This window comes from Leptodactylus fuscus, chromosome 5 (assembly GCF_031893055.1).
Source record: "Leptodactylus fuscus isolate aLepFus1 chromosome 5, aLepFus1.hap2, whole genome shotgun sequence".
NCBI classification, from domain to species: Eukaryota; Metazoa; Chordata; class Amphibia; order Anura; family Leptodactylidae; genus Leptodactylus; species Leptodactylus fuscus.
The window spans coordinates 134,102,173-135,255,605 of NC_134269.1; the positions used below are offsets into that span (position 1 = coordinate 134,102,173).

Consider the following 1,153,433-nt stretch of genomic DNA (forward strand, 5'->3'; position numbering starts at 1 on the left):
AAATTTGTGGAAAAAAGGGTGCAACCGCCCGCGTCAGCATGGGCAGAATACACTATACAGTTCTAGGAGGAAGGTCCAGAGCCCAGGAGCATCTGATATTCCCCAGAGCATTGACAGTCAAATCAGTAGAACCAGGTCATAGTGTAGGCTTCAGTTGTGCCATGCAGGAAAGAGGTGAGATTTTCCATACGCATGATCTCATTGACCTTCAAAATAAGTTTTTGACCTTTAATTATCTATTTCTACATAATCCTTGCACATATAGTAAAAAAAACATATTACAAAACACATTGGGGGAGATTTAATAAGTAAATTGTACTAGAATTCAGGAGAAATTTGCCCCAAAAACTAAGATGCCTTATGCCATATTTATCATGCGCTTTAGATGCTTTTCTGACTTGAAAAAAAGAGGGCTACTTTTCAAAGGAAAGGAGCATGACTCATCAAAAATTGGAATAGTAAAAGTTCCACCACTGTACATCAAAAATTTAACAAACCTTTTGGCCAATTTCTCTACCATAATATAAGTCAACTAAAGGGAGTTGTAAAGTTAGACTACGTAGTCTAATAATGCAGCAGATTTATCTCTAGCATCAGACACTAGATAAATCTGGCATATCATTAGACTGAATCTGAAACTTGGTCATCACAAGTATCCATTAATATACAAGCACACAGAATTTAAAGCAGTGTATATAGGCAATACTAGTACTTAGGCTTCAAGGGGTTTTGCCATTGTAGACATTTATCTCCTAAGATAGGGGATAAATCTGAGATAGTGGGACCCCCCTCCCCTCATGATATAGAGAACGGGGCTGAAGAATCCCCCATACATGTTCTGAATGATGTGCGCGCCAATGTGCTTGCATGACCAGTACTCCATTCACTTTTTTTTTTTTAAATGTAGATTGTGAGCCCCACATAGAGCTCACAATGTACATTTTTTCCCTATCAGTATGTCTTTGGAATATCGGATGGAAATCCATGCAAACACGAGGAGAACATACAAACTCCTTGCAGATGGTTTTTTGCCCTTGGAAGGATTTGAACCTAGGAACTCCAGCGCTGCAAGGCTGCAGTGCTAACCACTGAGCCACCGTGTGGCCCCTACTCCATTCACTTTTATGGGGCTTCCGGAGGGCTCCTGTTCCCCAATTGTTGGGGGTTCTATAGGTCAGACCCACAGCATTCTGACACTTTAAGTCAAACCACAAGTGGTCATATTGGAAAGTTTGCACAGTACAGTATGTATATGTATATGTTCATATATATGTACATATATATATATATATATATATATATATATTTATTTTTATATATATATATATATATATATATATATATATATATATATATAGCAACATCTAACAAAAGTTTTTATTTGCAGGGCTTTTTACAGTGTGGTTTGGTTCTACCTAGTTTGGCTGTTTGGTTGTGCTGCACTGCTTTATTCTGATGTTTGGCTTAAAACTAGAAAACAGCTTGTCTCCTGATTTTGGCTCTGACATTACCTCCTGCACTTGCTATTGGTCTGGACTTCTGTCCTGATTCATTTTAAGTTTATTGTAGGTTCTGGTTTAACTACTAATTGTGGAGCTTTTATTTCTTGAACCAGTTTCTGTGGTGACAACTTAAACCTCTAAATTCAGCACAAGTCTATCTGACTTCACAGCTGGTCCTGGTGAAGGTGTTTGAGTGTCGGGAATCTATTTCCCAGCACTGTATAGGATTTAAACAGCCAGTTCTACTGTTCTCTGTTGTCAGCCAAATCCTGTATTTTCTGATATTTGGTCTAGAGAGTTGTCACATTGCCCTGAGTAACATGGCAAGAGCTGGGCAGGGCATGTGCCATTCTTTCCAGAGGAACAAAAGGTTCAATACACCTAAGATTATAAGATGTGCTCAGCAGCAGCAGGTCCTGCTGACTGTAGAAAAACACAATGCTGGGAAGTATTATGGTATTGAAAGCACCTGTATTGGATTGTTTACTCCTGCAAATTATTACAATAGTATTGAAAACTCAATGCATTGATTTGTGGCAGGTTGATACTTTTGGTTTACAGTACTAAAAGGAAAAATAAAACATTATAAATAATGTTACAATACATTTCATATTAGATGTAAGTCAATGCCAGATTTATCTAAGGTCATTGGTGCATGTTTGAACAATATACCTTGGAGACTATATAATGAAAATATAGGTAAAAAGTTGCATTGTTTTCAAAATATTTTAAGTTTCTGTAAAGTCTTACAGTATACATTATTTATCATTAGTAAAAAAAATAAAGCAAAAATACATCTAATATAGGTACAAATGTGGTGGGAAACATAGTGATAAACTGTAGTGATAACAACAATTTACTACAATTTATATTTTGAATATGTGTCCACAAACCATCCTGTGGTATATCTAGTTTGTATTTCCTCTTACACATTGGAAGAGTTTCGCATTGGCCTGTGAAGTTACACCTAAATATCTTATCTTTTGTATCAAAATAAACAAAACCTAACAGTACTCAGAAACCAAAAAATGTGTTGTTGTAATTTTATAAATGTATTTTCTTTTTTATCAAGATTGTAAGCAGATTTTATAATAATATCACTGCTTCATTATTCTATAGTTCAGGGGTACTCAACTACACGCAGTAAAGGTCCATCATCAGATGAAGTTGCGAGTAGAACAGTAGCTGAACATGTCTGATATTTACTGTAATATTTTGGATGACAAGACAGATATGACTATAAACTGTACTCCAGGTTTAGGGAAGAAAACACTTCATTCACTCTGCTGGAATTGTAAAACGCAGCATGTTTGACACCTATGTTTCCATAGTTGCCAGAAACACCGGGGGAAATTTATCAATCCCTCTACTCTAGTTTTTTGGCATAAAGGGATGATATTCTGGTACAATATTTGGTGCAAAGCCTTTTCAATGTGCACTATAACCCCCATTCTAGACTTTGCCCACCAATTTGTGCAAATATGGGTAGAGCAGGGCAGTGATGCCCACCGACATATTTATTATAACTCATGGTATACTTCTGGCATGACTTATAATAGAAATCTATACCAATTCATAACTGACATAGGTTTCCATTCTGGTGCACGAGTGTGTGGCTGATTTGTGAAGTGTCCGAAGCCTCTTAATAAATCAGCCATGCCCTTTGCCTATCGAAGCCTTTATTAAGACTGGCAAATGAAACAGTCTTTCTTAATCTGCCCCACTGTGTTTCCCCTGTCATCAGTGTTGATATGCACTGTGTACAAACATCAAACATGTATTATCATGTTATTATCGACACCCTGATGGATACCTTAGTTATATGAAATGCATAGGGTCTCAGATGTAGCTAGGACATCTCCGTACAACAGTAGGCTCTTAAAGGCTAAATTCACATCTGCATTGGATCCTCCGTACGAGACTGCGCACATTGCGCTCAAACTTGGCAGAGAAAAAAGTCCTTCTCTTTGCTGGTTTCATTCTTATAGTTTATGTGATTTTCAAGTGGTTACGGTTTCCATCTTTATGGCTCCATGTGGACCTGAAGAACAGAAATCTAAAGTCTAGTGTGAAACTAGCACAATTAACTCCTTGGTGACATTTTATGCCTGGGGAGTGTGGTGCATTGCTCTGAGTTAGGGGTGCTATATTATATAAAGATGCATTATATTATAGAATCTTCTGCTCCATCTACTGGCTCACCCCCTTCTATAAATGCAGTATTTGAGGTGAGTGTAGCTATTGATATATATATATATATATATATATATATTTTACTACACTTGAGGAGACACTTATAATTTTGAGCTTTCAATAAGAATAACTTTTTACACATTAGTCCCTTTTTGATACAGGGAAGTGGTTTGCACCTATTAGATACGATGATGTTAGCTTTGGTTTCCTAGAATTGTAAAAGGAAAATGTATCAATTCAAAAGTGCCTTAGAGTTTACTGTGATATGGTAATGGCCTGGCTTCCTACAGCTCAATTACCATCACTTGTATAAATTTTCTCAAAGAAACCCAAAACACTAAAAAAAATTATTTGCAACTGCAAATTGTAGTAACATAAGTAGATATAATTTATATAGTGTAAATGCAATTCATTAAACAAAAATATCAGTTTTGGATAATAGACCCTTTATCTTATAAAGATACTTTTCGATAAAGGGCTCTTGAACTGGATTGCATTTAGATAGCAAAGAAAACAAAGAGATCTTTCAAGTTACGAACCTGTAATTACCGATTATTCAAACATCTTTAGATCTGTAGATCCTGCACATTTATAGAATAAATTATTGGCATTAAATCTGATGACCAGGCAGGCCAAGGTAGTGCTGCAATCTGTGGATATATATTCTTTGAAAACTCTTGCTGTGTGGTAGGTTTTCATTATCCTGCTGAAAAATACAAGTTAAAAGTTCTGCCATAATAGGTAACACATTTGGCCACAAGAAATCCTGCAGACATCACTGAACTATCTTGCATACTACTATTGAGGCTGACCGTCTGTGATATGTGATGGCTCCCCAGATCATCACACCAGCAGTTGGTACAGTTTGTCATACCACAGCAAAGGCAGGACTGAGGTGCTCTCTATCAGATCTCCGTACTCAAACTTGGCCATTGCTGGAGCTGAAACAGAACCTGGATTCTTTGCTGAAGAGAATATGGTTACAGCCTACAGCAGTCCAAATTTCTAGCTCACAGTACCACTGCAAACAGAGGTGACAGTAGCTTCTGTCAATGGCAGTACATGTAATGCACACTGTGACACCAAATTCCTTCTGCTAACCACATGGAAATAGTTTGGGCAGAGTCAGGGGTGTGAAAAGAAAGTGTCAAAGGGTTCCAGTGGCGTACAAATAACTGTGGGAGCTGTTAGTACTTAGTGGAGAGATGAATCAAAAAATCTGCTCTACTGGTGGTCCAATTCTGTTTGCTGTGTGTGTCCTCATGTAACCACTGGTCCCAACACCTCCTAGAAGCTAGGTCAGAATAGTTTAGATGGCAGGCAAATCATTCAAATGACCATTCTCCTTCTCTCTCAGTCCAATAAGGCACCCCCTCTCAAAATATGTGAATTGGGCAAAATGCTTTTGAGAGTGTCGAAGTCACATGACTAGCAGTCATCAATCTCTCATCAAGAGGTATATTGCTCAAAAGTAGCCTCTGAGAGCCTTTTTATAGGGCAGTGAGGAAGTATTTTATGCCCTCTTTTGGCAATATCCAGTTTCCAATCAGACCACACCAATAATCATTTATACATCTGGCTGCTGAAATTATATATATATATATATATATATATATATATATATATATATATATATATATATAAAAATTGTATATATAAAATCGGAAATGAGCAAACTAGTTCAAATTGAACCGAGTTCATTATGCATTTTCCAAAAATTTCAGGTTTTGGGTTCACCACCCACAAAATCGCTATTATATTCTAGAGTCTCTTCAGACCCCAGAGACCCAGGGGGTGCATAAACATAACAAATACCATCTTGTGTTGGTCTCTGTCCTCTTTAGGCCTCTTCCAGCCTCCTGAATGATCACTGATGAGCATCAGTGGGTATCATTGAATGCACCAATGTCATGATGCTTGATAGATTGCCAATGGAGATAACGACAAATGCATGAACTTGTTAGAAAACCAGCCATCATTTCCTTATTGTGGCTGGTTTATCTCCTTATGCTTGTAGTTTCCTTCCCTGATAACCTGTCCACAATAAGAAGATCATGACTGGGTTTCTGAAAAGTGCTAGACTAGAGAAAGATCCTGTCTTCATGGTCATATCCATTCAGGGGCATAGATCTAGGGGGTATAGAGGTAGCAAATGCCTCTTGACAGCATAGGAAAAAGACATCAATATTTTAGACATCACATGGTAGTTGAGGACTTCATTACATACTTTGCATTGGGGTCCAGGTGCTTCAGTTTATATCTGTATCCATTGGCAGTCGATCAAGACAACAGGTTACCACCACTAAGATGATTAGTGAAAATCTTTTAAAGACTGTATAATTTTTAATTACTTAGATATAAAAAAAAAGTTTTACTTTTAATTGTCTACAAATTTGAATATGGTTATGTTTATAGAAAAAACCCTTTAACCCCTTCCCGACATTCGCCGTAATAGTACGGCACTGCCGGGAAGGGCTTCCCGCAAACCGCCGTACTATTACTGCGGATGCATGGTGCGCACACAGAAACTGTGTGCGCACCATGCGCTGCGGGTGTCAGCCGTATGTTACGGCTGACAATGCTCCGTAACAACCGCGGTCGGAACCGGGTCCGATCGCGGGTGTTAACCCCTGATATGCCGGCGGTCAACATCAGCACCTCCGGGGTTTCGTTCTAAAATGGTGCCGATCGGCACCCCCCGCGCCGGTTTCAGGGGGTGCCGGTGTTCGTAGGGGGCAGCCCGGGGTCTGATCAGTGACCCCGGGTCTGCCCCATCACTTACCTCCTTCACGCACCTGGTTGATCCTGCCGTAAATAAAGCTGTCAGTCTGTGCGTCTACACAGGCTGACAGCTTCCTATACTCTGCAATACACATGTAACACGTGTTTCCCTTACAAAATGTTCAATAAAAAGTAATCAAATGGTCAGATGAAAACCAAAATGTTACCAATAAAAAGAAGAGGTTTTCCCACAAAAAATAAGCCCTCAACCAGCTCTGTCTAGCGAAAAATAAAAATGTTATGCCTTTCAGAAGATGGCGATGCAAAAATTATTGATTTTTTTCCCTAAATTGAATTTTATTCTGCACAAATAGCAAAGCATTAAAAAATAATATAAATGAGGTATCGCCGTAACCGTACCGACCCGCAGAATAAAGGTAACATGTTACTTATGCTGTACGCTGCACGGGAAAAAAAAAAAAAATGCTAAAAAGCAATGCCAGAATTGATGTTTCCTTTTACATCCCACCCAGAAAGAGTTAATAAAATGTAGACAATAAGTTACAGGGCCCAAAATGGTGGCATTGAAAAGCACATCTAATACCGCACACCAAGCCCTCATATAGCCACATTGCCAGAAGATAAAAATAAAAATCTAGCTTGTACAATGTGAAGACAAAAACCCTAAAAGTCGCCAAATCATTAGGACATAAGTGGCTGCGACTAGAAGGAAATGTATAAGCTGTGCGAGCGTTTTCAGGGGACACCCCAGATTTAGAGCTTATGAGAGATAATACACCAGCGCTGATCCCCCAGAATGCCCCTCTTCCCCGTCCGTGTCATAGGAGCTACTGGGAAAATAGAATGGGATTTGGTGTACCCAATTTACTCCGCACAGCTTACACATTCACTTCGGGGTCACTTTCTAGAGGTTTCCACTGTTTGACACCTCAAGGTCTTTGTAAATGCGACATGGTGCCTGAAACTGATCACAGCCAGATTTGCCCTCTAAAAGCTCCTTGGCGCGCCTTCCCTCCTGCGTCTCGCTGTGCGTCCATATATTAGTTTACACCCACAAGTGGGGTACTATGGTAGTCGGGAGAACTTGCCTAACAAATTGTGGGATGTGTTTTCTCCTTTAACCCCTTGTGAATGTGCAAATTCTAGGGCTAAACGAAAATATTAGTAAAATAAATTCAAATTTGAAAATTTCACCTTCATTTTGTATTAATTCCTGTTAAGTACTTATACGGTTAAACTACTAGGTATATGTTGTTTTGGTTTATTTAAGGGGTGCAGTTTTGAAAATGGGGTGATTTATGGGGTGCTTTAATACAAGGGTCTTTCAAAACTAACTGGATTAGTCCCTTTAAAAAATGGGTTTTGGAAATTTCTTGAAAATTTTGAATATTGTTGTTTCACTTGTAAACCTTATAATGTCCGTAAAAATTAAAAGGGCGCCTAAAGTTTGATGCCGACATAAAGCAGAGATCTGAGACATGAGATTTATGATATAATTTTGGCGGTCTGACTATCTGTATGTAATGCACATCATTTCAAACTTTATAAAATGCATATTTTTCAAAATTTCCACCAAATTTCCAATTTTTTCATAATTAAACACAAAACATATCAACCAAAATTTACCACTAACATGAAGTACAATGTGTTACGATCGAGCTTGATCAGGAAGTCAAAAAGTGCCATTGGCGGGAAGGGGTTAAGAATGCTCTCGAAATTCAATATAACCAGTCACATCCTTGTATGATAACAGCTACAGTTCACATTAGTTAAAACAATATGCCTGTACTATTTGGTCCAGTTATAGAAATCTCTGGTATATATATATATATATATATATATATATATATATATATATATATTTATTTATAAATGTTACATTTTTTGCTTCTTTCCACAGAAACAACCTACATTAGTCTTTACTATTTATAGTTACTGTGTAATCTCAGTGATCATTACATTATTCTCCATAAGACACATGGAATTAAAGTCTGAACTGGCAGAGTGCACATAGACAGGTGATAGGAAAATTGAAACTATAGGGAATAAAGGTTAAACGTTGCATGTAAACAGGCGATAAGACTGTCTAGAGCTGTCAGGCATTTTTACCACATAGAAACAGTGATGCATGCCTAATGATATTTATCTACTGTGAAGTATGTTTCAAGCTTATTTTGAGAGATATGCACTTACCTATGGAACACTTAAAATATTAACTGTGTGGTTACTTGTTGCTAGGAGTCCAACACGATAGAAAACAGGAAATTACGGTACCCTTTCATTAGGTTGTTATTTTGGCACTTGAAATTGCATGAGAAGGGGTAGGCACTTTCAAGACTTAACAATCATCAGTCTAATAGCAAAAAACCAAGGTTTCCATGAAATTAGCCCTACACGGCATGTTCACACTTTGGAACATAGGCTACTACAAGTCCTATTAGATAAAGGGACTAATGGGAATGATGATCACCGTACTGTGCTGTGAAATATGGTGGTATACGTATATGTAACAAAAATAAATAAGATTTCTAGAGAAGCCGTTGCACTATATTCTTTTCTAGTGTTACTAGTGTTACTTTGTAAAATAGTAAATACAATATAATTATTTTACTTGAAAAGCAACATTGCAAATATATAATGTGTACATGTGTGGAAGGGGAAAATAGGCTGTCTTTGTTTAATATGATTCTCCGTGGATGTTTGATGCATAGATCTCTGTAATCAAACTCACATTCATACAAGAGAGCACAAGAACAGCAAGTTGGGCCTATAGTGTATATATTGCACAGTGTGAGGACTATATACAGTGCATTTTATTAGTTAATTCATATTTATTGAAAAGGGTATGACACTTACTGAGGAAATCTTTAAAATGCCATAAACATAAGTACTGATGTAGAAAAACTTTAATTCTTACAGAATCTCAGTGCAAGGCCTTTTTTCACATGTACTTTAATGGGATATTCGTATCTCAAGGATCCTATCAATATTGCTAGCTTACGTAAATTCAAGAGTTTCCCTTAATGCATTGCTTTAGTCCTCCTTTACCTGGTCTGTAGAGAAAAGAAAGCTCTGAGTAATACAAACAATAAGTAGAAGCATACGACTACACAACACTTCAAATTTCTTCTAATTTCATATTCCTAATTTCATACAGGAGATGCATTCACCTCCAGGAGGAACTGTCTGGTGACATCAGAATGATGCAAACCAGAGATAGAGGAAGAAGTTTCATTAAGGACTTGAAAAGCAATTTCAGCCTGCAGTGGCCAATCTTTGGCATTCTCTCTTTTTCTGGTGAGATCTGAGTGCACAAGAAGCATGAAGAACTGTGAATTCACAATAATAACTGCTGAGAAAAGAGTAGCTTGGCAACCATGGCTATAATGGACTACAAACTCCATTCACAATTTATTTCCAGCTTCCTGGACTTTGTAATATTTAACAATACCATTAGGAAGTATAATTTGTCCTGCAAAAAAAACACCACAAGCCCTCATATGGCTTTGTAAATGGAAAAAAAAATAAAAAGCTATGGCTTTTCAAGTACACAGAGTAAAAAACATACCGTAAATGCAAAATGGAAAATTGGTGCTGTGGGACAGGGTTAATGGGAGGTTTCCTGTTAGGCTGGTTGCAGATGAATGTGTGCTACTGGCCAGCCGTGAATTAAATACACGGGGGACACGCAGATGTCTCCCGTGTGCTGTTCAAGCACTGGCCATGCTTACGCAGCCCCTTTCATTAAATGAATCGGAGCCATGGAAGCAATGGCCACAACACAGGACAAGAATACGACCTGTTCTATATTTTGCAGCCCTGACTGTCGGCCGGCACACGTGACCGTGTAATTCATGGCCATGTGTATGGGCCCATAGAAATGAATAGGTCAGTGTGCTATCCGTGAAATACACAGATAGCACACTTAACATGGCCTTAGAGAGTGGAGCCGCTCAGAATGTGCACCTCTTGTTATGGTGGATCAAGCCATCATTTGCAACGCCATGTACTCAATGGCCTTAGCTTCATCAGTTGTCTATCAGTTATCCTGGGACCTAGGTTAATAAACAATTCATTTTGGCGGATGGGTTTTTAAAGGGGTTGCCACTAATGAGATAAAATAATCTGTAGCTCACACAGAGTACTTAACTCACAAGTATTCATGCTCAAGTCCAGTTGCCTGCAGCTTAGGAAGAATTCTAGATATGTGGTTTACCACTTCCTTTCAGAGAGAATCTAGGAGATGATAAAACGCACATGCAATATGAAATAAAGGTATCTTTATTGAAGTTTTTTTTACATATATAGTATACAACATTGATCTTATCTAAGATAAAACAACCCCCCCACAAAAAAAAATAAAATAGTTAATGTACTGTAAAGGACAATAAATTACAGATGTGGCATCATGATGTCTGAAGAGCTACTGTACAAAAACATACTTCTTGCCTGTGAACAACTATTGTGAGACATTTTTTGCCCTTAAAGAGGACCTTTCATCAGATTGGGCACAGACAGTTCTATATACTGCTGGAAAGCTGACAGTGCGCTGAATTCAGCTCACTGTCGGTTTTCCCGATTTGTGCCCCGGGTAAAGAGCTATCGGTCCCGGTACCGTAGCGCTTTACAGTCAGAAGGGCGTTTATTACAGTCTGTCAGGAACGTCCTTCTCCACAGCAGCGCCTATAGTGCTGTACTGTGAGACTGGGGAGGAACGCCCCCTCCCTCTGTTCACAGAACTCGTCCATAGACAAGTATTATCAGGAGGGGAGGGGGGCGTTCCTCCCTGCTCACACTGTACAGCGCTATAGGCGCTGCTGTGGAGAAGGACGTTCCTGACAGACTGTCAGGAACGCCCTTCTGACTGTAAAGAGCTACGGTACCAGGACCGATAGCTCTTTACCCAGGGCACAGATCGGGAAAGCCGACAGTGAGCTGAACTCAGCGCACTGTCGGCTTTCAAGCAGTATATACAGTAGAACTACCTGTGCCCAAACCATGAAAGGTCCTCTTTAGGGCCTATTCACACGGAGTAAACGCGGCACGCAATGTGCCGCATTTCCGGGACGATAGCGCCGTGATTTTGACGGTGCATGTTTGCGGTCACGTTAGCGCCGTGTAAACGCACGTTAACGCGGTGTTAACGCGACCGCAAACATGCACCGTCAAAATCGCGGCGCTAACGTCCCGCAAACGCGGCACATTGCGTGCCGCTTTTACTCCGTGTGAACAAGCCCTTTAGCAGTCTGACTGACAAATTTAGTTTTGGTGGCTGCTGTCTATCATAATGCTTAGTGCCCACTGTTACATTTTATGGAGAAGATGCAGTGGTATAGGGGAACCTTTCAAGGTTTGGCCTAGGCTTCTAACTGTATGAAAATGTTTTGTCAAGTTCCTTTGCTGTTCCAGCATGACTGCTGCACTGTGTACAAAGTGAGACCTTATTATATATATATATATATATATATATATATATATATATATATATATATATATATATATATATATTCTGTGAGATCCACACTTTTAGGCCACTTTCTGCATTCCACTCTGGTCCAAAAGTGTCTGGGACTCTCTCTTAAATCTTCAGTGCCTGACCTCATAGATGCTTTTTTGACAGAGAGGGCACAAATTCTCATAGCAATGCTCCAAATCTTGTAAAGAGCCTTCTTAGACAAATGAAGGCATTATATCTGCAATGAGGGTCCAACTCTATGTTAACATCTGTGATATTAGAATGGCATGTCCAACAAACTCACAGAGGTAGAATGGTTAGATACACGGCTGCTTTAAACACAGGGCCAATGATGCAATTGTACCAGAGTAGCAGGTACCCCCTTGGGACAGCGGGACAGGCCTGAATTTGCTGTCTGGTTGTCCAGAGCAGTGGATCTGGACTGACTCAACTTATTAGCATCCTCCGATAAGTTGAAGACAGTGGTGGAGTAGTGAGCTGTTCGTTCCCTATTTCATCATTCAGACCCTGCCTCTGCTCTTCATGTCTTGTTACTCCTTGAAGACTCCAGGACCATAGACAGGAGTGAGCAGAGAAACAGGGAAAGATGAGTATTAAGTTTTTTTTTCCTTTGATTTATACAGTGGGGGCAACTGAAAGAGGACAAGAAACTGTGGAGGCAACTTGAAGGCAGACATGAAAATTTGAGGGCAACTGGAGGAAATATTTGACAGTGGGGCCATGGGGGGTTGGGATAGACAGTCTCAGTTTATCATTCAGCATTAGTTTTATAAATCTGGTACATCACCCCTAAATGTACCTAAAATACATAATGAATGCAGTAAAAGGCAGGTATGCCAGATTTTTTGTTGTTGTTGCATATTATGCTGGAATTCTGACTCATTTAATAGTCTGTACAGAAAGAGGAGCAAAATCTGTGGCACGATAAGTGCACCATAGTAGTGACACGTGATAAGCCACACCTCTATACTCATTCATCCCATGCCCTATTCACCTCACCCATTCCCTTTGTGCCCCTACAAAGTAAAAGTGTTCTCCTTTGTGTAACACACAGTGATAAAACCTCCTGTGTCCCACCCACAGTATAACGCTTGTTTAGTGCCATACAATGACCCCTTAGTCTATCCACACAATATAATGTCCACTTAGCACCAAAACATGACTTACTATGATGCACGAGTTTCTTTCACATGGCTGTGGTCAGTCCTAAAAATACATCCTACACATGTATAGGAACATAGTTGTGTGAATAAGCTTTTAGAATGCTGTCTGGATCTATTTATTTATGTGAAAAGAGGAAGTTACTGGCTCGGAGCTCTAGAGGGCAAACTGATTGCATCTGCCAGACTGCTATATTGTGCACAGTGCTGCTATATTTTGTTATACAGTGGTTTCCAAATCTATACAGCAGTGATTACCAAACTTTCTTAAGATGGGACTCACTTTTGGACGAGAATTTTGCTGGGGACCCACAGTAGCCCCAGACAGTATAATATGCTCCACAGTTTTGTTGTGTTATATATGTTCTCATTACTATATTGCTGATGCATATTTCTGGTATTGTTCCCTACCAGTCTTGGGATGTCCAAAATTGTTTCTCCTTTCCCTGGCTCATTACCTAACTACTGTTTTACCATTTATTTACTTATTGTTCTTTTTTTCTCTATTGTTGTAGACAAAACTTTAGTAAAAATTACAGTTATTAATAAAAAAAATATGCTCCATAGTGGTCTCAGACATTATAATGCTCCACAGTTGCCCCAAAGCAGTATAATGCTCCACAGTGTCCCCACACACTATAATACTCCACAGTAGCCCCATACAGTATAATATTTCCCAGTGGGCCCTACAAAGTATATTTCTCCACAGATATAATGGCTTGGGCCACTTCATTAATAGATGACGGGCAAACCTCACAAGATTTGTTTTAACGAACATTTGTAAGGTTTTCCCCCCTTCCCCCAGGTTTGTTACAGTGAAATAAGTGGAGGCCCAGGGGAAATGAGGGAAAATAACATACATTCATACTCACCTTGATTCAGTGGGTGTTCTCTTGTCATCCAGCTATATCCTGCTGGCACCTAGCGTCATCTTCAGGTCTTTTGTGATGACATACGCCCGGGGGTCACGTGCGGAGCTTTGATGCGATGACACACTGACGTCATAGCACTGGGTAAATGCATCATAGCCAAGAAAAAGCCTCATCACTAACCCCTAGACCAGATGACTTCACAAGAGCCTTGAAAAGAATGCCAGAGCATCGCCAGATGTGCAGGAGAAATGAGTATAAGTGTTATTTTTACTGACCTCCCCTGGGCCCACTGCTGTAGGCTGTGCAGCACTGTTCTATTGATATGGTGGCCAATCTTTATCTTTCGCTATATTGAGACTGTTACAGAGCACTACACAAACTATATACCACTGATCGTTCGCAACCCCCTGGGAGTCTTCACACAACCCAACAGGGTGTTGCGACCCACAACTTGGGAACTACTGCTATAAAGGGATAATGCAAACAGTGGTGTCCGTGATGTATGTCCAGAGTACCTATTTGTTTTGGTCAAGAAAAATATTCACAGAATAGGAATAATGCTCTCTCCATGCTCCTGTATTGTGTTTCTATTCCTCTGTCTCCATGCTCTTTAGTTCTGTCTTTATTTCCTCTCCCTCAGTCTCCAATCTCATGCTCTTCTCCTTTATTGTATTGTTCATCCATCCCCTTCTACACCACACAATGCAATAAAAGTTGTATTGTGCCAGTCACTGTTAGTATTATTTCTGTTAGTATATTTTGTGTACTGTATGTAAATCCCAAATTGTAAAGCACCATGGAAATAAAGGTGCTATATAATAAACAATACTAATAATAAATAAACAATAATAATCTTCATATACACTGTCTAGCAATTATCATAATATCATGTATTAGTATTACAAAATATATCACAAGACCTTCACTGTATAAGCTGGAAAGCATACAAGTTTACAAAATTTACACTTTCTTATTTTTAAGTTTAAATGTAAACATATATGTACACCAAGCTAAACAAATATCTTATTAGGGTACCGTGGGCCCCAAGCTATTCAGAAAGTGCAGCCAGCCCCTGCCAAAGATACATGTGACTGAATAATGTACTACAGCAGCCCCAACAAAGTTTATTGTCTCAAAGCAACCCCTTCAGGGCTCCGATGCAGATCCCTGTCCTCTTCAGATCCCTTCTGGCCTCCTGAATGATGTTAATCACAAGCCTCAGTGGTCACATGGGGCACAATGGCATGATGACCCCAGTGTTTCCCAATTGATTGCCAAGGGCCAATCATTGTCTTCAGCAGTCTCCAATGTTAATCAAAAGGCTGGAAGAGGCTTAGAGTTGGTTCACACTAGCGCTTGTATTCCGTCCTCCAGGAGTCGGCATGGAGACATCCCTGAACGGAATGCAATCGCAAGCGCTGTGCAGTTAAGCACACGGAGCCCATAGACTATAATGGACGTTGTGTGCTTGCCGCACACTGCCCGCACAAATGAATTGTGTGGGCAGTGCACAGCAAGCACACCGAGCCCATTATAGTCTATGGGCTCCGTGTGCTTAACTGCACTTCGCTTGCATTAGCGTTGGTATTCCATTCGGGGCAGACTCCTTGCGGACGAAATACAAGAGCTAGTGTGAACCAACCCTTAAAGTAAACCTCTACAAACTTTCTGTGCAAAGCGCTGTGATGTGTTCCCATGGCGGCTTTTCCCGTAGTTCACTTTTGCTGTAAGACGCTACATGGGGCTTTAGCCTGAGGCCCCATGTTGCGGAAACGCACTTTTTTTTTTTTTTGCAGATTTTACTGCTTTTTTTTTTAGCCAAAACCAGGAGTGGATTGAGCAGAAGGTAGAAGTATAAGAGATTCCTATATACTTGTTATTCCTTTTGTACCCATTCGTGGCTATGGCTCAAAAAAAGCTGCGTTTCTGCTAACATGGCTCCTCATAGAGTGGGGTGACATTCATAGAAGAGGTGAATACAGCAGGTACAGGTAGAAGCCCTTCCTTTACATTGGACTTCACTATTGACTTTGGCTTAGACAGAGTGTGTGAGTGCAGCCCTGATTCCCACCATTCGCACAGCACACAATAACAGCTCGTTTCCGTCCCATAGCCCTGTCAGGCTCCGCCCCTGTAGTGACAGCACAAGTCCGACTGTCAGCTCCTGCCCACCGTGCACATGGTGGTGTAAGACAGCCTGGCCCCGGGACACAGGAAGACAGGCAGGTAATGTCACGTCTCTGCCTAGGGGCTGAGTTCACAGTGAAATAAACACTGCCATGTTGAGGCAGCCTGCTCTATACACATTGCTGCGCAGGCTGCCGCCACTCCACTCTATCCCCCTCCTACTTAGGCTATAGTAGGGATGGTCTGTAACATTCTCTATGTGTACACAGCGGTGACACGTGACTACACAGCCCTCCTTTCATCTAATACTGCAGACGGCTCTTTGTAGACGGTCCCTAAAGCAGTGTATTAGCTGCGTGTAATCTAGACCCTACTGATAGACTGCAGCAGTGACAGGAGGGGAGGGGACAAGTGCGGAGAGAAAGACATGCAGAGGGAGGTTATAGAGTAGTTAGTGGACCCCTGTATGATGTTCATGCAATGCATAGGAAGAGTGCAATGAAGATAGCAATGGGTTAATACAATGTGTATGAAGTGACCTGTGCTTACAATGCAGAATAGGAAGAGTGCAGTGCTATTAGGAAAGCCATGTGTGGGGTTTAAAGGTTAATATGTTATCTACAGAAAGCTTACAATGATGTTAGGTTAGGTTTACACTAGTGTTAGCATATTGTTCTGTCCATTGGAGGATCACAGCAAGAGATAGGACACATATGGAGTCCGACGGACTCCACTGACTATAAGGGTCCATTCACACAGAGGAATTCGATGTGGAATTTTCCATGCTGAAAAAAAGCCTCCCATTGATTTCAATGGGTTCTGCTAGATTTTTTTTTCAACACTAGCGGAAAATTCCACACCAAATTCCTCACCATTTTCCTCTGTGTGAATGGACTCTAATGGGATCCGTTGGCTACCTGTTCTTTTAAACTGAGAAATTTGGTGATTTTGGACGCTCACTAAGACAGAGTCTCCAATGAAGATGTGAACATAGCATTATAAGAGCCAGCTGTAGCCATGTACAGTCATGGCCAAAAGTTTTGAGAATGACACAAATATTATATTTTCACATGATCTGCTGCCCTCTGGTTTTTATGTGTGTTTGTCAGATGTTTTTATCACATAAAGAAATATAATTGCAATCATATTATGAGTAACAAAAGCTTATATTGACAGTTAGAATGAGTTAATGCAGCAAGTCAATATTTGCAGTGTTGACCCTTCTTCAGGACCTCTGCAATTCTCCCTGGCATGCTCTCAATCAACTTCTGGACCAAATCCTGACTGATAGCAGTCCATTCTTGCACAATCAATGCTTGCATTTTGTCAGAATTTGTAGGTTTTTGTTTTCCCACCCGTCTCTTGATGATTGACCACAAGTTCTCAATGGGATTAAGATCTGGGGAGTTTCCAGGCCATGGACCCAAAATCTCCATGTTTTGTTCCCTGAGCCATTTAGTTATCACCTTTGCTTTATGGCAAGGTGCTCCATCATGCTGGAAAAGGCATTGTTGATCGCCAAACTGATCTTGGAGCAGTTTATGTGTCCATATATTTAGGTGGGTAGGTGATTTAACAGATTATTCAGATTAATATTATATAGACAGTAAGATAACTTCTAGGTACAGAGGCAGCCAGACCAATAGGACCTTGTGAACATTGCTGCAGGGATACCAAACAAAAATAATCTTATTGCTGCTTGAGACCTGCTTCCAAGAAGGCCCTGGTTCAAGGTAAGGGGCACTTAACAGGTTACTGAGTGGATTTACAGGACAGGAATAGTATGAGGCAAAGACTAGGAAGCAAGTTAGTGCTGAAACAAAACAGTGTTGATTGAGTTATAGGAATTTGTGAATAGGGACTGTTGTACACAGTGATGTCATAGTCATACTTGACATCTCTATTGGAATGTCTGCGTGTCTTCTGAAAAAGAGGAAGGACCTCCTGGACTCCCAGAAGAGTAGGCACTTCTTCTGTGCCCACTCTTTTTACTGTATGTGCCAGCCATGTCCTGAAAAAAGTGAGTGGCTAGCACATTGCCCATGTCACAAAAAGGGGTGTGGAATAAAAAAAAAACCCAAAACAAACAAACATTCTAAAAAAACAAGTATGTCACTCCTTGAAACTAGGTGGGGGCCAGTGATTTAATAATGGAGTGATGTTGCACAAAGTGTGGTCATTGTATAGGGATAATTTACACAGTTACGTTGTTACACTACTGGAATAATGTACCCAATGATGTCATGGTACAGGAATAATGCACATGGTGTTGAGAAAGTTACAGGATCCATACAAAGCTAGACTCTGTGACTGTAGTAAATCTCTCTCCTTATTTATTATATTGACATATATGAAGTTTATAAAAGGCCACTTTTATGTGAGTATGCTATATGTATTTTTCAGACCGATCATAACAGAAGCAAAGAAACACATTATTTCTGCCTCATTCACACTTGTATATTTGACAAGAAGGCAGCATTTCATCCGAAACGCCGAGAAGAAAATGTATATGTCTTTTTGTTCTAGTTTTTGTTGCTTTACATCCATATTCTGATTTTGGCTTACAAATATTGATGCAAAATACTGACTATAATACTGTTATGTGAATCAGACCAATATAGTTTTGACAATTTAATAACATGTTCTTATGACATTGCAGTTATATCAATAGATTAGACTAGTACGGCTTAGGTTTATACTTCATTCTCTTTTTTGTTTAGATGATGGCACAGTACTTTGGAAGGAAATCTATTCGAGCATTTGTAAGCGGATTTTTTGTGGCAGTGCCAGTCACTGTGACCTTTCTTGATCGTGTTGCTTGCATAGCAAGAGTGGAAGGTGTTTCAATGCAGGTAAGTTTCTTTCTTTATTTATATGTACAGATGTAGCGGAGTTAACCCAAACTTTTGTTTTTTTTGTTGTATTCTGTGATAAGATATCACATTGCATCAGTTTAACCAATTGCAGAAGTTCGTTTTAAATTTTGTACATTAAAGGGATTCTACCACTAAAGCAACATTTTTTCTAATTACCACGTTGGAATAGCCTTAAGAAAGGTTATTTGTCTCTTAGACGTGGTCTCCGCGGCGCCGTTCCTTAGAAATACCGGTTTTAACCGGTATGCAAATGAGTTTTCCACAGCAATGAGGGCGGGCCCCAGCGCTCAAATGGCGATGGGAGCATCCCCACTGCTGCCCGAGAGCTCACTCCAGCGCCGCCTCCATCTTCAGCTGCAACCCCGCCTCTTCTGTCTTCCGTCTCGGTCCAACTTCCGACGCCTGCGCAGTACGCTCCTGTATTGAACTACAAGAGCAAGAGCGGCCTCCCAAAAATGGCCTTGGAAGGCTGCTCTTGCTCTTGTAATTCAATACAGGCGTGTACTACGCAGGCGTCGGAAGTTGGACCAACAGAAGAAGACAGAAAAGGTGGGGTTGCAGCTGAAGATGGAAGCGGCGCTGGAGTGAGCTCTAGGGGCAGCAGTGGGGATGCTCCCATCGCTGTTTGAGCGCTGGCGCCCGCCCTCATTGCTGCGGAAAACTCATTAGCATACCGGTAAAAAACGGTATTTCTAAGGAACAGGGCGGCGTTCCTTGGGAAAGAAATGAGCTAAATAGTCACAATGGAGTTCACAGCCATTACTCCCAGTATTAGTGTGCATAGGTAAAGTCTGCCGGGTGCAGACAGATAAACATGTATGCAAGAAAAAAAGGTATACCCAGCATGTCTTGTATTATTGATAAAACTTACCTTTTAATAGTAAAAGTAAATTTCCATAAAATCTTTAAAAATAGTGAGACGAGCATATTCACCAAAAAAGAGTTTCACAAGGACATACCACACCGACGATACCAACACATCGACTGACGCTTTTCGGGGCAACACCCCTTACTCATAGCCATACCTTTTTTTTCTTGCATACAAAGAAATGAGCTGGTCAATCCAGTATAAGATGAGCTTGAGTAAGGGGGTACCATTAGGAAAATCAGGTTTAGTACCACAGGCCCATGCAGAGTTTGGTATAGTGTGCCAGAGAAGGAAAGTGTGGGTGAGTGTGAGGCTGCGAACGGTCTTCGACAGAGGTCACCCGAAAGTTGCTATCTTGCCCTAGCATGGCGAATAAGCTAGGTCACAGGACTCTTCAAGCAAAGGAATAGAACTTCTGAGGGTCTGAGGAAAACTCTAGTCTGAGTGAGGCTTGTGAGATAGACAAACTGACAGCCATTGCTGTATATTTGTTAATGTTCTAAAGATAATGTGTACCATTACAAATGTTACTCATTGTGTTCCTGGGCATTGAAGCGTTAAATTGTTCACACCATTGAAACAGACACTGCTCTTGTCATTGGAGCTAAGAGACATTAATTGCAATTCACTGTAGTTAATGCTGGCCTCTACACAGACAAGGACAGCATTGGGTATCCCAGGGAAACTACATGCAGGTGATGGAGACTCCCTCCCCACAGGGGCGTCACTGAAAACTGTGGATCTAATAGTACAAGTTGCTTCCTGTTGTGTTAATTGCACATTTTGCCTTTACCCTGTATGATTTTGAATACATTTCAATAAATACTCACATAAAGCAGCGGGCTGTTAATATTGTTTATGACCACTGTAAATGTAGATTATTTTTAACATTTTGGGCTGTGAAAGTTGCAAACAGGAAGCTTGATAGCCTTCTACTGCTTCTTCATTTTCAGATCCTCAGTTGTATAGAAGAGCCAATGGCTGATTAGTGCAAGGGCAATGACCTGGGAGTGTTTGGCTGGGTTTATAAGTTGGAAACATATTGCAGGAAAACTCTGCTCAGATTGCAGCTATAATAATGCTGTTATTTAGACTGGCGTGGTTTTCATATTGGCTGTAGTTAAGCCTGCATGGTTATGCCGATGAACATTTACCGTACGGCCAATAATAATGAAACTACTTTTAGCTGCAGTGAATATAAGTACCGGGTCAATCTATATAGCACTTTGGCTGCAGTGCCTCTGCAAAGTGTAAGGCCTGCCTTTACATTTAAAATCATTTTCAGGAACTGGTTATATTTGCATTGGACTAAAGAGAACATATTATCACCCTAGACATGTCTGTTATAGTAAACTCTTGTATTCGACATAATATAACAATTCTGAATAATCTTTATGTAGAACCATTTCTCTGTTATTCCTCCATGCGTAAAGCGACAACTAGGTGTTACCATTTGGGGGTATCTGTCTCCACATTCTGACACTGTCCAAACAAATTTGGCGGTGCCTGATTGTGTAGGGGCATGTCCTTTTGACAGGTGGAATGGTAACACCCAGTTGTCATTTCTTGAACATTGAGAATACAGGTTTTAGACTACCATTTTCCTCCAGTGGCAATATAGGCAATAATGGTTTATCCTGATGGACATCAGCACAGTGTAAGTAAATGAAATGAGTTGAATATCTAGTAATGCATTTCTTTGGCCACCATTCTGATGCAGTAGGACAGAAGAGGAGCAGAGGAGAACTAGGGTTATTGTATTTCTACTTATTATTTTAGAGCTTCCTCATGGGAGACTTCTGACTGTCCAGCCAATTAATTAGGTTCTGAAACCTTATAGAATACACTATTAGATCAAAGGGTGGACAAATGTTAATTCTTTTCCACTATGAGCAAACAAGTTGCATTAAAAGATGTATGAGGTGTCTGTGGATGCCCTCTCCCTCAGTCAGCAAATTGGGCTTTAGATGGTTGTCTGGTGTATAAAACTCATTTTGATATACATTATTACGGCAGTTTATGGAAATAGAGTTGAGTACTGCATTTGGATCCTCTATCAATTAGCTGGTCCTTAAAAATGCATGTCAATCACACCTCATGTTTCCTCATGGGTACTATAACTCCAATCACGCTCAGGAAGGGTAACTACAAACAAGATGTGCCTGGGGTGAATACTGACACTACTATCAGTTACCCTGAGGCCACCCAGCATTATACCAAAGACAAAAAAATGGGCAAGTGCAGATAAAGGTTGGCAAATATTGCAAAAATGAAGGGCACATAAGACCAGTTGGCCTCTCACCTTTGGTTGTGAGGATGTCACAACAACAATTTCGTGTGTTCGTTGGTCAAAGGCAAGAGTGGCAGCAGTTACCACTTATGACACTGGGGGGGCCGGGCAAACACAGGTAAATTGGAGCCAGGATGGGTTCAAATCATGGACCATACTCACTGGTCAGGAACCGAAGAAACAGATGAAGATAATCACTAAACCTTTTATTGATGTAACCGCGCTGTACAAAACAGGAAGAGAACTGGAGGAGTTGGTCAAGTCTTTAGCCACTGTGACTTATGCATTATGATGTACATATCTATTTCATTGTAAAGGATGCCATGTGTCAATGGCTGAGATCACAGAATACTCTGATCACAGATGTTTAACTCATAAAGGTGTTATTTGCCTTTAAAAATGCCTATTTGTGTAAGAGCACCCTAATAATGACACACGGTCCCACATTTCACCCTAAAATATATTTCTACTTGTAGCTTTCCGTCACTTTTCCATTCTATAGAAATGAATGTTTTTCTTTGCATGCAATGTCTTTTTATACCAGTGAAACTAAGGAGGAAGAATTAAAAAAAAGGTTAATTGGTAGAGATCAGAGAATCCTTACATGTGAAACCGATTAAATTTATGCTAGCTAGAAGAAGCAAGCCCAGCAGATTACTCCAAACACACTCTTGTATATCGGAGTGATTTATGTGGAACACTTGAAAGATGGTGGTTGGAGGGGAGAGGGAGAGGAGCACACCCAGCGTGTTGCCTTTTATTGATATGCAGTATACGACCATGGGGCACTCAATAGTCTTAACTTCAAGCTAGCTCTGTGTGATCCCAGAAAGTTTGATTTCTAATAAACCTCTTAGACTGCCAGCAGTGTTGTGCTCTCATTACCGAGCCTCTCGCTGTGTTTGAAATTAAAAGTTCTGTCAAAAAGGACAGGACATTCTTAAATATGTAACTACATCTTGTTCCAGGACTTCTGTAGTGCCGGAAAACGCTAACTTTATTAGTGTCCACTGATAGTTTTGCAGAAGATCTTAAAACACGTCGTCCCTTTTGGTTTGTGCTGACTTGATTGTTTTGGCACTGCTATGAATTATCTTTTTCTGTGTGTACGTTTCTCCGCAAGTCCATGTCATCCGCAAATCAGCAGGGAGCAAACAAGCAGAATAACTGCAGTCATTTTTATGCTGCAATAGAAGAAACCTGTTATTTCAAAATGTCACTTCTTATTCTCAATCTCAAATATGCATGCTATCTCTTGAGATACCCGCTAACAAGATGGTATTAGCAAGGCACCAAACGTTTATTTCAGAATAATAAGCAAAATAGCATCAACTGTGATACTGGAGTGTTATTTTTCTAGTAAATATATCCATGTTTTGTTGATATGGTTGATGCTCATTAACTATTATGATCGGAAAAGGAGAAGTGGTAAATCTGACAGTGCAGATGTTTCACAGCTCAGGCTCATTGATGCTGTTACTGTATTATTGGTAATACCTTGACGTTATTTGCTTTTTTTTCTTTTTTTTTTTTGTCTGTGTGGCAAAGCAAATCTGTATAGTATGCCTCTCTTATGCTCGTATGCTTACAAACGGTTCAACTATAATATATTTGTCTAAAATTCTGTTACAAAAAATGCAAACTATTGCTTTCGAGTCCGGTGTATTGATAAGAAGAGCGCCAGCCTAACTCTTGCTGCCTTACTTGTACTTTAGTGACAACAACTGTTATTTGAACTATTATTAAATTTGTTTATTAATAACATAGAAGATGGGATTAATAGCACTGTCTATGTAGTATAGTTGAGTCTTGTGTAGTATAAATTGCATTGCAATGTATTTTCTTACTTTTTTCTTACTTATATAACACCATCATATTCCGCAGTACTTTACAGAGAAATTGTAAACACTGCCCAAGTAGGGCTCACAATCTAAAATTCCTATCTGTATGTCTTTTGAGAGTGGGAAGAAATTCATACAAACACTGGGAAAACATACAGACTCCTTGCAGCTGTTGTCCTTGGCTGGATTCAAACCCAGCACTCCAGCACTGCAAGGCTACAGAAGACACCAAATGCCTTTGAAAACCCATTGAAAGAGTTCTGTGGCACATCCTGTGCCACAGTGGTGTTACCATGTTGGTGGCTGTCACAGAATTCGGTCAAAAAAACAGCTAGCCGCGACTGGATGCCGGTGCACTATATGCGCTGCAGCGGCATCCAGTCGCAGCATTCCGCTCTGGATTAGGCCCAGATGAATGGGCCTAGTTGGGAGGGAGTGTTGTGATGCGGATGTCCGCGGCTGGTTCAGCCACGGAATCTGCCTGAAGAAATGGTATGTCGCCTCTTCTTTCTGTGAGCGGGAACAAACCGCTCTCGGAAAAAGGAAATGACTGGCTCCCATTGATTTCAATGGGAGGCGATTTTTTTTTTTTTTTTTTTTTTTTTTTTTAAAGCCAAATTTTGACATGGATTCTGTATCAAAATCCTGACCAAAAAAAAAACCATGAGAACTCGGCCTTATGTTGACCTTTACTACATCTGTATCTATTTTTTCAACTGCACGAACTATACAACATTTTTCCATATGAATCTAACAAAAAAAAAAAAATGGTGGCATGTTCAGCTGCATGAATGTAGCGGAAAATAGCCTAGCACTATACAGACTAATGACTAAGATATTCACAAAGTGCCTACGGATTTGGAGTACACCACTGCGAGGACTCCGAAGTCTCTGTATAATTTTTAGGCTGTATTCATACTTTACATTTGTGCTGCAATTTTAAAAAACATTACAATGAAGTATTATGAATACATACATTTATATGTATGTGAAACATCCCAAATTATAGAAAGCTGCTGCAATAATGGCACACTTAAATACAGCGCGAAGATTTTTGTCTGTTTTTGGTACAATTCATGTTCTTTACTATGAGTGGTTCATAATGATTATTGCACTTAGTTATTTTGTGTTTAATGTTTGCAATGAATGTAAGATCATTTTATAGAATTTTCCTATTAAAAAGGGTTTTTAGCGTCCAAAAAACTCAATTACCCATGCTTATTTTGGCATGTCATGTACATTCTAGTTGTAGTAAAGAAATGGCATCAAAATCGAGGATCTCATCTAAGTTATTCAATTCATCTGACTTTTGAATCTTACCATATAATTTCAGCTAGAAGTGTGCCGCTGTTTTGTAGTGCACAATAAATTACAGTGCAGTCTCCTTAGATCTGCGGCTAATGTGTTCTTTCCTTCAGTTCACTTTATGTGATGTTCTCTTTTTGTCTGTGAAAAATTATCTCAGGATGGTCAATTCAAGAGCAAATGTAAAGCTTTATGGTTTTCCATTTGGAAATAATAGGCCATCTTGTGAAGTTATAATTGTGACTTTTACATCTGACCACATCGTAACCATGATGTCCTTGCCTCTATGTGGGTATTGAAATTATGAAGGTTTTGTATTTGAAGAGAGTCCATCAAGTCCAAAATGCATCCCAAACCAATATTCATGCCATGTAGGGGTCTTTAGTAGGTAGAGAATACCGTTGTGGCCAGGAAGGTTAGAAATCAGCCTACAAGTGCATCAGGGATAGGCCAATTTGCAAGACTGGCTACAGACAGTCACGAGACAGGTAGCGGCTGAAAATATAATTTATGGGCTGTGATTCCGGAGGAAAGTGAGAGCTGTCTTTTAGCTGTCTGTAGGAAAATCTGGCAAATAAGGCCTGCCGCTGGTATACTTGCAGGTGGATTTGCGTGTCCATGACAAGATGATGATGATCTCTACATTGCTTTACCAGTTTGTGGCCACAAAGGTATGCATCTGCTTCTATTAAAGGCCCCTACATAGCACTATTATTTTTGGAAACGTTTTGGACCTGGCAGACTCCATTTACAATGTTATGATGACTAGTTGTAATTGCTGATCTATATTTTTAGCTTCTTCTGTAACGTGCTTATGGATTACTGAATGCCACAGTGGAAATATCCAATGGTACTGTGTTGGCCAAAAGTATTGGCACCCCTGCAATTCTGTCAGATAATACTCATTTTCTTCCAGAAAATGATTGCAATCACATTCTTTGGTATTATTATGCTCTTAATTTAATTTGTCCTCAATGGAAAACCACAAAAAGAATTGTCAAAAAGACAAATTGGATATAATTCCACAGCAAACATAAAAAAGGGGGTGGACAAAAGTATTGGCACTGTTTGAAAAATCATGTGATGCTTCTCTAATTTGTGTAATTAACAGCACCTGTTACTAACCTGAGGCACCTAACAGGTGGTGGCAATAACTAAATCACACTTGCAGCCAGTTGAAATGGATTAAAGTTGACTCAACCTCTGTCCTGTGTCCTTGTTTGTACCACATTGAGCATGGAGAAAAGAAAGAAGACCAAAGAACTGTCTGAGGACTTGAGAAGCAAAATTGTGAGGAAGCATGAGCAATCTCGAGGCTACAAGTCCATCTCCAAAGACCTGAATGTTCCTGTGTCTACCGTGCGCAGTGTCATCAAGAAGTTTAAAGCCCATGGCACTGTGGCTAACCTCCCTAGATGTGGATGGAAAAGAAAAATTGATGAGAGATTTCAACAAAAGATTGTGCGGATGGTGGATAAAGAACCTCGACTAACATCCAAACAAGTTCAAGCTGCCCTGCAGTCCAAGGGTACAACAGTGTCAACCCGTAATATCCGTCAGCGTCTGAATGAAAAGGGACTGTATGGTAGGATACCCAGGAAGACCCCAGTTCTTACCCAGAGACATAAAAAAGCCAGGCTGGAGTTTGCCAAAACTTGCCTGAGAAAGCCAAAAACGTTTTGGAAGAATGTTCTCTGGTCAGATGAGACAAAATTAGAGCTTTTTGGGAAAAGACATCAACATAGAGTTTACAGGAAAAAAAAGCGACCTTTAAAGAAAAGAACATGGTCCCTACAGTCAAACATGGCGGAGGTTCCCTGATGTTTTGGGGTTGCTTTGCTGCCTCTGGCACTGGACTGCTTGACTGTGTGCATGGCATTATGAAGTCTGAAGACTACCAACAAATTTTGCAGCATAATGTAGGGCCCAGTGTGAGAAAGCTGGGTCTCCCTCAGAGGTCATGGGTCTTCCAGCAGGACAATGACCCAAAACACACTTCAAAAAGCACTAGAAAATGGTTTGAGAGAAAGCACTGGAGACTTCTAAAGTGGCCAGCAATGAGTCCAGACCTGAATCCCATAGAACACCTGTGGAGAGATCTCTTGATGGCAGTTTGGAGAAGGCCCCCTTCAAATCTCAGGGACCTGGAGCAGTTTGCCAAAGAAGAATGGTCTAAAATTCCAGCAGAGCATTGTAAGAAACTCGATGATTACCGGAAGCGGTTGTTCGCAGTTATTTTGTCTAAAGGTTGTGCTGCCAAGTATTAGGCTGAGGGGGCCAATACTTTTGTCTGGCCCATTTTTGGAGTTTTGTGTAAAATGATCACTGATTTGACTTTTTTTTTCATTCTCTTTTGTGTTTTTTCATTGCAAGCAAAATAAATGAAGATATTAATACCAAAGAGTTTGTGCTTGCAATCATTTTCTGGAAGAACACGAGTATTATCTGACAGAATTACAGGGGTGCTAATACCTTTGGCCAACACTGTATTAAAATTACATTAGAGAAGAAAAGACATGAAAATGTAAACCCAGTCATAAACTCATGCTAATACAGTGTTCTTTTAGCATACGTTTATGACTAGGTTTACATTTTTGCTGGCCTTTCTGTTTTTATGTTCTATTTTAGGAAAAGTGAAGAAAATTGTTTTTCTAAAAAACTGAGCTGAATCTATCACAGATGCAAGTTATGCTACGTATCATTTTGCAGGACAAAATAGCAAAAGTACTCTGTACAACTTAGTGATTTTTAACTAAATGCCAATACAGAAGAGGCCTTAGCTTTCTGTAACAGAAACCAAAATATCAACACAGCCCTGCAGATGGATAGGTTGGGGGTCATCTGAATCAATGCTTTCCCCTTGTAAATTACTTGCTTCTCGTCCTACCCGCTCTATCATGCCCTCTACGTTTTTGTACTCTTGATTTATAGAAAAATGGAAACATTGGCTGGCCTGAAATTGTATATGTCTGTTCATTGCTTGTTCAGTATACAGTGAATATAGTCTGTCACTGTACTGTGAATGTACTAAGATCAGCAGACACAGCGAAATGGTATGCCCACCCTTAGCTCACATCTGTATTTGGTAAAACGTTCGGGGAGTCCGCTTGGGAACCCCCTCCCGAACGGACTACTGAATGCTTTTGCATGCAGTGTGCAGTGAAAGCACACGGACCACATATAATGGGGTCTGTGTGCTTGCCGCAAGCTGCGTGCACAAATCATACGGACAGGAAAGTAGATTGTGAAGTAATTTCCTGTCCGTATGTTCCCTGTGGAGATCATGTGGCAAGCATGCGGACCCCATTATAGTCTATGGGCATCCATATGCATATGCAAACGCTGTGCAGTGAAAACATTTGGAGGTCCGTTCAAGGGTCCCCCCCCTCCCCCGAACGGATTACCGATGCAGATGTGAACGAGGCCTTAGTCTAACATGACAATAAAGCACTATGGGGTATTTTTAAATAATTATTTTAATTCAATATTTTTTCCATTTGTGTTGTAATTTTCCTCAAATAATGCTTACACTTTATTAGACATAGTTATGAACAAAATGCACCAAAATGTAGAATTTGTTTTGAGAAGCTTGATGCTAATTTTTCAGTAGAAAGAAACAGAAAAGTCAAGGCTCTCACTAATTTCTAGTGCACTTTATTTTCTCAATAGAATACTCCTGACGATCAAGCAAATAACGTGCGCAATACTGTGTGTGAGTGCTGTGACTTTTCTTTAATGGACTATGTATTGACTGTTATACAGAACACCACAAAGATAAACCACTCCATAATGGTCTTAAAATGAATCTTGAAAGTTAACTATTAAATCTGAAGAATTTCATTCACACAAGTGGTTTATCTTTTTCCTAATAACAGCTAAAAAGCAAACATTATTTTTTTTTATTTTTACTTTTTTAATCTATATATTTGAATTGAGACCTGAATGGCAATAGTTATAAATCTGTCTAATTTAAAAATGGCATTCATAAAATGAGGCAGTAAAAGTAGACACTTATGCCCCTGTGTTTAATGTTCTCAAATGATCGAGAAATATTTTAGCTTTTTTTTTTTTTTTTTTTTTTTTTACTTCCTGCCTTCCAAAAGCCATAACTTTTTTATTTTTTCATTTGCAGAGCCACATGAGGGCTTGTTTTCTGCATGACAAATTGTGCTTTAGATTTGTAAATCTATGTAATTTACTGAAAGGCTGGAAAAAAATTCAGATTGCGCTGGAATTACAGGTTTTGTTTTTATGGCATTCACTGAGTGCGTTACCTTTATTCTGTGGGTCAGTATAATAATGTCAATAACAAATTGATATAGTTTTTGTAATGTTTTAATACCTTTAATAAAATTCCAAACTTTCAAATAAAATTGTATGCATCACTACCTTTTTTTTTAACTTGTTTTATTATCTCCCCAAGGGGCTATAACCTGCAAACATTAGATCAGTTATGCCACAGATTGCAGTACAACAGTATTGCAGTCTATGGTAAGATTAATATTGAACTCTGGAAGGTGTAGGAGCCTTTAAAAGGCTTATCGGGCAGGAGCTGTTTGGTGACTGGCAATGAAAGTGAAATGTGAAATGTCTGATCATGGTCCCTGCTATGTAAAACCGCAGAGAACGGGCGACTATGACACATGCTAATACCCGTTCCTGCACATTTATAAATCTTCTGATGTAGAATCCTTATAGGGCTAAGAAAATGGCCACTTGCAATACTGTGTAAGCTGCCATGTTCTTGTGGCCAGCAGGCATGCGCAGTCAGCTTTGCCCTAGGCCCGAGGTCTAGAAGTTTGAAGCCAGCGCTGGAAGAAGACGCGAAGAGAGGCCGTTCCAGAAGAAGATGGAGGCAGCACTGGAGAGTTCTCTCGCAGCAATGGCGACGCCCCCAGTCCTGCGAGAGAACTCATTTGCATACCGACAAAAACTGGGATTTATACCGAACGACGGCCCGGAGAAGACATGTAAAGGTTGGAGAAGAATAGCCTTTCTTAAGGCTATTCCAATCGTGGTACCCAGAAAAAAAAATTATTTTAATGATAGAATCCCTTTAAAACAAATATTAGATGAGTTTCCAACTTTCCTGGTTCTGTGTGACTTACAATATGGTTCGACACATTTCAGAGTATGGCATTTTTGGTGGCACAATTATTGCTACAGACTGTCACCAAAAAAGCAAAAACTGTAATGGGATATTAAAAATGCAAATGTAAACAAAGTAATAAAAAAAAAAACTATTTTCTTTCAAAAAATTATAAAATCTATTACATGTGTACAAAGAAGTTATTAAATGCATACTATGACACGGTGGATTCTCGTGTGAGTTGCTGTGCATTGGAGCTTTTCCATGTGGAATCTATAGCAGTTAAGGAACGCGCTATGTATTTTAAATATGCAGTGTTTTCTTTATTAGGATAATGATTTATCTGGAGTATTTTAATTGGTTACAAAAATACTTTCTTCACATGCGTTGTTGGTGAAATGTCATCATGCATGTCATGGCTGAGGAGCAATGTACGGAGTCTAATGAAGTGAAACAATTGAATACATCATACATTGTATTTCACACAATAAGAGCAGTAGTTCAATGACAAGAGAAAATAGTTCCACAGTCTGGTTCTTATATTACAAATTGAGTAAAAAGGAATCCTATGGCCCATGTAGTAGAGTGCAGCAAAATAATTATGCGCAAATGACTGTAGTAGAAGTGCATCTTGTTTTTTTTCCGCAGCGTTTTTCATTGCAATCTTGTAAAGTTTTTCTCTTTAGACTTTCTACATCTAAATGGGAGACGCCAGCATTTCCGTAGGTCTAATTAAAAATGCTTTTCTGCTACAGATTGTTTTCTGCAATGTATGGATGGCAGAGATTTTTGCCACAGTGTTTCAAGAATTCGAAGCGGAATTTTTCCGCTTCACCAAATTCTTTGTTAAATTCCGCACCTGTTAGACAGAATTTTTCACCTCCCATTTACTTCAGTGGGAGTTATCAGGCAGAATCCACTTATAGATTGGGCATAACGCTTATTTTTTAAACTAAAAAAATCAGCCTCTGATGCCCATTGACATCAATGGATTTTGGCTTCAAGCAGAATCTGGAGCCGATTTTGAGGCAGAATCCACCTGAAATTCAATGTAAAATTCCATCGGATGAGCATATTCTTATATTGGACAAAAAAAAATATCACAATTATAAGCTTGCAATAGCACCCCTGTTGTTTAAATTATATAGGCCTGTGTGTCATGAACACCCAGTACAGTACTGTACAGCTTCTGCGGTATCCTCATAGAAGCAGGGATGTTCTTTATGCGGAGTATAGGTTTTCCTTTTACTTCTCAGAGAACTTAGCATGGGCAGCAGCATTTCTAACAGTAATAGGTAGACCCCTGTTACAGGCTCTAAGCAGTGAGGGAAAAGCAATAAGATCAGCCCCACACCTCTCCACTCTGTTCTGCTGCTCCTACCAGTCTTTCAGAATGGAGCAGCATGGAGTGGTGAGGTGCCCCATCTAATCAAACTTTTAGACCAATACATTTTGAAAAACAACCGATGCTAATGTGAAATAGGTACAGAGAATGATCCACCCCACAAAATGTTAATGTTAATAAGTGTCAGAATAGAATACAGGTCCAGTAATATGACACTAGAGTGGGACCATCTATCTCAGAAGAGTGTCTCTGGTAGGACACTTATTGTAGTGCACCTGAGGGGCAATACGGTGGCTTAGTGGTTCTCATTGCATTTTTTTTTTTTTTTTTTGACCCTTCTCTTGACGTTTTGGCAGAACCGTTCTCATTGCATTCTTGCAGCGCCAGAGTCCTGGGTTCAAACCCTGCCAAGGACAAAACATCTGCAAGGAGTTTGTACGTTCTCCCCGTGTTTGCGTGGATTTCCTCCCATATTCCAAAAGAGATAATGATAGGGAAAAATGTACATTGTGAGCCCTATATGGGGCTCACAATTTACATTACAAAAAAACCCCAAAAAACTTATTGTTGTGCACCTCAGATAACGAGAAGAAGGGAGGTCCTAATCTCCATGTCTGATGCTTGTCCCTTATTATTGCAGGTACAGTGATTATTACTGCAGTCATGTTATGTTGTCATATTGTATTGCTCAGTATATGTTGATGCAGTCACTGACGTAAGGAATGACTGAGAACTTGATGATAACTACGGTACTAGATAGTGTGAAAGGACACTTATTGTAGTGCACCTAAGACAAAAGGAAGGGAGGTCCTAATTTCCATGTTTGATGCATGTCACTTATTATTGCAGATGAATGTTAATAAAGAATAACCCCCCCCCCACCCAACCACACCTGTGTCAACTCATTAGGTGTGCAACACTAATACAAGAAGATTATTGAGATAATGTTCAAATAATTTAATTTTTATAATTAAGATAGTTTTCAATCAAAAAAAAGTGTCCATACAATACAGCATATAATACATATGAAATGCTGGAAAGGCATGGCACAGTAACAAGGGGTGCCATTGTTGAAGAAAACATTAAATAAGTGTGAATATTAGAGATGAACGAACAGTGAAATGTTTGAAATTCGATTCGAGTAGCCGCTCAATACTCGACTGTTCGATCGAACATCGAACCCCATTATAGTCTATGGGGAATAAATACTCGTTTAGGGGGAAACCACTATTCGACTCAGGAGGGTCACCAAGTCCACTATGACACCCCAGGAAATGATGCCAACACCCTGGAATGCAACGGGGACAGCAGGGGAAGCATGCCTGGGGGCATCTAACATACCCAAGTCACTGTGTTACGTCGGGATCCCTGTCAGCTTGTGATATGCACAAGCTGACTTTTTCCCATAGGAATGCATTGACCAGCGTTGATTGGCCGAATGCCATACAGAGTACAGCATTCGGCCAATCAACGCTTGTTCTGCCGGAGGCTCATCTGTGAGGAGGCAGAGTCTAAGATCGGACCAGAATGGAGACTGCTGTGGACCGATCTTAGACTCCTCCTCCTCCAGCAGAACCAGCGTTGATTGGCCGAATGCTGTACTCTGTATGGCATTCGGCCAATCAACGCTAGTCAATGCATTCCTATGCATTCCTATGCCGAGATGTGACCTGTTCATATAAATTGAAAGTTACCTGAATTAGCCAGCCAATTACTTTTTCCGTTTTTTTTTTCTTGATGCCTCCGTTGTCGTAGTTCCTGTCCCACCTCCCCTGCGCAGTTATTGGTGCAAAAAAAGCGCCAGGGAAGGTGGGAGGGGAATCAAATTTTTAGTGAGTTTGCCACCTGGTGTTCGACTGGAATCGAACATCTCGAACAGCCTGATATCCGATCGAACATGTACTCGATCGAACGCTGTTTGCTCATCTCTAGTGAATTAGTTAAATTAGGTAAGAGAAAGGACAAGGAAGTACAGTAGGAGCAAGAGTAGACATAGGGAGGTGGGTGAAAGGGCATCTCATGGAAACCCAGAAACTCAATTCCTCCTCAGGACCTCATCAGTTTATAGAAGTATTTGAATATCAACAACTATAAGATAGCAGTGAGAGATCGGGTGTAGCTTGATCTGAAAAACTATAGTTAGATAATTGAGATATTTATGCAAGATACAGTCCTTTACAAAGGTATCTGCAGTTTATATTCAGTATACATATGTCAATTGTATTGAAGGCACAGCCCCTTTCAGGCCAGGGCCCCATGTGGTGTAAACAACACAGTTGGGCCGTGGCTTCAAGCAAATCCCATCCACACATTGCAGAAAAATGCACGCATCAAAAATTCTGTGATTTCCAAAACCATTGCAGTTTCGGATATTGCAGCATGTCAATTATACCTACAGTAGCACTGGCAGGGTTCCTATAGGTATAATGGAAGCAGAAAGACTTTCTGTGAAAAGCTTTGTGGGGAAAAACTATGATGCGCTTCTCAAATCATAACCGAACTGTTCAGTACTTCTGTATAATTGCCTCAATGCTGCTGCTTCTGAAGATGTTCTATAAGGAGACAGGCTAGTAGAATTTCTTCTGTGTGTGCTGTTATTAGAGGTGGGGCATGCTGAATGTCAAAACTAATGATAAATTGAGTCATATATAGAGATGAGCGAACACTATTCGGAACAGCCGTTTCGAATAGCACGCTCCCATAGAAATGAATGGAAGCAGCATGCAGACTTTGCCGGTGGCCGGTCGCTTAACCCTGAGTGCTGGCTACGTCCATTCATTTCTATGGGAGCGTGCTATTCGAAACGGCTGTTTTGAATAATGTTCGCATATATATATATATATATATATATATATATATATATATATATATATATATAATATTAGTGTGCAGTCACCTGATAGACAGGGAAACTTTAACTTGAACAATGAATGTAGAAAAATGCATTAAATGTGGTTTTATACATCATGAGTCTGGGAGATAAGAATATATAGTATAACATTTTCTACGGGTTTATACCGAAAAGTAATGGAAATATTTATCTGTTTATTTGCCCCTCCCCCCTTTGATTTACTTTAGGCTAAATGACTGCATTTATCTTTTCAAGTTTTATAGTCCCTGCTGTATACTTTATATTAAAACCAATGTACTTCTTCCACTTTTACGCTCAGTGAAGTCTCTTGTCTGCAACATATACTTGTTCTTCCATCTTTTATATGTACAATAGATTGAAAGAGGGAGAACAGGCACAAGGGAAATATTTTTTACATAAAGCTGTCTTCTTTCATTCTCAGCCTTCCTTGAATCCTGGTGGGAGATATGAATCAGATGTAGTGCTCTTAAACCGTTGGAGCATCCGGAATTATGAAGTTCAGCGAGGGGACATTGTCTCTCTAGTGTAAGTGGACACTTCAGTTTGGTTTTGATCATTGTTTACTGATAAATATAAATATGACAAGTGCTGATACTAGTAACATTCCTAGTTACTATTATATGTAATGGAATCTGTTGTTAGAACTAAGAATATTTGGATATTGAATTTGTTGCATGGATTTGATGAATGAGTGTTGACTTTTTAGTACATCTCATCTTATTGTTTTATTTGAACCTCACTGGTTGTTGCATACTGTATGGAGTACATTGGTTTGATGCTTGTTCTTAGACATTGATTGTTCTTTTTTGACAGTGCAACCTTAGAAGCAATGAAGCTGAATTTTCTTTCTGCCGTTTTGTGGTCTAGGGTCAGAGCCAAAAGATGGCACTGTTTCACAAATAATAATGAGACTTAATTAAAGTGGAAATGTTAGTCAATAGAAGACTGTCAAACCGCGAGCATGTGTCTGAGAGACACATGGTTATTTGTGCTGTAAGGGATTCTGACTCCTAGTCTTCGAGCACCAATATCACTTATAGCATTTTAACCTCTCCTACCAGTGCGTCTATTCATATATGTTCTTTGCATCTACTTGCTGATTTTCAATTGGATCACATATGTCTGCTTCTTTCCTCCTCTGAAATTGTAAATCTGACAGACCTTGTAGTTAGACAGGAGTTAAAGAGCAGAGATTGTGATTTTATCGCACAATAGCATTTCCATTAATGTATTAGTACATGATTAATTGTCTTCTGCTGTCCACATATCTTGTGGATCTCACATCCTGTTGTCAAAATCCGAGTGTAACTTGTGTTCTACAACCTGGATGATCCTCCGGAGTCCTCATTACTCTTTTGTCTTTAGCCTTACAAGGTTATGTTACACTTAGCTTGTGATGGAGGATATGCTCACCCACCTGGAATAGGTCACAAGATTCATGCTGCTGCAGTGTTATTCTTCTCCGTCATGTAGCCAAGGAACACAGTAAAGATTACTTTACATTGTAAAGAATAATAATACCGGTGGCAGAATAAATTATATCTGGATTACAGGGGCCAGACCAGTAGCCATCCTGTTGCTAAGGTTACTTTAATAGTGTAATAAATATTTTTAGAGCTATTTTTCTTGATTCTTTCACTTTTATAGCTAAAGCTTCCACTTTCACTGTGTTCCTTTAATTAAAATAACTGGACATAGTCATCCTGAAACATGAACTGTAGGTAGCACAAAGGTGGAGGCGGTAATTGTGTAAAATGTCTGTATATTCTATACTATTAATATTAACCATCGCTGGAAATAAAGGGCCAAATTCTAAGAAACAACTCATACTCTATTCCTCCTTCACCACATTTCACAGTAGACATTTTGCATTCCGGCAGGTAGCAGTCTGGTATCTACCAAACCCAAATTCATCCATCAAACCAGCAGATAGTGAGCATGAGTTATCTCTGCTTTTATGCACCTGTTGGACCATATAAACCCATCTGATAAGGTTCTAGACAAACTGTTCTGGTGCTGATGTCTCTTCTAGAGATAGTTTGGAACTCTGCAGTGAGTGACATAAAAGCATAGGCATAAGTAGCAATAATACATCTAAAGGCTGTTAAATAGAGATGAGCGAACAGTGAAATATTCGATATTCAATATTCGTTTTGAGTAGAGCCTCAATATTCGACTACTCGATTGAATATCAAATCCCATTTTGTCTATTGGAAAAAATGCACGATTCAGGGGAAACCACTATTTGACTAAAGGAGAGTCACCAAGTCCACGAATAGCAGGAAGAGAGTGTTTAGGAGGAGCGCTGTGCAGTTAAAGCGCACGGATTCCATTATAGTCTATGGGGTTCGTGCACTTTGCGCTGATAAAAAGTGAGCTTCCTCATAATAGCAAGCTGCCAGCTCTCCCGACTAGCAAAGACGAGCCTGCGGCAAATCAACACTGGTTCTGCAACAGGCTCGTCCTTGCTAGTCGGGAGAGCTGCCAGCTTGCTGTTACAAGGGAGCTGACTTTTTTGTCATAGGAATGCATTGACCAGCGTTGATTGACCAGTGTACAGCATTCGGCCAATCAACGCTGGCTCTGCCGGAGGCTCGTCTGTGAGGAGGCGGAGTCTAAGATCGGACCACAATGGAGACTACTGTGGTTCTGAATCAACGCTGGTTCTGAATCAAATATTTACTGCGAATAGCTAATAGTATTTGATCGAGTATGAATATTTTGAATACCGTAGTATTTGATCGAATACCTACTCGCTCATCTCTACTGTTAAACACTTAGAATTTTTTTGTGTATTTTCTTTTGCATATTTTATACAAGAGAGTATTACATCACTCTGGCAGGTAATAACTTGACCAAAGAATACTACATGCGTCCAAGTCAACCTCACAAGGATAGGAGTCAACACAGCTCCATCACATCACCCCTTAGTTTGAACTGGTATATATTGATTAATTTTTCAGATTCTTTGCTTTGGTCATCTTGTCCGAAACTTCACAGTAACCTTGTCATGTTTAAATTTGTAGTCAATAAAAATGTAAATGTTGTTGCAAATATAAATAATAAAACAATTTAGCAGACTTTACTCTGACCATCTTAGTGGTGACAATGTGGTCTACATGCACTTTCTATGATCTGTGACTTGTGAGAATCTCGGTCTTGAATACCTTATTACAATCAGGTTATCTGACAGGGTCACACCATGCATGAGAAGGCAACCTGGCCACATTATGAAAATCATGGCTGGGCTTCTGACCTTAGAAAATTCTTACATTTATGGTCCTATGCATTGGCAAGCTTTTAAGTCACCATCAAGTTGATTAGACAAAATCTTTAATACTCTGCAATTTTTAAAAATTATCTATATGTTTAATATTTACATTTTATTTGCCTACACATTTATGTATAGCTATGTTCATGGAAAACCCCTTTACGTTACATGTCCTACAATTTCTAATTCCTTCCTTAGGGCTAGTTTACACATAGTTTTTTGGTCTGGATTTTGACGTGGGAAGTCAGAATCTGGACCAAAATGTGCCTGCCGCAACTGTCACTCCGACAGTCACATCTTCCAGCTCCAGATTAGGCCGAAATTAATGGACCTAGTCTGGAGGAATTGTCTTGACGCGGATGCTGCGACGGTCTCCGCCACGGAATCCACGTCAAGATAGGGCAGGTTGCTTCTTTTTCCACGAACGGTAAAAGGAAATGACCGGCTCCTATTGATTTCAATGGGAAGCGTTATTTTTTAACCGGATTCTGACGCGGATTCCGCATCAAAATCCGGCCCAAATAGCCCCGTGTGAACTAGCCCTTACTTTCTTTTCTCCTGCATTTTTATTAGTTGCAGATTTATGGGATGTTAACAACCTACTATTATCAAGCTTATATTCCAAATAAAGGTAGAAATAGTAAGTAATGCTTATTTTCTTATGTTGTAACGTGGTCTGCATTTGCCGCATTTTCCTAACTACTTGGGCAAACCCTTTAAGGATTTACTCAGCACCCAGTTTCACTAAACATTGGGAAACAGACCTAATAAAATATTTGCAAAGATTATTTTATGTTCGTAAGCCAGAGCCAAGAGATGATACGGGAAAGCAGCCCCTGCCCATCAATGTAATACATTATAGTGACCAATTAATACTGCTACTATTATTATTACTACTACAGTATAACCGCTAGTGGTTTCAGAAACTGCCGCTGTCAGCTTTTTGCTGGATTGGCTTTTCCATAGGGATTGTCATAAGACAACTCTTTTAATCCCTTATTTTTGGAATGTATTGAAAAGGCAGCTGTGTCACATAAGAGCTGTTCTGGTAATTGTATAGAAATGTGATCAAGCACCTGATCTGACACCTGTAAAATTGTGATACTCGCGAAACTGTGGAAAATTTTATTAGGAAATTATGTAATAAATCATCTCTGCAGTATTTAAAATAAACTTCTTAAAGGAAGTTTACCATGAACTGCAATATCAAACAGTAACTTCATTATAGGGAATGTTATGCTGAACATAACTTATCTTCTAGAACTTCATCATGTGGCAGCGAGTTCCATAGTATTACTGCTCTTACTGTAAAGAATCCCCACCTATCCTGAACGTAAAACCTTTTTTCCTCTAGATTGTAGTTAGATCATCCCTAAGACATCTTTTTCCTGCAAAAAAACATATTTTGTGTTTATATTCTAATCCACCCGGGTCATCCTTCTCTGGTCATGTTCTAGTTCAGCTATGTATTTCCTAGATACAGGTGTCTAATATTCTGCACAGTATTCCAATGGTGTCTGACCAGTGAATTGTTTGGAGACAACTGTGTCCTTGTTTTAAGCATCTATTCCTCTCTTGATGCATGACATGATTTTATTTGCCCTGGCATCCGCTCTTAGTTAAAGAGGACTTTTCATCAGATTGGGCCCAGGCAGTTCTATATACTGCTGGAAAGCTGACAGTGCACTGAATTCAGCGCACTATCGGCTTTCCCGATCTGTGCCCTGGGTAAAGCGCTATAGGTCCCGGTACCATAGGGCTTTACAGTCAGAAGGGCGTTTCTGACACTTAGCCAGGGACATATAGACTCCCGTGTAAAAATAAGATTCCCATTGACTTCAATGACGTTGCATTTTCTGGTGCGTTTTTTTTAAATGTGTAAAAAAAAAAAAAGTCATTGAAGTCAATGGGAGTCTTATTTTTACACGTGTATTGTGCCAAAATGAGCGCACATTTACTCTGTGTGAATAGACCCTTAAGCTGCAAAACTCAGCCTAAGTGAGGTCTGGTCCACATCTGTGTTCGTTATTCCTTTCAGGGAGTCTGATTGAGGAAGGGGGAAGGGGGGGCAGATAGAAAACCTATTTGCATAAAAAAGTGGTTCCCTAAGGAAATCCACCAACACCATAGACTATAATGGGGTCTGTGTGGTTTCCACACAAAAAATGCGGAGAGAGAAAAATGCTGCTTGCAGGACTTTTCTCTCTGCTTATTTCATGCAAATAGGGGAGCGGAATGGCCTGAACGCAGATGGGAATGTGCTTATTTTTTTTTTTTTTATCAACTATTATCGGGAAAGGTCATAAATATATGATCAATAAGAGGCCAACACCCCAGCCCCGTGCTGTGTACTGGACGGGCACTGGAAGCAGGACCTGAGACTAGGCAATAAAAAAAAATAAATAAAAAAAAAGCCTATACAACCCCTTCAAGCATTTAATATAGTTTGTTTTTGCTTTGTTAACAACATTGAATTGTAAATAATAAAGTATAAATTGATCAATAAATAATAGCTTGCTTTATTGTGACAGGAGATTCGTGTTGTGTCTGTAATGATACAAGTGGAGGATTTTTAAAGCACATCTCATTATTTCTTTACAATGGCTCATAAATTTGCATAAAAAGAATTTGCAGTGGCTTTGTCCTAGTATTTTTTTTTCAACTAGTTGTAAGATTATAATGTAGTCAGCTGATACATACATTTAATAGACGTTTTTGTCTATTCATAAATTGTAATGTAAATTTAGTATTTGGAGTTTATCAAGCACAATAATAGGTAAGGCTTATGGAGAACAATGACACACATGGTTATGTCACATTATTTCCATGACCTGTTCTGAATGTATACAATAGGTTCACCTTTTATACGACATTGGAAAACTGAAAAGGGTACAAATTGTCTGTTCCTGTTAATATACTACAGTGTTTTGTATAAAAAAAGAAATTATGGTGCACATTCTCTCATAACTCTATTATATATATATTGCTCTCCCTGAATGTTTCTCAATAAATTGTCAATTGAAATTCCTCTTCAAATTCCACCATCAGCTGTGTATCCACCTGACTTCTGCACAACACAACTGATGATCCCAACCCCATTTATAAGGCAAGAAATCCCACTTACTAAACCTGACAGGGCACACCTGTGAAGTGAAAACCATTTCCGGTGACTACCTCTTGAAGCTCATCAAGAGAATTCCAAGAATGTGCAAAGCAGTAATCAAAGCAAAAGGTGGCTACTTTGAAGAAACTAGATTATAAGACATATTTTCATTTGTTTCACACTTTTTGTTCCACATGTGTTAATTCATAGCTTTGATGCCTTCAGTGTGAATCTACAATTTTCATAGTCATGAAAATACAGAAAACTCTTTGAATGAGGTGTGTCCAAACGTTTGGTCTGTACTGTATATATGGCATATCCACAGGATATGTCTGATAAATTTGGTGCTACCTTTGATACCAGTTTATTAGGTGAGCCCTGACTGCCATATCCATATGTGAATAAATAGAAAAGTGGCAGCACGTGTAATCATTGCTGTCATTCATCTCTATGACTGTTAGGGTCTGTTCATACAGAATTTTTTGCAGGAAGATTTTGACGCGGATTCCACCTCTGGAAAAACGTCTCCCATTCATTTCAATGGAAGTCACTAGCAGTTTTTTTCCTCTAGCGTTTTTTTCAGCTAGCAGAAAAAAAAAGCGACATGACCTACCTTTAGGTAGATTCTGCCTGAAAAAACCCATTGAAGTCAATGGAAGGCGGAAAAAATGTGATGTGGTTTTTTGATGTGGCTTTTGCAAAAAACACTTTAAAAACCACTAGCGTTTTTTTTGAAGAGAAGTTTTGAAGTCCATACAGTATGTTGGAGAAAAAATAAAGAAATGTGATGAAAAATGTGTCAAAAAGACTTGACAAACTGCATCATGTAAAAAACTGCGTCAAAACAAGTTTCCTAATTCCTGAAGCACATTTTTTCATGGTGCAAAAAAGTCTTTGTTAACATACTCTTTGCCAACAAGTGTGCTTGGCTATTTTCTTGACTCCAATAGAAGTGAACGTAGACATGCACACATGCACAGCCCCTCTCCATTCGTTCTCTGCCTAGGTGTAATGGCCAGCAGTAATCTCACAGATGGGATTGGTATCAAAGGCCTCTGTTATGAAGACAGTTGTGGGTTGTACAGGTGGGACTCACATCTCTAACATGTTTAGAGAATATCCTGTGGATACCCCTTTAAGAAAGTCCAATATTTTTTCTAAAGCTGATTATAAACTTGTAAAGATGTAGCTACAATTTGGTAAAGGTTCTGACTTCTAATGCATATGGCCTACTTTAACTTGCAATGTGTAACACGTAGTGACCTTACTTCTTCAAATACAACTTTTATTACTTCTGTCTATCATTTATATGCCTTTTAATTTTGTAAGTTTCTGAAAGACTTTTCTGCGTTCGTATCAAGTAACAGTAACATTTTCAACTTTCGCGTTCTTATCTTTCGTGGCGCTTTGAACAACTTTATCTAAGGACTTACATTGGTGAAGTAGTAGATTGCTATCTTGTCTGGTTTAGACGGATTCTGGTCTGACTAGCTATTTACAACTAACCTTTCAAGTGGAAATGATTTAATGCTATGACAAAGAGTTGAAAAATATTATGTTGGTTATCTACATGAGAGATTTAATCATTGCCCTATACTTTCTATTCTTTGTTCCGTTTATTAAGAGTTGCTACTATTTTTTTTTTTTTTGTCTGCTGGACGATCTTTTTGACTTTTTTGAAAGTGGTATTGTAACAGAAAATGAAAATCTCCTTACAGGTAAAAAAAATTAGACATTTTTGAAGAGTCTACAATTGGGTTCTTTAATCCCTTCCCAACATCTGCTGTAATAGTGGCAGATATATTTATATATAGCATTTGTTCAGACCTGGTGGCAATGTCTGCAATTGAAGACAGTCTGATTGTGGACATTTAAAGGGGTTGTCCCATCACAAGGATCCTATCTATACTGCTTGTTAATGTGGATGTAAGACTTTTCCTAAATACACTGCTTCAGCAAAACTGCTTTGTTTGTCCACCATCTTACGGAAGAAAGGGCCGCAAAATAGGACAGGAATAGGACCTATTCTATATTTTGCGGTCTGGACTGTTGGTCCACACTTGTGACCATGTAATTCATGGTCATGTGCACGGGCCCATAGAAATAAATGGATCAGTGTGCTATCCATGAAATTCCTAATCCGCCTGTCTAATAGTGCTGACAATCACCCAATGAACAAGTGTTTGCTGATTGGCTGATTTTAGTAGGAAAAGCCACTGTCCATTAGCACATCTCTCTGTGTAGTAAGGGTCAAGCTACCAATGGTCAAATATAGTTTATTCTGGGGGAACAATGGCTTTACTTGTCATTCCTTCTGGATGGGCTCTACATCAGCGTATACAGTCAGGCCATAGCAGAAGGAGTGCCATGATCTATCATGTGAAACATATCATTTGTCACTTTTATAATCTTTCTATTACCATTTGGTTTTGATCATTAGCTATGAGCCTTGTCTCTGAAGATGGATACTTTGAGCTCTCAGGTTCACCATATTCTAGAAGAACAAAATTATCAAATTATAGCTTCTATAATAGTATACTTTGTGTCAACCTATTGCATGTGGAGTATATTGTGCAGATTCTGTTTTTTTTTTTTCCTCAATACAAGTCAGTGGTAACCAGATACAACACAATAGGCATACTGTTGCACCCTGGTTTAAAGGTACTTTTTTCCCAATCTTGTTTAGTATGTAAAAACATGGTGCAACAGGTCATAGACCTTAAAGGGGTATTCCCATAACTCTTGTTCTGCAGCCTGCAGGGCTCTATGCTCTCTTCACTTCCTGGATTTCTCAGCACAGTGGTGGGCGGGGTTTCACTTGCTCTGCTATCTGCTATGTTTGCAGTCAGTAATGAGGCATTGGTTGTAAATGCATTACCACAGTATAAAGCTGATGTGGAAACTGATGTAGCAGAGCTGGATTTGAGTCAGCTTGCATTACATACAGAGGTAACGGACTCCTTATCTCAGCCCTTATCAGCCAAATTCAGTTAAACCAGCTGATAAGTTGAAAAGCTGAAGATAGACAGCACAGTAATCACGGAGCTCTTACCTCCCCCCTCCCCTATCTGAGGAGCTCTGTTGCTTGTCAGCCCCTCCCTCCCCCCCTGAGAGCAGGCAGCTACATCATTTGGGAAATGAGCAGATAAGCCCAGTGGCCATAGAAACACAGTGTCAACAATGAAGTGAATAAATTATGATAGCAACCAAACAAAGCTGTTTTGATAAAGCAATGTATTTAGGAAAAGTCCTAAATCCACATAAACTAGCAGTATAGATAGGATGCTTTTCGTGGGACAACCCCTTTAAGGGGCATATTTAATAACATACGGTTATGCAGTACATATAGCTGAAGATGCACTGGTGCACGAGTACTGCTACCTGCCATGCTCCACGTGTACTTGTTTTGGGTGCAAATGAAGCGTGTCATCTACTGTTCACCCATATGTGGTTACTGTGGCTGGGCTGTAGCATGTACATACATCATAAGAATTGTTTGCATTCTTTTCTCACACGCTAATATTGATGACTGCCACAATTTCCCTTATAATTCTGCACTCATGTAATTGTCACCGTTTTATAGCTGTGTGTGAAGAGGGGGCTCATTTACTAACTGTACTACTCTAATAGATTAGTAGGACTCTGTATATAGTAAAGCCTCTTTTATGGGTTTGTGACCTGTACCTTTAAAAAGTATTCTTTTCTTTGATAAATAGTGTTCTGTCTTTTTTTTATATACCACACTAGTAGCTTAGGAGCTTTGATAAATGTCCCCCAGGGCTTCTGAGCTTTAGAAGGTATTTTATGACAGAAACTGTGAAAAGCTCAAACCTGTCCAGGAAAAAGCATCCTAATTGTTGGGCATGGCTTTTGCTCCTTACTTTAACATCCCGTTTTTAGGTCAGACCTCTGAAGCGTGTATGAAAGAGGTGATTAGATAGATGTTCCAAGGTATATGAGCTAAACACATGGCTGCATTGACTTTGTGGGAAGACGAAGGATCAGCTTAGGTCTCAACTCTTAAATCCTACAGGACAACTGTCTGCATTTGTTTTTTTTTTTTATCTTTAGTAGAGTAAACATGAGCTATATGAATCAATTTTACAGATTTTTCAAGAACTTTAGTGAAGTTCTTCTTTAGCATTGTGCCAGTTGTTTCCTAATTTGTTATAAGATTCAGTATTGTTGTCATTTGAGGATCAGCTTTATTGTTGTTATTACTATTTTTTTTATTTTATTTATGTTCTATACATAATGTTGCCTTTCCACTGAGTATGGATTCTTATGGGATCACTGCAGCGGTGAACATTTGTATATGGTAAGAATTACAGAAGTATGCTAATAAGATCCACACGTTCTACCGATCGCTTCAGTGCCCAAGGCTATGTACAGCTGTGTTTTTTTCTTTTACTTTTAACTCATCAGTATATTGACCATGTTCATATGTAATGTGACTGATGACCTTCAGTAGACCTACAATATGAAAGAGACTATATTATATTGCTCCACTTTTTCATGCTAATAAGATCTAACACCTGTCACAAAAAATCATGTTTATCTTCAGAAAAACATTGTGCTACAGTCATTTGGATAACTGCCTTGCTAGATCAGAAATTTGTACAATGAGATTCAATATGAATACTAAATGACCCCAACAACTGAGTCAGTTTGGCACCAGGCACAATCTTACACAGTCTTAGGCTGGGGCACCACGTTGCGGAAATGCAGCTTTTTTTGTTGTAGATTTTGCTGCGGCTACAGAAGGAATGGGAAATCTATAGGACATTTTTATACTTCTGCCTTCTGCTCAATCCACTCCTGGGTTTGGCTTAAAAATCAACAGCAAAATCTGCAACAAAAAAAGCTGCATTTCCGCAACGTGGGGCCTTAGTCTAAAACTCCAAAAGGAATTGCCATTGAGATTAAAAATATGTGGTCAAGTTTAGGTTCGGGCTCTCATTTGGCTCCTTTATGTAACAATGTACTTATATTTTGTCTTACTCTGCTAACTAGCAGAAAGAGAATAGTTTTATAACTCGGAAAAAAAAAGTCTTCACTCCATAGATGCTAAAGATAGTTTCTGTAAAATGAACAAGCCAAAGCAAAGCTCAGTAAACAAATGGCTATGCAGGAAAAAAATCAATAGTGCATGGACAGAAAATCATTAGGCGTCCTAATAAAGTTCATGATGAAACTTTATGCATGCCGCTGGAAAGGTCATGTGCTGACTGCATTAGCTCTGATGACATATTTCTCGGCTGTGCTGCAAATACACTGGATGAGAAGTAAGATGTAAAACTGTGGAAACGCACCACTTGCAAATAATGGTGTCTGTCATGGCAACTTCTCCACGGGCTATGCCTAATAACAAGTCTTCTATTGCTCCTCTCGCTCCCTTCGTAAGTTTGGTCTAAATTTCTGTGAACTGTCGTAGCATGAAAATGCTATGCCTCTGCTCTAATTCTAAAAAGCTGGTTTAGACATTTCTGATTATCTACCTAATAAGTCATGTTAAACTCTGTGCATGGAATATAGGGAATCAGAAAATGTCTTGCTTCATTGCCTAGCAGCTTTTTTCAGGGCTACAGCAGAGGAAGGCAAAGCGTTTCATACATTTCCTATTGATCTAAAGATAGACTAGATTAGAGGTTATCTCTAATACCCTTGAACACCCTTTGCTGTCAGATTTTTACATTGATAGCTAGCATTATCTTGCCGCTTGAATACGGCTGTGTTCCAGAATATTCTACTTCAACATTAATTATACATTTTCAAAATGTTCTGAGATATGGTTTAGGAAATTTAGAAAATGAAAGGCTAAAACAAACAACTATCCATGTAAATTAAAGGGGTTGTCCCACAATTAAATATTAATTTACTCTGGTAGAGCAACCAAAACATAAGTTTTCAGTTGGATTTATATAAAGGAAAATTGCTGCTGTGCCTAGTTATTGTTGGTGCGTAGTTATTATGGCTCTACCTGCTGTTCATTTCATTCCTTTTTAAGGCTAGCTGCACATGAATGTTTCACCCATGAAACTTGGTCCGAGTGTTAGCGAGATTTCCCGGCTTGAACTTCATACTAGGAGTGGGACTTACAGTACAGTTGTGTATGATGCTAGGAGAACCTGCCTCCCAGTGACATACTGTCCAATATTGTAATTGGTACGGGACAGTATGTTTCTGAGAGGCAGGGACTCTTACCATCAAAGGTAACTAGGATACTAGGAGTCCTGCTCTAAGCATGAAGTTAAAGACAGTAAATCTGGCTAACACATGAACTTAGTTTCACTGGTGAAACTCAGCCATATGCAGCCTGTTAGGAGTATTTTGTGTCGTGGGTATTGGTGCACACCTTCTGACTTGCTCGCACGCACTGTTGGTAGGCAGCTTGATTTCCTGGTTCATTAGTCTGTCCTCCCATTTGCACCTGGGAGGAGTGGTCTCTACTCTGTATATAAACCCATGCCTCCCATGGTTCTGTGCTGAGTGTCGCTTTTACAGAGCTAGGCCTTAGCAGGAGGAGTAGGTGGTTATCTTGGATAGAGGAAGTTCCGTGGTTGGTTTTTGGGAGGTTTTGGGTGAACAAGTTGGTTTGTGTGTTTTCCCTTCTGTGTTCACCAATCCTCCCTCCGTGTATAATTGACTGTGTGAGTGAATTGCCTTATCCTTTGATTTCTACTCAGTTTCCCTGTGTTTGTTTCCTAGTGTACGGTTCCTTCCCATATTGGTTTGGGGAATTCCTTTCCTACATGTTTCCTGTGTGCTGCTTGTGTTGTTAGTCAGCGCACACCCTTGTCAGTCCCTGTCAGTAGCAGCTTCACTTGTTCGTTAGGGGTGACCCCCTTTAGTCTCCAGTCCCTAGAGATCTTATAGGGCATTCCTTCTCCCACTTCCCTCTAGGCCTACGGTGTCAGTGAGAGAGGAGCTGTCGGGGTCAGGTTTAGCCTGAGAACAGCCGACCTACACCCGTGAGGCAGGGACCGGGTTAGCTAGTGGGAGTAGTGCAGGGCGAGATTCCCTACTGCAATCCCTTAGCCCCGTTGCAGCTACCTGGACTGACATAACACAGCCAGCCTAACATGTTCACTGAATGGGTTCAATTCTGGAAGAAGCATGGCTAATACCAGGAATCACCTGACAACAATGTAGAAGAGGACCCTGTTCCAAGTCTTCCATCTATTCATTTAAAACCCGATTGTTTTTCTAATATCTCTTTAGTATTTTTGATTGTAACTTATTTCCATAAAGTGGTGTATGACAGCTTTAACATATATATGCTCTAGTCATATGTAGAGAATGATTCCTACAAGGAGAAATGTATAGGTGGGGTGGGGAGTATGTGAATTTGTGAAGGATTATGACTTGCTCTGTGTAGTTCAGTTTTATCATATTGTTTTCCAGAGTACCTATTGTGGGCAAGTTAGCTCAGTAGAAGCAGTGGTGAGGACCCAGACAGTGAAGATGGGGCACAAAATATGCAGCAAACTGTAAAATAAATACCATATATACTCGAGTAAAAGCCAAATTTTTCAGCACAGTTTTTGTGCTGAAAAGAAACCCCTCGGCTTATACTCGAGTCAAGCAAAAAAAAGTAGAAAATGACCGTGAAACACATACACATTAGGTATCCCTGTGTCTGAAAGTGCCCGTTCTACTGAATATAGGGTATCTGCACTGCTCCTTTTCCGTCGGGAAGGGGTTAATAGGAGCACTGCAGATACCCTGTATTCAGCCAGGCTGAATTCCAAGTGGGGTAAAAAACCCAGTCCTCAAGCTCAGAGAAGGGGCAGACAGACAACCAAAACACCCCCTCCCCTTCCCCAGCACCCAGCATCTACTGCACCCAAAAACTCTGGCCATTTTAATTTTTGAAATTTTCCAGTAGCTTCTGCATTTTCCCTCCTCCTCCTTATGCTCGAGTTTTCCCAGTTTTTTGTGGTAAAATTAGGGGCCTCGGCTTCTATTCGTGTCGGCTTATACTCAAATATATACGGTAAATCTTGACTTTAGGCACAAAATGAGCAGAATAAAATACATTCTTAACTTCAGGCAAAAACAAAATAAAAAAAACCTGCTCATCTGAGCAACTAAACAGAATTGATAACCTAACTATACGTGTGGCTTACTTCTAGCCACACGAACAAAACAGGTGCAGTATAGTCTCACTGGACTCGGCGTTACAGGACAGAACCATACACCTCCTTCTACCTCATGGAACTGCATTGGAATGCAGGAGCTGCAGCCTTTTCTGGCCCAGTAATGATCCAAGGATCTACACCAGGGCTGAAGGCTACTCCAGATCCGCAATGGACCACACATGTCAGAAACCTGATACATCTGGACTCCAGCACTCTACCTGTCACCTTCTCACACTATACAAAGACAATATATATAGCAAAACAAACAAATAACAAATTTTACATTTGTTTCGCTTGCTAAATAAAGGAATGCCTTCCTAAATATTTTACCCCAGGTTAGAGTAAAAAATTGAATCCAACATCCTGTAACCAAAGATCACAAAATCTGCATTTAATCCTCTCTGAAACTAATCTTTGTAAGGTATCATAACATGTAGAAAAAAAACCCTAATTTAGCTGGATCACAGGAAACTGCGCCGTCCAAGTATCACCTATAATCTGTAAACCTGGATTAGACCTCATAGAACAATAGACTATATAACTAAATATACAAATACCTTTGAGAATTTATTAGCCCATATGATCAGGAAAGCTCCTCCCAGAACAGAAATTTCCCAGCTTGAAGAAGTTGTAGTACAGAAAGGAAATCCTCACCCCCCCACCCCCCTTTGTTTTACCAAAAAAATCCTTTGGCAGAAGAATGATAATTATTTAAATAATAATTATTCTTCAATAGTTAAAAATAAAATGAATTTAAACACATTGTTAATTTTCTCAAAGTGACCCAAAGCATTTGTATTAACTTTATAAGTCAAAATTTTACTATAGGGCAGCTTGCTAAAATAACCAGCATCTAACAATTGAAATATCGAATACAAAGGTGTCCCACCAAACAACATATTGTCAATGACTTTTCCCAGTAATATAGTTGCCACATTTCAGAAGCCAAGAAATATAATTTGAGATATCGTCATATTGTTTGACATTAAGTTGTTTAGTATTGTAAACCCAATCTAATTGCTTCATCAATAAAATTAATTATCAAATCCAATGTATAGTGTCTGTTATTCTTCATGCTAACACTATATCCATCTAAAACTTTGCCTCTTCAGTTTATAATATACATTATTAACACATTGCATTATTATTGTTACAATATGCTTACATTATACAGTGTTATTGATTATCAGTGTATTGTAGTGTAATATAGCACACACATTAACACATAGTATGTTAATTGATCCTGTGACACAAACATAATACAATAATGGACAATAAACATGTCGCTATCGTTACAATTAGCATGAGAGTAGAGTATGTAAACTCATTACTTCCTTGTTTCTTAATTGATTCTCCCCTCTGTCTTTTTTTTTTTTTTTCCTGGTGCTTGATCTTGTGCTGAGATGTAAAAGAAACTCAGTAGGATCAGTAACTTAGAGGCTTTTCACACAGTGACTAACAGGTTCAACCCTCTGTGTGAGACTTGAGCACTTAATAATGTTTGGGTACATCATAAAAGATCAGTGGTGTATCAGTATATATCATTCATTGGCAGAGAAGTGAATGCTTTCATGCCAAACACACACGATGGTAGCCAGAATATCTGGCTTAAAGAGGACCTTTTAGGTCCTCAGGCACATGTGGTGTAATGCACCGCTAGATAGCCGACAGTGTGCTGAATTCAGTGCAGTGTTGGCTTTCCCGTTATGTGCCCCTGGTGACGAGCTATCGGTTCCATTACCATAGCTCTTCAGTGTCAGAAGGGCGTTTCTGACAGTCTGTGAGGAACGTCCCTCCTGACACTAGAGTCCATAGCCTTGTACTGTCAGAGGGGACGTTCCTTATCACCCAGTGATAACACTGAGGAATTTCACTTCATGAAGACAGCTGAGCATCAAGACTGGGCTGTGCTGGGAGGACACCAAAGCATTGGGAACAGGTAAGTATAATTTTTTATTTTATTTTCACCTCTCCTGGTCTATTTAAAAAAAAAAAAAAACAACTTTTGCCTGGACAATCTCTTTAAGGCAGGTACCCTCAACCGTCTGCAGCTGAGGAGTTATCTCATCGTGGATTACCACATATATATATATATATATATATATATATATATATATATATATTGTGTGTGTGTATATGTATATATATATATATATATATATATATATATGTATTTTCCTCTATCAGTATGTCTTTTGGAATGTGGGAGGAAACCCACACAAACACGGGGAGAACATACATCTCCTTGAAGATATTTCCCTTGGCAGGATTTGAGCCCAAGACTCCATCGCTGCAAGGCCACCATGCTGCCTGTTTTTTTATATTTAGTGGAGAAGCTCTGGTTCTAAAAGTCATTTTCCTTTTAGTACATCTTTGTCTGCCTATGCACCAGGAGCTGAAATCTATGCTATGCTATGCTATGATCCGGCGTAGATTAGATATTACTTGCACCAATTTGTGGTAAAAAATTATAGCAAATCTGTTGTTTCATTGGAAGCACCGCCTCCTCCCACTAATCCCCATCCATGCTGTGAATTATAAGTTGCACAGAAAAGGCACACATTGCTCAATAAGTTTTCCCCACAGTATAAAATGATAAACTTCTGACACTAGAGAGAATCTAGGAGCTTACTGCAAATCATTTCATTGGACATATTTATAGTAAAGTATATAATAAGCATCTGGGCTGTAAGGAACTTATCATTTACAGCGTACCTCCAATTCTAAAAAAAAATCTGAAATGAATACTACAAATGAATATAAGAAACTTTGTAATAAAACTTATTTAAGAAATCTATTTCCTTCTCTATTTATCAAGCTGAGTTACTTTTTACATATTAATATATGGAGAGGGGAGGGGAGGAGGAGACCACTGGAAAACACAAAGAAATAACTGCAGATGGTGCACTCTACTATTCTGTGAGTCAAGTTAGGAAACGTTCACTGCACAGAATTAGGTAAGAAATCATATTAACAGCATCCTCTTCTTACTCCTCTTTCCATAGACTTCTATTTGTAAGCTGAGCTATACTGTCTCTGTAGCTTCACACTTTCAGAAACAGTGTAACTAAATGTACTACATATTTCCATAACTCTTATTCTCCTCTATGGAGAGCCATGTGCAAGAAACAGGAGTCTGCACTGCTGAACGGTGCCTCTGTTCCATATTAAAGAGAGATTTTAATATACAAGCAATACTTCTTGAGAAAAAGCCTTTGTTGTAGTATAGCCCAATACATCTTAATGCTTGTAATTATGTTGCTGCTTAAGTTTTTCACTAGAATGGAGCTGTTACGATCCTTTGCAGAGATGTTTTTTGGACTCTACTGTGTAGTGTAAGACTCTACAGCTGCCCCTTCTTACTCAGGATCATTGGGGGTCCCAGTAGTTGGACCCCTACATATCAAAGTACATATAAGTCATACATTTCGGTAATTGACATCCCATTTAATATTATGTGTTTACAAATAAAAACATAACATTTTATTTCTTATTTTTCTTTATTGATAGCTTCGCTCCTAAAGATTATGTTTTGGATTTGCCGTTTTTGTTTGTATAATATGAATGGAGTTAGTTTTTTGGTGCAGATTATCTGCTACATGCGAACTTGGCCCAATGATTTTGCCACCTAAACTAGGTGTTTTTACTGTATTTTGTTTACTTTGTGTATGATGCTTCAGAAAGCCTGGCATTATCTTGTACGTGAACTGTGAAAAGGTAAAAAAGAATGTTTTCTTTTGTACCCTTTTAGTTTCATCCTACCTTAAAGGTATGGCTAGCTGGGTAGTGTGTATAATGGTATTCTGTTATCAATACCAAGAATAGATTCCTTCTAGACAATTGTGCAACGTCTCCCTTTTGTAATTATATTACCTTCAATTGTATTAGGAGATTACTGAGTAATTGGAAGATGCACCGTGTCTTGTCGTAAAGCCTAATTTGGAACATACATCAAAAGTAAAATGAAATTGGATTAACTAGTTTGAAAGGTTTTTTGCACATATTTAGCTGTTGAAAAGTGATTGTTGGTTCTTCAGAGTTGTTTTAAGATTAGACAAAAGAGGATTTTATAAATAGCCAGAATGTCCCACAATAACTGAGTACAAGTTACCCACCTTAACCTAATAGTATGTCATAGACTGGGGGCAATTTGCCTTCTACTTGGTTACTACTGAATTATTTTTCATGCATACAGTTACACTGTACAACAGGTGGATATACAACCCTACTTCTAGTGCAACTGCCATGATCACAAAAAATGCAAATTTCACAAATTGAAGGAGTTTTCCTGGAACTATAATAGTGAACTCCACTTCCCCCTTTCAAGAAGTGACATCACATTGAGGCTGGAAGAGGGTATAGCTAACTCAAAATTGCGATTAATAAGGCATTTTACCTCCGTTATGAATAATGGTGATTTTTTTAGGCCCTTTTCATGTGTGATTATATGTTGTTGTGAGATTCATCTCACAAGGTTCCCCCAGCAGTTTCATGTGGACCGAACAAGTAAGAACCTGAACTGCTATTATATTCTGGGGTCTCTTTAGAGGCCCGCTTTTATGTGGGAAAACATAAAAAAAACAATGTATCTCACCTCCCGTGGGCTCTGGTCCTGATCTTCAGAACGTCGTATTTGGTCACGTGACCTGCTGTCTAATCACAGACCTCATTGGCCCCTGATGTTATTTAGGAGCCCAGAAGAAATAATTTATGTAATGGAACTTGTATAAAATAAAAACACTTCTTTTAGTTAGTATCTCTATAACAACACGCACATTGGCTGTCTATGGGTCAAAGGGCTTTTTCAGGCTTTAATAAATGTATAAACTATTCCAGTAACAATGACATGCTTATCTATTGTGTCTACAACTGCTCGCATGCCAACAGTTCTATGACTCACTAAAATGTATTTAGCTGCAGTGGGTAAGGGTGGGTTTACATCTGCATTGTTTAATCCATTCATCTGTTATGTTGTAGGATCAGAAGAATAGATTAAATAAGAAAGATGTATCTGCTTAATGATGGACAACAATGGATCCCAAGGACTTAAAAGGGATCAATTGGGTATCCATTGTTAAATGTCTTGCTCGTAGGACTTTTTCATCTGTGATTTTAGACAGACTCTTTGCGTCGGGGGCTCTGAATGGAACATCCAACACAGGTGGGAATGAAGTCTTAGGCTGAGTTCACATGGAGTTTTTTGGTCAGGATTTTGAGGCCGAATTTGCCTCAAAATCCTGGCAAAAAAACTGCTCCCATTTGTTCCGGCTCTCGGAAAAAAAGAATGGACATGCTCATTCTTCAGACCGATTCACCTCGCGAATCGGCCTGAAGACACACCCTCCTCTGGACTAGGCCCATTCATTGGGCCTAATCCGGAGCGGAGTGCGCGACTGGATGCCAGGGCACTGCATCGGCATCAAGTCGCAGCTACCCGGTTTTTGGTCCGGATACTGAAACGGCCTCCGCCTCAGTTTGTGGACCAAAAAACCCCGTGTACACTCAGCCATATGCTCCAACACTTGACTGTCTCGGACTGAATCGGTGACATCACGTAGGGCTCGTTCACATCTGTGCCCAGTCTCTGTTCTGCAGGTTTCCGTTTTCTGCACAAAACAGAGGCAGGATACGGAAACCTGCTGGACTCTTTCAAGCCCATTCATTTGAATGGGTTTGAAAGCTGTCCGGCCATGAGCGGCGGTGAGTGTTTTATGCTCTCCGCCGCGAAACCGTTTTTTAAAATCTGGACACAGAGTAGGACATGCAGTACTCTGTGTCCGGATTAAAAAAAACGGTTTCGCGGCGGAGAGCATAAAACGCTCACCACCGCTCACGGCCGGACCTGGTCTGTGGTTTCCGTCTTCTTGCATGCAGAAGACGGAAACCACAGAACAGAGACCCGAACGCAGGTGTGAACCTAGCTTAAGACGCTTTTCACACTGTGTTGTGCAATGCCTGACTAAGGGAATTCATCATCCATAGGCACCCATTTAAAAAAAAAAAAAAGTGTAGTACTCGGTATTATTTTTACTATTACTATATGCCTCTGCATGGAATTTCACAGTCTGCTGCACTATTCCATACAGGAAGGCACTGTATTCCTGACACGTACTGCCTGAACACTTTTGGCATCCCACAGTAAAATGGGAGCCTGTGGGTATATTTAACATTTACTCAGAGAGAATTACTGGCACATTTGGCAAACGTGCAGGGGGAATGCAGTGTGAAAGGAGCCTTAGGTTAATGCTCCTACCTATGTGGGTCACAAAGGAGTCATTGTTTATTTGTCAATGTAATATATTTAGGGTAAACAGAGCCCAAGAATATGTTCAGATCATATGTGCGTAGACTTATTATCCCAGCCTGAGCTGAATATGATGGTTGTTTGATACCCATATGTCGAGTTGGCCACCTCTGCTTAAAATATTTAGTTTAACTTAGATTTTATGTTTTCATTCTGTGAAATTAGGTCACTGAGTTAAAACCTATTCATTCAACCGTTGTTCCTTTGGCCAGACCTCTGAAATGTCACTTATTTGGGTCACTGGACTCTGAGCAGCAGTAAATGTCATACCAACAAAAGGTGTTTTTCCCTATAATAAAGCTGTCATTTAATGCTTATGCAGCTTCTATATCCTTGTAAATGCTGATGAATTAAGTGAATCACTGTGATTTCTTCCCAGAGAACAGAGCTGATTGCACATAAAGTGTATTGTCGTGATTACAAGTTCATTCTCTTAAAATATGCCTAGAAAAATAAAAGCAAGTCAAAATGTCTCTCTTTAGCACATGTTTATGCCTACTATATATCTTTTCATTCCTCAGTTCAGCATTGGGTACTGGTGATCATCTTCCCTATAGAAATGGGTAACAAAGGTGAATGATAGGTCAGCGCCGTGTGCCCTCCTTCAGGGGGCCTTGCGTTTATTAAATGCATTTTCATCCTTATATTAAACTTTCTCTTGCTATGTCGTGTAGACAAATAGAGTATTTTATTTAGTAACGCAGGGCTTTTTATCAGTATATGAGGAAGGTCAATACCTAATGCATGAATGTTACAATGCTATGGGTAGAAACATAATGCTATATCCCATATTTCTGCCCAAGAGAAATATGCATAGCATTTAAATAAAATCAATGTTCTGGCAGCGCATATTGATATCTTTTTATACAGTACATTTATGATGTGCAGTGAATTATATCTCATGTCTATGTTCACCGAAAATGTAATGTTTTTCTGTTTTGGTTCTGTAAAACAGACAACTTCAACATCCTATTAGCTGGGGTACAGTGAGGTGGCCTAAGGAGATACAGTATATGTGTATATATACATGTATGTTTGTGTATATATGCGTGGAGTTGAATGCTTACAATCCTGCTTAGTAATGAAAGGAGCCGAGGAAGTACGGCCTGTGCACAGGCGGCACATGGGGGACATCTGCATGTCTTAGCCTTAAGCCCCACGGGATGATATGCTGCGCTAAATCGCTGCGAGAAAAACCGCGGTAGGAACGCATCGCGGTTCTTCCTGCAGCGCTTTAAACAGAAAGTTCACTGAGTTTTCCTCCGCAGACTTTTAAAAAAATTTTTTATGTAGATTGTGAGCCCCACATAGGGTTCAATGTACATTTTTACCTATTAGAACATACAAACTCCTTGCAGAGGGTTTTTTTGCCCTTGGCGGGATTCGAGCCCAGGACTCCAGCCGTGTGGCCCCCTCCTCCGCAGACTTTCTGTTTCCATTATATCTACGGGAAAGCCACTGGCGTTTCTCTCTCTCTCTCTATATATATATATGTATATATACTGTATTTGACATGCTGCGATTTTCAAAACCGTGCCAGTTTTGGAAATCACAGCATGTCCACACTGCCATTTGCACTGCTAAGTGCGCATGGGATTCACATGAAACCCATCCACTTTGCAGATACTGTAAAATGCCATGATTTATCCTTCGGCGGGAACGCAGCGTTTCCAGCCAGTGCGGCCCTGCCCTGGAGCAGATAGTCTTACCATAGGCAAGTTTGTGATATTAAACAACTGGTCCATAAGGATATGCAGGTGGTTTATTGTACCAAAACCTCTTTGTAGGTTCTCTTTAAATGTACTACTGGTAGTTTTGGTATCTGCATGATACAAATCCTGAATACAGCAGTCTGTCTTAAGCTTATGTGTATGTTATTTCTATGTGTAAACTGTAAAATAATGATGTAAGGTGGAGTATGAATGTCTCACCAGAGAATAATATTATTGGGCTCTGTATTTTCCATGTTTCTTAGTTTCTTTATTTATTTTTGCTTTTTGTTCTTTTTTAAACTGGTAATGCCCCGCTTCCCTCTGAGACAGACCCTTTATATTTCTTTTTTTCTAGGTTAAAGGATACATTTTAAGAGGCTAAAGTTATCTCCATTATTCTCTGTGTTAAATAATGCTGTGCACTGCCACCATCAACCTATTGTTACTGTTAACCGCCAAGGATCAGATTAATATCAATTTGAAGAAAGATCTGAAAGATCCTTTGTTTGCTGTTACAAAGCCCAAATACTCTTGATAGATTCTGAACTTCCCCCCCGTTACCTGCCCACAAATACTGTGCATAAGAAACTCATATCACTGTAGGTCACTGAATTCATTTTTAAAATGCCAATTGACATTATTTCTCTGGGGAGTCGTAGACTGCAGTCTAGCCCAGTACAAATGTGGAAATTCAGCGCCATGGAAAAAGAATCTCATTTGCAGTACAGAGACAGTCTGACATGAATTGGGTTTGCCGTTTACAGCATTTAAATCCTGCTAAATGGTAATAGCAGACTGAACGGAGTTGCAGTGTCCCTGTCTGCTCGCTGGAAAGAAAGCAATTGAGGATTCCTTGCTTTGTTCTGACACAACTGTTCCTGATTATTGGCCATTCATCTGGTTTGCATAAATGAAGCTGAAGTTGAAGTACTGATAATTATCACCGCAGTTTATTTCTCTCTGATCCAAGACACTGTGGAAGGATCAATGTGGTCATTCAATCTTGAGAATTTAGTGTGCGGGTGTAATAGTGTTCATTATACTTTTTCTTCTCTTTGCATACTGTGTAAACGCCTGATAAAATGTTAAATTGAAACCTGGAGGAATATTTTTTTTTTTTTTTTTTTTTTTTTTACAATTTCCTACATTGACATACCTTATAAAAAGTATACTTTTACAGTAATAAAAATACTGAAACTGTGAATAAGGCCACAGACAGCAGGATGTGGATAAACTGCTTTGGCTTTGGGCTACTCCCACAGGCGTATCTAAGTAGCTTTCCTGGTTTTCATCCTTGACCCACCACATGGGCATCTGATCTTCACTGTGGGGAGGTTATCAGGTCGCTACTCCTCTTAGACATTCCAGTAAATCCTCAGTTAACCCTTTAAACTTGCAATTTACTGTCACACTTCACTGTTTCTCAATGTGTTTCCTCTTCAGCAATAATGGCAATCATCATAAGATTAACTTTATAGCCAGTGGTAACATTCAATACCAATGTTTACACCACCATAATTCTTCTACAAGCTGTACATTCGCTTCATCACATGTGTTTCCTTTATCTTTGTAATTCCCAGATACTGAGAGAGTCCTATACTTGTGTCTGATGAGAATAGCATCCCCACTGGTATCCTAATGGTATCCTTAGGCCTTGTTCACATCTGCGTCGGTAATCTGTTCGGGGGAGTCTACATGGGGACCCCCCACCCTGAACAGAATACCGAACGCATTGGCAAGCGGTGTGCAGTGAAAGCATATGGACCTCATAGACTATAATGGGGTCCGTGTGCTTTCCACACAGTCTCCACACAAGTCATGCGGACAGGAGAGTAGATTGTGAACTACTTTTCTGTCCGCATGTTCCATGCGGAAAGCACATGGACCCCATTCAGGGGGTTCCCCATGCAGACTCCCCCGAAGGGATTACCGACACAGATATGAACAAGGCCTAACTGATATGGGAGTCCACATTATAATGATGGATATATCTGCTGTACATATGAATGTCACAAACAGGAACACTCTTTCGTGCTCACATATGGGTAATCATATAATCACAATTTTTTTTTATTTTTTAAATAGCTGGATGGATAAAGTCTATCACAAAGCATATTGTACATAGACAACAGTGAATCGAATGTAACTGTGCTGTGATGACTACTAATATGGACAAAAGCATGGGAACATTAAAGGGATTCTATCATTAAAATCACATTTTTTCTCGATCACATATAGGAATATTCAACTCAATGGGTAATTTAACTAAAATCCAGTTTCTGGCAAAAATGTGTGATTAAAACTTCCAAACTTTATTAGAAAAATTTAAAAAGACACAGACATATAGTGATGAAATAGTGGTCTGCTATTCACCCTATTAATTTTTTTGCCCCTATCTTCGTATATATATATAGAGACCTCTCTCTATATATATACGAAGATAGGGGCAAAAAAATTAATAGGGTGAATAGCAGACCACTATTTCATCACTATATGTCTGTGTCTTTTTAAATTTTTCTAATAAAGTTTGGAAGTTTTAATCACACATTTTTGCCAGAAACTGGATTCACATATAGGAATAGCCTTAAGAAAGCTATTCTTCTCCTACCTTTAGATGTTTTCTTCGCGCTGCCGTTCGGTAGAAATCGCGTTTTTTTGTCTGTATGCAAATGAGTTCTCTCGCAGCAGTGGGGGCGGTCCCCAGCGCTCAAACAGCACTGGGGGCGTCCCCAATGCTGCGAGAGTACTCTCCAGCACCACCTCCATCTTCTTCAGAAACTGCGCGTCTTCTTCTGGAGCTGAGTTCAAACTTCTACGTATGTGCAGTCGGCTCTGCCCTGGGAGATTCTATTCATTACTATTGTGGCTGCTCATAGACCCCCCCCCCCCCCTCGAGTATAAGCCGAGGGGGGCTTTTTCAGCACAAAAACTGTGCTGAAAATTTCAGCTTATACTTGAGTATATACGGTAACTATAATGGGATACAGATATACAGTAATTGAAAAAATGCATTTGGTAGAGGAGGTTGCCCATGGCTCCTACCATGTATTTCAACTGATATAGTGTCCTGCAACAAAACCAATACAGTTGAATGAGGATGTGTTTGAAGAGCTCCCCACACCAGCTACAACACTGGATGTCATTGTATGATTATAGGACTGTAATAACATCACAGGATGTTACTAAGCCTTTGAAAGACTGCATGTACAGTACTATGAAATATTCAGAAAAGTTGGTTATCTATGTGAGTAAAACATTGTTCTACTGCAATCACTTCAGCATTGATAAATTGATATTATGCAAAGTTGATTTTATATCCTAACATTTTTAAGCCATTCTCCTTCAAAATGTGCTGATGAAATCTTAAGATAAGTGGTTCTTGCTCACTGATCAGTATTCTATGTGTGCATATGGTGCTGCTAAATCAAGGTTTACAATATGTAGATGCTGAATACAATTATTTTAACACATTAGCTAAGCAATAATGCTGTGTTAAAGGAGGATATAACTGTATGTCAAAAACAGAAACATGTAAATGTTTCTCTCCATAAAGATACAGATTTGCATCACCATACTATCACAAATGTACAAAATTGATATTAAATAAGTAAAAGGCATACTGAGTTTGTGATGTGTACTTTGCAGTTCTGTTCATCGTTTTACTTTATCTCAAGAATTTATTCTAAACTATGCAGTAAACTGAAGAATATGCATGGTTTGTAAAGCAAGGTATTGGAATATTTATTTTGGGGGATTTTTCTACAGATCTGTTCGGAGTTTTATTGATTACAAATGTATGGTTGAACAATATCTCATGATTTAATTCGATTTTTGCCTTTTATATATGTGTTTCAGTAAGGTGTTTTAGACAGTGTGTTTATGCATACTTAATATACAGTGATCAGCGATAACAAACATCTTGTGATGGTGGCACCTTTTCGGTCGAGGTAAAATTTGCAGCAAAAAAGTGCCAGTTCTTGAAGTTGATATGTTGAAAGCAGGAGATATAAGCAAATATAAGGATCTAAGTAGCTTTGACACTGATCAGAAGACTAGAGAACCTATAGAAAATAGCTTATCTTATGGGGTATTCTTGGCATGCATGCACCTGCAAGCAATGGTCTTGGGAACAACAAGTTAACCAGCATCAGGGATGTCTTCTCAAGGCATAGGGAGCCAAGGGTAAGCTTTCTTTACTGATCCCACAGTCAAGTTAATGCTGGCGATAGCAAAACCCAAAGGTGCACTGCAGCTTGCTGCATATGAAATTTTGTGACTATGTAGTACACAACATTAGGCAGGGTATTTTTAAGGGGCGTTAGCCAGTTTCTAAAAAATAAATACAGCAATTAAATAAAAACAATAAAATGCTATAGACCTTTAATTTCACCCAACCCACTGCTGATGTCTCACTTGGTCCCGCAGGTCTTGTCTACAGGCAGCCAGCACATGCTGATCAGCTACCTACTTACTAGCTTCATGGCTAACTGGCCTCAGCTACACACTTTCTAGCCTCATGGCTCACTGTTATGAGTGATTTATGTATATAATGTGGAAAGTTTTTTTAAATGATCTATGTCTGTTGTTTGGTGTTAAAAAAAAAAAAAAAAAAAAATGGTTCCCACAATATTTGCGTTAAAATTTGCTGCTTTTTTTCACTTTGTTTACCACTTTTGAAAAGTAGTACCAGAACAATGGAAAACTGAAACTGTATCCGCTGGACGATAAAGTTGGACTCAGCGCTTTTTCATCCAGCTATTTTTGACAGTTACTTGGACAGAGTCTGCTATGCATAGACTCAGATGCAGATGTAAATCCAACGTTAGAAAGAGTATGGGAACTAGTAGCATAGGAGGGTCATGAAATTGGTGGTGTGAGATTGAAGTGATATTTCCAGGACAGTTTCTACAGTTCTATGGAAGACCTTAGACACCAATTTTTAGGTCTCAGTCAATGATCTTAACTTACTGTTTCTCTGGAGCAGTTGATTGAGTTGCTGGATATACTGAATTGCAAAGTCTAAGGGATCTTCTTATTCATTATCCTTGATCCTTGTCAGAAGGTATAAAATATGCAAAGCAGATTCACAGGTCTTGCTCACCATAATAGTCACCTGTTGGCTGAGGTTTTACTGCTAGTAATGTCTGTACCATTTTCCTGGTGGTACGCCTGTACCAGATTAGAGCCTTAGTGGCTGGCCCAATCAACTTATAGCTTATACTTCCTCTTCTCAGGCAGTGACATCAATTCTTTCATATGAAGGGGACTGAGCTGTAGCATGGCCATGTGTCCAATGGAGGTAATGTTACTGACTGAGAAGAGGAAACTGAGAGTAAGCAGCTTGGTTGTCTAATTCTGTTTAACCCCTTTGATGGAGTAGAAACCCTACCAGATATTCCTGAGCTGCAGAGATAAAATTCCAATGAACTACAATATTTCTTCAAAAATCTTCATAATACATAATATATCTGCTGTATTATACCTTTCTGCAAAAAATAGAAATGACCCATACACCTCCCTACATTTCCTCCCTCATCTCTGTCTACCGCCCAACCCGTGTTCTTCGCTCACTCAATGACCTAACACTTACATCCTCTATTATCAGAACCTCCCACGCTCGTATACAAGACTTCTCCCGAGCTGCACCACTTCTCTGGAATGCTCTACCCCGGACAATCAGATTAACTCCCAATTTCTACAGTTTCAAACGCAAACTAAAGATGCATCTTTTCAGACAGGCCTATCACAATTCCTAATGCAAACCCTTCCGTTCTTGATGCTTTTTCAGCCTAACATATTTGTCCATGCTCTATCCACATGTTAAAGGACACTACTAGTGACGGCCCATAAAGCTTTGTTTGTGTAATGGCTGCAACCTGTATTACAAAATTGTCTGAACACTGTATAAGCAATGCCGCCCTTCCTACCTCTTGTGTCATCCCCTCTACCTCATAGATTGTAAGCTCTTGTGAGCAGGGCCCTCAGTCCCATTGTGTGAAATGACGTTCTTTGTTTTGTATCTGTCTGTATCTGAACCCTACAAATTGTACAGTGCTGCGGAATATGTTGGCGCTATATAAATAAAATTTATTATTATTATATTATTATTACACTTTTTTACTTTATAATGCAAGCCTGTGGAATCAAAGGAGACACTTGAGTGGACAAACTATGGGAGTAAGCTGTGGTGTACCTTGACTTGACTTGACTTGTACTGTCTGGGAGAGCATACTGTCCTACTCAGGGAACTAGCCCTATGTAAAAAATTAAATACATCTTGGTAACTGTACTTACAGAGGCAATACTTCAAGAGATGAAAATTTTAAGAGTTCACAGATAGAATAGTAACAAGACAAAAATATTCCTATCCTGGCATGTTCTTTCCTAGAAAGTCTTATAATTGTGTGTTATGTACTGTAATAAGTGATATAGTGCTGTATAAAGAGATAATTACCACAGCCGCAACGTTCGCGCTTACGGTATTCTTACATAGTACTTGTACTCAGTGCAGCAGAACATGTTGTTCGTCCAATGCCCAGGAAACATAATTCTTGCTTTTCTCTTGAAGAATGTTTTCATGTAATCCAATATGTTTGCAAATAATGACCTTTCTGTAAAATTGTGGAAAAATGTTTCCGACCTCTGACTGACAAATTATTGAGCGTGCATCATTACATTATGTATGTTGATTGTGTCAGGTTTTCTGATCTGAAAGAGCTTAATACTGCAGAATATTTATACTTCAAGGGTGAAGGTAACATTAATTATGCCATTTTCCTAATGACCATGAGGTTAATGGCCCACCAGAGGAGCTGAACAAAGCTGTGGCAGCACTTTACAGATAATGACTTTTCTGAGAGGAATATCTTTTTTATAACCTGCCTATGTGTAATAGGTCAGACTTGAATTCTTATGTTTATACAGTGTTGGCCAAAAGTATTGGCACCCCTGCAATTCTGTCAGATAATACTAATTTTCTTCCAGAAAATGATTGCAATCACAAATTCTTTGGTATTATCTTCATTTATTTTGTCTTCAATGGAAAACCACAAAAAGAATTGTCAAAAAGCCAAATTGGATATAATTCCACACCAAACATAAAAAATGGGGTGGACAAAAGTATTGGCACTGTTTGAAAAATCATGTGATGCTTCTCTAATTTGTTTAATTAACAGCACTGTATGGTAGGATACCCAGGAAGACCCCACTTCTTACCCAGAGACATAAAAATGCCAGGCTGGAGTTTGCCAAAACTTACCTGAGAAAGCCAAAAATGTTTTGGAAGAATGTTCTCTGGTCAGATGAGACAAAAGTAGAGCTTTTTGGGAAAAGGCATCAACATAGAGTTTACACGAAAAAAAAAAAGCCTTCAAAGAAAAGAACACGGTCCCTAAGTCAAACATGGCGGAGGTTCCCTGATGTTTTGGGGTTGCTTTGCTGCCTATGGCACTGGACTGCTTGACCGTGTGCATGGCATTATGAAGTCTGAAGACTACCAACACATTTTGCAGCATAATGTAGGGCTCAGTGTGAGAAAGCTGGGTCTCCCTCAGAGGTCATGGGTCTTCCAGCAGGACAATGACCCAAAACACACTTCAAAAAGCACTAGAAACTGGTTTGAGAGAAAGCACTGGAGACTTCTAAAGTGGCCAGCAATGAGTCCAGACCTGAATCCCATAGAACACCTGTGGGGGAGAGATCTGTTGATGGCAGTTTGGAGAAGGCACCCTTCACATCTCAGGGACCTGGAGCAGTTTGCCAAAGAAGAATGGTCTAAAATTCCAGCAGAGCATTGTAAGAAACTCATTGATGGTTACCGGAAGCAGTTGTTCGCAGTTATTTTGTCTAAAGGTTGTGCTACCAAGTATTAGGCTGAGGGGGCCAATACTTTTGTCCGGTCCATTTTTGGAGTTTTGTGTCAAATGATCAATAATTTGACTTTTTTTCATTCTCTTTTGTGTTTTTTCATTGCAAGCAGTGGCGTAACTACCACCATAGCAGCAGAGGCAGCTGCCACAGGGCCCGAGACATCAGGGGCCCGGTGACAGCTGCTACCGCTGCTATCATTATTCTCGGAGGTCTTTTCGGACCCCTGAGTATAATGATCGGGGCCCCCTGTTGGTGGAATACTTTCCACCAACAGGGGGCCCCGAAGCTGCAGCAATGGCTGACACACAGGAGCTGCAGGTCTGGCTCCTCTCAGCGCTTCAGGACGCTCCCCCTCTCTCCCCCCTCCCTTTCTCTGCCTGTCCTCTGCCCACCAATGAGAGGGCTGAGGAGAGCCCAGGAGGCGGGGCTTATCCCTGCCGAGCTGCACACAAGGGAAGAAGAAGAAGCTGCTCCAGAAAAATGAAACTAAAGATACACAGATACATACTGGGGTTACTATACTTATTAATATCAGGCATTTGGGGTGATTACTTTTGTTTTAGTAACTCCATGTGCCTCATATTAATAGCAGTTAACCCTATCATGTCCCTCACATTAACCCCTGTGTGCCTCACCATAAGAGTTACTAATATGTGAGACATATGGGGGTAATAATAATGAAGATACTTTATTATTACCTCCATGTCTCTCACATATCATTAACTCTTATGTGAGGTACACAAGGGTTAATGTGAGGGACATGATGGGGTTAACTGCTATTAATATGAGGCCTATGGAGTTACTAAATTGTAATGCACATGACCAGATTTTTTATCCACAATTGTCCTGGTATAGCGGTCAGCGGGTGACGTGACAGTATTTAGTCCTGTAGGGGCCACTATGGGACATAATACTGTGTGCAGTGGCCACTATGGGGGATAATACTGTGTGCAGGGGCCACTATGGGACATAATACTGTGTGCAGTGGCCACTATGGGACATAATACTGTGTGCAGGGGCCACTATGGGGGATAATACTGTGTGCAGGGGCCACTATGGGACATAATACTGTGTGCAGGGGCCACTATGGAGGATAATACTGTGTGCAGGGGCCACTATGGGACATAATACTGTGTGCAGGGGCCACTATGGGACATAATACTGTGTGCAGGGGCCACTATGGGGGATAATACTGTGTGCAGGGGCCACTATGGGGGATAATACTGTGTGCAGGGGCCACTATGGAGGATAATACTGTGTGCAGGGGCCACTATGGAGGATAATACTGTGTTCAGGAGCCACTATGGGACATAATACTGTGTGCAGGGGCCACTATGGGGCATAATACTGTGTGCAGGGGACACTATGGGGCATAGTACTGTGTGCAGGGGCCACTATTGGTCATAATAGAGCGCAAAGGAATGCGTAGGAGGGACTCGGTCGAGATCTTCGGTGTCAGGGGGGCCCCATGTCAAAAGTTTGCCACGGGGCCCCGCCATTCCTAGTTATGCCACTGATTGCAAGCAAAATAAATGAAGATATTAATACCAAAGAGTTTGTGCTTGCAATCATTTTCTGGAAGAAAATGAGTATTATCTGACAGAATTGCAGGGGTGCCAATGCTTTTGGCCAACACTGTATGTGCTAGTCTTGCCCTCAGCCAATAGTATTGAACTATATACTTTATACTTGTGTGTTTGTCAGTGACCTAATTTATAAAAACAAACATGACAGTCATGTGTGGTCAGATACACGTCAGGAAGGTTGTGCTTGTGCCCAGCAGTTCATATTAAAGGGGTTGTACACAGACGCCTTAAAGAGGACCTTTCACCATATCTGGGCACATGCAGTGTTATATAGTGCCGGAAAGCTGACAGTGCGCTGAATTCAGCGCACTGTCGGCTTTCCCGATCTGTGCCCGGTGTGAAGAGCTTACGGCCCGGTACCGTAGCTCTTCTATGGTCAGAAGGGCGTTTCTGACCATTAGCCAGAGACGTCTTTCTGCCTCGCGGCGCCTATCACGCTGTGCTGTGGAGCGGGGAGGAACGCCCCCTCCCTCTCCTGATAATGCTCGTCTACGGACAAGCTGTGTGAGCAGAGGGAGGGGGACGTTCCTCCCCGCTCCACAGCACAGCGTGATAGGCGCCGCGAGGCAGAAGGACGTCTCTGGCTAACTGTTAGAAACGCCCTTCTGACCATAGAGCACTACGGTACCGGACCGTAAGCTCTTCACACCGGGCACAGATCAGGAAAGCTGATAGTGTGCTGAACTCAGCGCACTGTCAGCTTTCCGGCAGTATATAACACTGCCTGTGCCCAGATATGGTGAAAGGTCCTCTTTAAAGTACAGGGTACACAGGGATGTTTAAATACATTGGTGGACCTAATGCAAAGGTTTCCTACATCATCACCACTCCACTAAAACACGTACGCCTCAGGGAATTATTCTGTTTTAAACTGAGGGGTTTTGTGGTTTAGGGCTTACCATAGCCCTGAAGTCTTCCCCATGCACATGGTAGTGATGTAAACATGGCATCGTGTCTCTAATACTGTGCATATACACAAATTCCATGGGTTCCCAAGATAGCAAAGCTTTTAACATAGGTGTCGTAGCTGAGGTAACTGCTGCCATTTGGGATCCCCATGTGAGTTCAGGTTGATGCACCACAGACAGGACACTTACAGGAGCAGCACACAGTGGAATAAAAGCCTCTTTTAAGTGCTAATAATAAAATCCTAGCAAAAGGTGTGTTTAGCCACCTCTCCAGCACTGTCAGCAGTTCTGCATGTTTAAAAGTGCTGATAGATTCCATGTCAGTCTTCTTGTCAGAAGATGTCATGATAAAAGGAGTTTTCTCTGAATCGACTGTGACATTCCCAGGAGCCAAAGCATATGCAACACAAGGAGCAACATAGCAACACAAAATAAGAAAAAATACAAGACAACCTTTGAAACACACGAGTGCTGATTATGACTTTGGCGTTTCTCCAAGGTAAAGGATAATGCCGGATGTGGTATTCTTTGTTATCTATTAAATGGGGTTTCCAAGTGATGGCCCGTTCTGTATATAGATATATGTATGGCTTCAGTAAGGGTGCATTCACACTGAGTAAACGCTAGCTTATTCTGAACGTAAAACACGTTCAGAATAAGCGGCGTCTAAAGCAGCTCCATTCATTTCTATGGGAGCGGGGATACGAGCGCTCCCCATAGAAATGAATGGGCTGCTTCTTTCACTCCGTGCAGTCCCATTGAAGTGAATGGGGAGTGCCGGCGTGTACGCTCCGGCATGAGCAGAGCTTGCCGTATACGCCGGCACTCCCCATTCACTTCAATGGGACTGCACGGAGTGAAAGAAGCAGCCCATTCATTTCTATGGGGAGCGCTCGTATCCCCGCTCCCATAGAAATGAATGGAGCTGCTTTAGACGCCGCTTATTCTGAACGTGTTTTACGTTCAGAATAAGCTAGCGTTTACTCAGTGTGAATTCACCCTAATAAGTGATATGGTTTCACGAACTAGTACAATACAAAATTGGAAAACAGTTTAACTGCTTATAAAAATTTGAATAAAAGTTATCAAAACCTCACACATTCCCCAAAAGGATATAACCAAAAAGTACAACTGGCCCCATGAAGAAAGACATTAGGAAATCTTTTTTTTCCTCCAGCACAGTGTATGGACCTTGAAAAAACCGCTAGCGTTTTTTCCACGCGATTTTTCTGAATTCCACGTGGAAAAACTAGTGGAACCCATAGAACTCTATAGGGAGGCATTTTTTCCACGTGGATTCTGACAATGATTCAGCGCCAAAATCTTCGCCAAACAACCCTGTGTGAATGGACCCTGAGGATTTCAGCGCTGAAAATTCAGTGCCAAATAAAGCGCCATTTTCCTCCGTGTGAATGGATCTTGTGGGTCCATTCACATGCAGGGAAATGATGCGGAATTTGGTGTGGAATTTCAGCGCTGAAAAAAAAGCTTCCCTTTGACTTCAATGGCTTCCTTTTTCTGCTGGGAGGCTTTTTTTTCAGCGCTGAAATTCCACACCAAATTCCTCACCATTTTCCTCCGTGTGAATGCACCCTAAGACTAAAGCCCCACGCTGCAGGAAAAACCACAGTAGAAATGTGTCATGGCTTTGCCCACAGCACTTTTCATAGAAAGTCTGTCGAGGTTTCCTCTGCAAACTCTCTACTTCAATTATACCAGAGTTTCCGTAGGTGTAATTGACATGAAGCAATTTCCAAAACTTTGGGGCCCCAGCCTTAAACCAATCAATACACATAAATAGGGAAAAAAAGTGTCCATAAAAATAAGTATGATAGAAAAAACTCACATCCCTTGCTGTAGATCCAGATTAAATAAAAGTTGGATTTTAAAGATACAAGGTTGCGGGACTCCATCGTCAAAATATTAAACCAATAAAGCCTTGAACTAAAAAATACTGAATTTTTCTGCCCCGTGGAAACCCAATTTAAAAAAAAAAAAAAAAAGTATATTTGTGGCCTGTAGTGCCATATCGCAGCACAGTTTTTTTTCGGTTGTTTTAAAAAATCTGACCTTTAGTATGCCCATTACATTGGAGCGCTACATTGGAGCGCCACATTAGGATTTAGATCACTCTTCCTGATGATTTATTCCTTTTAAAAATGTGCTGCTTCTAACCATCTCACCTTATATAACATTTTCTTGACCTGCTTTATTTAGAGCTCTCCTCCAGCAGTAATAGAACCTTTAATCTAAATCTATGTGACAGTGTACAGATCAGTGACGCAATATTCTTCAGGAACACTGAATTGGATAACATGACAAGTTGTCACAATGACACAAAGTTGTTGCAAAACCTATTTTTTGCCAGAATGAGCAATAAGGCAATGATGCCTCCAAATCTGTAATGAGGAGTTGTGATTAAGTCTGCTGGCTTGTGCACACCTTTAGCCCTGCTGCAGTTTGGTGACTTTTTTTTTTTTTTTTTTAATATATATCTAGAAACAAGAATTGTGTTGTCTAAAGTTGAAACCTATGAGCTGGACAAGAATTTAAAGGGATTGTTCGCCTGAATAATTATTATTTTTTTATAATAATGAATTCATAGAATAGAATAACCATTCGTCACCTAACTACTGTTATTCTTTTGCCATCAGGTCCCTGCTTCTATTTACTACCAGGCCTGTAATATCATTAAATAAAGATGGCCACCATTCTGGCCAGTGATTGACTGAATGGTAGAGGGACTGGGAAGTACAGAGTAACTCTTTACAAGCTAAACAGTGAGTTGTGTTGGCACATATGCACAGCTTACATAGGTGTGTATCGTTCTTTTCAGTCTGTGATCTGTGTAAGGCTACATGCACATGACCGTGTGCAGTCTACGGGTCAATAAATACTGAATGGATAACACACAGTTTGCTATCCATATTTCATCCTTGATTTTTACTGATCCCTACACTGAAAATGAATTGACTTAGCCACAAGTAAGGACAGGTATAGAACCTGCTTTATATTTTGCAGCTGTTCATTTCGGCCCAAACACACAGTCGCAAAAACTACAGCTGTGTGTACGGGCCCATTGAAATGTATGGGTCTGTACATTTATCCTAATTGCAGTTAAAAAGTGTGGTCGTGTGTAAGAAGCCCAATACAGTACCCTCAACCCTCATTAGAGGGGTAACATTCTCCTGCCCATTTCTTGTTTTCTGTAAGTAAAAAAAAAAAAAGTTGAAAAAAAATTCATTCCTGGATCTTCTGGTAGAGTAGATACGACATGTTGATATCAACACGGGTCATGTTAAAAGCCCCCATAAATAGTAGATGGGGATTCGCTTATATTTATGTAATGTGTATAGGCAGGTTTATTTAAAGGGTGGCTAAAGATAGGTCATTAAATAGGTTGTCAAAATAAATATTTCTAAAATAAGTCAGGGGAGGTGAAAACAAAATAAAAAATCATACTCGCCTGTGTCCACTGCTCTGGTGTCCTCCAGCGCGGTCCAGTCCTGCTGTTCCAGTGTCTTCTCAAAGTGAAACTGCTCACCAGCTGTGCCATCCTAGATCTCTTCCGCTGAATCTCTGACTGCTGATTGGCCTCAGCGGTGGTGTGGTGGGGTGGGGAAGACTACAAAGGACTGGAAGAACCGAACTGCGCTGGGAGGCAGCAGAGTAACGGGGAAAGGTGTGTATGGTTTTTCTTTTGTTTGTCTTATCACCACCCCTGGCCGATTTAAAAAACATTTATTTCCCTGGACAGCCCCTTTAATATCTGATTGGTAATAGTCATCTGGCACACCAACTGATAATTGTTCTCCACTGCCTAGTGATGGAAACAGATGGAGCTTATAGCATCAGTATAAAATGCCTAGAAAATCCCTTTACACTGAACCCCCATATTGCAGAAACACAGATTTTTTTGCTGCATTTTTTGGAGCCAAAGTGAGGAGTGGATTGAGTAGAAGGGATAGATATAAGAGCTTCTTATACTGTATATTTCCCATTCCTCTTGTAGCGGTTCTTGGCTATGGCTCAAAAAACACAGCAAAATCTGCAACATGGGGCCTTAGCCTTAAAAGGGTTGTCCAGGCAAAAAGTTTAAGTTTAAGTTTTAAATCGAGCAGAGGCAGTGAAAAAAAAAATCATACTCTCCTTTCCATGGTGCTCTGGTGTCTCTCAGCGCGGTCTGGAGTTTTCGACATGTGGTCCCAGCCACATATGACTGCTGAGACCAATCAGCAGCCTCACCGAAGGCTGTGATGTTACTACCTGTGACATCCCGGGTCTCTTCCAGCAGTCATGTGACCGCTGAGGCCAATCAGCGGCTTCAGCAGAACTCAGCAATGGTCCCGGCGAAGTTGCCGATATCCCAATTCGCTGGAAATCCAGATACGTGTGAAATTTTTGAGCTGTCTGTGGAAACTGTCCTATGGTTGAGTAACTTCCTTTTGATTTTATACGTTTTATTTGTCTGGAAGGACACTGAAGCACCGTGGACAAGTGAGTATGATTTTTATGGTTTTACCGTCCCAGTTGTCCAGACATTTAAAAAAATGCCTGAATGCTTTAAGGAGCGTCTTCCTTTTGTATGCTACTACAATAAGGCAAATGGTAAAGAAACAGTGGAAGCTAAAACCAGGGTTTGTCCAGTGAAAATTATTTGTAAAACCACTCAACAGAATAGTGTACAGAAATAACAGCTTTCCGCACTGATCTCATGCTATTTCTGTCCAGACAATGCCGGTCCCTGGTCACCACTTCCTATTAGTGTGATGATGTCATGGGACAGAGACATGACCCCTGCAGCCGTTCAATGGCTGTAGAGACAGAATGCTGAAAGCCACTTTAGGGTAATTTCACAGGTTCCAGACCAAAAAACGGGTAGCCGTGTCTGAACACCAGTGCACTGCATCGGCATCCAGTCGCGCACATCTAGTGGGCCTAGTCTGAAGGGAGCGTCTTCAGGCGGATTTTTTTTTATTTATAGGAGGTTAGCCAGGCAGTATGAAGCTAGGGTTCTGACTTAAATGATTTAGGGCCTAGAAATATGGCATGGTTATTTCCTCCTTTCTATATCCTCTAAGCATAGTTTTTGCAATATACATCCAGGTGTGAATTTAATACTCTTGTATTTTAATGGTTCTGAAATAGTGTCATCTCCCCTGAGAAAATTTTGCAGCCTGCACGGTATATAAAATGTACGTATTGCTTGCACTTATGTGCAATAATATAATGGTAACAAATGAACAAAGGAAATGTGATAAAAGATAACAAACGGAACCTGTTGGATGAAACTGAGGCATTATGTGCACTTTTGGGTAGAGGAAGATAACATCAGAGGTGAGTAATATTTTCTGCTAACTCTACTATCACCGTGTAAAAGTACATGTTTTTGTTCTGTGGACGTGTTCTTTAAAGCACATAGATAATAGATTGTGGTTTCCATGTATGTCATTACATTTTGATCTGTAAAGGCTCCTTAAAACTTTTTTTTTTTCTTTTAAACATGAAGGATCTGTAAAGTCACCTAACGTCTCTTCAATAGAATTTGTGAAGTTACCTAATGTGTCTGTGCTAGACAATGTTGGAAAGTATAGTATTGGAGTAATGGGTATTAGATTTATGGCAATGGTATGCTAATTAATGGATTTCTTTAGATCATATTATAGAGTAGGAGGAGCCAAATAGTAATGGAGTCCAGTGGGCGGTCTTAATAGTCAATTCCAGATTTCCACTATGAATGTGCATACAGATAATCCCTATATGAACACCCACTGGACTCCATTGCTCATTCTACGCATAGGAATAACAAAGAAATAAATGGCTAAATGACAGGTTACACTGAGTCTTTTCCCATACAACCATATATCAATCTGCTCAGCCTGGTATATAACATACTGCCTACAGATTACATTTTCATGTTGGCAGGTTCCTTTTATACTGTAATAATGTAAGTCTTAAAATTGTATGACACCCATGAAGTAAACCAATATGAAACGGTTACATTTATTCTCATTAAAGTAGAAGTGGAGGCCCAGCTGTCAAAGTCAATGCAGTTTATACAATCATCGGTATATAGTACTTAAAGAACTATGACATATTGTTGTATACATCCTAGCATTTCCATTACTGAAAATCTGTGGAATTCTAATATGATACATACGCCTCTGAGTCTCAGCTATGAGTCTGACAAATATCATATTATTGAACTCCTTGTCTTTTTTCACTAAATATAAGGCTGTGTCTTCTCCAACTATGCTCAAAACAGTGCTGTACACACTATGGTATATGAAGTCGGAAGCTGCAAACTCCTTTGAGCTTTGTATTTGTTTGCCATATAATTGTAGTGTAAAGTTAGAAAAAAAATTGCTCTCTTCCAAAAACATCATCACTCCTTTCCTGTGTTAAAGTGTGGTATTAGAGATCAGACCCATTCATTTTATTCTTCATTATCAGATAGTCAATGATGGTGTGATGGAGTTAATGAACGAAAGCATCCATGTTTGTCTAATCTTATGCAACTCATGATGTTTAGTAGTATTAAATCCCTTGCAGTCCCATAGATTTTGATTCTACATTCTCAACTGCTAGAATAATACAGAACTAAAAGAAAGAAAGTTCTAGGTATCTGGTGCTCCAAAAAAGGAGTCCCCAAGTAATCAAACATTCTATAGTATATATATATATATATATATATATATATATATATATATATATATGTATATATATATATATATATATATATAGTATTTTTGTTGCAGTTATCTAAGGTTAGGGCCATATGTTGCTGAAAAGCTGCTGTTTTTGTTTCAGATTTAGGAGCGTTTTCTTTTGTACCCATTGCCAAGAGTGGCTTTAACAGGAATAGGAAACATAAAGGAAGCTCTTCTACTTGTCCCTCATGTTATATTCACTCCTGGCTTAAAGGGGTTGCCAGGGTAATCATAAAACCCTACACTAATCTAAACATTCTCCCCCTCCTACTTTCTAAATTACATTATTAATTTAGAAAGCTGCTCTTGTTTAAACTGGGGGCAACTAGAGGGGGACGGTCAGGACCTGAGTTGTTTGTAAAATTATTGTGTATTTTCTGGTGGTGTTTGACTGGGGATTTGAGCCGGTATTCTGTGACTCTCTAGTTATTCTTTTTTAGCACTGACGCTAGGTTCACACCTGCGTTCGGGTCTCCGTTCTCAGCTTTCCGTCTTCTGCATTCAAGAAGACGGAAAACACAGACCGGGTCCAGCCGTGAGCGGTGGTGAGCGTTTTATGCTCTCCGCCGCGAAACCGGTTTTTAAAATCCGGACACAGAGTACTGCATGTCCAACTCTGTGTCTGGATTAAAAAAAAACGGTTTTGCGGCGGAGAGCATAAAACGCTCACCGCTGCTCATGGCCAGACATCTTTCAAACCCATTCAAATGAATGGGTTTGAAAGAGTTCTGCATGTTTCTGTCTCCTGCCTCTGTTTTGTGCAGGAAACGGAAACCTGCAGAACGGACACCTGGGCGCAGATGTGAACGAGCCCTGAGCTGCTCAGTTAGATGTTGAGTATCTGCCTCAGTGTATATTCGAGCTGGCTTGGTGTCTCTGTAGATGTGAGCCTCAGGTGTTTGACATTGTCATCAACCTATCAAGTAGTTCCGGGGTCTGTAAAAGGCTGACTCTGGATTCAGTCCTCGCCGGTTTTTGTTGTTACCAACTAGGATTCTTGGCTCAGTTAAGGAGGAGTGTGTTGTGGAAGTTGCACAGTTTCAGGAATTGATTTGGAAGTGGTGTGAGTTTTGTCTTGTGTGAGAGTCTGTTTTACCCTCAACATTTCTGCTCAACTCCTGTCCTGCATTTTCTGGCTCCCTGTCACTGTTTTGGTATTAGTGAGTTTTTGTTTTAGGGCTTCAGGTTTATTTTGCCCCTGTCTTGTGATACATTTTCCTCACTACTCCACTTTTCCTCTCCTCAAACTTCTGTTGTGTGTTTATGGTTGTGCTGCGCCTGTTAGTTCTCCAGCACATGCCTTCCTAGTTGTTACTGTTTGCACCTATTCTTTCGTTAGGGGTGACCACCTCTAGTATCCCAGTCCCTAGCCTCTTTCAGCTCTTATTCCACCTTTCTGAGAGGTCTCCACATTTAGAGAGCTAGTAGTTGTCAGGGCCAAGCTTAGCTTGGGTACAGCTGACCAACACCCTCAGGCATGGCCTAGTCAGTCATCGTAGCGCCAGGGACAGCCTTCCTCTCCCATTTCCTTAGAGGTGCTAGCAGCATTCGGTATCGTGGTTGCTTGGACATTTACACAACCGTGACAGGGACATTAATGTCCCCCTCCAGCTGCCCCTATAGTTTAATGTCCCTCTCCAACTGCTGGGGGACATTAAACTATGGAGCAGCTGGAGGGGGACATTAAACTGAGGATCTGGAGGGGTACATTAAACTATGGAGCAGCTGGAGAGTGATGTTAAACTATGGCTGTATATAATATTAGGGTGACTGTAGGAGCATTATACTGTGTGGGGAGCTCAAACAGAAATGAATGGGAATAGGCGGAGTCAATTTAGAAGCGAGTGGAGCTAAATTTGCCATGCGCCACAAATTTTATCCCTCTTTGAGAGGTATGTTCATTTTGTATAACTACTATTACAATTTTTTATATTGTAGAATTGTTCACAAATCAATTATTATAGATTACTCACACTCCTGAAATACACCTAGCAGTTTGTGCCAATATGTATTTTATTGAGACGTTATGTAATGTTGTTTTCTCTTATGAAAACAGCATATTGAAAAGATTCAGCTCACTTTTGCTTAAAAGGCCAATTTTCAAGTTATGATGTTGCTATTTTTGATGTTTCACAATTGCTTACAAATTAATTTTTATAGATTACGCATACTTCTGAAAGTCCCCTAGCAGTTCATTGCAGCTTATGTGGCACCAATGTGCATTGTATTGAGGCATAATATATACTGCTAATATGTTGAAGATACATTTTTTATAATAATTGCCAATGTGAGTATTGTTTTCTACCAATAGCCTCATACAATGCATTTTGATTATATGCTTACCTGAGAGTAAAATAAAACTGAGATTTTAACTATGGATGGAAAATTATTTATTTTATTTGAAAGCAATGAAAGAAAGAAATTGCATTTCAGAACCGATATGTTTTGGTGTGACTGCTGTCAAGATATGACTTGATAGTAAGAGAATTAATTGTGCATTTTCTTAAGGATAAAAAAAAAAAAAAAGAAATATCTGAAAAACTCCAAACTTATTAACGAGATTGAAAAGAATCAGGCTGCGGCGCCAATCGACCATATCATTCTTACAGGGAGCTGTGCATCTCCAAACTGTTTTTGTGTATTATATTTTCTATGCTCACACAGCCCTTATATACTGTGCTCAATGAGAAAAATGAACTTTATTAAATCACTGTCCACCTGTTGTTTTGGTTACCCCAAAACAGTTTTTGTTCTAAGGCTGAGTTCACATGGGGTATTTTGGTCAGGATTTTGAGGCCGTATCTGCCCCAAAATCCTGACCAAAAATCAATGGGAGCCGGTCAGGTCTTTGTTCCAGGAGCCGTTTGTTCTAGCTCCTGGAAAAAAGAATGGACAAGCTCATTCTTTAGGCCGATTCCGCTCGTGAATCCACCTGAAGACAAACCCTCCTCCAGACTAGGCCCATTCATTGGGCCTAATCCGGAGCGGAGTGTGCGACTGAATGCCAATGCACTGCAACGGCATCCAGTCATGGCTACCCGATTTTTGATCCGGATACTGAGGCGGCCTCCGCCTCATTTTCTGGACCAGAAAAAACCCTGTGTGCACTCAGCCTATAGGGTCGTGTCAAAGATTTCTGCATTTCACCTTAATCATCCTATTATATTTACCTATACTTTCTAAGTAACACTTTTTGTTGCAGATTTTAATGCTATGTTAGTGCAGATTTTATCCATAGCCAAAGATTGGCTTCAACAGAAATGGGAATAATAAAGGATACACTTATACTTCTCCCTCATGTTAAATTCCTGACTTTGGCTCAAAAATGTCAAAATCTTCATCACAAAAAGCTGCTAAGCACAAAAAGCAGATAAACCCATAATATTCTTCTCCCACTATTATCTCTAGGTCAAGTTCAAGTACCACCATCAGGGCTCCAGGGACTGCTGTTGTAACAGTATACTCATCTGCTCTCCATTGCTAATGCAGACAGTATTGGTCTTCTGATGAAGCCCTTATCCTTCATACATTGGCTAACTTTATAGGAATAATGGACTCTATACAGGAGAATGTTCCCTTCACCCTCTTACTCTACAAACAGAGCATGGGAGGGACACATTAATGAATGCCATCTACTGTGGAAAGGACGTCTAATGTTTAAGGGGCGGATTGCTCATTTCATGTTTGAGTGCATAAATAGAGGGCTCTGTCTCCCACTATTGGAGTGCTACAGGGATTCGTGAATGCTTATCCGACATTTCATTCTGTTACCGAGTTATACGCATAAACATTTTAGTGGTATTTTAATAAAAATTACATTTTGTTTTGATATTATTTCCCCATTTATGCCTGGGAAATAGTGTATGTCTATAGAGAGTGGTATGCTTCGGCAATATACATCTAAAAATACTCTCACTGACAGTGTGTAGAGCGCTGTGTGAAAAAAGGCTAACTCAGTCAAGGCCTAGTGCTTAGAAGCTATATGCTTTGTCTGGAAATTTATGCAGCTACAATATATATATATATATATATATATATATATACATCTCATGAACTCTACAGTAGCAACTTAAGCCAAATGTTAGAAATGTGTTTTTTTACATGAGTAATGATTTGGTTTGTGGCAATCACTGAGTATCCAGGGGTTTATCATGGTACCAACTATCTATTACAGTTCTTGGTAGGTCATTTGTGATTTGTGCAGTGGTTGTGCTATTCTCCCTCGCCTATTTTGTTTGCAACTCTGTGTAATATCTTTGACCACTGAGCTCAGTTCAGTGACCTAAGGTTGTTTTTTTTTTTTTTAACCCATCAATAGGAAATATAAAGGAAGCTATTAGGCCCCGTTCACACTGGACAAGAGGTGGCGGATTTTGACGTAGAATCAACATCATAATCCGCCTCTTCACAATGATGGTCTATATAGACCGATAGTGTTCTTTTTTCCACTAGCAGCATTTTCCGGTGGTCTGCTACACAGTGCTCCGTATCGTAAGTTTCATAACAGAAGAAACCAATTTTATCAGAAACAGTGGGAAGAAGTTTAGAATGGAAGGTAGGAGTAGCATAGGCTTTTAAAGGCTATTCCAACGCGCCATTAGTTAAAAATGTGTTTTTCTACGATAGGCTCCCTTTAAGGGTACAGCCTCATGTTGCAGAAATGCAGAGTTATTTGTTGCAGATTGTGCCTTAAACTAAGGCCCCATGTTGTGAAAACACTGAGGTTTTTGTTCATTGTAACATCTGGGGGGAAAAAAGGCACAAATGCCTCAAAAATAAATCACAAGGCAGAAAAAGACCACAAAAAGCACAGTTTACACCAAAAAAGCGCAAGTTGCTTAATAATTCTGTCCCAGTGAGTTGTATGCAATCCTGTGGTTGTAACTGTCAATCAATAATTAAATTCAATTAGTAGCGCTACAAACAGTTGCAGTGTTGTCCTGGCCTTATACTTATAGAAAGCTTTGAAACTCTTGAGAACCTCGTCCAAGGGTCCCTGGTAACCTCAAATTCTACAGTATTCATTTCTATATTAATGTTGATAATAATATCTGCCTTGTCGTAGTTTAGCGGAAACCTGGTGAACTAATTGAATTACTGTTCACAGTATTGGCAGAAGTAAATATATATGTAGTTACAATAATTCTAGGTGATGCCTCAGTGAGACAGGTTAATGCAGTTGACACTATTTTGGAATATAAAAGCACTTTGAAGACAAGTTTGTTGGTGTTAATGTGACAATTAGCCATGCTCTAGGTTTTCACAAATTAGCACGTCCTTAAGTGTGTTAATGGTCATCGTCATCTGTTTCAGCTGATTTACTCACATAATCTTTCCCAAACTGATTATGTTTTTCAGGCACTTCAATGAGTTGTTGCTTAATTCAACTGACTATGCAATATTAGGGGATATTCACATTTGACAGATTTGCAAGAGGCACATTAGAGAGTTTTTCATTGATGGTGGAGAAGCAGGTTATGGAGGTAGAGCGTTGAACAGTAAAGTGGTTATGGAGATTTATGCTGAAATTTTCTTTGGTGTCAATTTTGTTTTTGATATAAGATGCAAAGTTTTAAAGTGAGACAAGTAGTGTTGGGAAGGAGACTGGGGAAAAGAGAAGAGAATTAAATAGCAGATTGGGGTTGTGAGACAGGGAAGATATAAGGGTGGAGAAGTAGACCTCTTGTACAGAGCGGAGCACGTTCTTGAAGTTGAAAACTGCTTGTTTGTAACTGATGAAGTCTTCCTTGGAGTGGCTTTTCTTCCAGCGATGTTCTGCCATCCTTGTAGCTGTCTCATTATTTTTATTTTTATTTTTTTATCAGGAGCATATGCTAGTGTTGCCTCTTGATTGGTCAAGCTCTGATGAGTGAGTGAAGGATCACGGAGTCGAGGTCTGAAGTAGTGGTTGTTCTATATAAAGCAGCAGTTGCATCTTTGTCCTGAAGTGGCAGAAAGTGGTAGAAGATTAGTCAGAGTGTGTGTGTGTGTGTGTGTGTGTGTGTGTGTTAATGCGACTGAGGATCCTATGAGGTTTTGTTAGTTTCTGGATTGGGGAGGCCGTGGAAGAGGAAATACATGAGAATGTAGGAAAGTTGTGATGGGAGAGGTTGGATGGAGAACAGAGCAAGGTGAATATGAGGTCCAGTGTGTGTCCTTCTTTGTAAATGTCAGAGGATGACCACTGTGAGATGCCAAAGGAGGTGGTGAGAGGTAGGAGTTTGGAGGCAGATGGATGGCTTGTGTCAATGGGCATGTTGAAATTTCCCATGATGATAGTTGAAAGGATGTGCATGAGGCAGGTGGTGAAGTAGTGGTAGGTCCTGGTAGTTGGTAGATGAGGTTGGAGATTGAGTAGATGTGATTAGAATACTGTCAACTAAACATGTGAGGGATCTAGTTGTATGATGAGTCTGCCAGAATGTGATTTTCTGTTTCCAATATATCTCCTCCCTGGCTATTATTGTAGACCATTCTCTGTGTTGTCTAAATGGCCTTATAAGATAAGATAAGATAATCCTTTAATAGTCCCACAGTGGGGAAATTTCAGTATGTTTCAGCTGCATAGTAATACAGATACATGGTAATACACAGTAAATATTGCAGAAGTAGTAGACACACATATGCTGAGAAAGATATACTAGGAGTCCATAGCAGCTTAGGAACAGAGAAGAAAGAAGGAGGACATTCATAATCATTAGTTCTCTGTGCGGAGTGATCTTCGCTTGGTCTGATGTAGATTATACAGCCTGGTCGCGGTTGGAAGGAAGGACCTGCGATAGCGCTCCTTCTCACACTTGGGGTGAAGCAGACGGTCACTTACAGTGCTGCCAAGTCCCATCAGGGTCCCATACATGGGGTGGGATTTGTTCTCCCGCATGGAGGTCACCACAGACAGTATCCTTCTGTCACCCACCACCTGTACTGGGTCCAAGGGGCTCCCCAGGACAGAGCTGGCCCTCCTGATCAGCCTGTCAAGTCTATTTCTGTCCCTGGTTGATATACTGCTCCCCCAGCAGGCTACACCGAAAAAGATGGCTGAGGCAACCACAGAGCATATATAGCATATGGATGCAATTGTCTAAGCAGGACAAATCCTTTATGCTGGCTATAGATATGAGATAAATCTCTGAAAAAAGGGACTTCAACTGATTGGTCTTGGTTGTCCCCCATTTGTTGTTATTTTTTTTTTTTTTTGCATACATTTATACAATAACCACATGCAGTCTGTTAAAATTTTATATCCAGAGCTGGATCTTTATCGATCGGTACTTGGCCAACCTTCAATTTATCATCTGGCCAATTTATCAGTTGTTCTTACATTATAAAATACTGTTTGATATTTTTGGGTTTTCCTCCTTTCTATGGCAGTGTGTAATAGAAGTGAATGGATTTTACTATTCACTGCAATATATTAGTATTGCAGTGAAAAGTATGAGCGTTCAGACCCCCTAGGGTTCAAGGTCCCTAAGGGGTCTGATCATAAAAGTAAAAGAAAAAAGTTTTTAAAAGTATAAAAAAAACACAAAAAAATATAAAAGTTCAGATTTCCACCCTTTCCCTTGATCTCATAAAATAAAAAAAACAATAATAAATACTTTAGCTATCCTCGTGCTCCAAAATATCCAAACTATTAAAATATAAAAATATTGAGAGCTGGAATCTGATTGGTTGATATAATTTCTGCACTTTTCCCTTGCAGTGATTTTTTTATGCTTTCATAGTGTAATCTGTAATATTTGCTTTGTGAAGCCTTCTTAATCTTTCTTTACACTTCAGCCTTCTCAAACCTTTCTTTGTGAAGTTTCTACTCTTAGGGCTATACAAGGAGCAGAGGAATATCTAGGAGCTTGTTGCAATCCTGTCCTCTATTATAGCTGGAGTTTGCATTTAGAAAATGAATGCTTTGGCCGTATCAGCTTGCGATAATAAAGCACAGGTGGAACACCGCAATAAATGTCCTTATGTATATGTAATAACAGTAAAAAAATAAAAAGTAGCAGAAGCGCAGCCATAAAAGATTAAACATGCGAGATTTTGAAATGGACATACTTCAGCACTATATAAAAACGAAGGGTAGAATGATTACAACAATATTAATTTTATAACTAGCTTTTTTCCCTAAGCTAACTTGGCAGAAAAATTAACCAATGGCTTAGTGTTTCCTGCCAGCTGGTAAAGCTAAAGTATTTTTACACTTCAACTTTTAGAGCTTTGTAATATTGGGTGGATTATAACCATTTTATGCTGAAATAAAGGCTGACTTACACATAACTCACTTATGAAATGACTGCAGAGCTTTGTTAGGGATGCAGACATTTTCTATTAAATCGAAACTGATCTAAGCAGTTATTGTGAATAGCTTGTGCAGCACAATATACAAAAGTATTCACACCCCTTGAACTTTTTTTCACATTTTGTCACCTTGCAACCACAAAATTCAATGTATTTTATTTAGATTTTAAGTGCTAGACCAACACAAAGTAGCAGATAATTATGAATAATTGTGTTATTCAGAATTATAATGAAATAAAAATCTGAAGCGTGTGACGTGCAAAAGTATTCAGCCCCCTTAGCCACACCACAGCAATCTCTGAGGGTGACATACTATTGGGTGTAGTAGTGAATGATGACTTTCTATCTGCCATACAGTACTGCACCTTTTAAACAGATCTCAAGATCTTACCATATAGTGAAATAGCTGAGAGCTAGCCAGTAGATCCCTTTATACACTGTCTACCAATAAGTATTTGGACACCTGCGGTAGAATAGAAAAACAACATTTATTCCTATTCAATAGTTGGCAGAACCCAGCAGATGCTTCCTTATGGATGGTAACACAATACTCCGGGATGGCTGTTCACACTCCTGGTGTATGTGATCCAACGGTTGGGTGCGGTTTCTCTGGCCAGCACCCATCGGTCTCTAGTATCTCCCAGTTTCGGGGGTCTGCCAACTCAGGGCACATTCCACCATTCACCTTCCACTTCATAATCACATAGGCCACTGTCGATTTCTGCTCACAGTGCTCGTTCATAGACGAGTATTATCAGGAGAGGGAGGGGGCGTTCCTCTCCGCTAACACTGTACAGCGCGATAGGCGCTGCTGTGGAGAAGGACGTTTCTGACTGACTGTCAGGTACACCCTTCTGACTGTGAAGAGTTACGGTACCGGCACTGATAGATCTTTACCCGGGGCACAGATCGGGAAAGCCGACAGTGCACTGAATTCAGCGCACTGTCGGCTTTCCAGCAGTATATAGAACTGCCTGTGCCCCAACCCATGAAAGGTCCTCTTTTAAGGATCGAACATTTCTGTGGTACCCCACATGCCAATGCCGTTTCCTACACGATATTTAGTGGTAGTAGGCCTGACACCGCAGATATCTTCATTTGCATGGGTGTCCAAATACTTATTGGTAGACAGTGTATAGTCTCCAGCTTGTTATAAACCCCATAGCCATATGGGAGGAGTGCTGGTAACAAAGCAAGACAAAATGCCATTATATGGGAACTCTGAGGTTCCAATGGCTAAAACCCCAACAGTTGTTAGAACTAGTGGGATCCTTCAGCTTGTTTTCCCTATTACAGCAATGCCCTTGCCATAGCATTACTTGCTGTAGTGGGAAAACCTATTATGTCTAGTTTTACCATTTATATATAATTTATATAAATATGTGATGTGTACCTCTGGGCACTAAAAAATGTAATATGTGACAGCACTTTTTCTATATAATTTATTTAAGGATTGTGTTTCCATTTAGTAAAATTGCTGCTGGATAACTTGTAACTTGAAATGTATAAAAATGGGTGAGTTCTATTTCGTAGGCAGAGATATCCTCCTGGGGCGTCTGGCTGTAACCTCTTAGCCAAGACTATAGTGCATATTCCACAAGTTATTTCAGGGTTTTCCTTTAAGTAGTATTACACTTACACTGAAGCATTCATTATAGTCTTAAGATGCAGTTTAATGTTCTGCTTGTGGTTACTGGAAAACTTTACACCTCATAATGTTTTATATTTGACAGAGAATATCTTTAAGGCTAAGCCTCCACATAGCAGAAATGTAGAGTTTTTCGCCTTTGCAAAAATTCTGCAGAAAAAAAAAATTCCCATTGATTCAGGATTCTCAGAAGCTGCTGCATAAAAAATAGAGCTGGAAGCAGACGAGTGCATTCTCTGTATGGTGCCAGCCAGGTTACTGCAAACCATCTTCTATTTGCATGAATTGACCCTACAGTAACTTCAGTGACTCAGTTACTACATGAAGATATCAGAGCTGTCTGCTTTCTGCTCCATCAGCTGATAAGTGGAGGTGCTGGGTGTTGGACCCCAACTCATCTAATGTTCTTGAGTCCGCTTTTTTTATGCAGATTAGGTTTCCGTTTGGGGGTCCCCAGGTGGATTTCCCAAACGGAAGCCCATGCACAGATTTGAAGCGGGCCTAATGAATCATGACCTATCTTTAGGCCCGCTTCACATCTGTGCATGGGCTTTCATTTGGGAAATCTGCCTGGGGACCCCCCAAATGGAAATCTAATCTGCATAAAAAAGCGGATACCTAAGAAAACCCACGGACCAAATAGACTGAAATGGGATCTGTGTGATTTCTGCTCAAAAAATGCTGCTTGCAGAACTTTTCTCTCTGCATTTTTCATGTGGAGAGGGAAACAGAATGTCCTTAATGTAGATGAGAATCAGGCCTTAGCCTGGAAAACACTTCTTTTCTTATGTTTACGTTTTGAAAATTCATCTCCTTGTTTGTGCTTCATTTCTCCTTTTTGGGGGAAATTTTAAACGTGTTATTTCTCTTAGTTTTGTACCTGTTTTAAAGTCACAGTTGCTTCCTCCTAATGACTGCAGATTTTACTTTGTGTAACATGAAGTTGCTAGCATTGCTATAACACTTCCAAGAACATGTTTACTTGACAGCAATTTTACTGTTCACTGTCTTAGCTTCCATGAAACAAAATAATTGTCTTGTTTGTCTTCCTGTAGAGCAAATATTACAGCTAATATTGCAGCATTTGCTGCCGTGCTAATCTCCTAAGAAAAGACATGCATAAACACGTCGGGCATGCAAGCTGTGGCATACTCTGCCCTCCAACTGGCCTGTGCACACATCTGCCAATGACCTGCACACATTGGAGGTTCATGAGTAAGGGTTCACTCTGGAAAAAGGTGTGCCTGTATGTCTCCACTATACAGCATGTGCAGGGAGTATTGATAAGTCTGGTATAAAGTAAATGTGTACTAAGAGCAACTCTAAAGTCACAAATTTGGATGCAAATGAAGATCCACCTGAGCATCATTCTTTTCCCAAGAATTTGCACTAAAAAAAACTGGGGTAAATCCATTCATTAAGCTATTGTACTGTATATAGCAGGGTATATTAAAGGGGTTGTCCAGGATAAACTAAGAATTAACCCCTAAACTTACCCCCCCAACTTCTATTTTACTTCAATTTAAAAAAAAAAAAAAAAAAAAATCTATAATTACCCATGTGACCGGTCCAGGGACACTTTCTGATCCAGTGACATTCCTTTTCACCCCTTTCTGGAACGGAACATCACTATTACTCTTCTTCCCCCCCAATCCCCATCAATACTTACCAAGCCTTCCTGTGTCTGGGAATGTTGCCTCCCCTCTTCTTCTCTTCTAGTAGTGGGAGGAAAAAGTTAGCTAGGGAGACGGGGGGAGAATGGGAGGGGCTAGTAATGGATGTGATTGATAGGCTAGTGAGACGGGAGGGTGGGAGTGGCTATTAACGGGTGGGATCGATGGACTAGGAAAACAGGGAAGGGGAGTGTAATGGCGTGAGAGGAGGGGGGCTGAGTACGAAGGAACTAGTGTAGAAACTACACAGGAAAGCTGCACAGCAGGAAGCTAACATCATGTAAACAAACATAGAGGACAAACTCAGATAATGCAGCAGCCAGAGACACCCAGAAATCACTTCAAAAACTGCTAAAGGTATATGGGTGTACCGCATTCACAAGCGGTGAGGAGTGAAAGCTCAAGACTATAATGGGGTCCATGTGCTTTCCGCGCGGTGGCCGCACTAGTCATGCGGACAGGAAAGTAGATCATAAAGTATTTTTTGTCTGCATATTCCATACGGACACAGAGCGGAAAGCACACTGACCCCATAATAGTCTATAGAATCCGTGTGCTTTCATAAATTCACCGCTTGCCAATTTGTTCAGTATTCTGTTTGGGGGGGGGGGGGGTCCCCATGCGGACTCCCCGAACAGATTACCGAATGCAGATGTGAACTAGGCCTAAGTTCCTCTTAAGTGAAAACCGTTTTCCCCATAGTACTGATAGTGCTGTTTGCACCAGCTACAGTCCCTTTATAACTATATAGCAACATATCTCCATCAACACTGCCCACAATACCCATTTTTTCCATTCTGCATCCCTGAGTAAGGGACTGTAGGACCTGAAAATTGCTAGTGAGGACCTTCTTGCACTGGTTAGTTTAGGGCAGAAAGAACATCACTGCCATCAAAAGACTCACTTCATTCTCAGAACTATAAAGATGTAGCTGCTTTATGTCTTTCTGTGCCACCAAACTACACATAAGCATTGCCAATGGTTGCTTATTGCATGACAGATCAAATTCTAACTAGAGCTTGTGGACGCTTGCTTTAGATTGACACCTTTTGTAATAAAACAACATTTATATGATAATATGGTAAGGAATTAAGCTTTGATACACTGCAATTTAGCTCACGAGATTGGAACAAAACTTCATAAGGGTCCAGTCACACGGAGGAAAATGGTGAGGAATTTGGTGTGGAATCTGCTAACAGATAAAGGAACTCATTGAAGTCAATGGGAGGCTTTTTTTCAGCGCTGAAATTCCACACCAAATTCCTCAACATTTTCCTCTGTGTGAATGCACCATAAGGGTATGTTCACACATTAAAAACTTTAAAACGGACTGATGCACATACTGATTATATACTGACACCTTTTTATGCTGATACCAACCGCTGTCCCTCCCCTAAAGGAGAGATAAGGGGATTAAAAGTAGCAATTGTAAACAGAGTAGAGATAAGGACATATAATAAATGTCCTTATCTCATATAATAAATGTCCTTATCTCATATAATAAATGTCTTATCTCAACTCTGTTTACACTTTTCTATTTTTAATCCCTTTATCTGTCCTCTATGAGAGTGTTTGCTATCAGCATAAAAAGGTGTCAGTATACAATCAGTATGTGCATCAGTCCGTTTTAAAGTCTCAAACTGAATTCAAACGGACTGATGGCATACTGATGTGTGAACATAACCTAAGTAACAGACAATATGCTATATTGTCCACGTAATACCTATCACAACCTAGCCTCCCTCGTAGTTTCAAAGGAAGTCTATATATATACATTATGAGCAGTGCGGAGAGGATGTGTGTATTTGGTCACCTTACAGTGCTAAACAAGGAAGACGGCTTGGTAGCTGCTTGCAACTCTGAAAGTAAGTATATATTCTTATACACACGTGTAAGATTATAGATCTTTATTAGGATTGGAAAGGGAGTTGATCTTTTTTCTAACCTTTTTTGTATTACAGTAAGTAACATGGATGCTGTAGAAAATCAAACAACAGCAATATATGAATATTCTGAGACCTCATTCTACTCTGTCAAACATATGGACACAATGGATTCTGTTTTTAAGCCCACACTATACTGCATTGTATTTTCTTTTGGACTTGTTGGAAACGCCTTGGTGTTGTGGGTATTAATATGCTACAAAAGGATGAACTCTTTGACTGACATTTATCTTCTCAACATGGCAATTTCGGACTTGATGTTCATATTTTCACTACCATTTGTGGTGTATCAGCTCCTCGATGAATGGGTGTTTGGTGAAGTCATGTGCAAAATATTAGCTGCAATGTATTACATTGGCTTTTTTAGTGGCATATTCTTCATAACCGTCCTGAGTATAGACCGGTATCTTGCCATTGTCCACGTAGTAGTATCGCTCAAGTTTAGAACTATGAAACTGGGATTGATAGTTACATTTGTCGTATGGACTTGCTCTTTGCTGTTGTCTGCAACAAATTTTATATTTCACAGAGCAGAGACAGAAAATGGCTTCACGGACTGTACACCGTCTTATCCAGAAGGCCAAAAGAAACTTTGGACACTCCTGTCCTACTTCCAGGTCAATATCTTTGGTTTAATTATTCCTCTGGTCATTTTAGTTTTCTGTTATTCGCAGATTATAAGGAACTTGCATAACAGCAGGAGTATGAGGAAGAAATATGCAGTGAAACTAATCTTTATACTGGTTCTGGTGTTCTTTGTATTTTGGGCTCCCTTTAACATAGTCATCTTTTTGAGAATATGTAATACCTTAATGGCACTTGGTGATTCCAGTTATGACGATAACTTAAACACAGCAATGGAAATCTGTCACACCATATCTTTCCTACATTGCTGCTTAAATCCTATCATTTACACTTTTGCTGGAGACAATTTTAAGAAGCATCTTTTCCGCATGTTCAATAAACTGTTAAAATGCTTAGGCATACATATAAAATGTGGATCCATTGAAAACAGTGTTGATCGGTCATCTATTACAGGAAGAAGTTCACGCTCTATCTCTTCAGATGTTATTGTTTGATCTTATCATTAGAAAGTGCTGATGACTTTAGACACAAAAAATCTGTGTCATTAAAATAATTAGATGAGCAAATATCATACTCTTTAATATAAAGCACAGTTTACTGTACATTATAACCTATATTTGATGGAGAAAGGGTAGTCCTATAGGATATGTCATAAATTCCTGATATATAGGGTCCCACCTTTACCCGTTGTGTGTACTCAATTTGATGGTGTGAAGTAGTTGCCAGCAGCCATTTTTACTAGAGATGAGTGAGTAGTTAAATACTCAATATTCAATATTTGTTTCGAGTAGCCCCTCAATATTCGACTACTTGAATCGAATATCGAATCCTATTATACTGTATGGGGGAAAAATGCTCGTTTCAGGGGTAGGCGACATTCAATCAAACTGAACTTACCAAGTCCACCAGTGAGGGTCGGGCTGGATCCTCCAAGAAGTCTTCTCCACGCAGCGTCCCCGCGTCGTCATCCGGCAATGAATTCACTCTGCTAGGCATTGGGCCTGGGCAGAGCAGCCATTTTCTTGTAGCGTGGGCATGCGCAGTTGGCTCTGCCCAGGCCCGATACCTAGCAGAGTGAATTCAGAGCCGGAAAACGCCGCGGGGATGCAGCAAGGAGAAGACTTCTAAAGGTAGGAGAAGAGCCAGAGTTGATTGGCCGACTGTATAGCATTCGGCCAGTCAACGCTGTTTCCGCATCGTATTTTTCCATTCGAATAGCGAGTGGTACTCGATGAGTATTTTGAATACCGTAGTATTTGATCGAATACCTACTCGATCGAATACTATTCGCTCATCTCTATTTTTTACCATTGAAATCACGTGGCACACTTGCTAAGTTCTTCACTCTTCTTCCTCGTGATACCCTTTTAATAAGGATGTCTCATTTTCTAGTTCAAGAAAATAAAACTTCTTGCCAGTAGTCAAATACTTTTTGTGCCAGAGGACTTATATAACTTATGTAACACCTCAGAATCTCATTCTCACAATGTGTAGATAATTCCATGCAAGTTGCCCCCATTACCCCCATGTTTGATAAACATAATGCTCTACCTAATGGGCTTATGCCATGAAAAAATATTTATCCTCTATTCATAGAATACAGGATAAATTGCTGATCGTGGGGTTCTGACCACTTAGACCCCACTAATCCTGAGAATGCGGTGTATTTTAGCTCTGTTGTAAATGTAGCCATTTACTTCAATTGGAGTGCTGGAGATAGCCAGCATTTGTCTACCTCGAGTGGTCCGATTGAGGAGTGCATCGGAATCCACCAAGGATGTGCCTTTGTTCACCCTAGCTACTTTCACAACAGGGGTAAAAAACTTCCGTTCTCAATTTATCTTCTATCCTATAAATATTGGATGTCATTTTTTGTGATATAACACCATTCATTTTATTTGATATCTTTTGTTTTGATATTCTTAAATTGCATAAAAAAATAAATAAATTGTGAAACCTTACTTACAATGACATTTTGAAAAGGGATTTTCTGATGGTTACAACTAGATCATAGTCATATGACATAATTGTTTGAACAGAGGAAAGCCCCTTTCCATGCAAAGAATTTACAGAGAATTTTGTTGGCATTATAGATTTAGCACTTCCTTACATCTAATAAAATTTGCAATTATCATTTTCCTCTCTTCACTTTTTATCTCTCATTCTTTAAATTTTCTTCATTAATCTGTGGGGAATTTGGTTGTATCATTTCAATAACCCTCAGAAAATGGAAGTGTGCACAAGAGACTTACTAATACTGTCTAATCTAGACAGTTCTAAAATGCACTAGATTTATCACAGTGGCTGATGCTAGAAGTTAAATCTTGTGCATTTGTAGCCTTCCCAATCGAAGTGTACACCAACACTTTTTCGGCTTAATTTATACCAAAAATGTCATCATTTTAGTACATTTTTGGCACACAATGAGACCTATTAAGCCATTCCCACTAAGCTACATCTCTTTCCTGGTAAGGTCTCATTCACATCTGTGTCGGTAAAATGTTCGGGGAGTCCGTATGGGAACCCCAACGAACAGACTACCGAACTCATTGGCAAGCGGTGTGCACTGAAAACACAAGGACCCCATAGGCTATAATGGGGTCCGTGTGCTTTCCACAGGTCTCCGTATGAGTCATGTGGACAGGAAAGTAGATCGTAAAGTATGTTTTTCATTGATATTTGATTGGAGTTATAGGTTTTGTTAGTATCAATGTTTTTCATTGATAGTTGGTTGGAGTTTGAACTATTTTTCTGTCTGCATGTTCCGTGCGCACACCACACGGAAAGCACACAGCCACCATTATAGTCTATGAGGTCCGTGTGCTTTCACTGTGCACCGCTTGCCAATGCGTTTGGTAGTCCGTTGGGGGGTCCCATGCAGACTGCCCCGAACAGATTACTGATGGAGATGTGAACGAGGACTGAGCCAAGCCCCATTGTCTACTGAAGTACAAAAAGTGTCTTAAACATTTAAAATTTCTCTGTATATAGTGTAAAGTAATAGTAATAACTATTAAAATGGACCCTTTAGGCTACAAGCAAAGGACAGTGAAAAAACAGGCATTAAAAATGGATGAAAATGTCAGTTTTTAATGAGTTTTCCATCACTGTGTAACATATTTATATCAGTTTTTAGCATCTGTTTTATATCACTTTTGCATCCATTATCAATGATAAAAGGATGCTCCTAACCTACTCATCTTTTAGTAATGTTAATTAAAAACTGACGTATGTTCCCATTGACTCCCATTGTTCTAAAAATGAACATGTAACCAATGTTAAAATAATGTCATGGTACCCTACAGCCCCTTCGTTCCAGCACTTCTGCTAAGCTTGATAATATCCTCTTGTACTATTCCATTTGTTCTTAGCTCACTGGCCCCAGTAGTCACATGCCCTTTGTGTAGAGGTCACTGCTGAGGCTAGTGACAAGCAGAGTGTCAATAGAGAAAACGGAAATTTTTATAAAATGTTACAACGTGATGTAAAGCATGTATACCATTTTTTGGCATAAATAAAGCTAGTATTGCGGCATATGTTTTAATGAAATTTGCCCCATTGGGGTTATACTTTAAGATGTTGTGCCTCCTTTCTTTATTTTCAAATACTTTCTTTGAATTGACAATATTAGAGACATCCAGATTCTTCCTACATCCTCTGTATAGACAGTTCGGCAGGGTGTGTGTGCTGCAGTACATGGACTTTTCATCAAATCTCTCACCCCTTTATGATAGTTAAAGAGGATCTGTCACCTGTCATATTTGTATTCTTTGTGAAATACCGTTTTGATCTTTTCTTCCAACTCTGCATTGTGCCAATCCTCTGGTAATCCTCCTAGAAATTTATGAATAAATTGACAGTTGTATGTCCGCACATGCTGACACTGTCCAAAAGCACGTGTGTATTTATGCATTTTAGGAGGAAAACCAAGGAAATGCTACAATAAAGTTATAAGCAAGGATGCTGCTGAATTATTTCATATTCATGGTTTCATAGAAAATGCATCATTTGAGTAGTGATGACGGGTCCAATTGAAATGACGTAGTTGTCCCTTCTTCTGTCTGCCAAGGAAAGGTGAAAAGTGAACTGCAGTATACCAGAAATGTTAGTGACCAAATTTAAAAAAAAAAAAAAAAAAAAAAAAAAGGTTAGCAAAAAAGATAGGCTTCAGTGGAGCAGTGCTGTGGTTATATTTTGTATGGTATGTGAGCAGTAGTGCCCTGGAACAGCTGATCTGCAGGGGCTCAGATTCCTGCAGATCTAATCATGATGACCTAACCTAAGGACAGGCTATCAATAATACAAAGGTGGATAATATAACCCTTGCCCCCTGAGGTTCTGTTTATTACCTTTGTGGAGGGCAACTGTGGATGTCAGAACTTTTGTTCCTCTGCCTTCCTGGCTGATGCTCTTGAGGATATGATTAACTTCAGTCTATTTAATGGCAGCTTGAGTAGATGGGAATTGGTTACATCGATGAGCCATGGAGCAACTGCAGGGGAACAAGAGTTCCAGCCTCTCCAGTTGCCCTCTACAAAGGTGATAGTAGATGGGCTCTGAGGAACCAGGGTCTATAGAAGTAATAAAACTTATCCAAATGTACAGGTAAACTTTATTATTCCACATACAGTATAGGCATCATGTAGTTAGTGGCAGTCAAATAGCGCTGACAGAAAAACTGTGGCGGAAACACAACATATTTTTTCTTGCAGTGCTTTTCACAGATAGTCCTCAGTTTTCCTCCGCAAGCATTTCTGCTGTAGATTATTTCTGCAATGTGTGGATGGGAGCCAGAACCCCATCCACTTTGCAGGTACTGTAAAACACCACGTCTACATGAGGCCCAGGCCTAAAGGAGTTTTCTTTTTTCAGTGTTTTATCTGCTCTTCTCTTCTCATCTCCACCTCCTAGTTTCAGTGATAAGTTGGTGAATAGACAGTCTATTTGATGTATCTTTCAGTCCAGCAGCTCACAAGATTCGCAATATACAACAATGTATATTGTTATCTCTGGATTTACATACAGAGTTAACAAGGACACTGTCCAATCATTGTTGCAATACTTATCAGGGCTCAGCAGCTGAGAGCAATTTGCAGAGCTGACATGCTGCACTAAGAGATGGCAATCACAGTGAAGAAAAACAGGAACTGATGTCACTATTTCAGCCAGTGCTGCTAGATATAAGGAGGAGTCTGATATCTAGGCAATAAGCTGTAAAAACTGAGGCCACTTATTCAACTATATCTGACAATTAAACAAAATAAATAAGTCAATGCTTTGGTTAAAACACTTCAGCTAGCTTATGTTAGAAGTTTAAATATGATCCTGAAAATTGAAACCCCTTTAATTCACACATTAAAAACCTGATAATTCTAACATTGCATTTGCTATGTATTTAAAATGTTTCTAAAAAAGCCTTTCCAGCAATGAAAAATTTAAGATGCAAAAATCACTTGGGCTTACAAATAAAAATGTTCTAGTGACTGAACCTGCACATCTCTAGATTTGCTAAAAACAATTTATAGTTGCTTCTAGTTACTATAGCTCTTAAACACCTCTGTTGTTAAGGGGTTAAATAGTAGGTACACGTTTATTGTCCCTGATGTGAATCATGCATTAATGTGGGTACTAAACCCTTATCTGAATGCACCAGGCAGTCAGGAATCTCAGCTCCACTCTTTGCCTATAGGGCAAATATCCTGCTTAGCAACCTTTCTCTCATCTCTCATTGAAAGCGTAATAATTATTCGCTAGCAGCTAACTCAGCGTTTTATTTCTCCCGCAATAACATATGGAAACCGTGATAAGATTTAAGGGTAAAGGTCAGCTTATTAAGAAGGATAAACAAATAATTTTTATGCCTTTTAATAAATTGATATATCTGTCATTGCCTACTGATCCTAACATTCGTACCACACATTATTCTCTTTCATATGGTAGTCAGTACAAATTATAAGTATTATATTTTAGAGCTAAAGTGTATGATCCTCATTATTTATTTTCATACATTTAGAAATATTTCAGATTTTAACCTTGGGCAAAATTCAATAAGATTTATGACTGTGACGTTGATAAGACTGTCAACAAGACTATGGATCACCTTAACTAATTACTCCTGGTTTAGCACGGTATCTGCAAATGAAGACTGTATTTATCTTGGCATAAAATTTGACAATTTTTAGGTGAATTGCATTATTAAAATTATTAGTGAATTTTGTATCAATTTAGTGTTAGAATTTCTTAATATTATTGGCTAGAGTTCCTATTTGGGCACCAAGATATTTTCAGTGCCATGTCATCTCTTCCAGTTATATTTTCTCATTAAACGGCTAAAAACAAAGCCCAGAAAAAAAAAAAACATATTAGCACCCCTGGATCTCTCAATGTCTTATCATGACAAGGAGGAAGATCAATGCACTGCTTAAATGCCACACTGATGACTTCTGCTTGCACACTCCCATGAATCAAGATAGGATGGATTCCCTAGTCCATTGCCAGATCTTCTTAAAAAGACTCCCACTTGACTTCACAGCCTTACTTGTGCCATATGGAAATGGCAACAGACCGAAAGAATGGCGGGTCCTGCGTTTCATAAGGACACTTGACACCTGAAACTCTTTCCTTACCACATAGTCTGGGGATGGGAGGGGGACATGCTCAGATTCAGATGCAGGTATACAGAATCTTTCTCTCTTGCAATAACTCCTTCTTAAAGAAGTCCTGCTAAATAAATGGAGAGTAAGTAAAGTTATTATTGTGTGTATTTATAACCTTTGCAATGTTGTATGAAGTACCTAATGTGTGAAGTTAACTCTGAGAACAAAACAGAACCTCTTGAATCAATGACTTCTAGATGTCCCTCTACAATGCACTCAAAGACATTTTTCCCAGTATACAGACATTCAGAGGGGTGCATCATTGGAGTGAGAAAAACAGGATGGTTGTTTAACAAATTGGCCACCATCTGTTCTGACCTAGCTAAAAGTTGTTGGGAGCAGGGGATACATGAGGATACACAGCGAACAGGTTCCAACAAACTACAGTAGAGTGGATTGCTTGTTCAGATCCTACAGTTCCTTGTCACCATTCATGTAGCGCCGTCATTACACACCCCTGCCTCTGCCTAAAGTATTTCCAGGCACTAAGGGTGAGTTCACACGGAGTAAACGCGCCACGCAATGCGGCGCGTTTACAGGGCGTGTACGCTGCGTTTTTTAGCGTTGCGCGCAAACGCCACGTTAACGCCGCGTACACGCATATACATGTCTTACAGTAGTCATATCCATGCCATTCAGTGACAAATAAAAAGATCTGATGAAGGGGTAGAGTATCCAGTGTGGCTCTATACCCTGAAACACGTCATCTATTCCTAATAAACCAATCACAATTCTTGAATTAAGAATCACTGACTATTATTGCGTAACCTGAGTGAGCGCGTTGACTGACCAGCCACATTGGGACAACCCAATACCTACCAGTTTAGCCAGTCGACTTGATGTCGTCCTTGGTCAATGCTACCATCCATACTCAGCATATTCTGGTGCAACTATATGCACCTGTGACACTTACCTATCTATTAAACGCCAAGCAAGACCTTGGAGAAGCGCGGTCACCCTTGCCTATATTTTATTACTCTGCCACTAATCATATCCAGAGCTGTATTCACATGTCATACACTAGTCACATCCAAAGCAACATATACATGTCTTACACAAGTCACATCCAGAGCTGTATTCACAGGCCTTGCACGAGTCATATCCATAGTGACATTTCCTTGACATGTCTTACCCTAGTCTCATCCAGAGCTGGATTCACATGTCATACATTAGTCACATGCAGAGCAGCATTTACATATCTCGCACTAGTCACATCCAGAGCAGCATTTACATATCTTACACTAGTCACATTTAGAGCTGCAGTCAGATATGTTACACTAATCACATGTAGAGAAGCATTAATTTATCTTATACTAATCATATCCAGAGTTGTATTAACATACACAGACACACATACACAAACACACACATATACACACACACAGACACACTCTTCACCCTGCATCTCACAACCCCCTCCCCCTCATCTCACAACCCCCTCCCCCTCAGTACCTTAGACAACACATCTGTCCTTCTCTTCCAGCATTGCACGGGATACTAAGACACACCTACCTAGTCACGTGATGTCTGATGTAACACAAGGTCCTTCAGATTACACTAGTATAAGCTTTCTCCCGATCACCCCCGGCTCTTATCCCAGTTCCAACCTTGTATCTGTTATAACAGCCGTGGGGATGATTGGGGAAAGCATGTTAATAAGTAAAACACCTCAGGGCAGAGCAGGACATGGGGGAAGCTGTGTGGGACAGGAGCTTAAAATCGTGAATGTCCTGCGGAAATCGGGACGGCTGGGCGGTATGTAGTAGTAGTATTCCAGTGAGCCCAGCTTCTGCTTCACGAGCCATGTGACATCAAGTTAATTGGTCATAAGGCTTGTAGCTCAATCACATTCAAGTTAATGGGGCTGAACTGCAATACCAATATATAATATATAGTGCTTAGTAAGTAATGAAGAGACCACATTGCTTGTCCAAATTTTACAGTCTGATATTGCTGACCAGTTCAAAAGGATTAGTGTTAGAGTTGAGTGAGTACTGTTCGGATCAGCTGATCCGAACAGCACGCACGCATTGAAATCAATGCACGCAGCCGGCACGCGGCGGGTTAAGCGGCCGGCTGCCGTCAAACCGGAAGCACCAGGTGCTTCCATTCATTTCAACGCGTGCGTGCTGTTCGGATCGGCTGATCCGAACAGTACTCGCTCAACTCTATTAGTAATAGTAAACAATATTTTAGTCCCAGAAGACCCCTTAAAGCTCTCGTAACATCGGTATCCTCCATATTTCCTACAGTTCACCTACATTCCTTACAGTATTTTTGAATTCTGCTCATAACCCAGAATAGACCTTGCTATACTGTAGGTTTCAGAAAAGCATTTCATGTTATAACAGGAACTCTTTTGGTCCCATGCAAGTTTTTATTGGATTATGGTATCTCCATTGTTTTGTATAAAATCAGATATGTAGCTTTTGAGATATTGGCTATAACCTTTCTGGGATTATTGGACAGGACTTTTGCCATATGAAATAAAATGATTCTGTCTCCCTTCACAATCACATGGGAGAAAAAATAGGAGACGAAAAAGCAGATCATAATGTATCTGTCAAACATACCATAATGGACCATGAAAGAACATAATGCATCTGCCATAATCATCATAGGTCCTGTAAAAAAAGAAGCCAAAGTGAACAGACGTTTGAAGGTTAGATATGGCCATTATAGGGTTTATCCAATGTTTTAAAAGGGAATTAAGTGCATGGGACAACTGTGCAGCATCCAGAACAGCCACCTTATAAGTAAGGTACTGAGTACTAACTGTGCTGACACCCAATATAAAAAACACAGAGGCTACAGCCCCTTCAGACAGCAGGTCCGTGGGAGTACCAAGAGCCCAGCAACCATAGATCTAAAATTGATGCCTATCTTAAGGATAGTTGCATAATCATTTTAACCCACAGACAACGATGTAAAGACATTTCTCCTCTAATGCCGGTTCACTATAAGGCTGCTCTCACACTACGTTTTTGCTTTAGTTAAACATATCATTTTTTAAACATTAAAAATACCTGATGTGTTGAGCTGATATGTAAGCTACACAGCAAGCAAAAATATGAGCCAAGACGTGCACAATAATGTTAAATAGAGGGCACGTGTAATGCAACAGATAATTCAACACAAAAAGCACAGATGCAAATAAAACTTAACATTTAATAATTATACATTAAAACCATGCTCTTAGACATATATGTAATAAAAATGTATATCAACAAATCTCCTCCCAAAGAGGGATATATAGTGGTCACAGTCACCTTTTTAGTGCTACACAAAGCACCATATCACTATATCATGGAGATGTTGCCAGTAGAGATGAGCGAACACTAAAATGTTCGAGGTTCGAAATTCGAATCGAACAGCCGCTCACTGTTCGTGTGTTCGAACGGGTTTCGAACCCCATTATAGTCTATGGGGAACATATACTCGTTAAGGGGGAAACCCAAATCCGTGTCTGGAGGGTCACCAAGTCCACTATGACACGACAGGAAATGATACCAACACCCTGGAATGACACTGGGACAGCAGGGGAAGCATGTCTGGGGGCATCTAACACACCAAAGACCCTCTATTACCCCAACATCACAGCCTAACAACTACACACTTTACACACTCAATACCACCTCTCTGACAGTAGGAAAACACCTTGAAACATGTGTATTTGGCACTTGCAGTGAGGAGAGCTTGTCACCAGCAGTGAATTTGGCCCTTGTAGTAAGTTGAGGTTGGCACCAACATTTGTTTTGAAAATCAGGGTGGATTGAGCCTCTAACCAGCAGAGTTTGGGCAAATTCATGGTGGAGGGAGCCTCTAAAAACCCCAGTTTGGACCAATTCATGGTGGAGGGAGCCTCTAAAAACCCCAGTTTGGACCAATTCATGGTGGAGGGAGCCTCTAAAAAACCCAGTTTGGACCAATTCATGGTGGAGGGAGCCTCTAAATAGCCCAGTTTGGACCAATTCATGGTGGAGGGAGCCTCTAAACAGCCCAGTTTGGGCAAATTCATGGTGGAGGGAGCCTCTAAAAACCCCCGTTTGGACCAATTCATGGTGGAGGGAGCCTCTAAACAGCCCAGTTTGGGCAAATTCATGGTGGAGGGAGCCTCTAAACAGCCCAGTTTGGACCAATTCATGGTGGAGGGAGCCTCTAAAAACCCCAGTTTGGACCAATTCATGGTGGAGGGAGCCTCTAAAAAACCCAGTTTGGACCAATTCATGGTGGAGGGAGCCTCTAAACAGCCCAGTTTGGGCAAATTCATGGTGGAGGGAGCCTCTAAAAACCCCAGTTTGGACCAATTCATGGTGGAGGGAGCCTCTAAAAACCCCAGTTTGGACCAATTCATGGTGGAGGGAGCCTCTAAAAACCCCAGTTTGGACCAATTCATGGTGGAGGGAGCCTCTAAAAAACCCAGTTTGGACCAATTCATGGTGGAGGGAGCCTCTAACCAGCCCAGTTTGGACCAATTCATGGTGGAGGGAGCCTCTAAAAACCCCAGTTTGGACCAATTCATGGTGGAGGGAGCCTCTAAACAGCCCAGTTTGGACCAATTCATGGTGGAGGGAGCCTCTAAAAACCCCAATTTGGACCAATTCATGGTGGAGGGAGCCTCTAACCAGCCCAGTTTGGACCAATTCATGGTGGAGGGAGCCTCTAACCAGCCCAGTTTGGGCAAATTCATGGTGGAGGGAGCCTCTAAAAACCCCAATTTGGACCAATTCATGGTGGAGGGAGCCTCTAAACAGCCCAGTTTGGGCAAATTCATGGTGGAGGGAGCCTCTAAAAACCCCAGTTTGGACCAATTCATGGTGGAGGGAGCCTCTAAAAAACCCAGTTTGGACCAATTCATGGTGGAGGGAGCCTCTAACCAGCCCAGTTTGTACCAATTCATGGTGGAGGGAGCCTCTAAAAACCCCAGTTTGGACCAATTCATGGTGGAGGGAGCCTCTAAACAGCCCAGTTTGGACCAATTCATGGTGGAGGGAGCCTCTAAAAACCCCAATTTGGACCAATTCATGGTGGAGGGAGCCTCTAACCAGCCCAGTTTGGACCAATTCATGGTGGAGGGAGCCTCTAACCAGCCCAGTTTGGGCAAATTCATGGTGGAGGGAGCCTCTAAAAACCCCAATTTGGACCAATTCATGGTGGAGGGAGCCTCTAAACAGCCCAGTTTGGGCAAATTCATGGTGGAGGGAGCCTCTAAAAACCCCAATTTGGACCAATTCATGGTGGAGGGAGCCTCTAACCAGCCCAGTTTGGACCAATTCATGGTGGAGGGAGCCTCTAACCAGCCCAGTTTGGGCAAATTCATGGTGGAGGGAGCCTCTAAAAACCCCAATTTGGACCAATTCATGGTGGAGGGAGCCTCTAAACAGCCCAGTTTGGGCAAATTCATGGTGGAGGGAGCCTCTAAAAACCCCAGTTTGGACCAATTCATGGTGGAGGGAGCCTCTAAAAACCCCAGTTTGGACCAATTCATGGTGGAGGGAGCCTCTAAACAGCCCAGTTTGGACCAATTCATGGTGGAGGGAGCCTCTAAACAGCCCAGTTTGGGCAAATTCATGGTGGAGGGAGCCTCTAAAAACCCCAGTTTGGACCAATTCATGGTGGAGGGAGCCTCTAACCAGCCCAGTTTGGGCAAATTCATGGTGGAGGGAGCCTCTAACCAGCAGAGTTGTGGGAAAGCAGGGTGGAGGGAGCCTCTAACCAGCAGAGTTGGTGGAAATCAGGGTGGAGGGAGCCTCTAACCAGCAGAGTTGGGGGAAATCATGTTGGAGGGAGCCTAGTATTAGCAGAATTGTGCAACGCTTATGGTGGATGAGTATGAGGATGCGGAGGAATTGGAGAGGTTGAGTACAGACATGGAGTTTCATGTTGGGGTGCTTTACACAGGTGGGCACAAAAATGAAGGCTCTATCCAGTGGTGGTTCATTTTTATCAAAGTGAGCCGGTCGGCACTCTCAGCTGACAGACGGGTGCGCTTGTCAGTGATGATGCCACCAGCTGCACTGAACACCCTCTCAGATAGGACGCTGGCGGCAGGACAGGACAGCACCTCCAAGGCATATAGGGCAAGTTCAAGCCACAGGTCCAACTTCGACACCCAATACGTGTAGGGCGCAGAGGGGTCGGAGAGGACAGGGCTGTGGTCGGAAAGGTATTCCCGCAACATGCGCCTATACTTCTCACGCCTGGTGACACTAGGACCCTCCGTGGCGGCACTTTGGCGAGGGGGTGCCATCAAGGTGTCCCAGACCTTAGACAGTGTGCCCCTCGTTTGTGTGGACCGGTGAGAACTTGGTCGCCTACTGGAGGAACTGTCCTCCCTGCCGCCAACGTCACATGCTGGAAACATCTCCATCATATTCTGCACCAATTGCCTGTGGCAAGCATTGATGCGATTGGCCCTCCCCTCTACCGGAATAAAAGACGAGATGTTGTTTTTATACCGGGGGTCAAGGATAGCAAAGATCCAGTACTGGTTGTCCTCCATGATTTTGACAATACGCTTGTCGGTTGTAAAGCACCCCAACATGAACTCAGCCATGTCTGCCACAGTGTTAGTTGGCATGACTCCTCTGGCCCCACCGGAAAGTTCAATCTCCATTTCCTCCTCATCCTCCATGTCTACCCATCCGCGCTGCAACAATGGGACGATTCGAAGTTGCCCGGAAGCCTCCTGTATCACCATCACATCATCGGACAACTCTTCTTCCTCCTCCTCCTCCTCCATTAAACGCGATGAAGCGGACAGATGTGTGGACCTACTCTCCAGCTGTGACGGATCGGATGCTATCCCTGACTCCTCTGTGTGATCTGAGTTATCCCTGATGTCAATCAGGGATTCTCTCAGAACACACAAGAGCGGGATTGTAAGGCTCACCATCGCATCCTCAGAGCTCACCCTCCTTGTGGACTCCTCAAACACCCGTAGGATGTCACAAAGGTCTCTCATCCATGGCCACTCATGGATGAGAAACTGAGGCAGCTGACTTTGTGGCACCCTAGGGTTTTGTAGCTGGTATTCCATCTAAGGTCTCTGCTGCTCAACCACTCTATTCAACATCTGAAACGTTGAGTTCCAGCGTGTGGGGACGTCGCACAAAAGCCGGTGTTGTGGCACATGCAGGCGTTGCTGGAGAGATTTTAAGCTAGCAGCGGCTACTGTCGACTTGCGAAAGTGGGCGCACATGCGCCGCACTTTCACCAGTAGCTCTGGAACATTGGGGTAGCTCTTTAGGAAACGTTGCACCACTAGGTTGAAGACGTGGGTCAGGCATGGAACATGTTGGAGTCCAGCAAGCTCCAGAGCTGCTACCAGGTTCCGGCCGTTATCACAAACGACCATGCCTGGGCCCAGGTGCAGCGGCTCAAACCATATTGCCGTCTCATCGAGGAGGGCATCCCTCACCTCGGAGGCAGTGTGCTGTCTGTCCCCCAAGCTGATCAGCTTCAGCACAGCCTGCTGACGTCTACCAACGCCAGTGCTGCAACGTTTCCAACTCGTAGCTGGGGTCAATCTAACAGCGGAGGAGGAGGCGGAGGCGGTGGCGGAGGAGGAGGCGGTAGAGGAGGAGGAGGAGGGGGGTGTTCTTCTCGTGTCCCTGCCAGGAATGTTAGGCGGGGAGACGAGGTACACCGGGCCAGTTTGGGAAGCAGTCCCAGCCTCAACTACATTCACCCAGTGTGCCGTCAGTGAAATGTAGCGTCCCTGTCCGCATGCACTTGTCCACGCGTCGGTGGTCAAGTGGACCTTTGTGCAAAGCGCGGAACTAAGGGCCCGCCTGATGTTGAGTGACACGTGCTGGTGCAAGGCGGGGACGGCACACCGGGAGAAGTAGTGACGGCTAGGGACGGCATAGCGAGGTGCCGCAGTTGCCATCAGGTCCAGGAAGGCGGGAGTTTCAACAAGCCGGAACGCCAACATCTCCTGGGCCAGCAGTTTAGCGATGTTGGCGTTCAAGGCTTGCGCGTGTGGGTGGTTAGCAGTGTATTTCTGCCGCCGCTCCAATGTCTGAGAGATGGTGGGTTGTTGTAAAGAAGCGCCTGATGGTGCCTTTGATGGTGCAGGAGAAGGAGATAAGACAGGAACAGGGGAGGATGAGGGAGAAGTCAACAAAGTGGCGGAGGCAGATGAAGTGGTGTCCTGGCTCGTCCTCTGGAGTGCATCGCCAGCACAGTCAGCAGTGGCAGTGGCAGAGGCAGAGGCAGTGGCAGAGGCAGTGGCAGTGGCGTGAACGGCAGGCGGCCTTTGTCCTGCCGTTGCTGCCTGCCACTGATTCCAGTGCTTGGATTCCAAATGACGGCGCATTGAAGTGGTGGACAGGTTGCGCTTCTCAGAGCCCCTAATCAATTTCGAGAGGCAAATTGTGCAGACAACACTATATCTGTCCTCGGCGCATTCCTTGAAAAAACTCCACACCTTCGAGAAACGTGCCCTCGAGGTGGGAGTTTTTCGGGGCTGGGTACGAACTGGAACATCTTGGGAGATTCCGGGTGTGGCCTGGCTTCGCCTAAGCTGCTGACCTCTGCCTCTGCCTCTAGCTACCCTTTTTGGTGCTGCACTTGCCTCAACATCCACACTACTTTCCCCGCTTGACATCCCCCCTGTCCAGGTCGGGTCAGTGTCCTCATCATCCACCACTTCCTCTTCCAACTCCTGTCTCATCTCCTCCTCCCGCACAATGCGCCGGTCAACTGGATGCCCTGACGGCAACTGCGTCACATCATCGTCGATGAGGGTGGGTTGCTGGTCATCCACCACCAAATCGAACGGAGATGGAGGAGACTCTAGTGTTTGAGCATCTGGACACAGATGCTCCTCTGTTAGGTTCGTGGAATCGTGACGTGGAGAGGCAGGTTGAGGGACAATGAAAGGAGCGGAGAACAGCTCTGGGGAGCAGGGACAGTTGGGGTTATTGTTCTGTGAAGCTTGGGAATTTTGGGAGGAAGGAGGACAAGACTGTTGGGTAATAGGAGGAGAGGAGGCAGAGTCTGACTGGCTGCTGGACAATGTGCTGTAAGCGTTCTCTGACAGCCATTGCAAGACCTGTTCCTGGTTCTCGGGCCTACTAAGGTTTGTACCCTGCAGTTTAGTTAATGTGGCAAGCAACCCTGGCACTGTGGAGTGGCGCAATGCTTGCTGCCCCACAGGAGTAGGCACGGGACGCCCTGTGGCTTCACTGCTACCTTGCTCCCCAGAACCATTCCCCCGACCTCGCCCACGGCCTCGTCCACGTCCCTTTCCGGGAGCCTTGCGCATTTTGAATTCCCAGTTAGAAATTGGCACTATATACCAGTAGCAAAAATTGTGGGTGCACGTAACCCCAATATATTCTTTGAATTCCCAGTCAGACAATGGCACTATATACCAGTAGCAAGAAATGAGGGTATTTATAACCCCAATATATTCTTTGAATTACCAGTCAGAAACTGGCACTATATGGCAGTAGCAAGAAATGAGGGTATTTATAACCCCAATATATTCTTTGAATTCCCAGTCAGACAATGGCACTGTATACCAGTAGTAAAAATTGTGGGTGCACGTAACCCCAATATATTCTTTGAATTCCCAGTCAGAAACTGGCACTATATGGCAGTAGCAAGAAATGAGGGTATTTATAACCCCAATATATTCTTTGAATTCCCAGTCAGACAATGGCACTGTATACCAGTAGTAAAAATTGTGGGTGCACGTAACCCCAATATATTCTTTGAATTACCAGTCAGAAACTGGCACTATATGGCAGTAGCAAGAAATGAGGGTATTTGTAACCCCAATATATTCTTTGAATTCCCAGTCAGAAACTGGCACTGTATACCAGTAGTAAAAATTGTGGGTGCACGTAACCCCAATATATTCTTTGAATTACCAGTCAGAAACTGGCACTATATACCAGTAGCAAGAAATGAGGGTATTTATAACCCCAATATATTCTTTGAATTCCCAGTCAGACAATGGCACTGTATACCAGTAGTAAAAATTGTGGGTGCACGTAACCCCAATATATTCTTTGAATTACCAGTCAGAAACTGGCACTATATGGCAGTAGCAAGAAATGAGGGTATTTGTAACCCCAATATATTCTTTGAATTCCCAGTCAGAAACTGGCACTGTATACCAGTAGTAAAAATTGTGGGTGCACGTAACCCCAATATATTCTTTGAATTACCAGTCAGAAACTGGCACTATATGGCAGTAGCAAGAAATGAGGGTATTTGTAACCCCAATATATTCTTTGAATTCCCAGTCAAACAATGGCACTATATACCAGTAGCAAGAAATGAGGGTATTTATAACCCCAATATATTCTTTGAATTCCCAGTCAGAAACTGGCACTATATGGCAGTAGCAAGAAATGAGGGTATTTATAACCCCAATATATTCTTTGAATTCCCAGTCAGACAATGGCACTGTATACCAGTAGTAAAAAATTGTGGGTGCACGTAACCCCAATATATTCTTTGAATTACCAGTCAGAAACTGGCACTATATGGCAGTAGCAAGAAATGAGGGTATTTGTAACCCCAATATATTCTTTGAATTCCCAGTCAGAAACTGGCACTGTATACCAGTAGTAAAAATTGTGGGTGCACGTAACCCCAATATATTCTTTGAATTCCCAGTCAGACAATGGCACTATATACCAGTAGCAAGAAATGAGGGTATTTATAACCCCAATATATTCTTTGAATTACCAGTCAGAAACTGGCACTATATGGCAGTAGCAAGAAATGAGGGTATTTATAACCCCAATATATTCTTTGAATTCCCAGTCAGAAACTGGCACTGTATACCAGTAGTAAAAATTGTGGGTGCACGTAACCCCAATATATTCTTTGAATTCCCAGTCAGACAATGGCACTATATGGCAGTAGCAAAAATAGTGGGTGTATATAGCCCCAATTCTATTGCTAGGGGACTTGCAGGGTATTTCTGGGGTGAAGGTGGGGGGGCACACCGTTGGAACGGGTATCGGGGGTATATATCGGGTATACGGGAATACACTGACAGTGTATTCCATTCAGGATCCTGGGAAAGCTGGGTTGCGGCGATTGAGCCCGTCAGTGCCACGTTACACTGACAAGCTTCTCCCTGGAATTTAGCTCTTACAAGAGCTGTTGTGGTTGTCTTCTCCTTCCTATCCTAGCCTGTCCCTGCCTACCCAGAATCTAAGCCCTAGCTAGCTGGACGGAAACCTCCGTCCTCGGTGAATTGCAAGCTCAGAATGACGCGAACCTGGGCGGCGCTGTTCTTTTAAATTAGAGGTCACATGTTTTCGGCAGCCAATGGGTTTTGCCTACTTTTCTCAACGTCACCGGTGTCGTAGTTCCTGTCCCACCTACCCTGCGCTGTTATTGGAGCAAAAAAGGCGCCAGGGAAGGTGGGAGGGGAATCGAGTAATGGCGCACTTTACCACGCGGTGTTCGATTCGATTCGAACATGCCGAACAGCCTAATATCCGATCGAACATGAGGGAGCATGTTATCACAAACGACCATGCCTGGGCCCAGGTGCAGCGGCTCAAACCATATTGCCGTCTCATCGAGGAGGGCATCCCTCACCTCGGAGGCAGTGTGCTGTCTGTCCCCCAAGCTGATCAGCTTCAGCACAGCCTGCTGACGTCTACCAACGCCAGTGCTGCAACGTTTCCAACTCGTAGCTGGGGTCAATCTAACAGCGGAGGAGGAGGCGGTGGCGGAGGAGGAGGCGGTAGAGGAGGAGGAGGAGGGGGGTGTTCTTCTCGTGTCCCTGCCAGGAATGTTAGGCGGGGAGACGAGGTACACCGGGCCAGTTTGGGAAGCAGTCCCAGCCTCAACTACATTCACCCAGTGTGCCGTCAGTGAAATGTAGCGTCCCTGTCCGCATGCACTTGTCCACGCGTCGGTGGTCAAGTGGACCTTTGTGCAAAGCGCGGAACTAAGGGCCCGCCTGATGTTGAGTGACACGTGCTGGTGCAAGGCGGGGACGGCACACCAGGAGAAGTAGTGACGGCTAGGGACGGCATAGCGAGGTGCCGCAGTTGCCATCAGGTCCAGGAAGGCGGGAGTTTCAACAAGCCGGAACGCCAACATCTCCTGGGCCAGCAGTTTAGCGATGTTGGCGTTCAAGGCTTGCGCGTGTGGGTGGTTAGCAGTGTATTTCTGCCGCCGCTCCAATGTCTGAGAGATGGTGGGTTGTTGTAAAGAAGCGCCTGATGGTGCCTTTGATGGTGCAGGAGAAGGAGATAAGACAGGAACAGGGGAGGATGAGGGAGAAGTCAACAAAGTGGCGGAGGCAGATGAAGTGGTGTCCTGGCTCGTCCTCTGGAGTGCATCGCCAGCACAGTCAGCAGTGGCAGTGGCAGAGGCAGTGGCAGAGGCAGTGGCAGTGGCGTGAACGGCAGGCGGCCTTTGTCCTGCCGTTGCTGCCTGCCACTGATTCCAGTGCTTGGATTCCAAATGACGGCGCATTGAAGTGGTGGACAGGTTGCGCTTCTCAGAGCCCCTAATCAATTTCGAGAGGCAAATTGTGCAGACAACACTATATCTGTCCTCGGCGCATTTCTTGAAAAAACTCCACACCTTCGAGAAACGTGCCCTCGAGGTGGGAGTTTTTCGGGGCTGGGTACGAACTGGAACATCTTGGGAGATTCCGGGTGTGGCCTGGCTTCGCCTAAGCTGCTGACCTCTGCCTCTGCCTCTAGCTACCCTTTTTGGTGCTGCACTTGCCTCAACATCCACACTACTTTCCCCGCTTGACATCCCCCCTGTCCAGGTCGGGTCAGTGTCCTCATCATCCACCACTTCCTCTTCCAACTCCTGTCTCATCTCCTCCTCCCACACAATGCGCCGGTCAACTGGATGCCCTGACGGCAACTGCGTCACATCATCGTCGATGAGGGTGGGTTGCTGGTCATCCACCACCAAATCGAACGGAGATGGAGGAGACTCTAGTGTTTGAGCATCTGGACACAGATGCTCCTCTGTTAGGTTCGTAGAATCGTGACGTGGAGAGGCAGGTTGAGGGACAATGAAAGGAGCGGAGAACAGCTCTGGGGAGCAGGGACAGTTGGGGTTATTGTTCTGTGAAGCTTGGGAATTTTGGGAGGAAGGAGGACAAGACTGTTGGGTAATAGGAGGAGAGGAGGCAGAGTCTGACTGGCTGCTGGACAATGTGCTGTAAGCGTTCTCTGACAGCCATTGCAAGACCTGTTCCTGGTTCTCGGGCCTACTAAGGTTTGTACCCTGCAGTTTAGTTAATGTGGCAAGCAACCCTGGCACTGTGGAGTGGCGCAATGCTTGCTGCCCCACAGGAGTAGGCACGGGACGCCCTGTGGCTTCACTGCTACCTTGCTCCCCAGAACCATTCCCCCGACCTCGCCCACGGCCTCGTCCACGTCCCTTTCCGGGAGCCTTGCGCATTTTGAATTCCCAGTTAGAAATTGGCACTATATACCAGTAGCAAAAATTGTGGGTGCACGTAACCCCAATATATTCTTTGAATTCCCAGTCAGACAATGGCACTATATACCAGTAGCAAGAAATGAGGGTATTTATAACCCCAATATATTCTTTGAATTACCAGTCAGAAACTGGCACTATATGGCAGTAGCAAGAAATGAGGGTATTTATAACCCCAATATATTCTTTGAATTCCCAGTCAGACAATGGCACTGTATACCAGTAGTAAAAATTGTGGGTGCACGTAACCCCAATATATTCTTTGAATTCCCAGTCAGAAACTGGCACTATATGGCAGTAGCAAGAAATGAGGGTATTTATAACCCCAATATATTCTTTGAATTCCCAGTCAGACAATGGCACTGTATACCAGTAGTAAAAATTGTGGGTGCACGTAACCCCAATATATTCTTTGAATTACCAGTCAGAAACTGGCACTATATGGCAGTAGCAAGAAATGAGGGTATTTGTAACCCCAATATATTCTTTGAATTCCCAGTCAGAAACTGGCACTGTATACCAGTAGTAAAAATTGTGGGTGCACGTAACCCCAATATATTCTTTGAATTACCAGTCAGAAACTGGCACTATATACCAGTAGCAAGAAATGAGGGTATTTATAACCCCAATATATTCTTTGAATTCCCAGTCAGAAACTGGCACTATATGGCAGTAGCAAGAAATGAGGGTATTTATAACCCCAATATATTCTTTGAATTCCCAGTCAGACAATGGCACTGTATACCAGTAGTAAAAATTGTGGGTGCACGTAACCCCAATATATTCTTTGAATTACCAGTCAGAAACTGGCACTATATGGCAGTAGCAAGAAATGAGGGTATTTGTAACCCCAATATATTCTTTGAATTCCCAGTCAGAAACTGGCACTGTATACCAGTAGTAAAAATTGTGGGTGCACGTAACCCCAATATATTCTTTGAATTACCAGTCAGAAACTGGCACTATATGGCAGTAGCAAGAAATGAGGGTATTTGTAACCCCAATATATTCTTTGAATTCCCAGTCAGAAACTGGCACTGTATACCAGTAGTAAAAATTGTGGGTGCACGTAACCCCAATATATTCTTTGAATTACCAGTCAGAAACTGGCACTATATGGCAGTAGCAAGAAATGAGGGTATTTGTAACCCCAATATATTCTTTGAATTCCCAGTCAAACAATGGCACTATATACCAGTAGCAAGAAATGAGGGTATTTATAACCCCAGTATATTCTTTGAATTCCCAGTCAGACAATGGCACTGTATACCAGTAGTAAAAATTGTGGGTGCACGTAACCCCAATATATTCTTTGAATTACCAGTCAGAAACTGGCACTATATGGCAGTAGCAAGAAATGAGGGTATTTGTAACCCCAATATATTCTTTGAATTCCCAGTCAGAAACTGGCACTGTATACCAGTAGTAAAAATTGTGGGTGCACGTAACCCCAATATATTCTTTGAATTCCCAGTCAGACAATGGCACTATATACCAGTAGCAAGAAATGAGGGTATTTATAACCCCAATATATTCTTTGAATTACCAGTCAGAAACTGGCACTATATGGCAGTAGCAAGAAATGAGGGTATTTATAACCCCAATATATTCTTTGAATTCCCAGTCAGAAACTGGCACTGTATACCAGTAGTAAAAATTGTGGGTGCACGTAACCCCAATATATTCTTTGAATTCCCAGTCAGACAATGGCACTATATGGCAGTAGCAAAAATAGTGGGTGTATATAGCCCCAATTCTATTGCTAGGGGACTTGCAGGGTATTTCTGGGGTGAAGGTGGGGGGGCACACCGTTGGAACGGGTATCGGGGGTATATATCGGGTATACGGGAATACACTGACAGTGTATTCCATTCAGGATCCTGGGAAAGCTGGGTTGCGGCGATTGAGCCCGTCAGTGCCACGTTACACTGACAAGCTTCTCCCTGGAATTTAGCTCTTACAAGAGCTGTTGTGGTTGTTTTCTCCTTCCTATCCTAGCCTGTCCCTGCCTACCCAGAATCTAAGCCCTAGCTAGCTGGACGGAAACCTCCGTCCTCGGTGAATTGCAAGCTCAGAATGACGCGAACCTGGGCGGCGCTGTTCTTTTAAATTAGAGGTCACATGTTTTCGGCAGCCAATGGGTTTTGCCTACTTTTCTCAACGTCACCGGTGTCGTAGTTCCTGTCCCACCTACCCTGCGCTGTTATTGGAGCAAAAAAGGCGCCAGGGAAGGTGGGAGGGGAATCGAGTAATGGCGCACTTTACCACGCGGTGTTCGATTCGATTCGAACATGCCGAACAGCCTAATATCCGATCGAACATGAGTTCGATAGAACACTGTTCGCTCATCTCTAGTTGCCAGCACAAGATCTGTTCCCACACCATAACGGGTGTCAACTGTAATAGTTGGGATCATAGATAAGTACATCTCTTGGCTCCCTATATACTATAGACCGTAGTAATAATGATCTAAGTAGTTAGATGGGGGAGGGACCTCCTCTGTCGCCCCATAGATGTGAGCTGTTTATTCCAAGCACATATATGACTAATAATTAATAGTGCTTCAGTACATAATTTCCTCTAGAACTGACACTTCCTACCAGTGACTTAATACTTGGCAGGATTGTTATGAACTACAGACACAAATATTAACGCCTAATTATATATAAGATTTTAACTGTATTTGTAGCTAAAAAAGCTAATTAGTGTAATTACAAATAAATTTAGTAAATGAAAGTTTGTATGTTGTCATAATCTGCTAGGCTGATAGTGGTGGGACAGGAAGCAACACTTCTATAGCATTGATAAAAACCATGGTTAAACCACGTAAAATTGCTTGGCTGTCATACCAGTTTTTAGTATTTTTTAGTTTTAAACAGAGAGCCGAATATATCTAGTTACGAAATACATTTTCTATAACCAGAATATAGTTTGCCTTTAACTCGAAATAGAGCTAACACCAAGGGAAATCTTAGAACATAACTTTAATTCAACCATCTAAAAAGGCCTCCATATATAGTCAAATAATCAAATAAAGAGATTAAAGAGAATCTGTCGCCAAGTAGAAAAAGCTAAATAGCCTGCATCACTTGATTCTCACTGGGCTCCTGCTTTGGTGTTTTCCCTTTTTCAAATCTGTTCAAAAGATATGGACCTAGAAAGTTATAACTCTGATACTCCAAGTGGGCAGTAACCCTTTGCAAGGAGAACTTTTCCCTCCGCCAGTTTCGGTATAAAACAGGTAGAACCCCGTTGGACCCCATTATAGCCTATAGGGTGTGCTGTTTTCCACTTTTTCAGATTCTCTAACTTTCCGGTTGCATGCAGACCCGAACAACAGGGAGTGTGAACTTAGAAGAAATTTAGTATCCCCAGAATTGTAACAACCCATAGAATTCTGAATACTGCACAATGACCATTGTGAAATCAAAGTCCGTAAGAAAGTTGCACAAATGCAGTTTTTCTCTAATTCCATCCCATTCTGAATTTTTTTTCCAGCTTCCCAGTACAAAAATTAAATGTTACCAGTATTATTATTAGTACAATTGGTCCTGCAAATATTAAGTGCTGATATAGTTTTGTGAACAGAATAAAAAAAAAATTATGGCCTTTGGCATGTGGCAGTGAAAAGTGAAAATTGACAAATGCCTGTGGCGGTAAGAGGTTAAAAACACATATCAAAGATGGCCCACCCCATAGCAGGTTACACTACTTACCAATGTGAGAGTCCTTGACTGCATTTGAAAGAGAGAGCATTCCTGTGGCAGTTAAGGATACATGTGTGTACTGGTTATACACTTGAAAGAGGGGTACTCCCCGAAACGCTGACTGAATGCGTCGTGTGTAAGGAATTCCAGTAAAGTGCATGTTGATTCAACGTCCCTGGAGTAGCGCAGTGTCCTTCCCATCCATTCTCAATATTTCCTGGTCGTGTCTCCCTGAGGGGGTGCCGGATGTTTCTACTGCTGCTGGTGCCTCCAGTATTACAAGTCATCAGGCTGTCAACAACTTTTTACCACTTTAGTGACAGCAGAGAATGGCTCGGTACAACCAATTATTGTGTTATCTTGACTGCACTTTGAGCCGCTTATCATTAGTTAAAGAGGACCTTTCACCACTTTTGGGCACATGCAGTGTTATATACTGCTGGAAAGCTGACAGTGCGCTGAATTCAGCGCACTGTCGGCTTTCCCGATCTGGGCCCGGTGTGAAGAGCTTACGGTGCCGGTACCGTAGTGCTCTATGGTCAGAAGGGCGTTTCTGACCATTAGCCAGAGACGTCCTTCTGCCTCGCGGCGCCTATCGCGCTGTGCTGTGGAGCGGGGAGGAACGCCCCCTCCCTCTGCTCACACAGCTCGTCCATAGACGAGTATTATCAGGAGAGGGAGGGGGGAGTTCCTCCCCGCTCCACAGCACAGCGTGATTGGCGCCGCGAGGCAGAAGGACGTTCCTGGCTAACTGTCAGAAACGCCCTTCTGACCATAGAGCACTACGGTACCGGCACCGTAAGCTCTTTACACCGGGCACAGATCGGGAAAGCCGACAGTGTGCTGAATTCAGCGCACTGTCAGCTTTCCAGCAGTATATAACACTGCATGTGCCCAAAAGTGGTGAAAGGTCCTCTTTAAGTCCTTGGCTGAGTTTAGGATATTCCTCCTTTGCAGGAGTTTTCAAGACTAGATCTCTACTTTTCATTATACAAACCATGACATATACCTCTTCATATTTCTCTGAACCTGAACATCCCCTTAAAGTTTTGCAAATAAAGCAGTTTCTACAGTCATTTCAAGGAAACAGTATCTGCAGTGTTAAGGCAGCGTGATAACATGGAAGAGAAAGGAGCATCAAATGTAATGACCATGACTAATATTTGTGTATTCATCTCAATAATATGCGCCATCAAATTACCTGTTTTGAGGAGTTGATTGGCTGGTTTGGGAATCCTATACATACCTGGCAACCATGACTGACCTTTCGCAGGCAGAGACTTATTGATCCCTGTACTGGCATGTGACTTGCATATATTTACCTTATCAGTTATTTTGTCTTTGAATAACAAACTTTCTTCCTCTCCTCTGTAAACTTTATGTGTAAATGTAAACATGTGCTGACTACAAGACGAGGATCTCAGGAGAGAAGAAAATACGGCACTCTGGAGCGATTATAAATGATAGGGTTTATTGAGACAACGCAGCTTTCATAAATTTGCAGTGCAACATTTTTGGGTAATACCCTTCATCAAGCACGTGGTTTTTGTCGGGATGTGGCTAGCTTTAAGGTGTCATGAATGGGTTTGAAATATTCCCAAAAAATATGTAGTCTACTAATGGAAGACATGCAAGGCCTCTACTCTAGTAATGGTTGGACCTGACCATGTTTGTTTGTTCACTTACTTTACCCAAATTGGCTTGAAACAGAGATCTATATTTACATTGTTTATACAGAACTTTTTATTCTCTTGGAGTACCCAGTATCATCTCATTTGTTGGACTAAAATGCCCTAGCAGTGTTCATTGAACAACTCTACACACCTTGTTAAGGGTCCATTCACCCAGAGGAAAATGTTGAGGAATTTGGTGTGGAATTTCAGCGCTGAAAGTGCTAGCAGAAAAAGGAACCCATTGAAGTCAATAGGAGGCTTTTTTTTCAGCACTGAAATTCCACACCAAATTCCTCCCCATTTTCCTCCATGTGAATGGACCCTTACAGTACTGTGTAACATTCCTAACAGGTACTATCCTGCTTAGTTTTTGTGTTTCGTGCTTTTAAAATCATATCTCTATTCTACCATTTTTGTATCTTATTTTTTTATGTGTATTTGTACTCAAAAAATTAATAGAGAGAATGTCTAAAAAAATAAACAGCAATTCGGCACAAGGTTAATTTGCTTCTTGTAAGATGTTCAGGGACCTCAAGTTCTTGGAATATAATACTGATTGAGAATGATGCGAAATTGTGTTAGTTTATCAAGTTTACTCAATTTAGGCAAATTTGTCATTGTTACTGTGATGTTAGAAGATAATAGGTAATAAGCTAATCTTTTACATTAAGACATATTTATGGCTTGCTCTTAGAGTTGGAAGCACACCTTGTTGATTCTTTGTGAAGTAAAGTAATATTTTTTTTGTCATTTAATTCAGCTGACTTTGTTTCCTGAAGGTAATAGAATTAGATTTTCCTGAGGCAGAGAATAATTGTGTTAGCAATTTCCTATGTGGTAAGTATTTCAGCAGTAATTCACTTTCAGAAAAGCACTTGCTGTACCAGAGGAGTTCTTAGGGGGCAAAGCGCTCACTATCCCATCATTATGCATTAGTACCCAATTCATCACCAAAGTGCTGATCATAATGAGCTATTTGGAATTCTTCATGACTAGTTCTAATATTTCCATACGTTGGGTAGCACAAATGTCATTTACATTGCTCCATAGAAATTAAAACTGCTTCTTCATAACCTTATGCGTTTGTCTGAAATTCTAAGAAGGTCATCTAGGATTGCTCAAGTTGCCCTATAGAATACATACAAGTACTTTTATAAGGCAAGCTGTGTATAGGGCACTTTACAGGTGATCTAGTAATACTTTAGTAGTATATGTCTAAAAGTGTCACTCAGAGCTTCCAGATACAACCGTCAGTGCACACATTTTTTTTTTTTTTTGCGCTGATTTTGCCACTGAATGCGCCTCAAAATCAGCCTCCAAAAAAGCCTCCTAATAGAGTTCCATTGGGAAGCTTTTTTTGGAGGCTGATTTTGAGGTGGATTCAGCGGCAAAATCAGCGCCAAAAAACTCTTACCCTTACCCTTAATTGTGTAATGTCTTTTTTTCTGGATTATTCTATGTACACAAAGTACATGTATTTGTCTATTAGGGTATTGCCTGCTGTATTAGGGTTTATGTGTCCATATTACAGACTCCCAAACAAATAAATACCCTAGCAAAAGTCAGACAGGCATATGTATAGTGTATATATGTGTATGAATATATGAAATCTATAGTGCAGTAGATTGTGTTCATCTGGCTGCCAGACTGTAGTACTTGTGTGTATCTGGAACCAAACTGAAGAAACATTGCAGATCTAGAGCAAAGTATAATTTAAATAAAGCGTATCTGTATGCAAGATGGCCTTCGCCTTAGCTAGACCCCATGCTTGATTGGAATAAAGATTTAGAGGAGTATGGTAAGTGCCGCAGCCTTCTGTTTTATTACAAGTGTGGATCATCTATTGTGTGGCTGTTATCCCTCCTGAGAGCTGCGGACTGGAGTAGTCTATGGGCCGTGATTCGTGATCATGAAGTCTGTGGATACTGCCAGTCGTGAACATTTCTTTTGCTATTGGAGTATAAGTTGGAATCTGTTTGGGTAGAGCAAGTCTTATGAATAAACTACTTTAATGAATATTAATATGAGCAATGAGGCTCCGGTTAATGATATACACTCTGCTGCTATTATAGCAGGTCGATTGGATGTGGAACAGTTTTTGCACAATGTAATTTGCAGGATGAAATTGCAAGTGATTGAGACTAAGTCCCTTGAGAAAAGGATCATGACTCTGAAAAAAGGTTAAACTAATCTGGACAGTTAATTCATTGCTTTTGTATAAGGACAGTATACATATGCTGCATGGTTTGCAAATATTCAAAGAAATGGCTCAATTTCAAAAAGATACTACAGTTTTTGTAGAGTGGAAAGATCTACAGTATATGTATAGAAGGTGCTGGTATTGTGTGGTGCGCACAAGTACAGGAAGAGCTATTTAAAGCTAAGAGTGAATTGAAAACAAAGTCTTATATAGGAAGCTGGTAGGCAAAAAGATTATTCTGGTCAAAGCAGACCTTGAAGACAGGAAGCTGTTCATACTTAAGTTCTTACATGATAGATGTTTTGAAGCTAAGCTTGTGTTTGATTGGAACCCAAGAAAAGTAAGGTATGGAAGTCCTTTTGGGAATCAAGTGTCTCAGGATTGTTGGACTGATTTCATGCCTGACCCAAGTTATATTAAATACAACTGGACTACATATGGACACTCACCAGCTATGTGTCTTATACAGGTGAAACCTCTTTAGGCATAAGACACAAAGGGGCTTTCAGATTTAGGAAAATGAAAAAAATCTTTCACCTGGCATAAATAGAAAAAAATACGATGTTCTGCAGTTGCTGCAAAAGTGAATCCCATCCACACATTGTGGAAAAATATGCACAGCAGACATGCTGCAATTTCCAAAACCATTGTGGTTTTGGAAATTGCAGCATGTCAATTATACACACGGAAATGCCATTGGTTTCCTTATAGGTATAATGGAAGCAGAAACTCGCTGCTACTGTGGTTTTCCGACAGCACTTTTTTGCTGCGGCCCACTACATGGGGGCCTAAAGAACTGCTTTCAGAATTTAATAGGATTGCCATGTAAAGTAATTAAATCAAATACACTTCTCATAGGTTAGAATACAATATTTTTATAATAACAGACATATAAAGACTTATGCTTTTGAATTTTTGGAATAAAAAGTATTTACCCTCTGTCCATAAAATAAAGGATTAATACCTGATCTGAGGGGTGGTTATTCCAAAATGGAGTAGTCATCTCCCTCATCTCCCCTCTGTTATGCATTTATCCTAACTGCAGCCAAAGTGAATGCAGGTGGTGGTGTACGGGACTTCTATTCACGCCAATGGACGCAAGCACTCAGCCCTCTCCGCCACTCCCATTGTAATGAATGAGAGCACCGTCCACCACCAGTCACACTTACATTCAGGCTATAGTCAGGCTGAATGTGTAGCAGAGGGAAGGACCTCCAGTACTTGCCTTGTGGCATAACATCTTTAATCCAAGGCTTGGAAATTTTAATTGCATTAAAACAATGGGGTACATTTAGACATGTATTTATTATAATCATGATGAAGCACCTCAACAATTCATGTATGGGTTGGAAAAAATGGCTGGTCTTCAGAGTTGAGAAGATTTGTCAGTGTGGTGGTGTTTTTAGTGTTTTTAGCCTGTGACGTTGCTTTTGTCAAATGCTGCGTTTGGGAAAAATACAGGTGTCTTTCTTTTCTTTTCTTATCAATTGCTTTGAAATATTATAAGAAAATGTTCACCCCTTGACATTTTTTTTGTTCTTTCAACCATTGTACTGCAAGAGATTTTTTCAAAGAGGGTCATTTCTTACCATATCTTGAAACAGGACATAAGGAAGGACAATGTCCTCTATAATTGCACGCTGTTCTCTCCATAACTACAAATATATGAATATGTTACTGCTCATTGTTTATTGCTTTGCACCCCTATTAAAAAAGCTCCACAATTTCCACTAAGAATGCCAGAGTCTTTAGTGTGCCAACTTTTATCCATTGGTAAGGTTATAGAGTCCACTGTACTTCATCCACATTATGTGATGTGTTGACGTCTTACAACTGCCAAGCAATTGTTCTGATATTCTTTACAGAGGCATCCAATCCTGTCGAGCTATATCGCAATTGTATACTTGGATCATCAACAAAAACCAGAAGTTCATCTTGTCCTTGTGTAGTTGTGTGTAATACCAATGGAAAATACTTATAGATGTTGCAGTGTTCAGCCTGTATTCTTCTCATCTAATTAATTTACAGAAAAATTCCTTTCTATTTGTTCGTTAACAGTATTTGGAATAAATGTAATTAGGGATACTAATTTCTTTGTTTGTGAGAGACACTATAGCAACTTGCTTATTCACACAAATTTTATTTACCAGTTCTTGTATAGCTGGCAAGTTTAGCAAGAGCTATTTGACTGGTAGCAGACTGAATGTCTTACAGAATATGTGGAAAATGCAAATGAGAATGGCTGTGAGAATGCTAAGAGATCTCGACTCCTTGTAAACATTTATTCTTTGTAAAAAGGCAGGCAGGAATCAGCAACAACTTCACATCTTTTGAGACTTTGTCAGCACTAATTCTAGGGGTATTGGCATACATAAAACTTGTAATCTGCTTGTTTACTCAACTCTTTCTTTCTTTGCCAAAATATAGTCACATTTTCTAAAGTTAGTATAGAAGGAAAGTGGTATGAAGTAGTTACACCAATAAAATGAGCTTTCTAGGCTAATTAGTTGATGACCCATCTTTAGGATAGGTTATCAATTGAAGATTGGCAGGGGTCATACCCAGACCCCTGCTCCTTTATAGGACTGCAACCTTCATAAGAGCACTGCAGGCCCTTCACACAAAACCAACAGCCCCATGCAATTTATAGTGGCTGTGTTTGGTATTGCATCTCAGCCTCATTCACTTGAAAGGGACTGAGCGGTTAACAAACTGATGAACATAACATCACATGGCCTGTGAAGCAGAAGCAGTGCTAATGGAGTGTCGCTGCTCCTCCAAACCGCTGATCTGTTATCACTTCAGAAATAGAGCTGAAAGTATCTTCAAACCTGACTAAGACTGTTAAGACAAAATGTTATCAACAATTGGAACTGTGATGTTATTCTGAAAACCTAGTAAAACTGCTTGAGATCATTTAAAAGACCTGTTTAAGTGCTGGTGCTTTATATGCAATGTGCTCACAGTGTGATGGGACCGACCATGCACCTAGGGGTGATACATGTATGCCGACAATTTTAGCAGATTGTCTAGTAACTACTGAATGTACTCAGCCTTTGTCCTCTGGTTGTTTTCACTAGTAGATAAAAATTAATTGTGCCGGAAAGAGAATTAAAATGGGTAAGAAACTAAGAATGGAAAAATGTAACTGCATTGTTCCAGAAACAGCACAACATCTGTTCATTGGTTGTGTCTGAAATTACATCGCGCACTAACGTAACTAAAATTAATTTCCAACATGATCCCAATTCATATATTCATATGGATTCTTATATATGGTATGATAGTGTCTGTGGAGCAAATACTATACATTGCAGTAACTGGCTGACAACAGAGAGTAGTAAAGCTAGCTGTTTAAAACTTGCACAATGCTGATAGGGAGATGCCAGGTTCCCGAATGCCTTCCCTGGTGTCAGCTACAAAGCCTGGTGTCAGCTACAAAGCTTTATCACTAAAGAAACCAGTATAGGAATTAAAGTAACAAGCCAAAGGTAAAAATAGGAAAGTCCAGCATAAACGATCAGGATATGGAAGCTTCACTAAGTACAACCAAATAGCAGGCACCTGGAAGAGCAGGAACAGGGTTTAGCCTTTTGTAATTGGATCAGCCTAGGGGAGGTCTGAAGACTGCAGAAACTTCACAGGTTAGCCTTGTAACCTTAAAGCAACAGCAGCTAAACTTAGATTCCTGACTATATGTGTGTATACATATTTCCTGAATATCTACAAAAATATGTATACTTTTGCAACCATTTTGTATTCCTCCAGTGTGATTTGAAATGAAGAACACTTGACTAAAACCAGGTTGCACATCTCTCCTCTTGCCTGAAAAATCCTTTAGACAAATTGCTGAATTCCAGCTTCATTAATAAGCAATGCAGAGACCCTTAGAGTGATGATTTGGCCCAACTAGGTTAGAGCTACATATATTGCGTGGTAAAAACTTACACCGGAGTTGTGACAGAAAATGCAATGTATCTCTATGGAGTCACATTGCCATATGCAACATCATGCACGTATTTGGATTTTGGTCGTAAGACACAGGCAACTATTTCACCATAGACTTCAATGGAAGTTGCATATAACTCACATTTGACATGTTTGTGCTACAGTAAGTTGAAGACAAGTTGTTCAACTGTTTTAGTCATGTGACTTCTGTACAGCTTTATGTCAGCACGTAGCCCTAGCCTTACTGGACCTTCCTCTCACAGATGAAAAAATCTCCATAGTTTCTTAACACGGTGGTTATAGAGATGTCCATCACTTAGTATAGAGGCACTCCATGAAAGAAGACAGCGTGCCTCTCATTGCTCTTGCCGTAGTATTCAGCCACTCTTTCAAATCCAAATCATATGACGGCAGGATCGGACTACATGTAGGGTTTATATGTAGTCTACCCATGGAGTCAGATATATCCTATAAAAATAAGGATTTTTAGTCTAGACTTCATTTAAGGATTGTTACAAGAGTGCAAAGATAGAAGCTAGCACAGGATTAGAAATGACAGCTTTCAGTTGGAAGAGTCGCTCTTCTTCAGTGTAGAGCCAGCTATCCTATGGAGGAACGCATCTGGTTGTTCAGCTTTCAGATTATCATAATGTACAGAGAGGTCTGAAAAACAGGACGCAATCTTGGAACTGTACCAAAAAAGCCTTTACTGTCATCATAGAGAACTGAAAACCAGCTATTGCAAAGTTATTTGAGCTTTCACCATAATTTATTTGCTTCAGTTGTTTGGTATTTCATGGGCCAATTACTATTCAATCAGTCTTCCTACAATAATATGGAATAGTGTTTTTACTTTAATGGCTTGTACTTCTTTAGATAACAAAGTACTAATGCCTATTATTGCACAATTAGCAGCGCATTCTGGAATATTATTATATTCATTGTTCTTTATGTTCTTTCGCTGAATGCTAATAATACCGTAGAAGAAAATTGTACTGCATTATTAGTTACATTTCATACCTAGAATATTTCTTTCTTTTGTCCATTTAGGTTACTACAGCACAATTAAACCTGCTGCATGCTAGTTTAGCATTCAGTGAAATCCGCGGGGAGGCATGTGAAGTTGTATAATAGCATGCTACTTTTCAATGACAAGGCAGTTTATGTTGCAATCTACATTTTTATCTTCAAATCAAACACGTTACAGTCTTATTTGCTTTGATAATATGAAAAACGAGAGAAACAATTATGATATTTGCTTAAAAATTGTATCCTAATCTTGGTGAAAAATAAAAGTCAAAACAAGACGCGAACAGCAAAGCTGAATTTATGATTAAAAAGAATTTTTGAATACGGCAGGGTTATGTTTAAGGTCACAAAATGCGATGTGTTTTTCATCTTTCTTGTTTTGTGTTTTTCTTTATTTTAATTGCTAATATAGAATATGTAGTCAAACTATGAAGGTTTTTTTTTTCTTTGCTGTTTTTGAGATTGGAAATAACTCCTGAAATAATCTATGATGACATCATGATTACATTTACTGTGATTCTGCATATTAAAAAAACACAAAATTCGCATTTAGGCACTATAGAAGGATATAGTCACATGTTTTTTGAAATTGTAGCTGCTGCAGTATACATTAAGGCCAGGGCACATGTTGTGAACAAAAAAATAAATAAATGATGCAAAAAATACAATTCATTCAGCAAAACACAAGCCTCCATATGGCTATGTTGATGGAAAAATCCAAATATTTTTCCCCATAAATCTTCCTTCCATTTAGCAATATTGCTAAAATATATAAAAAGAATTATATAAATATGAAACCCCATGTTTCAATATCTGTGTTTTACAGTACCTAAAAAGTGGATGGAATTCTACCTAATCCCAATCCACACATTGCAGGAAAGAAATCTATTGTAGAAATTCTGTGATTTTGTAAATCGCAGCATGTCAATGATGCCTACTGTGGTAAAGTGTATGGTAAAATCGTGGATGGGGTGTATATCTCACCTGGATTCCTCAGCCATGCAAGATAGCGGAAATCCAGAAGGATAAATGCTGCTCTATCCAGGGCTGCACCTCTAATGAGGCAAGGTGAGGCAGCTGCCTCAGGTGGCACTTTTGGAAAGGTCCTATAACTCTAACTGTTATCTTTCCTTTATGTGCCCCGGGGCAAGCGATATTGGTGCGGTTACCGATATCTCTTCACTGTCAGAAGGGTGTTTCTGGCAATATAGCTGGGCTGTGAGGAACCCTCCTACCTGACAGTACTTGTCCAAAGCCCTGTGCTGTCAGAGTGGGTGATCCTTACCACCCAACATATTAATTGCAATTGCATTAATACTGAAGACTTTATAATACTTACAGCCTCTCCACCTTCTATCTAGTAGTTGATCTTACTACTGTAAACCCCACCAATCACTAGTGAAGTGACATGGAGCTAGGATATTGCTGACTAACTTTGTCTTATGTGGACTTAGTCTTATTGTTGTTGAGCAGGCAATCATATGGTTTCTATCAGAAGCAAATCAGCAAATGATAAGGTTGTACATTATTTTCCTAATTTAAAAGATTTTACTCTTTGAACAATCACTTCCAGAAACAGGAACTACTGTATTTGTCACCAAAATTAGTAAGAAATATTATTGGTTGATTTAAGAAGAAAAAAAATGGGTAGAAATAGAGGAAGCATATATTGCATCGTGTTTCAGATCTGTTTTCTCAATCCAAGGTAATAAAAAATTTTTTTATTAAATATTTGTAAACACATTGATGTTCTGAGTTCATAAAAACAAAAGCAAATGAAAACTCATTACGTACTTTATATTCTAAAATGTTTCTCTATTTCTGACTGTCCCTACAATCTCTACTTATAAGAAGAGTTAATTAACAATAAACTAATCAGAAAATGTCCCCTTTCTGGAACCCCCATTTATAATCAGCAAATGTGTAGTTTCCCTGCCATACCACCCCACATAAAATGCAATGTTACACTGTGTGCCCACCTGGCTCAGTGGACTGTTATTTTAATGTTGGACAAGCCAGATCCAAATCATGCATTCTTTGTTGGTGCTCTTTAATCTAGCCAACAGATAAGTGTCCTGAACAAAGGACTTTGCTGTTAACTCAGAATTCTCTAACAGGGTGTACCAAAAAGGACAAGAAAAGCTCATCAGGTAGCTCTTTAATACACAGACATATACACTGAATGACCACTGCATTAGAGACATATGTCTCATGACTGGAGTTTCTTTGCATGGAAATTCATCACATCACCCTGAAATACAACATAACATCAAATGAGCAGGTTTTCCATTCATTTTTGTGGGAATCCACATTAGTAGGTAGGTGCTAGACTAACTGCAGTCTGTATTTCAAAGACTGCCAACCTTGTGGGATTTACTCGATAATAATTTGATCAAGGAAAATCTCCAAGGTAGTGGAATCCTGTAGACTTAACAGTTAATCACTGAAAGGAATCATTCAGGCGAATAAGTGGTGCAGAAACAATAAAATTGCAGAAAGAGCCTGTTTTTTCAATTAAAGGGGTTTTCCTATCTCTTCTCACTTCATCCATTCTTCCACAAGCTGGTGGGTAGGCGTTTACTGTTTGATAAATAGGTCACTATGAAGAAACTCACTAGATATAGACATTGCCTTTACCATGAGAGAATATTTATTATCATTACTAAAAATCTAATATAAATGCAGTTGTTATGTGCACAGTAAATGTATATTACATTACACAGGTTTGGAAAGAAAAACAAACTTACATGCTGCAGAGGGGAGAACACAGAGATAACAAACACTGTCCAAGCTTTTTTCAAAAAAATGCCATTAGATGAATTGATAGTCCTGTAGGCAGATTGGTGCTTAACAGCAAGAGAACTCAGTCCTTCCCCCCAGAGAGCAGTGACTCCTCCTCCTTTCTGTCTTATAAGATATAGGCCAGGAACCAAGAAAACAATATATAAACAATAAGAGGATTAATCTCACATATTAGGCAAATGTAGCAGCATTGCTAAGCAATGTATTTAGGGAAAGTCTTAAATTTACATAAACTAGCAGTATAGATAAGATCCTTGAGATGGGAAATGGTAAATAGAAAGGCAAAGTGGGTAAAAGAGTGGAAAATTTAATCAGTCAATTTTTTCCCACTGCTCAGTGGTCAGCTGAATCCAGATTTCTGTTGCATCATCCTCCTGGGAGAGTCACAATTTGGCACAAGCAGCATGAACAAACTCTTCCTTTCAAGGGTTAAAAATTTACGAACTGTAATGCTGTCCGGTGGAATGACCTTTTTGGTACACCCTGGGTCCTTTGACACCTGTGGGTGACGTATACACATGCCAAAATCAAGTGCTGTGATTCCGAAAGTCAAAGGAGATCCAATGGTCATTTAGTATGTATACATGTATAATTTAGTAGAGACCTGATAAAAAATGGGACCATTGCACGAACAATCTAGATTTTGAAACCCTTCTACTAAATACTTTACATAGTGATGATTGTAAAATATTCTAGACAATCACTATAAGACTGGAAAATTTACAAAAAAAAATGCTCTTGAGATGTAATGTAAATGATCATATTTTGAGCTCATATTTAGCCAGGCAATTACAATTAGCCCAAGGGTCTTTTCATCCAAAAATGGTATTATCTGATTAATAATTAAAGAAGTTGCATAGTAATGTGCACATCATGCAGGAATTCTGTTCTCTGCTGTATTTACAGTAAGGCTTATTAAAATAATTACTGTACTTTCAATCACATAATGTAAGTAATGGAACGATGAACTTTATTATGTGTAGTCTATGGATTACATAACAGACATATTGTTGTTTCATTAAAATAAATACAGGAATAAATAAAATAGAACACAAAAAAAACAACATATTAACAATCTGGGATCTAAATTGCCAATATGGTATTTAAAGGGATTCTATCATTAGTATTCCCTTTTTTTAAAAAAAAACAAAACTATGTACACATAAGAATAGCCTTAAGAAAGGCATTCTGAAGATCATTTATGAATGACTGGATTGAAATAAAATTTAGAGACGTATGCCAATTTGTTTAAGGTAGTAAAACTGCTAAAAGCCAAAGTTTGTCATTAGAATTATTCTTTATAAATTCATTTTGAGTCTGTAATAAATATTTTCTATTGGTTTAGCTCTGTGTAGATTCAGTATGTTTGAGCAGGATGTTACCCTAGGTTCACGCTAGCTGTCGGGTTTCCGTTCTTTGGGTCTGCTTGGGGACCCGAAAAAAAGGAAACCAGGTCGACTTAAAAAGCGTTAACCCACCCAATGAATCCTCCAGGTTTCCACCTGAAAAATGCAGAGAGAACTTTTCTATCCACATTTTTCAAGGAATCCCCAAACGTAGAGCGAGCGCTGGTGTGAACCTAGTCTTAGACATTCATTGTTGGGTAGAGATGAGCGAATAGTATTCAAAACTATAGTATCGAATACCTTGCTCCATAGGAATGAATGGGAGCGGCCGGCGCCGGCTGCCGGCGGTTAACTCCTTGCTGTTCTCCCACTCCCATTCATTCCTATGGGAGCGAGGTATTCAAAACTATGTTTAACATATGTTTCGAATAAACGGGTCAGAGCTTGTAGTGAGGAATCTCATGCATTTCTGGAATCTCATAGACAAATGGAATGGGAATGAGGACATGAGTTAGATGTAGAACTACAGGTAAGGGTCAGTTCACATTAGCGTATGTATTCCATCCGGTTAGAGTCCGCATGGAGACTCCCTGGACGGAATACAATCGCAATTGCAAGCGCTGTGCTGTAAAAACACACGGACCCCATAGACTATAATGGGGTCAATGAGCATGCTGTGCACTGCTGTTGGTAGTCTTGTTGGTATAGAGTTTGCAGGACTTCTGAGTGATTAAAGATAGCAGAATTATTAGTAGATAGCGCTTGCCCTTTTGGCACTGTGCTTACTAAAAAGAAACCTCACAATTCAAAATGGAACTTTCAGAGGGGGAAATTGTTGAAATTGTGTCATACCGCTATATTTGTGGTCAGAAATGCTTTTACTTACAGCAAATACACATCCAGGACTGCTTATTCTAAGAATTCACCTGGACTAATATGTAAACTCAATAATTGGTTATTTGCAACCATTATAAAGGAACCTTGCTTTGTCAGTCACATCCTATTTCCTTTTCTTGTTAGAAATTTTGAAACCTTACTGCTTGCCATGACTGACTGGAATAAAATCAATAATGATTTAAGTATTTATAAATTTATTAGAGATTATTGGAAATAACTATGGTGTTGTAACGGCAGTGTAGTCATTTTATATCACCAGATGCTTTGGCAGGCAATATCACTCATTTTACATTGATTCACGTATGTGTATTTAGAGCAGCTGAACTTACACAAGAGTTTATCATTTGGTTTGTTCATTTCATAAATCTGTTATTTTCTAACTACATTTTACACATTTAAACTCCCGAATTCATTGGGATCACCTGGCCGTTCATCTCTTGGTTTTATATCCAAGATCTAGTTCTAGTAACAGCTGTTTGACAATTAAGCCTGTCTTAGATACTTTACAAAAAGGTTAAGATCAGATGATAAAGTGACTTGCACTTTCCTTTGTCATTAGGGTGTACTTTTTAACCAACGAACATATGGACAGCGCTGCAAACTGGAAGCGAATATAGGGTGGCAGCAATAATTAGTGCTCCACAAGATGCTCATTCAACTGAATCGAGGCTAAATAGCCATTCATTAAAAACTTGTCTTTCACATTATAGCCGAAATATATGAAATCACTGGGGATAATATTAAATTAATTGCCATCATTTAACTGGTGTCTTGAGAGTAATGTCAAATACTATGGACATGTTATTTGCCCTTTCATTTCTTTTTTTTTTTTCTTTTAACAATTACGTTTTTTTTCTTCTTTAACAATTTGATGGTTTGGATGATTTTCACTTTTTGTCAGTTTTTTTCTGTTGACTTCTATGGTAATAATAAATCAAGTACAAGTTTATTAACGAGAACAAAATAACTAAATTAAGTAATTAAGGCTGTCCTTTTCATCTTCCCTCCTCAAAACCTTACCGTTGAATATCCAATCACATCTTTTATAAATAAGATGTTGGAATCTCTTAATATTTCTCTTTCTTCTTGATAACCGCAGTGATCTACTTATTTTGATCTATTAATACTGTTTTAGTATGTTGACTATCTTAGGGGGCTTTCACACTACCGTTGGTGACCGTCAGTAGTGTCCATAGCTATTATCCATTATAAGATTTTAGCAATGGACACTAGCTGAACCGTCAAAAATCCATTAAAATTTCCATTCATTTCAGTGGTATTTTAATTTGTGTCTGTTAGTGTCTGTCTGTGTCCATTTACACCCAATCCATCAGAAGTAAATTTTTTCCAGCAGACAAAAAAAATCCCACATGCACGACTTTTCTGTCCGTTTGAAAAAAACGGACAGCAAGTGTCCGTTACTTTTTTAACATTGAAATCTATGGGAAACAGACTTATAACGGACAGTAAAGTCAGACAGTTAAACGGACAGTTCACACTAGCGTCGGTGTCCGATGCTAATGTCCGCGCAAAAGGATGTAGGATTTAGCTGTCCGCTTGAAAAATCGGACATCTTTGTAAATGGACACTTAAGGACAGACATGGACAGTAAAGGACACTACATGATGTCCCATTTAATATAATGCAAATTGTAACGGACACAGCTAGTGTCCAATGCTAATGTCCGCGCAAGATTTTGCGCGGACATTAGCATTGGGCACTGGCTATCGGACACCGACGCTAGTGTGAACGTCCCCTAACTGATAGCCATTAGTTACTGTCTGTTATTTTGTGTCCATTTTCTTTCTGTGCATGCTCAGATTGCAGAAACAAAAAAGAGAAAAAACGGACAGTATAAAAATGCACACTAATTGACAGTAACTGATGCTAGATGACACTAACTGATGCTAGTGTGTCAGTTTTTTTAATTGATCCATTAAATGGATCAGTTAAAAAAAACAATAAAAAAAAAACGGACACATTAACATCAATTAGTGTCATTTAATGTATGGTATGATAGGTGTCCGTTTTTTTTTTTTTTTAATGGACACTTTCATAATGGAATTCAACGGTTGTCTGAGACCTGCCTAAGTTTTAATGGAAAGGGAAACTTTCCATAAGAACAGTTCTGCTTTACTGTATATTACAATGTAATTTTTGATTAAAAAAAAACCACTCATGAGTCAGATCTATTAAATGCATTGAGAAAACACCCTGAAAACAATGTCAGATGATTTTTTATGTCCATATTTTGACCTAAATCAGAGTAAGCACTATTTTCTTATTGTACGTGGCAAATGTTCAACAAAGGTGGTAAATGTCTTTTTAACTTCTAGATCTTGCTTGATCATGTAAACTATTGATTTAAAATTCGGTGGATGAATAAAGAAGAAAGAAATTAAAGGGATATTCCGGTCTTCAGTGTCATATTTCAACTTTTGTCGTTTTCCAGATATGCCTTGTTATGCCTTCTCAGAGTTAACAGCTCATTGTCTAGGTTTTAGACCAGTTATCTGTATATAGTTACATAGTAGATGAGGTTGGATGAAGACCTCAGTCCATCCTGTAACCCTACAGTCCCCTACAGTGTTGATCCAGAAGTAGGAAAAATCCCATGAGGCTCATGCCAATTGCCAAGATTCCTTCCCAACTCCAGTTTGGCAGTCAGTATAAAAACCCTGGATCAACATGTCCTTAAAATCGCAGTCTCTGATCTCTGCCACCTACATTTTATTCTCTTTCTCTGCAATGTGCTTTCATTTGCTGTACCCTGATAAAAGTTTGTCTTGATCAGAGCTTTTGTTATCTGTAGATGTATATCCAGAGATAACTGCGCAATTTAGAACAAGCATGGAGTAGATGCTGGCCTTAGCTGAAACCCAAGAAGTGGAGGAGAGAGGAGACAGGAGGGCAGGTCAAGGGAACATTTAAACAAAACCTATAAATAGATGAAATACAATACATTGTTGTAATAAAAATGATGAATCTCAACAAGCTTGAAAACATATAACATCTAATTGTCTCAACAACTTCTCAAATAACACAATAACTACCATGTAAAATTCCGCCTACAAAGCTACCTGCCTCAAAGTACGTGTTTGAGAAAAAGACAGCTTATACCTGCATCGGGATAAAAGGTGACCAGTATTTAATTTTTACTTAAAAACTTGGCACATACTTTAAAAAAAGGATAGCTAGCACAATATAAAGTAGTCCGTCCTGTGATTTGTGATACTTTGTACACTTTTGAATAGCATTGCTGGAATGAATGTGACCTTCATCCAGTCCTCGGCTCTTGTGCAGTAGATTGCCGTTGGCTGTCTGCTCTCCATGGCCGGTGAGTGATCATTGATGGACATTGCAGCTGTGTATAGTGTCTGATGAGTTGTGGTAATCAAAGCAAAATATTCACAAATTGAAAACTCTTGAACTTTTTTATAGACTACTTTCAAAGTCTGAGCCCTTTGATAAATAAAAGCCAAAGAAGTATCAAAGAAGTAAAATTCCATTGGGATTAATTTTCCATGATCTAGCTGATAATATATTTAAACCAAAAATTTTTTCTTCACACAAGCCAGCAAATATCTTTTAGTGTATAGATAGATGTTTTCTAGTTTATATAGTCATCTGTGAATTTGCTTTACTGTTCTCTAGGCAATAGTTTATGTAATGGACTTTTATAACGTGGCCATAATTTTGGAACAGAAACTTTTATATCTGTCATCTTAAAATATTTGCAGCTGACTGCTCTTCCATTTGAGTACCTAATGCAATAAATCTATTATCAACTGTTACTAATGCATTCAAGCAATCACTTACTGTATCAGGAACTCCTCTACCTCTATCCTATTTATGAGAAAACTGCCACTGTCATAAGACAGTGACCCTATTAGAGTTCAGGGGGTTTGTATTACTCAGAATCCTTCTTAAAAGCAGTGCAGATGTCTTTTCAGGAAAAGCGCTGTGTAGAGGCTATCCTTCACTTGAGAAGTTGACACCTACTAAATAGCCCCTCAACAATGTAATACAGGTACTCTGCTCCTGGTGTTTAAACCATTTAGAAATATGGATATGTCTTATAGCAGCCCTACATTAGAATCAGGCCTAATGGTGACACTGAAAGACAACTTCTATAACAATCAAGAGACAAATTTTATGAAAAATGGATGAAAAAAATAAAGCTAAACTTAACCTCCCCCAATAAATAAATAAATCAATAAGTAAATGAATAAATAAAATAGAGTTCTGATGTAATCCATTAACCAGGCCTTGTCATACATAAACAAATATAAATATTGTTACCAAAATAATAAAAAAAATTCAAAGCATAGCAAAGATATAAAAATCACAGAAAAAAAAAGGAAAATAGCTGTAACCAATTTATGCATAAAATGATTTAAAAAAAAATCTGTTGAATTGGTATTTCACATCATAGTAATGTCCTTTATTGATAAAATGTAAATTATTTTATTGAAGTATATTTGCACATTTTTTGCTTTTTATAAGTTTGCTAATTGAAATTGTTATATGTTGCAATTATTACATGTTTGTCCCGTACTGTGTTTTCCCTCGTGGACAACTCCTGTTAATAATCTTATTCCTGTACACTTTTCAATACACAATCCATGGCATAGTTGAATTTACCAATTTTGTTAAGGTAGGATATGTTGTCAGACTTGGTGAACTCTGCTTAAGCAGTGTTCCGTCAAATCATGCTTGCAAGTCCCGACTAGGGCTAAACTTTCAGACAGAGCCAAGTAGTGCTGCTCCACTCTTTCTGTAACTCTCATAGAAGTAAATGGGAACTATGGAAACAGCGTAGCACAGCTGGGCTACATAGTTTTTGTAGCTCTAGTTATTGAAACAGCATGTCTAAATGTTCTACCATTTACCTTTATGAGAGATATGGAAACCCTGTAGAGTAGTACTGCTTGCCTGTTTCTGTAAGTTCCGCCCTGATGACTGAGACTTGTGCGTGGTTGTTCTCATTTCGGAAACAATTTGCTAATATGGTAATAACCCTATAAAGAACTGTGTTTGAACTCTACTGTAAGAGTTAATTACTTTTCTTGTCCTCCTCAAGTTTAAACAAATATCATAGCCACATTTGCTGTTTGGCAGGTTGAGATCACCAGGAGACATCTTACGTTCAGAGAAAGTTCTTAGAAGTTTAACAATGGCAATGAAATCCTTAATCAGCTTCATGGTTATTGATAGTAATTATCTTTTCTTCAGGTGCTGTGAGGCTTCTAGCATCCTTCTGAGGCTTGTAATGCTTTCTACCAGTAACTTTATTGACTAATTAAAATTTCTACTATTTAATATTGCATTACAATATAAACTCTTTATGCCATTTTAAAACTCCACTAAGCTCACACTTCAGTGAATTTAACACATTCTCACATTGCAGTGACAAAGAATGACTACATCGTTGGGCTAAAAAAACATGAAGACACGTTTTCATTAGCAAAGCTTGATTTAATTATAGTCAATGATTAAAACTACCTATTTATATGTAATTCATGACATTCGTAAAACCAAATTGTACATTGCGCTTATTTTAAGTAGGACCAGTAAATGGTTTACCGTTTTCTCACTTTTGTAGCCGTTTCAGTGTTCTATCAAGAGCTGTTGGGTAAGCAAGGCAATATAATCTGTACAGCCTTATGTCAGACCTACAGCTGTTTAACCTTAAGCTGAGGTTGGTTAGAATTTGTGCACTGCCCTGTATCAGCCATACTATTGCGTTTTCATTGGTATTGGTAGTGTACCATTGGGTTTAAATGTTTCTGTGATTTTTGATGTCCTAGACCTAGTAAGTTAGTCATACCAATGAGCATAGAGCAAAATGGATGGTATATGCCTTGACCTCAGATCATTTTAGTGAGCTTGAGGAAACAAGTCAGTCCCTGTATCTTTAGAAGAAGAGAGTGAAGATTAACTGGAAAATTTTGGTTACGCTGACCTAGGCCTGTCAGCTACAAGTCAGGACAAGTTTCGGTATTGCCGTCAAGATGGAAATGAGCTGACTGTTATGCTCACTTTTTTAATACCTGCATGCATGACAGAGACCGTCAGAGGAATTTTTGGATGGAACTCATAGCTACAACTAAAATTTATGAGCCTTAGGCCAGGTTTCAAAACTCTTAGGAATCTGCACCCTCCAGCTTGGGCAGTTGTTTTAGTGGAAGAGCAAAGAGCACACTTTTTGAGGACACAGCCAGAATGAGAGAAACACTGACTGACCCCAGATGAAAACTCCTCCAAGCCTTAGTTCCAGCCTACAGGTATTGAAAATTATTCCTCAATTTTTTATGAAAGATTGTTGTTTCTACTGCCCACTTACCTTGTCGACAGTTTTAGTAAAACCAAGAGTTATGAGCAACACATTTCTTAATTTTCTCCTGGATTTTCAATCCTGTACCAATATCAAAAGCATCCCACCCACTGCCAGGCAGAAGATTTACTAAAGAGAATTCCCTAAAGAATCCATTACCACCAACATCCACTTCATAGGTTCCCTCTTCACCATTGTAGAAGCCTTTGTGGAGTAATGGAGGTTTAATGGAACCTACTAGAACAGTGGTCTCCAACCTTTTTTGCACCAGGGACCGGCTTCAAGCAAGACCATTTTTCTATGGCTCTGCAGAGCGGGGAGGGGGTCATATGGGGTGGGATTATAGGAGGGCTCCACCATGTGGGCGGGAAGGCTATCAGCTTGGATGCTCTGTGGGGCAAGCGGGCGTGACACGAGCATCTGAGCGGACATGGTGAATCGCTAGACACCGAGTCTGGATACTTTGTGCTAGGCCACGTTGCTATGGTAACGTGTAAACTATTGGGTAGAGCGGCATCCTTAGCAGCTAAAGGACACCGCAACACCCGATAGTTTACACACCATAGTAACATGGCCTAGTGCAAAGTATCCTGCTAAGATTGAGGCCAGCCCACCATACGAACCGCCAAAAAATCCCAATGGCCTGGTCCTGGTCCATGGATCGGTGGTTGGGGACCCCTGTACTAGAGACACTTTGACCCCAACCATGACCAATGACTACTTCCATCCTACATTCCTCCACTAGGATGCTGCAGTATTTTATGTAAATGATGTCAATTATGTAAAATTTGATTACTGATAAGTTGCATAAAACAATGGAAAGGGGTAATTGTTACATAGTGTGTGGCATAGCCTACTATTAATGTATCAGAGACAAACGTAATAACAGGCATTAATACAGCACGGTTAGTAAATTTCTTACAAAAAAAGGACAGAAGATAAAAAAATGTACTGCTCTCTAATATATACAATGAATTTTAGGTCATGATCTAAAAGTGAAATTGCAAAATCAAAACAGAAAAACATAAATCCTCTTCCTGAAGCCTGTGACCTGATGAAACTTTGGCTTTAATTTAAGCTCTATTTTTGTCATTTGGTTTTCAAAATAGTTTTTCAATCACCACTTTTTACTATGTTTTTTTTTTTTTTTTTTTTACTAAATTGTGCGTTGAGTCAGCCTCTCCTCCTACAGGATAAAAGCTCTGTGTAGTCAATAGACATTTCTCTCCATTTTATCACTATTTCTTTGTCCACCACTCTATTATTTGTGGAACTATTTTTTTTGTTTATTTTTGTTGTCATAAATTTAGTTGGCAATATTGTATTCCCAGATCTGTAATTGCCAGGTAGACATAGCACAACCTTTGGTCTTACAATTTAAAGGCCAAAGCAATATCTTTGATGGAATTACAGCTTTATTATGCTTGTGTGGAAATGCTTTAGGACCTATATTACATTTAAATTTTTAATGCCGTGCTGTCAAGATGGATTCAACTGACACATGAGTTTATTGTTGAGTCTTTCTAGCATAAACTCTGCTCTACCATTCTATCATCAGTGCAAATGTGCATTTGTTTAAGCATACATAAAATAAAGTGCATCTTTGCTGGTTCTCTCATAACCATATTGTTGTGGGGAAGTTAGCTCAGTAGAAGCAGTGGTGCCGACTCAAACAGTCAAGACAGGAACACAAAATATGCAGCAAACTGCTTGATTTAGAAAAAAAAAAAAGGATAATAAATAAACCTTGACTTCAGGCATAAACAAAATAAAAAAACCTGCTTGTCTGAGCAACTAACTAAACAAAACTGATAACCTAACTAAATGTGTGGCTTTCTTCCAGCCACATGAACAACACAAGCACAATATTGTCTGACCAGACTCAAGGTTACAGGACAGAACCATACAAATCCTTTCACTTCATGGACCTGCACTGCAATGCAGGAGCTGCAGGCTTTTCTGGTCCAGTAATGAGCCCAGGATCTACACCCGGGCTGAGGCCTACTCTAGATCCACCCTGGACCACACATATGTCAGAAACCTGGGGCTGATATATCTGGACTGCAGCATTCTGCCTGTCACCACCTCACATTGTGAACTATTTTTATCATCTTAATATTTATGCTACTGAGTACTTGAGAGTTTTACAGCTTGTCCTTTTATATTGGATCCAATTTAAAAAGTATCTAAAGTATGACATATAGTGATATCCAAAATATAGAAATGTACGTCACTCCATTGTACTGACAATTCACAAGTAGGGTCTCAACCCCATACAAATAGTCTATACAAACTCGGCACTCCTAGGATACTTGATAATATGCAGATTTATTAAATGATACAGGGGTAGCAATCCAAAATCAATGTAATATTTCAGTCTGTATTTACAACAGACCGTCATCAGATGTGTTTTGCACCAGTATAGAGTACTTCAGAAAATAATGCCATGTAAAGGCCTGTCCGGTCTGTCAGGGGTATGGACTGCAGGAGCTTAGATAGTGAGATCCCCACTGGTCTCTTGATCAAATGGACACAAGCACTATGAACCTCTGATTAGGATCTGCTTTATCTAATAGCCCATACATTGCCTGTTCCACCTCTCCAAGGAGCCTTGAGCAATTTCAATCACAGATAAAGGAGCACAGCCTTCAAATTCTGTCACAAAGTCACAATTGCCTATTTTTTATTAGTATTGACAAGGGATTATAATATTTATTATAGTATTGATATTTTTTTTGCTTTTCAGACCTAATTTTTAAGTAGTCTGTGTTAGTGTGATTCTATGGCATGTACAATAGATCAAGTTTACCAAAAAGTGTATGCATTGCTTCTAATGACAGCCTTGGTAGACTATATCACTGAAAAAAGGACATCATACAAAAACATATCACTGAAAAAACGCTATACCCTTGCCTGATATCATATGAAACCTGGCTCTAACAGGATGCATGCAGGTCTGTGCCCACGCCCTTTCTCAGTATATGATAGAATTTGCACAGGTGCAAAATTCTACTAAAAAATCCACTTGTACACCTACTATCCATGAAAAGACTGGATGCCAGCACTTCTAATGTACATAAATGAAAATTATACATGGCACTGTCACATGATAATGTGAGGTGTACATCACACAACCTATTACTCACGCCCATGCTGTTACATTAGGCAGGCTGTCCAGTACCCACACACATGCACCCTACTAGTACCAGCACCCTTCAAAGGTAACAGGGCCTAGCTGCATCTGGCAAAAAAGGTTGAATAACCTTAGAATATAGTACTGTATATAAATATTTTGGACAAAATACACAAGCTTGCAAACCAACATCAAGGTTCCACACGCATTGTGAGTTTCTAGCTAAAAATCAAGAAGTTATCACTGAAAAAGGACATCATATAAAGGCTTAAAACTGAAAAGAGGCCACACTTAGGCCTCATTCATATCTGCATCGGTAATCCGATCAGGGGAGTCCGCACGGGGACCCCCTTGAACGGAATACCGAACGCATTGGCAAGCGGTGTTTAGTGAAAGCACACGGACCCCATTGACTATAATGGGGTCCGTGTGCTTTCCGCATGAGTCATGCGGATGGAAAAGTAGATAGTGAACTACTTTTCTGTCCGCATGTTCCATGCGGAGATCTGGTGGCAAGCACGTGGACCCCATTATAGTCTATGAGAGCTGTGTGCTTTCACTGCACGCCGCTTGCCAATGCGTTCAGTAGTCTCTTCAGGGGGGTCCCCATGTGGACTCCCCCAAACGGATTACTGATGCAGATCTGATCGAGCCCTTACCAGATACCAGATAAAGCATGGCTCTGTGCATTATGTGTGCATTATGCAGTATATGGTAGAAGCACCTGTGCTGTTTCTATGTATCCTGCATGGGTCCTCCTGCACAGAGCCATGTCTCATCTAGTATCAGGTAAGTGTGGCCCTTGTTCAGTGATACCTTTGTAGAAAATGTCCCAAAATAACAGGACTTTAAATGATCCTTTTTTACTAATTCATTACCCTTGGTAAGTGGCAACTTTAATGGGAAATGAAGCTGGTGACATGTGCTGTGTCTTAATATTGGAAACGAAAAGTATATCATCTTATTCCCTCATTGTTATGCACTGCAACAATAATGATATGGCTCCTTTTGCGAGATACAGACTTATCTTTTCTTTGTTGAATTAAGAATTGGATGATGAGGGACCTATGCTCACTTCATAACTGGCTTCATTTTTCACTTAAATGATATTTTCAATTAATGTGCATTCTGTGCCAATATCTTTATTACTAGAATGATAGATGAGGCCTTTGCATTATGCAGTGAAAAAAATGATTGCATGTTTGACTTAATCATTTTATAATATTATTTAGCTTGTATTTTATACAATAAATAATGATGTATTACAACAAAAATGAGTTTTATTATACCCTGTGCTAATGGTCAATCGGAGCATTAAAAATATTAATTGTAATTCAGTCTAAAATAATTTCATGCTGTGCATTGTAATTCTAGTCACACTCAGTATAAGCCTATGAAGACATGACAGAGTTAATGTAGTATTTCAGAGATGCCAAAGGTGGGATGTAGTTAGTAATTGAAGTTTGTATGTCAAGGTATAAGAAGCTTACAATATTTAATATTCTAACCTAAAGGGCCACACGTATTTGGGGCAAGGAGATTATCAGCTGCTAAAAATGAATTCAATCTTTTCGATTGTTCCGTTAGTATTTCTTAAATTCTAGATTTGTTGAAGAGCAGTGTGTCTGTGTGCAGCACTGGCAATGGAAACCGTACATTGTAACCACATTAAGTTGTGTTTATAATTCTGTAGCATCATTAAAATGTCTAAATTAAAGTAATTATTCATGTATTCACTATATATATATATATATATATATATATATATATATATATATATATATAAAAATATATATATATATTTGCTACATATAAAAGAAAGCTATATACCATATATACTTGAGTATAAGCTGACTTTTTCAGCACAATTTTCATGCTGAAAAAGCTCCCCACGGCTTATACTCGAGTCAGGGTCCACGGAGCACAGGGACCTGCAAGGACCTGCATAAATTAAACAAAGGGGGAGGTCATTTATTGCTACTGTTCTGTGATTGGCTTGTCATGTAGGTGACGTGATTGTGATGTCTTGAAAGGTCCTGTAGAAAATAGAATGTAACATCTGCAGACAAATGAGTGGCCAGGATTCATTGTGTCTTATAGAAGATGTTTGTTGTATGGAGGAGAGGAAGCTACAGTAAAGTGAAACACACAGGTACCTGCTGGGGTTACTATTCCTAGTAATGTCAGGCATTTGGGGTTATTAATTTAGTTTCAGTAACTCCATGTGCCTCACATTAACAGCAGTTAACCCTATCATGTGCCTCATATTAACCCCTGTGTGCCCCATATAAGGGTTACTAATATGTGAGACACATGGGGGTACTAATAAAGGATCTTAATTATGAAGATGCCTAATTATTACCTCCATATGTCCCACATATCAGTAACTCTTATGTGAGGCACACAGGGGGTTAATGTGAGGGACATGATGGGGTTAACTGCTATTACTGAGGCACATGGATTTTCTAAGCTGTAATGCACATGGCCAGACTTTTTTATTTGCAATGGTGGATTCCCCCCCCCCCCCCGGCTTATACTCGAGTCAATAAGTTTTCTCAGTTTTTTGTGGTAAAATTAGGGGCCTCGGCTTATATTCAGGTCAGCTTATACTCGAGTATATACAGTATATTGTCTTCATAAGATTTGTAGGCTTATACTGTATGTTCCCATTTTTTTGCTGTCTGCACTTTTGACAAAGTAGGACAATTCTCTAGTAATTTTTTTTCTATGAGTGTGACTTAGCGGAAACAAAAATGTCACTGAAGTTGGTGGGGGCAAGGATGATAACTTACCTAAATAAGTAACAATCACAGTAATGAGAATTACTCTTTTATAGCTCCATCTAACATTCTGTATGGTTGTTTACAGTTAGTAAACCATCAAACAAATCAAATGAATTATTATTAAGAGAAGTGTTATCTTCTATTGTAATTCGGTATGTGATATAAAAGAAAACCTTTACAGAATTGGCACGTGTAGGGTTATTATTTGGCTTGGTGGCCAGAATAAAAAGCAAAGAATATAGTACTTAAAAATAAATAAATAAATAAATAATAAATAGTGACATGAAAAGTTAATAATAAAAATTCTTATAAACATGTGTAATGTGTTTGCATTGTTATACATTTTTTAAATGAGTTTTCGATATCTTTCTTATATGGAATACCTTATCACAATATTGCCTATTATTTTAATCAAGTTTATATTTTAACTATATTGTTAAATATTTTTTGATCATGTGTTAACGTTCCATGTTATCTATATTTAAAAACAAAAGGACTAGAAATCCTTCAATTCCTGCTTTTGCAACTTGGATACCTAAAATAATCTGACACTTCCTATTTTGGGGGATAGACCACAGACCATAGGCACTTTAGACTGAAGACGATTCCTTCAGGTCTATTGGAGAATAATCTAGGAATGCTTTCTGACCTGTGCAAAAGTCATTGTGCAGAGAGGGGAAGAGATTCTGTAAGCTGTGATCAGCAGTATACTGATACGTGAGGTGACTGCTGCAAAGAAATCTCCAACTGAACAGAATATTATTTGGCTTATTGATTAGCGTCAGAGCTGCAAAAATTTTGTGATTTTTTTTAAAAGTAAATGAGATAATAGTAAGGGATATAAAAAACCCCTCAAACAATTCTTTAAAAACATGTTTAAATAAAACTTGATTTTCTGGCTACAATTTTCTTCCACACAAGTAATAATAATAATATTAATGTGTTATCCTTAAGGTGCCCTTACATGGTGTAGCCAGTGGCATCCGGCATTTCCTAATTGCCAGGGCACACCTGTACTTGCTATTTGCTGCATCGGTGACTACACAGGTGAAGCTAGAAGTCACATTCAATTACCGCTAATTCTTGGGCTGCACCTGTACTTGCTATTGCTTCAAGTGGAACGTATCGGCATGATCCAGCAATCAGCTCATGCTTGATGCAGTCATATAAGGGCACCCTTAAGTACTAATAATTGGGTACTTAGATGCTGCATTGATTGTTATAATATTGGTTCAATCAACACATTTCTTGATTCACTAACAATGTAAAAGATCTGATTGACATGAGTGTTCAACTTAGTTTTAATAGAAATATTAAAAGGGTTTTCTGGGCAAAAAATGTTTGTTTTTTTAAATGTCTGTTAGTGCTACTAATGGGTTAATAAATGCACCCATATACCTTTTAGCATGTTTTGAGTGATTTCTGGGTTGGTCTTGAAGCTGCTGGTATCTCCTGCTTTTAAATGCTCATCTCCCTGCAAACTTCCTCACTAGCCCCTCTCATCTTACTCCGCTCTCCTTCCTTACTTCCCGCCTACCATACACTCCCTCCCTGTCTCTCTAGCTGTCCCGTCCTCCCCTACCTACTCAGCCCAACCCTTAACCCATATTATATACTTACCCTCCACGTTTCTTCCTGTGAGATGGCCCTTCCGCACTGATTCAGTCATCTCTTCCAGCGATGACCCACCTCTACTGCGTATGCGTGGCTACCCAATAGAGGTGAATGGGGGAACGAATCATAACCGGATAATCAGAAAATGTCACTGGGGTGGTCATGTGACCGCCACAGGGATATGGGTAGCTATCCATTTCTGATAAATTATGTTATTTAGAAAGTAGGAGCGTGGAGGGTATTTGCAGTGGAGTAACTAGGAATGGTGGGGCCCTGTGGTGAACTTTTGACATGGCCCCCTCCGACAAACGCCAAAGACCCTGACCGACCGATTTCCCCCCTCCCCCCGTATTCCTGCACGCACTATTATGCCCCATAGTGGCCCCTGTACACAATATTATGCCCCATAGTGGCCCCTACACACACAGTAAGATGCCCCATAGTGTCCCCTGCACAAACTGTATGATGCTCCATAGTGGCCCCTACACACAATATTATGCCCCTTAGTGACCCTGTACACAGTATTATGCCCCATTGTGGTCACCCATGTACAATTATTATACTCGGAGGGGGGGGTCTTTTCAGACCATTGAGTGTAATAATCGGAGACCCAGGGGAAATGGAAACATAAAAAAACACTGTTACTTACCTATCCATGGCTCTGCTGCACTCCCTGCTGATGTCTTCCATCTTCGATGATGTATGGGATGTCACTTGACCCGGGGCCTGTGTCACAACGCATTAGGATGCAGGCCACGGTCATGTGACGTCAGGGACCTCACACAAGTAAGCCTGTCTGGAGCCTGGAAAGGTAAGTAAATAGGGCCTGTTACCGGCCCTTAGTTATGCCCCTGGGTGTTTGGACTATTATAAGGATATCTAGTTATCTGGACAACCCCTTTAAGTAATTTTCTCTCCAAACATATCCCTGATTTCCAGCATCTACAGCGAGTACAATACTCAAGCTCCTGAAATAAACAACCTTATCCGTATCTGCTGTATTGTCCTCAATCAATACATAAAGTATGGATGTTTGGTTTTGGTGTAAGGCCAGGATTCATGCTAGTTCCACAGGATCAATGTTGTATTCTTTCATGTCATGAAAAGTTACAGGGTCAGCTTCTGTAATGGAAGGACTGGATATTACTTTCCCTTTCATTCCAGTGGTTGGACCATCATGATCAATAGTGTGCACCTCAAAGTTCTTTCAGTTACATGTCTTTTCTTTCATGTACTTCAGCAGAAACTACCAACATTGCCCATAATGCTTAATTTAACATCACAATTCTTTTTATGCATTTTTTGTCAAGATGTTTCTTCCCTTTAGCACCGACTGTGCACTCACTCAGACTCCTGAGAGCCTCTTTGTCCAAATATCGTTCAGAAAGATGTAATATTTCCAGTTCTGTTTGCTTTCCACTGCCTTTTCCCCCATGGATATGCAGGAAGTGATGAGGTTTATTTGATAAAGCTTTGATGGCGTCCCACTAGGATTTAAAAACCCATACTTTATTTTTAGCAGTGCTGGAGATATTTCGGAAAAAAATCCTTCCAGCACTTAATACTTAAAACAGTTCATGGATATAGTTAATATTCAGTGCATTTCCAAGAATAAAAATTCATTTTCCAAATACACAATTAAATTTATTTTCAGGTTCTTGCTTAGATTTTACGTTGTTCCTTTATAAAGAGAAAATTCATGTTTACAGAAAAGCTTCAATGGCGTACAAACTAGACTCAATACGAAGAGCAGACGTGTATGACCCTCTGCTAAAACGGTAATTTGCCAAACTGTCTCTGTTTAGACACCTGTTCTGAAAATATGTCATTAGGCACCAGTTCAGACATATTTACATATCCACATGGGATGGTGATGTTAAAATAGCAGACTATAGTCCAGTCACACCTGTTTACTGTTAGCAGTGTGGATGGATGGCTAACATAATTGATGGGCTAAACACATAAATGCATGGAGCAGGATTTTATATGTGCCAACTATTATATTGAATATGGCAAATGAATGCTGATATGCCAGCCTGAAAACAAGTGCTAGGACGGAATTCATGAGATTAAAGATATGTTATGTAACAATATATATTTGAACAAATTATATTATGTGCCCTTTTTCTTCTAATCATACGTTTTTGTGCATAGTGTATTTGTGTCGCTTTAGTGCTGATTATCCTTTATTTTATATAACGGAATTAAAATCATCAGAATGTGTATACAGGGCAGATGGCAAAAGTACATGACATCTATATGTATGTGCATACAAACCTAACAACAACCCTGTATATTCATAAAGGATGCTAATAGTGTATATATGTATAGGAGTCTGTGTCACTGGACTGCAAATTGAAATAGGATTAGAAGGTAGTACAGCTATTCACTGATGCGACCAGTCACTTTTATCCTGCAGCACCAGACATATAACCCCTACTGGTATGACACCAGTCTTCTGTCTATTACTTTGTGAAGTTCTGAGAGTCTGATGAAAGTCACACAAGGACTGAATAGATTCAGGGCTTGTTCACACGGGGCAAAACGGGGCCCATTTTGATGCGGAATCTGCCTCAAATTCCGCCCCCTCACAGTAGAGTTCTATGTAGACCGCTAGCATTCTTTTTTCCGCTAGCATTTTTTTTCCGCTAGTGGAAAAAAGAAGCGACATGACCTTTCTTCAGGCGGATTTCACCTCAGGAAATCAATACAAGTCAATGGGAGGCGGAAAAACAGCTAGTGTTTTTGGCAAAAACTACTAGCATTTATTGGCAAAAAATGCCTCAAAAAATGCCAGGTGTTTTTTTTCAAGGTCCATTCACTGTGCTGGAGGAGAAAACCTGAAACAAAAAACGCCTCAAAAACCGCTCAAAAAAATGCTCAAAAACCGCCTCATGTCAAAAAACGCTCCAAAAAAAGCTTCCTAATTCCTGAAGTGGATTTTTTCCTTACCAAATTCCTCAACCACCCTAACACGTGTGAACTAGACTCTATACTCCAAATTGTTCAAACACTTCTGAAGAAATATGTTTACTATTGACACCAGATCAGTGATAAATAAATAAGAAATCTTGACACCATCTTTCACCGTTCAAAGTCTCTATTAATATATGATTGAGAGGTTAGGACACTACTTCTTTTCTCCCTGAAACCAGATTTTGAGTGCCATACCACACACTCCCTTTCGTTCACACTAGTGCCTGCCCGCCATAGCCGCCGGGTGTCTACTGCTTTAAGCAGTAGACAACCGGCTCTAATGCCTCCGATCGGTCCCCGGACCGATCGGAGGCATTAACCCCTCCGGCGCCGCGGTCAAAGGTGCCGGAGGCGCCATTTTCCCGGCGGCGCATGGGCGCCGCCATTTTGGCTGGGATCACCGGCTCCTGGAGCATGCTCCAGGGCTGACGTCCTGTTGCCATGACAGCCGGGAGCCTTGTACAGGCTCCCAGGCTTGTCTGCAAATCCTCTCTTTTGCAGGCTGGTCTATGCAGCCTGCAAAAGAAAGGATGCTTTTTTGCAATGCATTGCAATGCATTAGCATTTTAATGTATTGCATTAGTGATCAGACCCCCTGGGGTTCAACACCTAGGGGGTCTAATAAATGCAAAAAAAAAAAAAAAAAAGTTAAAAAAAATATAAAAAAATATAAAAAGAATTAAAAGTTCAAATCACCCCCCTTTCCCTAGAACACATATAAAAGTACTTAAAAACTGTGAAACATATACATGTTAGGTATCCCCGCGTCCGAAATCGCCCGCTCTACAAATCTATAAAAATATTTTTCCTGTTCGGTAAACGCCGTAGCGGGAAAAATAGTCGAAAGTGCCAAACCGCCATTTTTTCACTGTTTTGATTCTGATAAAAATTTGAATAAAAAGTGATCAAAGCAATAACATTTCCCGAAAATGGTAGAACTAAAAAGTACACCCGGCCCCGCAAAAAAAGACGCCCTATGCATCCCCGTACACTTACGTATAAAAAAGTTACGGCCGTCGGAATATGGCGACTTTTAGAAAAAAAAAATTTCAACACAGTTTTGGAATTTTTTTTAGGGGTCAAAATGTAAATAAAACCATATAAATTTGGTATCCCTGGAACCGTACCAAAACACAGAATATAGGGGACATGTCATTTTGGCTGCACAGTGAACGCCGTAAAACCAAAGCCCGTAAGAAAGTCGCAGAAATGCATTTTTTCTTCAAATCCACCCCATTCTGAATTTTTTTCCTGCTTCCCAGTACATTATATAGAATAATTAATGGTAGCATCATGAAGAAAAATTTGTCCCGCAAAAATTAAGACCTCATATGGCTCTGGGAGCAGAGAAATAAAAAAGTTATGGGGTTTAGAAGGAGGGGAGTCAAAAACGAAAAATGAAAATCAAAAAATGCCATCGGCGGGAAGGGGTTAATATGTGACAATATCCTCCAGGCCTTAACACCTGTAGAATAACCTTGCAAGCTGTTATTTTATCTATGATCTACAAGTGCTCAAAGGTCCTTGTCTCCCAGATTTACTCCCCCTAGGATACATCTCGAGTACAGATTATTTTTATCCAGAACTATAATTTACTTTATCCATATTGAACCTTATTTGCCAAGTGGATGCCCAAACACTCAGTCTCTAATAAATATGTTAAATAACGGAGGACCCAGCACTGAACCCTGGGGTACACCACTTATAACAAAGGACCAGTCTGAGCTGCACTCATTGACCACAACTCTCTGAATATGATCTTTTAACCAGTTTTCATCCAATTATGAACTATATTTTCCAAGTCAATGGACCTGATTTTACCTATTAAACATCTATGAGGTGTCTAATGCCTTTACAAAGTCCAGGAACATTATATCCACAGCCTCCCCAGACTGCCCAGACTGTGTAGCAAGTATGGCTTTTCATGGTAGATGACCTTCAACAAGGAAGAAACACCAAGGTGCTTGCCTGTGCTTTTTTTAGAGACACATAGCTATTGTCTTGTAAAAGGTGATACCTCGAAGTGTACATTTTGTTTTTACAATAGAGTTAATGGTGCACTATAGTCGTCTGCCACTGTATATTTGTGTATTTGCATATGTCAGAGTTATAAATTGGAGGCTTATGTCTATGCAGATTTACAATCTCTTCAACTGTATTTGTCACAAAGATATACAGATATATCAATTCATAGACAATAGATAAATAGATCATGACAGACATAAAATAATACATTTACAGCACTTGCAGGCTAGTGTGAGCATTTCACTTAGTTTGCATGGCACTCATTGAAGAAGACTCCCTGCCTATGCTAATCTGTATTGAGACAGGAAACATTTTCTGCTTTCTACCACATCTTGCCATGGTGACAGCTTCACTATTACACAACACATTTATTTAAACAGTTCCACACATTAGACAAGTGAGTTCAGCAGCCAAGGCCCCTCCCATGCGGAGCCACTGTTATGCTGTCCATACTGTACAGGCAATTTTCCACCCCCATAAATAATAAGAGTGCACTTACATAATTTGTTCAACAAAATGGATGCAAATGCATACGAGCCATGCATTTATGCAGACATTGATATATATATATATATATATATATATATATATATATATATATATATATATAAATTTCTGTCCATTTTATCATTTGTGTGCTATGTTTTTGGTGTCTTTCAAAAACGCAGGCATAAACAAATCCAATTTTTTTTATTATTATTACTACTATTTTTTAAAAAAAATAAAAACATTGATTTCTATTTAAATGGAAAGCCATCTGTTCACATCTGTTGTTTGCATACAATATATATGTGCTAATGGAGTCACAGCTTGACAAACATTACATGCCCCCATCCCCTGGTAAAGTCAGCAGAAACAGTAAGTGCAATGTAAACTAGAGAGTGTTAACTCACCAGCTCACGTTCTTCTCCATGTTTTTTCTGTGTTCAGATCCATACCGGTCCCACTTACTACTCTCTCCTACTCCCTCATGTTTTAGCATATAATGTTTGTTTATAAGGCAGCAGTGATGAAAAGCCCTATTTACAAAGGACTGCTGCTGACATGTTCTACCGAGCCTTTGGCTACAACACTTTCCTATCTATTGCTGCTGTTTGGTAATCCAAGACTGGCAAAGGAACAAGTGAGCATCATTGCTGAAGCGGTAGGGGATCTAACACAATTGTCTATTTTATTACTTTCTTATTCTGCAGCCAGATTGATTTTTATACATAGGCAATCCATTTATTTACAAAATGTTCCTGACACAAGCAGAAGGTCTGTACTCACCCAACTTTTGTTGCCTTCATACACCGTGCTACCCCACCAACAGCAGTCAAAGCACACATGCATTTTTAAAACTTGTGTTTTTTTTTATATAGAATTTTTAATTGTCTGATAGCATCCAACAAGTGCTATTACACAAGTAGTAGGACTAGGCAATTAATCGAAAAAATTGGCAAAATCGAACATCAACTAGGATAACCAACATTGTTCACGTCAGCTATTTTGATTTGGTTATTACAATATTTATAAAGCTTTACCTGCAGTTTTGTTCGGGCTGAACACAGCCAAACTGGAACTGCTATTATACTCTGGGGTACCTTCAGACCCCAGAGTATAATATGTGGAGGCCCAGGGAATGTGATCAAACATATAAAAACAGTGTTACTCACTTCTCCTGGGCTCTGGCTTGCATCAGTCAGAAGTACTGAACACACCAAGGAGTTGCGCTGGAATCCAGGAGAGGTGAGTAACACAGTTTATTATGTTTGATGACTTCAGGTCATGTATGATCAAGGGCAACGCTGCTGGTCCCTGCTGCGTGAAACAGCAGAGACTTGGCTTCAGAGTGGACACCATACATGTGTGTCTGGATGCGTGTAGGGGTAAATACGTAAACAAAATACAGCACTTCAGTCTTTATCATAAGGAACACTGCTCTCATAAGAGTGTAGGGACACTATCAAAAAGGGTATCATCAAGTCTTGCCCGAGATCAGTGCCAATATTTCCTACAGACAATGAATACTGTAGCCTTTACTTCAATTAGTGTCCTTTAGCATACTGTACATATCTAATACTGTTTTCTAAAATTGATGTATATAGTATTTTTACTGACAAGAAAGAGGTATCTTCAGGTTCTAGTAAAAGTTTCTGTACTGTAATGACCTAGAAAGACTTTTTCTTTCTCAATGGCCAGGACAAGTGTAACTTACTGTATAGGGTCACAGCAGTAACATCTCACAGCTTCAATAAGAGGCTTAGATTGATTTTTAGAGAAAAATAGTATTGATGCTTAAGGAAATGTAGAGAATACTTCAGTCATGCCCTTTCCCAACCCCTTGTGGAAATATTTTTTCAACTGTACTGTGTTCCTATGTACTTACTGATACAAGGCATTTTAATATAGGAAAGTTAACATTTTCTGCTGGCACCTCCTTGTGCATTGGGAGTTGAACCTTACTTGAGCTGTAAGAGCAGTCTCCCAGGGCTGAAGGCCCGCTCCCAGTGCACCATCTGCTTCATTTGTATAATACTTAAAAGTTGTTGTTCTTCAAATCTGCAAAACTGACATACATAACAAAGGTATGCTGTTTATCACTCTATTGTGCCCTGTAACACAGTGGTGGCAGATTAATAAACTTCTGGGAGGTTCCCTTTCCATTTCCCTCTTTAGTGTTAGTGTATGCACAATGTAATTTTGATCAGTCCTATTTGATCAGTCCTATGGTATGATAAACTGTCACTATATCTCCACAAAAAATTCAATATGTCAAGCTAATACAATAAACTTAGATTTATAATGTATCAGAATAAAATGCTTTCTCCAACTCTTAGACTTCCCCACTGGCCTTCTCTGCCGAATCTCTTTTGATCTTCTGTCAGTTCACTGAAGTATCAGATTATAAGTGTCCATAGAAAGAGAATCAGAGATGAAGACATGCTGCTGCAGCTAAGTAAGTTTTCTATCTCAACCTAAGAGCTGTATTCCGATCAGTTCAGTTTATTACTGTTTTATAATGTCCTCCAGTGCTTCAGAGTAAGTGTGAGATAGAGTTGGGTAGCAGGATTTCAACTTTTTTATGTGTATGGGAGACATCATAGCAGCTAGTCTCCATCCACTAACTCGGGAAAAACTAAGTTACCCCGCAAGGGGTAAAACCGGTGAAAATGCAGGATAAGTATCATATTATGGCTAGAGACAGCATTATTCATCACGGCAGTTTATCCTAAAAAGTAATTTGAAAATTTAGGTACACTTGAACCTATCATAGTTCAAATGTGTCTGCGGTATATGAATAGGAGGTATTGAGAAGTATAGACTATCGGCTATAGGGCTTCAGGGAATTTGCCTTATTTAACACTGAACAAAAATAAAATGCAGAATGTGATTTCTATACAAGTTGTATCCTCCAATTAAAGAATCTAAATATTATATCTTACTGTGAGAGATAATCATATTTTTGCCTATATGAATTTTTTCAGTATCACTTTTCATTTTCCTGTACTCTCCTTGATGTAAAAATGTCCAATGTGTCTTTTTCTGTCTTACTATCTTTTTTACAGGTCTTGGCAGCTCTTTCCCTTTGGGTTTTCTAATTAGAGTGTATTTTTCACTATGTCTGTGATAACCGATTTGTTCAGCAGATCATCCGTAATAGCTTTCAGAAATGTGTTCATAGCTAAGGACGTCTCGAATGAATGTGCTTTATGATGAAAATACTGTATAATGTGCTCCACCTTAATTATCTATCTTGACATGGTTGCAAGTTGGCTGCTATTGTTTCATATAACTCATTTCAGTTCACATTGCATTTTACCATCATTCCTTATTATTCTAAACTCTTGATCCCAAAAAGATGTTATAATGTTGATAGAGAAGAGAGATTCTTAATCGCTACTCAATGACTCCAAGAAAATATTCCTAATGGAATCTAAATCAGAAATTACACATTTTACCCTTATAAATCTAGTGTTAAATGACACACAGCTTTAAAAACCCACTTTGCAATACTGAAAAAAGGCTTTCTTCGGTATTTGTCAGGACTGCATTTCAGCAAATGCAGAGAATAAAGTGAACAATATATCTCACAAAAGGGATGATTCATTTTATAGATAGATGCATTAATCTGATAGAATTCTACACTTGTAAGGCTGCATTCACACTGTGTTTGAAGTTTACATTTGCCATATTCTTCAGGAAAGCTCTCCATATATATGTCAAATGTATCCAGAGCGTTCCAACCAGGCTGACACAGATTGGTATAGCTTTGTTATAGAATATGTTTATTGAAGATTTACTTTAAAAAATAAAATGGCAATGGGAAAGTTTTCCTACATCTTAAATATTAGCATTATAACACTATAAACATCTCAGGGAATGGAGTCATCCCATGGAGGCTTAGGGAGCGTTCACACTACCGTCGGTGTCTGACAGGTAGTGTCTACTGCTAATGTCCGTTCAAAATCTTGTGCAGACATTAGCAGCGGACACTAGCTGTGTCCATGACATTTTTTTATTGATTTAAATGGACATCGGGTGCGTTCGTTTACAGTCCGTGTCTGTCCTTAACTGTCTGTTCCCAAAGATGTCCGACTTTTCAAGCGGACAGCAAAACCCGACATGTAGGTTTTTGCTGTCCGCTTGAAAAGTCGGGCATCTTTGGGAACGGACAGTTAAGCACAGGCACAGACTGTAAAAGAACGCACCCGATGTCCATTTAAATCAATGAAAAATGTCACGGACACAGCTAGTGTCCGCTGCTAATGTCCGCACAAGATTTTTAACAGACATTAGCAGCGGACACTACCTGTCGGACACCGACGGTAGTGTGAACACCCCCTTACAGAGTATTCCATATGAAGAATGTCCATTCATTGTAAAAGCTTTCCAAAACCATCCCCTTCCCCTTCTAGTGACTGAAGTCAACAAACCTCACAAGGTTACCTAAAGTAGAAGACTCCACCACAACCCCGAATCTTTGGGCAGGACCACAGATGGTGAAATATATCTTCATCATTATGGCCACACTTAGAGCAATCAGTAGGGTAAAGTTGAATAAGGTAACCCCTATAAGGGAATAAGTAGGATGTGTCCCATATAAGAATGGTCATTTCAATGAATCGTACTAAAGGCAAGGTCTTGTTAGCATAATCTTTTACCTGTAGTAATGTCAATTGCATCAAGCTCTGAGAATAGTCTGGTTTGGGAAGTTAAATCCTGTATAGAAGGATAAGTAGCTCTGTGGGGGCCCAAAATATAGTAGTGCTCTTCCGAGTACCCCATCCCAATTTCCAGAGAAGAGTTTGGGTAGTACCCTAGCTACAAAACTATATATCTTCCAGTAAGAGTTAAAGTAGTATGTACTGTGTGATTCAATATTACAATCTTAGTCCAATATTCCACTACTATTGTCAGGATGAACTATATATAGCTTGGAAATATGTAGGGGAGAGAGCTTGAAATGGGAGGAGCTAGCTTTGTCTGGATAGCAAACTGTTGGGTGTGGAAATAAGGTACAGCTGGGCGAAGTCACCATTGCTGTCTGGGTTAGATGGCAAAGACACTGTAATGGTAGTGATATTGACCTTTGCACTGTAAAGTGATTACTTATTCAGTATTAGTATGGTAATATTATTGAGTTACTATGTAGTGGTCAGGAAATGGCAGTATTATTTGAGCATTACAAAGTGCTAACATTGGTTATATTAGTCCTTGTATTGTGTGTTAACTGCATGGAAGTAATATTTAATCCATATATGGTTGTAATATTTGGTCCTTCCTTACCTGTGTAATTTAATAACTATTTATTGATTTTCATGGTGACAGGTTCTCTGTGGGACCTTAGCAGCATTGGTGGGAGTGTTATTGGTACCCCATTCTTAGTTTTGCCACAGCCATATTTAGTTATAAAACTGTCTCGGTTTCCTTACATACAAAAGGTTATGATTATTTTCTCGGCATGGAATTTAGAAGGACCAATTTTATTTTTTTTTCATGACAGGTGAATGGTTAATAAAATTTGTCATAAAATTTAGGATTTGGGCACAAGTGCATATATGTCCTTAAGCAATACCCATATAAATATCTGTCTGCTTTCGGAGATTTTTAACAAGTCTGTCATGAGACATAAAAATTGGGATATTTTGCTCCATGGGTGTAGCTCTATTTACTGTTGTTGCTCTTTTGGATTGGAATTAATGCTTGCTGTTTGGCAGGGAAGAACCCCGCTGAGCTATACTATTGAACTCTGTTTTGCGTCTGCAACTGGTTCGAATGCAACAGCATGGCCTCAAGACACAGCTGAGACTGAGATGGCAGCTTGATTTTATCACTTGTCAGAGGACACTTCACTGAGCGGTTTTACAGTTCCATGAATGTTTGTTTCTTTATGATTTGTTGCAGATCCCAAGGTTTGATTTCTAGCTACCAATGCACTAAGTCTTCCAAAACCCCTTAAACCTTATCTAGCCACAGCTGAGCAAATCTGAAAACGGATTCCAAATATATAAGCTGTAAGAATAGCTTGGCCCATTAATTTTACCATGTTCTGAACCGTCTCTCATATTGTATGGAAAAAGCTGAAAGCATTTTAGTAATTTACGTTATAAAATACATTACTATCTCATGCTGGGAAAATGTACGCTACGAGAAAGACAGGAATGAGTGTTACAATTATTTATGTTCATTTCAAATTATGATTTTCCATAAAATAAAGAATCTTCTTAAAGCTAAGGCTCCATGTTGCGGAGATGCTGCTTTTTTTTTTTTTTTTGTTGTTGTTGTACATTGTGATGTGTGTTTGTTTTTTTTTAGCCAAAGCTAGTATTGGATTGAGCAGAAGACAAAGTTCATGGGTAGTTGCACATGACCGATTCACCTGTGAAACTTGGTTTATGTGTTTGGCCCTGTTCACACGGGGCATGGGACCGTGTATTTTGGTCCTGATTTTGAAGCGGGAAGCCGCGTCAGAATAGGACCAAAATGATACTGTTGCGGCTTCCCGCTCTGGAGTAGTCCCAAATGAATGGGCCTAGTCCGGAGGGTGCTGCTGCGAGGCGGACGCCACGACTGGCTGGATCAGCCACGGAATCTGCCTGAAGAAAGGGTAGCTCACTTCTTTTTTCCACTAGCGGGAACAAACCGCTAGCGGAAAAAAGAACACTAACGGTCTACATAGACCTCTATTGTGAGGGGTGGATTTTGAGGAGGATTCAGCACCAAAATCCGCCACCACCTTGCCCCATGTGAATGAGCCCTTAGTCAGATTTACCACCTTCATCTTCATGCTGGGAGCAGGACTCTTAGTATGACAGTTGTGTATGATGCTAGGAGTCCCTGCCTCCCAGTGACATACTGTCCCATATTGTAATTGGTAAAGGACAGTATATTGCAGGGAGACAGGGACTCCTACCACCAGAGATAACTATACTGCTAGGAGTTCTGCTCCCGGCGTGAAGTTCAAGCTGGTAAATCTGGCTAACACATGGACTGAGTTTCACGGATGCTTGTTTCTTTTAATATGTAGTAGTTTTTCCACTTTTAATTTGGGCTCATATTGGGAGACCCAGACATTCTTCCTGTATTTCCAGTATATACTGTACAGCAGGGTAGGTGCACTTTATAGCCACTGGAACAATTAAGTCAACTAAGTTTAAAGTGTCATATATTATTATAATCTCAAGTAAGCAATTTAGGTTTTGGCGTATGCTTTCACAGTGATACCAGGTTCATGTCCATACTGCAAGACTTCTGGAGATTGTAAGGTATATGCTACTGTGATCTGAATGTAAATATAATACCGTAATCTAAAAGCTATCCAATACTTCTGGAACAGGCATGGCTGCATGCGTCTTCTTTTATTCTTCAGAACTTAGTACCTTTCTCCTTCTGGAAAGACATTATATGCTGAGATCATTTCTACTTAGTGTCCAGTATTACAAAATATTCTTCTCATTGGTATATGTTGTTATCAACTGTCTAAGGGATTGCAGATCCTATATGATAGATTGTTGTGTTTTCTAGTTGGATTTGGAAATGAAGCCGGGACATAGATTGCTGTTTTGAGCTTCCCAGTGTGCTTGCTTTCTTTTAATGCCTGAATGCTGCTCTTGCTTTTATGATTTTGATAGCTGAACTCCTCTGGGGAGCATAACACTGCATTGCTTGTTCATTGGATTTGAGAGGTGTCATTATTTGTCTTGATAGTTTTGAGAATACATACAAGAAAGCGTTTGCCAACAAAGCTGTTTTTTTTTCCTTCTTTTTTTCTGCTGCTGCTTTAGGAAACAGCAGTACTGATCGTGGTGCATTGCTTGTAAAATGTAAAATAAAGGCATATGTGCGGTATAAACTATCACTTACCTACCAATTTTGTAAAGCTAAATAACACACCTTTAGGCCTAGCGCACTTTTTTCTTTCTGTAGATGCAGGAGTAGAGTCTACAGGAAGAAAACTGTTTCCCAAAAGGCATTATACGTAACCGTACTGTGTTGCTTTCAGAGAACCAGCTGTCGGTATAATATAGTAAGCCCAAAAATGAAAGTCTTCTTTTGTTGTTGTCATGATTACCTTTTGATTCTAGTGTTATACATCTAAAATGGGGTTACATTAAGGCGAAGACCCCATACAGAGAATCACTGCAAAAAAATAAACAACGAACGCCGCAAAAAAGACTGCAGTGGAAACGCATCACATTTTTTTCCGCAGCGTTTTTCACAGAAAGTTTTCTGCCTCTATTATATCTGTATGGAAAACGCCAGTATTTCTGTAGGTATAATTGACATAATGCAATTAGCCAGAATCCCATCCACTTAAAGGCCTTGCCTGAGTATGGTTACCTGCTGAGGTTTCCGCTTCAATAGGTGATGTTGATATTCCTTTGAAAAAAACTGAAGGAGAAATTCACATGGATTTTTGATGCAGAATACACACTTTAACCTTTAGTGATCAATTGTTATTACTGAAAAGCAATTAACACAAAACTGAATATTATTAAAAGCTTTAGAGTTTCATTTCTATTTAATAATACAAAGCCTGTATCTCTTAACCTGTAATCCGCTATTAGCTTAAAGGGGTTGTACCAATTTTTTTTTTTAATGTTATTAACTATTAATAAGATCAGATAGAAGATAATTGCCAATCACAATAACAGGAGTCTGGTTTTCCTGAGCAGATGGAGCAGCAGGCTGAACACGGGACAAAGCCGTGCGCTGTACTCTGCTATCTCCCTGATACTCCCATAGAAAATGAATGGAGAGGTAGGGTATATGATTGGACTGTCACTCCATTAGAGCCAAGGGTATCGGACCCACATTCTCAGGATCGGTGGCAGTCATGAAGTTATCCTATAAATAGTGGATGATTTCAAAAGTTGTAGCACCTTTTTAGCAGTGCTTGTTTATAAAAGTGCATCTTATATGACCCCCCTCTTTTTATCCTCTGGTTTATCCTTGAATTTTTATTATTATAATTATTATTATTAATTCAATAATGTAGTATATTTTATAATAATCCTACTAATTAATACTTACCTCAATTGACATCTGTCCTTGTTGGAGAGTTGGGAGGCAGTTAAATACATTAGATATGCGGCCAGTCCTATTGAAATTGGTAGGTTTCTCCAAAAGATATCTAATGTGTATGGCCAGTTTAAGATAACGTTTGCCATTGTGTAGAGGTCACATATAAAGCTTAGGTCTGGGATAATGACTAGAGATGAGCGAACAGTAAAATGTTCGAGGTTCGATATTTGTTTCGAGTAGCCCCTCAATATCCGACTACTCGAATCGAATATCGAACCCTATTATACTCTATGGGGGGAAAATGCTCGTTTCAGGGGTAGGCAACGTTCGATCAAATTACACTTACCTAGTCCACGAGTGAGGGTCAGGCTGGATCCTCCGAGAAGTCTTCTCCTTGCAGCGTCCCCGCGGTATCTTCCGGCTCTGAATTCACTCTGCCAGGCATCGGGCCTGGGCAGAGCCGACTGCATATGCCCACACTACAAGCGGGCATGAGCAGTCGGCTCTGCCCAGGCCCGATGCCTTGCAGAATGAATTCAGAGCTGGAAGATGCCGCGGGGAAGCTGCACGGAGAAGACTTCTAAAGGTAGGTGAAGAACCAGCGTTGATTGGCCAACTGTATAGCATTCTTCCAATCAATGCTGGTTCTGCATCGAACTTTCCATTCGAATAGCGAGTGGTACTCGATCGAGTACGAGTATTTCGAATACCGTAGTATTCGATCGAATACCTACTCGATCGAGTACTACTCGCTCATCTCTAATATTGACCTTACTTATTTTCCTCGTATCGAGTGAGAGTGTGCATTTAATAAGACCTGAAAATGAATGAGTATAATATTAATATTAGAATATAGCTATCTCTCTCTCTCTCTCTCTCTCTCTCTCTCTCTCTCTCTCTCTCTCTCTCTCTCTATATATATATATATATATATATATATATATATATATATATATGTTGTGATAAAGTGTAGGGTAAAGTAGTGGACGGGGTGTATATCTCGTCTGGTTTCCTCAGCTAGGTGAGATAAAAGAAATCCAGAAAGTTGTGTGCTGCTTTAGCAGAACATAGTCTGCTAAGGCTCTTTTTGTAAGATTACATGGGCTGGATTTTTTGGACTGGAAGGCAGGTTGGTAGTGGGAGTGTTCTGGTGCACACCCCTGGTCCACTACGGGTTTGTTCCCTGGTCCCAGGTGCTCACAGGTGAGGCTTCCTGATATGTTATTGGGGAAGGAAGCCTAGATAAAGGAAGGGCTGACAGGAGGAAAACACTCCTGGAACAGCATGTGACATTTTGCTGCTACATTTGCTGATGTGTGTCTCGACCTGCACTAGGTTAGTAAGGTACGCCAAGTGTATAGCTAGAGCCGGACAGGCCTAGGTTATCTTTTGTTTGTTTTTGTTTGCTTGGTGTTTTTTGTGAATAAAACTCCCCTGGATTTTAAACCCACTGCCTTTCTGAACTGTGTCATTGCCATTCTCCAGCCGTGTGAGCTGGACCCCCTACAATATATATATATATATATATATATATATATATATATATATATATATAAGGGTGCATGCACACTACGTAACGCCGGGCGTGTATGAGAGCCGTACACGCCGGCGTTACAGCAGGGCTGCCGAACACTTCCCATTCACTTCAATGGGAGCGCTCGTAAACGCCGCTGTTACGAGCGCTCCCATTGAAGTGAATGGGAAGTGTTCGGCAGCCCTGCTGTAACGCCGGCGTGTACGGCTCTCATACACGCCCGGCGTTACGTAGTGTGCATGCACCCTATATATGTATATATATATATATATATGATTATGAGTATTCATGTACCCTCCAAATAATGAGCCTTGCCCTCAGCACTTACACTGCTACTAAATCTATATATCTGTGAAGCATTTACGTAGAACGGATATGTTCTTAGGAGTATTTACCAACTTTGAGCTAAAGTATTACTGGTCATACTTGATAAAATTCCCACTCTCAGGCTTTGCTATAAGAAAAGTTAGATCCATATAATCAGCTAAAGATATCCAGAGCAATCCCTAAGGTTCATAATGTACACAAGGCTATATTACAACTATGTATTAGATGTATAATGCCTAAGGCTTTACTCAGATGTAGAAGATTTGTTGCTGAAATATCTGTTTCTGTCCCATTTATCTGAATTGGTTGTGCACAAATGCTATAAGAACAATAACATTCAGTTTTATGGAATAGCGTTTTTAGTTACTAAAATTTCTGCCACCCTGTATAAAGTATGTGGGGTCATATTGTACCTACTGATGCCTCAAGTTTCATACAGGAGCATAGGTAAGTAACCTATAACCTTTATTTAAAGTAAAGCCATCATGGCTGGGGACCACACGTAAGTACGATCCTGCTGGTGCTTAAACACAACTGCGCACTGTCCTGGTACCTCTGCTCACGGGAAGACCGCCAACCATTTTCTGTCCTGGTGTTTGATGTGACTTTGTTGCGGCATGAAACAATGGAGTCTACAGGGAGGAGAATGAGGTGTATTGCAGTTCCAGGCTGAGGTTCCTGAGTCAGATATGAGAGCAGGCCTCGGGGTGCAGCCACAGTCGCACACTGCTATTTTCACTGACTTTAACTGATTATAACATCTGTTAACCTGTTCTCTGCCATTTTCTGCAATTGATTAAAGTCATGTAACACCGGCATGCAGAAGCTCTATCTTTGACCCAAATTATCAGTGTCTGAGTAGGGGACAGAACTGCTACACGCCAGTGTTAAATTACTTTAATCTATTATGGCATCTGTTAACCTGTTCTCTGCCGCTGGGGAAGAACAAGGTAACAGATGCTGTAATCGATTAAATGCACTGACTATAATGGTGTGCGCCTTCAGCAGCATCCCCTAGTTGGCCACATTACCATATAACAGGATTTACTATAACAGATTTATCAGGAGAGATGGCAGATCATCTATAAATCCCGGAGTCACCAATGACGGTCCTCCATAATGACTTCAGATGACGGCAAATCATTTCAGATCCTAGACCAGACCAACAAATTAATTCAGACTCTAGGCTACACCCCTAAAGTATAGAAAGAATCAGCATCTCTTTGATTCTTTTTGGTATAAAATGTAACTTTTAATCCATCAACGTATTAAAAAAACAACATACAGAAAGATAGAAAAAAATATAACAAAAAAAGCTAAAAAAAACGCCAACGCGTTTCGGAACTGGAGTTCCTTAGTCATAGCTAGTTATTACTAAGGAACTCCAGTTCCAAAACGCGTTGCCGTTTTTTTCTAGCTTTTTTTGTTATATTTCTTTCTATCTTTCTGTATCTATGATATTTTTATAATACTTTGATGCATTAAAAGTTAAATATTATACCATAAAGAATCGGAGAGATGCTGATCCTTTCTACACTTGTATATTGATGAATATTACACTCCGTTGAGTCCGGAGGTTGTGAATCGTGCACCCCGAAGACAGAAGAACTATGACACGGTGAGCTCCAGTACACCTTCTATAGTTACACCCCTAAAGTAATTCAGATCCAAGGTCTTAAAGCATGGCATAAGCACAATGAAGTAACGTCTCTGATACACATAACAACAGGATGAGTCAATTCAAGTACCCCCTACCAGTAGCCTACTTACAACAAATTATCCTTTTTTATCAGCACCAAAATTGTCAGGTGGACTGCTCTGTGCAGCAAATCATGCATAGTTTATATACAAAGGTAAGGCCAGACATACCACAGATATGTAGAAAAATAACATCTAATGGATATAGAATGTTAAAACAGACATATCACCTATATAAAAGTACAGTCAGGCATATTACACATATATTGGTAAAAGCAGTCATATAGGATGACCTGTATATAAAGGTAAAATGAGACATAGCACATATAAGGAAGGAATGAGGCATATTACAGTTCTACACTCCTCAACACCAGGAAGGATGAGCTATAAAGTTATGTAAATGAAGGAAGTAGTAGGTGGCACTAACATCTGCAAATGACCAGATTTACAAGTATGTGGCGTTGGGGAGGGATATAAAAACCACAACCTGAAAAATCTGATCCGTTGGTACGATTGGATGATTGTGCGATGCCTCTTATTCATTGAAGCGGCAGTTATTGAGACCACATGGGCAATGCCATGAAGAGGCCTGCACAAGTGAATATCACACAGGTCCTACTTCTGGAATTATCGGGATATATGAATGACCAAACAGATTACATATTACGGTTATGACCATCTTATTATACCAGGCAAAGCATATGTACATGGCTGATTGACCACTTTGCTAAATTTTTGAAAGCTGACAGTTGTGCCCATAAAAGATTATTTTCATACTTTCATGCATTGTTTCTGATAGTTCTTATAGTTGTAAAGCATAGAAATCTTGCAGACAACCCATAGGGATTGTCCAGGGTAAGTATTGTGGCGAAGTGGCAGAATCTGTATTTCAATTTCTATCTTTTTTCAACTATGATCTCTGTTTTTCAGTTTTCTTGCACAGTAACAATGGCACACAAATCTTTGGGGGTCACACAGACGTAAATACCAAACATATTAACATTCACAACAATATTCAACATCGCAGCCTCCCAGCACGATGCATCATGAGTATGCATCATTGAAAACCCAAACTGAATATTATGCGATTTAAGACTTTTGGACCTTTTGCTATGCCTTCCAATGTGTTGCACTTTGTCTGGCTGCTTTGAGATGATTGCAAAACCTGAATACTCTGCATTTTTACCTAGATCACTGAGATACTGGCTTTCAATAATTCCCTTGCCTCTAGATCTATGTTATAGGGTAAGGGAAAACTTTAAGGTTTATGATACAGCCTTGAAGCTAAAACCAGGTTATAGGAAAAAAACCAAAACAAAACTTCCATCCAGCCTTTGTAGGTCCTCACTCTTTATGAGCATACCTGAATATGTCAGAAGGGTTTGTGATTTCTGACATCTCAAGCAAAACCTCATCCATAGTGTCAGAATGGTTGGTGCTTTCGAACAAAAACATGTAATTCAAATTTATAAAAAAAAAAAAAAAAAAAAATTAATAAAAAATGTAAAGTGTCCTCATCATTTCTGTCCGCAGACAGCTTAGTTAAGATGCCAATGACAGTTTCAATTTCATTTTCCTTATTATATTCCTACCATTGTCCTATTTCACAGTAATGTGTGATATGTATTGGCTGAGTGTCCTCTAAAGGACTGTCAGGTTTCTTGCATGTTATGCTCGTTTGCGCTGTAGAATATTTTTGCGTGATATAAATAAAGGATTATAAATTACAGAGCTTTCTGTTTATCAAACATCATTGCTTTCATTATATTTTACTTGAAGGGTTGTTCAATCTAGTATAGGACGTCTTACTGATTTTGCTCAGTCGTGAGAAGCGATGAATTAAAGTAAGTGGAATAAAATACAGCTAGAGGGTAGGATAAAAGGAACTGTATTAGATAATGCAACAGGCTATGTATAATTTACTTTACACGTGTGGAGACAGTATTTGAGAATGTTTTGGGCAATATACATTGCAAAAGAACATTAAAGTCAGTGACAGCATGTTGACTTCAGGTATTTCTGAGGTTCAGAGAACAACATGAGGCTGATTGTTGTTTCAAAGACTAATATCTTCATTTTAATCCACCAAAAGCTTAAAGGGATTCTACCATTGAAATGATTTTTTTTTGGCGATCACACGTCGGAATAGCATTTAGAAAGGCTATTCGTCTCTTACCTTTAGACGTGGTCTCCGCTGTGCCATTCCTTAGAAATACCGCTTTGGGGGCGTAACCACTGCTGCTCGAAAACACGATCCAGCGACGCCTCTATCTTCGACTGGTTCCTCCCTTCTTTTGTCGTCTTTCATTGCGTCACCTCCGATGCCTGCGCAGTTGGCTCTGCCAGTGAGACACCAGTAGAGTCGAGTGCGCATGCCGACCGGCGGCCATTTTTGGCTCACTGTCAGAGCCAACTGCGCAGGCATCGTAGGTGATGCTAAGGGAGACGACAAAAGAAGGGGAGGATCCAGTCAAAGATAGAAGTGTCAGTGGAGCGTGTTTTCGAGCAGAGGTGGGGACGCCCCCATCACATTTTCAGTCCTGGGGCCCGCCCCCATCGCTGCAAGAGGACTAATTTGCATACCAGTAAAAATCGGTATTTCTAAGGAACAGAGCAGCGGAGAACACGTCTAAAGGTAAGAGATGAATAGCCTTTCTAAAGGCTATTCCGACGTGTGATCGCCAAAAAAATTCATCTCAATGGTAGAATCCCTTTAATTCTAATTCCCATCTTGACATTTTTTCTTCACCTTGTATCAACCAGGGTTAAAATACACTAAAATATAATGTACACTGTATAATTCACATTTAGCAGCAAGTGTATGTATCCACCTCCATGGATTTTCATTTGGACAAATGACAAGTTTACAAGCCAAGATCATGAACATAATAGCATTGTATTTCAGAAGGGGACAGTGAAAGCTTAATAAATCAGGAGGAGATAAAGTTTCCTTCTTCACTTATTAGGCTTAGTCACTTCTTACACAGAAATCTATGGTGAAGGAAGGGGGTAGCAGGAGACTTCTGGAAAAAACAACAAAGCTACTGCTTCTAAGTTATAATACACTGTAAGTGAGAGCTCTTCTGCCACAGCTATAGCTTCATGATAAGGCTCTACCACTGCACAGAATGAGGCAATAAATCAGTTGGCCTAAATTTTACAAATGTGCTTAAAGCTGGGGCTCCACATGGCATAAAAGTAGCGATTTCTCATGGCGTAATCAACGCGGAAAAAATGGTGGCATTTTACAGTCAGAGCAAAGTGGATGGGATTCTAGAGAATCCCGTGCTCACTTTATGGTACAAACCGCGATTTACAACACTAGTTTGGTTTTGAAAATTGCAGCGTGTCAATTATACCTACGGAAACACCAGCAGTTTTCTTCATAAGTATACTTGAAACAGAAAGTCTGCAGAGGAAATTCTCTGTCGCTGCCCGGAAAAGCAAGACCACCAAACTAGGCCGTCACTCAGGAGGCATACTAATATGGTTCAAGGAGGAGCTTAAAGAACATGTGAAAGCCATTAAACGCGGAGACAACCACATGTGGATAAAAATAAGCAGCTCCATCCTCAACAGCCAACCTGACGTATACCTCTGTGCAGCATACATCCCCCCATCAGAGTCCCCATACCACAACCCAGACCCAGAGGGGACTCTCAAGGACGCTTCATACTAAACTCCCACGTGGGCAACAGCGTGGTGGACTATGCCATTACAGACACAGACATAGATGCTTTCATGGTCACCCCTGAGACACGCCTGTTGGACCACAACCAGATCCTGCTGTACATGAGATCCACTTACAAGCCACCCACACAGCAGCCCCACCAGATTGATCTCTACAATCTGCCACCATCCTTTAAATAGGCCAGCCACTGGACCACCGAATACACCAATGCAGCAACCGACCCGAAATCAAGGAACTGCTCACAAACTTCTATATGAGCTCCTACCGCCTGACCAAAAAGGTTTCACTCGAGCAGTGAAGGACTTCAATAACATCCTTTACACTACAGCAGAACTAGGAGGCCTGAAACAGACAAAGCCCAAGAGTCCTACTAACTAATAGTCTCACAAGTGGTTTGACAGCGACTATGTCATCCTCTAATGGCAGCCTCCAACAAGAAACACAGAGACCCCAACAACAAGGAGGCTAGGGAAGCATACGACAATCTACGCAAGCAATTCAAAGGCATCCTCAGAGAGAAGAAACAGAAGTATCTCTCCCACAAAATGGAGCAACTTGAGGACTCCCTCAAAGACAGCTCATTCTGGGAGACCTGGCACCACATGGGCACAAAACCCAAGAAAAACTCCCTCCGCATCCAAAATGGCAACATCTGGCTCAACTACTTCAGAGACCTCTACAAAAACATTCCTGAAGAAAACCTAACCCCAGAACAGCAACAAATAACCACAAAACTTAGGGATATGGAAAAAGTCATCAAGGACTTCCAGAACCCTCTGGACTCGCCAATCACCATAAATGACATACAGGAAAGAATTGCCCTGATGAAAGGCAAAAAGGCCAGTGGCCCTGACAGCATCCTACCAGAGATGATCAAATACAGCTCTCCAGACATACATACGGCACTGGCAAAACTATTCACCCTCGTCCTCAATACCGGACACTTCTGGAACAAAGACTGGAACAAAGGCCTCATAACCCCCATCTACAAGAATGGGGACCAATATGACCCCCAACAACTACAGAGAGATCTGCGTCAGCAGCACGTTGGGGAAACTGTTCAACAGCATCATCAATAACAGAATCTCCACCTGCCTCACACAACACTGGGTCTTCAGCAAGAGCCAAACAGGGTCCATGCCAAACCATTGCACTACGGACCATATCTACACCCTGTACAGCCTCATAAAGACCCACGTCCACCACACCAGAAGAGGCAAGATATTCGCCTGCTTCGTAGACTTTAAGAAGGTGTTTGACTCAGTATGGCACCCGGGGCTGCTCCTGAAACTCCTAGAGAGTGGAATAGGAGGAAAAGTATGATGTCATCAAGAGCTCCTACACCGGAAACCAATGCAGTGTGAAGGTGAATGAGAAAAGGACAGCATATTTCCAGCAGGCCCGAGGGGGTCAGACAGGGATGTAGCCTGAGCCCAACTCTCTTTACCATCTACATCAATGAACTGGCTACAGCCCTAGAGACCTCACGAACACCAGGCCTCACCCTGAACGACCGTAAGGTGAAGTTCCTGCTATACGCCGACAACCTCCTACTCCTGTCCCCCACCGAGAAAGACCTCCAAGAAAGCCTGTCAGTGCTGGGAAATTTCAGCACCACATGGGCTCTACCCATCAACCAGAAGAAGACCAAAGTCATGGTATTTCAGAAGAAGGGCCACAACAAAGCCCTCACCCCACAATTCACACTGAACGGCTCCACACTGGAAAAAACCAGCAGCTACAGCTACCTGGGGCTGGAGCTCAACCAATCAGGAAACTTCAAAGCACCAATAGAAACCCTGAAAGGAAAAGTCTGCAGAACCTTCTACGCCATCAGAAGACAGCTGTACCACCTCAAACCACCGATGAGGGTCTGGCTGAAGATATTTGACGCAGTCATTGCTCCGATCCTTCTCTATGGCAGTGAGGTTTGGCGCCCAGCCACCTACCCAGACCAGTCAAAGTGGGATTCCAGCCCAACAGAGACCTTCCACCTAGAGTTCTGCAAGTACCTCCTCCATGTCCATCGCAGCACCTCCAACATGGGATGCTGGGCAGAGCTAGGCAGGCTTCCCCTATGGCTCACCATGCAGAAGAGGGCGCTATCATTCTGGACACACATACAGGTCAGCAGCCCTGGCTCTTACCACTACCAAGCCTGGCTGAACCACAGAGCCCTGAGCAAACCCGACACCCTCCAACCAAGCATCAGCCATCTGCCAAGCCAAAACCCCCAACATGCCCTGAACAAGGCTCAAATAAAAGGAGCCATTGAGAGAGACAAAGAGTGGTACATCGAGGAATGAAGAAGCGCAATAACTCCAAGAAACTCAACGTGTACCAGTCAAGGGACTACACCATGGCCATCTACCTGGAGAGAATACCCCACCCCAAACACAGACAGACCCTGAGCCGGTACAGACTGAGCGCCCACAGCCTGGAGATGGAGACAGGATGACACAGGCAGATGCACAAGCCACGGGAGAACAGAATGTGCCAGCACTGTGACAAGTGAGCCCTAGAAGACAAGGCCCACTTCCTGAGAGACAGAGACATTAGCGTCGGTTGTCTACTGCGTAAAACAGTAGACACACGGCGGCTATGGCGGCCGCCTGGCTCCAAGGCGACCGCCATAGTTACACACCCAGCATGCGCCATACTAGTACGGCGGATGTCGGGAAAGGGTTAATGACCATATTGGGAAATCAGAAGAGCTGGCAGTGGGATGGCCTTGATCTACTTGAGACAACAACAATGATGACCTTATTCCATTTTATTTGTAAACTAGCCTCTGCCAATGAATTCGTCTGCGTGTTGTTGGCATCAATGATCCGCCTTAATTCAACAAATTGCTGGTGTCAATGGTTTGCCTGCTCCGGCGTTTCATCAGCTGTCAAGCTGGCCTGCCGCTGAACTCTTTCCTCGCGCTGTGCCTGTGATTGTTCCGGCATCTCTGCAGTTCACTGGAAAGCCATATAATGATCGTGTTGTTGGCATCGATGATCCGCATGCTCCGGCATTTCGGCAGCTCTCAAACTGGCCTGCCACTAAACTTGTTCCTCATACCGCGCATGTGATTGTTCCTGCAATTCAGCAGCTCACTTGGACGCCATATAATGAGTATGTTGTTGGCGTCGATGATCCCCCTTTATCTCCGCTTGAGGAGCTTTTGTCTAACTTGCAATAAATTAGATGCCTGGAGCTGATCAGATAATAGGAAAATGTATGTACACAAAGGACTGAGGGTTAGCTGAGTGTTTACACAGAGAGATAACAGACCTGGGACCTGAGATAATCTGCTGCAAGAGCAGTTTAATGTAGTATGTGAACATAAATTCATAACAGTCGTGACGCCATGTCATTTACCGGGATATGTGTTAATTGAGGTTACAAACTATTTATGTGCCAAATTTCATTCAAATCCGTTCAGCCATTTTTGCGTGATTGAGAAACAAACAAAACATCCAAACACACAAACTTTCACATTTATAATATTAGTAGGATATTCATAATGCACATTTGTAATGCTTACACTAAATTGGCCAACTAGTTTAACTGTCTGCATGGTTATAATACTGTATTATATTTGAGCATTCATTTTGGTGTACTGTACACAGTGATCTCAAAGAATTCCCAAGATGTATGAAACAGTGCGCTATCCCGATACTGATGTATTGAAAATCGGAAATGCATTGTGTTTTTTTCCTGCAGAGCTTTTCACAGAAAGTCCACAGAATTTTCCTCTGCTGTCTTTCTGCTTCAATTATATCTATATGGCAACACCTTCCTTTAGCCTTAATGGTCGTCTGCTTTTGTAGCTATAGTGCAGTTTTACTTGCAAAATTGTCAAGTCATTAACAGTCAATGTGAAAGTGGCATTGAATGGCACACAATACTGTAGTCTAGTAATAAGTGAAGGTTTGTTGTATATAATAAAAACGTTAGAAAGTCTGTTCTGCGCTTTCCTATTCTTAATCACCAGTACACATTTATGGTTTTGATTCTTAAAATGTAATTCAATATAACTTGGCACATTGACAACATGTTCACTAAAAAACAATGCCAGGTACATTTACGTTAATTATACTTGTTTGTCTCCAGGTCAAATTCTATTAACTTTTCTGAACTCCCTTTTCCAAAGCAAAATTGCCTTATGTTTCTCTTGAGGCAGCTTTAGCATATGATAAATGAACCCATGGCATAGACAAGATTTGTTATTAGAAATGGATGTTTTTCTATGCAGTGATTTGCTATGAAATATTTGCCTTGTATTTTGGAGTCAGCTTTGCCATTGATTTGGCCGTCCCTCTCAAATTAACAAACCTGCCACAACAGAACTTTAGAAAATATAGAAATCCTGTTGAAATATTAATTAGGACTCGGATTGCCAGGCATTGTGACACCTCTGAGCTTAATACAAAGAGATCAGCGTGCCCTAAAGAAATCATATAATGTGTAGATGTGAATGCGGGAGCCTATTACTATAGACTTTAGGAGAAATTTGGACTATTTGAAAAGCAATTTTAATTTCTTTTTTTTTATACACATGTATTTTCAGCATCTCGTATTCCAGATATCCCCAAACACAATAACATTTAGGCCCAGGTTTTGGAATCACTGAGTGAGAGACGCGCTGGAGGGATTCTTACACCATTCATATTTGGATTAAAGGATCCTTATTTTTTAATTGTGTATCACTTGAGAAAGGGGATTTTGTTTGACCCCGAAACGCCAGTGTAAGCGTTGTGTTGGTACGTGTCTCCAATAAAGCTTCAGAGTCTTCATCAGTCGGTTGTAGTGCAGTTTTTATTTGGGTAACCCTTCCAATAAGGACACCCAGCCGGTCTATCAGTTGGTATTCTTTCCTCCCCAGTTGGGGTTGATAACTGCTGCTGACAGTCAACCGTCTCTACATTAGGTCAGTTCCCTTGACCAGGACCTACCCTTACGGACCATACCTACCCTTGTATTGATCTGCTCGCTGTACATCTCGCTTTGCAATAGCAGAGGTGTCCCAACCTGGGTGTAAGCCATTCTCAACCGGTCTGTATTTTTTTTTTTTTATCATTGTACAAGTTACTTAAAAACTTACAAACCTTTCTCCGAGCCCGAACACTCTTTTTTTTTTTTTTGTACCCATCAAATATCTTATCCATATCATATCTATAGTGCCCCTCAGGCCCAGCTTAGCACTTGCCTCGTCATAATCACTTGTCAGATTATTTTGACCGATTCCTTCATAAACCCATGCTGATATGGAGGTATGCACTCATTTTACTTGAGGTACTTCAGGATGGCATCTCTTAGAAGATGTTCAAACACAAGTAACACAAGTAGAGATGAGCGAACAGTGTTCTATCGAACACATGTTCGATCGGATATCAGGCTGTTCGATGTGTTCGATTCGAATCGAACATCACGTGGCAAACTCCAAAAAAATTTGATTCCCCTCCCACCTTCCCTGGCGCTTTTTTTGCACCAATAACAGCGCAGGGGAGGTGGGACAGGAACTACGACACCGGAGGCACCAAAAAAAATCGGAAAAAGTCATTGGCTGCCGAAATCAGGTGACCTCCATTTTAGTCGAATAGTGGATTTCAAATCCGGGTCATATGAGAATGTGAACTTTGTGACTAAGAGACAGGGATAGCTGTACAGGCAGGGATAGCTAGGGATAACCTGTATTTAGGTAGGAATGTTATTAAAAATAACTTTTTGGGGCTCTATCGGGTGTGTAATTGTGATTTTTGTGACATAAACTTTTTCCCATAGGAATGCATTGGACAGCGGTGATTGGCCAGAGTACGGAATTTGACCAATCAGCGCTGGCTCTGCTGGAGGAGGCGGAGTCTAAGATCGCTCCACACCAGTCTCCATTCAGGTCCGACCTTAGACTCCGCCTCCTCCGGCAGAGCCAGCGCTGATTGGCCGAAGGCTGGCCAATGCATTCCTATGGGTATGCAGAGACTTAGCAGTGCTGAGCCAGTTCTGCTCAACTACACCGTGTGCCGGTCAGCCCATCTGATATAGCAGAGCCGAGTGTGCATAAGGGTTCTAGTGCACCCTCGGCTCTGCTACATCTGATGTAGCAGAGCCGAGTGCGCACACTCAGCTCTGCTACATCTGATGGGCTGACCGGCACATGGTGTAGTTGAGCAGAACTGGCTCAGCACTGCTAAGTCTCTGCATTCCCATAGGAATGCATTGGCAAGTCTTCGGCCAATCAGCGCTGGCTCTGCCGGAGGAGGCGGAGTCTAAGGTCGGACCTGAATGGAGACTGGTGTCGAGCGATCTTAGACTCCACCTCCTCCAGCAGAGCCAGCGCTGATTGGTCGAATTCCATACTCTGGCCAATCAGCGCTGGCCAATGCATTCTATTAGCCCGATGAAGTAGAGCTAAATGTGTGTGCTTAGCTCAACTACGCCGGTGGAGTAGTTCAGCTAAGCACACACATTCAGCTCTACTTCATCGGGCTAATAGAATGCATTGGCCAATCAGCGCTGGCCAATGCATTCTATTATCGTGAGCTGAGTTTGCACAGGGGTTCCAGTGCACCCTCGGCTCTGCTACATCTGATGTAGCAGAGCCGAGTGTGCATAAGGGTTCTAGTGCACCCTCGGCTCTGCTACATCTGATGTAGCAGAGCCGAGTGTGCACACTCGGCTCTGCTATATCAGATGGGCTGACCGGCACACGGTGTAGTTGAGCAGAACTGGCTCAGCACTGCTAAGTCTCTGCATTCCCATAGGAATGCATTGGCCAGCCTTCGGCCAATCAGCGCTGGCTCTGCCAGAGGAGGCGGAGTCTAAGGTCGGACCTGAATGGAGACTGGTGTGGAGCGATCTTAGACTCCGTCTCCTCCAGCAGAGCCAGCGCTGATTGGTCGAATTCCGTACTCTGGCCAATCAGCGCTGTCCAATGCATTCCTATGGGGAAAAGTTAGCTGAAAATCGCAAGCTGACAGGGATTTCCATGAAATAAAGTGACTTTTATGCTCCCAGACATGCTTCCCCTGCTGTCCCAGTGTCATTCCAGGGTGTTGGTATCATTTCCTGGGGTGTCATAGTGGACTTGGTGACCCTCCAGACACGGATTTGGGTTTCCCCCTTAACGAGTATATGTTCCCCATAGACTATAATGGGGTTCGAAACCCGTTCGAACAGTGAGCGGCTGTTCAAATCGAATTTTGAACCTCGAACATTTTAGTGTTCGCTCATCTCTAAACACAAGGGCTAAAGTTTCCAGAATCCCTTTTTGACCCTTTTTAAAAAGAAACAAAAACAAAACTTGCATGTTTTCTCTACACCAGTCTTGTACCATAGATCCAGTTGTTACAGAATCCTTGAATATTAGAACTCATTATCTGTCTATTAAATAACTTAAAGGGGTTGGCCACTTTCAGACCAATATTGACAAACAAATATACAATAGAAAGATATACAGTTTTCCAATATATTTTCTGTATCAATTCCTCACGGTTTTCTAGATCTCGGCTTGCTGTTATTCATTCTGTTACTTCTAGAGGATAAAAGTCTTACCATGGTCATGTGATTTACGTCCATGGTCATGTGATGAGCACACAGGTGCCACTTGTTATAGTCCCAGCACAGTAATCAGACATCTGCCTGGTAATCAGCTGTGCACCTGTGTGCTCATCACATGACCATGGACGTAAATCACATGACCATGGTCAGAGTTTTATCCTCTAGAAGTAACAGAATGAATGACAGCAAGCTGAAATCTAGAAAACCGGGAGGAATTGATACAGAAAGTATATTGGAAAATTGTATATCTTTTTATTGTACATTTGTTTGTCAATATTGGTCTGAAAGTGGCCAACCCCTTTAATTGTATTAGTATTTGAGGGTGCATAATACTGGGTCCTAGAGATCTGTCTAGTTTAAGTTCTTTAAGAAGGTTCTGCACTTCTTCCTCAGTCAAATAGGTGACAATGAATGTAGAATTTGTTATCATTTTGCATTTCACCCGATATTTGTTTTTCCTTTTTGAAGACGGAGAAGATTTTTTTTTTTTTGCTTTCTTCTCATCACCCTCTGCAATTTCTTTGTAAAGGGCTAAGACTTTCCATTTTTTAAATCAGTATACCTTATCACTAACCTATTTGTATTGTAAGAGAAAACACTGTATTGTAAAAGGCTTTTCTTCACAACTACATTTGATCCTTTGTAACAAATTCCAGTTTGGGATGTGAAGAATAGTACGTCATGCTTTGCTATTTCTACTCATCAAACCAACAGACTCTATGGCAGAACCCACTAGACCACATTATAAATCTGTAGAATAGGTCTGTTGCCGCCAATGTTCATTGTGTGATGGATTTGGCACTACATTATGGTCTTTGCTTATAACAGAAAATATAAGGAGAATATGCATATGGCTGAACTCCTGCTGAAAATAAGGTCTGTTATTTCCACTTTGATAGACACAAAAAATCTTTATATGCCCAAAGCCTCATAGGTCTGGTGAGCAAAAGGTTACAATTTTACTTGCTACACTGTATTTTCAAAAAGGCTGTGGCTTTTTTCGGTATATATATGTTTTATGCTTGATAACGTTTCCTGTACTATAGTCTCTTGCTCTCATGTCAATGCCCCATCTTATTTTTTCTTTGCTAGGTACAAATAAAGCTGGTTATTACCTCTCTTATGTCACATTGGCTGATCTATCTATCTATCTATCTATCTATCTATCTATCTATCTATCTATCATCTATCTATCTATCTATCTATCTATCTATCTATCTATCTATCTATCTATCTATTATATCCAAATAGTTAATACTAAATTTTAATATTGAATTTCACCACTTTCATTGACTGCTTTATGTAAAATTGTTATGTAAAATAGTGAATTATGTTTAATAATGCAAATAACCTGTTACTGGTGACATCTTTAGTTAGAAATTAGGATCAAAGTAACAGACTGTGTGGGATGGTATCGAGCTTTCTTTTTCTAAAGGACTAGCTTTCAGCATGACTGTGGGGTGAGGAATGGGAACATATCTATACACATTGTATCAATGTGACACACATTTCATTAAGTGTGTCCTATTCATTATGAGAAAACAATAGCTATTTTCTGAAAGGAAAAGTAAGTTTATTGAAAGTGAAAAATATGTAACTAAGCAGCAGGTTAAATATATCAATCTTCTTGTAAAAGAAAATTAGTGGCATGTAGATATATAATGTATTTGTCTTTATGCCTTGTGTCTGAACTTGGCTATGTTGGTGTCATGGTTTACATTATTATAAGGGACTCCAATGGATCCTTCTGAATTACGTATTGTGTTTTACTGTAGCTTGTTGTATATAAGTAGAATATAAGTAGGAATAACTTGAGTCTTAGATGTCCATCTAAGAAGTAGGCAAGGGCCTAACTTGAGGGGGTGCAGAGGGTGCAGTTGCATCGGGGCCCACAAGCACTGGCATCAGTATTGAGATTGCAGCTTCCATCTGGCCCATAAGCCAAGGAGACCCACAGATTACCCTAACCATACTAAGGATGATTAAACTCCTTAGCACCCCTAACCATCACTATCAAGAATTCACTATAGGGATGAGGTAGGGCATCCTGGGTATAAGATTGCACTGGGGTCCACAAGACTTTAGTTACGCCACTGATAATAGGGATCTTTTGGACTGATTCATTTTACAGTAATGAAGAATTTTAATGGGGATTCCTGGACAAGTAGTCCCCTGTCCATACACCTTATTAGGTAATCCAAATGTTTTTACAACTTCAACTAAGGGGAACAATGGGACAAACACGTGAGTACCATGAGATATCAAACACATGTCCCTAAAACATAACTTATTAAACCAATAAAAAGTCACCAATTATTACAAATGTTAAAAAGGTAGATACTATGTAGCACCCATGTTTATGGTAAACTCTATACAGAGTGCTAGACCCTTTTGATTGTCAAAATTTGAGGTTTTCCTACCACAATCTCAGTATAATACGTGGACACATGCCTTTTATTAACATTCTTAAAGAAGCACTCTAAGCAAAACCTTTTTTTCTATCCCTGCACCCCTCATCTGATTGTCTGTCATTCTCCAGGCTTCTTTCATGTATATCCCTGTAATTCAGCTTTTCTCTCACTCCTGATCAGACTCCATCTTCACTTTTATATTACTCGATCTCTTTGCTCTGCTATCAATCCCATGATGCCTCACCACAGCATCACATAGACAGCTAGAGGACTGTACTCTTACTGCTGGGGGGCAGTGGAATTATACTTTCTTTACATAGTCTCCCAAATAATCGAAGAGACTAAAAGTATACAGTCAGGGCGGCTGCGCTGTGATGTACTCCAGTATAGCCTTATGGCAGATTTTTCCCCCCACCTTAGACAGCCTATGTCAGGGGTCCTCAAACTTTTTAAACAGTGGGCTGGAGGCAGAGCAGGTCGCACAGACATAGGGAGCAGTGCCCTCCAATAGGTAAAGTGAAGTGCGCTCCATGGCCTGGCCCGAGCTCCCCAGGAGCTTCATTATAAATGCACGCCTGCCGGCGTTGTCGGCGGGGCCAGACAGAAGTGCTTGGCGGGCCGCAGTTTGAGGACCCCTGGCCTATGTTATACAATTCATCCATACAGAAAGACCTGATGCTTGAGATTGTGATCCGCTTGAGAGAACAAAAAGCCATGTTTTTGTCAGGATGGAAGGGGGAATGTTACATTGCCCAAATAGGGAGAAGAAGACCCTGAATTATCAGTCGAAAACAGAATAACTGAGGGTAACACTAGCTGTGTTCTATATATTGGGGGTATAGGTACATAACGAATAACTAAAAAAATTCTGAAGTGCGTCTTTAGTGATTGGCGACATCTGTCATCTGATTGTTTCATTGATTATTTCAGTAACTGATGTTGGAGACATTATTAGTTTTTCTTTACTAAAGCTTGGTAGTAGAGCATCAACCACTGTAGTGGAAATATATGGCCAGCTGTGACTTTCCCCAGCAATTTGCTAGACTGGGGTTTCAATATAATTAGTATAGTTTAATGGGCTAAAATGAATAGTACTGTGTAGTACAATCAACTATACAAAGGATTTACTGTTGGTGTAGGGTATAAAGTTGCAATAAATTATGTACGGGATAGAACTAAACCGATGAAAGCAGATTTCTTACCCTTTCCCGTCCTCCAAAATAAACTTTAGGGGTATAGATGTACATTACCTTCCATCACTATGCTGTTTCAGAAAATCAGTGATTTTCAGGTTGACTGCATTCTAAATAACAATTCCAGTAGAAGGGATCTAAATTACAGTATCCCTCACATTCTGTATTTCATCTTTATGACTAGACCCTATGTTCTTGTATACACAGTAGTAACTAGGCTTTCCTTCACCCTGGGCAAATATTCCATTTGCTGCTTTAGCTGTGCACCAAAGACAAATAGACTTGTTGAGGCCCCTATGGCACCTAATAACTTGGCACATGTTCTAGCTACATTGTTGCCTGTGTAAGTACTGTATAATTTTCCCAAATTACAATAAAAAGATATACAATTTTCCAATATACTTTCTGTATCAATTCCTCACAGTTTTCTAGATTTCGGCTTTCTGTCATTCATTCTGTTACTTCTAGAAGATAAAACTCTGACCATGGTCATGTGATTTACGGTCCATGGTCATGTGATTTACGGTCCATGGTCATGTGATGAGCACACAGGTCTCTCATTACAGTCACAGCACAGTAATTAGACATCTGCCTGGTAATCAGCTGTGCACCTGTGTTCTAATCACATGACCATGGACCGTAAATCACATGACCATGGTCAGAGGTTTATCCACCAGTGGAAACAGAATGAATGACAGCAAGCAGAGATCTAGAAAACCGTGAGGAATTGATACAGAAAGTATATTGGAAAATTGTATATCTTTTTATTGTACATTTGTTTGTCAATATTGGTCTGAATGTGGCAAACCCCTTTAACTTCACTGTTCAACATCTCTACAGACATGAAAGATTATCCATACTCAATTACTCATACTCACTCTGTCTACCAAAAATCCTGGATAAAAATCCTGGATCCTACTTGCAGGACTTTTTTATCTGCCAAAACAAGCACCATAACAGATACACAGTGGACCCCATTATAATGAATGGTATCTGTCTTTGGTGTTCGTCATTAGATAGATTCCTTATATTCTTCTGTTCCTCTAATTTAACAGAAGGACAGGATAGATATCACTGGTGTGAATCAGCCTTACATACATACATATAGGAAGAGGACCAGATTACAAAGAGGATCACCGCGCTCAGTTGATGGATAATAAGAAGACTTTTATTCCGGTAAAAGAAACACAACGCGTTTCGGGCATCAGTGCCCTTTCTCAAGTGTATGTACTCAGCTCAGCTCGACGTGAGTTAAGTACATACACTTGAGAAAGGGCACTGATGCCCGAAACGCGTTGTGTTTCTTTTACCGGAATAAAAGTCTTCTTATTATCCATCAACTGAGCGCGGTGATCCTCTTTGTAATCTGGTCCTCTTCCTATACTCGACTGACACCAAAGGTGGCACAGGATCCTGCAGTCTCACCATCAAGGGCAGAACCCCCCTCTCTAAGTGGTTCAAAAACCCAAACAAATGGTTGTATACACAACCATCTGAGGTAAGAGGCCATCTTACCTTACTATTAATATCTCAAATTCTCGCACAGTGCTTCACCATATGCAGCTCGGTGCTGTTTTTTGTTTTTTGTCTTATTTTTACATACATACATGGCATACCTTGGTGGTATATTACATGACATGAAAGCATTACGAATTGCATCCTAAATCCTACCATTGTTGTCAATACTTGTAAAGGCCTTTGGTACTGATGCCTATAGGAAATTTATATTTTCTTTCCTTAGGCAGATATAGGTTCCCATCTAAGAGAGATGCTTTCTTCACCACCAGCATGTGACTCAATTGACTGTTATAATAGATGCTCCACACCCGTCATCGGGACAGACTATGCAGTTTTGGTCTCTTTGTAGCACACAATATGGAAGTGCTAAGATAATGCTCATCTGAAAGAGGTTAATTAAATACATAATTGAAAATATTTGTACTCTATGTTTCCAATTTAAATCAATGCTTAACTGTAGGAAGGGTTATTGAAAATCATTATTTTTGCTTCCATTGAACAATTTTGCTGTAAGCAGCAGCCTAGCTTTCTGACTGCCAATGGGGTTAGGTAATGAAAACACATATATGCTGAGAGAGCTAATGTTACATTACATGCAATAACATTACCTCACCTAGTTATTGTCTTGGAATACATTTACATTGCCCTGTGGCATCGGGAGAGATTGCATTTATATGATTGTGTTTCAGGATAACCGGTCGATCTGTACTTGTAGTTTTCAATATGCAAATAAGTAAATTCTCTTGTAAAAAGAAATCACGCCTGCTTTGGTGATCATTTGTCTAAATGTATAGAAATGAAATGTTGCGTCTCTCGTGAGGCTGCATTCTCTTCCTGGCTTGCCTGCTTGGAAACTGGATTCATTTATTGTTTAGATGAAATGGAATGACTGCAATTCAGTAAACAAATTGGGACTCTGTTAGCTGTTCTTTGTCATAAATAATCGCCGAGGAGATTGGATTCTCCAGATTTATTGCTGAATTAAATGATCGCTGAGCAATATGCACCTGTCCTTGTCCTCTTCCGTTATTGCTATCTTTATTTCCCAAAAGTTTATAGTTTTCCTCTTTCTTTGCCGCTTTTCTGTTTATATGATCCATGACCCTGCGAGTATAAAAATGGTCTTTATCTGCGTAGGAAAGTTATTTCTTGGTTTGGTTCAGGGCACTTCCTGTGGTCAGGTCAAATGGCTCTCATTTTTCATATTAACACTGACTGATGTCTTTTTAAAAGTTGTTTGCTATATAAATACCTTCACATATTTCAGCAGTTTCTCATAGAGCTCGGGGCTCAGTTCTGTATCCATAGCCCTGACATGTGACTAACAACCACCTCTGTATTTTGCTTCACAGGCACAGAACTGGACTGAGGATGAGAGCAAAGTGCAATGAGAAAATGGGTCTTAAAACCAACATTGGCATGGTTGTAGGGGATGTACTGTAAATGGGAACCTATGTCCCTTGATGCTACATGTCCTGTAGTGCAGATGTCATTTCACAATGGCATCCTTTTTAATTTTGTACCTTTTTATACTTTTAGCTAAACTTCTGTTTAGAAACTCATGTTTCTGCTTTCCTGAGCAATAGTCTGTTTTTTATTCTTAGGTGTTGCTCACCCAACTAAACCTAGGTTTACATTGTTATTAGCAGGTATCCATCTACTGTATGTATCACTTACTCTATATAGAAGAATCGTTCTTTAAGAACCCTTCAAAGGTATTGGGCAGGAATTCTTTATTTATTACCTATCTTTGATCATATTTATTGTCTATCCAATGCCATAAATATGTGATTAGTAAGGGATGAACAACCAGCTCCCAAATCAGCTGTTCTGGGCCGGTCTAATGCCTGTATTATACACAGCATGGAGCCAAAAGCAGCTGTATGGGTCACTAGTATGTGAGTTATTGGGATCTGATACCGGGACCCTGCACAGATTAACTGTTGCAGCATCTTCCAGGTGCTGGATGCCACTAGTGGCCAGGGAGCGTATGCAGTACTGCTCCTATTGAAGTAATAGGAGCAGAGCAGCAGCCCCATCCATTGCATAGTGGTGCTGCTGTGAACTGCAGTGGTGCTCACACGTGCCCCTTCCACTAGCAGCTTGCAGCACCTGGAGGCCATTGTAACAGTTGCTCTGTGTGGGGTCTGGTTGTCAGACCCAGACAGCTTCTTTTATATTGATGAACTATTCTGTGAATGATGTCATTCTGTGAGTAGGTTATCAATATGGATAAACATTTTGGGGCTGGAAAAGGCCTCACATAGCAAATTGCAGCTAAAAAAATAAAAACAGAGCACAGCAAAAATGTACAGCCTTATTTTTCACAGTGTTTTTTCCCCCTATTCTGGATGTAGGGAAACCGCTTATGATTATGCAGCTTAAATAACATGGAATATATTACAAAAATGCAAGCATTTCTTGTGCAGCTCTTTTTTCTACAGAATATGGATAAGACTAACCAGAATCTCATTTGCTTTGCTGGCACTGTAAAATGAAGCGTTTTTTTTTTCCACTGCATTTCCGCATTGTGACGCCTTAGCCTTCAGTAGAATACTAAGTTTTCTCAACTGTGCCAAAAAATTCCCTAACATGTCTGCTCTTCTGTTCTCAATGCACCTGAGCATAGTTTGAGGTAAAATTATCTTCCTTTCATGGCTCCATCCATTGGGGAGGCAGCAATGTAGTCTTGGAATATCAAACCTTACTTCAAAGGGAACACAGTGAGCACAAGAGACAGGAGTTGGTGTTTGAGTGAATGGAAGGAAAGTATGTAGTGTATTTTTACCTCTTTATACAGAAGCCTTTGTGCCTATTAAATGTAAAATAGAATATGCTGTGTATGAATGGGATTTACCTGATTTAGGCTAAGACCCCGTGTAGTGAGCCGCATCCAAAAAGCACTGCGGGGGGAAAAAAAAAGTTGACAAACACATCGTTTTTTTCCGCAACGCTTTTGACAGATACTCCACAAAGATTTCCTCTGAGCACTTTCTGCCCCTACAATACTTATACGAAAAACGCCCGCTTCTCCATAGGTATAATTAACATGCTGTGATTTACAAAAATACTTCAGTTTTTGAAATGGCAGCATTTCCGCTGCGGATATTTTACTGCAATGTGTGGATGGGATGAGCCACTTTGCAGGTACTTTAAATCTCTGCGCCTTCGCAACGTGGGCCATGGCCTTAGAGTCCAAAATATATAAACTACTTATGAGCTTTCTCAGTGCGTGCTATGTCTTATCATAGGGGAATATCACTTAGAGCAATGATACATATGATATCTTTGTAACAGAACATTGTCTACTTACTATAATGTGTGATTTATCAATCAGTAGCTTGGTAATGAGGCAAGTCAAAGCCAGACTAGGTAATGTTAATCATAGTCCCCGTAAAGGCATTCTTCCCTTAATTCTGTCTTCCTGCTGCCCTGCTTCATTGATTGAAGGAACAGAAGCCCATATATCAAGATTCCACCATATTAAGGAGTTAATTAGTAATTTCTTAGTTAACCCTATAGATGAGACAGACTGTGAGCCAACTGTGGCCCTCAAGCATCTAGGTGATTTTATGACAAAATATTCTTAATGTTCACTATACATTTCAATACATTTTATTCGTTTAATTTTACTTTATTAAAAGTTTCCTATTGCATATCTCTACATGCAGTGCAGTCTGATTGATACTATATTTTTTATTACAATTTGTATGTCTTAGGCCCGGTTCTCATCTGCATTTGGGTTTCAGTTTGGGAAGTTCGCTTGGGACCCCCCAAACTGAAACCTATACGCATAAAAAAACGGTTACCTAAGGAAACCTATGAACCCCCTTAAACTATAATGGGGTCCATGTGGTTTCCGCTCGGCTTCTGCATGAAACATGTGGACAGAAAAGTCCTGCAAGCAGGGACCCCATTATAGTCTATGGGGTTTGCGAGTTTCTTTTGGTAACCACTTTTTTATGCATATAGGTTTCCGTTCAGGGTTTCCCCAAGTGGACTCCTAGAATGGAAACCCAAAAGGAAATAGGCCTTAGTTAAATATGTTGGGTCTTTTCATAAGTGCCATGCTTACCAACCAATATAGCCACTAGCTAGCTCCGTTTAAATGAATGGCCATCAATCCGACAGGAATTGCAGTTTTTTCATGTTCTAACAATAAAATAAATCAAGCAATAAATATTTACATCAAAATGGTGCAAAAAAAAAAAAAAAAAAAAATACAATGCATTCAGCTGAACACAAGCATCCATATGGCTATGTTGACAGAATAAATCAAAATATTTTTACCCATAAATCTTTCTTTCATTCAGCAAAACTGTTAAAAGATACAAAAAAAGAATTATATAAGGCTGAATCCCCTCTATACAAAAACACAGCACTGCTGAAGCGGCACTAAATGCTGCATTTTACAAAACCTTCAAAGTGAATGGGATTCTGGCTAATCCCATTCATACATTGCAGAAAAAATTCTGCAGCAGAAAAGCGGCGTTTTGAAAAAAGTGTTTTTGAAAATGGCAGCATGTCAATTATAACTGCTGAAACGCTGCCGTTTTCCTTATAGGTATAACAGGGGAAGAAATTCCGTAGAGGAAAAATATGCAAACTTTCTGTAAAAATGCGCTTCCGCTGCAAGTTTCTGTGAATACATATATTGTGATCTTTCATCTGCAAAGATCATTATGTATAAAATATGCAAACTATTTGGAATTACTATTTTTTTGTTTACCTTCCAACAAGGACCTTCTAATAACTCCCCTTTCCAGCTCCTTTCATCCTTCAGTAGATGCTGCTCCACTGATTCGGCCACAGTGGGAATTTTTTAAGTCGTTCTGTTCCAGAGCAGTTGGTGTTGGTAGTTTCCGCATCTAATATGCTTATTAAGCTCTCTATTGTCAATTAGGAAATTGCTCATAATACATTTAGTGAATATTATACTTATATACCGTATGTATATACATATATGTTTAGAAAGCTATATACGGCAGGTCACCTCTATTTATCATGAGTGCATAATACATCTAATACCACATTGGAAGTTGCTTTGTAGAGACATGTACAATACCAATCAGCAGAACATATTCCCTTTTCATGATCAGCATCATGACTACCTCTCTGTAACCTCTTTTCTAAAGCCAATGCAACTACTTAAAGCTAAGGCCACATAGTAATGTAAAAAGCCATGGATTTTGCTGTGGCATTTTGGCCGTGAAAACATTTGATTTCAATGGAACCCATTGAAGTCAATGAGAGGCTTTTTTTTCAGCGCTGATTCTGATGCAGAGTCCGCGCCAGAATCAGAGCCAACTTCCTCTGTGTGAATGGACCTTTATAAGTATAATTGAAGCAAAAAATCTGCAGAGGAAAACTCTGCAAACTCTTCCAAAAGATGATGTTCCATGATGTGTTGCTGCCACAGTTTTTCCCGCACTGCTTTCTTGCTGTGACGCCACGTGGGGCTTTAGCCTAAAATAGATATAAAGAGGAAAGGGAATAGTTTTTTTGAGAAGATAGGCACATAAGTTTAGTAACCTTTGTTCCTATCATCTATACAGAGCACAAGTCTCTCTAGAAGACTTTGTCAGACAAAGTAGCACAAGTTTTAACTGAGGGTTTTAGTGGACACTAGTGATAGTGGTTTCCGCGCCCAGGCCTCTGACATAAAGGGGATCTGCTTACAAAAAAGAAACAGATTTAATGGGGCTGCCAATTTAAATACATTCCAAATATGACTGTATCTATAACAGTAAAGCAACACTCCAGGAATAAAATAAAAAAGACAATAATATTCGATTATTAAAAATAAAATGTTAAAATAGGCATAAGCACCCTGACTTTAGGTGGTTCATGTACATGACTGGAAAAGAGTATTATCTAGGCACAAGTCCTTTGAGATGTTCTGATCAAAGAAGAAATGTAGAGTACATGAAAGGATGTTGGAGAAGTGTTTGCTCCTATCTGTAAGGCATGAAGGTGGGAAATTTCTTTTCATACAGATTCACAAAGGAGTTATGGATCAGAAAGGTAACCGTTTTATTTTGCAGCATCTTGTCATAGTGTAATCTCATGTTAATATATATATAATACTACTGTTATTGCATACTGCAATGCCAGCATCTCTCAAGCTATAGGCAAATATAAGATTCTTTGAGGAATTCAATGTGAAAGTTTGGAGCTAGTTTAAGCCTGGAGCCCCCGCATTGTGAAAATGAAGTGTTCTGGCCATGGCGGAAAGACTGCATTTTACATTACCTGCAAAGTGGATTGGATTCTGGCTAATCCCATCCACACATCACATATTATTTATACCTACAGGAATACTGCCATTTTCCGTATATGTATAAAAGGGGGAGAAAGTCAGTAGAGGAAAACTACAGAATCTCTGTGAAAAACACTGCAGAAAAAAAACATGATGAGTTTTCACAGTTGTCTTTTCCACAGCTGTTTTTTTGTAGAAATGCTCTAGACCTTGGCCTTAAATGGTTACGCCATGAAGGTGTGATAACTGTGCAATATATTACAGCTCTGTAGATACTGCTGAAAACCAGAGATGATTCAAATTTATTTTGTATATGCATATGCACTTAATAAAAACATCTATTGTAGGGAGATTAGTCTACTAGAAATACATTGTTACTTGCCAGATTACACCTGTCATGGAATTTTCCCACAAACATAACCATATTTAAATTTGCAAACAATTAAAGTTGCAAATGTTTGCAAATATATAATTAACAGTATAGCAGAGCTTTAAAGATTTTGTCTAGACATCTTAGTAGTGATAGTCTTTTATCTCCATTAGTTGTCAATGGATACAACTTATAAATGCTGAAACTTTCTATGGCGCTTTTCAGACACCCAACTATGATTTCCTTAATCCTTACATATAAGCAGGCAAGGACAGTGCATGCATGAGAAGATAACCCGGCCACAATAACAAAAGCATAATTCATGGCTGGGTTTCAGAGCATAGAAAGTTCCTGCTTTCATAGTCCTATCCATTAACAAAAGACTGTTACCACTAAGATGGTTAGAAAATAATCTTATTCATTTAGGAAAATGTTTAAAAATTTATATTTGCAAAAAATGTTTTAACTATGAATTGTCTACAAATTTATATATAGCTATTAAACATGAAAGGAAGCATTAATATACCATAGATAATAGTTACGTCCTCCTGTCAGTGAAAACCACAACTTCCTTTCTCATCAGAGCAAAGTTTGTCGACTCATATAAAGTTAACAAAGCTTTCCTGATAAGGGAGGTGCTTGCAAACACCAAGAGAGTAGATTGTGAGACAAGATAAGGAATAAAAGAGTCTTACTACCAGCAAAAAACGGATTCTTTTAAACTGCTACTTGAGGTGAAATTGTAACTAACCTGAATAGGGTTAATAGGAAGATACTGAACTGCCTTCTGCTTGGCTGCAGTAGAAGGTTAAGATTCACTTCGGAATCAGCAGCAATGCAAACACTACTGTCTGCTGCATAACACAGTAGCAGTTTGGTAGCCAAGCAGAATTGTCCTGAGCCCCTGAGCAGCTTATGGAGGAAAAAACACCCATCACCTATGACATTAAAAGGGTTGTTGGTAGAGATGAGCGAGTACTGTTCGGATCAGCCGATCCGAACAGCACGCTCGCATAGAAATGAATAAACTTAGTTGGCACACGGGGGGTTAAGCGGCCGGCCGCCGTCAAAGCGGAAGTACCAGGTGCATCCATTCACTTCTATGGAGCATGCTGTTCGGATCGGCTGATCCAAACAGTACTCGCTCATCTCTAGTTGTTGGGATAAATCGAAATCTCTACATTAATCTAAACACCCTTCCCCCTTCTACTTTCTAAATAACATAATTAATAAAAAAATGTGTATTTACCCATATCTCTGAGGTGGTCATGTGACCGCCCCAGAGACATTTGCTGGTTATCTGAAACGTCACTGCTACTTCCCCCATTCACTTCATCATACTTACCTTCCAGGATTCTTCGTGCAGGATGGCCCATCCTTCTCTTCTGACTACTGGTGCGCTCTTGTCCCAGCACTGCTCTGTGCTCTGCTGCAGATAATCCACCTCTACTGCGCAGCTCCCACACCTGTGCAGTAGTGTTGGATCATCGACTGTAGTGCACAGAGCAGTGCTGGGACAAGAGCGAGTGCCAGTAGTCAGAAAAGAAGGAAGAAGCCTGGAAGGAAGGAAGAGAAATAAGTATATAATGGGGTTAGGGGTTAGGCTGAGTAGGTTGAGAAAAGCTAGTAGTGCGTGGGATAGCTAGAGAGACAGGGATGGGGTGTTTGGGAGGGAGGGAGAGAGGAAGGGGGGATTGAGGTGAGAAACTAGTGTGGAAGTTACACAGCAGGTAGCTGAACCATGTAAACAAATACACCTTGACCGTCTGGTCTGAATTTAGCCTTAGACCATTTATGGCTTATTCAGGCGACACTGAAAAAATGGACTTCTGATGTCTGTTTTACAAACTCGGTCCCACGTCCCTTTTAATAAATGTTCTATTCACATACCCATTTTTTTAACAGTTGGATTTTCATGGATGTAAAAAAAAACCTGCCATGCTCTATATTTGTCCTTTTCCACAGAAACACTGACCCAGTAGAATCAATAGATCCATATTTAACTGATGTAAAAAGGATCAGTGTCTGTTTTATGTCCAGTAAAAATGGATCAGTGAGTTGGGTCAAAAAAGGTTTCTTGGTGAAAAGAATATTCATCCGTTTTTATTTTTCACTGCAAATTAAAAACTGATGCAAAACAGTTGACATTCAGCCATTGAAAACTGAAACACAAAAGGAAACAGATTCAAAATGGGCATTAACAATGGAAATACTGTATATGTCCATTGTTAACTGCTGTTAGATCTGTCAGAATATCATTGTCCTGTACATAAGGCCTAAGAAGTGAAGTGAATAATATTATCTGATTCCATTGGAACCTATCAAGAAGTATGATCTATTATGTAGTAAGTAAACAGTCAGATCTTGAGGTTGTGTTGGAAGCAGGAAAAATGGACAACCTTCAGAATTGGACTGTTTTTGGCAGTAGCCAAATTGTGTAGGTTTTATGACTCCATGCACTTACAAAATGGCAGCTTTTGTGGGTTGTTCATTTTATGCAGTAGTTACTATCTACAAAAAATTATGACACAAAATTGCCAATACTCATAGAGCATCTCAACTTATTGCATATACGGAACTCATAGATCATCTCAACTTATTGCATATACGGCTATGTACTTACAGACTGGTTAGAGTGCCCAGGCTGACCCCTGTCTGCTACTTAAAACACTTACAATAGGCGTGTGAGTATCAGAAATGGATCCGGGAAGACTGTTGCTCTGTCTGTTGAAGTATAGTTACTTTTACATAACATGTATTTTCCAGTGTGTCCATGCATTACTTACCTGGGAATGAGATGACACCAAAATGGGAGGCAGTGTAATGCTCCAGGCATTGGCCTGCTGGGAAACCTTAGGTCCTGGCGTTATTGTGGATGCTATTTTATATAAGTACCATGTACCTAAACAGTGCTGCAGACTAAGTACTCTACAACCATTTTCCTTCCAATCATGACCTCTGTAGGGTCACAAAATGCTCATTGCCATTCTGCTTAAGAATTTAAGGTGGTTTCCAAATTCTCCTATAATGAATAGAGAAATGCTGAAGGTATGAACCTGTACTGTACATACAGTTTAATTTTATAGTTTCCTAACCTAATGTTTTGTCATGTTTCTGCAGAAATAAGTAAAATATGACGAAGTGTATGTGCCAAGTTATGGAACAGGTAGAATGTAACATTTCTAGCATAAAATTTGCCTTGCTCACATCCCTGTTCTAGTCTCCGACAGTAATCATTTTGTACATCTAGAGTATGTGTGCCAGCGGCATTGTTTCTGGGATGCATCAACCTTTAAAACCCTGTGCCACTCATTGTGTTAGAAAATGTCTTAGATGGCGCAGGCTTAAAAGCTTGTAATTAACTTGATTTTTCGATGCGTGTATTTAAAGTCTCTCTGACACTAGGTAATGTTTTAGTGCTTTAGATATAATTAGAAACTCTTGCTTGGGTGTTATCTTTATTATGTAGAAAGAAAAGGACTGTAGAAGTAAATTGCAATGCAAGGCACCCTACATGTTACATTTATGAAGTAGGGGCTTTGTCTCACCGAGACAAACGAAAAACCATTTATGTCTTGCAGCCAGACTAGCAGGTGAGCACGAAATACATGACTGTCCATGTGAGTCGCATAGACTGTATTTTACAGCTTTACGCCTTAGCTTATAGATATAGGTCCCAACTATTTACCCCAAAAGTCTGTTTGAACAGGAGTTGTTTTGTAAAATGGGTATTTTAATGATAGGCTGTCCAATTGTTGCAAGATATAATATGAAATTTCCAATGTAAAGATTAGTCTTATTGCTAGAGGTAATGCACAGTATTGGACTCTTTTCACATTTGCATTGTTATTTCTATAATAAACCAGAAAGTGCAATGCAGTAACACATTGTTACTTTGTCTGTCATATAGGAAGAACACTTCTGCATGCAGATACACTATATTGAGAAAAGTATTGAGGCATACCTCACAGTCACCAAATTCAGGTGTTTCATTCACTCCTATTGCCACCAGTGTATAAAATCCAGCACCTAGTTTTACAGTCCAGGACATAAATAGAAATCACAAGTCAGAATTCCAAAAACAGAGGTAGGGTAAACAAGGACAGTGGTTGCAGGAATAATGTATTTCCTCTTGATATTTTTAAGTCCATGCATTTAAAAAATAAAAAAGCCCACAAATCCAGTTGACATACAGTAACCCTTTCAGATACTTTTTCCTGCATAGCCTCTCATATTTGACTATATACAGACTTGCTGCTTTTTAATTTGAGGGTTAATGATCTCCAGATAGAGTAGATGGTAAAATCAAATCAAATCAAAAAAGCTTTATTGGCACGTCCGAATAGATATTTGGCATTGCCAAAGCTAGTAGATTGTGTGTGTGTGTGTGTGTGTGTGTGGGAGGGGGGGGGGGGGGTTTGGATTCGGGTGGGTATGGGGGGGGGGGTGGTTTGTGGTATAACAGTCCATGGAGTCTCGTCTTCTTCTTAGTTGGTGACCGCTATATGGGGAGGTGGGGTGGGGCGGGGCGGTTGGTTTGGGGTATAACAGTCCGTGGAGTCTCATCTTCCTCTTCGTTGGTGAGATGGTATGTCTGAAGAACTGGCATGTCCCTCAATAAACAGAGAAAAGGGAAGGATTTATGATACTTGGACTGCCAGACATCAAAGAGATCAGTGTTGTGAGAATTGGGACCCCTTCCCTAGACAGGCCCTATAGTAATTGCCTATCCTGCCTGCATGGTATTGCCTATCCTGCCTGCATACGCCATTGCATGTTATCTGCCTTTACAAATATTAGTGAAAGAATGGCTCGTTCTAAAGAGCTCACTGATCTCCAGTGTAGTACTGTAGCATTGTGTGCCGAGAGTTTCATGGCATGGGTTTCCATGGTCAAGCAGTTGTATGCTAGCCCATTTATCCTCAACCACAATACCAAGAACCCAATGGAGTGATGTAAAGCACACAGACAGTGGTCTTTGGCGTAGTGAAAATGTGTTCTATGGAATGACAAATCACACTTCTGCATCTGGCAATCTGATGGATGAGTCTGGATTTGGTAAATGCTAGTAGACTGTTACCTGCCTAACTGCATTCTAGTAAATATAACGTTTGGTGGAGGAGGGATAATAATATAGGATTATTTTTCAGGGATTGGCCTAAGCCCCTTAGTTCTGGAGTAGGGAAGCCTTAATGTACACCAAGACATTTTTGAAAACTCTTAAGTTTCCAACTTTGTACAAAAAGATTGGGGAATGCTTTTTCTGCCACAGTGCACAAAGCAAGGTCCATAAAGGCATGAGTTTTCTGTGGAAGATCTTAACTCGGTTTTACATAGTCCTGACCTTAATCCCATCCAACACCTTTAGGATGAACTAGAATGGAGATAGTTAGCCAGGCCCTCTTGTCCAACATGTCCTTCTGGATGAATGATCAGAAACATAAACCAACATCTAGAAAGCCTTCCCAAAAGACTGGAAGCTGTTTTAGTAATATGGAGGGGCTCCATATTACTGTCATTGGATTTCAATTGTGACATCATAAAAGCTCCTAAAGATACATGTTCTAATTGTCTTGTCCATATAATGTATGACTCTGTGATGGAGACAACCCAGAAGCTTCCATACCAGCCTTGATGCAGCCTTACATTGGTGGTCTTTCTTATTCTGTAAATAATCATTATTGGTTTAAAGTCATCCCAACCAGAAAATTTAGAAACATTTAGCATTTCAACTAATACTTAATGGTGTATAGTCTTTCTCTTGTAAAATCAGCAATTTTTGCTTGCTTAAAAATATGTAATATAATACAGTATATTCTAATGCAAATTAGGGTCTATTATCTAAGAGGCCGGTAAAACTATGGTTTCTTTGTTTGGTGTTTCTGTGTGCTGTATGGTATGCAATGTTGCCACCCACTTGGCTAATAGACCAAAGTTAGCCTAAACACTAAATAAGATTATTCCTTTGGAACAGATTTGGATAGTCATACAGATATGGCGTCTGTAAAGATAACATGTTGTCAAAGCCTTGTCCCCCCTTATAATGCCCATATGTCTTAAAGGGGTATTCCCATGTCACATACTCATCAGTCTTTACTGCTGTAACATCTTCTTTCTTCCTGGTTTCTTGCATCATTTGGTGGGCGGGGTTTCACATGCAACCTGCAGTTTAGCCCTGCCCCAAATTTGCATGTGGCTCCGCCCACCCATATTGGACTATGAAGTACAGGCAGCAGCAACTCCATTCTGTGTTACATACAGAGACTGCCTGTCTCTGCCATAATGAACACAAATGAGTTAGCTAGCCTGATAACTGGGAGAACAGAAGACAGTTCAGAAATGAATGCAGCTCCTCTCCTCTATCTGATAGCAGGGAACTAGGTCACATGGTGTAGACACAGGAATAGCTAGATACACAGGCTCGCTCCCGTGCACTTAGAACCTCCTCCCTCCCCCCTGAGAGAAGGCAGATACATCACTTGACTTTTGAGCAGATAAGTCAAGGGCTGTGTCAACAATGAATTGAATAAAGTAAGATAGTGGACAAACAAAGCAGCTTTACTAAAGTAGTGTATTTAGGAAAAGTCTTACATCCACATTAACAAGCAGTATAGATAGGATCCTTGTGATGGGACAACCCCTTTAATAAGGCATATTTATATACAATAATGTGTGTGAGTACAAGTTAAATAACAGGCATGACTTGATAGTGATGGAGATGTTATCAGAAATGGCCAACATTTTTTAGTCTATATTAAAATCTAGAATTAGTGATATTTCTACGAGTTTAGCCCCAAAGTAGTATCAATGGTGCATGTCATAAAATGTAAATGTGCTGAGCTAGGGTTACTACAATGAAAGGAATAATGGAAGTTTCTCAAAGCAGGCAATCTTGAATCTAATCTTTGTGCTCCTGGAAGTACCGATTTACAAAAACAATTCTTGGGGAAGTGTTTAGAAAAGCAATTACTAAAGTTAACCTTTAAAAAAAGAATTGGTGTAGAGGAACACTTTACATTTTCTAATGTGAAAAGCACCAGCATCAGCTCTTTTGCCGCGCTTTCATTAATTTGCCCATTACCTAAGTTTTCAGCTGTTAAAGAAAATGGATGTTCTGGAGCTTTCATTGGTGTGTAAGTAGAACAGCCTATCATTTGTTGTTTATTCTATGAATGTGTTTGTACTGAGCAAACAGTCGAAACCACAGAAAAAATAATTGCAATAGGTGATCAACCAACGGAGGCTTTCTTTATATTATCTGAATGTCATTTATGTGAATGGATTGTTACTATATAGGACAACAAACAGTGGATGTCAGCAAAGAGCAGCTCAAGTGTTTCAGATAAAAGTCATTTTTGTGAGTTTATTATAGCTCGGTACAATTGGAAAATAATAGGTATGCTGTAAAGAGTGCTTGGTTTCATCAGGTTCTCTCTTTGCAAGGTGAATTTTCTGTGAGAAAGCCCATAGTGAACTGACAATGCTCCATATTTATGCACATTCATTTTGTGTGGATGGATTTAAAGTGGACCTGTCACCACGCTCATGCTACACGCCAACTGTTTCATTGGCGTTGTGCCCCTGAACAATTTGGTGTTTTTTGTTTTTTTTTATTTCTATCCACCTGTTCAATCTATTATGTAACTATGTATAAACGATATGGCCCCTGAAAGGTTAGATGTACATTATTCTCTAAGAGAGCAGTAAACTTTTTATTTTTTTTCGGAGAACCTTCCGGGGTCATATCTTTTGAATGAGTGGATGGATTAAAAAAGAAATCCAAACTGATCACAGCGGTAATGAAATAATATGTCATGTAGCTTTTTGTACATGGTGACAGGTCCTCTTTTAAGAGACCTTGTCAAGTCACCCAAAAGATAGAATTAAAGAAGGCTTGTGACATGACCGTTTTAGTGAAGATTGTATTCCCCATAATATAAGTGTGGAGCATCTTTTCTTATAATCCTGCGTTGTCCAATTTCTTTGCTATTGATGGTATAATTTGACAACTAGGTACAATCAACTATTGGGAAGAGATTAACTCTAAAAATACCATTATCAAAGTGGACCTGACCTCTGATCCACTGTTTTTGGTTGTCACTTCATCAGATGATTCAGCAGATGTTGGGCCAACTGATATCTCTAACATCGCCTATATTCCCACCAGATTTAAGATTTGCCCCTTATAAACGGTTCCAGATAGGTAACCTGATGTCCACTAGAATTCATACAGCATCCAAATGGTGGACTCAACTCTTCGACTCTTCTGAATATTGGAGGTCATTCGTCGAGTTCACACCATCATGTTGCTTGAAAATATTAATGCCACTATACAGATGCACAATGCATTTTGATAAGGCGTGGTCCCCCTGTATAAATACATGATCCTGGCCTGTCACAATGTCTACAATTCTAACTCTTGGGTTAGGAAAGCCTGATCTTGTATTCCCCCTCAGAGTATGACTTATACCGTTGGAGTCAGTGCTTGCCTGATTGTTCCCATCCCTTCATTTTTTTCTGTTTCAACCCCCCTCCCATACTGTCTTGTTTTTATTTATTTATACTGTTTTCTATCTATATGTTCTAGATTTGACTTTTGTATTTATACTACATATATTCACTTGTAATGTTTGTACACTTTCCACTATTTCAGCTGTAAGGTAGAGTTCATTATTGTGTGAAGTGTATAACCTTATGTGCTACTGTCATCCTTACTTTACATTTGACATCATTTCTTCTACTGTTGTACAATGTTTTTGATCTCTGCTTTCATTTAATAAAATCCTTTGAAACTAAATGCCATTATCAACAATGGTTGTAACATTCAGTGGGTGGATCTCTCATGGATTGTGTCACAGAATGCCTGTAAAGCAGTCAGGCATTGACATTTAACCCGTGGTCCATAGAAGGACTTTATTCCAAAGTCACAAATCAAAATCAATAGGAATAAACTTTTTAACAAAAAATAAACTATATTAAATATTAATTTTATGCTCGGTTCACATCTATGTTCGGGTTTCCATTCGGGAAGTTCGCTTGGGGACCCCCTGAATGGAAACCTATAGACATTAAAAAGTGGTTACCTAAAGGAAACCTGCAGACTCCATAGACTATAATGGGGTCCATGTGGTTTCCGATCGGTTTCCCCACGAAACATGCTGAGAAACAAGTTCTTTTCTCTCCGCCTGTTTCGTGTGGAAACCACACGGACCCCATTATAGTATATGGAGTCTGTGGGTTTCCTTTAGGTAACCACTTTTTAATGCGTATAGGATTCCGTTTGGGGGTCCCCAAGTGAACTTCTCAAACGGAAACCTGAATGCAGCTGTGAACACAGGCCTGAGGACATAATATAAAATGTACATATTTGGTGTCATGATGAATGGGACAAGCTGTATGATACATTTATTGATTGATGAATGCCATCAAAACTGCCGCTGATGTTTTTTTTCTGCTTTGCTACTAAAATAAAAATTAATATAAATGAAATGCTAATTTATATGTACCAAACCATGGCCCCATAATAAAGTATATCTCAACCCACATATTGCAAAGCCTCATACAGCTATGCCAAATGGAAAATAAAAAAAAAAAGTCATGACTGCCAGAATGCTAAAAGGTAAAATGAAATATATGATCATGTCCTCAAGGCCAAAATTAGCCTGATCCTCAAGGGATTCATTTTGGACGAGATTTCTTGAGCATTGAAAATCCGTTCCATATATCTGAAGGGGGTTGTTTCTGCAAACCTCATTTAGATGTAAGGAATAGCCTCAGAAATTTCTGCAATAAATCTTATTTGGATTTAAGAGTACATGAAAGTGGAGTCTGTTTGTGGCACTCGATCTTGTTTCCTTTGGGTGACACTTTGACTGCTCCTTTGTTTTAGTGAAGTTAAACACCTTAAGTCACAGGCTGACCTACTCATGCCGCATAACACTGTGTGCCATAACTAAATACACTCCAGCGGTGTTTTTACTTGCCCAGTTTTTTATGACTTTACATTGTGAATGTCTGTACACCTAGGTTAAGAAGCAGCTTTTCAGAGCACATTTCAAGTCTATATGGACAGATAAATAGTAAGCCTTGTGTTTCTACATGATTACTGGCCACTTACAGTTGTTGAATTTCTCGTGTCGCCGTGCCCTTGGACCTGTTAAGTGGGTCCAGATAATGGCATCATGCAATATAAAAGCAATGATGATGTGTATCATGGTTCATCTGTCATGGTACAGTGACATAAATGGGCATTGCCTAAAGGTACTTTAGTGAAAGCTGACAGAAACAGAGCTTATTGCAGTAATATATGGAGCTTGTGGAAGCATGCAAAGCCATTTTAGTATTAGTTATAAATCTTCTAGACTGCTTTTACTAATAAGACTATTACCTTGTTCTGTACAGTATGCGTTCTCGGATTTTAGATAAACAATAGTTTTACTGTAACATCCGACACAGGCACTATGTGAATGGGGAGAGAAAACTGAATTTATAGGGCTCAGTTTATTAATCTTTGTGTTGTTTATCTTTTTAAGTAATAATGAAATTAATAAAAAGTCATTGCAATGCTCAGCATACTTTGTGTCATCTGTCATGTTGCAGAGATAAGTTTGCCAATTGATACACCCTACTAGGGTTGAGCCCATCTTGAAATTTCAGGATTGTTTTTAAAATCCAATTTCCCATCATTTTCCATTCTATCCTGATCCCAATTCCGATCCCAATGCAAGTCAATGGGACTTTTTTAATAATCGAAGATCGGATTTTAAAAACGATCCTATTCACTAAACAGCATGTAGTACAAAAATTGTTTCAATTTTTGGACTCCACGCTGTGTAGTGATTTTAAAAAATCCCCTCTGGTGTCCGCTTACCTGCACACATCTGCTACCGCTGCTGCTCCCAGTTCTTCTTGGTCCGGCCCGGTCTTGGTCTTTACTTCACAGGCCTTCAGAGCACCGCCACCTCCCTAGGCTAGTGTTAGAGATGATGGGAGTAGGCAGGGCTTGTGGCTTAGGAGAGTGTGGGTGGGGAGATGTGAGTGCATCATTCACATCTCCTCTCCCAGTACCCGCCCACACTCTCCTAAGCCACAAGCCCCACTTTCTCCCAGCATCTCTATAATACTAGTCTAGGGAGGCGGGGGGGGGGGGGGCGCAGGGCATTCTGAAGGCATGTGAAGGAGAGAGGACTGGACCAGAAGAGGGCAGCGGCAGCATTTCTGTGCAGGTAAGTTGAGCGAAGTTCGCGAGTAGATAGATACTACTGTACATTGACTTATCTATTGTAGTAGATAGATAAGTCAATGTACAGTAGTATCTATCTACTTGCGACCTTGCCTCGTCATCCTCATAGCAGCGGAGCACACAGTGAAAACTGTTCAGAATAGGGTGTGCAGTCAGGTTCTCGTAACAGACACATGGACTATTGAAGAACAGAAGTGTGAATAGCCCTATTTTAGAAGATAAACGATCGAGGTAACTCAATATCTGTTGCTCTGATGAAGGGGAATATCTCTCTGAAACACACAGTTTTTATTAAAAAAACATGAACTATATCACACGAGGTGTCATCCTGTTTGTAGTTCACTGACTTCTAGCCCCACTGCATAGGTCCTTCTACTGTCCATTCAAAACTGTATAGCGCATGAATGAGAAAAGTATCTGAACAAAGCATTAAAGGGAGTCTATCACTAGGAAAAATTACATTAATATACTCACAACACCATGTAGGGCTTCTGATACTATTTCCTAATAAGTCTGTTTTATTTTGGACTGCTGAGAATATCTGTGTTTTATAATGATGACAATGAGTTGAAAAGGGCCTTAGGCCTGGTTGACATTTGTGCATAAAAAAGCAGTTACCTTAGCAAACCCGCAGACCCCATAGACTATAATCCATGTAGTGTCCGTTCGGTTTCCGCACAAAAAATTTGAAGAGAAAAGTGATGCTTGCAGGACTTTCTCTCTGCATTATTAGTGCGGAGAGGGGAATGGAATGGCTCAAACACAGATGTGAACTAGGCCTTAGGGGCATTTACTCTGCAGTGTGGGCTTCTGTAAGCGATATAGAATAATCGCCCCTAACTGCCACCTACCTCCGCTCCCTCCCTACAGATTGAATGCTACCTGTCTGGTAAACACAGTACTGACTCATAGACTTGCAATACCCTGCTACACATGATACCCTGCTACACATACCTACATTCTTATGTCATGGTGTTGTTACATGTTATCTCCTGCAACAGCAACATGAAAGCTTTTCCTTATTGTTATGTGAACCCTAAAATACTATATCCATTTACTGTGTGCATTGTACGTTTGACATCAGGTTCAGAAATTAAGGAGTTCGCACCATTTGTACTCCTATAACAATCTTTATTTTTATAGAAAAACTTTCCACAAAATTGTAACATAAGGTCTCCTACACATGACCATAGTTCTGATCCACAATTGCAGATCCAAAGTTATGGATGAAACAATCGACACCTGCGTTTCTATGAGCAGCGTAGAGTAAAGAAATAAATAGGCCATATACATTATCGGAATGGAGGAAATCAATAGACAGTGCTTGACAAGTTCTACATTGTTTATGAAGCATTATCTATCTATCTATCTATCTATCTATCTATCTATCTATCTCCTATCTATCTATCTATCTATCTATCTATCTCTGTATCTGTGTCTAGTTATCTCTCTATTCTATTATGTTGTCCAAAATCTGAATTTTGTTTATGGTGGTTTATGGTTTCCTTGCTAATTTCAGTATTTAGAAGATTAGAAGATGAAGCTGATAAAAAAAACCCCTAATTCTTCCAAATTACTACAAAGAAAAAAATCTGATCAGTGCCCAGGAGAAGAATTAGCTGCGGGGGCCACTACAAAATAGCGCAGTATAGAGCATTAGGGACTGACATTTAATCCGGATAATTGGTTATCACCCAGTGGGCTAAAACAATGCGCGGCATAATTATGACTTAAAAGGAGAGCAAAACTGTGTTAATACTGTGCTTGACTGGGAAACTGCTTGTAAGCCAACACTGCTTTGTGCTTGTACAGTAACACCAGATTTTTACACAAATGCACGGGTAAATGGAGACTTTACAGGTCAATCTTACTATGTCTTATTTGTTGTTTGTTTCACTTATTTTATTGTACATTTATAATGGACTTCTTTCTTTTAAAATTCAATTAGGATTTCTTGAATTTTACAAGTCTGATAATATTGAAGCATGTAAATGTGACTCAAGCAGAGCTGCAGAAGTAGGGAGCATATAGGAAGCTGCAGAAGTAGGGAGCATATAGGAAGCTGCAGAAGTAGGGATGCTTATAGGAAGCTGCAGAAGTAGGGAGCATATAGGGAGCTGCAGAAGTAGGGAGCATATAGGGAGCTGCAGAAGAAATGAGCATATAGGGAGCTGCAGAAGTAGGGAGCTGCAGAAGTAGGGAGCAAAAAGTTTTGGGATAGTTTCCAGCAAGATGTGACAGAAATCTAAATGTGGCCATACATCTGCAATAACTACCATTTAACCGACAACTTTTCCTTCTACCTTACCCATACACATGGATGCTGTGTTTGTCTGAGCATACATGTTAACCCCTTATTTTCCCAACATCTGCCGTCAGGGTACAGTCAGAAGGCACCCAAACATATTAAATGGTTGCAAACTTGTGTAGGCTTCAGCACTGATGATATAAAATTCCAGTGATTATGCCAACTTTGTATTAAGCATTTGGATGACAATGGGCAGGTTCTGCCAGCATTCATCTAATGAGTATCACCATCTTATGTGTTTGTAGTTTGTAAATTCTGCTTGTAACTTTAGCTAAAGGTTTAACACAAGGTGTAGTGTGTAATCTCACTCTGCCAGACCTTTAGGCACTGTTCACATGTAGGATGTCCGAATTCCTCTTCATTTTCTGCTATGTGAATGGCCCCTTAGGTCAGGACCCCGCATTACAAAAACAGCGCAATTTACAGTACCTGCAAAGTGGATGGAATTTTGCCTAATCTTATCCTCACATTGCAGAAAAATATTTGCAATGCAAATGCTGCCATTTCAAAAACCGTTGTTTTTATAAAACGCAGTCTGCCAATTATACCTATGGAAACACTGACATTATCTGTATAGTATAATAGGAACAGAATGCCTGCAGAGGAAAATTTTGCAGACTTTCTGTAAAAAGTGCAGCAGGAAAAAAAAATTCTCCGCAGTCTTTTTCACAACACTTTTTGGCTGCAGCTCGCTACATGGTGCCTTAGGATTAAGGCTGGTCTTACACGACCGTATTGAATGTACGGTCCGCAAGTTGCTGATCGGCAACATAGACTCCGCAGACATCCGTGTCCTGCCGCACTCGCCCATAGAGTTCTATGGGTGAGTCCGTGCAGTGCCGCAATTCACGGCCATTACGGACATGTTCTATAAATTGCGGACCATGGTTGCGGCCCGGCCACACTACGGCTAAAATATGATGGTTTAAGAGGCCGCATTGAGTATAATGTGTCCGCAAATGGACCAGCCTTAAGGGAAAACATTCTCTTCCACCAGTGCTTGGTTATCAGCCTTTGTGTGGAGTTTGACAAATAATTCTAACTAGGTCTTCTGAATGTCACTGACCTGAAACACTGCTGTCAATATAACTGCTGCCTGGCTGGGAACAAGAATCCAGGTACACTCTTAGACTTGAACATACAGTGTTGGCCAAAAGTATTGGCACCCCTGCAATTCTGTCAGATAATACTCATTTTCTTCCAGAAAATGATTGCAATCACAAATTCCTTGGTATTATTATCTTCATTTAATTTGTCTTCAATGGAAAACTACAAAAAGAATTGTCAAAAAGCCAAATTGGATATAATTCCACAGCAAACATAAAAAAGGGGGTGGACAAAAGTATTGGCACTGTTTGAAAAATCATGTGATGCTTCTCTAATTTGTGTAATTAACAGCACCTGTTACTTACCTGAGGCACCTAACAGGTGGTGGCAATAACTAAATCACACTTGCAGCCAGTTGAAATGGATTAAAGTTGACTCAACCTCTGTCCTGTGTCCTTGTGTGTACCACATTGAGCATGGAGAAAAGAAAGAAGACCAAAGAACTGTCTGAGGACTTGAGAAGCAAAATTGTGAGGAAGCATGAGCAATCTCAAGGCTACAAGTCCATCTCCAAAGACCTGAATGTTCTTGTGTCTACCATGTGCAGTGTCATCAACAAGTTTACAGCCCATGGCACTGTGGCTAACCTCCCTAGATGTGGATGGAAAAGAAAAATTGACGAGTGGATGGTGGATAAAGAACCTCGACTAACATCCAAACAAGTTCAAGCTGCCCTGCAGTCCGAGGGTACAACAGTGTCAACCCGTACTATCCGTCAGCGTCTGAATGAAAAAGGACTGTATGGTAGGATACCCAGGAAGACCCCACTTCTTACCCAGAGACATAAAAAAGCCAGGCTGGAGTTTGCCAAAACTTACCTGAGAAAGCCAAAAAAACATTTTGGAAGAATGTTCTCTGGTCAGATGAGACAAAAGTAAAGCATCAACATAGAGTTTACAGGAAAAAAAAAAAAAGGCCTTCAAAGAAAAGAACACGGTCCCTACAGTCAAACAGGTTCCCTGATGTTTTGGGGTTGCTTTGCTGCCTCTGGCACTGGACTGCTTGACCGTGTGCATGGCATTATGAAGTCTGAAGACTACCAACAAATTTTGCAGCGTAATGTAGGGCCCAGTGTGAGAAAGCTGGGTCTCCCTCAGAGGTCATGGGTCTTCCAGCAGGACAATGACCCAAAACACACTTCAAAAAGCACTAGAAAATGGTTTGAGAGAAAGCACTGGAGACTTGTAAAGTGTCCAGCAATGAGTCCAGAGCTGAATCCCATAGAACACCTGTGGAGAGATCTCTTGATGACAGTTTGGAGAAGGCACCCTTCACATCTCAGGGACCTGGAGCAGTTTGCCAAAGAAGAATGGTCTAAAATTCCAGCAGAGCATTGCAAGAAACTCATTGATGGTCACCGGAAGCGGTTGTTTGTAGTTATTTTTTCTAAAGGTTGTGCTACCAAGTATTAGGCTGAAGGTGCCAATACTTTTGTCCGGTCCATTTTTGGAGTTTTGTGTAAAATGATCAATGATTTGACTTTTTTCATTCTCTTTTATGTTTTTTCACTGCAAGCAAAATAAATGAAGATATTAATACCAAAGAGTTTGTGCTTGCAATCATTTTCTGAAAGACAATGAGTATTATCTGACAGAATTGCAGGGGTGCCCATACTTTTGGCCAACACTGTATTAAGTGGTTGAAAACTTGTGTAGGCTCTGGTACTGCTAACATTACATTATAGTCATTATAGCAACTTTGTATTAAAAGCATTTGGATGTGCATAAAGAGGTTCTGCCAACATTCACCTAATGTGTATGGTCGCCTTAGGCTCTATTCACACAGAGTAACGCCAGGCGTCATTTGTGTGTAATTTGTGTGTCTTTTACGGCCGTCATAAAACGTTTACATAGAGTTGTATAGGAAAAGACGTCTGTAATTTACGGCCGTCATTTATGGCCGTCATTACAATTACGGACGTCTTTTCCTATACAACTCTATTTAAACATAGCATGTCATGTTTATATATATATATATATATATATATATATATATATATATATATATATATATATATGTGTGTGTGTATATACATATATATATATATATATATATATATATATATATATATATATATATATATACTAGCTGGTACCCGCGACTTCGTCTGCGGTGATTGTAGAAGTGGGTAAATACAGGCGTGGGTAAGGTTTTCGTACTGTGTATAAGGTATGGGATATAAAATGTAACTGTGTATCTTGTTTTTGCTGTAATTCTGAGAGCACATGAGACTTTTGTGTTGAATGTACTTTGTATTTCAGCTTCTATACGGTGTTGGTATAAACTGTACATAGTGTCTTTGGGACAAAAGTATTTCAGGTTAATATACTTGGATATACGACATTGTATGAGTTGTTATTTTGCGCCAGTACATGTAAGTTTTGGGCACAGGATACTCTTGAGCAAGCAACATAAAGTCTGGCCCTGTGCATGACAGTTTAGTAACTCCATGTGCCTCTTATTAATAGCAATTAACCCCATCATGTCCCTCACATTAACCCCTGTGTAAGAGTTACTGATAGAGATGAGCGAGTACTGTTGGGATCAGCCGATCCGAACAGCACGCTCGCATAGAAATGAATGGACGTAGTCGGAACGCAGGGTGTTAAGCGCGCGCGTCAAGCGGAAGTACCAGGTGCATCCATTCATTTCTATGGAGCGTGGTGTTCGGATCGGCTGATCCCAACAGTACTCGCTCATCTCTAGTTACTGATATGTGAGAGACTTGGAGGTAATAATTAAGTATCTTCATTACTGAGGTCTTTTATTAGTCCCTCCATATGTCTCACATATTAGTAACCTTTATATGGGGCACACAGGGGTTAATATGAGGGACATGATGGGGCTTATTCCTATTAATGTGAGGCACATGGAGTTACTAACACTAAACTAATAACCCCAAATGGCTGACATTAATGAGAATAGGAACTAAAGGAAGGGAGCTGTGTGTTTCTTACTTTCAGTTTGCTAGCAGCTTCGGCAGGAGCTATCACTATAGCAGGCAGAGACTTGAGCGATTAAGCTCCACCCCCTGGGTTTCCTGCACCCCTCTCAAAGGGGAGTGTCCTTATGCCTCAGCTCTAGCAGAGACTTCATTTAACTCTTGCAGGTCCTGTGCTGCTGGTGTGCCAGTGAAATATGGCAGGAGTGCCACTCTTGGCATGTGTGCCAGGGGTTGCTGACCTCTGCTGTAGGGGGTAATATGAATTTTGTGGCTTGCTATGGTCCAAAGTGTGTGAGATTGCAGAGATAGTGATGTGAGTTTGGGTTTTGTGGGGGTCCTGGGAAAAACGTATGTGTGCTATTGTGATGAAAAGTAGCCTATTGCGCAATCGAGTGTAGTGACTATGTTTGTGGAAAATTTCAGCCAAATCGGTGGAGCGGTTTTTGCGTGATTGACCGCCAAACATCCGAACATCCAAAGTCACAAACCCACAAACTCACAAACATTTCACATTTATAATATTAATAGGATATATATATATATATATATATATATATATACTGTATATATATATATAACTTGCTTTATCTTGAATAGCTATTTGCCTACTTATCTTATCTATTTAATCTTTTTTTAGGATGACATTTTGAGGGCATGAGCAATAACTAGATTTCCATAGGATTATAGACTCAAATATATGTTGTTTTACAGTAATCTCAATTTATTATAATTTATGGGACCGCTGTAAGTCATCATTGGGTAACTCCAACAGTAGATTAATCAAATTCTAAAGTCAGGTGTCAGTCAGGAATTTATTTCACAGTCAAGGTTTTGTGTGTTGACTAAGGTATCAGAATTTAGTGCCTTTGGGAGGCATTAGTCTGGCTAAGTATTTGCTCAATATGATATCTGGAAGACTATGTGAAAACTATAAGGTTATAGCCGCAGCGCAGTGAGCCGGGCCAGAAACTGCTGCGGAAAAAAAATGCAGTGGAAAAACACATCACATTTTTTTCTGCAGCACTTTTCACAGCAGAGTTTTCCTGTGCAGACTTTTTGTCCATATTATACCTATATGCATCTTTAAAATCACAGCATTTCTGAATTTTTCTAAAATGCATGGATGGGATTAGCCTGAATTCTATCCAGTTTGCAGGTACTGTAAAACGCAGCATTTTTTGCCGCAGCATTTCTGCTGCAGCCAAATCACTGTATTATCACAATGTGGGGGCCCAAGCCCTTAGGCTAAAGCCCCACATTGCAGAAAAGCTGCTCTTTTTTGCTGCAGATTTTGCTGCGGCTTTTTGAGCCAAACCTAGGAGTGGCTACAAAAGGAATGGGAACTATGAAGGAAGCATTTATAGTTCTCCTTTCTTCTCAACCCACTCCTGTCCTTGGCTCAAAAAAACGCAGCAAAATCTACAACAAAAAAAGCTGCATTTCTGCAACGTGGCACCTTGGCCGTACCGGTTTTGGAAATCACAGCGTGTCCATGCTACAGTTTTAAACGCAAAGTGGACAATGGATTCGCATACTATAAAATTGCTGCATTTGCGGCCTGTGGAGCCCCGGCCTAAAGTGGGAAAGTGTGGCCTTTTGAATATGACAGTTTCCAGTTCCAAGGAAGAATTCCAGAACAGGGTTTACCAGTGTATTGCTAGATGGGCAGATTGTTCTTGATATTCTGAATCCTCTATGATTAACTGAATTCCAACCCTCTACATTTATTCGTTACTAGAGATGAGCGAATCGCGTTTGATCGAGCACATGTTCGATCGGATATCAGGCTGTTCGAGATGTTCGATTCGAGTCGAACACCAGGTGGCAAACTCACTAAACATTCGATTCCCCTCCCACCTTCCCTGGTGCTTTTTTTGCACCAATAACGGCGCAGGGAGGTGGGACAGGAACTACAACAATGTAGGCATCGAAAAAAATGGGAAAAAGTAATTGGCTGGCTAATTCAGGTGACCTCCAATTTATACGAACAGTGGATTTAGTATCCAATTCATATGAGACTGTGAACTATGTGACTGTGAGACAGGGATAGATGTACAGGTGGGGTTAGCTAGGGATTACCTTTACTTAGGTGGTAATGTCACTCACCCAGCTCTTTGGGGCTCTATCTGGTCGGGATCCCTGTCAGTTTGCGATATGTGCGAGCTGACTTTTTCCGATAGGAATGCATTGACCAGCATTGATTGGCCGAATGCCATACAGAGTACAGCATTTGGCCAATCAACTCTGGTTCTGCCGGAGGCTCATCTATGAGGAGGCGGAGTCTAAGTCGGACCAGAATGGAGACTGCTGTGGACCAATCTTAGGCTCCGCCTCCTCCAGCAGAACCAGTGTTGATTGGCCGAATGCTGTACTCTGGCATTCGGCCAATCAACGCTGGTCAACGCTCGCAAGCTGACAGGGATCCCGACATAATACAGTGACTTGGGCATGTTAGATGCCCTCAGACATGCTTCCCCTGCTGTCCCAGTTGCATTTCAGGGTGTTGGCATCATTTCCTGGGGTGTCATAGTGGACTTGGTGACCCTAAGAGACGAATAGTGGTTTCCCCCTAAACGAGTATTTATTCCCCATAGACTATAATGGGGTTCGATCGAACAGTCGAGTATTGAGCGGCTACTCGAATCGAACTTCGAACCTTTCACTGTTCACTCATCTCTATTCATTACCCCACGCCTGTACCCCTATTTGTTTGGTGCAAGAGAATTAGATGTAGATATGTCTGTGTATTTTTCTGCATTTTTCTAACCTGAATTGTTTTTACTACTATTTATGTTTCTATGAACTGAATTCAGGTTTGCCCTACAGTCAGGTTAGTGTTATTGATCCCTAAACAGAAGGTTTATTATTATGTAGGGTCATCACAAGAAGATTCACTCAGCGCCGCCTTATTAGTATTCTTGGTCGTCATAATATTTCCGTCTATGTAACTTCAGCTTCTCTCCCCAGTATGAGTTATGCTGCAGCTGCTGTTGTTTTGAAATGTTAAGTGCCACTGGATGGTACATCGATTGTGATAGAAAAATAAAGAAAATGAACAGAAATATCAAAATTCCAAACGTACAGCCTGCCTATTGCCTGTGAAAGTTTCTCTTTACTTGGGTGACTTTTAAGCGCAGCTTGACATAACTCCTTATCATTCCTGCATACATATTACAGCATATGTTGAAGAGCTGATTTACAGATCTGTTTACAAACAGAATGATAAAGCATTGTTTTAGGAAACACTCCAAGCTTAATATATGTGTGACTTGTAGAACACTATAGACTTGTTTGTTTGAGCAAACCTTGCCTCAAGCTTTACTTGTCTACCCTCAAGCTGCATTTAATATTTATGCCAAACTGAATGCGTTGCTCCAAAAGTCCCAAACTGAGAAGAGTTTGATTGCAACTTTTGATCTCTGTTAGATGTGAAGCTTTTATGTTTACAGTAAAATTCACGGCTTTTGCATTAAAAATAAACTAAGATCAACTAGCTTTCTTAGGTTGGTAGTTACAAGGAGTTATCCAAGAGAGGTTTGCTACATTATAGAACACAATGTGCTCCCCCAGTGTATGAGAACAGATCGGAGGGATATTTTTTTTTCTATATATATAAAATGCATACTGCGAGGTGAAATTTAATTTCATATATTTCCTTGACAGTAATTTGCAAGTAATTAAACTATCTTCCTTCATGACTTATTTTTCTGGTCTCTAAAGATAATTTGTAAGGTCTCCTGACATGTCTGCTTTAGTAACTACTATATTTTTTTAGACTGACTTATATGCTTAAGGTGTAGAGAACAGAAACATTTGAGTAAAATAATTTATATTATTTAAAACTTCTCCGCTGGGAATTAAGAGGTTAAAGACTATGTGAATTAGTGGAGAGTGCATGGGTGCGATTTTGGAACTTATTTTGTTTGGCTGCAGGGTTGTGGCCACCTAATATTTTTTAGTGTTTAGTTGTTTTCAGCAATTTTTAACCCATTTAATGCTTTGCGCCGTACCTTTAAATTGCCCTGACCGTATAGTTAATGCTCAGCGCCATAATAGTACAGCGCTGTAATGACTAAGGCACTAGAGCTGTGCCTGCCAGGACCAGCCTCTGGAGTCAGAAGATACCGTATTTTCGGACTATAAGACGCACCTAGGTTTTAAAGGACGAAAATAGGGTGTGCTGATGAGAGCCTCAGTTATGTATCTTTCTTGGAACTGTATTTTTTTACTTGTTCATATCAGTCCCAGACATACCTTTAGGAATGCTGTGTTTAAGTTGTGTTTACATTGGTGGTTTTATGTGTATACCATGGGAGATTGGCCTTTCTGGCTAGTCAGTTTATTACCACTGGACAACAGATGTCTAGAGAGGGAGAGGGGGCTAGTGACCCTAAGTTCACCCCCAAGAAACACATCTTTCCCAGCACATAGGAAGACATCTTTCTTTCCCAGATTTGTGCAATGTAGGAAGGAGGTGGGGGGTTTCTTGGAGGGGGGAGGTTTGGGTGGGGCATTAGTCATATGCTGAAAGGAATACCTAGATTCTTGGTGACTCATCAAACAGCTGATGCCGGGGGTCCTGGGTATTGGAACCCCACATTTTTTTTAACCTGTTTTTTTTTTTAGCTTTTAATCAGCAAACACCTGGGCATTAATAATAAGGGGTACTATTTAAAGGGGGTACACAGGGAAGTTATTAATTTAAAGATGCCCTTGGGGTATTATTCATTATGTGGGGTTTTATTATATATTTTATAATTAAGGGGAGCAGCAGGATAGGGGCTTTGTGTAGGTGAGGGCAATGTGGGTCAGGTGCCTGGAAAAGTAAGGAGCCAAAGATGTCTGTGCTGCAAACTTTACAAAGACTGGAAGAAGTGGTCATGGCCATCCAGATAAAAGAGACAGGGAATGTGAACGATTTGTCAGAGACATCACCTGTAAGTCACTAAATGTTACTGAACTGTATTCTCCTAAATCATGTGCAGAGCCCTTTGTAGAGCCGCTACATACAACTATACACTCACCGTAGTATTGGTATATTAACATGTCCAAGTAGGGGGCCCGCTTGGAAATGTTCACCCTCTCTGTGCTGAACCCAAAGCTATAACTTCCTGGAAGCTATGGCGACTGTGTTGCAGCAGAGCGGCCGCTATCATCTTTAAGGATCCAGCAACAGCATGGCGGGTACCGGGAGGTTTACAACACTGGGACACTCTTTCAGACTAGGGCTCGCAGCATCGGCCCTCTCCTCCTGCTGCTGGAATCAAAAATGTGTCCAGTTCTGAACCAAGGAAAATAGCCCAGTACTGAAGTAGTTAATTAGTTCTGGCACTCATTCGGCTCTGATGTTGGGGTGAGCCCATAACCAGGATCTTAGTCATCAGTAGAATATAGTAATGGGGTAGACTATAGAACAAATCATCTTCTTAGCGACTACTATACCATAAAGCCCTAATATAGCAAATTCACTCTGCGCAATTATTATGGGAATGGGCAGGAGGATCAGTCACTGCTGAATCCCCCTTACTAGTACTACTGTATAAGATGCAGGGATTTACTTTTACTAAAAAGTAGATCTGTAGTTTGTAAATGATGGAACTTGTATGTTACTTGACATAAGAAAACTTGCACACATTTTCATAGAACTCTGCACTGTGCCATCCCTTTGTTATTCCCTCTGAAATGTAGGAAAAATTGACAACTAGATGCTATCATTTCTCTTGTCAATTAAAGTGTTCCCCTACAGAGTCTGACACTGACTGTGTAGTTATGCACCCCATTGGAAAATTGAAAGGTTGCACCCAGTTGTTAATGTATTCATACATTGCCAGAAGGAATACGAGATGCAGCACAACACAGAGTTCTTAGAAAAATAGACATGTCAGGAGACGTGACAAGTATTCTTTTCTGTTTTTACAGGCAGGGTTAGCTTGGTATGAGATTTATTTCACAGATTTCCATCATGGCTGCTTCTTTTCTTTTTGAGGCAGAAAAAGAAATGACCGCCATCCCTCTGGGAAAGTAAAGGTATGTACGCTTTCCTCTTTAGTTGACAAAATCAGATGGGTAAAGTTCTTGCCTTATTTCAAGGATGCAACAATCCATTCTCCCTCAGCAGAAAACAAAAACTTAGCTAACTTGGACTAAGCGCACAATGCTTTGCAGATGACTAATACTGGAGATGTTCTGAGGTAGTTTGACTTTTTATGGACAAGCAGTAAAAACTTCAGAAAATGTACAGAATTGGTCAGTAACAAGTTATAGGTGCATTGGCTGAATTTGAATCTTGGGATTTGCTCAGGCATGCATTAGGACTGTAGCAAATAGCTTGACGTTAATACATACAATAATTCAGATGTCGATATAAAATCTATTTTAGGTCCCACATAGCGAGCAACAACCAAAAAACTCTGTGGAAAAGACTGTGACGGAAACGCATAGCGTCTTTTTTTCTGCAGCGCTTTTCCCTATTATACCTATATGAAAAAACACCAGCGGCCTACTGGTGGAGTAGCATACCAGCCAGGGACAGAAATAGACTTGACAGGCTGGTTAGAAGGGCCAGCTCTGTCCTGGGGAGCCCCCTGGACCCAGTACAGGTGGTGGGTGACAGAAGGAAACTGTCCGTGGTGAGCTCTATGCTGGAAAACAACTCCCATGCCATGTATGAGACCGTGACAGCACAGGGCAGTACTGTCAGTGACCGACTGCTTCACTCCAAGTGTGAGAAGGAACGTTATCGGAGGTCTTTCCTTCCCGCTGAGGTCAGGCTGTATAATCAACACCAGGTTAAGTGGAGATCATTCCGCACAGAGAACTAAATGACCCTGAGTCCTTCTTTTACTTCTTAGTTGCTGTGACTCCTAGTATCTTTTCTATCTGCTATTCTGAGTTTGTATGTGTCCTTTCTTGTAATATAATACTGTATTATCCATGCTTTTGTAACACACTGAATTTCCCCATGGTGGGACTATTAGGATTATCTTATCTTATCATATCTTAATGCATAAAATGGAGTCTGCAGAAATTTATGCAACAAAAATATAAAATAAAAATAGCTAAACTTTTTTTTTATATAGCACCAACCTATTCTTTAGCACTTTATAAATAATAGGGTTTAAGTATAGACAAAATGAGAAATTACAGTGTAAGAAATCAATTCACACAATAGGAATGAGGGACCTGCTTGTGAGAGCTTACAATCTGTGAGGTGAAGGGGGTGACATAAGAGGTAGCCGGGGCAATATAGAAGCATTGCATTGCATATACAGTTGCCCAGCCATTTTTGTGATAAAGGTTACTTTATTATACGAACATACACTATGTGATCAGAAGTATCCAGACACCCTCAAAACCTACATTTTTCATATTAGGTGCATTGTGCTGCCACCTACTGCCAGGTACTCCATATCAGCGACTTCAGTAGACATTAGACATCGTGAGAGAGCAGAATGGGGCGCTCCGCGGAACTCACGGACTTCGAACGTGGTCAGGTGATTGGGTGCCACACATCACACAGGTCAATGCCAAACGACGCCTCGCTTGGTGTAAGGAGCGTAAACATTGGACAATTGAACAATGGAAAAACCTTATGTGGCGATCCGATGGCAAGGTGTGGGTATGGCGAATGCCCGGTGAATGTCATCTGCCAGCGTGTGTAGTGCCAACAGTAAAATTCGGAGGCAGTGGTGTTATGGTGTGGTCGTGTTTTTCATGGAGGGGGCTTGCACCCCTTGTTGTTTTGCATGGCACAGCAAAGGCCTATCACAGCATAGGCCTACATTGATGTTTTAAACACCTTCTTGCTTCCCACTGTTGAAGAGCAATTCGGGGATGGCGATTGCATCTTTCAACACGATCAAGCACCTGTTCATACTGCACAGCCTGTGGCGGAGTGGTTACATGACAATAACATCTTTGTAATGGACTGGCCTGCACAGAGTCCTGACTTGAATCCTATAGAACACCTTTGGGATGTTTTGGAACGCCAACTTTGTGCCAGGCCTCACCGACCTACATCGATACCTCTCCTTAGTACAGCACTCCGTGAAGAATGGGCTGCCATTCCCCAAGAAACCTTCCAGCACCTGATTGAACGTATGCCTGCGAGAGTGGAAGCTGTCATCAAAGCTAAGGGTGGGCCAACACCATATTGAATTCCAGCATTACCGATGGCGGGCGCCACAAACTTGTAAGTCATTTTCAGCCAGGTGTCCGGATACTTTTGATCATATAGTGTAGCTGTACGAGCCTTCACCAGCCAGTATCCTTTTATGTGCAGGTGGTACCTGGGCATACAGGGTTAAAGTCCATACAGGCATCATGTCCTGTGAGATAATGGGGGGCCCCTCTGATAATAGAGGGAAATATAGATAAACGTGCTGCATATAAATTTACTCTACCCTACTACATGCGCTGAAATCTACACTGATATTTCCCCCATTGAATGCAAATTTAGTTTAGTTAAATCCCCATCACATTCATTGTATTGTTTGTCTCTGGAGAATTTTAGCACATAAACTGCCTGGAAAATCCACAAACACATACGTCACATGTGAACATGGCCTAAGCGTAAGCTTGTTGATAAACTAACAATGAAGAGGAGCCACCTCTGTGAAATTTATAGAGATGTGCTGGCATATCGTTACTGAAGCTTAATTAAAAATCACAGCATGATAGAAGCAACCGGAGAAAAACAAAATCACATCGGAGCTGCACAAGCTTTCAGGATTCTGCTAGCCATCTTCCATTCTTTATGTATAATGGATATATAGATTTAATATAACGTCAGCTTTATCTCTTACACCTTGGTCAATATTTAGGCAGATTTCCTTTTAATCTATAATTACTATTCATTATATTTCACATTTGAGAAAAACATAAGAGAAATACATATTGTTTGTAAAGAATTCCCCACTGAAAGCGCTTTTATTTTTCAGTAAATGACATAGTAGGCATACAGACTGTACCCAAATCACCAAGGCGATGAATGTTTAAAGCATTTTTACATCCAGCTGCCTCTCTTGGTAATTAGATGAGTATAATGGCACTTGCTTAGAGATAGCTAATTACAAAAAATCTATGGCTCCCAAGACTAATTATTTGAGTAATGATAACGTATTAGCCATTTCTAAATTTCAGTCTCAGTGAACCATGCAGCATGCCAACATATAAGCAATATATGTCAAGAAGTGCATAAATTAGAATAAATCAAACACCTTCCCAGAATAAGGCTTTGTAATATCATTTTATTTCAGTCTACGTTCATTTGTGCTTTGTCTTAGCAATTTCAGTATTTCACATAATGAACATGTGGTCACAAAATACAGATTGCCAGCACAGATAAATTTCTACAAAATGAAACTTTCTACATCCTTTTAGTAAAGACGTCATTTAGGCTCATAACAGATTTTGCAATCAATTGTTGAGAATATCATATTCTCTGAATGCCTGTTTGTTTTATTATAGCAAAGAATCATGATTCAGAATGGAATGAACTCACTGCCATAAAGCTTCAGCACATCTGACATGTGGAAAGACCTTGGAAATTCACACACAAAGCAGGAGTTCATATAACCATTTGGCGGTTGCAGATGTCGCCATGGATATCATAAACACTACATAGCCAGATACTCCTTCCAATGCCTCCATCATCTAAGGTGGAAAAGAGGTTCTTCTGGATGTTATTATAGAAGGTGCAAATCCTTTCCATCACTTTGTTAGAAATGGAAAGACTTGACAAAAGAGTTGTAAGATGGGACAACACAGTGGCTCAATGGTTAGCACTGCAGCACTGGAGTCCTGGGTTCAAATCCTGCCAAGGACAACATCTACAAGGAGTTTGTATGTTCTCCCTGTGTTTGCATGGATTTCCTCCCATACTCCCAAAACCATACTGGTAGGGAACAATGTACATTCTTAGCCCTATATGGGTCTCACCATTTACATTTAAAAAGGAAAACAAAAAGTGTTGTAAGATGTAAGAACTTATCAAATTCAATGGTGCAACATATTATACATATGAGATGCATTGTCCTGGAGCAAAAAGCGCTGTGGGGGTAAATATGGCAGAAACACATTACGTTTTTTCCCGCGGCGCTTTTCACATAAAGTCCTGTGCGATGAAATTAAAACAGAGTTGGTTTCCTTTGCTAACTGAAGGTTCCAGAAAATGCACACTGGCCAAAAAAGACCACAACATGCAGAAGCGACATACAGTATAGACAACAATAAAAAGGAACAGATAAAGTCAGCAATACCTGGCCTGAGGGGGAGGGGTACACCTGATAGGAAGATATCCTGTTTTTGGCTCCTGCATGAAGTTGTACTATGATCGTGTCACTACAGATAGTCACTAGGCTTTATATTTAGGTGGCAATGGACTCTCAGTGGGAACACAAAAATAAATCTAAGTGCCCTGCATGAACGTGAAGGAAATGATTATGTTGTGCTTTTAATGCTTTCTATGGTCTCTTTATAATTCTAATTAAAAGTCCATTAGAGGCTTCACCTATTCATGAAGATTCTGTAAGTGATTTTCTGTGGATTATCCCAGTAGGAAAGTGTCATCTGTAAGCAAACCTATATATTTCTGCCTGAAAGGGGTTTTTGAAAGTGAAATTAAGGATGGGTCTCGTTTTTTACAAAATATAATTTGAGATTTTTGGGCTATATTAATAAAACAAACGAGTGCAGCAGCAAAACTTGTCAATTATGTATCAATTATTTTCAGAGCTGTTAGTATTTTTTATTGTTTTTTCTGTGCTCCGTGGACCCTGACTCGAGTATAACCCGAGGGGGGCTTTTTCAGCATGAAAAATGTGCTGAAAAAGTTGGCTTATACTTGAGTATATATGGTATCTTAAATATAAATGACTGAGCCAACGGCTTCATAAACTGGTGGGCATCAAGGGCAAAGATACCCTAAATTATGATTGGGTTAAAGAGGCATAAAGTTTAAGGCTATGTTCAGACAACTGAGGTGCAAAACTGCATTTATTTGGATGGTGGGATCCGTGAAAACGGCCATAAATAGGTCATGACCTATATTATAAAGGTTATATGAATAGCCCCCAGTCACTGACACTGAATTTAATACTGCCGCGTGACATCCGTTAAAAAATGACCGTTAATCACTGTCGTGTGAATGTAGTTTAATATCATTTTGCTCTGACTTATTTAAAATTAAAATAAAAGGAAAAAAATCAATTTCAAGGACATTATTAAAAAACTGTTTAATCACAAATCTGTAGACAAAGTTCTTCTGAAATTGGATATGAGGCAAAGTGGTCTTGGTATTTCTTTTAGAAATATCTGTGAAGTTTAATTTAAACATTAAACACCTAGCATGTACTAGACCTCAATTTTTAGACCTCATTTTGGCAGCATTTAAGTTAGAGCAGAATTTTCCGTAGCTTACGGTAATATGACAGCAGTTTGGTGTCCATTGTCATATGTCTAGTCTTTGACGACAAACAGTGACACTTTGGTTATAGAGTAGTAGCAGTGTGCTGTTAATAGTTGTCTTTGTCATAATAGGGGCAGAAAGTCCACAGAGAAAAACTCTGCAAAATCACAATAGAAAATACTGCAGAAAAATCTGTAATGCATTTTCGGCACAATTTTTTCTGCAGCATTTTTGCTGTTTCTCACTGCTTGGGGTCTTAGTCTAAAGGGGTCCCCTGTGATCATTAAGGGCTCACAGATGACCGTTATTAAATAATTAACAACCAAGGCAGGAGCTTCCTTATGCTGAGTTCACACAGAGTTTTTTGGACCAGATTTTGACGCGGAATCCGCCTCAGAGTCCGACATCAAAAAACACCTCCCATTGACTTCAATGGGATCCTCTCACTTCTTTTTTCCGCTAGCATTTTTTTACCACTCGAGGAAAAAAGAAGTGAGCTGCCCTATCTTGACGTGGATTCCGTGGCTGAATCCTCCGTGGTGTTGGACCTAATCCGGAGAGGAATGCCGCGACTGGATGCCAGTGCACTGCACCGGCATCCAGTTGTGGCTAGCCGTGGGAGGCATTTTTTGGAGGTGGATTTTGAGGCAGTCCAAAAAACTCTGTGTGAACTCAGCATAATAGCACAGCGGATGTCAGGTATTTAAATATGGAGGATGTTCAGGACCTATACAGCCTATATTAGAAGTGCCACAGTTTTGCTGTGTATTAGTATTACAATTTATTGTTACTGATCAAACCCTCTAGGGTTCAATGCCTATGAGTGAAAAATTTTAAAATAATACAAAAGAATTAAAATCTCAACTATCTCTCTTTTCCTAGAATACATATAAAAGTACATAAATAAAGTTAAATATGTGAATTAGGTATTACTGTGTCCTTAAACACCTGGTCTACAAACTTAGAAAAATGTTTTCTTTGTATAGTAAATGGCATAGCAGGGAAAAAAATCAAGAGCCAAACTTCTATTTTTGCCATGTTCTGCCTTGCATAAAAAAATTAATAAAAAGAGATCAAAGTAATAGGCATTCTCTAAAATGGTATAAATCAAAAGTACATTTAGTTCCACCAAAGGATGCCTTGCACATCCCTATACATGGAAATATAGAAAAGTTAGGACAGCGCAACATGGAGATGTGAGGGGATTATCCAGATGATTTCCTGTTTACTGCTTTTATCAGGACATCTACCTTTTAGGCCTCCTTCACACAACCATACTTTAGATCCACGATAGTGGATCAAAGTACGAACATATGCATTTCTAAGGGACTAGACACAAAACCTAATTTTTTGCGACCATGTTTCCATTCCTGTACAAGGAACGCAAATTATGAAGCAGGTCCTATTTTAGCCCACAAATCTTTTTGTGGATCTTAGATTGCTGCTAACATTCGGACACCTCTTTTTTGCGGACAGAAGATCAGTGTTTGAGGACAGTAAAAACCACTATGGTCATGTAAAGGAGTTATAAATGCTGCGATCCATAGGAAAGCTACATCCTGCCTAGTCTGCGGTCACACCTGCATTTCGTGAAAATGTAAGTGTCCGTCCATTTTCTCTCTCCCAATTTCAGGCAGAAACTGGGTGGAACCCATTATAGTCTATAGGAGTCCACAGATACCTGCTTCCGTGGGTAACTGCTTTTTAATCGGACAGGGTTTCCGTTTTCCAGGTCCCCAAGCAAACCTGAAGATCGTAAAACCAAACGCTAGTGTGAACCTAGCTTCAACCATATTTCTGCTTCTTTCACTTAGGATACAGCAGAAGCTGTACTGTTTTATACTAGGTATGCATGAATAGCAGAGCTTTGCTACAATGACATGCAATTAGAAAATTGTGTTATTTCTATTACAATGTTACATTTGAAGGGGCTCTATCATTGGGAAAAGTCATTTTTAACTAAGCACATACTTTCATAGCCTTTAGAAAGGCTATTCCACACATATTTTTTGTATATAAATCGCCTCCGTAGTTTTTGAAGGAGCCCATTTTTATTCATATGCTAATTAGCCTCTTGGCGCACCCCGGAAGTCTCATCGTGCACCCTCTATTATTCTCTCCTTTGTGTGTATGCGAACAGGAAGATGAGTCATCAGCAGCAGCCTGTGCTGTGCACACACATAGGAGAGAATAGCAGAGGGCGTACGATGAGACTTCCAGGGTGCACCAAGAGGCTAATTAGCATATCAATAAAAACGGGTTCATTTAAAAACTACTAAGCTGATTTACATACAAAAGGTATGTGTGGAATAGCCTTTCTAAAGACAATTCAAGTATATACTTAAAGATTACATTTTCCAATAATAGAGCCCCTTTAAATGCATTTTCAGTTACATATTGCTGTATATATTGATGGCACAACTCCTTTAAGCATCACTGTTCAAAATAACTATTTCCTAAATCCACCAAAGATTGCTCTCCTTTGACACTTAGTATAATGCATGTACTATGTGCAGTGAACTCGATGGCTTAGCTCAGATAGGAGGATGTGGTTATTGTTTGGTGCAGGTGATTATTATTATTACGTGCAGACTGTAGGAGGAAGGAGAAGTAACAGCTTAGCATTCATTTTTAAGTGTTTATTACTAAGGTTTTTTTGTGAAAGCCAAATGACTTTGTTTACAGGGAAAAACAATTTGTCTTTCACATGTGCTTTAGCAGTATAGTAACTATGCGTCAGTATGTATAGTTCCTAGCATCTTGTATAATGGTATTTCAGATTGTTTGATTTCTTTTATTTACTTTTTACGTTCTGTTATCAGTACAGCACAATGACTAGTATCGGCCGTGTGCTATTGGACAGGAAGTAACACAAACCTCTGAAAAATATTTTTGCCGCACTGGCAGAAGACAAAACTACAGTACACAGCCATACTGCAGTTATGGTGGAAGGTTCAGATTCCACAACCAGAGTGCTTTTATAAGAAATGTTCAGACTGTAGTACAGATCCAGACTGTTGTTATAGCATAAGGTCCAGACTACATAGGCAAACCCATCATTTACCAGCCCTGTTGCCTACAGATGCTTTGCAATAAACATAGATGTGTATGCATCTTTGCATAATGTAGATTGCAATAAAGCAAGGGAAAAGTACAGATGAAAGAAAGACTATACGCTACTGTTATGGAAGGAGGTCCAAACTGTACAGTCACACTGCGGTTAATGGAGTGGGTTCACAAGGGGATGGTCATGACTAAACAGACAGACTGCTGTTGGTATATCCTAGAGGTACAGAACAGCTATTGTAGGCTACTATATAATTGCTTTATTAATTAAAAACAACATAATTAAACCAACTAGGGCTGGGCAATCATGACCTAAATTGAAATTAAGAATCAAAATTGAGGCATTTTACCATGATTATAATTAATGGCAATTATTTAGTTCACATCACTTTTAAATTCTGAGTATATTTTGGGAGAAGTTAGTGAGATTCATCTTGTGAGGTTTGCCTGCAAATACTCTGGGTTCTTTTCAGAACCAGGAGAATAATATGTGTTGACCTAAAGTCTGAGACTGCAAAAGGAGATAATTTAAAGAGGACCTTTCATGGATCTGTGCCCCGGGTGAAGAGCTATCGGTGCCGGTACCGTAGCCCCTCACAGTCAGAAGGGTGTTTCTGACAGTCTGTCTGGAACATCCTTCTGCACGGCAGCGCCTATAGCGCTGTGCTGTGTGAGCGGGGAGGGACGCCCCCCTCCCCTCCTGATAAATTCAGCGCACTGTTGGCTTTCCAACGGTATATAACACTGCATATGCCCAAATCCATGAAAGGTCCTCTTTAAAGAAATATGCTAAGAAAACAGAAAATGCAAAGCAAACCAAAGTAAAACAACTGCATAGCCAGGGCATCAAAATATATACCAGCATGACTTACGGGGAAATGGTCCTGAAACGTCCACGGCTACATCTTCCTCCAGGGTAAGGGAGCGTTCACACTACCATCGGTGTCTGACAGGTAGTGTCCGCTACTAATGTCCGTGAAAAATCTTGTGCGGACATTAGCATCGGACACTAGCTGTATCCGTGACATTTTGCATTGATTTAAATGGACATCGGGTGCTTTCTTTTACTGTCCGTGGGTGTCCTTAAGTGTCCGTTCCCAAAGATGTCCGACTTTTCAAGCGGACAGCAAAAAACACTCATCATGTGTACTTTGCCTGCCCACATTCAAACTAGAATGCTGGACTATTTTTCTCCTCAATCTGGTTTCTTGATCGGACATTAGCTGATGGTACTCTTATATAATAGTTGGCCATGTTCATAAGAATTGAGTGAGTGGTTTTAGTCCCCCCCCTTTTTTTTTTCTCTCGCTCTCTAATCAGTAGTACTTCCTTAAGACAACCAGGGTGTTTTTGGACTGCACATTCTTTCCCCAACCCAACCTCTGTGATCCCTTCCATCCCTATTCCCTACCCTTTCCCTTCCAACTATTAGGGGTTGACCCAAGCGTTTCAACATTTAATCTTATGAAGGTGGATAGACTCCCCCTGGGTGACAACAAAAAAATTGATATACATGCCCTGCCGTACTCAAATGCTCAAATGTCACTTTTCATACATTCTCTAGGGTAACTTGAACCTCTCTTGGATGACCAGTTACCTGATCTTTGCCTGCTGGAATGTCCTTAAAGGGGTTGGCCACTTTAAGACCAATATTGACAAACAAATGTACAATAAAAAAGATTTACAATGTTCCAATATACTTTCTGCCGCTCGTTATATTCCCGGCATAATAATCAGACATTTGCCTGCTAATCAGCTGTACACCTGTGTGCTCATCACATGACCATGGACCGTAAATCACATGACCATGGTCAGAGTTTTATCCTCTAGGAGTAACAGAACGAATGACAGCAAAAATCTAGAAAACCGTGAGGAATTGGTACAGAAAGTATATTGCAAAATTGTATATCTTTTTATTGTACATGTGTTTATAAATATTTGTCTGAAAGTGGGCAACCCCTTTAATGATGACTCTGGGTCATGTTCCCCTTTAATTCCCTCTTCCTCCAACCAGCTCCCTCCCTTTCCCTCTTGTTACACTTTAGTTGGCTGTGGAAACCCACAAAGCTTAATGTTAAACTTATAAAGTGATTTCATATAAAAAGTAAAAAGCTGTGCAGAGATAGGAGTCCATCAATAATCCCTATGCTGCCTGAGTGTGCACTTCATTTATGGCAAAGTGCACGTCTCATCATAAATCAGATGCAAACTCAAGTAGATCCCTGTTAACTCTACAACAGAAATTGGCTTAATGAAATTAGATTTTCTGGACAGTACTTATATGAAAAAGGCCTAATATAAAAAACAGCAGTAACATACAAACAGAAGAAAACAGGTTGTAGTGGGTTAAAGAAAAGCAATCTTGGAGTGTGGATGATTGGATGAAAGTGATATTCACTGATGTATTGCCAATCTGCATTGGCCACAGAGATGATGCTGGAACTTTTGCCTGGTGCTATTCTAATGAAACAAGTCAGGATGACTGCCTGAACAAAATATTGCTTCTCATTACTGAAGTCATACTGCCATGAAAGCCTGAGCAGAAATAACAAAGTACTTATTAGGGTTTTTTGTTGATGGTTAAGTGAATCCATAGGTGCTTTTGGTTGGTCTGAAAAAATGTCAATCATTAAAATTATTAACTAAACCTAAGAGATATTTCCTAAAATCAGAATGGTCAACTATTAATCATTGCTTTTTCTCATAGATGTAATTATTGTACTTGCTATGAAGTCAAAATGCTTGATAAACAACATCTAAATATGGCAATTCCAAGATTTTTGGCAGGAATTGTGCCAAGGTTCTATACTTCTCTGAAGGCCCCATTACAACATGTCTTTCTTTGGATATAATTACTAGAGATGAGTGAGTAGTACTCGATCGAGTAGGTATTCGATCGAATACTACAGTATTTGAAATACTTGTACTCGATCGAGTACCACTCACTGTTCGAATGTAAAAGTTTGATGCAGAACCAGCATTGATTGGCCGAATGCTATACAGTCCGCCAATCAATGCTGGTTCTTCTCCTACCTTTAGAAGTCTTCTCCGTGCAGCTTCCCTGCGGCGTCTTCCGGCTCTTCATTCACTCTGCCAGGCATCAGGCCTGGGCAGAGCCAACTGCGCATGTCCGCTTGTAGTGCGGGCATGCGCAGTCGGCTCTGCCCAGACCCGATGCCTGGCAGAGTGAATGAAGAGCCGGAAGACGCTGCGGGGACGCTGCAAGGAGAAGACTGCACGGAGGATCCAGCCCGACCCTTACTCGTGGACTTGGTAAGTATAATTTGATCGAACGTTGCCTACCCCTGAAACGAGCATTTTCCCCCCATAGACTATAATGGGGTTCGATATTCGATTCGAGTAGTCGAATATTGAGGGGCTACTCGAAACGAATATCGAACCTCGGACATTTTACTGTTCGCTCATCTCTGATAATTACCATTTTGATTCCACATTGCTGTTCCCTTGTACCAATATAAGATAGTAGGAATGGACATATGGGGTTTAACTGTGATTTGTGCAATATGAAATAAAGAGTACAAATACCTTGAATGGGGTTTTCTCCTCTCTCTCTCACTCTCTCTCTCTCTGTCTCTCTCTCAGCCTTGCCTTCTGTCTCTTCTTCTCACAACCTTTATTTTTCTACCAGCTGGTAATCGGGCTTTGACTGTTTTATGGTCAGGACACTATGGAGTACCTCAGTGGACATAGACATTGTCTTTACCATGTATGATTATTTATTATATGGACTATATGCCATTAAATAATATGCACAATAAATGTATATTACATTACACAGGTTTGGAGAGGAAAAATCTTGCTGCAGAGGAGAGAATGGACTTACAGTAAACTCAACATTATCTTTGTGTTTTTTGCACTGTCCAAACCTTCATCAGAAAACTGCAATTAGCTAAGCTGACTATCCTGACTAGAGAGCAGTGAGAGAACTTAGCCTCCTCAGAGAGCAGTGAGTCATTCTTTCACCTGAGTTACCAGATACAGGATGGGGACCAAGGAAACTATGTGTAAACAATAGGAGGAATAATCTCACATATCAGGCAAACAAAGCACCATTGTTAAAGCAATGTATTTAAGAAAATGCTTGAATTTACATAAACTAGCAGTACAGATAGGATCCTTGAGAAGGGAGTATCACTTTAACCTTTTCAGTAGTACCACATACTAGAGGGATCTCCTATTATCAGGTCTGTTTCCCATGTGTTCATTCTGTACACATAGCCCTGAACACAAATAACTCAGTATTCCTATCTTAGGAATACAAGTGTTATATGTTTGTAAATGGGTCATTTTTGATGCTTTACTAGTATTTATTAAAAGTTATATTTTGAATAGGAACAGATTGCTGCTTGGCATCAGCAACTGGACAAAGATTAGTTAAAGCGCCATATGGCGAAATTTATTAATGGCATTTGGGGCTAATTAAAGTTACTTACAAAACATGTGTATAAGCTATTGCATTTCAGATATTGAAATGTTGTACTGTTCCTTTTTTTTTCTTATTAATCAAGTACAACTCATTTTTATCAGTTACGGTTCAGTGATATTCTTCTGGTGCGGCTATAAACTGCTTGCTTCATGTTCATTTTGCAGCCTAATTTGCAAGAAAAACTGTCTTATTAAGAAAATGAATATCATTTTTGTTCATTTAATTTGGCCAGTACTAGGTAAGTTTATGTTTCATATTGATGTAAATGGCAAAAGTGGCTCTCTTGAGGATATCTTGAGAATGCCATCTTTTAGTTCTGCAATCAAAAGACCCAATGGAGGACTATATTTTACAGAGACAATATAATTAAGAATTGCCCAAACTAAACAAAAATTCAGATGATCAGTTTTCAATTACTGTTAATCCTGTTTGACATTTGTTATTCTGTTACAATTTCACCTTGAAGATTTCTGTGTCAAAGTAATTGAAATGTGGTTTTGGGTAACTGAACAGTAAGGTATTTTGTGACTTACAATCTAAATCCCTGTAAATCAATGTTAGCAAGGTATAAGCTTAGATGATGGTTGGTAAAACTGACCAACTGGGTTGTGGAAGTGACTAAATAAGGTCAAATATTCTTTAGTTCTTGTTCCTTATATGTAATAAAGGACTCCAACATTGCAGGAGTCCTCATCATGGCTGTATGTTACTGTAGTGTAGAATATGTCCAAATCTATTGTCCAAAGCTATTGTTGTGTCCAGTCAGGGGTGTAAAATGAAGATTCTGAGCCTCAATACAAAATATGTAACAAGACTCCTACTTATCATATTCTATCTATGAAACTGGTGTCTTTATATTGCAGACAGGCCTTAGGGCCCCCGAAGATCCTAAGCTCAGTAGCAAAATTGAGAAACTGCACATTTTCGTCCTATATTTTCATGGATATTAAAGAAAAAAATACTAAATTGAAAAATGACCTAAAAATAAACCCTTTGTATCACTGAACACAGACACAGAAATTATTTGAATTACCTGAAAAAAAAAAATCAGTTTTTAAAACAGCATATACCAAAACACTTGAAAGTGTATCCGGCCATGAGCCATAGAAGATAGCCCAGTCATGAAGTGGTAAACCAAGTGCCTACTACCCCCTGTGACACAACACTATGTGTGACCTACACAAAATTACTATAACTGAGAGGGGAAACTATATTTTAAAAATTTCTCACTAGCACTACCACCGAGAGTGGCTCATCCCTGAATTGGTTAAGGAAAATGGGAAAATTGGTGTGTCTTATTGCATATTATTATGTAGGTATGATGTAAAATAGCATGAGGCTAAGACCGTACATAGCAAAAATGCTGCTGAGTGTAGGAATTCAACTAGAAAACAGTGCAGCATTTTCCTTATATAATGGTGTTGCAGCCGAATGGTATGGAGCGTGACCACCATGTAAAACATTTTGTCAGAATCCTATTGTCCGAATCCTGTGTTTTACTAGTCTACCACTAGTGGCTGCTATTCCTATTACTTTGAAATGTTGTTGCACTTCCACTCCTCACCACTGGAGACTGCTGTGTTCATCTTAGAACCTATCTGTACCACTGTGAAGCCTTCTTGTTTTCTGTTTGGGCCTATTTATACCCATGAGGGACTACACACGTTGCTCAAGTATTGTGACTTCTTTCCATTCTCCTGCTCCCAGAGCTGTCTTCCACAGGAATAGCGGCCTCTAGTAGACTAGCAAAATACATGATTCTGACACATTTGTCCTTTTACAAGAAAGTATCTGATTAAAAATGAATGCTTAAAAGAGGAGGTTTTTGAAGTGTATTTAACATTGGGGCGCCTTTGAGTCCTGAGAGGGAGTCTTGTTGAATGGAGCTATAGGCCCCTTGTGTTGGGTTTCTATGAAGCTGCCGAGTCGCTTCCTTCCTGTTTCACTCCTTTTGTGCGAGGGGTCGGGCCTGGGTTGGGGGTGGCGCTGTGGCAGATCTTTGTTTGTTTGGAACCCTTTTCTTTTCCTTAATTTTGTATTGTGTATGCACTCTCCTGATTGTATTGTTTATTTTGTTAATCTTCTTCAATAAAACAAGTTTAAAAAAAAAGAGGACTTTCATGTCCTCATTGATGTGCGGTATTATATACTGTAAGAAGACTGATAGTGTATTCAGATAGTGGAGATGTAGGAATGCCCACTTGACATTGCAAGGCTATGGAAGAGTACAGTCAGGAGGGGGCATTCCTCACAGTCCAGCAATAACACTAGGCTCTAAGGCCCGCATTTCTGACAGTGGGGAGATATGGGTCCCAAAATTAATGGCACCGATATCTACAACACCAGGGTACCTACCACTGTCTTCTATCTAGCGGTAAATAATAACGCACATTGATGAGGACATGAAAGGTCCAATTTAATATACGCCTCCACATTTTTTATAACACTACATACATTGTGTTTTTTGGTAAACATACTCAATATTATGTGAGTGCTCTTTTAAGGTGATGTTTTTTTCCTTTATATATATTTTTTTGGGGGGTGATGTCTTCTGTTTTGCTACCCAGTAATGTCTTCTACAGTATGTCAAACTGTTCATTCGTGTAAGGTTACTGTATATTAGAAACTGTGATTATGAAGAATCAAAGCTGTAAGCTAAAAAGCTAAGTTTCTGCATTGTTGCAGCGAACGTCTGTCGACATGTAGCGCTCCGCTTTTCTCCAGTCTTCCAATAATTACCAGCTCTTTACATGACTCATAAGAGCAGTTCGGTTGCTAATCAGTTTTTTTTTTCACGGACAATAGAACAAAGGAATAACTGAAACAAAATAAGGGCTGTTATATGTGGGCAAAGTATCTCAATATTATAATTCAGAATCTTCCTTTTTTAGACTATGCGATTCTTTTTGACACAAAAATGTTTTGCGCAAATGTAGTGGAGCCGTATCTGACTGGTGAACTATGAGACATCCAAGAGTTAAGCGACAAATTCAACACGGCCTCATCTGTTTATGTGAGAATTTTTCTGACTTTCCAAACAATCACAACCGGGTTACGCACTGCCATCATTTTGCGATAGAAAGCACGCACTGCTTGTAAAATCATATCTATTTGATGCATAAATTCCTTTGCTGAGCGAAGTTTCAATTTCACGTTTCTTGTCACCTTAAACAATGCCATAACTCTATACTAGACCAATGAGAGACAAGACCCTGAAAGCAAGGCTTAAGTTAGAAGGAGCTCCACAATAGACATGTCAAAAAAATTTTGCTGCTTAAAATTCTAAATTCACCAGGAATAAAGGAATTCGTTTCACAAATGTAAATATGAAATGCATTCCTGTTTGGGTGTCAGGATGTCAATAGCAATAAAATTTCACTGTATTTTGTTATTGCACTTTATATCTGTCAATGGCAGCTTTGTAAATGTGTTCTTCTGGCCGCAAAGTATCTATGAAATGAATGGAATATTTATATATAGTATTTGCATTTTGGATTTCTTTCTTATTACCATGCCGCATCAGCTCGTAATTGATATCGCACATGATTATGAAGTATAATTCCTAAATTTCTAAATATGTGTTTGTTTCCCTTGTGCATTTCACAATTGCTAAACCTCTTCTCCTTATGTTGCTATGGAGACTGGTGTAGGAAGTACTGCAGAATTGACTACTGTACAGGTACTGACTCACTACCATGGCTTTAAACACATTACAGTACATCATAAATCAGGAATGCATATGGTTAAGTAGAATTTTGGTGCTGCAGTAAATTCTCCAAATTATGCAAAAGTCTAATAGATATAAAACTACATGTCTGACCGCTGTACCCGTTTGTAAATAGAATTTTTAAGTGATCTAAAATGACAAATTGTGGAAATTTTTGACCCAGGAAGGTAATCTTTTCACTCAAATTATTAAATATGGACCAGGACGTGCACATATAGCATAGGGTCCCATAGTGAAATGTGGTAAGGTGATCATTTTATAAAGTTGATGAAGGATCTAATTATGGATGCAATGTCACTATTTTCTTGTCATACATGCCTACACAATTTTTGCTGCTCAGAGTTTTTATTGCATTGGTTGAGGAGTGAAGTCCAGTTTTGACTGCTAGCTGATGTTCGTGCTTCATGTTATAATTCCATAGGGTAGGCATGCCTAATGAATCTATTCTCCATTTGCTGCTGTTTCATAACCACAGAAGGAAGAATAGTTGTGTCTCATCTTCAAAAATTGCCCTTGGTTAATCCCTTTGAGCAATGCCAAAGAGTGAGGCCTTCCCATAACAGTAAACTGTTTGTGCCCTCAGGTAGCATCTTAAGAGCTGCGGTGGGAGGAAGGAGAGGGGAGGAGCAGCCCCGCAGACTGCACAGAGATGATAATTCATCATTAGAGATGAGCGAACACTAAAATGTTCGAGGTTCGAAATTCGATTCGAACAGCCGCTCAATGTTCGTGTGTTCGAACGGGTTTCGAACCCCATTATAGTCTATGGGGAACAGATACTCGTTAAGGGGGAAACCCAAATCCGTGTCTGGAGGGTCACCAAGTCCACTATGACACCCCAGGAAATGATGCCAACACCTCTGGAATGACACTGGGACAGCAGGGGAAGCATGTCTGGGGGCATCTAACACACCAAAGACCCTCTATTACCCCAACATCACTGCCTAACAACTACACACTTTCCACATTCAAAAAAACCTCTATCAAAGTGGGAAAATACCTGGAAACCTTCTTTACTCCCCAAATGGATGGACACAAACCCCAATTTAAGCTCAACAAACAGTAACAACCACCCCTTTAAATCACGTTCCCCATGACAACCACAAATGGAATAGGCAATGGGAATTCCAAAAGCCCTCACCCTTAACTGTCATTTTGAGTGTGTGTGTGTGTGTGTGTGATGTGGTAAGACCTTCCAAAATTCACTTTTCTAGCCCTTAACATGAGCCCTTCCAAACAAAGTTACATGACCTTAAGCTGAGCTACCAGCAGAGATTGAGGCCCTTGGCATGAGTAGAGCCTTGCACCAGCAGTGTTTTTGGCACTTAGGGTGAGTTGAGCCTTGTACCAGCGTGTGTCCCTTAACATCAGGCGGGCCCTAAGTTCTGCGCTTTGCACAAAAGTTCCACATTAACTAGGCTGAATGGTACAAAGATTAGTAGGCCCGAGAACCAGGAACAGATCTTGCAATGGCTGTCAGATAACGCTTAAAGCACATTGTCCACCAGCCAGTCAGCCTCTACCTCCTCTTACCCAACAGTCTTGTCCTCCTTCCACCCAAAATTCCCAATCTTCCCAGAACAATAACCCCAACTGTCCCTGCTCCCCAGAGCTGTTCTCCCTTCCTTTGACTGTACCGCAACCTGCCCCTCCATTTCGCGATTCCACGGACCTAACAGACGATTATCTGTGTCCAGATGCTCAAACACTAGAGTCTCCTCCATTCCATCTCCGGTCGATTTGGTGGCGGATGACCAGCAACCCACCCTCATCGACGACGATGAGACGCAGTTGCTGTCAGGGCAGCCAGTTGACATGCGCATTGTGCAGGAGGAGGAGGCGAGACAGGAGTTGGAAGAGGAGGTGGTGGACGACGAGGACACCGACCCCACCTGGACAAGGCAGATGTCAAGCTGGGAAAGTAGTGTGGATGTTGAGGCAGGTGCAGCACCAAAAAGGGTAGCTAGAGGCAGAGACATGTCCAGAGGCAGAGGTCAGCTGCTTTGCCGAAGCCAGGCCAGACCCGGAATGTCTGAAGATGTTCCCTTTTGTACCCAGCCCAGAAAAACTCCCCCATCGAGGGCACGTTTCTTGAAGGTGTAGAGTTTTTTCAAGGAATGCGCCGAGGACAGATATAGTGTCGTCTACACAATTTGCCTCTCGAAATCGAGTAGGGGCCCTGAGAAGAGCAACCTGTCCACCACTTCAATGCACCGTCATTTGGAATCCAAGCAATGGAATCAGTGGCAGGCAGCAACGGCAGGACAAACGTCGCCCGCCGTTCATGCCACTGCCTCTGCTCACAGTGCTGGCGATGCACTCCAGAGGACGAGCCAGGACATCACTTCATCTGCCTCCGCCACTTTGTTGACTTCTCCCTCATCCTCCCCTGTTTCTGTCTTATCTCCTTCTCCTGCACCATCAAAGGCACCATCAGGCGCTTCTTTACAACAACCCACCATCTCTCAGACATTGGAGCGCCGGCAGAAATACACCGCTAACCACCCACCCACGCAAGCCTAGAACGCCAACATCGCTAAACTGCTGGCCCAGGAGAGGTTGGCGTTCCGGCTTGTTGAAACTCCCGCCTTCCCACACCTGATGGCAACTGTGGCACCTCACTATGCCGTCCCTAGCCGTCTCAACTTCTCCCGGTGTGGCGTCCCCGCCTTGCACCAGCACGTGTCACTCAACATCAGGTGGGCCCTTAGTTCCGCGCTTTGCTGCAAGGTCCACTTGACCACCGACACTTGGACAAGCGCCTGTGGTCAGGGATGCTGCAGTGCTTATCTTTAATGACAGGCAGGGTGAATGTGGTGGAGTCTGTTCCCCGGGTGCAAACTGGGGTGGCCTATCTCCTCTCCCAGGCCAAAATTCATGGCAGGAGTAGACTGAAACCCTACGACGCTGCAACCTCCACCACAGCTACTAGCGGCAAACGCTAAAACACTGGTGTGGGGAGACGTCAGCAGGCGGTGCTGAAGCTCATCAGCTTGGGGGACAGACAGCACAGTGCCTCCGAGGTCAGGGATGCCATCCTGGCTGAGATGGCATTTTTTTTTCCCTGCTACACCTGGGGCCTGGCATTTTTACGCCTGTGATAATGGCTGGAACCTGGTAGCGGCTCTGGAGCTTGCCAGCCTCCAACACGTTCCATGTTTGGCCCACGTCTAACCTAGTGGTGCAAAGTTTTTTAAAAACATACCCAAATGTACCGAAGCTACTGTTGAAAATGCGGCGCTTGTGCGCCCACTTTTGCAAGTGCACAGGAGTCGCTGCTAGCCTAAAAACACTCTAGCAAGGCCTACATCTGTCCAAACACAGGCTGTTGTCCGTCATTCACACACGCTGAAACCCTACAATACCATATCTTGAGCAGGGTGTGTGAGCTGCACAGACCTTTGATGGAGTTCCATCTACAAAACCCAAGGGTTCCTCAAAGTCAGCAACCAAAGTTTCTGCACCATGAGTTTCCAGGGGTGGCAGAGTTATGGCTAGGGGAAGAGGCATGGATAGGGATGATGTCTAGGGGCAAAAGCAGTGTGGATGTGGAGGCAAGCTAAGCAGGAAAAACTGGGGGTACAAGCTAAGGCATGGACTGGGGTGATGTCTAGGGGCAAAAGCAGTGTGGATGTGGAGGCAAGCTAAGCAGGAAAAACTGGGGGTACAAGCTAAGGCATGGACTGGGGTGATGTCTAGGGGCAAAAGCAGTGTGGATGTGGAGGCAAGCAAAGCAGGGAAAATGGTGGCTAGAGGCAAAGGGATGTCCATAGGCAGCAAGGGCAAAGATGCAAAACTCTCCCGTTTCAAGAATTTTCCTGACTTGTTTCCCCACAAAACATTCCTGGGAGGAGGGCTGAAACACCACCCTCCTCCTCCTCCGCTGTTAGATTGACCCCAGCTACGAGCTGAAAACGCTGCAACACTGGTGTGGGGAGACGTCAGCAGGCTGGGCTGAAGCTCATCAGCTTGGGAGACGGACAGCACATTGCCTCTGAGGTCAGGGATGCCATCCTGGATGAGATGGCAATTTGTTTATCCCCGCTGCCCCTGGGCTCAGTGGGTGAGAGCAAGCGCAGGATAATCGTCGTTTGGCCTGGCGGCCACTGCCTCTTCCACTGTTGACAGGGCTGGCGCTGCAGTCCAGACCAGGAGCCAGGACACCTCCACATCTGCCTCTGACACTTTGGGGAGTTCACCCTTATCCTCACCTTTTCCTGCCATTTCTCCTTTTGCCCGCGCCATCATGCGCCTCTTCCCAGCAACTCCCCATCTCCCAAGCCTTTCATTTCATGCTAAAGTACAGCGCAACCCACCCACATGCCCAAGGCTTCAACGGCCTCATCTCAAGAAATCTGGCCCAGGAGATGTTGGAATCCCGGCTGGGGGACACTCTGCCCTTTTTGGGCAGAGTGTCTACTGCGCCACCGCACTGTGCCGTCCACACCAGCACTTTCCCCCAAACATGAGGCGGTCCCTAAATTCAGCGCTTAGCCCTAAAGTTCCATGTGACCAGTTACGAATGGACAAGTGCATGCGGACAGGGATGCTAACTTTCAATTTGGGCACAGTGGTTGAATGTAGTTGAGGCGTGGACCGGGTCGCAAAATGTGGTGGCCTGACTTGTCTCCCCACACAACATTCCTGGGAGGAGGGCTGAAACACCACCCTCCTCCGCTGTTAAATTGACCCCAGCTACGAGCTGGAAACGCTGCAACACTGGTGTGGGGAGACGTCAGCGGGCCGTGCTGAAGCTCATCAGCTTGGGGGCCAGACAGCACACTGCCTACAAAGTGAGTCATGCCATCCTCGATGAGACGGCAATGTGGTTTTTGCCACTGCACCTGGGCCCAGGCATGTTGTCATGTGTGATAATGGCCGTAACCTGGGATTGGCTCTGTAGCTTGGCAGCCTGCAACATATTCCATGCCTGGGCCACGTTTTTAACTCATTGCTGCTAATCTTTTGAAAAAGGTACCCCAATGTTCCTGAGCTACTGGTGAAAGTGTGGTGCTTGTGCGGATAGTTTTTAAAGTGTATAGTTGCCGCTGCTAGCCTCTATGCACTCCTACAACGCCTGTACCTGCTGGAACAACGGCTGTTGTGCGACGTCTCCACACTGCTGGCACTAAACATATCATGTGTTGAGCAGAGTGTGTGAGCAGCACAGACCTTTGATGTAGTTCCAACTCCAAAACCCTCGGGTTCATCAAAGTCAACTCCCTCAGTTGCTCAACCATGAGTGGCCATGGGTGGCAGACTTATGTGAAATCCCATCCCATCCATTGCACTGGACACGAAACATTAGCATGCGCTCAGCACAACTTCGGATATGGCAGATGCGTTAAGCAGGGTGCAGGGTACAACACAGACCAGGCCCGAGCACCAGGAACAGGTGTTAGAAATACTGCAGCATCTGCCATTTCCTTCCAATTTTGGGGTTTTGGACCCGCCACCGACTTATCTGGACCTAAGTGGGGATCATGAGACACAGTTGCCATCAAGGCAAGCTGTGGTCATGTGCGGTTTGCAGTAAGGGGGCAGTGCGCAATTGGAAGAGGAGTTGGTGGATGACGAGGCCACCGACCCCACATGGACAGGGGTGATGTCTAGGGGCTAAAGCAGTGTAGATGTAGAGGGAAGCTAAATCAACAAAAAACCTGGGTAGAAGCAAAGGCATAAACTGGGGTGATGTTTAGGGGTGAAAGCAGAGTAGATGTGGAGGGAAGCTAAGCAGCAAAAACAGTGGGTAGAAGCAAAGGCATGCAAAACTCTACCCTGTTGGAAGACTTATTCCTAGGTCTGGAACACGTTAATGGCCCCCCTGGACAAATTACTGCCACTCAGGGGCCTAGTGTCACCAGGAGGGACAAGTATAGGCGCATGTTGTGGGAATACCTGGCCGACACCAGCTCTGTCCTCTCCGATCCCTCTGTGCTCTACAGCCTAAACTTATTTTCTCATCTTTTTTTCTGAACTGCACATCTCTTGCCTGCTTCCTTTGGGATCTTAGAAATGGTGGTCCACTTCCACAGATGGTAACTTCAATAGACAGTGTAACGGGAGTAGCTGAGGGATCGCTGTCTTAACCACTTTTTGGCACAAAATTAACTTCCAAAGCCAAATATGGTGCAAGTATATGATGCAAGGACACCTACACACCTATCTCTGACACATTGGGGAGTTCACCCTCATGCGCCCTTTTGGCCTGCACCATCATGCGCCTCTTCCCAGCCACTCCACATTTCCCAAGCTTTTCATTGCAGGCAGAAGTACAATACAACCCACCCCCATGCCCAAGCCTGTAACAGCCTCATCGATAAACTGCTGGCCCTGGAGATGTTGGTGTTTGTTTATGCTTCTGGAGACCCAGGCCTTCCGTCAGCAGATGGCAGCTGGGGCACCTCCCTATGCTGGGCCTAGCCGTTACTACTTCTCTTGGTGTGCTGTCTCTGCCTTGAGCCTGCATGTGTCCCATAACATCAGTCGGGCCCAGAGCTCTGCGCTTTGCTGCAAGGTCCACTTGACCACCGACACATGGACAAGCGCCTGTGGTCAGGGATGCTGCAGTGCTTATCTTTAATGACAGGCAGGGTGAATGTGGTGGAGTCTGTTCCCCGGGTGCAAACTGGGGTGGCCTATCTCCTCTCCCAGGCCAAAATTCATGGCAGGAGTAGACTGAAACCCTACGAAGCTGCAACCTCCACCCCAGCTACTAGCGGAAAACACTGTAACACTGGCATGGGGAGATGTCAGCAGGCCGTGCTTAAACTGATCAGCTTGGGGGACAGACAGCACAGTGCCTCCGAGGTCAGGGATGCCATCCTGGCTGAGATGGCATTTTTTTTTCCCTGCTACACCTGGGGCCTGGCATTTTTGCGCCTGTGATAATGGCTGGAACCTGGTAGCAGATCTGGAGCTTGCCAGACTCAAACACGGTCCACGCATGGCCCACGTTTTCCAACTTGTTGGTGCCATGTTTCTTTGAAACCTACACCATTGTGCCTGATATACAGGTCAAAGTGGGGCCATTTTCGTAAGTGAGAACTAGCCTCTGCTAGGCAGAAAACATTCAGAGCACACTCCTCTCATCTTCGCACCGTTGGCTGGCGGAGGAAGACGAGGGGGTTGGAGTGGCATCTGATGTCCCTATCCCACACGAGGCTAGAGGGTGCACTTCAGTGCATCCCATTGCTTCACCACAAATGGTGTGAAGGGGAGTGGAAAATGGAGGAAATGGAGAGTGACCCTTACAGTTGGGGCCAGCAAAGGCATGCCAAGTAACACACTGGCACACATGGCTGACTTCATCTTGGGTTGCTTTTCAACACATATTTCACATCATGAAGAACAAATAATACTGGATTTTTTCAAGCCTCGAACCCCGGTCTAGGTCTAATGTCTGTTCCTTTCTTATATTAGGGGAGAGGGAAAAAAAATTACTTCAGTGATACGTTTAGCGTACATAGACTGACTATTAATGTGTATCCCACTTAGTGTTGTTAGGGTTACACACCGTCACAACCTGGCTAAAGCTTCTATAGCTGTTAATAAAGTCAACATAACTTTACGGTATCCAAAAAGACAGCTGGTACCGACAGAGAGCAAGACAAATGTCACCCAAAGCTGTGAGCTCTGAACACCCACAGTGACTTTGGCGTCATCATCATTATAAGGGAGCGGGTGGTAATAAATAACTTGGCAGTGCCTAAAACCCAAAAAGCTTATACAACTATATTTACATTAAGATACACAAATGAAACTTTTCAGTAGCATGTCATGAGACAAGCTGATAAGCTCTTCCTTTGTGCAGTGCTATTTGAAAGTTAAACGCTGCCTTTATTTTAATTCTGGAGAAGGTGCAGACATTAGATTTAGAACATGTTGTCTTCATTGTCCAAATCCTCTATATAGGTAACGTGTTTTTCGGGCCGAGCTGTCTGGGAACGAGCTGGTGCAGCACTGACAACCTGGGTGAATATGGCAAGAGCCTGAGATGTAGGGTGAATGAATCCCCAAATTATTTGTGGAATTCCCAGTGAGACAATGGCACTGTATACCAGTAGCAAAAATTGTGGGTGCACGTAACCCCCATATATTCTTTGAATTCCCAGTCAGACAATGGCACTGTATACCAGTAGTAAAAATTGTGGGTGCACATAACCCCCATATATTCTTTGAATTCCCAGTCAGACAATGGCACTGTATACCAGTATTAAAAATTGTGGGTGCACATAACCCCCATATATTCTTTGAATTCCCAGTCAGACAATGGAACTGTATAGCAGTAGCAAAAATTGTGGGTGCACGTAACCCCCATATATTCTTTGAATTCCCAGTCAGACAATGGCACTGTATACCAGTATTAAAAATTGTGGGTGCACATAACCCCCATATATTCTTTGAATTCCCAGTCAGACAATGGCACTGTATACCAGTATTAAAAATTGTGGGTGCACATAACCCCCATATATTCTTTGAATTCCCAGTCAGACAATGGCACTGTATACCAGTATTAAAAATTGTGGGTGCACATAACCCCCATATATTCTTTGAATTCCCAGTCAGACAATGGCACTATATACCAGTAGTAAAAATTGTGGGTGCACATAACCCCCATATATTCTTTGAATTCCCAGTCAGACAATGGCACTGTATACCAGTATTAAAAATTGTGGGTGCACATAACCCCCATATATTCTTTGAATTCCCAGTGAGACAATGGAACTGTATAGCAGTAGCAAAAATTGTGGGTGCACGTAACCCCCATATATTCTTTGAATTCCCAGTCAGACAATGGCACTGTATACCAGTAGTAAAAATTGTGGGTGCACATAACCCCCATATATTCTTTGAATTCCCAGTCAGACAATGGCACTGTATACCAGTAGTAAAAATTGTGGGTGCACATAACCCCCATATATTCTTTGAATTCCCAGTCAGACAATGGCACTATATACCAGTAGTAAAAATTGTGGGTGCACATAACCCCCATATATTCTTTGAATTCCCAGTCAGACAATGGCACTATATACCAGTATTAAAAATTGTGGGTGCACATAACCCCCATATATTCTTTGAATTCCCAGTCAGACAATGGCACTATATACCAGTATTAAAAATTGTGGGTGCACGTAACCCCAATATATTCTTTGAATTCCCAGTCAGACACTGGCACTATATGGCAGTAGCAAGAAATGAGGGTATTTGTATTCCCAATATATTCTTTGAATTCCCAGTCAGACAATGGCACTGTATACCAGTATTAAAAATTGTGGGTGCACATAACCCCCATATATTCTTTGAATTCCCAGTCAGACAATGGAACTGTATAGCAGTAGCAAAAATTGTGGGTGCACGTAACCCCCATATATTCTTTGAATTCCCAGTCAGACAATGGCACTGTATACCAGTAGTAAAAATTGTGGGTGCACATAACCCCAATATATTCTTTGAATTCCCAGTCAGACAATGGCACTGTATACCAGTATTAAAAATTGTGGGTGCACATAACCCCCATATATTCTTTGAATTCCCAGTCAGACAATGGCACTATATACCAGTAGTAAAAATTGTGGGTGCACATAACCCCCATATATTCTTTGAATTCCCAGTCAGACAATGGCACTGTATACCAGTATTAAAAATTGTGGGTGCACATAACCCCCATATATTCTTTGAATTCCCAGTCAGACAATGGCACTATATACCAGTAGTAAAAATTGTGGGTGCACATAACCCCCATATATTCTTTGAATTCCCAGTCAGACAATGGCACTATATACCAATAGTAAAAATTGTGGGTGCACATAACCCCCATATATTCTTTGAATTCCCAGTCAGACAATGGCACTGTATACCAGTATTAAAAATTGTGGGTGCACATAACCCCCATATATTCTTTGAATTCCCAGTCAGACAATGGAACTGTATAGCAGTAGCAAAAATTGTGGGTGCACGTAACCCCCATATATTCTTTGAATTCCCAGTCAGACAATGGCACTGTATACCAGTAGTAAAAATTGTGGGTGCACATAACCCCCATATATTCTTTGAATTCCCAGTCAGACAATGGCACTGTATACCAGTAGTAAAAATTGTGGGTGCACATAACCCCCATATATTCTTTGAATTCCCAGTCAGACAATGGCACTATATACCAGTAGTAAAAATTGTGGGTGCACATAACCCCCATATATTCTTTGAATTCCCAGTCAGACAATGGCACTATATACCAGTATTAAAAATTGTGGGTGCACATAACCCCCATATATTCTTTGAATTCCCAGTCAGACAATGGCACTATATACCAGTATTAAAAATTGTGGGTGCACATAACCCCCATATATTCTTTGAATTCCCAGTCAGACAATGGCACTGTATACCAGTAGTAAAAATAGTGGGTGCACATAACCCCCATATATTCTTTGAATTCCCAGTCAGACAATGGCACTATATACCAGTAGTAAAAATTGTGGGTGCACATAACCCCCATATATTCTTTGAATTCCCAGTCAGACAATGGCACTGTATACCAGTATTAAAAATTGTGGGTGCACATAACCCCCATATATTCTTTGAATTCCCAGTCAGACAATGGCACTGTATACCAGTATTAAAAATTGTGGGTGCACATAACCCCCATATATTCTTTGAATTCCCAGTCAGACAATGGCACTGTATACCAGTATTAAAAATTGTGGGTGCACATAACCCCCATATATTCTTTGAATTCCCAGTCAGACAATGGCACTATATACCAGTAGTAAAAATTGTGGGTGCACATAACCCCCATATATTCTTTGAATTCCCAGTCAGACAATGGCACTGTATACCAGTATTAAAAATTGTGGGTGCACATAACCCCCATATATTCTTTGAATTCCCAGTGAGACAATGGAACTGTATAGCAGTAGCAAAAATTGTGGGTGCACGTAACCCCCATATATTCTTTGAATTCCCAGTCAGACAATGGCACTGTATACCAGTAGTAAAAATTGTGGGTGCACATAACCCCCATATATTCTTTGAATTCCCAGTCAGACAATGGCACTGTATACCAGTAGTAAAAATTGTGGGTGCACATAACCCCCATATATTCTTTGAATTCCCAGTCAGACAATGGCACTATATACCAGTAGTAAAAATTGTGGGTGCACATAACCCCCATATATTCTTTGAATTCCCAGTCAGACAATGGCACTATATACCAGTATTAAAAATTGTGGGTGCACATAACCCCCATATATTCTTTGAATTCCCAGTCAGACAATGGAACTGTATAGCAGTAGCAAAAATTGTGGGTGCACGTAACCCCCATATATTCTTTGAATTCCCAGTCAGACAATGGCACTGTATACCAGTAGTAAAAATTGTGGGTGCACATAACCCCCATATATTCTTTGAATTCCCAGTCAGACAATGGCACTGTATACCAGTATTAAAAATTGTGGGTGCACATAACCCCCATATATTCTTTGAATTCCCAGTCAGACAATGGCACTATATACCAGTATTAAAAATTGTGGGTGCACATAACCCCCATATATTCTTTGAATTCCCAGTCAGACAATGGCACTGTATACCAGTAGTAAAAATTGTGGGTGCACATAACCCCCATATATTCTTTGAATTCCCAGTCAGACAATGGCACTATATACCAGTAGTAAAAATTGTGGGTGCACATAACCCCCATATATTCTTTGAATTCCCAGTCAGACAATGGCACTGTATACCAGTAGTAAAAATTGTGGGTGCACATAACCCCCATATATTCTTTGAATTCCCAGTCAGACAATGGCACTGTATACCAGTATTAAAAATTGTGGGTGCACGTAACCCCCATATATTCTTTGAATTCCCAGTCAGACAATGGCACTATATACCAGTATTAAAAATTGTGGGTGCACATAACCCCCATATATTCTTTGAATTCCCAGTCAGACAATGGCACTGTATACCAGTATTAAAAATTGTGGGTGCACATAACCCCCATATATTCTTTGAATTCCCAGTCAGACAATGGAACTGTATAGCAGTAGCAAAAATTGTGGGTGCACGTAACCCCCATATATTCTTTGAATTCCCAGTCAGACAATGGCACTGTATACCAGTATTAAAAATTGTGGGTGCACATAACCCCCATATATTCTTTGAATTCCCAGTCAGACAATGGCACTGTATACCAGTATTAAAAATTGTGGGTGCACATAACCCCCATATATTCTTTGAATTCCCAGTCAGACAATGGCACTATATACCAGTAGCAAAAATTGTGCGTGTATATAGCCCCAATTCTATTGCTAGGGGACTTGCAGGGTATTTCTGAGGTGAAGGTGGGGGGGCACACCGTTGGAACGGGGATTTGGGGTGTATATATGGGGTATACGGGAATACACTGTCAGTGTGTTCCATTCAGGATCCTGGGAAAGCTGGGTTGCGGCGATTGAGCCCGTCAGTGCCACGTTACACTGACAAGCTTCTCCCTGGAATTGAAGTTATATGTAAGCCCAATATATTCTTTGAATTCCCAGTGAGACAATGGCACTATATGGCAGTAGCAAAAATAGTGGGTGTATATAGCCCCAATCCTATTGCTAGGGGACTTGCAGGGTATTTCTGGGGTGAAGGTGGGGGGGCACACCGTTGGAACGGGTATCGGGGGTATATATCGGGTATACGGGAATACACTGACAGTGTATTCCATTCAGGATCCTGGGAAAGCTGGGTTGCGGCGATTGAGCCCGTCAGTGCCACGTTACACTGACAAGCTTCTCCCTGGAATTTAGCTCTTACAAGAGCTGTTGGTTGTCTTCTCCTTCCTATCTAGCCTGTCCCTGCCTACCCAGAATCTAACCCCTAGCTAACTGGACGGAAACCTCCGTCCCCGGTGAATTGCAAGCTCAGAATGACGCGAAGCTGGGCGGCGCTGTTCTTTTAAATTAGAGGTCACATGTTTTCGGCAGCCAATGGGTTTTGCCTACTTTTTTCAACGTCACCGGTGTCGTAGTTCCTGTCCCACCTACCCTGCGCTGTTATTGGAGCAAAAAAGGCGCCAGGGAAGGTGGGAGGGGAATCGAGTAATGGCGCACTTTACCACGCGGTGTTCGATTCGATTCGAACATGCCGAACAGCCTAATATCCGATCGAACATGAGTTCGATAGAACACTGTTCGCTCATCTCTATTCATCATCATCATCATCAACATCATTCTCATTTGTACAAAATCTGATTGTACAAGAAAGATAATGTAATATCCCCCTGAGCCTTAATAGGGGGGTATTCTTATGTAATACCCCTCTGAACTTAACCAGGAAGTTTATTGGAGAAGTGACCCAGACGTTTACCATTGTACATCGCCAAAAGAGTTGCATCAAACACTTGCATAACATATACACAAAGTCATCAATAAAGTTTACGCCGACCGCCTCTCCAGTGATATCCGTTACTTTCTAAAATGATAGCAATAATGATTATCACTAGAGATGAACGTATAGATTGCTACAATTTTTATAAGGGGATAGAAAATTATATTTTTATGTAAACTCCTATTTAATTTGCATGCAAAAAATTGGCACATTTATGAGATTTTGGCATTTCTTTAACACCCGCCCCTGTAAATATATACATATGTGGTATGTATGAACTCCACATATACATGTGTGGTATGTATGAACTCCTCACATATTGCAGTTTTTTGGAAATACATTTTGTTTGCAGAAAGGGATTGCTAGAGCTGCACTTTAGTGGCAAATTTAAATTTTTGTTCAATTTTTGTTTGCAGTCTGTTTGCTACAAAGTTGCATGAAGGTGGTTGCTAGGTGCAGCATAGATTTCTAACATATTAATGAATAACAGCAAAATCTTGCTTCTCGTCTGTATCAGTGTTTTTGAGAGTACGAGCTCTTGTTGTATTTGATGTCTGCAGTATATATAAATTGTGTACACCTTGATCTTTTATTTTATTTTCATCAAACTGTCAAAGCACTCCGACCGGCTTGTGAAAGAATACAAAAAGTGAGATGAACAGAGAGTAGGCAAAGCTGCTGAAACAGCGAGATGGGAAACCCATTTAAGTGTAGCATGAAGTCTTTAAAGTTCTGTTCATATTGCCTATGATATATAAGCATCGTTTCTACTGGACATATAGCTCCAGAGGCATGCAGCTGTATTCCTATACAGTTGCATACCTCTGTGAAAGACTTCTATTGCAAACACATTATTATAAGCTATTTATTGTCTCTGCTCAGTGTATACAGTTAAAGAACAGACAACATAACCTTAGGCTAGATTCATACATAGTGTTTTTGTGCAGTGTGTTCAATGCCTTTTTCTTTCTGTAGAGACCAGATGTTTGCTGATTATCTTTTTAGTCTTATGGACCTGGTGAAAATTTTCCAATACACAGCATGCTCTAGATGTGGCATTTTTCTATCACAGACCTCTTTTTTTTTTTTGCAAAGATTGCAACTATCCATGTGTCCTGTGTTAGAATGCTTGGAGCTCTCTTATAGCATTCCATATAGAGGACTATTCCTGTGTCATGTGCGCTACTACAAAGTCCTGACTGAACTGTTTATTTACTGCAAGTGTGTTGTAAATATAGATTTTACCTATTGTGTTGGGAAATTGATTCTTACAATAGGTTCACACTAATGTTTGGGTTTCCGTCGTTTGGGTCTGCACAGGGACCCAAAAGACTGAGAGCCTGCTGTCTTCTTATAAAGTACTTACCTGCAGATACCCGCAGACCCCATAGACTATAATGGGGTCCTCTTTTTTTCCACTGGTTCTATACTGAAACTGGCGGTGAGAAAAGTCATCCTTGCAGGAATTTTCTCTCTGCCGACTTTAGGCAGAATCTGCAGTGGAGACTCCAACACGGATGAGAACCTAGCCATAGGGGGCATTCACACTTAGTAAACTGGCACTGATTCTGGCACGATAACTCACGGCAGAATCAGCGCTGATAAAAAGACTCCCATGGATTTCAATGGGTTCCTTCTTCCACGCGGAACACATTGAAATCTATGGGAGGCTTTTTAAATCCATTGATTTCAATGTGTTCCACTCAAAAGACGGAACCTATTGAACTCAATGGGAGTCTTTTTATCAGCACTGATTCTGCCGCAAATTATCGTGCCAGAATCAGCGCCACTTTACTCCGTGTGAATGCCCCCTTAGTAGTAGTGAATATTGTCTTGTTGATTGTTTTAGTTATTTGGTGTGTTAACAGTGTTAGCCTGAGATAGCTGAACCGCATAATCGCTAGTGCAGCAAAGAAGTTTACGGATAGCATATGTTCACACCCAGACAATATCTACTGCATTACTCTTCCCTTACTGAAGAGCCAGCCAGGAAGTGACTTAGGATATGCTGTACTATTCTAGGTACAATTACCATAAAACGTGTAGGGTATGATATTAGATAGTTACTAAAATTCAGCTTTGCTGACTAAATCCGACCTTTGAGTTTGACTGGTATTCAATAAACCGATAAACGGTAATGTGGAAATGATGCACTCGTGATTCCAAATCTACAGGAATAGCCTGTAAGTATACCAATATACAATAAATAAGCCATAGTATAGTATTATAAATAGTAAGGGTGAATTCACACTGAGTAAACGCTAGCTTATTCTGAACGTAAAACACGTTCAGAATAAGCGGCGTCTAAAGCAGCTCCATTCATTTCTATGGGAGCGGGGATACGAGCGCTCCCCATAGAAATGAATGGGCTGCTTCTTTCACTCCGTGCAGTCCCATTGAAGTGAATGGGGAGTGCCGGCGTATACGGCAAGCTCTGCTCATGCCGGAGCGTACACGCCTGCACTCCCCATTCACTTCAATGGGACTGCACGGAGTGAAAGAAGCAGCCCATTCATTTCTATGGGGAGCGCTCGTATCCCCGCTCCCATAGAAATGAATGGAGCTGCTTTAGACGCCGCTTATTCTGAACGTGTTTTACGTTCAGAATAAGCTAGCGTTTACTCAGTGTGAATGCACCCTAACATTGCGTTTTTGTCTTCTTCAGTTATCTACATTAGGAATCTTGAATAGTTCTTAAAATGTTCATCTTCTTACCTTTGTTTTCGACTACCTACGATATTGTAACCTCTAACAAGCTAATGCTTTATGTAACTCATAGTAAAACAGATTGTGTCTTTTCATGGTTCCACTCTGTGAGCCTGAAGAAGGTCATATTTTATGTTACCAATCTACTTTGGAGGCAGGGCAGCCTTTAACCCTTGTGAACTATTGGAGCGGGTAAAGAAGTATAGGCTGTAAAACCTAAAATGGATGGTTAAATTTTATGATGGCAGAAGATTTAGGGTAAATTATTGTTCCATGGTGTAGGATTGGAAAAATAAATGGCTTAAATGTCTTTCAGCCTCTCCCTTTCTCCCCACATAATTATTTCTGATATTATGCTTTAGTAGAACATGGTATGAGTTGCAATGAGCTGTGGTGTATTATCTTATGAATATATTGTCACCTTCATGTACGAGCAGCGGCCGCACCAGTCATTTTTCATTGCTTTGCTTTGTTTGATTTTCTCCATATGCTTGAGGACACAGTTAAAAGGCCTGCAGAGAAAGGTAGATATCAAGATACAAAGGGGAATGTAACCTAGAGGGTTAGGATTCAAGTTACTGGGGAAGAGGAGAAGATTTACTAATACTGTCTTAGGCCTCATTCACGCATCCATGTGAGGGCCATGGACAGCACCCCACCCTGATAAATTGAAAAGCAGATCAACCTTTTTTGGTTTCAATTTCTATATTTTGTATGTCTTTGGGTCCGGTATGTTGTCTGTTTTTTTTCATGGACCCATTGATGTGATGCTTCCACGATACATTAACATCAGTGCAAAATAAAGGATGACTGTATGTAAATTTGAAATGAATGAATACCTATGGGCTCCATGAAAAATGTAGATGTCACATATAAGTGAAATGCGGATTTGTGATTAAGCACAGCCTAAAAATGTACCAGAACATGGGTGGGTGATGCTGAATGATGAATCTGGTGCATCTTTAAATGGTCTAGTCTAAATTTATGTCACCTACTTTACACCAGAATTTTGGTGTAATTCTATCACAATTTGCTGAATCTTAAGACCTATTTCCATTTCCAAGTCATACCATTTCACACTAAACACCAACCCTATGGAGGCCTAGGCAAAAAAGTGTCTAAAATACCCCAATATGGGACTAATAAAGGATTATCTTATCTTATAAATGTGGTGTATAGCATGTGGGCTAGTTATTTTTCACAAATTAGATAATAATTCTGGCATATTTAGTCTATTAAATGCATTCTACCATTAAAATCAATTTTTTTTTCTCGTTGACATGTAGAAATAGCCTTACAAAAGGCTATTCTTCTCCTACCTTTAGATGTCTTCTCCGCGCCACCGTTTAGTATAAATCCCAGTTTTTGTCAATATGCAAATGAGTTCTCTCCCAGCACTGGGGGCGGTCCCCAGTGCTCAAACAGCACTGGGGGCGTCCCCAATGCTGCAAGAGAACTAATTTGCATACCAACGAAAACCGGGATTTATACCGAATGGCAGCGTGGAGAAGACATCTAAAGGTAGGAGAAGAATAGCCTTTCTTAAGGCTATGTCAATGAGAAAAAATTCGATTTTAATGGTAGAATCCCTTTAAATCTAACACGTTTTGAAAAAGTAGGGTACATAGAAGAAGAATGAAGCAGCGCTGAATGTAATGAAATGGAATAGCATTGTGTGCTTGTCTCTGTGTACATGGTACATTTCCAGAACATCCATACTAGTAAACACATTATAGATGTATGAGGAAATGTGTTGCTTCTAATGTGTGAAACACAAATGTGGATGATTTCCTAAATCATGTTGGCTATTTAAAACATTTGCAAAGCTAAAGTAGGTCAATTAAAGATTTAACATATCTGATGTTCTCCCACTCATTTACAGAATTATCCTGCAGGATCTGGCTCTAGGCTGAATGGGAGGGTTAAGATGGGTGCACGGAGCCAGTTGCCAAGTACATAGGGCGTTGTGCTTTGACATTCCATAAAACAGTGATTTTCAGTATGTTCTGCATGGGAACACAAATTGTAGATTTATACAATTATAAATACATACTACATAATACGTTTTATATAATGCCAACATATTCCACAGCACTTTATAAATCATGGTGTTGAAGTATAGACAAAATGAGACATTAAAGAGTAACAAATCAGTTCACGCAATAGGAGTGAGTCCCTTCTCGCAAGAGCTTACAATCTATGTGATAAACATGGGTGACACGAGATAGCAGGGGCCACATAGTGGGTAACATTGCTTATATAGTGGACCAGCCATTTTTCTGATAACAATTATTTTAAGTACATAGATAAATACAGCTGTATGAGCCGTCACCAGCCTGTGTCTTTATATAAATAGGTCCAAAATTACTGGGTATAGACAGGGGTGAACCTTCCCCTTTCGCTGCCCGAGGCGAACGACAGAAAGCCGCCCCCCCCCACCGGGAGGAGGGGGTGTGATGGAGTGTAGGGGGTGGGGCTAAGCGAAGGGGCGGGGCTTAGCAGTGTTCACAGGCACGGAGATGACCTGCTCTCTGCCTGAGCGTGAGGGGAGGCTGCTGGAGCAGCGCTGCTTCAGCGGCCTCCCCAATCCACTGCTCGGTGCTAAGCCAGTCCAGGACAGCTTGTCCTGGACTGGCTTAGGTAAGTAAAAATGCCGCCCTCCCTGGGGCCCTGGCATAGCGCCGCCTGAAGCAGTCGCTTCAGGTCGCCTCATGGGAGGTGCGGCGCTGGGTATAGAAGGTTACAGTCTGATAAGGCATCATGTCCTGTGGAATAAGGGAGAGCATGGACTGAGGATGGTTAATTTCAGGAAGCCTAACTACAGAAGGATTCACATTATGAACTGTAATAGTCCTGTCTAAAGAGATGTGTCTTTTCAGATGTACCTGAAGTTGTAAGTTAATTTGACTGTCCGGGGTAGTGCTTTCCAGAGAAGTGGTGCAACTCAGGAATAGTCTTGGAGGTGGGTTTGGGAGATTCTGATAATAGAGGATGTTAATCTTAGGTCATTTGCTGAACTGAGCGCACAGGCTGGGTGATAGACAGAGATGAGGGAGGAAATGCAGTGACTGGCACAGACCAGAAGCATCAGTGTAGTGTTTAGACTGATAGGTTAGCCTGGCTGTTGCATTCAGAATACATTATATTTTAGTGAGTGGAAGATCAATTACTAGGCAGTTACAGTAGGGGGACTAATAAAATAGTAAAAACAAATTTTCAAAGTATAAAAAATTATTAAAAAAATAAAAAAACAAAAGTGCAAATCATCCCCCTCCCCAGAATACATATAAAAAGGATACACATTGGGTATCCTTGTGTCTGAAAACACCTGTGTTGCAAACTTATAAAAATATTTTTCCTATATGGTGAATGACAGGAAGAAAAAAATCAAAAGTTCCAAACCGTTATATTTTTGTTGTTTTGCCTCTTATAAAAATTTTAATAAAACTTGATCAAAGAATAGACAAAATGTTATAGCTAAAAAGTGCACCTGACCCCACAAAAAAGATGCTTTATACATAGGATATTAAAAAGTTAAAGGTGTCAGAATATGGCAGCTTTGACAATTTTTTGGTGTGCAAACTTTTTTTGTTATGGGGTTAAAATTTAAATAAAACTTAATAAACTTGGTACTCCCAGAATCGTACCAAAATATAGAATACAGGTGACATTTTGGCTGCACAGTGAACACAGTAAAAATGAAGCCCATGAAAAAGGGCGCAAATGCACTTCAACTCCTTTTCCAGCCATTCTGATTTTTTTTTCCCGCTTCCCAGTACATTGTACAGAATAATAAATGGTACCATTAAAAGGAATCATTTGTCCTGCAAACATTAAGCCTTCATATCACTCTGTGAATGGAAAAATAAAAAAGTCATTGGGTTTGGAAGACGGAGGATCAAAAACGAAAATCGAAAAATGTCACCAATGGGAACAGGTACCCATGATGATGGTAGGGATTTCAAAGGATGGAAAGAGGAAAAGCCAAGAAGCAAGGTAGTCCAGGAATTGGTAGGGTAAGCCAGAGTGACTGTAGGTCTTAGCTAAGTGCAGGGAGAGTGGACAGAAAAGTCTGATGACCTGGACCTCAAGGTGGAATGATCTGAAAGGTACACTCCACTTTGCCTGTTGTCAGGCCTAGAAGAATTGGAGAAATTTAGACCACCATGAACGCAGCAGGGGAGTCAGTATCAGACTGCTGAATTTCAGGTTTCACTGAGGGTGAGTAGGGTAAGAGAATTCGTAAGGAATTATTCATTAATATGTTCTAGCTTGTTACACACTGACCAGGTTTTCCAGAGAGCAGGTAAACGGGACAGGAGAAGAATAAGGAGAGGAGATATCATGAATATTAATGAAGTTGAAAGGACTTCTATGTGTGCTGGGAGAGGTAAAATTAATGAAAGAAGGTGGGCCAGGGTTTGGGCAAATGTGTCCATCAGCTAATAGGAGCAAAATAGAAAGAGACAAAAAGTGGTCCAGTGACTATTCTTTTTCACACATCATGATCAATAGTCCTTCAGTAAGCAGTTGTTTTTTTTTCAAAGTAAGTTCTCTGCCCAGCAGCCCTTCCATTTCTGGTTCTGGTCTGGTATTCATGGACATGGTTTGGTCAGTGCCTAGGTGACTGTACTGTACATGCTTCATTCTCTTGTGTGCAGCCTCCAACTCCTGGTTTGACTACGGTACCACAGTGATGGGACTACACAGTTTTCACTGTGCTTGTTCGGCTTAATGTTGAATTCCGTGTGTGCCATCAATGTCCATGGTGGACACAGAAGTCTGTGAACATGGCTGTGCGTGCTCAGTAAAAGGAGCAGCACTTCATTCAGAGCATACTTAAAGCAAAGCAGAGTGCAATAATTCAACCATTTAATCCAGGAACAGGAGCAGTAATCTAGTTTTAGATAAACCTTCTCAATTTTGGGCAAGGGCAGAAGTAATGTTACGGTATATCTCAAAAACAGCACAGCATGATATTTTTGAAGATGTACATTACAAAGTTGTTTAATTCTTAAAAAAGAAGTTTCTTAGGGCATTTATGCTTTAATGAAGATCCCTTTAAATAGTACAATATCAGGGACTTGGTAGAAACAGAAACAGATTTAACAACTGAATAGAATTTTCGAACAACCTGACAGAAGACAATAGCTGAAGGGAGAAATATGCCTTAATGGTAAGTTGTAGTGTATCTGCAATGCAGATTAGAAAATCATTTACATATTTGTTTCCATGTAGTAATGCTTTGCTTCCATGGTGCTTTAAAACAAAGTATACATTAATGCTTGTAGTTCTTCACTATATTGCTTTGTTAGAGCATACATAAAATCCAGCCATGCCATAAAAATACTGCATGAGAAATCAAAACGTGATTAAATGTTTACATGTTCCTGGAAGAGTTTGTAAGTGGTACGTTGATTTCCGTACATGGAGTTTGGATCATATCTACAGTGACAGATAAGCCATCTGGAAACTCTCAAGATATGGGCTTTGCTTTATGTAGCAATCAATAATGCTGATGCAAATGAGCAGAAAGACATTTGCCTCTGCTCCTGCTCAAGAAATATTTTACTACTTGATTAATGAATACAAGCAGCCTAATATCCTTGGTTATATTATATAATTAGGATTGACAATGATATTATATACAGTAGTGGTAGCACCTTACATTACTAGCTTTTACACAACACCACAATCTGTCAATGCAATGATGAAATGTGAGAATTAATGAATAGACATATATTTGTATGTTAAAGAGATTTTCCCCCAGGAATATACAGTAGCCATATTTAAATTTGTAAACAATTAAACATTAAACATTGTTGCAAAAATAGGTAATTAAAAATGTTGCAGTGTTTTAAAGATTTTCTATAACCACCTTAGTGATTGACAGCCTTTTGTCTTGATAGGTTACCAACAGATACAACCACAAATGCATGAATACCCTAGTATGAACCTTAAATCTAGTTCATATAGGAGTATTCCAGGTGGGCACTATTCATACCACTGTAGCACTCCGGAAGTAGTAGGTGCAATGTGATGACATCACCCATATTGCACCTGCCGCTCCCTGAAGCCTCCAAGAGCTGAGAATTCAGAGAGCAGGGGAACGAGGAGAGGTGAGTACTACTGGTTTTTTTTGTTCCAGGAGAGGGACATACTATTGTAGGAGCAACTGCAGGGGACATTAATCTGTGGGGACATCTGGAGAGGGACATTAAACTTGGCACAGCTGGAATGGGACATTAAACTGCAGGCAGATGAAAGTCTATCATTGCCCCCAGCTACTTTTAACTGTTCCCATAGTGCTGTAGTTGCTGTTAGCAGAATAAAAACTTACCTTTCTTAAGTTTCAGAGCCCCAGGGATGTGGAGAAAAAGCACTTTTATTCTTTATTCAAATGAGTGTAATGGAGCAAAGGGCTTTGGGGGAGTTTTCTTAGCAATTACTGAGCAACGCTGCATCATCACTAAATACATAGATAACATAATAGCATAGGATGGAGAAGGGTTTATCATGGAAGGTGCAATAAAGACAGTGTAGTTCCAGAGCATGAATTATACCAGGGAGATTACATATGTGTGGTTTTTATGTACATTATGCAAAGGATGTGTGCGCTCCTTCTGGCACTGTTACTGCAGGTACTAGTGATACTGCAGTACATATCTATGTTCTACTTTCAGTTACTTGCGGGATTCCTCCCAACAAAACCTGCTGTATAGACAAAAGGTGTGCAGCCTAAACCACTACTTTTCTTCCTAAACTTGTGCACTAGCATTGGGAGGAAGGGTGGAGTGAAGGAAACATTGCTGCTGCCATAGAGAAGAATATACTGCTTTTCTAATGTATTTTTTATGCTTTGTAATTATGATATAAGAGAAAAGAAGAGCAAGAACAATCAGGAGATGATGTGAAAAGTCATATAGTGAATTATTTATTTTTTAATGTTTAGATTCTGGGTTTAGTGATCCTTTAAGGTTTAACGTTAAGTCTTTTGACTTGCTACACTATATAGTCTAAGTAAAAAGAAAATAATTATAATATCTTCCATTTTAATAGTTGAAGGTGGAAGTCTGTTCCATTCATAGATGTGCTTTTTCCTTCCACTCAGCATCATTGATTGGATCAGCTAGGCTGAAGCTATGTATCTTATTGATGATTTTGCCATTAGGTGACTATGTGCAAATCATGTATTGATCTATCATAAGGAAGCTTTTCCATCTGTCCACATAACAAATGTATATAAATGGTCATCATGACTACTTGCCTCAAAATCTATGTCTGTGTACTGTACATGAACAGCCTCTTAAATGGAACATTGAAATTGTACTTGAGTGCAATTTAACTCTGTCTATTAAATATAATGTGTAGAATTTTATTTAGAAACAGAACATTAGTTCTTCAAGCTGTAATATTCTATTACATTATCCTGTTACCTTATTATAGCCTGCAACCGAAACGTAGACCCAATGTCGGTAACAAAGTCAACACACAGGGTCACTCTTTGGCATGCAATTAATCAGAAGTTAATTAAGTAAAAAAAAAAGAAAAAGGTATTAAAATTTTAATTAACTAACATCCCTTGAGCATACGATTCTAGTGTTAGGCCATATCCATGTTTTTAAGATGGAAATCTATGTAAAAGTATTGTATTATGTATACTGTGATGTTGTTCTATAGGAAACAGGGGAGATATATCAATAGCGGCAAACTGTATAAATGGTGTATTGGCCTTAGTCTTGCCCTTAAAGTGTATGATGGATTTATCAACATACTTTGTTCAGAAGTCCATTGCAGTGGCCCAACACAAGGGTCTCAAAACTGTGATAGATGAGTTGACACATTGCCAGTCAATCCAGCTGGGAGTGATAAAGGGAATGTTGCCCTCATTAAATGTGTTTTGTAACCATGCCAAACTTATAGGAATTAGTTGGCAGTATTTTAGGGGTCATAATGTATCCCTTTTTTGTGCTGTGAAGGAAAAATTGCATTTACTTTTGGGGCTTTGCACCTTCCCTTGTGTTACCAGAAAACGTTTTCTAAGAATGTAAAACATTTCCATTGTCTCCTAGGATATCAATGTTATGAAGTCCTACAGGTTATGGAGAATTAGTACTGTATACAGGTATATAACTTGAAGGAGCCTTTTAGCATGATTTAGCTTTGCGGAGAACCTTGTAAAGATTACCTCCTGCGGGACGCACTTCTTCCAAGGTGCAGACTATATGTAATTGTTGCAGCAGCTTGCCAGTTAAGTTTATAAAGAAATAGAGAAGAAAATGTAATGCCTAGAGATGGAAACATTCTCTTGTGGAGCACTCTGTCCAACTAGGTTAAAATATAATGAGAACTGGAAAATATGGAAGTTACTTAACTAACAAAGTCTCCAATGACTATAAAAATATAATCTTTATAAATATAATTTTGTAATAAAAGCATAAGGTATATTGATTCTATATATATATTTAACATTTAGTGGGCTATCATTAGGATTTTGTCCTAGATACCTAAAGGAACATAAAATTGCACACTGCAACTATAGAACCTTCTTACCCCTTGACTTAGATTTTGGTTTTCGCTGACTGGCCTTTTGGGGATTAATTCGCTGGATGAGCTGCGATAAGAACTAGGAGGTTTAATGTGAGACACCATCGAAACCTAACCATTTAATCAATGATGACCAAAATTAGGTCAGTCCTTTTGAAGTCAATGGAAGCTGAGCTGTGGCCAATGTACAGGTCATGGAGCCAACTGCTTACAACTCAGTGCTGTGTAAAGTACAGGAGTCAGAAAAGGTCTCGTACAACTGATTTATGGGAAGAGGGGTGTTTGTCCATACCTCACCAATAAGATATTTATGACCTATCCTAAACATAGGCCATAAAAAATTAACAACTTTGACATTGCTAAGATTATTGAAACTGTGAAATATATATCAGGTGAAGCTGAAATATTTAGATAGACTGTAACCACAAAATATCCCAAAGAGAACAGCATTTTTTTAAACATGGCTGACAAATGAAAACCAGAGGGAGCTCCAGTTGTGTGTCTTTTCTTTTGTCATGGCAGTAGTAACAACTCTGGATACAAAGTCTGAATAAAGTAGTCCTTCTCTATCACAGCATGAAATCTCAGCATAATCTCAAACTCTGGCTGAATAACAGCCAACGAGACTGCCACACAAAGCCCACCCCCTCAGTGACTGATGAGCTCCTTGCCAATTTGTTTGTCTGTTACAGTTAAAGGGAGTTTACCACTGTGTTCAAGAATATGTCACAGTGTTAATCATAGTTTTGTTATCTGTTTACTTATGCAGATTTGGAGAAAACAACTTTGAAGTTTTATGCAAAAAAACAAAACATATATATTTTTGAGAAAAAAAGCCACACATAATATATTTTCCAGCCTTTGGAAAAAATAACTGAAATCAATCGTTTACGATAACCATCAACAAGTTTCTTCTATTGTCCTGCTGGATGAACCATGACCTAGGATGCAAACCCAGGTTTCTGATACTGGGTCATAGTTTGCACTGACACTTATGCACCCTGCAGAACAGTTCGAATTGCTTTGGAACTTGATTGGAGCTGCTTAATTATCATCCAGACTATCCTGTGTTCATTTCAACCTTTCTTAAATTATTATTTTCCATCCACATCCAGGCGGTTTAGTTACAGTGATATGGGTTGTAAACTTCTTGATTATGTTGTGCACGTGGACAAAGAAAAATCAAGATCTCTCGAGATGGACTTTTAACCCTGAGATTGCTGATCTCTACCCAATTTTGGTTCTCAAGTGCTCAAAACAGTTCTCTTCTCCTTTTTCTCTTCTGCATGATTATTTCTGCACCTAGAGACACACAATGTAAAGATTGAGTCAACTTCTACCCTTTTTATTTGATTTCAGGTGTGATTTTTAAATTGCCCACACCTGTTACTTGCCACAAGTGAGTTTGAGCGAGCATCAAATTCATGAAACAAAGTCATTTATCCACAATTTTGAAAAGGTTCCAACATTTTTTTCCTACCCATTTTTGGATTTTTGAAATCATGTCCAATTTTTTTTTTCTACATTTTTTGTGTTGTTGCAGTCCACACAAAGGAAATAAACATCTGCATAACAAAACACGTTTAACTGGAATAATTTTTTGGGAGAAATTTCAGGGGTGCCAACACTTACGACGATGACTATATAACAGAAGTATATTGTATATCACTGTAATGTAACTGGTGGTTAGGAGAGGAGGTAGACTCCCTTTAAGTCCTTATTGAATTGGTCAATTCCAGTATGAGTTCTCATGCTTAGATAACACCCAGGCTCAGCACTCCCTCAAGGTATATTCATGTAGGAAGGAACAGTTTATGTAAAAAAGAGCTAGTTACTTGCAGACAAAACAACTCTGTTATAGAGAAACTAAACAAAGACCTGCTAATATACTATATAGTCATTCTCTTTTTCTTCACATTTGCATTGAATACCTTCACTATTACCAAGAGGTGGTGGAGAATACTGCATGGCTACAGGATCAGAAAATATAAATATGGAAACACATAGGTTTGTTATATTTGCATATAATTGCAGGCATATATTTATGTTGGTCAGATTATATGGTCCCTAAAACACTGGAGAGCCTGTGTAAGCGGTATACAATAAATGTTTTGGATGAGCAGAAACTTCTTAGTTTTATTATACACACTACAGTCATTTCCTAGTGTCTATTATATTACATTTAAAGCCATAGCTGAAAAGACACTTGATGGCTTTTTTGCTTTAGAAGTGTAAATAAAGTTCTGCTTCACAAAGTGTCTTAGATTAAACATTTTTAAGAAAGTAAAATTGCACTCTTTGTAAGTAACATCAAGAGACAGTGAAAGCTGCCTGATAGAGACAATGAAAGCTCCCCTGAATGAATGTCCTTGATTTTGTTTGCCAGTCTTTCAAGCAAAGCACTGTGTAATATTGCTGGCCGGTGAGCCTGTCTGAAGGGTAATCCCGTAAATTTATTGCTGTCTGCTGAGGAGGAGTGGTGAGCCGTATTAATTCACTGGTTTTACTGCATTGTTTCCACTACATGATAGGCCAGGACACTTTATACCAAAGCAAACTTTTGTCTTTATTTTAGCTGTAATAATAAAAAAAATACTTAGTAATACAAGAGCCCATTACAAATTATAGACATATTTAGGGTGTAGAGTGGGAGGTTTTTTAAATGGTTTTGCACATATTTTATACCTGTGATTGGATAAAGACACCATTAGAACGTGTCTATTACTTTTCTTGATACAGTCTATTCTAAATCCAAAAGTTGAACAATACAATTTTAAAAAATTTTTTTTTACAATGAACAAACTTCATTAAAGGGGCAGTTCAGTTAAAATGATCTAATTGTAAAATACAGATGAAGCCTTCGCCAAAAAATGTTTGTACATAGCAACAGCCATGTTGGAAAAGAGGACAATATGTGGGTAAATTCTTTGGGTTGCTGACTAAGGGTATTTTCACATGGAGGAAAAGGTAGCGGAAACCTTTTCCACCTTGTGGACATTCCGCGTGGCTAGCCGCGACGGGATGCTGATGCAGCATCGGAATTCCGTTGCGGCATCCCACTCCTGATTATAGCCCGAATGAATGGAACTAAACAGAAGCCCGCCTCGAGCCGCAGATGCCGCAGCTGAATGGGCCACGGAATCCGCAGCAAGATAGGGCATCTCTCTCCTTTTTTCCGCTATTAGCTAGCAGAAAATAAAGCAATCGGCTCACATTGAAGTCAATGGTAGCCATTTTTGCAGACGGATTTTGAGGCGGATTGCAAAAAACATACCCTTAGAAGGGCCACATTACATTGTAGTGGAGAGTGGCCAAACAGCGGGCTACACTAGATGGCTGAGCATCATTTGGAGAACTTTTCTTTAGTCAGCGCATCAGATCATTTTGCATTCCTAAAAGCAAATAAAATGCTAATAATACAAAGTAGAAATATACTATGCAAATGATTCTAGGAGAACATGAATTTCATGTGTTTTTAATTATTTTATTAAGATCAGAGTCCAGTATTTTGGTTCAAGAAACACTAAACTGTAAAGCGGAAAATCTCATCTAGAAGCCTGAAGATGCCATAAATTATTCAGTGTTGCCCTGAATTTACACTATAGCTGTGCTGTAAAATTGAGTTTAATAAAAGTAATACCTTACCATTACATTATATAGCTGAGGCAATCTCCAGCATCTTCAGTACATGTCTTAATGTGCTCTGATGCGGATAAAAGAGATGATATATCTGTCACCCAGCATTGTATGGGTGGCTGTGACCCTTCACATCATTACATCAATACGTAGAGTACATTTCCATCTATTTACCCTCTTTGTCTGTCAGTCAGAACCAGAGGCTCCCGCATACAGTAGCTGTATGTTTTTTTCTAAATGGCAACCAGTGGGGGTAAGAAGACTTAACAAGTTCATCATAGACCTTTTTATAGGCATAGATGCAGTTGACATGTTGCGTTAAGTAATGTGTTGTCTTAATTCAAAAGATTAAAGGAAAACTCTGGGCAAATCTTTAACAATGAGTATAGGGTGGTTACTAGAGTGTGTAACATGACAGGATTGTTATTTCCTTCACTCTAGTCCCTTGTATATTTATTTTCTAGGATGTCTGTGCTATTAAGTTTTTTAGCACCAAAGGCAAAAACAAAATGGCTGCTTCTTCCAGTGGGTCCCTGAATCAAAATGGCTGCTGCCCTCAGTCACTACACAAGTGGGACATGCCTCGCTGTACACTCATTGTCCTACATACGGATTATTTATGTAGGACAATATATGTTATTGTTACTTTGACAAATGTGGGTAGTATACATAATAACCAGGTATTTTACATAACCAATCAAGGTGGTTAATGTGATAAATATTGTATATTTTAAAGAATTAATCACATTGTGCTATTATGAATAATATCCAGCACACTCCGGTTGGTATCATAAATGTCACATGGTGTGCAAGCCTCAACTTGTCTTAGTTGCAGGTGGTCAAGGTTTCAAAAGATGTAACTACAGGGGAAAATGTCTGTCAGGAAAATGTAGCTGCAAGAAGCATGGGTTACTGTGTAATTCCACATGCCATGACAGTTTGCCATGTTGTAACAATTAGAAGATTGTTTAAAACTGTTTTTGATTGAATAAAACATTGTGTCCCTAAATATTGCAATTTACCACCTCAACCAAGATGGTTTTGGGTTGTATGTAAAACAATCAGTTAAAATAATGAATTGAATGCACATTATTACATTAACCACCTTTCCTGGTTATTATGTGTAATACCTGGTTATTATGCATACTAACACATTCATCAAAGTAACAATAGCATATATATTAGCCAGCCTAGGGGTCCATATCATAAACTTGACAGTTGATTTAACAGGCTATGCCATTTATTATTTTAGAAACACTGAAGTAACATCTAGACACAGAGTCAGACAGACCAGGATCTTCCATCCCTAGTCCAACCTTGTCAACATTGCTGTAGGGGCCACAGACACCGATCGGCTTGCTGCTGCCTGAGACCTGCTGCTATGTGAACTAAGAAGCCAAGGAAAGGGCCTGTCAACAGGATACTGAGAGAGTTTGCAGGATAAGAAACAGTCTGAGTGAAGGACTAGGCAAACAAAATCAGTGTGATTGCAGTTTTAGGAATTTGTGAATAGGTGTCAGGTAGTATTTGCATGTATACTAGTTGTACAGTGAGTCAACAGAATGAACTTTATTGGTGGTCCCAGCCACCGCAGTCTGATGCTGCAGAGCACCATGGAAATTTCACCAAAATATAACAATAAATGGCAGTGGCATGCTTAACATTGTCAGCTTGGGCTATCTTCAGACTAGCATTATAGGCTTCATTCTATTCCACCAGATGTGGTCCACTGGATTCCATTGTAGCTTCCACTGGAAGAATAGTGCTGCATGCACTGGTTGGACTGCTGATGGAGGTCCCAAACAGACCTGTTGGCTGTGTGAACAAAGTCTAGTTAGCAATGAAAATATAGCATTTTAACAATATACTGTACTTTATGTGCTCATGAACATTTATACCACTATTCTGTAATATTGCAGTTCTATAATACAATAAAAACTTCTCCAAAAGATCACATCTTTAAGGAAACGGAAATCTAGGACAGACTTTTTCTGAGACAGGCTTTTAGTTCTATCTAGTACAGTACTGTGCATACTAATATCTTATTTCAGAGGACTACCCCTAGTCCAAGTCTCTATCTCTGTAATTCTAGGTGGTTGTCTCAAAGTGGTTTCACTGTATTCACAGATGGCTGCCGCATATGGGCTTGTACTGTATTTACATATTTGAAACAAATCTTATGTTAGCTATGAAGAATGAAGACATTTTACATGTCAATGTATATATTTCTGTAGTGCATTAGTGCCAAGTCATGATACCTGTCCTGGTGATGCGTATACAGAAGGCAGCCAATGTAAGAATTTTTTTTCTTTAACACATGATACAACGTATTTTATCATAAAGCTGAAGATTTTATTGCAATAGATCTTTTTAAAGGAACATTCTTAAAATCTACACAGCCCAGTCTTTGGTTTACATAAGATATATATAATGCTTGGGCTCTATGTTTTTTTTGTAACAGCGAGCTTTGTCCTTGGTTGATATGTTTATGTCAGGGTGAAAGCCGCTCTGACATGGATATCCGTGCGGTTATAAAATAACTGCGGCTAAAAACATTTCCATTTTTAATGGTCATGCGGTTGGTCAGTGAAATGGCAATTCACTGTGCCGCCATTATAGAACATTTTGTGATCTCTAAAAAGGAGAGAGTGGATCTCCTGAACTTGATGCTATGACAAGCAATTTCTTGCAGAGGTTTGATGCTATAGTGTGGCTTTGTGCAGAAATGCCTTAAGTGCTGGCCAGAAATGTAGCTATATATAACTAAATAAATGCATGAAATATCCCAAAGTAAAATACGAATGGGTGTATATATCATAGCTGGGTTGTTTCAGACAGTTCCTGTTCCTATTTTTGTGTTCAAAATAGCTCCACAATTGAATTCTCTGTTGAGCTCTTGTTTCGGGCACTTAGACTATGCAGTGATAGAAAACTGATTGAAAGATTTGACGTAAGGATTAGACATCTTAAAAAACAAGTTTGTACACCATTTCTGAAGCATCTCCAGTTCATCCCGGAGTAACGCTGTCTGTGATACAGGATCTCTGGGGCCGTTCTCTAAATACATCTCTATGGTTACGGATCCAGTATCTACCACGTTCTTTGTAGTGTTAGCAGTAATGTTCTCTTTCCTCTGTGATATGCTATGAATACGTTTCTGTATTAAATCACATTTTTGAGGTCTCCAGTAGAGAGTTTTTTTGTTCGTAGGCTGTGGAAAATTCAAGCTGTTTGTGTTGAGAACGTGTGGCCATCTCAAATAAGAGGAACAGATGGTCTGCAAATGCTGGTAGCTTCAGTACTTGGCTTGGACTACTGTTGCAGAACACCATTTTCACACTTGTGTTATCAGGAGTCTTCCTCGCTGACTGCTAGATGTTAATTGTAAATTGCAATATGTGGCAATTTGTTAGTGACATTTAACCACACCTGCTGTGTAGGCTGAGATTGACAGCTCCTTAAGAAATGAATTGTTCTGCAGTTGTCTCGCTTTATTAGTATACGTGGTATCAATTCATTATCATGTGGAAATGAAGAACGCTGCTTTTCGGTGTCCACCTGTCCTATTTCTCCAGATTCCCACAACTTATGGATACTTAACTGTTGTATTAGCATCATGCAATAGACATAGAGGTGAGGATGTTGGTATATAGCCATATCCCATGCCTGAATTCCTATGAAGCTGTGATTCATGCAGGGACATATTTCTATCATTGTACCGTACATCGGTTAGCCTATGATTGATCAGATTTCAGTATCTTCTTTGTATTATTCATTTCTCATAAACATATAACTTCTGTTGTAACTTATAATTATCAAACTTTTCTTTTACACTATTTTACTACAGTGTCATTTTGAGCATCCATTATGCCTTCACAGTCTAAAATGCTGTACTGTATTTTAACAGGCAAGAATACTGCAGTTTATAGATGTGGCTCATCCTAAAGGAAGGAGAACATAACTCTAAAGACTAAATTTCATTCTGGAATCATAAATGCCTTATGCCATTTTACTGCAAGTGTGAATGATACCTTGCAGCAATCCTTAGTACTTAGACATTTAGCTTTTTTTATATAATAGAGAGATACAATATCACACTATATATTTAGAAATCTTACATTCTTAGAAAGATGTAGGCTAATCTTTAGTTAATGGGAATGTATACCCACAATTTCCTAATATATACCTAGTAACAGAATTGCTACCTGCAAAGACAGCAGGGGTTTGTAAAGCAGCAGGGATATCAATTCCCCTGCTGTTGGTCTAAATCTTCATGAGCTACATGGAGGGATTTTTGTGTGTATACAGGTGTGTTGTCAGTGTTATTTATGTGTAAGTGTATTATTAGTGTAATACTTTTTGCAGTCAACAGAGCTTGCTATATATATATATATATATATATATATATATATATATACTGTAATATTTACAGTATACACCTGTGGAAGAATAGGAAAAACAACATTCATTCAAATTCAATAGTTGGTAGAACTCAGCAGATGTGCTTCCTTACGGATGGTATTGGGTGTGGTTTCTCTTTCTTCCTCTTCGCAATCATATAGGCCACTGCCTATATTTTGGGTAATTCAGTTTTCTTGCTATGTTCCTTAAGGGTCGACCATTTCTGTGGTACCCTACAATTACCCCTTTCTCGAAATTAGACAACTCTGCACTTCATGGCATGCGACTATGCCAATGCACTATTGCCAATGCTGTTTCTTATTTAACGGTGGAAGGCGTGACGTACATCACAACCGAAGATATCTTCATTTGCATGGGCGTCCAAATACTTATTGGTAGACAGTGTATATATACACAAATACATCTTGATACACATGGGCAGGTGCCTAGGGCTACAAGCTTTGAGGGGGAGCACATTTTAACCATTTGTAGCACTGCACTGAATGATTAAGTGACAGTGAAGGGGCAGAGTGTTGCATCTCAGCATGCAGCTAGTATGCGTCCTTATTGGCACATAACTAGATTTCATTGACTAAATGCAAAGCAGAACTGCTGGGCTATTGTATCACACATCAAGCTGAACGATAAGCTGTCACGGTAAAGGCTATGTCTTTATTTGTAAACTGATGATCCCCAACACTGTCTGCATTCATGGATGGTATTTACTATTGTGGTGATGTTACTATGGTGGTTTGTCTTTCTATATCATTGATTTTGTGATGATGTGTCACAGCTATCTTCGTTCAAGTTGTTTTCGGTTTTATGGCATCACAATGCATTATATTCTAAAGTACTTGTATTGTTTCCTTTTATTATGTAATAAATAGTACATGTGAATATAATAAATATTGTAATATATGTCATTAAATAACTTCTTTCTACATTTATTGGACTACATTTCACCTTACCTGTTCACTCAGTCTGATATCACCATCACTCTCTCTGCCCAAACGGAAGTGGAAAGCAGTCTTATAAATTGAGAAACAACATATATATTTAGATATGTTACAAAGATTATTCCTTTATGAAAAGTTGTCTCAGAACGCACAGGGGGCGTCCCCTATGCTGTCCGAAGACTCTCCAGCAAGACTCTCACAAACAAGGCACAAACAAACAAAACGAAAACTTTCTTGGCTGAGAACTAACTAAACATAAGAAACTGCTCCTTGACCATACAGGAGCCTGGCTGCCAGACTCTCGCTCTGGTAGCAACAACAGGTGGCACAGTACTTGCTCTGTAGATTTGGTCTGGACTGGTCAGCTCTGTCAGTGTGGTGCCACAGCTCCTAGCACTTACACACAACCTAATATCAGGTCTTGATTAGTCAGCTGACCTCCCTGGTGTGGGTCTTTACTAGAGATGAGCGAACACTGTTCGGATCAGCCGATCCGAACAGCACGCTCCCATAGAAATGAATGGAAGCACCTGTGACGCCGGCCACCGGCAAAGTCAGCGTCACAGGTGCTTCCATTCATTTCTATGGGAGCGTGCTGTTCGGATCGGCTGATCCGAACAGTGTTCGCTCATCTCTAGTCTTTATCAAACACCCTTTAGCTGCCTGGTTGTAACATACCTGTCTTTCCCACACCACACCCTTCACTTTCTCACAGGGATGAATTCATAATTCAAGCATCACATCTGGTCACCAGTCATGGAAATCAGTTTTCCCTAAAGGTCCTCTCACACTACTTTTCTGTCTGTGTGTCTATATGTGAAAAAATCAGACAACACACAGATAACATATTGACCCATCATAGTCAATAAAAGCTTTTCACACATCTGTTATGGAGGCAGTGAGAAAACAAATTGTGGCATGGACTATTTTCTTTATGTTCTCTAATCTGCTCAGCCATTCAAGTCTGTTGGTCTGGAAAAAAATCATCCATGTGCTGTCCGTTTTTCTTGCTAAAGATGTAGCAGGTCCATCACATGTATACTACCTGGCTTTCTGAGGTACTAAGACAGCGTACAACTTGTCAGCTAACTCCATGGTAAATCGATATTGGTAACACTTCAGTGTTAGGTAAGACTGACATGCACCACCAGTCAATTCAAACAAATAGTTGGCAGCAAGACTTCTTCACAGGCAGGATCTGACACAGATGGCAGTAACGCACTAGGATGTAGAATGTCTGATGTTTCCTAATCCACAAAACAGATAGTTAATGTGAAACCACCCTAAGGCTGGGGACAGACTGAGTGACATTGCCGCTGGTACAAAATTAGTGGAGAGGGTATGCAGCAGACCGTCTTATCTGGACTATCCACTCATGATACTCAAAGGAAAGAGCATTGATGTTAACATTACTCAAAAAATAGTTTGATCATTGTTCCATTGTACAAAAGACGATGCCATGCGAATTATTGCTACAGGTTTTACCAGTGGATGTCGACCCTTGCAACCAAAAGGGTTTAGAAGAACATTCATATATATATATATATATATATATATATATATATATATATATATATATATATATATATAGTATCACATAGATGGACAATCATGGCCGAGTGGATGGGTAGAGGTGGACACATCCATATGTGTTAACATTGCCATTATTAAGAGTATGTTCATAGATGTATTTTTATTGGGATGCATTTTTGTGCATTGGAGTGTCTACTGTTGTGGCTGTTGTGCTCATTGTAAATAAAAAGACAGTTGTTTGTTTTTTAATAGGGAAGACTGTCCTATATAGAATATAGGAATGAGTGTCCTATATGTAGTCCTTGTTAGTGCAATGGGAATTACTGGTTTTATTTTTATTTTGTATTTATATTATTTTAGTAAATAACTTATAACCAAATATTCATTTTTAGTGTTATAGGATTATATGGACTACATATGCTAGCTCATCTATCATACACTGTATGTGTCTGATGAGACAGTATAACATTTAGTTTGTGTACTTTCCAACTTTAAGTACAATCTTTTTTTCTGACTTTGAACCAAATATGTTCCATAGAATTTATATGCAGAGAACATAAAATGAAATTAGAAAATATGTTTCATTCCTACAAGTGATTTGAAACAGAGCAGTGAATAGTTGAGGAAAATCAGTGGTAGGTAATAAGATAATAATTCATGTTTTCCAGACGTAAGCTGTTATTTAGAGAACAATTGATTTTTCCACTTTAAAGAAAATGTAGTGTCACTCTAAAAGTTATGTATTATTCTGCCTAAACATTGTTTGGCTACTTAACAGCCAGTGTATTTTTCATTTTTCCTATCCCCGAGCTACAGTAAGATTTCAAAATTATTTCACAAAGATTGTTTTCTCTTCTGAATAAATTCAGCAATGCTAGTACCTATTGTCCTCTTGGGTTTAGTACCTTCCTCTTTTGAGGTTTTGGAGGGGTGGCATTGGAAATAATGGCAACCCACTCCCTGCCTACTCATTAGTGATTTTTTTTTTTTTTTTTAATGTAGATTGTGAGCCCCACATAGAGCTCACAATGTACTTTTTTTTTTCCCTATCAGTATGTCTTTGGAATATGGGATGGAAATCCATGCAAACACGGGGAGAACATACAAACTCCTTGCAGATGATTTTATGCCCTTGGCGGGATTTGAACACCAGGACTCCAGCGCTGCAAGGCTGCAGTGCTAACCACTGAGCCACCGTGACTCATTAGTGATTTTATACATGTAGTCATTTATTGACCCCAGCTTTATTTGACTTTCAAAGCAATTATGAAACAGGGGCATCCATGCAAGTGAAAACCCACCCCCCATTGGACATTACTGGCAAAACTGACCTGGACAAACTCTTTAAAGCATCTATACTTCTAATATTAATGGCCTGTCCTTGGGATAGGCTGTCAATATTACATCTGTGGAGGTCCATCAACCAGGACACCTCCAGATCAGCTTTTCCAGGACAGTGCAGCTACAGGTAAAATTAACAATTCCAGGAGCCATGTTGTTTGCTTGCTATCCAGGTTGTAGAAATAGGTTTAGGTAGTGTATTACCTGTAGCCTTGCTGTCTTTTACAAGTGATCTGCATGGGTCCTGGAAGTGGGCCCCTAGAAAAAATTCCATTGGTGAACCCTAGACATTCCAGTCTGACATTGGGCCTGATATGTCAAGGGATACCATGCATTCATATGATCACTGGGTCCAAGGGAAGCAGGAACATCTAGGCAGTAAATCCACTTAGCTATAATGCTTGACCTTTAAACACAAGCTGTACTTTTACAATGGGATGGGTTTAAAGCTGCTGACCACATTTACATCTATTAATCAATATCACAATTGGAGTTACAATTCAATTACACAATAAAATATGCATTTCCTATCAATACCTTTAAAGCCACTTTTCTACTTACTAATGGGTCTTCCCCTCACTAAACTCTCCCCTCTACAAACGATTCTGAATGCAGCAGCCAGGCTCATCTATCAGTCTAGACACTACAGCGATGCCTCTGGTCTGTGCCAGTCACTACATTGGCAGCCTATTCATTATAAATACAATATAAAGTTATCGTCCTAATCCACAAGGCTCTCCATAATGCTGCACATCCCTACATTTCCTCCCTCATCTCTGTCTATTGCCCAACCCGTGTTCTCTGTTCACTCAATGACCTAAGACTTACATCCTCTATTATCAGAACCTCTCACACTCGTATACAAGACTTTTCCCAAGTTGCACCACTTCTCTGGAATGCTCTATCCTGGACAATCATATTACAGCTACAGTTTCAAGTGCAAACTAAAGACATATCTTTTCAGACAGGTCTATCACAATTCCTAATGTAAACCCTTCCGTACCGTAATTAGAATCCCTAAAGTGAACCCTCCTCTGTTCAAGCTCTAACATTACCCCACATAATATGATGCTGTTTTAGGCTAACTTGATATGTCCAGGCACCTTCTGCACGTTAAAGGATATGATTAGTGACGGCTCATACAGTTTTATGTTTGTGTAATGACAGTAACCTCCATTACAAAATTGTCTGACCATTGTATAAGCAATGCTACTTCTGATGCCGCCCCTGCTACCTCTTGTGTCACCCCCTCTACCTCATAGATTGTAAGCTCTTGTGAGCAGGGCCCTCAGTCCCATTGTGTGAAGTGACAATTTCTTTGTAATGTATCTTTTTATCTGTACCTTAACCCTACAAATTGTATAGTGCTGAGGAATATGTTGGTGCTATATAAATAAAATGCATTATTATTATTATTATTATTATTATTATTAAGGTACTTTTTGAGTAGCTAATAAAATAGAGTTGCTCCTAAATGTACAGTAAAGGCGGCGACTATGATTGTGTTCTCTGTGGATGGTATTAGTGTCCACAAGGATCTTACCCACTGCAGACCAGTACTTGGGCCCAGACAGACGTGACATGACAAAAGTTGTGGGAATATTGGTTACACGTTACTTAGGACAAATATAGGAGCACTGTTTGTTTTTATCCTGAATACACTTCTATGTATGTCACTGTTCATAAATAGAATATTATTTGCAGAAATATAATCTAACATATAGAGTAGGAATGTTATAGTTGATAGACCTCTGTCTCTAAACTCTATATACATGTTTTTGCTCTGTCAAAGCAAACGTGATCCGGATAATTCCAGAAAATGATATTTTAACATACCAAGAATATGCAAATCCCATATGTTCCATTTTAATAAGCAGACCTTGAGCTTTTCTGTAGGGAATATTATAATTCTCAGCTCTTCGTCTTATCCTTGCATTTTCCTTGGATCGATTAATAGATGCTGAAAATCTGCTGAGATTGTTATTGTTACCTAATGGGTGTGGAATTGCAAAAGACATGAAAGGACTCATCTTTTTGTCATAAATACTGATTTATTAACTTATTCACATTAATCTTTTAAGGTGATTCATTATATTTGATGTAAATAGAATCTGGTAAGTTACCATGGATTTCTATCATTATTATACAGCATAGAAGTTACTTTTGCGAAACAGAATTTCCATTTGGGCTATGGCAATTTGTACTTTTGAATAATATAAGACTGTTAGACTCACATTTGTTCACATTTGTGTCAGAAGCTCTGCTCAGCACCAATATTGGCCATTCTACCAGATAGTAAGGAATATATGTGCTACGTGCTGTACTTCTCTTTCTGTGAAAATGACCGAATTCCAACAGACCCTATAAGGACTCAAATGGATTCAACAAGCACTGTTGGTATTTATCATATGATTGATCCAGTAGAGTATAATGGCTTCTGTATCAAGATGTCAGCAGAGCGTAGTATTTTAGAAGCAGTGAACTGGAGTTTCTACACTATGTGTCTGGTTGTCATTTGTTCTTCTACTATAACTTCGCCTGCTCTCATCACCATATATAATCAACATCACTCCGCACAGAGAACTAAATGATCCTGAAGTCTTTCTTTTCTTTTTAGTTTCTATGAATCCTAGTATCTTTTTCTATCTGCTATTCTGAGCTGGTATGTGTTCTTTTCTTGCAATATGCTGCTGTATTATCCATGCTGCTGTTGTTAGGAGTATTTTGTGTCGTGGGTATTGGTGCACACCTTCTGACTTGCTCGCACGCACTGTTGGTAGGCAGCTTGATTTCCTGGTTCATTAGTCTGTCCTCCCATTTGCACCTGGGAGGAGTGGTCTCTACTCTGTATATAAACCCATGCCTCCCATGGTTCTGTGCTGAGTGTCGCTTTTACAGAGCTAGGCCTTAGCAGGAGGAGTAGGTGGTTATCTTGGATAGAGGAAGTTCCGTGGTTGGTTTTTGGGAGGTTTTGGGTGAACAAGTTGGTTTGTGTGTTTTCCCTTCTGTGTTCACCAATCCTCCCTCCGTGTATAATTGACTGTGTGAGTGAATTGCCTTATCCTTTGATTTCTACTCAGTTTCCCTGTGTTTGTTTCCTAGTGTACGGTTCCTTCCCATATTGGTTTGGGGAATTCCTTTCCTACATGTTTCCTGTGTGCTGCTTGTGTTGTTAGTCAGCGCACACCCTTGTCAGTCCCTGTCAGTAGCAGCTTCACTTGTTCGTTAGGGGTGACCCCCTTTAGTCTCCAGTCCCTAGAGATCTTATAGGGCATTCCTTCTCCCACTTCCCTCTAGGCCTACGGTGTCAGTGAGAGAGGAGCTGTCGGGGTCAGGTTTAGCCTGAGAACAGCCGACCTACACCCGTGAGGCAGGGACCGGGTTAGCTAGTGGGAGTAGTGCAGGGCGAGATTCCCTACTGCAATCCCTTAGCCCCGTTGCAGCTACCTGGACTGACATAACAGTACACTCAGCCGGTAAAAAAAAAAAAAAAAAAAAAAAAAAGGTTCGTTTGCATTATGACGGACCTGAAACAGTTGTACCAGGCGGTGCAGCAGATCTCCACTGAGATGGAGGGGATCAAGCTACGAATGGATGCCATCCAAGCTTCTGGCGTATCTCAAGTACAGCAGTTGGCTCAACACACAGCCTCTCAGGTGGAGGGCATACAGAGGCAGGTGAGTAGCGCCCCTGTGGGTCGGCCTCTGGAGCCAAAAGTCAGCTTACCTGAACCCTTCCGAGGTAAGAGGTCAGATTTTTTCCGATTTCAAAAGGACTGTCTTTTGTATTTCCGGCTACGGCCGTTTTCCTCCGGTTCTGAGGTACAGAGAGTTGGGATTATTATTACTTTATTGAGAGATGATCCCCTCATCTGGGCACATTCGTTACCAGCCGACTCAGCTTGCTTACTAACTGTAGAGGCGTTTTTCTCCACAATGGGGTTACTGTATGACGACCCAGACAGGGTACGCACGGCTGAGTATAACCTACGACGTGTGGTGCAAGGGGATCACGCTATAGAGAAATATTGCACAGAGTTTCGTAGGTGGGCAGCAGAAGTACACTGGAATGACCCCGCTCTACTTAGTCAGTTTGAGACAGGGCTCTCGGACCAGGTTAAAGATCATCTAGTTTCTCACCCTGTTCCTGGAGATCTAGATGAGGCCATGCAGCTGGCAATTAGAGTTGGACGGCGCCTCCGGGAGCGTGGAGACAAGAGTCCTGGGGGGGTTAGCCCTCCTCAATTCTCTGTTTTTGGAGAGGACCCGGGGGACCAACCCATGCAGATTGGGGCCACTGTGCGAAGTGCTAGACCCAAGAGTGAAGGGTCCCGCACAGTACGCTGTTTTGTGTGTGGAGGAATGGGACATTTAGCAAGGGTATGCCCCTCCAGAGAATGGTTCGCCAAGGAGGGTAATAACCCCAGGTCTATTGAGAGTAAGGGGAGAAAACCTACTAAGGAGGGAGGTGTGCATATTTCCTGTACTCAGACTGCCGGGTTGACCCTTGATGGATGGGTAAATGGGCAGAAGTGCCGGATTTTGGTTGATTGTGGTTCGGCAGTCAACCTTATTGACTCAGAGTTTTGCGAGCAACTAAGGGTGAGTCCTTTGGTCTTGAAGTCTCAGATACCGGTGTGGGCTATTGATAAGACCCCTCTACAGCAATCTGTCATCTCCAAACAGGTGGAGGGTCTGGAGTTTATTGTGGGTGGCCACAGGGAAGAGATTGACTTGTTCTTGTTGTCTAAATTACCAGCACAAGTAGTGTTGGGGTGGCCCTGGCTGAAGCAGCATAACCCTATTATCAACTGGGAGACCGAGACAGTAGTTTCTTGGGGGCAGGGGTGTAATGGTCGATGTCTGCCCATATCCGTGATGTCTTTGTCTATAGATAATTTGCCTCAAGAAATATGTGAGTTCAGGGAGGTCTTTGAGGAAAGGGCAGCCAAGACATTACCACCACATCGCACCTATGATTGCTCGATTAAATTTATACCAAATGCTGTGCTACCCAAGACAAGGTTGTACAATCTCACTATTCCGGAGAGGGAGGCGCTCAAAGAGTATATTGAGGGGAGTCTAGAGGTGGGGCATATTCGCCCATCTAAGTCCCCAGTAGCAGTGGGGTTTTTCTTTGTAAAGAAGAAAGATGGAGGGTTGCGCCCTTGTTTGGATTTTAGGGAGATTAATAAAATCACGGTGCGGAATCCCTATCCCATCCCGTTGATCTCGGATCTTTTCAGCCAGATTACGGGAGCTCGCTGGTTTAGTAAAATAGATTTACGTGGGGCGTATAACTTGCTGAGAATCAAGAAGGGGGATGAGTGGAAAACAGCGTTTAACACACCCCTAGGACACTTTGAGAATCTGGTGATGCCTTTCGGTCTAACCAATGCGCCCGCGTTTTTTCAGAATTTTATTAATGATGTACTAAGTGCCATCATAGGGAGGGGGGTTGTGGTCTATCTGGACGATATACTCATTTACACCCCGGATTTGGAGACTCATTGGGAGAGAGTGAGAGAGGTTTTAAATCTCCTGAGGGTTAACCAATTAAGTGCTAAGCTGGAGAAATGTGTGTTCGCGGTCAATAAATTATGTTTCCTTGGCTATATCCTATCGGACAAGGGGTTCGAGATGGATCCTGAGAAGGTCAGGGCAGTCTTGGAGTGGCCGCGACCTGAGAACCTAAAGGCGGTCCAACGGTTCTTGGGATTCTCCAACTATTATCGCCAGTTTATTAAGGGATTTTCTGAGGTTGTGAAACCCATCTCGGACTTGACTAAGAAGGGGGCTGACTGTGCTAAGTGGTCGCCAGAGGCGCTAGCCGCGTTTGAAGAATTGAAGAAGCGATTCTCCTCCGCTCCCATTTTGAGACAGCCGGATGAGAGGTTGGCCTTCCGAGTGGAGGTGGATGCCTCCTCGGTGGGGGTGGGTGCAGTACTTTCTCAGGAGTTCGAGGAGGGTACGCATCCCTGTGCCTTCTTTTCTAAGAAATTCTCTGCCTCTGAACGGAATTATGACATCGGAGATAGAGAACTACTGGCAATAAAACTAGCGTTCGAACATTGGCGTCATTTCCTGGAGGGGGCCAGAAGGCCAGTCCAGGTATTTACCGATCACAAGAATTTGGTTTATCTTGGGTCGGCGAAGAGATTAAATGCACGGCAGGCCAGATGGGCTCTATTTTTTGCGCGGTTCCATTTTACCGTGACTTATGTGCCGGGTTCTAAGAATGTTAAGGCTGATGCTTTATCCCGGTATATGTCGACTGAGGAGGAACGAGAGGCGCCGGCCACTATTCTTGGGGATGGAGTGGTGGTAGCAGTATTGGGCACGAAATTGGAGAAAGCCTTGATCGAAGCGCAACACTCTGCACCTTCCAAGATACCTAGAAACAAGCTGTTTGTCCCAACTACTCTCCGACAAAGTCTACTGAGGGAGTGTCACGAGTCGGTTCTTGCTGGTCACCCGGGGGTTTCAGAGACCATGAGATTGGTGTCTAGGAATTTTTGGTGGCCAGGGTGGAGTAAGGATGTCTTGCAGTTTGTTCAAAATTGTTCGGTCTGTGCAAGAGCCAAGGCGTCGCATACCCGTCCCCACGGTCTTCTACATCCGTTAGAACCTCCTAAGGCACCTTGGACTCATCTGTCTATGGATTTCATCACGGGTCTTCCAGTGTCTAAGGGTTTCACGGTCATTTGGGTAGTCGTTGACCGCTTCACGAAAATGTGCCATTTGATCCCGTTTTCCAGGCTGCCATGTGCCAAGACACTATCAGGGTCATTTATTAAAGAAATTGTAAGGTTGCATGGTCTTCCTGAGGAGATCGTTTCGGACAGGGGTCCGCAATTTGTGGCTAAATTCTGGCGGGCTTTTTGCAGCAGGTTGGGAGTTACACTGTCGTTTTCCTCCGGGTTTCACCCGGAGTCTAACGGGCAAACAGAGAGGAAGAATCAGGATGTGGAACAGTTTTTGAGGTGTTTTGTTCGAGAGAATCAGAATAATTGGGCTGACTTTCTTCCCCTGGCAGAATTTTCCTTAAACAACCATGATTCCAACGCCACAGGTACCACACCTTTTTTTTGCTCCGGTGGTAGACATCCTGTTTTCGGAGTATTTTCTTCCATTTCGTCCCCAGTTCCGGAGGAGGAGCTATTTTCTAAAAAGCTGCAAGGGGTATGGTCCCGTATCCGAGAGAATCTGGTGCGGGCGTCGCACCAGGCTAAGGTCCAGGCGGATAGGAAGAGAGGGGAGTTGCAGTTCTTCCCTGGTGAGATGGTTTGGTTGTCCACCAAGAATATCAGGTTGAAGGTTCCTAGCAAGAAGCTGAGTCCCAGGTTTGTGGGTCCTTTTAAGATCATCAAGATGGTAAATGAAGTGGCGGCGCAGCTGCAACTACCTAAAAGGTGGAAGATAAACCGGGTGTTTCATGTCTCCTTGTTAAAGAAGGCCAAGAAGGGAACATCTCCAGTTAAAGTTCCACCAGTTTCTGAGTCCGGGGAGTATGAGATATCCCGAGTTCTGGATAGCAAATATGTTCGGGGGAAGCTACGGTATCTGGTGGCATGGAAGGGATACGGTCCTGAAGATAATTCTTGGGTTCTGGAGTCGGATATGTCAGCCCCCAGACTCGTGGAGAAATTCCACAAGGAGTTCCCGAAGAAGGATGCTCCTAGAGAATCCGGAGTCTTCTCCTTGAGGGGAGGATCCTGTTAGGAGTATTTTGTGTCGTGGGTATTGGTGCACACCTTCTGACTTGCTCGCACGCACTGTTGGTAGGCAGCTTGATTTCCTGGTTCATTAGTCTGTCCTCCCATTTGCACCTGGGAGGAGTGGTCTCTACTCTGTATATAAACCCATGCCTCCCATGGTTCTGTGCTGAGTGTCGCTTTTACAGAGCTAGGCCTTAGCAGGAGGAGTAGGTGGTTATCTTGGATAGAGGAAGTTCCGTGGTTGGTTTTTGGGAGGTTTTGGGTGAACAAGTTGGTTTGTGTGTTTTCCCTTCTGTGTTCACCAATCCTCCCTCCGTGTATAATTGACTGTGTGAGTGAATTGCCTTATCCTTTGATTTCTACTCAGTTTCCCTGTGTTTGTTTCCTAGTGTACGGTTCCTTCCCATATTGGTTTGGGGAATTCCTTTCCTACATGTTTCCTGTGTGCTGCTTGTGTTGTTAGTCAGCGCACACCCTTGTCAGTCCCTGTCAGTAGCAGCTTCACTTGTTCGTTAGGGGTGACCCCCTTTAGTCTCCAGTCCCTAGAGATCTTATAGGGCATTCCTTCTCCCACTTCCCTCTAGGCCTACGGTGTCAGTGAGAGAGGAGCTGTCGGGGTCAGGTTTAGCCTGAGAACAGCCGACCTACACCCGTGAGGCAGGGACCGGGTTAGCTAGTGGGAGTAGTGCAGGGCGAGATTCCCTACTGCAATCCCTTAGCCCCGTTGCAGCTACCTGGACTGACATAACAGCTGTAACACACTGAATTTCCCCATGGTGAGACTATTAAAGGATTATCTTATCTTATTTTTTATTTTCTGATACAAGAAGTAGCTGCAATATGTCTGCTGCACCATTGTCATCCATATTACTGTAGCTTTCATGAAGCTAATTTCTTTGTCATGCGGTCATCCAGAGGATTTCTTTCCTCCTGTTCTGATCTCTCTGGCGGTTAGTAGCAGTGATAATACCCTTTCCACCCCCATCTTTCTCTGTATTGACATTGTAAATTCACACATCCAGAGAGAAACGTAATGTAAATGTTGGAATTTTGGACAGTGTTCACTCTTTACTGCCTATAATATTAGAATTTTTCACAGTAAACATGGATTTAGTTTAATAGTAACAACAGTGAGTTAAGAAGTATCTGACTTTTCCACTTCCTATTTGGTTTAGCTCAAAGCTAGGACATAACTACATGAAAAGAAAGCCATAGGATTTTTAAGAAAGAAAAGTTTTATTACCGACCCTGAAGAATATTTGTTTATATCTCTGGGAAGACATTTTAATATTTGATTTTCAATGGATGTCTCCAGGTATACTCAATGGAAGAATAAAAGAGAATGCATGTTCTCAGCATGGTAATAATGAAGAAGCATCTTTTCTACTGTTGTTGATATATAGTAAATGACATGCCCCTATGTAATGGTGTTTTGCTCTCAGGATGTCTGTAGTTAATTAGGTATTATTGTGCTGAGAATGTTCTGCTCACAATGTTTGAGGAGTTATGATACAGGGAGAAACAGAAGATAGTGACATTTACTTGTGATTGTGTTTATAGCGGCTTCTGTCTGTTCTTTTTCTTTCAGACTAGTACTTCTATTCTTTAATCTGAAAGTGACCTCAGCATGAGCTTTGTGCACACACCAACAAGTAATTAGGTTTCTGGCACATTTCTTAGGCATAGATTTATGTTTTATTTTTCTTGTGAAGTTCAGGAGTTTATAAACAGCAGTGATTGAGGGATTTAAAGAGGACCTTTCACCTCCTGGGGCACATGTGGTGTAATACACTGCCAGAAAGCTAACAGTGCGTTGAATTCACTGCACTATCGGCTTTCTCATTCTGTGCCCCACGGTGAAGAGTTATCGGTGCTGTTACTATAGCAATTCACTGTCAGAAGGGCGTTTCTGGCAGTTATTCAGGAACGCCCTTCCTCACAGTAGTGTCTATAGCGCTGTACTGTGAGAGGGGGGGGGGAGTTCCTTACTGCCCAGGGATGATGCTGAGCGATGAGGAACACCCCCCCAGTATTCATCTATGGACGAGTAGTATCAGGGTGGGAGGGAGGTGTTCCTCACCATTCTCACAATGTACAGCGCAATAGATGCTACTGTGAGGAAGGACATTCCTGACTGACTATCAGAAATGCCCTTCTGATGGTGAAGAGCTACAGTACCGGCACTGATAGCTCTACACTGGGGGCATAGAGTGTGAAAGCCGATGTATACACCTAGCGGTGTATAAAACCGCATGTGCCCCAGGAGGTGAAAGATCCTCTTTAATGTGTCTCAGTTAAACATGCGATCCTTGATATTTATGCTTCATGAACCCATTGTTAACATCAGTTTCCTTATATTATATATGATATATATATATGTATATATATATATATATATATATATATATATATATATATATATATATATATATATATATATATATACAGATAGCGTTAGCACCCCTGAAATTTTTCCCAAAAATTATTGCAATTACTCATGCTTTGTTATACAAATACTTTGTGTGGATTGGAATAACACAAAAAATAGAGAAATATAAAGTCAAAATTGGACATAATTTCACATAAAACTCCAAAAATGCACTGGACAAAATTGTTGGCAGCTTTTCAAAATTGTGGGTAAGTAACTTTGTTTCAAGCATGTGATACTTCTCCAAACTCACCTGGGGCAAGTAACAGGTGTGGGCAATATAAAAACCATACCCAAAGCTAGAGAAAATGATAGAAGATGACTCAATCTTTGCATTATGTGTCTGTGAGTGTCACACTTAGCATGGAGAACAGAAAGAGGAAATCTGTCTAAGGGCTTGAGAACCAAAATGGTGGAAAAATATCAACAAGATCTCAAGGTTATAAGTCCATCTCCAGAGATCTTGATCTTTTTTCCACAGTGCACAACATAATCAAGAAGTTTACAGCCAATTACACTGTAGCTAATTTCCCTGGAGGTGGACAGAACAGAAAAATTGATGAAAGGTTGCAATGCAGGATAGTCAGGATAATGAATAAGCAGCCCAAATCAAGTTCCAAATAAATTCAAGCTGTCCTGCAGGCTCAGGGTGCATCATCAATACCAACTAGCCAACTATCCATCCACATTTGAATGAAATGAAAGGCTATGGAAGGAGACCCATCAGGACCTCCCTGCTGAGATGTAATAAAGCTAGACTGCAGTTTGCCAAAATGTACGTGAGTAAGCCAAAATCCTTCTGGGAAAATGTCTTGTGGATAGAGGAGACCAAGACAGAGTGTTTTGATAAAGCACATTATTCTATTGTTTACAAAAAACAGAATGAGGTCTACAAAGAAAAGAACACAGTACCAACAGTTAAATATGGTGGAGGTTCAAAGATGTATTGGGGTTGTCTAACTACCTTTGGCACTGGGTGCCTTGACTGTGTGCAAGGCATCATGAAAACAGATGATTACCAAAGAATTTTGGTTCGCAATATAGGACACAGTTTCAGAAAGCTGACTTTGTGTCCTAGGTAATGGGTCTTCCAGCAGGACAATGATCCCAAACATACTTCAGAAAGCACCCAGAAATCGATGAAAAAAAAAAAAAAGCACTGCAGTGTTCAGAAGTGGCCAGCTATGAGTTCAGACCTAAATCCCATTGAACACCTATGGAATGATCTTAAAAATGATGTTGGGAGATGGCACCCTTCAAATATGGCAGACCTATTTGCAAAAGAAAAGTGGTCTACAATTCCAGTTATGAGGTGCAAGAAGCTTGTTGATGCTTATAGGAAGCAATTGAGTTCAGATATTTTTTCCAAGGTGTTTGCAACCAAATATTAAGCTGAGGGTTGCATTACGTTTTACGTGAAATTATATCATTTTTTTTTTTCAGTTTTTTTTGTATTATTCAAGTACACTCAAAGGAAATTAACATGTATATAACAAAAAATGTGTAACTGCTATAATTTTTTAGGAGAAATACTTCATATGCTGGAAAGATTTCAGGGGTGCCAACACTTATGGCCATCGACAGTGAATAACAGTATATGCATATGTAAAATCAATTTTTATCTGGGAAAGCTCTTTTCTGCTAAAGAGTGTTTTGATCATATCAGTATTTGCTATAGATTGTACAATGATTCTTGGACAGTGAAATTGCGAGTGAAAATGTGTGAAAGAACTTGATAGTAGTTACATAGAGTCCTAGGAGACCTCAGAATGTCATACAAAACTTTTCTGGGCAATTGGCTGAATCTGAAATTGAACAAATTTTGAAAAGTTTGTTCTTCTCTATTGAGCTACAAGAAAGTGAGATGTTATACCGGGGTGTATGCCATTTTATTAGAATCCAATTCATACAGTACAGATTTCATAGCAGCATGCACTATTGAGGTCTATTTTATACAGCTATTCTATTTGATGAATATGATACAAAAAATGAATGTACTTATGCACACATTGAATTCCACATTGTGCCGCTGTGTTTCTCACTTCTGCAAAATGAAGATTACTAGTCTTCTGTCAGCCTTGTTAACTGTCAAACACACAAGGTGTGAAAATATCTTGAATGGTAAACAGGATGTGCTACACATAATAGACATTTGTACAGAAATACCATTGGATATTGCAAGAAATTGAACACACACTCTGCAGCATGTGTTTATTTTTAGTCGTAGAATGAGCAAAATACTGTTGATAGTTTTGTTCAAAGTACAATGCTGTTATAATGAAATAATAATTGTGATAATGTTTAAGGTATCCAAGAGTGTTTTAAATTTTTATATTTTTTAAGTTAACAAAACTTTTTAATTGTCCTTAGAATTTATATTTTTTGTTTAGAATGTAGTAGTAGTAGTAGTAGTAGTAGTGGTAGTAGTAGCAGTAGTAGTAATAGTAGCAGTAGTAGCAGTAATAGTAGTAGAAGCAGTAGTAGTAGCAGTATCAGTAGTAGTACCAGTAATAGTAGTAGTAATAGTAGTAGTAGCATCAGTAGTAGTAGCAGTAGTAGTACCAGTAATAGTAGGTAGGAGCAGTAGAAGTAGTAGTAGTACCAGTAATAATAGTAGCAGCAGTAGTAGTAGTAGCAGCAGTAGTAGTAGTAGTACCACCAGTAATAGTAGGTAGGAGCAGTAGAAGTAGTATTAGATCCAGTAATAATAGTAGCAGCAGCAGTAGTAGTAGTAGCAGCAGTAATAGTAGTAGTAGTAGTAGTAGTAGTAGTAGTAGTACCACCAGTAATAGTAGGTAGGAGCAGTAGAAGTAGTAGTAGTACCAGTAATAGTAGTAGCAGTAGTAATACTAGTAATAGTAGGTAGGAGCAGTAGAAGTAGTAGTAGTAGTACAAGTAATAGTAGTAGCAGTAGTAGTACCAGTAATAGTAGTAGTAGTAGTAGCAGTAGTAGTAGCAGTAATAGTGGTATCAGTAGTAGTATCAGTAGTAGTAGTAATAGTAGAAGTAGTAGTAGTGGTTGTAGAAGTAGTATCTGTAGTAGTAGTAATAGCTGTAGTAGTCGCAGTAGTAATAGTTCTAGTAGTAGCAGTAATAGTAGTAGTACTAGTAATTTAGTAGTATATTATTTAGTTCTACATGTTATCAAAACTGGTTAACTAAGACTCTAATCACATTGGCAAGTATTTGATATTTTTGACATATACCTAGAATAATGTACAATATTCACTATTGTTATTCTTGCCAAGAAGCTTTACCAGAGATTGGACATGTTGCATTATGTGGGCAATAGGACTATTCAGTCTTATGACATTAATAACACTGGTCAACAGCCAAAATGTTTCGGGCATCAAACCAGTTGTTCTTAACTAATTTTGGGGTGCTGAGATTGAAATTGATGCTAAAATTTTAAAATTGGCTTTACTTTTCATGATATAGACGTGCATTTTATATTTCTATTTCTATTTGGTTAAGAAAGCCTACCACCTGTATTTTGGCTGCAAAATAGGCAACCAGGAAAAGAGTTGGGCTCCACACATATGCTGTAATACATGTTCTTCAAATCTCAGACAGTGGTTGAACCGAAAGAGACAGTCTATGCCGTTTGCAGTGCCAATGGTCTGGAGAGAGCCATCTGACCATAGTGACAATTGCTACTTCTGTAAGGTGCCTCCAATTGGGAAAGGAATTTCAAAAAGAAAGAAGTGGACTTTACAGTATCCGAATATTCCATCTGCGATACGCCCAGTAGCTCATTCTGAAGAATTGCCAGTTCCAAATGCTCCAGAAACATTCTCGCTCAATTCCACTGACGAGGAAGAAGAAGGAGTTTGTCATGAACCATCTACCTCGTCAGATCCAGACTTTCCTGCATCACTCTCCACTGAACCGCACCTTATATCGCAAAGTGAACTTAACGATCTTGTTAGAGATCTAGACCTGCCCAAGAGTAAGGCCGAGCTCTTAGGTTCCAGACTTCAACAGTGGAATCTGTTGGCAGATGATGTTCGAACTTCTTTCTTTAGGAACCGTCAACAGTCTCTTGTCCAATTCTTCTTCATGGAGGGTGATCTTATTGTATGCAGTAACGTTTGTAGTTTAATGGATGCTCTCAAAATCAGCTATAACCCCGATGAGTGGAGGCTATTTATCGATTCATCAAAGCTAAGTCTTAAAGCTGTCTTACTTCACAATGGCAATGCACTACCATCAGTTCCAATTGGTTATGCTGTTCACATGAAGAAAACCTATAACAACATGAAAGAGCTCTTGAGATGCATAAACTATGATCAACATCTGTGGTGCCTCTGTGGTGACTTGAAGGTGGTAGCGCTAGTGCTTGGTCTACAGGGAGGATACACCAAGTACTGCTGCTTCCTATGTGAGTGGGACAGTCGTGCAAGATCAGAACACTACAAGAAAAGAGACTGGCCACTCAGAAAGTCACTGCAGCCAGGGGCTACAAATGTTATGCATCCAGCACTTGTTCAAGCAGGAAAGATTCTGTTACCTCCTTTACATATCAAGCTTGGTCTTATGAAGAATTTTGTAAAGGCAATGGATAGAAATGAAGAGGCATTCAAATATCTCCTCTGTAAGTTTCCAAGGTTGAGTGAAGCGAAGATAAAAGCAGGAGTCTTTATTGGTCCTCAGATTCGTATGCTTCTTCAAGATGACGAGTTTTACCATTTGCTGCGTGGCAAAGAAAAGACTGCATGGGAAGCATTCAAGTTAGTCGTGGCTAATTTCTTGGGAAACACCAAAGCAAATAATTATGAAGAGTTGGTTGAAAATCTCCTGAAGGCATATAAAAACCTGGGATGTAACATGTCTTTAAAGATTCATTTCTTACACTCTCATCTAGACTTCTTTGCACCAAACTGTGGAGCGGTGAGCGATGAACATGGTGAACGATTTTATCAGGAAATTGCGACTATGGAAAAGAGATATCAGGGTAAATGGAACCCATCAATGCTTGCAGACTACTGCTGGACAATTATCAGAGACAATCCCATATCTGAATACAAGAGACGTGTGTAAAGGAGCCGAATAGCAATTCAATAAGGATCTACGTTCCAAAGTTCAATAAACATACTTCATTTGTAAAAAATTCTTAGATATGACTATAAATTATAGTTGATTTTAGATAGAACTAAGTTTCCTAAGAATATATTTCCAAAATTTTAAAAACAGTAAACTTGCACCTCTATTATTGCAGAAGTAATAAATATGTATCATATTCTATACAATTCACAAAACAGTAAAATGAGAACTCTTCGATATCATAGAAACTAGAGACAATTGACAGTTTTCCTTGTGATATTAGAATTCAGCACATAAAAATCATTAGGGAATGACTCATTTCATTTCAGAAACAAACAACTTTTGAAAATTTGTTGACCAGTGTAATGAAAGTTGTAACAGTATGTGAACTGAGAGGTTTTTGGTAACAATTTGACTTCAGCTTGCATTTCTTAAGATCTTAATTTTTTTAAAAATGGCGTTCATAATGGTTCCTAAAAAAACCATCAACAACAAACAACAAATGTGAGGTACACAGATTCCAACATTTGCACTTGGATGTCAAATTCAATTGTGACTGTAATAATTCCCATTATCCCACTATGTAATATATAATCCAAGGAAAGCCATGTAGTGGGGTCTTCCCCTGGAGCTCTTTTGCTTTACTGACAAATCAAAGGATCTGTAGAGATTAAAGGTCAGAAACTGTTAACTGTATTGTCCACTCAAACACACTAAAGGTTCTTACTAATGGCCAATGAAATCAAACTGAACTTTTAATAAATATTGTTAAAACATCAGTAAATCAGTCTCCTTGGATAGTTTAACAGTCTCATCCTCCATTTATTTCATACAGGAGGGGATAAGACTGAGTTAGGTGGCTGTCTAAAGTCCACAATGGGAACAACGTGATATGTAATTACTGTCCCTGATTTTGGTCCAGCAATATCAGTACACCCTCAGTCCAGTATTTACGCTTATGATTAAAATAGGTATGTGGCCCACATAAAATCCCTTATAACAGCATAGTACTGCAGCCTGAGTGTGTCAGCTGTGTCCCATCAATCTACTCCGCCAACCCATAGATTATAAAGTGGAGGTCGTAATTGCTAGTGGGTTCCCAGACCTATATTGCTAGCTAGCATTCCCTCAACGCATTTCCCTTATCTCATTCATCAGGAGGGGTATAATAGTAAAGCATATCGATAAGCAAGTGATGTGCGGTAAAGACCGCAATTCGCGGGACCATGGTGGTTGGCCCCGCTACGTAGAGATTGTATTGTCCACTCCTAGCAAACATTATATTAGGAAAAGACACTGGAAACCATCATTTTTCCGGCTTGACCCAGGAACTGTAGTAGAAATAGTAGCCCTCAGTCTCAAAGTCCCTTCAAAGAGCACCCTAGGTTTGTGGACATGTATATATTTGGTATCTCCATATTCTTAATAGCTTATATTTAAAAACATCCAATTTATGTAAATCACTGATAAAAATAGCTACAAAAATTTGAGGTACAGGAACGGGGGGTTCCACTTGTAAACCAATAAATATACTTGTAATAAAATGAAACCCTAAAGTATGTATACAAGGCATTATACAGCTATTTGAACGCAAAAATAAAAATACTGTATGATCTGGAATGCCAAGAAAAAAGCAGCCAAAAGGGTCTGGTCACATTTAAAATCTAGTGTAGAGTAAGGGCAGCGACATATTTAGTAAAATTAATAATTTATTCATTCAAACCTCTGCTTTGTATAACTGGGGATAACTTAGTGATTGCATAACTGTTCATACAGTCATAGTTGTCAGAGAAGACAGTAAGTCACATAGTAGCCCTGCCTAGGACTCCTAAGCATAGAGTGAGTGGAGATTTCCTATTGATGAATAAATTACTACTGCTACTGAATTCTTTTTCATGTGACAGGTTCCTTTTCATGCTTGCTAGTCCAGTCATTGTTGACTTCAGTATCGATAGTCTGCAGATAATTATTTCATAACACATATGTAAGTCATCAATGGATTGCGATTATGTCAGCGCTAACAAATTATTCCTATTTACAGGTGATCAAAACATACCATATAAGTAGTTATGCTAGATTCACATGATAATATTGGCATATCATATGTAAACACAGTTTGAGGAAAGTAGTTTGGTAGAAACAGTGGTACGGACCCACACAGTCAAGACAGGGACACAAAAATGTGCAGCAAACTGGTTTATTTACAAAAACAGGAAAAATAAATAAAACCTTCACGTCAGGCACAAAATGAGCAAAACAAAATACAGTCTTAACTTCAGGCAAAAACAAACAAGTTTCTGCTCATCCGAGTGACTAACTAAACAGAAGCCATAACCTAACTATATGTGTGGCTTATTACCAACTGCATGAAAAATACAAGCACACATTGGTCTCCCTGGACTCAGTGTTACAGAACAGACCCAGTCAGTTCCTCTCCTCCTAAGATCTCAGCAGCCTTTTATGCACAGTAATGAGCCTAGGACCCAGACCTGGGCTGAGGCCTACTCAAGACCTGCCCTGGACCACACATATGTCAGGAATCTGGGGATGATATAGCCTGATTCCAGCACTTTACCTTTCACCTTCTCACAACAGGCAGTACCTCTGTACTCCTATACAGCTAGTACCATATAGAATATGTAATATATGATATGCATATACTGAATATATTATATATGTATGTATACACACTCTAGGTTGATGTTACTATATATTTTAGTAAATACTAAAAGTATTTTAGTATTTTTTGTTTATTATTTGTCTATTTTTCCTTGTTTTTATCAAGGTATTTCTTCAGTGTCAAAATATTGTCATCTCGGCACTTTACAATACATCTACCATCACTTTGCCAAAATCACTTGCGAAATTGCTCAGTGACAGACGGCCCTAGGCAGTGTACAGTAGTAGTATTTGAAATAATATATTACTTGAATAGCAAGAATTACTGTTATCTTGTGTCCTCTCTATGTAGTTTATGTACATTTACAAGCAAAAAGATATGTACAGTTACCCAAATACAATAGTAGGGCACTTATTTATTGTTTTTGTCAGTGGGGATATATATTTTTCTATCTGAACAAAATGTTATTGTGATGTCTATTTGTGTGTATGGGAATTAAGGTTGCTGTTGATGGATTCTCACAATACCCATTTGTGGCCTATTCATAGGATATGCCTGACTACTGTGAACTGGACTGATCTCTACGAGGGGGCGAAAGTGGAGCAAGAAAAGCACTGTGCACTTTGTCTTCTGTCAGCTACGCTCAGCTTTTTCCAGGCACTTTCATGGACATCCATTACTGTCAATAGAAAAATCTGAGCAGAGCCATTAGATGTTATGACACATTTCCACTCCTCTAATAATTGGTGGAAGTAAAAGCAACATAACTATAAGGAAATATCACTGAAATTGATTACAATTATGTAGTGCTTTCTTTCGTCAGCCAGTGTTTTCATATTTCATATGAAAAGTAAGTCCTTGCTCTACTTCAATATAATGTAGATTTTTCTTAAAGGGGTATTCCCATGTACATAATCATATCTATATTTGTAGATAATTAAAAGTTAAACATTTTTGCAAATATAAGTAATTAAAAATACTGCAGAGTTTTAAAGATTTTCTCTAACTTTCTTAGTGGTGACAGTCTTTTATCTTGATCGGTTGCCATAGATAAAACCACTAATGCAGAAACTTTCTATGGTCTGGGACTTGTCAGGAACCCAGCTATGATTTTCTTAGTGTACCTGAGTTATCAGGCAGGGGCACTACATGTATCAGAAGATATCCCGGCCACAATAAAGAAATCATGGCTGATTTTCTGACCTTAGAAAGTTCCTGCATTCATGGTCGTATCCACTGACAACCGATCAAGATAACAGACTGCCACCACTAAGAAAGTTAGAGAAAATCTTTAAAACTCTGCAGAATTTTTAATTACTTACATTTGCAAAAATGTTTAACTTTTAATCATCTACAAATTAAAAAATAATTATGGAGATGGGAATACCCCTTTAAACTTACTTTTCTGTCGCTTAGAAAGTTCAGTTCTGATGCTTCATTCTGTCCTGACTATAAGACTTGCTCTATAAATATTGGAATGGAACATCGAAACACGTGTGGACTGCACACTCATGTGCATGAAACATTTGCCTTTGCTCTATATGTCTATAAGATAATTTTTTTAATGTACAGATTCAGCAAAGTTTACTGTGACAGAGTAACATATTAAATACACTGTAACACTGAAATTTAACTTGATGTTTGCAATGGCTTTTGTTGTGTGATGATATATTACTACCATTGTTAAAGGGGTTGTCCAGGCAAAATTGGACAACCCCTTTAACTTTTAAATCAGCCTGGGAACAGTGAAAAAAAAAAAGCATATTCACCTGTCCCTCTTGCTCCGGTGTCTTCCCATCCTCTCCCGATGATTCTTCTTCTTCTGCTCCAGCGGCTTCTCCCAGGTCATTTCTGGAGTTCCGCTGAAGCTGCTGAATGGTGTAAGTAGTCACGTGTGGTCAATCAGCGGCTTCAGTGGATCTCTGCAAGAGACCAGTTCAGCAGATTGACCAGAATGCGCCAGGAGGAGAGCGGAGCATTGGGGACAGGGGAGTATGAATTTAAAAAAAAAAATGTTTTCAATGTCCCCAGCTGATTTAAAGGTTAAAAGGATTGTCCATTTTTGCCAGGACAACCCCTTTTTGTTAAACTTTGCTATCAACATAACCTAAAACACACTTTACCCTCTTCATTGCTACCTTTTCTTAGTGAACCTGCTCTCCGCATATGGTTTACTTTCGAACTTTAATTTCATTAAACAAGCAGATGATAAGCTGTAAGAAAACAACTTTCAGGAGGCCTTATATCACATACAGTCCGTACAGATAAACAAATCACAGCTCCGCAGTACTGAACTTAGTGTACATAGCAGCTCTGGTGTAAGCTGGGTACAATCAGTTCATTATATAATAAAGAATTGGCAAAAACACCTTTAATTAACTTGTTATTCATAGGATTAATAATGTATCCAGCACTCTGCATGAATTGTAAACATGCATCAGAGAAGATAATTATTCTACAATACAGTCATTTAGACCATTTAGAGAATCAAGACACCAGTAATAAGCTGCATATGGCAATAAATAATAAGGCTTGTTTTGTGAATCACATTAGCTTGATTTTAAGTCATTCACTGATTACATAACTTGATTGACCATAAGGTATGACGAGCTATAAATTATGTATTCGTTTTCACTAGCTTATATATCAGTTGGGTTTGCAGTAATGGTATCAAACTGATAATATTTTACCAGCTAGCCTTGTTTTAAGAATACGTTAAACACATTTATAAGAGGGTTGGGTTATGTTTATTTTAATTTTTCATAAAAATGTTTCACTCTGACCATTAAGCCTGCTAAAACACTTGACACTTCTTGTTGGGAATACTATAAACTACTGTATTCAAGTGCATGCTATTAGAAAATAAACTATTGTTTGACTCAATAAATTTACAACCTCACAACTTTTACACAGATACTCCACAAAAAGCCTAACGAAGAAAAAAAAAATACCCCACAAATGTTATTCTCATATATTATCAAAAATATAGTGTATAAATGTGTAAAATTAATACAAAATACAAATCTACACAAAAGATCTGACTGGTAAAGATGGAACAACACAAGGACACAGCAAACGCTCTGGAACCTGATCTAACAAAATACTGTCCGCGCTCAATAATAATAAATACAAAAATTCATTAAAAGCGGTAGTTCATGTAAGTATATATGAATAGATAAATCCTCATATATACATGTGTCCTGATAAACCAATAATCATATAAATAATACCAAAAGGAATTGAAATTCATATAGATGTACCTACAAATGGATAAATTCCCATACATACTCACATGCTTCTAAACCAAAAAAATCTATCCCAATTCCAAGTGATTATCATAAAATGAGTCACCAAAGTTGTCTGCAAAAACGAGTTCAAAGAGCTTTCCATAGGAACTTATCAGATGTCCAGATTAATTGCAGAAGATGAAATCATAGGTTTCTATATCTTCCAATTGTGCTCCAGTTTACGTAGTGTCAGCATATTCAGCACTCCGGTTGACAGTGTTTCCATTTATGATTGAGGCCCATTATCTTTGAGTAGGCACAATATTATAATAAGACAATTGCAATGTTGTCAAAAACATTTGAGAATGATCATTATTTTTGGTATTTAATTCTATTTGGGTTTTCATTGCAAGTGCTGTTTCCTTCACAGACATGATTTTGCAATGCAAACTATTTAACTATGTGTTGCATTGGATAAAGTTCTCGATATCTGTGAGAGTGCAGCCATGCTTGTGTCCAGGCGTGTTTGTGACCGATTCTGTAAGCCCAGTGTTAAACACAGTGTTTAAAGATAAACATGACCTTTACTGTGTTATTAGGTAGAAGAACACAGCTAGAGATCTCTGAAGCACAGCGGCACAGTTATTGACACCTAACATGGAGTAGCTTTCTTCTACAATTTACCTCATTGTCAGAGTGCATTTCCATGCATATAATTAACAATCTCTTATCCATTAAAATAGAAAAAGCAGAGTGCGTTATTTTTTTTAACAATTTCAAAGAGAGAAAGACAATATTTTATCATATCTCTGTGACGTATTTGTTACAAGTGGCGTACTAAGGCAATGTTCGTACTGCTATTGGTGGCTATTGGCAGCTCCCTTTGGTTTGATGGCAAGAATACCTTGACATACTGTGCTATTATTGTCAAATGAAGCGAAGCGCTGCATAGCCAGACGGCACTGGAATCCCTTTTCCTATGGCACAGCTTTTTTCCTTCTGTTATGAATGGAAGCTGCAACACAGGTGGACAGATGTAAAATATACAATATTTGGTGAAATCTGTAATCACGTGTTCAGAGGCCTTAAGAGAAAGGACTCAGCTTTTAATATTAAAAAAAAAAATGGAGATTTATTAAAATTTTCAAGGAAAAATGTATACAGGGAAAACTTGCAGAATAACAGTAATGTCAGTCAATGTCTCTTTTGGTTACGTCATCAGAGAGGCTCATAGTTAAGTTTCTTCATATGGATATCTTGAAGTTCCAGCTTGGTTTGTGCTTGATCATCTTGTTGATGGAACTCTTGTGGGATGGTCTTCTCCAGGAGACAGAGGAGAGATAGCAGGCAGACCCGCCATAGATCCCCCATGGATCACCCAGACATGTGTGTCTGTTACTCATTTATGTTCATGAGAGAGGGTGCTGCCCATCAATCCTAAAGCTTGTTTCTTCTACACAGTCCAGTCACATTTAATGTGACCACCATCTACTTTTGACGTCAACATTAAATAACCAATCGCAGAAGGCACGTGTCATCAGCCATCTGGGTGCACTCATCATTGCGGAAGGCACGATGGATCAATACAAGTATGCATCACCCCTACATACAAATTGTTTTGCCTCAGGATGATGGCATCTACCAGCAGGACAATGCAACGTGTCATAAAGCTCGCAGTGTACGTGCGTGGTTCGAGGAGCACCAAGATGCGTTTACCGCACTCCCTTGGCCAGCAAATTCTCTGGACTTGAACCCAATCGAGAATCTGTGGGACCACCTTGATTGGATTGTTCGTGCCATGGATGCTCAACCGCGTAACCTAGCGCAGCTGGCCATGGCACTAGAGTCGGCATAGCTCATCACAACATCCCCTCTCTTCCTGCACGTCTCGCTGCGGTCTGTTCTGCGAAAGGTGGTTATTCTGGATTTTGACAGATGGTCACATTAATATGACTGGACTGTGTATATTAGGATAACTCTAAAATGGTGTACCCTAACCACACCCATGTACCATAAGTTAGAAGAGTGAAGTCAGCAGACTAGAATGTTAACCCTATATGCCAGAAATATTTAATATCATAATATTTAGCAACAGAGCCTTATAAAAGTAATGTGTTCCCTGTTTTCTTTCATTTTGACACATAACACAATTCGCTCTTCATTGTAATTACTCTATTGCCTATTGTGGGCATTAAAGGAGTTATCGAGTTTCTCAAAAAAACAGAGCAAGATTCACTTTACTGCCCTGTCCAAAAAAGGAGCAAAATACAAACAAGGCAGTACACTTTTTTAGTTACTGTTAAATGAAATAAAAAGTGTAAAAATATTATAGGTCATTTTGTGAAGAGAACTAGCAATTTCCCCCGGCTTTTCTATGTGTTGAAACTTGCACATTTGCAGTGACTGACACCTTACTGGGTCATAATACATTTAGGAGACTGTACTATGCATTCCTAACTTGTACTGTTTGTGGACAGGTTATGAAGCAGAGACATTACATATATAATAAGATAGCCCGACCATAATAAAGAAATCATGACTGAGTTTTGGACAAGTTCCAGACCATAGTAAGTTCCTGCATTAATGCTCATATTTATTGGCAACCTATCAAGACAAATTATTGTTACCGATATGGTTAGAAAAAAATATAAAGCTATGTAAAATTTTGATATTAAAATTTGAAAAAAATTTAACTTTCAATTATCTAAGACTTTAAGTATGGTTATATTTGTGGGTGAACCCTTTAAAAAAATGTGGGGCATTGAAGAAAGTCTTTGGGCAGTACCACATGGTACATAGTTTTCAGTGTAGAAATTAAGAGGGTTTTTCCGCTGCACACATAGCCACAGGATAAGAGATAAGTATCTGATGTCTGGTGGTCCAAGTGTTCCTGTATGCCCGTTGTGAATGGAGCGGTGGTGCACATACTTGCCCAGTGCTTCATTCATTTCTATGAGACATCTGATTGTCTGTCTTTGACAGTTTTATAGGGGCTAATGGAGTAGCAGTTGAACATGCTCACCACCACTCCATTCACACGGTGCACTTGGGGACACTTGCAGACCCTGTTTTGGTGATCACTCTAGTGTCCAAGAGTCAGACCCATATTGATACAACATTTATCCCTTTTCATGTGTATAGGGAATACATGCTATTAATGGATAAACCACTGTAATTGACCTTAATGCTGGATAAAATTAAGACACTGGAAGGAAATTACTAACCCCTGTAGGTCAGTTTTATTTTCTTCTTTTTGTGCCAAAGATGCACCAGATTGTTCCTTTTGCGCCCAACATGGCACTTTTTACAAAAGGAAGTGAAGAACAAGGCTTTCATGGACAGGGATTCCTCAGCCCAACAATTTTACTATAACTGTTACCATAAAGCTGGCATGAATTATGCTAGAATTCCTATGCCAATTGGTAAGTGATGTAGATTTTAGTTCTGGCCGGCCAAAGCCTCTTAATAATTTAGGCGCATTCTTTGGCAGCCCGGCACTTGATTAAGACTGGCGGACAGAACACGAGTTTTAATAAATTCCCCCATTAACTGCATCAATGGACAAGCTATTTTGTCAATGAATAATGTTAGGTAAGGAAGTTGAATGGGTTTTGAGCATCATTTCAGTCCTCTGTACAGTACAGATATTGTTCTACAACCGCCAGTGATAGCATGCTGTCTGCTCCAGCCACTGACTCAGCTGCATGAGATGTTGCTTTTATTTTTATTGCAAATGCAATTACCATCTTAAACACATTTCACAAGAGGAAAAATCAAATCAGGATTTGATGAGGCATTAATTGTAAAATCTCTTTCTTGAGCCAAACAAACAAATGCTTGACCTATGTAAAACATTAAAACAGTCCGAGTGATGCTTGTTTTACATTTCCCTTGTGTAAGAAAAATCATTAAACCATTGAAACGTTGCTTCCATTTGCAAAATATAGGCCAGGATAATGGAGTGAGTTTTGTTGTACTAGGGTTGCCTAAGTGCTCCTTTACAATTTAGCCAGTATTTTTCACCATTATAGCCATTGTAGGTTTTGTACATTTATGCATTAATGCAGAATCACTCTGTTGGACGGTCAAAGTCATTTTGTAGCCTGAGGGGAAAGAGCAAAACACTAGCTCAAACATTTTCAGTATTTCACATTTATCTTCTCCACATATAGCAGGAATCACTTTCCACATTCAATAGTAACACATGGAAACTATAATAAATAGCAGAAGCCACCCAAATATTTCCAGGGTTAGGATTAAAACCATTACAGAGGTAATTCAAGAGGTTGTATTGTAATAACAACCAGTTTATTTTCCTGTTTGAATAAGTATCTATAACTGTTTTGAAAAGTTTTTTGAAAGGGTGTCTTTTTAATGTTAATCCATTTGTACACTATGCAAGCATACTGCAATAAACTAGTACACTCTCTTAACTGGTTCTCTGACACCTTTGGTGCACAACATACCTCCCTCCTCTTGGGTAATCACATTCTATCACATTCACATTCAACTACAGAATTTATTTTGCTGAGACGACATAGGCCCGGTTCACATCTGTGTTCGGTTTTTCGTTCGGGAAGTCCGCTTGTGGACCCCCTGAACGGAAACTTAATCCGCATAAAAAAACGGTTACCTAAGGAAACCTGTGGACTCCATAGACTATAATGGGTCTATGTGGATTCTGCTCTGTTTCCACATGAAAAATGCAGAGAGAAAAGTGCTGCTTGTAGAAGTTTTCTCTCTGCCTATTTCATACAGATAGGGGAATGGAATGGCTCAAATGCAGATGTGAACCTTAACTAGCTAATTTCCTGTTAGGACCCGGTATTCTCTATCTCTGCCTGGTAGGTTTGGGTGTGGAGTGTCAGAACGGTATTCTGCACGTGAACTGTCCGATGCGCAGTAGGGGAATGTTCACACTGGCATGCGGTTCGGCGGCTGCATTCTGGCATGGATTGTGCTATGAGCTGCACTGCTGACCATTACTAGTGTGCCTTAGCCTCGGAAGGGGTTAAGTTTATCTGCTGTGCTGGGCTTCCAGTCAGCTGGTTCTGATATCCAATGGGCCTTCTCTTTACTCCTGCTTTTGGCTATTTATACTCCGCCTTGCGTTTTGTCAGTGCCGGTCTTAAATCTTCAGTGCCTGTGTTCCAGACGTGGTCTGTTTGTCTGAAGCCTGCTATCTCACCTGCATCTGAGCCCTGGCCTTTCAGCTTCCTAGTTGCCTGTTCACATTTTCCTGAACTTCAGCTAAGTATTGAACTTTTATTTCCAAGCATAGTTGTTCCAGATGCAGTGAACCCTAGTCGTTTACTGCTTGGATGTTTGGAATTTTTTGTTAAGTTTTTTGTGTGTGACACTAAGTTCTGTTTTTCCCTATTCCTTTGCGTACTCCAGTATTCCTGTGTTTCACATTTATTTGCTACCCTATACTTTGTGTTCCCTCATATTCACTGTGTCCAGTCGGACCTCTGTGGGGGGGGGGGGGGGCTTTTTCTGTATCTGCTTCTCCTTCATAAATGTGAAGCTAGACAGGGGTGTCTGTTTCACTATTATAGGTGAGCTATTCTCCGGCTGTGTTTGCGCCCACTCAGGAAAGTTTATCAGGCCCACGGCTACTTCTAGTTGTGCAAGGCAGGGTGTAGGAGTATCCACACTAGTATTCCAAATTGCTCATACTTCTGTTTTTTTTTTGTTTTTTTTTTGTATGTTTTTTCTTTAACCTAACTGAGAAGTTATCAGTCAGGGGCCAGTCCACAGTCAGAGATCCCCAGACCATAACATTTCCATAATGCATACAGAAATGTGTACCCTCATCCACTGGCGTAATTGTAAGAACAGTGTATTGGGTGCAGAAGATCCCAACATCGGTTAGGTCATCTAGTGCAAGTCATAACAGGTACTATATGACAGAAATATTGTTTTCTAATGCTAATGCAGTGAATAGTCATTTCCCCACTCTGACTTGCATTATATGAAGTCTACCCCTACCAAAATTGCTTCTAAACTATACACTGTTGTTGGACTAGTTAGTGCCATAGTGAACATATGTTTCTTATATCAAAGTACATTCTTGTTGCTGAGAAAGTCCAGTTTTAATTTATCCTATATATTCAGTACAACCAGGGGCCGGAACACCCTTTTTCATGTGTTCGCTGCACATCGGGACCTACCAATCGTTATGATAGGTTGTGCTAATAAGTAGCAAAACAGGTGAAAACAGCTTTGAGTTACCTAGTGTTAAAGTGACTTCAATTGATGTCTCTTTACTACATCGAGGATGTGCTGAAAGCTAAAAGTGAAAAGAAGATTATTCATAATAATGAGGTTGCCAACAGATTTATTGGGGTTTGCATTGCAAACAATTGTTATTACCATTGAGTTGGAGAACTAATTGGACACCTGCCATTTCATTCATTTATACAGGAGTATACAGCCAAATACTATACACTATCTCTAGCAGTCCTTTACAAACGAAAGAAGAACCAGTGTGTTTACATGACCATTGCTTAAATCAGACTGTAGTGTAAAGGACCCCAAATTCTTGTGATACAACACTAATTCGCAGATAGGTAGTAAATTGCCTTTGTGAGCAAATTTTTTCTGATTGGTTAGAAGGCTATAAAAATATTCAAAAATAAAAAAAGGCTTATGTAGCCCATTTAAGATTACGGAGCTTCCCTCGTAGAGAGAGTCTTATCTAGGACACATATGTCTTTCTGCTTGGGACTACCCCTCCATGAGCCAAATTGGAGAGCTACTTTATAAGAAAGGCCTCTGCACTTTTAGATATGTCCCTTTCCTTTGAATGACTGCCATGTAAGGCAACATTTCCCCAGCAGCTGTCAGACCAGACATGGTTTCCTGGCTATAACAGCTGATTGCCAGGGGCTAGGAAAGCCAGACACGTAGGCTTCCGTTTTGGTGTGACATATTTTTTGTAAAATTGTCCATCTGTATTGGTATGTTCTAAGAACAGCCTTTCATAATTTTATAAATCATTTTTTTGTTTTCATCTACTGTACCATTCGCTTCACTGTTGCTTTCCTGTTCCGTGACAGACAATATGCTGCTTTACAGGAATGAGATTCATATTGCATGAGATTCTGAAATAAATCAGTATAAAATTACATTTGCAGTTTATTTTATAGAAACTGACATAGCGAGAAAATTAGAAAACAGGACACTTAATAAACAGTCATAGTTGTCATAAAATCCCGTAATAATACACTGGCTAATAAATCCATTTTTTCTTTTCACATAAAACAATATGGATATTTACAGCTAGTAGCAGCATGTGCTGATGGCAGTGTACTCTAGACCATCACATCTGTTAAATATTCATGTGGATGAAAGTATAAATATCCTTCCTTTAAATTTTCAGTGTTGGAAGAAAGCAATTTTTCATATTGCAGCGCCTTTGGGTAATTTATGAAACATTTTCTACATTCACCTGCATAAATTCTCAGTGAGGCTTTTGGTAATACTCTATTCTATCGCTACAGGGCTGGCACGCCATGCAATATCCTGAATGCCATGCTTTCTACAGACATGTCCAAGTGTAACTTTTATTACCATTTAGTCTTTTTTTTTGCTTTAGATTATATTGTAGTTACTACTTGTTATATAATTGTACTGAAAAATTAACCACTCATCTGAGCAGGGGCGCATTAATCTTTCGGACAGTAGAGCAATACCAGAGACCAATGGCCAATTGAATATCCTTTACATATAGGACTGTCAAATAAACATAGTTATATTATTTAGTGAGCTCATAACCTATAGTTTTATGGGACCTATTGTGTCGTCTTATGCTTAGACTCAAAACCGTCAGGATGCAGTCTGTTAACTCAGTCCTGAATTAAAATGTTCACACAGAACACCTAGTAATCTCTTTTTTATACATTCTCTAATACTTCATGTAAATTATTCAGTAACCATATGGCCCACACAAGCAGCACATATGCATCCTGTTTATTAGAAATTCTAAAGGAATCCGCCGCCTCCTGTGATGGAGCGTCTATTAGATACTCTTTGTATACAGCATCCGCTGAACAGTGTCCTGATCTATCATTTATTAACATTAATTATAATCATTATTTATATAGCTTGTTGCATGCAACTTAACAGGGTTATCCACTATGGATAAACTCTGCTCGTTAGATGGAGCCCTTAAAAATAAGTTCATCCCATGTGTTCCTTTGTTAGAATCCCTATAATCTGTGGGTAATGTGGCTGAAAGTGTTAAATTACTCTGCAGTGCCAAATGGTGTACACATATTTTTAATTATTAATATACATGTATTGTAATAGCTTTTTGTGCAAATTTTTGCTTTGGTTTGGCTTTTACACCTGGTATGTTTTACACCCCATAGCCAGCTGCAGAAAGTGGTTTAGCAGATCTGTCAGACTGACTTTGTGACAACTCATTCTCCAGCCCGCTCTGACCTCTCCTCAATGATTTGCTCACAGAGAAGCTTATAAGAAATGAAGTATCTCAAAATACTCTACCTTCATTCATATTATATCAAATATACTTTAAAGGGGTTATCCCATTCCAGACACTTCTCACTAATCCACAGGATAGGGAAAATGTCTCATATCACTAGGGGTCCGAGCGTTGCGTCCTCCAGCAATGAGGAGTATGTGGCTGCCGCTACTGCAGTCTCTGGCAGCCCTATAGAACTGAATGGAGTTCTTGATTTCATTCAAAGGGAGGATGCCTGGAGACTTTCTCTTACCCATTTTCCTGAGGGCCAGGAGTTCCAGTGATTGAACCCTTATATATCTGACACATTCCCTATCCTGTGGATAGAGGATAAGTTTCTATAATAGGACAGCCGTGGTGTGACCTCAACAGATGTTACCATATTGAGATTAGAGAATGGCCTTTACCCCACTAGATATGGGCAACAGCCTTACTAAGTGCTTATGTCTTACACTAGGAAAACCATCCAATTTGAACTGGAAGGCACATAACATCCTATTGATGACACAATGAGCAAAATGACTAGATGCAGATCTAGCGCTTAGCAAACTGACTTATGAATAAGGTGACCTAACAGTTTCTAAATAATGTGAAACCCCCCACTGCATGCATTGACAATAACAAAATAACAAACATTGTAAGAGCCCGTGCACACGATGTAACGCATAACTCATTTTGACACATAAACACGTGTCAGAGTCAGCGCTTCAAAACAGAATCCCATTTACTTCAATGGGCTCCGTCTTACGTGCGCTACACAATGAAATCAATGGGAAGCTTTTTAACCCATTGATTTCAATGTGTTACACGCGTTAAACGTAACCCATTGAAGTCAATGGGATTCTGTTTTGAAGCGCTGAATCTGACACTTGTTTACATGTCAGAATAACATTGCTTTTCTCATGGGGACTCAAAATTCAGGTAGTTGTGTAGTAGAGGAGTGAGTGGCTGTGGTACAGGCATTGTACAAAATTGTTTGTACAGGAAGCCAAATTACCTATGAGTATATTTTTGGCATGTTGCAGGAAACCAAAGAGTACCCAGAGGAAACCCATGCAAAAAAAAAAAAAAAAAAGGGAAAACTTACAAGCTCCATGCATATGTCTCCCCTGATCAGATTTGACCCCAGAGCTGCAAAGCAACAGCGCTAACCTCTGAACAACCCTGCTGCAAAAAAATGCTATGATTGGTTAATCTATGCTTTGTGTTTTTATGTTCTATGACCTATGAATGAAGTTTAGATTGGAGCTGGGAATATGGATGCTTAGAAATTGCTTAGAAAAGGACATTAATTCTATGACATGTTCTTTGGTCATCTATCACAAAAACAGCAGGTTCAAAACATGAATAATGGTAAGATTTGATTCCAATGACAATACTGAGGCATATTTAGCAGGGATCGGCCAGATACTTCTTTCAGTTACACATCTGCAGTCAGTATAATGTTTGTTCTTAGTTAACCAGAATGTCCTGGAGCTAAACAGAATTCCCTCTATAAAGGCAGAAACTTAATTCATTAACATTTTAGGTATTTTTAGTATTTTCTTTAGTTGGTTACACTGGGCCAGGAAAGAGACTGCTGACTATTTCTATTTTCTAGAAACAATGGTGGTTAGCATCTGGGAGGTTTGAGTGCCTCAGCGTGAATATGATAAATAGATCCTATAGTACATTGTCTATGTACATTGTGGCAAACTGGGTCAGTCTGTTTTGTATGCAGCAAATGTTTTGGTCTGCATTTATCCTTATAATAATGGGATCACTTTGACATGTCACATAGACTAGACTAGGTCACATTTTTCTCTTGCTGGTATTGCTGCTCTCAGCTATTGTGTTCTGCAAATAAACTATATGCTTAAAGAGGACCTTTTGTGTCCTCAGGCACATGCGGTTTTATATACGCACTGTCGGCTTTTCCATTATGTGCCCCAGGGCAAGAGCTATGGGTGCTGTTACTGATAGCTCTTCATTGTCAGAAGGGCGTCCCTGACAGTCTAACTGGGAACGCCTCTCCTGACAGTACTGAGTGTGGTGCTATACTGTCAGAGGGGACGTTCCTTACCATCCAGCAATGACGCCAAGCGGTGAGGAACGCCCCCAGTACTAATCTATGGATGAGTACTATCAGGTGGAGCATTCTTCACAGCTCAGTGTCATGGCTGGGCGATAAGTAATGCTCTCTCTGACAGTATAGCACTATGGACACTACTGTCAGGAGGGGAGTTCCCAGCTAGACTGTCAGGAACACCCTTCTGACAGTGAAGAGATATTGGTAATGGCACCGAAAGCTCTTGCCCCGGGGCACATAACGGGAAAGACTTTCTAGTGGTATATAAAACCGTATGTGCCTGAGGGCATGAAGTACAGTCAAATATAAGAAAACCTTGTAATATAGTATGAAATGTTTCTTTCTCCACTTATTTGTTTTTCCTTTTTCCACTTGACATCCACTCTAAATTGAATGTAGAATCTGTCTTTATCTCCCAAGATAAATCATCAATAAACCATCAATTTACATTTCCATATAGAAGTCTATGGGGGTGAGTGAGGGATCCTCAAAGAAGCTGGAAAAAAGGGTTCTGGAACAAATTGTACATTCTTTTTCTCACCCAAGTACTTTATTCACATACTGTACTGTACAGTGTTTCTCTATATTGTCCTATATAATGCTGCTTCTTCTTAATATGCTGTCATCATAGCAGACACTATCCTCTCACTAGAAACCACTAGATAATGCATGGTGCAAATCATGAAATACACTAGTGTCATTATATATATATATATATATATATATATATATATATATATATATATATATATATATCTCATAGTAAATAATGCTGGGAAGGCAAGTGTGCCGCGGTTATTATTAGTATTAGGCCTGGTCCCTATAGTGCATGTTCAGTCAGGAGCAACAGCCAGGAACAAGTCTGAAATGAGCTGCGAGTATCAAGCTGCTGCTTTGCACAAGTCTCTGCACACCTTTCAAATTACTATATATGTGGAAAGGGTGAAGGCTGCAAACCAATAAAACCCTGGGTGTTAGAGTGTATATTAGAGAAATGTTTGACTATACATATGTTTAACATGAACGCACATAAATATGCACATGTGGATTTAAGGTCAAAACTATATCACTAGCAGTAAACATTAGGGTAAGAGCCAAATAACACAGTCATATATCCCATATTTCTCTTTTAATATGCCTTGTGACTCAACACCATCGGTCATATTAGAAAGGCAAACAACAGAAGGTTATCTGAGCACAGTAAGCTGGGGGGTTATTTTTTAGAATATTACATTGTTTTGATTGTGAAGATGTGCTACATTTTCACTATTTTATTAGCAGATTTTATCCTCTAGGATTTCATATAGTCTAAGGCATATTCATATTATATTATTACAATTATTCATATTATAGAGATGTTTTCTGAAGGAGGATTTTAGCAAATAATTAAAATCCAATTTAAAATAATGCATGGTTGTCCTATACCATTCATCACGGAGAATGAAGTGGCACTGGTAAACTTATTATATTTTAGAAATATGCACCTCTCAAGAGAACAAAATACCTTCAGGACCATAATTTGTTTTCTTCAGTCAGATAGGGTTATGATGTTATTGTTCCCATATTACACATTGCACTGGGACTTTAAAATCATATCAAGCGTCAGATTTTAAATGTATTTGGAAGTAAAAGAGAGCCATACAAGATACATGAGCACATTCTGCTGACCTATACAGTACCTGCATTGTAATAGGTCATATTTCAGCTCTTTTGTTTGTGACAAATAGCCTAGAATGAAAAGCTCTGTCCGAGGTGCTGAAATATCTTGTGATTGATGATTGTGTCTCGCTGATAAATTCTAATGCCAGTGTATGAACCACAGTGATTTATCAACTATGGTAAAATTGTATTCACAGGAATAGGGCTGCACGCAAAACAATTTAAATGTGTGGCATTTAATATTTGCTACAAATGTTGTTCATTTAGCACAACCAGGGATTGTGCAATAACACATTGGCTAAATATACTTTATGTAGAAATGCGGATGGAAAGCATCTGACATATTTTATACTCCCTTATTATAATACACAGATGTTATTCTTTCACCTTTTATAGCTTTGCCTCTCCAGAGAGACTAATTTTCCAAAGAGTGATAATTGTTTTATTTAGTACAAAATTGTACCATTTCAGCTTTGTACTAGCATCATTTGCTGCCGGCAAAGTCAGCGTCACAGGTGCTTCCATTCATTTCTATGGGTGCGTGCTGTTCGGATCGGCTGATCCGAACAGTGTTCGCTCATCTCTAGTGCTTATGTATCAAGCAGGTCTAGTCTGACCTGCACTTAAAGGGAGTCTGCCCATATTGAACTGTCACCACCATGTTACAGAGCACATTACATGGATAAACAACAAGCCTTTGTTATGTATGTCACTTCTGTAGATTTGGAGAAAACCAACTTTGATGTTTTATGCTAGTGAGGCAGCTGGTGCACTCAAGGCAGCCATTTAGCCCATGGAACCCTGATCTTGCTGCATAAGAAGGATGAGTGATGTCATAGCAGTAGGAGGAACAACTCTAACCGCACAGTGTGGCACAGGCAGAAGATGGTAGGGGTCTGAGAAGCAAAAGCAGCTGATGTCCCGCCCCTAGTCTACTAATTGCCTATTTTTTAATCTACATAACAAGGATATGTTGTTTATTATGGTAATGGTTTCTGTAAAATGGTGGAGGTAGCTTAGCTCACACATGAAAAAAGCCTAGCTGATTTTGTCACTGAATTTTCAGCGTCGCTTTTTTTGGACACTGTTTTTTGCATTGGATGCTGTTTTTGACACTGTTTTTGACGCTTTTTCGGTCGCTGTTTTTTTTTAAGCTTTTTTTTTTGCACTACAAAAAAGTACATGATAAAAAAACGCTAGCAGTTTCAGTCGCTGTTTTTGCCAAAACAGCTGCAAAAATAAGCGACCAAAAACCGCTAGCGGTTTTTTCAGCTCCCCATAGACTCCAATTCATTTTTTCAGGCGTTAAACGCCTGAAGAAAGGTCATGTCACTTCTTTTTCTGCTAGCAAGCTAGCAGAAAAAAAAAAGCTAGCAATTCACACAGGGCTACATTTTATGGAGGCTGATTTGGCCGCATAATCAGCTGTCAAAATCAGCGTCCATGTCCCCGTGTGAACTATGCTTGGTGCAGGTAGTAGACTCTCTTTAACTACGTTATTTGCCATCAAAGCGAAGTGGGGCATTATACAGAAGGGGAAAACTCATGGCACACACATTATGCCTGCCTAGATTTCTATGCAGAGAGGAGCCAGATCAAAGTATAGAGGTTACAGTCTCAAAAATTGGGTCCACCTTGGACAATCCATTGTTAAGAAGCTTTACCTAAGTATGAGCTGATCATGTTTCATGTGGCTGCTGGGATCCTCATTGACCAGCTATAGTCTAGAGTCAAACCCAGTATCAATGATTAAATTCTTCTAAAGGGAAAATGAAGCATTACACAGTTTCCACTAAAAACAATAAGTTGTCCATGTAGCATGAACAACAAACCTACAGAATGGGTACTCCAGAATGAGAAATCTTTTAGGTAGATGCCATTTGTTAGGGTTTGTAGATAAGGACACTTATGTTAATTAAGATTTTTTTTTGCACACTTGTTCTCTGAAGGCAAACATAAATAGAGATATGTCCTCAATATTTAGAAAGGATGTCAGTTTTTTGCTCAATGTTGATGTACCAACTTGTACTATGCCTTTACATTCAGAAGAGCATGGTTGCATAACATTTCATCTTGTTTTTTTTTTTTTTTTTTTTTCTAATAAAAGTAAGATATTTGAATATAAAAGTTTTATATTTCTGTAACTAATCATAAAGCTAATTATAAAGTTTAAAACACATCGCTAAGCAAATCCTAAGGCAAATGTTTTCTTAGAACACAAGCAATTCCAGTTTCCATACTTAAGTAAGGAGAGAGGTATAAGTATTATGAATGGGCAATAACTATAAAAAGGCATTAAAGTTCATGATGTAGCTATGCGCCTTGTGAAGATAAATGGATCTTGTTAATGCTTACTGTTAACTCAATATCTAATTTTAAAAATGCTCTCTATAGGGGTGGAATGTTGCTTGTAGAGATATTCCGCTATTATCATCTGTCTGGATTGCGGCTTTTAATTAGCCATTCCGTCTCAGTAAAAACTGAACTTCTACTTGTATAGCAAAACCCAACATAAACCTTCTACATATAAAGTAATCTAACAGTAAAAGAATTACAGTGATTGATCATACGTGCAATTAATTACTATAGAATACATAATGTCATATAATTTACGACTTGTAATTTCTTTTGTATCTTTGTTTTTTCCCAAAAGGCATTTTTTTCTGTTTATTTAGTGCACTCTTGTAATGTGTTATGCAGGTTACTTAACACCTTCATTTTACTAATCTCAATTATTCACAACATTACTATTGCATACATTTCCTATTCATACCTCTCACTTGGGAGAAGGCAGCGCCAAGTACTTGATGGCAGCAGCCAGCTGAAATGAGTGAAGAATAATTCCAGTAATAATAGTAGCTGCATTTAGGTTGAGTGCCCTGTCCTTCTCTTGCTCATACCCACCCTCAGATAGTCATGTGCCATAAGCTATAATGGTAGAGTATGATCTTTAAATAAATCAAATATCTTTTGAAAAGATGAAAGAGAGGATAATGATATACTAGGGGTCGTCTTCTTCTAAAAAATGCTATTAAAATGATATGATCAGAGATGTACATAGAGAAGTGAGGATCCTTTAGTAAGTGGTCCTCCCTCCTGGTGCTGGGTCACACCATAATACAATTCCCATTCTTTTTAGAAAGATCTTCATGACCCTCTCTGCTGCTTGATCCATCCCTTTGTTTAGTACGGCAGCTATACACTCTGTGCAACCTTGCATAGGTCCAGAATATTTATAGGCAGATTCAATCGTATATACAACATGATAGATACTGGCATATTGAGTCTGGTCGACCACTAGCACTAGCTCCATGGTAGCCCGGCTTCTCCTCCACCATGCAATGCAATTTAATGCTAAAGTACTATGCATTCCTATCTTTATTATTGCCAGTATTGGTGCCAGCATGAACTTATACCCCCATTAACTCCTCTCAACTACACTCATGTGTATACAGTCTTAAACTCTGCAGCTATGCTTTTATACTATTTATTTTTTGACACTTTCCAACATATGTTGTTCATCCACTGCAGAGATGTAAGTAAATTACATGAAGATGTGGCGCACAAACCAGGCAAACTTAACCACTGACTACCAGATATGGATATGGATTGCCCATGTTGTGCTCAGTCATTGCTCTATGATTGTGTATATGAATGCAACTAATTTTTTCAGTAAAGGATGGGAACAGAAGCCTGTAAAAAATAACATACAACCATAATAAAGACCCCTTTAGCATACCTTTGGTGTTATATTTTAGCTGCTATATTTTAGATATAATATTTGTGTGCTATAGCATATGTATTTTAATATTTCAATAAAAAAAATCCTGGATTTTCCCAGCATACAGACATAACGCACTGCTTCGTATAGTCCCAATTCACTGTAGAAAAGATTGCCTATGGCTTATAATTTGCATACTACAGTTCTCATTGTTATTACATCACATATAAGTCCGTATCACATAACAAAATAATCATGGCACAGGTAGTTTTTATTTTAGTCAAAAATGTATTTGTTTTTCCATAAAAAAGATTTACATATTTATCGTCTTTACTACGCTACAGAAATGTCCATTTTGTAACATCACGTGTCAATTCTATTTTGTCACTTGAAAAACTCTTGGCTAAAATGTGTAATACATCACAGAAGAGGAGGTATTGCTCAGTTCAACTACAGTATAATGTAAAAAAATCAAATCAAAGGAAATACGTAAAACAAAAGTTATATATCTGTATTGTACTTGACAAAGGAAGTCATAGTTCTTAATTTTGTCTAGTTTTTATTGGATTAATGACTTGCATGTCTGGCTTGTAAGTATGTTAAGCCTTAGGATACTGTGGCATTATGTTGTCTTTTGTTTCCTACAAAATAGTCTTCCTGCTTTTAGAGGAGCACAACTAGAATCTTGTGCTTTTTTTTATATTCCATGGGTCACATTCTTATAGTGTTGCCTTTATGGCATCATACTAGGTACTTGTATTACTGTAGATTTGACTTCCAGAGACGTGCTATCATTGTCAAGATTCCAGATGCTCAGCAAAGGAGGATAAAGGTCATTGTAAGCAAATGGTGGTGTTTGCAAAAGATTTCCACTGTATTTGTGTTCGGAAAACCGTCTTAAGTATACAGATATGTAGTTAAAAAAGTAAGCCACAGTAATGATCCCAAGCAGACCGCACATGATAATAATCAGAGCTGTTGTCTTGATGGTTTCGTTAGGTCTTCTCATAGTATCTAATCCTTTTGTGGTGACGTTAATGCATTGTTTTTCCACTTGCTGATAGATGGTGGGTACATCTATGCAGATCTTGTATTCAGTCTGAGGACTTAGCCGCGTCAAGTTGTATTGTTTGACATCAGATGGCATTCGGACACTGTGAGCAATGCTAGTGTATTCCGCATTCAGAGATGCAATCCACTGCACGCTAGATTTTAAAAGCTTTGACTGAGAGCTCCAAGACACAAAAACCGAATTACTTTGCACTTCCTTAATATCAATACTAACTGATCCATTGGCATCCTCTGGTAGGAATCCATCTACAGTGATCATGACTGTTTTCAAATCTGCACCAACCAAGTTCTTAGCTACACAAGTATAAAGTCCAGCTTCTAACACACTTATGCTGGTAATTTCTAATGTTCCTTCAGCATGGACATAAAATGGGCCATTAATTGTATTGGGTTGAAGCTTGGAACCCAAAGGTGTGATCCAGTATATGTCTGGCTCTGGTTCAGCCGTAGCTCGGCAATGTAAGGAAATAGAGCTACCAGTACTTATATCCACGTCTGAGGGAAAGCTTTGTGGAGCAATAAGTGGTAAGCATATTTCCATCATTTCCCTGAAATGTATATGTCTAACGTTCTGGCCTTGAAATTCAGGGGGGTCCACACAAAACAATGAGTCGGTTTCCATAAACCGGATTCTTGTTTTGTTCATATTTATCCAGCGGTTCACACAGTCACATCTGATGGGGTTGCTGTGTATTCCTAACTCTTTAAGGTTGGGCAAAGCATCTATAGTGCTTTTATATAGGGCGCTGAGAGAATTGCTGTTGAGCATAAGTGTTTCTAATTTTGGGAGTCTATAGAATGCATTGGGATGAATGTAGGCCAATTTTGGGTTGTTCGTTGCTTCTATTTTTCTCAATTCGGGCAAATTTTCTATGGCAAGACTATCTATTGAAACTAGCTCAGGCATGTTATTAATGCCCAGCTCTTTCAAGTGTAACATATTACTAAAATCTCCTCTTTGTATTCTCTTGATAGGGTTTTTATTTAGATCCAAAAATTTTAGGTTCAGAACCTTCTGAAGAGCAATAGAGGGGACGTTAACAAATCTGTTGTCATAGAATGAAATGCTTTCCAAATTTTCTAGACCTATGAAGGCGTTATCAGATATTTCTGTAAGATTTATCCCTGCTAAAACCAGGCTGCGCAGATTGATAAGAGGCTTAAAGTTCATATCTTCGATTTTGATTATTGGATTTTCACCAATCATGAGAATCTCCAGATGTGGCATTGCTCCAAACCACTGACTGTTAACCACTTGCAATCTGTTTGAGTTAAGGTGAAGTCTCAGCAAATTACCAACCCCCGCAAATGCATTTGGGGAAATTGTGGATATCAAGTTATGATTAATGTAGAGCTCTTGTAAATTTACCAGTCCAGAGAAGCATTCTTCTGTCAGTTCCACTAGTTTATTTTCCTCCAGGTATACAGAAAGTACCTGATGGGCATTTGTGAAATTGATATTGACCATAGAGGACAGATTGTTCTGTGATAAATCCAGACCTGTGAGATTTACTGGAAAATGATCCGCATTTTTAATTTCCTCAATGTTATTAGCCTGTAAAAGTAAGACCTGTGTGTTTGCTGGGAGTCTGTCAGGGATGCTATAAAGATCTAATGCATTGCAATCCACTGTGAAAGCTTCAATATAAATAGATCTCGGTGTAAACCACGGTCGAATTTCACATGTGCACAGCGCTGGACAATCCATCTTTTTTGGCGTAGCTTGTACCAGCGCAGTGATTGTTAGCCCAAATAGCAAGTTTATTCTGAGTTTTATTTCCCTCATTTTTCAGGTTGTAACTCTTGTTTGGCTGTACACAACTGAGTACTTGTTGTTTTATTTTATAAGTATTACTAATATAGTGGTCACTTCATGAACATATAGCTGGCATGAAAGACACAACACAGCAATGTTTCCTTCTCAGGAAGCCAAGTGCAGTCTCGTTTCTCAAATGCTCCACGCATACTGTGAGATTGAAGGTCACGCTATTCTTCATAGACATCAAAAAACCATTGTTGAAATGTGGATTCTGTAGGTGGTCATTGAAGAAGCCATTCACTTATTTCCCCATAGCTTATTAGTAGCTGGAGTAAAAGCAGGGACATCTGAAAGAAAAAAAAATGTAATAATTACTTTAAAAGTACAAATAAATCATACTCATACCAGTAAGAAGGTCTATAATCGAAAAAATTGTATAGTAAAAGCTTCACACAAAGAACTGTCTATACTTAGAGAAGGAATTAAAGAGAAACATGAGAGGAGAACATTGTATTTCAGCTGTTTTTCTTTTCAGACTCTGTTATTATATTATACTTTAGACAACATACAAAGGAGAAAAGGCATAAAAAAAAAAAAAAAATCTTTGCCCATGATAACCAATCACGGAGCAGCTCTCAATTTATAAGAGATGAAACGTGCACTGATATTGGCCAACAAAACAGTTTCAATATATTTTCTCATAGGTTTCTATTTTAACTATTCTATGCATGTCATACTAAATGTGTCTTTAAATATGTTGGTAAATCTCTGACTGTGTCTCTGCTGTTTCACATTACAATTACTGCCTTACAATACAAGTAGGGTCGAGCCGATCTTGAGATTTCAGGATCGTTTTAAAAATCTGATTTTCGATCATTTTCCAGGCGATCCCGATCGTGAAATTTGCTCGATCGCCGATCGGCATCCAATCTTTCCCAATCCCGATTGCTCAATCCTAGTTACTTTATGTTTATGGAGTAGGGTTGAGCCAATCTTGAGATTTCAGGATCGTTTTTAAAATCTGATTTTAGATAATTTTCCAGCCAATCCCGATCGTGAAATTTGCTCGATCGGGATCCGATCTTTCCCAATCGCTCAACCCTAAATACAAGTATTATTTTACAATCTTCATACACTATGCATATGCAAATAATCATATCTCAGAATCAATGCAATTCACTATAAAATGTATGAATATTTTCAAGTTTCCAAATATAACAAAAACACAGCTTTAGGGAATTTGACCTTAATACAGGGGGTTAACTCTCTTGAGACCCTTTGTTAGCCAGATCATGCTAAGGCTATACATGGCTCCCACATTCATAGTCAGCCACTAATTTGGGCCACTCAGCATTCCTAGGTAACAATAGCTTCTGTAACTGACAATTAGCAGATCACCATGGCAACTCGCGTTAGCACTCTGAATATGATGCTATTGGTTTTAAGATATCCCTTCTATTACATTGATGTTATCCAATAACTGGAGTCTTTGCTCATCTATCAAGTACTCTGCTGCTTAAAGAAAGTTTGTAGGTATTCTATGAATTCTATGAAGAACTTGACATGTAAAGTAAATGGTACCGTTTTCACACCTTTTCTTAATATTTTCACTGTCAGCGTATTGCTGTGTGTAATCCATGATTAATGGCAGCCTAAATAAGTCCATTAGAAATAAATGATTACCTTGCACAGTATTTACAGATTTAGCAAGAATTACAGCGTGAGATTGTGCTGCATGCTGCTATAGATTGGAGGCTTTTGCATTGCTTTGCCCATATTTTGTGTATTTTAGCTGCAAACAAGTTACAAGATATTCATCTCAAATCATATCAAGCACTTCCGTCGATTTGTGCTATTTTATGCATATCTCAGTTACTTTACTTGCTTAATCTTTTTCTATTAGTAAATGTATGTTGCAACACAAATCGGTGGTTTAAAGATGGACACCTTTATATGCTCTGTTAGTACATACAGGTATCATAGAAGAACCTCTCCTTCATGCGCCAGAGCCAACATAAAGAAGCTCTATGGACTTTCCATATACAGTACTATATGGTGGACTATGCTTTTAAATGGTGGGCATGTAATATTATATTTCAATTGAGTAGCTAAAACTAATTGCCGGGGTGTCCGAAACAAGATAGGCATTGGTTTGTTAGTATAGCTGGCGTCCTTTAAGGGTAACAGGTTGATATTAACACAATCTTGCCAGTTCATTGTAAAGTTCCTTCTGTTTGTGTGGTGTTGTTCAGTCTGGAATCTGAAGTTGCACCTTTAATAACTTACATGCACAAGTATGCTTATTTCAGCTGGACATGTATGATTTTAATAGGGAGAGTGGAATGAACCACTGCCAGACACCTCTGTTGGCAGGTTATCTCCAGGGAGAAGCAAAGCAATGGGCATAAGAAATGTGATGTGTCTCTGTTCCTTCTTTCTTCCTACATCATCTGTTTGGGGAGAACCAACAAGCCCAATAGACATTAAATAGTTAACTGGTTTTGCTGACTAATATGTATGGAGACCTCAGTGTCATATGTCCAGGTTTATTGAAAGAGTCTCATATACTGAAACAGAGGCAAACATAAATATGTATGTGGTTTCATTTATGAATAGTCCTTAGTTCATAGAGGAAAAGTTAGGAAGAAAATCCAAATAATTCAGAATTACAGCCCAGCATTGTAGCATAGTTTGGTAGTAGAGTTCTTAGGTAGACCTCGTGGTCCTGAATTTTAGAAAAACAGAAAATGGCCATTAATGTTATTGCATTGCTTTGTAAGGCCTTATGACATGTGAATGTTTTGGTGAATAATTTGTGTCATTATGTGTTTGTAAAGCTGGCCATACACATGACTGGATATGTAAATGCTGTGATCATTTGTTCATGAAGTTTAGTCTGCCAAAAGCAGATCAGTAATGCTGAATATTTTAAGCTGGCGGTCAGCCGAAAATATCAGTGTTTGACATGATTGACCTCTTTTGGCCGATCTTCAGCAAATATGCACAGACTCACTCTGCTTTGTTTTGTTGTTTTAAACAACTAAATTTCGCCCCGACCAGGTAGTTTAGTTGTTAGTATTGAAGTTGGAAGTATTTGTGCAAAAGATCCCAACATCAATTGGATGGTCGCATGATGACCACCTTAAGCCAAAACCAAGGGCGCCTAATACACACAGGTAAAATCAAGGCTGTTTTAACACATTGATGGGCCCAGTGCAAAGGTGTCTCAAGTGCCCCCTCCCCATCACCACCCGCTATTATACCCATCTGAAAGCTGCCCAAAACTTGGATTTTATATGGTAGCATTCAATTGGCGAAAATGTGTTATCTGACTGATGGAACTTTTCCGGATTTCAGAAATGTTTTATATGATCATCTCTATTAATAATAATTATTGCTATTATTTACGTGTAACGTATATTGCTAGAGAGGCAGTTGGCGTATTTTACTCTATAAAGATCAGGCATGGACAAGATAGGGGCAGTGTGGAATTTAAACTTTGTGTATATGTTGTGTAACTGTTTGGTGCAATTCTTTTGATGGTGCGACCTGGACAATGGTACACATTTGGGTCCCAGCGTCAAAAACTTCCTAGTTATGTTATGTTCAGAGGGGTATTACATAAGAATATCCTTGTGGTTAGGCTCAGAAGGGTATTACATTGCCCCTCTATGTGACAATCAGAGTGCAAAAGTATAGTATGCTCTGTGATTGATAGGAGAGGGGATAACATGGTCAGAAGTCCTCGCTACCTAACCAATCCTGAGAGATTGGCATTAGTAGCAAGGATATAGTACACATGTACTCTGCTTTAAACATGCCAGCAGTCGGCAGGAAAATAGTTAAAGTCCACCTGCAGTTCAGCTGTCCCCACAATTTAATGTCCCTATCACACAAAAACATGTCCAGGGTCTTCAAGGAGCTGCAGGCACAATGTAAGTGACGTCATCACATCACACCTGCTGCTCCTGGGCAAAAATGGGAAGCAGAGAGCGGACAGCTCCCTGCTTCATTATTGTATGCAACTGGGGCAGCCCGGGACAGCATATGTAGAACTGTTCTGCTGTCCTAATGGGGCCCCTTGCTACCATAGGGCCAGTGCAAGTACACCATTGGCCCTATGGTTAAAGCAGCCCTGGGTAAGGTATAATGGAAAGATTCGGCAATGTAATAGTCTCTGCTGTTTGCTTGCATGCTGCATACAATATGTCAGTTACATACAGTGCATTCATTTTTCTGCATATTATTTTTTTTTTATTCTTTATACAAACATAGAGATCTTGATCTTGAACATATAATATCTACAGTACATAATAAACACACACTCCAGAGAGCAACAGTGATTTTCATTCCCATGTTTTATGGCAGTGATATATCTGTTCCAAAACCAGATGTAGTTGGTTACTTATGATAGAGATAGAGCGCAAATATGGTCATATATCTTCTATAGGTCATTTAACCTCTAGTAGCGCAGCAATAAGGACATGGCTGAGCAAGTAGCCAAGGTTTGGTAACCCCCAACTGCTGAAGGGCTGCAGAGTCAAGCCAAGAGCAAAGGATGAAATCCTTACTTATTTACAGAAAGGTTTCTTCTACATCCTCAAGCACTTGAACGGTGATGAGATGCACTTAGAATAGCTCTTAGAAGGTGACCCGGTATTCTCTTATGCATCTTTGGAGTTATGTATTTGATAAAAGTTTTCTGAACATTGTTGTCTATTGTGTTTGAATAGCAGATATTTTGCAGGCTTGAGTGATCTCCTTTTGGGCTTATAATGTAGCAGAGAAAAAATTGGGTATTTTTTTTTTAATAAATCTGACCAATACCTAGGAAGAATGAGAATTAATCGACTGCATTGATACCTTAGTAAAATGCATTAGCAAGTGCTTATTACATCTTTATCTATCTGCAGTCATACAGTAAATGCAAAAATAATAGCTGTTACTTTGTGCATAGATAGACTAGAGATTACATGATAATTTATTGTAAACTAATATCACTCTGTACCCAGCAACTCCCACACACTTCCTTTGGAGAGGATTAATGCTGGATTGTCATTGTTTAAAAAAAAATCTATTGAAGATTATCTGTAATATTTAACCAGTGATAAGGACTAGAGATGAGCGAACACTAAAATGTTCGAGGTTCGAAATTCGATTCGAACAGCCGCTCACTGTTCGAGTGTTCGAATGGGTTTCGAACCCCATTATAGTCTATGGGGAACATAAACTCGTTAAGGGGGAAACCCAAATTCGTGTCTGGAGGGTCACCAAGTCCACTATGACACCCCAGGAAATGATACCAACACCCTGGAATGACACTGGGACAGCAGGGGAAGCATGTCTGGGGGCATAAAAGTCACTTTATTTCATGGAAATCCCTGTCAGTTTGCGATTTTCGCAAGCTAACTTTTCCCCATAGAAATGCATTGGCCAGTGCTGATTGGCCAGAGTACGGAACTCGACCAATCAGCGCTGGCTCTGCTGGAGGAGGCGGAGTCTAAGATCGCTCCACACCAGTCTCCATTCAGGTCCGACCTTAGACTCCGCCTCCTCCGGCAGAGCCAGCGCTGATTGGCCGAAGGCTGGCCAATGCATTCCTATGCGAATGCAGAGACTTAGCAGTGCTGAGTCAGTTTTGCTCAACTACACACCTCGTAGCAATCTGATGTAGCAGAGCCGAGGGTGCACTAGAACCCCTGTGCAAACTCAGTTCACGCTAATAGAATGCATTGGCCAGCTCTGATTGGCCAATGCATTCTATTAGCCCGATGAAGTAGAGCTGAATGTGTGTGTTAAGCACACACATTCAGCACTGCTTCATCACGCCAATACAATGCATTAGCCAGTGCTGATTGGCCAGAGTACGGAATTCGGCCAATCAGCGCTGGCTCTGCTGGAGGAGGCGGAGTCTAAGGTCGGACCTGAATGGAGACTGGTGTGGAGCGATCTTAGACTCCGCCTCCTCCAGCAGAGCCAGCGCTGATTGGCCGAATTCCGTACTCTGGCCAATCAGCGCTGGCCAATGCATTCTATTAGCCCGATGAAGTAGAGCTGAATGTGTGTGCTAAGCACACACATTCAGCACTGCTTCATCACGCCAATACAATGCATTAGCCAGTGCTGATTGGCCAGAGTACGGAATTCGGCCAATCAGCGCTGGCTCTGCTGGAGGAGGCGGAGTCTAAGGTCGGACCTGAATGGAGACTGGTGTGGAGCGATCTTAGACTCCGCCTCCTCCAGCAGAGCCAGCGCTGATTGGCCGAATTCCGTACTCTGGCCAATCAGCGCTGGCCAATGCATTCTATTAGCCCGATGAAGTAGAGCTGAATGTGTGTGCTTAGCACACACATTCAGCTCTACTTCATCGGGCTAATAGAATGCATTGGCCAATCAGCGCTGGCCAATGCATTCTATTAGCTTGATGAAGCAGAGTGTGCACAAGGGTTCAAGCGCACCCTCGGCTCTGATGTAGCAGAGCCGAGGGTGCACAAGGGTTCAAGTGCACCCTCGGCTCTCCTACATCAGAGCCGAGGGTGCGCTTGAACCCTTGTGCACCCTCGGCTCTGCTACATCAGAGCCGAGGGTGCGCTTGAACCCTTGTACACACTCTGCTTCATGAAGCTAATAGAATGCATTGGCCAGCACTGATTGGCCAGAGTACGGAATTCGGCCAATCAGCGCTGGCCAATGCATCCCTATGGGAAAAAGTTTATCTCACAAAAATCACAATTACACACCCGATAGAGCCCCAAAAAGTTATTTTTAATAACATTCCCCCCTAAATAAAGGTTATCCCTAGCTATCCCTGCCTGTACAGCTATCCCTGTCTCATAGTCACAAAGTTCACATTCTCATATGACCCGGATTTGAAATCCACTATTCGTCTAAAATGGAGGTCACCTGATTTCGGCAGCCAATGACTTTTTCCAATTTTTTTCAATGCCCCCAGTGTCGTAGTTCCTGTCCCACCTCCCCTGCGCTGTTATTGGTGCAAAAAAGGCGCCAGGGAAGGTGGGAGGGGAATCGAATTTTGGCGCACTTTACCACGCGGTGTTCGATTCGATTCGAACATGGCGAACACCCTGATATCCGATCGAACATGTGTTCGATAGAACACTGTTCGCTCATCTCTAATAAGGACTCCTTAGTAAAATTATAATGCTGGACCTGTTATTAACTCCTCTACGGTACAGTTCTCTCATTTTAAACAGTCAGCATTTTTTTTTCTAATTCATTGGAGGGTTTAATATTGTGTTACAATACTGGCCTGTTCAGCACCATTTCCCTTGGCTTGTATTTTCTCCTGACGAATTTTCAGTAAAGAACATATTTAGGATAAAATTATAATAAACACTTATTTTTTGCAGTGTAGGATTTTATCAGTATAGTTATCACTGACATTATCATTGCAAATGTTGTGTTGCTAGATGTAACTACTTATAGTGATGTGGATTTCTGGTGGCAGTCATGGTCATGGTGACTTGCAGTTTGCAATGTGAATACATTCTCTATCATTTGCTGCAATGTGGTAGCTCAAAGACATGGTGTAGTTACAGCTTGTTCCTGAACTAAGAGCATCTTAGGGCATTTGCACACGACCGAGTCACTTCCATGGAAAATGGTCCGCATGTGGGCTATAGTACAGGACTGAACTTGCCCATGTGCATAGGAGTCAATGCATCATAGTCAGTTACTATGCTATAGTCAGTTACATAATGCTACCAGTTCATTACAGTAGCAATTGGGCCGTTCAGGAGCTCATGGCATCATAAGTGACTATGATTCAATGGCTCCTGTGCACACGGCCTATGTCAGTCCGAGTACTACGGCCCACACACTGCTCATTTTCCATGGAAGGTCATATGTACAAGGACTCTTAGATTACGTTTAGGTCATAATACTTGATCAATCATACCCAGTATTACCGTCACATTAAGGCAGTGTGAATGAGGTCTAACACAGATGTTATGTTTATAGGCTATGCACGAATATGAAGTATGGCTTAGGGTTGTTTCAGGCAGGTTTACTCATTTCAATTTGCATCATTTCTTTCAATCCATCACCCTTATATAAAATAACTTAAATTGTCCTTCATCTAGTCCTATCTCTGTGGACCTCAGAAACCATTACCAAAATTTAGAAAAATAAAGATGTCTGTATGGGGGATATATACTATTTTAATAGACTTAGGATAATTTCATGAAAATGTCTGATTAGATAATACCTAAATTACAACCTTTTGCAATATATTACAGACAACTCTTCTACATGAGTAATAGTCCGAGCCTTTTTACATGTTGGCCTAATGCTGTCCAAAAATTGCATTTGCCTTACTTAAAACCTGTCACTTTCACCTCTAGAATTGACTGCCGTACATGTGTGACCTTTCATATTTGAGCATTATCCAAATTGCTTTCTATGCACCATTGCCCATAATACCGTGTCACCATATTTTAATTATTGTCCATGATAAGAAAAAGTAATATTATCTAATGTAACCTGATGTATTTTAGAGACAGAAATACATTTCCATTCTATTACTGCGCTGATAATTGTTGCCTACAGCTAAACATTATGGATAATGAGAACAGTAATACAATAATGGAGCCCTAGTAAGCCACCACTGTATTGAGCAGCTCAGGGTCGCTTAGTATACACGACCTAAATGATGTTTTGTCTGAATGAATGCTGAAAAAATGTCCCATCCATCCTTTCCTTAACATGGATGACATCCAAATCCAATCAGTGTTCCTAATTAATATCCCTGAGGCCTATCAGTTTTGCCGGTACTCTCAAAGAGTTATCCTTTCGGTAAAGTAAGTGTTCAAAATAAAACTTTATTAGAATGAATTAGCAGCGAATATTGTCATCAAATATACTATAGATATAATCTCACTGAAATGTGCACTGATATTTATTATCCTACAAATGAGCGTATGTATTGTCATACTAGAAAAACTATTATAATATAATATTAAATACGAGCTGTCACTGCTCCTGACATGTCTGTATTAGTAAATGGATGATATACCCATGAAATAAAAAAGCTGGTGCATATTGTCCTGTAATGCTGCATTGTGTCATTCCTTTGTTATTCCTCTTGGACATGTATGTAAAAAGTAACATCTTGGTGCTACCATTCTTCTTGTCTAAGGAATATGCCCTTACGTTACATTTATTTCTACATTTTCAGAATGTATTACAGAGGACTACTGTACATTGTTGATACAATTCTATTTCAAGGCTTGTGTCATACAGGTGGTGGCAAAAACTGTCTGATACCAGCCTAAGGCTAAAGCCCCATGTAGTGGGCCACTAGACTCCGCAGTGAAAAAGCATTGTGGTTTTTCCTGCAGCGCTTTTCACTCTGCGGAGTTTCTGCTTCCATTATACCTATAGGGAAACCGCCATAAACCGCCATATCAATATAATTGACATGCTGCGTTTTCCAAAACCTCAGCAGTTTTGGACATCGCAACGTTACTACTGCGCCTATTTTTCCACAAACTGTGGATGGGATTCGCTAGAATGCCATCCTCCTTGCAGTGACTGTAGTGGTCTTTTCTGTGGTGTTTCTGGCACGGCCAAACCAGTGTTTATGCCCCGGCCTAAAGGAGAATTCAGGTCTTTTTTTTTCCCTGATGGCCTAAAATGGTGTCACTGAAGAACAGAGGAGAGAGTTGCAGTACCGTTCTAGTCCATTGCTAGTGGATGGGGCTGTGGTATTTCCAGCACTGCCGTAGCCTGTTCAGTTAGATGATCAGTAGGGTTGCCAGGAGTCAAACCCCTACCAATCTGATTTTGGTAACCCATGCAAGGATAGGATTATGTTAAAAAGTATAGTATTCTACTGGTAGAAATTTACTACTATGATAGTTACCATTGGCCTAAGACTGTATACAGTTTAAGACTGTATAATCTTTATACAACAAAATTGCATTGTAATATTTATTAGCATGTCTTCTCATTGTCATTGCAATTTCTGATCTGCCATCATTTATGTATTTATGTACAGAAATGGTGTTCCCATTTAAGAAGGAGGAAAAGGACTCGGTAATAGACGTACCATATTACTTGGATATATTCACTTAGCTGATTATTTTCAGTCTGTTTTGCATACAAGCAGCATGTTGACGACTGGCGGCACAAAAATAGGTTAATTGGCTTCTTATGAAATTGCCCATGTTGCATGCATGTGTAAGCTCCACTGGGAACTGGGAGTGACATAAATAAAAAATCTGAAAATTCTCTAATATGTTGTTTCTTAATAAATAAAGGAAAATGATAAATGATTTGGTATGCGTACATTTAGTAACAATATGAAATGTGTCCCTTTTAAACCAGTGTATATTTCATTAGTACTCCATTTTAATAGCACTCTAAAATTTTATCTATGCTTAAAATGGAGTCTGTGTTAATATACAGAGCATGAAATACAAAAAAATATTTGTGTATTTAAAGAAAAAAAATACATTTTGAAAACTGCTACCATATATACTTAAATTATAAGGCAGGCCATAAGTAATATGGATCCCTAAAACAGATTCTATATGGTGGCAATATAATTGACTATGTGTTTGTGAAACTGACTTATAAGGCTAAGGCCCCACATTGCGGAACAGCAGCTTTTTTGTTGTTGCAGATTTTGTTGCGCTATTTTGAGCCAGACCCTGGAGATGATTGAGCAGAAGGTAGAAGTATAAGAACTTCCATTATAATTCCCATTCCTTTTGTAGCCATTATTGGCTTTGGTTCAAAAAACTGCAACAAATTCTGCAACAAAAAAGCTGCATTTCCGCAACGTGGGGCCTTAGCCTAAATGTATTCTGATGTGGTTCTGGAAAAAAGGCAAAGGCTCCTTTTGTATAGACTAATGTCTGGAACCAATATAACAATTTGATATAACATGTCCTTAAGCAATGATTCATAGGGATGTTTACACTGCCCTATGCAAATTGTAAGGGTGGGAAACAGTTTTAAAAACTGTCTTTCTTCATATAATCTTCATATTGTTGGCTGGACATGCAGATGTGTGTCAAAGAACTATATAAAAGGAAAGATCAGCCAACAGATAAGTGCTTGTCAGCTCATCACTGGCATATCTACCCCAGATAGGTAACAATTGGGAATGAGCATTCATAAGGACAATAGTTTGCATGATCCATAAGCGCCTTATGTAAAAGTTTAGCCATTTTTTTACTTCCAGTGGAGCATACTAGAAAACCGCCCAAACCTTAATAGACCCCAATTAACCCAAAAGAGGGTTAAAAAGTTTTAACTTGGGTGAATTTCAGTGGGGTTTGTATTTTATTGCCCCATGGAATAGCGCAGGAAGCTAAGCTGTCGCTTTCAGTATACTATTTTTTTTTGCTATCAACACCTATGGATGGAAGCCACTCTTTTCTGGAGAATACATTAAACAGATTGCAATAGCATGGTCTAAAAGCGATTTCTTCTCCTTTGTGATAAATCTTGTTATTGAGCAGATGCAATAAGAATCTCTGAGAATCTCAAATGTCTTTGCTTGTCCTATAATCTTGTGCTCATGCAAATAAGCAGTGACGGTCATGAAGCTCAATGTAAACGGTTTAGGGAGTATAACACCAACCGACAAGTGGTTATCCCCTGTCAAGTGCACAATTCCGTATCTGATTAAATATATCTCGAGCTCATGAGCAAAACCAGGGAGATGCTAAGCATTGTTTTATGTGCATGGTATGTCCTGAAAGTCCTCAGTACATCAAAGATGGCTTTGTTTATCCTCCACAGACAGCACTTGCCTGTGTCCAGTTATCTTATTAAAATGCATCCACATTCTTATATGACGCATACTAATTAATATTTTTTATTCAAAATGGGAAGAAAGTCTAAGTCATTTTGACCCTTCGAGGACTAATTATCCTTATTCCAGGGAACGCTTGGTTTGCCTTAATTAGGTTTGTATCAGTGGTTGTCATTGATGGCTTACGCACTGGTTCACAAGGGGGTGTCACTAATGCTTGAAATGGAAGACATTCAGCGCATGAATAAGCTGTGCATTGTTTCTCGTCACTGGAGCAACAGACAGCTAAGAGCCAAGTCACACTGTGCAAAATGGAGAAAAGAGAGCATCAGTACTTGGCAATCTTTCTCTTTCCACTTCAATAGAAAGCCAGTGATGAAAATAAAATTGCAGCAGCAGCAGCACTGCAGCGAGCCATGCTGGCAATAAGGCAAACAGCTCATTTCATGAGCACCAATTTAGAGGTAGCAAGCATTATCAAAGCACAGATGTTCTTACAAAGGTATCTCGCAAAACCACAAAAAGACATGTTCTCAATTTCTTTTTTTTTCCATCAAAACTGGTTCAGAGGATAACATTGGCAATGGTCAGTGTACAAAGCTACACAGTAAGGTAGATTTGTATGAGAGAGGCCAAACAGCAGCAGTCTGACAGCCAAATAGTAATGAGATGTCTAGTGAATATTGTACACAAACCTTTCACTCGCCATTCCATAAGCAATGGTCAGAATAGTATCTTTCATAGCAGATTAGTCGATAATTCATATACTATACAATATACAGTATAATTTCTGCTACACAGTACACGTCATGAAGGTAATCTGAATAGAATCCAGTCATAGTTAATATGTCACTCATTTCTCAGACAATTTACTCTCAATTAATGGAACATGTAATACTGAACCGAATTGTAATGGACTTTAATAATATTGCTGATTTCTGTCTCAAAAATATTTCTAAAGTTCTTGCCTCTAGATGTCTCCTTTTTCCTAATTTAATGTTCACTCCCTCTTTCAAGGGATGGTATGTGTTTAGATGCCAAAAAGCTCAAAACGGAACACAAGTAGCGAAAGAGGTAGGGGTATGTCTCTGTTCACATAGGAAGTGGAAGGACAGGTCTCTTCACAGCTTCTGTATGTTTATACACACAGCTTCCTGCCTATACATGGCTGCAACTTCTTACAATGAGTATATGGATAGTCTATCTACTTCTGACTAAGTGCTTGTGTAATTGCTGTTGGGATGTTAGTCATAGACAGCAAGCAGCTTTTCTGATTGTGCTAAATTTCTCTTTCTGTGTCAGTGATCTTTTGTAGCTGCATTATATCCTAGTTTTGCAGTCCAGTGTCCCTGGATCTATTCAATTATGTTATGTATGTATTACATATACATAATATTATGTATTATATTATGTTATGTTGTTCAATTATTATTAAATTATGTTCACTTGGGCTTTTAACTATTTGTTTGCTATTTTACAGTTCTTGCTGACAAAAGCACATGTAAAGAACCCGTACTAGTAATAATAGATTGGGAGGCAGCCTCTTTTATACTGTATATAACCCTGGCCTCGCAGCGCAATGCAAAATTGGTTGCAGCCATAATGAGACCATTAGCAGCAAAAAACTGATAGGACAGAGAGCAGATTGCCCAGCACAATCCTGCAAATATTTCAACCTTTAATAAAAACTTAGACGTACTCGATGTTCACTTGCTTTTGTTTCAGTACTGTTCACATATATTTTCCCTGTCTTGAGCTCTCATGTACATTACAATTACATGTAGATGTTAATTTGGACAAGATTGAAATGGCAACCTACAGTAAATGCTGGAAGTTAGCAGTGCAACATATTTAGCATCTAATATGTATACTGTATATTATGTACAGAAGAATCTTGAATTAAAGGGATTAGCATCTTTGGAGTGGAGTCATGTGATGATAAACTGTTATAGACATATCCCTACAATATGTTCTGCCACCCTTTGTACTGCTGAATGTCCCCCAAATTGGACTTTTGCAGATCATACACTGATAGCACTTCCTAAGGACGGACAATCAATCAAAAATCCCTGATGGCCCCTTTAAGGAGTAGCTGAGTTTGAATTATCTGGTCTTCTTTAAGTTACATCCAAATCTGAGAATCCACAATGAATAGCTTTTGTAATGTCTTAGGTTAGGCTCTATCTATAGATCTGAAAATAAACTATTTTTAATACCGCAGTGAATAGGTTTTATTTCCTCCATTTACTTCTTGCTTGATATATGATGTCTAATTGGAAATAGCAATCTTAATTGGTTCTTCCTGCTAGGAAGGTTTTAAGCCAAATATATAGCATGCATTGTTAGACAGGATGTCAGGCCTGGATATTTCATGGCACCCTTTAGTGTAAGTAATGTTGTCTGAAAGCAGACAATGCAGCCATGGATCAATGTGTAATAAGGAACACTATTGTGAACTAGTGATTTTACCCTGGAAGCATTCTGCGTGTTTAGTCATGGCTAAGTACTAGGTTAAGTGGTACACCATTGATAAAGGCAGAAAAAGAAGCAATTTATAATAGTCTGATGACTAAGGAGGAAATAAAATGTCAAAAAAGCACACAGATTATAGGGTTATGACTAATTTTTAGAGAGAAGGATTGTTACAGTGACCCATGGTAGGAGAAAGTCTAATGGTCATGGTCACTGATTCTACTTCTTTCCCCTCCGTGCCTTGGAGGAGAATTTAGAATTTCTTACATATTGCTGCTATATAAACGATATATAAAATGCAGAACAGGCTTTGGAAAGCATATCATTGTAGGATGAAGTTTAAATAATGCAATCCAATGAGGTCCAATAGGAGGTGCTGTACAGGCTACTCTGTGCCGTTTGCTACTCTGCCTTTACCCTATGCAACCACAACAAATGCATAAGGAGCTTCTGTACTTCAGCCTATGGCATCAGGTCATACATACTTAATTGTTCTAGTTCACCTTTGATGCATGTACCATCCTCCCTCTTCATTACATTGTACCTTATAATAGTGTTGTGAGTGAAAAGCACAACTTTTGAGTCTCCTGTGCCTGTGTCCAGGGTAACATACTATAGCTTTAAGCTGAACCTTACACATTTTTGTTGCAGATTTTGCCAGCATTGGATTGAGTAGGAGGGAGAAATATAAGAGCTTCCTATATATTTCCTATACCTTTTGTGGCCATTCTTAATTTTGACTGTAAAAACCGCAACAAAATCTGCCACATAAAGGCCCCGTTCCCACGGAGTAACACACCGCTCATTTAGACAGGTATACAAGTGTCAGAGCGAGGCGCTTCAAAACAAATCCCATTAACTTCAATGGGTGCCGGCTTACGCGCGCTACACATTGAAATCAATGGGAGGCTTTATAAGCCATTGATTTCAATGGTGTAAGATCGGCACCCATTGAAGTTAATGGGATCTGTTTTGAAGCGCCTCGCTCTAACACGTGTATACATGTCTAAATGAATGGCGCGTTTCTCCGTGGGAACAGGGCCAAAAGCTACGTTTCCACAACGTGGGGCCTGAGCCTTAGGAAGCTAGCATTTTTTAATTAGTTTCTCTGCTGTGTGTCTGCATAGTGTTTTTTATTTTTATTTTTTTAAACGTAGATTGTGAGCCCCACATAGAGCTCACAATGTACATTTTTCCCTATCATTATGTCTTTTTTGGAATATGGGATGGAAATCCATGCAAACACGGGGAGAACATACAAACTCCTTGCAGATGGTTTTATGCCCTTGGTGGGATTTGAACACCAGGACTCCAGCGCTGCAAGGCTGCAGTGCTAACCACTGAGCCACCGTTTGGCCCCTGTGTGTCTGCATAGTGTTTAGGGAGAGAAGTTTAGATTCAGCTTAGAGGGTATTTTCATTGTATGTACCTTCCTCCCCCCTTTCCCCAATGCAAACACATCCCAGCTTTATACACTGCTCATATCCATTGTCTTTTGAAGTTTGTGTCAACAGTGAAGTGCCCTCCCCCCTCACCAGGACTGCCTCTCTAATGGAAGTTTACTCTAATTGTGGCCAACCGATGTTATGATAATAAAGTTATTCATTCTGGAAATGAATTGATGTATTTTATGGAATCTGATTGGAGTATTGAGGGTTATTCCAGAAAAAACATTGTAAGAGAAACCTGCTAGTATATTATTAGGGAGTAAATGTATGATGGGTGAATCTGAACCAATGTGCTAATATTTTACTTGCGTTAGGGCTCTTTTCAGACTGCAGAGTATAATAAGTGGAGTTCTAAAGGGGATGCATAAAAAAGCCCAGACCCCAATATTCACACCATAGGGGCTCACCGTGGCATCCGGTCCTCTTTCATGCTGCCTTCAGCCTCTTCCAGTCTTCACAGGCTTCAATGGTGATTCAACACCAGTGAGGTCACCCAGGAGGTCAGAAGAGACTGGTAGATGGCACGAGAGAAGACCATAGGCTGTAGCAGAGCCCTTGAAAAGTGAGTATTAGTGTTTGCTCCAGTGTATTATACTAATTATGATTTTGCATTTTGTGAAAATTGCTGTCAAAGCTGAGAAGTGACTAATTGTTTGTGAACACAATCTTATTATAGTCTCAGAAACTGCTAATATGCTAGTAAATATACATCAGGGTCATCGACCTGAAAATGAAGAGGATATAATTTGTGGCATGACTGCCACAGTTTATTATTTACAAGCCAAAGGGTGTTTGCATTGTCTTTTTGTTATCTCACAACACACTACAAGGGTGTACCTCTTAAAGATGTCCCTGCACTTAAAATTCTTCATATAGTCTTGTTATTTTCTTAATATAAAGCTTTTCTGAATGACAATGAAGAGGTGCATACCATAAAGTATAACCATAGTACGGGAGATGTATTTGGCATTCTAGAATTTATTCTATGCGATAAATGTCATACAGGTTATGTGCACATTCACATATAGCTTTTGTTTTTCCAATACATTTGAAATGAAAAATAAAGCAACTTGTTGATAGATCTTAAAGGGGTTATGTCATTAAACCTATTTATCCTCTATCTATAGGATAGAGGATAAATAACTGAATGGTGGTGAGGGGATATCGTCAACAGCTGTCCTTGGCTGAGAGACTGTACCTAGTAAAATCCCAACATCATTGCAAACAAAGGCCTCTGAGAATGTTGGTATGATGTTAAAGGGAGCGCCCTCTATTGGTTTGCTTGACTGAGACTCTATCTTCCTAATTACATCATGGAAGATAGACTTGCACATTCTCAGTGAGTGCCCTCTATTGGTGTGCATTCTTGAGGCACTGGCTTCCTAATTACATCATGGAAGTCAGATTTGCATATTCTTCCCATGTTCCTTTGCACAGTGGAGCGCTTATGGCTTAATAAGACTCCACACACCTAAATGGTGGTTCTCTCCCTATGGAGTGACGATATCCCCTCAACCCTGCCTAAGCCTCTTACCTCTGCCAGGTCTGTCCTCTCTGCGCCAAGCTGATGAGATGCAAGAACATTGAAACAGCTGTCCTTGGCTGAGAGACTGGACCTGGTAAAATCCCAACATCATTGCAAACAAAGGTCCCTGAGAAGGTTGGCATGATGTTAAAGGGAGCGCTCTCTATTGGTTTGCTTGACTGAGACTCTGTCTTCCTAATTACATCAGACTTGGAAGACAGACTTGCACATTCTCAGTGAGCGCCCTCTATTGGTGTGCATTCTTGAGGCACTGGCTTCCTAATTACATCATGGAAGTCAGATTTGCATATTCTTCCCATGAATGGTGGTGGTCAGACAGCTGAGGATTTGCAATACACAATGTGAATGAGAGAATACAGGGCCAGGAGAGAGTTCAGCTTAGTTTCCTGTTTCTATTACTGAATGAATGTATGAGTTAAAGGTGTTGGCCACTTTAAGAACAATATTGTGTGTATAATAAAAAGTTGTACAATTTTCCAATATACATTCTGTATCAATTCCTCATGGTTTTCTAGATCTCTGCTTGCTGTCATTCATTCTGCTTACTTACAGTGGATAAAAATCAGTCCATGGTCAAGTGGTATACAGTCCATGGTCATGTGAACCTCTTGTATTAGGCTAAATTCACAGTGTATTCAGGGACCACATTTGGTGTATATGTCAGGAAGTAAACCTGAATACATCTATATGGGCCAGATGTATCCTTTGACAATCCATGGCCAGTGTCCTTTTGTCTTTGCCAAGTATTCTATTCAGTAGTAATTTTTTTTAATTTTTTTGTAAAGTATGTGAATGGTAGACCTATATGAATGTCAAAATGTGTTCAAATGTGTATTCCGAACCTAGTGCTTGAGAAGTGTATAGTTATAATACACAACCTTGCTACAAGGCTCTTATAAAAAGAACACATTAACTCAACTTACAGTTGCTACAGGTCTTGTCTTATGAATAAAATGAGAAAAATGTAATGTGCTGTAAATAAATTGGCAGAAAAAAAACACAAAAAGCGCAAAGTGCAAAAGTAGGTCTCATTGAGTTTTTTAACAGATTGTATTATCAACTTTATCTTTTACAATTTCAAGGGTACTTGTTATTGTAAAGCTTTTATCAATGCATAGCACTATTTTATCTGAGCTGCAGGCAAAATGAGGACTTGCTAGACAATATATTTAGAAAATGACCAACTGCAACAAACCATGATAATAGTTGGGACATTTAGATATTTGTCACTATTTTTTTATTTTTTTAAATGTAGATTGTGAGCCCCATATACGGCTCACAATGTACATTTTCCCTATCAGTATGTCTTTGGAGTATGGGAGGAAATCCACACAAACATGGGGAGAACATACAAACTCCTTTCAGATGTTGTTCTTGGCAGGATTTGAACCCAGGACTCCAGCACTACAAGGCTGAAGTGCTACCCACTGAGCCACCGTGCTGCCCCGGCACAATGTTTTTAACCATTTCACCATCCTTATTAGAGCAACATATTTATTATTACAATCATTATTTTACATGCACCCCGTCCCTCATTACTAAAAATATGCTGAAATAGTGCCCTTATGTCCTATGGCTAGTAATCTACCTGAACTGTACTGAAAGCATAGTTGTCTATAAAATAGTATGCAAAAATATGGAAGTGAGAGCCAATGCCATATATATATGTAACTGGGGCATTTAGTGTGTGATGATGGTGTGACCCTTAGTTTTGCTCTATCAATGCTCTCCATATAAATGAAAAGATATGGTTATTTTTGTACAGCGCTTTCATTACATCTTGACTGACACTTACTGTATTTACATGTGACATTCCAGGCTCTTTATAAACACATTTATTTAGGTGTCGAAGATCTGTCATTTTTCATTCAATCATCCTAATAGGACTTTAAAATAGCTCCTTCCTCTATATAAGAGTAGTCATGCTTTGCTAGTTGACAGACATCTGTTCTCTATGAAGGGCATGATCTTGTGTATAGCACTGTATAGCAGGGTTTTATAACCTATGGTTATCACGCAAACGCCCTCAAAGTTTTGTGATGTGAAAAAGTTAAACCTTAAGGATTCTATGTGATATCATGTGAGGACATATGTGTAAATGAGTAAAATTCAGAAGGAAGAGCATGTAACATAGCTTAAGGCTTTCCATTTAGGTATATGAATGTAATGACAGCCTGGTGTTGATATTGCTGACAAGTGATAATTTACAGAGCAGATATTACTCATTAACATTCCCTTTATAGAGAATAAGAAATGAACATTTGAGTCTTGGCAGCATTTTATCTTAGCTGATGTGATTTATGTAGCTTCATAAATTATGCGCTTGTAGAGATACTGTCACTGCTAATTATGAAAAAAACATGATTTGTATTTATTTTTAATTATATGTTTTGCTCAGCTGAGCACTTCATTAATAATATTGCATTTTAAGTTGGTATTGTGCATGTTTAACAAAAGAAATTATGATTAAAAATTGTGTTCTATTGTGTTTTCATATGATTTATTTCTGTATTCATGTCTGTATCACTACTCATGCGCATTGCCTTATTAGACAGTGGTGGGTTTCATCTGTAGGGAGGATAGAGGATGTGTATACGTGTGAGAGGGTTGCATAGCAAAGATTGGAGTCCCTTCTTGTGCCGAATAAACCACCACATTTCTAATGCCCTGGCAAAGGAGAACTTGGTACTTCTACTATCCAGGAATCTTAAAGGGGCTCTATCATTGGGAAAAGTCATTTTTAGCTAAGCACATACTTGCATAGCCATTAGAAAGGCTATTTCACACATACCATTTGTATATAAATTGTCTCAGTAGTTTTTGAATAAGTCAGTTTTTATTCCTATGCTAATTAGCCTTCTCCGTGCACTCCGGAAGTCTGTGTGCACTGTCTGCTCTATATGTATGTACAGCAAAGGCTGCTGTGCTGATGGCTCATCTCTCTTCTCTCACACACATAGAGCAGACAGTGCACAAAGACACTTCCAGGTGCATGAAGAAGGATAATTAGCATATGTATAAAAACTGAATTATTCAAAAACTACTGAGGCAATTTACATACTAAAGGTAGGTGTGAAATAGCCTTTCTAAAGGCTATGCAAGTATGTGCTTAGCTAAAAATTACTTTTCCCAATGATAGAGCCCCTTTAAGATAATTTCCCATGTTACAACTTATTACCTCCAGAGGTGGTCTTACAGGTGTGCAACCTATGCAGTGGCTAAGGGGACATTATCTGTCACCACCGGCCCTTATATTCAGACCACATCATGTCCCTGATCCCACTCTTGTCGCTTCCGTTTAGAAGGTTCACAGCAGCAGCGATATGCTAAGTTCACACCTTTTCATTAGTCTGGTCTGTAAAAAGACAAGAACAATGGACAGTCTGACTACTGCAACAGCAGTAACACTTGGAGCCTGATTGACTCCATTGACTATAATGAAATCCATTGGGTGTCTAACTGAAAGCAGCAGATGTTGCATACATTGCAATAGAGTCTCCAACTGAGACTCCAGCGCCGATACTAACTAAGCCTTCACTGCCACTATGGTTTGTATATTGCTGAAAGGGGTCAATTTTTTAGGTTTTTGATTTGGGTTACAGGTGTTCAGGTAGTGTATAGTAGGTTTTTAATTTATGACTGTCAATGAGTTTCATATATCTGGAATGCCTTATGGTCTCCAATAGGGTAAAAATAATTGTAAATATAGTATGCTAGCAGATCAGGTATTTTTATGTTGTCTCTAATATAGACAGAAGACATAATTGATGCATAAAATGTGAAGCTTTCCTTCAGACTACAAAGCAAATCCAGTGTTAGCACAGTAGCTTCTGCAGTAGTGATGCCCTGCTCTGGTGATATTAAAATGTGACATTCACACAGACTTGCCTGTAGAAATAAATTCAATTCCCTTTTGACATTTGCTTCATTTGGTTTATTTTGTGAGTGTTCAACTTGCTTTTCTTTTTTTTAGTTTTAGCCATCAAGTCAACAATTATTCATTCATTTATTCATCACAGACATTGTGGAGTGATCTTGGGCTCTTCAAAACCAATTTATATCATGCAGTAATTTCTATAACATGTTTAGTCACTTTCTGGAGACATTGCATCAGTTTGTTTGTTTCTAAATGTGTGTTATCGGGAACATTAATCATCTCTCAAAAGCATTGGGACAATTAAGTGCATGTAACAAAGAGAAAAATCATAAATGCCATTTCAATCCATTACCAGAGCCAGGAAAAAGCTCATTTATTATGACAGGGATGGTGTTAAGCTGTAATGTGTGCATTTCTTAAAGACCGAACTTCCTACTTGATTGTCAAGATGTTGATATTTATTAGTATATTAAAACCCAGGCTTGGACTAGTCTATAGGGGAGTAGGTGAATCCCTTGGTGGGCCCCCAGCACAGTACTCTTTTTACTACATATGTATAGGCATTGTTTAGTATCTTAAACTGCCTATGTTTCTGTATAATAAGCTAATAAACTGGGTATATAATGTAACAAATAACCCAGCTTAATATTACAATACTATATACCATTAACATATAGACACAGTGTGAAGAATTTGTCAACACATCTACGACAGTTTTCTGATGTATTATAGATGTATGATAATGCGGCACATCTTTGGCACAAGGCCTTTTTTTTGCTTCAAAGATGTGACATATTCCATATTCTGCACCTCTCTGCCCACATTGCGCAAATACGGACAAAAAACAAAGCAGGCCAGGGTGGGTGGGTGCCTTGGCCTGACAAATTTATTGTATCATACAGAAAATTTACTCTGGCACATGAGCATGCCTATAATTTAAAGAGTCTTCTAAGATTATTGCCTTAAATCTACCCCATTGATTTCACTGTAGAGGCCCCAATCGCTAATCAATTTGCCCTGTTATACATCTTCCTAAATCCTGCCGCAGTCTGAGCACATATAATTGGCAGACAGACCTAAGGGGATCTTAGTTTTATCAATATACAGACAGGCCCCCAGGACAGAAATACTCTGAGGCATGGATTAGGAAGGGAGCGTCTACTGAAAACAAAATAAGCATCAGCACAGTTTTAGGAATAAGGACATGAATCAAGTTGTATTGGCCTACAGCTGTACAGTGGACTCAGCTCACTCTTCTGAGGATTAATCGATAATTGATAAGGGGGTCTTCCTCCTAGACCCGACCACTAACACTGAAACAAAATTTACATACCAAGTGGTATATATAATTAAAAAAAAAATAAAAAAAAAATTCTGTACAGTAAACCCCCAGAATTAATTTTGGGGCCATTTATATGTATATGCTAGGCATGCATGTTAGTTAATGTCTGTTAAACCCACCAACCATGTAATGTGTATGGGGAATTACCAACTCTCCCATAAGGACAAATGTCAGAGGAGTGGAGAATCGGGCTGCCAGATATCATCATGCCTAATCAGTGGCATAACTAGGAATGGCGGGGCCCGTGGTGAACTTTTGACATGCCCCCCCCCCCCCCTGACCGACACCGAAGACCTCAAACGACCCCCTCCTATGCATTCCTGTGTGCTCTATTATGCCCCATAGTGGCCCCTGCACACAGTATTATGCCCCATAGTGGGCCCTGCACACAGTATTATATCCCAGAGTATAATAATCAGGCAGTAGTTACGCCACTGTGTCCAATCCTTTTGTCTCCAAGGAAGATGAGCCACCACTATAGGTATCTGGCAGTGGATGATTCTCCTCTCTCTTCTGAGAAAACATACATACTTAGCAGTACAGAGCATGCATTATACCGGTGGGTCTAGAAAGATAACTGATGGTCAGGCAAGCATGTAGCCGACAGCTATCTAATGTTTACGGCCAACTGTTAGGTTTATCAGCTGTGTAGTTTAATACGGCTTATTGTTCAGATGTTCCAGACAGGAAGTAGACCAGATTTATAGACTTTGTATGTTATGCATAGTGGATCTTTGGAAAGAAACCAAGGATTTTTCAAATAACCTATACGTTACATAAGAGAAGTTCTCCATTCTGCAAAGCGGCAAACAAGAACATGCAGAGATCCTGTTAAGAAAGGGATTATACAAAATGAACAGTTGCTTTAAGCTTTCCACAGCTACGGTAGTACTAGATAATAATCTCCCCCATACTTGTATTCTAGCAAAACTGAAAAATTGACACAAAAACTTTGCTGAGGAAATGATGATTATTCCTTGTGCAAAGAGCAATATTTTTTGTTGAAACTAACGCCCATTTAAATTTCAAGTACTCCCTTATGGTGCACCTTTCCTAGAATGTCTAGTAATAATGTAAGAATATAACTATAAGAATGCAAATCTATTTTCTTAGGGTAAACTATTGAATGGCTATGTAAAGATCTGAAGGCATCTGCTATTGGTTAATGGATTGTTACCCAGGAGTAAAGAAACTTAACAAATCCAATTTATTTGGAAAAGGTTGGAAGAACCAGAATATGAGCTAGAGAATAACAGAAATACATTTCCTTCCTGCAGCCTTTAGCCTTCCTTCTTACATTTGCCAATATGAAGGTAGTAGGTGAAACAGCTATATCTTAAAGCATACTACGGTTTTATCAAGCTGCTGATGCATTTGTCGTTACGTATTGGCAGAAATATCCAGCAGCAAGTGTACATTTGGCACCCGCCATACCTCTACATTTTTTATGTTAAGGCAAAAGAAGAAAGATAAGATAAGGGATACAATGGTGTAAAGGTTTTTCCATGTAAAATCATGGCTATACTGTGGGGCTTTATAATGTGAACACTCGGTAAGCAGAGAGAGCTGCTGTGTACTTAGAAAGTGAAGGCAGAAGCAGTGGTTAAATACCGCACTTCTGCTATACAGATTATATCTAATTTGCCTGATTGGCGGCCATGCAGCGTTAATTAAGATTTACCTTGCCAAAATAGTTTTTGCTAGATTGGTGAAATCAGAAGAGCTGCATTGTCTGCCCACATGCTGGGTTAAGAGATGCTTTATACTCACAGTAAGAACATGTGCCGAGCAAGGACAGGGATGTGGCACATGATAGATTGATTTAATGGAATGGTTTGTCACAGACAAATAGAAGAACATGTGATGTGTGCTCACCATCCGCTCTGAATGCAGGGAGGGATTGTATGTACTCATAGTTTGGTATACATCCTGTTTAGAATACAATATATTTCCAGTTCATGAAAGATGAATATGGTGTCACACTGAAGATGTTCTGCTTAGAGAAATGAAAGATATTCTTCCATGTTGCTGTAATGATACTGAGATTGCATTTGGAAATGCCTATTGCCGAATACCATGGCATAGACCTGCAGTCATTTCTTTTCTCCTATGGAATCCATAGAAAAAAAAATCAATAAAATTCAGATTTAGGAAGAGTTTTTGTTTATGTTGGAAAGATTGGTTTGTGCAGAGAATACATCTAGACGTAGAATATAGTCAGACATGGGAGACTGTCTTGTAGTATATAGTTATATGAAGTAAAGTAAAATAGTTATTGCTTCTATATACCTTATATATTATATTTATTTCTATCTTTCATATGTGGATTCCAATTAGATCTTTGTTATATTGTTAATTATCTTTTTCTGCCCTTAAGCTGGACCAAAGTGAGGTGATATGGCCCACATTTATGACCGGATCTTATGTATCAGGAGGCATACAGATGTGTCATCCTTTATCAGTCCTGATGACTGGACATGTCCAGATATGTGCATCACAATTTGTGCAATATTTCTTAAGACAACATGGCTTTGTGACAAGTTATCACAAAGAGACGTTTGTTATCTTATTTGTGAATATGTCTGGTGGGGGAGACTGAATTGCAGTCTTTGAAAGCTTTTGTTAGCATATCTTGATTTTATGGTAAATCGGTTTTCGGGCAAATTGAAATATTTAGCAAAATTATAGATAAGTTTAGACGCATCTGTTGTACCTTGCTATACCAATAGAGGGTGTATAATGGAAGTTGAATGGTCACTAATTTTATATATCATATACAAGTTACCTTAATTACCTGCCTACTGCCATTCCTGGGGTTGCCTTTCATTCAAGGGAGTGGGCTCCCTAAGAAGAGTACCATGAATAAGGAATGATATGTAAATATCCTCCAAGAGCAGATTCTCCTGGCCATCCAGGGGCAATTTGGCGATGACCAATGCTTTCCTAGCATGACAGAGCACCATTTCACAAAGCAAATGTGACGAGTAGATGGTATGGTAACAAAACATTGAAGCCCATTGAACCCAAGGCCAAGAAATTCCTCAGACTGCAATCCCATTGAGACCCAAATTGTGAAAGATTCCAAGCACTGATTAGTCAACACTGGGTTGCAATCCGTCAGGATTTGGCTTATAACTTGATATCTATACTTTAAATATCAACACTGTAACTATTGATTCTTTACATAAATTTGGTGTATTTGCCATTAAAAGTTTAAAAATGTATGAAATGCTTAGAATTGCACATCTGGAAAAAATAAAATAAAATCAAGAAACATTTCTGAGGGTGTTCATTCTCCATGGCATTCACCATGTGATAAAAAAAATGCGGCCTTTAACACCAATTAATTTGCAATGCATTAGGTTCAAGACTGCTAAGGAGGGGTCTAATAAATGCAGTGAAAAAATAAAGAAAACTTAAAATCACCCCCCCCTTTCCCTAGAACACATATACAAGCTGAAAAACAATGTGAAACACATTCATGAGATATCCATGTGTTTGAAAACACCCGGTCTGCAAAATTTATCAGAAAATTTTCCATACATTGAACGCTATAGTGGGAAAATATATCAAGAGTCAAAACGCTGTTCTCTGTTTCGTCTCTCATAAAAATTTTAAGAAAACTTGATCAAAGCTGTAGACATTCCCCATCATTCCCCATGTCAATGGAGATATAAAAAAGTAATCAGTTTCAGAATATGGTGACTTCAAGAAAATTTTTTGATGGGGAGGTATTTTTAAGGGGTTAAAACATGAATAAAAAAATAAATTTAGTATCCCCGAAATCATAGCAACCCATAGAATACAGGTTTTGTGTCATTTTGACTGCATAGTGAATGCTGTAAAAACAAAGATTGTAAGAAAATCGCACAAACACGGCATTTCTCCAATTCTACCCCATTCTGAATTTTTTCCAGCTTATGAGTACATTGTGCGGAATATTAAATGGTACCATTATGAAGTAAAATTTGTCCTGCAAACATGAAGCCTTCACTTGACATCACATGTGAACGGAAAAATAAAAAAGTGGGGGTTTAGAGGTGGGTAATTGAAAACAAAAACCTAAAATTTAAATATGCTTGCAGAAGGAATGGGTTAAAAATGTGATTTTTCAATTGCTTAACTTTTGATACACATATCTAGTCATGGCCCATCTAAGCATCAATGCAGGGCACGTGTAGTTTTGCAGTTTATAGCACTTGTAGTGTCTTCTAGAGATGAGCGAACAGTAAAATGTTCGAGGTTCGATATTCGTTTCGAGTAGCCCCTCAATATTCGACTACTCGAATCGAATATCGAACCCTATTATAGTCTATGGGGGGCTCGTTTCAGGGGTAGGCAACATTCGATCAAATTATACTTACCAAGTCCACGAGTGAGGGTCGGGCTGGATCCTCCGAGAAGTCTTCTCCCTGCAGCGTCCCCGCGGCATCTTCCGGCTCTGAATTCACTCTGCCAGGCATCGGGCCTGGGCAGAGCCGACTGCGCATGTCTGCTTGTAGTGCGGGCATGTGCAGTCGGCTCTGCCCAGGCCCGATGCCTGGCAGAGTGAATGAAGAGCCGGAAGACGCCGCGGGGAAGCTACACGGAGAAGACTTCTAAAGGTAGGAGAAGAACCAGCGTTGATTGGCCGACTGTATAGCATTCAGCCAATCAATGCTGGTTCTGCACCAAACTTTTACATTCGAATAGCGAGTGGTACTCGATCGAGTACGAGTATTTCGAATACCATAGTATTCGATCGAATACCTACTCGATCGAGTACTACTCACTCATCTCTAGTGTCTTCCTATTATGCTCTGTAAGATGCAGGTTTTAATATGACTGTTACCATGGCAGGTCTGTGAGCCTTAGGGTCCATTCACACAGAGTAAACGCGCGCTTGTTTTGGCACAATACACGTGTAAAAATAAGGGCCAGTTCACACAGAGTAAACACGCATGTATTTTGGCAAAATACACGTGTATTTTGACATGTATTTTGATGTGTTTTTTTTTTACACGTGTAAAAAAATGTTTTTGAAGTCAATGGAGTCTTATTTTCACACGTGCATTTTTTACACGTGTATTTTGCCAAAATACTTGCATGTTTGCTCTGTGAGAATAGGCCCTAAGACTCCCATTGACTTCAATGACATTTTTACACGTGTAAAAAAACACGCCAAAAAATGCATCTCATTTTCTGGCGCTTTTTTTACACGTGTAAAAAATGTAATTGAAGTCAATGAGAGTCTTATTTTTACACGTGTATTCTTTACATGTGTATTGTGCCAAGATGAACGTGCGTTTACTCCGTGTGAATGGACATTTAGATGTTAGTGGTATCAGAAGCGAAAATGCCTGTGATCTGAGTTATTATAGTCCACCATTATAGTCCACCATTTCCTGGACTGTGATCCGGAGTCTAATATTTCTCCTTTTCACTACATGTCAAAACTAACTCTGACCTCACAGATCAACCAATACTACAGTCTAAACAAGAATAGACCTATGAAATAAACAAATCCAACTGCTAAGACTGGGTTCACACCAGCACTAGAACTCTGTTCTGGGATTCGTTCCCCTTTCCACTTGAAAAATGTGGAAAGAAAAGCACTTCAAGTGAAAATATAGCAGTATAATATAGCAGGTAACCACTTTTTAATTAGGTTTCCCAAGCAGATTCCCCCCCCCCTCCCAAACGGAAACCTGACCGCCATTGTGAACCTAGCGATAAACTACTACTGACAATAATTCATTTAAATAAACAATAAACGTAAAATCAATAACTTGACTATAATTCACTAAAGCCTGGACATACTGTTGAGGAAATGATTCAGTTCTGCTGGCAATGGTTATAGGAAGCAATAATATCATTTCATATTATGCAGTGTTTCTCTTTTCATTATTGTAGGATGCTGAAGACAAACAGGGATGCAAATTATTTTGTATTGTATAGCCTTATTACCCATGGAGATAGAATTTTTTTTAACACAGCACACATATTTGGAATAAGTCAGATTTTATTATCATATGTTTTACATACTACAGACCTCACTTTTTAATAGACATCTCAATAGAAGCAACAACATGTAACATATTCCGATTATCCCCTGAAATTCTAGAATTGTGTCTAATGGCTGAGTTGTGTGTGACTTCTAGGCTATGTAGTTCATTGACTGTATAATATAAGCCTGGATATAGATGAGTTTCTGAACATCATTAACAATATATGTTCTGCCATTTTGCAGGAACCTTTTGCTTAAAGGGGTCTTTTTACTAATATCCATAGTCTCTAAAGGACCTTCACTGAACTTGAGAACAGTGGTGCTCGAGTGACCCATGTGAATGGAGCTTTGATGTATATATTTGGCCACCACTCCACTCACTTCCGTGGGACTGGAATCACAATTCTAAAAGTCACAAAGTAGTGAATAAACTGTAAGCAAAGCAAACACACTACTTCTCAATTTTACATGGTGCTCTCTGGGACCCCCATTCTCATAATTGGTGGGGCTTCCTGTGGTCAAACCTCCAGCAATCAAACAAGCATCACTTGTCAGGATAGAAGACAGGGCTAAAGTCATTTTTGCTATTTCACTTGGCAATGGCATCCTGTAATGATTATTTTTTCCAGTAGGTGGACTGTAAAACCCATTAAATAGGGAAGAGAGACATAAAGCAGTACATGTTTATGATAGAGAGAGAGCCATATTAACTCTGCTCCAAATATTCGGAGCTTGGATCCAACTGCTTCATGCTCCCCAAACAGCTGATCTATGCTGTATCCAGCTGTTGCACCCCAACCACCAGATATTTATGACTTATCCTAAGGATAGGTCATAAATAAAAAAAAATTCTGGACAACATCTTTAATGATTTTTATTAGCAAACGGAAACATCAGTATAAATAGAAATACTATTGTTTTGTGCCTAGAACAATACAGCAAAAATTGACTATTTCTATTCAATACTGTCAGCTCACAATATCCCACACTGGGTTCCTAAGTGACAGGAAGATATGCATTGTGTGCCTAGTCTATACCTTGCAGGCAAAATAATCAACAAATCCAAATCAATACTTTACTGCTGTTATCTAATTTCCATGTTTACCATTGTCTAACTTCATAAGACAATGTCTGTAAGATCCTCAGGGTGAATGTAAAGAAAAGGAACAAATGAAAATACCATCCATATACCCCATCAACATAGCTCACTATGGGAACGTGAATTGGAAATCTTGAAACAAGAACCTAGCCCTGAGGCAGACTCTGCAATAACCAGACATCATGTGCCTCTGTGAGTCAAAATGTTGCATCATTGTAAACATTATGGGGACACAATGTAAAAAAGATAAATGAATAGAAAAGTTTTATATATATATATATATATATATATATATATATATATATGGACAATATATATATATATATATATATATATATATATATATATGGACAATATATATATATATATATATATATATATTTTAAACATACATACGATAATACGCCACTAAAACGACCTTATTGCAGGTTCTATACCCACCACCGATGACACCATGAAAAATAAAAATTACCATAACGGAGAGGCTATCCCTACAATAGCAAATACTGAGGTGATCAATTTTGGGGTTTACTGTTTTCCTATGACGAACAGGGGGAAGAGTTGAGAGGTCTGCGCAAATCAGCTAGTGATAGTGGACCGTGTTTTCTCAGCCCTCTGTATGAGCTTATGCATAATCAACTAGGAGGCGTATCCTTAGTGACCAGGCAGCGCTGACACAAAGTTCGTTACACTCGCGCATGTGAGTCAGTGGATACCTTAGAGGTTCCTCCTACGCATGCGCACCTGTGTTGCAATTGAAAGTTTCCATGGCGCATGCGCGGGATTATAGGATTGCGTGAGACCTCTGTGGTGACAGCTGACGATGTATGAATGTCTGACGCGTACGTGCCGGGACCATATGGAATGGGCGTTAGTTCACCCCAGAGTTTGAAGGAGTGCAAGTGGGCGGGATATATGTCCTACTTCGTGCCTTTATAACGGCGTAAAATTTGTATGCAACTTGCCACTGCCATTCACAGACTAGCGTGTGAGGATGTGTTTGTCTGTTGTAAACAAGGGCGTAGTATGGTAAACTGACCTCTCCCCCTCTTTACCTACTGAACTCTGGCACCACTGTGCTGCAGTTTGTATGAATGTATATCCGTAGGAGCTATTTAGCACTTATGATATATGTATGTTGTTTTGTATAGATAGGTCCCCTACACATACCTTGAAACGCGTAGGGACTTATGGGGACGTTTTTTCAGGTACAGTTTGGTACTGCCCTTGTTAGGGCGGGAGTCTTTTTGGGGCAATTAGGGTGAGTCTCCTTAGGGGATAACAGGGATACCTAGGTGACCCACAAGCCCTAGTTGATACTGGATGCGTTAAGACCGATATAATTTATACCGTTTGTTGTCACTTGCTACCAACTGTCCGTTGTAAATCGATGGCTGGTTAGGTAATGGAGAGGGTGTACATCTCATCCATACTACTAAGGTGGGTGAGATGAAAAAACTCCAGAAAGAACGTTTCTCAGCGGATAACTATTGTCTGCTGAGGGTTATTTCAGAGTTCCGGTTACTGGGCTGTATTTTTAGGAATGGCAGATAGGTTGGTAGTGGGACCTGTCATTCCACCCCCCCTCCAGTCCACACTTTGGGGATGTTCCAGCAGCGACTCAGCTGCAGAGAGTCTGCTCATCAAGGGAGGCTTAAGAAGCCAGCTCCAGCAGCAGACTGTGGGCAGATCTTGGCTGGAGAGCCAAAGAAAGACATCATATTTTTGGAGCTGTGTCCTGAGTGATTCAACTGGCTTTTTGATTTCTGTTATTCTAGGTGAGGCAACCTATTCTATGTTTAGTTAAAGCCTAGCCGGGTGGGTATTTATTTTTGTATTGTTTCCTTTTTTTTGCTGCACTATATTTTTGAGTGAAAATAATCTCTAAACTTTGTTTTGGACTAAAGAAACTGGACTTGTGTGTCTACGCCAGCCCACCTAGCAACCCCAGACCCTGACACCATGAATAGGTATTTCGTCCTCACTTTTGATGTTTACACTACTATTGTTCTGAAATTAGTGGTATTTATTAACGTTAAGTTTTATTTATATTGTCATCAGTGCTGTAGATTATACTGAGGTGATCAGACCAAAATCTTTTGCAATTTACTAAACTAATGCAATTTCTCATGAAACCAATTTAACACAATATCACAACATGGTAAAAAGAATGCCTTTAAGGGCTGCAATACACACCTTCTCCCACTCCCCCATAGAGTAGCCATACACAGACACAAATGCTATAGTTAACATATCGCTTTGTGTTAGCTTATCAAGGATCACGCTGCTTTGAGAAAAGGTGCTTGACTTGTGACACCCATCTCTGACATGACCAGCCAAGAGGAAAGATAAGGAAGGGCGTAAGTGGTTTAAAAGCAATATTGCAAGTAATCTCAATGCTCCAGACATGGTCTTCTGTTCATACCTTAGGATAGACACAGGAGCTCTTGAGTCAGACTGATGCAAATTGCATAATTGCTGCATTTGAAAGAATCTTTTTAACACAATTGCCTTTAACCTTCAGTGGGGATAGGCACACTCTCCATAGGGGATAGGTACACTCTACATGGGGCATAGCTACACTCTACATGGGGAGATAGGCACACTCTACATGGGGGATAGGTACACTCTATATGGGAGTATAGGTACACTCTACATGGGGCATAGGTGCACTCTACATGGGGGGTTAGGTACACTCTACATGGGGGGGTTAGGTACACTCTACATGGGGGGATAGGCATACTCTACATGGGGGGATAAATACACTCTACATGGGAGTATAGGTACATTCTACATGGGGGGATAGGCATACTCTACATGGGGGGATAAATACACTCTACATGGGAGTATAGGTACATTCTACATGGGGGGATAGGCATACTCTACATGGGGGGATAAATACACTCTACATGGGAGTATAGGTACATTCTACATGGGGGGATAGGTACACTCTACATGGGAAAATTACTTCTGTCAATACCATCAGGGAAAGCTTTACAGGCATTATCCATAACCAGCTACTGTCAACGCCTTTCTATAATGTCTATAATGAGTAATGGAGGCCATTAGAAGACTGCAGGTCATAAATATAGGAAAATTATTTTCACCTTCTTCCAAGAGAAGTACAAAATCTTCACTTTATGCTGGTCTCTAGACATGATGATTTTATTAGATTTTGCTTTGTCTACCTGGTTTGTTTGTGATCTATCTGAGATAATACAGTTAAAAGTATAGAGTCCTAGTGTAGAAAACTGTAACAAAAGAATATAGTATATTACCTGTCTCCCAATGAGACTCCTGCAGAGTAATTCTTAATAAAAAAGCTTCCAGTTCTGTCCACTGTGGGATATGAGCAGCATGATGGCGTGCACCACTATGGCTCATTAATTACCTTGGCGCGCAAGGTGACAGCTAATCCGGTGTAAGCTCACCATCGTGTCTGTCGATGGTTACATGATTACTATCAACCTGGAGTAAGCAGGATCTGAAGCTTTGATCATGTCCTCCCTACATGTAAAATCTCTCTGTGCAATGTTCTGCAGGCTTCATCTGTACCAAGAAAGATAACAATGTTCTCTCTCATTTACAAAAAGAAATATTCTAATTCTCCTGATTTTGCATGCAAGTTTTAATCTACTTTTGAATAAAACATGTTTCAGCGTCGAGTGGCTACAGACACTTTTGCATATAAAAAGAATAAAAATGCTTTGACTTTTAGTCATTTATTCTCATATTTTAGCACTCAGAGGATATTAGCATTGTTAATGTGACAGGGGTTAATAAGTGTAACTACTTATTTAATGGGACTTATGAAGTGCTATGATATTAAATCACATTTTTCATAAACACTGCTATGTGTTAACTCATGCAAGATAACTTTAAAGAAAGTCACATATTTGGGACTCATTTAGAACTAGCCATCTGTAAAATGAACTGTGAATAATATTTGCCTGCTTACAAAATTAACCTGTACCATCTGTGTCAAGATCTGTTTTTCACATTCCAGAATTGACATACCGCCTCCCATCATTTTGTCTGCATTTTCTATATTTTGATATTGTTTTCTAGATTTGATGAATAATTTATAAACTGATATCTTCCACCTACCCACGGTATCTCTTTTATAACATATCAGCTTAAGCATGAAGTCAATTACAAAGTTAGACACTCGATTCCATGGAAATATAAAAATAAATGTATATTATACCAAGAGCAGCTGAGCCGGATCCCTGGAGTCAGACCATTACTGGTTGCATTAAGGTATTCAGCCTGCTCATTTCTAATTAATTTACATTAGTTCGGCTTGTTAACTGGTCAAACAGGGAAGATGGAAGAAAAGCGCAGGTTGTGTGTTTGGGTGACTTCGTCTTTTCACACCCTAGAAATCTAGATCACGGAGTTTGCTTTATGTTCAATTTTTTTTTTTTTTAGTTTTACCCATTATGTGCAATGGACAATAGCTTAGATGCTGAATCATTGGTAGTGCTGGTGGAGTGGACGTGGACTGATCCTTGATTTATATAAGTGCTATGTCATGGATTATATTTTACTTTTGGATATTCGGATGTTTATTATATAACCTTGTAAAGTTGTAAATGATTCAGCAATGCTAAATGATGTATAAAAAAAGTCAAAGTTTGTTTCTGCTCACCTCTAATGATGAAAGGGTCTCTTCGGGGTGCATGGCCTGCACTTCACTCCAAAAGTGCTGGAAATATATAACATATAGAAAAAATGTGTAGTCTGGCAACTCTTCCGATAATAGATAAAATTTCACTTTTAATAGATATCATAAAAATGACCAAATCATGATAATTGCAAATGAAAGAACACAAAAAGAAAAAAGAAAAACTCCTTGAAAAAGGAACAATGGAGTTCCGAAAAGCATTGGCATTTTTTTTAGGGGTTTTTCTTTTTGTGTTCTTTCATTTGCAATTATCATGATTTGGTCATTTTAATGATATCTATTAAAAGTTAAATTTTATCTACTATCGGAAGAGTTGCCGGACTACACATTTCTTCTATATGTTATATAATGCTAAATGATGCTTTACCTCGAGTTCAATGAGAAGAAATGGTGACTCTGGGGATTGTAGTAGCTTGTATTATGTATCATGTTATATTCTTTTGTAGATGTAGACAATGAAGGGCTATTTATATAATAATTTGGCCTTCTGGTGAACAGAAGAATAGCTTGTCCAAACATCTTGGCAGAGAACAATGAGCTACAGTATCAATTGAGTGTATTATATACTTCATCTGAATACCAATGAAACTATGTGTTTGTCATTCTTACTAGCTATGTATATTAAATGTCTAAGTCTGTGGCTTTGCCTCGGGATCTTTGTGGTTTTGGTCACATTCATCTTATGTAATCGATACACAAAGCACTGGGTTGCAGCAGTGCCAGAGTAAAGCAAACAGCTTATGTAGGGCACAGTTTATCAGCTGGAAATACCTAATATCTAAAATAAACACACAATTATATCAATATAATATTATAGTTATCATCCTTACAGAGGCTGACCGCAGAAGACCTGGGCATCTATACTGCAGGATACACTAGGAGGAGTACTTGGTGCCTGGCCCTTTATGGAGTTGTCATATTCTTGTACTGTATCAGTCTCAGGTGTAAACCTCATTGGGTGAAGGAACAAAGACATGGGAGCCATTTGGGCGTGATGAGTCCCCAACAGATTGGAGGGCGACATTGTTTCTTACTATATTCAGTATGGAACTTTGGAACACTGTTTAATAAGATTTTTTGTGCTGTTTTCTGCACATAAATAGGTTATTCAATAGCAGATCAGTCTCTTGGTTTCTCCTGCAAAAATGAATACTGGAATTATTATAATGAGAATGGAAGGTGACAATTACAAGCAAAGAGAAAGGACTCATATAAATATATCCATATCTGTCTGTCTATGTAAATGAAAGCACTGTTGCTACACAAATATTGTAGGTGCAATACATTAACGTTGCAGTGTGGTACAACTACTTGTTAATACCTACTATCTATCTATCTATCTATCTATCTATCTATCTATCTATCTATCTATCTATCTATCTATCTATCCATCCATCCATCCATCCATCCATCCATCCATCCATCCATCCATCTATCCAACCCTGCTGTTCACCTCTGAAGAGTAATAGTATTAGTTCAAATATTTCATAGATTACTGATAAGAATGAAATCTATAGCCTTGTAAAGAAAATAACAATAAGGAAGCTTAGAAGACAAGCCTGTGGGCATATACTTAGGCATACCCAAGGCTTTATTACTTATCCAGGTGCGCTCTAGTGCTTGCAGGCATATATTTTGGTAAACTTCCTTTCTTTTAACATTGGAGCCTCCGGATATGCTAATGCAGATATCTTAAAGAATAATTCTTAAGGCAAAGTAACCCATGACCTGGTAATGTGGTTGCTGGGACTCTAGTAGAAATAAATTGACCTGTTTGGTCTTCCTCTGTTTATCTATCTCTTCTACAGCAAACATTGTTATGGCTTCTATAGAAAAGAGAACTAATGCTTTATATTATTATATATTAAAGTATGTAGCCAAGTAGTCGCAACAGTTATATGAATGTTTTCCCTTTTTTTTTTTTTTTTTTTTTTAAATTTAGAATGTAGGCCTCTCTTTTAGTGACATTTTACACTAAAATTGCAATATTTCCCTTTTTATGTCACTTATGCCATTCTTTTAAAAAGCTGGAGGAAGTTAGTGGCAGGCCAGGTCACCACGGTCAAACAAATGTATCCTAATTCATGCCAGAAAACCATTGTCAATTATACATAAAATCTATGCTAGATTCTATCTGGTGTACAGTTTGGGGCACAGATGCCAGCTAGGATTACAATAAAGCCATCAGGTAAAAGCAGTTTTAAAATATTCCAAGCACTGTGGTTAGAAAGACAATTGCACAAATAGCAGTAATAGTAATCTATCACATAGTATGTAGTGATTAAATGCATTTTCTTTTCTGCTTAATATATCTTGTTTTGTCATTTGACATTTTACTTGCTCAGCAATGAAGTTCAACAGTTATTGAGGCAAAGCCAATTAAATACTAAATAAAAATGAGAAAAAGCCTTGCGATGCCTTCATTTTTCCCTAAGGCGAAAGATCAGAACTGGACATTGATGGACCCTCCATGGGTTGTGTGAATAGATTTTGGCGGATTGGAAGTTCATAAACTTTAATTGTAAAAGAAAAAAAAAAGTACCAATGTGGTATTTCCTTCATTCGTGAATATCTGTAATAACTGGTGTGGTATTCTAGAACAAGATGCCAGCAGTAATGACATCAATTTTTGATGTCATATTGTAGTTGTCTCTGATGTCTTGAAATGCCATTTATGTGACATACTTTGAAGTGAAAAATCATAAAAGTGATCCATAGGCATCATTGGAGCACTGAAAGGGTCTTATGACCTATTATATGATTTGCTGTATCATAGCTTGATACTATTGGCTTAGTGCTGGGGGAGTAGCATATATCTGCCAGGGATAGAAATAGACCTGACAGGCTTATTTGAAGGGCCAGCTCTGTCCTGGGGAGCTCCCTGGACCCAGTACAGGTGGTGGATGACAGAAAGATACTGTCCATGGTGAGCGCCATGCTGGAGAACAACTACCGTGCTATGTATGAGACCGTGACAGCACAGGGCAGTACAGTCAGTGACCGACTGTTTCACCTCAAGTGTGAGAAGGAACGTTATTGGAGGTCCTTCCTCCCAACCACAGTCAGGCTGTATAATCAACATCAGGCCAAGCGAATATCACTCCGCACAGAGAATTAAATGATCCTGAGTCTTTCTTTTCTTCTAGTTGCTATGACTCCTCCTATCTTTTTCTATCTGCTATGAGCTTGTACTGTATTATCCATGCTGCTATAACACACTGAATTTCCCCATGGTGGGACTATTAAAGGATTATCTTATCTTATCTTTGTGTTAGCTAAATGTACAGTCTTGACAACTATATATAACACTTTAAAGCAATACGCCAACATTTTTTTTATTAGCTATGTCATGGAATTTGCTTCTGTTGAAGTAATCTGTGTCTAGCCCCTGTACTTATGTCTAGTAGATGTATCTTTGTCTATTTCTTTTTTCTGCAAAACTCTTCATAGATAATACTATATACCTGCCAGAACCTGAGTCTTTGAGGATAGTGTTACCACTGGTCCTGAAAGCTGCAACAATGGCTACTGATAACGCTGGGGAAAGTAACGGGTACTTGGAGAGAGGGGAAGAATTGGCAATATGTGATGGATTGTGGCTTATATCGGGCAGATTTTCTGCAAATCAGAGAACGAGCAAGGAATTGTAACAGAATAACTCTTATATGTTCTCATTAGTCATTTCTCACATTAACTGCTCTTAGTACTCTAGACCTATATTATTAGCTAAAGCCTAAGTTCAGAGCCAAGATTCAGAGAGAGACATTCTGCAAATGTACTAGAATTTTAATCCAGCCAGTGCATGTTTATTTTCTGCCTTAATCTTCCTCCATTTACTTACGATTATGTGGAAACATTGAACAATCATTGATGTAAGACACCTCTGCATACACTACACTTCCTCTGGACCTCTTCATTATAGTGTAGGGTCCCTCTAGGAACATATTTTACATATATATATATATATATATATATATATATATATATATATATATATATTTTTTTTTTTATATAATGTTTTTATTGTGTATCTGTGAGATAGCATTCCTTTGTTTTTCTATGATGCCCCACAGTATTGTAAAAACTGACCAAGAACAAACATGCCAATATCTACGTAAAGTGTCCTAAGTAATGTGAATGATATGGTGATTTAGCTCATTGTGGACTATTGACGTTGATTTTTTTCAAGCTAGTATAGAAGAACACAAACTGATAAATTGCATCAATTCCAATCACACAAAATGTGAGGATTTCTGCATTTAGGTACATTTTAAGCATCACTGCCCCTGAATAGCAGCACAGCAAGGTGAGCTTGTACTGTAAGTGGTGAATAGCTTTAACAGATTAGTAGAAAGCCCCAAGGAAAACGTTAATATGCTGTTCCTATTATAAGACATGTTCAAAGCAGCTGTTGTATGCTTGCTCAAGTGCTTTCCTTATGACAGTTTTGTAAAAGGCAAAGTATAAAACCATATAGACATGTAAGTGTAAATTTCTTCCTTGACTATCAAGAAGATACAAGACCTTCCATTGTCCACATAGTAATCTGAATAATACAACTGATAAGAATACTTCTCATTTCATTATATCAATAATTGAATCCAGTGGGAATTTTACTATGGCTTATGGGCCGCTTGAAGGAAGACCGTATCTTTGGGATAATGTGCTGTCTGAATTTATTTTTGCTTTGTCAGGAGTTAATGTCTTGGTTGATTTTGAAATCATCTGCAGAGCCTTGTCTTACAGGTTGACATTATTATATTTGCTCACAAATTGCAGATAATGTGTCTGCAGTGTGGGTAGTGCACCTTGTAATATTGCAGTAGAAAATTATGTAGTTTTGTAGCTGAAAAAGGCTGAGAAATATTACCAGCTGTCATGGTGGGCAGTGTATAAATCCTGCCTTACACTGAGCTAACCACAACATATGACAATGCAGATTGCCATGATATGATATATCATATATATGATATGATTTGGTTAAAATGTATATACCTGTGGTTAAAACTAAATTTGTGACAATTATTTTTATATGCATGAGAGACACTTCTATGAAGTCTTTAGCAAATCTGTGTAGCCAACAAATCATAGACACAGAGTTAATTATTCTGCACCTTCTCAGACAGCCGACCCTGCTCTGCCCTTCCAAGAAGTTCTATAGCGATACAAGCTTTAGACAGGAAGAGGATGTTCCAGGAAACCGCTTCTGATATCTTCCTGTTAGCTGGCACTATAGGAAGGAACACCTTGAGACTGTATTGTAGTTTTGTGCTTTCTTATGAGATGGGCACTTTTAGCACTGCAATGAGCTTGACTCTCTGGGTACTTTTAAGGGTATGAGTATTGTCAGTATGCTTCCGATGCCATAGCTCGAAATATTTTAGAAGGTTTCAAGACTGTTTTCAATGGTGACCTATTGTATGTTCATATGTCAATCCCTCACAGGTTTGTGCCTTTGAAAGCCTTGAAGGCTATTGTCATTGGTAGCGTGATTATCTACAGCATCAATTCCCAACAAGGTGGTGCCTCAGAAACCTACCAGGGGGCCACAACATTTTGATTGGGAAGATGACCGCATGCCTTCATTAAACATTATCAACTTGCTTAAGGGCTTGTCTTTTGGTTATTTGATAGGGTGTCTTAAAGCATGTTTGTTTTTGTCAGGGGTGTCCTGAGTGTGAAAGGTTAGAGAAGTAATGATCTATAGGCAAACATAACCTAAAGCAGAACAGGATATGTGTACCTTAGTGTTTTCACGAAATTCCTTTTTTTTTTTCCAAAAGGTCTATTAACTGTAGCCTGGTGGTATAGTTTACCTACACTGAATGCAAAGTATACTAAAACATAACCCAGTCTGAAAATTCACCAGCAAATCCTAACATACCCATAGACTCAAGTAGGGCAAGATATTGGAGATGTAGAGTTGACATACTGTACATTTCCAACACTACAGTTCCTAAAATTCTGTTCATTGCTCACCCACAGCAGGATATTGAAAGAGAATTTAGAGTGATATACAGTTCTAGAACAAAAGCCATGAGTCACATGAATGTTGAGTAAGAGAATTTCATCTACTGTAGCTGCTATGAATCAGACTCCAGGAACACCAGTACATACTATACATAGAAGCTGCCGCCTCCATCATTCTGATCATACTTGGCTCATCGTCCCACTGCACCTTTTGGTTATTTAATATGACACATTCTAGACTTCCTTTCTGTCCATGTTGTTTTTAGTAACATCATTTAACACGCTGCCCCAGAGGTGCAGTTTAACTGATGGCACTCAACTTATTGATTCAGATCTCTCTCAGAAGAAATGAAAGACAAATACATAATGTTGGGCGGCATGATGGATTCCTGAGAGCACTGCACTGCTTCTTGTGCTGAGCTGAGTAAACAGCTACATACAGACAATTGATTAAAGAAATGGATTTTAATTATGCCAAGCTTAACATGTTTGTCTTGCTCCGAGTTCCTAGGAAACATTTCTGATGTTTTTGACCCATTCTGCAATAGCAGCACAGTCGTCATCCACTAGAGTATGTTAGTGTACAGAATCAGAGTGGTATTGTGCTGATATACTGTAGCTTCTTGACCTACATATCTATGCTCTAGCTTCAAAAGTTATTGCCATTTATGTACTGCTTTCTTGGTACAGTATATATAACCCCCAAATCATAGGCCTAGAGCTTTCTGTAATATCTTGCTTTTGAGGGCAATATCTCCTTTGGTATTATCAGATTGATCCAGTTTCTTATAACAATGGCTTACATCTCACATATATTAATAAAGGTTGTCACCAGTTTGAACATCTTGTTGAAGGTCCTGTTTGGAAGTTATTGTCCATACTATCTGAAAAACAGATTTTAGGACGTTCCTGCAATTCCACTCCATTCTCATTCATGAAAATAATGGTATCATTAGCACAATGTTAATATATATCATATTAAATGTATGGATGTTTTTATTTGTGTTGTATTGGCCATGTATAGGCATTCCTTAGAAGTCACTATAACAGGGTCACCTCAACTCTTGTGACTGAATTGTAGATTCAGTACAATTGGGATAACATACCGAATGTCTTTGGTGCTTCCATGTTCCCTTATAATACCTTGTGATAACCTCAATGACAGAGCATGCTTATTTCTTTTATTATAAACTGCTACTGACCTAGTAATATTTTAATATACAGAAGTATTGGGTTTCAACAGTTTGTGACCCAAAATTCTAGAGCTTGATAATGTACAACCTATTGTACATAAGTAGAGACATCCGAGTGGTTCTATCCCTATACCAATGTCCACTGTGACCACTAACCTTCCATCTGTAGATCTATTTTCTATATCACTTTGCCACGCACAACATACAGTTATCAGTGATAATGTATTTATAGTATATATGTATGTATCTCAAGATGGCCTGCAGTGCTGACTTTATAAATATGAGTTAATATAAAATGTGCTAGCTTTGGTATGCTAAGGTGTTAAGGAACACTGATTGTATAAAAATTGTGAAAAAAAATCCTCATTCCACTGGTATCTTATGTAAAAGTGAAATGTTCTAATAATTGAATTGATTGAAAGGGTTTTTCAGCTTATGTAAAAAATGTAATGGTAGAAATAAATCCAGTATTCACCTCCTCAGTCAGTCACTGTCCTAGGTGCTGATCAGTACACAAGGCACATGACTGCCAGTGATCAGCTCATGTGACGGTACGCTCACCAACCACATGACCAGCTTTGTGCTCATGATGGGGTATTTAAAGGATGATTTTGTCCTTAGTTATCCTATAAACAGTAGCCAGTTTCAGTGTCCTGAAACTGGAAAATTCCTTTAACATCCGGCATTTTTCTGCTGTTTTGCAGCATTTTCTTGAGATGATGCTTATTGTGCAACAGAGTTCTTACGATCTGCCAAAGGTCATTGTGCAAATATCCTAAATATGATGTGAATTAGGTTTAGATGCTACAAGTCAAAAATTACTGCTGCACCTATTTAGGGTAAAATATTCCATGCAACATTGTTCCAAGTCTAGGGAAATTGTTGCTTTTCATCATTTTAGTTGCTTACATAGTTTTTGCTTTTTTTTTTAATTTTGCAAGATATATCATATACAGTGTATGTATAATTCAGTAAACACAAGCCAATTAAAACTGAATACCTAAAAGAACAGGGACAAAGGTGACTGAGAGGGTAGATTGTATAAAATGCATTCTTGCATGTTTACCTACTATTGACCTTTATAGGTCCTCTTTGACCTCCAGGATTAAGAATCTGTACCTAGCAAGAGTAACTGGCAACAAAATGAAGTGCATATTCATGAGAGCTGTAGCTTTGTGCTCAGCTATATGGATTCCTTATAATTGGTTATTTCATTGGAGAGGTACATATGAAATGCAATGTCAACCAATTAGAATATGAAGTGCTTTTCAATTCTAAAATGAGAAGCAGATTCATCAAGGAGAGGGCTTTTGCATCTTGTGGTTGCTAAGATTCTTTTCAGCCTAATTCATTTATACAATCTCTTCTCAGTTTTTCTTATCCATGTCATTACCTAAATTTTCTTCTTCTTGCACAGACAGTAAATAGTAATAATATTTTCTACCAATAGTTTTCATCTGGAGATGTTAACTAGTTATGGCATTTTGGATTGTACTTGGCTATTCAGGTGGTTTCACCCACAGTGCTTTTATGGAAAATGTCATGTTTTGTGCTTTTCTTTCAGTGACATGTTTGTTACCTTTTTTACTTGCACAACATAAGGAAGCTGGATGTTAATATCCATAGTAAAATATATAACACACTACATATAAAGGTTTTTTTTTATGGTGCATTGGTGCTATTTTCTTAGTCTAAAACACAGCACATTTGTTCACATGGTTCTGCTGCATTTATCTTATATGTTTATCTATATGACTTGACACCAAGTAGCTAACACACATATGTACCTATTTGCATGTGTTTTTACATAACCCCCTCCCCCCAGTGTTTGAGTCCTTAAGATGACCATTGGTGATGTGCATGAGGAGGTACCAGAGCTATTGAAACGTACTGTTCATAGTTCCTAGCACGTGTGTGTCTTCATAGACTTCAATACAATTCTTGATGATATCAGTATTGACTGCAGAAATTCCAATTGTGTCTTCATATATTGTCTGGGACATGATAGCACATCAGTGATTTTAGAAGCACAATGTTATGACTTGAATGTAAAATACTCTATATTTATAAGTTGATACTTTTAACAAGCCAAGGGCTAGAATACAGTGAAGTGCCTGACAGCAATGTGTTTGACTTTTCCAATATAATGTAATATTTAAGCATATTATGCTAGGCCAGGTAACTGCATATCATGAATATGAATGCCATATCAAATGCATTGTGTATATATTTGGATAAAAGCAATGGCCCATGACCAGTGTTGTGCTGTAAAATTACCATGTAATGCAATTTTACCAAAGCTGCTGTATCCGGAGGAGGCCTGCAGAGATTATTCTGTCCTTACAAACCACTTTTAATTTGTTGATAAGTTAAATCATTTCCTTGGAGGTAACATATGAGACGGTTGCTCAATTTTCTGCTAAGAGGACCAGTGATACACGGCCAAAGGCTTTCTCCACAGTGCATTATGTTCATGGTCTATGTGGAAAAGCTGGGTTTCATTATTCTTATTTAGCATTCCATGGTTTTCTGGCACATGTCCAGATTCTGATTAAATTGTGCCATCCAATCCAGAGTTAATCAATAAACTAACATATATCACTTGTTAGCTGGCTCTGTCCAGATCTCAGGATACTGAAGGGATTGTCTGAACGTGTTGTTTATGATGTAAACATATATCTAAGCTGTGAGTTGTGATAGGTTTATCTGCTATATCTATGAATGAGGAAACTGGTTGATTGTGTGGACATTATAAATGATAGATAGATAGATAGATAGATAGATAGATAGATAGATAGATAGATAAGCATTCTGTATAGGTGTAGGAGGTGTGTGATATATTTGGACACATACATTGCACACGTAGATATATAGCATAGTAAAACTGCATATGATAATACAATTAGGACTTTATATGCCAAATTCCTAGGTTAAAAAGCTTACTTTGCCCTAAGGGACAAAAATGTGTTTCTTGGCAACTGTGCTTCAAGTTACACCACTCAGGTAATGCACATACTGTAGACATAGAAGACGTTATCACAAAAAGGTGAAATGTCAAACATTGGGTACATTTCTATGGTGGAATTCAGTACAGGAGCTCTGGAAGAAGCAGCGGGAATGGAATGCAGTGATACATTGTTATTGTTTCTTTTAAATATTAATAATAATAATTTAGAATTTTCACTGCCTGGCATCCTGAAGCTTGTTTGTGTAGCTGCTCTCAGAAAAACCCTTTATGATTAAGGGATTAGCTGGAAATTTCATGCATTGGCATATTATTAGCTGCCAGCATCAGCTGCATTGTTAGAGGGCTGTCCATGCACACAGTATGCCTCTGCACGTTGATGGATTTGTAGTACGGTGACTGTGCGTGGGTGACACTTCTTTTTATATATTACATTACTTAGCAAGCTTATGCTAGGAGTAATAACTCTTAATGGCCAGTTATGGAAGCCGGCTCCCAGAGTCCAGCAGCAGGTTGTAGCTGCCTTACATCAGGAGGGGGTTAGAAGAATCATACATACTTTATGGGGTATATGAAAGAAGGCTTCACCAACAAGTCAAGCAAATTCACAGCTAATATGGAAGAATTCCTTAATAGATTAGATGCTGAGAAATAAATCTTAACTACTTCTGGTTTCATGACCAGTAGCTCCAAAATAATAAAGATTAACCCCTTCAAGGCACAACTCATTTGTACAGACAAACATGTCCTCGTCAGGGAATTTGTGCTTGCTGTGAAAGACTAATATGTGGATTTCCTTTCAAATAAAGCATATCTCTAAGCATGCTGCCTCTCCCAAAGGTGCTTGTGACTGGAGGCTCTCGCTTGTCTTGTTAACCTCTCAAGTGCTGAAGGGGAATGCACTGCATCATTTTAAAATCTGTGCTCAGCAACAATACACTTTGTAGCCAACCTTTTTTATACACCTTACCCTATATAATAGACAACCTCAACAAGTCAATCAATATGAAAAATAATAAAAATATTCCGAGATTCCTCGCCATGAGCCTGATAACTGCTTAAGGACTGCTTTGCTTAATATAAGTCATTTTTTTCCTCATTTAACATGCGTCAGTCAGAGCTGCATTAGCAGACCAGATATTCACACTGTCTCTTCAGACTGGCAAGAGGATATGTTTTAAGGGAAGTCATTTACCACAATCCCTAAGATGTAGCCTGGCAGAAATCCAATAGCTCTGTGTGTGATATGCTCATTCAGGCACTGAGATCTCAGCTTTTACATTCTTGAAAACACTGAAAATGCCTAAACAAGGTTTCTCCTATATTGTTCCATGTTCCTATACCCAAAATGAAAAACTAATTGGAATGATTCACCTTGAGGAATTGAGTATGAATGCAAAGACAATTTGGTAGAAATAAATTGTACATACCCTTGATTATTTTCCTACATTTGTGACTCTTTGCAAAGCATCAACATGCCAAGTGCATTCCACAAAGCAACGCTAAACAATATACATCATTTGTAACTTACCCGCCAACAAGACTTTGCATCCTCTTTGTATTCCCCAGCTTTGACCGCAGTGCATGCACACTGAAACCTGGCTCTAAATAGGGGTATTTATAGTTGTCTGCACATATCCTAGAACATGAACAGAGCAGCTCGCTTCTTGCTAAGATCCTTCATAGCTGCCCGTGCTTTGTTTCTCTGTGGCTGATGCTGACAATCCAATACAGAGATGCTGCTTGTATAGACTCTACCCCTTCTCCTCCTTTCTGTGGTGCTGGTGCTTGTGGTTAGTGCTGCATCATTCACCCGATCAGTTGTCACACTGACATGGTGCTGCCTGCTCAGCGATCATTAATAACTGAACACCCTCCACTCCCCAGAGAGGAGCCAATAGCTTCAGAGTGCCAAGATACAGTACTCACAGCTGCTCTAGTCTGGTTGGCTGAAACAACATGCCTATTATATGACATTGCTGCCTAGGTACAAATCCATGAAACCAGCCTTCTCCTCTCCTCTATTTTTAGGCAAAGACCACAGTTTGTTGTTCACATGTTCTTCTAGAAGTATGAGTATTAGTTTACATCATTGTTATTCTTGTGGGTATATACTACCTTCAATTAATTGCAAGTTAAAATGGAACATTAAAAAAAAATTAGATACAATATTATGAGGAACATATGAAAACTAAAAAGAAAGAAGTTGACAAGACCTTTATAGTTCTAGTCCCATATAATTTCTTCCATGCCTACTAAAAAGTTAAAAGGGGTTTTCCAGGACCCCTACTCATTTTTTTTTATACTGATGACCTAAAAGTAGGATAGGCCATCAATATCTGATGGGTGGGAGTCCAACACCCAAACACGGCACCCATCATCTCTTCTGTTTTCTGGTGCCAGAAGCTGTAGCTTTGGACTGAGACAGATGCAGCTCTACTTCTATTCAAGTAATCGGAGGAGAACTGCATTCCCTTGTCGCTGAAATATTCATCCTTGAACTTCAATTTATGCAGTGATATTCTGTATCATTATTCATTTTAAAAGTGTTTCTCTATACCGTCAAATTATGCAACATAGAAATTAAATCACATACACTATTTTAGGAATTCTGCCTTATATGCTGACTTTACGCAAGTATAGGAATTGTCCTCTGGTATTTATTACAAGAGTACAGAAAACTCTTGTTATATACAGTGTATAGGTTTGTTAGTGTATAAATCATTTGCACATGTAACACTAAAACAATATAAAACTATACAATAATATAATACTAAAACAATATGGCCGCTATAACCTTGCCTTGTTCCTGTAACAGCACGTGGCCCGTGGACACATTGTGCTAACATTCTGGTTTGACTTTAGTCCACCTCTAAGGACATTATCTAAGAAGGGTTCAAACACAAGAGTCCAAAGCAGGATACCCAGATACATAGCAGAGGTACATACATAAAAGTAGTCCAGACATCACAGGCAGCAGAAGTACAAAAATAGATCACAGGTAGCAGAGGTCTAAGCATAACAGAATTTCACAAATCACAGGTAGAAGAACTACAAACACAAGGACATGCATCCAAACATAGCAAATGCAAGGACATATGTTCAAACACATAAGATAGAAGGGCATGTGTCCAAACATGGTACACTGAAGGACAGATACATACACACAGACAGGGATACTTAACAGAAGGATAAATACATCCATACGGTCAGGGATATATAACAAAAAGACAAATGCTTCCACAGAATTACAGACATGGCTTCAGTATAAAACAGAAATATACAGTATGAAAAACTGAATACACATATCCAAACAACAGATCATGAAACAGCCAACTGAGCATTGCAAAGCCAGAGGGTGGTTACAAAAACAGATTTTTACATACACAGACAGACAGGGATTGGCAGAATGATGCTTAGCGGGTGAGCACACTATTCCTTCAAGAAACAGGAACACTGACAGAGGAAACCCAGTCGTTGGGTCTACTTGGAAAGATAGTAAACCAGCAAGCACAGATTAGCAGGGTTACATTTCCTATTTGGTTAGCTTTAGTAATGCGTAATGTTGCTATTGAACAGTTATGACCTTTGATCTGTCTAATTGTTATACATCAGTCAATTCAGCTGAAAAAAGTAACAAGGACCACGCAAGCATAAGGTACCACAACAGACTATGTTTGTGGTCAAGGTAGAGATCTCAACATGCACATGACCTGGCTTCTGAAGTTCCAGCACTATACTGTTTGTATTAGCTGTCAGCTGTCTTCCCTTATTCAGCCAGGCATCAATAGACTTAGCTCTGATATATACAAATATTATCTGTGTAATGTTCTTATATGTAAGTACCATTGTGCAGGAGTACGACAGGGGTTTATAACCCATGCTGGCAATGTGAAACTGGTGTGCCTAAGGTCCAACAGTAAAATTCTGGGGGTACATTATGCTACAATATGACATTTATTCTCAAATTCGTAAAATGTTGGCATTTATAAATTTATTTTAGCAATTTTTATATGATGGGGTTCTGTCTTGTCAGTAGCCTGCTGGCTGGCTTTTTCCTTGAACTAGGCCCTCATAGTTAGTGAGCCAGGGATATGTGTTCACAAAGCAGCAGACTTCAGGTGACAGAAAGATGCTGAAAAATGATTGGTTATTGGGGCATCTGCAGTGTACTTGAGAAGATGCGGCCCAGGGTGGAAGGACATTGGTTGACTCTGCACCTAGATGTCATCTGAGCTGCCCAGGTTGTCTATAGTACATAACAATAAACTGGGTAATTCCTGAGTATATGAATGGAGAAAGGGGATTTACCCATTCACCTGTGGGCCATTCCAAGCCTGCAAGCAGGGCATATTCCCCAGGCTACGTTAGTAAGGCTAACTGGGAGGAGGCTTCCATGTTATCAGGTCACCAATGTTAGTTGCCATTATGTTTATTTTCACTAAAAGAAGTATTCTATGTGTCAGGTAACTGCTGAAGGTGATATCCCCAGACATCTGCTTTTTACATCTTTGCTTGTGTGCTTGGTGATGTCCCATCATTGCACCAACCCACTGGAGCCATGAGCAGAGAGTGAACCCACATGGTACATCCTTGTAAAAAGCTGAGCATTGGTGTTCTCAAACCTAATTGCATCACATATCCCTGTCCTGCACCTCATTACACCGCAACCTGGGCAAGTCTGAATATCAACCCCTTGGCAAGAAGCAGTGTGTAGTGTGCTACAAACTATAAACCTCTCCCAAGTTGCTGTGCAACAGAACTACTATAAGTATCAATAGGACTGATATTGTGACCTTGAGTTTGAACCAGTCAGGAAACCCTTGGATCAGCAGATGGAGAACCACTTTCACTTGGAAATCATGTTTAGTTGGTTGTGTTGAAGAATGAAGTGCAAAACTCTGACATTGATCACTTCTATAATAGTCCTGAAAAACAGTCCTTCTGGTATAGAAGTGAAAGAATCTATCTAATAATTATTATCTTCTACATGTTTTTTTTTTTTTATAAAGACTAATGTGGTATTAGGTGAGGTGTCTCAGTACAGGAATAATTCACATAGTGATATAAGAGCACAGATATAATCAACAGTGATGTCATAGTTGAAATATACACAGTGATGTCACTATATAGAGATAGGGTTCACTATGATGTCATAGCAAAGGGATAATGCACATACAAAATGATCAATGTGTACACTGTGACATCACAGCATATGAAGAGACTAATTATAATGATGTCACATAAATATGTAGACATTGGGATGTCCTAGTAAAGTAGTGAAGGCACATTCAATTTTCCGGATCTCCTTCCATGATCCATAGTTATCAATAATTTCAGCCTAGATCTCAGTAGAAATGCCTCCACCTTGGTTGTTGGGTCCCATGGAAGCTGCTATGCCTGCTACCCTTGTGGTTATACCAATGAGTACAGCCTGATGAACTATTCTTGATTCCTAGTGGATCCCATGAATTGTCAGTATGAGTCAATGAAATTCATTAGGATTTATAAATACTAGTGTGTTCACTTAACTTAGCTGGAATTTGATTCAGGATGCCAAATTCTCATGGGACTACTAAATACAATATTGCAACCTTCCAGCAAACCTCCTCACACAATATAAAGCGCAGCACAACCACTGGGTGGTCACACATAGACACACATAGCAGTATACTGTATGCGAAACAATTGTGCTGAAAAATGAATCATCTTTTGACACACAGTTCTGGAAATATCCAGTCAAAGGAAGCCAATGGGATATTGTGAATGCCTTGTATTTTTTAAAAAAGTATTCTGATGACATAGATTCATGACAATCCTGGAAAAATGGAGGTTTCTGAAAACTTCTTTAGGTTAAGACTGCATTTCTGAAACACAGCAGGAAAAGACTGCATTTTACAGTATCAGCAAAGTGAATGAGATTTTATTTAATGTCATCCACACATTACGCGGAAAAAAGCTGCATAAAAGCTTGATTTTCAAAATCACATGAATTTTTGAAAAATGCAGGTTGTTATTTTTATCTGTGGAATCGGAGGTGTTTCCTATATAGATTTAATAGAGGAAGAAAAAAAATTAGAAAAACCCAGCAAAAACTCAAAAATGCTGCAAAAAAGTGACTTGTTTTTTCTGCATTTTTATTCTGCAACATTTTTTAAATTGCGCTCCACTACACGAGACCTTAGCCTTAATGTTCCTCCTATAGTGTTGGCCCAACACTTTTCATGTGCTGTGTTCTGCTAACACTATGCATTTTCCAGTAGGAACAACTCTTTTTTCACAGCTTGCAGTAGACATATTAAACAGTACAGTTTTGTCATCTACAACCACGTATTACAATTAAGATGTAATTCTCACCGCATTACTACTTCTTTTCACCTCTTCACATACAAAGAAGAATGGAGCTGTCATTTATAACAATGAAGCCTAAATGGCTCAGTAGGATTACATGAGGTTATACAGTCACGATGACATCTCTGAATTGTGGCAAATGTCACATGTCAAACAAGCTATGTCTCTAACTAGGAAAGGTCAGATAACTTTTATTTTAAATCTTTTATATTAAATATGTATGTATATATTGTATGGGTCAAGAGAAAAATGTACAATAGTAGAGTAATAGTAGAGTTCTCTGTAGTTTATATTATATAAGACAGGTGTCCCTGATCCTTTGCTCCTTGTGAGCCACATTCAATAAAAATGGAGAAAATCCCTATTTCATGGAGAAACAAAAGAAATTGGGAAGTATGTAAAGAAATATCCCAGTGTTAAGTGGGCACACTAGTATTATAGGTGAAATAATGTTGGCAGTATTGTAAACGTGGATGTTGTGTTGTTATGGGTTATGACCCACGGATCCCGTGGTGAGCTGCACTCTCAGGTGTTCTAGCCTAGTAGAGGTTTATTTGACACTGGTTGGTAACTACTAATATAAGAGAGTGTATACTATTGTAGCAGTAGTGAATGAAAACAAATACATTTTCATTCCTGCGGTACAGTTCCATAGAACATAGTTGCGGAATGCGTGAACATAATTCAGGAAAGGTCTATATTACTAGACCATGTGATAAATGCCTTTATTTTTTTTTTTCCAGTGAGAAATGTCATAACATATGTGTTGCAGACTTTTTGCTTGAGCTAAAATCACAAGAAAGCCTGCCAAGTCAACGTACACTGTAAGACTGCCAAGATGAGCAGCACTGAAAAAGTTACTTTACCGAAGTATTTGGCATTGCTGAGTGCGTGAACAGCTCACATATCACCAGAAGTATCAATGACCTAATGGATTTTACATGCACTTTTCCTCCGTGTGTGTTTGACATAAGTGAGTTAAAAAGCTTTTAACTGTATGCAGCCTAAGGTTAAGGTGTTCCTGCCTGAATCAATGTTTTGCTAAGATAAAAACTGACAAAAGGAATTTGCTTTTTATAAGGCTACTCTTTATGTAACTATGAAGCATTTTCTCTGATTGTTTGCTTGCCTTTGTAAAATACCCCTCCCCCAATTAGACAGGACTCAGTTCGTCTTTCTCTTTGACAATTTATTTTTGTGTTGTGCAGTGGTGTAACTAGGAATGGTGGGGCCCCGTGGCAAACTTTTGACATGGCCCCCCCGCCCCGATGACACCAAAGACCCTGATCGCACACACTATTATGCCCCATAGTGGCTCCTGCATAAAGTATTATTTCCCATAGTGGCCCCTGCACACAGTATTATGCCCCATTGTGGACACGCATGAACAATTATTATACTCTGTGGTCTGAAAAGACCCTAGAGTATGATAATCGGAGACCCAGTCTGAAAACACCCCCAAGTATAACAGCCTATTTAAAAAACAAAAAAACAAAACATGCAGTATAATGTCCCAGGCCCTGTGAAAGTCACTACTGCTCCTACCCCGTTAGTTACACCCCTGGTGTTGTGATGGCATTCATCACATCACCCCACTGCACCAAAAAAAAGTTATAATTCCATATTTTGCCTGAATAATGAAAAAGTTGATTTCCTGGAACAGTCATGTCCTGCCTAAATTACACAAGCTATTGGTAATCCATCAGTAGGGAACAGTTAAACTACATTATAAAGCATAGATGAATAAAACTACTGATACATCCGACCCTTATGGCTGCTAAACATCAATTTTTTGTATTTTCTGTCATATAATGATTTATGATCTCATTTCAGATAAGCAATGTTACCATTAGAGATGAGCGAACACTAAAATGTTCGAGGTTCGAAATTCGATTCGAACAGCCGCTCAATGTTCGTGTGTTCGAACGGGTTTCGAACCCCATTATAGTCTATGGGGAACAGATACTCGTTAAGGGGGAAACCCAAATCCGTGTCTGGAGGGTCACCAAGTCCACTATGACACCCCAGGAAATGATGCCAACACCTCTGGAATGACACTGGGACAGCAGGGGAAGCATGTCTGGGGGCATCTAACACACCAAAGACCCTCTATTACCCCAACATCACAGCCTAACAACTACACACTTTACACACTCAATACCACCTCTCTGACAGTAGGAAAACACCTTGAAACATGTGTATTTGGCACTTGCAGTGAGGAGAGCTTGTCACCAGCAGTGAATTTGGCCCTTGTAGTAAGTTGAGGTTGGCACCAACATTTGTTTTGAAAATCAGGGTGGATTGAGCCTCTAACCAGCAGAGTTTGGGCAAATTCATGGTGGAGGGAGCCTCTAAAAACCCCAGTTTGGACCAATTCATGGTGGAGGGAGACTCTAAAAACCCCAGTTTGGACCAATTCATGGTGGAGGGAGACTCTAAAAACCCCAGTTTGGACCAATTCATGGTGGAGGGAGCCTCTAAAAACCCCAGTTTGGACCAATTCATGGTGGAGGGAGCCTCTAACCAGCCCAGTTTGGACCAATTAATGGTGGAGGGAGCCTCTAAACAGCCAAGTTTTGGGAAATTCATGGTGGAGGGAGCCTCTAACCAGCCCAGTTTGGACCAATTCATGGTGGAGGGAGCCTCTAAACAGCCCAGTTTGGGCAAATTCATGGTGGAGGGAGCCTCTAACCAGCCCAGTTTGGACCAATTAATGGTGGAGGGAGCCTCTAACCAGCCCAGTTTGGACCAATTAATGGTGGAGGGAGCCTCTAACCACCCCAGTTTGGGCAAATTCATGGTGGAGGGAGCCTCTAACCAGCCCAGTTTGGACCAATTAATGGTGGAGGGAGCCTCTAAACAGCCCAGTTTGGGCAAATTCATGGTGGAGGGAGCCTCTAAACAGCCAAGTTTGGACCAATTAATGGTGGAGGGAGCCTCTAAACAGCCCAGTTTGGGCAAATTCATGGTGGAGGGAGCCTCTAAAAAACCCAGTTTGGACCAATTCATGGTGGAGGGAGCCTCTAATTAGCCCAGTTTGGACCAATTAATTGTGGAGGGAGCCTCTAACCAGCCCAGTTTGGACCAATTAATGGTGGAGGGAGCCTCTAAAAAACCCAGTTTGGACCAATTCATGGTGGAGGGAGCCTCTAATTAGCCCAGTTTGGACCAATTAATTGTGGAGGGAGCCTCTAACCAGCCCAGTTTGGACCAATTAATGGTGGAGGGAGCCTCTAACCACCCCAGTTTGGACCAATTCATGGTGGAGGGAGCCTCTAACCACCCCAGTTTGGACCAATTCATGGTGGAGGGAGCCTCTAAACAGCCCAGTTTGGGCAAATTCATGGTGGAGGGAGCCTCTAACCAGCCCAGTTTGGACCAATTAATGGTGGAGGGAGCCTCTAAACAGCCCAGTTTGGGCAAATTCATGGTGGAGGGAGCCTCTAACCAGCCCAGTTTGGACCAATTAATGGTGGAGGGAGCCTCTAAACAGCCAAGTTTTGGGAAATTCATGGTGGAGGGAGCCTCTAACCAGCCCAGTTTGGACCAATTAATGGTGGAGGGAGCCTCTAACCACCCCAGTTTGGGCAAATTCATGGTGGAGGGAGCCTCTAACCAGCCCAGTTTGGACCAATTAATGGTGGAGGGAGCCTCTAAACAGCCCAGTTTGGGCAAATTCATGGTGGAGGGAGCCTCTAAAAAACCCAGTTTGGACCAATTCATGGTGGAGGGAGCCTCTAATTAGCCCAGTTTGGACCAATTAATTGTGGAGGGAGCCTCTAACCAGCCCAGTTTGGGCAAATTCATGGTGGAGGGAGCCTCTAAAAAACCCAGTTTGGACCAATTCATGGTGGAGGGAGCCTCTAATTAGCCCAGTTTGGACCAATTAATTGTGGAGGGAGCCTCTAACCAGCCCAGTTTGGACCAATTAATGGTGGAGGGAGCCTCTAACCACCCCAGTTTGGGCAAATTCATGGTGGAGGGAGCCTCTAACCAGCCCAGTTTGGACCAATTAATGGTGGAGGGAGCCTCTAACCAGCCCAGTTTGGACCAATTAATGGTGGAGGGAGCCTCTAACCACCCCAGTTTGGACCAATTCATGGTGGAGGGAGCCTCTAACCAGCCCAGTTTGGACCAATTCATGGTGGAGGGAGCCTCTAAACAGCCCAGTTTGGGCAAATTCATGGTGGAGGGAGCCTCTAAAAAACCCAGTTTGGACCAATTCATGGTGGAGGGAGCCTCTAATTAGCCCAGTTTGGACCAATTAATTGTGGAGGGAGCCTCTAACCAGCCCAGTTTGGACCAATTAATGGTGGAGGGAGCCTCTAAAAAACCCAGTTTGGACCAATTCATGGTGGAGGGAGCCTCTAAACAGCCCAGTTTGGGCAAATTCATGGTGGAGGGAGCCTCTAACCAGCCCAGTTTGGACCAATTAATGGTGGAGGGAGCCTCTAAACAGCCAAGTTTTGGGAAATTCATGGTGGAGGGAGCCTCTAACCAGCCCAGTTTGGACCAATTAATGGTGGAGGGAGCCTCTAACCAGCCCAGTTTGGACCAATTAATGGTGGAGGGAGCCTCTAACCAGCCCAGTTTGGACCAATTAATGGTGGAGGGAGCCTCTAAACAGCCAAGTTTTGGGAAATTCATGGTGGAGGGAGCCTCTAACCAGCCCAGTTTGGACCAATTCATGGTGGAGGGAGCCTCTAAACAGCCCAGTTTGGGCAAATTCATGGTGGAGGGAGCCTCTAAAAAACCCAGTTTGGACCAATTCATGGTGGAGGGAGCCTCTAATTAGCCCAGTTTGGACCAATTAATTGTGGAGGGAGCCTCTAACCAGCCCAGTTTGGACCAATTAATGGTGGAGGGAGCCTCTAACCACCCCAGTTTGGGCAAATTCATGGTGGAGGGAGCCTCTAACCAGCCCAGTTTGGACCAATTAATGGTGGAGGGAGCCTCTAACCACCCCAGTTTGGACCAATTCATGGTGGAGGGAGCCTCTAACCACCCCAGTTTGGACCAATTCATGGTGGAGGGAGCCTCTAAACAGCCCAGTTTGGGCAAATTCATGGTGGAGGGAGCCTCTAACCAGCCCAGTTTGGACCAATTAATGGTGGAGGGAGCCTCTAAACAGCCCAGTTTGGGCAAATTCATGGTGGAGGGAGCCTCTAACCAGCCCAGTTTGGACCAATTAATGGTGGAGGGAGCCTCTAAACAGCCAAGTTTTGGGAAATTCATGGTGGAGGGAGCCTCTAACCAGCCCAGTTTGGACCAATTAATGGTGGAGGGAGCCTCTAACCACCCCAGTTTGGGCAAATTCATGGTGGAGGGAGCCTCTAACCAGCCCAGTTTGGACCAATTAATGGTGGAGGGAGCCTCTAAACAGCCCAGTTTGGGCAAATTCATGGTGGAGGGAGCCTCTAAACAGCCAAGTTTTGGGAAATTCATGGTGGAGGGAGCCTCTAACCAGCCCAGTTTGGACCAATTCATGGTGGAGGGAGCCTCTAAACAGCCCAGTTTGGGCAAATTCATGGTGGAGGGAGCCTCTAAAAAACCCAGTTTGGACCAATTCATGGTGGAGGGAGCCTCTAAACAGCCCAGTTTGGGCAAATTCATGGTGGAGGGAGCCTCTAACCAGCAGAGTTGGGGGAAATCAGGGTGGAGGGAGCCTAGTATTAGCAGAATTGTGCAACGCTTATGGTGGATGAGTATGAGGATGCGGAGGAATTGGAGAGGTTGAGTACAGACATGGAGTTTCATGTTGGGGTGCTTTACACAGGTGGGCACAAAAATGACGGCTCTACCCAGTGGTGGTTCATTTTTATCAAAGTGAGCCGGTCGGCACTCTCAGCTGACAGACGGGTGCGCTTGTCAGTGATGATGCCACCGGCTGCACTGAACACCCTCTCAGATAGGACGCTGGCGGCAGGACAGGACAGCACCTCCAAGGCATATAGGGCAAGTTCAAGCCACAGGTCCAACTTCGACACCCAATACGTGTAGGGCGCAGAGGGGTCGGAGAGGACAGGGCTGTGGTCGGAAAGGTATTCCCGCAACATGCGCCTATACTTCTCACGCCTGGTGACACTAGGACCCTCCGTGGCGGCACTTTGGCGAGGGGGTGCCATCAAGGTGTCCCAGACCTTAGACAGTGTGCCCCTCGTTTGTGTGGACCGGTGAGAACTTGGTTGCCTACTGGAGGAACTGCCCTCCCTGCCGCCAACGTCACATGCTGGAAACATCTCCATCATATTCTGCACCAATTGCCTGTGGCAAGCATTGATGCGATTGGCCCTCCCCTCTACCGGAATAAAAGACGAGATGTTGTTTTTATACCGGGGGTCAAGGATAGCAAAGATCCAGTACTGGTTGTCCTCCATGATTTTGACAATACGCTTGTCGGTTGTAAAGCACCCCAACATGAACTCAGCCATGTCTGCCACAGTGTTAGTTGGCATGACTCCTCTGGCCCCACCGGAAAGTTCAATCTCCATTTCCTCCTCATCCTCCATGTCTACCCATCCGCGCTGCAACAATGGGACGATTCGAAGTTGCCCGGAAGCCTCCTGTATCACCATCACATCATCGGACAACTCTTCTTCCTCCTCCTCCTCCTCCTCCTCCTCCATTAAACGCAGTGAAGCGGACAGATGTGTGGACCTACTCTCCAGCTGTGACGGATCGGATGCTATCCCTAACTCCTCTGTGTGATCTGAGTTATCCCTGATGTCAATCAGGGATTCTCTCAGAACACACAAGAGCGGGATTGTAAGGCTCACCATCGCATCCTCAGAGCTCACCCTCCTTGTGGACTCCTCAAAGACCCGTAGGATGTCACAAAGGTCTCTCATCCATGGCCACTCATGGATGTGAAACTGAGGCAGCTGACTTTGTGGCACCCTAGGGTTTTGTAGCTGGTATTCCATCAAAGGTCTCTGCTGCTCAACCACTCTATTCAACATCTGAAACGTTGAGTTCCAGCGTGTGGGGACGTCGCACAAAAGCCGGTGTTGTGGCACATGCAGGCGTTGCTGGAGAGATTTTAAGCTAGCAGCGGCTACTGTCGACTTGCGAAAGTGGGCGCACATGCGCCGCACTTTCACCAGTAGCTCTGGAACATTGGGGTAGCTCTTTAGGAAACGTTGCACCACTAGGTTGAAGACGTGGGCCAGGCATGGAACATGTTGGAGTCCGGCAAGCTCCAGAGCTGCTACCAGGTTCCGGCCGTTATCACAAACGACCATGCCTGGGCCCAGGTGCAGCGGCTCAAACCATATTGCCGTCTCATCGAGGAGGGCATCCCTCACCTCGGAGGCAGTGTGCTGTCTGTCCCCCAAGCTGATCAGCTTCAGCACAGCCTGCTGACGTCTACCAACGCCAGTGCTGCAACGTTTCCAACTCGTAGCTGGGGTCAATCTAACAGCGGAGGAGGAGGCGGTGGCGGAGGAGGAGGCGGTGGCGGAGGAGGAGGCGGTAGAGGAGGAGGAGGAGGAGGGGGGTGTTCTTCTCGTGTCCCTGCCAGGAATGTTAGGCGGGGAGACGAGGTACACCGGGCCAGTTTGGGAAGCAGTCCCAGCCTCAACTACATTCACCCAGTGTGCCGTCAGTGAAATGTAGCGTCCCTGTCCGCATGCACTTGTCCACGCGTCGGTGGTCAAGTGGACCTTTGTGCAAAGCGCGGAACTAAGGGCCCGCCTGATGTTGAGTGACACGTGCTGGTGCAAGGCGGGGACGGCACACCGGGAGAAGTAGTGACGGCTAGGGACGGCATAGCGAGGTGCCGCAGTTGCCATCAGGTCCAGGAAGGCGGGAGTTTCAACAAGCCGGAACGCCAACATCTCCTGGGCCAGCAGTTTAGCGATGTTGGCGTTCAAGGCTTGCGCGTGTGGGTGGTTAGCAGTGTATTTCTGCCGCCGCTCCAATGTCTGAGAGATGGTGGGTTGTTGTAAAGAAACGCCTGATGGTGCCTTTGATGGTGCAGGAGAAGGAGATAAGACAGGACCAGGGGAGGATGAGGTAGAAGTCAACAAAGTGGCGGAGGCAGATGAAGTGGTGTCCTGGCTCGTCCTCTGGAGTGCATCGCCAGCACAGTCAGCAGTGGCAGTGGCAGAGGCAGAGGCAGAGGCAGTGGCAGTGGCGTGAACGGCAGTCGGCCTTTGTCCTGCCGTTGCTGCCTGCCACTGATTCCAGTGCTTGGATTCCAAATGACGGCGCATTGAAGTGGTGGACAGGTTGCTCTTCTCAGAGCCCCTAATCAATTTCGAGAGGCAAATTGTGCAGACAACACTATATCTGTCCTCGGCGCATTCCTTGAAAAAACTCCACACCTTCGAGAAACGTGCCCTCGAGGTGGGAGTTTTTCGGGGCTGGGTACGAACTGGAACATCTTGGGAGATTCCGGGTGTGGCCTGGCTTCGCCTAAGCTGCTGACCTCTGCCTCTGCCTCTAGCTACCCTTTTTGGTGCTGCACCTGCCTCAACATCCACACTACTTTCCCCGCTTGACATCCCCCCTGTCCAGGTCGGGTCAGTGTCCTCATCATCCACCACTTCCTCTTCCAACTCCTGTCTCATCTCCTCCTCCCGCACAATGCGCCGGTCAACTGGATGCCCTGACGGCAACTGCGTCACATCATCGTCGATGAGGGTGGGTTGCTGGTCATCCACCACCAAATCGAACGGAGATGGAGGAGACTCTAGTGTTTGAGCATCTGGATACAGATGCTCCTCTGTTAGGTTCGTGGAATCGTGACGTGGAGAGGCAGGTTGAGGGACAATGAAAGGAGCGGAGAACAGCTCTGGGGAGCAGGGACAGTTTGGGTTATTGTTCTGTAAAGCTTCGGAATTTTGGGAGGAAGGAAGACAAGACTGTTGGGTAATAGGAGGAGAGGAGGCAGAGTCTGACTGGCTGCTGGACAATGTGCTGTAAGCGTTCTCTGACAGCCATTGCAAGACCTGTTCCTGGTTCTCGGGCCTACTAAGGTTTGTACCCTGCAGTTTAGTTAATGTGGCAAGCAACCCTGGCACTGTGGAGTGGCGCAATGCTTGCTGCCCCACAGGAGTAGGCACGGGACGCCCTGTGGCTTCACTGCTACCTTGCTCCCCAGAACCATTCCCCCGACCTCGCCCACGGCCTCGTCCACGTCCCTTTCCGGGAGCCTTGCGCATTTTGAATTCCTAGTTAGAAATTGGCACTGTATACCAGTAGTAAAAATTGTGGGTGCACGTAACCCCAATATATTCTTTGAATTCCCAGTCAGAAACTGGCACTATATGGCAGTAGCAAGAAATGAGGGTATTTATAACCCCAATATATTCTTTGAATTCCCAGTCAGACAATGGCACTGTATACCAGTAGTAAAAATTGTGGGTGCACGTAACCCCAATATATTCTTTGAATTCCCAGTCAGAAACTGGCACTATATGGCAGTAGCAAGAAATGAGGGTATTTGTATTCCCAATATACTCTTTGAATTCCCAGTCAGACAATGGCACTGTATACCAGTAGTAAAAATTGTGGGTGCACGTAACCCCAATATATTCTTTGAATTCCCAGTCAGAAACTGGCACTATATGGCAGTAGCAAGAAATGAGGGTATTTGTATTCCCAATATACTCTTTGAATTCCCAGTCAGACAATGGCACTGTATACCAGTAGTAAAAATTGTGGGTGCACGTAACCCCAATATATTCTTTGAATTCCCAGTCAGAAACTGGCACTATATGGCAGTAGCAAGAAATGAGGGTATTTATAACCCCAATATATTCTTTGAATTCCCAGTCAGACAATGGCACTGTATACCAGTAGTAAAAATTGTGGGTGCACGTAACCCCAATATATTCTTTGAATTCCCAGTCAGAAACTGGCACTATATGGCAGTAGCAAGAAATGAGGGTATTTGTATTCCCAATATACTCTTTGAATTCCCAGTCAGACAATGGCACTGTATACCAGTAGTAAAAATTGTGGGTGCACGTAACCCCAATATATTCTTTGAATTCCCAGTCAGAAACTGGCACTATATGGCAGTAGCAAGAAATGAGGGTATTTGTATTCCCAATATACTCTTTGAATTCCCAGTCAGACAATGGCACTGTATACCAGTAGTAAAAATTGTGGGTGCACGTAACCCCAATATATTCTTTGAATTCCCAGTCAGACACTGGCACTATATGGCAGTAGCAAGAAATGAGGGTATTTGTATTCCCAATATACTCTTTGAATTCCCAGTCAGACAATGGCACTGTATACCAGTAGTAAAAATTGTGGGTGCACGTAACCCCAATATATTCTTTGAATTACCAGTCAGAAACTGGCACTATATGGCAGTAGCAAGAAATGAGGGTATTTATAACCCCAATATATTCTTTGAATTCCCAGTCAGACAATGGCACTGTATACCAGTAGTAAAAATTGTGGGTGCACGTAACCCCAATATATTCTTTGAATTCCCAGTCAGAAACTGGCACTATATGGCAGTAGCAAGAAATGAGGGTATTTATAACCCCAATATATTCTTTGAATTCCCAGTCAGACAATGGCACTGTATACCAGTAGTAAAAATTGTGGGTGCACGTAACCCCAATATATTCTTTGAATTCCCAGTCAGAAACTGGCACTATATGGCAGTAGCAAGAAATGAGGGTATTTGTATTCCCAATATACTCTTTGAATTCCCAGTCAGACAATGGCACTGTATACCAGTAGTAAAAATTGTGGGTGCACGTAACCCCAATATATTCTTTGAATTCCCAGTCAGAAACTGGCACTATATGGCAGTAGCAAGAAATGAGGGTATTTGTATTCCCAATATACTCTTTGAATTCCCAGTCAGACAATGGCACTGTATACCAGTAGTAAAAATTGTGGGTGCACGTAACCCCAATATATTCTTTGAATTCCCAGTCAGAAACTGGCACTATATGGCAGTAGCAAGAAATGAGGGTATTTATAACCCCAATATATTCTTTGAATTCCCAGTCAGACAATGGCACTGTATACCAGTAGTAAAAATTGTGGGTGCACGTAACCCCAATATATTCTTTGAATTCCCAGTCAGAAACTGGCACTATATGGCAGTAGCAAGAAATGAGGGTATTTGTATTCCCAATATACTCTTTGAATTCCCAGTCAGACAATGGCACTGTATACCAGTAGTAAAAATTGTGGGTGCACGTAACCCCAATATATTCTTTGAATTCCCAGTCAGACACTGGCACTATATGGCAGTAGCAAGAAATGAGGGTATTTGTATTCCCAATATATTCTTTGAATTCCCAGTCAGACAATGGCACTGTATACCAGTAGTAAAAATTGTGGGTGCACGTAACCCCAATATATTCTTTGAATTACCAGTCAGAAACTGGCACTATATGGCAGTAGCAAGAAATGAGGGTATTTGTATTCCCAATATATTCTTTGAATTCCCAGTCAGACAATGGCACTGTATACCAGTAGTAAAAATTGTGGGTGTATATAGCCCCAATTCTATTGCTAGGGGACTTGCAGGGTATTTCTGGGGTGAAGGTGGGGGGGCACACCGTTGGAACGGGTATCGGGGTATATATCGGGTATACGGGAATACACTGACAGTGTATTCCATTCAGGATCCTGGGAAAGCTGGGTTGCGGCGATTGAGCCCGTCAGTGCCACGTTACACTGACAAGCTTCTCCCTGGAATTTAGCTCTTACAAGAGCTGTTGGTTGTCTTCTCCTTCCTATCCTAGCCTGTCCCTGCCTACCCAGAATCTAAGCCCTAGCTAGCTGGACGGAAACCTCCGTCCTCGGTGAATTGCAAGCTCAGAATGACGCGAAGCTGGGCGTCGCTGTTCTTTTAAATTAGAGGTCACATGTTTTCGGCAGCCAATGGGTTTTGCCTACTTTTTTCAACGTCACCGGTGTCGTAGTTCCTGTCCCACCTACCCAGCGCTGTTATTGGAGCAAAAAAGGCGCCAGGGAAGGTGGGAGGGGAATCGAGTAATGGCGCACTTTACCACGCGGTGTTCGATTCGATTCGAACATGCCGAACAGCCTAATATCCGATCGAACATGAGTTCGATAGAACACTGTTCGCTCATCTCTAGTTACCATACAACCTCAGAAAATAGCATAAAAATGTATATATTTAACCATGTTTAATCTCATGGGTGTCTTTTATGGTCTGTTCACCTCAGTGTCATGGCTTTTATTTATAATCCAGCCATGACGGTTACAAAAGATCTTTTCTAATAGGTCCAAATTAATTGTTATAGATCATATTAACTTATATTGGGGTCAATTGTTTGAAAGTATGCTAAGGAACCACTAAGGAACCACTGCCCAACTTTACCCCTGTGCTCCATGTTGCATGCTTCCAATTTTTAATGTTTGCAAATTAGCTCTCTTTCAATGAAAATGAAAGTTGTGCCTTCTGCAATACTTCAAGGAAGCAATACTTTATAAGTCAATGCCCAACCCTTGAGCTAAAGCCCCAGGTTACAAAAAGATAGAGAAACTCTGCGTTTTATAGTATCTGTAAAGTTAATGAGATTCTGGCTAATCCCATATACACATTGCAGAAAAAAATCAGCTGCAGAAAAGCTCCGTTTTTTGAAAATCTCAGCATGTCAATTATACCTGCAGATACACTGGCATTTTCGCTATAGATACAATAAGCGAAGAAAATCCACTGAGAAAAACATACAAATGAAAAACACTAGAGGAAAAAAATATGATGCATTTAGACTGCACTTTTTTCCGCAGCATTTCGATACATGGGGCCTTAGCCTTAAAGGGGGCCTTTCACCGCCTGCTTCCCTATATGTGCCCTGGGGCAAGGGATATTGGTGCCGTTATAACGGAAATGATCTCCGCCCACTGTCAGAAGGGCTTTCCTGACAGTCTAGTTAGACTGTGAAGGACACCCTTCCCCAACTGTACTTGTCCATTGCCCTATACTATGGAAGAATACTGTGGGTGGGGGCTTCCCTCACAACCCAGATAGACTGTCAGGAAAGCCCTTCTGACAGCGAAGAGTGATTGGTAATGGCACCGATACCTCTTCCCCCAGGGCACATAATGGGAAAGCTGACAGTGCGCTGAATTCAGTGCACTGTTGGCATTCTAGCGGTATATTAAGCTGCATGTTCCCGAGGACATGAAAGATCCTCTTTAAGGGGATCTTGGGACACAACTCTTACCAATCTATTCATTATAACATACACTTCTCACAATAATGATCTCATTGATATATTCTCTTCTGTCTTTGAACAAGTAGGCTTCTAATTCAGTTTATTGATGCTTCTTGTCCTGTGGAAACTACAGCTCTCGCTTCAGTCGTCATCTGTAAAGCACACTGTTTTGCACACAATTTAATGAATCTCTTTTGGCTATAGAGATAGCATAGTGGCTATATTTGCTGAACTACTACTCATAAAGCCTTATTTATTTCAATTAGGGAGATATACTATGGATACTATGTTGACTTGCAGTGTATTGTTCACTCATACTGGCCTAAGTACCATCTGTCTATTGCATCTAATGAACAGACAGGCTTTGTGGTAATTAGGAGGACGGCTATTGTTATGTGGTGCGCTTCCACTGAAACTACATTTGATTATTGGACAGTACAATTGATGTTCATTTGGTTATTCATCAAGGACTAATCCACCCGTATTGACTACTTTAACACCTGGATCCCTTTGATTTATTTACATTTAGTTTTAAAGGTATACTACCACAAAAATCTTTCTAAATAGTCTTTGAAGTGTTAAAGAAATGAAATCATGTTATTATTTTGGGTTTATATCCCCTTTCATTAAAACAGTTCTTTTTTCTCTTGCTTAAATGAATAAATACATTTCAACACCTAGGGCTAGATTCACACTAGCGATCGCTCTACCTTCAGGGATTCCATTCCCAAATCCACTTGAGAAATATGGAGAGTGAAGTCCGTCAGGCAGGACTTTTATCTCTGCATTTTATGGACAGAAACTGAACAGAAACCTTGCAGACCCCATTATAGCCTATGCGGTCCACAGGTTTCCATGGGCAACCACTTTTCTAGTGGACTGGGTTTTCGTTTATCAGGTCCCCAAGTATAGCGCATTTACAGAAACCATGCGCAGGTGTAAACCTAGAGTAACTCATATTTCTGGCATTGGACAACAAGCATATTGGTAAAATGTCACTCAACACTTACGAGCAACTTCCTGCAATAATGCACCAAACTGCAACTGGTTCATGTCTATGTCTACATTCACATTTCATATATTCACCAGAATTTAAATCAGCCATAGATGTGATAAATGTAGATGCCAGTCAACATTCTTATTACTATGTGCACAGGCATTCAAGAGAAGTATACTGAGACAAATACTTATTACACAGAAGCCTATGGATAATGCATGCTACTGTATGCATATACAGTGGCATTCACTAGAGGAAAAAGCTAGAATATCTTCCCAACATATACCTATACCTCCAACACAGTCTGAACAGAGCCTAAGAAACTTTGTGATATGAAGACTAGCAGTTCTGGTGTCTAATGACAGAAAAGTTTGAAAGGAACAGCTCCGTCCAAGGCTCGATAAGGCATACCGAAAGTTTCCAGTACATCAGAAGATCAATATATAAACCTTTTATAAGAGAGTGAACAGCAACTCCATTACAGATACAGACTGTGGTGAATAAAGAACAAGTATGCCACACAATACTTTGAGTACTGTCAAAAGTCAAATCTTGCTGGTAATACAGTAGCTACAAAAGATGAGAAGTCATCTCTAAACTGCTGCTCAGGAAGCAAATGCTATAGGGTAAGACATAGCAGTAGTTTACAGGAGGAAAAAAAGGTTTGTTTACTGAGGACTTTTAAGTTAGTGGGAATTGGTGTCTGGGAGTGCAAATTCAGTACCTTGAGAAAGATCTGGTTGGGGTCTTTGTGTAGAAGGAAGGGTTGTTATTAGAGATGAGCGAGTACTGTTCGGATCAGCCGATCCGAACCGCACGCTCGCATAGAAATGAATGGACGTAGCCAGCACGCGGGGGGTTAAGTGGCCGGCTGCCGTCAAAGCGGAAGTACCAGATGCATCCATTCATTTCTATGGAGCGTGCTGTTCGGATCGGGTGATCCAAACAGTACTCGCTCATCTCTAGTTGTTATGGCACAAACACATTCCATAGCTTTGGAAGTACTACTTGAAATCCATGAGCAAGAAGTGCTGCTGACTGCTGCAGACTTATCGCTAAGGTCACCTAAACTAATGAACATTTGTGGGACATTTTAAGAGTGAGAAAGTACCGCATTTAGTGACATTACAAAATACCCTATAATATATTCCTGAATTGGCTGACTTTAAACATGAGGAATTATATATACGTGTTATACATATATATTTTGATTCCATTCCAGCTAAACTAAATTCTAACATTAAAGTAGAAGTTTGTTGGTTACTAGCAAATCCTTATAAATATTTTATTCTATTGTATCAAATCCTTACATTCATGTAAATATTTACTATATTATATCTATTGTATCAAATCCTTATATCCATGTAAATATTTGATTCTGTTGTACGGCCTTCTTCTATAAATATGTTACTAGATAACCCTTCTTCTTTTGAAGTCATTTGAGGATGGCATTCATTATATTTACATGTAAATTTGATATGTTTTTAGTAGTTTTCATGTTTAGCTATTCCATTCATCTACAAATCCAGATCAAATGTGTTTGTGAAGTATGCTAATTTGTGCCCTATGTTCAGTTTTTGATGTATTAATTGATAATCAAATGTTCAAGAGCGTGTCTGAACTATAGTGTTGTGACAGATATGCTAAGATAGATGACATACAACTATTTTTGTGACTTAGTGACATTAAGCATTGTAAAAACCAAAATCTGACAACTAAAATCAATGTGGTTGACATTCAATGAGCTTTGAAGCGTATGTGTTCATTTAATAATTAGACTATTTATTCTAATCTGAAAGAAGGATGAGGATATTTGCAGCAACTTAAACAGAAATTCCACTGCAGCAAATTTTCCGCTTCAGACTTACAGGCAATTCATCCACTGCGATGTACCATATCAGCAAAGTATTTCTGCCACAATAACCATCCCATTTCATGGCATCCCGATTTTTTTCTAGTGGAAAATCATGAGCGGAGTCATCTCATGGGAACCCAAACTTAGAGATTTCGCAAAAAAATCTGATTCAGTTAAGTCTAATTTTTTAAAGAAGAGAATGGGATGCTGTGGTTTTGGGATTGTTGATGGAAGATCTTATTGGTGCATTAACTTTCTGAACCTCTTTTCTCCATCAGGCATTGTTAAATGAGACAAATGTGTCCTAATTGGGAATTCCTATTGGAATAATGCCAATGTCAATATAGTTCATAACATAGCTTTGGTAACTTCAGCAATGTCTAGCACTAATTAACGAATAAAGGGTAAGCCTAGATGAAATATATTCTTTGGAATCCAATTTCACGTATTAACTTACAAGATATGTGCTTTCTTTAATTATCGTGTTCACACTATGGCGATTAACGCTATGATTTACCGTTGTTCCAATAACCAACAGTATTGTCTAACATGACTACCTTTCTCTTCCCCGTAAATTATAAGATACAAACTGCTGTTTTCCAAGTCCAATTAGCAGCAGTTATTACTACTTGTAGAAAAGCCGTTAGTGTGCTCGGATCAAATGACTAATTAGTTACTTTCCAGGAGCCCAAGAATCATATATGTTAAACTGTCATATATCATAAAGAAATGATTTCCTGCTTCCCTCTAGTGGATTTTTTTTACAGTTAAGAATATTAGAAAAATTGTGTTTTTCTAACATTGAAGCGTCATTATTACAATATGACAGCTGTACTTGTCAAGTCATTAACAACACAATCTTGTGTCTTAATACACAGCAGGGAAGCTTACTGTAGTTTTGTTGCGTGCCTCTAATATAATGAAATTATCTCAGGCAAAAATAATAGTATGTTTTTCATCATCACGTTGTACATTGTTAGATGGTATAGAATGTTTTACGCCCACTCCCAACACATCTAATCTGTTTACAACCAAATAATAAAATGCAAAAACACATTCTGGATATTTATCATAGATTCGGAGAAAACCATGGATATTCTCCACAGTGTATTCTTCTTTGTTCTAAATCAGAGAATTCATCTTTTTTTCAGCAACTGTCTTCTCTCAGGGACCCTTACCAGAAAAGTAATAGGGGTCATTGACCCTACAAATTATTTTTTGGCCTTTGAAGGCCTGATGTATTTGAAAAAAAAAAAAAAAAAAAAAAAAAAAAAGAAAAGCTTGTCCAAAATTTTTTTTAAATAAATCCTTAACCTTTTACATGCTCAGTTGCAAATCTTTCCATTAACTACATTATGTGATACATGAATTAATATCATATTTTTGATTTCACCATCTGGCCTGAAAAATGACAAATTCTGTACATTTTAATTATTTCGCTTACTAAAGATAAAATAAATTACTCCTCATCCCTCATTCCCACTCCTTCTCATCTCCTCCATCCATACACTAGTAATAAACACTTTGAAATTTTGTAAGAAAACAATTCAATTTCTGCTTGTTTTAGAATAGTTCTTTGATCCTAATCCTTAATGCCATGGTACCACATTTCAAAAACATCACAGCAAAAACTGCAATGTTTTACAGTACCAGCAAAGTGGATGAGAAAAATATCTGAAGCGGACATGCTGTGATTTAAAAAACCGTCATATGTTTTATAAATCGCAGCATGTCAATTACAGCTATGGAAACCCTGGCATTTTCTGTATATGTATATTAATTGAAGCATAAAGTCTGCAGAAGAAAACATGGTGGACTTTCTTTAAAAAGCACTGTGGGAAAAACCGTGATGCATCTTAGAATTAACCTTAGAGTATTACCATCTTCATTGTAGCTTAAAAGGATTGTCCGAGATAAAATACAAATTAACCCCTAAACTAAACCCTCTCCCCTAACCTAACTTCTAATTTACTTGTATTAGAAAAACCGCCCCAGGGACACTTTCTGATAATCTGGTGATGTTCCATTTCATCACTTCTGAAATGGAAAGTCACCAGCACTCTCCCCCACCCAACACCATGAATATTTACCAGTCTTCCTGTCCAGGAACGGCTCCTCCCCTCTTCCTCTCCAAGCGCTTGCTGGAGGCTGGAGACTCTACATCTGCGAGATGTGCAGTAGCGATGGCACTCCATCTCTACTGTGCAGACCTCACAGATACTTCAGGTCTGTGCACAGTGTCTACAGCCTGCACATAGTGAAGGAGAAAGGAAGAACTGTTTCTCAGAGCTGTAGATACTTAAGTATGATGCGATGGGGTAGGGTGTCAGCAGTGGGTGAGAGGGTAGGAGAGGTGGATGCTAGTAGTGGGCGGGATAGTTTAGCTAAGGAGACAGGAAGGATGGGGTGTAACAGAGTGGGGGGGCAGTGACAGGGAGGAAGCTGCACCACATAAACAAATGCAGAAGATTACAGGAGCTCCTACAGACACTGATAAATCACGCAAAATGCTGCTAAAAGTATATGGGTGTACCTTTAACCCATTAATAGCAGTAGTAGACCTTTAAAAAAAAAAAAAAAAATTGCCCGGTAAATCCTTTTAATCTAACTGAGGTGTTTTATCCAACATACTGCTTTATCAAGTTTTGGTCCCTTTACCAGATACAGCTTAATATTACACAGAAGTGTTTACAGCTCATTGTATAGGTTACAGGTTACATTGTCTAGGTTCAAACTGATGACTCTCTGCATATTTCTTGATCAGTGCCTTTGAAGTTTACAACAAGCAGGAGCAAGCTGTTAGACTGAGCTGAAAACCAGGAAGAGGAGGGGAGAGGAGACAGGAGGGAAGCTGAAATCCTGAGATGGGGGTGTCTGGTTAGATGATTTAGTATTTAAAAAAAGGCAATTGGTTACTTTATTTAACTACCAAATGCTTTACTTCACTGATCTCCTGATGCTCCAGTTCTCATGCCTTCTGGTTCTGGTGCCTCCACAATGCTTCCTGATCAGTCTTAATATGCAGGAAATGACTGCTCAGACACTGGCTGCATTGAAAACCCACCAGTATTTGGCTGAGCAAACCTTACCTGTGAGTCAAGAAGTACCAGGAAGAAGACATCAGCTGAGATCCAGGAATAGGAGGAGGGTGGATTTTTGTTTCATGGCTGCCACATCTGTATCTGCATGTGTAACCAATAGCTCACATCTAAATCATAAATGTGGATGAAGAGAGCATTTCTTGAGCCTATTGCTGGTTTATTAACATTGCAAACTCTTTTTAGCCTATGATACTCCCAGTATTGTGTCCATCTATACATCCTTGCAGTGGCACCTGTAGTGTTCTATGTTGGCTTTTCAACTGAAATTTAATTTACGGGGCTGCTGGATCAGCCAAATTTAAAGCATCTTTTTGTTAATGTTCCTCTATTCTTGATCATTCAATGGGGTCCCTAGTAGGAGATCTTCACTTATATCCATGTAACCAAAATGGACATACACAAATAGAGAGACTATTTTGTCAGGAGTTAAAACTGAAATTTTGGTTACATTCTGTTAAGTACTGTCAAAAAGTTTATTGCTGCTACGCTGGACTGATCATTAATAGAGATGAGCGAACACTAAAATGTTCGAGGTTCGAAATTCGATTCGAACAGCCGCTCACTGTTCGAGTGTTCGAATGGGTTTCGAACCCCATTATAGTCTATGGGGAACATAAACTCGTTAAGGGGGAAACCCAAATTCGTGTCTGGAGGGTCACCAAGTCCACTATGACACCCCAGGAAATGATACCAACACCCTGGAATGACACTGGGACAGCAGGGGAAGCATGTCTGGGGGCATAAAAGTCACTTTATTTCATGGAAATCCCTGTCAGTTTGCGATTTTCGCAAGCTAACTTTTCCCCATAGAAATGCATTGGCCAGTGCTGATTGGCCAGAGTACGGAACTCGACCAATCAGCGCTGGCTCTGCTGGAGGAGGCGGAGTCTAAGATCGCTCCACACCAGTCTCCATTCAGGTCCGACCTTAGACTCCGCCTCCTCCGGCAGAGCCAGCGCTGATTGGCCGAAGGCTGGCCAATGCATTCCTATGCGAATGCAGACTTAGCAGTGCTGAGTCAGTTTTGCTCAACTACACATCTGATGCACACTCGGCACTGCTACATCAGATGTAGCAATCTGATGTAGCAGAGCCGAGGGTGCACTAGAACCCCTGTGCAAACTCAGTTCACGCTAATAGAATGCATTGGCCAGCGCTGATTGGCCAATGCATTCTATTAGCCCGATGAAGTAGAGCTGAATGTGTGTGCTAAGCACACACATTCAGCACTGCTTCATCACGCCAATACAATGCATTAGCCAGTGCTGATTGGCCAGAGTACGGAATTCGGCCAATCAGCGCTGGCTCTGCTGGAGGAGGCGGAGTCTAAGGTCGGACCTGAATGGAGACTGGTGTGGAGCGATCTTAGACTCCGCCTCCTCCAGCAGAGCCAGCGCTGATTGGCCGAATTCCATACTCTGGCCAATCAGCACTGGCTAATGCATTGTATTGGCGTGATGAAGCAGTGCTGAATGTGTGTGCTTAGCACACACATTCAGCTCTACTTCATCGGGCTAATAGAATGCATTGGCCAGCGCTGATTGGCCGAATTCCGTACTCTGGCCAATCAGTGCTGGCCAATGCATTCTATTAGCTTGATGAAGCAGAGTGTGCACAAGGGTTCAAGCGCACCCTCGGCTCTGATGTAGCAGAGCCGAGGCTGCACAAGGGTTCAAGCGCACCCTCGGCTCTGATGTAGGAGAGCCGAGGGTGCACTTGAACCCTTGTGCACCCTCAGCTCTGCTACATCAGAGCCGAGGGTGCGCTTGAACCCTTGTGCACACTCTGCTTCATCAAGCTAATAGAATGCATTGGCCAGCGCTGATTGGCCAATGTATTCTATTAGCCTGATGAAGTAGAGCTGAATGTGTGTGCTAAGCACACACATTCAGCTCTACTTCATCGGGCTAATAGAATGCATTGGCCAGCGCTGATTGGCCAGAGTACGGAACTCAACCAATCAGCGCTGGCTCTGCTGGAGGAGGCGGAGTCTAAGATCGCTCCACACCAGTCTCCATTCAGGTCCGACCTTAGACTCCGCCTCCTCCAGCAGAGCCAGCGCTGATTGGCCGAATTCCGTACTCTGGCCAATCAGCACTGGCTAATGCATTGTATTGGCGTGATGAAGCAGTTCTGAATGTGTGTGCTTAGCACACACATTCAGCTCTACTTCATCGGGCTAATAGAATGCATTGGCCAATCAGCGCTGGCCAATGCATTCTATTAGCGTGAACTGAGTTTGCACAGGGGTTCTAGTGCACCCTCGGCTCTGCTACATCAGATTGCTACATCTGATGTAGCAGTGCCGAGTGTGCATCAGATGTGTAGTTGAGCAAAACTGACTCAGCACTGCTAAGTCTCTGCATTCGCATAGGAATGCATTGGCCAGCCTTCGGCCAATCAGCGCTGGCTCTGCCGGAGGAGGCGGAGTCTAAGGTCGGACCTGAATGGAGACTGGTGTGGAGCGATCTTAGACTCCGCCTCCTCCAGCAGAGCCAGCGCTGATTGGTCGAGTTCCGTACTCTGGCCAATCAGCGCTGGCCAATGCATTCTATTAGCCCGATGAAGTAGAGCTGAATGTGTGTGCTTAGCACACACATTCAGCTCTACTTCATCAGGCTAATAGAATACATTGGCCAATCAGCGCTGGCCAATGCATTCTATTAGCTTGATGAAGCAGAGTGTGCACAAGGGTTCAAGCGCACCCTCGGCTCTGATGTAGCAGAGCTGAGGGTGCACAAGGGTTCAAGTGCACCCTCGGCTCTCCTACATCAGAGCCGAGGGTGCGCTTGAACCCTTGTGCAGCCTCGGCTCTGCTACATCAGAGCCGAGGGTGCGCTTGAACCCTTGTGCACACTCTGCTTCATCAAGCTAATAGAATGCATTGGCCAGCACTGATTGGCCAGAGTACGGAATTCGGCCAATCAGCGCTGGCCAATGCATCCCTATGGGAAAAAGTTTATCTCACAAAAATCACAATTACACACCCGATAGAGCCCCAAAAAGTTATTTTTAATAACATTCCCCCCTAAATAAAGGTTATCCCTAGCTATCCCTGCCTGTACAGCTATCCCTGTCTCATAGTCACAAAGTTCACATTCTCATATGACCCGGATTTGAAATCCACTATTCGTCTAAAATGAAGGTCACCTGATTTCGGCAGCCAATGACTTTTTCCAATTTTTTTCAATGCCCCCAGTGTCGTAGTTCCTGTCCCACCTCCCCTGCGCTGTTATTGGTGCAAAAAAGGCGCCAGGGAAGGTGGGAGGGGAATCGAATTTTGGCGCACTTTACCACGTGGTGTTCGATTCGATTCGAACATGGCGAACACCCTGATATCCGATCGAACATGTGTTCGATAGAACACTGTTCGCTCATCTCTAATCATTAACATGGCGTTCTATTATGCCTGTCATTTTCATTGCTTTTTCCCCTTCTATTTTACTAGTTTGAATCATCATTCTGTAACAACAGTGTCTAAGGATAAATTTAGTAGTATGAGTTCTGGGCAGCAAGTAATTATTCTATATAATATTTAAACTAAATTCACAATTAGACTAATTAACAATATTTAAAGTGGCTGGAAATTACTGAGACAAAGCCTTAAAAGTGCTGATAAAGCAAGCAATTCTCTGTGGGGATTTATGTTGTTCCTAATGGATACAGTGAAGTTTGAATACAATGTAAGATGCTAATTTCTACTTTATCTTAGCAGTAGTGGTAATTTCATGTATTCAATTCCTTTCTGGAAGTAATTTAGGACAAATGTGTGCAATTTCAACTATCTACTGATGTTTTCTTAAATTATTTTATTCATTTTAACTTTTGTTGAACATCAGCATATACAATTACACTGGGGAACACAATTTTTGTTGACTTAGATCTGATACTTGTTTCAGACTTACTTTTAGCTCTTGGTTCCAAAAATGATCCCCGTTTTTCTCTAGCACATCAAGTTTTTAAGATACAGGATACCCTCCATTTTTCTTACAAAATATACACTTACATGACAATGAAGCAGAAACTAATCTGAATATACTAGAGTTATTTTCTTCCTACAATTGCTATTTATTGCTCAGTTTGGTCCATTGTTTTAGAAGTAGTAAAGTTTTGACTTGGAATGGTGAAACTGCCACAGATGTAACAAAATGCATCAGGGTTGTTGAGGCACTTACGTTAAGATGAAGCCGCAGACATGATCGAATGGAAAGCAAAAAAGTACTTATGTCTATAAAAGAATAAATTCTGTTAACTGCTTGTCTACAAACAAGAACTCACAACAACATTCGGAAAATGATAGCTATCTAGACCAGGGGTGGGCAATTTTCCCATGGGGCCACATTAGAAATTGGAATGGTTTCAGAGGGCTGGACTAATATACTTAAGGTTTCTCGCACACGACCGTGAAAATAGATCCGTGTGTGAGGCCTGCTCTGTTCTATTCTGTGGTAGTAGACTAGAACAGGACACAGGATGTCTGGAGCGCAGGGCACAAAGCCTGCCCATTGCTCCATCACAATCACATTCCCCATTGCAGCCCCCCTACACACACAGTGCAACATTGCAGCCCCCCTACACACAGTGCAACATTGCAGCCCCACTACACACACAGTGCTACATTGCAGCCCCACTACACACACAGTGCTACATTGCAGCCCCACTACACACAGTATACTGCCTATCGCACCCCCGCCCACACAGTATAGTAACCATGGCGCTCCCCACAGCCCGACACTGAGTACTCACCTCTCAGCGTCTTCTCCCAGTCAGTCGGGACAGTTATGACGTCACAAAGTGCGCGGGAGATGGGTGCACAACCTCCCACCACCTTATCGCATGCTTTACCAAATAGCCTAGCGTGGTCACATCAAGATACACTGTAGAGAAAACACTTGACGTGATAGAAGAAAAGTAACTGCAGATTTGAGTTCATCATGTCAATTTCAGTATTAAACAGCTCAAAAATTTAACTCAACAGAATTTTTTTTTTTTTTTTTTTGTTCCTCTGTGTTATCAATATGCAGTATATACAGATATATCCTTCTTTCATTTCCTGTTAGCGGGATACATTTAGCTCCTTACCCCTTATTCACATCTGCATTCGGTATTCCGTTTGGGGTGTCTGTATGGGGACTCCGCGAACGGAATACCGAACACAACTGTAGGCGATGTGCAGTGAAAGCACACAGACCCTATAGACTATAATGGGATACCTGTGCTTGCCGCGCACTGCCCGCATGAATCATGGGGATAGGAAAGTAGATTGTGAACTACATGTTCCCTGTGGAGATCTGGCGGGGAGTCTATGGGGTCCATGTGCTTTCACTGGCACACTGTTTGCCGTTGTGTTTGGTATTCCATTCGGGTGGGGGGGCCTCATGCGGACTCCACCGGATGGAGTACCAATGCTGAAGTGAACGAGGCTTTACTTGGTTTGTTGACTGGATATGCCCCTGCTATGTGTGTCACAGGTGGAATTTGATTTCACCAAGTGAGGTGACATCATAGTAGTGGGGGAATCAGGTCTCACTCAGCAGGGTGATTCAGGCAGGAGAGGGGATGGATCTGAGTGTTATATCTCGAGGAGCTGTGTTGTGCAATGAGTAAGGAGTTACACAGAAAATGCGTAGGAATTTTTAGCTGCTTGAAGCTCGCCTTCAGGCCTTTCTTTCTATTTTGCAATAAAGGATTTTTGGCTTCACTATGGGAGTGCTGGACTTTTCCACTATAGCTGGAGACAGACATATACTGAGTGCACCATCTGCCTCATTTGCATGTTGTTTCAAGCTTATCATTTTCTACACATCTACAAAAGTGACATACATAGCAAAGTCATACTATTGATTACTATAATGCGCCCTGTAACATGGTGGTGGCAGCTGAACATGCCTGGGGGATGTGGTAGACTACCTTCAATTAGAATTTTAGATTTTTTTAATGGTTGAATTACTAGAATGGAAACTGCAGACAACCCCTTATGATATTTGCAGTTTCCTAATCTTATGCCATGAGACATTTCAAAACAGCAGTACTGTGTAATAGCAGAGAAAATCATAGCTACAATTTCTACTCTTCTTCCACTGCTAATAAGGAATAGCTGCCATGTCCTCCCACACACTGTATAATTTGTTAGCAGTTCTTTACCACCTCCTTGTCCTCCTTATCAAGGTATATGGAGACTCATAGTCATGTTAAGGACATTTTCTGCAGAGATGTGTCATAAAAAGAGCCAGATATCTGATTTATCATATAATCACAAACCACATATTGTTCCTTCTGCTGGTTGGTATTCTGGTTAATGAAATGAAAATGCGCACTTGCCGTGTCACATCTTGCTTCTTTTCATTTGAACACAGATTCCTTCATGCCTGCGTTTGCTTTTTAACAATTCCTTTAAATCAACATGTCTTAGCAACACAGGGATGGCGATCTCCTATGTAGCTTTTGAGTAGGCTTACTAGCCATGATCTTCAAACCCATTTTGAGTTTACAAGCTTTTCGGAGCTGCAGGAATTCTCTTAAAGGGATCCACAGTTAATTGGAATCCCTGCTGTGTCATCTGTCAATATCAAACATCTTCAGTTACTTGTCATTTCAATGTGAGGAGTGGAGAACAGAAACAGAGGCAGATGATATTGGACAGATTATTTGGATTGTTTTCATATATTCCAGCGCATCATAAAAAACACTTTCACTGTACAAAGTTATTGATATGAAATAAACATTCTCTAGATTGTCCATAAACCATATTTTTTGGACTAATAGGTGCACTTTTGGGCATGAAAAAACCTTGCTAAAAAGTACCTGCTTCATGTAGTCTGAAGTCCACTTGTTTACTGCTTTGGAGAAAGGCTGATAAAGCGCTGTTCCCAATTAATGAGAGTGTCCCTCACACAATAATATTCACCTTAGTGCCCATTGCACAGTATAATGCTCCATTGTTGCCCCCATACAGTATAATTCTCCTTAGTGCCCCATTAAAATGCTCCAATAGTCCACCTTATGCAGTGTAATCATCCATTAGTTCTCCCTCCACAGTATAATTCTCCTTAATGCCCCCACACAGTGCCTCACACACAATGTAATGCCACATTAGTGCCCCCACATAGTATAATACTCCATAGTGCCCCTCACACAGCATAATGCCATGTTAGTGCCCCTACACAGTATTATACAACATTAGTGTCCCCACACAATATAATGCTAGGTATTGCTTCCATACAGTATAGTGCACCTACATTAGTTCCTCCCATACAGTATAATGCTCCTTAGTGCCCCAAACACAATATTATGTCACATTAATGCCAACACAAAATATAATGGCCATTAGTACCCCCACACAGTATATTGCCTCGTTATGTTATGTGGAGGCACCAATAGGGCACTATGCCATGTGGAGGCCACTATCAGGATTTATGTGTATGTGTGCCTTAGCTACTAGCGAATAATCCCCCTCCTCATCATCCACTTAGTGACATTGACCTCTCTACTCAATTTGACTACCAGTGAAAATTAAAATATTATGAAATATCTTTTCCTAATTTTTCTTGCCAAAACCTGGGGTGCATCTTATAGACAGAAGCGTCTTATCATTTAACACATATAATATTTACAATGCGACCAGTACGTTGTATTTTGTACAGTGCATTCTAGTAGGTATAAGAGAGGCAGAAAGTCCACAAAGAAAAACTCTGTGGACTTTCTGTGAAAAATGATGCTGAAAAAAACAATGAGTTTCCGCTGCAGTCTTTTCCACAGCGTTTTTTTGCAGTGATTTGCTGTGTGGGGCCTTAGCCTTAAGTTGTTAATAGATTTTTTTGCTCATTTCAGCTGCAGAAAGTTATAAGTAACAAGTTCAACTTTGAGTCATCTGTGCAGTGCATTTAAAGAGATTGTGTTACCAGAATATTGTTCTGTTTCTTATGCTGATTCTTACGCAGTCACTTATTATATATCACAGACAACATACAGGATAAAAGTTAACACCTCTATTACCCATCATTGCATCCACTACAATAGATAATATAGTTACATAGTAGATAAAGTTGGATGAAGACATCAGTCCATCAAGTCCAACCTATCACCCAACAATCCCCTACAGCAGGGCCGCCATCAGGAATTTTGGGGCCCCATACAGCCTAAGTGAACACTCCTTTAAAGTGAAAGTCCTACCCCCAAACAGGCTGCTATGCTAGTAGCATAGCGGCCTACATCATTATTAATACAAAGCACACATACCTTTGGAGGTCTTGTGTGCTTTGTAGTTCTCCAGCTAAAAACTTCTATATTATATATTATTGCCCCAGTTCCCTCTCCGCAGTGCCGCACACCCGATGCCCCAACAATCCCCCTGCCACCTTCCGCGCCACGGCAAATTTAGCCCCACCCACCGTTATGTTGACTCCACCCATTCTCATTAATTTTTCATGTGCCCGCACACAGTATAATCCTCCTACAGTCACCCGTTAATTATATGTCCCCCCTCTATATCTCCCCCAGCTTCATATACACCCTTCATCTGCACCCAGTTTCATGTCTCCCACCCAATCTCTGCCCCCAGATTCATGTCCGCCCATCCATTTCTGCCCAAGTTTCATGTTCCCCCCCTCCATCTCTGCCCCCAGTTTCATGTCCCCTCCATCTCTACCCCCAGATTCATGCCCTCCATCTCTGCCCCCATATTCATGTCCCCTCCATCTCTGCCCCCATATTCATGTCCCCTCCATCTCTACCCCCATATTTATGTCCCCTCCATCTCTGCCCCCATATTCATGTCCCTCCATCTCTGCCCCCATATTCATGTCCCTCCATCTCTGCCCCCAGATTCATGTCCGCCCATCCATTTCTGCCCCAGTTTCATGTTCCCCCCCTCCATCTCTGCCCCCAGTTTCATGTCCCCTCCATCTCTACCCCCAGATTCATGCCCTCCATCTCTGCCCCCATATTCATGTCCCCTCCATCTCTGCCCCCATATTCATGTCCCCTCCATCTCTACCCCCATATTCATGTCCCCTCCATCTCTGCCCCCATATTCATGTCCCTCCATCTCTGCCCCCATATTCATGTCCCTCCATCTCTGCCCCCATTGTCATGCCGTCCTCTCCATCTCTGCCCCCATATTCATGTCCAGCAGTAGCAGCGGCGGCGGCGAAGCGAGGAGCTGACACATGTCAGCTCCTCGCTTCAGCTGCATATGTGTCAGGGAGAGAGGTGGCAGCGGTGAAGCGAGGAGCTGACCTGTGTCAGCTCCTTGCTTCAGCCGCGTATGTCTTCGACTCAGATCTGCGTCCTCTGGATGCAGATCTGAGTTGAAATAGGACATACACAATGACTGCTACGGGCGCCAGGGGGCCGGCACACGGTGGCGGGCCAAAACCGGGCCCCCCCATTTTTCAATTTGGCCGGGCCCCTGACGCCAGTACCAGTAGTACTGGCCTATCGGTGGCCCTGCCCTACAGTGTTGATCCAAAAAAAAAAAAAAAATCATGAGGATCATGCCAATTGCCCCATTTCAGGGAAAAAAATTCCTTCCTGATGCAAATCTGGCAGTCACTATAAAACCCTGGATCAACGTGTCCTTAAAATCTAACATGTCATAGCTTATTCTCTCTGCCTTTATGCACAGAGCATGCCTAGAAAACTCTGCCGTAGGCTCCAGTCTATTTCTGGCTTTGACCATGAACTGGCCATAAAGCATATCACTAATTGCTGTAAAGAGAGCTTAGGCAAGATGGCAGCCCCCATAATTATCTATAGAAAATATAATTTTATAAAATCTACAATCAGACCATATAAACAGATTAGAAAAAGGATATACATCACCAGGCTATATAAATGCATTAATTGCCATGTAGTTTGCTGCATGTATACATATGAATAAGTTACTGTGTACCATAGAAGTATCCATTGTCGTGGGGAAACTTTATAAATTGTAATAGCACCTGCAATACATTCAGATATCTTCTGAATCAATCTCATTATATTAGTAAAATTATAAGTCAGCAAATAACTTTCTCTTTTCACTTCAGAAAGAACCAAACTAAGTAAAAGACTCGAGTGTACTGTTTTCTGGAAAAAAAATGACATAAAAATTTACAGAAAAGCATTTAATTAAAGTTAATAAGAAGGATTAAATAAAGCTGTTTTCAAACACTGACAAGCTCTTATGGGATAAAACACACTTTAATTGAAACTATTGTATGAAGAGATTATAATTTCAGAGAGTGCTATGTCTGAAGATGTGCTACAAACTGGAAGGAATAAGAATGTTGTTTTTCACCAAGTTTCTTGTTATTGTTCTTTGTCTGGTTTTGACCTATTTTTCATTTGATGGTTTGTTTAAAAAGAAATGGAATTAATCATACTTTTTATAGGAAAAAGATCAAATATTAAACCAATGGTGTTCTTTACTAATGTAGCACCCAGTGTGGTGCCAAAAGAGAATTAGACAAAAAATATTAAGGTAACTATGCCGCTGCCTGGAGAGCCCCATTATTTCTCAGGAATATTCTGAATATCCACCTCTTTTTTTTTCAAATGATACAACTTTATTGTGTTATCAAATCATGGCAGTAAATGTTACAGTACATTTTATTTTTTATACTTCACTAATCCTCCTCCACCCCTCCCATCCAAACGCATCGAAGCACAGTACCATTAGTGAAGAAATGAACAATAATCACCCCACTCCAGGGTGTGCGACTCCCCAAATTGAACCCAGGTCCTATCAGCATTCCAGAACATTACTACATCCCCTACACCGAACAAGGTCATATCAAAATCATGTCAATCTAAACCCAGATAGTCCACCCACATGCCTCAAATTTTCACAAATTTCTGTGACACTGCACTTCAAAAAAAAATTTTTTTTTCTAACAATATGCTTTAGCTGAGAACAGCTCTGCTTCAAATGGAAGCGACTAAATTTCTGGCATGATAAAGGGGGAGGTGAATCCCTTCCTAGTGTCCTTGTCACCACCTTTGGAGCCTATGGAAAAGAGAACTGAAATGAGACCTCTCACAGAGTTCCATTTTCCATGACTATGGTCCATCAATCCCTCTTTAAGTACCATAAATTTTGCATTACAAATTCACAATACTTTATTATTGGATAGGAGACTATCCACGATATACATCTACCTATGGATACAGTAAATATAAATTGTGGGGTAATATTTTCCATAGAGATAAGAGATTTATTGAGCCTATCCAGACTGACAAGTGCACAGTTACTACAAACTTTGTAAAACCAGTTCAGGCAAACTGTCTTGAATTTCTCTGTGGATTTTTGTGTTTCTCAGAAGTGAGATCCCCACAGTATACCATAATATACTACAATTTCAATAGTGAAAAATATTGCAGTAAAAATTATGACGGTAAAAATTATATGTGTCACAGAAAGTCTGATCGGGGGGAGGGCAACACAGTGGCCCAGTGGTTAGCACTGCAGCCTTACAGCGCTGGAGTCCTGGGTTTGAATCCCGTCAGGAAAAACATCTGCAAGGAGTTTGTATGTTTTCCTCGTGTTTCCGTGGATTTCCTTCCATTCTACAAAGACATACTGATAGGAAAAATAACAAATGTACATTGTGATCCCTATATGGGGCTCACAATCTACATAAAGAAAGAAAAAAAAGAAAATCTGATCTGGAGATCCACATGGTCTTCTCATAGAAGTGCTCTTATGGTGAGGTTTCTCTGCATTTCTAAGGAAATGAATGCTGTTCTTAGCGGTAAAAACAGATTTTTTTCCTAAACTTTATAAAGCCGAGCAATATCCAATAAAGAATAAAATGTAGATTCGTTATGTCTCCCGCAATAGCTTCTAAAAACAAAACTTGTCAAACAGTCTCTCATCTTAGAATGAAACTATTGAAAGTAATTATGTGTTATTGTGTCCATATCTAGTGTTTTTTCTTTGTAAGGATAATTATTTTGACAAAATTACATGAAGTAATGATTTTGCAGCAAATAATCTTCTGTAATTATACTATGTTTTACATTTTCCGAACCCCTTTGTTTAGACAAGACTTTGTAAATGTCTGCACTTTTCTAAATAGTTTTTTGTTATCATTTCCATCAATCGGGATGTGATCTTGTGGCAGGATTCTTGGGTATTTTGGAATAAAAGTGCATGACCAGTATTTCAAAAAACAAAATAAACCACCTTATAGATCTGTAAAGTACATGGCAGGAAGCGCTTACAAAACAACATGTTTTACTCTGTAGTATCCTTTTTGTAAGAACTAACTGAATGTTTTTGTCCTAAATGCATTGCATTTTTCCTTGTAACCCTCATCACACTCTTTTTACGAAACAAATCGTTCCATTATTTGTTATTTTGTGCATTCGGTTTGGTTTAAGTACAGTATGTGTTTATATAAAGTGCTGTCTTTCCTTTAGTTTCTTAGTAGCACTGAAGTCTTTAGAAATGTTCTTAATGCTATATATAGCACAGTCTTCTCCAATCTCAGATTTCTTAAAGGTATATGGCAGCATTATTATGCCATCACCTTTATATGTAGCAAATGTTAACATTGCAAATAAGGTGTTTTCTGCTATATGTAAAAAAAACCACACAAAACAATAGATTTAAATGGAATAGGTTTCAGCAATTTTTTAAAGGAAGTATCTGGTCAGCCATCTAACATCTTCCCGGCTATCGGGTAGTCCCCCTGATCTCTGAGGCCTCATGCAATTGCTGTACTACGCATTTAGGCATGTGTGATATTAATCTGTTAGAAATGTCTGTTGTACTTGAAAGAGAAATGAAATTGTATAAATGCTATTTGTGCATACACTGAGAATACGGTACATTGGTCCTTCCTTATTTGAGGTCTCCTGTTATATTATTTACTTGAGTTGGTAAAACCATTAAAAGAGCTTTCTTTCCTTAATGTTACCAAAGTAGTATTGCTTCTACATACAATGCTTTCAGTCAGTGAACAATCCATTACATAGAAGGCGACCCCGCTCCTAGTAAACCACTCAATCACTGATATCTTAAGTGCCTTGTCAGCTGTACATGTTGGGACTTATAGAGAGAAGTATACTGTAGTGATATGTATTCTTCATAGGTTCTTGTGTTAATGCCAGACTGCCACAGTTCTAAGAAGAATAAGATAAACACTAATGGAGCTGTAGATTTCTCGGAGTAAATAATCTCCTCTGACTACACTGGAATCCACAGATATTGTCTGGTGTGCAGATCTCTCCAAATCTTTGCTGTTATTAGTCCATAAAACAAATTACATCCAGGCAACCGTGTGGGTTTGAAAGAAGGTACTTCTTTCTACTTCATTTAAATTGACTTGCTATATATTAATAATTTTCATTACATATAACTATATTTTAATAGGAACATTGTTGCTAAAAGGGACTTGTGTCTTGTAGTATAAAAACTTTGGGGTCCAGCAATGGTTTAATGCTCAGGGGAGCTCTTGTCCCCATTAGTAAGTAAACTGTATTTCTGCACCGCTCTCTCTCCCTCCCTGTCCCACACTGACCAGTCAGATCAGTGCAAGGCAGGGGTTAGGATAGTTAGCTGGTGGAACACAGTCTGCACGGGGATTATAGCTGCCGGCTGCCCGGACTTCTGCTTCCATATTGAAACTACTCACCTCCTGACCTCTGCCATTTAGTGTTAATGCACTACTATAGTGAAAATATATGTATGTAACAGATTAGTGACAATATATGTATGTAACAGATTAGTAATCTTCCCTAATCCCTGCACAATTTCTGCTACTATAGTAATACATTAATACTAAAGGATACCAGTATGAAGGTAAGTAATTTTTATAGAGCAGTATTTTTTTTTTGTGTGTGGGGAAGGGGGCGGGCACTGATAAGCATTATACTTTGTGGGTGACAGTCAGAACCATTATACTGTAGGGGGCACCGATGCGGAATTACACTGTGTGGGGTGCTAATGCTCCAGTAGTGTCTCCCCCATACAGTAGAATTTTCCTCATTGCCCCCCTCCCCCCCCCCACACACACAGTATAATAGCTAATTTTATTGTTTGGAGGCACTAAAAGGACTATTTTACTATTTTACAATGTGGAGGCCACTAGTATGGATTTGTGTATGTGAACATCAATTTTTAGCAATTATCCCCCTTTATGTTTCCTAGCATCAATCCTTCTACCTCATTTCAACAAAAGGAAGGTTATATAAATAAAATATTTTTTCCTAATTTTTCTTGCCCAAACTTGTGTTGCATATTATATTTAGACATGTGTTATAGTCTGAAAAATAGAGTATATAGTATGTCACCAAAATATTTTATAGTTCTGTAATTTCCATACGGAGCAAATGAATGATCAATGAGAGAGACAGAAAGAGAGAGGTTCTTGTCTGTATGGAAGGACAGAAGGAATGACACAATGCATACAGGAGGAATGACACAATACACAGTACATGCTCATTTTGTCTGAATAATGACACTTACAGTACACATTCACAACTAAAGTAAAGTAAGTTTCCACAAAAATATGTTTTTGTTTTGCAGATCTTTGTTTTCTAAGCATGGTAGTTGTCACCAGGCTAACAAGTACAGGGTGGTTACATCAAGAACAGCTTCTCTCATGGTGGAAATCAGAGAAGCCATATATATTTTTTTCTGTCTCAAAAAATATTAGGGAGCATTCACACTACTGTCATTGTCCAACAGGCAGTATCCGCTGCTAGTGTCCATTCAAAATCTTGCACTAGCTGTGTCCGTGACATTTTTCATTCATTTAAATTGCGATCGGGTGCGTTGTTTTACACTTCGTGCCTGTCCTTAAGTGTCCGTTCCTAAAGATGTCCGACTTTTCAAGCGGACAGCAAAACCCGACATGTAGGTTTTTTTCTGTCCGCTTGAAAAGTCGGACATCTTTAGGAACAGACACTTAAGGACACCCACGGAGTGTAAAACAATGCACCTGATTGCCATTTAAATGAATGAAAAATGTCACGGACACAGCTAATGTCCGCTACTAATGTCCATGCAAGATTTTGAATGGACATTAGCAGCGGACACTGCCTGTCGGACAATGACGGTAGTGTGAACACCCCCCTTAATGGGGTTGGCCAATATTGAGAAACAAATAATATTGTTTGTTTATTAAAAAGTTGTATAATTTTCCAATATACTTTGTATGTCAATTTCTTCACAGTTTTCTAGATCTTTGCTTGCTGTCACTCATTCTGTTTACTCCCATTAGATAAAAATCATCCAATGGTCATGTGATTACTGTGCTGTGACTATAAAATGCTATGCACCTATGTGTCCATCACATGACCATGGACAGGTTTTCTCCACTGGGAGTGAGCAAAATGAAAGAAACCAAGTAGAGATCTAGAAACAGTGATGGCTTGGTACAGAAAGTATACTGGAAATTATACAACTTTTTATTATAGAAACAATAACATTTGTTTCTTAATATTGTTCTGAAAGTGGCCAGCCCCTTTAACCCCTTCCCGACATGCGCCGTAATAGTACGGCGCATGTCGGGTCTGTAACTATGGCGACCGCCCGGGAGCCGGGCGGCCGCCATAGCCACCGGGTGTCTACTGCTTTAAGCAGTAGACAACCGGCTCTAATGCCTCCGATCGGTCCACGAACCGATCGGAGGCATTAACCCCTCCGGCGCCGCGGTCAAAGGCGCCGGAGGCGCCATTTTCCCGGTGGCGCATGGGCGCCGCCATTTTGCCCGGGATCGCCGGCTCCTGGAGCATGCTCCAGGGCCAACGTCCCGTTGCCATGACAGCCGGGAGCCTGTACAGTGCAGGTCTGATCACTAATGCAATGCATTACAATGCTAATGCATTGCAAAAAATCATCCTTTCTTTTGCAGGCTGGTCTATGCAGCCTGAAAAAGAAAGGATGATTTTTTGCAATGCATTGCAATGCATTAGCATTGTAATGCATTGCATTAGTGAGCAGACCCCCTAGGGTTCAACACCCCTAGGGGGTCTAATAAATGCAAAAAATAAATAAAAAAAAAAAAGTAAAAAAAATATAAAAAAATATAAAAAGTATTAAAAGTTCAAATCACCCCCCTTTCCCTAGAACACATATAAAAGTAGTTGAAAACTGTGAAACATATACATGTTAGGTATCCCCGCGTCCGAAATCGCCCGCTCTACAAATTTATAAAAATATTTTTCCTGTTCGGTAAACGCCGTAGCGGGAAAAATAGTCGAAAGTGCCAAACCTCCATTTTTTCACTGTTTTGATTCTGATAAAAATTTGAATAAAAAGTGATCAAAGCAATAACATTTCCCGAAAATGGTAGAACTAAAAAGTACACCCGGCCTCGCAAAAAAAGACGCCCTATGCATCCCCGTACACTTACATATAAAAAAGTTACGGCCGTCGGAATATGGCGACTTTTAGAAAAAAAATTTTTTAACACAGTTTTGGAATTTTTTTTAGGGGTCAAAATGTAAATAAAACCATATAAATTTGGTATCCCTGGAATCGTACCGAAACACAGAATACAGTGGACATGTCATTTTGGCTGCACAGTGAACGCCGTAAAACCAAAGCCCGTAAAAAAGTCACAGAAATGCATTTTTTCTTCAAATCCACCCCATTCTGAATTTTTTTCCTGCTTCCCAGTACATTATATAGAATAATTAATGGTGGCATCATGAAGAAAAATTTGTCCCGCAAAAATTAAGACCACATATGGCTCTGGGAGCGGAGAAATAAAAAAGTTATGGGGTTTAGAAGGAGGGGAGTCAAAAACGAAAAATGAAAATCAAAAAATGCCATCAGCGGGAAGGGGTTAAGGCCTGACCACGTCTCCATGATACCTTTTCTTGTCCCCTCCATCGAGTGTCTGTTCCCATTCCCACTGATATAAAAAACATGAAGGATGCTATCTTCAGCAATGCTTTTCTACTTTTGTAACAGAAAAAAAGTATACATGCAGGACTTTTTCTTCCATTACAAAAGTGAACAGACATGACAGAAGAAAGCGTCCTTCATCTTGTTTACATTAGCGTGAATGGGAACAGACAATGATAGAGGGGCTCCATCTTTGTCCATTAATCTGCAACTGTTAATGTCCACTGATGACGGATGACAGTAACGGATTTTAACAGTAGTATGAACATAGCCTTATCTTTATGTACCATAATTCTGTGTGAATGGCTCTTACTAACAGTATGATGTTTGGCATTATTGGAGAAACCTTTGATTTACTTCACAAACTATATTACTCATCCAGATATCAAAGATATGACTTAACAGAATATTAAAAGAAAAAGCAATGATTGAACCAATAGTACTCGTCTGTCAAGAATATAATAGTTTTACTTTTAATGTCTATTGTGTATTATCACTTTATGCCACGCTGTACATACTAAACGCAGTAGAAATGAAAAGTTCATTTGACATCAATTGGCACAGATTAAATTGTCATACAATGGACATACAGTATGCCCTTTTAAAATTTAGAAGAGTTTTTCTTAGGCCATTTAGTAGTCAGAGACAATGAATGTACCGCAGTGGATGAAGGTGTAGAATCTTTGCACTTGAATGCATTTCTCAGCAGGAAGATGCCCCTCGTGACACAAATCCCATTTTATGTGAGATTGATTTTTCTGTTGAGTTGAGCTAGGTATTCATTGCTTCCAAAAGGTAAAAGAAAATGTTTTATTTAATGGTATATCAAAAATGCATTAGAGATTGTCACATTGTACTGCTTATCATAAGAATGATTTACGTTAGATCAAATTATAGACTCCGTTCATCCATATGGGACGGACTAAAAGCCCCCAGATTCTATTGCATTTATGTATTAAACCAATATTCTACCTAATCACTGCGCATGTGGCAAACTTCATTTACTTAATGTAGGGTGATCTGTAAGATGAAAACGGCATTTAAGATTGGGCAAACAAGTTAAGTAGATTTCAGCAGTATCCTCTATCCTTCATATTGATGAATGCATATCTGGCAGTCCAAAGCTAGAACAAAACTTTTAATAAAGGAATTTTAAAGCTACAGTATTTTGCTTGAAAGACTTTCTTTAATCCTGAAATAAAATTATATGACATTTATTTGATATATAAAAATAATTCTAACAGGTTTTAATGGGCCTATGCTGTGCATGTATTACTGTGACAAGGCTTAAACAAATAAAATGGAGGTCTGCCTCTAGTTGGCTTTCATAGAATTTCTAGCCATTCAAAGAACTGGACCTTACCTTGCCTTACCCATCGTTCACATTTGCGTTTGGTATTCCATTCGGGGAGTCTGCATGGGGACCCCCAAGTGGAATACCGAACACAACTGCAGGTTGTGTGCAGTAAAACACGCAGAACCCATAGACTATAATTGGGTCCATGTGCTTGCCACGCACTGCCTGCTAGAATCATGTGGACAGGAAAGTAGATTGTGAACTACTTTCCTGTCCGCATGATCCCTGCAGAGATCTGGCAGCAAGCACATTATAGTCTATGGGGTCCTTGTGCTTTCACTGGCACAGTGCTTGCAGTTGTGTTTGGTATTCCGTTCAGGGGGTCTCCATGCAGACTCTCCCGGACGGAATTCCAACACAGATGTGAACAAGGCCTTACTTTTTAAGCAACTTATTTCTGTTTCTCCAATTTCAAAACATTTCATTGAAAGTAGTCATAGTGTAACCCTATGATATGACCTCCTTGGAAATATGTAAGTGCTGGTAGAAGGATTCAATAATAGATTTCTTTTAAAATAATTTTCTCATTTTAAATACCATTTTAAAACACAGGTGGTTCGGACAGTGTACATTCATGCTGGATTACTTCAGGAATATAGTAAGCATCAATGCTATTTTTCTCTAAAAGGCATCTAATCCAGCTTTTTCTGCGGTGACTAGCTCCTGGGGTAGGCTATTCCACAGATTCACAGTCCTTAGAGTGAAGAAGCCTTGTCATCTCTGAAGATTAAACCTTTTTTTCTCCAGTTGAAGGGAGTGTACCCTTGTCTTTTGAGAGGATTTTATATGGAACAGCTTTTCCTTTATTTCATAAATGGGCCATTTATATATTTGCATAGCTTTACCATATCTCCTCTTAAATGCCTCTTCACCAGACTAAACAGATGTAACTCCTTTAATCTCTCATTATAACTTACGCCCTCCATGCCCCTTATCAATTTTGTAGCCCTTCATTAAACCTTTTCCAACTTTAGGAAATCCTTTGTATGAACTGTGGCCCAGAACTGACCTGCATAATCCAGATGGGGCCATGTCAATTATTTGTAAAGTAGTAATATTACATCCCTGTCCCTTGAGTTCATACTACTTTTAATACATGACAATATCCTGCTGGTCTTAGAAGCAGCCGATTGACATCGCTGTAAATTAATCTATGATCTACTCGTACACCCATGTGCTTCTTCACCAGTGACTCTCCCAGCTTTACGCCAAAGATAGCTATCCACTGTGCTCTGAATGTCTATGATACTCACATTGAAATGAATACAATGGTGTGCACGCCCTGTCCTCACAATGACTCCTTTTGGAGGATGAAACTAGAAATAAAACTCCCATGTTCTACTGATCAGTGAGGGTCCGAGTGGTCATACTCCCTACTGAGCTGTAGTTTTTCCCATATCCTATGAATAGGGAATAACATTTTAAGATTGAAATACCATTTTAAGTCCATGCTGTAGGAGAGTAAAGTGTGCAGGACCATGGCAGAAATACTGTAAACTTGTGTTATCGGTCCAGAGGTTCTGGCACATTTGTATCTTCTCCAAGATCTATGTGATTATTTTCTTTTCATATATCTGGCACAGTGCTGGGAGCACAGTGATACTGGAATTCTTTGCCAGTCTGAATTGTGTGTGCACTTTACCATTAACCATGTACAAACAAATGTGATAATTACTTAATACAGGATTAGTTTTGAGAGTATAATTAATATAAACTTGTTTAAGAAAACTCAACTGTTTGTTTCTGTTCTGCCACGATTGAAATCTATTGTACCACAAAACTCTGGACTATGTACTGTAGGCATTCACTGGGATAGATCGTAAATGGACAGGACAGGAGACATCAGTGGCTAAATTTGTCATTACTACAGTTATAATTGCTACTTTTCCCCCTAGATTCTATCTATCTATCTATCTATCTATCTATCTATCTATCTATCTATCTATCTATCTATCTATCTGTCATTTCTAGACCAGTGCAAGAAAGTGACTTGGAGAAAAAAAAATGAAAACGCACTTCTATGTTTTCTTAAGATACATCCAGGTGACTCCTGTTTTGTACTATCTGCTGGAAAAGTGAAATCCCAGAAACCTTTGGTGTTATTAATAGCTGAACAGACAGCACAAAGTTATTTGTATTTAAAAGAGGTGTATGAGAAAGGCAGCGAAGAGAAAAATAGTTCCCAGACAGTAGACGTGAAAGGACAATATAGAACTCTAGAACGCATCAGATAAAGCAAGGAGTAAAGAAAAATGCTCACAGTGAGAATTTTATTAACTCATCTATTACTAGAACTCAATGGAATCTTCATTACTTACCCTGCCCTTGCTTATATCTTCTCTTAGCTCAAACATATCTTCAGTGGGGTGACATGATCAGCTCTGAAAAAAAATCTTAAATGTGTAATACTCAGATGTAAATTACAGCCTGCCAAAGATTTTTCTAGCATATTTCGATAAGTTTCCACTAGCATGCCTCCACTATTCATTACTTATCAGGAACAAAGATAATTGTTTAGTATGAAACAATAGTATTTGTTAGACTAATTGGCTAAATGGATGTTAAATAATGTGATATAAATGGCACCATAAAATAGACTACAGGATGGATGTACATATTGTTTGTTTGTTAGTTTAGTTGATGTAAATGTAAATTATTGTTCACATTAGTAGATGGATCAAGTAGGTGTCATTGTGTTTATTTAATGCTTCTAAATAGAAGAAGATGAAAGCTAGTGTTTGACAGAGTTGGACATCCTTGGGACTTTACTAACTGCTTATTGATTGTAAAAGCAAATAAAAACTACTGTTTAAAGGGTATTTTAAAATCACAAGGTCGTGTTATTTATTACCTTATCGACATAGTGTTTACTCTTCCCTTTCAAGAAAGATAAAATGATTACAGTCTAATGCATACAAGTGACACTAATAGATTCTTAAAATATATTAATAATGTATTCAGTAAATATATTTCTGTCTTTTGTGGTCGGGTCGGGTGTTCAGTTCATTCACAGGTTGTTTGGTGTTTAGAATTTTATAGTCTTTCAAGTTTGTATGCTTTGTGTTTGTATTGTTAACATACATACATACATGTGTGTGTGTGTGTGTGTGTGTGTGTGTGTGTATATGTGTATATATATATATATATATATATATATATTAATATCATAAATTGTGTGTAATTTGAAAGGTGTACCATGCTATGAATTTTAGTAAAAGAATATGCAAATTGATTTTCTGATGAGCGACTGATGATGAGCAATAACCCTGAAACTGAGTATGGGTCTCTCTTCCTTTTGAAGACCAGGATTGATCTCTAAGTAGCCATGTTCAAAAAGATGGCACTAGAACAAGTTTTCCTTTTTCAAATACATTAGAGTGATTGTTCCGAAGACACATTTTAAGTAACAAATATATTTTACATATAATGAAATTCCAAAAAATATATATATTTTACACTATGTGACTGTGCACTGCAAAATATATTCTGCAGTGTCCTTAATTATATCTCAAGACAGTACCTGCTGATAGATATTTATTAGGTGTTTTGAACTTCCCCAGTCCAATGCCACCTAACATATTGACACTTTAGACCAGGGGTCCTCAAACTATGCACCCGCAGACCACTTGCGGCCCGCCGAGGACATTTGTCCAGCCCACCACATGTGGTCCATGCGCCGTCACCCGGATTGCTCACTAACAGGGAATCCGGTATATGATTCTGTGTTAGTGAGCTTATGCTGCTTTCAGTTGTATGTGGAAACTTAAAGCTGTCAGTGTAGGCCGCAGTCCGTGCGACTGCAGCCGACACTGACTGCAGAGCGTGACCTCTTCCTCATGCAAGCGCAATGACATGAGTCATCATGCCTGCAGTCTGAAGGAGGAGGACACGCGGCGGCTCTTCATGTGTAAGTATAAGTGTGTGTGTGTAGGTGTGTACTGAACAGCATGTAATACTGTGGGGGGGGGGCATCCTGAGGAGCATATAATACAGTGGGGGGGTGTACTGAGGAGCATATAATACAGTGGGGGGGATGTACTGAGGAGCATATAATACAGTGGGGGGATGTACTGAGGAGCATATAATACTGTGGGGGGCATACTAAGGAACATATAATACAGTGGGGGGTGTACTGAGGAGCATGTAATACTGTGTGTGGGGGGGCATACTAAGGAGCATATAATACTGTCTTGGGGCATACTGAGGAGCATATAATACAGTGTGAGCGGGTGTACTGAGGAGCATATAATACTGTGTGTGTGTGGGGGGTGCTGTCGAGCATATAATACTGTGGGGGGCCTGCTGTGGAGTGTATAATACTGTAGGGGTGCTACTGTGGAGCATATAATCTTAATTTTTTTTTTTAACTATATTTTGGCCCTCCAATGGTTTGAGGGACAGTGAACTGGCCCCCTGTTTGAAAAGTTTGAGGACCCCTGCTTTAGACTTCTTAGTGGGAATTTATCAAACCAAATATGCCAGCAGAGTGGGATTACATTTCCCAATTTCTGGTGCACAACCATTTTTATGTCAAAATTTTGACTTTGCATCTTACACGGCACTTTTTCAAAAGTTTTGGCTTTATATTATAACTTACACCAGAAACAAGCAAATTATAGATACAATAGCATAAGCTTCAAGTGCACAGTACGCAGAAGATGTTCTAATATATTGAGAGGCTCAGCAAATTAGGGTTCATTTCACTCCAGTGGACATTGGATCCTTTTCCCTTCAGAGTGTAAGAAACTGAAAAGTGACAATAGACACATAAATAAATAATACTGCTTTGGCTAGTACTAATACAACGTCATTAGTTCTTGACAGAATTTGGTATTCAATTATCACTTTAAATTATAATCATGTGATATTTCACTTTAACAAGAGCAAGATTCTCCATAGAGATCGAGATTGGCTGACAAATCAGGACCTTGGACAGTTCCCCAAGCAACATTTCATAGAAGGATGTATTTAAAAGGGTCAAATGTTCTTAAATCCATAGCATAGACTCTGGAAATAATAAAAAATTATTGCAGATTTTATATGTGGATTAATGTATATTTTTTTTAATCTAATGGTACAACGTATAAATGGCAGTAAAAATTGATCAAAATAATTATGTAAGATCAATGCACCTCTGTGGTCTAAAGTATAGGAGAAAATTGGTACAACTGAGAAAACTGAACAGATGGCGTATAATTGTACTAACTCAGAGAGAATAGAATTTAGTTTGGCAATACTGTTGTAAGGTCATGCGTAAAATAATGTCAAAATATAAATAATGTAAAAGTAAAATATAATACATTCATGAATGAATAGTATAGACTCATTGGTTTTGTTAGTAAAGGAACCCTATCACCACCACATTTTGATTTAGTATACTTAAGTGCATTGTACTGTCACCAAAACCCCATTTAAACCACTTACACGCTATTGTAGGTGATGGTGACTCAAATGCTATATTACTTGTGTCAGTGCAGTTTTACTGCTGAGAAATGTAACTTTTATTCCAGTCTGTGTTTTTGGGACAGCACTAGGTGGCAACCACAAAAAAGGGTCCTCCTTGACATTTGACCCTGTCCCATTGTAACCAGGGGTGAACCTGCTCCTTTCGCCGCCCGAGGCGAAGTACAGAAATCCGCCCCCCCCCCGCCGGAGGAGGGGGCGGAGCGGGGGCGTGGCTTAGCGGAGTGGGCGTTTCGATTCAAAGGGGGGGGGGGGATTAGCGCCGTTCGCCGGCAGAGAGCAGGCCCGGAGACTGCCTGCGCTCTGCCTGAGCGTGAGGGGAGGCTGCTGGAGCAGCGCTGCTCCAGTGGCCTCCCCAAACCACCGCTCCATGCTATGCCAGTCCAGGACAGCTTGTCCTGGACTGGCTTAGGTTAGCAAAAATGCCGCCCTCCCTGAGGCCCTGGCATAGCGCCGCCTGAAGCGCTCGCTTCAGGTCGCCTCATGGGAGGTGCGGCACTGATTGTAATAAACAGCTAATTTGCATATATGATAAAAGTTTAATTTTGGAGCAACGTGATTTCACTTAGACACAAAAAAAGTATGGATTCTATACCATCAATGCGTATACAACAGCATATAAAGGGCTTAGAAGCTATCATGGTAGTGCTAGACTCCTTTTAAGTGAAGGAAGTGCTAGTAGTATATACTTCATTGATACAGTAGTCATTGTTACCTATTATCTTTCCACAGCAGTAATGGATTGTTTACAGGTCACTAGCCCTCAGCAGACTCTTATTACAACTCTTTATATTCTTACTTTTATCTTTTATGATTACTTGATATACTCTGATTACTTGACCCTTTTTTCTGCCATTAATTCTCATATAATGATAATGAGCTGACAACATTCAATTACATTGTAAGTTGTAAAGTAAGACATTTTAGCCACCAGACAAAACTTCCTTATTTCCAGATTTATATGGATAGATATGGTACAATATAAATTGAAATGTTTCAAACAAAAGAACATGTTTTAATGCTAGTGTCAGAAATATAGGAGCTAGTAAGAAGATAAGAAAGTGGTTATGTGAAAAGAGAAGAGGCTTCTATTAATATTAAAATAAAGAATAGGGAGGAAACCTTTATGGGACACATTAGACACATCAGGGACTAGAGATGGCCGATCCTCATGAGATTCGTATCTTGAATATTCACAAAGGTTTTGTCTCTGAAATTATTTGGTTTGAACCAAAAGTGCCATTTTTATACTCTGGGATCTCTTTAGACCCCACACTACAGTATAATTATTGGATGATCAGGGGAGGTGCAGAAAAATAATAAAGACTCATACTTGTCTTTCTTCATCTCTCCTGGGGTGGCTTGTGGCATCTTGGGATTTTTCTTGGGCATCTTCTAGCCTCTTGGGTGATATCAACAGCCCTGGGCTTGTGTAAAAATGTCATGACATTGCAATGCCCTATGCGACCACAGAGGTCCAATCAAAGGCCTCTTGTGGGTGACAAAAAACAAATATTTTGGATTTGACTGAACTCAAAATTTTTGGAAAATTTGTAACAAACCAGGCTTGTTATGGTCTGTACTGCAAATGTTTTAAGTCACAACATGAGAGAGGATGATAGTGATTATTTACCTTCCTGAATTGTAGATAACACATTCATGATTGTTATCGTTACATTCTATTAAATATAATGGTGCAAAAGCATTAGCAAAAATGGGACAGAGGTAGTTATAGAATATGTGTATGCATGTGTGACCGTCATAGCTACCCAGAATGCTTTAACCCATTAACTGCCATGATCCCCAATTGGGGATCGGGTACTTTAACCCGCCTACGAACGGCATCTATCATTGAGGAATAGAAACAGGACATTCACGTGCTCCAGTAGGATGTCACCTGTGATAGGAAACCTAAACTAATCATGTGCATGCATTGCTTTTCGCACAACACAAGGTCATTTTCATGGTGCACATACCATATTATTGGAAAAAAAATTGGCAGTTAATGGGTTAAATGACTTTACATGGAAATGCCAATATATGTTTTGTATGCTTTTACTATCACATAGGGATTCTAAGGAAATGTATTTATTCATCCAGCTGCAACTGCAAGACACCAAGTAACTTTAAAAATATATTTGGATATACAAATGACTCACATGATGTGTTCTGGAACGGCTTGTATTTTATGGCCATAAAGAGCACTATAGGGTGTGCATATTCAATCACTAGAACAAAAGAAAAGACAGATTCCTTTCATCATTGGTGAGAATTCTAGATTAATGACAACAATCTACAGAGCATAATTCACTGCTCACAGCTGGTCTAAAAGTTCTGCACCGTTACCTTGGAAACCTTAAGCAACACGGAGGCTTCTGCTGAAACAAAGATGTTTTCGCGATTCAATTTACTATTAACTATACTAAAAAGGTGTCAAATGTTGCAGTTAAAGAATTAGAAGGGGAATAGAGTTTAGTAAATGTTTTACCATCATTTTCAAACATTGAACTGTCATATTGTATGGCATTTGCTTTAGAAAGTTGAAGCCTTAACACGTACTTAGTACTCTGTTAGAATATATACCGAATTTCAGGAAATGAGGCGTCTATATTGTTTATTAGTTTCATTCATTTTCAGATTATACACTACATTTATTTTAATATATAGAAGATTAGAACAATTCTTGAGTTACTGTTGTGTATCACTTTGTCATTGCTTTAACCCTTAAGTACTTAACCATGATAGTACTTAAGATTTAAGCAGGTTAAGATAGCTAGAATTGTTAGATAAATGTTGAAAAAGCTTGTTGTGGCTGGCCCACTGTCTCATATGTATGATGGCATACAGAATCTGCCCAATGACAGATAGTGGGGAAAAGAACAGTTGGGCATGTTAGATTTCAATATGTCCAATCCTTCTTTTTTCTAATGGTAGATAAACTTCTACCAGAGGTATCTTCCTTTTGGAACCATGTGCAATGGAGGCTGGCAGCTTGTATCTAAAATGTATGGCCACCTATGGCTAAAATTACTAATTTTGTACCCAAAACAGTGAATTATAAGATGCTTGTTTACCTATTAAGGGAAGTAACTAATTAATAAAGTCATGGATTATAGCAACATTTGCACTGATTCAAGGAGGCAGTCGATCTGTCTCCAATATGAGAGGGGTAAGTGGAGGGGTAGTAGGTGCTATATTAGCTTGTAGACAGATTTACTTTGATTGGTTGGACCAATATTTGAAGTGACCACCCTTGGGTGAAGCCCTAATCTGAACATTGTCCAATCTGTATGGGATTACATGAAGAGACTAAGGTCAAGTCAAAATCCACAAAAGATCTGTGGTAGTTCTCCAAGCTGTTCGGAACAAGCTCTCTGTTAAGTTCCGTCTAAATCTGTGTGAAAGAACACCTAGCAAAATTAATGCTGTTTTGAAGGCAAATGGGAGGTAACATCAAATTTTGGTCTGATTTAGGTTTGGGCTGCACAGCAACATGTCACACAACTGACTGACTGCAATATGAACTTTTTAGAACAATGACTTTACAACAACTTGTGATCTGGAGTTTCTGTGACTGTTGCTTTGCAATCACATGTTGTAATGCAATACTTTAGAAATACATAGAATTTTTGTGTGTATGAGCTTGGTGTGATTTTTTTTTTGTTGTGCATCTAGACATGTTGCCATGTACCCCTGGCCCTATATTTAGTATATAAAATATTTTTTGTATGATAAGATACGTTTAATTACAAGACACAGCTTAGGTTTGCTCAAGAAAAGTTAGGAAAACTATCTTATAGTAATTTAACCAAATGGAGAAGAGGGGTCAATGTCAATAACTAGTATGCTGGGGAAGATATAAGGGTTATTAGCTAGAAGATAAAGGGAGTTTTTCGGCAGGAAAATTGTAATCAAAGGAATCCCAGTACCTTATAGTACACACTTTCCAAATATGCCTTTGCAATTAAGCATTGCAGCTGCATTGTAGAGAAAATTGCTGTTGTTCTTGTAGCCCAGCTTAACCCACCATCCTGTTACTGCTATTCTCCTGGAAGCCCTAGGTAGGAGTAAAGGGAGGTAGTCTATACCACATGGGAAGTCTAGGGAAGATAAGAAATGTCCCAAAAGCCTTTTCACCTAATTTGCATATGACTAAAACAGCAAATTTCTTGCAAATGGATCTGTAATGCTGAATAACAGAGGCATATTTGGAAAGTGTGTAAAGAGTACTACACGGTACTGTCATTACTTTGATTATGATTTTTCTCCTGTCAGGCTATCATGGTGAACCGCAAGACTGCAATATAGGCTGGAATGGAGGTCTATCTTTGAAATCAATGAGTCCTGCTTCTGTCTCAGATGCAGTAATATCTGGAGACTGGTCTGGAAAACATGAAGAGGTCTTGTCTACAGTTTCTAAGTGAAAACAGTGAATTTGTTTCTGCTGTAGAAGGGCAAAACAAAATATGGAAAGATATGTCCACACCGTGTGATCTCCTGTTTGATGAATGATTGTTCTTTGTTATGAAATTAATTCAACAAAATATGGTAACAAAAGCCTTGATATACCATTATGATGCCCTCAACCCCCTACACACATATACTGGGTGACTGCACATTAACAGTGGAATAACTTGCTATGAAACCACCAAACCGTATTTAGAAAAGTTACAAAAAAGTGATCCATATATCTGACCTTGTCCAGCGGATAAGCTAAGATATATAGATAGGATAGGATAAATAGATAAATTCTAGAGATGAACAAATATACTCGACCTAATACCTCCGCCGCATAGCTCCCGGCGCCAGGGAAGGTGGGAGGAGCAGTAAAAATTCGAAGTCCCGGAAGTGTTTATGTACCAGGAGCTATACGGCGGAGGTATTCAAATGAATATATTCGCTCATCTCTAATAAATACCAATATTATAATGAAAATACATTTTATAGATTTTGAATTCTACAGCTAAAAAATAAAAGGTTGGCCTCAAGCTGTTGTGCTATTGAGATACAAAGATGTCAATATTCTTATTAACACATTTAAAGATACAAATGAAGAATGTAATGATCACTTTAAGGCTAAGGCCCCGTCACCTTCTCTGAACTAACAAGCACCTGACAATTTGTCTGGATGTTCTATCAATGAAGCGGTGAATTTTTTACAACCAAAAGTAAGGTTATTTCAAAAGTAACAACCAATAATGGTCAGTTCACAGAGTTTTGGGGCGAGGATTATGCATTAGATAGAGTTCTATTGGGAGGCTTTTTTTGGAGGCTGATTTTGAGGTGGATTCAGTGTCAAAATCCTCACTGAGCTACACTCCCCCCTTCAAACAGTGGATTTCTCAAGAGGGCTCCTTTTCTAATCTCCCACTCCATCTGCTCCCCTGGCTGGACTCAGTTGCCCCTCCTTCTGTTAGCTCCCATCCTACCATTGGACCCATCCTTAGAGTGTGCAGGTTGCTTTTTCAGAAATGCTCCCTCTCTCCCTCTCCATCCCCCCTCTGTCCTGTTCTAGGCAATCCGGCTTTCCCGGCTGGGCTCTCTTCGGGCTCGTTTCGTACCTGGCTTGGTGCAGGTATGCAGAGAGTCCTTCACTTCCGTTCTAATGGTGCATGGCGTTCTCTTGGGGACCTGCATGCGGACCTGGACCTTCCCCCCCCCCCCGCCTTGGCCCTTGGAGAACTCTCTCACTTCCTTTCCTCCTAGCCTGATCTGGTGACTTCGACAGGCCTCTCACGGGTTTTGAGAAGGCCTGTACTGGCAGCGGCCTTCTGCGTCACTCCCTTTCAGAGTTTTACATGTTGTTGGTTTCCCCTTCTCCGGACCACAGGCCCTCCTTTCTGACTAGATTGGAAACTGATCTCAGCCTCTCTTTTTCGGATGCGGACTGTGCTAGGATCTTGGAGCTCACCCACAAGAGCTCCATGGCTTGTAAGTTTCAAGAGGCGGGCTACAAGATCCTCACTAGATGGTACCATATGCCGTCTTTGCTGCACAAGTTCTTCCCATCTACCTCCCTGCTTTGCTGGTGCTGTGGTTCGGAGGAGGGGATTCTCCTTCACGTCTTTTGGAGCTGTTCAGCTCTGCAAGACTTTTGGGATGGTGTCCACTGCTTGACGTCCAAGATCTTTCAGACCTCTCTCCCCAACATGCCGGCCTGTTTCCTGCTCCACCTCTCTGATATATCCCGCCGGACATACTGTCGATCAGCGATACGACACATGATTAATGCTGCCAGAGCCTGTATCCTGGCTCTTTGGAAATCCCCCAATCCTCCTTCTCTTTGCCACTGGCTCCGCAAGGTGGAGGACATTCAATCTATGGAGGACCTCACAGGGTCTCTTCGAGACACACATGAAGCTTTCTTGAGGGCCTGGACTCCGTGGATTCTGTTCCAGGGGTCACAGCAGTACAGGGATATCATGGGCTAGACCCGGTGGCTTGGTTACTGTTCCGGACCTGGGCCCCCCCCTCCCTTCCCCTCTTCTTCTCTCTCTCCCCACCTCCCCCTTTTCTTGCCCCCCTTTGCTTCTTCCCTGCTTCCTCCTCACCTCTGCTGTTTTTTGGCAGAGTCGGTGCCTCTCTTGGACTGCTGTTTACTGAGAGGTCCCGTTCCTGTGTTTGTCATGTTTTGATTTATTGGGCCTTGCTGTTCCTCTGGGCCCTCCTTGTACTGTTATTTCATTATTTGATTGCTGTTGCAATTTGCTGTTCATCCTGTTTGATTTGTGTTTTATAAATAAAGAATTTATTTTTTTTTTAAAAAATCCTCACTGAGCTGACCTTAATTCAACTATGTTACCTGTCACTTTTTTTTTTTTTTTAAAGGCTGGCACAGCTACACAGAAGAACTAAAATATATCTATGTGAATAAAACAAACATAAATGTCAAACTTTGGACACTGCTTTGACTTTGTATTTACTAGTATTCTGATAGCAGTGGCGATGCCATTAGAAATTATAACAATATATTAAAGCTTGACCCAACATGAAACAGTTTACGCAGTATTCAATTAGGGATTGGGTAAATAATTTAAACGTTGTACCTTAGAAGTTTTTTTTAATGTAAATTTAATCAAAGTTTTGATGCGAAAAGATAACCTGCAATTCTGATATATTCAACATTAAAATTTTACAACATTTCAACTGTGCTGTTCCTATTTATGTTTTTTGCTACAAATGTTAGCACGAAAATACTATAATTTTTTTCTGCAGGCAGTGAAGTCCTACTGGAATTACTGTAAAACCCAAATATATATTTAGTTTGCTACTTTCTGGTACTTGCAATGCTTGCTCATAACTTAACTGTTGCGTAGATGGCATGAGTAAGACCTGTCAAAATGTTTATTTTATTACAGACTGTAAGATTTGTTTTCATCTTGTTATGGTGGAAAAGAAATGTTTAAAAGATCTCATAAAAAGGAATCAAAATATGTTTTGGGGAATGACTAAGTAGATGAGTTGAAAAAAGAGTTTTTCTCATAACAATGTGTCTCTCGTGAAGGACATTAAAGCATTTCTTGCTTGCATGAAATAACCGATCAGAATGCTTATATCTGGCAATTGGCCTATTCTTGAGAAAGGTGGAGATCCCAATGGTTGGGCAAACACTGATCAATGTTTTATGACATAACTTATCTTTTCCTAGCTACTATATTATTCTGGTGAAAATATTGATTTAACTGAAGGCTCACCTAGAGTATATAGGGAGACTGAAGTATTAAGATAACCACTAGAAGATTTAGTAAAGCTTAATTCTCACTGACTGTTACTGATTGACAGAGTCGAGTTAACCTTCTGTGTCAGTGTGGTTGGCACATTAAAAAGTCGGTTAAAGTTTGCTACATCTCTAAAAATAAAAAAACAGGGTACTTTTAGCTGTTATTACGGATGGATCTCTCTGGTTGGGCTGGTATAAGCTAATATGCATTGTGGTCAATGAAACTTGAGTAAATATTACTGTAGTGTGCCCTTCAGTAAATATTTCTAAAAATTTGAATTAGCAAATATGCTATACTGCATGAAAGTGTATTCAGATATAGTTACAAAGATGTGCAACTTCTAGAAACACTTATTTATGTGCCTTCCTAACCTTTTCTCTTGGCCTAACATATGCTGAGGTATGGACTGGAGAAGTAAGCTGTTATCATGTTCCTCAGTATGGACATGACTAGTACAGAGTAATCCAAAAAGAATAGTGCAAAACTATAGCCTTGATATTCATAACTGAGAGACTATGACCCAAATATATGAACATTTAAAGACACATACTCTTCCAGTGACATAAACACCAGTGATTTTTAAAGTCCTTCACCCAAATAAAAATTATTTGGTTAGAGCAGATTTACCATATTTATGCTGAATGTTTCACTATACTGTCACAACAGAACATGGTCTTATAAACTCCAATACACAAAATGCTTTTACTTGCTTTGATGTCACTACCTTATGTAACACTTTGTAAGCACTTTTGGCTCTTGCAAAATAAAAACTGGACTGTGATTGGTTGCTATGGGCAGCTAAGCCAGGTTTGCTGTGGCTTTCAGTTAGGCTAGGTTCACACCTGCGCCTGATCTCTGTTTTTGGGTCTGTGCTTTTTTAAGTGGATTAGGTTTACTTTCGTGGGGTCCGCTTGAGAACAGAAACCCGAATGCAGGTATGAATCAAGAGTCACTGCATTATACCACTGATATTACTTTGACTACAGGTTGCTATATTGCATCTGGTACACCCTGTATATTTTGAACCAGTGATCAGTGCACAGGGAGGATGGAAATATCTGAATATTTTTTTGTTTATAAAATATAAAGTTAATTAATTATCGTCTGCATTATTTTTATAGGAAATTTTTTGTAAAAGTTTATCTATCCTAGGAACATAGCTGAAAATATTGGATAAAGACATGAAGTCTAATCTATAATCGTACGTGTTGATTCAGAAGAAAGGTTGGCCTAGATGTAAAGAGATAATGACAAAGATCTCTTCATATATCCTATCATATACTTTTTTAAAATGGAATAACCCCAAGTTTGAGAACCTTTTTTCACCCTAACCCACCCATTCCCTTAAAGAGGTTATCCCACCTCAAAGATCCTATCTATACTAGTAACTTATGTAAAGTGAAGACTTTTCCTAAATATATTGCTTTAGAAATGCTGTTTTGTTTGCCTGCTATGTGAACGTAATACTCCTATTGTTTATACAGCATTACCATAACCACGGACCTGTAAGATAGGATAAGTGACGTCACCCACTCAGTGCGGACAGGGCAATCAGTTCAGCTAATTGCAGTTTGCTGATAAAGCCAAGCCTGTTATCTTTACATGTAAACACAAAGATAACACTGAGTCCATTCTCTACAGGCATGTACATATTATCTGATCTGCATAAGTATTGTGTTACTTCAGTGTCCCATTCAGCCAGCTAGTGGGGGATACAGGAAGTGAGAAGAGACAACAGGCGAACTGCTGAAACAGTGAGATGGGAAAACTCCTTTAATTACCCAATGTCCAACAATATCCATACACTTTTTCAGTAGCTGTTTTACCCAGTGTGTTACTATTAAATACATATTTATAAAACTTGTTTTCTCAGCCCAGGTACATAACTTTACATTTGTTCACATTAGGTATGCTTCAAACATATTTTTGCTCACTTTGAACACTAAAAAGTTTAACATTTAATTAAAAATATAAGATCTAAAATCAGAATAAGAACAGCTGAAATGGAATTACTACAAAAAGACCAAAGGCTACAAGAATAAATCAGGACACGACTGCCAACCTACAAAAGACAAACATGATGTTGGTTGTAACTTCCCTGACACTTGGACTCATAGTCCCAAAGAGGTGTCGATCACGGTCTAATGCTCCAATTACACTCTATAGAAAACTGCAATGCTACTGAGAAGTATTTAAATAGAGGAAGTTTATTATCTGATCAATTTTACCCACAGCAAGTCATTATTTGCTAGGAAAATGTAAATGAGGCCTGTCCAAGTCAGTCCTCATAGGCTATCGGCCTGCCAAAATGTTAGGATGGCTGTAATGAATAGGCAAACTGACAAATTAACTTGGCTGAGCTCTTTATTTTTCACATCAATGTTGAAACACGATCTGCTAACATTCTTTACACTATAGTACAAAATAAAATGGGAAAATTATTGTAAAGCATACTGCTATTATCTCGTACAAGCTGACCTCCAACAAGGATTAAGGATCATGCCACTTTTACGAAAATGTCCAAGTAGTTATTAAATAATGGAAAATCTACAAAGTGCCTCTTTCTAGTTAATATTTTTTGCAATAATACATAGAATATTGTGTGTTGCGATATAATATACTGTATTTAAGACCTTTATAGTGTTTGTAAAATAACAGTTCATTTTATCACTTTTTTAAAGTTGCTTCTGAGGAGGAGTTTTCAGAAAATATCCGAAACAGAACATTTCTCGCCATTGCAGCTACAACATTGCTTCTAGGGGAAAATAATTCTGTAATACAGAACTATACAGAGACATACAGAGTGCCTGAGGCTGTGTAATATGGTGCTGCTGGGATTCGGTATGCCTTTGCATATGCTCCTAAGTGTGAAAGATTATTGGTCAATTGTAGCAGTAAAGCTAGACTGGTGACCTAGCACAGGGATTATAGGAGAGATGTTCTGTAGATATAAGACCAAAGAATCACTGGTATTAAATAAGGCTAGTTAAGAAGGCGATGTGAGTAAAGTATTCAATAATCTGTGGATTTTATAAAGCTTGTATTATTCAGGATAATCACAGTATTTCCTTTTAAGTGTAGCTGTTGTTTCATTTAACTTTTTTTGGATACAGTAAGCAGTCGTGTGTACGTGAGAAGTAACACCACTTCTGGTTATTATATGACTTTATAATTTGCACTATTTGCCAGTTTCCCTATCTGCATGCTGTATCTGTAGTTTTTATTCCTCTGGTAAGTGAAGACTAGCTGCCATTACGTTGCACACTTTGAGCATAGAAAGATTCTACTGTCTTTATCATTAAAGGGATTCTATCATTAAAAAAAACAAGTTTTAAACTAAAAGCACGTAGGAATAGCCTTTACAAGGGTTAATCATTAGAGATGAGTGAGTAGTGTTCGATCGAGTAGGTGTTCGATCGAATACTACGGTATTCGAGATACTCGTACTCGATCGAACACTACTGGCTGTTCGAAGTTTAAGGTTCGATGCAGAACCAGCGTTGATTGGCAGAATGCTATACATTCTGCCAATCAACGCTGGTTCTTCTCTTACCTTTAGAAGTCTTCTCCGTGCAGTGTCCCTGTGGCATCTTCCGGCTGGAATTCACTCTGCCTAGGCAGAGCCGACTGCACATGCACGGGCATGCCCTCGCATGCGCAGTCAGCTCTGCTCAGGCGCCGGGCAGAGCCGGCCGCGCATGCGCAGTCGGCTCTGCCTAGGCCCCGATGCCTAGGCAGAGTGAATTCCAGCTGGAAGAAGACGCGGGGACGCTGCGCCAGGAGAAGACTGCACGGAGGATCCAGCCCAACCGTCACTCGTGGACTTGGTAAGTATAATTTTATCGAATGTTGCCTACCCCTGAAACGAGCATTTCCCCCCCATAAACTATAATGGGGTTCGAAATCCGTTCGAACAGTCGAACAGTGTGTGGCTGTTCGAATCGGATTTCGAACCTCGGACATTTAAGTGTTCGCTCATCTCTATTAATCATCTTTTACTTTTATCTTGAAGGTCCGTGAATTTTTCTTCATTCTTCATTGAGCTCAGAAAGCACAGGGGGCATTCCCCCTGTGCTCTGAGCACAGCATTGTCATCCATTCCTGCGCCGGCTTTCTTCTTCTCCTTCAGCCATTTTTTCCTCCTCTTACAGGAGACCACCATAAAATGGGTGATGGAACAGCTGACTGGGCATGTCTGTCAGCCATTTTTCTTCATTCTTCATTGTACACAGGGAGCATTCGCCCTGTGCTCTGAGCACAGCGTTGTCATCCATTCCAGCAGTGCCTTTCTTCTGCTCCACCGGCCATTCTTCTCCTCTTATTACAGGAGACCACCATAAAATGGCTGATGGAACAATGATGGAATGGCTGATGGAAAGGAGGTGCTAGAATGTGTGTTTTCTGAGCACAATAAAGAATGAAGAAAAGTTCAAAAATGGCAGTCTGGACATTCAAGATAAAGGTAACAGATGAATAGCTTTTATAAAGGCTATTTCTACATTCTTTCAGAGTAAAATGTGTTTTTTTTAAATAATAGAATCCCTTTAAGAAACAGCCATTAAGTCATGCAGAAAACATATACAGAAGTTCCCACCTGTAATGAGGCGAGTAAAGTGTTGTGGTTGTGATAAAATGTTTCTATTCAGCCCTAGTATCCACCTAGGACTGTCTTTTCTTCTCCTATCGTCTGCATTTCCTCCTCAGTCCTTTCCATTCCTTCTCTATAGACTTTCTATAGACATAGAAGTTATGTGAGTCATGTGACCTGCAGTCTATGTTTAGATGGATAGAGCAGTGATTTTCACAATGAAAGGTAATTTAGCAGATGGTGGGGAGCAGGAAAAAGACTGATAAGAGAAGGAAGACCCATTGCTCACTGATATGATAACGTTTTTTACCTTTACTTTTCATTTATTCAAAGTAGGTTGAAAAAAACAGCGCCTATTTATATAAAAATAATGTAAAGATGATTTGTAATGATTAGTCTATATTTACTAGATTGTTTATTGGACTGTGGGAATGCATTATGTAATCTAATACTTTCTGTGTTTCAAAATATCAGCATCAGATTATTAGTATTTAGCACTGTATTGTTCTTTCAGGATTTCAATGATAGTAAGAATTTGTAGAAATGTAAAATTAGCACATAACTAAAGATGGGTTTTTAGATCACTCGGAGGTGCCTCGGTACAGCTTAGACTGTAAACATTCTCACTGACCACCATCTACATGTCACAGTATCCACCATATCTGGTGTGGAGGCTCACGTCTCCATCACTGACAGGCAATGATCAACAGTTCATTTGAATTGACAGACAGCTCCTGCTAAGATATCAGGTACGATGCTGACACAAAATATCACATCAGCAATGTGTTATAAATCATGTTAACGGCTGATGTCTGTATTCACACTTTAGCCAAAGGCCCCACTTTGCAAAAATGAGTGTTTTTTTGTTGTTGTTGCAGATGTTGTGATTCTTTGAGCCAAAGTCTTATATGTCTTGAAAAAGAATAGAACATATAAAGGAAGCTCTTAGATGTTCCCCTTCTTTTAAATTCACTCCTTGCTTTTGCCTAAATTTTTTTAGCAAAATCTGCAACAAATAAAACACTGCCTTATCATTAAGGTCCATTCACTCGGAGTAAAGTGGCGTTGATTTGATTTGATTTGATTCTGGTACGATAACTCGCGTAACAATCAGCGCTGAAAAAAAGACTCCCATTGACTTCAATGGGTTCCGTTTTCCACACAGAACACATTGAAATGAATGGGTTAAGAAGCCACCCATTGATTTCAATGTGTTCCATGTGGAAAACGGAACCCATTGAAGTCAATGGGAGTCTTTTTTTCAGCGCAGATTTTTACGTGAGTTATTGTGTCAGAATCAGCGCCACTTTATTCCATGTAAACGGACCCTTAAAGGGCTAAAAATATTGAGGTCATCATTATCAGATTGGTGAAGGTCCAACATTCTGCAGATCATCTTTTCTCAGCAGCTAATACATAGAGGATGGAGCAGAAGCATACAGCTTTACCTGGGTATTGGCCAGATTAGGTAATGTAGATCAGCTTCCATTCATATGAATGGGACCAAAGCTGTAGTGACTGCTTTCTGCTCTGTAAACAGCTAATTGATGAGGCTGACCACTGTCATACCCCCAAATATCTAATATTAGTGATCTATCTTTAGAATAGGTCATTGAAATTTTTAGTCCGGAAAAAAGCCCTTTAAGTTATCCTTGCTTTGGTTTCAGTGTACCCATCATAATAATAATTCCTTAAATATACCCTTTAGATAAATAAATAGATATATGAGAATAATGACCTTGACATCTAAAACTTACTTTTATTGTATTATATTAAAATGTTTTTTCTTGGTTAAAATTGATTATTTGTATTTGTATCCTAAATATATCCTTGGTTCTATTACAATGATATACAGGTTACATTTTGCAGTTTGTTTAGGAAGAAGTCGTTAGACCGACAGTATATAAATAAAGTGGCTGGGAGAGATAAAATGATCAATGTTAAATATTCTTCTTTATGCTCTCATAAAGAACAATGTGGCAACATCAGTGCTCACTATTTGTTTGAGTCAAAACCATTGTTATTTTAGAATGATCTTCTTTAGTCTATACTATACAAGATTTAGCTCACTCTGAGGCTATATTTATTTGTTAATGCTAATCATGTATCTTTAATACTTCACTTGGGTATGATGAAGTCTAGTAATGTGTTCTACTGAAGCAAGTCTGCCTTTACTGCTTCCATTTATATGATTTGCAGCAATTCTGCAAGTTCCGTAGTATCCATTATGTGAAAAGCCCCAGTAGTTAAACTAACACTGAGGTAAAATGTATGTCGCTCACTTAAAGTGCTTGTCCAGGCTAAAAATGTATTTATTAATTAGACTGTGGAGATGAAAAAAAAAAAAAAAGGAAACCATACTCGCATATCTCCAGTGCTCCAGTGCCTCCCTGCACAGTCCAGTCCTGCAGCTCCATTGTTGTCTTCCAGCTGAAGTATCCGCCACATGTGACAGATGAGGCCAATCAGCGGCCTCAAGAAGGGAAACGGGGCATAACTAAAATAAAAAAACAAGGCCTCTAGCATGCCCACATCACAGGGGACACAACACTATATGTCACTTAGGCTAAGGCCCCACATAGTGAGCTGCAGACGAAAAATGCTGTGGAAAAGACTGTGACGGAAACGCAGCACGTTTTTTTTCCCACAGCGGATTTTTCCTCTGAGAACTTTCTGTCTCTATTATCTATTTCTGTCATTCACAGTTGTGTATGGGTCCATAGAAATGAATGGGTCAGTGTGATATATGGCAAAAACACGGATAGCACACTGACCAGACATATGGTTGTCTGCAAGGGGGCTAAATGACTTGCTGCAATTTACAAAATGCTGCAGATTTTTTTTTCTGCAATGTGTGGATGGAATTAGCCAGAATCCTATCTACTTTGCAGGTATTATAATAGGCAGCATTTCTTGCAAAGTAGGCCCCCCGACCTTAGGCTAGATTCACACTTCCCATACTGTAATTGGTACAGGACAGTATGTCGCTGTGGGTAGAGACTCCTAGCATCATAGATAACTATACTACTAGATGTCCGGCCCCCAGCATGAAGGTCAAGTTGGTAAATTTAGCATATACACAGATCTAGTTTCACAGGTGAAACTTGGTCATGTGAATCTAGCCTTATATAAAAATTACTTTAATAGGGAAGGAAAACTATTTATAAAAAAAATAGTGAACAATGTGAAAGGCAGATTGCACCTTTTTTTTTTTTTTTTTTTTACACTTGATCTACTGGATACATAAAAAAATAAAGATAACATAAAAATTCTGTACTAAACACTGACATTATTGACTTAGCCCTAAGCTGCTAGAGTGATTCCTAATAGAGTACATTAAGAAATGTATCTGTGGAATATATATGGTCGTCCTGTAAAAGCACCTGAATTTGTTACTTATTTTCAACTATATACTTTAGATTCCTAAAAAGATAGACATCATCTGTCTATCTTATGACTCACACTAAACTACCTGAATTGTGTGACCTTATACTCTACATGTACAGCCTAGCATATAGATGTGGTATTCTACACTAAAAAAAACAACAAAAAACACTCTAAAGAGACACGTAGCAACTGAAGAAGTTTGATGATTGCCAGAATTTACAGTGAGAGTCTCCTTCGTATCCTAATTGGATAACCTTGGTCTAACATTCTTATCCCTTATCCCTTCCTGTGTTTCACAATGATATAAATTCTTCTTACTGTAGAAAATATTAAAGATTTTCTGATCTGTTTTTGCTAATGGTTTAATATTATACCAAGCTACAGATGTCATGCTTCTCGTGACAGCAACCTTTGGTCTCTTCCAACCATACAGATGATACTACTTGGTCTCATATACTGTAGATACGTTGCGACACAGCTCATAATGTACACATTTCTGGATGGGGTGTCTTGAGGTGAAGAAGAATTTTCCTGGCCACATGGTGGCTCAGTGGTTAGTACTGCAGCCTTGCAGTGCTGGAGTCCTGGTGTTCAAATCCCGCCAAGGGCAAAAAAGCCTTCTGCAGGGAGTTTGTATGTTCTCCCCGTGTTTGCATGGATTTCCATCCTATATTCCAAAGACATGCTGATAGGGAAAAAATGTACATTATGAGCTCTATGTTGGGCTCACAGTCTACATTTAAAAAAGAAGAGTTTTCCTTCTATGCTTTTATATTTTTATACAGCTCTATTTCCCCTGATTTTTTTAAATTTAAAGAATAACCAGATCACTTACCTTCAGCTTTGTGGCTAGAAGCAGCCAAAGTCGGAGAAACAATTTCTCAACTCGAAATGCTCTATGGCAGTTATGGGTGACATAACTGTGTCAGATAGCATAGAATAGGACAGGAAACGCTGCATCACTAACTGGCTGCTCTGTGGAGTGGAGATGTCAAGCCTCACTTGCTGTTGATACTGAGATTTTGTTGGGCAGTAATCTGCCTCCTGGTGTGCTGCTATATCTACTCATTATGTCTGTAAAGATAGCATTTATGTCTTCTACCAGTTACTATGAAAAAGTACAACATTAAAAATATTCTTTCATGTATGCTTGTTAACAGAAATGGGCAAATCTTAGGTTCACAGGTTATTCAGTCCTTCAAGAGCTGATAAACTTTATTCAGCCATTAGCTAATCTGAGCGAGCAATAAAGTAGTTACCACCTTTAAGTGTTACAATATAACCCACTGACCTTTAATAGGTGAAGTGGCGTCAGCGGTTCTAGCAGTAGAATTCTGTCTGTCAAGGGTATTTTTTTAAGAACTAAAGCAAAGATTATATATATATATATATATATATATATATATATATATATATATATATATATATAGGTTTACTGGCATAATACAAAATAGTAAATGAAAGGTTTTTTTTTCCTCACCAATAATGTTCAATATAGGGTGACTACTAAATGAAGCTACAGTAAGCTTATAACAAGTGGAGACAGAGAGGGCTCATTCTTTGCATTGTAATGGCCAGGGGTAAAAGGAGGTTTTGATCTCGTGATAATACAGTCACAATTAGGGTTGAGCCGATCTTGAAATTTCAGGATCGTTTTTAAAATCCAATTTCTGATCATTTTCCATTCGAACCCGATCCCAATTTCAATCCCAATGCAAGTCAATGGGTTTTTTTTAATTATCGAAGAATGGATTTTAAAAATGATCCTATTCACTACAAAGCATGGAGTCCAATAATTGTTTCAATTTTTGGACTCCACGCTGTGTAGTGATTAAAAAAAAATCCCCCAGCTACTTAGCCCCCTTGGTGTCCGCTTACCTGCACAGATCCACCGCCGCTCCCCATTCTTCTTGATCCGGTCCTCTCTCATTGACATGCCTTCAGAGTATTGTGCACGCCCCCACCTCCCTAGGCTAGTGTTAGAGATGAGGGGAGTAGGTGGGGCTTGTTGTGGCTTAGAAGAGTGTGGGCGGGGAAATGGGAGTGCATCACTCACGTCTCCCCTCCCAGTACCCGCCCACACTCTCCTAAGCCACAAGCCCTGCCTTCTCCCAGCATTTCTAACACTAGTCTAGGGAGGCAGGGGTGCACAGGGCGCTCTGAAGGCATTTGAAGGAGAAAGAAGAGGAACGAGAAGAACGGGGAGCGGTAGCACTTCTGTGCAAGTAAGTTGAGCGATCGGGATTGGAACTCCGTTCCCGATCTTTTTTAGGCGGGATCGGAACCCGATCATGAAATTTACTCGATCGCTGATGCGATCTTTTCCAATCCCGATTGCTCAACCCTAGTCACAATACAACTTTCATATGACAGGGTCAATACCTCAGCCTCCTTCATTTTAGTTGAACTAGACTGACGTTACCATTGGTTTCTATATTTAGCTAAATTGAGCATTGACTAGAACAGCAATAATATGGCCACCTCAAAGTGACTTAAAGGGGTTGGTCACTTTCAAACCAATATTGACAAACACATGTACAATAAAAAGATATACAATTTCCAATATACTTTCTGTATCAATTCCTCATGGTTTTCTAGATTTCGGCTTGCTATCATTCATTCTGTTACTTCTAGTGGATAAAACTCTGACCATGGTCATGTGATTTACGGTCCATGGTCATGTGATGAGTACACAGGTACACAGCTGATTACCAGACAGATGTCTGAATATTGTGCTGTGATTATAACGAGTGGCACCTGTGTGCTCATCACATGACCATGGACCGTAAACCACATGACCATGATCAGACTTTTATTCAGTAGAAGTAACAGAATGAATGACAGCAAGTCGAGATCTAGAAAACCATGAGGAATTGATACAGAAAGTATATTGGAAAATTGTACAACTTTTATTGTACTTTTTTTTTTCAATATTGGTCTGAAAGTGGCCAACCCCTTTAAGACTGGAAGATTGAATCATTTTACATCTTTACAAGAGATAAAATATTGTAGCTGCAGGCAGGGGTGTAACTATAGGGCACAGGCTTAGGGAACCTTCGGCTCTCTAGCTGCTGTGAAATTACAACTCCCAACATGCTCCATTCACTTCCATGGAAGTTCCAAGAACAGCAGAGCAAGTATGCATGCTGGGAGATGTAGTTTTGCAACAGCTGGAGTGCTGATAGGAGGTGCACAGGTAGCAATGGCTATCGTTCCCTAGAGCCTGGTGGGGCCCAATTCCCTCTGCCTGCAGGAGAGTTCCCAGCTTTGCTGTACAGATCATGACAGAATGAAGCAATATACAATATTTAAAAGATAGGTGACTTCATGTTAATACAGCTCTTTTATACTGCTGGAGCTAACACAGCAATACTGCAGAGAGTGATATAGACACGTTTTTGCATGCATCTCTCCTGTCACTACCGGGAAGGTGAATGAGGGGGAGTTTATGTTATCAGTTCCCAGACTGTAATAATCTATTACATTGCTCTGTGAATTGATGTTTATTAAAGCTGCAATAAAGCATTAGAATAGAAAAATACAGGAAAATACAAGAAATGAATGTTTTCAATATTGTGTCCCCAGGGAACCTTAGCAACATGAAAACTAAATCACTAAAACATTTTAAAAACAATCACATTATTTATTATCTATATAGTACAAAAACCAAATACACAAGACTATTTGTGTATTGTGTAATCATTGTATATGCACCTCTCTCTGCATTATTGAAACATAAAGGTTTTAAGAAATCACCAATTCCTTCAGTATGTCTAAAGAATCGGTAGACTATTTACCTTATTAATTATGTTCCTGTTTATTAGGACATAAAATATTAGGAATATGATTTTGTCCCTTGACCATTTGTTACACAAATAATAATTTGGCATTATTTTCCACTAGCCTAGTTAATTGATGATTCTACCGCATAGCTTTAAAGTATTGCTGACAAATAATGCAAAATCATTTAACATATGTCTAGTTGTAATTGATTTTGTAATTTGAGCCTTTGGCTTTTTACAAATATCACCACCCTGCATGCATCAGCTGAAATACGTTTCATCCCCTAAGATATCACAGAATAATTGCAGATTTTCTACCATTATGGATCATAGCTCTGACCAGAAAATCAGTTAATGAAGGTAGAGCTGTAAGGAACTCTAGATTTTTTTTTCTTCACCAGATTGAATTTTTCTTTGTTGGAAATATGATGACTGAAAATTGCATCTGACAAAAATGACATCATGAATTATAAAGGACACAGATTTTATCTCACATCAAGGCAGCTGCATCTGTTACTTTAATATGTCTTTGGAGGGAAACAAAGAAAGATTAATTAATGTACTTATGCAAATTTGACACAATAGAATGACTAGACCTGGCAACATTTGCAAAATTAATTTATTTATTCAATTATAGTCGACTGTCAATAAATTGTATTTTGCCTAAAGTTTAAAGTTATGTTCCTTTGCAAGTTATTTTTAGTATTGCTAAATTAATATGTTATAAAGGTGTAAATCTGTTAAAAGGGTTATATAACAGCTGTAGATGTGCATAAGATGTAGTGCAACCAAATTGTTGCATATCACATGCTATTCTTTAGGCTAAAGCCCCCTCAGGGTGTCCCGCAGCAAAAAAGCGCTGTGGGAAAAACTGCAGCAGTAATGCATTGCAGTTCTTCTCACAGTGCTTTAGACAGAAAGTTTGCAGAGGTTTCAATTATATTTATGGGAAAACCACCGGCGTTTCCATAGGTATAATTGACATGCTGCTATTTCCAAAACCAGTTTTGGAAATCACTGCATGTCCACAGTATGGTTTTTACTGCAAAGTGGGCACAGGATTCAATAGAATTCCATACACTGCTCTGACTGTAAAATGCCGTTATTGTTTCCATGGCATTACCACCATGGGCAAATTGCAGTGTTTAATGCCATGTGGGGCCCCAACACTAATTCCAACTGAAATGGCAACAAAGTATCTAGCTCAGATGATACTATAGGAGTGAGGGGTGTGACCGTTGGCCACGCCCACATTCCGGAGCAGAAGACTGCGAGGACAGGTGAGTGTACCCTTGGTCCAGGGTATAAAGAGGACTGGCTGTGGTGCTCTGCCTTCAGCTGTATCTCAAAGTACCTGCGCCTACCATCAAGGCGTGGGGAAGGTTAGTTATCACTACCACACCGGAGAGCTTTTATACAGGCTAGCTATACACTCTACTATAAGACAGCTATAATAGGAATCATCTGAGCTAGATACTTTGTGGCTGCAAGAATATCTCTGAGTGTAGGCAGGCTAAACAGTGTATTTTGTTAATTGCTACATATGAGGCTGCTCCTCTACTATTATTAGTCAACTGAGGATTCCCTGCAATGGGAGGAAACATGTAGAGACAAAAAACAACACTTTGATATAAAAATACCACTTTGAGGTAGCCGATTTTGAAATCATTTGGCCCCTCACATTGAAGCCTGGGGCATTTTTTTTATTGCCTGTGTCTCTTTGTATTTGTTTTACCAATGCTGAGGGCTCAGGCTTGATTACATTGACCTCACAATGTCCATTGTTTTTTCTGGACACTATAAGATTATGTTTGGGGTAATGGGATTAACCCACTGTGGTCTCCATTTCTATAGCTCCACACAAGAGCAGTTAATTATTTGGCTGGCTGGTATCACCTACAGCATATGTCTAAGACCTGTCATCTGAGGTTATAGCTACTAAAATTTCTAAACACCCTCTGATACATCTTGTAAGAGGCTGTTTCCTTTTGCTCTATAAAATTATATTTTGAGCATTGTTATATATACCTCACAGTTGATGTGATTTTTTGGGTTGCACACAGTTAACTCTGATATGGTGAGGGATAGTCTCCGATATCCTATGGACTAGTTTTATTTAGGGTTTCTAGTGTTGCAGCCATGGTTTAGACTTATCCCTGCATTTAGGATAGGCCTATAATTAATCAGCCATAATAAAAAGTTACATCCAGCTCACCGTATATTCAACGACTACTTCACAAATATGTGTCCAGGAAGCACGGAAGCCTTTTTGGACTTCAAGGCAGCATAGTAAATTCTTCAATCATTAAAATTCCAGCTTCAACCGAATCACGGAAATCCAATTCAATGTGGTATAAAAAACTTCAGCTTTATTTCATCCAAAAGTTTACAAATGGTCACATTCCAGTTTATTACAAAGGCTACGTATTTCGGGATATCATCCCTTCCTCATGGCATGAGGGAGGGATGATATCCCGAAACGCGTAGCCTTTGTAATAAGCTGGAATGTGACCATTTTTAAACTTTTGGATTAAGTAAAGTTGGAGTTTTTTATACCACATTGAATTGGATTTCCGTGATTCGGTTGAAGCTGGAATTTTAATGATTGAAGAATTTGCTATAATTAATCACAATTCACACATTGGGAGGTATATTTTTTATTTCATAATACATATTTAGACCCTGGGTTTTTCATTTTAATGCATATTAATAAAGGATTAGCTTTAAATTGTTGCCATTTCAGTTGGAATTAGTGTTGGAATATTATGTTCCCTTTGGACTATTGTCATGCGGGGCCCCAGCCTTACTATTTACTGCATTTCCTCCCCTTTCACAGAATGAATGTGACACAACAGTATTTTAAAAGTGTGCCCCAAACAAGTATATGTTTACTCACCTTTTTCTCTTTGCCCAACATTTTTCAAGATGGGTGAGAAAATACATGGCATGTTTCATTCAATAACAAATACCAGAGTAGTTACACAAGGGGACTTTACATGAAAAAACATGATTTTGTGATACTCTGTCAGAAGATGACTATCCAGCGCATGCCCAATGTTATACACTAGCCTGGCATGATTCTGCTAAAAATGTTACCAAAGGCATTGAAGCACTTCCTAATGATTACTTGCCTTTTGGCAAATACAATTCTTGTGCATAGCAGGTAAATAAAATGATGTGGACCAGCTTATTTTCATATACATACATTGGGGCATATTTGTAAGAAGCATTTAGTGGCCTGGGTGGAGAACAGTATCTTACAGGTTCCCTTTAAAGGGGTTGTCCCATCACAAGGATCCTATCTATACTGCTTGTTAATGTGAATGTAAGACTTTTCCTAAATGCATTGCTTCAGTAAAGCTGCTTTGTCTGTCCACTATCTTACTTTGTTCAATTTTTTGTGGCCACAGCCCTGACCTAGCTGCTCCTGAGTCAAGTGATGTATCTGCTGCTCTCAGGGGGGAGGGAGGAGGGGCTAAGTGCAGGGAGCGAGCCTGTGTATCTAGCTAATCCTGTGTCTACACCATGTGACCTAGGTCCTGCACTCAGATAGGGGAGAGGAGCTGCTTTCATTTCTTCTGTTCTCCCAGTTATCAGGCTAGCTAATTCAATTGTGTTCATTATGGCAGAGACAGGCAGTCTCTGTATGTAACACAGAATGGAGTTGCTGCTGCCTGTACTTCATAGTCCAATGTGGGTGGGCGGAGCTACACATGAATTTGGGGGCGGAGCTAAACGGCAGGTTGCCTGTGAAACCCCGCCCACCAAATGATGCAAGCAACCAGGAAGAAAGAAGATTTTACAAGAGTGAAGACTGCTGAGTATGTGAGGTGGGAATACCCCTTTAAGTGGTTACTGAAGACACGGTAACACAGTAAACTGGTCATAAACATAATGGCTTCCCAATGTTATATTTGCATTCTTCCTTACCATTTCTCTTGGCTGAATATGTTCAGATACAGTGGGCCACATTTACAAAAAGTTAGACAGCCTTTGAGCCAGAATTTTGCACCAGAATCCATGGCATGGTACTGGTTCGTGGGTAGGTGGTTGCCCAACAGCAGGGATAGGCAACCTTCAGCTCTCCAGCTGTTGCAAAACTGCATTTGAAAATGTCAAAAACATTAAAATACAAAAGTATTCATACTGCATGGTGAATACTGTAACGAGAAAAAAAACAAAAAAACACAATGCCCAAGTCTGTTTTTTGATTACTTCTTCCTCCTAACAATGGAATAGAAAGTACTCAAATGTATATATAACCCTAAAGAACATCAAGAAAAACTACAGCTCTACCTAGAGATAACAAGCCCTTGATGGATATATAAAAAAAGTTATGGGTGTCAGAATAAAGCAACACAAAAAATAGGTTTTAAAAAGTGAATCAGAAAAAGAATTTCATACTATATCTATACTACTTTGCAGACTAAGGTTAAAGTGGACCTGTCACCAAGTACAACATGCTAAACCTACCCAACTGACTGCCTTTGCACCCCTAAATAACTTGCTGGGTTTTTTTTTGTTTTGTTTTGAAATCCAACTGCAGTGAAGTAAGTGGAGCAGCACCTATACAAGGATGCATTGTGGGAGTTACTGAAGGCAAGGAAAGGTCCTATTTAAATAGAGTTGCCATTTTAAATGTCTTGGAAGATTTGACAATAGATAATATTAGACAGTTCTAATAAATATATCTCAGGCTTAAAAAAAAAAGAAGTTTTTCTCCTGACTCTGCACCATTATGTTTTGCCTCACTTTGATATTTAGTTAAACTGACAACTATATAGGAACATGACCTTCAGTGTCTCATTCATGCAGTTGAAATAATAGTAATATTCTGTACCGCATCGAACATCTTATGAAAATCTATGGCAGAGTATTAATATCTCTTTCAGTAGCGGTAAATAAAAGGTTTCCAATTGATTATTTTTCACTTCCTGATCTCTGCAGCAATAAATAATAGTATAAGGCATTAGGGTAACATGCACGGCTTGTATCACTTTAACCCTCTTAGTTTAACTGGTGCCTTGGGGATGAAAAGCCAGATTGTCTAATAACACTGTTTACAGGGAGGACAATGCTCAGCATTACTGCTCTGTATGTGTGTGAGATCATTACTATCACAATGTAGCATTCATTTCCAATAAAGGGGACGTGTTAACCCTTCTGTTACTGCTGCATACCTTATAAAGCCTGATAGACTTGACATACTAATTGTATTGGGCAAAGTTATTCCTCAGAAATGACTTGTGTTTTGATCCTTAGCATTGAAACATATCATTTAGGTTATTGTACTGTGGAATTCAAGCCAAGATCATTGTTACATAACACAATACCTACTTTCCCTTCAAGGGGGAACCATGCCACTGAAATATAACAGATGCCTTTGGTCTTCACCAGGCTTGGACTGGCCAATAGGTGAATCACTTGGTGGGCCTGTCAGGATGGGCCCCAGCACACTCTGGCTTAACATAGTACTCATTGTACTTCATACAGATATCAGTATTCATTGTACAGCCTCTTAACCAAGTTGTATATCAATAGAATAAACTAGGTACATTATTTAAAAACTACCCAATTTATTTTAGTATACTGTACACACTTTGGGTGGCCTACAGGACAACAAGGTGCAGAATCAGACCATCCAATAGCCTTTGTCCCCACGCGCCTTCTTCTCTATCATATTGCTGGGGCCCTGATCACCAGTCATATTGCAGCATCTTTCTGCTGTCTCAGGCCTGCTGCTGTGTGACCATGTATCTCTGGCTCACAGAGCTAAGAAGGCCCCAGTTCAAACCATGGGCTAGGCCGGAAGCTACTACTGAAAAAAAAATTATGTTGATATCATTTTAGGAATTTGCAAACAAATTACAAGCCGTACTGTGGGCCCCAGAATGAGATTTATTGGTGGACCCTAGGCACCCCAGGCCGACATTGTCCTGAACAATTTATCATTCATATTAAAAGCTAATAATGAACTGTCATTTTGTCAGCATGTCCAGACTTTAACCCTGCTGTTCTGTTCGGGTCAATATGACCCGAAATGATTTTTGAGACCCTGCAAATTTTTTTTATGAGGATTTGAAACTAGTGGTTCCTTGACTTCTCATTTATGGAGCTCTACATTTTTTTGTTGTTTTAGTTTGTTTTTTTTTGTTTACTTTTTGCTATACGCTGATTGTTACACTTGTACTGTTCGGGTCAATATGACCTGATAGCATTTTATACAGTTCTACAGGTCTCTGATTATTTCTGACTGCAAAAGTTATGTTTTTTTATGTGTACTTCATCTCGAAACTGGTGGCATTCCAAGGTAGGTGCCCATTCAGAAAATATATACCAAGTAAGCCAGCAAAATATGGCATCAAGATCTGGACACTTTGCGACAGCAAAAGCTCATATGCTCTAAATGTTCAAGTGTATACAGGAAAAGCCCCTGATGAAAGACCTGAAAAAAATCAGGGTATGCGTGTTGTTCTAGATTTGACTCATGGACTAAAAGGACAAAATGTCACATGTGACAACTTTTTTACATCCTATCAACTAGGCCAGATGTTGAAGAAAAAACAACTTACCATGCTAGGTACTATGAGAAAAAACAAACCTGAACTACTGCAAGGTATCCTTAGAAAGAGAGAGGTGTACAGTTCAACTTTTTATTTTTCTGGAAATACAACTGTTGTTTCTTATGTTCCAAAAAAAACCCCAAACAGGTAATTCTCATGAGCACAATGCACCATGACAATGCCGTAAGTGATAGAGAAGACAGAAAGCCTGACATTATTTTGGATTATAATGCCACAAAGGGAGCAGTTGATACTTTAGAGCAAGTAATATCAACATATACATGCAAACGCAAAACCAATCGGTGGCCAATGATTTTATTTTATAACATACTGGACATTTCTGCATACAATGCATTTGTCTTATGGAGAGAAATCGACCCCGATTGGAACCGGAATAAGCTGCATAAAAGAAGATTATTTCTTGAGGAATTGGGAAAATCCCTGGTGAGGCCATATATTGAGAGCAGAAAAGTGACCCCCAGAAGTGATGGAGCAGCAGCCATTGTAAAAAGTGTCCAGCATGCTCAAGAAAGAGACTCCACATCCACGGCCTCCACCAGCACAGCTACCAGCAAAAAAGGTAGAGATGTAGCTTCTGTCCATCTTCCTGTGACAATAAGGGCTAGTTCACACGTGAACTCCCCGCGCAGGTTTTGACACCGAGAAAGACACGGCGAGCCGCGTCTCTCTCTGGTCAAAACCCGCCTGCCGCGACCATCGCGGTTGCGGCTTTCCCCTCTGCTGTCGGCTCAAATAAATGAGCCGACATAGGAGGGTGCTGCCGGGAGCGGAAGCCGCGCAGCTCAACCCCGCGCGGCTTCCGCCTGAAGATAGGGCAGGTCACTTCTTTTTTCCGCAAGCGTGGCGGTCTGCATAGACCACCATTGTAAGGGGAGGTTTTTGACACGAAATCCGCTGTCAAAAACCTCCCCTGGGCTCACGTGTGAACGAGCCCTAAGACTAATCTGACATGTTCTGGATGTTCAAAATATCTGTGTAAAGGACATGTGTCTTATTATTGTGCTCAGTGTAAAAACGCATTCACATGTTCAGTTTTTTCTTTTTTCTTTCTAAAATGGTTGAAGTTTTTATGATTTTTCATTTGTTGATTTATAAAATTTGTTTTCAAAAAGATAAATTTCATGTTTTAGTAATAGTAATGTAAAGCTTCTTTATTATTTGTGTGCAGAATTAGAGATGAGCGAACACTAAAATGTTCGAGGTTCGAAATTCGATTCGAACAGCCGCTCACTGTTCGAGTGTTCGAATGGGTTTCGAACCCCATTATAGTCTATGGGGAACATAAACTCGTTAAGGGGGAAACCCAAATTCGTGTCTGGAGGGTCACCAAGTCCACTATGACACCCCAGGAAATGATACCAACACCCTGGAATGACACTGGGACAGCAGGGGAAGCATGTCTGGGGGCATAAAAGTCACTTTATTTCATGGAAATCCCTGTCAGTTTGCGATTTTCGCAAGCTAACTTTTCCCCATAGAAATGCATTGGCCAGTGCTGATTGGCCAGAGTACGGAACTCGACCAATCAGCGCTGGCTCTGCTGGAGGAGGCGGAGTCTAAGATAGCTCCACACCAGTCTCCATTCAGGTCCGACCTTAGACTCCGCCTCCTCCGGCAGAGCCAGCGCTGATTGGCCGAAGGCTGGCCAATGCATTCCTATGCGAATGCAGACTTAGCAGTGCTGAGTCAGTTTTGCTCAACTACACATCTGATGCACACTCGGCACTGCTACATCAGATGTAGCAATCTGATGTAGCAGAGCCGAGGGTGCACTAGAACCCCTGTGCAAACTCAGTTCACGCTAATAGAATGCATTGGCCAGCGCTGATTGGCCAATGCATTCTATTAGCCCGATGAAGTAGAGCTGAATGTGTGTGCTAAGCACACACATTCAGCACTGCTTCATCAAGCCAATACAATGCATTAGCCAGTGCTGATTGGCCAGAGTACGGAATTCGGCCAATCAGCGCTGGCTCTGCTGGAGGAGGCGGAGTCTAAGATCGCTCCACACCAGTCTCCATTCAGGTCCGACCTTAGACTCCGCCTCCTCCGGCAGAGCCAGCGCTGATTGGCCGAAGGCTGGCCAATGCATTCCTATGCGAATGCAGACTTAGCAGTGCTGAGTCAGTTTTGCTCAACTACACATCTGATGCACACTCGGCACTGCTACATCAGATGTAGCAATCTGATGTAGCAGAGCCGAGGGTGCACTAGAACCCCTGTGCAAACTCAGTTCACGCTAATAGAATGCATTGGCCAGCGCTGATTGGCCAATGCATTCTATTAGCCCGATGAAGTAGAGCTGAATGTGTGTGCTAAGCACACACATTCAGCACTGCTTCATCAAGCCAATACAATGCATTAGCCAGTGCTGATTGGCCAGAGTACGGAATTCGGCCAATCAGCGCTGGCTCTGCTGGAGGAGGCGGAGTCTAAGATCGCTCCACACCAGTCTCCATTCAGGTCCGACCTTAGACTCCGCCTCCTCCGGCAGAGCCAGCGCTGATTGGCCGAAGGCTGGCCAATGCATTCCTATGCGAATGCAGACTTAGCAGTGCTGAGTCAGTTTTGCTCAACTACACATCTGATGCACACTCGGCACTGCTACATCAGATGTAGCAATCTGATGTAGCAGAGCCGAGGGTGCACTAGAACCCCTGTGCAAACTCAGTTCACGCTAATAGAATGCATTGGCCAGCGCTGATTGGCCAATGCATTCTATTAGCCCGATGAAGTAGAGCTGAATGTGTGTGCTAAGCACACACATTCAGCACTGCTTCATCAAGCCAATACAATGCATTAGCCAGTGCTGATTGGCCAGAGTACGGAATTCGGCCAATCAGCGCTGGCCAATGCATTCTATTAGCCCGATGAAGTAGAGCTGAATGTGTGTGCTAAGCACACACATTCAGCACTGCTTCATCAAGCCAATACAATGCATTAGCCAGTGCTGATTGGCCAGAGTACGGAATTCGGCCAATCAGCGCTGGCTCTGCTGGAGGAGGCGGAGTCTAAGGTCGGACCTGAATGGAGACTGGTGTGGAGCGATCTTAGACTCCGCCTCCTCCAGCAGAGCCAGCGCTGATTGGCCGAATTCCGTACTCTGGCCAATCAGCACTGGCTAATGCATTGTATTGGCGTGATGAAGCAGTGCTGAATGTGTGTGCTTAGCACACACATTCAGCTCTACTTCATCGGGCTAATAGAATGCATTGGCCAGCGCTGATTGGCCGAATTCCGTACTCTGGCCAATCAGTGCTGGCCAATGCATTCTATTAGCTTGATGAAGCAGAGTGTGCACAAGGGTTCAAGCGCACCCTCGGCTCTGATGTAGCAGAGCCGAGGCTGCACAAGGGTTCAAGCGCACCCTCGGCTCTGATGTAGGAGAGCCGAGGGTGCACTTGAACCCTTGTGCAGCCTCGGCTCTGCTACATCAGAGCCGAGGGTGCGCTTGAACCCTTGTGCACACTCTGCTTCATCAAGCTAATAGAATGCATTGGCCAGCGCTGATTGGCCAATGTATTCTATTAGCCTGATGAAGTAGAGCTGAATGTGTGTGCTAAGCACACACATTCAGCTCTACTTCATCGGGCTAATAGAATGCATTGGCCAGCGCTGATTGGCCAGAGTACGGAACTCGACCAATCAGCGCTGGCTCTGCTGGAGGAGGCGGAGTCTAAGATCGCTCCACACCAGTCTCCATTCAGGTCCGACCTTAGACTCCGCCTCCTCCAGCAGAGCCAGCGCTGATTGGCCGAATTCCGTACTCTGGCCAATCAGCACTGGCTAATGCATTGTATTGGCGTGATGAAGCAGTGCTGAATGTGTGTGCTTAGCACACACATTCAGCTCTACTTCATCGGGCTAATAGAATGCATTGGCCAATCAGCGCTGGCCAATGCATTCTATTAGCGTGAACTGAGTTTGCACAGGGGTTCTAGTGCACCCTCGGCTCTGCTACATCAGATTGCTACATCTGATGTAGCAGTGCCGAGTGTGCATCAGATGTGTAGTTGAGCAAAACTGACTCAGCACTGCTAAGTCTCTGCATTCGCATAGGAATGCATTGGCCAGCCTTCGGCCAATCAGCGCTGGCTCTGCCGGAGGAGGCGGAGTCTAAGGTCGGACCTGAATGGAGACTGGTGTGGAGCGATCTTAGACTCCGCCTCCTCCAGCAGAGCCAGCGCTGATTGGTCGAGTTCCGTACTCTGGCCAATCAGCGCTGGCCAATGCATTCTATTAGCCCGATGAAGTAGAGCTGAATGTGTGTGCTTAGCACACACATTCAGCTCTACTTCATCAGGCTAATAGAATACATTGGCCAATCAGCGCTGGCCAATGCATTCTATTAGCTTGATGAAGCAGAGTGTGCACAAGGGTTCAAGCGCACCCTCGGCTCTGATGTAGCAGAGCCGAGGCTGCACAAGGGTTCAAGTGCACCCTCGGCTCTCCTACATCAGAGCTGAGGGTGCGCTTGAACCCTTGTGCAGCCTCGGCTCTGCTACATCAGAGCCGAGGGTGCGCTTGAACCCTTGTGCACACTCTGCTTCATCAAGCTAATAGAATGCATTGGCCAGCACTGATTGGCCAGAGTACGGAATTCGGCCAATCAGCGCTGGCCAATGCATCCCTATGGGAAAAAGTTTATCTCACAAAAATCACAATTACACACCCGATAGAGCCCCAAAAAGTTATTTTTAATAACATTCCCCCCTAAATAAAGGTTATCCCTAGCTATCCCTGCCTGTACAGCTATCCCTGTCTCATAGTCACAAAGTTCACATTCTCATATGACCCGGATTTGAAATCCACTATTCGTCTAAAATGGAGGTCACCTGATTTCGGCAGCCAATGACTTTTTCCAATTTTTTTCAATGCCCCCAGTGTCGTAGTTCCTGTCCCACCTCCCCTGCGCTGTTATTGGTGCAAAAAAGGCGCCAGGGAAGGTGGGAGGGGAATCGAATTTTGGCGCACTTTACCACGTGGTGTTCGATTCGATTCGAACATGGCGAACACCCTGATATCCGATCGAACATGTGTTCGATAGAACACTGTTCGCTCATCTCTATGCAGAATGTCTACAATCGAAGATAATTTCAAAAAGCCTGTGTAACCTTTTTATGAAAAAAAATAAAAAAATAAAGTTTGAATTTAAATTTTTCTTTTGTTTATGATCAAACATGTTCACATACAGTATTTCAATGAAAAAAGTATTCAAACAAAACAATTAGAGTAGCTAAAAATAAAGAATTAATAGGTCGGGTCATATTGACCCGGGAACAGTACAAGTGTATAGCAAATGCGAACAGAACAGCAGGGTTAACAAAGTGACCTTTTGCCATCAATGTCCCTTTACAAGAACCAATGTCCATATGACCTGAGCTAACTTTATGGGGGAGAATGGAAAGCCACATTATACTTTCATTTCACAGATTTACTTTCATTTGTATAATCTCTGTGTAATGCAATAGGGAGAGTACAGTGCTACATAAACAGTGCAGCTGCATGTGCAGAGACAACGCCTTGAGAACCAAAATCTATTCTATGTATACTAAAGATAATTGCATTCATCATAAGCACTAGAGATGAGCGAGTACTATTCGAAATGGCCATTTTGAATAGCACGCACCCATAGGAATGAATGGAAGCGGCCGGCACGCAGACTTTGCCGGCGGCCGGCCACTTAACCCCCTGCGTGCCGGCTGTGTCCATTCATTCTTATGGGTGTGTGCTATTCGAAACGGGAGTTTCGAATAGCCCTCGCTCATCTCTAATAAGTACACATGTAACTATAGGAGTTGCAGTGTTGGCATCTCCGATAGGTGTCTTAGAAACCAGAGGGCCCACAGGTCATCCTTATCACACTAAGGCTTGTTAAACTGATCTCTCTTTCTGATTTCTGATTTCATTTGGAGGCTAACAGTCACACTCTTTCCATTGTAAATTTATCGCCCCTGTCCTTTGGTGCCATAAAGTGAGACAGGTATAGATTTATGATACACAGCATTCCACAGATGGCCTTGTTCAATTCTGCCACAAGCTGTTACCTTATCCATCTATCTTGGACTTCCTACTCACAACTGCAATCAGCCTGATGAAGGTAGCTTATGCAGCCGAAACGTGGCTTTGAATATTTGGATTGAAAAATTATTAATAAATTCGCAAGTGCATCATATCTTATTGGAGTGCCAAGTTTTGTGTATATATATCTATATAGTGTGCAACCCTACATGCTGCACCCAGAGGCCAGTGGAGTGATGTGTGTCTTCTAGCAGCACAGCCTTCCACTGTCAGAAAGAGAAAATTAACTCTTTAATGACAAAAATATTAATTGCTCAGCAGCATATAGTAATTAAGGGATTCTGTGGTGGGAGGCTGTGGCTTAAAAGGGGACATGATTACTGTGTCTGGTTACAATGATGGGATTAGAATGATAGGAAGCTTGTGTGCAAACAAATATTCTTGGTGGTCTGGGTCCAGATAGACAAGGGATTGGAAATGTAACATATGTTGCAACTGAGCTTTTATACCAGGGTCCCCTGATCAGAAACCATCTGTTTATATTTCTTTATTGTAGATTTTGGTCCAAGGGCATGGGCATATGATGGTTATCCCTGATATGTTTCTCTGGGCAACACTAATGGGGACTGTTACTGAAAAAAACGTTGTGAATAGAGATGAGCAAACATTAAAATGTTCGAGGTTCGATATTCGTTTCGAGTAGCCCCTCAATATTCGACTACTCGAATCTAATATCGAACCCTATTATAGTCTATGGGGGGAAAATGCTCGTTTCAGGGGTAGGTAACGTTCGATCAAATTATACTTATCAAGTCGACGAGTGAGGGTCGGGCTGGATCCTCCGTGCAGTCTTCTCCTTGCTGAGACCCCGCGGCATCTTCCGGCTATGAATTCACTCTGCCAGGCATTGGGCCTGGGCAGAGCCGACTGCGCATGCCCGCACTACAAGCGGATATGCGCAGTCAGCTTTGCCCAGGCCCGATGCCTGGCAGAGTGAATGGAGAGCCGGAAGACACCGTGGGGAAGCTGCATGGAGAAGAATTCTAAAGGTAGGAGAAGAACCAGCGTTGATTGGCCGACTGTATAGCATTCGTCCAATCAATGCTGGTTCTGCATCGAACTTTTACATTTGAATAGCGAGTGGTACTCGATCGAGTACGAGTATTTCGAATACCATAGTATTCGATCGAATACCTACTCAATCGAGTACTACTCGCTCATCTCTAGTTGTGAAGTGACTGGTTGCAAAATCTATTCTGGGTAAATCAGTTGAGGCCAAATGATTAATAAAAAACATAGTCAAATAATGGCCCAGATCATAACACAAATGTATAATATCTTCTATATGGTACTCTGACTTGTGACTCACTGTGCAAACTGTGCGTGATGCAATGCAAACCTGGTCAACAATGCTACAGAATTCATAAAGGTGGTCTCTATCTACGTCCCTCTGAAATAACTTTCTTAGTCTAAGTTCATATCTGTGATATGAATCCTGTTTTTCTGTTCTATGATAGGAGGATAAAAACGGAATTCAGGCGGTGACATACAGTATCTGTCAAGTGGTCTACACCACCATTACAAAAAGACCTCTTAGTCTTATAATAGGGTTCATCTAGTTAAAAAAAAAAACAAAAAAAAACACAGTTCAAAACATCTTGAAAACATACAACCTTGTATTAGTCTGATCAATCTAATCAATGTGAAAACACATATTTTTTGTCACTGTTTTGAGGGTCTTTGGTCCATAATACACATGCTTTTAACTCTGCTCGTGTCCATTATGCCAAGTCAAATGATAATTCTAGGTTGAAGAATCATAATCTCAATAATGGATAAGTCGAAAACCCTTAATAGCCATGGAACTTGCTGCTTTTATTTTAGTTATCCTCTCCTCTCTGATTATAGAAGGCCACTGCAGTGACAGTCAAATGCATCTTCTTAAATTAAAGGATGCTGAGCCAAGTGCCATTTTTTAATTTTATATTCTGGTGTCCAACAAATTTATATTAGTTCATATCTCACCTAAATATTAATGTATGTCTGGGGAAGGAACTACAGCATATAATATTATAAAATGACCCTCAAGATTGCCATAAAATGCTGGCACATCATCAAGCGATGTGCGTTTGGGTTAGCAATTTTCAAATAATGTTCTAAAGTGGTTCCTGAGCTTGTGACAAGTTCCATCTCATCCTACTTCTAGTGTCTGGCTGGTCTCTACCACTGTGAAATGAATCAGACATCTCCTGACAGAATAAATGTTTCAAAATATCTAATGAAGTTAAACTGCTGCTCAAAGTGTGTAATAATTTACATTTGTGTCTTTCCAGAGAATTCTTTCAACCGTTATAACATTATTTTATATTGCCCTAATATTGCAATTGTCTTTTAAAGTACTGTAGCTGTCATATGCTAATAGTCCACATCATTTCATTCATCCAGGAGATATTAACAATGAAGCTTATGCTACGAGGTAAGCGAGGGGCCACATTATCGCTAGTCTAATGCAGACATTATAATATTGTAACCTGCATTTTCAGGCTTATTTTTCTAAGATAAAATTACTACTTGTGAAGAAGTGTTACATAATAGTTGGGGTATTTCCCTGCAGGGTGATCACAAATAGAATAGATAACATATCCCCTTGTGCTATGTTACTACATGGTGAGATCATATTGAGTTTCAAAAGCTTCTTACTTTTTGATATACCTATCTGGACATGCTAGCCAAAAAGGCCATAAAAGGAAGGACTAGGGATGCACCATCCATAAGGCGAGGTGAACCTCTCACCTTATGTGGCAAGTTCCAGAGGTGCAGGGGGGATGTGTCTGGCACATATCTGTGCGGGGAGAACTGTGCATAGATGCAATGTATACCAGAGTATGCAGGAGCTGCCTGTCCTCAGTGCTGTATATATACGCCCTTTATATAGACAATTCACAATACTGCCCTGCATAGATGCTACACTGTACCAATGCTCTTGTACTTTATTCTAGTTTCAATTCACAGTATCTAGTCTTATTCTATATATTAGTCTTATTCTATGTAGATGGTGCACAGCACCACTTCTCTAGTTCTGTATGTTGGTGTTATTCTCACTATCTCTTCTTATTCTGTATATATGGATACTGCACGGCACCATTTCTCTAGTCCTATAGGCAGTGTGTAATACTCACTACCTGCTCTTGTTCTATATATATATGGATGGTGCACTGTATGTGCTCTTTTGTCTTGTATTCTGGGTGTAATTCTTAGTATCTGCTCTGAATCAGTGTAAGGTGAGGATATCATGTAGGGGGCACCTTTTCACCTTTCACCTCAGGCAGCACAAAGACTAGGTGTAACATCTCTGCCTGTTCGGGCCTCTGCGCCACCCTCTGCTCGCATGCTGCGGCGCAGGAGGCGTGTGCAGTTTGATAATCTGCTTAAAGTTTTTAGTTGCACTGTGTGAACACAACTCTAGTCCTTAATTGGATTTGCACCTCACCCGTCTTCTGCCAAGGTTGCCTCTGTCCATTAAGTGGTTAATCTGGCCTTGCCCTGTTATTGACAGCCTGCCTTCCTGTGAACTCCATGGGCGGGTTCTTCCTCCCTATTTAGCCTTGGTTCCCATTCACACCAGTGCTTGTTATTGCTGTGTGCATACCTGCTCTTGCTGTCTCTGTTTTGCTTATACTATTATACTTGACCTTTGGCTTTCCTCATTGACTATTCTCTTGACTCCGATTTGGCACTGCATCGCTCTCCTGTTACCGAACCCTGGCTAGCTGACCTCCCTTTGTTGTTGTTCGTCTTGTCTGCGTTTTGTGTTTCACGTATTCAGGGAGGGACTGTCCTCGTGGTTGTCGCCTATTACCTAGGATAGGGTCTGGCAATAGGAAGGGAAAGCGGGGGGCTTCAGCTTAGGGCTCACTGTCTCTTGTGCCCCTCCCAGGGTTTAACAGTTCTGGGAATTGCTGTCTTAGCAATTCCCTTACACTAGGTGTAGCCTTGGGAAAGACACATATGTATATTACTTGGGTTTCCCCAAAAATAAGGCTGTCATATTAAATTCTCGTCCTAAATATAGGACATGTCTTATTTTTTGGGGGAGTGTCTTATGGAGCGGGGGACAACCCGCTCCATAAGACATGCAGGAGGTTAGGTGAGGGGAGGGGGAGGTAGGCTACTTACCTTCCCATCTTCATAGCAGCGCTGGGCTTAGCGAGGCTGCCGGCAGTTGCCAGGGAGTCTCACTTTGCCGGCTGAATGCTGTGCACTGTGTTCCATGTGCACAGGAAAGCTACTGGCTGCTGTGGGATGAGCTGGGAGAGCCGACTCCCTGCAGAATATGCACAACGGGCATCTCCCAGCATATCCTACAGCAGCAGGGACAGTGGATACAACCTACGGTAGAGGCAGCAGCTGGCTTTCCTGTGCACACAGAACATTGTGCACAGTGTTCAGCAGGCTGCAATGCTTTTTGGCGGATGCCTTATTTTCGGGGGGGGTGCCTTATATTAGACAATTAAACAGAAACCTTCCCCCCCATGCCTTATTTTCAGGGGATGACCATATTTCCGGGGAAACATGGTAATACACTTTATTAATGGATTTTGGCTCCTTTCTATGAAATCCTTTACTAAAATTCACTGTGTCTTCCTTATTCTTTCCTCTGTTTATCTATTTCCAACAGATATCATCTCACTGTATTTCACTGCAGTATGGGTGGGTGGGCTACTGTATCATGCAGGGAAGCTGAGCCTACAGGGGGGTATTTCAAACAGTTATATCTTGGTTATTATAAAACTTCCAATGGTGACCATGGCTTTATATGAAGAACAAGATTCCTAGTGATGTATATAGCTCCTATATTCTGACTGTGTTTTCAAGTGGTAATATCTGTGGAAATAGGTAGAACTGCATTCTTGGTGACACATGGAAGCTGTGAATCTGATATTTAATATGATACCAGATAACTTTGAGTTGACCCCCCCCCCCTCCATCCTCCGCTTCTCTGTATCATTGTAGAAGCATTAAGAGGATTTGTGTTGGCAAATTAAAAATAGGGTAAAGAATAAATAATGGACAGAAGATGGATGTCTATGCAGGATTTCACAAAAGGAGCTGAAATCAATTAATAAATGATATTAAAAACTACATTAATATCTCAAATGCTGTTAGAAAACCAAAATTTGTTTGAGAGTTTAGGAACACTTTAAATGAAACATTTATTTAGCTTTGTTAGAACTGCTGAAGTTACTTTTGCTAAATGGTGATTGACAGCCTTCTCAGTATGCATGTGCAAGTTAAGAAAGGACCTTTACTAACAAAACTATATTTCAATCTGCCCAGCCTCTTCTGATCTACATCCAGGACTGCATTATCAATGTGAAAGGTTTGCTTTCAAATTCAGCTGACAGATCTGTCTGCATATTCAAGCTGACAATCATGGCATATCAATGGAAAATCTAAATATTTTTGTGGCGTGTCCATAAATGTCAGCTATAAGCCCGTTCAAGTAAGTCAAAGACAGATAGTTAAAGAAGAAACTGGGAAGAGCTTTCCATATATATACTTACCATGAAAATGCATTGTGATCTGTAGGAAGACCTGAGAAGATTGATTATATAGTTTTGTTGCAGACAAATCAGTATTAGGCTAAGGTCTCTCATAGCATAGCGCAGCAATACAAAATGCTGCAGAAAAAAACCACAGTGGAAACGCATCACATTTTTTTCCTCAGCGTTCAGTATGATTTTGCAGAGTTTTCCTTTATGGACTTTCTGCCCCTAGTATACCCTATCATACCTATTATATGTGAAGCTTCAACCTAACTTGTAATTTGTTTCATTATCTATTTGCTCTTTCTACACTTAGAAACAGCCATGGAGTTAGGAGTTGGGAATTTATTAAGACTAGTGTTTCAGATGCCAATTACCAGACTGGTATGAGATGCACCTGAATTAAGAAGCTCTGGACTCTTAATAATTCTGGTGCATTCTCGTGCTAAAAATATATACTATTCAGGAACTGCTGTAGATTTCTGCTTTCTAGTTTGAATTCCAGTAAATTTGTTGGGTTGAGGCATCTTCACCCCTTGGTCTCTGCCCTTTTTCACCCACTTGTGTAAAAGGTGGTAAGCTGGGCACAGAAGAAACAGTATGGTTCATCTTTTGTGCAAAAAAGATGCTCAATGTTTAAACCCTTAAAGAGGACCATTCACCTTCTGGAGCACATGCAGTGTAATACACCGCTAGAAAGCCCATAGTGTGCTGAATTCAGTGCACTATCAGCTTTCATATTCTGTGTCCCCGGTGAAGAGCTATTGGTGCCTGTACCATAGCTCTTCACTGTCAAAAGGGTGTTTCTGAAAGTTAGTCAGGAACACCCTTCCTCACAGTAGCGTCTAATGCGCTGTACTGTGAGAGCGGTTGAGTAACGCCTCCCTCCCCTCCTGATAGTACTCATCCATAGACTAGTCCCGGGGGGCATTCCTCACCACTAGAGATGAGCGAGTACTGTTCGGATCAGCCGATCCAAACAGCACGCTCGCATAGAAATGAATGGACGTAGCCGGCACGCGGGGGGTTAAGCGGCCGGCCGCCGTCAAAGCGGAAGTACCAGGTGCATCCATTCATTTCTATGGAGCTTGCTATTCGGATTGGCTGATCTGAACAGTACTCGCTCATCTCTACTCACCACTCAGTGTCATTGCTGGGCAGTAAAGAAATGCCCTTCAGACAGTGAACGCTATGGTATCGGCACCAATGGCTCTTCATCGGGGGCACAGAACGTGAAACCAATAGTGCGCTGAATTCAGCGGACTGTCAGCTTTTTAGCGGTGTATTACACCACATGTGCCCCAGGAGGTGAAAGGTCCTTTTTAAAGACCAGTCAGTTTCATTTTTGCATATCTGTTTTTTCCTCCCACCATTTTTTTTGGCCATAGAGTCACACGTGGCCTATTGTTTGCAGGCCAAATTGCATCTTGTCATTGTACCATTCAATATCCTGTACCATGTACTGAGAAGCTGTAAAAAAAAATTCAGATTGAAGTGGAATTGGAAAAAAGCCCATTTGCACCAATTTCATATGGGTTTAATTTTTACGGCATTCACTGTGTTCTAAAAATGAAATGATACCTATATTCTGTAGGTGAGTACAAACTTGGCAATACCAAATGTATGTATAATTTGTAATGTTTTGATACCTTTTAAAAAAATTTAAACTGCAAAATAGAAAAAAAAAATTGTCACTATGTTCTGACACCTATAACTTGATCATATTTACAAGTATGGAGCTGGGCATGGAATCTTTTTATGCGGGACAATATGACGTTTTTATTAATACTATTTGGGAAAAGTTCCACTTGTTTGATCACTTCTTATTAAATTTATTTAGGCGGCAAAATGTAAAAAGAAAAATTTGCCATTTGCTTATTTTGATCTTTCTCCCCATTACCTTGATGATGCTCTGCGGTGCCCGTGGTGGCTGTGCACTATAGATGCTGCAATTGTGTTTAACCGTGGCATCTAAAGTGTTAAAAGCGGCAAACGGCGGTGGCACCGATAACAGCTGTTATCGGCAGGTGCTGGCTGTATTATAAAACGGCATTGCTACAAGCCCTCTCCATACATCGCCAGACAACCAAGGATGAAATAGTACGTCCTTGATTGTTAAAAGGGTTAAATCCATCTACACCAGAAAACAGACATAGATGGATTAATACATTTCCTCCAGTATGTCAATCTGCCTAGCTCCTCCTGATCATATGCTGCCTGCATATTACACTGAATTTGCTTGGTAACAGGTTCCATTTAAATATCTTATAATGGCTGCAATGCTACTCTATATAAATTAGTCGGATTATCTCAAGAGATAGAAACTAGGTTCAGTTAATAAGGAATTTGTAACATTAATCTTTTCAGCCTTTTAATAAGTGATAACTACAGTAATTGTGTTACTTTATGAAATGTGTACTTTGGCCCAATTCTTCTAATTAAATATGTGTCTCTGGGATCACTTGTTTGCTTTAATGCATGTAGAAACATAGTTTTGGTAAATATTTCTGTGTTGTAAGACATCATATAATTCTTTTGTAAATGTCAAATGGATTATTTGTGAAGTCGACTTGAGATGCCACAAATCTGATCAACTGGCAACTTTTAAACAAGAAAAATATTACATTGTTTTGTTTGCCAGCGTAAAGTATTTGTGTATTTGAGACCGAATGAGTGGCTATTCTTTATTATTGTTGTAGCGATATTTTTTAGCAATATTTTTATGCCATGTAACGTGAAAATAACCCTAGTTATTATTAGAGATGAGCGAACAGTGTTCTATCGAACACATGTTCGATCGGATATCAGGGTGTTCGCCATGTTCGAATCGAATCGAACACCGCGTGGTAAAGTGCGCCAAAATTCGATTCCCCTCCCACCTTCCCTGGCGCCTTTTTTGCACCAATAACAGCGCAGGGGAGGTGGGACAGGAACTACGACACCGGGGGCATTGAAAAAAATTGGAAAAAGTCATTGGCTGCCGAAATCAGGTGACCTCCATTTTAGACGAATAGTGGATTTCAAATCCGGGTCATATGAGAATGTGAACTTTGTGACTATGAGACAGGGATAGCTGTACAGGCAGGGATAGCTAGGGATAACCTTTATTTAGGGGGGAATGTTATTAAAAATAACTTTTTGGGGCTCTATCGGGTGTGTAATTGTGATTTTTGTGAGATAAACTTTTTCCCATAGGGATGCATTGGCCAGCGCTGATTGGCCGAATTCCGTACTCTGGCCAATCAGCACTGGCTAATGCATTGTATTGGCGTGATGAAGCAGTGCTGAATGTGTGTGCTTAGCACACACATTCAGCTCTACTTCATCGGGCTAATAGAATGCATTGGCCAGCGCTGATTGGCCAGAGTACGGAATTCGGCCAATCAGCGCTGGCTCTGCTGGAGGAGGCGGAGTCTAAGATCGCTCCACACCAGTCTCCATTCAGGTCCGACCTTAGACTCCGCCTCCTCCAGCAGAGCCAGCGCTGATTGGCCGAATTCCGTACTCTGGCCAATCAGCACTGGCTAATGCATTGTATTGACGTGATGAAGCAGTGCTGAATGTGTGTGCTTAACACACACATTCAGCTCTACTTCATCGGGCTAATAGAATGCATTGGCCAATCAGCGCTGGCCAATGCATTCTATTAGCGTGAACTGAGTTTGCACAGGGGTTCTAGTGCACCCTCGGCTCTGCTACATCAGATTGCTACATCTGATGTAGCAGTGCCGAGTGTGCATCAGATGTGTAGTTGAGCAAAACTGACTCAGCACTGCTAAGTCTCTGCATTCGCATAGGAATGCATTGGCCAGCCTTCGGCCAATCAGCGCTGGCTCTGCCGGAGGAGGCGGAGTCTAAGGTCGGACCTGAATGGAGACTGGTGTGGAGCGATCTTAGACTCCGCCTCCTCCAGCAGAGCCAGCGCTGATTGGTCGAGTTCCGTACTCTGGCCAATCAGCACTGGCCAATGCATTTCTATGGGGAAAAGTTAGCTTGCGAAAATCGCAAACTGACAGGGATTTCCATGAAATAAAGTGACTTTTATGCCCCCAGACATGCTTCCCCTGCTGTCCCAGTGTCATTCCAGGGTGTTGGTATCATTTCCTGGGGTGTCATAGTGGACTTGGTGACCCTCCAGACACGAATTTGGGTTTCCCCCTTAACGAGTTTATGTTCCCCATAGACTATAATGGGGTTCGAAACCCATTCGAACACTCGAACAGTGAGCGGCTGTTCGAATCGAATTTCGAACCTCGAACATTTTAGTGTTCGCTCATCTCTAGTTATTATGCCTTTGTAGATAAAACAGATATCAGAAAGGGGGATCTCCTGCATACTATGAAAACAGAAAACTAATAAATATTCCTCAAACACCAAAATTAACTTATCCAAAATTCTTCTTTATTCAATCAATATCCATTATCAGAAGTAATCAATCAGATCATGAAATATAAAGTTGCCGAAAATACAATTAAAAACAATGAAAAAACAATTGTGGACCAATGTGGAGCCCGGGAGTGTCCAAAAATACTATAGTTTTTACATAGACATCACCAAAATAAATCAATCCAATGCTGGCATGTTCAATTGTAATGGCATGAAGTATATCACTCCCCAGAAGCATGGGAAGAATATGCAAATCTGACTTCCATGATGTAATTAGGAAGTCAGTGCCTCAAGTATGCACACCAATAGAGGGTGCTGACTGAGAATGTGCAAGTCTATCTTCCATGATGTAATTAGGAAGACAGAGTCTCAGTCAAGCAAGCCTATAGAGGGCGCTCCCTTTAACAGCATGCCGACCTTCTCAGAGGCCTTTGTTTGCAATGATGTTGGGATTTTACCAGATACAGTCTCTCAGCCAAGGACAGCTGTTGCGATGTACTTGCATCTCATCAGCTTGGCACAGAGATGACTGATCTGGCAGAGGCAGAAGCAGTAATCCATAAATAAAAAATGGCTACTTGTAAAGTCATCTGTTTGCCACATTGTGGTGGTAATCCCTATAATATTAAAGGGGCTCTATCAGCAAAATCATGCTGATAGAGCCCCACATATGCGTGAATAGCCTTTAAAAAGGCTATTCAGGCACCGTAAATGTTATATTAAACTACCCCCCCCCCCATTTTAAAATAAAACCCTAAAAAAGAATGTCATCTACTTAAGCATCGTGCATGCTGGGCGGGCATTCAGGGTCCGCCGTCTTCTTCATCCACGCCTCCTCTTCCTCCGATGTCCTTGGGTCTCGTCCTCCTCCGGCGTTCGTGAACTGACATTGATATAAGAAAATGGCCTGGGCGCATCTCCGGTGTAGCTGAGCTGAGCGCACGGCCAGCACTGCTACATCTCGGCATAGGAATGCATTGACCAGTGTTGATTGGCCGAATGTCATACAGAGTACAGCATTCGGCCAATCAACGCTGGTTATGCCGGAGGAGATGGAGTCTAAGATCGGTCCACAGCAGTCTCCATTCTGGTCCGATCTTAGACTCTGCCTCCTCACAGACGAGCCTCCGGCAGAACAAGCGTTGATTGACCGAATGCTGTACTCTGTATGGCATACGGCCAATCAACGCTGGTCAATGCATTCCTATTGGAAAAAGTCAGCTTGCGCATATCGCAAACTGACAGGGATCCCAATCAGATAGAGCCCCAAAGAGCTGGGTGAGTAACATTCCCACCTAAATAAAGGTAATCCCTAGCTAACCCTGCCTGTACATCTATCCCTGTCTCACAGTCACATAGTTCACAGTCTCATATGAACCGAATATTAAATCCACTGTTCGTATAAATTGGAGGTCACCTGAATTAGCCAGCCAATTACTTTTTCCGATTTTTTTTCGATGCCTCCGTTGTTGTACTTCCTGTCCCACTTCCCCTGTGCAGTTATTGGTGCAAAAAAGTGCCAGGGAAGGTGGGAGGGGAATCAAATTTTTAGTGAGTTTGCCACCTGGTGTTCGACTGGAATCGAACATCTCGAACAGCCTGATATCCAATCGAACATGTACTCGATTGAACGCTGTTCGCTCATCTCTAGTAATGTATGTATGTAGGTGGGCATATTAATATGTACTTTGATGTTGTTTAATTGCTATCATGTCATAATGATTTATATTACATTACAGACAAGAAAAGCAAATATCTATCGTCTGTTTGATAGATTCCACAGATGTATGCTGCAAGATAATAAAATGATGTGTTCAGAGAATGTTATTTCAAGCTTTTATAATGTGTCCTTGAACAGGGACACATACTAATTGTATGCCTATTTAAGCGTATCAAAGAAAGAAAAATAGATATAAAGTGCATGACTTTAAAAGGCATTCTTATTCTCTGCCCACCCCACCCACAAATTCTGCTGCCTGAGCCTTCAGTACTAGACTTCCTCATTATTCTAGTGACCCCGTTATATCATGCAAACATTAACTGCAGCCTTTGTAGCAATTAGAACAGCTAAATTATGTGAGGGCTGATCCAGATTCCTTGGTAAGTTTAAGTCATTTTTTTTCTCAGTTTATAGTTATTATTATAGCAGTTTCAGACTGTTTAAAGCCAAAGGAGGCAATGCATCAACAGTGTCATAAGATGCACCATAATAACATGCATGAGACATTCTTAAAAAACACAGCGCATCCTTAAGAATTCTACTACTCCTGGTAGCCACATTTTTTCTAGGCATTCTATAAAGCCAGTTGCACATGACTATGTGCCAACCAGCTGCTGTGAATGCACGGCATGGACAGCACACTGGAAGCAAGGCTACAAAATTGGACAGGAATAGGACCTGTTCCATATTTTTTGGCCTGGACTGTTGGCCTGCAAATGGTAATCCATGATCATATGTCCCATAGAAATGAATGGGTCAGTGTACTATTGGGGAAAAACCCGGATAGCACACTGACCATTCATATGGTCATCTGCAAGTGTTGGAAAACTCAACTGATCTCCAGTTTGGATAACTATTACAATTTCTCAAACCAATTCAACACAATATCACAACATGCTCACTAAAGCCTTCCAACTGCATGGCCACACATAGACACAAATAGGATAGTTAGTATATCAGTTTGCTGCTTTATGTATGCATAATATGTTTTCACTGTTTTATAATCTTTTATGCTGTGTAATACTGTTTTTTTCCTGGTTATTTGTACTTTGCAGCTGTGTGTTGAAAATGTAGGCATTATGCTGCCATTTCTGTGTAGCTGTGCAAGTGGCTTATGATCTGGGTTTCATGGCATTGAGGAGGAGTATAATGGTCAGTAGGAACCCCCAGACTTTTATCTATTTATCTATTCCGGTGATTAGGGAGGTAGTGTGTGGAAGAACACCTTCAGTTCGTCATGCTAATTAGTGGCAGATAAAGTTAACTGGCAGTCCCATATCATTGGACCCCATGTTTACGTAACCAAGCTTTCCTGAATTTGCGTTCCTGAACTTTCCTGATCTTTCCTGATCTTTCAAATATCTCCACTGCGAAATCATTGTAGAAACTTAGGTATCCATGACTGCGATACCCTACGAGAGGACCTACGAGAGGATTTAGTGTCAAAAGCGCCATCTCCAAGCTAGTGAGCATTGGGTAGAAGCATCTTTTTGTTAACCTTTCAGGACAGCATGTTTCTTTGAGAAAGGATTTGTTAGGGAATTGCTTGTTGAGCAATTTTCCAGTGGCTGCTGCTGAAACCTGGAAGGAAGGGAATGACAGAGACAGTCCTAAACTTGACCCACACAAAAGTAACCCTAACCATTCCAACACAAAATGAGCAGAATCCTGGAGCAGGCAACCATGAGGGAACACACCTCCTGCGCTGTACAATGCGGCCATAGGATTCAGACATAACAGGTTTCTTAACTGTGAAACACATACTGCATCTGGAGGAGGTAAGAGAGAATGAAGATATACTTTTCAAAACTGGTGCTGTAGAAACAAACATTTTTAAAACACATTTTGACAGATATCTACAGAACAGAGTTGACACTAGAAAGAAAGCTTTCCTCCCTCTGTTGGAATGCATTTATGCAGCCTTTTCCCCAGGGAACATTGCCCTAAAGACTATCTAATAGAGATGAGCGAACAGTGTTCTATCGAACACATGTTCGATCGGATATCAGGGTGTTCGCCATGTTCGAATCGAATCGAACACCGCGTGGTAAAGTGCGCCAAAATTCGATTCCCCTCCCACCTTCCCTGGCGCCTTTTTTGCACCAATAACAGCGCAGGGGAGGTGGGACAGGAACTACGACACTGGGGGCATTGAAAAAAATTGGAAAAAGTCATTGGCTGCCGAAATCAGGTGACCTCCATTTTAGACGAATAGTGGATTTCAAATCCGGGTCATATGAGAATGTGAACTTTGTGACTATGAGACAGGGATAGCTGTACAGGCAGGGATAGCTAGGGATAACCTTTATTTAGGGGGGAATGTTATTAAAAATAACTTTTTGGGGCTCTATCGGGTGTGTAATTGTGATTTTTGTGAGATAAACTTTTTCCCATAGGGATGCATTGGCCAGCGCTGATTGGCCGAATTCCATACTCTGGCCAATCAGTGCTGGCCAATGCATTCTATTAGCTTGATGAAGCAGAGTGTGCACAAGGGTTCAAGCGCACCCTCGGCTCTGATGTAGCAGAGCTGAGGCTGCACAAGGGTTCAAGCGCACCCTCGGCTCTGATGTAGGAGAGCCGAGGGTGCACTTGAACCCTTGTGCACCCTCGGCTCTGCTACATCAGAGCCGAGGGTGCGCTTGAACCCTTGTGCACACTCTGCTTCATCAAGCTAATAGAATGCATTGGCCAGCGCTGATTGGCCAATGCATTCTATTAGCCCGATGAAGTAGAGCTGAATGTGTGTGCTAAGCACACACATTCAGCTCTACTTCATCGGGCTAATAGAATGCATTGGCCAGCGCTGATTGGCCAGAGTACGGAATTCGGCCAATCAGCGCTGGCTCTGCTGGAGGAGGCGGAGTCTAAGATCGCTCCACACCAGTCTCCATTCAGGTCCGACCTTAGACTCCGCCTCCTCCAGCAGAGCCAGCGCTGATTGGCCGAATTCCGTACTCTGGCCAATCAGCACTGGCTAATGCATTGTATTGGCGTGATGAAGCAGTGCTGAATGTGTGTGCTTAGCACACACATTCAGCTCTACTTCATCGGGCTAATAGAATGCATTGGCCAGCGCTGATTGGCCAGAGTACGGAATTCGGCCAATCAGCGCTGGCTCTGCTGGAGGAGGCGGAGTCTAAGATCGCTCCACACCAGTCTCCATTCAGGTCCGACCTTAGACTCCGCCTCCTCCAGCAGAGCCAGCGCTGATTGGCCGAATTCCGTACTCTGGCCAATCAGCACTGGCTAATGCATTGTATTGGCGTGATGAAGCAGTGCTGAATGTGTGTGCTTAGCACACACATTCAGCTCTACTTCATCGGGCTAATAGAATGCATTGGCCAGCGCTGATTGGCCAGAGTACGGAATTTGGCCAATCAGCGCTGGCTCTGCTGGAGGAGGCGGAGTCTAAGATCGCTCCACACCAGTCTCCATTCAGGTCCGACCTTAGACTCCGCCTCCTCCAGCAGAGCCAGCGCTGATTGGCCGAATTCCGTACTCTGGCCAATCAGCACTGGCTAATGCATTGTATTGGCGTGATGAAGCAGTGCTGAATGTGTGTGCTTAGCACACACATTCAGCTCTACTTCATCGGGCTAATAGAATGCATTGGCCAGCGCTGATTGGCCAGAGTACGGAATTCGGCCAATCAGCGCTGGCTCTGCTGGAGGAGGCAGAGTCTAAGATCGCTCCACACCAGTCTCCATTCAGGTCCGACCTTAGACTCCGCCTCCTCCAGCAGAGCCAGCGCTGATTGGCCGAATTCCGTACTCTGGCCAATCAGCACTGGCTAATGCATTGTATTGGCGTGATGAAGCAGTGCTGAATGTGTGTGCTTAGCACACACATTCAGCTCTACTTCATCGGGCTAATAGAATGCATTGGCCAGCGCTGATTGGCCAGAGTACGGAATTCGGCCAATCAGCGCTGGCTCTGCTGGAGGAGGCGGAGTCTAAGATCGCTCCACACCAGTCTCCATTCAGGTCCGACCTTAGACTCCGCCTCCTCCAGCAGAGCCAGCGCTGATTGGCCGAATTCCGTACTCTGGCCAATCAGCACTGGCTAATGCATTGTATTGGCGTGATGAAGCAGTGCTGAATGTGTGTGCTTAACACACACATTCAGCTCTACTTCATCGGGCTAATAGAATGCATTGGCCAATCAGCGCTGGCCAATGCATTCTATTAGCGTGAACTGAGTTTGCACAGGGGTTCTAGTGCACCCTCGGCTCTGCTACATCAGATTGCTACATCTGATGTAGCAGTGCCGAGTGTGCATCAGATGTGTAGTTGAGCAAAACTGACTCAGCACTGCTAAGTCTCTGCATTCGCATAGGAATGCATTGGCCAGCCTTCGGCCAATCAGCGCTGGCTCTGCCGAAGGAGGCGGAGTCTAAGGTCGGACCTGAATGGAGACTGGTGTGGAGCGATCTTAGACTCCGCCTCCTCCAGCAGAGCCAGCGCTGATTGGTTGAGTTCCGTACTCTGGCCAATCAGCACTGGCCAATGCATTTCTATGGGGAAAAGTTAGCTTGCGAAAATCGCAAACTGATAGGGATTTCCATGAAATAAAGTGACTTTTATGCCCCCAGACATGCTTCCCCTGCTGTCCCAGTGTCATTCCAGGGTGTTGGTATCATTTCCTGGGGTGTCATAGTGGACTTGGTGACCCTCCAGACACGGATTTGGGTTTCCCCCTTAACGAGTTTATGTTCCCCATAGACTATAATGGGGTTCGAAACCCATTCGAACACTCGAACAGTGAGCGGCTGTTCGAATCAAATTTCGAACCTCGAACATTTTAGTGTTCGCTCATCTCTACTATCTAATGTCTGACTCTATGCAAGAATAATCACTATGTGGAAATACAGGCAGCATATACTGATGAAAAGCAAAACTCTGAAACAATGCTGTCTACATATGGGTGCCTGTGGTTTAGTTGATGACCCATATCATATCTGAAGTCTCTTTAAAGAATCAGTAATTGACTTACAGTGTAGCTACCTACCTCCATTGGAAACCAAGATGGTTTATGTATATGCTTTTCAGGAGTTCAGTCAGTATAAGAAACTTTAAATGCATGTTGCATTATGTTGTGGATGTGGCAAAGTTTATTTGGCACTTAATGAAATAAGGCACAGAATATTAACTCAACTATTTCAATGGCTTTTGTGGCATTCTGTGATAAGATAAGCTGCAGCAATGTATCCGTGTCAAGTGTATGTGCATAACACTTCCATAAGGCTAGCGGATGTCAACAGTTGCAACTGTAGTAGGCATGTTTTACCCTATCTTGCACTAAATGTATCTTGTATTGTGAGTAGGGATGGGAGATTAATCACAAAGTAACCAAAACTGAACATCAACCCTGATAACCAACATGATTTTGTTTGATTTGGTTATTTCAGTTCAGTTATTACATTATTTGTGAGGTTCTACTTGCAGTTTTGTTCAGACTGAAAATGTCTGAATTGGAGCTACTATTTTTATATTCTGGGTTCTTTCCAGAGCCCTGAGTATAATAACTGAATACAACACAGTCGATGGAAAAGGGAATTACAGCCCACTCATGGTTCTCTGTATAATCCAAACACCGCTCCTGCAGAGATCATGCCTTTTCTGGCATCACATGAGGGTTCTATGGACCCAGTGTGCTTTTTACATTTTGCAATGCTTTTTTCTGGATAATTTCTTCATGGTTTCAAATAATTGAAGATTCAGGGAAGGAAAACATAACAAACCATGTTACTCACCTCTCCTGAGCTCCAACATTGTCCCCTACTATCTTTCTTTTTTCTTCTGCCTGATGTCAGAGACAGTGAGACCTGTGATTCAGCCTCAGTGGTTCATGTGGACCATGTGACTGCTGCGTGAACCATGTGACTGCTGAGACCTAATCACAGGCCTAGAAGGGATGAGTAACACTGTTTTTTTTTTATATTATGCATACCTCTCCTGGACCTCTGATCATTATACTCTGGGATCTGAAAATTCCCCAGAGTATAAGAGCAGTTCTAGTTTCACCATGTTCGGTACGAACATTGGGCCTCAGTGGGTCTTGTGGCCCATGTGACTGCTGAGGCCTAATCACAGGCCTGGGAGAGTTCTAGGAGAGGTGAGTAACACTTTTTTATGTGTGCTTACCTCCCCTGGACCTCCAATTGTTATGCTCTCAGAGTATAACATCAGTTCTAGTTTCACCATGTTTGGTCTGACCAAGACCACAAGACGAACCTTGTAAGACTAATCTCATGAGTTTCGTCCAACCCATAATTATACTCTAAAATGGGCATGGTTTAAAAAGAATGTGACCTAAATAATCACCATTCACCTTTCCTTCACCTCCCATATTGAATCACTAACACGTTCATGTCACCTCCACCTAAAAAACATCTCCAGAATTCGCCCTTTCCTTACCAGAGATACATTAAAGAAACGTATTGTCTCTCTGATTCATTCTCGCCTTGACTACTGTAACTCCTTACTAATCGGTCTTCCCTCATCTCTGTCTTCCACCCAACCTGTGCTCTCCGTTCACTCAATGACCTAACACTTACATCCTCTATTATCATAACTTTCCACGCTCATATACAAGACTTCTCCCGACTTGCACCACTCCTCTGAAATGCTCTATCCCGGATAATCAGATTAAGGCTGGTCTTACACGGCCGTAATGTAAGTCCGCAAATGCATTTGCAGACACATTATATTCAATGCGGCCTCTTACACCACCAGATATTTTATCTGTGGTGTGGCAGGCCGCAACTGAGGTCCACAATTTATAGAGCAGGTCCGTAATGGTCTTAATTCACGGCACTGCACGGACTCACCCATAGAACTCTATGGGCGAATGCGGCAGTTCACGGGCGTCTGCGGAGTCTATGTTGCTGATCAGCAACTTGCGGATCGTAAAATCATTATGGCCGTGTAAGACCAGTCTAACTCCCAATTTCTACAGCTTCAAGCTCAAACTAAAGACACATATTTTCTGACAGGCCTATCACAATTCCTAATGTAAACCCTTCCGTACTATAATTAGAATCCCTAAAATTTAACCCTCCTCTGTCCCCGCTCCCATATTACCCCACATGATATGATGCCATATCAGGCTAACTTTATATGTTCAAGCACCATCCACATGTTAAAGGACACCACTAGTGACGGCTCATGAAGTTTTATGTTCGTGTAATGATAGTAACCTCTATTACAAAAGTGTCTGACCTCTGCATAAGCAATGCCGCCCCTGCTACCTCTTGTGTCACCCCCTCTATGTCATAGATTGTAAGCTCTTGCGAGCAGGGCCCTCAGTCCCATTATGTGAGATGACTTTCTTTGTTTCGTATCTTCTTGTCTGTATTTGAACCCTACAAATTGTACAGTGCTGAGGAATATGTTGGCGCTGTATAAATAAAATGTATTATTATTATTATTATTATGATTCAAGTCATAGTTGCCCAGCTCTTTTTGTGAGTCATTGTAATAAATGTTGGTAATTCTTATTACTCCTTGGTCTAGTTTTAGGCCATGTAGATTTAACATTTTTTTGCTCTTAAACTCAAACACTTTAATAATAGGCCAACTCATGGAGACACCACTAAAACTCAGCGTAGAATTCTTGACTTTTGTTCATAACAATTGCCTTTGCAATTTCTCTTTGCTAAATTAGATTTCCGTTTTGAACTTTGTTGATCCTTTTCTTAGCTAAGCGAGGGAATACTTTTCCATATTCATTGTCCAAATCTTCTTTATTTTGTCAGCCATTGAATGACACACACTATTTGCTGTTGAGAAATTATGAGCCCCATGATGACAACAATTCAATTTTCTTATCCACATATCTTGTAGACACATAGCTAATAAATCCCACAGCATCATCTACTTTCACAAAACACAACAAATAGAAGCTAAACATTAAATTGTTTGCTTCAAGATATTAATGTGGATGTGTTTAACTGTTTATGATTTTAATTATTACGTGGTGAAATTAATTGTAATTTTTGAGTAAATAACATAATGCAAAAGAATAGAGAAATAGAGAGAAATCAATGTAAGATGTGTATTTAGAAATTTACTATAAGCGAGCCTTCACACGATGTAACGCTGCGCTCATTCTGATCGTAAAAACACGTTCAGAATGAGCGCGTAAAAAGCAGCTCCCATTGACTTGAATGGGAGCCGACATACGTGCGCTCCCCATTGAAATCAATGGGAGGCTTTTTTCCCTATTGCTTTCAATGTATTACGCGCATCTATGGTGTCCGTGTGGTTTCTTAGCTACCCACTTTTTAACGTGTATAGGTTTCCCTTCGGAGGGTCCGCAAGTGGACTCCCCAAATGGAATACTGAATGCAGATGTTAACTGGGTCTTACTTGGCATCCCATGAAGGTTGATCAGTAGCATAACACGGTACGTTTATTACATGTTTTCTGAATGAAAATAGACTGCTATAAGGTATGGGTGCTATACCTGTAATCCCTTTTAGGGTCCATTTAAATGGAAGAAAATGGTGAGGAATTTGGTGTGGAATTTCAGCGCTGAAAACAAGCCTCCCATTTGCTTTAATGGGTTCTTTTTTCTGCTAACTTTCAGCGTTGAAATTCCACACCAAATCCCTCACCATTTTCCACCGTGTGAAAGAACCCTTAATATTGTAGCTCATGGTCTATTGCAGAGTAAAATGATTTTAGGCACATGAGGAAGTAAGGTGGGGCTAAGATGATTTTGCAACACTTATAGGTTTATATGTTTATATCTTATGTGTCATTAAAATAATTTTTGCATAGCTTCACTAAGCTCCAGCGCTACAGAATATTATAGATAATACATCCTAATATAAATGTACACTGTATCAATGACAGTCACAACTTCATGGCAGTCTTTAAATAGGATCATTGCAGGCCAGATCAAAAGACTTCACATGTAGAGCGTATGTATATTAATAACGTATACACAATAATACATTTTTTCCAAAAGGGAAATAAAAAATCTGCCTAAGTCTGAAAATTATACTGATTAATATCCAGTATCATGCTTAGCGGTTTAGAGCTTTAAATATTAAAGCCTCCAACAGCAGATCATAAAAATAAGCTTACAGCAGCATAGTATAATGATTGCAAAAATGTTAATTAAATTTTTTGTAAAAAAAAAAAATCACTCCAAGAGAACCACTACAAGAGTATTATTAGCAGTAAGTGAAATATGCATTAGCCATTTCAGAGCAAATGATCAGTTCTTGACATTCAGCATCTTTACATTATATATAGTATAGGTTCACTTAGAAATCTTCAATTAGTATGTAAGAAATGTTGCTTTTTACATATTAAACAGGGTGACGGGTCTTTATGGTATGATAGAACACGCTTTTCTAACAACTTGTTTGGCCTCATTGCCTTCTAAAATGAAAAGTATAAAATTGATTTTCCTTCTCCCTTATATGTGCCCTTCTGCTTCAGTAAGCATGCAGATAGCCCTTACTAATATGTGCACCATCTATGAGCATTATAGTGAGTGATGGAAAGTATAGCATCTTATCAAGCACATGTAAGGATATTTTAGTCAAAGCACACCTGCAATGAGATTCATGCCCCGTATAATATACATACCCCTTCAAGGTTGGGCTAGTAGGCAATAAGGGCTGTATATAAGTCTGTAAAATGTTAGCAATCTACAAGTAGAACAAGTAGTCAACAGCGATGACCAAATATGGTCCTTAAAGGGATTCTACCACTAAACCAACATTTTTTTCTAATTACCACGTCGGAATAGCCTTAAGAAAGGCTATTTGTCTCTTACCTTTAGACGTGGTCTCCGTGGCGCCGTTCCTAAGAAATACCGGTTTTAACTGGTATGCAAATGAGTTCTCCGCAGCAATGAGGGTTGGCCCCAGTGTGCAAACAGCGATGGGGGCGTCCCCACTGCTGCCTGAGAGCTCACTACAGCGACGCCTCCATCTTCAGTTGCAACCCCGCCTCTTCCGTCTTCTGTGTCGGTCCAACCTCCGACACCTGCGCAGTACGCTCCTGTATTGAACTACAAGAGCAAGAGCGGCCTCCCAAAAATGGCAGACGGCTGGCCGCAGTACGCTCCTGTATTGAACTACAAGAGCAAGAGCGGCCTCCCAAAAATGGCTGCAGGCTGGCAGCCATTTTTGGGAGGCTGCTCTTGCTCTTGTAGTTCAATACAGGAGTGTACTGCGCAGGCATCGGAGGTTGGACCGAGACGGAAGACAGAAGAGGCAGGGTTTCAGCTGAAGATGGAGGCATCGCTGGAGTGAGCTGGGGCCCTTTAAACTCGGTCAGATAGCAAATTTGAACATGTTTATATGACCCTATATAGTGGTCAATGCAGTCCCTATAGCATGTGCAGACATAAAGAGCTAGTGTGCTTCACTATACTGTATTCTCCACTATAAAAAAAAAAAAAATACTTGTAGGGGAGAATTTCTCTGTAAAATGCCACATATTTGCATGAAAACATATATCACACATAAGTATTGAATGGACTTAGGGACAGCCTATAAGTACTCTATTATGTGCGTAAGGGAAAATATGATCTGTATGAGCGAAGAGCTCTATAGCCACGATAGAGTTCATCACTACTTTTTCACGTGTGAACCGAAAGCCTGGCTTGTATCCTGACGCCATTGTGACTTGAAGGACCATTGGAGACATTCTGCAAGATCCTTAGTGAAAAAAGCAGGTATTTAGACTGGACATAGTTATACTATTATATGTTCTGTTGCAAATGCTGATCTGTCTCTCTAAGAAGCAAAAAGAAAACCTGTGTTCAGCCTAAATGATATCCTTGTTTCTTTCACTGTGTATACAGCAGAAGATATGCATGCTACTATACATCCATGACTAACAGAGCCTCAGTAAATTGACATGCTCAGACCTAGATCATTGTAATGTTGGTTTGAGGAAACAATAGTTTACACAGTTATGCCAAAATACATATATTGAAAGTGAATGAAATGAATGAAAACAGCATTTGTATTCACTTTGGTAATCATTCTGTAATATTAAATGCAGTTTGATGATCAAATGAATATATATAATAAAAACAGATAAAATATAGCTTTTCTATAGTGACTTATGTCTTCTCTTGTTGCATAAATTTATAGGTCGTTACAAAGATGGTCTTGGCATTGGGCTTTCTGATCTTTTTTCCTCTGCTTCCTGTTTTCTCTGTAGGTACAAAGCAAAGCAGGTTTACACAAGATGTGCCCCCTTCATGCAGCAAGGGTACAGTGCCCACTACTACTATACCTACTATGCCAAGCATATTCAACTACTATCACTGCACTAAAGAACACATTACAACATACCTTTGTTATGTCACTTTTTGTAGTTTGAAGAAAAACAACTTTAACCTCCTAGCAGCACTACTCTTACCACTGTCACCATTAGCATCTCTTGCCCATGCCACAATGTGCAGGGAGGGTTGATCCTCACAGTACTATAACATCACCCATCCACATCCTTCTTGTGCAGCAAGAGCAGTGTTCCCAGGGCTAATGACCCCAGTGCACCAACTGGCTCTTTTGAATAGGAATTCAAAGTTGTTTTCCTCCAAATCCAGAAAAGTACATACATACGTTATAAAAGTTATGTTGTTTATCACTGCAATGTGCTCTGGAACATGGTGGCAGCAGATGTATATGCTTGGTATAGGTGGTAGACTCCCTTTAACGTTGGCTCTGACCACCTCTTAGTATTGCAGAGCAGCTTTTTTACATTAATATAATACTTAACTTAGTAGCCCAGAATTACTCGAATAGGATCCAGCGCTTCTATATTGCCTGAGTTATTACTATTCAACATACACAAGGATTTTGAATTGCATTATTCAGCAATAGCTTCCCCAGTGTACTAGATACACTTATGAGAAATAGGGGAAATACACAATTTTGACATCTGAATCAAGTGTTTTCTCAAAAACCTGACACAGTGCTTCATGTTTTTCCACTTACCCCTCTAGTAACACTTTGATAAATGATCTGCCTAGTCTTTCATTTTGGGAGTTGGCCAGATATAACAGTAATAATGTCACGTTGTGAATTGAGGACCATAATTTTGCTCTAAAATGTAGCTGGAGAAATTGTGCAATGGAAATTCTCTAGTAATCATTACATGTAAATTAGCCATAGCTAAGCCTATATCTGAGTCTCATCTCTGGTTATGCAGAGCATTCTATATAAAGAGAGCAAATATTCAGTGAAATGTCTGTATGATCGTTGAAGAATATCATTCTTTTTTTTTAACAACGTTTGAAACTATTTTTACTACTTGAAAAAAACATTGCAATGTTGGTGGAATTCACAAAATGAGCCACGTGTAGTAAAAATAATAAGTTCACAATAGGCCTTTTAATAAGAAAAAAACTGTGAATTAAATATGTCTGTAATATTTTGTAGAATAAGTATTACCATTGAGGTGTGAATGCCCAAATTATTAGGTGCCATTAATATAATGCTTTGCATGTTGACTGTCATGAAATAAGTGGTATATACTTTACAATGACATGTTGCTCACCTCTCTGTTGTGGCTTCCATTCATGCTAGAAAGCACAATAATGAGCCAGATCTGCAACATAGTGTACACCAAAGGTATTTGACGCTGTATAGTGCTGCATACAGTTATAATTTTCTGATAAGTTTCTGATAATTTTTTTCTGATAATTTTTCTAATTTGCTGAAATCTGCATCATGTACTTCTAATTAACGTAAAAAGATGTGAACATAGACTTATACTAAGACCGATTCATGTGCATGTACATTTTGAGGACTCTGCATATACAATGGAAATGGATTTGTAACTCTCCGATCATGCCTGCATCCAGTTTCATCAAAGTTGATAACAATGAATACCATGATAGAACCTTATGGACCCCATGATAAGTCAAAGGATCCCACATTGTAAAGGTCAAACTAAGCCTAACTTTATCTTTTGTGTAAGCTCTATTTTAATATCTTTGACACTATTTTGTGTATACTTACTCTTATGGTAAAAATATAGCAACCACCTACCTCTTTTTCCTGTGTTATCTTCTGCAAGGTCATTGGCTTAAAGACAATCTGTCTGCAATTTGCCTATGGGCTTTAGTAAATACTTGTATTCCATGTGAAATTGTGTGGCATTTATTTTAGAGTTCTGAATTTTACCATTCCTCTGTCAGGGGAGATCCTTTGGTTCACACAAGTCTCTCTGTATCTTCCCCCATTCTCCAATATACATGTGACTTGTGGCCCTCCATTTACAGTATACTCGACTGATAAGATACAATAGACTTTTTTGAAATTAGCTATATCTCAAAAACTGGTAAAAACCCCAAAAACCCTGTACACTTTGTAGTCATAAGTGAAAATAATAAAATTCATTGATTTCAATCAATATTATTTTATTAGAAATGTCTCACCTACATTTGGAATCACTCTTTGATCCTATAACTTGATAAACATGTCCTTGTAAAAACATGAAATGTATTCCAATGTTGTTGTACTGATTGTATCAGGTTTTCTCCTCTAAAGTTTGTAAAGCTAAATTCAGAAGGATGCCAGTAACACAGAACCAAGACATAAGATGATATGGCTGACAGCAGAGTGAAGCCAAAGCATTGTCTGTTCCAATAACAACCCTCAGGATTGTGAGTGTCTGTGTTTGTAAATGGATAAGCACAAAATAGCTCAAAAATGAAATATCTAAAAAGCATATATATATATATATATATATATATATATATATATATATATATTCATTCAGATGACCATTCTTTTATGAGACTTAAAATCATATTATTGCTGTAGTTCACTGATCTATGCAGGATTTTTCCTATAAAAGTGTACATTTAAAGGTTTTTGCATGGCAAAAATATAGATGACTTATTCTAAGGATAGGCTATTAATATTAGATTGTCGAGGTATAACATCAGGAACCCCAATTTAGCAGTGGCCAGACCAGGTTATTGCAGATTGGCTCTCATTCATTTGAATGGGGCATAAGCTGCAGTACCTAAGTACAGCCACTACACAGAGAACAGAGCTGTCTGCTTCCTGCTTCATTCTCTATGTATCAGCTGCTGTGAACAGCTAATCGATGGAGGTGGCGGGTGGCAGATATGATCTTATATTAGTGGCCTATCTTTAGAATAGGTCATTAGTATTAGTAACCTGGAAAATCCTTTAACCATTCCATAGTGTCTCTATATCTGCTGTTTACTAGAGATGAGCGAACAGTAAAATGTTCGATGTTCGATATTCATTTCGAATAGCCACTCAGTATTCGACTATTCGAACAAATATCGAACCCCATTATAGTCTATGGGAGAAAATGCTTTGCTACAGGGGATCCCACCATTCGACTCAGGAGAGTCACCAAGTCCACTATCACACCCCAGGAAATGATGCCAACACCCTGGAAAGCAACTGGGACAGCAGGGGAAGCATGTCTGGGGGCAACAAGTACCTTTATTATGTCGGAATCCCCTCTCAGCTTGCGATATGGCGGAGCAGACTTTTTCCCATAGGAATGCATTGACCAGTGTTGATTGGCCAGTGTACTGCATTCGACCAATCAACGCTGGTTCTGCCTGAGGAGGCGGAGTCTAAAATCGGTCCACAGCAGTTTCCATTCTGGTCTGATTTTAGACTCCGCCTCCTCCGGCAGAACCAGTGTTGATTGGCCGAATGTTATACAATGGCCAATCAACGGTGGTCAATGCATTCCTATGGCAAGATGAAGCAGAGCTAGCCTTGCTACACCCAACCATCTCTCCAACTACTCCTCCTGTCACAGCTCTGCACTACTGCCAACCATCCCTGCAGCTATTCCTCCTGTCACACATATCTCTGGTGTAACAGAGCTCAGCACACACTCAGCTCTGCTACATCTCTACACTCTGTTGTAGAGATGTAGCAGAGCTGAGTGTGTGCTGACCACTGCTACACACGAGATGTGTGTGACAGGAGGAGTAGATGGGGGGATGGTTAGGAGTAGTGCAGATACACCAGAGATGTAGCAGAGCTGACTGATGTTAGCAGTCTGATGCAGCAGAGCTGAGTGTGTTAGTCTGCTACATCAGACTGCTATATCTGCCAGCTCTGCTACATCAGGTTGCGCTCAGCTCAACTCCATAGTAGTTGAGCTGAGTGTGCAGTATCAGATTAACCCCCTCCCCCCACCATTGTCCACTTACCTGCAGCTCCCAGCTTCTCTTCTTGCTCCGGTGCGGTCCTCTGCCCAGTCTTCAGAGCGCCCTGCCCCCCTCTCCTCCAACTAGTATTATAGAGAAGGCGGAGCTTAGGCAAGTGTGGGCGGGTCTCCCTGCCTAGTACCCGCCCACACTCTCCTAAGCCCCACCTTCTCTATAATACTAGTCGGGGAGAGGGGCAGGGCTTAGGAGAGTGTGGGCGGGTACTGGGAGGGGAAATGTGAGTGATGCCACGTCTACTAAGCCCCACCCACTCCCTGCATCTCTACAATACTAGTCTAGGGAGGCAGGGTCCTCTGTCCTCTTCAGAGCACCCTGCGCCCCGCCTCCCTAGACTAGTATTGTAGACATGCAGGGAGTAGGCGGGGCTTAGTGCGGCTGGAGATTTGGGCGGGGAGACGTCAGAAGACTCTGAAGACAAGTGGACAGAGGACTGGACCAAGAAGATCTGGGAGCTGCAGCTATGCAGGTAAGTGGACAAGGGTGGTGGTGGTGGGGTAATCACTACACAGCGTGGGGTCCAACAATTTTTGGACTACATACTGTGTAGTGAATAGGATCATTTTTAAAATCCAATCTCCGAATGATCGGAAATTGGATTTTAAAAACGATCCTGAAATGTCAAGATCGGCTCAACCCCAAGTGCTGGCAATGTAGCAGTGTCCAATGTAGCAGAGCTGGACCTGCTACACACTCAGCGCTGCTGCATCGGATTGCTACATCGGTAGAGCTGAGTGTGTAGCAGGTTCAGCTCTGCTTCATCTCGGCATAGGAATGCATTGACCAGCGTTGACTGGATGAATGCCATACTTCTGTATGGCATTCGGCCAATCAACGCTGGTCAATGCATTCCTATGGGAAAAAGTCAGCTCGCGCATATCGCAAGCTGACAGGGATCCCGACGAGATGGATCCCAAAGAGTTGTGTGAGTAACATTTCCCCCCTAAATAAAGGTAATCCCTAGCTAACCCTGCCTGTAGATCTGTCCCTGTCTCACGGTCACATACTTCACAGTTCCAAATTAGTCAAATGGTAAATCCACCATTCGTCTAAATTGGAGGTTATCTGTTTCCGGCCGCCAATTGCTTTTTCCGATTTTTTTTCACTGCCTACGTTGTCGTAGTTCCTGTCCCACCTCCCCTGTGCCGTTATTGGTGCAAAAATAATGGCAGGGGATACAAATTTTTACTGCGTTTGCGGCCTTGTATTCGATTGTAATCGAATATCCCGAACAGCCTGATATTCGATCGAATCTGTATTCGAGCGAACGGTGTTTGCTCATCTCTACTGCTTATTCTTTTACTATTAAAAATATTATAAACCCTATTCACCTGCTGTACAAAAGGCTTGAAATCCTACGGAACAATGCTTTAGTATCCTTTATGAATATATAACCTACATTGCAAATAAAGAAGTATTTAGATGTAGGATGTAGCTCATTGCAGGATACTCACAGTAATTCTCTTTTGCAGATAGACTTCACCCTAAGAAAATAGAAGAGCCTAGCAAATAGTATGTGGTTATGAATTTTACATGTTGGTACTTACCCTATTATTTTATAACCCAATACAGTTTCACTTTATATTTTGCTGTAGTTTCTAAGGACGGAGATTTCCATGAATCATCTTCAATTGTTTTACATTTATTTCCCTGAGCTAGACAGAACTCACAGTCCTTTTTCTAAGCAGTGTCCCAAAAGTCCTTTTACAGAAAGCCACAGGGAGAATGAAGTCTTATAGATCAAATCCTTTGCAACATCTTTTCAAAATTAACTTTTTTGATCTTCAAATGTTAAATAGATCAAAAAAATGGAAAGAAGTAAGAAATCACTGTGCCGATGTGAGGATGCGTTGCGATCTTGTGCACTCATAGCTGGTTTGATAATGGCAATGTCCCGGCCATTTCAATCATTTGGGAAGCCAGTACGGAATTGCTTCAATCTTAACCCTGAGGAGAGCTGAGGTGGAAATCTTTGAAATACAAATAAGATTTACAATGAATTGCAACCAAACTCTTCTTGCAAGCCAGGAGAATTGTTGTGAATAGTGCAGCAAGAAGCTGCTGACAAGGGGATGATTACAAAGTTATATTTTATAAAGGAGAAAATAGGCCTGCTACATTTATATGATGGAACAATTGGACAACTTTTCCTTTCCTCCAGATTTTCCACTTCTATAGGGTACAGCAGTTTATACATCAGCAAATATTGCTTCTTATAACATATGATGTAGTACATGTCACTATTCAGCTCAAGCTAATACCTTGTAAGATGCTACAAACATTATTGCATACTATATACAGTATCTACTGTATATAATATATACAGCAGTGGAGCGGACCTAACCAGTCAGAGACAGGGACACAAATCTTGCAGAAAAACGGTTCATTTACAAAAACACAGCAAAATAAATAAACCTTGACTCCAGGCTTAAAAATGAGCAAAATAAATTACAACCTTAACTTTGGGAAAACAGTAAGAAACAAAATCCTGCTCGTCTGAGCTACTAACTAAACACTGATAATAAACTAACTATGTGTGTGGCTTACTAACAGCCACACGAACAAATAAACAAGTAAATAATTTTCGCCAGACTCAGAGTGTCAGGATAGACCCAAATGCCTCCTCTCACTTCCTGGATCCGCCCTGAAGTGCAGTTTTTGCAGCCTTTTCTTCCAATTCATTTCAATATAAGGCAGACGCTTCAATTTTCACTAGCGGGAAAATTAAGCAGCTTGCCCTATCTTTGGTTGGATTCTACCCAAAGCTCCCATTGAAGTGAATGGGAGTATGAAATGGTTCTGCAGTCAGCAGATTTTTGTAGGGTATTTTGCATTGCTACCACAAAATCAGCTGTATGACCTAGCCTAACAGGATACTATTTGGAACATTATTACTAATTGGTCATATGGAGGGTACTACTATTAATATGGCCATACCGCTATAGAGTGCAGTATTATAAATGGAAGCATTCTAGAGTAGAATTATTACTACTGAGGCACTGGTGAGGGCTTTATTACTAGAGATGAGCGAACAGTGTTCTATCGAACTCATGTTCGATCGGATATTAGGCTGTTCGGCATGTTCGAATCGAATCGAACACCGCGTGGTAAAGTGCGCCATTACTCGATTCCCCTCCCACCTTCCCTGGCGCCTTTTTTGCTCCAATAACAGCGCTGGGTAGGTGGGACAGGAACTACGACACCGGTGACGTTGAAAAAAGTAGGCAAAACCCATTGGCTGCCGAAAACATGTGACCTCTAATTTAAAAGAACAGCGACGCCCAGCTTCGCGTCATTCTGAGCTTGCAATTCACCGAGGACGGAGGTTTCCGTCCAGCTAGCTAGGGCTTAGATTCTGGGTAGGCAGGGACAGGCTAGGATAGGAAGGAGAAGACAACCAACAGCTCTTGTAAGAGCTAAATTCCAGGGAGAAGCTTGTCAGTGTAACGTGGCACTGACGGGCTCAATCGCCGCAACCCAGCTTTCCCAGGATCCTGAATGGAATACACTGTCAGTGTATTCCCGTATACCCGATATATACCCCGATACCCGTTCCAACGGTGTGCCCCCCCACCTTCACCCCAGAAATACCCTGCAAGTCCCCTAGCAATAGAATTGGGGCTATATACACCCACAATTTTTACTACTGGTATACAGTGCCATTGTCTGACTGGGAATTCAAAGAATATATTGGGAATACAAATACCCTCATTTCTTGCTACTGCCATATAGTGCCAGTTTCTGACTGGTAATTCAAAGAATATATTGGGGTTACGTGCACCCACAATTTTTACTACTGGTATACAGTGCCATTGTCTGACTGGGAATTCAAAGAATATATTGGGAATACAAATACCCTCATTTCTTGCTACTGCCATATAGTGCCAGTTTCTGACTGGGAATTCAAAGAATATATTGGGGTTACGTGCACCCACAATTTTTACTACTGGTATACAGTGCCATTGTCTGACTGGGAATTCAAAGAGTATATTGGGAATACAAATACCCTCATTTCTTGCTACTGCCATATAGTGCCAGTGTCTGACTGGGAATTCAAAGAATATATTGGGGTTACGTGCACCCACAATTTTTACTACTGGTATACAGTGCCATTGTCTGACTGGGAATTCAAAGAGTATATTGGGAATACAAATACCCTCATTTCTTGCTACTGCCATATAGTGCCAGTTTCTGACTGGGAATTCAAAGAATATATTGGGGTTACGTGCACCCACAATTTTTACTACTGGTATACAGTGCCATTGTCTGACTGGGAATTCAAAGAATATATTGGGGTTATAAATACCCTCATTTCTTGCTACTGCCATATAGTGCCAGTTTCTGACTGGGAATTCAAAGAATATATTGGGGTTACGTGCACCCACAATTTTTACTACTGGTATACAGTGCCATTGTCTGACTGGGAATTCAAAGAATATATTGGGGTTATAAATACCCTCATTTCTTGCTACTGCCATATAGTGCCAGTTTCTGACTGGTAATTCAAAGAATATATTGGGGTTACGTGCACCCACAATTTTTACTACTGGTATACAGTGCCATTGTCTGACTGGGAATTCAAAGAGTATATTGGGAATACAAATACCCTCATTTCTTGCTACTGCCATATAGTGCCAGTGTCTGACTGGGAATTCAAAGAATATATTGGGGTTACGTGCACCCACAATTTTTACTACTGGTATACAGTGCCATTGTCTGACTGGGAATTCAAAGAGTATATTGGGAATACAAATACCCTCATTTCTTGCTACTGCCATATAGTGCCAGTTTCTGACTGGGAATTCAAAGAATATATTGGGGTTACGTGCACCCACAATTTTTACTACTGGTATACAGTGCCATTGTCTGACTGGGAATTCAAAGAATATATTGGGGTTATAAATACCCTCATTTCTTGCTACTGCCATATAGTGCCAGTTTCTGACTGGGAATTCAAAGAATATATTGGGGTTACGTGCACCCACAATTTTTACTACTGGTATACAGTGCCATTGTCTGACTGGGAATTCAAAGAATATATTGGGGTTATAAATACCCTCATTTCTTGCTACTGCCATATAGTGCCAGTTTCTGACTGGTAATTCAAAGAATATATTGGGGTTACGTGCACCCACAATTTTTACTACTGGTATACAGTGCCATTGTCTGACTGGGAATTCAAAGAGTATATTGGGAATACAAATACCCTCATTTCTTGCTACTGCCATATAGTGCCAGTGTCTGACTGGGAATTCAAAGAATATATTGGGGTTACGTGCACCCACAATTTTTACTACTGGTATACAGTGCCATTGTCTGACTGGGAATTCAAAGAGTATATTGGGAATACAAATACCCTCATTTCTTGCTACTGCCATATAGTGCCAGTTTCTGACTGGGAATTCAAAGAATATATTGGGGTTACGTGCACCCACAATTTTTACTACTGGTATACAGTGCCATTGTCTGACTGGGAATTCAAAGAATATATTGGGGTTATAAATACCCTCATTTCTTGCTACTGCCATATAGTGCCAGTTTCTGACTGGGAATTCAAAGAATATATTGGGGTTACGTGCACCCACAATTTTTACTACTGGTATACAGTGCCATTGTCTGACTGGGAATTCAAAGAATATATTGGGGTTATAAATACCCTCATTTCTTGCTACTGCCATATAGTGCCAGTTTCTGACTGGTAATTCAAAGAATATATTGGGGTTACGTGCACCCACAATTTTTACTACTGGTATACAGTGCCATTGTCTGACTGGGAATTCAAAGAGTATATTGGGAATACAAATACCCTCATTTCTTGCTACTGCCATATAGTGCCAGTGTCTGACTGGGAATTCAAAGAATATATTGGGGTTACGTGCACCCACAATTTTTACTACTGGTATACAGTGCCATTGTCTGACTGGGAATTCAAAGAGTATATTGGGAATACAAATACCCTCATTTCTTGCTACTGCCATATAGTGCCAGTTTCTGACTGGGAATTCAAAGAATATATTGGGGTTACGTGCACCCACAATTTTTACTACTGGTATACAGTGCCATTGTCTGACTGGGAATTCAAAGAATATATTGGGGTTATAAATACCCTCATTTCTTGCTACTGCCATATAGTGCCAGTTTCTGACTGGGAATTCAAAGAATATATTGGGGTTACGTGCACCCACAATTTTTACTACTGGTATACAGTGCCATTGTCTGACTGGGAATTCAAAGAATATATTGGGGTTATAAATACCCTCATTTCTTGCTACTGCCATATAGTGCCAGTTTCTGACTGGTAATTCAAAGAATATATTGGGGTTACGTGCACCCACAATTTTTACTACTGGTATACAGTGCCATTGTCTGACTGGGAATTCAAAGAGTATATTGGGAATACAAATACCCTCATTTCTTGCTACTGCCATATAGTGCCAGTGTCTGACTGGGAATTCAAAGAATATATTGGGGTTACGTGCACCCACAATTTTTACTACTGGTATACAGTGCCATTGTCTGACTGGGAATTCAAAGAGTATATTGGGAATACAAATACCCTCATTTCTTGCTACTGCCATATAGTGCCAGTTTCTGACTGGGAATTCAAAGAATATATTGGGGTTACGTGCACCCACAATTTTTACTACTGGTATACAGTGCCATTGTCTGACTGGGAATTCAAAGAATATATTGGGGTTATAAATACCCTCATTTCTTGCTACTGCCATATAGTGCCAGTTTCTGACTGGGAATTCAAAGAATATATTGGGGTTACGTGCACCCACAATTTTTACTACTGGTATACAGTGCCATTGTCTGACTGGGAATTCAAAGAATATATTGGGGTTATAAATACCCTCATTTCTTGCTACTGCCATATAGTGCCAGTTTCTGACTGGTAATTCAAAGAATATATTGGGGTTACGTGCACCCACAATTTTTACTACTGGTATACAGTGCCATTGTCTGACTGGGAATTCAAAGAGTATATTGGGAATACAAATACCCTCATTTCTTGCTACTGCCATATAGTGCCAGTGTCTGACTGGGAATTCAAAGAATATATTGGGGTTACGTGCACCCACAATTTTTACTACTGGTATACAGTGCCATTGTCTGACTGGGAATTCAAAGAGTATATTGGGAATACAAATACCCTCATTTCTTGCTACTGCCATATAGTGCCAGTTTCTGACTGGGAATTCAAAGAATATATTGGGGTTACGTGCACCCACAATTTTTACTACTGGTATACAGTGCCATTGTCTGACTGGGAATTCAAAGAGTATATTGGGAATACAAATACCCTCATTTCTTGCTACTGCCATATAGTGCCAGTGTCTGACTGGGAATTCAAAGAATATATTGGGGTTACGTGCACCCACAATTTTTACTACTGGTATACAGTGCCATTGTCTGACTGGGAATTCAAAGAGTATATTGGGAATACAAATACCCTCATTTCTTGCTACTGCCATATAGTGCCAGTTTCTGACTGGGAATTCAAAGAATATATTGGGGTTACGTGCACCCACAATTTTTACTACTGGTATACAGTGCCATTGTCTGACTGGGAATTCAAAGAGTATATTGGGAATACAAATACCCTCATTTCTTGCTACTGCCATATAGTGCCAGTGTCTGACTGGGAATTCAAAGAATATATTGGGGTTACGTGCACCCACAATTTTTACTACTGGTATACAGTGCCATTGTCTGACTGGGAATTCAAAGAGTATATTGGGAATACAAATACCCTCATTTCTTGCTACTGCCATATAGTGCCAGTTTCTGACTGGGAATTCAAAGAATATATTGGGGTTACGTGCACCCACAATTTTTACTACTGGTATACAGTGCCATTGTCTGACTGGGAATTCAAAGAGTATATTGGGAATACAAATACCCTCATTTCTTGCTACTGCCATATAGTGCCAGTGTCTGACTGGGAATTCAAAGAATATATTGGGGTTACGTGCACCCACAATTTTTACTACTGGTATACAGTGCCATTGTCTGACTGGGAATTCAAAGAGTATATTGGGAATACAAATACCCTCATTTCTTGCTACTGCCATATAGTGCCAGTTTCTGACTGGGAATTCAAAGAATATATTGGGGTTACGTGCACCCACAATTTTTACTACTGGTATACAGTGCCATTGTCTGACTGGGAATTCAAAGAGTATATTGGGAATACAAATACCCTCATTTCTTGCTACTGCCATATAGTGCCAGTGTCTGACTGGGAATTCAAAGAATATATTGGGGTTACGTGCACCCACAATTTTTACTACTGGTATACAGTGCCAATTTCTAACTAGGAATTCAAAATGCGCAAGGCTCCCGGAAAGGGACGTGGACGAGGCCGTGGGCGAGGTCGGGGGAATGGTTCTGGGGAGCAAGGTAGCAGTGAAGCCACAGGGCGTCCCGTGCCTACTCCTGTGGGGCAGCAAGCATTGCGCCACTCCACAGTGCCAGGGTTGCTTGCCACATTAACTAAACTGCAGGGTACAAACCTTAGTAGGCCCGAGAACCAGGAACAGGTCTTGCAATGGCTGTCAGAGAACGCTTACAGCACATTGTCCAGCAGCCAGTCAGACTCTGCCTCCTCTCCTCCTATTACCCAACAGTCTTGTCTTCCTTCCTCCCAAAATTCCGAAGCTTTACAGAACAATAACCCAAACTGTCCCTGCTCCCCAGAGCTGTTCTCCGCTCCTTTCATTGTCCCTCAACCTGCCTCTCCACGTCACGATTCCACGAACCTAACAGAGGAGCATCTGTATCCAGATGCTCAAACACTAGAGTCTCCTCCATCTCCGTTCGATTTGGTGGGGGATGACCAGCAACCCACCCTCATCGACGATGATGTGACGCAGTTGCCGTCAGGGCATCCAGTTGACCGGCGCATTGTGCGGGAGGAGGAGATGAGACAGGAGTTGGAAGAGGAAGTGGTGGATGATGAGGACACTGACCCGACCTGGACAGGGGGGATGTCAAGCGGGGAAAGTAGTGTGGATGTTGAGGCAGGTGCAGCACCAAAAAGGGTAGCTAGAGGCAGAGGCAGAGGTCAGCAGCTTAGGCGAAGTCAGGCCACACCCGGAATCTCCCAAGATGTTCCAGTTCGTACCCAGCCCCGAAAAACTCCCACCTCGAGGGCACGTTTCTCGAAGGTGTGGAGTTTTTTCAAGGAATGCGCCGAGGACAGATATAGTGTTGTCTGCACAATTTGCCTCTCGAAATTGATTAGGGGCTCTGAGAAGAGCAACCTGTCCACCACTTCAATGCGCCGTCATTTGGAATCCAAGCACTGGAATCAGTGGCAGGCAGCAACGGCAGGACAAAGGCCGACTGCCGTTCACGCCACTGCCACTGCCTCTGCCTCTGCCTCTGCCACTGCCACTGCTGACTGTGCTGGCGATGCACTCCAGAGGACGAGCCAGGACACCACTTCATCTGCCTCCGCCACTTTGTTGACTTCTACCTCATCCTCCCCTGGTCCTGTCTTATCTCCTTCTCCTGCACCATCAAAGGCACCATCAGGCGTTTCTTTACAACAACCCACTAGAGATGAGCGAACAGTGTTCTATCGAACTCATGTTCGATCGGATATTAGGCTGTTCGGCATGTTCGAATCGAATCGAACACCGCGTGGTAAAGTGCGCCATTACTCGATTCCCCTCCCACCTTCCCTGGCGCCTTTTTTGCTCCAATAACAGCGCTGGGTAGGTGGGACAGGAACTACGACACCGGTGACGTTGAAAAAAGTAGGCAAAACCCATTGGCTGCCGAAAACATGTGACCTCTAATTTAAAAGAACAGCGACGCCCAGCTTCGCGTCATTCTGAGCTTGCAATTCACCGAGGACGGAGGTTTCCGTCCAGCTAGCTAGGGCTTAGATTCTGGGTAGGCAGGGACAGGCTAGGATAGGAAGGAGAAGACAACCAACAGCTCTTGTAAGAGCTAAATTCCAGGGAGAAGCTTGTCAGTGTAACGTGGCACTGACGGGCTCAATCGCCGCAACCCAGCTTTCCCAGGATCCTGAATGGAATACACTGTCAGTGTATTCCCGTATACCCGATATATACCCCGATACCCGTTCCAACGGTGTGCCCCCCCACCTTCACCCCAGAAATACCCTGCAAGTCCCCTAGCAATAGAATTGGGGCTATATACACCCACAATTTTTACTACTGGTATACAGTGCCATTGTCTGACTGGGAATTCAAAGAATATATTGGGAATACAAATACCCTCATTTCTTGCTACTGCCATATAGTGCCAGTTTCTGACTGGTAATTCAAAGAATATATTGGGGTTACGTGCACCCACAATTTTTACTACTGGTATACAGTGCCATTGTCTGACTGGGAATTCAAAGAATATATTGGGAATACAAATACCCTCATTTCTTGCTACTGCCATATAGTGCCAGTTTCTGACTGGGAATTCAAAGAATATATTGGGGTTACGTGCACCCACAATTTTTACTACTGGTATACAGTGCCATTGTCTGACTGGGAATTCAAAGAGTATATTGGGAATACAAATACCCTCATTTCTTGCTACTGCCATATAGTGCCAGTGTCTGACTGGGAATTCAAAGAATATATTGGGGTTACGTGCACCCACAATTTTTACTACTGGTATACAGTGCCATTGTCTGACTGGGAATTCAAAGAGTATATTGGGAATACAAATACCCTCATTTCTTGCTACTGCCATATAGTGCCAGTTTCTGACTGGGAATTCAAAGAATATATTGGGGTTACGTGCACCCACAATTTTTACTACTGGTATACAGTGCCATTGTCTGACTGGGAATTCAAAGAATATATTGGGGTTATAAATACCCTCATTTCTTGCTACTGCCATATAGTGCCAGTTTCTGACTGGGAATTCAAAGAATATATTGGGGTTACGTGCACCCACAATTTTTACTACTGGTATACAGTGCCATTGTCTGACTGGGAATTCAAAGAATATATTGGGGTTATAAATACCCTCATTTCTTGCTACTGCCATATAGTGCCAGTTTCTGACTGGTAATTCAAAGAATATATTGGGGTTACGTGCACCCACAATTTTTACTACTGGTATACAGTGCCATTGTCTGACTGGGAATTCAAAGAGTATATTGGGAATACAAATACCCTCATTTCTTGCTACTGCCATATAGTGCCAGTGTCTGACTGGGAATTCAAAGAATATATTGGGGTTACGTGCACCCACAATTTTTACTACTGGTATACAGTGCCATTGTCTGACTGGGAATTCAAAGAGTATATTGGGAATACAAATACCCTCATTTCTTGCTACTGCCATATAGTGCCAGTTTCTGACTGGGAATTCAAAGAATATATTGGGGTTACGTGCACCCACAATTTTTACTACTGGTATACAGTGCCATTGTCTGACTGGGAATTCAAAGAATATATTGGGGTTATAAATACCCTCATTTCTTGCTACTGCCATATAGTGCCAGTTTCTGACTGGGAATTCAAAGAATATATTGGGGTTACGTGCACCCACAATTTTTACTACTGGTATACAGTGCCATTGTCTGACTGGGAATTCAAAGAATATATTGGGGTTATAAATACCCTCATTTCTTGCTACTGCCATATAGTGCCAGTTTCTGACTGGTAATTCAAAGAATATATTGGGGTTACGTGCACCCACAATTTTTACTACTGGTATACAGTGCCATTGTCTGACTGGGAATTCAAAGAGTATATTGGGAATACAAATACCCTCATTTCTTGCTACTGCCATATAGTGCCAGTGTCTGACTGGGAATTCAAAGAATATATTGGGGTTACGTGCACCCACAATTTTTACTACTGGTATACGGTGCCATTGTCTGACTGGGAATTCAAAGAGTATATTGGGAATACAAATACCCTCATTTCTTGCTACTGCCATATAGTGCCAGTTTCTGACTGGGAATTCAAAGAATATATTGGGGTTACGTGCACCCACAATTTTTACTACTGGTATACAGTGCCATTGTCTGACTGGGAATTCAAAGAATATATTGGGGTTATAAATACCCTCATTTCTTGCTACTGCCATATAGTGCCAGTTTCTGACTGGGAATTCAAAGAATATATTGGGGTTACGTGCACCCACAACTTTTACTACTGGTATACAGTGCCATTGTCTGACTGGGAATTCAAAGAATATATTGGGGTTATAAATACCCTCATTTCTTGCTACTGCCATATAGTGCCAGTTTCTGACTGGTAATTCAAAGAATATATTGGGGTTACGTGCACCCACAATTTTTACTACTGGTATACAGTGCCATTGTCTGACTGGGAATTCAAAGAGTATATTGGGAATACAAATACCCTCATTTCTTGCTACTGCCATATAGTGCCAGTGTCTGACTGGGAATTCAAAGAATATATTGGGGTTACGTGCACCCACAATTTTTACTACTGGTATACAGTGCCATTGTCTGACTGGGAATTCAAAGAGTATATTGGGAATACAAATACCCTCATTTCTTGCTACTGCCATATAGTGCCAGTTTCTGACTGGGAATTCAAAGAATATATTGGGGTTACGTGCACCCACAATTTTTACTACTGGTATACAGTGCCATTGTCTGACTGGGAATTCAAAGAATATATTGGGGTTATAAATACCCTCATTTCTTGCTACTGCCATATAGTGCCAGTTTCTGACTGGGAATTCAAAGAATATATTGGGGTTACGTGCACCCACAATTTTTACTACTGGTATACAGTGCCATTGTCTGACTGGGAATTCAAAGAATATATTGGGGTTATAAATACCCTCATTTCTTGCTACTGCCATATAGTGCCAGTTTCTGACTGGTAATTCAAAGAATATATTGGGGTTACGTGCACCCACAATTTTTACTACTGGTATACAGTGCCATTGTCTGACTGGGAATTCAAAGAGTATATTGGGAATACAAATACCCTCATTTCTTGCTACTGCCATATAGTGCCAGTGTCTGACTGGGAATTCAAAGAATATATTGGGGTTACGTGCACCCACAATTTTTACTACTGGTATACAGTGCCATTGTCTGACTGGGAATTCAAAGAGTATATTGGGAATACAAATACCCTCATTTCTTGCTACTGCCATATAGTGCCAGTTTCTGACTGGGAATTCAAAGAATATATTGGGGTTACGTGCACCCACAATTTTTACTACTGGTATACAGTGCCATTGTCTGACTGGGAATTCAAAGAGTATATTGGGAATACAAATACCCTCATTTCTTGCTACTGCCATATAGTGCCAGTGTCTGACTGGGAATTCAAAGAATATATTGGGGTTACGTGCACCCACAATTTTTACTACTGGTATACAGTGCCATTGTCTGACTGGGAATTCAAAGAGTATATTGGGAATACAAATACCCTCATTTCTTGCTACTGCCATATAGTGCCAGTTTCTGACTGGGAATTCAAAGAATATATTGGGGTTACGTGCACCCACAATTTTTACTACTGGTATACAGTGCCATTGTCTGACTGGGAATTCAAAGAGTATATTGGGAATACAAATACCCTCATTTCTTGCTACTGCCATATAGTGCCAGTGTCTGACTGGGAATTCAAAGAATATATTGGGGTTACGTGCACCCACAATTTTTACTACTGGTATACAGTGCCATTGTCTGACTGGGAATTCAAAGAGTATATTGGGAATACAAATACCCTCATTTCTTGCTACTGCCATATAGTGCCAGTTTCTGACTGGGAATTCAAAGAATATATTGGGGTTACGTGCACCCACAATTTTTACTACTGGTATACAGTGCCATTGTCTGACTGGGAATTCAAAGAGTATATTGGGAATACAAATACCCTCATTTCTTGCTACTGCCATATAGTGCCAGTGTCTGACTGGGAATTCAAAGAATATATTGGGGTTACGTGCACCCACAATTTTTACTACTGGTATACAGTGCCATTGTCTGACTGGGAATTCAAAGAGTATATTGGGAATACAAATACCCTCATTTCTTGCTACTGCCATATAGTGCCAGTTTCTGACTGGGAATTCAAAGAATATATTGGGGTTACGTGCACCCACAATTTTTACTACTGGTATACAGTGCCATTGTCTGACTGGGAATTCAAAGAGTATATTGGGAATACAAATACCCTCATTTCTTGCTACTGCCATATAGTGCCAGTGTCTGACTGGGAATTCAAAGAATATATTGGGGTTACGTGCACCCACAATTTTTACTACTGGTATACAGTGCCAATTTCTAACTAGGAATTCAAAATGCGCAAGGCTCCCGGAAAGGGACGTGGACGAGGCCGTGGGCGAGGTCGGGGGAATGGTTCTGGGGAGCAAGGTAGCAGTGAAGCCACAGGGCGTCCCGTGCCTACTCCTGTGGGGCAGCAAGCATTGCGCCACTCCACAGTGCCAGGGTTGCTTGCCACATTAACTAAACTGCAGGGTACAAACCTTAGTAGGCCCGAGAACCAGGAACAGGTCTTGCAATGGCTGTCAGAGAACGCTTACAGCACATTGTCCAGCAGCCAGTCAGACTCTGCCTCCTCTCCTCCTATTACCCAACAGTCTTGTCTTCCTTCCTCCCAAAATTCCGAAGCTTTACAGAACAATAACCCAAACTGTCCCTGCTCCCCAGAGCTGTTCTCCGCTCCTTTCATTGTCCCTCAACCTGCCTCTCCACGTCACGATTCCACGAACCTAACAGAGGAGCATCTGTATCCAGATGCTCAAACACTAGAGTCTCCTCCATCTCCGTTCGATTTGGTGGTGGATGACCAGCAACCCACCCTCATCGACGATGATGTGACGCAGTTGCCGTCAGGGCATCCAGTTGACCGGCGCATTGTGCGGGAGGAGGAGATGAGACAGGAGTTGGAAGAGGAAGTGGTGGATGATGAGGACACTGACCCGACCTGGACAGGGGGGATGTCAAGCGGGGAAAGTAGTGTGGATGTTGAGGCAGGTGCAGCACCAAAAAGGGTAGCTAGAGGCAGAGGCAGAGGTCAGCAGCTTAGGCGAAGCCAGGCCACACCCGGAATCTCCCAAGATGTTCCAGTTCGTACCCAGCCCCGAAAAACTCCCACCTCGAGGGCACGTTTCTCGAAGGTGTGGAGTTTTTTCAAGGAATGCGCCGAGGACAGATATAGTGTTGTCTGCACAATTTGCCTCTCGAAATTGATTAGGGGCTCTGAGAAGAGCAACCTGTCCACCACTTCAATGCGCCGTCATTTGGAATCCAAGCACTGGAATCAGTGGCAGGCAGCAACGGCAGGACAAAGGCCGACTGCCGTTCACGCCACTGCCACTGCCTCTGCCTCTGCCTCTGCCACTGCCACTGCTGACTGTGCTGGCGATGCACTCCAGAGGACGAGCCAGGACACCACTTCATCTGCCTCCGCCACTTTGTTGACTTCTACCTCATCCTCCCCTGGTCCTGTCTTATCTCCTTCTCCTGCACCATCAAAGGCACCATCAGGCGTTTCTTTACAACAACCCACCATCTCTCAGACATTGGAGCGGCGGCAGAAATACACTGCTAACCACCCACACGCGCAAGCCTTGAACGCCAACATCGCTAAACTGCTGGCCCAGGAGATGTTGGCGTTCCGGCTTGTTGAAACTCCCGCCTTCCTGGACCTGATGGCAACTGCGGCACCTCGCTATGCCGTCCCTAGCCGTCACTACTTCTCCCGGTGTGCCGTCCCCGCCTTGCACCAGCACGTGTCACTCAACATCAGGCGGGCCCTTAGTTCCGCGCTTTGCACAAAGGTCCACTTGACCACCGACGCGTGGACAAGTGCATGCGGACAGGGACGCTACATTTCACTGACGGCACACTGGGTGAATGTAGTTGAGGCTGGGACTGCTTCCCAAACTGGCCCGGTGTACCTCGTCTCCCCGCCTAACATTCCTGGCAGGGACACGAGAAGAACACCCCCCTCCTCCTCCTCCTCCTCTACCGCCTCCTCCTCCGCCACCGCCTCCTCCTCCGCCACCGCCTCCTCCTCCGCTGTTAGATTGACCCCAGCTACGAGTTGGAAACGTTGCAGCACTGGCGTTGGTAGACGTCAGCAGGCTGTGCTGAAGCTGATCAGCTTGGGGGACAGACAGCACACTGCCTCCGAGGTGAGGGATGCCCTCCTCGATGAGACGGCAATATGGTTTGAGCCGCTGCACCTGGGCCCAGGCATGGTCGTTTGTGATAACGGCCGGAACCTGGTAGCAGCTCTGGAGCTTGCCGGACTCCAACATGTTCCATGCCTGGCCCACGTCTTCAACCTAGTGGTGCAACGTTTCCTAAAGAGCTACCCCAATGTTCCAGAGCTACTGGTGAAAGTGCGGCGCATGTGCGCCCACTTTCGCAAGTCGACAGTAGCCGCTGCTAGCTTAAAATCTCTCCAGCAACGCCTGCATGTGCCACAACACCGGCTTTTGTGCGACGTCCCCACACGCTGGAACTCAACGTTTCAGATGTTGAATAGAGTGGTTGAGCAGCAGAGACCTTTGATGGAATACCAGCTACAAAACCCTAGGGTGCCACAAAGTCAGCTGCCTCAGTTTCACATCCATGAGTGGCCATGGATGAGAGACCTTTGTGACATCCTACGGGTCTTTGAGGAGTCCACAAGGAGGGTGAGCTCTGAGGATGCGATGGTGAGCCTTACAATCCCGCTCTTGTGTGTTCTGAGAGAATCCCTGATTGACATCAGGGATAACTCAGATCACACAGAGGAGTTAGGGATAGCATCCGATCCGTCACAGCTGGAGAGTAGGTCCACACATCTGTCCGCTTCACTGCGTTTAATGGAGGAGGAGGAGGAGGAGGAGGAGGAAGAAGAGTTGTCCGATGATGTGATGGTGATACAGGAGGCTTCCGGGCAACTTCGAATCGTCCCATTGTTGCAGCGCGGATGGGTAGACATGGAGGATGAGGAGGAAATGGAGATTGAACTTTCCGGTGGGGCCAGAGGAGTCATGCCAACTAACACTGTGGCAGACATGGCTGAGTTCATGTTGGGGTGCTTTACAACCGACAAGCGTATTGTCAAAATCATGGAGGACAACCAGTACTGGATCTTTGCTATCCTTGACCCCCGGTATAAAAACAACATCTCGTCTTTTATTCCGGTAGAGGGGAGGGCCAATCGCATCAATGCTTGCCACAGGCAATTGGTGCAGAATATGATGGAGATGTTTCCAGCATGTGACGTTGGCGGCAGGGAGGGCAGTTCCTCCAGTAGGCAACCAAGTTCTCACCGGTCCACACAAACGAGGGGCACACTGTCTAAGGTCTGGGACACCTTGATGGCACCCCCTCACCAAAGTGCCGCCACGGAGGGTCCTAGTGTCACCAGGCGTGAGAAGTATAGGCGCATGTTGCGGGAATACCTTTCCGACCACAGCCCTGTCCTCTCCGACCCCTCTGCGCCCTACACGTATTGGGTGTCGAAGTTGGACCTGTGGCTTGAACTTGCCCTATATGCCTTGGAGGTGCTGTCCTGTCCTGCCGCCAGCGTCCTATCTGAGAGGGTGTTCAGTGCAGCCGGTGGCATCATCACTGACAAGCGCACCCGTCTGTCAGCTGAGAGTGCCGACCGGCTCACTTTGATAAAAATGAACCACCACTGGGTAGAGCCGTCATTTTTGTGCCCACCTGTGTAAAGCACCCCAACATGAAACTCCATGTCTGTACTCAACCTCTCCAATTCCTCCGCATCCTCATACTCATCCACCATAAGCGTTGCACAATTCTGCTAATACTAGGCTCCCTCCACCCTGATTTCCCCCAACTCTGCTGGTTAGAGGCTCCCTCCACCATGAATTTGCCCAAACTGGGCTGTTTAGAGGCTCCCTCCACCATGAATTGGTCCAAACTGGGTTTTTTAGAGGCTCCCTCCACCATGAATTTGCCCAAACTGGGCTGTTTAGAGGCTCCCTCCACCATGAATTGGTCCAAACTGGGCTGGTTAGAGGCTCCCTCCACCATGAATTTCCCAAAACTTGGCTGTTTAGAGGCTCCCTCCACCATGAATTTGCCCAAACTGGGCTGTTTAGAGGCTCCCTCCACCATTAATTGGTCCAAACTGGGCTGGTTAGAGGCTCCCTCCACCATGAATTTGCCCAAACTGGGGTGGTTAGAGGCTCCCTCCACCATTAATTGGTCCAAACTGGGCTGGTTAGAGGCTCCCTCCACCATGAATTTCCCAAAACTTGGCTGTTTAGAGGCTCCCTCCACCATTAATTGGTCCAAACTGGGCTGGTTAGAGGCTCCCTCCACCATGAATTTGCCCAAACTGGGCTGTTTAGAGGCTCCCTCCACCATTAATTGGTCCAAACTGGGCTGGTTAGAGGCTCCCTCCACCATGAATTTGCCCAAACTGGGCTGTTTAGAGGCTCCCTCCACCATGAATTGGTCCAAACTGGGGTGGTTAGAGGCTCCCTCCACCATGAATTGGTCCAAACTGGGGTGGTTAGAGGCTCCCTCCACCATTAATTGGTCCAAACTGGGCTGGTTAGAGGCTCCCTCCACAATTAATTGGTCCAAACTGGGCTAATTAGAGGCTCCCTCCACCATGAATTGGTCCAAACTGGGTTTTTTAGAGGCTCCCTCCACCATGAATTTGCCCAAACTGGGCTGTTTAGAGGCTCCCTCCACCATGAATTGGTCCAAACTGGGCTGGTTAGAGGCTCCCTCCACCATGAATTGGTCCAAACTGGGGTGGTTAGAGGCTCCCTCCACCATTAATTGGTCCAAACTGGGCTGGTTAGAGGCTCCCTCCACCATTAATTGGTCCAAACTGGGCTGGTTAGAGGCTCCCTCCACCATGAATTTGCCCAAACTGGGGTGGTTAGAGGCTCCCTCCACCATTAATTGGTCCAAACTGGGCTGGTTAGAGGCTCCCTCCACAATTAATTGGTCCAAACTGGGCTAATTAGAGGCTCCCTCCACCATGAATTGGTCCAAACTGGGTTTTTTAGAGGCTCCCTCCACCATGAATTTGCCCAAACTGGGCTGTTTAGAGGCTCCCTCCACCATGAATTGGTCCAAACTGGGCTGGTTAGAGGCTCCCTCCACCATGAATTTCCCAAAACTTGGCTGTTTAGAGGCTCCCTCCACCATTAATTGGTCCAAACTGGGCTGGTTAGAGGCTCCCTCCACCATTAATTGGTCCAAACTGGGCTGGTTAGAGGCTCCCTCCACCATTAATTGGTCCAAACTGGGCTGGTTAGAGGCTCCCTCCACCATGAATTTCCCAAAACTTGGCTGTTTAGAGGCTCCCTCCACCATTAATTGGTCCAAACTGGGCTGGTTAGAGGCTCCCTCCACCATGAATTTGCCCAAACTGGGCTGTTTAGAGGCTCCCTCCACCATGAATTGGTCCAAACTGGGTTTTTTAGAGGCTCCCTCCACCATTAATTGGTCCAAACTGGGCTGGTTAGAGGCTCCCTCCACAATTAATTGGTCCAAACTGGGCTAATTAGAGGCTCCCTCCACCATGAATTGGTCCAAACTGGGTTTTTTAGAGGCTCCCTCCACCATGAATTTGCCCAAACTGGGCTGTTTAGAGGCTCCCTCCACCATGAATTGGTCCAAACTGGGCTGGTTAGAGGCTCCCTCCACCATGAATTGGTCCAAACTGGGGTGGTTAGAGGCTCCCTCCACCATTAATTGGTCCAAACTGGGCTGGTTAGAGGCTCCCTCCACCATTAATTGGTCCAAACTGGGCTGGTTAGAGGCTCCCTCCACCATGAATTTGCCCAAACTGGGGTGGTTAGAGGCTCCCTCCACCATTAATTGGTCCAAACTGGGCTGGTTAGAGGCTCCCTCCACAATTAATTGGTCCAAACTGGGCTAATTAGAGGCTCCCTCCACCATGAATTGGTCCAAACTGGGTTTTTTAGAGGCTCCCTCCACCATGAATTTGCCCAAACTGGGCTGTTTAGAGGCTCCCTCCACCATGAATTGGTCCAAACTGGGCTGGTTAGAGGCTCCCTCCACCATGAATTTCCCAAAACTTGGCTGTTTAGAGGCTCCCTCCACCATGAATTTGCCCAAACTGGGCTGTTTAGAGGCTCCCTCCACCATTAATTGGTCCAAACTGGGCTGGTTAGAGGCTCCCTCCACCATGAATTTGCCCAAACTGGGGTGGTTAGAGGCTCCCTCCACCATTAATTGGTCCAAACTGGGCTGGTTAGAGGCTCCCTCCACCATGAATTTCCCAAAACTTGGCTGTTTAGAGGCTCCCTCCACCATTAATTGGTCCAAACTGGGCTGGTTAGAGGCTCCCTCCACCATGAATTTGCCCAAACTGGGCTGTTTAGAGGCTCCCTCCACCATTAATTGGTCCAAACTGGGCTGGTTAGAGGCTCCCTCCACCATGAATTTGCCCAAACTGGGCTGTTTAGAGGCTCCCTCCACCATGAATTGGTCCAAACTGGGGTGGTTAGAGGCTCCCTCCACCATGAATTGGTCCAAACTGGGGTGGTTAGAGGCTCCCTCCACCATTAATTGGTCCAAACTGGGCTGGTTAGAGGCTCCCTCCACAATTAATTGGTCCAAACTGGGCTAATTAGAGGCTCCCTCCACCATGAATTGGTCCAAACTGGGTTTTTTAGAGGCTCCCTCCACCATTAATTGGTCCAAACTGGGCTGGTTAGAGGCTCCCTCCACAATTAATTGGTCCAAACTGGGCTAATTAGAGGCTCCCTCCACCATGAATTGGTCCAAACTGGGTTTTTTAGAGGCTCCCTCCACCATGAATTTGCCCAAACTGGGCTGTTTAGAGGCTCCCTCCACCATTAATTGGTCCAAACTTGGCTGTTTAGAGGCTCCCTCCACCATGAATTTGCCCAAACTGGGCTGTTTAGAGGCTCCCTCCACCATTAATTGGTCCAAACTGGGCTGGTTAGAGGCTCCCTCCACCATGAATTTGCCCAAACTGGGGTGGTTAGAGGCTCCCTCCACCATTAATTGGTCCAAACTGGGCTGGTTAGAGGCTCCCTCCACCATTAATTGGTCCAAACTGGGCTGGTTAGAGGCTCCCTCCACCATGAATTTGCCCAAACTGGGCTGTTTAGAGGCTCCCTCCACCATGAATTGGTCCAAACTGGGCTGGTTAGAGGCTCCCTCCACCATGAATTTCCCAAAACTTGGCTGTTTAGAGGCTCCCTCCACCATTAATTGGTCCAAACTGGGCTGGTTAGAGGCTCCCTCCACCATGAATTGGTCCAAACTGGGGTTTTTAGAGGCTCCCTCCACCATGAATTGGTCCAAACTGGGGTTTTTAGAGTCTCCCTCCACCATGAATTGGTCCAAACTGGGGTTTTTAGAGTCTCCCTCCACCATGAATTGGTCCAAACTGGGGTTTTTAGAGGCTCCCTCCACCATGAATTTGCCCAAACTCTGCTGGTTAGAGGCTCAATCCACCCTGATTTTCAAAACAAATGTTGGTGCCAACCTCAACTTACTACAAGGGCCAAATTCACTGCTGGTGACAAGCTCTCCTCACTGCAAGTGCCAAATACACATGTTTCAAGGTGTTTTCCTACTGTCAGAGAGGTGGTATTGAGTGTGTAAAGTGTGTAGTTGTTAGGCTGTGATGTTGGGGTAATAGAGGGTCTTTGGTGTGTTAGATGCCCCCAGACATGCTTCCCCTGCTGTCCCAGTGTCATTCCAGAGGTGTTGGCATCATTTCCTGGGGTGTCATAGTGGACTTGGTGACCCTCCAGACACGGATTTGGGTTTCCCCCTTAACGAGTATCTGTTCCCCATAGACTATAATGGGGTTCGAAACCCGTTCGAACACACGAACATTGAGCGGCTGTTCGAATCGAATTTCGAACCTCGAACATTTTAGTGTTCGCTCATCTCTACAACCCACCATCTCTCAGACATTGGAGCGGCGGCAGAAATACACTGCTAACCACCCACACGCGCAAGCCTTGAACGCCAACATCGCTAAACTGCTGGCCCAGGAGATGTTGGCGTTCCGGCTTGTTGAAACTCCCGCCTTCCTGGACCTGATGGCAACTGCGGCACCTCGCTATGCCGTCCCTAGCCGTCACTACTTCTCCCGGTGTGCCGTCCCCGCCTTGCACCAGCACGTGTCACTCAACATCAGGCGGGCCCTTAGTTCCGCGCTTTGCACAAAGGTCCACTTGACCACCGACGCGTGGACAAGTGCATGCGGACAGGGACGCTACATTTCACTGACGGCACACTGGGTGAATGTAGTTGAGGCTGGGACTGCTTCCCAAACTGGCCCGGTGTACCTCGTCTCCCCGCCTAACATTCCTGGCAGGGACACGAGAAGAACACCCCCCTCCTCCTCCTCCTCCTCTACCGCCTCCTCCTCCGCCACCGCCTCCTCCTCCGCCACCGCCTCCTCCTCCGCTGTTAGATTGACCCCAGCTACGAGTTGGAAACGTTGCAGCACTGGCGTTGGTAGACGTCAGCAGGCTGTGCTGAAGCTGATCAGCTTGGGGGACAGACAGCACACTGCCTCCGAGGTGAGGGATGCCCTCCTCGATGAGACGGCAATATGGTTTGAGCCGCTGCACCTGGGCCCAGGCATGGTCGTTTGTGATAACGGCCGGAACCTGGTAGCAGCTCTGGAGCTTGCCGGACTCCAACATGTTCCATGCCTGGCCCACGTCTTCAACCTAGTGGTGCAACGTTTCCTAAAGAGCTACCCCAATGTTCCAGAGCTACTGGTGAAAGTGCGGCGCATGTGCGCCCACTTTCGCAAGTCGACAGTAGCCGCTGCTAGCTTAAAATCTCTCCAGCAACGCCTGCATGTGCCACAACACCGGCTTTTGTGCGACGTCCCCACACGCTGGAACTCAACGTTTCAGATGTTGAATAGAGTGGTTGAGCAGCAGAGACCTTTGATGGAATACCAGCTACAAAACCCTAGGGTGCCACAAAGTCAGCTGCCTCAGTTTCACATCCATGAGTGGCCATGGATGAGAGACCTTTGTGACATCCTACGGGTCTTTGAGGAGTCCACAAGGAGGGTGAGCTCTGAGGATGCGATGGTGAGCCTTACAATCCCGCTCTTGTGTGTTCTGAGAGAATCCCTGATTGACATCAGGGATAACTCAGATCACACAGAGGAGTTAGGGATAGCATCCGATCCGTCACAGCTGGAGAGTAGGTCCACACATCTGTCCGCTTCACTGCGTTTAATGGAGGAGGAGGAGGAGGAGGAGGAGGAAGAAGAGTTGTCCGATGATGTGATGGTGATACAGGAGGCTTCCGGGCAACTTCGAATCGTCCCATTGTTGCAGCGCGGATGGGTAGACATGGAGGATGAGGAGGAAATGGAGATTGAACTTTCCGGTGGGGCCAGAGGAGTCATGCCAACTAACACTGTGGCAGACATGGCTGAGTTCATGTTGGGGTGCTTTACAACCGACAAGCGTATTGTCAAAATCATGGAGGACAACCAGTACTGGATCTTTGCTATCCTTGACCCCCGGTATAAAAACAACATCTCGTCTTTTATTCCGGTAGAGGGGAGGGCCAATCGCATCAATGCTTGCCACGGGCAATTGGTGCAGAATATGATGGAGATGTTTCCAGCATGTGACGTTGGCGGCAGGGAGGGCAGTTCCTCCAGTAGGCAACCAAGTTCTCACCGGTCCACACAAACGAGGGGCACACTGTCTAAGGTCTGGGACACCTTGATGGCACCCCCTCGCCAAAGTGCCGCCACGGAGGGTCCTAGTGTCACCAGGCGTGAGAAGTATAGGCGCATGTTGCGGGAATACCTTTCCGACCACAGCCCTGTCCTCTCCGACCCCTCTGCGCCCTACACGTATTGGGTGTCGAAGTTGGACCTGTGGCTTGAACTTGCCCTATATGCCTTGGAGGTGCTGTCCTGTCCTGCCGCCAGCGTCCTATCTGAGAGGGTGTTCAGTGCAGCCGGTGGCATCATCACTGACAAGCGCACCCGTCTGTCAGCTGAGAGTGCCGACCGGCTCACTTTGATAAAAATGAACCACCACTGGGTAGAGCCGTCATTTTTGTGCCCACCTGTGTAAAGCACCCCAACATGAAACTCCATGTCTGTACTCAACCTCTCCAATTCCTCCGCATCCTCATACTCATCCACCATAAGCGTTGCACAATTCTGCTAATACTAGGCTCCCTCCACCCTGATTTCCCCCAACTCTGCTGGTTAGAGGCTCCCTCCACCATGAATTTGCCCAAACTGGGCTGTTTAGAGGCTCCCTCCACCATGAATTGGTCCAAACTGGGTTTTTTAGAGGCTCCCTCCACCATGAATTTGCCCAAACTGGGCTGTTTAGAGGCTCCCTCCACCATGAATTGGTCCAAACTGGGCTGGTTAGAGGCTCCCTCCACCATGAATTTCCCAAAACTTGGCTGTTTAGAGGCTCCCTCCACCATGAATTTGCCCAAACTGGGCTGTTTAGAGGCTCCCTCCACCATTAATTGGTCCAAACTGGGCTGGTTAGAGGCTCCCTCCACCATGAATTTGCCCAAACTGGGGTGGTTAGAGGCTCCCTCCACCATTAATTGGTCCAAACTGGGCTGGTTAGAGGCTCCCTCCACCATGAATTTCCCAAAACTTGGCTGTTTAGAGGCTCCCTCCACCATTAATTGGTCCAAACTGGGCTGGTTAGAGGCTCCCTCCACCATGAATTTGCCCAAACTGGGCTGTTTAGAGGCTCCCTCCACCATTAATTGGTCCAAACTGGGCTGGTTAGAGGCTCCCTCCACCATGAATTTGCCCAAACTGGGCTGTTTAGAGGCTCCCTCCACCATGAATTGGTCCAAACTGGGGTGGTTAGAGGCTCCCTCCACCATGAATTGGTCCAAACTGGGGTGGTTAGAGGCTCCCTCCACCATTAATTGGTCCAAACTGGGCTGGTTAGAGGCTCCCTCCACAATTAATTGGTCCAAACTGGGCTAATTAGAGGCTCCCTCCACCATGAATTGGTCCAAACTGGGTTTTTTAGAGGCTCCCTCCACCATGAATTTGCCCAAACTGGGCTGTTTAGAGGCTCCCTCCACCATGAATTGGTCCAAACTGGGCTGGTTAGAGGCTCCCTCCACCATGAATTGGTCCAAACTGGGGTGGTTAGAGGCTCCCTCCACCATTAATTGGTCCAAACTGGGCTGGTTAGAGGCTCCCTCCACCATTAATTGGTCCAAACTGGGCTGGTTAGAGGCTCCCTCCACCATGAATTTGCCCAAACTGGGGTGGTTAGAGGCTCCCTCCACCATTAATTGGTCCAAACTGGGCTGGTTAGAGGCTCCCTCCACAATTAATTGGTCCAAACTGGGCTAATTAGAGGCTCCCTCCACCATGAATTGGTCCAAACTGGGTTTTTTAGAGGCTCCCTCCACCATGAATTTGCCCAAACTGGGCTGTTTAGAGGCTCCCTCCACCATGAATTGGTCCAAACTGGGCTGGTTAGAGGCTCCCTCCACCATGAATTTCCCAAAACTTGGCTGTTTAGAGGCTCCCTCCACCATTAATTGGTCCAAACTGGGCTGGTTAGAGGCTCCCTCCACCATTAATTGGTCCAAACTGGGCTGGTTAGAGGCTCCCTCCACCATTAATTGGTCCAAACTGGGCTGGTTAGAGGCTCCCTCCACCATGAATTTCCCAAAACTTGGCTGTTTAGAGGCTCCCTCCACCATTAATTGGTCCAAACTGGGCTGGTTAGAGGCTCCCTCCACCATGAATTTGCCCAAACTGGGCTGTTTAGAGGCTCCCTCCACCATGAATTGGTCCAAACTGGGTTTTTTAGAGGCTCCCTCCACCATTAATTGGTCCAAACTGGGCTGGTTAGAGGCTCCCTCCACAATTAATTGGTCCAAACTGGGCTAATTAGAGGCTCCCTCCACCATGAATTGGTCCAAACTGGGTTTTTTAGAGGCTCCCTCCACCATGAATTTGCCCAAACTGGGCTGTTTAGAGGCTCCCTCCACCATGAATTGGTCCAAACTGGGCTGGTTAGAGGCTCCCTCCACCATGAATTGGTCCAAACTGGGGTGGTTAGAGGCTCCCTCCACCATTAATTGGTCCAAACTGGGCTGGTTAGAGGCTCCCTCCACCATTAATTGGTCCAAACTGGGCTGGTTAGAGGCTCCCTCCACCATGAATTTGCCCAAACTGGGGTGGTTAGAGGCTCCCTCCACCATTAATTGGTCCAAACTGGGCTGGTTAGAGGCTCCCTCCACAATTAATTGGTCCAAACTGGGCTAATTAGAGGCTCCCTCCACCATGAATTGGTCCAAACTGGGTTTTTTAGAGGCTCCCTCCACCATGAATTTGCCCAAACTGGGCTGTTTAGAGGCTCCCTCCACCATGAATTGGTCCAAACTGGGCTGGTTAGAGGCTCCCTCCACCATGAATTTCCCAAAACTTGGCTGTTTAGAGGCTCCCTCCACCATGAATTTGCCCAAACTGGGCTGTTTAGAGGCTCCCTCCACCATTAATTGGTCCAAACTGGGCTGGTTAGAGGCTCCCTCCACCATGAATTTGCCCAAACTGGGGTGGTTAGAGGCTCCCTCCACCATTAATTGGTCCAAACTGGGCTGGTTAGAGGCTCCCTCCACCATGAATTTCCCAAAACTTGGCTGTTTAGAGGCTCCCTCCACCATTAATTGGTCCAAACTGGGCTGGTTAGAGGCTCCCTCCACCATGAATTTGCCCAAACTGGGCTGTTTAGAGGCTCCCTCCACCATTAATTGGTCCAAACTGGGCTGGTTAGAGGCTCCCTCCACCATGAATTTGCCCAAACTGGGCTGTTTAGAGGCTCCCTCCACCATGAATTGGTCCAAACTGGGGTGGTTAGAGGCTCCCTCCACCATGAATTGGTCCAAACTGGGGTGGTTAGAGGCTCCCTCCACCATTAATTGGTCCAAACTGGGCTGGTTAGAGGCTCCCTCCACAATTAATTGGTCCAAACTGGGCTAATTAGAGGCTCCCTCCACCATGAATTGGTCCAAACTGGGTTTTTTAGAGGCTCCCTCCACCATTAATTGGTCCAAACTGGGCTGGTTAGAGGCTCCCTCCACAATTAATTGGTCCAAACTGGGCTAATTAGAGGCTCCCTCCACCATGAATTGGTCCAAACTGGGTTTTTTAGAGGCTCCCTCCACCATGAATTTGCCCAAACTGGGCTGTTTAGAGGCTCCCTCCACCATTAATTGGTCCAAACTTGGCTGTTTAGAGGCTCCCTCCACCATGAATTTGCCCAAACTGGGCTGTTTAGAGGCTCCCTCCACCATTAATTGGTCCAAACTGGGCTGGTTAGAGGCTCCCTCCACCATGAATTTGCCCAAACTGGGGTGGTTAGAGGCTCCCTCCACCATTAATTGGTCCAAACTGGGCTGGTTAGAGGCTCCCTCCACCATTAATTGGTCCAAACTGGGCTGGTTAGAGGCTCCCTCCACCATGAATTTGCCCAAACTGGGCTGTTTAGAGGCTCCCTCCACCATGAATTGGTCCAAACTGGGCTGGTTAGAGGCTCCCTCCACCATGAATTTCCCAAAACTTGGCTGTTTAGAGGCTCCCTCCACCATTAATTGGTCCAAACTGGGCTGGTTAGAGGCTCCCTCCACCATGAATTGGTCCAAACTGGGGTTTTTAGAGGCTCCCTCCACCATGAATTGGTCCAAACTGGGGTTTTTAGAGTCTCCCTCCACCATGAATTGGTCCAAACTGGGGTTTTTAGAGTCTCCCTCCACCATGAATTGGTCCAAACTGGGGTTTTTAGAGGCTCCCTCCACCATGAATTTGCCCAAACTCTGCTGGTTAGAGGCTCAATCCACCCTGATTTTCAAAACAAATGTTGGTGCCAACCTCAACTTACTACAAGGGCCAAATTCACTGCTGGTGACAAGCTCTCCTCACTGCAAGTGCCAAATACACATGTTTCAAGGTGTTTTCCTACTGTCAGAGAGGTGGTATTGAGTGTGTAAAGTGTGTAGTTGTTAGGCTGTGATGTTGGGGTAATAGAGGGTCTTTGGTGTGTTAGATGCCCCCAGACATGCTTCCCCTGCTGTCCCAGTGTCATTCCAGAGGTGTTGGCATCATTTCCTGGGGTGTCATAGTGGACTTGGTGACCCTCCAGACACGGATTTGGGTTTCCCCCTTAACGAGTATCTGTTCCCCATAGACTATAATGGGGTTCGAAACCCGTTCGAACACACGAACATTGAGCGGCTGTTCGAATCGAATTTCGAACCTCGAACATTTTAGTGTTCGCTCATCTCTATTTATTACTAATGGGGGCATACTGGAGGAAATTGTTACTATTAATGGGGCTACACCGGGGCACTATAGAGTGGAGTATTATAAATGGAAGCACTCTAGGGCAGGATTATTAATATTGAGGCACTGTTGAGGATTCTATTGCTAATTGAGGCATACTGAAGATGCATTGTTACTATTGAAATCAGAAGGATTTTAGGAAAACCTTGATGAGTGGTTCATGGTTATGAAAGCAAAACACTGTTTTATTATGGTCTTAATGCCATAATTGACTTCTGATTCAAAATTAATTTGTAAAATGAAAAGCAAGTTTATATAATATATACAAATAATCTTTCAATGGGTCTATTGAAAGAGTACGTACAATATCCTTTGCCGTATGAGATTCCAGGGATTACTTGTCCAGCACAAAGGTAATTTATTTAGTTGTAATAATCAAATCCCAGACTTAATTTTAATGAATGTCATCTGTTTATGATATGCTTCAGTGAAGCTTCTGCTCTATAGTGTAATTTCAGGATCTAATATGCTGAGATTGTTCATGAGGGTACATGTATGCCTGCCACTTCTCTTCTATATTTAATGTCTAATTTTTAATGCTCATTTATACACTTACTGGTAATATGCTCCCAAGTGCTCATAAAATGAGTAACATTAGTGTACTCTTTATGGTAATGTAATATAAAATATATGATTGTAAGGTAATCTCAGGTTCAACCAGTGAGTCAAAAGATTTAATAATATAGTAGTCTTAGGGAATAGTTCTGGCTTTGCAAAATATGCTCTGCTTTTTTCTCCTAGAAACAGTGTCACCATTGTCCATGGGCTGGAATTACAAGCCATCCCTATTGATATGAATGGGACTAAGCTGCACTTGACCTGACTGACGGCCATGATCATGTTGAGCTTGTTATGACATCGCTCCTGCATTGTGGCCATGGATGACCTAAGAGAATTATTTTTGTACTTTAGCACTGATACATTAACTTTTTATAGTAGCGGCAAACCCCTGATAAATTTGGGAAACAAGATAAGCCATTTGAAAGGCTACGTGTGGGTTTGTTTTTACATTGTTGGGAAAATACATAAGAATAGTCTTTCACTTTACTTTAATATTTGTAGAATTTCATTGCATATAAAGAGCATTTTACCTCTTCTATGTTGTGATTTTCTGGTTGAAACTTTTTTTTGTAATCAGCAAAATTAAATTTGGATGTGTTTTTGCCTGCCGTCTCCCAAATTACCCATTCAGTGTTTTCCCGTAAATTGTGTATTGGAATTTTCTAGCTATTTATATGTAAATAGCCCCCGTGTTTTGATATTGGCTAAAGAATGGTATGCTAGCATTCCTAGTAATCCAATCTAAGTTGCATTTTTTTGCTGCCACTCTCCATTCATAATGGCACTTGAGGGCAAACAGTTTGATCCTTCTGTCAACATAATTTTCCTATGCAATAACTGAGAGAGGAGGAAATTTTGCTTCAAGGATTGAATGTTGCTATTTTCTAAGCCTTACAATACCAGACATGACATAACAGCTGAGCAGGGAGCAGCGGCACAGTTCTATCTAAATGCCAGCAAAGCTTTGTACTGTCTATCTCTCTTTCTACAACACAGATTGTCATTTCTAATCAAATACTTGAAAAAAATGAAGTCATTTGTTTGAAAATAAACCTGTAATTAAAATGTTAGTATTAAACCGCTACCGTGAAGCTTTGTTTAAAGAGCCAGCCTATCTCTGTCAACACAATCTGCGAATAATTCCAACATGGCTGATGGGCTAAAATTATTTCTACTGAATTGTTGTATGTGAATCAAGGGGAATAAATAATTTCTCTATGTGTAAGTATATTTACTAAGTTACCTTACTACTTTGATGTACTATTACTTTAAAGACTGTCACCTTGGTTGAACCTATAACAAGTGTTAGGGAGCAGCATAACAATTCCTTGAGATTTTCTTACGGTCGGTATTGCTCTATGTAGAAGCATGCAGGATCGCTTTAACCATAAGGCAAAAGGTGCATCTGCACCAGGTCCTATGGTAGAGGGGGTCCTCACAGCCAAACTGGATCAATCAGAACATTCCAGCATTCTGGGTACTGCCCTGCTGTTCTGGATGCCAGGTCCCAATTTCAACTATATCGCTATAGACGCTGCTGTGAGGAAGGACGTTCCTGACTGACTGTCAGAAACACCCTTCTGACAGCGAAGAGCTATGGTACCGGCACCAATAGCTCTTCACCGGGGGCACAGAACGTGAAAGCCAATAGTGCGCTGAATTCAGCGCACTGTTAGCTTTTTAGTGGTATATAAAACCGCATGTACCCCAGGTAGTGAAAGGTCCTCTTTAAAGGCCACTTTACATGGGACATACACATATGCAGACAATACATTGAGGATTGCTGGCTATGTTCAATATTCAGATGTGGTCTGAAACTTCAGTTTAGTTAACTGATGCAATTTCTCATAAAAGCAATTCAACACAAACAACAACTTTGAAGGGTTATAATTCATATCCTTCCCCTCCACAGACACAAATAGGATATTACCATATCTATTTGTGTGAACTTTTCGGGAGATCCTGTTACTTTGAGAAAAGTTACTTAAAGGGATCATGCCAGGAAAAGTATATATCCTCTATCTACAAGGTGTTCTTCCCTTCTCCTCCCTGCTGTGCATATAAAAATTAATTTGACATATAATTGTCACATTTAAAAACTCCTTAAGAAGAAAACTGTGTCTATCTTAACAAAATATCTTTGTAAGTAGCCAACTCTGTACTGTTTAGTATGGGAACACATTCCAGCATTGAAATAGACATGAGTTGTTTCCAGCTGAATCTATTCTGCTTGCACTCTGAACTTGCTGTGTGCATCCATTATTGTCTCTGTGCCTGTCAACTCTCAATGAGTTTATTGGTTGGGCAGATGACATGGAATCTGTTCATGCATCGAAATCTTTCTCTTGCTGATGCACGGAGTTGCATCTTTAGAGTGACCTAATGCATTTCAAGAAAATATTATCATTATAAAAACTGTTGTAATCTATTTGTAGGGTTTTATCCAATGGCATATCTGTACCTTACTTACTCTGCCCTTAATAAAAGTAATGTATTTAGTGTAATCTGATTTAAAAATACCAAAATATTCACCATTTTGCATTTACAGTTCATGTAATTAATAGTTGTCTGCTAACTAATCCAGATGATACTGTATGTAGGAGTAAATGATTTGCAGAGAACTAATGCCCCTATTTCCTTCATCAAAGTCAGCCATAAATAAGGTTATTTATCTATTTTCATTATGCAATACTGCTACCCATCCCCTTAACTTTCGCTAATTCTCACAAGAGCAAACTATGCAAAAATTAGCACATTAAATTGATTAAATTTGCTTACTTAGCTAGCCGAAGCATAAGACATTAAATATTATACAAAATGACCTTCACTCAATGTTAAATAAAGATGTACAATGTGAACGGAATTAAAGGGTGAGCCAATGTGTAATACGTGAGAGAACTTGGACTAACATTCTCGGGAAGTGAAATCCAGAATGTCTGAACTTTATATATTAAAAGTTTTTACTGGCACATATATTCATACACCGATCCATTGTGTCTCTCCAGGCGAGAATATTATTGATTATGGATTCCTAATATAGTACAGCGCTCTGCTTAGAATTTAGAAATGGCTATGGTATCTTGGGTCATTCATATTTTACATATGTGTCCAATTTGAAACTTAATGTATGCAATCCACACTAAGACATTGAAGGGATGTTACTACTCTTATATTAACTAGAAGATGATATTTTATTGCCTGTGTTAATATGTGATAAAGTTTAAAGGAAATCTGTGTTCAAAAAATGAACTATTGCGTAAATCAAGTTTTTTTTGGCAATTCTATAAAAGTTTGCTAGGTCAATATCTGTATAAAAACAAAATGATCCTGAAATCTTCCAATTTTCAAACTGTCCATTGTACAAGCTCACATTTTTCTGTAGAGATCAATTTTTAGCATCACATTGTTAGGATTGTGCAAAAGCTGTGGCCATGAGATGGGCGCCGCTGCCTGTTCTTCTGTACAGTCCAGGGTTGCAAGGGTTAATCTGCCTTGCAACAGCCGAGTGTGGTCTATTGGTTGATCGTCGTGTGCCGACCAATGGATGCTCGGATTGGGCGGCTGGGCTATTTGCTGGTGACCGCCCCTTGCCTATATAAGGGGGCTGGTCTGGACGCCCGGCGCTCTAAGATCAAATCCCAAATCAAATCTGATATCTGAATTGATGTGTGTGTGGTGCTTGGGTTCCAGCCTGTAGTTGCTCAGAGGCCCTAATTAGAAATATCCCCAGAGACAGCAATGCCATTGGTAGTTGGGCAGCATGCTGCCTTGTGTGTGAATTGTGTGAAAGCTCACTAGGCCATTGCTGTGTCAGTCACTGTTCACACTGACCAGTTGTTAGGCTCTTGCTGCATTGGGGGTTGGGTGGCTGGAAGCACACAGGGTTTGTTGGTCTCTGGCTAGCCCAGGAGTGCTGGCTAGCCAGTTAGTTTATTTGTGCGGCTGCTCTGACTGCACAGGACTCTGTGACTGGTAACAGAGTACACCTGCTGATTTAATTTAGCTGGCAGTGACTTCAACTGTCAGACAGTATTCACACTTGTGTGTTAGCAGTCAGTAGCCCAGAGGGCTCCGTAGGGTTTAGTTGTTTTTTTTTAATAAACCCTGCTGACCATAACACACGTATATGTAGACCATCTAGGTTCACACCATTCACAATCCTGTACTCAGTGGTAAACCTTGCCCCTCTGCTGCCTCAGGCAGACAATCAAAAAACGCCCTCCCACCCGGACTATGCACGCCGCAGCAAATTTATCATCACCCACTTCTATCCTGACTCCGCCCATTCTAATTCATTTTTCTATGTGCCCTCACAAACTATAATGCTCCTACAGTCACCCTAACATTATATGACCCACATTATAACATTTCTCATAATATTAAGCTCCTTTCCTCATGCCCCAGGCACGAGCAGAAACTAGAGGGGGATATTAAACTGGGACAGCTGGAGGGGGATATTAAACAATGGGGCTAGTTGGAGGGGTCATTAAACTGGGGGCAACTAGAGGCAGATCTGTCCCCCTCCAGCTACCCCCCATGGTTTAATATCCTCCTCCAGTCACCCTCCATCTGCTTTCAGTTAAACTGCTTCCTACATCTGCCCCAGTTCTCACCTCCTTATCTTCCTTCATTCTCCATTCCCGGAGAATGTAATACCAACCACAATGTCCCATGTGGCTCCGCCCACTAACGAGTCTGCTCATATTCTAGTGAGTCCTTTAGCTGACTTGCAATTTGGCATCTATCTAGGACCTAGATAGATGCCGAATTGCAAGTCAGCTAAAGGACCTTTGATGACATCACCAAAGGTCATATAACTTGAGTTAAAGAACTTTTGATGATGTTTAGGTAAAAAAAAAAAAGTAGTCCCATGGTCATTCTTCATACATATAGTTCAATAAGTCATATCTAGACACAGATTCTCTATATGGAAGCTATACAACATAATGTATTCCATGCAAGATTGATGCCCCATAATCATATGCAGAAAAATACATGTTAATAATTATGTGTGATAATTTTGGGTATGTAACATTATACTGTAGCTAGCCAAATATCTAAATAGCGTTTATACTCTTGAAATATTAAGTTTCTGTTTAAGGTCTCCCCCATAAAGAAAGTGATAACACATGCAGAATCTTTGCCATGTTTTGCTGCTTCCATCTGTGAAGTGTGGATATATGTTTAGATCTGTTTAAAACTGAGGTTCACAAGGAAAGCATTATTTTACTACTCTGATTTCTGTGTGTAATAGAATTTTATAACATATGTTCATTCATGTTTTAATGTCTGTTGCTATATTAAGGGATTGTCCAGCTCAATTAAATGTTATGTTAATGCAGTAATGTGTTGGACTAAATAAAACAAACAAAACCTCCCCCTCCCTTCCCATTACAAAAACACTTGGTATGGCTGCCATTCTGGCCGTGCTGCTGTCTTCTCATGACAAGTCACAACTCCAGACATATACATGACAGAAACAGCTGTATAGACCTTGCTAGCATATACATATAAAGTTCTTTGTACACCAGCTAAAAAGTTGTGCTTCTAGAGAGTAAGGCTCAGTTCACATCTGCCTGGGGACCCCCCCCCCCAACGTAAACCTATACTCCTTAAAAAACGGTTACCTAAGGAAAACACAAGGCCCCCATAGGCTATAATGGGGTCCGTGTGGTTTCTGCACGAATCTTACAGAGAGAAGTGCTGCTTGCAGGATTCTCCACATGAACCCCATTATAGTCTATGGAGTCTATGTGGTTTCCTTAGGTAACCACTTTTTAATCCGTATAGGTTTCCGTTCGGGGGTCCCCAAGCGGACCTCCCAAACAGAAACCCAAACACAGATGTGAATAGGGCCTTAAAGTATTAGAGTACAGTACAGTAAATGTAATTTACATTAAACCAGACAATCTTGTTTACTCTTTCCTTCCATGTTCATGTTTAGCATTGTTTGGGTATATGCTTTTTCTGTCATTCTGTGCTTGGGGGTTGTCATCCCTCCCTCCCATGACACTCAGTTTACCAACCCACTGTACCCACTGTATGACAATGTGACAGTTTATACTATGTTTCTTGTAAACCTGATGATCCTTTGTCATCCCCTGTTTTACCCCGTGATATTATTTTGCCTTATATTATTTTGATATTTATCCACGTTTCATGTTTTGTACTCCTATACCATGGTTATGTTTGTTTTTTTCCTTTCTGAAAAACCTCAATAAATATCAACATCTGTTTACAAAAATTGAAAAAGAGACCTCGCTAATACCATTACTAAGGGCTTTTATCACTGCAGGGAATGTAAGGTCTCTGTGAGATACCGTAGAGGCATACATAACATAGAAACAGACAACAGGACATATAACTAAATGATTACATCAGTTGTGACACATATAATGTGATATATATGATCACTTGTATTCGTGGCTTAAAATATTGTCGCAACACAGAAGAGGGTTGAGCACTCAGAGCCTATCTGCCCATTTTGCTGTAGTACACAATAAAAATCCAAGGAGAATGGAATTTATGGGCATTGAAAAAAGTTATTAAGGGATGGAGAGGGGAAGATACTGGGAATAAACTGAATAGGACAGATAGTTTTGAGATTTATTAGCCAACAATATTTATTTCAAACTGAAATTTTATTTTAAAGATTACTTAAAGGTGTATGTGTCTGTAGTGACATTATTAATACACTATTGTGCCATTGATATGTGATTGTATTTAACGGGTTGTATGGCATTATTTATTTAGCAGATGGATTTTTAGTGTAGATATGTACTTTCTCTGATGGCCATAATAACCTAATTCTTATTGATTATGATGTATACATGGAGAGTCTGCTTGGTTATGATTGTAGTTATCCTTCCAGAATTCCTAGCAGAGTATAAATGGGTGTAGGCCTCCACACACTTGCTGGCTTGCAAAGGAAGTCCCCATAAAGAGATATATTACCTTTCCTGATTCATTTAGCACTTCACTAGCAAGCTAGTATCCTTTTCTGAATTGACAGAGGAGCCTGAGAAAGCTGTCTGCAGATGGGTCTTGTGCTTTTAGGATTGCATGCTGCTGTTATGTGATAGGGTGGCTGTAATAAAGGGTAGGTAGAATGCTATATTTGCAACAAGATGATTGACTTACTGCACATATACAGTCCTATGAAAAAGTTTGGGCACCCCTATTAATCTTAATCATTTTTAGTTCTAAATATTTTGGTATTTGCAACAGCCATTTCAGTTTGATATATCTAATAACTGATGGACACAGTAATATTTCAGGATTGAAATGAGGTTTATTGTACTAACAGAAAATGTGCAATATGCATTAAACCAAAATTTGACCGGTGCAAAAGTATGGGCACCTCAACAGAAAAGTGACATTAATATTTAGTAGATCCTCCTTTTGCAAAGATAACAGCCTCTAGTCGCTTCCTGCAGCTTTTAATCAGTTCCTGGATCCTGGATAAAGGTATTTTGGACAAACAATTCAAGTTCAGTTAAGTTAGATGGTCGCCGAGCATGGACAGCCCGCTTCAAATCATCCCACAGATGTTCAATGATATTCAGGTCTGGGGACTGGGATGGCCATTCCAGAACATTGTAATTGTTCCTCTGCATGAATGCCTGAGGATTTGGAGCGGTGTTTTGGATCATTGTCTTGCTGAAATATCCATCCCCGGCGTAACTTCAACTTCGTCACTGATTCTTGAACATTATTCTCAAGAATCTGCTGATACTGAGTGGAATCCATGCGACTCTCAACTTTAACAAGATTCCCGATGCCGGCATTGGCCACACAGCCCCAAAGCATGATGGAACCTCCACCAAATTTTACAGTGGGTAGCATGTGTTTTTCTTGGAATGCTGTTTCTTTTTGGACGCCATGCATAACGCCTTTTTTTATAACCAAACAACTCAATTTTTGTTTCCAAAATGAAGCTGCCTTGTCCAAATGTGCTTTTTCATACCTCAGGCAACTCTATTTGTGGCGTACGTGCAGAAACGGCTTCTTTCTCATCACTCTCCCATACAGCTTCTATTTGTGCAAAGTGCGCTGTATAGTTGACCGATGCACAGTGACACCATCTGCAGCAAGATGATGCTGCAGCTCTTTGGAGGTGGTCTGTGGATTGTCCTTGACTGTTCTCACCATTCTTCTTCTCTGCCTTTCTGATATTTTTCTTGGCCTGCCACTTCTGGGCTTAACAAGAACTGTCCCTGTGGTCTTCCATTTCCTTACTATGTTCCTCACAGTGGAAACTGACAGGTTAAATCTCTGAGACAACGTTTTGTATCCTTCCCCTGAACAACTATGTTGAACAATCTTTCTTTTCAGATCATTTGAGAGCGGGCTGTCCATGTTCGGCGACCATCAAACTTAACTGAACTTGAATTGTTTTGTAGAAAGAAATGGTCCAAAATCCCTTCATCCAGGATCCAGGAACTGATTAAAAGCTACAGGAAGCAACTAGAGGCTGTTATCTTTGCAAAAGGAGGATGTACTAAATATTAATGTCACTTTTCTGTTGAGGTGCCCATATTTTTGCACCGGTCAAATTTTGGTTTAATGCATATTGCGCATTTTCTGTTAGTACAATAAACCTCATTTCAATCCTGAAATATTACTGTGTCCATCAGTTATTAGATATATCAAACTGAAATGGCTGCTGCAAACACCAAAATATTTAGAACTAAAAATGATTAAGATTAATAGGGGTGCCCAAACTTTTTCATAGGACTGTATACCTACATATCTTATAATACAGAATAAAAATTAATGAGGGTTTAAATAAGCACGAGCAATATGACGTGTGAATTATGGGGTATTCATTTTTTGTAATAGTTTGTTTATTTGTTATTAGCGATGAGCGAACACTGTTCTGATCAGCCGATCCGAACATCACGCTCCCATAGAAATGAATGGAAGCACCTGTGACGCTGGCCGGCCGCTGGCAAAGTCAGCGTCACAGGTGCTTCCATTCATTTCTATGGGAGCGTGCTGTTCGGATCGGCTGATCCGAACAGTGTTCGCTCATCTCTATTTGTTATACGTATTTAATAGAGTCAGATGGCTATTTATGCCAATGATGGAGGGAATATAATAGAAGATTAGCTCCACACCAGCAAGGCACCATAAAAAGCTTAAAGAGGACCTTTCACCTCCTGGGGCACATGTGGTGTAATACACTGCTAGAAAGCCGACAGTGCGCTGAATTCAGTGCACTATCGGCTTTCCCGATCTGTGCCCCCGGTGAAGAGCTATCAGTGCCGATACCGTAGCTCTTCACTGTGGGAAGGACGCTTCTATTTATTATTTACCCTTATTATTATTCTATTTACCCTTCAGCACAGCAGCATGTATAGTACTGTACTGTGAGAGGGGGTGTTCCTTACCGCCCAGTGATGATGCTGATCAGTGAGGAACACCCCCCAGTATATAACCATATGTGCTCCAGGAGTTGAAATGTCCTCTTTAATACAGGTAAAGACCAGGTCAGTCGTCATAGGCTTGGTCTATGTGTATTTTACACAATTAAAAGCAGTGATTTACATGGACTTTTGTGAGTGTATGGAATAAAAACCTTTTTTTCCTGTGATTTTTTGACACAGTCTTACCTTTGTTTTGTCTGTCTAAATTGTTATAGATGCAAGAATAGAAGCTTTGACATATCTTGTAAGAGCAATGGAAGACAATAAATGAGACTCAATGCTCTGCACATTATTTGACTCCTGCGTTATGAAGGGGTAGTGAGAATTTCAGCCTGCAGGACTTGTGTTTGGGACTATTTATCTAGTTTGTAACCCCTGAACCTCTCTTTATTAGTGGGGTTCTACATCTGCTAGGGAATTTTCAGAAACGCAAAATGTCAACTAATGCCTTAGGAAGGGCGGGAAGGGCGAGCCTTGTAAACAGGATGAAATCTGATCTAAAGATTGAGATTAAAGTTGAGGATACAGTTATAAATCCCACGACTATCTTGCAGGAAATAATGTTCCATCTTATAACCATTTAAAAAGAAGTTTCAGGTTTATTATTATTTTTAACCAGATAGATGATACCTGGGAAGAGAAAGAGAGAATATATGTGTTTAGTATATGAAGTACTGTATCTGTGCTCTGCCAAAATGATATTGTGTAATTTATTAGTTATAAGACAGTGATCTGATCGTATTTAACATAATTTTTAGAGTAATTACGCAGTTAACTTTAACTCTATGGCATTAAAATGACAGACAGAACAAATGACTTATTTAGAATTTTATAGTCAGTGAAAATTTACACTGAACATCTTGTCAGTATGGGATTCTTTCAATTATCTAATGAGGAAATAATGAATAATGAATGCTTGGATGTATTAACATGGCATGACTCATTGTTCCTTGAACCATAGTGGTTTACAAAATCTGATAAAAGCTTCCTGCTGTTGTAAAAAAAAGTTATAGACTTGTCTTCCAAAAGTGTTCTATAAAAGTACTTTTTCAATATCTTTTTAATACTTTTAAAGAGGATCTTTCATGGGTTTGGGCACAGGCAGTTCTATATACTGCTGGAAAGCCAACAGTGCACTGAATTCAGCGCACTGTTGGCTTTCCCGATCTGTGCCCCGGGTAAAGAGCTATCGGTGCCGGTACTGTAGTTCTTTACAGTCAGATGGGCATTTCTGACAGTCTGTCAGGTACGTCCTTCTTCACAGCAGCGCCAATTGTGCTGTACGTGTGAAAGGGGAGGAAAGCCCCCTTCCTTCCTGATAATACACGTCTATGGGCGAGCACTGTGAGCAGAAGGAGTAGGCGTTCCTCCCCGCTCACACTGTACAGCGCGATAGACACTGTGTACCTGAACTCACACCCCTACAATTCAAGAGAGAGTGGATCCAGTATTCCAAAATACACAGATAAAGCGTATATAAATTGCCACTCATATGACACCTTTCATAGATTGTAGGTGTGTGAATAGACTATATTACTTTTCAGCTCTGAGATTAGTTAATATCTAGGTTTGTTCCAATTTGTAGAACCATTAGCATTGTACACATATAATGTGCTAGACACACGGCACTGTGTTCTAACATACAATAAATGCGCTTATAGGGCTATAAGCCATGATATGCTATAGAGCTTTGGCAGAAAAATAATATGTGATCAACCATCTACACTAAACAGTTGAGACACCAACCTAATTTCTTTAGCCTGTAGGTAAGATTTCTAAGACAATATTAAAACCAGAGTTCAGTACCTGTTAACACATTCTCTCTGAGGATAAGATGCCAATCTCTGGCATCTCAGTGGAATAAAAAAATAATGTGTTTCTAATTCTTCCAGTATCATATTGTACACCAAATGGCATGAAAAATCCTTTTTTAACATTGTAGACAATATAGAGAAAGAAGATAAACCAGGGATTAAAAAAAACCCATAAGAACTCACAAGCCATAATACAATAGTTCCATTGAATGTTGGTGTCAAAAGTACTTGCCAGCTCTAGTGCATTTTATTTATAATTTTTTAGCCAAAATATGATATATAATAAAATCTTTTTTTTTTCCAAATGTTTATATAGACACATTGTTTTATGCTTATTTTATTTTCTACTTTGTATTCACCCAAGTCATTGGATATAATAACAGTTCTGTGCAATTTCTTTCAACCTAGCAGAATTACTTAGCTTTTCATGGGTCTGTTTCATTTGTTTGTGTGTGTGGTTAAAAACTTTGGTTGCTACTGATATGATACCAACATATGTCCAATAAAGTAGACCTTTTACAATAATGGGCTAGGGTGTATTAAGGATTCTCTGGCGCTCTTCTGCCTCCCTGAGACCAGAGTCTTGCGAGTTGGGTCTGCTGAGGGGGAGTTCATCTGCTCAGGCAGCAGTCATGCGCTTTGCCGCAGGAGTATTTGGCCAAGTACAGGGTTCCTTTTTGGATGCATGGCTAGTATGAATGGGTTTCAATTTATAAGAATGCTGAATAAAGGATTGTTACAAGACGAACATGAAAAAAATGTAAAAGTTCCACTCACACTGGCCAAGGATCCAGGAGACGTCCAATGTAAAATTTAACTTTTATTTACATCATATAAAAAATAGTTACAAACAGTAACCAAGGAGCTTTTTAAAGTTAAATAGTGCTACGCGTTTCGGTACACATGTACCTTCGTCATGGCATACTATCATACTAAACTCCAGGCTATTTAAAACACACAGTGCCCTGAGAATCTTTCACATCATAACATATTCCTGTTGAGTACTCATATTTATTATCTTTTTTAGATTCCTAAATGTAACATATATTCCTAAATATCACATTTATTCGATACCTCTTTACTCCGGCTATCCCTGGGGCCCAGGTCATTAGTACCAATACTTCCGTCATCTTTGTCTCCACGCATCACGTGATCACTACAGACATCACATGACCCATATATTCCCATAATGCCCCTGATGAGACCGCCCATCAGGTGCCTAGAAAAAACATCACATGACCTGAAATCTCAGGCTGCTTACATGTGAATAATGTATATGCCTATGTGTACCACTTATCCACCCGTATAAGTGAAGTGAAGGTCGTATTATCATCTATATGGTGACATGAAGAAACATTACCTTTTGTGTGAATTGTTACAAGATGACCTTTGGTAAGCGTGGAATATTTTCTAATCTGAGTTGCGGAATTTTTAGCAAATTCCACTGTGCAGGGAGGTCGTTTCTTTCACTTGAGTAGGGGGTGTTATGACTTTATCACGACCCCTTAGGTGAGCAACTTTAATCTATGTGTTTGGCTGATTAGTGGTGATGCACTAGGTACCTGTGCAGTGCTGTCTCTTTTCGTGTTTTCTCAGCAACCTCAAAATGGTGGCATCCATACGCTGCTGGGAAACTGGTGCATCAGTCAGCAGTATAATACAGTGGAGACACCAGTGGCTATAGCAGCTGTTCATCTCCTGGGAGGCTGTCGCATTTAAATACCCGATATTCAGGGAAAGGGTTAAACATCAAGGAAGTATTAGTTTTAACAGAATTCCTTTTTTTAAAAAAAAATATATTACCCAACATGTAGGGTTTTTCTGTCCGCTTGAAAAGTCGGACATCTTTACAAGCGGACAGTGAAGGAAGGGCACGGAGTGCAAAAGAACGCACCCGATGTCCATTTAAATAAATGACAGGTGTCACGGACACAGCTAGTGTCCGCTCCTAATGTCCGTGCCAGATTTTGAATGGACACTAGGAGCGGACACTACCTGTCGGACACCGACGGTAGTGTGAATGCCCCCTTAATTGATAAATTGATGGATAACTAAATAAACATAGACAGAATTTTCCTGCATTTGTAATAATATTAATAAATTGTGATACATACTGTCTTCTCTTATATCAATATGATTACATGTCTTTATATTTTTCCGCTTGGCTTTTTGTGCCAGGTTGTACATATGTTTTAGAGAGACTCCAGGACAATATTTTCTATGGAGAAGCCTCTTCCATCTTCCTTTCTGCAGTGCTGGCTAATCTCATAGTCTCTCCGTCAGTGTTACTGTACATGATTAATTTAGCCATGTTGGGAGGTAATGCGGTCTAAATGATAAATGTCATAATGATATTCTCCTAACATACTATCTCCCTGAATGTCACTGAATCTTGCCTGCAGTCATTTTATATGTGAACAGTTTTCTGAAATACAAGAGCTATGGTGATTAGCTGAAAGTATACTCTTAAAATAGGTTACAGGACGTCTGGATTAACTGCTTTACAATGATCTTCATTTACCAATATGACAGGATAACTGGCATATACAGGCGGCAATTTCCTGTAAATTCATGGCTGATTGTGTAAGCAGAAAAGATACTGACAAAACATTTGCAACATATAAACTATAATAAAGAAATGAAATTGTCTGGCAGCTAATGGAAGTCTGTTAATTATGCGCCAAAGCTTAAGAGAAGGCGCCCTATGATTGATGCAAATAAGTGAGAGCGTGTGGGAGGAAATATCATTTTCATGCCTCATTTCCTAAATATTAAGGCAGTGCTATATCGGTGAGGCAGCAGAGGCAGCTGCATTCAGGAAAGCTAATATTAGAGCCTCACAACCTATTTAATGGGAAGTTTGTCCACTACAAGCAAAAGATGATGATTTTGCTATGAAGCAATGGTAGAGCATGGCTGCAGTTAACACCTACCCTCGGCTGTCCTTACGTCCACCACATTCAAAGTCTATGGGTCTGACAGATGTAGCCAAAATGCTTAACTACCTTCATATTCTTCATATGCTCCTTCAACTTTCAATGGAGTGGCCCTGGACATGTACAAAAGGGGGATGTGAAACTGTCATTCTAGTGATCAGTGGGACCCCCAGTGAACAGACCCTTATTACCTATCATTATTACCTAAGTGTTCATCTTGAGATAACAAATGAAAATGAAAGTGGTAAGGCATCCCAGTGGCTCAGTGGTTAGCATTGTGGTAGTCCTTGGTCCCTGTAGGACAACATCTCTCTAGGTTTGGATTGGATTTCTCCAGGTACTTGGGTGTCCCCCCATACTGCAAAGACATACTGATAAGGAACTCTGATTCTTAGCCCATATAGAGACAATGTCTGTAAACCATTTGTAAGATTTGTGTGACATTAGAAAAAAACATGGCTGGTTTCTTCCACAAAACTGTGCCCATTCATGTCCATAAGCAGTGTTTGGTACTGCAGGCCGATCCCATTTCAGTAAATCTAATACAGATCTCGTTAAAAACCTTTATCCATAAAATAATACATCTTAGATGGCCAATGGTTTGATGACCATTGATTCAAATGCTGACTTAGGCATACTGTTACTGTTATTTTTTATTTCTACATCCACTGATAATTATTAGAGATGAGTGAACACTGTTTGGATCAGCCGATCCGAACAGCACGCTCCCATAGAAATGAATGGAAGCACCTGGCACGCAGACTTTGCCGGCGGCCGGCCGCTTAACCCCCCGCGTGCCGGATACGTCCATTCATTTCTATGGGAGCGTGCTGTTCAGATCGGCTGATCCAAACAGTGTTCACTCATCTCTAATAATTATTCTTCCTTCCATTATACTGCCGCTATGTTTTACAGTAACTACGAAGCGGATGGGATTCTGGCTAATCCCACCCACACATTGCAGACAAATATCTGCAGCAGACATCCTGCAATTTCAAAAAACATTGCATTTTTGTAAATTTCAGCTTGTCAATTATACCTACGGAAATGCTGGCGTTTTCCCTTTAGGTATAACTGAAGCAGAAAGTATGCAGAGGAAAACCATGATGCGTTTTCACCCCGGTTATTCCCGCAGCGCATTTTGGCTGTGGCTCGCTACATTGGGTCTTTCCCTTAAAGCATAACTAAACTTTCAAACAAATTTTGATTTTATTTCAGCATTTGTTTCAAATGTGTGATAAATTATATACTATTAGAGATGAGCGAACACTAAAATGTTCGAGGTTCGAAATTCGATTCGAACAGCCGCTCACTGTTCGAGTGTTCGAATGGGTTTCGAACCCCATTATAGTCTATGGGGAACATAAACTCGTTAAGGGGGAAACCCAAATTCGTGTCTGGAGGGTCACCAAGTCCACTATGACACCCCAGGAAATGATACCAACACCCTGGAATGACACTGGGACAGCAGGGGAAGCATGTCTGGGGGCATAAAAGTCACTTTATTTCATGGAAATCCCTGTCAGTTTGCGATTTTCGCAAGCTAACTTTTCCCCATAGAAATGCATTGGCCAGTGCTGATTGGCCAGAGTACGGAACTCGACCAATCAGCGCTGGCTCTGCTGGAGGAGGCGGAGTCTAAGATCGCTCCACACCAGTCTCCATTCAGGTCCGACCTTAGACTCCGCCTCCTCCGGCAGAGCCAGCGCTGATTGGCCGAAGGCTGGCCAATGCATTCCTATGCGAATGCAGACTTAGCAGTGCTGAGTCAGTTTTGCTCAACTACACATCTGATGCACACTCGGCACTGCTACATCAGATGTAGCAATCTGATGTAGCAGAGCCGAGGGTGCACTAGAACCCCTGTGCAAACTCAGTTCACGCTAATAGAATGCATTGGCCAGCGCTGATTGGCCAATGCATTCTATTAGCCCGATGAAGTAGAGCTGAATGTGTGTGCTAAGCACACACATTCAGCACTGCTTCATCAAGCCAATACAATGCATTAGCCAGTGCTGATTGGCCAGAGTACGGAATTCGGCCAATCAGCGCTGGCCAATGCATTCTATTAGCCCGATGAAGTAGAGCTGAATGTGTGTGCTAAGCACACACATTCAGCACTGCTTCATCAAGCCAATACAATGCATTAGCCAGTGCTGATTGGTCAGAGTACGGAATTCGGCCAATCAGCGCTGGCTCTGCTGGAGGAGGCGGAGTCTAAGGTCGGACCTGAATGGAGACTGGTGTGGAGCGATCTTAGACTCCGCCTCCTCCAGCAGAGCCAGCGCTGATTGGCCGAATTCCGTACTCTGGCCAATCAGCACTGGCTAATGCATTGTATTGGCGTGATGAAGCAGTGCTGAATGTGTGTGCTTAGCACACACATTCAGCTCTACTTCATCGGGCTAATAGAATGCATTGGCCAATCAGCGCTGGCCAATGCATTCTATTAGCGTGAACTGAGTTTGCACAGGGGTTCTAGTGCACCCTCGGCTCTGCTACATCAGATTGCTACATCTGATGTAGCAGTGCCGAGTGTGCATCAGATGTGTAGTTGAGCAAAACTGACTCAGCACTGCTAAGTCTCTGCATTCGCATAGGAATGCATTGGCCAGCCTTCGGCCAATCAGCGCTGGCTCTGCCGGAGGAGGCGGAGTCTAAGGTCGGACCTGAATGGAGACTGGTGTGGAGCGATCTTAGACTCCGCCTCCTCCAGCAGAGCCAGCGCTGATTGGTCGAGTTCCGTACTCTGGCCAATCAGCGCTGGCCAATGCATTCTATTAGCCCGATGAAGTAGAGCTGAATGTGTGTGCTTAGCACACACATTCAGCTCTACTTCATCAGGCTAATAGAATACATTGGCCAATCAGCGCTGGCCAATGCATTCTATTAGCTTGATGAAGCAGAGTGTGCACAAGGGTTCAAGCGCACCCTCGGCTCTGATGTAGCAGAGCTGAGGGTGCACAAGGGTTCAAGTGCACCCTCGGCTCTCCTACATCAGAGCCGAGGGTGCGCTTGAACCCTTGTGCAGCCTCGGCTCTGCTACATCAGAGCCGAGGGTGCGCTTGAACCCTTGTGCACACTCTGCTTCATCAAGCTAATAGAATGCATTGGCCAGCACTGATTGGCCAGAGTACGGAATTCGGCCAATCAGCGCTGGCCAATGCATCCCTATGGGAAAAAGTTTATCTCACAAAAATCACAATTACACACCCGATAGAGCCCCAAAAAGTTATTTTTAATAACATTCCCCCCTAAATAAAGGTTATCCCTAGCTATCCCTGCCTGTACAGCTATCCCTGTCTCATAGTCACAAAGTTCACATTCTCATATGACCCGGATTTGAAATCCACTATTCGTCTAAAATGGAGGTCACCTGATTTCGGCAGCCAATGACTTTTTCCAATTTTTTTCAATGCCCCCAGTGTCGTAGTTCCTGTCCCACCTCCCCTGCGCTGTTATTGGTGCAAAAAAGGCGCCAGGGAAGGTGGGAGGGGAATCGAATTTTGGCGCACTTTACCACGTGGTGTTCGATTCGATTCGAACATGGCGAACACCCTGATATCCGATCGAACATGTGTTCGATAGAACACTGTTCGCTCATCTCTATATACTATACTTTATTAAGAAATGTTGCCTCTTTGCATTTTTTTTTTTACGCTTTCCCTTATTTCTCTCTTTCCCCTGCTTCTCATTGTTTATGGTGTAGGGGGCTGTGTGAAATGAAGAGAAAATGAGGGTGCTGGAAGATCACTTCAAACAGTCTTATTTCGGGCATTATAAAATGAAAGATGAAAGATGAAATTCTACCTTTGTGATTTCAAGAGATATCACTGGCTGAAAACACAGTCAGGATTGGGATATTTATATGGAGCTGCATATAAATGAACAACTGAACACTTGAAGTTTCAATGCACTTGTCTGGAATCTGAAAAACATGGGTTGATTTGGTACTGCAGCTAAGACTCAACTAGATAAATCAAGCTGTTATTTTAGCATTAAGAATTTTGGAAGAAAATGCCCATATATTTCTTATATAATACAATACAAATATATAGTACTTTTTTCCCTTTTTTTCCCTCTATTATATATTGCACATTTTGTTTCATGTCTACAGCTACAGATTGTTAGCTTTAGCCATATATTACTGTATATACTCGAGTATAAGCCAACTTTTTCAGCACAGTTTTTATGCTGAAAAAGCCCCCCTCGGCTTATATTCAAGTCAGGGTCCATCTCTGGGTCGGACTGGCAAGGGTCTGTATAAATTAAACAAAGGGGAGGTCCCAATTTTTAGTGGTAAAATTAGACGCCTCGGCTTATATTCGAGTCGGCTTATACTCGAGTACATACGGTAATCTATGTACATGTTCTCATTAAATATTTCATCTATTATCATAGCAACCAGACAATTTTTATGTTATCATACTTGACTCCTTTTACAATATATTACTTTTTGAGCTTTTTTATATATTTATGCTTTCTTGATAAGTTCTCTCCAATTGCACTCGTGAATATAAATCTAGGGGTCTGGATAGAATCTTTCTCTGCCAAGTAAAAAAGGCATTCTTGCACTTTGAAATAAGGTAAAAAATATGTGCTTTATGTAATGGAAAGCACAGAAAATTGTGACATTTCAATAAGAGGACAGCATCTTCCATTTGTGAAGGTTGCTGCTTTACACATTTTGAGGCTTATCTACAACAGGTCAATTGTTTGGTAAAGGTTGATCTCGGACCAAAATGTCACAATTTTCTTTGGAATACATTACAATTAATAATTTTTAAAAATAATAATTTGATTTAAATAATGCCAATATATTCCATAACACTTTACAAATGAAAGGGTAGATGAACAGACAACACAATGAAATAAAAGAATTACCATATCAAACCTTAGGAATAACAGCTTTGTGTCTGACTCTTTAAGGGTACATTCACATTTAGTGTATTCTGTGTGGATTATCAAATTAAAATCCACAGAGCAATACAGGACTAGAAAAAACAGATGATTTCACAAGTCTCATTTATACGCTGCATACATTTTCTACGCATAAATTGACAAGTAGTGTTGATTGTAAAAATCCATGGGATATTAATGTAATTTGTGTTTTTTTTATTCACTGTGAGGTGTAAGTTCCACTGTATACGGATGTATTCTTTCATACCTTTCCTCTTGGCTGGACTAGGCCAGTTATATCTGTCACAAGATACATTTTTCAACACTATTGTTTAGCAATAAGATATCCTATTTATGTCTATGTGTGACCACCCAGTGATTGTGTTGTGGGCTTTATAGAGGTTGTGACATTGTGTTGAAATGGTTTCATGACAGACTGGAGACCTTAACCAAATTCAAGCTAATTTAAATTCAAGCGTACCTCCAGTTGTAAAGAACTTTGCATCAATGAATAGTACAAGTGAAAATAAGAAATTTTGTAATATATCTTATTAACCCCTTACCATGGCATTAGTTGCGGCATTAGACTGTTACACAGCCAAGAACTTTCTGCTAGAGTCAGAAGATACTTCAGCTTCGTTGGATTAACCTCTTGGATGCTGTGATCAACAGTGATCATGGCATCCAAAAGATCCAAGATTGCCACCTCTTGGATCCCCCTTGATAAGATCGCACTGTCTGAGGGGTTGCCATGACAGCCAGGATGCCTAGCAACAGTCTACTGACTGCCTATGCCCATTACACATAGTTATCCTATGTGTGATGTGCTGCAGTACTATGTATTTCAGTACGTTGCACTAGGGATCAGAGATCTACAATCTATGAGGGAAGGGGGGTAGAGACAGAAGGAGAGGGGGAGACTGTACAGATGGCAGTGCGGTGATAGTGTTATTGGAGGTTGTAGGCCTTCCTGAATAGGTGAGTCTTCAGGGCCTTCTTGAATCCTGTGATTGTGGGGGTCAGTCTTATGTGTCTTGGTAAGGAGTTCCAGAGTTTGGGGGATGCACGGGAGAAATCTTGGAGACAGTTGTGTGAGGAGCGGATGAGAGCAGAGCGGAGTAGGAGGTCATAGGAGGATCTGAGGTTACGTGTGGGCAGGTAGTGGGAGATTAGTTCAGAGATATATGGAGGGGACAGGTTGTGGATCGCTTTGAATGTTAACGTTAGTAGCTTGAACTCAAGTCACTGGGCTATGGGTAGCCAGTGGAGGAACTTGAAGAGGGGAGCAGCCGATGAAGATCGGGGGGTGAGGTGAATTAAACGAGCAGCGCAGTTTAAGGTGGACTGGAGGGGGGTGAGGGTGTTAGCTGGGAGTCCATGTAGAAGGGTGGACAAGCATCTTAGTAGTTTCAGGGGTGAGGAAGGAGCAGATTAGATGGATGTTCTTGAGTTGGAGGTGGTAGGAAGTGTTGAGGGTTTGAACATGTGTCTTGAAGGATAGTTTGGTGTCCAGGGTTTTGTCGTGTGAATACGGCCTTAAGCTGTTTTCAGATAATGTTTGTAGAACACTTCCCACATACCCATAGCCTAACACATTGCTGTATACTTATTGTAATTTATCATATGCAAAGGGTGATTCTTCAATATCCAAAGTAATATTCACATCTGGAACTTTTTTCTACTTGTGAATATGGCCTTGTGGTTGGTATCCTGCTTTGCTATGATGACTTTGATTTAGCATAAAGTTATATCTTAAATGCAATATCATACTTTGATATATTGCATATGTATTCATGAATATAGGAACAGGATGAACAAGGTGATATCAATGTCTTCATGCACATCTTTGCTAGAAAATGAAAGACCTTCTGTTTGATCTTTCAAGGTGGCCATTTACACATTGACTTATCATCTGGATGACACGGTATGTGTGGAATAATATTTTCTGCAACCATTTCCATGTTTTAAAACAGACGGTATAATGAATAATTAATAGAAACAATGTTTCAATGGCAAAATGACACATCTTAATTTATTCCCAGTTCTTGGATTTAAGATGCTAGATAGATAATCACAAGGAGCTAATAATTTTCGAGAAAAAAATATATCATGCATGAAGCTGTATCTTTTTCCATTATTCAGATTGAGAATTACTTTTATTACCTGGTAAAGAAAAAGCATAGCTTCAGGTATGAGCATTATGGAAATAAAAGATACCACCTGCTTTCTCACATAATTGCATACTAAAAGCAATGTGGTCAAAAGTGAAGGTTATGTGAGAAAAGAAATTTCCTTCAGAGAAGAACTTGTCAAACTAGTTTACTCTCATCCGCTTTGCTGTTTGATAGATATCTTACAATCCAACAAAGCCAGTGCTCCAGTGTAATGTAGATATGAGGATTGTTATAGTGACATGAGACATTCTTATCCTGGTAGCATCCTGTATATTCATTAGGTCAGTGACTGACAGTAGATATTTTGGTTCTGAGTAGATGTCTTCCAGTTTAGGTTCTTCATCAATTACAGTCTTTTTCATGCAGTGACAGTAGTTTGTCTGTCATTGTGTCCTATGTGCTGACAGTGTATTAAGACATAAATGGTCAGGAGTACAAACACTGATGTTGGAAGGGCACAGCAATGCCTGTGTGCTAGCTTGTAATAGAAGCTTTAGAAATTTTTTATTAATACATAATTCTTTTTGATTAAATCAACAAATAAACCAATTCAGTCTTTATGAAACTCTACCAGTCCTGTCTATTTCAAGACATCTCTAATACTGTATCAGAGCAAGGAAAAGAGGTGCAGGGCACATGTATGGCACTGCACCATTGGGTACATGATAATTGTAAGATCTGACCAAACTTCCAGTTCAACGAACAAAGAATGTGATAGAACTGTAAATAATTCTCTGCAGATGATTTATTATAAGTGATCATGTCATAGGAAACAATGTACAAATCAGTTATACATGAATGCTACTAATTTGTACACTGGGTAGGTAGTACCATGAAGGTATATCAAAACAGAAAAGGGGTACCTCTTCTTACTGAAATGGGCTTAAAACATAGCTTTTATTAATAACTGGATAAAAAATATAATCCCGCATGTCCCCACCAAATCTTAATGAGATGCCTCTCAAATAGTATTGCTTCAGACCTGCTAAGTTCAACAATTAAATGAATAGGGTGGAGGGCATAAGGTAAATTCACATCCCAATTCACTCCACTAAGATATATGTTGCACTGGTGTGTATTGGGATACCAGGCCCTAGAAACAGTCCATTCCCTCTAATAGTTTCTCCAAATATGTATCATTGGTGTGTGACCCCCTCTGAATATATCAGTACCAATACCAGCATATATTTTGCTGTTCCTGAAGAATAGCTTGGGACATCCCCAGCAATGCCGAGCGTAGGAACTGGTCAGACCTCAGACCACACCGCTCCACGTTGGGTCGGTATCCAAACTGCTAACCACAACGCATGCTGGTACAGAGCGAGGGGGGAAAGAACACTACACCACTAGTATCTAGGTTCTCTCAACGCGTTTTGGCCTATGGCTCATCAGGAGAGTAAAAACTGATTGGAGATACAAAACAGAAAAGGTTGGATGGTAGGTCCCAGTACTTGAGTAGGTCTGACGCTGAGTGCTGCGTCTGCCAGGTCTGCCTATTTCAGTGATACATTAATGTTACACATTTCAGGAACAAGTCCCTTCATCAGGAAAAGGCATAGGAGTTTAAGGTGATGTGACATCTCAAAAACAGAGGTAAGTGAAATGTTACTAGGTGACAAGAGAAATTTCTTAGTGATGAAGGGACTTGTTACTAAAATGGATAACAGAATTGTTACACTGTGTCCTATAATGTGACCACTTATTATAAGTTTATCTGCAGATGATTCTATGGAGTGCCGTCACATGTCCTTCTTTATTCCTAGTACTATATATACTATGTATCCCTCGGGCTGTTCAGACAAAGTATTTTCTGTCTATATCAATATTTTTTTATCATGTAGATTTATTATCAGTAGACTTTTAGCCACATGACTTTTTATGATGCAGAATTTTCTGTATTTTTGCTGTTCACTTGGTTTATCAATTATGTCATATTTTTTATGGTATTTCCAAAGCTGCATTGTATCCTAATGCTCAGGGTGATCTATAGAATTATAGTAAATTGCTAACCCAAAGAATTTTTAACCATGTCAAGGAGTGGATAGTCTTTCTTGGCTCTAAAGGGGTATATTATGAAGGGAACCGATAAGGATGTTTATATCTGAGGGCAGCATGCAGTAGGACCCTGTGTGCTGACTGTAACCCTATGTTTTTTCTCATATCAGTGAGGGTATTTTAGCTACACTTTATTTGTTGTGCAAGGAGTCCATTGTATTAATAAAATTCAAGTCATCCCCATTTTGGATTGACATGTTTCTTCCCTATGAACAGTATTAGGGTAAATGCTGTCAATCCACTGCTAGAGAAGACGCTGAATAACATAGGCATGCATTCAGCACGCCTGACACCATTTCAAGCTGACATCAGAGAGGGCAGCATAAATTTCCTGACAGTGTTGGTAGAGATATAAAATAGAGAAAAAACTACCCAAATTTCCTCCTTTACCCTCTTGCTCCTCTTATAACTGCAGACTTTAGAAGGAAGCAAACAGACAGATGCTTACCTAACTGCTACTGTATATTCACTTCAACTGCTCTATAGGGAAAAGAATCAGAGAGCTGACTATAAATTTTCAGCCCTGACACTATATGCAAAGTGATTCTCCATCGTGGCTGTCATTTAAACCTGCTCACGGACTGAAATGTCTACATTATGAAGTCAGCCAGTAGCACGAATAAGGGACTGTTCACATCACATTTTGATCAACAATTTAGTGAATATGTGAAAGAAATATGCTAAAAACCAAATACAAGTTAATGCCAAGGGAAGGGTGTCCTGCAAATACTGAGTGGTATCTGTATGTAGAGTTCAATATAATGTTAAAAGAAAAAAATCTGGAATCACAGCAGCCCCTTTTTTTTTTATTTTTTTTTTTTTTTGGTGGACTACACCTATATTTCTGATGAAAAAAATGGACTGAAATAGATAATTTTTTTTCCCACTGAATTCTATGTAAAGATGCCCTTCCACTGTAAACTGATGATTAAAATATGATATGAATGGCACTTTTAAAGTAATCTGTCAGGAATTTTTTGGTACACTGAAGCCGGATATCCTTACAATATATACTGGTTGTTTAGTTTCTAGAACCTGGTTCCCTTTCACCACCTCCAACAATTTCTGCTCTTTACATCAATGTATAGATACTGCTCCCCTGATTCTGGCACGGTTGGATTTTTTTTTCTCTAGCCCCCACAATTCCCAAACAATCAATGCTGTGAGTTTTGGTACCTGATATACTAATTAGGCTCTGTACTATGAGGAGATTGGTGTCAGGCAGGGGTGTGATTCTGAGCTGTGACACTGGCTGCCTCTGATTGGAGCTCTGAGTCACATCTCCATGCCCGACACCACCCTTCTGACGTTATAGAGCTTAAATAACACATCAAGTACCAAACTACCTGTGCTTGTTGCTCAGGTCTGGTGGAAATAGAAAAAAAAAATTCCAGCTGTGCCAGAATCAGTGGAGCAGCAGCTATTAACAGATGCTAAGAGCTTGAATTGGTGGATATGGTGATGGGTTCTCTTTAAATAGCCCTCTGCATTGTTATTAGGAAAATAAGGGAAGTCAACACATAATCTGTTTGGATCATTTTTCTCTCCTACCTTCATTAATGTATCAACTCCATTATATTTCTATGAGATAGTAAAATATTGCAGCATGTTACTCTTTTCTGGGCATTGGAAAGCTATGAGTCTATTTAAATAGAATTCATAATAGCCCTTAACCCAGTTAAACGGCAGATGTACATCATACTAGACCAAGGCAGGGTGTATTTGCGCTGTCCTGTATACATCTAATTGGGTTTTCCATCCTCATAAGCCCACTGTCTTTAGAGACAAGCTTTTATAGCTTAGTGGAAAAGAAGACACAAATCTGAAATCATTTTAGTTTCCCCAGGAGTAAAGTTACTGTAGAAATTTTATTTTTGTTTCATTGACCTCCCAATTCCCTCAAAATATAAAGCATTGCTGTGTTTTCCTTTGACTGAAATCACTGTGAGCATTTCCCATGTTTCAAACCAGACTACATCACAAGCGGTTAATGGAAGCAATGTTTCAGTGACTATTAGAGGATTTGTTTCATCGGAGTCATCTTTTAAATGCTGCATCAAGCATTAAAGCAAATGGAAAGCACTCCGGAGCTGGGTTGACATTTCAATAACTGGTCAGTGAAAAAGAGATGTTTTAATCTTGATTCTCAGCACGCTTACATTAAACAGAAATCTGACAAGCGGAAAAACAAATTAAGTTCTTTTAAGTAAAGGAGTATTTATGCCTCTTCCTTAAGAGGTCTTACAATGGTGGAATGCTATCCTGCACAGTTACTATATATATATATATATATATATATATATATATATATATATATATATATATATGATGAAAAAAATAGGAGATTGACCAGAAAATGATGTTAAGCTCACCTGATCTTTCCACAAATTTTACACAATAGTATTTTGTGTGTCTAAGGAATAACAAACACAATTTGAATTTTTTACCACTTTTCCACTTTAATTTCTCCCTGAGCTAGTAGTTGGAGATTTGCTGTTTCTGGGGTGTAACTACCAGGGTAACAGCAGTAGCGGCTGCCACAGGGCCTGGGACATTAGGGGGCCCAGAGACAGCTGCTACCACTGTGTTTTATTTTTTTAAATTGGCCGTTACAGGCTGGAGTGACGGGTAAAGGAACCTATTTACTTACCTCTCCAGGCTCTGGGCAGGCTTTGGGCCTACTTGTGTGATGTCCGTGACGTCGCCTGACTGGTGCCTGAATCCTTATGTTTCGCAACACAGTCCCGTACGTCATTGAAGATGGCTAACATCAGCAGGGACTGCACCATAGCCAGGGATAGTTAAGTAACAGTTTTTTTATGTTTGTATCCTCCCCTGGGTCTCTAATTAGACCCCAGAGTATAATTGTTCATGGATGTCCACAATGGAACATAATACTGTGTGTGCAAGGGTCACTATGAGGCATAATAATGTGTACAGGGGCCACTATGGGGCATAGTAGTGCATGCAAGAATGCAAAGGGTGGGGTCGGTCGGTTGGGGTCTTCGTGTCGGTCGGGGGGCCATGTCAAAGATCGCCAAGGGGCCCCTGCCATTCCTAGTTACACAACTGATGTCTGTCATACATTGTGCACAGAAAGTATATGGGGCTACATTTCATAATGTTCTCTCTGTTAGATGCAGCATTAAGACATTATAAAGAAGCACTGATCTACACTGATGTGAAGAAAACACTCAACGTGAGACTGAGAAGTATTATTTTCATCCAGGACCATCTGTTTGTGCCTGGGTCTCTCCACTCATTCAGTACTCCTCTGGATAGACTTCTATGTAATCTGACACAAGAGTGAGCTGCAGTCCATCCTGCTGTAGCAAGAAAAATTCATCAGGGTTATAGCATACCTTCAGTTTTGAGGGCAGCACCTGCTGCAGGTTAAGAGCAAAGTTGGCTATATAATCCAGTGCTATATATATATATATATATATATATATATATATATATATATATATATATATATGCAATTATTCTTAATATATATATATATATATATATATATATATATATATATATATATATATATATATAAATAATTTTTTTAAACAAAACTGGAGTTATGCTTTAATAGAGCATTTACCAGACAAATTGTGTGCCCAAATTTTTTCTTGGCTCCAATGTAGGAAAATTGAAAAGTCTAGATGGTAGTTCAAGAGGTGGGACCTACATCACATATTTTTGTCATATCGTATGGCTACAAAATCATTGACAAACAATAATGAAAAATTGGTGCATCCTCAAATTACAGTAGAGACCAACATAAAATGTAACCTTCAACCTCTTCCTTTCTTGCCGTATTATTATATTGCAAGTGTATAGTTAACACTCAGCACCATAATAATACAGTGCTATAATGTCACGCGCACAGGAACTATGCCTGTTGCATAACATCCTGGGAAGATACTTTGATTGCAGCGGATCAACCCCTTGGATGCCGTGATTAATAGCGATCATGGAGTCTAGGGGGCCTGGGGGGCAAGATCATCAGATTTCATACAATAACAGACTTTTGTACTGAGCAACGCTTTTTGGCAATAAGAAGCAAAAACTAGGGTACAGCAATCAAGGAGAAATTCAATAAAAATTAAAACTTAATTTTTAATGTTGATGCATGAAATAACAAGGTTATGTGTAAACAACCATGATCAAAAAAAAGTCCATGGGTTAGACTGATGCGTTTCGGAACCTTTCCATTCCTTAGTCATAGTCTTAAGACTATTAGATGCCTCCTTGATTGCTGGACCCCGTTTTTGCTTCTTGTTTTCTTACAACATTGCCCCCAGCCGAGGGGGTTAGGATCTGTGCACAGGAGTGTTTCTGGGAAAAAATAGAGATCATTGTCTATATGTGTTAGTTGGGCTGTGTTCACATTTGGCCCATTTTTATCTTTCTGGCAATGCTTAGAGTATTGTTGTTGGGAACTTTACAGCCTGTTTTCTAATAAAATTAAGTTAGATAGATTAAGTATGCTGCAGAAATATTCACCAAACAACTAGCCACACAAAAGTGTAAGCCTTTTTTTTGCTATTATTATTTATTTTGTAATATTTGTTCTTATTTACAGGATTGTTTAGTTTTACCAAGATAATCTAAAGATGGATAAAATTAGATGGATGTAAACATTTGAATATATTAGTTATACTTTTAGACTAAGGCCTCATGAAGCAGAAAACACTGTTTTGTTTGTTGCAGGCTTTGCTGAGTTTCTTTGACTCAAACCTAGTAGTGGCTACTACTGCAGCATTTCTGCGACAATTTTTTTTTCTGCAATATGTGGATGGTATTAACCAGAATCTCATTCACTTTGCAGGAGGTACAGTGAAATCGCAGTGTTTCTGCTGCTGTGGCAGAAATGCTGCATTTTCGCATTGTAGGGCTTCAGCCTTAAGCTAAGGCTGGACGTAGCAGGATGCAGCAAAAAGAGCGCTGCAGGAAAAATTGCGACATCAGCACATTGCAGCTTTTTCCGCAGCCCTTTTCAGATAAAGTCCCCAAAGGTTTCCTGATCTCTGCTTCAATTATATCTATAGGCCAACGTTTTCATAGGTATAATTGGCATACTGCTATTTCCAAAACGTCGACAGTTTTGGAAAGCACAGCATTTTCGCTGCGCTTATTTTTCTATAATGCGTGTATAGGATTCGATTCTATGCAGTGACTGTAAAATGGCGTGCTTTTTTCTGCGGCCAAGTCATGGCATTTACACTGTGTAGGGCCCCACCCTTAAAGACGTTTTCATAGTTACAAAGTGGTGAGTCAGAACTCTGCCTTCTTCACTACATTGGGGTAGAGAACTCCCAGTTTTATAGTATTATGTGCAAAAAGCTTGCAGGGGCTAGAAAACACTAAGTAAGTCAAATCTTGTGCAGCTTTAGTTAAAATTAGTTGCCAGAAAAAGGAGCATTGTTTGGCAGATACTGCTGTATTATCCAATAAGTTGTAGTAGTGTCTGTTATTGCCTGTGAGAAATGTGTATTCAGGGCACAAAACTGAAAGCATTAGCATCCCAGTTATGTCAAATGATGACATTGGATCCATTGTATTACGTTACAAGTTACCATGTATTTACTTTATGCTTTTATATTTCACATTGAAATTCCTACTTTTATTTTTTGTTTAGATCAGAAATGCGTTTGGAGAATTTACATCTTCAACACTTAAGAGCAAAATGATGGATTGGTGTATAGTAAAATGTCTTTGTTTTATAATGGTAGTCAAATGTTGTAAATGGTATCTTTACATTATGCTATTTGCTTCATGCTGAACATGAGGCTTTGTTACGGATCAACACTTTCCTTTTATGTCTAATTTTATGGGTTTAGAGTAATATAAAGAAATGAGAGGCATTTGCCTGTTTTCTGCCTAGTTGTAATATGATGTGAGATTCCCGAGGCTTTAGAAATAACTAATAATTGATGCATCTCCACATATGCAATTTATTAGTGCTAAAATTGCTAGGATTTCTGCTTTCCCATTTTTCACAAATTTATACATCTTACCAATGTGGCGTATTAGTTCGACCTTTCTAGGTGATGGTTAAATAATGAGAGGAAGCACTGGACATCCATTTTCTAAATATAAAAATAGTATTATTCTCAATGTTTAGAGATAATCTCTTCTCTGTAAGCAATCTAGTAAACATATTGTGAATCACAGAATGGAGGAAACATAGAAGCAGATGTATTAACTATATTAAATACTACATCACATTCCCTAGGGGCACCTCTAGGCTCCGAAAAAAAAGAAAGAACAAGGTCACTAATCTGCAGTATGACAAAAATGATATCCAAATTTATGTTCAAAGCTTATTTTGCTCTAAGCTATCTTTTTTCCCTACCACACTAAATAATAAGAACATTTTAAACCATATTTTCAATGAGAGATAAGGTAAATTGTTCTATGTTATAATAAACTCTGTCAATCTAGATTATAAAAGTAAAATTAGATAGATTGGCTTGAGAAAGCTGCTAGTTAGATATGGACAAGAATTTCAAGACTTGTTTTGTGTTCAGGTCCCCAATTTATTTCGGGACAAACAAGTTTGGTATAAATCACACTTTTAAATTGGCTTTAAACATAGTGTAGAATACTCATATAGCTCCTAGGAACCTGTCACCCAATTTCTAGCTCTCTAAGGCAAGTTATGTCAAAGTGAAGAGTGCTATTATTATACTCTATGGTCTCTTTACATCCAAAGCATAACAAATGGAGACCAAAAAAAATAAATGACTTAATAAAGCTCAGTGTGCCAAGGTCACAAGTGGACAATCACAGACCTCAGTGCTTAGCCGGGGCTGTTGACTCCACAGAATACTGTTGGATGTTACCAGGAAGGTGAATAGGAGTGATTTTATTTTTTTTCACTTTCACTGGGCCTCCACCTATTATATTTTATGGTCTGAAGATTCACTCATCTCTAGTCCTTGTGCCCGTGTCTGCCCACCTGGTCTCCGTCCTATTCCCCAGAGAAACTGCAAAGGGAACGGCTTCCTGGCTGTCAGTTTTAAAAACCCATTCATTTGAATAGGTTTTAAAAGCAAACCACCGGTGTCTGTATGTAGCCTCTCCGTGCATTTTTGGTCGGACATGCAGGACTTTGTGTTCGGCTAAAAAAAAAAAAACGGTTTCCTTGTGGAGAGGCAGTTTGCTTTTAAATCCCATTCAAATGAATGTTTGTTTGTTTTTTTAACTGTAATTTTTATTGAAATTTTTTTTTGAAATTTACAAAATAATAAAGAAACAAATGACAAACAGAGAGCATATGGTAAAAAGTACCGTATATACATAAGTTTAAGCCGACCCAAATATAAGCCAAGGCCCCTAATTTTACTACAAAAAACTGGGAGAACTTACTGACTCGAGTATAAGCCTAGGGGGGAAATGCAACAGCTGTTGGAAAATTTCAAAAATTAAAATGGTCGGAGTTTTTGGGTGCAGTAGGTGCTGGGGAAGGGGAGGGGGTGTTTTGATTGTCTGTCTGCCCCTTCCCTGAGCTTGAGGACCGAGTTTATTTTCCCCACTTGGAATTCAGCCTGGCTGAATATAGGGTATCTGTGGTGCTACTATTAACCCCTTCCCGATGCAGATACCCTATATTCAGTAGACCAGGCACTTTCATACACAGGGATACCTAATGTGTTTGTGTTTCACAGTCATTTTCTACTGTTATATGTATTCTAGGGAAATAAGGGATTTAGAACTTTTGTTTACTTTATTTTATTATATTTTTTTAAATCTTCTCTTTCTTTCCACTATTTTAAGGGAGATTCTATACATTACTATTGTGGCTGGTCATAGACCCCCCCAAAAAAAAAATAAAATAAAAAAAATAAAAATAAAAATAAAAAAATATTATTTTTTGCTTGACTCGAGTATAAGCCGAGGGGGGCTTTTTCAGCACAAAAACTTCATCCTATGAAGAAAGGGGATCTTGGAGGAGTTAGGGGCATAAATATTACAGAGGACAATTGGCTTACCACATAGAAGACCCTCCAAAATAATATAGCGGCCCTCAGGGCCCAAGTGGGATGACGATACCGAGATGGGACAATTGCGGGAGAGCAAGATAGCAACCCCACCTTTTCTACGGGAATTAAAGGCAGAAAAAGAAGTAGGGAAATGATGACGGGTGAAATTAAAATTACAAGTGTAATCAAAATGAGTCGTCTGTAGGAAGACCACATCCACCAAGAGGGACCATAGCTCACGTAGTACTAAGTGCCTCTTGGCATTGGAGCCCAGACCTTTGACATTCAGCATGATACACTTAGCCATAGGGGAGTAAAATAGGGAACACCCACATATAAGTAGAGAAGAGAGCAAAGGCAGATCTCACCCAATCCAAGAGAAGCACGGCTGGCCACAGGGATCTGGCAGACACCAACGAAAGATAATGGACTCTGCAAGTGGGGGGGAGGGGGGAGAAGGGAGGGAAAAACAAAATCTGCTGAGTAAACAGGAAACAGAAATACAAAAAAGGGTAGTAAAAGTATCAAGGACAGGACTAACTGTCCAAGGGCTACAACAGACCGTGACAGAACAACCAAAAGGGTCCAGTAACTAGACCCACAACTGGAAAACGTCCCAGTAATGAGGGGGTGGGACGAGTCTGTCAGTAGGCGGACCAGTGTCAAACCTGGAAAAAAGAACAGAGAGCAAAGAGGGCAGAGGGGAAACGGCCCTCTACCCTGCCTGCTGCCAAATGAAGCAGAGTCAGGAGATCCGAAGAAAAAACCTACTGAGGGAGAGAAAACAAAATTAGTAGTAAAAAGCGCAAGGAAATCAAGTATGCATAACACAATCAAAGAAGGAACCAGAGTCATTGATGATGAGGCACGGGAGACACGTTGATGCCCCTGGATGACACCAGCAGGTGGGGCAGATGCTTCGTCGCCCTTCATTGGGTCCACACCAGCAGCGGGGGGTTGGGTGGGGAGCGGACAGCTCCCAATCAGTCAGATCAGGAGGGGGGGGGCGGCAATATCCAATGTAGAGCAGAAGGACTGCAGGTCCGAGAAAGAGCGTAGGGTAGCTGAACGGCTGTTAGATCTAGCAATCAGAGCACATGGAAAACCCCACCGGTAGGGGATCTGGCTTTCATGCAGAAGTTGGAGAAGTGCTGTAGGAGGTGTTGTTTCTGCAAAGTTATCCAAGAGAGATCCTGGAGAAGCTGAATCTTGGCACCGTCAAAGTCAATTTTACTCATAGCTCTGGCTTTAGATAGAATAGTCTATTTGAGAGCAAAATCATGCACACGACAAATAACTTCTCTTGGGGAAGGACTCGACCCCCTAGGCTGCAAGGCTCTATGCGCACGGTCCAGTTTGATTTTATGGGTAGGAGGCTCCTGGAGGGTAGAATTGAAAATCGCCTCAGGCGAGTCCATTAATTTGGATATTATTTCGCCTGCCTCTATTATCCAGATCTTCCACATGACATTGCAGCTCAATAGACAAATGATGCTGAGAGTAAACCGAGTCCTGTAAGCTAGCAATATAGGCCCGGGTCTGGTCATGGTCATCTTCCAAGGTGTCCACTCGGGTTGCAATGTGGTGGATATCTTGCCTGAGTGCAGAGATCTCAGCACAAATTTCAGTACGGATTTCCCTGCGGCAGGCTTCGGTTACTTCAGCAACCAGGGACCAGGTGAGGAATTGGAGCCATTCTGGAGCAAGGGACGGCTGCAGGATGTCAGCTCCAAGAAAGTGCGAGGCTTGAGAGACAGGCGGAAGTGAATGGGGAGACACAGCTGCATATGAAGACTTAGAGGGGGTAGCACAAATGTCCATCTCTGTTCCCCCTAGTTGCACAGGTGAAGGAGCCCCCAGGAGCTGGAGCTGAGAGGGGGGTGGAGGGGGGATGGGGCCACATGCTCTGAGCTACGGCCAGCAGGATCAGTCATAAGCACTCCTGTGTCAGAAGCATTAATCATTGGCACAAACTGAGCGTCAGGGGCCTGGGAGAGCAGGGGGGGCACAGAAGGGGCAGCACCCATACCTCTAATGCCCTGGGAGGGAGAGAGAGAAGGCGTTGCGGGATCTGCCATTTTGGAGGGGCCGGAGGAAGCCTGGGAACCACCTGCAACAGCACTTCAGGAGGCTACGACACCAGAGCTCGTGAAGGAGGATGGCGGTGAAGCTGCAGAATCCGGCACTCCACGAGTGGTGGCAGCGGGACATTGGGCTGCGGAGAAGGTGGCAGGGAGCAGCGCCGGAGGTGCCGGCATGGCCTGCAAAGATGGACACTGCCGCGCTGTGGACCGCGTGGAACCCGGAGCGGGGACTAGGTAGGTGGAGATGCCAGCTTGTCCAGGGCTTAGGGAGGAAACCAGAGCCTGGGAGGAAGCTGCAGAGGAGGTGTTCTTCCTCATGGAGGACAGTTTGGAGCTCATTCAAGCTAATTTATAGTAGACAGGGCAGGAGCAGCTCTGATACACGTCCTACTCCATCCAGATGCAGGCCACGCCCCCAAATGAATAAGTTTTATGACTGACCACCAGGAAACCATCCCCTATCCAGTTATCCAGTTTCTCTGGGGAATAGGACGGAGACCCGGTGAACTGACACAAGGACGCACAGGGGTGCAAGTGTGAAGTCCCTTTTTAGAAGACAAATATGTTGCATTTGGAATAAATCCTCCTATTATAAGGTTTTGGGGATTTTTTTTGTTTAGGTGTGCTACCTAGTTTTTCATACATTTATTTGGGATTTTGTCACTGGATCCTGGAGGCTTGGGCCATTACCCATTAAGTGTCTTTATACAGTGCTTCTCTGGATGAGTTTGTACAGATATATATGTATATGTATATATAGATAAACATCAATTGGTTGGCACAGCAAACAAGGTTTCTGGAAATTGTTTTCTTTCCAATCCACGGTACAATTTACTGTCGCTTTGTGAGGGGCCACAGATTATACAGATGTGATTTTCCTCACCTGGTCTCTTGGCTGGATGTGTCCAGATATATTTATCACAAATGAAACAGCTTTTCTGTTAATAATAACAATAATACAGAGAATATTCTACTTATAAACAAATAATTCCTTAAATATGTTTTCCACTTGAACATAAAACTAGCCTTTGATTCAAACTGAGAGCAATTTATAATAAAATTTAAAGAAAATTTGTCACCAAGCACAAAATACTAAATGACATTCTTCATTTGCTTCTCGCTGTGCCCATGAACAATTTAGCATTTTGTTTTTCTAAAATACATCTGCCTACAAATGGTGCTGGAAGATTTTATGTGATTTATCTCTTATGGGCGTTAACCTTTTTCTTTGACTTAGAAATGCAAATGAATCCACTTGGAGAATAAGAGCTAATTCACATACGATCTTCCAGGGCGACATCTTTTGAATTGGTGGACTAATATTAAAAAAAAAAAAAAAAAAAAAAAAGACAATTTGTTCAGGGGCACAGCAGCAATGATATGGGGATGTCATTTGACATTTTGTATTTGGTGACAGATGTTCCTTAAGTTTTATGATCCCTCAAAACACCAGTATGACTGCAAGTCTTGCTCGCAGTTTTTTGTACAACCGTGAAAATGAAGCCTGTAAGAAAGTCGCACAAATGCACTTTTTCTTCAAATCAACCTATTCTGAATTTTTTCCAGCTTCCCAGTACATTGTACAGAATAATTCATGGTAATATCATGAAGAAAAATTGGTCCTGCAAACATTAAGACCTCCTATGGCTCTGAGACCGGAAAAATAAAAAAATTGTGGGGTTTGGAAGGGGGGGGAGTCAAAAACGAAAATAGAAAAATGCCCGTGGCGGGAAGGAGTTAAATGACAAACTGATCTTTGTTGTATTGACATATTTTGCTCCACTTCTTCAGTTAGGGAGCCTTCACACGGAGTTTACGCTCCGCTCATTCTGAATGTAAACTCGTGAGCGGCGTTAAAACAGATCCCATTGATTTCTATGGGTGCTGACATACGCACGCTACTCATTGAAATCAATGGGAGGCTTTTTTACCTATTGTTTTCAATGAGATACGCACGTATGCCGGCACCCATAGAAATCAATGGGATCTGTTTTAACGCCGCTCATTCTGAACAAGTTTACGTTCAGAATCAGTGGAACTTAAACTCCGTGTGAAGGCTCCCTTAGGCTATGGTTGCAGTATGACTAGTCACACATCTACAAATGTACTAAATGGTACGATTGTTATGTATCTCAAGTTGCATCTTATTTTTTTCTGCTTCAATAGAAATAAATAGAAAAAATCTCACATCCCATTTTATCCAAAAGCAATGGTTGTGCAACTGTCATCAACTTCTGTGCATCTACATTGCAGAAGTTCTAGTAGTTGGGACAACTCCGCTCATATACAGTATTTGGAAGTCTGTGTTTTACAGAGTTGTGCTAAAGTTATATTGCAGCATTTGCAAATGGCCAGTATAAAAGAACAAACTATTTATTTAATCTGGATCAACACTGTAGGGATTGTAGGGTTATAGGTTGGACTTGATGGACTGATGTCTATATCCAACCTCATCTACTATGTAACTATGTAATATATAATCCTGATAATTTACCAATAAAAGGAGATCTAAAACATGCTATGATTCTTGATGAATAGATTTCATGGTTTTCTGTCTGCTACTCCCAGTGATTGAATTATAACTCAGTGTCTTTTGGAATGTAATTTCCAACTTCCAGATATTTTAATTAAAAGGCTTTAAATAATGCAGAATATTTCAATGTATTTACTTTTTATTGTCTGGATTTAATTTGAAAATTGGGATGTGCCACTAAATCCCAGGCTATGCTAATTTGCTATTTATATGTGAGCTGACAATATAAATTCTGTTTTAATGTGCTTCTTTTAATTTATGTTTGCAGAAATTATAACTTAATTCTCAATGCTATTAGCATATGCATCCAGAAGTGGTCCCTTCACTTTCAATTTAATTGGTACTGATAACAAAAACCTAATGACACAGGCAATAAAATAATTATGTTTTATGGTATATAAGTAATTGAGAAAGAACAAGGGCCTAAGATGTTTTGTGGAAGATACTATTTACTTACTTGTTGATTCAAGCAAATAAGTTTCTAACACACATCTATCCTTATAATATAATATACCATATATATATATATATATATATATATATATATATATATATATATATATATATATATATATTTACTATATAAAATGAGCTAACACCCTTTCAATTGCTCTACTCCATTGCTGAACTCATTCTTTTCCTATAACTTTCGTCTCCATGTTAGCCCTTCCATTGACTGCATATTGACTATAGAGTACATTTCAATAGACTTACAGTAACATATTATACAAAGCTCTGAATAATCTTTAGATACCAGTTTAAATAGACCATCTACTATACTATTTACTATATTATTACACAAGATATTCTTGTCTCTTCTATTTCTACAATATTTTCATCTCAATGGCTTTCTCCAAATGGAATGTCCATATACATACTGTAAGTTTTAATAATCTTCATTTCAGTCAATTCCTGGCTCTAACCTTTCATTATCCAACACAACATGTTGTTATTACATGAACAGGGAAAATTTAGTACAGTAAAAAATAGAGCATATATGTATTAAAGTAAAACCAAACATTATACATACGTTTTAAAGTAGATATTGGAAATGTGGGCATAGTCATATGTCAAAATGACACAATGTCAGCTCAGAAATACAGCCATACAGAGTACAGCATTCGGCCAATCAACACTGGTTCTGCCGGAGGCTCGTCTGTGAGGAGGCGGAGTCTAATATCGGACCAGAATGTAGACTGTTGTGGACCGATCTTAGACTCTGCCTCCACCAGTAGAACCAGCGTTGATTGGCCGAATGCTATACTCTGTATGGCATTCGGCCAATCAACGCTGGTCAATGCATTCCTATGCCGAGTTGTAGCAGAGCTGGCTGTGCGCTCAGCTTGGTAACTCCGAAGATGCAGTCGAGCTCAGCGCACGGCCAGCACTGCTACATCAGAGATGAAGCAGAGCTGGCCGTGCATTCAGCTCAGCTACTCTGGAGATACAGTCGAGCTCAACACACGGCCAGCACTGCTACATTTGAGATGCAGCAGAGCTGAGTGTGCAGCAGGGTTCAACGCACACTCAGCACTGCTACATCTCAGATGCAGCAGAGCTCAATGTGTGTTGAACCCTGCTGCACACTCAGCTCTGCTGCATCTCAGATGTAGCAGTGCTGAGTGTGCGCTGAACCCTGCTGCACCTCTGTGTGAGCTGAGCTCTGCTGCTTCTCTGTGTATCAGAGCTGTCTGCACTGCTACATCTGAGACTCCGCCTCCTCCAGCAGAACCAGCGTTGATTGGCCGAATACTGTACTCTATATGGCATTTGGCCAATCAACGCTGGTCAATGCATTCCTATGGGAAAAAGTCAGCTCGCGCATATCGCAAGCTGACAGGGATCCCGACCAAATAGAGCCCCAAAGAGCTGGGTGAGTGACATTCCCACATAAATAAAGGTAATCCCTAGCTAACCCTGCCTGTACATCTATCCCTGTCTCACAGTCACATAGTTCACAGTCTCAAATTAATTGAATGTTAAATCCACCATTCGTATAAATTGGAGGTCACCTGATTTAGCCAGCCAATTACTTTTTCCAATTTTTTTCAATGCCTCCGTTGTCGTAGTTCCTGTCCCACCCCCCCTGTGCAGTTATTGGTGCAAAAAAAGTGCCAGGGAAGGTGGGAGGGGATTTTTACTGTGTTTGCCTCGTGGTATTCGATTCCAATAGAATACTCCGAACGGCCTGATATTCGATCAAATATGTATTCGAACAGTGTTCGCTCATCTCTAATTAAGAGCTACCAGTCTACTAAAACCTGCAACCATAACTGGGCTGCAGCTCCAATGTATTAATGACAGTTGACAAAAACAGTTTTTAGTACATTAGAAATGGGAGATCAGTAGTCCAAATGAACTTTGAAAAAGAAGGATCTACAGAGTTTATGCTCATGGAGATCTAAGTCCACTGTATAGGGCTTGAAAACCCCTTTAGGCTAAAGCCCACATTGTGGAAACAGCGTTTTTTGTTGCAGATTTTGCTGCTTTTTGAGCCAACGTCAGGAGTCCTTTCTCCACTGTATTGTTGCTTTTACAGCTGAAACTGCACTTGTATTTTATTGTGTACTACATTATAGTAAAATAATGGTGCAATACAAATAATAAGAATGTTATTACTTGTTTACTCTTAAAAAACCAATAATGGTCTGCAACTGTGATGGGATACTTGAAAAAGGCAATGAGCAACTGTTCACTAATATAGTACATGGGCATTTTTAACTTACAGTGCTCTATAAAGTGATATGGCCACCAAATTCATGTGATAAGAGTAAAACAAGTTAAAAGGGTTTGAGATTGGTGGGTTTCCAACTTCCAGGTATTAATACATGTCTAATGGGAGTTTGTGTAAAGACTGAACAAAGAATTGTGGTTTAATATTTACAACATGGAATTATACTTTGGTTCCTTTTTAAAAATTCAATAAAGAAATCAATTTAAAAAAAAAAAAAAGAAAAGAGAAAGCAGCATTCAGAACAGCATTGTGGCCTCTTTAATACCTACCAAGCACATCATCGTACATTGCTTAGCGGCTGTGCTTCATTGAAACGGTACTGAACTGCAGGTCATGTAACCAATGAAAATTCTGTATAAAATTATGGCCCATGCAGTGAAGCCACACTCACAATAGAGCTGCTGACATATCATTCTGATGATCTGTGGGTAACAACATATGGTTTCTAACATAGAAGTTAGTATTACCTAGAAAATATACTAGAAAACATGATAAAACAACTTTTAGGAGACAATAAATCAACCAAAATATTAAAAGATGTTGTTTTTGTATGTTCAAAAATAACTACAATGGCTTATCGCCAATATATTAATATATCAGTTGGGAGTTGGTACTAGTGTGTGTGATCACACACCACTACAAAACATGGTAATGGCTGTAGAAATGAAACCTGATATCTAAATTGCCCCTCAATTTAGGGACAGCACAATTCAGTCTTGGAACAAATGCACAGGACTGCCCAACAGGTTATCCCCCCACGGATGAGGCTACTTGCCTAATGCCACATTGGCATCCCTAGGAGGCTACATAAGGTTTAGTCACTATCCAAGACATACAGTATGGTGCTGAGATCCCATACAACTGAAGCAACCCTATGCGTTTCTCTATAACTTATGCTGGGTCATTAGGGGTTAAGTCAAAATACAGCATCCACTGCATAAGATGTGTAAAAGACCAAAATAACACAATACATTGGTGGTTCAACATGGCCGCTGCTGATAACATTACCAGCGGTGGTGTAAAGCTAGATTAGACACTTGGGAAATCTGGTGCAGTTTAAGACTGTCTAGTCTAACGTTGCATTGTCTATAAGTTAGTTAGTTTCAGACAGTGTGTCCGTTACTACAACTTGTTCATTCCAGCAAATACAATTGTACTCATAGAGACATACCACACAGTGGAGTGGGTACAACATAATTAAAAGTGAAAATTGGCTTTCAGTCCAACTTGGCAGTCCTTGGGCTATGATTGTTTTCTCTGTACTCAATATAAAATAAGACAGTATTAAAAATGCAAGATTATATATTGCGTGCTGAAAGTTGGTAAAATTGTCTAGAGCAGAATGTCATTCACTACATGAATAATTAACACAGCATACTGAAGTAAGTTTATGGAGAAGCGGAAGATATTGCACACTATAACATAAAAGGCAGAGCAGAGTATGAAATGATAAATCTGATAATAAAGAATACAATAAATAAAGCAGTCACTTCTTGGAGAAAGCTACTACATCTATCGATGTTGTCTTTGTTCCCTGTATATGCTTGATAAGTAAATACATTGAAATGCCGTCTGTTTATATCATGTGGATGGAAATCTGCTAATTTTAAGACACTGTCATCTATAAAATTATAATGGCACAGAAGTCATATAACTCATTTTCTAAAGCTTTTCTCATATACTTGAGCAGAACACATCCAGCCTTCTATGAAAGACCAGTTTACATGATGCTTCGGTAAATGTACAATTACTCATCTCTACTTCAGCTGCTTATTGATGTAGCGCCATTGCAAAGCAGAACAACTTATGTTGCTTTGAATCCAATAAATCCAGAGTAATCCAATTCTTTTTACCTGCCATGTACATGTTGACAAATGCATTAAATGCCATAAAAAACTTTCACTGTCGTCTTTTCCCACAGTTTACTATACACTAATACCTTGGACCATAACCTTTTTATATTTCCATCAACATAGCCTTATGAGGGATTGTTCTTTTGCAAGAAAAATTGTATTTTTAATAGCACTATTTAAGAGTATATGTAATGTACTAAAAATGTTTATAATTTTATTTTGAAGGGAATTTCAGAAAAACACAATTAGGCCGGGGCCCCACGGCTGGAAACCCCATGATAAAAATCGCATTGTTATACAGTAACTGAAAAGTGGATGGGATTCATGCAAATCCCATGCCCACTATGTGCTTAAAACTGCGGCGTGGACACACTGTGATTTCCAAAACTGGTGTGGTCTTGTAAATCGTAGCATGTCAATTATATCTACGGAAAAGCCAGCGGCTTCCCCATAGATATAATTATAACAAAGTCCGCAGAGGAAAACTCTGTGAACTTTCTGTTCAAAGCATTGCTGGAAGAAAAGCGATGCATACCCGCCAAGGTTTTTCCCGCAGCACTTTTCCACGATTCATCATGTGGGGCCTTAGCCTTATATAGTTTTGGGGGTTTCTTTTTTACTGCATTCATTGAGTAGGCAGAATGAGGAAGATTTAAGATGCTTGGCGTTCCTAGCGCCAGTTTCCATAGCCCCAGAACTGGGCAAATGGTGCATCTCATATATGATAAGGCAAATGCCTGTTTATAAATGACACATACGCACCGCCCGGTTGTGCACCTGGGGGGAAATATAGCATCCCCTCAAATTATGCCCCTGCATGCAGACTTGAATTATGATCACCCATGTACAGTCCTATGAAAAAGTTTGGGCACCCCTATTAATCTTAATCATTTTTAGTTCTAAATATTTTGGTATTTGCAACAGCCATTTCAGTTTGATATATCTAATAACTGATGGACACAGTAATATTTCAGGATTGAAATGAGGTTTATTGTACTAACAGAAAATGTGCAATATGCATTAAACCAAAATTTGACCGGTGCAAAAGTATGGGCACCTCAACAGAAAAGTGACATTAATATTTAGTAGATCCTCCTTTTGCAAAGATAACAGCCTCTAGTCGCTTCCTGTAGCTTTTAATCAGTTCCTGGATCCTGGATAAAGGTATTTTGGACAAACAATTCAAGTTCAGTTAAGTTAGATGGTCGCCGAGCATGGACAGCCCGCTTCAAATCATCCCACAGATGTTCAATGATATTCAGGTCTGGGGACTGGGATGGCCATTCCAGAACATTGTAATTGTTCCTCTGCATCAATGCCTGAGGATTTGGAGCGGTGTTTTGGATCATTGTCTTGCTGAAATATCCATCCCCGGCGTAACTTCAACTTCGTCACTGATTCTTGAACATTATTCTCAAGAATCTGCTGATACTGAGTGGAATCCATGCGACTCTCAACTTTAACAAGATTCCCGATGCCGGCATTGGCCACACAGCCCCAAAGCATGATGGAACCTCCACCAAATTTTACAGTGGGTAGCATGTGTTTTTCTTGGAATGCTGTTTCTTTTTGGACGCCATGCATAACGCCTTTTTTTTATAACCAAACAACTCAATTTTTGTTTCCAAAATGAAGCTGCCTTGTCCAAATGTGCTTTTTCATACCTCAGGCAACTCTATTTGTGGCGTACGTGCAGAAACGGCTTCTTTCTCATCACTCTCCCATACAGCTTCTATTTGTGCAAAGTGCGCTGTATAGTTGACCGATGCACAGTGACACCATCTGCAGCAAGATGATGCTGCAGCTCTTTGGAGGTGGTCTGTGGATTGTCCTTGACTGTTCTCACCATTCTTCTTCTCTGCCTTTCTGATATTTTTCTTGGCCTGCCACTTCTGGGCTTAACAAGAACTGTCCCTGTGGTCTTCCATTTCCTTACTATGTTCCTCACAGTGAAAACTGACAGGTTAAATCTCTGAGACAACGTTTTGTATCCTTCCCCTGAACAACTATGTTGAACAATCTTTGTTTTCAGATCATTTGAGAGCGGGCTGTCCATGCTCGGCGACCATCAAACTTAACTGAACTTGAATTGTTTTGTAGAAAGAAATGGTCCAAAATACCTTCATCCAGGATCCAGGAACTGATTAAAAGCTACAGGAAGCGACTAGAGGCTGTTATCTTTGCAAAAGGAGGATCTACTAAATATTAATGTCACTTTTCTGTTGAGGTGCCCATATTTTTGCACCGGCCAAATTTTGGTTTAATGCATATTGCGCATTTTCTGTTAGTACAATAAACCTCATTTCAATCCTGAAATATTACTGTGTCCATCAGTTATTAGATATATCAAACTAAAATGGCTGTTGCAAACACCAAAATATTTAGAACTAAAAATGATTAAGATTAATAGGGGTGCCCAAACTTTTTCATAGGACTGTATATGGGGCATTCAGAACCAATTGAATGGCCACTTTAAGAACTGAAATCCTGTGCGATGGTTCATCTTCGTTGCTTTTGTAGGGGTGATGTTTATATATATATATATATATATATATATATATATATATATATATTTTTGTAAAACGATTTTGTGCAGTACATGCGCTCAGTCTTTCACAGTGTCATGTAGTTATTTTTTGGGATTTGTTCTTGAATTGAGTTTAAATAGAATCCTCAGTTAACCTTATCTCTTGTAACATGAAAAGCTTTCCAGAGCAAGTGCTTGTGACAAAATAGTATATTGTAATAATTTTCTTACAGTTGTGCCAATAGTTCTGTGTCAACAACTTCAAAGAACGTTCTTATTGATGTACTTGTTTACATAGAAATTACAAAAAAATAAAATAGTAGTGTGTTTATTGTAGCTAAAAGCAAATATACAGAGATGCCAGGCTGTATTTGCTCTGTATTGATCGACAATTCAATATTTCAATAAAACAGAGACAGTTTGAAATTGTAACACAAATTATACAGATTTTTTTTTAGGAAGCCCTAGATATAGTGCCCACATTTGCAAGGTTGTAGTACTGATGATAAGCAAGATTAATTGAAAAAAATGGAATATTAAAATTTATTCCCACCACAATTCCATGGGTTCTAGGCTCATACATATGGAAGGGATTTACTTAGAAAAACTATGTAAATGTTTATGCAGATGTGGAAAAGGCAGGAAAATAAGAATACTAAAAAAAAATCAAAGTAACAGTGCTAATAGTTTATTTTTCGAAATTAACAAAAATTATTGCATGAACAAAAGAGAAATCTAAGTTAAATAATATTTGGTGTGAGTTCTGGAAATGATAATATGGACCCCACAAAGTGCCAATCTCATCATCCAGTCTGTCTCAGATTATTGGAGAAAGGATTTCGTCAAACCTACATCAATAGAAAATCTGTGTTTAGTTTTTCAAGAAGTTTAGACAATGTCCATGCTGAATTCCTTCAAAAACTGTGCGCATGTGTATTTGGAAGAGTTGCTGCATTTTTTGAAATATCTTTTTTATGGGAGATATTCTGTGACGTTTTATTTTAGATTTGATATTTGGGATATTAATACTTCATTACTTACAAATTAATTATATACAATAAGGAATTCTGACCATCAGGATTCTTGAGTGCAGACTAGTACATTTGACTTTTAGAATTTTGTCCGTGTGAGGTCAGATCTAGCTATTGCACGTGATTCCATTGCAGCGGATCATTTTTTGTGTAGTTTATTACTTTTTCTTCACCTGGCTAAAAGCATTGCAATGCACTATACTACGTGTACATTCTATCAAAATAATTGTAATTTTAATTTAGCTACTAATATATCAGGGCTAATGGATCGTGCACATGTGAATTCCTTATAACTACACATGGAGGGCACACAAGTCTATATTAGATTTAGATAATGCACCTGTATCTAATGCTCCAATAATGTCTCCAACAATTGGACTCATTAAGTTAGCTAATGTTCCATGGTGATCTGTGCTTGGTTTAGTACAACCAGATGAGGTCCAGAGTATTGGTGCCATAAAATGGACACACGTATTACAGATAAATTAAACCAGTTTGGAGCAACATGCTTTGTTTTGTATTACGGGTTTTTTTTTTTTTTTTAAATCTTATTTACAGATAAATCTATGGGGGGGGGGGGGACATTATTGTGCTTCTTTAGAAACATGAAGGCTTATGAAGGTAGAGGATAGGTTTTAGTGTACTATGGGTGACAAATCAAGCTTTTAACTAAATAAAGTGGTTGTACTGTATTATGAATATAAATACTCACTAAATTATTACTTATATAAGGTATGTACATTTGCCACTGGAAGCTATTGCCATCAAAAGGATTTATGCTTACGCTAGGTTCAAACTAGCGCTCGGGGCCCTGTTCTGTGGTTTCCATCTTCTGCATGCAGAAACCTGTCAGACCGGGTCCGGCCGTGAGCGGCGGTGAGCGTTTTATGGTCTCCGCCGCAAAACTTTTTTTTTTTAAATCGGACACAGAGTACTGCATGTCCGACTGTGTGTCCGATTTAAAAAAAAAACGGTTTTGCGGCGGAAAGCATAAAACGCTCACCAGCGCTCATGGCCGGACAGCTTTCTCACCCATTCAATTGAATGGGTATGAAAGAGTCCTGCAGGTTTCCGTCTCCTGCCTCTGTTTTGTGCAGGAAACGGAAACCTGCAGAACGGAGATCGGGCGCAGATGTGAACGAGCCCTTACATGTATAGATTATCACACTCCTTTGTGTGGATGTAAGGGACAGTTTTACTGTATGGACAAAAGGACAGGTAAGGGAGAATATATATGTACAAAAAGATATATTGATAAATTGACCTGTAATTTAATAATATAGAGCATTTTCTTATTCCCATACAATCAAAATGTAGTGGATGTGATGGAAGATTATTGTAGATAAATCACTTATTGCTATACAGCATCTAACACTAGTACTGTTTGTATATGATCATGTATAAAACTTCCTAAAATTCCTTCCCTTAAACATTGGGTTCCCATTCCCATGGTCGTCTTTAACCAATAATTGTTACCTAGCATATATGCAAATACACATTTTTCAAAATGTATATTGTAGTATAGCATCTATAAACTCAGCATTTCAGTGAAAATAGACATGCAGGTGTTTAATGAATGTACTTATTCACAAATGTCTAGATTTAAAGATTCGCAGGAAGATGCAGCTGCTAGGTTGACAATATGTGCAAAAAAAAAATCAAATAATATTTCTATGGTTTAAGTGATTTATTGTGAATAAACCTAAGTTTCTGAATATGTGACTATTCAATGAAATTCCTTGGAAGCATTACTCATTTTTGCATAGCTGAGCAGATCTAAGAAGACTTCCTTCAAAATGAAAAATGTGCATCTGGCAAGCACCTTTTTTGCATTTCTGTACCTTACATGTCTGCTCCTTCTGTATGTCGGCCTTGAATTTAATTTCAAAGTAATTACATCTCTTTAGCTTTGCGTTATTACAGCAATGCACCAACCTCAGCAATTTAATAGTGTACCTTGAAAGCGGTTTTGTGGCTTGGCTGTAAATATGATCATATTCTAAAAATAAGAACCCTTAGACTTGCCTCTACAAAGAAAAGATGATGAACTTGTTACTGATTAATGGTTCTATATTAAGAGCTAAATCTGTCATTCATCGTGATGTGTGCAGTTTACAAGGTGAAAGAGGAAAAAGAGGTATATATATTACTTTGAGGCATTTACAGATGGGTCTACCCTTAACTGATCTCCATTTTGGTTAAAGACTACAATTTCTCATAAAGCCGATTTAGCAAAATTTCCCACATGTTAACTAGAGACCTCAAAGTAATGTGTATATAAACCTATTTTTCTTTTTCACTTTGAGTGACAGATTTAGCTCTTTATTATAAAACCATTAATCAGTAACACCTTCTTCTTTATAGAAGCAACACTAAGAGTTCCTATTTTAAGAATATCATCATATTTACAGCACAGCCACAAAACCACCTTTAAGATATACCATAAAGGCTGTAATTTACACCCCCATACACTGGGTGGTCACACATAATCACATGTATAGAATAGTTTGCATCACTTTGGGATAACATCATGAGATCCACAGCTGCTTACCTTACGCAGAGAAGTAAGATGCCTAAAATGTCCAGGATGACAGTAAATGATCATGTCTATAGCTCCCTAAGTGGTTTGTGTAAAAAAAAAAAAAAAATTCTACCTTTTTTTAAAAACTTTTGTACAGTTTTCAACACTTCCCCAAGACTGGAAAGGGCCAGGCCATCAGCCACATTAGTCATCATTTATGCCATTTATTTTAATTATGGCATTTATTTTAATATTACTATAATTTATATAAATATTTTGGGGCTTACCATGGTTATGGTGATATGTCCCCATACTCCCCAGGTTGCCCCCATAGTGTCATGCCCAGACCCCCCTGTATCACGTCCTCACCCCAGGTTACACCATAACAAAAAAAAATTTTTTTTAAATAATATAATATTAAAAATGTACAATAAAAATGGTAGCAATAGACATCGTATTTTGGAGACTCTAAACGGCTTCTTTTCTCAAGTCTATGAAACCATCTGAATGCTGACTTGATAAAGATATCCAAGTGATTACAGGAAGGGATCTAGTTCACATTCAATCAAACAAATGTCTATCAACGGAGCTGCATAAGGAAAAAATCCTCAACAATTAGCTCTTAGTATGACCAATAAAAAAGATATATTTACACTGCCACACCACCACAATACAAAGACCGCAATACTCAATACACCATCACAATAAAAAGATATGTTTACACCAACAATATAGTAGCATATATAAAGCGTCCATGTAAAAATATCCAAATGGGATGAGCAGCACTTCACACTTTCTTCCATTGATATGGTGAGAGGTTTATCTTTGGAATTTCATGACGTTTTCCTTTATTCTTTCTTGCTTTTTACCTCTAGAATTACTAAATTGTCTGATGTTGTAATAGAGCCTAATTTACATAAACACTAATAGGGTTGTCTATAACTTTGGAATGGGTCAATGGATTGGTATTAATAAAACACCAAACACTCACATTAGATGAGGTATGATATTGGGCTTTTGAGATCTGGCGACATGTCCTCATTAATTTCTATAATGTTTGTGCTGAAAAGCAGAGCTAAGTCAAATTGAGACCATGTAGTAACTAGGATTAAGCAGTTCGTTCTCTCCTTATACAAGAAATGTGTATGTTCAGAGAAGGATAAAAGAAATAATTCATGGCATGATCAATGGAAAAGTGTCTACCTATAGAGCATTACTCTGACATTTGATGCTAAAGCTTGTTCATTTAAATGAGTGAAGGCTTCATTCCAATACCTTTAATTTAACACTTTAATTAAATTACTTTACCTAATCTTACATTAAGGTCCTTTGGAAGGAGCATAATTTATAAATGAAAGGTTTCCCTGGAGTACTTTGATAAATCAAAGGTTTAAATGTACAATTATATTATTATTGGCAAAAAGTGACCATTCAGTGATTGAATATGCCCGACTTTGATTTAAGTTGATGCTCATTGAAGGTCATTACTGTTATTGCTGAGTGGGTGTGAATTAATACTGAGGTCAGTAATTACCTTACATTGTATACATGCTGATCAAAAGATAGTGAGTATAAATGGAGCTCGAAAACTCCTCCAATGGGTGGCTTTAAAGGACAATTATTTTTGTGTCTGTTAAAAATACTTCAGTGTAAGCGCCACTCCATGTGTGAAGTTCCAAAAATGGCATACAAAATGTATATATTACAGTATATAGTTGTAATTGAGAACACACCTTTCAGAAACAATAGTTATCATATTATGTAATACAAGATTATAAATAACTTTGACTTAGCCCCTTCTTGTAAGTGTCTAGGTGCCAGTAGGCAGATTGTAATTTCTAAACACATCTGTGTGCATGTACACTATGGATCTATGAAAAACCGAATAGATGGTACATGGATGACATCCAGACCCAGGCACATGAATGAATGAATGAATTAATTAATTATAATTAATTAATGGTGAATGAATGTAAAGCATTGTTGAAAAGGAATATGAGTTGCCTTGAGTTTTTTGGATTTGGCTCACGGCCTCCACACAGTTAAGGGGATATTGTCACTCCTTAGGGAGAGACCACCATATAGGTGTGTGGAGACTTATTAAGCCTTTAGCACTCCACTTTGCAAGGGATCATGGGAAGAATATGCAAATCTGTCATCCATGATGTAATTGGGAAGTCAGGTGCCTTCCTAATTACATAATGGAAGACAGATTTGCCTATTCTTCCCATGGCCTCCACACAGTCATGTACATTGGGTCTTAGTGAAGTGTACACTCTTTTAGGGAGTAAATATTTTACCTTTTACGCAAAAAAAAAAAAAAAAAAAAATAGTAAGGTAACTAGTCTAATACTACAGTAGAGTATTATGGTTATGTCAGAGACTATACATCAGGTCTGTACTACTGAATCCCTGGAGCGTTTATGTGCCGCCAACTGATGCTATTTTTTTTTACTACAGATGTGACCACTGTTAACTGGTCTCCAATTATGTGCAGTATTCCAATTCATTTTGATATTAATTCAACATAATAGTAGAACATGCCTCCAAAGCCTTGAAAGGCTGCAATTTGCCCCTCCCTCTAAAGGGTAGTCACACAAGTAGGATAGCCACAGCAGCATATCACTTTATGGTTACTTTACAAAACCATGTTATGTTGAGAGAAGCAGCATAATTTATGATACAAAGATATGGACATTCTAGCCAAGATGACAAGTGATTGAGGACACATCTGTTTGTATGTAATTGAAGGATTATTGAAGTACAGTACAATCCCATGTACCTTTAAGAGTTTGCATATAACATAGAATTGTAATGTAGCTGTACACGAGGCATTTATATCTTTATTACCTGTGGAGAGCTGGAGGTATACCAGTTTATATAGTATATTTTGTTTTCAAAAACAACAACATAAAATAATAAATACAATTTTATGTTTTTTTTACATGCTGTAACAAAACTATGTTGATGAAAACCCATTATTGTTCATGTCTACCATACACAGATGTAAAGCAAGTTAAGTGTTTGGCTATTTTCATATGGCAGTTCATTTCCCATTTTGATTGTTCTCTTGTGGTGTCTAAGCTAAAAAATACCAAATATACCAAAGTTTGCTAAAATATATCACATAGCTGAATACCATTTCATTATACAGTGCCTCAGTAATAAAAATGGTACTATGAATATAATTCATGACTTGTATAACACTTTGTTATTATATACTATAATCCAGATGATGTGAGCTTTAAAGTCTTGAACAAGACATAGTACACCATCTTTGAATTGTATCAGGCCATGCAAAAATCTGATCCTTAAAAGGGCTTACAATTAGGTAAATGCAACCTCAATTGTACAAAAAAGATGCAAATGTTACACTGACCATTTATTTAACAAAAACTAGTTCAATGTGCAGAATCAGTAAGTGAAAAATGAAGTACACACTGGTTTTACACCATATTAGTCAGGTGTTAATAAATTGCCATAGATTAATTGATCTTCAGAAAGTGTGATCACCTCTATAACCGCAGACGTTTTGGCAGTTTGCCGTCTTGAGCATTCATGTGTTAACACAATGCCAAAGAGGCAAGAGATTAGCCATGATCCTAAAGAAGCCATTGTTGCTTCTGGGCATGGTTATAAGGCTATTTACAAACCATTTCTTGTTCATCATTCTACAGTGAGAAAGATTATTAACAAGTGGAAACATTAAAGACACTGAAGTTTTAAACCATAAAGTTCAAAGGGGTGTTTATTTCTCTCATGGCTATGTTATCTTCTGACTATATTTTTAGTGGTTTACTGTTCTTTTCTTCAATGCATAAGCGTTAGCAAAAGTCTTTTTATACATGCATTGTCACATAAATGTCAAGAATGCATATCTCTATGTAATTTCCCAATACCTATGCATATTTATTTAATAAAATGTGTTTTTTTACTTCAATATAAAGTTATTATAATATGTCATCAGATGCCAAACATAACCTGTATGTAGTAATTGGCTTAAGTGAGGCTTACATTTTTCTTCATTATAATCTGCCATCATGTCAAAGAAGCCTAAACTGGATTGATGCAATGTCAACACAAAAGTGAAAACCTATTTTTGTAATGTCTGCCCTATTGAGCACTTCTTCATTTATTTCCCAATGCTTCATTAATCATTGATTGCATGATCATATCCCCTTTCTTCCCTAGGTCTCCAAAGAACCCAGAACAGAAGATTATTAAACGAGTGATTGGTCTGGAAGGAGACATTGTAAAGTAAGTTAGAAGGCAAAGATAGATGCTGCTTTTCTCTGCATGTCCCTTTACCACATTTACTGTGGAGTGATTAAGTGTGTGTGCTTTAAAGGACAAAAGAACATAGTAATATTATGTGTTTATTATCTAGGATGACTAAAATGTGTTATCTCACACACACACACACACACACACACACACACACACACACACACACACACACACACACATTACATTCAATCATACTTTACAATTATTTCAGATTTATATTCCATTTAAAAATGTAGATGACTCCTTTGCAAGGGATGTACAAAATGCATAGCTGAATATTATAACAATAATAATAATAATTAGTAGTAGTCAGTGGCATAATTAGGAATGGCGGGGCCCCGTGGCGAACTTTTGACATGCCCCCCCCCCACACCAACACCGATGCCGAACATCTCGACCGACCCCACCTACGCATTCCTGCGCACTCTATTATGATCCCATAGTGGCCAATGCACACAGTATTATCCCCCATAGTGGCCCCTGCACACAGTATTATGTCCCATAGTGGCCCCTGCACACAGTATTATGTCCCTTAGTGGCCCTGCACACACTATTATGTCACTCAGTGGCCCCTCCACACAGTATTATCCCCCCATAGTGGCCCCTGCACATAGTATTGTACCCCATAGTGGCCCCTGCACACAGTATTGTATCCCATAGTGGCCCCTGCACACAGTATTATGCCCCACTGTGGACACCCATAAACAATTATTATACACTGGGGTCTTTTCAGACCCCAGAGTATAATAATCAGAGACCCAGGGGGAGAAAAACATAAAAAAACTGTCACTCACCTATCTCCTGGCTCCTACGCTGTCGGCCTCTGCTGTAGTCCATCTTCAATGACGTCAGACGTCACATGACCCGGGACACAGGCCGGGGTCATGAGACGTCAGATGACTATGCCTGAAGCCTGTCCGGATCGTGGAGAGGTAAGTAACAGTGTTTTTTTTATGTTTCTTACCTCTCCCGGGCCTCCAATCATTATACTCGAATATTCGATGCGCTTAACCCCTTGGTGTTCAGTCACTTACACGCATTCCTATGGCGGTGAGGTATTCGATCGAAAACTACTCGCTCATCTCTAGTATTGACATAAAAATTTGCTCAAAATGCATCGGTTTTGTATGCATATGTATTTAACACATCTCAATAAATTCTCTGTTTATATGGGCCCTCCTTCTGCTCAATGTTTTTCAAGTATGAGGACTCTCACTCATCAGTTTTACAGGCCCATTTGTGATCCATATGAATTGTATACGTCAAAATTTGCATTTAGGGCTTTCTGAAATAATAGAGTAGAAATCCCCATTCAAACCACTCACCTAAATCTGTATTCTCAGTCATACTAACTGTCAAGGTGGTCCTCAAGTCAGACCAATAGGTATATTGGATGGATTCCAAATTACGTCACACTCCGGAGCGTCAGTGATGCAATGACACAGAAACAAGTTGAATCTGGGCTAAAGCATACTTTATTGAACAAATCATCTCTTCTTATACCCAAAGAAGTGGGTGTACATACAGGGTGTATTATAGAGTAATCAGTAACTCGGTAGGCGTATATGGGTGTGTCATTGAGTAATCATTACCCGTTAGGATTCAGCAATTTCTATACATGAGTATTACAAGAATATCCCATCCCTAATCATGAATATTCTAACTGTTCTGACATCTGATGATGAGGTTAACTCAGTGCGCATTACGTAGTATATGTTTTAGTCACCTTACCGCGTGGCATAACAAAGTCTATTTTAATAACCATCTTATCACTTTATTCCAGCCACTTTATTACATTATTGTTTATTATGGGGTGCGGCATTATGTCTGCAAATATTCTGATTAATATGGAATATGTGTCAAGCTGACCTGGAGATGCATGTTACAATCTTAAGTTATTGACAGAGTGTATACACATATAGGGAATATATATGAACGTATTGATTTCCCTATCAATCCCTCCTTTTGAGAACAGATATGAGACCTCCCTCATCCACAAGTACTTCAATAGCAAGAAGCTATTGTCGGGCCTTCCCGAATTCCCTGAAGGTATGGGAAGGATCATATCTTATTCTCACTTATAGCATTTCACATTTAATCATCATTGCAGGGCTTTGATTCCAAACACATAGTTGTATCAGTCAATCTATGACAAAGTCCTTGATTGCAGGAAATTCAGAAGTATCCACAGGTAACAAGTATTGCCGCTACGACTGTCACCGGCACCACGAAAAGGCTTGACATTAGACCACTCCATTTTCCCAAACCAGATTTGCAGCCAGTCAGTGAAGGGGTTGTTGATGCCTGAGTTTTCAGCCATCTCTTCAGACAGGGATGTAAGACCCTCTAGCGCTCTAGTGACACTTCCATCAGGGGCTGTATTATTCGGGATAAAAGTACAACCATTAATGCCAATAATTTTGCAAACCCCTCCTTTTTCTACTAATAACTTCTCTAAAACTACTCTATTCCTCCCTGTTACCAAAGAAATTAGACCAAATTGTTCAGCTATTTCCTCTATAAATCTAGGCTGATTGTAGAAAATATCATTTATAAGCCGTATGGTCATCACAGTGTCATTTTGGGTTATCAGCCCGTCGGTCGTCTCCCCTTTTTGGAGTGAAGTTACCAGAATCATCAGAAACAAAATCATTCTTTTGCTACAGGGCTTTATAGTGGCTTGTGTGCATCCAAGTGGCCTTCCCCTCAAGTGGCGGTAGTAAGGAGGACTTGGAAAGGACCATCAAACCTGGAATAGAATCATAAGCTTGTTTATGCACAAGTGAGAGTCTCTTTTGGAGGCTCTGGACATAACTGATGAAATTGTCACAGTGTATAGGCCTAGACTAGTGTCTGTGGGAAATACAAGCCTAGCCTTGATGCTGACCTGAATAAAACCTTTAAAAGGAGACAATTTATTTATTTATTTTTCCTTTTCCCATTGGCGTGTACCCTATAGGAAATAAACCCAATGGCAAGCACTCTGTGCAGGATTTCCCTAATTTCTCACTTGCTTTCTGACTTTTTAAGCTTTAGGGTATCATTCAGTCTCTCCACTTTTTCCCTAGTTTGTGGATGAAAAGATGTATGAAATGCTTGTGTGACTCCCAACATTTGCATAACATTTTGCATTACCTCTCCTGTAAAACGGATACCTCTGTCAAATTTTTATGGCTTCAGATCCACACCTACAGAAAACCTCCACTATCAGTTTCTTTGCAGGGGCTCTTGCAATGGCTTTTGGCATTGGTGGCTGGACGCCTTCCCCTGCGAAAAGATCAACACACACAAACACATACTCATACGTGCCTACCTTAGGTAGTTGTATGAAGTCAATCTGCAGTCATTGAAATGGGTAGAGGGTTTTTGGTGCATGTATCTGGGGCACCTTAACTATACTACCCGGATTGTGTTGTATACATGTGTGTAAATCTGTTGGCAACCACTGGAAACCCAGGTGTGAAACATTGCTTATCCACCAAAACACAAATAGCATTCTTAGACAGGTGGGTTGTACCGTGAACAGCTACAAGGACCTTGGCAGACATACCCGCAATCCCACCTTCCACAGACCTTCATTGTCCTGAGCTCCAGCCTTTGACCAGACCTTCCATCTCTTCCCCGGTGTTTTCCAAGTTAGAGCCTGTAAAGGTACTTATGTCCATCTGGTTTCACTCAGTACTCACCATGATCAGCAGAGGTGTTCCTGGGGTGTCCTTTCACCTTGGTTTCCTTGCTGCTTTTGTTTGCACCTTGTCTCTGCATCATTGGTGGCTTTGTGCGTGTATTTACCTTTTCTTACAGCTACTTCTTTTAGACGCATCAGGGTTTCCATCAACTGTTTAATAAGACTTCCCATGTTTAATAGGGGTACCTGCTGTTGTAATGAAATCTCTTGCCCTCCATATGGGACCATAGTCATGGGCAACTCTAAAATCATACCTGAAGTCAGTGTATATGTTGTACTGTTTACCTTCTAACCCTTTAAGCAATTCAATGAGCGCCATCAGCTCCATCTCCTGTGCAGACATATGAGGAGGGAGTAGTTCTGCTTTTACTACCTCATGTTGTGTGATCTCTGTATACCCAGTGTAGAACCGTCCATCTTCACCAATGTTTCTTGAGCCATCTACAAAAAAAAAAACCTCAACATCTAAATTAATGAGAGGTACATTAAAAACATGTGAAAAACCTAATTTTCCCTGAGCCACAGGCTATAAAATCAACAAATGAATTTCCTTGTCCCATTTCCCCCTTTTTGAATCCACTGCACCAATAGGAACTAGAGCAGCTGGATTCAAAATAATGTACTATATCCCTTTAAGGTTACAAGATGTTTGTAGGCTTTATTGCACCAGAAGGAATTAATTCTGTGATATATTTCCCTATTGCTGGAGGTTACTCCACTATAAGGGACTTTGCTCCTAGCTTTACCACCGGAGAAACTGGCAGATGCCCAATATCATTATCAGGGACTTTGACCACAGTGAGTCAGGTGGGGCTGTATACACTATGCATCTGTATACCCTGTACTGTAGCAGTATATCTACTCTTAATAAATTAACAGGTGACATATCACTGACTATAGTCTATCAATCTGGTCATACATATATGAGCAGTTACAATTTGTGGTACATTGATACAGGATCCTATTGTGAGTTCTAGTTCCCCCGAACTTTCCCTTTATGTGGGGACCTACAGTGACGCTTGGTATGTTCACTATCTCCTCACAGTTATAATACTCAAGACACCTACATGATTTCCTGGCTGGGTTGTATTCCAGGAATTGTAGATTCTCCCATTTTCTCTATTGTGTCCATAACTGATTGCATTATAGATTCATCATTTTTTTCCCTTTAAGATGGACTCTAGATCTGTCCATGTAAATGTTGTTCAGACCCCATAATCTGTCTATAGAAGCCCCTTTACAAATCAAATGAGTCTGGGACATTCTTGAGTAGCACCCTTTTATCTTTTAGACCCCATGGTTTATAATGAGATAATAGTCATTGGTGCTTATTGAAATCTAAAGGGTGAATGATGTTATCCCCCTATAGTCTGAAGATAGGAAGGGTGATTATCCTCTTCCTCTTCCAATGTAACAAAACTTTCCTCTTGCTCTATTGCAGAGGTACTAGGTTCAGGTTCATATGCCCTAGTCTAGATGCAAACATCATGATATAGTCCTTTTCCTTTGTGTGATCTTGGTTCCTCCCCCCCCCCCCTTTTTGGCAAAAACATTATTTACACCAGTCATGGTTTTTCTGACCATACACACAAGTCCATCCTCCTGGTCCTGTTGCCACAGGAGACATGAGATGGGGTTGAGATGGTGGAGGAACTTTACATTTACTATTTTTCTCATATATTATACCTTTCAAAGTCTTTTTCACAATCCAACTACTTTCTTGTTTCATATCTTTCATTACCTCAAACCAAACTTCCTTTTCTGACCAACTTATTGTCATTAACCCATTAATCAGCACTGAGGCTGATTGCCAGCTCACTAATGGATCACTTCACATTTCTAGAACTTGCAATAACTTAATAACTTACTTGAATCTTTCTTTCATAACAACTTTGCATGTACACACAACACTATCTCACAAGCATCACAAGCCTTAACCCCTTCAGGTTCCTGCTGGCTAGGTACATTTCCCATGTTTGCACTTTCCTCTATGCCCATCTCTGGTTGACATATAAACCTCTGTGTCTCTCAGTACTGTATACCACTACCGTACTCCATAAGATGCCACAGATACTGTACCCTCCTGATCTAACTCCCACTCCAGGCATTTTCTCCCACCCAGTAGCTCACAAAGTGCTTGCTGGGCCCAAGAACAGTTCAGCGACCCCTTTGGCCAAAATCGTGACTTCCTAAATTTCAGTCACCTTCCAGTCGCTGGTCACCGCCAGGGGAGCTAGATACAGTACAGATATCAGGCTACTTTTTCCATAACAATAGATTCTATATATCAACCAGAGGGTGAAGCAAACTAATGCTAAACAAAACAAGAACAACCTAAACCCTTTCAAATTCTCCTGAAATCATGTGAGATAGCGTTGTGCGTACTACAAGACAAACAATGACAAACATAAGACAAGACTTATGCTCTGGCTAGGGGCGTCCCCCTTTGGTTACCGGACAGAATTACAGAGGATCTATCAGTCATTTCATGTACTTTGTACCCCATATCTCTAATTGTCCCTAAGAGGAGGTATCTGGCATGTGAGACCAACCGTCAGGGGCGCTCCTCCCTGATCCACCGGACACGCCAGTCTGATTGCAGGAAGAGTTAGTCTTTTCGGCAGACCCCAACAGACCATTCCATACCCTCCAGGTATTAGGTAGACTCATACATTCACACAGCCGTTACACATTAGACATAACAAAACAGTAATACATAGAGCTATCCAATCCAATATACCATTAAGTATCAAGAATGATATTCTACGGTTCTTTGCCAAATAATATGGGCTGGGAGTACAAAAGACAGACTATAGCATACCTTCAGATCCGGTCCCAGAGTTAGAAGACCCCCAGAAACACAGAGATATTGTAAGTAAGAAGCAATGGTTCTTACCTCACCGGTGATTGTCTGTGTGTCCTTTGATCCTTAACTCTGTTATTGCCGGGTCTCAAGATATTGAGGTCTTTTGCCTTTGCCAACCCCCCGTTGTGCGCCATTTACTGTTATGGCGGTCCTCAAGTCAGACCAATAGGTATATTGGATGGATTCCAAATTACGTCACACTCCGGAGCGTCAGTGATGCAATGACACAGAAACAAGTTGAATCTGGGCTAAAGCATACTTTATTGAACAAATCATCTCTTCTTATACCCAAAGAAGTGGGTGTACATACAGGGTGTATTATAGAGTAATCAGTAACTCGGTAGGCGTATATGGGTGTGTCATTGAGTAATCATTACCCGTTAGGATTCAGCAATTTCTATACATGAGTATTACAAGAATATCCCATCCCTAATCATGAATATTCTAACTGTTCTGACATCTGATGATGAGGTTAACTCAGTGCGCATTACGTAGTGTATGTTTTAGTCACCTTACCGCGTGGCATAACAAAGTCTATTTTAATAACCATCTTATCACTTTATTCCAGCCACTTTATTACATTATTGTTTATTATGGGGTGCGGCATTATGTCTGCAAATATTCTGATTAATATGGAATATGTGTCAAGCTGACCTGGAGATGCATGTTACAATCTTAAGTTATTGACAGAGTGTATACACATATAGGGAATATATATGAACGTATTGATTTCCCTATCACTAACTATGTAAATATTACACAGAATCTATCTCTGAAGAAACTATTACTTATATGCATTACATTGACATCCAATATACAACAGGGCAGATTTATTAATAGCGCTTCATTTGCTAGTGTTAATAGAGGGCCAATAGGCCCAAGGCATGCCTGATTTATCTGATTTATTTTAGTCTCCAGCCTCTTACTAAATTGGGCACACACCCGTGCACCAGAATGGAAGTCTACAGCAGTCAAGAACTGGCGTACATTTCTTCTATAGCTCATGCCAAAAATTTTAGGCATCCCTGCTCTGCCCATATTTGTGGAATGTGCCTCATCTTTGGTGCAAAAAAGGACCTTGCAATAAAGATACTGCACTTTATCACATATCTACACAAGAAAACTGGTGATTGTACGTCTTCTCCATCATTTAGGAAATCATATTAAAGCTTAAATTCAATATCTCTAATGGTATATGGTATAAGAAGGGGTGTATGTATATAGATAGATAGATAGATAGATAGATAGATAGATAGATAGATAGCTGGTTAGATAGATAGATAGATAGATAGATAGATAGATAGATAGATAGATAGATAGATAGACAGTTTATGATTTACACTTGTAGAAACAAAAGTGAGAAAAGATGAGAGAGACATTTTTCAATTACACTCCGAAAACTGCCGTAATGGAATATACAATCTATGGGATGTTCTGTCAGGATTATTGGTATCCTACAGTATATCAAACATTATTTATTTTGCATTAAAGAAAACAATCAAATAAAATTACAACATGGCCATTTTTTAAGAAATTCTCTGTTGCAGTAGCCGAGCATTATTGAATGGAATCACAAAACAAGTGCACTTGGCTATGTTTCACATAATGTAACATCACGCATTCTAGCTTGTAATTTGTACTAGGGTATGATTTGCACGTACAGGATAAAACCTTCGCATTGCACAACTGAGACCTTGATTAGAGTCTGAATTGCTATCTTTGTTTAGTGGTTTAGGTAGTATGTAAGATCCCAATGTGACCATTGCAGTCATCAAAAATCTATCTTGGCTAATTTGAGTTGACACAGCTACATAGTTACCAGACATCTTTACCAACAGCTTGATTTTCTGAAAAAAAAAAAAAAAAAAAAGACTTGATGACCTTGAAAAATATATTTCTAGATTACTTGATGAAAGGTGAGGTTTCTTTTCTGTGACCATATCTTATAGATTAAATGTTGTTTATGCTTAACCACTTCATGACTTGAGCTCATTCTGCATTCTAAAGTGATTTTAAAAGGACATAGTTTTCTCCTATCAATAGGACAAATCTTATTTTTCAAGATTGCAGCCAACATAATTGTGTAAGCCTGATTTAGGAAAAGAGAAAGCAATCAAAATGCTTTTGCCCAAAAAATTAATGGTGCAATTCTTCTATGCATATCAATGTCATATATATACTATATATATATATATATATATATATATATATATATATATATATATATATATAGTCTTATATTGAGATATATATATTGTCAATGTCATATATATACATTGCGTTAAGTTTGTTATCACTATAGCACCTAGAGTATAGAATAGAGAGCCTTCCTTATCTTCATGTGCATTTCCTGCCGAGAGGAGTTTGTTCCACACAATCTTGGGCAGTATTTGTTATACTATGGTGTCTGAAGAGACCCCAGAATATAATTTATTTTACTTCTGGTTCTTGGGTGATGAACCCCCAAAGGTCAAACTTGAAAATTTGAAAATTTGGGTAAAATTTGGTTTGATAATAACTAGTTTGCTTTACTTCTAGTAGAGAAATTATTTCATATTTGGCATAACATAAAATCTAGATGACAATACAGCCTGTGAATGTCTAAGTATCTACTATATGTGTTCAGGCAATATGAGTTTATGTTACATGGGATATCTAATATTTCAATGGTTTAATTATTATTATGACAAATGTATTGACTATTAGTCTCAGGTAGAGGTTCCCTTGTCAGGATCTGATTTGGTTCAAATCCCGATACGGACACCTGGACCATGGTAGGTTTCTAACTATTGACCCAGTATTCCCTTGAAGTGCTGGGAATTATTGCCAGTTCTAGTGGGTCTGCAGTGTACATCTCTGCCTATAAATAACTGTTTCCTGTTTGGATGCCTTCCATGGGACCTGATTGGTTCAGGTTCCAAGAAGGGCATTTTCAAAATAAACTACAAACAAGGATAGGCCTTGCCAAACTGTGAGGTCTATGAATGTGCAGGTCAAATGTAAACTAACATCCTGTAGTCCAGGTGCCACCATCAGGACCTGATCCAATTAGGTTCTGAAAAGAGCAATCAAACCACCGGCTGTTGTCATAGGAACAAACAGCACTCCTTACTCCTATATATTAAAAATACATTTGTATTGTGTGTAACAAGCATATAATATCTTTTATAATTTAAAAAGGAAATGTTACCAGGTCTCATAGTCCTGATGATCTACATCAGGGGTGCTCACACTTTTTCAGCATGTGAGCTACTTTATAAACTGACCAAGACAAAAGATCTACTACCCACTTCTTGTGGGCGGGCCCGGGGTGTGTCTGTGGGCAGGGACGGGCATGTGGGCGGGGTTGGGTGGAACGTGAGAGCAGGAGACAGCGGCGTTCTGTGGCCGCCCAGGGATCCCCGGTGTCTGCTTGTTCACAGCGCAGGCTGAGAGTGATCTCTGGACACTGGCAGACTGGGGCTGCAGCAGCCCCGCCTGCCAGTGTCTGGAGATGACTTTCAGCCTGTGCTGTGAACAAGCAGCACCCCGGCTCCCTCCATCCCTAAGAGTGGGGAGCGCGTCATCCCCCGGAGCTGCTGCTGCCTAGCCTGCAAGTGTCCGGAGTGCTTGTTCACAGCGCAGGCTGAGAGTTGACTCTCAGCCTGCACTGTGAACAAGCAGACACCGGGGATCCCTGGCTGCATCCCACGATCGACCGGTAGATCGTGATCGACGTATTGGACACCCCTGATCTACATCATCTGAAAGGGGCTGTTACCCTGAGAGTATTGGTGTTTTGTTTATCTAAATCTATTGAACTGTTCTAAAGATACAGTATACGACTGAATAACAATAATAGTTTATTAGTAAAGTGGGCAGGGTCTCTGTGTGCTGATGTCATGCAATGTTACCATTTACTTGTCTAATAGACCATAATTTGCATAAATGCTAATTAGGCTTATATCTTTTGAAACAGTTGAATGGATTTGGATAAATAAAACATCACTTCGGGTGACAGCACCTATCATGGAATAAGGTTTGTCACTGGAGTTTTAATACCTGGTGACAGCTCCTCTTTAATATTAAATGTTAATATGTACAATCAACGTTGGATAGTAAAATGTTATATTATTGCATGGATTGACCAATGTATGATACAAATTCAATTTAAAAAGAATTTACACTTTGCACACCAATAATAAATATAGTACATATACTATATTAGCAGTAATAAATAGTACATTTCCTTTGTCATTCGTATAACCATTGTACTGCCTTTTATTACAGTATGTAAAATCTGTCTTGTACAGACCTTAAACTTTGTGAAATCCTCTCTCCAGCCAAATTATAAAAAATGTACGTGGTGTCATGTTATTAGTTTGCACCATATTTTACTTGTTTGCAGTTTGTGCAATGGGCGACCAAAATGTCCTGAGCATGGTCAGACATATGGGAAGCCATATAGCTGTTATCATGCTTTCTGGAAGCTAGCAGTGCAAATTCTTCCTCTTAGCTTTTCCATAAACCTTCACATTAGGGACACAGACTTGTAGAAAATGGCTGTAATAATGAACTATTATATGCAATTCTTACTGGCTTTTTTCCAGTTGAAAGACTCTGATTCTCAACCTTGGTAGGAGATGGTTGGGCATAAGCAGTGACTTTTATGTAAATGAATAAGTCATACAGTATGTAAACAGTTGAGCTTGCTGATTTAGTTGCTTTTTTCAGTATCTCCCATTCATTTCACCATACAGTGACTGCACATGTGCTGCAGAAAGAAGGGACTTGGGATCCTCAATTCAGGTCAGTGAAGAGCCATCCACTGAATCTTTATATGACGTACCATACATTAGAAATGGTAATGGATGCCTTCACCCTTGAAATTAATATAATGTATTTTAATTGTGTATGCTGAGTTATGCAAATACAGTATCTGAAGCCGATAGCTGGGAATATAGTTTACAGGTTTTCCAGAACCTTACTTTAATGGTCCCCAGGACCTAGTCCCTCACCGATAAGCAGAAAGTAGGGGCAAGCATCAAGGGTTCCCTTGACTTCAGTACTATGATATCCCTATGAGTGTGTAGTGTATGTGATTGTAGCTCACCCTATTAGGAGGGAGGGGGGGGGGGGCTTTCACCAATCTCACTCTTATAGCACATATTAAATATATTTAATTGTAAACATAATTGAGTTACAAAGATAAATACCAAACTAGATTGAAGCATTTTGCAAGGTGCCTACTTTCCTGAAATGATAATTCAGTATTCAGTAAATGATACTTTTTTTTAACCATTTGACCTGTATGCGTATTTCCAGGACTAAGAGATGTGTTGTTTTGCAGCCTTAATGCAATGAGTGATTGCTGTAATAATCATAATTGTTAATTTTGCATAATATAGGTTGGTTTCTTGCCACAAGGTGATTTGGAAATTAGTCTTGATGGTTCATACAAGCAGAACGTAATGAGGTTCGAAAATAGTTTTCACTATTGCTTAGAAGACTCAAATAGGAACAAGAGTGAAAATGACAGGTTTTTTTTAATCATCAAACTAAATATTGTTGACTCTCTTTTAGTTTGGTAAATTGTGTGCTAAAACTGTAATAGGTTTTGGATAAGATGAGCTGTTAACTATTAGATTTGGACTATATCATGTCGGTACTGAATTTTACTACAGCTAAATGCTGTTTGCTTTTTATCTAAATCAATATACTGCAGACTTTATGCCCACATTCATTGCCCGGTGTTAAATCAAGCTAAATATTGTCCAATTACTAAGAATATAAATACATCCGGATGGAAATGGGGATATTTTTTTTATGCAATTTGTTAAAGAGGGCCTTTTTTTCCACCTCCACTAACTCCAGCTCTTTCCATCCATTAATAGTCAATGCTCCACTGATTCAGGTGCGGTTAGAATATTTCTCTAGTCCCTTCATACTAGAGAAGTTAGATTTGGTGTCTGATATGATAATTAGATTCTCTGCTGTCAAGTGGGTGGTCTTAAGCCAGAGCAGACAAGAGGGCATACTTCATGAACTGTGACACTTTCCTCATCATCTGATTGGATAGTGTCAGGTAACTCTGAATAACACCCTATTACATTCCCCTGCCTGACAACACCCATGTGACAAAACAGAGCATCATTAACATATCCAATTAAAAAAGTTACTGACTTAATTGGGAACAAAGGAAACCAGAGAAAAAATTTGAACTGCATTGGAAACAGTGGTGCCTATAGAAGGATGTAGAGACTTGCCAGAGGTGCTATAGTCAACCGGTTGCTTTAAAATATACTTTTATTAAAATTAGGCAAAAACCTAAAAAAATTCACAGTTTTCTATATCAAGGTTGTATTTGCTTCTTTTAAAACTATGTAGGCTAAAAGGGATAGTGTAAGTTATTAAAATAATGAGACAGGTGCATGGAATAATGGATTGACTTAAAATAAAACATAAAAATATTTACTTGCCTCTTGGCAACCGATTCCAGCGCTGAGTGCTGGCCAGCTGAGCTGGAATGTGATTACATGGGTTCAGCAGAGAAGTGTCCATATAGTATACCGTATATACTCAAGTATAAGCTGACCCGAATATAAGCCGGGGCCCCTAATTTTACCACAAAAAACTGGGAAAACTTATTGACTCGAGTATAAGCCTAGGGGGAAATGCAGCAGCTACTGGAAAATTTCAAAAATTACAATAGTTGGAGTTTTTGGGTGCAGTAGGTGCTGGAGAAGGGGAGGGGGTGTTTTGGTTGTCTGTCTGCCCCTTCCCTGAGCTTGAGGACTGAGGGTTTTTTTTTTTTCCCCCACTTGGAATTCAGTCTGGCTGAATATAGGGTATCTGCAGTGCTCCTATTAACCCCTTCCCGATAGAACAGGAGCACTGCAGATACCCTATATTCAGTAGATCGGGCACTTTCAGACACAGGAATACCGAATGTGTATAATGTGTTTCACAGTTATTTTCTACTTTTATATGTATTCTAGGGAAAGAAGGGATTTAGAACTTTCATTCACTTTATTTCTTTACTATTTATTTTTTAAAGCTTCTTTTTTTTCACTATTTTATGGGAGATTCTATACATTACTATTGCGGCTGGTCAAAGACCCCCCTCCCTCCCCCTCCAAAAAAACCCAAAACTTTTTCTTTTTTTTTGCTTGACTCGAGTATAAGCTGAGGGTTTTTTTTTTCAGCACAAAAACTGTGCTGAAATATTCAGCTTATACTTGAATATATATAGTACTCCTATCATAACTGTCAAGTTACTGACTCAGTAGTGTATGCTGCGTAGGCTAGGGATTGGCTACAGCATTGGTGTATGCAGAACTTCCATTTATTTCATGTATTTTGTTTGCTCAAGTAGGTCAGTAAAAAAAGAAAAACTTTCGTAAATTGTAAGCATTTCGTTCTGCATTCTATACATTATTTATTTCAAGTACCTTCTAAGATATATACATATACACTCACCGGCCACTTTATTAGGTACACCTGTCCAACTGCTCGTTAACACTTAATTTCTAATCAGCCAATCACATGGCGGCAACTCAGTGCATTTAGGCATGTAGACATGGTCAAGACAATCTCCTGCAGTTCAAACTGAGCATCAGTATGGGGAAGAAAGGTGATTTGAGTGCCTTTGAATGTGGCATGGTTGTTGGTGCCAGAAGGGCTGGTCTGAGTATTTCAGAAACTGCTGATCTACTGGGATTTTCACGCACAACCATCTCTAGGGTTTACAGAGAATGGTCCGAAAAAGAAAAAACATCCAGTGAGCGGCAGTTCTGTGGGCGGAAATGCGTTGTTGATGCCAGAGGTCAGAGGAGAATGGCCAGACTGGTTTGAGCTGATAGAAAGGCAACAGTGACTCAAATAGCCACCCGTTACAACCAAGGTAGCCAGAAGAGCATCTCTGAACGCACAGTACGTCGAACTTTGAGGCAGATGGGCTACAGCAGCAGAAGACCACACCGGGTGCCACTCCTTTCAGCTAAGAACAGGAAACTGAGGCTACAATTTGCACAAGCTCATCGAAATTGGACAATTGAAGATTGGAAAAACGTTGCCTGGTCTGATGAGTCTCGATTTCTGCTGCGACATTCGGATGGTAGGGTCAGAATTTGGTGTCAACAACATGAAAGCATGGATCCATCCTGCCTTGTATCAACGGTTCAGGCTGGTGGTGGTGGTGTCATGGTGTGGGGAATATTTTCTTGGCACTCTTTGGGCCCCTTGGTACCAATTGAGCATCGCTGCAACGTCAAAGCCTACCTGAGTATTGTTGCTGACCATGTCCATCCCTTTATGACCACAATGTACCCAACATCTGATGGCTACTTTCAGCAGGATAATGCGCCATGTCATAAAGCTGGAATCATCTCAGACTGGTTTCTTGAACATGACAATGAGTTCACTGTACTCCAATGGCCTCCACAGTCACCAGATCTCAATCCAATAGAGCATCTTTGGGATGTGGTGGAACGGGAGATTCGCATCATGGATGTGCAGCCGACAAATCTGCGGCAACTGTGTGATGCCATCATGTCAATATGGACCAAAATCTCTGAGGAATGCTTCCAGCACCTTGTTGAATCTATGCCACGAAGAATTGAGGCAGTTCTGAAGGCAAAAGGGGGTCCAACCCGTTACTAGCATGGTGTACCTAATAAATTGGCCGGTGAGTGTATATGTGTGTATTCCAACACAGAGCATGAATATGTGTTATATTTTACATACTAGAACATATTGCTTTCTAACATTATTCTGCTATGTCTTCACAATACAAAGAACTGTGTGATCGTCTTTTGTTTATGGTTGTGTGATAGAGAGAATTTTGGTATCTCTATATAAATAATAAAGTTAGAATAATTACTTCCCAAAGAACACTTGCTTGTTAAACATATAATTGAATGATGTTATAGGCAAAGTTAACACTGAAGTTCATAAAATCAGACAAATGTGCTTTGTAGATGAAAAAGCCAATTATGTGAAACATGGCAGAAATACATTAATTTTTAAAAGCACTTCCAGCATATTTGTAGTAAATCTTGGAGCTGCTATTATATGTTTTCAGGAGAAATAATCCATCTTTACCATTGTAAGTGTATAGTACTGGAAACACTTGATGTATTAAGTATGGCAATTCAAAAAATGTACAGTGGTGGAAAAATAAAGAATTGGAGAGAATACAGTTTTATTGGGAGAGATGTTTATTATATTCTATTTGCATCAGGCTGATCAATGCAGAATCCAATGGTCGTTGCATCTCTGCAGCTAATAAACCTTTGTTTTTTGCTTCTCTATGGAAAATGTATTTAGAACAGGATCGATGCTTTAATCCCTATTCCCAACAAACATGTTAAATTGTACCATTTCATGTACAGTGACAGAGCTGAATTTAGAGTTCCTGCTGCCCTATGCAGTTTTAGTGCTCATGCTCCATTGACAAGCTAACTTCACCAATTCCACTGTGGTCCCTACACTGTATTTCAGGTCTAATTTTCCTCTCCAATAAAACCTAAATGTTCACGTTGATTTAGTCTCCCCATCTTCACAGTTTTGTGCACTACAATCCACACAGATCACAGCATTCTATTTGATCGATATGTAGGAAGGAATACCTGTAACAAGGCCAAAGAATTATATTATACATAGTATAGACACAGTGGCGTAACTAAAGTCTTGTGGGTCCGGTGCAATCTTTTGTCCGGGGCCCCCTATGTCATCCCTATAGTGAATTCTTGATAGTGATGGTTACGGGTGTTAAGGAGTTTATTCAACCTTAGTGTAGTTAGGGTAATCTGTGGGTCTCCTTGGCTTATGGGCCAGATGGAAGCTGCAACCTCTATACTGATGCCAGTGCTTATGGGCTCCATAAGGTTCCTGGGTCCTGCTACGACTGCCCCCTCTACACCATCTCAAGTTACGCCCCTGTATAGACAAACAAATCAGGGTCCATTGTAGAACCTTAAACCTGTCTGACCACGTTTCTAGTTGATGCTTAAGTATACCCTAAAACAGTCTGTGTACTAAATTAAAAATCCCACTATGTATATTAAAAGTAAAAATTCTAAAAAGTAATAATAAAAATATTGTAGGCAGGCAGTGGAAATGGTTGTGGAGGGGAGATATATCCCATTGAGATGGCTCCTCTCCACTTGGTGAGGGACAAATCCATGTCCAGGTTTTGGAGTTTGATTGTAGACCCGGGCCCGAAGCACTATCCCGGGGTTTTGTAATAGCAGCAGTGGGAGCCTTAAACCCTGTCCAACAGTTGGGTGTGTCTCATTTACCTGGTTGCTGCTGCTGTTGAGAAGCTAAGGACCTAAAGACTCTGTGTGTGTGGAGAACTACAAGAGTCAGCTTGCTGAGTTGTGGACTGTACTGCCTTGTGGTTGAAGTAAGCCTTTTTGTTTTATGTTGCCTTTTTGCTGAAGAAAGCCGTTTGTGTTGAACTTTGTGAATTGCACCCAATAAAACAAGCACCAGTGTGAACCTAAGGACCGATCTCCACGTATTTTACTTGCCTGATAACCAGCCCCCAAGCTCCCGCATTTACAATATGTATACACATATTTTTCCGCCTCTCATTGACTCTCATTGTTTTTTTCCCATTGAAGTCAGTGGGAGACACTTTTTTCAGCACTGAAATTCCACACCAAATTCCTCATCTTCCATTCACACAGAGGAAAATGGCGCTATATTTGGGCGCTGAATTTTCAGCGCTGAAAAAAGCCTTCCATTGATTTCAATGGGTTCTGCTAGCTCTATTTTCCGCTAGCAGAATTTTCCATGCTAGAAAAAAAGGCCTCCCAATGATTTCAATGGGTTCTTCTAGTGGAAAAAATACTGCTAGTGGGAAAAAAAAGCTAGCAGCACCCATTGAAGCCAATGGGAGGCTTTTTTTCAACGCTGAAAATTCAGTGCCAAATAAAGCACCATTTTCCTCTGTGTAACTCCTGCACACGGAGTTACGCTCCGCTCATTCTGAACTTAAAACTCGTTCAGAATAAGCGTGTAAAAACCAGATCCCATTGATTTCTATGGATGCTGGAATACGCGCGTATCACATTGAAAGCAATGGGGAAAAAAGCCTCCCATTGATTTAAATGGGTAGCGCACATATGCTGGGACCCACAGAAATCAATGGGATCTGGTTTTTACGCGCTCATTCTGAACGAGTTTTACATTCAGAATGAGCGGAGCGTAACTCTGTGTGCAGGCTCCCTAAGAAGGTTCCCAGACCTGTCTTATCCATATGTTTAAGGAGGCTTGCCTGTGGCAGGTCCTAATAGGCATATGGCAATTTATCCAAAAAAGCTCAATAAAAAGCAAAACAAATATTTTAAGACATTTTTTAAAATATAAAAAAATATAAAAATTAAAAAAATAAATGTAAACAAATGATGCATTCCCTTATTCCAAAACACAAGAAGGAAATTCCACTTAATTTTTTCCAGCAAATTTTACAGAATAGTACAAGGTACTACTACAATTTTTCCCACAAAATCTAAGCACTCATATGGCTCTATGAAAACAAAAATAAAAAGTTATGGTTTTTGAAAGGCAGGAAGTCAAAAAGGAAAATTGAAAATTCCCTGTTGCGGGAAGAGGTTAAAATTATATTTGAAAATTAAATTTCAATTGTGATTTGTTCATATTCATAAAAACAAATGCTAACATTTTATTATCATTATGTGAGTTTTTTGTGAACAACGAATTGTATATCTGGTAAACAATATGAAGCATTATAAAATAACCACTGCCATACAAAATGAATGAACGTTTGTTAGAGCAAAACAAATGTTCATTAACACAATATGACTGCTACAATACCTGCAGTCCTTGAAAAATAAAAAGAAGGTTATAGTACGCTCTTAAGACACGGACTGGTATTGTCTAGCTGAGACAACCCTTTTAACCAGCTATTTTTGTTATGAACAGTATTATCTAAGCATTGCTATAGTTTATAACTAAAATTAAATATCGCTTTTGTAAAGTGAAAATCCTAATATGGGAAAAGTTGGTTTATGATGAGTAATTTACATACTGTAGGTTTTGTAAATTTACATTATACAAAGTACTATAGAACTATATTTGAAAGCAAGACACAAGAACTATACCTGAGGCCCCACTATACCTGGGCTGAGGCCCCACATTGCGGAAACGCGGCTCTTTATGTTGCAGATTTTGTTGCAGCTTTTTGAGCCAAAGCCAAGAGTGGATTTAGCAAAAGGTAAATGTATGAGCTTCGTATATATTTCCCATTCCTTTTGTAGCCAATCTTGGCTTTGGCTCAAAAAAATAATGCTACAAAATCTGCAACAAAAAAAAAGCTGTATTTCTGCAATGTGGGGCCTCAGTCATACTATCTATACATCATCCTATTATCCCATTCAATAGCTCTAAGACAGTTAGGTTGTTTCTCCTATCAGGTGTTTGTTCAGTGCTTGTTGTATTGAGGACTTCACACAATGTAAATCACAAGGGTAGGCTTTATTTAGGCTGAGGCAGATTTGCAGATTTTTTTGCGTTTTTTTAAATCAAAGCCAGGAGTGGATTGAGCAGAAGGTAGAAGTATAAGAGCTTCCTATGTATTTCCCATTTTATAGCCATTCTTGGCTTTGGCTCAAAAAAACGCAGCAAAATCTGCAACAAAAAAAAAAAGCTGCGTTTCCGCAACATGGGGCCTAAACCTTAAGGAATTTTAGGCGATTTCATCACTGATGCTAAAAGAATTGTAAAATTGTAGAGCTCTGGACAATAGTAAGAGCAGTAAATGAAGACCAGTACAAGATAAATAATGACATTCATTGACAATTTTATATAAAGAAGATGGGAAGATTTGTTTATGGCTTAAGCAATTGATTACTAATAATAAATCATAAACTGCATCAAGCTAAAAAGATAATCTTACCTGTAAGACAATGAACTCGCAAAATTGAGAAGGACTCTTAGGCCCCGTTCACACGGGCAAGAAGGGGCGGATTTTGGCGCTGAATCCACATCATAATCCGCCCCCTCACAATAGCAGACTATGTAGACCGCTAGCGCTCTTTCTTCAGGCGAGCTGCCCTTTCTTCAGGTGGATTTTGCGGCTGATTCAGCCGCAGCGTCCGCCTCACGGCAGCACGCTCTGGACTAGGCCCATTCATTTGGGCTTATGCCAGACCGGAGTGCCGCAATTGTCGAAAGTCGTGGCAGGCGGAATTTGGCCCTATTCTGACGCGGCTTCCCGTGTCAGAATCAGGACCAAAATCCGCCATCCACTCCAAATGTGTAAACGGGGCCTTTGGGGGCGTACACACTACCATTGGTGACCGTAAGCAGTGTCTGTAGTTATTGTCCGTTACAATATTTTAGCAATGGACACTAGCTAAATCGTCAGTGTTCCCAAAAAAATTTTCCAATCATTTCAATAGGATTTTATCTTGTGTCCATTAGTGTCCGTTTGTGTCGTTTACACCCAATCCGTCAGAAGTCCGTTTTTTTCAAGTGGACAAAAAATCCTACATGCAGGACTTTTTTTTTTTTTTTTTTTTTTTTTTATAAATGTAGATTGTGAGCCCCACATAGAGCTCACAATGTAATTTTTTTTTTCCCTATCAGTATGTCTTTTTTTTGGAATATGGGATGGAAATCCATGCAAACACGGGGAGAACATACAAACTCCTTTCAGATGGTTTTATGCCCTTGGCGGGATTTGAACACCAGGACTCCAGTGCTGCAAGGCTGCAGTGCTAACCACTGAGCCACCATGTGGCCCCTGTACATGCAGGACTTTTGTGTCCGTTTGAAAAAAATGGATTCTTGATGGACGGCAAATGTCCATTATTTTTTAAACATTGAAGTCTATGGGAAACCGACTAATAATGGTTAGTAACTGATAGCCATCAGTTACTGTCTGTTATTTTGTGTCCTGTCCGTTTTTTATTCGCATGCTCAGAAAGCAGAAACAAAACAAAAAAAGAGGATAGTATAAAAAAATGGACACTAACTGATGGTAACTGAGGCTAGCTGTTTATGCTATCTGATGCTAGTGTGTCCATTTTTTAATTGATCCATTAACGGACATTAACATCAGTTAGTGTCCATTAATCTCTGTTATGATAGGTGTCCGTTTTTTTTTGTTTTTTTTTAATGGACATCATAATGGAATTAAACGGTAATGTGAACCCTGCCTAAAGTGGCATTCACACTGCTGCTGCTGTCCGCCCCAGGGTGTCCATGGTAGACCCTGGGGAAATCGGACAGCAGACAGCTTGCGAGCGGTCAGCTTTAAAATCCATTCATTTGAATGGGTTTTCAAAGGTGACTGCCCGTGCGCATTTTCAGCCTCTCCACCTGGTGTCCATTTTTTTTTTCCACAGACACAAAATGCTACATGGAGAACTTTGTGTCCGCGGAGAAAAAAACAGACACCAGGCGGAGAGGCTGAAAACGTGCACAGGCAGTCACCTTTGAAAACCCAGTCAAATGAATGGGTTTTAAAGCTGACTGCTATGCTGTCCAGTTTCCCCGGGGTTTACAGCACATACCCTGGGGTGGACAGCAGCGGCAGTGTGAACGCTGCCTAAGACTCCTCTTGTGGTGCCTGATAGGTTTATACTGTATATTAGCAAAATCTCCCAAAGATAAATTACTTTCTCAAACTAATAGTGTACTGTGTCTGAAAATTTACATTTTATTACATTTTTGGGTACATCATTTTTGGGTACACTTGTACTGCAGAACATTTGACAGTAGAGTCTATGAGTAAGCGCTTGTACCCTTCATCCTGTTTGAGTGCTGCTTATGTATATGTGCAATGCATTTACAAAGATACTTCTCTATCTCCTGTATGTAGATTAATTATACAAGTATATTTCAAAAGTGTCTTCAAACATGGACATCTCAGCGCTTGAAACTCTGCACTTGAGAATGTATCATCCCAAGGATTAAGGGATGGATACAGCTGGTTTTTTTTTAGAATTTGAATGAGCAAACTAGATACAATTTTAGAGATTTAAGAGGACGTGGTGGATTTATGACTATATAACATAAAGCAGATTTGTTTTTGACCTCTGATATTTAATAAAAACGTACTGTAGCACGTTTGTAATCTCCTCTGTGGATTAGTGTTCGATATCATTCCCATAGTTTACATATTTCTTCTGAAACTAAATTCTTGCAGCTCATGTTACTGCATTATAATATTTCAGGATGAAAAAAAGGCAACTTGTATTACAGCCAATGTAAAAGCCAAGCTTTCTTTAGTGGAAACCTTTTTATATTTGCTTTTTTCTGTAAACATAATTTTAGATTTTCTCCTTTTTTGAGTATTAGTGGATATGCCATTCCCCTAAGAGCAGAGTTACAAATCAGGTATTTGTAGAGCAGTGTGAAGGACAATCCTCGGGAGAAGGTGCACGCTTAAAAGGATTAGTTTTCCTTTTGAAGATTTATGTTTTCCAGTGTTATTTTCTCTCCTCGTTGAATACATTGTGTGAGAGCTTTGCTGTAGAAAATGCATGCATCTGAATTTAAAAGCTATTTAGATTTTCTGCTACCAATGAAGTTGTGATCACATAGTGTAGTAGAAAACTTTACTTTTAGCTCAGGTTATCATTTCGAGCACATCTTGTGTGAATACCCTGCTGTTTACCTCTTCAGCTGGAATATCTTTCGTGTCATAAGACCTATTGGCTATTTCTTTGGTAGGTAGAAAAGTATTAGTCTTTTGTGTAAACCAACTTGTAGAAACTAGAGCTTTTTCAGCAATTCAAACAGAATTTGTATAAATGAGTATTCAATACATATATGAAAAATGATCCTAGACTACCTCACAAACCGACCTCAGCATATGAGCACCCGTGGCTGTGTGTTGTGATCTGCAATACTTTTCTCTTCACACTGTATACTGCTGACTTTAAGTACAACTCACCTAGCTGCAACTTACAGAAGTACTCAGATGACTCTGCAATAGAAGGCGTCATCATAAACTAGGATGACAGGGAGTACTGAGACTTAAACCAGGATTTTGTGGACTGTTGCCAGTGGAACCACATCAGGTTTAGTGCTGGGAAGACCAAGGAGATGGTGGTGGACTTTCGCAAACGGAGATAAGCTTCAAACCAGTTGACATCCAGGGAACAGGCATTTAGATAGTCGACACCTATAAGTACCTGGGTGTGCTCCTCAATAATAAGCTGGACTGGACTAATCACATGGATGCCCTGCACAGAAAGAAGTGGCATCAGCCGTCTTCTTCGTAGTGGCCTGCTGGTGGAGTAGCAGCATATCAACCAGGAATAGGAATAGACTCAACAAGCTCATTAGAAGGGCCAGCTCTGTTCTTCGGGAGCCCCCTGGACCCAGTACAGGTGGTGGGTGACAGAAGGATACTGTCCATGGTGAGCTCCATACTAGAGAATAACTCCCATCCCATGTATGAGACCGTAATAGCACTGGGCAGTACTGTTAGTGACCGACTGCTTCACCCTAAGTGTGAGAAGGAACGTTATAGGAGACCCTTCCTCTCAACCATGGTCAGGCTGTATAATCAACATCAGGTTAAGCGGAGATCACTCCATGCAGAGAACTGAAAGATCCTTAAGTTGTGATATCTCTCCTACTATTTTTTTACCTTTATCTTTTTATCTGTACCTACTGTCATTGTAATGCCTTTACCGTGGAGTTTCTTTATTTGTATTTGTATTATTATTGTATTATCTATACTGCTGTAACACACTGAATTTCCCCAGGGTGGGACTATTAAAGGATTATCTTATCTTATCTCAACTAGACAAAACTGCGTCACATGGCACTAAAATTTTCATTTTGATTGTAAAGTTTTTATACAGTGGTTCAAGATTTTTACTTTGCACTATAAACTCTGCAGGTAGAAGACTAATGATATTGTAAATGTAATTCAGAGTCTCTGTTGCATCTTGCATTCCGCTCTACAGCACTGCAATGCACTTTCTAAAAAAATACTTAAACCATATCAGTGTTCAATTTCTTACAATATTGTATCCTGGAGACTGAACATCCCAATATGTCCCAGCACACTGTGAAAGCAGACAGAACATTTTTTTCATACAGGCCAAATCAATTATTGTTCTTCATCTTTTCATTCTCTGATGACAGCCATATGGAAAGAGAAGTTTTCTCATTTTTCACAATCAAAACATGCCAGTTTACACAGACTTCTAAATCCTACAACTGAAGATATTTTTATAACACCACAATATTTTTTTAAATCATATAATAATTGCACATTGGCGGATATACAATTGTCCTATTGTATAGCTTTTATTTTGCAATGATATGTAGGTCAATCCTTTTATATGTGTCTTTACTTTAACACACTTCCAGTTTTGGACCTTTAATGCTGTGTGTGCGATACACCTCACAAAATCACCTTACACTTGCTAACCATGTCCATAACTCATATTCAGTCTGACATATAAGATAAGATAATCCTTTAATAGCCCCACCATGGGGAAATTCAGTTGTTACAGCAGCAAAGATAATACAGTAGTATATTACAAGAAAGAACACATACAAGTTCATAGCAGATAGAAAAAGATACAAGGAGTCTTAGCAACTAAGATAGAAAAAAGACTCCTGATCATTTAGTTCTCTGTGTGGAGTTTGAAATTTAGTGAAATAGTAGAAAATGATCATTTTTATACTCCTAAGTAAATTGTTTAACAATATTCAGTGCCTGTTGCTCCATGTAAAGAATATACAGATATGTCACCCACTGCCTGTCCTCTGGACATGTTCAGATCTATGCATCATATGCTGGGCAGCTATTCTATAAAATTTTGTGATAAGCTATCCCAGATATATGTTCCTATGTGTGACCAACCAATAGGCAATGGCGAAATAGAGCCTTTCAAATCTTTTGTAACATAGTAGATAAGGTTGAAAGAAAGACACAATTTCATCAAGTCCAACCTACAATGCTACATTGATGATCCAGAGGAAGGGAAAAAAAAAACAACCCTAAAAACAAAAAACAAAACACTTAAGGCTAATACCAATTGCCCCATGTCAAGGGAAAAAAAAAATTCTGACTCCAGATCTGGCAATCAGCTGGCACAGCCAGCTTCTAGTCATATATATATATATATATATATATATATATATATATATATATATATATATTCTAATATATGGATTTTGCGTTTTCAATTAAATTACTAAACAAAACTTGTTGATGATATGTATTGTTTAATATATGTATTGATTATTTATTATATATAGCTGTTGTTGCTGATTTGTGGATTATTTATAGGTATGTGAGAGTTCCTATGATCCACAGTGCGTCTTTTTAGTGCTGTGTTGGTTGTGAGATATATTTGTATTATATTTGAGATATATTTGTTATATATCTATTTATTTGTAAATAAAGATGATATATGTATTTTACATGTTCTGAATTTTTTCAGTTAACAGTAGAAATAAAGAAACAGGCAGGACCCTTTTTTTTTTTTTTTTTTTTTTTTTTTTTTTAAGTTCTAAGACTGCAGTCACACTAGCATTTGGTGATCCTTCGGGGACTCCATTCCCCATTCCACTTAAATTTTACAAGCATGACTTTTCTCTCCACAGTTTCAGGTGTAAACCCAGTGGTCTCCATTATAGTCTATGAGGTCTGCAGGTAACCGCTTTTCAAGCGGATAAGGTTTACATTTTTTTTGGCTTTGCAAGCAGAACTGAAGAACGGAAACCTGATCGCTAGTGTGAACCTAGTGTCACATTGCAGTCAATACAGATAGAAATGGAAAGTCTTCTATTTGTATCCATTAATCTGGCAAGCTTTAGGGTTCATTCACACGGAGTAAACGCGTGCTCATTTTGGCAAAATACATGTGTAAAGAATACATGTGTAAAAATAAGACTCCCATTGACTTCAATGATATATTTTTTTACACGTGTAAAAAATGTAAATGAATTCAATGGGAGCCTTATTTTTCCATGTGTATTCTTTACATGTGTATTTTGCCAAAATGAGCACGCGTTTACTTCGTGTGAATGAACCCTTAATGTCTTTTGTTCTGATTCTCTGTTCAAATTAGCATAATGTTATAATGGGCTAAAGGGGTAATGCCATTGTAATGTCTCTGCCTGTTCGGGTCTCTTCGTCATCCTTCGCTCGCACACTTCGGCACAGGAGGCGTGTTCAATTTGATTCCTTGCTTAGTGTTTTTTTGTTGCACTGTGTGAACACTGATCTATTATCTATCCTCTGTAATTGAATTTCCACCACACCCATCTCCTACATCTTGTTTCCCTCTGTTCATCAAATGATTAATTTTAGCCTTTCCTGTGTGATTGACAGTCTGCTTATCAATCAAGTCTGGGGCAGATCCTGAGCTTCCTATATACAGGTCATCAGCCCACACAGCCATGCTGGCTATTGTGACTATCCTTTAGACTTTTTTTTTCCCTAATAAGCTCCACTTTCTGCTACTATAGTATTACTGACCTCTGACCATTGGCTTGCCTTGTGACTACTCTTTGGATTATGAATTTGCACTGCTTTGTCTCTCTGGCTTTGACTCTTGGCTTTCTGACTCTTCTTCTGTGTTGTCATCTCTGTGTTCTGCGTCATCACATATATATACAGGAAGGGCATGTCGACCAGTTGTCCGCTGCCACCTAGGGCAGTGAGGCAAGCAGGTAGGGGCAGCAGTGGGTTCAGCTTAGATCTCACTGTCTTGTTGTGCCCCTCCTCCCAAGGTTCACCATCAGTTAATTGCTCCTCTAACAATTTCTTACAGCCATGGAAAATATTTAGCCTGTATCTCTAGTTCGGCTGCTTTCAGAATTGCTGAATTCACCACAGTGGCAAAATACTCACCATTCTCAGAACCAGTGTAGGTGTCAGAATCTGTGTGTTAGAACCTGTGTTTCATCATCATGTGAAGATGCTGTTCCAAGGATCTCCACTGGTGGCCGCTATTCAAATGTCATTACTACTCCCACCACTGGAGGCTGCTGTTCCCTGACTCTTGCCCACAGTTAATATGGCGAGTATTGCTTCATGACCATGGCCATCTTGTTTCCTGTTGGCGGCCATCTTGTTTCCTGTTTGGCCCTATATATAGCCAGAGCATATTATAAACAATGCTTGAGTATTGTGTTTGTTCCCAGTCCTCTAGCTCTGAGGTATTCTTGCTCAGTATACCTTGGCTTCTCCTGCTTACCCGCTCCGTGTACTGACTCCTGGCTTCTCCTGCTTACCCGCTCCATGTATCGACTCCTGGCTTCATCTGACTACCCGCTCCGTGTACCGACTCCTGGCTTCACCCGACTACCCGCTCTGTGTACCGACTCCTGGCTTCATCTGACTACCCGCTCCGTGTACCGACTCCTGGTTTCACCCGACTACCCGCTCTGTGCACCGACCTCTGGCTATCCATCGACCAAGTCTCCTACTCCGCTGTGTCTGCCGTCCTTCCTGGCTATCGGATTCCAGCTGTATCACCAGTATCGTAACAGGATACTCAAGCCTTAATAATGGAATCCGCCGGGATTAAGAGTCTGGAGGATCGTGTGAACCAGATGCACGGTACACTGTCCAAGCTTCATAGTGAGGTGCGTGACTTCAAGACTAAACATACGGCCTTGGAAAATCAGACTACACACCACATTCAAGTTTATGGACAAGCCATCCAAAACTTGCAGGAATTGGTACGTGATCTAACTGACCGCGTGGTCAAACTGGAGTCCCAAGAGCGTGGTGGAACAGCATCTGCCCTTCCCACTCTGCCACTTCCACCCTTTAGGTTTGGTGGGGACCGAGATAAATTTCGAGGATTCCTCAATCAGTGCCAACTCTTTTTTGAAGCTCATCCCATGCATTACCCCACAGACCGATCCAAGGTTTTGTGCATCATCATGCTCCTGACACATAAGGCATTAGCCTGGGCTAGCCCTTTCATCGAGACAAACGATGTTCGGCTGAATAATTTAAAAGACTTCCTGGCAGCTATGAGTGAAGTGTTTGACGACCCCAACCGAGTGGCTACAGCGGAGGCGACTTTACTAGCACTACGCCAGGGCAAACGCTCAGTAGCTGAATATGCCTTGGAATTCAGGAGGTGGGTAATTGACACTAAATGGAATGATGCTGCTAAGCTTACAATCTTCAGAAATGGACTTTCTGGGACAATAAAGGATGAGTTGGCAAGTGCTGAAGCCCCCACTGAGGTGGATAAATTCGTACAACACTGTATCCGGATTGACACTAGATTGGCTGAACGTAAACAGGAGAGATGGGGTTCCTTGTGGTTCCGTAATAATAACAGCTATACTTCTGTTTCAGCTCCGGCTACCAGAGACTCCCAGGAGAAAGGGTACCAGGAATCCGGAGTAGAGCTGATGCAAGTAGACAGCATGCAGAGACGTGAAAATGCTGAAAGAAGAGAACGTAGGCTTCGAGAGAATCAATGTTTCTATTGTGGAAAGAATGATCACTTCCTCATTAATTGTCCCCACCGGGGGCGCAAGACTGTTGCCGCTATGGTCGAACCAGAATTTTCAGATGAGGAATCTGTGTGCTCTGAACATGTTTCACCTGTGGTTGCAGTTACCCGCTCCATCGCACCTGGTATAGGAAAGGAGAACAAGGACTCCCACTGTGTTATGTCTGTAAAATTCCTAGCCAACTCCCAGTGGATATCCACACAAGCTATGGTCGATTCTGGAGCTAACGGTAACTTTATGGACATTGACTTTGCCAGAAGACATGGGGTGAAACTGCAAAAAAGGCGGTCTCCTATCGTTATGGAAACTGTGGATGGGTCTCCACTGAACTCAGGACCAGTTGATCATGAGACCGAACCCCTGGAGATGGTCATGGAGCTTAATCACCATGAGGTCCTATCTTTCCTTCTAATTTCATCTCCACACTTCCCTATTATTTTGGGATTGCCATGGCTGCGTACACAGAACCCTATAATTGATTGGGAGACTAAGAAAATATCCTTCCCATCTGAGTCTTTACAACAGGAGTGTTTTTCGGAACAACCCCAGAGCAAGCCAGAGGAGAATCCTCAATCAACTACAGGATTGCCATCCATATATGCAGAATTTGCTGATGTCTGCGATAAGAAGAATGCTGACAAACTCCCGCCACACCGCGATTATGACTGTCCGGTGGAGTTGTTACCAGGTGCGGCTATACCTTTTGGAACCATCTATCCTTTAGCCAAACCAGAACTGAAGTCTCTCAAGGAATACATTGATGAGAATTTGGCAAAGGGATTTATTCGTCCATCTTCATCACCAGCAGGCGCACCCATATTTTTTGTTAAAAAGAAGGATGGTTCCCTTAGACCATGCATCGACTACAGGGAGCTGAATAAAATTACCATTAAGAACCGTTATCCCCTCCCATTGATTCCTGAGTTGCTGGAGAGAGTCCATCAGGCAAAAATATTCACAAAGCTAGACCTCCGAGGAGCCTATAATCTTATTCGTATTAGACCAGGGGATGAATGGAAGACAGCGTTTAGATCACGATATGGGCATTTTGAATACATGGTCATGCCCTTTGGTCTTTGTAATGCACCGGCAACCTTCCAACACTTTGTCAATGACCTTTTCAGAGATTTACTAGACTTATTTGTTGTCATCTACCTTGATGATATTCTAATTTTTTCCAACACGTTAGAAGAACATCAAAATCACGTGAAGACCGTGCTGAAACGTTTGAGGGACAACCAACTCTGCATCAAGCTAGAGAAGTGCGAATTCCATCAAAGGGAAATACAGTTTCTGGGTTATGTAATCTCTCCTTCAGGATTATGCATGGACACTAGTAAAGTTCAAGCAATCATGGACTGGCCCATTCCCAAAAATGTGAAGGAGGTGCAACGGTTTGTGGTATTCGCCAATTTTTATAGACGTTTTATCAAACATTTTTCAGAGATAATTGCACCAATTACCCGATTAACAAAGAAGGGAGCAGCCTTCGTCTGGTCCACACAGGCACAAGAAGCTTTCTCTCAGCTAAAGACAAAATTTACAACCGCTCCCATACTGATACATCCTGATCCGGAACGTGCATTCATTGTCGAAGTGGATGCCTCGGATTGTGCTATTGGAGCCATTTTGTCACAAAGAGTTGGGGAAAAAGACATGCTACACCCTTGTGCCTACTTCTCAAGACGCCTGACCTCATCAGAAAAGAATTATGATGTAGGAAACAAGGAGCTCCTAGTGATCGTAGCCGCTTTCAAAGAATGGAGACATCATTTACAGGGCGCAACACAGCAAATAGTGGTCTTAACTGACCATCGCAATTTAGAATTTGTCAGATCTGCCAAATGTCTGTGTCCTCGTCAAGCCCGATGGAGCTTGTTCCTGAATCAGTTTAATTTCTTAATTTCCTACAGGCCTGGTTCTCGGAATGGTAAGGCCGACGCCTTATCTAGAATGTTTTCCACTGAATCCTCTCCTGCAGAGCCACCAAAGACTATCCTCCCTGAATCAAGATTCTTTGGGGTGATCCATAACACAGACCTGCTGGGGAAGATAAGAGAAGCCTATACAAGTGACCAAGTCTTGGCACATCCCCCCAATGATTTATCTTTAGTCTTCAAGAACAAGGTGTGGATCCATGAGGACCGTCTCTATGTTCCTGAAGCAGTACGATTAGAAGTCTTAAAACTAATTCACGACTCCAAGATAGGGGGTCATAAGGGAGTGCAGAAGACACAAGAATTCCTATCCCGCTTCTTTTGGTGGCCTGATCATCTCAAGGATGTGAAGAAATATGTGACATCTTGCAGTACCTGTGCAATGAATAAGATTCCGCGCTCTTCACCTATGGGATTGTTACAGCCCTTACCAATTCCATCTCGCCCCTGGGGATCAATTTCTATGGACTTTATCGTTGATCTGCCAGTTTCGAAGGGGAAGAATACCATTCTGGTGGTGGTGGATCGTCTCACTAAGGCTGCACATTTTGTCCCTTGTTCTGGATTACCTTCAGCTGAGGAGACAGCTGATCTTGTGATTCACAATATTTTTCGGCTTCATGGAGTGCCTGATGAGGTTGTCTCAGATCGTGGAGTACAATTTACCTCAAGATTCTGGCGAAGTTTTTGTACGGCATTAAATATCGATATTAATCTATCATCTGCCTTCCACCCTCAGTCTAATGGACAAACAGAGCGCACCAATCAGACCTTGGAACAATACCTACGGTGTTATACATGTCATCTTCAGGACGATTGGTTCGACTTACTTCCTGTGGCAGAATTCTCGTACAACAACTCACAGCATGCATCAACGAAACAAACTCCATTTTTTGCAAATCTAGGTTACCACCCCAATATTCTTCCTAACTTTCCGATAGAAACCTTCATTCCTGCAGTCACCGATAGAATCCAAGCATTACAGCAAAATCTCAAGATGTTAAAAGAGACTCTGAAACTTGCTCAAGAGAAGTATAAGAAGACAGCTGATAGGTTACGCAGACCTTCACCGACCTTCCAGATAGGGGATGAAGTTTGGCTGTCTACTAAAAACTTAAAGCTCAATGTACCATCAGTAAAACTGGGACAGAAGTTTATCGGTCCTTTTAAGATAACAACACAAGTAGGCTCTGTGGCTTTCCGTCTCCAACTCCCCAGGACAATGAAGATACATCCAGTATTTCATGTTTCACTATTGAAACCAGTTGTTCCTAACCCTTTTCCAGGTCGTCTGTTGCCTCCTCCGGGTCCCATTAAAGTTGCTGGAGAAGAACACTACGTGGTTGAGAGAATCCTGGATTCTAGGATCTTCAGAAACCGTCTGCAATATTTAATACAGTGGCAGGGATATGGTCCTTCAGAAAATTCATGGGAGCCCATCAGCAACATCAATGCTCCTCGTTTGATTAGAGAATTCCACCAAAGATATCCAGACAAGCCAGGTCAAACAGCGTCCAGAGGCCGCTGTTAAAGGAGGGAGTAATGTCAGAATCTGTGTGTTAGAACCTGTGTTTCATCATCATGTGAAGATGCTGTTCCAAGGATCTCCACTGGTGGCCGCTATTCAAATGTCATTACTACTCCCACCACTGGAGGCTGCTGTTCCCTGACTCTTGCCCACAGTTAATATGGCGAGTATTGCTTCATGACCATGGCCATCTTGTTTCCTGTTGGCGGCCATCTTGTTTCCTGTTTGGCCCTATATATAGCCAGAGCATATTATAAACAATGCTTGAGTATTGTGTTTGTTCCCAGTCCTCTAGCTCTGAGGTATTCTTGCTCAGTATACCTTGGCTTCTCCTGCTTACCCGCTCCGTGTACTGACTCCTGGCTTCTCCTGCTTACCCGCTCCGTGTACCGACTCCTGGCTTCACCCGACTACCCGCTCTGTGTACCGACTCCTGGCTTCATCTGACTACCCGCTCCGTGTACCGACTCCTGGCTTCACCCGACTACCCACTCTGTGCACCGACCTCTGGCTATCCATCGACCAAGTCTCCTACTCCGCTGTGTCTGCCGTCCTTCCTGGCTATCGGATTCCAGCTGTATCACCAGTATCGTAACAGTAGGTCTCAGAAATCGGACCCCTACCATTCATCAAATTATCCTCTATCTTATGAACAGAGAATAAAAAATGTTTCCATGTCATAAACCCTTTAATAGAAGCAGTGGGTTTAGTAGTTAGTATATGAAGAGATAAGTGCAAATTATGTTTTTTTTACTCATATGTTCCATAGGAAGAAGGAATACAAGTTAAGAGATATGCTTAAAGGGGTTGTGCCATTATGGATGATTATTCCCAATCCACAGGACAGGGGATCAGTGTCCCATTGCTGGGGGCCTGAATTCCAGGTTTCCCTATTAATTAGAAGGATGGGGGACTGAAAGTCCCCCAAGGCCTCTTAATGAATGGAGCACCAGTGTCTTGCAAGAACTGTTCTCTATTCTCTTTTATGAAGTTACGGGCACTGCCATAGATAACAGTCTTGGCAGTCCCATAGAAGTGATTGTATCACCAATCATGCAAGTGCACTGGTGCTCTATTCTCAAGTAGTCTTTAGGGGTAGTTTCAATCCCCTGTCCTCCTGATCGTGTGGGGACCTGATGTTTAGACCCCAAGTGATTGGATACTGTGGATTGGGGAAAAAGTGTACATAATGACACAACCCCATCAAGCTTGAAATTAAATCCAAGGTTAATAGGTAGAGATGAGCGAGTACTGTTCGGATCAGCCGATCCGAACAGCATGCTCGCATAGAAATGAATGGACGTAGCCGGCACGCGGGGGATTAAACGGCCGGCCGCCGTCAAAGCGGAAGTACCAGGTTTCTAATGGAGCGTGCTGTTCAGATTGGCTGATCCGAACAGTACTCGCTCATCTTTATTAATTGGTTAATTCAGAGTATGAACTATGTCCTAGTTTTGAAGTTTTGTTTTATCTTATGTTATTTGTAGTCACTACTTTGGACAGAGTGTGTGGTTTCTTTGTCTCTAGGCACACTAAAATGCATTTACTTTTGTTATATATTGCAGATAATTAAGGTGTGAGGTTACATCATAAATTGCCTGTTCACACATTATATATCTGTTTAGGCATGCAAACTTTGCTGCTGAGTTGGTGATGTGTCACATTCATATTATCTGTGTTTATATGAATGCTTGCTAAAAAAATGCAAAAAGCCACTTCAATATAACTACTGATGAAAAGTACATCTCTTCTTGATGCTTTCTGTTCTGAAAACAAAATGGATTTTATTTGGAAAGATAATACAATGAGTATCATTCTTTAGAGCGTAGTGCTCTATGGCGTACACTGAAAAACATATCACTCACAAGTGAGTTCTTTACTACATGCATATACAGATGTAGCAATCATTAAGAAGACAATAATGGTGCAATATCACAGTACACCATGCTGATAATGGAAGTCATTACCTCTTTACAATGCAACTGGAACAGCCTGAGTCTCTGATAACATAAACTCAGAAACTTGGTAACATAACCCAGAAACAGTTACAGTATGTTAATGGATACTACGTCTGAATATATATCCACAATAATCTGTTGGATACTGCCACTGTTTTCATGATATGAGTAACAGGAGCAGACTGATTCTCACAAGGTCTACTGGGATTGGGGTTTTAGTTGTTGGACAGATTCCCAAGTTCCCTCTTTCCAGATGCCTGGAACATGATTATGAGTATTTTTCCCATAGACTATAATGGGATTCGATAATCAATCGAGTAGTCGAATATTGAGGCTCTACTTGAAACGAATATCGAATCTCGAATATTTGACTACTCACTCATCTCTAACAATAACTTTTTTTTTTCTGGGACAACTGTTTTAACAATGCACATGAAAAAGGCTAGCTAATAGCCCAGTGATTCTATTTCCCCACAAGGTATAGATAGTATCTTAATTTTAGGCACGGTTGTCACTGGAGATTTCCCTTTCAAATTAGAATCCCATCCACTTTGCCCTGACTGTAAAATGACGCGATTTTTCGGGCGGGGTTTCTGCCACGGGCACATTGCAGTGTTTGCGTCCCATGGGGCCCCAGCCTCAATATCAGATGCAAATTGTGTGCGTCTTTTATTTGGGTTGAGGTCATGACTTTGACTGGGTCATTGCAAAACCTTGAAACCACCTCTGTGCTCCACCAAATTATGCCAAACGCCTCCACTTTGGTATAATCTGTCAAAAGCACATTGTTCCACACGTCTTGTGCTTGTTCAGATGCAACTTTACAACTTTTATTTTTCTAGAGGTGGTTACACTCGCTCATGATCAATCTATCAAGAGTTTTTTATTAGCAGTATCTGGCTACCAATTATGCTCTTAAATCCTATGTAAAGGATTCACTTAATTTCTCACACATTGCTACTTCATTTTGTTGTAGTTTTTGCAAAATAATTAATAACACCTTGTCATTAATTGTCATAATTGTTCATGTGCTGTTGTTTCTCCAAGGTAGTCATATTAAACTTGAAACGAACACATTGTAATTGGTAGGGTTGAGCGATCAGGAAAGATCAGATCCTGATCGGCGGTCGAGCAAATTTCACGATCGGGATCGGCTGGAAAATGATCGAAAATCGGATTTTAAAAACGATCCTGAAATCTCAAGATTGGCTCAACCCTAGTAATTGGTCTTTTTTTTTTTTTTGTTCCTTTGAGGTCAAGTTCACCTAATTTTATTACCTTATAAGAGCCAGCTGTTTGTGTATATGTATATTGTATAGATAGATTGTACAAATATATTCAGATTTAGTTATCTTCAACTTGAAAATGATAACTTGTTGCACCATGATAATTCATAACAAAAGTCATTAAAAGCAATGAGAAAAAGTTGAGTTAATATATAGCGTTATTTTCTTCCAGTGTTGCTATAGTTCTTTGTACTAGAGTTATGTATTACGGATTTATTTGATGAATTAAGCTGTCAGGCTAAGTTGCTCTATTTATTAAGAAGCTAAGCAAGGCATACTGAATGTTTCAGTAGTGCATGTCTTGGTGTGGTCCTGGTATAAATTTGCCATTATGTGTTTTTGCAAAATGAATAAAAGTTAATTAATATTAACTATAATGGCTTCTTGCACATGACAGTGATGTTTTCTATGGATCTATCGGCCATTAATAGAAAATGATAGTGCTTGTCAGTTTAATTGATGGATGTGAAAAACCGACATGTGAATAGACACATTGAATCTAGTGTTCTCAAAACAGATTTATGATGAATGCTGAAAAAACAGTCGTCCCCTGTCTGTTTTTCAGTGATTTTTCAGTGCAGAACTCACACTAATTTATATTATACTGTTGATTTTACGCTAGGTTCATACTAAAGCCAGGGTTTCCGTTCTTTGGGTCTACTTGAGAACCTGAAAAACGGAAACCCTATCTGGAAGCTATGTTATAATGGGGTCCACTGCATTTCTGTCTGTTTTCACCATTTTAGGAGGAATGGGGGACAAAGTACCAAGACGATCACACATCACTAGTGTGACCATAGACTTAAAATCTACTACATGGGAGCTTTGCCAGTTCCTAAGGGTAATAATGTATTGATGTCCAGCCCATTTATTCATATTAACACAGTTGGAGGACTCAGTAGGAAAGATATACTAAGCAAAACAAGAAGTATATACCAGGTTAGTTTTGAAAAAAAAAAAGGAAAAACATAGAATAGAATAAAAAAAGAGATGGAGCTAAGAAAATAGCGTGTGACATTTTATGGTAGAAAATACTGGAATCTGCACAGATGGCAACAACCCTGAACTTTTCGGAATTGCCCAGAATTTTTAGTAAGAATCCTAGCCTTTTTAGCTTGTCCAGCATAACCCTGCCCATCATAGGGTCTTCTTGTGCGGGCTTTGGCAGTCTTGTAAGTCGAACTTAAATGCCTTTATTTTTACCAGTGTAAAGATGGTAACTATGTGTATATCATTAATAAAGCATATATATAATGCTACAGCATGTGTGCCATTTTAATAAATCATGTATATGTTGTACCATTTTACCATCGCATATAATGATGTTTTTACAACTGTATTAATACATTTCTCCATCTATGCAGTCTGACAGGCAAGGCAAACTGAAAACCTTAAATACACTGAACCAGTATGAACCAGTAAAATGAATTTACATAGCAGTAGTGGTTGAAGTGATGCTATAGATCAGACATGGGCAACCTGTGGCACTCCATCTGTTATCAGACTGCAAAATCTGGCTGCTTGCTATTGCATTTGCATTTCCATAACAGCTGCAGAACCGTATGCTGTCAACCTCTGGTATAAATAGTGATAGGGTGGGGCTAACACAGATGTCATGGGTATCAACTGCTGAACAAAGTACTGCAAGACTTAATATAGTCTATAAGTTCTGGTATAAATAATTCTATTTGAAAAGGTTTATGTATTTGTCCAATAAACAAAATAATTATAGATGTGGCAGTGAATTACAAACAAACATATTGGACGGCAGTGAATTACAAGTAAACATACTGGATGGCAGTGAGTTACAAGCAAACATACAGGACGGCAGTGAATAACAAGCAAACATACTGGACGGCAGTGAATTACAAGTAAATATACTGGACGGCAGTGAGTTATAAGCAAACATACTGGATAGCAGTGAATTATAAGCAAACATACTGGATGGCAGTGAATTATAAGCAAACATACTGGACGGCAGTGAATTACAAGTAAATATACTGGACGACAATGAATTACAAGCAAACATACATTATAGCAGTGAATTACAAGGAAACATATGGTATAGCAGTGAATTACAAGCAAACATACTGGACGGCAATGAATTACAAGCAAACATACGTTATAGCAGTGAATTACAAGGAAACATATGGTATAGCAGTGAATTACAAGCAAACATACAGGACGGCAGTGAATAACAAGCAAACATACTGGATAGCAGTGAATTATAAGCAAACATACTGGATGGCAGTGAATTATAAGCAAACATACTGGACGGCAGTGAATTACAAGTAAATATACTGGACGACAATGAATTACAAGCAAACATACATTATAGCAGTGAATTACAAGGAAACATATGGTATAGCAGTGAATTACAAGCAAACATACTGGACGGCAATGAATTACAAGCAAACATACGTTATAGCAGTGAATTACAAGGAAACATATGGTATAGCAGTGAATTACAAGCAAACATACTGGATGGCACTGAATTACAAACAAATATACATTATAGCAGTGAATTACAAGCAAATATATGATATGGCAATCAATTACAAGCAAACATATGTTATGGCAGTGAATTACAAGCCAACATATGGCAGTGAATTACAAGCAAACATACAGTATGGCAGTGAATTACCAGCAAACATATGGTATAGCAGTGAATTATAAGCAAATATATGGTATGGCAGTTAATTACAAGCAAAGACATTGTATGGCAGTGAATTATAAGCAACCATACAGCATGGCAGTGAATTACAAGCAAATATATGGTATGACAGTGAATTACAAGCAAAGATACGGTATGGCTGTGAATTATAAGCAAACATACAGCATGGCAGTGAATTATTCAAAAATTCAAAATAGAGCAAGACATGTTTAAAGTCCAGGACACATAGCAATAAAGTTCTATATTGGCACACAGTAAGATCTCTTAAGTCGGTAGGTACAATCCTCTTCATATAAAATTATTGATTAAAATTGTAAACTAACATGTTAACTGCTAAAAGCTAAAAACAGCTGAGCAGATGGTGCCTGTTCTGTTTACATTGGAAGGTAAATGCCAACACTTAAAAGGCTGTTGCTCTTTTTAATAGTTATAATATTACTTTCCATTAAAGGGGCTCTATAATTGGGAAAAGTCATGCACATACTTGCATAGGCTTTAGAAAGGCTATTCCACACATACATTTTGTATATAAATCACCTCATTAGTTTTTGAATGAGCCCGTTTCTATTCATATGCTAATTAGCCTTCTCCATGTACTCTGGTAGTGTCTATGTGCGCCCTCTGTGCTATTCTCTCCTATATGTGTGTACAGCACAGGCTGCTGCTGCTGATGAGGACTCATCTCCGTGCTCGCACACACACATAGGAGAGAGCAGCAGACTGTGATCACAGACACTTCCAGGGAGCACGCTGGAGGCTAATTAGCATATGAATAAAAACGGTCTCATTCAAAAACTACTGAGGCAATTTACATACAAAAGATACCTGTGGAATAGCCTTTCTAAAGGCTATGCAAGGATGTGATTAGTTAAAAATTACTATTCCCAATGATAGAGCCCCTTTAAATGAAGGAGTTTGTACGTTACTCCCAGGGAATAACCTAATCAGAGACATTCTACAGCAGTGCCACTACAGGGAAATTGAAGAATTACACAATTTCCTTCAGAATATAAGGACTTTTCTGTCCATATCCTGTCTGTGACAAAAAAATAAAGAACTAGGGGAAACATGGTGGCTCAGTGGTTAGCACTGCAGCCTTGAAGTGCTGGAGTCCTGGGGTTGAATCCCACCAGGAACAACATCTGCAAGGAGTTTGTATGTTCTCCCCGTGTTTGATGGATTTCCTCCCATTCTACAAAAAGACATACTGATAGGGAAAAAAAATGTACATTGTGATCTCTATATGGGGCTCACAATCTACATTTTGGAAAAAAAATTTAAATAAAAAGCTGCGTACTGATCTATTATAGTGAGTGGAGTATATGTACATGATATTTCACAGACTGATATACTGAAAAAAAATGTCATTGTGTCCATTCAACCCTATGGGTCTGGGAAAACAAAATAGATATTTTTATATATAGTCCTTAAAATGGATAGTTAGTGTAAAGCATACACTTTGTGTTATCTCTCTGCGTTGGTTAACCCAATCCTGGTCCTGACTGCGGCACCCTCCTATTAATTCAGAATATCGTAATAAAGTATTAGAAAATAATTTACCTAAACATTTTGTTTTCAATCTTCTTACTTTCTAAAATTCCGAGTTCAATTGTATTCCAGGCAACAAATAGTTCATTATGGTATATTGGTATTCGTGCAATATAAATTGCATTTAATATAAATTTAATATTGCACTTGGTGTGTGCACATATCAGAATAATGCAGGTGTTTCTTTGAGAGAGTCGCTGTGTGGTTCTGAGACTTGCTTCCAAGCACAAACTTCCAATTGATCATTTCATACTTGCAGATCAGCTCAGGGTGTAGAGGATTAAGTTCAATTTGAAATTCAAGACTTTGCCAGAACTGATTAATAATGATCTATTTCATTACATTCGTGCTGAGGCGTTTCGAGCTTACCTGGCATTATATGAGTTTCTGATTTTATTCCAATATGTATTTTTCTGCCACTGTACAGATTCCAGTTGAGTGGGTTATATGCTGGCTTTTCTTAAAGTGCAATATCATGATACACTAAACGCAAACCATTTTTAGATGGTTTAGTTTCGGTGTAAAATCAACATCTTCGACACAATATTTATACAGCAAAATACATGTAGCAAAGAAATACATAAAACATAGAAACAAAACATATGCTGTACATGTAATGTGTGTGTAATTGGGAATGCGAAGGACAGTGATATCGCAAGCTTCAGGCAAAGCAGGCCTAATTCTTTAGAGAATATTGCATGTATTCACTGCAGGGGAACAAACCGTTATAGTCCAATTTAAGAAAAATATCCTCTACAGAATACAAATTTTGGATATATTACAAAACACTTATATTTACAAGTGTGGCTGGCAGACAATCCTACAACTTAATCCTGCATAAATGTGCAAGTGTTCTTTGAAGAATAGGCTTTTGCAACTGTTCTGCTAAGGTCTTAAATTAGTATGTACTGTATCTGTATAAAAACGTAGGTTTGTCTAAGCCTGGACATTGATAGTCTATTGTTAGAATGGATGGAAACTGGGCTGTCATATTGTAGCATAGCCACTACACATTGATCTGTATCCTATGCTGAGAACAACTGACCCCCACTGGACCCCATTAGTCTGATATTGGTAACCTTTTATTACAGCACATGATCACAACAGTCTTTCTACTGGGATAGGAAACAGAGACATGTAACTATATCCAGAAATTGTCAACTATATCCAGAACTGATGTTGTAATACAAAATGTAGATGATTGATGGTAAAACAAAGACCATGTGGACCATCTAGTCTATCCTTTTATTTCCTTTTGCAAAAGTACAATAAGGGCATACTAGATACAACACCACTTGTGTAAAATACAGAATCAAGAAACAATTTTTATGTATCTGTCTATGCCATTGTTTCAGAATAAAAAATCATTTCCTTAGTGGGTGGTAATTTGCTGGAAGTAATGATACAGATGTAGCAGAGTTAACCCGAACTTCTGAAATTGGTTAAACTGCTGAAACTTGATATCTTGTCAGAGACAACAAAAACCAATAAAAAGTCATGAAGTTAAGGCCCCACGTAGCGGGCTGCAGCGAAAAACTGCTGGAAATCCCTGATGTCAATACCGGAGGTTTCTCCATAAGTGTAATTGAAGCAGAAAGTCTGCATAGGAAACCTCTATGGGCTTTCAGTGAAAAGCTGTGTGGGAAAATCCCGGTGGCTATTAGCCGGAATCAGATCCACTATGCAGATATTGTAAAATGCCACAAAAACTTGCCACGTGGAGCACTAGCCTTAAGGTGATATGTGACTATAAAGGAACGGTCAGGTTTAAATGTTGGTATTCTGCTCACCATATTAGGTCTTTATTGTGTTGTAGGTGATAGCTACTGTATATTATACTGTATCTTTAACTGGCTTCTCCAAATTTCTCTTCTGAGCCCTGGTTTTATTTTAAGAGAGCAATATAGTAGATGGCACTAGCAAACACCTAGTAGTGTGTTATGTTTAGCAGCAAAAGAAACAGATGGCAAGAATAGTCTATAGGTCTTTTGGTCTTATTTAGAGATGAGCGAACACTAAAATGTTCGAGGTTTGAAATCCGATTCGAACAGTCGCACACTGTTCGACTGTTCAAACGGGTTTTGAACCCCATTATAGTCTATGGGGGGAAATGCTCGTTTCAGGGGTACGCAACATTTTTTCAAATTCTACTTACCAAGTCCATGAGTGAGGGTCGGGCTGGATTTTTCTCCCTGCACAGCGTCCCCGCGTCCTATTCCGGCCTTGAATTCACTCTGCTTAGGCATCGGGTCTAGGCAGAGCCGACTGCGCATGCCCGCACTACAAGAAAATGGCCGCTTACAGTGTAAGCGGCCATTTTCTTGTCACGTGGACATGCGCAGTCGGTTCTGCCCAGGCCCGATGCCTAAGCAGAGTGAATGCAGAGCCGGAAGAGGACGCGGGGACGCTGCGCAGGGAGAAGACTTCTAAAGGTAAGAGAAGAACTAGCATTGATTGGCAATGTATAGCATTCTGCCAATCAATGCTGGTTCTGCACCGAATCTTAACTTCGAACAGCTAGTAGTATTCGATCGAGTATGAGTATTTCGAATACCGTAGTATTCGATCGAATACTACTCGCTCATCTCTAGTCTTATTCTGTAACCACCCACAAGTAACTGCAAGCCCTGAATTCCATTATGGCAGTGGGAAGTTGTGTTTTGCTGGCAGTGTCCCCCACTTTACCTTCTAGGACCCTATACAACTAAGCCTAGAGAATTATTTCACACAATAGGGAGAAGATGGAGGGTGCCATAATGTAATAGTTGAGACAGTGATCACACAGCACAAAGAAGGGTATTGTCTGCACTCATATAACTGAGAGAGATGCTCACTGGGCTCAAATTGTTAATTGGGAATAATCACTAATGCATTTTAATGGTTCATTTTAAGACCTCACTGTTAACAATGACACATTGCACCTACAAATCCCCTAAACAACAATTGCCCTGCAGAGATTCTTCCTATAAAACACAACCTATTTTAATACAAGCAATATGGAAATAAGGATAGCAGTGCAGTGATACTTGATATTGTATTAATTTTTGCACAAAATCATATCCAAAGCTTGCTAAAGTTTTTGAGTTACTTTCTAAACATGACACATTGTTATTTTGCCATGTCCTACAATGGTGTGCCATTCAAGACATTTTTCCTGCACAATTGATGCTAGGGATGTCCTCCAAGATATCTTTTGTTTCTTAAGAATGTTTTACCTTATTTTAATGGCCAATTATGTGTGTTTTTGCTTTTGGTGTGTGAGCTCTTTTTGCAACCATTGTACTAATGATGTATTTTACTACATTTTACTCAACTTTATTCTGTACTAAGAATTCCCTTATATACTTTGATGGCTCACATCCCGAGTAAGCCTTTGATTTGTATTGTAATTTAAGCATTATTCGAAGCCTCTGCTAAGCTGAACACGAGTTTATTTTTCTGAGAATGATTCTTGAAAATAGAGATTCAGGAAAAAAAAAAACAGTAATAACATTTTTATGAGTTGGCTTGACAAACCACCAAATTCTGTCTTCTATTAAAATTAAAATTGCTGTGAAAGCCAGAAAAGTACTGTGACCATCAATGAGGAGCTACAGTCTGTCTACCAAATTCTACAATCTCGACAGCTTTGATACTTAAAGTACGCACAACAAAAAAATCTGTAAGTTTTATCTGAAAAATCCATCACAATGGAATCAATTGAAATTCCAGCACAGTAAAAAGTACATTTTGATCTTTCCATTGCATAAAACCTTTCAAATTGTGCTTTTTTCGAGCAGAGGAATATTTTTCTGTTTTATTCTATTTCAGTGGCTTTAGATTAAACAATATTGACAGCGTGAAACATTTTGGACGCTGCACATGACACATCCTTCTACTACGCTACTTTATAACATACTGTCACTGTGCTTCAGTGTAAACTGAAATCTCAATAATGCAATTGACCTCAACTGACTCCTGTTACTTATAAAGTAAGTCAATGGGGCTCTATAGAAATCTATCTATGTAGGTCAGCTATACTGTACTGCAAATACAGAGATACAGAAGCAAGGTAAGGAACGCCGCACAATTATGGAGATAAAACTGTACCCCAGAGGTCTCCAGCCTATTGTAGAGGGTTTTCTTGTTTATGACTGAGCCATAACACATAGTAAAAGTAAAAAAGAATTAACCCCTTAAAGATATACAGCCTTACCTTAATGACACAGCCTCATTTTACAAAACAGACATGTGGCAAATTAATCTATTAAGGAGATTACATGATATGTGGTGGGACTTGACAAATAACTACACATACATTTCATAGTATTTTTCATAATGGCTGAAATAAATAAGCAAACCTTTTACCTTTTAATTCTGATTTTTTTTTATTTTGAAATCTAAAAAATCAAGAAGGAATCTGTAAACTGTGTTCTGTATTTATTTTTTACACTGAACAATGCATGATAGAAAACTATACATAAGTAGAGTACGGTGCAAGCTTCATGTGCTATGTATTGACATTGGAAACTTTATCCTCTTATACCAACAGTGCAGTAAGCCTTTCTTGGCACAAGGACTAATCTTTAATGGATGTCATTAAAAGGAATCTTTTATCTAGCTGGGTTCCCATTATGTTATTGTATCTTTACAGTATACATCAAACTATAGGTATCCACTTAATCAGGATTATATGAAGTGCCAATCTCGGGACAGAAAAAATTAGTTTGATTTGTTTTTGCAAAAAAAAAAAAAAATCCATTATTCATAGAGTCGGTAATGATGTGAAACTTACATCCATGTAGACCTGATTTTTTTTTTTGTTTTATCTATCTATCTATCTATCTATCTATCTATCTATCTATCTATCTATCTATCTATGCCGGCTCTGAATTAAATATTTACTGCGAATAGCTAGTAGTATTTGATCAAGTACGAATATTCTGAATACTGTAGTATTCGATCGAATACCTACTCGATCAAATACTACACGCTCATCTCTATTCTTTACTCATTGAATTGGTTGATATGGTGAGGCATAGTATGGGAAATCCTACCTATCTGAATGATCTGAGTCTCTAAGACTAAGGATAAGGCCCCATGTTGTGGATAAATGACTTTTTTTAGATAGGTTATGAAGTGAAGACCAGGGGGTGTCTGACATAGGACCCTGTGGATCAACTCCTTGAAGCAGTAGCAGCGCTCCCTTCACAAGTCATGTCACATCACATTTATCTGTCAAATGTCCTTTTTGCAGCTTAGTCCCATTCCAGTTAGTCCCAAACTACAATACCAAGCATAGTCAGCATACAATGTGTAATGTGGTTCTTGGATTTCTCTAAAGAGGCTGCAGCACTTACCCAACTACTGCAGTTTCTTCAAACTGTTGATTTGTGGGGTCCCGCTATCAGACTCTTGCCGAATTTCCATTGATGAACTATACCATAAATAGTCCATCAATTGATAAGACAGGAAAACTTATTTTGGCTAAGGTCCTAGGTGATGTCCCATTGCAAAAATGTGCTTTGGGAAAAACACATTTCGGTTCTTTCCACAGCACTTTAGACAGAAAGTTCGCTGAGTATTCCTCTGCAAACTTTCTGTTTCAATTATATCTATGGGGAAACCACCGGTGTTTCTGTAGTATAATTGATATGCTGCAATTTCCAAAACCGTGCCAGTTTGGGAAAATGGATGTGTGTCTGCAGTACGGTTTTTACAACAGAGTGGGTCTGTGATTTGCTAAAATCCCATCCACTTTGCTCCGACTATGAAGCTCTGTGATTTTCTCAGTGCCATTTCCTCTATGGGCTAATTGTGGTGTTTATGCCATGTGGGGCCTCAACCTTAAAGGACATTCAGAAAACCTTTGTAAAATGTCTTTCAAAAACTCATGCATATATTGATGTTGGGAACCTGCACAGATGAGTTCAAGAATGTAGGGCTGAAAAGCTTGGGACATTATTGTAAAATGCCCATTAGATGCCACGGTCACTACTGACTCAGTATCTCAGGGGTTAAACACCCAGTTTATTTCTGATCTTAGGCATTGAAGCAGGGACTTGGCAGTATAATATAGCCCACTGCTAGTGCTAAGAGTTAATCTGTCATCTTGCCACTGTTTTGTATCGGACTTCTAGAGGGTTTTGTATGGTATCAATTGGTGGTGTTATACCCCAGTTTAGGAGTAGCTGCTCTGTCATCACTGGGTGCCATGACATCCCAATTTAGTAGCTGCACTATGACATCACTTAGTGCTATGGTATCCCAGTTTAGGAATAGCTGTTCTATGACATCACTGGGTGCTGTGGTACCCCAATTTAGTAGTAGCTACTTTATGACATCATTGGGTGCCATGGCACCCCAGTTTAGGAGTAGCTGCTGTATGACATCACTGGGTGCCATGACTCTCCAATTTAGGAGTAGCTACTGTATGACATTATTGGGTGTTGTGGCACCCCAATTTAGGAGTAGCTACTTTATGATATCACTGGGTTCTGTGGTACTCCAGTTTAGGAGTAGCTTCTCTATGACATCCTTGTGTGCCATGGCACCCCAATTTAGTAGTAGCTGCTCTATGAGATCACTGGGTGCTGTGGCACCCCAGTTTAAAAGTAGTTGCTTTGACATTTATAACATTTTCCTACACTTTACCACCTTTTAGTGAGCCTAGCAATTATGTTTTGTATACAATTAGTACTCATTAATTAACGCTAAAATACGCCTCTCTGATGTTATGTGTTATGAATTTTTAATTTTAAAAACCAGCAGGATTTTTTTTTATGTTTTTCCTGATTCTTTAATTACATTTGAAATGCATAACTTTTATTTGTCCATTAATTTCTAATAGTGCAAGCTTATTGTGCCAAGACTAAGCAAATGCAGTAAATTGTAAGGTAGGTTTTATGGAAATAAAGAGGTTAATGTTTAATGCAAATTCTTTTTAAAGATTATGCATATCTTAAAAATGTAATAAAAAGCCTCAAGCATCAGAGAGGTGTTATATAATTGAGGGAAGAATTAGTAATTGAATTTAGTCAGTAGGGGCCACTTCAAATAACATAATCCAATGACTTGGTTTTGTTCTTTAAATACACTTTTCTTTGCATGAAAAAAATTGTATTTCATGTCATGAAAAGGCTCTGAGGTGAATGGAGAAGTCGCTTTGACATAACAAAATACAATAAAAGATTCATTTTCCCTTCTTTTCTATGTACAAGATGTTTTTTTTTTACTTAGAATATTACTGTTAGCCATCATCTTGATAAATAGTACAGTACTTTTTACTACTTTTGTGCCTTGAAGAAAATGTTAGCATTTAGTCATATATGCGTATTGACAGGTTTTTTTTAGACAGCTTTTTCCTGGGAAATTAAGTGGTGTGGTTTAATAGAGGTGACAATAAGATGACATTGAGGTTAGTCTTTTTATCCAGTCTGCAACGTTATCCAACTTATTAGTTAGCGGTTCAAGCTAAAACAATGCCCTCAAATGACATCTCCTCTGATGAAAATTCTTTCAATATTTCATTATTTCTATTATTTAGGAAAAAAAACTGTAAATTGGATAAAGCTAAATGGTTATGGCATCCAGTGCTCTCCCTGAGTCCTCTTCTGGCTTCATGGGTGATGTTATGTACCATGGGGTCACCACTGAGGCCTGTGATTGGGCCTTAGTGATCACAGGGGGCTTATGGATGTTGTGACTCTTGATGACTACTGTGACCCCCACCCTGCACCCCGCAGACTTTTAATTTTTGCCTCATTAATAAAATAATAAAAACGCAGAATTTGTAACACCACATTCATAAAACCCCCTAAAATAAAGTTAGTACATTATTCTGCATGATAAACATCATAAAACTTAAAATTCAGATGCCAGAATTGTTTTTTGTTCATCTCACCTCTCAATAACAAAAAGTAATACAAAAAAATCTAAATGGCATATGTACCCTCAAAATATAAGGTTTTGTAAAACAAGATGCAAAAAGTCCCAAAACAGAATTCGTTTCAACTGTGTGTTTTTTCTGCAGCATTTTGTTGAGTTGGGCCTTAGCCTACCCTTGTTTAGGTTTCTGTACTTTCTCATGCAGTTTGGTTAAGCTTATTTTACCTTGTTTGTAAACTCAAACAGAGATATGCATTTTATGATGCATAAGATATTTCTTCTGTAATGCAGCTGACTTTATAAAAATTTACTTTGAAAAAAAAGAAATGTAAAAATAATCAGACAAAAGTTTTTCACAGTATACCGTATTTTCCGGACTATAAGGCGCACATAAAATACTAGAATTTTCTCAAAAATTGCAAGTGCGCCTTATAGTCCGGTGCGTCTTATATATAGATCTGTCCTACCTTTAATGGAAGTTGCAGAAACTCAATTTGAAGCTCTCTTCCCCAATACAACTAGTTGGGTCCCGGTCGTGCTGTCGCTGGTCTCTCCGCCGCGCCGAAGTGACTGCTCCGTGACTGCTGCACTCTGTGGCGCGAGGTTAGGACAGCGTCCGGCCATGTTGGCTGCTGGCCACGCCCCCTCGCTGCCTTACGTGTTCTTCACAGCAGTCTGTTGTGTGGGCGGGGCCTGGGCCGCAGCCCCGCCTAGTTTCTGTGTCACACTGGAGAGCTGGGAGCGCATCATCCCCCGGAGCTGCTGCTGCTTCTGTCCCCTGTGTCTCACACAGAACAGAAGCAGCAGCAGCTCTGGGGGATGATGCCCTCCCCACTCTCCAGGTAGCCACGGGCAGGAGGTCTGTGGAGGTCTGTGCTGAGGGCACCGGCATTACTGGCAGTGGTGTTGGCTCTGTGCTGGGTGCCCGGGCAGTGCTATGAGCCAATCAGAACATCAGCATCAGAGCAGGCCCCGCCCCTTAGACATGTTAAGCCCCACCCAGTTTTGGTAAACTTGTGGGCCCCGCTCACACAGCAGCCCAGAAAAATATATAGTATATAGTGTCTGAATGTTTGAGATAGCTAGAACTTAATATTGTACCCCTGTAACAATATTCCCTACAAAAGTAAATGAATGGTGACCACTCTCCCTCTTGTGTCACACTGGCTTTGTCCCCAAATTCTTTTACAAGTCCCAGGTCAGTACAGTTTTTGAAGTCTTTGCACTAGGATAAAGGTACAGGTTTCCTCAAGGCATTCCCTGTAAGGGCTAGTTCACACGGGCACAGAGGGGGTGGATTATGGTGCATAATCCACGTCATAATCCGCCCCTCACAATGGTGGTCTATGGAGACCGCCAGGCTACTTTTTTCCATGAGCGACATGTTACTGCACTCTCTTCAGGTGGATTCCGCGGCTCGTTGAGCCAGGGCGTCCGCCTCGTGGCAGCAACCTCCGGAGTCGGCCCATTCATTTGAGCCTACTCTGGAGGGAGTAGCCACAACTGTTGGAAGCTGTGACAGTCGTGGCAGGCTGATTTTGGTCCGAGAGTGAGGCGGCTCCCCACGTCACACTCTGTGCCAAAATCCGTGCTTCCACTCCCCATTTGAACTAACCCTAAGGGGTCTCCTGAGTGATTGCATTTCTGGGTGCCATCGATAGTGAATATAAATGAGACACAGGAGCCACAGTGGCATTTGGCACACTATGCTCATGGTCACATTTTACCTAATTAGATCTTTTAGTCTCAAGTAACATGAAGATTTCTTTAAAGGGGTATTACCATGTACATAACTATTTTAAATTTTGTTGATAAAGTTAAACATTTTTGAAAATATAAGGAATTAAACATTTTGCAGAGTTTAAAATATTTTCCCTAAATATCTTGTGGTCACAGTCTTGTCTTTATTGGTTGCCATTGGATACAACCATAAATGCATGAACTTTCTAAGGTCAGAAAATCCAACATGATTTCCTTATTGTGGCCGGGATACCTTCTCATATATGTAGTTTCCCTACCTAATAACTCAGCTACTAATAAGAAATAATCATAGCTGGGTTCCTGACAAGTCCCAGACCATAGAAAGTTTCTGCATTTGTAGTTGTATCTATTGGCAACCGATCAAGACAACAGGCTGTCACCACTGATACTTGAAGAAAATCTTTAAAATTCTGCAGATTTTTAAACTACTTATATTGGCAAAAATGCTTAAGTTTTAATTATCTACAAATATAGATATGATTATGTTCATGGGAATACCCCTTTAAGCAAGCACACTTGTAGGCACATTGTGTTTCTGTATCTACCATAAAGTCAAATCTTAGTTACAGAAATAACATAGCAGATTGAGCTGTGCTTGCTATGTAACAGCCAGAGTTATGCAAACAGCATAGTATAACATGCCACACTGTTTCCATAACTCCTATTTATTTCTATAAGAGTTATGGAAAAGGCATAGAACAGCTGCATTCAAATGTTTACATAACTCCCAACTTTGGAGTTGGAAGAAGGAGCCTTGTCTATTTCCACCTTATGGTGGGCCGAGATAGAAATACTCCTTTTAATGATTTAATTTAGTTAGCCTTTGATTCACAATCCCTCCCCCACAAAGAGTGGCCAAGCAGAGACACAAATCATCATGTTTACTCATTAGTAGGGTTGAGCGATCGGGATCGGGAAAGATTGGATCCCGATCGGCGATTCAGCAAATTTAACGATTGGGATAGGGAAAATGATCGAAAATCGGATTTTAAAAACGATCCTGAAATCTCAAGATCGGCTCAACCCTACTCATTAGGGAATTGTGTAACATATAGAAAAGGTGCTGACATAAAATATGGGCAGGTTTACTAAGAGGAAATGTAGGGGAGAACACTTCGTACTGTAACCTTTAAGAATGCTCAGCCTAAAACATTTAGGTTTTGCTACATTATATATTGATTGCGTATTTTAATGATTTTGTTGTATGAGCAGATGAAAGTAGCAGCTCACTCTATTACATTCATAGACTTTAATATAATGAACTGTGTTGGCGTTTGTTTGGATTCCTTCTTACAATCATATTTTCCTAATGCTCCTAGTCCTTGAGCTTCAATCAACCTCTCTACGTATGTGAAAAGCAGTTACTAATATCCAGATATTGAGAAAAATACATTTTATTTTTTAAGCTTTTAAAAATCAATATGCAATCTTGAACCGTATCAACCAGCACCCTAAGGCACCTTTTAAGAATCAGGAAAGAATATCATCAAAAAATAAATCTGAGATGTATCATCTTTTAATACAATGTTACCATTTGAAGTTTACTTGCATTGTTGTATGTGATTTACTGAAACAATTTATTTCATCTTAGCTTTTTGTTATATATTTTGTCAGTTTAAAATTTGTTTTCTCACAAATATACATATATATCTTAAGTGGGTTACTGTCCTAAAAAGTTTTGATTCAAGATTTTTTTTTTTTTTAGCTAAATCGATATGTTTTACAATAATGTTTACATCTGCATCGAGTTTTTCCATTCTTCTGTCCATGGATTAGAAAACTGGTCTATCTAATAATGGCAATGAAGGACCTTGTTGGAAGGGGTTCATTGGTTGCCCATTGGATGTCCATTTACTTTACCTTACAACGGAAACGAACCAAAAAATCAGGTTTACTGGACTTTTTTGTATGGGACTTCTGATGGATCTGCACTAGACAGACATGGCACCGTTATGAGCCTAGTATTACCTTATTATTTTTACATGTTAATTTATTGTACTATATTGTAAACAGGGACCTGTTATAGAACAAAATTAGCTTGATTTGCAGTATATGCTCTCAGTTTAATAACAAAAATTGTAGTATCTTAAGGCTTCTAGTTAAAAATAATAAAGCTATATTGGTAGGTTTAATCAGATATTGGAACGGTGAAATGAGGGGTGAAGAGGTATACAATAGACAAATTAATAAACATAGGCTATGGTTAACTCATCTGCAGAAAAGGATGCACTATAATAATTGACTGCAGTGCAAAAAATAACTTGAGAATATGACCCAAGGGGTTAATAACACAGCTTTGTAGTTCACTGCACGCCCAGTAGGATAAGCATTATATGGATGTGTCTAGGTCTTTTAACATAATATATGGTTAATAGCTAAAGTCTTTATTCAGTTATTTATCGCTAAACCTAAGGTTTCTCCAGGGGTGTTTAAGACACATGGAATTAACTTAGTCATAGATTTGAGTGCGGTTGTGTGAATCAAATGCAAAGTTTTATGAAAGACTTGAGTGTTTTATACAGAATAGTGCACACCTACACAAAGCAATTAACAGCTATCATACAGTATGTGTGGGGCATTTACAATCATGTAACGCTAGCACATTATTATGTAATCTGGGCTCCGCTTCTTTGATGGATTCTTTTGCTTTATGCTTTTTTAGTCATGCACTGCAGGTTCTGGGGATTAGATCTTTGAGGATGTTTAACACTACCCTGTCGGTGCGATTATTCACACTATTCAGTAGGTAATAAAGGAAACCAGCATCATTTTCTATAATAGAAGTGTGTATAGTACATGCACATAAAATATCTCAAATATTTCTTTATAAACACTCCATATCTTATCTCGATCTGAGTTTGACTTGCCAGATAGCTGAATACACTGAACATTGCTTGAAATTGAGTTTTAGTCTATTTATATATATTATGAGCTCTGAATAAATAATCTCCACTTGCCATTCAATTGTGCCCTACCAGTGGTCACTCAGAGTCTCAGATGTCCGGTTGCCACCTATACCCACTTGCAAGTTTTCTATACAGTAAAAAGTCTTAAAGAGTTCCCTGGCATTTTTTGTGTTTTTTTTTGCACCAATAACTGCGCAGGGGAGGTGGGACGGGAACTACTATAATGGGGTTCGATGTTCGATCGAACAGTCGAGTATTGAGGGGCCACTCGAATTGAACTTTGAACATTTTACTGTTCGCTCATCTCTAATTATAATGTAACCTGAGAAGCCATGTATACCAACTTACTCTGTATCTTAGTGTACCTACAGTACCTATTGAAGGTAATGGGACCTGGAACACTATGATGTCCTGCAGATTTCTACCAACTAGATAATTCTAGATGTAAATCAAAGTCTCAGTAAGATAGATTTATCAAAGTTTCAGTGCCTGCTTAAAAAAGTTTGAACAAATATGGCATAGATTTCAGTGCAGGCGCATGCTCAGAGGTGGGTGTACCTGAATTAAGAGGAGGCGCTTTCATTCTCATAAATCAGACACAGTATCCAACAGCACAGGAGATGTGAAGACCAATGTTTTTACTCTACTGGTGAAGTTTCTGACTTTTTCAACAATATTAAGTGTCAATTAATAAGTAAACTGATGCTATGACCATGGACTGTTAGCTACGGCAAATACAGAATTATTTGCAGGCCATACTATTTAATGCCTGGTCTGCAAACTTATAAAAATATTTTTTCCATATGGTGAATGCTGTAGCGGGAAAAACCACCCAAAGAGCTGAACCACCCTTTTTTCACTGTTTTGCTTCTCATAAAAATTTTAATGAAAAGTGAACAAAGCAATAGACATTCTCCAAAAAGATATAACTAAAAAGTACACCTGGCCCCGAAAACAAAAGTTGCCCTATGCATTCCCATATTCAGAAATATAACAAAGTTAGGGGTTTGGAAGATGAGGAGTCAAAAACGAAAATGGTCTGCGACGGGAAGAGGTTAAGTTATACTTTTGGCATATGATCAATGTCAATGTTTTTTTCTAGAGAAATTAGAAAATGATTACAAATGTCTGATAGCAGCGATATGTTTTGCGAGTTATATACGCGCGGTTCAATAACTGCTAGAAAGTGGTTTTGGCAATAAACTTGTGGCCAAATGTAACATTTGATGCACTGCACAAGTGTTATGTGAGCCACTAAAATAAATGCAATTCTGTCATATTCTTTTATGTTCTCAAAAGGAGATTGAAGATCCTGATGATAATAAGTTATGGTAAAAGTGAATGCAGGTTATTTGTGCACGTAGTCTATGCTTTAATAGCTTTTCTATTACCGCATACCGTAGAATTGTGCTGAATCGACATTTGTTTCGCACACTATTCTGTCATTTAAGTGAAAGTAGAAGATCTCAATTGAAGTAAATACCTGCAAGGAAACTAAGCCTGTACATCCTTATCACTTGTCAGATGTTTGACACCAGTAAAGGCACCATGCAGTTCCTGAGGACACTCAGAAGTTGTACTACATCTTGACAGCCTATATTGTGGGGAAAAACAACTTGTTCTGGAATGTACTGAATCTCTGTTTTGGCAACATTAATAGATAATCAGTTAAATGGGTCTTTTTGTTCCTATCAGGTATATAACACAGTTGTGCAGCACTGAAGGATTTATTGTATACAGCCCATTGTGTTCATGCTAAAAATCCATTTCACTTAATATGGTAAAAGTATTTACCTATTACTGATAATGGTGTGTCACAGACCTGCGGTATTATTGCACCACAAGAAAAACAATAATCTCCTATCAAAAAAATTACATAGCTAAAACAATTTACAAATAGATAGACACATCTTTATTGAAAATAAAACATAAAATGGATCAGCAAGACAAAACCACTATAACTGGTGCTCACATAATTCATAATATTAATACTGCAATATCATATAAATCACTACATATGTTATAATAGCCAGGACACAATTACATGTAATAAGGCAAAATGGTATAAAATCAGTACAAAATAGCGGGCTACACTCAACCTAAATGCAGGATTCACTTCATGTTTCTTCTGGGGGTTGAGAACAACAGGAAAATTGTGGGAATAGAATATCAATAAAGTGGATACAAAGTAAAAAGTATAACATCAGAACAACAAGGCAAACTAGCAAGTTTTATAAATTTTGCCACGAAAGAGGTATAATTATCAACTATATCCAGAGCCATATCTTCCCTGAGAGTAGATGAGTATCTTGCCTCAGGAGGCAGATTGCCAAGTCCTTGGGGGGAAGGGGGAACGGCACTGACAACATTTGTTGGGCGAACTTTGTCAGTGATTTTGTTTGGACCAAATACATCTAAAGTGAAACTCTTTAGGTCCTAGACTATAATAAGTATACAATGTTACTCACCTCCCATGAACTCCGGCGTGGCTCTTCATTGCTTCGGTTTGATTTCAAGGACTGCTGAGGCTCAATCATCATCATATAGGTTATCGTGGCATCATTAAGCGGCATTTTGTGTTATGACGCTGACGTGACTGCACTGTCCCTGATGTCAAGCAGAAGCACTGAAGATATTTGGGGGTGAATAACATTGTTTATTATGCTGAACAGTCCGGAGACTATAATGATTTTTGAGAACCCCAAAACTTTGTAGGGGCCACTATGGCACATTATACTGTGTGGACTGGTTACTATGGGACATTATACTGTGTGGACTAGTCACTATGGGACATTATATTGTGTGATGGGGCCGCTATTGTACATTATACTGTGTGAAGGGGCCATTATGGTAATACTATACTGTGTGGAGAGGCCTCAACGGGACATTAGACTGTGTGAAGTAGCCACTATGGTAACATTATACTGTGTGGAGGAGCCACTATCGGACATTATATTGTGTGAAGATCCTGCTATGGGACATTATATTGTGAAGGAGACGTTATGTTACTTTATACTATGTGAATGGGCCACTTTAGATCAACATACTGTATTAAGGGGCTGCTATAGGACATTATACAATGTGAGTGGGACACTGTGAATCAATATACTGTGTGGAAGGGGCATTATGGGACAATATACTGTAGGAAAGCCAATATGGGACATAATACTTTGTGTAAGGATCACTATGGGACATTATACTGTGTGAAGAGACCCCTATGGGACATTAAGGAGCTCTGAACTGAGTACTGTAACCCATGATCAGGATCACAGAAGATAGTTTTTACTGCAAATTTTCTTTTTTTGTTCAATTATACTGTTCCTCCTGATGGTCTCAGGCACCATACTGGGGAAAACGCGTTGAGGACAGTCTGTATTTACTAATGGCAGCGCTCTCTTTCTTCCTGCACATTTTTGCTAACAGGATTGCAGGGACACTATATATCTAGGGATGTTTTATATCTATAGAGGATTCTATAATCCCCAATCATCTGAACAGGCTGCCTGACTGGAATACCTGAACAATATATCATTCTCAGATTTCCCCTAAATTACCACTAAACCGCAGAGCATTATAATGGCAGATATCTTTCTCCCTCAGGCAGTGAGATGAGGTAGCCTCACACATGATTACTGCCCAGACACTTGAGGGATATAGCCTTATACTTGCAACTCTGATCAAGCGGTATATTTTATATTGAACATATAGCTTGTTTACTGGGTACATGATTTGTGCTTTTGGGGTTATGTATGCATTTTACTCCAATATTATAGCTTCATGGATATCACCCCTTTTTGACATCTATTTATTCAACACACATAAAACCCCATTTTGTTTCATGTTTCTGTTTTATAAGTCACTCCTTTCAGTGACATTGTTTCTTCTGAGTGATTACCCTACAGTGATATCCATGTGCCTTTGTATACAGAGGCATGTAGATGTTAGTTCCTCATGGATACTGCATTAACCTGCATGCCATATTACAAGGGTATTTTCTCCAAGATGCATCAATGCCAGAGGAGAATGTGACAACATGACTGCATCTACTAAGGCCTGGTTCACATATGCGTTCAGTATTCCATGTGGGGAGTTCGCTTGGGGTCTCCCCAAATGAAAAACCGAACACATTGACAAGCGGTGAGCAATGAAAGCACTCGGACCCCATAGACTACAATGGGTTCCGTGTGTTTTCCGTGCAGTGTCTGTACAAGTCATGGGGAGCGGAAAGTTCATGAAGTACTTTTCTCTCCGGATGGTTTGCGTGGACACTATGCGATAAACACACGGACCCCATCATAGTCTATGGGGTATTTGTGCTTTCATAAGCTCACCGCTTGTCAGTGTGTTTGGTATTCTGTTCGGGTGGGGGCCCATGTGCATTCCCCGAACAGAATACCGATTGCAGATGTGAACCGGGCTTAAGACTGGAATTTTAAATTCCAGTTTAAGTAAAGAACATAGTTTTAATTATATTAAACATTGCACATTTAGTAAAAGCGACAAACCTAAATTTAGTAAATGAGACCTTACAATGCTGGCTATGCCATGTTCACTTTATTTTTCATCTATTTATAAGTTATTTCTGTTTAATTGTTAATTTTAAAAAATACATATCCTTTTGCAATGATGTCTGTTAGTGATTAAACTGCAATAAAAATGTGAGAAGACTTTGTAATATGCTCTTTGATAGCAAAGGGTCATCTAAGGTCATATCTTATTTTTTTGTTGTATGATAAAATAAGATCTAACGTCTTGATGCTAGCCACATTAAAAGTTCTTATTAGTTTTTTGAGCTTGAATAAGAATATATTTCCAGCTATACACATGCCATTTCACTGCTCCGAGTAATGTTAATTGGAATTTTGTCAGCGATCCTATGTGGTAGCTCCAGCCTCGGTTATTACAATGTTTCACTAGCAGATGTAATGATGAACCAGTCAGAATAATTGTTTTTGTGTACTATGGTTCTTAGCTGGCTGTCCATCTATCTTTTACAGTGGGTCTGGATTTCAATGTCAGATCATATCAGTGGTGATTGTTCATCTGTTGGACAATCAATGTCTGCTCCTTAATAGCAGACCTCTCACATTATACACGGTTGGCAGAGGTTCCAAGTATTTCTCATTTCAAAATGTCAAGAATAAAATGATTTATGAGTAAGAAACTCATATAACAACCTTCTAATTCTACTGTGTTTTGTATAATCATTAGAGCATCAAGATGATGATAACAGCTTGCCTTTGTATTATCGCCGCATCTTTTGTTAAAGTTGTATAGCAATTTTGTTCAATGATAAGTACAGTATTCCGATATTATACTATGAACGGAATGATATATACAGCTCAAATCATTTCAGCTGTCTTTGAAGGAAGGTTCATTTTAGTTTCTTTCCTCTTGTGCTGCAAACTGCAAATGAATTTCTTGCTATTTTTTTTCTATTTTATATATATTGTTCATTGAGTGACATAATAATGTCCATTAAGGTGCGCCATCTACAACTCTAGATAAACCTGCCCAATCCTTTGCCACGTTACCATACAATGTCTCCATGAGGTTCGTAATTTTCCATTACTTCTAGAGTATGTTGTATATGTACTATACTGTATGATGGAACATACCACAATGTTTCTATGCGTGGGATTCCATATAAAACCATTAGCAAAACAACTCTGCAATATAATATAATGGGTCCTGCTCAGTCCATGGGTCTGTTCTATAGGTGACAGGTTATAATACGATGTGTGAGGTTTTACATTAACTGCTATATGCCTCATGTCTCTAACCATTTATATAACCTGATTCTCATCGCTTTAAGTGTAAAAAAAAAAGGTGTTAAAAGCTTTACTGCTATTCATTGCCCTCTTTTTGTTATATACACAGTCTGAGCGCTTTATGTTGTATGCTGAAAATAATACAGACTGTCACATGCAAATCTGTAATATTGGATTTATTTGTTTGTGCTTCAAAGGCCTGAATGACAGTCTATTATAGCGATTTTCCATTGTAGAAGTGTTGTTTCAGTATAACTTTCCATCAATGAAAATAGCACAAACTTGATCATACGTAGCATATGCTTGAAAATGTCACACTGAGCTTAATATATATAGCACACAGCATTGATATAAAGGGCAAAAATAACATGCAAAGCTACCAAATGAATGTCTCAGCATGTAAAGCTATAGGTGGATGTTTCCTTCATATATATGTGTCAGGATAAGATATACCTGCAATAGTTATTTGTATGCCTTGTCTTTGTTATGTTTTATCCCATTGAAACAGTGCCACAATATATGCTAGGACTGACATGCCATTATCTGGTCAGCTTATTTTATGGCGGGTATATTGGGTAAACATTTTTACTTTACATTTTATACCCATTGTCACAAAATTGGCATCTATAAGAAACTTCAAAGCAACTCCGATAGTATGTAAATGAATAATGGAGGACAGTAGTGACAAGATCCTGCTACCATTTACTAACATTTGTATCTGTTTACTGATACTTCTAACTATAGAAGTTACCAATGTCAACTCTTGTTTTCACGCATTGTCTCTTGTTTCTGGTTTCCTCATCTATTCAAAGTAAATTTTGACCCTCCTGCTGTTTCATTAGTATTCACAGCACTTTGACTTCTCAAAGCAGTGAATACTAATGAAAAGATTGCTGGGGGATTCTCCAGATTCTCCATCTATATGATGATTTATTCTGTTTAATTTTTCATTATGCCTGTCCCAAGTCCTTGTGGATGAGAGGCAGGCACCCTATTAGTTGACTCACAGAGATATGCTCAATCAGAAGATTCTCTGACCAAAGCTTTAATAGTATATTTCTCTCTATACATATTGTATTGGTATATAAAGGTATAAGTCTATTTGTGGCTCAGTAGCAGCTGAGATGCGGACCAAAACAGTCAGTGACAAAGACACAATGTCTGGTGAAAACGGGCTTTTAGCTTGTTTTGTTTATTTTAAAAAAACAGCGCAATAAGATAAATGTTACTTCAGGTACAAAATGCAAATGAAAATCCTGCTCGTCCGAGCTTCTAACTAAACAGAAGTCCAGTCACAAAGACATCACCAGACTCTAGCACCCTAGGACAGACAGGCACCTGCTGTCAGTGCAGACTTTGCAGCCTCCTATGGGACAGTGATGAGCTCAAGCTGTCCCATGTGTGCTGAGGCATTCACAATAACCGGCTTGTATATATATATTATATATATATATATTTATTTATTTAAAAATTTTTAAGCAAATTAAGTGTAGATCTCAATTGTTAGGGAGTCTGCCTCTCCTACATAAGATCTCTTAAAAAAGACCTTTCATCAGATTGGGCACAGGCAGTTACATATACTGCTGGAAAGCTGACAGTGCGCTGAATTCAGTGCGCTTTCCTGATCTGTGCCCCGGGTAAAGAGCTATCGGCGTAAAAAGGAAAAAATGTAGGATTTCATAGAAATGATTAGAGATGAGCGAACACTAAAATGTTCGAGGTTCAAAATCCAATTCGAACAACCGCACACTGTTCGAACGGGTTTCGAACCCCATTATAGTCTATGGGGGGGGGAAATGCTCATTTCAGGGGTACGCAATATTCGATCAAATTCTACTTACCAAGTCCATTACACTGTAAGCGGCCATTTTCTTGTAGCGTGGACATGCGCAGTCGGCTCTGCCCAGGCCCGATGCCTAAGCAGAGTGAATTCAGAGCGGGAAGAGGACGCGGGGACGCTGCGCAGGGAGAAGACTTCTAAAGGTAAGAGAAGAACTAGCGTTGATTGGCAATGTATAGCATTCTGCCAATCAACACTGGTTCTGCATCGAATCTTAACTTCGAACAGCTAGTAGTACTCGATCGAGTACGAGTATTTCGAATACCATAGTATTCGATCGAATACCTACTCGATCGAATACTACTCGCTCATCTCTAGAAATGATCCAAAATGTATTAAAGTATATTGCAAAATTTTTAAGGACACAAATACTACCAGAAAATTAGGGGCAACATGGTGGCTTATGACAAAAACTTGTCTGAAAGTTTATTTACACTTTAAGGCTCCTGTTTACACGTATTACAATCATTAGAATTATGTTTATTAGATAGAGTAACAGTTAATAAACTGTAGATGACTAAATAGAAGTAAGAATTGGTATGATCACGTATTGTATTGCTAATAATTCCTATTTCTTTCTGTTATTCTATATAAATGCTTAATGTATGCCCCTGCTCTAATACTGGATCTGTAGAAGTTGTAGAATTATATATTTGACTGCATTAAAGCTTAGTATTTTGGATGATTACCTACCACTGTGACAAATACCATGGTAGTAATCCAAAGACAGCAAGATATTTCCCCATCATCCTTTAATACTTTAATGTTGACATTGTCAAATTTCTGACTTTATTCATGATACACATGAATAATTTTACTGCTTATGTTGATATTTGCTGTTGAACAAGTATTACTTGTGCACATCATTTTTGATTTCCAGATGTATCTTAGTGAATTTTAGAGTCTCTTTAATCCAAAGCTTGACTGCATTTTGCAAAGCATAATGCTTCTTATTTTAGATCTTTTTGACGTTCAAGATAGAGTATGAATGTTAATATTTCAAATCAACCTGCCATCTCTACATAACACCATACTGGTAGCTTTAAAAAACATCAAGCAGGACTGTCTAAATGACTGTGTGTAAAAAGCAGAAATATGTCTCCTTCATCTAATTTCAATGTTGAAGTAACTTGCTGTAGAGTACAAAGAAGCTAAGCAGAATGATAAAAAAGATGTAACTGAGCTATATATATATATATATATATATACTAGAGGGAGGACCCGGCTTCGCACGGGTATATTACATTTTATGTTTGTGTAGTGGCCCCATAAGAAATGTCCAATTTTGCACTGGTGTATTTTGTATGTGGTTTGTGTGTATGTCCATAAGCGTCATGTGATTGTGTGTATCTCATTTTGGATATCAGTGAAAAACCTATGATCAGTTGTTATGGATACCTGGAGTAAAGCTGTATCTAATCCTTCCCCGTGTAGTACTGTGTTTAGACTCAAGTATCTAATCCTTGTAGGTGTGGTGCTGTTTGCAGATTCACATATCTAATCCTCCGGCATGTGGTACTGTGTGCAGATGTGTGTATCTAATCCTCCCCTGTGTGGCATTGTGTGAAGAGGCACGTATCTAATCCTCCGGTAAGTGAAACTGTGTGCAGACGTGCATATCTAATCTTACGGCATGTGGTACTATGTGCAGATGCGCGTATCTAATCTTTTGGCGTTGTGGTACCGTGTGCAGACAGGTGTATCTAATCCTCTGGCGTGAGGTACTTTGTGCAGATGTGCGTATCTAATCCTCCCCAGTGTGGTACTGTGTGCTGAGACGCGTATCTAATTATCTGGCATGTGGTACTGTGTGCAGAGGTATGTATCTAATCCTCCAAAGTGTGGAACTGTGTGTAGACACGCGTATCTAATCCTACAGCATGTGGTACTGTATGCAGACGCATGTATCTAATCCTATAGCGTGTACAACTGTGTGAAGACGTGCGTATCTCATCGTCTGGCATGTGAAACTGTAAGCAGACGCATGTATCTAATCCTACGGCATGTAGTACTGTGTGCAGACGTGCTTATCTAATCCTCTGGTGTGTGGAACTGTGTGCAGATGTGCGTATCTAATCCTCCCTTGTGTGGTATTGTGTGAAAAGGCGCGTATCTAACCCTACGGCGTGTGTAACTGTGTGTAGACGCGTGTATCTAATCCTACGGCATGTGGTACTGTGTGCAGATGCGCGTATCTAATCCTCTGGCATGTAGTACTGAGTGCTGAGACGCGTATCTAATTCTCTGGCTTGTGGTACTGTGTGCAGAGGCATATATCTAATCCTCCAAAGTGTGGTACTGTGTGCAGACACACGTATCTAATCCTCACCTGTGTGGTATTGTGTTAAGAGGCACGTATCTAATCCTGTGGCATGTGGAACTGTGTGTAGATGTGCGTATCTAATCCTACGGCATGTGTTACTGTGTGCAGACGCGTATATCTAATCCTCTGGCGTGGGGTACTGTGTGCAGACGCACGTATCTAATCCTCCCTGTTTGGTACTGTGTGCTAAGACGCGTATCTAAATCTCTGGCTTGTGGTACTGTGTGCAGAGGCATGTATCTAATCCTCCAAAGTGTGGTACTGTATTCAGGCACACGTATCTAATCCTCCCCTGTGTGGTATTGTGTGAAGAGGCGTGTATCTAATCCTATTGCGTGTGGAACTGTGTGTAGACGCGCGTATCTAATCCTACGGTATGTGGTACTGTGTGTAGACGCGCGTATCTAATCCTCTGGCGTGTGGTACTGTGTGCAGATGTGTGTATCTAATCCTCTGGCATGTGGTACTGTGTGCAGATGTGCATATCTAATCCTCTCCTGTGTGGTACTGTGTGCAGATGCGCGTATCTAATCCTCTGGCATGTGGTACTATGTGCAGATGAGCGTATCTAATCCTCCCCCGTGTGGTACTGTGTGCTGAGGCATGTATCTAATCCTCCAAAGTGTGGTACTGTATTCAGGCACACGTATCTAATCCTCCCCTGTGTGGTATTGTGTGAAGAGGCGTGTATCTAATCCTATTGCGTGTGGAACTGTGTGTAGACGCGCGTATCTAATCCTACGGCATGTGGTACTGTGTGTAGACGCGCGTATCTAATCCTCTGGCGTGTGGTACTGTGTGCAGATGTGTGTATCTAATCCTCTGGCATGTGGTACTGTGTGCAGATGTGCATATCTAATCCTCTTCTGTGTGGTACTGTGTGCAGATGCGCGTATCTAATCCTCTGGCATGTGGTACTATGTGCAGATGAGCGTATCTAATCCTCCCCCGTGTTTTGCTGTGTGCTGAGACGCACATCTAATTCTCTGACTTGTGGTACTGTGTGCAGAGGCATGTATCTAATCCTCCAAAGTGTGGTACTGTGTGCAGACACACGTATCTAATCCTCCCCTGTGTGGTATTGTGTGAAGAGGCGCGTATCTAATCCTACGGCGTGGGGAACTGTGTGTAGACACACATATCTAATCCTGCGGCATGTGGTACTGTGTGCAGATGTGCATATCTTATGCTCTGGTGTGTGGAACTGTGTGTAGACACGTGTATCTAATCCTATGGCGTGTACAACTGTCTGCAGACGCGCGTATCTAATCCTCTGGAGTGTGGAACTGTGTGTAGACGCGCGTATCTAATCCGACGACATGTGGTACTGTGTGCAGATGTGCAAATCTTATGCTCTGGTGCGTGGAACTGTGTGCAGATGCGTGTATCCAATTCTCTGGCTTGTGGTACTGTGTGCAGACGCATGTATCCAATCCCCCGGGGTGTGGTACTTTGTGCAGACGCGTGTGTCTAATCCTTCGGCATGTGGAACTGTGTGCAGACGCACGTATCAAATCCTTCAGTGTGTGGAACTGTGTGCAGAAGCGCGTATGTAATCCTCTGGTTTGTGGGACTGTGTGCAGACGCATGTATCCAATCCCCCGGGGTGTGGTACTTTGTGCAGACGCGTGTATCTAATACTTCGGCATGTGGAATTGTGTGCAGACGCACGTATCAAATCCTTCAGTGTGTGGAACTGTGTGCAGAAGTGCGTACTTAATCCTCTGGTTTGTGGGACTGTGTGCAGACGTGTGTATCTAATCTTCTGGAGTGTGATACTGTTTGCTGATCTGTGTATCTAATCCTCTGATGCGTGTATCTCAGTTTGGATATCAGTGTTGTATTGTGCATGTGGAGTGACCATGTGTATTGCAGTTGGAATATGAGTGAAAGACTTGCAGGTTTGTATTAGCTAAGGGGGGGGGGGCAATGTGTTTGGAATGCTGTATCTCAGCCACGGTACGTCCGAGCGAGTTGGAGTCTCGTCTTAAACCTTCCCGGATACCTGAAGTATCTCTGTACCAAATTTGGTGAAGATCGGTCCAGTCGTTTGGTTCGCATTAGAGCACAGACAGACAGACAGACAGACAAACAGAAATTCATTTTTATAATATAGGGAGATATATATATATATATATATATATATATATATATATATATTAGAGGGAGGACCCGGCTTCGCACGGGTATATTACATTTTATGTTTGTGTAATGGCCCCATAAGAAATGTCCAATTTTGCACTGGTGTATTTTGTATGTGGTTTGTGTGTATGTCCATAAGCATCATGTGATTGTGTGTATCTCATTTTGGATATCAGTGAAAAACCTATGATCAGTTGTTATGGATACCTGGAGTAAAGCTATATCTAATCCTTCCCCGTGTAGTACTGTGTTTAGACTCAAGTATCTAATCCTTGTTGGTGTGGTACTGTTTGCAGATGCACATATCTAATCCTCCGGCGTGTGGTACTGTGTGCAGATGTGTGTATCTAATCCTCCCCTGTGTGGCATTGTGTGAAGAGGCACGTATCTAATCCTCCGGTAAGTGAAACTGTGTGCAGACGTGCATATCTAATCTTACGGCATGTGGTACTATGTGCAGATGCGCATATCTAATCTTCTGGCGTTGTGGTACCGTGTGCAGACAGGTGTATCTAATCCTCTGACGTGAGGTACTTTGTGCAGATGCGCGTATCTAATCCTCCCCAGTGTGGTACTGTGTGCTGAGACGCGTATCCAATTATCTGGCATGTGGTACTGTGTGCAGAGGCATGTATCTAATCCTCCAAAGTGTGGTACTGTGTGAAGAGGCGCGTATCTAATCCTACGGCGTGTAGAACTGTGTGTAGACACGCGTATCTAATCCTACAGCATGTGGTACTGTATGCAGACGCATGTATCTAATCCTATAGCGTGTACAACTGTGTGAAGACGTGCGTATCTCATCGTCTGGCATGTGAAACTGTAAGCAGACACGTGTATCTAATCCTACGGCATGTAGTACTGTGTGCAGACGTGTTTATCTAATCCTCTGGTGTGTGGAACTGTGTGCAGATGTGCGTATCTAATCCTCCCTTGTGTGGTATTGTGTGAAAAGGCGCGTATCTAACCCTACGGCGTGTGTAACTGTGTGTAGACGTGTGTATCTAATCCTGCGGCATGTGGAACTGTGTGTAGACGCGCGTATCTAATCCTACGGCATGTGTTACTGTGTGCAGACGCGTATCTCTAATCCTCTGGCGTGGGGTACTGTGTGCAGACGCACGTATCTAATCCTCCCTGTGTGGTACTGTGTGCTGAGACGCGTATCTAATTCTCTGGCTTGTGGTACTGTGTGCAGAGGCATGTATCTAATCCTATTGCGTGTGGAACTGTGTGTAGACGCGCGTATCTAATCCTACGGCATGTGGTACTGTGTGCAGACGCGCGTATCTAATCCTCTGGCGTGTGGTACTGTGTGCAGATGTGCGTATCTAATCCTCTCCTGTGTGGTACTGTGTGCAGATGCGCGTATCTAATCCTCTGGCATGTGGTACTATGTGCAGATGAGCGTATCTAATCCTCCCCCGTGTGGTACTGTGTGCTGAGACGCACATCTAATTCTCTGACTTGTGGTACTGTGTGCAGAGGCATGTATCTAATCCTCCAAAGTGTGGTACTGTGTGCAGACACACGTATCTAATCCTCCCCTGTGTGGTATTGTGTGAAGAGGCGCGTATCTAAACCTACGGCATGGGGAACTGTGTGTAGACACACATATCTAATCCTGCGGCATGTGGTACTGTGTGCAGATGTGCATATCTTATGCTCTGGTGTGTGGAACTGTGTGTAGACACGTGTATCTAATCCTATGGCGTGTACAACTGTCTGCAGACGCGTGTATCTAATCCTCTGGAGTGTGGAACTGTGTGTAGACGCACGTATCTAATCCGACGACATGTGGTACTGTGTGCAGACGTGCAAATCTTATGCTCTGGTGCGTGGAACTGTGTGCAGATGCGTGTATCCAATCCTTTGGCATGTGGTACTGTGTGCAGACGCATGTATCCAATCCCCCGGGGTGTGGTACTTTGTGCAGACACGTGTATCTAATCCTTCGGCATGTGGAACTGTGTGCAGACGCACGTATCAAATCCTTCAGTGTGTGGAACTGTGTGCAGAAGCGCGTATGTAATCCTCTGGTTTGTGGGACTGTGTGCAGACGCATGTATCCAATCCCCCGGGGTGTGGTACTTTGTGCAGACGCGTGTATCTAATCCTTCGGCATGTGGAACTGTGTGCAGACGCACGTATCAAATCCTTCAGTGTGTGGAACTGTGTGCAGAAGTGCGTATTTAATCCTCTGGTTTGTGGGACTGTGTGCAGACGCGTGTATCTAATCTTCTGGAGTGTGACACTGTGTGCTGATCTGTGTATCTAATCCTCTGATGCGTGTATCTCAGTTTGGATATCAGTGTTGTATTGTGCATGTGGAGTGACCATGTGTATTGCAGTTGGAATATAAGTGAAAGACTTGCAGGTTTGTATTGGCTAAGGGGGGGGCACTGTGTTTGGAATGCTGTATCTCAGCAACGGTACGTCCGAGTGAGTTGGAGTCTCGTCTTAAACCTTCCCGGATACCTGAAGTATCTCTGTACCAAATTTGGTGAAGATCGGTCCAGCCGTTTGGTTCGCATTAGAGCACAGACAGACAGACAGACAGACAGACAGACAGACAGACAGACAGAAATTCATTTTTATAATATAGGGAGATATATATATATATATATATATATATATATATATATATATATATATATATATATATATATATGTTATATCTGTATTACAATATATAATGATTGCAATCCAAGTGCCATAGATAAATGTAGTGCATATGTGAATTATATTATTAATCAGTGATTTATATAAAGTTCTGTAGAATACAATTAACAATCATCATTATCAATGAAATGGAAGAAAAATTTTCAAATTAAAAATGCTCCAAAAATGAGCCATTACGTTGGAACATGCATGCCTATGATTTTTTTTCATACATTGTGCTTGTATTTAAAGAAGTTTTGGGTTTTATGTTGTTTTTTTTTATTACAACATTGTGGGTGTGGTGAGGAGGAGTGACAACAATTATAGAACTTATAGGAGTATAATAGCTGGCAGTCCGTCAGGGTAACTGGTGAAAATGGAAGAGGCTTCAAAAAAGAAAAAAGTGCAAAACTATCAGCAGATGCAAACATATTCCGGTTTGTTAAGTGTAAGCAGATGCCACACCTACATAGTGTTGGTATTGAAAGCATTTTGTTTTAATCATGCCAACAGTGGGGCAGTGGTGAAAAGTAGTGATAGCTACAGAATTTGAATAAAAATTTGAAGCAGACCAAGACCCCGAGTCCCTGCAGACTAAACTACGGGACTCCTTTATGAATGGCCCTTCCTACTATCTAGGAGTCTGACTGGGCCTCCCTGGATGAACCCTTCACCGAGGAGGAACTTTCTCTGGCTATTCACGTGCCCCCATCTGGTAAATCTGGTCTGGATGGCTTCACACCCCAGCCTTATAATAACTTCAAAAACCTCCTAATCCCTACTTTGACAGTTTTTTAATAGCCTTTCAGGCACAATATCTCACCATTCAATACAGCTTTGAACGTGAGACTACCATCATTTTATAGACAATCAACTTGGGTATCTCATACATAAATCTGACTTGGAACTATTTAGCATATGATTAGTTATGCAGATTCTTGTTTGTAACTGCATTGTTACTGTCTTGCTCCTGGTGGTGGAAAAATCTTTTTCTTTTTGTATACAACAAACGACAACCAGTATAAACATTATCCAATAGCTCAGTGTGTCATTAGGTTGATTCCCAAGTAAAAGATGGTTTAAATTGAGGATCAGCAAGGAATAAGATTTTGCAAGAAAAGAGAAATGGCATCTTCCAGCTCATCAATAGATGTCTCTCGGCCAAGAAAATTGCCAAACTGCATCATATTAGCAATGAGAGTTTGAAGAATATAAAATAAAGTCTGTCCATCAATTCAAAAGCTGCCAATTGCCAATAAAAAAAAAAAAAATCACAATAATTGTATATTATTAAGCTATAATACCTGAGACCCTTCTTTTTAATAATCCTCATTCAGTTTCTCCAATTCCCAGTCCTCTCATCATTTCTTTAAAATGTTCACCAGATTCTCAGGGTACTCTATGTATGCTGTGCTTTGGTAGTCTGAGACACACACCCTTGGTCACAGATGGTCCACCCAAGAGCAAATGTGTCAGACACCGAAATTATATTGTACATAGAGGAGTGGAAGGTTGATTTAAAAACACCATCTGGTGGCATGGAGTGCAACATTAAGGCTTAGTTCACATGGGGGGATTTTGGCCATATTCTGACATGGGAAGTGATGCGGGTTCTTCATAAACACATCCAAATATCATCACTTCAAATGTAAATCTGTATTTGCAGCAGTGTTTGTGCAACAATTCACTTTCCTATATGTGAAAGGCTATGTAAAACAGTTCTCTGTGCGGGTGCTTAGGTTCATACAGTGGGATGTCTGACAATACCTTTTATTAAAGAATCCATTCAAGTTCTGTAAATATCTGCCACTGTTTTCATTCAGTGGTAAAGGGCAGCATTCTAAAATTATTTTTTCTTTATAAGGATTTACGGTAATATATATGCTTTGCAAGTATTGTGATAAATGCAGAACATTAGCATGTATATCTCTGCCTATCACCGCTTATTATTGCTAATAAATTTAATCTGTTTTATAATGGAATTGTCTTCTTTTACTCCATTGAAGCAGAAATTCACCTGACATGTTGTGTAGTGCAGCTATTAAAAAGTATATAAGAAACTGCCTGCCTGGATAAATCACTTTGAAACTTAACTGGAAACATGACAGATGTTTATTATTACAGGGCCGGAGGTGCCCGTGCGGGTACAAATTACAATTAGAGTTTCAAGTCTTGATTAATCAAATGAATTGTTATACGGTCAGCAGGGCTTACTAAAGCTGTAGTGACAGATCATCTACTAGACCAGTACATACTAATAAGACCACTATACAATATACAGTATATCCTCTGTGCAACAAAGGAAGAAACTTGGTCAGCACGGCCAAAGAAGTATGCATGCTGCATATAGCTGCAGTACACATGCACGCACAAAAAATTGCAGCAGCTTTCTGCTAAACAAGAACATTGCTGATATTTCTAACACATATATATGTATGTATATATATATATATATATATATATATATATATATATATATATATATATATATAATTATGAAGATGATGTTCTTAGCTGTGGCTGGCCTTAGCTATGTGCAAACTGAACAGTCACTACTTCAATCAAATAGTGAGCCATACGCAGTGTGCCTCATACTTCATATTGTTTGGCAGTGTTATCCAAGTTTCTTTCTTTGTTGCACTGCGCATATGAAGCTATAGCTAACTCCATTTTTGGTTCTCCTTGCCATTCATTCCTGGCAAAAAAAAAATCTTTTTTTTTTTAATTTTATTATTTTTTTTTAAGGTCTGTTAGTGTTATTAATGGGTTAGTAAGTGCCCTCATATATCTTTAGCAGTGTTTTGAGTGATTTCTGGTTTGTCTGGGAGCGCCTATTATCTTTTGCATTTGTTTACAATGTGTAGCTTCCTGCTGCCTTAGCTGATGCAATGCATTCTGGTAGTTGTAGGCTCTCCCTTTCATGCCCCCACCTGCTGTCTTCCTAGCTATTCCGCCCTCTGCTAGTCCTTCCCAACTCACATAGCATCAATATTCATAGTGCTGTAGCAGAGAACTGCTACAATTTATTGTGTTTGCATGTATGTATCCACTTGAATCCTCTAGATCAACATGTTAGACTTATATGTTTCTATTCAATGTTATCAACTATTTTATATATTACTGAGCACTACCACCACCCTGGTCTCTACTATGGGACTGACAGAGAAAAAGTACAGTGTATTTACACATTACCATTCTATTTATGCAGGATATTCTAGAATCCGAGGTCTTGTGATCCCTGAGGGGCCCAGCAATGGAGCTCCAATAGGGTTGAGCGATTGTGTTTGGAAAAGATCGGATTCCGATTGGCGATCGAGAAAATTTCACAATCGTCATCGGAATTCCGAACACGATCTTTTTATGTGGGATCGAGATCGGTGATTTTTCCCACAATGCATTGCTTAGCCTTCACACTGAGTATACGATGTATATTCAGTGTGAAGGCTCCTCTGCAGTTCCATAGGAATGAATGGAAGCAGCCGGCACACAGCCTTAACCCCCTGTGCGCCGGCTGCCTCCATTCATTTGAATGGAAGGCTAAACTAAATCTCTAGCAGCTACTTACCTCTAGAGATGGCTGCTCCGGTGCCATCCCTCTTCTTGCCTCGCTGCCCCGCCTCCCAGGTTAGTGTTTAAAGCGCTAGGTAGGCGGGGCTTGTGGCTTAGAGTGTGGGCGGGTACAGGGCGGGGAGACGTGACATCTCCCCTCCCAGTACCCGCCCACACTCTCCTAACCCGCCCACACTCTCCTAACCTGGCAGGGAGGGGGCAGCGAAGGAAGAAAAGCAGCGTGGAGCAGCAGCGAGGCGAAGAATGAAGGCACGGGGCACAGGACCAGCCATCTCTGGAGGTAAGTGGACACCAGGGGGTAGGATTGCTTTTAAAATCCGATCTCCGATTAAAAAAAAAATCCCATTGACTTGCATTAGGATCGGAATTGGGATCGAGATCGGGTTCGAATGAAAAATTATCGGAAATCGTATCCTGAAAAGTCAAGATCGGCTCAACCCTAATTTCCAATAATAAATATTGTTTACCTCTGAAAGGGGTATACTGAAGATATGGTTTCCATCTTGAAGAATATCCTCAGTTTAAAGAAGTCTTATGTTGCATCTCACTTAAAATAATTTAGAAAAATACAAAGAGATCCACAAAACGTTAAGGGGTCATTGTTTTTAGCTACTACTCTATCTGATAATAGGTTTGCATAAGGCTTTTCCCACCCCTTAGCCTATATAACACTCATCTTTATGAAATCTGGACCAGCACTTTAGAAAACAACTAAGATTGCGCAAATGAATCCATCTACTTAGTGCTTAGTATTAATAGAACATCCTTTAGTCTTATATCTGTCACATTCCTGTCTGTAATCTTTTAATTTTTGTTGGGAGGGAGTTACTGAAAAGGGTAATATAAGCTTGGTGGATGTAGGCCAAGTCTGATAGAAGATTCATGACATCTAAACAAGTATTAGGTTTGCAGTGTTTTATGTATAGTATGTGTTTGCATTCTCTATATATAGATGCTTATTACTAAATGGCTTTAATGTACACTAGTGTCTACTAGAAGACTTTTGATCTTAACACATATTTTTATGTTATGCGGCTATTATGTGTTTGCAAGGCATTACTTGCAAAGTACACCAATGTTATTACTTTAATTTGCTTCTTGTGCGCCGCTACCTTCTGTTAGCCCGTGTCCTGGGAGGCCTCTACAACAGCAATCATGATATAGCACACATATCATCAAGAGAGCTCATTTAAATTTTAATGAGCACATGCTGTGTCAGGTTGTGTGCCCAATTAAAGCTCTTGCCATTGGGATAGTGAGGCATTTTTCCAGAGATTACATTTCTCCACAGTGCTCTGCACTTTACATTGTGTACTGCTGGTCTTCATCCCGTGACTGTTACCTACAAACCAGCAGCCTGAAAACTTTCATTTAACGTATTCATTAAAGCCATTTGTGGAAACTAATATTCAGTGTTTTTCGGATATGGGCAGAGACAACTACTTTGTTCTATAAAACTTTTGTTCTTTATTTTAAACTTTTAAAGTGACATTTCAAGTGTTATAAATCTATAGTATATCTAGTATATCTGTTAAGGTCCTATTTCAAGGTACATTTCTATTCTTACTTGGTGTATTCAAAAATTGTCTATGTAGTTTAAAAATGTAAATATTTGTATAGGTCATTGTGTATTAGGCTGAAGCCCCACTTTGCAGAAAGACAGTTTTTTTTTTTTTGTTGCAGATTTTGCAGCTTTTTTTGAGCCAAAGTCAGGAGTTTATTGAGCAACGGTAGAAGTATAAGAGCTTCCTATATATTTCCCACTCCATCTGTAGCCATTCTTCACTTTGGCTCAAAAGTCCACAGAAAAATCTACAGCAAAAATCAACCTAAAGCTAAGGCCCCACGGGCCGGAAACTGTCACGCTAAAGTGCTGCAGGAACAACCGCGGCGTAAACGCATTGTGACCCACAGCAGTTACTTCTTGCTATATACGTGCAAACCAGCTTTTATTAGGGGTGTCCCCCACAAAATAGCAGGAATCCACAGAAGTTACTTCTTGCTATATACATGCAAATCAGCTTTTATTTGGGGTGTCCCCCCCACAAATTTGCAGGAATACAGAGTAGTTACCTCCTGCTATATACGTGCAAACCAGCTTTTATTAGAGGTGTCTCCCACAAAATAGCAGGAATCCACAGCAGTTACTGCTTTCTATATACGTGCAAGCCAGCTTTTTTTTTTTTCTAAATGTAGATTGTGAGCCCCACATAGAGCTCACAATGTACATTTTTCCCTATCAGTATGTGTTTTTTTTGGAATATGGGATGGAAATCCATGCAAACACGGGGAGAACATACAAACTCCTTGCAGATGGTTTTTTGCCCATGGCGGGATTTGAACACCAGGACTCCAGCACTGCAAGGCTGCAGTGCTAACCACTGAGCCACCGTGTGGCCCCCAATGCAAGCCAGCTTTTCTCAGGGGTGTATAGACCATAAACAGGGCATTACTATACATCAGAAAATGTGTAAGGCTAGTGCAAGGGGATGGGGACGATGACAGGGGCATGGAAATGCAGATGTGGAGCAAGGTTGCGCTCAACCAACAGCGTCTATTGTGCCTACTGCTCTGTGGCAGCAAGCATTGCACTTCCCCACAGTCTCCGGCTTGATGGCCACATTAAGTAGGGTGCAGGGTACAACCCTAACCAGGCCCAAGCACCAGGAAGAGGTGTTACAATGGATGGCGGACAATGCTTCCAGCACATTCTACACCAGCCAGTCATCCTCTACCTCAACTCCTCCTCCTACCCAACAGTCTGGTCCTCCTTCCTCACAACATGCCTAATCTTCCCAGCAACCTAATCCCACCTTTCCCACCTCCCAGGAGCTGATTTCAGGTCCATTCACTGTCTCTCTCTCTGTCCCACTATGTCCTTAATCACCAGAGGTAACAGATGAGTTGCTGTGTCCTGATGCACAAACACTGGAGCATCCGTTATCTCCTGTTGTTGTTGTTGACAAGCAATCGGCCCTCAGTCACGATGATGACGAGACACAGTTTCCATCAGGGCAGCCTGTTGCCATCGTTGGTGTGCAAGAGGAGGAGGAATTGGAAGAGGAGGTGGTGGACGACGGGGACACTGACCCAGCCTGGACAAGGGGGGATATCAAGCGGGGAGAGCAGTGTATATGTGGAGGGAAGTGCAGCACCAAAGAGGGTGACTAGAGGCAGAGGCATGTCCAGAGGCAGAGGACAGCTGCTTCACCAAAGCCAGGCCACAGCCAGCAGGGCCGAAAATGTTACCTCTTGTAGCCAGCCTAGAAAAACTCTCACATCAAGGCCACGGTCTTCGGTGGTGTGGAATTTTTTTAATGTATGTGTGGCAGACAAATATAGTGCGGTTTGCACATTCTGCAACTACAAACTGAGTAGGGGCTCTGAAAAGAGCAACCTTATGACCACTGACATGTGCCGTCATTTGGAAGGCAAGCACTGGGCTCAGTGGTAGAGAGCAAACGCAGGACAATCATAATCCGGTGTTGCTGCCACTGCCTCTCCCACTGTTGCCAGTGCTGGCGCTACAGTCCAGACCAGCAGCCAGGAAACCTCCACATCTGCCTCCACCACTTTGGAGACTTCTCCCTCATGCACCCCTTTTCCTGCCTCAGCTCCTTCTCCTGCCTTAGCTCCTTCTCCTGTACCACCATGCGCCTCTTCACAGCAACCCACCATCTCCCAGACTTTTGAGCTCAGGCAAAAATACAGCGCCACCCACCCCCATGTGCAAGTCTTAAACGCGCACATATCCAAACTCCTGGCCCAGGAGATGTTGCCGTTCCGGCTTGTGGAAACTCAGGCCTTCCGTGACCTGATGGCAAGCGTGGCACCTCGCTATGCCGTCCCTAGCCATCACTACTTCTCCCGCTGTGCCGTCCCCGCCTTGCACCAGCACGTGTCACGCAACATCAGGCGGGCCCTAAGTTCTGCAATTTACACAAAAGTCCACTTGACCACCGACGCATGGACAAGTGCATGCAGACAGGGATGCTACATTTCACTGACGGCACACTGGGTGAATGTAGTTGAGGCTGGGACTGGGTCACAATCTGGGGCGGTCTACCTCATTCCCCACCCAACATCCCTGGCAGGGGCTCTGAACCACCACCCTCCTCCTCCGCCATCACATTGACCCCAGCTACCTGCTAGAAATGCTGCAGCACTGGTGTGGGGAGCCGTCAGCAGGCCGTGCTGAAGCTCATCAACTTGGGGGACAGACAGCACACTGACTCCAAGGTGAGGGATGCCCTCCTCGATGAAACGGCAACATGGTTTTCACTGCTGCACCTGGGCCCAGGCATGGTCGTGTGTGATAACGGCCAGAACCTGGTAGCGGCTCTGGAGCTTGCCAACCTCCAACACGTTCTATGTCTGACCCACGTGTTCAATTTAGTGGTGCAGCGTTTTTAAAAATGTACCCAAATGTACCCGAGCTACTGGTGAAAGTGCGGCACTTGTGCATAGGAGCACAACCATCCCAGCAGGATAGTCAGGGCACACTCCTGTCCACTTCACAGCGTATAATGAGGGAGAAAGAGGAGGAGGAGGATGACGACGAAGTGGCAGATCTCATTGTCACACAGGAGGCTAGCGGGGAAGTTCAGTGCCTCCCATTGCTGCTGTGCGGATGGAGCGAAATGGAGGAGGAGGAGGAAATGGAGAGTGACCATTCCGCTGGGGGCAGCCAAGTCATGCCAAGTAACACTCTGGCACACATGGCTGAATACATGTTGGAGTGCTTTTCAACTGACAAACGCATTGTCAAAATCCAGGAGAGCAACGACTACTGGATTTTTGCAATCCTCGACCCCCGGTATAAAAATAATGTTTCTAATTTTATTCGGGTAGAGGGGAGGGCCATTCACATGAGTCATTGCCACAAGGAACTGGTGCAGAATATGCTGGAGATGTTTCCATCAACTCTCGTTGGCGGCACACAGGAGAGTTCCTCCAGCAGGCAAACAACTGCCATCCGGTCCACACCCGGCAGGGGCACACTCTTCAAGGCCTCGGACACGTTAATGTTACCCACTCACAAAACTACCGCCACTGAGGAGCCTAGTGTCACCAGAAGGGATAAGTATAGGCGCATGTTGCGGGAGTACCTGGCCGATCTCAGCCCTGTCCTCTCCGGCCTATACTTATTGGGTCTCTAAGTTGGATTTGTGGCTGGAACTTGCGCTGTATGCATTGGAGGTCCTTTCCTGCCCTGCCGCCAGCATGCTTTCGGAAAGTGTCTTTAGCGCAGCCAGTAGCATAGTTATAGATAAGCGCAGCCGGATGTCAGCTGACAGTGCTGACCGGCTGACACTGATCAAAATGAACAGTCACTGGATAGACCCATCATTTTCATGTCCACCTGTGTCAAGCACCCCGACATGAAGTTTCATGTGTGTACTCACCCTCTACAATTCCTCCTCCTCCTCCTGCACCATCAGTGTTGTACAATTATGCTTCTACTAGGCTCAATCCACCCTTATTCCCCTCAACTCTTCTGGTTAGAGTGTCAATCCACCCTGATTCCCCCCTACTCTGCTGGTTAGAGTCTCAATCCAGCCTGATTTCCCCCAACTCTGCTGGTTAGAGTGTCAATCCACCCTGATTCCCCCCAACTCTGCTGGTTAGAGTCTCTATCCAGCCTGATTCCCCCCAACTCTGCAGGTTAGAGGCTCAACTCACTCCAAGGGCCAAAAACACTGCCGATACAAGGCTCTACTCACTCTAAGGGCCTAAAACTCTGCTGGTAAGAGGCTGAAGTCACCTAAAGGGCCTCAATCTCTGCTGGTAGTTCTGCTTAAGGGCCTGTAACTTAATTTGGAAGGGCTCACGTTAAGGGCCATAAAAGTGAATTTTGGAAGGTCTTGCCACATCACACACACATCCACAATGACAGTTAAGGGTGGGGGCTTTTGGATTTCCCATTGCCTGTTCCATCTGTGGTTGTCATGGGCAACGTGATTTAAAGGGGTGCTTTGCTTGTTAATGTTTCTTTAGCTTAAATTTGAGATTCTGTCCATCCATTTGGGGAAGAAAGAAGGTTTCCAGGTATTTTCTCACTTTGATAGAGGTTTTTTTGAGTGTGGAAAGTGTGTAGTTGATAGGCTGTAATGGTGGGGTAAAACTGTGACTTGGGCTTGTTAGATGCCCCCAGGCATGCTTCCCCTGCTGTCCCAGTTGCATTGCAGAGGTGTTGGCATCATTTGCTGAGGTGTCATAGTGGACCTGAGTCGAATGGTGGGTTCCCCTGAAACAAAGCATTTTTCCCCATAGACTATAATAGGGTTCGATATTCGATCGAATAGTCAAATATTGAGCGGCTATTGGAAACGAATAGCGAATATCGAATATTTTACTGTTCGCTCATCTCTATATAAAATACATAGAAAACTAGATATAAAAAGCTGAAGAATGAATAGTTCATCTGTGGATTTAGAAGCAATTATTACACATGATAATATACATTCCTATGAGACTTTTATATACAATCTCAGAAACCTTGTATATGGCTTTAGGAAAAGAAAATCTTTTATTTACAATAAGTTTCTTTATTCTTCTCTTCTCGAACAGAACAATGGGACACAAGAATCAATACGTAAAGATACCCAGCGGACACATGTGGGTAGAAGGTGACCATCATGGACATAGCTTTGACAGTAATGCCTTTGGACCTGTAAGTCTTTCTGAATACGCTGCTGAGCCTATGCTAGCTGTATTTATTGCTACATTAGCCATTGCAGAGTGATCGGATTTTTATGGTATTTTGTTTTTTGGAAAATAAGATGTTTTTATAGAATATAAGTAAAACCAGGAATATTTGTAAATTAATCTGTCAGCTTAATATGCTGCCTGATGTAAGAGCCATATATTGCAGCTACACGTCTACAGTGCTAGTAGCAAACACAGCACAAAACATATGTGATATTTAGCTACTAAGGCCCAGTTCACATCTGCGTTCGGGTCATTATGTTCCCCTCTCCACATGAAAAATGCGGAGAGAAAAGCGCTGCAAGCAGCACTTTTCTCTCCGCGTTTTATTGTGTGGATACCACACGGACCCCATTATAGTCTATGCGATACGCGGGTTTCCTAATGTAACCACTTTTTAATGCGAACTAGGTTTCCGTTTGGGTTGTCCCCAAGTGGATTCCCAGAATGAAAGCCCATGTGCAGATGTGAACCAGACCTATGAGTACTGAAGAAAGCTGCTGTACGTATACGATATAACATACTTTAGCTTGACTTTCATAACTTACTACAGTGTCATAGCTTATTACATTACACATCTAAAGCCATTTAAAAAGTTACGTTAGGCTAAGGCCCCATATTGCAGAATCACAGTGGAAAAAAATGTTGCGTTTTACAGTAAGAGCAAAATGAATGAGATTTCATTAATGTCATGCACACATTGTGGAAAAACGCAACATGTTCATTTTAGTTGCAAGATCATAAGCATTTTCCCTATAGATGTAATAGGTGAAGAAAACATGCAGAGAAGAATACAGCAAAAACTCAATGAAAAACTCTGGAGAAAAAATACAACATATTTTCAATGTGTTTTTTAGCTGTGTATTACTACATGGGAACTTAGCCTTAAGATTTTGTTGCAGTTATGTTTTAAAATACATTAAAGGGGTTGGCCACTTTCAGACCAATATTGAGAAACAAATGTTATGGTTTGTATAATAAAAAGTTGTACAATTGTCCAATATACTTTCTGTATCAATTCCTCACGGTTTTCTAGATCTCTGCTTGCTGTCATTCATTCTGTTACTTCTAGAGGATAAAACTCTGACCATGGTCATGTGATTTACGGTTCATGGTCATGTGATGAGCACACAGGTGCCACTCGTTATAGTCACAGCACAATAATCAGACATCTGCCTGGTAATCAGCTGTGCACCTGTGTACTCATCACATGACCATGGACCGTAAATCACATGACCATGGTCAGAGTTTTATCCTCTAGAAGTAACAGAATGAATGACAGCAAGCCGAAATCTAGAAAACCGTGAGGAATTGGTACAGAAAGTATATTGGAAAATTGTATATCTTTTTATTGTACAAACCATAACATTTTTCTCTTACTATTTGTCTGAAAGTGTCCAACCCCTTTAAGTGTCAAGTATAAGCTTACTACAGCTGTACATGCACATGCAGCGGCCTGTCAGTCATAGTCCTTAGGGGGGCATAGGGAGGAGGACATAGGTGGGGGTAAACTAAATATCCATGCAGGAATTCAGTATCCATTGCAGAGAGTCAGTCAGTTACTGTGTTTCTTTCTGCCTTTCTCTGAGCCTTTTCATGTAAAATTATCTTTATAGTATTCATGTATATTTATGTGTTTTTATTTATTTATATTTTTTACAAATGAAGTTTTACACGTGTTGTATAGATGTCACATCTGTCTTTCTATCTAGATTATGCATCCATATTGCCTATCAGTCAAACAGATTTTTTAAAAAAACGAGTTTTCCTCTTTCATCTCTTTGGAGGTTATGCTATCATTGTGCTATTTCTAGGAGCTATGTTTCCAATTTTAAAACCAGTGTTTTGTTGCGCTTTATATGGTGTTTTCCTTGAGGTTTCTTTCTTGCTAGCAGCTCGTTTTAATTTCTTTGAACTATCATAATGCTTGTTGCTTTCCTTGCAAGGAAGACCTCCAGGTATAATGCTCAGTTTATTTTTATTCTTTAGCTTTTATTTTTGATCTGTTAAGGGTGATTACTTAGTCATATCGTAGAACTATGTGCGCACATTCTAACCTGACAGCCTTTGGATGGGATTTATTGCCTTAAAATGGGAAATTGCTGAAAGTATACAGTGTGATCATGTGGCTATATGATTCCTTCTACTTGTGGCATTGTAATGCTTTTGATGTGTTATACTTCTCAATTTATAACTGTATTGCAGAATCATTTTAAGGCTCTCAATACATTGTAAAAGAAACCATTAAGTATGTTTGAGTATAAGGGTTTTCTACATTGTTGTCACACTCTCAGGTCTACAGATATTGAATACTTTGTGCTTTATCAACACTGACATGAAATTGTTTTCCAAGCGTTTTGTTATCATGTGTAGCAGGGCAAAACTTGCTGAATGACGGTTTATTCCACTGACTAAACAATTATATTTCTGGTTCTAGTGTGTACAATGTAGCTATAATATGGAGTGTCTGTGGGGTAGAATTCAATGAGTAAACCAATATGCACTTTGGTACATCTATAACCAGTTGAATACTCACATTTTCACTACAATGTTTTTAACTCATGTGTTGCAATACTGCAGTATAATTATGACAAAATAGGGCCAAATATAATATGTAGGTTACTTAATCACACAGTGTTGTGTGTTATTGGGTCAAAAAGTCTATATTTTCAGAGCCTAGATTGTTAAAAGCAATGCAGTCTGTAAAGGGAGATTTATGGTGGCATATACCCCAGTAATGTTTTTTTCCTATCAGTATGTCTTTGGAGTGTAGGAGGAAACCCACACAAACTCCTTGCAGTTTTTGTCCTTGGCAGGATTCGAACCTAAGACTCCAGTGCTGCAAGGCTAACCACTGAGCCAGCCACCATACTGCCCATATACCCCAGTAATATTGAAAATAAGGGGATCATGTTTCAGTTGTCTCATGTTTATTCTCCTTTGAAATGAATGAAATTTTTATTTCCTGCATTTGTTCATAATAATACGTATAAGTAGCTATATACAGACCATTTTTAACATTGTTAAACTATACATATACTCTGTAATGTACTGTGAACATCACACATTGCATTTCATGCTTGCAATGTGCTGCTTCATTTTGTTTTTGCATATATATATATATATATATATATATATATATATATATATATATATACACACACAGTGGGGCAAAAAAGTATTTAGTCAGTCACCAATAGTGCAAGTTCCACCACTTAAAAAGATGAGAGGCGTCTGTAATTTACATCATAGGTAGACCTCAACTATGAGAGACAAAATGAGAAAACCAATCCAGAAAATCACATTGTCTGATTTTGTAAGAATTTATTTTCAAATTATGGTGGAAAATAAGTATTTGGTCAGTAACAAAGTTTCATCTGAATACTTTGATATATATCCTTTGTTGGCAATGACAGAGGTCAAACGTTTTCTGTAAGTCTTCACAAGGTTGGCACACACTGTTGTTGGTATGTTGGCCCATTCCTCCATGCAGACCTCCTCTAGAGCAGTGATGTTTTGGGGCTGTCGCTTGGCAACACAGACTTTCAACTCCCTCCAAAGGTTTTCTATAGGGTTGAGATCTGGAGACTGGCTAGGCCACTCCAGGACCTTGAAATGCTTCTTACAAAGCCACTCCTTCGTTGCCCTGGAGGTGTGCTTTGGATCATTGTCATGTTGAAAGACCCAACCAAGTTTCATCTTCAATGCCCTTGCTGATGGAAGGAGGTTTGCACTCAAAATCTCACGATACATGGCCCCATTCATTCTTTCATGTACCCGGATCAGTTGTCCTGGCCCCTTTGCAGAGAAACAGCCCCAAAGCATGATGTTTCCACCCCCATGCTTTACAGTAGGTATGGTGTTTGATGGATGCAACTCAGTATTCTTTTTTCCTCCAAACACGAAAAGTTGTGTTTCTACCAAACAGTTCCAGTTTGGTTTCATCAGACCATAGGACATTCTCCCAATACTCTTCTGGATCATCCAAATGCTCTCTAGCAAACTTCAGACGGGCCCGGACATGTACTGGCTTAAGCAGTGGGACACGTCTGGCACTGCAGGATCTGAGTCCCTGGCGGCGTAGTGTGTTACTGATGGTAGGCTTTGTTACATTGGTCCCAACTCTCTGCCTCTCATTCACTAGGTCCCCCCGCGTGGTTCTGGGATTTTTGCTCACCGTTCTTGTGATCATTTTGACCCCATGGGGTTAGATTTTGCATGGAGCCCCAGATCGAGGGAGATTATCAGTGGTCTTGTATGTCTTCCATTTTCTAATTATTGCTCCCACAGTTGATTTCTTCAATCCAAGCTGGTTGCCTATTGCAGATTCAGTCTTCCCAGCCTGGTGCAGGGCTACAATTTTGTTTCTGGTGTCCTTTGACAGCTCTTTGGTCTTCACCATAGTGGAGTTTGGAGTCTGACTGTTTGAGGGTGTGCACAGGTGTCTTTTTATACTGATAACAAGTTTAAACAGGTGCCATTACTACAGGTAATGAGTGGAGGAAAGAGGAGACTCTTAAAGAAGAAGTTACAGGTCTGTGAGAGCCAGAAATCTTGATTGTTTGTAGGTGACCAAATACTTATTTTCCACCATAATTTGAAAAAAAATTCTTACAAAATCAGACAATGTGATTTTCTGGATTTGTTTTCTCATTTTGTCTCTCATAGTTGAGGTCTACCTATGATGTAAATTACAGATGCCTCTCATCTTTTTAAGTGGTGGAATTTGCACTATTGGTGACTGACTAAATACTTTTTTGCCCCACTGTATGTATATATATATATATATATATATATATATATATATATATATATATATATATATATATATGTATGTGTGCGTGCTCATTTACTTATTTTCCCTGCCTGCATGCATTCTTTAGGCTTTGATCATGTCAAAGTGCCATTATGTGAATTATCTGATAATAGTCTGCATTTAGAGTGTGGCTTTCAAAAAAGATACAAATTCCTTAGGCCTTATCCCTTAGGTATTCCTGCAGGTATTATTTGGTTTGTCGGTATTAATGATCAAACGCAATTGACAAGGATGGAATGTGGTATTGTGGAAAAAGAATGATTATGTTGTTGAGGCGATGCATCAGTTGGATTTGATGCTAGTATATGAATAATAATTATATTAATAAACAGAAGTTGTACTTAAATGTATTTTTTCCAAGAGTAAAACTCTGTATCTATCCCCCAAATTACACAAAACACTCTTGGGTTTGGTTCACACTAGCGCTTGTATTCCATCCGCAAGGAATCCGCATGGAGACCCCCCCCCCCCCCCGGACGGAATGCAATCGCAATTGCAAGCGATGTGCTTGCAAAGCACATGGAGCCCATAGACTCTAATGGGCTCTGTGTGCTTGCCGTGCACTGCCCGCACGAATGAATTGTGCGGGCAGTGCGCGGCAAGCACACGGAGCCCATTATAGTCTATGGGCTCCGTGTGCTTAACTGCACAGCACTTGCATTAGCGTTGGTATTCCGTTCAGGGGGGTCTCTATGCAGACTCCATGCGGACGGAATACATGCGTTAGTGTGAACCAACCCTTAGTCTTACATTTGTAAGTTATTTACCTTTTTTTGTTCTAGTTACAGGTTCTGTTCTTTTACTGGGGATTGATGTTGTGTCTTTATACACATTGATTCCTCACGACAGGGACATCTGTACTAATGCTAAGAAAAGAGGTTTGGAGTGGTCTGACTAAAATGAATTTATTTTGGAGATGTTGGAGCACCTTGAGGCACAATTTCTTCTCCTTTGATGGGGAGTACTACCTCCAAGTGCAGAGCACTACTATGGTTTGTACTCCATTACACCTGTATTGGTGGGAGGAATTTGTGATTTATCATAGCCACTAGTTCAGACCGTATGATATAAGTGGCTGTATTACATCAATGATATATTAGTGATTTGGAATGGCACAGGAACTGAACTTATGACTTTTAATAACTGGCTCAATGATAACAACTTTAAGGCTGTATTCACACTGAATAACGCTGGCGTTTTTTGTGCTTATTTTTGCACATAGTGCCGCGTTAACGCTGCGTAGTGCCGCGTTAACGCCACGTGTACACCGCATTAATGCCGCGCTATTTTGCGGTGGCGTTGCCCTGCGTTAACGCGGCGTATACGCGGCGTTAACGCGGCGCTATGTGCAAAAATAAGCACAAAAAATGCCAGCGTTACTCAGTGTGAATACAGCCTAACCTTCGGTTTACATGTACAGTGAGTGGTGGAAGCACTTTTTGGACCTAGAATTAACTCATAGTGGGCAATCATTTCATCAGATCCTTCAAACATATGTGACTGAGACAAGATCCAGGGCTGACAATCCATTAACATTTAACATGACACCTATTGAAGACTCACAGGCCAATCTACTGTATATTGTGCTTATATGACATGCTACAATAGGGAGCATGCAATATTAGTCAACACAGTAGTATTGCAGTACATTGCATGAGTGAACAAGTGTTCATGGATTACACATAATGATAAATGAACAGAACAAACAATTGCACTAGATATTCCTGCATCTGAAAATGGCCAAACTATAAACATATAAATATATATCCCATGCGGTGAATGCCACGGCAGACAAAAGGCTAAATCAATGTTTGTTGACTTACACCTTCCCCAAAGACTTAACAAAAGTGATCAAAACATCAGACAATCCACAAATCTAAAAAAGAAAAACTAAAAACTATCCGCAGCAGAATGGAGCCTTGCCTATAAAAATCTTAGTGTCAGTATATGGTATTGAAATATAAATATATAGATACATATTGTGTTGTCATAAGTATACCATCTTGCAAAATATGGCTAACGTCACTTTTACTATGAAACTAGAACACGGTAAAACCAAAACCTATAAGAAAATGCGCAATTGTTTCTTTTTCCATTATCAAGTACAATTTGTCTTGCAAAAATAAACCCTCATAAAATTCTCTAAAAGAAAAATAAGAAAGTTTTGGCTTTTAGAAGATGTGGCTTGTAGGTGTTAAAGTATAGCTTCAGTTATAAACAACTTTTCATAAATGAAGTGTACAGTTGAGAATAAGAAACTTTGTCATATATCTTATTAATGAGATCTGAATCATTCACCACCTAACCTGCTTCCTCCCCTCCTTACCTTCTATCAGACTATTTATGTATGTAGATCTTTCTCTCTATATAACAACCTCACACACAGAAGTCTATGGAGAGAGAGGAGGGAGAGGAGGCTTCTGGCTGGTTAATTAAAGGGATTCTACCATTAAAACAACTTTTTTTCTAATTACCATGTCGGAATAGCCTTAAGAAAGGCTATTCGTCTCCTACCTTTAGATGTGGTCTCTGTCGCGCCGTTCCTTAGAAATACCGGTACTTACCGGTATGCTAATGAGGTCTCTGCAGCAATGGGGGCATCCTTTTTCTTCATCTGCCTCCTCCCCTTGACTGTAGTCTTCTTTCTTCATCATGTCTGATGCCTGCGCAGTCGGCTCTGACAGCAGAGACCCTGTTAGAAGCGACTGCGCATGCTCAGTAAGGTCCGTACAGCCCTTTGACGCGCGATTGAACTTATCCAGGCATCGGAGGGCTGTACGGACCTTACTGAGCATGCACAGTCGGCTCTAACAGGGTCTCTGCTGTCAGAGCCAACTGCACAGTCGTCAGACATGACAAAGCAAGAAGACGTCAGACAAGGGGAGGAGGCAGATGAAAAAGAAGAATGCCCCCATTGCTGCCGAAACCTCATTAGCGTACCAGTAAGTACCAGTATTTCTAAGGAACGGCACGACGGAGACCACATCTAAAGGTAGGAGACGAATAGCCTTTCTTAAGGCTATTCCGACGTGGTAATTAGAAAAAAAGTTGTTTTAATGGTAGAATCCCTTTAAATATATTCTCCAGCATCCTCCCCTTCCCCTCTTCATAGACTTGTATGTATAAACTTAGCCTGATAAATATTCACCTGTACTTTTCATTTAGGCCGAGATGTTTATAGCTAGAGATACACTTTAAATAACATCCCTCCCATAAGACTTTGGCGTATCTTAAAAGGAAGGCTAAGTGATGTTTTCAGTGTCACTGTCATCTAGCACTGTAACTCAATGAAAGCATCTGTAGACCTTTTACTTTGTCACATGAATATTTTACGTCCTGTCGGTGCTTATTCTCTGTCATGTGAATACAACCTGTTCATATTTTTTACCTACACTATTTAAAATTATTTCATTTAAAAAAAAAAAACTGTCTGGAAGCCCAGTATTGTGTCTGACATTGCAGATATACATTGTGCAATGTTCTAATCTATTGCATTTTATAGATCTGGTAATATCCCCATAAATGGGCAATTTGAGATCTATTCAATAAGCTTTAACAAGAGGAAAACGCAGCTATTTTTCTCAAGCACACAACTTCTGGCTGTCTGAGAGAGAAAATTTCCAGATTATTTTCCTGCTTCCCTTGACAGCAGTGACTGAGGGGCACCACTTCTATATACACTTCTCTCATAAAATTGCTTGCAGTGCTTGTGGAAGTCTACCGAAGGTGAATGATAAGAAATAAGGCAAATCAACTAGGATACATTTGGCTAAAAAGACAAAGATTCTGAAAAATGCTGGGACTTGTCCTTCTAAAGTCTTTCTTAAAATTTCAACCAATGAAATAAATATTCATAATGCATAATTATTGCTACAAAAATATAGGATTTAGTCAAAGTAAGTAAATGCTTTATTAAAAGGGTGTTTCAATCTCAAACAAATATAACATATGCACATGATATGCAATAAATATCTAATACTTTCTAAATCCCACATCTCGGACCTTCACTTTGTTGGATATTGGTGTTCCCAGCGCTTTTACTGTCTATTGAGTTGACCACCAAATGGAGACGTTGAAGCTACAGGGGTAGTAGTTGGGCCAATAAGACTGTTATATCCTATATTCTTGGGATATTCCATTATTATTATTATTGTTATTATTATTATTATTATTATTATTATTATTATTATTATTATTGTTTATTTATATAGCACCATTAATTCCATGGTGCTTTACATTTCCATAAATGTCTGAGGTGGGAATATCCCTTTAATTTAAGAACATTTCCTCTTGAATGGAATATCTGGAAATATTAATTCTTGTGCTGTAGTCTTGTGCAAAGAATTTTACTATTCGATATTAGTTTTCCATGTTTGCATAGGTTTCCTCTGGGTACTTTGGTTTCCTCACACATGCAAAGATATACTGATAGGGAATTTAGATTGTGAGTCCAAGTAATGCTGACAACAATTGTAAAGCACTGCAGAAAGTGTTCATGATATATAAGCAAGACAAATAAATAAATAGGATTTTCAGCGGTAGTGACCTAAATGGTATTGTGTGTGGGCCGACAGTCTAGGCTTCAAAATATAGAACAGGTCCTATTCCTGTCCTATTTTGTGTCCCTGATTCCATGGCTCCTATTCATTTAATGAAAGGGGTCGCAGAAGCACATCTAGTGCACGGGTGGCACATGGATGATATCTGTGTGTCCCTAATGCGTTGCCTGCACCTTTAAGTAATGGGCAGCCAGAAGCACACAGCCATGTGCAATGGCCTAAGACATACTAAATTTAGATTTCAAGCCCTACTTGGGAGAGTAAGTGATAACAAGATCTGTAAATTGCTGCGGAATATGTTGGTGTGATAAAAGCATGAAAATAAATGAATAACCAATAGATGTCATAATGGACGACGATAACTTCTACAATAACTGATGAGGGAAATTGCAGTATATTTTTTCATCTCTTTTTTAGTTTGTATATGATCTCCAAGTTTATATGTTTGAGTGGCCCTATTGCAATTGTGTCTAAGAGCAAGAAATTTGACATTTCTGACTTTCCATATATTATTGAACTTTACCTACATTTGCATAAAATGATTTATTTATTTTGCCAAGTTTATTGGAAACTTAAAGTAAAAAATGAACTTTATTACTTTTCATAATAATGCACTGGAACGTAAATAGATTTATATGACCAAATTCACATTGTTTATTAACATAAGGGTTCACAGACAAATGAATCTGTACATCTTGTCAATCGATTCCTCTAAAACACGGCCCTCTTTGTCATGTAAAATATTTTAATTGTGCTGTCATTTATACAACGATATATGCATGACATAAAGCCAAAGACACAGCTGATAATCCTACTGTGTTTGGCAATGGCTAAACAACACAGCTCTGAAGTAATTGAATCCAGATGGTTGTACTTCCTCTTTACCAAGTCAAATGATGCTGTTCCTCTGGATCCCGAATGCCCAAAATAACATTAGTTTATGCATACATCGTTGTGACTAGACAAAGAAAACATATGGGTTTCTCATAAAGGAGTCTATTGTTTGTTAAGAACTAATATGCCAAGATTGTTCTTGACTTCTTCATCTTCTCATGTTTAAAGGCGAATGCGTTTTGATAACATTTAGTGCAGCAAAGCAAGCTGAGGATTTTCAGAAGTTGACCAAACATTTGGGAACCTGGGGAAAAGTTGGCAATGTGTGTAGTCATTATTTTTCCCAATTCACCTGTACATTACTTTGGTTGCTGATTTCCACGCTGCTATCAACAAGCTCAATACCTCCATCTGTGCAAGATGTGGCGGTATTGTATGGTAATGTCAGATTTATTAATGTGTCTTCTTTACAGAATTATGTATTTTCAAAGGAGATCTGACTGCTATTTTTTGACTCTGTTCATACAGGCAGTTTGGTGCAGTTACTGCATTTGTTTCATTGAATATGTGCAACTTTGAAATAATGGCATAAAGGAGGTTTAAAAATGAGTTTTGACTAGTGAGGGATAAGACATGATTTCTTTTACTCGGCATTAAAACTTTACATATATATATATAAAAAAATCATATACTTTCTATAAACTTTAAAGAGTTTCTTCCTTTTCATTTGACTGTTCAGGATAGTCTATTATGTGTGTACATGAATAACACTATTTCTGATCATCACGTTACTTTATTTTACCTTATTTCGCCATTTTCCCCTCAACTCCATAACTGTCTCACTCAGTAATAGCCAGCAGGATATATATAAAGAGGTGCTCACGTGTACTAATGTGAATAAAGTACTCTGGTTGTGATAGGAAGCTCCTATTTAGGTCCAGCATGAGCGTAAACCGATCTTTCCTTCCTTACAGCCTGCAATTTCTTCCCACTACATAAATTTCTACAGTCTTCAGTAATCTGAGTCATGTGACCTGCTGTCAATCTCTAGATGGAAACAACAGGATTTTCAGAGTGAAAGGAATTTTCGAGGCATTTCTCTAATATATATTATATAATTATTTGAACTATTGATTTATGCAGCATTGGTTGAAACTAAAATGCCTACTTAAAGGGATTATCCGAGATAAAAATAAATTTTTACCCTAAACTAAACACCCCCCATCTTCTTTATAATTTCCTTAACAAAAGTGAATATGTACCGTGATCACTGAGACGTCACGTGACTGTCCCAGGCACATCTTTTTAGTATCCTGTGACTCTCTGTCTCGTCGCTTCTGGAGACAGGGGTCACATACTATATCCCTCTCTCTCCTTCCCTCTCCTCACTTTCCATCCCCACGCCTCACTACTCTGCTCCTGCCTCCAGCCCTGTCCTCCCGTCTCTTCATTTCTGGTCTCCTCCCCTCACTACTCTGCTCCTGCTTCCAGCCCTGCCTTCTCCTATTCTCACTATCCATCCCCTCCCCTCACTACAGCAGAATTGGCATACATACCTTTGCTTTCTGCCAAGTCCTCTCTGGTTGCATCATCAACAATGCGCGCACATCAAGCTATTGCGCATGCGTGAGCTGCCAAGCTAGGGAAAAAGGGAGGGGGGGGCAGTGAGTGTAAGAGGGAGGTCTGGTTATGGATAGCTAGTATTATAATTATAACTGCTGAAGGTGTAGTGGGTGGGCTAGCTAAGGAAACAGGGAGGGGGAGTGTAGGAGAAAGGGAGGGGGTCAATTAGTGAGAGAGGGAGGAGAAGTGAGGCATCCTGGAACTTGTAGGGAATAGAGAAGAGGAAGTTATAGATGTAAGCAAACACAGAGAATGTTATGCACTTATTGAGAACCCCAGAAATGACTCATAACACTGTTAAAGGTATTTGGTGGCATTTATTAACTCATTAATAGTTCTTGCAGACCATTTTTATAAAATGATCTTATGGCCTGGAAACCCCCTTTAAGTTTGCGGTGTAGCTAATAGGCAAGCTCTTCTTCCTTTCAGAGTTTTTTTTACACCATCTTCTACCCTGTCTATATTTGTGCAGGTTGCCTCATTGTAATGTTCCTATTCTGATATATAAATTTGCTCATCCACTTTATGGGTTATAGTAAATAAGTAGAGTTAGTGAGTTTTATAACTAGAGGTACACTTTAACATACTCTCCTCTAAATGTCAGTGTTGTTAAGCATAGGTAGTTTATTGCTACTATACAAAATACATACGTAATGTTTGTATGGATGTATGCCAGGGAACTGGTAGAAGGCATGGGACATTATTAGCAACATACTGCATAAAGATAAAGATTCTGCATAGCAAAACTGCTACATCATCAGAAAACAAGATTGTTTAATGCTTCTTCTGCACATTATTTATGTATCTTACACATGAGAAGACATTATTCACGTTTTAGAGAAAATAGAGTGCCAATGTTGTGTGTTGGGCACTTGGATTTCACTCTCCTACAAGCTTGAAATGATTGACAGATCTCTTACTACACAGAAATAAGGAGAGACATGTCAGGCAGAGTTAAGGCATCCAGTGGACACTTCAACCTGAGCCCAGGGAATTGAGACTTATGCATTTAATGTCCAAACTGTTTAGTATTAAATGTTACCAATATTTAATAGCCGTGACCTGTTATAAAATTTGTATACAATGGACATTCATGCTTTCATGTCTACTATTTTTTCGGAATAATTTGCAATACAAATAATTCACGATAAAACAATAATCAGTCTCCAGATTTTATCATTTATTTAAAGGGAACCTGCCACAATGATTGGAGCCACCAAGCCAACCATGTTTTCTTATGATGTTGGGGTTTGAGACCCCAAACCTGGTAAATGAGGTGTGCTGTCCTCATTTCAGTGGTGCAATGCACATGCATGAGGATAGGGGATTGGGAAACTGTCTCTGGCAAATTAAAACTTGGAAAACTTGTTAATTGAGAATACTGGAATTAATTAAACATGTTTGTGGCTCCTAAACTGTGTATAGCAAATGCTGATGTATTTGGGGCAACAAATTGCTCCCTAAGGAAATGCCTTTAGACTAATGCCCCATGTAGGGGGCAGCAGCAAAAATGTGCTGCAGGAAAAACCACAACAACAACGCACCATGGTTATTCCTGCAGGTCTTTTCACAGAAAGTCTGCAGGGGGTTCCTCTGCCCACTTTCTTCTTCAATTATAACTATAGGGAAATGGCCAGCTTTACCATAGGTATAAATGACATATTATGATTTCCAAACCAGCAACAGATTTGGAAAGCGCAGCGTATCCGCTGCGCGTATGTTTATGCAATGTGGATGGGATTAAATATAATTGTCTTCTCTGACCACCTCTCTGTCATTTAAACATTTTGCAGCAATCCAAGAAGTTTTAACCCCTTAAGGACCAGGCCATTTTTTGGTTTCGCATTTTCGTTTTTCCCTCCTCACATTTCAAGAGCCATAACTTTTTCATTTTTCAGTTCACAGAGTCACATGATAGCTTATTGTTTGCGGGACAAATTGTACTTTGTAATGGCACCATTCAATATGCTGTGCAATGTACTGGGAAGCTGGAAAAAAATTCAGAATGAGGCGCAATTGGAGAAAAAAATGCATTTGCGCCATTTTCTTATGGGTTTAATTTTTACAGCATTCACTGTTTGGTACAAATGACATGTTACCTGTGTTCTACGTGTCAGTACAAACGCGGTGATACCAAATTTATATAGTATTTGAAATTTTTTGATACTTTTAAAAAAATGATAAACTTTGCAAAATAGAAAAAAAATTTTGTGTCATCATGTTCTAACACCTGTAACTTTTTCATATTTCCATGTATGGAGCTGGTTGTGGTGTCTTTTTATGCGGGACAAGATGACGTTTCTATTGATACCATTTGGGGAAAGATCCGATGGTTTGATCACTTTTTATTCAATTTTTTATAGGAGGCAAAGTGTTGAAAAAAACGCTTTTTGGCTGTTTTTATTTTTTTTGCCGCTACGCCGTTCGCAGTACGGGATAAATGTTTTAATATTCTAATAGTTCAGGCATTTTGGAGCGCAGGGATACCTAATATGTTTATGTTTAATGTTCTTTAATTACTTTTATAGCTGATCTAGGGAAAGGGGGGTGATTTGAACTTTTATATTTTTTTTATTTTTTTAATACTTTTAAAAACTTTTTTTTTTTCTTCTGTTACATTTATGATCAGACCCCTTAGGTACCTTGAAACCTAGGGAGTCTGATCGCTCATACTATTCACTGCAATACTACAGTATTGCAGTGAATAGCAGAATCCCAGCACTTCTATTAGACGATGCCTCTGGCATCGTCTAATAGATCTAGTGCAGAGACAAGCCTGGAAGCCTTCAATAGGCTTCCGGCTGTCATAGCAACCGATCACCGCCCTCTTGTGACGTTCAGGAGGGCGGCGATCGGCAAAACATGGCGGCGCCCATGCCGCCGGCGCCGTTTACACACTGCGGTCACGTTTGACCGCAGTGTGTAAAGGGTTAACAGCAGCGATCGGCTCGGGCACCGACCGCTGCTGTTAGTGGCAGGTCCTGGCTGTATTATACAGCCGGCATCTGCCATGTATGGAGCGAGCTCAGCGTGTGAGCTCGCTCCATACATCCCCATGCGACCCATGACGTACAGTTACGTCAAGGGTCGCTAAGGGGTTAAAACATTTACAGGGCCATTATTGTTCATTTAGAAACAGACACTCCTTATCTAGACTAGAATTTAGATCCAAGAAACTGTCAACAGTTTTTACTTCCCCCCAAAATCTGCTGATTGAGACAGTCCCTGTCTCATTATACAGTAGGTATATCTCAGATGAACGAATCTTGTCTGCTGTGTAGACAATTACTTGTGCTTTACTGTGTGGAAGCTTTAATCTTCATACTATTTTTTTCCCATCTGTGCACATTACAGACAACTATTCTCCAAAAGGATAATTTTGGCTGACAAAATTCAGTACATAATCTCAATAGCTTAAGCATAGTTTTGTGCTACAATAATGAACAAGTGTGAACACGACCGTAGCCATACAAAAAAATATTACTTGCTCTATCATTTGAGGTATATCTTACTCCTCGTTCACATCTGTGTTTGGTAATCCATTCGGGAGGTCCGCATGGGAACCCCCGAACAGACTACCGAACGCACTGGCAAGAGGTGTGCACTGAAAGCACACGGACCCCATAGAAGCACGCTGCCAGCAGGAATCATGTGGACATGAAAGTAGATCATGAAGTACTTTTCTTTCCGCATGTTCCATGTGGACACCGTGCGGAGAGCACAGGATTCCATTATAGTTTAAGGGGTCCATGTGCTTTCTTTGCACTCCGCTTGGCAATGCGTTTGGTATTCCATTTGGGGGTCCCCATGCGGACTCCCCGAATGGATTACCAAATGCTGATGTGAACAAGGCGTTACCTGGACAAGTTTAAGCTATAATACCTAACCTGGGATCATTAGATCACTTTATGATAAACATATACTGCTAAAACTTGTTCATATTATATGATTTTGTTATTTCAGGGTTTTTTTGTCACTTCTGTGTCAGACTCCTACTGGTTGAAATGATGTACAAGATCTAACTTTGCACTTCTGCTGTGATATCAGATACATAAGATTGTAACACCACAACATGTTCTTTTTTTTTTTTAAACTCAAAAATTTTTATTGATAATTTTTACAAGGAGAAAAGAAAAGACAATTACAAGCCACCGGGCGAACACATGCCCTGTGAGCAGAAAAGCATATAGTGCAACACAATATCGAAGCACAGAAAAAGAAAAACAACATAGGAAAAACAATAAGAAGCTTTCAGGAAGACCCGGAAGAACCGGAATAAGGGAGTCGAAAAGCGACAAGGAAGCGAGGGAGGAAAAGAGGAGAGGAGGGGGAAGGGGAGAGAAAGAAAGAAAAAGAAAAAAAAAAAAAAAGGGGGGGGGGGGAGACGGATGGAAAAAGGAACTTAACAACGGGGGGGACAGGGTAAGGATGAGTGTGAGCAGTCAGGATTCCAGAAAGAGCACCTCCATTGTCAGATCATCTACATCACAGCCAGAGGAAAGGTCTCGGGTGCGACCAGCAGCCAGATACCTGAGACGGACAACAAGAGTATCAATCAGAGGGGTCAGAGCCCAGAAGCGTCCGGTACTCAGCAGACCGCTGAAACACGAACCAATAGAACCAGGTTCTGGTGTATGCCTCAGTCGTGCCATGCAGGAAAGACGTGAGATCTTCCATGCGCATTATCTCGTTGACCTTCGAAATCCAGAGGGAAAGAGGAGGAGGATCTACTCGCTTCCAAAAAAGTGGGATGCAAGCCCGGGCTGCGAGGATTAGGAATCTGAGCAGGGAACGCTTAAAGACTTTTATGGAAGACTCACAATGATTAAGGAGGAACAGAGCAGGGCCCAAATGGTGAGAAGTTTCAGTAAGCTGGACGGTAATCCGCTTGACCCCTTCCCAGAAGGACGACAGGGCAGGACAGGACCAAAAAACGTGTAACATGGTGCCGGCCTCCTCACCACAGCGCCAACATAGCAGAGAGACCTGAGGAAACATAGCATGGAGTCTCGTAGGGACCCTATACCATTGGGATAAGATTTTATAGCTGGCCTCCTGGTAGCGAGAGCTGATGGAAGCAGTATGAGAAAGGCGAAAAATACGCCTACGCTGTTCCCGAGAGAGGGAAAGGGACAGATCAGATTCCCACTTCAGTAAGAATGGCGGAACCAAGTCCTCCGGAGGTTCTACCAGGATTTGGTAAGTGAGTGAGAGGGAGTGGCGAAGGGGGTCAGCGCCAACACAAATCTTCTCCAAGGGAGTGGGTTCGACACGGAACTCTGTAGGAGCAGGAAGAGAATGTAAAAAGTGACGAAGTTGCATCTCGCGCCAAGCATCCAAAGGTGGCAGCTCAGGAGGGGCCTGAGAGCTCGGAAGTGTATTCCATCCCCCCTCGTCTCGGAAGTGACAAGCACGGAAAATTCCATGGCGGCGCCAATTACGAAAGACTCGGTCAAACATTCCAGGTGGAAAAGCAGGATTGCCTAGTACTGGAAAAAAAGCAGAGTTTTTAGGGAAGAAAGTGGAGCGAATCAGGCCTCTGGAGCAAACCCGAAGCGTGGGGCCAATGGTAGGATGGGAAAAAAGAGATGTTAATGAGGAGGAATCCAACCACGGGGCAACCTGCAGAGGGATCGGGGAGAATGCCTGTTCGATGTAGACCCAAGGTTTAGAAACAGCATGCCTACACCAGTCCACGACACAAGTCAAGTGGGTAGCCAAGTAATAGGACTTCAGGTCCGGAAGCGATAAACCACCACAACTCTTAGGGCGAAAGAGAAAAGCCTTGCTCACTCGGGCGGGTCTGCCTGACCAGATGAACTTCAGTTGGATGGAAGTGAGGGCCCTAAGAAAGGATAGAGGGATGTGAACGGGAAGCGTCTGCGTCAAGTAGAGAAGACGAGGAAGAACGTTCATCTTAAAGATGGCGCACCTCCCGAACCAGGTAAAGGCACCTGTGGACCAGCGAGTACAATCAGCCCTAATAGATGCCAGTAATGGGGGGAAGTTGCAGCGAAAAAGATCTTTCGGGTCCGGAGTAAGATAAACCCCCAAATATTTAAGAAAAGTGGGGGCCCAATGAAAGGGGAAGGATTGACTCAAGGAAGTGGCCGCTGAAGAGGAAAGGGTCACATTAAGAGCTTCCGACTTTGAAAAGTTGATTTTAAAGTTCGAGAGGGTCGAGTAAACCTGAAAGGCAGACATCAGAGCTGGAAGAGAAACATGAGGGGAGGAGAGAAAAAATAACAAGTCATCTGCATATGCCGCCACTTTATATAAGCAGGAAGAATGAGCAGCACCAGAGATGTTCGAATCAGCTCGAACGTGGCGGAGGAAAGGCTCAAGAGTCAAGACGAAAATGAGAGGCGAAAGGGGGCATCCTTGCCTGGTACCATTTTGGACAGGAAAGGGCTGGGACAACAACCCATTCACTCTGACCATCGCCGAGGGTAGAGAATATAGGGCCATAATCCAACTCATCATGCGATCTCGAAGACCGATGTGTAACAGGGTCTCTTCCATGAACCGCCAGTTAACCCTGTCAAAGGCTTTCTCAGCGTCCGTCGAAAGAAGCATGAGAGGATTACCCGATCGTTTAGCCCCATACATGAGGTTGATAGCTTTGGTAGTATTGTCTCGAGCCTCACGGCCGGGTAGAAATCCAGCTTGATCTGTTTAGATAATGGCACCCAGCAGGGGTGATAATCGGATCACCAGGATCTTGGCAAGGATTTTGAGGTCAACATTGATTAGCGAAATGGGACGGTAGCTAGGGCATACAAAAGGGTCCTTTCCTGGTTTGGGGATAACTGCTATGTGTGCACACAGGGAGTCACGACAAAGGGTCAAACCAGTAGTAAGGGAATTGAAAACTCTCAACAGTCTGGGGCGGAGTTCAGGGCCAAGTTTCTTATAATATACCAAGGTAAGGCTGTCTGGGCCTGGGGCCTTACCCGTTGCCATACTGGAGATAGCTGAAGAAATCTCTTCTTCAACAATAGGAGATTCCAAGGCGGCCAAGTCCTCCAGGGGCAGCGACGGGAGACCCGAGGAGGAGAGATAAGAACGAATACGATCACGGAACACCGTCTCAGGGAGAGGAGAGGGACCAGAGTCTACAGAGTACAAAGAGGCATAGTAGTCCCGAAAAGCAGACGCAATGTCGAGGGGCAAGTGTAACTGAGTACCCTGGGTGGAACGGAGGCACGGAACATAGGTGGAGGATCGCTGAACCCGAAGAGCTCTAGCCAGGGAACGCCCGCTCTTATTTCCGAACTCGTAGAAATGACGACTGCATTTAGCTAGAGTACCCTTCGCCTTATCAGTGACAAGCGTACGGAGTTCTTCCTGGGCGCTGGCAAGCTGAGAATAAACATCAGGAGTGATTTGGCGTTTATGAAGGAGTTCCAACAAGCGGATCCGCTGCAGCAGAGACTCAATGCAAGCTCGGCGCGCCTTATTCAAGCGGGAACCATGTTGCAACAGGATACCCCGGACAAAACATTTATGAGCCTCCCACACCACTGGGGGAGCAACCCCCGACGTCTGCTCCCTCTCAAAGTATTCCTCCAATCGGGTCTTGATGTCGGCCAGAATGGATATGTCATCTAGAAGTGACGCGTTCAGTTTCCACTGACGTTGGAAGGGAATAGGAGGGGATAAGGAAACAGACAAAGTAACCAAAGCATGGTCGGAGAAGGTAATGTTGTCAACTTCCGCAGCTAACAAAGAATGGAGATGTTGGTGACGGACGAAGAGGTAATCAATACGAGAGTATCGGTGATGGACCGGGGAGAAATAGGAGTAATCCCTATCCAAGGGGTGGAGTAACCTCCAGGAGTCCACAAGTTGGTGGGAGTGAAGATCCCTCTTAACCCCTCGGAGAAGCGAGTAGGGATGAGAAGAGACATCAGTGGAGGAATCCAATGAAGGGTCTAGGACCAAATTAAGATCACCCCCCGCTACCAGGAAGCCCTCTGCGAAGCCGTCCAACAGCCCTAAGTAAGAACTGAGGGGGGGGGGGGGGCGGAGCCTGACCGCTGAACGAGACGGCCGCTTGAGAGAGGAGCTCCCGTCACACCGCCTGAACATAGGTACTCACAGCCTTCACTGAAGCCGCAATGGTCAAGTCGCAGAGGGACAAAGCTGGGGAGCGTCCGGAGACCCCAAAAAGTAAGAAACACTTAGGGGATTTGGAGAGATTTATCCGAAAAAAGACTCTGGCGTCTCCCGCGCGCCTCCTCAATATGGCGCCGACGACTTCCGCCCTTGCTCAAGCAGACTCAGATGGGCCCGATGGCTCTGACGGAGAAACCGCCTATGGAGGTATGGATTTATCCGACTCTTCTGACACAGCACCTATATCTCGCACCTATTTTAAAAAGATTTTGGCCCAAACTTTGTCTCAGGCCCTTACCCCTGTGATGAAGGAACTAGGGGAAATCAAAGCGGAGATGGGACATATGGGGGGGGCGCCTTGAAACAGTGGAATCTACACAAGCTGCCATTTTAACTTTTTGCAATGCAACCGAAACCTGCTGCAGGCAACAGTTAAATGCACTTAATATTGCTCTGGAGCGCATTGAGGATCAAGAAAATAGGGGGAGGCGTAAGAACATTAGATTTAAAGGCATTCCTGAATCTGTGCTACACCAAGACCTACCCGCTGCAGCTATGAAAGTTTTTACTACTTTATTAGGAGAAGAACAGGCATCCTCCATTTCAATAGAAAGGATTCATAGGGCCCTGCGTTTTGCCCCCTCTTCGGCTGACCCCCCCAGAGATGTTATATGTGCCTTGCTTTGTTATACTGATACCGCTGCGATACTTAGAGCGGCAAGATCACATAAGGACTTAACCCTTGATGGTGAATCCATCTCACTCTTCCAGGACTTGGTCCCCTCCACCTTGTACAAAAGGCGCCTTCTCAAACCTCTAACCACATATTTGCGGGACAAAAAGATCTTATTCCGCTGGCTTTTCCCATTTGGATTACAATTTCAACATGCTGGCAAACGCTGCACAATAAGGGTACCAGATGATCTACCAGCTGCATGGGCAGTACTTGAAATAGATCCTATACAGATCTCATCCTGGCTCTCGGTCACAGACCAGCACCTGGACTTTCCGAAACTTCCTGCACCGGATAGCTGGACAAAGATATCCAGAGGAAAACCAGCTAAGACCAGGAAACTCCCTCCGTGAATTTCTTTCGTTCCACGACATAACATGTTTGGTTTGATTAGTCATTTTCCACTCTATGTGGTTCTCAATTTATCTATTTTGGTTGCTATCTAGACGTGGCTTGACATGTTACTATGCTTAAGTTTTATGTTAGATATCTTATCTTCAGTGATTTTTATGCATCTTTCATCTGAATGTTAAATTTGTACCTTCAGGCGGTACCGACGATCAGGTTGATCATGCAAAAGACATGGTCTATGTGTTTCTCCGTTTCCCATTTCCCCCTCCTGAGCTCTATACTGAGCTTGTTTGTTCGCCGAGTTTTCTTGTGGTATAAAGTTACGGATTGTTTACCCTTGTGTTTTAGGTCCTATAGTCCTGGGTCTCACTCTTCGACACTAGCTGGTGCTCTCACGAATAATTTGCCTCCTATTATATTTTACAAATATGGCTTCGGTTAAAATTACTTCGTGGAATGTTTGTGGCCTGAACACTCCACAGAAACGGTCTCAGCTATTAGCTTTACTGAAAAAATATAAAACAGATATCTGTTTTATTCAGGAAACCCACTTCAAATCTAGTTCTGTGCCTAAATTACCCATCAAGCATTTTAAGCACTGGTTCCATAGCTGCTATGCTAAGGCGTCTAGGGGAGTCTCTATTGTCATCTCTCACGCAATCCCTTTCGAACCTATAGTTGTTTGTGCAGACCCAGAAGGGCGTTTTTTGTTTGTAAAAGGCAAAGTGGGCAACCAGCTAGTGTCGCTTGGAAACCTCTATGCCCCGAATGTTAAACAATCCTGCTGGATAGTCCAGACACTTTCTAAATTTAAAGATTTTGCGGAGGGCATTAGCATTATTGGAGGCGACTTCAATGTTGCACTGTCTCCCACACTTGACTCCTCCACTCTCTCTTCAGTGCATTCACAGAAATCCTTAGCAAGAATACATAGGGCTCTAGGTGACATCGAGGTTGTAGACTCTTGGAGAATTTTCCACCCATCCTCTAGAGATTATACTTATGTTTCATCAGTTCACTCTTCCTCACACCGCTTAGATTATTTATTTGTCTCCAAGTCATGTTTATCTATTTTAACTGCTGTGGACATAGGCTCTTTCACCATTTCAGACCATACCCCCGTTTCTTTATCCATGACCTTGAAGGACCTACCAGTCAAAGCATGGGCTTGGAGACTTAATGAGACGCTCCTAGATGATCCTCGCCATGTAGAAGCCTTGTCCCTCAAATTGCAGCGATTTTTTAACGAAAATCCTGCATCTGATACTTCCCATGCTATTACATGGGAAACACATAAAGCTTACATTCGTGGGGAGCTGATCGCTCTGGGGGCGAGGGTCAAGAGAGTGAAAATGGCTCGTCTAAATGAGCTATTAGCAAAAATTTACACGCTAGAATGCTTACAAAAGCGCTCCCGAGTCTTGTCCACATAGCCTGAGTTGGTTGACTTACGCAACCAGCTACGTGACCACCTCAACGTCCGGCATGCCAGACATTACCAGTACTACAAATTTAGATACTATGCCCACGGAGATAGAGGTAATAAAGTTATGTCACAACTTGTTAAAAAACGAAAGGATTCAGCTTTCATTAATAAAATAACTACAGACCGAGGTCAGACTGTCTCTTCCACGGAAGATATAGCTTCACAATTTCAGGAGTTCTATTAATCCCTGTACAATCTATCCCCTGCACTAGACCCAGAAAACCCGGAGACGGTTCATAAGATAGATAGTTTCCTGAAGAAACTGCATCTGCCTTCACTATCTGAGGATCAGAAGTCTGCGCTGTCGCAACCCATCTCCCAACAAGAAGTCCAAAAAACCTTAGCTTCCTTACCGCTAGGTAAATCCCCAGGCCCAGACGGACTCCCAGTAGGGTACTATAAAAAATTTGACTGTATTTTGTTACCCTATCTGTCTCTTTGGTGTGAAGAGATTAGACAGGGGGGTAAGTTACCACCTCAAGCACTAATGGCAACCATTACGATTTTACCCAAGGAAGGTAGAGACTCTACGAAGTGCGGAAACTATCGCCCTATCTCTTTGTTAAATGTAGATGTGAAACTTTGGGCAAAAATTTTATCCTCCCGTTTGCAGTCTCTTCTTCCAAAACTTATAAATCCCGAACAGTGTGGGTTCATACCTGGCAGAGAGGGTAACCATAACTCTTGTAGGGTAATACAAATTGTCCAGTGTGCTCAGCGTGACAAACTGCCATTAGTCCTTCTCGGCACGGATGCCGAGAAGGCATTTGATAGAATTAACTGGCTCTTCCTGCGCCAAGTATTAGCTAGATTTGACATACCCCAGGATTTTATTACAGCTGTGTTTTCTTTATATTCTACCCCTAGCGCTAGGATTAGAATTAATGGCACTCTGTCGGACCCGTTCACTATCAAAAACGGCACAAGGCAGGGTTGCCCTTTATCCCCTACCCTTTTTATATTAATTATGGAAACCTTGTTACAAGCCATTAGAGACCATCCAGATATCAGAGGCTACACAGTTGGTGCCGAAACTCACTATAGTGCGGCGTTTGCTGACAATCTCTTGCTTTTTGTATCAGACCCTGTTCGCTCTTTCCCGCACATAATAGAACTGTTAGATACTTTTGGACAATTATCCAACTTTAAGATTAACTACTCAAAATCCGAAGCAATGAATATTTCATTATCTATTTCAGAACTTAGAGTAATTCAACGACAATCACCATTTACCTGGCAACCATCTAAACTAAAATATCTAGGTGTCTATATCACTAAGGATCCCAACTCTTTATATCAGGCTAATTATGTTATGCTATTGAAATCTGTACAAAATTACCTTTCGGCCCTTTCAACCCCGTACATATCTTGGATGGGGAGGAAGAATCTGCTTCACACCTATGTCCTCCCTAAATTCATTTACCTTATGAATATGATTTCCATTCACGTCCCACGCTCATACTTCAGGAAAATTAGATCCTTGTTTTCCTCCTTCCTCTGGGGTTCTAAACCGGTTAGGCTATCTTACGATCGACTCATCCGTCCGAAAAAATTTGGTGGGTTTGGCATGCCGGACGTATTGACCTACTATAGGGCGATTCTGCTAAAAAGATGGATCCGCTTACACTCCATCGGTGTTAACGCGCTAGATGTCTCCCTAGAACTCAGCTCTCTTGGCCCTCGCCTCAGGGCTAGTTTATGGGGTCTTACCCCTTGTAATGAAATTCCTTTTAAAATATCTGCTGCTGTGGCGAAGATTTTTAAGGAAACCCATGCAGACGTCCCCCTTATTGGCCACCCACCTCCCTCTGTACCGGGTGATTTAACTCCCTTCCTACTTCGCCCGAAAGCAAGAGACATTTCAGAGGCTTGGAAACTCCTGAGTGTATACAAACTCAAAGACCTGTTAGAATGGGATGTATTGCCTAGTCCACTTCTGGGGAGAGCTCACACTTTCCTCCAATTATCTGACCTCCAGAATACACATGCTCTCCTTAAAAAATCCTTTCCGCATCCCCCCCACACGCCGTGGTTTGAATCCTTACTTTCTCGTTCTGACACTTCTAAGGGTATGATCTCTTTGCTCTATACCTACCTGTTAACGCATCCCCACTCTCCGAAACCAGCCTATATTAGTAAGTGGGAAAAAGATCTTGGTCGCACATTTTCAGAGCCAGAAATTTCTCATATTCACAGTAAATCCCATGGGTTTTCCCCATGTATTAGGATCCAGGAGAATTCCTTTAAGATCCTTACAAGATGGTATAAGGCACCCGCTGACCTACAACTTATGAAGTTGAGACAGGATGACACTTGTTGGAGATGTGGGGAGCGAGGTGGATCGTTAGCCCATATGTTTTGGTTTTGTAATAAAATCCAGCCTTTCTGGTTACAAGTCGAATCTATTATACATCAAATAACAAAATGTAGGATCAGGCTCTCACCAGTTTCGGTTTTACTTTGGTTACCGGCCAACTCTTGGTCACCTTCCAAGAATGATTTAGCCACAATCTTAATTCAGTCGGCCAAAATACTAATTCCATTACATTGGTTGGAAAAAGAGTCACCTCACGTGTCTGAATGGTTGAGTAGAATAGATGAAGTAGCTAGGCTAGAAGAACTGTATAGCTGGGAGTTGAGGAAACACCAGTCCTTTGTCAACCTTTGGAAACCATGGTTCAAGTACCGAAACCGTACCAGGCCACATACTTCTGTTAACATCAGCTGATATTTGATATTTGATATTACCCAACCGTTTCTATCCAGTAGCTACATGTGCATCCAGCCTTGTCTCCCATGCTCTTTTTTGTTTTTTGCACTGACTTAGTCGCTATGGACCTATCCCTCCCTTACCACCTCTATCCTTCCGCTCCGACCCCCTTCCCCCCCCCCCTTCCCTTCCCTCCCCCCCCTCCAACCCATCTCACTATATGGTTAACTTATTTTATTGTTTATGTTCTATGCTCATATTTATGTGCAATGTGTTGATTCATGATTCTGCTTGTATTTTTGTGCATTTGTTCACCTGTACAAACCTTCAATAAAATAAGAATTTGAAAGAAAGAAAGAACTAAGGGCACGACCCTGTCCCGAATTAGGCAAATACAAAGAAACAAAAGTAAAAAGCTGGGAGGAGATACGACCTTTGACCATAACAAGTCTGCCCTCGGAATCAGTGCGAGTCTCCAAATTTTCCCAAGGCAGGCAGCGAGAAATCAAAATACTAGTCCCTCTGGATTTCGGGTCAGGAGAAGAGCTGTGATAGGAATGGGGAACCAAGCATTAGTCAACTTGTACGGTTTGTGAGAGCAATGGTGAGTTTCCTGCAAAAACACAACATGAAGGCGCTTACCTTTGAGCAGATTGAAGAGCACGGAGCGTTTTTCCGGGCTGTGAAGGCCTCTCACATTGAGGGAGCCCACTGTGATGGAGGAGAGGTGAGTAAGTGGAGGCATGGTGGAAGACAGGCCCTCACCGCTCACAGCCTAAGAAGAGGGGAAGGGGGGGAGGAGAGAGAGAGGAAGGGGGAAAGGAAAGAGAGAGAAAAAAAAAAGGGGGGGGAGGGGGGTAGAGGAAGAAGAGCAGTAAAGGTAGGGTAGAAGAAGGGGGCGGGGGAGAAGAGTAGAACAAGTCTAACTACCCCTAAACGAATAAACAAGGGGCACAACAATAAACAGGAAGGAGTAGGGGATTAGGAAAAGATGGGGGGGAAGTGGGCCCGTAAGCACCACGAGTGTACCTGGTAGGGAGAACCCCACGCCCCCCACTCCCAATGAAATACAAAGGGATAGGGAGCACAGGGCTACAAAATGAATCTAAGGTCTACGAGACAACATCTCAGAAAAACATGACATAATCAACACCAAGGGCCATCTAGAAAGCCCATCAGGAACAGGATCAAAAGGAACAGAGCAATCACAAACAAAAGAAACACCAACTGCAAAACAAGTCCAAGATCACTCAACACAATAGGACAATAACACTGCACTGTGGGTAGGGCAGAGATCAGTAGCATGAGGGCTCATGCTTCGATGGGAAGCGAAGTTGAAAGATCCGGTTGATGGAGCGGGGGCCCAGGCGGATCCATCATTGGAAGATGTCGTGGAGATAGGTTGCTCTGAAGTCTCTCTCCGGAGGCAGTTGAAGAAGAACGCCTGGAACCGCGGCTACGTCTGGATACAGTAGGGCGGGAGGAGTCCAGAGCAAGCCAGTTCGGGACTGAGACAGGGCGTACATCCAAGGAGGCAAACAAATCAGGCAAATCCGCCGGGGAACGGACCACAATGGAAGAGGATCCAGAACGTACAATCAAATGGAAGGGATGACCCCATCTATAGGAACCTCCACTGTCCTTGATTAGAGTCAACACCGGTTGAAGAGCACGGCGCATAGCCAGCGTGCGAGATGAGATGTCAGGATAGAGCTTGACAGAGGCGTTTTCAAAAGGCACCGATCCCATATCCCAATCACACTTCAGGATGAGCTCCTTGTCCGTGAAGTAATGTAATCTGCACAGAACATCTCTAGGATTAGCAGGGTCAATCGAGCCAGACCGCTGGACTCTATGCACACGGTCCATCACGAAGGTAGCATCCAGTGGGCGTTGAGTCGCCATATTGAAAATGGTATTAACTCGGTTGAGCAAATCATCCTGAGGGCCTTTTTCAGGTACTCCGCGCAGGCGAATATTATTTCTGCGACCCCAATTCTCTTGATCATCCAGGAGCAGAGCAATATGTTGAAGACGGGTCTCAGAGTGAGACTGAGCGCTCTCCACTGCAGACAGGCGTTGTTCCAGAGAGGACAGTGTTTGATCAGTAGCATCAGCCCTAGTGGTAAGCTGAGACACATCAGATTGGATAGCACCCAGGGCCTGAGCTTGGGACTGCTCCATTCGAGAAACTACAGCATCAAGGTCTTGTTTAGTAGGTAGAGCCTGAATAAGGTCCCGAAGTAATTGAAAGTCCGCTGGGGCAATATGGGCTGCCGAGCAGGGTGGGGGAGCAGAATCCGAGGATTGCATGTCATGTGCAGGGGGGGTAGCAGACACTAAAGAAGGCGGCTGCGACTGGCGCAGCGGAGGAGATGGAGGAGCCATGTCTTCAGCGCCAGACCCTGTAGCCGAGGTTCCAGGTCGGGACAAGAAGGTAGAGATTGATGGTGAGTGAGCAAGAGGGTGGCCTGGTGTGCGGGAAGGAGCAGTGGAGGTGTTAGGACGTCTTCTGGACATATCACAGCGGGAAGAGACCATAGAAGGTAATGAAGGTACACTCGCAGTATCACCAGGCCTTACATGAGGCGGTCAAACAGTTCCATAGTCAAACCTGGCACCCAGGGGGTGCAAAAGGAGCAATGAGAGAAGCGTCAGGTCTGTGGGGACACACCGCAGATTGTACACCACACAGCAAGTGGAGGAAGGTGAGGAGCCCCCCCTGGTGGTGGAGTAGGGGCTCAACACTCCCTTCACTCCACTGTAATTCACAACAGCAGGAGTTCCCAACTAGGAATGTCTCTGGAGAGGGTGAGAGAATCCAAAAAACCAGCAGAGAGTACTCACAGTGTTAGAATGTCCCAGCAGACAGCGCCAGAGCCAAAAAGCAGAGGGGGGAGATATCTGTAATCCAAGCAGTGCAGGAAGGCCAGGCAACAGGCAGAGCAAGGGCCCAGTATAGACAAGCAGCAGCTTTGACTTGAGTTAACAAGCAGCAGCAGGCCCCCACAGACGTTCCAGGAGGGTCAGGAACACCAGGAGATGGACACTGGAGGACCACACTGAGCCAGGAACCACTGTGGAACAGCAGGCAAGGTGTTCTGGATGCAGCCACTGACAGAGAAGCCAGCACAGACGTAGGCCGCAGATCCAAGATGGCGGCCGCAGCGGTGAGAAGACAGCAGATGAAGAGTCCGGCAGGCAGAGGACACCAGAGAGCACCAGGGGATCACCACCAAGAGGAGGAGAGAACGGACGGCAGGCAGGTAAGTGGATGCGGTCAATTCCTAGAGCAGGGTGCACGGAACCGGGTAGGCCGCGAGGCCAAGATGGCGGCCAGACTCAGGCAAGGCAGTAGGCCGCAGAACATTCAACCGCCCGGGGCCACGCAATAGCGGACGGATGGCGCCCAAAAACAGCAGACGGAGGCTTGGGGAGAGCCTCAGGGCAGCCCAGGAGAAAATAAAGCAGGATGGTGCCGGTGAGGTCAGATGGAGAGCGGAGACACGGAGAGCTCTGGAAACCACAACATGTTCTTACTTGGTTTTCCTAAAAAGGAAGAATGATAGCTTTAAACTAAAAATACAAGTTCTCTGCCTAATATTTGGATTTAATATGGTTTATAAAATTTTTCAAACAAGCAAAAACAATAGAGGAAAAACAAAGTATAAATATTACACAACTGCAATATAAGACAGAACAGTATCTAAAGGGAAATATTAGTCTAACAAACCATTAATACAAAATGGAAAGAGACATTTTTTTAGTTGTTTTTTTAAACTTTTTATTAGTGATATTTAGAAAAATATTTCATTGTTGAGGGCTACAATATACAATGGTATTGCACTATATTGTATGAGCATTAAAACACCCTAGAGAAAATCAAAATGACTGAAAAATACTGATGAAAACTTCACATAATTTCCAAAATGGTATTAATATAGTCTACAACTCCTTGACCCCCCCACCAAAAAAACAACACTTAAACAGCACCATACATGGAAATATTAAAAAAGTTTTACATATCAAAATATGAAAGAAATTTTTAGATTCTTCAAACTTTTCAATTTTTTAAAAACCTAAAGAACATGAATAAAACATGAAACAAATTATAAATTTGGTATTCCTATGGTCATACTGACTCATAGTATATATATAACATGAAATTTTTACTGTATACAAAACACTGTAAAAATAAAATACATAATACAATGGTGCAATTTCTTTTCCGATTCCTTCCATTCAACTTCCTAGATTTTTTCAGCTTCCTAGTGTATTATACAGAATATTAAATGATGCCAGCAGAGTATATATTTTGCCTTGCATAAGTGCTCAGAAAATTGTGTAAACATCAAAATAAAAAAAACTTAAACAACAAAAAAGCAGCTTTTCAGCAACTTGGGGCCTTAGAGTATGTTCACACATCAGTATGCCATCCGTCCGTTTGAATTCAATTTGACACTTCAAAACGGACTGATGCACATACTGATTGTATACTGACATCTTTTTATGCTGATAGCAAACGGTCTCCATCCCCTAGAGGACAGATAAGGGGATTAAAAGTAGAAAATTGTAAACAGAGTAGCGATAAGGAGGACACAGGGACATTTATTATATCTCCTTATCTTTACTTTGTTTACAATTGCTACTTTTAATCCCCTTATCTGTCCTCTAGGGGACGGAGAACATTTGCTATCAGCATAAAAAGGTGTCAGTATACAATCAGTATGTGCATCAGTCCGTTTTGAAGTGTCAAACTGAATTCAAACGGACAGATGGCATACTGATGTGTGAACACAGCATCAGTCTGCAGATAGATTTTGTGAAAAAGCTGCATTTTTTGCTGCAGATTTTGTTGTGTTTTTTTTTCAGCCAAGACAAGGAGTGGCTTGAGCAAAAGAGAGACGTATACGTTATTCCTATATTTTTCCCATTCCCTTTGAGGTCACTCCTGGCTTCAGGTCAAAAAAACACAGCAAAATCTACATAAAATATCTGCCTTTCCAACAAGGGGTGACCTCATCCTTTGACTTCTGTCACACATTTTTATCCTGGGATTTTTGTGTAAAAAAAAATAAAAAAATCCTACATTACTTAGAGGATTTTTTTCTTACTGTTTTGGACATTGGGTAATTTTTATCTTTGCTTTTTTTTGTACACACTGTTTTTCAAGCTTTTTTTGGCTTCTGAAATGTCTAGAACAACGCCTAAAAAACATAAGACACAAGTAATCATTTTGCAAAATTTTAAAGCAACTGTTAACATTAATTTTCAGACAATAATTTAGCAAATATTTTACACACATTTATCAATCTTGTAAATTATTCCTTTGTCAAGAAAGTTTCACATCCACTTCCTGCTCAGACTGGTAAATGAAGTACCACACGACACACTCCTTACAGTTTCTTTGCTAATCCACACCTAACACATCCTATTCTTAAAATCGCTAATTTATGATAATCTATTCTTTAGCTACACCAATGTTGATTTCTCACTTCCATAAATTGCCTTCAACTATTAACTGTATAGTGTATGTACTGAATACAACCAGTGCAGAGTTATATTTTTCTTATTGGTCAACCTGACATTTTTATGCTTAAAACTTGAAATTGAAGTAGCACCATTTATTCTGTACTACCAATCCATCATATAAACTAGTCATGTATTATTTGCTCTGTTATTTGAGGTTTTGCCCTTTGAAATACAAAAATGACAATAGACTTAGCTAAAGCCCGTAAGCTAAAGCTCTTAGCTGAAATAAAATGTAAAATCTATGACAATTATATCTATTGGCATATGCTATGTAAAATATGTATTTAGACCTGTTAAGGCATGTAATGTGGCTCAGATGGGAAGTTTTTGGCAATTCTAAATTTAGGGTATGATCACATGGTGCAGTCACAACTTGGCCAAGATGTGGCCCGTGGTGAGGATGAAAACTGAATATCGGCATCTGCCATAGCATTGTGTTAATTCATTACCAACGGATTGTTTGAGTATTCCTAGTCAGGTTTTGGTCGCATCACGCCCTCACCTTGTAGACATGCCCTAAGTTGTCAAAACACATTGAAATCAATGGGAGGCTTTTTAACCCATTGATTTCAATGTATTACGCGCGCTAAATGGAACCCATTGAAGTCCAATGAGATTCTGCTTTGCAGTGCTGATTCTGACATGAGTTACATCGTGTGAATGCCCCCTTACAGATATGTTTCCCACTGATCTACAATTTTGTTAGGCTAAGGCCTCTTATTGCGGAAAAACAGAATTTTTTGTTTCAGATTTTGCTGCATTTTTTTTAGGTAACCCCTTTAACCACTTCTGGACTGGGTTCAGGACCCAAACACTTTTCTATTTTTTCATGCATGTGGTTTTGAGGTCTTTAACATTTTTTGTTCAACTTATTCAAATATTTTTTGCATTGGTCAAACATTTAGACATTTATTTAGTTATTTTTATTTTTGCAGCTTTTTTTATATCTAGAAAAAAAAATTATATATACAAGATACAAAGATACAAATGAGCTTTATTAGCATTACCAAATAATGCAACATTTGGTGTTGCCAAAGTGAAAGAAGGTTGGGGGTGGTGGAGGGGGATGGGTACGGGGTTTGTGGGTTGGGGGTTTGAGCGTCTCTAGGGTCTCCTCGTTCTTGTTTGGGGCATTTGGGTGTTGGTGGGTATGGGGTACACAGGTGATGGGGGGGCTTAAGGGGGTTTACTAGTCCATGGGGGATGTGTGGTTTGATAGTCCATGCGTCTCATCTTCCTCTTGTTTGGTGACAGCTGGACACGTATTGGGCAGCGATATATATACTTGCAAACTGCAAACATTCTTAAAATAATTCTGAACATCACAGGGCTCCCAAAATAATAATTCATCTCCTTCCATTTGTTGCTTCAATCATATATACCTTTCAGTAAAATCAATGTGACAATTATAACAGGAATACTTTCTGATTAATTGAAAGCTCATTATTTTCACTGCAATTAATGTTAATTTTTGACTCCATTCACGGCATATTTGTTACTGTATTCCTATTGTGACTAATTAGAATTAGAGATGAGCGAACACTAAAATGTTCGAGGTTCGAAATTCGATTCGAACAGCCGCTCACTGTTCGAGTGTTCGAATGGGTTTTGAACCCCATTATAGTCTATGGGGAACATAAACTCGTTAAGGGGGAAACCCAAATTCGTGTCTGGAGGGTCACCAAGTCCACTATGACACCCCAGGAAATGATACCAACACCCTGGAATGACACTGGGACAGCAGGGGAAGCATGTCTGGGGGCATAAAAGTCACTTTATTTCATGGAAATCCCTGTCAGTTTGCGATTTTCGCAAGCTAACTTTTCCCCATAGAAATGCATTGGCCAGTGCTGATTGGCCAGAGTACGGAACTCGACCAATCAGCGCTGGCTCTGCTGGAGGAGGCGGAGTCTAAGATAGCTCCACACCAGTCTCCATTCAGGTCCGACCTTAGACTCCGCCTCCTCCGGCAGAGCCAGCGCTGATTGGCCGAAGGCTGGCCAATGCATTCCTATGCGAATGCAGACTTAGCAGTGCTGAGTCAGTTTTGCTCAACTACACATCTGATGCACACTCGGCACTGCTACATCAGATGTAGCAATCTGATGTAGCAGAGCCGAGGGTGCACTAGAACCCCTGTGCAAACTCAGTTCACGCTAATAGAATGCATTGGCCAGCGCTGATTGGCCAATGCATTCTATTAGCCCGATGAAGTAGAGCTGAATGTGTGTGCTAAGCACACACATTCAGCACTGCTTCATCAAGCCAATACAATGCATTAGCCAGTGCTGATTGGCCAGAGTACGGAATTCGGCCAATCAGCGCTGGCCAATGCATTCTATTAGCCCGATGAAGTAGAGCTGAATGTGTGTGCTAAGCACACACATTCAGCACTGCTTCATCAAGCCAATACAATGCATTAGCCAGTGCTGATTGGCCAGAGTACGGAATTCGGCCAATCAGCGCTGGCTCTGCTGGAGGAGGCGGAGTCTAAGGTCGGACCTGAATGGAGACTGGTGTGGAGCGATCTTAGACTCCGCCTCCTCCAGCAGAGCCAGCGCTGATTGGCCGAATTCCGTACTCTGGCCAATCAGCACTGGCTAATGCATTGTATTGGCGTGATGAAGCAGTGCTGAATGTGTGTGCTTAGCACACACATTCAGCTCTACTTCATCGGGCTAATAGAATGCATTGGCCAATCAGCGCTGGCCAATGCATTCTATTAGCGTGAACTGAGTTTGCACAGGGGTTCTAGTGCACCCTCGGCTCTGCTACATCAGATTGCTACATCTGATGTAGCAGTGCCGAGTGTGCATCAGATGTGTAGTTGAGCAAAACTGACTCAGCACTGCTAAGTCTCTGCATTCGCATAGGAATGCATTGGCCAGCCTTCGGCCAATCAGCGCTGGCTCTGCCGGAGGAGGCGGAGTCTAAGGTCGGACCTGAATGGAGACTGGTGTGGAGCGATCTTAGACTCCGCCTCCTCCAGCAGAGCCAGCGCTGATTGGTCGAGTTCCGTACTCTGGCCAATCAGCGCTGGCCAATGCATTCTATTAGCCCGATGAAGTAGAGCTGAATGTGTGTGCTCACACATTCAGCTCTACTTCATCAGGCTAATAGAATACATTGGCCAATCAGCGCTGGCCAATGCATTCTATTAGCTTGATGAAGCAGAGTGTGCACAAGGGTTCAAGCGCACCCTCGGCTCTGATGTAGCAGAGCTGAGGGTGCACAAGGGTTCAAGTGCACCCTCGGCTCTCCTACATCAGAGCCGAGGGTGCGCTTGAACCCTTGTGCAGCCTCGGCTCTGCTACATCAGAGCCGAGGGTGCGCTTGAACCCTTGTGCACACTCTGCTTCATCAAGCTAATAGAATGCATTGGCCAGCACTGATTGGCCAGAGTACGGAATTCGGCCAATCAGCGCTGGCCAATGCATCCCTATGGGAAAAAGTTTATCTCACAAAAATCACAATTACACACCCGATAGAGCCCCAAAAAGTTATTTTTAATAACATTCCCCCCTAAATAAAGGTTATCCCTAGCTATCCCTGCCTGTACAGCTATCCCTGTCTCATAGTCACAAAGTTCACATTCTCATATGACCCGGATTTGAAATCCACTATTCGTCTAAAATGGAGGTCACCTGATTTCGGCAGCCAATGACTTTTTCCAATTTTTTTCAATGCCCCCAGTGTCGTAGTTCCTGTCCCACCTCCCCTGCGCTGTTATTGGTGCAAAAAAGGCGCCAGGGAAGGTGGGAGGGGAATCGAATTTTGGCGCACTTTACCACGTGGTGTTCGATTCGATTCGAACATGGCGAACACCCTGATATCCGATCGAACATGTGTTCGATAGAACACTGTTCGCTCATCTCTAATTAGAATCATTCAGAATCCAATTTGATTTTCTGCCAAAGTATATACTTTTAGCAGCTCTACAACTAACAAGCTGGTTATTAAAATGTAGTTGTTGTCGTCACCATTATCATTTAGTGCTAATATTATTTATTATGTTCCACACCAGCGCAGGCAAAAGTATAAAGTGTCTTCCATAAAACATTTTAGTTGCATTCATATTTAGATTGCAATTTCTTCCCTAAGTGTTAGATTAATTAAATTAATGATGCTTCTTGCACCGCACCACATAAACAATCAAACTTGATGTTTTGATTTGTAACAATCTGTTTTCTATAATTAAAGCTGTCTCTCTATGTGTAGAAAATTAACCAGCAGGTACTAAATTGTTTGTTACTCCCCTCCTTGTGTTGTTTTCTGGTGACCATAGTTGCTTGCGTGTCTTAACTCTCATTTTGCAAAGCATGGTACAAAAACAACTTGTGATTCAATTGAAAATAGCATTTCTTATTTAGAGATCCTCTATAGCCTTGAACAGTATAGAAACAATGAACACTACATTTTATAAAGATATGTTTTACGTAACTATAATTATGTCACCCAGGCTGTGCCTTCCATTGAAATACATATAACAGGTCACTTCATGTTAGCTATGGTGGTACTTTCTGATTCTGTATTAATTTGACAAGACAAAGGTGACAGGGGAGTGAATTCAGCGCACTTTCTGTTTTCCCATTATGTGCTCTGGTGCAAGAGGTATTGATGACATTAACGATATCTCTTCACCATCAGAAGGGCGTACCAGTCTAGTCAGGCTGTGAGGAACACCCCTCCTGACAGTGCTCATCCATAGAACTATACTGTCAGAGGGGGCATGCCTTACCAACCAGCCATGACACTGAGTGGTGAGGAACGCCCCCTCCCCAGTATTAGACTATGAACAGTACTGTCAGGAGGAGGGGTGCTCCTCACAGCCCAGATAGACTGTCAGGAACACCCTTCTGACAGTGGGCAGACATTGGTAATGTCACTGATATCTCCAGCCCCACGCCACATAACGGAAAAGCCAACAGTTCGCTGAATTCATCACACCATCAGCTTTCTTGCAGTGTATAAAACCAAAAGGTGACCGAGGACCAAAAAGGTCCTCTTTAAATAGATTCAATAACCCCCACTCTCCATTTGGACTAAGTTGATGGTAATGGGTATAGAGAAAGGTCTACAAATGCTTGGTATTTAGCACAGTAGCCAGAACACTGTCCTAAAATAATATTTTGGAGAAGAAAAAAAAGACATGAACATGGAATAAAAACAGACATCCCAATATTATACATTGATCTTCTGTTTCTCAGCAAAATCTACAAAAATGAACATGAGGTTCTTAATATACATTTTGATCAAGGTGTATAAGCCCACTAGCCACTGGTGAAGGGTGAGTCTGGGGTCATTCTGGTCAAGTAGCAACTACAGATGAGCGAGTACTATTGGAAACGGCCGTTTCAAATAGCACGCACCCATAAGAATGAATGCAAGCGGCCGGCCGCTTAACCCCCTGCATGCCGGCTGCGTCCATTCATTCCTATCGGTGCGTGATATTTGAAACGGGATTTTCGAATAGTATTCACTCATCTCTAGTAGCAACATATATGTTTTTAAATAAATTGTCCTAATAGGCCAATTTCAATCTGTTGGGTTGGGGAAGGTATGTTTAAAGGGGTTAGCTAGAATGATGACGGAGAGGACCTATATTCCTATTCCCACATCATGTATGTGTGCTTCCTGAATCTCCAGGATGACATGTGTCTAGGAAGAGAAGGATCATCCTGGGTAGAGAAGCTGCAGCCAGAGGTGTCTTGACAGTGTCTTACTCCCCTATCCTCATACTGAAGGTATGTGTGCACGGCTATGTATACATGTGTCTGAAAGGAGTGATGGGGAGAAATAGCAGTTAGGCGAATAAGTGCTTGACTAACAGCTATCTAATATGTATTGCAGGCCTACGTGAACATTATTATGGTTGGAGATAAAATCGGATATTCCTTTGCTAAAGACCATCTTAATGGTGCACTAAAACCTGCTTTTTTTCTGTAGTTCTGTTGTTTTTATTGCTATTGTATACCTCTTGATATGTCAGCCCTTTTTGGCATTTCCATGAGATGTTTAGACATTATGCTAGTAATATTAATTTGTTCTTGTTTAAGGTGTATTATTCGCCCCCAAGGAAATATAACAGAAAGAATTTGAGTGCAGGTAATTTGTCTCCCTATTTTTATAAGTTCACGCTGGATCTTTATTTGCCCGCCATATGCTAATTTGTTGAAGGCCATTACAATTCTGTGACTAGTAATTAAATGTCGCTGTGAAAGACTCCAGACGAGCAGGTGCTTGTATAGGATGCTTAGAATTGCCACCGGTTTACTTCCAGGCGGCACATTGCTCCCACTCTGCTTTACGATGAAGATGCTGCTTTTATCCAGCTCATTATTCATCTTACAGTAATTTCCACTCTCACATGTGTTCTTCTTATGTTGCACTTCTTTATCATAACTTTGAAAGAATTCAGCAAAACGATTTGGAGGTGTTATTGTAAGTGAGTTCTTGTTGCGGAACACGGCATTTCTCCCCGAGGGAATCCTCTGTCCCCATCCTTCATTTTCACCTCTATACACTGTTTCTAAGTAACAATAAAGTCATTGGTACTTTTACAGCATAATATTTCAGTTTAACTCTTGATTTTTTCACCTGGTGTAGCAATTACGAGGGATTATATATTGCAGTCATATTAATGCATTCTGAAGATTTGCGCCACATGACATTTTTGAACTCTCCCTTAGGCTAAAGCCCCTTGTAGCGAGCCACAGCGAAAAAGTACTACGGGAGAAATCGTGCTTTTCAAGGAGAGTCTGCAAAGTTTTCCTCTGCGGATCTTATGCTTCAGTTATATGTATATGGAAGCCACCAGTGTTTCCGCAGGTATAATTGACATGCTGTGACAGATTTCACCTGCGGGTATTCTTTTGCAAATTGTCGATGGGATTCGCTAGAATCCCATACACTTAACAGGGACGTTCTTTACTGTGACATTTCTGCCACATGGAACGTCAGCTTTATTTTTGTCTAATCGATATTTATTTTGTATATGTTTTGTACATGACTATGAGACAGCCATCTTGACTGAGTCTTTTAACAACATTAATAGGCACATCTCAGCAGCAACATGACCATAGGCATCTTCAATCTGCAAATGAGTCAATGGGGCTTATTCATCATATCTTGGTTTCAAGTTTTCTGGGATATAAGGCAGGAAAACTTATATTGTTTATCTCACATGTGTGCATTTTTGTGCAAAAATTGGGGTTTGCATCCTTTTCTACGCTTTTCAAAAAGTAGGCCAAACAGGGTAGAAATCTCTGCGGGCCTAAGAAGGAATGCCTCAGCCTATCAGATTTACTATAATTCATGGCAGAAACCTAGTGTGAGTTTACATCAGAAATCTACCCTTAACTGGCATAAATTTAATTCTGGTGCATGGGAACTTCCCATGGTGTGCCAAAGTTATTAAGAGGACTGCACAGCTTAATAATTTTGGCACAACATGCAGTAACACACAAATTCCCGAGTCCTAATAAATCAACCCATTGATTGCTAGGCACGCTCTGTAGTCTGCGCATAGGCCATAGTGCAGAGTGGGATTGGAGGAGCTATGGCCCTGGCCTATGTGTGATCCAATATTAAAATAGTACAGTACTCTTTCTTTCCCCAAATGCTCAAATAAATTCCATAATAGACTTGTACACATACGTGTACCTGTACCTGTGAATACAAAGTGCATTAATTATTAGGCATGCAGAATAAATAACAAATATGCAAATTAATAAAATTAATGCAACAATTCACAAGGAATAATTTGTGAGAAATAATTCTCAACACATAATTTACAGTAAATATACACTCACCGGCCACTTTATTAGGTACACCTGTCCAACTGCTCGTTAACACTTAATTTCTAATCAGCCAATCACATGGCGGCAACTCAGTGCATTTAGGCATGTAGACATGGTCAAGACAATCTCCTGCAGTTCAAACCGAGCATCAGTATGGGGAAGAAAGGTGATTTGAGTGCCTTTGAACGTGGCATGGTTGTTGGTGCCAGAAGGGCTGGTCTGAGTATTTCAGAAACTGCTGATCTACTGGGATTTTCACGCACAACCATCTCTAGGGTTTACAGAGAATGGTCCGAAAAAGAAAAAACATCCAGTGAGCGGCAGTTCTGTGGGCGGAAATGCGTTGTTGATGCCAGAGGTCAGAGAAGAATGGCCAGACTGGTTCGAGCTGATAGAAAGGCAACAGTGACTCAAATAGCCACCCGTTACAACCAAGGTAGCCAGAAGAGCATCTCTGAATGCACAGTATGTCGAACTTTGAGGCAGATGGGCTACAGCAGCAGAAGACCACACCGGGTGCCACTCCTTCCAGCTAAGAACAGGAAACTGAGGCTACAATTTGCACAAGCTCATCGAAATTGGACAATTGAAGATTGGAAAAACGTTGCCTGGTCTGATGAGTCTCGATTTCTGCTGCGACATTCGGATGGTAGGGTCAGTAGGGAATATTTTCTTGGCACTCTTTGGGCCCCTTGGTACCAATTGAGCATCGTTGCAACGCCAAAGCCTACCTGAGTATTGTTGCTGACCATGTCCATCCCTTTATGACCACAATGTACCCAACATCTGATGGCTACTTTCAGCAGGATAATGCGCCATGTCATAAAGCTGGAATCATCTCAGACTGGTTTCTTGAACATGACAATGAGTTCACTGTACTCCAATGGCCTCCACAGTCACCAGATCTCAATCCAATAGAGCATCTTTGGGATGTGGTGGAACGGGAGATTCGCATCATGGATGTGCAGCCGACAAATCTTCGGCAACTGTGTGATGCCATCATGTCAATATGGACCAAAATCTCTGAGGAATGCTTCCAGCACCTTGTTGAATCTATGCCACGAAGAATTGAGGCAGTTCTGAAGGCAAAAGGGGGTCCAACCCGTTACTAGCATGATGTACCTAATAAAGTGGCCGGTGAGTGTATGTTGTAGATTATAAGTTATTAATGCTGACAGGCTAAATCCGTTTATAAATAAAATGACTACTGATACTTCTAATTATGGTTTTCATTGGAATTCCAATGCTATATGAATACATTTATGTGGCTCTATTGGAATTCATCAAACTGATTGGAGCATTTCCAAGTTATCCGTCCCTGATTTTCTTTTGTTGCCGTCCATTTCGTCACATAAGATAGAGATGATGGTGGTTTTTTTCAGATATTTCAGGTCTTCAATGCACTATAATAATCAGCACACCCTTGTAGTTCTCTGATCTTTAAACCAAAAGCATATGGTTGTGAGTGTGAATCTGTCATATTGCTATGGTACACCTGTCTAGCAATATTCAAATGAGTTGGCAGCTAATGGAAACAAAGTACCAATTTCTAAAAGGAAGACTGGAGATAAATCTAAGAAGCTGGATCAAATCTTATTAGGAGTTCAACTGACAAACGATACCTCTGACTTTATGATGCCTACATAAAGTAACAGCATCAGCAAAATAGTATTATAGAGTTATATTGTCAGATCAATAATCTGCTGACAGTTCATCAAGTCAGCTGCACAGTAAGTCACCGCAACATTTATATATACTGACATATTCTGCTCATTAAAGGAATGCTCTTTGATAAATCAGTAACCAATAAGTATAACCAGACAACTTGGAAATGATGGTTATTGAGTTCTTTTTAGCATACCCTTTTTTTTTTTTTTTTTTTATATAGACCTGCTGACATGCAAAAGTGTTCACTCCTTAATTTTGATTGACCAGAAAAAAAAACATGACATTTTAGAAATGACAATCTTAGAAAATCATATTATTAAGGCCAGTTGTAGACAACAGTGGCTGAACAGCTGGCCATGAATTAAAGGCATAGGCGGCACACGGGAGACACGTGGATGTCTGAATATGGGAAAAATAGGGATTGGGAAACACAGCCCACTTACATAACCTTCTAATAAGTTGTTATTCCAAATCATGAATCCACACTGTTTTATAGGAATACGGATGCACAGACTTGAAAGTTCCATCAGCTTGGAGCAAAATCACATGTAATGAGAAAGGAGGAAATTCAGCAATTCAACGTGTTCCTTAAAACTTAGCTTTTATTCCAAAAGCATGTTTATAAATAAATACTTAAGGGGTGTCAACAGACAAAAATAACCCCCGCCATACAGTTAAACGTCCAACTGACGTGTTTCGGATATATTCTTCTCCTTAGTCGTAGCCTGATGGTCTGAACAAAACACACTCCATATAAAGGCAAATCAATTAGACAATACACCTGATAAGACAACACATGAAAAAACTTGTTAACATTTAACCCCTTATGCTTTGTTCCACAAACAAGAAAGAAAAAACAAAAAATATATGCTTAAAAACAAAAGGATATCTGTATGAAATAAAATCCAAATAACATTATATATGTCTATATTATGAGATATCAAACATGGTTATATGTATTCAAGATACACAGAAAAACAATATCATACAAATAAACAACCCAAAACAAAAGAAACAACAAAACCACAAGAAGACTACAGAAAAAGAATGGAAAGAAGAATGTACCACTGATTACAATGTAGATAACATCTTTGGTGTATATAAAATCTGGGAAGAAAATAGGTAAACTCCACAAAGCCGCGACTGAATATGTATCTGTTTGCCTATAGATACTAGTTGAATTAAACTCTACCCTCAACAAAGATGGCCATTACCAAGTTTTGAGGATCCCATTTAGCACCACTGTGCCCATATCAAAAATGCCCACCGCAAGGGTATGAAGAATAATGCGCATGATCAATACATAGCGACATTCATTGATTCCTATTGTCAGGTCACATGTAAAGGTTTAGGCAATATGATTGGTTAGTGATAACCTTCTCATGACTCACGGATGTCATCTGTGTGCTGCCCATGCATCAGCTGTATATCCGTGGCCCCTTTCATTATATCAGTGATGGCAAACTTTTTAGAGACAGAGTGCCCAAACTGCAACCCCAAACCCACTAAATTATCACAAAGTGCCAACACGGCAGTTTAACCTTAATACTGTGCGGATCCACAATTTCGGACAATTACAAACCCACAAAATACGGTCATGTGAATAGGGCTTTACAGAGTTTTCAATTATACGAACAACTTTGTACTGCATTTGGTATAATATTGAACAATTAATGTTCACTATTTACATTATACAAATCTATTTTATAGGACTGTGCAATGTTATTATGACCTGTAAAAATATCACATATTGTTATGTTCTTGTCTATGCCCAGACACAGAATCTGGACTGCAGAATGCACCGCTAAGGGAACAGGGGTAGGTGACTTTCCCTGACGCTACGGCGGCTGGCTAGGCCCTGCCTGCGGGTGGTGGTCAGCTGTTCCCAAGCTAGCCTTGGCCCCGACAACTCCTGGCTCGCTAACACGAAGGCCTAGCCGAAAGATAGGGGCGAGTTAAAAGAGAGCTAGGGACTTCGGATGCTAAGGTGGTCACCCCTAAAGAAACCAAGGTACAGCTGCAGACAAAACAAACAGGATGGGATGTGCTGGACAACAGACACGCAACACAACACAATATGCAACAAGTGAATGAGTAGAGGGATAGTGGAAGGGTGAGGAAAGGGTTAACACAGGACTGGGGAAAAACAAATTGGTACCCAAACTTCCTCACAAACACCAAGACAGTGACAGGCAACCAGAACAGGAGGACAGGGCAGAGTAGAAGTGTGGAGGGGAAAATCCAGACTCACACACAAGGCAACACTCACACCACTTCCAAGTCAGCTGAAACTTCCACAAAGAATCCTCCTCACTGAGCCACGAATTCAACACCTGAGGCTCAATCCAAAGAACCTCAAGTATATTCTAAAGGCCAATACTCGACGCACCAATAGATGGCCCAATGGCAAGGAAACCACCAGAAGACCACAGAACACTGGATCAATCCCCCTCCAAACCTCAGCAGAAAAACACACAAATATTTTACAAATATTCAGGTCGTGACACATATCTGCTATAAAACAGATACTGTGTGATATAAATAGTAAAGGGTCCCCACTCAGTCCAATCTGCTCCGTAGTGACCACACACAATATAATCTGCTCCACAGTGGCCCCCACACAATCTAATCAGCTCCTCAGTGGCCACCACACAGTATAATCTATTTGTTAAGATTGGGTCCCGCAAGTTGCTATCATAGCGCACAGCGCCACCTGCAGGTCAGTCTAACCATCCAGCTTTCACCTTACTGAGCATGCTCAGACGTATTGGAGCTGCTCACAAGCTAAGTGCCATTTCTCCCCTACTGAGCATGAGCGGTGAGGTCATGGCCACCGCCCCTATTGGGCGGGGACTTCCCTTTAAATAGTGTGAGCCGACGCCGGCTCACACTAAAATCTCCTCAAAGTCCACGGAGTGAATGACAGTAGTTTGCTGGGATAGGCTCCAGTACTCAGGCAGGTTTCAGACTAGGCCTCTGTGTGGGGTTCCTCTGCTTCTCCTGGGTGCTGTTAGGTAGGACCTGTAAAACCTGAACTGTTAGATCTACACCAGGGCTAGGAGCAGTAGACACCATTCCAGCTTGTAGATCTGCAGCAGGTATGGTCTCTGAGATAGCCTATGTGTACTGTCTGATTTCATGTATGGCTCCTAGCTGTGTGCGGGAGCATGGGTGTTTGGCTCCAAGCTGTGTGCAGGACCATGCAAACTTCCCTGGTAACTCCAAGCTGTGTGCAGGAGAATGTTTTAAACTTCTGTGGTGGCCTCTAGCTGTCACAGGGGTAAGTGTGTGTGTTTGCTGGCCTGGGGTGAGTGTTAACCCTTGGCAGCCGTGTGTGTTTCACTTCTACTGGTGCACCTGGCCAGTGAGCTAAACCAGCAGGGTTTTAGTTGCACCTTGTTTACATGGAGTGTCTCACAGTACACATTGTTCACATTGAGTCCAGGCTGCAGTGTCTTTGCAGCTGTTCACATTGAGTCCAGACATAAAGCTGCCCACCATTGGGCCTGTGGACCTCGTTGCAGTGTATTGCAGCTAAGAGGTTCTGTTGTTCAAAAAAAATATTTATATATATATATATATATATATATATATATATATATACACAGAACCGTAACACTATTCCACAGATGGGTGCCCACAGAAAGGTCTTTGAGTGCCACCTCTGGAACCCGTACCATAGGTTTGCCATCATGGCATTAAATGAATAGGAGCTGTGGAAGCAGGGACAGGACAGAACAGGAATAGGACCTGTTCTATATTTTGTGGACCAGACTGTCAGTCCGCACAAGACCCATAGAAATTAATGGGTCAGTGTGCTATCCAGGAAAAACACGGATAGCAAACTGATCAAGGTCACGGTCATCTGCAGTAGGCCTAAGGCAGATTGAGGTATAGATGTAGAGGTCTATCTGGAGCTCATAGCTCCATAAATAAATAAATAAATAAATAAATAAATAAAATTTCCAGCATCATTTACACTAATTCTCTGTTTTATTTATATTGCACCAATATACTCTGCAGAAAATTACAAACCATAGATTTTATGTACAGAAAAACATTACAGTGTAATAAATCAATTCACACAATAGGAATGATGGCACTGCCTGCATGAGGTAGAGGAGCGACACAAGAGGTAAAAGTGCTTTCACAGAGGACCAGCCATTTTTTTATGTAAAAGGATACAATCATTAAACAAAAAAAAAACCTGTTTGAGTTGTTACCAGCCAGTGTACTTTTATGAACACATCCTGTGGAATAATGTGGAGAGAGGTGTGAAGAGTTGTGAACAGTAGTTTTAAAGACTGCTTCTAAACCATCATGCAATGATATAGGTGACATGCAATTTGACAGATTCTTGTATATTTTTGATATGAATGTGTAATTTGAAGGCTTACAATAACTTTGGCTGCTTCTTTTAACACAGATACTTATGAGAAAAAAGCATTCAGTACAATAACTCAAAGTGTTTGAACTTTGAAGTTTTTCATGTTTTATTCCATTACAATATTTAATTATAGTACATTTATTTAGGTTGTTTGACAAATATTATTCAATATTAAAATCAAATGAAATATAATAAAATGTATTATATATTCATTACAGATATGCAATAGGAAAACATTTACATCAATTAATAATCATCGCATTGCATTTTCAGGCAAAAAGAACAACAGAAAGAATATGATTTAAAAGGTTATTTAAAAGAACGAGTTAGTAGAGGACAACAGGATGAGTCATTGAATGTCCATTATGACTACAATAGTCTGTATTGTATCATCTGTTTTTCAAGTTTCTTGGAAAAATTCTGGAATTGCTCTTCAGTAAGACTAGTTTCTAGTTCCAGTTTTGCTTTACACAAGTCCATTGTAATACTCCTTCTTATTTCTCTTTAATACCAAACTCTTTAATCACAAAGAGTGTTCCAAATGAGTTAATCGCCACTCCTCCAATATTTCAGGGTTGTCCTAATATAGAGAGGATGGATGAATTAAAATGTGAAATTATTTATGGAGACCATGGCTACTGTGTCCTGCAGACTCTGGAGGAAAGAGACCACCCAACTTGCTACTGTTGCACACTTCAAAAGCTTACATCTGTGATGGTGTTGCGTTAGTGTCTATGACCAGAGCAACGTACACATTTTGAAAGGAACTATTAATGCCGAGCAGTTTGTAAAGGTTTTAGAATAACATATTCGGTCACCTATACAATCACTCTTTCAGAGAAAGCCTTTCACATTTCATCAAGACAATGCTAAAAAAAACCCATAGTGCGTACTTCACAACAGCTTGACTGTCAGAGTTATGAAGATGCCCGACAACTGTGGTACTGAATGATCATTGCACTTCTAGGGAAACTGGGTGGGTAGGCTGTCCTTAACGCTACAACGGCTAACTAGGCCCTACCTGAAGTTGGAGGTCAGCCTAATACAGACCCTGGAAAGAACTGATAGGTTGATGACAATTACACACACCTGAGCTCGCATCCACCGAGACAGAAAGCAAGCTCAAGTAGACACTGTAGCAGTGACCCAACCACTATCCCAACAGCTCAGTGGCCAAGAGAATTGACCAAAGAACCACAGAACACCGGCTCAAATCCCCAGACGAATATCACTCAAAAACACAACCACAGCCACAACCATTTTATATATAACTCAGATCCTGACACTGACAAAGAAGAACCAAGACTGTTGATCATCTAGAATCTTACATCAGGCAATAATAAGACAACATTCCTCTCTAAAATTTCCAACAAATTGGTCTCCTCACTACTCATTTACAGTCTAGTGTAAAAAGTAGAGGGTTTGCTACACAATGGTAAACATAACCCAAAATAGACTTCAAGAAGTTAATCTGTATAGCCTTGAAGAGGTGGAAATAGAGAACATTAGTGGACAAACTGGGTACCCATATGCATAGACAATAAGAATAAAATTAAAACATCACTTTTATTAAATATATACAATAAAAGAACCCCTGACAGCATCCACCCCCCAAAAAAGAGGTCCCACTAATTGTGTTTAGGCTAGAATGCACCAGAGACCCCAACAATCAATCATAGATAGGAACTTCAAGTAAATAGATCAAGGCCTATACACTCCACCGGGACAACTGCAAGTCTCAGCAGTATATGGACAGGGTCCACTTATTTCAGTTCGCTCTCTAGAATACCCTATATATAATGTGGTTCCCAAACCGCAGTGAGACATCAATACCCACCTACTAACCATTCAATGATCCACTGCTTAATAGCAACAGGAGTTAAATTCACTCGCAAATCCCCCTACAGTCTCAGTATAGATACAACTAATCTCTCTCTACACATTTCACTTATTACTAAGCTCCTCAGGAGAAATCTCTTCATATTGCAATGAAAACCGATGTAGTTCTGATTAAAACCGCAATTCTCGGGACCTTGGTGGTAGGTCCCAGTACTCAGCAGGGCCGAGTGACCTTTATTTTGTTTAATTGCTGCAAAATGTTTAAAGAAACTTCCTAAATGCTGTTTTGCATTCTTTCAGTAGTGCTGTTTTGAGAATTAGGTGATTTATGGGGGTTTCTATTAGAGAAGCCTTTCAAGACCCTTCCAGAACTGAACTGGTCCCTTGAAAAATGTGTTTAGGAAATAGTCTTGAAAATCTAGAACATTAATGCTTGACTTATAATATCTGGAAAAAAAAAATCAACATAAAGCAAAGATATGGAACATTATAATAATGAAGTCATTCGGATAGTAATTTTTTTTATAATCAAAGACAAAACATATAGTCCAACATTTACCACTGACAAATTGCAATTTGTCACAAAAAATAATGTCAGAAATACTTTAATAACTTAAAGCATCTCAAAGTTATTACCACAGAAAATGACACGTCAGATTTGAAAAATTAAACCTTACCCTTAAGGTGCTTTTGGGCTTCGTCCCCAAGGGGTTAAATTAAATATATCTTATTAAGGGTAGGCTGTAAGGCCTACCCTTCTGACAGTGGGGAGATATTGGTGACAAATTTAACAACACGAATATCTCAAACAACGGGGTTCATACCGGGGAAGCCAACACGGCGAGAATTCACTTTCTAGCGGTTATAAAACTACACATTGATGAGGACATGTAAGGTCCTCTTTAAATAAATTTTTCACAGGTAGATATATAAATCAGTGGATAAAGAATGTATTTAATACAGTGTTGTATTCCCAATCTGTTTGGTTATTTAGACCACAGAGGTACATTTGTTTGGCCGCTATATTATATTTTGCTCTGAAAATCTATTTTATTATCATTTATGAACTGTTCTCAAAGAGCCATATCTACTATAGCCAAAAAAATGTTACAGGACATTCCAAATGATTTATGACTTCCTATTTACCTCCATGCCAGTGAGTACCATGAGACTCTTGTCATTTGCTAAAAATGCATTAACACAATACCCCCTTGTTCTGCTTTGTTCTTAGACTCCGCTTGAGAAATGTGAGATATATATAGATTATGCATTACATTTATGCTCATACTCTGGATTCTCTTTGCTTTATTACAGCGCAGCTATTAATTATTACTTTCTAAGCAGCATTCGTATATGATACGCAGTGAGCTGAGTTAAAACCTCTTATATTGCATTGCTCATATGTATGAATATTTTTTAATTTACAAACCATTTGTAATACCTTTATATAACTCCCTGCTGGGACGGTTATTTTGGATAACAATGTATCTGTAATACACTGTTGATAAAAAGCAAAGTTCATGCTGTTTTGTGAAATGAATAATGCATTATGGCCTGGGTACTGGCCTGAATGCATAACTAGTATATAACAATCACAACAAGATCACATGCATTGTTAGCTTTGCATCCCAAACCAAGAAACCCCTATTGGTTTAAAACAGCTTACAGTACGGCTACTAGGAGATTTTTTTTTTATAATATAACGGAATAGGAGACAAACTTGGCAGCACAACTTTAACATCTGTGAAATACAGATACAATAAATGATGTTGATCATACAAATGGCCTATTCCTTAACTATGGCATTATTCAATTTATCCTCCTTCCATTCAGCCATACACTGTTCCTGACTCTGTCTCTGTACAACCAGAATACTAATCACAAAGTCTCATCTTATCAGAGAGACACTAACTTTTCCCACTCTATGTAGTTACTAAAATATTTCAGTATTGCTGGAAACATATTTTATATGTAATGTATTTAAAAGAATATTTTATCAGACACATTGCTAAAACGGAACTAAAGCTGAGACCATTTTGTTATATTGTCTTTCATCCCTTACCCTTGTTTCTGCATCAATTAATTTAGTATTATATAGCAATTGACTAAGTATGACCCATTTCTTGATTCGTCTGCCAACCTTTCACCGCAAATATTTAATCTCTATTTTTGTGGGACGCACACTATTCACTATATTAACATCTTGTGTCCTATATAATGGTGGGATTTTGTTGTACTATTCTTAAGATAATTTTCCACCAAAAAAAATGGCCCTATACAATGTTAGTAAATCAAATGTTAAAGCAGTTTTACCGATAAATTGACATTTTTTAGTTGTAAAGCATTGGCTATTTTTACAGCCGTGGCGGCCATGTTATATTCAGTCATATTGATTGTCATAACAGAAGTTAATTCAAAATGAACAATATGACGTCACTTCCTGCTGCAACCAAGGAGGAAAAGTAGCAATACACCTCTATACTACTGAAATAGTTATACTGATATAGGGACAATTTTAGGTTTACTGATGTAGGTCATTTTATAGTATAGCTCTTGTTACATAGTGTTCATTGATCCTACATGAATTTTAAAAAATGGCACAGAGAAGTGAAGCTGGAAAAGTGAGCGATTTTGTAGCCTAGGCAACTGCATAGTGTTGGAAGCCTGTCTTGTAGAAGCCGTTCCTAAACGTTATATAAAATTCATATATAAATAATAGGAGCTTTGCCTTGAAAGTTGTACACTTGTCTAGGCTTCAGGACCACTTGCAAGTATGGCCGCATTCCCCAGTGGGACTTTTAAAATTGGGATAATGAAATGCTGCGAAATTCTAGCTATTGTACAATTGGGAATAGCACTAAAGGTTGTCATTATTCCGTCAGTCTGTGAGTATATATCGCTATACAGGCACTTTGCAGGCGTAAAATGTTGTGCAAAGGTCCTATCAAACAAATACAAATTTCGAGTGAGAGTCTCTCAGGAAAAACTGAGAACATTTTTGTAATAAATGTACTTGTACTTGTTAATAATTTCTCCACAGGGAGCAAAAATTGGGTTTTGAGTCTGCACTGGATGAGATATATGCAAACTTATTGTATAAGCATATATTTAATATCGCTTCATCAACTTCATTTATAAAGAATAAAGCACAGCAACAGAAAATATAATATGGGATACAGGAAAGGCAATTTTTAAGAGGAATAGTAAAAAAGTAAATATGTAAAATAAAGAGACAATTTGGTAAGAAGAGGCATGGATTATCGTTAGGGTGCAGAAAAAAGAAAGGGAATGTCAAGAGCAAATTTTACAAAACTTTCAGGAATGGGAGAAGGCTTAGGAAGAGTTGAAAAGATTTATGTTGGAAAAAAGTGAAAACAAAAAATTTGATATAGAGTAGAAGGGGTTAGATGGGAAAATGGTTGGCAAAAGTGAATAAAAAAAAGTAAAAAAGCACAGTATTATGTCGAGTCAAGGAAGTATTATACTTAGGGACCCTCCAGGAGTATTATAAAACAAGGGTTGGTGATGGTAGGACAGAAAAAATAGGATTTTTGGAGAATATTGTAATGCCAACTCTGTCTGAGGCAAGAAAGAGCTGAAGGAAAAACTGTGGTCGCAATGCATCAACTTTCAGCGCAGAGGTTTCCTAGTCTACCACTAATGCTTTTAGTGCCTGCGCAGTTGTTTATTGAAGCAGAAGTATAATGGCTTCTTCACTATAGTAATATGAATAGACACAGATGCTAGATAAGTATAAGTATATTTTTTTCTGTGGGCAGAGACTCCTACAGACAGCTTTGTTACAAAATAGCTAATTGGGACACCAAACCATTGGCCCATAAGGTGGTTTATTACCCCAAATCAATTTGACAGGTTCCTGTTCAAATAATAACAGGAAACTTCTACTCACAGCTACTATAATGGTTGCTAGCGCTATGAAGGTATGCCATTGCTTATATAAGCATATTTACTAGAGATGAGTGAGTAGTATTTGATCGATTACCTCCCACCATAGGTTTCTGTGTAAGCGGCCGAACACCAAGGGGTTAAGCGCATCGAATATTTGATGCACTTAACCCCTTGGTGTTCGGCCGCTTACACGGAAACCTATGGCGGGGAGGTATTCAATCGAATACTACTCGCTCATCTCTAATATTTATCATTACAGTGCTTGGGATGACTAAGCCACCTGTTTTGACAACCATTTTCTGTTTTGTCTGGTTGTCTGGAAGTGGTGGGATTTATAGTCTTTGATCTTTTTTTTCTTTTTTTTTCATTTTATGTATATTACATTTTATAAATGCAAACAAATATTTGATGTCATTAAGTCTTTGCATATACTTTTGTATACCATTGGTATAATGTATATATGGTATTTTTATATTTTACTTGGCATTAGACTTAAATTATTTTTTACATAAATATCATGATCATGCCATATGACTTGTGAAATAAGTAAAATAAATTAGTATTCTGTTTATGTGCGAAATATGCATATAGGTACATGCACATGTTAAATGAAAATGTACATAAATAATATGAGGCTTATTTTGCACATAGATAGGATAGGTACGTCCATCTCCTGGAATATAATAACTCAGATTTTTGGTTTAATGAAAGATTTTGACATTATATTAATGTAGTGACTGCATAGACCTCTCAGCTGACGGTACTTAGCAGAATGATGCTGAGTATGCAGGAGGAAATCCTGCTGCTAGTTTAATTCTGAAATGCCCTTCATTTAACTCATTTCAGCAAGCAGCAATTAAAGTTAAACGTTATTTAGACATTTGTATTTGACTTTGAGCTTTTGTGGAAACTAGAAAACAAGTGTTTACATTGAGGCTTAAAACTTAATGCGCCGACTCCATGTATATTTAATCTATTTATAATTTGTGTATTGACAATTACTAATCATAACTGCATACATACAGGATCTTGTATCTGTGTTCAGATCTTGGAGAAAAACAATTACTTTGTTTTATCCTCTTCAGCAATTCAGCCATTTTCCTAAATTGAAAAAACAAATTGAGGGTGCATGCACACTACGTAACGCCAGGCGTGTATGAGAGCCGTACACGCCGGCGTTACAGCAGGGCTGCCGAACACTTCCCATTCACTTCAATGGGAGCGCTCGTAACAGCGGCGTTTACGAGCGCTCCCATTGAAGTGAATGGGAAGTGTTCGGCAGCCCTGCTGTAACGCCGGCGTGTACGGCTCTCATACACGCCCGGCGTTACGTAGTGTGCATGCACCCTGAGCCTGGAACAGTTCAGGTACCAAAACAAGGACTGGGGGTGAAAACTAGAGCCAATGTCATGGTGGGCCTATAGAGAGGCCTATAACCAATGCTGCATTGGGGGGAATGCAGTCAACTTCCAAGTGGAATGGCCTAGTAGAGGTGCTTCAGCTTCCCTCCTTACCTTACTCTAGTTTATAGCAGAGGGAGGAAAAATGGAAAGCATACATTCTAATGAGGGGACTCATTCTGTGGTGGATTAAAATCCACTTCCAAAGGAGGTACTAGACGGGGTGGTGAATTACCATACTAGGTCACCTCCTAATGCAGGGTTTAATGACTATAACTCTCCTAAATTGTCAGTTGCAGCTGTGCAGGGATGGAGGGGTTAACCAGCTCACTTCTTATTTCAAATAGTTGGAACTTCACACTTCCACACTGTCTGTCTGCATCACAATGCCATAAAATCATCAGGAGGTCCCAACACAGAGATGGCCTCACTACATCCAGCTATGAGCTCAGAGATGAAAGACCAGCTGGCTCAAGTGTAAAGGTAGTAATGTTGTATAGGAATTGGATTCACGGTACTGACTTATGGCTTTGTCACTTGGTAATGGTTAAGTTTGCAAACATGGTAATATATATGGCTTTTCCCTCTGAGGGGAGCCCAAAGCAGAATCTACTTTGGTGATGGCAAGTGAGCCCGTCTCCCATGCTGTAACAAGAAGGGGAGGTGTGATAAAAGCAGCCCCAGATATATATATATATATATATATATATATATATATATATATATATATTTATTGAATGATATTGTTTATGCATATATTATTAGTAAATATAGTGTTAAAGCATGTTTCATCAGTATATTACATTGGTATGTGTGTATCTCTTTCTTTTCCCATACATAACACTCGAACCCTTTGGGTTTTAAATCATTCAGTGTAATGGTACTTTGTGTATGCTCTATAAACCAACTACCTTTTTGAAGTCTACTTGGCATCTTTGCATCTGTCTACTGGGAGCAGTATCATGTGTCTAGGATTCCTATTGATCCTGATTCTGAATGCAATCAGTGGGGGCAGCAAGTATTTGAGGTGGTGGGCTGTGTTGTGATATGACTTACATTCAATTTGCAGAATGATTGAAGGGTGAGTGCAAGATTGAATTAATGGTGAGAATTGACCCCTTTCTCTACGTCTATTCTCTTGACAAATGTTTGAAATGTTCGCATTATTTCATATTTTCAGGTTATTTCCAACACCAGGTCATGCGATTGACACCGCTCACATGAATCCAGGCAGATTTATGTAAATTTATGTTTCTGTATAATCCTTTTAAACTCTACATTCTCAGTTTTGGACAGTTCCATGATATATTAACCAAAAAACTTGAATTGAAATCCCAGGTTGTACATTCTAAATAATTTCTAGGACAGGAGTGTTAAACTCATTTTCGCCGAGGGCCACATCAGTCTTATGGTGTCTATAAAGGGCTGTTAGTAATTCTGCGACAGTAGCTGTGCCAAATTTATAGCCCATTGAAGAAAGCCATAAGACTGATGTTAACATAGTGTTAAATAACACAAAACTGTAAACATTCTTGCTGGATGTCCCCCCCATAGGTTATAGTGTCCTAATTATCCCCCTACAAGTAATAGCCCCCCATAAAAATCTTTGTCCAAATAATGCCTGGAATGAATCTACAACTTTGCTTACATTTATCTTAGAGACTATACCTGGTAATAATCCCAGCGTCATTGCAAAACAAAGGCCTCTTGGAAGGTCGGGCATGAGGCTAAAGGGAGCAGCCATTATTGGGTTATTTCACTGGAATCCTGTCATGAGACAGGCTTGCACATTCCAGTGAGCGCCCTCTATTGGTTTGCAACACTAAGGCAGCAACTGTCTTCCTAATTACATCATGGAAGGCAGATTTGCATATTCTTCCCATAGTTCCTTGCAAAATGGAGTGCTAAAGGCTTAACAAGTCTCCACACACCTATATGGTGGTTTCTCCCTAAGGAGTGACAATATCCCCTTAACTACATTTATCTTAGACACTCTCAAGATCTTTTATGCATTTCCTATAGACAACCTTATAAACCTTCTTGTTTTATGTTTGGACTCTTAAATTTCCAAATTCAATAAACTATCGTTATAATTTGAATATTTGATTAAAAAAATGTGGCTGCTTAAAAACAGCACCACACTTGTTCACAGGTTATTTTGGATACTGTACACTTGATCAATTGCAATGAACTATCAAATAATAATAAATTCCTAAATTCAACACCCTGTGGTTATTATAACTCTAATCCTCCAAGGGGAGGTGAGTATCACTGATTGTTCATGTGTAGTTACCTCTAATGAGCTTCCAATCATCATACTCTGGGGCCTGAAGAGATAGTAATTGGGCCTCAGCGGTCACATGGGTCACATTAGGCGTTGTAACTCCAACATAACAAACATAATTTTGTTTCGATAAAGTACAATATTCCTAAGAACAGTAGCACGCCATCTTTATTTTATCCGGTAGATGTAAAAGATGCATTTATTTCGGTGATGAGTAGTCCAACAATCTGATGGCCTTTAAAAAAAAAACAACACAACAACAAAAAAACCTTTTTATATGTAAAAAATTTTTAGTGTTTATTTTTATGACTGTTCTATCTCATCCTTAGAGTCTAGTAAAATTATTTTCCAACAGTTGAAAAATAGCAAAAACAGGTCCTGCAGTGGATATGTAATCTATTACCCATGATAGTCAATGCAGATTTTTCTGTCAGTATGGTACATGCTTTATTGCATGCACCATAGAGTATGTAATTGACAAATAACCGCACTGATTACCACTACATAAACTTTAGTCCAGCCTTGGCCGAGATGGACAGGCACCCTTTTAAATTGAGCCATTCTTGGGCACATGCATTTTATGTAAAGAAAAATCTGACCTGACCTTGATTTCATGCAATATAATGATAAATAATATTACACATCTTTATAGACCATTCTTATATTTTAACAATCTCTGATATAAAAGCCAAAAGCCCTCCCTCCCTTAGAGGGAGCTGAAATTTTTTACACTCCGACACATGTGCAAGTATCACTGCATTGCTTGTTTGTTTGCTACAGACTGTCCAGGGGTTGGCAGATGCTTTAGTCCAGGTCTGGGAGGAGATCCCTTAGGAGACCATCTGCAACCTCATCAGGAGCATGCCCAGGCATTGTAGGGAGGTCATACAGGCATGTGGAGGTTACACATGCTACTGAGCCTCATTTTGACATATTTTAGGGACATTAGATCAAATCTGGATCAGCCTGTAGTGTGTTTTTCCAATTTAATTTGGGGGGTGACTCCATTGGTTAATAAATGTGATTTCCATTGATGATTTTTATGTGATTTTGTTGTTATCACATTCAACTTTGTACAGAACAAAGTATTCAATGAGAATATTTCATTCATTCAGATCTAGGATGTGTTACTTGGGTGTTCCCTTTAGTTTTTTGAGCAGTGTATATATAAAACTAATTAGACTAAATATTTTTTTTCTAAGTTTGATCTTTTGATCTTGCTTAAAGGGGCTTTATCATTGGGAAAAGTCATTTATAGATAAACACATCCTTGCATAGCCTTTAGAAAGGCTATTCCACACATACCTTTTGTATGTAAATTGTCTCAGTAGTCTTTGAATAAGCCAGTTTTTATTCATATGCTAATTAGTTTTCTTTGTGCACTGGAAGTCACACTCTCTACTATTCTCTATGTGTACCTATAGCAGAGGCTGCTGTGCTGATGAATCTTCCTGCTAGCATACACAGAGAATAACAGACGCAGACACTTCTGTTGCATGCAGACCATTTAGGGATTTTAATACACTAGAAAAAAACTTTGAAAAAAAATCTAATTTCATTATAGTAATTTATCCAGCATATGGTAAAGTGGTAAAACGTGTCTGGTCATACTTTTAAACAAGGAGTTCTAACATCAGAATGAAATGGAAAAAATACAGAGAAACAATAAAAATAAATGATATGCTGAGATAATCTGAGTTTTGGAAACAAACTGAATTCTGTGTTCAATCTTAAAAAGATCTTTCTCTGTTCTGTTATCAAGTAGATCTATGAAAATGACATTTCTGATACTGATGCTGTATTGCATTTATTTACTAACATATTTCTTGAGATAAACTCTTGTAAAAAAAAACATAAAAGCAGGTTAGCAGCAGAAAGATGACTTGACAAAATGTAACTACCTCTTAGCTATTTCTGCTCCAAGCAGAACATATAAATCCATTGCACTATTATTTCTTCTTGGATGGGGATTAATCACCAGTCCTGTGACAGGATAGCCTCTGCAAAACTGCAACACTAACTTACTCTGATGATTTATAAGACTTTTAACTTACAAGGCATAAAAACATGTTTTTTAAAGTAATTTCTAGGTATCATGTTGCGTACCCATGTATTTATAAACTTTACAATTCTACAATGCAAGCTCTGATGTTTCCATTAAATCCAAATGTTCTAATATTTTTGGAATGATTTATTAAAACTCGTACAAATACTGTTGGGTAAATCAAAACTATTGCTGCTACAATGCCACTTAAAGGTCTTGTTCCTTTTTATTCCTATGTAATCCTTCCTTGCTACTGCATGTAGTTAAAAAAAAGTCTTTAAGTGATCCTGTTTTCACCTACAGTGGCTTGCAAAAGTATTCATACCCCTTGAACATTTTGTCATCTTACAACCACAAACTTAAATGTATCATTGAGATTTTAAGTGATAGACCAACACATAGTAGCAGATAATTGTGAAGTGGAAGGAAAATGATACATGGTTTTCAGAATTATAATCAAATAAAAATCTGAAAAGGGTGATGTGCAAAAGTATTCATCCCCCTTTACTCTGATACCTCTAAATATCCAGTGCACACAATTGCCTTCAAAAGTCATTTAATTAGTTAGTAGAGTCCAGCTGTGTGTAATTTAGTCTCATTATAAATACACCTGTTCTGTGAAAGCCTCAGTGGTTTGTTAGAGAACACTAGTGAACAAACAGCATCATGAAGACCAAGGAACTCACCAGACAGGTCAGAGATAAAGTTGTCGAGAGGTTAGTGGTTGTAGGATGTCACAATGTGAAAAAGTTCAAGGGGTATGAATACTTTTGCAATTAGAGAAAGTGGCATATAGCAAACAACTGTTTTGTATGCTGGTCTTGATCACCTCTGTGTTGCTACAGAATGAGTCTGATTTATGATAAAGCTCACACTTCTTTATAAATCAAGCTCATTCTCCAGTGTATATATAATGAAATCTATTATCTATCTTGTAGTAATCTTGTATAATCTATCTTGTAGTTAGAAAAGATTTTAGGCATCATTAATGTCACATGCTGGTACTTGACTTGCCTCTCACTTATGATGTCATCTTTGTAGGTGATCAATGAGGCTTGGGCTGTTTAACATGCCAAACAACACAAGAGGTGCTGAAAGCTGCCATGGAAATTCGACCGCATATATGAATAGATGAAACGCCTGCACTGATTATGTCTTCAGTGTACAACTAGTAACATAGGAGCTACAGAGAATCTGGGGAAACAGTCAGACCTGCTGATAACAGTGGCTTTCAGCAATTACTTTTTATTGTTAGAATCCTGGACCATCTAACCCAGTGCTTTTCAAAATCTGAGGCGTGACTCACTTTGAGGCACAGCTCACTGGCTGGTGAGTCTCCCATTCCCTTCAATTGGCTCTTCAAATAAAATCCACCCATAGGTTGAGTAGGATGCTTATATTTTCCACTAACTGATTTTTTTTCCAGCTAGGTGAAAATGAACTGTCTGCATTCCTTTAAAATGAATGGGAAACATAGTTTCGGCAGTGGATTTAGCCATCAAAATTTCTACCATAAAGCAGAAACTGCACTGATAAGGCAAGACTTGCCTTATCAATGTGGTCTTTATTGCTAGAAGGGCTGAAGGACTAGTGATGACTTCATCACCAAGAGTTCAGAAGTACTTAACTCAGGAGCAGTTCAGCCAGAGTCTGCAGGCTGAATGTTCTAATCTGGAGACAGAGACATCATATACTGCTTGTAATAGAGGTAGGAGGAAATTCTCTTTTCTCCTCCTTTTGTTATGGGGAGGCTCCTGACCATATGGGAGGTATGGAATTGGAGAAAAATTCCCTGCAAATTTGGAAGGTTTTATTTGGTGCAGCGGCCAATCAGAAAGGGGGAGACATGTTATAAAGAGAGGGGATGGTTGGGGGCAGTACTGCTATCAGTATTGTGCACTGTGTTTTTAGCACTTCTGCAGAGTTATTTTGTGCTGCATAGTAGTATTTGGCACTCCTGGGGTTATATGTCTTGCCGAAATGTGGTGTTTGGCACTATTGCAGAGGTATTATGTCCTGCATGGTGGTATTTGTTTGGGTAAGGGTAGAGTAAGATGCTGTACTGCATTGTGGTGTTTAGCTCTTCTAAGATGTATTTTCTCTTTGATGTTGTGATTTGGCACTGCTGGAGAGATATTATTTTCTACAATATGGTATTTGGTGTTGCTACAGGTATTACATGTCCTGTTCATTTCAACAAGATAAGGGGTAAGCATCCGATTGCTGAGGGTCTGACCACCAGGTCCTCCAGTGTTCATTAGAAAGGGAAACTCTGTTGGCATGACTAGTGCTTCATTCACTTCTATAGGACTGTAATTTCCAGCAGAGCCCACCACCATAGCGGTGAATGAAGAGCTAGTCCACTCACAAGGAAGCTTTTGGTCCCCCATTCTCCTGATTGCTGTGGGACCCAGCACATAAACCCCCAGTGGTCAGACATCTACCCCTATACTGTGGATAGGGGATAAATGTAAATAATGGCATGACCCTTTTAAGTAAAGACCTAAATGCAGTACATTTACTAAAGATAAGTGCAACATCATGCCATGTCTGTTATATCACTTAAAAACTAATATAAACATGAATTACCTGTTGATCTATATTAAGACTACATTCACATGACCGAGGTGCACAACAGCTGTGAAAAACATCCATTTTTATGGCTATCGTGTATCAGAGGGGGTGTATGGAGGGGTCCATGAAAACGGCCAAAAATAGGAAATGTCAAAATAGCCCCCATTCACGTCACACAGCCATTATTCACTGTTGTGTGAACATACCTTAACACCTACCAAGCCATTTTGTATGTTTGACCAATGATGGACAAAATAGATGACCTCTAATTTATTCATTAAAGTCCTGTCATATGAGTAGTTGCTTTATTTTTTTATTGTATGCCTAGAAAAGATGCTATAAATTTCAGTAATAAATGCCTATGGTTATTTATGCCCCTATTAAAGTTACAGCAGTGAATACTGATAAGGGATATATTGCGACCCATATGGTGGTAAATATTGTCACAAAATGCTTTAAATAATTTTAGAACCGATAGTAGTATAGTAGTATAGAGCATGAACAATGAACACTGTAGTCTAAGTGTTTTCCGATAGTATAAATAACTCTTGTGCTGCATTCATTTTACTATTTTCCCTGCATGAATAAGATCACTAAGGAAATCTACTTTTCTGGGATATAGCCAGTAAAAGCATTGCACTTTGTACTTCTCACTATGAGCAATGTATGAATTTCAATTTGGTCTGAAGAAAACTGCTAATGAACTCAACTGAAGTGAAGCTAATCTGCCAAAAGAACTGGAATGCTTACTTTGTATTTAGAATTTTACTTTGCCAGTTCTATTCCACGGATTCTCAGATAAAAGTAAAATCTACAGTAGCTTTGAATATATATTTAAAATGACACAGGGGAATAAAGTCTTCTTTGAAGGTTTAGAAGAAATGTGTTTCTTGTATTCTTGACATTACAGCTGAATAGAACTTTAAAGAAGTGCTTGGCTTCCAAAACATGGACTGCAGTGATTAATGTTAATGCCCCAAATCTGCATCTTAATTAAAATGACTGTTTTGCTTGATTTTAGATGCTTAACGATTTTAATTATTTTATCCAAGGAGGAGTTAAGTTAATTTACCTTTAGAATATCTTCATACAACTTGATGTAAAAATTCCAAAGATTGTGAAGTTGACATTGCCAAATTTATTATGTTTTTATGTCAGTTAGTTATTTCTTTTTTTTTTTTTTTTTTCCCCAATGTTTAGGCTATTTGCACCGGAATAATAGCGTGTGTTTTATCAATAAATCCATGGTAAGCTTAGCTGTTCAATAAAACAAAAGGACCTGGGAATGAATTGAGTGTGGTGTGAACAAATAGGCATATCAATCATATTAGTACACCTGAATAGTTATAAATGACAAAGGACAAAGGTCAAAAGACACACACCAAGAATCGTATAGAAGGGATATTAAAAAAAAAGTAAACTTTTATTCACTGTTGGGACCATTCAGTACAACATTCTAGCTCCATATTTTAATTGTTGCTATTATTGTTCTTTTTGTTGAATAATTTGTCATTCTGTAAATGTGAAACATTAAAGTGTATTTTTTCCGAAATAATTCAGCTTTTTAACAGTGCATGCTTTAAAGTGATTCTATCATTGGCTTTAGTGATTTTTAACTAAACATATATTTGCATAGCCTTTAGAAAGGCTATTCCAGACATATGTTTAATTCTTTAATCCTTTTGAATTGCTTTTATTGGTATGCTAATTAACCACCTTGGAGCACTGGAAGTTCACTTGAGCACTGTGTGTAAACAGGGGGAGGTGAGAGCAGGAGAAGCTGATGAGTCATCATCATCAGAAGCAGCCTCCCTGCTCTCATCTCTCTCTGTTTACTCATACTCATTGAACTTCCAGTGCTCCAAGGTGGTTAATTATCATATTAATAAAAGTGAGCTAATTCAAAATGGCTGAGAGGATTAACAAATTAAAGGTATGTCTGGAGTAGCCTTTCTAAAGGTTATGCAAATATATGCTTAGTTAACAATCACCAATGATAGAATCCCTTTAACATATGTGTCCTATATTCTTCAGTGTTTAAAGCTATGTACAGATGTAGCAGAGTCTTACTTATACCTTTCTTTCTCTTGTGCTCCATGCCGTTTCGGTGAAAAACAGTTTACTTGCATATGCAAATTAAGCTCAGGGAGCACAAGGGGTGTTCCCCCTGTGCTCTAATCATACCAGTGTCATCACCACTCACCGCCCTTTGTTGCATGTTCACTCCCCTCTGCATCTTCTCCTCTGCGTAGCATCCAATGCTGTTCTGTTCGGGATTGATTTCCCAAATATGCGCAGTCAGCTCTGCCTGAATTCGCCATGGCAGAGCTGACAGCATATACTCCATCATCCATTTTGTGGTGGTCTCTTGTGTAGTTCTCTGGAGTACCTAGCTACTGAAACCACTGCAAAATGGCCGACGGAGCATGCATGGGATTTTAATCCCTCTAATAAAAGTGTTTAATACATATAAAATTGCATTAATTTGCATGCACCACATTTCCTACTATGGGGTACTACCTATGTTTTCTGATACAATATGAGAATGCAGAAAAAATTAGTAAAAGTAGCACAGGGGCCTTGTAACTAAGGTACTTATCCCCAACCAGTAATGTGAATAATTGCTTTGAGAAATGTTTTCTAAGGCTAAACTCACTTGAATGTTTAGATTAGGTTTAAATCACTTGGGCTAAGGCCCCATGTTGCGGAAAAGTTACTCTTTTTGCTGCAGATTTTGCTGTGTTTTTAAAGCCAAAGCCAGAACTAGGTTGAGCAGAAGGGGGAATTATAAGAGCCTCCTTTATGTTTTCTATTCCTTTCTTAGCCACTCTTGGCTTTGCTTCAAACAAATGCAAAATCTGCAACAAAAAAAAGCTGCTTCTCCACAACATCAGCCCTAGCCTAAGGCAACACGGCAGAAAAAAATTCAGCATTTTACAATACCATCAAAGTTAATGAGATTCTGGCTAGAGATGAGCGAACACTAAAATGTTCGAGGTTCGAAATTCGATTCGAACAGCCGCTCACTGTTCGAGTGTTTGAACAGGTTTTGAACCCCATTATAGTCTATGGGGAACAGATACTCGTTAAGGGGGAAACCCAAATCCGTGTCTGGAGGGTCACCAAGTCCACTATGACACCCCAGGAAATGATACCAACACCCTGGAATGACACTGGGACAGCAGGGGAAGCATGTCTGGGGGCATATAAGTCACTTTATTTCATGGAAATCCCTGTCAGCTTGCGATTTTCACAAGCTAACTTTTCCCCATACGAATGCATTGGACAGCGCTGATTGGCCAGAGTGCGGAATTCGACCAATCAGCGCTGGCTCTGCTGGAGGAGGCGGAGTCTAAGATCGCTCCACACCAGTCTCCATTCAGGTCCGACCTTAGACTCTGCCTCCTCCGGCAGAGCCAGCGCTGATTGGCCGAAGGCTGGCCAATGCATTCCTATGGGAATGCAGAGACTTCGCAGTGCTGAGCCAGTTCTGCTTAACTACACCGTGTGCCAGTCAGCCCATCTGATGTAGCTAAGCCGAGTGTGCATAAGGGTTCTAGTGCACCCTCGGCTCTGCTATATCAGATGGGCTGACCGGCACATGGTGTAGTTGAGCAGAACTGGCTCAGCACTGCTAAGTCTCTGCATACCCATAGGAATGCATTGGCCAGCCTTCGGCCAATCAGCGCTGGCTCTGCCGGAGGAGGCGGAGTCTAAGGTCGGACCTGAATGGAGACTGGTGTGGAGCGATCTTAGACTCCGCCTCCTCCAGCAGAGCCAGCGCTGATTGGTCGAATTCCATACTCTGGCCAATCAGCGCTGTCCAATGCATTCCTATGGGAAAAAGTTTATGTCACAAAAATCACAATTACACACCCAATAGAGCCCCAAAAAGTTATTTTTAATAACATTCCTACCTAAATAAAGGTTATCCCTAGCTATCCCTGCCTATACAGCTATCCCTGTCTCTTAGTCACAAAGTTCACATTCTCATATGACCCGGATTTGAAATCCACTATTCGTCTAAAATGGAGGTCACCTGATTTCGGCAGCCAATGACTTTTTCCAATTTTTTTCGATGCCTCCGGTGTCGTAGTTCCTGTCCCACCTCCCCTACGCTGTTATTGGTGCAAAAAAGCGCCAGGGAAGGTGGGAGGGGAATCAAATTTTTTTGGAGTTTGCCACGTGATGTTCGATTCGAATCGAACACATCGAACAGCCTGATATCCGATCGAACATGTGTTCGATAGAACACTGTTCGCTCATCTCTAATTCTGGCTAATCCCAACCACACATTGCAGGGAAAAAAATATTGTGCTGTGTTTTCAAAAACTCAAAAAGCAGAATGCAAAAACTCAATGAAAAACACTGCCCAAGGCCAAGGCCCCATGCGGCATCCTGCAGCAAAAAAAATCAGTGCAGGAAAATTTGCGGCTATGCATCGCGGTTCTTCCCACAGCACTTTAGACAGTAAGTTTGCAGAGGTTTCCTCTTTTTTTTTTTTTTTTTTTTTTTTTTTAAATCCAAACTCAGTATTTTTTCCCCAAGAAACTTCTTGTGACATTTTGTTTGCTATAAGGTGTTTCCACTGATAGATAATAATTTTAACAAAAAATGTGCCAGCTATATGGGCTATATGTATGTTGCTGTTTTGGAGATTTTTTTATACAGAAAAACACAAACGAAAAAATAATCATGAATAATGCCTAATGTGTTCACATTACACTAACAGAAAATGTATACAGTTAGTTTTGCTAGTATGACCATCCCAGTTTTAAGAGATTTTTTTTTATCACCCTGACAGAATTCTCTAAAGAGACTCTTTGATTTTCATTTCATGCCATGTTAAGCTAATTTAACACCAGCTGATATTTTATTACTGCTCATTATAAAGAAATATTAAACCTATGCCTCCTTCTATACATGTGTAGTTTAATGAACTCATTTAACCTTTTCCTGATGTCATGGTGCCTCATACAGTATATTGTTTAGCAGACTGCATCCCTATGCATATATCTAATTGTTTATACACACTTCTGTATGCAGAACAGAATCCACCTCGCTGCAATTTGCTGTTTCAGGACTATTCAGTGCTATTGCCTTTAATGAGAGAATACACAACTTTCACTATTTATTCAGCTAGTTATTATATAGTGCCTAGGCATTGTTTAACATAGAAGTAAACTTTTATTTTTCCATAATGCAATAGTGCAGGTGAAGGAAACAAACTTTGTAATATTATGTTTACTTCCCATCCTAGTGATTTAATTCGTTACGCAATACACAAGCAGTGTCAGTTTACTAATAAGTCTATGGAGAGGGGAAGAAGAGAAACAGAGATATGAGATCATCTGCAGAATTACGAGAGTAATTTCTGTCAGAGGGCTGAATAGAAACTCCTGATAACCCGGCCGTGTCGTGAAATAAAACTCTCTTTACATTGTAGATATATTTCTGCTTTGAGGAGCTCTCCATAGACTTACATTATGCAGATTTGATCAACGGCAGAAGGAAACAAATAAGTAAAGAAAAAGTCACTTTTATTTATTAAAGCATATAACAAACTTTTATTTTCATGTGCACTATATTTACTGTATACTTTTATTTGTATAGCTGCAATACCATCTTTTGCTATGTTATTTTTTTATATATTGTGGGGTAGCTCGGTAGCAAAAATGGTGTGGATCCAACTAGTCAGAAACAGGAACGCAAAATCTGGTCCAAACAGGTTTGGCTAGAAAAAATGAAAAAAAAAATAAATAAACCTTTGTGTTAGGTACAAAAGTAAGCAAAATAAAATACAGCCTTAACCAGGCAAAATTTATTTCCCGCTCGCCTGAACTCTAACTAGTACAGAACTATATGTGTGACTTACTTTCCGGGCAAACAAAACAGCACAGTTAGGTCTCACAAGACTCAGTATAGCAGAACAGACCCAGGCACTTTCTCTCCTCCCAGGATCTGCCCTGAAGTGCAGACTCTGCAGCCTTTATGATCCAGTAAAGAGCCTACGATCCACACCTGGGCTGCAGCTTATTCAATATCTGCCTTGGATCGCACATATGTCAGAAATATTGGGGAAATATAGCGGGACTCCTGCACTCTGGCTGTCACCTTCTCACAATATATATCATTTCTTTGGAACACTTTTCACCTTATTCATCTTTGATGTGCCTTTGATATAAGAGATTGCTGTAATTTGTGTTACTGAGACATACACTGATTATATCAGAGCTTTAAGATTGAATAGGACCCTTTTGTGCAACCAAAACAACTGTCATTTTGAGACACAGATTCCATAAGACTTTTCAGGGTGTTCTGTGGTACTGTATCTGCCAGAAGTTTTGTCAGATTGGACACCGTAGATTACACTTCAATCCCCACACACTCAATAAGTCTTGTACACCCATAACTTTGTTGCTAGTACATCAGACCACAATTGGTAGTTACTAATGCCTGGAAACTGTGAATATCTGTTAAAACCTATCATTTTCAAGATCCCCAGATCCACCTGTCTAGCCTTTGGAATTAGTCCATTGGCAAAGTTATTCAGATCCCTACACTTGTTGATTTTTATTTTTTTTTGCTTCGCACACCATAATTATAATAATAATAATAATAATAATAATAATTTTAAGGCTAAGGCCCCATGTAGCGAGCTGCAGCCAAAAATTGTGAAAGGAAAAACTGCAGCAGAAATGTATTTGCAAACTCTCCGCCTCTATTATACCTATATAGAAACCTCCAGCATTTTGGTAGGTAATATTGATATGCTGCAATTTTTCAAAAATGCAAGCGTCTCTCAAATGGCAGCATTTACGCTATGGATTATTTTCTGCAGTGTATGAATGGGATTAACCAGAATCCCATCCACTTTGCAGCGACTGTAAAATGCCCTGGCTTAAAAGGGATTTTATAGAAAAAAATCACTAATGGGAAAAGTAGTATAAAAGAATGATTTATCAAATACTTGCATAATCCCACACCTCTTCCCCACCTTGGCTACATAGCTCTCAGCTAGGGCTTGTATACAGGGCTACAGTGGTGATGCCATGTCAGTAACTTCTGAACACTGTAACCAGTCACTGGTCTAGGCAGTGTAAACCCTTGATATTATCAGGAAATAATCAATGTTATTCTCTTTACTCTCCACTAAGCAAGAAGTCATTTTATATGTCACATGGACAAGAAAAGGGGCATGGCCAGCAAAATTCATGCCCAAATCATGAGAAAAGCTAAGGCCCCATGTTGCGAAAACAGTTTTTTGTTGCAGATTTTGCTGCAGTTTTTTTGAACCAAAGCCAGGAGTGGATTGATAAGAAGGGAGAAGAATAAGTATTTCCTATATATTTTGCATTCACTTTGTATCCATACTTGGCTTTGGCTCAAGAAACTGCAAAAAAATCTGCAACAAAAAAAGCTGCATTTCCGCAATGTGGGGCCTTAGCCAAAAGGTCTGTTATGTTGATGCCCAGAAGGGGTGAGGTCACATCAATAGGGTGTGGTAGTTGACAGATATTTCTTGCAAGGTGCTGCATATGCTGTTCTAGATACTACTGGGCTAAGTGTTAACAGGTATAGGGTAGAGATGAGCGAACACTAAAATGTTCGGGGTTCGAAATCCGATTCGAACAGCCGCACACTGTTCAACTGTTCGAACGGATTTCGAACCCCATTATAGTCTATGGAGGGAAATGCTTGTTTCAGGGGTACGCAAAATTCGATAAAATTATACTTACCAAGTCCACGAGTGACGGTGGGGCTGGATTCTTCTCCCTGCGCAGCGTCCCCGCGTCCTCTTCTGGCTGGAATTCACTCTGCCTAGGCATCGGGGCCTAGGCAGAGCCGACTGCGCATGCGCGGTCGGCTCTGCCCGGCCCGACGCCTGAGCAGAGCCGACTGTGCATGCGAGGGCATGCCCGCGCATGCGCAGTCAGCTCTGCCTAGGCCGGATGCCTAGGCAGAGTGAATTCCACCCAGAAGAAGATGCGGGGACGCAGCGCGGAGAAGACTTTGGAAAGGTAAGAGAAGAACCAGCGTTGATTGGCAGAATGTATAGCATTCTGCCAATCAACGCTGGTTCTGCATCAAACCTTAAACTTCGAACAGCTAGTAGTGTTCGATCGAGTATGAGTATTTCAAATACCGTAGTATTTGATCGAACACCTACTCGATCGAACACTACTCGCTCATCTCTAGTATAGGGGCTCGGACTGGTGGTAGGGATGTTGCTGGACCACTGGGTCACTCCCTCTGTTGGTGTCGTGTTGCGGTTGTGGCGGTCGCTGTGCGGTGCCGCACCCCTACTCGGACCCACTATAAAGAGGTCGCAATGAAGTGGCTAGTGGGCTTATACACCTTGATCAATATGTATACTAAGAACCTCATGTTCAGTATTGTAGAATTTTCTGAGAAGTACTAGATCAATGTATACGACTGGGATGTGCGGCCATGTCTTTCTCTTTTTGCATATGTAAGGTATGAACTAACTGTTAGCAGCAAATGGACTTTCATAGGGATCAGACAGCAAACATGTTTTTGGAGTAAATGCTATAGTATGGGGCCATTTTCTCCAGGAAGCATTGCTTCTAGTAGAATACAATGCCAGAATACAGTGCCATTTGGAGAAACATACAGCTTCACATAAACTTGTTATGGCTCAGCAGTACAGAGTCATAGACAACCTGTGTGCGGATACAGCCTCTTGCACACAGGCCTGTTTGAGTCCTTATCTGACAGCTGCATTACTCTATAGTATGTACTTAGTTATTATGAAACTTAAAAACAATATCAAATCTTGATAGATACATAGTTACAATAAATTAGAACGATACATTTTCCCGACATTTATTTTCCCATAAAGGCTTTCAACATGGCAGAATGAGAATGTCTTGTATTTCTATTAACTGTCATATTTGATGGGTGACATAAAATAAAAATCAAATTTTGAGTTGCAGGCGGTATTAAAGATGGAAGATTAAAAGTAGGTCTTCATATTAAGTATATATTCAGTTGCGAATAAGAATGGATAAGGAATCTATTTTGGGGTAATGGAACAAGACATAAAATAAACAATGCAGGAGGGAATCCTTTCCCTTAGGGAATTTCAATCTCAGCGACATGGTGGGAGGCGGATAGACACTGCTGACAGCTCAGAGCAGAGTGCTGAATGGAAGCAGATCTGTCACTCGCATTATACTGAATAGTGACAGCAGTTTATTATGGTATGTGTGACTTTGTTGCTAACATTAACCTTCACAAATCTAGAACATTTTTTAAAACCTTTTTTTTCTAAACTTTATGAAATGTTCTTTTTATTTTATGAAGCATAAACCACCTATTGTCATTTATGACACTTTATAAGGGCACTTCCTTAGTTTAAACAGGACGCCATTTGTCTTCTCTAGTAAACCATCTCAATTATTTCTTAACCTGCGATAAAACTGCAGGCGTAAAGCGCACACTCTATGAATTCGATAAAAACGACACTAATTCATAAACACTTTATAATACTGTAATAGTCATTGTTCAGCGGCACTGAAAAAGTAGTGTTATGTTTCCCAGAGGAATTTTTTGTTAACATAGTTGCATAAAAAGGATTTATACTGTCACCATTGCATTTCCTTCACAGCCCAGTGGGATTTGGGAAAGCATAATGAGAGATTTCTAAATATGCATGTATTCATTTTTCAGAACTACAATACTTTCCAAGTGGCATACATAATAACACGCTTAAGAGAAAAGGTTTACGTTCTAAATGAACAAAATGTTTCAAAGCTACATTATGCGATAAAAAGTCAGAGCAGATATCAAAGGATACAATATACAGTACTTGTTACCCAGGTGATCTCACTACTTGCTGTTTCTTTCTCCGTACAACCATTGTTGATGTGTAAATAGTTGAAACTTTGGCAGATGAATTATAATATCATCATAGCAGTGTTCCTTATGTTTTCTGAAAATACCTAACCAATTACACAAAGGAGCATAGGAAGAACGAAATAGGTTTTTCACATTTTTATCACACATGTTGGTATGAAATGAAGAACATCTATAAAACACTTTGTTCTCCTTCTCATGTGGTTTGTAAATGAACTCCAAAATAGGTCATAAAATAAACTACAAAAACTACAATGCATGTCACATAGGCATTTGGTTTTCTTAATGTTAGGTCTTTGAGTGAAACTTGCCTGAAAAAAACCCTACACTTATCGTTGCTATTGTCATATAATGTCACAGTGATCACAAACACTCACAGAAAAATTACCAACATTTATAAATAATGGCATTTTTGTGCCGGAATAGGGAGGTGACAAAATAACTCCTAATTTATTAAATGGAACATGTTGGTGCAAATTTAATAAGATGGGCATATAGTACACAGACTGGCACAGGGAGACAGAGATTTCGGAAGAGGTTGTGACCTCTTCATCAATGTGTCGGACATCCAGGCTCCAAAAACTAAATCTATGAGGCAACACGGTGGCTCAGTGGTTAGCACTGCAGCTTTGCAGCACTGAAGTCCTGGGTTCAAAGTCCGCCAGGAACAACATCTGAAAGGAGTTAGTGTGTTCTCCCCGTGTTTGTGTGGATTTCCTCCCATTCTACAAAGACATACTGATAGGGAAAAAAATGTACATTGTGAGCCCTATATGGGGCTCACAATCTACATTTGAATAACAAAAAACAAAAAAAAAACTAAATTTATACCATGTAGGAACTGTTGTAAATTTTCTTATAATAATTACGATAGATGTATCTGGAAGGCAAGCTATACATAGAAGGGTGGGTGTTTTTAACCCTGAGTATATGCTGGGGCGTTGACTCTGTGAAGCATTAGTGGGGCAGCTTTGATGCATATAAGGGACCTCATGCGCACAGAATGACCGCTTTTATGCTATATATCTTAACCTTTTGAGTAAGTCTAAGGGTGCATTCAGACTACGTAACGCCGGGCGTGTATGAGAGCCGTACACGCCGGCATTACGGCAGACTGCCGAACACTTCCCATTCACTTCAATGGGAGCGCTCGTAACAGCGGCGTTTACGAGCGCTCCCATTGAAGTGAATGGGAAGTGTTCCGCAGTCTGCCGTAATGCCGGCGTGTACGGCTCTCATACACGTCCGGCGTTACGTAGTCTGAATGCACCCTAATATAGAACGCTATCATGTCTGCTTTTGGTTTATATCGCACTGGAGACAATTATTTGAATAGAGAGTCTTGGGAAAATAGTGATACTCTATTTTCCTTCTATAATTGAGGGGACTTTAATTGAAAAATATATTCTGTATAAGTATTAATTCACCTAGGTTTTAATAGAAGATTATTAAAAGTTATATTTTATTTTGCTCTATCAAGCCATTCTGAATTTGAATATTAGTGTTTGGACCATTTGGAGTACTTTCTTATTGTACTGTTGAGAATGATGATTGGCTGCAGCGATCTTGTTAGCTGTATATCACTGCTGCAGCCGCAACATATACAAATAGTGAAGGTGATGGCTGGTCCATGACAGGAAGAGAGGGGGAGATGAAGGTCAGTGCATTTGCATTTATAACCCTGCCCTGCTGCCTGCAATAATATTTCTGATCCCGAGCAATTCCTTTAAGGGGCCACACACGAAATATTAATTAAGGGGGCACAAAGGGGCATTGTTGATTTAAAGGGGCTCTATCATTGGGAAAAGTCATTTTTAACTAAGCACATACTTGCATAGCCCTTAGAAAGGCTATTCCACACCTACCTTTTGTATGTAAATCACCTCAGTAGTTTTTGAATGAGTCCCTTTTTATTCATATACTAATTAGCCTCCAGCGTGCACCCTGGAAGTCTCATCGAGCACTGTCTGTCTCCTGTAAGGACTTATCTCCCTACGCTCAAACAGCACACAGGAGAGAGAGAGAGACAGTGCTTGCTGAGACTTCTGGTGCTTGCTGGAGGCTAATTAGCATATGAATAAAAACGAGCTCATTCAAAAACTACTGAGGTAATTTACATACAAAAGGTATGTGTGTAACATACCTAGGTTTTTCTGGTGGACTTGAAAAATGCCCCCAAAAATGCATAAAAATCTCTTCACATCAATTATATCTAAGGAAAAGCTGACGCTTTTGGAATAGGTATAATAGGGGCAGGAAGTCCAACAAGGAAAGCTTTTCAGAAAAAAGATGGGTTTTTTCCGCAACCTATTTTTGTGCTAATTGGCTGCCGTGAATGAACATGTCATCCGTTTGCCACCCGTGCTTCTGCAGCCCCTTTCATTCAATAAATAGGAACCACGGAAGTAGGGCCGCAAACATAATAGGAATAGGACTTGTTTCATATTTTGCGTCCTGGACTGTCGGTCCGCACACGGGACCATGTAAATCACAGGCCCATAGAGATGAATGGGTTTGCGTGCTATCCGGTAAAAACATTGACTATTGATATGGTCGTCTTCAAGGGGCCTTAGGCTGAGACCACAAATTGTGGAAATGCAGAAATGAAATGGAAATGAATGCAACATTTTACAATCACAGCAAAGTGAATGAGATTTTATTTAATGCATATGCCAAATGCAATGGAAAAGCAATGAAAAACGCATGCATGTTTAGTATTGTGCTTTTACAGATTTTTTTTCAGCGTCTTTTCAGCTATTTTTCACTATATGTGGTGTGTGACGTGGTTGCATGATATCAGATTACTTGTTATTTTCATTGTATATAACATGTAGAATCAAATGTAATATGCAGGATACATTTACGTAAATGAATAAAGCAGGATGTTGCAGGCAGCATCTATTTATACACAAAAGATTTTCTATACATTCCAGGATTCGCTCCTGGAAAACACATTTGATAAAACCATTATTTTCCACGGCACACGTAGCGTATTCTAATTGTTTTCATTGTGATTCAGATCATGTTACAAAGCAAATGGCCATATGATTTTCCTTGTCATAGAATCAATGTGCTAAGAGTTTGGATTCAGCATCTGTTGCTGTGCTGAAATATATTATATATGCCAAATTACCACCAAAAGTCTCCACAAATATTAAAACTGTCTGTTTCAATCGAGTCAGCGAAGTTGGTCTTGTATCTTATTCTAAATCTAATTAGGACATTTCAAGTTTCCAGATGGATGGTTTGCTTTGCCTATAATTTTCAGTTTTCAAGACTAATCATTTTTATCCTCTGGTTCTTGCAATTAAATCTGTCTTCCAATAAGACTCAATCATGACACCGCTTGATCCAGAATATTGCAGCATTGTATGTAAAATTAGACAAATTACACATTTTAGTGGAAAAATAGCTTAAAATAGAAGAGTGTAAAAATAAATGTATTTAAAGACACACTGTGCTGCATAAATGCAACATTTTGCTATTTGCTAGACATATTTGTATCTACTACAGCATATTTTCTACATTAAAGGCTTATTTGTAAAAGAATGGCAGAAATAAAGCATTGCAGAAAATGGATGATACACTGATGGTGAAGTCCAAGATATTATCTATATATTTTATGAAGTACAGATCAGTGTCATATGAAAAATATGCGTGCTCCTGGAAGATCCATTTATAGTCACGGATACATATAGACTCATTAAGCCCCATATATCAAAACTGTGTCGGAGATAAAGGAGTCATGTTGTCCATGGCAACCAGAGTTTAGATTTTATTTATTAAGCCCTGCTGGTAACATTACCAACTAGGAATCTATAGATGTAATAGCACAGCAACCTGAAAATTCACCAAATAGTATAGCGAGAAATTATGCAGCTCCTCGCATGAACAAGTGCTACACACTCAACAGGAATGCCATGTCTGTAAAATGAATGCTCTACGCACATTGCATACCGTGATAAAACAAACTTCAAATTGATATTTAAACTGTCACATGCCATTAAACCTGTCAAATTATAGGGGTTATCCATTCTTTTTAAAATGAATGGACTTCCTTAGAATAGGCTAAATATATTTGTTTTTACCGCCAAGTGGGCATGGGATTCACTAGAATCCCATCCACTTTGCCCTTACTGTAATCCCATCCACTTTGCCCTTACTGTAAAACTCTGCGGCGTTTCTGCTGTAGGCAAATTGCAGCATTTCCATCTCGTGGGGCCCATCCTTAAACTCAACTCAACACAATGCGCTCTTGCTTTTTTGCTCTTCTTAGTGAATCATCTCCAGCAGTAACATGTTGATCATGCTGCAAGTCCAGTTTGTCATCCAGCAGTTAAAAGACTGGATCCCTGACAGATAACATTATAGTCAATGGGGCCCATCGGCATCGTTATTGTCCATTGCTTTAGCGTTCCATGTGCTTATGGTTTTAGCATTCCTTGTGCTTGTTGTCCTGGTCTTCCAATAGCCCAAAACAATGAACACATGGGCGCAAATGTGAACATAGTGTTGGTAAAATATAACTGGTGGAGTGTGTGGAAACTTCTAGCCATATCACATTATGGGGATAACATCTATCCTTAGGGAGAGACCACCTTCTCGGTGTGTGGAGACTTATACAGTCATAGTTGCTCCACTGCAAGGGAACATGGGAAGAATATGAAAATCTGTCTCCCAAGATGTAAACAGGGAAACAGTGCCTCTGTTATGCTGCCCTCAGCCATAGTTGCTCCACTGCAAGGGAACATGGGAAGAATATGCAAATCTGTCTCCCAAGATGTAAACAGGGAGACAATGCCTCTGTTATGCTGCCCTCAGGGTGCTTGCTATAGAGGGCAGCATAACAGAAGCATTGTCTCCCTGTTTACATCTTGGGAGACAGATTTGCATATTCTTCCCATGTAGCCATATCACAGTCAGGGATAACACAAATTATTATGTATACACATATATATTCCAGTTATCGCCATCTGTTCAATATGTGCAGTTAATGCAGTGCCAGCTAAGCATCCTGTAGTACCAGGTATCTATATCAGGGTCTGCCAATCTTCCTCATACCTCATGTCAACATATATTACATTTCTTGTGTTGATTTGTTTATTTGCCATAACATGAAGTGTCAAGCGTCATGAAGGTATGAAAAGCTGATCAGCCACTATAACAAATGTTTTCAGATTAGATGAAAATGAAAAAAATCTGTAGAGAAAGTCACTTTGTGCTGCTGTTTTTAATGCTGTGTGTGGATATGATGTTAAATCCCATCCGCTATGCTGAAAATGTAAATGGCAGCAGATTTTGGGTGGCTAACCTGTGGGGATTATGCTTTGTGTATCCTCAGCCTTTGGTGTAAAAATTATTTATCAGTAGGATACATGTTACTGTAGATTAGGTTTTGTATTACAGCAGTAGTTGAGAACAGATTGTATGCATAAAAAGTGTCTTCCAAAATTCTAAAAATCCCCTATAGACCTATCAAGTAAAACTGTCAAGGTGTCAGTCTTTATTTTCCACAGGTCCCTACTGGCCTAATGCAGTCATGTACACGGAATGAAGCAACTACCTCTCTTTAGTATGGAGAATTTGCTTAAGGAACCCGGTGAACAACCTTGTGTCTATGTGCTTAGATCCTAACAATCCCCTTTTGTAGTGCTGTCCTGTGGGTGGAATAGCAAAGATGGGGGTTGTGTGCAGAGTTTCTAAAATATGTGTTTCTATGAGAAGGCTCAAATTATCCTCTGACACAAGACTCATATGCAATTTGGTCATTTCCTTATCTTCTCTTACGAATTTCAGACGCCAGCAGCAGAAGTACTATTTATTTTCTTGTTTTCTCTTATTCACTCCCTTTTGATTGCTGGGTTCTCCTTCACATAGTTTTACATTTTTTTGTATTACCCATTCAGCATCTTATTTCCAAGCAGGAAGAGGTTTTCTCTGTGGACTTTCTGTGAAAAGTGCTGCGGAAAATCTGATTAGCGTTTATAACTTTTTAAAGGGACACCTTTGGGCATTATATATATATATATATATATATATATATATATATATATATATATATATATATATTTAAGGTTGTTCACAGGAGTGTCCACATTGGGACCATTTGGGCTGTGTAGTTATTACTAGTCACCAGTGGTGTAAGGCCTCTTGTGCACGACAATGACATTTTTGATCAATCAAACATCTATTGAAAACTGACATTAATGTCAGTTTTGCATCAGTTTTGCTTTTGTTTAGTTATTGATGGCTGAGTGTGATCAGTTTTGCATCAGTTTTTAACCATCAGTGAAAACAATGAATGGATTTTGTTGGTCTTTCTTTTTTGACCCAACCCACTGATCCATTTTTAATGGATGTGAAATGGATGTTAATCCAATTCATGTCTGGTACAAATGGGCCACATTGACTTGCATTGAGTCTGTTTGGACAGCAAATGGACAAAGGTAGTGCAGGTCAGAAAAACAGACTGTCAAAAAAAGGACATGTGTATAGACACTTTGATATCAATGTGTTGTCAAAATGGACATCACATATCCATTTTTCACTATCATGTTCAAGAGGCTTAACTAAAGTATTGTGGACCTCTGTGCAAACTTTGACTGGGGCCTTCTACCCCTTATCTACAACATATTCTTGGTATCGATAGTTATGGTTGCTGCAGTAGTATTTTAGATACTTGAAAGAGATTCAACTGTAGTACTCACAACTACTCTTACAAGTGAGCCAAAAGTGCTGCGCCCAACATGGAAACCATGCCTCTGCTGATCAGCTGTTTGATGGGACCTTGGTGCTTTTGCAAGACCTGTGATCCCTTCTCTATTTACATCAGACAGTATTTGTTTTATAGTGACGGTGCAATGTAGTTACAGTCTATAATAACAACGCATGGCTGCTATAAAGAAATGGCATGTGATATAAATTGCAAAGGGGCCTCACACAGCATAATATGCTCCCCAGAGGGTTCCCCCACAGTACAATGCTCTACAGAGGCCCCACACAGTATAAAATGCTCTACATAGTGGCTCCACACAGTATAAAATGCTCCACAGAGCCCCCCACACAGTATAATATTCTCCCAACAGTGACCCCACACAATGCTATCCACGGTAGCCCCAATAGCCCATCCCTACAGTATAATATGCTATGGGAGCATGAGCCACTTCAGGTGAACCCCATAAACTGAATATTTCTGTATTTTGACCTCTAGCTAGTTTTGGTGGTATTATTGTATTATAGTGTCTTCCATACCCAAGAGTTGGAGGCCCAGGCGAAGTGAGTAAAATTAAAAAACAATTATACTCTCCTTGCCTCACCTGTCCTGGGCACCCGTACTAAATCTGGCTATCTCCAGCTACTTCTTTCAGCCTCTTTTGCCAACAACTGATGTCATGTACCCCAGAGGTCATGTGTGGCGTGCTGATGTCATGGGGCCCAGTTACAGGGCTAAGTGGAGTGGTGACCACCCAGAGTGCGTGACTTTTGATGCAGGCCAAAGAGGCCCAAAGACGATACCAGGAGCTGTTAAAAATCAGTATTAGTGTCTGTTATTGTGGGCAGTATTTCTTTGGACATATATAATGCTGGGCTCCGTAACATTAGCTTTGCTGTCCATGGACAGCAGATATGAGTGCCAATCTCTGTTGGCTGCAGGCTTACTACCTTTCGGTCACACCCCGTGAAATGGCAATTATCACTGGTGTTTTTCTTGTATATAGTGAAGAATATAACCTATAGTTGTGCATTTGGTTGATTTTGGAAACATCAGTGTCACTCCATTTGGCTACGTCCACCCTACTTTACAACTTTACATTGTGACTATATATATGTAGTCTCTGGTAGTGTAAACACTTAACATATTTCATATATTTCTTTTAGCATCAAAAATCTTTCATGTTTTCTTTTGAGTGTTAAACAGTCCCCTTGAAAACCACTGTGTCAACTCACAGATTCAAGGTTTGCATGTGATGGAGATTATGGACAAAGTCATTATTATGAATAGTTGTGCTGTGTTTGATGGTAACATTCAAATGGTTGGTAGATAGATAGATAGATAGATAGATAGATAGATAGATAGATAGATAGATAGATAGATAGAATAAGGGGTATCTATGAGACACAGGAAGTTAATTCACATTTATTTTTCATTTGTAAAATTCATTTAATAAAACATGTAGTATTTGAGATGTCATTGTTATTTTATTGTGGACAACCAGAAATAAAATCTGTGCATAGGACTTAAAAATGATAAAAGCCTGTGTGCTGAAGTGTAATCTATAGGAAACAGTGATATAGTAGCTATTTGTTTCGACAACCGCATGTAACCCAGCTATAAAGCTGACAGAATTACTTGGGCATTGTGGAGATAATGTGTCTGGTGCAGTGATAATGAGTCAATCCAGGAAGTTAGAAGAAGTGAGAAGGGTTATATGTATTTTATTTTCACTTCCTTTGTAGAAGTAGTAGAAAGGTCACATATAAGCAGCTGAAGATTCCTTCCCCGTGGTGTATTGCCATTTTGTTTTTGGAACAAAGAGAACGTATAACTTGTGTCTATAGCTTAATATAAATAGTAAACTCAGCTGATCAGGAAAATCCTTTGTGTTGTATGTAAAGTAAAAATATGGTTTATTTCAGTCCTATGGGTGTATTAAATCAAATATTTTTACCAAAGCATTAAACAAACACATGCATTTTTAGCTTTACTTATTAACATGTGTAAAATAAGTTTATTGTCCTTAGTAGAGATGAGCGAACACTAAAATGTTCGAGGTTCGAAATTCGATTCGAACAGCCGCTCAATGTTCGTGTGTTCGAACGGGTTTCGAACCCCATTATAGTCTATGGGGAACAGATACTCGTTAAGGGGGAAACCCAAATCCGTGTCTGGAGGGTCACCAAGTCCACTATGACACCCCAGGAAATGATGCCAACACCTCTGGAATGACACTGGGACAGCAGGGGAAGCATGTCTGGGGGCATCTAACACACCAAAGACCCTCTATTACCCCAACATCACAGCCTAACAACTACACACTTTACACACTCAATACCACCTCTCTGACAGTAGGAAAACACCTTGAAACATGTGTATTTGGCACTTGCAGTGAGGAGAGCTTGTCACCAGCAGTGAATTTGGCCCTTGTAGTAAGTTGAGGTTGGCACCAACATTTGTTTTGAAAATCAGGGTGGATTGAGCCTCTAACCAGCAGAGTTTGGGCAAATTCATGGTGGAGGGAGCCTCTAAAAACCCCAGTTTGGACCAATTCATGGTGGAGGGAGACTCTAAAAACCCCAGTTTGGACCAATTCATGGTGGAGGGAGACTCTAAAAACCCCAGTTTGGACCAATTCATGGTGGAGGGAGCCTCTAAAAACCCCAGTTTGGACCAATTCATGGTGGAGGGAGCCTCTAACCAGCCCAGTTTGGACCAATTAATGGTGGAGGGAGCCTCTAAACAGCCAAGTTTTGGGAAATTCATGGTGGAGGGAGCCTCTAACCAGCCCAGTTTGGACCAATTCATGGTGGAGGGAGCCTCTAAACAGCCCAGTTTGGGCAAATTCATGGTGGAGGGAGCCTCTAACCAGCCCAGTTTGGACCAATTAATGGTGGAGGGAGCCTCTAAACAGCCCAGTTTGGACCAATTAATGGTGGAGGGAGCCTCTAACCAGCCCAGTTTGGACCAATTAATGGTGGAGGGAGCCTCTAACCAGCCCAGTTTGGACCAATTAATGGTGGAGGGAGCCTCTAACCAGCCCAGTTTGGACCAATTAATGGTGGAGGGAGCCTCTAAACAGCCAAGTTTTGGGAAATTCATGGTGGAGGGAGCCTCTAACCAGCCCAGTTTGGACCAATTCATGGTGGAGGGAGCCTCTAAACAGCCCAGTTTGGGCAAATTCATGGTGGAGGGAGCCTCTAAAAAACCCAGTTTGGACCAATTCATGGTGGAGGGAGCCTCTAATTAGCCCAGTTTGGACCAATTAATTGTGGAGGGAGCCTCTAACCAGCCCAGTTTGGACCAATTAATGGTGGAGGGAGCCTCTAACCACCCCAGTTTGGGCAAATTCATGGTGGAGGGAGCCTCTAACCAGCCCAGTTTGGACCAATTAATGGTGGAGGGAGCCTCTAAACAGCCAAGTTTTGGGAAATTCATGGTGGAGGGAGCCTCTAACCAGCCCAGTTTGGGCAAATTCATGGTGGAGGGAGCCTCTAACCAGCCCAGTTTGGACCAATTAATGGTGGAGGGAGCCTCTAACCAGCCCAGTTTGGACCAATTAATGGTGGAGGGAGCCTCTAAACAGCCAAGTTTTGGGAAATTCATGGTGGAGGGAGCCTCTAACCAGCCCAGTTTGGACCAATTCATGGTGGAGGGAGCCTCTAAACAGCCCAGTTTGGGCAAATTCATGGTGGAGGGAGCCTCTAAAAAACCCAGTTTGGACCAATTCATGGTGGAGGGAGCCTCTAATTAGCCCAGTTTGGACCAATTAATTGTGGAGGGAGCCTCTAACCAGCCCAGTTTGGACCAATTAATGGTGGAGGGAGCCTCTAACCACCCCAGTTTGGACCAATTCATGGTGGAGGGAGCCTCTAACCAGCCCAGTTTGGACCAATTAATGGTGGAGGGAGCCTCTAAACAGCCAAGTTTTGGGAAATTCATGGTGGAGGGAGCCTCTAACCAGCCCAGTTTGGACCAATTCATGGTGGAGGGAGCCTCTAAACAGCCCAGTTTGGGCAAATTCATGGTGGAGGGAGCCTCTAACCAGCCCAGTTTGGACCAATTAATGGTGGAGGGAGCCTCTAAACAGCCAAGTTTTGGGAAATTCATGGTGGAGGGAGCCTCTAACCAGCCCAGTTTGGACCAATTCATGGTGGAGGGAGCCTCTAAACAGCCAAGTTTTGGGAAATTCATGGTGGAGGGAGCCTCTAAAAAACCCAGTTTGGACCAATTCATGGTGGAGGGAGCCTCTAATTAGCCCAGTTTGGACCAATTAATTGTGGAGGGAGCCTCTAACCAGCCCAGTTTGGACCAATTAATGGTGGAGGGAGCCTCTAACCACCCCAGTTTGGGCAAATTCATGGTGGAGGGAGCCTCTAACCAGCCCAGTTTGGACCAATTAATGGTGGAGGGAGCCTCTAAACAGCCAAGTTTTGGGAAATTCATGGTGGAGGGAGCCTCTAACCAGCCCAGTTTGGACCAATTCATGGTGGAGGGAGCCTCTAAACAGCCCAGTTTGGGCAAATTCATGGTGGAGGGAGCCTCTAACCAGCCCAGTGTGGACCAATTAATGGTGGAGGGAGCCTCTAAACAGCCAAGTTTTGGGAAATTCATGGTGGAGGGAGCCTCTAACCAGCCCAGTTTGGACCAATTCATGGTGGAGGGAGCCTCTAAACAGCCAAGTTTTGGGAAATTCATGGTGGAGGGAGCCTCTAAAAAACCCAGTTTGGACCAATTCATGGTGGAGGGAGCCTCTAATTAGCCCAGTTTGGACCAATTAATTGTGGAGGGAGCCTCTAACCAGCCCAGTTTGGACCAATTAATGGTGGAGGGAGCCTCTAACCACCCCAGTTTGGGCAAATTCATGGTGGAGGGAGCCTCTAACCAGCCCAGTTTGGACCAATTAATGGTGGAGGGAGCCTCTAAACAGCCAAGTTTTGGGAAATTCATGGTGGAGGGAGCCTCTAACCAGCCCAGTTTGGACCAATTCATGGTGGAGGGAGCCTCTAAACAGCCCAGTTTGGGCAAATTCATGGTGGAGGGAGCCTCTAAACAGCCCAGTTTGGGCAAATTCATGGTGGAGGGAGCCTCTAACCAGCCCAGTTTGGACCAATTAATGGTGGAGGGAGCCTCTAAACAGCCAAGTTTTGGGAAATTCATGGTGGAGGGAGCCTCTAACCAGCCCAGTTTGGACCAATTAATGGTGGAGGGAGCCTCTAACCAGCCCAGTTTGGACCAATTAATGGTGGAGGGAGCCTCTAACCAGCCCAGTTTGGACCAATTAATGGTGGAGGGAGCCTCTAAACAGCCAAGTTTTGGGAAATTCATGGTGGAGGGAGCCTCTAACCAGCCCAGTTTGGACCAATTCATGGTGGAGGGAGCCTCTAAACAGCCCAGTTTGGGCAAATTCATGGTGGAGGGAGCCTCTAAAAAACCCAGTTTGGACCAATTCATGGTGGAGGGAGCCTCTAATTAGCCCAGTTTGGACCAATTAATTGTGGAGGGAGCCTCTAACCAGCCCAGTTTGGACCAATTAATGGTGGAGGGAGCCTCTAAAAAACCCAGTTTGGACCAATTCATGGTGGAGGGAGCCTCTAATTAGCCCAGTTTGGACCAATTAATTGTGGAGGGAGCCTCTAACCAGCCCAGTTTGGACCAATTAATGGTGGAGGGAGCCTCTAACCACCCCAGTTTGGACCAATTCATGGTGGAGGGAGCCTCTAACCACCCCAGTTTGGACCAATTCATGGTGGAGGGAGCCTCTAAACAGCCCAGTTTGGGCAAATTCATGGTGGAGGGAGCCTCTAACCAGCCCAGTTTGGACCAATTAATGGTGGAGGGAGCCTCTAAACAGCCCAGTTTGGGCAAATTCATGGTGGAGGGAGCCTCTAACCAGCCCAGTTTGGACCAATTAATGGTGGAGGGAGCCTCTAAACAGCCAAGTTTTGGGAAATTCATGGTGGAGGGAGCCTCTAACCAGCCCAGTTTGGACCAATTAATGGTGGAGGGAGCCTCTAACCACCCCAGTTTGGGCAAATTCATGGTGGAGGGAGCCTCTAACCAGCCCAGTTTGGACCAATTAATGGTGGAGGGAGCCTCTAAACAGCCCAGTTTGGGCAAATTCATGGTGGAGGGAGCCTCTAAACAGCCAAGTTTTGGGAAATTCATGGTGGAGGGAGCCTCTAACCAGCCCAGTTTGGACCAATTCATGGTGGAGGGAGCCTCTAAACAGCCCAGTTTGGGCAAATTCATGGTGGAGGGAGCCTCTAAAAAACCCAGTTTGGACCAATTCATGGTGGAGGGAGCCTCTAATTAGCCCAGTTTGGACCAATTAATTGTGGAGGGAGCCTCTAACCAGCCCAGTTTGGACCAATTAATGGTGGAGGGAGCCTCTAAAAAACCCAGTTTGGACCAATTCATGGTGGAGGGAGCCTCTAATTAGCCCAGTTTGGACCAATTAATTGTGGAGGGAGCCTCTAACCAGCCCAGTTTGGACCAATTAATGGTGGAGGGAGCCTCTAACCACCCCAGTTTGGACCAATTCATGGTGGAGGGAGCCTCTAACCACCCCAGTTTGGACCAATTCATGGTGGAGGGAGCCTCTAAACAGCCCAGTTTGGGCAAATTCATGGTGGAGGGAGCCTCTAACCAGCAGAGTTGGGGGAAATCAGGGTGGAGGGAGCCTAGTATTAGCAGAATTGTGCAACGCTTATGGTGGATGAGTATGAGGATGCGGAGGAATTGGAGAGGTTGAGTACAGACATGGAGTTTCATGTTGGGGTGCTTTACACAGGTGGGCACAAAAATGACGGCTCTACCCAGTGGTGGTTCATTTTTATCAAAGTGAGCCGGTCGGCACTCTCAGCTGACAGACGGGTGCGCTTGTCAGTGATGATGCCACCGGCTGCACTGAACACCCTCTCAGATAGGACGCTGGCGGCAGGACAGGACAGCACCTCCAAGGCATATAGGGCAAGTTCAAGCCACAGGTCCAACTTCGACACCCAATACGTGTAGGGCGCAGAGGGGTCGGAGAGGACAGGGCTGTGGTCGGAAAGGTATTCCCGCAACATGCGCCTATACTTCTCACGCCTGGTGACACTAGGACCCTCCGTGGCGGCACTTTGGCGAGGGGGTGCCATCAAGGTGTCCCAGACCTTAGACAGTGTGCCCCTCGTTTGTGTGGACCGGTGAGAACTTGGTTGCCTACTGGAGGAACTGCCCTCCCTGCCGCCAACGTCACATGCTGGAAACATCTCCATCATATTCTGCACCAATTGCCTGTGGCAAGCATTGATGCGATTGGCCCTCCCCTCTACCGGAATAAAAGACGAGATGTTGTTTTTATACCGGGGGTCAAGGATAGCAAAGATCCAGTACTGGTTGTCCTCCATGATTTTGACAATACGCTTGTCGGTTGTAAAGCACCCCAACATGAACTCAGCCATGTCTGCCACAGTGTTAGTTGGCATGACTCCTCTGGCCCCACCGGAAAGTTCAATCTCCATTTCCTCCTCATCCTCCATGTCTACCCATCCGCGCTGCAACAATGGGACGATTCGAAGTTGCCCGGAAGCCTCCTGTATCACCATCACATCATCGGACAACTCTTCTTCCTCCTCCTCCTCCTCCTCCTCCTCCTCCATTAAACGCAGTGAAGCGGACAGATGTGTGGACCTACTCTCCAGCTGTGACGGATCGGATGCTATCCCTAACTCCTCTGTGTGATCTGAGTTATCCCTGATGTCAATCAGGGATTCTCTCAGAACACACAAGAGCGGGATTGTAAGGCTCACCATCGCATCCTCAGAGCTCACCCTCCTTGTGGACTCCTCAAAGACCCGTAGGATGTCACAAAGGTCTCTCATCCATGGCCACTCATGGATGTGAAACTGAGGCAGCTGACTTTGTGGCACCCTAGGGTTTTGTAGCTGGTATTCCATCAAAGGTCTCTGCTGCTCAACCACTCTATTCAACATCTGAAACGTTGAGTTCCAGCGTGTGGGGACGTCGCACAAAAGCCGGTGTTGTGGCACATGCAGGCGTTGCTGGAGAGATTTTAAGCTAGCAGCGGCTACTGTCGACTTGCGAAAGTGGGCGCACATGCGCCGCACTTTCACCAGTAGCTCTGGAACATTGGGGTAGCTCTTTAGGAAACGTTGCACCACTAGGTTGAAGACGTGGGCCAGGCATGGAACATGTTGGAGTCCGGCAAGCTCCAGAGCTGCTACCAGGTTCCGGCCGTTATCACAAACGACCATGCCTGGGCCCAGGTGCAGCGGCTCAAACCATATTGCCGTCTCATCGAGGAGGGCATCCCTCACCTCGGAGGCAGTGTGCTGTCTGTCCCCCAAGCTGATCAGCTTCAGCACAGCCTGCTGACGTCTACCAACGCCAGTGCTGCAACGTTTCCAACTCGTAGCTGGGGTCAATCTAACAGCGGAGGAGGAGGCGGTGGCGGAGGAGGAGGCGGTGGCGGAGGAGGAGGCGGTAGAGGAGGAGGAGGAGGGGGGTGTTCTTCTCGTGTCCCTGCCAGGAATGTTAGGCGGGGAGACGAGGTACACCGGGCCAGTTTGGGAAGCAGTCCCAGCCTCAACTACATTCACCCAGTGTGCCGTCAGTGAAATGTAGCGTCCCTGTCCGCATGCACTTGTCCACGCGTCGGTGGTCAAGTGGACCTTTGTGCAAAGCGCGGAACTAAGGGCCCGCCTGATGTTGAGTGACACGTGCTGGTGCAAGGCGGGGACGGCACACCGGGAGAAGTAGTGACGGCTAGGGACGGCATAGCGAGGTGCCGCAGTTGCCATCAGGTCCAGGAAGGCGGGAGTTTCAACAAGCCGGAACGCCAACATCTCCTGGGCCAGCAGTTTAGCGATGTTGGCGTTCAAGGCTTGCGCGTGTGGGTGGTTAGCAGTGTATTTCTGCCGCCGCTCCAATGTCTGAGAGATGGTGGGTTGTTGTAAAGAAACGCCTGATGGTGCCTTTGATGGTGCAGGAGAAGGAGATAAGACAGGACCAGGGGAGGATGAGGTAGAAGTCAACAAAGTGGCGGAGGCAGATGAAGTGGTGTCCTGGCTCGTCCTCTGGAGTGCATCGCCAGCACAGTCAGCAGTGGCAGTGGCAGAGGCAGAGGCAGAGGCAGTGGCAGTGGCGTGAACGGCAGTCGGCCTTTGTCCTGCCGTTGCTGCCTGCCACTGATTCCAGTGCTTGGATTCCAAATGACGGCGCATTGAAGTGGTGGACAGGTTGCTCTTCTCAGAGCCCCTAATCAATTTCGAGAGGCAAATTGTGCAGACAACACTATATCTGTCCTCGGCGCATTCCTTGAAAAAACTCCACACCTTCGAGAAACGTGCCCTCGAGGTGGGAGTTTTTCGGGGCTGGGTACGAACTGGAACATCTTGGGAGATTCCGGGTGTGGCCTGGCTTCGCCTAAGCTGCTGACCTCTGCCTCTGCCTCTAGCTACCCTTTTTGGTGCTGCACCTGCCTCAACATCCACACTACTTTCCCCGCTTGACATCCCCCCTGTCCAGGTCGGGTCAGTGTCCTCATCATCCACCACTTCCTCTTCCAACTCCTGTCTCATCTCCTCCTCCCGCACAATGCGCCGGTCAACTGGATGCCCTGACGGCAACTGCGTCACATCATCGTCGATGAGGGTGGGTTGCTGGTCATCCACCACCAAATCGAACGGAGATGGAGGAGACTCTAGTGTTTGAGCATCTGGATACAGATGCTCCTCTGTTAGGTTCGTGGAATCGTGACGTGGAGAGGCAGGTTGAGGGACAATGAAAGGAGCGGAGAACAGCTCTGGGGAGCAGGGACAGTTTGGGTTATTGTTCTGTAAAGCTTCGGAATTTTGGGAGGAAGGAAGACAAGACTGTTGGGTAATAGGAGGAGAGGAGGCAGAGTCTGACTGGCTGCTGGACAATGTGCTGTAAGCGTTCTCTGACAGCCATTGCAAGACCTGTTCCTGGTTCTCGGGCCTACTAAGGTTTGTACCCTGCAGTTTAGTTAATGTGGCAAGCAACCCTGGCACTGTGGAGTGGCGCAATGCTTGCTGCCCCACAGGAGTAGGCACGGGACGCCCTGTGGCTTCACTGCTACCTTGCTCCCCAGAACCATTCCCCCGACCTCGCCCACGGCCTCGTCCACGTCCCTTTCCGGGAGCCTTGCGCATTTTGAATTCCTAGTTAGAAATTGGCACTGTATACCAGTAGTAAAAATTGTGGGTGCACGTAACCCCAATATATTCTTTGAATTCCCAGTCAGAAACTGGCACTATATGGCAGTAGCAAGAAATGAGGGTATTTGTATTCCCAATATACTCTTTGAATTCCCAGTCAGACAATGGCACTGTATACCAGTAGTAAAAATTGTGGGTGCACGTAACCCCAATATATTCTTTGAATTACCAGTCAGAAACTGGCACTATATGGCAGTAGCAAGAAATGAGGGTATTTATAACCCCAATATATTCTTTGAATTCCCAGTCAGACAATGGCACTGTATACCAGTAGTAAAAATTGTGGGTGCACGTAACCCCAATATATTCTTTGAATTCCCAGTCAGAAACTGGCACTATATGGCAGTAGCAAGAAATGAGGGTATTTGTATTCCCAATATACTCTTTGAATTCCCAGTCAGACAATGGCACTGTATACCAGTAGTAAAAATTGTGGGTGCACGTAACCCCAATATATTCTTTGAATTCCCAGTCAGACACTGGCACTATATGGCAGTAGCAAGAAATGAGGGTATTTGTATTCCCAATATATTCTTTGAATTCCCAGTCAGACAATGGCACTGTATACCAGTAGTAAAAATTGTGGGTGCACGTAACCCCAATATATTCTTTGAATTACCAGTCAGAAACTGGCACTATATGGCAGTAGCAAGAAATGAGGGTATTTATAACCCCAATATATTCTTTGAATTCCCAGTCAGACAATGGCACTGTATACCAGTAGTAAAAATTGTGGGTGCACGTAACCCCAATATATTCTTTGAATTCCCAGTCAGAAACTGGCACTATATGGCAGTAGCAAGAAATGAGGGTATTTATAACCCCAATATATTCTTTGAATTCCCAGTCAGACAATGGCACTGTATACCAGTAGTAAAAATTGTGGGTGCACGTAACCCCAATATATTCTTTGAATTCCCAGTCAGAAACTGGCACTATATGGCAGTAGCAAGAAATGAGGGTATTTGTATTCCCAATATACTCTTTGAATTCCCAGTCAGACAATGGCACTGTATACCAGTAGTAAAAATTGTGGGTGCACGTAACCCCAATATATTCTTTGAATTACCAGTCAGAAACTGGCACTATATGGCAGTAGCAAGAAATGAGGGTATTTATAACCCCAATATATTCTTTGAATTCCCAGTCAGACAATGGCACTGTATACCAGTAGTAAAAATTGTGGGTGCACGTAACCCCAATATATTCTTTGAATTCCCAGTCAGAAACTGGCACTATATGGCAGTAGCAAGAAATGAGGGTATTTATAACCCCAATATATTCTTTGAATTCCCAGTCAGACAATGGCACTGTATACCAGTAGTAAAAATTGTGGGTGCACGTAACCCCAATATATTCTTTGAATTCCCAGTCAGAAACTGGCACTATATGGCAGTAGCAAGAAATGAGGGTATTTGTATTCCCAATATACTCTTTGAATTCCCAGTCAGACAATGGCACTGTATACCAGTAGTAAAAATTGTGGGTGCACGTAACCCCAATATATTCTTTGAATTCCCAGTCAGAAACTGGCACTATATGGCAGTAGCAAGAAATGAGGGTATTTGTATTCCCAATATACTCTTTGAATTCCCAGTCAGACAATGGCACTGTATACCAGTAGTAAAAATTGTGGGTGCACGTAACCCCAATATATTCTTTGAATTCCCAGTCAGACACTGGCACTATATGGCAGTAGCAAGAAATGAGGGTATTTGTATTCCCAATATACTCTTTGAATTCCCAGTCAGACAATGGCACTGTATACCAGTAGTAAAAATTGTGGGTGCACGTAACCCCAATATATTCTTTGAATTACCAGTCAGAAACTGGCACTATATGGCAGTAGCAAGAAATGAGGGTATTTATAACCCCAATATATTCTTTGAATTCCCAGTCAGACAATGGCACTGTATACCAGTAGTAAAAATTGTGGGTGCACGTAACCCCAATATATTCTTTGAATTCCCAGTCAGAAACTGGCACTATATGGCAGTAGCAAGAAATGAGGGTATTTGTATTCCCAATATACTCTTTGAATTCCCAGTCAGACAATGGCACTGTATACCAGTAGTAAAAATTGTGGGTGCACGTAACCCCAATATATTCTTTGAATTCCCAGTCAGACACTGGCACTATATGGCAGTAGCAAAAAATGAGGGTATTTGTATTCCCAATATATTCTTTGAATTCCCAGTCAGACAATGGCACTGTATACCAGTAGTAAAAATTGTGGGTGCACGTAACCCCAATATATTCTTTGAATTACCAGTCAGAAACTGGCACTATATGGCAGTAGCAAGAAATGAGGGTATTTATAACCCCAATATATTCTTTGAATTCCCAGTCAGACAATGGCACTGTATACCAGTAGTAAAAATTGTGGGTGCACGTAACCCCAATATATTCTTTGAATTCCCAGTCAGAAACTGGCACTATATGGCAGTAGCAAGAAATGAGGGTATTTATAACCCCAATATATTCTTTGAATTCCCAGTCAGACAATGGCACTGTATACCAGTAGTAAAAATTGTGGGTGCACGTAACCCCAATATATTCTTTGAATTCCCAGTCAGAAACTGGCACTATATGGCAGTAGCAAGAAATGAGGGTATTTGTATTCCCAATATACTCTTTGAATTCCCAGTCAGACAATGGCACTGTATACCAGTAGTAAAAATTGTGGGTGCACGTAACCCCAATATATTCTTTGAATTCCCAGTCAGAAACTGGCACTATATGGCAGTAGCAAGAAATGAGGGTATTTGTATTCCCAATATACTCTTTGAATTCCCAGTCAGACAATGGCACTGTATACCAGTAGTAAAAATTGTGGGTGCACGTAACCCCAATATATTCTTTGAATTCCCAGTCAGACACTGGCACTATATGGCAGTAGCAAGAAATGAGGGTATTTGTATTCCCAATATACTCTTTGAATTCCCAGTCAGACAATGGCACTGTATACCAGTAGTAAAAATTGTGGGTGCACGTAACCCCAATATATTCTTTGAATTACCAGTCAGAAACTGGCACTATATGGCAGTAGCAAGAAATGAGGGTATTTATAACCCCAATATATTCTTTGAATTCCCAGTCAGACAATGGCACTGTATACCAGTAGTAAAAATTGTGGGTGCACGTAACCCCAATATATTCTTTGAATTCCCAGTCAGAAACTGGCACTATATGGCAGTAGCAAGAAATGAGGGTATTTGTATTCCCAATATACTCTTTGAATTCCCAGTCAGACAATGGCACTGTATACCAGTAGTAAAAATTGTGGGTGCACGTAACCCCAATATATTCTTTGAATTCCCAGTCAGACACTGGCACTATATGGCAGTAGCAAGAAATGAGGGTATTTGTATTCCCAATATATTCTTTGAATTCCCAGTCAGACAATGGCACTGTATACCAGTAGTAAAAATTGTGGGTGCACGTAACCCCAATATATTCTTTGAATTACCAGTCAGAAACTGGCACTATATGGCAGTAGCAAGAAATGAGGGTATTTGTATTCCCAATATATTCTTTGAATTCCCAGTCAGACAATGGCACTGTATACCAGTAGTAAAAATTGTGGGTGTATATAGCCCCAATTCTATTGCTAGGGGACTTGCAGGGTATTTCTGGGGTGAAGGTGGGGGGGCACACCGTTGGAACGGGTATCGGGGTATATATCGGGTATACGGGAATACACTGACAGTGTATTCCATTCAGGATCCTGGGAAAGCTGGGTTGCGGCGATTGAGCCCGTCAGTGCCACGTTACACTGACAAGCTTCTCCCTGGAATTTAGCTCTTACAAGAGCTGTTGGTTGTCTTCTCCTTCCTATCCTAGCCTGTCCCTGCCTACCCAGAATCTAAGCCCTAGCTAGCTGGACGGAAACCTCCGTCCTCGGTGAATTGCAAGCTCAGAATGACGCGAAGCTGGGCGTCGCTGTTCTTTTAAATTAGAGGTCACATGTTTTCGGCAGCCAATGGGTTTTGCCTACTTTTTTCAACGTCACCGGTGTCGTAGTTCCTGTCCCACCTACCCAGCGCTGTTATTGGAGCAAAAAAGGCGCCAGGGAAGGTGGGAGGGGAATCGAGTAATGGCGCACTTTACCACGCGGTGTTCGATTCGATTCGAACATGCCGAACAGCCTAATATCCGATCGAACATGAGTTCGATAGAACACTGTTCGCTCATCTCTAGTCCTTAGTACTGTTTTATATGTTGTATGTTCAAAGGCCATGTAATTTAGGACCAGGACAAGAGTGAAGGAAGCTAGAATCATAACTTAGAGCTCTTGACTGCAAAATCAATATCTGAACAAACCCCCACATCTTCTTTTTGAGTAGGACATCTTCCCATTTTCTCTTTGCGGGGCTGGAGAGTACAATACATGTGTGTGTAGAAATGTGGTTTTAAGTGTATTTATTTAATTCAGCTGAAACGCCCATTTCTTAGTTGTTGGAAACATGGCATGCATCAGTGCTTTCTTATATTCTTAACTCCACATTGAGGGGTTACCATTATCAGTTTAGCTCTGAAATATAAAAACAATAATTCATAAAGTTAAAATGTATAACATAAAAAAAGATATGTTAATTGTCAAATCTGTGTAGTCTGGCAGCTTGGCCTCTAGATAACCAAATAAGACCAGGCAGAAGTGGTCAATAGTGTTTCCTTTTCCAATTAAATAATTTGAATTGCTTTATTACTGTTATTGATACGTATAATTGAAGAAAGATTATGCGTGTGTGATCAACTATGTAGTGAAGTACGGATACCAACTGCAACCTCCCAGTATACTTCCTCAGTTTAGAGTTATATGTCCCATTCATCATTGGAGCTTGCAGAAATTCATAAGCAGTATAACAGAGCAATACAATTCAGATAAATAGAACTTAACAATCTCGGGTGTAACTTGAGGAGGAGCAAAGGGTGTAGTTGCACCAAGGTCCAGGAGTTTTAGGGGGCTCATGAGCACTGGCATCAGTATTGGGATTTGTCACGGAGCAAAGGTATACGTCCTTTCTCCGGAGGATATCTTGAATCAACAGGGACAAAAGAGGACGGGAGACAACAGCAATTTATTGTAATCCACAAAGTTAGTAGCCGGCGGCGGTCACATCAACCGTAATAACAATAAGTCCACGGAAGTCACAATCCAAAGATAGCTTTGGTTCCTTGGTCCTGTAACTAAATCCTGGCTCTCTGCAGAGCTGTGCACAGGTCGGCTAACCCATACTAACTGCTAACTACATACTATATACTAACACTGTTACATCCTATATCTGTGGGTGGGAAGGGCTGAGTCACAGATCCTTCCCCCCTCACCTATACCAAAGAGAGCAGACTCCGTCCAACATCTTCTTGGAGACACCGATCAGATTATCTCCACCCATTGTCCTCACTGGTCCTCACTAGTTAGAGGTATTTGCATACAATGTGCTAACACACTAGACCCTAATCAGCCAACTACACATTGATGTATACAACAGGTTAGAGAAAACATTCCACACCAAATATATATTACACATTGCCTATAGTATAGAATCTAAACATCCCGTGACAACCCCTCCCCCTCTCAAAACATGTGCATGACACAATTGGCCTACACAGGTAAATTGGGGAGTGCACATCAGTCTCTATAGCTCATATGTTCTCCCGCCCATCTGTGTTCTGGTGTTGGCTCCCTCGGCGGTACTGAATGGTGAAGTTGTAGGGTTGAAGGGCCAGACTCCACCTCAACAGTCGTTCATTGTCCCCCGAGACTCTCTGCAGCCAAGTGAGGGGGTTGTGGTCGGTAACTACGGTGAATTCCCGACCATACAGGTACGGTTGTAGCTTCTTGAGGGCCCAAACTACTGCCAAGCATTCCTTCTCTATAGTGGCATATGCAACTTCTCGGTCCTGCAGCTTCCGGCTGAGGTAGGCAATGGGGTGCTCCTCCTCGGCAGCATTTGCTTGGCTGAGGACGGCTCCCAGACTGCGCTTTGTCCCAAAGTACAGGATTATTAGCCCCGCGGGAAGAGTCACTCACCAGTTGGGAAGTTGGGGCCGCTGGGCTGGCATCTGGTAGCAAATCCAGTCGATCCATGTTGGCTTCTCTCTGAGCTTGTCTTCGGGTCACTGCTCCCAGAAAGTGGCACTGTAGATTTCCAACATCATTGCCTAACAGAAAATCGGCCGGCAGCCCGCTCATCACACCAATTTCGCATCGTTTTGGTCCATAACCATAGTCGAGTTCCACGGTAGCTTTAGGAATACGTGTCCGAGTACCCCCTGCCAACTCGATAGAAAGGCCAGGGCCCTCCTCTAGGGCCTCGGGTCGAACTACTCAGGGGTCCACTACCGTTAGGAAAGCCCCGAGTCCCGGAATCCAACAACTGTTTGGCCATCCAGGAGGACCTCCTGCAAGTGCTTCCGCTGAGGGTTTGCGGGATGCGTGGCAGAGGGCTGAATCCCATAGACCCCTGGAGGTGGAACAGATGGGTCATTCATGGAGTCATCTGGAAATGGGGCCAAACTTTCTGTCCTAGGGGTGGTTCCCAGGTAGTGAATAGGCCGGGATTCCACGGTGGCCCGTGCCCCCATGTTAGCAGGGCAGCTAGCTTGCAAATGTCCAGGCCGCCCGCACCCAAAACATCTGTGCTCTAGAGTTCTTCCAGCAGGTCGTTGTCTAGGGACAGAGTTGTTCATACCTGGAGGCCGATGGGCTGGGGCAGGGGTAGAGGGTGAAGTGTAATCCTGAGGCCAGGCACAAAAAACATTCCACACCAAATATATATTACACATTGCCTATAGTATAGACTCTAGACATCCCGAGACAGGATTGAAGCTTCCATATGGCCCATAAGCCAAAGAGACCCACAGATTACCCTAACCATACTCAGGGCTCGTTCACATCTGCGCCCGGCACTCCGTTCTGCAGGTTTCCTTTTCCTGCACAAAACAGGGCAGGAGACTGAAACCTCTCGGCATCTTTAAACCCATTCATTTGAATGGGTTTGAAAAGTGTCTGGCCGTTAGCGCCGGTGAACGTTTTATGCTCTCTGCAGCAAAACCGTTTTTTTAAACCGAACACAGAGTCGTAAATGCAAACAAAAAAAAACAGTTTCACCGTGGAGAGCATAAAATGCTCACCGGCGCTCACAACCGGACTCAGCATGACAGGTTTCCGTCTTCTGCATGCAGAAGACGGAAACCTGATAACTGAGTCCAGACGCTGGTGTGAACCCAGCGTCAGGGTGATTAATCTCTTTAGTACTCATAACCATCACTAAGAAGAATTAATTGCAGGGATGAGGTAGGGGGCCCTTGGTAAAAGATTGCACCGAAGCCCACAAGACTTTAGTTAACCATAACTTGCATACTATGGGCCCCTGGGCCCCTCTTCAGTATACTTTTTATGAAGTTGATGTAAGTTGGTTTCTCAGTATTTGCAGATTCTTAAAATGGGATTATTTGATCCAGTCAAATGTCAATAAGATGTTTTCTCAAATTCAGGGAGCACATTACTATATTTAATATGTTACCATAGAAAGAAAGTGTTTTTTGTTTTTTTACTTTTAAGTAGCCCATGAGAGTAATTATGACCAAAATACTATATAGCTATGTCTCTAGACCAACAGGAATAGTTGGAGACTGAGAAGAGAAAATCTTATTAAGTGCATTAATCATAGCATGTTCAGTAAATATTTCCCCTTAGGTAGTCACTTTCAAATAAATATTAGATTGCTATTCCAAGCCCTAGGTTTCCTTACTGTTTGTTCTCCCTCAGTGCCATAATGTAATGTTTCTTAATATCTACTTTTCTGTGAATCTGTGTTCGGAACAGAATTTCTGTAAGTACATCAGAGCACAAAGGCAATGAATTTCAGCACTGCGGTAGCATGGATTCATGGTGACTTACGAGGAGATTAGTTCAGCAGGGTAGATATTCATATAAAATGATATGAGTCAAGGGTCTTTCTTAACTATAAGCCAAGCCATTGCCTATGCATTGTGGCGAACTCTTCAATAATATCAAATATAATTTCCAAAGACTCATGTTTGTTTTATCCACTGTTAAAAATTAATCTTTTCTATAAAAATAAAATAAAGAGAAACATAAGGAAAAGATGAGAGCAGTGAGGGTGTAAGGTTCACATTTTACACTCTATCTGTATTTATTCCCTAGTAAGTAAATGCCTTTTCTGGCTTCGTCGTAGACATGAGGCTAGGTGGCAGTCTCTTTTCATTAGTGCCACTTAGCATTATAAACTGTTTATAGCTTTGCAGCTTAACATTGGATGAAAACATTTGGAACGTGTCTAGATGCTTAAAACCAGAAGTAAATATATTTGGGATGTGTGATGCTTGGAAGCATTTGCAGAAAACAAACATTTACGAACACCGCACACAGTCTCTGTGTTAAATGCAATCAATTCTAACCAGATCATTTATTACAAAGCACATTATGAACGCAGAGTATTTTCTAGAGAGCTGGCCATACCTGACGTGGATTAAAATGATAGAAAATGTCACCTTGCTAAGGAGCCTACTCTGGGATTTGCCATGCTATTTGAAACCATTGATTGGGCCCGGCTAAACAACCATTGTGTCTTTCCTTGTCTTTCATGGGCTGCTAAGAAAGTGCTTGCACATCTATAGCTTCTTATGTTCCCTTCACCTTTGTCTTAATTGGTTTTCATGTAAGGACATAACAAGGGTAAACCAAGTACCTGAAAGGAAAATATCTTATAATTTAGAGTCCTTGAAGATGGGCGCTTACCTGTACGTGCCTGCATTAAAGAAGACAGATTGTAACTCAGTTTATATTTCATAATGTTATACTTGTTTGTTGACGCTTATTTTTGCTTGCAAACCTGTGTGATTATCTAGAAGGCAGGTAGAAATTGCTAACATTGTATAGAAATGATGAGGTACATGAATGAGTACAATTGTGCTGTATATCTTATCGTCTATGATATTATGCATAGTACATACAATGCAAAATATATGACAGGGCCACACAGAGCAGTACGCAGGCAGAGTAGATTGCTACGTGGCCACATGATTTTTTGGGGAAGAAAAGCCTTATCCTCTGTAGAACTATGTGGTTCACTGTATTTTAAATTTACTTAATACTCACTGTATTGATGCCATAACCCATTTAAGACCTTCTACACAAGACGATTTTTAGAGAATGAACTTTGTACAAACATTCCTTTCCTATCATTGCCCCAATAATGCTAAGTCAATGAGAAATGAGCAAACACTCATTCTCATATTTGTTGGTTATGCTGCAGACAATAATGAAATGTAGAACACAATTTAACACAATTGCATAGCAAGTAGCATTTACTGCACACAGGGCAATAATTTGTATTATAATTTATATAGCACCAACATATTCCACAACACTTTACAAATCATAGGCTTCATGTACAGAGAGAATGAGGCATTACAGAATAATAAACTAATTCACACAATAGGACTGAGGGCCCTGCTCATGAGAGCTTACAATCTATAAGGTAGAAAGGGTAACACAAGAGGTAGAAGTACTTATACAATGGTCCAGCCATTTTATTGACATGAGGTTGTAAAAATAAAGCTATATGAACTGGTCACCAGCCAATGTCTATTCACGATGAATGAACGTTGGTGCACCAGTTTATTCACATTACTGTCAGTAATGTTCCTCCCTGGTCGTTGCCCTGTGTGTAAAGGGCAAAGGTCAGATAACCATGAAATTAGATGGATGTATGGTTCAACGCTGCTTCCATATATCATAGGATTCTTAATCCAAGGTTAAGATTTGCTCATATAATTACTCATATTTATTAAAATTACACTTGGCCAATGCTTATTTGTAGGCTGATCACCTTTTTTATGCAACATAGTAGAGGCAAAATCATTGGCAGTACATAACCCTGTGTAAAAAAGCAGCTGAAAATGAATGAGCACACCTATACTCATTCATAGTGAACGACTATTTGTGTGAATGTTTATTACATAATATTGTCCTGTTTAAAGACACTGCAACAAGAACAGATTGGCTTTCTGTATAAATCAATCAAAACTCATTGCAGGCTGATTATGGCCCATACAAAGGGGACAGGAATAGAAGACCTATGGTATGTATACAAAATTTAACTTAGATCTGTAAAGTACAAGCAGATAGATATGATAGATACTGTAGATGCAGTAAATAGATACATTAAATAGAAATAGATAGATATCATATAAACACAAATATACAGATACACTGGTTTAATCCCCATTTACACACAGAGATTATTAGAGTAATAAACATGAAAATGACATAGCAAACAGCAATAAATGCTTCCTGTAAGCTACTTCTTCATAATGTGACTGACGTATCACTGATCACTGTAAGTCATAACTTCTCATTAGTGAAGTGAATTGGGTCTGTATTACTTCTACAGATATTTATGCACAGAATACATCTCTGTTTATTTATAGTGTAAAGCCCTATTGATTCATATTTTTCAGCACATTGATCTTCATGTTATTAACTGGGTCCATTATGCTGACAACTTAAGTTTGCATTTCTTATGCAATTTGCATTTTTAGATGTGTCAGCTTTACTCTTGACATTGGATCTCCCATCTTTAATCTTCTGACAAGAGAGTTCCTGTATTTTATACCAGATGAATGAAGGACTGTAGTTCAAAGGATTATATTTTCAGTTATGTGATAAGTAAACCAATGAATATTGATATACTGTATAAGGGTATTACTGTAACAATAAGTTATCACTTATACACACAATAGAAGGTAGCTAGCTGATCACTGTAGTCCAACCCCTATGGGGCCTATGGGGGTGTGAGTCAGAAATGCGTAACATGCACTGTTGGAGATAGCCGAAGTACAGCTCTTGGCTATCTGTGGTGGATTCCATAGAGACAAAGACATATCTGACCTGCTGCTCCATTCAAGCTGTGGTGCAAAACACTCCACTACTTGTGATCTGTATTGGTCCTGTGTTTTTTTTACCTGACTGCCCATTTGATATTGAGGTGCTCAAGCAGGTCAATTACCGTCATGAAATGGATGAAGGGCATATGGGTCCATATGAGATACTGGTGAATACCAATTTGATCAATATAAAAGGTGTATTTACAAGATTAGCACAAACCCTATAGTTGTGCTAATTGCCTGCAAATTGATATAATCCATTTTAGTTATGTTGTATTCAGTTTCACTACATAACAGTGTTTAATATACATAAAATGCCTACATTTTAATTACTGTAATTACTATAATATTGCGCCCATAACTAGAGCTTCACTGGAACTTGACCAGAATTTGCCAGTGCAAAAGCAGAATAGCATTTAATATTGTTAACACTGTTTATATGACACAGGGCACAGATTTCAATGGAGAATCCAAGAATAAAGAAATGCCGGACATCACAGAAAGGAGACACCTTGTGTTAATAAAGTATGTTACAAAATGTATTAATGATATAAATATTGCCAGAAAATCAAAACTTGTACAAACATTTAGTTACACTTTAAGAAATGAGAACACGACTTTAAGATTTTACAGGGGTCTTTCTATTTATTTCATACTAGCTGGTACCCGCGACTTCGTCTGCGGTGATTGTAGAAGTGGGTATATACAGGCATGGGTAAGGTTTTCGTACTGTGTATAAGGTATGGGATATGAAATGTAACTTTGTATCTTGTTTTTTCTGTAATTCAGAGAATACGTGAGACTTTTGTGTTGAAGTTAATTTGTATTTGAGCTGCTATACGGTGTTGTGAGAAACTTTACATAGTGACTTTGGGACAGAAGTATTTGAAGTTAACCCTTTCCCGCCGATGGCATTTTTTGATTTTCGTTTTTCGTTTTTGACTCCCCTCCTTCTAAACCCCATAACTTTTTTATTTCTCCACTCCCAGAGTCATATGAGGTCTTAATTTTTCCTGGGAAAATTTTTCTTCATGATGCCACCATTATTTATTCTATCTAATGTACTGGGAAGCTGTGAAAAAATTCAGAATGGGGTGGATTTGAAGAAAAAATGCATTTCTGCGACTTTCTTACGGGCTTTGGTTTTACGGCGTTCACTATGCAACCAAAATGACATGTTCCCTGTATTCTGTGTTTTGGTAAGATGCTGGGGATACCAAATTTATATGGTTTTATTTACATTTTGACCCCTTAAAAAAATCCAAAACTGTGTTAAAAATGGTTTTTTTTGAAAAGTCGCCATATTCCAACAGCCGTAACTTTTTTATACGTGCATGTACGGGGATGTATAGGGCATATTTTTTTGCGGGACCGGGTGTACTTTGTAGTTCTACCATTTTCGGGAAATGTTATTGCTTTGATCAGTTTTTATTCAAATTTTTATCAGAATCAAAACAGTGAAAAAACGGCGGTTTGGCACTTTTGACCATTTTTCGCGCTACGGCGTTTACCAAACAGGAAAAATATTTGTATAGCTTTGTAGAGCGGGCGATTTCGGACGCGGGGATACCTAACATGTATGTGTTTCACAGTTTTTAACTACTTTTATATGTGTTCTAGGGAAAGGGGGGTGATTTGAATTTTTAATCCTTTTTATTTGTTTTTATATTGTTTTTTTACTTTTTTTTAAACTTTTTTTTTTTTTTGCATTTATTAGACCGCCTAGGGGTATTGACATGGGTGGGCGGTGTCGCGGATTGTCAGAGCGGTGGGGGTCGGCAAACATGGCTGTTCCGGAGCGTTAAAGAGAGCCTCCTGGAGTATCGTTAAGGTGAGGGGCAAAGTGGTAAAGTATATGTATATGAGATTGTGCAGGGTTAGGGGCTAGGCTGTAGAGGGCAATATGAATTTTCTGGCTTGCTATGGTCCAAAGTGTGTGAGATTGCAGAGATGCTGGTGTGAGTTTGGGTTTTGTGGGGGTCCTGGCACAAACGTATGTGCGCTATTGTGACGTAAAGTAGTCGGGTGTATTAACTATATTTGTGGAAACTTTCAGCCAAATCGGTCGAGCGGGTTTTGCGTGATTGAGGAACAAACATCCAAACATCCAAACACACAAACCCGCAAACTCACAAACTTTCACATAGGATTAATTGCCATTCATGACTTATGTACATTGTCCAATTTTGGGTTCCTCCCATTTGAGGAGAACGTAAATTCAAGGTGGCTAGTAATGATCATATCCAAACAAGAAATGAATGAAGAGGTTCTAGTATGGTGTTTTCATGACCTTCATAGACTTATATAGTGAGAACTGTGCTGAACGCCTCATTTCCTTCTCAGGCTGGTAGTAACAGTCAGGTGTATGAGCATTATAGAAACAGCCTGGCAGAATAAATGGAAGTAGTTCTGGGTGTAGGGCATATTCCTATCAGATATTTATGGCATACTGTGTCCACAAAATCATATTGCCAAATCGCATTGCGCTGCATTTAATTGAAAACTATTAAGGCATAACCGATAGAAGAACATTGCTTTTACCTTTTATATAGATAGATTTTCAATGTTCCATGTTAATTGCCATTTGTGGCATATATACATGATCTCCTTCTGAGATTCACACCTATAAGTAAGAACTTATTGACCACTATGCCCACAGACAAGGTGAGATGGCTGGCGATTACTGCATCAAGGCGGTAAATATTGAAAGACATAAAGATTTCCCGCATTCAGAGTTGAACATTGTGTGGCTTTTTTAAAATTACAGTTATTAGATATAGTACATGACCTGAAGTTTAAAATGAAGAAAGAGAAATGTCTCTAAAAACTGACAGCATTGAAGGAAAAAAGGGAATGCTTTAATTTGTCAACAGAAAATATAGTAGATAGTTTTATGTTATTACTAAATTTAAGAAACTGCTAATTCAATTTAATTATTGGCACATTTTGAAAAATTCCTAATCTGATGATACATTAGGAGTAGAGATGAGCGAGTACTATTCAAAACTCCCATTTCAAATAGCACACACCCATAGGAATGAATGGACACACCCGGCATGCATGAGGTTAAGCGTCCGGCCGCCGGCAAAGTCTGTGTGCCGGCCGCTTCCTTTCATTCCTATGGGTGCGTTCTATTCGAAACGGCTGTTTCGAATAGTACTTGCTCATCTCTAATTAGGAGCAACATAGTCATACATACTCCACTGTTGAATATAAACACAAGCAATGGGCTGTGGGCTTACCGCCTAATGTAGAGATTTCAGAGGTGCCAAACCAAACCTCCGGACCCAGGAGGTAGACGATCCAAATGAAGTGAAGAGAGATGACGGTTTGCAACACTCTTATGAAATGAAGTCTTTTAATTCATTCCATTAAAAATATAGAAAAATCACACAAGAAAAAGTGCAACGAAAAAACAGAAAAGTGCAGCCATAAAAAACGCTAACGCGTTTCGGGGTGTACTGACCCCTTAGTCATAGCGCTATGACTAAGGGGTCAGTACACCCCGAAATGCGTTAGCATTTTTTATGGCTGCACTTTTCTGTTTTTTCGTTGCACTTTTTCTTGTGTGATTTTTCTATATTTTTAATGGAATGAATTAAAAGACTTCATTTTATAAGAGTGTTGCAAACCGTCATCTCTCTTCACTTCATACTCCACTGTTACAACATATCTGGTTTAACCATATGAACATACAATGGTAACCCTCATCAAAAGAAGGATGTGATCAGTTGCCATGAAACCCCCTGAGAGTAGGGGGTTTCATGGCAAAATAAGAACATCTCAAAACAGCTCATTTTACAAAAAAACATATTAGATATTGTTGCAACTATCAAAATATAAACATATCAATACCTTACAATGAATGGTGTAAAAAAAAAAAAAAATGTGCAAACTACTAAATTTTAGTCACTTCTCTTCCCCCTCTAAAAATAGTAAAAACTGATGAAAACCATGTACACATAATGGTAACAAATAAAAATGTTAGCTTGTCCTACAAAAAAGAGCCCTTAGGTCCACGGGCCAGAAACGTTGCGATTTGCCCGCAGCAGAAACGCCACAGGAAAAATCAAGGTGTTATACGGTATCTGCAAAATGAATGGGATTCATGTGAATCCCATGCCCACTTTGCAGGAAAAAACGCAGCGCGGACATGTAAAAAGCGCGGTTTTGGAAATCGCATCTTGTCAATTATATCTACAGAAACGCCGGTGGCTTTCCCATAGATATAATGGTAACAGAAAGTCCGCAAAGGAAAACTCTGTGAACTTTCTATTCAAAGCACTGCGGGAAGAACCGTGATGCAGCATTTCTGGCCCTTGGGACCTTAGGGTTATTTCACATGGGGTTCCGCGTGAACACATTCCGTCGTGATTTTCCGCTCCGGATTAGGCCTAAATGAATGGGCCTAGTCCGGAGGGTGCTGTCATGAGGCGAACGCCGCGGCTGAATCAGCCGCAGAATCCTGGAGAAAGGGCAGCTCGCTTCTTTTTTCCGCTAGCAGGAACAAACCACTAGCAAAAAAAAGAACGCTAGCGATCTATATAGACCTCTATTGTGAGGGGGCGGATTTTGAGGTGGATTCCGCCCCTCTAGCCCTTAGCCTTACACAGCTGTGTAGATGGAATGTAAAAAATTTATGGGTAAGAATATATCCATGTTAAGAAAATTTTGCTTTGAAAAGATTTACATTTTTATCGGTATTAAAACATTATAAAACTATATACATTTTGTATTGTCATGACCGTATGAATCTGCAGAATATAAGCAATTTGTCAGTTTTATAGAACAGTGAATGCTGTAAGAGCAAAACCCGTAAGAAGATGGTCCAACTGATACAAGCTTTTTTTTTCTAAATTCATCCCATTTAGAATTTTCTATTTTGCCATTACATATGGAAAAGTAAGTTGTGCCAATAGGAAGTTCAATTTATTCTGTAGAAAAAATTCCTTATATAGGTATCTGAGCATAAATATATAACAGCAATTGATATTGGAAGGTTGGGAGGAATAAAAGAAAGAATAAATGAAAATCTGCCAGGTAGGAAAAGTTAAAGCATCTACATGACAGTGTAATACGGGAATTTACCTGCTTATGATCTACACATACCTGTAAGCATGTTCCTCCCTCAAGTACATGTACATTGTGACAGGACATTCTAAAATTCTTTATGGACATTTTTTACAGTTACATATTTTTGAGCAAAGACCACTTGGGAATAATGACATCAAAAAATTGAGGAACTCTGTAAAACTAGAAAAGATAGAAAAAAATGTAGCGGTCTTTTTACCCTAGCAACAATTGTACTGCAAATGAATGTGACTTTTGCTATTAGCATAAAGGAAATATATGCAGTTCCTCAGCTGTCAAGTTGAAACACATTTTCGTACAAAAGGCTTCATTTAGCATTTAGTAGGTTATTTTTCATCTTTCTTAACAATGCATTTTCATATTCTATAACAATTCCTTCAGCTATCAAGAGATAATCCCACCTTCATTATAATTCTGATTATTCCCCTATGTTCACTATACCTTTCCAGCATATAATTCTTTTGGATATGCTTAACATTTTGGTTGATCTTCTAAATAAACTGATAATGCGGCATTTATTTAATGTATTATGTGGCGATAATCCTTTCAGCGACTGGTAGCGTTAGAGTTACATTATTTCGAAGAAATAATATGACTTTCATTTTTCTTTCCTGATTGAATTATGCAGGTAATACAGACATCCAAAAAAGGATCCTTGAGCAGAATGTAACTTGTACTGTTGTACTCTGTGTATTGTGAGCTGACACTATTTAAGCATCCATGAAAAGAAAAGGTCTATGCTATGAATTGGACATGCTGTCTACAGGCTTGAGTGCGATTCTCACAATATAATTGAACTAATGAATTACAACAGAAACAACATAACATGAAATAACTTGCAATAAACTTGCTGGTAATTGGATATAGAGAAGGCACACCTATATCCGATAGCTAGAATACATTTCCATATTTCCAGGATATGTTCACATTGCTCCAGCTTCAATAAGCGGGTCTGTCAATCACATTTTATTATGTATACATGAATATACATGTGTGAAGTTGACATTTCATTGCAAGATAGCAGTGTCTAGTGTTACCATGAAGGGGGTAAGGGTGGTGATTGGAGGATTGTATTCTTTACGTATCCATATGCAGTTAAATTTAAATATATATATATATATATATATATATCTCTATCTCCCTATCTTATAAAAATGAATTCTTGTCTGTCTGTCTGTCTGTCTGTCTGTCCGTCCGTCTGTCTGTCTGTCTGTACTCTAATGCGAACCAAACGACTGGACCGATCTTCACCAAATTTGGTACAGAGATACTTCAGGTATCAGGGAAGGTTTAAGACGAGACTCCAACTCTCTCGGACGTACCGTTGCTGAGATACAGCATTCCAAATACAGTGCCCACCCCCCCTTAGCCAATACAAACCTGCAAGTCTTTCACTCATATTCCAACTGCAATACACACGGTCACTCCACATGCACAATACAACACTGATATCCAAACTGAGATACACGCATCAGAGGATTAGATACACAGATCAGCACACAGTATCACATGCCAGAGAATTAGATACATGGGTCTGCACACAGTCCCACACACCAGAGGATTAAATATGCATTTCTGCACACAGTTCCACACACTGAAGGATTTGATACGTGCATTTGCACACGGTTTCACATGCCAAAGGATTAGATACAGGCGTCTACACACAGTTCCACACTCCAGAGGATTAGATATGTGCGTCTGCACACATTTGTACACGTCATAGGATTAGATACATGCGTCTGCACACAGTTCCACATTCCAGAGGATTAGATATGCGCGTCTGCACACAGTTCCACATTCCAGAGGATTAGATATGCGCGTCTGCACACAGTTCCACATTCCAGAGGATTAGATATGCGCGTCTGCACACAGTTCCACATTCCAGAGGATTAGATACGCGCATCTGCACACAGTTGTACATGCCATAGGATTAGATACACGCGTCTGCACACAGTACCACATGCAGTAGGATTAGATACGCGCGTCTACACATAGCTCCACACGCCAAAGGATTAGATATGCACGTCTGCACACAGTACCACACGGGGGAGGATTAGATACGCGCGTCTACACACAGTACCACATGCCATAGGATTAGATACACGCATCTGCACACAGTACCACATGCCGGGGGATTGGATACGCGCGTCTACACACAGTTCCACACGCCGTAGGATTAGATACGCGCCTCTTCACACAATACCATACAGGGGAGGATTAGATACACGTGTCTTCACATAGTTGTACACGCCATAGGATTAGATACACGGGTCTGCACACAGTCCCACACACCAGAGGATTAAATACGCACTTCTGCACACAGTACCACATGCCATAGGATTAGATACGTGCGCCTGCACACGGTTCCACATGCCGAAGCATTAGATACAGGCGTCTACACACAGTTCCACACAGATCAGCACACAGTATCACACGCCAGAGGATTAGATACACGGGTCTCCACACAGTCCCACACACCAGAGGATTAAATACGCATTTCTGCACACAGTTCCACACACTGAAGGATTTGATACACGCGTCTGCACACGGTTCCACATGCCGAAGGATTAGATACAGGCGTCTACACACAGTTCCACACTCCAGAGCATTAGATACGTGCGTCTGCACACATTTGTACACACCATAGGATTAGATACACGCGTCTGCACAGATTACAACATGCCGTAGGATTAGATACACGCGTCTACACACAGTTCCACATTCCAGAGGATTAGATACGCGCATCTGCACACAGTTGTACACGCCATAGGATTAGATACACGCGTCTGCAGACAGTACCATATGCAGTAGGATTAGATACGCGCGTCTACACATAGTTCCACACGCCAAAGGATTAGATACGCGCCTCTTCACACAATACCACACTTTGGAGGATTAGATACGTGTCTCTGCACACAGTACCACAAGCCAGAGAATTAGATACGTGTCTCAGCACACAGTATCACACAGGGGAGGATTAGATATGCGTGTTTACACACAGTACCACACGGGGGAGGATTAGATATGCGCGTCTACACACAGTTCACATGCCATAGGATTAGATAAGCGCATCTGCACACAGTACCACATGCCGGGGGATTAGATACGCGCCTCTACACACAATTCCACACGCCGTAGGATTAGATACGCGCCTCTTCACACAATACCACACAGGGGAGGATTAGATACACGTGTCTTCACACAGTTGTACATGCCATAGGATTAGATACACACGTCTGCACACAGTACCACATGCCGTAGGATTAGATACGTGCGTCTACACACAGTACCACATGCCTTAGGATTAGATACATGCGTCTACACACAGTACCACATGCCGTAGGATTAGATACGTGCGTCTACACACAGTACCACATGCCTTAGGATTAGATACATGCGTCTACACACAGTACCACATGCCGTAGGATTAGATACGCGCGTCTACACACAGTACCACATGCCGTAGGATTAGATACACGTGTCTACACACAGTTCCACACGCCGTAGGATTAGATACGCGCCTCTTCACACAATTCCACACGCCGTGTTCTATCTATCTATCTATCTATCTATCTATCTATCTATCTATATGAAACCTTTGCCTTGCTTTTTTTAACTAAGATTTACAAGTATAAATCTCCATTATATAATAATTGTGTCTTTAACAAATACTGTTTTTATCTTTAATAAAAAAAAATCAAATAATATTTTCCTCAGGATACTTGAATATCTGTTAGCAGAGGATACTGTTGATCACTAGGATTAAAGAGCCCATAGAAACGCAGCTTATTTTGTTGTTGATTTTGCTGCCATTTTTGAGCCAATGCCATATTTAGCTACAAAGGGAATGGGAAATATATAGTGTGATGTTGTTATAAGTATGTTCTGTATGTTCTGTTCTGCTTACTTATTCTGCTTTGTCTGCCTAGCAACAGTGAGGTAGTAAGGGAGGAGGAGCTGAGCTTAGGGGGAGGAGTTGTTAGACAGGGAGCCATGATGGAGCATGGAATAAAGTGTTCTGATCTACAAGAGTAACCATCTCATAGTGGACTTATTCCAGAAGACCTGCATCCTCACTACAACACTACATATAGGAAGTATACTTCTACCTTTTGTTCAATCCACTCCACTTTGGTTTAAAAAAAAAAAATGAAGCAAAATCTACAACAAAGAAAGTTGTGTTTCCACGGGCTTCACCCGTATTTGAGAATTGATATGTTTTTAAATGTTTTCCTGTATACAAACTTCACACAGTAGAGTTGGAAATGGTATTGATATTATCTAAACTATAATCTTTAACCCCTTCCCGCCGATGGCATTTTTTGATTTTCGTTTTTTGTTTTTGACTCCCCTCCTTCTAAACCCCATAACTTTTTTATTTCTCCGCTCCCTGAGCCATATGAGGTCTTAATTTTTGCGGGACATATTTTTCTTCATGGTGCCACCATTAATTATTCTATATAATGTACTGGGAAGCAGGGAAAAAATTCAGAATGGGGTGGATTTGAAGAAAAAATGCATTTCTGCGACATTCTTACGGGCTTTGGTTTTACTGCGTTCACTGTGCAGCCAAAATGACATGTCCCCTATATTCTGTGTTTCGGTACGGTTCCAGGGATACCAAATTTATATGGTTTTATTTACATTTTGACCCCTAAAAAAATTCCAAAACTGTGTTAAAAAATTTTTTTTCTAAAAGTCGCCATATTCCGACGGCCGTAACTTTTTTATACGTAAGTGTACGGGGATGCATAGGGCTTCTTTTTTTGCGGGGTCGGGTGTACTTTTTAGTTCTACCATTTTCGGGAAATGTTATTGCTTTGATCACTTTTTATTCAAATTTTTATCAGAATCAAAACAGTGAAAAAATGGCGGTTTGGCACTTTCGACTATTTTTCCCGCTACGGCGTTTACCGAACAGGAAAAATATTTTTATAGATTTGTAGAGCGGGCGATTTCGGACGCGGGGATACCTAACATGTATATGTTTCACAGTTTTTAACTACTTTTATATGTGTTCTAGGGAAAGGGGGGTGATTTGAACTTTTAATTCTTTTTATATTTTTTTATATATATTTTTTTTTTTTTTGCATTTATTAGACCCCTAGGGGTGTTGAACCCCAGGGGGTCTGATCACTAATGCAATGCATTACAATGCTAATGCATTGCAATGCATTGCAAAAAAGCATCCTTTCTTTTGCAGGCTGCATAGACCAGCCTGCAAAAGAGAGGATTTGCAGACAAGCCTGGGAGCCTGTACAAGGTTCCTGGCTGTCATGGCAACGGGACGTCAGCCCTGGAGTATGCTCCAGGAGCCGGCGATCCCGGCCAAAATGGCGGCACCCATGCGCCGCCAGGAAAATGGCGCCTCCGGCGCCTTTGACCGTGGCGCCGGAGGGGTTAATGCCTCCGATCAGTCCGGGGACCGATCGGAGGCATTAGAGCCGGTTGTCTACTGCTTAAAGCAGTAGACACCCGGCGGCTATGGCGGCCGCCCGGCTCCCGGGCGGTTGCCATAGTTACAGACCCGACATGCGCCGTACTATTATGGCTAAAGCCCCACGTTGCGGAAACAGAGCTTTTTTTATTGCAGATTTTGTTGCGGTTTTTTGAGCCAAAGCCAGGAGTGGATTGAGCAAAAGGTAGAATTATAAGAACTTCCTATATATTTCCCATTCCTTTTGTAGCCATTCTTGGCTTTGGCTTAAAAAAACTGCAGTAAAATTTTGAAACAAAAAAAAGAAGCTGCGTTTCTGCAACATGGGGCCGAAGCCTAAAACAAGATTTTCTAGCTCTCTGCTTGCTGCTTTTATTCACTTTCAGTCAATAGAAATTAGTCCATGGTTGACCTTCAGACCCCAAAGTTTAATAGGAGAAGGCTCAGGGGAGGTGTAAAAAATATAAAAAAAAAAAACCTCATACTCACCTTCCATTACCTCCTTTGGGCCTGCCTCAGTATCCAACGCTCTGTTTGTGACATCCGGAACTCTTCTGTGACATCATTGGCCTGGAGGTCACCACTGAGCCCTCTGATTGACCACCCATGATCACATGGGAATGCCGAAAGTCAAAAATGTTATGACATTCAGTGTGCCCAGGTTACTGCTGAGTAACAGTTACAGACCTCAGCAGTAAGCTTGTGAGGAGGCCTAAAAGATGTGGCCATTTGACTTCATCCTAGACGAATCTCCATTTGTTTGATTTCATAAAAACCAAACTATTTGGAATATTCAGGACAAACCTAGCTTGATTCGCCATTCTCTAGTCCATGGTCATGTGATGGACACATTGGTGCAGTGCTCATTATAGTCACAGCACAGTAATGAGAGTTCCATCTTTAATGAGCCAAGCATATGTGTGTTCAGCACACGACCATAGACTGATTTCTATCCACTGGGAGTAACCTGAAAATAACAGTAAACAGAGTAACTTTTCCGCCTACAGACAATAACATTTGCTGAAACATTACATTAAAACGTTTTAAATCTGTTTTAAAATATTTCATATAAAAATGATCAAAACATATTGCACAAACATCATATAAGGTATATATTCAGGGATTGAACTCTACCTTATATTCCCCCTTCAGGAACATTGGTATTGCAGTTTGTTTACAATTACTTGTAAAGCGCTATCTATTTGTAAAGGCCATTGAAAGACATAACATTTGAAAACACACATTTTTTGCCTAGAAGCATTTATTGATTGAAAGGGAAAAGAAGCATTTATTGACTGAAAAGAAAAATATAGTAATAAAAAAATGCTAAAATGGTACTTACCACAGGTACATATTAAAACACTGCATAACTCTTTTATTCTTATCTTCATAGTTTATTAGCTAGTTAAGATTTTCAAATTGACAATCTAGAAAAAAAATAAAAAAGGTGTAATGAACTAAGGTGCCAATAAACTGCTTTTATTTGGTAAGTATTGTTCAAAAAAGATATGTAATATTTCATGGGACTTTAAATATTGGCAATAGCCTGGCATAAACCGCAAGCTAAATAAACTTATAAAAATAGAAAAAAATATATTTCCCCAGTATTAAAAAAAAATAACAACCTCTCTACAGTATTTTTCTCTGGGACGCCACTCCAGGGCCCCCCTCATACGGGCCACTAGGAGTCTGATCTCCGAGGGGGACTTCCTCCTGCCGATTGGGATAGATCTTTCCTGTTTGCCCATAAGCTACCATTTCCCTGCAGTGTGCAAGAAAAGAACTTTAAGATCCTGTCTCGCTGGGATTGGTGTCTTAACCACCTTCACAGGATTTATCCCTCTGTGACTGACCGGTATTGGTGCTGTGGCAATGAGAAAGGTACCTTATACCACATCTGGTGGGAGTACGACACTCTTAGGCCCTTTTGGAATGCTGTGTTCGCCCTGCATATCAAAGTGTGCAGGCACATGTCACAGAAACTCCCCACTGGACCTTCTTTCAGTCATCCCTGGCAGGATTTCTGTGGTGTAGAAGAATCTCCTGTGACACTTCCTCACAACTGCGAGAACCATCATTCTCAGGCACTGGCGGAGTGCTACTGCGCCCTCTCTGGTTGAATTTATGCAGGAGCTAATCCTCATAAGGAGAATGGAGGCCCTGGTTGCAGAGGATTCCCCTGATCCAGACAAATTTAATGCTCTCTGGCCCTGGGTGGCGTTTCAGGAATTGTCGAGTTTTCGTCTTTTTTTTCTTCTAATTTGGAGGTATTCTTCTGCTTCTTGCTGTCTTTTTTCTTTGGGGTTGCTGGTCATCTTCCATATGAAGTTGTTAGTTTTTTGACTTTGTATACCTAGGCCCTCGCGCAATTGACATTGTATCATGCCTTAGGAAGCTGGGGGAATTTCCCCCTGGCCCTTTGCCTATCGGCGAGTTGCTTATATATTGTTCTTTATTCTTTTTTTGTTTCTTTTTTTCTTTCTTTATTTTATCTTTTTTACTCCCCTTTCCTGTTGTTATTGAAAAATCTTTAATAAACATTGATTACATATAAAAAATAGCAATTGGCATGTAGCATTTATTGCCAAAGAAATGATAAAAACCAAGTACAAATTATGTAAAATGTAATGCAGAATGAGCAAATATTAATACAGGTAAACCACTGGGCTTTTACTGGAGATATCCTATGCAGGTAACCAAATATGCATCACTGTTATAGTTCGGATACAAATATACTATATTTTTATTTTATCTGATAAGTTACTTTCAGCTAAAGGTCAGCAGTAGATAGACTAAGAGCTAGACTTGTAGCTGCACCAACAACTTTGTGTCGCTAATATTGGTGCTAGTGATGGGTAATCTTCTACCTCAAATCGGAGTGTTCCTAATTGCTTCATTTTCACAACATGAAGCCATTTTACCAATTGAACTACTTTACACTCTTTCACATATGACAGTGCGATTACTGTTTTGAGACTATAGGACTTTAATGAATATAAAGTTACAATAAAATACCATGAAATCCCATTGTGCATTACAGTAGTTGTAACCTCTAAGTGCTAGTTTTTACAGTAAATAATACTTCACGGTAAATCTGATATTTCTGTAGACTTCACGTTGAATCATAAATTGCATAATTACCAGTTCCAGCAGTTGTCAGGTTGGAGACATATTTGCCCTTGAGTAATCCACAGCAACTTCTTTCACTTTACTTTAAATAAAGTGCTGCAATATTTTGCTAAACCTTTCACCATTAGTCACTTTTCCATTTCATAGTCAGTGATTTCTTGCTCAGTTACAGTCAAAAAAGTAAAACAGAACAGAGACAAATATGTGGCACAAAAGATAAAAGCAATGCAAAAGCTTCAGTTCCTCAAGGATTTCTTATGTTCTTCACTCTGTATTGTTGTTTTGTGGTTTGTTTTTATGAGTTTCTCCCAGGGGACTATTGGTCAGCTCACACTTACAAGAAATGTCATTAATTCTGCATTGTTAAGACTCCCATAGGTCCTATTTACACCGCAAAGTAGATTTTACTTTCTTCAAGCTAAACTTCTGGTATTATACTAGAATTTATACTGTTGATGTTTTAAGATTTGGATGTTTGTAGCACAAGCCATAATCTGTAATAGACATGTTTCATTGTTGTTACAGTGTATCAAACTTTTCCATTGATTAGCTGTTTCTGTTTAGTACCAAAGTTTAATTATGGCTTTTTAAATAGTACCGGAACAGGGTTCCCCTAATATTATTAAACCTACAAGATGTCTCTTGCTACACTAAGAAAGTTTAGGTATAAATGTATTGAATCCCAACCTTTAATCTCAGAAAGTACAAAGAAAATGAAACAAAAATAATATAGTATATATGATTTTACCATATACTGGCCCAACAGATTAAAATGCTAATTCATCCCAAGACAGAAATCGTAATTTAAATATATTTATTTAACTCTGAAAAAAGTTGAGTATTCTAAGGTCTTCTTCACATGTCAGTGGAAAGCCATATACAATTAAAATTGGATCAGTGGGTTGGGTCAAACAAGAAATACCAATAGAATTTATCCACTTTTTTCAATGACAGTTAATAACAGATGAAAAATGGGACACGCTCCGCCATCAAACACAGAAAAACAGAATATAACGAATACACTGACATTTTTACTGACTGTTAGATCCATGATGATACTATATAATTTCATATAACAATAAAAAATATTTTTAAATGCAGTTCTACCACAGTATTTTGGGCTTTGTTTTAAAGTGCAGTACATCTTGTTCACTGTGTAGTAGAATTTCATGTTAGTTTAATTGATCTAGTTTTCTTCCATGATTTACAAATTGTTGATTCTAAAAAGTTTTTTTTTGTTGTTTTTTGTTTTTTTTTTTTTAATGGATCTCCATATCCAAGCATCTTACTTTATGTATATCTTTAACAAACAAATGGATTGAATCCAGAACAGTAACTGAAAACATCAGCACTTACTTGCAAATTTGCCTCCACTTTTTGTACCATATGCCATTTGTAATACCTACTTATGTTGCGGTTGGACCACCACATGTACCGGAGTCTGGATACAGTTGCACCTATTACAGCTGATTGGATCCTTGATACATTAAGGTTTTTCTTTTTTACATATATTCCACAATATGGTATGTGTATATATTCCACAATCACCCCATGTGAACATGAGATTAAGAGTCAAATCTTCTCAGTATTAAATATATACAGCATTTATCAAATATAACATCATACAATTCCAAAGATTGCAGAACTAATTGTTATAGCTGATACATTTATCACTGTAAGTCACTGAATCAAAATATTTCTCAGCTGGTGTTTTTAATAGCAATAAATGGCTCATTATCCTTCACTGAACAAATTTATACTCTTAGTTATGTTGGAAAACAGACTAATGAGTGCCATTGCATTGAGTGGCATTTCATAATTGTAGCAATATTCTGACATAAATGTGATTTTGCATGGATTTAAATACAGCCTCTTGTTTAAACATTTCCATAGACACAATATAGGAATCAGTGACTAAAATGTCATTATACACAACTTAATGAAGTTATAATGACTCGTACTTATGAAATCATTTCTTAGAAATCCTTCTACCAAATGACAGTCTTTTTCAAGGAGTTGAAAGATTATTTGAGAATTAGTATTGCTTTCATGTCACTTTAAACCTAGCATTGTTTTCTTGCGAATAACATAACAAATAGTTATTCCATGATATACAGATATATAGTACTAGTATAGATCATCACCTCGACTAAACAAGCTGTCGTCCTTGATGTATACTTACAGTTTTTTACTTGTTAGTAAGCCAAGGGTGAACTACGATCTAATGTGAAGATACCATATGCACTGTATTTCACTAATATCTTTCAGAATGGCTCAAGTTAGGAACATTAGTAATCTGATAATTACAAAAGACTGAATAAATTCTCTATGAAATACATTTTTGCTGTTGCACACAGACCAACTTGCATGTTACTTTGTGTTTTGCTATTGTATTTAGTACACAAGTGTGGTATATAAGATAAAGCCTGCTCATTACTAAAGATGAGCAAACTGAATGAATCTAAGTCATAATTCAGAACACATTATGGAAAAGGATTGAGTCAAATGAACCTGAACTTTATGCGGCTTCGGTCACATGGACTGACTAAAATGGTGACAGCCATGTGAAAACATGAAGAAGCAGTGGCGTAACTACCGCTGAGGCAGCAGAGGCAGCTGCCACAGGGCCCGGACCCCAACGTGTCAATTTGAATTTTTTTTTTAACTTCTGCAAGAATGGGAGCTAACTTGCAGAGGACATCTCCTGAGGCCAGGGCATCTCCACTGTTAACTCTTACAGCGGAGATGCCGAAGCTCGCTATTACATACCCGGCATCCGGACCCTCCGAGTCAGAGGCAGAGTACTGGAAAGCAAACACCCCGCAAAGGCTAATGACCTATTCACCACGGTACAGCGGGGTGTTCGCTTTCCAGTACTCTGCCAGGAGCGTGACGAGAATGACCTGCCCTGGTGTCTCTATGCTGCGTCGGAGGGTCCGGATGCCGGGTGTGTAATAGCGAGCTTCGGCATCTCCACTGTAAGAGTTAACAGCGGAGATGCCCTGGCCTCAGGAGATTTCCTCTCCCCCCCAAAAAAAGGGTCAAGTTAGCCCCTGGCCCCCCGGGACCGGTCCCCACCGGCCCCATACCTTTAAAGTTGCAGGCCGGCTCCTGCGCGACGAGCTTGCAGGAGCCGACCTGTTCAGATGACAGCCGGGAGCCTAATGAAGGCTCCCAAGCCAGTCATCGCTATATTACTATTGTGGCTGGTCTCTATGACCATCCGCAATAGTAATGTATAGAATCTCTCATAGACGACAATACACTTGTATTGCCGTCTATGGGACTTGGAATCGAATGATTGCAGGTTCAAGTCCCTGGGGGGAAGTTTTAAAAAAAATAAAATAAATAAAGGTACTTTTCAGTTATCGGGCCACTAAGGGACATAATACTGAGTGCAGGGGCCACTAAGGGACATAATACTGTGTGCAGGGGCCACTAAAGGTCATAATACTGTGTGCAGGGGCCACAAATGGACATAATATTGTGTGCAGGGGCCACTAATGGACATAATACTGTGTGCAGGGGCCACTAATGGACATAATACTGTGTGCAGGGGCCACTAAGGGACAGCGCGCAGGAATGCGGAGGAGGGAGTCGGTCGAGGTCTTCGGTGTCAGTGGGGGGGCCATGTCAAAATTTCACCATGGGGCCCCGCCATTCCTAGTTACGCCACTGGACATAATAGAGTGCGGAGGAGGGGTCGGTCGAGGTCTTCGGCATCAGTTGGGGGGGGGGGCATGTCAAAAGTTCGCCACAGGGCCCCGCCATTCCTAGTTACGCCACTGTGAAGAAAGATTACATGAGCTCAAGGATCAGGTGGGCAGTTCATCATATTAGGCTCACTATAGGTCAGAAGTTACTGATGATTCATAGGTAGAATAAAAAGCCCAAACAAAAAAGATAAGGTGTTTATTTTGTGGGGAGAGATTAGAGAGAAAAGTAACGTCTTATAGTCAGAAATGGCAGCAATACAGATAATCTGTGTGGGGATTCTGGCTAATTGCAGTGTAGAGGACTGAAGAAAAATATTTTTATCGTTCTTGTCAATTAAAATTTGACCTATTTTTTTATTTTGCCAAAAAGTGCAAAAGGAAAATCCAGTGCAACACTACGTAAGGTAAAGCTATCTCTTTAGGCCAGGGCCCCACGGGCCGGGAACGCCGCGATTTGCCCACGGCGGAGACGCCATGGGAAAAATCATGGGGTTTTACAGTACTTGCAAAGTGGATGGGATTCAAGTGAATCCTATCTCCACTTTGCGGGGAAAATTGCAGCACGGACATGCTGCGATTTCCAAAACCATTGCGGTTTTGAAAATCGCAGCATGTCAATTATATCTATGGAAACGCTGGCGGCTTTACCATAGATATAATGGTAAGATATAGTCCGCGGAGGAAAACTGTGAACTTTCTCTTTAAAGCTCTGAGGGAAGAACTGCAATGCGGTCACTCTGCGGTTCTTCCTGCAGCGCTTTAGTGCTGCGTTTATGGCCCATGGGGCCTTAGCCTTATTGAGTTTTTGCAGCAAAAAAGTTATTCAAGTCAGTAGTACTAATAAGGTTTGGGCTGCGTTTTGTCATCAAAAACTTCCCAATGTATATGAATATCAAAGTAGGCTTCTTTGGGTATTGTACTATAGTTACATACAAATTGAAAATTGGATAAAGCAATACGACTGTGAACATGAGACCGTAATACTATAAAATCACTATTGACAAGCAGCTGTAAAGTTAGAGGACCATTGCAAACTAAGCTGCCTATTTCAGCTTCCTGATTTATGAAGACCGATGCATTCAACACCAGTCAACATATCACCGGGTAGAGGATGTGCCTTGTTTATGAAGATCATCACTGGAGGGAGAGGATAAAAACAGCGCTCCACGGTGTACACCATATTCATCATGTCAAAATGCAGACAAACAACTGATGATTTGCTCACTTGGATAAATTCTGCACTTCAAGCCTTACTCATGAATCCACCTATGCATAGCCTGCGGATTTACTGGGGTGGATTTATCGTGCCATAATCATCATGTATATACACCTCTGATGCTGATGGATGTAGATTCATGAACCAAACTGGTGCAATTATATCCTTTATTGGTTACTATGAGTTGCAGCCCCAAACTGGAGCCTTCATCAGGTGTAGATTCTGGTTTGGTTCTGTAATGGGTAGTGATGAGTGAGTAGTGAAATATTTGAGATTCAATATTCGTTTCGAGTAGAGCCTCAATTTTCGACTACTCAATCAAATATCGAATCCCATTATAGTCTATAAGAAAAAATGCTTGTTTCAGGGGAAACCACTATTCGACTAAAGGAGAGTCACCAAGTCCATGAATAGCAGGAGGAGAGTGTTTAGGAGAAGCAAAGTGCAGTTAATTTGTGCGGGCAGTGTGCTGCAAGCACACGGAGCCCATTATATGCTATGGGGTCTGTGTGCTTAACTGTCCAGCTCTTGCAGTTGTGCTGATATTCCGTTCGGGGGGGGGTCCTCCTGCAGGCTCCTTCCGGACGGGAGGCAAACGTTAATGTGAAATGGCCCTTACTCGTCCTGCAGAACCAGCAGTGATTGGCTGAATGCTATACAGTGTACAGCATTCGACCAATCAATGCTGGTTCTGCTGGAGGCTCATGTGTGACGAGGCGGAGTCTAAGATTGGACCACAGCAGTCTTCATTGTGGTCTGATTTTAGACTCCACCTTGTCACAAACGAGCTTCCAGCTGAATGATTGGCTATACACTGTATAGCATTCGGCCAATTAATGCTGGTCAATGCATTCCTATGAGAAAAAGTCAGCTCCCACATAACCGCAAGCTGCCAGCTCTCCCAACTAGAAAAGATGAGCCTGCTGCAGGACCAGTGTTGATTGGCCAAATGCTATACACTGTATTGCATTTGGCCAATCAACGCTGGTTCTGAATCGAATCTTTATTGCGAATAAGAGTAGTATTTGATAGAGTACGAGTATTTTGAATACTGTAGTATTCGTTCAAATACCTAGTGAATTGAATACTACCCGCTCATCTCTAGTAGTAACCAATAAAAGATTTAACTGCACTGTTTGTCAATGTTTCTGCATTTATCAGCGCCAAAGGTGACCTGTAATTTTTTTCTGTGCGCACATAATAATGGCATGATAAATCCGCCCCAGTAAGCATGTGATACAAGAAGGAGTGTTAACTGTAATCTTGTTACACTCAAAGTAGAAAAAAACAGGTCTGTTGGATCTAGATAGAGGGGAGACAATGGACCTAGTCATGACTGTGTAGTAGATTACATGATTTTTGGGACTAATCTTTCATGATTATTTCGCCTATATATACTATAATGGCCTGGTCCGTAATACAATTTGAATAAAAGAAAAAAAAAAACAAAGATAGTAAAATCAATGTTATGCTTCTGGTGGAGGAGTGATGTTTATAACACATCTTTACATTAAATAAAGGAATATATTTGTTTTGTAAAATGTTTTGTAAATTTGTGATAAGGTTTGTGGAATTCGCTTTTAAGCGCTGCTATTGCAGGCTGGGATTATAGGTTACAAATCAGAATATAAATCCAAATTTAGCAAGCCATATGGAATTTGCATAGCATTTTAGAGATGAGAATTCTAACATCCACTGAGAAGAAGGTTGCATATTAATAATCTGTCATTGTTTTACGAAAAATAAAGGCAAATGCTTTCAGCTGTAGAAAAAATAATGAAGAAAGTGTATGCTAAAATAAAATTAATGCATTTATAATTTTTATGACATTTAAATAGTACTTTGTGGCATTTAAGGATAATTATATTTTCCAATGAAGTTCAATAAATGTGTGCATTTATGATGATGGGAGATAATTTCTTCTTGTATTTGCATTAATATTAAAATTCTTCACTTGATGGTACCAGTTAAGAAAAACATGTCTGCCTTCACAAAGCAACACCACCACACGTGTCCATGGGCTGAGCTGTAATATCAGATATAACCCTCAGATATGTGTGATATTATTATTTTCTGAAAAGCAGATATGGCATTCTTATCCTGGTACCACCCCTTACCAATACAAGAATGTCCATCAATGAAGAAAACTGAATAACATTATTAGTCCATACAAAATGAGCTATTCGCCTTAAAACACCCTTTTACTATTTACCATCTACAATGTGGGTAACCGCATTTCTTTGAGGGTAGTGTTATATATAGTTATGACAATTTTCTAGTGTAAAAGTAGGTCATTTTTTGTCACAGACGTGTTACGGTAGTAAATGTGCCACTATGTTCATTTTATGACTTGCTTTTTGTTTTTGAGAAAAGTGGGAGGAGGGGCAGCGCCGCACCTCCCATGAGGCGACCTGAAGCGACCGCTTCAGGCGGCGCTATGCCGGGGCCCCGGGGGAGGGCTGCATTTTTGCTGACCTAAGCCAGTCCAGGACAAGCTGTCCTAGACTGGCTTAGCGTCACCATCACCGAGCGGTGGATTGGGGCGGCCCTGTGGACGCAGCGCTGCTCCAGCGGCCGCCCCTCACGCTCAGGCAGAGAGCAGGTCCTTTCCCTGCCTGCTCTCTGCCTGCTAACGATGCTCGCTCCGCTCAGCCCCACCCCCTCTGCTTGGCCCTGCCCCCTCCACTCTGCCCCCTCCTCCGGGGGGGGGGCGGCTTTCTGATGTCCGCCTCAGGCGGCAGAAGCCCTAGTTTCACCCCTGAGGAGGGGGCAGGGATCAACCTTTGTGTAAGCTATACCTGAATTTTAGAGCAACTCTTGCCTGGTCTAAATGTGAATTCTAATTCTTGGACTTTGGGAGGTGCATCAGAATTCTTAAGAGGCTAGGACAGGTTATGCAGAATCTTTTTCCAAAAATGATATCTTTGCAGCTTCTTTTGCTCTCTAATATATCGCCTGAAAATTGAACAGCGTTGTCCATTTGACAGGGTCCCTTAAAACTTTTTTATTCCAAAAAATTCAGAAATGTGTGTACCTTGCATATTTTTGTTCTTTTTTTCCCTCTTCTCTCCATAACTTCTGTAAATGTTAATTTTCACTCTGTCAGCCCTTGTGACATATCTATTTTAGTGAATACTTTTATTCCAAATAAAATAATAATTCGGGAGAATCCTTTATCATAACCTTACCATGTGCCATTGCTCTGTTACCAAGTTCCTTTCCAGTGGGGTGTGTATCTGCATAGTCTAGGATAGTAAGGATAGTTTTTGGGAAATGCCACAGCTTCTGTGATAAGATAAGATAAACTAAACTAATCCTTTAATAATCCTACCATGGGGAAATTCAGTGTGTTACAGCAGCATGGATAATACAGTAATATATGGTAGATTACTATGTTTTTTTTTAAGGCTAAACCAGAACAGGATTCAAAAGGAATGAAAAATATAGAGTAAGAACTAATATTCCTGTTACAATCACTTGTGACTTTGACAAAAAAGAAAATGCATCAAAAATTTCTGCAGCATTTTGCAAAAAATGCTGTGCATGAAACTATCGTCAGCCTTGGTTGGACAATGTCAAAATATAAAGCGACATACCATTCACTTCTAACTATTCTGTTGTCAAATTATTCATACATTTCTAGGAGGAATAACAGAATACTGGCACAATTATATTACACCTAACATTAAAGTAATTTTCATTGTTTTCATATATTTGGAAGAAATATTTCCATTTCAATGTTATTACTTAGTAGAATCCTGAAATCTGAACGTGATTAGATAAAACCGCATTTCCTTGTGATGTTTACAGACAACATGATTGGGCTTTTACTCCATAAGATGCTGTTATTGCCTATCACAAGTTTGCATTCATAGGAATTATACAAAAATATGTAGAATCATTGTCAGCTATTGAAAGTAGTTTAAAGTGTAAAGTTGAGCTGCGGATATTCTGAACATTTTAATGGCTTTCTAAACATGCTTTGTTGTGCCTTAATGCTTCAATAAACTGCTTGCTGTACGGCTTTATGATTTATCTTGTTTAATGGCCACAGTTATATGCCTCTGGTTAGTCATGTGAAATACAGCCTTCTAAATCAATGACTCGTTTAAGTGGAGGCAGATTATAACCACATAATATTCTGTTTTTTTTTTCTTTTCTTTTTTCCTTCTCGCAAACTGTGCTTACTCCAGTCATCCTCTATTGATGATAATTACAAGTTTACTCTGCTGAGTTTTTCAGAATTTGGTAATTATACATTAAAATGAGACTACTGTCTTAAGAGAAACGCATTTAAAACAATCATGCAAATTAAATATTGCCATAACCATAGTTGCAGTGGGCTTTTCATCGAGCGCAGCAGTTGAAACAACACCAGAAAATACACATAAACATCCCTTGATGTGTGCTTAGCTGATTCATTTACTTGGCAGGGTTACATTTGCTATAGCTGAGTCGCTTGAGCCAAGTTACATTTTGTGGATCAGCGTGTAAAATGATGATAATGACTGCCTCAGAAATTTGCATGTAGAATAGTTAGAGACTAGCAAAATCTTTGTACGGCTTTAACCTTTTCACAATATGGCTAGTTTGAATTTTTGACTTACTGTGTGTCAGTAATAAGTAAATCTTCAACAGACACTTTGTAGCACTACTCAGAGAGCCTGAAATGATATAATTTTCCAAAGAATTCTAGGAAGCAATGTTTGTCACCCAGGATGGCTGGTAATTATGTAAAGGGTGTGAGTTCATGGGCTGTAATTTAGATTTTTTTTCTTCTTGCTAAATATTTTTTTTAATTTTTCAAAAAAATAATATAGAATAAGAGAGGAAGTGAACAGTGGAAATGAGCATAGCTGCTGTAACATTGGCAGAATCAACAGAAGGGGTGGAGGGGGAACATTTGAGAGAGGGATGGGTGAAGGGAAGGAGGGGAGAAGAGTGCAAGGAAGAAATACGCTGTGGCTCAGCAGAGCTCTCTCTCTCAGTGAAGATAATGGGCTCCATCTGACCGTGCTCCCATCATGACCTTCTGGGTTGATTGTCTTGGGTCTGTTCCTGATTGTTGTTCCTAGTATCTCCCGATTCTGTCAAAAACATGTTCCATGATTCTGCTCCTAATATCTACTTGCTCTGGATGAACCCTGCTATTCTAAGCTAGTCCTAACATATTCTGGGTCCAACCCTGACTTGCCCACAGATACAGTGCCTATCATCACCTTGGACTTGCAGGCATTACGGATAAAATTGGGGTGACCTCTTATACTTTACACCCTAGTCTAGCCAGTTCAGAATCAATTGCAGATAATGTGAGCCTAGAGCTGTCCATAAATAAAGCTCACTGAAGCCAAAAACAATAATGGTTTTGTCAATAGATGATCTAACATTCTTTTTATTATACTTCAGATTTTCATGTCCCTGTGTATTATTACACAGGAAAACTTTCACACATTACAATACATATTACATACCACATTTTTTCTAGAACTCGTTTCTCGGTCCTGCAAAAAGTTCAAAACCGTATAAAACACAATGTTTGATTTTCTTTTAAAACCAAATAATCCACTAAAGTATGTGTAGATATGACAATATAAAAGTTGTGATGTCATGATAATAGGACTATACAATAAACACAACGTGGCTTTGAGATTAATGCATAGGTTATTGTTTTTTAAGTCCTCATAACAACACTTAAATGAATATATAGATTAAGACTGTTCTTTGCGGAACATTCAATTTGTTTTGTGTTTTTTTTATACAAAAATAGATTATTTTTCGATTTGTTTCTAAGAGGTAGATATAATGAATGTAAATTGCCATTGTTACATATTTTGTGTAAAGGGAGGTTTAGCTATTGCATTTAATGAGTTTAGGATTTATGAAGGCCATTAGAACACTTGCTGTGCTTTTACACTTGGCACAATTTTTCTTATGCAGATTCACTTGCTACAATATTTATCAAAGAATTACAACTGTACTGAAACAAACAGCACTTTATGCCATGAAATCTTAATCACGGAGCACTGTCTCTTGGCTTTATTTTAAAAGCTTTTTCTTTTTAAAAATAAAAAAAATACAGTAAACTTTGTAAAGTACAAATACATATTTTAATTAAAACCAGTAATACGACTAACAGATCAAATTTCTGATTTGAGTTTGCCTGAAATTAAAATTTTTAGTGGTTGTTGAAAGGTATTTGCCACCTGTATTTTTACGAATTAAATACTGAAACATTTACCGTATTTTTCGGACTATAAGACGCACTTTTTTTCCTCCCAATATGGGAGGAAAATGTGTGTGCGTCTTATAGTCCGAATGCAGCGTGTGCAGCGTCTGTGCCCTGTCTATGAGAATCAAAAGGAGAGCAGCACGGTGCCTGCCTGGTCTGCCCCTCCTTCCCTGTCTGTGTCGCATGTTTGCAGGAGCGAGATATGAGAGGCAGGGAAGTAGGGGCGGGCCAGACAGGTGAAGGAAGCATGGTTTCAAGCTTGCCGAGAAAACCACGCCTCTTTCACCCGTCTGGCTCGTCCCTCCTTCACTGCCTCTCAGATCTGGCTCCTGCAATGATGCCACACAGACAGGGAAGGAGGGGCGGGCCAAACGTGAGGAGGAGGCGTGGTTTTCTCGGCAAGCTTGAAACCACGCCTCCTTCACCCGTCTGGCCCGCCCCTACTTCCCTGCCTGTGTGGCATCATTGCAGGAGAATATCCAAAACAAGAGAAGGATGATCCAGCAAATCATTTCCCAAATAAAACAATTTCTTTCTTCTTTGTCTTTATTTTATTGAAAAATGTCCATTAAAACACAAATGTATGCCAAGGAAAAAAAGGAGTTCAGACGTGAAACAGAACAGACTGACGCGTTTCGAACTAAACGTTCTTAGTCATAGTCTGAAGTTACTGAGGCTGGATAACCCCTATAAACCTTGTAGCGCATGTGTGAATAATCAACACAATTACAAAAACGGCAACAATGACATATACGTAAATCTGGAACACACAGAAAAAACGCACATAGAGTGAATAAAATTGTAACAACTTACAACACACAAAAAGAAAATAAATAAATTATAAAGAAAAAAATAATGAAATAATAAAAACATGAACATGGATGTAGATATTTCTAGTCTTTTGGGAAAGAAAGAAGGAGGAAGCAAGCTACATGAATTATTCCAACACTGTTAATTAACCAAGCAATAATCACTCCGCATGTAACAAAATATCTGAGCTCAAAGCATAATATGTATTATATGCGATACCGCATCAACATACTAGTAGCATCAACATGCCTGTGGCAAGTAAAATATCGGTGTTAAGGGTTAACCTACCACACCGATTATACCATATAGCAGCTTACATTACATTTAGGAGCTATACACCCATAATATAAACATAATATAAAAGGAACAACAGCCTTATCATTATCTCCAAATCATTTCATGAAGTATTTATCAGATGTTTCTATGGAATTTTTTTAAAAATTATCAAGGACTTCCTTAAAAAGTACGAAGTCGTTGTAGCTAAATTTGTTAAATCCTATTATTATGTCAAGCATGACATCGTAGAGATCTCTATTTGAGTCTCTGTTGAAAAACTTCTATTGAAAAATTCTATTGAAAAATTCTATCGAAAAATGTGCATGCGTGAAATCTTTATTGAAAATGCGCAAGCGCAACTGGTGTATCCCATGATTCCCTTAACAAAAATGGCTCCAGAGGGATCGTATCTGAAAAATGCGCATGCGCCAACACGCAACCAGCAGCAGAACCGGACTACTCAACACCACAGTAAGTTATATTACAACCAATGAATTTGCAATCACTCAATGCGTGTAAGTGACAGATTCCTGAGTTAATAGCATATGTTAAAAAATAGCTCTATTTTAAAAAGAAATAAAAGACCTAAGTCTCGGTCTGGACAATATACTGCTGGTAGAAGGGTCTCTTTTAGTTCGTCTGAACGTGAATCTGAAATTTCAGACGTGGACCTTAGTGATACTACAAAGTCTGATACCACGAGAGCTTTTTTAGAGGGAAGGGAGACATTAAATACACGCAGTCGAAGGATAGTGGATACAAGAAATACAAGAAACACAAGACAAGGAAACACAGAGCAGGAAGAAAACATAGGAAAAAGAAAACACTATCAAACACGGAGAAACCACAGATATTAAGGGTTCCCAGTTCAACCTCCACCTCCATCTTGGATGAAATTCATTCTGTGAACTTTGCTTCGGATGATTCCCTAACTACAGACCAATCCACGATAATTGATTCTCTACATGATAGATATCAACAGTCCGATGACGTGCAAGTCAATTCTTCTCATTCACGTGACTCCCTACCTATAAAAAATCCCTTGATACTGAAACATGGAGTAAATCACATTGATAATGTGTTAAACTTATCTTCAGTGCAACTAACTTCTAGTGATTTACTGTTGTTATCTAAGGGTTTTAATTTTGTTCCAGCTTCTAAGTTCAGTTTATTTGACACGTTGCTGGATTTAAATCGCTTTATTCGTTCTCTTACAGTCAAGCGACATTTTTTCAATAATTCTTCCCAATATGTTGATTCATTCAACAATGTGCCATTAATAAATGAATTTGAAACCTTAATGTATAGGGAACAATGTTGCTTACAGTACCTTCAGGATCTGTCAGATACGTCTCCTGTCCTAGATGTAGATTTATCAGTCAACAGAAAGAATCCATTTTATTATCCTCTTAAATCACGTGTCCTTGCTTTGGAGCAGTTTCAAACAGCTGTAGAAATGGAGCTACACAGACTTCATGATGATATGATGGACGTTCCCTTGTCTGACAACCTTACCCATCTAGAAAGACTAAGTCTATCAAAATTACAAAAAAACAAGGATGTGGTTTTTAGGTTGGCAGACAAGGGAGGTCTCATCGTAATCATGAATGCTTCGGATTATGTTAAATCGGTTAAACTCATTCTTGAGGATACCAATACTTATAGGCAATTAACAACAGATCCTACTGAATCTTTCTCCCACACCTTGGATAAAATACTTGGGGAAGGTCTGGAATTGGGGATTTTTTCTGCGATAGATGTTAAATATCTCAAACCAGACTTTCCAGTAGTCCCCATTTTCCACGGCCTTCCCAAAGTCCATAAAAACATCTTTCCACCTCCATTGAGGCCAATCATCTCCGGGATCGGGTCACTTAATGAAAGGCTGTGTCAATGGATCGACAAGATCCTTCAGCCTTTAGTGGCCCGTGTCCCGGGATATATTAAGGACACTAAGGATCTAATACGGATCCTGGATGGATCTAAGTGGAAAAACAATTATATTTGGGTAACATGTGACGTTGCCTCTCTGTATTCTTCCATACCGCACCCTATTGCCCTGAAAGCGCTGTCTTACCATCTTTCTAAATTTTCCAATTTTTCTCCATCTTTCTGCCAATACATACTCACAGTTGTGGAATATTTATTATTGCATAACTTTTTTATGTTTGACAGGACATTTTATTTACAAACGTGTGGGGCGCCAATGGGGGCGAAATTCTCGCCCTCATTGGCGAACCTGGTTATGTCTTACTGGGAGAGTATTTACATTTTTAATGAACAAAATCCTTTCGGGCAATCAGTGGTGTGGTTTGGTAGATACATTGATGACATTTTGGTCATTTGGAATGGGGACAAATCTGAAGTGTCTAGGTTTGTTTCTTACATTAATGACAACGATTTCAATCTAAAGTTCACCTACAATGTGGATTCCAACAGTACTAATTTTTTGGATGTTACTCTAACTGGCAATGCAGAATTGGGTTTTATTACAACCAACCTATATAGGAAACCATTGTCTGGCAATACCATTCTACATGCCAGAAGCCAACATCCCAAACACACAGTACACTCTTTACCCATTGGCGAATTTATAAGAGCCAAAAGAGCCTGCAGTATAGAATCTCACTATGAGATAAAAACCACGGACATAGAACATAGATTCCAAAAACGGGGCTATCCCCAGTGGACTATTGACAGAGCTAGGAAAATAGTCTCCAAACGGGAGAGAAAGTCTCTTTTAACCACTAATGGGTCATCTAGAAAAAATTCTAAAAAAAACAGAGAAGGAGGAGTTTTCTTTTCTACAACATACAGTAGTAACTTTCATCAAATTACTAGCATTGTTAAAAAGTATTTACCCATTCTTAACCAAGATGAGATTTTGAGAAAAATTCTCTCCGAGAACTGCCATTTCATTTCAAAAAGAGGCAGGACTTTGGGTAATGTTCTCTCTCCAAGTATGTACATGGGGAAATCAGAACCCTTAACTCCAACATGGCTATACCTTACGGGTTTTTTTAAATGCGGAACCAGTCGTTGCAATGTTTGCAAGTTTACTGATAAAACTTCTGTATTTAAAAATTCTGACAGAAATCGTGAGTTCCACATTAATGGTTTCTTCAATTGTTCTAGCTCCTATGTAATATATATGGTATCTTGCGTGGTTTGTGATTTAGATTACGTAGGGTGTACCACGCGCACTTTAAAAACCAGAATTGCGGAACATCTTTACAGTATCACTAATAGTAACTGTAATAAGAGCACAGGGGTTTCACAACATTTTATTAACATACATGGTGGAAATTTAGGCAGTTTTCATTTTAAGGCAATAGACCAAGTTAAGAAACCACTCAGAGGGGGTAACCGTGAGCGCTCCCTGAGACTTAGGGAAGCGTCATGGATCTTGAAATTAAATACACGCTCACCCCATGGTTTAAACAGAAGGAACGATCTTGCATACATTTATTAACATTACCCTTTTTATACATCTAATGGACATCTTTTTATAGGAACAATAGCATATGGTTTAACCAATTACCTAGTGTGCATGCATTTTTACATGCCTTTAGATGTTTATTTATCAAAGTCATAGCCATAAATGTGACATATATTATTAACATATGCTATTAACTCAGGAATCTGTCACTTACACGCATTGAGTGATTGCAAATTCATTGGTTGTAATATAACTTACTGTGGTGTTGAGTAGTCCGGTTCTGCTGCTGGTTGCGTGTTGGCGCATGCGCATTTTTCAGATACGATCCCTCTGGAGCCATTTTTGTTAAGGGAATCATGGGATACACCAGTTGCTCTTGCGCATTTTCAATAAAGATTTCACGCATGCACATTTTTCGATAGAATTTTTCAATAGAAGTTTTTCAACAGAGACTCAAATAGAGATCTCTACGATGTCATGCTTGACATAATAATAGGATTTAACAAATTTAGCTACAACGACTTCGTACTTTTTAAGGAAGTCCTTGATAATTTTTAAAAAAATTCCATAGAAACATCTGATAAATACTTCATGAAATGATTTGGAGATAATGATAAGGCTGTTGTTCCTTTTATATTATGTTTATATTATGGGTGTATAGCTCCTAAATGTAATGTAAGCTGCTATATGGTATAATCGGTGTGGTAGGTTAACCCTTAACACCGATATTTTACTTGCCACAGGCATGTTGATGCTACTAGTATGTTGATGCGGTATCGCATATAATACATATTATGCTTTGAGCTCAGATATTTTGTTACATGCGGAGTGATTATTGCTTGGTTAATTAACAGTGTTGGAATAATTCATGTAGCTTGCTTCCTCCTTCTTTCTTTCCCAAAAGACTAGAAATATCTACATCCATGTTCATGTTTTTATTATTTCATTATTTTTTTCTTTATAATTTATTTATTTTCTTTTTGTGTGTTGTAAGTTGTTACAATTTTATTCACTCTATGTGCGTTTTTTCTGTGTGTTCCAGATTTACGTATATGTCATTGTTGCCGTTTTTGTAATTGTGTTGATTATTCACACATGCGCTACAAGGTTTATAGGGGTTATCCAGCCTCAGTAACTTCAGACTATGACTAAGAACGTTTAGTTCGAAACGCGTCAGTCTGTTCTGTTTCACGTCTGAACTCCTTTTTTTCCTTGGCATACATTTGTGTTTTAATGGACATTTTTCAATAAAATAAAGACAAAGAAGAAAGAAATTGTTTTATTTGGGAAATGATTTGCTGGATCATCCTTCTCTTGTTTTGGATATTCTTTTGAAGTTATTTCCTGGGTCGGAGGAAATTTGGAGTTCCTGGCAACTTTCCCATCCAAGGAATCGTGAGTGAGTCCTATTATATACACTCTTTAGTGCTGCATTGTGGGCTGTGTTTCCCTTCCCTCTTTTTTCCCTTTGTTATGATCATTGCAGGAGCCAGATCTGAGAGGCAGTGAAGGAGGGACGAGCCAGACGGGTGAAAGAGGCGTGTTTTCAAGTTTGCTTAGAAAACCACACCTCCTTCACCCGTCTGGCCCGCCCCTTTTTCTCTTCTTGCATAGCTTCACTGCAGGGTGTCTCTTTCCATCCATGAATGAGATTAGATAGATAGATAGACAGACAGACAGATAGACAGATAGATTAGATAGATATGTTCAAATCACCCCCATATCCCTAGAATACATATAAAACAAAAACATTACTGTGAAACACATACACATTTGGTATCCCTGTGTCCGAAAGCCCCCGGTTCTATTTACATTGGTGAAATATTATATTATTAGGTTATTAAATATTTCACCAATTTTTTTTCCTTAAAATTTTTTTTTTCCCTATTTTCCTCCTCTAAAACCTTAGTGCGTCTTATGGTCCGAAAAATACGGTATATAGTCAGTTTATATTTTCCACTTGAATACATTTTTGTTCTATATTGTATGAGTGTGTATGACTATAGGAGTAGCCATCTTTTGCATAAAAAGGATGGTGACTTTTTAAAAGCCATTTCTGATAATAATTGTTGCAAATAGTTTTTGCACCTTGAGTTAGAGTAGATTTAATATGACTTACACCAGTTTATTGGCACACATGATCTGATCAATTAGATCTATGTCATCTACAAGCTGGTGTAGACTCCAGGATGGTCACAAGGTGGTGGAGCCACTGTATGAATAAAGAGGTATGGACCTCCTTATAAATTAGGCAAATTTTCCTCCAGCATAGGTGTTATACAGACTGATATTCAATATGCCAGTCTTCTTAAATATGTCTCATTATAGCACTGCACAGTACTGTCAGTGACCGACTGCTTCATCCTAAGGGCTAGTTCACACATAAAAACCGCTTGGCTTATTTTGGTCCCCAAAAAAATCTGCTTCCTAATTCGGAAGTGGTTTTTTGACCTTGAGGTGTTTTTGGAGCGTTTTCTGGAGCAGTTTTTAGTAAAAACTGCTTCAGAAAAACGCCAGGCGGTTTTCCCCTCCCTTAAAGTGAATGGACTTTAAAAAACCGCTAGGCGTTTTTGGTCGCATTTTTTGCCTCCCATTCACTTGTATTGCTTTTCTGAGGCGGAATCTGCCTGAAGAAAGGTTGTCGCCTCTTTTTTATGCTAGCAGCAAAAAACGCCTAGCAGAAATAAAAAGCTAGCAGTCTTCATAGACCACTATTGTATGGAGGCAGATTTTGAGGTGAAATCTTCTGTCAAAATCTGCTTCATTGCCCCCGTGTGAACTAGCCATAAGTGTGAGAAGGAGCACTATCGGAAGTCTTTCCTCCCCACAGTGGTCAGGCTGTACAATCAACACGGAGCTAAGCAGAGATCATTCCATAAACATAACTGGAAGATCCTTAAGTTGTGATATCCCTCCTATTTTTTTGTCTTTAGTTTTTTACCTGTACCTACTGTCACTGGAGTTTTTTGTATCATGTATTCTGAATTATTATTGTATTATCCATGCTGCTGTGACACACTGAATTTCCCCATGGTGGGGCTATTAGAGGATTATCTTATTTTATCTTATCTTATCAAAAAGCTCAGTCAGAAAATAACTCATTGACTTCCATTAGAAACTGTTTTAGGCATGATCTATAACCTACAGTATGCAGAGCTCACTTTAGAGAAGGAGTTGATTTCCCCTGCTACATATTGCCAGCAGTGGATCCTGTGCGATCCTGCACCCGGGTTTTTAATAGAGATGTTCCCTTTTATTGTAATCCTGCATGTGTGTTAATGAAATGTAATGACTGTTGAGAATTTTTACATAAGAGGACTTTTCAGCCTAATTTGAAAAAACATTAAAACATAATATATCATTGCCTTTTGCAAGTACGGTTACATGTTGAGTCCCATTCTTATTTTGTTTGGGAGTCAGGAATTGCAGGTACATTAACTTATGTATTATGTTATATATACCATGTGGCATATATCATGATATAGCATTAACATTTGTGGAGTAACACAACATCCATTTATTAAGTTAGAAATAAGATCAGTGTATTTCCTTCTGTACAGTACACAAAGTTAGGTCAAACTTAAAGAAGTCTTACATCGCCTCATGAGCTCTAACTCTACCAGCTATAAGGTGTGCAAGCCTTCACCTCAGTGAACCTCTCATGATACAATGCACCACCCTGATCAATATTCAGTCTTTACAAAATCTTAATGGAGCTTTAGTTAAAACTTAATAACACGTTTCATTAAATCTTTTGTATCTTTTACTGCTCTTCTGCAAGCCCGTTCTTTGAAGAGTGTTGAAAGTAATGAAAAATAGTGGAACTTTCAGTGTTTCAGTGCTCATACATTTTGATGGTCTAGGATTCCGACAACTTGTTTACTATACTGTGACAGCTAATTTCGTCCTGCACAATGAATTATCAGGATGATTAATAGAAATTTACCAAGCTTGAAAATATTGGACTTTTACTTTGCAATTGTTTACTTATGATCATACTGTGTCAATTAGTTTCCATAAATCAATAGTTTCATTCTGTAGTCTATTTAACTTTGCTCTACAATGTAGAGTAAATCAAGCCAACAGGATACCATGTTCTTCAAATCTTTACATCGATCATTGTGGTCATGACTGATTGTCACCATTAGGATTTGCTTTCATCCATTCTTATTTTTCATTTCATCTCTTTCGAAGCAATCTATAGCCATTGTAAATAGCAGTATTAATTGTGTATAAGTGCAGAATCTCGCTTTGCAAAACAATTTCTTCCCTCAGTCATCCAATTTATTATACCTCAACAAAAGACCATTTTGCAGTTAAATCTTTAAGAAACTCAGATTTGTGCTCCATTTACTATTACTGTTATAGACATATAATGAAAGTCAAGGACAGAACCTGACAAATATATCACTATTATTAGGTGTGGTGACCTCTTCTGTTTCTATAGCCGTTCTAAGTCTGTAAATAAAAGTCTAATGGAACGACGGGATCTATTTGTATTTGAGATTTACCATGTTTCTTCTTTTTCTATAAATCAAATGGATTGCCTTCTGTGTTGTGTATTTGCATATTTTGCAGCTAGATTTACACAGAAGAGTAGAAGTTTCTTCTGTAAGAAATATTTTACTGTTGAAAAATAAAACATAAGCCACGGCTACCCGTTCAGGAATCTCTCAAGAGGTCAAAATATATAAAACATATTTCGTTGTTTCATCAGTTGTAAGTTTGAATACATTTTCTACTCGTATACATAAAATGAGCTTTCTCCCAGACAGTACTTTGTCAATAATACAATATCAATTGTAGTTCACCTAGTACCATAGTACTGCTTGCTCAATATTAGTGCTTGGTCATGGAAGTATTCATCTCTATGTGGCTTTAACACTCAATTTTCCTTTGTGAAAGCAACCTCATAAACTAGACTTGAGTAGTTCTCTGAACCTAAGCAGTTCTTTATTGTACAACAAACTAGACTTTCCCCTAGAGGTAACTCTATTGTTGTCTGAGGCAAAAAAATAATGCAGCCCCATTTCCCGAAATATGAGTAAGATAAAGTCCAGATATGGCCTACATAACTGCTAAAATGGTGCCATAGTGCTGTCATCACATCGATGGTGTTTCTGTAAGTAGAGCTGTATTTCACCTTTCAGGTTGAAGCACCAATGAATTTAAAATATAAATATTTTATTGTTAATTAATATAAATGTCCCAAATCTTTATATTCACTTGAAGGTTATTTCCATTTAGACATAGCAAACTTTAAAAACACAATGTGTTAAAGATATTATGGCACAAAGTTTTAACATGATTTTTTTCAAAGACTTTCCATTGGCTTTTTTTGTCTTTGCTCTTTTTGTTATCTGCAGAAAGTCAAGTTAACTCTACTGTATCTGTAGATCTAAAAACCTTTCCAAAATCCTTTAACCTAAATTCATAAGCTATGAATAGCTCAGATTGAATGCTTTTTGAAAATGTTCATCAAAACTTATTTGTATCCGCTTTTTCCTAAATATGATTAATTATGTGTTCCATTGCAGGCAACAAATGAACCCTAATTATTATTATTATTATTATTATTATTATTATTATTATTATTATTATTTTTATTATTATTTTTTTTTTCTTTCAAAATTCTTAATTTACTGTTCTTGCCAACTGTATTGATCTGGATGAACAGTTTCTCAAATTTCACTGAATGGAGGTCATGTTTGTAGAATAAGGGCGCACTATTAAAGCACAACATTTGATCTGACATAAAACATATTGAACAATAGTTCAAAACATCTAGTCAGCAATTCAGTTAGGACATCTATACAATAGAGTTGCAGGGAGCAATGTTGCTGTCAATGATATATTATAATGTAAAATTTAAGGGACTTTTTCTTTTTTAACCTTATTATATACAATGTATTTGACTGTGCAGTACCATATAGTCTAAATTTGTTTCATCATCTTTTATCCTTCACTTTTTTTTTCCTCTAAAGCCAGTTAGCTTCTTTTAGATGAAGTATTTCAGCTGTAAATTGGAGATAAACCTAATCTCAGTACCTTGTAGTGGTGTTTCTAGAGTTTACAATTATGCCTCTTATTCAGTTTTGGAACCCCATTTACATGTAAATTGTCATTTTATTCATTTACATTTTGAAGAATGTCTTGTCTAGCCCAGGCTTCAGCCTCTGTCCTACATTCCCAGAGTGTTAGGAATCTTACTGTGAGGCTCTGATCACTGCTGCTGCTTTAAGGTTGCCATGGCAACACATGAAGCTTTCTGTTGCTTTCAGATCTCTGCTGTGTTGAACATATCAGCAGTTGAGGAGGGATATTTAAGGTCTGTTGTCAATGTCCCAGGTGCCTGTTATTACTTAATTATTATTATAAAGCTCTGTTCATATCTGTTTGTTGCTGTTATACTGGCCTTGGCTTGTTTACTGGATATTCTCTTGTCTTCTGGTTTTTGGCATAGAGTTTGATCTCTTGCGTTGATCTGAATAAGTTTATTCTTTTGATTCAGCTTTCCTGTTTTGACTCTATTAGTGAGTAGTACTGTGGGACTAGGTTTGTGTCAGGATTTGAACCTGTGACCTGCTGTCTTGCCCAGTGTCTCCTTGTTCCCTGAGTTATCCAGCTATCCAGTTGAATAATGGCCTGTTGGACTTCTGTGTGGAGCCTACTGCTGAGGCTCATCAGCTGCTTAAAATGATTGGAACCCGCCCTGTATTACCCTGGTTGGGTTGCCTATATATAGGTGACTCTGACACTTCCTGTTGTGTTGGTATTGTGTTCTGAACTTCTGAATACAGCCTGGACACCTAGGAGACTCCTTGCTGGAGACCTTCTTTAGTTCCTCGGAACTTTAACTGCTGGCTGCCAGCTCACCGTAGCTATATTACAGCTCCTGAACTTCTACAGATTCCTACCTGGTATTGGCTCATCTGATCTTGGACTATTACCTCAGCCCCCCTGTGGGCTACCCACGTGCTGTCTCCAGCCTCCTCTGCATTACCCGACGACTGGACTCCTGATCCTGTGCCACTAGTACCGCAACAGTTTGCATTCAAATTGCAGAGTATTTCTCGCACTTAGCTACAAGGAAAATAACCTTGGTCTAAGTTCAACATAAGTCCATGCAGCTCTGCAGTTGGCTCTTGTGAAGAACATTTGTGGTACCCTAGAACTATCTGCCAGCACAGTCCCATAACAGTGACAAAGCACTATTCCTTTCATTTGTATATTCTTAGACATCTTGGTCACACACAGTATACAGTGAAAAAGATGAATTTGTGATTTATTTATGAAACTGCTACAGCGTTAGTAACAACCTGTCTGTACCGTAGTGCTGTCTGGTTTAGTCTGTGTCAGTGTGACAAACAGAGTGACTCAGTCTCTTATTCTATCTCTCTCTAAGCCTTCTTTCATAGTCCCATGTGCAGTAATCCTCAGAACCCCCATACTAGGAATACCTTCTCTTTCTGCCAGTTTTTTTTAAGCTACATATAAGTCACCAGTAGCCTTAGGACTGTTTGCAAGACATATTTAGTGAGCCTGCATTATTCTTGGTCTCAAGTGATCCCTTTCTGGTTTCTCTATTCTTTCCTCATCACAAACTCCATTTTAGCTGCTTTGTGCAAACAGAGCTGCAAAAACCTCCAGTTTATTTGAACCCGATTTTTTTTTTTTTTTTTTTATACCTAATGCTCTTAATTCTGAGCCTTTTAATTCATCTCTACCTAGACCTTGATGTTTCACTTGAGCCTGGGGCCCAATATACTGCCCCAATGTGATCAAGGTATTGTTTTCCGGTAATAGAGTTGTACAATAGTCTCTTTAATCACATTGTTTTTATACAGATTCTTGTCATAAATTTAGTGTTACTACCACTTTAGGTTTGTTTTCATCATAATGCTCACAATAATTTGTTCTCTCATCTATTTTATTATTTGGTCATCAAAACTGTGTCAAATGCTGCACTAACTTGTTATGTCTTTATGATTAAAAGTGTACTTGGTTTTTATATCCTGTTTACTGTTCCCATTATGCTAACACTATAGTTTCATCCAGGGGTCTCCTTGTTGCAGACAATATACTATGTCCTTGTCATCTAAAAATAGACAACCATTTTCCACTTTCAGAGCTTCCCCCAGCACTTAACACACACAATCTGATCCTAAGAGCTGCCAGTATTAGTCTTTGCAAGTGAGAGTAACATAGTGAACTGCATTTTTGTGCAATGGGAGATTGAAAGAGTATCAAGATCATTAAAAAAGTATTTTTGTACACACTTTTCTAGTGTGGTAAAGTTTCACATGAAGGTGTTTTAGACTACAAATGATGCCTGGCAATCATAATTGAAGGAAAATTATACTGCTGCAGAAATTTTTCTACATGACAAGGTTGTGATGTTGGTAGGCCAAACCACTGACTATGACTCATATTTATGGTCAGATTAAATAATTAAAGCTCCTTTAAGACCGGCGCCTCATGTTGCGGAAACGCCATGTTGGTAGCAAATCCCATTCAAACATTGCTGAAAAATATGTGCAGCAGACACGCTGTGATTTCCAAAACCATTTCTTTTTGGAAATCGCAGCATGTCAATTGTACTTATGGAAATTCTGGTGGTTTCCCTATAGGATAATAGAAGCAGAAAGTCCGCATAGGAAAACTCTGTGGACATTCTGTGAAAATCACTGTGGGAAGAATTACAATGTGATTTCACTGCAGATCTGCAGCACATTTTCTCTGCAGCCCGCTACGTGGGGCCTTAGTCTCATTCAGGGAAGAAAAATAGTGATTGAATTCCTAAGAAAGTGAATATGCAAGAAGCTATGTATCTAATTAATTATACAATATCAATAATTGTATAATATCATTTAAAATAGTTTATAAATTTATTATGAAGCCAGAGTTCCCAAAAAATGGCCGCTCACTTACTCTACAGTCCTGATTTTTAGCTGTACTGGGCAACATACTGCAAACTGGGCCTTTTCTGACAATATTTGTGTCATCAATACATTTTGTAATATACTTTATTAAAAAATGTTGCTCCTTTCTGTGACTCCTGCATTTCTTTATTTTTTCCCTGGTTTCCACATTGCTGTCCCCTGCTTCTCATTGTGTATGTTGTACGGACTTGTGTTAAATGAAGAGAAAATGAGGGAGGGTTCAAACATGTATATCTCAGGTATTATAAAACATAGAAACTTGGTTTGGTGGCATATGAAAGAGGAGCTTCATTTCTAATGTTCAATCTATATTATTTCCTGAGATAGTTATAATACCTTAGTGGCGTATGAAAAAAAGAGAATCTCCTTAACCAAGAACCAATTTTCTACTTTTTATAATGCCTGAGATACAACTGTTTGAAGTGACCCTCTCCTCCCCTCATTTTCTCTTTATTTTATACAACCCCGTACTCAGTGAGAAAGATACATTTCTGGATACAGTAGCAAGAGAAGGACTAAAGACATGCAGGATTTCACATAAAGGAGCTAATATTTGTTAATAAAGTATATAACAAAATTTATCATTGACACACTGCCAGAAAATTGAAAGTTATCTGAAAGTTTAGTTACGCTTTAAGGGGCAAATTTGAAGGTTCTGAATTTTATTCTGTAAACATATTCTGAATCTCTTTTTAGATTCATGCACACTTACATAGAACCTGTAGGGCTCCTTACTACAAAACTATTCTTTGTTAGAAATAATGCTATTTACTTCTAGATCAAGCCACATTTTGTTATAGTTTTGTATAACATCAGGAACCTTTCCATGCCTTTTTATGAAATCAGAGCAAAGAGTCACAGCAGAGCCATCGCCCAGCTCTTTGGAAACACTATCACAGTTACTTTCAAAATGAAGGCATGTGCAAATGTTTATTGTAATCTTCAGACACCAGAGTATAAGAGATGAGGGCTCAGGGGAGGTGGGGGCCCAGGGGAGGTGAAATCCATCCCCCATCCCCACACACACATTTATACTCATCTCTCTTCACCTCTTTTGAGCCTTGCCATGATGTTCTTTACTCTGCTGGTGATGCCACGCACCTGCGGTCACTACTGAGGCTTGTGATTGGGCATATGGAGCATCATGTAGTCACTGTATTTTCAGAGCTATAGGTTCACAACCTACAGAGAATGATCTAATGCTAAAAGTGGTTCTAGAGCCATTTTCCCTTTACATCCTAGGATGACTTATTTGCATATTCTTGTAAAACTTTACACACTGCAAGGTGATCTGAACAGGAGACACTGTATCTATATAACTAGAATGTTCTAAAAGTCCATGATAGAAATGAGAACATAATTGAAGCAATCTAATTGATCTAATGATACATTGCTTGTCTGAAAATGGAAAAATATGATGATTACAATTGCTTCACAAGGAAAAAACACTTCAGAGTGAGTTTAATTTTAATCCTTTTTGTGCGGCCTGGAAAAAGGGGTCAGAGAAGAACATTATGGCCAAAAATAAAAAAGGAATTAATTGCTTATGGCTTTTTCTTCAACAAGATTATGAGAGTAGTTCAATGAATCCTACCACAAAAGTCCAGCCTTAGAAATCAATCTATGGGGATTCCATTCATCGTCTGCAATTAATAAAGCTCACTTCAACAAAAGAAACAGAGTATATTGAAGAAATTGAGATAAAATGACTTCCTGCAATCCAGTGTAACTGAGATTTTGTAATAAGTAGAACTGTGACAATTTTATCTGAGGACAGTACAATGTTCACACAGTTATAGAATATATGGTATGTAGTCTTTCAAAGATCTCATGTGATGATAATCTCATGTCTGTAATTTCTTTAAATTGCTTTTGGCTCTATCACATAGTTGTATAAGAAAAAAAATGTTTTCACATTCATATTGGCTTTATTAAGTTACATTTATATTTACATTGAAGTAAATCCTGGAAAGTGGTGGCTAGAGATGAGCGAACACCAAAATGTTCGAAGTTCGAAATCCGATTCGAACAGTCGCTCACTGTTCGACTGTTCGAACGGGTTTCGAACCCCATTATAGTCTATGGGGAACATATACTCGTTAAGGGGGAAACCCAAATCCGTCTCTGGAGGGTCACCAAGTCCACTATGACACCCCAGGAAATTATGCCAACACCCTGGAATGACACTGGGACAGCAGGGGAAGCATGTCTGGGGGCATATAAATCACTTTATTACATGGAAATCCCTGTCAGCTTGCGATTTTCGCAAGCTAACTTTTTCCAATAGGAATGCATTGGCCACCGCTGATTGGCCAGTTTACAGAATTCGGCCAATCAGCGCTGGCTCTGCCGGAGGAGGTGGACTCTACACCAGCCTCCATTCAGTTCCGATATTAGACTCCGCCTCCTCCGACAGAGCCAGCGTTGATTGGCCAAATTCTGTAAACTGGCCAATCAGCGCTGGCCAATGCATTCTATTGGCGTGATGAAGCAGAGCTGAATGTGTGTGCTGAGCTCAGCCGGTGGCGTAGTCAGGAGTTCAGTGCACGGCCAGCTCTGCTATGCCGGAGACTGAACTCTCAACTACGCCGGTGGTGTAGCCAAGAGTTCAGTGCACGGCCAGCTCTGCTATGCCGGAGATTGAGCAGAGTTGGCCGTGTGCTCCGGTGGTGTAACAGAGCTGAGGGTGCAGAAGAGTTCAAGTGCACCCTCGGCTCTGATGTAGCAGAGCCGAGAGTTCAGAAGGGTTCAAGTGCACCCTCGGCTCTGATGTAGCAGAGCCAAGTGTGCAGAAGGGTTCAAGTGCACCCTCGGCTCTGATGTAGCAGAGCCGAGTGTGCAGAAGGGATCAAGTGCACCCTCGGCTCTGATGTAGCAGAGCCGAGGGTGCAGAAGGGTTCAAGTACACCCTCGGCTCTGATGTAGCAGATCTGAGGGTGCAGAAGGGTTCAAGTGCACCCTCAGCTCCTATGTAGCAGAGCCGAGTGTGCAGAAGGGTTCAAGTGCCCCCTCAGCTCTGATGTAGCAGAGCTGGCCGTGCACTGAACTCTTGGCTACACCACCGGCGTAGTTGAGAGTTCAATCTCCGGCATAGCAGAGCTGGCCATGCACTGAACTCTTGGCTACGCCACCAGCGTAGTTGAGAGTTCAATCTCCGGCATAGCAAACCTGACCGTGCACTGATCTCTTGGCTACGCCATCAGCGTAGTTGAGTGTTCAATCTCCGACATAGCAGAGCTGGCCGTGCACTGAACTCTTGGTTACGCCACCGGCGTAGTTGAGTTCAGCACACACATTCAGCTCTGCTTCATTACGCCAATAGAATGCATTGGCCAGCGCTGATTGGCCAGTTTACAGAATTCGGCCAATCAACGCTGGCTCTGTTGAAGGAGGCGGAGTCTAAGGTCGGACCTGAATGGAGACTGGTGTGGAGCGATCTTAGACTCCGCCTCCTCCGGCAGAGCCAGCGCTGATTGGCCGAATTCCGTAGACTGGCCAATCAACGCTGCTCAATGCAATCCTATGGGAAAAAGTTTATCTCACAAAAATCACAATTACGCACTAGATAGAGCCCCAAAAAGTTATTTCTAATAACATTCCCACATAAATAAAGGTTATCCCTAGCTATCCCTGCCTGTACAGCTATCCCTGTCTCATAGTCACAAAGTTCACAGTCTCCTATGACCCGGATCTGAAATCCACTATTCGTCTAAAATGGGGGTCACCTGATTTCGGCAGCCAATGACTTTTTCCGATTTTTTTCAATGCCTCTGTTGTCGTAGTTCCTGTCCCACCTCCCCTGCGCTGTTATTGGTGCAAAAAAAGCGCCAGGGAAGGTGGGAGGGGAATCATATTTTTTTGGAGTTTGCCATATGATGTTCAATTCGAATTGAACACATCGAACAGCCTGATATCCGATCGAACATGTGTTCAATAGAACACTGTTCGCTCATCTCTAGTGGTGGCATATAGTCATCGGTCTTATACAATGCATACATAGGTGATCAAACATTTCCCAACCTTGGGAATGCTATTAAAGGGTACCTGAGTTTTTGATGAAAAGTTGAAATATGTGCAGGGTCTTGCTAGGCAGTTTGTTATACCAATGTATAATCCTTCATACATGATATCCTATTTGCTTTTCTGCTGTTAATAATAACATTATGGCTACAGCACATTTTGCATTTGTCTGTGATGTTTGAGCATATACAATAAGGAGCAGTCTGCCCCCTTCCTATACCTATTACTGATGTTACTGGTTTATTTATATGTTATTCTACCAGGAGTAACTCTAAAGTAGCAAATAAATAACTGAGAAAAAAAAATCAATTTGACCACAATTTAGGGGATCCAAGGACATTACACTGCAAAAATAGGGTCAATACATGCAAGTCAAGCAGCTAAAACACGGGAAAAAGATAATCTATGGGCAAATTGAGAAAAGCTGCTTATTGTCTATGAATAATATCCCATCTGTAATCATACAAGAAGCCAGAAGTAGATGCAAGTACATTGTAGATATACAATTTGCAGAATGATCAGTCCTTTGACAGAGCAAAAACTTTGCAGATGTTTGTGTCCAAGGTCTGAGGAAAATCAGTCCCTCCCTCTCTATTCTGCTCACTCTAAAGATGCCTTTCTTATCTAATGTATCTATGGATAGAACATGGCTAGCAACAGGAAGTGAAATGCAAATTAACTAGGAGAAAGACACCTAGTAGCAGACTGTGCACCTGTACATCTGTGTGTTCATCACATGATCATGAACTCTGTATCACATGATCATGGACTGATTTCTATCCACTGGAAGATAGCAGAATGAATGACAGCAAGCTGATATCTGTGGACAAATCTGTAATCTGTGAGGATTTGATACAGAAAGTAACATTTTATTATACAAACAATAACATTTGTCTCCAAGTACTAGACTGAAAGTGGACAACCCCTTTAGGTTGTTGATGACCTCCCACTCCAAATGCTGTGACAGCAAAGGGGGTCTCACACAATAGCACTCCACATCATGGTTGTCTCTATCAGGACATAATAGAAAGATGTCACAGGCACAATACATTGTATTAAGTAAATGTTGCAGTATATTATATAAGTGAACAAAAGTTGAAGTTCCCTAGGGGAAGAAAAAGAAAACTTAAGTTAAAGTATTTAAGTAAATGCAACTAATATAAAAAAGAAGACATTTCAAAACACCATTTTCCCTCTTTATATAAAAGGACTAAAGAATAAAAGAATACATGTTATTGATGTCATTCCATTTGAAAATGTTTGAATTGTTAGAATATTAAAGTATTTATCTCAAACAGCGAATGTGGTTATAAAATAAAAATCACAATGTCCTTAAAATTAAATGAAAAAATAATGTAGGAACTGCGTTTTCTCCCAATCTACCCAACAAATATTTTCCCAGGATATCATATGAAATATTTAAGGGATTGTCTAACTCAATTTTATTGTTGAGAGGCCCCTAAACTTAACAAACCAGTGCCACATGAACAACTGATGGAAGCCTCACCAGTGATACTTTTCCCACAGTTTGAGAATCACTGCTGTAGATAATGGACATACTAAAAGGGAGGGGGATTAAATATTGGAGGAGAATTCACCTCATTTATGATAAGATTTCATCATAAGTTAGGCTAAATCTTTATGCTAATACTGAAATCTATACCAGCTTGTAGCTGATGTAAATTCCAGTCATAATTTATGATAGAAAACTGGATTAAATAATAAATGCGAGAGTGTCAAAAATCATGCCCACAGCACTTTCTCAGAAAGTGGTAAGGGCAGTGTAAAAATGCCACAATTTTTGTGGCAAGTAACCTTTAACTACTTCAGTACCGTGACAATTTCTGGTTCAGGACCAGACACATTTTCAGGTTTTTTGTATGTGCGGTTTTGAGGGCTGTAACATTTTTATCATATGTGTTATTCAACTAATGTCTGCGTTTTTTATCGGTGACACACAGGGCTTTATTTTTATGTTGTTTTTATTTTTGCATGCACTTAAAAAAAATTTAAATTCGGAAAAATATAAACAAACGAGGAGGGAAATTGTGTCTGTGTTTTACTCTTCTACTTTTGCTACTAAAAAACTTTATAAAATTGTTTTCCTTTCCATTACCTCTCTATAACCTTTAATAAGGGTATGTTATTGACATATTTTATTTGTTTAGTTTTATTTATGTTCTTATTATTTTACTTTTATATTCATTTATTTTATTTCACATTGTGTCCCCATAACGTCATAATAGACCACTTTTGCAAATGAACACTTTTATTTTTCTTTCTATTATTTTTTTTTTTTTTTGGGGGGTGGGGGGGATTTACTATAGAGGCTAATCTGGGTCCTGTAGGAAGTAACAGTTCTAACAAACATCACGTGACCACCGGGTCGAGGACAGCAGCATTATTGCGAGGCCCATAGCAGTATTTACACTGATCAATAAGCACTGTAAAGACAGCAATCGGGAAGGCCGACTCCATATTTCAGTAGTTGCATGATTTTGTGCAGCTGCTGAAATCTGCTTGGACGTACCAGTACGTCCTTGAAGAACAAAGAAACCACGTTCTGGTCATAAAAACCCAATGGGCAGTCCAGAGGTGGTTAAAAACTTGAGTTTGTGAGTTTTTAATGTTAAAAAACTCCTTAGTAAATCTGCCCTATTACCTCTTAAAGGAGTTTTAACATCTAACTGTTTCTGCTCTGCCTGTAATTCTCTTCATATCACTTCCTGTATTTCTCCTCCCTTTCTAAACAGGCTGGAGAAGTCTCACAACACTTATACAGATCAGGTAATATGCACATGCTTGTACAGAATGGACTCCGTGTTATCTGTGGGTTTACATAGAGAAATAACAGACTCAGTTTTATCAGCAAAGTGCAATTATCTACACTGATTGTTCTGCCTATACTGAGTAAATTACGTCACTTGTCCTATTTTCCAGGTCCATGGTTATAGCAACACAGTGTAAACAATGGAAGAAATAAGGTCACATAGCAGGAGAAGAAAGCAGAATTTCTAAAGCAATATATTTAGAAAAAGGCTTCAATTTACATAACCTACCAGTATTGGTAGGACCCTTGAGATGGGACAAGCCCTTCAACACCATATAATTAATCTGCTTTAAAATTCATTATTACAAAAACCGATATATTTTTATATACTAACCAACTATATTCAATATTATCATAATAATAGAATTCGAGAAGCCATGAATAAATGAGCAATTAAAATGATGTTTCATTCACCGATTCTACAGCTGGCATAGCAGGGAGCACAAAAAGTAAGTATATGACACAAAAACATTGTTGTGCTTCCTACATTCAACAGCAGACAATGAAAGTTCTTCATAATGCCTGAGGGCAGGTAGGGAGTTATTTTCTGCTCTTCATATTTTAGTGTTTAAAGTCTGTTTATCTTCTTTAGTGGCAGGAGCATTCATACATATCTCCCATGTTCTTTATATCCTCCTTCTATCTCATCAATAGTTCTGCAATTGTTATTTCTAATTTTACAATATAAATGAAGCTGTGAATATATAATATACAGAAAAGCTGTGACTATAATATACAGAGAAGCTGTGAATATATAATATACAGAGAAGCTGTGTTTTTCAGCTTTGGAGCCTCGTTTTCATTTAATTTGCTCTTTCTTCATCTGCAAATTTGGGGAAAGGGCTTTGTCTAGAAATATAGAAAGGAGACTGAAGCCTGGGCAAGCTAAAGCATGTTTCCAAAGTACTTTCACCTCATTTTCACATGAATAGGTTACTAGTTATAGGATTAGTTTATACAATAAATTTGCTGCTGACAGACTCGCTTTAACTTTATGTGCTGTGTTATTGATACACTCCAACCAACTAACCAATATCTGGTATAATAAAGGTATGATTCACCACTACATTGAACAAACTAAATGAAGGTGAACTGATAAAATGTGATACTTTATTAGGGGTACATGGTCCCATATAACATGAAACTTTTTCTTTATTATTTTAATATTATATGGGGCCATGTACCCCTAATAAAGTATCACATTTTATCAGTTCACCTTCATTTAGTTGGTTCAGTGTTATTGATACAGTTTCAAGAAATTTTATCTTCAATTTACTTTGACACCCTTTTGCATTGCCAAATAAAAGAGAGAAAACTGGCGGAAGGAGGTAAAGGAAAAATATCATGTGTCTGAGCGAGTGGGTACCTTGTGGATCCCTCAGAGGTTAAATTATGCCATATATCCCAATGTGGAGGGAGGTTTGTGTTGGTTGCAATCTTTTGGGGGTCATAATCTTCATGGTTTGATCAAAGTGGAGTAATGAGTACAGTCCTGTTGTTGTCAGGGGTACGTTAACCTTCCAGGACCTAGCAATCATTACAACTGCAAAAGGGGAAAGGGGAAGGAGATTGAACAGCCCACTTACTTGTAATTCCACAAAAGGTGATTATACATTCCTCCACCGGGTTGAAAATAGGTATTATCTCCAGGAAGGAGTGAAGCACGTGGTTACTGCCCACCGACCGTGGGACGATTGCATATGGACCTCAGGCTACGACTAAGAGGTCCATTTTTCTACCTCGAAACGCGTCAGCTCTTTCCTTTTATCGTTATGGACCTACTGTGACATCAATCACTGTTTGCTTCCTTTATGGATCTTTTTAAGTTGATGCAATAAAAGTTACATTTTATGGAATTGGAGTGGAGCTGGATTCCTTTATCTCTAGCAATCATTAGGCGGGCAGCCAAAATGACACTACCCACCAATAATCTCACTGGCTCATTAACAGTGTTTAATCCTGTGAAACACAAGGCTAATGACCCTCCAAGTTAAAGGCGTTCAGAAGCTGTATACAGACAGGCATTCCAACCACATATGAAAAAAAAGAGCCATGTTTATCACAGGCACTCCAGCCTAATGGAGAGTAGTCAGAAGAAAATTTGAACAACTGTGATGGAGTTCTGTACCAGCAGAGCAATAATTTTTGGATCACTTCCCAGTTGGTACTACTTTTCAAGACTTTACATACTCAGCGAAGCTCCGAGTGTATTTCACAGATAGCACACTGACCCATTCTTTTCTATGGGCCTTACACACAACCGTGATTTTCACGATCCCATGTGCGGGCCGACAGTCCAGGCCATATCAGATAGTATATTTCCTATTCTTGTCCTATTCTGGAGCCTGTGCTTCTGCGGCTCCTATTTATTTAATGAAAGGAGCTGCGGAAGTACGGCCTGTGCATGGGTAGCACATGGGAACATCCTTTTGTGCAGTCCATGCTTTTAAATCATGGCAGGCTGGTTGCTGCACGGTCATCTGCAACCTGCCAAAGGCTTGGGCCCCATGTTGTATAAACACAGCATTTTTTGTTGCAGATTTTGCTGCGTTTTGAGCAAAAGACAAGAGTGTCTACTAAAGGAATGAAAAATGTATAGCAAGTACTTATGCTTCTACCTTATGCTCAATCCACTCCTGTCTTTGGCTCAAAAAACTGCAGCAAAATCTGCAACAACAAAAATAAGTTGTGCACAGTGGGCCCTCAGCCTAACTCGACTTTACTACATTGCTTTCCATGGCTTTTATTGTGTATTATAGTTATAAGCAGCGGTATAGTCCGGGTCAATGTTGAGGAGCGATGTTTTATAGTTTCTAATTATATCCTGCTTCATTTAGACTTTCAATCAATAATAACTTTTTCAAACAGCGCAGCATGTATTTACACCTTCATGTTTTCAGATGCAGTTGTTAAAGCCAAAACCAGGAACGGATTGAAAGAAAAAAAAAGAATTAGAGCCTGTTTTGACTTTTCCTTTATGTTCAAGAATTTGTTTTGGCTTCAAATTGCATCAAAACACAGAAAAGGTGAATAAACTCATACTTAGGGTCAGTTCATGTGGAGGAATTTGATGCAGATTTGAGGGCAGCTTCCACCCCTTCCCCAATCCAGAGCAGATTTCTCCCGAATCCGCCTCCTATTGTTTTCAATGGGAGATAGAAATCACAGCAGGACGCCGGAAAAAGAAGAGTCGTGCTCGTGCACGAGACTCCCCCTCGATTAGGTCCATTCATCCAGGCCTAATCAAGGGCAGTATTCCATGACAAAATGCTGATGCAAGTCGGCAGCGGAGAATGAGGAATTTCCTCTTCGTTTTCCACCATGTCAACTGACCCTTAGGCCGGTTGTGCATGACTGTTTGCTAGCTGCTAGCCAAGCTGGCCAACAACTGCATATCTGCTGTACAATGATGCAGTCTTAAGGTAGCAGATCTGAGTTACAAGAAGTTATAATAGTTAGCATGTTTCTTAAAGAGGCTCTATCATTGGGAAAATTTTTAGCTAAGCACATCCTTGCATAGCCTTTAGAAAGACTATTCCACTCATACCTGTTGTATGTAAATTTGCTCAGTAGGTTTTGAATGAGTTCGTTTTTATTCACATGCTAATTATCTCCCCGTGAGCACTGTCTCCTATTTTCTCCTATGTATGTGTGCGAGCAGGGAGTTGAGTCATTATCATCATCAACAGGAGCAGCAGCCTGTGCCGTGCACACACATTGCAGAGAATGGTAGAGAGAAGTGCTTGCTGAGAACTTCCTTTGCACACTGGAGTCTAATTAGCATATGAATAAAAACGTGCTCATTCAAAAAATACTGAGGTGATTTACATACAAAAGTTTGTGTGAAATAGCGTTTCTAAAGGCTATACAAGTATGTGCTTAAGTAAAAATGACTTTTCCCAATGATAGAGACCTTTAATGTTGCTGCAAACAGTAATTTCACAAAAATGCCTGTGAGTGAAATGCAGTTAAAATTCCTGGAAATGTATATATTGTGAAAGACAAGTAAAGATAAGGAAAATTATTGCTTTTAAATCTGGTGTTTCTGAGTTTGTCGAGGCACTAAAAGTACAAATTGACAAATTCTCTACACTTTTCTATACCATGTTAAATAGGCCAATTACAGAAGTTATGTATGTATTGCTCAAAATGTGCCAGTTTCATGGTTTTGGGATCTTTACATGACTTTTAGTGTCAGTGTTAGAAATTTAGTGTTAAATTTCTTAATAAATGCAATAATAATATTATAACAGATACAGATGCTACAGAAAAAATATTGTCATTAAATATAATAAGATTATAATAATAATGTTATAATTGTACAGTCACTAAGTAGTGACTCTATTAATGTGATAACATTATTGTGTAAAATATCATAAATTCTATGTGAATTAATGGTCATACATGATGTGGTACAATATATGGTAATGGAGAAAGTGTTATTTGGGGAAGTTTTGAGATATTCATCATAACTAAGATTGTAACTTCTTGATAGGGATATTTGTGTTCTGAAACATTGATCAATGTTCTATGTGGATCAAGCCTGGGGCACTGTTTCTAGCCGCGGAGGCTTGGTCTTCATGATGCTGATGTGCCTGACAGTGGCAGGGAGGTCCCGATCTTTGTCACTAAGGAGGGGTGACTTTAAAGGTTTTTTAAACTCTGCATCCATGCCGCTGATATTGATGCAGGCATGCATTATGTATACTGGTGTAAAGACACAGATAATAATATGCATTCTAATGACCCCTGATGATTTTCAATGCATGAAAAGACTAGGGTCTATTAATTATTAGTTAGTGGCTAGTTCTTTAGCTTCACTACCCCTGTATGAGAGTTGGATGATTGCCCCTCCTACCCACACAATGTGGGGAATAACCAGTAGCCTGTGATGTTAGTCAGATACAACCTAAGGAGATTATTGCTATAAGTTTAGCATAGTATTGGATTTCCGTTCCCTCCTATCTTTATTATCTATCCTCTTTGGTGTGATTTTTAACACCAGAGGACATGTCATGTTCAGATGAGGGTGGACTGATGGACAATTTTATATTTTTACGGCAGTTTAATAAAAGTGATATTTTAGGGTTATACCCACATTTTAGAGTTATTCCTACTCTACCTTACTTACAGCAAGAACAGCATATCATTACCCAATCCAGTGGCGTTACTTGAGAGGTTTTATAGGGTGCAGTCGCACCTGGGCCCAGGAGCCTTAGGGGGCCCATAAACACTGTCATAAGTATTGAGATTGCAGCTCCCATCTTGTCCATAAGACAAGGAGACCTAGAGATTACCCTAACCACACTAAGGTTGATTAAACTCCTTAATCATCACTATCAAGAATTAGCTCTAGGGATGAGGTAGGGGGCCCTGGACAAAAGATTGCACCCAGGCCCACAAAACTTTAGTTACGCCATTGACCCAATCATTGAATTTTTCATGGTAAGTTGGCAGAATCGTTATTTGGGAAACTTTTGTTGCATTCCCCATAGCCAAGATAGTAACTTTGTGACAGGGATCTTTGTCCCCTGAAACAATGATCACTCTTAGATACATCAATATTAATAATCAAATGCGTGCAGTGTAGTATTTAGGAAACTAGGACACTGTATTTTGTCCTATTGTAAGTTAATACAGCACACACTTACATTTTATATTTGTATTCCTTTATACCACTCTATTCATCTGACCCAGAAAAATTGAGTCTAGAAACTTTGCTCTGTTTTCCCTGAGCAAGATATTAAAGGTTTTTTGAGGTAACTTAACATTTCAGAGTCTGAATTTATAGAAAATATTGAGTAACTCTGCAAACGCATTATTGTGAATTCTACGTGTTGCCTTTGGAAAGCGATTTAGATTCAGTCCTCTGTTCAACATGTAACCTACAGTAGCAACTGCAAACTCCAGCAGTTTTTTTCAAGGTAGTCATAGAAGTATGTTCAATATCTACCATTGCTGAGGTTATTACCCATGTCTAACCCCGGTACCCATGTATAGTAGCTGTACCCATGTTTGTTTCTTGCTTCTGAATTAGCTGCGCATAGCTCATACAGTAATACTGTTCCAAATTTTCCAAATTCTTTATTGTTGTGTAATGAACCTTTATAGCATTTATTATTTGATTAGTTTCTAAAAAAGATGTGTCAAATTGCTTGCTCATTTTTTGACACACAGTGTTGTATATTAAGTCCCAACCACCTGTTAGACAATGGCAGTTCTAGATTGTATCTGCAGGGAATAGAGAGAGACAAAAACACACACAGTGGAAAAAAGTGGTCACAGTGCGATCATATGAGTTACTGAAGAAGTGCGGATGGGTTTGTTAATCACTAAAGAATAAATTACTTGATTATTAAAGTTGCGTTAATACAGTATTAGGTGTAATTCAAAGGCTTAAAATATGTTGAGCAACACGGTGGCTCAGTGGTGAGCACTGCAGCCTTGCAGCACTGGAGTCCTGGGTTCGAATCCAGCCAGGAACAACATCTGCAAGGAGTTTGTATGTGCTCCTCGTATTTGCATGGGTTTCATCCCATTCTACAAAGACATACTGATAGGTTAAAAAAAAAAAGTACATTGTGATCCTTATATGGGGCTCACAATCTAAATTTAAAAAAAAAATATATATATATATATATATATGTTCACTATGAAATCAAATAAGCTTTATTGGCACGTCCAAATAGATATTTGGCATTGCCAAAGCTAATAAAGGGGGGGGGTTGATTTGAGGTATAACAGTCCGTGGAGTCTCATCTTCCTCTTAGTTGGTGACCGCTATGTGAGGAGGTGGGGTGGGGTGGTTGATTTGGGGTGTAACAATCTCTGGAGTCTCATCTTCCTCTTAGTTGCTGACTGCTATGTGAGGAGGTGGGGTGGGGTGGGTGGTTTGGAGTATAACAGTCCGTGGGGTCTCATCTTCCGCTTGTTTGGTGACAGCTGGACACGTATTGGGCAGCGATCTCTACAGTGGTCTCTTCTTCTCCCAGTAGGATGTAGAGTTTCCTCTTCTCGTCTGCAGATGTGAAGTCTGGGATGTGGGCAGAGAGTCTTTGGAAGTAGATGGCCCTCACAGCTGAGTATTTGGTGCAGTGTAGCAGGAAGTGGGTCTCGTCTTCTAGGGCCCCCTGGTCACAGTGCTAGCACAGTCTGTTCTCCTGTATCTTGTATGTCTGCCTGTGTCGCCCTCTCTCCATCTCCACTACCTTTGTCTTAGCAGTGTGTAGATGGTGCTGTGTGGGAGGCCAGACATTTTCACCCTCTGTCACGGTGGTTTTGGAGTCAAATCCTCTTGTCCCGTCCTTGGGAGCACAGAGATGTGGATGCTATACCTAAGTGGTTGATGGTAGAGATTTCCCCTGGGGCATTCCTTAATATGGGTCTCCTGGCTGTGGAGTTTTTGGGTTGCCCTTGATGTTGGGTGTGAATGAGACACAAGAAACACAGTAACATTTGAGCAGCTGATGCTCCTGGCACAATTCACTTAGGCAGTACCAATGCAATATAATATTTTTGTATTATACCTATGCCAAAGTTCACAAGTACTATTCACTATTCAATGTTTTTTTTTTTTTTTAATTGAAAGTATATTTTAATGATGTCAAAGAAATTAATAATAAAGTTCAATAATTTGGTATTTTTCCAAGAATTATGATGTTCTTGAAAGTTACGTTAAGTACATATTTTAGCTTATAATTGTTTGTAATGGAATTAAAAATATTTAAATTTATTAACTAATTTTCTTTTAATTTTTACAGGTATCGCTTGGGCTCCTACATGCACATGCAACTCATATACTGTGGCCTCCTAGCCGATGGCAAAAACTGAAGCCGCTGCTACATCAGGAGCGCAAACCATTACTAAGTGACAAAGAATGACATCAATTTTATATCCATTGATATTTTTCAAAGTATTACATAGAGGATGCCAAATAAACTGATGAAGAAAATGTTCCATTTACATGAATTCAATCCAGACCTGGTTCAGTCATTGTAATGTGAAGGATGTTAGCCATTCTAAATGAATTTAAAACAGTGTGCTTAGATCAAATACCAAGAATTATTACTTACAAACATGTATTTTATATTAATGACCTATGTTTCACATGTTCCATTTTTGAAGAGTGTTATGATTTCAACTGGAAATGGTGAAGAGCAGTTCATTTTTTATCATTCTTTACAGATTAAAATCTTTGAAGATTTGGCTTGATTGAATAAAAATTTCTACAATGCACTATGATACCTTTATTGTTAACATACGCCAAACATGTACATATGAGTCACATCCCTAATGTAAAATATTAGCAATTAAAGGGATTCTATGATTAGAAATCCTTTTTTGACTAAGTACACATTGGAATAGCCTTTTTTTTTTTTTTTTTTTTAAAAAAAGGGTATTCTTCGCTTACCTTTATTATTCTGATCCATGCCGCTGTTCCTGAGAATTTTTTTCTTTCTTCCTTATATAAATGAGTTTTCAGACAGCTCTGGGGTCATTACCCTGCACTCAAACAGTACTAGGAGTGTCCCCTGTGCTGTTCGAAAACTTTCCAGTGGCGCCTCCATCTTCTTCGCCCATGTCACCTTTGTGTCTTTCCCTGCACATGTCCATCAGCCATTTTCCTAGAGAAGAAGATGGAGGTGTCGCTAGAGAGTTTTCCAACCACACAGGGAATGCCACCTGTGCTGTTTAAGCGGAGGGGAATGCTCCCAGAGCTGTCTGGAAACTCATATTTACATAAGAAAGAAAAACGATATTTCTCAGGAACGGTGGTGCGGATCAGAATAATAAAAGTAAGAGAAGAATAGCCTTTCTTAAGGCTATTCCTAAAAAAAATAATATTTTAAAATACGCCAGGGGAGGTGAAAAAAAAAAATCATACTTACCTGTCCTTGGTGCTCTGGCATCCTCCCAGCACGTACAGATCCTGCTGCTCCGTTTTTTTTCCAAAGTGAAACTGCTCGCTGGCAGTGACATCCTGGATTCTGATGATGTCATGTGCGGTGGAGACTTCCATTCGAAGACAACAATGGACCAGGAGGACCAATCCAGGCTGGGAGGCACCAGAGTATTGGGGACAGATGAGTATGATTTTTTTTTTTTTTTTACCACCCCTACCCATTTTAAAAAATGAATTTTTTGCCTGGATAACCTCTTTAGGTCATTAAGATTAAGGCTAAAGCACCATGTTGTGGAAACATATTGATTTTCCGGCTGCGGAAACACCAAAGGAAAAAAACTTCATTTTACAGTATTTGCAAAGTGATTGACATTCTGGCTAATCCCATCCACACATTTCAGGAAAAAAAATGCTGCAGAAAAGCTGCATTTTCAAAAATGTCTACATTTTTGAAAATTGCAGCATGTCAATTATACCTGTGGAAATGCTGTAATTTTTCCTATTGGTTTAATAAGGGAAGAAAATCTGCAGATAATATTTTGCTACATGGGGGACTTCACCAAAAGAGGTTTTCCAGTTTTTTTTTTTTTTTTTAAATATGGACCAAATAACAGGAGGCATCAATACAAAACACTTTCCAATATATATCCTGTTTAAATTCAGCAACATTTATCTGATTTAATGTCAGGTCATTTGCCACAGCTGTAATATTTCATTTGCAAACTCACTACCACCATCACCACCACCCCCGTGAGCAGTTCAGCCAGCAAATAAAATGTCATAGCAGCATGTCACTTCCTTGCCCCTTGAAGCCTCTCATGGGAGTGATTTATTGCCTGGTCAGATATGTGGAGGAGAGTGATTCTGCACGTACTGGAGACATGAAACACCTGACAGACACTGTGATGCACACAGGGTAGAGTGGAGAAGGGAGGGGTACACAGAGTGAAAGTAGGTAGATGATTCATGGGAAATGTGGTTTGTCCACAGATTCGCTGCATGTAAATAAGAGTAATAGAATAACAAGTAAAATAAAGCCAAGCAAAGGGTGCACAAGGGAACAGCGAGTATTTAGCATTGATATGGCTGTATTTTCAGTTAACTTTTGGAAGCTAGATAACCCATTTAACTAAATTACAATTATTTTACCAAGCATACAGTAGCATATTTGGAGATAGAGAGTTTATTATTACTATCCTTACTCAGCTTATAAGAAGGTTCATTGAACTTAAAATTAAAGTAGTGGTTAATGACTTAAGGTAGACCTACTGACTACTTCCGAGGAACATTATCTTCTTTGACCACTCGACATTTAGGGGTTTGATTTAGCTTTCCATATGCCAACCTGGATTAAATGGTATATAGATCATGAAGGTCACTACATTATTATGCGTCTCACTGTGGGAGATGAATCAAGATTAGTGTTGAGCGAGTAGCATTCGATCAAATACCTCACCAGCATAGGAATGTGTGTAATCGGCTGAACACCAAAGGTTTAAAGCCATTGAATATTCAAAGCATTTAACTCCTTGGTGTTCGGCAGATTACACACATTCCTATGCCAGCAAGGTATTCGATCAAATACTACTCGCTCAACACTAATCAAGATCCAAGGACTTTTATTCATTTTCTATTATTTCAAGCTATGGAGGATACAATGTAGAAATTAGTTATCGCCACCTGTAGCAAAGGGAGAGGAACCAAAACATTGAACTGAGAGACCCTGGTTTACTACTCCAGCAGATCAGACCTAGGCTCCGAGTGGTTGGGAGAACAACGTCAAACTGGTATAACAGTAGGAGATATATGGAAGAGTACCTTTGCATGGATGAATTATCTGTTTTAAAGAATGGTGCCTTGTGGTCCATTCTGTACTGCAAGGGAAATTGGACATTGTTTCAGCATAAACTATCAGAAGTAGTTTGCATGACTTTAGGTTATGAGCCAGATGTCTGGCTACAGGTACCCCTTTAATCTCATGTCTTGGTGGAAAGATGATAATGGAAGTTTGATTAGTTTCACATTAGTCTTGGATCAATGATAGGCAAAGGTTTGTTTTCAGACCATGTGGGCAATGTAATAAAGAGGACTTCACAAGAGAACATCACACCAGTCCTCCTGGTGTGGAGTAACATAATGTACTATAGTCAGTCCCCTCTAGTCTTCATTTCAGGTACACTAACAATTTGGTGTTAAATTGATCTGATCATGGAACCAGTGGTATGGCAATTTCTCTAAAGTGTTCAAGGAGCCATTTTTCAACAGGATAGTGCCAGGTACCATATTGCATGTGCTACTATACGCAGCCTGCATGGCCTAAAAGTGCTACCGTGGCCTGTAGCATCTCCAAACTTATCTCCCATCAAGCACAACTGGGATGTCATTGTTCAGAAATTGCAATGGGAGCTGCCAGCTACCTACTTTTATAATGTGCTTGCCCAAGTACATTTAGGTTGATATAACATTCCTCAGACAACCATTAATAACCTCAATGATAACATACCAAGGCGTGTAAGTGCGATGATTTCTGTGCATGGCACCCATTACTAAATAAACTGAGATTTTTCAAATATTTTGTGTACATTTTTTAATTGTTTATATATCATTATCAAGTGATATCCATACTTCCAAGATTTTTCATTTTTGGTGTTGCAATTCCAGTGTTGAAGGGTATATTCCTCTGGTTCAGATCCTTAAAATGTATAAACCTTACATATGTTTTGTGAATATACTGTGATACTTAATTTTTTTGTTTCACAAATACAGTAGTCTTGCTAGAGAAAGACTGTAAAAATATAGTGACACCTTAAAAAGTCAAATTTTCTAGGGCAACAGCTGTGCTGATTTTACAGCTTTAATATTGCTAGCTCATTGAAAATAGAAAAGCTATTATAGTTGGCCTCTCAGTGATCTTGCTTGACAGGTATAATTTAGTATAAAAATGCTAAAGCTTGAACCCATTTTTTATTGTCAGTGATCAACGAGTCATCACATACACAATATAACAGATGTACAGAGGTAAAAATAGTAAGTGAAAGGAGTGGTACAGTGCTGGTGTTTTGTATAGCTTTGTCAAAATAATGAAGAAAAAAAATAGCATTTTGGCATCTATTGTTTATATCAACCATAGTACCACTAATTATACAAGGATAACATTTGAGATTCTGAAGACATCTGCTGGATAATACAATTTAGAATTTATGTTTGACTTTCCATCTGTACGCTTCTACAACAAAGCATAATGCATGAAACAGCTTTCACATATTTAAAGGGATCCTATATTCAAACACCTTTTTTTTCTCAATAACACGTCAGAATAGCATTAAGATCAGATATTCTTCTCCTACCTTTTGTTGTCTTCTCTGCGCCACCGTTCGCTTGTAATCCCAGTTTTTGTCGGTATGCAATTGAGTTCTCTCGCAGCACTGGGGGCGGGCCCCAGCACTCAAACAGCACAGGGGGCATCCCCAATGCTGTGAGAGAACTCTCTCCAGTGCCACCTCCCTCTTCGTTAGCAATGGCCTCTTCACGTGTCTTCTTCTGACACGCGGGGGTCAAAATTCAACACATCCGCAAGTCGGCTCTGCCAGGGGGCCTCGGGCAGAGCTGTCTTCACATATGGGCGGCCACAGAACTACAGGAGTGTACTTCCCATGCTCGCATAAGCGGCCACAAAAAAATGGCTGCTCGTATGTGAAGTCGGCTTCATTTTTATGGTGTTCACTGTACAGCTAAAATGACATGTCTTCTGCATTCTATATTTTGGTATAGTTCCGTGGATATCAAATTAATATAGTTTTATTTACATTTTAACCCCTTAACAAAAAACTTGAATTTAGCAAAAAAAAATATTTTTCATAAAGTTGCCATTTTTGACCCCTATAACTTGTTTATATTTCCATGTACTAGGATGCATAGGGCATCTTTTTGTTTTCGAGGGTCAGGTATACTTTTTAATCCTACTGTTTTAGGGAATGTCTATTACTCATTTTTATAATCACTTTTTGTTCACATTTTTATCAGAGGCAAAACAGCAAAAACAGCAAAAAAAAAGTTGGTTTGGCACTTGAGATTATTTTTCCTGCTATGGCATTCATCGTAAAAATATTTTTATAAGTTTGTAGACCGGGATTTTTTTAGACACAGGATACTTAATGTGTATGTGTTTCACATTAATTTTCTACTTTTATGCTGAGACCCCACATTGCGGAAACACAGTTTTTTTGTTGTTGCAGATTTTGATGCGTTTTTTTGAGTCAAAGCCAAGAACGGCTACAATAGGAATGGGCAATATATAAGAAGTTCTTATACTTTTCCCTCAAAATACTCCTGGGTTTGGCTCAAAAAACTGCAACAAAATCTGCAACAAAAAAAAGCTGCATTTCAGGGAAGGGTGGGTGATTTAAACTATTAATACCTTTCATTTTTTATATTAATTTTTAGTTATTTTTTTTTAAATTATGTATTTATTGAGCCCCAGAGGATTTGATCCCAAATGCAATGCATTACAATACTAATGCATTGCAATACATTTAAATAAAATACCGGCATTTGTATGACTGGCTGCATAAAGCCGCCATATTTAAATACTTGACATCTAACATACTATTATGACTGATGTCGGAAAGAAGTTAAAGAAATGTCTGGTTTATAGATTTCATTTTAATTAGTGATCTTACAGAACTTATTGTAGAGTTTTCAGAATTAACACAATACTAAGTGCCATACATCATTTGATTGTCGCTGTGCCCCCTGATCAATATGGTGTTTTTATTATTTTTAAATACAGTCATTAGATATGCTCCTTGGAAGATTACATGCAAAGTAGTTCTAAAGTGGGTGGTAATCCTTATATTGTCTATGAGAAAGCAAGAGGTTTCCATCTTCTGGGTGAATTAGAGCTAGTTTACATGCAAACTCCAGGGACCATATCTTTTGAACTGGTGGAAGGTTTTGCACAGCGATGACAAAATGTTGTATGGCATTTAGTACAGTAGTATTTTAATATTGGATGGAATATACATAAGCCAGTATAAACATAGCCTTCTATGATGTATTTTCAGTAAAGTGAATATTACCTGTATATACCATAAATAAGGAAAGAGCAGTACTGGGGGTAACAATGCAATAAATATTTCTTTCCCTGGTCATTTATTTACATCTAGACTTGAGAAACATTTTTTAAGGATGAATGATTTTCACTTGGTGACGTTAACTCTACATCATTTAAGTGCTTAGTACATGTATTTAATTGCCTTTATATTGCTATCCTAATGATTTAGTGTTTTCGCTTTGTCAGAAATAATGTAGAATACAAGACTACAATTACAAAGGGCAGCATAAAATAAGGTAATTCACCTCTTCATGTCTTTGATCAATATTGTACTGCTTAGTGAAACTTGCTCTTAATAGAAATTTAATGAACTTTCTGCAACCAAAATAAGTGAATGAAAAGCACATCTGAAGTATTGTGTATTGTTATACACTTGAAACTATCCTGACAACATAGGTCACACATACTTTGCCTACTGCACTTGTCAAATAAAGCGCAAATGATTAACAGAACAGAGGCTGTAGGTGACCTAAGCTGGTAATTCTCCAAGGCACTAGGGACCTTGAAAAGAAGATCAATTAACTACATAGACAGTGCTTTAGCTACATAAGCTCCTTCACATCAAGCCATCACTTGTGTTTGATAACACTGCAAAAGGTCATGTCTTTTACAAACATATTGGTAGCAAAGAAAATAAAGAGTAATACTTTGGCTGTGATGCTAAAATATCCAGAGTGGAATCAAAATTGTGTCAATATAGATGTAGTTATAGGTTTTTTACTACAGTAAACATTATATATGTAAGTAGTAAATACAATGTCTGTGTGTGTGTGTGCGTATATATATATATATATATATATATATATATATATATATATATATATACACTCACCGGCCACTTTATTAGGTACACCTGTCCAACTGCTCGTTAACACTTAATTTCTAATCAGCCAATCACATGGCGGCAACTCAGTGCATTTAGGCATGTAGACATGGTCAAGACAATCTCCTGCAGTTCAAACCGAGCATCAGTATGGGGAAGAAAGGTGATTTGAGTGCCTTTGAACGTGGCATGGTTGTTGGTGCCAGAAGGGCTGGTCTGAGTATTTCAGAAACTGCTGATCTACTGGGATTTTCACGCACAACCATCTCTAGGGTTTACAGAGAATGGTCCGAAAAAGAAAAAACATCCAGTGAGTGGCAGTTCTGTAGGCGGAAATGCGTTGTTGATGCCAGAGGTCAGAGGAGAATGGCCAGACTGGTTCGAGCTGATAGAAAGGCAACAGTGACTCAAATAGCCACCCGTTACAACCAAGGTAGCCAGAAGAGCATCTCTGAACGCACAGTACGTCGAACTTTGAGGCAGATGGGCTACAGCAGCAGAAGACCACACCGGGTGCCACTCCTTTCAGCTAAGAACAGGAAACTGAGGCTACAATTTGCATAAGCTCTTCGAAATTGGACAATTGAAGATTGGAAAAACGTTGCCTGGTCTGATGAGTCTCGATTTCTGCTGCGACATTCGGATGGTAGGGTCAGAATTTGGCGTCAACAACATGAAAGCATGGATCCATCCTACCTTGTATCAACGGTTCAGGCTGGTGGTGGTGGTGTCATGGGGTGGGGAATATTTTCTTGGCACTCTTTGGGCCCCTTGGTACCAATTGAGCATCGTTGCAACGCCAAAGCCTACCTGAGTATTGTTGCTGACCATGTCCATCCCTTTATGACCACAATGTACCCAACATCTGATGGCTACTTTCAGCAGGATAATGCGCCATGTCATAAAGCTGGAATCATCTCAGACTGGTTTCTTGAACATGACAATGAGTTCACTGTACTCCAATGGCCTCCACAGTCACCAGATCTCAATCCAATAGCGCATCTTTGGGATGTGGTGGAACGGGAGATTCGCATCATGGATGTGCAGCCGACAAATCTGCGGCAACTGTGTGATGCCATCATGTCAATATGGACCAAAATCTCTGAGGAATGCTTCCAGCACCTTGTTGTATCTATGCCACGAAGAATTGAGGCAGTTCTGAAGGCAAAAGGGGGTCCAACCCGTTACTAGCATGGTGTACCTAATAAAGTGGCCGGTGAGTGTGTATATATATATATATATATATATATATATATATATATATATATAAATAGTTATAGGCAACACTCCAGCTAGTGAAAAAAGCGGAAAATACATGATGTGTTTATTTACCCATACAACATCCTACACTATGGGAACATTCTCAAGGAATGTTTGACACCTTATAGAAAATATTTAAAGCAGGTAATGTCAGTTACATAACTGTTAAATAATTTACCAGTTTTGTAAATAATGAATATAAGTGAAAATATAAACAGTCATACAAATTCATAATACATACCATGTATAGTGTATACAACTAATGTGCAGTTCATCATATGCCCATATATTGATAACAGTACATAAACATTCAACGTTTAACAATGACCCAATTATAGTTGAATAGCCTCACAGAACATCATGGTATCCACCACTTTGTAAAGTGTTTTGCACAGTTAAAGCCATAAATCATTTGGAAATTCTTCAAAACAATTACAGCATGGCTGACTTAAAGGTACAATGTTAGGTCTTCTCATGTCACTTGTCACAAAATGTCATCTTACCATTTTATTCTCCTGAATCATGCAATTCAGCAATTTTAAATATAAATCATATATATATATATATATATATATATATATATATATATATATATATATAGTGCAGCTGTACATAATCCTGAAGAAGTGCTTTCACCCACTAAATGGCACATGCACCGTCACCATAGTAGCATTTGTCTTCTGCCTGCACTAATACCCAGTGGATGAATAAAGTCAGGAATTGGTAAAAAGAAAAGATAGCCATGCTTTGTCATTTCTGAGAATGTAATGCACATATTCCTGAACTGTGATATCTGTGCAATGTGTATCACTTTCTGGAGATAGATAGGGCACGGTCTAAAAGAATATAGTTATTTAAAGCATACCTAAACTTTCAACAACTTATGATTTTCTGGTTGTATTTGTGTCATTATTACATTTTTTAATATACTTTATTGATACATTTTGACTCCTTTCTGTGAAATACTACATTTTTTAACTTTTCCCATTGTTTCTCTATTGAGAGCTAGCCCCTTATTCTCACTGTGCACGCAGTATGGACTTGTGTGTATTTAAGAGAAATTAGGTAAATCTTAGGTATTATAAAACATAGAAACTTCTTCTAGAAGCTTCTGGTGTTGTCAACTTATGTTGGAGCTCTGCACGACTGTGTACTATTTCCAGAGATATAACTGGTTGAAAACACAGCCAGGATTGGAAACAGCTGCATAGAAATATCCCAATCCCTGAATAGGTAACTGTCTTTTGCAGTCTTCAGTGTAATGTCAGAAAGGGTATTCAACATGGCAGGTGGGGTTGTCACAATGAAGCAGACAGAGAGATCCATCAAAAGTTTGGAAAAACTTACATATCAGGCATAGATCCAGGATTTACATACACTTCCAGCTGATACCAATGATTAGATTTGCAATTGCTAACAGTGGCATCTGTATCCATTTATCACTGATCCAATGATGTCATTAATGATGTGCTCTTGTCCCATGTTGTACTGCAGCTTCTTGTCCATCCTATTGCATATAGTACTGTCATTGCTGCAGATGGGGGTGTCATCATCAGCCCTGCGGAGTATAGTTAGTGCTATGTGCTGGGGCAAAGGAGAGAGATGTCAGTGAACTAGTGGGGACAGAGCTGAGTAGTACATAACAGCAGTAGATAGTGAAGTCCATTGATGGAAAGCAAAGTTTCTATAGCTAGAAAAGTTTCTCTGTGTTGCCATATTCTGATACCTGGAACTTTTTAATATTTACATGTACAGACCTGGGTATAGTGTCTTTTTATGTGAGGCAAGATGTGAGGGGGTCATTGTGTAGTCATTTTTATTCTATTTTTTCAAAGTGTTGAAAAAACAGCCATTTAATTTTTTCTCTCTGCTATGTCAGTTGATCTTCCCACTGCCCTGGGGGCTGGGGTAAGTGCAGGATGAAATTGAAGTGTAAAAGATCCAGCATCACCTTCTTCAATAAAAATTAACTTTTAATGAAAAATTCTTTAAAATCCAAGCTTCTTTGTAACAAGCATCATGTATTGGCAAATTCACGTAATGAAACACATTATGTTTAGCTAACGCGTTTCGGAAAACACTTCCTTAGTCGATACATACCAAACAATTTATTCTGCAAGTTGAACCCTGAATTTTCCCTCCCCTCTCAACCTTTTCTTGTTTATGTAAGTTCAGGATGGGTGTGTTTAGTGATGATGCAGCAGTGCTCAGTAATAGTAGAAATCTCCCCACTGAGCACTGAGTGCTAAAAAGCTTTCAATACAAGCTAGAGATACTCAGGAGTAGGAGAATCAGAACATAGTCTAATCAATGAGAGACAGATTAGTGATATGATCACAGTGAGGGAGAATATTTGTGCTGTGTGAGCCAGACTGCAGCAGTAATACAAAAGACAGTTAACACTTTCATTGCTAATAATCTAATTTTATCTAAGTTGGTTTTAGAATACAACAATTTGATATGTCTACAGATTGTTTAACATAGTTTTTACTGACAATATCTGGTAGGTATTCTACTCTTTCCAAAGATACCTTTCATATTTTGCATCGCAGCTGCATTTTCATTAAAATCAACATTTTATTAATTCATTCATTCATTCATTCAAATTATCTGTAAAAGGCTTTAGGGGTGTTTCTTCTGTTGCTGGGGCTTCACTCTTCACTCCAGATAATTGCGGCAGATGTCACTCCAACAATGGGGACACAGCTGGGCAGCAGTTAGGAATGATTATCTAGAGCAGAAAGTGAAGACCTATCAGAAGAAGAATAAACCCTAAAGGAATTCAAATGAATTTGCATAACAATAAAATTCGAATTTTCATTAAAAATGGACCTGCAATGCAGAATGAGAAAGACATCTTTGTAAAGTGTAGATTCTACACTGTATGGTCATTATTCTCAAATACTGATGTTCCTGCTTAGAGACTCCCTTCAAGGGTTTTTAGGCTGAGGCCCCATGTTGCAGAAATGAAGCTTTTTTTGTTGCAGATTTTGTTGTGGTTTTTTTGACCTAATGCCAAGAATGGCTATAGAAGTAATGGGAAATATATACTTCTACCTTCTGCTCAATCCACCTCTGACTTTGGCTAAATAAAAATGTAGGAAAATCTGCAACAACAACAAAAATCTGTGTTTCCGCAACATGAGGCTTTAGCTTTATTGACAAGAGTTTACATTTTTTTCAATAAATACATTCAAACTGCTGTTCTAACAGCAAACGTGGATTCAGCCTGCTCTGATATGAAAAAAGGTCTGCTATTTAAGGATTTTTTCTCACCCAATAAACAGTGTGACAATTATTGCTAATTTGAAAAAATTTCCATGTCTTTGGCTAAGACCCCACATTGTGGAAAAGCTTCTTTTATTGTCATTAAATTTTGTTGTGGTTTTTTTTTTTAGCCAAACCCAGAAGTATATTGAAAAGAAGGGAGAAAAAGCATTTTGATTTCACATCTGTTCCCAGCAAGGGATAATTTTTGTGGCTTTTTATTCTGAAAAGCCAATTTTTCATCACTTTTCAACTAGTCACACAGCCACAAATTTGTCTCCGAAATAACAACAAGCCTGTAGCAGATACAAATCATCAAAACAGGCAAATTTTTTATAAAACCATTGCTTTTTGCAAAATAACCGCCATGTATGTCTAGAAAAATACAGGCAAGCACACTATGTTTTAAGACAATTTAAACAGTAGTTTATACTGAACGTGTTAGATCCAAAAAGAATCTTTGTCGTGACCTGAACTTGAAACAAAACGAATTGTGAGAGTTTCATCCATGTCTATTCCTGAGCCTCAATGCACATGTGTAACAGAACTCCACTTACCATTTGTTATTTATTATTGTGGTGAATTATGGGGCAGAAGGATATTTGAGCTTCTTCAAGCAACAGGTCACAGTCATGACTACTGCCTCTGTAGCTGCTCCTTTGCAAGACTTATTCAATATGTGAAAAACGGATGCGCGATGGCTCCTTTTGCAGTATGAATATTCATGTCTGTTTTTTGGTGTGACCTTTGTAACGGCCATAAAAAAAAGTCTAACAACCTGTATCTTTGTCCATTTTCACAGACACACGGACCCAATACAAATCAATGGATCCATTTTTTTACTGATGTAAAATGGATTGATATCTGTTTTACTTCCTTTAACAATGAAACAGTGGGTTGTGTCAAAAAAAGAAAGACCAATGAAATTCACCCTTTTTTTCATTGATGGTTAAAAACTGATGCAAAATGAGTGACGCTCAGCCATCAAAAACAGAATAATGGAACAGATGCAAAATGGCCATTAAAAAGTAATATGTATGTCCATTAGATCCTTGTAAAATGTCACTATTGTGTGTATAAGACCTTAGGGAATTTGGAAAGAATGTTAATTCAACATCCCCCTGCAACTTTGCTCTAAAATTGAGCAACTATAGGGTATTCTAAATGGAAGAAATATGGCATAATACACCTAATAGATGTATATTACGATATCTACATGTGTATAACTCTATATATACATCTAATACATATACTATAGATTTACACTTAAAGGGGTTGACCCATTATGGATGTGAAGGTAGACCATGTCTATTCTTATTTTTATACATTCTTTATACTGTTTAAGAAATTATATTTTTCTTTGTGCAACGTTTATACATTAAGATGGCGCCTGTATCCAGTACCGCACCCAGAGGCTGACGCACATGGGAAATCGAAATCTAAGAGATGTTGAAACTTAAGAGCCAATGACTGATCGCCAGTGTATTCAGATACAAGACGTATATGCTTACAGCCTGCCGTTATCTTATCTTTCTTGCATTCCTGTATAAAAACTGTAACTTCCTCAATAAACCTCAGTACTGTGTGAGCAGGCATCACGCCCTATGCATGGACTGAGATGAAAACTGACTCAGTGTGTCGGGATTCATTCTAGCCAGCACGCACATGCATGATTGATTTGGAGCAGGTGACTGACCACTGAAAGTGACCCGTATTCTGGCGGAGGTCATTCCCTCAACAAGTGGTGCCGAAACCCGGGACTACGGCCATAGGACCACTGCGGATGACCGACCCGCGCCGGACCCTGGACGCCGGACGACGTCTCACCGACCCGAGGCCTGATCACCCTCATTAGAGTCACGGTAAGTGTATGCATATTCATATGAATGTGTGTCATTTGCCTGTGACTGTCGGTGTGTCGTTGTCTGACTGACAGGTGATCCAGTTGGATCGATTGTCCAGTCCGAGTGATACGGATAGGTGGGTCCTGGAGCCGTAGTCTGAACTTGTTTTTCCTCACCGGTATATATATATCACCGAGTGTGAGCAGGCATCACGCCCTATGCATGGACTGAGATGAAAACTGACTCAGTGTGTCGGGATTCATTCTAGCCAGCGCGCACATGCATGATTGATTTGGAGCAGGTGACTGACCACTGAAAGTGACCCGTATTCTGGCGGAGGTCATTCCCTCAACATGGACACTTATCCTCTATGCACAGGACGGGGGATAAGTGTCAGATCACTGGGGATCCGATCACCAGGTCCCCCCGTGACTGGAGGCCTCCTTGAGAATGAAGCGCCGGTGCTTTTGTGTGATTGTTGTACCATTCACTTGTATAGAAGAGTCTCAACAGCCCCATAGAAGTGAATAGAGCACCGGTCATGAAAACACAATGGTGCTGCATTCAAAAGGAAGCCTTATTGAGACTTTTGGTCCTCTGTCCTCCTGATCATTAGGGAAACTGGCAATCAGGCCCCTGGTGATCAGATACTTATGCCCCATCCTGTGGATAGAGGGTAAATGCCCATAATGGCACAACCCCTTTAAATTGACTTTACATGACACAGAAAATGTTGAAAGTATTCCTTTGCAGAAGGATTTTTTATATTTGGACTAAGTACAAAATAGAAAATTCAAAATCATTGAGCCATAATAAGACTAATTATAAAATGCATAACAACACCAGCTTTTAATTATTATGGAAGGTAACAGTGCTTTCACAATCTTGTAGAAATGAAATGCTGCAATATTGTATTTTAAGGAAATACAAATATTCAAGTCTTCTAAGAGCAATTATGCAGAAATGAACTCCCATGGCTTAGACTAACGAATTAAACACTCTGTTTCACACTCCTCACATATTAAACAAAATGAATGAGTGAAACCACTATTTGGATCCCAATATACATTACACTACTTAACATTATCTAATGGATAGCTAATCTCATTCCCCCAAGGTTATGAAGGTGAAACAATTCCCCTGTACTATAGATTGTAAAACTCCATTTAAGAAAAAATAGTGGAGGTAACTATCCAAAATCTATAGATTTCTGAAACATGCAGCCATGAAGACAAGTCAGACAATACCAAATAGTCATAGGTTCAGACAAGATGTTGCTGAAATCAGTGGTACACAAAATGTATGTAAGGTATTTATTAGAGATGAGCGAACAGTGTTCTATCGAACACATGTTCGATCGGATATCAGGGTGTTCGCCATGTTCGAATCGAATCGAACACCGCGTGGTAAAGTGCGCCAAAATTCGATTCCCCTCCCACCTTCCCTGGCGCCTTTTTTGCACCAATAACAGCGCAGGGGAGGTGGGACAGGAACTACGACACCGGCGGCATTGAAAAAAATTGGAAAAAGTCATTGGCTGCCGAAATCAGGTGACCTCCATTTTAGACGAATAGTGGATTTCAAATCCGGGTCATATGAGAATGTGAACTTTGTGACTATGAGACAGGGATAGCTGTACAGGCAGGGATAGCTAGGGATAACCTTTATTTAGGGGGGAATGTTATTAAAAATAACTTTTTGGGGCTCTATCGGGTGTGTAATTGTGATTTTTGTGAGATAAAGTTTTTCCCATAGGGATGCATTGGCCAGCACTGATTGGCCAGAGTACGGAACTCGACCAATCAGCGCTGGCTCTGCTGGAGGAGGCGGAGACTAAGATCGCTCCACACCAGTCTCCATTCAGGTCCGACCTTAGACTCCGCCTCCTCCAGCAGAGCCAGCGCTGATTGGCCGAATTCCGTACTCTGGCCAATCAGCACTGGCTAATGCATTGTATTGGCGTGATGAAGCAGTGCTGAATGTGTGTGCTTAGCACACACATTCAGCTCTACTTCATCGGGCTAATAGAATGCATTGGCCAATCAGCGCTGGCCAATGCATTCTATTAGCTTGATGAAGCAGAGTGTGCACAAGGGTTCAAGCGCACCCTCGGCTCTGATGTAGCAGAGCCGAGGCTGCACAAGGGTTCAAGCGCACCCTCGGCTCTGATGTAGCAGAGCCGAGGGTGCACTTGAACCCTTATGCACCCTCGGCTCTGCTACATCAGAGCCGAGGGTGCGCTTGAACCCTTGTGCACCCTCGGCTCTGCTACATCAGAGCCGAGGGTGCGCTTGAACCCTTGTGCAGCCTCGGCTCTTCTACATCAGAGCCGAGGGTGCGCTTGAACCCTTGTGCACCCTCGGCTCTGCTACATCAGAGCCGAGGGTGCGCTTGAACCCTTGTGCACACTCTGCTTCATCAAGCTAATAGAATGCATTGGCCAGCGCTGATTGAAGCAGAGCTGAATCTGTGTGCTTAGCTCAACTACTCCACCGGTGTAGTTGAGCTAAACATACACATTCAGCACTGCTTCATCACGCCAATAGAATGCATTGGCCAGCACTGATTGGCCAGAGTACGGACTTCGGCCAATCAGCGCTGGCTCTGCTGGAGGAGGCGGAGTCTAAGGTTGGACCTGAATGGAGACTGGTGTGGAGCGATCTTAGACTCCGCCTCCTCCAGCAGAGCCAGCGCTGATTGGTCGAGTTCCGTACTCTGGCCAATCAGCGCTGGCCAATGCATTCTATTAGCCCGATGAAGTAGAGCTGAATGTGTGTGCTTAGCACACACATTCAGCTCTACTTCATCGGGCTAATAGAATGCATTGGCCAATCAGCGCTGGCCAATGCATTCTATTAGCATGAACTGAGTTTGCACAGGGGTTCTAGTGCACCCTCGGCTCTGCTACATCAGATTGCTACATCTGATGTAGCAGTGCCGAGTGTGCATCAGATGTGTAGTTGAGCAAAACTGACTCAGCACTGCTAAGTCTCTGCATTCGCATAGGAATGCATTGGCCAGCCTTCGGCCAATCAGCGCTGGCTCTGCCGGAGGAGGCGGAGTCTAAGGTCGGACCTGAATGGAGACTGGTGTGGAGCGATCTTAGACTCCGCCTCCTCCAGCAGAGCCAGCGCTGATTGGTCGAGTTCCGTACTCTGGCCAATCAGCACTGGCCAATGCATTTCTATGGGGAAAAGTTAGCTTGCGAAAATCGCAAACTGACAGGGATTTCCATGAAATAAAGTGACTTTTATGCCCCCAGACATGCTTCCCCTGCTGTCCCAGTGTCATTCCAGGGTGTTGGTATCATTTCCTGGGGTGTCATAGTGGACTTGGTGACCCTCCAGACACGAATTTGGGTTTCCCCCTTAACGAGTTTATGTTCCCCATAGACTATAATGGGGTTCGAAACCCATTCGAACACTCGAACAGTGAGCGGCTGTTCGAATCGAATTTCGAACCTCGAACATTTTAGTGTTCGCTCATCTCTAGTATTTATATATCTAGTGTTTTTCTGTATGCACATATAACACTGTGGGTGTAATAAAAAACACAACATTTATAATAAGTGCTTTGTTTCCGTTACTTAAAGAGGTTGTCCGGGAAAAATAAATATTTTTAGAATAGGCTAAGGGAGGTGAAATTTTTTTTTTTTTTTAAAAAAAAATCTTACCCACCCCAGGCACTGGTATCTTCCCAGTGCGGTCTGGACCTGTTGCTTATTGGCCTCAGCAGCCAAATGCGGGTATTTCTGCGGGAAGACAACAATGAAATGGATGACCGGACCGGAAAGTATGCTTTTTGTTTTTTTCACCACCTCTGGGCGAATTAAAAAATTATTTTTTGACCTGGACAATCCCTTTAACAAGCATAGAGCAGACTTTACCTGATTGCAAAAATTATGTCATGCTCAGAGATGCAGTTTAGCAGTTAATCCTGCTAACATAACTAGACATATATTTTATTGTTGGTTTTCAATGTTTAATGTTCTTTCTATATGCCATGTACTAGTGTACTTTGAATAATAAATCTTCCCTACTGTATACAACTACCAGCAGCTGCATCAACTGATCAGTGTAGGGTCCAGTTGTTAGACTTCTACAGTTCAGATACAGATGCCCTATCCTGGGATTTCTGGACAACCCCTTGAACTGATCAGCTCTATCTGAATGATACAGCCAAAGCCTTGTGATATTAAGTGTTACAATGACAGAGGAGGAACACATAGAACCCTGACTCAAAGTGACTGCATTGCTGCCAGATGTAATATTCTGCTGTGACTGAAATGCCAACTGTGAACAACTCTGCAGCTACGGAGGCTCCGCCAGTATGAAAACTAGTGTTGCTGTTGCAACACTTATTGATATTTTCTTTGGTGGCTGGTGTGACAATACCATGGTTGTTTCCCCCTCCTTCTTTACTGTGCCCTTGACACTTTCTTTTTTTCCAGATATATTACTGCCTATATTTTTGTTATGAATTAATTGTATGCAAAATGTGCTAGTAAATGTGGCTATAAGCAAAAGTTTTGCATCTGCAAGACATTATTATACAGTCCTATGAAAAAGTTTGGGCACCCCTATTAATCTTAATCATTTTTAGATCTAAATATTTTGGTGTTTGCAGTAGCCATTTCAGTTTGATATATCTAATAACTGATGGACACAGTAATATTTCAGGATTGAAATGAGGTTTATTGTACTAACAGAAAATGTGCAATATGCATTAAACCAAAATTTGACTGGTGCAAAAGTATGGGCACCTCAACAGAAAAGTGACATTAATATTTAGTAGATCCTCCTTTTGCAAAGATAACAGCCTCTAGTCACTTCCTGTAGCTTTTAATCAGTTCCTGGATCCTGGATGAAGGGATTTTGGACCATTCCTCTTTCGAAACAATTCAAGTTCAGTTAAGTTTGATGGTCACCGAGCATGGACAGCCCGCTTCAAATCATCCCACAGATGTTCAATGATATTCAGGTCTGGGGACTGGGATGGCCATTCCAGAACATTGTAATTGTTCCTCTGCATGAATGCCTGAGTCAATTGGAGCGGTGTTTTGGATCATTGTCATGCTGAAATATCCATCCCCTGAGTAACTTCAACTTTGTCACTGATTCTTGGACATTATTCTCGAGAATCTGCTGATACTGAGTGGAATCCATGCGACTCTCAACTTTAACAAGATTCCCGGTGCCGGCATTGGCCACACAGCCCCAAAGCATGATGGAACCTCCACCAAATTTTGCAGTGGGTAGCAAGTGTTTTTCTTGGAATGCTGTTATTTTTTGGACGACATGCATAATGCCTTTTTGTATGACCAAACAACTCAATCTTTGTTTCATCAGTCCACAGGACCTTCTTCCAAAATGAAGTTGGCTTGTCCAAATGTGCTTTTACATACCTCAGGCGACTCTGTTTGTGGCGTGCTTGCAGAAACGGCTTCTTTCTCATCACTCTCCCATACAGCTTCTCCTTGTGCAAAGTGCGCTGTATTGTTGACCGATGCACAGTGACACCATCTGCAGCAAGATGATGCTGCAGCTCTTTGGAGGTGGTCTGTGGATTGTCCTTGACTGTTCTCACCATTCTTCTCTGCCTTTCTGATATTTTTCTTGGCCTGCCACTTCTGGGCTTAACAAGAACTGTCCCTGTGGTCTTCCATTTCCTCACTATGTTCCTCACAGTGGAAATTGACAGGTTAAATCTCTGAGACAACTTTTTGTATCCCTGAACAACTATGTTGAACAATCTTTGTTTTCAGATCATTTGAGAGTGGGCTGTCCATGCTCGGCGACCATCAAACTTAACTGAACTTGAATTGTTTTGTAAAGAGGAATGGTCCAAAATACCTTCATCCAGGATCCAGGAACTGATTAAAAACTACAGGAAGCAACTAGAGGCTGTTATCTTTGCAAAAGGAGGATCTACTAAATTTTAATGTCACTTTTCTGTTGAGGTGCCCATACTTTTACACCGGTCAAATTTTGGTTTAATACATATTGCACATTTTCTGTTAGTACAATAAACCTCATTTCAATCCAGAAATATTACTGTGTCCATCAGTTATTAGATATATCAAACTGAAATGGCTGTTGCAAACACCAAAATATTTAGAACTAAAAATGATTAAGATTAATAGGGGTGCCCAAACTTTTTCATAGGACTGTAGGTAGCACTATTGACTGTATAAAAATCTTTGTGGTAAGCACAGCCTACAAAAAACTCTTTTGGAGTCACAGAAAATAATACAAAAAATGGTTAAAGGATGTCTGTCTCCAGAACCCAGTATATCAACCCAACTCAGCAAATAGGTTAATATTACCTGAATCAAACTGTGTTTTCTCCGTGTGAATCAGTGTCTCTGAGATATTGCCATTTTTGTAAATATATAAATATATTTTGTAAAGAGCTTTTTGGAGAAAAGAGGGTATTGAAAGTCCTATTACTTTGGGGGAAAGGTAACCTTCTCATTGTTCCATAGCGTATTGACAAAAACAGCGATACCCTGGCAACAAATGCACCAATTTTCAAAGGCAAAACATCAAACACTTTTTAATCAAATTAGATTCAAGCAAATCTAACCCAAAACTAATTTCAGGTGATTTGTGCAATTGTTGATCCATTGCCTATTTTTGGATAGCATTTAATCCCTACATAACGCAGACATTTTTCACTTTTGCTTTTTCATTTTTTACTCTCTACATTCCAAAAGCCATAACTTTGTCTTGTTTCTGTTTACATAGTGTTATGAGGGCTTGTGTGACAAGTTGTACTTCAAAATGGTACCATTTCATATTTTGTACAATGTAGCAGGAAGCGGGAAGAAAAATTCAGAATAAGGTGGAATTGAGAAAAAAAAATGTAGAACTGCCATTGTCTTTTTATTTTACAGCTTCCACTCTGCTGCAAAAATGTTATGTTAGCTTTATTCTGCAGGTCAGTATGATCGTGGTGATACAAAATTTATATAATTTTTTCATGCCAAATGAGTTTGTTTACTTTTTTTATTTATATTTATGTGTGATCTATGGAAAGGGGGTGATTTAAACTTTTAGTTTTTTTGATCTGTTTTATATTTTTAAAAGCTTTTTTATTTTTTAACCCCCTTAGGAGGCTTGAACCTGTGATTTTCAGATCATCTGTGCCATAGACTACTGTATTGCAGTCTATGGCAGATTCACTATGTAACTGGTGAAACCTGCTGCAGGTAGGCTTCAGTGGTTACATTACTATTTCAGGTTTGGGAGCCTTCAGAAGACTTCCTGCTGCCATGGTAAGGCTATTCCAGGGAGGCTATCCTATTACCGAACATAGAAAGTGAAAGCTGTGGTTGCATTTGACCACAGCATCTGAGTGGCACCTGGGATTCCCAGCCAGTCTCCCACGCTGGTACTTGCCAGGCCTGAAGCTGCTGTGATCTGACGAGGGCAGGTATATTCAGCTTAGGATGAATATCTTTTAGTTTATTGACATAATCCCTGTTAAAAATACATAATGCGAATCATCTAGGTGATACTCCTTAGTTGTACAACTAAGGAGTATCACCTAGATGATTCGCATTATGTATTTTTAACAAGGATTATGTCAATAAACTAAAAGATTTTTAAAGAAGCTGCTGGATGCTGGATTTCACTTTTCAAGTATCGTTTGTCTAGGAGCGCCCTGGACCGAAGGGCTATATCCGTGCACCACTGCTAAATCCGAGGAACGTGAGTGCATTCCGGGTTATTTTAATGTACATGAAATTTTCCATCGTTTCATCTGGCAGTGGGCTGTTTGTTTTCCCTCTCTCTCCCTCCCTCCCTCCCTCTCTCCCTCCCTCTCTCTCTCCCTCCCTCTCTCTCTCCCTCTCTCCCTCTCTCCCGTCTTTCCCCCGTCTACACATAGGATGAATATGCCTGCCCTCATCAGATCACAGCCGCCAAGCAGCTTCAGGCCTGGCAAGTACCAGTGTGGGAGACTGGCTGGGAATCCCAGTCAGTGGTCATCCTAAGCTGAATATGCCTGTCCTCGTCAGATCACAGCCGCCAAGCAGCTTCAGGCCTGGCAAGTACCAGTGTGGGAGACTGGCTGGGAATCCCAGTCAGTGGTCATCCTAAGCTGAATATGCCTGTCCTCGTCAGATCACAGCCACCAAGCAGCTTTAGGCCTGGCAAGCACCAGCGTGGGAGACTGTCTGGGAGTCCCTAGCATCTGAGTGGTTAAATGCCCATGATCAGAGTCATCTCTGATCACAGGCAATGCTGTGATATGAAAGAGCATAGAACCAGCAGCTGTTTCAGAGCAGCTGCCATATTTAGTCATGTGCACCAGGACGTAACTTTACGGTAAGAGTTAAGTGAAAAGTTATTCAGTTTATTATAAATGTTTTTTTCAGTACTTTATATTTCAACAATTTTTAAAAATTTAAAAGGTTATGAAAATATTTTCAGCTTTTCTTTATTTTCAGAACCGTATTTTGCTTTGAAGCTATGCGCAGTATAATAGTCAGTTATGCTTTCTTTATTATTAGACAGTATAGTGAGCAGCTCTGCAGGATTTCCCATCTACGGTTTTAAATATTGATGAAGGCCATCTCTTCAACGTGTTTTATTGTTCAGAATCTTCCCTACTTCTTCCCTCTCCAGATGAGCAGCTGTTCAGAAAACATCTCTTTCATCTGCAATATCTAATACTTAATGCTTATTGAAACTAATGATTCTCTCTCCTGCTGATGCAAAGTGAATTAAATTACAGTCATGAGTGTAGTAGACTATACAGGCTAATCCCTTACCATGTTTAGCTGGTAATAGATATCAATTTTCTCTTTGGCTTTTATAATGTCTATCAAATTGTGCTCCTACTTAAAAATGTTCATTTTTATTATAATGTACATTACAGAAAAATACAGATTCATTCATATTCAGAAAATAGTTAAAGCAAAGCCTACTCTTACATGTCCTTCACCTCACTTAGCATAGTGAGATGATGATGATGATAATCTATACATCATATAACGTACAGTAGATTTAGAATATGTACTTAAACCAAATGATTCATATGCCCTTACAAGGCATGTGAATCCACAGACAATGGTTCAGAATTCTGGATCTCTCTATTACTCAGAGTTGTGCGGTGCAGTACAGTTCTATGTACATCTTCAGTGACACTAGACCTGCAGTTACCAGCGGATCACCAATAAGTACTTACCAGAGATGGATGAACCTTTGAAGATTCATTTAGTTTCGGGTTCAGGTGGTTTGGTTCAAAGATTTGTTTTGAGTTGAATACGTTTTTGTGAACCAGAGTTATAATAGGCTTGATACACAGTGAATGACACTACCAGGGCTGACTCGTAGCTGACTTGTAGCTCTCTAAGGCAAACACAACCAAAGGTGTGTCAAAGAGTCATGTATGTCTATGGCAAACTGGATAAGCAGTGGATACAGTGGATTAAATTACACTGTTGCATATGCTGAAGCATCAATATATGATTACTACATGTAGAAAACCACACAAGCACAATAAAGTGGATAACTGGTCTGTGAGAAGAACAGTCTCTCTTCAGTCATGAATCGAGGTGATCAGGTTTGGTTTTGAAATATATTCTAGCTTTTTCAGCTTGCAGGCCTGGCAGTCTGGTAGTATGCCCAACATTTTTCTTGAAATTTTGTAAATTGTAACTCTGCCAACACGATATTGATGTGGCCAGCGGCGCACCTCCCATGAGGCGACCTGAAGCAAGCGCATTTTTGCTAACCTAAGCCAGTCCAGGACAAGCTGTCCTGGACTGGCTTAGCACGGAGTGGTGGTTTGGGGAGGCCACTGGAGCAGCGCTGCTCCAGCAGCCTCCCCTCACGCTCAGGCAGAGCGCAGGCAGTCTCCGGGCCTGCTCTCTGCCAGCGAACGGCACTAAGCCACGCCCCTCCGCTAAGCCATGCCCCGCTCCGCCCCCTCCCCCGGCGGTGGGGGGGTGGCTTTCTGCACTTCGCCTCGGGCGGCGAAAGGGGCAGGTTCACCCCTGGATGTGGCATCTAGTCCCATATAGGGAAAACCAGCAAGTCCAGGTTCTTTTCTAACTCCCAAGTATTGAGTTCAGGGTCAGAAGAATGCTTTACAATTCAGATGATATTCTAGCTTTTTCAGCTGGCAGGTTACGCACCTGATAGTGTGCCCCAAATTCTTCTTGAAACTTTTCTACCCCACCAACATGATGTTAATATGGCATTTGTTCCCATACAGGGATAATCGGCAGGATAACCCAGGTTCTTCTCTGCTCCCAAAATGCTGTTTTCAGGCTCAGAATGAATAATCTTTTCATTTCAGAAGATATTCAGACTTTCCCATCAGGCAGGCTAGGCACGCTGATAATGTATCCCATGATTTTTCTTAAAATTCTATAGTTGAAAGACCATTGCTCATTCCAATACTAAAGCAATGTTGGTGGGGCATTGTGTACTTTCTGGTGTTTTCTCTCTTTTTTCTCTTTTTTTTTTTTTTTTTTAAACCAATTCTTCTTCACTTTTTAAGTCACTTATCACTACAAATTTGTCAAGCTTCCTAGCCAACAGGCTAATTTTTCTACAAAACCATTGATTTTTGCAATATAGCCACTAAGCGTTTCTAAAAAAAAAAAAAAAAAAAAAAACCCCACAGACAATCACCTTTATCTAGTGAAGAGCAATTTTTGGAGCCTTTTATATGTTAAAATGTGTAAAAGCAAGTGTTAGTCCAGTGTATGGTTAAAGGGGTAGTCTCATGTACATAACTAGTTTTAAATTTGGAGATAATTAAAAGTTAAACATTTTTGCAAATATAAGTAATTAAACATTTTGCAGAGTTTTAACGATTTTCCATAAATATCTTGTGGTCACAGTCTGTTGTCTTAATTGGTTGCCAGTGGATACGACCATGAATGCAGAAACTTTCTAAGGTCAGAGAATCAGCTATGATTTCCTTATTGTGGTCGGGATACCTTCTCATATATGTAGTGTCCCTGCCTGATAACCCAGCTACAATAAGAAAATCATAGTTGGGTTTCTGACTAGAGATGAGCGAACACTAAAATGTTCGAGGTTCGAAATTCGATTCGAACAGCCGCTCACTGTTCGAGTGTTCGAATGGGTTTCGAACCCCATTATAGTCTATGGGGAACATAAACTCGTTAAGGGGGAAACCCAAATTCGTGTCTGGAGGGTCACCAAGTCCACTATGACACCCCAGGAAATGATACCAACACCCTGGAATGACACTGGGACAGCAGGGGAAGCATGTCTGGGGGCATAAAAGTCACTTTATTTCATGGAAATCCCTGTCAGTTTGCGATTTTCGCAAGCTAACTTTTCCCCATAGAAATGCATTGGCCAGTGCTGATTGGCCAGAGTACGGAACTCGACCAATCAGCGCTGGCTCTGCTGGAGGAGGCGGAGTCTAAGATAGCTCCACACCAGTCTCCATTCAGGTCCGACCTTAGACTCCGCCTCCTCCGGCAGAGCCAGCGCTGATTGGCCGAAGGCTGGCCAATGCATTCCTATGCGAATGCAGACTTAGCAGTGCTGAGTCAGTTTTGCTCAACTACACATCTGATGCACACTCGGCACTGCTACATCAGATGTAGCAATCTGATGTAGCAGAGCCGAGGGTGCACTAGAACCCCTGTGCAAACTCAGTTCACGCTAATAGAATGCATTGGCCAGCGCTGATTGGCCAATGCATTCTATTAGCCCGATGAAGTAGAGCTGAATGTGTGTGCTAAGCACACACATTCAGCACTGCTTCATCAAGCCAATACAATGCATTAGCCAGTGCTGATTGGCCAGAGTACGGAATTCGGCCAATCAGCGCTGGCCAATGCATTCTATTAGCCCGATGAAGTAGAGCTGAATGTGTGTGCTAAGCACACACATTCAGCACTGCTTCATCAAGCCAATACAATGCATTAGCCAGTGCTGATTGGCCAGAGTACGGAATTCGGCCAATCAGCGCTGGCTCTGCTGGAGGAGGCGGAGTCTAAGGTCGGACCTGAATGGAGACTGGTGTGGAGCGATCTTAGACTCCGCCTCCTCCAGCAGAGCCAGCGCTGATTGGCCGAATTCCGTACTCTGGCCAATCAGCACTGGCTAATGCATTGTATTGGCGTGATGAAGCAGTGCTGAATGTGTGTGCTTAGCACACACATTCAGCTCTACTTCATCGGGCTAATAGAATGCATTGGCCAGCGCTGATTGGCCGAATTCCGTACTCTGGCCAATCAGTGCTGGCCAATGCATTCTATTAGCTTGATGAAGCAGAGTGTGCACAAGGGTTCAAGCGCACCCTCGGCTCTGATGTAGCAGAGCGAGGCTGCACAAGGGTTCAAGCGCACCCTCGGCTCTGATGTAGGAGAGCCGAGGGTGCACTTGAACCCTTGTGCAGCCTCGGCTCTGCTACATCAGAGCCGAGGGTGCGCTTGAACCCTTGTGCACACTCTGCTTCATCAAGCTAATAGAATGCATTGGCCAGCGCTGATTGGCCAATGTATTCTATTAGCCTGATGAAGTAGAGCTGAATGTGTGTGCTAAGCACACACATTCAGCTCTACTTCATCGGGCTAATAGAATGCATTGGCCAGCGCTGATTGGCCGAATTCCGTACTCTGGCCAATCAGTGCTGGCCAATGCATTCTATTAGCTTGATGAAGCAGAGTGTGCACAAGGGTTCAAGCGCACCCTCGGCTCTGATGTAGCAGAGCCGAGGCTGCACAAGGGTTCAAGCGCACCCTCGGCTCTGATGTAGGAGAGCCGAGGGTGCACTTGAACCCTTGTGCAGCCTCGGCTCTGCTACATCAGAGCCGAGGGTGCGCTTGAACCCTTGTGCACACTCTGCTTCATCAAGCTAATAGAATGCATTGGCCAGCGCTGATTGGCCAATGTATTCTATTAGCCTGATGAAGTAGAGCTGAATGTGTGTGCTAAGCACACACATTCAGCTCTACTTCATCGGGCTAATAGAATGCATTGGCCAGCGCTGATTGGCCAGAGTACGGAACTCGACCAATCAGCGCTGGCTCTGCTGGAGGAGGCGGAGTCTAAGATCGCTCCACACCAGTCTCCATTCAGGTCCGACCTTAGACTCCGCCTCCTCCAGCAGAGCCAGCGCTGATTGGCCGAATTCCGTACTCTGGCCAATCAGCACTGGCTAATGCATTGTATTGGCGTGATGAAGCAGTGCTGAATGTGTGTGCTTAGCACACACATTCAGCTCTACTTCATCGGGCTAATAGAATGCATTGGCCAATCAGCGCTGGCCAATGCATTCTATTAGCGTGAACTGAGTTTGCACAGGGGTTCTAGTGCACCCTCGGCTCTGCTACATCAGATTGCTACATCTGATGTAGCAGTGCCGAGTGTGCATCAGATGTGTAGTTGAGCAAAACTGACTCAGCACTGCTAAGTCTGCATTCGCATAGGAATGCATTGGCCAGCCTTCGGCCAATCAGCGCTGGCTCTGCCGGAGGAGGCGGAGTCTAAGGTCGGACCTGAATGGAGACTGGTGTGGAGCGATCTTAGACTCCGCCTCCTCCAGCAGAGCCAGCGCTGATTGGTCGAGTTCCGTACTCTGGCCAATCAGCGCTGGCCAATGCATTCTATTAGCCCGATGAAGTAGAGCTGAATGTGTGTGCTTAGCACACACATTCAGCTCTACTTCATCAGGCTAATAGAATACATTGGCCAATCAGCGCTGGCCAATGCATTCTATTAGCTTGATGAAGCAGAGTGTGCACAAGGGTTCAAGCGCACCCTCGGCTCTGATGTAGCAGAGCTGAGGGTGCACAAGGGTTCAAGTGCACCCTCGGCTCTCCTACATCAGAGCCGAGGGTGCGCTTGAACCCTTGTGCAGCCTCGGCTCTGCTACATCAGAGCCGAGGGTGCGCTTGAACCCTTGTGCACACTCTGCTTCATCAAGCTAATAGAATGCATTGGCCAGCACTGATTGGCCAGAGTACGGAATTCGGCCAATCAGCGCTGGCCAATGCATCCCTATGGGAAAAAGTTCATCTCACAAAAATCACAATTACACACCCGATAGAGCCCCAAAAAGTTATTTTTAATAACATTCCCCCCTAAATAAAGGTTATCCCTAGCTATCCCTGCCTGTACAGCTATCCCTGTCTCATAGTCACAAAGTTCACATTCTCATATGACCCGGATTTGAAATCCACTATTCGTCTAAAATGGAGGTCACCTGATTTCGGCAGCCAATGACTTTTTCCAATTTTTTTCAATGCCCCCGGTGTCGTAGTTCCTGTCCCACCTCCCCTGCGCTGTTATTGGTGCAAAAAAGGCGCCAGGGAAGGTGGGAGGGGAATCGAATTTTGGCGCACTTTACCACGTGGTGTTCGATTCGATTCGAACATGGCGAACACCCTGATATCCGATCGAACATGTGTTCGATAGAACACTGTTCGCTCATCTCTATTTCTGACAAGTCCCAGACCATAGAAAGTTTCTGCATTTGTGGTTATATCCATTGGCAACCAATCAAGACATTAGATTGTCACCACTAAGATGGTTAGAGAAAATCTTTAAAACTCTGCAGAATTTTTAACTACATATTAGAGATGAGCGAACAGTGTTCTATCGAACACATGTTCGATCGGATATCAGGGTGTTCGCCATGTTCGAATCGAATCGAACACCACGTGGTAAAGTGCGCCAAAATTCGATTCCCCTCCCACCTTCCCTGGCGCCTTTTTTGCACCAATAACAGCGCAGGGGAGGTGGGACAGGAACTACGACACCGGGGGCATTGAAAAAAATTGGAAAAAGTCATTGGCTGCCGAAATCAGGTGACCTCCTTTTTAGACGAATAGTGGATTTCAAATCCGGGTCATATGAGAATGTGAACTTTGTGACTATGAGACAGGGATAGCTGTACAGGCAGGGATAGCTAGGGATAACCTTTATTTAGGGGGGAATGTTATTAAAAATAACTTTTTGGGGCTCTATCGGGTGTGTAATTGTGATTTTTGTGAGATAAACTTTTTCCCATAGGGATGCATTGGCCAGCGCTGATTGGCCGAATTCCGTACTCTGGCCAATCAGTGCTGGCCAATGCATTCTATTAGCTTGATGAAGCAGAGTGTGCACAAGGGTTCAAGCGCACCCTCGGCTCTGATGTAGCAGAGCCGAGGCTGCACAAGGGTTCAAGCGCACCCTCGGCTCTGATGTAGGAGAGCCGAGGGTGCACTTGAACCCTTGTGCACCCTCAGCTCTGCTACATCAGAGCCGAGGGTGCGCTTGAACCCTTGTGCACACTCTGCTTCATCAAGCTAATAGAATGCATTGGCCAGCGCTGATTGGCCAATGTATTCTATTAGCCTGATGAAGTAGAGCTGAATGTGTGTGCTAAGCACACACATTCAGCTCTACTTCATCGGGCTAATAGAATGCATTGGCCAGCGCTGATTGGCCAGAGTACGGAACTCGACCAATCAGCGCTGGCTCTGCTGGAGGAGGCGGAGTCTAAGATCGCTCCACACCAGTCTCCATTCAGGTCCGACCTTAGACTCCGCCTCCTCCGGCAGAGCCAGCGCTGATTGGCCGAAGGCTGGCCAATGCATTCCTATGCGAATGCAGACTTAGCAGTGCTGAGTCAGTTTTGCTCAACTACACATCTGATGCACACTCGGCACTGCTACATCAGATGTAGCAATCTGATGTAGCAGAGCCGAGGGTGCACTAGAACCCCTGTGCAAACTCAGTTCACGCTAATAGAATGCATTGGCCAGCGCTGATTGGCCAATGCATTCTATTAGCCCGATGAAGTAGAGCTGAATGTGTGTGCTAAGCACACACATTCAGCACTGCTTCATCACGCCAATACAATGCATTAGCCAGTGTTGATTGGCCAGAGTACGGAATTCGGCCAATCAGCGCTGGCTCTGCTGGAGGAGGCGGAGTCTAAGGTCGGACCTGAATGGAGACTGGTGTGGAGCGATCTTAGACTCCGCCTCCTCCAGCAGAGCCAGCGCTGATTGGTCGAGTTCCGTACTCTGGCCAATCAGCGCTGGCCAATGCATTCTATTAGCCCGATGAAGTAGAGCTGAATGTGTGTGCTTAGCAGAGTACGGAATTCGGCCAATCAGCGCTGGCTCTGCTGGAGGAGGCGGAGTCTAAGATCGCTCCACACCAGTCTCCATTCAGGTCCGACCTTAGACTCCGCCTCCTCCAGCAGAGCCAGCGCTGATTGGCCGAATTCCGTACTCTGGCCAATCAGCACTGGCTAATGCATTGTATTGGCGTGATGAAGCAGTGCTGAATGTGTGTGCTTAGCACACACATTCAGCTCTACTTCATCGGGCTAATAGAATGCATTGGCCAGCGCTGATTGGCCAGAGTACGGAATTCGGCCAATCAGCGCTGGCTCTGCTGGAGGAGGCGGAGTCTAAGATCGCTCCACACCAGTCTCCATTCAGGTCCGACCTTAGACTCCGCCTCCTCCAGCAGAGCCAGCGCTGATTGGCCGAATTCCGTACTCTGGCCAATCAGCACTGGCTAATGCATTGTATTGGCGTGATGAAGCAGTGCTGAATGTGTGTGCTTAGCACACACATTCAGCTCTACTTCATCGGGCTAATAGAATGCATTGGCCAATCAGCGCTGGCCAATGCATTCTATTAGCGTGAACTGAGTTTGCACAGGGGTTCTAGTGCACCCTCGGCTCTGCTACATCAGATTGCTACATCTGATGTAGCAGTGCCGAGTGTGCATCAGATGTGTAGTTGAGCAAAACTGACTCAGCACTGCTAAGTCTGCATTCGCATAGGAATGCATTGGCCAGCCTTCGGCCAATCAGCGCTGGCTCTGCCGGAGGAGGCGGAGTCTAAGGTCGGACCTGAATGGAGACTGGTGTGGAGCTATCTTAGACTCCGCCTCCTCCAGCAGAGCCAGCGCTGATTGGTCGAGTTCCGTACTCTGGCCAATCAGCACTGGCCAATGCATTTCTATGGGGAAAAGTTAGCTTGCGAAAATCGCAAACTGACAGGGATTTCCATGAAATAAAGTGACTTTTATGCCCCCAGACATGCTTCCCCTGCTGTCCCAGTGTCATTCCAGGGTGTTGGTATCATTTCCTGGGGTGTCATAGTGGACTTGGTGACCCTCCAGACACGAATTTGGGTTTCCCCCTTAACGAGTTTATGTTCCCCATAGACTATAATGGGGTTCGAAACCCATTCGAACACTCGAACAGTGAGCGGCTGTTCGAATCGAATTTCGAACCTCGAACATTTTAGTGTTCGCTCATCTCTACTACATATATTTGCAAAAATGTTTAACTTTTAATTATCTACAAATATAGATATGATTATGTACATGGGAATACCCCTTTACACTCAGAGTTTGTATCCTCAGCTTACCATCGCTTTTTCCATAGATATACATATCACTTTCACTTTGACATAACTTTGGCTGTGTTTGTCTTAGAGAGATAGAAATTGGATATACAGTCCTATGAAAAAGTTTGGACACCCCTATTAATCTTAATCATTTTTAGTTCTAAATATTTTGGTATTTGCAACAGCCATTTCAGTTTGATATATCTAATAACTGATGGACACAGTAATATTTCAGGATTGAAATGAGGTTTATTGTACTAACAGAAAATGTGCAATATGCATTAAACCAAAATTTGACCGGTGCAAAAGTATGGGCACCTCAACAGAAAAGTGACATTAATATTTAGTAGATCCTCCTTTTGCAAAGATAACAGCCTCTAGTCGCTTCCTGTAGCTTTTAGTCAGTTCCTGGATCCTGGATAAAGGTATTTTGGACAAACAATTCAAGTTCAGTTAAGTTAGATGGTCGCCGAGCATGGACAGCCCGCTTCAAATCATCCCACAGATGTTCAATGATATTCAGGTCTGGGGACTGGGATGGCCATTCCAGAACATTGTAATTGTTCCTCTGCATGAATGCCTGAGTTGATTTGGAGCGGTGTTTTGGATCATTGTCTTGCTGAAATCTCCATCCCCGGCGTAACTTCAACTTCGTCACTGATTCTTGAACATTATTCTCATGAATCTGCTGATACTGAGTGGAATCCATGCGACCCTCAACTTTAACAAGATTCCCGATGCCGGCATTGGCCACACAGCCCCAAAGCATGATGGAACCTCCACCAAATTTTACAGTGGGTAGCAAGTGTTTTTCTTAGAATGATGTTTCTTTTTGGACGCCATGCATAATGCCTTTTTTTTATAACCAAACAACTCAATCTTTGTTTCCAAAATGAAGTTGGCTTGTCCAAATGTGCTTTTGCATACCTCAGGCAACTCTATTTGTGGCGTACGTGCAGAAACGGCTTCTTTCTCATCACTCTCCCATACAGCTTCTCCTTGTGCAAAGTGCGCTGTATTGTTGACTGATGCACATTGACACCATCTGCAGCAAGATGATGCTGCAGCTCTTTGGAGGTGGTCTGTGGATTGTCCTTGACTGTTCTCACCATTCTTCTTCTCTGCCTTTCTGATATTTTTCTTGGCCTGCCACTTCTGGGCTTAACAAGAACTGTCCCTGTGGTCTTCCATTTCCTTACTATGTTCCTCACAGTGGAAACTGACAGGTTAGATCTCCGAGACAACTTTTTGTATCCTTCCCCTGAACAACTATGTTGAACAATCTTTGTTTTCAGATCATTTGAGAGCGGGCTGTCCATGTTCGGCGACCATCAAACTTAACTGAACTTGAATTGTTTTGTAGAAAGAAATGGTCCAAAATACCTTCATCCAGGATCCAGGAACTGATTAAAAGCTACAGGAAGCGACTAGAGGCTGTTATCTTTGCAAAAGGAGGATGTACTAAATATTAATGTCACTTTTCTGTTGAGGTGTCCATACTTTTGCACCGGTCAAATTTTGGTTTAATGCATATTGCACATTTTCTGTTAGTACAATAAACCTCATTTCAATCCTGAAATATTACTGTGTCCATCAGTTATTAGATATATCAAACTGAAATGGCTGTTGCAAATACCAAAATATTTAGAACTAAAAATGATTAAGATTAATAGGGGTGCCCAAACTTTTTCATAGGACTGTATATGTTCAGAGAAGCCTTCAGAGTGTTCCACTCTATGTTTTAATCCATGTTATAGTATTGTTTGTACCAAACTTGTTTGACCCAAAACAAATGGTCCCACACCACCCAAACCCAAAATTAAATGAATCCTATAAAGAGGACAAGGTTCAAGTCCAAAGCTCAGGTTTCTCTTTCATTACACCAGTGCAAACAAGGGTTCCAAGGGTTCCAGTGGCTGGCAGTCAATGGTAGGATACTTGATGAATTGTGTCCTAATATATATCCTAAATATCCTAATATAAGTGATTTTTATAAAGCTCGCTGACTCTGCAGTATTACGCTATTGTAGGGTGTTTACTTCTGTGGTACTGCCTTATAGGATCTGGGAGAGCAATTATACTTCATAAACTGGAGACTGCAAGTGTTTTTAGAATTAGTCTGTTTTGCAACCAAGCTCCCGCAGGATTATCTAAATATGTCTCCCTGTTTGGTGGATTTCTAAAGCCAAGTCTCTGTTTTAGCATTCCTAGTTCATGTTCATCCCACTTTTATTATGTGACTCCTCTTAAAGCCTGTCAATTGTGTGAAATATCTTCTAGTGTGTCACAGAGGCATGTGAAGCATTCAGCAATCTTTCGCTAAGAGGTTCACTACCTATAAGTAGCCTCTAAGAGCCTTATTATAGAATGCGCTATTTTGGTTTTGTCAATTAATGCATTTAGAGAAGGCATTCTCCAAATTGGAAACCTTTACACTAACATTATGTTCCAGTGTTTATGGAAACAATTTAGGATGACATTTCTTTTCTGTGGAGCTAAAGTGTAAGTTTGCAATAATCAATAAGACATCCAGAAAATAAACTCTAGTGTGAATATTCCCTATGTAAGAAGAAGTCTAATAATTTACTGAACACAGGAGGTTAAACTTTGAGGTGATATTTTCCCACTCCACATCTTTTCATACAGGTTCCAAGCAGGAACGGGCATCAAATTGTTTTTCACAATAAAATTTGATGATCAGAAATGATATAAAGAATAATAATTGACAGTATATTCACTGATATCACCTAGTATGTGTATTGTTATATCCGATACCTGGGCTTGAGCTTTCATTTCTGCATGGTTTATTGATACCAATGCAAACAAAGCAGTGTTCCTTGTTCACCTTACTTAGCACCGGGTCATATATCTTGCTTCATATATCTGAAGGTTTTATATATAGTCTTGAATAATTGTATTGTGTTTCTTTGCACCGTACACAGTACGGTTCATGACAGTAATGCACACCAAGCAGTCATTTGTTAACATTTATAGAAATCAATGTATTCAATATTGCACATAATTTAGAAAATGACGGCAGCGGCTATTTATTAAGTACAGTACATTACTGTTGACATAATGACAAAATGCATTGCCTATGGCATAATTGCTTGTTCTTTTTTAGCAAGCTTTTGTATGCCATAGGCCTTACATGTATTTTGAAATTCACTTACATAAAATACAGGTAAACCAGTTATTTTTTTTATCTGTATTTACCTTTATATTGATATTTTCATCTCACTGTTTTATGAATAAATTACCAATTTTTCAATTAATGTAAAAGCCCCCTAGATGGTCAAGCCTCATATGCTATAAGGAAATATGTATCTACACACAGATTGAGAGGTTTTTAGACTGAAAAGAATGATGACACATCTTGCAGAAAATTAGATTTTTTTGTTGCAGATCTTGTTACTAGGGTTGAGCGATCGGGGTCGGAAAAGGTCGGATTCCAATCGGCGATCGAGTAAATTTCACAATCGCGATTGGAATTCCTATCCCGATCTTTTTAGGCAGGATCGAAGTCGGAGGTTATTTCCCACAATGCTTTGCTACTGGCATTGTGGGAAAAGCTAACAATGTTAGCTAGGTCCCATAGGAATGAAAGGATGCAGCCAGCACACAACCTGTGCCGGCATCCGGCCGCTTAACCCCCTGCACGCCAGCTGCATCCATTCATTTTAATGGGAGACTAGCTAATGCCCGGTTCACATATGCTGATGTGTTCCATCAATAAGAGTCCGCACGAGGACCCCTGCAGATGGAACACAAGCGCAACTGCAAGCGCTGTACAGTTCAAGCGCACGGGCCCCATAGACTATAAAGGGGTCCGTGTGCTTGAACTGCACAGCACTTGCAGTTGCGCTTGTGTTTCATCTGTAGGGGTCATCATGCGGACTCTTATGGATGGAACACATGCACAGATGCTGCCGCTGGTCTGGTCCCCGCTGTTCTCACTCCTCTTCTCGCCTCTTGGCCCTGCCTCCCAGGTTAGTGTTACAAACCTAGGAAGAAGGCGGGGCTTGTGGCTTAGGAGAGTGTGAGCGGGTACTGGGAGGGGAGCACTCACGTCTCCCCGCCCTGTACCCACCCACATTCTCCCAAACCACAAGCCTTGCTTTCTTCCTAGGTCTGTAACACTAACCTGGGAGGTGGGGGCAGCGAGGTGATAAGAGGAGAGAGAACAGGAGCGAGAACAGCGGAGACCGGACCAGCGGCAGCATCTGTGCAGGTGGTAATAGTAAATAGTAAAATTGTGCAATATAGGGTTAAGCTGTGAGTGCTGGAATTCTTGTTTGACTATTGTATGTAAGAGTCTGGTCCACATACACCATGCCAATGTAGATGAATGGTGGTGCTATCCATCTACCACGCTACATGACAGAGTGTTAGAAGACAATGCACCACAACAACTTTAAGTAATAGATGTAACCAGCAGTGACTGTTTACACATAATAAATATTTAAAGACTGTATCCTGTCATTCAGAAGGGGAAAGCAGAAAGTCAGGGAAACAGTGATTTAACTTCCAATCCATGTACAGATACTGTGCAGTAAAAATTGGCACTTTTAACACACATCTAGTTTTTTTCTTAGGCTAAGTTCACATTAAAAAAGTGATACCCTGGGGGCAACATGGTGGCTCAGTGGTTAGCACTGCAGCCTTGCAGCACTGGAGTCCTGGGTTCAAATCCCACCAGGAACAACATCTGCAAGGAGTTTGTATGTTCTCCCCATGTTTGCATGAATTTCCTCCCATTCTACAAAAGACATACTGATAGGGGGAAAAAAAGCGATATCACACGGACCACATAGACTATAATGGGTGCGCATGGTCTCCATTGAGTTTCCACCCCAAAAGGGCGAAAAATGCATTTTTCAAGGGGAGAGGGGAATGGAACCTCCATACAGAGAGCCAATGCTAGTGTGAACCCAGCTTTAGTGACACTATTTCATGTAATTTACTTGAAAAAGATCTCTGCAAACTGAATTGGCTCATTGTCTATATGCAAACGTAAATAGAGACATTTAGAAGCTGGCTCTGGATTACTTCTCTATGCTTTCTGATACTATTGTAATGGAAGGCATAAGCACACATCAGTCTTTTTGACTTGTGTGACAGGACAGCAGGAAAAAGCCTTTTGGCCCACAATTAGACCTGGTAGCATTGTCTTTCCCTCTAACCACTGCAATGACAATTGATAAAGGGGCGGATGGTTTCATTTGTGTATTTTAATACTTTAACAGAATTGTACATTAGCATCTCATGGGTGAACTTTATTTTTCAATAAGTTTTAAGTGAGACAAATAGTCGCAGATGAAATACATCAGTTCTGTTTAACCTGAACGATTTTTGTTTTTTCCTTGTTTATTTAACTAATTGTATGGGTTTATGATATTAATGAGCCATTAACAGGATTATCAGACTTTTTACAACCTTTCACTCACCTCACAGATGCCTGCTCAGCATGCCTTCTACCTAGAGATTCTCTCTAATCTTCAGTCATCTGCTCTGGCAGTTGAATGAAGATCTTGTGAGAAGAAGTAGTGTTCACCTTCAGCAGTTTACAAAATGAGGAAATTCTGATGATCCCCTGTCGTTACCAGGTCTTGTCTCCTACTCTGTTCCCCTGCTTTATCAGAGTCCCTACAACCAGAAGCCAATGAGAGAACAAAAAAAGAAATGCAAAAGGACAGAAGTGGGTTTCATCACAGAATTTCACAGAGAATATATATGAATAAATAAAAATATATAATGCAATTTATTTACCCTTAATCTTGTTAACTACATCATCCTATCTGATAACCACTGCAGTCATAATAATTAAAGTCAAACAGCTGTGATTTACAACTGCTCCTGTAGGATTTCATCCATGCTAAGGTTATTGTCCCGGAGTTGCTGTTTAATATCAGAAGTTTTTAGGTCTTTTAACATTACTTTGATCACCAAAATGTAACTGTTTATTGTAATTCACATTGTGCCAACAGAAGTTGCTCCCACTGCTGGCACCTCCCTTCATCTTCTTCCCCCAGGTCTCCTCTGACGGTATGGAGCCTAGCTAGTAATAACAAAAGCAGTTTACAGCTTTCTACTATACTAAACTACTGGCTAATTTACATATGGATCCATAAAATAAGCCATGCTGAATATAAAACCATACAATATCTAAATATTTTGCTAAGAAAAATATAAAAATAGTAGCCCCTTTAAACAGAAGAGCTAGAAAATCATATTGTAATAGGTTTATGGGCAATTGTGTGTATATATATATATATATATATATATATATATATATATATATATATATATATGAAGAGCTCAACGGAAAAATGGCCTAAGTCCAAAAATCAATATTGTGAGAAAAACGAAATTTAAAGTTTTAGCCTAAAGCAAACGGGCATTATTGTGGAATATATCTATCCAATGTAATCAGCTAATGAACACCGTTAATCCTAATCATAAATTGTATTATTTATTAAAAAAATTGCAGCTTCATGTATAAATATTATTTATTTAATATTATTAATTAATTACTACTATTATTAAACGATGAAGAATAATAATTACCTGCCTCCCTTTTCGGCGCTAAATATGTGCAAAAGTCGATTTAGAGCCTTTTAAACAATAAGACAAAGTTTTTACAATAATATAAACAACAGACCGGAAGTCACGATTTCAATGAAAAAATGACCAATGAGAGTGAAGTAAGTTTGTATTGGACTTAGGCCATTATTCCATTGAATGTAAATTCTTCTGCATTGAAATATATGGACTTAGGTAATTAATCCTAGGTACCTTGTAAACCCAATGCATAGAACGAGGTACAAAGAAGCTTTCTAGGTAATAATTTGAAATATGACAAAATGTGGACTTAGGCCATTTTTCCGTTGAGCTCTTCATATATATATATATATATATATATATATATATATATATATATATATATATATATATATATATATACAATTTTTCGGAGGGTAAAAGAATCAAAATTTACATTTTTCACATTTTATACCATTTTTCTACTTCTAGCAAAAAATACATTTAAGGTATTTAACAAATAGTGCTACTTATTTTAAGCCTTATGTATTCTAAAAAAAAATGTTAAAAATAGTTGAGCTATGCAAAGCCATTAAAAAGATATTACTGTATAAACTGATGCATACCAAAAGTGATAAATTTGCCTTGAACATTAGGGCATCAATGATCCTTGGTCCTGAAAGGGTTAATCTCACAAATGCTGCCAGGTAAAAATTAAGCTGAAGGGGAATTATAAGGAAACTGTAAATAACTCCATGCGCAAATGATAAGGCCCCAGACATTACAGGCCAGTCAATGAACTCTGTGGAATATCTAGCAGTGAATTCAACTGCATAAGCAGCTCGCCTTTGGAGTAACAGTGAACATAATGGAATCTCTATCATTAAAGAGCTGCAAGGCGTTCTGTCCCCAAATGTAGCAAATAAAGTACATACATAACCCATACCAAAGACACATAACAATTAACGAAATTCAAACAGATGATCATAGATCTCCATTAGTCTTTGCTGAAATGAATGATGGCTTAACTGCCTGAGTGTTAAAGCCTCAGTGTAGTACATCTAGAGGAAAGTCAAAAATAGTAAGGTGGAGGCAGCGCCGCACCTCCCATGAGGCGACCTGAAGCGAGCGCTTCAGGCAGCGCTATGTCAGGACCCCAGGGAGGGCGGCATTTTTGATTACCTAAGCCAGTCCAGGACAAGCTGTCCTGGACTGGCTTAGCACCGAGCGGTGGTTTGGGGAGGCCACTGGAGCAGCGCTGCTCCAGCAGCCTCCCCTCACGCTCAGGCAGAGAGCAGGTCATCTCCGTGCCTGCTCTCTGCCTGCTCTCTGCGCTAAGCCCCGCCCCCTTCACTCCGCCCCGCCCCCTTCGCTCCGCCCGGCCCCTTCGCTCGGTCACGCCCTTCGCTTTCTGTAGTTCGCCTCGGGCGGCAAAAGGGGTAGGTTCACCCCTGGGTGGAGGGGGGGACTAGAATGGTGTTTAAAGAAACATTATGGTTAAGAATGGCTAGATTAATCCATGAAAAGGCAAATATATTAAGAAAACACCACTAAGTCTCAAGATTTCTACAAGATCCAATGTTTCCAATTGCAGAGGAATAGGGCTCTATTGTGTAACTACCAAATCAACACTGCCAACTATCTGCTTTGTAACATACTTTTATTGTTCCCTTAATGATGTCATTAGGTAAGGTGCACCTGCTAGGAAGTGTAATTTTTGACCCATAATAACCATAATAGTGTAGGATTTGTTACATGTTTCTCAACGTCTGTATGAAAGGTATGTAGGAAACAGTTAACTGTATCCACCTGTGTAAGTATAACGCAATAAAATTGTAGGTCAGTGATGCAAAACTCAATGTGGTTACTGCAGAATGAACTTTATTCGCTAAAGATTCAGGTAAGCCCCTTAATCTCACATTTTCCTTCTATGATTCTTTTCCTGTAAAGTAAAGGCTATTCAGGTGATTGTGGAGAGAAGAAATGTCTTGCTGTAGAGAGGCATTGTATTGTTCTTCTGTTTCCTGAGTCTCCTCTGGGTCCAATACTCTCTGCCATATGTGCTTAATGTCTGTTTAATAGCTGTCAGTTCTTTTAAAACTTTCTTAGGGTCTATTCACATGGAGGAAAATGGTGAGGAATTTGGTGTGGAATTTCCTTTTTAGGAATCCACTGGAGTCAATGGGAGGCTTTCGTAAATTAGATTCTTTAACTAGTTTTAACCACTGCCCTTTTCCTAGAATATTTAAGAACAGCAAGTTATTTTTTGGCTGAGAACATTTTTTTCTCATTATAGTAATGAACTTGATATCGACCAAAAAATATAAAAAAGAGGTTAAGCATTTTAGAAAATGCTTGCAGAAAATAGCAAAGCATTAATGAAATGAAGGAGCAAAAAAAAAAAAAAAAACTACTGGTTGTAATATACATACTTACTTAGGCCAGGAATTTTCTATGGTCTGGGTCTTGTCCGAAACCCAAGAAAGGCAAAATAAGAAAATGACATATAATTAAAGCTGCGACTCAGTTCAGGGAGATGGGCAGGGTGAAAGGAGTTAATAGGCAAATCTTGGGAGTATTCTTTTGTTGCTCTTTTCAATCAGCAATGGAGAGAAGAAGGGTTGCAGGGAACAATGACAGATGAGAGATGGGGTCTTATTCTAAAGTCCATGGCCATTTTGCAGAAGCAAAACTTTAAGATGTGTTTCAGCGTTATTTCACCTTGGTTGATCTGTCTTTTGCATGCGTGAAAAATTGCAACATTTTAAATTACAATTCTGTGCAATAGATCCTTGACTTCATATGGACCAAAGTAATGCATATCTCCATTTTTTTTCTAACAGTGTGTGCAAAACAGAGGTCTAAATATGTGCACTGATTGTAAGCTCTCTGTGGAGAATACAGATAATACACATCCTAATGCATGTGTGAAGGTCAAATCCTGCATTGGGGCTGTGTTTGCAAGTTTGTTTTTTTAAAGGAGGATGTGCATGGATATGGCTATTTATAACACGTGGAATTCAGACATTAATTTTTCCACTATATACTGCACACATAATCTTAAAGCCTACCTCCAGCTATAAACATATTTTTCATAAATGAGTAGTACAGGTGAAAATAAAGAAGTTGTAATACATCTTATTAAGAATATCTGATTTCTTCAACAGTTATTAAGGGGTTCTCCTGCCTTTTATCTTCAATGTGAATACTTGCTTACATTATATCCTTCAATCTATCACCTCTATATAGGTGTGAGGAGTGAATGGGATACTTCCAATGGTTGGTTATTTGATTTTGTTGCCTCATTCTGTTCACTCACGGGCTCTTATCTACAACCTAGCAGAGTGTGAAAACAGCAATTATATGAGAATCTTTTCTATCCTCTTCCCATCTTCATAGGCTTATATGGAGAAAGTAGGTGTCTGAAAATGTAGAAGAAAAGATATTTCTTTAATAAAATATATTACTGATTTTATATATGAACATGTACTTTTCATTTTTGAAAAGTTGTTTATAACTGTTGGTATTTGTTAGGGAATTGCTAGATAAGTAGCTTCTGGTGAAACCTGGGAGGAAGGGAACAAAACAGTGAGACCTAAGACTGAATCTGTCCCCATTCCCTGCCTATTTGTCTCACCTAGGCAGTAGGGGACAACTGGGTGACAGTTCCTTTCTATGATAAAAGTGATAACACAGAACGCAGACAAGATGAACAACAACAACTTCTAGCCAAGGGGTCAGAACCAGTTGAGCAGTGAGGTACAGAGTCAGAATCCAAGAGAGTAGTCACAAGAAAAGCCAAAGGTCAGAAATGTAAATACAAACAGTACAGAGGCAGCACGCACAGAAAGGCTATAGCAATGAGGAAGTATTAACAGAGTTAATTAGTTTGTTGTATTTTCTCTTAAGAGAAAAAAAAAAGAAAAAAAAGAATATTAGAAACTGTCCTTTATACTTTCTTCCCATATATTATCTACACCTGGTTTGGCTTCAAAAACATGACTAGAGGGGCTGAACAAAAAACATATTCCAAAATGGCAAACTAAAGGAGATGTGTGCCAAAAGCCTACCTACTGATAGACTCTCCAATGATTTCCTGTTATATTGGAAAGTAGGGTAATGAGCCCCCACTCCTGTGCTTCTTAGTAAACAAGTAGAATCATTGGAGTGTTTCTTTATGAATATTAATGGAATTAACTGTTTCTTATTTGTTATGCTTTTCCTTTCAGTGTCATCTAGATTATGCACCTTTGCATCTTAATGTTTGGTTTCTTCCCTTTACAAAAGGTTGGCTAAAATATGGCACTAAAGCATAAATAAAACAGTATGTTGCTGGCAATTGGATAATTTTTAGAATGAAAGCACACCAAGTTTTAATGTTAGGCTGATGGAGAATATTCACACATTGCATTGTCCTGTAAGTCTATTGTCCTTGATGTGTCCTTGGCTGTTGACAATCTCACAGATTGGATCTTTGAAAGATTTATAGAACTCAAATGGAGAGAAGGATTGGAAATGATACAAACTAGTGGGGAGTCAGCCGATAAGCTTTGATATCCTGCTGAACTTCCTGAGTCTCAGATCTTATCCTGCCTGTTTTGGAAATATTTTGCCAACAAACAATATTTGATAGGTACAAACAATGGAGACTGTCTTATGAAATGAAGCAGCATGATGAAATATATTAGATCATATTTGGAATACATTCACAATATTTAAGGAACTTGTAAAGACTTTCACAAGGAAACGGAAAAACCTTGACATATTTGTAATATAGGTTTTGTAATTGTTTACCAACCATATGTTACATTGTTAACCAAATAGCTAAATGTGCATATGGTCATGACCGTAAGTGTTGGCACACCTGATATTTTTCCAGAAAATGAAGTATTTGTCCCAGAAAATGATTGCAATTACACATGTTTTGTTATACCCATGTTCATTTCCTTTGTGTGTATTAAAACACAAAAAAAATAACAAAAAGGCAAATGGGACATAATTTCACACAAAATTCCGAATATACGTCGGACAAAGTTGTTGGCACCCTTTCAAAATTATGGATAAATAATTTTGTTGCAAGCACCTGATGCTCGTTCAAGCTCACCCATGACAAGTAACAGGTGTGGGCAATATAAAAATCACATTTGAAACCAGATGAAAAGGAAAGAATTTGCCTTTGCAGTGTGTGTTTGTGTGTGTGTGTGTGTGTGTGTGTGTGTGTGTGTGTGTGTGTGTGTCACACTAAGCATGGAGAACAGATAAAGAAGAAGGTAATTGTCTGGGGATTTGAGAACCAAAATTGTAGTAAAATATAAACAATCTCAAGGACCCAGATGACCCCCACTTCTGACATAGAGGCATGAAAAAGCTAGACTGCAGTTTGCCAAAATGTATGTGAGTAAGCCATAATCCTTCTGGGAAAATGTATTGTGGACATCATTTTACTGTTTACCAAAAACGGAATAAGGCCTACAAAGAAGAGAACACAGTACCAACAGTTAAATATGGTGGAGGTTCAAAGATGGTTTGGGATTGCTTTGCCTCTGGCACTGGGTGCCTTCACTGTGCAAGGTATCATGAAATATGATTACCAAAGAATTTTGGGTCTCAATGTAGAACCCAGAACCAAAAAGCTGGGTTTGCATCTTAGGTCATGGGTCTTCAAGCAGGACAATGACCCCAAACATAATTCAAAAAGCACCCAGACATGGATGGAAACAAAGCACTAGAAATTTCAGATGTGGCCAGCAAATTGTCCGGATTTAAATCCCATTGAGCACCACATAGATTTCAACATTGCTGTTGGGAGAAGGCACCCTTTAACTATGAGAGACCTGGAGCAGTTTGCAAAAGAAGAGTGGTCAAAATTCCAGTTGAGAGGTATAAGAAGCTTGTTGATGGTTCTAGGAAGAGATTGACACAGTTATTTTTTTTTCCAAAAGGTGTTCAACCAGTTGAGGTTGAGGGCGCCAGTAATTTTGTCTGGCCCATTTTTGGAGTTTTCCGTAAAATTATATAATTTTTGGGGCTATCTTTCTGATTTTTTTGTGTTCTTCCAATTAAAACAAAGGACATTAAATATATTTGTAACAAAACCTGTATAATTGCAATAATTTCCTGGGAGAAATACTTCATTTTCTGGAAAGATTTTAGGGGTGTCAACACTTACAACCATGACTTGCATGAGAATTGTGCTTGCAGGAAACACAGCATATGTAAGACTCTTTAATACTTTTAATAAATGCATCTAAATATTGTACTATCAAAAAAGAATTGAAGTTGACATCCTGTTATAAACAACTTTGTATAAATGAATAGGTTAGGTGAAGATAAGAAACTTTGTAAAAAAAAAAAAAAAACCAACATATTTCTTTAATAAGACATATTACAATGTTCAGGCTGAATTCCTTTCTACATTTTCTATATCATTCTAGGAAGAGGGGAGGAGTAGGATGAATCTGTTAGAAAAGACACTAAATTGAATTGCTGCTGTTACACTCTAAGCTACTCTAAGCTCTTCTAAAGGGATCCTCATACAAACACATTTGTTTTATGACTAACACATTGGAATAGCCTTAACAAAGGCTATTCTTTTCCTACCTTTAGATGTCTTCTCCACGCCGCCGTTCGCCTGAAATCATGTTTTTTGTCGGTATGCAAATGAGTTCTCTAGCAGCACTGGGTGCGTCCCAATGCTGCAAGAAAATTGTCTCCAGTGCCGCCTCCATCTTCATCAGCAATGGCCTCTTCATCTTCTTCTCCTGGTGCGCGGTGGGTCAAAATTCAACACATGCGCAAGTCGGCTCTGCCAGCAAGCCTTGGGCAGAGCTGACTTCACATGCGGGCAGCCATTTTTTTGTGGCTGCATACGCAAGTATGCGCTGTAAGAACTCCATAGAACTACAGGAGTGTATTGTGCCTGCTCACGTAAGCGGCCACAAAAAATGGCTGCCCGCATGTGAAGTCAGCTCTGCCCAAGGCTTGCTGGCAGAGCCGACTTGCGCATGTGTTGAATTTTGACCCACCGCGCACCAGGAGAAGAAGATGAAGAGGCCATTGCTGATGAAGATGGAGGCGGAGCTGGAGAGAGTTCTCTCGTAGCATTAGGGATGTCCCCAGTGCTGTTTGAGCGCTGGGGCCTGCACCCAGTGCTGCGAGAGAACTCATTTGCATACCGACAAAAACTGGGATTTCAGGTGAGCAGCGGCTCAGAGAAGACAACGAAAGATAGGAGAATAGTCTTTCTTAAGGCTATTCCTATGTATTAGTCATAAAAAATGCATTTGAATGATAGGATCGCTTTAACACTGCTATATTTTTAGATAAGAGGCTACTATTACACGGAATGAAGCAATAAATCAATTAACTAATTGGCAGCAATCCCCTCCTCTTACCTCCCTTCCCCATAGATGTCTGTGTGTGAGGCTGAATGTGGAGATGTAGACAAATCTTATGTAAGCAGTGAGAATGAAGATGAGGCAGTGAAAAACAGCCTAATAAATATTAATGAAAACAGATTTCCTTAATAAGATACATTGCAAAATTTCTTATATTCACATGCACTACACATTTATGAAAAGTTGTTTAGAACTGGAGGTATGCCTTAAGTGATTTATGACATGTCTATGTAGGTGTTCAGATAAAAATGTCAAATATTTAAAGGGATTCTACCACTAAAACACTTTTTTTTCTAGTTACCACGTCGGAATAGCCTTTAAAAAGGCTATTCGTCTCTTACCTGTGGAAGTGCTCTCCGCCGCGCCGTTCGTTCAAAATACCGGTTTGTACCGGTATGCTAATTAGTTCTCTCGCAGCGATGGGGGCGTCCCCATCGCAGGAGCAGCGATGGGGGCATCCCCATTGCAGCTCGAAAACCGACCGCAGCGCCGCCTCTCTGGTCTTCGGTGTCCTCCCCTTGCCTCTTCAGCGTCTGTCGGACGCCTGCGCAGTATGCTCTCTGTTCTGCGAAGCTTGCCGAACGTACTGCGCATGCGCGAAAGTGCGGTGCCCGCACTATGGCTGGGACCGCAATTTTGCGCATGCGCAGTACATTCGGCAAGCTTCGCCGAACAGAGCGTACTGCGCAGGCGTCCGACAGTACGCTGAAGAAGCAAGGGGAGGACACTGAAGACCATAGAGGCGGCGCTGCGGTCGGTTTTCGAGCTGCAATGGGGACGCCCCCATCGCTGCTCCTGCGATGGGGACGCCCCCATCGCTGCGAGAGAACTAATTAGCATACTGGTACAAACCGGTATTTTGAACGAACGGCGCGACGGAGAGCACTTCCACAGGTAAGAGACGAATAGCCTTTTTAAAGGCTATTCCGACGTGGTAACTAGAAAAACTGTGTTTTAGTGGTAGAATCCCTTTAAAAAACAGAACCAGTTCTGACTTACGCTTTCCTAGAACTCTGCAATGGATGGTCAGTTCAAAGCATTTTCATGAATATTCAGTTTGATGCCTGGTACATGTACTAGTGAATCTCAATAAATTAGAATATCATCATGAAGTTATGGACTGTTGCTCAGTGGTCAATGGTGTTTTCAGTAAGTAAATTTTGATTTGAAAATCAAGGTCCCAGAGTCTGGAGGAAGAGCAGAGAGGCTGCTTTACACAATCCAAGCTGCTTGAAATCTAGTATGAAGTGTCACAATCAGTGATGGTTTGGGGAGACATGTAATCTGCTGGTGTAGATCCACTGTGTTTTATCAAGACCAAAGTCAGCCCAGCCATCTCTCAGGAAATTCTAGAGCACTTCATGCTTCCTTCTGCCCACAAGCTTTTTGGAGATGGAATTTTCATTTTCCAACAGGACTTGGCACCTGTCCACACTGTCAAAAGTACCAACACCTGGTTTACTAACCACAGCATCACTGTGCTTGATTGGCTAGCAAATTTGCCTGACCATAACCCCATAGAGAATCTATTGGGTATTGTCAAGAGGGGGATGAGAGACCCCAGACCCAACAATGCAGATGAACTGAAGGCTGCTATCATACAACCTGGGCTTCCATAACACCTCTATATTGCCACAGGCTGATCGCCTCCATGCCACATTGCCACACTAATTCAGCCATTCATGCAAAAGAAGCTACCACCAAGTATTGAGGGCATTTACTGGACAGACTTTTCATTTGGCCAACATTTCTGTGCTAAATATTTTTTTTTTTACAGTTGGTCTTATATAATATTCTAATTTTCTGAGATAACTTTTGGGTTTTCCTTGGCTGTAAGCCATAATCATCTACAGTAACAGAAATAATTGCTTGAAAAAGTTGACTGTTTGTAATGGCTCAATATAATAGATGTGTATCACTTTTTCTATTGAATAACTAAAAATAATAATAATTTTTTGATAATATTCTAATTTATTTAGATGTACTAGTATATCAGATTGCTTCTATCTATTTGAATTGTTAGGAACAAATATGTTATATACATTATAATCCATTGTTAACTAAAGTATTATATACTATGATACATCATTTCTTGTTCTTGTTTATTTCTCAGTACTAGACCTAGAGTAAATATAGACTTTATTGTGCTTATTATGAAGCACAAACCAGGGCAACCTCTGTGAATAAATGTGTCATAAAAAAATAGACACTCAGCCATCTACTCACAACAATTCGGATCTTTCATGGCAAACATTTTACCATATAGCTGCTTAAGGATTTTTTTCCTCTTGACAGACATAACTTTTCAAATTTTCAGACATCTTGCTTATATCAGTCATTATGTTTCATGTGAGTAGTTGATCTTTCTTATGGTGCCGTTATTGGATACAAATTTGCTAGTAGTTCATTTATATTATAGTATTTATATATTTTATTTAGGTTATTTTGCTCCATTAAATCATCCTATATAGTCCAGTAAATTTCTAGAACAGGTTCTTACAGTTAAGATAATACCAATGCGAATAATATTAGTAGTTTTGTCACAGTCATATAACAAAATGTGTTTCTAGCAAAAATATTGGATTTGATATCTTTTATTTACAATGTATTTTTAGTAAGTTTAGCAGATTTTTTTCTTCATGTTTGTTATTTATGGCTTTAAACAATAATATAATGGTTATACAGTAAGTATATTGATGGAGATATACGCTGCAACAGATTAATATATATGTAAATAACATGATAGCCAAATGATAGCATATCAATCCTAGGGCACCATGGGGGATATCAGGTAATGGCCGGGGGACACAATGGTTTCCTAATTTCAATATAAGCATTTTATATTTTGGGGTGAGCTGACAAAGGTAAATAACAGAGGCATATTTTGGCCTCTCTCCTCTACAAGGCATAGGAATTAGGTTTATAACTAAAGATGAGCGAATAGCATTCGAATCCTGGATTCGAATACCTTGCTCCATAGGATTGAATGGGAGCGGCCGGCGCTTAGCCCCTTCGCGATCGGCCGCTTCCATTCATTCCTATGGGAGTGAAGGTATTCGAATCTAGGATTCCAATACTATTTGCTCATCTATATTAATAACCAATTTACTGCTGACAGACTCCCTTTAATCCTTCTGAATCTTATTTTAATTCTATGGTAGGACATATTCTCAATATAAAATACACAGAATCCTAAATATAACATTACCAGCATATTAATGTCCACAAGTAAATTCAGTATGTAAAAACCTTTAGATACCATACTTAAATATATGCCTTATAAAAATGCAGGATGTTGGATGCCTGACTTAGAAAGCGTATTTCTTCTTCAGTTTTACCGGTTTTCCATTGGATATATTATTATATTGACTTTAGCTGTGAACTTTCCAAATCAAGTAATATTACTGTAAGGAAATAGTCACTCCAAAAACCTGTACTTTTATATTCATCATTCTAACACAGATGAAACAGAATGTATGAAAAAAATCAAGGGCATGATAGCACTTTATACTGTAGGAGAATACTCCTTATTGAATTGAATCATTGTATTTAATGTACTTTAAAGAGAATTGTATAATCTTAGTTATCTGATTACCTTAGATATCTGAGCTGATTCTGCTGACCACTTCCGCAGGGCAAAGGTGGGGGAAATTAACTTAAGGCTAAGCTCCCATTGTACAAAAGCTTCTTTCTTGTTGCAGATTTTGCTGCGTTTTTTTGAGCCAAGTTAAAGGTGGCTTGAAATGGAATGAGAATTATATAGAAAGAACTTTTTTGTTCTGCTTAATCCATTTCCGGATTTGGTTCAAAAAATGCTGCAAAATCTGTAGGAAAAAAATGGCAGCTTTTGGGCAACACGTGGTCTTAGCATCCGATTGTTGTAGGATAACCTGCATCTTACTGTGAAAGTGTCATAATTTACAAAATTGCTCTTTATATTATCTTTAAGGTGATGGTAAAGGTACAGCCTTACATTTTAAAAGATGTTTTGCAAGTATGGTTGTTTGTTGGAGGCTTTGTTAAGAGTTTGTCAATCATTCCTTTGTTTTTGGCAATAAAAGAAAATTCTGCATAGTGTAGGACAGTGATAGCGAACCTTTGATGTGTGTCAAAGCTGACACGCCAATATATTTTGGGTGATACACATTGTTCAAACCAAGTGGCAGCTGCAGGGGTGCATCTCCCATGAGGCAACCTGAGGCTATGGCCTAAGGCAGCACCTCATGGAATGAACTGGGGGGCAGTATTTTTAAACTGACAGCTACGTACTGTGTTATTGCAATAAGCCAAAAAGCAGTCATGTACTGTGGATTTGTTTTTAAGAAAAGGGTCATATATTGTGGGGAATGTAAGAGGTGGTCATAAACTGTGTAATAGCCATAAACAAGGGGATTACATGTCATGTGTGGGGGGTAAAAAAAGGGGGTCATAAATTGTGGGGGGCCATAAAAAAGGGTCAGATACTAAGTAAGGGCCATAAAAAGATGTAACATGGTACTCAAGTTAAGCTAGGTATGTTTTTTTTCCCAAATTTTGATACACCAAGCTCAAAAGGTTAGCCATCACTTGTCTAGGAGCAAAGAAAACTAAATAGATGGTACAGTAAATGAGGTACAGTACACCATAAATAGCAATAGAGAGAACCAGAGGGAGGTAATGTTGATGTGTTTTAGATTTCCTGAACCAGAGAAGTGGAGAGTAGATTGCTTTCATTTATATTTTAAGAGCTAGCTAAAACTACATGATGCTGTGAGTATGATATAGCGGAGCCTTGTGTGCTTGTGATGCTGGAAGTCCAGTTCACATGTCACATGTCGTGACATTGTCACTTCATTTGAGCATTTTACATGCTCAATCAATGGCCCTCACAGTCCAGGGAACAAAAGGACTGAGGTCCTTTCTTGCTCAATAAAGTAAAAATGGGATTTCTTAAAATGTAACCACATAATGCTGGGAGTAAGGGACACATATAACAAGCCATGATGTTTATGTAAGCCTTAAATTGTGTTTTTTGCATTAAATGTTTGTTAAAAAGTTTATTGAAACTAATATGTATATTTTATATGTACAAGAATTGTCTTAATGTTTACATCCAACCAATGCATATATTACTGTGTGAGTAACGTAGTTTGTTGTTCTGACAGAATGAGATATACAGACGATATACCCTCTATTTGTATCCACCAAAATTCACTGCAATGTTAAATTCAAGAAGGAAACCTTCTTCTGTCTTGTTTGTTATTAACAGTAGATAAAGCAGAAATCAGGAAAAGCATATATGATGTTCCATATAAATCACGGCACTCATTGGATTCAATACTTTGTGCCTAATACCAGAACTGACAGGACATCTGCTGAGACTCTGCCAAGTAAGGAACCACTAAATTCTGGAGCCCACCATGGTGTAATATATCAGGGGACATGAAAGCTGTGGGCATTTCCTGCAGAGCTTTTCACAGAAAATCCGCAAAGGACATTTATACCTGCAGGGGAACCGACGATCTTTCTGTAGTTATAATTGACATGCTGTGATTTCTAAAACTGTGCCGATTTTGGAATTTGAAGCATTTAAAAATGTCATCATCTCTTAATAAATGTAAACCATTTTTACAGCACTGACAGTAAGGAAATAAAATCTACTTAGATAGTTCTAAACTTTTTTTCTTTAAATCTAATGATAAATATGACATAAATTACCTTTCCCTTGAAGACCGCATCAACTTTTTTTTGCCACTTACCATCACTGCTCACAGTTGTGACAATTTAGCAGCATAAATTATTTAGATACCAGTTGGAACTATGTGGATCTACCATAAAATAACAATTCAGAAACCTTTAGAATAAGATCTCTGCTCGGGACCACAATATCCATTTTATGTGCAAATCTGTTGGCGGTTCTTTATTGAATGGTTTAGTGTACATTAGATGATGGTAAAGATATATTACTTGTAGCCATAAATAGATAGCTTTAAGGCCAATAAAGAAAATCAAATCTTGAGATTGCTTACAAATTCTTTCTCATCATACATGCTGGGATTTCTCATCAGAAGGATAATTTATTATCTATCAGCAAATTACACCTGAAACATGACTTCCCAGCAGTAATGAATAAAGATTAAATTGTGACATCGGGTTGTTTACTGTTATTTAACATCTGTGCAGGAACCAATATGCATGATGGAATTTTGAAGCTAATAAAGCAAAGGCTCACAGTAAATTGGCACTTCAGTGGATACAAAAAAGTACCCATTAAATATTTCATTAGAAGTAACATAAAATATTTGTGACAACACCACTAAATATTATTTATATAACTCATTTAAGACTTTAAAGCATAAAGAATTCCTATTTAGGAATAATAGCTTTAGCAATTGTAAGCCTCTTAGAAAGTATTCTCTCGATAATGGAAATTGTACCCTAGTAGCAATTCTAAAATGTTTTACTTGATATGCATTAAAGTAGTTTGTAGCCTTATGATGTTGATGACCTATTCTTAGGATAGAAATACTCAGTGTAAAGAACCACAAGCAGACAGCTCTGTCCACTGTGTAGTGGCTGTGCCAGGACACTGCAGTTCAGTTTCCTGTAACTTGAGTGGGAGCTGAACTACTGTAATCTTGCCCAGCCATTGCACAGTGGATAGAACAGTGTATTTCCCAGCACCCATAACTGTTGCAAACAGCTAGCTGGTGGGGGTGCATGGTATTGTGCCCCCAACCAATTTGAGATTGACTATCTAAAGGACATCAACATCAAAAGACTGGTGAACCATTTAAAGCATAAATGGCCTGATATAGCAAGATCAAAGGTTTGCTCACCAGTCTTTATTATCCCTAGAAGGCTGAAGTTTGCACTTCCTACACGTCCTCCAGACTCTAAAGAAGGAGTTGCAAGTGGTATATCCAAACAGGGTTAGGTGAACTGCACTCACTGGTCAAAGGATGAGGGACAGTCGAATGTATTGACCGCAACTTTTTTATTGTAAACAGCACAACACGTTCTGGACAACCAAAAGCCCTTTCTCAAGTGCCTATACTGACAAAATAAAACAACCCAAAAGAAATACACATCCTTAATAAAATATGAAATAAAGAAAACATATATAAAATCCAATAAACTATGCATTCATAAATAAATAAATAACCATATGAAAATATACAAACATTTTTGGGAGTACGATAAACACAGATATATAACTGATATTGGTCTCCAAAATTGATTGGGAGATGGTTTATGAATAAATAAATAAATAAATAAATAATGAACAAAAAAAAAAAAAGAAATATGCAAATCTATTCTCCAGGATGTAATTAGGAGAGCAGTGCACTCTGTATGCCAGTTAATAGATGTAGGGTTACATGATCTTCAATGATAATAATCAGTAAAGGAATTTCTGGCACTCCAGAGTATGTTCAAAAGTGATAATACTTTATTGCATCCAAATAGTCACATAGACGTTTCGGTTAAAACGACCTTCTTCAGTATAACTTGAGTACAAAAAAGCAAAAAAAAAAAACATTTAATATGGCAATGAGAAGCCTTTTCTGAGCACCCATCTAGACAACCGAGTGACGGTACATTACTCATCAAAGATAATAATTAGAGATGGGCGAGTAGTATTCAATCGAGTAGGTATTCGATCGAATACTATGGTATTCGAAATACTTGTACTCGATCTAGTACCACTCACTATTCGAATGGAAAAGTTCGATGCAGAACCAGCATTGATTGGCAGAATGCTATACAGTCGGCCAATCAACGCTGGTTCTTCTCCTACCTTTAGAAGTCTTCTCCGTGCAGTTTCCCTGCGGCGTCTTCCGGCTCTGAATTCACTCTGCCAGGCATCGGGCCTGGGCAGAGCCAACTGCGCATGCCCGCTTGTAGTGCGGACATGCACAGTCGGCTCTGCCCAGGCCTGATGCCTGGCAGAGTGAATTCAGAGCCGGAAGATGCCGCGGGGACGCTGCATGGAGAAGACTTCTCGGAGGATCCAGCCCAACCCTCACTTGTGGACTTGGTAAGTAATTTGATCGAATGTTGCCTACCCCTGAAACGAGCATTTTCCCCCATAGATTATAATAGGGTTCGATATTCGATTCGAGTAGTCGAATATTGAGGGGCTACTCGAAACGAATATCAAACCTCGAACATTTTACTGTTCGCTCATCTCTAATAATAATCAATCATCTCTAAGAGAACTAATAGGGGAAAGAAAATTGAAACATTTTATAGGTACATGAAGACCAGGTGATCAGTTCATACTACAGGGCTGTGATGGCCATTCAGCTCCCCATAAGAGTAGATGGATGTATATAATGTATATAAGTAAAACATGAAAGAGACACCAAAGAAAGAAAACACAAATCATTGATAAATGAAAAAAGATTGACCTCTGTGGGAGGTAAGGAGTTCATACCCTATTCTTGCAATGTTTTCATTTATTTACATCATTGATTTATGTTTCCTTTCTTTGCTGTTTCTCCTTCGTGGATGTTCCTTTTAGGAAATGGGCATGGGGACCACAGAGCTTAAAGAGTCACAATTTTTTGGACAACTTTCTTTAAAAAAAAAAATTGTTTTTTCATGGCTTGTACACCAATTTTCTGGTGAAAGACTACTAAATATCAGACTAACTATTTCTAACATCTAAGTGATATTCTATGGTAGGCTTGTATAAACACAGCGGAGTGTATTCAAAGGGTCTATATACTTTTCTATAAGGATGAATATCTGTAAACAAACACGAGGATCATGACTCTGTACCGCAATTGACAGTTGCTGGGCTGCTGAGAGATACAGTATTTGCTAAAGCTTTTGAAATATTTTAAGCCCTTGTAAGATATTAGATTCTATACTGTTTACCTAACCTTTCCACTCCCACGAACTTCTGCATCTCTGGTGGCTTGGGCAATTTTTTATACTTTTAAATACAGTATAACACATATATTACAATATAAAATAAAATATGGCATTTTATGCACACAGTAGTCTTCATGTACTTTTGCTTCCAAATGTAATTTTTAGTGAAGAAATGCATATATTAAAGAAATGCCATATTTTTAGCTCAAAGTCTCACCTGAGCAGAAAAGCAATGTACAACAACACCTAAAAATAAAGGAACTAGGGGAGGGAAACTAGAATATTTAATGTATTGGAGGTAGGAAAAGGTTCATTAGCTTGGAAAAATGACACTTTAGATATAATCTCATTTACAAGTATAAATATATGCATTCCAATACAATAAACTGGTGTATTTCATATTCTGTGCAAGAAGTCTATTTACTGATGGAGGAGCGTTGGTCTATAGGAAAGTGTTCTTCATAGATAAGAGGAATCAGCTATAGATTGTCCTACCCTAGACGGTAGTAATGATAGACTGCATGCTTATCTTAGTAAAGATAATGGTTAAAAGTGATATAACTAGGAATGACAGGATCTAGAGTTTTGGAGATAAGAAGTTAATCCTTGGGTTTATCCTGATTGTCTGCTTGTTGTTGGCGTTGATGATCCGCCTATATTCAGCAGATATCGATGGTCGCCTACTCTAGTGTTTTGGCAGTTCTCAAGCTGTCCTGCTGCTGAACTTGTTCCTCGCGCTGTGCCTGTGATTGTTTCAGCATCTCAGCAGCTGACTGGGATGCCATATAATGACTGTTTTGTTGGCGTCGATGATCCATCTTCTCCGGAGTTTGGGCAGCTGTCAAGTTGGCCTGCCACTGAACTTGTTCCTCACACCATGCCGGTGATTGTTCAGGCATCTCAGCAATTCACTGGGACACCATATAATGAGTGTGTTGTTGGCGTCAATGATCCGCCTGCTCTGGCACTTGATGCCTAACTTGCTCAATCCTCCTGAGCTCCACTTGAGGAGAAGTCTGTGACTTCTGGCTAACTTCATAGCTCTTGTGATTTTAGAATTTTGCAACAAATTAGATTTTCTTTTTCCGAGCATGTTTAAAATCAGCCAACTGCCAATTTGGATTAAAGGTGTTTTCCCATCCAGTGTCTCAGCACTAGAGCAGATATGCAAATATTTGTTCACAATGGAGTCAGGGTTATCTGTGTGTTTACATAGAGAGATAACAGCCCTGGCTTTATCAGCAACCTCAGATAAGCTGCTGGCAAAAGCAGTTTACATAGTATATGAACGTAAATTCATAACAGTCATGAAGCCATGTCATTTCCAGGGATAAAAAGAAGCCTATGTTTTATTCGAGGTTACAAACTATCTAAGTGCCAAATGTCATCCAAATCCGTTCAGCCGTTTTTGCGTGAAAGAGTAACAAATACACAAACCCCCAAACTATGTGTATAGTACATGCACACATCTTTATAAAAATCACTAGAACTAAAGAACTGGTTGCAAATCACTGTGTGATGTATAGGGATCTCTCAGGTTGATGTTTCTGTTGTTGAGAAACTTCTCACCCTTTTGTGAAAAAAAAAAATCCCTATACAATATGTGTATCAGGTATTTAGAGAAGAGGGGGTTGATAACATGCAACAATTGTTATGTTACCTTTTCCCACCAAAAACAATATATAGAGAAGGAGAGGATCACAGATTATCCACTTTATTTTTCCCTAGCATGCCCATCCCGATCTCCTTTTCCACATAGCCTGAAATAAGAGCGTTTTCTGTTAAAACTCTTGGCTTAAAAATGTATATTTTAGAAGATATATTGAATTATGGATATAGACATCATATAGAGTAGGATTTTTACTATCAAGGATGTATAAGATATCCTTGGCAGATAGGGTTACAGGTCAGTTCTGTGACACTAACCTCACATGGTCCCTTTTTCCCACCTCATAAAGTTGACAAAGCCTTTGAATTTTTCACTTCTTAAGCCTCCATAATAAATCATGTATGTGCATACAGAGATATACTGCAGTAGGACATCACAGATTTCTGTATAGCAGCACATTGGATTTTATATACTACATTACAATGCTCCATCAGGTGCTCTATATACAAGACAATGCCTCTAAGAATAGCTCCATATACACCAATTCCAATAGAACATGTCTTGCTGTTTTTTTCCAGATTTATAAAGAATTAGATAATAAATAGAATTAAACCCTGCAGATATACAATACAATTTCAGACTATCGACAGCTGTATGTCTATGCATGAAATCAGAGGCACATGGAGGTATAAACAATAAGACACATGCATCATTATATGTTCCATATTACTTCTCTGTTCAAGATGAAGCCTTATTATGGACATGTGCATAAGCTATACAGCCTTATGAATAAGACTGTGTTACAGTACTATATGCCATTTTACATGGAACTTCTATGACAGAGCTTTCACTCAGTATGAATTTAGCAAAAGTTAGTTATTTGCTCAATACGGTTTCCATTTGTTTACTGTAAAACATTTATTGGGGCAACACAGTGGCTCAGTGGTTAGCACTACAGCTTTGCAGTGTCCTGGGTTTGAATCCTGCCAGGAACAACATCTGCAAGGATTTTGTATGTTCTCCCTGTGTTTGCTTGGATTTCCTCTCATTCTACAAAAACATACTGATAGGAAAAAAATGTACATTGTGATCCCTATATGGGGCTCACAATCTACATAAAAAAAAGAAAGAAAATGATCATTTCATCAGCATTTTCTTTAATCATCCCATCCACTTTGCCCTGACTGACTGTTTCCACCATGTGGGGGTCATAGCCTAAGGGTAAGTTTACACAGGTTTTTTTGGCCAGGATTTTGAGGCCGTATCCACCTAAAAATCCTGACCAAAAGATGGCTCCCATTGAAATAAATTTACAAAAACTCTTGAATTTACATAAACTAGCAGCATAGGTAGGATCATTGAAATTGGAATACTCCTTTAACCACTTCTAGACAACCCATTGGGTTTTTACATCCATAAGATGGCTGCCTTGTTCTACAAGGACATACCAGTATCAGATCGTGCAGCTGCTGAAACTGGGAGCTGGCTGTAACTTCAGCCGGAGCTCCCAGAGAGAGCTGTGTATACAGCGCTCAATGGGCGCCGCCATGATGTACGTACAAAAACAACCTAAATACAAAAAACCCTAAAATGTGTCTGGTCTTGGACCACAAATTGGCCCCATAATGAAGTGGTTAAGTACTATGATACTTATTTAATAGTAGGTGTGACCTGTACACTTTTGTTCTTTATTATGATATTAGCTGAGTTTTCCATTAATATACATGATTTATTAATAATCTATGCACATGCACACTATGTCTCAGACTATTACACTGTGAGCTCTATGCATAAATAACTCTATACAAACATGCACCATTGATCAGGCAGAACCCCAATAGCTAAACCACCAATTGCAGCTAGTTGTTGTGATTATTTTTTAAATTCTAATATATATCACCTGGGATGGATTTTTATGCATTTTAGTAGAATTTTTCTATTGATTATGTCACTAATTTATTTATTATTCAATTAATCAATGTTCTTAACAAATTAATTCAACCATTTGCAAAAAATATTACATCCAATGAAAGTCTTAAGAGCAAAGCTAAGTTCAGATTACAATATTCTAAGTAACAAGAATTCAAAGACAGGAAAGTCTAAATGTTCATTAAACAGGTGACCAGAAGACAGTTGGTATAAAAGGATGCGGTTTAACAAAGGAAACCTATTCCCATTTCATGAAGTCAGCAATGGCTCCACATGGAAGAGAAATGCCACAAGATCTGGAAAACAAAAGACTACAAGAAGATCAGCAAAGTTTTACTTATCAGTCAGAATACTGTAGCAAAAGTGACCAAAAAAAATTAACAAGGAAGGAGCTTCAACTATCTCACAGAGACATCTAGGATGTCTAAGTATTTACTAAAAGACACAAGAGCCCTTACAGGTAAAAGTTGAGATATACAGACATATTACATAGTTCACAGCTCACTGAATTCTCTAGTACAATGGGACAGATTTACTTATACTGGTCAACGTAAACGTTGACTAGACAATCTACCAGATAGATTGGACACTTAGGGAGATATATATATATATATATACAGTCCTATGAAAAAGTTTGAGCACCCCTATTAATCTTAATCATTTTTTGTTCTAAATATTTTGGTGTTTGCAACAGCCATTTCAGTTTGATATATCTAATAACTGATGGACACAGTAATATTTCAGGATTGAAATGAGGTTTATTGTACTAACAGAAAATGTGCAATATGCATTAAACCAAAATTTGACCGGTGCAAAAGTATGGGCACCCTTATCATTTTATTGATTTGAATTCCCCTAACTACTTTTTACTGACTTACTGAAGCACAAAATTGGTTTTGTAACCTCAGTGAGCTTTGAACTTCATAGCAAGATGTATCCAATCATAAGAAAAGGTATTTAAGGTGGCCAATTGCAAGTTGATCTCCTATTTGAATCTCCTCTGAAGAGTGGCATCATGGGCTACTCAAAACAACTCTCAAATGATCTGAAAACAAAGATTGTTCAACATAGTTGTTCAGGGGAAGGATACAAAACGTTGTCTCAGAGATTTAACCTGTCAGTTTCCACTGTGAGGAACATAGTAAGGAAATGGAAGACCACAGGGACAGTTCTTGTTAAGCCCAGAAGTGGCAGGCCAAGAAAAATATCAGAAAGGCAGAGAAGAAGAATGGTGAGAACAGTCAAGGACAATCCACAGACCACCTCCAAAGAGCTGCAGCATCATCTTGCTGCAGATGGTGTCACTGTGCATCGGTCAACTATACAGCGCACTTTGCACAAATAGAAGCTGTATGGGAGAGTGATGAGAAAGAAGCCGTTTCTGCACGTACGCCACAAATAGAGTTGCCTGAGGTATGAAAAAGCACATTTGGACAAGGCAGCTTCATTTTGGAAACAAAAATTGAGTTGTTTGGTTATAAAAAAAGGCGTTATGCATGGCGTCCAAAAAGAAACAGCATTCCAAGAAAAACACATGCTACCCACTGTAAAATTTGGTGGAGGTTCCATCATGCTTTGGGGCTGTGTGGCCAATGCCGGCATCGGGAATCTTGTTAAAGTTGAGAGTCGCATGGATTCCACTCAGTATCAGCAGATTCTTGAGAATAATGTTCAAGAATCAGTGATGAAGTTGAAGTTACGCCGGGGATGGATATTTCAGCTAGACAATGATCCAAAACACCGCTCCAAATCCTCAGGCATTCATGCAGAGGAACAATTACAATGTTCTGGAATGGCCATCCCAGTCCCCAGACCTGAATATCATTGAACATCTGTGGGATGATTTGAAGCGGGCTGTCCATGCTCGGCGACCATCTAACTTAACTGAACTTGAATTGTTTGTCCAAAATACCTTTATCCAGGATCCAGGAACTGATTAAAAGCTACAGGAAGCGACTAGAGGCTGTTATCTTTGCAAAAGGAGGATCTACTAAATATTAATGTCACTTTTCTGTTGAGGTGCCCATACTTTTGCACCGGTCAAATTTTGGTTTAATGCATATTGCACATTTTCTGTTAGTACAATAAACCTCATTTCAATCCTGAAATATTACTGTGTCCATCAGTTATTAGATATATCAAACTGAAATGGCTGTTATAAACACCAAAATATTTAGAACTAAAAATGATTAAGATTAATAGGGGTGCCCAAACTTTTTCATAGGACTGTATATATATTATATTTTAGAAAAGGCTGTTAGAAATACCATAATTAAGATCTCCCCTCATTCACAGTTTCCCATTTATGTAAGGGCTGTACCTGTATTTTTAGTTGAAGCTGTTGGTTCCCATTTCATAACTCCCTAGTAACCCTGTGTCTCTTGAGTCATTAGCTGCAACACCAAGGGCCCTTCCAATTTCCCCCTTGGTCAGTAAAGCTGCAGTCCTGAAAGTATGCTGTGGAAGACTACCACCACCATGAGGCACCCTGCAGTCCTCCTTATCTCTGCACCAGCCCAAGAGGTGAGTTGGAGATGCTGATTGAGATTCCTAGCCACCAAGGCATATGCTTTTTCAACTACTGCTACTCTCATTTTCTAGATTGCCTCCAGAGGGCTGCTGCAATTCTAGTACAGACGGTATTTGTCACGTTGTTCAACCACATTTTAGTTATATTTTGGTATTTCTTAGATACGCATTAAGCAAAAGAAATAATATTGTTTAAAAATCAGTTAAAACAAAGACCTAAACAATTCTGTAAAAAGTTAACACCCCATATTAACCCCTAGAAGTCACTAATCTAGCTATTTATGCCCCTTTAGCTGATGCCTGGTGCTGAAGTCATGTTAAAGTCAAACACCTGTGATTTACAGCTGCTCCTCTACAAGTGATAAGTGTCAGCATCTCCATGCTGAAGTTACTGTCTTTTATCATAACTTTTATCAACAAAATGTAACTCTTTATAATGATCATAATAAAGTGAAAGAGACTTTCCATGCACATTGGTGCTAGCAGGACTTGCTCTCCTGCCACCCCTCCCATCATTTACTTCCTGGATGTTTGCTCTCTCTCAGCAGGGAGCCTAGCTAGAGATAACACAAGCAGTTTACAGCCCTCTACTATACTAAACTACTGGGTAATTCACACATGGACTAGAGCTGCTGACTGAAGCCATGCTGAATATAAGACTACATAAAACTTATTTTTTTTGTTGAAAAACTATATGAATGTTTAGCCCGTTATCAGGGGAAGTAGGATGGAAAGTTTAAATATGTTTTTGTGATTTTGTGTTTGTGGGTTTGTGTGTTTGGATGTTTGGATGTTTGTTCCTCAATCACGCAAAACCTGCTCGACTGATTCGGCTGAAAGTTTCCACAAACATAGTTAATACACCCGATTGCGCTACTATAGGCTACTTTTCATCACAATAGCACACATACGTTTGTGCCAGGACCCCCACAAAACCCAAACTCACACCACCATCTCTGCAATCTCACACACTTTGGACCATAGCAAGTCCCAAAATTCAGATTGCCCTCTACAGCCTAGCCCCTAACCCCACACAATCACATATACATATACTTTACCACTTTGCCCCTCACCTTAACGATACTCCAGGAGGCTCTCTTTAACGCTCCGGATCAGCCATGTTTGCCGACCCCCATCGCTCTGACAATCCGCGACACCGCCCACCCATGTCAATACCCCTAGGCAGTCTAATAAATGCAAAAACAAAAAAAAGGAAAAAAAAATAAAATGAAAAATAAAAAGTACTGCAAATTCAAATCCCCCCCCCCCTTTCCCTAGAACACATATAAAAGTAGTTAAATACTGTGAAACACATACATGTTAGGTATCCCTGTGTCCGAAATCGAATGCTCTACAAAGCTATACAAATATTTTGCCTGGATGCTTAACGCCGTAGCGGCTAACATACTGAAAAGTCCAAAACCGCAGTTTTTTTCACTATTTTCATTATCATACAAATATCAATCAAAAGTGATCAAACTAATAGCATTTCCCAAAAATGCAACAACTAAAAACTACACCCGGCCCCGCAAAAAAAGACATCCCCCGACACAGACAAATAAAAAAGTGACTGCTGTCAGAATATGGCAACTTTTTAAAAAAAAATGTCAACACACTACTGGCAGAAAATACCAAATCATACAATGTCGTATATCGAAGTATATTAACTTCAAATACCTCTGTCCCAAAGACACTATGTACAGTTTCTCACAACACCGTATAGCAGCTGAAATACAAATTAGCTTCAACACAAAAGTCTCACGTATTCTCTGAATTATAGCAAAAACAAGATACAAAGTTACATTTCATATCCCATACCTTATACACAGTACGAAAACCTTACCCGCCCCTGTATATACCCACTTCTACAATCACCGCAGACGAAGTCATGGGTACCAGCTAGTAGTATATATAAAAACAAAAGCTCTGTCAACTCTGCTACGTCTGAGATCGGACCACAATAGAGACTGCTGTGGAACGATCTTAGACTCTACAATGAGAAAAAGTTTTTTGGATCTCACCACACTTGGGCCTTAGTCCTGTTCGGGTGCACGATAAGCTTTCGGACCAAAAAAGCCAGGGAATAGTAGCAAACAAATAGAGAAATCGGCATCACTCCGATGACGGTGAAAAAATTCTTCTTTAATCCATATTAAATATTAAAAATACAGACATAATACAAAAGAAATGAAAAAAATGAGACAAAAAACATTAAAAAAGGCGTTTTTTAATGTTTTTTATCTCTTTTTTTTTTTTTCATTTCTCTTGTATTATGTCTATATTTTTAATATTTAATATGGATTAAAGAAGAATTTTTTCACCGTCCTCAGAGTGATGCCGATTTCTCTATTTGTTTGATCTTAGACTCCGCCTCCTCCGGCAGAACCAGAGTTGATTGGCCGAATGTTGTACACTGTACGGCATTCGGCCAATCAACACTGGCCAATGCTTTCCTATGGGGAAAGGTCAGCTCCCACTCAACTCTGATATTCCGGAGATGTAGCAGTGCTCTGTCAACTCTGCTACATCTGAGATCGGACCACAATGGAGACTGCTGTGGACCTATCTTAGACTCTGCCTCCTCCAGCAGAACCAGTGTTGATTGGCCGAATGCTGTACACTGTACGGCATTCGTCTAATCAACGCTGGCCAATGCTTTCCTATGGGGAAAAGTCATCTCCCGCATTATTAGTGGCGTTATGCAGGGGACTTTGGCGTGTTAGATGCCCCCAGGCATGCTTCTCCTGCTGTCCCAGTTGCATTCCCGAGGTGTTGTCATCATTTGTTGAGGTGTCATAGTGGACTTGGTGACTCTCCTGAGTCGAATATTGGTTTCCCCCTAAATGAGTATTTTTTCCCCGTAGACTATAATGGGGTTCGATATTAGTTCGAACATTCAAGTTTTGAAGGGCTACTCGAATCGAATATCGAATTTTGAACATTTCACTGTCCGCTCATCTCTAGATGGAATGAATGGAATGTTTTATAGACTCTCTATGTCGTTCTCAAATACATTACATTGTTGCCAGCCAACATTATTTTTTTTGTGTATTGCTAAATATTCACAAGCAGCTATATTTTCATAAACAAAATGAACACTTTACAGGCCGATATCTTTATTATGTTCTTCTTTTTGATCACTCTCGGCTGAAAAATCAGCATAGTTCATCATGAGCACTGTATGCTAAAGATGTGGTTGCTAGGTGACTGGTAACTGTGAAGTCAGAACCATATAAATAAACCTTTTTCCTCTTCCTCGTACTGCAAAAGCAATGCTTTTAGCTTGTTTTTTTTTAACTATCTAATGATATGCTAATTAAAGTAGGAAACTGTGAAAATATGGCATTCCATTTCCATCTGATTAGATACCGTATTTTCTGACTTAAATATATAGTTCTGACTTAATGCTTCATCAAAACATGTATTTGCTAATATAATGTATATCTCAATATGACAAACTCTCTTTTATACAATTGGAAAAGGTATGTTTTGCAGTTTATCATTAAGTAAATATATTTATTATCCATAATTTGTACGGAACTATCATATTTAGTAGCATTGGATATATCAGACATACATTGTATATACACTATAAGCAAGTTCACAGGAAGCCAATGAAATAAGGTTTTAGGCTAAGAACCCACGTAGCAGGCTGTAGCGAAAAATCGCTGTGGGAAAAAAACATGGCGGCAACGCATTTCGTTTTTTCCTGCAGTGCTTTCACAGAAACTTTATGCTTCAATTATAGCTATAGAGAAACCGCTGGCGTTTCTGTAGGCATAATGGACAAAAAGCAATTTTGGAAATCGCAAGCGTCGTGCTGCATGTAATTGGTCCACAGTGTGTAGATGGGATTCGCATCCACCATCTTCAGACAAACTTCTTTATTCACACAGTGGGCAGTATGACGCAGACTACAGGACCTGCTTTTTTGATTACATGAATCTATCTTAATCTATTAATATTGATTTTCATAGGTTATCTTTTGTAATATTTGATGTAGTCTTCACACACACACATAATATATAGATAGATAGATAGATAGATAGATAGATAGATAGATAGATAGATAGATATAGATATAGATATAGATATAGATAGAGATAGAGATAGAGATATTATATATATGTGGATTGCCAATGATTGTTTTCTATTGTAGGTGCTCACTTCTTTGTATTCTAGTGGTTTTGGCATTTAGATTTTGAACTTTTTCAAATGCCCTAATTCAAACATCTTTTATTGAGGTCTCTGCAGGGTTACAATATTTTCAGTTGTATCAAATAGATTGGCTTGAAAAAGCCGTATCTGATGTATGCTGGGTTTGTTGTTTATTGTTCTGCATCTTTCTAGAAAGTTTATTCAGTAAAGGAGTAGTTAAAGGTATTCGATCATTAAAATTGAATTTTTTCTCCCTTACATGTAGGAATAGCCTTAAGAAAGGCTATTCTTCTCTTACCTTTTGATGTCTTCTCTGCGCCGCCATTTCGCAGATATCACAGTTTTCATCGGAATGCAAATGAGTTTTCTCACAGCACTGGAGTGGTCCCCAGCACTCAAACAGCTCTGGGGCGTCCCAGTGCTGCGAGGAAACTCTCTAGCGCCGCCTCTGTCTTTGTCTGGAACGACCTCTCCACTATGTGTTCTTCTGATGGCTTCTTCTGACTTTAGATAGCACGCAGAGCCGACTGCACATGCCTGCAGCCATTTTCTTGCGGCTGCTTACACAGTACGCCAGCATTTCCATGAGTATAACTGAGATGCAATTTACAAAATGAGAAGTTTATTGAAATAACAGCATTTCCTCTGCAGATATCTTTCAGCAGTGTGTGGATGGGATTAGCCAGAATCCCAACAACTTTGCAGGTACTGTAAAATACCGGGGTTTTCGCAGCGGTCAAATCATGTCATTTTTGCAATGTGCGGCCCTGGCCTTAAACAGGATATGAAAAAGAATCTCCAACTGGATTTTTACAACTCTTGTCATTTGTCAATTCTGAAGTTAAATTATAAGAATCAGCAATTACTGAATTTTGTAGTCTGTCTGTCATTGACAATAAGTTAAGTCACGGTATTGAAGACTCTTAGCTAGAGATGAGCGAACACTAAAATGTTCGAGGTTCGAAATTCGATTCGAACAGCCGCTCACTGTTCGAGTGTTCGAATGGGTTTCGAACCCCATTATAGTCTATGGGGAACATAAACTCGTTAAGGGGGAAACCCAAATTCGTGTCTGGAGGGTCACCAAGTCCACTATGACACCCCAGGAAATGATACCAACACCCTGGAATGACACTGGGACAGCAGGGGAAGCATGTCTGGGGGCATAAAAGTCACTTTATTTCATGGAAATCCCTGTCAGTTTGCGATTTTCGCAAGCTAACTTTTCCCCATAGAAATGCATTGGCCAGTGCTGATTGGCCAGAGTACGGAACTCGACCAATCAGCGCTGGCTCTGCTGGAGGAGGCGGAGTCTAAGATAACTCCACACCAGTCTCCATTCAGGTCCGACCTTAGACTCCGCCTCCTCCGGCAGAGCCAGCGCTGATTGGCCGAAGGCTGGCCAATGCATTCCTATGCGAATGCAGACTTAGCAGTGCTGAGTCAGTTTTGCTCAACTACACATCTGATGCACACTCGGCACTGCTACATCAGATGTAGCAATCTGATGTAGCAGAGCCGAGGGTGCACTAGAACCCCTGTGCAAACTCAGTTCACGCTAATAGAATGCATTGGCCAGCGCTGATTGGCCAATGCATTCTATTAGCCCGATGAAGTAGAGCTGAATGTGTGTGCTAAGCACACACATTCAGCACTGCTTCATCAAGCCAATACAATGCATTAGCCAGTGCTGATTGGCCAGAGTACGGAATTCGGCCAATCAGCGCTGGCTCTGCTGGAGGAGGCGGAGTCTAAGATCGCTCCACACCAGTCTCCATTCAGGTCCGACCTTAGACTCCGCCTCCTCCGGCAGAGCCAGCGCTGATTGGCCGAAGGCTGGCCAATGCATTCCTATGCGAATGCAGACTTAGCAGTGCTGAGTCAGTTTTGCTCAACTACACATCTGATGCACACTCGGCACTGCTACATCAGATGTAGCAATCTGATGTAGCAGAGCCGAGGGTGCACTAGAACCCCTGTGCAAACTCAGTTCACGCTAATAGAATGCATTGGCCAGCGCTGATTGGCCAATGCATTCTATTAGCCCGATGAAGTAGAGCTGAATGTGTGTGCTAAGCACACACATTCAGCACTGCTTCATCAAGCCAATACAATGCATTAGCCAGTGCTGATTGGCCAGAGTACGGAATTCGGCCAATCAGCGCTGGCCAATGCATTCTATTAGCCCGATGAAGTAGAGCTGAATGTGTGTGCTAAGCACACACATTCAGCACTGCTTCATCAAGCCAATACAATGCATTAGCCAGTGCTGATTGGCCAGAGTACGGAATTCGGCCAATCAGCGCTGGCTCTGCTGGAGGAGGCGGAGTCTAAGATCGCTCCACACCAGTCTCCATTCAGGTCCGACCTTAGACTCCGCCTCCTCCGGCAGAGCCAGCGCTGATTGGCCGAAGGCTGGCCAATGCATTCCTATGCGAATGCAGACTTAGCAGTGCTGAGTCAGTTTTGCTCAACTACACATCTGATGCACACTCGGCACTGCTACATCAGATGTAGCAATCTGATGTAGCAGAGCCGAGGGTGCACTAGAACCCCTGTGCAAACTCAGTTCACGCTAATAGAATGCATTGGCCAGCGCTGATTGGCCAATGCATTCTATTAGCCCGATGAAGTAGAGCTGAATGTGTGTGCTAAGCACACACATTCAGCACTGCTTCATCAAGCCAATACAATGCATTAGCCAGTGCTGATTGGCCAGAGTACGGAATTCGGCCAATCAGCGCTGGCCAATGCATTCTATTAGCCCGATGAAGTAGAGCTGAATGTGTGTGCTAAGCACACACATTCAGCACTGCTTCATCAAGCCAATACAATGCATTAGCCAGTGCTGATTGGCCAGAGTACGGAATTCGGCCAATCAGCGCTGGCTCTGCTGGAGGAGGCGGAGTCTAAGATAGCTCCACACCAGTCTCCATTCAGGTCCGACCTTAGACTCCGCCTCCTCCGGCAGAGCCAGCGCTGATTGGCCGAAGGCTGGCCAATGCATTCCTATGCGAATGCAGACTTAGCAGTGCTGAGTCAGTTTTGCTCAACTACACATCTGATGCACACTCGGCACTGCTACATCAGATGTAGCAATCTGATGTAGCAGAGCCGAGGGTGCACTAGAACCCCTGTGCAAACTCAGTTCACGCTAATAGAATGCATTGGCCAGCGCTGATTGGCCAATGCATTCTATTAGCCCGATGAAGTAGAGCTGAATGTGTGTGCTAAGCACACACATTCAGCACTGCTTCATCAAGCCAATACAATGCATTAGCCAGTGCTGATTGGCCAGAGTACGGAATTCGGCCAATCAGCGCTGGCCAATGCATTCTATTAGCCCGATGAAGTAGAGCTGAATGTGTGTGCTAAGCACACACATTCAGCACTGCTTCATCAAGCCAATACAATGCATTAGCCAGCGCTGATTGGCCAGAGTACGGAATTCGGCCAATCAGCGCTGGCCAATGCATCCCTATGGGAAAAAGTTTATCTCACAAAAATCACAATTACACACCCGATAGAGCCCCAAAAAGTTATTTTTAATAACATTCCCCCCTAAATAAAGGTTATCCCTAGCTATCCCTGCCTGTACAGCTATCCCTGTCTCATAGTCACAAAGTTCACATTCTCATATGACCCGGATTTGAAATCCACTATTCGTCTAAAATGGAGGTCACCTGATTTCGGCAGCCAATGACTTTTTCCAATTTTTTTCAATGCCCCCGGTGTCGTAGTTCCTGTCCCACCTCCCCTGCGCTGTTATTGGTGCAAAAAAGGCGCCAGGGAAGGTGGGAGGGGAATCGAATTTTGGCGCACTTTACCACGTGGTGTTCGATTCGATTCGAACATGGCGAACACCCTGATATCCGATCGAACATGTGTTCGATAGAACACTGTTCGCTCATCTCTACTCTTAGCTGTTTAGTTCCAGTGTGCATTTGTATGTAATACTTTTGCACTTCATTCAAAAAGAACCCTATACAAGTTACTGGTACTTTGTAGACAGAGGATGGGTTAGGATATGATATTGCTTTCAACAAATGATAAGGTTATCATAATCAAATGTAAAGCAAGGACAGAAAAATAAAGCACATAATAATCAGTACTAAAAAGACACAATACTGTACTCACAGATAGGGGACATAAATGCGCCCGCAGTCTTCAATCAAGACACAAACAGAAAACACATTGCAAAACAGAAATATCAGCAGGAGTTCTTAGGAAAAGCTGTGAACTGATTTGCAGGAGATTTGGAAAACATTTCGTAGGCTGTGCTCCTTCTTTACTACTTACAGTTTCCTTCTGTAGAAGAGGTCTTTGTACACAAAGAGATTGCTGATAGTTCAATAATTATCTCTCAAATTAGCCCCCCCCCCTAAAAAAAAAAAAAGCAAAGAAAATGTTAGCATGAATAAAAAAATCTCAAACACATGTATAGAACTGGTTTTATATGATTTATATGTTACAAGTTATTTGTGCTTATTATTTAGTGCGAATTATAAAGTTATGTAACTTTGTTATATATTGTATATATGCATTCATTAATCATTATAGTGCAAAGTCTGAACAAATGAAATTTTTTTGCTCCCTTCAGAGGCAGAAAACCTGAGTAATCCTTCCCACATGGTGTGAAGGTTGCTACAATATATTTCATCTTAGCAATCATTGTTCTGGCATTTTGTGCAGTTCCTGTATTTTTATTATACTCCAAATGAATGTATATAGATATACTGTATATAGTATACATACTTATATATAGATAGTATATATACGTTACTTTGGTGTTATGTATATATCTTAAATTTGCAGAGTTAAATTTGCCCAAAATGATCAAAGAGTGTAGCATAACATGTGTATTTTAGCACAACATTGTTAGAAATCATAATTTATAATCCACTACAAGTATCAGCCTGAATCTAAATACATAAGATCTTCCCAATTTGTGCTCAGCCATCAGTCTGTCTTTTCAGATTGCAATGGGGCTGCAAGCCTAACAATATTCATGCAATGATGAATCACTATAGACACCTACACTTTTTATAAGTTTGCTGGAACATATGCTGTATGGTTGATGGATCTTGGTTGAAAAACTCTCATGATGTCACATGTTGATCTGATCTATCTGAATATTATAGATAGAAAGCTATGATAAATATATTTTTTATTATTTACCATAAGTTTTCTCCAACTAGAAGAGGAAAAGTGGAAGAAAAGTATTCAAATCTACTGTTTAGGCACTCCTAATAAAAACTGTGCGTTACATATTTAGATAGATAGATAGATAGATAGATAGATAGATAGATAGATAGATAGATAGATAGATAGATAGAATAACAAGCTGTTCAAAGTTTTTACAGTGCAGACTAGATCATGTTCAAAAGTCGAACAAGTAACATCTTAAAGAGAGCAAGAGTAGGATGTTTTATTAAAAAGTTTTGCTTTCCGTACTAACCCACAGTAATAGATCACTTTCAGATTATCAGTGTGTGCGCACAGAGGGCTCTCCACCTTCATGTAAGGCGTGGTTAACAGGACTCTCGCTATCTCTACTAGGAGTCCTGCCAAGACATGTTCTCTGCAAATAATATTAATCTATATATCAAAAGTTAGGTATCTCTATAGTGTTCTAAGAAAAGGTAATCTCCTTGTAAGCAGCAGTGTTAATTCAGTCATGAATGAATAGAATTGCAAGCCTATTGTACAAATGACTATAATTGCAAGCAACCATACCTTGTCTGTATAATGCAGTAGGTATTAACCCAAGGTGTTATTATATGCACTTTACTATGGATGCTCCTATTGGTGTTTTCTAAGTTGTCCTCTACCATACTCCTTTTAATCCCCATACAGGATTCTGGACTTGACAGCAGGGAAACCACCAGGTCGCTCCCTCTTGGATTAGTCTCTGTTTAGTGACAGATGACCCAGTTTTGTTTAGTGATGCCAATGCACAGCTCTAATCGGACAGGCAGAGATATGGCCAGGAGAAAGGCTGAGCTCAGGGTAGACAGATAGTAATAATAGTAATTCAAGCAGATGTCAGGGCAGGTACTACATAGTCAATATGCTAGTCAGGTAAAGTTCAGGACAGGGAGAACAAGATTGGAGTTGGGTAAGACAACCAGATGTCAAACACAGATAGCACAGATAGAACTGTGGTAATCAATTTTGCAGGACACCACATACCTTATTGCTTAGGCACCCTTCATGGGGAGGATGTGTTATATAACAAGGGTTGTGTATTGTTTGGTCCACACTGTGTCCAGGACCCTTGTACTGGCTGTTTAAGAAACACTACTAACACTAGGCAGATGTGAACCAGGCCTAACAAGACTCAAGTGGAAGTGTTGCTTTGAATTAGAAGAATACCTAGCCTTTCCATGTAGGGGGAGCTACACCAGTTTGGCTTAATAAATTCTGCGCGGTTCACAGCAAACACAAGCTCAATTATACACTGAGCTGAAAACCAGGAAGTGGAGGGGAGAGGAGACAGGACAGCAGCTGAAATCCTAAAATAATCCTTTAGTTAATATCTTTTTTCAACATGAGTATTTACATACTATACTGTAAATAATGTAAGCACACAAACAATGCCAAACATGAAATGAAAATCTATGTGATGTTATAAGAAAATTCAACAAGCTACTGGTTATTGCAACCTGTTGTTTCCTACGGCTATAACAGTTTGGTTGTTGAGAAAATAATGGATAGTTGCACATAATACAGTTAATAGCTAAAGAACCTTCTAGCAAGTTATGTTGTCACATTAAGTTTTGTCTTGTATTTCTAAAAAAACAAGCCTGTCTCACAAACCTTCTCTGATATAAGGCACTTAAAAATAACATATTTTTGTTTGTTTGTTTTCTCTACTTTTTATTTGATATTATGTTTTTCTGTGGAAAGAAATCACAATAGAAAAACATTAAAAATTTTAAAGTGTATTTTACTATTCTATAAAACAAGACATTAGATTATTGTTTTTTTAAGGTAAAGCATGCAGGTGCATTATTATACCAGGGAGCTTCATCCTAAAAAAATTATAAACTATCCTCGATTTCTCAAGAAGACATTTTTAGAAACAATGATCATACCATGTATTATTGCTTTTGAATACTGAATCCAAACTAATTTTTACTCTACCTTTAGAATCTAAAGAGCAAAAGGGCAAAGGGTGACATCTGTTTCAGGAGCCTGGATCTGGCAGATTGCCTGTCTGCAGCAGAAATACCCCTGACAAAAATATATAGTAAAAAGGACAATGAAGCATTTTTTTCTAATCTTTCACTGTCACTAGCTTGTCAAAATAGCTTTTTGTTACACGTTGAATGGGCCATCATCTAGCTAGGAAATTCATAGGAGCTGTGTGAATGTGTTATGTCAAGTTATATGCAAAATTGTCTGTACGATAGAGTTCACCTTTTCACCTGGATGAATGATACACAAAATATTCCCATTATTCACAAACTGCATGACAGAGCCCTACATTTCCATACATTTAAATGGAACATCAGCACTTTATAAGGTTTTATATTTAATATGTTATCAGAAAGTACTGTTAATTATTAAAGGGGCTCTATCATTGGAATAACATGTTTTTTTGATAGTCATATGCCTGAATAGCCTTTAAAAAAGGCTATTCAGGTGCTGCTACTCTTTTTTTAAAAGACCACACCGTTTTTATTAAATACCGGTAAAACGAATATGTAAATGAGCCTGCCGTGCACCCAGGGCGCTCCTCTAAGCCTCCGTGCACCCCCCAGCATCATACCTTCAAACCGCCCCCTCTTTTTTCCTTGAGCTCTGAAAATTCCTCCTCCTCTCTCTGTGTAACCGCCTCCAGCATCTCTCATATTGCTCCTGTACATTGACATCTAGGGTATGCGCATGCTTCCTTCTGAGCGCTACTGCACATGCCCGAGCGGCATTTTCTTGTGCGCTGTCAGCCTTAAGCTTCCTGATTCAGAGTTATCTCACACTCCACCATTGAACACTGAGCCCCTGCAGTGATGTAGAAGACATTGTTTCTGTGTCTGGTGCATCTCATTGCCATACTATTATGGCACTGAATGTAAGCTAAAGGCTTAAAGGTGACTTTAAGGATTAAATTTACTCCTCTTAAAGAAGGCAATATACTATTTTGCAACATAACATACAGACATTGTTTTACTAAATTTGGAAAAACCTCTTTCAGGTTCAGTCTTGTAGGAGGTACTTTAATCAATCATTCCTTGACCTTTCCTTTCTAAGAAGATGACGTGTAGCTACTAGTTTCTGTATTATACAGTACTTTGTCGCAGTTCTGATCAAACATCTTTTGGAGAAAGAATGACTAGACTGAGGCCGTGTGGAGGACTCATGAAGGAGTTAATAATGATTAACAATATGATAAGAAATAGGCCCTTCTGAAGATACTCTATGTAATGAGAATGCGAAAATGTGAACATTTTAAGTAATTGTTTCCATGCCTATCATTCAGGTAACATATTATGTACTTTTTATGCTTTTGTCAGTATTAATATATTCTCAATCTAATAACAGAGGAAGTCACAAACATGACTTATTTTGTATGTGGTGTTTGGGAGGGTACAAAGGAAAGGTGATCCCTCGTGGTAACCTAATAATTTCCCCAACTGAAATCTCATAGAAGTTTAAATATATGATTTGATTATGCATTTTATTCAGCGATTCCTTATTAATTTTGACACTTGCTGCTAGCGTCCCACTGGGTGCAAATTAAGTCCAATTGAGGTCAAGCAATCTCTAGAATAAACTGTATCATAAATTATATTATCCATTTAAAGTTTTGAAGTTGCATTTCTTGCAGTCAGAATATCAGGGCTGAGGTTATTGTGCAAATGTAGACTGCGGGTCATTTCATCAATGTCCACAAAACTAATGAAGCAAATCTAAGTCCTGCATATTAGCATGCCAGCTCTTGGCCTTTACCAGTCACAATTGCTGATTTAGTAATATAATTATTTTAAAAGTGAGACACTTATTCTAGAAGACATTTGTCCATGAATGTAATTTAGACAAGTGAAATAATATGTCACTGCAACAATCAAATTCTATTCCACTTTCTAAGTATTGGAACCGTAAAGAAATGAAATGATTAGGTTTAAGTAGGGAAAAAATACATTTTCTAATATTCACCGTATAGGTCGTCTCATATTAACCATTCTGCTTTCATTAGTTAATTCAATTCAATTGAACTTAAAAAGGATTGTCCCAAAATACCAATTATTCTAAAGTCTAGGGTGACTAACAGGTGGGGTTCAGACCATCATGTGCACAGAATCCAATGTCACCTGTGTGAATGAAGCAGCAAACAGATACACATCCACTACACTCAAACTCTATGGCACTGCCAGAGGTAACTGAGTGATCTGTTCTACTATTTGCAATATTCCTTAGACTTTGAATGGAGCAGCATTGTAGGAGCATGCTTGATGGCTACTACTTTGGTATGAAGAAACTATGGAGAAGGGTGTTACATTTATTGGACCGAAACATTAAATTTGGAATAAATCCACATTGAATTTTTTTCTCTAATTTGAGGGCTGCTGTATGTCTATGCAGAATGAGGCATGTGTCTGAGGCAGGCACCCATTCTCTGATGATACTATCATATGGTGCTGCTCTAAAAGGGGCCAGAAAAGATAGAGAGAGGTTGAAAGCTGTCATTTTGGTACAACCCCTTAAAGATATTGTATGACTTTTACTTTGAGAAGACAGAGAATAAGAGTTATGAACAAACACAGTTCTAGACTCAGGACAGGCAAAGTTAATTCCAGAAACCAGGTAAGCTGAGAATAATGGTCAAAACAGCCCCGAACACACTGCGCCCCACCACAGAGCCAAGTTAGGCTTCCAGGTATGTTCACCAGAGCCCCTAGTGGTGGAGATGGACTTTACAGATTCCTTCAACCAAAGTTAGCAGCAACTGCGAGGGCACAGCACGATCGGTGCACCACAAGTAACAGCAGACCAAGAACATAAGAACTACTCACCAGAGCAAAGTTGAAGCTGACAGAAGGCCAGTTAATGATCGTTGATGCAGCAGACCAGCAGCAGCCACCAGGCAAGATGGAAGAGTTAATTACGTGGTCCTCAGTCCAGACGGTAACGAGAGGTCAGCATAGTACAGGAGGATCAGACAGGAGAATTGTCAACAGTCTGGTTAGCAATATGAGATTAGCGTGGTACAAAATCGGTATCGATGAAGAGGAGTCTAGGAGGCAAGCAGGGGTTGGAGAGAAGTGTAGCAGCAGAATTGTCAGGCAGAGACGGGGTCAAGTAATGGAGCCAGAAAGTCAGACACAAAACACGAGCAGGTACAGGATCAAGAGCTTAACCACCAGAGAAACTGAATAGTCAGCAGTAAATGGAGGACGGAATTGACTTTAAAAGACTCAGGACAGACAAATGTGCAGAAGTTAAGGGGAAACACACCAGAAAAAGCAAATGTTAGGAAAGGACTGGTAACCTCACAGTCATGACTGTAGAGGTGCCAGGTCCATTTCTAACAATAATAATATGAAAGATAAAATTATCTGGCACAAAATAATTTGATTATTATGAAAAAATATGCTTATATAAGCATTGTCTACTATAGAGTATACTTCTATGTAAATATGTGCGTCTAAATTACAATGGGGCAAGTTATCAAGAAGATTGAATTGTGGAGTATTTCTGGAGTCTAATTTGATGTCAGTCACATTTGTCAGGAAAGGGCATGGCCTCATTGGAACAGGAAGTGGCTTGAATTGCAATATTGTGTGCAAAAATACGCCGAAAAAAATTTAAGCCAACTAATAATTGGTATAATGTTAGTCCACATAGTCTAACAATACGCCAAATTTATCAAACAGCAGCAGACACTTTGATAAATCTGGTGCCGTTTAGGACTGTCTAGTTTAAGTTTGCACTGTCAAAAACTTAGAAACCACTAGTAAATCTGCCTCAATGAGTGGATCAAGTATCATCAGTATTTTTACCTTACCTCTTCTATCTCTGTTAATATATTATGACATCTGTGAGCATCTATAAAAGTGTACCATCGGGGGGCGTTCTTCACTACCTTACAAAGCCACTGAGCTGCAAGGCCGGCCCCTCTGACAGTACAGTAATATTGGTAACCAAAACTAGCAGCATTGATATCTCTGGCACCGGGTTCTGCAAACAAACTTTGCATACATAAATAGTAGATAAGTCTATACTGAAAAATAGAAATTGTGTAACATATCTTAGCAGAGACATTTCCTCTTTCTCCTCTTATCTGGCTGTTTTCATGTGTCCGTCCTCACTAAACTGACTGTAAAAAATTTGCTATAGTTATCTTGCGAAAGACTGCAGGTTATATGTATCAGATTCCACATGTCTGTAGAAATCTATAGAGAGGAGGGAAAGAATGACTGAGCAGGATGTACATTTTCTGATTGATCCTGGTGTGGTTTCTGGGTGAGTCAGTGAATGAGTGAGAACGTTAGGAGGTAGATTCTATTTTACTTTCTGTGTTCAGTGTATGGCAGCTAGTTTCCACCCACCAGTTCAGGGAGAACTACAAACTGCTGCTAAAGCCTGCCAAAAACTGTTAAAAATGCAAAATACAGAGGCAGACAGGAGAAGCAGTAACAGCATGGACAATTCAAATGATCAGTAGGTGGCTCCTGTACTCACTGTAGGCTCTGTATGCCAATTCATTTGAACTGACAGGCAGCTCTTGCTTCCACAGCAGGCAATACACCAGTGGGAAATATCATGCCAGAATTGTTCCTGCTGTAATGTCAGCAGAGGCTAAATCTGTATAAGTTATACAATGACCAGAAATAGTGTTGCTTGTAATGCACTCACAGGCTCTTTCTGTAACTTGCATTTCTGAGCTGTAGGGGATGAATAGCTGCCATACAGTGCACACAGTTTATAGAGCACAAACTTTTCCATAACTGGTCTGTACTGATGTAAATTAAGTACTTAGGTTTTGATAGAAAACTCCTAGTTAGTTGCATGATCACACTAAGCATGTTACTGCTGCTGCCTCTATGTATCTGCTCATTACTCCTCCTACCATCTCCATAGATTTCTATTGACAGGCATAATCTGAGTCATGTATCCTGCAGCCAATCTTGAGAAAGATATAGTAGAGATTTTCATAATGAAAGTCAATTTAGTAGAGAAGTTAAACAGTCTATTTTTTCTCTGTTGAGTTATTATAAAGTCTCTTACAATTGTCTGTACTATAGATATGTGTAATGTTTGTTGAAAGCTTAGTGACCATCAGTGTAAACTGATATTATATCGCTGAGCTAAATTGTTACTCTATACACAGCTACAATAGTACAACTTGTAGATAAAAAACAAACAAACATAGCATTTGGTTTTCTTTATTTATAAACCACCTACACTACCTGTCCATTTTCCACTACAAGAATATTAACAGTGATTTTTGTATTAAGGGATATTTATTTATAAACCACCTACACTACCTGTCCATTTTCCACTACAAGAATATTAACAGTGATTTTTGTATTAAGGGATATTTATTTATAAACCACCTACACTACCTGTCCATTTTCCACTACAAGAATATTAACAGTGATTTTTGTATTAAGAGATATAATCCCATGAGTGTTGAATTATTATTTGAGAGTATGTGTCCTTATGATGTACTTATTGTGCCTACTATAGAAGATCAAAATGAATCATCTATAAGTAAACCATGTTCTTCACGGGTATGGATGTGTCTCAAATATTGTCCAACTTAAGAAAATCCTTTCCAACTATTTCTCCATCTCAAGATTTGTTCTGTAAAACACCTATAAGAACAACATGATGTCAATACTATGCAGTGAAAACAAATCTATACTTTTACAATTAAGTTTGCTGTTACCATATAAAATGGAATCCTTGAATGATGAACATCTCCAGTCCAATGTAGATAAATCATGTGATGTTCCAGCAATCTACACTTTGTAATAAGTGTATTGTTCTACTGAGGCAGATTATTTTGTTCACTGACAGACAATTTTCTTGTGATGAATTATCCAAAAAGCTTTTTCCTTTATTATTTTTTTCAGCAATTTTTAAATGCATAACTAGAGTGGCAAGCTTATTGTGATTCCTTTCTCTGAAGACGTAAACACTCTTTTAATTATATTTACCACATTGTGTGATAAATGTTTAGCTGGAAGAGGCAGAATTCATAGCATTGAGAAACTGGAAACATCTGCCTTCTGTTTCCCACATGGGTGCTTAGACATTCTGAATTCTACTTAAAGAAAAAGTGTTCTCATTCATATTTTTGAGCTGTACAGTACATGTATGGCTGAATTGTCAAGTAGGTTAAAGGGGTTGTCCAGAATAAAATGATCTCTCTAATCTACCCACCCATGGCTTACCTTCTAAATTACTTTGTTTGCCAAAAAATGGCCGCTTACTGTGTAAGCGGCCATTTTTCTTGTGGCCCCAGGCATGCGCAGTCTGCTCTGCCCGAGGCCTAGAAGTTTGAACTCAGCTCCGGAAGAAGATGCGTGAAGAGGCTGTACCTGAAGAAGATGGGGGTGGCGCTGAAGATTTATCTCGCAACATTGGGGACGCCCCCAGTGCTTTTTGAGCACTGAGGCTAGCCCTCAGTGCTGCGAGAAAACTCATTTGCATACAGATGAAAACCAGGATTTCTACCAAACGGCGGCGTTGAGAATACATTTAAAGTTGGAGAATAATAGCCTTTCTTAAAGTTATTCCTACGTGTGAACGAGAAAAAAATTGATTTTAATGGTTGAATTTCTTTAAATACTGTGAAACACATACACTTTAGTTATCACTGTGTCTGAAAATGCCCTGTCTACAAATATATAAAAAAAAAAAAAGTGCCGAACCCCCATTTATTGCTGTTTTGCCTCTAATAAAAATTTGAATAAAAATTGATCAAAGCAATAGACATTCCCCAAAATGATATAACTAAGAAGTACACCCAACCCTGCAAAAAAGAAGCCCTAACCCCATACACAGAAATATAAAAAAGTTATAAATATATATATGCCATTAATAGCGGGTTGCCCCTCCGTGAGCCCTGATAATTGCAGCAAGTTGACAAGGCATGGACTCCACGAGGTGTTGAAAGAGATCTGGAGGGATATTGATCCATGCAGTCTGCACTGCAGCCCACAATTGGTCCTGTGTATTTGGTGCTAGGTCCATGGAGCGGACACTGGTATCCACAGCATCCCATAAATGCTCTATGGGGTTGAGGTCAAGCGAGTGGGCAGACAAATCGAGGGTCGTGAGGTCACTGGTGTGTTCATTAAGCCAGTCCTGTGCCACCAATGAGCAACGACGTGTTGCATTGTCCTGTTGGTACACAGCATCCCCATCAGGGAACTCCAACATCAGAAAGGGGTGCAGATGGTCTGCCAAAAATTGTACGTATCGAGCACCAGTGATTGATCCCTGCGCCAAGACGGAACCACCTCCCGCCTGGACACATCCCTGTTGATATGCATGATCCATGGCTTCATGGGGCATACTCCACACTTTCACATGCCCATCAGCTCTGTGCAACTAGAACCGTGATTCATCAAACCATGCCACATGCCGCCACTGTTCCATGGTCCAATGATGATGTCATGGGCCCATGCCAGTCTCCGAGATCTGTGTTGCAGCATCAGCAAAGGGGCACAGGTCGGGCCTATGAAGCCTATGCGGTACAGTTCTCGGCATACAGCCCTGGTGGAAATGGGGTTCTGGTGTCCCACATTCAAATTGGCGGTGATTTGACCCACATTACACCGTCAATAGTCCCGCATTTCTCTGCAGAAGTGACTTGACGTCCGTTCATCGAACACTCGTGGTCAACCGGTACGCCAGTTTATGTGGCTGCCTGTTACGGTCAGCAGGCTGACTTAAAAAAAAACTAAAATAAACAAAAGCCTGCGGAGCCCAACTGGGCCCTCAACCGCAGAGCTACCCGGGGAGAACAAGGCCTGACAGTTAACGTCTCTGCAGGGCTACACAGCCATCTGGGTATTTCTCTGTTAGGTTCACAGAGAAGGCTCTTGTAGTACGGAGCAGCCGCTAATGAATTCTAAGTCTTGCAGTTACTCCACTGCAAGACAAACATAAACAAACTTAGACTGTGTATTCAAAGTAGCTTACTGGGCTGCACCCACCACAGCCATCTGCTGTTGCAGCACCACAGGTAGCAGACTAACCAAGGTAGGAGTTCCCCTTGGAATATACAATTCCTACTAAACTGGAGGGAAAGCAGTTAACTGCCCAAAATACATTTGTACTAGAGATGAGTGAGTAGTATTCGATCGAGTAGGAATTCGATCGAATACTACGGTATTTGAAATATTCATACTCGATCAAATACTACTAGCTATTCCCAGTAAGTCAGCTCCCTCGTAACAACAAGCTGCCAGCTCTCCTGACTAACAAGGACAAGCCTGCTGCAGAACCAGCGTTGATTTGCCGCAGGCTCGTCTTTGCTAGTCGGGAGAGCTGGCAGCTTGGGGATACTAGGGAGCTTACTTTTTATGAGCGCAACTTCAAGCGCTGTGCAGTTAAAGCACACGGACCCTATAGACTCATAGACTATAATGGGGTCCGTGTGCTTTAACTTCACAGCGCTCCTCCTAAACACTCTCCTCCTGCTACTCGTGGACTTGGTGACTCTCCTTTAGTCGAATAGTGTTTTCCCCTGAAATGAGCATTTTTTCCCATAGACTATAATGGGATTCGATATTCGATCGAGTAGTCGAATATTGAGGCTCTACTCGAAATGAATATCGAATCTCAAATATTTCACTATTCACTCATCTCTAATCTGTACCAATTAGTACAGAATCATTAGGAACCCTACCTAAGGTAGCTTGCTGCCGAAATTAATGTCTTGCACTGACGTGCACAAATTGGAATTGAGGCTAGAGCACTGGGATGCCCAAACTTACCTCCTTAAATGGAGGGAAGGCGGGATGGAACAGCCAGCCCAGGTGCCCAAGCCAGATGCTTATAAGTTAGCAGTAGAGCTGAGCGAACACTGTTCGGATCAGCTGATCCGAACAGCACGCTCCCATAGAAAGGAATGGAAGCACCTGTGACGCCGGCCGGACGCCGGCAAAGTCAGCGTCACAGGTGCTTCCATTCATTTCTATGGGAGCGTGCTGTTCGGATCGGCTGATCCGAACAGTGTTTGCTCATCTCTGGTTAGCACCACTGTCAGTCAGGCAACCGACCACGCCTATCAACTGCAAAGAAATTAACCCCAGCCATGCTGGACTGGGCAGTAACAGCGGAACAGGCTGTGACCCTGATCCCTTAACTGCACCTGCCGCACAGTCCTAACACTGCCAACATTGTTTCTGCAATATTGTATGTCCACTCGAGATACTATTGACCTCGGAAACCCAAATTCCCAGGTAATCTCCAAGATGCTATGCCCCATGAGTCTTGCACTGATTATAATTCCATGTTCAAAGTCACTTAGGGCTAGTTCACACGTGAGTATAAGGGGAGGTTTTTGACAGCGGATTTCGCATCCAAAACCTCCCCTTATAATGGTGGTCTATGGAGACCGCCGGGCTTCTTTTCTCCGCTAGCGGTGGGCTGCTGCTAGCGGAGAAAAGAAGCGACATGCTCTTTCTTCAGGCGGAAGCCGCGCGGGCTGCGCCGCACGGCTTCCGCCCGGCTGCAGCACCCTCCATGTTGGCTCATTCATTTGAGCCGACAGCGGAGGTGAAAGCCGCGACCGCGATGGTCGCGGTGGGCGGGTTTTGAGAAGAGAGAGACGCGGCTCGCCGGGTCTCTCTCTGTGTCAAAACCCGCGCGGGCAGTTCACGTGTGAACTGACCCTTAACTTACTAGGGTAGGCATGCTCAATTTAGTTCATATGTATTTACACAATTCTTTTTGAGTGCAATTTTCTGGGTTGGGGGGGTTCTTTAGCATACCTTAGCATATTAGTATTAGGGGCAGGTTCCTGTCAGGGCACATGCTGATAGGGCAGTGTCCCTGAATTAGGCTTTTAGGGCAATTTAGAATCGCGCCTTGTCTAGTTAGGGAGCATTCACACTACCGTCATTGTCCAACAAGTAGTGTCCGCTGCTAGTGTCCATTCAAAATCTCGCACGGACATTAGCATCAGACACTAGCTGTGTCCGTGACACTTTTCATTCATTTAAATGGCGATCGGGTGCGTTCTATTGCACTCCATGCCTGTCCTTAACTGTCTGTTTGTAAAGATGTCTGACTTTTCAAGCAGACAGCAAAAACCTACATGTCGGGTTTTGCTGTCCGCTTGAAAAGTCGGACATCTTTGGAAACGGACAGTTAAGGACAGGCACGGAGTGCAAAATGAATGAAAAATGTCACGGACATAGCTAGTGTCTGCTGCTAATGTCCGTGCGAGATTTTGAACGGACACTAGCAGCGGACACTACCTGTCGGACAATGACGGTAGTGTGAACGCCCCCTTATTTAGTATCTTTATATTTTTATATTATCTGCCCTCTTGTTACTATGGCTGCTTTGTTATTCGGACTCTTTACCCTCATTGCTGATTTGGTACAGTTGTGCACGTGACACCCTCCATGATCCAGCACTTCAAAATTCGGTGAGTTGGCTTGGTTTGTTTTTTTTCGAGGCCACCATGCTGTGTCTTTTAATATTGTATGCCATTGTTTATGTTTATATGATCTACGTTGATTCATTGTTGGCCCTATGTTTTAAGCTGGACTATTATTAGTGTTTTAATGATATTTATTAAAAGTTATGATTTATGTATTATATCTATTCCTTTTGGCCTTTGTTTCAAGAGTTTAAAATATAAATAAAATTATATAAATTTGGTATCCCTGGAATCGTACTGAAACATAGAATACAGGTTACATGTCATTTTGGCTTCACAGTGAACGACATATTAAAGAAGCCCAGAAGAAAGTCGCACAAATGCACTCTCTCCAATTCCACCCAATTTTGAATTTTTTTCCCGCAGTAGCGCTCCCTCCGAAGCTACTGCGCACACTCCGGTGGCACTGCCATTGAGAAAAATGGCGCCAGAGTGTGCGCAGTAGCTCCTGTGCACGCGCCGGATTTCAACCAATCGGATTTGAACCACTGGAAGAGGCTGAAGATGAAGGTGGGGAAGAGCCAGGACCGGAGGGCGTCGCTGAAAGAAGAAGTAGGCGTGCCAGAAGATGACGTCGGATCGTTCATCACCGCCCAGGGTGCATGTTCAAGTATGATTTACCTATATGTTTTTATAGTTTTATTTTAAAACGGGACAGGGGTTTAAAATAAGATTAGCGGTGCCTGAATAGCCTTTTTAAAGGCTATTCACACATATGTGGGGCTCATACAGCAAAATTTTGCTGATAGAGCCCCTTAAAAAATATATTTTTGTGTATCCAAAGTGACTACAAAGTAGGGAACATTTACAACATCTGTCTGTGTAGTAGTCTACTGCCTTCACAGCAAACAGTTGAGTACTTGTGACATTAGGTTCACATATAATTTTTTTCTATTCTACTGTATTTCTCTCAGAAATGACTATTCAAGCAGGTTGTGAAGTTCTTGAGTAGTGACGTTAGTAAAAATCTGCGAGGCACTAAATTTAAAAGCTTTCTGACTAACCTCAATCTTACCAGAACTAAGTTTCTCTTTCTTTAGTTTATGACCTTCTGCCGGGTTTCTAACTATTTCTTATTCTTTTATTTCTTAAGAAATGCCAGGACAATAACATGTTTTAAAATAAAATCAGGCTTGGTACACACTTTGTTCTGAATTTGTTTGGAATTGACAGATAAGCACACTGAGAAGTGTGATATTTCCTCTTTATGATGTGAATAGAGAAATAATGAGGTAGGGTAGGACATAATGTTAGCAGCTCTGAATATTCAGCAAGGAACCACACAGTTCACTAAAATACAGGTCGATGCCTGTTTTTGGTAGAAACTGTGATAAAAAAGAGAAATTTAGTAACTAACTAAACAATGGGATAAAGTGCAGAATGTTCACTTATATCAGATTCAACACCCATGGCTGTTTTAGCTCGGTGATAAGTCATTCTTATAATTTCTTTTTGAAAGCTGCATCAAAATACTGTGTTTAAACTAAAGAAAAGGTTGACTTTGGGAAAATATCTTAAATTTAGTTTTTACAAGTGCTTTTGTAAAGATCTGTTTTTCATTAAAAAAAAACAAAAAAAAAAAACAGTAGATGGCAAGGGGGTGAAGGATTAAATGGGTTCTCCCATCTCACTGTATCATCAGTCTGCCTGCAGTGTCTGCTTCTCACTTCCTGTATTCCTGTATACCTTTGCACTATTTTTTTATTATCTGACCTCCAAATACAACTTACTATACATTTCTAAAGAGACTAAATAAAAAATTTTCTTACCATGTAGTTGCTATGGAATCTGTGCAGCATCTTTACATTAGTTTGCTGTATGTATAAGATAAGATAATCCTCTAATAGTCCCACCCTGGGGAAAATCAGTGTGTTACAGCAGCATAGATAATCCAATAATAATATAAAATACCAAATACGAGTACAAAAAGCTCCATGGTAGAGGCATTACAGTGACAGTAAGTACAGATAAAAAGATAAAGGTAACAAATAGTAGAAGGGATATCACAATTTAAGGATCTTTCAGTTCTCTGTATGGATTGATCTCCACTTAGCCCGTTGTTGGTTGTACAGCATAACCGCAGTGGGGAGGAAAGACTTCCGATAGCTCTCCTTCTCACACTTAGGGTGAAATATGTATCAAGCTATGAGTAAGAGGCGACTGTCTCATAATGTGTTAGTGACTTTTTATCCGTTTGTATGTGACATAATTTTATGGTATCCATAAAATAATACATTTTATATACATCCTTTTCTCTGGTGCTGAGCTTTTTTATTTTTGCTTACTTGTTTGAGAATACATTCTGTTTCTGATGGAATAATCGTGCATGGGAGGAATATACGCTGACCATCAAAGCCATTTTCTATCAAGTTTGTGGGCTGTATTTTTAGCTTACAAATAATTCAATTGTGGTCATCTAATTAACAAGTCATGTAAGCTGAGTGTGTGAGTAGCCGACATTGTGGCTCCGGGTTATGTGGGAGCATTGCTGATAAAGCTCTCTATTTTAAACAAAGAAAAAATTATGACATCACAGATGGGAGGTTGCAAGAAGTACAGAGACCTGAGGGTCCATAAATGTGAGGAGATGCATGACATCTTTTTTTTTTTTTTCTTTTAATGTAGATTTTGAGCCCCACATAGAGCTCACAATGTACATTTTTCCCTATCTGTATGTCTTTTTTTTGAATATGGGATGGAAAGCCATGCAAACATGGGTAAAACATAGACACTCCTTGCAGATGTTTTTTTGGCCTTGGCGGGATTTGAACACCAGGACTCCAGCATTGCAAGGCTGTAGTGCTAACCACTGAGCCACCGTGTGGCTCCAATGTATGATATCTTTGTCAGATTCTTTGGAGTTACATCTAGTAGGGATTCTGTACCCTTCCTCTGCGGTGCTCCACCACCATATATTTTTCATTATTTGTGTATATATAGGTCTTTTTATTATTGCATATTTTATTGTTAAAAGTGCTGTACATTTTGTCCATATGAAATCTAAAATTGAATAAGTTTGTCCTTTGGCTCTAAAGTGTTCACAAGTCCACGGAGAGTAAATATCGTTTAGCCAGTTTCCCATTTTGTGTGCTATTTGTGCATGGTGGGGGTATATTGGTGTCTTGTCTACCCTTAAGGGGTGAGTGGCGGCAGCTCTGTGTGTAAAGAAAGAAATACATCTAGTCATGAAACTTCTCCTAAGGCACAGGATCAAACACAATACCGCACATATGCTTGTGAGCATCAGGTCCCTTAGTGAATGAGTAATAGACATATTTTCAACTCTTCTTGTCCCAGTAACTGATGCCACTAATAATTCCTACACTCACAGACACAATGTAATGCTGTTCCTTACTAATTTAAACTCAAACAAATAGGAATTTAATGGCATACAGCAGTGAGCAGTAGGATGCTTAAATGTTGTCTAAACTAAAGAAAAAAGTAACATACGATATTGCTGTAGTTTTTACAGGATATCTGAACATATGTATCCCGACTAGGCTATATTAGGGATGCATCAAGGAAGAAGCACTCCAGGCTTTGAAAAACAAAGAGGTACAGATGTACATGAAATAATCAGTTTATGTAAACAATGATGAACAGATGGCGAGCAGTGAAGGGATTTGTAAACTCTTCTGTGAGTACGGAAAATTTTAAGAGGAAATTGTCAATAAACCTTCATTTCACCATGAAGCTTTGGAAATTAGTTCTATAAATAATAAAAAGTGCCAAATTAATCACAGTATATGGGCAATCTCCCACACGCAGTTGTACGTTTCTAGAAATGTGGTATAAACTTAATGTTCCACTTCTATGAATACTGTGTATTAAACGGTCAGCAAGTAATACTGCCATGAATGGAATAAAATAATAGTAAGGTGACGGACCAGATGCTTGTTTGTGTTTTTTGAGATGTTTCATTTGGAAATATTGTAATTTGCAAGGTTTCACTATAACTATAATAATAGATAGAGATGAGCGAACACTAAAATGTTCGAGGTTCGAAATTCGATTCGAACAGCCGCTCAATGTTCGTGTGTTCGAACGGGTTTCGAACCCCATTATAGTCTATGGGGAACAGATACTCGTTAAGGGGGAAACCCAAATCCGTGTCTGGAGGGTCACCAAGTCCACTATGACACCCCAGGAAATGATGCCAACACCTCTGGAATGACACTGGGACAGCAGGGGAAGCATGTCTGGGGGCATCTAACACACCAAAGACCCTCTATTACCCCAACATCACAGCCTAACAACTACACACTTTACACACTCAATACCACCTCTCTGACAGTAGGAAAACACCTTGAAACATGTGTATTTGGCACTTGCAGTGAGGAGAGCTTGTCACCAGCAGTGAATTTGGCCCTTGTAGTAAGTTGAGGTTGGCACCAACATTTGTTTTGAAAATCAGGGTGGATTGAGCCTCTAACCAGCAGAGTTTGGGCAAATTCATGGTGGAGGGAGCCTCTAAACACCCCAGTTTGGGCAAATTCATGGTGGAGGGAGCCTCTAAAAACCCCAGTTTGGACCAATTCATGGTGGAGGGAGCCTCTAACCAGCCCAGTTTGGACCAATTAATGGTGGAGGGAGCCTCTAACCAGCCCAGTTTGGACCAATTCATGGTGGAGGGAGCCTCTAAACAGCCAAGTTTTGGGAAATTCATGGTGGAGGGAGCCTCTAACCAGCCCAGTTTGGACCAATTCATGGTGGAGGGAGCCTCTAAACAGCCAAGTTTTGGGAAATTCATGGTGGAGGGAGCCTCTAACCAGCCCAGTTTGGACCAATTCATGGTGGAGGGAGCCTCTAAAAAACCCAATTTGGACCAATTCATGGTGGAGGGAGCCTCTAAACAGCCCAGTTTGGGCAAATTCATGGTGGAGGGAGCCTCTAACCAGCCCAGTTTGGACCAATTAATGGTGGAGGGAGCCTCTAAACAGCCCAGTTTGGGCAAATTCATGGTGGAGGGAGCCTCTAACCAGCCCAGTTTGGACCAATTCATGGTGGAGGGAGCCTCTAACCAGCCCAGTTTGGACCAATTAATGGTGGAGGGAGCCTCTAAAAAACCCAGTTTGGACCAATTCATGGTGGAGGGAGCCTCTAAACAGCCCAGTTTGGGCAAATTCATGGTGGAGGGAGCCTCTAACCAGCCCAGTTTGGACCAATTAATGGTGGAGGGAGCCTCTAAACAGCCCAGTTTGGGCAAATTCATGGTGGAGGGAGCCTCTAACCAGCCCAGTTTGGACCAATTCATGGTGGAGGGAGCCTCTAACCAGCCCAGTTTGGACCAATTAATGGTGGAGGGAGCCTCTAACCAGCCCAGTTTGGACCAATTCATGGTGGAGGGAGCCTCTAAACAGCCCAGTTTGGGCAAATTCATGGTGGAGGGAGCCTCTAAAAAACCCAGTTTGGACCAATTCATGGTGGAGGGAGCCTCTAACCAGCCCAGTTTGGACCAATTAATGGTGGAGGGAGCCTCTAACCAGCCCAGTTTGGACCAATTCATGGTGGAGGGAGCCTCTAACCAGCCCAGTTTGGACCAATTCATGGTGGAGGGAGCCTCTAAACAGCCCAGTTTGGGCAAATTCATGGTGGAGGGAGCCTCTAAAAAACCCAGTTTGGACCAATTCATGGTGGAGGGAGCCTCTAAACAGCCCAGTTTGGGCAAATTCATGGTGGAGGAAGCCTCTAACCAGCCCAGTTTGGACCAATTAATGGTGGAGGGAGCCTCTAAACAGCCCAGTTTGGGCAAATTCATGGTGGAGGGAGCCTCTAAAAAACCCAGTTTGGACCAATTCATGGTGGAGGGAGCCTCTAAACAGCCCAGTTTGGACCAATTAATGGTGGAGGGAGCCTCTAAACAGCCCAGTTTGGACCAATTAATGGTGGAGGGAGCCTCTAACCAGCCCAGTTTGGACCAATTCATGGTGGAGGGAGCCTCTAAAAAACCCAGTTTGGACCAATTCATGGTGGAGGGAGCCTCTAACCAGCCCAGTTTGGACCAATTAATGGTGGAGGGAGCCTCTAACCAGCCCAGTTTGGACCAATTAATGGTGGAGGGAGCCTCTAACCAGCCCAGTTTGGACCAATTAATGGTGGAGGGAGCCTCTAACCAGCCCAGTTTGGACCAATTAATGGTGGAGGGAGCCTCTAACCAGCCCAGTTTGGACCAATTAATGGTGGAGGGAGCCTCTAACCACCCCAGTTTGGACCAATTAATGGTGGAGGGAGCCTCTAACCAGCCCAGTTTGGACCAATTCATGGTGGAGGGAGCCTCTAAAAAACCCAGTTTGGACCAATTCATGGTGGAGGGAGCCTCTAAACAGCCCAGTTTGGGCAAATTCATGGTGGAGGGAGCCTCTAAACAGCCCAGTTTGGGCAAATTCATGGTGGAGGGAGCCTCTAACCAGCCCAGTTTGGACCAATTAATGGTGGAGGGAGCCTCTAACCAGCCCAGTTTGGACCAATTCATGGTGGAGGGAGCCTCTAAACAGCCAAGTTTGGACCAATTCATGGTGGAGGGAGCCTCTAAAAAACCCAGTTTGGACCAATTCATGGTGGAGGGAGCCTCTAACCAGCCCAGTTTGGACCAATTAATGGTGGAGGGAGCCTCTAACCAGCCCAGTTTGGACCAATTAATGGTGGAGGGAGCCTCTAACCAGCCCAGTTTGGACCAATTCATGGTGGAGGGAGCCTCTAAACAGCCCAGTTTGGGCAAATTCATGGTGGAGGGAGCCTCTAAACAGCCCAGTTTGGGCAAATTCATGGTGGAGGGAGCCTCTAACCAGCCCAGTTTGGACCAATTCATGGTGGAGGGAGCCTCTAACCAGCCCAGTTTGGACCAATTAATGGTGGAGGGAGCCTCTAAAAAACCCAGTTTGGACCAATTCATGGTGGAGGGAGCCTCTAAACAGCCCAGTTTGGGCAAATTCATGGTGGAGGGAGCCTCTAACCAGCCCAGTTTGGACCAATTCATGGTGGAGGGAGCCTCTAACCAGCCCAGTTTGGACCAATTAATGGTGGAGGGAGCCTCTAAAAAACCCAGTTTGGACCAATTCATGGTGGAGGGAGCCTCTAAACAGCCCAGTTTGGGCAAATTCATGGTGGAGGGAGCCTCTAACCAGCAGAGTTGGTGGAAATCAGGGTGGAGGGAGCCTCTAACCAGCAGAGTTGGGGGAAATCAGGGTGGAGGGAGCCTAGTATTAGCAGAATTGTGCAACGCTTATGGTGGATGAGTATGAGGATGCGGAGGAATTGGAGAGGTTGAGTACAGACATGGAGTTTCATGTTGGGGTGCTTTACACAGGTGGGCACAAAAATGACGGCTCTACCCAGTGGTGGTTCATTTTTATCAAAGTGAGCCGGTCGGCACTCTCAGCTGACAGACGGGTGCGCTTGTCAGTGATGATGCCACCGGCTGCACTGAACACCCTCTCAGATAGGACGCTGGCGGCAGGACAGGACAGCACCTCCAAGGCATATAGGGCAAGTTCAAGCCACAGGTCCAACTTCGACACCCAATACGTGTAGGGCGCAGAGGGGTCGGAGAGGACAGGGCTGTGGTCGGAAAGGTATTCCCGCAACATGCGCCTATACTTCTCACGCCTGGTGACACTAGGACCCTCCGTGGCGGCACTTTGGCGAGGGGGTGCCATCAAGGTGTCCCAGACCTTAGACAGTGTGCCCCTCGTTTGTGTGGACCGGTGAGAACTTGGTTGCCTACTGGAGGAACTGCCCTCCCTGCCGCCAACGTCACATGCTGGAAACATCTCCATCATATTCTGCACCAATTGCCTGTGGCAAGCATTGATGCGATTGGCCCTCCCCTCTACCGGAATAAAAGACGAGATGTTGTTTTTATACCGGGGGTCAAGGATAGCAAAGATCCAGTACTGGTTGTCCTCCATGATTTTGACAATACGCTTGTCGGTTGTAAAGCACCCCAACATGAACTCAGCCATGTCTGCCACAGTGTTAGTTGGCATGACTCCTCTGGCCCCACCGGAAAGTTCAATCTCCATTTCCTCCTCATCCTCCATGTCTACCCATCCGCGCTGCAACAATGTGACGATTCGAAGTTGCCCGGAAGCCTCCTGTATCACCATCACATCATCGGACAACTCTTCTTCCTCCTCCTCCTCCTCCTCCTCCTCCTCCATTAAACGCAGTGAAGCGGACAGATGTGTGGACCTACTCTCCAGCTGTGACGGATCGGATGCTATCCCTAACTCCTCTGTGTGATCTGAGTTATCCCTGATGTCAATCAGGGATTCTCTCAGAACACACAAGAGCGGGATTGTAAGGCTCACCATCGCATCCTCAGAGCTCACCCTCCTTGTGGACTCCTCAAAGACCCGTAGGATGTCACAAAGGTCTCTCATCCATGGCCACTCATGGATGTGAAACTGAGGCAGCTGACTTTGTGGCACCCTAGGGTTTTGTAGCTGGTATTCCATCAAAGGTCTCTGCTGCTCAACCACTCTATTCAACATCTGAAACGTTGAGTTCCAGCGTGTGGGGACGTCGCACAAAAGCCGGTGTTGTGGCACATGCAGGCGTTGCTGGAGAGATTTTAAGCTAGCAGCGGCTACTGTCGACTTGCGAAAGTGGGCGCACATGCGCCGCACTTTCACCAGTAGCTCTGGAACATTGGGGTAGCTCTTTAGGAAACGTTGCACCACTAGGTTGAAGACGTGGGCCAGGCATGGAACATGTTGGAGTCCGGCAAGCTCCAGAGCTGCTACCAGGTTCCGGCCGTTATCACAAACGACCATGCCTGGGCCCAGGTGCAGCGGCTCAAACCATATTGCCGTCTCATCGAGGAGGGCATCCCTCACCTCGGAGGCAGTGTGCTGTCTGTCCCCCAAGCTGATCAGCTTCAGCACAGCCTGCTGACGTCTACCAACGCCAGTGCTGCAACGTTTCCAACTCGTAGCTGGGGTCAATCTAACAGCGGAGGAGGAGGCGGTGGCGGAGGAGGAGGCGGTGGCGGAGGAGGAGGCGGTAGAGGAGGAGGAGGAGGGGGGTGTTCTTCTCGTGTCCCTGCCAGGAATGTTAGGCGGGGAGACGAGGTACACCGGGCCAGTTTGGGAAGCAGTCCCAGCCTCAACTACATTCACCCAGTGTGCCGTCAGTGAAATGTAGCGTCCCTGTCCGCATGCACTTGTCCACGCGTCGGTGGTCAAGTGGACCTTTGTGCAAAGCGCGGAACTAAGGGCCCGCCTGATGTTGAGTGACACGTGCTGGTGCAAGGCGGGGACGGCACACCGGGAGAAGTAGTGACGGCTAGGGACGGCATAGCGAGGTGCCGCAGTTGCCATCAGGTCCAGGAAGGCGGGAGTTTCAACAAGCCGGAACGCCAACATCTCCTGGGCCAGCAGTTTAGCGATGTTGGCGTTCAAGGCTTGCGCGTGTGGGTGGTTAGCAGTGTATTTCTGCCGCCGCTCCAATGTCTGAGAGATGGTGGGTTGTTGTAAAGAAACTCCTGATGGTGCCTTTGATGGTGCAGGAGAAGGAGATAAGACAGGACCAGGGGAGGATGAGGTAGAAGTCAACAAAGTGGCGGAGGCAGATGAAGTGGTGTCCTGGCTCGTCCTCTGGAGTGCATCGCCAGCACAGTCAGCAGTGGCAGTGGCAGAGGCAGTGGCAGAGGCAGTGGCAGTGGCGTGAACGGCAGGCGGCCTTTGTCCTGCCGTTGCTGCCTGCCACTGATTCCAGTGCTTGGATTCCAAATGACGGCGCATTGAAGTGGTGGACAGGTTGCTCTTCTCAGAGCCCCTAATCAATTTCGAGAGGCAAATTGTGCAGACAACACTATATCTGTCCTCGGCGCATTCCTTGAAAAAACTCCACACCTTCGAGAAACGTGCCCTCGAGGTGGGAGTTTTTCGGGGCTGGGTACGAACTGGAACATCTTGGGAGATTCCGGGTGTGGCCTGGCTTCGCCTAAGCTGCTGACCTCTGCCTCTGCCTCTAGCTACCCTTTTTGGTGCTGCACCTGCCTCAACATCCACACTACTTTCCCCGCTTGACATCCCCCCTGTCCAGGTCGGGTCAGTGTCCTCATCATCCACCACTTCCTCTTCCAACTCCTGTCTCATCTCCTCCTCCCGCACAATGCGCCGGTCAACTGGATGCCCTGACGGCAACTGCGTCACATCATCGTCGATGAGGGTGGGTTGCTGGTCATCCACCACCAAATCGAACGGAGATGGAGGAGACTCTAGTGTTTGAGCATCTGGACACAGATGCTCCTCTGTTAGGTTCGTGGAATCGTGACGTGGAGAGGCAGGTTGAGGGACAATGAAAGGAGCGGAGAACAGCTCTGGGGAGCAGGGACAGTTTGGGTTATTGTTCTGTAAAGCTTCGGAATTTTGGGAGGAAGGAAGACAAGACTGTTGGGTAATAGGAGGAGAGGAGGCAGAGTCTGACTGGCTGCTGGACAATGTGCTGTAAGCGTTCTCTGACAGCCATTGCAAGACCTGTTCCTGGTTCTCGGGCCTACTAAGGTTTGTACCCTGCAGTTTAGTTAATGTGGCAAGCAACCCTGGCACTGTGGAGTGGCGCAATGCTTGCTGCCCCACAGGAGTAGGCACGGGACGCCCTGTGGCTTCACTGCTACCTTGCTCCCCAGAACCATTCCCCCGACCTTGCCCACGGCCTCGTCCACGTCCCTTTCCGGGAGCCTTGCGCATTTTGAATTCCTAGTTAGAAATTGGCACTGTATACCAGTAGTAAAAATTGTGGGTGCACGTAACCCCAATATATTCTTTGAATTACCAGTCAGAAACTGGCACTATATGGCAGTAGCAAGAAATGAGGGTATTTGTATTCCCAATATATTCTTTGAATTCCCAGTCAGACAATGGCACTGTATACCAGTAGTAAAAATTGTGGGTGCACGTAACCCCAATATATTCTTTGAATTCCCAGTCAGACACTGGCACTATATGGCAGTAGCAAGAAATGAGGGTATTTGTATTCCCAATATATTCTTTGAATTCCAGTCAGACAATGGCACTGTATACCAGTAGTAAAAATTGTGGGTGCACGTAACCACAATATATTCTTTGAATTACCAGTCAGAAACTGGCACTATATGGCAGTAGCAAGAAATGAGGGTATTTATAACCCCAATATATTCTTTGAATTCCCAGTCAGACAATGGCACTGTATACCAGTAGTAAAAATTGTGGGTGCACGTAACCCCAATATATTCTTTGAATTCCCAGTCAGACACTGGCACTATATGGCAGTAGCAAGAAATGAGGGTATTTGTATTCCCAATATATTCTTTGAATTCCAGTCAGACAATGGCACTGTATACCAGTAGTAAAAATTGTGGGTGCACGTAACCACAATATATTCTTTGAATTACCAGTCAGAAACTGGCACTATATGGCAGTAGCAAGAAATGAGGGTATTTATAACCCCAATATATTCTTTGAATTCCCAGTCAGACAATGGCACTGTATACCAGTAGTAAAAATTGTGGGTGCACGTAACCCCAATATATTCTTTGAATTACCAGTCAGACACTGGCACTATATGGCAGTAGCAAGAAATGAGGGTATTTGTATTCCCAATATACTCTTTGAATTCCCAGTCAGACAATGGCACTGTATACCAGTAGTAAAAATTGTGGGTGCACGTAACCCCAATATATTCTTTGAATTCCCAGTCAGACAATGGCACTATATGGCAGTAGCAAGAAATGAGGGTATTTATAACCCCAATATATTCTTTGAATTCCCAGTCAGACAATGGCACTGTATACCAGTAGTAAAAATTGTGGGTGCACGTAACCCCAATATATTCTTTGAATTACCAGTCAGACACTGGCACTATATGGCAGTAGCAAGAAATGAGGGTATTTGTATTCCCAATATACTCTTTGAATTCCCAGTCAGACAATGGCACTGTATACCAGTAGTAAAAATTGTGGGTGCACGTAACCCCAATATATTCTTTGAATTCCCAGTCAGACAATGGCACTATATGGCAGTAGCAAGAAATGAGGGTATTTATAACCCCAATATATTCTTTGAATTCCCAGTCAGACAATGGCACTGTATACCAGTAGTAAAAATTGTGGGTGCACGTAACCCCAATATCTTCTTTGAATTACCAGTCAGACGCTGGCACTATATGGCAGTAGCAAGAAATGAGGGTATTTGTATTCCCAATATACTCTTTGAATTCCCAGTCAGACAATGGCACTGTATACCAGTAGTAAAAATTGTGGGTGCACGTAACCCCAATATATTCTTTGAATTCCCAGTCAGACAATGGCACTATATGGCAGTAGCAAGAAATGAGGGTATTTATAACCCCAATATATTCTTTGAATTCCCAGTCAGACAATGGCACTGTATACCAGTAGTAAAAATTGTGGGTGCACGTAACCCCAATATATTCTTTGAATTCCCAGTCAGACAATGGCACTGTATACCAGTAGTAAAAATTGTGGGTGCACGTAACCCCAATATATTCTTTGAATTCCCAGTCAGAAACTGGCACTATATGGCAGTAGCAAGAAATGAGGGTATTTGTATTCCCAATATACTCTTTGAATTCCCAGTCAGACAATGGCACTGTATACCAGTAGTAAAAATTGTGGGTGCACGTAACCCCAATATATTCTTTGAATTACCAGTCAGACACTGGCACTATATGGCAGTAGCAAGAAATGAGGGTATTTGTATTCCCAATATACTCTTTGAATTCCCAGTCAGACAATGGCACTGTATACCAGTAGTAAAAATTGTGGGTGCACGTAACCCCAATATATTCTTTGAATTCCCAGTCAGAAACTGGCACTATATGGCAGTAGCAAGAAATGAGGGTATTTGTATTCCCAATATACTCTTTGAATTCCCAGTCAGACAATGGCACTGTATACCAGTAGTAAAAATTGTGGGTGCACGTAACCCCAATATATTCTTTGAATTACCAGTCAGACACTGGCACTATATGGCAGTAGCAAGAAATGAGGGTATTTGTATTCCCAATATACTCTTTGAATTCCCAGTCAGACAATGGCACTGTATACCAGTAGTAAAAATTGTGGGTGCACGTAACCCCAATATATTCTTTGAATTCCCAGTCAGACAATGGCACTATATGGCAGTAGCAAGAAATGAGGGTATTTATAACCCCAATATATTCTTTGAATTCCCAGTCAGACAATGGCACTGTATACCAGTAGTAAAAATTGTGGGTGCACGTAACCCCAATATATTCTTTGAATTCCCAGTCAGACAATGGCACTGTATACCAGTAGTAAAAATTGTGGGTGCACGTAACCCCAATATATTCTTTGAATTCCCAGTCAGAAACTGGCACTATATGGCAGTAGCAAGAAATGAGGGTATTTGTATTCCCAATATACTCTTTGAATTCCCAGTCAGACAATGGCACTGTATACCAGTAGTAAAAATTGTGGGTGCACGTAACCCCAATATATTCTTTGAATTACCAGTCAGACACTGGCACTATATGGCAGTAGCAAGAAATGAGGGTATTTGTATTCCCAATATACTCTTTGAATTCCCAGTCAGACAATGGCACTGTATACCAGTAGTAAAAATTGTGGGTGCACGTAACCCCAATATATTCTTTGAATTCCCAGTCAGAAACTGGCACTATATGGCAGTAGCAAGAAATGAGGGTATTTGTATTCCCAATATACTCTTTGAATTCCCAGTCAGACAATGGCACTGTATACCAGTAGTAAAAATTGTGGGTGCACGTAACCCCAATATATTCTTTGAATTCCCAGTCAGACACTGGCACTATATGGCAGTAGCAAGAAATGAGGGTATTTGTATTCCCAATATATTCTTTGAATTCCCAGTCAGACAATGGCACTGTATACCAGTAGTAAAAATTGTGGGTGCACGTAACCCCAATATATTCTTTGAATTCCCAGTCAGACACTGGCACTATATGGCAGTAGCAAGAAATGAGGGTATTTGTATTCCCAATATATTCTTTGAATTCCCAGTCAGACAATGGCACTGTATACCAGTAGTAAAAATTGTGGGTGTATATAGCCCCAATTCTATTGCTAGGGGACTTGCAGGGTATTTCTGGGGTGAAGGTGGGGGGGCACACCGTTGGAACGGGTATCGGGGTATATATCGGGTATACGGGAATACACTGACAGTGTATTCCATTCAGGATCCTGGGAAAGCTGGGTTGCGGCGATTGAGCCCGTCAGTGCCACGTTACACTGACAAGCTTCTCCCTGGAATTTAGCTCTTATAAGAGCTGTTGGTTGTCTTCTCCTTCCTATCCTAGCCTGTCCCTGCCTACCCAGAATCTAAGCCCTAGCTAGCTGGACGGAAACCTCCGTCCTCGGTGAATTGCAAGCTCAGAATGACGCGAACCTGGGCGGCGCTGTTCTTTTAAATTAGAGGTCACATGTTTTCGGCAGCCAATGGGTTTTGCCTACTTTTTTCAACGTCACCGGTGTCGTAGTTCCTGTCCCACCTACCCTGCGCTGTTATTGGAGCAAAAAAGGCGCCAGGGAAGGTGGGAGGGGAATCGAGTAATGGCGCACTTTACCACGCGGTGTTCGATTCGATTCGAACATGCCGAACAGCCTAATATCCGATCGAACATGAGTTCGATAGAACACTGTTCGCTCATCTCTAATAATAGAACATTATACTATTAAAGTTATTTTGTGTGATTTTTTAGTGTTAATGAAAGGGGTCTCATGAATGCTACAAGTAAATGAATAATAAACTTGCTCAGAGCATTGAGTGATTCAGTCAAGTATGTGGAGTTTGGTATAATTGTTCTCTTATTATAGGCAGATCAGACAGTTTTCTTAAGTGCATACTGTGCATATGCTTGTCAGGTGGCTGAGGGGGAATCTGATCTTCTAGGACACGTCTAGAAGAACTGCTTACCATATACAACTTAGATTTTAATATTATATGAAATAAGACCAAATGAGGGAGAATGTTATGAGAAGAGACTTGTAATGTGTTTTTATGTTTATCTACTTACTATCATGCAAATTTTTGTACTTCATAAAGAAGTTCATGAAAGTTGACATAAATGATGGTGACTATTCTTAATTTTATACAAATGTAATTATTTTATTTTGATTTCTAAATACAGTATTTCATCATAACTAAGATATTAAAATTTCCTGATATTGTAAAGTAGTGAGAACTTTGGCCCCCACAGTACGACTAACTCTAAAGATTAATTTTCCAAATAGTAAGGGTAAAATTATTGCATACGTCATATCATTAATGACCAGTAGGCAGAATCCCTAAGAGCAATCAACTTACCATATTGTCATTGAGTTATCTGCTGGATCACATGCACCCTGTTCTGGCTGGACTTTATTGTCTCTGATACACAAAGTAGGAAATAAATACAAAAAGAACTTATTGATAATCCTTTGGAAAGGATTTTGTTTTTTGGTTTAAAATTCTATACTTAGTGAAAGCTATACAAGGGACATGTAACACTATCATGCAGTGTTAAGAGTCTAGCATATACTGTGACTCACATATCAATAAATGTCTAAGGCTAACGTGGTTCACTTGTAGTCACACTTAAGATCCATCTATAGGTAGGCTGACACATTTCTGCTGCCATATATCATTAGTACATTGGTCATACATAACTGTACTGCATATAGGAACACTGATAACAAGCCTATAGTATAGCAGCCCACTTAATGAATGGGGCGCATGTGCTCTAGTATTAGGGTTGTAATTGTGGAAGCATTTCATAGATTTTTGGCATCTTCTTCTGTTGGTGGTCTAGCTTCCATGTTTCCATTTGATAGATGTCATTCAATATCAAAGTAGTAACAGTATAAATACAATAAGATGGTATATTGACTTAATGAAAGCTATAGGCAGCCACCCAGTACAAGGTAAATGATTGCTAGTCTTATATACCTTTAAGTTAAGGGGAAGTCCTTGGGAGATGAGGGAAAATAACATTTAAACTCACCTTGCAACACGGAATCTGTCTGTCTAATGTCACATGCCCCAGGGTCACCTCTGAGGCCTGTGATTGATCAGTCGGGAACACCCCTCCTCACAGTAGCATCTATTGCGATGTACTGTGAGAGGGGGTGTTCCTTACCACCCAGTGATGGTGCTGAGTGGTGAGGAACGCCCCCCCAGTCCTAATCTATGGATGAGTACTATCAGGAGTAGGTGAGGCATTCCTCACCACTCAGCGTTCACCCATCACTGGGTGGTACTGTGAGGAGGGGCGTTCCTGACTGACTGTCACAAATGCCCTTCTGACACTGAAGAGCTATGGTAACGGCACCGATAGCTCTTCAGCGGGGGCACAGAATGGAAAAGCTGAATTCAGTGTATTGTCTTCTTTCTAGTGGTATATTACACCACATGTGCCTGAGGACATGAAAGCTCCTCTTTGAAGCGGAATGGGGAATGGAATCCCCAGGTGAAGACCGAGCGATAGTGTGAACCTAGCCTTACCCAGCCTGAGAATGTTTAACATCTACCCTCTGTTTTTATCATTGCTTTTTAACCCAAACAACATGTCCTTGTTCCCACTGCTTTAGTTCTAATATTCTTATGGGATGTTTGTTTTATCTACTGTATCTATAGCATAAACTGTATAGAAATCATACAGTATCATATTATTAGTGATTGCATAAACCCATTAAAATTACTTCTTACTAGAGATGAGCGAACGGCGTTCGATCAAATTGGTATTCGATTGAATATCAGGCTGTTCAAGGTATTTGATTCCAATCAAATACCATGTGGCAAACACACTAAAAATTCATATCCCCTCCCACCTTCCCTGGTGCTTTTATTTACACCAATGACTGTGCAGGGGAGGTGGGACAGGAACTATGACAACAGAGGCATCGAAAAAAAATCGGAAAAAGCTATTGGCTGCCGAAATCAGGTGACCTCGACTTTAGACGAATAGTGGATTTCAGATCCGGTTCATAGGAATGCATTGCATTGCATACAGTGCACAGTATTCGGCCAATCAACGGTGGTTCTGCCGGAGGGGGCGGAGTCTAAGATCGGTCCACAGCAGTCTTCATTGTGGTCCGATCTCAGATTTAGCAGAGTTCAGCGCACAGCCAGCTCTGCTACATCTCTTTTTTTTTTAATGTAGATTGTGAGCCCCACATAGAGCTCACAATGTACATTTTTTCCCTATCAGAATGTCTTTGGAATATGGGATGGAAATCCATGCAAACACAGGGAGACCATACAAACTCCTTGCAGATGGTTTTTTGCCCTTGGTGTGATTTGATCACCAGGACTCCAGCGCTGCAAGGCTGCAGTACTAACCACTGAGCCACCGTGTGGCCCCCTGAACTCTGCTACATCTGAGATGTAGCAGAGCTGTGCGCTGAACTCTGCTACATCTGAGATCGGACCACAATGGAGACTGTTGTGGACTGATCTTAGACTCCGCCTCCTCCGGCAGAACCAGCGTTGATTGGCCAAATGCTGTACACTGCATTGCATTCCGCCAATCAATGCTGGTCAATGCATTCTTATGGGAAAAAGTCAGCTCCTGCATTATTAGTGTCGTAATACTGTGACTTGGGCATGTTAGATGCCCCCAGACATGCTTCCCCTGCTGTCCCAGTTGCATTCCAGAGGTGTTGTCATCATTTCCTGAGGTGTCATAGTGGACTTGGTGACTCTCCTGAGTCGAATAGTGGTTTCCAGTGAAACGAAGATTTTTTCCCCGTAGACTATAATGGGATTTGATATTCGTTCGAATAGTCGAATATTGAGGGGCTATTTGAAACAAAAATCGAATATCGAATATTTCACTGTTCGCTCATCTCTACTTCTTAACACATTCATTCATATGGAAATCTTTAAATCTTTTTTCATAAAGTTCGAGAATATTCAGAACAAAAAGTAAAATATATATGGTTGATAGAATGAAAACATGAATAGCAAATACTGCTGAATACAACATCAAAGCTGTATTTGTACCAAGTGATAAAAACAAGTTTGTCATTTGTTAGCACCTTTTCTTTGTGGTGTTAAACATATTTCAGCTCTGCCAAAAAAAGGCAGATGCCATCATGACAGAGGCTCATTGCACAGTTTGATCTGCATTTCTTGCAAAAACAGTGCTTCACAACATTGTCTTTGAGAATACAATGAGAAAAATAAATAATATTGCAAGAAGGATGCAAATAAGCATCAGCTAATAGTTCAATTAAATGAAGGTTTCCGTAGCAGAATATAAAGAACGTTTAAAACCCACAGCATAGTTCTTGAAAGAACAATTAGCCATATGCCGCTGGTTTCTAGCTTGAATTAAAATGTAGAGAACTGAGAATGTCTAAAACAATGAGTGTTGACAACTTGTAGATTTTAATCAGATCTAAGCTGTGAACCAAAATACTCTGATTTAACCTTCTCACTGTGCTATTAAGTGATCATTGCTATTAAAAAGTAAAGGGGTGACCAAGACTAAAAATGGTAATAGATGATAATAATATGCTTGCAAGTCAGTTGCTTTTAAATTAAAATAAAAATATTTTTTTTTAGTGCTTAGTTCTTTACTGTACCTGTGATATTTCACATTTCATGTCAAGTGTCATGCCACTGCCACTTGGAATTTTGCAGATGGCATCATAGCATCATGTCTAGAATAATAATTGCAAATATGTTTTCATTGTACACACATGCTGAAGATGTAAGGTAACAACAGTTTACAGAAAATATTGTTGATGAAAAGGTTAAACAGGAATTAAAGCCTGGAAAAATACCAGAAGAATGTAAATCAGCGAAACAAAAGAGACGTATGAAGTGTTCTATCACCATAGGTTAAAAAAGGTGAACGCTTTTAAATCATGAATACAGAGGAAAACATGATTTTATACACGATGCAGCCAACAATGTATATGACTAACACGCATTAGGATTCTATTCATGGACAGACAGGAAAAATATCTCTGAGCCTAAGAATTCAGAATACTCCTTTACAATGGTCATATGTTTGTTAAACTAGAAATAAAGTGGGAACACAAAAATTTTGCAACACAAGGCACACAAAAAAGCAACTGCTTCAAAAATAAACTAAGTATGACTATGTATGGGGCGCGGTACAGGTGATAGGTGCTTTATATTATAACTATGGTCTTAGGGTTGGTCCTTTACCTTCTATGTATACAATTTTCACATACGTCTCTCTGTTGTGCATTTTTACCTATGGGATATTTTTATCTGCTTTGGAACTGCCACACTTGCAACAACATGTGAACCCTTATTATTTGACTGTGATATACATACATTTTTCACCCTAGACCTATATACTATTTATTACCACACACCACCCGCCTTTTTGTGAAGCATTTACCCCCTGTTGTTTATGTGTAATTTATGTTTTCATATTTATTATCACTTAATAAAAATTGTCATTATTTATTGTGTTGCTTCTGTCCCTTCTTGGACATAGTCATACTTAGAAATAAAGTGGACACAGTATTTATTAGTCACATGGCAAAATAAGTTACAAAATGCAGTTTTTTTTTATGAACTTTTAAGTTATTGATGAAAAAGGTTATCCAGATCCTAAAACATATCAGCAGTTCAGATTACTGGAGAACAGTCTTTAACCTCATAGTTGGGACATGTTACCCATTGTGAGACCTGGAGTTCATGGATCGCTTCCTGTAAGACTGGCATAAAAGTTAACCCTTGGCATGTTCATTGAATCTGATGGAGGTTGTGGTATCTGTAGCAGTTTGTGAAACAGCAGAGGGTAGATTATATGCTGTTCTATAATTATTGGTTTATGGTGCAGCCTATATTTTTTTTTATAACGTAGGAAATTTGTTTGATAGAAGAGGGGAAAAATGTAATGTTCTACTCCAGGCAGCAGAAAGGCTTAGTGGTAGAGAGCAGGGCTTGCAGCACCACTACTACAGTTACTATGAAGTTCCTATTGTGAAATGCAACCAAATATTACAGCACAAATGTCTTTCAAATGGTTATACTTTGATATTTCAGTGTTCAAAACTACATCCCCTAAGGCTTAGAGATGGTCAAGGTGCTGTTTTTTGGCATACACAGTATAACAGTATAAGGTTTATACAGAATAAGCTTAAGTCTTTAATCGTTCTCCTTGCAACTCTCTCAATACCACTGACCAGTTCCTTTCTAATGCTGGAGTAACATACTGCTTCTGCTTTTTTTTACATTATCATATTGCAGTATTTAACCACATGAGGACCGCCGTACGTAAATTTACGGCCTCATGTGCTGGTACCTAAAGACCGGACTATTGCCGAAATACGTCCGGCCTTTAGGTACCTTTCTGGCGGGGGGAGGGGTGCGGGGGGGACAGGGGTTAGGTGTTACTAACACCTAACCCCTTCCTCCATAACGTCCAGTCGGAACTGAGTCCGCGGCGAGATCGGGGGGTGCCGATGTCAGTAGAAGGTAGTCTGGGGTCTGGCCAGTGACCCCAGACTACCGGAGCCCCACATACCTGGTGATCCTGCCAGGCGGTGGAGGAAGTGAGCGATGTGTCTCACTTCCTCTGCAGCTTACAGGACACGAGCAGGCTCATGTCCTGCTCGTGTCCTGTCTGCTACTGTGCTGAATCAGCTGATGCTTTCATCAAAGCATCAACTGATTCAAGTGTCCTAAAGGGACACATGAAAAAGTAAAAAAAAAGTTTTTAAAAAAAAAAAAAGTGTATGAAAAAAGTAATAAAGTTCTAAAGTCCAAAAATCCCTTTTTTCTATACAAAATGAATTATATAAAAAAAAGCACTAAAAATTAAAAAAAGCAATGCATATTTGGTATCGCCGCATCCGTAACAACCTGTACAATAAAACTGAAATAATATTTAATGTACACGGTGAACGTCGGGAAAAAAAAACGGAAAAAACTCGCCGGAAGTAATGATTTTTCGCCATCTCACCATACAAAATATGCTATAAAAAGTGATCAAAAAGTCATATGCATCCGACAACAGTACCAATAAAAAGCACAGGTTGTCCCGCAAAAAATAAGCCCTCAACCAACACTGTCAACCGAAAAATAAAAATGTTACGCCTCTTAGAAGATGCGATGCAAAAAACATTGATTTATGTCCCCAAATGTGTTTTTCCTCTGCAGAACTAGTAACACATAAAAAAATAATATAAATGAGGTATCGCCGTAACCGTACCGACCCGCAGAATAAAGGGAACATGTTACTTATACTGTACGCTGCATGGCGCAAAATTAAAAAAGTAAAACTCAATGCCAGGATTGATTTTTTTTTTTTAAATCCAGCAAAAAAGGGTTAATAAAATGTATTCATAAAGATGTAGACACCCAAAAATGGTGTCATTACGAAATGCATCTCATCCCGCAAAGAATAAGCCCTTATATGGCCGCGTCACCAGAAAAATAAAGAAAATATAGCATCTCACAATGTGAAGACAAAAACCCTCAAAAATCGCCAAATTATTAGAATACAACTGGCGGCGTCAGGAAGGGAATATATAAGCTGTGCAAGCGAATATCAGGGGACACCCCAGATTTACAGCTTATGAGGGAACAGACACCAGAAGTGACCCCCAAAGTGACCCCCAGAGTGACTCCCCCAATCATAGGAGCTACTGGGACATAGTAGGGAATTTGGTGTTTGCAATGTCCTCCGCAGAGCTTATATATTCCCTCTTCGCCATCCGCTGTGCAGTCACGTCCGGGATACTAATACTCACTACACCCCCTGATAAATTCTTTGAGGGGTGTAGTTTTCAAAATGGGGTCACTCCTGGTACCCCATGGAATCCACTTTTCTGGTACCTTACAGGCTCTACAAACATGACATGGCGTCCAGATACCAAACATCTGAATCTGTACTCCAAAAGCCGCATAGCGCTCCTTCCCTTCTGCGCCCTGCTGTACGTCCAAACTGCAGTTTATGTCACATGTATGACACTGGTGTACCCCGGATAATGCACGTAATGTCATATGTGGGTATAAACTGATATTAGGGCACAGCCGGACACAGAAGGGAAGAAGGGTCATTTGGTTTTTGGAGCACAGACGGTTTGGTTTTTGGATGCCATGACACTTTTGTAGAGCTGAAACGCTAGTAAAGTGGAATCCCCTGATATGAGACGTTATTTTGGAAACTACACCCCTGAAGGATTTCTCCAGGGGTACAGAGAGCATTTTTAACCCCCAAGTGTTGCTATAACTTATTATCCATAAATGAATACGAAGCGGATTGTGAGAGGTGAAAATGACCATTTTTCCAGGAATACGTCCTTTCAGTGCGTAATATGTTGTGTCCACCTTGTATCAGAGATGAACGCTCTAAAAGCTGTTGTGCCTGGGATACCCGTTTAACAGTTTTTGGAGTGTCTCTGCTGACATAAGTTGGGCACAACATGTTGCACGCTGAAATGGCAAATCTGTAAAATTTTCATTTTTAACTTCTCTATCAGTTGCGATTTCATTTCTGGAAACTAAATAAATGCAACACTCAAGGGTTAAAAATTCTCGCTACACCACTTGATAAATCCCATCAGTGGGGTAGTGTCCAAAATAGGGTGACATGTCTGCGGATTCCACTTTATTGGCAATTCAGGGGCTTTGCAAAAGTGGCATGACGTCCAAAAACCAAACTGTGCTCCAAAAACCAAAATAGCGCTCCTTCCCTTCTGTCCCCGGCTGTGCCCAAACAGCCGATTCTACCCACATATTGGTATTAAGTCTGTTATCCGGGGTACACCAGTGTCATACATGTGGGCATACACTGCTATTTGGGTACCCAGCAGGGCGCAGATGTGAAGGAGCAATATGTGCTTTTGGAGTGCAGATTTAGATTCTTCGTTTTTGGACACCATGTCACATTTGCAGAGACCCTAAAATTGCCCCTACAAAATGGGGTCACTTCTTGGTGAATTCCAGTTTACTGGCACCTCCAGGGCTCTGCAAAAACAACATGGCACCCAGAAAGTCCCTCTAAATCTGTACCCCAAAAGCTAAAACGCACAGTGGTCCTTCCCTTCTGAGCCCTGCTGTGTGCCCAAGCAGCAGTTTACACCCACATATATAATTTTTTGACCCCCAGGATGGCCCCTTAATAGTTTTAGGAGTGCAGGTCTCTGACAACACAAAGTGGGTGCAACGTATTGGGCACCGAAATGGCATATTTTTAAAAATTTCAATTTTCATTTTGTACATTAAATTTTTGGGAAGCATTTTAGGCTCAAAATGATAATACCTCTTGATACATTCCTTGACAGGTGTAGTTTCTAAAATGGGGTCACTTTTGAGGGGTTTCCATTGTATTGATACTTTAGGGGCTCTGCAAATGCGACATGGCCCCTGAAAACTATTCCAGCAACATCTGCCCTCCAAAATCCAAATAGCGCTCTTTCCATTCTGAGCCCCACCATGTACCCATACAGCAGATTATGGCCACATATGGGGTATTGCCGTGTTCAGAAGAAATTGTGTAACAAACTGTGGGGGGCTTTTAATTCTTAAACTATTTGCAAAATTAAAACTATGGCGCTAAATGGACGATTTATTGGGAAAAAAAGTAATTTTTCATTTTCACGTCCCAATGTTAATAAAATCTGTGAAACACCTGTGAGGCCAAAATACTCACTCTACCCCTAGACAAATTCTATGAGGGGTGTAGTTTCCAAAATAGGGTCACTTATAGGGGGTTTCCACTGTATTGGTATTTTAGGGGCTCTGCAAATGCAACATGGGACCTGAAAAATATTCCAGCAAAATCTGCCCTCCAAAAGCCAAATAGCCCTCTTTCCATTCTGAGCCCCGCCATGTTCCCATACAGCAGATTATGACCACATATGGGGCATTTCTGTGTTCAGGAGAATTTGTGTAATGAACTTTAGGGAGCTTTTTCTCCTTTATCCTCTTGTGAAAATTAAAAATTTGGGGCTAAATTGACAGTTTGTTGGAAAAAAAGTAATTTTTCATTTTCATGGCCCAATGTTAATAAAATCTGTGAAACAGCTGTAGGGTCAAAATGCTCACTCTACCCTTTAATATGTTCTGTGGGGGGTGTAGTTTCCCAAATGGGGTCACTTTTAGGGGGTTTCCACTGTATTGGTTCTCTAGGGGCTCTGCTAATGCGACATGGCACCTAAAAATAATTCCAGCAAAATCTGCCATCCAAAAGCAAAATAGCGCTCCTTCCATTCTGAGCCCCGCCATGTTCCCATACAGCAGATTATAGCCACATATGGGGTATTGCCGTGTTCAGGAGAAATTGTTTAACAAACTGTGGGGGGGCTTTTACTCCTTTAACCCCTTGTGAAAATGAAAACTTTGGAGATAAAGTGACATTTTAGTAATTTTTCATTTACACATCCCAATGTTAGTAAAATCTGTGAAACAACTGTAGGGTCTAAATGCTGACTATACCCCTTGATGAATTCTGTGAGGGGTGTGGATTCTAAAATGGGGTCACTTTTGGGGGGGTTTCCATTGTTTTGGTACTCTAGGGTCTCTGCAAATAAGGCATGGCGCTGAAAATTATTCCAGCAAAATCTGCTATTCAAACACCCAGTGTCGCTCCTTCCCTTCCATGCACTGCCGTGTGCCCAAAAATCAGTTTACACCCACATGTGGGGTATTTCTGTGCACGGGAGAAATTGCACAATAAACTGTCAGATGCATTTTCTCCTTTAACCCTTTGTGAATGTGTTAATTTTGGGTCTAAATGAATGTATTAGTGAAAAAAAATGAAATGTCTAAATTTCACTGCCATATTATTTTTATTCTTATGAAATGCTTAAAGGGTTAACAAACATCCCAAATGCTGTTTTGAATAATTTGAGGGGTGCAGTTTTGAAAATGGGGTAATTTATGGGGGTTTCTATTATACAGGCCTTTATAATTACTTTCAGAACTGAAATGGTCCCTAAAAAATTGGTTTGGAGAATTTTCTTGTAAATCTGGAAAATTGCTGTTACACTTGTAAGCCTTGTGACGTCCAAAATAAATTAAAAGACAATCAAAATATGATGCCAATATAAAGCAGAGATATGGGAGATAATATTTATTCATGTATTTGGATGGTATGACTATCTGCCTGAAAAGCAGATAATTTCACATTTTGAAAATTGCAATTTTTTTCAAATTTCCATCAAATTTCCTAGTTTTTTTATAAATAAATGCAAAAATATTGATTAGTGTTTACCACTAACATGAAGTATAATGTGTTACAAGAAAACAATCTCAAATTCATTTGTGTAAGTTAAAGCGTCTCAAAGTTATTGCCATTTAAAGTGACACATGTCAGTTTTGAAAAAAGAGGCCTGGTCTTTAACATACTTTTGGGCCTGGTCCTTAACCGGTTAAGATGAAATATGCCACAAACATGTTTATTCTTTATCTATAGTATAAAAGATAAGTGATCAATGGCGGCCTGACTGCTGAGACCCCACTAATCCTGAGAAAAGAGGGTATTTTACCTCCATTGAGAATATAGCCAAGGTGTTAGGATAAGATATGAAGTTTTCAGCTAATAGTGAGAACCAATATTAGATACACTGATCAAAATGGTAAATTTGCTGCAATGTCCAACACCCCCGGGCTGCATCAGCCCCAACCCCACAATGGTGTTCACCAGAGCCCCAGATGATGGAGATGGACTTGGCTGTACTACTGGGCAGAGTGGTATGGGTCAGGAAACACCAAACACACAGTGCACCATAAATCACAATAGAACCAGACACTGAGATCTCTTACCAGCAGATGTTTTTGGGTAGCAGTGCAGGTCCAAGGATCCAAAAGGCTGTGGCAGGTGGTCAGCAGGTGGAAGCAGAGAGTCAAAGCATAGTCATACGGTCCGGGTCTTCAACAAGGGGGCAATGCAGTACAGTGGGAGATCAAAAGGGAAGGTCAGGCAGGCCGAGCTGGTAACAGGAACAGTGGAGCAGTACAAAATCAGTATGCAGAAAGCAGAGGTCTAAAGGCAAGCCTGGGTCATAAACAGGAGCAGACACAGTACAAAAATCAGGAGGTAAAGGCGGGGTCAGTGGTCAAGTCAAGAGGGTCAGAGCACAGGCAAACAGAACAGGAGAAATGCTTACTACCAGGACACAGAATACAACTGAATGGCAATGGCCAGCAGAGGTATGGAGCCAGAGCTCTAGTTAAATAGGCTCCGGCCCGCCACTAAGCCGAAAACAGGAAGTCCCCCGTCTGGCTCAGAAGGAGACTGGCGAACCCCGCACAATGCTGTGGAGGTTCTGACCTGCCTCCGGAAACCTGGAAGCAGGGGACTCGGGAAACAGGAAGGAAAGGGCCAGCAGACTCCACACAGTGCTGTTTCATATACTAATTATAACAAAATATTTCAGTCATAAGTGTATAGTTATACTTTCCATTATCTGTTTTGTGCCACAGTTCACAATAGACTTTATACAAGTATATTTTATTCTGCATAATATATTCAGTATATAGCAATTGTACGCCACTGAGAATTATTTTAGTAGTCAGTATCTAGTCTTCCACCTGTTAGCTATGAGTAGCAGCCAAGACTGATTCAAAGCATAAGCAGGAAGCTATGCTGTGTGGATTTTAATTGATGAAGTAAAGTTCAAATTTTACTTCCGTGGTGCTTGAACTTTGATTACTTTTTGGATATGATTAGAGATGAGCGAACAGTGTTCTATCAAACTCATGTTCGATCGGATATTAGGCTGTTTGCCATGTTCGAATCGAATCGAACACCGCGTGGTAAAGTGCGCCATTACTCGATTCCCCTCCCACCTTCCCTGGCGCCTTTTTTGCTCCAATAACAGCGCAGGGTAGGTGGGACAGGAACTACAACACCGGTGACGTTGAAAAAAGTAGGAAAAACCCATTGGCTGCCGAAAACATGTGACCTCTGATTTAAAAGAACAGCGCCGCCCAGCTTCGCGTCATTCTGAGCTTGCAATTCACCGGGGATGGAGGTTTCCATCCATTTAGCTAGGGCTTAGATTCTGGGTAGGCAGGGACAGGCTAGGATAGGAAGGAGAAGACAACCAACAGCTCTTATAAGAGCTAAATTCCAGGGAGAAGCTTGTCAGTGTAACGTGGCACTGACGGGCTCAATCGCCGCAACCCAGCTTTCCCAGGATCCTGAATGGAATACACTGACAGTGTATTCCCGTATACCCTATATATACCCCCGATCCCCGTTCCAACGGTGTGCCCCCCCACCTTCACCCCAGAAATACACTGCAAGTCCCCTAGCAATAGAATTGGGGCTATATACACCCACTATGTTTGCTACTGCCATATAGTGCCATTGTCTGACTGGGAATGCAAAGAATATATTGGGGTTACAAATACCTTCAAGTCCTGCCACTGCCATATAGTGCCAGTTTCTGACTGGGAATTCAAAGAATATATTGGGGTTACAAATACCTTCAAGTCCTGCCACCGCCATATAGTGCCAGTTTCTGACTGGGAATTCAAAGAATATATTGGGGTTACAAATACCTTCAAGTCCTGCCACTGCCATATAGTGCCATTGTCTGAATGGGAATTCAAAGAATATATTGGGGTTACAAATACACTCATTTCTTGCCACTGCCGTATAGTGCAATTGTCTGACTGGGAATTCCAAGAATATATTGGGGTTTCAAATACACTCAAGTCCTGCCACTGCCATATAGTGCCATTGTCTGACTGGGAATGCAAAGAATATATTGGGGTTACAAATACCTTCAAGTCCTGCCACTGCCATATAGTGCCATTGTCTGACTGGGAATTCCAAGAATATATTGGAGTTACAAATACCTTCAAGTCCTGCCACTGCCATATAGTGCCAGTTTCTGACTGGGAATTCAAAGAATATATTGGTGTTACAAATACCTTCAAGTCCTGCCACTGACATATAGTGCCAGTTTCTTACTGGGAATTCAAAGAATATATTGGGGTTACAAATACCTTCAAGTCCTGCCACTGCCATATAGTGCCAGTTTCTAACTGGGAATTCAAAGAATATATTGGTGTTACAAATACCTTCAAGTCCTGCCACTGACATATAGTTCCAGTTTCTGACTGGGAATTCAAAGAATATATTGGGGTTACAAATACCCTCATTTCTTGCTACTGCCATATATTGCCAGTTTCTGACTGGGAATTCAAAGAATATATTGGGGTTACAAATACCTTCAAGTCCTGCCAGTGACATATAGTGCCAGTTTCTGACTGGGAATTCAAAGAATATATTGGGGTTACAAATACCCTCATTTCTTGCTACTGACATATAGTGCCAGTTTCTGACTGGGAATTCAAAGAATATATTGGGGTTACAAATACATTCAAGTCCTGCCACTGCCATATAGTGCCAGTTTCTGACTGGGAATTCAAAGAATATATTGGGGTTACAAATACCTTCAAGTCCTGCCACTGCAATATAGTGCCATTGTCTGAATGGGAATTCAAAGAATATATTGGGGTTACAAATACCCTCAAGTCTTGCTACTGCCATATAGTGTCATTTTCTGCCTGGGAATTCAAAATGCGCAAGGCTCCCGGAAAGGGATGTGGACGAGGCCGTGGGCAAGGTCGGGGGAATGGTTCTGGGGAGCAAGGTAGCAGTGAAGCCACAGGGCATCCCGTGCCTACTCCTGCTTCCGGCTTGTTGAAACTCCCGCCTTCCTGGACCTGATGGCAACTGCGGCACCTCGCTATGCCGTCCCTAGCCGTCACTACTTCTCCCGGTGTACCGTCCCTTCCTTGCACCAGCACGTGTCACTCAACATCAGGCGGCCCCTTAGTTCCGCGCTTTGCACAAAGGTCCACTTGACCACCGACGCGTGGACAAGTGCATGCGGACAGGGACGCTACATTTCACTGACGGAACACTGTGTTCTGTCCCCACATGAGGCGAATGAAGATGTGGCAGGTGGATAGGGGCTGGGAGAGGTCCTACCTTCGCTTCCTCAATGCAGGGCAGACAGGACCATGTTGCTCAGCGTCCGGAGAGATGATGCACAGCAGGAATGGTGAAGTTCAGGCTTGTTTATTTGGAAGACTGGACATACAGCATATGATGGTAATGCAGCACTTCTCCAGGAATACAGGCAACTACTTATAATTGTGGTAGTAAGTGTGCATGTGTGTGGTCGAAAACTGATGCCTTCTGCTGCTCAGTCCAAGGGTGTCTCTCTCCCAGAGAAAATGGAGACTAGTGATAAGTGAAAACAGGAAACAGTTACCCTTGAACCAGGAAGCGAAGGCATGTACCGAATTAATTAACTACAGGCTGTCATACAGAAAAGGGACAGCAGGTGGCAGCATGGATTATAAAGAATACAATCTATGTATGAACGGTATGATTATATCTAGATGAAACAGCACACACTGGGTGAATGTAGTTGAGGCTGGGACTGCTTCCCAAACTGGCCCGGTATACCTCGTCTCCCCGCCTAACATTCCTGGCAGGGACATGAGAAGAACACCCCCCTCCTCCTCCTCCTCCACCGCCTCCTCCTCCGCCACCACCTCCTCCTCCGCCACCGCCTCCTCCTCCGCTGTTAGATTGACCCCAGCTATGAGTTGGAAACGTTGCAGCACTGGCGTTGGTAGACGTCAGCAGGCCATGCTGAAGCTGATCAGCTTGGGGGACAGACAGCACACTGCCTCCGAGGTGAGGGATGCCCTCCTCGATGAGACGGCAATATGGTTTGAGCCGCTGCACCTGGGCCCAGGCATGGTCGTTTGTGATAACGGCCGGAACCTGGTAGCAGCTCTGGAGCTTGCCGGACTCCAACATGTTCCATGCCTGGCCCATGTCTTCAACCTAGTGGTGCAACGTTTCCTAAAGAGCTACCCCAATGTTCCAGAGCTACTGGTGAAAGTGCGGCGCATGTGCGCCCACTTTCGCAAGTCGACAGTAGCCGCTGCTAGCTTAAGATCTCTCCAGCAACGCCTGCATGTGCCACAACACCGGCTTTTGTGCAACGTCCCCACACGCTGGAACTCAACGTTTCAGATGTTGAATAGAGTGGTTGAGCAGCAGAGACCTTTGATGGAATACCAGCTACAAAACCCTAGGGTGCCACAAAGTCAGCTGCCTCAGTTTCTCATCCATGAGTGGCCATGGATGAGAGACCTTTGTGACATCCTACGGGTGTTTGAGGAGTCCACAAGGAGGGTGAGCTCTGAGGATGCGATGGTGAGCCTTACAATCCCGCTCTTGTGTGTTCTGAGAGAATCCCTGATTGACATCAGGGATAACTCAGATCACACAGAGGAGTTAGGGATAGCATCCGATCCGTCACAGCTGGAGAGTAGGTCCACACATCTGTCCGCTTCATCGCGTTTAATGGAGGAGGAGGAGGAGGAGGAAGAAGAGTTGTCCGATGTGATGGTGATACAGGAGGCTTCCGGGCAACTTCGAATCGTCCCATTGTTGCAGCGCGGATGGGTAGACATGGACGATGAGGAGGAAATGGAGATTGAACTTTCCGGTGGGGCCAGAGGAGTCATGCCAACTAACACTGTGGCAGACATGGCTGAGTTCATGTTGGGGTGCTTTACAACCGACAAGCGTATTGTCAAAATCATGGAGGACAACCAGTACTGGATCTTTGCTATCCTTGACCCCCGGTATAAAAACAACATCTCCTCTTTTATTCCGGTAGAGGGGAGGGCCAATCGCATCAATGCTTGCCACAGGCAATTGGTGCAGAATATGATGGAGATGTTTCCAGCATGTGACGTTGGCGGCAGGGAGGGCAATTCCTCCAGTAGGCGACCAAGTTCTCACCGGTCCACACAAACAAGGGGCACACTGTCTAAGGTCTGGGACACCTTGATGGCACCCCCTCGCCAAAGTGCCGCCACGGAGGGTCCTAGTGTCACCAGGCGTGAGAAGTATAGGCGCATGTTGCGGGAATACCTTTCCGACCACAGCCCTGTCCTCTCCGATCCCTCTGCGCCCTACACGTATTGGGTGTCGAAGTTGGACCTGTGGCTTGAACTTGCCCTATATGCCTTGGAGGTGCTGTCCTGTCCTGCCGCCAGTGTCCTATCTGAGAGGGTGTTCAGTGCAGCTGGTGGCATCATCACTGACAAGCGCACCCGTCTGTCAGCTGAGAGTGCCGACCGGCTCACTTTGATAAAAATGAACCACCACTGGATAGAGCCTTCATTTTCGTGCCCACCTGTGTAAAGCACCCCAACATGAAACTCCATGTCTGTGCTCAACCTCTCCAATTCCTCCACATCCTCATACTCATCCACCATAAGCGTTGCACAATTCTGCTAATACTAGGCTCCCTCCACCCTGATTTCCCACAACTCTGCTGGTTAGAGGCTCCCTTCACCCTGATTTCCCACAACTCTGCTGGTTAGAGGCTCCCTCCACCCTGATTTCCCACAACTCTGCTGGTTAGAGGCTTCCTCCACCCTGATTTCCCACAACTCTGCTGGTTAGAGGCTCCCTCCACCCTGATTTCCCACAACTCTGCTGGTTAGAGGCTCCTTCCACCATGAATTTCCCACAACTGTGCTAGCTAGAGGCTCCCTCCACCATGAATTTGCCCAAACTGGGGTTTTTAGAGGCTCCCTCCACCATGAATTGGTCCAAACTGGGGTTTTTAGAGGCTCCCTCCACCATGAATTTGGCCAAACTGGGGTTTCTAGTGGCTCCCTCCACCATGAATTTGGCCAAACTGGGGTTTTTAGAGGCTCCCTCCACCATGAATTTGGCCAAACTGGGGTTTTTAGAGGCTCCCTCCACCATGAATTTCCCAAAACTTGGCTGTTTAGAGGCTCCCTCCACCATGAATTGGTCCAAACTGGGCTGGTTAGAGGCTCCCTCCACCATGAATTTGGCCAAATTGGGGTTTTTAGAGGCTCCCTCCACCATGAATTGGTCCAAACTGGGCTGGTTAGAGGCTCCCTTCACCATGAATTGGTCCAAACTGGGGTTTTTAGAGGCTCCCTCCACCATGAATTGGTCCAAACTGGGGTTTTTAGAGGCTCCCTCCACCATGAATTTGGCCAAACTGGGGTTTTTAGAGGCTCCCTCCACCATGAATTTGGCCAAACTGGGGTTTTTAGAGGCTCCCTCCACTATGAATTGGTCCAAACTGGGGTTTTTAGAGGCTCCCTCCACCATGAATTTCCCAAAACTTGGCTGTTTAGAGGCTCCCTCCACCATGAATTGGTCCAAACTGGGCTGGTTAGAGGCTCCCTCCACCATGAATTTGCCCAAACTGGGCTGTTTAGAGGCTCCCTCCACCATGAATTTGCCCAAACTGGGGTTTTTAGAGGCTCCCTCCACCATGAATTGGTCCAAACTGGGGGTTTTAGAGGCTCCCTCCACCATGAATTGGTCCAAACTGGGGTTTTTAGAGGCTCCCTCCACCATGAATTTGCCCAAACTGGGGTGTTTAGAGGCTCCCTCCACCATGAATTTGCCCAAACTCTGCTGGTTAGAGGCTCAATCCACCCTGATTTTCAAAACAAATGTTGGTGCCAACCTCAACTTACTACAAGGGCCAAATTCACTGCTGGTGACAAGCTCTCCTCACTCCAAGTGCCAAATACACATGTTTCAAGGTGTTTTCCTACTGTCTGAGAGGTGGTATTGAGTGTGTAAAGTGTGTAGTTGTTAGGCTGTGATTTTGGGGTAATAGAGGGTCTTTGGTGTGTTAGATGCCCCCAGACATACTTCCCCTGCTGTCCCAGTGTCATTCCAGAGGTGTTGGCATCATTTCCTGTGGTGTCATAGTGGACTTGGTGACCCTCCAGACACGGATTTGGGTTTCCCCCTTAACGAGTATATGTTCCCCATAGACTATAATGGGGTTCGAAACCCGTTCAAACACTCGAACAGTGAGCGGCTGTTCGAATCGGATTTCGAACCTCGAACATTTTAGTGTTCGCTCATCTCTAGATATGATCCTTCTACTTGAAATTCTACAAGTCCATGCACCCGCTGGATCAGATCAAAAGCCCACTCTTCTGTATCCCCCAGCCATAGACAGAAAATTTGAACGACACTTTTTTTTTCATATAGTTGTTTTATTGAATTGTATTTTCATTAGATTTTGTACCCCATTAGTAGATTTTCATTTCTGAATTTCAATTTTCACCTATAAAAATAAAAAATATTTGGTATTCAAAATGCAAAACAACTTATACAATAACAAATCTGTTTGAAATCAGTATTTAACATCTTCAAAAACTGATTTTAAACTGCCCAGATGAAAACCCATTGATTTCAATGGGTTTTAAAAGTAATCCGTATGTATCAGTTTGTGCCATTTCATCTGGTTTCAGTTTTTTGTGCAAGGAGAAAAGTAAAAGTTGCAGGACTTTGTCTCCGTACTGCAAATAAGGATTCCAGATAGACAGTAACCAATCCGATTTTTTTTTAACATTGAGGTCTATGTCAGGGTTGGTTCACACTAGCGTATGCATTCCGTCCGGGGAGAGTCCGCATGGAGACCCCCCAGATTCATGCGGGCAGTGCGTGGGAAACGCACGGACCCCATTATAGTCTATGGGGTCCGTGCGCTTTGACAGCACAGCACTTGCAATTGTGATTGTATTCCGTTCAGGGGGTCTCCATGCTGACTCTCCCCGGATGGAGTACATACGCTTGTTTGAACTAGGAGTAATGCTTGGTTCACACATCAGTATGCCATTCATCCGTTTGAATTCAGTTTGAGACTAAAAACGGACTGATGCACATACTGATTGTATACTGAGGGTATGTTCACACATTAGTATGCAATCAGTCCGTTTGAATTCAGAGACTTTAATACGGACTGATGCACATACTGATTGTATACTGACATACTGACGCTAGGTTCACACCTGCGTTCAGCACTTCGTTCTGTGCTTTCCGTCTTCTACATGCAAGAAGACGGAAAGCACAGACCGGGTCTGGCCGTGAGCGGCGGTGAGCATTTTATGTACTGCATGTCCAACTCTGTGTCCGGATTAAAAAACGCAAAACGCTCACCGCCGCTCACGGCCGGACAGCTTTCATACCCATTCAAATGAATGGGTGAGAAAGACTCCTGCAGGTTTCCGTCTCCTGCCTCTGTTTTATGCAGGAAACGGAAACCTGCATAACGGAGACCGGGCGCAGATGTGAATGAGCCCTGACACCTTTTATGCTGATAGCAAATGCTGTCCATCCCCTAGAGGGCAGATAAGGGGATTAAAAGTAGAAAATTGTAAACAGAGTAAAGATAAGGAGGACATAAGGACATTTATTATATGTCCTTATCTCTGCTCTGTTTACAATTGCTACTTTTAATCCCCTTATCTGTCCTCTAGGGGACAGACAGCATTTGCTATCAGCATAAAAAGGTGTCAGTATACAATCAGCATGTGTATCAGTCCGTTTTAAAGTCTCAAAATGAATTCAAACGGACGGATGGCATACTGATGTGTGAACATACCCTGACACCTTTTTATGCTGATAGCAAAAGATGTCAGTCCCTTAGAGGACAGATAAGGGGATTCAAAGTAGCAATTGTAAACAGAGTAGAGATAAGGACATATAATAAATGTCCCTATGTCCTCCTTATCTCTACTCTGTTTACAATTTTCTGCTTTTAATCCCCTTATGGGTATGTTCACACATCAGTATGGGCTCGTTCACATCTGCGCCCGGTCTCCGTTATACAGGTTTCAGTTTCCTGCATAAAACAGAGCAGGAGATGGTAAACCTGCAGGAGTCTTTCTCACCCATTCATTTGAATGGGTATGAAAGCTGTCCGGCCGTGAGCGGCGGTGAGCGTTTTACGCTCTCTGCCGTGAAACCGGGTTTTTTAATCCGGACACAGAGTTGGACATGCAGGACTCTGTGTCCGGATTAAAAAAAAACGGTTTCGCGGCGGAGAGCATAAAATGCTCACCGTCGCTCACGGCCAGACCCGGTCTGTGCTTTCCGTCTTCTTGCATGTAGAAGACGGAAAGCACAGAACGGAGTGCTGAACGCAGGTGTGAACCTAGCGTATACCATCAGTCCGTTTGAATTCAGTTTGAGACTAAAAACAGACTGATACACATACTGATTGTATACTGACACCTTTTATGCTGATAGCAAACGCTGTCCTTCCCCTAGAGGACAGATAAGGAGATTAAAAGTAGAAAATTGTAAACAGAGTAAAGATAAGGAGATATAATAAATGTCCCTGTGTCCTCCTTATCTCTACTTTGTTTACAATTTTCTACTTTTAATCCCCCTATCTGTCCTCTAGGGGACAGACAGCATTTGCTATCAGCATAAAAAGGTGTCAGTATACAATCAGTATGTGCATCAGTCCGTTTTTAGTCTCAGAGCTCGTTCACATCCGCGCCCAGGTGTCCGTACTGCAGGTTTCCGTTTCCTGCATAAAACAGAGCAGGAGACGGAAACCTGCAGGAGTCTCTCACCCATTCATTTGAATGGGTTTGAAAGATGTCCGGCCGTGAGCGTTTTACGCTCTCTGCCGTGAAACGGGGTTTTTTAATCCGGACACAGAGTTGGACATGCAGTACTCTGTGTCCGGATTAAAAAATCCGGTTTCGCGGCGGAGAGCATAAAACGCTCACCGCCGCTCACGGCCGGACCCGGTCTGTTCTTTCCGTCTTTTGGCAAGCAGAACGGAGAGTAGAACGCAGGTGTGAACCTAGCGTCAAACTGAATTCAAATGGACGAATGGCATACTGATGTGTGAACCAAGCCTTACCGGATGGAATACATATGCTAGTGTGAACCAGGGGTCAATCTGCTTCAAAACTGATTACATACTGATTACATACTGATAGCAATCAGTTTGTGTCTGTTTAGCACATGCTCAGAATGAAGAAGGGGGAAGAAAAAGAAAAACTGATTTGTCAAAAACTGATTACATACTGAGTATATACTGACTACATACTGACATGGTTTTCATCCGTTTGAAATCAGTTTTTGAAGATGTTAGCCCTTGTTCACATCTACGTTTGGATTCCGTCCGGGGGAGTCCGTATGGGGACCCCCCTGAACGGAATACCAAACGCAATTGCAAGCATTGTGCTGTAAAAGCACATAGGCCCCATAGACTATAATAAGGTCTGCGTGCTTGCTGCCAGATTAAAGTCTATGGGGTCCATGTGCCTTTACAGCACAGCGCTTGCAATTGCATTTGGTATTCCGTTCAGGGGGTCCCTATTCGGACTCCCCCAGATGGAATCCAATCGCAAATGTGAACAGAGCATTAAATACTGATTTCAAACGGATTTGCTGAACGCAGATGTGAACCGGGCCTGACAGGACACATCCTTGGCCTGGTATGTATGCTGTGACAAAATTCTACACATCAGATAAAGCCTCACAACTAGAGATGAGTGAACAGTAAAATGTCCGAAGTTCGATATTCATTTCGAGTAGCACCTCAATATTCAACTACTCGAGTCGAATATCGAACCCTATTATACTCTATGGGGGGAAAATGCTCGTTTCAGGGGTAGGCAACGTTCGATCAAATTATACTTACCAAGTCCACGAGTGAGGGTCGGGCTGGATCCTCCGTGCAGTCTTCTCCTTTCAGCGTCCCCGCGGCGTCTTCCGGCTCTTCCAGCTTTTCATTCACTCTGCCAGGCATCGGGCCTGGGCAGAGCCGACTGCGCATGCCCGCACTACAAGCGAAGTGAATGAAGAGCCAGAAGATGCCGCGGGGAAGCTGCATGGAGAAGACTTCTAAAGGTAGGAGATAAACCAGCATTGATTGGCCAACTGTATAGCATTCGGCCAATCAATGCTGGTTCTGCATCGAACTTTTACATTCGAACAGCGAGTGGTACTCGATCGAGTACGAGTATTTCGAATACCGTAGTATTCGATCGAATACCTACTTGATCGAGTACTACTCACTCATCTCTACTCACAACCTCTTCTCCAATGATTTGCCCAAGGGTTTCATACGAAAGATATATTATTTTGGATGGCCGTTGCTAATGGTGACACTTACTGTATGATAAATATTAAAAATAGTGAAATAATCCCAAGGCAAAATATTTAATTAGCATCTAATTGGGTACTAGTGAACATTTTAGTGGAACGTCTACTCGAAATGACAGGGTGCTCTACTATTTATTTAGTAAAATGCCATCATGCAGCCCTTCATTTTTCAGCCAGGCTCAATAATGCATGCTGCATTGTGTGTACACTGTTCTTTTCTCTCTATGCCTCATGGTTTATTAATGTTTCATCTTTATATTATTTTATATACATTGACATCTTGTAGCGTATCTGTTGAAAAGACCCTTTAATTATATCTTGTGTTTTTTCTTAATGTCAGATAACTCTGTTTTTACCTCCCTCTTAGTTCAAGCATATTCTAATTTTGAAACTGACATTGCATAAAAATGGCAAATAAGCACATTGTCAGCTTTGCTGGATTGTTTATTGAGATAATGTAACATGACAGAAGGAACTGCTCTGATTTGTTTCGTGTTTGCATAAATATGAAACATTGGAAGTTGATCGCATTCATTTGAATTTAAATGCAGAAATCAGGACGAGCCTTCTGTGGTTAATCAAGCATGGCTGCCATTTCCTTTAAATTAAACCGCTTGCACACATAACTTTATACAATAATTGTGAGCCGCTACAGCTTTCTCAAAATTCTCATTTTTTTGCAATTGCGTGTTAAAGTAGGCTTCAATATATAACAACTTCTTTTACTATTGCACCTAGGGATATATTAAGAAAATATAATGTGTACACTTTCATTTCTCATTTGTTTGCCATATGCTAATAGCAGATTTACAGGAATAATTCAATAGTTCAAAATTCTGGACTGGTTGGGTATACTTTATTCACTACCACATGGTTCACATTTTTACTTTTTTTAACATCTTAAAGGGATTCTATTCTTAGAATCACGTTTTTAGCTAAGCCCACTGTCAGGATTTGGGGACGCCACGGCCTTCCTGCTATGCGGCGCATGCCCCGGAGGCGTCAGAGACTCCTCTGGCAGTATTTAGTACATCAAGGGGTTAAGTTGTCTCCTTGGTGTCAGTTTGACTGGCAGGCCTTCTGGCCAGTCATTCCTATCTGTGATGGGTGGGGTTGTATCTCAGTTCCTATTTTAGTCCCCTCCCCCCCATGTTCATGGCCTGTTATAGCATTCAGTATCTGGTTGCAAACTTCCAGGTTCTCTATAACCTTATCTGTACACTTACTACAGCCCTTTAGCTTTGCTTTCCCTTACCCTTCCTGTTCCCTGCCTGTTTAGTTTCCTTGTTTATGTTTGTATTCTATTTCTTACCTATATTCACCACTGGTCTAGCCTGACTACTCTTAACAGCTATTGTTCTCTATTACCATTATGTCACCATTAGTATACTCGGTTTGTTTGTTTTTACTTCTCAGCCCACTGTTAAGGTAACTATAGGGAATCTATTGTAGGTTCCTGTGAGGGGCGTCCTAGTAAGGATGTTACTCTGAGGTTAGGCAGGTTCAGTCAGGGAATCTGTAAGGGATAGTTCCCAATCTGGTTCTGCCCACGTTCCTGGATTTGCACCCAACCATAACCAATCCAGGTCAGAGATTGCAGGGACATCAGGGACTCTCCTTGGCCACGGATTTTTGGGAGCTCCAGGTCAGTGTCTTACACCCACATCGGAATAGCCTTAAGAAAGGCTATTCTTCCCCTACCTTTAGAAGTTTTCTCTGCACCGCCGTTCAGTATATATTCCCCACTGCGCATGTCTGTCAGCCATTTTCTTGTGGCCGAACAGTAAAGAAGAGGCAGAGAACAAGAAGAAGGCTCAGGGGGGAGCCTCCAGTGCTGCGAGAAAACTCATTATCATAATGAAGAAACCAGGAATATATACCAAACGTTGGCATGCAGAAAGGAGACATATAAGGACTTCCTTTAAATTTCACATTCCTTTTGTAGCCATTCTTGGCTTTGTCTCAAAAACCCGTAACAAAATCTGCAACAAAAAGGAGCAACACGGTGGCTCAATGGTTAGCACTGGAGTTTTGGGTTCGAATCCCACCAGGAGCAACGTCTTCAAGGAGTTTGTATGTTCTCCCCATGGGATTTCCTCCCATTCTGCAAAGACATACTGATAGAAAAAAAAAAGTACATTGTGATCCCCATATGGGGCTCACAATCTACATTTAAAAAAAAAAAAAAAAAATTTGCAAAAAAAGTTGTGTTTCTGAAATATGGGGCCTCAGCCTTACACTCAATTTGAGGACTGGGTGCAAGTGCAAGATTGAGTGGAGTGAATTAACCACTGACAGCGGCACCCACGTCACTTGCTAGGATATTCACTACATAGCAGCAGTAGTTTATATAATGTGGAAATATAAAACTTGTTATTATACAATTAAAATGTCAAATCTGTCCTACTGTCTCCCTGTCTTTTAGTGTGTTTTAGCCGAATTGGCATGTTAATTGTATAATAAAAGCTAAGATTTATGTAGTCATAGTACATTTACCACTGCTCTTTTCATTTTCCCTGTTCTGTTCATGCATCAGTTAGGTGGTACACACTGTGGTGGTTTCCCTTGGGGGTAAAGATTTATTGGAGAGCTATTATTATGTACTACAAATAGGAGATAATCCAGCATACAACTGCCTCTGTCTGATGGTTTAATGGTTTATACTTGGGATTACATATCTATTCAATAATTAAATAAGAGTTTTTAATGAAATATCTTTTTATTCCATACCTACTTTTCATCTCTTTACCCTTTTTCTCTTGCCATGTTCTATTAGGATGATATACACCTACCATAGGTAATTACTTACTATTACTGTAAGAGTTTACAATCTATGAAGAAGAGGAGATACAAGCTGTAAAAGTCATCTCATTTCTAATTAGACAAATCTCAGCGCTGTACCAGGAAAACTACTATAAAGATATATTAAGAGCTGAACAGAAATAAATAGTATTGAAGAGTAGACCTTTCTTTTAAAGCTTACCTGTCATTTTAGGTGACTTTTCGGAATAAACTATTTTGTACAGAAGTAACATTGTATTAGGTCAGGGATCAGCAACCTTCGGAACTCCATCTGCTGTGAAACTACAACTCCCAACATGCTCCATTAACTTCCATGGGAGTTCAATAAACTGCAGAGCAAGTATGCATGCTGAGAGATGAAGTTTGACAACAGCTGGAGTGCCAAAGCTTGCCTACCCCTGTATTAGGTCAGGCCTTACATTTTGCAGTTTTTAGCTCTTCTCCCCTCTGCATGCTATATCTGTAGATGTCCTTTCTCTCTGATCTCACACAGTGAGTACAGGAGAATCTGCTTTATAACTGTGTCTCACTCAGAAACAGTCCTAAGAACATGTATGGCATATATAGAGGAGTACTGTCCTGTTCTGATGTAAATAAGGTACTTTGTCATAGTCAGCTCCAGCTTCAACCTAAGCCTGTCTTTCCTTCTCTTTGCTCATTCTTCCCCTCACCATAGACTTTATGGAGAGGTTTACATAATTAACCCCTTACCGACATGCGCCATAATAGTACGGCGCATGTCGGGTCTGTAACTATGGCGACCGCCCGGGAGCCGGGCGGCCGCCATAGCCGCCGGGTGTTTACTGCTTTAAGCAGTAGACAACCAGCTCTAATGCCTCTGATCGTTCCTCGGACCGATCGGAGGCATTAACCCCTCCGGCGCCGCGGTCAAAGGCGCCGGAGGCGCCATTTTCCCGGCGGCGCATGGGCGCCGCCATTTTGCCCGGGATCGTCGGCTCCTGGAGCATGCTCCAGGGCTGACGTCCCGTTGCCATGACAGCCGGGAGCCTGTAAAAGGCTCCCAGGCTTGTCTGCAAATCCTCTCTTTTGCAGGCTGGTCTATGCAGCCTGCAAAAGAAAGAATGATTTTTTGCAATGCATTGCAATGCATTAGCATTGTAATGCATTGCATTAGTGATCAGACCCCCTGGGGTTCAACACCCCTAGGGGGTCTAATAAATGCAAAAAATAAAAATAAAAAAAATATAAAAAAAATATAAAAAGTATTAAAAGTTCAAATCACCCCCCTTTCCCTAGAACACATATAAAAGTAGTTAAAAACTGTGAAACATATACATGTTAGGTATCCCCGCGTCCGAAATCGCCCGCTCTACAAATCTATAAAAATATTTTTCCTGTTCGGTAAACGCTGTAGCGGGAAAAATAGTCGAAATTGCCAAATCGCCCTTTTTTCACTGTTTTGATTCTGATAAAATTTGAATAAAAAGTGATCAAAGCAATAACATTTCCCGAAAATTGTAGAACTAAAAAGTACACCTGTCCCCGCAAAAAAAGATGCCCTATGCATCCCCGTACACTTACGTATAAAAAAGTTACGGCCGTCGGAATATGGCGACTTTTAGAAAAAAAAATTTTTAACACAGTTTTGGAATTTTTTTTAGGGGTCAAAATGTAAATAAAACCATATAAATTTGGTATCCCTGGAACTGTACCGAAACACAGAATATAGGGGACATGTAATTTTGGCTGCACAGTGAACGCCGTAAAACCAAAGCCCGTAAGAAAGTCACAGAAATGCATTTTTTCTTCAAATCCACCCCATTCTGAATTTCTTTCCTGCTTCCCAGTACATTATATAGAATAATTAATGGTAGCATCATGAAGAAAAATTTGTCCCGCAAAAATTAAGACCTCATATGGCTCTGGGAGCAGAGAAATAAAAAAGTTATGGGGTTTAGAAGGAGGGGAGTCAAAAACAAAAAACGAAAATAAAAAAATGCCATCGGCGGGAAGGGGTTAAAGGGGTTGACCACTTTCAGACCAATATTGAGAGACAAATATTATAGTTTGTATATTAAAAGTTGTACAATTTTCCAATATACTTTCTGTATCTATTCCTCACAGCTTTCTAGATCTTGCTGTCATTCATTCTGTTACTTTTGGTAATCAACTGTTCATCTGTGTGCTAATCACATGACCATGGACCGTAAATCACATGACCATGGTCAGACTTTTATCCACTAGAAGTAACAAACTGAATGACAGCAAGCAGAGATCTAGAAAACTATGAGGAATTGATACAAAAAGTATATTGGAAAATTGTACAACTTTTATTATACAAACAATAACATTTGTCTCTCAATATTGGTCTGAAAGTGGCCAACCCCTTTAATGTGACATGCAGTCCATCGTGCTACAGATAGAGCAGTGATTTTTGCAGGGAAAGACAGTTTAGCAAAAGAAGGAGCAGGTAAACAGTCTTATGAGAGAAGAAAGGGGCATCTCTCTTATAAAATAAATTCTACATAGTTTCTTATTATCGCCTGTACTATTCATTTATGACAGTGTCTATTTAAAGGGGTATTCCCACGTCGCATACTCACCAGTCTTCACTGCTGTAAAATCTTCTTTCTTCCTGGTTTCTTGCATCATTTGGTGGGCAGGGTTTCATATGGAACCTGCTGTTTAGCTCCGCCCAAAATTAGCGTGTAGCTCCGCTCACTGCATAGCGTGATCCTATGGGGTGGCTGAAGGGCCTGTGATGTCATCAAAGGTCCTCAAACACTATATGCACAATGTTGGACTATGAAGTACAGGCAGGAGCAACTCCATTCTGTGTTACATACAGAGACTGCCTGTCTCTGCCATAATGAACACAATTGAATTAGCTAGCCTGATAACTGGGAGAACAGAAGACGAGTTCAGAAATGAAAGCAGCTCCTCTCCCCTATCTCAGAGCAGGAAGCTAGGTCACGTGGTGTTGACACAGGAATAGCTAGAAACACAGGCTTGCTCCCTTGCACTTAGCCCCTCCTCCCTCCGAGCAGCAGATACATCACTTGACTTTTGAGCAGATAAGTCAAGGGATGTGTCAACAATGAATTGAATAAAGTAAGACAGTGGATAAACAAAGCAGTTTTGCTGAAGCAGTGTATTTAGGAAAAGTCTTACATCCACATTAACAAGCAGTATAGATAGGATCCTTGTGATGGGACAACCGCTTTAAGCCAAACATGATGAAGTAAATATAGGTAGTGTTTTTTTATTTTATTTTGATTAATTCAAGCCTACATAATTCCTTTAGCCTTTACTATGTAATTAAAAAGACAAAATTAATAATGATGCTATGAGATATTTTTACCAAGACCTCAAAATTTTTATTAAGATTGAGACTTTGACACAAACACATTTTTCAAGCTACATATAGTATTCACCTTCAAAGATTAAAGCTGTTAAGAAAAATTATTCATAAAATGAATCTCTTTCTAGGTCATGAAACTTATTTTTTCACTAATGTACCATGTCTACATTAGCATAAATATTAGAAGCAAATTTTTAGTTGTGCTATTAATTTTTTTAAACTAGACAGAAATATACTTGAGATGAAAATATGACTTTGAAGACTACATTGTATGCATTATATGATGTAATAAAACAACCTGACCTTAGCTTTAGATAATAATAATAAAAAAAACTTGTTGAAAAATTGTTATTATAAAGGAAATAGTATCAGTAACAAAATACAAAGATGACCATTTTCTATTTAGTGGGTACAGCAGCTTATCCAAATATAGGAGTTCTCATAAAAATTGAGGAAACAATCACATGCAGGGAACTTTCACTTGCAGGATGAATCTAGTGCTTTTTGGGGCCATGAGCTCAAAACGCCTCAAACTGATGCTGCATATGAAAGTACCTTAATGGGATTATCCCATAAATCGATATTATACTGGAAGTCCAGAAATGCTTTTATAGCCATTTTAAAGTAATTTACAATATTTCTAACTTAAATATTCCTTGAATGTATGTGTTTGCTTTGCTGTTTCCCACCTTGGGCTGTTGATAACACAGGTCAACAGCATTTTTGGGGCCAAAGATATTTCAACGAATTTAGGGTAACTTTGGGGTACTGATTCTGAATATGTCATCAGTTTTGCCAGATTGACTCAAGTTTTTGAGATTTGAGATTCCATGTTAGGATACTCCCATTTTCGTTTCTTATGCTTATTGAATCCTTGCACTTGCACTGCACAGAAATAACAGTCATCATGATGATTTTTTTGCTCTCTCCACACCATTGGAACACCAAATTTGAAGCTTTTTCTTTGTCCTTTGCTCCATTTTCGTAATAATTCGATACATGCTTTGCACACTATGTGTGGTGCCCAAGACTTGTCTTGGTCCCCAAGCATAACCTCAAAATAGGCCAAATACACTTTTTTTATGAAGTCTGTTATGTTTCTTCTATGTTTTTGCAGTGTATATTCACCACAAATGTAACAGAATGAGTCTGGATCGTTAAGACAACTTCTTCTTGATGAGTTCATGCTTTTCACTGGAAAACAGACAACAACATAAAGTTAGTGCAAAAATCAAGCTATGAACAAACTTTTAGAACACTAATTAACAAAAAACTATATTGAGAACTGCTCAGTTCAAGTACTAATCCAAAGAAATTAATGAGATGATGCGTCGCATTTACCAACAAGTGCTATAAATAAGATACCAAAAATCTCAAAAACTTGAGCCAATCTGGCAAAACTGATAGCATATTCAGAATCAGCACCCCAAAAATACCCCAAATTCATTAAAATATTTTGGACACCAGTAATTTTTTTTTTTTTGTTGACCTGTGTAATCTATGCTGCTGGGGCAAAATCTTGACAGAATCAGTATCCTTCTCCAATATAGTGTAGCTAGACCACACAGCCTTAATATCCTAGCAAGCTGAGAAAAACTGTCTTCTCAGTTACACTGCCAAACTACTGCAGCAGCTGTGAGGTTCCTGGACAAATAGCAAAAAACTCTTCTATTGGCTGTTTAGGAGGGATCTGGATGTAAAGAGAATGACTGATCATGTATGGTCACCACTACGAAGTTCAGTAATTCACATGCACATTGCTATATAATTTAACACCTTTCCACCGAGGGCATTTTTCAATTTTCATTTTTCGTTTTTGACACTCCCCTTTCCAAACCACATGACCTTTTTATTTCTCTGCTCTCAGAGCTATATGAGGGCTTAATGTTTGTGGGACAACTTTTCATGATGCCACCTTTTATTATTCTGTGCAATGTACTGGAAAGATGGAAAAAAAAATTGAGAATGTGGTAGGTTTAAAGAAAAAGTGCATTTGTGTGAGCAAAGCTCACATTTTTACGGTTTCTTATTACCTTAAGTTTTTTTTCTGCTTCAGGTGCCAGTGATCCTTGGAAAAATGGCAGTGCCCACGTGCCATCGGTAAAAGGCCCCTCGTTCAGCTTTGACTGAAGCACCAGAGGGGTTAATGCCCGCAATTGGTGCAGGCACTGATTGCAGGTATTAGTGCTGGGTGTCTGCTGTATAAAACAAGCTCCTGAGCGGCTGCCATGTTTAAACACCTGGCATCCACCATATTAGTACAGCAGATGTCGGGATGTGGTTAAATACTAGTTGGTGATTTACTATGTAAGTGGCATAACCTTTAATAAATTGTTGTTTTTTATTTTTATTTTATAAAGCACACAATTACAGGAGATGGTACAAAATAGGTAGGGTACGCAGACCCCTTCTTGCATGTAGAGGTCACATAAACAAACATAACCATAGACAAGCAGCACATGAGTTAAAGGGGTTGACTACTTTCAGACCAATATTGAGAAACAAATGCTATTGTTTCTCAATACAAATGCTGTTTACCTTAAGATAAAATTCTGACCATGGTCATGTGATATACATGTGATATACAGTCCATGCTTATGTGAACACATAGGTGCAGAGCTCGTTATAAAAGTCATGTGCCAGGTAATGACCTGTGCACCTGTGTGCCCATCACATGGCCATGGACCATAAATCACATGACGATGACCAGAATTTCATCCATACAAGTGACAGAATAAATGACAGCAAGCAGAGATCTAGAAAAGCATAAGTAATTGATACAGAAAGTATAATGGAAAATTGTTTAACTTTATATTATACAAACAATAACGTTGTCTCCCAATATTGGGCAGAAAGTGGACAGCCCCTTTAAATACATGGCAAATCTTTAGACAGATAACCTTTGTTCACGACAAAGTAAGGATGGGCCCTTATTTCTCAGACCAGGTCACAATAGAAAGGAAAATGATACCCTTGTCAGCTTCATACTGAATTTGGAACATCTTCCTCGAAAGCCATTTCAATTTTAGTCACCCCAAAGAACCATTTAACCTTTTCAGGACCATGGGTCATTGATGTCCCAATGCTCAGGCCAAACTTAGCACTTTTTGTATGCATTGTTTTACACAGCAATATCTTTTTAATAGCTCTGTAGATCTCTACTATTTTTACCATGTTTTTTCAAGAAACATAAGACTTAAAATAAGTAGCTTTATTTATTAAAAAAAAAGTTAAACCCAGCGGAGTATACAAACATAAAGAAAAACTATTATGTATCTCTCCCTGGCTCCGCTGCACTCCCCGCAGATGTCGGCAGTCTTCAATGATGTACGGGACGTCATATGAGCAGGGGCTTGTGTTGTGATACATAAGGACACAAGCCCCGACCCATGTGACATCTGGGACGTCACCAAGTAGGCCTGAAGCCTTCTTGAGCCAGGAGAGGTAAGTGACAGTGTTTTTTATGTTCCACATTCTGTTTCAGACATATTTCTCTATAAGGTATAAAAAAAATTACAAACCGTCTTTCAGCATTACGGTATAAATTATAGAAATACAGTTTGTAATTATGCCAGAACTAAATTCTAGCGCGTTCCAGCCCAATTTAAGCACTGTATATTAGTAAAAAAGAATATCAAATGCAGGGAATGTCCTGGTAACAGATTGGTGCAGACTTAGCAGTTGCTAAATGGCACAAGGTATGTAGGGCCCCATTACAGATTTTGCATTGGACCTATGAACTTCAAGTTTCACATCTGACTAGGAGGTTTTATTTTTCCATGCATAAACCCATAGCCAGAAAGGAGATAAAACATACTAAACCTAGATATGCATTTTTCAGTAGATTAATTTTTAAAATGGTGCCTATAGACAATTGCTTGAGGTTGTTTTTATTCCAGCATTTATATAGAACTACTACATCCTTGAAAATCTGTATATTTGCTATTCTGTTATATATTTGTTTTTCAACAGTACCTCACTGTAAATGAATTATTACACATACATTCCACGGTTGCTATTCATAGGTAATTTAGGCAGCGTGGTGGCTCAGTGGTTAACACTGCATCCTTGCATGGCTGGAGTCCTGTGTTTGAATCCAACCAAGGACATCTACAATGAGTTTATATGTTCTACCTGTGTTTGCATGCAGTGTCTGACTGTGGTGTCTAGGGCCCACCAGTGGAATTGCTTCTAGGGGCCCACTGCCAGGACCATGCAGATCAGCGGTACCGAGACACGACGGCTAAAGGTAATAACATGTCGGGAGCCATGATGCTCACCCACTATACCATGTGAACTTCTTAAACTTACTTCTACACCTTGAATGGCAAGTGAACAGTGTGGCTCCTAGAAATGTTACCATTACCTGTAAAAGCTGATCTGCAGAGGTCCTGGCTGTCAGATTATCACAGATGTAATATTGAAGGCCTATCCTAAGGACAGGCCATCAATATTAGAAAGATGGATAAATCCTTTGAAGTGGTTGTCCAGGAATAGGAGCAACTCACTTGGCGGGCGGGAGGTATAAAATAAAAAACAAATAAATAAAAAAGCATACTCATCTGTCCCCGGCGCTCTGTTGTCCACCATCAGTGTCCATTCGGTCTCATGCCGCCGCCTCTTTGCTGGGATTCCTGCACCTCATGTGATTGCTAAGACCTATTAGGTACAGGATTTCCAGAAATGGGCGAATGAGACCGAACAGAAACAGGCAGGGGACAACGGGGTGCGGGGGACAGGTGAGTAGGCTTTTTTTTAAATGTATTTTTTATTTTATTTTTACACTTCCCTGGTGGCCACTCCAGTTTACAGACAACCTCTTTTAAGGCCGGGGCCCCACATGCCGGAAACGCCGCGATTTGCCGGCAGCGGAGACGCTGCGGGTAAAATTGCGGTGTTATACAGTCTCTGCAAAGTGGATGGGATTCATGCAACTCCCATCCTCACTTTGCGGAGAAGACCACAGCGCGGAAAAGCTGAGATTTTGACATGCTGCGATTTGCAAAGCCGCAACGGCGATTTGCAAATCGCAGTATGTCAATTATATCTACGGAAACGCTGGCGGCTTTCCTGTAGATATAATGTTAAGAGAAAGTCCGCAGAGGAAAACTCTGTGAACTTTCTCTTAAAAGCACTGTGGAAAGAACCACAATGCGAACACGCAGCGGTTCTTCCCGCAACGTTTAGAGCTGCGGATCCGGGCCGTAGCCTTAAGGGGTTTTTGGGCCAAATATTTTATGGCCACTTCACTGGTCCCCCATAATGTATGGGGAATATTGATGGAGCCAATATATTGTGTGAGAGCCGTGATGGGGCTGACAACCTGTGGGGAAGGGGGACGTTAAAATGTGTGTCAAAAACAGAAAATGTCCACAGCTCAAAAGTATCAAGAACCAGCTTAACCTGAATTGCACGAACCCCCCCCCCCCCCCCCCCTGGTAGGGGCCGAAATAATCCAAAATCCAAATGCACAAAGAGGTCTTCAGCACAAAAGGTTTGCTTACGATAAAACTTAGCTTTTAATGATGAGAAAGCATTAAAAATGAACATCAGATACAGGAATAAAAAGGGAGGTAAGAAGAAAGAAAACTTACAGCATTAATCCTTCAAACGCATGTACGTGCAGCAAAAAACAAGCCTATGCATTTCGGGACATCTGTCCCATACTCATGGCAGTATATATAAATTTTTTTCTTCTTACATGCCTTTTTATTCCTGTATCTGGTGGTCATTTTTAATGCTTTCTCATCATTAAAAGCTAAGTTTTATTGTAAGCAAACCTTTTGTGCTGAAGAGCTCTTTGTGCATTTGGATTTTGGGTTAAAATGTGTGGGACATATTAAAGGGGTTGTCCAGGGCTTTTTTATGGCCTATACTCAGGATAGGCCATAAATACCTGAAACCCCACATTGCAGAAACACAACGTCTTCGGCTACTACAGAAAAAAAATTGTGTTTTACAGAACCAGCAAAATGAATGAAATTTAATCACATTTACCTTATCCACACATTGCAGGAAAGAGATGTGGAACAGCCACAACTCTAAAATGCATGCGCTTCTAAAAACATGGCCGGTTACTTTCAGCTGAGAAAGTACAGGGAAAATGCATCAAAAGCTCAATGAAAAACACTGTGGAAAAAATATACTGAGATTCACTGCTATTTTTTCCCACAGTGTTTTTTAGCTGCAACTCACTGTTGGGCCTCATCCTTTTCATCTCAATACAGTCCTATGAAAAAGTTTGGGCACCCCTATTAATCTTAATCATTTTTAGTTCTAAATATTTTGGTGTTTGCAACAGCCATTTCAGTTTGATATATCTAATAACTGATGGACACAGTAATATTTCAGGATTGAAATGAGGTTTATTGTACTAACAGAAAATGCGCAATATGCATTAAACCAAAATTTGACCGGTGCAAAAATATGGGCACCTCAACAGAAAAGTGACATTAATATTTAGTACATCCTCCTTTTGCAAAGATTACAGCCTCTAGTCGCTTCCTGTAGCTTTTAATCAGTTCCTGGATCCTGGATGAAGGTATTTTGGACCATTTCTTTCTACAAAACAATTCAAGTTCAGTTAAGTTTGATGGTCGCCGAACATGGACAGCCCGCTCTCAAATGATCTGAAAACAAAGATTGTTCAACATAGTTGTTCAGGGGAAGGATACAAAACGTTGTCTCAGAGATTTAACCTGTCAGTTTCCACTGTGAGGAACATAGTAAGGAAATGGAAGACCACAGGGACAGTTCTTGTTAAGCCCAGAAGTGGCAGGCCAAGAAAAATATCAGAAAGGCAGAGAAGAAGAATGGTGAGAACAGTCAAGGACAATCCACAGACCACCTCCAAAGAGCTGCAGCATCATCTTGCTGCAGATGGTGTCACTGTGCATCGGTCAACTATACAGCGCACTTTGCACAAATAGAAGCTGTATGGGAGAGTGATGAGAAAGAAGCCGTTTCTGCACGGACGCCACAAATAGAGTTGCCTGAGGTATGAAAAAAAGCACATTTGGACAAGGCAGCTTCATTTTGGAAACAAAAATTGAGTTGTTTGGTTATAAAAAAAGGCGTTATGCATGGCGTCCAAAAAGAAACAGCATTCCAAGAAAAACACATGCTACCCACTGTAAAATTTGGTGGAGGTTCCATCATGCTTTGGGGCTGTGTGGCCAATGCCGGCATCGGGAATCTTGTTAAAGTTGAGAGTCGCATGGATTCCACTCAGTATCAGCAGATTCTTGAGAATAATGTTCAAGAATCAGTGACGAAGTTGAAGTTACGCCGGGGATGGATATTTCAGCAAGACAATGATCCAAAACACCGCTCCAAATCCTCAGGCATTCATGCAGAGGAACAATTACAATGTTCTGGAATGGCCATCCCAGTCCCCAGACCTGAATATCATTGAACATCTGTGGGATGATTTGAAGCGGACTGTCCATGCTCGGCGACCATCTAACTTAACTGAACTTGAATTGTTTGTCCAAAATACCTTTATCCAGGATCCAGGAACTGATTAAAAGCTACAGGAAGCGACTAGAGGCTGTTATCTTTGCAAAAGGAGGATCTACTAAATATTAATGTCACTTTTCTGTTGAGGTGCCCATACTTTTGCACCGGTCAAATTTTGGTTTAATGCATATTGCACATTTTCTGTTAGTACAATAAACCTCATTTCAATCCTGAAATATTACTGTGTCCATCAGTTATTAGATATATCAAACTGAAATGGCTGTTGCAAATACCAAAATATTTAGAACTAAAAATGATTAAGATTAATAGGGGTGCCCAAACTTTTTCATAGGACTGTATATTGTATACTACACTGTAAGGATAAGGCCCCATGTAGCAAGCCGCAGCAAAAAGCGCTGCAGGAAAAACCCCGGCGTCAACACATCAGTTTTTCGCACAGCGCTTATTGCAGAAACGCCACAGAAGTTTCCTTTGAGGACTTTCTGCTTCGTTTATACCTATAGGGAAACGGCCGATGTGTCTGTAGGTATAAGTGACATGCTGCGATTTCCAAAACCACAACAGTTTTGGAAATTGCAGTGTGTCTGCAGCGTGTATTTTTCTGCAATGTGTGGATGGGATTGTACACACTATGTACCTACACACTCAGGCCTGGTTCACATCTGCGATCAGTAATCCGAACTACTGAACACATTAGCAAGCGGTGTGCAGTAAAAGCTATAAACTATAATGGGGTCCATGTGCTTTCCGTGCGGTGTCTGCACAGAACATGTGGACAGAAAAGTACTTCATGATCTAATTTCCTGTCCGCACGACTCATGTGGAGACCACATGGAAAGCACACGGACCCCATTGTAGTCTATGAGGAGTGTGCTTTCACTGCACAGCGCTTGCCAATGCGTTCGGTAGTTCAGATTACAGATGTGAACCAGGCCTTTTACATATGCCATATATACTAAGGGCCCGTTCACATCTGCGCCCGGTCCTCCGTACTGTAGGTTTCCGTTTCCTGCCTGAAACAGGGCAGGAGAAGGAAACCTGCCGGCATCTTTTCAAACCCATTCATTTGAATGGGCTTGAAAAGTGTCCGGCTGTGAGTGGTGGTGAGCGTTTTAAGCTCTCCGCCGCGAAACCGGCTTTTTTTTTAACCGGACACAGAGTCAGACATGCAGTACTCTGTGTCCGGTTTAAAAAAGCCGGTTTCGCGGTGGAGAGCTTAAATCGCTCACCGCCGCTCACGGCCGGGCTCGGCATGACAGGTTTCCGTCTTCTACCAGCAGAAGACCGAAACCTGAGTACGTAGACCCGAATGCTGGTGTGAGTCCAGCGTCACACATATTACAGCATATATACTCAAACATATACATTAATATACTTTCATATACCATATATAAGTCATATATATACTTATATGAATGTATTAATACTATATATACACTCGCATACATACATACATACACTCACACATCATTATAGTATACTGTATATACATACCTATATACAAACATACAGTACTCACACAGTATACAACACACATACTTTACACACATATATACATATTAAACATACAGATTTTACCAAAAGAGTATACTCACATTTGCCAGCAGTCAACCATCATAGCAGACGTCTTCCTGGCTTCCCCACACGCTATGAGAGACGACTCAATGTGAGGGGATGGGGGAGGGAGGAAGTCGGGCAGCAGGGACAAGACGTCATAGGAAAACAGCTGAAGCTGCACACAGTGTCCTCCGGTATGTAATTTCCCTATATATCAGGAGGACAACGTATACAGCTTCAGCTAAAGGGGACCCATGTGTGTGGAGGCAAATGCATTGGCCAGGTGCCCGGTTGGGGGCCCCTGGCCATCCCGATCGGGCCCCGACCAATGCATTTGCATTGGTAAAATGAGAACTTTCAGTCAGGGGGCGGGGCCCACCGGGGGATTCACCGGTACACCGGTGGGCCAGTCCGACCCTGTTTGCATAGGTTTCCTCACAGACTCCAAAGACATACTCATAGGGAAATGTAGATGGTGACCACTTTATGGGACAGTGACAGACAATATCTTTGGAATATGTTGGTGCTATACAAGTAAACTAAATCAATAATACATTTTTAATTATCAGTTGCAGAAGCTATCAATAATTTATAATGCATTTCCCAGGCCATCTAACCATCTTTGTTCCCCTTTAAATTTATGTTCACTTGGTATGTAGGCAGATAACTTTGAGAATATAATAAACGTTGTGCAGAAAACTAAATGATCAATTTGAGGTGAATGTGTATGATTTTTAATTTAGAAAAAAAAATTATATTGGATTGATTAAATTGTATCTCTTGAGGAAATTCTGCCATAGCACCCGCTCTGTTCCTGCTCTGTCATCAGCTTTACAACATACAGTCTTGTAAGCCAAATAAGCTTTTAGATGAATGGAAATAAAATGTTCATCCAAATATGATAGTAGGCAATACTCTGATCTGTGGTTTTAACACTTGCCAACTTTCATTTAGAACATCTGCTTCAAGAGACTTTAAAAATAGAGACCCAGTGCACGGCACTGAAAGAATGGAATAGCCAGATCTGCATAAAGAAACATAGGCTTCCATGTGAAAGACTTCTATATCATTGCTTTATAAATACCTAAAACACACAGCCTAGACCCACCTTATGGAAACAGCCTTTTTATTCAAATCTGACATGTGTCCCTTTATGCGGTCATAATTTTGGAATGCTTAAATTTATCAATGTGATTATGAGAATTTTTTTTTTTTTTCGTAACTCATTCTACCTGATAGTGGTAAAGTTTGGTCAATATGTTTTGTGTTTAATTATGAAATAATTGGAAAGTTGCTGAAAATTTGGAAAAACTCCAGTTTTCAAACTCTGAAATCACATGCCTTTCATATAGAGAGTCATACTACCCAAATTATTTCATAAATATAATTTAGCACCTCTGTGCTTATGTTATGATCTCATTAAACTTTAATCACCCTTTCATTTTTTGTACCTTTTGAGGCTTACAACTCAACTAGCAATTTTCCAAATTTTCAAGAACATTTCTAAAACCCATTTTTCAATGGAATAATTCAGTTCTGAAGGAGCTTTGAAAGGCCTCTATAATAAATCCTCCATAAATCACCACATTCTCAAAACAGAACAAGAGTTAAAACAAAATGAAGGTGAAAATTGCACATTTCAAATTTTTTCATTAATACCTTCTTTTAGCGCTAGTATTTACACATTCACAAGGGGTATATACAAAATTGGTTACAAATGTTACATAATGGTGTGTTAGGACAATGTGCCAAGCACCAAAACAAAGCACATGAAATAAACTTCAATAAAGGTTAATAACTTTAGTAACATATAGAAGTATCAATTTAAAATGACATAGAAACAGATGGATGTGACGCTAGGTTCACACCTGCATTCTACTCTCCGTTCTGTGCTTTCCGTCTTCTGCATGCCAGAAGACGAAAAACACAGACCGGGTCCGGCTGTTAGCGGCGGTGAGCGTTTTATGCTCTCCGCCGCGAAACCGGATTTTTTAATCCGGACACAGAGTACTGCATGTCCGATTCTGTGTCTGGATTAAAAAACCCGGTTTCGCGGCGGAGAGTGCAAAACGCTCACGGCCGGACATCTTTCTCACCCATTAAAATGAATGGGTGAGAAAGACTCCTGCAGGTTTCCGTCTCCTGCTCTGTTTTATGCAGGAAACGGAAACCTGCAGAACGGACACCTGGGCGCAGATGTGAACGAGCCCTGACACCACATAAAATACACACAACTCACCAGAGATACATAAGAGACATAAGAAAGTTAATATATAGGAAGCTATGTTTGCTACAGGCACATAATAATCACATAGATATAAACCACTAAGCACCAGAATCAACAGTATAATTAATGAGATGGAACAAACAGAGTACAGCAACTTACAAAGTATGAAACAATACCCCAATATCAGACTTTGGAGAGGAGATTACATGCCCTGATGCATGTTTTGCCAATGGCTTCATCTGTGGGTGTGTCAACATGGGAAAGAGGCATAACTATATAGGGGAAATCAACCAATTAATCTATTAATCTTAGATCACATGGTATGCCAGAAAAATATAGATGGGTACCTGAACGCCATATAACTGAAATTAAAAGGAATTGTCCATAAGTATAAGTGAGACATGCCAGTGTGCTCTACAACAAAGTTTGCCTTCGCTCCGAGCAGGGATATAAATTCAGGAGTATGCCTGAAGGTAAGTATAGGAGGGAACAGCTAACCCCACATAATAAGATGAGGACAAAAAAAAAATGATGGGGAAACAGAATAAACCTGGATCAAGAAGATCTCAAATGGCATGTTTGGACTACACTGCCCTGTGGCAGCACAGGCACAGAGTGCAAATGACCCAGTGTGATTAAACCACCAGAGTATGACATGAATATGAATGAGGAGAATATATTTAGACAGCACTCTAAACACAGCACATATACATGCTGCAGCTAGTCATTATCCCTAAAAAGGGAGACAATAGAATATTAATATATAACTATATATATTGTGAAGTGGAGAGGGGTATAGTGTGGGAGAACCGCTATATTTCCCCAAGACTGTTGCAGTATGCACAGGCGTTTATCTTGTAGGTCCCGGACTGGAGTAAAAGTTTGGGCCAGTCCTGCAGGGCAATCCATTCCAGGCTTGGAAACAGACCAGCAGAGCTCTGTAAGTAGCCCAGGTGTGCTAGTTAGTGAGAGAAAGGAGAGAGGCTGAAACACTGACACAGTCAACCAGCCTGAGAAAGCTCTGCCAAAAAAGGATGCTGTTAAAGGGCTGGGTATGTGTACCCCTTGTTTACTTGTAAACCCTGTTTTGTTAGGAGGTCAGCAGTAGGCTGACCCCCTGGTTAGTGAGGGAAGAAATTGTTTAGTAAGCCGCTGGACAAGCGTAGGTCTTTATTTTCATTTGTTCGTTTTGACAGCACTACCTGTACCTTTAAGCTTGTCTGCTGCAATAAAGACTGCTTTTGGGAAAGAAACCAGAGCTTCTGAATCCCCGGTACATCACTATATATATATATATATATATATATATATATATATATATATATATATATATATATATTAGCTTCTGCCCGCGACTTCTTCTGCGGGTTGTTGTTGGCGATGAGCCACTTATAATTAGCCAAATGTAGTTGGCAGTAATTCGCCTGCGTCCGCGTGTCGGCTCTGCTACATCTGTGCATATGCGCAGCAGCCCCAGCTGTATGCACATCCGTATGGAGAGCAGAGCAAGCTGTGCTACCGCACTGCATCAGCTCTGCTACATCTGGCAATTTGGATCACAGGGGTTGTCTTGTCTGAGTGTCCTAGCAGCGTCTGTTTTAGACACAGCTGAATGGCTGCTGGTGAAATTTGACACAGTGCGCCCTTCTCCCACCCTCAGCACAGTCTGAAGACCACACGCCCGTATGTTATGTACACACACTGCTAGCGCACCTCCTCAGCCCTGCTACATCTGCCAATTTGGATTATAGGGCTTGTGTTGTGTGAGTGTGTCTGAGCAGCTTTTGTGTTACACATGGCTGAACGGATGTTGCTGAAATGTGCCACAATTCTCCCCCCTTCCCCATCCAAGGCAGAACAACAGATTCCCCGTCCTACTTACTGAAACTCTACAGCCAATATACTCCTCTTGGTCACACACAGACTGTATGTTCTGTAGTCTTCTGATCTTCCATGAGACTCCATTTTCTTCAGCTTTCACACTGTCCGGCTCCTTCCTCTTTAGCTCCACCCCCAAATTAGTGTGTAGTTCCGCCCACCACATAGCGTGATCCCATGGCAGAATGGCTAAATGGCCTGTGATGACGTCATCAAAGGTCCTCAAACATAGTGTGAGCCTAAATTCGTGCATCGGGGGCGTGTAGTGATGTCATTTACTGGGATAAAAAGTAGCCTATGTTTTAATCGGGGTTCCCATCTATGTATGTTGCAAATTTCAGCCAAGCGTGATTGAGGAACAAACATACAAACATCCAAACCCACAAACTTTCACATTTATAATAGTAGGATAGGAGACATATATATATATATATATATATATATATATATATATATATATATATAGTACAGACCAAAAGTTTGGACACACCTTCTTATGAAAAGTGTTTTCTGTATTTTCATGATTATGAAAATTGTAGATTCACAATGAAGGCATCAAGACTACGAATTAACACATGTGGAATTATAGACTTAACAAAAAAGTGTGAAACAAATGAAAATGAAAATATGTCTTATATTCTAGGTTCTTCAAAGTAGCCACCTTTTGCTTTGATTACTGCTTTACACACTCTTGGCATTCTCTTGATGAGCTTCAAGAGGTAGTCACCGGAAATGGTCTTCCAGCAGTCTTGAAGGAGTTCCCAGAGATTCTGAGCACTTGTTGGCCCTTTTGCCTTCACTCTGCAGTCCAGCTCACCCCAAACAATATCAATTGGGTTCAGGTCTGGTGTCTGTGGAGGCCAGGTCATCTGGCGTAGCACCCCATCACTCTCCTTCTTTGTAAAATAGCCCTTACACAGCCTGGAGGTGTGTTTGGGGTCATTTTCCTGTTGAAAAATAAATGATGGTCCAACTAAATGCAAACCGGATGCAATAGCATGCCGCTGCAAGATGCTGTGGTAGCCATGCTGGTTCAGTATGCCTTCAATTTTGAATATATCCCCAACAGTTCACCAGCAAAGCACCTCCACACAATCACACCTCCTCCTCCATGCTTCATGGTGGGAGCCAGGCATGTGGAGTCCATCCGTTCACCTTTTCTGTGTCACACAAAGACACGTTGGTTGGAACCAGAGATCTCAAATTTGGACTCATCAGATCAAAGCACAGATTTCCACTGATCTAATGTCCATTCCTTGTGTTCTTTAGCCCAAACAAGTCTCTTCTGCTTGTTGCCTGTCCTTAGCAGTGGTTTTCTAGCAGCTATTTTACCATGAAGGCCTGCTGCACAAAGTCTCCTCTTAACAGTTGTTGTAGAGATGTGTCTGCTGCTAGAACTCTGTGTGGCATTGACCTGGTCTCTAATCTGAGCTGCTGTTAATCTGCGATTTCTGAGGCTAGTGACTCGGATGAATTTATCCTCCGAAGCAGAGGTGACTCTTGGTCTTCCTTTCCTGGGGCGGTCCTCATGTGAGCCAGTTTCTTTGTAATGCTTTATGTTTTTTCCAACTGCACTTGGGGACACTTTCAAAGTTTTCCCAATTTTTCAGACTGACTGACCTTCATTTCTTAAAGTAATGATGGACACTCGTTTTTCTTTACTTAGCTGCTTTTTTTCTTGCCATAACACAAATTCTAACAATCTATTCAGTAGGACTATCAGCTGTGTATCCACCTGACTTCTGCACAACACAGCTGATGGTCCCAACCCCATTTATAAGGCAAGAAATCCCACTTATTAAACCTGACAGGGCACACCTGTGAAGTGAAAACCATTTCCGGTGACTACCTCTTGAAGCTCATCAAGAGAATGCCAAGAGTGTGCAAAGCAGGAATCAAAGCAAAAGGTGGCTACTTTGAAGAACCTAGAATATAAGACATACTTTCAATTATTTCACAGTTTTGTTCAGTATATAATTCCACGTGTTAATTCGTAGTTTTGATGCCTTCAGTGTGAATCTACAATTGTCATAGTCATGAAAATACAGAAAACGCTTTGAAGGAGAAGGCGTGTCCAAACTTTTGGTCTGTACTGTACACACTGATTTCTTGTTTCTTTGTAGTAAGAGGTATACATCTCATCTGTAGGGACTCAATTTACATGCATCACATACATTTGACAAAATCCTCTGGTGATGCATTTTTTTTTTGGCTGCCACTGTGTGTGTGTGTGTGTATATATATATATATATATATATATATATATATATATATATATATATATACACATACATACATACACATATATAAAGTGAAACAGTGCTATAATGGAAATGACAGAAACAGTATTAAATTAATAACCACATGAAAGAATAACAGAATGATAAAATAAATAATGAGTCATGAAAGTGCAAAGTGCCTAGTGAAGAGTGCAAAAGTCAATAAGAGGTAAAATTGCTTCTAATAAGTCGGGGAAAAAAAACACATAATATAATATTTAATTTATAATTAACAGGTTGAAAACAACTATAGAGATGCAAAGTGGAAAACAAATAAATTGCACAGGTTAAAAAAATGAATAAAGAAAAATAAAGATTAAAGGGGCTCTATCATTGGGAAAAGTCATTTTGAACTAATCACATCCTTGCCTAGCCTTTAGAAGGGGTATTCCACACCTACCTTTTGTATGTAAATTGCCTCAGTGGTTTTTGAATAAGTCTGTTTTTAATCATATGCTAATTAGACTGGGTGCACGATGCATCGTGCACCCCATTTGCTATTATTTCCTATGCACAGGCTGCTGCTGCTGATGACTCAGCTTCCCGTTTGCACACACATAGGAGATAATAGCAGAGACGTGTGCTGCTGGGAACTTCCTGTACTGTCTGGAAGCTCATTAGCCTATGAATAAAAATGGACTTATTCAGAAACCACTGAGGCAATCTACATACTAAAGGTAAGTGTGGAATAGCCTTTCTAAAGCCTATGCAAGGATGGGATTAGTTTAAAATGACTTTGGACCCTCCAATTGATGTCAATGGTAACTTCAGGAAATCAACAAGGTAAGAACAGGATGCTGACAAGGACAATCATTATAAGCTAATGAAACCTAACCTAATGAAAGGACAGTGGGAGATAAATGTAACCCTTCTATCTGTTACTAGCCATAAGCAATCACATAGATGCCTTCAGTTTTTGAGGAGTAAGACTATTTGTGATCATTATACAACTAGTATATGACGTTTTTCTTATGAAGGTTTTATCTCTAATTCTCAGTTTTCCTTGAGACTAGTTGCCATTATATAACAGCTATGGACAGCCATGTTTCCTAACTCTAAGCAATCAGCTACTCAGCAAGCAGCATGAAGGTCTTTACACAGCAGGACCAAACAGTATTAATGTGAGACAATTTACAACTAGCACAGCACCAGCACATCTGTAATTGTGTTTCTGCTTTTCTTTCACTTTATTCCTTCCTTCCCTTTCCATAGACTTCTACAGAAACATGTAAACCTCTGTAAGCTACCAGTCAGTCTTGAGAGATCAAGATGCATTTAGAAGAGAATTCACATTGAGTGAGCTGTTTAAAAAGGGAGATGGGTGAAAGCAGCTGATAAGTGCCAAAAATATATATCTTTTTTTCCAAATTATATAAATATCATCTTATAATTGCTTATACTAATTATTTAAGCAAAGTTCGTTAAAATGTTAGTGACCAGTTAACAATCTACAATTCTATATCTGTAAAACATTGAAATATGATCCTTTAATGTGTATGTGGCAATGGTTTGGAGACTAATGTGTTCTCTTCTTCACCCTGTAGTGTGTATTGTAGCAATTGTACCGCATAAAGCTTTCCTGGCCTAGAAACTCATCTAGTAAAATGGTGTCATTTGTCAACAACATTGAAGTCAACCACAAATTATTTTGTCATATTTCAAAAAGTATTCTTATCTAGCTTGTTTTTTTCTTTACTTTTGTTAAGGGCAGACTTCAGTAAAGATGACATTCAGAAAATAGAAGAAAGCTTTTCATGCAAATTACTGTATCTCCCAGAAACCATTAACAATATAAACCATGATGAACACAGAATACAAATTGTCAGCAAAATTATTTTATCTATCTTTCTGGAGTTGCATGTGAACAAATTGGCCATAGCTTTGATTTGTGCATTGATCAGGTATTCCTATAGCAATTTATAATAAATAGTAAGAAATGTATCCAATAAAAAACATCATAAATTCAAATGATTTTTTTGTAAAAAAAAGTTTTAAAAAATGTTCAAACAAGCTTTCTTTATTTTATATATCATTAGAGTTGTGCAATGAAAAAAAACAAAACAAATAACTATCTGAAAATCCTTAAAGACTGGTATTCGACTTGCAGGTGTAAGGGAATTGCTAGAGGAACAATTCTCCAGGAGCTGCTGGAAAACCCTGGAGGGAGGAGCACAACAAGACAGTGAACTCTAAGCTTAACCCACTGCTGCCCCTACCTGCTTGCCTCATTGCCCCAAGGTGCAGAGGACAACTGGTCGACAAAGCCCTTCCTGTATAGGTGTCAACACAGACAAGACAAACAACACAAAAGGGGGGTCAACTACCCAAGGGTCCTGTAACAGTCGAGCAACGCAGTAAAGAATCAAATCCAAGAGAATAGTCAAGAGGGAAGCCAGAGGTAGTAATAATAGTAGCAGACAGAGGAACTAGCAGGGACAAGGTCTAAGGACAGAGTCTCAATAGCCTGCGAGTCTGTGTGGGCAAATGGCCTATAGAAAGCCCAGGACCAGCCCTAGACTTGATTGGAACACAGGCTGACAATAACAAAGGCAAGGCTAGAATAAACCATTTGATGAACAGAGAGAAACAAGGTGCAGAAGATGGGTATGGTGAAAATTCAATTACTGAGATAGAGCAGTGTTCACACAGTGCAACGAAAAACACTAAGCAACAAATCAAACTGGACACGCCTCCTGCGCCACAGCGTGCGAGTGGAGGGTGGCGCAGGGACCCAAACAGGCAGAGACGTTACAGCAGGGCTTTTTCTCAGTTGAAAAAATAAGGATTCTGATGATAAGGCACTAAATAGTGTTTTTTAACATTGTTTTCTATGGTAGGCGGAACAAACGAATAGCAATTTGTTTGCACTTTCCAATCTTTATTTTATTTATCTTTGCGCATGTCACCCAAGAGGTTAAAACCTGGAGTTATGGAGCAGGGTGTTAGCTGTCAGTTACAGCTAACACTCATTCCAGATGCAGTGGGTAGTCGCGAAGGGGTTAAAGGGATGTGACATCACAGCGCTAGCTGGCTGTTGATTGGCTGAACACATGGCATTGTGAGTGATCCAGTGTTCCCAGAATTCCTTGCACCATGTCCTAGGAAAAAATAAGATTCATTACCACGAAGCGTGAGGAAATCCGGATTTGATGTGAATCGAATATTTCCATTGAAATTCAAATCGAATTCCACTTCGTAAGTTTCTTTCGCATCCCCTGGTTGAACTTGATGGACATATGTCTTTTTTTTAATCGTACTATGTAAATATCTATGCTGCACATCTATGAAGACTGTCTTAATGGGTCAGAAACGCTATTTCTTGATGCTGCCAGCACATAATCTGTGAATAGCAGAGGACTCCAGTACATATTTTGTGATGTTCCTAGTCTACTATAGTATGGGTTACACATTATGAGGTACTAGGTACCAATATCACAACTAAGACAAAGCACAAAACATTATAAAACAGAATAATCATATCTTTGCTGTAAATTAAAGTAAAATGAGGAACACTACAATCATTTACCATTGGAATATTTCTACCAGGTTGATCTATTTGCAGTTCTTAGTGAAATTCTGCCTTGTGTCTGTATTCCTACATAGTCGATTGTATCTAATTAGTGTAATGAGAAACAAAAAAGGATGCACAGAAAATAGGCATTGTGTTACTATACAAAAAGTAGTGCAAAGCATTAGCATATATGGAAAGTATAGATTCCATACTGTCCATAGGGTTATTATTCCCCCAAAGTGACATTTTGCAACATTATTTCAATATTGGGGTGCAATTAGTGTTTTTGTGATATATTAAAAGTTATTTTTTATAAATAGTATTTGCCCATACTGTCACAGCATTGATTTACTTAGGGCAATTGGTTATTAGTTATTCTGTGGTTACCTTATAACTACAAGAATAGCAGACATAACAGCTACTAAGTGGCCCATTTCAACTGATGCTAGGTGCACATTAGGGTTGGACTGTCTGTTGTTCTAGTCCATCAGGTGATCAGAAAAACAAACAGGTGGACAGCTAAAACAGCAGACACATACAGAGTCTGAGAGACCTTATTGACTATAATGGGGTCCATAGGGTGTCCATTGTTTATAAACTGCAAGGGCCAGAGGAAAATTGGGCATGCAGATTTTTTTTCCATCTGGCTATTCCAGGAGGCTATTTTGACAGAGCCTCCTAATGTGTACATAACATAAGACCTAGACTGCAGTTTATGATAACTATGGGTGATGGAAGAGAATGTGGGAATTTTCCTACATTATTTTACTTGGACATCATATTGTCTGCAGATGACATCATCATAATTATTTTGTTCATACGCAGTGATGTGACAGTACACACTGATCTTTGAAAGTGTTCATTATCCCTGTATATGATGTCATAATAGATATTATCCATGTACCGTGACATCACTGTTTATATTATCCTGCTACTGTGATATCACTGTGAACATTATCCAGAAACTATGATATCACTGTGGACATTATCCTGGTACTGTGACATCACTGTGGACATTATCCTGGTACTGTGACATCACTGTGTGCATTAGCTATACTGTAAAATGACTGTAAGTGTTATTCCTATGTGTATAGGAAACCAAAATAATAGTATATTTTTCAAGTTCTGAAATTGCTGCATAAGGCGGTCATGGTAGCGGGGGGCACCATTATCAGTATTGCTATGGGTCCCATGGCAGCATGTTACGTTTTTGGTACAAAGTACAAAAAGCTATTCTGCATTTAAATGACCCCACGTTTGTATTAAGTTCAGGAGAAATGTTGCAGATGTCTACAGAAAAAAAAGACTGTAACAGACTCTCCTTTTGCGGTTCTCTACAGAGGACATAACCTTGTCTATAAAATCATACGAAAAATGACAGTGTTAATACATGGACTGAATGTATGCCTTGCAGGCAAAATCTCTGTATGTTAACTGCCAAACCACTGTTTAACTGAAATGGACATGACAGCTTTGACCAATATGTGGGATCCAAAGCATACAGTATGTGATATTTAAGTGTCTAATATCTAATACTGTACCAATTGCTTTGATTGTCTGTTTTATCTTAAATTTTACCATTTACCCTTTTTATTGTTTGCATTTATTTATTCAGTCTTTAATCACTCAACAGCAACGTTTCATCATAGCAAAAGAGTCTTTATCAGGCGATGTGTGGGTCTTACAATCAAGATCAATTAAACATGAAAGTATCTATTAAAATATATCTATTATCATATTAAAAATTTCCAAGAACAATCCATTACACAATGATAGTGAAGTGCAAAAAGAATTGTAAATATAAAAATTACACTGCTAAAAATATGCATCAACATTCTAAATAATATCAAGCCGTTCCATTAATGACATTAGTGACTCCTGTAACATTCAATAATTGGTTTTACCCATATTAAGCATTTCATTGCCAAACTTGGCAATCACTATGTTAAAAGCAAGAGTGCATTTTCGAGCTTGTGCCCAAAGCCTATACTGTATTAATGCAGTCATCTTACTATGGGTACAATAATCTGAGCTAGTGTTGCGGTCACTTTACTATATACAAAATGAAACAGTCCCAGTAACAACCCATAAAGGACAAGTGTCCAAAATCACTTTCTATTAGTGAAGCCATCTTGCTATGAGAAGAACTATTGTCGTTCATGTTTATTATTACAGGCATCACAGACTAAGTGTAACCATTAGATCCCATAGTAACCTAGGTATCATAAGTCACATTGTAAATGACAAGAAGCCTGGCCCATCACTCTGTTAATACTATAGTAAAGTAATGCATAGTAAAGGTCCATAAAACCCCTAAATCAGTGTGTTCCACAGCCAACATTACATATAGTAAAAACTGCAAGCAGAACTGGTGATCTGCCATGTAGCCTTTATGTAAAAGAAAAACTAATCCTCACCCACAGGTCAACATACTACACCACCCCATTATATAAGCGAAAAAGGGTGCTCCACTTTCAACAACCAACTGGATTAATACGGGCTATATATAGCACTATACAGCCTATGTAGCATAGGTTTTGGGTACATGCATTGATATGAGCTGTTTGACTGCTTGGTTCTTCTACCTGTATGCCGATGTGTATGCACAGAATAACTTAGTGGATGCCTATTTTGGCAATGTGTTGCTTGATATTTTGCTGGACCTAACCCGAGAGGAGGTGAGTCACTTATTGAATATTACTTAAGTCACTAATTTTATTAAAGGGGTTGTCCAGGATCTGAATGTAATCAATACTCGTGATCGACCCACAGTATAGGTCATCAGTATCAGAAAGGTTGGGCTCCCTATTTTTTATTTTTGGCTGAAGGAATTAAAAACAAACTAAACTATTTTTAAGCCTTTTACAGATGAGATGGAGCACTGGGGAAGCACTGGAAGCTCGGCTTTTTCTGATCTCAGGGGTAATTACTAGCTAGGCCAACTAAATGTTTGTTCAGGCTTGAACACTTGCGCGTGCGCGCGCACACACACACACATATATCATATGGATTTGAGGAATGGTCTTAGAGTGCCGGGCGTCCAGACCAGCCCCCTTAAATAGGGAAGGGGCGGTCCCAAGGAAACAGCCCAGCTGACCACGCCGAGCGTACATTGGCCGACACCCCAATCAGTCAGGCAGCCGGCCACGCCCGGCTGCTGCAAGGGAAGTTAACGCCTTCAATGTTGGACTGTGCAGTGGAACAGGCTGCGACTTCCATATCATGGCTGCACTTGCTGCACAACCCTAACATGTAGAAGATTGTAGGGGCAAAAGTAGTGCTCCAAGGAGCTGGAGATGACCCACACACCCATACATAGCAAAGGTATGTTGTTCATCGCTGTAATGCAGTCTGTAATATGGCGGTGATAGTTCCATATCTTTGAGACAAAGCAAAATTGTCATAGCTGCACATAGCAACCAATCACGTTGCAGCTTTAATTTTTTTCATGAGAATACAAGATGAAATCTGTGTTGTGATTGGTTACTATGAGAAACTAAAACTAGAGATGAGCAGCATTCGACCGAGTACATGTTCGATCGGATATCAGGCTGTTTGAGATGTTAGATTCCAGTCGAACACCACATGGCAAACTTACTAAAAATTCAATTCCCCTCCCACCTTCTCTGGCGCTTTTTTTGCACCAATAACTGCACAGGAGAGGTGGGGCAGGAACTACGACAATGGAGTCATTGAAAAAAAAAATCGGAAAAAGCCATTGGCTTCTGAAATCAGGTGACCTCCACTTTAGACGAATAGTGGATTTTAGATCCAGTTCATATGAGACTGTGAATTATGTGATTGTGAGACAGGGATAGATGTACTGGCAGGGTTAGCTAGGAATTAGCTTTATTTAGGTGAGAATGTTACTCACCCAGCTCTTTGGGGCTCTATCTCGTGGCAGCCCATTATATGCTAGTCGGGATCCCTGTCAGCTTGCGTTATGCGGGAGCTGACTTTTCCCCATAGGAAAGCATTGGCCAGCGTTGATTGGCCGAATGCCGTACAGTGTACAGCATTCGGCTAATCAACACTGGTTCTGCCGTAGGAGGCGGAGTCTAAGATCGGTCTACAGCAGTTTCCATTGCGGTCCGATCGCAGATGTAGCAGAGTTGATAGAGCTCTGTACATCTCAGATGTAGCAGCGTTGACCACACAGCACTGCTACATCTCAAGAATAGCAGAGTTGACAGAGCTCTGTACATCTCAGATGTAGCAGCGTTGACCGCACAGCACTGCTACATGTCAGGAATAGCAGAATTGACAGAGCTCTATACATCTCAGATGTAGCAGTGTTGACTGCACAGCATTGCTACATCTCCGGAATAGCAGAGTTGAGTGGGAGCTGACTTTTCCCAATAGGAAAGCATTGGCCAGTGTTGATTGGCCGAATGCCGTAGAGTGTACAGCATCCAGCCAATCAACGCTGGTTCTGCCAGAGAAGGCGGAGTCTAAGATCAGTCCACAGCAATCTCCATTGTGGTCCGATCTCAGATGTAGCAGAGTTGACAGAGCTCTGTACATCTGAGATATAGCAGGCTGTGTGCCGGCTGCATCCATTCATTCCTATAGGACCTAGCTAACATTGTTAGCTTTTCCCACAATGCTTGGCCAGTAGCAAAGCATTGTGGGAAATAACCCCTGACCTTGAATTCCAATCCGATCGTGAAATTTACTCGATCGCCGATCGGAATCCGATCTTTTCCAATCCCGATCGCTCAACCCTAGTAACAAGCTAACTTACATGTATGAATGAATGTATCTCAAAGCACAACATAAAAATAAGCCTCGGTTCACTAGCCAGCCTCAATACTATTTATTGTGTTCATCAGGCTGTTGAACCTCCTCTTCTCTCTTTGTCCACCATGGTCACCTCTGAAGGCCTTATCTTCTGTTTAGGTTCTTTATTAAAATCTGCTGTTTGTGCCATAATGGTACACTGCATTGATCTATTGCTCCTTGGTATTGACGCCTTAATTTTCATCACATTGTGGCCATTATTCCATCAACAAATATATTTAGCATATTTTTCATTGCGTACATAGATCTTGATGTGACACCTTACTTCGGCATATCACAGGACACCCAAATCTGCTCTCTTTTCAAAGATAGTTTTTGTCAGAGGATTGAATAAAAAGCATCAGAAGATTAATCTTCAAGCAGATGGCAGTTTGATTTTGTTTACATATTTAAATCTATAAGCTGCAGATGGTGTGAAATTGATCAGGTTGCTGTAAATAACAATTTCAAGTGCTAAGTATTCATTTTTGTCACACAAATGTTCCTGCTTCCAAAATTTACATCAATCTTAATACAACAATGACATGAAAGATATTAAAATGATGCGGCTTGGTCTGGATTTCGTGGAAAAGAGAACTAACCAATTTCTGTGGTAATATTTAATGTTCAAGAATCAATTTCAGCCAGAATGATGAAGAATAAAATATGCAATAATACTGGAGTTCCAAAAGTAATTGAGTTGCTATTTAGCAACAATATTGAAAATCACTCCAATAATATTTAGACTAGCACAACATGAAACAACTTCTGCTGTGACATGGGATTTGGCGTCACATCTTGACATTACATCCCACTGCACCCACTAATGATTCATTGCATCACAACCGTCAGTCTAATGAGTATAAATATTGCCATCACACAATGACCACAGGCAATATAACTATCAAAAATCTATGTAATTGTATTTTACCTGAAGCAACCTGGAAGTCACAGATAAACTAATGGGATTTTCCATTGATTGATTTCAGGTTCAAGTATATAGTGAATTACTAATTTCTCAATGCATACTCTGGGGAAAGCAGCAATGGTGTGGACCCAACCAGTCAGAAACAGGAACACGATGTCTGGTGCACACCAGTTTATTTGGAAAAATGGCCTAAATAAATAAACCTTCACGTCAGGCACAGAATAAGTAAAATAAAAACACAGCTTCAATGTCAAGCAAAACGTCAAATAAAACCCTACTTGTCCGAGCTCTAACTAAACCGTGAAAACTAACTATACGAACAAAACAAAGTAGCACAATACAGTCTTACCAGACACTCAGTGGTTCAAGACAGACCTAGGTGCCTCCTCTCACTCCCAGGATCTTCCCTGAATTGCAGGCTCTGCAGACTTTTATGGCCCAGTATCGAACCCACGACCCACACCTGGAGCTGAGGCCTACTCAATACCCGCACTGGACCACACATAAGTCAGAAACCTGGGACTCCGTCTGCCACCTTCTCACAATACATAAATTATACTAACAATTACCACATTGTACGTACAGATAAATCAAAATGTAACTTTCTTTCGTTATTTATTTTGCTTATTTATACAGCGCCATCATATTTCGCAGCACTTTACAGACATTCTCAGTCACTGTCCCATATAGGGCTCACAATCTACATTCCCTATCAGTATGTCTTTGGATACTGCAGTTACGCAACAGCCCTAAAAGAGGACCTGTCACCAAGTAGAAAATACTAAATAACATACATTTGATTGAGCTGTTCACTGATCAATTTGAAGTTTTTCTTTAAAAAAAAAAATCCATCAACCCATTCAAAAGATATGGCCCCTATAAGATTATATGTCAATTAGCTCTATTACTCCATGTGGGTGAGAACCTTTTATTTTCTCAGGGAAAAACATAAGGTTACTGCCCACTTGGAGAATTAGATCTTGCAATTTGAAAAACTAAAAACTATCAGGGGCACATCAAGAGTCCTATGATGTTTGACATTTAAAATTTTGTACTTAGTGACAGATCCTCTTTAAAATACCATTGAAAGTGTCAAGTTAAATTTCTATGCTTTCATGTAGTGATTACGCAGATTTCACTACAACTAAAATGGAAAATCTTGGTAGCATATGAAAGCTAAAAATTTCTTAGATTGTAAGAAACTAGAGATACATTTATTTGAAGTAACCCCTTCCCCCACCACTTTGGCAACTGCTACTCCTTCACATACTGGTAATACACAGTATTTATAGGAGGACTCTACCAATGCTTAGTAGCTAGGGAAAAGTTTTGAGCCTGTTTTCTACTAAATGGAAGTAAAATCAATTACAAAGTATATTTAAAAATGGTCACCAGTCCTCTCCTTACACATTAGTAAAAGAAAAAAGTGCAGCCACTGTTATATCTCAAACACATCCACTTCAAATACCAATAGTCCAAAAATATTCATGCTATTTAAAAGTCAATCTCATAAGTTGGACCGTTCTAACTTGCTCCTGGGTTAGGTAAGTAAGATGATTTCTGATTACATGGCAGCAACTTATCCATGCCAGTACATGATCTGAAGAAAGGCAACCATGAAGTTGTAGCAACTTCTGAGGAGAGGAAATGCCACGGATTTATTTCTGAAAGCAGTAGGCTCCATGGGCCCCATAGAAGCTGCATGGTCTACCTACATGGTAACTACACCATTGGCACAGGTCAGTAGCACTCTTTATATGCTGGTAGATAAATTAATAAAAACAGTGACGATTGCCACATGGACTATTTTTAGACTTGAAAAATTAATCAAAGCAACACAACTTAGCTTACATGCTTAAGACTACACAAGTCCTTGGCTGCAAGGACCATTGTGGCTAGGATTAAAAAGAGATAATTAAAAACCATAAGGCCCCTCATTGCAGAAAAGCTGCTTTCTGGTTTTTTTTTAGCTTCCTCTATATTTCCCCTTGCTTTCGTAGCCATTGGGCTTGACTCATAAAAACTCAGCAAAATCTGCAACAAAAAACGCAGCTTTTCCACAACGTCTGTCCAAGTCTTTGCTTAAGCAAGAAATCCAATAAGGTCAGAATCCCTGCTGAATTCTTAAGTAATGTTCACACGTGTTAGATTTTATGTAGCTTTAGACATGGATTCTGTGTGTATATCTGCATGGATTCCATACATATGAGTAGAGTTTTCACAACCCTATTCATACGCGCGTTGGTAAACTGGATATCATTTAATCTTCTCTGTGATCCTGAACAATTTTATGTTCTTCTTTTACACATTTGGCCACCTGTTCAAAAGATATGACCCCTGGAAGATTACGGGCTCATTCACACGGGGCAAGAGGGGATGGAATTTGGCACTTAATCCTTCTCAAAATCTGCCCCCTCACAATATAGGTCTATGCAGACCTCTAGCGTTCTTTTTTCCGCTAGTGGTTTGTTCACACTAGTGGAAAAAAGAAGCGAGCTGCCCTTTCATCAGGCAGATTCCATGACTGATTCAGCCACGGCATCCACCTCGCGGCAGCACCCTCCGTACTGGGCCCATTCATTTGGGCCTACTCAGGAGCGGAAAGCCGCGACTGTCGGAGGCCGCGGCAGGCGCATTTTGGTCCTATTCTGATGCGGTTTCCCGTGTCAAAATCAGGACCAAGATATGCCATCCCGTGCCCCATGTGAACGGGGCCTACATGTAACCTAGCTCTGTTTCTGCAAGTGGGGGGCAACCTTTTTAGTCAGAAATACAACCGAATACCACTCACTTGGAGAATCAGATCTAGTTCACATATAACCTTCTTTTGAACACTTTTAGAAAGAAAAACACTAACTTGTTCATGGGGACAGAATTGGTAAAATGATATATGGCATTTCTACCTGGTGATAGATCCTCTGAAATGGAGTATGGAATAAAAAATGCAGATGTTTCTACAACTGGAAATCTGCTTTAGGATGAGGCCACAAATTGCGCAAATCTGCTTTTCTTTTCTTTTTTTGCAGTTTTTCTGTGTTTTTTTTTCAAAGTCAAGGGTGACTTTGAAAGACATGGGAGATATATTAAGCTCTTCTGTTAAATCTACTCCTGTATTTGAAAAAATCCATGGAAAACATCCATTTTTTACGGCCATCTTGCACCCGAGGGGCACCTGTTTTCAGGGATATCCATGCATTTCAATGTATGGAGAGATCTGTGACAGCAGCAAAATTAATGCCATTAGAGAAAGTGCATGTCACACAGTCAGTTTTCATTGTCATGTGAATGTAGCCTTAGGCTAAGGCCTCACATTGTACAAATGCAAAAGATTTGGCTTCTGCAGAAACACAGTGGAAATAAAACACTTTGTATTACAACCAGCAAAATGAGTGAAATTTCAATACATGCACATGGAAATTCAAAATTCTAGCATGTTAGTTTTAGCTGCAGAATAACATGCATTTTCCCTATAGGTTTAATAGAGGAAGAAAAAATGCAGCAAAAACACCATGTATTTTTGTTGCATTTTTTTTCCACTGCATTTTTTAAGATGCCCTTCACTATGTAGGGCCTTAGCCTCATATAGGTTCTCACTCTTTATGATCCACAGTTGATTTTTACTCCACAAACTGCATCAACAAAAATCTATACGAATGTCCTTACACTAGAAATGACATTTCTACAGCTGCATAATAAACTAAATGAAGGGTTATTTCTAATGAATTTATAGTATTTTTAGCACTTACACTTTAAATGTATAGTTTAATTTATAGGGTATCAAAATGTTACAACTTCAGAGTCATTACCAGTCAAGCAGCAGCAAAAGCTATGTCACAAAATCCAATTGAGCAGAATAATTATGCATGATTGATAATTCACAGTAGCAAATTATCACATTATTCTTTAGGGAGAGAAACTTGTATAATCAAAGAATAAAAATATTCTTCTTGTGAATTAATTCCGCTGCCAAGGAAATAGAAAAAAATCTGGATTGCACTTGACATTAACTAAAACATTATTTTGTACCTATGAAGGTTTCTATAACCTAAAAACAATATAAGTCCTCTGCATCCTCATTTAGCACATGTTCCAGAAACTCGACAAATTTGACCTTTTGCCTTTGTTCCAGTTTTGAAACATTCTTTAACTCTGAAAGTTTTACAATATAGTTTTTGTTGCATATTACACCATTTTATTCAACTTTTATAATACAGCAACCAGACAGTAAGAAATAGATTATTTTACTGAAATATGCAATTTCCATGAGGAATACAGAATGCCCAGCTTTGGGGACTTCTATAAACTCAGAAGTATAGGCACCATGAGTCAGTAAAAATATCCTGACTCATGTTCTGTCCATGTGTGGGCTGTATTTCCCAGAATGGACTTGGCCGTGTGCATAGGAGTTACTGAATCACAGTCAGTTATGATGTAGTGAGCTCCTGAACGGACCAGTCACTACTGTAATGAACTGATAGCATTATGTCAGTTCATTACCATAATAATTGAGCTATTCGAGATCTCACTATATCACAATGGGCTATGATACAATGACTTCTATGATACGACTGAGTCCAATCCAGGAAATAAAGCCCACATATGGACCATTTTCCAAAAATGGCACTCGATCATGTGCAAAGGCCCTATGAGTTTGGACCTTTTTATTTATCAAGGCACCAACATATCAAAGGTTATAGTCAATGTTCCAAAAACACTAGCCCATATTTATTCAAAAGTTCTGTAAGATTAGTTAATGTCAATTAGTATGTATCATAAAAAGTGTGTAGAAAACATTGTCAGAACTGGATTGGGCTGATCACTATATTTATTAATCCATTTATTAATCCATTATTAATCCAATGTGGGCAAGGGTCAAGTAAATATGTTTGTAAGTAGCCCTCAATGTACCAAGCCTTTGTAACCATACCTCTTCAATTTAAGCATTTATATTAGTATTTTGGAAAGTATGGGTCTGCTTAAAATAAAGATAATAAACAGTTAGATGTTGAAAGGTGTTCCAATGGCAAATGCTGTATGATAGGCTTGTGATATTTTTCTAGAAGTTACACACTTTTTCTTCTTCTAGTTTAAGCTTGGCTTACTTACTACCATTATTTTGTGTCTAAAAAGTATGCATTCCATTAATAAATCGGGAGCACTTTATTAGTAAGCTTAGCCCAGCCCCTGGTTCTAGACACTTTACAAAAATTTTGTGAGACACAAAAAAAGTGTCTGAAGCCCTTAAAGGGGTATTCTGTTTACATTTTACAATTCCTAGAGAAGCTTAAACTAACAAACACTGTACACTAACCTATCAATTCACTTGGGGATCCAGCTAAGTGTCTTCTTTCAGGTCCCTATTCTTTGCAGTTCTTCTATCCATACATTAGCACATCAGCCAGTCAGTAGCTGAATGACGATTCTCCGTATGAACTGAGCATCACACCTCAGCCACTGACTGCATCTATTTTTTGCAGATCTGCTAAATAGATTCAGAAAATTTTATGTGAATACACCCTTAAAATATAGAAACAACATGTATGCCAGAATTAGGGCTTAATTTGAGGCAGAATTCTGGTGAATTTGCAAGTGTATCTCTACCTCTATATGTGTAAATGTACTTTCTTTAAATATATGGTGCAGATAAATGTTCAAGTACTTATCATTTCTCTATAAAGTCACAATATCTATGCGCTGACAGAATTCTCAATAATAATTTATCATGGTTAGCCTTAAAGTCTACAGATAATTCCACTGACATCTGCTGAAAAATGTAAGGGTGACCCAATTACTGACCTACTCTTCCTTGGAATCAGATATCCCACTGTATGCCACTTCAGAAGATTATTTATGTTCTGAGTCAATGCTGTCCACTTAAAAGTTGATTTATGACTTAATCTTTTATAGACTTTATAATGGCAAATGCCAAGTTGAAACTGAACATTTACAATGCAGGACTTGTGTATATATTACTGTAGGTGAATATTCTATTCAATTCCAACTATTTCTGACATACCTGACTATGAGATCATTAAAGTGATGGTTCAGTAATTGAGTGATGAGAAGAAAATCAGATGTTATTTTACTAATGTATTCATAATAATGTGTCTCCACCAATCTGGAACAAAACTTGTCACCTCTGCTGACATCCCAAGGAGTTAGATACACAATCCACCTGCTTAACAATCTACTAGTGACTTATACTAAAATAAGATTCACATCAGTTTCAGGATCTTTCCTTAGGGTAGATCATCAATGAGTGATTGGTGGAAAGCCAATTTATCAACAAAACAAAGATGCTGTAGCAATCTCGGGAATGCTGTGGACCCTTCAGTGTTAACCCACGGACAACCATCTCAGGGAGAAATGCAAACTACTGTTAGATCCTACAAAAGGGAAAACTGCTAAAATTTAAGTGAAATAATGGCCAGATATAGTGTTATGCTTGGTTCACATTTGCATTGGTATTCCATCCGGGGGACCCCCCTGAGCAGAATAACAAACGCAACTGCAAGCGGTGTGTAGTAAAAGCACACGGACCCCATAGACTATAATGGGGTCCATGTGCTTGTCGCGCACTGCCCACATGAGTCGTACAGATAGGAAAGTAGATTGTGAACTACTTTCCTGCCCACATGAGTCCTACGGATAGGAAAGTAGATTGTGAACTACTTTCCTGCCCACATGAGTCCTACGGATAGGAAAGTAGATTGTGAACTACTTTCCTGCCCACGTGATCTCTGCGGAGATCTGGAGGCAAGCACATGGACCCCATTATAGTCTATGGGGTCCGTGTGTTTTCACTGGCACACCACACCACATGTGGATGGAACGGAATCCCAACACAGATGTGAACAAGGCCTTACTCTTCAGGAACATGGGTATGGCATCTTACCCTGAAAAATCAAAAGAAGCAACAGAAACCTCTCCATTTGAATAAATTTGCATTGTCATAGCGGGTAGGCTCGCGCAATTTGATTGAGACATGCACAAAGTACGGCAAATATATACTGTAAGTATAATATGTATAAAAGTAATGAAATTTTAAATATTACTAATTTTACATTTTTGCATACATCTTAGCAACTGCGGGGAACCGCTGCATCTATTTTTGACAATTAAGATATCTATTAGAAATCATACTTTTTGTATGTATTCTAAAAAGAGCAAAGAAGGCTGTTCAATTGTGGTATGGAGATGTGAGAAATCATGATGACATTTAGAAATGTCAAACTAAAGTTGGCATAATCAAATATGACATTTTTAAATGTTATTATGCACAGTTTCTCCTCCGCCACCACATGGCGAGCTTTTATTTGGTCAGCCTTTCTAATTGATCAGGTGGTGTCCAAATCAACTACTTAGACAATCACGTGGTATCCGAACATTCATTGTCATCTTTACTGCCGTTCACTAAAAAATATATATTCTGAAATGGTAAAGAAATACAAGAAAACATCAACAAAGCGTTAACTACAGAAGAACAGCTTTACTTTATCAGGGAGACTAGCATAACGGTATGGGCACTGATGTGGGGTTGGCGTGACTCATTTGCCTTATTTAACAGTATTGTTATTTTACAATGTTATACAGGTGGACAGTGAAACCTCTTTGAGCCAACTACCCAAATTTGCACTTAAAAATAGTCTTTTATAGGGGTGGTCTTCTCAAAGAAAAAAAAGTTCATAGAATGCAGGTTAAAGTGTCTCGTGGAATCAGAAATTACTGTATGAACAGTATATCCAAACCCCCAAATAATGAACAAGTATCACATCATCAGTATATGACACGAAACCAGGTGTCACAACAACATCAGATGTCACATCAGCATATTACATTATACAGTCTACGGTATCACATCAGTATATTATACAGAACCTGGCATCACATCAGTATGTTACACAGAACCAGATGTCACATCAATATATCACACACAACCAGCTATTACATCAGTATATTACACACAACCAGGATATCACATCAGTATATTACACAGACTCAGGTATCTCATCAGTATATTATACAGAACCAGGTATCACACCAGTATGTTACACAGAACCAGATGTCACATCAGTATATCCCACACAACCAGCTATTACATCAGTATATTACACACAACCAGGATATCACATCAGTATATTACACAGACTCAGGTATCTCATCAGTATATTATACAGAACCAGGTATCACATCAGTATGTTACACAGGACCAGATGTCACATCAATATATCACACACAACCAGCTATTACATCAGTATATTACACACAACCAGGATATCACATCAGTATATTACACAGACTCAGGTATCACATCAGTATATTATACAGAACCAGGTATCACATCAGTATGTTACACAGAACCAGGTATTACATCAATATATTACACACAACCAGGTATTACATCAGTATATTACACAGACTCAGGTATCACATCAGTATATTACACAGATACAGGTATCACATCAGTATATTACACAAAACTAGATATTTCATTGGTATAATACATAGTACCAGGTATTACATGAGTATATTTCACAGAACCAGGTATCACATCTGCTTTTTACACAGAGCCAGGTATCAGAACCAGGTACACAGAACCAGGTATCATGTATCAGATCAGTATATTACATAGAACCAGGTATCATATCAGTATACTACACAGAAACAGGCTTAAACCTTAAAGGGGTTGGCCACTTTCAGACCAATATTGAGAGACAAATGTTATGGTTTGTATAATAAAAAGTTGTACAATTTTCCAATATACTTTCTGTATCAATTCCTCACGGTTTTCTAGATCTCTGCTTGTTGTCATTCATTCTGTTACTTCTAGAGGATAAAACTCTGACCATGGTCATGTGATTTACAGTCCATGGTCATGTGATGAGCACACAGGTGCACAGCTGATTACCAGGCTGATGTCTGATTACTGTGCTGTGACTATAACGAGCAGCACCTGTGTGCTCATCACATGACCATGGACCGTAAATCACATGACCATGGACCGTAAATCACATGACCATGGGCAGAGTTTTATCCTCTAGAAGTAACAGAATGAATGACAGCAAGCAGAGATCTAGAAAACCGTGAGGAATTGATACAGAAAGTATATTGGAAACCATAACTTTTTATTATACAAACCATAACATTTGTCTCTCAATATTGGTCTGAAAGTGATCAGCCCCTTTAAATAATATCACAACCATCGTACAGCACAAACGACACTTCAACCCACACCCATAGCCATTGGGGGCTCCAGCTCTTTATTGCTGCTCTGGTTACCTGCACATTATTCTTGTTCCCCACCAGTACATCTTTCTAAATCCTGGTCTCTAGCATGACTTTCCTCTTGTTCCTAGTTGACACCACGATATCCTTTTAAATTGTGATTTAAATTGTGATCCTCCCATTCCTAGTCCCCAGCATAGTATATCTTTAAATTGTGGTCCTTAGTATGGTTATTTTGTCATTCATAGTCCCCAACATGGTTTTAACAGTTGTGTCAATGCCCGACAGCCGTTGTACTGATTGGTGCTAGCACTACTAGGGAAACGGGGTAGGTGAGCTGTCCCTAGCGCTACGACAGCTGACTAGGCGCTGCCTGAGGGTGTTTGTCAGCTGTTCCCGAGCTAAGCTCAGCCCCGACAATTACTCTCTAAACACAAAGACCTAACAGACAAGCAGAATGAGAGCTGAAAGAGGCTAGGGACTGGGAAACTAAAAGCAGTCACCCCTAGCGAAAGGATAAGTGCAGCTGCAAACAGTGCTAACTAGGATGGGACATGCTGGATAACTAACCGGCACAGCACAACCACTAAACACACAACAGTAATTGAGGAGAGGAAGAGTGGAGTAGTGAGGAAAGGTATCACAGGACAGGGGCAAAACAAACCTGAAACCCAAAACAAAAACTCACTAATACCAAAACAGTGACAGGCAGCCAGGAATGCAGGACAGGAGTTGAGTAGGAATGGTTGAGGGTAAAACAGACTCACACAGAAAAAAACTCACACCACTTCCAATTCAGCTCCAGAAACCATACAACTCCAACTAAACTCTCCTAGACTGGGCCAAGAGTCCTATCTGGTAGCCACAGGACACTGGCTCAAATCCCCAGACAAACGCCACCAAAAATCACACAACCATTTTATAAACAACTCAGATTCTAACACATGGTACCCCTTTCAATCATGGTACTCAGCATGGTTCTCTTTATTCCTAGTTCCCAACATGATATCGCATTGTCCTCAGTATGGTTACCATCCTGCATCCAAGCATGTCTACCCTTCTCATTCCTGGTTACCAGAATGTCTCTCCTCTTATTCCTAGAACCCAACAAGGCTAAACTTTCCACTTTAACCCCCTCAGTGCTATCCTTTACAAGACATACTGACATTTTATAGCTTACCTGGGAACACCCCAAGAATGCCTATTTTGCTGTGGGGTAAACATAAAACCAGTTCCAAGATTGTTCTGGTAACATTGGGACTGTTGGCATCTATGCTCAGCACCTCAGTGGTAGACTGCATTGACTATGAAATTGACTCTCTGCTTCTGTGCAATACATTCCATTTCCTGCAAATCTTTAGCTGTTTCTTGCAGCAATCCAGTAAGATAGTGCAGCACAAAGATGCGTTAATATTTGGCTCCCAGTGTATGTCAGTGCAACTTGTGGTCCTTTCAAAGGAGTTCACACTTAAAAATGTGGTAGTTAAGTTAATGGATTGTTTCTAAAGCGGTATCCTCTATACTAGTATATAATAGGAGAAAAATAGGTCACTGAAAGAAGGAAGCCTTCTCAAATAGTCTTCTGGAGAGGTTTCACTGGACCTTTTATTTGGCTTGTACAGTAGATACTGTAAACTCATAGGCTGTTGAAGCTGGTGTCCCAGCTGGTCTCATAAATGCTTGATAAATAAAATAAATCTGGTGACTGGGCAGGTCAAGGATATGTTGCAATCGTGTGGAGTCATTTCTGAGATATCCTTGCTGCGTGATGGTGCTCATTATCCTACGGTACATATTGCTAAGCTGTTAGTGTTGCTGGTAGAAGTACTCAGAGTACATTGGCTAGGCGATGGCTCCTCACATCATCACACCAGCAGTTGACACAGTGTACTGCTCCACAGCAAAGTAGAACAGAGACATTCACCATGGAACATTACTACTGGAACCTGACCATCACCAGATCCCAAATGTAGAGTGAACACCGTAAAAACAAAGTGCAAAAAAAACAGTGATAGAAAAAAGGTAGTAAAAGTCAATCAAACCATTAGGGTTAACAATGTCAAATAATTTAAGGCCTCCCCTACTTAGAGTCTTCCCACACACCTTATGAATGATTTATAATAGGATTACGGGTACATTTTTTTAATTATTTAATAAGCATATAGTATGGGACTTTTTTGGTGGCTGGTTGGCAATACTATGGTGAATTCACATGCAACAGATTTGGTGCACAAATTTTTGCAAAGTCATGTTGCACTGAACCGGGATAACCAAAAACCATATGCTTTCCACAGAACAATTACCATTTGAATGAATGGAACTGATTCTCAGTTGCAGAAAATTCTATATTACATCGTAATGAAAAAATATACAAATATTCATATGTTATCTGCTATTGTTATGAAAACAAAGGTGTCATTTTGTTTGTTTTTCTTTTATTATTTTATTTAATGTTTTAATATTTTGTTCCACTACAGGATATTTATTTAGGATTGTAAGTTACTACCTACTTTTGTATTCCAATGCATTAGTGTTTATGAGTGCTGGTTACCTACCAGATCATGCCTAAGTTATGGCATAAAAGACACCACATTTGGCAGCCATGGTAGGCTTTCATAAGCCATATTGTCAACCCTCATGACAGATTTGCAGGGGTTGTAACTGTGACAACACGGAGAGCCTGGTCTTTGACTGCATGGTTCCATTATGTAGATTTACGACATGGGGCACTATGCAGTGGTAACAATCACTATTATATTTGTGTCAGTTTACAATACCATAGGGCTGCAGCAGCACCTTGTACTTATATGCAGGACCAGCAAAGATTATACCAAGCTCATGCCATTGTATTACTCTTCTTAACCTACATAATATCTAGGAGACCTAGGAGACAAGTTGCTATTGTAGCTCATGGTACGTGATAACAGCTTCGCTTCTCTACGACTAGTCTTGAACTAACTCTCCATATGAAATTTGCAGATACCAGTTGTTATTTGCATGTACATAGGGGAAAAAGTCAAAATGAAGATTAGTTATAAAATAGCAGATTTGCTTTTAACTCAGAAATAAATGCAGGAAAGAAACATATTTTAGCATTAAAAATGTAGATAAATATTATAATATAAATGCAGTTCTATCACTCACATTTAATATGCAGTCAAATTTGTTCACAGTTTTGCTTATTTCATTGTTATTGCAATAGGAATACTTATAGACCCGTTTCCATTGCTGTGATTTCCAGTAATTTTGATTATACACCACTTCAGAGACTATAAAGCTGTTATAAACTGGCATAAATGTTTTTCTTAACTCTGGAATTATTTTAGTGCAGAAAATTGAAGATATGTTAACATTCAAATCAGAGCTAACCCCTAAGCAATATCATTTTTGCAATGTACTTTCTTATAGTTATTAAGGTAGACAAACAAGGTTTTAAAATCTTCTTATAACAATTAATTTTCTATTATTAATTCAAAACATATCTCCCATAGCTCAGGGATTTAAATCTTTATTTTTGCCTATTTCCTGGATGAAATTAGTGGACCAATTTTAATTTTGGATTTAAAACTCATTAATGCAAAGTACATTGAACTACTCTGTTTGAAGATTAAACTGACATTAAAATTAGCTAAATGGCTCTTTTGAAGCAAAGGTAAACACTAATCAAAATGTTTTGAAATAATCTTAGTATTAATGGTGCATATTTATGAGATCAGTTATTCCATTTTTCAGTCAGTGCAGGAAATATCAGAAATGGTAGGTCAAATAAGACAGAGACGTATCATACAGTAAGTACAGTAGAACTTTACAAATTGCACTGGTTATAAAATACATTCATTCATACTACAAGGAAACATCAGATTCAGAATAAAATCTTCATAATGTTTAAAGGGACCCTGTGAGTGTAAAAAGGCTGAATTCAGAGATATATAGATTTACAAAGTAAGAGTTAAGGTCCTATAATGCAGAAGTGCTACAATTTTTGTTGCAGATTTCACTGGTGGGCAGAAGCGGAAGTGGAAGCAGTTGTGAGCAAGAACAGGGATAGGTAAGTAATTAGGGTTCATTACCTGTTAGGCCATTACCTGCAGGAATAACTCTATCAAACAAAAAAAAAGGCAGCAGGGTCCCACTGCCCCCCCCCCCCCCATGGTGGTCGATATGGTTGCTACAGTGGTAGTTACGCCACTGGTCTGTACCTAATACTAACATAATATTATATATTACATGAATATCCATGGATACATGAATATTGTATCTGAAGTGCCACTATTCCAGGAAAGAAAGTAAAATACAAACAATCTGTATCACAATCATATACATTGTATTAAATCTGTTCTGCAGTATCAGACTGCTTATATTTGTGTACAGGTGAAGCACAGCAAAGGCCCTGGAGATTTAAGTCCAGTAACAGTGTTCTACCTGTAGCAGTTTTAGATGAGAAGTAATCATGCCTTTTTTTTTTAGTAATGTTGCCCTATTTCACAGATAAAAGTGTATTAATAGGAATAATATCTAATCAGCTTCTTGAATTCAAACATTCATACTATAATAAAATAGGCCCAAACTGCACACTATTATACCTCCTTATCCTCTCACTATATCGTTGCTCATATATGACCTATATAAATTACCTCTGGCATTCACGGTGTGCTGGTCATGTCCAATTACTACATTTGAGGTATATTCTTGATCTCTTGTATTATTGAAGGATTAGATCAATTGAGGGTAAGTATAGATATCGTAGCCATCATTCTTCTTTTTCCCAATGGAGGGACAACTGTATTAAAAAGGAAAGGCAATGATTTTTTCCACTTATAACTATGTTTCCTCTGTTACTGCCTTCTTTGAGTATCTTCACTGTCTTGATATGAGTTATTCTCTGTAAAAAGCATGATATCAGTTTGAAACATTTCTGCCAAACAATTTATTTCTTGATCTACTATATTCCCATTGATGGTGGCTAAACAACATCTTTATAAAAAAAACAAAACAAAACAACTTATAAAATAGAACTTACCTTTAATAAAACACAAGAAACATTGGCCTACACTGTGAAGACTTTACTACAATTACAAACATGCAGCAATCTGTGAGCTAAGGCATATTCCAACATTAAATAAGTATTGAACAACAGTGTAGATAAAGGGGGTTCAGAGGTAGCAATCACTACTGAGCCCTGGAGTCTAAGGGGGTCCATAGGCCATCCTTATGTTGATAAGAAAACACCTGTATTATAGAGAAAACATGGTAAGTGTGGGCCCAGTTACATGTTGTGCATTACCTCTGTTTTCGAACATTTCAAATGTACAAGAGGGCATTCATTTCTACCACTCTCGAGTCTGCCAAGGTTTTTGCTCTGTACTGTTCATATGAGGGAAACATACACAATGTATTACAGTAGTTATCACTTACAAAAAAGGTAAGTGCCAGTAATGTGATAATGCTCTTCCTGAGCTAGTCTCCTGTACAATTTGGGCATGTACAGCAAGTCCAGTGTTTTTTTGACCAGAATCATTCAGCAACCATCAGTCATATCTATATGTTGTTACCTGTTTTTATGTGATCAATGGGGAGTACTTCAACTAAATATTTCATTGGTCCAAAACGATAAACTAAACTTAACTTTTAATAGAACAAGCTGATCAAATATAAATATCTGGAATAATAAGTGTCATATTTACTATTACTATAGTTACTATATACTAGTGTCCAAGCTAGTTCCCCAGGCTATACATGTCAAGGCAAGCGAGAGCCTTCTAGGACTACTAATAGCTTGCAATGGGACTGACTGTCAACCCTAGTAACAAAACTCTACACGTTTATTTTGATCATCAGGAGTATGATCAAGTGTAAAAAGATAAATAAAGTGCATAGTGAAGAGCACTCAGACAACATGTCCACATTGATGGCAGCAGCCATCAATGGGGAGTATTCTAAATGCATCACTTTTATATCTGCTGAATAGCAAGAAGGAGCTATTTTAACTACAGTACATTGCAGATTTATATAGTTTATATAAGTCTTATATAAAATATTTGAATACTGTATATTTATCTAGCTATCTATAAATCTAAAAAATGAACAGATTAGCACTCCAAGAACAGAAAAAATTAAGGACTTGAAAAATATCCTGACTGGACTTAAATGTTGAATCTTGGACTAATAAATCCCTTTATTTTTTCTGTTTTTTGAGTGCTTTTTATAAGCAAATGCTTGCTTCATAGTGGTCACCATCCTTAAAGACCCTGTATCTGCCGTACTATCACAGCAATTGTTGGGAAAGAATAGAGCATCTATATTCAAAAAATTTAGCAGTTTTCATACTGATCATTAAGCCTAAGAATAGTCTGAGCCTCCATTTCTCTGTTGATAAAGTAATCACATTACTGATGCTGACAAATTTGGTTGCCTCTTCAAAGGGTTTGAGAAGGCAACACTCTTCCATCATCAGACTCCAATGATAAATTATCCCTAAATAACACATTATCCCTTTGGTAATCATTAACTACCTTCTGCTTGCTCACAAAGATGCTCCATCATGTTTAAGCGGGAATTCCACCAAGTTGGAACGTCACAGATAAAGAGGTGCAAAGACAAACCATTTTTTCTTTGAAAATTGAGCAGGTTTTTGTGACATAAGAACGGCTGAAATGCGCAGAGACTTTTATGGCCATGAGGAGTACCTCTTTTAAGCCACTATACAGGCTAATAAACAATATTTTATTTGGCAACATCAAAAAAGATTCCCACATGGGAGATGAATGTCTGTAGTTGCTGCCTCCAACACCAGCATTAGAAGAAACATGTCTGCCACTCCCATCATAAGTGCCACCACCCATAACCATCAAGGTTTCCTTAGGGAAAATATGAATAAAGTCACCGAGCATTAATGTACAAACTACCGTGCATCCTTAAAGGTTTAATGATGTTTACTTTGCAGGATAAATAATTCTTTCAAGTTATAGTAAGGATTGTTACAATCACAACAACACTAATTATTTACAATGTTTTATATTTTATATATTTTACATAATAAAAGATTTTAATGGAATAAGTCATTTTTGCTGGGGGGGGGGGTTGTAATATTTTGACATTTAACTTTACATTTTCCTCAGTCCCACTTGTGGACTGAGAAATCTTAATCGCAGATATGACACACTGCAAAACATTTGTGTAATGACTATAATTACAAGATTACAATGATATCAGTCCTAGTGCCATTTACCTTTAGACAATTTACACTGCTTAAAAGAGACCTTCTACAATAAGAGACCCTTAAGTGATCATCTATAATCTGTAAGGAAATATGGCAATAAGTATTCAATTTTCCTATGGCACCACTACAGGGTAATTAGACATTACAAATCAAAGGGTTGTCTATGTAATGCAGAACAGAAAAGGATCTCTAGAATGATAAACACTTTTCTTTACCACTCTTCACTCAAGAGACATCATTGCATGTCTTGTAGATCTAAGACCTAACAAAATTTTTTCAATATTGCCATTGAAAAGCAATAATTTGTTTATTTTTCTATCAATATAGTTGTTTGGTTTCCCTCACGTTTGCCCTTTTCCCCCCAGCTAGTTGTACTGGAGATTGATTGTCCAAAAACAAATAAAACTCTTTTGATGGTAAAAATAGCTGTTTGATGTCATATTTATATTGGACAAATTGTATTTGGGTACAATTTAAAGCTATATATAATTTATTGATTCACTTTTGTTAATGTTTTTAGGAGACAACAATTTAACTATATTGGGGGGTCACTAACTCTGTCTTTACAATGCAATTTTAGTCACCTCCCCTGGTATGACATCTATTAGAACAATATGTATGGCATGTGGTGGAACCGAGCTTTCAATGACCGCTATCATCGTGATGCGGAACTCCACCCATCTCCAGCTGTCACCCCCTGCGACTGCGATCATAATGTCACTGCCTGCTGCCTGTATATCTCAGTGTGCAAACTTGTGAACACATAACATGGTTATTCAAGTGTGTACAATATGTACTACAGTACAGACAGCTCATCCCCACTATCAGCCAGGTTATGGATTTTCTATCCAATCAGAAAGGGTCTACTAGAAAAAAAAATTACAGCAACATTAAGAAACATACCACTTTGTTTATTGTTTGTTATTTGTTAATTTATTATTGTTGCAAGGCAAGCCATAGACTATAATATACCATTGCAACTTCATCAGTAAAGTCACAGTGATTGAACCCCCAAAGATCAGAAATCCATAATTACATATCTAGCATTATGCCATTGAAGGGGTTGTCCCATCTCAAGGACCCTATCTATATTGGTAGCGTATGTAAATTGAAGACTTTTACTAAATATATTGCTTTAGAAATCCTGCTTTCTTTGCCTGCTATGTGACCTTATTCCTCCCATTGTTTACACGTTGCTATAACCACAGACCTGTAAAATAGGACAAGTAACACCATTCACTCAGTGCTGACAGGACAATCTATTCAGCTAATTGCACTTTGCTGATAAAGCAAAGTCTGTTATCTCTCTATGTAAACACACAGATAACACTGAGTCCATACTGTACAAGAATGTGCATATTATTTGCTCAGCAGAAGTATGATGTGTCCAATTCAGCAGGGGAAAGGGGGAGGAGAAACACAGGAAGTGAGAAGCAGACACTGCAGGCAGTCTCGCTGATATACCGAGATGAGAAAACCCCTTTAATGTCTATCCTGAAAGTCTCTTTAACTTAAAAAAATATATATTTTATTGCCTATGCATACAATATACAAAATCAAATCAACTTTATTAATCCAAGAACCTATTTATATATTTAGCCAATAAAGGTTAAAATAGTACAAGAAAGTATAAAACAAAAAAAAAAATAATGGTAACAAAACTAGAAATTAAAAAACAATTGACTAAGAAACACAATCAAACCTGGGAATGCTCTTCAAAAATAAACAGTACGATAATTAAATCTCAAGAGTAGACTTGGTGGGTTGGTAGAAAGAGATAAGAAAACGGATGAATACATTATTTTCAACAGCTTTCGCTGAAGAAGATAGAATACAACAGGCTAATATTGTATACTGAGTTTTTAAGTACAAGCTATTTAGTTACAAAAAAAACTGGGAGCACTTTAAAAATACCTTCTCAGTATTTTCATCCAGACACAACATCTTTTCTAAGAAACTTTTCAAGAATTCTTATTTCATTTGAAAGAAACTGCTTTACTAACAAATGCGCGGTAGGGTCCCTTTAATAACAATGGGGCATATTTACTAATCCTGCTTATGATTTAGACAGTCAACCAAAAGTAACCCAGAGCACAAGAATATACTAAAAAATATATAATTTTATTAATAAATATCTCAAAAAGTAAGAAAAACATATACATGAAACAGGAAGACAGACAAGAGAGAAAATGTTTGCAATGATGTTGGGATTATACCAGATATCTGGTATAATCCCAACATCATTGCAACAAAGGCCTCTGATAAGGTCGGCATGATGTTAAAGGGAGCGCCCTCTATATGTGTGTTTGACTGAGACTCTGTCTTCCTAATTACATAATGAAAGTTAGACTTGCACATTCTCAGTCAGCGCCCTCTATTGGTGTGCACACTTGAGGCACTGACATCTTAATTACATTATGGAAGTCAGATTTGCATATTCTTCCCATGTTCAGGGATCTTAGACAGTACCTTTCCCATATTTCAGGGCTGTAAGGATGATGTCTGGCATCTGGCTCTGAAGAGAGCTTAACTTCCCTCCTCAAGGTCTATGCAGTCTCTCAGCAGGGTGTCTACACAGCTCCACTGCCAGGACTAAACTAGCTGATTCTGCAGACTTCCAGATTCCTTCCCTAACCACAAGCCGGTGATTGATTTAACTAATCCACAATGGATTACTACTGACAAAGAACAAAATAGTAGGAAAGATGCAAAACATACATATAAACCAATGTACAATACAAGACATACACACACAGTGGCACAGCAATAATATAAAATATATAAACAATATCAACTGGGATGTTACAATTGGCAGGAGACTGAGTTTCAGTAAATCATGGTTTCTTTACTTGGCAGCAAGTTGTAGAACAGTTCCTAATAAGGATGGAGGTGCAGAGGCTTTGCTTTATTTAGCTTTCTGAGCACCTGTAAAACCTCCATCAAATACCAGTTGCCATGAGCTGTTATTTTAATTTTAATATTATATATTTTAATACTATTATATCTTTTATACAAAACCATACATTATGTACTATACTATTTGTATAGACTATAGTACACTTAGATGTCCTGGACTGTTTGGATAAAACTATATTTAATACATCTTGACTATCATTTATGCCTCTTGGTTAAAAATAGTTCTTTAACTCTGTAGATATCCTAGATGACAGCAGAGCTTTCCCCCTCCAACAGTCTTCAAAGATATACCCAAACCAAATGCTGAGATCTGTTCCCCTGACAGTCCTCAAAAGCATACCTGAGTCATCAGCCAAACATCTATTCCCTAATCTGAGCTGACAGGAGAGATTGCACAGACCTCTGCAGTCTGACACATACACTTTGTCCATGCTTTAGCTCCCCGTAAATCCAGTAAAGCCATATGCTGTGTAAGATATTAAAAACACTATTAACAATATTCTTGTGAACACTATGAATGGCAGTGAAAGCCTTGTTTTTAGAGGAGGCTGCCATTTAAAATAAAAAATAATTATTAGCACTTAATGACAATAATTTTCATGCAAGGACATTATCTCTATAGCATGTTCCATTTACATTTTATTACAAAGTGGGTGAGATTGTGACAAATCCCATCCGCACATTGTGGAAAAATATGCAGTGCAGACATGTTGCGATATCCAAAACCATTGCAGTTTTAGAAATCACAGCATGTCAATTACAACCATGGAAATGCCAGCGGTTTCCCTATAGTGATGTCCAAACACTGTTTAACCCTTTCCCGACATCCGCCATAATAGTCAAGTATTTAAATATAGCGGCTTCTCAAAAGCTGAGCAGCCGTCATAGCTGCCGGGTGTCTGCTGTATTATACAGCAGACACCTGGCGTTAATGCCTGCAATCAGTGTCTGCAATGATTGCAAACATTAACTCTCCCAACACCTCAGTCAAAGCTGCTTTATGCAGCAGGCCATGCAAATGCCAATTCATGTGATCAATAAACAAATAGAAGATTTCTGGCAATATGGCTGAGTGCACCCTAGGCATGTGCAGGGACTCTTGATATAGTGATATCCTGGCAAATAGGCAGCATAAAGAAACAAAGGTTATTCTGAGGGGTCAGAGATGCAGCAGCCCCACAGCTGTAGATGTGTACACTAGTAACTATGCAGCCCCCAGTTAAATACATGCATAATCCAATGATTTATATATATATATATATATATATATATATATATATATATATATATATATATATATATATACACACACACACATATAGTAACAAAAAATGACAAAAAAAAAAACAAAAAATGTAAGTAAAAAAAATGATATTGCAAAGCATACCTTATTACCATAAATAATCACTATGTATTACTTCACATATTACGTGACTGCAACAGGAGATAATGTAAAAATGAGAAGAAAAAAACTAACAAATTTGAGAATATACACATATACAATTACAAAAAATAATATTTATTTTTTTGTATTTTTTTATACTACTAAACAGGAAAAGCACACTTGTTCTGATGTAATTCAAAGATGTATTTTCAAGTTATGTCAAATTCAATGATCTAAAAAAGATAAGTGACTATGTGCATATACTTCCGTAATTCCAACAAATTCAAGTAGCAGGAGGGAAAGCAGCAGCAGACAGTACTGTATATAAGATATGATGAGTAAAAAAAACTTCTCCTTGCAGGGCCAACCAGACCCACAACAGGCAACTGACACCCACTGGCTGCAAAACGCAGCAGGTACAGTCACACCTAGCGTGCACCTATATTCCAGCAGATAACTGTGAGCACACAGAATTCTTGGTCAGAAGGTTAGAGCAGTAGAAGGAGCTGAGCCAGTTTGACATGAGATTTTTATATTGTACAAGAAGGTGTTCAGTGCTTCTGGTGACATTAAAAGACCTAGAAGGACGAAACTAGTGCAAAAAAAATCACGTTCAGCTAAATGAATCAGCCATGAATCAGTGTGGATTTTCACACACCTCTGGCTAATAGAGTTGTCACCATGCCATCATGCATCCTGCTACACCTAAGGCCTCGTTCCCACGGAGTAACGCGGCGCTCAATCTGACACATAAAGACGTGTCAGAGTGAACGCTTCAAAACAGAATCCCATTGAAAAAGCCTCCCATTGATTTCAATGTGTAGTGCGCGTAAGACAGAACCTATTGAAGTCAATGGGATTCTGTTTTGAAGCGCTCACTCTGACACGTGTTTACGTGTCAGATTGAGCGCCGCTTTACTCCGTGGGAACGGGGCCTTAACTGATGGACATAGTCTCTTGTGGCTGAGTCCATTACATTATTCCATGTTGTACTGCCACTCATATTGCCACAGCTACCACCTCTCTGCCAGACATGTCTTGTGGCCTGATCCGTTATATTCAGTGGCGTAACTAGGAATGGCGGGGCCCCGTGGCGAACTTTTGACATGGGGCCCCCCCCCCCCGACACCGAAGATCTCAACGAGTCCCTCCTACGTATTCCTGTGTGCTCTATTATGACCAATAGTGGCCCCTGCACACAGTATTATGTCCCTTAGAGGCCCCTGCACACAGTATTATACCCAATAGTGGCCCCTGCACACAGTATTATACCCAATAGTGGCCACTGCACACAGTATTATGTCCCACAGTAGCCCCTGCACACAGTATTATGTCCCTTAGAGGCCCCTGCACACAGTATTATACCCAATAGTGGCCACTGCACACAGTATTATACCCAATAGTGGCCACTGCACACAGTATTATGTCCCTTAGTAACCCCTACAGGACTAAATACTGTCACGTCACCGCTATGCCAGGACAATTGTGGATAAAAAAAATCTGGTCATGTGTATTACAATTTAGTAACTCCATGTGCCTCATATTAATAGAAGTTAACCCCATCATGTCCCTCACATTAACCCTTGTGTACCTCACATTAGAGTTACTGATATGTGAGAGACATGGAGGTAATAATAAAGTATCTTCATTATTATTACCCCCATATGTCTCACATATTAGTAACTCTTATGGTGAGGCACACAGGGGTTAATGTGAGGAACATGATGGGGTTAACTGCTATTAATATGAGGCACATTGAGTTACTAAAACAAAAGTAATCACCCCAAATGCCTGATATTAATAAGTATAGTAAATCCAGTATGTACCTGTGTATCTTTAGTTTCCTTTTCCTGGAGCAGCTTCTTCCTCTTCTTCTCTTGCAGGACGGCAGGAGCTCGGCAGGGATAAGCCCCGCCTCCTTGGCTCTCCTCAGCCCTCTCATTGGTGGGCAGAGGACAGGCAGAGAAAGGGAGGGGGGAGAGAGGGGGAACGTCCTGAAGCGCAGAGAGGAGCCAGACCTGCAGCTCCTGTGTCTCAGCCGTTGCTGCAGCTTCGGGCCCCCTGTTGGTGGAAAGTATTCCACCAACAGGGGGCCCCGATCATTATACTCGGGGGTCCGAAAAGACCTCCGAGAATAATGATAGCAGCGGTAGCAGCTGTCACCGGGCCCCTGATGTCCCGGGCCCTGTGGCAGCTGCCTCTGCTGCCTCCGTGGTAGTTACGCCACTGATTATATTTATCTATACCACATTGTTGTGCCAAATTGTTGGCATTAAAAAAAAATCATTTTGATTTCATATTTCCTCAGATAAAGGTAAAGGGATAATTTTGGTGCTTTTTTTTAAAAAAAAAAATAATAAATTGATTTTTAATAACTTTCCAACTAGTCACACAGATTTGTCTCCCAAATAATATGCCTGTAGCAAACGTAAGTCATCTTAATGAGATACTTTTTCTATAGAACTATTGACTCTTGCAATATGGTCTAAAAAAATCCACAGCAAGGAACTTTCCCCCATACCTTAAAGGAGTTTGTACCGCTTCTTACGATCCATTTTTCCATACAAGTCACTTTGACTTTGGCGTAACTTCAGCTGTGTTTGCCTTACTGAATACAGATTTTCCTTAGCAACACTCATTTAGAGTAGTATTAAGGAAAACCTTTAGAGACAGTTTTTATTAAGAGTTTACAAAATCCCCTAATAAAGTGTATTATAAAATATATATGTATAAATATAAATGTGAAACTGCTTTTAATGTGAGCTACACACAATGCTCAAGGCAGGGCAGTGCACAATCTCACAAACTAAAACATCTTAGTATTTACCATGTAATTTCAGGGTGCTCAAAACTTTCACTTGTCAGCCATAATCACAATTTATCATCTTTCCTGCCAGTGTGTTGTAAATTTGTATGGATTTTGTTACAATGTGAGAGCCAGCTTAGCAGCTAATGGTATTAAAATAAGATAATTGCCAATAAAACTGGCTTTAACATTGCCAAATCAATGAATCAGTATAAGAGTCTAGCAGAGGATGTAATGAACTTCTCTACCTAGACCTTGCATTACTATTTGCTCTCTAGTGTAGTTTTACCACTTTAGATAATAATCTAGATTGATGATGGCAGTAAGGTACAGTAAAGGCCTAAAATTGTTACCAACATACTAGTGACATCTGTTTAGTAAATTTATACACAAAAAGCGTTCAATCTGACACAAGGCTGTATAAGAGTAGACCACGACATACCAGAACATGTCTATGAGTAAGAGAGGTAAGAGTAAAGTGTATAGTAGCATTTCTCTTGTCCTGTATTCTAGGTGTTTTCCCTCAGTATCTGCTCTTAGTCTGTGTATTTGGACAGTGCACAGTAGCATTTCTCTTGTTCTGTACGCTATGTTCTCTTATTCGGGGAAGATTATGTAGGTTTCACCATTTCACTTTTCACGTCAGGTAACTATCCAGTCTTTGCTAAGATTTTAAAAAGTTGTAAATGTCGGGTAGAAGTAAATAAAAAATCAAGCCCTGAACAGGTCCTGTCTAGAGATAAATTAATCTCTCAAGATTTATTTCCTGTTTGAATTTGGCGGCTTGGGTCCCTGATTCATCTCCATCCAATTAGTAACATGTTAAGTACCTTGTATGTTTAGCTAATACCATGTTCCCCGAAAGTAAGACAGTGTCCTACATTCTTTTTACCCCCAAAAGTCCCACTATGTCTTACTTTCGGGGTATGTCTGGAAAAAAAATGTCGACAGGGGTTAATGTGAGGGAGGACATGATGGGGTTAACTGCTATTAATGTCAGGCACATGGAGTTACTGAAACTAAATTAATAACTCTAAATGCCTGACATTAATAGGCAGAGTACAGCCTGTACCTGGTGTTTTCTTTTTCACTTTCACTTTGCTGGGAGCTTCTCTTTCCCTCTGCTCTGCTCCGTCTCTTGTGTGCAGTATGGAGACGGCAGGAGCCCTAACTGCAGGCGGGACCTGGATCTCTATAGGGATAAGCTCCGCCCCCTGAGCTCACTTCTCTCCTCTCATTGGTGGGCAGAGAGCAGCCAGAGAAAGAGGAGCGTCCTGAAATCACTGAAGGGACGCTCCTCTGCTGCAGCTGCTGCCGTGCCAGCCAGATATGCCTCGCGTGCCAAGAGCGGCACGTGTGCCAGGGGTTGCTGACCCCTGGTTTACTATGTCTTACTTTCGGGGTACGTCTTACATTAGCCCACCCCCCAAAAGTCCCACTACGTCTTACTATCGGGGGTGTCTTACTATCGGGGAAACACGGTACTAATTAGTCACATGGTTGTACTGTATTAATGTATTACTGTCTTACATGCTTATCAAAGTACAGCCTACAAATGTTGTGGTTTGACGTTATCTATGAAGATGGGGCAGAGAAGACTCGCTGTAATAGGAGTTTTCCCATTTCTTTCAGGAGTTTGGTACTGGGATTTGTTTCTGTGTGGAGGGTTCACAGTACTCTGGGAGCCATGATAGTGTTAGGCCAGCACCTGAAAGTCAGTAGAATGAACTGTGCGCCAGCCTTGTGAAGAGGGATTTGTGTAAGTTTGGCTTACAAATGTTATACGAACACGAACACAATGTTTCTGCAGCCCTTGTATCTCTAGAGCTGTAGGAGTAGGCCTCTTCCTGTGTTTGAACAAGCTGCTATGAAACTGCTGCAAAAATGCTTAGGAGTTTGATGTGTACCTGAAACTACCACAAGCAAAGTGCCTATTGATACAAGTCTGAGTACTTATTAGGGCCACAACACATATGGAAGTATAAAGGGAGAGTAAGGCAATAAGTGTCCTGATTTACATTGGGAAATTGGCTTAAAATCACCATTGCAGAATGGGGTGCTGCACTGGACATAATATAGGCTCAGTGATAAGAAAAGTAGGGTGTTTATTATTGGTACATGTTTAGACTGGATCACAGTTAACAGTGGGGATAGTTTTTGCTTCTCCTCTTTCTTTTAAGATTTTTTTTATTTCTGACCTTATGAAGTGTTTAAACTACTTTTAAAGTTTGGAGATGATACTAAACTCTGTAAGTGAACAGAGAGGAGGATACTATAATACTGTAGAGGGATTTATGGAAGTTGGAGACTGAAAATGGTTAAATAGCTAATGGAAAAGCTGCCACTTACAAGAACCTAGGGATATTGATGACTGGTATACTTTTGCTTACAAATAGATGTATGAACACTTATCATACACTGATTTAGTTCAATAAGACTCCAGAACCCTATCCTTCCACTGGCAGTACCTACAACTGCACCACTTCTACTCCACCTTAAAAAAAGATGCAGAATCTGTACAGACAACTGCGTCTGTTTAAATGCCTATGTGTAGCCTCCTCCAACACCCCATCCCTCCCCATCTCAGTCATATACAGTCTACTCTGATAATAAAGATGACCTACTACCATTTTTTAATAAAAGGAGGGAGAGGGAACTTGGGACCTCCTTCCCACCGGATGTGTGGCACTCTGATTTCCAATCATGTCATACATTTTCTATTTCATACAAAGCCCAAGAGGCTAACAACAGGATTCTCCCACATTGGCACAAACTCCACTCTGTCCTTCCTAAGATTTTCACCTCCACATTAAATTGCTGTTGGATTTGTACCACAGGTCAGATGCTACACATCTGGTGGAGTTGTCCCATCCTACACCCTTTTTGTCATAACATTCGTAGAGTAATCAAATTGGATTGCGTTGGAGGGTGACCCAGCAACTCTCTGTTTTTCCCCATAAACTCCAGAAAGACATCTGCAAATTGAGTGGTTTCTTGCTTGTGGTGGTCAGTTCCATATACCCAAGCTCTGGAAGCCTCTTCACCCTTGACCCTCTCAGCCTGGCTTCAAGAAATCTTATATAAGATATATGGAGGACCTGGTTGTGGAAATCAGACCAGACAAAAAAGTGTGTCTTCTATGGAACACATTCTACTTTTCCTCCTCCTTTTAGTTCTCCTTTCATACCCCTTCCTCCTAACTCCATCCTCCCCCTTTTTGTCAACCCTTGCAACTATGTTTCCCCTATGTTTTGCCTTCTCATCTCCTTTCTTGTTCATACTAGCCTACTACTCCCCTTTAGGGTCCATTCACATGGATGAAAATGGTAGGAATTTGGTGTGGAATTTCAGTGCTGAAAAAAAGACTCCCATTGACTTCAATGGGTTCCTTTGCTAGCAGAGGCTTTTTTTTCAGCACTGATATTCCAAACCAAATTCCTCACCATTTTCCTCTGTTTGAATGCACCCTTAGATGTCTGCTTTGTACTTCCTTGTCTGACAGGAGATTTAGTCCCTCCAATGTTACCTACTGTTTTGAAATTTTTAATTTTCATTAGAATTATTTATTATATGCCACTCTGCTGCGCCAGAGCATTATGTCCCCATTTCCTCTCTCTTATGTCTTGCCCGTTCCCAATATTATGTCTACCTCTCTTCCCCCTCCCTCTGACCCCTACTCCATTATTCTCATGGAAATATTTTTCAATCGATATGCTTCTATAATATTTTGTTGTTATAAAACTTTAATAAAACTTTTAATAGGAAAAAAAAAGATGTATGTATGTACTTTTCACCAGACCATACGTGACGTGGTGAATATATAAGTGTTAGCCTCTAATATTAATTTCTAATAAACTAAAAAATACTTTATGTGAGGGTGTTAATGTGTATAATGTGCTGTGTGTCATTTGTAAGTGTCTACATTCAGGGACTATCTAGAGTATGGGGAAATTACTGTATATGCTTCTAAACAATATAAGATACACTTTATATAACATATATCATATTTAAAATACTAACTAAAAAAGCAATCTAAGAAATTGGTCATAGTGCTGTCTTAGTCAAAATGAATGGTAAATTTCATCCATATCAGGCCAGAGATGAATTCTTAAATTATAAAGTAGAATTGAATGAGGGTAGATTGATGGAACAAAGTCTATGATCGTTGCTTGTAAAATAAAAAATTGGATTTGTCATTACACCTAAGCGTTTACATATAGCATCTCAGAGTGAATTACTATATGCACCACAGATTTTAACAACCGAATATCAATATTGTTGAGTGCAAGCATTTCTGCTATGCAATGAAAAATTGAGTTCACATCTTGAAAAAAAAGTTTTTATTGGCTTCCTGTAACAGCTTAAATTATACTGATACTGAGTGTGACCTCTGAGGAAAATCAATACTTACCTTTTTGTCTTTGACAGAGATGATTTTAAAATAAATTCAGTTCCAGAAATATGACTTATCTTCACATTTCCACTATTAACAATTGCTCTTAGATGTGAAATTGATCTGAACTATACATCCCAATCCTCATTGATAATATTCTAAATTAGCTCATTTTTATTTTTCTTTAACATTGCTATTAAAAGCCATAGTTTATGATATATCGTTCTTTTATAAATGATGTTTATCACATCAAGTGGTTTCATTGATATCTACTGAACACTGAAAAATATTTCATAGCTGACTTATTCTGGCTTGTCAGGTTTAGTGAATAATTGCATTCCCATAAAATTAACCTCTCTGAGTTATCTTCTCCTTGAAGTTTTTCCTTATAGAAATTTCTGAATAAACTGATAAATGGGTGTTACCATTCCTTTGTCAATGTTGTATTTTGTTACACAGTCTGATACTGGACAACCTCCCTTTAACCTCCCAGATACCCCTTTCCTTATTCCCCAATATCAGACTAAGTTTATGCTTAACAAATAAGCAAATATCTAGATACTTAATAGAAATTACTATATAGCACAGATTATAAGTCCTACATGTAGAGCAAGACTGAGGCTAAGACCCCATGTTGTGGAAACGCAGCATTTATGGTGCAGATTTTTCTGTGTTTTTTTAAATCAAAGTCAGGAGGGACTTGAAAAGGTATGCAAAATATAAAGGAAGCATTTAGAGGTTTCTCTAAAATCCACTCCTGACTTTGGCTCAAAAACACGCAGCAAAATCTGTAACAAAATACACCGTGTTTCCACAATGTGGGGCCTTTTTCGTAAGCATCTTCTATTGCATGTCTCATTCTGGCCACACCTGCTCTCCATAATAACCCCATCTCTTACCTAACCAATTCCCTCCCTACTTTTTCAGATGTCTCTGTGCAGCCTATGGGTAAACACAGAGATTTTTGGTCAGGATTTCGAGGCCGTATCTGCCTCAAAATCCTGACCAAAAAGACGGCTCGCATTGAAATCAATGGGAGCCGGTCAGGTCTTTTTTCTGGGAGCCAGTTTGTTCCAGCTCCCGGAAAAAGAAGCGAGATGCTCATTCTTCAGGCCGTTTCACCTCAGGATTCGGCCTGAAGATACTCCCTCCTCCTGATTAGGCCCATTCATTGGGCCTAATCCAGAGTGGAGTACGCAACTGGATGCTGGTGCAGTGCAGTCGCGGCTACCCATATTTTGCTAGCAGAAAAAGGAACCCATTCAAAAGTTATTGGGAGGCTTTTTTTCAGCGCTGAAATTCCACACCAAATTCCTCAGCATTTTCCTCCAAGTGAATCGACCCTAAGGGTAAGTTCACACAGGTTTTTTGGACCTGAACCTGAGGCTCAGGCCGCCTCAGGTTCCAGTCCAAAATACGGGTAACCGCGACTGAATGCCGGTGCACTGCACTGGTATCCATTCACGCACTCCACTCTGGATTAGGCCCAATGAATGGGCCTAGTCAGGAGCAGGGAGTGTCTTTAGGCCGAATCGTGAGGCAAAACGGCCTGGAGAATGAGCATCTCGCTTCTTTTTCCGGGAGCCAGAACAAACCGGCTTCTGGGAAAAAGAACTGACTGGCTCCCATTGATTTCATTGATTTCAATGGGAGCCGTTATTTTGGTCAGGATTTTGAGGCGGATACGGCCTCAAATTCCTGACCAAAAAAACCTCGTGTGAACTCAGCCTAAGGGTTAGTTCACACGGGGACATGGACGCTGATTTTGACAGCGGATTTCGCGGCCAAATCAGCGTCCATACAATGTCCACACTATGTGAACTGCTCCCGCCGCGACCATCGCGGTCGCGGCTTTCACCTCCGCTGTCGGCTCAAATGAATGAGCCGACATGGAGGGCGCTGCGGCTGGGCGGAAGCCGCGGCTCAGCGCGCGCGGCTTCCGCCTGAAAGATAGGTCATGTCGCTTCTTTTTCTGCTAGCGAGCTAGCAGAAAAAAAAAAGCGAGCAGTTCACATAGGGATACATTGTATGGACGCTGATTTGGCCGCGAAATCCGCTGTCAAAATCAGCGTCCATGTCCCCGTGTGAACTAGCCCTAAGGCTCCACATTGCAAAAACAGCACTTTTTTGGCTGCTGTGGAAATGTAGCAAAAAAAAAGGCTTTTTTTGTAAAGTACTAGCAAAGTGGATGAGACTAAGGTTAATGAGAATATGGTTAATCTACACATTGTAGAAAAAAAAGAGCTGCATAAAAGTTTCATTTTGTAAAATTGTTTTTTTTTAAAAGGCAGCATGTTAATTTTAGCTACAGAATTGCTAGCCTTTTACCTATATTTTGAAAGGGAAAGGGGGACAGAGAAAAATGCAACAAAATCTCAACGAAAAAAGCTGCATTTTTAAGCTGTGATTTTCTACACGAGGCCGTAGTCAAAAAATGTATCTGGTTTTTCAAATGCACTTTAACACAACTTGACTGCATTGTCTGAATACTGTCTTTTGAATACAGAGCTAAGTTTTCTGAGTCTTTATTTTATAGACTGAGAACAATGTAATGGGTGAAATCTGTGACTATGCAGGTTTAATGTTGCTGAATATAGACAAAATTAATCTATAAAAATCACCTGGAGCTTACAGTTAAACTATGTTTGTAAACTCAGCACAAATCTGAAAGTTCTTGGAGGAAAGTTTCTAAGTACAGCAGAGGGATAGACTTTATGAATTGTATCTGTGGCCAAAAGAAAGACACAGGAACAAAGTCTAGCATAGAGAACGATAGCTGAATTTACTGGTGTCTTGAAAGTTTTAAAGATAGGTCGCAGAAGTCCAATTTATAGTTTTTCAATAGAGACTTTGAAAGAAAAAGTCCCCATTAGTTTAGAACCAGGAAAGAGACAGGATTTGAAGGCTGTAAACAAAAGTACGTATTTGACACAAAATAAAAACAGGAGTAAAACAACTGAGCACACAGTTCAAGAAAATTTCCTTATGAAAAGGAATCTTGAAGTTATGAGCTATGTGGTGAATGTTAATGGGCTATTTAAGTTGACAATAGGAAATAAACATTTACAAAAGACTATATCCTAATTCAGTCTATAAATATTTTTTTTTCATTAGAGACCTCAACTAGAACCCGAACCTTTCATCATTGTTCGCCCACCTGACTGTCTATCAAGCTCTGAATGTCTTTTATGCATATTATACTTACTCTCCAGCAATGTCAGCTTCAAATTCTTTTATATCTTACTGAAATGTAGAAAAAAAGATTTTAAAGAAAACTTAAAAACAGATGATCATTCTCCATGCTTTTCTAATATTTTTGACACTTCTGCCCACACTGGGTTTCAAAAATAAAATTATATTTTTAATCTTCTGATGTTCTAAAAGAAATAGCCAATGGCATTTGGAATGGGATTTTCTTATTAATAGAGTGTTGAGTTTTGACAGTAGGTTATATTCTACACCTGTCATCCTACCAATGGCCATGTATTACATACAAATTACAGGAAAGAAAGGTACCTATACCTGAAAGTACCACTTTTAAACTGAACTTTGACACTAAAGGTCAGCACAAAAATTATTGGTGTAAGACTGATGTATAACAATATGCCTAATGTCTCCCCAACATTTGACTTGTATGTAGGTCATTGGCAGGAAGGAGTACCTTCAAATGGCCATGCATGTACATCATGGTAAACCAGCATAAGTGAAAATGGGTAAGGGTCTCTGGCTGGTAGGGAGAGAAATTAATTGTACTTATCAAAACTTAACTTGCTGCATTTACTTATATTATTGGGCCATGATCGTAAACAGCAAAGACAGGTCCCATAGCAAACTTTGATTTGCCTCCCCCCCCCCAAGGCATAGCACCCTCTATCCTGGCCCTCACACAGTATAATGCCCCATTTACGCACATTATAATGTCCCACTATGTCCCCTACACACAGTATAAAGTCCAATAGAGGCCATGCCACACAGTATTATGTCCCACAGTGGACCCTGCACACGGCATTATGTCACAAAGTGGGCCTTGCACATGGTTTTATGTCTCACAGTGGCCCCTCCATACAGTATTATGCCCCCAATACTTTTATGTTATTTCATTATAGTTTGTTAATGGAATCAGTCTGCATATATAACTATTATCAGTGTGAAAAATAAACAATTGTAGCAGCACCATAAAATCTAGGTATCATCCCATAAATTGTATGGCAGAGACCCCTCTCCAGGCAAAAGGGTTTCCAATAGTAAAAACAATCCGGTCTTCCAGCAACTTGTATGGATGGAAAATGTTCTTTTATTGGAAAAACAGTACACCATGTATCGGTCCTCACAGGAACTTGAGAAAGGTTCCTGTGAGAATTGATAAATTGTGTGCTGCTTTTCCAATTAAAGGAAATTTTCCATCAATACAAGACCAGATTTTTTTTTCTATTATCAGTTTGATATACACTGCTCAAAAAACAGTTAAAACACACTCAAATAACACATCCTAGATCTGACTGAATGAAATATTCTCATTGAATACTTTGTTCTGTCCAAAGTTGAATGTGTTGACAACAAAATCACAGAAAAATCATAAATGGAAATCAAATTTATTAACCAATGAGGCCTGGATTTGGAGTCCCCCCGATGCAACTTTGATGAAATGTCCTTAAAACATCTCAAAATGAGGCTCAGTAGTGTGTGGCCTTTATGACCTCCCTACAACTCCTGGGCATGCTCCTGATGTGGTTGCTGATGGTCTCCTGAGGGATCTCTTCCGAGGCCTAGACTAAAGCATCTGCCAGCATCTGGACAGCCTATGGTGCAGCGTGATATGCTGGAGGTGCTACCAGGAGACAGACCAGTACACCAGATGATGTAGAGGGGGCCGTAGGAGGGCAACAACATAGCAACAGGACCGCTACCTCTGCTTTTGTGCAAGGAGGAACAGAAGAAGCACTACTAGAGCCCTGCAAAATGACCTCCACCAGGCCACAAATGTGCATGTGTCTGCACAAATGGTTAGAGGATGGAGAACAGAAAGAGGAGAAAATAAATATCCAAGGTCTTGAGAACCAAAATTGTGGAGAAATATCAATAACCACAAGGTTACAAGTCCATCTTGAGAGATATTGATGTTCCTTTGTCCATTGTAATAGAATTTACAGTTGGTCAATTCCCCAGTGCTACTGCTGAAACCAGGGAGAAGAAAAAGACAGAGACATTGAGCTTTACCAAGCCCCTGTTCCTACCTTCTTGCCTCAACTGTCCTAGTGACAGGGACAACTGGGCAACAGTCCCAGTTCTCTAAATAAGTGTAAATACAGAATGCAGACAAGACAACACAACACAGGAGAGGATCCAAGGGTCAAAGCCAAAGAGACAAAGCAGTACCAAATCATAATCTAAAAGAGTAGTAACAAAAAAAGTTTAAAAAAAAGCCAGTAAATACAATACAATAGCAAAGAGAACAGCTAATGAGGACAGAGTCACAATAGCCAGCAAGCATGTGTGGGCAGATGACCTATTTAGGGACGTCCAGAACCCACCCCAGGCTTGATTGGGAGATAGGCTGTCAATCTCACAGGTGAGACTGAGATTAACTATTTTAGGAGTAGAGGGGAAAAAAGGAAAAAGGTGTAAGAGCTGAGCGTACTCTTACAAAGCACTAAAGAGTTCATAAATGTATAGAGTCTCTCATTGAAATGAAAGAATACCCGCATGATGGTCATAACAGTAGTATTGCATAATGTACATGTATTACAATATATGTGAATCAACTGCTTAGCAACAAACATTCTGAAAATTGACTAAAGCTATTTATCCTGCCTACACTCCCCATTGCATGTAATAATCTTTAGGCATCTGTCAAGTTAAGAGGATACCTATCAGTTAAGAGGATCTGTCACTTTTCCTGACATAAGCCATATAAAAGAAAGAGAAAACAAGAATTGCAACACCAGCACATCCAAGTAAAGTATATTTTATATTAAGATATATATTTCTGTCAAGTCACTCATTCTTGTCAATTTACAGAGAGTAAATATTGAGTGACCTTTAGCGGGGCCATGATGGACCACAGCTAGGGGGAATCTAGTGAAGGCCACAAGTGGTGGGGTGCATATAGATTCTTTCTGTGTTCACTCCCACACACTCCACAAGGGGTGAGTGGCTACCAGAGATTGCCAATACTGTTGATGGATTTTTCTTGTTTAATATATCATCCGTACTACTACCACCTGCACAGTGTTATCATACTATATCATCTACTTAACTAGATCCCTTTTAATTTGCTCTGGGAGTTGGGACATCCTTTCTTACATTCTATACTGTGCCATTCCTGATATTTCACCTAAAAATATATAAATAAATTGAATTGGGTGTTACCAGTCTGACAGAGACCTATCAGTGTTGAGTTCATGTGTACAAAAACACCCCCAAATGGCAGAACTCCCCCAAAATATTCAGTAGGCTGGAGAGTGGGCAGAGTTGCTGCAGGTTAGCCATTGCAAATTCACTGGTAGCCAACCAGTGACAATTTACAGTTGCAGTTTTGTAAATGTGAATTTCAACTGTGGAGGACCGCAGAGAAATCTGGTGATTTTGCAGTATAAAACGCTGGTAAATCACCCTGAAGACACTGAGCAACATTTTCACTGTGTGCGGTCTTACACTAAGGCTAGCTACATACAACAGAGTTAGTACAAGGCAGTATGATGCTGGGAGATAAGGACTCCTACCATCAAAGATAACTAGGGTACTAAGAGTCCCGCTCCCAACATGAAGTTGAAGCTGGTAAATCTGGCTTAAATCCGGACTGAGTTGCAGCCTAATTGTTACTTTATACTTAGGGGTAATGCAACTTTTTCCTAAAATAAACAACTCAGAGGCAAAAATGATGATTGTCCTTTAGCATTTGCACAGCTTTAAATATGTGAAAAACTATAAATATATTTATTTGAATTATGCTTATGAATATCATACATTCTACTACTGAAGACATGCAGGCATTCCATGCTAAGTCTCCTATTGTTACAGTGCTTTATTTTTCATTGACCTCTTTAAAAGCTGGAGTAAATATTGCACTTAGCTTTATTTTATGGTTGTTTTTCATTGAGACGAAAGGTGCATGTACACAGCCCGGAGGAAGTGTGTGATCCTATTGAAGAGGGACAGAATTGGGTCACCATGCATCATAATAAGAGAAAAGAACATAACATTCCATAGAGTACATTGTACGGTATGTTCTTTCAACTTGGACTCAATATTCAATATGCATTGCAATGCAAACATACACTTCGAAAGAGTTTAAAAAGCAATTTTCACTGAAAACAATGTATGTGAGTAGTAAAATTATACTTCTTTTTTTGGAGAATAGCTTATAACTATGCATTTATACTTAGGCATTGAATCCAGGCATGAAACAAATATATTGGATGGAAATGCCAAAACACTGAATTTCCACAATGTGAGTGCTTATCCTTAGGCCGGGACCCCCACTGTGTTTTACATTACCTGCAAAGTGAATGGGATTCTGGCTAATGCCATCCACACATTGCAGAAAAAAATCTGCACGGTAAACACAGCAATTTAAAAAACGCAAGCATTTTTGCAAGTCACTTCAAGCCAATTATACCTAAGGAAACGCTGGCATTTTCCTTACAAGTATAATAGAGGCAGAAAGAACGCAGTAGAAAACTCTGCTTCTTTCTGTGAAAAATGCTATAGAAAAAAATGTGATGCGTTTCTTCTATATTCTTTTCTGCTGTGTTTTTTGGCTGCGGCTTGCTACTTGGGACTTTAGCCTAAGGCTAAGGCCCCACTGGGCGGAAATGCAGCGGGAAAAAAATGCTGCGTTTTACAGTAACAGCATAGTGAATGTAATTTTGCCTAATCTAAGCCCCACACTGCGGAAAAAATTGCTGAGGAAAAGCTGAGTTTTTCAAAAATGCAGCATGTCAATTATAGTTGCACAAATGCTGAGTTTGAAAACTGCAGCAAAAAAGCAGCATGATAAACTATCTGCAGACAAAAACTCACTGTTTTGCTTGGTTGAGTCTAAGGTTAACTCGAGCAAAAACACAATGAAAAACTCAATAGAAAACTCATATGAATTTCTGCAGCACAAAACTGAAAAACGAGATGAAAAACACACGTTCAAGTGCGTTTTTTTTCCGCAACGTTTTCTCTCCATTTTTTCACGCTGCGTTTTTTGCTGCGTTTCCGCCCAGTGGGGCCTTAGCCTTAAGGGGTTTTCCAAAAAATTAATTTATTACATGTCAATTACATATGTCAAAAGAATAATACCAGTGATTGTAAGGCAGCTAGTAGGTAATCTTAATAAATTAGGTGCATCTCAATCTAAACTGGTATAAGAATCACTAGTCTTGACAAAGCCCCCCTCCCCACTTTCTTGAAGATGAGTAAAGGATTACATTTCATATTTTAAAACCATATTATTTTCACATGAGTACCCTATTTATTAGGCCATTTATGAAAAAAAGTGTGATTAGGGTGGACACGTATCATATACTTTTGTATATATAATAGGGTAAAAAAAGATCAGATGTTAGAATCTTAACCTAAAGGTAGGATCAAAGCTATGGCCACAGATACCAATACACAGGTAAAAAATGCAGCAACAAAAACGCAGCAGAAAATGCAACGCAATTGCTTTCTTCTGTATTTTGTATTTTGTCTTCCATCACAAAATTATATGGGCAAAATGGGAAAACGTTTTCACACATAATGCTAAGATGCTGTGGTTTCCAAAAACACACAAACTTAGTATTTGTGCATAGTATGATGGACATTCCTTTTTTCAGTGCACTAAAAACTAGAAAATTCATGCCAATCTCACCATGGTGTCCATAGCAGGGTCACCTCCACACACTGATTAGACCCATTGTACACCAAAAATCCAAGTTAACCCCCAATATGACAAGTGTGAAATTCACATGGTTAGTTGAGTCTTCCAGATATAATCGCACATTCCCCAGATCTGTGATATTGCAATGATTCATGTGGCTCCAGGTTACAATGACATACCTAAATATAAGTAGATCTTTACAAGACTATGATCTGTTATTTTTCTACTAAATAAATATTATACTTCCATGGTCATGTATAGGCAGGTCTTGAAGAAGTGGTTTAGGCTTTTCACCTTTCTAAACTTCACACCTGTCAGTCTTATGTGAAAGTCATTTCTAGCGTCAGTCATTTGAGGTGATGTGTTGAGCTAAAAGGCGATGCTAGGAAGTCAGCTTTAATAAAGAGAAATATTAGCTTTCCCTGTCCATTGAGTATAAATACATAAATTCTATATAATATATACATTTACAGTTTTCTATCAAATTTTTTTAAAATAACTGAGAAAAATTAAATTTGAAAAAATCTAATTCTTTGTATCATTTGAAGCTTATGGGAATCAAAAGAACAGCATTGATTATGTATAACATACAATTATCTTTCCTTTTATACACACTCATCACTGGCAGTGAATAATGATAATAACAATATTATACTGTCTCTGCTATAGTTCTGCCCATGAGATTGATTGTGGCTCTTTGCCTTTATAAATGTTAAACTATTGTTTCCTTTATAAACATATGGTACAGTAAAAGCATTGCAGTAGAACAAGCAACGCTCGCAGTCTGTTATTTATTTCTGTCATATTTCATTTTTAGGAATGGTAGAATGGAGTATTAGTGTCGATAAAACTCCAACACATTCATGCCCCATTAGCCATCCATAATTAGTTCAGTGAGTACAGTTCCAAATATAGCATTAAAGCATGTATTTGGCTGCGGCCCAATCCTTACATCACTGCACAATAAAGTATATACAGTATAAACATAGCACTTATACCAGCTACCTGACCTGCTGTCTTCTAGCTGCTTCATCTAGTTTATATTTTACTTGCATTTACCAAAAGACTTGTTTACTGCTTATAGTGCTATTCCAATTTTATACTCATGGCTGCACAGAACATTGCTATTTTGTATGCACAGTTTATTATTAGTATATATTATCTACTGCAAAATTTTCTATACAATTGAATAGCATTTTGAACATGACTAGGACAGACAATTGTTTAGCCTGAGCACTTAGTGATGTCATATTAAAGGCCAGATGATAGCATCCCCTAAGAAGCATATTAAAAGGGATGATGACGGCGCCCATAGCTGTGTATACAGGGCTCATTGATTTCATTGGTAATGAACCTTCTCTGCCTTCTCTATGGGAGCTTTGGATGTACTTACAGCCAGATCCCCGATTTCATGCAGCTGCTGAAAACTGCATGAACGTACCAGTACATCCTTGCACAAGACAACCACTTCCAAACATTAATACTCTAAGGGCGGTCTGGAAGTGGTTAATATTCTATATTTTTTTGCTGACAGTGTTATGAGCTAGATGCATTCTTGAGATGTATACATTTTGCATGTAACAGATTTTTCACCGTTTAATACATTTTAATGTAATTAATAGAGATGAGCGAACAGTGTTCTATCGAACACATGTTCGATCGGATATCAGGGTGTTCGCCATGTTCGAATCGAATCGAACACCACGTGGTAAAGTGCGCCAAAATTCGATTCCCCTCCCACCTTCCCTGGCGCCTTTTTTGCACCAATAACAGCGCAGGGGAGGTGGGACAGGAACTACGACACCGGGGGCATTGAAAAAAATTGGAAAAAGTCATTGGCTGCCGAAATCAGGTGACCTCCATTTTAGACGAATAGTGGATTTCAAATCCGGGTCATATGAGAATGTGAACTTTGTGACTATGAGACAGGGATAGCTGTACAGGCAGGGATAGCTAGGGATAACCTTTATTTAGGGGGGAATGTTATTAAAAATAACTTTTTGGGGCTCTATCGGGTGTGTAATTGTGATTTTTGTGAGATAAACTTTTTCCCATAGGGATGCATTGGCCAGTGCTGATTGGCCGAATTCCGTACTCTGGCCAATCAGTGCTGGCCAATGCATTCTATTAGCTTGATGAAGCAGAGTGTGCACAAGGGTTCAAGCGCACCCTCGGCTCTGATGTAGCAGAGCCGAGGCTGCACAAGGGTTCAAGCGCACCCTCGGCTCTGATGTAGGAGAGCCGAGGGTGCACTTGAACCCTTGTGCACCCTTCAGCTCTGCTACATCAGAGCCGAGGGTGCGCTTGAACCCTTGTGCACACTCTGCTTCATCAAGCTAATAGAATGCATTGGCCAGCGCTGATTGGCCAATGTATTCTATTAGCCTGATGAAGTAGAGCTGAATGTGTGTGCTAAGCACACACATTCAGCTCTACTTCATCGGGCTAATAGAATGCATTGGCCAGCGCTGATTGGCCAGAGTACGGAACTCGACCAATCAGCGCTGGCTCTGCTGGAGGAGGCGGAGTCTAAGATCGCTCCACACCAGTCTCCATTCAGGTCCGACCTTAGACTCCGCCTCCTCCGGCAGAGCCAGCGCTGATTGGCCGAAGGCTGGCCAATGCATTCCTATGCGAATGCAGACTTAGCAGTGCTGAGTCAGTTTTGCTCAACTACACATCTGATGCACACTCGGCACTGCTACATCAGATGTAGCAATCTGATGTAGCAGAGCCGAGGGTGCACTAGAACCCCTGTGCAAACTCAGTTCACGCTAATAGAATGCATTGGCCAGCGCTGATTGGCCAATGCATTCTATTAGCCCGATGAAGTAGAGCTGAATGTGTGTGCTAAGCACACACATTCAGCACTGCTTCATCACGCCAATACAATGCATTAGCCAGTGCTGATTGGCCAGAGTACGGAATTCGGCCAATCAGCGCTGGCTCTGCTGGAGGAGGCGGAGTCTAAGGTCGGACCTGAATGGAGACTGGTGTGGAGCGATCTTAGACTCCGCGTCCTCCAGCAGAGCCAGCGCTGATTGGTCGAGTTCCGTACTCTGGCCAATCAGCGCTGGCCAATGCATTCTATTAGCCCGATGAAGTAGAGCTGAATGTGTGTGCTTAGCACACACATTCAGCTCTACTTCATCAGGCTAATAGAATACATTGGCCAATCAGCGCTGGCCAATGCATTCTATTAGCTTGATGAAGCAGAGTGTGCACAAGGGTTCAAGCGCACCCTCGGTTCTGATGTAGCAGAGCTGAGGGTGCACAAGGGTTCAAGTGCACCCTCGGCTCTCCTACATCAGAGCCGAGGGTGCGCTTGAACCCTTGTGCAGCCTCAGCTCTGCTACATCAGAGCCGAGGGTGCGCTTGAACCCTTGTGCACACTCTGCTTCATCAAGCTAATAGAATGCATTGGCCAGCGCTGATTGGCCAGAGTACGGAATTCGGCCAATCAGCGCTGGCTCTGCTGGAGGAGGCGGAGTCTAAGATCGCTCCACACCAGTCTCCATTCAGGTCCGACCTTAGACTCCGCCTCCTCCAGCAGAGCCAGCGCTGATTGGCCGAATTCCGTACTCTGGCCAATCAGCACTGGCTAATGCATTGTATTGGCGTGATGAAGCAGTGCTGAATGTGTGTGCTTAGCACACACATTCAGCTCTACTTCATCGGGCTAATAGAATGCATTGGCCAATCAGCGCTGGCCAATGCATTCTATTAGCGTGAACTGAGTTTGCACAGGGGTTCTAGTGCACCCTCGGCTCTGCTACATCAGATTGCTACATCTGATGTAGCAGTGCCGAGTGTGCATCAGATGTGTAGTTGAGCAAAACTGACTCAGCACTGCTAAGTCTGCATTCGCATAGGAATGCATTGGCCAGCCTTCGGCCAATCAGCGCTGGCTCTGCCGGAGGAGGCGGAGTCTAAGGTCGGACCTGAATGGAGACTGGTGTGGAGCGATCTTAGACTCCGCCTCCTCCAGCAGAGCCAGCGCTGATTGGCCGAATTCCGTACTCTGGCCAATCAGCACTGGCTAATGCATTGTATTGGCGTGATGAAGCAGTGCTGAATGTGTGTGCTTAGCACACACATTCAGCTCTACTTCATCGGGCTAATAGAATGCATTGGCCAGCGCTGATTGGCCAGAGTACGGAATTCGGCCAATCAGCGCTGGCTCTGCTGGAGGAGGCGGAGTCTAAGATCGCTCCACACCAGTCTCCATTCAGGTCCGACCTTAGACTCCGCCTCCTCCAGCAGAGCCAGCGCTGATTGGCCGAATTCCGTACTCTGGCCAATCAGCACTGGCTAATGCATTGTATTGGCGTGATGAAGCAGTGCTGAATGTGTGTGCTTAGCACACACATTCAGCTCTACTTCATCGGGCTAATAGAATGCATTGGCCAGCGCTGATTGGCCGAATTCCGTACTCTGGCCAATCAGCACTGGCTAATGCATTGTATTGGCGTGATGAAGCAGTGCTGAATGAGTGTGCTTAGCACACACATTCAGCTCTACTTCATCGGGCTAATAGAATGCATTGGCCAATCAGCGCTGGCCAATGCATTCTATTAGCGTGAACTGAGTTTGCACAGGGGTTCTAGTGCACCCTCGGCTCTGCTACATCAGATTGCTACATCTGATGTAGCAGTGCCGAGTGTGCATCAGATGTGTAGTTGAGCAAAACTGACTCAGCACTGCTAAGTCTGCATTCGCATAGGAATGCATTGGCCAGCCTTCGGCCAATCAGCGCTGGCTCTGCCGGAGGAGGCGGAGTCTAAGGTCGGACCTGAATGGAGACTGGTGTGGAGCTATCTTAGACTCCGCCTCCTCCAGCAGAGCCAGCGCTGATTGGTCGAGTTCCGTACTCTGGCCAATCAGCACTGGCCAATGCATTTCTATGGGGAAAAGTTAGCTTGCGAAAATCGCAAACTGACAGGGATTTCCATGAAATAAAGTGACTTTTATGCCCCCAGACATGCTTCCCCTGCTGTCCCAGTGTCATTCCAGGGTGTTGGTATCATTTCCTGGGGTGTCATAGTGGACTTGGTGACCCTCCAGACACGAATTTGGGTTTCCCCCTTAACGAGTTTATGTTCCCCATAGACTATAATGGGGTTCGAAACCCATTCGAACACTCGAACAGTGAGCGGCTGTTCGAATCGAATTTCGAACCTCGAACATTTTAGTGTTCGCTCATCTCTAGTAATTAATAATAAAATAAATATTTTATTGCATTCTTTTTCCTATCATGAAGGTGGTGTGGATGTACACCTTGAACAAGTATCTTGTTATACCTGTAATGGTCAAACCGCTTTCTCAGCTGCACGTGCTAGCATATTAGAAGTGCGATGTTAACCAAGCAAGTGCATCAAAACTTGGCACAGTACAATTTATCGATTTTGTTGCATCATGTGTTACAACATACTTGCATTGTGTTGGAAGATTTACTTTGTAAATGCTCATGTTGCTTTAAATGGCACAAGTCATTGCAGTATTCTCGAACCTTCGAGAACTGGATTGTGTGAGGATTCCTTATCCATGTCTTGCATCATGAGAGTAGGTGTGTGTTGCTCTTCCATAGCCTACTTGATGTCAGCTGTTAGCCCTATTTAGTGCTGCTCCCACACTCTGTACAGTTTGAGGTCAGATGGAGAAACAGCTGCTTGCAGAAGGCAGAAAGCCATCAGGCTAGAAGAGTTGGGAGAACTGTTGGTCCTGCTATTGTAGGATTGATTCACCTACATTGAGACGTCAAGGAACAAGGAATACTGAGGTTAGCAGGCAGTGTATACCCTGTGACAGCAGAATCACATTGTTCGCTCCCCTCAGCCTGGAAGTCGTCACAAGTTTCTATTCTTTACTGCTATGTGATACACAACCTGCTGTATTACACAATCTTTACTACATAGGAGTCCGCATTGTTTACCCTTGTATCTGGTGTATGTTAAATTCTTTGCAGATGGAGTTCCAAGTGGCCTGGAGGGGGTAGGGTGTCTGGGCGACAGCTCTGCGAGGGTAGACAGAGAAGCAGTGTTTGAATTACAGTGGATAAGCGCAATGGCGTCCAATAGTTGCACACCAGAGGGTCCTCCATTTTTGTATAACTATTCCTTTTCCCCACTTAATATGATACACATAGACAGATGCAAACATAGATAGTGGTTTTAGTAGGATCCTCCATTTTTGAATAACTATCCTTCTTCCCCACTTGATATGATACACATAGGCAGATGCAAACATAGACAGTTGCTTTAGTAGGGTACATGAATTAAATATATTATTTTGTACATTTGACAGCTGGCAAGTTATGTAATCTACATAAGTATAGGGACGGATTCCCTAAAAAATATTTAGGAGCAGTCATTTTAAATAGTGACTGCAGCAAGAGTTGCATAAATGAATAGTACAGACAATTATAAGAAACCTTACAATCTATTTTATCAAAGAGAAATGCTTCTTTCTTATTAGGATGTTTAACTGCTACCGTCCGTCTGCAAAACTGCCTTTCACTGTATAAATCACTGCTATACCCATCTTGAGATGGACTGTAGGTCACATGACTCAGATTACTCGTGTTTATGGAGAATGGAGGGCAGAAGGAGTAGGAAGTCCAGGAGAAGAAAAGAAAGGCATGGAGTATAATCGTTCTATCACAACTAGAGCACTTTACTTACTCAACGCCATGTTGCTATATTAACATGTAAACTATCGGGTAGCGTGGGGTCCTTAGCAGATACCCCGCTATACAGGTTCTCTGCAGCTTTTTCTTAACACGATTCGCCGTAAATTAATTCGGATCGAATTGAATATTTTTGTAAAATTCTGCAAAGTGGCCGAATCAAATTTTTGAAAATTTGCTCATCTGTAATCATAATCAATGATAAAATCCTACTAAACCTTGTGCAACTTACCTTTATGTCTATTCTTCACTTTTTCTTTAAATTTTGAATGCTTGTTTCTATAGCATTTTTGTACGATACACTTGGAAACAGTATGTCACTTACGTTTACTATTCAGGAATCCTAATTTCTATAAGTAATCAGCCCTCTTGTCTCACAAAACATTTGAAGTACTTGTTCAACAATCTTGGAAAGATGCACCATAGCAAAAACAACATCAATTGGAAAGAGAGGCAATAATGGCATTGCAATCATAGAATATATAGAAGTGTGTTTCCAGTGTGCATTGACTATTTTGCAAGTCATCAGGTGGTTATTATTTAGCGATATCCCCAGGGCTAGTTGTAAATACAGTTGCTGCAACATCTCTCCAGCAGGTGAACATATGTTGAATGGCAGGCATTCTGTTACACTGATGTAGAAATTTAACACCTGGAGCATAAACCTGTCTCTATTCATTCTTCTGGATCTCTGCAACTCCCATTCTTCCCTCAATCACTGGCTTAACATTACTTGTTTCTCAAGCATGCCTTCCATCACTATAAAGACAGTGCTGCGAGTACAAAATAAAAGCAAAGCTGCACATTAACAACACTCTGGGGATTATTTATTCCTTCTCAGCTAGAGATTAAATGGCACTGAACACTTCTCCAGCATGGAGAGGACTGCTTTACAGCATACTAAACAAGGACCAAAGAGGGGACAGAACATAATTGCAGCCAGAGTTTCCTTTGTACCATCTAAACCTTCATGAATAATTCACAGTAACTTAGTGTGAACAGTGCCCTAAATATAATTCAACCTAAGGTTTAGTAGTCTATGTCATGTGAATAGAAGCACATCTTATAAAATTCTTATCTGTAGTAGTTATTTGGCAGGTATAGTAGATTTACAGATACATTTATTTTAAATTTTAAACTATTTTAAATTTTAGAAATTGAGAGAATACTTGAAACTATACACCAACATCTTATTATTTGTAAAAGATACAGTCTTAACTCCAAATTTCAACATGGCAAAATACCGAATCTGGTAGCAGGGGTAGTCATACCAAAAGAAAAGCAAATAAACCCACTCTTCTTGGCTCCTTAGTTTCGGAATAGTAGCTCCCGTCTTCTCAGAAATGTGTGATGCCGTTACCACAGGATGACTTCACCGACTCCATCTTTCTGCTAAATATAGACTTTAAAGGGGTACTCCCACGTCGCATACTTACCGGTCTTCGTTTCTGTGAATTCTTCTGTCTTCCGGCTTTGTCTCGTCATTGGTGGGCGGGGTCACATATGCAAAGCCAAGCGGCGAGATGCCGCCGGCCCTGCATGCGCGCTCATAGACCGTCTAGCCTTGTGAAGGCTAGACTGGTGTATGAGCGCGCAAGCTTGGCTTTGCATATGTGACCCCGAGCGGAATAACAACATCGCTTCTGCCGCTGCTGGCTTCATGTAGGGCAGAAGCATAGCGATGTTGCTGGCTCACCTGTGCCGGCGTAGTCCCCAGCATCCGCCTCTCTATTACAGCGGATGCCGGGGACAGTTAGACGCCGGCACAGGTGAAACCAGCAACATCGCTATGCTTCTGCCCTGCATGAAGCAAGCAGAAGCGATTCTGCTATTCCGCTCCTCCGCCCCCCCCCCCCCCCCCCCCGCCCCAGAATAGCAGGATCGCTTCTGCTTGCTTCATGCAGGGCAGAAGCATAGCGATGTTGCTGGCTTCACCTGTGCCAGCGTCTAACAGTGTATCAGTGTATTGGTGGCCCCTTCCCCCAAAGAATAAACTACCCCCCCTCCCCTCCAGGCTCGCTCCCGTGCACTTAGCCCCTCCTCCCTCCCCCCTGAGAGCAGGCTGACACATCACTTGACTCAGGAGCAGCTAGGTCAGGGCTGTGGACACAAAAAAATGAATAAAGTGATATAGTGCACAAACTAAGCAGTTTTGCTGAAGCAATTTATTTAGGAAAAGTCTTACATTCACATTTACAAGCATTATAGATAGGATCCTTGTGACGGGACAACCCCTTTAAGGGTAAGTTCACACGGCGATTTTTGTTCCGGAACCTGAGGCGCAGGCCGCCTCAGGTTCCGATCCAAAAACCAGTCAGCTGCATCTGAAAGCCAGTGCACTGCACCAGCATCCAGCCGCGCACTCCGCTCCGGATTAGGCCCAATGAATGGGCCTAGTCCATAGGAGGGAGTGTCTTCAGGCCGAATCGCAAGGCGACTTGGCCTGAAGAATGAGCAAGTCACTTCTTTTTTCCAGGAGCCAAAAGAAATGGATCCCGGAACAAACTCCTGAGCAGCTCCCATTGATTTCAATGGGAGCGGTCTTTTTGGTCAGAATTTTGAGTCGGATACGGCCTCAAAATCCTAACCAAAAAACTACGTGTGAACTTACCCTAAGAATTGTCAGAAAGCTGAAGACAGTGACATCATCTTGCAGTACAGGTAGCACAAACTGGTGAGGAAAAATGGGAGCCACTGCTCTGGATCAAGGAGAGGTGATCCATGTTTGTTTTGCTATGACCTCCCCTGTCACTAGTGAAATGTTACTTTCTCTGGATTACCCCTCTGAATATTTGAAAATACGATACCAATTCCAAGAATTTGGGATGCACTGTAAAGAAAACCAGAATGCAGTCATTTTGAAATCTCATATAACCATATTTTATCCACAACAGAACATGATACAGATATCAAAAGTTAGATATTCTTCCGTTTAATGTAAAAAAAAAAAAAAAAAAAAAAAAAAAAAAATCTATTCTAACCCATTTAGAATAAAAGGTGGGACAGCACCTTGTTTTCTTTGCACTTAATACAGCATACTAACTTTTGTGGAATTGAAGTTTTATAACTTTGATACCATTATAGCATTATGACTCAGATCACAAAGGCTTAAACCCTACAACCTTGAGCATATAATAATGCTATGTTCTCCTCCTATTTTTAGTACAGAGTTCTAAGAACAAATCAATTTAGCAACACCTCAGCTTACTGTCTCTTGCATCCCAAAAAACCTGTAGTATCCCCAAAAGTAACAAGCTGTGCAACTAAATACTGACGAATGTCTTTTACTTTTATATCTCAATAAGGCTAGATTCACACACATTCATCTCTGCTTGGGGATTCCATTCCCCATTCTGCTTTAAAAATACAAAGAGAAAAGTCCTGCAAGCAGAACTTTTCTCTGCACATTTTTCGCGCAGAAACCCAGCGGACCCTAATACAGTCTATGGGGTCAGTGGGTTTCCATGGGGAACCACTTTTTTAAGCGGATTAGGTTTCCGTCCATGGGGCCCCAATCGAACCCCACATGCGGAAATCTGAACTCAGGTGTGAACCTAGTGTAAGTGCTGTATGTTAATAATAGGTTTTTAATATGCTTTCCTTATGCAAAAGACATAAAACAAAAGCTATAAAAAAAAATGTTATTGACATAAAGATAAATTATTTACCAATGAAAATAACTTATCCCACAAAAATAAGCCACCCTAGGCCCGTTCCCAAGTGCCCAAGTGGACTCCCTGAACGGAATACCGAAAGCAGATGTGAACCAAGCCTTACAGCTACTGTATAGTGCATCTATGGAAACTTTCTGAATGCGACAATTAAAAAAAAAAACTGCACAATCAAGCAAAGAATTAGTAGAGACTGTGTAGCATTTAATTGAATGTTTGTTTTTTCATATGGAGAACTCCCGTTTCGAATAGCACGCACCCATAGGAATGAATGGATGCAGCCGGCCAGCAGGGGGTTAAGCGGCCGGCCGCTGGCAAAGTCTGCGTGCCGGCCACTTCCATTCATTCCTATGGGTGTGTGCTATTCAAAATGGCTGTTTCGAATAGTACTCGCTCATCTCTAATTGTGAACCCTACTGAAATTCAGATTCATCAATTGATTTTTTAACAAAGAAGTCAGTCTCTTCTGCCTGGCAAAGAAGTACCAGTGGTTTATGTTTTTTGCATTATGACCCTTTATTTTACTTTTCATCTGGCATTTGGAGTTTAGTTTAAATTTTGAACGGTCAAAAGTGCTAACCAAGGGGTGGATAATAAAAAGCACATAGTGTGGTCTTTAGTTTGTTCCTTCAAATGTCATTTTGGTGGCCATTTATTAGGTGCAAAGATGCGTTTATTAATACTGAGTTATTTTTGTATGATTAATGAATATGTATATGTTAAAGAACATTTGCAGATTACATGATTAGGCTTACTGGGTTCTTTGTTCTTTGTTTTATCCTTTTTAGGTTAATTTATTAAATATAAATGTAATAAATTAATTAGAGCACATTATTAAAAAAATATTAAAATAAAATTATTTAATTATTAAAAATAAGAGGAGATAAACATTTTATATAAATAGTTTGTGCATCATAAAATATAAAAATATTAAACATACAACTAAGCCTTACACAGTGCAGAACACTATACAGGTTGATGTACCAGCAATTTTATAAACATGTGTTTTTCTATATAAATATCAGTTAGTTGTAATCTGATATAGTATTTTTTTCTCTATTAAATAACTTTACTTTTACTGTGACTTCTGACATGGAAAACATTCCCATTTGCAAAAAATAATAAGCCCATAATTAATACTGCGAAGAGACCTGACTAGGCTTGCCCGTAAAGCTAAAGCCAATGTGTGGTTATGTTTAATGTATTAGAAATAGCCACATGCAGCAAAATCATATTTGCAATGTTTTCTTCTCTTAAAACCTGCTAATTACTTTTCCCTTAACTGAAAAACATTGAACTAAAGTTTTCCATTTGCCAATCTTAAATGGAATATGTATTTGCACAATCATGATGTAAGATTGGTAGCCCAATTACAAGGCCAAGGACACACTTTGCAGCCTGTGCCACATATACCACTTTGTTCTAAACCCACCCGCCTGCATCGACCAATAGCCATATGCTGTAGCAGGTGAGAGTTTAATTTAGCCAAAGTACATTGACCACATTGAATGGGCAAGAAATGGTTGCGGATGTTAATGTATTATGTTGATCAGTGCTTGACACACATTATTTGTTTTCACCCTACTCTAGATGAACTAAATAGGGTTAAGCAATGCAATAAAGTAGCCACCTATATAAACCCCTGCAAATACCACCATGCGATTAAAAGAACACCAGGGAAATTTGCATAGAGACTGTCCCCCTAAAATGTACATGTTTTAGGATTGCTAGAGGATTAATATGTTTGAAGGGAAAGTACTCATCCAAAAATAAATATTTTCCTGTGTCATGTGTGACCTACATACAGTACTGCAGTCTTCCCTACATAATTGTAAATTGCAAATAAAAATATATTGTTTTCCAGATATTGAAAATTATTAATTTTATATGAACTGCCAGGTACTCTGGAACAGAAGGTATTTATTCATGAGAGACTTTTCTATACAAAGTGCATTGCTGACATCTGTGTCAACCTTTACCAAAAGATAAACCCTAAGAAAGTTCCTATATATAACATCTTTTCAGTGTGAATAATATTTTTAACTATTTTACATTGTGTTACCATTGTTTTTTATTATAGCTATAATATACAATCACATAACATTCAGGATACAGTACCCTATAAATATATTTACATACATTTCTCTTCCTTATTCAAAAAAGTGCATAGAAAAGAAAAAGAAAAAGAAAATAATAAAATTGCAAATCCTCAGTTTGAGTACTGACAATAATCCTTTCCTCTAATGGTGGCCATGCACCTTTAGATGAATGTTAGGAGTGGCGTAACAAGTGTCTTGTGGGCTCAGGTGCAAACTTTCGTCCGTGCTCCCACACACACACACAGTATTGTATGGCTAGCAATGGCCCCCACAAAGTATATGCCCAGTAGTGCCCCCCCCCACACACACAGTATTATATGCCCAGGAGTGTCCCCACACACACAGTATTACATCCCCACCAGTGCCGTGTCGTCGTCCGCCACAAAGTATTATATGCCCAGAAGTGTCCCCCACGACAAAGTATTAAGTGCCCAGCAGTGTCCCACAAACACACAGTATTACATGCCCAGAAAAGTTGCCCCACCCCCACCCCCACAGTATTATATGCTCCCAACAGCTCCCCTCCACCCCAGAGAATAATAATTGGAGGCCTAAGGAAGGTGAATAAAAATAACAAACACTAATACTCACCTTGCCTCACCTTTCCTGGATATCCTGGCTCTGGCTGTCTTTGGTGATCTTCCCGACGTCCCTGCTGAGGCCTGTGATTGGTCCTCAGCAGTCATGTGGGGGTGCACTGATGTCATTACACTGCCACGCCACATGTGACCGCTGGGGCCTAATCACAGGCCTCAGTCACAAGATGGAAGAGTGCTAGAAAGGACGCTAAGCCCAGGAAAGGTGAGAATAACTATTTTTTATTTTGTCACCTCCCCTTGGCTAGAATGTATAGTGGCCAGAGAACCAGGCCTTCCCCGACCGCTGTCATAGTTGTACGAGGCCCCGGCCATCTCCAGCTGGCCATGGGCCCCGTACCTTGCCTGGCCCGGTCACGGACGACGATTGTTACGCCTCAGAATGTTACACATATCTGGCATTTTTAGTGAGACTGGATGGTCATCTAATATGTATGGGATAGCAGTGAAGCAGTGAGAGAAAGGACTGCTGCAGCCAATCACTACTCTCAGCAGTATACAACAAAGAGTGGTAATTGACTTCAGCAGCCCCCACAACGTGACATCCCTGCTACAGGTGGTCTGTAAATAAACTACCACAGTGACAAGTAAGGGTGCTTTCACACCTGCGCTCATTGTCTAGTTTGTGCAATCTGGCTGGTTTCCGTCTTCTGCTCCGCAAAACTGGACAGGAGATGAAAACCCAGTAGTCAGTTTTAAAACCTATACACTTGAATGGGTTTGCAAGAGGTGACCGCCCGTGCGCATCTTCTGCCTGTCCGTGGGAAAACAATTTTTTTTTTTAACCAAGCCCTGCATGTCCGACTTTGTGTCCAGTTAAAAAAAAACTGTTTCCCCGTGCACAGGCAGAAGACGTAAATGGGCGGTGACCTTTGAAAACCCATTCAAGTGAATGGGTTTGAAAGCTGACCGCCGGTTTTCTGTCCCCTGTCCAGTTTTGTGGGACAGAAGATGGAAACCGTCCGTGTGGCACAAACTGGACAAGTGCAGGTGTGAACCCCACTAAGTAAAATATGAAAGCATTTTTATTTTATAGTCCTCCCTTGCTGACTGCATTTAATTTTACTATCATGGACAACCCCTTTGAACAAGGTTCGTGCCTTCTTCTGGATAATTGGTATTTGTAAATGTAAAAGCTGAACTTGAGGAACTAAGGTCTATAATCAACCCTCTATCTATGTAACTATTTAATGAGTTAAAATATTATACAGTTATGAATGTAGCCAATTAATCTGGAAGAAAATGTGCGTACAATAGATATTTCAGATATATGAAGAAAGGGTAGAGGGTTAAATTTCATCATATAAATACAAAACACAAATGACAATGTGGCATACTATGCTGAAAATAAAAGTGTGTGTTGCATGATAGCGCAATTGGACAGTTCCCCAATGACCGACAGCAGAGGGTTAACATAGATCCTATTTGCCCTCATGTGTTATGTTTATATTCTGTTCCATTGATGTTCATGTTCTGTTGCAAGTATTATGATAAAGCTAGCATTATGAGTACTACTATGAGTAATATGTTGGGGAGTGGTTTAGAAAGTGCCACCAAAGCATTTAAAGGTACTACTGGTATCTATCCCAACTTCCTATTCGCATTTCATTTCCTAAGAAGCAACAATTCCAGAATTACTTTGCCTAATATATAGAAATGAATAAATAGCAATAATCATATTTCAATATAAAATTTAATATAATATTTTTTTTTATAGTAACCCAATTGAAAAAGTGAAACCCATATATTATATTGAGTCACTACAAACAGAGTGAACTTACAGCCAAGGAAAACCCAAAAGTCATTATCTCAGAAAATTAGATTATTATATAAGATCAACTATTAAAATATATATATATATATATATATATATATATATATATATATATATATATATATTGTAGTATTGAGGAAAAACCAAAAGAAGATGTGCTTCCTGATGGATTCCTAGTTGTTCCTCTAGAACTTAGGGCACCATTCCTACTTTTTCAGGGAAACCAATAATTAGCAAATCCAAAGGCCTTCGGCCAGAGTCGCTGCTCACTGGATAACCAACCATCAGGGCTGACACAGTCGTGTAATAGAAATGCAATCGGGTAGAATCCAATGAATTCCACTGTATAAAGAACCAGAGGGCGCACACCTCAGTGGTATGTCCACCAGCTAAAACAGAGGAGATCTGAAGAAGGTGTTACGTTTTTATAACATTATATACTCCAAAATGCGTTATCGTATCAATAAAAAAATTGTTTGACCGTTTCTTCATGTACCAGTTTTTGTGACACTAAGGTGTGCTCCCTCTGGTTCTTTATACAGTGGAATTCATTGAATTCTACCTTATTGCATTTGTAAAAAAAATTATTTAACACAGAAATGTTGGCCAAATGAAAAGTCTGTCCAGTAAATGCCCTCAATACTTGGTCGGGGCTCCTTTTGCAAGAATGACCGCATCAATGTGGCATGGAGGCGATCAGCCTGTGGCACTGTAGAGGTGTTATGGAAGCCAAGGTTGTATGATAGCAGCCTTCAGCTCATTTGCATTGTTGGGTCTGGTGTATCTCATCTTCCTCTTGACAATAACCTATAGATTCACTATAGGATTAAGGTCAGGCGAACCAGGTATTGCTACTTTTGGCAGTGTTGGCAGTGTGGACAGGTGCCAAGTCCTGTTGGAAAAAGAAAATTCCATCTCCAAAAAGCATGAAGGGAAGCATGACATGCTCTAGAATTTCTTGGTAGACGGCTGCGTTGACTTTGGTCTTGATAAAACACAGTGGACCTATCCCAGAAGATGACATGGTTCCCCAAACCATCACTGATTGTGGAAACTTCACACTAGCCCTCAAGCAGCTTGGATTGTGTACAGCAGCCTCTCCGCTCTTCCTCCACACTCTGGGACCTTGATTTCCAAATGACATGCAAAATTTACTTTCATCTGAAAACAAAAAGTTTGACCACTGAACAACAGTTCAGTTCTTTCTCTCCTTGGCCCAGGGAAGACACCTCTGGCACTGCCTATTGGTCATGAATGGCATGACACATGGAATGTGACACTTGTAGCCCATGTCCTGGATATGTCTGTGTGTGGCGGCTCTTGAATGAACTGACTCCAGCAGCAGTCCATTCCTTGTGAGTCTCCCAACATTTTTGAATGGCCTTTTCTTAGCAATCCTATCAAGTCTACAGTTATCCCGGGTGCTTGTGCACCTTTTTCTGCCACACTTTTTCCTTCCACTCAACTTCCCATTAATATACTTTAATATAGCACTCTTTGAACAGCCAGATTCTTTAGCAATGACCTTTTGTGGTTTACCCTCCTTGTGCAATGTGCCAATGACTGCCTTCTGGACATCTGTCAAATTATCAGTCTTGCCCATGATTGTGTCGCCTACTGAACCAGACTAAGGGACCTTTCTAAACACAGGAAGGCTTTACAGCCTTTTGATGATATTCTAATTTATTGAGATGCACTTGTACATACAATGTATAATCCATATGAACAAAGATATGGTAAATATATTTAAACAGAATATAATATAGCATACATCTAGTGTGCAAAATATGAAAATAATATACGAAATAAATGTATTAATATAACAAAAAAAGACAGGCATGACCTTCACTTCCAGCCACAATGTGTGTTTTCACCTCTGCTTCCCAGGGGGCTATGAGTAAATAAAAGAGTACATAGTGCATTTCTGCTTCCTATGTATGGCATTTTTTTAGTATTTCTGTTATGGAACACATTAATTATGGAACAGTTGTATAGCCAGGATTATCAGTGTTGAAGTCAATGTGTCTCTGAAGGATTAGTGCTCTGATTACTGTGTTGATGTGCCTAGTGGATGATTGATGTGGATGATTCGCAATGTAAACTTGTGTATAAATACACATTTTACCAACTCTTTGTACATGTGTGCCAGAACACATGGGAGTTCTATAAATGGATATTGTTTTGTTTTCCTACTTTGTAAGTGCATTACCATTACATCCGCAGTACAATCTCTGGAGGGTACGATTTGTTTTATGTAAGATTCTCCTAATCTGTCAATTATAAAAGGTGTCCCAGTTCAGTCTGTGTTCTCATCTTTTTATAATTACATTCAGCATAGAATCCAGGGTATTCTAAATATATTTCTTTTAATGTGAATACAAAGGTCTTGAATGAAGGACACATTTCAGAAAATTAACTAAGAATCACAGAACAATATAATGTACCTAATATTAGTAACACAGCTGATGTACCACACTGTGGTGCTCCACAGGAGAGGAAAAAGTCCATAATTTCTTTGTATACCGAGATCAATAAAGAATGCTACTGCTACACACCTTATAACAGAATTCTTCCACTTATCATACGATTCAGTCATCACAAAGTATACTATTTGAGGAAATGGGAATAAGATTTTTTTTAAAAAGTCAATCATAAAATATGTCTTCCATAATATAGTAGTATGCAATAACCCTGATATTAATCTCAATAGCACTTCAATTCGGTGTGTCAAGTAGCTTCTACATGCACAAACAAAATGTGCCAATTTGACCAGAAGAGATGTCTGTATCTGATATCCAACTAAATCCCACAGGATAGACATGAAACAAGGGAGGCATAGTGCAGACTGCTTCCAGAAGGGTTAGATGAAGAGAGCTTCATTATATTCAGTGAAATGTAACCTCGCTCGTGGAACGTTGATTTGGTTATCCTACATTTAACCTTCTGTGAAGAAGCCGCAAATGGTGAAACTTGGGTTGGGCTGAATCAGTGTGCCACAGGTCTCATTTTACTTTGAGACGAGATGCTTATATTTTACTGAAATGTGAGTATAATAAAGTTCTTACCTGAGTCGAATAATTCATTTATATGGTGTCTATGGACAGAAGTCTTTGTTGGTATAAGAATAGTATCTCTGCAAAATATATAGCAGCATTTATAATGACATTTTGAGAGACGTTATTGTTTATTGAAAGCATTTAATTGCAGTATAATTTGCATAATTTTACTATTACCATCCTATAAATCCTACCCTATCTTATGATAGAGTGAGGACCATGCCTTAATTGGCAACTTTTTAGTTCTGTCATTTTTGTATAATGAAGGTAAAATGTACTGTGGTGCTGCTTTCGTTGGGTGCGGAGAAGGCCTTTGATAGAATAAACTGGAGGCCCTTGCACAGATTGGTCTTGGCCCCACTATGCTCACTCATATTCGCTCTTTTTATGACTCCCCATGTGTGCAAATATGAGTGAATGGTACACTCTCTTCCCCTCTCACCATTCATAATGGTACTCTGCAGGGCTGTCCCTGATGCTGTGTGCATTGGTGATAGGACATTTGCTAGTGGCCATTAGGAACAATCCAGATATCCAAGGTCTCCGTGTCCAAGATCTGCATTTGAAAACCTCAGCATTTGCAGATGATGTTATGCTTTTCTTTACCCAACCATTTACGACTATCCCCTCCTTCTATGAAATGGGCACTTATAGTTACTTTAGCAATTATAAAATTAATCTGTCCAAAAGCACTGCACTTAATGTCTCACTACCTATCCCTTTATTCAATAGTCTTCGATCCTTTTTACCCTTTACATAGTCCCCAATAGCAATAAAGTACCTGGGTGTGCAACTCCCTAATAACTTGTCGGACACATACTCGCTGAATTGCCTCCTGATTTTGTTCACTCTTCAGACTGACCTTGCTTGTTGGCATACCAAGGGATTTTCCTGGCTAGGTTGTATTAATCTGCTGAAAATTACTGTACTTCCCTCTCTCCCCTACCTCCTCCCCTGGTTGTTGTGCCAGAGGAGTTCTTATACACTTGAAAAAGGGTCATGTGACCCAAAATGCGTTGTGTGTGAATCTCAATAAAATTAAAGTTCTTCAAAAATCCTATGGGTAAAGCGCAGTCCTTGTTGATGGTCCTTGACTTCACATCTTATTAAACCTGACAGGGCACACTTATGAAGTGAAAACCATTTCAGGTGACTACCTCTTGAAAGGTGGCTACTTTGAAGAACTTAGAAGAATAAAAGACAGATTATCAGTTGTTTCACACTTTTTTGTTAAGTATATAATTCCACATGTGTTAATTCATAGTTTTGATGCCTTCAGTGTGAATCTACTATTTTCATAGTAATGAAAATACAGAAAGCTCTTTGAATAAGGTGTATCCAAACTTTTGGTCTGTACTGTATATATTATATTTATTTTTTTTTACTACTAGTTTTTCTTGTTTTTATCAAAAGAACATTGCATATTGATGTTATAATGATGTTATAATTAGAGATGAGTGAACACTAAAATATTTAAGGTTCGAAATCCGATTCGAACAGCCGCACACTGTTCGATTGTTCGAACAGGTTTCCAACCCCATTATAGTCTATGGGGGGAAATGCTCGTTTCAGGGGTACGCAACATTCAATCAAATTCTACTTACCAAGTCCATGAGTGAGGGTCGGGCTGGATTCTTCTCCCTGCGCAGTGTCCCCGCGTCCTCTTCCGGCCTTGAATTCACTCTGCTAGGCATCGGGCCTAGGCAGAGCCGACTGCGCATGCCCGCGCCTGCGCAGACATGCGCAGTCGGCTCTGCCCAGGCCCAATGCCTAAGCAGAGTGAATGCAGAGCCGGAAGAGGATGCGGGGACGCTGCACAGGGAGAAAACTTCTAAAGGTAAGAGAAGAACCAGCGTTGATTGGCAATGTATAGCATTCTGCATCGAATCTTAACTTCGCACAGCTAGTAGTATTCGACAAGTATGAGTATTTCGAATACCGTAGTATTCGATCAAACACCTACTCGATCGAGTACTACTCGCCCATCTCTAGTTATAATGTGAGTTGAATGCACACACTTCAGTTAAGACTAGGAAGTCACAAATAAGCTTTGTGGATGAAAACCAAGCTGCTAAGTCAGCTGCCACTGGCCTCTATTACAACTCATTATTAGAGATGAACGAACAGTAAAATATTCGATATTTGTTTTGAATAGCCCCTCAATATTCAACTATTCGAACATATATTGAACCCCATTATAGTCTATAGGGAAAAAATGCTCGTTTCAGGGGATCCCACTCTTTGACTCAGGAGAGTCACCAAGTTCACTATGATACCCCAGGAAATGATGCCAACACCCTGGAATGCAACTGGGACAGCAGGGGAAGCATGTCTGGGGGCATCTAACATCCCCAAGTCACTGTATTACATCGGGATCCCTTTAAGCTTGCGATATGCGGGAGCTGACTTTTTCCCATAGGAATGCATTGACCAGCGTTGATTGGCCGAATGCCATACAGAGTACAACATTCGGCCAATCAACGCTGGTTCTGCCAAAGGGTCATCTGTGAGGAGGCAGAGTCTAAGATCAGACCAGAATGGAGACTACTGTGGACCAATCAGACTCTGCCTCCTCCGGCAGAACCAGCATTGATTGGTCGAATGCTGTACTCTGTATTCCATTCTTGTATGATGAAATGGTTTTTAATGTAATGAAATACTTAATGAATTTCAATTACTATTAAAAGTTAGTACATCATTGTTTGGGGAAAAGAAAGGAGAGGAGAGAACACAGTATGTAATAAGAAAAAGAATGACAATTTTATACTTATAATGAGTTTTAGCAGGCAGCTTAATGACTTAATATCCTTTTCTAATTCTGAGCACTTTTAAATGGAAAGGTTGCATTGTTTCATGTGAACTGGATGGCTTATTAAACAGTGTAACAATCATCTTCTCCTTTTCATCTGTGCAATTAAAACTTTACCAGGCTGTTATTAAATGAACTAGGATGACATGAAAGATATTGCTTGTGATCCTCAATGTCCTTTTTTATAAATAGATAAAAAAAAATAGAAAATATCTCTCTCCATTCCTCTGGATAGGCAGGCTCCAGGGATCTAATTAGTGCAGCACCCAATTCTTGGTTTAGCAAAATGTGACATGTGCAGTATATGTGAGTAAAAAAGCAAGGCTGATATAAGGGTTTCTGAGGGAGATGGTGTAAATATGTGTTAGACAGAAAGGCTAAAGGTAGGGCTGGAAGGAGAGAAGAACTTGCTTAAATCTCTTTTACTTTCCGCCAGTCTACAATCAACTGGGTATAAGACTTTTGACACTCTTGCTCAAATACTTCCTTTAGTTAAATCAGTCATAAAATGGGAAAATTAATAAATAAGCTGCTCATAAAGATGATGTCTTTCCTGAAACCATTAGCAGTGAATTAGATCATGGTTATGTTAGCTTCACTAATGCATATATACAAATTGACATTGATGAGTCTAAATATTTGCAGCTAATTTAGTGCCATGTTGAAGATCTTGAACACTGACAATACTTCCAAATGCAAAATGCTAAATGTAAAGAATCTTTGTAAGACGTTTATCTACATTAAAGTAAAATTAGTTTTAATATTCTTAAACCTTTACTTAAAGAGGACCTTTCACCACCTCCTACAGATGCAGTTGAAATTTTTCCTCTAGTGCCAACTTTTCCTGAGGAACCAGTATTGTTATTTAATTAGGCTCTTTACTGTTTTCTGGTTGTCTGCTCCAGCCCCGGATCAGGCTCATGACAATAGAGAACCTCATTAGCCTATTGGGTACAGAAACTAACAGCACCAATTGCTCAGGAGTGGTGGAGGGTAGAAAAAAAATCAAACTTTTGAAGAATCAGTAGAACCATGCCTATTAAAGGAGTCAAAAACTGTCCACTTTTCATACTTTTTTGCAAACTCGAGCTGATCCATCTTATGATGATATTGAAGCTGAGGCTTCTTCACCTTTTTTCAGGCAACTACTCCAGTGCTTGCATGGACATCTGTGATCTCACTATTACAAAGCATATGAGCTACCTCCACTGCCATGTTTGCCACACAAAAACTGATAGACCTTGGGAAGAGCTGAATTGGATGGATGGACTACATTACATATTTTTCCATCTGTCATGACTCACATGATGCAGTTTGGCAATTTTCTTGATCAAGAGACCAATATCAATGAGACGGATGATGTAGTTTCTCTTTACCTGGGAAACCTTCATGGCTGATCCTTGATTTGAACCAGTGACCTTTCACTTGGGAATCAACCGCCAATAACACTATCACCGCACCCCCATCTGTACAGTCTCCCCCTCTCCTTCTGTCTCTACCCCCTTCCCTCATAGATTGTAAGCCCTCGTGGGCAGGGCCCTCTACCCGACTGTGCCAGTCAGTCATTGTTAGCATTATATCTACCTGTATATTCTGTGTACTGTATGTAACCCCCAAATGTAAAGCACCATGGAATTAATGGTGCTATATAAATAAATAATAATAATAATAATAATAACCTAATAACACATGGAGCTACAAGTCAATGTCAGAACAGGTTGTAATTTGTAGTACACAAGAAGAAAAGTATTTTTCCACTACTAGGAGCAAAACAGTAACAATGCAGTTACATAACAAGAATCTGCATTACTAATCCTATGCTTTATAGCTGCAAGGCAAATTTATGTATGAGATAGCCGAGATGATTGCCTATAAAACGATGGTAGTCTCACATATGAAGCTGTAGTGAATGGTGAGATATGGAGCCTGAAAGTCAAAAGTTCAAAACGTTGTTACTCTTTTGCTCATCAGTGTATAAATGCTTGTAAAAATGACACACTCTTTTTCTCTTGAACAAAATGCTATGCAAAAATTCAATGTAGCGGCCTAATAGATAAAAACACCTAGTGAACTAAAAAAACAAAGTATATAATTAAGTATATAGATAAAAATACCTAGTGAACTAAAAAACAAAGTATATAATTAAGTATATAATCAATATTGTAAGCAGTCATTTAAATCACACATTCAATAAAGATCACCAGATGGCCGGAATGTTAACATGCCTAAGGTACAACCCTAAAATCCTTATTTTCACCCCAATTAATGTACTGTAGATTCTATGATGTTAAGTATTTTGCATTAGATAAGAAACCAAAACTTTAGCCTTTTAAGACATTACATACCCCTCCAGCTGAGAAAGATTAAGATATAACTGAAATAATCTAGAGGAGTTTTGTAAAGATATAACATATTACTTTAATTCCACCTCATTCTCAGCTTTTGGAAAACTACCAAAAGTCTTCAAACTATATTTCTGTTATTCTAGAGAAACAATGTCTGGTTACAATGAATACTCTTGCAGGACATCTTGCAATGCAATTTTATTCATGATGAATTTCAGCCATTTTTGACCTCATTTTTCCTCTGAGAGCAATATCAACCATATTGATAAGATTTCATAGTTCCCTTTCAGGCTTTCAACAAGGTTAAGATGAGTGCTGTCTCAGCAGGATGCTGAGTCCTTGATTCATTCTTTTATAATACCACAGTTGTATTACTGTAATTTGATTTTGGCATGATTCCCAGACCATTCAATGTGTAAATTTCACTTTGCGCAATTTCAGATGCGTAAGTGCTAGGAGTCTTATAAGAATGTGCCCAAGCAAATTATACCATAACACAGAACAACCTAATGAAATGCCGAATTTAAATAATACATAAATGATCACTGTGTTTAATGCTGGTGCTAATTTTTATAATGCATTTTGTCAGCAAACTGTAACATAACCTGCTATGACCTAATAAATACAAAGGAAATTGAATAAAAATGCTTTTAGTAAGTTATGTAGATATTTAAATTGTATTTTGTGCAGCATGTTTCATTTTAATTAAATTTCATTCTATCTATGGCTAAACCGAACCCCAAATGGGGCAATTTTTCACATATTAGGATATAACTGAATTGTTACTGACTTGGTTGAACAAATTCTGAAATGATATGCAAAATTAATGTTAACTCAAAATTATTATTAAATTATGAATAGTGTAGTTTAATCTGTACTTGGTGTACATACAAACTTAAAAGTCTGGCACCTGTCACAAACTTAGCCATAATGTCCTTATTGTGTATATAAATAAAATGTATTATTATTATTATTGTGTAGCAAAACCAGTCATGCAAAGGCATGGTTGCAATACGGAAATCATGACTGACTTTCTGACAAAAATTCTTCCATAATTCATGAACAAAACTGGAGTTCTTAAAAAAAAATAAAAAAGCTTTTTTAACCCCTTCTCAGCATCCACCGTACTATTATAGCAGATATTGTGTATTTAAATATGGCAGGTACTAAGGAGCTGAGCGGTCGCCAAAGCAAACAGGTCACCTGGTGCTAATACTCGTCAATCAGTGCCTAGCTGACAAATGGTCCTTTTTCCTATTGGCACCATTTTGGGAAGGATTGCCATTGTCCGGAACAAGATCTGGGTTGGCGATCATTTCCATGATAGTCGAGAGCTTATTGAACATTCCCAGACTTGTCTCGAGATTATGGGATTTTGCAATACATTGCAATGCATTAGTTTTTCTCTGCATTTTTTCTTCTTTTATTAAATGTATTACCTTTTTGCAGGTAAAATTCATATCCTGCGTTTTTAAAAGCGCAGCTTTTCCGCTGGCATTGTTTTTCTGCAATATGTGGATGGGATTAGCCAGAACCTTGTTTGCTTTGCTGATAAAACACAGCATTTTTTTCTCCAGCTTTTCCACAGTGTTGGGCCTTAGTATTCTTAAAAGTATTTTATTGTAAATTAAATACAATTTGGAATGTGGACAGCTAATCCTGGGGTCTTTCAATGGTATACCCAGCCACATGTTTTAAGGGCGGTTCTTCTATCAGTCTCTATTTTCAAGTGCAATGATCAGTGTCGATTCTATTCTCAGCATTCAAATGGATTAAATGTCAGAGGTTTCTCTGGTCTCTGCCATTAGAGCATAGCTGCAGCTCCATGTTACAGATGTTGCACTGCTCCTAATCACATAACCACACTAACAGGGCCTGTGCAATAAGCGTGATGAATATGCTTGTCATGGACAATGTGATAACTGCCTTCTGCTTATGATGAGATGACTCTGTTTTAGCCGACTAGGTATTAAGAAATTATACAATTTTGGGTCTCTTGCACAAACACTGAAAAAATTTGATTAACTCATGCAGGGACTCTTCAGTCCAGCATTAGGGTTGAGCGATCGGATAAGATTGGATCCCGATCGGCGATTGAGCAAATTTCACGATCAGGATCGGCTGAAAAATGATCGAATATAGGATTTTAAAATCGATCCTGAAATCTCAAGATCGGCTCAACCCTACTGTATATATAATATACAATTAGGGTTGAGCGATTGGGAAAGACTGGATCCCGATCGGCGATTGAGCAAATTTCACAATCGGGATCGGCTGGAAAATGAACGGAAATCAGATTTTAAAATCGATCCTGAAATCTCAAGATTGGCTCAACCCTATCCAGCATCCATTTTAATCCAAGATGTCTGCATTGTAAAAATACTGGAGTGGCAGCAAAGAGAGTTTATGTGGAACCTCACCAATGCTATAAAATGAGCGAGAAAAAGAGATGTTGTACATGAAAACTTGATTAAACATGGAAAAGTCATTTGAGTATAAAACATGATCATTTTATTTTATTTTCAAACAAGAATACTGTTCAGCTCACTAAATTTACAAAGCATATGAAAGAAAGTATTTCCTTTTTCAATCAAGTCACTGAGAAGACAATAATTTATCATAACACCACTTTATAAACTCTTTAGACAATGAGAGATTAGCAGCTCATTCTATCTTTAATAGTACCCCAATGTATTAGAAGGGTAAATGAAATCCGTAATAGCAAATACAGAAAAACAAATGTTACAGACGCCGTTCACACACAATGTGATATTTGTAGGTGAAATGGTTCATTGTTATTAAATTTTTCTCATTACTCAGGTCCTATTTAGTTTGGTCAATTGTTTTATGATGACAGATTATATGGAGTCAAACTGAATGACAACTGCAGGAAAATTGATCTCATGCCTCATATGTTCTCATTTTTATTTTGGCTCAGTTTTGCAATGTTTTATATTTTAATTCAGATAAGAAGTAACATGGTCAAATTAAGTGTATAATGTATATTAAAGATATAGGAATAGTCTGAAATGAAGTTGAAGAAATAAATAATCTGTGAACCCTGGGAATCAACAGAATAGGATGATAAAAGCATGGACAGCATCCTCTTGCTATACATTTTTATGATTGTGTTGGAAGTACATTTTTTTAGTGCCATAAATGTGTGATGCCAAAGAAACAAGCAAATATTGTCTTAACTATCTGTGCAATATTGAATACATTTTAAAAGGTTAAAAAAAAAATTTACGCAAGTACTTTAGACAAAAACTACTTGAGTATAAGCCGACTTTTTCAGCACATTTTTTATTCTGAGAAAGCTCCCCTCGGCTTATACACGAGTCAGGGTCCACGGAGCACAGAAAACTGGAAGGACTCGGAAGGGGGAGGTCCTTTAGTGCTACTGCTCTGTGATTGACTTGTCATGAGGTCACGTGACTGTGATGTCATCAAAGGGCCTGTAGCCACTGGTAGGTAACATCTGCAGATAAGGTTGAGTCTAAATCCTAGTAGCTCCGCCCACACCAGAGTACGATCACATGGTCATGACATCATCAGAGGTCCTTTAGCACACTAGGATTTAGCATCTACCCTGCAGATAAGTGGCCAGGATTCATTGTGTCTTATGGAAGATGTCTGTTGTATGGAGGAGAGGAAGCTACAGTAAAGTGACACACACAGGGACCTTCCTTTAGTTACTCTGCCTAGTAATGTCAGGCATTTGGGGTTATTAATTTCGTTTCAGTAACTCCATGTGCCTCACATTAATAACAGTTAACCCCATTATGTCCCTCATATTAACCCCTGTGTGCCCCATATAAGGGTTACTAATATGTGAGACACATGAGGGTCTAATGTCTAATGAAGGACCTTAATTATGAAGATACCTAATCATTATCTCCATATTGTAAATAAGTTGATTGCTTCTTACCACTAAGCTGTAGTACTGCGGGGTGCTAGACCAGCCTCTGGACCAACGAGGACATCCAAAATGGGAAGAGTATAAGAAGAAACGGTCTGCCACGTTCCGAGACTACAAAATTACTTCTTTATTTAGTCCATTTTAAAAACAAATCCACATATAAGACATTAGAAAAAGATAGAAAAAACACACATAGTGCTATAAAAATCGCTTACGCGTTTCGGGGGTAAAGGGACCCCCAATGACAAGACCTGGTTCAGCTGGTTTCCACATGTGCCTGTTACCATCCCCCCAGGACAGCATGGCTCACCATGCGGCATGGAGGAAAACCTACATGGAAGTGTGGACTTCTTCTTCAAGGAGATGATTTTTGGCATCTATTGCTGATGTGTGAAGATGCTACAGCTGACTGGTATTTCTTTCTTCTACTGTGGACACGTGGGACTCTGCTACAGCCTGGGAACCATCACCCACCTACCCCCTGAGTTATGGAAGCATGGCAAGAGAACAGCACCATGTATACCTGGATGGCTTCAGACTTCTTTGGGGAAGTAGAACACAGTGGTAAGGAGGAAGGAGGAGGAGGAGGGCTTGTGATGAAGGACATTTGGGGCATTTTCTTTTGTGGTTAAAAGGACAATAGTGCTGATACAAGATACCGAACTATCAGCTGTGAGCAGGAGATCTCACTACCTACCAAAGAACTACCACATGTTATCATGATAACTGCATATGTCCCCCACCTCTGCAAAAAAATTTTCTGCTTGTTATATCTACATGCTGTGACCCCTCCTCATGTCCTCCAACCACGGTCGGGCTGTATTATTATTAACATCACTCCACACAGAGAACTAAATGATCCTGCAGTGTGTCTGTGTTTCTTTCCTTTTTAGTTGCTATGATTCCTAGGATTTCTCTATCTGCCATGAGCTTGTATGTGTTTCTCTCTTGTTATATACTACTGTACCATCTATGAAACTGTATCACTGAAATTTCCCCATTGTGGGACTATTAAAGGAATATCTTATCTTATCTTATCTTATCTTAGTCATAGCAATGTGACTAATAAAGGCAACCTAATGAGTTGGGTGCCAGTTAGTAAACTATATAATGGAGTCCAGTTTAAATGTGGTGTATGCTATGACTAAGGGGGTCCCTTTACCCCCGAAACGCGTAAGCGATTTTTATAGCACTATGTGTGTTTTTTCTATCTTTTTCTAATGTCTTATATGTGGATTTGTTTTTAAAATGGACTAAATAAAGAAGTAATATTGTAGTCTCGGAACGTGGCAGACCGTTTCTTCTTATACTATTACCTCCATATGTCCCACATATCAGTAACTCTTATGTGAGGCACACAGGGGGTTAATGTGAGGGACATTATGGGGTTAACTGCTATTACTATGATCTCCATGGAGTTACTAAGCTGCATTGACCAGACTTTTTATCTGCAATGATGGATTTTCCCCCCTCGGCTTATACTTGAGTCAATAAGTTTTCCCAGTTTTTTGTGGTAAAATTAGGGGTCTCGGCTTATATTCGGGTCGGCTTATACTCGAGTATATATGGTATATACCTCTTTATACCACTTTATACCAAAACCAAGAGTGGAACCTGGACATGAAATACAAATCATACAAATCATTCCATTATCAATTTTTGCTGTTTGTTATCCACTCCTATTTTTAATTTACAAATTGTGATGCAAAATAAAGACCAAATACTGAACACAATACTTGTCAGGAGTGTCAGTTCAGATACTACTTTAAAATTGAACATCTTGGACATCTTTCAAACCCGTTCAAATGAATGGGTATGAAAGAGTCCTGCAGTTTTCCGTCTCCTGCTCTGTTTTGTGCTGGAAACGGAAACCTGTATGAACGGAGACCGGGCGCAGATGTCAACGAGCTCTCATTGCTATATGTATGTCACTGTACACTTCTTTGTGAAAGATAAACCACACATGTGATCTTTCATGGGAATACAAGAATTCCCACAAATTATGCATACCTATAACCCAAAAATATTGCAGTAATGGGATTTCTAGCCAAGGTTTCTACATTATATTGATATTATGCTAAAGAGCCAATGATGAAGTTGCTAGAACCATCAAATTCTCTACCTGCTACAATTATACCTTATTTATATGTAATATTGCTGGGAGAGGAGTATTTGCCCCAATTTATCAGAGTCAAAGTAGTCATTTCACTGTTAGAATGATTCAGCATAGCTAATTCTATAACTTTTCTATCTGGAATGTAATTGTAAAGCCTGTGGAATTGCCACAAAACAAAATCCAATTAAATCACTGCAGCTTTCTATATGGCATCATTTTCTCACGTTTGGTACTTGTTTTGACACCTCTCTACAAAACGTGACAAAAAACATTACAGAATAAAAAATGTTAAATTATATTATTGTAATTGAAAACATACCAGCAATTTACAGCTGAATAATAGTGTGGAAGGAATATGAAAATGTTGAAAAAGGGTCAGACCTTTTGTTCGACTCAACATATATAATTTTTTTTATTTTTTTCCCGTTCCTGGATTGAAACTGAAGAAATAAAAGTTTCTAACACTTAATTTACAATGGTATGACAGCTGGAACTTCTCTGTAGAGAGATAAGAAGTACTGTAATTTGAAAAAATAATGGTTGGAGATTTTTTATATTGCTATTGCAATGCAATATAATTTATAGGCTGTGTCTGCTGTTCCTGATGACAGGTACAGTAATAGGAGATTTCTGTTGTAAAACTTTGATATGACAATTTAGACTCCTCATACAAATTCATATTTAATGGTTATCCGTTCTTTTATATTGTATCAAAAAGAAACAGACATTTTCCAGATATTTTTTCAAACATGCCAAGGAGATAAGCAAAGTCTATATGTAAAATAGCCTAGGAAATGTGTAAATGTGAAAATACGTGAGGATTTAACCACATTTGATACAGTTTATGTATGCGTAGAAGAGATGGGCTTTATATGCACTGAAGTACATGATTTGAAAAATGGAAAAATAAATTAATTTTTCCAACTCCTGAAGGTCATTGAACATAGTGCTTAAAGGGAATCTGTCAGCTCCCAAATGGCCATTAAACTAAACGTATGGACTTGTTGGTAAATTGCACACAAGCAGACTCAGCACACCAGTATCTTTCATAATTCATCTTTAAATTTGTATGTACTGAGGGTTGGGATTCACTTGCCCAAGCACAGTCTCTCAGAGTATTCCTGCCTGTCCTATCCCCCTTGGGTATAAGGAGAGGGATTAGGAGAGCAATGCTGAGCATCAAAACTCTGTGAATCTCCGTCCTCAATGAGCCTCACAACTTGCTTACATATTAAAAGATTAATTTTTGCATCCATGAAATAAAAACTAAACTACTGATATGAGTATGCTTATGTAGTAATTAGCAACAAGCCCATCTGTTTGCTTTAATGTCCTTTTGGGAGTTGGCAGGTTCCCTTTAAAGTAAATTCATATTCATTTGCATTTGCAAAATAACAGACTAGAATAGTGCCAACATTCTCCGTAGCACAAGATCCAGACGTGGAGATCCATTCACATTACAACCAGGAACTTATTCAAGGTTCTCAGGCTTGTTTCTATATTCATTCAGTTACAGGCTGCTCTATGCATTTGGTAATGCATTAGCATTACAACACAACGGATTGTATTAATGATCAGACACCCCATTCCCCCAAGGTTCAAAAATTTTAAAAAAAGGAACAAAAATTCAAATTACCACCATTCTGTAGGAAACACGGTGGCTCAGTGGTTAGCACTTCAACCTTGCAGCACTGGAGTCCTGGGTTCAAATCCTGCCAGGAACAACATCTGCAAGGAGTTTGTATGTTTTCCCCATGTTAGCGTGGATTTCCTCCCATTCTACAAAGACATACTGATAGGAAAAAAAAATTGTACATTGTGATTCCTATATGGGGATCACAATCTACATTTTAAAAAAAATTACCACCGTTTCCCTAAATTACATATAAAAGTTCTTAACTAAAGTGAAACACTTACTGTACATATTAGGTATTTGGTATCTCTACTAGAGAGGAGTGAACAGTAAAATGTTCGAGGTTTGATATTCGTTTCGAGTAGCCCCTCAATATTCGACTACTCGAATCGAATATCGAACCCTATTATAGTCTATGGGGGAAAATGCTCGTTTCAGGGGTAGGCAACATTCGATCAAATTATACTTACCAAGTCCACGAGTGAGGGTCGGGCTGGATCCTCTGAGAAGTCTTCTCCTTGCAGCGTCCCCACGGCATCTTCCAGCTCTGAATTCACTCTGCCAGGCATCGGGCCTGGGCAGAGCCGACTGTGCATGCCCGCACTACAAGCAGGCATGTGCAGTTGGCTCTGCCCAGGCCCGATGCCTGGGAGAGTGAATTCAGAGTCGGAAGACGCCGCGGGGAAGCTGCACGGAGAAGACTTCTAAAGGTAGGAGAAGAACCAGAATTGATTGTCCGACTGTATAGCATTCGGCCAATCAATGCTGGTTCTGCATTGAACTTTTACATTCAAATAGCGAATGGTACTCGATCGAGTACGAGTATTTCGAATACCATAGTATTCGATCGAATACCTACTCGATCGAGTACTACTCGCTCATCTCTAATCTCTACATATGTCTTTCAGAATTTATAGAATTTTAAGGGTATATTCACACCAGACAACCCCTTTATAGTGATTGTAGCAGATTATAGACAGTGAATGGGATTCTGTTTAATCTGCATTTTCCTGTATCAGATGGAGCAAATTCTTTTCCTGTCAGATTTACAGTCCTATGAAAAAGTTTGGGCACCCCTATTAATCCTAATCATTTTTAGTTCTAAATATTTTGGTGTTTATAACAGCCATTTCAGTTTGATATATCTAATAACTGATGGACACGGTAATATTTCAGGATTGAAATGAGGTTTATTGTACTAACAGAAAATGCGCAATATGCATTAAACCAAAATTTGACCGGTGCAAAAGTATGGGCACCTCAACAGAAAAGTGACATTAATATTTAGTAGATCCTCCTATTGCAAAGATAACAGCCTCTAGTCACTTCCTGTAGCTTTTAATCAGTTCCTGGATCCTGGATAAAGGTATTTTGGACAAACAATTCAAGTTCAGTTAAGTTAGATGGTCGCCGAGCATGGACAGCCCGCTTCAAATCATCCCGCAGATGTTCAATGATATTCAGGTCTGGGGACTGGGATGGCCATTCCAGAACATTGTAATTGTTCCTCTGCATGAATGCCTGAGTATTTGGAGCGGTGTTTTGGATCATTGTCTTGCTGAAATATCCATCCCCGGCGTAACTTCAACTTTGTCACTGATTCTTGAACATTATTCTCAAGAATCTGCTGATACTGAGTGGAATCCATGCGACCCTCAACTTTAACAAGATTCCCGATGCCGGCATTGGCCACACAGCCCCAAAGCATGATGGAACCTCCACCAAATTTTACAGTGGGTAGCATGTGTTTTTCTTGGAATGCTGTTTCTTTTTGGACGCCATGCATAACGCCTTTTTTTTATAACCAAACAACTCAATTTTTGTTTTCAAAATGAAGCTGGCTTGTCCAAATGTGCTTTTTCATACCTCAGGCAACTCTATTTGTGGCGTACGTGCAGAAACGGCTTCTTTCTCATCACTCTCCCATACAGCTTCTATTTGTGCAAAGTGCGCTGTATAGTTGACCGATGCACAGTGACACCATCTGCAGCAAGATGATGCTGCAGCTCTTTGGAGGTGGTCTGTGGATTGTCCTTGACTGTTCTCACCATTCTTCTTCTCTGCCTTTCTGATATTTTTCTTGGCCTGCCACTTCTGGGCTTAACAAGAACTGTCCCTGTGGTCTTCCATTTCCTTACTATGTTCCTCACAGTGGAATCTGACAGGTTAAATCTCTGAGACAGCTTTTTGTATCCTTCCGCTGAACAACTATGTTGAACAATCTTTGTTTTCAGATCATTTGAGAGTTGTTTTGAGTAGCCCATGATGCCACTCTTCAGAGGAGATTCAAATAGTAGAACAACTTGCAATTGGCCACCTTAAATACCTTTTCTCATGATTGGATACACCTGGCTATGAAGTTCAAAGCTCACTGAGGTTACAAAACCAATTTTGTGCTTCAGTAAGTCAGTAAAAAGTAGTTAGGAGTATTCAAATCAATAAAATGATAAGGGTGCCCATACTTTTGCACCGGTCAAATTTTGGTTTAATACATATTGCACATTTTCTGTTAGTACAATAAACCTCATTTCAATCCTGTAATATTACTGTGTCCATCAGTTATTAGATAAATCAAACTGAAATGGCTGTTGCAAACACCAAAATATTTAGAACTAAAAATGATTAAGATTAATAGGGGTGCCCAAACTTTTTCATAGGACTGTATATGGCATCCAACACAGAAAAAAGGCTTGAGACGTGTGAGAAGAACCCCATAGAATTCTATGTGCTTTGTATTATAGCTGCATCAAGAGAATTCATAAAAGAGGGTCTAAGACAATACTGATGATGACACGTATATGCAGATATACAATAAGACTGCCCTGGTCACAATAGGGTGTTATCACCTGTCCCAGCATACCATGGCAGTGGTGGTATACTGGATTGCAGACCACTAGTGCAGATAGACTGTAAGAGTAGCAAAGCAATACTTAATAAACATCTTTGCTATCCCACTATATATAACTAATGCTTAACATATATTTCTTTCTGTATAGTTAAATCACACAATTCTGTATAGTTAAATCACAGTGCTACAAAAAGAAACTAATTTCCAAGCCATTTAAGACAATTACAATAATCCCTATTTCTTTTCTTCGTATATCAAACTAAAGTAACTAATTCATTTACTCAAGCAGAAGTTGTGTTTTCACATGGATTTGTGCCACAATGAAACCTGTCTTTAAGAACAGATTTACAATGCCTTGTTCATACTAACACCAACTCCCCACCACTGGAAGTCACAGGAAAACCTGCCACTGAGACGTAATTGAGGCTGAGTGCATTAAAGCTTTGATGTCCTGGATGTGGTCCCATGTTGGCTGCAAGAATCTGAGCCATATAAATAAACATGTCATCTGACACAGAAGGCAATAATATGGGCAGCTTAATTTCTCACATTATCTGAATATAAATATGATATTACTGAGTAAATTATTCATAGCGGAATAATATTTGCTTAGCATTCATGCTGCATAATAGATGCCAGTGGTCCACTATGGCAGATTCTTATTTGTTATCGTATATATTTACATTTCAAGTGGTCACTTAAAGGAACACTAAACCTAGAAATGAAAGCTAAAACTAAGCTAGAAATATAGTTATCCAAAATATCAATCTGCAGTGTTTTCTGCATAAACCTCACAATTGAAACAAATGTTCTAGAATTGCTGCAGAAAACTGGGTTTGCTACAACTTCAGTTAAAGACTAACCATTTCTTTTTACCCACTGCAGACAGTGCACCACAGACATTGCCAATAAGCAGAGGTGTAGCTAGTGGGGGGGGGGGGGGGGCAGAGGGGGGGGGGGCTGCCTCAGGGCCGGGGCAGTAATACATCCTTTATTTCTAACTAGATCGGTGTCTGCAGACACTGATCTAGTTAAAACGTATCCTGCAATTTAACAGTCTTGTAAACTGCAAGTCAATAAAGGCACAGGCGGCGCACAATGGCATCACAACATCGCATCAACAGTGCTCAGACACAGACGTCCTGTCCTTGGACAGGGAGGAAGCAGCAAACTTAATTTGTCAAGATCACAGGTAGGTGAGTAGAATTTTTTTTTTTTTTCAGCGCAGTTTTGGGTATATTAATAGTATAAGGAGTAGTTAGTAGGGGAAAATATAGCTATAAAGGGAGGAATCATTAGGAGGCATTATGACAATGGGGGGTCATTTATATAAGGGTTATTACGGGATATTATGAATACAAGGGGGAGGTTATTTATATAAGGAGCCATTAGGGGGCAACATTTATATTAAGAGGCATTATGAACATAAGGGGTATTCATTTATGCAAGGGGCCATTAGGGGCTCAGTATTTATGTCAGGGGGAATCAGGGGCAATGTTGGTGTATACTGCTTGACTCATTTGAGAACTAATATAGCTTTTTCGTCAACTCTACTCACAAGTGTTTAATTGAGTTGAGGTCTGGGGACTGTGGGGGCCAATTCAGCACCTCTACTTTATTGCCATTAAAATTTTTCTTTACTAATCTTCACGTATACTTTGGGTCGCTGTCCTGCTGGAACACTATGTCGTCCTTTTCACATCCATAGTCCTTGAGTGTAAAAAGTAACTTGTCCTATCGGATACTCATATGTAGATCAACAATGAGACAATCATCTATCCTGGTGAAGCATAAAACCCCATATTATCAGGCTACCTCCACCAAACTTGATAGTTCCTACTTTTTTGAAAACTTGAGCCAACACTTCTTATGACCATATTAAAGTCAGGGCTTCTTCACCTTTTTTGGGTCATCATTTTAGACTTGTGTATCGTGCATTGCACTGTGCTTTCATCAATGTCTGTGATCTCACTACCTCTACTGCCGTGTTTGTCATGCCACACATGGCTAGACTGAATGGCTTTGTCTCCCAGTTAGCTTTGGTGGTACAGCATTAAAAACAGGTTTGACCACACATGGCCTGACTGAATGGCTGTGTCTCCCACTTAGCTTTGGGGGGTACAGCATTAAAAACAGGTTTTACCATACATGGACTGAATGAATTGCTGTATATCCCACTTAGCTTTGGGGGGGTAGACCCTTAAAAATTGGATTGTGTTTATATAGCCTGATTGAATTGCTGTGTATCCCAGGTAGGTTTTGGGGGTACACACCGTGAAAAACTGGATTGAGTGTATATAGCCTGCCTGAATTGCTGTGTATCCCAGTTAGGTTTTGGGGGTACACACCGTGGATATCTGGATTGAGTGTACATAGCCTGACTGAATTTCTGTGTATCCCACTTAGGTTTTGGGGGTACACACCATGAATATCTGGATTGAGCGTACTTAGCCTGGCTGAATTTCTGTGTATCCCACTTAGGTTTTGGGGGTACACAACATGAATATATGGATTGAGTGTACATAGCCTGACTGAATTTCTGTATAACCCACTTAGGTTTTGGGGGTACACACCATGAAAATCTGGATTGAGCGTACATAGCTGGGCTGGATTCTGTGTATCCCACTTAGGTTTTGGGGGTACACACCGTGGATATCTGGATTGAGCATACATAGCTGGACCTATTTGCTCTGTATCCCTGTTTTGGGGGGACACAGCCTGCAAAGCTGGGTTGAGCGTATATAGCCGGACTGAATGCTCTGTATCCCTGTTAGGTGTTTGGGTGGACACTGCCTGGAAAGCTGGGTCGAGCGTATATAGCCAGACCTATTTGCTTTGTATACCTGTTTTGGGGGGACACCTCCTGCAAAGCTGGGTTGAGCATATATAGCTGGAGCTATTTGCTCTGTATCCCTGTTTTGGGGGGACACCTCCTGCAAAGCTGGGTTGAGCATATATAGCCGGAGCTATTTGCTCTGTATCCCTGTTTTGGGGGGATACCTCCTGCAAAGCTGGGTTGAGCGTATATAGCTGGACCTATTTGCTCTGTATCCCTGTTTTGCGGGGACATCCTGTGGAAAGCTCGACTCCTCTCCCTGCAGTATAGCTCTGAGAGCTGTTATTTTTCTTCCATTTTTTCCCTGCCTACTAGAAGCTAATACCTATATAGCCCTCAGCAGATCTCTTTCTCTCCCTATCTCTCACCGTAAATGTGACGAAGATGGCGCTGACTATTCTTATAAATGGGAGGTCATACAGTCCTATGAAAAAGTTTGGGCACCCCTATTAATCTTAATTATTTTTAGTTCTAAACTAAAGTTTAGTTTGCAACAGCCATTTCAGTTTGATATATCTAATAACTGATGGACACAGTAATATTTCAGGATTGAAATGAGGTTTATTGTACTAACAGAAAATGTGCAATATGCATTAAACCAAAATTTGACCGATGCAAAAGTATGGGCACCTCAACAGAAAAGTGACATTAATATTTAGTAGATCCTCCTTTTGTAAAGATAACAGCCTCTAGTCGCTTCCTGTAGCTTTTAATCAGTTCCTGGATGAAGGTATTTTGGAACATTCCTCTTTACAAAACAATTCAAGTTCAGTTACGTTTGATGGTCGCCGAGCATGGACAGCCCGCTCTCAAATGATCTGAAAACAAAGATTGTTCAACATAGTTGTTCAGGGGAAGGATACAAAAAGTTGTCTCAGAGATTTAACCTGTCAGTTTCCACTGTGAGGAACATAGTAAGGAAATGGAAGACCACAGGGACAGTTCTTCTTAAGCCCAGAAGTGGCAGGCCAAGAAAAATATCAGAAAGGCAGAGAAGAAGAATGGTGAGAACAGTCAAGGACAATCCACAGACCACCTCCAAAGAGTTGCAGCATCATCTTGCTGCAAATGGTGTCACTGTGCATCGGTCAACAATACAGCGCACTTTGCCCAAGGAGAAGCTGTATGGCAGAGTGATGAGAAAGAAGCCGTTTCTGCAAGCACGCCACAAACAGAGTCGCCTGAGGTATGCAAAAGCACATTTGGACAAGGCAGCTTCATTTTGGAAGAAGGTCCTGTGGACTGATGAAACAAAGATTGAGTTGTTTGGTCATACAAAAAGGCGTTATGCATGGCGTTCAAAAAAATCAGCATTCCAAGAAAAACACTTGCTACCCACTGTAAAATTTGGTGGAGGTTCCATCATGCTTTGGGGCTGTGTAGCCAATGCTGGCACCGGGAATCTTGTTAAAGTTGAGAGTCACATGGATTCCACTCAGTATCAGCAGATTCTTGAGAATAATGTTCAAGAATCAGTGACGAAGTTGAAGTTACGCTGGGGATGGATGTTTCAGCAAGACAATGATCCAAAACACCGCTCCAAATCGACTCAGGCATTCATGCAGAGGAACAATTACAATGTTCTGGAATGGCCATCCCAGTCCCCAGACCTGAATATCATTGAACATCTGTGGGATGATTTGAAGCGGGTTGTCCATGCTCGGCTACCATCAAACTTAACTGAACTTGAATTGTTTTGTAAAGAGGAATGGTCCAAAGTACCTTCATCCAGGATCCAGGAACTGATTAAAAGCTACAGGAAGCGACTAGAGGCTGTTATCTTTGCAAAAGGAGGATCTACTAAATATTAATGTCACTTTTCTGTTGAGGTGTCCATACTTTTGCACCAGTCAAATTTTGGTTTAATGCATATTGCAAATTTTCTGTTAGTACAATAAACCTCATTTCAATCCTGAAATATTACTGTGTCCACCAGTTATTAAATATATCAAACTGAAATGGCTGTTGCAAACACCAAAATATTTAGAACTAAAAATGATTAAGATTAATAGGGGTGCCCAAACTTTTTCATAGGACTGTATGTTTTCGCCAGCCAATGGGTTTTTTCAATTTTTTTCAATGCCTCTGTTGTTGTAGTTTCTGTCCCACCTCCCCAGCACAGGGAAGGTGGGAGGGGGGATACAAATTTTCACTGCATTTTCCGCGTGGTATTTGATTTGAATCGAATACCTCGAACGGCCTGATATTCGATCAAATACCAATTTGATCGAACAGTGTTCGCTCATCTCTACAAGATAGCAATATCTGATTTTTTAAAAAAAATCAGTGATTTTTAAAAAAAAAAAAAAAATAGAATAAAATATTCTTTTTTTATGTTAGAATTCTATAACTTGCCATATTAGAAGATGCTTTGGAAATGTATGCGTAGTAGATGAACATGACACACTTTGTTAAATGTCTTGTTTACAATATGTAGTATTCTATGTTTGTAGTTTGTTTTTTCCTTATAATGTCTTCATTCTGCCTTTATTCTTCTTTCTGGGATATTTTTTCTTAAGAAATGATGCCTTTGAATTGTTCACAACTATCATTATGGTTTCCCTCTTTATTGTGCAGCCTTGATTCCTTCAATTGCTGTTGCAGATGAAATATGGAGAATAAGTGCAGCAGACACACATTTACAAGTAAGGAACATGAATCATACATGGGTTATTAGTGTGTCAGATCGCAGTCTTAGCTGACAGATGGAGATAAGCTATGATGTTCCCAAAACCGATTTAAATGCTTTTTTCTGGTTGATTTGACTGAACAAACTGATTTTTAGCGAAAGAAGGAAAAAAACCTTGAAGGTTTCAACTTCAAGTCAGAATCATTAGTAGCTATTTTACATTCTCCCTGTCCTGTTGGGATGACAGTACATTATCCAATTGAAAACTGATGACCAAAACCTTGTCAAATGAAATGCTGTGGGAACGATTTATTCTTACATTTTCTCTTTGTAAGCATAAGTTCACTCTGTAAACTTGATGGGATGTGACATTTAATTTGGTGTATGTGTGTTGAAGGAACCAAGAAAATAACATTGTCCCAGGAGTAGCAGCGATCCAAGTCTTTAAGATAATGTGTCAAAATGAACAGAACACTTCAAGACTTCTTGATTTGTCACCATGGTTAAGTTAGCTGAACCTTTAAAAGTGAATTAAACCATGCCGAGTTATTTTTCATTAGTCTGCATTTAAACTGTAATATTAAAGATTAATGAAACATTAACTACATAATTGCAATTTGGATTCAGTTGTAACATATCCTGCTTGATGTGACATTTACAAAACCTTTCTTAGGAATGCTGGGTACACTTTACCTAAGCCTATTGCACGTCTGTGTTATTGAATAATCATTTTCTTGCCTTCATCATAAAGAAAAGGGCATGGATATTAGTGTAAAATGGATGACAATTAAACGAGGTGGTATTTATATGTTATACTTTGCTCATTAAAGTGAGCAAATGGATGCTACTAGTGTCATATAACATGTTAGGGCTGTTATTTATTTTACTCTGCTGTCCTAAACAAGTTTCCAAGATGTTCTCATTATTATAGAACCCGACAGCTACAGGGTCAGGGACTAAGAAAACTCCTTGAGGAGACTGTCTTTTTCATGCGTATGGAGACTTACAAGCCATTTTCGCTCCACTGGGGAATTCTGGGGAATATGCAAGTATATTTTCCAGGATGTAATTAGGAAAACAATGCCTCTGCTTGCTGCCACTAAGACAACCCCCTTAAACATCATGCATGACTTTTTCAGTAAGCCTAATACCATGATCCGGGGTTATTGCCAGACTAGTTTATCTATCCCAAAAGGAACAGACTCCCAACTGTGGACAGCACTGTTTCAATCTGTTTGGATCTCATCAGCACAGCGTAGGGAAACTAGTCTGGCTAAGTGAGAGACTGTAGACCAGGATCAGGGACTAAGAAAACTCCTTAAGGAGAGTGCCTTTGCAAATCTGTTTTCCGACAGCTACAGGGATACTGGCACAGGAAAGTTCCTTCTTCCTGCATTTGGACCAGAAAGCCTACAGTCAGCAAAAGAAATTCAGACAAATGAAAATGTGGGCGGCTACACTGACGTCCGTGTGATGAAAACACTTCCGTTTATGTGTTTAGTTCCATGTATGTCACATTTTTGGATACCTTAATATTGAAAGCTGACCTTTCTTTGCCAAAAGAGAGAAGATTGGTCAGCCAGCATCCACTTTACCTAAATCATAATAATGATAGTACTGGTGAAAATAAGAAACTTTGTATATCTTTCTATATTATAAAAATGAGTTTCTGTCAGTCTGTTCTTTATGCGCAACCAAACGACTGGACCGATTTTCAACAAATTTGGCACAGATACTTCAGGTGTCCAGGAAGATTTAAGAAGAAGTCTTAACTCGCTCGGACGTACTATTGCTGAGATACAGCACTCTCAAAACAATGACCCCGAATAGCCAATTCAAACCTGCACAGCTCATCACAAACTATCACACATCAGAGGTTTAGATAAACATCTCAGCACATACCAACATAAATCACAGGATTAGATACACAGCTCAGCACAGTATCACATATCAGAGGATTAGATACACCGTTCAGAATACACCATCACACATCAGGGGATTAGATACACAGCGCAACACACACTATCACACATTCGATGATTACACAGGTCAGCACACATCAGAAGATTAGACACACAGCTCAGCACATAGTATCACACATGAGAGGATTAGATACACAGTTCAGCACACAGTATCCCACATTAGAGGATTAGATACACAGCTTAGCACATGGTATCACGCATCAGAGGATTAGATACACTGCTGCTGCTGTATGCATGTGTGTTTTCCAGCAGCCTCTAACTCCCCATTCCCTCTTCATCTATTTCTATGTAAAAACTAAATCAGCATAAAAGAAGGAGGAATCATATTTCTCTAGTAAAAGATTACAATGATTCTAATATTCACTTTTCCTAATAATTTATGAAAAATCATTTTATAATTAGAAGTACATTGTAAATATTATGAAATATTGTAAGATTATGTTAATCAGACATGGGTGATAAAATCTAATCTTCATACAGTTTTTGACATTGATTTTGATCCACATTAACAATACTTTTGAATGGGTCTTCTTTTCAGAACATCAAAAAAAGAAACATCTTTCCCTATCGTTGCAAGAAAAAAACTGATCAGTGGTTTTGAGATTTGTTTCTATCTTTCTCCTTTTATTTTGCACTACTGCTCTGTTTTTTACAAAACAAGGACCTTTCTTTTTTTGAGAGTTTATTTCCATTAATCCATGACATAATAGATGTAAACTTCAGGTGACCAAATGTCTAGTTTAAAAAATTATGTTAATGCAACATATACTGAAATTTACTTTAATACCATTGTGTTGGCACTAAAACTTTGCACTGTATAAAACAGGGTATTTGATGAAGTCTCCTCCAACACAATCAATGCTTTAATTTTGTTCACTGCTTTGTGAAAAAAAATTCTGAAAGACTGAACGTTGTAATGCTTAACGGCATAGCAGTGAAGGTAACAAGGGCGCTGGTTCATACTCTTCTGTCAGCTCATTGCATGTAGCTAATGTGATATGGTTTCTGACAGTGTTGCTAGTAGGTTAAAAAGAGGTGGAAAATAAATGAGCTGCGATTAGCCTGCTCCTGAAAGTCTCAATCCCCTTGCAGCACTTACTACACAGCATCTGTTGGTAGTTGTTGATATTGCTTGGTCACTTGTGGTATCTGTATGTAACTGGATTTTAATAGTAATGTTTTAAAGAGGTAGATTTATATTTTAATTCCTTATTGGAGAGCTTCTCAAAGTGGTACCCAAAGTGCTTGCATTACAACTAGAGATGAGCGAGTAGTGAAATATTCGATATTCGATATTCGTTTCGAGTAGCCCCTCAATATTCGACTATTCGATCGAATCCCATTACAGTCTATGGGGAAAAAATGCTCATTTCAGGAGAAACCACAATTCGACTAAAGGAGAGTCACCAAGTCCACAATGACACCCCAAGAAATGATGCCAACACCTCTGGAATGCAACTGGGACGGCAAGGGAAGCATGCCTGGTGGCATCTAACATGCCCAAGTCCCAGTATTACCCCACTATCACAGCCTATCAACTAGACACTTTCCACACTCAATAGAACCTCTATGGAAAATGGAAAAATACTTGGAAACCTTCTTTCCTCTACATTAATATGGACAGAAACACAAATTTAAACCTAAAGAAACAGTAGCATGTGCTCATCACAATCCCTTATTTAATAGCTGTGTTAAGCAGGGTGCAGAGTACAACGCAGACCAGGCCTGAGCACCAGATATAGGTGTTACAAGGGATAGTGGATGATGCTTCCAGCAGCTTTTCCACCAGTCAGCCACTATCTCCAGTCATGTTCATACCCAAGAGTCTGCCCCTCCTTCCTCCCAACATGTCCAATCTTCCCAGCAGAGTCATCCCACCCTTGCCCCCTCCCAGGAGCTGTTTTTGGGTCCTTTTCCACTCTTCGACTCTGTTCAACCACTTCAGGAACCCAAGGAGCTAACAGATGAATTTCTCTGTCCTGATGCCTAAACACTGGAGCATCTGCCATCTCCTGCCAATTTTGTGGTTGTGGACCCGCAACAAGTGTTTCTCAGCCTCAGTGATGATAACGAGACACAGTTGCCATCAGGGCAGACTGTGGTTATGTGCGGTTTGCAGTAAGAGGAGAGTGAGCAATTGGAAGAGGAGGTGGTGGACGACGAGGCCACTGACCCAACCTGGACAGGGGTGATGTGTAGTGTGGAAAGCAGTGTAGATCTGGAGGCAAGTGCAGCACCAAAAGAGGTGGCTAGAGGCAAAGGCATGTCCAGAGGCACAGGATAGTTGATTCACAGAAGTCAGGTCAGAGCCAGCAAGGGCCAAGATGTTCCCTGCCCTATCCACTCGAGAAAAACTCCCCCATCGAGGCCATGTTCCTCAATGGTGTGGAGATTTTTCATCGTATGCGCGGAGGACAAACTGAGTGCAATTTGCACACTGTGCAACTCAAAACTGAATAGGGGCTCTGAAAAAAGCAACCTGACCACCTCATCCATGCGCCATTTGTACGGCAAGCACTGGGCTCAGTGGGAGAGAGCAAACCCAGGACAATTGTCAGCCAGCATTGCCAACAATGACTCTTCCGCTGTTTCCAGTTCTGGCGCTGCAGTCCAGACCACCAGCCAGGGTACCTCCACTTCTGCCTCTGACACTTTGGGGACTTCACCCTCATCCTCCCCTTTTCCTTCCTCTGCTCCTTTTGCTTGCACCATCATGCGCCCTTTCCCAGCAAATCTCCATCTCCCAGGTGTTTGATCGCAGGCAGAAGTACCGCACAACCCTCCCACATGCCCAAGCCTTCAACAGCCTCATCTCAAAAATGCTGGCCCTGGAGATGTTGGCGTTTATGCTCGTGGAGACTCAGGCCTTCAGTGACCTGATGGCAGCTGTGGCACCTCGCTATGTTGCCCCTAGCCATCACTACTTCTCTTGTTGTGCCGTCCCCGCCAAACGCCAGCATGTGTCCCATAATATCAGATGGGCCCTGAGTTCCGCGCAATGCTCTAAGTTCCACTTGACCACCGACACCTGGACAAGCGCATGCAGACAGGGATGCTGTGTCTCTGTAACGACAGGCTGGGTGAATGTAGTGGAGGCTGCAACCGGGTTGCAAACTGGGGCGGCCCATCTCCTCTCCCAGCCCATAATTCATGCCAGGGGTTCTCAGATAGCCTGCTGCTCCGCTACAACATCGACCCCACCTGCAAGCTGTAAACGCTGCAGCACTGGAGTGTGGAGACGTCAGCAGGTAATGCTGAAGCTCAGCTTGGCCGATAGAAAACACAGTGCCCCCGAGATGAGGGATGCCATCCTAGATGAAACAGCAATGTCTTTCTCGCTGATGCACCTGGGCCCAGGCATGGTTGTGTGTGATAATGGCCGGAACCTGGTAGCGGCTCTGGAGCTTGCCAGACTCAAACACGGTCCACACATGGCCCACATTTTCAATTTGTTGGTGCAAAGGTTTTTAAAAACCTACCCCATTGTGCCTGATATACTGGTGAAAATGCGGCCATTTTCGTAAGTCTAAAGTAGCCGCTGCTAGCCAGAAAACATTCAGAGCACACTCTTGTCATCTTCTCACTATTGGATAACGGAGGAAGAGGAGGAGGATGAAGTGGCATTTGATATGTCTGTCCCACACGAGGCTAGCTGGAAAGTTCAGTGCATCCCATTGCTTCAGCGCGGATGGTGTGAAGAGGAGTTGAAAGTGGAGGAAATGGAGTGACCCTTCTGGTGGGGGCAGCAAAGTCATGCCAAGTAACACTATGGCACACATGGCTGACTTCATGTTGGGATGCTTTTCCAGAGACAAAGGCATTGTTCACATCATGGAGAGCAACCAATACTGGATTTTGTGCAATCCTCGACCCCCGGTATAAAAATAACATCTCTTTCATTCTGGTAGGGGAGAAGAACAATCGCATAAATGATTGCCACAAGCACCTGGTGCAGAATATGATGGAAATGTTTCCATCAACCCTCGCTGGCGGCAGAGAGGAGATTTCCTCAAAGAGGATAACAACTGCCATCCAGTCCACAACCACCAGGGGAACAATCTCCAAGGTGCGGAACACATTAATGCCCCTCCTGGCCAAAATACCTCCACTGAGGGGCCTAGTGTCACCAGGAGAGAAAAGTACAGGCGCATGTTGTGTGAGTACCTGACCACAGCCCTGTCCTCTCTGATCCCTCTGCGCCTTACACATATTGGGTGTAGAAGTTGGACCTGTGGCCCTTGGGGTGAGTGGAGGCTTTCCCCAGCTGAGGTTTGGGTGAGTTTGGTGAGGGGGTGCAATTTTGCCCCCCAGTTAGCCTTTTTTGGTGGTATAGAGTGTACACAATTAACTCCAACTGTCACTTGCTGAGCCACTTTTCTACTTGTAACTTCATGATAGAACCTGCGTGTCTATGCTTTCTTTTCAGTTCTACTTAGATTTGTGCAACTGCATTTCAAGTTTATGCCCCATTCTGTTGCTTCAGCCCACAAGTAGTGTTCTTTTTGTGCCCCTCTGTGCCAATTCAGCCCTGCCCCACCAGTTGTAATTCTTTCACACTTTTCTTGGAGTTGTGACTTGCCCCAGCAGAGTTTAGAGTGTCAGGCCCATTCTGTGACTTCAGCCCACAAGCAGAGATTTTTTTTGTGCCCCTCTGTGCCAATTCAGCCCTACCACCTCCAGTAGGCATTCTTTCACCCCTTTCTTTAAATTGTGACTTGCTCCAGCAGCGTGTACAGTCTCAGCCCCATTCTGTTGCTTCAGCCCAGGTATATACTGTATACCAGTGCTATGGAATTTCAGCCCTAAAAAATGGTTTTGAGAAATGTCTGCAGGATGAGCCTATAGGCTGATGGTGTTTATAGACTCATCAAGCAGTGTTGCTGTTTTCAGACTATTTCCTGCCTAGCAGAAGCTAAAATTTCTCTCTGACCCTCAGCACGATGTCTCTCCCAATCTATCCCAGCCACAAAAGACACGAACATGGCTGCCACTATTCTTATAGATCCGAGGTCACCTGATTTCGCCAGCCAATGACTTTTTCCTTTTTTATTTTTTCTATGCCTACGTTTTCTTCTTTCTTGTCCCACCTCCCTTGCACAGTTATTCATGCAAAAAAAAAGTGACAGGGAAGGTGGGAGGGGATACAAATTTTTACTGCGTTTACCGCGTGGCATTCGTTCGATATCGAATATGTCGAATAGCCTGATATTCGATCAAACGGTATTCGCTCATCTCTAATTACAACACTTTATCAGTATTTTTAGTGTAGAAGACAAAAATAATCTGAGACTATATTATATATTGTAGTGCTATATCTTGGGTTATATAATAAATAGAATACTTCTAAAATATTTTACATTACATAGAATATCTCCAACTCAATTCAAACTATGTGCCCAGCAATGTGAATATAGATCTAAAAGTGGTTGTTCACTCGACAACCACTCACACTGGTAGTAGCACTCCCACAAAAATTTTGATTCCCTGTCTGTTACAAAGGTACATCAAGCAAGAGGGGAACTCCCGGGATTTGTAGAGGGAGTGGTTCACAGGGCCAGCCCTGACTGCAGTAACTTCCATTTGATCAAACAACCTCACCCTGCTCTTGGCTACTGAAGTCTATAACTGTCCCCCCTCCCTCAATCTGGCAATATGGAATACCCCCTTCACAAGCTCTTCTGGTCTCAAGAAGTCCCAGTACAGGACAGTATTGATGCTTATAGGAGACCAGCACCATTGAACACCATCATTCAGAAGAGTGGTGGCTAAAGCACTTGCTGAGCACCCAATGTAAAATGTAGTAAAGGTAATCTACATCTGTGGGTTATCCATTCCTTTCTGGTTCTCAGCTATATTAGGTGACCAACAATAAGACTCTTGAACTGAGAAATTGGGGCAGATTCACTAACAACTGGGTCAAAAGTAAGAACATATTGACAATTCTAAAATGTACCAGGATTATCAAAAAGGGTAATACTAAATGATAAATCTGATCAACATTTAGACTATGTGGTGTAATTATACACCACCTATTAAGTTGACAATTTTGGTGCATTTTTGCTCACAATGTTGCATAATAAGCCTCATCCCTTTCCCAACAAGAACCATCCATTTTCAAATAATCCATAGATAGATAGATAGATAGATAGATAGATAGATAGATAGATAGATAGATAGATAGATAGACATGGCATAGAAAGTGTCATAACATATCTATTCTGCTCCCACTTCATGTACCCCCTGGGTCCATGTGTGTTACAGACAGCAGGATATATTAAAAAAATAAAATAAACAAATATCCTGCGGAGCCCACTGGACTCTGAACTGCAGGGCGTACAGGTGTGAACAAGGCCCGACAATTAAGCTCACTGCCGGGCTACACCTCAAACTAAATGCTCCCTGTTACTTCACAAGGAAGCTGCCACTGCATGACAAGCAGCCGCTAAATGAATACTAGTCTTAGTGATTACTTCACCACAAGACAACAGAAATGACTGTGTGCTCCCGGCAGCTTACTCCCACCATAGCTAGCTGCATCTGTAGTACCACAAGTGGAAGACTGCCTAAGGTAGGACTTGCACAATAATAACTAAGGGACAGGGAACCCACAATTTTAGGGAATTTCTGCCTACCTGCCTAACTAGGCAGCTTACTGCCAACTAAGAGCCGGTTCACTCATGCTGATGTGTTCCGTCCGTAAGGAGTCCGCATGAGGACCCCTATGGGTGGAACATAAGCGCAACTGCAAGCGCTGTGCAGTTCAAGCGCACGGGCTCCATAGACTATAATGGAGTCCGTGAACTTGCTGCGCATGAACGATTCCTGCGGGCAGTGCGCGGCAAGCACACGGACTCCATTATAGTCTATGGAGCCCGTACGCTTGAACTGCACAGCGTTTGCAGTTGCGCTTGTGTTCCGTCCGTAGGGGTCCTCATGCAGACCCTTACGGACGGAACACATCAGCATGTGTGGACCGGGCATAAGTCTTGAACAGACAAACAACAAGTGGATATTGATCCTATAGCACCAGACGACCCAAAACCGCCTCCTTAAATAGGGGGAAGGCGGAACCGATCAGCAGCCCAGGTGCTACAAGCCAGATGTTGATAGGCTGACACCAGCGTCAGTCAGCCGACCGACCACTTATTACATAAGTACACAGGCACAATATATAAGTATAAAGAAGTGCAAGTATGAATAACAGAAAGTAGGCTAAAGTTTGCTAAGTCAGGCTGAATGAAACAGTAAAGAGATAATAGTCTGTCATATAATATGAACAGTAAATGGCTGCCCATTTGGCTAGGTGAAGTTGCATAATTACACATGGCTGCAACAGAAAAATACCCAGCTATACTCCACCTGATGAAAGAAGCCCACCTGTATATATATATATATATATATATATATATATATATGTTTACTGAAATATTATTAGTGCATGCTTTATGTGCTTAGTGAATATTTATGCATGTGAAATCAGTATATTACATTAGTATGAGTACATAAGAATGAGGCTATATAAATCCTGCAGTCACAAGAGCAGATATCCTGCCAAGCCAGGTTTATGGTTTTACACCTAGTTGTCCCTATTAAAAATCAGTCAGGAATACAAGAGGGATGTTGTGATCGGTGACCTCAGTCCCTGGATGCACATAGAGCATATCAATTCCAAGCTTTCCAAGGTAAGGAAAAGGGAGGAGAGGGCTTCCCAGTCACGGCGTGTGTGGCTAAACTCAAGCCAGGAGCTTCACATTACAAAAGACTGGCAATGCCTTGAGACTTTGTTTCATTTTGAAAGCCAGCAAACAAACTCAGTCAGCCATTTATCTTCTCTGAGCTCCATGGAAACAAAAAGTTACCAGGTTTTCTGTTTTTCTTTGATTTAAAAAAAAAACTGTGTGATTTATGCTGAATTTGCAGCCTAAGTGAATGGTGAGTTCAAGATTGAGTGGGTGGAGTGAAATAACCCCTGACAGCTCCATACACATCACATGCTAGGACAGTTTGTATGTGCCACTCCAACAAAGAGACTAGAAAGCAGAGGAAGAGTGGAGATCGCCCTCCATATTTCCAGACTCCTTTTTATTCCCCCTTGGACAGAGAAACAAAACAAACACTGTGAAACATTTGTGCTGTCCAAGGTATACATGCTACAGCTTCATGCCAGGTGGGAAAGTTTCCCTATAAAAGAGAACTTTCTTGCACCTAAATCTCTGTTGTGTCCTGACTATATCCAAGCAAACAGAAGAACAAACTGAATATGTGTCTGAGAAGCAGGAACCGTAGCAGCAGCTAAGTGGAATCCTCTGTGATAACTGGGCAATTGTTGAGTGTTGCCTCAGGATCGCTGATCTCACTTAGAGAAAGGTTATGGTACGCACAAGAGAACACAAGAGAATTCATTGCAAAGTTAAACTGTTGTCATTGATCCTTGTTATACCTGAGTAACTGTTGTTAACATCATTGTGGCAGAAGAAGCTTTTACCATAGTAAAGCACTGGTAACAAAAAATACCCTTGTGAAGTTGGGTGTGTTTCTTTGGCTTTGTCTCTACAAGCACTTATATAATAGGAATCCAGTTGCCTTTTCTATGTGTAAATTAATGTAAGGGGCATATTGAGCTTGTACAATCTGCTGTTGTGGCTGGTTATTGCCCTGGTCCCTTAAACATGTATGCCAGGTTTTTTTTGTCTGTCATTCAATTTGTATAAAAGGCTAAACCATCTCCTGCAAAGTGGCAAGTGATTGTCTGGTTTCATCAATAATGCCATACTCTTGCATTTTCAACAAACGACAACTGCAACAGAAACCAATTGGCAGATCCCATTTGTTGCTAGGCAATAATCTGCTGTCAGGTATTGTGAATGATCATTCCTATATAAAAAAAATCATTAGTCACATGATATCTTGCTGAACATATGGATAGATGAGTATAGATATTGATAAATACTATAGATACATATAACTGTATCTTCCACTTGGATATATCTCCATATATATTGGGAGATTTTAGCCTATCCCCCATGATCAACTGTGTTATCCGGAGGAGTAACACAGTATTACATGCCGATGGTTGACCATATAACACATGATTGCATCCAGTCTTACAGAGAAACCCATTAAGCAAGTATGGCCCAAAATAATATATGTGGATAGCGGGTTCTGTAATCACAATAGTAGACTTCAATCTTAGGTATTATTAGACCAATGTGTATTCAATATGTCCCTGTTGTCATTTACAATCCATGTAATTGTGTTCACTGTATTTAGTGAGTGACTTCTGCTTCGCCTAGCTCAGACTTGTGAAAGATTTCCTTAGCGTATTGCTTGTGCAGTAGTGGTCAGACAGAACACTATTTATGGTTGACTGCTGTTTAGGTCATTATTCATGGTGACTGTTTATAATGAAATTCGGCATGTAGAAAATCTAATGACACCATTTGTCAGAGGTCAACTGCAAGCATCTCAAGAAAGCCTAAGAATATGATTGAACTTAGAACTAATTTTCAGTTGAAATTGCAATGTGTATAATATTTTCTACTGAACATATATCATGCATAATTAATCTAGCTGATGGATTACTTTCATAATCATTAAGATTTAGTTGTATTTTATAATTGTACCTGTAGCTATTGGTGCGGTAATGGAATGACCTTACATTAAGCTTCTGCTGGGATTCAATATCACACTTTATTATCACTACAATGAATCCCGGTTCATATACCTGAAGCATTCATTAACAGGAAAGAAAACTGATAACTTGCCCTTTCTATACCTTAAAATATTGTTAATGTACCTTCATGTTGTTTTCTCACATTCAATATCTAAATGAAATGCAACAGCTGCTAGAAGTGTATAATTAGAATGGATTCATATGTCTGGATTACTCATATCCATATATAAGGTGTTTAGGATGTGTAATATTGAACAGTACAATTACCATTCCATTATATTGCAGTGAAAGTGGAAGCAGATAGATACTTAAGTCTACTGATTACTTCCAAATTTTCCACAAAATGAAATTTATGTAAAAACACATAGACATACAGAGATAGATAGAAGTACTTAGCTAGTATTAAATAAATAATGAATCAAATCGTATTCATCTCTATATAGTAGCAATGAAAAGTGTAATAATCCCACTGAGATATTATATTTACAAGAACTTCTAAGTACAGTTTATGTTTTCCATTTAAAAACAGCAGTTTAGATATAATGTAGCTCTTATTTAGACTAAAGAGAATCAAAAAGACAAATATACTACCAAAAATCACCAGTAAAATAGTTGAATATATACATTTGTCTATTCTACAATCAACCATAATATTAATATGTAAACTTAATAACATTAATTATCTAATGACAAGAGGATATATATAAAGGTGTAAGTTATGTTAGGTACTAAGTAAACAATCACTTTTTGTTGTATTTAAAGCAAGTATGCACGTAGATTCACACGTCTATGATAGAAAACAGCCGTAAAAAATTTAAATTTTATACGACCATTTTGCACCTGAGGGGTGTTCATTTCCAGAGATCCCTCATACATTTGAATGGTTTGAAGGATCCGTGAAAATTAACAATGGCAGACGATCAAAAAATTGATCGTGTCAATAGTCTCCATTAATATACAATGAATTTGACGCAGCTGTGTGACAGCCATTGAAAAAAAAAATGCATGTGTTAATGTACACTAAGGATTAGAGATGAGCGAACAGTGTTCTATCGAACACATGTTCGATCGGATATCAGGGTGTTCGCCATGTTCGAATCGAATCGAACACCGCGTGGTAAAGTGCGCCAAAATTCGATTCCCCTCCCACCTTCCCTGGCGCCTTTTTTGCACCAATAACAGCGCAGGGGAGGTGGGACAGGAACTACGACACCGGGGGCATTGAAAAAAATTGGAAAAAGTCATTGGCTGCCGAAATCAGGTGACCTCCATTTTAGACGAATAGTGGATTTCAAATCCGGGTCATATGAGAATGTGAACTTTGTGACTATGAGACAGGGATAGCTGTACAGGCAGGGATAGCTAGGGATAACCTTTATTTAGGGGGGAATGTTATTAAAAATAACTTTTTGGGGCTCTATCGGGTGTGTAATTGTGATTTTTGTGAGATAAACTTTTTCCCATAGGGATGCATTGGCCAGCGCTGATTGGCCGAATTCCGTACTCTGGCCAATCAGTGCTGGCCAATGCATTCTATTAGCTTGATGAAGCAGAGTGTGCACAAGGGTTCAAGCGCACCCTCGGCTCTGATGTAGCAGAGCCGAGGCTGCACAAGGGTTCAAGCGCATCCTCGGCTCTGATGTAGGAGAGCCGAGGGTGCACTTGAACCCTTGTGCACCCTCAGCTCTGCTACATCAGAGCCGAGGGTGCGCTTGAACCCTTGTGCACACTCTGCTTCATCAAGCTAATAGAATGCATTGGCCAGCGCTGATTGGCCAATGTATTCTATTAGCCTGATGAAGTAGAGCTGAATGTGTGTGCTAAGCACACACATTCAGCTCTACTTCATCGGGCTAATAGAATGCATTGGCCAGCGCTGATTGGCCAGAGTACGGAACTCGACCAATCAGCGCTGGCTCTGCTGGAGGAGGCGGAGTCTAAGATCGCTCCACACCAGTCTCCATTCAGGTCCGACCTTAGACTCCGCCTCCTCCGGCAGAGCCAGCGCTGATTGGCCGAAGGCTGGCCAATGCATTCCTATGCGAATGCAGAGACTTAGCAGTGCTGAGTCAGTTTTGCTCAACTACACATCTGATGCACACTCGGCACTGCTACATCAGATGTAGCAATCTGATGTAGCAGAGCCGAGGGTGCACTAGAACCCCTGTGCAAACTCAGTTCACGCTAATAGAATGCATTGGCCAGCGCTGATTGGCCAATGCATTCTATTAGCCCGATGAAGTAGAGCTGAATGTGTGTGCTAAGCACACACATTCAGCACTGCTTCATCACGCCAATACAATGCATTAGCCAGTGCTGATTGGCCAGAGTACGGAATTCGGCCAATCAGCGCTGGCCAATGCATTCTATTAGCCCGATGAAGTAGAGCTGAATGTGTGTGCTAAGCACACACATTCAGCACTGCTTCATCACGCCAATACAATGCATTAGCCAGTGCTGATTGGCCGAATTCCGTACTCTGGCCAATCAGCGCTGGCTCTGCTGGAGGAGGCGGAGTCTAAGGTCGGACCTGAATGGAGACTGGTGTGGAGCGATCTTAGACTCCGCCTCCTCCAGCAGAGCCAGCGCTGATTGGCCGAATTCCGTACTCTGGCCAATCAGCGCTGGCCAATGCATTCTATTAGCCCGATGAAGTAGAGCTGAATGTGTGTGCTAAGCACACACATTCAGCACTGCTTCATCACGCCAATACAATGCATTAGCCAGTGCTGATTGGCCAGAGTACGGAATTCGGCCAATCAGCGCTGGCTCTGCTGGAGGAGGCGGAGTCTAAGGTCGGACCTGAATGGAGACTGGTGTGGAGCGATCTTAGACTCCGCCTCCTCCAGCAGAGCCAGCGCTGATTGGCCGAATTCCGTACTCTGGCCAATCAGCACTGGCTAATGCATTGTATTGGCGTGATGAAGCAGTGCTGAATGTGTGTGCTTAGCACACACATTCAGCTCTACTTCATCGGGCTAATAGAATGCATTGGCCAGCGCTGATTGGCCGAATTCCGTACTCTGGCCAATCAGCACTGGCTAATGCATTGTATTGGCGTGATGAAGCAGTGCTGAATGTGTGTGCTTAGCACACACATTCAGCTCTACTTCATCGGGCTAATAGAATGCATTGGCCAGCGCTGATTGGCCGAATTCCGTACTCTGGCCAATCAGCACTGGCTAATGCATTGTATTGGCGTGATGAAGCAGTGCTGAATGTGTGTGCTTAGCACACACATTCAGCTCTGCTTCATCGGGCTAATAGAATGCATTGGCCAGCGCTGATTGGCCGAATTCCGTACTCTGGCCAATCAGCACTGGCTAATGCATTGTATTGGCGTGATGAAGCAGTGCTGAATGTGTGTGCTTAGCACACACATTCAGCTCTACTTCATCGGGCTAATAGAATGCATTGGCCAGCGCTGATTGGCCAGAGTACGGAATTCGGCCAATCAGCGCTGGCTCTGCTGGAGGAGGCGGAGTCTAAGATCGCTCCACACCAGTCTCCATTCAGGTCCGACCTTAGACTCCGCCTCCTCCAGCAGAGCCAGCGCTGATTGGCCGAATTCCGTACTCTGGCCAATCAGCACTGGCTAATGCATTGTATTGGCGTGATGAAGCAGTGCTGAATGTGTGTGCTTAGCACACACATTCAGCTCTACTTCATCGGGCTAATAGAATGCATTGGCCAGCGCTGATTGGCCGAATTCCGTACTCTGGCCAATCAGCACTGGCTAATGCATTGTATTGGCGTGATGAAGCAGTGCTGAATGTGTGTGCTTAGCACACACATTCAGCTCTACTTCATCGGGCTAATAGAATGCATTGGCCAGTGCTGATTGGCCGAATTCCGTACTCTGGCCAATCAGCACTGGCTAATGCATTTTATTGGCGTGATGAAGCAGTGCTGAATGAGTGTGCTTAGCACACACATTCAGCTCTACTTCATCGGGCTAATAGAATGCATTGGCCAATCAGCGCTGGCCAATGCATTCTATTAGCGTGAACTGTTTGCACAGGGGTTCTAATGCACCCTCGGCTCTGCTACATCAGATTGCTACATCTGATGTAGCAGTGCCGAGTGTGCATCAGATGTGTAGTTGAGCAAAACTGACTCAGCACTGCTAAGTCTCTGCATTCGCATAGGAATGCATTGGCCAGCCTTCGGCCAATCAGCGCTGGCTCTGCCGGAGGAGGCGGAGTCTAAGGTCGGACCTGAATGGAGACTGGTGTGGAGCGATCTTAGACTCCGCCTCCTCCAGCAGAGCCAGCGCTGATTGGTCGAGTTCCGTACTCTGGCCAATCAGCACTGGCCAATGCATTTCTATGGGGAAAAGTTAGCTTGCGAAAATCGCAAACTGACAGGGATTTCCATGAAATAAAGTGACTTTTATGCCCCCAGACATGCTTCCCCTGCTGTCCCAGTGTCATTCCAGGGTGTTGGTATCATTTCCTGGGGTGTCATAGTGGACTTGGTGACCCTCCAGACACGAATTTGGGTTTCCCCCTTAACGAGTTTATGTTCCCCATAGACTATAATGGGGTTCGAAACCCATTCGAACACTCGAACAGTGAGCGGCTGTTCGAATCGAATTTCGAACCTTGAACATTTTAGTGTTCGCTCATCTCTACTAAGGATTAGACCAACTTTGAAAAACTATAATGTGGAGTTGCTGGGTTAGAGCATCCAAAAAAAAGTAGCTTTGTGTGGGTTTCTCCTAATATGCAGTTCTTGCTAATTTTCTCTTCACACTGTACACTGATGACTTTAGGCACAACTCATCTAGCTGTTACCTACAGAAGTACTCTGATGACTCGGCAATAATAGGCCTCATCACTGATGGAGATGACAGGGAGTACAGAGACTTATACCAGGATTTTTTAGAATGGTGCCAGCAGAACCATCTCAGGAGATGGTGGTGGACTTTAGTAAGGGCTCGTTCACATCTGCGCCCGGCACTCTGTTATGCAGGTTTCCGTTACCTGCATAAAACAGAGCAGGAGACGGAAACCTGCAGGAGTCTTTCTCACCCATTCATTTGAATGGGTGAGAAAGCTGTCCGGCCGTAAGCGGCGGTGAGCGTTTTATGCCCGCGAAACCGGGTTTTTTAATCCGGACACAGAGTTGGACATGCAGTACTCTGTGTCCGGATTTTAAAAAAACAGTTTCGCGATGGAGAGCATAAAATGCTCACCGCCGCTCACGGCCGGACCCGATCTGTGCTTTCCGTCTTCTTGCATGCAGAAGACGGAAAGCACAGAACAGAGACCCGAACGCAGGTGTGAACCTAGCGTAGGCGGAGAAGTGCTCTGATTCCGGTCAGGGTCAGGCATTGAGATAGTCAAGACCTAAAAGTCCCTGGGTGTGCTCCTTAATAATAAGCTGGACTGGGATGATCATCTGGATGCGCTGCACAGAAAGGGTAACAGCAGGCTCTACCTGGACCCAGTGCATGTGGTGGCTGGAGAAGAAATCCCACCCCATGTATGAGACCTTGACGGCACTTGACAGCACTGTAAGTGATCAACTGCTTCAACCCAAGTGTGAGAAGGAGCGCTATCGAAGGTCCTTCCTCCCAGCTGCGGTCAGGCTGTATAATATACATCAGACCAAGAAAAGAGAGAGAGCTAAATGATCCTGAAGTCAAGTCTTCTTTCTTTCTTTCTTTCTTTCTTTCTTTCTTTAGCTGCCATTGATTCCTAGTATTTTTCTCAGTTTATGTGAGTCTCCTTCTGTAATATATTACTTGTTATTATCCTGTATCCGTATTATCCATGCTGCTGTAACACACTGAAATTTATCCACAGTGGGACTATTAAAGGATTATTTTATTTCATCTTATCTTAGCACCTAACAAAAGTGGCCCAAGCAAGGACAATTGGTGAAATGGTGACAGGATATGGGTGCTCAATCTCATTGATCCCTGCAGGTTCCACTTTACAACTTTCATGACTTAAGAGACCTCCTGCTAGAATATTGGTGCCAGGTAACACAAAGCACATTCAATGGGCCTGTGAAATCCAAACATAGATCAGTCAACATTGTTTTGCTGTCATGAAGGAGACCCTAATAATTTTAGGCAGTTGGTTGCAATGTTATTGCTGATGGTTTTAAAATTGTATAATTATATATGTATATAAATATATACAGTATGTATTCTTTGTTGGTTAAATGTCATGTCACGTCATAAGTTGTGAAGTTGGTATACGTGCCCTTTAATTTGACAACAGAACTCATGACCTATAGAAATTCTTTTTCATTTTTCTTGCCTATAAAACAGTTGGATACATATCAAAAACATCTTTAATATCTGACTTCTAAACCGAGATACAATCACTTCAAGATACAAGTCTAAAGCCTGAGGCTGAGCCTGAAACATTCAAATGACAACATTTCTCCATCTGATTTCTGTCAACTGTTGAACCTTCAAGGAGACTTTGTGTGGAATTACATCAACAAATACATTGATATTCACCGCCATTTAAGCCAATTATGTATTTAGATGTATGGTCATTTGGCAACGTCTTCATGGCAACACTGAGACTGGCAGAATCCTAATGAAATCTTATAATAGTGAAGTTAGATGAAGTGAAATATTTATTTAAATACAAAAAAACTTTTTTTAAATTAAGAACCATTGGAATATTCTTGTATATTCTAAATGAAATATGTATTCATTTTAACTTTAATCATCTGTAGTCAGTGAACTAATGAGAGTCAGTGTTTACAGCAGATTAGATACAATAACATGGCAAATATCTTTCTTAATTATTTTATAGTAATCTGTTATTAAAAATAAATAAGTCAAGCTTGAAATGTAATATTTGAATATGTATGGCACTGTCAAGTTTTCCTCCTTGTCACCTAAGAGTTATCAATAATGCTCTGTAATATAAATGATCTACTTGATATGTGCGGTTAATTAGGTCAATCAAGCCTTGACGGTGTCACAAAATGATGTACTACAAAACTTGCAGATACATGATGATACTCTGAATACATCAATCAAACTCCAGCGGAGTTGCAAAATGATATACTGTGACACTCGCAGAACCAATATATTACCCAGATGAAATCAAATAAATCCTGTGCTGGTGTCATTCAAAAACCTAAAATTCCAGGTACAGGTGCTAGAGAGTCACTTGATCCCTGTATGATTAAAAAAAAAAAAAGCATTGTGGGACTAGCTAGTACAGTTATATGGCATTAAAGGTTTCAGGTTTTATTGTCTCCTGGTTATCATCTGCTACTGCCATGAAATTTATTTTTCTGACTTTTCAGGGAAATCATAGAATGTTTCTTTCCACCATGAGGTCCATAAACTATAACAGGATTACAGAGTTGCACTAAGATCACACTAGCATCGCCTCTCCGTTGTTCAGTAACACACAGAATCCAACGAACCCCATTAACTATCAAATCCTCTGTGCAGGATTTTTTCCTCCACCAATTTTTGGCAGAGCTGTCAGTTTTGGCGCCTGACAGGCTATTTAGGCTCTGTAATGTCAGGAGGGTGGTGTCAGGCAATGACTGGCAAAATGGTGTGATTCTGAGCTCTGATCCTGGCTACCACTGATTGGATCTTTGAATCACGCCCCTTTTACTTTTTTTTTATTTAAGAAATATTTATTGTTTTATATCACACCCCCTTTCCTGCTCCTGCCTGACACTGTTCACCTGACAGTAGAGACCCTATTTAACATATCAGACACCAAAACTAACTGAACTTATTGCTCAGTAATGGTGAAAGCTAAAGAAAAAAAATTAAACTGTCCTGGAGTTGGTGGAGCAGTGCCTATTAACAGGTGCTAAGCAGAGATGAGCGAGTACTGTTTGGATCAGCCGATCCGAACAGCACGCACCATAGAAATGAATGGATGCACCTGGTACTTCCGCTTTGACGGCGGACGGCCGCTTAACCCCCCGTGTGTCGGCTACGTCCATTCATTTTTATGCGAGCGTGCTGTTCGGATCGGCTGATCCGAACAGTACTCGCTCATCTCTAGTGCTAAGATCTGAAGCTATTAGAGGTGGTGAAAGGTCCTCTATAATCAGTTCAAGACCGGGCTATTTTCCCTGGTTCAGGACTGGGAACATTTTTGGACTTTTTCATACGTGTAGTATTTAGAGCTACAATATTTTTTTCCTTTGATTTATTTCAATAATATTTGCATCTTTTTCTGGTGATAGATAGGGCTTTATTTTTATGCTTTTATTTTTTTTATTTTTACTTTATTTTAAAGGGGTGTTGCCATCTCAAGAATTCTGTACTGCTAGCTTTTGTAAATTCAAGAGCTTTCCTAAATACATTACTTTAGCTATACTGCTTTGTTTGTGGAATCATTTCCCTTATTGTTTACACATCGTTTCCATGGAGCACAGCCTATATCTGATGAACAAGACAGATGCCGCCAGTCACTGCTTTCTTGAGGGGGGCTGAGTGCTCTCACTGTTATCTACAGCTCTGATGGCAGGACAGTCAGTTCAGCTATTTGCAGTTTGCTGATAAAGGCATGGACAGTGAAATTATCTCTATATGTAAACACAAAGATAGCTTAGAGTCCATTTTCTATAGAGGCATGGTCAGTGTTCTATACAAACCTGTGTAGTGTAATATATATATATATATATATATATACTGTGCATATTACTTGATCCACATTTATATTAGATTTCTAGTCATTTTAAAAAATAATTTCTCATGATAAAGGCAAAGTCTATATCTATTGTGATACTCCATAGTGTCCTGTTCATTAAACAGTTCAAGCACTCCCTACAGCTTGCTAATGAAACAGGCAAAGCTGCTAAAACAGGGAGATGCTGCAAAGAAAAAAAAAATTAGTTTTCCCTCTCTGTTATAGTAATTATTATGCAAGTGACACCTATTGATGTGTTGCCAGGGGGCAGGGCTAGAACCTGTAATATGGGCGTAGTAGTGGCTTTCTTCACTTTATTTTTTGTGTCTATTTATTTATTTAATTTACATATTATACTTTTTCTGTTTTGCTTATTTTCCCTGTAACTGAGACTGATATATTAGCCCCAGTTACAAGAGGAATGCAGCCTGCTACAGTATTCTAAAGGGATGATCTGGGTCCTCTAAGACCGTGGGGCCAGAAGTGGAGCTTTAACATCAGTGCTCCCGTTACTCTGTACACAGCGCTCACCATCCCTTCCTTCTCTATAGAAGGTATAGTGACTGTTCCAGGCTACTGTACCTCAATTCACATTCAAGAGAAACCATATCTTAGAATGCATGGTCCAATAAAGAATGGATTTTGGTTATTGTATATATTCAGGTCATGTCATGTCTAACCACTAACCATTTTTACATAAATTAATAACATTAAAAGTTATGTTGTTTATTTGGCATTAGTTTGCTATTCATGGGATGTGAACTTCTATCATGACTAAATATTTGCATTAACTAATGCAAAACCAAGAGGTCTGAAAAAAAAGCTGCATTTGAGAAAATAAACTCACATCAATAATCTTGTGTTATCCTCTCTCCTTATACAAGTAGATTCCGCTAATCCCTTATTCCAAGGCAATTTCACAATACTGCCAAACTGAATGTACAGAATTCTGCAACAGTGTATGTGGCTGTGAATACAAAATGCAGCCAGCTTTCACCATAAGTACTTGATTCAGTTCAGGCTGAGCAGTATGTATATAGTAATAGGACATTTTATTTTATAAGGATTACAATCTGGTTTCGCAGGGCACAGCAAGGATGATCTAACCAGCATCTTCCTTGTATACATTGCTTTTGTAACAAATGTAAATTATAGGACAACAGAAATAAATTACACTCAGAAAGTTACTATGTGCTCATTGTGGATGGGTTTCTAGGGTAGACCAGTTTTCTTACCCTCCCACACAGATTCATTAACATTCCTATAAAATGTTTCTGCGTGTATATATGAGAAGGTGATTTCAGTGTTATCTCCATACTAATGGAACTGGTGTGAGTGCTTTTTTATGTACAGTTATAAAATGTGTTCCACTAACTAATAATGAAATATAAAATAAACCGCCACCTCCAATAAGTTAGTATTGCATGGCCAGATAAGTCACATGATGAATATTCAATATGGGTATTTTTGATACTCATCTGAAGTGAGTGACACTGATACATGAACAGAAAGAGTCATTTCAATAATACCTTTCTTACATTTAAATGATGTAATTATGAAATGTTCTTTTTTGCATTTATAATCAGACGCAAGAACAGATGGGATATGCTCATTTTAATGTGATGTGTCAATTACACTGCCAAGAGATTGTTCACTGTAACTAAAACTTTTCAGCTTAATTGTTACTAAGAAACTGTGCTGATTCCATGTTCTGTTTTCCCAAAAGGAACATCACGCAACCAATATCAAGTATGAGGAATCTCAAGGAACAGAAAGTGACAGCTTGTTTCAAACTCTGGTGGAGCACTAGTAATGGGGAAGTGTACAGATAGCAGATCATGAGGACAGCGATATTAATTACATTCCCGGTGGTGCTGCAGTTTTAAATAATGACTTGCAAAAAAGTAAGCTTATTATGCAACAGTTGAATTAAAATGATGCATGAGGCTCATTATAGCCTTTGGTGAAGAGAGGAATCTACAATAGTTGATGAGTTTCTAGAATCTTGGCAGTTGGCTGAAAAATGTGTGGCATAGGACATCCTAAAGTATGCGTAGTCTGGGAATAAATAAGTAATCGGAAAGTAAAGTATTGATGTCTCAGCATTCCGTCTAATGTTCTTAAGGTGATTACAGTTAATGATACTTGTCTTTAAGATAGATAAGTTGTGAGGTAATTGATATCGCATCTTAAGGCTAACTTACTTTAACTCACCAACAACTGCCCACCATATTTTGATGTTGGATGTCATTGGATGGCATAGGTCCTAAGTCTGTAGTAACATCTTTTAGCATCTTACAAACTAGCGCTGACAGCCAAGGACCCATAGCTGAAATTGTTTAGAACTACTATTGATGCTACGTATCACTCCATTAGTATGTAGTATTTAGAGGCAGCAGCAATGGCACTGGTAGTCGGTTGCCCTCCACATGGCATAGCTGCTGGCAATATCAAATCAGCTGCCAGTGACTAATATCAGAGAAAGAGGTGTGTTTTCCCAGGGACTCCTACAGATGCCAAAGTTAAAGAAAAAAAAACTGCAAAATGATAAAGTGTGACTGTCCCCTAGAAGTTTTTTATGAATTCTTAGGGAACTTATCATATAACAAATAGATATAGAAAGATAAGGCTTTATGCACACACCTAGTGTCCTTGAAAAACGGTTGTGTTTTTCAGTGCAAGTGCACAGATGAAACAGCCATCACATGGCCATAATAATAATTTTATTACTATTTTATCTGTATAGCACCAACATATTCCACAGAGAACCTATTCATTTTAGTTGGTCGATTCACATGTCACTATCTATGTCTGTTTTCTTGGACAAGGATAACACACGTCAGTTTTTTTATGGCCTGAAAAACGGACCATCAAAAAACAAAAGTGAAAAGACACATTGAATTTAATGTGTTGTTAAAATACATGTGTGACATATGTTGCAAATATGGCCATCACATGTCCATTACTCACAATTGTGTGAATATGCCGTAAGTAATAAAAAAGGTATTAACAAAAATACAACTAAAGGGGAAAAAACACAAAGTACACACCAATTTTAAGTCATCACCTTTGCTGTCCTGTTCAACCAATGCTAAATATATTGGATCAAATTTACTACTGGCTGTGGACTAGAATTTTGTCAAAATTGTGCCCCTCTTCCAATTTTTCCTCCCCTTACACAACTTCAGAAAAAAGTTGGGGGAGCAATACATCAGTGGCCTGGCTAATGTATAATATTTTATACAAGAAAAAAAAGGCAGCCAGCTTTTTCAGCTCAGCCATGCGACATAGACCTCTTAATATTTGTGGTGCATATGATGCCAATCTCAGTCTCTAGATGTGCAAAGCTGGTAGAGACATACCTCAAAAGACTTGTAGCTGGAATTGCAGGCTGTACATAGTATTGATATAGGAGGGCTGAATACTTTTACCCGTAACACTTTTCAGATTTTTATACTTAAACGGGTTTTATTAAGGATTTTTCAAAGAAAATAATACAACACAAGTAAAAGAAGACAAGCAGAGCATCAATGAAAAAAACATATAAATCAGTAGGCTGGGAGGCCAAAAAAGACCCCCCCGCTCATAAACATCAAAAATAAAATAGCTCAACAAGGAGAAGGAAAGGGAACAAAGAAAGGACAAGAAACAAACAAACAAACACAAGACAAAAATGGGGAGACCACAAACAGAACCAGAACGGGAAGCAGAGGAAAGGGAAAGCCAGAGAGAAAAAGGAAAAGAAAACAGGCGGCCACGTTACACTCAAGCAAAGCCAGTAGAAAAAGCAGAAGATTCCCGGAACATAATCCAAGGACGCCAGCTAAGCTCAAACTTGGAATAAGCGGGAGAGTCTTCCGCCACCAAGGTCTCCATTCTATGTATAAGGAGGAGCTCCTGGAGGAACTCAAGCAGGGAGGGTGGAGTGGAACTGCGCCAGTGCCTTGGAATAACGGTCCTGGCGGCCGTAAGAAAATGTCTCAGGAGGTCCTCCTTAATAGCCGACAGCTTGCCAGGGATGACTGACAGAAGTGCCAGCTGAGGAGAAACAGTCACAGAACGCCCACTGACCGTAGAATACAATGAAAACACCGCGTCCCAGAAAGGTCGCAGAACATCACAGTCCCACCAAATATGTAGCATAGTACCCCTAGCAGAACCACAGCGCCAACATAAGTCCGAAACTGCAGGGAAAATCCTATGAAGAAGCACTGGACACCTATACCACCGGGACAGAATCTTGAAATTCCTCTCCTGAGCACTACAAGGTAGGGCCATCTTATGAGAAAGCAGGAAGGATCTGTCCCAATCCGCAGAAGACAGACCTACAGGAAGGTCAGAATTCCAAGCAGCAACATAGGAGGGGAGTCCGGCCGTGGCATCCGAAAGGAGAGTGTCATACAACAGCGAAAGAGCGCGAGGGGGGGAGGTCCGTCGCCCAGCAAGGGATTCTAAAGCCAAGGCCGGAGGAGAGAGGTGAGAAGGGAGAGAGAACCGCGTCAAGAAGGATTGGAGTTGGGCATACTCCAACCACGAGAGGCGTAGGTCAGGGTGAGAGCTACATAACTGGGCAAAAGGAAGGAGCGGAGAATCACCCGCCACTTCCTGAAGACGAGTACGATTCTCTCTCTCCCAGCAGAGGAACCGATCCACTGAGCACCCAGGGGGGAACATAGGATTCTAGGGGAACATAGGGGAGTCATAGGGCCCGGAACACGGGCCAAGCGACCAGAAGAGCAGACCAGATCCCACACCCTCAGGAAGTGCGAAGGGAGAACATAGAGGCCAGGAGGTTTGGGACGAAAGTGCGGTGGAATCCATGGCCAAGAGGAAAGCGAAGATGATATCAGGTCAAATTCAATGGACACCCACTGCTTATCTTGGCGACGGAATTGCCAGTCAAACAGACGAAGCAAAACCGAGGCACGATAATAAAGGCGCACATCCGGGAGGCCAACACCCCCCCCTGGACTTACGCCTGACAAGAGTACTAAACCCAAGTCTGCTCCGAGAGGAGCCCCATACAAACTTCCCAAACAAGGATTGTACCCTAGCCAAAAAAGTGCGTGGGAGAGGAATGGGAAGGGCCTGAAACAAGTACAAAAACTGGGGGAGGACATCCATTTTAAGGGCATGGATTCGGCTGAACCAAGAAGGAAGACGAGCGCCATAAGAACGTAGGTCCGAAGCAATGGCATCCAAAAGTGGGAGGTAATTAAGGTGGAACAGGGAAGCAGGATCAGGGGAGATACAGATCCCCAAGTATTTGAAGGAGGAAGGTTGCCACCTAAAAGGGAAAGTCTGCGCCAGAAATTCAACCTCGGAAGGAGGAAGTGAGACATTAAGGGCCTCACTCTTAGATAGATTAACCTTGAAATTACTGAGGGCACCAAAACGGGAGAATTCACACTGAATAGCTGGAAACGACACCCGCGGTTCGGAGACATAAAGCAGAAGGTCGTCAGCATATAACTCCGCTTTGACCACACGAGACCCCAGAGGTATACCGTGCACATCCGGACAGCGGCGCAACGCCACCGCCAGGTGCTCCATCACCAAAGCAAAGAGCAACGGTGAGAGGGGGCAACCCTGGCGGGTACCGTTACGAACAGAAAAAGGATCCGAAATCACTCCGTTCGCCCGGACACGCGCCAACGCATTCCCGTAGAGAGCCAGAATCTTGCCCAAAAATCCGGAACCAATACCGATCTGCACCAGGGTCTCCCGAAGAAACCCCCAATGGATGCGATCAAACGCCTTTTCGGCATCAATTGAAAGCAAGCAAAGAGGGACCCTAGAGGAGCGGGCAACGGAGATGGCAAGAACAGTTTTGCAAATATTATCCCGCGCCTCCCGACCCGGAATAAAGCCGACCTGATCACTGTGAACCAAAGCAGGCATGAAAGGAGAAAGGCGATTCGCCAACAATTTCGCATACAGTTTTACGTCTATGTTGATTAGGGAAATAGGCCGGTAACTCGCCGGGCACACAGGATCCTTACCAGGCTTAGGAATCACAGTGATCAGAGCCGACAAGGATTGCGTAGCAAACGGCGACGACTCCCCAACACTATTAAACACCCGCGCCAGATCCGGGGAAAGAAGAGAACTGAAGCATTTATAAAAACGAGCTGTGAACCCGTCTGGACCCGGCGCCTTACCCGCGGGCGTCGCCTGAATCGCCGCTGCGACTTCTTCCAACGAGAAGGGTGTCTCAAGGGCTTCCGCGTCAGAACTAGAAAGGGAGGGAAGGGCAGTCTCCGTGACATAACGACGGATCTTATCCCCGAGCGCCGACGGATCTAGGTCCGCATAGTGACCGCGAATGGTATATAAGTTGGAATAAAACGAGCGGAATTCCGCGGCAATGTCAGTAGGATTATGAACCAAACCGCCCGAACCCTTACGCAAGCGCGGAACGTACGCGGGGGAGTCACGCGGATGGAGACGACGAGCCAACGAACGACCACATTTATCAGCGAACTCGTAATAATGTTTTTTAACACGATCCCTGAAGTGTAGATACTTCCCGTCCAAGAGGGTACGGAGTTCCTCCCTCACATTGATAAGCTCCGTGAAGGTCGTACGGGAGCCAGTCTGTTTGTGGGACATCTCCAAATCGTGGATCCGCCCCAGAAGGGCAGCAACCCCAACAGCCCGCTCCTTCTTGAGACGAGCGCCATGCTGAATAAGGACCCCCCTCACTACGCACTTCATAGCCTCCCATTACATCGGGAGGGAAGTAGGGTCATGGGTATGATCAAGCCAAAAGTTCCGAATAGCCTCCCCGACAGCTTCCCTACAGGAAATGTCCTTCAATAGGCCCTCGTTTAAGCGCCAGTTAAATGGACGACGCGACAAACCAGGGATGACAAGGGACAAATGAACCGGAGCATGGTCTGACCAAAGGACTGAGTCGATACGGACTTCCGGTGACCAAGAGAGGGCATGGTGGCTGGTCAGGAAAAAGTCAATGCGACTGTAAGAGTTATGGGCCGGGGAGTAATATGTATAATCCTTATCCTGAGGGTGTAGAATACGCCAGACATCCACCAATTGGGAGTTATGAAGGGCAGACAACAAACGGCGCAATTGCGAGGGAGCGTGGGGGGGACGCGGGGGGGAAGAGTCAACGAGGGGGTCTAGGACAAAATTGAAATCACCACCCAAAACTACTACCCCCTCACTGAAGTCTGCCAATCTGCAGATAAGGGACCTACAGTATGCCAATTGACCCTGATTCGGAAGGTAGCAGCCAGCCACGGTAAGAACCGTGCCTTCCGTGCGCAATTTCAAAAAGAGAAACCTACCCTCAGGGTCGATACAGGTGTCCAGAACCTCATGCTGCAAGGAACGGTGGATAGCAATCGAGACACCCTTGGACTTAGCACTAGGGTTGACGCTGTGGAACCACTTAGGGAAGTAACGACTGCGAATGTCCGGGACGCGGTCCTTCTTCAAATGGGTTTCCTGCAAAACAAGGACATGTGAGCGCTGTTTATGCAACTGATACAAAATCTGATTACGTTTTTGAGGGACATTTAAACCCCTAGCATTGAGGGTGCAAAAGTTAACAGAGGACATGGCCAAAGGAGAAGGAAAGGGACGAGACAGCAGAGAGACAGACAAAGAACGATAAAGGAAAACAAGAAAAGGAGGTAAAAGAAGAGAGGAAACAACTAGACAAAGAAAAAACCAAACAAAACACAGAGGACAAAAGACAAAGAGAGACAAAACCAACTAAGTGGGGTGGAGAGAGAAACTCCACACAGAGAGGTGGGGAAATGGCAAAGAAAAGGATTGCCAAAGACCACGCACAAAGAAAGCGTGGAGACCCCGGTGGGAAACGAGCTTTTCCAAATATAGCAGCCGGTGCCCCACCCCGGGCCCCCAGGCGAAAACACCGAAACAATAAATCTTCTAACAGAGTATTAAATGCTGACCAACAAAATAGAACAACAAGAACATAACAATCGAAGGGAGCAAGCTACCCGAAGGAGCCAGCTGGTGGAGAGGATGGAAAGACCGCAGTGAGAGAGAAGCATCACACATCCCTATCCCCCCCAACACATATCACAGGGACGCAAAAGGGGTCCAATCTAAACAACTAGAAAAGTCTGTCCAAACAAACAGAGCCATCAGGTAGAAGTGCCAGGAGCAGCCTGAGACGGATTCGCCTCCACCGGGGAGCGGGTCTTGCGGCTCCTCCCGGAGCGCCTCTGAGGACGGGCAGGAGGGGCCGACAGGAGGTCACCAGGGAACGGAGGCCAAGATAGGGCAGGAACAGATGGGAGGCCCAAGGCAGAGGCGAAGTTGAAAAGTTCATCCGGGTGAGACATGGAGACAACACGACCGCCATGACGGACCTGCAGGCGGAAAGGGAAGCCCCATGTGTACGGCACTTGATGCTGGGTGAGAACCTCCAGAAGAGGCTTCAACGCTCTCTGTTTAGCAAGGGTGAGGCGCGACAAGTCCGGAAGTAACTGGAGCTCAGAGTCCTGAAACAAAATCTTCGGCACCTCCCGAACTTTACGCATAATCGCCTCCTTCAACTGGTATCTGTGCACCCTGCAAATAACATCACGGGGCCTATTGTCATCAGGAGGGCGCGCACCCAAGGAGCGGTGTGCGCGGTCAAGTTCGATGGGTGAGTCCAGGGGGGCCCCCAAAATCGAATTGAAGACGGTGCGCAAGGTGGCGTCCAGGAGCCGAGACTCAACAGATTCAGGCAGTCCTCTCACCCTTATGTTATTACGTCGATTGCGATTCTCCAGGTCATCCAACATATCAGATAAGAACCGCAGCTGCCGAGTGTGAGAGGCAATGGTCGCCTCCTGGTTAGAAAGCTGGGAATCATGGGAGGCAGAGGACGCTTCGAGGGAATCCACTCTGGTCTCCAGTTGTTGTACAGAGGAACGGACCGCAGACAGCTCCGATTTGTAAGACTGCTCAAGTCGAATCACATACTCCTCCATATCAGACTTAGTGGGAACCGCCGCCAAATGAGCGCTAACGCGACGTAGTTCCACCAGGGTATCAGAAACAGAAGCAGGCGAAACGACAATTCCAGCAGAATCAAAAGCAACACACAGACGTGGTCCACCAACCGCAGCAGCAGTAGGAGAGTCCAGGGGGACTGGCAGGGAGGTAGCAGCAGCCTGATGACCTTGGGGAGGCCGGGAGGGAGCAGCAGAGGGGGGGGCGGACCCCGAGGGGGAGGCAGAAGATGGGGAAGAAAGTCCATGGGCCGCATGGACGGCACAGTCAGGAGCCAGGGGGCTCGGATGCACAGGCAGCACACTCAGAGTCTCATGTACAGGGCATGAGGGGGACGTTGGGGCCACTCTAGGGGAAGAGGGCTCAGGGGAGTACCAGCCATGTCCACCCTCCCCCCAAGCAACAGACCCGGAGGAGGCATTCATGGGCTCCAGGGAGGGGGACAGCAGTGGGGCAGCAGGAGAAGGCGGCAGGGATGGCCACTCACCATCCAACCCAGGAGCAGGTAGTAGGGAGGGCGAGGCAGAGTCACGGCCTACCTGCCCATCATCCATCAGGCCGGAGGAGAGAAGGGGGGGGCCGCCGGAGGTATGCGTCAGCGGACGGACATCCCCGGCATGCAGCTTGTCCGGACCGCCGGAGGAGGGAGAGCACGGCCGCGTGTCCTCAGGATCCCCAGTATTGTGGAGGGCAGGAGATGAAAGGCGCACGTCGCTGGAGGCAGCCGGAGAGAGCACCGCAGCTGCAGCAGGCCGGCTGCGTGGAGCGGCTACAGGAACAGGCGCCATCTTAGATCCGGCCGGAGTAGAGGAGTCCCCACAGCGCGGCACCCGGAGGAAGCGGGAGATAGAAGACGATCCAGAAGTCCCCGGAGGAGTTGAAGAGGACCGCTGAGAGGGTCTGCGATTCTTCCCCATCACCAAGCAGGTAAGTTCAAATGTGGTCAGCCGTATAGGGTGTTTCTACCAGGAGCCAGGGACGGAGCAGAGACAGCACACAACCTCACTCCGCCATGGCCAAGCCACGCCCCCCCTTTTCAGATTTTTATTGGATTAAAATTTTGTACATTTTGAAAACAATGTATCATTTTCCTTCTGCTTCACAGTTATCTGCTACTTTGTGTTGGTCTATCATTTAAAATCACAATAAAATACATTTACGATTGTGGTTGTGATTGTATTCTTATCCAAAATAAAGCAGTAAGGGTTATTAAAGCACCTGAGGGTAAAGTGTCTTGTCATTAACTGCAGATCTGAAATACTCTGGTTTTGAAGAGTTAAACATTGTGTCTATGCTATACATCACATTAACCCAAATATAAAACTGACATTTATTTTTGGAACATCGACGGACTCTGTTCTTTGAATGTAAATATGCTATTGAAATATCTGATCCAACTGTCTACATGTTTATTTATTTCCCTTTTATATATGACACTGTATGCATCAAGGTGCCACAAGCCATTGCTGGCCGGCTATAATGTAATAAGGATAATGCGCTTCTCTTTTAACAGTAAACTCCTGCAGGCTTTTCTGTAAAGTACAGTAGAGATTTAAAAAGCCGTCCACTCAAGCTCCTTCAGATTAAATGTATAGCTTAAGGTGCCAAATAGCATTTTCCTTTAGAAACGCATGTGTTACTTTTTCAGTCAATAAGTACGACTTAACGTAAACTGCTATATTATTTACAGCCTTGTAAATGTATAATATAGATTGTCTGAAACTAGTCGAAACTGAATAATTGATTGTTTGAAACTAGTCAACACATTTAGTGAATTCTGAACGTGAGAGCAGCCTTTTAGTGCTTCAGAACATAGACTACTCTGTATAGAGGTAAGGGTGAAAAGCTGCTATGCATTCAATTGTTATCTATTATTAACAAATATAATATACTGTAATATGTCTGATTCAAATTCTGCTTTCATAACACTGTTATTTATAAGACTCCCTAATTAGTCATCTATACTAGCATTGGGAAAAATACTAATTGCATGTGACAATGAGCAGTGGTATCTCAACATAGGAGTGTGGCATAACTGCACCATAAGGCTGGTGCCGCATGTGGTGGAAACAGTGGTGAACCTAGCCTGTCTGCTGTCTGAGGCGGATGCTAGAAAGACTGGGAGGGTGCTGGTGGTAACATTACAGTGAGTACAATGCAGTAACATTTTGTGACTTACAGGAGACGTCTCTGACTAATCGCTCACATTTCCTGTCTCTTCTCTTTAGACAGCCATGACCACTTCTTCCAACTGTGACTTGTCTCTGTAAAGTTTGCAACACAGAAATATTTAATGCCCCTTCTATTCATAATGTCCCCTAATGAATGCTTTTATAAATGTCCCTTGCATGGGGAATTATGCCCCACAACGGCCCCTGCAGCCTTTATAAAGCCCCAAAGCGGCCTCTGCACCTCTATTATGCCCCATAGCAGCCCCTACAACCTCTATTATGCCCCACATTGGCACAATAGACTGTGGGGCATAATAGAGGTTGCAGGGTGTCGCTGTCGGCATAATAAAGGTTGGGTGGGCCACTATGGGGCATAATAAAGGTTGGGTGGGCCACTGTGGGGCATAATAAAGGTTAGGTGGGCCACTCTGGGGTAAAATAGAGGTTGCAGGGCCCATTGTGGGGCATAATAGAGGTTGCAGAGGGCCACAGTGGCCCTTGTAACCTTTATTATGCCCCACGCAACCTCTATTATGCCCCATAGTGGCTCACCAAACCTCTATTATGCCTCATAGTTGCCCACCCATGAACTATTATTATACTCAGATTTCGTAGTATAATTATCAGAGAGTCAGGGGAGGTGTAGAAACATAATAAACACTGTTACTAACTCACCTCTGCTGGATTCCGTATTACTCCTAGCACAGGCTTCGGGCAGTTATGGTAATGTCCTAGACATCTGGGACATTACCATAAAGGCATGAAGCCTGCTAGGAGTAACATCAAATCCAGTAGAGGTGAGTAACAGTGATTTTTTTATGTTTCTTCACCTCCCCTGGGGCTCCAATTATTATACTCAGGGGAAGCGGGGGCAACCATGAGCATGAGCCGGGGAGGTAGCAGCATATTAAAAAAAAGCAAAAAAGTATCCTCACTCACCTACCTACGATCCCTTGATGGAGCTGATGGAGCAGCTGCCTCCGCTGCTGCCTGCTCTTCTTCTCCTGGCTGCACACAAGACATCTGCGTCTCAGCGCAGGAGGCATGATGACGACTTATCATCGCCACCTGCACTGAGACACAGAGGTCTAAGGACAGGTTCCAGCCCAGGACAGGTCCGCTTAGGTTTGTTTTCAGAGTGGTCTGTCTTGGGCTAGTTTAGAAAAAGAAAAAAAGTTTAAAAAAAAAAAAAAAAAAAAAAAGGTAAAATTGTCACCCCTCCAAAAGTGCCACCTGAGACGGCCGCCTCACCTCATCTCATTAGCAGTGCGTCTATGGAAGCATCTTACCGTTGCCTTGGCAGTAACGCACTTTGTGATGTGCACAGATATATCATATGAAAAAATGTCAAAATTGCTGTTTTCTGTTCAACCTTCCAAAAATCTGAATAAAAACTGATTAAAAAGCCAAAGCCATTTGTACCCCAGAATGATACCAATGAAAACCAGAAGTCATTCCATTAGAAAAAAATATAAAACTAAAAAATATAATCGGCTTTTGAATTACCGTATATACTCGAGTATAAGCCGACCCGAATATAAGCCGACCCCCCTAATTTTACCACAAAAAACTGGGAAAACTTATTGACTCGAGTATAAGCCTAGGGGGAAATGCAGCAGCTACTGGAAAATTTCAAAAATTAAAATGGCCGAGTTCTTGGGTGCAGTAAGTGCTGGGAAAGGGGAGGGGGTGTTTTGGTTGTCTGTCTGCCCCTTCCCTGAGCTTGAGGACTGGGTTTTTAACCCCCACTTGGAATTCAGCCTGGCTGAATATAGGGGATCTGCAGTGCTCCTATTAACCCCTTCCCGACGGAATAGAAGCACTGCAGATCCCCTATATTCAGTAGACCGGGCACTGTCAGACACAGGGATACCTAATGTGTATGTGCTTCACAGTCATTTTCTACTTTGAGGGCAGGTTCACACCAGCGCCCAATCTCAGTTATGCAGGTTTCCGTTTCCTGCCCGAGAAACATTCATGGGTTTGAAAAGTGTCCGCCGGTGAGCGTCTTCTGCTCTCCGCATTGAAACCGTTTTTTTTTTTTTAGTCGGACATGCAGGACTTTGTGTCCAGTAAAAAACAAAACGGTTTCGCAATAGGCAGCAGAAGACGGCTCACCCACAGACACTGAATGTCGGTTTCTGTCTTCTGCTGACAGAAAACGGAAACCTGCATAACTGAGATCAGGTGCTGGTGTGAACCCGCTGTGAACTTTATTTATTTTATTTTTTATTATATTTTTTTAAACTTTTTTTAGCCCCCCTGGGGGACTTGAACCTGCAGTCATTTGATTGCAAGTTCCATAGACGGCAATACAAGTGTATTGCCGTCTATGGGAGATTCTCTACATTACTATTACGGCTGATCATAGACCAGCCGTAATAGTAATATAGCGATGACAGGCCTGGGAGCCTTCATTAGGCTCCCGGCTGTCGTCGGAACAGGTCGGCTACTGCGAGCTCGCTGCGCAGGAGCCGGCCTTCAACTTTAAAGGTATGGGGCAGGCCGGAGGGGGGGAGGACATCTCCGGAGGGGGGAGGACATCTCCGGAGGGCACCTCCGCTGTAACACTTATAGCGGAGATGCCATAGCTTATGCCTACAATCAGAGATCGCAGGCATAAGCTTCAGCATCTCTGTTGTAAGCATTACAGCGGAGGTGCTGGTTTCTATGGCGACCGCTCTGCAGAGTGGCGCCATTACGTTTACAGCCCGGCATCCGGACCCGGCATCCAGACACCGCGGCGGGTGCCGGGGCCCACAGCATCGCCACGCTCCTGCCAGGAGCGCGGCGATGCTGTACATTAAAATCTGCAGAAGTACTTACGGTACTTCTGCTAGCAGGGCAGGAAGCAGACATGCCGGGTGCGGGCCTGAGTTTACTTGGCTACGTCACCCGACGTGTGATGGAGCAGTGGGGGGGCGGGGTCTGCTATCCTGGCCTGCTAGCAGAAAATTACCGTAATGACCCGAATATAAGCCGAGGAGCACTTTTTCAGCACAAAAACTGTGCTGAAAAACTCGGCTTATACTCGAGTATATAAGGTAAGCAATGCAACAACAAATTATTTATAAAATAATTAGCAAAAGTAGAAAAACATTAAAAAATTATATCAATTTTATATTCCTGAAAGAATAAAATCTCCATTTTAGATTGCGGCCCCACAGGAAGGAAACGTCACGATTTGCCCGCAGCGGAAACACCTCAGGAAAAATTGCAGCGTTTTACAGTACTGGCAAAGTGGATGGAATCCTAGTGAATCTCATGCCCACTCTGCGGGAAAAACCGCTGTGCGGACACGCTGCGATTTCTGTGTGGTTTTGGAAATTGCAGCATGTCAATTATACCTATAGAAACGTCAGCGGTTTCCCCATAGATATAATTGTAACAAAAAATCTGCATAGGAAACCTCAGCAAATTTCCTGTTTAAAGCGCTGCGGAAAAAAACGCGATGCATTGCCACCACGGTTTTTCCCACAGCGCTTTATTGCTGTGGGACGTCCCATGAGGACTTAGCCTTAAAGTTATCATATCAGTTATACAACAATATAAATGTTGTTTGTTTGTTTGTTTGTTTGTTTGTTTTTTTAAAAAATGGCAATCTGAAGCTTCAGATACACTGGAGAATCTGTATAAAGTACATATAGATAGTCTAGTCTAGTCTGATGAGTTTTAGGATATTGTAAAGGCTCACCTACTATCATTGCATGTCTGGTGTTTTAGATAAGGTAGAAATGCAGTACTGACAGAACATACAAAGGCACAATAAGGGTGGCCTGGAGTTCAATAGCTGCCAAGATAGTTTCGAAAATGCTGATACAGTAACTAGGGTTGAGCGATCAGGATCGGAAATGTTCGAATTCCGATCGCGATTGAGTAAATTTCACGATCGCGATCGTAATTCCGATCCCGATCTTTTCCGGCGGGATCGAGGTCTGAGGTTATTTCCCACAATGCTTGGCTACTGGCCAATCATTGTGGGAAAAGCTATAGTATCAGATGAGTGAGTACTATTCTAAACTCCCCTTTCGACTAGCACGCACCCATAGGAATGAATGGAAGCGGCCAGCACGCAGACTTTGCCAGCGTCCGGCCGCTTAACCCCCAGCGTGTCGACTGCTTCCTTTCATTCCTATGGGAACGAACTATTCTGCTTCCTCCCTGCCATGCCATATACTCGGCTCTGCTTCATCTCAGATGTAGCAGAGCTGAATATACGGTAAAACAAGTATAAAGCAGAAGAGTGGCAGGCTGCGGTAAATCACTCTGTGCTTCGCTGCTGTGAGGACAATGAGGCACTCACCATATAATAAGCCATGGCTGAAGTTCGCGAGTAGATAGATACTACTGTACATTGACTTGTCTATCTACTCTCCTGCTTCGTCCCTGCATTACCGTATACTCAGCTCTGCTACATCTGAGATGTAGTAGAGCTGGGTATACAGTAAAGCAGGGACGAAGCAGAAGAGTAGATAGATATGTCAATGTACAGTTATGGAGATGTAGCAGAGTCCAGTATATGGCACAGCAGGGAGGAAACAGAAGAGTAGATAGTATTTATCTACTCGCGAACTTCGCTCAACTTACTTGCACAGATCCACTCCCGCTGCTGCTCCCCATTCTTCTCGCTCCTCTTCTCTCTCATTGACCTGCCTTCAGAGCGCCCTGCACGCCCCCGCCTCCCTAGACTAGTGTTAGAGATGCTGGGAGAAGGCGGGGCTGGTGGCTTAGAAGAGTGTGGGTGGGTACTAAGAGGGGAGACGTGAGTGATGCACTGACGTCTCCCCGCCCACACTCTCCTAAGCCACAACAAGCCCCGCCTACTCCCATCATCTCTAACACTAGTGTAGGGAGGTTGGGGCATGCACAGCGCTCTGAAGACATGTCAATGAGAGCGGACCGGACTGAGACAAACAGGCAGTGGCTGTGGATCTGTGCAGGTAAGCGGACACCAGGGGGGCTAAGTAGCCAGGCAATTTTTTTTTAATCACTACACAGCATGGAGTCCAAAAACTGAAACAATTTTTGGACTCCATGCTGTGTAGCAAATAGGATCATTTTTAAAATCCGATCTACGATTACTAAAAAAAAATCCCATTGACTTGCATTAGGATCAGATTTGGGATTGGGATCGGGTTTGAATGGAAAATGATCGGAAATTAGATTTTAAAAACGATCCTGAAATTTCAAGATCGGCTCAACTCCAATAGTAACTTAGCCCACTGATGAAGGGTGCGAAACGTATGTCGGGGCTCTGAGTGGGAGTCACAGTGGTGAGCACAATACTCTATACTTGTACCTGAGGAGTTAGAGTAGACCTTTATGTATGCAGGAACATACAATTGTGGCTAGTGTTTTATTTGCTATTTGCACAAGCTAGTCTTGCACTATATCTATTGATTCATTCATGAAGCTAGATACATCTTAAGCAAAATGCTCCACTTTGTGGATAATGTATTCTGACATATGTATTTATACTTTTGCACTTGCAGTTGCATTAGTGCAGCTTACAGTTTGGATCCACAATCTTTACATTATTGTGCATACTTATATATATTTGATGAATTATAACCATACACTCTCCAGCTCCTCTGACCCCTCTATGGTATATGTGTGTACCATGATTACTCTTTGTACTCTTTGTGCTCTTCTCACTGTGACTCCCACTTATGTATTGTTTTCTATGTTTTGAATTGATTTTAAACAAATTCTTTTTGTACTCAAGTAGCTAATAAAGTATATTTTTGTACAGTTTATATTTTTGTGGACATTATTCATTACTTTACTAGCCTTGATACTAGATAGGTATATCAATGTGTTCTAGTGTTGAGTATTTGTAGGTTTACTAATAGTAACGTAGTTCACAGTAAGCCAAAATATACAACTAGAACAATGCTGGTGAGTTAGCATTATATGTGCAAAACAATTGGCAGAATGCTTGTTATGTTTTTTTGGCTTTCCATATATTATTGATTCTATCTGTAAAGGAAGAGTGCAGCCAGATGTCACAAATAACTCCCTTGTAAATACGGCTCTGTAAATATAGACATACAGTGGCAAAATCGCAAACTTCACAGTTTTGTTTGGATAGACTAAATAAAAATAAAATGAATATATTTACATAGCACATAACAATTACTTTCAAAGTAGAAACTCCCCATGCCTCCGCTACATTCTGATAAGATTTGATCAACTCTTACTGCGCTTTAAACATAAAAAGTATTTATACAATACAAAAGAGATCTCTTGCTAAATAAGCCATTTTATCAGCCTGCGTATACATGCTTATATAACTGTATGATTCATTGCTCCTCATGCTGCTATTAGTCACAGAGAATGAAAAAATAGACATAATTATAGGCTACAAACACAGCTGGCTCCTCTGGATGCAGAAAACTGATTTGGTTGTAATGTGATGTGTGGGTTAAAACAGCCGGACCGAAGCACAATCTGGACACAGTTCATATTACTCTTGTTATTATTATGAATAATACATCAATCAGTTGAATTGTGCAAGTTTTTATTGTGATTTTACTAATTTAGCAATCCTGTTGTTTCCAGCCAAAAAATAAAATAAAAAAAATATTATAAGCCGAATGTCGTTCTCTTACTTATAATAAGATAATGCAGTTACTACTCACATACTGTACACATACATTAGAGATTTATATAGACATATACAAGCACACCTAAATAGAAGAGAGGAGTAATAAATAAACATCTGTCTAGTGTGATAACTAGGGTACAGTCATGGCCAGAGGTTTTGAGACTGACAGAAATTTTTGGTTTTCGCTGCTTTTAGATCTTTATGCAAAGATTTAGTATTTACAGTGGTTACTAGAGATGAGCGAGTAGTGTTTGATCGAGTAGGTGTTCGATCGAATACTACGGTATTCGAAATACTCGTACTCGATCGAACACTACTAGCTGTTCGAAGTTTAAGGTTCGATGCAGAACCAGCGTTGAATGGCAGAATGCTATAAATTCTGCCAATCAACGCTGGTTCTTCTCTTACCTTTATAAGTCTTCTCCGTGCAGCATCCCCGCGGCGTCTTCCGGCTGGAATTCACTCTGCCTATGCATCTCACATGTGCAGTCAGCTCTGCTCAGGCGTCGGGCCGGGCAGAGCCGACTGCGCATGTCCGCGCATGACCGCGCATGCACAGTCGGCTCTGCCTAGGCCCCGATGCCTAGGCAGAGTGAATTCCAGCCGGAAGAAGACACGGAGACACTGCGCCGGGAGAAGACTTCAAGGAGAATCCAGCCCGACCGTCACTCGTGGACTTGATAAGTATAATTTTATCGAATTTTGCGTACCCCTGAAATGAGCATTTCCCCCATAGGCTATAATGGGGTTCGAAATCCGTTCGAACAATCGAACAGTTTACGGCTGTTCGAATCGGATTTCGAACCTCGGACATTTTAGTGTTCGCTCATCTCTAATGGTTACCCTTATTTTTCAAGAGTTCTACAATTTCCTCTAGCATACTCTACTCCCTTGGGTGAAAAGCAACCCCACATATGGATAGTGGCTTTAATGTTGACATGAGACAGGATATTATTGTCTTTATTTAATGCAAGGACCATGCCATTCCGTCTATAAGATACAGGACTCATAGCACTCACCTCAATCATTGTGTAGTTTTTTGAGTTCTTTGCCTAGAAAGGCTTAGCAGTTCAGTTCCCTGAAGTCCTTGGTGTGTTCCATTTGCTTTGTCTTCAGAGAATGTCCTATTTGTCTGGGTTGTCTCCAGGCTATCTATCGACTCTTGGTGACATTCGCCAGCATCTAGACAAGTTTGTGACATTCTGGTGCCTTCTATTCCTACCTTTGATAGGCTGCTGGAGAAGTGGTGTACTGGCGTAATGTACTAGGACACTTATGTGACACTGCATTTCTCCTTGTGACCTTGATTTAAGGTTACATATGTTTTCTTATGTGCCAATCTTGTGACACAATGCTACCATCAATGACCCCTATTACCATATTATTTAGATTAATTTTGCTGTTTGAAGTCTGTAGTTTACAAGTGTACCTTTTCCCCTACATACAATTGTCAAGACTGTTTACAATGTACCTAAAAATTAGTAAAATGTCTCCTTTAAATCTTGACACATTGTTTTCCTGCCCTCAGTAGTGCTGTTAGAAGAAACAGCATATACCCGAATGATTTTTTTTATTTTTTTTTAACTCCTTGCCCCCTTCCTGCTGGTGGCATTTTTTTCAATTTTTTATTTTTCCATTCACAGAACCATATTTTCTTTATATTCAGAATGGGATGAAATTGGAGAAAAAATGCATTTTTGTTAGTCTTTCTTATGGTCTTTATTTTTACAGGTTTACTGTGCAGCAAAAATTGCATGTCATCTGTATTCTATAATTTGGTACAATTATGGAGAGTTTAATTTACATTTTAAACTATTTTAATTTTTCTTCACATCACCATATTCTGACAGCAGTTACTTTTTTACATTTTGTGTACAGCGATGCATAGGGTGTCTTTTATTGCAGGGCCAGGTGTAGTTTTTAGTTATATCATTTTTGGGAATGTCTATTGCTTTGATCACTTTTTGTTAAAATTTTTATCAGAGGTCAATCAGCCAAAAAACAACAGTTTTTGATTATTTTTTTCCCAAAAGGCATTCAATAAGCAGCTACAGCCACTCTCTGTTTTAACTCAAGAACCCCTTTATGGTGTCAACATGACCTAATAATATACAGTACAGTATAAGGACAGGGATAGTCTTCATGTAACAATCTCTCTAAAGAAATGAGCCATTAAAATAATATTTTCACAGGAACAATATTTCCTAAAAACATACTTTCAAAAATGTCACCCATTGAAAGTCATTAGCTAAATTGTATATGTCTCTACCATTTTCTACCACTGTTTAAGCAATGTTGCCATGAACACATTTTGTAATCCTGGAGTCCATCGTCATCTAGGTCGAGCATGCTCAGTTTCTTATTTTCTCTCCAATGCCTGTTATTTATATCAATGCTGCAGAACCATGCATGAGCTGCCCTAAAACATGGAGTATACACAGTCAATGAATAACTTCTGTTAAACAGATAGTCTTGTGCTGCACAGTACAGGATCACACACTGGCCATTGTAGGCTGGAACTGTCATAGAGCTATGGGGATGCAGATCTTGAAAGACACGGCATATAGGAGGTGGATAAATTTATCTTTGTACCGTATTAGCCAGTGGATATGCAATGTAAAGATTGAGAGTTCTCAGTAGTTGATATCTTTTTTAATGGCTAATAGGGTTGAGCGATCGGTATCGGAAAAGTTCGGATTCTGATTGGCAATCAAGTAAATTTCACGATTGCGATCGTAATTCCGATCCCGATCTTTTCCGGCGGGATCGAGGTCGAAGGTTATTTCCCACAATGCTTGGCTACTGGCCAAGCATTGTGGGAAAAGCTAACAATGTTAGCTACTACTACTACAATGTACAGTAATGGAGATGTAGCAGAGACCAGTATATGGCATAGAAGTGCTGTGCCGTATACTGGACTCTGCTACATCTGCATTACTGTACATTGACTTGTCTATCTACTCTTCTGCTTCATCCCTGCTTTACCGTATACTCGGCTTTGCTACATCTCAGATTTTAAAATCAATCCTGAAATCTCAAGATCGGCTCAACCCTACTGGCTAACAAAAAATGATTATATATTGCAAGCTTTCAGAACAGCTGGGTTCCTTCATCAGGCTGGTATAACTCAGATATTGCGTTATACCAGCCTGATGAAGGAACCTAGCAGTTCAGAAAGCTTGCAATATGTCATCATTTCTTTTAGCCATTAAAAGAGGTGGATAAAGTTACAGTTGCAGTGAAAATAGTTTATGCACATGGTTGCTCAAGTTTTTAAAAATGTATGTTGGGAAAATCCATTTAAGTCAATATTACAATACATTCTATAATGCAATGATTCCCTGTTAGATAATGTATCTCCAAATATTACCAATGACACTTAATGGTAAATCTGAGGCAAAGATCTGCTCCACCAAAACTTCCAGAATAGATTACTCTTGATGCTCTACACCAGGGGTAGGGAACGTACGGCTCTCCAGCTGTTGCAAAACTCAAAACTACAACTCCCAGCATGCATATTTGCTCTGCTGTTCTTGGAACTCACATGGAAGTGAGTGGAGCATGTTGGGAGTTGTGGTTTCACAGCAGCTGGAGAGCCAAAGGTTCCCTACCCCTGCTCTACACCATGAGCAGTCAATGACATTAGATCTACAACATTGTACATTTGAGATAGACTCAAATGAATAGATAATGTTAACAGATAAATTCATAAATAAAAACTATTTTTAAAATGTAAAGTACAGAAGTTAATACTGTACCAGTAGGGTTTCTTGAGGCACTGTGTAAGTTATACAGCATGTAGAGAAATCTAACAATAGCTTGTCAGTTGGTGAGTATGCCACTGTGCTTATACACTCAGCTGTCGCTCATGCCCCACAGCATGCTTTAAACGGAGTAATATATCATGGTATTGTTGTCAAGTAGTGATTTTATGCATATTTTGTGGAAAAACACATCTTCTTAAGCACAGTACAAAATGCTATGAATTTTGTGGTTATCTTAAGCACCATAATACATAAAAAATCAAGCCTCTTTGAGCAGATAGTCTATGTTCAATGCAGAGTCCTGCTGATTAAATAAATAATCAAAAAAAGGGGGAAATGCGTTGAGCTTTACTTTCCAAGGATCAAGCACCTTTTTTTTTTTTTAGCATGTCAGAACTTAGTCTAGGATATTAGTTTTATCTCTATCGTTTATGCCGAAATACACACAGTTTAGTATCTGTAATGTGGTCTGGTGGATTGGATAATGATAGATGTTTAGTGCTGGACCTGATATACACCCAATTGGCACAGGTGGAATGTAGGTTTTTTCCATTAGGCGGTCAGTAGAGCTCTCATTAATAGGAACCTGGGTGCTGATGTGGTGAAAGCCATGTCATGTTCTCTCAGATTCTAGGGGCCTTATAAGAAACCATTTGGTATTAACCACAAGGGGTCTATGCTAACTATAGAGACTCTACCCTAGACCACATGTAGTGATGTAGTGTGGGATTTATTCAGCCTATTACATTATTATAGTGTGTTTCCACAGTTTACTTGTGATGGGGAAGGAGCAGGTCAATTTACCCACCTCTGCGATCTGCAGGGGGGATCCGCACTACCCACAGACCACATTTCATTTGTGTAGTGGAGGTCCACATGTTTATTTTATGATTTATGGTTATTAATAGAAGTTAAGTTTTAGTATATCTTTTTTTTGTTCCTTATAAACCATCAATGCTGTGAGCTACAAGTTTTTGGGATGGTTTTAGACCCTCTCTGATTTTGTTACTGTCTTTTTGTACTGTCCAACATGTCTTCTTCACTGACACAGATCCCATTCTCTAGTAGTCATGTGGCATTTGCTGAGAGAGATATTCATCAAGCCCAAGACTTTCTCTTCATCCTCTTCTTGATGAGCTGGATGAGAACTGCCAGAGTTTATTTTGGATGTAGTGGAGGTAGAAGTGGAAAACACAGGTGTTGATGGAGGTAGTAGTAGGGGGTGACATTAGGAGGAAATCTGTGTGGACATAGAGTAGGAATTGTAAGGGTATAGAGGAATCCCATTGCCATGATAAGTCACAAAAAATTAGGGAAGATGACATAAGGCAAGCTCGGGTGGTTTTAGCACTGGCAGACACATTTCCACTGCTCCTGGTTTTGGTGGCAGTAGTTATGCTCATGTCATTTCCCATATGGGATTTTTTTTGTACATTACCAAATGAAAAATCAATATCAAGGTACAACATCTGAAAGCAGATAATTACCATGGATGTGAGGGACCCCCACTACTTTTGTAATAGTACTAATCCAGCTGGTAATGGCCCCTATTAATTTACCTTCTGCTCACTGCAGCCTTCCACTTTCTGTTCAGCCTTCAGGGGGCCCACTGTGCCACATATTGCATTGCAACATGATTTGAGGGGCAGCGGAGGCCATGGGCAAAAGCAAGGATCAGTAAGTGAAGGATACAGCTGCTTCTTCCTGATTTGGCCAATCCAGTTGTTAAAAAAAGCTGTAATGCAGAATCGGGGAAAAGAAAAGCCCTGACTACTTGCTTCCTGTTCCACTCTAAGAAAGCTGTCCCTGCTTGATATCACCATGTGGCCCTCTCCTTGCAAATTGTCCATGTGAGGAAATGTGCATGCCATCATCTACAGTCCTATGAAAAAGTTTGGGCACCCCTATTAATCTTAATCATTTTTAGTTCCAAATATTTTGGTGTTTGCAGCAGCCATTTCAGTTTGATATATCTAATAACTGATGGACACAGTAATATTTCAGGATTGAAATGAGGTTTATTGTACTAACAGAAAATGTGCAATATGCATTAAACTAAAATTTGACCGGTGCAAAAGTATGGGCACCTCAACAGAAAAGTGACATTAATATTTAGTAGATCCTCCTTTTGCCTCTAGTCGCTTCCTGTAGCTTTTAATCAGTTCCTGGATCCTGGATGAAGGGATTTTGGACCATTCCTCTTTAACAGAGTTGCCTGAGGTATGCAAAAGCACATTTGGACAAGCCAGCTTCATTTTGGAAGAAGGTCCTGTGGACTGATGAAACAAAGATTGGGTTGTTTGGTCATACATAAAGGCGTTATGCATGGCGTCCAAAAAAGAACAGCATTCCAAGAAAAACACTTGCTACCCACTGTAAAATTTGGTGGAGGTTCCATCATGCTTTGGGGCTGTGTGGTCAATGCCAGCACCGGGAATGTTGTTAAAGTTGAGGGTCGCATGGATTCCACTCAGTATCAGCAGATTCTTGAGAATAATGTTCAAGAATCAGTGACGAAATTGAAGTTACGTCGGGGATGGATATTTCAGCAAGACAATGATCCAAAACACCGCTCCAAATCGACTCAGGCATTCATGTAGAGGAACAATTACAATGTTCTGGAATGGCCATCCCAGTCCCCAGGCCTGAATATCATTGAACATCTGTGGGATGATTTGAAGCGGGCTGTCCATGCTCGGCGACCATCAAACTTAACTGAACTTGAATTGTTTTGTAAAGAGGAATGGTCCAAAATCCCTTCATCCAGGATCCAGGAACTGATTAAAAGCTACAGGAAGCGACTAGAGGCAAAAGGAGGATCTACTAAATATTAATGTCACTTTTCTGTTGAGGTGCCCATACTTTTGCATCGGTCAAATTTTGGTTTAATGCATATTACACATTTTCTGTTAGTACAATAAACCTCAATTCAATCCTGAAATATTACTGTGTCCATCAGTTATAAGATATATCAAACTGAAATGGCTGTTGCAAACACCAAAATATTTAGAACTAAAAATGATTTTTATCAAATTTTTGTAGATCTGATAGTTGAAAATGATGTGATTTATATATATATATATATATATATATATATATATATATATATATATTTCATATATATGTATCTCATACCAAGGATAAAACGATGATGCTTTTGTTATACATTTTATGTCCAGTATTTCATTTTGCCCCAAATTATCATTCCGCCAACATGATATTGATATAGCATGTGCTCTAAACAGGGAGAACCGGCAGGATAATCGAGGTTCTTTACCGCCTAACAGTTTTCACATTTATTGAATCCATTCCATGTCAGAGTATATTCTAAAATTCTTAGCTGGCAGGCACGCTGATAGTGGGCCACAAATTTTTTGTTAATTCTTGTAATTGTCACTGATTGGTGCTGCACCTGCTGCCATAAAGAGACAATTTTCAGTGGCTTTTTATAAAGTTAATGCTTTCCCACATCACTTTTCATGTGGAAGGCATGCTGACAGTGTGTCACAAACTTGTCTTCAAATTCTATAGTTGCCACTCTGTTGGCATAATAAGGGGAAAATAATACAAACAACCCCACCATTTTTTCTTCAAATACAAACACAATATTGTTGTGTAATTCCAGCCTGTAGCATTTGCAAGTCATCCAAACAGACTAATTTCTCCACAAAACCATTGCTTTTGCAATATACTGTAGCTACCATGTGTTTCTAATAAAAACAAACACAGGCAAAATAATTCTAAGGGTAAGTTTTGGAGCATTTCCAATGTTAAAATGTGTACAAGCAAGTGTCAGAGCAGTGTATGGTTAAACTCAGATTTTGTATCCACTGCTTACTATCCATTTTTCCACAAACATAGATATCACTTTCATTTTGACATAACTTTGGCTGTGTTTGCCTCAGAGATATAGATATTGAATTTATAGGTTCCTAGGAGTCCTGACAGCGATATATGTTTTAAGCTAAAAACCCGAAAACTCAAACCCAAAACAATATGAATCTTGAGAGATTCGCTCATCTCTAACCAGAATTATTTACTCTAATAATACTCTACAACTCTCTCTTCAGACCACCAGAAATTACTGAATTATTTAAATTTTGAGAAATGTTTCCTATCATTTGTATCATATAATAATTCTGTCTTTCCTTACCATCAGTATCATGCATTAAGACTACCTCTTAAAGTAGTAATACAGGGAATAATAAGGTTTACCAGTGCATTCCCTGCATTGTCCCCAGTCCCCTGGAGCCCCATTTATGATCTTTGCAGAGGAGAGCTGTGGAGACCAAAACTCTTATTTTTCTGTCTCCCCTACAGCTCAACCACCAAAGGAAACTTGAGACAAATGCAAAAATATATATAAAAAGTATGAAAAATATTTATTGATAACCAAATAGTTAAAAAGACACAGGGAGACATACAAAAATAACTCACAAAAAATAGTGAGCAGAGACATAAATCAACCCACTCAGCAAAGTACAGTGCAGCTCCTAGTCATAGGTATATACTAGAGTGTCTCTGAGACAAAGTATGGGCATATAGCACTCCACCCAGGGAACATGGCATCTAGCCAGCTAGACAACTAGCCAGTTAAATAGCAACATCATTTATCAAAAATTACATACGCGCGACAGTCATTCAGCAGTTTACTCCCATCGGCGCTGTGCAGTGGACGCCATTGCTTACTACTGTATTTTACTAAGTCTCTGGGTATATAATTTTTGATATATTATGTTGCTATCTAACTGGCTACTTGTCTAGCTGGCTAGCTGCTATGTTCCCTGGGTGGAGTGTTATATGCACATACTTTGTCTCAGAGACTCTACTATATACCTATGACTAGGAGCTGCACTGCACTTTGCTTGAGTTATGTCTCTGATCACTATTTTTAGTGAGTTATTTTTGTATGTCTCCATGTGACTTTTTAACCTCAGTATACGGTTATCAATAAATATTTTTCATAATTTTTATATATATTTATATATATATATTTTATATATATTTTATATATATTTTTGTTATGTATGTCTGTATCTGAACCCTATAAATTGTACAGTGCTGCGGAATATGTTGGCGCTATATAAATAAAATGTATTATTATTATTATTATTATTATTATATATTGTTGCATTTGTCTCATGTTTCCTTTGGTTGTTATGTTTATTCTATAGTGGAAGTTTGTTGGGTATTTGTATGGTACGTTTTTTGTTTTTTGTTGACTTATCTGTATTATCTCCCCTACAGCTTAGCCAGCTCTCAGATGCCACCGACTCCCTATACTCTGGTCCCCTGCAGACCAAGCGTAACAGCGTCTGCAGGGGAAGCTTCTATTTCAGAAGAAGGGCCACAACAAAGCCCCCACCCCACAATTCACACTGAACGGCTCCACACTGGGGAAAACCAACAGCTACACCTACCTGGGGCTGGAGCTCAGCCAATCAGGAAGCTTCAAAGCAGCAATAGAAACCCTGAAAGCAAAAGCCTGCAGAACCTTCTACGCCATCAGAAGACAACTGTACCACCTCAAACCACCGGTGAGGGTCTGGCTGAAGATATTTGACGAAGTCATCACTCGGATCCTCCTCTATGGCAGCGAAGTTTGGGGCCCAGCTACCTACCCAGACCAGTCAAAGTGGGATTCCAGCCCAACAGAGACCTTCCACCTGGAGTTCTGCAAGTACCTGTTCCATGTCCACTGCAGCACCTCCAACATGGGATGCCAGGCAGAGCTAGGCAGACTCCCCCTATGGCTCACCATGCAGAAGAGGGAGCTATCCTTCTGGACTCACATACAGGGTAGCAGCCCTGCTCTTACCACCACCAAGCCTGGCTGAGCCACATAGCCCCGAGAAAAACTGATACCCCCCCAACCAAGCATCAGCCAGCCAAAACCCCCAACATGCCCTGAACAAGGCTCAAATAAAAGGAGTAATTGAGAGAGACAAAGAGCGGTACATCGAGGAATGGAGAAGCACAATAAATAACTCCAAGAAACTCACTGTGTACCAGTCACTGCAAAGAGACTACACCATGGCCACCTACCTGGAGAGAATTCGCCTCTCCAAACACAGACAGACCCTGAGCCAGTACAGACTGAGTGCCCACAACCTAGAGATGGAGACAGGGTGACACAGGCAGACATACAAGCCACGGGAGAACAGACTGTGCCAGCACTGTGACCAGGGGGCCCTAGAAGATGAGACCCCCTTCCTATACTGCACCAAATACTCAGCTGTGAGGGCGTCTACTACCAAAGACTCTCTGCCCACATCCCAGACTTCATATCTGCAGACGAGGAAACTCTACATCCTACTGGGAGAAGAAGAGGCCACTGTGGAGATCGCTGCCCAATACGTGTCCAGCTGTCACCAAACAAGAGGAAGATGAGACCCCACGGACTGTTATACCCCAAACCACCCACCCCACCCCACCCCCATATAGCGGCCACCAACTAAGAGGAAGATGAGACTCCACTGACTGCTATACCCCAAATCACCCACCCCACCCCCCCTTACAGCTGTCACCAACTAAGAGGAAGATGAGACTCCACGGACTGTTATACCCCAAATCCCCCCCCATACTCTCCCCCTCGACTCCAACTTCCCCACACACACACACACACACTAGCTTTGGCAATGCCAAATATCTATTCGGACGTGCCAATAAAGCCCAATTGATTTGATTTGATTTGATTTGATTTGATTTGATACAAGAGTTTCAACCTCCCCAGCTCAACAAAAGGAAATAGATGATGCTTTGGTGGACCCTTTAACAACATAGTAAATGCAGCACTATTTTCACATATATATATATATATATATATATATATATATATATATATATATATATATATATCGGGTGTGAACCTAGAGGGCGCTGTAGAGCGACCAAAAGCAGGATTAAAAATGACTCTGACCACTCCCATGAGAGAGAAAAGGTCTCCACTCCAGAGGGAGTGCACACAGCAGGGGAGTGCTGCTGGTGACCTGCAGGAGCAGGTGGACTGGACCAGGTGGAGACAGGCAGGAGGTCTGTCCCAAGAAGACTTTTGGTCGCTCTACAGCGTCCTCTAGGTTCACACCCTTACAATAAATATAAATATTTGTTTATATATATAACTAGCTGGTACCCGCGACTTTGTCTGCGGTGATTGTAGTAGTGGGTATATACAGGCGCGGGTAAGGTTTTCGGACTGTGTATAAGGTATGGGATATAAAATGTAACTTTGTATCTTGTTTTTGCTGTAATTCTGAGAGCACATGAGACTTTTGTGTTGAATGTACTTTGTATTTCAGCTTCTATACGGTGTTGGTATAAACTGTACATAGTGTCTTTGGGACAGAGGTATTTCAGGTTAATATACTTCGATATACGACATTGTATGAGTTGTTATTTTGCGCCAGTACATGTAAGTTTTGAGCACAGGATACTCTTGAGCAAGCAACATCAAGTCTGGCCCTGTGCATGACAGTTTAGTAACTCCATGTGCCTCTTATTAATAGCAATTAACCCCATCATGTCCCTCACATTAACTCCTGTGTAAGAGTTACTGATAGAGATGAGCGAGTACTGTTGGGATCAGCCGATCCGAACAGCACGCTCGCATAGAAATGAATGGACGTAGCCGGCACGCAGGGGGTTAAGCGCGCCGGCTACGTCCAAGCGGAAGTACCAGGTGCATCCATTCATTTCTATGGAGCGTGCTGTTCGGATCGGCTGATCCCAACAGTACTCGCTCATCTCTAGTTACTGATATGTGAGAGACTTGGAGGTAATAATTAAGTATCTTCATTACTGAGGTTTTGTATTAGTCCCTCCATATGTCTCACATATTAGTAATCTTTATATGGGGCACACAGGGGTTAATATGAGGGACATGATGGGGTTTATTCCTATTAATGTGAGGCACATGGAGTTACTAACACTAAACTAATATCCCCAAATGGCTGACATTAATGAGAATAGGAAGTAAAGGAAGGGAGCTGTGTGGTTCTTACTTTCAGTTTGCTAGCAGCTTCGGCAGGAGCTATCACTATAGCAGGCAAGCAGAGACTTGAGCGATTAAGCTCCACCCCCTGGGTTTCCTGCACATCTCACAAAGGGGAGTGTCCTTATGCCTCAGCTCTAGCAGCCCACTGAAGAGACTCGGACTTCATTTAACTCTTGCAGGTCCTGTGCTGCTGGCGTGCCAGTGAAATATGGCAGGAGTGCCACTCTTGGCATGTGTGCCAGGGGTTGCTGACCTCTGCTGTAGGGGGTAATATGAATTATGTGGCTTGCTATGGTCCAAAGTGTGTGAGATTGCAGAGATAGTGATGTGAGTTTGGGTTCTGTGGGGGTCCTGGAAAAAACGTCTGTGCGCTATTGTGACGAAAAGTAGCCTATTGCGCAATCGAGTGTAGTGACTATGTTTGTGGAAAATTTCAGCCAAATCGGTGGAGCGGTTTTTGCGTGATTGACCGCCAAACATCCGAACATCCAAAGTCACAAACCCACAAACTCACAAACATTTCACGTTTATAATATTAATAGGATTAGGTGTGCCATTTAAATACAGACATTCATCTAATTCATAGTTCAGCCTTTTGAACTATTTATATACTATTTATATATAACACATGACACTTTCCCTAAGTTATTTCCCTGCAGAAATTTCATATGCCAATATATCTGCAGTAAAGCAACTCTTAGAACTGCTGTTCGGACAAGATGGCTGCCACATAAAATTAAAAGATCTCCACCTCAAGGCAGAAGCATATATCAAAGGGTGACATAAAGTAAATAAACACCAAATAAGACCAAAGAAGTGGCAATAGGATAGGGAAGTAGGTGACAATAATTGTTAATGAACTGTACTGAAAAGCTTGCATCTACTACCAACTTCATGGGTTTCAAATGAGCAAAGAATCCCATCAGTATTTGGCTCAGTTTGCACTGAAAAGACTAGTCCAACTGATGGCTTTCCGTGATAGTCTCTGACTTGTGGAAATAGATAGTTGTACTGTTTCTAATAACATTGAGTTTCTATAATGAAGCAGCGGCTGGGAAACCAGCCAACCTAATGACTGATGAGCAGACAGAATTAAAAGACTTAATGACCAATGATCTGTACCACCGCTTCTTGTGAGCACAGGAGCATTTCCAATAAGAAGGAGTACTGTATAATGGAGTTGTAGGGATCCTTGATTATATACAAGTAAGAAACATCCACTTCAAGGGAGAAAACAGCACAGATTAACAATATGTGATATACCTTAAATAGATACCTAGAATAGACTATCAATGTAATCTTCAGGCTTGCACATTACATAATGGCTACATGCATCTAATTTACAGTCCTTTTTGCCTCAACTATAATGGAAAAACCCAAATAGCTGTATGTTTCCCAGATTGGCAGGGACCCCCTTGAACAAAAGAGTCTGATGGCAAATGTGGAGATTTATTAGTAGTAAATACAGCAAAGTTGGATTAAAAGTTTTGTCCCACTTACAATGACTCTACAGTCCCAGTACCTATTGAATTATTTATTACAGATATTCTGATGATGACTCTCTGCCCACATATATTGTCAGGATAGTACATGCACTTGTTATCTTAAAATTTACTGTGTGGAGATACTGTGGAGCATTATACTGGGGGGAGTGCTTTAGACAGTCTTTTATACTGTATGGGCTTTATTATATTTTGTTGTGCAGCTGGGAGCATATTATACTGTGTGGGGCCACTAAGGGGTATTATACTGTGTTGGGGCTCTGGGGAGCATATTATACTTGGGAGCACTGTGGGGAGCCTTTTGTACTTTATGGGGCATATAATATTGGGTGGGGCTGTTGAGAAGCATATTATAATATGTGGGGGCCACTGTCGAGCATCATAATGTGGTGGGGAAGGTTCTCGGGACCACTGTGGAGCATTATACTGTGTTGAGACTCTATTATACTGCATGGAGCAATATATACCATGAAGGGCCACTAAGAGGGCTCAGGGGAGCATTTTATACTGTGTGAGGCCACTGTGGAGAATTATTTACCATGTGGGGCCACGGTGGGGGGGCTCAGGGGACATAGTATACTGTGGAGGACTCTATGGTGTTCTGGCCCGCAGAACAAGTTCCTCTGGTAGGCCTTAGGCCCTTCAGTATGACGCTGAACAATAGACTTAACAATAGTAGTATGAAAGCAGCCTTTTGGTCAAGTTTGTATGTATAAATAGTTTATATTGTATTATGTTATTATGGTGAAACAGTAACATAAAAAAGGAGATGTATACAGTCTCTGCACTACCACTATTGTGTGTGAATGTACCTTTCTGGAATGATATCTTACATTTAGAAAAGGTTATCGATACATGACCAATGGGAGTCAGAAATCCTAGACTATCGCAAATAAGCATAATGAATAGATTCACTACAGCACAGTGATCCCATTATTGTATACCAAGGCCCGGCAGCTTACACTTACATGAACCTGTGTCTAATACTAAAGCTCAATCTGGTTGAGTAAGTAGGATTGAGCTGCAATACCAGGTATTGGTATGAATAAGTTACTCTGCCTTTGTAAGAAATAAAGGGGCTGCAGTCCACTGTGATGAAATATTGATGGCCTATGCTAAAGACAGTTAGACCAGCGAATATGATGGAGGATGAGTTACACTAGGTTCACTTAGCATGGCCTCTACTTTGTTTTAGTCTGTTGGGGCACCAAACCAGTGGAGAGATGGACCACTAATATAGCGGTAACACAAAGAGTCCAATTGACCCCTTTGACTATAATTAACTAATAATCGTCCTCTAGAGTCTATGCAGGACTTTTTTCTCCGCCCATTTTCAGGCAGACACTGCAATGGAGTCTCCAACTGAGACTCTAGCGCAAATGTGACCTTAGCCTTACTTGCATATCAAAACACTGTAACACATTTGTGTTTACTATGTTCTGATTATTTATAGTACTTAGAAGATTTTAATTACAAAAACAACTGGCAGACTTTGTACAGATACTAAAATCTCTTATATCTGACCTTACCGAATCTTCTTGTGAAATGTCAGATGGTATGACTCAGCTGCCATCCTTCATGCAGCCCAGGAGCTGCCAATATCCCTGTGTCCAAGTTGTGATTAAAATGTGATAGTTGGTGTGTATCCAGAAATGCTACAACTGTTTCTTTGATAATGAGAACCTGTCGGTTTTGGCATGAAAGTATATCCCTGTATCTTACAATTATTTTTATTTGAAATAAAAAACCCTGGTTATATAATATTCAATGTAAGATACATGAATTATTAATACCAGGTCTAGTAACAATACACTAATGAATCATTCAACATAATGCAGAATCTTTTAGTTTAGTCTTAAATTGCATATAGTTTGGGAATTTTCCTAGTGGTGCTAAAAACAACTTTATTTCCAAAACTCCAATACCATATTGCATTTCTTTTACAAGGGCTCTAATGTAATCAAGTTGGGAAAGCTAGGGCTAACATATGTCAAGTAGGCTGCTTTCTCAGATGTCTGCTTATTTCAGTCCATGAAACTGATTAGGTTAATAAATTCAACTCTGAAGCTCATTGAGTGTAATAAAACAACAAAATATTACTCTCCTCTGCTCTCCGACCCTATGTTCTGATCCTTCAATAAAGCACCCTGAAAACAAAGCAACAATTAGCTACTGAAATTTCCCTTAATTATACCATGGCTGTAACAGACTCTCTAACAGAAGAGGCCGGGTTATGACAACCTACCATCAGTTTCATGAAAAGAGAGAAGCTGTCATCATTAATAAAAAAATACGTAGCATAGCTGAGTCAGGGAGCATGCTGTTCTTCAGGAGTGGATTGGTTTCACGTTTACACTGTTAGGCCAGGGGCCCCACGGGTTGGAAACACCGCAGTCTGGCTACAGCATTTTACAGTAAATGCTAAGTGGATGGATTCTAACGAATTCTGTTCGCATATTGCAGAAAAATATGCGCAGCAGAAACAATACGATTTACAAAACAGTCAGCTTCTGGAAGTTGGAGTGTTCCACTGGGAACCACATTAGCCCCCATGGGTGGCTTTCATTTGAACCTTTCTTACGTGATATGCAACTAGGTAATGCCAACTGGGACATCTCCAACAATAACCTAAAGCCCCTACCTTTTCTACCATCATCACAGCAAGTACTATTCTAATTCTCCTGGTGTCTTCCACCTCCACTATCCTCAGATGATTTAAAGGGGCTCCATCATTGGGAAAAGTCATTTTTAGCTAAGCATATACTTGCATAGCCTTTAGAAAGGCTATTCCACACATACCTTTTGTATGTAAATCCCCTCAGTAGTTTTTGAATGAGCCTGATTTTATTCACATGCTAATTAGCCTGCACCCCGGAAGTGTCTGTGAGCACCGTCTGCTATTCTCTGCTATGTGTGTGAGTGCATTGAGACGAGTCATCAGCAGCAGCAGCCTCTCTGCTCTCACACACAGCACATAGCAGAGAATAGCAGACGGTGCTCACAGACACTTCTGAGGCTCGCTGGAGGCTAATTAGCATATGTATAAAAACGGGCTTTTTCAAAAACTACTGAGGCGATTAGCATACAAAAGGTAGGTGTAGAATAGCCTTTCTAAAGGCTATATAAGTATGTGCTTAGCTAAAAATGACTTTTCCCAATGAAAGAGCCCCTTTAAACATATGTGCCAGCTACTTGTATTGGCCATGCATGTATATGTGCATGTAAATCAGATCACAAGGCATCTTTAGTTCAAACCCAATATTTCTATTCTCTCATTGTTGTATAAGAGACTTCCGATCCCATGTATTATTCTAGTTTCCTACCTTTTTAAAAAATGTTGTCTAAAAGTGAACCCCATATTCAAGTTATGCTATTCATATGTAACATACTGATAAGCAGTTGTGTGTATTTTTACTCAAGCATGCTCCCCAGTACTTTTAGTTTGCCATGTTCCTTAATAAAAGATCCATTAACAGGTATACTCATAAAAGATTTCTTTTTTAACACATAGTGCTATGAGTTTCTCACATTGTAACTTTGTGAACCTCTTGCTTTTTTCAACTTGCGATGGCTTTCTTTTCTCTCTGTTTTATACCCGCAATTGCTTTAATAATTCTATTGAGTGCCATGGAAATAAATAGCACTTCATTTTCAGAACAGTGAAAAAGTTTCCTGGTTTTTGTTAACATGACTTTACATCAACTGCTATATTATGGTTGTGAAACACAAGTGTCGCCCATAGGCGACAAAATGTCTTTGAGTAGCTCCACATTATCATTCCTCTTCCAATTTATTGGTGACCTTAGACCAGCAGAATTCTAAATGTATCTGTTCATGTTGAAGAGCAATAAGTAATGGAAAAAATGTGCACAAATACTTATCACGTCGTACAGATTACACTACAATGTAAAACTTCATATGTAAGTGGCCTATTCTAAAGCAGAATATTGCATTAAAGCACCTAATGGAGTTTACTGAAACCCAGAAGTGTAATACAATTGCGAATGAAACATAGATACAGAACACTCCAGTTTAGATTTGGAGTGCTAACAGGCTATTTTGTTCATGCATTGAGCATGCCATTCTTTGAGAGCTGTGTAATCCTCCGCCCTGGTAACCAATTTATATATTGTGGCCGTCACAGCACCATGCAGATTCTCCTTAGCTGAGAAAATAAAACATGGCAAGTGGAGAAGTCCGGATAGCTTCAAAAGGAGATACCCACATCTGATATGATATTAAAAAAATTGGATTTGTTTGAACCAAATTCAGCTCGGTAAACAGCTCTACTTCAGAAATCCTTAAATTTACTGTATAATTGCTCATTTTCTTTTAACTGGTTTACAACTATAGTAAATGAAAAAACATAATAGGATGACCTATCCCGGCTATACAAGGAGGATTGTTTATTACGTTATCTAAGGAACTTTGCATGTCTAATGAGCTACTGTGCAACCTATGAATTATTTAAGGAGGAATGTGAATAACAAATTTCCTTGGCTTAAACGGCAAATCTCTTGTTTATTGTAAAAAGGCTTTTCTAATGCAGATTTTTTTACATAGTACAGGGATATTATGTAGGTAAAATAAAGCTGGTAATCTCTAGCAAACATAAATCCATAGTTGTCTTATATTGGCTGGTGTCAACCGATTCCTTATAATGAGCCATTTACATGTAACAATTGTTATACCAATTAGCTTACTGTCAAGACAAAAACAGTTACGTTTATCCCTTATTACTATTCTTGGTCTTACAATTATCTACAATTTGATCAAGGGGAATAAAAAAAACACTAATTTTGCTATTTGTTAATCTTTTTATTCATTTACACTAAACAATTATCACTATATACTAGTCATTTGGATCTTGGCAGAGGTGCTCCGACCCCGGTGGAGATCCAAGGAACATGTATTGAGATAGTCAGGACCTATAAGTACCTGGGCGTGCTCCTCAATAATAAACTAGACTGGGCTGATCACCTGGAGGCGCTGCACAGAAAGGGCCACAGCAGACTCTACCTGCTCAGGAGGCTGAGGGCCTTCGGAGTCCAGGGGACACTTCTTAGGGCCTTCTTCAACTCTGTGGTTGCCTCAGCCATCTTTTTTGGTGTGGCCTGCTGGGGAAGCAGTATATCAACCAGGGACAGAAATAGACTTGACAGGCTGATCAGGAGGGCCAGCTCTGTCCTGGGGAGCCCCTTGGACCCAGTACAGGTGGTGGGTGACAGAAGGATACTGTCTGTGGTGACCTCCATGCGGGGGAACAAATCCCACCCCATGTATGGGACCCTGATGGGACTTGGCAGCACTGTAAGCGACCGTCTGCTTCACCCCAAGTGTGAGAAGGAGCGCTATCGCAGGTCCTTCCTTCCAACCGCGACCAGGCTGTATAATCTACATCAGACCAAACGAAGAGCTCTCCGCACAGAGAACTAATGATTATGAGGATGACCATGAGGTCTTCCTCTTTCTCTTCTGTTTTTCCTTAGCTGCCATGGACTCCTAGTATATCTTCTCTTCTCAGCTTATCTGTGTCTACGTCTGTAACATATTACTCTGTATTATCCTGTATCTGTATTACTATGCTGCTGTAACACGCTGAAATTTCCCCAAGGTGGGACTATTAAAGGATTATCTTATCTTATCTTATCTTATATTAAGGGATACATTAACCAAGTCCTGCCCATCAGAATTCTGGCACTAAAATGTGGCAAAATATGAATTTTGGAAATGTTTGGTCATATTTGTTCAAAAATTTTGTGATATTATTTTTAAGCTACTCATTACTAGAGATGAGCGAACACTAAAGTGTCCGAGGTTCAAAATCCTATTCGAACAGCCGCACACTGTTCGACGATTCGAACGGATTTCAAACCCCATTATAGTCTATGGGGGGAAATGCTCATTTCAGGGGTAGGCAACATTCGATAAAATCATACTTACCAAGTCATACGTACCAAATCATACTTACCAAGCCTGACGCCTGAGCAGAGCCGACTGTGTATGCGCGTGCATGCCCGCGCATGCACAGTCGGCTCTGCCTAGGCCAGATGCCTAGGCAGAGTGAATTCCACCCAGAAGAAGACGCCGGGACGCAGCGCGGAGAAGACTTCAGAAAGGTAAGAGAAGAACCAGCGTTGATTGGCAGAATGTATAGCATTCTGCCAATCAATGCTGGTTCTGCATAGAACATTAAACTTCGAACAGCTAGTAATGTTTGATCGAGTACGAGTATTTCAAATACCGTAGTATTCGATCGAACACCTACTCGATCGAACACTACTCGCTCATCTCTACTCGTTACACTTTTGAAAAGTAGGCCCCTTATAGTCAACAGTGTTGGTTGGGCTCCATTATTATCTGATCTATAACAAAACAGAAAAATGGAAACACCAATAAAGGTACAAAAGTAGCCTGACATAGAGAATCAATATAATCTCATACAGAATGCCAAGAGGAATGTAACCCACATCTTTTGCAAGTGCCTAGGAATCATACCCTTCTGGAAAAATCATGCAATTTGATTGTTAGCTTTTTGTGTTTATGTACACTAGTTATCAAATGCAACTTTCCAAAAAGCCACAAAAATGTTGCAATCTTGTTAGGGGCTGTCACCGAATGTGGAGTAAAGGGGTTGTGCCGTTATGGACTCTTATCCAATATTCAAAGGACAGCGGATAAGTGTTTCAATTACTGGGGGCCTGATTGTTGGGTTACTGAAAGTCCCCCTAAAGCCCCCTTGTGAATGAAGTGACGGTGAGCTTGCGTAAGTGATACTCCATTAATTTCTACAGGGCTGGGGTTAGTTTCAGAGATTACAGCTCAATTCACAAGGGTACTTTCGGTCCCCAGTCCCCACTGATGGGCACAACCCCTTTAAAGATGTGGCAAATATATCACTGAACAATGTTTGATTAATTTAACGCAGTCTTTATCAATTCAAAAAAAAAATCCTTTGATGATAAATCTTCCCCTAGACATACAGATCTTTCCTTTTCAATTCCAAAAGTGACATAGGATACGACCAGTCATTACTCCTCCTAAATGAGCTGACACCAACTATTCTTAGGTTCCAGAAGAAATAAATCTGTTCAGGTAAGAACAGAAGTAAGAACTTTCGTATTTGATCTTTATTTTTTCATTTTAGGTGGAACTGATCTTCTATTTGTTTTTGTTCCTTCTCTGCTAGTGAAATATATGATCTTCTTCCTTTAGGCTCCTTCAGTAGTGATGTCTATTTTAATCAGATTCTCAAGATGACTTCCTTTCTAATAAAGCCCATAATACTAATATGCTGACAAAATCTTTGAAAGATTCTTAGGGTTTTGACTCACCTGAAAGGTGTAATCACTGATGTTGATAACATTCATAATATTCTGAAAAACCCTTTTGATAAACCTATGTCAAGAAATGTGTTGATCCTGGTTAGGGACATGCCATTTAGAGTCTATGGTAACTGATTTGGAGTAGAGTGAACAAAGCAGCAATTTGCAGATCTTGGGTTAGGTTCACATCTTAAGGCTAAGGCCACACGGGCCGGAAACACCGCACTAAAGCGCTGCGGGAACAACCGCGGCGGGAACGCATTGCGGTTCTTCCCTCGCCGCTTTGAACAGAAAATTTATCCACAAACTTTCTGTTACCATTATATCTCCGGGAAAGCCACCAGCATTTCCGTAGATAGGCAACTAAAAAGAAAGCAAAAGTAACCACTCAGATGCCGTGGTCGCATTTCACCACGGCATCTGAGCAGTTAAATGCCCGTGATCAGAGTCATCTCTGATCAGAGGCGATGCTGCCAGGTCCCTGCTCTATGAAACCCGGCAAACCCAGCACGTTTTTTCAGCACGACAGAACGTAACTGTACGTCCTGGTGCACCTAAGGGTTAATGTTTGTAGCTTAATGAGGTTACCAGAAACATCATGCTGTGAGTATTGTAAATCATCATCATGTAGTCAAACTAATATTCATCAGCAAATAATGAGGATTGAAATAGTGGGAATACTCAGAATTGAGTTTCCACTAAAGTAATTATGTTAATTGTCGTAATCTCGTAACACGCAAACACACACGTAAAATTCACTACTTTTGCAGTTTTCTTTCAATCTACTAAATATTATATCCAAAGAGCATTTTATTCATTAAAAAAAATCTTCTATTTGCACATATGCTCCCAGGCTTTGTTGTTTTTAATTGTGAATGTTAAATTGGTATTGTATAATTCAGTAATAATTTACTTGAAATGGAAAGTGCTCTCCATGGTATCACCTAAATAGACATGAACTAAAAATCAATGGCCGCTTTATTGTTTTGCTGTATTAAGAGTCTAATCATTTGCCTAGAGGAACACACACAGAAGCTTAATTGCAAAAGCCAATGTACAGTGAGCATTTCTACGTGAGTGAAAGAATATTTGGTTTTCTAAGCTGGACTGTGCTAGTCGCACTTATCGACATTCTCAGTGATGCAATTGCTCCATCTAGTGTTAGACTTATAGAGACCTCGCTGATATTATTTTGATCAAAAAATATTTCATTAAGATTACTGTGACTTTTGGAGAGGAAATCTGTCTATATACTCATTGTAAGAAGTTGCTTAATAACTAAGCAATAAGCATATACTGCTCATTTACTTTACTCCCCTGTATCTTATTAATTCTACTATCAGGAAATAACAAGGCTCTTCTCTATAAGTAGACTCTGCAACCAACACTTTATACAACTACGGAACACTTTGCTCAGTATAATATAATGTGCAATTGAAATGAACTAATGAAATGTTTATTAAGTGAAATCATAGCAATGAAAATGTATGTATCCTTACAAAAAATGTTTTGCAGTGTATAGTTGTATCTATGTTGTGTTGCTGTGTTGCTGTGTTGCTGTGTCTTTTCAATCCATTTGGATACCTATTAAACAATACACGCTTTTCTCTTTCTAGACTTCTTCCTCTCCCATTTTACAGCATGCAGTCTCAGGCTCTGTTCCCACGGAGTAACGCATCGCTCATTCTTTTTTTTTTTTTTTTTTTTTTTTAATGTAGATTGTGAGCCCCACATAGGACTCACAATGTACATTTCTCCCTATCATTATGTCTTTTTTGGAATATGGGATGGAAATCCATGCAAACACGGGGAGAACGTACAAACTCCTTGCAGATGGTTTTTGCCCTTGGTGGGATTGGAACACCAGGACCCCAGGGCTGTAAGGTTGCAGTGCTACCCACTGAGCCACCGTGTGGCCCCAACATGTCACTCATTCTGACATGTAAACACGTGTCAGAGTGAGCGCTGTAAAACAGAATCCCATTGACTTCAAAGGGTCCATCTTAAGAGCGCTACAGATTGAAATCTATTGGAGGCTTTTTAACCCATTGATTTCTATGTGTAACGAGCGTAAGAAGGCACCCATTGAAGTCAATGGGATTCTGCTTTACAACGTTCACTCTGACACGTGTTTACGTGTCAGAATGAGTGGCGCCTTACTCCATGGGAACGGGGCCTCACAGCGACACTTCCCTCACTCCTTGTTCCTTTTGTCATTTCCTTCCTTCGTCAAGAGCCTGCGGGCAGGGAAGACAGTAAAGTGAAGAAGTTACTTTGTTTCATGTATGTACTATTGATGTACACAAAAATGTATATTCTATTTACAAAATATAATTTAGAAATTAATTGTTCATATGCATTAGGTTTCATATAGTGATAGCTCAATAATAAGAATGTACCACATTAGCTACTTGCTTAGAAATTAAGGTCACAAGGAGTGAGGACCTATTCACGTGGAGTTATTTTGGTGAGGATTTTGGCGATGAAAAAATCTGCTTCAGGAATTAGGAAATGTTTTTTTCCTCCAGCACAGTGTATGGACCTTCAAAAACCGCAAGTGGTTTTTCCACGCAATTTTTGCCAATTGGACGTGGATTTTCCGCCTCCCATTGACTGCGTTGGATTTTGCAGGCAGAATCTGCCTGCAGTAAACTTTTATTCCACTAGTGGAATCCATAGAACGCTATGGGGAGGCGTTTTTTCCACTGACACGGATTTAGCGCCAAAATCCTTGCCAAAAAACTCTGTATGAATGGACCCTGAAACTAATACACTAAAATTGTGGTGCTCTATCCAGCCGAACAAGCATATTGCTTGTGCTTTATTCGGGTGCAGTCACATGGTACTTTTTTGGTCTAAGGGTCTATTTAATGTAGAAAAATGGTGAGGAATTTGGTGTGGAATTCCAGTGCTGAAAAAAAGTCTCCTATTGACTTCAATGGGTTCCTTTTTCTGCAGCAGAAAAAGGAACCCATTGAAGTCAATGGGAGGCTTTTTTTCAGCGCTGAAATTCCACGCCAAATTCCTCACTATTTTCCTCTGTGTGAATGAACACTAAGGGTGAATTCACACTGAGTAAACGCTAGCTTATTCTGAACGTAAAACACGTTCAGAATAAGCGGCGTCTAAAGCAGCTCCATTCATTTCTATGGGAGCGGGGATACGAGCGCTCCCCATAGAAATGAATGGGCTGCTTCTTTCACTCCGTGCAGTCCCATTGAAGTGAATGGGGAGTGCCGGCGTGTACGCTCCGGCATGAGCAGAGCTTGCCGTATATGCCGGCACTCCCCATTCACTTCAATGGGACTGCACGGAGTGAAAGAAGCAGCCCATTCATTTCTATGGGGAGCGCTCGTATCCCCGCTCCCATAGAAATGAATGGAGCTGCTTTAGACGCCGCTTATTCTGAACGTGTTTTACGTTCAGAATAAGCTAGCGTTTACTCAGTGTGAATGCACCCTAAGGGTCAGTGAACACTGAGTTTTTTGGTGCTGATTTTGACACTGTATGCGCCTCAAAATCAGCCTCCAAACAAAGCCTCTCAATAGAGTTTTATTGGGAGGCTTATTTTGGAGCCTGATTTTGAGACAGATCAGTGTCAAAATAAGCGTCACAAAACTCACTGACCCTTAGCCCCACATTGTGTAAATTCAGCATTTTTGACTACTGAAGAAACACAGTTACAAAAAACACTGCGTTTTACAATACCAGCAAAGTGAATTAGATTTTGTAACAATTGGCATGTTTTTGAAGCACACAGAATGTTAATTCAGCTGCAGAATTGCAAGCGCTTTCTTAATCTATTTAATAGGGGAAGAAAAAATAAAGCAAATGAAGCAAAAATGCAATAAAAAATGCTGAATGAAAACATTATGCATTTTCACTGTGTTTTTTCTCTGCAGCATTTTTCACCATGCACGGTCCATATGTTGCCAGGTTTAGTGGCCTAGAGAGTATGTCCCATACTGATTATAGTAGGGTACCGTATGCTGCTGGGAAGCAGGCACTCCTAGCGCTATAGATAACTGTTTAGGCCAGTAAATCCAACCAATACAGAGACTGAGTCTCATGGGTATCCAGTATTTAATTGCAGCAATGCCTAGAACATGTTACTATCTATGCTAACAGATATTACATTGAAAACCTCTGGTGAACTGGCTGTTAACACATAGGTGAAATGCATAACAACATATTCTCTCATTACTGCAATTAAGAAATGCATACAGTTCTTCAGGGAAAAAAAGCGCTGTGTAAACCCCGTCCCAGGAAGATATTGCTCATCAAGTTTAAACTGCATATAGGAAATCTGTGTAGGAATTTGCATATACAGTACTCGTAGATGTAGATCCAGCGTGAAACAAACTGAGGCTGAAGCTGTATGTGGCAAAAAAAATGCTGCATTTTACTGTACAGTCTGCGCACACATTGAAACAAAATGTTCCGCAGCGTTGTCCTCTGTGGAAAACTATGAAAAGTGCTGTGGTAAAAACCGCAAAGCGTTTCCACTCTCATTTTTACTATACATTTTTTGGTTGTGGCTCGCTACGGGGGTTTCTTAGAGTTAATGAGCAACACATACATTCAGCATTAAATTTATGCGGAGATATATATAAAATTACTAGACAGGATATGTCCTGAGACATAGAAGAGGTGGCTTGCTAATTTTGCATGTTTCTTTATATATTGATTATAGTCGTAGACACCTCTTAATTTTAGAGCCTTTATAAATATTAAAAAGTGTTTTAAAAGGTGGGGTATAATGGAGATGTATATTCTATAATCACTATCCCCATTATACCCCTGAAAATACTTAGGGTAAGTTCAGATGGAGGATTTTGGTCAGGATTTTGAGGCCTTATTCGCCTCAAAATCCTGACCAAAAAGACATCTCTCATTAAAATCAGGTTCCAGACCAAAAAACGCCGTCTGAACTTACCCTAAGGGTAAGTTCAGACGGAGTTTTTTGGTCAGGGTCTTGGTATTTTCAAAAACAGACCGGAAAACGTGAGACGTTTCCTGAGGCGTTTTTTGCCATTTGAAGCTTTTCCTGAAACCTTTTTTGAGGCGTTTTTCATTAATTATATTTTAAAAAACACCTGGCGTTTCTTGATCAGGCTTTTGCCAAAAACACTTTAGGTTCCGCTTCAGGTTCAGGTTCCGCTTCAGGTTCAAATGCGAGCAGGAAAAACTGTCTCACATTGACTTGCATTGAAGCCGTGAGCCAGAAAACGGTCACGGCTTCAAACAGAATGAACATCTCGCTTCGTTTTTGCCGCTAGCAAAAAGACTCAGCGTTTTGTATACTTTGAATGCTGAGGCGTTTTTTGGTTCAGGCTTTGGAGGCGGATTTCTGCCAAAACCCTGACCAAAAAACTCTGTGTGAACTTAGCCTAAAGCTGTGCCATGGTCATTGAGTGAGAATACACCTGCTGGATATCTGCATTAATCCACATAGCAAATGAGGTCCGCAGTGGTGGGCAAACGAAATGAGGGGAATAGTTATAGAGACAGCGACTTAGTTGAATGCTTTAATAATGTTTAATAATGTCACATTTAATTTTAGTATATCTGGTATTGCCAACTTGGTGTATTTTGAGAGTTTTACCATAGTTGTTTACTACAGATCAATGAGGCACATATTCATATAGCTTTCCTACTCGATGTTGTAGTTTGCCTTTTTGACCAGTAGATGTTGCAAAAATGACCATTTAGCTAATGTATTTGATATCCAGGTTGGTTTTCTAAAGATGGTTCCATGCAGCTCATACACTTCTTGCACAGGTTCCATTGATCTTAGATCACTTGATGCCAATACTAAACTGTGAGAGAGCGGTGAATGCATGACATAGACACTGGTGTGGTACACTAATGATTAATACCTAAGACCTACATATATACTCGTATTTTACGTTTTCTTAGCCTACAACAGTATAACAAGATATTGCATTCTAAAAGAAGAGGAGATGTACGGTGCAGTATATAAGTTTAGTGCTGAGCTGGGGACCCTTGAATGCACCACAGAAAGTTTTTTTGTAAATCTCTTCTTCATCTATACAGAAAATGTTATCTCTTTAACTTTGTTATTACCATTGAAGACACAGGACTGAAATATGCTATGTGTTATACAGTCAATTAAAAATAGACCCAAATGGCAAATTTCTGGATCCAATATCAACATGTAACCTTCGGTACTCATAATTTTGAGTAAGCCTGAGCCATCTGAAATAAAGAATATGATTACAGGATTTAACTGTACACTAAAATAGATTAATAATCAAAAAAGGTAATAAAAAATGGAAAAAACAATGCATCTTTAGTCTATAACTGATAGAAAGTTAACGTTTTGATATGTGACACTGATGACATTCAATGTTAATAATTTATTTATCGACTCGTAGTGTGGTTCATTTTTCATTCCCCTGAACCTGTGCTACATACCATCAGCCCCCACTCATAACAGGCAAAGGTGAACATTCTGACAAAGATAAAGTGTGCATTTTACAGTTCCAGCAGTGAATTCTGTTTGATTTGTACCAATGTCCACACTACTAGAGTAGACTGAAGTCATATATATCCTTCCAATAGCCAGGCATAAGGACGCAGGCAACTGACAAGTTTTTCACTTTCATTTGTCCCTCTAGCATTGTCTATAAAAGGCTTCTCCTTCAGCTTGTCTCAAGACCTGTCATATGTTTAAAAAATATGGGAAGACACAAGAAGCATCTGTTTTGAAATGATTTTCTTTATACCCCTATCTATGGTTTGTATTTCTTGTCTTACAGTGATGGCTGCAAGCTGGGGAAGCCATTGACATGCTTTTGATTGTTCTGTGGCAAGTCATAAAGCTTCTGATTTATTTAGTGTACCCTACACATGAACTTCTGTACTTTATGCTAGCACACAACTTTATAATCATTACAATTAATATTATGTATCATTACCAATATATACTTAAAAAGAAAGCCCAATTACAAGTACAAGCAGTTACACAAAGTGAGAAGGTCTAGCCATAATCTTGTTAATGAAGTGGTGCATATGTTAATTTTAATGACTTCCTTGCTTGATTCTGTTAAAAACATATTACATAATAAACACTCAGAACATAAATGAAGACATGAGGGAAGGAACTTAATGAAGTATCATATTGTTAAGGTGGATTCTGTGTCATTGGAAGTCACAGATGTAGAGGTAAAGAACTCTAGTAAGTAAAAGGAACCTGTTAGGTTGTTTTATAGCCCAGAACATGATAATTACATAAACTGTCCATGATTCCCTGGAAAATGGTTTATGCTATGTCCAAATGATTTTTGAGAAGTCAGCTGGGCACTGATGCTGTACAGAAGAATCAGGCAGTCTTGTGTTCCTCCAGTCTTGACTATCAAACCCACCACCTGCTGTAATCACCACCGGCCTCTTCTAAATCATGTTCATGCGCAACATATGTACTGCAACGAGGTGTACTGTGATGAAACAAGAAACAGTCCATCAATAGCTATCTCTCGGCCAAGAAAATTGCCAAACCGCATCATGTGAGTGTTGTGACATTTGCAGGAATACAAAATGAAGTTCATCTATTCAGAAGCCAAGAGGAGGGTGTCCAGGCAAAATCCCAGAGTCAACAAGTCAGCTCATCACATGGTCTATCAGATCTGGTGTGACAAACACGGCAGTAGAGGTGGTTCATATGCTTTGTAATAGTGAGATTACAGACATCCATGCAAGCTCCATGTGACATGCAAGTCTGGAATGGTAACCGGAAAAAGGTGAAGAAGCCTTGGCTTCAATATCATTATAAGAAGCATCAACTCGAGTTTTTTAAAAAATTACAAAAAGTGGACAGTAGAAGATGGGAAACAATTGGTGATTTAAAGCGAAGAGATGAAAGTCAATAGACTGGGCTCTGATTGGTGCAAATGGGTCTGGGGGAAAAGGAGGCTAAGAGATCAGGAAATTGAAGGAACTGTCAAGTTTGGTGGAGGAAGCCTTATTATATGGGGTTGTCTGACAGCCAAAGGCATTGGATACTTGAACAGGATTGATAGTGGTCTCAATGCTAAACTATATATGTGAGTATCTTACAAGATGAGTTACTTCATACATTCTCAAGTACTATGGGCATGAAAAAAGGATGACATAGTGTTCCAGCAGGACAATGGCCTGATGCATATATCGAGATTAGCGAAGAAATAGTTCAATGACAATGAAGTAGAGGTCCTGGATTAGCCCCCCAGACCTAAACCCAAACACTTGTGGGTAGTGTTGAAGAAAAAGCTGTATTCAGTCAAGTGAGTCGACCAGTATGCACCAATCATGGAAACGTGCAAGAGACCTGGGATCAGATTTCGGTCGAGACATGAATCTGGATCAAGAGCATGCCCAGAAGGAATCAGGCAGTGTTGAAAGCCAAAGGCAGATTTTTAGCATTTCAAATCTGCATAACTAATCATATGCTAAATAGTTGCACCTCAAATTTATGTATGAGATAGCCAAGATGATTGTCTATAAAATTATGGTAGTTTCACATTTGAAGCTGTAGTGGGTGGTGAGATATGGAGCCTGAAAGACAAAAGTTCAAAACCTTGTTTCGCTTTTGCTCATCAGTGTGCTAAGCAGAAGAACCAAACATGACAATACATTATCACTGGTAATAGCAGCAGCAGTGCCCCCTTCCTTCTCCTCCTGCTTTTACCTTGCTACCTCTAGGCAATTCCTCCACACTGTCAGAAGCATACATAAAACTGAGAGAGGAGATAAGCGAAGAGCATCCTACTTCCATTACCGGTCTTTGCCACCTTTGCCTTCAGATTAGTGAATTCAGCCTGCAGACTCCAGCTGAATTGCTTCTGGGTGAAGGACCTGTGGATTCTGGTAATAATTTCATCACAGGTTGGTTGCCATAGGCAAATAAAACATTCTTTCCAGACAGTTTTCAGAAATCCTCTCCATTGTTTTGTCTCATATACTGGAAGGTATGCCAGTATCAGCATGAGGCATATCTGTCAAATTCCAGGTCCTACTGGGCTTAGTGAGGAGTATTCTAAATAGTAAAAGGAAAAAATATATCCTTTGCTTGTCCATACAATGGTGGAGTAGACTATGTCACCCAAGAGTCCTCATACACCTGGAATCCCAGCCTGGGGGACATCAGTGTCATAAGCTGATGGTCAGATACAGTATGTAATGATATATCACTGTATGACACAATAATGAAGCTGATATATTTTGTAGATTAATTTTTTTATACAATCGTTGTAATTAGGATCAAAGCCACAACCAATTGCAAATGGAGGTATGAACAGAAAAGATCCATGCTTACCAAGATGTGATCAGAAGATTCCTCTATTCATACCAGAAAACACTATGCACAGAGTGTTCTGGTACAACTAAGTTAATCTTCTGATGACATCTTGGTAAGCATGGATCTTTTTTCTCCATACCTCCAATTGGAATTGGTTATGGCTTTCGTCCTCATTACAATGAAATGCATTACTACACCTGCATCAATGTAGTGTCTTCATTCATTTTTCTGCACGTCAGGGAGTTGTGACTTGTTCACAACCCCAAAAGGTGAACAGTAATTTTCATACATTGCCGGTAAACTATCCAATCCTTACGTCCACCTGGCTGTATTACACTAGGTGCCGTGCGGTGCTGTCTACTAATGTTTCTATAGCAACATACATTAAGGCACATGACATAATTCATTTAGACCTGTTTGCTTCCAGCTGCCTTTGCTAATCTGTTATGTTGAGTAACATGAAATTTCTCATATTATCCATTTCGCTTTTTACTTTTCCTCTTTTCTTATTCCTCATCCATCAACATAATAATAAAGCCATTAAGCCTCATGAAATAAATTTTGATAAACTGATGTACAATAGTTCTATTTCATTGCATTTTGTTCTCTGGAGTGAAAATTAAGCTCTAATTTAAAATTCAAATGAGCAATTTGTGTTAAAAATCCCGCCCTCCCCAACTTACTGTACATCACTGAATTATTAAGTCTTTTGGAAAATCACACGTATGAGTATTTTTCCTAATTGATATTCCATTCAGTATAATAAATGTCAAAGATAAACTAATCAAAACACTCTCATAATTAATAATAATGTGAAAGATTCTTGTCGATAGAATACGTTTCCTGCTACTCTAGTATTCAGCTATGTGCATGTGTTTACACATATTAATCTTTTGTCATACATCTTGTTGCTGTATGTTATTACACGCCTTATGTTCTCATTTCATTTGTAAAATTTGGTTATTTTTAACCTGTTTCTATTTGTATTTGCACTAGCTCCAAAAATTCCTTTGTGTACTTCTCATTAAACATTTGGCTACAATTTCGTATCTCTAGGTTTCCTGCCAATTAAGAAACAGAATTGTATCCTAAGGATCTGTTTGCTTTCAGTCTTATAACTCATCGCATAATACTATCAGTTTGCAGCTATAACAACTAATGTTCGTCGGGGCAATCCTTAAGTTTATGAAAAAAGAACAGTTGATAAAAAAGAAATAAAGCTTGGTTCACATCTGCGTTCAGGATTCTGTCCCCCATTTTGCTTGAAAAATACAGGACTTTTCTCTCGGACGGAAACACGGCAGACCACATTATAGTCTATTGGGTCTTAGGGTTTGACCCGGGAAACCATTTTACAATTGGGTTTCTGTTTTTTGGGTCCCCAAAGAACAGAAAACCCCATCGCAGGTGTGAACCTAACGTAAGTAATACCATTGCATACCATTAGAGATGAGCGAACAGTAAAATGTTCGAGATTCGATATTCGTTTCGAGTAGCCCCTCAATATTCGACTACTCGAATCGAATATCGAATCCTATTATACTCTGTGGGGGGAAAATGCTCGTTTCAGGGGTAGGCAAGGTTCGATCAAATTATACTTACCAAGTTCACGAGTGAGGGTCGGGCTGGATCCTCCGAGAAGTCTTCTCCGTGCAGCATCCCCGCGGCATCTTCCGGCTCTGAATTCACTCTGCCAGGCATCGGGCCTGGGCAGAACTGACTGCGCATGCCCGCACTACAAGCGGACATGCGCAGTCGGCTCTGCCCAGGCCCGTTCCCTGGCAGAGTGAATTCAGAGCCGGAAGACGCCGTGGGGAAGCTGCACGGAGAAGACTTCTAAAGGTAGGAGAAGAGCCAGCGTTGATTGGCCAACTGTATAGCATTTGGCCAATCAATGCTGGTTCTGCATAGAACTATTCCATTCGAGTGGTACTCGATCGAGTGCGAGTATTTTGAATACCGTAGTATTCGATCGAATAACTACTCGATCGAATACTACTCGCTCATCTCTACATACCATATTTTTCTATGTCCATATTAATTAGGAAACAATGTTTTCCTATACACAGGGAAGAAAAGAGGTTGAGGATGTGTTACCTTCCAAGTAGAAGGAAGCAACATATTAATGTAATGAACCATGTATTTGCTAGGTGATAAATGTCCAATTTAATGCTTGGCTTTCTATTGCATTTCATAGTAAAATACATGAACTTACAATCTATAATGTACTATATTTCTCATTGTGTGACATAAACTGACAATGTCTTCTGACTTTTATGGTAAATAGAGTGACATTGTCTAGTTCCTTCTCTTCAGCCAATTAATATATTTTACTCTAGTTGGTCAGGAATTCAGTTCTCTGACAATCTCATAAAATTAGAAAATATATGCAGCTTTTAGCAGCTTTCAGTCTCTGATGTCACGCTGTGGAAAATATATACATGTTAGAGTTGCCATCTGGGCATGTGGCTAGATACTGCCTGCTCTCTTCTTGAATAATAACTATGAATAAAGGCATAAGCTAGATCATTGTGATAGATAGACATAGCTTTAGTGTTCTCTATGATTTGTGAGTGTTGAAGAATATTACTGAATTCTGGAGAACATATACCGTGTGGGAAATACTATTTGGCATTAAAGCTAGCACCTTATCTGAAAGCCAAGGTCTTCATATATTTCTTCTGCAGCAATATCAGTGTAGAGATATACTGTATGTGCTGCTGAGCTGCTGAGTGGGAATATGATAATGTATATAGATATATGCCCGTATTGAGCCATATTTGATACGGAATATACTATTCTTATTTGGCATCTAAAAATAATATGGTTTATTTTATGCTTGAAATAATATGTAAAGTCACTTTGCCTCTTTGTCATTGGTCATATCTGATATTACTCCTTTTTATTCATTACTGAAGGAAAAAATGAGGAACGACTGACAGAATGGTGTTACCATAACCTCTACGCTATGTCTATCCTTTTTAATTGTATATCAAACAATTCATTGAACTGATGTTTATTTTGAGATATGTCCATCCCACCTTAAAGAATTTTTTTAACATGGAAAAAATGGAGAAACACAAAATATAGCAATCGAAAAAATTATGAAAAAATAAAACATAGCTTTTAATAGTCCATGATAAGAACCCAATCCATGTAATTCAGGGTGAGAAGATGGCTCTGTGATGATACACTGACTTGCTTATGCATTTCAGAACTACATGTTCCTTAGTCATAGCATAGCTTTTTAAGTTTAAAAAAGTATTTTGGTAGAATAAAATGATAGGCACTTATTTTTTTATTTTTTTTTAATGGGAAATAATGTTTCTATTTACAGGTCCTATATTAGCCCAAGCGATTTTTAATTTATTTAGGGTAATTTTGTATACACCTAAAGAAATATTACTTTCTATTTTCTGTTTAAAAGGGTTCTTCAGGAATAAGCTAAAAAATAAAAGCTTTTGGCTCCCCTCCCCCTCATGGCATAGTGCCCCCTTTCCTGGCCCTACACAGTATTATGCCCCATAGTGGCCCCTGCACACAGTATAATGTACCACAGTGGCCCCTGCACAAGCTATTATGTGCCTAAGTGGCCCCCGCACACGATATTATGGCCCTCAGTTGCCCCTGCACACAGTATTATGGCCCAAAGTCACCCCTCCACATGATATTATGGCCCACAGTTGCCCCTCCACATGGTATTATGGCCCCAGGAACTATTATTATACTCTAGGGACTTTTCAGAACCCAGAGTATAATGATTGGAGGTCCAGGGGTGATGAAAATCATAAAAACCACTGTCACTTATCTCTCCTGGACTCCGGTGCACTCCCCGATGCTTTTGGCCCTCTTCAGTATCAGCACAAGCATCGAGTGAGCCAGGCCCAGTGTTTGTTGGGGTGCATGACCTCACATACCGTTCCCTGATACTGCTCACAGCTGCATCTGCTTCCCCTTCTGCTCTCCAAGGGGCCCAAGCGACATGATATGTGATACAGAAGGGGAAGCAGAGGCGGACCTGAGCAGAAGTGGAAATAGATAAGTAAATAGGGGTTACTCCAACAGGTAACGACTCATTAAGAAAAAAAAAAATACATCAGGGGCCCACCAGGCCCCCAAATGTTCCAGTCCTGTGGAAGCCACTACTGCTGCTGCCCTGGTATTTTCACTACTGCTGTATTCTCTTGGTAGGATGCAGGAGCTCATTTTGTCTCTAGCGGTATGAATGTGAAAAAAATGGTCACCACTTCTTTCCTCTATGTAAAACCTGTCCTGGCTAAGTTACCTACTGTGCTGTAGGGGAGGAGTCGGCCATTTAAATAGCTCATAGGACCACCTATAGCAGCAATAACTTAAAGTGTTTTTCTGTATAACATATAAGCAGGGCCATTTTAACACATTGGTGGGCCCAGGGCAAAAGTTTCATAAATCAACCCCCCCCCCCCCAATCACCACTTAGACATATCTGACACTCACAAATTATAATGCCCTCATAGTGTCCCCCACATAGTATAATGTCCCTTAGTAGTCCTCACACAGTGTAATGCCCCTAGAGTAGCATCACACATGAACCTGCCCCTCCAAACATTAATCTTTTTCCCTCAGTGGCTCCTCAGTCATTAACCTATCACATCTCTGTATCCCTTAGACATTATACTATAATGTCCCCTTCCTAGTTTCCACCACAGTTTCATGCCCCCCTCCAAGTGGCCCCTAATGTTTCATGTACCACTCCAGGTTTTTTGGTTAACAAAAAAAAAAGCAAAACTGTGTACTTTGCCATCTGTTGTTGTCCATTTGAGGTTGTATTTACTTAATTTTAAGACATTCTAAACACATAATCAGAGGTAAAACCCCAGAGTATAAAGAGGGTGTCATCTGTTCTCAGCACTACACCATCTTTCATCTAACAATAGATAGCAGTTTATCTCCTCTGATAGCCTGTTTTAGGCTAAAGCCCCACGTTGTAGAAACACAGCTTATTTTCTTGCAGATTTTGTGGGGCCTTGGCCTTAAGAAGAAATAAATATAGATATTATTTTTCTGCTGAACAAAATCTATCGCATGGTTTACAAATGCCATTGTGGATGTAAAATTTACCTTAATTTCAGTACGATTTTCTGTATTTGACCCATTCCAGAAGTGTCTTTATACCATTGTTGGTATTTTTTGTTATCTTCTTCTAAACTACTGTATGAAACCTTCCTATAAATCCAGTGAACACACAGCTAACCTTTACCTTGTGGATTGAAAGCAAGCTATCATTATAGTAGGAAAGGTTACAATTCAGCATGAGTCAGTTCAACCTAAGCAAATATAGAAAGTAAAGCTTCTGTTCTGCTCTATTGAATTGGTCTAGAGGAACTATCTCCAGTTGTGGGGTAAACGGCATTACTTTATTTGCTACGTAAGAGTTTAGATATTAACAGGCCATTATTCTGCCATTTTAGCATAAAAGCAGAAAACTGTAAAATGTTGCTAATTTCCTAGGTTGCCTTTTAGTAAATACCTGGTTTCAGTAGAAATGTTTTGGATGGATTTACATTTATTACATATTATCAGATCATTTCCTTTATTTTAATTCATCATTCTTTGATAAAGTTAATAGACATTCCTGAACATACTACCCATCACAACTCGACTTTTGACTATTGGAAGACACGGGTGTAAAAGCTTAAGGAAAGCCAGCACGTGGATGTGAATATTCAGATCAATAAACTAATTGGTATTCTAGCTACTGGAGATGAATCATTCTCTGTTTGGCAGATGTTATTTCATAATGGTTTACAACTAGACACTGGCAGTCGGCCATTCACTACAATAAACAATTTTCGGCATAAATAAAGAGACATAAATAAAATACACCTGCGGCATAGCTGGCACAAAATGGACTGTGATAAAATGCAATAATAACTATGAATTAATGGTGGAATCCAGATGCTTAGCTGGTTTACTTTATGGACATAAATTATTCGCTCTCAATATTTTAGGACAATTTATTGGTTGTTCAGTAGTGTAACACGCCATAAACTCTACATTGCCTAATACTTCGAATTGTTCTGTCAGCCTAGATTTATATGCAAATCTAAACATTATCTCTGTAAGACTTAACAACAACCTAACATTAATCTCCAAGTACAAAGTGTCCAAGGAGTAAACAGCATTTATTTGTCAGGTAAGCAAAATCATTAGAGACTAAGCTTAAAGTTAAAAGCGTTATTATCATTATCATTATAGTTATTCCAAAGGCGGATGGTAAGGTTACATACATACCATGGTCCTGATATCCAGTACATGAATAACCAAATCCATGGCTTCCTATATTTCTATGAACCCTATAGTCTTTTGTTGGCATCTAAACAAACACAGGGAAGTGTGCTGAGCACAGAAGAATGAGATAATGTCATTTTATAACTTGGCTACTAAAAAATGATGTCATCTCCATGCGCATTGCCCTTGCACTTTCTCTAACCATTAGTGTTTCATCGGGCGACACATTAATATGGGACCAAAATGAAGAGGAACGTGGCAGAAATTTTTATCACCTGTCAGGGTCTGGGGTTGCTAGGTGGGGTGGCATAGACACAAAAGTCCAGTTTCTTTAGTCCAAAACAAAAGTAGAGTTTATTTTCATTCAAAAAGTTAGTGCAGCAACAAAAGGAAACAATACAAAAATAAATACCTGCCCGTCTAGGCTCTAAGCATAGAATAGGTTACCTCACCTAGAATAACAGAAATCAAAAGCCAGTTGAGTCATTCAGGACACAGCTCCAAAAATATGACCTCTCTGTTGGTTCTCCAGCCAAGCTCTGCCACAGTCTGCTGCTGGAGCTGGCTTCTTAAGCCTCCCTTGATGAGCAAACTCTCTACAGCTGAGTCACTGCTGGAACATCCCCAAAGTGTGGACTGGAGGAGGGGTGGAATGACAGGTCTCATTACCAACCTACCTGCCATTCCTAAAAATCCAGCCCGGTAACCGGAACTCTGAAATAACCCTTAGCAGACAATAGTTATCTGCTGAGAAACGTTCTTTCTGGAGTTTTCTCATCTCACCCACCTTAGTAGTCTGGGTGAGATGTACACCCCCTCCATTACCTGACCAGCCATCGGCTTACAACCTGTTATTATTAACATTAACAAAGCCCTGTGAGGGTGTGAACCTAGAGGGTGCTGTAGAGCGATCAAAAACAGGGTTGAAAAGGACCTTGACCACACCCAAACCAAAGGACCCAACTCCAGAGACTGCTGGTGACCTGCGGGGAGCGGGTGGTTTGTGGACCAGTGGGAGACAGACAGGTGGTCTGTCCAAGAGGACTGGATTCCAGAAGGGACCCAACTCCAGAGACAATGCTGCTGCTGGCCTGCAGGGAGCACGTGGTCCGTGGACCAGTAGGAGACAGACAGGTGGTCTTTCCTAATAGGACTGGATTCCAGAAGGGACCCAACTCCAGAGATAGTGCTGCTGCTGACCTGCAGGGAGCAGGTGGTTCATGGACCAGTAGGAGATAGACAGGTGGTCTGTCCCAAGAAGACTGGATTCCAGAAGGGATCCAACTCCAGAGAGAGTGCTGCTGGTGACCAGCAGGGAATAGGTGGTTTGTGGACTAGTGGGAGACAGACATGTGGTCTGTTGGTCTGTTCCAAGAGGACTGGGTTCCAAGTTTAAGCTCAGTGTGACCCAGATTGCTGAGGAGAAACCCCAGTAAAGCTTCTTGCCCTCAGAAGGTACTCAGGGTGCAAGAAGTGAGGTATTGTCCTGTATGTGAGCTAGGCTGTTTTGATATTTTTTAAATCTGAATAAACCCATTCCATTTGGATTGCCATTAACTGATATGCTGTTTATTTGGCACCCAGCGCCACTAACACCTCTGTTGAGTCCAGGAAACCACTACCTTTGATGCTACACTACCCCCAACTGTCACAGCCCTTTTATACACTTGTATTTCTAAAACTGATGCAGTTACAAGTAGGAGCAATTCAGGCAAGAAGAAGAACAGCCAAAGTGAAATCAAAGTTACCAGTATCTGCTCTCCTGGTGCCATGGGGTTTGGCATGAGATAAGTGATACATGTATAAATCCTGGGGTCCAAACACTGGGGCGCCCAACTGATTAAGAGGACAGATTTCCTGTGTTCTTTGTCTATATGGATTGATGGTTATTCATGGGCACTATTACTCCATTCAATGTTTATGAGACTAACAGAGATAGCCAAGTACACCATTTATCACCTTTCCTGTGGACAAATATGTTTTTGTAGACTAAACCCTGTCAGCAGCGTTAACATGCCTTTTGGCCTATATTGAAGAGAATGTACTGTCAATGGCGAGAATCTGTTGTGATGTTTAGAAGTATAATGTAGAGTCCTACTGCACTCTCCACTGGCAGAATCCAGCTATAAGCTATAAACACCATAGGTATTTAGCTAACAATGCAGGGAGGCAGCTTTTGGATTTGTTTTTCTTTTCAAACTCTAGCTGTGGCATTTTTCTGACATTCATCTTTATGAGCCAAAGTCAGAAGAGGATGAAAAGAAATGGGAATTTACTAAAATATATTTCTTCTTTCTACTGCATCAATGTTGGCTCCAAAAAACTGTGATGTTTTTCCAAAAAATGTAGTAGCCCCCTCCCCTCGTCTCTCCCAGTTAGGCCCCGTGACTGGGCCTTTGCCAGTTTAACTTCTACAAGAGACACAAAGTCCGTTTGTTTTTTTTCTGTTAGCGACTCTTCATCCGTTCACTCATACACTTATTCATTTTTGGTACCGCATCCTTCCACTCCCATTCCTCCCACTCACCTTCCGTCATTCTCCTATCATAACCCCGCTCCCCATTCCCGTCATCCTATAACACACTGAAATTTGATGTTTATTATGCTGTTCTTGACAGTTCTCGGATCTTAAACCAGCTTGTTAATGTCACATCTGTAAACTTCCTTTGTACAGTGCCACGATTTAGTGCAAGTGTTGTCAAATGGATGTTGACTCAGACTTGGGAAGTCCTCCGGAGCCGAGTTCTCCTCTTAACCTTCTGTGCACACACTGCATGTTATTTCCTTTTCATTACCTTTTGGTTTGAGAATTTGCTATATAAAATGTTAAAAATGTAAAAATCAAATAAAATGAGAATAAAAAAAAAAAAAAAAAAAAAAGTACAATCCCGGATTTACTATTGTGGTTAAAACTATGCAGTGACGAAAACATGGTGCATCTAGTTCAGACTAAAAATTTTCAACAGGTAGGTGGATTAAATGTGTCATCACGATGCACCATATACTGTAAAAAAAAAAAAAAAAAAAATCTGTTTCAAAGCAATCCAACTAACAGACTAGATAGTCTAAAGATACACAACATTTATCATCCAGCATGATAAGTATGACTAAGTATGGCGCCTGCAACGAAGCTGCCGGATCTCTGCTGTTTTAAATGCAACTACAGCATCCAATTGGTTACGTTCACTTTACCGATCAGAATAGATAATAGGACAGCCTCCCAGCACAATCGAGGAGCCGTCTCTTATGGAACCTGGGAGCTTTCTGAGAGCTCTCAGACCTGCCATAGTATTATATCTATTGAAGCCTGTCTGCAACAGGCTTTCATGGTTACGTAGGGAATATGCCATAGACTGCAATACAGTAGTATTCCTCTTGGGAAAAGGTAATTTTCATTATTAAAAAGTAACAAAAGCACGTCTCAGCACAGAGTGTGGTTAAACTTGGAGTTTGTATCCACTGCTTACCACCCTCTTTTTCCAAAAACAAATGTTTACTTAATGTTGACAAAACTTGAGCTGTGTTTGCCTTAGGGCTAGTTCACATGGGGCAAAATGGACAGAATTTGCATCAAAAATCCTGCCGCCTCCCATTGAAAGCAACAGGAGTCATCAATTCCCTGAAGAAAGGGCAGCTCACTTCTTTTTTCCGTGAGCAGGAACAAAAACACTCGCAGAAAAAAGAAGCGAGCCTTGCGACACCACCCTCCAGACTAGAACCATTCATTTGGGCCTAATTTGGAGCGGAAACCCACGATGAAATATGTTAGTTGCATAACCCCTTAGAGTGCTAGTAGTTCATACCAAACTTGTTGGAACCCAAAACAAACTGAGAAATTCACCCATCTCTTACCAAGAACACTGACCCCCCCAACCCCCCCCCCCCCTTAGGGGAAGGGGAAACCGGTATACACAAGTTTTTTTTTTATTTATTTTAAATTATGCATTTGTCTAATCATTCTTTCATATGGTCCATCCTTTTCTGTCATCACACAAGGGCTGTGCTGCAAATCCACTGTATCGGCTGGATTTCCCATCACAAACCCAGACATGGACTTCTTGCATCACAGTCATTATGATGTAAAGCAGGGGTGCACGCACTTTGTCAGCTTGTGAGCTACTTTATAACATGACAAAGTCGAAAGATCTACTACCCACTTCTTGTGGGCAGGGCCATGCATGAGAGCAAGAGACAGTGGCGTTCTGTGGCTGCCCAGGGATCCCCGGTGTCTGCTTGTTCACAGCGCAAGCTGAGAGTGATCTCTGGACACTGGCAGGCTGGGGCAGCCCCGCCTGCCAGTGTCAGTAGATGACTCTCAACCTGCACTGTGAACAAGCAGCACCCCAGCCACCTCCATCCCAAAGAGTGGCCTGCAAGTGTCCAGAGTGCTTGTTCACAGCGCAGGCTGAGAGTCGACTCTCAGCCTGCACTATGAACAAGCAGACACCGGAGATCCCTGGCTGCATCCCACGATCGACCCATACGTCCATTGCGATCGACCAGTAGATCGCGATCGACGTATTGGGCACCCCTGACGTAAAGAGCTCAAAATTAAGTTCAAGCCAGGGAAAAATACTATAATCATTACAGGACACAATGTTGCAGGGAGGCAGAGACTCCTAACATTATAAATAACTATAATGCTAGGAGTTCCCTTTCCTGGCATGATTTTCAGGCCAGTAAATCCAAAGCACACACATGAAGCAAATGTCTAGCTGAAACTCAGTCGTGGTAATTTAGGCTGCGTTGGTACTTGCAGAGCTAAGGTAAATACATTTGTTGCTTATGTGCAGCAGTTATAGCATACAGTCCCTATGCTGTCAGTCTAAAAGAATACTGGATTTATTAACTCTAGGTTTCATAGCCCCTGTACCAGCAAGGCAATCTATAAATGAAGTGTACACACTGCTGGGTCACATGTCTAGAAGGAAACGCATGCCAGTTATAGCTGACTTACATTCCCTCCCCATGTCATTTATCCCAGCTTTGTAGTATAAATGGCTTTTTTTTTTGCACTCACCACATGGGAATTATACCTACCAAAATGCTGGCGTAAGGCAGCCTGCACACGGAGTCACATGTCACTCATTCTGAAAGTAAAATTTGTCCAGAATAAGCGCATAGAAACCAAATCCCATTGATTTCTATGATGTGATTGAAAGCAATAGGGAAAAAAGCCTCCCATTGATTTCAATGGGTAGTGTGTGTATGCCAGCACCCATAGAACTCAATGGGATCTGGTTTTTACGCGCTCATGCTGAACGAATTTTACATTCAGAATGAGCGGAGCGTAACTCCGTGTGCAGGCTCCCTAATAAGGTGTAATTGACGCAGAAAGCCTGCAGAGGAAAACTACCCTGTGTGTGGCCTTAGCCTTAAGCTGGTCTGTTAAAATAAAAGCTGCTCTGATTAGTTACTATGGACAACAGGCAGTTTTGATAAACCCATAGGATCCAAATTTACATGTTGCAAGTCCTTAACTTTACCCTTTAAACACATGAGCAAGGTGTACCAAAAAAAAAAACAAAAAAAAAAAAACACACAACACATAGCAATGATCATTTATTTCAACTCATATTACACGAGTTAGGACAAGTGGCATTTGTTAATATCCATAGGATTAGTATTCATATGGAACATGCCAAGGAAAGTGCAGTAATATTAAAACAAAAATAGAACATCTGATAACTTTGCACACAAAGAAAATGAAACTACACACAGAACTGTAAAAATATTGCACATATTAAAAGTGTTCCACAGCTGCATCTAGTCAAGCCAATGGTGTATTGCTTGTATAGTCATGGAAGCTAGGCCAACTCCTGTAGCAGGAAGATGGAGTTATCCTTTACCAAGGACAAAAGACAGGTCTGTAAAATAGCTGAATGTGAGCAAGTCTCAGGAAGACAGAGGTAACGGCTTTAGAGGACGACACTGAAACACATTGCTAAGAGTCAGAATTACAGTGGATTAGTAGAAATCTATAAAAGACAGTTTCTCTGCAGAATCTATGGAAGTCAAAAAACTTTCTACCAGGGCTTCAGATAGAATATTAACAGGGATCAGGAACAAAATTTAAGAGCGATTCAGTTCTCCTTGTATGACCTGTATGAATAAGCCAGAATTAATGCAAACAAATTATGCTTTAGAAACCAAGCAAAGTAGGAAAAGCTGCAAGGACTAGGATGAAATGAAAACATTACTTTTGATTATTCTCTGTAAACTACCTGAAAGCCAAACAAAGTACCGCAGCCCAGAATATTCAGTGTATATTAGTCAAGGAAAACTACTGGAGATCGCCATGCATAGCACATTAGTACTCTTCTATAGGCAGAATAGAAGTATACACCAGGTTAGCAATTTGACATACAGAGCCTAAAATAAGTTAATGGTTATTCAATAGCACCCTATTACATTATATCACACAGTGGTCTATAGGTCACTATGCATGCAGCATCCAGGTTTTCCTGCCATAGGCTGTATGATCTGTTTAACTGCTCATGGTAGCACTTTTTGATTCTAAGAGTAAAGCTTTTATTGATACAGTTCATAGGCTCTCAGCATTTCGTGAGTTGGAGTGTCACTGCACTGAACAATCTGTATAGGTCGTGACCATGTTTCCTCGTCGCTGAGTGACAGTTCTACAGTGCTTGCTTGATCCATGGAACTGGCTGTCTGTTCTAACATTGTGCCTCTGCGAGTTACCAAAACTTCCAAATGTAAACATCTTTTCCATATCTTCAAACATGTCATTAAATAAATTTCCCCCAAAACCAAAGTCATCAAAGTGACGTCTGTGCCGATTAGTAGGATCATGTTGGCTCCTGAAATGGGCGTGGTCAAAATGTTTCTTTGATCTAGTATTTTGGCTCTCTCCGAAAAAGTCAAAGTCTTTGAACAGGTCATCAAAGTTAAAATTGAAAGGTTGGTGTTGCTGCCTCTCAGTGCCCCCTCTTCCTCCAGTGGTGAAGGCATCATGGCCAAATTGATCATACTCCTTCCGCTTACTGTCATCAGATAGGGTCTCATATGCTGTAATGAAATAGACAGTTAGAGAACATCACAACACAACATTTATGATTTACTCATTGCTCATACAATGCAAAGAATACCAGTAAATACACTGTCTACCAATAAGTATTTGGACATCCATGCAAATGAAGATCTGCGGCATCATGCCTTCCGCCATAAAATATCATGTAGGAAACAGCATTGGCATTAGTCGCATGCAAGAGGCCACAAAGTGCAGACTTGTCTGATTTCGAGAAAGGGGTAATTGTCCGGTATCACAGAAATGGTCGATCCTTACTGGACATAGCAAGCAAACTGAATTACCCAAAATAGACAGTGGCCCATGTGATTAAGAAGTGGAAGTTGAATGGTGATTGTCGGAATGTATCCAGAGTTGGCAGATCCCCGAAACTGGGAGATACTAGAGCCACACCCAATCGATGACTTACATACACCAGGAATTTCAACAGGCATCCGGGAGTATTGTGTCGCTCAATACCATCTGTAAAGGAAGCATCTGCTGGGTTCTACCAACTATTCAATATGCATAAAGGTTTTTCTATTCTACCACAGGTGTCCAAATCCTTATCGGTAGACAGTGTATACCCCCAGAATGAGCATATGTGCTCAAGACATACCTTGATAAAGATTTGTGTAAATTATATAAATTAATTTATATATATATTAATTTATTAATTATATAATTTGTGTAAATTATGTAAATACTCTCTCCAATTTGCCTGATGCACATTTCCCTGCTCCAAGGAATTGAACTTAGAGCACCAGAGCTCTATGTGGCAGTCACACAGACCATGGTTAATGGACCTGAACATGAGCATGTCAGTTTAGCCTTGTACACAACACACTCATAATTACATTGAGTATTCTGTAATTCAGAACTAAGCAAATCTCACATAATTCTAAGTCACATTTAAATTGAAGATTTAAGAGCGAAAGTCTAGTGATTTTTTGGACTCTATATTGTAGGAAAGTCCATACCCTAAATAGTGATAGTTGTCTACTCACAGCATTTCCGAATCCTGTTTTTTCCTTCAATAAATTAACGAGTCAAGTGGTTTGTTTATTTTGTAGCATTGGTTGCTATACAAACAAGAGGTCTCTTTCTGCTGCCTATTGAGATCTACTATATGACCTCAGATTCAAAGAGTTCCACCCCCATTCTTTTGCCCTTTTATGTCATATTGCCTCCCATATAATATGTTTCTTACAGCACCTCTCACATATTGCCCATAGTTCCCCTTCCTTTCTGTCATAGCCAAGACATCATGCTCCCATTACTATTAGCAGCTTTACAGGATCTTCCAGGACCCTCAGAAACATCTTTCTCACAATATAAAGTGCAGAACAGTGGCTAGCACTATTGCCTTGCAGCACTGAGGACCTGGGTTTGAAACAGACCAAGGGCAACAGGTTCATAGAGTTTGTAGGATCTCATTGTGTAGGAGTGGATTTCTACCCACATATACTGATAGGTAAACTGTCTTTCTGAAAAACAAGTGACCCTTCTGGGTTTGGCAGATGAGCATGGGTTGACACCAACTCCCCTAATCCACTGTACATTGCAAAAGTTTATCTTATGCCCTGTTCACATCTGCTTTTGTATTTCGTCCAGGGAGAGTCCACATGGAGATCCCCCAAATGGAACACAGGCACAATTGCATCGCTGTGCTGTAAAAGCACACGGACCCCATAGACTATAATGGGGTCCATGTGCTTGCCGCAAACTGCCCGCATGAATCATGCGGACTCTACCCGGGCGGAATACAAAAGCAGATGTGAACCAACCCATAGTCTTTATTTGCTAATAGGTGACCCACACAACATTTTACTATAAAAGTGGAGTTAATACACAGTATACAGAGTCAATATACAAAACCCAAATAGGACATACATGACCTTAATATCATTCTTACCTTCAGCTATTTCTCTAAACTTTTCTTCAGCATCTGGACTTTTATTTTTATCCGGATGATACTTCATGGCAAGTTTGTGGAAAGCTTTTTTGATCTGTCGCTCGGAGGCATTTTTGGGAACCCCCAAGATGTCATAATAAGTCTTTGTTGCCAATATAACTTCAGATATTAATAATATACAAACTGCAAATGTGAGCAAAGATTGAGCTGAAGCCATCGCTGAAGTTCCTGGAAGACAAACACATGCAGATTGTTATGAGGTTTAAATAGGATTGCATCAGATCTATTGTGGGCCCTTAGGCAGCACAAGGTCTAGTATGAACATGTCTGAAGAAACAAGACAGTTATTGCCATGATGTGAATATGTACAACTGTTATTAGACAGGTATTTGTCTGTGTGCCTAATTATGGGTGATGCAAGTCCAAGACATGAAAGGAGAGCCAAATTTGAAGTATATAAAAATTATAAAAGGAAGCAATAGCAGATAAAATAATGAAGCATTTTCAAACAAAATATGTACTGTCAACAAAAGAAAAACAAACATTTCATTAACATAAGACCTAAACCTATACATTAGCCTCACATTACTGTTATTTAATAGGGGATATAAGCACATGTACTAATATACATCATGTTGAAATTTAGCATCATTTCACCCAATTTCCATTCAGGCCACATGACCATACCTGAACAGCCTTGTTTGGAAGCCCCATGTCACAAAACCACATGACCTTTTGGAAACTAAGTGTCTCTACAAACACCCTTCCCCCAATCACCTCATTCCAGAGCATTAGGACCAGGCTCAGAGAGAAAATGAATGCCTCTTGCCTCTAGCCCAACCCCTTGCTTATCACAGCCATCTGCACCAAAGTTATAGAGGAAGGGTATACACACTGCATGTACTATCTGTATGAATGCCAGAGATACCACTGGTCGAAACCACAGTAGGAATTGGGATATTTATATGCAGATACAAGTATACATATACCAATCGTGACTATCCTGAGGTTTCATAAGCATTTCTGTAATAGTTTTTGACTATCTCAGGCATTAAGTTTAAATAAAACACACGCACGCATCCCAGGAGTGGTTTGAAAGTTTAGCTATACTTTATGTACATTGCTCTCAGTCACAGAAGAAGAGCAATTAACATTATATGACAGGTACAGACTCAGCCCAACTATCCTTATGATAGTCCATCAATCTTAGATCTGTGAAAGTGCGACAGAAGAACTCCACAGACCTGATCGGGGACAATGCAGCTTCTGGTAACGTTTCCATCCCAATAGCTGTACTGAGAGTCTGTACAAGTGGTTTTTGGTACTGCTGAGATGTCCTTAGAAGTCTATCACAGAAATTTGTGTTGGATTCATATACTATGTCCTTACTCAGCCAAATAACTCTTTACATTATACTTATAGGAACCATAAGAGTCAAGCACAATGTAGAATGTCATGTAGCTGTATCTGCAAGTCTTATAGTACCCCAAACAGGAGTATTAACAGGCCCCCCAAAAAATTTGTAGCCACATGCTAGAACAAGCAGCCAACAGTGTCACTGCATCTTAGAGCCTAGTCATGTGAATGAGAGCTGATCTGCAGTAACCTGGTCTGACCACTGCAGAGAGAGGTGCTGCTTCCTTCTCTGTGCAACAGCTGATCGATGGGGGGAGGGAACTGTCTGGTGTTAGAAGCCCACCAATCTGACATTCATGATTTATCCCTTAGGATAGGTCATCTATGTGTGTAGCCTGAAAAATCCCTTTCACCCTTTGTAAGAAGCATAGAATACTTAATAAACTGGACATAAATCCTTATAGACAGTCTGAAGAATACCACCTTTACAATGGCATTATAAGTAACCCCTCCCCAAGAAAAGGCTCAGAACTTAATGCCACACGGACAGCCGCTATGTGGTCAGAAGGTCACACCACCAGTTTCATTATTAGAAGAAGTCTACAGACACTGTATAATAGCCTAATATGGGCAACAAAGCCTGACAACTACTTTACTGAACCAGAGATCAGCTAACTATTGTCAGGACACATAGGATCAGCAAGACAGGCGGCACAAGATGACCCCACTGGAAAGAAGCAACGGGGGAGTGGGGGGTCTCAATGGCAGCAGAGCAGTCATCACACAGGAGTACCCGATACTACAGCCATCACACAAGGGCTCTAGTACCCGGTACTACAGTCATCATACAGGGGCTCTAGTACCCGGTACTGCAGTCATCATACAGGGGCTCTAGTACCCGGTACTGCAGTCATCATACAGGGGCTCTAGTACCCGGTACTGCAGTCATCATACAGGGGCTCTAGTACCCGGTACTGCAGTCATCATACAGGGGCTCTAGTACCCGGTACTGCAGTCATCATACAGGGGCTCTAGTACCCGGTACTGCAGTCATCATACAGGGGCTCTAGTACCCGGTACTGCAGTCATCATACAGGGGCTCTAGTACCCGGTACTGCAGTCATCATACAGGGGCTCTAGTACCCGGTACTGCAGTCATCATACAGGGGCTCTAGTACCCGGTACTGCAGTCATCATACAGGGGCTCTAGTACCCGGTACTGCAGTCATCATACAGGGGCTCTAGTACCCGGTACTGCAGTCATCATACAGGGGCTCTAGTACCCGGTACTGCAGTCATCATACAGGGGCTCTAGTACCCGGTACTGCAGTCATCATACAGGGGCTCTAGTACCCGGTACTACAGTCATCATACAGGGGCTCTAGTACCCGGTACTACAGTCATCATACAGGGGCTCTAGTACCCGGTACTACAGTCATCATACAGGGGCTCTAGTACCCGGTACTACAGTCATCATACAGGGGCTCTAGTACCCGGTACTACAGTCATCATACAGGGGCTCTAGTACCCGGTACTACAGTCATCATACAGGGGCTCTAGTACCCGGTACTACAGTCATCATACAGGGGCTCTAGTACCCGGTACTGCAGTCATCATACAGGGGCTCTAGTACCCGGTACTACAGTCATCATACAGGGGCTCTAGTACCCGGTACTACAGTCATCATACAGGGGCTCTAGTACCCAGTACTGCAGTCATCATACAGGGGCTCTAGTACCCGGTACTACAGTCATCATACAGGGGCTCTAGTACCCGGTACTACAGTCATCATACAGGGGCTCTAGTACCCGGTACTACAGTCATCATACAGGGGCTCTAGTACCCGGTACTACAGTCATCATACAGGGGCTCTAGTACCCGGTACTACAGTCATCATACAGGGATCTAGCATCTGGTACTAAAGGCATTCACCTGCCCCTCACCCATCAGAAGGCGCCGCACACACAGCTCGCTACTATATAGAACTTTCCAAGCCAATGCAGCTCTGTTCACGTTACACAACAGAGATTCCCTCACAGGGAGAGTCTATGGCTAGTACACAAGGCATTGTAGCTGTTCCCAGCGCCCTGAAGGAGCGGCACATACTGCACTCCCGGCTCCCAATAATTACCTACCGGTATAGCAGCCCCGCACCCCCGCCATACAGCAACCACTTACCAGCCTTCCAACGACAACCTGAAGCCAGAGCCGGAGAGCCTGACTTATCAGCACTGATACTCAGGCCCCGCCTACTGTGCTGCCAGCCGCTCTGCTACACGACACGCTTTACCATTGGCCACAATCCCTCACGTGACTTTAGGCGCACGTGGAATGCTGTTGTTTTAGAAGGACTTGGGGCGTCACTTCCGTTGGGATAGTAGGGGCCAGGGTTGCTGCGTCATTAGCGCGGGAATAGCGGGGAGTGGGCGGAGCTGTAGTCAGTACTGCGGGTCGTTACCTGGAGTGGTGCTGATGGGTCTCTGTTGTAACCTGTGTACATTGTTACTGTCCGTCACAGATATCAGCTCGGCCTCAGAATGTGTCACTAATAAGTGAGGTTAAGACTTCTAAATAAAGCTTTGTGTTTGTTAGCGGGGCATTGCCCTCATCAAAGATGGCAGCTTAGGGCTTAAGCCAGGTGAGCGCTGGGTGTCCGGATGCGGAAGGAAAGCTGAAGTGTCCTGTTATCATCTTAGCCCTCGTGTTACGTGCACGACTGTGCTGTGTCCGGAGTCACCCGCTCTGTGTCCCTGTGTGTAGGCTGAAACTGCAAGGTGTGTATGGGAAGTTATGCTGTTATCACGGCTTCATTTAAGCCATACGATATTGACTCTATATTGTGGGGAGAAGGTGAATTTGGGGAAGGGCACGTTATATGCGCTGTGTTATGGCTCCCATTACGTGTGGAGCAGTGCAGAGAATGGCTTCTACAGGTGGAAAGTAACCTGTGAACTTCAGGATTTTCCCCATTTAGTCATAAATGGGGGGAGTTATTAAAGGGGTGTTATTATGTTTTTATTAAAGGGGTGTTATTATGTTTTTATTAAGGGGTGTTATTATGTTTTTATTAAAGGGGTGTTATTATGTTTTTATTAAGGGGGTGTTCTGACTCTTTTTCCAAACACTTGCTAGTTCTGATGGGGCCAGTAAAACCAAAGTAGAATATTCCTTTATTTCCAGCAGAGGAGGCAGCGCTGGTCTTCTGCTTACACACTGCCCAGCTGACGTCAATGGTGCAGGTAGAATGCTTTAAACTATCGCAAGCCTCAGCGGTGACCTCTTACCAAGTGGCATGTTACTACTGAGACCGGTCATTTATAAAGAGGTCAACGCTGACGTTTGTGGTTGGCTGCAGAAGTCTGTTGACACCAATAGGATGTTGTTGCTGACATCTGCAGGGGCACCTGTGGAAAGAAGACTGGCGTTGTCTCCGCTGGGAAGGAGAGTAATTGTGTTTTGTTTTTTTGCCATAATTGACAACATAATGTTTAAGAAGTTAGTTGAAATGCCCCTTTGGCACCAGCGTTACAGGACACACTGGTAGAGGGCTTTAGAATTTTGGTTCTCATGTAATAAATTCTCTTTTTGAGTGTTTCGCGAGAGCATCCAAGACACCAAGTGCCAGTTGTGCAGGTTTCTCAGTCACGCAAGTCAAGCTTTGTTCACATCTGCGTCGGTAATCTGTTCGGTGGAGTCCGCATGGGGACCTCCCCACCAAATGGACTACCAAACACATTTGCAAGTGCTGTGCAGTGAAAGAACTTGGATCCCCATAGACTATAATGGGGTCCACTTGTTTGCCACGAGATCTCCACAGGGAACATGTGGACAGTAAAGTACTTCACAATCTACTTTCCTGTCCGCATGACTTGTGCGTAGATCTCGCGACAAGCGCATGGACCCCATTATAGTCTATGGGGTCTGTGTGGTTTTACTGATCACCGCTTGCACATGCATTCGGTAGTCCATTTGTTCCTGTTTGCGGAAAAAAGAAGCAACATGCCCTTTCTTCAGGTGGATTCCATGGCAGGTTCAGCCACAGAAATCCGCCTGAAGACACTCCCTCCCAACTAGGCCCATTCGTTTGGGCCTAATATGGAGCGGAGTACCACGACTGGATGCCGGTGCACTGCATCGGTATCCAGTTGCAGCTACTGGTTTTTTTGGTCCGGAATCTGAGGTGGCCTCCACGTCAAATTTCGGCCTAAGAAGGGAATTGGAGTCACAACCTCGAGTTGTTAGGTTTTTTTTTTGTTTTTTTTTTTCATGAATCTGAGCTGTGATCCCAATGATTGCACCAAATGACGGCATGGTTAATGATGCACATCCAGCTTCTTGAACACAATCCACTAGTGTTAGGTTAAAATGACACTACGTGGTAAGCAATGTCAGCTAAGTTCAGATTTACAGAGAAGTTTGGGATTAGCCTTGTCTTCTGGACACAGTTAATCTTGTCTGCAAGGTCCCTATTACCCCATTATCTCCCCCAGAACAAGAACACTCAGATGTTAAATACTAATGAGCTAAAGGACCTTTGATGTGACCTAAATGCATGGTAAGCTACTCTTTAGGAGTGGGGCCGGAACCTCCGTAGCGGTGTGCGGAAGTTGCCAGTCCTCTACTGCTCCCGATCCTCCTCTTCCAGGTTCTCGGGGGACAGACCAGAACCTCCAAGGGGGTTGCTGGTGCTTTCCTGAGCCGGACCATGAACCTGCAGGGTTTAGGGATCAGATGGTGGGCAGGAGCTGACTAAAGACAGGCTCTCGCTCCAGCTCACTGCTGGCTATATAGTTTACCCCTGAAATTAGATGTCTCTCTGCCTTTGTCCTATGTGCATCTGCTGTGATCTCCTGGTTTGCCTTCTGACTCTGCTTCCTTTGTACTTTGCCTTCTCCTGTTGACGACCCCTGGCTTGCCTTTAGACCACTGCTCCTTGAACCTGTTATTGTACCGCTCTACTCTCCTGTTACCAACCCGGCCTGCTTGACCTTCCCTCTGGATTATCCTCTGTACTGTGCTGACCTCACTTTGACGACCTGGATTGGTGCTCTCTTGTTATCTACTGATTACCACTAAGCGCTGCCTTCTGATTCTTCAGACCTTCATCTCTACTCTGAAAACCATCTGGTAAGAGACTCCATTTTCTGGTTCTGTTGTGATTTGTGGCGCACTGTGTGTCCAGCTTTCCTTGGCCTGTACCGCCTTGCCTAACAGTAGTCTCCAAGTTCATCCCCACCATCAGGGGCTCTGGTGAACACATCTGAAGGGCTGGAGTTGATGCAGTCCAGGGTGTGCTCAACACTCAGCAATGTTTGCCATTTTGATCAGTGTGTCTGATACTGGTACTCACCACTGGCTGCATCTGAATTACTAACACGACTAGTAGAATCATGTAAGAAAGCCCATTTAGCGTTTCACTTCGGGTCCATTCACACGGAGGAAAATGGTGCTTTATTTGGTGCTGAATTTTCCACGCTGAAAAAAAAGCCTCTCATTGACTTCAATGGATGCCGCTAGTTTTTTGTTGTTTTTTTCCAGTAGCGGAATTTTCCGCTAGCAGAAAAAAAAAACTAGTGGAACCCATTGAAATCAATGAGAGGCTTTTTTTTTTTTTCAGCGTGGAAAATTCAGCTCTCTTCCGACGAGCAAGGATGAGCCTGCGTGCTCCTATTTAATTGAATAGGAGGGCTGCAGTTCTGGGTGCCATCACTACAGTATACAGAGCTTCATGTTCTGCAGTGGTTGTGCCTGGGAACTGCAACCACCCGACTGTTCACTTAAATAGGAGCAGGACTGCATCAGGCCATGTACTTTATATACCACTTCTGGCAGCTGCATCAGCTGATCAGTGCCTGTGTCAGACACCCCTTTCCCTTCCAACTTGATACTGATGGCCTATCCTATGGAGAAGGGGGGGGGGGTCATCATAATCAATTGTCTTCAGGTCCTGGACAACCCCTTTAACTGTAAATGTCCTTAATGCATTAAAAGCCTTGTTCTTGAATGTGACAACATACTCTTAACATATTTAGCGTTACCATTTCAGGAAACAAATGTTCATTAAGTGGATAGTCAAATCCAGACCTTGAGATGCCAATCTGCTAGACAATGACTCTTGAACTGCATCATGCCTCCCTGGACAATATGCTTATTAACCCATCAGCTGTCTCCAAGATGTCTTTTGATGTTCCATTAGTAGAGATGGATGATGTCTCAGGAAATCTGCACAGATTTCACGTAGATAATTCCAGCAACAAACCACATACCTCTGACAAATCACTTGTGTTCACCGCAATTACACAAACAATAGAGCAACTGGGCTCGACTGAGGAATCTGTCATAACCATCATTGTCCCAGAAGACATTTCAAAGAAACAAACTATTTTGACAAGTCAGCCCTTCTTACAGGATCATCAAGTTGCTGAAGAGGAAAAACTTGACATGGAGTACGTTTCTTTCAGTGAATCAGATAGCGCTGAGGAGACTTTGGAAATGGAGCATTCATACTGCAGGAATGATTTTGACAGGGATCATCTGTGGGACACCATTGTTAAGCTCCAGTCCAAAGTAGCCCTGCTCGAAGTGCAGGAAACTGTCACTCTTGCCCGTCTGAAATCTTTGGAAGCGCTTATTGGACTATTGAAGCAGGAAAATTTGTTATCAGATGATAAGTTAAAACTCATTGATGAATGTCAGAGTAACTTAGATTTTGCAGTTATACAATAATTGTGTTTATAGAATCATTGTTTACTTTTTTAAGATTAAAGTTTGTTTGTTTTTTTTTTTTTTATTGAATGTCTGTATCTTAATATTGGATACATTAGTGGAGGTCCACCAATGGAACCCCTCACCAGTTGCTAGAACAGGGTTTTGTGTCCTCTCTTCCTCCCCAAGCAGCAAGTTCTTGGGAAGAAGAGTTGACCTGTGTGCCAGTTGAGCATGTGCCTACTGCACCTTTCAAAGACTGGCACTGGCAAAGATAGATGAGTGACATATTTGGTAATTTCTGTCTGTTCTATAGGGATTAAATAGAGACGTCGCCCATGGTCAACTGCTTCAGCCAACGTCTCCTGCATGCTGGCTTACAGCTGGGGAAATGGGGCAGAGGGAGCAAAGGATCTCTCTTTAGCCCATTGGCGAGGGTTTCAGTAATCTTGACACGGTTCCCAAAGGTTTCTCACCATCTCCTCATTCATAACAAATAAAGGCTAAGACTGCACATCTCTGTATGAACAGGTGCTCACCCGAGGCAATATATGTAATAATACAAAAATGCAGGGCACTCTGCACATAGCATAAGGGCATATGAAAACCCTAAAGGGCAATACTAATAGAATAAAAACACCTAATATACTATATAATATAGAAGTTCTTTACATATACATATTTTTTTCAAAAAGTATGAAGCCCACCTGCCGCATCAAGGCGACCTCATTTAGATGGGAACCTACACTAAACAGCCATACCTCTCTCGGGACCTGGTCTACAGTGTGAACACAGGGCAAACTACCTCTCTCGGACCCATCTCCTCATTCAGTTATGTGCTGAATATGAAGTTAGGCCACACTTGTATGGGTCCTTTGTTTGTGCCCATATTATGGATACAACACAAAGTTTGAGCGCCATATAAACGGTCTGAAAGCAGCCTTTATGTTAGGCAATACATTCATTTGCTTGGCCAGTTTTATTAGTATGTCAGAGACCATATTTTCAATATGCAGTATATTCCATGTCTATAAAGTTCATTATTTTTCTTATTAAAAGTCACTGGAGCATAAAATGTATACATATTTTCAAGTACAATAGAATTGTTAGTACAAGCGTGTGGGTGTTTGTATGAAACTGTATAACTGCATTTAGCTCGTGAATTAGGCATTGAAAAAGAATGCAGATGAATAGGGATCTAGTTCTAGTACTTGTTGGTGTAGATGTGATGTACAGGTCACATTCAGGATGCTTGACTTCTTTAAGCAATAAAAGGTATTGTATCTGATGGAAAATAAGAAAGAAGTAGTAACATTTTGTTTTCATGAACCTCTTCAGAACTGTCATATGCAATTGTTGCCTCAGATTCTGACACACAGCCACATCTCTAGGGAGCGTAAGCTTGGAAAACAGAATGGTTTGTATCTGGTAAACACATGCTGTAGCAGATCAAATGCAAAGAACCTGTACCTGCTGAATGAAAGCATTGCCCTTATTTTTATTTTCCCAACTTGCCTACTATTATTAGTGGTCCCTAACTATGGGCTTGTGCCCCCTTCCTGGTTTATAAGCATATGTAAAGTAATATGGTAAAGATTTCAACTTAACATATATTTCAGAATTATTAAAAAATAAACAAAATCCCCACTAAGGCTCATGAAAAGCATCAGTGCAATACACCTGCAAAACAAGTTTTCCCCCTGGGGATATCAATCATGTCTTCAAGAATTATTAAGGATACAGCCTGAGCACAATCTCTACAGGATAATCACCAAAAAATATTCATTGAAAATAAGACTTCTTGCAGGGTGGTTGTCTTCAACTAAAAATATTGATGCCCTACCCTTAGGATTGCTAATGAATATCAGGGGCAACATAGTCCACAGCACTTAACAGACATGGGCAGTTACTGTTTCATATAGGACTCACAAACTACATTGTCTATGAAGTGTGGGAGGAAACCCATGCAAACATGGGCAGAAGATACAAACTCCTTGCAGATGTTGTCCTTGGTTGGTTTTGAACCTAGGATTACAGCGCTAACCACCAAGCTGATGCATGCCCATAACCTAGAGAAACGTCTATGCAGTGGTAACAAATTGTCCCAGGCCTTTCAAAGAGAGATGTTATTTTTCACATTTATATAATCTGATTCTCCTCCATTTTTAAGTTGTATGTGTCACCCAACTATTATATAAAGCTGAATGCGGCTCACAAGCTACAAACGGTTTGAGACCTCTACTACTATGTTTTCTGTAATTGATATACAGAAGTACATAACATAGTAGTTTTTGGTACTTACACTGAGAAACTACACATTTTAAGCAGTTTTGCAGGAGCTGATAGGTAGGATTTAGCACTAGAGATATTCTTTAGCTATGTGTATCTTCTGTTGTGTTCTCAAAATTATTTTTTATAAAAATAGAGAGGGAAGGATATGTGCAGCAGGTTGGTATGGCACAGGTTTTAGCTACCTATATGATGCTGTGCTGCTATATCATGTGATTGTTAAGAGCATCTACAGAAAAAAATAAAATATATCAAGAAGTTATATAATCAGGAGCTTGAGCGCAGTATAAGTGAAAGACTGTTGCTGTTACCTCACAGCTTGTGGTGATATCCATCTGAAAGTCGTTGGTCATTTGATTTATACAAAAGTGAAGGCCTTGGCAAACAAGCACTGATAGCAGCTGTAGCCGCATCAAGGTACGTAGTGTATCAACACCCCAAAGCATCTGCTTTACAGCATATCATCATTTTGACTACTTTTCAGACACTGTAATGTGTGGCTATGCTGTGCACTGCCATGGTGCAGTTAAAACCACATTGATAGAAAATGTACTAAAATTAGTTTTTTTCAATGCCACTTTGATACAGTTTTAACCTAAAGCCATACAAGTGAATGAAGAGATGCTCAGTAGTAAGCATTGTTGACTTGAAGCACTGGGTCCTGAGGTTAAAGAGATTCTACCATTAAAACCTTTTTTTTTTTTGTGGATAAGACGTCGGAATAGCCTTTAGTAAGGCTATTCGTCTCTTACCTTTAGACGTGGTCTCCGCTGTGCCGTTCCTTAGAAATACCGTTTTTTACCGGTATGCAAAGGAGTTCTCTCGCAGCAATGGGGGCGTCCCCACCGCTGCCAGAGAAGTGTCTCCGAGCGCCGCCTCCTTCTTCGTCCGCAGCGTCATCTTCAATGTCTTCTTCCGGCGCAGGCTCGTAACTTCTAGGCCTTGGGCAGACCAGACTGCGCAGGAGCACAGGTCATGGGAAAATGGCCGCTTGCACAGTATTGTTAGCAGCCATTTTCCCGTGGCCTGTGCAGTCTGCTCTGCTCTGCTAGAAGTTACGAGCCTGCGTCGGAAGAATACATTGAAGATGACGCTGCGGACGAAGAAGGAAGCGGCGCTTGGAGACACTTCTCTGGCAGAGGTGGGGACGGCCCCATCGCTGTTTGAGTGCTGGGGCCCGCCCCTATCGCTGCGAGAGAACTCATTTGCATACCAGTAAAATCCGGTATTTCTAAGGAACGGCGCAGCAGAGACCACGTCTACAGGTAAGAGACGAATAGCCTTTCTTAAAAGCTATTCCGACGTTTTAGCCACAAAAAAAAAAAGGTTTTAATGGTTGAATCCCTTTAAATCCAACCAGGCATAAATATAATTAATACCACCTTCTCCTATGAAAAGGTAATTGCTTTGGGTAACCATTCTTACCGTTCTTTGGTGAATTTTTGGGAGAGGTATCTATCTAGGTATCCAGCGTGAACTTGTTATCAACCCATCCAGATATATATCTCCCTTGCCATTTCTAGCGGAGTAATAACCTCTTTGACATCTGGTTTGAGTGTAATTTGCTGTACCAATTTGTTACTATTCCAGCCGTCTCTGTGCCAGGCCTGATGCTTGAAGAACTTAGCAACCTCAAACTGGCATACATCCATTGTTTGGATGCATCAATACAAAGTTTCTTTCTTGGTATGCTGCTCATTTTGAACTTTTCACTTTGTTACTGATGTTTTTCCATGTCAAAAGTCAATAAAAATTATTGAAACTAAATCCAACCAGGGCAACATCTGCATGGAGTTTGTATATTCTCCCAATGGTTGTGTGGGTGATCAAATCATCAAACATTCCTCAAAATGAATCGATACAAAATACATCTTGTATTGTTGTGATCGTATTCACCCAAAGAAAAGGCAATTTTTTTTTCTTTCCAGATTTCCACCACATTGTACAGAATATTAAATGAAGTACAAGTTACATTGTAAAAAAAAAAAAAAAAAAAAAGCCTTTATACGGCTCTGTGAATGGGATATAAAATGTAATTATATACATGTGTGTGGGCAGAGAAAGGGAAGGCAGGCCATCTGGCCTTTATAGGGTCTCACCCATGATTCACACGATTTTGGCTTCAAAAATAGCATCACCAAACCCGAAGTGTATGGCCAGAAAGTCCAGCAAGCGAAAGCCTCAAACACACACGTGCGTCCATCTCCCTCGACCTGTGGCTGTGATATGCTGCAGGTACTAATTTTCCAGCCAGTAGTCTCCATGGGGAAAAGGGGGGGGGGGTCTTTGGCAATATACAGTTTAAACACTCTCTTGCTGTGCCCTAAATGTGTGTCATTTACACACAGCTGTAGTGATATTTGCAACACTTGCTTAGCTTTAACATTTATCATTATCAGGAAAAAATGTGTAATAGAAAATGTTACGACCCTTAATTGTAGAAAATAATTCCGAATATTACATCTGGTATACTAGGTTCGTAATTATTGCAGGCACATGACATCAGTAATAAGTACTGTGGTTTACTTGTATTTTCATTACATCTACAGCAGATGGAGCTCCAATGATACTTAAATTGCTTAGACAACATTGGCAGATGTTGTGATGTTTTCCAATTTGTTGTACTATTAATTCTTAAATAGTGCAATTGATTTTTTTATTCTGCAATTTACACATTTCCATTAAATCCCAGTATTTTTATTTGTTGTGATCAGGCTTTATGGAAAATGAGCATGTGTGTATAAACATCATATTTTATTAACCTATTACCAAGAAGCAAATTGAAAAAAAATTATATTAGATCTATTTGATACAAGTCAAAATAAACTAGGGGTGAAAAGCAGAGATGAAATAGCTGACAACTTACTGAAATCTCTTGAAAGGGTTATTATTATAAAAAAAAATATATATATAAACAGCACCACAATGCATCAGTATGGCACATTCCCTTCAAACTCATTGTCCATTGCAAATGTTGCATATGCTATTAAGAAGATTTTTCATTATGAGTGAGTGCAGGACCGGACAAAACCAGGGTGACATGGTGAGTTGAAAATTTCCATCATTGACAAATTCATGTTATAGCATCCAGGTCATAGACTGCTTCTGCTTAACAGAGAAAGCACACAAAGGTTGTTAGCAGAGGCTCTGGGATGAAGTTACTGATGATCTCATGGCTGAATTCCTCTGTCTGCCAGCAGAGGGCACAACACTGAAGCATGTTATTTAACAGAATTCATAATAATAGGGAGAAGATGTGAATTCTGCTTAAAAAAAAAAAAAGGTGTCATGGTCTGCTGTGCTGCAATCTCCTGCGCCTCTCGCTGATTAAAAAGTTGACTGCATATCTTAGTGAGGAGAAACCCCTAAAATGGATCTAGAGATTTCTCCTGGACACAGCTCTACTGTGTTGTATTGCTGATTATTAATTTGTTGGGATTCTTAGACCTAAGACTATCTTAGCATCACTTTTTGTAAATCTCTTAGAATAAAGACAAAACTATGTACAATGTTTATTTTTTTAAAAAAAATGTATTAGCAGACATGATAAAGTCATAAACTATATATCTGTGCTCACATTTACTAATAGTTAGACAGTGTACTTGGACATGCAGTTTGAAAATATGGATTTAGCAGGGAGTATAAGGAAAAGCTAGGTAATGGCCAGTCCCAGGCCATCTATTGTGATGGTTGGGTACAGGTGTGTGTGGCTACACAATATTATTATCAGGCTTGAAAGGACCAAAAACATGCCTCTATAAACTCGGAATGCTAGGCTGTGACTGCTTGTTGTATTATTTACGTTGTTTTGTTTTTTTATTATGTGGGGTCCGAACTCATGTTTTAAAACCTTCCAAATACAACCAGCCGCAACAGCCTAGAATTATAAGGATGGCACCTCCATGGTTTTTGGCCTGTCTTTGCCTGACAAGACGAAACTGTGGCCATCCCAATATTCCACGATAACCTCAGATGGTTGGGTACTAGTCACTACCCGACTCTTCCTTGGAGGTGGTGGATATCAGGGTAATAACAGGCTAAAACTAAGCCCCACCTTAGTAATGGATGCTGTCAATCACCCACATCACCTGGAGAATGAAAGGAAGGGAACTCCTTTCACAGTGGCTCTCCGAGCATCCAGCGGTGCGGGTATTGCAACACCACTCTATTCAAGTGAATGCATTCCCTTTATTTTAAAGGTTAGGGCTCTTAGATGATCCCCTTGTCCATCACTAAGAGATGGGATATTCTAGCAATAATTTATCGTCTACTTTAGTGAGAAATGAGTCCATATATATGTCTCTGAGATGAAATTTAAGTCAAATGTGACTGTCCAATCACTTCATATTCTGATTCTTGTTAGGGACCCCAATTGTAGATCCGTATATGTGGCATGCTGCCATTGCTCCACAATTTCCATTTAGAATCTACACTGAGTAAGCTTTCTGGTTTTGTTGGAAAGCCTAGAAATCCATGCAAGGAACCCTTGTAGGTAGCTGTAAGTATATTAATACACAGTGTGATAAACTTTTATATGGTTAGCTGAATTGTTGTGGTTTGTGGCATCCATCATTATTGGTTATCATATGTATTTGTGACTCGTAATATTTTCCCCTGATGATCCAGAATATGGGGAAATGTTTTGGAACACGTGACTGGTATTCTGGGACCATTTCAAGGTTTAGGTCCCACTGTGGGGACACTGCTTTATTAAGGTACAGTAACCAGATTGTAATGGGATAGTGTAATTTTTAAGTGATACAACACATTTTTTTCCCGTGACGTTTGGATGTAATTAATTTTTTTTTTTTACTTCATCCACCCAGCTGCCTACTGCTAGTTGTCATCACTCAATCTATTGCATATGACTCTCTGGAAAACATGTTGTCTATGCATGTAACAAAATGATGTGATGATAATATTAATATGTTTCATAAAAAGTAGCCGTTCATGCCACACTTAGGAGTCATAGATGCCACTGTATTATTAATGGAAGAGACAGGTAAGAAATCTACTGAAACAAATTTATTATACATAAGTAACTGGCTCTTCACAAAATTTCTCTCTGCAGTTGATGCTTCCTGAGACTTGAAATTCTTGTTGATTTGAGATATGCTTACATTGTTTAATACCATGTGGAATGTCCCCACAAAAATACATATATATCCAGGGGTTTACACAGCTGTTCAGGTTTCCCAGAAGCATGATAATTGTGAATGCAGGACCTGAAAATAAAACATTAAAGTAAATAATTGCAGAACATTTGTTTATACATTTTTTTTTTCTATTTAAAAATCCCCCTTTCCAATTTTTCATATTGGATTTAATGATTTAAAGTAGAATTAATTATCCTTCTTTCATGAAATCAACATTAATCAACAAAAATAAATTAAAGAGGTTATGCCAAGTTTATCAGCTATTCACAGAATAGTGTCTGATTAGTTGGGGTATAATTGCTGAGACCCCCACTAATTAAGAGAACAGGGGTCCCTTACACCTCAATCTGAATGGAGCAGCAGTCACATAAGTGTGCTTCTGTTTTATTCATCTCTGGAAGACTTATAGAGGCAGCCCAACACCGAGGTGACTTCTTTTTGGTAGTTCCATAAAGATGGACTGGGTATAAAGCACCCACATTTTAATGATCAATGAGGATCTACACTACAGCTGCAGTACATGTGCAGGCACCCTCAGATCATTGAACTACTGTTTTTTAGAACTTGCATCATTTTCAAGACAAGAACATGTGCATGTAGCCAGGCTGCAATTGAACAGCACGGACGATACATGGGTGACACCCATGTCTCCACAGCCCAATTCACTGGCGTTTGTATGCGGCCATAGAAATGATTGGGTCAATGAACTAGCTGTAAAAAAAAAAAAAAACATGGCTAGAACACTAGCAAAGCACAGGGTCGCGTGCACATAGCCTTAGGCTGTATTTACATGTTGTGGTTAAACAACTGAGTTTTTTTTTTTCTTTGTTTTTTTTTTTTTACTTTTCTGTTTGAGGCATGAGATTTTAAGGCATCACCTTAAATACTATATAACTTAGACAACATTTCTGTTATGGCAAAGCATTCAGTAAGGGAAGTGTTCCAACTTTTTTTTTTTATTTCAGTTTTCACACTGTATATTAGATATTTTTTTGTCCTATTATATGATTTTATTTTTTCTTTTTAAACATATTTTTAAATACACTTAAATACTTTTTGCATTAAAAAAACAAAAAAACAACACTCTTTTAAAGAGGATTTAGCATAAGCCAAGTATTCCATTGTACTCAAGACACCAGGTCACAAACCTAAAGCCAAATAAGGAAACAGCACCTTTAGTTTTACGGTATTTCTGTGATATACAATCTGCCCCTCTTGCTTGTATTGATGTTTCTTCATGAATAGCTATTGCTATTAAAAGGAAGCTTCCCTTATATTAATAATGATTTGATCATATAACAGCCAGAGGAACTTTGATTTATCCCATACCTCCTTTCACTTTGGATACGTGTACAGTACATACAATGGGAAGTGTACACACATATATGTAGGGACCACGCTTCATCTGAAAACTGTGCCAGTGTCCATGTAATTTTGCCTGTAACAGTATGTATGGAGGCTGGCCAAAGGGTTAACTGTACCTTAAAATCAATACTTTTTGCATTAAAAAGTAACATTCTTTACTACAATATGTTATCATAGAAAAAGGAAAAAAAAAATATTTGGGAGTTAATTAATAATAACCTATCATTATTATTATTCAATAATATCTTACCATCTGGAATATCTTCAGACCATGCAGCCCACATCTGAGCAATGAAGAATGGCGCCCAACATGTAACATAGGAGACAACTGTGACTACAGTCATTCTCACATTTTTGATCATGGCTTTTGAAATGCAGTTAATACCACTTGCTCTGGATATTATTCTTGTATGAGGATCATGAACTAGAAACCCTTTGTGCTTTTTCACATAGACATTCATTTTTATCTCCCAGCAGATTTTGATCTGACATATGCTAAGTATAGTAACAGGAATAAAAAATATAGCTACAGAAATCCAGGTCACATATGCCATTAAACCCCAAGGTTCAATGAACTGAGCCCAACATTCAAAAACACCTGGGGCAATCTCCGTTTTGGAAAAAATGAAAGCCTGGGGAACACTGAAGATGAGAGAGATGGCCCAGCTTGTGCAGACTGCAGAGTTCCACAGAGCCCGTTTCTTCTGAAATGTCACAATAGGGTAACATATTGCTTGAAATCTGTCCATGGTCATCACAACGATCATATACGTGGAGGCAAACATCCCAACTAGTTGTAAATACTTAACAATCCGACATAGTGGATCAGGGCCAATAAAAACATCTGTAATGTCCCATATCAGCTGAGGGAGGACTTGAAAAAATGCCACAACTAGGTCAGCCAAGCTTAAGTGAAGCATAAATACATACATCCGAGATAACTTCTTTCTTCTGTTCCACAAAATTAAAATCAGGATGAAATTTCCAACTGTGGCTGCAATAAAAATAATCCCGAGAACAGAAATTTCAGCATAAGCCAAGTGCAAGTCTCTGTTGGACCAGCCGGTTATTTTAGTCGTGTTGTTCTTGTTCTGTATAGCATTTTCAGCATGGTTAGTATTTTTCATTGTAGAATCTGAAATTTTTTCCATAGTGGGAAATTGTTAGTAAATTGATGTATTTTTTCCTTGATTCCTTTGTCGAGACTGTCTTCAAAGACAGCGGTAACAGGGAGCAATTTTAATTTGGATGACTGTAAGGAGAATAGGTGCGCTTCAATGGCGAAGTATTTAGCTGTTTAGTGAATCTGAAGCTTCGGAGGAGCAGCGCCACTCCTCCTTATGACCAATTCTAGGAATTGTTTGTAGCTACAGCAGGCCATTCCGTCTTACAAAAATGAAGATTTTTACATGTTGGAAGTAGATAATAGGACACGTTTATGAACTGGTCTGTGCTGACCATAACAACCAATAATAGAACATATTTAATTTATTAAAGTGCTCTTGAAAGCTGCTCTGTGATTGGTTGCCATGGGCAACAAAGTCATTTTTTTTTTCTAGACTGTTTCACAAATATTCCCCGTGTACTTTAAGAATTCTACTGGACTGGTTTTAGAAAGAGGAGTAACACATACAACACTGTGGGCCAGAATTACTAATAGTTAGAAGTTAAACATTTTTAGCCTAAAACAGATGCTCCACATTGTATTAGAGATGTTCCTCATTTACAACATTAATGGGTCGTCACAATAGTAAATCTGGGCCAGAGTGTATCACATTGTGATTATATGTGATGATCACACAATTTGTCTACAGAAATATAAGGCTTATGTTTCATGTTCTGCAACATTTTGGGGGATACATAATACAGACTTACCCCAAAAATGAAAACTTTAAACAATTGTAGATGTGGCATGCATTGGCAAATAAAGTGGCTTTTTTCAACTGACTACACATTTTGGGCAGGATTACCCCTATCTCCCCAAATCAGGTTATACAACTTTTTGTGATTTTCATTTAATCTATTAATTATATATGCCAGCACTAGTGTAGTGCCTATAGGGTATTTTCACTTGTGGTGTGCAGGTCATTGACATCTGCTTTATATACTTCCCTGTATACCATCCTGTGGGATGAACTGCTTAAAGGGATTCAATCATTAAAGTACAATTTTTTTTTTCCCTAACACGTAGAAATAGCCTTAAGACAGGCTATTCTACTCTTACCTTTAGATGTTTTCTCCGTACCACTGTTCGGTAGCAATCCTGGTTTTTTTCAGTGTGCAAATGAGTTCTCTCGCCGCACTGGGAGTGGTCCCCAGCGTTCAAACAGCACTGGGGCGTCCCCAATACTGTGAGAGAAATCTCCAGTGCCACCTTCATCTTCGTCTGGAGCGGCTTCTCTTTGTGTCTTCTTCCGGAGCTGGGTTCAAACTTCTAGGCCTCGGGCAAAGCCGACTGCGAATGCCCGCCAGCTCCAAGAAAATGGTCACTTACACAGTAAGTGTAAGCGGCCATTTTCTTGTGGCCGGCGGGCATGTGTAGTTTGAACCCAGCGCCGGAAGAAGACACGAAGAGAGCCTGTTCTAGATGAAGATGGAGGCAGCGGACAGCGCTGGAGAGTTCTCTCACAGCATTGGGGACGCCCCCATTGCTGTTTGAGCACTGGGGACTGCCACCAGTGCTGCAAGAGTACTCATTTGCATACCGAAGAAAACCAGGATTTCTGCCGAACAGCGGCCCGGAGAAGACATCTAAAGGTAGGAGAAGAATAGCCTTTCTTAAGGCTATTTCGACATGGTAGCCAGAAAAAATACAATTGTAATGATAGAATCCCTTTAAAGGTGTCGGATACTATTATTATGATTATCTCTGCCTTATACACAGTTCTCATCTTCTTTCATAAATCCAAGCACTTGTGTTGAAATATTCTGTAGGAGCTTTAGTAGAAAATGATATTAGTTACTGAAAGTGATTTCCGAATTAGATAATCCCAATAGTTCCCAAGAAAATACAGTTAAACTAGCCTGTGTGGCACAAGGGTTAAAGAAAGAAAAATATTTTTAATGTCATTAGGCAATTCCATGAAAAAATAAAATGAATACAAAGACGGCCTACCACATTAACTGCTCAGTGCAAGAACATTTAAGTGTTTTCTGAGAAATTCATTGTTTCTACAATAATGTAAAGAAACGTGCGTCATTCTGCTTCTCCGTAAATTATATGTAGCAGTAAACCACTTTCAGTCCTGCTGCAATTTGTATTCGTAAGATGTTTCCCTGTGTTAACCTGAACCATCAAGTGTTATCAGATCTTCTTTCTGTCTGAAAGTCAAGAGACCATCAGTGCTGTGACTGAGTGAGTCATTCAGTCCATATCTACTCTGAACATGCATAAGAAATGGCAACTTCTGTAATTACGAAAAACATTTCTAAACAATATTCATAAAATTACGGAGGAGTAAAGCAATTTTTAGAACAAATTGCCCAATTTGTCCATCTCAATAGTACAGAAGACAGTTTAATGCTATTTCATGTGTACAATTCAAGTACTTAACAATTATCTGCCCTTCCGAAGATTTACAATATTTGTTATTAACCCCTTCCCGACATGCGCCGTAATAGTACGGCGCATGTCGGGTCTGTAACTATGGCGACCGCCATAGCCGCCGGGTGTCTACTGTTTTAAGCAGTAGACAACCGGCTCTAATGCCTCCGATCGGTCCCTGGACCGATCGGAAGCATTAACCCCTCCGGCGCCGCGGTCAAAGGCGCCGGAGGCGCCATTTTCCCGGCGGCGCGTGGGCGCCGCCATTTTGGCCGGGATCGCCGGCTCCTGGAGCATGCTCCAGGGCTGACGTCCCGTGACCATGACAGCCGGGAGCCTTGTACAGGCTCCCAGGCTTGTCTGCAAATCCTCTCTTTTGCAGGCTGGTCTATGCAGCCTGCAAAAGAAAGGATGCTTTTTTGCAATGCATTAGCATTGTAATGCATTGCATTAGTGATCAGACACCCTGGGGTTCTACACCCCTAGGGGGTCTAATAAATGCAAAAAAAAATTTTTAAAAAAGTTAAAAATATAAAAAAAATATAAAAAGAATTAAAAGTTCAAATCACCCCCCTTTCCCTAGAACACATATAAAAGTAGTTAAAAACTGTGAAACATATACATGTTAGGTATCCCCGCGTCCGAAATCGCCTGCTCTACAAATCTATAAAAATATTTTTCCTGTTCGATAAACGCCGTAGCGGGAAAAATAGTCAAAAGTGCCAAACCGCCGTTTTTTCACTGTTTTGATTCTGATAAAAATTTGAATAAAAAGTGATCAAAGCAATAACATTTCCCGAAAATGGTAGAACTAAAAAGTACACCCGGCCCCGCAAAAAAATACGCCCTATGCATCCCCGTACACTTACGTATAAAAAAGTTATGGCCGTCGGAATATGGCGACTTTTAGGAAAAAAAAATTTTAACACAGTTTTGGAATTTTTTTTAGGGGTCAAAATGTAAATAAAACCATATAAATTTGGTATCCCTGGAACCGTACCGAAACACAGAATATAGGGGACATGTCATTTTGGCTGCACAGTGAACGCCGTAAAACTAAAGCCCGTAAGAAAGTCGCAGAAATGCATTTTTTCTTCAAATCAACCCCATTCTGAATTTTTTTTCCTGCTTCCCAGTACAGTATATAAAATAATTAATGGTAGCATCATGAAGAAAAATTTGTCCCGCAAAAATTAAGACCTCATATGGCTCTGGGAGCGGAGAAATAAAAAAGTTATGGGGTTTAGAAGGAGGGGAGTCAAAAATGAAAATCAAAAAATGCCATCGGCGGGAAGGGGTTAAAAATAATACCAGCATGTAAAGGAAGCATTTGTTAAACCAAAGGTGGCAAACTTAAACCTTCTATCAGAGGCACATTGGGACCTGAATGTGGCCCTGTAAAAAAAAATAAAAAAATTAGCCCCTGCACACAGTATAATGTCCCATAGTGGCCCCAGAGTATAATGATCGGAGGCCCAGAGAGGTGATTAAACATAATAAACTGTGCTACTCACCTTTCCTTGGCTTCAGGATAGGTTTTCCGGCCTCTTCTGGTCTTTGGACACATGAATGATGTCAGAGACTGCTGAGGCCTATGAGTGGGCCTTAGCAGTCACATCGGTGTCATGACACAAAATGTTGCGAGTGTAACGCAGAAGAGGCCAGAAAGGTAAGCGATGTTCGCTCACATCCCCCAAATGTGGATGTGGGGTCTGAAGGGTCCTCCAAAGTTCAATAACAGTTTCAGTTCAAAACCATTGAGCTAACCTGGTGCGATGAATCTCGCAAGGTTCATCCAACACATGCTCTCAGTACCTAAGGGCACAGAGTAGGGGGCCGCCAGGCTGCACTCTGCAGAAACAGTGTAAGGGCAGGGGCCTAGTGTCCCATATTTCAGTTGGCCCACCGGAAATTTTCCCGGTGATATACACTCACCGGCCACTTTATTAGGTACACCATGCTAGTAACGGGTTGGACCCCCTTTTGCCTTCAGAACTGCTTCAATTCTTCGTGGCATAGATTTAACAAGGTGCTGGAAGCATTCCTCAGAGATTTTGGTCTATTGACATGATGGCATCACACAGTTGCCGCAGATTTGTCGGCTGCACATCCATGATGCGAATCTCCCGTTCCACCACATCCCAAAGATGCTCTATTGGATTGAGATCTGGTGACTGTGGAGGCCATTGGAGTACAGTGAACTCATTGTCATGTTCAAGAAACCAGTCTGAGATGATTCCAGCTTTATGACATGGCGCATTATCCTGCTGAAAGTAGCCATCAGTTGTTGGGTACATTGTGGTCATAAAGGGATGGACATGGTCAGCAACAATACTCAGGTAGGCTTTGGCGTTGCAACGATGCTCAATTGGTACCAAGGGGCCCAAAGAGTGCCAAGAAAATATTCCCCACACCATGACACCACCACCACCAGCCTGAACCGTTGATTCAAGGCAGGATAGATCCATGCTTTCATGTTGTTGACGCCAAATTCTGACCCTACCATCCGAATGTCGCAGCAGAAATTGAGACTCATCAGACCAGGCAACTTTTTTCCAATCTTCAATTGTCCAATTTCGATGAGCTTGTGCAAATTGTAGCCTCAGTTTCCTGTTCTTAGCTGAAAGGAGTGGCACCCGGTGTGGTCTTCTGCTGCTGTAGCCCATCTGCCTCAAAGTTCGATGTACTGTGCGTTCAGAGATGCTCTTCTGGCTACCTTGGTTGTAACGGGTGGCTATTTGAGTCACTGTTTCCTTTCTATCAGCTCGAACCAGTCTGGCCATTCTCCTCTGACCTCTGGCATCAACAACGCATTTCCGCCCACAGAACTGCCGCTCACTGGATGTTTTTTCTTTTTCGGACCATTCTCTGTAAACCCTAGAGATGGTTGTGCGTGAAAATCCCAGTAGATCAGCAGTTTCTGAAATACTCAGACCAGCCCTTCTGGCACCAACAACCATGCCACGTTCAAAGGCACTCAAATCACCTTTCTTCCCCATACTGATGCTCGGTTTGAACTGCAGGAGATTGTCTTGACCATGTCTACATGCCTAAATGCACTGAGTTGCCGCCATGTGATTGGCTGATTAGAAATTAAGTGTTAACGAGCAGTTGGACAGGTGTACCTAATAAAGTGGCCGGTGAGTGTACATGGCCAATCCACCACTGCCTTCTATAATTTATAGACCTTTTCACTCTTAAGTTTCCCACTCATCCCCTAGTGAATGCTGAATGGACTTCAGAATATGAGCTAGTAATGTTTATTGTTCAGTGTTGGGTTACCTGTTTTGCAGGCTGAGATTAGCGGTCGGTATCAGAATGTGGTGACTTTAAGAAAAAAATTAATTTTTTTGAACTTTTGTTAAGGGCCTAAAATGTAAATAAAATTATATAAAATTGGCATCCCTAGAATTGTACCGAAATGTAGAATATAGGTGACGTGTAATTTTGTCTGCACAGTGAACGCCGTAAAAACAAATCCTGTAAGAAAGCCACACAAATTAACTTTTTCTCCAGTTCCACCCCATTCTGAATTTGTTTCCGGATTCCCAGTACATTGTACAGAATAATAAATGGTGCTTGCCGCCAGATCTCTGCACAGAACATGTGGACAGGAAAGTAGTTCACAGTGCGCAGCAAGCACACGGTTCCCATTATAGTCTATGGGGTCCGTGTGCTTTTACTGCACAGCGCTTGCAATTGCGTTTGGTATTCCGTTCGGGGGGTCCCCATGCGGACTCTCCCAGACGGAATATCAACGCAGATGTGAACCAATCCTTAGTGAAGGGGTAATTGTGTCTGCATGTGCACCATGGCTTCTTCAAACACCTAATCAGTATGGGTCCCAAGTAGGGTTGAGCGATCGGGACTTTTCGGATTCCGATCGGCGATCGAGTAAATATCGCGATCGGAGTTCCGATCCCGATCTTTTCGGGGGGGATCAAGATCGTAGGTTACTTCCCACTATGCTTGGCTACTGGCCAATCATTGTGGGAAAAGCTTAGCACCCATAGGAATGAATGGAAGCGGCCGGCCGCTTAACCCCCTGCGTGCCGGCTGCGTCCATTCATTCCTATGGATTTACCGCAGCCTGACACTCTTCTGCTTCGTCCCTGTTTTACCGTATACTCAGCTGAATATACAGTAAATCAGGGACGAAGCAGAAGAGTGGCAGGCTGCGGTAAATCACTGTGTGCTCCGCTATGAGGACGACGAGGCAAGGTCATAAGTAGATAGATACTACTGTACATTGACTTGTCTATCTACTAGACAAGTCAATGTACAGTAGTATCTATCTACTCGCGAACTTTGCTCAACTTACCTGCACAGAAGTGCTGCCGATGCTCTCTTCTGGTCCGGTCCTCCCTCCTTCACATGCCTTCAGAGCGCCCTGCGCCCCCCCCCCCCCTTCAACTCCCTAGACTAGTATTATAGAGATGCTGGGAGAAGGCGGGGCTTGTGGCTTAGGAGAGTGTGGAAGGGGAGACGTGAGTGATGCGCTCACGTCTCCCCGCCCACACTCTCCTAAGCCACAACAAGCCCCGCCTACTCCCATCATCTCTATCACTAGCCTAGGGAGGTGGCGGCGCTCTGAAGGCCTGTGAAGGAGAGACCAAGACTGGACCGGACCAAGAAGAACTGGGAGCGGCAGCGGATCTGTGCAGGTAAGCGGACATCAGGGGGGATTTTTTTTTACTCACTACACAGCGTGGAGTTCAAAAATTGTTTCAATTTTTGGACTACATGTTGTGTAGTGAATAGGATAGTTTTTAAAATCCGATCTTCGATTATTAAAAAAAATCCCATTGACCTGCATTGGGATCGGGTTTGAATGGAAAATGATCGGAAATTGAATTTTAAAAACAATCCTGAAATTTCAAGATCGGCTCAACCCTAGACCCAAGTGTTATATTCATAAAGCCCCCTAATAACCAATTACATTCATAATGCCCCCCGTGGCCCCCTTATAGAAATATATGCTCCCTAATGACCTCTTATTTTCTTTATGTACCCTTATATAAATGTTCTCCCCCCTGTAATCTTAATGCCCCCTAATGACCCCTTTATGCCACATATAATAAGAAGGCCCAAAACTGCCCTAAAACCGCCTCCGCCTCTCTTATTCTTGTTTACAAATGCTGTGAGCACAGAGGATGGCTGCATCTCAGCACAGGAGCCCAGGAATTATGGGACATTATACTGTGTGCAGCGGCCACTATGTGGTATTTACTGTGTGGAAGTGCCTCTATGTAATATTAAACAGTCTGGAGGGGCCGCTGTGTGACATTATACTGTGTGCAGGGGCCACTATGGGACATTATACTGTGTGCAGAGGCCACTATGGGACATTATACTGTGTGCAGGGGCCACTATGGGACATTATACTGTGTGCAGCAGCCACTATGTGGCGTTATACTGTGTGCCGTGGCCACTATGATGCATAATACTGTGTGGAGTGGCCTCTATGTAATATTAAACAGTCTGGAGGGGCCGCTGTGTGACATTATACTGTGTGCAGAGGGCACTATGGGACATTATACTGTGTGCAGCAGCCACTATGTGACATTATACTGTGTGCAGAGGCCACTATGGGACATTATACTGTGTGCAGGGGCCACTATGGGACATTATACTGTGTGCAGCAGCCACTATGTGGCGTTATACTGTGTGCGATGGCCACTTTTTTTTAATCGAAGGCCTCTAAACTGTGCCATCAATCGCACCAAGTGCACAAAAAAAGTGAGAGTGCCACTAAAAAAACGTACCCTATCCCAAAAGGGAAGGGGGTTCCCGACTAACTCGCCCCCACAAGGACCAAAAGGTACCGAGTGGAGTTGAGTACCAACGGACAAACTGCCGGAGCAGAAAGTCCAACACATCCTTTTCCCCTTGGGCTGCCACCACCTAGGGTACTAAGGACTGACCAGTCGTCCAGTTTCTCCCTGGGCTGCCACCACCTGGGATACTCTTGGACTCGGATCACAGACCAGCGCCCGCCCCAGTCGACCCAGGGTAGGTCACCAAAAAGACAGGAGGGAAGCCCATTACAGGCCTCACCTCCAAACGATCATCAGGGGCGTCCCAAAAGGGTACAGCATCCCTTCGTCGACACACAAAAAGGTGACAGAGTGAGAAAACAGAGTGGTAAATAAGTGGTAAAGTGCCCATCAAGGCCCGGTTTACCGCCGGATCTATAAAAATTCTCCTGCACTGGTAAATCAGGCATAAGGAGTGGGGTGCTACAAGGGTGTAAATCCAGTGCCACGCAATGTGCCAGAAATCAGTGGTTTTCCCATGCCCAGTGATCTAAGGCACCCCGGGGGCCACTCAAACCCCCCAAGGCACTGCAGTGGCCAGTATGATGCATAATACTGTGTGGAGGAGCCTCTATGTAATATTAAACATTACCGGCTATGGGACATTATACCAAGTGGGGGCCAGAAAAGGGCGTGCTATACTGAATGGGGGTGGTCCAAGTCAAAAGTTTGCTATGGGGGCAGTCTTTGCTACTTACACCCCTGTTCAAGCAACAAGTTCCACTTTCTAAGACCCATGTCAGTGTAAAGTAGTCAGGGCTTGGTAGTGGCTCACTGGCTGGTTTATTTAGTGTACACTACATTCATCCATTCCCGATGTCCTGATAAATTCCCCACCTTAAAATTTTTGAGCGCCTCCAAATATCCAGATTCATTTGCAATGCACTTACTTTCTTTTACCCAGTGATACAGATACAGTTGCTGTATGACATGACACGTGTGGCACATCACACTTTCCTATGAGCACGGTGCTATTTTACTGAATGAGCGTGATGTATTTATATGTGTCATTCTTTAGCCCCGTCACACATTCCAGCCAACTCACAGTCAAACGCATCTTGGTGAAGTTTGTCCTTGCTGGCTTTCCTTAGTTCCTAGAGCAGATCACGTGATGGAGAAAGGAAAACAGGCGAGCATCAGGCCACAGCTGATGTGATCTCTCACACATAGGGCTGGAGTGACTGAGCTGCTGCAGGTCTCCGCCTACTGTGTCTGCTTGTGAGTGAGCTCCCGTGTAATGCTATCCTCCTGAGTGCCATACCACCACATATCTACACTGACTTACATAACAGTCCCCTCACTGACAGGCCTGCCAACCACCGTGCATACAGGTATTCAGCTGTATAAGGGGATTTGTATGGGGCGTACTGCTATACATGGGGCTGGTATATAGGCCAAGTGTGTGTATGGGATTTGTAATCATATAGGGTTTCTCTATTTGTATATAGATACATGACAGAAATGTTCTATTTACATACACTGAGCAGTATACTGTGATTGGACACTTCATTTACAACTGTATAGTACATTGTTATATGGGGTTACTATACTTATATTATCTAGAAATGTATGTGTATGGTACATGTATAGTTATGAGGACATTGTATATAGTACATAAGAGCAGTGTACTGTGTAAGGATTTCTATATAAATGTATAGTATATTTTATATAGGGTGTAGTACATACAGTGCTATCTGTACTTGTATAGTGTAGAGAGTTATATAGACAGATATAAGGGCACTGTTCCTGTGGGGTAGACAATTACATAGAGGCAATGTACACAGAGTAATATGAGGACATTGTATATATTACATGTACTTACGTTACAGTAGTGTACTGTGTAAGGATTTCTATATAACTACTATAAATGTATAGTATATTTTATATAGGGTGTAGTACATACAGTGCTATCTGTACTTGTATAGTGTAGAGAGTTATATAGACAGATATAAGGGCACTGTTCCTGTGGGGTAGACAATTACATAGAGGCAATGTACACAGAGTAATATGAGGACATTGTATATATTACATGTACTTACGTTAGAGTAGTGTACTGTACTGTGTAAGGATTTCTATATAACTACTATAAATGTATAGTATATTTTATATAGGGTGTAGTACATACAGTGCTATCTGTACTTGTATAGTGTAGAGAGTTATATAGACAGATATAAGGGCACTGTTCCTGTGGGGTAGACAATTACATAGAGGCAATGTACACAGAGTAATATGAGGACATTGTAGTTGTATAGTACATATAAGAATATGTTGTCAATGCGCTGCGTATACAGAAGTGTATTTGGTGATATAGAGATATTGCTCTTGCATAGCACACAAGGGTACATAAGGGCAATGCTCTCGTGTAGTATTCCCGTGATATCGACTTTGTACTTGAGTAGCTCATACAGGTATTTGAGGATACCGTAGTTGTGTGATTCATCTATATTATTCCATATCCTCTTCCTCGGGTGGATTCACCTTAGCGATGAATCACATATAAGTACGCAGAAAAGCTTGTATGGAGTGTCAGGCATTTATTGCGTACTCATCATCCCTATATCTTGTTGTAATATTTATGACAAAACTTTGCACTGTATGCAGTGGAGGTGTTTTCCTTTTAGTCAGCTTAGTGTAATTATTTGCTGGACTTATATGTTTTCCTGGTTGGTTGGTGTTTTAGCCTGTGATGCATTTTTTGCCCCATAGTGAAGGTGAGCAAAGACAGCAGGTTAGTCAGGGTTTATCAGTACAGTATCACGGAAGGGTTTGGGCTCTGCAGAAATCTATGATTAATCTGAGCTATGTCTGTAAGATGTTTCTTATTTCTCTGTTTCTACAGATTGGGGCATGGGCTTCACTTCTGTAAGACATAAGTGTGCCTAGATATTGCTAGATATGTCACACAGTTGGGACTAGTAGGTGACTCTGCCATCCCCATTGTAAAAGACTGAATTGTCTTTGAGTAGACTACCCCATTTCTCTAGTGGTCCATAGCTTTACATACAAATACAGTTTAAAAGTATTCACATGCCTGGGTTGTGACCTGTTGTACTTCTCCCCAGCACTGCTACATGATGGACAACACTAGCCTCTACTTCCCCCTGGGTCACCTAAGGTGGTGATATCTGTTGCCATGACTACTGACAAGCAGAAGGGTGACTTTAAGCAATTCCCTAATATATTCTTGTAGATTCTGCAGACCATCTTACTTTTGCCTGTAATGTTTCCCATTTCCATATAGCTAAACCTGTGTACACTTTAAATGCAGTCTTCTATAAGCGTCTACATGTTGTATGTCTTATGCTTTATTTTTGTTAAGTTTTAGTAAAGGAGATAAAGTGTTAGACCGCCTGAATTCCCTATCAGTATGTCTTTAGAGTGTGGGAATAAACCAGAGGAAACCCACGCAAACATGGGGAGAATATACATACTGCTTGCAGATGTTGTCCTTGGCAGGAATCGAACCCAGGACTCGAGTGCTGCAATGTTAACTACTGAGCCACCAATCTGCCTACCATTGTTTTTAATGAGAGTCACTGATCACAGCAGGGCGGTGAAAAAATAAGTGTCCTGCTCGACACTTCAGTCGCAAATTCCTCAGTTTGAGACTCCCCATCCATTCATCTGCGTCTATTTAGTGGTGGAAAGCCGATGTTCTTTATCGAAATTCTGCCATGGGGTGCCAGGGGATCAGAAAATGAAGAGGGATCCGAGGTAGATGTCCACCTCAAATTCCTCTTCATTTTCCACTTTGTGAGAATACCCTTAGAACTGACCTCTGGGGTCTCCTGAACATGGCTGTAATGTGTTCTAGTTGTACAGACTGTGTTACAGCTAAAAAATTCCAACTCTCTTGTGGGTTAAATAGCTCTAACTTGCTACCTAGTGGGGACCTATGATGCTGTCAGTTTGGGTGATTAGTGCCAGGACTGGAACAGCATTATATGGTCTAAAAGATCTGAACATATTACCGTCATGTGGAGAAGGCCTCAATAGTTGCAGCATTGCCACCTGTAATTCAGATGTGCTTGCCTTGTCTTGATAGTCATGCATGTGCGCAGCCATCACTCCATTCGTCAGAGGACCCTGTTCTTGAGATTTGTATGGGTTGCAGAGTTTGGATCCATATCAGTCAGGCATTTATGGTTTATCATGTAGATATGCCATAACTATCTATGATGAAAATACCACTGTAATGCAATATGACAATAAGAGTGTGTAGTGACCACAAATACGTGGAAGCGTTATTAAGGGAGCACCCACATGCTTAGTTGTATGCTTAGTTGCCTTTATATAGTACAGAGAGTGTGCTGTTAGATGAATCCAGCTTGTGACTAGAGGACGTCTTCCCTTTTTGGACGGGAAAGGGGTGAGCTATTGAATAATTTTTTTTGCCATGAGTTACGTATGTTTTATAGTACATTTCTTTATTTTACAATGGCCACTATTTTTGTACTTTTGTCACTATGGGACTTATGCCAATATGCAAAAAGATTGATGAACTGAAAGTTAACAGTCTCAGGTATAACTTTCTATCATTGTGATATGTTGTGAGATCTATCCTCCATATATATGTGTATATATATTATGAATGACAAGTATGCCAAGCTGAGCAGGCTGCCAGCTTCCGGGTACATGTGTGCTGTGGGCCTTTTCGGACATTCTGTGAGAGTATAGAGGTGTGCACCTTGTGCTGGGCTGTCATTGGTAGACAAGTCCTAGGAATGTCTCTTCCGAGCACTGTAACATGACTACACACATGCTATCTTGAGCGTCCCATGTCTGCGTCATAATACTTCTAGGAAAGTGGACTGGGTATAAATATTATTCACATCTTGTCCACAACCTTTGTACCCTGGTATCCTATTGATCAATTCATAATAGAAAAAACAACTTCATATTCTGCTCTATATGTCTGTGACCCAACTTTTCTAGATTCTTGAATGACATATCTGGCTTCTAATGTGTTATTATGGGATTTGGGTTGTAATGAGGTAAATTTCATTCAGGCCTGCAGAAAACCATATTGGCAGATATAGTGACTAATGGCTCAAAGATCAGAGTCACCCAGCTTTCCTAAAGTCACATGTAACTAAAAAACATTTGTAGCGGATTTTAACAATCTGACATTACAGAGCAAATTTTGTATAGTTGATATTTTGCTGTGATATTTCATGTACCTGTCTGTATAAAATGAATACCCTGGCTTTGTTTGGAGTTATTATTGCAGCCCAGTAATCCTTTTGCTGGAAGGATGAAAGGGACTTGTATCACATGACTGGGCTTTTTATATCTGGCTGTGAGCACACAAAGCAGTTGTGAGGCCAGCAAGTTCACCCTGACATAAACCTGTGCATGTGTTGGCTGACAAATTGCAGTCATTTGTTGTAGATATGGCTAAAGTTACTAGTGTGGTAACTTGTAGAGTTCCTTTCTTTACGTAGCTTGTATATTATCACTAGAAACAGGACAGGGACTATTATTGGGTCAGTTGCACGAAACTAGTTGCTCTTAGGATTCAGACACATGATGCAGCATTGGCTGCGTGCCATTTAGGGCCACCAGTATTGATTCTAGCTTGTCAGCTGATTTTGCTTGAAGGGGTTATAGCATGAAAATTATTCATGACCTATCGATAGGATGATAGTCACTGATCCAAAGTGACACAGAATGAACACCCTGGCTCTATTCATTTCAGTATGAATACTGGGAATAGCCAAGAGCTGTACTTTGGCTATCTCTGGCATTCCCATTAAAATGAATGGAGCGGGCACATATTCTGCATCCACAGGGATAAAACACCAGGGCTTGGATTCTGATTCCACTATTTTCCCACAGCCCAACTCCAGCTCTGACTCCTTTGTAAACTGACAGCACTGTTCAGTCAGACACAGTAAAACTCCTCTAATTTGATTTCAATAATTATCAATTCTATTTTAATGCAAGAGTTAATAACTTTTTTCCTCCAACAAAAGCTGGTCTTGACTCCAGCTCCAAGTCACAAGCCATGTACAACACCTTCTCTTTCAAGATTGGTGGGGATCTTAGCGGTCAGACTCCCACTGATCAGCAACTTATCCCCTACCCTACTGATAAAGGATAAATAATTTTTTGTGGCATAACAACCTTCAAGAATAACTAATAGATATTAAAAAAAATAATAAACATTTTAAGCTTTCAGTAGACATATCCAAGTACGGTACTTAGGCAATTTCTGGTTCTTCCTATGACATGAATGCAGCAGGGGCACACATTCTGCATCCCGCGTTACATTCTGAATGTGAGTAAAACACGGGCAGACCCTCACTGATCAGCAATTTACTCCATAAAGTTACATACACATGTCACCTGGGCAATAAAAGAGTGGAGAGCAGATTTATGCCTTATAGGGGTTTTCCCTGCACTGATCAGGAGAATGGGATACTTTGTTCTCACTCTCTGAATGGAGCGATGATTGGGCATTCTGCGCCATTTATTTTAATAGAATGGAAGTTCCTTAATCTGATCAGTTGAGATCTAAACCGTCGGACCCCCCACTGGTCTGCAAGTTATCCTAAGGAGATCATCTGATTTTGTGGGGAAACTCCCTTTAATTGGCTGAATTCTTTAAAATTTTGTTTGCAAAATTTTGCTGAGAAAACAGAAGTAAGGCACAGCCTTAAAGCTAGCTTTCATCAGTACATTGCTCGTGTTAAGGACATTAAAGGAGTCCCTCATAGTGTGTTGTAGAGATCCAAATCAAAGGTCAAAGATCCGGCCTGGAGAAGGCACACACACATACGGTCTATCAAGTGAGTGTGGGGAAAAGGTAGTTTAAGTGCAGTGTACAGACAAAGAACAGGTTGGATTAGAATAATTGGCATAATATAATTGGTTGTAAAGTTATAACGTAGTTCTGGCACATGGCTATTGGACAACGCATAATAGGAGCTACATCTCATTATAGTTTCCAGGAAGGGGGAGGGGTGAGCTCTTATGAGACAAAAATGAATGCAAAATGGATAATGCACATGCTGACATCATCCACATTACATTCATATAGATCATAGAAAAAGATAAGAAGACACTACGGTAGGTACCAAAGACGTATGGAATGCAGCCTTCGCGTTCAGAAGGACGTATTGTCCACATTCCTTTGCACTGTGTCTTAATTACCCAGGGGGCCCAATACACAGAGTTACATACTCATGGGGCAACACGGTGGCTCAGTGGTTAGCACTGCAGCCTTGCAGTGGTTAGTACTGCAGCCTTGCAGTGGTTAGCACTGCAGCCTTGCAGTGCTGGAGTCCTGGGTTCGAATCCCGCCAGTAACAACATCTGCAAGGAGTTTGTATGTTCTCCCCGTGTTTGCGTGGATTTCCTCCCATTCGACAAAGACATACTGATAGGAAAAAAAAATGTACATTATGATCCTATATGGGGCTCACAAATTACATTAAAAAAAAAATATATATATATATATATATATATATATATATATATATATATACAAAATGGGAGATTATACGCTAACATTTATAAACCTAATCCCACTATATTGTAAAGGGTATGCTACGGTTTCCAACTATACCTCTGTTGTTTAGCTTTGGAACCCCATTTTCTTTAAAATCATTGTTTGATGTATACGCAAATGAAGGGAAAGTGATGTGGGGGATGTCTTACGGACCACTGTGCATTAAAAGCACACGGACCCCATAGACTGTAATAGGGTCCGTGTGGTTGCCGCCAGATCTCCGCAGGGATCATGCAGATAGGAAAGTAGTTTACAATCTACTTTCCTGTCTGCATGATTCATGCGGGCAGTGTACGGCAAGCACATGGACCTCCTTATAGTCTATGGGGTCCGAGTGCTTTTACTGCACAGCGCTTGCAATTGTGTTTGATATTCCGTTCGGGAGTCCTCATGTGGACTCCCCAAACGGGTATGTGAATGAAGGGTTAGCTTGTTCAGGTTTTGTTTCACAAATTGGGTCCCAAAACTAAATAACAGAGGCATATTTGGAAACTGTAGAATCACAGCAATGTACTGAGATTAGGTTATAATGAATTTACTGGTGACAGACTCCCATTAAATAGAGCGTAGCTAGAATATTCCATTGCAGTTGTGTAGAGTGGGTGAGATGACTGACAGCTGCATCTACAGTCATTTCTAATAATGGAATTGTACTAGAGTACATATTGTCCATTTAGTAGAATACAGTAGCACACTGTTCCATGTACATGGAAATGTCATTTTGCATATAGGATTTCTTTTACTGTAGATTCTAGGTAGGTTTCTATGTTTTTATACCCCTTATGACACAGCTGTATTTGGACTTAAAAGGATCCTATAATTAAAACTCAATTTTTTGTCCCTAACACGTAGGAATAGCCGTAAGAAAGGCTACTCTTCTCCTACTTTTAGATGTCTTCTCCGCGCCACCATTCCGTAGAAATCCCGGTTTTCATCGGTATGCATATGAGTTCTCTCGCAGCACTGGGGGCGGGCCTCAGCGCTCAAACAGCACTGGGGGTGTCCCCAATGCTGTGAGAGAACTCTCCAGCGCCGCCTCCATCTTCTTTAGGAATGGGCTCTCTTCGCATCGTCTTCCAGCGGTGGCTTCAATTTTCTAGGCCGTCGGCCACAAATAAATGGCCGCTTACACAGTATTGTAAGTGGCCATTTTCTTGTGGCCGGTGGACATGTGCAGTCGGCTGCTGAGGCCTAGAAGTTTGAAGTCTCTGCCGGTAGAAGACACGAAGAGAGTTTTAATGATAGGATCCCTTTAATGGTGCTAGTAACATTTTTCATTGTTTCATTGAAGAAACTGTATAAGGCCTTGCTTTAGGCTGTCGGATTCCAGGCAGTACACATCCAATAAGGGTGCAAACACATATTAACTGTTCTAATTAAATAACTCTTTAAATTAGTTTTTTGCATTGATACAAATGTGGATATAGCAATTATGTGTAATTTTTAGCTTTATGTAATATATGCTTAAATAGACCTGTAGTCGCAATAGACCTGGCAGACAGTTGTGGCTTCTGTTTATAAAGGAAAACAATACTGTACTCAATTGTGAAAGTAGGCTAATGTTCATTGTGACCCAGGGGTTGGACAATACAGGTTTCTGCTGTAGATGAGTGATGATTTGGTGCATGTTCGGCACGGCGACTTTTCTTGCACCAACGATGTATCTTTTTCCCTGTCCTGCACTTGCTTGCCACTTTTTGCTGATGTGGTCAGAGAGCAGGGTGGGCCAAGATTAGTTCCTGACTGGCATAGATTTCCATTCTGCCCCCACAGTCATACACCTGATTGAGAGGATGGAGCCTCTGGACAATTCAGGCTCAGGTAGTGCCAGTCAAGGGCCTTTTTTTATAATAACATTTTATTGGATTTTCAAAATAACACCAATGAACATATATTGTTGAAAAAAATATGACGGATGAGAGCAAAAAACTAATAATGGTAGTGTGAACATGCTCTTACGATATTCACACAGTATTCTGACCTATAACCTTTCCATATTTTACTGTACTACATTGCCTAATATATAACCTTGTGTTATTGATCTCTTTTATTTATTTCTTATTTCAGATGATTACAAGGCAATGAGCAGTTGACAATATTAAGTGATGCCCATGTTGTTGTTGCTGGATACATACCTGTACTTATTGACCTCTAGGAGGAGGATATTAAAGCCTGTATACTATTACTGCAGACACTTCAGCGCTTACTCACATGCCCGCTGTAGTAACTTCATCTCAAGGTTTCACCAACACTCCCATCAGTACAAGAAAGCAGGCAAAAGGGAATTTATTCACACCAAATTCCAAGGTCATTCTTACTCAATAAGATATAAATTTAGCACCACAACTTCAAAGGGAATAACTATAGCAAAGAAGTCTATGTCCCGGATTAAGAATACTTTGGATTCTGTCACCAAAGCTGTCTCAAGCACACATGGCGACTTACTTTCGCGTATTGTACGCCCAAAGCCAAATCCTGCCAATACCAGGAAAGAAGAAAACGTCCAAATAAGGGAAGCAAGTGCATCCCAGTCCAACTCTGGTAAAGGGGAAATTCAGGATACTAATAAAGAATCACTTCCAGCGTCAACGTCTGTCTCTCAACTCTCCCAACGCACTTCTGTGGATGCTTCACAAGATAGCACTGAGTCCAAACAAGGTCTGTTCCATGCAAGCTATATTGCCACTAACTTTGGGGAGACGTATAATTTCTTGGCCCATCATATAAACTCGTATTTTGCCAACGAAACAAGCATGGAAAAATCAAGCATTATACAGAATGATAAGGGACAAAGTACTAATGTAAACAATGACAAGGACTTGGCCCTTGAAGCTGAAGACTCTGCCCCTTCTGCAAAGAAGAGTATTTCAAACTTTCTGTCAAATCAGTCCAGTAACGTTCACGCTTTTGTGGGTAGTTATCTTGGAGGTCTTGTGCCCAAATTCAAGCCTGAGCAGAAGCCCGCTCTAGAGGAAAAGGCAAAAGAAGCAAAAAGTGAAGAATCTGAGAGTAAGACTGAGCAGGAAGCAAGTAAAGATAAAAGTGTCGATGAAAAAGCCAAAAGATTGTCTCTTCAGAGGGAAAAGGTAGGTCAACAATGTGTGGACATAAACCCTACAAAAGCCTTGAGTTCTTTAGTGTGTTTTGGGTAAGAGTTAGTTCACACGGGGTTCCGCGTGTACACATTCCGTTGCGGTATTCCGCGATGGATTAGGCCCAAATGAATGAGCTGGAGCCTGGCGCCGCAGCAGATTCAGCCGCAGCAAGATAGGGCAGCTCGCTTCTTTTTTCCACTAGTAGCTAGCAGAAAAAAGAAGCGAGTGGCTCCCATTGAAGTCAATGGGAGCAGCAGATTTTGAGGCGCATTCCGCGTCAAAATCCGCTGCCAACTTGGCCCGTGTGAACTAGCCCTAAAGATGAGATTGTGTTGGCAACATATATGTAAAAATATTACCGCTCTGCTTAATTTCTGTGCTGGACAGAGCTGTAATATGGCCCTCATACAGGTGTATGGAGCAGTACTGTACCTCCATCTGTTTGTAGTTTCACACAGAGTAACTTTGTTAGGATTCATCTAAAAAAATGACTTTTTTTTTTCCTTTTGAGGGCCATATTACTTCTAGGGAAAGCGAAAAGAATAGAAGCCTTTCACACCATCCCCATACACCAGCATACATACTACTGCAGTACAGAGCAGCAGGTTTACTAGACTAAGGTATGAAGCAATACATTGCCAGTGTTTGTTTCCACCACTTCATTTCTGATAGGTCAGCCATTAATAGCAGAAGGGTGTGAACTTGGCCTTGTACAGACTGCCCCAAATACACACTCCTAACTTGTTGAAGCTTGTGCCTGCCTATCTGAAGACTGAAGCAAGTAGTGTGTATAGAGCAGGAGCAGTTAAGCGGGTTGATTATATATAGTTTTGTAGGAAAAGTTCCATACTTGTTGTTTGTAATTTCACATTCAGGGCTTAGTAGTAATATGGGTGGTCCACAGCTATTTCGTATACAAAGCTGAGATAAACGCTCCTTCGGTTTTTACTATGCATGTACTTGTTTCTCACAGACATGAGCCATTACTCCTCACCAGTGCAGTAAAACTTAAAAAATCTGCTATGATGGAGAAGACTAGAGTCACCAGGCTTGCGGCCCTAATCCCCAGCAGTAAAGGACATGGCTTAGGGCCCCCATACCTGGTGACAGGTTTTGTTTAAAGTAATAAAAGCCCTTCATTGTACACCATTTATGAATGAGAGCCAACATTTTCTCTTCTCTTTTCCATTATACTTGCTGGCTTTTTACCCCTAGTTTTATTAGTTGCATATGAAGTTGGTATATTCTGTCAGCTGCCAAATCTAGGCACTTTTGTAAACCAAATGTCCTTATGATATCCTTAATATTCCTCTTCTATCCCGTGCATAGTTTTGTGGCTAATGTCTACTGTCTGATATAACCGCGTCCTGATTCTGGGTGACCAAGGGCAATATTTTAGTCAGACTTGCACTGGATGACAGACAAGGCCTTGTCAAGTGATGTGGTTTTCATTAGTTATCAAGTGGCAGACATTTCCGTTATATGAAATAAATGAGAAGTCGGAGGACGTGTTTCTTATAAATGAGTGCCATGTTTCATTTAGGAAATCAATTAACCGGGTATAAACTGGCAGGAAAATGCTCTCCTGTACAAATAAGTGTGGTCTAACCACCAACCTCTGTATCAATACCACAAGTGGCTGGAAAAGATAATAGATTGTGGCTATGCATGACTGAAAAATCTATCTGCAGCATTAACCTCATTCCATAAATACATGAGTACTGTATTCTTCACCCAATGACAGCTAAAAAATAGTGTAAAATTATTTAGCATTTCTAATTACAACTCCCATACTGGCCACAGTGTTCCTATAGTAGCAATGTACCAGTCACATCATGTCCATAACGGAGACTTCATACCGACCCCATGGCGTTTATATGGATATGTCTGGCTGTGCGTGAGCTTGCATGTTTCTATATGGGCTGTATAACTGGTGGCTCAGGCTTCGGTAATGTGTCCTATCACATCTTCATCTTTTCTATCAGCTTTGCACTTATCAGACAGATCATAGCTGTACAGTTCTCTTCTACCCGGCAGCAACTTGCTGTATAATAGAAAGCAGCATATTACGTTCAGCTTCTCCATCTGCCCTGGAAGCCTCCTACTCGAGGATGGAGAATTGTGTACAGTGGCTATGAGTGTGTACTCGGTCTCCAACTCTGTTCTATATGCCAGTGTCAGCATTATGAGGCGCCTTGATAAACAGATTTGTCCTAGATGAGCGGTTTACTGAAACAGGGGAGTTAATGGATTTATCTCTTACTATGTTACATCTAGATTATTGCACGTGTGAGCGTCGATAACAGGACAAGATCTTTAGTTCAGTCATTGAAGAGAGCCTCGGACCGGAGACTATGCATCAATCGTGTGGAAGAATTAAGCTGTCACCTTCTAGAGTTTCCCGAAACCAGAGGAGTCGCAGTTAAGGTATAACACCACTGAGGTATTTTCAGTAAGACAATGACAGGCCTCTTAACATCGTATTTGGCTATTATTTCAAACAGATCTTCTAATGGATCTATAGGTTTTCAATGGAGATTCTGACATAGTTATAGCTGTCCATTCCTGTTGGGATCCATTTCTTAAATATGACAGATATACAGAGGCTTTCCCATTTTTGGTTCTGTCTGACAATAGGATCCCATTGGTGTCTACAGAACACAGCAGTTTAGCCGTCCCTTTGCACCATCGTGGTTGACCTTTATTTTCTTAACATGATATAAAAAAAAAAGTAAAACGTCTGCTTTAATGGTAAGAAAGCATGGTGTAAAACAATTTTTCTGACTAAATCCATCTAGCTGGGAAGCCAGTGTGATAAGAAATTTGCTGCTGGCTCTTGCACTTTTTCAGTCTTTCTTCTGTAATGTTCTTGTTTTCTGAACAAATTTAAACCAGAGTGAATTGTCCCCCCCCTCCTCATAATATGTGAAGCAACTATCAAGCCAAGGGTGTCCAGCGTGTTTCACTTGGTTGTCATCATCCTTCTATATACCACTGCATTCACTGGCTGTCTGCCACAAGCTCTGCTGCTTTTCATACTTGGACAGCTCTGTATCACTCCCAGTTATAGCTTACAGTGTATGTAACAGGGCAGCAGAGCATGCAGCTAGGGACCGCTGTCATCTGTCCAGCCATGTTACAATGCCTCAGTTACCCAGATGGAAAGAGAACCACGGGATTTAAAGGGAAGCTGCCTGAAAAAAAAAAATCTTGTATTAACAGTCTGTGTTATCATTGTGGCTATTTTGTTTAATAAAAGCTGGGCGAAGGGTTTTCTAGATCTATTTTGAAGTTGCACTACATAAACTACTTCCTGTCTTGGTCCTTTAACTTCCTGTGTGTCTTTAGAATGGTAGAATGGCTTTCTCAGACCATCAGCCAGGCCAGAGGAGACTACCACTTCTCCCAGTAGTGTGGCTGCTCAATAGTCACATAATATATTATCCATGCACTGATCCTCTGGTGGTTTGGATTCTCCCACACTCTTATATATATTTGTTTCATTACTGTTATGGCTGCAGGTCTCCTAACTCCTTCCCCGTGGATGTGACCGGCATTTGCTGTCTGATCTAGAGCTAAGGAGAGTATACTGCCTGGAACATCTTGATAGGCATAATTCAATGCAGTAAAAAAATCACATTTATTGTATCTACCAAATACTACGTTTCTATTCAAGTTTGCTCCATGTTTATATCATACCTCCCAACTTTTGAAGAACTGAAAGAGGGACAAAATGTGCGGCCGCGGAAAATTTAGCCCCGCCCACTTTGTGTTGACTCCGCCCACTCATTAATTTTTCATGTGACCGCACACAGTATAATCCTCCTACAGTCACCCGTAAATTATATGTCCCTCCTCTATCTCTCCCCTAGTTTCATATACACCCTTCATCTGCCCCCATGTCCCCCTTCCATCTCTGCCCCCAGATTCATGTCCCCTCCATCTCTGCCCCCAGATTCATGTCCCCTCCATCTCTGCCCCCAGATTCATGTCCCCACATCTCTGCCCCCAGTGTCATGCCGTCCTCTCCATCTCTGCCCCCAGTGTCATGCCGTCCTCTCCATCTCTGCCCCCCAGTGTCATGCCGTCCTCTCCATCTCTGCCCCCCAGTGTCATGCCGTCCTCTCCATCTCTGCCCCCCAGTGTCATGCCGTCCTCTCCATCTCTGCCCCCCTTTGTCATGCCGTCCTCTCCATCTCTGCCCCCCAGTGTCATGCCGTCCTCTCCATCTCTGCCCCCCAGTGTCATGCCGTCCTCTCCATCTCTGCCCCCCAGTGTCATGCCGTCCTCTCCATCTCTGCCCCCCAGTGTCATGCCGTCCTCTCCTTCATCTGCCCCCAATTTCACGTTCCACCTCCACTTACCTTCTCCTCTACTCCCTCGCCGCTCTCTGCGCGCCTCTCTCGCTGACACATATGCGGCTGAAGCGAGGAGCTGACCTGTGTCAGCTCCTCGCTTCGCTGCTGCCGCCGGTCTCGCTGACACATATGCAGCTGAAGCTCCTCGCTTCAGCCGCATGTGAGGAGCTTCAGCCGCATATGTGTCAGCGAGACCGGCGGCAGCGGGGAAGCGAGGAGCTGACCTGTGTCAGCTCCTTGCTTCAGCCGCAAATGTGTTCAACTCAGATCTGCGTCCTCTGGACGCAGATCTGAGTTGAAATCGGGACATACCTCCCTCCAACCGGGACCGCGGGACATGTCACCCAAATCGTGACTGTCCCGCGGAAATCGGGACGGTTGGGAGGTATGTTTATGTGACTGTTCTATTTATGTGCAGGTCTTCTTTCTTTGAGTGACCACTGCTGTGTGAATGGTACACCTATCATCATAGGTAGTTATAATGCAGTGAATAGAGATGAGCGAGTAGTGAAATATTCGAAAATTCTTTTAGAGTAGACCCTCAATATTCCACTATTCGTTTGAATATTGAATCCCATTATAGTCTATGGGAAAAACATGCTCGTTTCAGGGAAACCAAAATTCGACCAATTGGAGTCACCAAGTTCAAAATGTTACCCCAGGAAATGATGCCAACACCTCTGGAATGCAACTGGGACAGCAGGGGAAGCATGCCTGGGGGCATCTAATAAGCCCAAGTCCCTGTATTATTATTATTATTATTATTATTATTATTATTATTATTATTATTATTATTATTATTATTATTATTATTGCTGCTGCTGCTGCTACTGGTTTAGCCAGCCAATGACTGTATACATTTTTTTTTCCAATGCCTACGTTGTCCTACTTCCTGTCCCACCTCCCCTGCACAGTTATTGGTGTGAAAAAAAGCGCCAGAAAGGTGGGAGGGGAATCAAATTTTTACTGCGTTTACCACATGGTATTCGATCGAGTACGAGTATTTCGATTACTGTAGTATTCGATCGAATACCTACTTGATTGAATACTACTCGCTCATCTCTAGCAGTGAACTCCCGAATGGCCAGATCGCCACGGTATTGACATGACATAAAACTGTGAGCACATGGTGCAGTCTGCTTATTCTGGAGCTCACTGCATCTTAGATAACTATAGTGTGGTAAATTCAATTCACACAGCTGTGGTCAGCCTGGGAAATACAGACCATCTGGCAGAACATAATCGTGTGAATAAACCCCAAACCAGAGAACAATAAAAGGAAAAAAAAAACTATCATTTGTCGGTCATTCCCATCCTACACCTACTAGTATAATGACATTTCTTGTTGCAGGGCTGCAGACCCCACCTGCATGTGGCTGCTGCAGTAAGAGCTTGCACCCTTACTGTCCTGTTCTGCACTTTTATTTCTCTGTGTTCACTGCTATAGAAGAGCATTGCATTTAATTTTAATAGCACAGTGCTGCAGTAATAAGGAAAAACTGGCAAAAACAAAAAGTATAAATATAGCGTGAAAGTATCCTTTATAATTAAAGATGTTGCCTAATCATGGATATTCGTGACATGAAGGAAGCGGCATCCATACACGGACATCTATGGGTTTGATCCAAATATGTGAAAGCAACACTTACAAATCCAGTGTAAGTTAAAGTGTAACTCTACTCCAGTGCTGCCAGCAGCACTAAAATAGTTACTGGTCCATTGGAGGACCAGAAGTATGGAAAAATGGACAACAATGGACCTTGAAAATAAAATAACAAACATGAATGGAGCTGAGGAACTGTATTGACTAAAGGAATCCATCATGTGTCCGGTTTTGTTTTGTTTTTTTTTAAATTGTTTTATTAAAATGCAATACTATATATATATATATATATATATATATATATATATATATATATATATATATATATATATCTCAATAAGTAAGACAAAGCATTTTACTGCTAGTATATGAAAATACAGTTAGCATTGAATGGAGTCAAAGTATAGTGGGAAGAGGAAAGCTATTATGTTACAGTAGGTTACAGTCAGGACACAACACAATAACCTCAAATAGATAACACAGTTATTACATTGTGTATAATAGCTGAACAATAGACATGTTCTAACAGAAAAAAAATGTAGCACAGGTTTTGTATCCTACAGAGGCATCCTCAAGTCAGTGCACTACTCTATAGTATCCGGACAGGGGAAGATCAAGAGTATTTATATCTATGAGGGCTCTCGAGTCCAGATGATAGTCAAGTCCTTTAAAGAGGTTGTCTGGGCAAAAATGTTATTTTTTTTTTAAATAGGCAGGGGGAGGTGTTACTGCCCTGTTCCCAGTTCTCTGGTGTCCTCCCTACGCGACCTAGTTCTGCTGCTCAGCTGTCTTATTGAGGTGAAATTTCCTTGCTGGCTGTGACATGCCGGGTCGCTTAAGCCACTGATTGGTCTCAGCAGTCACATGTGGCAGGCACTTTCACCAGAAGACAACAATGGACTGGCAGGACTAGACCATACTGAGGGGCACCAGAGGATTGGTTATTTTGTTTTTGTTTTTTTTTACATCCCCTGACCCCCCCCCAAAAAAAAAACTTTGCCTGGGTGACCCCTTTAATGATCTAGGTGATGGATGAGTAAGAGTTGCACCACGCATTCCAAACTTCTGAGAATTTCTGATTAACGTCTTCCTTTGTCCCACTGCTGGGAGTTTATAAGTGTGTCCGTGTTTTTTAACTTTAATCACTGGTTGAAAAAGTCATGTTTTTCATCTGGTGAGTTCTGATCCGCACTGGATGGACACCCAATATAGATGTGAATGTAGCCTTACTGTGCTCTATATCAGGGAGAGACCTCTTTCCCGGGATAATTGGTGTGAAATACTGGCTTTTATGAAATCAAGAATAATTCTTTTTTTTTCCTTGTTAATTTTAGGAAAAAGCCATTCCCTACTTACTGCGCCTACGGCAAGCACATGATGAGACTCTCCGAGCTGCTGTACGAGAGGCCTTAGCCTTGATTGGTTACAATGATCCTGTGAAGGGCAGGGGCATTAGGGTGCTAACTATTGATGGTGGAGGAACCAGGTAATTCTGACTGTTTTTTACTGCTTATAGGAGAATATTCACGTCTGTGTCTGATATTCTGATCGAAGCCTCCATTTTCTGGTGTGAGTTATAATGGAATTCTACGCTAGTTCCTAGTTGGCAGAGATCTCTACTCTGGTGTAGGGGAGTGTGTTTGATTTATGAAGATCTTGGAGCCTCTTCCTAAATCAGCTGTGTCCTCACGTGTTGAGTCCTTTACTAAATTCCAGTCTTAATAAATGTAACCCATTGACAGATACCTGACAAACCCATTATAATCAATGGGTTACATTAGTGGCCATCATATGATGTATCTGTCCTCATCAGGACTTCAGGTTCTCTTGCTTTAATGGAACAGGAAAAACATAAATTTCAACAAAGTTGTGAACACAGCCTTACACATGTAAGTAAATAAAATGCATTACAATTCCTTGCTTGGCAGTAAGCTGATCTCTATTATGTTTTGCATAATAAATAATGTACACATTTCATACTTGGCCTTCCATTAAGCTTGCAAATGTGACTTTCTCTTTTATTTTCTTGCTGCAGAGGAGTTGTTGCCCTCCAGACACTAAGGAAGTTAGAAGAACTGACTGGGAAGCCAGTGCATCAGCTTTTCGATTACATCTGCGGTGTTAGCACAGGTAAAAGGAAATCTCAGCACCGAGCTCTGATAATCTTAGGCAACATATATAGCGTTAAGTTTTGTTGTATGAGTATGAGAGAGTTGATTGACAATCCAGTAGTCTGTATAGGAATATTGTTAGCCAGACATGAGCTTCAACAAGACATGCTTCTTGAATCCCTTGTGATGCTCTTGTCTAGTGTCAATATCTCATAAAATAATAATTATGTACTGTAAGTTCCTGTATCAAACAACCATGACCATTATGCCAGAACAGAAACTAAGTGATATCTGAAATGTGTTTTACTAAAGCTTGGCTATGCAGTTTCTGCAGCTGCATTTCCAGGTCATCTGGCGGAAATCCTTAGAGTCAGAGATGGTTCTTGGTGATTCCATAAGACATGGGTATGTTTAATAATTTTGCATTCTCTGGTCTGGTCATTTTACCCGCTAGTATTTGTGCAGTGTTTGTGAACCCCATCTATAATTGGGTCATCATATCTAGCAATTGACTCTATTAATACTTGGCACATTATTATAAGGGCCCATCATAGTAGTGACAGTCTTTTGTCTTGATCAGATGACAATGGATATGGCCATGAATTCTTTCTGTGATCTGGAACTTGTCCCAATCCATACAAAGTTCCTGCATTTATGGTAGTCCTTACCTCTTACCTGCATGCTTTCCTGTAGTGATTACAGTACAGAACAGTATGTAGCAAAGAAGCAAGGACTCCTAGCATCATAAATTACTATAATTTAGGGTACCATATACAGCCAGTGTCCACATGCATCCTATAACACCAGTTATTTAAGGGTTTTCTCATAAATGTAACCAAATTTACACATGTAGACACTTAAAAGTTAAGCGTTTTTGCAAATCTAAAACTGCAGTTGCAGAGTTTTAAAGATTTTTCCCATATAACATACAGCCCAGTAAATTCGGTGCATACACAGTCTGACGTATGACACTCGGCTATCTTTTCAAAATTCTGTGCGCTAATAGAGCTCACAATATACATTTTTTTTTTTCCCTATCAGTATGTCTTTTTTTTTGAAATACGAGATAGAAATCCATGCAAACACTGGGAGAACATACAAACTCCTTGCAGACGTTTTTTTTGCCCTTGGCGGGATTTGAACACCAGGACTCCAGCGCTGCAGTGCTAGCCACTGAGCCACCATGTGACCCCTCAAAACTCTGTGTGTTTTTGAAACGCGCTGCATGTTAATTTTAGCTGTGGATTCATGAGAGCCTATTTGTCTATTGATTTAATAGAAGAATGCAAAAAAAAAAAAACAGGAAAAAAATGCAGCAAAAACTCAATGAAAAACACTGCAGGAAAAAATGCAATGTATTTTAGCTGCATTATGCAGCCTCATGGTGGGATCCTACTGCACTTTTTGCTGAAGAACCGTGTGCAGTTTTTAACTGCAGCATTGAGTAGCACATGTTTCTATGCATCTCACCTGTGTGATCATAACCATTTTACTTAAAGGGGTTGTTCCATAAAGTTCATCTTCAGCATCTTTCTCCTAAGCGTACTCAGGCTGAACGTGAAAGGGACTGGTGACGGTTATCACTCCCATTCACTTCAGTAGGAGCATCAGTAATAGCCAAGCACTGCACTTCAGTTATCTCTGGTGCTCCATTAGAAGTGTACTGGATGCTAACATATAGGTGAGATGTATAGTAACATTACTGCATTTCACATTTACACCCAGTTCAACTTTAGCAAAAAAAAAAAAAAAGCTCTGTGTGAACACAGACTAACAGAAGAAATGTCTGCAGTTTCTAATTGCAGTAATAAGTAGAACATGATGCCCTACATTTCATCTGGGTAAGAACAGCCATTAAATTGAAACCAATGTATGGATGACTTCATTCACTATAATGGGTCAGTGTGCTGTCCATGTCTTGTCCATTTTACAGATAGCACACAGACAGAAAAATTGTTAGTGTGAAAGGAGCCTTACTGGCATAGTAGAGCTACTCATAAGGGTGTATACGTACAGTACATTGGAGGACAGTTAAATTTGCATCAAAACTGCAACAGAAAAAAAAAAGTTTTGATGCGTTTCTTTTTTTAAATTTACAGATGAAACTTGTTTAATAAAGCAACTGCATCAAAACTCCATTCATTTGTTTCTGTTGCTGATTTAATTGCATCCAGCTGTACAGTGTGCATGGACCTTAACAGCAAATAAAAATGACATGCAATTATTCAGTAAAAAAAAAAAAAAAGCTTGGTATAAACTTAGTCCTAAAAAGGTCGTGTGTTTTTTTTTTTTGTTTTTTTTTTACACATTGCACTCAGGCATCAGGATCAGGAATGTAGGAAGTAAGGGGAAAGAAATGACAGCAATATACTGTATGACATTGATTGTGATACTTGTTATACATAGCTGCTAATATGATAATGCCTAGTGTTTTGGCTGCTGACACTTGGGATGTTGTTCTTGCATGTGCACACTAGATGGCGCACTCTGTTTGAGAACCTTTTTCGCTTATTCATTGTTAGTGTTTCTCTTAGCATGCTGTGGCCAGGGCTTATGACATATTCTATGAAGCTAATCGCAATGAATATTGCAAAATGTTGAAAAAAAAACAAAACAGTTTCTCCCCCATAACAGAGGTTTTATATGCAATTTCCGAAAACTTATTACCCCAGAAAGCACCTACATATGGGAGCTTCCATATACAGCATATATATAAAATTCTGGTCAGTTTGTATTTTTACAAACAGAACCGGATTGTGTGGTATGGTAAAATGCCACTAGATGTTTTTGGGTTTGTTTTTTTTTATTTTGGATTCTCATGTCTAGGAGATAAATCACACTTGCTTATGGTGTTGATGTTTCAGGCTGTGTAATGCACTAAGCCATGGTATAGCAGCTGCTGTGCCTTTCCCATATAGTGGTTTATTGTACAAGGACAGATGATGTGACTTTTGCTTTTAGTATTTTCCTGCATGCTGTGTAATATACGCAAACTATTTTCTTCTTTACTAGGAGCTATACTGGCATTCATGCTGGGATTATTCCATATACCGCTTGATGAGTGTGAAGACCTATATCGTAAATTAGGAAATGACGTCTTCAAGCAGAATGTTATTGTTGGCACGGTTAAAATGGGCTGGAGCCATGCCTACTATAATAGTGAAATGTGGGAAAAAATGCTTAGGTGAGTATGCAGCATTTTACTAAATCACACCAGTCTGTTAAGGGCTCGATCACATCTGCGCCCGGGGTCTCCGTTTTCAGGTTTCTGTTTCCTGCCCGAAACTGGACAGGAAACGGAAACCTGCAGGCATTTTTCAAACCCATTCAAATGAATAGGTTTGAAAAGTGTCCGGCCGTGAGCGCTGGTGAGCATTTTGTGCTCTCCGCGGCAAAACAGTTTTTTTTTATTTTTTTTAACCGGACACAGAGTCGGACATGCAGGACTTTGTGTCCAGTTAAAAAAAAAAAAAAAAACTGTTTCGCCGTGGAGAGCTCAAATCGCTCACCAGCTCTCACAGCCGCACCCGGTCTGACAGGTTTCTGTCTTCTGCATGCAGAAGACGGAAATCTCGGAACAGAGACCGAACGCTGGTGTGAACCCAGCGTAAGTAATAATATTGTGTTCCCTCTCCATCTATATTATTATAGATGCACGCAATAGCTGATGACCTCTTTTCGGCCATGTCCAAATATGGAGGAAATTTTTCAAAAACAATTTGTCTGAAAATCCACCTTGAACGCCACATGTACTGCATGGTTTTCTTGCAGATCTGCCTCAAATTTCACTGTGTTTATTGCTAATGGTAAATCATTGGCAAAAATTAGCCTAAAATTTACAACATAATAGAATATGCTGTTGATGTGCTCCATGGTTTTTCTGCTATATGTGAATGAGGTTTTGTAAAACCAATTAACTAGCATTGTACTCTGCTTTGAGGTGCCTGAGTTTCTTAGTTATTCACCAGGTCTGAACAGTGCTTTAAGCTGGCTGTTTGCCGAGCACTCACCCAACTCCTCCATACACATGCATGTGCGGGTTGTTAGAACATCTGTAATGAACTTGGAGAAGGGAAAAAGCCATAGCAGACACCTTTGGCTTAGTTCCCACAGAATAAAAGGATCAGGCAGGTGAAATCCAACATGCCCTATCCTTATCTTCCTCTGTTGAGGATTGCTGGGAGTCCCATACAGATTAGGTGGTTGAGTCCTGTCAAAATCAGCCATTTCAGACAATACAAAACTAATGTGTATAGCCAGCTTTACAGTTCTGGTGTATAAATGCATTTTTCTGCCCCAACAATACCACTCCACTGGGGTAATATAAGGGTATATAAATATAATAACACTCATCATATCCTCACTGTATTTCACCATAGGCTCATCAGAAATATATATAGTGCTAGAAAAAGTCTAGAGTACAAGCAACCACATAAATGTGCAGCCAATGTTAAAGAACAAACTGGATAGGAAGCCGCACTGCTGCAATAAAAAAAAAAGGTAGCCCCAAATCAAGACATACATAGAACCCTATAGACATAATGACAGGCGATAAAGGAGAAAGATTGCATCCAGAATTATGGTTTCCAGTACCCTGGTGGTGGGCATGGGTACTTCAGATAGTATGAGCTATGAAGTACCCATGCCCACCTTCAATGCACTGAGAACTGCAGTTTTGACTGCAATCTTTCTTCTCTTTAGCTCATTTTATCTGAAGTACTAGTGCCCAGTAGTGTGATGTTATTGAATCAGTCCCACACCACCTATATATATTGAGCGATTTCAGATTAATTTTATTTGCATTTTTTGAGCCAATTTTTTACAAAATCCTATTAATATTATAAATGTGAAAGTTTGTGAGTTTGGATGTTTGTGGGTTTGTGTGTTCGGATGTTTGTTAGTCAATCACGCAAAACCCGCTCGACCGATTTGGCTGAAATTTTCCACAAACATAGTTAATACACCCCATTGCGCAATAGGCTACTTTTCGTCACAATAGCGCACATACGTTTTTCCCAGGACCCCCACAAAACCCAAACTCACATCACCATCTCTGCAATCTCACACACTTTGGACCATAGCAAGCCACAAAATTCATATTGCCCTCTGCAGCCTCGCCCCTAACCCCACACAATCACATATACATATACTTTACCACTTTGCCCCTCACCTTAACGATACTCCAGGAGGCTCTCTTTAACGCTCTGGAGCAGCCATGTTTGCCGACCCCCACCGCTCTGACAATCCGCGACACCGCCCACCCATGTCAATACCCCTAGGCGGTCTAATAAATGCAAAAAAAATGTTTAAAAAAAGTTAAAAAAAAATATTAAAAACAAAAAAAAAAGGATTAAAAATTCAAATCACCCCCCTTTCCCTAGAACACATATAAAAGTAGTTAAAAACTGTGAAACACATACATGTTAGGTATCCCCGCGTCCAAAATCGCCCGCTCTACAAAGCTATACAAATATTTTTCCTGTTCGGTAAACGCCGTAGCGGGAAAAATGGTCAAAAGTGCCAAATCGCCGTTTTTTCACTGTTTTGATTCTGATAAAAATTTGAATAAAAAGTGATCAAAGCAATAACATTTCCTGAAGATGGTAGAACTACAAAGTACACACAGTCCCGCAAAAAAAGACGCCATATACATCCCCGTACACGCACGTATAAAAAAGTTACGGCTGTCGGAATATGGCGACTTTTCAAAAAAAAAATTAACAGTTTTGGATTTGTTTTTAAGGGGTCAAAATGTAACTAAAACCATATAAATTTGGTATCCCCAGAATCGTAACGAAACACAGGATACAGGGGACATGTCATTTTGGTTGCACAGTGAACGCCGTAAAACCAAAGCCCGTAAGAATGTCGCAGAAATGCATTTTTTCCTTGAAATCCACCCCATTTTGAATTTTTTTTCCCTGCTTCACAGTACATTATATAGAATAATTAATGGTGGCATCATGAAGAAAAATTTGTCCCGCAAAAATTAAGACCTCATATGGCTCTGGGAGCGGAGAAATAAAAAAGTTATGGGGTTTAGAAGGAGGGGAGTCAAAAACGAAAATCAAAAAATGCCATCGGCGGGAAAGGGTTAACTTCAAATACCTCTGTCCCAAAGTCACTATGTAAAGTTTCTCAGATCACAGTATATATAGCAGCTCAAATACACATTAACTTCAACACAAAAGTCTCACGTATTCTCTGAATTACAGCAAAAACAAGATACAAAGTTACATTTCATATCCCATACCTTATACACAGTACGAAAACCTTACCCGCGCCTGTATATACCCACTTCTACAACCACCACAGACGAAGTCGCGGGTACCAGCTAGTACAGAAATAAAAGTTATGTTTTATTCCAACACTACTTCTTCCAGTGAACTAGTTACTTATGTAGGTCAGATAATAATGAAGGAATAACATTCTTTAACCGATCACCAGGGAGGAATATAGACCATGGTTTATCATGCATAATTCATGCAAACTCTGTGAGAAAGAGAAATAAGATGGGATCAGAAAGTAAGTAGAAGTCACATTGCAGCAAAGAAACAAATTTTATATTTGTAAAAATATAAAATTTTATATTTGAAAAAATTATATTTTTTCATTAAGGCTAAAGTTTTGTACAACTTTAGATTTTCTGGCAAGACTTGTGCCATTAATACATTTTGTAATATACCGTATATACTCAAGTATAAGCCGACCCGAATATAAGCTGAGGCCCCTAATTTTACCACAAAAAACTGGGAAAACTTATTGACTCGAGTATAAGCCGAGGGGGGAAATTTCAAAAATTAAAATGGTCGGAGATTTTGGGTGCAATAGTTGCTGTGGAAGGGGAGGGGGTGTTTTGGTTTTCTATCTGCCCCTTCCCTGAGCTTGAGGACTGGTTTTTTTTTTTTTCCCCCACTTGGAATTCAGCCTGGCTGAATATAGGATATCTGCAGTGCTCCTATTAACCCCTTCCCGACGGAACAGGAGCAGATACCCTATATTCAGTAGACCGGGCACTTTCAGACACAGGGATACCTAATGTGTTTGTGTTTCACAGTCGTTTTCTACTTTTATATGTATTCTAGGGAAATGAGTGATTTAGAACTTTTATCTTATTTTTTTATTATATTTTTTTGAAGCTTCTTTTGTTTTCTTCACCATTTTATGGGAGATTCTATACATTACTAATGCGACCGAAAAACTTGGCTTATACTCTAGTATATATGGTACTTTAGTTAAAGGGATTCTATCAATAGAATCCTGTTTTAGCTAAACCCACCTAGGAATAGCCTTAAGAAAGGCTATTCTTCCCCTACCTTTAGATGTCTTCTCCGCGCCGCCGTTCCTTAGATATCCCGGTTTTTGTCCATATGCTAATTTGTTTTCTTGCAGCATTGGGGGCGGTCCCCAGTGCTCAAACAACACTGGGGGTGTCCCCTGTGCTGGGAGAAAACTATGTAGCACCGCCTTCTTCTGTTCACCACCTCCGCGTTTTCTTTCCTGTTCGGCCACAGGAAAACGTCTGACTGCACCCACTGCGCATGTCTGTCAGCCATTTTCCTGTGTCCTCTCCCATTTGACCACAGGAAAATGGCTGACAGACATGCGCAGTGGGTGCAGTCGGACATTTTCCTGTGGCCAAACAGGAAAGAAGATACGGAGGTGGTGAACAGAAGAAGGTGGCGCTGGATAGTTTGCTATCCCTTCCTTTCACCAGTCTCGGCCTCCATGCATTATAAAAGAGCCCATGTTCTTAGGCCCCGTTCACATGGGGCAAGAGGGGGGTGGATTTTGGCGCGGAATCCATGTCATAATCCGCCCCCTCACAATGGCGGTCTATGTAGACCGCTAGCGTTCTTTTTCCGCTAGCAGTATGTTGCCGCTAGCAGAAAAAAGAAGCAAGCTGCCCTTTCTTCAGGCGGATACTGCGGCTGAATCAGCAGCCATGTCCGCCTCGCGACAGCACCATCTGGACTAGGCCCATTCTTTTGGGCCTAATCCAGAGCGGAAAGCCGCGATAGAATATGCACACGTGTAATTGCGTGTGAACTAGCCCTTAGTGAAAACAGTGTACAGATTTCTATACTGAATCCAGAAAAAAGGGAAAGAATAAGGCTGGTCCCACACAGCAGCTTTGGATGCAACTTCTGTTGTGCATCCAAAGATCAGTCTGTCGTACTGTGGTTTCTTCAATAATGTAAATGAATGGAGTTCTATTGCGACCCTGTGGGGACTGCTATTTCTAGTAGCAAATAAAATTGCAGCATCCTTGTGCAGCCAAAATTACCAAGTAGCCCTAGCTTTAAATAAGAGCAGGATTTTTGCTGAAAATAGTCAATATTCATTAATACAGTATCATTCAAAATGTTCAAACAATATCAACAGTTGTGTGAAAGCTTAGTTACACTTTAAGAGGTTTTCCAAGATTTAGTGAGTTATTTATTTATTCCTCATATTAATATGTACATATGTATATTTGTTTGTTTTTCTATAAAGGGAAAGAATGGGCTCTGACCTTATGATTGAGACAGCAAGAAATCCACTATGCCCTAAAGTAAGTATTTTACAGCTGGGGGTGTCTGTATGACAGAATTGTATAGTTGGAAAAGGTGTAATGTTTGTTTTTGTGCTTACCAAATGGTGTTCTGGCTTCTTGGTAAATTACACTAGGTTCACACCAGCCCTCGGGTTTCCGTCTTTAGAGTCTGCTTGGGGACCCGAAAGACGGAAACCCTGTCTGCTTAAAAAGTGGTTACACGCTGAAACCTGCTATAATGGGGTCTGCTGGGTTTCCGGTGGAGAGAAAAGTCCTGCGTGAACCTATCATTAGTGTCAACGTTTTTAAACCCAAACATAACATGGAGAGTTTTGATATGCTCAATGTCTCAGAACTTAAAAGGGGTATTCTAATCACAGACCTTTATTGCATATAAACAGAATATGTCATAAATGTCTGATAGATCTAGTTCACAGTTCCTCACTCTGTCAGTTCAGTCTGTTCTTTTGTTATAACTATTACCGTATTTTTCGGACTATAAGACGCACTTTTTTTCCCCAAAATTTGGGGGGAAAAGAAGGGTGCGTCTTATAGTCTGAATGTAGCGCCTGGCACCCGCCGTAATAGAGAGGCGAATGCCGGCAAGGGATAGACGCCGGCACAGGTGCCGGGGCCTGAAGACATCGCTGCGTTCCTCTGCCCTGCATGAAGCCAGCAGCGGCAGGGGCGATGCTATTCCGCTCCTCCGTCCCCCCGCCGCTGGCTTCATGCAGGGCAGAGGAGCGCAGCGATGTCTTCAGGCCCCGGCGTCTATCCCGTGTCGGCATCCGCCTCTCTAGTACAGCGGATGCCGGGTCAGTATCGGTGGCCCCTTCTCCCCCGGGGCCGGTCCCCACCGGCCCCGTACCTGTAAAGTTGCAGGCCGGCTCCTGTGCGACGATATCGCAGGAGCCGACCTGTTCGGGTGACAGCCGGGAGCCTAATGAGGCTCCCAGGCCTGTCACGGCTATATATTAGTATTGCGGCTGGGTCTATGACCAGCCGTAATGCTAATAGACAGAATGTCCCATAGACGGCAATACAGTTGTATTGCCGTCTATGGGACTTGCAATCAAGCGACCGCAGGTTCAAGCCCCCGGGGGGGAATAAAATAGTGTAAAAAAAAAAAAAAAAAAAAAAAAAAGCTTTAAAAATATATAATAAAAATATAAAATAAATAAAAGTTCTAAATCACCTCCTGTCCCTAGAATATATATATAAAAGTAGAAAATCATATATCATTAACCACCGGGTTTTTTTTTCAATACAAGGTGATCTAAGCAATAGATATTCCCCAAAATGGTATAACTAAAAAGTACTTCTGGCCCCGCAAAAAAAAAACACTCTATGCGTCCCCGTACAGCTGCAGGGTCACCTGTCAATGTGGCCTTGCAGCTGTTGCAAAACTGCAACTCCCATATACCGTATTTTTCGGACTATAAGACGCACTTTTTTTCCCCAAAATTTTGGAGGAAAATGAGGGTGCGTCTTATAGTCTGAATGTGGGTTTGCAGCATGGCCGCGCTACTGCCACCGCTGGTTTTCTTCAGCGGCAGTAGCGCGGCAATCTGCAGGCCCCGGCAGCTAAGACAGTCCCCGGCATCTGCTGTAATAGACCGGCGTTTGCCGGGGAGTGTCTTAGCTGCCGGGGCCTGCAGATTGCCGCGCTACTGTCACCGCTGGTTTTCTTCAGCGGCAGGAGTGTGACAATCTGCAGGCCCCGGCAGCTAAGACACTCCCCGGCATCCGCCGGTCTATTACAGCAGATGCCGGGGACTGTCTTAGCTGCCGGGGCCTGCAGATTGCCGCGCTACTGCCGCTGAAGAAAACCAGCGGTGGCAGTAGCGCGGCCATGCTGCAAACCCGCTCCTCCTCCACAGGTCCCGGCAGTTAGTTAGCCCCCCCCACCGGCCCCATACCTTTAGTGATGCAGGCCGGCTCCTGCACGCCGAGGCCGCAGGAGCCGGCCTGTTCCGATGACAGCCGGGAGCCTAATGAAGGCTCCGAGGCTTGTCATAGATATATATTACTATCGCGGCTGGTCTATGACCCTCCGCGATAGTAATGTATAGAATCTCCCATAGTCGGCAATACACTTGTATTGCCGTCTATGGGACTTGCAATCAAATGATTGCAGGTTCAAGCCCCCTAGGCGGGGGATATTAAAATAGTAAAAAAAAAAAAAAAAAACCACTTAAAAAAATATAATAAAAAATAAAATAAAAGTTCGCCTCCTTTCCCTAGAATACATATAAAAGTATAACATTACTGTGAAACATATACATTAGGTATCCCTGTGTCTGAAAATGCCCGGTCTACTAATATTTTTATGTACAGTGAACGTCAAAATCAAAAGTGCTAAACTGCCGGGTTTTTCTCTCTGTTTTGCCTCTGAATTAAATAAAAGGTGATCTAAGCAATAAACATTCCCCAAAATGGTATATCTAAAAAGTACACCTGGCCCCACAAAAAAAACGCCCTATACATCCCCGTACAGCTGCAGGGTCACCTGTCAATGTGGCCTTGCAGCTGTTCCAAAACTACAACTCCCATATATTAAATATTTTACCATTTTTTGCCTGAAATTTTTTTTTCCCTATTTTTCTCCTCTAAAACCTGGGTGCGTCTTATAGTCCAGTGCGTCTTATAGTCCGAAAAATACGGTATGTTTTTTATATTTGTTATATTACTTCATATAATTTTGAGACAAGAAACCTGTGAAAAGCATCAAATCACTGATCACATATTTTTTTTTTGCTATAAGTTATAAACCATGCCAGTGATACTAAGATGTAACATAAATATTTTACACGTTTTTAAAATTTTTATTTCCATGCATTACATGTATATTTCATTCATCTTTCTGCCTGTATCTAGACGGCCTTAATACATCCCTATAGATACTTATTATAGAATTGTCATGTTTTGTTTTTTCCTGATTATTACCAGTTAGTTGGCATTTTTATGGAGAGTGCTAAGCATACGTCCTACTGAACAAAGTCATAGTTTGTCTTATTTGATTATTATTAGAAATAATGTAAATATAGCTATCATTGCTATCTGCTGTATATGTGAATGGAATATTCACACTTGCCTCTCCTATTTACTGGAAAACTTTCTTGTGTATTCATTCCTACATTATATGCAATCCAATAGAAACAAAAATCTATATGCCTCCATTTGCAGCTAGAAGAATATTCAGGTGCTTGTGGCACTGTACAAAGGTGCCATGTGATGGAGAAACCCTCCTTCACAGCACCTACACATACATGAATCACATCAGTTATTTCCAGAGTCAAGCCAATGAAGGTTTCCGCATTATTTATTTTTTCTAGACCGTCATCAGAATATTAGAAAAAAATGAATATTTCTGCATTTCACAACAAAGTGGCCTTTTGTGAGAGATGTTGTTCTCCAGCTTTGAAAAGCATCACTTACCCTTAAGTGGATCAATTATTCATTTAGTATAATACAACTGTGGGATGGGGAGTTTATTCACTGCTATGTTCTGCTTTATCAAGTGCTGATGTAATGCTGTTAAGCTGCAGTAAAACACAAAGGCCGCTTCATAAAATGTTGCTTTGCAAATAGTAATTCAATTGACGGAGGCACCAGACGTACTGTGCTTCTGAATGTCAGCCATTCGGTGCGTGTGTATCACTGGAAAACTTCCTCATGAGTCTTGCTTCTGTGTTCAACAACATCCTATAATGACCAGAACTTCCCAGCAGGAAGTCCCAGATCATCATGTGAATTCCACTGTCCAGCACTATGGAACATTGTAAATGGCCGCCGTAGTGCAGATGGGTAGCATGAGGCTAGGTTATAACAATGACTGTATGGGAATATGATGCTATAAGGATGTAAACTGTCCCACACAACTTTTTTTTTTTTTTTTTTTTTTGGGGGGGGGGGGGGGAGGGTAAGAAAAAACACTAGTTTTTCAATGAGTTACTGAAGCAAAGCCATCTATTAATGAAGTTCTATTGCTCTTGTGTGACGATTACCTTATACATGGCAGCATCCTATGCTGGCAGATCCACTTTAGTCCTCACAATCATCAAAGGGCCACTAATATAAGAACAACATGGATTAATCGTTAAGGGCTGAGAGTGAAGTCCCACAATGTGGCGCCAGACATGCTATAGTCCACGTTCCCAATATTTTCACCTACATTCTTGTTCATTTATAGATTATTGCTTGTTCTCAAACCTGTAAAACTATGTGGCCAGTAACAGGTAACAAGCATCAATAAATGATTAACACTGTAAATGATAATGTATAAGGCCATTTCCAAGCAATGTGAAAATCATCATTGTACAAATGGAAGTTTACAAGGACTGATTGAGAGGTTCAATATGCTGCCTACCAAATTGTCTATATTATGGGGGGTCTGACCGGAGCTTACAGAACCATACATCCCTATGAGGCTAGTAGTTGGAGTCTTTAGACCCACAGTGGGATTTCAAGTCCTAATACAGACAATAAACTATGGCCATATCTTGACCATCTGAATTAACAATACTGATTTTACTGGCAAAAGGTTTGTGTCTACATAGATGGCTGCACAATTAGAAAAAGACTGGGCAAGTATTGCTTTATGGCAGGGTGGCTAGGAAAAATTCCTGAGTCTTCAAAAACAGTAGGTGGGTTTGCAAAATCGCATCTAAACAAATCACAGAAGTTCTGGGACGTTCTCCACCTTGGCTCCAAGGAATATATTTTGTCATTATCCAAAGCACTACATTTGATGGAGGAGCAGTGATGAGTTGAGCAGCCTCAGGACCTGAAAAACTTGCAGTCATCGCGACAATGATGAACTCCACTTTATACCAGCTGCCATCTGTTCCGCAGCTTAAGCTAGGCTGAAATTGGGTCATGCAGCAGAATGCTCCCGAGTAGACCAAAAAAATCAACATATAGAGAAACCTCAAGATGTTGAAATGGACAAGTCAGTCCTGGTCCCATACCTTGTTTAATACTGTGCTGGGATCTTGAGAGAGCTGTGCATAAACATTATAAAACATCTCTAAACTGAAGCAATGTTGTGAGAACAGTGGGACTAAATCCCTTCGACACAATGTAAAAAAAAAATGGATAAACTACTACTAAAAGTGGTTGTTTGTGTTACTGAATTGTATTTTATACATTAGGGTTTATGTAATCTCCGTGTGTAGAGATATACATACATATACTTATATGTGTATATACTGTGTATATGTATGTGTGTGTGTGTGTGTGTGTGTATGTATATATATATACACACACATACACACGCACACATTTAAAATCTTCATCTGACAAAGGTGACCTTCCTGAGAAAAGGTTATAGATGAAATATTTTCTGGAGAGCATCTGAATATTGTCTTCCAAGTTAGTCATTAGTCATTGATTTGCAAAATTTGTAGTTTGGAATCTTTTGCCATTTAGTTCTCAGTTTGTGACATTTTTAGAACTCAGCTGAGGAGAGCGAGGTTTTATTCAGCATGGTTGTACTATAAAATGAATCCATGTCCAGTGTCCTCATGCAATGTTTATCTTCTTATCGCTGTAGGTTGCTGCGGTCAGTACCTTAGTTAACACAGGAATACCATTAAAGGCATTTGTGTTCAGGAACTACAACCATTTTCCAGGTGTTAAATCCCCTTACATGGGAGGCTGTCAGTATAATCTATGGCAAGCAATTCGAGCTTCATCTGCAGCACCAGGGTATTTCCAGGAGTATGTACTGGGGAATGACTTGCACCAGGTAAGTGGCATATCTACCGCCTCATTATTGTCAATTTAGCGGTTTGTGTGCTTTTGTAATAGCAGTTGTTATGCACCTGATAACATTATACAGACTTGAGGATTTAGTAGAACATCCTTAGTGAGCAGAGTCTTCAGAATGTGCCTGAAGGCTGCTTGATAATCATGTCAAACACATCCTCCACTTCACATCATTATTCCTCTACAGACTGTGATTGACCTAATCCCATAAAACAAAAAAAAAAAGAACCTGAACGGATATTATTCGGTAGCTGCCTGACAGCCCTGACACTAATAAAAAGCATTACAGAAGAACAGAATATTGTGCCTTCTGGCATCACTTTCTTGGATTCCTAAATAAAAGAGCCATGTTCCCCTTAACAGAACAAAGCCTGTTCCTCTCCAGTGCACCACTGTCTATGTGGACATCATGATTTATCCGCCATTCTCCATTGCCTTGTGCACATTGTGTTTACTGCTATTTCTGAGTGAATTGTATTGAGTTGTGTTAATATCCTTTTACTGTAAATGTAGATGTCTGCTTATTGTCAGCATTATCCTTATGTGCTTGGTCATAGGCTGCTATTATTTCTGCCTTTTGTAACTTCTGTTATGCCTACTTAATGCCCACCATTCTTATTCTGACAGGTTCTAACCACTATGTTATCTAAGCTGTCAGAAGGCAAGAGATTTGATTTGGATTAGTCTTACCACATCCTTTTTTTTTTTTTTTTCTTTTATTTCCCGTTATGTATTGCATTATGTACAAAGCGGAGTACAATAAGTACTGCAGCTGAAGCCTTTTCATCCTTAGCAGAAACCTCTCCCAAGGGCTTCTTCTGTAAACTGCAGTGATGTGTGGAAGAAGATGCTTGGGTCTGAGCATAGCTATAGTAAGTGCAATTCTTAGTCCTTCGAGATCCTAACAGCTCTCCTATATGTTAGTATAGGGCAGTATTCCCCATCCAAATGCTCAGAAGCCACCGATTGCCTTCATGCGGCTCTCTCATGTGACAGCTCTAAGTACTAATGTGCTCTAGTGGCAGCAAGAAAGCATTGGGGATGTCTGCTGTAGAACATCACTTCAACCAACCAACTTGTATGAAGGGGCTGCTCCACTTGTACAAACGCTGTGAGCTCTTCACTATTTACAATGGATGACTTCTGTTTTATAGTGGCCATGCAATGTAATTGCAGTTCTGCCCTGTTCACTTTTTTGGGACATCACACCATTGCTAATAAACCAACCGCATACAATGTAAACTGTGAAGAGATCACTGTGCTTAACAAGCATCATGGCTACTTCACATGGCTGACATCTGATGCCTGTGATCTCTTATTGATGACTTGTGCTGAGCATAGGTTATCAATAGAAAAAAATTAGTTGGACAACCCCTTTTAAGGTGACACCTTTTCTCCTAAACCATGTCAAGGAAATGCTAAACAGTGTCCTCTGTTTACTGAGTATTCAGATGCAGTCACTGTCCCTCTTCCTAGAAAATTTGTCACTACTTTGTTCTTTTGGGGGTTTTTTCTTTTTTTTGTACTTTTCCTCCAGTGTGTTTTAAAATCCAGGCAAATTTTGCCACTAAATTTAGCCTGTCAGTAGTGATATATATATATATATATATATATATATATATATATATATATATATATATATATATATATATATATTATACACACACCGTATATACTCGAGTATAAGCCGACCCGAATATAAGCCGACCCCCCTAATTTTACCACAAAAAACTGGGAAAACTTATTGACTCCAGTATAAGCCGAGGAGGGAAATGCAGCAGCTACTGGAAAATTTCAAAAATTAAAATGGCCGGAGTTTTTGGGTTTAGTAGATGCTGGGTGCTGGGGAGGGGGTGTTTTGGTTGTCTGTCTGCCCCTTCCCTGAGCTTGAGGACTGTTTTTTCTTCCCCCCACTTGGAATTCAGCCTGGCTGACTATAGGGTATCTGCAGTGCTCCTATTAACCCCTTCCCGATGGAACAGGAGCACTGCACTTTTTTTTTTTTTTTTTTGCTCTATTTTATCGGAGATTCTATACAATGATATTGTGGCTGGTCATAGACTCCCACCCACCCTCCTAAAAAAAAAAAAAAAAAAAAAAAAAAACTTTTTTTTTTTTTTTTTTTGCTGACTCGAGTATAAGCCAAGGGAGGCTTTTTCAGCACAAAAACTGGACTGAAAAATTCGGCTTATACTCGAGTGTATATACGGTATATAAAATTTTTTAGTATTATTATCCATAAGAGTGTATGATTACGAGAAGCTCTGAGCAAATTTTGTGTGCGTGCCAGAGATTTCCATAAAAATAGTTATGTCAAGGCCATCTCAAGACGTATTTCTGATGCTACTAGAAGAATGGTTGTGTGTCAGACTCACTGGAGTTGACCTTTCTGCCAAACAAAATGCTGCATTCTGACAGCACAAGCCTCATATGAGTAGTGAATCATGGGTATGGGAACACTACTAAGTAAGAGCTGAATTGTCCAGATTCTTCGTAAATGGAGGTGGAGTAGGATGTAATGAGATTTCTTTCATATCTCCATTAAAGCTGGATGAATAGACTAGACTTGATGTTATAACCTTATGGGTTTGTGGTCATGAATGATATGACTGGCTTATCTAATTGCTCTTAGAAAATGCACAAAGATTAATTCTGAGACTTATTAGATACTTTACTGTGTCTGAATACAGTACACCTTACAGAAATACGTTTCTCTTAAAAGTATTGTATCTTCAAATAAGATTACCAGTATTATATTGTTTTAAAGCAAGTTCAGTTTTCACAAATGCGCAAACCTTATTGGCATCATTTTCAGCTGCCATGGGTACAGCAATTTACCCTTTTGACTGTCCACAAAGTATATTTTGTGAGGCAAAAATTGGTATGTCTATCCAATATTTTTTAGTAACTCCCAGTATTTTACATTCTTCTATTAACAAAGGGGCTGATCTGTGCGAGTTACTAGCAATGCAAAGCATGTCTAACCAAGTAGTGATGTGAAATGGTTACTATGGATTCAAAAGACCTTGCGCCCAAATATTACAGCTAGGTCTGCCAAGTCATATTTCTCAATGCATACTGCAATTTGCTCTCATTTTACCAAATTCATTTGTGTTACTGCCGCTTCATTGGGATTAAATGCCCTAGTTGTGATTTTATGTCTCGCATGTAAAATAGCAAACTTTTATCAGGCAATGACCACCAAGGCAAAATGTGATAAATATCTCAGAATAGTAATGTAAGCTATAACAAAACTTTTCTTTCTCAGAAGAGTGACAAAGAGAATCTGATTCTAAACGAGACTGCGTGGAAGTGTCCGTCAGATGATTCATATATATAGAAGTGGCCATAAAGGAATATACACAGTCAACAACAATACTCTTGTATACGATGACATTTACCAATGCTCAATTGGAATTAAAGATCCTGATGTGGCAGAAACAGGCATATATGCTTTTCACATCTCTACTGGCTGTGGATCAATTGTATTAAGTGACTATATATGCTTTGTACCACATTTATTATGTACTTTAGATACTTTTTGTGCCATATTAGACAGACAGTTTTGAGTGTCTAGAGTCCTAAGATACACCATATTTATTAATGGTGAACACCATGGTTTTTGTAGAAAATATTGAGATAAAATAAGCCAACCAAGAGATGGCTTGAAGAGGACAGTTCACGTTCTCATAGCTGTGCGGTATTATATTCCACTAAAAAACTAACAATGTGCTGAATTCCGTTCACTGCTAGCTTTTCCCGGTATGTGCCCCTGTGCTGGAGATATCTGTGCTATTACCTTCAGCACCAATATCTCCCCACTGTCAGAAAGGTGGCCATTCCAACTCAATGTTACCACTGAGCTATGAGAAACACCCCCTCCTACAGTACAAGTCTATGGAAGAGTTCTGTCTGGGGAAGGGGTGGGGGCATTCCTCCTAGCCCAGCGATGATGCTAGGCTGTAAGGCCCACCTTTAGGACAGTGGAAGATATCGGTGCCGAAATTAACAGCATTGATATTTCCGGCATCAGGAACGCTGACTGTGAGCTGAATTCAGCACAGTCTTGGATTTCTAGCTGTATATAATACCTCACATCTATGAGGATGTGAAAAATCCTCTTTAAGAACAATTAGTGTCTTCTAGATTGTCTAGTAAGATATGCTATACGTTTGGTACCACTTCTGTCTTCCTTGCCTAGTTTTTAGCTTCCTGGATTTAATACTGTAATAATAAATCTCCCTGAATGACCAAATTATTTCATCACCACCGCACCGAGCTATTGACATGTCAGAATGAGTCTGTGTATTAAAGCAGTTATTTGTTAAAATTGTACAATTGTCCCTGTGGTTTAAGTGACGGAGTAGAAACAGGACTGTGGATTTGGTAGGCCAAACCAGTACCGTCTCTATTTTTCTACAGTCTGACTCCTTCATAAACAGCTGAGGGGATATCGTCACTCCATAGGGAGAGACCACCATTTAGGTGTGTGGAGTCTTATTAAGCCATGAGCGCTCCACTGTACAAAGGAACATGGGAAGAATATGCAAATCTGACTTCCATGATGTAATTAGGATCCCAGTGCCTCAAGAATGCACACCAATAGAGGGCGCTCATTGAGAATGTGCAAGTCTATCTTCCATGATGTAATTAGGAAGTCTCAGTCAAGCAAACCAATAGAGGGCGCTCCCTTCCTAATTACATCATGGAAGTCATATTTGCATATTATTCCCATGTTCCTTTGCACAGTGGAGCGCTCATGGCTTAATAACACTCCACACACCTAAATGGTGGTCTCTCCCTATGGAGTGACGATATCCCCCCAGCCCTGTCTAAGCCTCTCACCTCTGCCAGGTCAGTCCTCTCTGTGCCAAGCTGATGAGATGCAAGTACATCGAAACAGCTGTCCTTGGCTACGAGACTACCTGGTAAAATCCCAACATCATTGCAAACAAAGGCCTCTGAGAAGGTCGGCATGATGTTAAAGGGAGCGCCCTCTATTGGTTTGCTTGACTGAGACTTCCTAATTACATCATGAATGCACATTCTCAGTGAGCGCCCTCTATTGGTGTGCATTCTTGAGACACTGGCTTCCTAATTACATCATGGAAGTCAGATTTGCATATTCTTCCCATAAATAGCTGACATTTATGGTCAGTCAGAAGCAGTGAAGATCCTCAAAGAGCCAGTGACTGAATCCTAGGAAAGTAAATATGCAACAAAGTGTGTATCTAATTAATTATATAATATTAAAAGTGGTAGAATATAATTAATCATTTTACTTTGAAGTCAGAATTGGTAACTTTTTTCCAGCTCTGAAACAAAATTGGTCCTGACTCTGATTCCACAGCCCTGAGCAGAAATGGGGTTTTGTCAGATTACAAGGTGCATTTCTATATTTAACCAAGCTGCCTAACAAGCCTATAGCGTTGAATTTATAAAGGCCTACACTCCAGAATTCCTTTGTCAAGGATGCAACTTATGGCTTATATGTGCAGTGTATATGGAGATAAAATACAGTATTTGGCATTATTTTCTTTAAAGGTCTAAACAAGTAATTTACCGCACTTTGGAACAATACATTAATCTTGTGGTATTAGTGAAGCTTTCACTTCTTGTTAAATGGTGACCATTGACCAGACAATGAGGGTGCTATGCTGTATGGGATGTTGGTAGGAGGGACAACTTTTGGAAAATGGACTCTGTTGCCGGAGAAATTTGTTTTTGCTTTGGAAAATGGACTCTGGATAAAAAATATATTCTACATCTTGGGCTCTGCTCATATCTGCACTAATCCTTTTCATTTGTTCTGTTCCATCATGGGAGTAGAGTCATGAAAATATCAGCAGCTTCAAAGTCACATATATAACATGCACAGGCAATACCGAACAGACCTCATTGACTATAATGGATCCATTGCGTTTCTGGTTTATCTGGTATTTTAACAGAATCTGAAATAGACCCTCCAAAGCTGTTGTGGACAAAGGTTTTATCAGGTTTCTTGAAAAAGTGTTGTTATAGTATAAAGCGAAGTAATGTGCAGTGCTTATGGTACATTGTACAGAATGATATATGCCTGCCATTGTGCATTTCCTCTTCTACGTGATTTCATGCTTGGTAAACTGGGAATAGAAGCAGTCATGTTTTATGTAAATAGGGCTTGATATACAGATTCAGACGTCCTATTAATTCCAGTCATTAGTGGTAAGCTCAGTTTCAAGTCTTTTTTAGTTTTCTGACAAATTAGCAAAGGATTGCTGGGAATCTTTATTTTTGATCCATTTATCGCCACCTTTGTACCTACAATATCACAGGCGTAATAAAATAAGATCCTGCTCAGTGTGAATCGCTACTAAATAATGTATGATCCTCGCTCAAGGTTCTCTTCAAAAGAAATCAAAACAACAGACCTGCTTTATGTGGGGGAAGGAACAGGGCCCGGTTTCTGCTTTGAAAATGCTCATAGTCACAATCCAGCTTATTATACAGTGAAATCTCTGCTTATAACACTATGTAGCTAGGACTGAATAATAAGATTCCCTATATAGGTTAGTTTAGCAGAATGTATTTCATGCGGTATAAAATCAGTTCAGTGTTTGTTCTAGGTTAAAGATGGTTAGTATCTATGTTACGAGTCTTACTGCCTTCTAAAGCTCTGTTCATATCTGTGCTATGGTGGAAATATTTGCCAGATCCATTGTATACAGAAAGCAACGAACGGCACCATTGACTATTTCTTTTAAGCAACTACCCCAGTTACAGGTCGCCACTGTCCATGTTGCATCCATGGTATTTTAGGTGGTGGCAGTCACTTGATTTACTAACATATGCCATTTCCCCTTCCTTTGCACTGAAACCAAAAATATTCAGCACATGTGCAAATACTGGCAGAATATTCTTTTATCTGCACATGCTTTGAATCCTTTCAGAGCCAGTGCAGAAGACAACACAGCCAGGGAGGCAAATCACACGATTGACACCATCTTGGGTGTTATAAACAAGATAGCCACTGTTTACACAGCCACACCATTGGAAGTAGGGATTGGGCCAGAGATTCTGTTGTAAGAAGTTATGATGGTGGGGTGTTAGGCTTGTCCATGCCTGTACCTGGCAGTTTAGGTCGTTTCCTTCAGGATGTGGAAGAACAGCTGTGAACACTTTTTATTGTGTAAGAATGTTGCTCTACTATGTCTGACTTAGAATGTGATCTATTTCTAAGTAAACCTAAATTAGACCAGTCTAAATACACCAGATTTATGATAGTGCCTGAAGATGGAAGATAAATCCGAGGCTCCTTAGACTGTCGCCTCTATGATTATTCTAGAGATGAGCGAACACTAAAATGTCCGAGGTTCGAAATCCGATTCGAACAGCCGCACACTGTTTGGCTGTTCGAACGGATTTCGAACCCCATTATAGTCTATGGGGGGAAATGCTCGTTTCAGGGGTAGGCAAAATTCGATAAAATTATACTTACCAAGTCCACGAGTGACGGTCGGGCTGGATTCCCCTTGAAGTCTTCTCCCGGCGCAGCACCCCCGCAGCGTCTTCCGGCTGGAATTCACTCTGCCTAGGCATCGGGACCTAGGCAGAGCCAACTGCGCATGGGCGGTCAGCTCTGCCCGACGCCTGAGCAGAGCCGACTGCACATGCGAAGGCATGTCCGCACATGTGCAGTCGGCTCTGCCTAGGCCAGATGCCTAGGCAGAGTGAATTCCAGCCGGAAGACGCCACGGGGACGCTGCGTGGAGAAGACTTCTAAAGGTAAGAGAAGAACCAGCGTTGATTTGGCAGAATGTATAGCATTCTGCCAATCAACGCTGGTTTTGCATCAAACCTTAAACTTCGAACAGCTAGTAGTGTTCGATCGAGTATTTTGAATACCGTAGTATTCAATCGAACACCTACTCAATCGAACACTACTCACTCATCTCTAATTATATCATCACTTAGTTGGCACCAAAATTTTGCAGGAAATGTTGGTTGCACATTGTTACATTTCAAGCCATACTTGTTTCTCACATCTGCTTTTAGTACAAGGTAAATAAAAAGAATCTAAAACCCATAAAGGTGCACAGCATTTAGGCTAGTGTTTGGCTCATTGTGCTTTCTTTTTCCTTGTATCCTTAGGAGATGTTTGTATTATCCGGTATACTTTTATAATGCTTCCTTTCTTCTTGAGGAGCAGTAATGGCTAGCTTAAGGTGAGGAGCCTTTGTCATGGAAGTTCAGCTTACTTTAGGAAGAATTTTGTCAGTCTCAGGGATGTATATTCACCGATTTAATGCAGAAATCACTTGGATGACCTTGTTTAAGAGTCACTGTATGATGGCAGTCCCACTGTAAGTTCAGTATTTGATACTTCTTATTACTTCCCATGAGTGTGGAAACAGTCTAAATTATGTCATTTTACTAAAACTACCGAGCTTCTGCACCCTCAAAACTGAGACTCTCGGTAGGCAAGAAGGGATTTGCGATCACTGAACACTGTAGTTTAGTACATACAGCACAGTTTAGGTCAGGGGTAGGTAACCGTTGGTGTACCTGCTGTTGTGGAACTTCAAATCCTAGTGTATCTGCTTGTTCTGCTGTTTGAGCTACCCATAGAAGTGAATCCTATTAATATTATAAATGTGAAAGTTTGTGGGTTTGTGTGTTTGGATGTTTGCATGTTCGGATGTTTGTTCCTCAATCACGGAAAAACCGCTCGACCGATTCGGCTGAAATTTTCCACAAACATAGTTAATACACCCGATTAAACAATAGGCTACTTTTCGTCACAATAGCGTACATACGTTTGTGCTAGGACTCCCACAAAACCCAAACTCACACCACCATCTCTGCAATCTCACACACTTTGGACCATAGCAAGCCACAAAATTCATATTGCCCTCTACAGCCTAGCCCCTAACCCCACACAATCACATATACATATACTTTACCACTTTGCCCCTCACCTTAACGATACTCCAGGAGGCTCTCTTTAACGCTCCGGAGCAGCCATGTTTGCCGACCCCCACCGCTCTGACAATCCACGACACCCCCCACCCATGTCAATACCCCTAGGCGGTCTAAAAAATGCAAAAAAAATTTTTTTAAAAAAAGTAAAAAAAAATATTACAAAAAAATAAAAAGGATTAAAAATTCAAATCACCCCCTTTTTCCTAGAACACATATAAAAGTACTTAAAAACTGTGAAACACATACATATTAGGTATCCCCATGTCCGAAATCGCCCGCTCTACAAAGCTATACAAATATATTTCCTGTTCGGTAAACGCTGTAGCGGGAAAAATGGTCAAAAGTGCCAAACCGCTGTTTTTTCACTGTTTTGATTCTGATAAAAATTTGAATAAAAAGTGATCAAAGCAATAACATTTCCTGAAGATGGTAGAACTACAAAGTACACTCGGTCCCGCAAAAAAAGACGCCCTATACATCCCCGTACACGCACGTATAAAAAAGTTACGGCTGTCGGAATATGGCGACTTTTCAAAAAAAAAATTTAAACACAGTTTTGGATTTTTTTTAAGGGGTCAAAATGTAAATAAAACCATATAAATTTGGTATCCCCAGAATCGTAAGGAAACACAGAATACAGGGGACATGTCATTTTGGTTGCACAGTGAACGCCGTAAAACCAAAGCCCGTAAGAAAGTCGCAGAAATGCATTTTTTCTTCAAATCCACCCCATTCTGAATTTTTTCCCTGCTTCCCAGTACATTATATAGAATAAATAATAGTAGCATCATGAAGAAAATTTTGTCCCAGGAAAAATTAAGACCTCATATGGCTCTGGGAGCGGAGAAATAAAAAAGTTATGAGGTTTAGAAGGAGGGGAGTCAAAAACGAAAATCAAAAAATGCCATCGGCGGGAAGGGGTTAACTTCAAATGCCTGTGTCCCAAAGTCACTATGTAAAGTTTCTCACAACACCGTATATATAGCAGCTCAAATACAAATTAACTTCAACACAAAAGTCTCACGTATTCTCTGAATTACAGAAAAAACAAGATACAAAGTTACATTTCATATTCCATACCTTATACACAGTACGAAAACCTTACCCATGCCTGTATATACCCACTTCTACAATCACCGCAGACCAAGTCGCGGGTACCAGCTAGTGAAGCATACAGACAGGTACAGGTTCACTGTAGCTCAATTGCCAAAGGTTGCTTTTCCCGGGTGTAATATAACATGTCTTGTGCTACACAAGGAGGGTTAAACTAAACTAACTAAAATTGTTGTGGTGGACTACGGTACCCAGAAATATATTTTGGGGGCTATGTAGGTTGGAAATAAGAGAGCTTATGGTCAGTCTGCAAGTTATTTGCCACAATCTCAATAAACAGTACATACATACATACACATCTATAAAGAAGAAACACGCTACTGTATTTCTGGAGAGAAGGCTTCTACATTCATCATAGAGCACTAAAAGTATGGGAATTTTTAGCACAATAAGTTAATTCACATAAAAATCTAAAGCTTTTTGTTTTTGTTTTTCCTTTTCATTCAGTTTATGTCCTGTGTGACTATCTCCTTATGCATGTGCTGCATATAGGTGTTTTATAGGGCTCTTGTGTATATATCACCTCCACTCATAAATTCAGACTGACTCCTATGATGTGAAGGTGGGAGGATATGAGATTTAATTGGCTACAATGTAGGTAACTTGCAGGCCAAGTATAAAGGCTGGTAAAGTGCTGCGGGATATGTTGGTGCTATATATAAATGTATTCTCATTATTACTTTCTAGGTATTTAACTATTACAGTTTCATCCTCTGTTGTCCAATATTGATTGAGTATTGCTTGTGATGCTGACTGTTCCTAAAGCATGTTCCTTACTTTACAGGATGGAGGACTGCTTATAAATAACCCATGTGCACTAGCTATTCATGAATGTAAGTGCCTATGGCCAGATTCACCTTTGCAATGCATAGTCTCACTTGGCACAGGGCGGTATGAAGGTCCAATGAAGACTACAGCTACGAGTACAAGTCTGAAAGCCAAACTGAATAATGTGATCAGTAGCGCCACTGACACAGAAGGTGGGTACATCCTCTATATTATCATTTTATAAATACCTTTAATGAGAACCCTTCCCATATTTGAAGAGTAAGAATCCTTTCTTATACAGTTGTAAAAATGTTGTCTGGTTTAGAGAATCCATTCATGTGACCTAGTAAGACACTTTAAGACCCACAACTAAATTTGGTGTCCTCTAGCTTTCCAAGAAGACCTTTCATTACAAATAGATGAATATAGTAAAAGAGGGCAACAGCAGAACTTTACTAGTATTGCTAGGTACAACCAACTAGTAAAACACAAAATATCCCATGTGTCTTCCAAGATCTGTCTAAAGGATTATGTGCTCCTGTAGTGTTGTGTTCTGTGTAGTGTCACACATTATATTCTCACTATCAACATTCAATAAAATATTAAGTTATCGAATGATGAATGACAAGACAGCTCACATATACTGTAGTGACAGTCTAAGCCTTTTCCATCTGGGTATATGAGCAGGTCATTGATAAATCCACTTTTCAGAGCTGTGGAGTCAATAGGCCAAACCACCTACTCCCACTGCTCTGTTTTTTTTCATAGTCCAACTTTGACTCCCACTCTGACTCCCTCATTCATTTATTAAAAAGACAAGAACTGTCGCTACTCCTGTCATCTCTTTTAGTAAATACTTGTTTTCCCCATGAATTAATGCCTTATACATGAATTAATGAATTATACAATACAGTTCTGTGAATAATCGACTTCTGGCAGGCTTTATTTGCTTGGTCAGTAAGGGGCGTCTTTACACTATGAACATTGATGGCCTTGTTCACAAGGGGAATGGTAATGCCATGTTGTCAGTGTATTTATGCATTGCTAGTGTTGTCTACTGATGTGAAGCTCTGGTTTTGCTGATACAAACTCATTTGAATACTTTTCCATACACCACTATGGGTCATCAGTTAAAAACAGTTCTACCCTTTGCCTAGTTTCCAGGAGCAATAATAAAGTAGCAACAACATGCAGCGTTCTAGAAAGAGAGGCTACATAACTTGTTTCATAGGGAGTACAATGGCCGCGGTAACATCATGTTTGACTATGACTGTCATGTGATATCAGTGTTTCTCTATAGAAAAAAAAAAGTTATAGACCCCCAAAGATATCTGAATTCTTGCAATTGACACTCAACTTTTTCCTAAAAGGGAAACATTAAAGCTTCAAGTTGTTCATAAATGTCGACTTGAAGTCAATAGAGCCATAGACCTCTGTAAATTGAGTGGTCAACCCCAGCAGGGAAATATGTATGCAAATTTATGTATAAATGGTGCTACGTATATAAGAAATTTTGGTGTTTATAACATTATCAATTGTAAAAGCTTCATGTGTTGAAATTTTGTTTTAGTAGAATTTCTGAACTATTGCTGACACTTTCTAAGTAATCTTCTAAGTCTTAACGTCAATATAATTCAGATTAATCTGGGGAAATAATATACACGTTAAAGTTCTTATGTTGCTTGACCCCTGTGGAAATATATTTGGTCTCTAAATGGGGGGTATAGCAGATTTTATGATGTATCCATTGCTAACAAATAAGCGAGTTAATACCGGCTTAGCTGCCACATAGCAGTCATATGAAAACTGGTCTGTTCCTTACAAAACAAGTGGCATTTAAGCATTGTGAAGAGTAAGCTCTTCAATAGGCCTGGATAGCTTTCCTGTGAATTGATTCCACAGTGACTATAACAATCTTTCTTGCAAACAAAGAGAGTGATGTGGAAGCTATTTTTAATCTGCTGATGTCGTCGCTCTGTGCCAGCTCAGCATATTCACGAGTGGAGTGGATTGCAGTTCTGGGTATGGCCAATATTTAATTTGACTGAAACCTTTGATACGCATTGCAGGGCTGATTCAGGACAATAACATATTTGCTTTATATAAGTGACCGCTACCGTTCAGGAAAATGCTCTTAACATGTTTGTCCTCCATCCATTATAGAAAGTATTTCAGTATTTTTAGGAGTTGTTCTTCTAAAGCATTTTCACTGTTGAAATAAAAATTATACTTTTTTGCTTTTTTTTTTTATTAAAGTATCATCCTTCTATTTTTGGATCTCCCTTTGCAATAATGTGTGGCAAAAAATGGAATATATCTCATTTAATTCAGTCACCAAATATCTAGAGCTAGAAATATTTTGTAACTGAAAAGAATATTCAAAATTTGATTTTAACTCTAGTGTTTGTGCTAAAAAAAAAAAACCTTAATATTTTTCCAATTTTTTTATTTTATTTTATGTCTAAGACTTTTTCTACACTCATTTACAAAATGAAACTAAGCTGCTGCTTGCAGTGTTTTTCTCTCCGCATTTTTCACACAGAGGGGAACGGAATCCCCGAAAGCAGATGTGAACTGAGCATAAGTTATTGGAGTATCAGAGTGAAAGGTTGAGTTATGTGGGTAAAACTGTAGAATTGAAAAGAGGCTCTTGTACCCTGTTGGGCCACCTCTAGCCTACCCAGATGAAATACAGTTGGGCATGGAGGCATACACATACCATATATTATTCTGTGAAACATTTGCCCACAGATGTTGCAGCTGGACCTGTAGGTCCTGCAGTTGTAGGCTGCCAAAGTTGGCATACCAGCTGGTCCTATAAGTGCTCAATTGCCAAGAAATCTGGTTACCATCCAAACCAAGAAAGTGTTGCAATCTGACAGACATTTCTGGGAAACCCCACTGTGTGTGGGAAAGCATTATCCTGTTGAAAATGCTAGTTGGAAGCCCTTCCATGAAAGGCAACAGGTGGCCACATGATGTCCTATATATGTATCACAGTACAGAGCCGAAATAGCATATTAGGCACAAAAACTAACTGCATGAAATGGTGGGGGCTGGACAAAAACTGTTCTTGAATAGTCATTGTAATGGATTTTATAACTGTACAGTCTTTTCTTTTTCCACCATAGAGGTTCATAAAACCCTGGACGCCCTGCTACCACCAGACACCTATTTCCGATTTAATCCGGTCATGAGTGAAGACACCGCACTGGATGAAAACCGCAAGGAAAAACTTAGTCAGCTGCTGTTAGATGGGCAGAACTATCTGGAGCGCAATGAAGAGAAACTCAAGAAGGCTGCCAAGGTCTTGAAACAAGAGAGAACAACATTCCAGCGTATTTGTGATTGGACTAAATTGAAAATAGACATGTATGATGGATTTCCACTCGCTAAGCTGTAGAGCTTCCAGCCATGTATTACACGGAGTTGCATATGTCCATTACTACTCAACACATCACTTGTGTGCTGTTTACATCTCCTCTTGTAGCCAAGAGGTAAAGGGATCATTGTAAATTGTTCTTTTTCAAGCTTAATGTAAGCTAAAAAGATGGATAGAAATACTTCATTTTAGACAGATTTGTATACTGATGGACATTGCATTTGAAAAAAAGGAATGTATATATTTATAAATATTCCCTCCCTTTTACTGTATTTTATTAACCTATTGGATATGCTTGGTTTAGCTTTATATATGATTATTTATTTAAAACAATGTGTTTTCCGTCCTTGTTTCCATCCGGTCATAGGGCTAATGCACTTAAAGTTCCATCTTATCCTTTCGCATATGCTAAGGGGATCAGTAGTGTGCACATAAAGTGTTAATCATGGTAAATTGTCATAATATCCTGAAAATATCAAAGTGCCGATTCACCTTTTGAACTTTAATGTTTCAGTTAAATATTTGGAATAAATCAGCAAACACAAGTTAAGTAAATCGGTTGCGTTACTTATCTGGTACTGATCCTGAGTGACTGTATACCTTATACCTCAGTGCTTAGTTCAGATTCTGCTAGAATCCGTCATGGTGAGAAGTTTTAGTCAGCGGGTGCCGAGACCTCCAGCTGGTCACTTAAAAGAAGGACAGAAGTGCGTAGGTGAGTGCTGTGCCCCATCAGAGAGAGGGGCAAATGGAGTATAGGCTCACAGAAAGACCTTGAGTCTGTAAAACTCTGAGGAGTGTTGAGCAGATCCAGAAGGGCACAGTGCTCAGCTGAGTGCTTCTGTCCCTTCATTTTAGTGTTCAGTGGGGGTCTTAGCACCTAGATCCCCACCAGTCAAAACATGTCAGAAAGTAGTTTTTTTATTTAGTTTTTTTGTATGTACAATGCCTTCTGTAAAAATTACACTTACCAGAATTGCCATCTTATGCAGGTAGTTGAAAGCAGAGATTGGTGTAAGATTGGAGTCCAGTTCCCTAAAAAGTGTAGCTCTGGGCTGTTAGGCCTTGCTTGCTCAAACTCAGGACCAGTACAAGATGGTAAAAGGAGTTGTCCTTCATAGATAGATATTTTTTTATGGCATATCCTTATCAGCTGTTTGGCTCTGTTCCCTGTGTAATAGCCGGGTGCCAATAACTACAGCTCTGCTGTCATTGACTTCAACGGGAGCTGAGCTTCTATTATGTGTATATATAAATGTACTAATTATTTTAGGTTATATAAATTGTATTAAAAAGTGGTCAAGTGCTTTAAAAATAAATTTTTATGATATTGTTTTTCACAGTTTGTCCAAAAACAAAAGAAAAAATATTTTACAATATTACTCAAATAAGTAGATTATATAATATTCCTCAGGAGTGATGGATTTCTTCACATATGTAAAGCACACTAGTCATCTTCACTATGAAATCCAATCTGCTGGCAGCATATTGTAGACATGTCGGAAGTAAGATTTAGTTTTGTGGCAAATGATTCAGCATAACATGTAATATAGTAATATGAATCCAAGAGTCCAGTGGGCGGTCTTACTCATTGACAGTCTTTCCTTTATGAGTGACAAGTATCTCTATTTGCACAATCACTTAGTAGGACGCCACATGGATTGCAAAGCCTAGCATGAGCACAGATTCAAAAGAGGAATACATATTATACTGAATATATATTCCACAAAACTGTCTGCTCTGCTATACTGCTGATTAGCAAGCATGTCCAATGTGATATGGTCCCTTAAAGGGTATATAATAGCTAAGATGAGGAGTCCACAGGCTTTGCTACTACAGTGCAGATGCTATAATCCTCTTATGCCAATTACCTTAGGGATTTCCTAGTAGATATACTGTATTATGTTATCGCCATTTCATTAAAATTGCATATAGAAGTGTATGCTTATTCCTTACTGATATTGGTATGTCTGATTTGGTTCTTAGGGCATCTTACAGCATCTTAATGAGAAGATTCTTGAGTCACTCAAGACAGTAATGAATTATAGATAGAGCGACGTCTGATTTATTAAACCTAGATAAATTAATTTGGACTCTGTAAATACTTTTATTTTACATATTTTAGCAGTTTTGTGGAGTTTGCTACAATGGGCTTTCTGGTTTATGCTTGAAATCTCTATTGAACAATATAAATTTATTTATGTAGCATTGCAGTGAACTTTACCTACATTTTAATGAACATGTTAAATATTGCATTAAAATGAATGATTGTCAGACAGTGCTAACATGATGTTCTAAACTTGTATCACAAAATTTCTGCCTTCCGTATTTGTGTGGTAGATATGTTAGACATTATATGGAGATTGTAGCTGAGACTCCTGACACAAGACAAGATTGCAGTGTCATCCTGTGACTTCTTCAATAATGTAAATGAAAGGGATCGTGTGGTAAGCTGAAGATGCTGCAACTGGTCTTCATTTTTTCCAGCTAGTGGTTGCTGCATTATCAAAGTCACAGTGCAACTCCATTCATTTACATGAACCCTTACGTACTATCATGGGTTCTAGCATAATGATATGTTTATGGTAGTGGTGTATGATAGACTCCATGATAGTACTTAAGGGTTAATGGGCAACTCACTGATATTTGACATGACAGGAGTAGCCCCAGGCTTACAGTTATCTGTCCAATGGACCCTTGAATACTGCATAAAATTATAATGTGTAGTTTTTGATAGTAAACCATCTATGAAGTAAGTGTGCGTGCGTGTGTGTGTGTGTATGTGTATATGTATGTGTATGTATATATATACATACATATACACATACACTTCATATAATACATATCCATGAAGTCTGTGATCTCATTACCAACTCTGATTTCCAAGGTGATTTTTCTCAGCATCCTGCTGCGACCTCTGCCATCCATTGAAAACAACGGGAGGCAGATTCTGCGTGGAATCCACCATGGATTTGGGTGCACAATCCGCTGCAGATTCCTGTGTGTGAACATACCCTCTCTATAAAGCTATGTCATATTACAAAATTGTTCAGCACAGAATGGTGGACTTAAAAACTGAGATGTTGAAAGGTGGAGACTCACTAAAGGGAAAGACCCTTTACAAAGCGCTGTAAATATTTTAATGGTGTTCAGTCTGTTTCATGTCTCCACTGACTTTCACTTCGGTTCAGTTGTTTTAAGCCAAGAATTTCAAATAGATTTTTCGAGAAAATAAAAGGGACTACACTATATGGACAAAAGTAGTGGGACAAAACTTTCAATCATTGTATTCAGGTAAGTCATTCAGGCTTCTGTCACACCAGTGTTGAGTGACTTTACTCTCCACCGATTTCAGCTGAAACCCAGTGGACCCCATTGTAGTCTATGGGGTCTGCTGGTAACCGCTTTTTAAGCAGATAGGGTTTCTGGGAACCAAAGAACTGAAACCCCAACGCTAGTGTGAACCTAAAACAAGTCCTTTGTGCACAGGTACACTATGTGATCAAAAGTATCCGGACACCTGGCTGAAAATGACTTACAAGTTTGTTGTGCCTTTCCTCAGTAATGCTGGAATTCAATATGGTGTTGGCCCACCCATAGCCTTGATGACAGCTTCCACCCTCGCAGGCATACGTTCAATCCCGTGCTGGGAGGTTTCTTGGGGAATGGCAGCCCATTCTTCATGGAGTGCTGCACGGAGGAGAGGTATCGATTGTAGGTCGGTGAAGCCTAGCACGAAGTTGGCGTTCCAAAACATCCCAAAGGTGTTCTATAGGATTCAAGTCAGGACTCTGTGCAGGCCAGTCCATTATAGAGATGTTATTGTCGTGTAACCACTCCGCCACAGGCCATGCAGTATGAACAGGTGCTCAATCGTGTTGAAAAATGCAATCGCCATCCCCGAATTGCTCTTCAACAGTCGGAAGCAAGAAGGTGTTTAAAACATCTATGTAGGCCTGTGCTGTGATAGTGCCACATAAAACAACAAGGGGTGCAAGCCCCCTCCATGAAAAATACAACCACACCATAACACCACCGCCTCCGAATTTTACTGTTGGCACTACACACGCTGTCAGATGAAGTTCACCGGGCATTCGCCATATACACACCCTGCCATTGGATCGCCACATTGTGTACCATGATTCGTCACTCCACACAACGTTTTTCCACTGTTCAATCGTCCAATGTTTACACTCCTTACACCAAGCGAGGCGTCGTTTGGCATTGACCTGCGTGATGTGTGGCACCCAATCCCCTGACCATGTTCAAAGTCCGTGAGTTCTGCGGAGCGCCCCATTCTGCTCTGTCACGATGTCTAATGTCTACTGAAGTCACTGATATGGAGTACCTGACAGTAGGTGGCAGCACAATGCACCTAATATGAAAAGCTTATGTTTTTGGGGGTGTCTGGATACTTTTGGTCACATAGTGTATATCAAGTTCATCACCTAGCCATACAGTCTGCCTCTACAATCAGGCATGAAAGAATAGGTTGTTCTAAAGAGCTCACTGAATTTGAGTGTGGTACAGTAATAGGATACCACCATTGCAACAAGTTTTGTGAAATTTCTTTCATCAATTTTTTTTTTTTTTTCCCCACAATCTACAGTGATCCACTAAGAAGTGAAAGTGTTTAGGAATCTCAGCAACTCGATCAAGAAGTGAAAGATTATGTAAAATTACAGACCAGAACTACCGAATACTGAGGTGCATAGTGAATAAAAGTTGCAGAGTTCCAAGCCTCTTCTGGCATAAACATCAGCACAGAAAAGAAAACTGAGCTTCATGCTATGGGTTTCTATTGCTGAGCAGCATTATGCAAGCTATAGCTCAGCAGACACCATGCCAACCATCAGATGAGGTGACGTAACGCATGCTGTCACTAAACTCTGGAGTAGTGGAAACATTCTGTGGGGTCATGAAGCATGCTTCATTTTCAGTCTGATTTAAGAGAATGGGTTTGGCAAATGCCAGGAGAATGTTATCTCCATGACTACATCCTAACAACTGTAAAGTTTGATGAAATAGGAATAATATTTTGAGGTTGTTTTTCAAGGGGATGACAGAGGTCCCTTAATTCCAGTGAAGGGAAATCTTAATGCTTCAGCATGCCAAGACCATTTGGAACAGTTTAGAACAATTTAGGGAAGACCCCTTTCTGCTCCAGCATAGTTGAAACTCCGTGCACAAAGCAAGATCCATAAAGAAAAGGGGGTAACCTGACAAAATGCAGAGTATGCAATCGCACCTGGGCCCATACGCATTGGCACAACTAAAGGGTTCGCGGTAGTTGCAAGTGCAACCACGCCATAACCCCATAGTCCACAGGTCACCCTCAACACCGTAACATTGATTACACTTTTGATATCTTTTCTTATTTCCTTTGATGGCTGCCAGTCTGTGCATTATAAATTTATTGCCCTCTGGTGCACTGGAGTGAGACATGTGAAGAATATTTATCATACATAGCCTTTCACTTTCAGGATAAAAATAACCTTTTAATGCCAAAAGAGCAGTTGGCCAGCATTTATTGAGGGAGGATCTATCAAAAAGTGGGCGTGGTTACTGTGTGGAGAGTCCCTTATTGGATGGGAATGATGAAAAGTCTGAGTATACAGATATGTTGTGAACAAGTCCTTTTGACTGACTAGACCTAGATACAGAAGGAAAGCAAAATATAAATGCTGCTAAAATGTACAGATGGGATATGAGTATGACAGTTTATACCTGGACCATTGAGTCTTTAGTAACGCCCCTGCATAAAGGCATGGTTAGATCAGTTTGGTTTGGAAGAACATTGTAAGGTTGGTGATAAGGTTGGATTAAGGCACAGGTCCAGCAAGTCTAATCTATAAACCTGTCTACTAGAGATGCGCGAGTAGGTATTCAAACGAATACTACGGTATTCGAAAAACTCGTACTTGTTTGAATACTATCGCTATTTGCAGTAAAGATTGATTCAGCGTTTATTTGCCGAATGCTGTACACTGTATAGCATTTGGCAAATCAACGCTGGTTCTGCAGCAGGCTCATCCTTGCTAGTTGGGAGAGCTGGCAGCTTGCGGTTACGATGGAGCTGACTTTTTCTTATAGGAATGCATTGACCAGCGTTGATTGGCCAGTGTACAGCATTCGGCCAATCCACGTTGGTTCTGCCGGAGGAGGCAAAGTCTAAGATCGGACCACAGCAGTCTTATGATTTTCTGGCAGCTTTTGTGTCATTAATATATTTTGTAATATACTTTATTAAGAAAATTGATTCCTTTCTGTGAAATTCTGTATTGTTTTCACTCTCTGTCTTGTTTCTTTGAGAGATTGGAAAAAAGTGTTATGGACAGATGAATCGAAGTTTGAGGTGCTTGGATCACGCAGAAGAACATTTGTGAGAATGCTGGAAGAGCCTGATGCCATCTGTCAAGCATGGTGGAGGTAATGTGATGGTCTGAGGTTGCTTTTGTGCTGGTAAAGTGGGAGATTTGTACAAGGTAAAAGGGATTTTGAATAAGGAAGACTATCACTCCATTTTGCAACGCCATGCCATACCCTGTGGACAGCGCTTGATTGGAGCCAATTTCATCCTACAACAGGACAATGACCCAAAGCCACCTCCAAATTATGCAAAAACTATTTAGGGAAGAAGCAGGCAGCTGGTATTCTATCTGTAATGGAGTGGCCAGTGCAGTCACCAGATCTCAACCCCATTGAGTTGTGGGAGCAGCTTGACCGTATGGTATGCAAAAATGCCCATCAAGCCAATCCAGCATGGGGTGAAATGTCTCCAGATTACCTCAGCAAATTAACAGCTAGAATGCCAAAGGTCTGTAATGCTGTAATTGCTGCAAATGGAGCATTCTGTGATGAAAGCGATGGTTTGAAGGAGAAAATTATTTCAAATAAAAATAATTTCTCACCTTGTCAATGTCTAGACTATATTTTCTATTCATTTTGAAACTCATTTGCTAAATTTGGGTGACCCCCAAACTTTTGAATGGTAGTGTACACACACACGTACACGCACAGACCTTTCCGTATCTCTGTTGTATTAATGAAGAGGCCACATTCCAGGACCACTATCCCAAGTGCTAGTTTTTACTCAGTGTTTCATTATTTAATAATAATTGCACATCTTGTTTCCATGACTTGGGTGCATAACTTTGTGTATTCTTGAATTAAAATGCATTTGCAATTTCACTCACAACTTGTGGGTATATCCCTGCACAGACCCCTGAACCCATAGAGCACCTTTATTCCCACATAGCCACCCTCTAAAATCATGTCACAATCCTTCCTAGAAAAGTGGAAGCTTTGGCTACAAAGGGGAACCAACTACATATTAATAGTAATGACTTAGATTGGGATGTCATCAAAGCTCCTGCAGGTGTAATGTGTAGGCGTCCAGATAGTCGGGCGTGTGGGTGTCACGGTTATAAAACTTAATATTGTATCATACAGTGGGCACTGGCATAACATTTCATAATTTGCAGGATGTATCCATTCTAAAATGTGCTGCCAGTAACACATGCATAGAAATCGTGGCAGTTTGCTTGGATGTACATTGTATAAACATGAGTACCGTGTTCTTGACCAAGAAACCCATAACTTTATACTTACAAAAAGAGAACGGTATCCCTTGTGGAGTTATAATCTGTAAATGCTTTAACAAATCAATAGCTGTGATCCACTTAAAGCACATAATTCACTTCACCAGGAGAAGCTGTACCTAGTAAATAAAATGTATAATGTAAGAGAGATGCCAACAAAATCTACACAGTCTGCATGAAACAGAAATAGCCCACTCTTTCTAATGGATCCTTTGAATTTGTAAACATTACTTTCATCAACAGTAATACCGGAGGGAATGAAGTGAATGTGGAGCAAACAGCTGCTCAACAAAAGCCAACAGAAAATATGCCATGTACACTTTATAGAGCAATCCTTACCTGACTCCATTAACCGTACAGTACACATCCTGTAATATCTGATATTCAGTCACGAGAAATTCTATTAGGGTGAATTTCCACATTCAATTTTTTGCTTGCAGCTTTTTTGTATCACAAAAGGATAGAAAGTATAAAGGACTTGTGCTATTTCTTCTCTTTTCTTCTATCCACTCCTGGTTTTGGTTTCCAAACCTGCATGCAAAATCATGACCATGGAAACTCAGCCTAAGACAAACTGTTATAGGTGGAGAACCTACAAGAGTTTAGACCTCAGAGACTGGGCTTTTTGTGTCCCAAATATCCCTGTAGCAACACAAAATAAATCAAACCTATATGCTTAACTACAGATGAGACTCATCTCCGGTCCTCCCAGTGCCTGCACTGTTGCTCAGTGAACCTTGAGAACTAGTGAGCCTGGGTAAATATAAAAAAATTGTATTAGAACAGGGCCATTTGGGGCAATAAAGCCTCGGTTCATGTAACGTCCTGGGAGATTTTTTTTTTTAATGAAAATTTCCAAAAATCTCACACTGTAGTCCTAATAGAGATATTCACATTGTCTACCATGGAAAAGGTAGAACCGCATCAAAAAGTTTCCATTTCGTTATCGAGCACCAGGAGGCACTGCGGGTATGACAATGAAGAGAGTCAGAATATTACATTAATATAAATTATTAAAATATGCTGCACTTCTCAGGACTGTTAAAGTAGAACAAAATACTTTGTAACAATGCAGTACATAAAGTGATAAGGGATACCATTTCTCAGCTACGTACTTTATAAGTCAACTTAAAAAGCCAGAGTCAACTTGCCATGGTTTGCATGTTAGCACATAGGGAGAAAGCCTGAAATTACCATGTAAGATTGTTCTGCTTTGGAACAATCTGCTAAATTAGAGCTGCTAACTGTATATAATTCTGTGCTAATTCTTTTAAATCCATAGTTCTTGTCTTATAACCATATACAGATGGTAGTGAATTTCCACACAAAGGCAATGCAAAGCCAACCCAGCAGTAGTGTAAAGATAGATGCATCTGTATAAAAGGTTCATCCATGGAGTGTGTTGTACTTTCATTGGCAGGTTCAAATGAGCAGCTCCATAACAATCACAGCATGTTGCAGTATATATATTTCATGTAGAGGCTTCATGTATTCTTTGATAGGGCAAATAATAACAATTTAATATCTTATCTATCTTTTCTTATAGTTATGTTTTTTATTCATGGGAGTAGTTTGGAGATTGTTCTGTGTGTTTTTTGTGTACAGTAATAATCCACAGCCCAGGCTACAGAGTGAGAATGAAGGAGATCCGGGTGCTAATTCTATTGTGAGGAATCTAATTAGCAAGTCTTTTATGTGTGGCTGGTGATGCAGACAGGTTGACTCTACTTATATAAGTTTAGAAGCCAAAAATGATATCCAACAAAGGAAAAATAGGACATCACAGGTGAAGGGTTACAGGAAGTGAGCAGAGCTGAGGGTCCATAAATGTGAGGAGATACATGACCTCTTGGTCAGACATTTTGGCGCCACAGACTAGCATGTCATCTGTCTTTTCTGCCACACTGCCAGACTTTTATTTTACATTATTTGTATGTATAGGTCTTTCTTGTTGCAGCTTTTTTTTTGTTAAGCACTGTAACTTTTATGCATATTAAATATAAAATTTACTAGGATTGTCCTTGGCATGAGATTCCATCAATGTAATATTAGAACAGTGGGATCTGACTTTAGGATAAGACATCAATAGTTTAAGAGAACCTTTTGCCACCATTTTCACGTCTTTCCATCCTTCAGTAGGCACTGCCTGACTGATTTTGGTGCAGTTGAAATTTTTTCTCAATGCCCCAAAATTACAGAATAATTGGTGTATCCAATATGTTGATTAAGTTTTCTAATATCAGGTGGTTGGTGTCAGACTGGAGTAGATAGCCTAGGCCCACCCAACTGACAACAGAGAGCATAATTGTGCTGAAATTAATAGAAATAATATCTTGGGAATGGTGAGGGGCTAGAGAAGAAGTTTCAACTATGCTGGAGTCATTTGAGCAGCAACTATTGAATGATGCAAACAGAGTTGTGGAGGCCTCTTTAAGTCATGAAAACACACACTGAGAGCAGATGTAGAAAAGGGACATTGCTCCCCTAGCTTTATGGTTAATGATAAAAAAGCCTTAAACTGCCTCCTACAAGACAAGGATATATAGTAATAAAATCTGCTAATAAGAGTGGAGTTATCATGGTCATGATCAAGCAAGACTACTTGAAGGAGATTAGGCCACAACCCAATGATTCCAGGCTACCATAAATTACCAGGAAACCCTACTAGTGACAGTCAACAAAATCACTAGTCTTACCACACAATACTTAACTCTAGGGTCTAGACTTTGTTAATGTAAAGACTAGAGAGAACTTGAACAAAATGGATCCCACCATACTGGTCTTTTATGTACTCCAAAAGATACATAAGAGATGGGACAAATCCCCAGGATGACCAATGATGGCCTCAACAAGTGAATATTGTTTCCGCGCTCAATATTTTTGGATACATTTTTAACCTCCCCTTAACTAAAACCGCTGAATATTTCTTATTAGACAGAAGGGCATTCCTATCCTGGATCAGTGAACTACCTAAAGACTCCCTACTTGTCACATAGGACATGTTAAGTCCATATACATCCATCACTCACAAGAAAGAGTTAACGGCAGTCAGATCCATTTTATCACAGTCAAACACCAGTGATTGTATAACACAACTTTGTTTAGAAATGCTATCTTACTGCTACATGATTTTTATTTACAGGTCCAAGGTACCACAATGGACTTGAGTAGAGAAGAGTGAACAGTGTTCTATCGAACACATGTTCGATCGGCTATCAGGCTGTTCGCCATGTTCGAATCGAATCGAACACCGCGTGGTAAAGTGCACCATTACTCGATTCCCCTCCCACCTTCCCTGGCGCCTTTTTTCTCCAATAACAGCGCAGGGTAGGTGGGACAGGAACTACGACACCGGTGACGTTGAAAAAAGTAGGAAAAACCCATTGGCTGCCGAAAACATGTGACCTCTAATTTAAAAGAACAGCGCCGCCCAGGTTCGTGTCATTCTGAGCTTGCAATTCACCGGGGATGGAAGTTTCCATTCAGTTAGCTAGGGCTTAGATTCTGGTAGGCAGGGATAGAATAGGATAGGAAGGAGAAGACAACCACAACAGCTCTTGTAAGAGCTAATTTCCAGGGAGAAGCTTGTCAGTGTAACGTGGCACTGACGGGCTCAATCGCCGCAACCCAGCTTTCCCAGGATCCTGAATGGAATACACTGACAGTGTATTCCCGTATACCCTATATATACACCCCCGATCCACGTTCCAACGGTGTGCCCCCCCCCACCTTCACCCCAGAAATACACTGGAAGTCCCCTAGCAATTGTTGCTACTGGTATATAGTGCCATTGTCTGACTGGGAATTCAAAGAATATATTGGTGTTACAAATAACCTGTTCTTGCTACTGCCATATAGTGCCAGTTTCTGACTGGGAATTCAAAGAATATATTGGTGTTACAAATAACCTCAATTCTTGCTACTGCCATATAGTGCCATTTTCTGACTGGGAATTCAAAGAATATATTGGGGTTACATACACCCACAATTGTTGCTACTGGTATATAGTGCCATTTTCTGCGTGGGAATTCAAAATGCGCAAGGCTCCCGGAAAGGGATGTGGACGAGGCCGTAGGCGAGGTCGGGGGCATGGTTCTGGGGAGCAAGTTAGCGGTGAAGCCACAGGGCGTCCTGTGCCTACTCCTGTGGGGCAGCAAGCATTGCGCCGCTCCACAGTGCCAGGGTTGCTTGCCACATTAACTAAACTGCAGGGTACAAACCTTAGTAGGCCAGAGAACCAGGAACAGGTCTTGCAATGGCTGTCGGATAACGCTTACAGCACATTGTCCACCAGCCAGTCAGCCTCTGCCTCCTCTCCTCCTCTTACCCAACAGTCTTGTCCTCCGTACTCCCAAAATTCCCAATCTTCCCAGAACAATAACCCCAACTGTCCCTGCTCCCCAGAGCTGTTCTCCACTCCTTTCATTGTCCCTCAACCTGCCCTTCCATTTCGCAATTCCACGGACCTAACAGACGAGCATCTGTGTCCAGATGCTCAAACACTGGAGTCTTCTCCATCTCCGTTCGATTTGGTGGCGGATGACCACCCTCATCGACGACGATGAGACGCAGTTGCCGTCAGGGCAGCCAGTTGACATGCGCATTGTGCGGGAGGAGGAGATGAGACAGGAGTTGGAAGAGTAGGTGGTGGATGATGAGGACACTGACCCGACCTGGACAGGGGGGATGTCAAGCAGGGAAAGTAGTGTGGATGTTGAGGCAGGTGCAGCACCAAAAAGGGTAGCCAGAGGCAGAGGTCAGCAGCTTAGGCGAAGCCAGGCCACACCTGGAATCTCCCAAGATGTTCCAGTTTGTACCCAGCCACGAAAAACTCCCACCTCGAGGGCACGTTTTTCGAAGGTGTGGAGTTTTTTCAAGGAATGCGCCGAGGACAGATATAGTGTTGTCTGCACGATTTGCCTCTCAAAATTGAGTAGGGGCTCTGAGAAGAACAACCTGTCCACCACTTCAATGCGCCGTCATTTGGAATCCAAGCACTGGAATCAGTGGCAGGCAGCAACGGCAGGACAAAGGCCGCCCGCCGTTCACGCCACTGCCTCTGCCACTGCTCACAGTGCTGACTATGCACTCCAGAGGACGAGCCAGGACACCACTTCATCTGCCTCCGCCACTTTGTTGACTTCTCCCTCATCCTCCCCTGTTCCTGTCTTATCTCCTTCTCCTGCACCATCAAAGGCACCATCAGGCGCTTCTTTACAACAACCCACCATCTCTCAGACATTGGAGCAGCAGCAGAAATACACCGCTAACCACCCACACGCGCAAGCCTTGAACGCCAACATCGCTAAACTGCTGGCCCAGGAGATGTTGGCGTTCCGGCTTGTTGAAACTCCCGTCTTCCTGGACCTGATGGCAACTGCGGCACCTCGCTATGCTGTCCCTAGCCGTCACTACTTCTCCCGGTGTGCCGTCCCTGCCTTGCACCAGCACGTGTCACTCAACATCAGGCGGGCCCTTAGTTCCGCGCTTTGCACAAAGGTCCACTTGACCATCGACAAGTGCATGCGGACAGGGACGCTACATTTCACTGACGGCACACTGGGTGAATGTAGTTGAGGCTGGGACTGCTTCCCAAACTGGCCCGGTGTACCTCGTCTCCCCGCCTAACATTCCTGGCAGGGACACGAGAAGAACACCCTCCTCCTCCACCGCCTCCTCCTCCGCCACCGCCTCCTCCTCCGCTGTTAGATTGACCCCCAGCTACGAGTTGGAAACGTTGCAGCACTAGCGTTGGTAGACGTCAGCAGGCCGTGCTGAAGCTGATCAGCTTGGGGGACAGACAGCACACTTCCTCCAAGGTGAGGGATGCCCTCCTCGATGAGACGGCAATATGGTTTGAGCCGCTGCACCTGGGCCCAGGCATGGTCGTTTGTGATAACGGCCGGAACCTGGTAGCAGCTCTGGAGTTTGCCGGACTCCAACATGTTCCATGCCTGGCCCACATCTTCAACCTAGTGGTGCAACGTTTCCTAAAGAGCTACCCAAATGTTCCGGAGCTACTGGTGAAAGTGCGGCGCATGTGCGCCCACTTTCGCAAGTCGACAGTAGCCGCTGCTAGCTTAAAATCTCTCCAGTAACGCCTGCATGTGCCACAACACCGGCTTTTGTGCGACGTCCCCACACGCTGGAACTCAACATTTCAGATGTTGAGTAGAGTGGTTGAGCAGCAGAGACCTTTGATGGAATACCAGCTACAAAATCCTAGGGTGCCACAAAGTCAGTTGCCTCAGTTTCTCATCCATGAGTGGCCATGGATGAGAGACCTTTGTGACATCCTACGGGTGTTTGAGGAGTCCACAAGGAGGGTGAGCTCTGAAGATGCGATGGTGAGCCTTACAATCCCGCTCTTGTGTGTTCTTAGAGAATCCCTGATTGACATCAGGGATAACTCCGATCACACAGAGGAGTCAGGGATAGCATCCGATCCGTCACAGCTGGAGAGTAGGTCCACACATCTGTCCGCTTCATCGCGTTTAATGGAGGAAGAGGAGGAGGAGGAAGAAGAGTTGTCCGATGATGTGATGGTGATACAGGAGGCTTCCGGGCAACTTTGAATTGTCCCATTGTTGCAGCGCGGATGGGTAGAAAGGGAGGATGAGGAGGAAATGGAGATTGAACTTTCCGGTGGGGCCAGAGGAGTCATGCCAACTAACATTGTGGCAGACATGGCTGAGTTCATGTTGGGGTGCTTTACAACTGACAAGCGTATTGTCAAAATCATGGAGGACAACCAGTACTGGGTCTTTGCTATCCTTGACTCCCGGTATAAAAACAACATCTCCTCTTTTATTCTGGTAGAGGGGAGGGCCAATCGCATCAATGCTTGCCACAAGCAATTGGTGCAGAATATGATGGAGATGTTTCCAGCATGTGACGTTGGTGGCAGGGAGGGCAGTTCCTCCAGTAGGCGATCAAGTGCTCACCGGTCCACACAAACAAGGGGCACACTGTCTAAGGTCTGGGACACCTTGATGGCACCCCCTCGCCAAAGTGCCGCCACTGAGGGTCCTAGTGTCACCAGGCATGAGAAGTATAGGCGCATGTTGCGGGAATACCTTTCCGACCACAGCCCTGTCCTCTCCGATCCCTCTGCGCCCTACACGTATTGGGTGTCGAAGTTGGACCTGTGGCTTGAACTTGCCCTATATGCCTTGGAGGTGCTGTCCTGTCCTGCCGCCAGCGTCCTATCTGAGAGGGTGTTCAGTGCAGCCGGTGGCATCATCACTGACAAGCGCACCCGTCTGTCAGCTGAGAGTGCCGACCGGCTCACTTTGATAAAAATGAACCACCACTGGATAGAGCCTTCATTTTCGTGCCCACCTGTGTAAAGCACCCCAACATGAAACTCCATGTCTGTGCTCAACCTCTCCAATTCCTCCGCATCCTCATACTCATCCACCATAAGCGTTGCACAATTCTGCTACTACTAGGCTCCCTCCACCCTGATTTCCCACAACTCTGCTGGTTAGAGGCTCCCTCCACCGTGATTTCCCACAACTCTGCTGGTTAGAGGCTCCCTCCACCGTGATTTCCCACAACTCTGCTGGTTAGAGGCTCCCTCCACCCTGATTTCCCACAACTCTGCTGGTTAGAGGCTCCCTCCACCCTGATTTCCCACAACTCTGCTGGTTAGAGGCTCCCTCCACCCTGATTTCCCACAACTCTGCTGGTTAGAGGCTCTCTCCACCCTGATTTCCCACAACTCTGCTGGTTAGAGGCTCCCTCCACCCTGATTTCCCACAACTCTGCTGGTTAGAGGCTCTCTCCGCCCTGATTTCCCACAACTCTGCTGGTTACAGGCTCCCTCCGCCCTGATTTCCCACAACTCTGCTGGTTAGAGGCTCCCTCCACCCTGATTTCCCACAACTCTGCTGGTTAGAGGCTTCCTCCACCATGATTTTTCCCCAAACTGGGCTGGTTAGAGGCTCCTTCCACCATGAATTTCCCCAAACTGTGTTGGTTAGAGGCTCCTTCCACCATGAATTTCCCCAAACTGTGCTGGTTAGAGGCTCCCTCCACCATGAATTTCCCCAAACTGTGCTGGTTAGAGGCTCCCTCCACCATGAATTTCCCCAAACTGTGCTGGTTAGAGGCTCCCTCCACCATGAATTTCCCCAAACTGTGCTGGTTAGAGGCTCCCTCCACCATGAATTTCCCCAAACTGTGCTGGTTAGAGGCTCCCTCCACCGTGAATTTCCCCAAACTTGGCTGGTTAGAGGCTCCCTCCACCGTGAATTTCCCCAAACTGGGCTGGTTAGAGGCTCCCTCCACCGTGAATTTCCCCAAACTGTGCTGGTTAGAGGCTCCCTCCACCATGAATTTCCCCAAACCCGGCTGGTTAGAGGCTTCTTCCACCATGAATTTCCCCAAACTGTGCTGGTTAGAGGCTCCCTCCACCATGAATTTCCCCAAACTGTGTTGGTTAGAGGCTCCCTCCACCATGAATTTCCCCAAACTGTGCTGGTTAGAGGCTCCCTCCACCATGAATTTCCCCAAACTGTGTTGGTTAGAGGCTCCCTCCACCATGAATTTCCCCAAACTCGGCTGGTTAGAGGCTCCTTCCACCATGAATTTCCCCAAACTGTGCTGGTTAGAGGCTCCCTCCACCATGAATTTTCCCAAACTGGGCTGGTTAGAGGCTCCCTCCACCATGAATTTCCCCAAACTGTGCTGGTTAGAGGCTCCCTCCACCATGAATTTCCCCAAACTGTGCTGGTTAGAGGCTCCCTCCACCATGAATTTCCCCA

General features: G+C 40.7%; 7 protein-coding genes and 1 long non-coding RNA gene across 11 annotated transcripts; 4 read left to right on the forward strand and 4 right to left on the reverse strand.

Moving 5' to 3' along the window:
• Positions 1–16,088: 16,088 nt before the first annotated feature.
• IMMP2L (inner mitochondrial membrane peptidase subunit 2) lies at positions 16,089–755,816 on the forward strand. Its single transcript, XM_075274291.1, has 6 exons — positions 16,089–16,171; positions 18,793–18,924; positions 34,980–35,083; positions 529,571–529,636; positions 606,030–606,132; positions 755,487–755,816. Exons 2-6 carry the CDS (start codon positions 18,793–18,795, stop codon positions 755,604–755,606), a joined length of 525 nt encoding a protein of 174 aa, XP_075130392.1. The 5' UTR covers positions 16,089–16,171; the 3' UTR covers positions 755,607–755,816.
• On the reverse strand, positions 31,897–32,546 carry LOC142204960 (uncharacterized). The gene is made up of 3 exons (XR_012716164.1): positions 32,524–32,546; positions 32,262–32,313; positions 31,897–31,961 (listed from the first exon to the last, which is right to left on the reverse strand). It is a non-coding gene; the product is annotated as an uncharacterized LOC142204960 (long non-coding RNA).
• On the forward strand, positions 87,748–88,800 carry LOC142204961 (C-C chemokine receptor type 4-like). Its single transcript, XM_075276298.1, has one exon. It carries the CDS (start codon positions 87,748–87,750, stop codon positions 88,798–88,800), a length of 1,053 nt encoding a protein of 350 aa, XP_075132399.1.
• LRRN3 (leucine rich repeat neuronal 3) lies at positions 294,908–343,723 on the reverse strand. Its single transcript, XM_075274195.1, has 2 exons — positions 343,376–343,723; positions 294,908–297,821 (listed from the first exon to the last, which is right to left on the reverse strand). Exon 2 carries the CDS (start codon positions 297,499–297,501, stop codon positions 295,378–295,380), a length of 2,124 nt encoding a protein of 707 aa, XP_075130296.1. The 5' UTR covers positions 297,502–297,821; positions 343,376–343,723; the 3' UTR covers positions 294,908–295,377.
• A 304,423-nt stretch (positions 755,817–1,060,239) lies between the features above and the next one.
• On the reverse strand, positions 1,060,240–1,067,261 carry DNAJB9 (DnaJ heat shock protein family (Hsp40) member B9). The gene is made up of 3 exons (XM_075274197.1): positions 1,067,159–1,067,261; positions 1,063,625–1,063,852; positions 1,060,240–1,061,711 (listed from the first exon to the last, which is right to left on the reverse strand). The coding sequence occupies exons 2-3, from the start codon at positions 1,063,839–1,063,841 to the stop codon at positions 1,061,260–1,061,262; spliced, it is 669 nt and encodes a 222-aa protein (XP_075130298.1). The 5' UTR covers positions 1,063,842–1,063,852; positions 1,067,159–1,067,261; the 3' UTR covers positions 1,060,240–1,061,259.
• A 162-nt stretch (positions 1,067,262–1,067,423) lies between these two features.
• THAP5 (THAP domain containing 5) lies at positions 1,067,424–1,072,876 on the forward strand. 2 transcript variants are annotated; one of them, XM_075276300.1, is made up of 3 exons: positions 1,067,424–1,067,754; positions 1,069,903–1,070,107; positions 1,071,027–1,072,876. In XM_075276300.1, exon 3 carries the CDS (start codon positions 1,071,089–1,071,091, stop codon positions 1,071,704–1,071,706), a length of 618 nt encoding a protein of 205 aa, XP_075132401.1. In that variant the 5' UTR covers positions 1,067,424–1,067,754; positions 1,069,903–1,070,107; positions 1,071,027–1,071,088; the 3' UTR covers positions 1,071,707–1,072,876. The 2 variants fall into 2 exon arrangements, with proteins under 2 accessions (XP_075132401.1, XP_075132400.1); XM_075276299.1 differs by lacking the exon at positions 1,067,424–1,067,754 and having other exon boundaries at positions 1,069,835–1,070,107.
• Positions 1,072,877–1,079,002: 6,126 nt separating this feature from the next.
• LOC142204553 (arg8-vasotocin receptor-like) lies at positions 1,079,003–1,081,646 on the reverse strand. The gene is made up of 2 exons (XM_075275869.1): positions 1,080,746–1,081,646; positions 1,079,003–1,079,199 (listed from the first exon to the last, which is right to left on the reverse strand). The coding sequence occupies exons 1-2, from the start codon at positions 1,081,644–1,081,646 to the stop codon at positions 1,079,003–1,079,005; spliced, it is 1,098 nt and encodes a 365-aa protein (XP_075131970.1).
• Positions 1,081,647–1,090,954: 9,308 nt separating this feature from the next.
• PNPLA8 (patatin like domain 8, phospholipase A2) lies at positions 1,090,955–1,139,167 on the forward strand. Of its 3 annotated transcripts, none has more exons than XM_075274236.1 (10): positions 1,090,955–1,091,073; positions 1,099,436–1,100,454; positions 1,102,741–1,102,890; positions 1,107,759–1,107,910; positions 1,108,460–1,108,554; positions 1,111,548–1,111,719; positions 1,117,032–1,117,089; positions 1,122,626–1,122,820; positions 1,133,699–1,133,894; positions 1,136,814–1,139,167. In XM_075274236.1, exons 2-10 carry the CDS (start codon positions 1,099,474–1,099,476, stop codon positions 1,137,083–1,137,085), a joined length of 2,271 nt encoding a protein of 756 aa, XP_075130337.1. In that variant the 5' UTR covers positions 1,090,955–1,091,073; positions 1,099,436–1,099,473; the 3' UTR covers positions 1,137,086–1,139,167. The 3 variants fall into 3 exon arrangements, with proteins under 3 accessions (XP_075130337.1, XP_075130336.1, XP_075130338.1); XM_075274235.1 differs by having other exon boundaries at positions 1,090,966–1,091,186; XM_075274237.1 differs by having other exon boundaries at positions 1,090,966–1,091,077.
• The last annotated feature ends 14,266 nt before the right edge of the window (positions 1,139,168–1,153,433 follow it).

Excerpts from the sequence above, each read along its gene's own strand:
- LRRN3 (XM_075274195.1), bottom strand. The coding sequence starts at position 297,501 with ATGAGGGAAATAAAACTCAGAATAAACTTGCTATTTGGGCTAACAATC.
- PNPLA8 (XM_075274236.1), top strand. The coding sequence starts at position 1,099,474 with ATGCCCATGTTGTTGTTGCTGGATACATACCTGTACTTATTGACCTCT. Across the intron at positions 1,107,911-1,108,459 it reads ATTGATGGTGGAGGAACCAG|AGGAGTTGTTGCCCTCCAGA; the intron begins GTAATTCTGACT and ends TTCTTGCTGCAG. Across the intron at positions 1,133,895-1,136,813 it reads TAGCGCCACTGACACAGAAG|AGGTTCATAAAACCCTGGAC; the intron begins GTGGGTACATCC and ends TTTCCACCATAG.
- IMMP2L (XM_075274291.1), top strand. The coding sequence starts at position 18,793 with ATGATGGCACAGTACTTTGGAAGGAAATCTATTCGAGCATTTGTAAGC. Across the intron at positions 18,925-34,979 it reads TGGAAGGTGTTTCAATGCAG|CCTTCCTTGAATCCTGGTGG; the intron begins GTAAGTTTCTTT and ends TTTCATTCTCAG. Across the intron at positions 529,637-606,029 it reads CTGGAAGGAGACATTGTAAA|AACAATGGGACACAAGAATC; the intron begins GTAAGTTAGAAG and ends CTTCTCGAACAG.
- LOC142204961 (XM_075276298.1), top strand. The coding sequence starts at position 87,748 with ATGGATGCTGTAGAAAATCAAACAACAGCAATATATGAATATTCTGAG.
- LOC142204553 (XM_075275869.1), bottom strand. The coding sequence starts at position 1,081,646 with ATGGAAAAAATTTCAGATTCTACAATGAAAAATACTAACCATGCTGAA. Across the intron at positions 1,079,200-1,080,745 it reads GTCTGAAGATATTCCAGATG|GTCCTGCATTCACAATTATC; the intron begins GTAAGATATTAT and ends TTTTATTTTCAG.
- DNAJB9 (XM_075274197.1), bottom strand. The coding sequence starts at position 1,063,841 with ATGGCTTCAGCTCAATCTTTGCTCACATTTGCAGTTTGTATATTATTA. Across the intron at positions 1,061,712-1,063,624 it reads GTTTAGAGAAATAGCTGAAG|CATATGAGACCCTATCTGAT; the intron begins GTAAGAATGATA and ends ATTTCATTACAG.
- THAP5 (XM_075276300.1), top strand. The coding sequence starts at position 1,071,089 with ATGACTCTTGAACTGCATCATGCCTCCCTGGACAATATGCTTATTAAC.